The 1,153,433-nt window shown below is 37.2% G+C and overlaps 1 protein-coding gene across 2 annotated transcripts; it reads left to right on the forward strand.

The window, feature by feature from the left end:
* Positions 1-180,524: 180,524 nt before the first annotated feature.
* Positions 180,525-812,307, forward strand: LOC150084461 (cell adhesion molecule Dscam1-like). Of its 2 annotated transcripts, XM_090376086.1 has the most exons (25): positions 180,525-180,906; positions 305,665-305,985; positions 433,106-433,270; positions 465,184-465,333; positions 596,601-596,894; positions 624,764-625,033; positions 648,717-649,124; positions 669,329-669,490; positions 671,039-671,323; positions 675,724-675,843; positions 679,735-679,908; positions 701,376-701,523; positions 710,802-710,950; positions 725,548-725,679; positions 736,001-736,168; positions 745,937-746,007; positions 748,048-748,285; positions 749,320-749,418; positions 754,618-754,803; positions 763,308-763,598; positions 763,773-763,937; positions 775,507-775,691; positions 791,812-791,893; positions 793,332-793,433; positions 811,924-812,307. In XM_090376086.1, exons 1-25 carry the CDS (start codon positions 180,870-180,872, stop codon positions 811,968-811,970), a joined length of 4,449 nt encoding a protein of 1,482 aa, XP_090232212.1. In that variant the 5' UTR covers positions 180,525-180,869; the 3' UTR covers positions 811,971-812,307. The 2 variants fall into 2 exon arrangements, with proteins under 2 accessions (XP_090232212.1, XP_090232213.1); XM_090376087.1 differs by lacking the exons at positions 791,812-791,893; positions 811,924-812,307 and having other exon boundaries at positions 793,332-793,417.
* The last annotated feature ends 341,126 nt before the right edge of the window (positions 812,308-1,153,433 follow it).

Here is a 1,153,433-nt window from a genome sequence, read left to right on the forward strand (position 1 = left end):
AATGTACACAACATTTATTATTTTCCATATGGTGTAAGGAAGCGCTAGGCTTTTGCTGCACTGCACTGCAAAATATAAAGTCTTATTACGTGTTCCATTCATCATATAGGCTAAACTCATCATACCCAGCTTTGGATATTCCCAAATCAACCTAACGACCAATGAACTTAACCCATTCCTATGATTTACGCTGACTGAAAGAAAACTTCCTACAGTCCATTTTTATTTCTTCGTATTGTGAAGTCATGTTTTTATTTCTGATATCATTTGTAATAGAAATTTCGCTCTCGATTAATATTTTATCCCCTCTCAGAACCGTATAGACCTCAACGAGGAAGTCCACCTCTAAGGTACCTAGTTACGAAGCGCGTTGTGGGCCTTTGAACCTTCAAAGAATCTCATTGTTTTTTTTTTTTCTGTATTTCAAGTATAGCTTGACCATTGCTTTATACAGTCGGAAAAGAAGTTCCTCCTTTCTCTGACACTGAGAGATCAGAATGCTTCTTTGAATGAACACTATCATACGTTGTCAAGACTTGTAACCAGGGATTGAGTCAGCATCCAAGATTTAATGGGGTTTTTAAAAAATTGAAATCTGTGACTTTTTTTTTTGTTGGTGGTAACTGACAGTTATTTGAAAGTTGGAATGTGACCATTCCATAAAGGGACTGGTCACATTCTAAAAAAGATTTGTAAAAGAAGTATGAATAAATTTCCTATTCGTATTTTACAACATTGCGATTGCACTCAAAAGTATTTATGCGACTTGGATGTTAACTTATCTTTGGAGTGTGATATTTGGCCTGGCTAATACCGCTCATAACATCCACCCAGCGGTAAGATTAATGTAATGCAAGGGAGAAAAAAGGAATAAGTTAAAAGAAACACTCGTAATACATTGAACTAAATCCCAAATAAATATTTCTATCGCGTAATTTAATCACAAAGAAAAGCGACTGGAATACACACATCATCCAGAGAAGGCGAAACTTCAAAAAGAGGGAACGTAGTTGTTTAACAAAGTCGGAGACCGCGAACAAGTAATGAACAGAGCGGAATAAGGAAGGAGCTGAAGAAACTACTTTATAGGGATATTCCTCTTGCATAGAAGTAATTTAAAAACAGCGAAGTTTCGCAAGATTTCATTTCCTCGCGAAATCTCAATAATATCCGGTGAAAATACTCTACAGCAGAAGTAAAGAAAAGAAATTTCTCTTTGTGCAAAATAATACGAAGCGTGGGGGTTGCCTTGGTCTAAATATAGACATCCGTCAAGTGAATCGAAGAAGCTACCGAGCACATATATTGAAAACCGTGTGCAGAATTCCTTTTGATATTAATCGGAAGATTTTCATAAAGAAAACTGCTGAGTTCGGCAATGTACGCATTAGCTGCCTTTTTGCATCAATAAAATTCGGCCTAGGTACGATAAACTGATGTCGAACTGTAGTTTTGTGCAACAGCAGTTTAAATAACTGTATATTAAGTTCGATTATTTCTTTCCAAGCAGAATTCTTTTAAAGTGAAGGATGAGTTGCACAAATAAATCTGCGCATACCTGAATTAATCGCGTGTATATTTCGAACATATGTCCATCGGATGCTTTCGAACAACGCTAATTTTAAATTTCGGTTACTTTCTGTATAAGACTGTATTTCAAAAGATTCTTTTTTTGCTCGTTCTTTCCGATTTAGCATTAAATTATTTTCTTTTGCTCCAGGGAAGAGGTAAAAATTTTAAATGTCACTAAATGCAATAGAATGTTATAACAGTATTGCTTCGAGAAGTTTAGAAAGAAATTGCTTCTCAGTTGTTATTTAGGGGAAAAAAAAGAATGTACAGGAAGGAGATGAAACAGCAAAATATGTAAAAAAAGGGCTACCTACGTTAAATTTCGAGCTATGTGTAATTTAGTCATCGAGGCTGTCACAGACATTCTCTCTGGTATGCCAAGCTGGGCTTGCTACTTGGAAGTCTAAAACGCCGATGTAATTGATATTCAGTTGATTATTGAGTTAAGTGGATCGAATTTCGTTCCACTCGACTGAAGTCCGGTCGTTCTTATGAGATAGTTGAGGCTTGATATCATTTCCATAGTTTTATTGGGCTTTACTCCTGAAAAAAATTTCTAGGATTATGAAATGTTTTGAAGCTCTCACTGTTCAGCACCCATTTGTATGCAGGTCGTCATACAAATGGGCTCATTGCCGAATGAACGCAAGATACTCCTCAGTGAAGAGTACCTTGCTTGCGTACAGCCACGTATATCGCATATATAGCTAGGCTACAGCTCCAGGCAGCACAAGCCTGGATGCCGATCTGAAACGCTTTGTGGAGGATAGCAAATTTAGAAGGACTATCCTTGTAGAAATTGTCATTGTGATTTTTCTGTAATTGTGCCAAGTTCAAACCTTATTAAAAAGTGACCATGTCTATCTTTTAAAGATCGCTTTAACTGTAAGTAGGAACCTTCCTCGTTGGTAGTAACTCTGCAATTTATGATTTAATTGGACTTGTGCACAGAGAAGAGCATTTTTCTCTCTTGTTAACTGTAATTGTATATAGTTTCTGAACCCCATACTTTTAATAGATATCCATGTATTATTAGGTATTCATAAAATCCCTAGTTGGATAGCTATGGTGGGATATTATATTGTATATACTATTGTAACTAGACAAAGATCTGAGTTCGAATGTTTGCTACATCTGGTAAGGTCTGAGTTCGAATCCTGTTGGTGACTAGAAATTCTTAGACTCTTAATTTCAAACCAAAGTTCCTCAATGTCAGGATGGGGATAGAGATTTTTGGAAAACAGGTTTCGTTCAGCTTTTATCATTTTGTACAAGTTTTTTTTTTCTACATTTTTCAGGTTATTATGCACAATATGAGATGACCAAAGCATTACACGAACTATCTCACTGACCAAAGCATTACAAGAATAAAAAACATTTTTTTTTTATTCTTGTAATGCCTGGTAACTTTTTTGTTTCGAACTATGAATGGCTTTCATGTTGTGTTTGTAGATTAATTGTGGTACATTTTATAAAAATTATTTAAATTTGTTCAGGTATACGATTTAAAATCTGTTTTGGGAACTGTAAATCGAAAAAGTAAAATAACGATTAATATCATACATGTATCTCCTTCCAGATATTATTCTCTTACTCATGGCATACTTAGTGGTTCAAGGGAAAGTACGAGAAAGGAATAAGGCCTGATAAATGCCACCTGAATTTTTTTCAGTAATGTAACTTGATTTCTTGATCGTTTCCCTCCTAAACTGGAAGATCCTAAATCGAAAGATTTTACTACAACGTTTTATTTAAAGCTGGAAGAATTTAAATCTGGCTGCATAGCCAAGTAGACGTTGTAGACATTGTCATTCATCCCGGATATACCTTTCTTTTTAGGTTTCTTTTGGTGGTCCCAAAAGTGAAAAGTGTCAGTACTTATATTACTGGATTACTGCGCATGGGTTGAGTGCTGTAAAGATAGAAATGTTTGTTAACATTAGATTTTAATTTTTACATGAAGTGTAATTTTAATAAAATGCAAACATAAAAGGGTTGTTCCGAAGAACAGAATTAGAAGCGGTGAAGGCGAAAAGATAGTTGAAGTGGAAATGAATGTTTAGCGATATAGGCACGTGTTTGCACTGGTGTGGAAGAAATAGGTGGAATTACAGATGCTGACTCAGGTGATCGGTGACTATGGAAATATCTGCGGAAAGGCACAACAAGAAATTTAATGTCTCTCACATAGAAAGTGGTCGCAAGTTAGAAATCATTGAATGTCCCCTTTTAGACAGTATTCGAGTTCAAGAAAAGTTTTTGAGGCACTATACCAGTTGCAGAGCAGGGCGGATTTGTACACAGTTAGTAGTTTTGCTCAAAAGTAACACTGAGTGTTCGAAGCAACTGAGAGAGAGAATGGAATCGGTTCAATGCAGAGGGGGAAATATTTGAAATGCGCTTATGCCGAGAACGATAAGTTGTGAATATTCCCAATGAAAACATGCGTTGTATGGAAATCTGAATGCAGTTAAAAATGAACATGAGGGTAAAAACTTTGAATAATAAGACAGGACTGAATTTTAGGAGGAGTGAGGCAACCAACTATGCCCCCGTGGGTAGCACAATTCGTAGGTTCGCCGTCCTCCGCACACCGGGTGGAAAAGACCTGAGTTCGAATCCAGTCGATGATGTTAGAAATTTTATGGGCCTTTTTTCACAACATGGCTGAGGAAGCCGGTAGCATGGTTTCATCTCACAGAAATTTCGGTTTGTCGTCCAGCAAAACAGAAAATCGACCTCAGACACACGCAATTTACAGACAATATACACGGAACAATATGGCCTTAGTCTCTGATGCTGCAAAATCCTACAACAACGGCAACTAAGTATTTTTCCATCACTGGAGATCAGCATTTAAGGAATTAGTGCAAATGGATGATATTCTAGAAGTTGGAGGATATTCTAGAATTTTTGTTTGTGCAGAGCAAAGTTTGTTGAACTGGGAGATGAAATGTAACATACAAGCATCACAAAAATCAGAGGCCAAATTTCCAGTGAATAGAAAAAGCTCATTAATATATAGGAAGAATAGAGTGAGTAAAAGACAAAAAAATTCTTAGTGAATTTGAGAATTAGTTGAGGTGTTAGACGAGAGTCTTCTATCGATACAAGCAGTGAGCTGTCAGAGGGAAAACTAGCTACCTAATTGCGATAAAATCAAAATTAAAACCAGACCATTAAGGAAGACCATTAGATGGAAACTTGTTTATAAGAACTTTACGAAACACGTGATGAAAATCTCAAGAACCATGGAATTTTCTAAAAGTAGGTAAAATAATCCAAGTGGATTGACACTGATCGAATCCCTCATAGCATTATTTATCATAAATGAAGAAAACTGCTTCGAAGATCTAAAATCTTAAGAATTGTCTAAAACTCCACTTCTTTTCTCTGTAAAGAAGAAAGTAGATTTCTTTCTTTTTTTTTTTTTTTCTCACAAGTAAACTCCTAACAAAGACTGGGTATAAGAGTTTACAGGATTGAATTTCAATAGATTATTCGATGCAGCGGGAGAGTATTTACAGGGTACCATACTCTAAGAAAGAGTGGAGGTGGTAGTATTTTGGATTTGAGAGGAGATTGCAAAAAAAGTGTGCAGCGCACTTTATACCTGTATTTACAATTTTATAAATATTCGAAGGAATGGTAGAAGTAAAGCTGCGAGACATTAAATTTAAAAATTCCTCTTGTTTCTCGTTTGCCGTCTTGTTGCTCGTTTCTCGTAAGTAATCTCAATCTAACAAAAAATTAAAAAAAAGGAAGCGGAATATACGGATATAAAATCACCAGCTCTCTGTGCTGATCATTTGTTCAGTTAGTTCACTCCTCTCCCTTCCCTCCTCTTCTATTATGTTACTTCTTAAGATAACTGTTGGTGACCTAACAGAGCTTTCTACATCTGAGTTTGAGACCTCTCTCGTTTCTTCTGTACTGTACGCTGAGGCAGTTGTTTTTATCATGGTAAAAAGAAGATTCTTCTGTAGGAGAAGATTATTCGTAAACATTTTTAGTTTTGACTGAATATGCATGATTTTTTATGCAACTATACCCCTTGAACTGGCACGGAGATAGAAATATTGGAAATTTATTAAGTTTTCATTTACTGGATATGTTTATTTCATTGAAGACCTCACGTTTTAAATTATTTCAATCTTGAGGGGATTCGAATTAAGGCATTTTTCACCGGATGTGCTAGATAGTGATTATAATTGCTGTGCTATCCGCAAGGGCGCAACTTTCAACTATTACAACGAAATTTCAGCTATTATGGGGATACTTGTATGCAGCATTAAATCATAAATTGCACGCAACAAACATCACATCGAACGTCAACCCCCCATGTGACAGACTTCATAAAATAAACTTAATATTGGCATCAATACGAACATGCCAGAAGATAGAAAGGACACAGTTTTAACCTTACATTTAACAATAACTAAAAAGATGTTCTGCTAAAATAATAAAAAAATATATAGCATCTATATTTATGAATTTAACATTCTTTTCATTAATAAAAACTTCTCCAGTATCTACAGTTAAAGTCGAAAGACTCGAAATATTTGATTTTTAATCCTATTTACGCTATTTTCAATCTAAGAGACTGTCACATTGCAAGAACTTTATTGAGGGTTCAAAATTTGCTTCATGAGAGCGGAAATCTAAAACTTTCCTTAATCTTTTTTAAGTTTCTTGATATTTTCACATATCCTCTTACTGTACCCGTAATGCTTTTAACAGTGTCCTACTGTATTATTAAGTCTAACTGCAAGTTTTTTTTTTAATCTCTGATTGTTTGCTTGTAAGCCATTTTAGATTTCAGATTATAAGCTCTCCATGATCTGGTATTATGGAACTGCCAGTGCTTTCGTTTGCAAGCTTTTAAAAACTTACTTATCTCTCAATCAGGAAGAGATAAATTGGCTAGAACGGAAGTTCTATGAAAAAAGGTCCTAGAATTTCTTTTCAGTTTCGCTTCTGTTTTGAGTGGATTCTTCCAAATAAACCTCAAATTCTTCTGGCCGCAGCAAACTAGAGGTGGGCTAGAATATACTATAGTCATAAGTTTAAATAATTTTGATGAAAGTAAAGACGTAAGTTATTTAACCTCTACCGTGTATTTGTGCAAAGGGATTCATGTTTTTAGAACAATATTTAAAGCGGGACTAGAATCATTTTAGAGCGCTGATCGGATTTAGGAAGTCATCTCTGGCTGCAGGAAGCAAGAGAATTGGGAACTTGTGATCTTGCGAATTATCCTTCGCAGTCACATCAATGATATTATAAGTTCGGCAATCATAAAGCGGCTTCCAAATTTGCATCGTTCAATGAACTTATAATTTTTAATTAGCTCGATTTAACTTTATCGTAATTTGCACACTTGTTCGAGGGGACAACAAAAAAGATAGACGAATTTATTGCACAAAATTTAGAATGATTAATGAAAACGCACACTTAAACTAATCGGATATTGTTATTGTCCGATTGTCCAATAACATTGTCCTACAAAGACAATAAAATTGTCTTTGTAGGACAATATATATTGTCCGCGATAATTGCTTAAAACTGGTTCAAATTGGAACAAGAATAACAAAAAGTCGAACGATTAAAATAATGAATCCACAGCAGGCTAATGTGAATTGACTTACTGAGCAACAGAAACAGAACTTTTACAAAAAAGCCTGTGTGGAATCCAGGTATACTTGTACTTAGAAGCTATAAGAGCTACAGAAATGTAAGAACCAGCAGAGAACGTTGCCCCTATCTCAAGACGTCCATCAACAAAAATACAAAAGGGTACAACGTCTGATTATAGTCAGAAAACTTGCAATGGCCTTAATTAGTCATGGAGGTAAAACGCATTTTGAAAGAACATTTACGAATGACAACTGTTTGTTGGATCTCTCGACATCTTACTTATGAATAAAAGCAGAGTGGTATTGTGTCTGTTCGAAACGCTAGGAAAATTATTTTGAAGTAATGTAATCACAGTAAATGAATCCTGGATCCACCGCTACAATCCAGGATCAAAACAAACTTCGCTGGGGAAGTTTGTTTTGATCCTGGATTGAGCAATATTTCAGTGAAGAATCTCTAAGGAAATTAAATTATCCAGTGATCCAGAAAAGACCTGATTTCAAAGCTTTCGGATGGCTACTGCATCATGACAATGAAAGAGTACACATAGCCTTAATTGTTGAGGAAATAAACATCAGAATATAGTTTCCCACGCTCCCTGTTTGTAGATCTTTCTCCTTGTTACTTTTTTTTTTCCTAAGCTCAAGGGTGAAATAAAAGTCACTCTGGGTATCTTAAATCGTCCTCATTGAAGGACTTCTCTGTAGCATTTAGAAAGTCGATGAGAGATTATACAAGCGTATCGAACAAGGAGGAGATTTATTTGGAAAAGGAATAGCCTTCAAAAGCTCAAAATATTATTTTATATTTTTAATTTAATTTGTCCCAACCTTTTTGGTTACTCCTTGTATGTGTTTCTAACTGATACTTTTAAGCAATCTTAGAGCTTTCGATGAGAAACAAAAACGAGAACTTCAGCAACAAAGCAAAATCCTGAATGAATTCGTTATTCTAAGTTAAGACACTTTTTTAAATTTCTCTGCTAATGAGCTGGTCACGAGGAGTCCGTGTGACGTGTCTGTAAATTAAATGTACACATGGGAGATAATTTTTTTTCTTCACATTAATAACTTAACGACACCTCTGAGTTAAATATTACTTTAGAAGTAATACCTTTTAGTTTATGAACATGAATCAGACTAAAATGCTTACCCAAATGGATGAAAAGAGATGAGTCACCAAATTGTCAAGTAGGAACTCACTGGTACTAATTCCGTGTCTGTTAAAACTGAAGAAAGAAACATTTGAAGTTTCCATATCTTTTAAGAACCATTCTGAAACAAATAGGAAAGTTTTTTTTTTTTTTAAACTTTTCTTAGTTTTCGCGATTTTTTTTTTTAAGATTCCAATGAACGAAATTGAATTTAAACTCAATAATTTATAATTATTGAGTTCAATCAATAATTTATAATTTAAAACTTTACTCATCTTTATAAGCACCACAGCACGTAAGATCATAGTGCATGCACTGTACACAAAGAGATTAAGTTACAAAATCAATCATTTCAATTCAATTATTTTAAATAAAATTTAAAATATTATTATCACATTGTTATTAAAATATTTATTTATATTTAACTGTTTCTTATGTGTCCTTTGTGCGTTGAATACAAAGGTTTCATTGGTTTTTCTCTATATCAATATTTTGGTGGTGATTGAAAGTTTTATGTTTTTGAGATATTTATATGTATTGTAAAACAAATGCGTACAAATATTAGGACATATAAGAGCCTGTTTGTGGCTACGGAACGAAGGTGTAAGTTATCTTCATAGTATTTTTGCTACCTGTATGGATATACATAGGTTCGAAGCAAGCAAAGCATAAAATTGTTGGTGTCGTTAAGTTTGCAGTGCTCATGACCTCCTATTTTGGATTGTCTATAGGTAATCAAGACAAGGAGTGGGCACCTCATTTTTGCTATGGTAGTTGCAAGGCAACATTCAGATAGTTTGTGGTAGTCGTAACTCTGTATTAAAAATAATTTCAGTTTAAACATCGTGATGACCAAATAGGTAACAGAGGAGTCCACAAGAACATCGCTGTATTTAGCAATCACGTAATCTATAAACACGGTCAACTCCCTCACTTAGATTTCCATATACTCAATATCATCAGCAAAACGTAGCAAGGTCGAAGGCAGCGTTAACCTGAACAACCGTATGCCTTTTGCCAAACCAAGAATATTGAAGAAAGCTCACAAACCATCTTTATGATTGTTACTTTTGTATGATGGATACATCAAAGTTTAAAAAGTCTGCGGATAGAAAAGCTCTCATGAATGTCACATCTACTATTGTTCGGGTACTACACAACAACGACCTGCAGTTTTCAATCCATCTTCCAGAGAAGAGTCTTTAGAACTGCATGATCAATATGGTGAACGAGACAATTGGGATTAAAGTTCGGAAGCCTGTTTAACTAAAGTGCTGCCTTTCCCTGATCAACAAGAATTGAAAGTTTAGTACGGGGCTCAGACCTTACCAAATCCAGTGCAGAGACCCAGACATCTTGTTTAAAATAAGGAGAGCCACTGGATCCCATCTTCAAGACTCAAGTACAGATAAAGATATGTCATATATTCGTCTCCACGCTGTTGAAGAATTCATGTGCGATTGTTTTGATTCAAATAGTCTTTGGGAAGAAATTTGTATTATTCACACTATTTAATAAATGTGACTCGTAGTATGGGAATTATTTTCCAGCTAATTAAAAACCATTTTCTTCAGTAAATAGAATAACTCTATTGTGAATAATTTTCTTTAAGATAACTTCTTTATCCTCTTTGGAATGGTTCCAGTTTGAATCTTATCGATGATATGAATCCTTTCTAAGTGGAAGATTATTTAGTCCTTGAAAATATCTATGGTATTCACTGAAGTTTTTCCTGGTGTTTATTTGTACAACTCGACAACCAAGAATCATCGGGATCTCATAGTCAGAGTTGCCTTGCCAACCATATAAGGACAAATAGTTATTTTGCAAAAATCCTACATAAAAGGAGCACATGCACAGTAACTTATTATTAAAGAACCATACTACTATTTCGTTGCAAAGAGTGATTCCATTTTTAATTAAAATAATTCCTAATTCAACATAGAATTAGTTTTCTAGATAATCAGTAACCATTCTATCGTGGAATTTGTATAATAATCTTCTGGAAGATAGAATTTTAAAATAATAAACACAATTCATGAGATCATATTTCAATTTAAATATTGGAATTTGGGCATATTTTCGATAGTTTGAGGATAACAGAAAAGTTGAAGTCTGGTCTGACTTGAAAAATTCCGGACAGCATCTGAAAGGCCAGTTGCGTATTTTCGTGTATTTGTTAATATTTACCGGATGGATGAGAGATGTTTTCGAAAATTAATGACGAGGTGCAATACCATTTAATGCCATTCAGTCGTTAAGAGTATTCTAACAATACATTTGACTTTAATTCATATATTATATGCACCTCATTTAAATTTGAGTAAAAAGTGTTCCAAGATCATTTATTTTATGAACTGTTATAAAAGAAAGAGAAAAAAAAATTATAACTGTGTGCTGAAAAAGAAAGCGGACTTGGCTTCTGTAGGGTACATTCCTGGAGAAGAGTTATTTAAGAACAAAATGCTTCCCTAAAACCATAAACAAAGTCATGTTATTGCTCGGTAGTGCGAAATGGCCTCTCCGATCTTCCAGCACGTTGGCAGCCTCAGCAAATATTTGCTTACGTTCCACGCTGCCGTCATTTATCTCGAGCCCCTTGTATTACTTGCCACAACTATATTCTTCGCTTGTTGTGGAGAAAACGAAATGACTGGTTTCGTGGACGATCGAACAGGCTCGATTATACACTGAGAACAAAGGTACGTGAAAATTAATAACCAACCCTGTCTACAACGTCGAGGTCTCCAGACATTTGAAAATCATTATTTTAACGACACACTCTTGTAATACCACTGCTCAACTCAATTTCTGCTGCTCGAGAATTAATGAACTCGTTCCCTTCTTCCCACTTTTGCAAACACTGAAGCGTTTTACGAGCGTTAGAAAAAGATTTGAATGATTCGAAGTGTGACTTCTCTCTTGGAAACCTCTCATGGAAGTCCTTAATCGTGGGGATCTTAAGGAAAGCCATTCCATCTAAACCATGCATTATAAGTCTGGTTTAGATAATTAATGATGTCTATAAATACTTATTGACGGAGGTTAGGAGGGCTAATTAACCCTCTCTGACATATGATGAAAAATTCACTAACAATATTTCTTTCCACTGCTAAGTGACTACTTGGCTTCCGATTTCTGCGTTATACAAGGTCCGTCTTCACTACAGTGCGCGCCAGTTAATAGAAAAATGTTCATTGAGTGAAGTCCAAGAAGTTCTTGAAGCAGATGTGGCTCACTTTGTTAGCAGATATAATTAAATACAAGAAACATGTAGCAGTAAACACATTTTGTTGACTACCTGAAGCGTGTACACAGCGATTTAAAAACAAATTATTGGGTATCCTATTTTTCCCTGAAACGATTTTAAACGATTTGAGATTTCAAATGTGACAAAAGAACTCATTTTATATAAACAGCCAGGTAGCAAGTGAGGGGACTTTTTGCATACCACGGACCATTTAAAACTCGAAAGATCAGCAAGGCCACATTCAAGTAAAAGAGGTACGTTTGGATTTGCCGCAATTTTTGTACAATTGCCCTACTTCCTTCCGGCCATGTAAGACGCACTTTATTTTTTCGAGAAATCTCTCTCAAAAAATCACCCTGCTTTTCATAAGGTGATAGACGCGGCTATCATAAACAAGCATATTGTTATGACTTGTCTAGCAGTTGATTTTACAATTTTTACCGATATACCGGTAATTTTATGAAACTCTAGCTAAACCATTAGAAACGTCTAAATAAATTACGGCTAAATTTGAACTTTGGGGGGGAAAAACCCTTGCTAGATCTGTTAAAGTACATTAATGAATATTTTTATGGTCTTGCTGTAATAAATGTTTTTATGGCATAGTCGCAGCCAGTGCTCATTCGCACACTTATTCAACTTTAACCATTAATTTCTGATTACCAGTACCCTATTACGATAGTATCAGCAAAGAAAGGCTTGCTTACACAACTGACTACAAATTACAAGTCACCAGTTACGCCAAGGAAGAGGGAAACAGAGCTGCAGAAAGACATTGCGCCATCACCACCACCAACAGAGAAGATGATCCGGGAGTGAGGGGAAACAAGAGGACAAACTCAGCATGGCTATCAAAAACGGGCATAAACTTCGTCGACCAACAGCAAAATGGGCGGGACTTGAGAAAGAACTGAATAGCTGGGTAATGAAGCAGAGCAACTGTAGTTCATCTGTGTCAACAAAAATAATAATTTTTTAAGGTAAATGTCAAGGCAGCATACAAGGGATTTGAAGGTTTTGGATCTGTTTTGACACGAGAAGTGTTATAGATTTGTGAAGCGAAATGTCTTAGCACATTTCTTGGCTCTACGAGCTTGGCTAAATTGGTAATATGGATAAAGTACCTTTAATGTTTGGTGCACCTTCAAATAGAAGTGTCGATGACAAATTAGTAACTGTGATGACATCAGGCCACAGAAAAGCACACCAGAGTTTTGTTTTTTGATGAATTTTGAGATGCTTAAAATATTTTGGATTCACCTTAGTATGCACGGTATTACCAAATTAGTCATATGTGCAATAAAACTCTTGTTTAAAAAACAAAATAGAAGTAAAGTGATAAAATAAATCATGGCGAAGTGCGGTACGTTAAACCAACACTTCATTTACGGTATCTTAACAAAACTGTGCGCACGGGTGGATAGAGTAACAGTGTCTTTATTTTTAACTGGAGGGGAATTTCCAATCTTCATCAAATTTTAGAATAGTAGGCACTGGAAAGAGTTTTCGGTAAAGTACTTTTTCCGTTCGCCAAAACGTTTTCCTTCTTCGTGGGAACTGGCATACCTACCTAATTTATTATCTTATTTAAATTTTCTAATTCACGTCCTACTGTGCTCATTAAAGCGCAGTAGAACCCAATAGACTGCGCTTCCAAAGTAATGAACACATTACAGAACGTTAAAAAAATTCCCACCGATTAACGACCGCCAATTTTGTTCTGACTTTGCCCACGTATTACACTGGTGTGCAAAACTTAAGGACCAGTCAGATTTTCACCTGTAGCTTCTCATAGGAGTGGGCTGGCTACGGGAAAAGCACACCAAAGGAACCTCGTGAGGTACAGAAATGAAGGAAACAACACCACACAACAACGGAAACAAAACGGTACAGGGGGACTTTATTCAAAAATGGCAACGTAGCACTGGCTGCCATGACACAGATGCATCACTGCCGAAGATGGAACAAAGGGAAGAGGTGGTCCTCAGTAGGAGATATGGCCACCCCTAATGTCGATGCAGACTTTGCACCGCCTGTTCATACTTACAACAATGTTGTTGATAAGTTCTTGCGGTAGCATCGTCCAGTCCTCTATCAGCGCCATCTTCAGCTGGTGAACATTTTCTAGTGGGTATGGACGTGCCGCTAGGCGTCTCCCCAGAGTGTCCCATATGTGTTCGGTGGGATTTAGATCGGTAGGTGGTGACGGGCAGGCCAATCCACACGAACAATGTCCTCACTTTCCAAAAGCATATCACAACAGCAGTGCAATGGGCTCTGGCGTTATCATCCATAAACACGAACTCTGGGCCAATGGCACCTCGGAACAGACGCACATCGGGAAGGATTACCTCAGTACAGTAGTGTGCACCGGTTACAGTACCGCCTTCCAGTATCTGGAGTTGTGTACGTCCATCCAAGATAACGCCTCCCCAGACGAGAACACCTCGACCGCCATATCGATTCCTTTCAGTGATGTTTGCGGGGTGATACCGTGTGCCAACGTGTCTCCAGATTAGCTGACGTCCAGAATCGCTGCTGAGACAGAATCTACTCTCATCAGTAAAGAGTACCTTACCCCTTTGAGCTGCTGTCCAGTCCTTGTGTTCGATGTACCATTGTAAACGGTGTCTCCGATGGACAGGTGTTAAAGGGACACCGCGTACTTGCCGTCGGCAAACAGTCCACCTTTGTGGAGTTGCCTGGCCTCAGTAAACAGCGACATCCTGCGTCCTGAGCTCCTGTGCAGCTGGTTTGCAATGGATCCTGCTGTCGGTCTCCCTTGGCCTGTAGGAGTATATAGCGGTCATTATTGGGCGTTGTTTTTCGTGGGCGACCACCACTGATCCTTCGAACAGCTGTAGCTGTCGTTCTCAAGGCCGACCACGCAAGTGAGACGATGTTATGGGCGATACCGAACTCTGCAGCCACACTCCTCGCACTTCGAGCTTTCCAATTATTCGACGGGTAAAGTCATCCAGATGTTGTCTACTGGCCATTTCGCTGTCTGTAGCACTGCATGAAACCAATCGAACAATCGTGCTCACCATTCGGTAATTTGCGCATAACTGCTGAACTGCTGCTTTTATCTGTTTATATGAGTCGTCTCCAGCACAATTCAATTTTTTGCATGTGCACCAGCTTTCTACTGAACGTCCACAATTATGCAAATCGCCACAGGCTGTTTTGTTTGATTTTGTGGTTTTAACCTTTAGAAATAGTGTTAGTCCTTATGTTTTGCACACCAGTGTAGTAATATCTTAGCTTAAATTACTAATTTGTAGCTTCTGTAATGCAGCCATAATCCAAGCCAGTCGTATATATAGATGCATTGTGTTGGGTTTTATTTTAGTGTTGTCGACTGGTCACTTTGCTACCAGAAAGCATTGCTCACATGGAGAGCTGATTCCTGGTTCCTATCCATGCTGCGAGGTGGCAGCCCAACTATTGTTTCTAGTACTATCACACTTTCAGTTCCAGGTAGTATTGGACGGTAGCTCCTGAATCTAAAGTAAAATTAAGTAAGAAGGAGAACGGAAGAGTTACAGATTTGGGAGGATGGAATTCGTATAGCAGATGAGGAAGGAAGTGAAGAGATATCCAAGGTAAAGAATGAAGAGGTCACTTAACCACCCAAGCTGGGAAGAAGCCAGCATTGATCAGCAGGACGCATCTTACCTTTCAATCATCCGGGAGTTATCAAACAAATCAAAACGTGATGGATGGAGTGTCTGGTGGCTAATGCCGCACTCCATTCAGAGAATTACACGCTTGGAAGACCGGTGTTTGCTCTCTCACGGGCCCCGAGAGGGGTGCAAGAGCCGAGATGATCCTAACTAGGTAAGCTTGCGGTTATCAATTGGTATCCCACCCTTTCAAGGTTCGAAGGGTACACAAGTGACGTTGTATTGATGATCGTCGGGAAAGATTCCAGCAGCACAGTCAGTTCTTACTCCTGGAGACACAGTCTGTCCATAGATGTTCAGAGTGTGGTTCAGAGGAAGGCATGAGATCCTAGGAGGGGGCTCAGGACTTTCTAAGAATGGAAGAACAGTTCCGGATGAGTACTAATAGATTTCATTGGAGACTGACTGCCGTAAAGGACATTATCCTATCCTTGTGAGGCTTGGAGCATGCTAGGAAAGACGGGAGTCGGCGAAGCTGTCTCAAGATGAACGGAGAGGCAAACTTAGAGAAAAGAAATTTCCAAGCCAGCAAGGGTTGCTGTATAGGTGGGAATGAAGAAGTCCACCACAATAAAATCGCCTTAAAATTCTAAGTTGATTCGCCTTGAGTTTAACGCAGTGCAAGAGCAACAACTATTTTAAGTTCCGCATTAATTAAATAACATTTAAAAGGAATGTGCGGATGATATTTTCTGTCATTCACTGTGTATATGCGGAAGGTAAACGAACGACTTTCATTAATCTTTAAGAGAGTAAGAATCCAAGTGCGGATTTCTGTTAATTGTAATTCATCGGAAAACAACAACAAATAAGAGTTAATTTCTGGCCATGTTGGACTTGCCAGTAAATCAATAAGCAACGAAATAGGAATTATACTCTGAGCATCTAGTTAAGAGAGCTATTTTACATTTCACACCATATTTCCGCAAGAATCATTTTTACAGCCTTTCTGTCATTCTAACTAAGAGTGGTTACTGATTATTATTTAACATGCTTAGAAGTTTTTGGTAATACATATTCTTTCTAATCTGATAAATAGTTTTATTCTCTCCATACGAGAAACCTCTGGGATATTGAGCCACTATAGTAGGCAGTGATTAAGTTTTTATCTCATTCATTGATGAGGAAGGCGAGGCGCCGTTTTTAGATTGAAAATTTTAACCCCACTTCTGATGTGCGAGTTGAGTACAGCAGGTACTGATCCAGCAGTTCTTTTGATCGTACAGCATTTGTTTCATGCAAAAAAATAGCTGTTCTTGAATTTGGGCCTTAAATCAGTAATATCGCGGTCCTTCAACCGCCCCCCTCCTTCCGAGGGTTTTTACTGGTCGTAGTATACATATTATATTATATACAGATTCATAGTCAGGTTAATTACAATGCCATAAAGTGAAATGAACATATAACATGTCCAGACAATAAATCACATCACATCACAGCATTCGCAGAACGACCTTTTCTGTAAAATATATCAAACCAAACATCATCCTCAAAGAACTTCGAAAATACAAATGGCTAGAATTAAACACGAAGCCCGCAAAGGAAGCTCTCCATCTACTGGCCGTAAATCTTACAAAATTGCTTATGAAGAAGCGTCGAGGGTCATTAGCAGTGATGAATCCAGAGTGTTTGCACCGGGGGAGGATGTAAACTTCGGGGTTACATAGAGTATATATTTTTTTATTATTATTTAATATTTACGAACAAATCTGTATCTTTATGAATGTTATTATAAGAGAATGTGAGAAAAACAAAATGGGAAGCAAAAGGAAATATTTATTATTTAACATCTAAATCTTAAAATAAATACACAAAAGCCACATTACTCACAATAATCGCAGTTTAATAATATTAAAATTAGCTATTAAAAATTTCGCAAAAAAAAAGTGCGTGTGTAAAAAAAAAAAAATAAAAAAAAAAACACAAATAAAGGGAATCTGAAAACCATAAAGCGAAATTGCCGACAATAGGAGTAGTGGCTGCAGTAGACTCCTCTCTTTGCCTAGACCGTTTAGCCCTTCCCCTAAAAGCTGCTGGACACGCTCTAATTACAATAGCATCCGTCACTGAAGACCAATTCATGCGAACCTATTCACAGCCTGCGATCCAGTCGTTGTCTTGTGTGAGATATACAAAGAATTAACGGTAACCTAAAAACCGCCCTGGTTTTGGCGCATTATAGCCTTTGTTGCTAATGCGCCAATAAAACTCAACAACCAACCAACCGACCAACCAAACTAAAAACCATAAAAAGGAAATGCCGAAACTTGAAATAGTGGCTTTTAGCTACAATTTTTGCAGCCAGAAATATTGCCTATCTAATTATTTTTAAAATTCCGTTTCTTTTGAATTTTAGTGATTTATAATCGCCGTGTACCACCTAACAAGTACCACACTTAGTTGTGAATTTTTGTGTTGTGTTTATTTGACATAAATTTATTGAATTCGTGTTTTATAATTACAACTTGTGTAAACTGATAACAGGCCTCCGTAGCCGAGTGGTCAGGAGCGGGAGTGCAGTGGCACACGCTCTTTGAGTAAACCGGGGTTCAAGCCCCTGACTGCTAAATACGGTCGATCTGGCAACCCGCACTGGACCAGCGTGGCAGATTATGTCCATTTCCCTCAGCATGAATTGTTTAGGAGGCTTCCATCCTGCAGTGGGTTGATAATGACTGCACTTTACCTTTTTTTTTTTTTAAACTGATAATATGCCCCCTAAAGAGTTCAATAAGAAGAAAATTTTAATTAAAATTAAACAAAAAATGTGGTGAAAATTTCAACGTCCGAGGTCTTTGAACGAATCTTAAAATAAAAATTACTATTTTTCGCAGGGAAGGAATTTTATTCCACCAGGGGTGAAACTCACCACCGCTAGATTCAACATTGGTCATAAGGATAACTGGGAAATCCAAAAACTGGTTCAATCCACAGATAAAATATTAATTTCGTAAAAAGCAAAGACTTTACAGGATGTGGCTGAAGACAGGCCATCCTAATGACCACATTCAGTACAAAAAAGAGAGTGCTCGCTTAATAAAGCTGAAAAGAAGAGCACATTATGCAGCTGTATAGCTGTATTTTCAAAGCTCAAACAGGGAAAAAGGATCGTTCCTTTTCCCCTGTCATGAGACCAGAAAAAACGGTCTCATGATTGCCGAAGTCTTTAGTGGATGGTCCAAGAAGACATTTGGACGACTTCCCGCGCCCAACCAATTAGCAACCGAAGAAAACATGAAGAGAATAACTGATCTCCTTCACCGAATCGCAGAAAAGAAGAATGTATCTCAAACTTACTAAGAAAGATACCGCTAACAATCACCACAATTACCAAAGAGAACGTCGTGGAAGCCATAAATGAACTTCCTAATAAAACAACTTTAATCCTGATAACTTTCCTCTTTTGATGGCAAAAATCAGCGCCCCTTGCATCACACCTTCAATAAAATCATTCAAAAAGGTACTCTTCCCTTTATATGGAAAAGCTGCATAATCAGGCACATTCCCAAAATAAAGAAACCAAAAAAACGAGAAAGGCTACAGCCCCATAGCTATAAGTTGCACCCTCTTGAAGATATTTGAGAAGACCCTTCTCTCAGCCCTCACCCAACACTGCATCGGACATCCTCCTCTGCACCTGCACTCCGTTTTATATGGAAGATCAACTGTCACAAGTCTCCTTCAGAAGTAGAATGCTGTCAACAATAAGGAACAGTTTGATATTATCTTCGTTGTACATCTGCAGCTTTTGACAATGTTTCAATAACGGCTCTGTGTAATTCTATCTTACTACTTCAAAATACAAGGAAATCTTCTGAAGACTTTAGGTAAAATTCTGAAGAAAAGATGCCTCATAATCTCTCATTATGATTTTATGGCTCATTACTCCATTTCACAGGGAGTGCCACACAGAGGAATTCTCTCCCCACTTTTATTTGCCCTGGAACAATTTATTGCATATACAGATGACCTGAAATTCTTCATCAAATCTAAAGATTTACAAGTCAAGCAAACAAATCAACAAGCCAGTAACACAATAAATGAACTGGAGTATTACCTCGACTGCATTGGACTACAATTAAACTCAAACAAATCTGCCCAGATGACAATTACAAAGAAAAAGAGCAGGATCAGTATCTATCTCTATGCCTGTAAGCGGATGCGAAGTTCGAAAGGCTAAATCACACGTAAACCTCGGCCCAAAATGGTATGAGGGACTAATGTTCTCCTAGCACTTTGATTAAATCAAAGCAAACACATATGTGGCGCTCTAGGCTGCCAAACAGCAGCTAATTGGTATTAGAAACCAAGACCTTACAAAAAAGTATATCTTGATTGTATACTTCCCATCTGATTGTAGGCTTCACAGATTTGATCCTCTGCCTCACCGAGCAACCTGAAAGCTTTTCTCAGTATTTAATACTGGCTCTTGAGATGGCTGAACAGGATCTCTAGAGCCATCCTGCTTTCCAACCTCAGTATTCCTTCCTGGAAAAAAAATTAACATAAGAAACATTTTCGCATTAGTCCAATCGCTAAGAGGAAGATTAGACGCTCCCAGCATTGACGGTTTATTTCATTCTCATCGAGAAGCCCACAGGAATGCTGAAACAAGGTTTCAGCATTCCTGTGGACAGCCTGGACAGCCTAAATAACTTTTTCCAGCAAACACGATAGAACTCTTCAATCAGCTAAGGATCGAATAGGAGAAGATCTGTAACGACAACCCCTACAGGTTGCGGGTCTTTGCTGACTTGACTCCTGTCGTGTCGTGCAACTTTAGTGCCCAGCCACTGGGCTCAAAACTTCATTTAATTTTGATCCCTTTGAAATGTAGCTACTCATTATTCTAAATGTCAACCTAAGATGTCAAAATTTGAAATATTCTAATATAAAATTATAATTACACATGTATGTCAAATTTTTGTATTCAACCTTTCAGGGCGAACGTCCCATGGACTTTGTAACATTTTGCTCATGGGGTCCGCGTCGCAACACCTTAAAATGTAACCTATATGAAAGTGGTAGATGAGTCAGCTGACATTTCACGTACGAAAAAATTGTTTGTTTTTAAACACCTATAAATATACGAGTACTTAAGTTTAAATTGGAGTTGCGGGTAAATATCAGGTTTAAAAAGATACGCTCAACACGATTTATTATATAAACATGAAACTTGTTATGCAGTTTTATTTTTTCCATTTCGGTCTTTTCGAACACACCACTTGTACTACATAGAATGGCGCTGTACTGTTTTCAGCACCGGCATCTTTAACCATTAGTTAAAGATGGCTGAAATATTAGCTAATTGGTTCTGAACTGGAAATATAACAAAAAGAACCCTTATTTTGAGTACATTAAATAGACGTTTGGGTGGACTTTCAAACTTTTCGGTCTACTTTTAAATTCTTCAACAATTAAAAAGATTTTGGTTGCATTTCGTTTTTAATTCATATCAAAACTTAACCCGAGATCAACAAAGTCGTTCGTATAAAAGGAATGGCCGATATCGACAGAATCCTTTTACTCACATTAACCGTGACATCACTTCAATATACAGTACGTCGAAATTAATTTATGCGTCATGCTACGTTTGGGTGCAATTGAAGGCGAAGTATGAAGAGCCTCAACCACTTAAAACTCTTTTCACTTCTACCTTTTTTAAGCACATGGACCAGCACTTAACGTGATTGCCCTCTTTGTTCTCATCGCAACGTGATGAACAGTTAAATTGCAATGTCGATGATTTAGACGACAGCCGATTGCTTATAAACTGGATAGACAATTCAATTTTTGCCTCGTGCCCGTTCCACGAACTCTGAAGGGTCTCCAAAAGCTGGAATTTAATAATTCATATTTTTGTGAAACTTTCAAGATGCCTGTCTTCTAAAAACGCCAAATGCAAAGAAAAGATCCTCTTAAAGATTCCATTCTTTGTAACTATTACTACTCTCCCTTTCTTTCCTCTGTGGAATCGCCAAGTCCACCCCCTTTTCTTCCCCCTCCCGGGGCTCGAAGTGTTCTCCTTGCTACTCTTGAAGCGTGACAAAAGAGATGCAAATTGTAGTGGCTTATGGCCCAGATAGAATGGAGTGTAACGGCGCTTGCACTCAGCGCACGGGTCTTAGAGACGCTTCTCTTAGAGACGCTTCGAGACTTACGGAAACAAAGCGGCCATGTGCGGAGAGCACTACTCGGATCACAACGGCGTACTTCGATTCGCTTCGTTGCTATTATAGCGGCTGATGGAAAAAGAGAGCGGACCGTACAGAAACATCCATTATAACCCCCCCCTCCGTCTTTCCCCACTGCTGGTGATCTATTGGGAGGCCTTATAGGGAGATCCTTGTATGGATGGAAAGATAGTGACCTAGCGACATCGCTCATCTCTCTATTTTTAAAATTGCATTTTTGTATTGCTGAATTGTGAAAGAAACAAAACAGAAAACTTAATTTCTTCAATTGTTAACAAATAAAAGTAACTACTCCATGAAAAGTTTTGAGTTGGTGGAACCAGCAAGTTTCTCTTTTTGCGAATCTTCAACCCTCGAAGAGCCAGCGTACTTTGTCAACTTTGTTTTTGTGTTCACTTTAAAGTGTTATTTTATGCATTGCAGCTATTATTGTTATTTCAGCTAATATTAAGAATTTCATTTCGCTGATTATAATTCCGTTCTTTTGTCTCAATCTTCGATTACTAAAATAACAAACTTCTGATTAGAAGGTTGCCAAGATTTTTTAAAATGATTGAGTTCATCGATTAATCGCTTTGTGCCTGTACTGTATTCTCGAAGCAGGAAATACACGAAACAGAATTAATCCTTTTTTAGTTATTTTTTTTATTTTCCGAACTCTGAAATTTTGGAGACCTTTTTTGTGGGCTTTGGTACTTTTTCAAAAAGTTTCAAGTAGATCGGGGAAATTGAATAAAACGAAATTTTATTGATTTCCAGATTTAATCTGAAATGCATTTTTTGGGGACAACATTTTAGAAGGCAGGCATTGCGAATCGATAGCTGTCTGTCTCTCTCTCTCTCTCTCTCTCTTTCAAACACACGCATGCAGTTCTGCAAAGCATTTAAAAACGAAATATTGCCTAACTCATCTTAGTGCGCATTTTACTGCACATCAGTAGTTTAGAGACACCAGAATGCGTTATTCTGATGCTTGATTAAAAATACAATAAACTAGCTATTTGTGAACAGAGAGATTTTTACAAGGAAGGATAACTTCTCTTTTACATCGCCAAGAAATCTAAATTAAACCTCCCCTCCCCTCAGTTTTGCTTATTTCAGAGTTGGGTATGTTTATTCTAGTGATATAACCAGTCTTATTTAGAATGGACGGGCAATACTTATTGAGCTGCACGCTATCGTTTTGAAGATTTCATTTAGGATTCCTACAATCTTTTCTAGGTGGTTGTCTGAGGAATTTTTGGGATGTTTTGGGGTTCACGTTGGAATGTATGGAACTTTGCTATGTGACGGGAGAGCTGCGTGCAGCCGTTTTTGCATTGTAAACATTGAATGGATACAAATGACGTTGGAAAATTGTACATTGTGTTTCCATATGATATCATGCTGTGGTAATGTAATTATTTCAGAAACAGAGCATTGTTTTCACACACTGACACAAAAAGCTACACTACATTCCACTCGTGCTTTATCGGTTTTTATGCAAATTCTTCGACTGACTAATGATGTAAACCAGATAAAATGAACTTCAGCGTTCATCGCCGTCTGTAGTACTGCAAATATGGAAAATACCGTACTCATCTGATAGACAATAACTTTGCACATATTTTTAATAAATAGATTAGCGTTAATATGTCATTAAAATTTAGTAAGGGATCCGAAACAGTTTTTGTGAGGCGTGTACTTAATGAGCAGAGGATAGCGCTGAATTCTTTCTCGAAGTCCTTTGAAAGGACGTTCTTATTTAATGCAGAATATCGGTGGTAATTTCTCTCTCTCGGCGTTCAGATCTATAGTAGTTCTGAAAACAGCTCGGTGGTTGTGAATAACAATACAAAACTGTGATGGCACTCCAATTGAAGCAGCTTGTTTTTTTACAAAGAAATTTAGAAATCTTACGTTTTCCATCTGTAAAGAGTATGCAAAATAATCACCACCTGACTGAATGCAGTTATCATCCAGTTCCAAAAGTTTCTGAAAAGAGTCAGCGAAGGCATCCAAAGACAAGATGATGGTTTTCTTCCTGTCCTTAATATCCTAAAATCCTTTTCCTTTGAGGGCAGTTTTCATCCAGGAAAAGAGGAAAATTTCCGCTGGTGCTAGATCGGAAAAGTAGATTGGATGGTTGATCTAAACCATGGAAGGGGCTGGGGTATTGTCTTGCAACAAGAAGTTTTTCTCTCGAAATTGACGCCTCATCTAGGAAATACACTTCAAAATGGTCTTTGAAGCATCACTACGTAGAACGCAGCAGTGACCCGTTCCCCCTCAGGGTCAAATTCTTTATGCAATCAAACCTTTCTGTCGAAAACATGGTCAGAATTCTTCATCCTGAACTTCCGTAAACTAAACTTTTTGGACACTGCTGACGATTTTGAAGTCCTCTGCATGCTCTGACGCTTCGTCTATGGGTCATACTGAAACACCAACAGTTATCTCTAGTGGCAATACAGTCAAGGAAATTAGTGGTCTTGGCAAGGGTAGATGAAGTCTTCGCATGATGACACACTTGTTGCTTCTGATCATTGATGAATTGTCTCCTTTGTAATATCCAACTCATCAGCGATCTACTGACGTATGGGTTAGTGCAATTTGCGTTATTTTTATACGTGTAGGTATAAAATGATCATCTACTCAGATTTGGCATCATTTTAATTATATCTCATATTGTGAATATATCACAAGGAGTTTCCATGGTATTGCCTACCTCGAATAAGTAGCACTTCACCAGTGGAGAAGATTATTGTTACGTATTCTCGGTGGATACCACCACTCAGACGGCACAGTTTCAATGCTTTTTGTCCTCTCTTGGGTGGGTGGGCAGGTTATCTGGTATTGCAACAGTGACAACCCAGTTATGAAGTAGAATTTCACAATATGAGAGATGCCAGATGGTGTACACTGATTTAGTCACTATTGTAACACCAGGGTACTTACTCACCCATCGAAGAGGAGGCAAAAAAGAATTGAAACGGTGCCGTCTGGGTGGTGGTGGTATCCATCCATAATTAATAACAATAGTCTTCTCCATTGGTGAAGCATTACTTATTCGAGGTAGTGCAATACCATGGCCACTCATTGTGAAGGTACTTTTAATATGAGATATAATAAGAATTATGCCAATTCATCTACCTGGGTAGATGACCATTTTATACCTAGATTGATAAAAATAGCACAAATTGCACTAACCCATGGGTCAGTAAACTCCTTCGCAGCATAGGCAAAAACATCCTTCATTAGCGATCATTCTGAGGGTAAAACGACAATCTCTTGCCAAAATTTCCGAACTTTTGCAACTCTAGCCTCATTTCAAAAGGTTGTCGGACGCCTACTTCTTTGGTCATCGCGAACATCTCACGTTCGTCCTTGAACCGCTTATACCATTCAAACACACTGCACGACTTCACGTTTCATCACTATAAACAGTTTTTAACAGTTCATACATTTGTGTTGCAGATTTTCGCAGTTTAAAGCAAAATTTGATATTCCTGATATTCCTTTGTTGCTCTATTGCAAAATCGTGAAGTGAAACGTTAACGCTGCTGACGGATCCGATTGTTAATCGCAAACTGTGAGCTTACTGGACAATCTCTATACCATCGTCTGTTGGAGAAACTGTGAACTACAACATACCACTTGTGTTTATTTTCAAACTCATCGAAGATGATTGCAACGGCACCAGTCCAAGAACTGCATTGCTTACTTTTAAATATGATTTAAAACTAAACCTTTAAATATAATTTAAAAGTAAGCCTTCTTTAATACAGACTCTTGCCGAAAAATACGAACCTTTATTCAGTGCCGAATCGAGCCGTCTTTGTTTCCAATAACAGCACTGTTTGGCGCGGTATTGATTCTGTAAGCTGTTTTGGTCTAATTGTAACCATTCTTCCAGAAAAATATCGCTTAGCAATAACAGAATTATAGAAAGTAGACTTCGTTGCCGAATCTTCAGTATATTCTATACATTTTCAGTTGGACTGAGATCAGGTAGGGGCGAGGGAAAATGGCAAAATTCCGTGTCATGGTCTCTGAACCATTCTTCAATGATGCGCTTTTGCATTGCATCCATTAATTGGTCATCGATTTCGGGATAAAAGTGTAACATTGCAGAACATATTAGATCTGATAAAATTTTTAGGTACTGCCTGGATGACATTTGACCTTCCACTGGTATCAATGGACCCAGTCAGTACCAAAAAGCTTCCCCCATACCACGATGCCACCTCCAGATGCTTGGGTTGTCTTAACAAGGCAAGCAGTGCCAATACCTTCGTGAGGCTTTCGCCACTCTCGCTATCCAACATTGGTTCAAAATAGTGTATCGTGATTCGTCTGACCACATGACTTTCTTTTAGTGTTTCCCTGTCCAATCAGGACTTTCTCGGCAACGCTGCAAGAGGATTTTTCTGTTTTTCTCTGAAACAAGTGGCTACTGAATAGGCAGGCGACTGCTAATACCCAATTTCTTCAGTTCCCTGCGCATGGTTTAAATAGGGCAGTTCTTGGCTTGATTGAATTAAGATGTTATTTTCTTCACACTGGATGCTCTATTTTTCCGTACAGTTTTCCTTAGAGTACGACGGTTTAGCCTCCTTGAAGGCGAAACCTTTGTACTCTAAGGCCACATTTATGCCTTTGAGAAGAACCGCTTGCTTTCCAGTCATTAAAATACTATTTGGTTATTGGACTGACCTCGATACGCCTCAGACTCAGGTCACATGCGAAAACCCCAGAAGAGTTGCAGTTTCAGAGATATTCATATGGTGGGTCTGACGCCGACTATCATGCCACGTTCAAACAAAGTCACTTAATTCTTTGGCTTTGCCTATTCTCGTGTTCAATTGCAAACCTACAGCATTCTAAAGTCTTTGCCAACCTAATTTACATCCCATAGTACGATTACATGTTGTTTACTGGAGAAGCGATCCATTTCATACAATGGGTAGGTGTACCTAATAAAGTGGTTATTCAATATATGTTCATTTTAGATTTAAGATTACATGTGATTTTATGGAATCGAAGTATTTAATCTAGGAAACTTGATGTTCCCAATAAGACCATTTCTTTTGAAATGTTTGTTCTTCAACTATTTATCATTTAATCTCTCTCTCTCGGAACTAAGAGAAAACCGCAACGAAGAGATATCTAACCTTGTTGCAAAACAAGATGAAAAAATTATGAAGGGGCTACATATTTGGAATAGGATTCACGTCAAGCATTCTTTTCAATTATTTGTAACTTTTGCGGGTAGATCTAGTCTAAATGCAGTAAGGAAAAAAGCTTTGAATTACAGAGCACATGAGGTGTTGAAGTGTCTCGCAGAAAACATTGAAAATATAATCAGAAATAACAGTATGGCACCAGCTGAACTCTGGTTCAAAAGACGAGTTGGTATTTTACATTGTGCAAGAAGGACCAAGTTGCAGATATAGTGCTTTTTGCTACTGCTTATATTATGTCCATGAGTTTTGTGTCTCGGTTACAAACGAAGAATAACATGGTTGATTTCCAGTGTTGACGATTGCGCCATCGTCGGACTATCCTTCTCATTTCTTAAACTAGCTAACAGCAAGTCTCTTTACTGGATGTGGAACTTTTAATTGCATACTACTCTTTATTTTAAAAAAAAAAAATTGGGGACTGGACTTATTGGGAACAGATTTAGTTAACAAAGGCCACATTGGCTTGGAGATTTTGTATTTGTTTAAACATACATAAGATTAGATTTTTCAAAGTTTCTTTTTGTCAGCTCAGAAAAGGAAACCAGGATAAAGTATTCTCCTCCTCCCAATTTTGTGCCGAATAGAAAAAAAAATCATAAATATTCAGATATTATTAAATCTTCATTTGGCGCTAATGCCTTAGTAGCAAAATCTTGGTGTTTCTAATGTGTAATGCTTTATTTAATATGGGATTCATGTATTCCATCTCTGGTATACATTATGTACTGTTCTATTGTGGTGTGCAGTCTGTTACTTACTATTAACAACCAGAACTCAAGATTTCTGGCAGTCGCATTCTACTCTAGCTAAAATTTTCACCAAAATGATGCTGATGAACAAAAGTAATGCTGCTGATTCCATTCACTTTCTTCTCTGCTAACTAGGATAAATTAGTGATGTGACCTCGGAGCCTTTATGCGGTGTTCTTTTATATAATAAGAAACAGCCCATCGGCCGTTTTCACGTTTGGCAAACAGGAATGGACTGGCAAAAGTTGGCTACTTTATACTTTTACGCTTCGTGAAAAAGAAGACTTCTTTTTCACGAAGCATGCAATGAAAACAGACTAAATCAGCATAAGTCAAAAGAATATTCAAGGATAGTGGAGGGTGTCGTATTAAAAATTGAAAGGAATCACGCGGAGAGCACTTTCTCCCAAATTTGGTGAACAGATAAGAGGTCAATCTGTAGGTCATAGTGTCGGAATACAATTGCGAAACATGACAAACGCTCGAAAACGAAATAATGGTAGATCAAAACAAAGTCAATCTCTTACCGGTTCGTACAGAAACGGCTGACAATGTACATAAGGAAGCGAGTAGCTGGAAGAAGTTGAAGTATTGGCGATGAATTTAGGCTGAGGCTCCAGTAAGATGTTATCCATCACTGTTACGATAGTTCAGAACAAAGATGAAGAAGAAACGACATTACGGCAGCAGCATCTCTGGCCAACAGCTATTTTACAAGGCCTGTTTGCTCGTTTGTTTATCTTCGCTTCTAGTATCGTGTCACATCACTTTTGTATTGAATTTGTGCTTACGAAAAGCATCACGTTGTATGGCCCAAGAAAAATAAAATCGTCTGGCACGGCCATCCCTTCAGAAGACTGTTTTAAATTTTAATCTCCGGATGGACATCAAATGTATAAAAAATGGAGTGTTTTCATTCGTGCTTTCTCTTCTCGCTGGTTATATTCAGCTGAATCATTGAAAATCAACACTTTACTGGGTGTTGCGAAATATTATTCTTGCTCTTATGAATGCAGCTTTTCTTTGTATAAAAAAGAAATGAGTTGGGTTTTCCTTTAGTGCTTTTCAAACTGCAAGTTCGTTTTTCTTGACTGGAATTTGATCTTCAGTAAAAGAGAGCCTGGTGACCACAAATAAAATGCATTTTAATGTTCTGTAAAAAATCTCGCTATAGCCTATTTTATTTCAGTATCTGTAGTAAGTTATCCGCATGCTTGCAGTATTTTTAAAAAGAAAGTTTCTTTATTGTGAGAAAGAATAATGAAAACAAGGAAATCTATTGCACTGAAGTCTTTACCCTTATTGCTAGTAATTTCTTGGGAGGGATTGGACGGGTCACTTCAACCCTGAGTCAATTGATTAGCAAATGAATTTAACAAATCAAAAATGCAAATAGAAGTTATAGTGGCTTGTACTTTACTAAAAAGAACGATAAGATTTACTTGGATGAACCACTTAATTCTTCCTTTCAGTTGTAATTGTATATATAATAATAGACTTCATTAGACTTTAATTATATTCATAAAAGAAAACTAAACAGAAACATATATTTGTACAAATGTCGCTACGATTACTTTCATATAGTTGGCTTCTACTTGTAGTTTCTGCGATTTTATTACTATTATTTCCCCTGCTGTTTTCCCCCATGAATCCTGGCTGGGGCTTCGCTCTTCTAGCCGAATATCCTTGAGCCATTAATCTGGGAGGAGAACATTCAGTATGAAGACATAACTCAGGTGACTCTGCCCTTCACAGATTTATCAGCTGATAGGAGTTCTGTAGGGTTTTCTTTCTGTAAAACATATCCTCTGAGTATTTATATGAATGTATATTTAATTTGTTGAAAATTTGTAGGATATTGGCTGGCAATATATCTCTCTCATAGAAATAGAATTTTTAAGGTTTAGCCGCTCAGGAGGCAAGAGTCAGAATGATCTCTTCTTGCTTTATTTGGTATAGAGAGTAAAGCTGATACAGTTGGAGCATCTTTCAGCCTCTTTATGAGCATTGTTAGGGTGAGGATATTTCTTGCACCCATCAGATGTCTCCAGGGTGTGGTGCCCAGATTTTCTTGGAGTATGGCTCTGAAAATAATAAGAGGATTGCCCACTACCCTGCTCTTCCATCTTCGTATCCAGTACTTTAATCTGAGGCATCTGTTTAGGTCGAAGGCCAGAGTAGAGGACTGAATTCAATTGCTGTAGAGTACTTCAGGATGTACTGACACAGCAATAAGTTACACATTCCCACCAGCTCCTGTTGTATGACTCACAATGCTGAGTTAGTATTCTTTCTCATCCTGTCGTAATGAGGTTGGAAAGTGAGCTCTTCATTGGGGATGAGGTCCAGGTCTCTGTGGGACGTCACCCTTTTCACCTGAACGCCGCTTACAAAGTTTTGATTATATATTTTTTAACTCCTGCTTTTGGTTGTCGTGATCTCAGCTGATTTTGAAGAGTTCAATTGAAGACCGATTGTTTTAAAATAGTTTTCTAGTATCTGTGTCAAATTGGAAGCTTGGAGATTTACAATGATTCTGATAAGGATTATTTGAGCTTATGCAGAACTTTAGGTCGCCAGGAAACTGGAATTCCTATCGTGACTTCGAAATTGTTGTAGGAAACTAAAAGATGCCAAGAAAGTATCTGACAGACTGAAGGGGTGTTTCAGTATGGTGGAAAGAGCTGGCAAGCGCACTCTGTAATATGACGATTTTTATTCCCGGGAGATAATGTAAATCTGGGATCCCTTGTACTATGAAAAGGATATCTAGACGATTGGTAGTTGATCTTTTGTGGACGATGGTATGTATATTCTCAGCTCTGTGATGGAAGCAAAGCTGGGATAAATAAATTACTTGTTCAAAAATGTTGAGTAGGGCACAGCTGATGGATATTAGTCTCAGGTCTACAGGAAAGCGTGGAATTTTAATCTTTGCTGTAGGGTTAACATGATAGCCTACTCTTTAACAATGTATTCAACAATTTCAATTAAAATCATCCCAAATTGTTGGAGATACTACTCATTTTTGGAGATCCCATTTGAGATTTTGATCATAGTCCACACCACGAGAAACACTCATCCACCTGTGCTACCACATCTCAAATGAAAGTATCTCATAAAATACTATTGTTTTCATTTAAGGTTTGTATTTTGTGACATTAAAGTACAGGGACAGTCAACCTTGCCATCCCTACACGGTACTGAGACAGAGCAGAAGCCAAAATGTAGTACCGGACATTACTAAAGAACTCCAGTAAGAAATATTTTGTGGTCATAGGAAATATATTTTGCGGATAATGCAACATTTTATATTTTTATTTATAAAGATGTTTTAAAATGGAACGTTGAAATTAGTTTTCAACCTTTTCTAATCAAATTCCCATGTCTGAATGTAGTGAAATCGACTTGGAAACTCGAAACAATGTGGCATCATCATCATCATCAGCCATTTTCAATCCACTGCAGGATGAAGGCCTCTCCAGCAACTTTCCAGTTGCTTCTGTTTTGAGCACTGGCCATCCATTTACTACCCACAAACTCATGAATTTCATCTATCTATCTCCGCCTTGTCTTACAGGTTTTTTTTCTAACTCCTCTTGGGTACCATTCTGTTATTTTCTTAGTCCATCTGTCATCATGTCTTCGAGCTACGTGTTTTGCCCAAGACCATTTTAGTTCTTAAGTTTTGATAAGAATGTCCTTTACTTGAGTTTGCTGCCTAATCCGTGTGTTTCTCTTATCTAACAGTCTGATTCCCAATATAATTCGTTCCATTCTTCGCTGTGTAGTTCTCAGCTTCTCTTCCATTCTTTTGGTGAGTGCCAAAGTTTCACTTCCATAAGTCATGGTAGGGATTATACATTGGTTCATTATTTTACGTTTCAGACAAACTGGGATATTGCTCTTCAGTATGTGACTATATTTCCTGAATGCTATCCATCCAAAATTTATTCTTCTCTTGACTTCCAGCCATTTATCATTATTACAGCTAATAACTTGTCCCAGATAAATATGACTCCACCTTTTCAATTACTGCTCGTTCAATCATTATTTCCCTTTCTGTGGCATACTTGTTCATCATTACTTTTGTTTTAGCCATATTCATCTTTAGTCCAAAATGCTTACTAACTGTGCATAACTGTACAAGTATATAACTGTATAACTGATTATAACATAACTGTATGACTGATTAAGATTTTCCTCTAATTCATTGGGATCGTGGCTTATTGACCACAATGTCATCTGCAAATCGTAAATGGTTTAGGTACTCTCCGTTCACATTGACTCTTTTCTGCGACCAGTCTAATCTTCTGAAAGCTTCCTCAAGGGCAGCAGTAAACAGCTTCGGAGATATTGTGTCTCCTTGTCGAACTCCTTTCTCAATTTTAAATTTGCTACTGTCTTTGTCTAGTCTAATAAAGGAGGTAGCACTCTCATATATTTTCTTCAAAATCATAATATATGGGGTATCTATGCCTTGTCTTTCCAGTGCCCGAAACATTGCCTTATGCTGTATGGAGTCAAATGCCTTTTCATAATCCACAAATGCCAGGCATAATGGTGTTTTATATTCATTTGCTTTCCCCATTAGCTGTGATATTACGTGAAGGTGATCCATAGTTGAGAATCCTGTCCTAAAGCCAGCTTGCTCTTTCGGTTGATTCTCATCAAGTATTCTTTCTAATCTGTTAGTAATGACCCTTGTGAACAACTTGTAGATGTGGGATAACAAGCTAATTGGTCTATAATTTTCAATTTCTGATTTATCTCCTTTCTTATGCAGCAAAACTATGATTGCTCCACTGTTTAGGCGTCACACCTTTTCTAATGCACTTTGTGAAGAGCCTTGCCAGTTTTTGTATTATGTCTCTTCTTCCCGATTTTAACAACTGTACAGTAACTTCATCTTCCCCCGGGGCTTTCTGATTCTTCATTTTCTTCAATGTATTTTCTACCTCATCAGTAAGAAACAAACTTGCTGTTCGGATGTATTATTTTTATATCCTCTTCCTATAAAAAAAATAACATCAAAATACCGTTATTTCGACGTTTTAGAAACCCAGTAAATGAAGTATAGAGGATGACTATAAATTATTCACTTGATTATGAACCTCAGTATTTTTTGTTATTGTAATAGGTATTGCAAAACGGTTTGCTTCACTTAATGAAAAAAACTCCAAGAATTTCTTATCACACAATCACAATTCAGTAAATCTCGACGTGGGTACCTTTTGTAGCACGTCGAATGTCAAGACGGTAGCCGATTTCGTTAGGGTTGAATTTGAAAGTGTCTGCAGTTCTGCCCAGACACGATAGGAGTGAGTATATGATGAGAGCCTTGTCGATCAATTCGGCCCTGGAGGGATTGTGCAAGGCTCAAGGGGTAGAATTTTTTTCAGCCTGGACTGTACTTGTTAACAGGAGAGATTGCTTCTACAGGGATGGGATACACTTAAATAGAAAGGGTGCAAGAATTTTTGCTGATGCTGTCGAGGCAGAGTTAGGTGGGTCGGAAAACTGCTAGTTGGGGGGGTTACAAGGACTAATAGATTAACAGTAGCCACTGGCAGCGGTGGAAGTGATTCTTGCACTGCTTTTATTGAAATGAGCAGAAGCCTGAAAAACAAGATGCAGGATATTTCAGAGACTGCTGGGCGTCATTGCGGTACAAGTAAACACATGGGTTGTGTTAGGGTAGCCAAGAATAGAAACAGGTGCATGTATACCTGCGTGTACACCAATGCTAGGAGTTTGGTAAATAAATTTGATGAATTTGAGGTATTGCTCAAAACATCAAAGGCACATATTGTTGGGATATCAGAGACGTGGTGTCACACAGATATAAGGAATGCAGAACTGGAATTTGGGGAATACAATGTGTATAGAAAGGATAGACAGGACAGGAGGGGAGGAGGGGTTATGCTATTAGTTAAGAAACACATAAAGTCCAAGGAAGTGAAGCCAGTCGACATCGATGGACAGGGCAGTGTCGAGTCAGTTTGGTGTGACATAAGCATAGGTATATCAAAATTGAGAGTAGGAGTGTGCTATAGGCCTAATGACTCTGATGAGTATAATAAGGAACTGTACAGGGAAATAGAGTGGGCCAGTAAATCAGAGAGTCTTATAATGGGCGATTTTAATTTCCCAGATATTGACTGGAATTTGTGGTTTGGTCACTCGCACACTAGCAAGGCTTTTGTGGATTTATTGGATGATTGTTTTCTACATCAGCATGTTCGGGAGGCAACTAGAGGGAGTAATACTCTTGATTTGATTATCAGCAGTGATTCTTCATGCATTAAGAATCTGCAGATAAATGAACCACTAGGTGGCAGTGATCACAGTGTGCTGAAGTGGGATTTACTCAAAGAGGTAACTACCATTAGGGGTAAAGGGAAGGGTTATTGCTTCCGTAAAGGCGACTACGATGGACTGAGCCAGTATTTAAATTCTATACAGTGGGACCAACTGATGATGTTACCAACAGCAAACTCAAAATGGGAAGCATTCAAGGAATTAATCTTGGAGGCTACCATGCTTTACATACCAACTAAGAAATTGTTCAAGGTTTAGGCCTAAATGGTTGTCAGATGAACTAATGAGACATGTGGCAGAGAAGAAAAAATGCATGGGATACATACAAATTAATGGGTGACATGGAAGCCTATGATAGATATAAGTTGGTCTGTAACCAAGTCACAAAGGAGATTAGGCAGGCAAAGGCAGACTACGAAAAATCCTTGGCAAAGGATGCAAAGAAAAACAGAAAAGAGTTCTTTACCTATTTAAACTCAAGAAGGAAAGGGATGAATCAGATTGGTCCACTGGATATTGATGGTTCAACAGTTGAGGATCCTGCTCAGGTAGCTAACAATCTAAAAGAGTATTTTGCATCTACATTCACGCATGAGGAGTTATTCAGGAAGGAGAATGATGTAGGTAAAGTAAACATTGGCAGTGAGCTGGATGATTTTGTAATAACTGAGAGGAAAGTGGAGGAGAGATTGTTGAGGATAAACATAAAAAAGCACCTGGGGTGGATCGGATCTATCCAGTTATATTAAAGGAGGCAGCAAAGGAAGTAAGCAAACCCCTAGCCATAATTATGAGAGCTTCTTTGGACTCAGGGGAGGTACCCATAGACTGGTTGGTTGAACAGATGGGCTGAGAGGTGGCAAATGAAGTTTAACATTGACAAATGTAAAGTACTACATATGGGAAACAGTAACCACAGAGCAACGTATCAACTCTGCGGTACTACACTGACAGTGATGGAGAATGAAAAGGACCTGGGGGTGATTGTGCAGGCAGATATGAAGTTCTCTGAGCACTGCAGACGGGCTGCAAGAGTAGCTCATGGTGTCTTGTCAATGATATACAGGAATTTTTCTAGCAGGGATAAGAAGGTGATTATTCCCTTGTATAAGGCAATGGTTAGGCCACATCTTGAGTACTGTATACAGGTCTGGAGGCCTCATTTCAAGAAGGATGTAGAGCTGCTGGAACGAGTACAGAGAAGGGCAACAAGATTAGTGAATGGAACAAAGGGTTGCTCTTACGAAGAAAGGCTTAAGTTTTGCAAATTACAGAGTCTGGAGACTAGGACCGGCGAGGTGATCTGATAGAGGTGTATAAGGCTTTGAATCGTTTGAGCATGCTCAATGCCAATGGGATTCTTCATCTTGCTCAGAATAATCAGCTCAGAGGGCATAAATTCAAATTGAGGAAGGACGGATGTCGGATAGATTTGCGGAAATTTGCCTTTGGCCAGCGGGTGGTTGGTTGGTGGAACCGACTTCCATCACTTGTTTTGAAGTTGATAGCCTAAACAAATGTAAGGCTCAACTGGACAGGTATTTCGAGCGAACGAAGGGGTGAAATGGGAGTGGTGTGTTTTTTTTTTTGTTTTTTTTGGCTGATGCTGAATAAACTTGCTTTCTTGCATCATATGCCTCTACTAATGCTAATGCTAATTGTTTTGAAGCATCTCTTGAGAAATGGAAATCAGTGCATGTCAGTCTGGTCTTTTAACTCAGTGACGTTGTTAATTTTTTTCATGCACCTTGTCCTTTACGTAGCCCTATACAAAGAAATCCATAGGAGCGTTATCGGAGGAAAAAGGAGGCTACAGAATGGGACCATTCAGGACGATTCAACGGTTAGGAAATTTTTATTGAAGAAATCGCGCACATGCAACCGCAGTGTGGTACTGATAGTACGCATGTAGTTTCAAATCTTCCAGAGTGCAGCATACAATTCGCGCATATCTTAGGTCAGTTGCGGAGTTCAAATTGTTTTTGTGGAAGAAAAATGGCCCGATCACGTGGTTGAAGCACAATACGCACCAGACGTTTACCTTGGGACCCACGTGTCACCCACGTGTTTATGAACTGGGCGAGGATTTTCAGATCCCCCATATGCTAGTTTACCAGACATACTGAATTAACTCCATAACTGGAAACAACACTTTCCAGAAAATGTCCATTTTCATCTGTATGGATGAGAATGTGAAAAGCCAATTCATCTAGTTGTGAGGCTTAATTTCCTGAACGATTTGCACTGCGTTAGCATAAAGTTCTTACGAATCGCCCCGTAATATGTTGGTCGCAGCTGCAGGCTTGCCAGGTGGATAGATTTTGTAGAACTTCAGGTAAACACATCCTGAATTTTCGAAACTTTATTTGCAGATATACTAGGCCTACTTTCTCCTGTATGGTGCAGCACACTGCCAGTTTCTTGAAACTGTTTCAACGGTCGTCTCGTTGATTGTTTCGTGGGTAGATCTTTCTGAAATTTCAGTTGAAAACGTCTCTTTACAGCTGTAACCAACAGCTACAACACGCACATTGCTTTCTTCTGCGCTGCCGCCATTTTAATACTGCACTGTCGCAGTGCTTACTGGGATCAAGATTACCAACCGAGTGAGAAAAAACTGAGTTGCTTTTAAAACGGCAGCAAAACATTTTAAGATACCTATTACATTAAACTTTTAATAGAGCTTCATAATCAAGTGAATAATTTATAGACATCCTGTATTTATAATTCTGCATATTGCATTCTTCCACTGATCATAACAAATACTTAATATTAATGGAAATAGGGCACTCTTTAAACTTCAGCACTCCTCTTGCAACTTGAGATATATTTAGTTGTCCTCACATGATTTTTTTCAGCCCTTACAACATACAAATGGCTCTTGATCCCGAACTTGCCACGATATTAGCTACAGTGGAGAAATATGGTCTAAGTCGCTGATGCGCCCAAAACACAATAACAACAATGTTGTAGAGGTATGCTAATTCTTTCAGATTTTCCAAAACAAGTATTATGGCTGAAGTTGTTATTATTATTATTAAGCGCCTTTTTCGTGTTTTTTTTATCTTTTCGTACATATGTTCTTGAATATACAAAGTGTGGCGTCCTGAGTAGTCCCAGTCGTTTTACTGTAGTTTTCCAGCAGCCATCCCTCGATATCGTGATCGTGAACTATTTTCCTAAACCCTGTATATACAGTAAAGGGAGATATTAGCCTTCGATGTCGTTATCCGCATAAAAATAAAATATTTAGCAGTAGTATTCGTCAACAATGCTTGATGTATAGAAAATCAAGCTTTTTCCTTTCTTTTTATCGACATTCCTGCACAGACTGCAGAAGTAGTTTAGAATTATAATCCTTCCGTTATTATTGTGTAATTATAATCCTTCCGTGATTAGGGTAGTGATTAGAATAAGAGAAATCGCTTTCATTTGAGTCAAATACAGTCACGCACATCCTCGCTCCACCAAATGGCGGAGTAAGCACGTGTACGACTGTCCTGATGACAGAATCATGCAGCTCTCGAAATGTAACTGCAACAGTTGTTTTAGTATATTCGTGTACTTTTACTTTGGCAAGTGATACTGTTCTGTACATTTTATTTAAATTTAAAAAACGTTTTATCAAAAGAGATTATAAAAGGAATTAAGGGCATTCAAGATAGAGAATTTTTTAGGTTCACCGATAAACATTCTTTCTCTCTTTTCCAGTCTCACGAGTGGAAAAATAGGACGAGGTTAGATATGCTTGTTTTGCTAATCGTGTTCTTGAAATTTCTATTTATCAAATACATTTCATATTAGGCGGAATCCGTTATTTACAGAAAAATTCCCATCCCTTCCTGATAAAATGTCGGGAAGTGTGAAGAGATTTCATTATGATAACGCCTACTCGACATGTTGTGCACATCCTGATTTCTCAGGTGGCCACATTAAAAACAAAATATTCATCCGATGTAGGATCCCTACAGTTCTCAAGTCGACTATACATCATAGCAACGTAAATTAATGGCCCATAACACAGTTAATCGGAACTTAAATTATTCTACGATAATTATTTTTTAAAGATTTAAAAAAAAAAATATATATATATATATATATATATGTATGTAAGTTATTATGCACGGGAAACTTCTTAATAAATATGGCAACTGGCCTTTCATGAATCTTATTGTTGATTCTCTATCTCATTTTGTCCTCAATCGTATAAAATAAGATTTGATTTTCAGTCGCGATGAAATGGAATTCTACGAGCTCGCGAAATAAGCACAAGTTTACATACGATTCTAAATATATGATGCTAAACCATTTTAGAACAAGCTCTGACGAGAGCTTGTCAGAAGATGTCAAAAATAAGATATTATCTCTGGAAATTTGTCAGCTTTCCTGTTTTTAGGGTTCAGACTTGTTTCTGGGGGGAAGAAAATTCGTCTGTGCGATGCGAGGTCACACATCGACTCCTGCTTACATTGGTTCATGTCTGGGTGGTCACTTGCAGTATATGTGTTTCAGACAGTACACATGATTGTTATACCATGGGTTAATAACAGTCCTATCGTCGTGAAGGCGCAAGCAGAGGATTTGGTTGTCGCAGAATGTCCTGACTTCACCGAAATTCTATACACCTGACTGAATGGACCTCTTTCAAAAAACATTTTAGACTCTAGGATAGCAATTCCCTAATTGTCATACCTGGAGGAACATCTGAGCGGCTCAGATCATTAAGCAGTGCCCCTTCAAGATGACTTAGATAGGCTACAGGGATGGTAAGTGTAGATGTTTTAATACTGCAGAGTGCAAGGTTTTACATGTCGTTAATAACAATCCCAAAAAAAAATTAGACACTTGGGAAGGTTGGATTAAGAACGGCACAGGAAGAAAGGGATTTGGCGGATGACGACCCAAGCAGACGAAGTTTAAACAGGAAACAAGGAGGGAACATGGTATCGATGGTTTATCACAATGATTTATCATGCAGTGATTGATATCAATGATTCATTATACAATTGCTTGAATGATAAATCTTTGTACAGTTGAAGAGGCCATACTTCCTCCAAATACGGAAGCCACACCTAAAAAAGACGAGCTACCGCCTAGTGAGATGGGTAACCATATGAGGAGAGACTTCAAGTTTGTGGGCTGCAGTTTGGTAACCAGATGCCTTTAATGTCTGATAGGGTCATCAGATTGAATAAAGAAGGAAAGAGAGAGTTTTACGGTATAAAGTGACGATACAATCTGGACACGCAAATTAAAACTAACAATAAAGAATTAAGATGTGCGAGATGGGGAAGAATACACTATGCAACATTTCTAAACGGGTTTGTTTATTTTCTTTTCTTAGTGTTTCTTTGTGAAATTGGGTGTGCTAATTTTGCACTTGATCTTAGTTTATGCATGGTATTAACGGTTTACCCTGAAATGAATAAAAATAAATATGCAATAATAATTCAGCAGATTTATTTAAATATTTAACTTCTGTACAGAATGGATCATTAATCTTTTCTATAAATATTAAATTACAAATTAAAAATTAGAAACCCTCTTCGAGGTAATCAAAAAAAACCCTTAAAAAATGTAGGTTTGATCTATTTGCCTTTTGTGTTCAGTGTATGATCGTTTCAAACCAATTATAGATAGATGGATTCTAAAGGTGACACCTTGAAGATCCAGCTAATGCTTTTACAAAATTTTGGGCAGTCCGTGTTTGATATACTTATAGTAGCAAGACAATGTATCGTGGAACCGAAGAATTATTTACTACATTGTGTGCGCCGGGATGCAACACGATACCGGCGGACAATGCCCTTTACCTATAGCGGTGATCTACAGTCCTGGAGGCAGAAAATGCAAGGGATCGTGGTGAAACCACCTTGCAAAACTAGAAGTGATGACAACATTTTGAAATCCAGATATGTATTCCTTCTTTTACTGGTCGTACTTGTCTGATAACACCTTTCTGTCGTCTTCTTTAATATGAACAGAGTGCGCAGTAGGAAGCGATGAGCGTATATTCTCATTGTGGAGATGTCTTTTATTTGAACTGTCTATGAAATGATACCACTCTTCTGGATTGTGACTGATGACAATTTCTTCATTTCAGTTAGGTTTTAAGAGCCTCAGCGACGAAGCCACGTTGCTCCTTGTATACTGTCTGTAAATTGCATGTGTTCTGTGATCGATTTTCTGTTATGATGGACAAAAAAATCCGCGTTTCCGGGAGAAAAAATCATGCTACCCTCGCCTGAGACTGACTTACTCAGCCGTGTTGTGAAAAAGGCCCATAAAAATTCCCCACGTCATCGACGTGATTCGAACTCAGGTCTTTTCCACCAGGTGGGGGGAGGACGGCGATCCTACCAACTGTGCTACCCACGAGGGCTGCAGGTTTATAACATTATTCAACAATTAATTGTAGATTATACCATGACAACTTTTAGTCTGGTAGACTAAAAGGTCATGTTCAATACACTGGGTGCTAGAACTGATTCAGTTAATTGCCACAGTCAAAGAAAAGTAGATGTATCCTACTTAGACTCTACTGAGGCCTTCATATTCCTCATTTTAGTTTTAATTCACAAATGACTTATAATTCAGCTGTTAGTATTATAAGCATCTCGGTTCAATTCGTCTTAATTTTTATGGATTCAAGGCTCCGTTGTAGTTTTATGCACTACAGCCTTATTATGTGCAGACAACTTTAAGATTTATAATCTCTTTGATGGAGTTTGGTAAGTATCGAAGCATCCAGTTCTATTCTAATATAGCATATACGTTATCAGCAGATGATTCTTTTTTAAAGTAAATTTAATATTAGTGAAGATTGATATAAATGAATGATATCTTTTCTTATGTTAAAAAGCTACCATCGTGCCATTTTAAGAGTATTTTGTATTGTTTTTTTTTTCCCTTAAATAACCACATATGTGTTATTTTGTACAAAAACTATTTTATTCCTAATAACTTTCTTAGGATAAGTTTCACTTACGAATTTTAAATTCAGTCATTAGTCCCTTTAGTTAATCCTTCTCTACTTTAAGCTGTCAGACATAACTGACCGCCTTATTGCAAATTCCCCAGTGCTTTTCGGAAGCTGCTTTTTTAAGTACGGGTTTCTCTGCAGTGTTTAAATATATTTCCAGATTCTAGTATGCGTAAATATATGTAATATCAATAACAATTAATTATATAATTATATCTGGCACCTGAAATAAAATTTACACTGCTTAATAAAGTGATAAATATAATAAAACATGTGAGAACTCAGCGTTATTAATAACATTCTAGCACTAAAGTATCAGCAAAATGGAGAAGTGGACACAAGTATGTTGCAGCTGAAAAATATCAAAGAAAACCATAACTAAACAAGCGTTAATAATAAGAGAGCAGGAAGGTTTTGAAGTAGGAAAAAAAACTAAGAAATAAATAAGAACTGCGATATTGGCTTAGAAGATTCTAAAAAGATTTAATGAGTTACTGAAGTGTTCATTAATCAAGTAGCGTCATTTGTGGTTCATCTCAAAAAAGTCTTGGTTTGCGTGGTCAAATGCTTTATTAATAACAACTTAAATTAATTTTAGACTTAATCTCTTATACCTTAGTGGTAAATTAATATTCCTGTGCCGGAAAGGCAAAATAATTTTCTGCAATAAAGTGTTGTTTTTCAAGAGGTATCTTCAGTAATATGGTTCTCTTGATATTAAATATTCTTGAGAAGAAAAGTGGCAATCGCGTATATGAGCTTATGAGATTAGCTCGTACTTAACCACAAAGGAAGTTCCCCGTTCCTTTCAACGAACAGGGATGTTGGAGATCACTACAAATTTTTCTACACTGTTCTTCTATTAAAATGTTTTTTTTTTTTGCGAACTGTATATTATTGGGGTCTCAATTTTCTTATTTTTTAGAGATAAAGCTCCAAGTCACCTCTTTGAAAAGCTTTCAACTATTCTTAAACGATAATTAGGTTAAAAGAAGAAAGAAAATATTGCATGGTAAAACGCTAACCATTGTTGTAGAAGATTAATTTACTATTTCTACACATTTTCGTAATATAATCCTATTACCAATCATGTGTTCAGAAAACAAGGTAATTAATATCACGGAATACATGTTAAGATTAGGAGTGGAAATATAATAAATAATAGTCAGTATTCATTAAAATATTGTGCAGTATAATAATTAGCATTTATGATTTTGATTAGTCTGATAAAACTTGTCTGTGGTCTCCATTTCCATGATCATTACCATGCGCATCTGTCAAGCTTTTGAGAGTGATTTGTCACGGTTCTAGATCTTCTCCTTTTGTAATCTTGAAAAATCCATAAACTCTATTTTAGCATGGGCTACATTCAATTAACCTTGTGTGTCTGTTTACTGGTGCTGTTGACACGGAGTTACGGTTTATTAACATTTATAGTTAACAAGTCTCTTGCTATGGATCATGTGATATTAACTCTTCAGCATGAAGTATCGTGCATCACATGTCATGGCGTGAGCATCTTTTGGCAATGAGTGATGAGCACTGCTTGCATAGAACTCTTTTGGATGCTGGTCTCCAACTTCTTGATTTTAGTATTAGAGCTGACCATATTGCGCAAGGCAGTCAGAATTTTGTTAAATTAACCAAAGAAAAAAAGCTACCATGTTATTCCTCTTCCCACTAGTGTTTAAATTTCTCCAAGCCTCAAAACAAAATGTTGTATCCTGCTTAAGAACACTGGATTACTCAAGTTATACGCCTTGCTACTTTCTGATACTACACGATGAAGGTCTGGTTCGATTCTGGGCATTCTGAATTATTCTGAACAGCCACAATTAATGAATTTGTTAGCCTGCTTCTGCAGGTGATAAGACTACTTATTTTCTGTTCATTCTACTCCAGAGCGCTGAATACTGTATTAAAAACTGTTTAATACTTCAAAAGATATTGACTATCTTCACTTCAGGGTCCTATAAATTAGGTCCTTTATAAAACAGAATTGCTTCACTGGCTGCAGCCTATTGCGAAGGGCGTAATTTTTATTTTTATTTATTTTTTTACGATAATCTGTGAATAATGTCCAGGTCAGGAAGGAATTTCTTCTACCCTGTGGGTAGTGGAAGGCTCCTTTTGTTAATGATCATTTTAGAAGCCGCTTTTAATATTTTGTCGTGGATGATCTGATAAGTGATCATGCTACGTTGCTAATAATATCTTAGCCGTAGGTAGAAAAGTGTGCTGAAAAATTGGTTGCCCTATTGTTATGAACTTTTATGGCGTTCAGCCACTGTAAAAAATTGCCTCTTAACTGCTTCAAGTACGTGAGCCTAATTGATGACTTTGGGTTATGAATATTACTCTAAAAAAGGACTTTTTTGCATCGTTCCTCTGGCTACTTACAAATGACTGAGGCATATCTTTAATTTTAATTATTCCAAGTTATGTTTTATTTAACTGGACATGCAGTATTTAGCAATTTAGAGCTCTGCGTAGTTTACAATCCTTCGAGATGCTGTTAAGAATTAAAAAAAAAACTTCTAAAGTGGACTCTGTATTTATTTAACACACAATTTTTTTATTTAATTCAGTTAATTTCAAAGATTTGTCTTTTATGTTTTATGTGTGTTGTCTAAACTCTTATACTGCATTATGTGAAATTAATACATTTTTACAAACTTTGACAATTTATTTAAAAGAGAAGGCTCATCATTTTCCATGAGCTCTATGGCCGATATAATTTTCAGATGAAAAAATGCGTTCTGTGGTTTATAAGGGGGATTTGAACTACACTACACATATCTTGAATCACAAAACTTGAGGAATTTTTAAAGAGAAATTCCTGTCTCTTCCACTCACACATTTTAAACATAACTGAGGACCCTGTACCCACTGAAAAGGAAGACTATGGTCAAAGATACATTACAAGATCATCCTGAAAAGTATAATCTCTTAAATGACAACAACGTGAATTTATAAAGGGAAAATCTTTGACCAATATAATAAATTACAATGCTGTGGTCAGAGGGTAGCTGGAGTAAGAAGAATTTTTTCGTATTATACACTTTAATAAAGCATTTGACATGTTCCACATGGGAGGTTTCTATACAAGCTAGAGCCTGTTGGGCTTGCATTAAGATCTTAGAGCCTTTTGGGCTTGCATTAAGATCTTAGAGCCTGTTGGGCTTGCATTAAGATCTTAGAGCCTGTTGGGCAACGTTAAGATCCTGGAAGTGGAGTGAGGAATGGCTGAAAGGCAAAAAAAGGTTATTATAAATGATCATTCTTCAGAGTAGGTCAGCCAGGTTTGAAAGTAAGGTCCCCCAAGGTGCGCACTAGGGATACTCATGTTTGTGACCTTTTTGGATGATAGAAACGAGGGAATAAAGTATATAATGTTGAAGCGTGTATATGATATAAAGGTTGGAAGGGTGGTTAGCAATGTAGATCAGGCTTGCAACGTTTTTTTAAGAATGGTTAGGACAGGCTACATGGATGGTGAAAGACACCATCAATTCAACGCTACCAAATGTATACTTTTTTATTTCGTAAATACTAACTAGAGGGTTACTATTTATTACACGAGGTATAGGATTGTAGAATCTTATATAAAGTGCTATCGGATTCAACCCCGCACTAGATATAGGGTACAGCTGAAAGGCGTAAAGGAGGAGAGTTGGGTGTTTTGATGCAATCATACATGAAAGTTTGCATTCACTGTAAGCAGGAGGCCAGGAAAGCACACTGTTTTATCAGTGATTTACTGCACTAAGCAAATGGTGTTACTTATCAGTGGCAAGGCTGCATTTGGAAAACTGTTTATATTTGTAGGTTGCATTTGAAAAGGTTATTCAGTTTCTTGAAAGAGTCCAAAGAAGGGTGACTTATCTAGTGCGAATAGTAAATGGGTGTCCATATGAGATTTAAAACGTGTGGATTACAGTCTTGGCAAGTTTGGAACTTTCTCATTGATAAGGAAAACTTTCAGTGGAAATCGAAAATAAAAATAAACTTCTGCTATATTTTATTTAATTGCGTGAATTTTCGTAACTAAAAGCCGTTGCCAATGTTATCATCATTGATATCAGAGAGAGGAATCACTTAAAAGATTACATTCGGGCAAAAGGATCACATCTCTACGATTAGGTTCTTTTAAAATATTTATAAACTTTAATAGTGATGAAACTGATGTGTGCTATCAGTCACCACTGAAATGTAACCACATATGTAATAGTGCTGAGTCTAGCCAAGCAAGAATAAAGGCTTGGGTGCCTCGAGTTTACGAAACAGATCGGAAATATACTTGGAAGTTTTTGAGGACTGTGCACAGACATGACAGCATACTGTCCCCAGGCGCCACTTCGCTCGTCGGCATTTTGCTTCGGTCAGTTCCAGTATTATAAAATTCCGTGAAAAGGGACAATACGAGATCGATACTTTATGCATTCTCGCTAAAATAGCATTTGAGCGGATGGGCAGGCTTTTCTAAGCGTTAGGTATCCATAACTCCATTCTAGGGGGACGAATGTTCATACACAATTTTTATGTGCTTCATAATTCTTCTAAGAAGTGTTAGGAGGAATTTAGCAGGAATTTGCTGTTTTCTTTTATTTTTTATTTTTTTTTTTTTTCAGACGGCGTAGACAGAGCTGATTGATATCACTTTCAGCATCCTTTTAATAAGTAGACATTAATTATTTAATAATAAAAATGTAGGTACTACTTTTGATAAAAGTAGGCATCGTTGTACTGTATGTCTGCCATGTCATTGCTGCCTGCGGCAGCCCAGCTTCTTTGTTTCTCTACGTCATCTTCCTCGCTGTTCCAACGTAAGGTTGGGTCAGGTGAATCAAAGCCTTCCATCTTTTTTTCGTATTCCCAGATATTGTTTTCTATCATTCTCTTCCACTCAGTTCCCTTTGTTTTCATATATTCTCTAATCTGATCTCTCCATCTCTTCCTGGGTCTTACTCTCAGCCTCTTGTTGTCCATTTTCATCTCAAACACATTCTTCATGGTAATCTGTCCAAATTCATTCTCTTCATGTGTCCAAACTATCGTAAACGTGATATAATCATCTTCTCCCTCAGACTTTCTATTCTCAAATTCATTCTTATGTCACTGTTCCATATTTTATCTCTTCTAGTTTTAACTAGCATAGTCCTTAGCATCTTCATTTTCATTGCTTGGATTCCACTAGAATCCAAGCAATGTACAGTCTGTGCAGTCCTCCAAAGTCCTCTTTTCCGTTTTACATGCTGCCTGCAGTGTGCTTCACTGTTTCCCTATAATGGCTAGATTTGAATCCAGAAGTATTCAAGATATTCAATTTTATCCCATAGGTGTTTGATGAAATTGAGAGTAGGCTGGCCAGCTAAGGAGGAAGTAGTCTTTTAATCGTTCTTCAAACGATATAGAAATTCCGAAAGATGCCGTCGACATTGTGGATCAGTTGAAAATTAGTGCGTCATCAGCAACTTTCAGATAACTTGCATCTCTCAGATGTTGTTGCACTTTCATAAAAAAAAATCCCAGTTTACCATCGAAATATTTCAATTTCACAGGCCAATTGTAAACATCTTTAGCCTGTGAAGTGTGTGTGTGTGTGTGATTCTTTGGCTCTTTGCTAGTGTGCCGTTAAGATTTTGGGTATGCGACCCAAATATGTTATATTTGTTTTGTGTGATAAATGATCTAAAATAACTTGCAAAATTTTTAATCGGCTTCTTTTGTCTCAGAAGGCCATTGCTGGAAAGACAGCAGCCATTACACTAAATTGTGACTCTGAAATGAAGTATCCTTAATTACTATATTTGAATACAGTATTGTTAAGTAGCAATTTCATAGACTTAGTGAATTTTGTAGTTCACTACGATACATTTACCATGGAATTTATTCCTTCGTGTAGCAAACAGAATTAAGATTTTTCTTTTCTTAAAAAGGAAAGGAAAATTAATTTTTGAAGACCCTGCAAATAATCTCCTTTTCTGTTTGAAATGTTACGAAATAAAAACCGAGTTAAAATCGTGACTAAATCTTTCCGACATTTCTATACAGGAAGCTTCTTATTCATAAAAATTAAGCTTATTAACTAATGCATGCTGACTTTCTATGTGTTTACGTTTTAGGTTCTGTTTCCTTTAGTTTGACGTCATAATAATTGTGAACTACTCTTAAATAAATACTGTAAACTACTCTTAAATTCAAAGAATTATTTTTCAGATATTTCATTCATTTATTTTTAACATAATTATAATTATTACATAATTATAACTATCATTATTACTCAGGAAATACTAGCGAAGAAAAAGTAAGATGTCACTCCAAGCAACAAGAAAAAGAAAGATTTTTTATTTACCCTTCTCTAATTTTAAGTAAGACAAGAAGACAACCAAATATTTTGGAAGTTTCCTTTTTTGAAATACTTTACATTTGTCAGTTTTTAATTTACTAAAGAAATAATGTTAGTTTTCATGCACCTTTAAGGTCCACGAACTCTTCGGTGTCCTAACAGGATTTACATCTGATTCAATTATCTCCATTGAAGCATTACTAAAATGATCGTTATATTTTGATCATCAGCCTATTGTTTTTGTAGCTTATTGCCTTTTATTCCACTTCAAGTGTTTTTCTTAAATGTTTATTTACCACTTTTCAGTTTATCTTAACATCCTTTGCTCTTTGGATGTATACGGTGGATGTCAGATCTCGAGGTACTCCTTGCTTGTTTGCCTACATTTTTGATGGTGCGTCTATTATAAGAGCGGGTTACATATTTTTTTAAGGCACTCTCCAGTATTATACTTTATAGCATTGGCTTTCTTTCCTTTTGAGTAATACTATTTTCGCTGAAAATTCGGGGCGATTAATTTTACTCTTCAGAAGTAAATGGAAAGGTCGCTGAAAATAGTGCATAAGTTGTCGATGGTCAGACCATGAAAGAGTTAGTTCTATTTTGGGTGAGATTCCGAAAGAGGAAAGTAATATCAACTGTCCAGAGGAATCTGTTTGGGGTTACTGCTATGTCATAAGAGTTGGATTTGTCTTATGTATAAGCGTATTCAAGGCACAATATCTCAGTCTGGAGGCTAAAATAATTTGATGACACTCCAATTGGGAAACATTTGTTCTACGCTAATTTGAAAAGTGTTTTGAATTCAGTATCTTTTTGGTTTACATTTGTCTCTTTGGTTTGCACTCACATAACTAACTTGGCTTCGCACCGAAGCTCATTTTATCACTAAATTCAGAGACATACTTACGTGCTGAACAGCGCAGCTGCGGAACTGGACAAGACTGGAGAGAGATGAGATGCACAGTTTTGTGTGAATTGGACAGGAGACGCACTTCTGTTGACTTGCCCCTAGTGTAGATATATCTAAGTACTCTCAAGTATAAAGGTAAAAGCGTTTTACAGGGGCTACGCAGAAATTTCATTGTTTTGCAACGATTAATCCAGTATTTATTTATTATTATATTTTCCTTATCTCTATTTACATCATAGTATTTACCCTAATGTATATATTAATTGTCCATCCATTCTTAAACTCTAGCCTTTCTATTTTTCGTGTGTGTGTGAGAGCACATATTTTATATGCCGTACAACTTTCTACTATACCTCAACGTTAATCGGTACTAAAGCTCAGTATCAGAAGAAAGCTTTTTCTCATTCTGAATCTCAACGTAATCCATTACCTTGCCAAAAAGAAGACTGAGGCAAGAGATGCTTGCCTTAGTGTACTCTGATTTCGTGTATTCTAGTATGCGAAACCGGTTCGAAGGTATTAGTCTTACGGTGCAGTGGAAGTAAAGAGGATAAGCGGAAAGTGCTAGCAAAGCTAGTACGGTTAGAATGATAGACCCAGCTGTTTGTTTTCTAGCGTATTTTAGGGATTTCGCACTACTTCAGTAAAACAATGTTTAGCAATCTTTCTGATTTTCTCCTTGCTGTAGTACTTCTAGGAAACCATTCAACAGTCAGTAAATCTTGCTGAGTTCTGACTTCCATTAACTGGTAACGTATCGATAGGACAAAAATAGGGTCAACAGTTCATTAGCCTTCACAGACTATTGAGTAATTTTCCGAATACTCATAATAATTTTCTGATTTTCTCCTTGCAGAAGACAGGCTTAAACATAAAATACTTAAACAGTAGCGAGGCCGACAAGAGGACCAAGACACAGTGACAAAAAATTACATTAACGTGCGGTGTAAAAATTATAAAGTTTCGAAATTAAAAAAGTGAGCTACCGGTAGATGTCTTGCAAGAAAGGAATATTAAACAGCAGTAACCTTTCACAATTATAGTTTCAAGAGTAGAGTGTCAGTTCGCTTGTGTGTTGGATCCGAACTGCACCAGCTAATCGTCAGCAAAAAGCGGTCAGTTGTTTTGGTTATGTTCAAAAATATACGAGTGTAAATATACAAAATATTACATATCGATTAGCTATTATACTAAATCGTAGTATAATAGCTAATCGATATGTGATATTTTGCTTGTACGTATTGCATATTCAAAGCCACTGAGTTTTTATTGATTTTAGAATAAACACTTTTTTCAATATATTTAAAATATTTGATCCGAATAATGACATTTCTCTGTATAAGGGATTTGTCTGCGCGGTAGCACAGTGGTATCATAACCGGCATCCCCATACCCAGAGGAAAAGTCCGGGTTCGAATCCCGTCGATGACGCGAGGAACGTTAATGAGCTTTTTTCGCTCCTTGGCTGAGTTATTCGGTCTCGGGCGTAGATAGAAAAGTTTCTCCCCCCCCTCACCCCGAAACTGGGGTTTTTCGTCCATCAAATCAGACAAATCGACCAGAGACCACACGCAATTAACAGACATAAGACATACAGCACGGCAGATGAATTTAAATATTCGGGTGGCCTAATAATAGTTTGGTTTGTATAAGGGATTTATGTAACCTTTATACTATTTTCTCATATTTCAAAAATGAAATTTACTCAGTGAAAAGTATTAGAAATACAATAAATGCTATACCTAAGGTAGTGAATTGTCCAATGCAGGAGTACAGTAGTATACGCTTTGGAGTAGACCGTATTCGGACCACGTAACGTAAATACAATAATAATTAAATTCTTATCTATTCTTGGGGCTAATTGTAAACTCCTTTGACTTTTATCAGAGGGCAGAATTAGGCATTTACTTTTGAATTGCGACCATCACTTCCTCTATTTTCCTTGTTTATATCAGTCATATAATTCAGTCCATCTTTTAGATTTTCTGATTATGCTACATATGGAAATGGTGGGCTATGACGAAAATTTCTCAGATGCGGAAAAATTATCGCGGTTGAGAAGTATTGCTTTAAATTCTTATGACTTCGTGTAGACCCCTCACAGTATACACAAATAATTCCTTTATACAAACTAAAAGAAATGAGTATCGAATATCATCTCATGAGATGATATTCAAGTATGCTGCAGAATTTTTTTTTCTCGTTATACTTACAAGTTCACCCTTGACTGACACGAAGTCAAGAGTGAACTTGTAACAGGTGAACGAGAAAGGAAGAAACAGGTGAACGAGCTGAAACGTACAAGAAGTACGTTTCAGCTCGTTCATCTGTTTCTTCCAAGCGTCAGCATCTTTAAACCTGGGAACGTGGTTGGCCCTTGATCAACATCAGTATAGTGAGATTAGGACTCCTTTATCTGGAAAATACAGGTTTTAAAAAAAAAATGATATATGGGTATTTTGACGAGTGAGGGTTAACATATGCGTGCACGTATTATGAAGTTGCACGCAAACATGTTTTCTACGAACTCAATATTATACATACATACGTGTGTACACGCTCATGACAGAGGAGTGTGCATAGACGCGTGTGACTACACGTGAAAATATGTAATGCGTACACAAGCGCAAGTAAACACCTGTGGATATCTAAATGAAAATTGGTTTATTTTCGTGTATTCTGTGGCAATAAGCATAATCATCAAAAATTTTAGGAATTTATTGATAATTATACTAGGTCATATGTTCCAGGGCTGGCTTTAGGGTAAAGAGGAGTATGCACTGTCCCAGGGACTCCAAGCCTAAGGGAGCCAATGCTACCTAACCCTTGAAGTTTTAATGAAGAGTTTTTTGTTTTGTTTTTTACTTTATTTTAAATTTAGTGTTATATTGCGTATGATTTAATTTTTGTAATTAAATAAAATGTAATATTAATCATTCTAAAAAAAATGAAAATCTTCGCATCGACGGGAGGTAGGTGCCATCAGTCAATGTGGCATGGGGATGTTGTATATCCTTGAGCCGGACCTGATATGTTCTGTTGAACATAAGTACTTTTCATTTCCTTCCTTCTGGTGGGGCATGGGCATGCTCCACTGACAAACGATTGGTCATTTTCCCTATCGAACCCTTTGCTTCCTACTCCCCCCAGTCTTCCGCCTCCTCACCCAAAACTGTCATCTTACATAGCGATCAGCCCAACATCAAAATTTAAGACACCAAAATGTATGCCCGACCTTTTAGGCCTTAGACTTTCAGCGTAAACCACAAACGATGTTTAAAATAACTAACTACGCTCGCGACTTCATTTTTTTTTTTTAGGTCCTAGCCACTGAAATCTCAGGAAGGTAAGTGGCAGGACCCGCCAGAGTAAAATAGCCTCACTGGGTACACGTGGCCAGCCTCCCCTTGGTAGGGTATGGAAACGGCAGGTCCCACTAGGGGGCTGGCGGCTAATAGGCCGGATGAACAAAGAGCACTACATATCACATGAACCATACACCTTTTTAAAAATCTGAGGCTTGCCCGAAACATAGAACATACGGGGAGATGGTGTAACCCGAGGAGCCGTTAGACCCTCAACACACCATACTTATCATAGTGCAGCGCAGTTTGCTGTAATTTATGCTACTTTCTACCACAATCCTTAGGGAATGTTAATTTTTCTTGTGGGTTCCTCATCTTCGAAAACGTGCATAAATCTGTTATTATATTTCTAAAAAAAATCTTTATTGTTTTAATATTTAGAGTATTTTACTCTACATCATCCTCTGTTCTTTAATTATGCTGCATGTTATGTCCCCACATCGCCTATTAGTGCGTGATGGACACAATCTTCAGTGGTGCACATTCCTGGCACGAAACTGGCAGTTTTCTTTTACGAAACCACTTAACTGAAAGTGAGATTAGGTGCTGTTCAGCTCTCCTTTATCATAATCCTCAACAGTCTCTAAGCTAAAATAAAATTAATTTTTATTTTCCATACGATATAATGTAGTTATTTTTTATATTATTTTTAGATTGTGTGTTTCTGTCAGAATACTGTAGCACAATCTTTCGGCATGCAGAGATCTACCGCCTTCTATCCCGCACGGGATAGAAAGCGGTAGATCTCTGCATGCCGTAATTTTATTCTTTAGAAACATTTACGGTTATGCCAATGCACATTGGAATAACCGTAAATGTTTCTAAAGAAGAAAATTTCTGGAAGGCATATTTCCTGGAAAAAGCACATTTTGTAATGGCAAAACAACAACTTTTCGAATTAGGAAGACACAAATGTAGCCTTGAGCTTTGCTGCTACTCCAGTGATTACAATGCTGTTTTTCCACTGTTTGCATTGGAAACTTTTATGATTTTTATGTTTTTGGAATAATGGGTGAGTTCATTGATCTCTGGTGGGAATTGCATGAAAAATTCGCCCTAAAATCTCTAAAGTATTACGTGCATCCCGGAGGGTACGCATGGTCCTTTCAGGGAGTAAACTGGAGTACGAAATCTCAGAAAAAATACCAATTCATTGTGTTGAAAATTTGTTTATGCTAATCATGCATTTCTCAAGCATCACTTTTTCTTATGAAACCCCTAAACACGAAAGGTCTAGTAAAGGTTTTAGAACCTATATTACTTAGCAACATGCATAGTTTGAAGGCGTAAAGGCCAAAGATTACTGTAGACTTGAACTTCTGTAGATTAGAGAGAGGGAGAGAGTGTGTGAGTGAGTGAATGAAGAGAGAAAATCATAATCATCGTTATTCGAAACTAGATATACGAAGTTAATTACACAAATTCAATTCTGATCAATGAATTTAAGAAATATTGATGAATCGAGATGAATTTAAGAAATTACAACCTCTCATGATGTAATAAATAATGCTGAACATCTCATAATGATATTCGTTAAGAAGCAGTACATAATAGCGAAGCTACCAAGTGACTAATAATTTTGACTTCTGGTGATGAAACCTTTCTTTTCTCCACTTCACCTTTTTCTAAAAGTGCGTCGTTTTGCTCTTTTCTTGTTTGGTGATGTTCTCCGAACCAATGAAAAAGATAGTAATCCTCGCCCTTTTATTACAGAATTATTAAAAATCCGGAATTATTGGAAGACCCACATTATGGCAAACGTTACGTTGGGAATAACTTTGATAAATACAAAATTATTTGCCTTAAAGGAAACATCTAAATGGTAATTCCGATGTACTCGCATTCATTGAGGTCCATATATCAATAGTCAATGATCGCACAAGCAGTTCAAGTAGAAGGAAACACCAGGATTATAAGTGTACCTTTCCTCGCTTCTCTCTCTCTAAACAAATACCTCAGCAGCATATTTTATCAGATGCGAACATTTTATTACCTGACTAAATTTACCAGTTAGGCGAAGTGTGGTGCAAAATGCCAGGAATTCGACTATTAGAAGTCCCTTCGTAGTTTCCGTGCAGGCTGATAAATGCTATCTGCAGTCGTTTCCAGTTTAACTGCTCTCTGATGTGGTACGAAGTTAGCGAGATAAATTTGCTATTGACATAATCCTCTGCATGGCTACAAGGCAGAACGTTATTATAATAACCATCTTGATAGTTCACTGACATTGGTACAGCTAGTGGTGGAAACTAAGCTGATACAATTAGCTACGTCATCACAGTGAAGCATGATAGGGACAGTAATAATTAGGCAGTCCGTTAATGGGGAGGTGCCGTTCGCCTGGCACGCGGACATCGATATAATACATAATGACTCTTAACCGCTTCAACGACAACCCCTAATCAGATTTCTAATTAGGAATATAGCAATCCATTGAACAGTATGAGAGCCTTAGGACGCACTTTTGCACTTACTCCGTAGATGCACCAATAACTATATGCATCATTTAAGTAAGCTGACATTTTACGTCTCAGACTTATTGTTCTCAGTTTCTGAACTCGTTAAAATCGGCTCTGGAACATTATTTCTCTAGGTTATAAAGTGAAGTTCTGTATCAGTACTTACCCAAGTAATTACTTCCAAGACTCTTTAAAGCGTGCTCTGTAGGTGGCCAGCTGTTCAGCTATGAATAGTAATTTTCTCCGAGGAACCATTAATTGAAACAACCACCCAAACTATTTTTATTAAAAATTTTGAAACTTGTTATTATCGTCTTAATGTGTACAAAAGCGTGATGGGGAAATTGACTTTCAAGGTAAGGTGTAATGTGCAATAACTGCGAACTGTTGATTAACGAAATATTGCTAGCTTTTTGATAAATTCTTTATCGTGATATAAATTGAATAGGAAAAATGAATATGTTATTTATGATATAATTTATCCAAGATACAAGTTTGATTAAGTGCCTCTTACTAAGTAAAAGGGTGGAATTCCAGTCCAATCATAACTGCTCGGAAATGTTAACGATTTATGTTTGGCACTCATTTTGTCGCCGTTAGGTTTGTAATTCATAAAATCCATTTGGACATCTCCTGTTCACTGATACTTTCACAGTCAGTATTCTGCGTGATTTCATAAACGTCGAAACCTAGCACAGAACTCGTACGGCAATTTAAAGACATGTCCATGTGAGTCATCAAAATGAGAGTAAGACGAGAGCTTTAGGATACTTTGAAATACATCAGGGTTAGTAGCGGCAAATGATGCGCGAAAGTATGCTTATACAAAACAGCCAAAAATAAAAGAAACACATCCCGCGTTACTTGTCCATCCCTTCTAGGAATTTGCCTACTCCTTCCATGAATTCATTTCAATACTCCACAACGTCAAAGCGATGTGCGTTCTGAAAATCCATTACTCGCTGGCAAGGCAAATTTCCTCACATCTAACCTGCAACCATCCTTCCTCAGTTTCAATTTATGCACTCTCATGGGGTTTTCTGAGCAAGACGAAGGAGGTCATCAGCACTGACCTTACTCAATCCTTTCAAAGCTTTAAACACGGCGCTCAGATCTCCTAACAGGTGATTGGTTCCCAGACGGTGTACAATTTGCAGAACTGAAATCTTTTATGGTAAGAGTACCCTTTTGTTCCCATTATTAACCTCGTTGCTTCTCTGCATCCTTTTAAACAGATTAACTTCCTTCCTAAATGAGGCCTCCAGACCTTTATGTAGCACTAAATATGTGGCCTAACAGTGCCTTATACAATAGGATAATCACTTCCTTATCTCATCTGGAAAAATTCTTGTATATCATTGACAAAACCCTATGAGCTGTTATAACAGCATGTCTGCGCTACTCAAAAAAAGTTCACTTCAGACTCTACAAATACCCTGGGTCTTCCTTACGTTCTCCACTGACTTGAATGTGGTACCTGCATTTATTAGCAGTCAGTTTAAATGTGTTTCTGAAATAAAACATTCTCAAAATAAATCGAATCGTTCTGTACGTTGTTAAAATGAATTAGAACCATTTAAAATAACACATCTTTATTTTTCAATACAAATATGATGACATTGTTGAATAGAATCTCGATTTTGCCAGATATAGGGCAGCCACTGAAAGACTGAAGGGTTTGAAAAAGTCATAACTTGTTCATTTTTAATATTTTTTTATTTTCTTTTTTACAGGTTATAGAGCATCCCTTGGAGATTAAAATGTGGCCACTGAAAGACTGACCACCCTTTCAGAATCTTCTGAAGCGATGTTCTGGCGATGCCTAGTTGAGCAGAGCGACGACGGGTAGAGGCAGATGGATCCTCAAGGACACTCTGCCGTACAGCTTCCACCGCTGCGTCTGTGCGCACAGTGCGCTTGGGACCTCTTCCCGGAAGATCGCCGACTGATCCAGTTCTTTCAAACCGAGCGATTAGGTTCCGAATCATGTTATCGCTAGGAGGACTTTAAATGTTGCCGGTATTTTCTCTGAGTTTCAATAATTGATCTTTCACTGGAATAGAAAACCCAACGAGTTTTGCTCGTTGCTGGACATCATACGTAGCCATTTTAATCTCCAAGGGATGCTCTATAACCTGTAAAACAAAAATAAAAAAGATTAAAAATGGACACGTTATGACTTTTTCAAACCCTTCAGTGGCCACCTTGTATTTCATAATCTATTTTTACACCAAAATCCATTTCTTTGAATTAGTTGAACTCCTGATTGAGAAATTCTGGAGTGGAGTTTTTTAAACCTTACTGACCAAAAGGATTCAGTTTCTGGCACTCTCTAGACTATTATATCCACCTTCCTTTCAGTTTCCTTTCAGGTAACTCAAAATTGCCGAATAAGTCAATCAGTCGGAATAACGCTGCTACACAGTATAAGACTTCTGATTTTTTTCTTAGTTTCTAATGTCGATTGTAGTTGAACATGCTTTTAAAATGTCACAGTACTGCGTTAATTCACCAGTAGCTTTTGTTATTTGTGCGGTGATTACACATTTAATCCTCACAGACAATTACGCCTTTATTGAAGAAAGCGCATGAATTTTATTTTGGGTACAAATTAGGCGTTCAGGACAAGAAGTGTGTTCCTCATGCTGCACTAGTTGTGCTTAGCGTCTCAGAGGCTGGTTAAAATAAAATAAACGTGAAAAATAGACGTAACGTAACACTGTCTTTTGCTGTTTCCAATGGCGTGGAGAGAGCCAAGCAATAATGTCAATGACTGCACTTTTTGCATAACTCAAACTGAAAAACGGAAAGCTAAAGGCATAAAATAAAAGGAGTACCCTAATACCCCTTTGGCCATTAGCTTCCTAACACTTATACACGTTAGTTATGAACATCGTGATCATTTTCTTCAAGATATTGCTACCATACAGAAACATTAACAGTTGGCAGTTTGCCTTGAGAAGATTAAACAATCGAAGTTGCTCGCAGAAAAAAACTCTCCACCTCAGTTCAAGAAACTCGGTTACCGCTTCAAAAGACCGTTTGAAGTTTATGACGTCACCACCCTAGTGACTAAGTGGTAACTTCTCTCCTTACTCACTGTTTGGAAAAGGCACTGGTTCAAATTCCACATAGAAGAGTTTATCTTGTAAAATTCAAGTTTATCGCGGGCGAGGGTAACATGGATTTTTGTTCCAAAAGTAGTTTTCGATTTTGCAAAACAGGCAACTCAGTACAAAATACATGAAATTCACAGATATGATGGGTTGATGCTCGCGGCCTTAGATTCCTTTGCACATAACAGAAAAAAAGCAAGGAACGGGATAAACTGTTGCTGTCACCGAAAGCTACAGACCGCGTATACGAGATGTTGAAATCTGAATTTTCTGTTCTGCGCGTCTTCGGCTCGATCGCTTTTTTCTAAGTAGACTTGGATTCGTACAATATACTATGAATACCCAAAAACACGTTTTTAACGCGCTTAAGCAAAATCGAGAAATTTGCTACGTTTGTGCAATGTACGTGTTGTTTAGTTGTTTCTAGCCACTTTGCTACTGTGGAGCAGCGACCACCAGGAAGACTGCTTCCCGTCCACGCCACGAGGAGGCGGATCACAACTATGTACACGCACTCTGCTTTCTGGACTAAATCCAGCGCTCCTATACAGTAGTGCGAGTCCTATGGATTCCAGCATTCCCGTAATAAACATGCCAATGGTACCAGCGAAGGCTTTGTCTAACTAGTTTGTTCATTAGTTTTTGCATTAAGATCCTCTGAATTCTAGGACAGACACTGTCTTTATATATTGTGGAAAAGGATGTTTTGTTAAAGCTCTCCGAGATTGAGACTTCAGTGGAACGATTTTACGAAGAATTTCCATTTTCCCTTCTTAAAATCGTATACAGTACGTCATGTTTCGGAGAGAGGAAATAATTTCATTTGTATTATACGTCACCTTTCTCCTTAAAACAAATTACACGTGTACAGTAATATTACAATAAGCTGCAATATAGAAATTCAATACTTTTTCGCGGCTATATTTTATGACTGTGACCACCCAAATCCGAAAAATTCTAACATCAGCACCCAAGGTTATCCGACTCGAGGAGTTAGACTGTACTAAGACATTGCTGACTGCTGGATAACAGAGCATGAATAATTTGGGAACTATCTTCAGTTCTAAGACACTGTTCCTTTTTCTGAAAAGGCAATGACTATATAACAAAAACTAGTAAAGCTTCACAGTTGAAGAACGATTGAAATTTTAAAAAAATCTTTGAGTAAATAAAGTAAAGAATTTTGAATTAATACAGCGAAATTTATTAAAAATCAGTATTTCGGTACTGAAATGGCAACTGCTTTTTTTGTGTTTTGTATTCTTCGTGGTGAACTCTGCCATTTTGAAAATGAGTAAATAGAGCAAGTGCATCAGAGAATGAGAACAGAAACTTCTATAAGCCTAAAAGAGCAGTAGCTAGTTATCGCTTAGAAAATGCTGGATTTGTCCAAGGTAAGCTGGGAATTGCTCTGATAGTTTCAAATCCCCGAAGCAGCTGCTAAATAGGTCAGTTCATTCTCATGTAAATCTGTTAGCTTAATAAGCGGCGAATTTATGTACCTTCCTGAGTTCTATCTGATTTAATCGATGGAATTAGTTTGCATGTTTCCTGTATTTGTGTCCTAAACATACACGGCTTACAATATAGTTATCAGAGTTGTGGCTTGAGAGTTTGATGATATGAATCAGAAATGTGAATTTCGAAATTTGTCATTCACCGTGGCCTTAATATGGTATTTAGTATCAGGAGATTGGCACTTGCTTAATATCTAATTTTAGGAGGCGAGTATATTGTGTATCGCTGGGCTAAAATAGTAAAATTCCCTGTACAGAATGACATTTATAATTCTAAGCGGAATCGAATCAGATTTTAGACACAATTCCATTCTATATCAAATAAAACGAAGGTCATTAAATTGAAGAAATACTCTTGATGGTACGTAACAGACCCAGTTTGTGTAACCGACAGTAAACAGATGAGAACCGACTTGAACGAGTACCATATGAACATTTGTTGTATCTTATGTAGGGTCCCCTAAACTTCGGATCAACTGGCCCTTGTTACTCTGTGATGATGTACAAAACTTTCCCCCAGAAATGAGTTTAGTGCTATGTTTGTGCAGAGTATGTGTTGTTTAGTTGTTTCTAGCCACTTTGCTACAGTGGAGCAGCAACCACCAGGAAGACTGCTTCCTGGCACCCGTTCACACCCCGAGGAGGCGGATCACAACTATATACACGTATTCTACTTTCTGAAGTAAATTCGGTGCCCACATGCAAGTCCTGTGGATTCCAGCATTCCCATACTAAACTGGCCAATGGTACCAGCAAAAGATTCTGCCCCTGCACAAGAATGAGAAAGGGAATAAAATAAAAAAAAAAAAAAACAAGAATGAAATAATAATGAAAAATAAAATTAAATAATTAAAAGAAATAAGTAAAATGAAATAAATTAAAATACAAATAGGATAGGAAAACGTATTAAATAAATAAATTAGTAAAATTATGTAGAATAAACTAAAATAAAATAAAGAAATTAAATAAAAAGATAAAAAAACTAAAATCCTTCAACCACAGGTTGAAGCGCAGAAATTAGTGGGTGCCTGCAATCCCGTACCACAGGAAACTCAACTTCTGAATACCGGCAAAGTTCCACCTCTTTAAAATACAAGAGGCCACAATTTCTGCCTCCTAAGAGACTGGGGAGAAACAGAAACTAAAATTCTCCGAACAATGAAAGGAAAGGCAAGTCCACAATCATCATGTAAATCCAGGTCAGTAAAGTCAAATCAGGTAAGACCAGTGAGGTGCGTTCTATCGTAAACCAGCCCAATAATGGACAGATTCAAACAAGTTCTGGGTAAAGAGAAGATCCAGCAAGTATTCTGTCCAGGTACGGCTTGAGAGGTTGGTCTGTTTCTGAAACAATGTGGAACAGTAGTGGTGAGTATGGATAATTCGGAAATAACTGTTTTAGGAGAATTCAAAACCCTAAATCAAGTACCAGTTTGAGATTTCTTCCACGGTTTGATATTTAAGCATATACTTCCAATTCAGTTAAGTTGAGAATTCTGCATTTTATCATACGTGGATGTGTTTTTAGACTAGCAAGAGTCTGTAGAATAGCTAACATAGACACAAAGTACTGCTTGGAAGAAGAAGCTGCGGAAGATGTAGATATGATTACCATAGGTCCAACGATTAGAGAAAAAGCAGGGAGTGATCCAGTCAACGTCTGTATTCTTTTTGTAAATACTTCCACTGGAAATCTTTGGAATTCTATCAGAAAATTCTGTGCCTGTCGAGTGCTCACATTTCCATCGAGTAACTTGTGTGAATTGAAGATTTTGTATACAACTAATGATGAAAGACATTTCTTAGTACGTTTTTAATGGCTGTTTTTGGTAATTTCAACGCCGTGCTATAGCCTGAGCACTGTTAGTTTTGAAGATTTCGGCCATTTCACTCCTCCATTGTACTCTTTAAACAAGTATTTGATGTGAAACGGTTCTACAGAAATACATAGCATGGTTACATGGATACGAATCCTGACAGCATTATTTATTGACAGCTTCCAAAGTTCACAAGTAAACTAGTAATATATAAAATGCACGCCTCTGCATACGAGTCACCATTGGTTCTCTAGTGGTAGGTTGTGGAGAATATTCTAGAAACTCTCTTCTACAACCTTTAAATTAAGTTTTCTGTTTATTCTCTGGGAAGCCAAACGCTGTCAGCGCAATTAATAAGATAAAGAACGCAAGAAAATAACCGCATTTATCTTCACTTGGACTCGAACAAAGGTTAGCTCAAATGCGTGTATTACTATTCTCTCACGCTAACAAGTGTGCTATTTAAGGCCTCTCGAAACATGTGTTCGTTTCAGAAATTTGGTATTGATGTCATGAATTCAGCATCGCTGCACTAGAAAGTATTGCAACAGCGCTTAGAGCTAAATTGACTTATCTCTACACATTAGGGCTAGCTAATAAGCACTCGTATTATCCCGGCCTCTCTATCCTCTTCTCTCACCTGAATGCCTGTTAATAAAAAAAAGTTGCGAAATCCATTGAAAGAGAATATAACTGCCAGTGGCTTTTATTGTCAGGTCAGTGTCATTATCCCATCGCGCTTCTCTACAATGATGTAATTCTCGGCGTAGAAATTCGATCATTTCAGAAAGGACGAAAGGATAAAAGCTCAATTTGAACAATAGAAACCACAACAGATGTACTCAGCTCGTGGTACGACTTAAGCAGGAAATTCACCTCCTCCTGCTTCCATCCGGATTTCCCTTATGGTGTTATGTAATCTTATAAATCGGGACCCACAATAATGCGCTATTATAATTTATTTAAATATTTAAATTAATGTATTCATAATAAATATATTTTGCTAATCTGTATAAATAAGAGGAAAAAACGAATCTTCCACTTATTTAGACTGGGTTTCCATAATAAAGGAAACACATTCTGCTCACTTACTCTTGCGATAAAAGAGGCTTAGTTACGAGTTGCTTAAAATAAGTTGGTTCTCAATACACGTCGTAGTATTTTTCTATATTATTGGTTGTATTATTATTCGCTTACACAAACACTCCATTCAGAATTGTACTTCCAAGGGCCCCGTACACAGAGAGAGAGAGAGTTTGGATTGGTACAGTTCTCTGAAGCGCAATGAGATTTTGGAGTTCTTACTACAAATTCTTACTACTAGAAAATTTCGTGCATTTGGAAGTGTTTTATACTTTGGGGCCTTTAGCATTCGCTTAGTGCATTATACGTTATTTATTTTGTTATTTGGTTTTTTTTTTTAGGAGCATTAGCAACTAAGGCCATATTGCTCCGGGATATGCGGTGGTCATTCCCTGACCTTTCCGCATCCTCCGTATTTGGTGGTGACGGGCTCGAACCCCGGTCTAATCAAGAAGCGTGTGCTGCGCACTGCTGCTCCTTCCCACCTGGCTACAGAGGCGCCTGCATTATACGTAAATGACCTGGTACAGAGGGTTCCAAGCAGGAGCTAAGGCTTCCTCTGTACCGATCCTATTGCGCCACCCTTACAGTGCTCATAATGTCTATTATTTTATGGTTTGTGCCATGTTGGACATGTGTTTTTGTAAGGGGCGGCTCCTAGAACGTTAGTTCAACTCCGCCTCGTATCTCTGTGAAGAACAGTATCACTACAAATGGGCCAGGTGTGTGTGACGTAGGTTGGTGTGTATTATGTGTGTGTTCTGTTGTTATGTTCTGGCCACTTGGCTACCCAGAAGCATCAGTCACCTGGACAGGTGATTCTGGGTATCGTCCACACCACGGGAAGGTGGGCCAGTCCCAGCTAAACACATACTGTCTCAATACGAGACTCTGATCCACCTGATGTTGCCAAAAGGTGGGCAGATTCCTCTAGGGTCTCACTCCAGAGGTTTGTGCCAAATTGCAAAACCCTGATAAAGATTTCAGTGGATACCGTTGCTACTCTCTCTCACGCTCTGTAGAATAAATTTGGAATTGATCCGCGCCTTGCCTGTTTGAAGTTCAGAAATAAATTCCTTCAAAATTTCTCCTGTTCTGCTGAAACGGGAGAAATTTGTGTAATCCTGGTTCATACTGTGGCGAGTTGGTTAACCAATTCGGAGGAATCGTACACTTCCACCCGAGAGTGACTTTTTATTTATTATTATTATCATATGTTTATTCACCTTAGGTTCACCCCCTGAACAGCCAGCCAGTAGGCTAGGAGGGTGTACAAACATATTTTTTTTAAATATAGCGTACAATTTTATTCATAATTTGGATATTTAAAATAATGATGTTAATTAGAAAATTATATTTACTTAATAGCAAGCAACAATTAACTTTAAAATAAAATTGATATTAAAATTAATATTATAGTTATATATACAGGCTGTCCTATATATCATAATTCTTCTGTTATTGTCATTACAATTTACTTAGCTTTTACGCTGTATTTTTACATTAAATTATTTACATACGATACATTCCTGATATAAATAAAGCTCAGATTTTATAGTAGTTCTGGTGATTTGGTCCATATTTGGTCCACACGTGTATGTTTTATTTTCTCTGAACTTATTTGGATCTACGGAGAATGTGTTGAAGTGTTGGATCATGTTACAAGGGGAACTATTCCTTTTAAGGAGTCCAGGTTAGTGAGCTTCATCTTAAGTGGAGGGTGCTCGCTCTGGTGGTTTCTATTCCTTGCTTTTGGGAGCGAGATAACATCTTCTATCGATGGGGCATCAATCTAGGGGGTTAGCAGCTTAGCGAGTGTGGACAGATTTTTTTTTTGAGAGCAGTGAGCTTCCAGAGGGTCATGCCTAGAAGAACAGTTTTCGATATTGTGCACGGGTTCCCTCCTAGACGGTTCATCCACCTCAGAATCCACTATTCCATCATCAGGAATCTGTTACACTGAGAGGTAGGTGCGGAGGACCAGATTTCAGAAGTATAGGAGTGAGACACTTGTCAGTGTACTGACAAATCAGTTTGATGTTGTGGCAGCCTACGAGCTCCCTTCGGATAGCCCAGAATGCAGAATAAGTCTTCTTACAAATATTATTATTGTGCAACCTTAAAGAAAGTCATCATTAAAAGAGTGATGTGAATGTTTTGCAGAAAAAAAATGTGCTCATTTGAGAGGTTTATCTTACACAAAGCGTTGTTAGACTTGGTCTGTTGAAAGGAGCACTTTTTTTGCTACAAAAGTAGCAAACAATACGGGCAGCATAAAATTAGGTGTAGGAGTAGTGGCAACTCTGTGGAACAAGCGTCAATAATGACGTCACGGTAGAACAAAGGGAGTACGGGTAAGTTTTAGATGGCGTCACGCAGTAGATCTCCGGGTGTACAATACTGCTGTGGTCTTAAGTTTATTGCGGAGGATGAAACAGAATCATCCAAAATTTTTAGTAAAATAGCCCAAGAGTGTGATGAACTATGCTTGTCACGCAGGACAATGTACAGATGGGTGGAAGGGTTCAAGAACGGCTGTGAATCAGCGAATGATCTTGAAGACGCGCACGTGCAACCAAATACTGTGACGGATCGAACTACTAATCATGACTAATCGCCAGGTTACTGAACGTGACAGCGCTGTTGCAGTAGATATCATTATTAGCAGATAGAGCAGTAGTGGTGTGCGACTCTAGAGTGGAGTGTGTCTTTCTTAGCGTCAAAAAATATTATAAAAATAAGATCAATGCCGTTTGTAAATTGAAGGTTATGGTCACGGAAAATAGGACCAAAATACATCCGCTGCCTTTTTTCAAAAATATGAATTCAGACATGTTATCTAATTAATTGCAGTGCATTGAATCGTATAGAAATCATTGATTCAAATGACACCGCGGCTACGTTATTATACATTGATAAAAGAAATACTTTACTTTCTCACTTTTCATTGTCAATATAGCCTAAGAAGGAGTGCCTATCCTTTAGCCTTCAGCCTTGGTCTGAAAGGTGATTTTACCATCATCTTACTGTATTGCATGGGGACTTAAATAGGCGGCATCCGCTACACAGATAAGAAATAAAGACTAAAGGTAGCTAAGAACTGCCCTAAGTTTGCAGTATTAGGGAAAAGGAAATATCCTTTAGACTAAAAAAAATATATATATTAAAATACTAGAGAGATCAGATACAATTCCTATCTGGTCTTGAACATTCCAACAACGGAACAATTTCGCTATCGATTGTTATGAAAGTTCTGCATTCCTCTGACAGATGTCATTACCCAAAGAGCAAAAGGTATTTTACGAAAGGTATAATTCCGAAATGTATTTAGTATCTTTATTGAAAGCACAACTAATCGATATTTTGCATTATAAATAATCAGATGATTAAAATCCGATAATTACACCTCATATTAAAGATCTTCAAAGATTATTTTGGGTACCTTTCAACCACCACTTCAGCAGTACTATTTCGTAACATCTTTGTTGTATAATAAATGATGAGTAATTAATTTTGTTTTAATTTATAAAAGTTAAGGTTTCTTATTGCATTATCTCTGTTTCTTTAATTTAAAAATGATAATATTTAATATTTTAACTTTCCATACAATTTCAAAACGTTAACATTTTCATGTTTTTAATAACACGTGAAAAATTAAAATTAATTATTAATTTTTTTGAGAATTGGTTTAATTATTAATCAATTAAAATTAAAGTTTAAATTTTTTTCCTAAAGAAATTGTTTTTAACATACCCTACAGATATCAGATTTTGAGAATTAAATGGTCTGTGACGCTCACCGGATTAGTAAAGGGTTGTAATGACTATCAACCTTTTCCTTATTTGTTTCCATCTTGGCAGGGGTGGAGAGTAAGTCGTTGGTATACACTGGTGATATCTGGTTGTTTCTAGTGAAAATGTACATGTTTTATCATAAGTATTAATAGTAGTAAAGTCAGATAATGCAAGGAAGCGATTTCTAGGACCTCTTTTTCCGTATAAGTCAAATATATATGTTTTACGAAAGGTTACCGATAAGTGAACGTCATGGATATCACCACCTCCTCCGAGATACAGAATTGCGTTATTATTCCCTGAGATTTTTATTTGTGAGCCTGATCCTTGTATCTCCTACAAGGTTCTCCCTCGTTAATTCATTATAAGGTGCCCAAGAAGTTGAGGAAAATGAATGATCTTAGTCATACATTTTCCTTAAAGCCATGAGCAATTTATACACCTCAATCAGATTTCTACTTAATATATTTAGTTGGCGAATTTAGCCATCCACACCTTCTTCATATGTACATCGATTTGCACCCATCACTAACCTGGTCACTTTCTTTGAATCCTCTCCAGAAGTTAAATGCCTTTTTTCAGGTGCGGTCTCAAGGTAGGAAGCTAAATATCTAGACTTGGAATATACAGAGTCAAAAATTCAGAATTAGCATCAGTAGTGGCATACAGTGCAAGAAAGCAAGCTTATACAGCATCAGCCAAAAAAAAAAAAAAAAAAAAAAAAAAAAAAAACACTTCCCATTTCACCTATCTGTTCTGTTCAAAAGTTTGTCTAGTTCTTCCTTGAATTTATTTAAGCTATCAACTTCCACAACGACAGATGTAAGTTTGTTTCAGCAATCAACCACCTACTGTCTAAAGGCAAACTTCAGCAAATCGGTTCTGCAACCATCCTTCGTCAATTTGAATTTATATTCCCTCATGCGTGTGTAGTCGGAGCAAGAGGGAGAATCTCAGCTGCACTGAGCATGCTAAAACCATTTCAAGCTTTAACACCTCAGTCAGATCACCTTTGCAGGTGCCTAGTCTCCATATGCTATAATTGGCAGAATTTAACCCTTTCTTAGTAAGAGCACGTCTTTGTTCCCCTAACCAATCTTGCTGCCCTTCTCTGTACGCGTTCCAGCAGCATTACATCCTTCCTAAAATCAGGCCTGCAGCTCTGTATGCAGTACGCAAGGCGTGGCTGACCATTGACTTATACAAAGGTATAATCACCTTCTTATCCTTTTCTAGCAAAATTTCTTCTATATCATTGACAAAAGCCCATGAGATGTCCTGGCAACTTGTCTACACTGCACAGAGAACTTCGTATCTGATCGCACAATTACTCCCAGATCTTTTTTATTCTCTACTACTCTGAGTCTAGTAAAACACAGCTGGTATGTTACGCTGGAGTTACTGCTATACATCTGCAGTATTTTTCATTTGTCAGTGTTAACCTTCAGTTGCCAAATTCTGTTTCAATAGCATACTATCATTACTGTCACTTCCAACCCTGCCAACACTTGTATCATCGAAAAACTTGGACATTAAGATTGATATACCTCGTAAATATCATTGATAAATATAGAAAACAACAACGGGTCCAACAACGAACCCTGGGGAGCACCACTAATAACATTCGTTCACGAAGAGCAGTGTCCATTGATTACCACTCTGTCTTCTCCCGCTCAACCATCCCTTTGAGTGGGCCAATTTGTACAGCAGTCTTTTATGTGAAACAGTGTCAAAAGCTTTCCTGAAATCAAAGTATATGATATCAAAATTATTATTTTTTTGCCTCCAGTTCCTTTGTGACCACATCGTAGTATCTAATCAGGTTGGTCAGACAAGATTTCCCCCTAAAAAATCCATGCTGTGTCTGAATTATAACCGCAGACTTGCCAATTTGATCCTGAATTTCTAAATTCAGTTACCAGTACGTGTAACTCAATTATTTTCCTTGGAAGATACGTTACACTGAGAGCTCTGTATTTACTCGTGTCACCCTATAACCCACCCTCCTTGTGAATTATGGACACATTCGCACTTCTCCACTCCGTGGCGATCTCCCCTGAACCCAAGCATGCTCTCATAATTATGGATAAGGGTTGGCTTACTTTCTTTGCTGCGTTCCTTAATATAATTGGACAGATCCCATCCACCTCAGGTGCCTTTCTTATGTTTAACTTCAACAATTTCTCTTCCACTTTCCCCTCTGTATTTAACTGCCTGTTAGATTTTTATAAACTTCTCGCCTCCGATTTCCTAGAGAATTCCTCATGTGTGAATGTAGATGCAAAATACAGTACTCAGGTGTTTCAGCTACCTGATCAGGATCATCAACAATCAAACTCTGGTTGCGAAGTGGGCCAATCTGATTCAGATTGGTCGGATCAATCCTTATAGAGTTGATATAAGTAAAGAAGTCTTTGTTGTTCTTCTTTGCATCCTTAGCCGAAGGTTTATCGTAATCTGTCTTCGCTTGCCTGACCTCCTTTGTGGCTTGATTTGTGGCCACGAGTTTTATCAGTTCATCTGATATCCATTTAGGCCCATGCCTTGAAGAGTACTTCTTAGTTGGTATGAAAAGCCTAGTAGCTTATACGATTAATTCTTGAACGCTTCTCATTTAGAATTTGCTGACGATAACGTCATCAGTTAATCCCACTGAACAGAATTTAAAAACTGGTCGAGACCACTTTAGTCACCTTTACGAAAGCAAAAAACCCTGATTTTTACCGTTGATGGTAGTTACATCTTTAGATAAATCCCAAATCAATACACTGTGATGACTGCCACCTAGTGGTTCTTTTAACTTCAGATTCTTATTCCATGAATAATCACTGCTAATATCAAGAGTATTACTCCCTCCGATTGCCTCTCGAACGTGCTGCTGAAGAAAATATTCACCCAATAAATCTCCACAAAAGTCTTGCTATTGTGCGAGTGGCCAAACCACAAGTTCTAATCAATTTCTGGAAATTTACAGTCTCTCATAAGACACTGAGTTACTGGCTCACTCTATTTCTCTGTACAATTGTTCGTTGTACTCATCTGAGTCATTAGGCCCATAACACACTCCTAATACTGCCTCGATAGTGTCAGGAAATAACCATGGTTGATATATCAATGTTTAAAAAGTGTTAGAATAAGATCTCGCTTATTCTAGCACACCATACTTTATTGTATCGCAACACTTTTTCTGGCCGTTTTGTCACCAGGCAGGCGATCACCTGGAAAGCCTGCCCAGTGTCCGCCTTACCTATACCAAGGTAAGGTAGATCACAACTACGCATGTAGTTGGTTTCACTAAGTTCCATTTCTCTTTCAGAGTCTTACAAAGTGTCAGGGTCATTATTTGTACTTTTTTATGCTTTTCGGTTGTATACCTCTATTTTATATCTTAAATTAACTGCTATACTATGTTATTTATGCCTTTCGTTCCTCTCATTCATTATCATCCATACCTTTTGAGGCTTTTAACTTGTATACAAATATATCTGTGTAAAGCAAAGGTCATTTACATTTTCACAAAAGCAAAGCGGTTATTCAGATAAATACTGATTAAATTACGTTTCAAATTATGGTTACTTAAGATCACATTAGTTAATGTTGCATTTAAACAAAAGCTTTGCTAGTCAGATGACATGACCTTGTTACCACACCGTCGCATTTGTGTGCGAAGAAGCGCTTCTGCTTCCTTTCGTAGTCATCTTTCATTTCCTTCCACTCCTACCCCAATATTGGGAGGTGTTGGCTACGGTAAACAATAGTTAATTAGGTAACTGATGGTAGTCGTGTCTAACACGATTCGTCCTTTTTATTCAAGTTCTGGAGATGTGAAAAAGTCGATTCTATTTCGGTCAGATCTGTAAATAAAGATTTTTAAGCGAAGACAAGATCTTTGAAAAATAATATCAGAATGAATACTCAGATATTATATTAAAAATATCCCCAGTGATCTGAAAAGTAGTATCCTGCCCACCCTCTTTAGTAATCAAATAAAGTGAAAATAAAACAAGAGCAATTTCTCCTCGGTCTCTATTTTAAATATTCTGCTCTGACAATGGAAAGGAGGCTGACAATTGTGTACGGTTAAATTACGAATGCTGCACTTCGTGTGTTTCGTCAAGGACTGCATTACACTCTTGTTCCGCCCCAGATTAGCTGAAGTTCGCAACTGGGATGAATCTTATCGCGAGAGGGCAAATTCTTTTACTGATTAATTTCGTTCGAGCTCTTCTGCGTCACGCCTCTGTTCAGCACTGTGTATAACTAAACAAGGGAAACAAACAAACAAAAAAAAGGTTTAAAAAAAGACGATATTAGCAATTGAAATGTATCCGTTTGAAGTCCGACATCTCCATTATTTAACATTAAGAGAAAACTTTACGAAATTTCTTATTTTCTAAAGACAAAGCTTCGATATTTCGTGATTATATTAATGAGTGTAATTAGAGGTTCCCGCAAAACTGAAATAAGCAAATCCATATAAAGAGCGTGAAATTTATTTGTCTACCATCAGAAGGAATAACAAGAAATGGGAGGAAACAAATCTCTCTCTCTCTCTCTCACACACACACACACACACACACACACTCCTTCCCCACCTCGGAAGCCGTTTCATCTGTGAAAAACTCGAGCAGCTAATCTGAGAATAATAATGTGGACTAATAATGGACTACAGCAGATATAGAACCTTCTGAGCGCTGAGGGAAAATATTTTTTTGCGGGAGAAGTTCGTTTGATATAGATATTAAGTAAAGTAAATAGGAAAGACAATTTCTTTTATTAAATCGAGAAAGGAAAATTTTAGTACTGCCTTTCCACGTCCCCTTGCTTTTCCTAACACTTCTCACCTCGGCCACATAAGTCTTTAATGGCGTCTAAGAAAAGCGGTTTCGGTTGTTGGTGAAGTAATTTATGCACTGTTTCATTGACTTCATCACTTGAAAATTGACATCCCCATAATATCTACTCTATTGGCCCCATATTTCTGTCTTTTCCCCCCCAATCTTCGGTCTCCCTCCCCTCTCTACCTTCATCATAGCGAAAGCCCCACACGTCAAAAACTTAACATGATAAAATTACCTTACGCCCAAAACTCGGCCTAGCAAACCAAAGCGACATTACCCCTACAACAGCGCAGATTTTTTATTTATTTATTTTTTCTTTATTTATTTATTTTATTTTTATATATATATATTTTTTTTATTATATTTTATTTATTTATTTATTTATTTTTTTTTTTTTTATTATTATTTATTTATTTATTTATTTATTTATTATTTATTTATTTTTATTTTTTTTTATTTTTATTTTTATTTTTATTATTATTTTTTTAAGGTCCTAGCCGCCGAAATCCCAGGAAATTAAGCGGCAGGACCTGCCAGAGTGAATCTACAGCTACTGGGTTCCTGGTCTGCCTCCACGGGGCGTAAGTGGGACAACGTTGGGCCTCAATAGGGGTCCAACGGCTAAATGACCAGATGAACAACGGTACAGAACACAACACATGAACAATTCCCACACACTTTTAAATCTCTGGCATTTCCCAATGAACTGGTTCACCACAATGAAAGCAACGCGGAGATGGGGGAAACCCCTGGTGCCGTAAGACAACAACACACACTTACACTTACACTAATGCCCGTTTTTTCAAAGGCCTGAAGGGGTTTCTGGGTGGTATGGTCGGCGAGGGAGAAGTTCACAATGAAAATGGGAGTTGGTTTGGACATATTTTCTATAAATCTGGCATATTTTCTCTCACTTTTGAACTGGATCGTTCTCCCTCTACGCTAATATCCTCATTCATCTCGGATGATAACTGTACGTTCCCAGGTCATTGATCTGGAACTAAAAGTGCTCCAGATCAGTGCTCTAAAAGATCTCAAAATTTCAAGTTCTTAAATTGAGTCTCTGCAATATCTTCTACTATTCTGCTTCTCAAGGATTTGTCAGAGTGAAACCCATTCTGACAAACCCAATGTCAAAACAATCGTTAACGCACCACAATCGACTAGCACAATAGCTATCTCACAACAACTAACCTTGACACACCTACTAGGTACACGGAGTCTCATATCACACCAGATGGTTCACGGTGACTCATATCACTCATATCATTTTACACATTGCTGTCATACAGGTGTATAGTGACATTCCATACACTCTATTTTTAAATTAAAAGAATTTCATAAATTTTATGTGAAGCTATATACCTTTCATGACTTCTTGCAGGCTTTTTGATTTTCACTTTGGCTTGTGAAAGAAACGATTCCAAATTTTATGAAATGGTCCTCTTACAAGTCCCGTGAACATTCATTAGCTCTGAGCGGAAATAACAATTTACATCTGAAAAATGAAGAAGAAAAACATTTATAACAGCTCATTCTTCCAACCATTTTGGCTACATCCATATTCAAATATCAAAATTCTGTTCACCACAATACACTCAAACTGTATGTCCTTAACATTTTTCGCAATTTTCTCTTTCACCGGAATCAAGCACTGCGAGACGTGCTTCTGTGGAAGTGTTATTTCTCAAAAATAAGCTTTTCTCAGATAACCTAAGGGGAATCTGCGAAAGTGGTGGAAAGTTTGTATAGGAGGCTTGACTTGACCTAAAGTAATTAATTACTAAACGTTCTGATAGTTCTGAGTAATCAATTTCCAACGGTTTTACCCCAAAGAGGTGTGAATAACCTCCACCAACCTGGTGTCTTGGCTCTTTTTTATTCAGCAGCTACATCCTGTATGACAAAGCGGGCCTTCTTGTATTAATGAAGGTCTAGAAAGTTCGTATCCTGAAGGGGGGAAAAACTTTTAATAGAGTGCAAAATTAAAATGTCCTACATCTTTTGTGACAACACGTTCTCTTTTTAGTTATCTCATTTGAGTAAAAGCCTAATATCTCCGCCATGTCGGTCCATAACAACTGGACTGCCAGTGGACAGATTTTAATGACATTTGACTCTTTTAGAAATATTTGTCCTTTCTTCCCAAATTTTCTTGACAAATAAAATCGAGAAGTTATTATTTCTTTTTCTTTATACATATATCACATGGTTTCTCGACATACTAGATATGGTAGCTGAAGCACCGGGTATAATGTTTTGTTACTGTTTTCTGTTTGGAGATATGAATGGACACCATGGTGGAAGAGGTTCTCGCTTAACCACTGTGCATATGAAGTCGTGGTCGCCCGTATATAATTTTATTTATTTATTATTTTTTTTGTATTTAAAATAAATGTTGACTTACACCCTACTGAAGTCACGGGCGGACATAAATCGCAACGAAGTTTATATAAATAAAATTTACATATATGCATACAGATTCCAAACTTGAATTGTCATATATGAACTGTAATAATAGAAGAAAATTTAGCATCTCACACACATCAAATATTTCCTCATATGAATATATAATTTACGTTGGTAACACAACCCTTCTCTTCCTTATTGGTAATCTCTCGCACACAATTGGCAAATTCCAACTATTGCTTATTAAAAGGTGCTTCTCTTCCTTTTCAGGTTTACACATCTCACTTTACATCAGTTTTACTACAAATGACCAATGTCTATCAAAACACCTGTCTGTTAACACCTATTAAATCAGTAAATATTTTCATCACCTTACGTCAGACGTACTTACTACCACCTCACCCACAAACATCTTTGATACTTCTTGTATAGGATAGGGTTCTGATACAAGGTAGGGTTCCTCTTTTCTCTCAATTTTTTCTAAAAAATAATTTTTCTTCCCTTTACACGTTAACATATTACCTAGAATTTTTTAATAGTATTAATTCCCTTATATATTTTTTCTTATTTACCTCTTTAGTACCCTTACATCATTTCATGGTCATTAACTTAATCTATAATCTAACCCAACTTAATTGCAAATTACAAAAAAAAATTTTTTTTCTTTGAAAGAAACTAGTAAAAACAATTTCCCACTGAGTTTAGCTTATGAGTCTACGAGTTCGGGTTTCAATAGACTGGAACACACGTTCTGAAATGGGCCGCTACTTTCCATTCCTTTGCACTCTGGTTTCTCCTGCTTTGGCGGTCTATCTTTCTTTGGGGCTCATCATGGACTGGATACTCTCCTTCTACTTAGATTTCTCGAATCACATATCTATGTACCTGGCTCATTTTCGACGGGATCGGACCTAGACCCATGTGTAGTTTCCTACACCATTTTTACTTTAGAAAAACAGCATGCGATTACGTTGCTAGGCACGCCGACCACCCGACAACTGGCCAATACCACTTTTACTTTAAATTTAGAACACATGTTGCTCGTTTCAGAAAAAATCGCTTGCGTACCGTATACGCACAAAAGATGTTTTTTATGTAAACATCTTTGACGACACCTACTAAATTTCGAACAGCCAGAACCGAAATCATTAACGATGTAATTTATGCTCGCGCCGGCTACTTACTCTACCGAATCAACGTTTGGAAGAGGTTAGCCTAATTATCCATTTGATTGTAGCCATTTGTTGAATAGTATGATTGCAACTATACAAATATTTGTACTGTTACAATCATACTATCATGTTAGATCATGTTACTCTGTCATGCTGTCCAGATGGTAACGTTGCACATTCCATTTCGCAATGAGGAAACAGAAATACTGTCAGAGATGAAATATATTAAGATCTACAATGACAATGAAGAGATCATACTAGATCGTAAATTTTATGAATCGGACTTGGACATTCACAAAACGATTGAAATATGTAAGACGATGTGTCAAGACAATGACGACGGTGACCCTGATGAAACATGCGATAATGACCTGCATTGCTTTGTAACGCGACTGCGAGAAGAAGAACCCTTTGAAACTTTTACAATCATCCAAACAGCGAGAGGAATGAGGATCTAAAGTTCGCCACGCTCAACCGACTAAGATCAATTGCAAAGAAAGGCGAAAACTTGATGGCCAACGAGGACTTCTGCAACTTAATGAGAATGGCTAATGACAAGCAAATCATTTTACTAATACATGTAATTTGGAGTCTGTTATCTCCCAATCGCGAACCGATTCAAATATTCTCGACTGACCAGCTGGTTGCAGAAAAACGTTTATGATTCACCTCGATGGAAATATACAACCGCTTTAGTAATACAGACGGGTACTGTAAGGCCTACATTATATGCTCTTCAACTGGTAAGGCTGAAGCATATGTAATGATCTTGATTTCAACGACTTCATTAAGGGTCAACCTTCGAAACCACAGGAAAGACGGCAAAAAGTAAGGCCTCTGTTTCTGACATGAAATATACGTAGCAAGTGGTTGAAACCCTGAAGCCATATTGAATTTTGAATTAAGCGGTAGGTAGGTAGGCAGGCAAGAGTAATGCTAACGTTTATTTCATGACCCGACAGAGGCAGAGAAAGGATAGTAAATTAGTTATTTTCTTTATATTTTCTACTTTTTCCTTTCTCTGTCTTTTCTCTGCTTCTGTCTGGTCAGCCATGAAATATACATTCGTGTTACTCTTGCCTACAGCTACCACCTCCTCTAAGGAAGTAAACGCAAGCAACAGACTAACCCAATGAGGTACGAATCAGATTAAAAGGAACAATTTAATCCGAAGTAAACACATCACACCATATGAATTGGCACATTATGACCCATATAGTCCATGCGCCACTAAATTTTTCAATACAAACAAACAAACATGCCCACCACTACTTTTTGACCTTACTTCCGATACCGCTCAATTCAAAATTCAATATGTTTTCACTGTTTCAACCACGTGTACGTGTCTTTCATGCCTGAAACAGAGGCCTTACTTCTTCTTGTGTCTCCCGTTGTTTCGACGGTTCACCCTTGATGAAGACGTTGAAATCATGGATCTACGGCATTAAGTACTTCTTTTTATTTTATTATTTTTCATGTACCTTCCGATTTTGTTAGTTCGCTCCCTTTCTCTTCTTCACTTTATACTTACCTATATATTGCATTATGGTTGTTCTGTTCTTTCTGCTATATACAGCAGTGTCCCTCTTTTGAAATCGATTTGAAAGTGTCTTTTCTCTAAACGACAGGTTATAGAGATATTTTCAGACTACTTTACAAAATTATTAATTTTTAGCACCTTCTAAATAAAGAGAAGGTGGACATGTGTTTTTGTAAAGGGCGGCTCCTAGAACGTCAGTTCAACTCCGCCTCGTATCTTTCTGAAGAACAGTATCACTACAAATAGGCCAGATATGTGTGTGATCTAGGCTTGTGTGTATTATATGTGCGTTCTGTTGTTATATCTGGCTGCTTGGATACCCAGAAGCATCAGTCACCTGGAGAGATGATTCTGGGTACTCGTCCACACCACAGGAAGGTAGGCCAGTCCCATTAAAACACGTACCATCTCAAAAGAGACTCTGACTCACCTGATGTTGTCAAAAGGTGGGCCAGATTCCTCTGGGGACCCATTCCAGAGGAAGAGAAAAGAAAAGAGAGGGGAAAAAAAAGAAAAAGATAGTGGAGAGCGGGGGGGGGGAAAGGACGCTCTAGTGCAGAGCGCGAAAAGAAAATGAGAAAATTTTAAAAAAATATATAAATAAATAAAATAAAAATATAAAAATAAATAAAGTAATTAATAAAATAAAAACAAATATAAATAATTAAAAAAAATTAAATTAGTAAAATAAAAATTTTAAGCTGCTGTCTGGGGATCCCCATTCGTAGCCTGTGTTATTCTGCAGGAGGCTTTCCTGCTCGTGGCCGACCGGGCTAGCCGAGTGGGTAAAGTACCTGCCCGGCAACCCAAAGGTCGCGGGTTCGATTCTCGCCTCGGGCTTGGATCAAAGTACTGCAAAAACCTTTGGAGGTGCAATATGGCCACAGAAGCCGATGCGCCAACAACTACCAAATCAAAAAAAAAAAAAAAAAATCCTGCTCGTGAATACTTGTGGAGAAGTTCTGAAGGCAGCCAGGTTCTCTAGTGTCTGTAGCAGAATGTCCAGTTGGATTTCAGTAACAGGAATAGTATTTGCTAGGTCTTGCGTCAGGTCCTCGTAGAGAGCGCGCTCCAAGAGAAGGTGGGACCAGTTCTCCTTGACCCCGTAGTAGCAAACGTCTATGGGTATTAGGCCGAGTTGGAAGAGCTTCTCGTTCAGTGAACCATGACTAGTGACTAGGAATGATGTCTCAAGAATTAGAGCCACTTCTGCGCTGATTTAGAGGAGGAGAAAGTCACATCCGACAGGATTCGCCTTGTAACTGCTCCCTTGGTTGAAGTGTCCCATCTTGTCTGCCAGATGTTTATCATATCATTATAACAGAGTGTTCTCTCTGCCTTATGGTCAGTGTCCAGGTTTAACTTAATGTCAAAGATCTTGGTCGGAATTTTCTTGTTGATTCTAAAGGTCAGGCCACGGAAGGTTACATACAGGTCTGGTGGAAGGGTCCCAGCTAAGACCTGGATAAAAGCAGTGGATACTGTTCTGCACACCATATGGGTAGCCAGAAGAAAAAGTTAAGCTTTGTACCAAGAAAGGAAAGACACTTTTCTTTTGTATATATATAACTAACACACTAACCGCTAAACTCTTATCGTTTGGTCGCTAGTGGCACGGCTCCTGCCTCCACGTGGCGGAGCTGGTAACCTGAGTACTCGAAAAGGAGCAAACGTGGATCCATTAATATCACCGACTGCAGAGCCTACGTGCTCACTTGAACTTGAGTTATCTCAAGCAAAAATAATTTTAAACAAAAGATGATTCTTCACCTAACCTGCATGCTTTTTTAATTTTATACCCATTATCAACGAAACCTCTTGGTTATCTTCATTTCTTGTACAGACTGTAGCAGCTACTCCTAAAATAGACAAATGACTTCGCTCAGGCGATCTCCTTATAGAAACATCTAATCACAGTCATTCTAGGCAACTCCTGAAGCAAAAGACCTTCGGAAGCCTTCCCATTTCTGTAACCCCACACAGAACTTAAAACACCTCAAAAGGGATCATTTCGGAATGGGACCTCCTTAATGTTCCCGAGGAAGAAATTGCTGAAGAAATTAAGGCACAACGCGTCATCGGTGCCAAAAGAATAATGGCCACACAGGATGGTGCCCACAAGAAACATTACCCTTTCCTTTAACACCCCGAATCTCCTGGCATTAGTTACTGGCTACATTTTCTGTAAGATCAGGCCATATATTGCAATTCCACTTAGATGTTTCAAATGCCAGAATTATGGTCATTCTCAAACAGCTCTACTAATACAACTCTTTTAATACAAAGCCATCCAAGCCACAATAAGACAACGCTCCCAAGTCAGGAACCTTAAAGGAGAAAGACATTAGAAGGAAGAAAGAAAGGAGAAAGACTTTAGACAGAATAAACCAACTGATCAAACTATGGAAATTGTTGAGAAGTCAGATAATCAAGATGAAGTTCTCCTGCTACATGTTGATGACGAGATGGATATTGCTCGTCCAGTTTTTTTTCGAAAACGATAGAAATATAAACAGGATCGAGGGAAAACAAAACAAGCAGACCAATCCAGGGGCAGACCCAGAAAAAAAAAAAAAAAGTGGCTCGATGTTGTGCACTAGAATGGCGATCACTTTATCATCAGTGTTGCCAACTGTAGTCAGTTGAAAATTGCTAAAACACAACACAAAAATAGATAAAATCCTATGTTAACAATGAAAGAAAAAAAATTTTTGGAGCTAAAGGGAATTTAAACAATTAGTGTATATTTTCCGAGAAACGACATGGTGGCACGTATCCTGGTGCCCCTGAGGACGCCACTGGACCAATCCACTAGCCTAAACTCAAGTAATTCAGAAAATCATTCAATGGAATTGTAGAGGCCTAAGAAACAATCTTGATGAATTAAAAAATTTAATGCACCAGCACGCTCCTGCAAGTATTTGTCTACAGGAAACATTTATGATCAAATTATACTCCACACTACTCTAGGTGTACCCTATACAGACGGGACAAATGTTCCAAATCTCCGGCAAGAGGAGGAGTAGCAATTTTAGCTCGTAGTAACGTACCATCCAAACCTATCCAGTTTTGTAATACTCTATAAGCAATAGCTGTTCTTGGCATTATTCTCACTCTTGTCTCCCTTTATATTCCACCAAACGTTTCATGTTCCACTGTAGAATTTGACAATCAACTGTCCCACCCTGTATGCTTTCTAGGTGATCTAAATGCTCAGTGACCTTCACAACAGTAATTACTTTCCTATAATTTGCAAAATACAGACGGATACAAATTATGCAACCAACCAACGAATTATGTGGAATTTTAACCTAGCGAACTGGGAAACCTTTTCTAATATAATACAATTTGATAGCCACTTGATCCTTACTACATCTATTAATAATGCCACTAGACATATAGTATGAGAATTACTTGGAGCTGCTGCCAGCGCAATACCGAAAGCAAACATTACCAAACAAAGATATAGTGGTTGGTGGACAAAAAATTGCTTTCTTGCTAAAAGAAAGCAAAATAAAGCTTGGAATATTTTTCGCCGAAATGCTACAAAGGAAAACCATATCAGCTGCTACAAAGGACTGAAAGCTGAAGCCCGCCGATTTCGTAGAAAAGCAAAACAGGATGTGCATTCGATTCACTTCTACCATCTGCAGAAACACCAACCCACGAATATTCTGGAGAAAGATCTGCACCCTCAGTGGAAAGTGTCAGAAAACTTCTGTCCCAATCCTGTCTTGGAAAGGAATGGATATTTCTTCACCGATTGATATTACAGAGACATTAGCTGAAACATTCGCTGCCACCTCATCCTCTCAGTCTTATGAAGACCCATTTAGACACAGAAAAATAACTGTGGAAAAATATAAAATTTAACTTTGATACAAAATATTCATATCCCTATAACCTTCCGTTCGCTATTACTGAACTCAACGAGGCTATCTAGAATTATCGAAATAGTTCTGCTGGACTATATGACATTTACTACATAATGCTTCGCCTCCTTAGCTCTAATTCAAAATCTAAACTACTGAAATTTTACAACAGACTCTTTGAAGAGAATGTTTAGCCTGATACATGGCATCAGTCAATAGCGGTAGCCATAACAAAACCTTGGGAAAGATGCTTCCTCCCCCAACAGTTAACGTCCTATATTTTTGACAAATTGTTTAGGCAAAATCCTAGAAAAGATGATTCACAGGAGACTCGTCTGGATTGATTAAGATAAAAATGCTATATGACGCCACCAATTTGGCTTCCGCCGTAACACGTCCACAACTGATGTCCACATCAAAGTTGATGCTCACACTCGAAATGCTTTAGTTAAAAAACAATACATGGTAACGTATTGTTAAAACTAGGTGCAGTAGGTGTCTTCAGAACCTCGCCAGTTCAGAGCTTGTACGGAGAAATATTAACAAAACATTTGATACTACCTGAAGATATGGAATCCTTCAAGATTTAAACAACCTTGGACAGAGAGGTAACCTGCCTCGCTTCATTCAGAATTTTCTCCATCTCAGGACCTTTCAAGCACGATTCCAGAATGAGCTTTTCACAATTCACATAGAAGAAGAAGAAATATTTCAAGGATCGATTTTAAGTGCCACGCTTTTTTGCTTTACGTACCAGTGGCATTACTCGAGACATCCCGCCTACGGTGGAAACATGTATGCAGACGATCTTGCTATTTCCTGTCAATCATCAAACATGGCTACCGTTGAAAGACAACTGCAATTAGCAGTAACTAAAATTGAAACTTGGACAAAATGCAACGGATATCAATTAACCGAGGGGAAAACTACAGCATTAACGATTCTATAAGCTTATAGAATCTGTAATCGATATTTCTCTGCCTTTCAGTTTTAATACAGGTTCCGGATGAAGCGATCGCAATTTACAGAATGGTATTGCCGAGGGGAAATTGCCATTCTGTAAATTGGGATGGCAATTTACAGAATGGTATTTGGTATCCGGAACCTGTATTAAAACTGAAAAGCAAAAAAATACCGATTACAGAATCTATAAGACCAATTGGGTTTGATTTTAGTCACCAAACTAAATTTTCATAAACATATAACTTACCTACGAACTATATACCTCCATAAATTAAATATCCTTCGTGCAGTATCCTCAACATCTTGGGGTGCTGACAGGTAGTCACTGCTGAATTTATATCATGCTCTGATCCGGTCACGATTAGATTATGGAGCCATCGTATATGCTTAAGCTAAAAACAGCATCCTACGTCCTCTGAACGCCATCGACACCGTGCCCTTCGATTTGCACTAGGTGCCTACAGAACCCCGCCAGTTCAGAGCTTTACGTGGAAGCACATGACCCTCGACTTCATCTTAGAAGACAAAGCCTACTCTGCCAACACGCTGCCAAAATAAGAAGCTGCACATATCATCCTTATTGGGTACACCTCAACCAACCTCTTTGGACAACAATCTATGAATCCAAATCTAATGGACCCAGGCCTGCTGGGATACGCTTTCAAGAAATAACACAGAAGTGAAAAATTTATCTCAACAAAATTGGAAAAAGTACAAATGTGCCTTTTACCACCATGGGATTTATACTTTACTCAGTGGTCAGAAAACACCATTCAATCATTTAACATCCAGCAGCTACATGCCAAACATACTTCGGAACACACTGGGAAACTCGTAATCTATACAGATGGCTCTAAGTCGCATTCAACTGTATCCACTTCGCATGTACTTTCAACGGTCCTGCCACTTGAGTACAGCATACTCTCTGCAGAATTATATTCCTGCTTGCATTAAGTGAAATATGTCAGCAAGCATCACTTTCTGTGCTAATATATTCTGATTTGCTCAGTGCTATCTCAGCCATACAGGGTAAACATCATTCTTGCCATCACGTCCTACAAGAAATTGGCTTTCTAATCAAACTCTGTCAAAAAAAAAACACTCTGAAATAACTCCTTGTTGGATTCCAGGACACTCGGGAATAGAAGGCAATGACAAAGTAGATAAAGCCAGCTACAGAACGGCCAAACAAAACAATGATAGTACCATACACTGATTTCAGACCAATTATTATAAGAGCAAGTGAGGACGAATGGACCCAGATATGGAGAAATAAAACCAATAGTAAACTGCAAGAAATAAAACCGACTCCACAAATATATAACTCAAGCAGCAGAAAAAGTTGCTGAGAAGTAATGCGTGCCAGACTACGAATTGGCCACACTCACCTTACGCGTTATCATCTACTAGATAATAAGAATCCCCCTCTCTTGTTTTCAATGAAAAAGTTTGTAATAATAATAACTAAAAAATCTCAGGAAATGGGCCTTTAAATTACTAATTACGATGACTATGGTTGTAAGCATTTTCACTGGATATAATAGTCTGCGGTTCTTGGCAATCGCAGGTTTTAATGGGAGCTACGTTCTTTACACGTGCGACTAGAAATACTACTTGAAAACAATAACCTATAGAAGAAATCGCAATTAAGATTCAGTATCCAAGCTCAGTACTCTATGAAAAGTGAATATACTTAAACGATAAGATCACTGTGGATTTCGAAGAATTGAAATTCGAAGACGAAGAATCCGACTACGAACAAGGTAAGTACGATGTCCTTGTTTCATTAATTTTACATTGGTACACTGAAACAGAGATTAATCATGGATTATTATAATTCTTTGAATGTGCTATAAATGGGATGAAATACCATTAAAATCAATCTATAACAAAAACTAAATAACAAAACAAGAAATGGAAATGTGATTCGCAAATACTGTATATACCACCGTTTCCCTTGAGTTCTTTCTGTGCTATTGAGCCAAGAATTTAATTTGTAGCGTAATTTTATTTTGTGACAATCACATGATTTTGGATGACGACTCCTTTCCAGGAGAGTTACGATCCACAGCTTGGGGAACCACTACTTTAGAAGAAGCCTCTCGGGAATTTGAATGCATACCTTATTTCTAATCCAGGTCTTCTCTGAAAGAGTGCTTCTCCGTCTTTAGCATCCTTAACAGCCCGCTGCTTTCCGTTTAAAGAAAAATCTTTTTATTTTTCCAGAATGTTATTTCCCTTAAGGAAATTACTCGTGGCTAGAGAAAAGAAACATAATGGACTTAAAGAACTCTTTCAAACAACGCAGTAGCGACCATAACTACGTTCGAGTTATCAGATAAGGTGCTTTTGACAAGATCCTCTATGCTCCTGCTGCTGCTGCTGAAAGAGAAAGAGGGAGTAAAAACAACTGACTTGTCCAGGCAACGGCGACTAGCTGCTCGTTATGGCGAAAAGGCTCCCCTGACAAAACAAGGCGGAGTTTAGTAATGAGACCTAAGACTGTAACCTAGATCATGGAGGATGGAAAAGCACACGACGCGTCTGCAAAAGCGATTTAAGTCGGGAAATAAGTGAGAGGAGGCTGGAAATGCCGTGATTGAGTGGCCTGCCGTCAGCTTTCTCTCGATGGGGACCCTCTCGTGGGGCGAGGAGTAATCGTCGCCTCATTAGGCTGCCGCACAGAGGAAATGTCCTACTGGACCACAGGGCCTCTCTGCAAGATCTGACCGAAATAAGAGAGTTGGCCAATTGCTTCATTTACTACCGCCATTACTGATATGACGTATTCGAAGCGGAAGTCCCGCTGTTTAGTTCGAAAAAGCAACATACAATTATCCAGTATCATCCTGGAAAGAAAAAGATGCCTTTTTTTTTCCCTCAACGAAAATAAGAGCTGGATTAATGGCTTCTTTTTTTGGAAAAGCAAACGGAACAAACTCATCTTTCTCGTGGCGGAGCTTTCATCTCTCGATAAAAAGTAAAGGACAAATGAAGAGAGATTAACTGACGAAGCTTTAATTATAGAAGGAAATAACAAAACTACGCTTTTCTGAGAAGCGAAATTTAAGTTACTTGGTCGTTTATATGCTAACGTTAGTTTTTTTAATCTGTTGTATTCATCCGGTTTACACGAAAGATATCTCACTGCTCGGGCAATTTAATCAATCCGATTATAATGGATCTCGCTCGAATCCTTAAAGTTCCGGCAAGTTCATTAATCTTATTTAAACGTATTTAAAAACAAATAAGTGAAAATGATGCAAATATATATATTTTTGTTATTCCACAAGAGATGAAAACAGGAAGATCTTTGTAACACTGCTATTTATTGCGCTATTACAGCCCACGTTTTTTGTGTACGAATCTTGCTCAATTATATTACATCGTCTTAAAACTGCGTACCAGACCAATGAGATGGAAGTAACCACCGAAACGATTGTGTGTATGTGTTGTTGCATCATATTAACTACTACGTAGTGGTTTGTTATTAGTTACTAATGAAAAACCTCACTCTGTTCCATTTCTTAAACCCTCCTCCTCCCGGGGCTTGAGCTGAGGTGCGGTTCTTCGGATGGTCTTGATTATTCAATTAAATAATCAAAATTTAATTAATTTAAAGGATTAATTTAATGGTTAAAACCTTAAGTACCAAGCATTTACAACTAAGTAAGAATGGAATAAATCAAATACAGTAAATAATGTAGGTTATGCAGCTCTTAATTGGTAAATAATTTCAATAAACGTACTTATTAAAAAAAAATGAAACTTAATTATTAACATTAATTGATAATGTTTAGAGTGTAACTTTTAGTAGATGCTGCTTTTAAGATTTAATTGAAAATAAAACGTTTTGTTTTCTGCTCGTGCGTTACATTCTATCTTCCAAATTCGTGCATTATACGAATTTACAAGAAAGAAAACAAGGAAATAACAGTCTAATTTAACACATGGCGTGTGTTACTCCGTTCTGGAAAGCTGACTATTTGAGGTGGGTTTTCACAAAGCGAAAGATCTTTAAACGAGTTTAAACTTACTGTATTTACAATAATAAAAATTATTGTAAAGAAACAGTCTGTCTAACTTAATAATGAATATTGGATGCTCTGAAATCTTAGCGCAATAAGTGCTTATAAAGAAAAATCCACAAAATTTAAAAAAGCGAAGTGACGCTTAACGGAATTTTAAATTTCGTAAGAAAAACTTTGAATGCGAGCGTTTCGACAGATTTTAAAGCTGTGAGAAGAAAGAGGACAAAAAACAAAGGAAATCCTGGAACTTTCCATGATTAAGTAATTTATGAGGTTCTCACTGTGGAGAAGAATTGGAATGACAAAAGCAGAAACTTATATAAACAGGACTTAACCAGCCGTTCACAGGAAGATTATTATTAGCCAAATGGTGCAAGGATGCCTGAAGCTTATGCTGCACCAGCCAAAAAAAAATTTCTGAATTACCCTGAGAGAGAGAGAGAGAGAGAGAGAGAGAGAGAGAGAGAGAGAGAGAGAGAGAGAGAGAGAGAGAGAGAGAGATATTCAGATTTAGAAGTAGGAGGGAATCACCAAGAAAGAGAATAATGATGATATCCAACTCAGGACCCTGGGTGTGCCAAGCCCATACTCACCAAATGTGAGGCCCTGGAATCGATGTTAAAAAGATGTAGTTTTTCATCTTTTTAATATCCACAAAACACCTGAAATTCACTAGTCTTTGTGGCGTGGTGTTCTTTAGTGATAATAAATAAATGGTGTCGCTACGTTTGAATAGTTTGAAACGCAGCACTATTAAAACAATTTAATTAAAAGTTCACTTCGAGACTGAATACGCAAAATAATAAATTTTAATATCGTTGTGTTCTAAGCATTTGCTATTCATTTTTTATATCGTTGTGTTTGTGGACTTTTGTTGCAATCATGAATATTTCTAAGTGAATTTTCCTTGAAATATGCAAATATCAATATTTTAAATTATGCTTAAGTAATGATAATAATAACCAGTCACAACCAAACACCCCATACACTTGGTACTAATATGGGGAAGTACGTCACGGGTAAGAAAAATCCCATAAAATGGAGAAAATGTTGTTTTATTTTTTAACTAAAAAAAATAAATAAATAAAATAATAATAATATACCAAGAACTACAGGAAACACATCTCAAGAACCCAAGAGGGACAGATGACTCATAAGGACGATGCCATCTGGCCCCAGAAACAATCCAGCTCATCAACATGGGATGTAGGGTGATCACCCAGACGGAGTATACTCACAGACATGACCAGGTCGCCAGAATAAATCATCAGCAGCTAGCAAAAAATACCAGCTCCTCAAAAAACGGTGTTCCGTATTTGCAAGTATGAATCCGAGCCTGTACTCGAGACCCCTACTTACGAGCTATACTGGAACTTCGCCATAATAACGTACGGACAATACAATTCCGCGCAACAGACCAGATATAACCCTCATCGACAAGACGGAAAAGGCTACCTTGCTGATTGACATAGCGGTGACCAACACCAGCAACCTATGAGGAAATATGAGGAGGTACACAGACCTAAGACAGGAAGTCAAAACAATGTGGCATATAGAACAAGTAATGGTAATTCCGATCACTGTGGCAACTACCAGCATGATGCCAAAGAGCCTTTTTAAGAGCCTAGCAGCAACAGTCCTCCCAGAGTACACTTGTATGGAACTCCAGAAAGCCGCGATCGTGAACACCTGTAGGATTGTAAGAGAATTCCTCAACCAACAGTAATAAAAGCAATAATAATAGTAACCGGACACAATCAACGACCCTATGCACTTGATGTTAATACCTGTCACGGGGCGGAAAAAATCCCATAAAGGAGAAAACGTTCCATAATAATAATAATAACAATCTATATACATATTAGGCAAGCGAAGGCAGATTACAAGAAATCTTTGGCAAAGTATGCTAAGAAAAACAGCAAGGATTTCTTTACTTATAAATAAAGCTCCTTTCTTACAGTGAAACATATTATTATTGAATGTGCACACTATGATTCAGCTAGAATTGAATGTTTCAGATTTTTAATCAACTCACAAAAACCCTTGCAACTAGCTCATAAACTTGGAGATGATGCCAATCTATCAAAGCTGTTTAAATATCTAAAAATGATAAACGTATACAGTCACTTTTCACAGAACCATTCCTTTCATATATTGACCAACAATCTTAAATTATAGGCGCATTTTGGCCATAGCAGCCCTTGCGCCAATAAATTCCACTTCAACAACAACTTATATAAACTCGAAAAGAAAGGGGATGAATCAGATTGGTCCACTTGATGATATCGATGGTTCGACTGTTGATGATCCTGCTCAGATAGCAAACAAACTGAATGAGTATTTTGCATCTGCATTCACACATGACGAGTTATTAAGGTTTGAAAATGGCAGAATGTTATCAAATTGTAACAGGGTGCTTAATGATTTTGTAATAACTGAGAGCAAATGAGGAGAAATTGTTGAAGTTAAACATAAGAAAGGCATCCGGGGTGAATGGGATCTATCCAGTTATATTAAAGGAGGCGGCAAAGGAACTAAGCAAACCCTTAGCCATAATTATGAGAGCTTCCTTGGACTCAGGGGAGGTCTCCACGGACTGGAGATGTGAAAATGTATCCCCAATTCACAAAGGGGGATCGAAGGGTGACACGAGTAATTACAGACCAGTTAGTTTAACTTCTGTTCCGGGTAAAATAATCGAGTCACTGGTTAAAGATGCGTTGCAGGATCATCTAGACAAGACTGCAGCAATAATTCAGACACAGCATGGGTTTGTTAAAGGAAAGGCTTGTCTGACTAATTTGATTGGATTGGATACTATGATGTGATTACAAAGGAACTGGATTTAGTTCTTAAAAGTAAGAACCCAATTCTTACACTCATCCTAGGGAAATAAAATTTATAACATAACAAGAATATATATATATATATTAAATAAGATTATTTACATAGGACGATTTTCAGCTTAGATTATGATCGCTCTGTACCATGCAGTTAAATAGGGGAGGTTTATCCTAACAACGTGGGGTAACTGGACGGAGCACAAAAGTACAATGGGAGCACCGTAAAGGACAGTTCAAGTCACGATAAACAGAAAGTGGGCAACCCTTTGGAAGAAAAGAACAAGGGAACCGACTCCCCCTTGTGAAGAGGAAGAATTTTAAGGACTAAGAGGAAAAAAGGACACTTGATGTAGCATACTCCGTGTGGAAATTGCTAGCCGCTGGATGAAACAGACGGACTCCTTGAGCACTTAATAATTTCAAGGAGAGATAGAGAAAAACAGAGTGGACTAAAAGGGGTAAGCGCATCGGAGTGATCACAAGGTGATCATTCCGATGCGATGAACTTCCGGATATCTAGAAATTTCTATATATCCGGAAGTTCATCGAAGCTTCTAGAAATTTCGATTTGATTTGATTTTTTATGGCGCATTGGCAGCTAAGGCCATAATGCGCCAAGTCAAATTTTAAAACACTACTAAACATTTTGGTAGCCAAATCTACCAAGTCAAGCAATTAATTATTGTCAAAAGATACAAAGTAAAAGTATAAAAAGTATAAACCTTAGATTCTTGTATAAAAATTAATAGATTGTAAAAAGTTAAAAACGTCGGACATATTGTCTCTAGAAATTTCGAGAAGCCCGAAGTTCCGTCAGGAAAGGAAGGGCCAAGAAAACGGAAGAAGTGGGTGAGAGCGAATGAGGATGAATGAGATGATGAAGAACGAACTACGATTGGACCAGAATAGAAGGGGTGGTTGGAACAAAAAGGAGATGCAACACAAGGAAGGAAGAGTTTTAGAGTTTTTCGGGAGTTGTAGGAAAGTTTCGAAGAAGGTGGGAGTTCTTGTGAATCGCTGGAATGTGACAGTGGGAATTGAAGCAGTTTGTGGCAAAGACAATTCATTAGGCAAGTCCTGGGAGAGGTCAGCCGCAACGTGAAAATGGGAAGGAGATGCCCAATGAAAGGTAGAAATAGATATGCTGGAGCTGAGTGAAAAGGATCGAAAAGTCTCGGTATAGAAAGATAAGGAAGAGAAAGAGACTGATGCAGACCCTGTATAGTCTGGCTTCATGATAAAGCTGTAAGGAGAGTTTTTATTATATATATATATGTATGCTCAACGATACCCCAGTATCGTCGAGCTGATCAGACGCCCAAAGCGGGCCGGAGCAACTCATTAATATCCCGACTAAGAATCGCAGTGCCGTATGGAGAGAAGAGTGAGTTCCTGAACGAAGGCGAATTCATGTAGATGAGCAGCAGTTCCCTAGCCGATGACTAATTCCAGTAGGAGCCTGACAATGCCCTGAGCTGAGAAAAAGGTTGTGTAAGGAGTGATCCCCTAAGCTGTTATGTAAGTACTAGATAATAGCTTTAAGCTAGATTAGAAGGAAAGGACTCTAGGGAATGTTTTAATTAGTTGATAGATGAATTGATATTGTTTAGCATAAAGGGAATGAGAAAGTCCATAAGAATAAATTTAAACTCATCATAAAGATAAGTTTAATAAGCAAGGTAGATATAGATATATGTACTCGTGACTGGTATGTTTTAAGTTGAGACTAAAGAGAGTTCTATGCACATGTAATTTTTTTGGAAGGGATAATTATAGAAAGATTATAGCGGGGATTTATAAATCTAGGAAAATAGGTGTTATGCTCACTGCTGTGATCCCAGTTGGGAAGTTTAATTGTTAGAAGGCAAGAGAATGTTGTGAGATGTAAACCTGAACCAGAAGGAGAAAAGGCAGAAAGACACGAAGAGACATGATATATGAGTTGTGATCATCTTTACATCTTAGCACACATATAATGCTAGAAATTAACATTATACCCAATTAATGATGTATACTATATTCTTCTAATGTATATACTGTGAATAAACAATAGCGTATATGTTTATCAAGTGTAGTATGAGTTATTCTGAATACTCAGCCAGTCCAGAGGAGACATACACGAACTTCCATTCCCCCAGAATCTGTGATCTTCTGTGCGGTACACCAGTCAGGTGCTAATGTGGAAGGGGGTGAATTGGGGGAGATAATTGAATAATACAAAGTTAAGAGAGGTGGGTCTGAAAGCTAAAGAGATTTATTAATTGATCAATCACCAAAGAATATATAGGGAATATAATAAAAAAAGCACAATAAATAAATACATATAAAAACAACCCACCCCCCCACAAACGAATCGTTAGTATTCCATTGCTCTGCTCGCTCACTATACTCCCCTCGTTGCGCACGCGAGCTCATACACTCATTGCCTTTCGTCACGTTTAAAACATTCAGAAGTCATTTTATCGTTATCGGTATCAACTTCCAGTTTATTTTTTTTATTATTTTTTTTAAGGTGAGTAATAATTTAAGGATTAAGAATTATGTCACAGTCAGTAAGACGTGTCAGCCGCCATGCTGCTGTTATTGGTCGTGTTGAACGTACCTTGTGGTGAAGAAGATAACCCTTTTTCGTGTTTCTGAAAAAGGATTCAAGATCGGTCTGAAATGGTGAAATCAAAGAAGATTTATATTCAGATTCAAGAAATGACAAAGGATTCGACGCGTACTGGCTTACCTGCTTACGACAAAACACGGACTACATTTCTTTAGAACAACTTGAGAAAACTTTAAATTCGCTTACTAATGAGGGAACGAAATTTAAAAGAGAAATTCAGGTGTGCATTAGTTTCACGTCTGTCGTTGAGAATTTTTTAGAGAAAAATAAAGATCCAGACTACAGTTGCAATTATGTTGGCTAACTTTAAGAAGTTGGGCCACAAAATGATTGTCACGGTACATTTTTACACTTCCACATTGGGAAGTGTAAGTGAAGAACAGGGTGAGAGGTTTAAACAGGACATTAAACACATGGAGATGGGGCACCAGGAGAGTTGAAATGTCAACATCAGGGCTCATATTTTCTAGATACTGAAGAGGTACTGCACAATAGAAGAATCTGCAAGAAAAAGAAAGAAATGAAACACTAATAATGAAAGTTTGACCGAGTTTTTAAAGTAAAAGGTGAGTTTTCAGTGTACTTTTTTTAATATTCTACCCTTTTCAGCAATATTTTACAGAGATGACAATGCATTGTCCAAAAGTTTTCGGGAAAATATCAGGCATTAAAAACTGTGCTACCAATTGCGAAATATTACCAAATGTGCTAAGGTAAGCAGCCTTAGAGCGTGTAGACTTGACTCCATCCGATTCGTCTTTTCCATTCTCATTTAAAAGACGGCAATTTCCTATTCGGCTGGCTATAAATAAAAGTCAAGGGCTGACGTTTGATAGAGTCGGAATTTCGCTTAATAACTCTGCATTTAGTCACAGCCAATTGTATGTAGCAATGTCTCGGGTCACATCATTCCAGCATGTTAAGATGAGGTTACCAGAAGGGCACAAGAATATAAAAAATGTCGTTTTGTACGTGTGAAATTGTAACGCAACGGGCACATTTTGAATAATCGGAAAGATGGTGAAACCAAAGAAAATTTATGTTTCCTCAGATACAAGAAATGAGAAAGGATTCGACGCGTACTGCCTAACCTGCTGAAGACAACACACGGACTGCATTTATTTAGGACTACATTGTTAGCAGAGAAAAGCTCTGCTAACAATTGCGAAATTTTCGCAATGCTATTAATAATAATAACTAGGGGCGCTGCTCGCCAAACCCCACGCACGTTTTTCTACGTAATATGTAGAGGTATAATGGCGTAAAGTCAAATCTTTTCTAAGTAAAAGACACACCTACCGAAACGCACTGATCGATATCTATTCTAATATATAAAAGAAAAATAGAAAGTTTAAGAAAAAACTATAAAAAGTAAAATTGTGTGAATGTTGAGTGAATGAAAGTTATTATTAATTGCATGTTCTAACTTAGCCTCTTCACCTGATGGCTATGCAGGCCCTCAGGGGCCTCATGGTTATCCAAGCTGGCACCATGCTGTAGCTTTTCCTAGCATGGTGTGGGATGCTGACACTGGCCATTTGGGTAACCCTCAGGCCAGTGTGGGACAGAGCTGCAAAAAGCACACTCCGCTATAGGAATATCTTTCCCTATGTTCTTTTACTCCTACCTGGCGTAGTTGTGTCTCCTTCCCCCAACCCTGTGTGGCCCTACCCCATTTTGCCTGGTGGCTCACCCTATCACCCAATTTCAACTCCCACCCTCTGGACCACGATGGGGTCTGTACCAGGGATCCCCTTACTGTCTCCCCTTTTAAATGAGGCGAGTAGTGTCTCAACACTGCGCTCTTTTATCCCACCCTCTTCCTCTCTCCCCATTATGTCCTTTCCAATAATTTTTTGGGCTCTTCTTGGATGCCTAGACTACCCTAGGGTTCATCCCGCCAGAGCTTTCTTCTCTCCTAATGTCCTGGCCCTCCTCCCCGTAGCGGTGACGGAAACTGGAGTTGTTAGTGGCTGTCCACAGCACCCCGAGGCTAAGTGGCCAGAGGAACAACGAAAGCCACACTAACACTTCACAAAACTCTTGGTCCGCTATTAATAAACTTACCATTTCTCCGAACAAGACTAAGCTTCTTTATCTTAAGGGAAACCTTAACATTTTCAGGACTCCGACTGTTAAATTTTTTGGTCGTTCTCTCTCCATGGTTGACTCGCATAAAGTTTTGGGTATTATTCTAGATCGCAAGTTAAACTTTCAGAAACATATCTTGCACCTTCATGATAAAATAGCCAAATATACATTTATGCTTGTCCGTCTTTCGCATAAATCCTGGAGTATTAACCATCATACCCTTCGTCTTTTGTGCAAAGTGGTGTTTGTTCCGATTTGTACCTGTGGCGCTGGCGCCTGGTTTTGGTATACTAAGAAGATTGCCATCTAAAAGAAACTCTCCTCTATCCAAAGACGTATGCTCTTAATGATGAGTCGTACCTGTCGCACTGTTTCGACAGCTGCGCTCCAGGTTTTAAACGGTTGCCTACCTCTGGATCTCCATATCGCTTATCGAGGTTATTGCTATTACCTTAGACATGCCATTCCAGTTAACTTTTTAGACTTCACTGTTAATATCCACTGCGATCCACAAACCGAAAAAAACTCATTGCAGGAACCTGGTTCAACTCTGGCAAGATCGGTGGTCTTCTTCTTCAAAAGGTATGGCCACAAGGAAATTTATTCCAGCCGTGTCCTTTGCCTTAAAGTCTATTCTAAAATGGTTCAGTCCGAGTCTCCGCACTCTTTTTCTTTTAACTGCTCATGGTTCCCTTCGTGCTAAACTTGCTATGTTTAACTTGTCTGATTCATCCCTCTGTAACTGTGGCAGCCCAGAAGACTGGCAGCATGTTCTTTTCACCTGTCCATATATATTACTTGGATCTTCGTCAGCCTCTGTCTACTCTGTGTCAACCATTCTCCCCAGGCAATGAGTTTTCTCTCTTGAACCCCAAATAAAAATTTCATTTTCTGCAAGATTTTGCGCATAAAGCCTATTGCTCATATTTTGAATGATTTGGACATTCAGTACGTAACACTCGAGGCTGCGGTCCGCGCTCAGTTGTGGCCCGCCTCCTCGCGACGTAGACGGGTATAAGGACGCACCACTCTGGTGCTTGTTGCTTCCTGATAGCAAAGCGGCCAGAAACAACTAAACAACATAACAAACACATACACGGCACAAACATAGCATTACACACATTTCTGGCCTTTCTGCAGAGATTTTGTAACATCAGTGTACCACGGCGGAGTTGAACTAGGGTTTGGGAGCCGCTTTCCCACATCTGCGCCATATGTACACTGTGAAGAAATAGAGTACTACTGTAGATGCCAGAAAAGTGTTGTGTGTTGAATACGTAGTTTTGTTTTGGTTTCTGTTCTGTTGTGTGTCCTGGTATTTGGCCGCAGGGCCCCTGGTAGAACCCCACGTTGCCCGCACACACCACTAGGAGGTAGCTAGGCTGCCCATAATTCTCTGGCTAGTCTCCGTAAGGGTCGTCTCAGCTTCCTGAGCGGAGACCAAGTTAAAATAAAATAAATTAATTAATTTAAAAAAATAATAAAATAAATAAATAAATAAATTTTAAAAAAAAAGCGATTAGATGGAGTGAGGTAGTACAGGGTGTACAGAAGAAGAGGGGGAATGAAAGTAAGAGTAAGGGGATATAGGCGAAGGCATCCCCAACCAATCAATGGACACTGGGTCAATCAGGCGAAGTAAGGGGAAGCAATGGGGTCAAAAGTGTCTGTACAAGGGAGCACAGATAGGATCGCCATTTGGCGCCTCTGTCATTGACATCAGGTGGTGTCCAATCCAGGGGTTTAATTCAATCCAATGGTAGCTTTCAAACCCCAATCGTCGGATAGTTGTCCGTTTGATGCTGTGACGGTCAAGGTCATGACTGTCTGGTCTGGATGAAAGTCCATCATGGTCTCAAACCGTCTGTTGTCTTCCTTGGGACCGTTGTGGTGCCGGTACAGGAACTGTAGGTAAGGATTTCCTTCGATTGAAGAGCTCTTGTGCGAAACGCGTAAAAGCTGTATATTTCTCCCTACTATCAATCAGGTGTGTTTCTTGGTCTTTGGGTATGTAGGTCAAGGAAGTGATGACGGTGCAGCGGAGATCCTCATAAGGGGGCAGTCGTACATAAGGTGCGACCAACTCTCAGTCCCACCACAGGTGCAAGTGGGATCATCGATGATTCCCAGGGCCGTCAGTTTGCCTTTTAATGATCCATGGCCAGTTAACAGGTATGTAGCACAAAGGCCAGGTGAAAACCAGGGGGGGGGAAGCCTGGGGAACATCCTGTTAATGTAAGGGAAGAACTTTCTAGTGATTTCGCCTTTGTTGGAAGAAGTCCATCTCGCTTGCCACGCCTGCTGCAGATGCGTGAGGAGACGTTTCTTTTCTACTGTTCTGTCGTTTACGGGGTCTGTTGTGAAGTCGAGGATGGTCTTGGAATTTCCTTTGGAGAGGTGGAAGAGTAGTCCACAGTGGACCACCTCCAGGTCCAGTGGCATGGCGCCTGCCAGGATTTGCAGAGCATGGGTACTGACAGTGCAGCAGGCACGGGTAGTAGCGAGCAGGATGTTTCTTTGCAGAGAGTCGAGGATTCTTCTACCACTAACAGTGATTGCTTTCGGGTACCAGATGCCTACTGCATACGTTATAATCGGGATAAATATCACTTTATAGAATAAGGGCAGAGTGTGCCTATTGAGTCTCCAGTCCCCTCTGGAGACCCTGGTGACCAGGGCGGTGTAATTGCGTATCTTTCTTCTTAGGTATTTAAGATGTGGCTGGAAATTTAGTTTACTGTCAACGATAACTCCTAGATACTTAAGTTGAGTGGAGAATTTATGGTCCTCTTGTCGATTTTTATCTGTGGCGGTCTGGCTTCATTGAGACTTCCTTTGAGAAGAATAGAATCTGTTTTGGTGGAAGAGATGGTAACGTTATGGTATTTAGCCCAGTCCTGTAGCTTCTGTAGTGCATTATTCGCCAAAGTCTCCAGTCGTGCCCTAGCATCGCCGGTAATGGTGATAATAAGATCATCTGCATAGGCCTGAGAGGTGACCTCTCCCAGGTCCATGCCAAGGAATTCATCAAGGACAAGATTCCACAAGAATGGGCCCAGAACCGAGCCCTGTGGACATCCTCTGTAGACCCGTCTGGTGATTTTCATATATGGAGCATTGACAGTGATTGACCTGTTGGAAAGGTAGCTTTTGATGGAGTTATATAGGTTTACTGGAAGCTTTGATTGGCGCAGTCTGCCTAGGACGCTTCGCCACCAAAGTGAGTCGAACGCCCTCACAAAACACACACACCCTGGTCTTATGCAGAGTATTGTATTCTACACAGAATAAAAAAAACTCGGAGTTGGGGAAGACCCTCGGTGCCGCCAGACAAAAAAATAAAATAAAACGCTATTTCACTGTGATCGACATCTAATCAGGAAATGACTTATCTAATTATTTACCTGTGCATTTGTAGTGCGCGGCATTTTCAAGGTCGAATAAATATCACTGTCACTGTTTACCTGCATTCACATAGGTCACTTAGGAAAAGGCCTTTTGCTTCGGGTTCCAATAATGCATGAGAAATAATGTTGCATCCCAAAGAGCAGGACTAAAATTTTTACAAACTACTGTATACAAATATTTAAAATATTTACAAATGACTAATTTATTTACAAATGTACAATATTCATTAAAATACAAAAAAAACGTTAGAGTGGAACATCGAATGTTAGATAGGAAGCACGTGGCACGAAGTTCGTGAACGTTATGGAGGCAGTTGTCAATAATTAATTGCATTTGTAGTGACGTAATTGCCTCGCCCCCTTCCCCATTGGCTCGAATAAATATCACTAGAAGGAAAACTTAATGTATAGAGAGATAATAATATCATGCTATATTAATCAAATATGTTATTGCTTATCATATCAAACTGCACGAATAGATTTTAATTTGCTTAGTGTTTTTGTTATTATTATTCTAAAAAATTGTAAAAAGTTTCTTAATTATACTCTAAAATAAACGTAACAAACTACAGGTTTCCCTTCTTATTAAACTTATTTGCGCCAGATTATTAAGAGGAAACGCAAACATTTGTTACGTTGCTTTCATTGTGCATGAGATATTTAAATTAAAATAGATTCATTAAACGATTATTAACGATTTTAAAACAGAAAACAGCCGGTTCCTACTTACACAAATTAGTTGTGTAAGTTAAGTTAAAAATAAAGGGAAATGTTGTAGACGCCAGCATAATATCGGCAGTGAAGTAGCCGTTCGCTTCTTCAAGAAAACTGCAGTTCTATCAGGATTATAAATGCAAGTTCTTTTATCTTCTCCAGACAAATAAGCGCTCCGAGTGTTCGATTTCCATCCTTTTTCATTTCTTCTTATTGAGAACGATGCTAAGAAATAATCTGCAAGGCGAACTTCGTGAAGAAGTTTTTCTGCAGATCTTTCTGAATGCCCCTCCGTATCGGCATTCGATACAAGAGAATTAAAAAAAAAGAAAAAAAAAAAAGAGCCTGTGCGTGAGGCAGCTATGTCAGTTTAATGAAATACTGGGGTGGTTATTGGAGTGCTAGGACAGTGCTTCTCACCTATTCATGTAGCGACCCACCTAGCCGATATCTCAGACTCTCGAAACACGCATCATTACTTTATCTAATAGTTTCAATTTATTTGTCAAAAAATCCAGAATATATTTATTTTCTTAACATTAAACCAAAGATTGCGAAGTATAAGGTCGATAATCACTGATTCAGATATAAATGGTGCGAGAAAGCACGACTGTTTTACCAGGTAGTGTGCAGAATATACTATAAAGATCCAAAAACTAAGTGGAATCCATCTTTGGGATAATACCATCTTTAACTAACCTATTATTATTTTGCGTAGAGACTGCTCATGATAAATGCACCAGAAAATCGTAAAACTGTAGTTACTGAAACTTTTGTCCCTTTTTTTAAATTTATTTTAGTTTTCTAGGATAATTTTCCAAACTTTCGGCAATGACTTGTTCGCATTTCGCAAGTTTTCATGGGGTCATATTAACATAAATAAATACATTTTATGATATAGACAACAAGAATATTATCAGATTTTGTTGTTTCAGGTGGATTTAGCATACGACGTGAATCCGTTATTACTTCTACACGGACTATTCTGTGGTCATGCAAGGTCTTTGTTTTTGATTCAATAAGATTGGTTCCTGGGCAATAAAACGGAAGTGCCACATTTTGACAAATACGTAAATATTCAAGGTTTTGGTGATTGTCTGCAATGCTGCTTTCCAATTTCGGGGTACATGGTGGGCGAGACATGTGCTGTTCTGGTCGTTCAGTATTTTCCTCTTGCCGAACTTTTTCTCATTGCCACCAAGGGTAGCCATTGACTGAAGACACCAGATCTGTTTGAGTTCACTACAGCTTCTACCGATTTTCTAAACACCTATGACTCTCCTGCGAGGGCACCTTTCCATGGTACATCGATGTGAGACCCCTGGCAGCAAGCCGTGATGGGTATATTGTATAGTGTCTTTACGTACAATGAAGATTAATTAATTAAAATATCCACAAATGTACTTCAGCTTTTCTTATGGGTTTGTCGTACCAGGTGACAGCATGTCACAACCTGTTTCATTTGTCAATGAGAGACTTGGGGATTCTCCAGCGAATCGTAGGGTAGTGTATAATAAAAATCAAAGTAAAAATTAGAATATATAATTTTCGAAAGCTTTTCGAAAAGAATATTTGAAAATGAATAAAGCTAAAGTTAAAGAAAATAAGATTTTCATTATGATTTATGTTTTTAACATAATTAGGGGAGAACAAGTTCTTGTTAAAATTTCAGTATTTGGACCTTAGATTGGGACCATAGCTAACTATGGGGTAGATCAAGTAAAATTATTTATTTTCGGGATCCGTGTTAAAACAATTCACGAAAGTTCGCTGCATGCCAATTCTCGTACACCCAACTTTCATGCAGCAATTCGATGCATGACGGTTCGGTGTACAAAATAATTTTGTGTACGACAGTTCGTAGTATGAGGCAATATGGTACATCACATTTATTTGTATGAGACGATTTCATGAAAGACAATTGGTGGCTACGACAGTTCCGTGAATCTGTAAGAGAATTTCGCGTATGACAAAACAAGACCGAAAATGCAAAGTTTTAGCACAGTGTCCTGTAAATGGTTAGTTTAGTGACCATGATACGGTTCATATTTTTTAATAGTGCGCACTAGCCAGCTTTGTTTACAGGCGCGTTACCATTTTGTTCACCTGCTTGTTTGTCTGTCGGTCCGTTAGACCGCATGTAATAATTCGACTCTTCATACGTGAATTTTCATAAAATGTTATATTTGGCTCTTTTAGAAGGCTGTATCGAGCCTTCTCAAATTTCATTAAAATCGAGGCAATCCTTCAAGATTATGGCAATCCATAAATAATAAATAAATTTATTATTTATTTCCCGTTCGTCCGAAAGTAATAACGCGAATTTTATTACACGAATTTTCATGAAATTTTATATTTGGTTGTTATACAAACAATTGTCATGATCTCTCAAATTTCATTAAACTCTGACAAATAAAAACATGGGTCTCCAAAACTGACTATGCATCTGGCTCTCCAGATATTATTGCACCTTTTGAAAAGCAGCATGGAATGTTTGAGCATGCGCCTGTTATCTTTAGCATGACTGTCTATCCATAATGAAAAGCTGTAACATTTTACTTTATTGATATTCATAATTGCTGGTCTATACTTGATACACCAAATTGTCGAACTCACCACGGATCCGCTTCATTTCGTTGTACTACAGTTCTATGCATTATAGTTCGCTGTATGCAACAATTCGGTTAACGAATAATGAAACATTTAGAATGAAAAGAGTTAGATTTGGAATTAAGTAAGGAAATTTCAAGCTTGCGAAATTTTGCAATTTCCAAGAATTATTACTGTGCAGAGAAAGGTTTGGAAATTTGGTTGGCAACATTGAATACTGCAGTAGTTGTCCCTGAGTTCCTGGAAAGTTTGATAATAGGATGGTTTCTAACTGCCCTGAAATGTATGGAAAAGGAATGACGTGATTTGCACCTGAATCCTCGTGCCCCATGTAATTTTTATCTCTGGCCTTATTCAAAGGCAGAGTGTTCCAGAACAATCCACGACTCATTCCTGCGCTAAAGAAAGACATGGAGGACACATTGAACATTTTGTGGCATGAATTTCTCAAACATTGCTAAATAAATTTCAGGCGTTAATTTCTGTTTCTAAAGAACATTTCATGTTTTTCAGATGAATAAAATGGTATGATGAATGAAAAATCACAGTAAGTTTGCTACTTAGTGCATCGATTTCATATTGTGGAGGCACTTCGCCACGCGGTCCCTTCGCAACTCTTGGAGCATGCGGCTTATATTAATCACAACGTAAATCATAACGTATGGCAAAAAAAATGTAAAACTATGTCTATTTTTCTCAAATTTCATATCATAGCCATTCTATGCACTTTCAACTACAACAAACTACTGTATGTGAGAAATTTTTATGTGATGTGTGCTAATGCTTTTATCATAACATACTCTAAACCTTGGAGATTCATTAATGCACACATAAAAATGTGCTCATTATTTTTTATGTGGCACTAATAATATGCCAATCTTCCTAATTAGTACTCTCTTTTTCTGCTACTGTAAACCTTAAACCCAATTTTATCCAAGGGGAAAAAAAAAAACTCTTCTGTATTCCATCTTAGGAGCTCATGGTAATATTATGCTTGTTTATAATGATCTTCATTTGTCCGGAGATCGTTTTAAGCCTAGAATTAACAGTGGTCTTTTCGTGCTATATGAAAATATGTTAACACACAAATGATAGCTGGTGGGTAAGTCATTTTTCAAAATATCTCTCGAATATTCTATTTATGTAATTCAATCGTACATGGGACCCCCCTCATCAGGTGCTCCTCGAAGCTTGTCTGGCTTCCGCTGGGTATTTTATAATTTGTTCTCCCACATACAGTTTGAAAAATATTTTTGTTCTTATATAAGAAATAAAAAAAAGCTCAACTCTTCTGAGTTCCATCTTAGGAGCTCATGGTAAGCTTGACATTTTTTTAGGGTTCAGCCATGATCATTACACAATAACATTAAAACGATGTTAATAACATTAAAACGATGGTAGGTTGTCAAATACATGTAATGGGCATGACCTCCTTAAAAGAAGCATGAAATTAATACATTCTAAAAGAGCTGTGTATTAATGTATAGTAATATTACATTCCCCTCAAATTGAATGAACATTTTATCTATTCTCTGTCATTCTGTGATCGAAGAAATGACAACAAATTGAAGATTAGGCAATAAACCTGAAGAGCTGTGCCTTGAAAATACTTGCTGTGAAGCATCAGTTTTCTGGACCGTCGACGCACTTCCGGGGACTCCTGTTGACATCTTGAATTAAAAACGTAACATTTCCAGCGGCATCGCTCGATTCGCATTTTGCCATTAATTATTATTAATAAACCCGTGTATTAGTTGCAATGATTGCCCCGAACACAGCCTTCAGACTAGGAGGGCTACAAATATACACAGTAACTAAAATACATAGTTGACACATCAAATATGTAGCTATATCTACAAATTTACGTTTCCATTCCCTCATTTTCCTATAATGATGTGTAGTTTTTTTTTTTATTTATTTATTTTTTATGTGGAGAATGAATTCGAAACTTATAACTTCCTGAATTAGTTATGATTGTTTCGATTTATTTTCCTTTTAGCGCATGTAAGAGATCGCTGCAATTTCCTTACTTGCCCTTTTATTAATGAGATGACAAAAATTCGTGTGTTGAAATTGCTCACTACTTTAAGTTTAATTAGCTCTGCATAAAGCAGCAGATGCACACTGTGTTACCCAATACGGAGGTGATGAGATCCACCTTTCACTTTAGCTAGGAGCCAAATTATGCTGCGTTTCAATTGGGGAATGGGAAATATCTCGATTGTTGATTAATCAAATTTAACACAGCATTCACGCAACGAGTACTTTTGGTATCTTCGAAAGGGAAATGTTTCCAGAAGTAATTTAATCGTTAGGACTGCATTTACAAATTCCAGAACTACGATCCTTCAGTTAATTATATTAAGCAGAGAGAAGTTTTTACTTTTCCTTTAGTTGCTTTAAATTCGATATATAATTACCTCCTTTTGCTCACATTATGGGTTGATTCCACATTTTTGACGAATACTCGTACTGTTATGATAAAAGTTTGGATTAAGATAAAATTAAATTACAGATGAAGTGTATTTTGTAACGATATTAAATTCATCATATATAACTGCATTGCCGTGTGTTTTGTATTTGTTTGTTGAATAATTAATTACTCTTTGTTTTTGTTTTACTACTTTTTGTTCTACTACTTTATATATAGCAGTGTGCATAAGATTACGTACAGTATTATATAAAACGTGTGTCAAATTATCCCAATCCTTAACCCGTCCTCCAAAGCTTCGATTCTTTAGGAAATGGAGGAAACTTGTGGATGTTTTCTTGCTTTTCATTTTACTGCAATTAGTGACCGAATTCGTCTTTAAATAGTCCATTCATCGTACTGTATAGGTAACTGTAATTTGCCTTTTATTGGAATTAAGGCAATTAATTTTATTCAACCAAGTTTCATTGGTTTTGACACCAAACAAGAAACAATTCTTTTCATGCCTCAAAATGTCTTATAGCTTTTATTTCGTAAAATAAGAACACTTCGTTCAGTTCAGTGAATTGTACATTAATTTACTCAATTAAGGTGATTAAAAAGGTTAACGAACCGGGTTGCCAATGGCAGAAAAACAGTAAGGAGATAAAGATCCAAAGATTTTGAGGACAGCTATGCTTTTGTAATTCCTCCCCCACCCTTCCAAATCAGCAGTGAATCTGTAAGATTCTTAAAATGATTCGAATTGGCCATGTCCTTAGTAAGTTTTAAAACTGCGATATTCCGTATTAAACAGAACAGTTGTGCCCATGCAATAGATGGCTTAAATATTCAAACTTCGCTATCGTCCATCTTCAATAACAGTACAGTCGGTTCGACACAGCATTTTTACCACTCCTTCAGAGAAGGAATGGTAAACATCCTTTCGGAGTAAGAATTCTTTACGGCTTTTTCAGTGGGGGGGCTACAGTTAGTCGATCCCAGATGTATAGAGTATGGTCCCCCGTGAAAGTTACTCAATGGTTTGTTGACCTTCACAATATGCAAAACGTATCCGTAAAAACACACCTGCACATACAGGCATGAACCGATGTCACCAAGAAGTCCTCCCAACAACCATAACCCCAGTCATGTCATTTCACTTTAAAATTTGACCTAAAATAAAAACCTTCAGTAATTAATAATAACTAAATAAAAGATTCAGTTTTCTGTGATTTATCAAATTATTTCTAAATTATCAAAATGCCAAAATACTACACTCCTACTGATTATTTTTATAATTCATATTTTAAGCCAAAAATGTCGGGCCATAATTTGAAGCATTTTCCATAAATATTATCCCACTTTAAACTGTAAATAAAATATATGAATTCTACATTTTTCGCCCCAATCTTTAAAAATACAAAATAAATGCGTGCAAAACTGATAACCGAAAGTTATAATTTAATCACCAATGATTGCAATATCTTGAGAGCAACTAGTATAGACTTTATTATTGAAAGTATCTCGTATGTTTTTTTTTAACGCGTAAGCCTGCAAGATCCGCACTATTTCTGTTTATGGGTTGGGCAGCGTGTCCTTTCCTTCACTAAGAAACTTCCATTCTTCCCACACTGACGTACGACATGCACGATGATTCTACTAATTAAAAGAACTCCAACATCAACAGTTTACAAAAAAAAATTCTACTCCTTTTTACTTCTAAAAGGAAAAATTTCTTTTAGAAGTCTGGAAACCAAAAATAAAAAAACTAAGAACCTTTCTGTAACAAACTTCGCAGCACTCCTAAAAGTAGTTCCATAACTACTTTTCCATAACTATCTATCCCCATTATTTTATCCACATGAAAAGTTTAAATGCCTTATTTTAATCTATTTTTATGCGATACCTAAGAACAATTATGATTTAGCAAAGTAAACGCTATTGAAAAAATAATCAATACACGCTGAGTGGCCACTTTATTCGGCACACCTACCTTTTCAAGAAATGGAGCGCTCTTTGAGTGATAACAATATCACGTTCGTACCATACAATATAAAGCGAGCGGGTAGATACGTAGGAATACTCCGTTTGTGTATTTCAATGCGAGAATGGACAAGACGAAAGATTTAAGCGACTTTGAACATATAGTCGACTACTGAAGCAGATTCTACTGCTGTCAGCAAAAACCAGAATGGTACGATTACAATGGGCTTAGAAACACGAGCACTGGAGAGTGGAGATTTGAAAAACATTGTCTGGTCTGAAGAATTCCGGGTCTTACTGTTTCGCGCTGATGAGAGACCCAGAATATGAAGAAAACAAAGTGAGTCCATGGACGCATTCTTTCAGATTTCAGCAATGCAGGCTGGTAATGGCGATTTAATGGTGTACTGAGTGTTTTCGCAGTGTATATTGGACTCATGATATTAGTGGGACAACACATAAACACTTAGACGTCATAGGTTATCTAAAATTTTCTGACAAGGTGCATTCCTTAATGACTGCAGTCTATCTGCGAATGGGTCCTTCCAACCGGATAATGCACCGTGCCACAACGCCAGAATTGTACACAACTGGTTCCAGGAACGTGGGAGTGAATTCAGCCTACTTCAGCGGCGGTTTCCAGTCGAACAGAACGAACACCTTTGAGATAGGTGAAAATAACACATCGAAGCAGTCCACAACCATCCAATTTGCAAAAACTGTGGGAAACAGTTGAGTTACCATGGACCAGTAACTCTCTATTCCGCTTTCGCCATCTCTTTGAATTCACTACTACGAATCCGGCTGTTTTGAGCGCTGAAAGGACGGGAACCTGCACGCTGTCAGGTTGGTGTACCCAATAAAGTGGCCATGTAGAGTACAGAAATGGAATGGTGACAATAGAATTTCTGAGATAAATACCTAAAAAAAATTAGGAAATTACATCATCGTAGTAAATCGCGGTGTGGAGGCAAAAATGTGAACTCAATTGATATTTGGATTGTTGAAACATTTTAAACTTACAACTAAATCAACAATACTTATATATACCTGAAACTCATCCTCAAGAATGATGAAATACTATTAGTATTCCCCGAAAATATTGTTCTACTAGAATGCTACCAACAATCTCGCGAGGTGACACGATGCACTTCGCTCTGTTGTCTGGGCTTTCCTCCAAACTGTATGCTTCCTTTTGTGGCAGAAACGCGACACGAGATTCTCGGACATTAACATTTCAAATTTCTACTACTCCTACAACTGTAGACCTTGATAGCAAATATTGTATAGCTGAGCGGTTGTAAGTGTAGTACAGTTGCATAAACCCATTATATTTAGCTACGGTGCTGGTCGATACGAGAGGTCTTCATTCGATATGGGAGGTCTCCTCTTCATTGTATGTAGAGGAATCTTTAGATGTTTGCTTTACATCGTTGGGAAGACGTCGTCAATCCAACTGTGGCTAAACATCTGCAGGCTTGTTTTGTGCATCTACATCTTAAGATGCAGTTCATTTTCAACGCTATCTATTCCATATGAGTCCATTTTAATATATTATTAAGTGTCCAGTTATTTCAAATTCCATTCGTAAGGTGGGTCTCACATATCTCCGATTGTCAAGGATGTCCGATTGTTAAGTAATTTTGTTCAGAAAATACACGATATACAATTTAATGATATCGCACCTCTTTTCTACTTCTAATGGTGACAATTGAGTAATTATAAAAAAAAAAAAAAACAAACTAATTTTATTTTGCTTTTCTTCTAGAAAATTCCACAACAGTATGCTTACCTAATGGCTGTTTTTTCCCCCTCTCTCTCCCAGTCTTACTTCGTGTACAACGGTGATTTTTATGAGAAGGAGAGAGTATTAAAGGAGACAAGAATCCAATTCAAAAAACGATATGGAATTGTAACATTCAAGATGGAAAATAATTTAGCAGTATAATCTTTCTGTGCGTGTGCTGTACATAACTATATATCAGAAGCTAAAAAAGAATGCATATAATAAAATTCTTATCTGTAATCCTGTCTTAACTTCGATTACATAAAAACAAATCATTTTATATATCGTTACAAACGGGACAGAAACCAGTTTTGGAAGTCGGTCGACAAAATTGTACCTTTCGTTAAACGATCGAAGTAAATTTCTGCAATAAAAAATAGTCCGAAAAGCTTAAAAAAATTCTCTAAAAGATGTTTCTCGCGACAAGGAACAAAATACATAAATGTAATCTGCAGCAAATGCTTATCAAAAGTTAGGGAGGGGCGAAATTTTCAGAGCTTAAAACAATAACAAAAGAATTCACACTGCAGAGTTGAATAAATCTCAAAAGGAAAAAAAAAATAATGTTTTAATGGTTGCTACACAAAAATGCAGAAGCACTTTTAACGCTGTAAAAATGTCTACCAAGGTCGAAAAAATAATATGAGAAATAAAAGGAACAGGATCCGTCTGACAATAAGAGTGCTAATAGCATTATGCGAATCTGTTAAGGTTATTCCTACATTAAATACCACTCATATACCACGTGAAATTAATAACATAGTTTATTAAGCTGTTTGCCTAAACTACTATGCACTGAGGTGACCTTTCACATTAACCTTTGAGGTTTGACGTTAGTTATGCAAATCTGCGATCTGCCAACTCGTACTAGACCAGCGTGGCAGATTACGGTCTATTTCTCTTAACATGAATCGTTGAGGAGGCTTCCATCCTGTAGTGGATTGATAATGGCTGCATTTTATGCCAATCTTAAACAACAATAAAAATAGTGTAATGTGTCTGATTTCTGACAAAATACGCAATGTATTACTCAAAATTATATGTACTTTTCTGATATCTGTTTTCAGTTCAGAAGCCTTAACTGCATTTCTTTCTTGACTGCCTGGGGACCATATTTTTCTTCCTACGACAGAGCAGTGTTTGTTTAGATTTAATACATTTATTCTTTGTTCGACGAAATGGCTGCTAACTAGGGTTTCCTTTTCTCTGATCAGCGGCCCAAATGGTCCGAACCAGTATAATAATCCATCGAGATTTTAATGAATAACGGATTCACCTACTGGATGATGTTATTTCGATTAAAAACGATACTATTTGCTTTACTATTATTAATATCATTTTATTTCCACATCAGTGGGCACCCCTGGAACAGCCTGGTTCGGCTAGAAGGGTGGACATTATGCAAATTCCAGTTGAGTACATTCATTGGAATTGCAAGAGATTTTAGGGTGACTGATAAACGAAATTGTAACGAGTTGAAGCTCAAACTCTCTCACTGAAGCGGGTCAGTATGACTCAGACAATAAAGACAGATACAAATTAGTGTATCATTATTTTTCAAAACTACTTCAATGCCTTCATTGAAATAGTACACCGCTTCTTTATTTGAATATATTCTGATTTATCTACAGGGTGATTACGATTAAACTTTCATGTTTTGGAGACCAGCAAATTGCAAACATTCGGAAATGAAACACATGAAACTTTGTTTCAGAAATAACATCAGAGCGATACTGCTGCACCCATAAATATTGAAATCAAATATCGCAAACCTGTCCATAGCAAGGCCAATAAAGACGTAGCATCACAGAGCAGATGAAAGAGTCCAAAGCGGTATTTTTAATTAGAGATGGTGCAGCATTAGTATAACTCAGTTAAAAGAGCATCAAAAAAAAAAAACCTTGGCTGTGATTCATGAATACTGCTGTCTGACGAAAGTACTGAAAAGGGGAAGATCCCTTTGAAAAGTCGGGTTTCCATCAAGTAGCGTAGTCTGATCTCCAGAACCACACAAAACTACTCTCCAATTCATGAAAGTTCGAGATGGACAAAATGTGAACTTGAAGCAGTCTTTGGACACTGCAGACATTTCCATCTCACTCGCATCGCAAACACCAATAATTTTGTGTTATGTTGGTCATGCAATAAGTGTTGTTATTGCGAACATCATCCGGAGTTTTAGTTATAAGCAAAGATGAGTCATCACACCATATTGCTCGTCCAGTGAAGCAGCTTTCTCCGACACATTTTCAATTGCTTGGATCCCCAGCTTGTTTGACCACCTTCCGTGATACTTCTGATTGTACAATTATCCAGATCAATGAGTTTATCGGCAAAGTAATAAACTTTCGGAACTGAAGGATAGATGGCTTTTATTGGACATTTATTCTGAAGTCAATTTGAGTGTTAATGGAATGAACAGAAATGCATATTTATAGATTCATATTTACATCTAATAGCCTGACCTCTCACAGCGCGTGAAAAAGCCATGAGTTACATTCGAGCCAACAGCTGAAGACGAGAAATAGTTTTTCAAGTGCAGTCAGTTATGATAAATATATTTGCTTTATATTTATCAAAAAAGACATTTATTTTTATAAATACATATAAATACATCCTGTCTAGACAAGAATAACGATTACTGCCATTTTTATCATATAGTGGTAGTGCTAGTCAGTCTCGAGTAGTTTTTCCCCCTTCCCAAAAACGTGGACCGTAGTTTTCATTGACAAACAACCCATTGAATTCGCAAAGTTTACAGACCCGATACAGCCTTGTGATCTTAGCGCTAATTTTTACAACCCATCTCAGATTACGAATAGCTGGGATGCGAAATTTTTAGTAGATAAATCCTTGTCCAATAGTGCTGTATAATACTGTTGTGTGTCCCTTCGATATGCAAATGCACATTACAGTTACGATCTAAGCATAGCAAATATTGTTTGTTTGTTATTTAGGCGCATTAGCAACCAAGGCCATATTGCTCCGGGAATATGCGGTGGTCATTCCCTGACCTTTCCGCATCCTCCGTATTTGGTGGTGACGGGATCGAACCCCGGTCTAATCAAGAAGCGTGTGCTACGCACTGCTGCTCCTTCCCACCTGGCTACGGAGGCGCCAGCAAATATTGTGGCAAATCACCTACACAATTTTCATTAGTTTGTTATTTAACACTATTGCTATTTATCATATGGTAAAAGGAAGCTACAACTTCCTTTTATGTTGCCCAAACTGTTGCCCTCAACTACCCAGTCCAGTAATTAAAAACTCGCCAATTACACGAAAACTTCCTGTAATCCATTGTAAATTTCTTTCCAAGCAAATTAAATATATGGCCACTAGTTCTGAAATCATTTAATGACTGTAAGTGATAATATCCATATTTATAATTCTTAAATTTCTATCATATTGACATCCCGAATTGTATAATCAATTAATTAATTGAAAAAAACCCTACTTTTCTTCGGTCATTTTTAACTAAACTCGCAGGTACAGAAGATTCAGGAGAAACAGTTTTATGAGAAGTGAGAAGCATTTGTGGTGAGCTATGGTCTAGATTTCTAGATTTCAATGAACTATGAGTCCAGTCATGAATATTTTATGAAGAATTTCCTGTGACCTATTACAAAAATGTTAGCGATCGAACAGTCTGGGTCGCAGTATACTAGCTGAAAAACGGTGGAATAAAAAAAGTTTTAACGACGACAGTGGACTGACATACACGTAATTTTCTTGACTAATTGGCAATCACCAGTATTGCATAATTATTCTTGTAGCTGAGTATAAAAGGTAACAGAAAAAGAGCTGGATAACTTCATAAATTCAGTACAAAAAGAAAAACAAATTCTGTAAAATACAATTTACAGCTATTGATAAAAAAAATATTAAAATGTTTTTTTTTTTTAACCACATTATAGGTGATTATAGATGGCGATTGCGTCACGAGAGAATAGTGTAAGTGAAAACGGCGTCTTCTTCACAGAAGACTGTTGTGGGATAATTCACCAAGAGAAATCTGACGTTCAAGCCCTCGTGGATAGCACAGTTGGTATAATCACTGTCCTCCGCACAAGGGATGGAAGAGATTTTGAGTTGGAATCCCGCAATAATGCGAGGAATTTTTATTGGTCTTTTTCAGAACGCGTTTTAGTTAATCAGTCTCAGGCGAGGGTAGCGTGGTTTCTGTCCAGCATTAGAAAATAGACCATAGAACGATTTATCACGAAATATACAGACATATTACATATATATACGGTGCAGCATGACATAAATTGCTGATGCACCTAAAACCCTACAACAGGGGTCGGCAACCAGCGGCTCTTTAACTTTTAGCCTACATGATGCAAAGTTGAAAACGGAGTTAAGAGGACTTAAAAATCAAGGACATATGGAGGCAAGACTAAAATGTCATAAAACTGAAATTGAGGATTTGGAGAGGCAAAAGGCTGCCTTTGCAATTCTACATAAATGGATGAGTTGAAAAAGTAATACGAAATGGGGTTCGATGCGTGGTGAAACTTACTCGACAAGTATATAAATTTGAAAATATTTGAGTTTGAACTTCTTTCAGTTTTTGGTTCGACGAATTCCTGCGGGCAAATATTTTCGAACATGAACTACATTAAAAATAAATCAAGAAACCGTTTTAACAATGCGAGTCTCCCAGCTTGCTTAAAGATGAAAATTACGGCATACTTCCCTGATGTGGAGAGACTTGCTCAAGAAGTTCAGCAGCAAAAGTCGCATTTATTAGAAATATTATTAATATATTTGATATTTTTAAATATATTTTTTAATAAAACCCCTTCCCACTCTGTTCCATTTCTTAAAAAACTCTTCCCCCCCCTCCCTCCTCCTCAGTTTGAACTGAAGTGCGGCTCTTCTGATTCTTTTTTTTTTCTTTTAATTTGATCAAAATTGGCTCTTCAGTCAAAAAAGGTTGCCGATCTCTGCCCTACAACAACCAACCAACTGAAGTTCAAACTGAAAGAAATTATCGAACAATGCTGCGAACAATAACCACCATCTCACACCAGCATTCGTGAGTGGCAGCAAAAATTTATAGTACGGGAAATGTCGATCACAAAAAAGGGAATGGACGTCCTAGCATAAGTGCCGAGGATGTGGAAGGACTGGGGGAACGTTTGCTAGGAATCCTTCCAAATCAATCAGAACTCCTTCCAGGTACCAAGTTCAATTGCATGCGGAGTCCTCCACAAACGTTTAAAGCTCTAAACGTACGAAGTGCAGGTGGCCTTTCAATCCGAAGATAAACCGAAGCGTTTTGAATTTGCATTGATTATGAATTATGGATAGCAACGAAATTTTTTTTAAGCAGGTTGTGTTTTTCCAATGAGTCCACGTTTTAGCTGGAAGAACTTCAACCCAATGTCTCCATCCAGCAAGTAGTCACGTACCTCCATATTAGACTTTGACAAAGAGCAATTCTCTTGAGAGGCATTTTCCAGACTGTTGGATTGGCCATGATGGTCCCATACCATGGCCAGAAAGTTCACCGGACATGGGTCGCAGTATACTGCGACCCATCTCCTGTGAACTTGTTGCCCTACTTGACGTTTTACTGTGGGGCTATGTGAAAGACATAGCCCCACAGTAAAACGGGGGCTAAGAAAGGCTGCGGAATTGCGAACGAGAATCGTAGCCACTGTAACGGCTATTGATCCCGGCATGCTGGCACCTACTTGGATGGAGCTAGAGTATTTACTAGACATATTTCGTGCTACAGAGGGGTCTCAGGTGGAAGTTTATTAATATGGTACAAAAAGACCTGGACAACTTCATAAATTCATAATGAATTTATGAAGTTGTCCAAGTCTTTTTGGGACACACTACCTGTACTTTAGGATGAATGTGGTCTGATCAAAATATGTACAAAAGGAAATTTTGTCTTCAACGATTTTTTTCTTTTTCGAGAAGGTGAATTCTTTACTTATTGTGCATATTATGAATTAGTTATATAGAAAAAAAAAAAAAAACATGCGAACCTGATTATTAAATTGAACGTGAAAGCAAATTTTGAAATATAAGTTGAGACATTTTGAACTTAGCATTTCTGCAAGCCGAGATATAAGCGATTATGTATCAAGCGGATTACGTATAGTCAGAGGAATAAATTATTAATTTTATTTTTTAAATCTCCATGTTTTTAAAGGTTGATTAAAAAATGTTTTTTGCATTTGTATTAATCGGAAATAATGAAACATTTATTTTGTGGTTCAGCCAATAAAGGTAGAAATCAAGAGGGGTTAGCTGCTAAAACAGTTTGCGTGCCACTGCTATAAATAGAAAAATGTTTATCTCTTATTGGTATACCGCGCGTATATTTAAATCGTCTCTTATAACAAATACGAGATGGCTTTTTAACTTCAGTTTTTTTGTTTGTTTTTGTTACATTAGATATTGAATTTCTTTTAAACCCAGGTTTGTTTATCGCACATCAAAGAACACGGAATGCTCTTCCATACATTTCTAAAACCGAATAAGAAATAAAATAAATTCCGAAGCAACGAGGCGTCTTCTGTTCTGTATATATGTCGTAAACTCTGAAAGCCCATGGCTTGGCCATTTCCTTTAGAGAAGTCCTTGTGCTCGCGGCCATTGAAAGACAACTTCCATTAAACCGAGATCACTAAACATCTACTATCTTCAGCGAAGCGAGTCGATAGGTCCTTCTTGTGCGGTAGCGGACAGCATATGTAAATCCCTGTGCTCTCCGCCACTCCACCCCAGTCTTTGTCTTGTCTCCGATTTACCGCTGTTTGGTAGCGGATAGCTTCGCCAGGGACAACGGGATTTTTGTTCCATTACATTCTCTATCCAACAGATCGATCGGCGAAAGTTTTGCTTAAAACGTACGTCAGATGTGGCTACTACAGCTCGCCGAATGTGACTGACGATGTCCTCCATAGAGGCTTCTTGTCAGTCCTCGTCTGGCGGAACATTGCTTTTCGTTGTGTTTGCGGTGCCGAGATGTACGCCAGCATGTTTGTGTGCGCGCGCATACTTGCTCCAGCGGGGTCTCTCTCTCTCTCAGTATTTTCTGGCTTTGGCCTGAGAGCAGGCTCGTAGTCTCCGAACTGGGAGTAGCAAGTAAATGTTTAGAAAAAGTAAGAAAAAAATTGACGCAATTCGAAATAAAATAAGCAGAAGTTTTGATTTTGTTGAAGACAGAACTCGTTTCCTTTAGAAGATATGCGCATAATTTACCAGTCTGATTTCTTCGGTTCTTTTGACGATCTCGACATGGGACTACCGAAGGAAACGTTAAGGAAAATACAGAAAGTAGCAGAGAGAGAGAGAGAGAGAGATATTCTGATATGTAAAAGAAGTTCGTAAGGGAACACGGAAATTCCATATCGAACCGTACACTGCAGCATACAATTTTAGAAATGATCGATTATATATGTTGCATATATGTATAGAATTTTCTGACTGCAAATCAAAGCTATGTCTGTTTTGTACTGCCACCTAGGAAAGAAATGTATTCAATCGTAAAGTTAAAGAAATGTAAAAAAATATCCAGTGCAGTTTGAAATTGATATATATTCTAATTAGGGTTTTGCAGTTGTTTTTCCGTTGGGCAAAAGATGGTTGATTCCGGGTCTCTGGAAAACAAAATCTTTTATGAAAGGATGATATCTGACAGCCGCTCACGGCATGCAGTGGGGGTCTCATCCAACGTTGGGGTTAATGGAATTACATCATTCCAAAAGGATCGATGTCAGCAAAAGCATTGGATTTCTTCCTTTCTTATGAATTATATGTGATTTTTAAGCATGAAGCATGCTTAGGAATTTCATCTTCGAGTAAAAATAAAGTATTATTCTTTAGGAGATATATATATTGCTCATCTAGAAATTATTATCATTACTACACAATACAATTTTATTCATCAAATTTTATTTACTTTGAAAACATTATGTAGAAAAAGTAAACGTAATATATATAGGGGAAGGTTGTCTGAATTGAACCCTCTAACTTTGAAAGCTAATTATCTCGAAACACGTTGCTAAAATCCCTGAAAACTTATCATGCGAATCGACAAATATACTTTTACTAAACAGTAATTAATCATATGCATAATGACATTACAACAACTTTAAATAAATACATTCTGAAATTGTAGAAGTGGTCCAATTTAGGACCTTGGCTCCTTGATTGGACCAGAGGTTGAATTGTTGTAGAATCATAAACTATTGCTTTTTATACACAATGGAATTGCCTATAAAAAGCAAAAGAATATACTTTGTTGTTTAATGGGCTTACAGAAAAAGCAATAGTACATTTTTTTGCTATTTGTTTAACTCCAGCGCATTCTTGACATTTATGACATTACATGACATGCATTGTATCATATTGCGCATCACTTTATTTTAACAAATAAAGCAATACCAGCTTTCATTATCTTTCTGTTTTTCAGTAGGCTCCGGAATTCTAGGATCCTGTTGGTATTTAAGTTTTTTTCTTAAGGCTTTCGCTGTTTCATCTGAAGAGATTCCTTGTAAGAGCTGCTTGTCAGTTCAAGAACAAGGTGAGTGCTCTTCTTTACTCTTTTTTTTCATTGCAAAAAGACAGTAGGTGTTGAAGGAATGCCTTCTTTAGGTGTAAGCACAAAACATTAGGCTTCCTGTTGGCATAATCAAGAGATATAGGCCTAGATATATCTTGTTGAGACATGGGTAAGAAACTCATTCCACTCACAGAGGCTTGAGAACTTTGAGCATGAGTGTGAAGAAAGCTGCATTCTTGGATAGAAGATTCTTCTGTTAGATTGATGAGTACAACAGATGGAGAGAAATAGTGATCTTAAATTAATTGATTGACAACAGTTAGAGTATCTTTGAAAATACCTTTCTTTCATTGGACCACCAGTTCATTCTAGGAAACAGTAAGTGGTTCATTCTAGGCAACAAAGCGCTATGTTATATTCAATATTCTAACGAAGAGTAGTAAAAAGATAACAAACTATGAAAAGCAGCAGTAATTCGAGGAAATTCGAATCTCTTGATGAATATTAATCAATTATAAAGATTCAGAAATTATAGCGAGAATTGATAGCCCTAAAATAAGATAAAAGCATCAAAAACATGCTTTATCTTGCTCGATGAGGACGAAACTATTGTGGCAGATTCTACTGGTAAAATGTATAATAATATGTGTAATAATTCTACATTAGATGCCAGCAGAAACGTTAAAATCTTATATTTTAATGGGTGATCCATTCTAGGACCATCCAGAGTATAAAAATAATCTTGCAAAACTGATGCTACATCTGTTCCTTGCAAGTGTATATATTATAATGTCATCTGCATATTTTTTTTATAAAACATCTATTGATTTCTTTTATTTTTATAAACATTAAACATTATTGGCCCTACATGCCATAAGGCACCGTCTTTTTATTTCAAATGAATTTAAATTTTCAATTTCTGCTGTTATTTTTCTTTTGTTTAAGTAGCTAATAACTGATTTATCTTTTCCATTATTACATATTTCAATAAAAATGTGCCTCCTTCCTACGGTTTGTCATGATACAAACTACAAACATGCGAGAATATGGAAGGAACCAAGAGTCATAACGTGGCATTTTAATAAGCATCGTCGAGTTGGTTCAGCGGTGTGTGTCGGAAGACAACTGTTTTTGGGAGAGTGAATCTAGTTCTCAATTCTAATTACAAATTACTTATATATGAAGCCTTGGCTGTTGAATAGTTTCGAGCATTCACAACTTAACATTCTCAATGTTAAGCTGCCTGCCAATTTTCCACTAATATAACAGCTGAATAACATTAAACTTCCAACTCGTGCGGGTCACATGCATCCTGGAATCTAGATTCACTTTTATATTTGCCTGATACCTTCTCTAATAATGGTTAGTTTAACTCTTCTTAGATGATCTCTTTCATATGCTTTAGAAAGTATTAAACAAATTCCATTTATATTTTGAGCTGTATGTTTTTCCATAAACTATTGATCATAATAGTTGGTTTTTTTTTTTTTTTTTTTTTTGATAAAAGTATTTCCAGGTGCACGTTCAGAAGAACGTGCACCTGGAAATATATATATGTATATATATTTCTAGGAATATATATATATGTATATATATATTCCTGGAATATATATATATATATTCCAGGAATATATATATATGTATATATATATATTTCCAGGAAATATATATATGTATATATATTTCCATATATATATATATATATATATATATATATATATATATATATATATATATACATATATATATATACATATATATATATATATATATATATATATATATATATGTAATACCTCCTGGTGCACTTCGTACGTGTATCGCAGAGTCAAGGGTGGCTCCTAAACAAAAGCCCATCTCCACCTAGTTCATCTGTTTTGGCGTAGAACCTCAACAAATCTAGCCTAAAAACATGTGCGATGTATTTTACCACCGCCAATATAAGACAGCTGTTGCCTGGTGCCCTCCTCTAGGTCCGGGTTTACGTTATGTATTTGTGTCGAATGCACAAGTTCCTCACCCACCGGATGTAATGCAGTACCAACGGGTGTCAACATAATGAATTACTAGTGGAGAACTTCAACAAATTATCCTCACTTACATCCACTAACTATTATATTAAACAGATGTATACAATACGTTTTATTTTTAAATATGCTCAGTCTCGGAATTACTGAGAACCAAGAAAACAATATATAACATACATCTTTACAATAACAATTGACATAAATCTTGTCGATAACAATTGGCCAAAATCAATGCAACATTAATTAACATAAATCAACATAATAGCAATCTATGTAAGTCAACACAATTAACTTAAATCTTCTGTTTAGACTTAAAACTTTTGTCTTTTGGTCATTTGTGAAGTCAATTCCCAGAAGAAGCTGAAGTTCTTAGCTGAGTCCTCAATATGAAAACTGATCTTGAGAAGGTTTGCAGAGCAGTAAAGTTATTATGGTCTTCAACTAAGATATTTACATTGTTCTCCAATAAGTTTGGAACCGCATACATTAAATCCGTTCTAAGTTGAAAGTACAATGGACAGTTCAGAAGTACATGAATCCACGTTTCATATTCCCCACATGTGCAGTACGGATCAGTCTCCAGGCCACGCTCAAATAACTTAGCCCGGAGGGACCCATACCCCTGTTAGCAGATAAGTTGTTGTCATAGAAAGTCTAAACCACGAAATACCTCCAGGGGTTGTTGAGAATTCCACTTGCGCAATATACTTTCTTGTTACAAGCCCAAATTCGTTCTCATCCCATCTGTTTGCCAGACAACAGCAAATTCCTTCCAAAGTCTTTTCTTCTCCCTGTTAAAGTCGCTGACTGGGTCAATCGTAATTCCAAGCATTGCCTTAGACTGTCCTTTTTTAGGTAGTTAATCAAACCCCGAAAACAATATATAAATCTACAGGAATCGTACGGCCAAATATTTGGAGTGCGTTGTTTGAAAAAGTCCTTGGAATATTATTGATCTTCAAAAGAAGATCAATAATAGGCAAAAATATGATTTTATGGTAAAGGCTCAAGGTTTTCTTAGTTAATCCCCACTCTTTCCTTGAGACTCTGATAACTGAGGCTGTGAAAAAACGGATTTTGTCCCTGGGTTTTGACACATGAGGCAGTAAACTGAGTTTATCATCTAAGGTGATTCCCAAATACTTAGTTTGGGATGCATATGGTATTTGTGTATTATTCAGTCGGATTCTGGGCGGTCTGTTGTGGCTAAAATGGTTCTTAAAAGTTATAAAACTGGTTTTACTGGGGGATATTTTCAGTTTGTTGACTGTAGCTCATGACATCAAGTTATCCAAGATAGGCTGTATTTTCTCTTCAGTTATTCTCCTTGTGTTTCCATCAGCAACGATCACCAAATCATGCGCATAGGCTATCTTACTGATACCATTATGTTCCCGCGTTAACCCTTGATCCAGCGCAGCGTTCCAGAGGAGAGGTCCCAACACTGATCCTTGGGGGCATCCTCTTGAAATCTGAGCCCAGTACGTAAGATGTTTTGCCATCACCTTAATATGTCTGTCGTTAAATCCAGGAGAGAAAAGGGTTCAATGTCTGATAGTCCTTCATACTTTTCATTATCATGACGTATTTGCATTTGTTCAGGTGAATCTAGATCAGTTATATCTTTGGGGAATAGGTTGTTAATTATGGAATCCACCGTAGACATCCAGTCTTGAGTCTCTTGACCATCTACTTTAACTGTGTTATAAACATCTCCGCAAGCCATTTTTTTCCTTGATATCGGGTAAAACAAGCCCCACGGTTCTTTATTTCCTATATCCGTTACAAAATTTTTCCAACAACTTTCTTTTGAGTTGGAAATTGTCTTTTGATAGTTTTTTCCTTAGAGTACTGTAAGCTTCCCTGAAGGGCCGAACATCCTCGACAGAAAGATGCCTATGTCGCTGGAATTCTTTTCTAGCCTATTGAACGTGCTTTCGCAAGTTACTTAAATCTGAAGGCCACCAAGGAACAGAAGTTCTTCTTGGCTGAGTACTCCATTGCCAAATACAGGTGGATCTGGACGAAATTTGTAAATTCCATTGCCGTCATAGCGTTGAAACTATCTAAAACATCTGCAGAGAAAACAGTGAGAAGGTAATCTCTGAATTTGTTCCATTTAATGGTATTCATTGAGAAACATTTAAGATCGTGTGGCTGTGAATCATTATATTGCTGTCGAGGCTTCAAACCAAATACAATAGATTGGCGGTCGCCATTCACAAAAGAGAATGTGAACGGCTTGTCAGACAAGTTTTGCACACTTAAGTTGTAGGATGAATTTAAATCCTCGAGAGCCAATCCTCTAGGGTCGGTAAAACCGCTGTGCCAGAAGTTGGATTTGAACTACAGAAAGGCCTGATGTGAATGTGACGTGTAGGGCATCTTGGTTCTCTTGAGTGTTGTTTCTGGCCACTTACAGTATATGCCAGAAAGCAGAGTATCTTGGAAAAGGATAATTAAACCTGGAAGGTACTTTTCTGTCCCTGCTACGAAGAAGCGGGCCATCTACTGCACCACTGGATGGATAAGACAGAAAAAGATCGCGCATCCACATGAGGGGAAACTAAAGGGATGACCTGTGGATGTCAGAAATTCTGAACTACAAGGAGCCGAAACCATTGGGACCTGCAGTAAAACCTGCCTGAAAAAGAGGCTAGAAAATTCCGCTGCTTAAAGCGTCTACAACTAAATAAACAAATAAGAGAGAGCGAGAGCAAGGTCAAGTATAGTCAAATATTTTAACATGTCCTTTTCTTCCTCGAAAGACAGTCCGGAAGAAGTTGGATCTAGTACCAGATCAAACCAGGTGAAGTCAGGTTCAGTAGTCAAGTCCGAGAAATGTAAAGTATATAGCAGTTAGGTCCAGCACAAAATCTGTAAAGTTTAGAAGGAGTGATTCAAAGTTGTCTAAGTCAGATCTTAAGCCATAAGCAGGGATTAAGTGTATTAAAGATAAATCAACATTGAGTATAGGCAGATCTAAGCAGCTTAGGCTTAGATCTGCCTATTTACAGCTTAGGCTTAGATTAGTATTTACAGTAAAATACTGTAAATCTTGTCAAATTATGAGGAATAGTTTTCTTATTCAAAAAGAGTGACAATTAAAATGAGAAATATAGTCTGGGAATCCTTAAACCATCATTTGAGGGTAATAAGTGATGTCATGAATACAGTTTGAAGATTATTAAATTTAAAATTTTATACCGCTCAATCAATAGTATTTAAGAATTTCCAGAAAGAAATGGAAGTTCTTTCTGGAAATTCTTAAATGCTATTGATTGAGCCATATTAATTATGGCGAAGCATTATTGTTAACTTAACATTTATCCAAGTTTGGGTAATGTCGGTAGAAGTAAGAGGTAGAGTTCTCCTGGAAAATGTTTGATAAGCATAATTTTGAAAGATTTGAAAACCATCTTGGGTTTCCACAAATTAAGATTGGATGCCCAGGGAAAGATGACCTAAATTGGAGAAAATGGAATTTCAAAGGCCAATGTTAACCGAAGAGTGGTAAAGAATGTGTACCCAATCTTCCTTCCCTCCACATGAACATAAAGCAGGTTTGCTATTCTTAATTCAATAACTTGGAATTTAAGGAACCATGTCTGTAATGAGAAAGGAAGTGGCTTTCTCACTTTCTGCACAGTCATCACGAGAAGGAGAGTTCTGACAGCAGTAGTTTGTGTCGTATGTCCTTGCCCTAAATATAAAAAGCACTTCGTAACTGCAGTAAAATTTCTATACTTGTGGGAATTCCACCCCAGAAAGATCCTGGCTTGAAATATAAGGATTTTATAGATTATGGGTCTTGCTTTTATAATTCAGAAATAAAATGACGGAATGAAGGAACTTGAAGTGATATATATATATATATATATATAACTAATACTTGCAAATAACTTATTTATGTGAAATTAATTAAAAGTTTCTCATGGAAACAGCTGCGTTTAGGTGATGTCAAAATGGCATCATAGAAGTTTATTTATTTGCAGTGGAATTGAACCTTAACCACCACCAGCAGGTGCGCTACTACTACTATCTTTGCCTGCCCTAAAAAGAAGAAAACACGCACCCACTGGAGTTAGTGCTATACCAGTGGATACCACCAAATCTCATACCCAATAGCTGCCCCCAAACTGGGGTTACCAGCAAAAAAAAGTAAAATAAAATAATGTAAAAAAAGTAGATGAGTAGAAGGTCCATATCAGGTACAGTCGCGTCGAATTTAGTCCAATACGAATCCTAGCAATCCATCTTGTAAAGGATATAGGATATAAAACATCAAGGATGCTGTAATGAATAAGAAAAGTCAAGTCAGTCTCTAGAGGTAATGACAGACGTTACCTGTTGTTGAGATGATCATAAACTGGAGAAACGTGTTGCTTTTTTTGGTTAAAACAGCAGAAGTGAATCGTTGTAGAGCTGAGAACCATAGAAAAATTTCAGGCAGAATCACTTCATTTCCTTCAGAAAAATTACTAGCAGTAGTTTGTAGTTTAGATCGTTCTTCGTGGAATAGGTTTGAACGATATATGATGTGCGTCCAGGTCTCCTCGGCACCACACAAGCAGAGATTAGTGTCAGACAAGCCAAACTGAAATAGTTCGGAATTAATGGAGCCATGCCCAGTAAGTATATATGAAGTTGTTTAGCTAGAAGAAAACAATTTTGGAACATTCTTGTTGGGAGGGAAGGTAACTACAAATAGAAAAGAACTGGTGACCTGACCAGTAATACTTTATCCCGTCGCGATTGTCACACATTGGTAAGCTCATTCCAAATTCTCTGTTTCTCGTTTCTGATTTTAGCAGTTAGGTACACGAGATACAGAGAATGTCTGCAGGAACTCCACGCTTTGGGCGATGACAAAGTCCTTTGAAGGTGGCATGCAGGTCTTATTTGAAGACTGCAGCAAGAACCTGCAGGACAGCAGAGGATACTGACCTGGAAGCCCAACGCATAGCAAGCAGCATAATCCGCTGAATGGAGATAAGCTGGAAACGAAATTTAAATTTAACATTAACTGCTCTCTGAAATAGTGCTAACAATACTGTTGACAACTGGCATTGGCAGTAGTACCTCCATTTAATATATAAAATCAGAATATGTGCTTCAAGTAGTCAACTCCTATCTCTGTTATATTTCAGTCCTTCGCTGAACTAGGACGTACTCAACTCTCACCTTCGCCGGTTGCACAGTGGTTACGATCGCTGTCTTTCAATACTGTGTGATAAAGGCCTATGTTCGAGATAAGAGGAATTTTTGTCATCATATTTCACATTGTGAAAGAATTGGTTGGTATCGAGGGTGTATGGGTTTTCCATCCTTTTCAAATTTCTAGAAACGAGGGTTGAAATCATGCATCCAATGCACGTGGCTGATTAACTTGGTCACGGGAGAACACATGCAAATTTTGAATGTAATACAAGGAAAATTTAAAACCGCCTTTGCTTCATTTGAGAACAAAAAATTCAAAAATTTCCATCTACTACAAATTGCAATTTGCATATTAATAAATGTTCTTTACGCAGAGTATGCTATAATATCAGAACCTCGTCTCTGAATTAACGATTAAAATACTGTTTTCTCAGGAATGGTGCCATTATAAATTCTAAGCACCAGGATTTTCAATGTACTTATTATTAAGCAGTTTTCATTGAATGAACGAACGTTAATATAAAAGATGTTAAGAATATTAAGAGATACGTAAGTGAGGTCTAGAAACTTTAACTTCTTTCTTTTACAACAACTGCAAAGTCTCGTATTTTTGTGTGTGTCATTTCCTTTACGCAAATGGAAATTGCTAGACGAGTATCTTCAGCAATAGCGTGGGTAATTTTCTTTTAGTAAAGGGTCTTCGTGGTGGTATCTATATCATTATCAGAAGCAAACTTTGAAAACTACCATAGACAATAAACGCTCATTACGCAGAGTATGCCATGATATTAGACGCCAAATGTATATTACAATCATTATTCTAATGTCCGTCGCACTTCTTTTGATGGCTCTAAAGACAATATAAAGATATTTAAAGAATTCTCTCTTTTTTTTTTACTTTTAATGTCTCCTTTCAGAAGTTTTATGAAGGCCATTTACTATGCGCTAACTGATAAATCGACTCTTTTCAGCTATCCAAGTCTTGGCACTTTTCATTGCAGCTATGAAATTGCTGCCATTTATTAGCGGGGAAATCTTTGTCATTGTCAATCACAGGTGTAGTTCTTGTGGGGTTCGTTGAGGAGAGCGGAAGCTGTGAAGCCAAATATTAGCAAAAAATTAGTGACGATAAGAAGAGAACTGGTCATTTCCTCCCGGAGGGTGGTACTTAAGAATGCGTTTTTCGGTGCAAAGAAATATTACGAATGACAGCGAACAAAAACGTACAGCATAAACAGCTGGATTTAAAACCTTTGCCCACAATAAGTCTGGTAAAATGCGATAAATTAGGGAATAGAACTACAAAGAAATTCCAACGGGATCCGTTGCCGCGATGAAAAGGATGACATTAGGGTAGCAAAGAGAACAATTTGAACGCTTTTTTTTTATCAGCTAAAAAGGAATTAAGCATTTCAGGAGATAATTCAGCGCATTCTAGTACGCGCTTATATTAGGGCTATAATATATTTATCAGCATCCATTGTTCACTGATTATTCATTTATTCTAGCGTAATTTTTGATATCTTTCACATCTGATACTTGTTTAAAAAATCACTGGTATTCGGTGAATGAAAAAGAAACTAACAGCTCCTGAAAATTATTAAAATTACGCATTTAATATTTAAATTCACCCGCAATGATTTGATATATTGACTCGCTACTGCAAAACGTTAATTTTTCTTTATTATCAGTGAAACGCTAAAATAATTAATGGAAAGGTGAAAATGGTAGTTTATTATTAAACAAGAACACTGATACAGCATGTAAGTAAAACTGGAGAGCTTAATTTATTTCTATAAACTGGTAGATAATAGAATCTAGTGTATTTCAAACATATCAAGATGCAGGATCAATATATAAAAAAATACCTCCTATTTTCCGACTGCTGCAAATTTAATTTGTATCGGACTGTTAATACAAGACGCAGCTATCTCATATCAATATCAGGAATCGAAATAGAAGCATCACAACCAAGATATCACCCATATGAATGCATTGGAATTCTCTTTTGTGTATCAGAAATTGATTTGGGATGGACTGTAAACAGGAAAGTTATTACAAAGTATAGACATAGGAATATGGTGATTTCAGCAGCTGAATTTTCATTTACTGAACGTTGGCTAAACATTACGCTGCTTTCTTTGCAATCAGAATAAATAATAAGCACGTAATGGATAAACAAGCATAAAATAATCATAAATAGTTTAGCAATGATTTGCTGTTATTACAATCTGAATTTTTGGATTATTTTTATACATGAGTATAAACGTGGATCCTTGGGTTACATGGGGCCTTGTAAATACAATCTAAGTCACATTATAGCATGCCAGGAAAGATATATCGGATAGTTTTAGTAATAAGTAGCAGAATGTTAAAAGAAAATAGTGGTCTCGAACACGCCAAACCACTCTGATTTAAAAAAATAAAACCGGTTTCCCCTTTAAAGATGCCCATTCTTGTAAATGAATTCACAGTAAACAGTATTTCACAGAATTTATTTCAATTTCTCACTCTCTCTCTCTCTTTCCTCTAGCGCTCTCAAAAATGCCCTGTGTCATCTTTTTTGATATCTAGTCAAATGTACTGATAGATTGCTGTTGTCTGTCCATTTTGCTTCTGTAGTAATAATTAAATACAACTGCACTGGACGATGAGACTTTAAGCGCTTCCACTGTTAATTTAAGTTTAATTCTCTTACCTATTTCAATTTACTGTTTAATACACACAGGGTGATTATAAAATAACCTTTGGAATTTGAGATTTTATATCTTTAAACGTATTTGGAAAAATTAGACATTTTATTATTTACACTTTTTTTTTTCTCATTGATGATACAGGTTGTCTCAAAAGCAGAGGCAGAAATTTTAGAATGTACCCTAAGCTAAAAATAAAATAACATAAAAGTCAAAATATGTGTTTGATTCTGAACAGTTTGAAATTTTAAATTTAAAAATATGGCTATGGAGTTTGAATGACTTTGAGGTAATTAGTTTTGGGAACAGAACAAAAATCATACACCATAAGGAGAGTTGAATAAGAACATTACATAACAGTTACCGAGTGTTTTGAAAGGTATTCAGCAATTATATTGCCGAACATTGAGCCAGAGTACCTTCAAGGACTCGTGTACAATTTTCACTTGCCCAAAAATCAGTTATCTTCCTTTTGATTACATCTTGCATCTCAAGCGCTTAATGATATATAAGTGTATACTATAATCAAGAGATTGACTATAAATTCATAAGAATTCATGTTTTTGAAGCAAAAATTGAATTCGATTAAATTTACCTTTAGACCTGTCAATTCCATTATTTATTTTTTTTTTTACTGGGAGGTTTCCATTCAGAGATGTGACGTTTTGTCTGCAGGTCATAAAATGACGTCACACTTCATCTCCTGTCGCTACTGTTTTTAGAAAATTTCAACCACTCTTTGGAAAGTTCCAACTCTTGTTTAGTGTGATCCGCTTTTCAAAACTTAGTAACAAAGAAGTCGCATAATTTTTCATGTTTAAAATATCAGATATTGATTGCATGGAAACTATCACATGATAATCCAACTTGAGACCGTGCCTTCAGTTCACATTTATCAATCGACCCAAAAATGCTTCCAACGCAGAAACAAGTTCGACATTTGCTAGCGCGCAAGGTCTCCCAAACCTTGCATCCTCCTCCTCAGTGATCCATCCTGGAAGTGCTTGTATACTATTCAAATATCCTACCTCTTGATACATTTTTGTTTTCACCATAAGCTTCAGTAATAATTTCTACAGTCTATTAAGCCAATTCCTTCAGCAAGAAAAAATATTTTGAAGAGAACAGGGCTAAAATATTCGGTATTTTGAGATTTATTGAATCTGTTTTCATTATACTCCACAACTTCCACAAACATAAGAGGCTGTTTACAAACTCCTGGTCATCGGTTTAATTATCTTCACCGCAATTTGTCATATGCTAATGACTCTGAATTAAAAAAAAAACTAAATGAGCTGTTTTTGTTATGACTTTACCCATATTTCATGCACGATGTTCTGTGCAAATTGGACGCTTGAAATAGCAGCAGTACGTTTCTTCAGACAGTATAGCATGGTGCTTTTTATATATATAATAAATATTTTTTAAAAAAAGTATGCGCAAGTCTTCTGAAAAAGGGAAAAAATCTTTCAGTCATTATATCCATTCCAAATGAATAGGTTCGACATAAAAAGAAATCAAAGCAATATAATACTTGAGCTGAATCTACAGAATAGCTTGCTTTACAATTGCTGCAGGGTGTTTTTATATATTTACAGGTTGAGTTGAAATAACGTTTTTTTTTCTTAGTTATGGAAGAGAAATTTATTACTCCATATTGATTTTTTTTGATTCATTCCACCAGTCTTGAATTAAGCTGTTTACGAAACTTATCTTTTGAACTGTGTACCTAACTTAATAGAAAGACAAGAAATATGGAATATTTCTTCCACATTATGGAATATCCACTCCAGTTAAAGATTATCTACTCTAGTTATCTTAAAAATTCGTTATTCTTCAGTGTATATCCCCGTTGCTAAAACACTCATTGTTTTCACTCTGTTCTTCAACAACACGTGAAGCGACTGTGGATTCGGTTCTTCTCGATAGAAGCGGAAATTTTTTTATAATATTTTTGATAGCCTAATAATTCGGGCAAGCAGCAAGTTACATGGTTTTTTGTAACACAACAAGCAACCGACGAATATACCCAATTTACAAACACGATACATGCTTTAAACGATTTAGATTTGATCTATCTTGGTGCTTATTTCAACTAACAGAATGGATAAATTCATGTGACACGACCTAAATCCCCTAGCTACCAGCATAGCGGTGATGATCACTGTTCTCCTGTACCGTGGGGAAGAGGCCTGCGTTCTAATCTCTTTAAGACCTGTGTTTTTCATTCAACAGTTCTACGCCTCACTGCCCCTCCCTTCGTGGATACCACATTTGGTAGAATCAATGAAGCGAGAAAATTGTATGGGCATTTATCACAACGTGGCTGAGTTAGTCGATCTTAGGCGATGGTAGCATGGTTTTTCCTCCTGGAAACTGGGGTGTTTCGTCCAACAAACTGTAAATCTACCACGAAAACAGAACACGCGCAATTTAAATAATTATTATATATGGCCTAAAGTTGTTGATGCGCCTAAAACTCTACAACAGTAACACCAACACTGATTTAGCTACATCGAGCTAACACAAGAACTAATATTCCTAATTATCAGATTAGGCATATTTAAGACGTGTATTGTGTTGAATCTGTCTTTCTCGCATTCATAGGGAAATACATGGTTGTTTTGCCATTTGCAGGCCATGACAGAAATACAAGTTTGAGAATTACCACAGAGCCTGTGACTACTTGAAGAAATTGTATCAGTGGTTCCCTTAAACTTTCTTTTGTGTTATTATTTGACATTGTTGCGCATGGCAGACTATTGTATAAATTGGAGCAGAACGGTATTAAGGGTAAGTTGCTACAATGGATAAAAGAATGGTTGAGTGGGAGAAGTCAGAGGGTGGTAATCAATGGGTGCTGCTCTTCGTGGACTAATGTTATTAGTGGAGTCCCACAGGGTTTGGTCTGGGGATCCACTGTTGTTTTGTATATTTATCAATGATATTGATGAAGGTATATCAGGCTTAATGTCGAAGTTTGCAGATGATACAAAGGTTGGCAGGGTTGAGGGTTGCTAATGACAGTGTGATACTGCAACAGGATCTAGAAAATTTGAACAGATGGGCTAAGAAGTGGCAACTGAAGTTCAACCTTGACAAATGCAAAGTACTGCATATGGGTAGAAGTAAACCCAGAGAAACGTACCATCTGTGTGATACTACACTTAAGGTGGTAGAAAATGGAAAAGACCTGGGAGTAACTGTGCAGTCAGATATGAAGTTTTCTGAGCAATGCAGACAGGCTGCCAGGGCAGGTCATGGGGTTTTGTCAATGATATATAGGAATTTTGCTAGCAGGGAAAAGGAGGTGATAGTCCCTCTGTATAAGGCAATGGTCAGGCCACGCCTTGAGTACTGCGTACAGGTCTGGAGGCCTCATTTTAGGAAGAATGTAGATTTGCTTGAGCGTGTACAGAGAAGGGCAACAAGATTGGTGAGGGGAATGAAGGGATCCTCTTACCAAGAGAGGCTTAAATTCTGCAAATTGCAGTGGCTGGAGACTAGACACCTGCGCGGTTATCTGATTGAGGTATATAAGGCCTTGAATGGGTTGAGCACGCTGAATTCTGATGGGATCCTTCCACTTGTTGAGATTACGAACCTAAGGGGGCATAAATTCAAATTAAGAAAAGACAGATGTAGAATAGATGTGCGGAAATATGCGTTTAGCCAGCGGGTGGTTAATTGCTGGGACAAACTTCCATCTGTCGTTGTGGAAGTTGATAGGTTGAATAAATTTAAGGAGGAACTGGACAGGCATTTGGAGGGATTAGTGTGACTTTTTTTTTTTGGCTGATGCTGCATAAGCTCATACACTTGCTTTCTTGTATCACATGCCACTACTACTACTATTTATTTATAGTAGGTGCTTGTATTCATTCATTAGAGTATTCATTCGGTAGTTATGCAGGAAGAATGAACGTCGACGACAATCTGAACATTTTTAGACAATTCAATGCTCCAAGGCGCCTCCGTAGCCAGGTGGGCAGGATAGCAGTGCGTAGCACACGCTTCTTGATTAGACCGCCGGGGTTCGAGCCCGTGACCACCAAATACGGAGGATGCGGAAAGGTCAGGGAATGACCACCGCATATCCCCGGAACAATATGGCCTTAGTTGCTAATGCTCCTAAAAACCAAATAACAAACAATCAATGCTCCAATTGTGTTGCAATATAATAATTCTCCATTTTTAACGTTATGGAACACCCATTGAATGAACTAAAGCAGTGAGCGATAGCCAGAACAACATATCCCACATCGGTAGCTGAAGTTATGACTATTCCCCAGAAGAATGGAGGAGCATACCCGCTGAAGTCTATGGTTAGTTGGTGGAAAGTCTACCCCATAGTGTATCATAGCAACCAAAGTGGAAATGACACACTATTGAAGTGAGTGGCAGTGACGTCCGTTTTTCCTTGATACAGTTTTGGTGGGTAGTGTGTTTTTTGGTAACCATCGGTGAAATGGAAAGCATCACCACTGAAATTTTTTGGGAACATTAAAAAATCAGTAGCACTCTCGTTACTGATGATTTTAGTCTCCAAAAACTGATTAAAAATATAACTTAGCAAGGAAATGCGGAATTATAATCCAAAAGGTAAGTTCAAGAGACAGGGAAAGGCAGACTTATGGAACGATAGATTGTTAGATCGAAATAGCTGAGATCAGTTACCATTGAAGCAAGAAAACTCAAGAAATGAAGAGTTAAACTTCGAGAAGAATTAAATTTCTTCAGCCCACGGGTATATTTGTATTAAAATAATTAACAGGACAATTTTGTCGTTGTATGATTTAAAGTAAATCTTAAATAAGTTTTATAGTATTTTTTCTTCAGGAAGGGCTGATTGAATTTGCTTCGTGATTTTTCTGCAACTACCATTTAAGAAACGTTTATCAGTTCATATGTATTTGGGATGACAATCTAGTCTTGCCGTCATTTCAATTTAGCACTGAACAAGCTGCACCTGTATGGCGTGTCCGTTTAATAAGAGAATGGTCGACAACTGTCCTGTTTAATCAGATAGCACTAACAACAGAAAGCTTTTGGGAATGCTAACTTTGATAACCTTCGTAATGCCAACTATTCCAGAATCTTTGGGCAGTCTGCCAAGAACTTCGTCCAGTTACAGTATGAAATGCCTTTAAATGTTTGGTATAATTACTAACTCAAACGTTGACGTGAATTGAAAATCGAGGCTGAAGAAAAGTTACATCAAATTCTAGTCATGCAGTAACTGATAAAATGAAATGGCAAAAATGGGGCGCTTTGCCAGTTCTTTTAGCTTTTTCTTTTTTTTAATAATATCCGAAACTTTATCGGTAGGAGGACAGTTTTAAATGCATTGTTTGGTTGCTTGAGGAGTTTATATGGCTTATAAATGTTAAAGTATAATTAGAAACCCACCACAAGAGAGTGAATAATATTGTAACGCCACGCTGCAAAGACATTGTTATGCGATTTAACTTATTTACTATTATATACTGATAATAGGGAGGTTTCTACCAAACGATAACCAAACTTGGAAGTTCATAACTATATGATTTCGAGCTGAAAATGTTATGAATGTGTGTCACCTTAAACGCTAGAAGCATTTCAATTTGTACATGTGGTAATTGTTAAAGAGGTGGTAATAAGTTACAATAATTTGTTACATGGCCTAAATAGATTCATTTTAGATAAATACCATTTAGAAGTCACCATCCTGTGTGCAAAGTCTTGCACTTTCATTTAGAATACTTCCATTTTTTTCCCCTAGCAATTTCTAAAAATAATCCATAGTCCATTTGTTTACGATGGTATGTCATATTGCACAGTCGTAAATCTTAAATATACCACCGGTAGTGTAGGATTTTGCTCTGCCATGAATACAAAAAGATCATTGAAATATTTTCTAAAGTTTTAAATCTGCTGGCTTCAAAAGAACACAAAGTGGACAGAATAGCCAAAGTGCGTATCCGTTAATTAAGTTGCCCATATAGCTTTTGTATCAATGTATTGAAGTCTGCTGTATTACATATTTAGCAGTTGATCAAAGTGAATTTCAAACTTTTCTCTTACTTGCATTGTGAGATGAGCTAATGAAGCTACCTTCAAGTTCCGAATTATCGGCTCAATTACGATTTCCTGCGAAACAAAATACAGAATCCTCCGGAGAGTAGCTCCAGCGGCAACTATGAAGTGCATGTATCGTAATGGTTAAGAATAAGTAACGGTATGCATGATTTGATTAAAAAAAATGCCTTCTCTTTGCGATTTGTGCTGAGTTCTGGTGCTCTCCTTTACCCACTTCAGCAACAGTCATGCGCTTAATATTCATAGTTCCGAAACGCTTGGGAATTAGGTTACATCTTCGTTTTCGACTTGAAATCATCCGTTTAATAATAACCACTTGAAGTTTGGCCTTGTTATCGTAATAGCAAATGTAAATTTGCAATGAAATACAAGTGAAGAAAGGTTGTATCTTTAGTCCTCCATAATTTTAATCGGAGGGTGAGTGATGGTTAGCTGTTTAATTGTAGTTGTATTTCAACTATCGATAGCAAGTGAGAAAAAACATCCAAATATATAATTACCAAAATTTAAAAAGGGAAATCGGGTATGGGATGGATTGAAATATCGTTACACATGTTCAGAAAGGTTTAGGTTCGAGTCCCGTCGATAACTGAAGAAATTTCTAAAGTCCTTTTCAGTAAATACTGAATGGAGTGAGTAGTTTTCTCCCCATGGGTTATTTCAAGTTTTTCAGCTCTCACAGCACCCACATTATGTACTAGTAATACACATAGCGCAATATGGTTTAAGTCGTTGTTGGTTTAGAGATTTATTAGGAGCATCGGCAACTATGGCCATAGTGCGCCATATGGTTTAAGTCGTTGATGTGCCTAAAACCTGAGCAACACTTTGCATTATAAAAACAAATGAGTAATAAGTACAAACTGATCAATAATCTAAATACAAATTATCTTTAAATATCTTATTAGGATAAGGTAGTCTTATTAATGCGTTACAGAATCCTTTTCAAAAACAGAATAACATCTTGAATATTGATACACAGTTTTCTCAGCAATTGACAATTATACGGTTAATTATAATCAATTATTTCTGAGGATAAAAGAAAATACCCGTATAATCTTAACTTATCACGAGTGCTAGTACAGTCAGGCTAAGAAAGTTAACATTTCTACTGTCAGCGAATAAATGCATGTGTAAAACTGAAGAAACGTAGGCGATACACAAATTTTAAAGTGTACTTCCAAAAAATCGACATAATATATGCATAAAAGGCCTTTATCACGCAAATTTAAAAATAGGATTAAATGTTGTTTCTGAATTAGTCGTTGCCTTTTTATGACAAAGAAACTAAGTCGTCGGCGTGTTGTGTCTGCAGGATGAGTGAATTTTGTGGTCGGTTTGTTTGTTTTCAACTCTAATAAAATAAATAAAAAGAATGGGGTTTCCGAGATGGGTCGGCCTTTCAACCCTCGCCCGAATAATTCAGCCATTTTGAGATAATTGTCATGGTTGCAAAGAAATTTGTCAATTAATGTGAAAATGTAATTCTGTTTAGTTTCTGAATAATTATGCTTAAGAAATCAGTTTAGAGAGAGAGATTCATAAGCATTGGTTTCTTCGATTAAAGCACGAACGTCAATGGCATGCAGTGAAAAAAAAAAAAAAGAAGATTCCTGTAATGATAGCATTTCACTGCCTTTCTTTCCAGCCACAACGAATGTTAAACAATGTTTGTAAAATACAAATGATTTTCAAGTTTTTCGCCAAAAACGTCAGTTTAGTACGCGTACTCACGATACTATACTTGTATCGTGAGTATGCGTATTTTCTCAATGCTATATTCTTTGCAATATTTCCAACAACGAACTGTTTGCTTCTTTAGAAGAAAGATAAGCATAATAGAATAACCCAAAACGAAAACTACTCTAGTGAAAACATATTTAGATAGAAAATGCCAAATGAACCATGAAATCTATAGAACCGTAATTTGTCATTTCTGAGCATTGAGTAGACAGACGAAAATCGAATTACATTGATAATAGTGTGTGTGTGTGTGAGAGAGAGAGAGATCAGGCATGTCTAAAGTATCTTTCAGGATGCTGAAACAATATATTTTTGAAGGGATTTTTCTTATTACAGATGTTTTCAGTGCTGGGCTTTTACAGGGATTATTTTGTGACAAATTGTTTTCTGTATGCTCTTGAGATTAGGGGGAAGGGGGGAGTAAACGATATTCTATCCGATGCTTTCCGACTAGCGAATGGTAGTTCAAGAAGAAACCTAAGAAGAGATAGAATTGGGATGATCTGCAGAACGCTGATATTTTCTTTATGGCAAGGAGCCAACATTTCTTTAGTCAAGTAACTTAAAGCTGTCTGGCAAAAGAGGAGTGTACAATGCTCGCTTCTCCTTGCACAACGATCTCCTACTCCCACATGTCTCTCTTCTTATGGTGTTTTTCCCAATCAACTTCGAGGACGCCATCTTTTCCTTCGCAATCACTTATTGTCTCCCTCTAAAAGGAATTTAACTTCCCGGGATTAGACTATCCCTGCGTGAGGCAGTCAGTTAAAGAGAAAAGGAGGAAGGAGGGTGAGAATAGCGGGGGAGGGGAGAGAGAGGCGCATGAAACGATTTTATACTCCAATCGAGATATCTGACGAGAGATATTAAGTTCCCATTTTCTTTGCATCCCCGCAGCTTTTCCTATGCACCACTCCGAACAAGAAAGAATGATGGGATGCTTCCTTTGGAAAGACAGGATGAAGGCTAGTGAAGGGCTATGGCAGTAGTGGAATTATACGAGGGTACATTTGCTTCGTTATCATATCATTGCCTTTGCTGGACTGAGGCAAGAATAAATTATGAAGAAAGATCTTGGTTGTCTGTGTTGTCCATTCGAAGGAATTTCTCTGACAGGCGAAGTTACACGCGCCTTTGTTTTCACACTCGTTTATAGAACTCTAAGGAAACTCGGTTCTTTGTGGTTGCAAAACTTGCAGAATAATGCTTAGATGTTCTGCACAGTTGAAGTGTATTAAGCGCTAATCTAATTTCGAAAGGCGAGCCTGCTTGTTTACAGCGACTTAGCAAGAATCCTTCTTAAATCGGAATAGGTTTATCTAGAAAAATGTCAGAATTCGATTGTCTACAATAGTTTCCTATCGCTAGAAACAGCACTCATAATATATTTAAATATATTTATTTATGAAATAAAGTAATGGTTTCAAGAAACTAACACTGAGTTATAATTGGCATAACGTCGACTTATTTTTGTTTTTCGTATTTCATCCCAAAATTTACTTCCATTTTTATGCTAAAGGAATTTAATACCTGAGAAGACAAGAAGTCGCCTAAGAGTTTCCTAACACTGCTGCGCTGATCGAACACAGCTGAGTCCAGAATTCGTAGTGCCACCAGCTTACGAGATTATCTTCACTTGCTGTTTTGATCTAGTGCATGGCAAATTTTAATTTTGGCTGTGCACTGTTTCATTAGTGGATAGTCTACTAATTACTTTACTAACTAATCCACTAGTAAAGAAAGTTGTGGCTAAAATGATTTAGCGAAGCATACTGTAATTGATTTCGTGATGAAATAGACTTGAATACTCTTGATTTGTGACTGTAAAAATTTAAATCGTTGTCATGTACAAATGTCATTAACCTTTGAAGAAATTTCAGGTCAAATAGCGAATATACCTCGTTCTGGTCTATTACAGTAAAGAAAAAGAAAGTGTCGTCTTTTGTATTACAAGATAATTAAATAGAAATAATTTTAAAAGTTAGGTCCTATTTGGTGCAGTGAAACGTTGATCATCCGAATCCTAAAAGTTCTGGTATTCTGCCTCAAAGGCCAGAAAGTCTTCTGATAATGTAAAGGTAGCTAAATACCAAGACAACTTAGATACCTTCCAGATGAAACGATGACAACACTCCTAACGTAATGTTAGGAGTGTTGTCAATAAAATGAGTGAGTTGGAACTTCTAGCTAGGAATACCAGTGCTCATAAAAAATAATGTGCTGACAGAAACTAGCCATCGTCGCAAAAATTGTGGATAATGATGATTTTTACTATGATTAGGAAGGTTAGAGAGGGATGGAGGGATCATGCTCCTTATCAAACGAAGCGTCAGTGCAACAAAAGCATTCCCAGATCCGGAATTGGCGCGTAACAGCATGGGATCTGTTTTACGTGCGATAGCTAGAAGCAAAGGGAACACAAGAGTGCGACGATGCTGTAGTCCAGGAGATTGTGAGGGGGTATGACAAGAGCCTCAATATGCAGATAGAATGAGCGAACAAGTGCGAATACTTTCTTAGGGGCAATTTCAATTTGCCTCATTCATTAGAGCATGTGGAAGAGAAACTCAGTATGGGTGAAATTTTTTAAATCAGCTTGAAACCTGTCATTTAGATCAGCAGGTGAAATCGGCAAAATGCTGCCCATTATGAGGAAAGGATACGAATATGTGGGGGCTATAGATTTTGGAACAGACATCTTAGAGGGAATTTGAGGCCTAAATAGGGACAGTAAAATAAATAAAGTTTTACCGTTATAAATGATTATTTTAATAGGGGACATAAATTTAAATTAAATTACAGGAGATGGGTTATAGAGTGCATTGCACGAAGTTTTCATTTAGCCAACGAGTTGTGAATCGCTGAAAAATTCAAAGAAATTCAATTCAGGATAATTAAGAAAATTTCAAATGTCAGCTGGGTCAGCAACTATGTGAGAAATGAAACACGTAACAAAGGTTTTCATTTTATTTTAGTTTTTGTTTTATTATTATTTTATTTGTCTGATGCAGCAAAATCCTAGTGTTCCTTTGCATCATATAGATAATAATAACTAGGGGGGCTCCTGCCGCTTTGCTCACCAATCCCCGCGCACGCTTTTCTACGTAACATATAGAGGTATGACGGAGTAAGTCAAATATTTTCTATGTAAAAGACATCTGTTGAAACGCACTGATCGATATCTAATCAGGAAATGACCTATGTAATTATTTACCTGTGCATTCGTAGTGCACAGAATTCTCAAGGTCGAATAAATATCACTATGTAATTATTTACCTGCCTTTACATAGGATAGGTAATTAGCAAAAGGCCTCGTAAAAATTCATTCAGATCTTTGGTACCACTCCATACTTCGACTAAAAGTCAAGAAGACGGCAGTGATTGGCAGGTGCTACTCACAGTTTAGCCCCGCCCCTGTTCCTCCTATGTTGACATACCTAGAGTGTTTCCTTCCCCCCACTTGCGCTGTTTTAAAATCGGAAACTAGTTTACTGATTTTAAAAGAGCAGGGTGTGAGGAATAAACACCCTTCTTAAGCTAAGCCCATCCCCACCTCGACGACACAGAACAATCAGAAACAAAACGAATTCACAATAATCACCCAGTCACAGAACTCGACCGCGCCGTTCTACTTCGTTCTACGCCACGCCCACTACGCGCAGACAAATGGTACCCAAGTAGTACATTTTAGCCAAAGGCCTTTTGCCTCGGGTTCTATAATGCATGAGGAATATTGTTGCATCCGATAGGGCAGGACTAAAACATTTAACTAAAATATTTACAAAATATACAAATATTTTAAATTTTTACAAAATACTAAACTACGGTATTTACAAATATACAATAATCATTAATAAAAAAAAGTTACAGTGGAACATCAAATGTTATAAAGTGAAGCACGTGCACGATGGTGGTGAACGTTATGGAGGCAGTTGTCAATAATTAATTTCATTTGTAGTGACATAATTGCCTCGCCCTCTTCTCTAATTGGCTAGAATAAATATCACTAGGAGGAAATTTTAATGTATGTATAGAGAGATGATATAAAAACTGGTATTCTTAATATATATAAATATATACATATATTTTATAAAATTACTTTCATTGATAGATAATAATAGTACATGTTTACGATCCGTAGATATATTTGCTTGTAATGGAGTGCGACGCGATATCTCGGCATTACAGTATACCTTAATATTGCTTCACTTCAAGTGTAGTTTATGTATTTTAAATTGAAATGAAGGGAATATAACGGTATGATAAATATTCTTGTTGACACCAACCACACAGAAAATGTAACAGAAAAATTCTATGATCGTTTCGATTCCAGAAAATTCTCGAGAAAAAATGGTGTATACTGGCTCTCGCTCGAACCTAATTTCTGTATGCCCTTGGCTTACGCCTAAAAGTTATTTTTACATCCATATTAAACCATCACCAAGTTCTCTCAGTAATTCTGTAATTGGTGCATTTATTTAGTCGCACCAATTAGAGCAATATGTCTCAACTTTAAGATCGGACTCGATTGCTTTATGAATAAGTAATGAAGCTAAATTATTCCAGTTAATGGATGAGAAATGATTTATGAGTATATCAGGTTTTAAGAATTTAGCCGAGAATGTTAGTTCAGAGTGGGAAATCCAAATTATATTTTCTAATTACGGTCCTTGATATCGTTTGGAAGATAAAAGATACAGTGATCTGATGAAAACGAGTAAGATTTCGGTAGTTTATTGACATCAGAAAAGTTTGGAAAACGAGGTTTAGAGCTTGACCTGCCTGTGCCTCGTGAGCAGTGTAGTATGTTTCCTGAAGCCTAAAGAATTTACGATTGAAGCTAAATCTTGCTGTGCGATTGTATACCTTGGGAACGGCATATTAAAGTCTTCTATCCCAACTGTTTGAAGAACTCGTAACTAACCAGTTCTGAAGTTCTCTCCGTATATTGTCAGGTGGGGTCAGGAGCGATATTGAGCTGTATCCTCACTTGTTGATTCTCCAGTGTCGAAAATGATGCTTGAAAGTAGTCAGACTGGCTTAGTATAACCATTGCCACCTTCCATTGATTTGAGAAAAACATTTTGCCGCTCCATCCTCTCCTCTCCTCTCTCTTCTCTTCTCTTCTCTCTAGTTCCCGAGACTGACCAGTTTCACTTTGTACCAACCATACAAACCAACCCAGATGAGGGCCAGACTAGTCTTGATCCGGGTTGGTTTGTATGGTTGGTACGTGAAAACGTATTGGTCTGTTTTATGGAGTCATGTTTGCAGTTATGTACTTTTTTCTTTGTTAGTTGTTGGCGCATCAGCCTCTGTGGTCATAATGCACCTCCCAAAGTTTTTGCACTACTCTGATCCAAGCCCGAGGCTGGATTCGAACCCGCGACCTTTGGGTTGCCAGGCAGGTACTTTACCCACCCGACTAGCCCTATCGGCAAGCAGGTATGTACAGAAGAAGGTAATTGAGCCTTGTGCAGTCAAACTTTAGCCATTTTCTATCTTGAATAATAGTTGCTTGACTCTGATAAGTTCAAAAGGTCTGTTGTGATATGTCTGATAGGTTTATTTTGTTCACACATAGAGTAGACCTCATTCCTTAGATCTTCAATTGAACGTTTTATCTGAAAGGCTAGAAACCCCATGCTTTCAGAGTGGAGATTAGTTCTATCGGCTCGGGATCGTTCCAAGAATGAAAGGAGTGAACATAATTTTTTTACCTTCTTCAACAGTGTTTTTCACGTACTTGGTTAGAGCCATTACTAGATGTTGGACATTAGCTTTGATCTTCCACAAAAGATCTGAAAAGGGTCCCAGCAACCATCTGTTCGTTTTTCAGTCGAAGTACGTGAAGCTCTTCACTAAGAGAGCTAGACATATTTTCTGTTGATTTGACAGGCCTCTGCTCAGAAATCTGGGGTAAATGCTGTTGGATTAGATGAGCACAACGATTAATGAGGATGCATGTAATAATATCTGCGAAATATCCAAAGCTCTGTGGGCTACTCCTGTCATCATTGACTTCATTCAGAATAGGATCAGGGCTTTTATCTGGGTATGGTCCAATTGTCAGGCTGATGGATATCTCTGATGGCAACAAGAGAACTGCCGTTTGGTGCCTTCTCGTAGCTCTACACTACCCCTGTTGAATGGAATTGTCAGCATTGCTTCAGGCGCACGTTGTTGCAGTTTATTTGGCGAAGCTCTACAGGACGGCAAAAACTCTGGCAATTGTGGTGTTTACATTTAGAGCATTTTATAGATTCGCCTTTGTTTTCGGGGTTAATTCTTTTGTTGCATAACTTGCAACCATCAATATTTGTAGTTGTAGGAATCCGAGACTCTCCTTCCAGGTAAGCGAGCTTAGAGTTAGAAGGCTCCGTATGCGAGCTGCAGACTTTGCTGTGCAGCAACTAAGCGTTCTGTAGATGTTTATTTACAGAACCTCCTACAATAGATTTATTGCCGTAGGTAGTGGAGTGATGTGAAACGGAGAGATACAATAAAGTTCAACATACAACGTTACTAGTGTCCACTAAGAACGCATTTATATTACACTAGAAACAACAGGAAAATGGCGTCCATCTTAATGAAGTGCATTGTCACAAGACAAAGAACGGAAAATAAGTAAAATATTTATCTTTGGCTGAAACAACAGAGCTAAAACTTTATGAATCACAAGACGAGGATTTACTCAATCCCAGATCATCTACAAGGAAAGCATTTAATTTAATTTTTATAAATCCACCGAAAATTAGAAGTACAAAAACCCATAATAACCGACAATTGTAGCACTGGAGTTTTACAAAGGAAAAAACAAAAACAGTATTCCAGTTTATTTTTATGTTGCTAAATGAAAGCAAATCCAGCGGCCTTATTATCCCAACTGATGTGTGCACATTACGTATAGGTGGTTCTGTCTGCCAGCTCCTTGAATGATTCGCATAGTTGGCGTCACTCTGTATTTTTATTAGAATATCGCATTATTATTGAAATGAAGTAACCAAATGAGGTACTCCAGAAAGAAACATTTATCAAAGGGTAGGAGTTGTTTAAATGTGTCTGTTATACGGACTATTTTCCCCTCATTTTTTAAAATGCAAAAACTTTTTGAAAATTAATCTCTCCAGCCTTTGACAGGTGATAGAATTCCGTGTTTTTCATATTTAATAGAAAAATGATATCATGTATCATTTTAAGAAGACATCCTGTGCATCGAAATGGACGATCAGATAATTCCATTTGTCATTTCCCTGAATACCGAGTGTAATTTGCCGCTCGATTTATTGATAGATGAATTTTGCAAAATATGACCTCGATGCTCTCATCGCAGTAAATCGAATCAAATCCCTTCGGTAAGAAAAATTAATTGCTTATTTGAAAAGGTCAATAGCTCATTATTAGGAAGAAGTTTCTGATATTGGCACTTTTTTTTTTTCAGGTAAAATTGTTATCATTATGATCAATAAAAAATAAAATTTAAGAAAAAATGTAAATATTTATTTAATTAATTCTGTGTGGCAAATTATTTAAGTGTAAATATATTTTTACACGAAAAATATTTTTCAAATTACACAAATATTTAATAAATAAAAATTCACATTTAAAATGTTTCAATTTATACACATAGAATTAATTAAATATATATATATATATATATATTTTTTTTTTTTTTTTTCTTGGTCGTCCTTATGTTTCCACGTACCATCCGGGAGAGCCTTCGCTCACCTCGAGCATCATTGAGCCGTGGTCGCTCAACTTTGCTGGCGGTTCGTGGATTTTCCCTCCTCGGACCACTTTCGGTAGGTACTAACCACGGCTGACCGTGATCATCCCACGAGCCGTGCCGTTTCCGATATGCTCTGACCGAATCGTTTGACCATTACAATTTGGCCTTTGTCAAATTCGCTTAAATCCGCTGGCTTTCCCACCTGAAGAACAAGAGTAACATCGATTAACGGAGCTCAGTATCAGGTGTTTTTTATACCGTGTCCCGACCCGCGCACGCATCGTAGTCCACCTGTAGTTGCTTTGAGTTGCATAAAGACTCGCTGGTCATAATGTTTTCGCTCATCGGTGTATACTGTAGAGCCTTTCATAACATGAGGACCGTACTTTAAAAATCGATTCCTGATGTAAAAGTCCTTCTTGGATAGCATAGTTGGACTAATCACCGCCCTCCTCACACCGGATGGAAAAGACCTGATTTCGAAATTCGTCATTAAAGAGAGAAATTTTTTATGTGCCTATTTTACATCTTGGTTACGTTAGTTGGTCTCAAGTGAGGTTAGTCTGGTTTTTTCTCCCTCAGACTCCAGTTTTTTCTTCCAGTAAACAGCAAATTAACCACAGAACACACACAATTTACAGACATATTATATACTGCTAATACGGCATAAGTTGTTGCTGCGCCTCACACTCTACAATAACCAATGACTTGAAAACTGAAAAAAAGTTAACATAGTCATGTTCGATTATGAACGATTACGGTGCTTTGGCTCTGTGAATTAGAAAAATAGCCATATTGATTTTTCTATGGTAAAACAGTAGTAAAAAATAAATAAGAATAAACAATCACCTATTTAGTAGAGATAAATGCAATGCGACATAAATTAAGTGTGCAAATGTGTAGGAATGCTGTGCGTTGTCCTGTGTATGCAGTTCACTGCGAAAACGGGAAGCCGCAGTAACCGAGTTGTCAAACGCAAGGGTATATAAAGTACACGCGCATAAGTGACCATAATGCGGTGTATCAGGGTGACCACTAAAACTAGCAAATGTTCTTGTAGTCGCTTTATCTTGTGAACTCCTTTGATTTTTGTGTGGCCGTCCCACAATAAAAACATAAATTTTATTTTATTTATTTATTTTTTTTTTTAAAGAGACATTGAAAGTGGTAGCTAGTCGGAGTCAGACGGGCCTGTATGAATAATTCAGCAAATGCAACCCTATTGGAATTTTCTGTACAGTTGTGTGCAGTGCGCCGAAATTAACCAAATACCATCTGGCCAGTGGCGATCCTGTAAGGCACTACTCGTCATACCTTGTCACCGATGGAGTATTGCAGTCGATGACTGAACCAGCTTCCACTCCTGTCAGCAAATAACAATAAAGTAGAAATGGATTGGGGAACGCTAACTCTGGACAGCGAAGGATGGATTATAAAAAAACGTTGCCTGGTTTGACAAATCACGGTTCCTGCTGTTTCACGCTCATCAGAAAGAGCCGGCAAGATGAGTCCATGGACCCATCTTGCCAGGCGTCAACAGTACTGGCCGGTAATGGCATTCTAATTGTAGGGTGATTTCCGTGACTGGGAAAACGCAAGCACATTGTGAACCAGAGGAGTAACAGTTTAGATGCCACAGTTTATCTGGAAATTGCTTCTGACGTGGCGTATTTCTTCATTGCTGCAGTGTATTCAGCTGAGAATGGATTCTTCCAACAGTATATGTGACACGGCCAGAATTATACGGAACTAGTTCCAGAAATATGAATGAATGCTGCGTCTTCTGAGTCATCAGGTCTTAATCCAAATGAACACCTGTGGGAAGCACGACAAGCTCTTCGGAGTACAGATCCGCAACCATCCGAGTTAGGAAAACTGTGGGAAGCAATTAAGTTAACTTGTACAACCATCCCTGTGGTACATTTTCTCCACTTCGTTGAGTTAATGTCACGACAAATTAAGGATATTCTGAGGACTGAAGTCTGGCTTACTCGCTTTTAGGTAGGTTTACCTAATATAGTGGCCACTTAGTGTATAGTAAAGTAATGGAAAAAGCATAATTCGTATGGCGTTTAAACCTTAATCAGTTTTTTTTTAATGTTTAAAAAAATCTGAAATATTAAGCACTTGTTTTTGGTAATGTGTTCAATGTGTAAAACATGTTGATGATTCTCTAATTGGCTAATAATTAAAATGAATATTTCAGCACTACGATACTATTTTATACTGTAGTAATTTGGTTTGCGACTGATGCATTTTTAGAACATACGACGCCCTCGAGGGTAGCACAGTTGGTAGGATCTCCGTTGTTGTCCTCACCACACCGGGTGGAAGAGCCCTGAGTGTGAGTCCCTTCGACAACGTGGGGAATGTTTTGGGCCTTTTCCAAAACGTGGCTGAGTTAATCCGTCTCAGGCGAGGGTAGCATGGTTTTTCTCCCGGAAACTCGGTTTTTTTGTCCAGAAAAACAGAAAATCGACCACAACACACACAATTTACGGACAATATAATTGAGCAATATGGCCTTAGTCGCTGATGACCTAAAACTCTACCACCACAACAATAATAACTACATATGATTACATAAGCGAATGTTTCAAGATGCAGTTGGTCATTAAATGAAATGATGCATAATTTTGAAAGAACCTTTAGGTGTAATTCGGTTTGTTTTCAAGAGAATATTTACAATTCTTTTTGATGTGTATACATGTTAAAGTTAGGGAAACACGATTAAAGGAAATTAAAAACAGTTACAAACTCCAACCAAAGGCTAAAGGGATCCCTTTACCCTTTGGTTGAAGTCAACCTTATTAGAGGGTAGATCGTAATACCTAATCTTGATTAACCGCGCCCTCCCTTGTACTATAAAAACAATAATCCCGTCCTGTCAGTTCAGCTGTCGTCCCAGTCTAAAAGTCTACTGCAAGCGTTCTCTCTCTCTCTCTCTCCTGGAACCGAGTAGCCTTTCATAGATAACTTACTGTAATTTTCTGTAGTTTTTGTGCATTTCCTCCTATAACACGAAGTGGTTCTTGTGTTTCAAATATAAGTTCAAACCTTGTCAATATTCCTTGTGGACAATTTCTCTTGAAATATTCTTTGTAATTTTGTAAAGATTTTAATTTTAAGTTAATTTATCTTAACTTAATGTCAATATTGTATTAAAATTCATTAATGCAACCTCATAATGTAATCCTGTTGCCGTGGTGGATCTAGAAAAAATGACAGGGGCACAAAATAATGCACAGAACAAAAATGACACTCAAACATAATGTGATAGGCGGACACAGGCACACAGCAAAAGTTGAATTACTTAAGTAAACATAGCGTACGACCACACTGCGTGACTTCTGGAACTAAAATGTCGATCACATCAGCATCGATGTTACCAACTGTAGTCAATTGAAAATAGCCGAGTCACAACGCAAAAATAAATAAAATCCAATGTTAACGATGAAAAAAAAAATTGTACAAATTTGTAGCTAAATGAAATTTAAACGATTGGTGTATATTCTCAGAAAAACGACAGGGGAGGGCACGTGCCCGGAATCCATCACTGTCCTGTTTCAATCTTACAAATGCTAATTTGATTTTTTTTTTTTTTTTTTTTTTTTTCATGTTTTGAATTCTTCAATAGGCCTGATGACAGAGTTCAGTTAAGCCTCGAAGGTCGCCAAAGTATTGCGTGCAAATTGATGTGATTCACTGCAGTAAACATTTAAAACTGTATCGCGTGGTGTAACAATGTTTTTAATTTCCTTTAAATCATAATGGCTAACCACATATAGTTCGTCTTTCCTCATTTCATACCATCATTAAAAAACGTCTATCATGGTTAAACGAAATATTCGGATGAAATATAAAAGCTTTCAAGTATCAGTTTCAGATACCTAATCATTCTTTATACTTATCCGTGGGTTATCCTATAGGAAATGGAAATAAACATTGTTTTTGCCCTGTTATCCTGACATGGAGATTGAGGTATGTATTATATTTTAATCATTCTGTGTAAAAAATTTTTAATAACTGTCTTGTGTCATTTCTGCTTCTTGTGCCTCTGCTACTACTTTCCCGTGACGTTTCCGGTTATGGGTTTCTATGCGATTCACGTTCCTTTAGATGTTACCTACCTCCCCTAAACGTTTGTACCAATATTTTTGAGACACCCTGTAGATATATACAAATACACACGCACATACATAAAAAAATGTTGAGAGGACAAAAGAAAAACGGGGAAAACAAAATGAAAAGACGACAGGAGATAGTATAGCTACTAATTGAAAAAGTAACACCAGTAATAAAAAAATAAAATAAATAATACATTTTAAATACCAGATAAAAATAAGGGATCATGCATATCACGGAATCATAGCGTCTCTTCAAGAGTCAATCACCAAAATTGCAAGAGAAAACAATAATGTAGTGTCCATTGTTTCTAACATAAAGAATGTGCCATGTCAAAGTAAAATTTAAGGGAATTAAGGGAAATGGGAGGGAACGCTTCTACATAAACCCTGAACACTAACTTTATCCACTGAAGATCTATTAATTATTATTATTATTGCTCTTATTTTCTCCCCTGTTTGGGGGTTACATCTTGTGACGGGTATTGCTACTAAGTAAACAGGGTGGTTGTTGTTGTCTGGTGTTACTGTTGGTCGAGGAACTCTCTGACTATCCTACAGATGTTCAGAATTGCGACTTTCTGGAGTTCCTTGTAGGTGTTCGCTGGGAGACCTATTGCTGTTAGGCTGTTATGTAGGGTCTTTGACACCACACCGGTGGGTGACACAATGATCAGGATGATCGTTACTTGTTGCACATGTTACATCTCTTTGATCTCCTGTCTTAGATTCGTGTACTTCCTGATTTTTCCCCATGGGTTTTCTGCAGTTGCCAGTGTTGGGTATCGCTATGTCAATCAGATAGGTATCCTTTTCCTTTTTGCCCACAAGTTTTATGTCCGGTCTGATGTGAGGGACTGTCTTATTCGTTATCATGACGCAGTCCTTGTACAGCTTGTGGGTTGTGGTCTCTAGTACTGCCTGGGGTCGTACTTGTAGTATGGTACACTTTCTTTGATCAACTGATATTTCCTTGCTGGCTTCTGATGTATTATCCTAGCTACCTGGTGGTGTCTACGAGTGTATGCAGTCCGTGCGATCACCTTGCATTCCGTGGTGATGTGTTGGATCGTTTCTGAGGCCAGGTGGCATTGTCGACGTGTGTCATCGTTCACTCCGGGCTGCTTTGCGATGCATTTTCTATAGTTTCTGGTATTGATTACCTGGCCTTGGATGGCCAGTATGAATCCTTCAGTCTCGGAGAAGAGCGTCCCGCTTGTGAGACATGCATAGGAAGCAATTTTATCTGTGTGATCTTGATGGAGGTCATCGTAGTGTCTCTCATGGAGTGTCTTCTTTGCCCATCTTTCTAGCTTCGTTTGTGTCGTCTGGGTGGGAGGGGACTCCTCGCTTAAGTTCTTGGGTATATATATACCGCTTGTCTATCTTCCTTATGGCCTGGTGGAGTGCCACTGTGTATTTCTGGAAGTAATCCTTCAGGTTAGCAATCACTGTTTTTCGTTGCTCTATCAGACCCCTTCCTCCCTCTTTCCGAGCTATTGTTAGTCTCTCCACTGCTGACTTCGGGTAGTGTTGGCGCCTCTTAGTCATCATTGTCCTTGTCTTTATCATGATATCCTCCAGCTCGGTGTTAGTCCAATCTATGATCCAATCTAGGAGTATGTTATTACTGGGATTGCATAGGCGTTTATGGCTTTAACTGTGTTCCCTCCGTTCAGCTTTGCTTTCCGCAGGCGTCTCAGTCTCTGATGGCATTTTTCGGTCAGGCAGGCCTTGATTTCTTTGTGCTGTAACTGCTGAGCCTGCATCGTTTCCAGCTATTTGTAAGTCTCTTTACCAGTCACAGCTGATAGTTTCGGTCGATTAATTTTCCCTGGTGAAATCCGTGCGTCTTGCATTATTATTATTTTATTAAATTTATTTATTTGTTATTATGTTTTTTTTATTTTTTTTAGAGGTAGGATAACGGTATCTTATTGGTGATATTTGACATATTTCGGCTCCGGCGTTTGCCCCGTTCTAGATTATCTCTTAATTTGGCATTTAATTCAGGCTAATTTTGCTTTACTTTTATTTTATTCAAATTTTATTTAGAATTTCCTCCCACGTTTTCCTCGTTTCGTTTTTTACGTTTGAGATCACTACTGTCAACATCCTGAAATAGTGTGCTTCTATCACCTGGTTTTTTGACGCCTGTTCCTGTCCTATTGGGAGTTTCTATCATATTAGGTAACTTCTCTTCTACAGTATAACTGTTTTCTCATATTCTCTTTCGTTTTCATTCATTATGGATTCGATGTACCTCGTTCTACTTTATTTTTTTTCTTTAGATTTTATTAGCCTTTGTCTTAGCATTATGTACATCTACCGCGTGCTTCTTACGACAATTTCCACCAAGTGATGCTTGCAGCTCCCGCTCCTTCGTTTATTAATAGTTCTTTGTTTCAGTTTAGTTTTTTTAGCTGTATATATATTCTCTGTCGTTATATTTTCTTTTGTCCATTTGTCGTTTGAAAAGTAAATTACATGCCGGCTTTTTATTTATCCTCTTACCCTTATTATCCTTATGCCCATCTTTTTACTTATATTTTTGCTTTGGACTACCCTCAATTTATTCCCTCCCTTAATTCTCATTAATTTTACTTTGCCATGGCATATACCTTATATTAGAAACAGAGGACACTATAATGTCGTTTTTCCGTGCAATTCTGGTGGTTGACACTTGAAGAGACGCCAGGATTATGCGATATGTAAATGCATTATTTCTTATTTTTTTATAGTGCGTTTCAATTTTTCAAATAATAGCTATACTTACCTCCACTCATCTTTCCATTTTGTTTTCCCCCATTTCCCTTATATAGAATTAGATATTTATATAGAAAATAAGAGAAAAATTTATTTAATTATCTTTTTAATAAATAATCTTCATAAATTTCAATGCTCCGATGAAAAGTTATTATACCGGACACATTTCTAAATAGTTTCTTCCTATTTTCGACATTTTTATCGACCGTCTATAACTACTAACCCCACTGCTATCGTAATTGCAAACATCTGTTATGGACGCGAGACGGAAACGCTGTTTAGGATAAAATTCGTCTTCGAGACCAAGACAAATGTAGTCGCCAACTTATAAAAAGCTTTGTATGGAGATGCGTGCATCAATGTGAAAGATGCATATTTCATATGGCGATAAGCATGCATTTGTGATAATGGCGTGACCGATTCGATTTCGGCCGCTTCTGTAGACTTCATCGGAAAAACCTGGACGATTTATTCGAATAATAGAAAGTCCTCCTGTTGTGTCCCATTGTTTCTTGTAGCTTAGCAGTGCATTTGGCCTGTGTACAGTTCGATGATGAACAGTAGTCTGTTGGTTGACGTCAATGTTTCTACATATAAAGTTACAAACAGAGAAAGGTAATGGTAGTTTCCTTCCAGGAATTCTGGAAAAAGGGTACTTTTTTGCCATTCATCTGACTAAACACTTATCTCTAAATTAATTTAATTAGCTACTGAAGTTATATTTAATTTCTATAAATATTTCTACAGTTCTAATTTAGTAGCATGGTTAGGTCCATGTTAGTATCATTATAAGTATTTTTTTTTTGTTTTATGAAAACCCCAAACACTAGAGTAACTAGAACGTGTAGTACTTTGTAGGAAATACGTAAGAAGGTCATTAATATACAGAGAAAAAGAGTGGGGAAAAGAACTGAACCTTGGGGGACACCGGCATTAGTGGAGAAGTTAGAAGACAGAGAGCCATCTACCATCACCCTCAGTGAGCGATCAGAAAGAAGACTGGATAACCAATCACAAAAACAGTTGGCAAACCATAAGATGGAAGATTGTTTAGAAGACTTATGCCAAACACGATTGAAAGCCTTTGAGAGGTCAAGAGTAACTACTTGTGTTTCACCGAACCTTTCCATTGAATTAGTCCATAAATGGGTAACATAAGCCAGAATATCACCAGTGGATCGACACAGACGGAATCCATACTGGTGATCGTTGATCAGACGGAAGGTTTCTAGGTAGTTTAAGAGTTGGTGGTTAATTGATTTCTCCATTACAAGTAATTGCAATGGAACGATAATTGGATGGGAGGGATTTGTGACCCTTTTTAGGAACTGGCTGGATGTGAGCAAATTTCCAAGCAGAAGGAAAAACACCTTTGGAATAAGTAAGTGAAAAAGGCGCGCACACGTTTTAAGAACAAGTGGAGAAATACCATCAGGACCTGGAGCTTTCTTAGCATCGAGATTCGTCAAAATCCTTCTGACATCCTTTTGATGGAAGGCCACAGGAGGCATTCAATGGAGCGTGTTGGGAATGTTGGGAGGTGTTTTACCAAGATCGTCAATACATGAGTTGGAAGAAAAACGAGATGCTTGTAGGTCAGATTTATCCTTTGTTGAATTGACAACAGAACCATCTGGTTGTGACAGAGGTGGGAGCAGAAATGGGCAACATTTGCGGCCAATAGCTTTGGCAAGAGACCAGAATGTTCGGCTACCATTAGGGCAAGAAGAAAGTTTTCTACTCTTGGCCTGTTCAAACTCTAGTTTGGACTGATTAATAACTGCTTTACAATTGTTGCGAGCTTTGGTGTAGGCAAAAAGTGAAACTGAAGAATTAGAAACAAGCCAATTACGATATGCAACATTCTTCTCTTGAACAGCCTTAGCACATTTATTGGAAAACCAAGGTTCAGGTAAAGGACGAGATTTTAAAATGGAATGTGGAATAAAGGATTCTATTCCCATAAGAATAATTTCACTGACACGACCTGAGAAAACGTTGACATCAGAAGTTTTGAAACAGTAGTCCTACCAAGGAAAAAAAGAAAAGAAATCTCGCACGTCATCTCATTTTGCATTCTTGTAATGCTAAACAATATGAGGATGGGAATAGCCATGAGATAAAGGCTCCATTGGAGAAGAGACAGTCACCAAGTTGTGATCTGAGGTGTCTAAAGGACCACTCACTTCGACCGTGTACTTAGAAGGGTTGTTTGTGAGAAAAAGATCAAGCGTGTTGGCTGCATGGTTATGATTGTCTGGTATTCTTGTAGGTAAATGAACAATTTGTGCAAGGTCATTAGAAATTGCAAAAGCCTCGGCATCTCGACCACCTGGGTCGGTGTGACTAGAAAATGGAAGCCAGCTGGAGTTGTGAACATTAAAATCGCCAAGGAAAATTACCTCGCTGTTAGGAAAGTTGGACTGGAGAAAGTCAAGTTGCAAAGAGAGGAAGTCAAAGAGCTTCAAGTCATTAGTGGAGTTGGGAGAAGGGTAAAGACAACAGATGAATTTGACACAATGAAGTAGAGAGATTTTAAGCCAGAGAAGAGCGAAAAGAGGAGTTTCCAAATTACCAATTCTCTGATAGGGAATATCAGAACGGACATATGCACAGTACCACTTTTGAGGCGAAATGAATCATACAGTGAATAAATTTGGCAACTGAGATGAGCAATAGTTGAATTAACCAATAACTGAGATTCTGTCATAAAAAGTGCATGGGGTTTGGCAGACTGCAAGTGGAAATGGACATCGTTTAGATTATAATTGAGACCACTTATATTTGTGAAATGAATTAGGAAGTGTTTGGGAGGTTTAGATCTTTTCGCAGATAAGCTCACTATTAATTTGACAATTCATGGTGTATTCAATAGTAAGAAAAAGTGAGGGGGGGGCCATGCTGTATGAAGCAATGAAATTTTTTGCTTTGACATACACGTGGTAAGAATATACCCAGACGTGGACTCGACAATGCCCCCCGCACTCACACTACTCGGACTCCCTCCAATCGCTATCTGGCAGATAGAGGTAGCAAGATTATACACTAGCTGATACGGAAGCCTCCTAAAGAATTACCAATAGGTTCGGTCCGGTGTACTAACCAGCGGCCGTCCTGCGAACATCGTTTTAGAGCTGTACCCTCAAAATGTAAGGAAGATTGGATCTCGCCATAATGTTCACCATGATGGTCTCCAAAAATGGGGAAGGGTTGACCGGAACCGAGCTCTGGAGACTAAACATGGTTCCACCTCTTCAAGCCTCCAATAAGCAAAGTGGTGGTATTGCACCGGTTGATGAGAGTCATCTACAACCTAGTATTGCCTGGTAACACAGAAGGGCAGCATTCTCCATGTGGTGTGGGCGCCACACCTCGACCCCTGCTGACTTTGGTTCATACCTGGGTGGTCATCCACAGCGTGCAAGTGCATGGAGGTTATACCCAGGATTACTAACAGTCCCACCATCGTAAAGGTGCAAGCAGAGGATTTAGCTGTCACAGGCTGTGCAGACTTCGCCGAAATTGGTCTACTTGACTTGAATAATTGAATTATGACCACCAGTCTGTAATAAACTCGTAGACGCATGGCTAGTAGTGTAAAAAGTCGAACAGCTTTGTACGCTGGAGTAGTGGTAATTTGCATCTTGTCGCGCAAGTCAAAGAAGTGAGAAAGTAGCAGTTATGGAACGTTTTAAAGATATCACAAAGTTTCTAAAGGGCATGATTGTGGTCGAGTGCCTCCATATCGGAAACGGTACGTCTTGTTGGTTGTTCTTGCTCACGACCCACTGTGGTTAAGATGCACAGAGAAGAGCGTCGAACGGCCAAACCACCTTCCGCCGACAGAACTGTAAAGGATTACGCAGGGTGGATGTTCCTGATGAGCGAATGGTCAGCGCGTTGTGCTAGCTCAATGGCAGGTCACTGTGCGACACTGACATCGCAACAATATGGGGAATGCAAGAACAATATTCCAAATAACGATGTACCGCACACTCAGAAGTATGGGATTCCGCACAGATTACCTAAGAGACACCTTCTCACCGCTGATAATCGCCGACGGCGATTGTTGTGCTGTCATCCACATGATGGTTAGACACTGGAGGACTGGACAAAAGTATTCTGGTAGGATGGGTCCAAATACCTTGTGCAACATACCGACGGACACCTTCGTGTGTAGCTCAAACAACAGGTGCCCACCGACCCCATTGTATAGCGCTCAGTATCCAGGCTTAGTGGGGGTGGTTGCTTAATATGCAGCATGTTTTGCTGACCCTTCCTGTGCGTATGGACCAACATTTCATTGGCGAGGTCTTAAAAAAAAACAATTAAACTATTATAATAAGGTCACATGGAAAGTCAATTTCAATTACCCATGTGTATTATTTCTGTAAATTGCATGTGTTCTCTGGTCGATTTGCCTGCTTTGCTGGACGAAAAACCGTTTTTCCAGCGGAAAAACTTGCTATCTACGCCTGAGACCAATAACGCAGCCACGGAGTGAAAACAGCCCATAAAAGTTGCTTGCGTCTTCGACAGGATTCGAACCCAGGCTTTTTTTGTGTGTGTTTCTTGTTCTTTTTTTTGCAGTCTACAGATTCCCCCCCCTACACCGCTGTATCATCTGTAACAGGCAAATTCCAAAGCCGGCTGTGTAAGTGTAATGTTGGTTTGCAAGTGTTATTGTGCGCACGCACCTGGCTACTTTGCAGCCAGGGGGCAGCCGACCAGGTATCTTTCCTCCAAAAAAGTAGAAATTACGATATTAATGAAGGAAAGTAAAAGCAAATCTTCAGATAGGCCTCTGGGTTTGGTAATATTCATATTCGTAATAACTGCACAAACCTACACCAACCGTTATTAAAATTATTAATAGTGTTGTGTTATATTAAAATAATAATGATGTAAATAAATAAATAAATAGAATGATATAATTCCGCCGGATAAAACTGATAAAAAGGTAACTGTCTGTACAATAAAATATGAAATTTTAAACTGCAAAGAATAATTTACAATAAAACAATGTAGATAAAACACAGGATGATAAAAGCGCTAAAACACAGTAGCTTTCAGATGCATTCGCCTCCTTTTTCAACAGTGAGGTTTATCGTACAGCACATCCTTAAATATCAGCAGGCTCACGGTTCTCAGCACGTGTTTCTACAGGACCATGGACAGTATTTCCATGTGCAGTGGAACCGGAAATGGCTCTGGAGCGTGCCAGGCGGAACCGCTCATCCTGTCCAAGAACCACCTCCTCGAAGAGGGGATGAATGCTGATTCCCCTGTTGCTATTAATGCTATTGCTCTCAAAGGAACAAATCCGCAAGCTCTCGAGCCATTTGCGGTCCCAAAATCTGTGCCCGGTCGACGATAACAGCTTCGTCTGGGGAGTTTTGATGATGCTCCTCCAAAAAATGTTCTGCCACAGCAGACTTCCCATAATCCGCGGCCTTTATCGCGTTCATATGCTCCCCCAGACGATCTTTAAGCCGACGTTTCGTTTCACCAACATAACATTCCCCACTATCCGGGCACCTGATTTCATACACGACCCCACTGGTACATTCCTTTGGTATGGGATCCTTGACCTGTGACACAACTATGTGCGAACTCCGCTCTGGTAGCTGCACACAGCGTGTCTGGCAATCGAGTAATACCCGAGGAATACGCTCAGTTAGGCCCAGATAGTAGGGAATGTATGTGGCAACTGATGTAAACTTTTCTCTTCGTTCGTGCTCAGCTTCTCGGATATACTAATCCATGATCCTCTGTGGGTAGCCGCATTTTCTGAGATCCGCTGTGACACGTTTAATTTCTTCTTTTCTATCCTCGGAGGTGCTGCAATGGGACCCAGCCCTATCCAACAATGCCCTAATAACAGTGTTATTAGGGCATTGTTCAGATTACCAAGGTCAGCTGGTCTCTAAGAGAGTTGTCTCTCTTCCTGCCCTGAGCTGAGCATCAGAACCAGCAAAGATCCCAACCCAGCTGGATAAGCAGGAGAGAGTTCCCACCTGTGGAGGGAGGAGTCAGCAGCTGACAAGTCTGGGTGATCTGAAGTGCATAAAAATTTGAGTCCAGTGAGCAGTCAGTCAGAGTGTGTCATTATAGGTTGTGAAGTCTCAGGTTAGCATCTTTTGGATCAATGTTTATAGTGGAGTCAGCCGGTTGGTAAGCACAATTAAAATGTACAGCGAAGGCTGTACATTTTAATTTTAGTTGGTATCGAAGTTTTTCAGATGTAATCCAGTTCAGGTGGGTCTCTTCGGATAGTGTTTGTCACGTCCGTGTGGAGAAGGCAGGTATATCCTCTGTAAAGACAGAATATCCACGAGAATTCAATCACGGTTAGGTGGTGTCGTTCAGCATCACATTACCTCTTCTTTTGAAGACTTTGTTGGCATAGTGTGAGAAAGCATTGTAGCTTTCGCTGGAGTCTAACAAAGAGGGTGCTTCTTGAAGTGAATAAACTTCAGTTGCAACTGAAGTGGTTACCGAAGATCAGCATAGTGTGGACAATCTAGTTGTGAAGTGTTAAGTGTATTCGCGTGTCAAACGGCACAAGAGGTTTCCCCCATTCAAACCAAACACTGTTGAGGCCAGAGATTTAAAAGTGTATGAATATTGTACATGTGTAGTGTCGTGTACATTTGTTCATCTGGTCATTTCGCCGTTGGATCCCAATTGGGGCCCAACGTTGCCCACACTTGACCACGTGGAGGCAGACTAGGTACACCAGTATTATAGTTATTTACTCTGGCAGGCCCCGCCAACTAACTTCCTAAGATTTCAGTTGTTGGGGCCTCTGTTTAAAAAAAAATGGGGTAGATGTTAGAGGTTTACATAAAACCGAGATAAGTTTTAAATGAAGGTTAGGTTAATTTTTCACAGTGGAGTTTAGCAGCTTCCAGTTGGGACATTCACGGTCGGTAAAGGTAGAGTGGGGGGAGATAGAAGATTGGGGCGACAGGTAGAAGTATGAGACGAAAGATAATGGGATCCCAGGAGTGTCACTGGAGCAAGCCTCACCAGGGAAAGAAGGAGGCGACCCATCTCCTCCCTATCCTTGCCTAGGGATAGAGTTTTAAAAGTGAACTGGGCAAGGGTGCCCAGTTCAGAACGCGTTCTAGTTGTGTAAGTGTGTGTTGTTGTCTTACGGCACCAGGGTTTTCCCCCATCTCCGCGTTGCTTTCATTGTGGTGAACCAGTTCACTGGGATGTGCCAGAGATTTAAAAGTGTGTGGGAATTGTTCATGTGTTGTGTTCTGTACCGTTGTTCATCTGGTCATTTAGCCGTTGGACCCCTATTGAGGCCCAACGTTGTCCCACTTTTTTTTTTTTTTTTTTTTTATGAAAACCCCAAACACGAAAGGTATCAAAACCTATAGTACTTAGAACCGTGCATGGGTTGAAGGAGAAGTATGGGGGGGGGGGGGGGAGATGCCGGAAACTTTGCTCTAGAGACTAAACATGGGTTTCACCACTTCAAGCCTCCAATAAGCAAAGTGGTAGTATTTCACCGGTTGATGAAAGTCATCTACCACTTAGTAAATAATATTAAAACAAATAAATAAAATAAAAAATAAAAAAATATATAAAAGTAAAATAAATAATAATAAAACAAATAAATAAAATAAAAAATAAAAAAATATATAAAAATAAAATAAATAAATAAATAAAAAATATGAATAAGTGAAAAATCTGCGCTATCGTAGGAGTAATATCGCTTTGGTTTGCTAGGCCGAGTTTTTGGCGAAAGGTAATTTTATCATGTTAAGTTTTTGATGTGTGGGGAAGGTGGAGAGGGGTAGAAGACTGGAGATTGGGGGGAAAAGACAGAAATATGGGGCCAATAGAGTAGATAGCCCCAGTTTTCAGTGGGGCATGCCCATACCCCACCAGAGTAGAAGTTTGGGGGTGGAGGAGAGGGAACAAAAAACGTCCCTCCTCCCAAGGAAGTGGGAATAATAGGTGAAGAGGGCTAGGGTGTCCTGTTCAGATTGCCATCAGGCTGTTTGCAGCTGTGCTGCGTTTAGTCTGTTCTCTACTGTCTGTGCTGCATTCTGTTCTGTTTTGTCACACATGGGGCGAGCCCCGTCCTTGCTTTTCTTTTCCGTGTGATCAGCACTCTTCTTGTCCAAGTACTGATCCTCTGCGGGGTTTTCTGTCACATTTGGCGGCGATTTTTGTCAATCTCTGTGTACTTTGCTGTAGATAGCTATTAGTGTTTTTTCTCCTGGTGAATAGGTCTTGCGCATACTGGGAGAGTGCCCTATATTCATCCTCAGTGTCCAGGAAGTGGTGCTCCAGTCCTTTTTGTCCAGTTTGCTTTAAGAAGTTGAAAAATTCGGAAATATCTGCATCATCTCCAATGAGATTCTCTAAAGTTATTGGAATACCAAGATTAACCAGTGAGAGCAGAGTTGAAGTTCTGTCTTGTTCACAGGGCAGTCAATGAGAATGTGTTTATTGCTCAGATTTATATTACAAAGTGGACACTGTGGCGGGTCGTTCCCTGTGAGTAAATAAAGGTGGGTCAGATAAGTATGACCTATTCTTACCCTTGAAAGGACTACTTCTTCTCGTCTTGATGTGCGGACACTGGAGCGCCAAATTTTTGGATCATGTTTAAATTGAAAGAGTTTATTATTGATTTGAGAGTGCCATATTGCTGTCCATTTTGACAAGCATGCAGCCTGAATGATTAATGCATAGTCTGGTGGCGGGAGAGGGATATTAGTTAAGTCTAAGGTAGTTGGATTTTTTGCAGCTTTATCAGCCAGTTCATTGCCCAAAATGCCAGAATAAGCTGGAATCCAGCAAGTGACCAGTTGATGGCATTCTTCAATTTGTAGTAATATGCTTTTTATTTCGTCTAGAACAGGGCGTACTTTATCTAAGGAGTTACATAAAGCCAAGATTGAGCTGAAGGAATCAGTGGAAATAACAGATTTTAAAGCACAGTCAGAAGAGAGATTTTATAAAGCTAGTTTGACTGCATATAATTCAGCTGAGAAGATACTGAATTCAGATGGCAGGGATGCTGAAATAACGGTATTTGGAAACACTGCAGCCGCTCCAACGTTTGAATTAGATTTAGAGCCGTCTATATAAATTGGAGAATAGTCATTGTATCTTTGAGTGTGAGCTTCGTGAATACGGACGTCTAAAGACGTCCATAGGGATCTGCAGTCATATGCTGTCAGTATGTCGTAGTGGAGTCGGTGCCTAGGCGAATAGCAGCTGTTATGTGTGCGAAGGCGCCTCCGTAGCCAGGTGGGCAGGAGCAGCAGTGCGTAGCACTCGCTTCTTGATTAGCCCGGGGTTCGAGCCCGTGACCGCCAAATACTAAGGATGCGGAAAGGTCAGGGAATGACCACGGCATATCCCCGGAGCAATATGGCCTTAGTTGCTAATGCTCCTAAAAAAAAACCAAATAACAACAAACAAACATGTGTGCGAACGGTGTTTCTACATGGTATTAGGTAGGTGGTCATAATTCAGTGATCATATAGGTCTTGCCACTGAAATCCTCGGAAAATAGGTGGCGGGGCCTGCCACCTATTTTCCGAGGTGGCAGGCCCCGCCTTACCTGCCTCCTGGTGGCAAAGTGTGGGCAACGGTGGGTCCCAATAGGGATCCAACGGCTAAATGGTCAGAGAAACAACAGAACATAACAATATACAACAAAACTACTCCCCACACACTTTTCAAATCTCAGGCTTCCATAGAGGTCTGTGTCAGAATACAACGCGGAGAGAGGAGAAACCACCGGTGCTGTCAGACCACTAACACACTTTTACACTTCGCACTTTCTGGTTAAAAATTCGAGATAAATTTAAGCTGAATTCCAGCTGACTTTTTGAAAAATACAGGCAAGTCCATCACGGCCTTGCGATCAGGGAGAGGGATTAAAATTTTTCAGCTGCTCTAAACAACAACAATGTTGTAATCGTGAATTATTAATTATTATTAATCTTTGGTATATCGTGCTCTGTTACATTTTAAGCTAATATTCTATACACCAGCGTTTAGTTGCATATTTAGGAAATATTTGGCATTAATCAATGACTTTGTATGCTCGTGAACGAACGAAAGATCATACATAGTTGGCATAAAGTTGCTAAGCTTCAGCCAGAGACGACGTAGTTGCGATTAAGGCAACAATTCTCTGGCTGTAGTTGGATTGACGAGGTTTTCATCTATTTAAGGTCAGGTTGGCTATTTGGTTTCTTCTCGTATACGCGGTAGCACAGTCACCATCCTCTCTACACCGGGTGGAAAACGCCCAGGTTCGAATCCCGTTGATGACGCGAGGAACTTTTATGGTTTTTAGTTTTTATTTATTTATTTTTTTTTTTTTTTCACTCCGTGGCGGAGACAGTCAGTCTCAGGCGTAGGTAGCAAGGATTTTCCTCCAAACAAAGCAAACAAACAATTGATAGACACAATACACATGGGTAGTTGAATTAACAATTTGGGTAACCCTAATAAAACAAAATAATATAAGAAATATATATTTTTTGCCTCTTGTATACTCATAAGTATCTTGGGATCATTTTTGATGAAAAATTGTCATTCTTACCACACGACCAGAATGTTTCAAAAAAGTTAAAACTTTTAACACTCTCTGCAGGACTGGGGTCTGAAAAGGAAACTCTAATAATTCTATACTACACAGTTTTTATTACAATTTTCACGTATGCAGCCATTGTATGATTTCACAGAACCAAACTTATTACAGTTCAAGCCAAACTAGACAGTGTCCAACGGACCTTTTTGCTAGCTCTTCTGAAAACTTGTAGAACAGTTTCATTGAACCTTTACATGCTACCGCAGGCTTATTACCTCTGAGGCTATATCTCACGTACACAGGCTTTGCTTATATATTCATAAAGGATATCCTCTAACTTTTGCTGATTTGGTCTAAGGTCCCACTGCCGATACAAAGAATGAAAAAGCGAAATGTTGAACTGAGCTTTATAAAAGACATCAAATGAGATGGAATTTCTCGACCAAAGGAGCAGGGACAAATGTTTTATACGTGATATTAAATTCAGAACCTCAAAAAGTAATCAGTTTTGGTTCTATCCAAGCTTCGTTAGTTATAATAATAATAATTATTTATTTATCCCTATTTTATGTTACACTTTTTGGGAGATAACAGCAAAAAGGGAGGGAGAACACATAAACCAATGGCTTATTAGGGGCAGTTTGTTTGAACACTAAAACGTTTCAGTAACGTTTTTTTTTTTTTTTTTCATAATGGCATGGTATTATATTATTAATTGCTGTAGCGAGTGACAGACAGGATGGAAGGTAGCTAATCGCAAAAAGTAGCAAGAATCCTGATAAACCACCCGAATGCGATAACCCGATTGTGGAGACCTCGCAACTAACACAATGATTATAATCGCTGTCCTTTCACAGGGGGTTTAGGTACAGTTTATATGAGAGAAAATTTTATGGGCTTTTTCATCTCGTTGCCGAGTTAGTTTGCTTCCGCCGGAAGGAAACTTCGGTTTTTCATATAACAAGCAGGCAAATCGGCCTTAGAATACACACAATTCAAAAAGAAGGATACACTCATTCCTCGCGTTATTAGTTACTTCAGAGAAAAAAAAACAATCAACAAATTTCGAGTGGTCAGTTACCTGCATTAATACAATCAGAATTGTTGAACACCTTCAAGAATTTAAAGGTGTTCAAGATACTTTCGATTACTTATTTTACAGAGCGACTACACGAATGCAGGTTTTAGGTATCCAGAATATTAGAATGTAAGGACTGATGAAATAGTATAAAAAATTACGATAATATTGAATTTGTTTAGCGTTCCCCGAGAATGAGTGGAGTTCCATCTGGACTCCGAATAAAATTGCCTTTGAAAAGCTTTAATTTCAAAACAATGTCTTCAAAAGCAATCTAAAATTTGTTTACCAAGGAATCTACAAGCTTTTATGTAGCTGGATTTTATTATTTCCTCAACGTTCTCCCATCCCCAGCGAAAGAGAAAATTCTGTGAAAGTATAGGTATTACATTCCAGAGAAAGCGAATGTCTTTACAAAAGTTTGACAGAACATATTTATTTATAACGTTGAACTTTAATGAAAAATTTTTATTTGTTGTCTTACTGTGTAAAATTTTTGTGAAGTATTAATAATAAAAGTTTTTGAAACCATGCATTCTAAGGTGGAAGCTATGCAATCAACTGATAAATACATATTAATTAAATCAAGAGAATATCTGTTAGAATTAAGTAAACTTTGGTGAATATTTTCTATAACGCAGTTCACTCAAAGTCTCTAAACTATTTTTATCTAAATTCGAGTGACGATTGAGGATTTGCCAATTAAATTGGGCGACATCAGAAGAGACATTATTACAACTTAGATAAGTAAGCATATCTTAGGAGAATATCAAATCTAAGAAATTATTTGCCTGATGTGGAAATACACAACATTGCGTTAGGAGCTAATCGATTACGGGGTTAAAAAATGTTTTTTTTTATCCTGATTTTCACTTTTTAAAACCAGTTATGACAAATTGAAGTCGCTAAGAAGTATTAATTCAATTGATCGCCGATATTCTCAGTGTTCCACTTCTTCTTCGATCAGTTTTATCAACACAAGTGTCACTGGTGTAGGTAATTAGAGTAGCACTATTGGGTATTAAAGTCATTAACGGCTATCGCGAGATACAGATCCTATAATTAATGAAAAATACCCATTCTAGATATGCCCATTTAAGATAAGATAATCTTTCCAAAAAGAAGGAATACCATCCTCGCTGCTCTTTCATTCTCTAAGAGGTAACGAATAACCTGGAACTAAAACTATCCATCAGAAATGGTGTCTTAAAAAACACGATTTTAATTTAACTAATAAAGTTCAAGTAGAACGTTTTTGAAATTCTGTTGGATCACTACGATATCCACATTATGATGGTTGACATCTTTTTAGTCCCTATTATATTTAGATTTAAAAATAGTATGATTAAAACTCGTAGCAAACTTCTTATTTGTCATTAAGACTTTTATTAAAAGTCAGATAATTAAAGTTAAATCATATTTTGAATCTTTAGTATAGCAGATTAAACAGAATGATGTATAAGTAGATTATTTAGGAGGAGGACTCTTGTCTATCTCAAGTAGGGTTATTGAGTTTCTTCTTATTATTTTTTAAATTTATTTGCATCATTATTGCATCGAATATTGCATCGCTAACAGTGGTAATGATTGTGGCAATGCAGCAGAAAGGTTCCCGGGAAAGGGGAACGTTTATTCCTGGTATTTAATAGGTCTTTAGAGTAATCTCTATGAGATCTTAACTAATCTAATTATTGTTTGTAATACCAGTTTACGTTATCAGGGTAATCATTACGTGGTTGTTCATGATGTTAAATGTAGAATATCTCATTTACATAGCATCATGTTAAAAGTGAACGTGAATGTGAAATTTTAAAGCATTTATATATACATATATTCTGAAATACAAGTCTGTATTGAATTCGAACATCAAGAAATTTTAAAATTGAATCAGAACTCATGTTATTATTAAAATATGCAATTAAACTCCCAATCTTCATCCTAGAATTGAGTCCCAATTTGTTAGTACCAGTTAGGAAGAATTAAACAAACTCTAGGATTGTCTAAAGTGAAATCATTGACAGGACTGTAAAAGCTGTCATTCTGGTCAAAATACCGTAATTATCCTTACTGGTCAATTATGACCGATCAAGTTAAAGATAACTTGTTCTGTCACGATTGCCAATAGAACTGAGGTAATATCCGTACTGGCAAAATTATGTAAGAAAAAAGCAAGTTTACAGCATCATTAACAACAACAAAAAGCTATCCACTTCATTCGCCCATCCGCCCTTGTGGGTTTCACAGTTGGTAGCGTGGTTTTTTTCTCCCGCAAACTATGGTTTTTGTCTAGCAAACAGAAAATCGATCATAGAACACACGCACTTTACTCATACAGAGCATATGATATGGCCTTAGTCGGTGATGCCCCTAAAACCATACAACAACAATATTCGCCCAACCCTTCATAATTTATACAATTCTTTTTTTTTAACCATTGTATCTCTCCTTACAAAGAAATGCGAGTTAAATACACAGACTACTTTCCTGTTGAAAAAAGAAGACTTAGTGTTCGAAAGTACTCTTTGTGTATATGAATTCTTTGTAATCAACAATATTTTCTCTATAATTAACAGCACAACAAGAACAACAAACATAATGGTAAACCTAACCGTCTTATCAAGTTTTTATATAATGTTAATAAGTATGCGGTTTATTTGTATGCTGTAATACTGTAATTGCAGTATGGAGTAAAGCCTTTCCGGTGATGTATGCATCCTTTCAGCTTAAATAATTGGTTGAAGAAAATGTTAGCATGAAAGTGCATGATTTACTAAAACACGTTCCAGTCCGTTCAGAATTTGAACATTTTATTACGCAACTTGTATGCCGTATGTGAATCTGTTGCCGGGAAAATCCCCTGTTGTTATATTGGATTAACATTGTTTTTCATCTGATTTAATTTTCAGTAATACACATAATTAGTTTAATTTCCGGCTTGATGTTGGAGACTTAGTTGTGTTCGTTAATCTTTTAACATAAATTCCATTGCTAATGCTATGTCAAAATAATGTATAAATGGCTTCGGTACGTTGTCAGCATATCTTACGAGAGTATAATGCAACCATGAACGTCGCAGTCACGCGATGCGTAAGACTAGTATGTGTTTAATCATTCCATAAGATATTTAAAACCACATGTTGTAACGACATTACAGCGTGGTTTAGCTACCATTTCGGTGAGTAGTTGACTAATACTCTGCGTCTGCATGTGGAGAGATTGCGTATTAATGAAGCATTGAGTATTCCATTATAAACCGCGAATAAATACAACAGAATTTCAGTTAAATCGCATTTCGTGACTTTTAATGAGTCGTTGAGTTTAGAGGGAGTTCCTGTTGATTCGATGAGCGTGCTAAAAGGTTTCTAGGTTGGCAGCGATTATGAGAAGGTAAACATAGCATCCTAGCGATTTCCTGATATAAGTGCAGTAGACTTACATCTTAGCTAGTTAACTGACAGATATTGTTAGAGGAGCAAGAACTGCCGTAATCATCCCTAAATTTGGCAACTTTGGGAATTAACCAAATAGCTGCGTTATATTAGATATAGAAACAAATTACGTTAAGTTTTATTTAGATATTAATGTTACATCTAGATAATATTTTAAAATAAACTTTAATAAGGGTCGTTGTGAAACACTTGTGTCTTTATCAGCTGTGGTATAATCATTGATTATATATTATATAATCTTATTGGAACTTGTTTTATTTTACATGTATATACTGAAATGCACTGCATATGCAGTGCATTTCCTGTACAGGGTCACACAAAACTATCCATTTTAAAAATTAAATGAGTACCGTGCAAATTACAAAATACAATTATTGTTATTACAGTTAAATACTTGAAAATAATGTCCCTTAAATGACCACCCCATTAGGAAGACAGTATATTCGTATTCTACCATTATTCATTGCTCTGTGTAATGTTTCTGGAGGAATTCTTTCAGTTTCCAACGTTTGTTTTCTTTCTGTTGTTCACGTGTCCTTGGATGGTTGACATAGACTTTGGATTTTAAGAACCTCTCCAAAAACTCGCAAACAGATAAGTCTGGTGATCGTGGTGGCCAAATTGTGTTATCAAAACGAGAACCAATGTGGTTTGGAAAGATTGCCTTTCAAGTGTCTATGGAAAGTCTTGCGATATGTGCCATAGCATCGTCCTGTTGAAAACAGACACTTCATAAGCTGACTTAGAAGATCTTCACCTTTTTGGCAAATCTTATAAATTCTTTCAGAATATTTACGATTGAAGTTACTATGACAGCTAAACTCAGCATTTTCATAAAACTATGGACAGATGATACCGAAAGCAGACACCTCACACCAAATGGTAACTTTTTGGCTGTGAAGTGATCGTTCGCGAAGGTGATGTGGATTTTTGGCTACCCAATATCTAAAATTACATTTATTTACATACCGATTCAAATGACGGTGGGCTACGTCATTTATGATTGAACGATTAAGTCTGGATCATCATTTATGTTATGCAGCAATAGACTGCAGAAATTCAATTGTATCCAAATTATGAACAAGTAATTGTTGAACTGTTTGCATTTTATACAGTTGGAGCTTTAAATCGATATGCAATATACACGTATACTTCGTTCCGGTATGTTGAATTCTCTTAATCGACGTCTGCATAAAGTTACTCTGATTCTTTCAATGTTTTATGAAATACGCGCTGTACACATCGGACTTGAAGGTTACAAATCTGTTACGTTGTTCTCAATTTGTAAATGAAGTGTGTTATGGTCTTTCGGTTTGGAAAACTACCATTTCTTCCAATGTCGAAGTGGCGTCTAAATTCAAATTGAGCATCCACAATAGAGTACTCATTGTGAAGTTATGGTGACTGGCAGGGCAAAATTCAAAGTGATTAAAATGTTAGGACATCTAGATTTCGATATAATTTAATATAGTTTTTGGACCATTCTATATTGATTCAAAAATTGAATTAAAAATGACCTGAATTTAAAAAAAAAACGTTTCGACCGCAAATGAGCGATGTTTATGCGACCACCACTCCATTTTTACTGAATGCTTTAGTGCCCTCTACTTCAGGACACAAATCGCAGCGCCCCTACTGTAACCACTACGAAATGGCGCTACTTTTAATAGGTAGTTGTTTTTTTTTTTCGACCCTGTACTAAATACTGATTGATCAGCACAGCATATTTAAGTTATATATTTAGGTTCTTTTATATTGCTTTATGAATTTACTACTGTTTTATCATTTATGTAATTTAAATAAAATAAATAAACAAGCAAAACCAGCTGACTCGGTTATGCCATAGGGGCATCATATTTCCAAGCCCTCGCAGCTAGTACATTGCTCACGATGCTGTTTATTTATTTAGCAATTAGCCTGCATCATAATGACTAGATCACATGCCAAAGGTCATTAATATCATTTTCAATAGGGAAATGAATTTTATTGATTTTATGAAATTATAGTCTAAATCGAGATTCCTTAACCTTTTTTGTACAGTCACATCAGTTCGGATTTTTCCCAGCCATTCAGCATAAATTATATAAAAGCCAAATTTAAATACTGACTGCACCACCCAATAAGAATGGGAGAGCGAGATTTTTTTTTTCACATGCACACCAAGTTTGCACCCATATCGAACATGACCTACGTTTTGTGTACAAACTCGAGCAGGGCCAGTGTCCGTCCTCCTTGCGATTCATTGGTAGAGTTAATAAACGCTAACCTTAAAAGTGACTTCTATACTATACTAAGGAAAATGCATTATTGAAAAAATTGAGCGTTTGAAATTGTCACTAGGTTATGCTAATTTAAACTTTAAAATCACACGAACCATCCTTTTCATTTTCCTTGTTCGCCAATAGTATTTTAAAAGCAGTATCTTGACTTGACTATAACGCCAAACACAGTTCGGTCATGGCGATAAAAATATTTAATTTTGCCTCGGTTACAACGACATACACTAGCTAGTCGACCTTGCCCAATAGCATCAAAGAGTGATTTTTTTTAGTTTTTATTTTAAAATCTAAAATATAAAAGTAATATTTTTTGCTCTTGTTTACAATATACACTAACTGCATTGTGTTAGTCTCATTCTTTATGTATGAACAGCAAGGCTCTTGAGTTCTCTGTCTCTAATTATGAAAGTGCTGCTCATCATGCTCACTGAACGAGAATAAACATCCCACTGACCATTAGTGAATCTTCCTTTTGCATAAATTAATTAGAGTGGCAAAAAACCTCTATAAATATGGCTGCTTTATTGTGGGTTCTCTTCAAAGCTACTGAAGCGCATAAGGACTTTTTAGGTTTTCAGGTTAATCCTGCACGACCAACAATGAGAAAACTAGTGGAAGTTCTTTTTTTGTCTGGGTTTCAAACTTTTGTCATTCTAAGAATCGTTGGATTTAAAGACGCCATGTATATGTGACATCGCTAAAGAGCAGTTTCTAGTGATTTGAATAGGCTTTCCAAATCTCGAAGCGTTCATGAGAAGCTTTTGATGCCCTAACGTGTTGCAGCACCCTGTTGCGATAATCTATTTTTGTTTTTTGCAATCACGGTGAGTGGAAAAAAGGTTTTAAATGTGCGCATTAAAGTGATTCAAGATACTGAGAACGAAAGAAAAATGTTCTTCGTAAGTTTCCTTTGGTCAGCTCAGTGGCGCAATTTGGATACAGACAGGAATGCACTGCGCATATAAGGAACGATTTCAGAAAAATCGTACTCAGAATACAAATGGCAAACAATCACAGGTTTCCCGTCCGAATAGTCTATAAGTTTCATGAATGTAAATTTAGAATACATTATATATGCTAGTACACAAACTATATCATAAACAATATATGCTAGTACTTCGCAAACAGTATCATTAAAAACACATACAAAATATATATTTATGAATATCAAATTAAATTTTGCAGCCAGATGACCACTACACTATTCCCATTTGGCTTACGCGCGGCAGAATTACTAGAGTGGCATTGTGGTATAAAGTATAGAAATACTGAAATGTATACTAATAATCTTGCTGGTTAAGAAGAATTTTTTTACGATTTTCAAACCTTGAGTTGTCCGGGCAAGGAGGTACTCAGAGAGCCAGTGTTGAGGTGGCGGTGGTGAGGAGTCTTGCACTGTCCTCACCTGCCAGTCGCTTCTCCCCCAAGACTTTAATCGCTTCTTCAGAAAGAAGTCGGAGCCGCTTCTCCCACCGTTGTCATTCACAACAGCTGGAAAGACTCAAATAGACAACGTTTTCGTTAGTTCCTCAGTTTTAGGCCAAGCCGGGGTACTAGAAACTTTATTTCAATTACCAAAAAAGCTCTCTATTTGAGATACTACACTAACGACCATTCGTGACTACGGATCCTTCATCCTGAGTGCCCAGTACTCAGTAGTTGACCGATTTATTGAGAGATGAGCGAACTTTTGAGGATTTAGAGTAAGGCTGAAAGAAAGAAAGAAAGAAGTTATGGATGGTTTCTAAACGTTGAAAAAATAAAACATTTGTCCCAGCATTTTCTGTGCTTTGTTCTGATCTTTAGCTATTTCTCCTACTAACGTGATCTTTCATTTATGCGATATAAACAGAAATCTCTGGGGGAAAACCTATCCCCAGAGATTTCTGTCGAACTCAGTGAATGTTCGCATAGTGTTTCAATTCATGTCTTTGATGTAGATATTGTAACTCATGACTTGCTGGTGCACGCTGACTATTGAGGCAGCAAACCACGTATCGACTTTTCTCGTCTTTTACTGCTTTAAGCAGTTTATCAGTTAATTATAACTAGAAGTTGCATATTATGGTACGTTTCCAGATAACCATTGCTCACGATTTCTGTCAATATCTCAAAATATGGAGGCATGACTTTATCGAATGAGACAGTCATAAGCAGTGATATGAAATTTCTATGGAAATGAAAACGGTGATCGTTTCCGATAACTATACTTCGAACTTCGTTCTCAGAATTGAAATGAACTTAAGCTTCATACGTGGATGATAAATAGAGACAACAAGCCTATTAGATGAAAATGTTCATCAAACAGGCATTATTTACCCTTTCCTGTTAGATGAAATTGTTCAAAGAGTCTCCGACAAAGGAAGAAATGCAGATGAGACTGGGACAAAATGTTTTGTCTCCAAAATGATGTGCTTAAAAATGAATGGTGAAACTCAACAGTCGTTTTATTTTACTTTCGTCCTGCTGTTGCAACATTTGAGCAAGCTTTTCGTTAGCCAGGTCATCAATAAATTTAAGGTCTGTTGTCTGTGTACCATCTTCAGTGACAAGATAACCTAATAGTGATAATATATTGATACTTAGAGCAACTGATAACAGTGAATTAAAAACAACTACGGAAGTAAAATCAGTGGTTGCTGAAACTTAAAAAACTTATTTTAAATCAATAAAGATTAGGTCTCTTCGGCTAGCAGGAAACAAAGGAGTGGTATTAGAGACAGCATCAAAATCAGATATAGTTACCATTTCTACTTCTGATTCCTTGTCAACTGCGGGAATCTCAACTACTGTTCCTAGGAAAGATAATCCAGCATTATTGATATAGGATATTCCCAAAGATCTTGGCAAAGAAGAGATAATCGAAGAGTTGCACAATAAAACTTAATGGAATGGGGATATTCGCTGGAACAAGTTAAACAAGAAGTAACCTTCGGGTTCACTACGAAATCAAAATCGTCTACTAATGTGCATTGGGTCATCAGTTTTACGCCAAACTTATATAAGAAAATAACTACGACTGTCAGAATTTACTTAACGTAGAGTTCCCACAAATATAGATCTTTCACTATAGTAACCAAGTGTTTTTTGTGCTTAGCTTACGGGCACACAACACAGCACTGTACACACAACTCTCCATCGTGTGGACATTGTTCCCTTGGAGGTCATGTGTCTGCAGAGTGCCCACACAAGGACGAGCCACCATCTTGTGTAAATTGCAAACGCCGCAAACGTGATTCTCAGCATTCTGTACGAGATCCAGTACGTCCAGAATACCAGCGTGTATTACAAATGGCAAGACTGAGGATCAATAATGGATAATGTCTGTAATGATAATAACAACGGAGACTCAAATTTAAAGAAATCCACTGTAAATTAAGGATAATGCAAATAAATGGCCAAAGATCCCGTACAGTATTGAATGAAATCAGAGTGGCTGCAGAAGATAACAATATAGATATTATTGCTATACAAGAGCCTTATTGTGTTAAGGCTCAGTTTGGTCAACCTTCAAGAATTGGGGGATTTCCATTACATTCTAGAGTAATACACTATGAGAAAGGAGATCCAAAAACTGGGATAGTGGTAATGAACAAAAATATTGATATCGTTACAATACATAGTTTAAATTCTAAAAATGCAGTATGTGTCATGGTCACGTATTTTTCAATTACATTTTATTTAATTTCAATCTATTGCTCACCCTGTGCTGACTATAATGAGTTACTCAACTATCTGGATCATGCCATGCAATACGTTGGAGGAGGTAAAGTTATCATATCTTCAGATGTAAATGCAAAATCTAGTTTATTTATAGTCAACACATCTAGTATTTATACAACATATTATAGTACTACAGGACAATCAAACATCGATGTTACAATTAGTAATTGTAGATTTCGTAACCAGGTAACAAATTGGAAGATTCGTACTGATTGAACGATCAGTGACCAGAGTTATCACTTATGAAATTAATGACAATGTGGTTTGTAACTATGATGAGATTCGACCGGTACAGTTTATTAGATTTTCTATAAGAAATATTGACTGGAATGCATTTGAAACTTCTATAAAGGGAGATTATATAACCTTTAACTGGACTAAAATAGACTTAATTTCTACTGCTAATCTGGTTGATCAAATATTTACCTTCCTGTTGAAGGCGTCATATAAATCAACGAATAAGATTGTCACCCCAAGGAATTGTAACTGGTGGAACCACGAGTTAAGAGTATTAAGAAAGTTAATTCATTCTGCCAGAAAGAAATATCAACGTCACAGGCATTGGCCAGAAAATGAGGTAGATCGACTTCGTGCTGAATACTTGACTATTAAAAATAGATATACCAAAGAAATTATAAATAGGAAGCGTGACACTTGGAAGCAATTTGTAACGACGAGTAACACTAATCCCTGGGAACTATTATATAAAATTTCAAGAGAAAAACTGCATATCGCTGAGCTATTTGGCTCGGTTGTTAATATGAGAGAAGAAACCTTAGCATGGACAGATACTGTTGATGCGATAATAAAAAAGCTGTTTCTTACAGATAATTCGGCAGATGATTTGCAATATCATACGGAAATACGGAAAGTCAACAGCCATTATACTACCGAAAATGTGAACCTTTTACTACAGACGAATTGAAACAAGTTATACAGAAGATCAATATTAATAAATGTCCTGGAATAGACACAATTGAAAATATTTTTATATTGAAGTTCTTTGAATTCTTTCCGCAGGTTTTATTAACATTATACAATAAATGCTTGTGTGATAGTATATTTCCCACAAAATGGAAAATAGCCTTAATAAAACTGGTTAAGAAGCCCAACAAACCGGCTCATCATCCAAAGTCCTACCGACCAATAGCACTTTTGGATAATCTGGGAAAAATATTAGAGCGCGTTTAATGGTCCTACGAACAACACAAATGTTAGAAGATAAAAACAAGATTTCTGATAAACAAAATGGGTTCACTGCAGGCAGATCACATGAGGACAGTCTTGCTGATTTTGTCTCTCATATACTGAATTCTAGTGCCAAGTATAAATGTGGATTTTGAGGGGGGGGGGGAATACAATTATATTTATTATACAGGAACTATTTCTCGGACAGGTACATAATAATGAAGTCACAACATCATAATCTAAAAAAAGACAGGTTATGCGCGGGTGCCCTCAGGGATCGGTTTTAGGCCCGTTACTATGGAACATGATACTAAATGAATGGATTGAAAGAGAATTTGATTGTTGTAGAACTACAGCATTCATATATGACCTCACTCTCATCGTTCGCGGTAGATCAAGGGCAGACCTTGAGCAATCTGCTAACTACATCCTTAATGATCTCTACCAGTAGTCTAATGATAACAAATTAATAATAAATCATAGTAAAACAAAAATGATGATTTTTAAAACTCAACTAGATCACAGAAGACCACCACAAATTAAAATTAATCAAATACAGCTACCATTAGTAAAAGAAAATAAATATCTAGGAATTCTGCTAGACAATAAGTTAAGCTTTCTCCCTCATTTGATACATCTTGCGCAGAAAATTAAAAAAATCTCAGGAACGATAATTAGAATTTCACCAGCAGACTGGGGTGTTTCTAGAAAAACTTTACTTTTGTATTACAAAGCAGTGTTCTTACCTATTGTCACATACGCAGCAGGAGCCTGGCTTTATAGAGCTAGAGTAGTAAGATTTGCAAACAAGTTACAGACTATACAAAGATCAATATTAGTTGTGGTCAATCGTACTTGCAGAACGGTATCAACTGCAGCATTGCAAGTATTAGCTGGAATTGTGTCAATGGATTTGTGTGTTATTTTCCGAGGATTAAAAGGGAGATACTAACTATATATCTAAATATACACCTCAATTTAGAGGCCAATCCAAAGATAGAGAAGAAAAAATGTTGGAACGAACTGACTAAACTATGGCAGACCAGATGGGATAATTCCTCAACGGGAGTCGTAACAAGAAGTTTTATTCCACAAGTAACATATTTACTAAATAAGTCGACAAGGACATGGTTTTCCATGGGAATGGAAACTTCATATATTATAACAGCACACGGGTCCCTCAATGCCAAATTATTCCAACTCGGACTACATCATACAGATTTATGTGCTTGTGCAGCTGTTGAAAACTGGAAGCATGTGCTTTATGACGATTTATAATTACAAATGCAGGGCTGTGTCTCTAATTTCCATCCTGGGGAAGAAGAGAATCTTCTCTCCAACCAAGCAGCTTTTTCAGGAATTGCAAAAATTTGCTAAGGAAGTTTTAAAAGAAAAGAAGACGAAGGGTGGTTCGTTGAGACTCTGAGAGTAATAATTAGTACTGAAATGGAGTCGGCAGAAGACTTCCCCCCCCCCCTTTTTTGTAATTTTTTCTTTCTTTCTTTATTTATTTATTATGTTTCTTATTATTTATTATTTTATTTTCTTATTTTTTATTATTTTTTATTTTTATTTATTTTATTTTTTATTTTTTTATTTTTTTAAATTTATTTATTTTATTTATTTTTTTTAAATTAATTTTTTATTTCATTTTTTTAAAAAATAATTTTATTTATTTTTCTTTTTTTAATTTTATTATTATTTTTATTTATTAATTTTTTTATTTCATTTTTTTATTTATTTAATTTTTTTAATACGACGGGAACTCTTTCTTAGTTTTTTTCCTCGGTACTTTTATTATTTATTTTTATTTATTATTTTTTATTATATATATTTTTAATTTTTATTTATTTTTTTATTATATATATTTTTAAATTTTATTTATTATTTTTTATTATATATATTTTTTTTCTCTCTGAAGTGGGTCCCCAAAGGAATCTGGCTCACCTTCTGGCAACATCAGGTGGGTCAGAGTGTCGAATTGAGACAGTACGAACACTATGGGACTGGCTCACCTTCCCGTGGTGTGGACGAGTACCCAGAATTATCTGACCAGGTGATTAATGCTTCTGGGTAGCAAAGCGGCCAGATACAACAACAGAACACACACATAATACAGACAAACCTACGTCACACACATATCTGGCCCCTCTGTAATGACACTGTTCTTCACAGAGATACAAGGCGGAGTTGAACTGACGTTCTAGGAGCCGCCCTTTACAAAAACATGTTGACATATATAACAATATTAGTATTAGCAATATAGTGCAGGAAGCTACAGGCTTTTGATACGCTGTCAAAAAAAAAATAGTAATAATCAAATAAACTAATAAAAAAATAAAATAATTATTATCATAAATAAATAAATAAATAATAAAAAATGGTAATAATAGCAATAATAATAGAATAACATAAATCAAAATTAATAAAAATATAATGGAAGATATAAAAATATAAAATATACAGGATGTCTCAAAAATACATGGCATAACTTCAGGAATGAGCTCCTCATATGTAGACAATAAAAATATTTTATATCAACTTAGTATCAGAAATGCTTTGTTCCCGAGTACAGGAAGTACTCGGGAACCAAGTATTCACCGGAATCTCTTATCTCCCGTAGGTGATTTCCTTCATCACAAGGTACTGACAGAATCTGGTGGTTTTCCATTCTAACCATGTACTCAAATCAGGAGCAAGCGGATATGCATTTTATGTACAGTTTGGCGGACGGCAATGCTCTGGAGACTCGTCGTTTGTACCACGAAAGGTTCCCAGAACGAAGATGCCCAGACAGGAAAACGTTTGAAGGTATCCATCGCCGCCTTTGTAAACATGGGACCTTTACACCTCGTGCTACCGACAGAGGACGACCAAGATCTACGACTCCTGCAGTAGAGGAGGAGATTTTGGATGTTGTGCATGCCACGCCTGGAAGCAGCACACGCAGAATAGTAATGCAACTGGCTGTTCAACGTTCGACTATTTGGAGAGTGGTGTTGCGAGAAAACCAACTGTATCCTTACCATCTGTACAACAGATTACCCTGCGCGCGTAATGTTTTGCGAGTGGTTCTTGCAGCAGTGTGGTACAACTCCTCACTTTCCTGCCTTAGTGATATTCACAGATGAAACACAGTTCACAAGAGACGGAATCCAAAACTTTCACAATCAGCATGTATGGGCTGAGGAAAAACCACATGCAATTCTTCCATCATATCATCAACAGCGGTTCAGCCCCAACATCTGGGCAGGTGTTTTTGGTGATAAGTTATTTGGGTCCCATGTACTTCCAAATAAACTCAGAGGGCAGGGGTACAGAAACTTTCTGGAAAACAACATGCCTGATTTCTTGGACGACACGCCACTGATCATTCGTCAACAAGCACACTTCATGCACTGTGGGGGTGGGGATTTTTACGAAGCTTATTTATTTAGTATTAAGAATTTGCAGATAAAGGAACCACTAGGTGGCAGTGATCACAGTGTGCTGAAGTGGGATTTACTCAAAGAGGTAACTACCGTCAGGGGTAAAGGAAAGGGTTTTTGCTTCCGTAAAGGGGAGTACAGTGGTCTCAGACAGTTTTTAAGTTCTGTACAGTGGGATCAACTGACAATGTTACAAACAGTAAATTCTAAGTGGGAAGCATTCAAAGAATTAATCGTGGAAGCTACTAGACTTTATATACCGATTAAGAAATATCGTTCAAGGTTTAGGCCTAAATGGTTATCAAATGAACTAATGAGACTCGTGACAGAGAAAAAAAAAATGCATGGGATGCATATAAATTATCAGGTGACGCAGAAGCCTGTGGCAGATATAAGCTAGTCTGTAATCAGGTCACAAAGGAGGTTCGGCAGGCGAAGGCGGATTACGAGAAATCTTTGGCAAAAGATGCTAAGAAAAACAGCAAGGATTTCTTTACTTATATAAACTCTAAAAGGAAGGGGCTGAATATGATTGGTCCACTTGACATCGATGGTTCGACTGTTGATGATCCTGCTCAGATAGCAAACAAACTGAATGAATATTTTGCATCTACATTCACACGTGAGGAATTATTACAATTTGAAAATGGAAGAAGGTTATCAAATTGTAGCAGTGTGCTTAATGATTTTGTAATAACTGAGAGCAAAGTGGAGGAGAAATTGTTGAAGTTAAACACAAGAAAGGCACCTGGGGTGGATGGGATCTATCCAGTTATTTTAAAGGAGGCGGCAAAGCAACTAAGCAAACCCTTAGCCATAATTATGAGAGCATCCTTGGACTCAGGGGAGGTTCCCACGGACTGGAGATGTGCAAATGTGTCCCCAATTCACAAAGGTGGATCGAAGGGTGACACGAGTAATTACAGACCAGTTAGTTTAACTTCTGTTCCGGGTAAAATAATGGAGTCGCTGGTTAAAGATGCATTGCAGGATCATCTAGACAAGACTGCAGCAATAATTCAAACACAGCATGGGTTTGTTAAGAGAAAGTCTTGTCTGACAAATTTGATTGGTTATTATGATGTGGTCACAAAGGAACTGGATGCAAAAAATAATTTTGATATCATATACCTGGATTTCAGGAAAGCTTTTGATACTGTTGCGCATGAAAGACTACTGTACAAATTGGAGCAGAATGGTATTAAGGGTAAGTTGCTACAATGGATAAAAGGATGGTTAAGTGGGAGAAGACAGAGGGTGGTAATCAATGGGTGCTGCTCTTCGTGGACTAATGTTATTAGTAGAGTCCAACAGGGTTCGGTGTTGGGTCCACTGTTGTTTTGTGTATTTATCAATGATATTGATGAAGGTATATCAGGCTTAATGTCGAAGTTTGCAGATGACACAAAGGTTGGCAGGGTTGTTAATGACAGTAATGGCAGTGTGCGACTGCAACAGGATCTAGATAATTTGGGCAGATGGGCTAAGAAGTGGCAACTGAAGTTCAACCTTGACAAATGCAAAGTACTGCATATGGGTAGAAGTAACCCCAGAGAAACGTACCAACTGTGTGGTACTACACTTAAGGTGGTAGAAAATGAAAAAGACCTGGGAGTAATTGTGCAGTCAGATATGAAGTTTTCTGAGCAGTGCAGACAGGCTGCTAGGGCGGGTCATGGGGTTTTGTCAATGATATATAGGAATTTTGCTAGCAGGGAAACGGAGGTGATTGTCCCTCTGTATAAGGCAATGGTCAGGCCACGCCTTGAGTACTGCGTACAAGTCTGGAGGCCTCATTTTAGGAAGGATGTAGATTTGCTTGAGCGTGTACAGAGAAGAGCAACACGATTGGTGAGGGGAATGAAGGGATTCTCTTACCAAGAGAGGCTTAAGTTCTGCAAATTGCAGTGGCTGGAGACTAGGCACCTGCGCGGTGATCTGATTGAGGTCTATAAGGCCTTGAATGGGTTGAGCACGCTGAATTCTGATGGGATCCTTCCACTTGTTCAGATTACGAACCTACGGGGACATAAGTTCAAATTAAGAAAGGACAGATGTAGAATAGATGTGCGGAAATTTGCCTTTAGCCAGCGGGTGGTTAATTGCTGGAACAAACTTCCATCTGTCGTTGTGGAAGTTGATAGGTTAAATGAATTTAAGGAGGAACTGGACAAGCATTTGGAGGGAATGGTGTGATTTTTTTTTTTTGGCTGATGCTGCATAAGCTCCTACACTTGCTTTCTTGCATCATGTGCCACTACTACTACTACTACTACTATTATTATTTTATTTATATATTTTTATTATCATTTGTATATCCTTTTTCTTATGTATTTTTATCTATCCCGTTGTGATTAGTTCCCCTTTACAATAACTCCCCACTTGCGCATCTGACTATTAACTTCACAGAAAATTCTAGGTTCAAGGGGAAAAGCTCTTAGATGTATTTAATTCCCTTCGGATAGGTTAGTACTTAGAACTATACAATAAAGATTTCTTCTAACAGCAAAAAAAACACACAAAGGTTATATATAAAATTCAGTTTATTGTACATATTTACATGAATACATCAAAACCAAAATGATTAAACCCAAACATATGACAACATGATCTAGTCTCATCTTCTTATATATATATATATATATATATATATATATATATATATATATATATATATATATATATATATATATATCTTAAGCATGCATCAGTTAAAACCATTAATAACAATACCAATCCTGTTCGATTCCCTTCTGTATACATTCAATCCTGCATCATTTAAAACCATCAATAACAAAAAATCGATCCCTTTCTATTATTTCCTACATATATTGATCATGCATCAATTAAAACTATTAATAACAAAATATCAATCCTCTTTCTATTATTTCTTACATAATTCAATACTTATTCATTTACTTATCACAATGATTATTAACAGGTATCACTCACTTCTAATTCCCATCCAAAACATATTTAATTGTAGCCTATCAAATCAATTACTTCAAATATTATATATATATATATATATATATTCCCTTGCAAAACAATTTATATATCTATTAACTTGCCCTGGCTAATGTCCTTCAGCACATATCCTAAAATAACCTACCCTTACAACTCAGTAATTCTTATACACAGTATCTTTTAAAAGTCCAGTTAATCAAATTTCGAGGTTCCTACAGTTCTTGATGTGTATGAGAATACTTATGTAACTAGCCGCTTACTTAGTTATCTTGAGGCTGTGCGGCATGTCCTTCATCTTTCTCGCGATGAACAGCAGGTCAACTCCATCTGGAACGCATCTCGCAAACCTTGGAGAGTTCGACAGGAGTTTTTGGATTTGCTTCTTCGGTTTCGAGTACCTTTGCTCCTAAAAAACGATTTATTTCATCTGGTCAGCACGTTTATTCTCCCTTTGGTCCGGCTCCGGATTCTATCAGCTTCAGCTCCATTATCTCCTGGGCATCAGACATCTTGTTTATCCTACAATGAGCTAACTTCGCCGTATTCTGCTTTCTCAACTATTTTAGTTGCCTTCTGCTCTTTACTGAACTCTGTAAAAAACTCTGAACTCTCTTTACTGAAACAAAACTGTGTCTGCTACTGGCTGACGGATTGACTAACTGCTACATCTTATCTTGATCCTCTTTCTTCTCTCCAACACTAATTTATACTACAACTACTCAACTTACTGACACTGACTGACTATACCATCTTAAACTGGTCAGCACTTGCTCAACTCTGACCGACTAAACCATTTTAATTCACACCGACAAATCTCAACTTTGTGTCTTTGACTAACTCATCTTCAGAAACACCGACAAAAAACCTCAACTCTGTCTGTTAAACCATTTTCACTCACACCGCCAAAATCTCAACTTTGTGTTCTCTTTTCAATCCTTTCACTGCCTTTTTCCTTCATCTTACTCCCGATTTCGCCAAGCCTATTATCAGTGATTCCTTCCAATCCTATATTAATTTACGAATTCTTCTCATTTGATTTGTTAGAAGGCCTATACTCAGCCTGCCCAGTAGCACGTGTTACCATACACCCACTTTTTACAATTCTACCAGATTTGCTGCCATAGGTGTGCCCTTTGATGTTTGCTAATTATCCAAAAAAAAACTCTTCCCCTGGCATATAACGCCTTTGTCCCCGTAGTGTTCTAAAACTACGAAAGTCACATCTCCTGACCACAGCACCTATATTTGGAAACTTATGTGCTGGTTAAGAAACCACTTCCTGTTTACGACCAGAGTGTCCCTTCTAAGTTCGACCTCGCATAAACCTTAATTTGCCTATTGTTGTTTGGACCCATGCCGCTTTACAGTACTTTTTTTCCCCGCTTCTAACGGAAGTTGATGGCTAATGGCTCTGCTTTTATTACTTACTATTCCATGCTGAAAAATCCTATTTATTGAAATCAGATGATATTACTTTCGTATTTACTAGCAACAAGAACTCCTATTTCTTAATTAATAAAACCAACTTCTTATTATATTTATTCTGTAAGATTTTTTAATCTTACAGCACAATGGCGCTCCCGCACATTTCAGACACCTAGCCCGCAATTACTGAATCGAAGGTTCCTGGTCGATGGATAGGTAGAGGTGGACCAACTGCCTGGCCTCCACGCTCACTGATTTAAACCCACTAGATTTCTTCTTGTGGGGTCATTTAAAGTCATTTGTGTATTCGACTCCAGTAACTGTTGTGGAAACTGAAGCTGTCAGCAATCGAATTGTGGCAGGTTGTGAGACAATACGAAACATGCCAGGAATTTGGTATCCTCTTCGCGAGTCCATGAGACGTCGATGTGAGGCCTGTATTCAGGCAGAAGGTGGGCATTTTGAACAATTACTATAAGGTGAACAGTTAAGTGTCATAGACAGACCTTCAAAACTTGGAAACCAAGCATTTCCGGAACTATGTTGATATGAAATATTTTTATTGTCTGCATATGAGGAACTCATTCCTGAAGTTATGCCGTGTATTTTTGAGACACCCTGTATAACAGTAAAGAACTGTCATACATTATATCACACATTTCTAACTGTGCTCAAAGGTCATTTAGTAAATTTAAAAATTGTTGTTGTTAGATTTGTTGGTGCATCAGCAACTTAGGCTATAATGCACGAAGTAAATTAAAAATAATAAAAGAACTGCAAAAGAAAAATTATAAATAGTAAACTAGATTAAGTGACCTCGTTGGACTATCTATTGAACACATAAAAGCTGTGGAAATGCAACTTAGAAGTAATAGTGATTTTGCAAACATAAACGCAAAGAAGATGAACTTTTAAATAAGAACGATATTTATAAATTAATCTAATTATAACATTGTGGATGATTAGGTTGCCTACTTTGATTTATGAACTTTCTCAACAATTTTCTTGTAGTTTACATTTATTGAATATTACTTAAAATGTACATATCTACATTTTAAAATAATATAAGGCAGTGATTTGCTCTTCGTGGACTAATGTTATTAGTGGAGTTCCCCAGGATTCAGTGCTGGGCCTTCTTGATTTCAATGTATTTATCAATGATATTGATTAAGGTATATCAGGCTTGGCAGATGAAGAAAGGTTGGCAGAGTGGTTAACGGCAGTCAATCAGGGTGATCTACTGCAACAAGATCTAGGAAAATTGGGTCGATTGGCTGAGAAATTGTAGTCGAAGTTTAACATTGACAATCTGCACATGGGTAGTAGTAATCCCCAGAGAAACTTATCAACTGTGTGCTGTTACATTCAGGGTGGTGGAAAATGAAAAATACCTGAAGATAATTGTGCAGTCAGACATGAAATTTTCTGAACAGTGTGACATGCTTCCAGGACAGCTCACGGAGTTTTGTCAATGATATACAGAAACTTTGTTAGCATTGATAAGAAGGTGATAATCCCTTTGTGTGAGGCCTACTTTAGCCGCATCTTGAGTATTGCATACAGGTCTGGAGGCCTTACTTTAGAAAGGATGTAGACTGCTGGAACGAGTGCAGAGAAGGGCAATCAGACTAATAGAGGGAACACAAAGGTGCTCTTACCTAGAAAGGCTTCAGTTCTTCAGTTCTAGTCCTGCAGCGAATCGAGAGGAGACATCTGCATAGAGATCTGATTGCGGTGTTTAAAGTCCCGAGTGGATTCAGTAAGCTGAATGTTAATGGTATTCTTTCACTGGCTGAGACCACACACACGAAGAGGCACATGAGTCAAGTTGAAGAAGGATGGTTCCAGGAAGTCGATGGTTCAATAAATTCAAGGTAAGTGAAGTGCAAAATTCTTGGTGGAAAATTGATGAAGCTATATAAGTTTGCTTTCTTGCCTCATTTTCCATTAGTATTACTACTAATAATATTTTTATAAGCAAAGCATTGGCCTCTCATGTTAATAAAATTAATAAGGGGCCTCTTCGTCGGTGGTCGTTACATTGGGGACCAAAAACTTTACATACGTACTGGGGAAAAGCAATGATTGAGGAAGATGGAAGTGCATACGTATAACGACAAACATGATAGGCTTGAAAATACCCAGTGGAATAGCTCTAATTAAAAAATTGTGCATTTGATATTCTGCAATACAACAACTTGCAGTCCACAAGATAACTGTAACTTAGGGAACAATTCATTATCGTTCTCACAGCGCCTGCTCAGATTCTTTGCGAAAGCCGTTAAATTTTTTCATTGGATCATAACCGGAGACAAATTCTGACCATCATGAATCTTTCAAAGCTAAAATAAATAGTTAACACGACAGCCGATATTCCTCACGTCATCTTGCCATATTGATGACTCTATTTCCTGAGAAAAATTCTGTAAATACTGAACACTGCTGGCTCACATTGGCGAAATCGGGTACTTGTTGTATGGAGACTGATTCTTCCAAATTTGCTCTAAGGAAAAAGCCACTCAACTCTGGTCATACAGTTGGCAGAACACTTCACTGACTTTGTCGATATCGATGGGCACAGTTGAGGTCTATGAAGGAACATCTGTTTGAGTACACTTCATCTGATAATTGTCAAATTGATTCCCGTAAGAGCTGTGCTGCACACGGAGGGGGCTCGGTGGATTCGCGTGACCCCCTTATTGCAGTTTTGAAGTTTTTACGTTGTTAACAAATTCGCAGCACATACCTGCCTAAATGAATCAGTGTGACACATATTTCTGGGATGAAAACATTAAAGAGCTGATTTTTCTTAAAGTTCAAGGAGAATACATAAAAAAGACAGGCCACTGTGTTTTTTGTATTGCGCAATTATGTTTATTCTTATGAATAAATACCTTTCCACATAACAAAAGTAAAATTTATTTCGTTATTTGCCACCCGACTGGCTTTGTTTGGGTTTAGATCTCGTCAATGTAAGAATGTTTCGAGACCTTTCGAGCAAACTTGAATTAGCCAGCTCAATACAAAGGTGAAAGTTTTTCATCCTGGAAACTAAATTGTGGCTCCACGTGCAGTTTGCAGCCACAAAATATGCATGTCGTGCTTTGATACCAATTAAATAAACAAACAAGCAATCATAGATGCGCTCATGTACGTTACCACTAGTTTTTGTTCTCGGAATTTTCTGATGTAATGGTTAGAAATTCAAATATTTTTGTTTTGTTTCCGTTTTTTTGGCAAGGATATTTACATTTTCAATTTGTAGTGGCTGCTCTATATCTGTTGGCAACAAAAAAACCAAGAACATTTCAAAATCAAAATCTAAAATGTAGAAAAATGAAAAGAAAACAACCCATTCCCTTTCCTTCGTACAGTTTTTGGAAGCAAGATCTGTGAGTAGAAGCCCTCGTGGGTAGCACAGTTGGTAGGATCGCCGTCCTCCCCACACCGGGTGGAAAAGACCTGAATTCGAATCCTGTCGATGACGGGTGGAATTTTTATGGGTCTTTCCACAACGTGGCTAAGTTAGTTAGTCTCAGGGGAAGACAGCATGGTTTGTACTACCGGAAACTCGGCGTTTTTCGTTCAGCAAACAGAAAATCGGCAAAGAACACACGTAATTTACAGGAATATACATAGAGCAATGGCCTTAGTCGCCGATGCTTCTAAAACCCAATAAAAACTGCCAGTAAATATTTTTATGGTGCAGGATAATTATTTTATAAGGAAACGAGAGCTCGGTAGAATATTGTCTCAGTCCCAGTTCCATATTTCAAAATACTGAAGAAAAAAAACAACTGAACGTCGTAATTTTATTGTTTTGACGAACTGAGCGAAGGTCAAGATTCAATATTAATATCAAAGTTAATAGCAATCATTTAATATTAATAATAATGTTAATATATTAATACAAATGATAATATCAATTTTGTAATATTAATAGAAATATTAACCATCTCAACTTCATGATATTAATAAATTTAGACGACTGATATACTGATAGCATTCACTACCCAAAAGAATGCGTGTTTAGAAAGATTTTCTAAAGCTGTTGAAATATGCGATACGTTTTCCAACGGAATCCTTCTGAGAGAAAAAAAAAAATAATAATAATAAGAGAAAACTTGCTAATTCAGACACTATTCTGAAGTTTAGGATTTTCACTATTACTAAATTTAATTAGGGGAAAAAAATGTGTGTATATATATATATATGGACCCTACTAAAATAAATGCTACAACACATCGAGTTAACCGCAGTGTACAATTCTTAGCCACAATTGTGAGGTTTGATGACGTGTATGTTGGCACCTGTTATGGAAGGCTTCTCAGTAGTTTACGATAATATTTTCGACCTTCATATTTTAGATAAAGATTATTAATATGCAAACTGTTTTCACTGACCAATCTACTGCTATATAAAATGGATTATTGAAACAATGCAGATAGAACAGATTAACCATGCTTTGCAGGAGCATTTTGTGCAACTTTCACTAAGAAAACAACTTTGATCGCAATTTTGCCGAGATATAATAAAAAATAGCATTCATTGTCATACGAAATAAGAGAAAATTAGCGCCTCCTGCCAGTGTTCTAAAAGAAACAAAAGTAAACTAATTAGTAAAGAGGCAGGGCACATTTTCCTTGCTTAACTGAGAGTTGGATTTTCAGAACACATGCGCAAACTATTAATAGTTGTTATTTTCAAAGTTCTCTAAGACGTGGTGCTGCTACAGAAGAATGTGGCATTCGCGATGAGTTCGAAACAAATTTTACGAATCGTTAAAATTTAAGGCGAATTTTAAAAGCCGTGAAAATAATTAAAACGCGCTTTTTAAACATCACCGCGAGAAAACTGAACTGACAGCCAATGGTAGCAGTGTGACGGGAGTAGGGACTCATTACCGCTACAGTGGTTTTACCGAAGAGAGCCGAAGTATGCGCGGAACGGAGCATGCGCGCGCTTTCAGCGCTCAGTTTGTGCCAGTTCCACGGACCAGCTCGCAGCTCGTGTTCCTTGTGCTCCATTGCAGGCCGAGCTGTCTACACTGTGTGTGTGTGTATGTATGCAGATGGTGATCACCACAGGAGGGGACCGAACAGCGTGGTTAAGATGACTTACGCCGGGCCAGCGTAGTGCGCAGAGACTGAATTACGTTACAATGCTTTTAACGTTGTCATTACTCGGTTTCCGGCATATACAATTCAATATGTGCATGCTTCAGTTCTGTGTCTTTTTCAAATATCTGCTGTTGGTTTTAGGTGTACAAAACACCAATAAAAGGATAATTTGCTTCGTACCGGTCAACAGAAACAAGTCCGTAGATGTAAACTCTCGTAATTTAAATTTTATTTAGGTTGGAAGTTTCATAAATCCATTACTTGTTCGCAGCCCCATGTCACGTGTAAAAAACCAGAATTAATTAAGGTGGAATTATGCATCTGTTCGTATTCGCACTTACACTGGTAACTGGTAAGTTGTTTACTTCTTGTTTCTTTATCTGACCCCTTTTTTTTTTTTTATCTCGAAGTCTTAACTTGATCATTGTAGGTTAGAAATTTGTGTTTTGAAAATGGTGTATTGCAGTTTGATCTGAGATGATTATTTCAATTGGGTGTGTGTGTGTGCTCGCGCGTAATTGAGAAATCACGCTGAATTAGCGAAGTTAAATTTAGCATTAGTTGTACAAGTCGTCTAAAGGACATTTCCTCAGATTTTAAGAGGTTCGTTTGGGGAACAAGAAGAAGTGTGAATTTTAGAATGTCTTGCGGTATTAGTTCAACAATTTACGAACTATAATGTGGTATTTGGAGTTGTTAAATGCAAAAGTTGAATGGAGTTATAATGTAAGTTTTTTTTGTGGTTATTCAGATAAAATTTAATGGAGAAAATAACTCAATTAAGTTTTATCTTAATTCACTTCCTGTTTACTTAAGAAAAACCTCTCACACATCTTAATAATCATCAAATATATTATATTCTTTTGCCAAATTTAATAAAACTTTGAGATCCCACCCCGGACATTTCTGCCCCTCCACCCACCTCACTACACGTGAGATCTTATTGTTGAGGGACATCCCGATAGTTGATCATCACCTACACTTCCGCTTCCTCGACCTTCTTGAAGCACATCACGACGGCGTGCCGTAAACGATCCCGTTCACTGCTTCTAAATCATAATTGTAGTTATAGAGGTAATTGCAGCGAGTGTTCATCATATCGGGCTATTAACGGCTTGCCCGTTACTTCCTTAAGGCTGCGGCTGCCGTTAATAAGGGGTGGCCTCCTCGCAGGCGTGTTTATACTCCAATAGTTGAAATATTTTTGCGTTTTAAAGGTTCCCTTTCCCCCAAACTACTTCGGTTGTCATCTTTAAATTCGGCTGCTGTGAGAATTGACTATCGCGTAGAAAAATCAATCGCAATTATTGTTTCTTATTTAAAAGTTGTTCGCGGATGGTCCCGACGGTGCCGTAAAAGTTGGAACAATTCGTACTCGCGCATTATTGACTCGAACGGTGGCAGCAGGAGCGGGAGATGTGCAGAAAGAGGGAAAACCCTTGTTGTGTGATTCCTGATGACTGTTTTAACTCAGATACTAAGCACAACTATCAGAGTGTGCGTATGAATTTTGAGTACCGAAGTGGACTCTGGCTGAGAACGCAATTACAGTTAATTAGGCATATTTTATGCTGATGGCGATGGACTGCCGACGAAAGAGGAGTAGAATCAGTCGCTCGGTTTGGCCCCAACTCGTTAAAGCCCTGTTTAAAGTTAGTTGCGGGAGTATCGAGTACGTTCACTCTAGCGTGAAAGTCTCACGATGGTAATAGGGTAAAGTCCTTTAGTACATGCGCAGTCTGCGCTTCGCGAATAATCAAAAGGAATGAATTTTATTATTGCGGTGCTGGAATGGAATTTAGAATAATAGCAAGATGTCGTTTTTGAGAACGAATAAGGGAACTGGGAGATTGTAAACCTCATACACGCCCTGAAATATATTTTTATATTAGTGAAAATATTTTGGCAATAAAGAAAATTCCAGTTACAAATAACGACGAGGCTTGTCTTGCTTTATTTAACGATGTCCAGTGGAGAATCCAAATGCGAAATGTTTTTTTTATTAAGACTAGCGAATATCTATTTTTGATAGAATAATACTTTTGCTGTTATTTGATGCTGGAAAGTGTTGATATCGCAAGAATTCCGTTTGCGTGAAACTCCTTACGAGAAGAAAATTTTTCTCTCTTGAAAACGTAGCATCATAATAATGCAGTCAGTATCGTGGTCGAACGTACTGATTTATAGTTTCGTTCTTTTCCTCTGCGAAGGTTTTAACGATATGGATTTTATGTCATGTCAAGCGACTCTTCCTTGTACTGTATTTCGTATTTGTACTTGTAGCACACTGAAAGTGTATTTTGCATTCTATTGCAAGAAATGTGTCAAAAAAAACAAATGTGGATGCTATTAAGAGCAGTTTGACAACCGAATAGAGAAATCAACAGCTCTGAACAATAAAAACTGAGGAGCCCAAAAGCGATTACCCGAGCGGGTCAGTCCTTAGTTCTGTATGAAATGTAATTTATTTTAAATGTTGCATTAACAATGATTATGCAGTGGTGTTTAGTAGAGATATGCGAGTTGAAAGAAGATTTTAATGTAATATTTATTAAACCGTTAAATGAAATGCATTTATCTAACGTAAGAAAACTGCTTTTCGTTGTGGATCGAAAACTTAGAGGCTGAAACCCGCTGATATTCCTTACATGAGGGACATCGAATCTTGAGTAGGTAGACAGGATATTATTGCGCGACACCTATTATGCGGCTGATGCTTGGAATTTGTTTTCGTCCACTAGCAATATAACAAAGTCGAGCATCGTGAGACAGCAATCACTTCAAGGCAGTGTTTCTCAGAGGTGGTCTGCACTGGTTGTTATTGGTAGTGGGTAAAAATAATGGCTGTCAAGTAATTATGTAATGTCTGCACCGTGTCTATCCGTCCGTCCGAGCATGTAACAGGCGGACTTCCAGTGGACCGATTTTATTAAATTATGTATTTTGAGGCTTGTTAAGAATATTTGTAGAGCCAAACTAAATACTGTATCATTAAAATCGTAAAAATAGAAACTAGGCAATTATTTATTTTTTCCATACAATTTGTAGGGAAAAAAAGAAATTCATAGATTAAATGCAGTTTTAATGTAGTATTGTTAGCTTTAGGCAGTTCGTGCACCACTCTTAGCGTTTATTGATATGCAAGACTCGTGAACGTGATGTCGCTCGTGAAGAGGTACATATACACAGAGAGAAAAAAGAGACTCAAAAAAAAAAAAAAAAAAAGAGTGAAGACGAACAGTAACAGTTTAATTACAGTTACAGTTGTAATTAAACTACTGGTAAATGGCTGAGTTTGGAGAACGCAGACGTATAGAGTTTAATTAAGTGTTCTATTGAGCTATAATGTTATTAATTAATTGATAAAGAGATAACTATATTTACTTTAAATTTTATTAATCACAGAAAATTAAAAAAAATATATTTGAGATAAAAAAAAATAGAACATGCCTGAAATGTAGCGCATTGCTCGCATTAACTCGCTAGTGTTTATTGCAAAAAGACTTCCTAAAGTTAGGCTACTGTGTTCTGTAGAACGAAAGTTCAGAGTGAAGGAAAGTTGAGTGCACTTGCATTTTATAAGTTGAGATGCATTAGCGATGGAGAAAGCGTTGTTCCAACTCCTGAACGTTTCGGTGACGGCTTTCCCACTTGACATTTTTCGGAATCAAATGGGTGCTATTACTCTAGTTGTCCAGTGAGAGTTCTAATAGGATAGTTTTGCTTAACCAGTCTGATACGTATTAGAGATATTTACATCATATGTTATCTCTTTCCCAAAGGCATTTCTTTCCCAAAAACCAGCCCGAAATTATATAAATACAGTATATAAGAACACCCAGAAGTTGAGAAATTATTCTATGCGGTTTTGCCAAAATGGATGAGCAATGTAACTACTATTTCTTCTTTAAAAAAAAAACATAATAAACAATAATAGCGGTGCGATGGCCCGGTGGTAACAACACTGGACTCCCAGCCTGATGGACACGGGTTCCAGTCCTGCTGTGGCGGAAACGAACGCGTCTCCATCACGCTGGGAGTTCGGTATAATAATAATAAAATTCTCGCGAAAGTCGTTTCAGCGGACCCAAAGTGAAAGCGACTGCTGAAGAAGAATGGCACCATCTGGTGTCTCTTCCAGAACTAACACTACCACTAAATGTAAGCCTAAGCTAAACAGTTCCACCTCCATAGATGGATGATAATGTCGAAGAGAAGTAATAATCATACTACATCGAGTGTGGCCCAGATAAAGCCATTTGCTCCACTTCCGAGGAAGACAGTGGAGCAAGTGGCGCTCTCCCCTATATGACTACCACAAGGAAAGACCAAGACCATCCAGCCCAACCAACTGGGAGTGCTTCATGCACAACTGTGCTAGTGACCTTCCACGAAGGAAGAAAATGCCAACCCAATTGGCTCATCGAAATGAATACGTTCATCATGCGAACATACTACGAAATAACCAAGATAGAGATCGATATGACGATGTACAAGTCGAGACTACGTTCTAAGCCTGAGCCGTCACTTTTCGGATATTCGGGTCACCGAATTGCGGACCAGAGAAGGACCATTGTCACGAAGAACCTGATAGCTCCTGAAATCTTAGAAAAAATAAAGCACGGCCTGAGAGATCAAGAACAAAGAATATGAACAGCACGGAATCAGAGGAGGAAGCGCAAGAAGAAATACAACCCAGAGTAGCTGAAGTGGAAAGAGACGAGGTCATGATATCCAGAATAGAAAACGAGTGGAAAAAGTCCCTAACAGAATTCGAGGGAAAAGATCAGGAAGTACACGGACCTAAGACAGGAGATCAAAGAGATGTGGGATATGCAACAAGTAACGACCATTCCGATCATCGTGTCTACTACCGGTATGGTGCCAAAGACCCTGTATAACGGCCCAGCAGCAATAGATCTAGAGAACACTTAACGAGGAACTCCAGCAAGTCGCAATCCTGAACACCTGTAGGATAGTCAGAGAGTTCCTTCGACCAATAGTAACACCAGACATAACAACCACCTTCTGCACATGGTACCAGTACCCGTCAAGAAGAAATAATATAACAACAATAACTAAAAACAGACGCCAATCGAAAAGTAGTAATAGAAAAAAGTTTCAGAGTCATTAAAAAATTTTAACAAAACATTAATTGTAGAAAATGGTATTTTTACCTGACACCATTAAAATCAATGCAGAACGAATTTCTGAAGTTGGGCAGTTGACTGGTTAATCCTTTCCAGAATACTTTTCGCTAGTATCATACTCCCTGTCCATTAAATGCGCAGCATTAGTCTAGAAGAGCATTAGGCAGAGGCAATTTTTGTGACCTCTTTTTGGCTGCTGATCGTAACTGACTGGAGGCTATTAGTGTCCAAAACGATAGCCCTTCAGGGTGGTATTATTCATTTGTAGGGGTAAAAAAAGATCAGACCTTAAGATTTATGGTGGATTATGCATGCTCCCTTTTTTTTTTTTTTTTTTAATACATATTCTAAAGAACAAAATTACAAAGTTCACCGTACTGGTAATGAAAATTGCGCCGCATCATCGAGCAAGAGCAGTGGATATTGCAAGGCAGATTGTTTCACTACGGAAAGTAGAGTCCTCATGGAATTCTGGCTTATAACCTATAGGAGGTGTGCTCTGCAGGATGGCATACCCGGTGCACTTAAAATCTGCACCGCTAAGACCGTTCATGGAACAGAAGGAAATAAATGACCAGCTATCATCCTTGTTTTCTTGGAATCAGGTTTTGGTGAACTTTTGTCCTTTTGGCAGATATAGTTTGGAATTGAAAAATCGATGCAGTGGAGATGACAAAAACTGCTTGGTAAACCATTTCATTTAATTTTCTAAAATAGTTTTATTTCCGGGACATTTGAGTCCCGAAAAAGAAACTTTTCGGGGCTTCTGATTACTCTAATTTAGTGACAATCTGTGATTGCTACCGTTTTTGCCATTCGAGAGAAATCGCATTCAGCATCATTATCAGTTAACCTCGTTTTGTGTAATAAGGTCATATAACCTGATGCTAAAAAGCGTACAAAACCCACAAAAAGCAAAATTACACTCTCTAATTCCTTTTTCGATTTCAGATAATGTAATCGCTGCTAATAAAAATAGAATTCAAGTGTAAAAGGCGATGCAGCGTGGAAATCTCAATTGTTGCGAGGGGGAGGCGCTGTGTTATTGGGAAATGGATAGTAGTGGCGCCATCACAGATATTTGTGCCGAAGTTTCTTGATAAGTTTCTAATTAAAATCAGCGATCTGATCAGATAATACCCAAGGTGGGAATTAATTAACTCCCTTTTATGGACGAGAACAAAACTTGAGCTTGTCGATTACCGGGAAATGTTGATGCGTGCACTGGAAGTTGACACAATCAATACAAATGAGAGACAGTCGCAGAGACACGGTCCTTAAAACAATTTACTAATTGCAGTAAATGGCCGGCTGAAGTACTACGAACTAAAAGGAAATTAATTAAAAGAAAAAATCTCTAGTAATCAGAAAAATATTAATTGTTAATATTGAAACGACAGGAATGAATATGTTCATATTTATGCATTTCATTATTGTTTGTGTCTTAATTAGCGCGATACATTACCGTTCCTTTGGGGAGGTCTCAGTTCGAGGGGCGTCAAGGGCTAGAGAAATTTCTAAAGGACTCTTCAGAAGGAGGGACTAGAATTTTTTCCCTTGAATTATTCGGGTTTTCTTTTCGGCCTACACATCATGCATATCGGTCTGTTAACACATTCGCAGAGAGCAACGGCAACCACGGCTTTAACTTGTATAATTCCTCAGTTTAGTCTCGGTGCCTTGCACCCGATCACGGACCCTCTTTAATGGAGGGGAGCGAATCGGGAGTTATACGACTTCGGCTCGTTTCTCGGATTATGATTACATACTTCTTTGAATTCTTCCACAGCTGAAATGCTGTTTTATTGCCAGAAGTTTTTATGTTCAGCTGCAAACAAACTTGAGTCAACTGAATGGAAACAGCAAAGGAAAAATATTATTCCACGGAATTGGAGAACTTTTATTTAATAGCACATGCTCTTTCCTAGCAGGTAGTTTTCTGGTTCCCGGCATTGCTTTATCAATAGCTGCTACTACATTGGTGAATTTCTTATTTATTAGAATTAAGGTGGGAAATATAACGCTGAGTCTATCACCAATGAATTACTCTATGATATTTATTATTCCAGTGCATATATGAATAAATCTAACGTTAAATGATGTTGTTGCTTTTTTATTTTTTAGATTTTGTATTTTAAATAATATCAGTTGTATTTATTTAAGACAAACTAATTAGATGCATCACAAAGCTTGGAATTTAGGACTAGACCAAGCTGCATCACAAAGCAACTGCGCCATTGACTTGTGCGTACGGTGTGACTTTGAGGGTCGGTCAAGCTTATGCCTGTTCAGTTTCGCCTATGTGACAATGGACATAACACGCGGGGAACAGTACACTGCCTTAAAATTTTATTTCCGGCTCAAGAAAGATTTTATTTTTGTGCCCTCTGGTTCTTATATCACTTACGAGGAAAACAGGTCTTCCTCATTCATTTTCCTCAACCCTTCCAGCACCTTGTACATCTCAATCATATCTCTCCTTAGCTAACTGGTTGTAAATCTTGATTTCACTCAATATCTAAGCTGGTCTTGAACATTGGATTTCACTCTTCACTAATACGGTAGTCCTTTGAACCTTTCCAGAATTTTCATTTATTTTTTTAGGTGCGGTCTCCAGCCCTGAATACGATATCCAAAAACGGTCAAAATATGGTCTTGCATAAATGGTTAATGACGCCTTTCTTCCCATTAGCAGAGGTATTATAAATCACTAATAGGATACCATGTGCTTCTGAACTTCCTGTATACACTGCATGGAAATTTTGTTTGAATCGTAACAACCAATGTTTTTAGTCTAGAACCAATTTTAACTCCTTTCCTCTGGCTTATACGTGACTCCAAGGTTCCTGTTCCCGAAATGTACAGTCTTACACTTAAAAGCATTAAATTGTAGTTGCCATTGTTCGGATCATGTATGCAACTGATCCAAGTTGGCTGGTTGTTGTAGGGTTTAGGCTCATCAGCAACTTAGGCCTTATATAATATATCTGTAAATTGCTTGTCTTTTGCGGTCGATTTGCTGTTTGCCCTCCGAAACACCCGCGTTTCCGCGAGAAAAAACCATGCTACCTTCACCTTAGACCGACAAACAGCCATGTTGTGGAAGTCCCATAAAAATTCCTCGCGTAAACGGGATTTAAACTCGGGTCTTTTTCACCCAGTTTGGGGGAGGGAGAAGATTATATCAACTCTGTTACCCACGGGAACATGCCCCACGTCTTATTGGGGTAACATGGCATGGCTCGAATGGTTGACCACCCTTCCCAACATCAAATGATAAGAAAACTTTGATAACCTAGATACCAATGCTTGGATATACTCGTCAATATCATTTATAAAAATTCGAAATAGGAAGCACCCATCGCCAAGCGCTGTGAGACCTCGCTTGTTGCACTCTTCCTGTCTATGAAGACTGACCATATATGACAAATCTCTTTCTCCTATCCTTCAGCCGCCTGTAATCTAGCGTAGAATCATACCTGTAACTCGAACTTATTTCTGTTTGTGTAGTAGCTTTCCACAAGAAAGAGTTTCAAAATGCATGACATCTAACTGTTTTACCGACATTCAACTGTTTAATGACCACATCATAGTTATTTATCCGATTTATCAGGCTTCATCTCCCATTTAAGACCATCTCTTGTCGAGATGGTCCTGAATCACATCACTAAACTGACCCCATTATTTTCCCCACCACAAGAAAATAAAACTCTCTGGTCTATAGTTACTCCTCTTTAAAATTACCTTTATGGACTGGGAAACATTAGCACTTCTCCAGTCTAAGCAGGATCTTTCCAGAATCTACCGCCTTTCTCGTTAACATTATTACTGTTTGATATATTCGCATGCAGCCTTTTTTTTATTTATAACTGAATATATATATCATCCTCCCTTTAACTTCAATACTTTTTCTAAGAAATGAGATTATAACATCACTTACTTTACTACTATCTGATCCTTTAAATTCCCCAGAGATTCGAGCTTGCTTTCGACTGTAAATATTGTTGAGAAACAACTCGCCTTCCGTGTCTTCTGGGTTTTATATTGACTTTCTGCTGAAACCAATTAAGGAACGCATTTAATTTAGTTCCATATTTTTTGTATTCGCCTACAAGAACTACCCTTGTTTGGATAGCTTTGGCCCAGAGTTGCAAGGGACCACTGTATCTAACATCGTACGGAATGGAATGTGAAATTAGATTTGGAAGTTTAACAGCGCAATGCGAATTTTGAATAGAAACGGGTTTCGGAACGATCGGTCTAACAGAATTTCCACTACCGGTTCAGCAAAATCACTCAAGAATCCAACAGTCTGTGTACAAGAGATTCTGTCAACGTGATTATCGTACATAGACACCGGGATGGTTTTAATCAACGAGCTGCGGCTCATAAATAGTAATCATTAAGTTCATTGAAGGTTAGAAATGCTGCCTTTTGAGAGAAATTGAGCATTGGAAGCGTGAAAAGGCGTTGACTGTGCGTAAACAGATTATGCCGTGTTTCAGTCTAGTAGAAGAATCTGGGTCAGACGATAGCCAGAAGAATGCTAGCTGTCATTGTAGAAAATCATTCCTGCACCATCCATTCCGCTGTGGAGAATATTAGTGAAAGTGTGGGGATACTTTTCATGGTATATTGGACTGCTGAGTTTTTGTCAGTACCGCGCTAATAGAATTCGATGGCGGAGGGACAAACGCTTTAAAGCAGGACAATACTCTCTTCAACAAAGCAATTGTTTGATGACCTGATTTACAGAGAACACTTGTTGCTAAAGGCATGACCGGCTCAGAGTTCCAGTGTTAACTCCATTGAGTATCTTTGGAATGCTTTGGAGAGGTGTTGAGTGCGAAAGCGACCATGGGGCCGACTTTACGAACTGCAGAAAAGATTTATTGCATGCGGAATGCGAAATATTTCCATTTAAACTTGTCAGAAATTGATGGAAAGTTTTTTTTTTTTTTCTTTTTCCCCCATTGGCGATCTGTTCTGCCGAAAGCAGGAAAATTGCTTTTCCCTCACTTAAAATATCGTGATGTCCCAATACTTCTAATAATATAGTGTATACCAATCGAGTAAGGTGACTAGTTCCACAGCAAAGCATTTTGTAAATTATTTTATATGTATCTGTTCATAACATACTGGATTTCCTGTAATGTATAACAATGTTGATAATTCTTATCTTTTTTATTCAATATAATTTTTTTGTCCTACTGCTGGTTTGCATTTTCTGATACAGTAGTAGTGCCAGAGGTGTTTATGCTATTTCTTACGATGATATCGCTTAAAAGTCGTTTATTTCGAAGTTGTCTTAATTTAATCTCAGATTCCTATGATTAATGAATTTCGTCTTCTGTAAAATATAAGAATTTGTTCCATTTGTGGTTTCATTTGCTGCTGTTTGCTTTCAAGTCACAAATCTCTCAAATTGTGAGGCTTCTCTTACGAATTGTCTTGGTGTTTCACTACAAAGAAACTAAGATAGGTATATCCATCAGTGCAGCTCTTAACAATCCAGTGACGATTTACTTCACAAGTGGAGACATGCCAAAAGGCAGACTTAAAACTTAAAAGTTTTTCTGCTTAAGGGATAAATTCATTGAGTTTTGCTTATTTTTGTTTTCAAGGGTACAGCAGAGAAAATACTCAGATTATCGATTGACAGTTTGGAACCAAACTCTTGGATTTTATTACAACAGCCTGTTCTAGTAGATAGTTGTGCTACTATGAATTTTTTCCTGACATTAATCATAAACATTTTCAGAGTGCTTTGCTTTTTTCACCTAATACAATTTGCAGATATTTATGGAAGTTTTTTGCATCTACCATTGACGTCGCTAATAGTTTCGACAGGTCCTTTTTTTTTTTTTTTGGACTGCGTATTTAAAAATTGATAAAGAATTTTTAAAGCCTGTGGTTAGGTCCCAACGGCATCCAAAGCGATCAGTTTATAGATCTGAGATAAACCCGGCTAGGAAGGGTAGACTTGAGGGCCAGCACAAGACATGACCCAAAACTCCAAATTCTCACGGTTCTTGCGCCTAAAATAATACTGTAAGTCAGCGTTTCGCCTCACCCTTTTTGGAAAATGAATTGTTAGACAAAAACAAACAATTTCTGAAAGTACTGCTTCAGTACTCACAGAATTATTTTATTGATTTGATTGGTTTGGTGGCTTTCGCTCTAATGAACACTTTCAGTAATTTTTAAATTATTTTATATCCAAAGAAGAATGCTGTTAGAACTCTAAAATGATTTTTGTCTTTTGAAACACTTTTTTTAAAATCAAATTCGATTTAAAAATTGCTGGATCGTTACAAGCGGCAAAAGTTCTCCTGGCGTCAGTTTTGAAAACGTTTTCCTTTACCTTTTCCTGGATGAAAGAAGGAGGCCGATTAAGTGGGTAGTTGCGAAGGCTTCAGTGGATAGGGATAGATAAAGAAACAGACAGAACGGCAGACTTTCTTCTTTTTATGTTAGAATAGTTGTTCTCAACTTGACTCGCCACATACATCTGCCTAGATTAAAAAAAGCGGCATTTTTGAAGATACCCATGCACTTTTAAAAATTTAAAAGCAATATATCTCCCACCTCCTCGCAACACACTAATTGAGAATCATCATGCTAGAATATGAAAACGCTAGCACCTTTCCATCTGGATATCTTGTAGAACAGGTATAAAACATAAACATCTGTAATAATATTGAATTCCCCTGGAAAAATTGGATATACGTCATATCTCGAATTCTCATATGCAAAAATTTTTCGTTTAATTTTCCTGAACAAATGGGTATACATGGTGCTGGTCAGACCAAAATTCTGTAAACTCGCTCGTTTATTGAGCTGTTTTTTCTACTGAGAATAATGTTGCGCAAAGAGGAATGGATTTTAGTTGCTTTTGCCCATATCATTTCGGATAGAGACTTGTTCTCTAGCATTCATCATCTGAATTGGCGAATGGTATCTGAACAAGAGCTACAAGGGTGGAAGTTTGTAAGTTTGTTCTAGCACAGAGTAAGGGCTGACATTTCCCAAATCTTAAAATGAGCTGAAAGGTATAAAATGGTAGGAATTGTCATAGTGTCATAGTTCAGGTAGGAATTGTCATAGTGGGAGGCACCTTTCGTTTTTGTTATACAAGGACTTAGAGAGTGCACCGGCTAATTCTGCTGATACTGGCAAATCAAGGAGATACTCTTTTATAGAGAATAATAATCAGTTCTGTCCTGAAAAGTGGCAGGTTATTTTGAATTATCTTATTCTTCTAATATTTCCAATGCCCTTATTGCAGTTTTATTTATTTTTCTCCAATTTTTTGCAAAGTACGATTGTCCAAAATTTCGTTGTCTTTGATATTACTCTCAAGCGAGTTTTCATGCCATGAGTTTATTTCGAGGTGGCACCAGACTTCGGCATCATTTAGAAATATTTTCTTGTTTTTTTTTTGCATTAAGCATTAAATTGTTCTTAGAGAACAAACATTTTCTGCCATATTGAACTGCATATTCATAGTCCCTTACTTTCGTTATGCATCTGACTTTTCAACAATGTAATGTTCTGTTAACTGGTCTGACATCTCTTTGGATGCATGCCAACACATAACATTGTCCATGGTAATTCATACCACTGATGCAGTCACAGGAGTATCTAGTGATTTATTGATTCATTGAGAGAAATGCTTAGTCATGTTCATGACCGAATTTAGTTTCCCAAAAATGTTTAGTAGAAGATTTTCGACTAAATCAGTCCTCCTTTCCTTTCCCAAATAATTATTTTAATAATGATTGGAAAGACGTAACAAAATTAATCATCCCAGCTTATGCTGTGAGTTTTATTCTACCATCGTTATAGTTAAAACGCATTTCAGCTTTTAGGAGTTTGAGTACTCAGTTACTGCATTGTGTATATGCCTCAAGGAAAATATTATGCATCTAATTAAGGAAATCTTCCCGACAAAGTTTTATAGAAATGAATTTAAGTTCTGTTTTGTGAAGTGCTGAGCATACTACAAGTATGTACACAGCTTTAGTGGAAGGATATAATTATGTACCCTAAAAAACCACACGGTTATCTCACGTGAACTGTAAATTCACAATTAATCATTTGTTTCGCTCTCGCTAAATTTTTCTAATTTGTTTCCCTTTCTACTGACATCAGTGCAGCTGTTGTTGCATTTTGTATCGATGTGGAGAAGTTCCAGTGGTTAATGGAAAATAAACAGCAATAAGGATCATTCACTTCGTTAACACTGTCACGTTGGAAAGAGATCTTAGGTGTTGTCTGGAGGATTATGTTCGCTGTTGGCACGAAGGGCAACTTCTTTACTGCCTCTCTGCCAGCTACTCTCTTTTATTTATTTTTTGTCACGCTGTTTAGTGGCTTTTCGCGGATTATTTTCTTTATTTCACTGTAAGTAAGGGATGAGTTAAATGGGAGGGGAAAAAAAGGCCACAGATTTCTAAATAAGAAATATTTCTGCAAGTACCCTGGTGTACTGCAGAAAAGAAAGGGAGTGGGTGAATTTTAAAGTAACAGTGGCCCTGTTATTCAGGTTCTTAATGGTTCGTGAGCAAATATATTTGAAATGCAAATGTAACCCTCACCGTTTTTATCGTGTTCTGCCGCTGGGCTAACAAAAGCAGGATAATGTTTTTCTAAGGCAATATCATCATACTTAATATGCTTCAAGCCACGAACATTGGTAAGATAGTTAATATTATAATTAATAAGGAACCAGAGAACTTATTTAATACCTCTTTGGAGAATTCTTTCTCTGGTTCCTTTAGCTGTGTAACATGCGTAGTAATCTTCAGTAGAAAGAAGACTGCTCAAAATACATGCAAAATTAGTTCATAAGAAAATACTTGACAAAAAAGTCATGTCCAATAGCATACAATTAAGAATACCATTACTTTTGTTGGAGTCAGTCACATGACTGTAACAAAAAAAGGCGTATTCAAGCGATTGATCTCCACCTAATGGATTTCATGATTTCAATAAATTTTTCCAAATTGAAAGCGACATCGTGCGTTTTCTTTACTGGCACATCTTCGCAGATCCGAACTACTTAGGATCCCTTCAACTTCACTTTAAACATTTTCGCGATTTCTTTCTCAGCACAGCTGTCTATCTGTCAGATGTTCTACGATGATTCCAGCAAAATGCTTCGTCACTAAGCCACCCTATAGGAAACAGAAACTTTTCTGATGCAGTTCGCAGAATTTCTAGAGCTTTGCAGTTGTATATTACTAGCAGGTGATGACATTTCTGAAGACCGAATTTAGACTTGGAGATTTATCTTTTGTATGACTATTTCCACGTACCTTTTTACTCACCCCGTAATTCTAACTGATATGCACGAGTTCTATTTATTTGTTTGCGCTGCCTTAGAAAGCTGAAGTATACCTAACTAAAATATACGTCAATTCATAAAAGCACTGATTTAATGCCGATAAATATAAAACACGTTAATGTCGAGGAAGAACTGTAGGCTCGAGTTTTATGCCAGTATAACTACGTGAAAGGTACAACCGAACCCTCATCGCTTAGGGGGGGGGGGAAATACTGCTAATTTGGAGGTTCTTCCTTGATTCAGCAGGAGGAACGTTATCATTTATTCAATTTGTTTCAATTCATGGTTTCAAACACGCCTCGAAAGGAAACGGATTAAAACATAATAGAAGAAAATTTCAGTTCTCAAGTGCTTAATTTAAATTAGGAAATCCATTTCAAATAACGCATTTTTTGCTTCATATTTGTCATCTGTTAATGGGGTGCTTCATCTTACTTGACACGCAGTTTGCATCGGTGATGTAGATTTGGAATATAATTAACTGCAAATGGTCGGTCGTGTTACAATTTGTAATCACAAGTGAACATTGTTTGAGCATTTCCCTCAGCTTGTCACGTTCAGGGTATTGGAGAGACTCGTGGATTGTAGTTGCACGCAATCAGTTTGGAATTGTTGACATACACTGACTAACATGCAGAACAGTGCGTAGTTGAATAAGTGTGTTTTACTATTAAATTCAAGTGTAGCCTGTAGTAATTAAATGAACAAGACGAAGTAACCGGGCCTACCGCCGAGTAAGATTTAAAATACTGTTTTCCATATGGAGTTAATAACACTGCAATGTGTTAATTGACATAATATACTTTATCACTTGTCACAAGGTATTTTATTTTATGTTTTAGCCCGTTTGTTTCGTATTATGCTATCTGAAATCGCTATAAATTAATTAACCACTACAATAAATAAACCATTTCGTTTAGCTTACTGATCACCGTGTAATCAATAAAACTATTTCGCAGTATTACGAATATTAATTATTGGGGAACTATGCGAGCTTTAACGAATAATTATTTCGAAATGAGCATTTAAAACTCGAGCAAATTAATGTCGTGTCCGAATTATCGTGCTGCTTACGGCTTAATCGTGCACCGCGTGGCCTAATTAACACGGCACGTGTAATCTAGCACGAGTGTTTATGCATTTGGTTTCTTTTTCCTTTTTTTGTTAGATAAAAATCTTGGTCTGTGGCAAGCTGCATCCGAGACTCGTGTTCTATTGGTTTCTCATATCCGGAAGCTTCTAGTTACGGATACGAAGGACATGTGTGACAGTGTCGTGAGAGAGACAGACATGCTCAGCGGACGAGGTCACTGCATTGTCGCTGTCGAACGCGGACCCTGTTAGATTAGTCTGACAGGAGGATTATTTCTTTTACGATGCTGATCCGTCTCCAAGAAACGGGTTCATCTTCTTTATACAGCCGCTCCCCAATTATTTATTACGCAAGCCGTACTGCCCTCCTCTTTATTTCCATTTTACCTAATTACATTGTATATGCATTGGCTCTGGTAAATGAATAGAAGGAAAATAAATGTATTTACATTTTTGGGGATAAGCAAAGAAACTTGTGCATTTTTTAGACACGGGATTCAACCGTTTTAGTCAGTTTAAAGATCACAGTATAATTTTAAAGCGAAGTGTGCGTTATTAGCTTGAATAGTAAATAAATTAAGAAAAAAAATCTTTGGCATTAAAGAACAGAATAAATATTGAATTAAGTAATAGAGTACCAGAGTTATGCAAAGTTTACCCCCATCCCACCTCCTTTTTATCAAGTTATACTCCAGAAAAGCGACATGGCGCCCTCTGTGGCAGTAAAGTGCATTGGCCAGTTGTTACTCGTTTGGAGAGGATAAACTAATATTTAGCTGATCCGCCTCTGGCCCTGATGGCAGCACACCGCCGAGGCATTGACAAGATCAATTTCTGAAGATAATCAACTGATAATTTGTGGTTCCAAACACGAATTATGGCTTCCTGAAGTTCACGAAGGGTCTTTGGTTTCTTTCTGGCAACTGCAGATTCACACGATGCCAACAGTTCTCTATAGGATTCAGGTCCGAACTGTTTCCTGGCCAGCTAAGAGTTGTAATTGACCATTCTTCCAACTTTTTCACCTGTAACAAATGTAAACACGTTACTGTCGAACCTCTAATGCAGAAATGAAGCTAAATTAACTACAGAAGTGCCTACTTACACTTTTCGCCCGATGACAAGGAGCGGAGTCGTCCTGAAAGATGCAGTTGCTTGGCAGGTTGAAATGGTCTCTAATGGTTCGCAGCAATTCGCCTTCCAATATTAATCTCTGACCCGAGGAGGGCAAGAGGGAAGCACCCCGACTCCTGTCTCCATCTACGTCTTACGCTGTCAAACATTGATTCCCTGAGGAACATGTTTCCAGCCAATTGTCTTCGGATCTTCAATAAATTTAGGATTCACCCTGATAGGTTCTGTGAAGACAAGCCCTACAGGAAGGAAATCCTCAAGAACTGTTACCAGATTATAAACCTATAATACTCACCTGCTCCTGGACAGACTTTTTTTTTTTTTTTTTTTAACTTGCCTATTTGTATATGACAAAGACTTTCTGTCTTCATGTAATCATGTATATTACTGTATATTTTGTACATTATTGTTTATTTAATCCTGTAAAAGTCTCGGGTCGAGCACGAATGTACCCTTGTTTATTGTACATTGTGTTCCTCGCGCCTTAGTCTGTATTCACACCTTTCTGGCACAGAGCCGTCCCGGGGTGACCCAAGGTTTCTTGGGAAATAAACTGATTTTAATAATAATAATAATAATATAGCCAGGTATCCATTGGCATTTACGCAACCTTTTGAACTGCAGGTGACTTACTCCGCCCGGGATACGAAATGCACCCCTATATCATTTGGTTGACAGAGAATTTCACTGCAGACGCCATACAGTCTGGATGGTATTCTTCACCTCGTCTATGGCGAATCGTTTGTCTCCCGTCAGAGTCATGCAGGTTGAATTTCTTCTCATTCGAGAAAATAACTGACTTCCACTGCTCGGTGGGGGTCCATTTGACATGCTCCTTATACCAAATTAATCGGGCCTTTTGCATTTTTTGTGTGAGGAGGGACTTCTTCTTAGGACGACGGGCTACAAGTCCATTATTGAAGAGGCGGCTTCTGACTCTTACTGCACTTGATACCACCCCTGTACATTCTTCTCATTCTCTTTCAGCTCAAACGAAGCTTTACGGTTTTTAAGGCATAAGCGCTTCAAAACACGGTCCTGTTTTGGCTTAGAGACTCGTTTGCGTCCGGTTCCTTTTTTCCTATCAGCAGAAACAGTATTCTTCAGTTTGGAAAGAAATCTACTCACTGTCGATTGATTACAAGATAAGCAATATGCCAGGAAGAAAATCCTTCCTCACATAAAGCAACAATAGCACTCTTTCTTCGTGGCGTCAACTGCACGTAACTCGCCATCCTGACGCAAGCAAGGAATGACTGGAAATCTTGCAGAGCGTGCTTATATAGCTGAAAGTAACAGCTGATGCAATATTACGTCACTCTTATCTGATGCAATCTGTAAGAAATATTGCCGTTATCCGGACGACAATTACAATTTTAAGGGGTGATGCACTTTCTTTGAACACCAGTGTATATATAACAACTGACGTATTAATACACAACCGTTTTTTTTTTTTTTTTTTTTTTGTTTTTCATCCCATACTACGCGCTAATCGTCTCTTGGACACACGCGCTTGTATAAGCATAATACGCAATTTCCCAGTATGGTCTCAATGGCCGATGCACCTAAAACTCAAAAACAACAAAGTTGAGAGTGTATTGGGCCCGTCACTTATCATTCGTTTGGAGAGATCTATATTCAAATCCTGGCAGAGGTTGAAAGAATTCTTCAAGACTTCTTTATTTGGGACAGGTTTCCGTATTCTCACTCGAAAGGACTAAGGTTTTATTCGTATATTACCTCAAAGGTAACATTTAGCCTGCACGTCATGCAGATCTGCTCATGAACACCACTTAGTAGACGTAACACACAATGAAGATCACATGTAGAACCGTATGAACTGGCGCACTACGGCTATAGTAGTCGAAGAGCCAAAACATCTCAATAACAAGAACGAGCAAACCTGACAAGAAGGAGCAAAGCTTTTCCGAAAGAATTTCAGCCCATTTATACGTTTGCTGAAATTTTTCCTTACAAGTTGAATTGCTCTTACTTGGAAGGATTAGTCATCGATTTTTTTTTCCGGTTTCAGTGCCTGAAAGAATTTTCTTATTTCATATAATTATTAGAATGTATATAAGAGGTCACTCGAAGATTTGTGACCCGTTAAACACGGAAAACGAAATATAAAATTTTCCGATTAAAGGGCTCAAAAGTTCAATATTGTGTTCGATATGTTCCCTCGTGTAGAGCGTATATCGTTTAACTGTTGAAATACTGAAAAAATGTCACGGGAGATAAATTATGAGTTTTAGAATGATAGCATGGATCTTTAACCTTGCACACTATTAAAGCACTAATCCTTAGAAATCGATTTCGTCCATACGCTGGCTGTTCATGCACTTAAGATTATCTCGCTGGCATCTTCACACATTTTAGAGTCTTGTGAGCTTGGTAGTAAAACTAATGAAATTGGCTGGATGGAAATCCTTTACTCATCTCCTGGGGTTTTCAGCTGCTGCTACCCTTCAACCAGTGGGGGAATCGACTAGTCAGCTGATCAGTTGAAAATGACCAACGAATGGCTGTGGGATGGTGAAACCTTCTGAGGAAGATCTCTTCGGAAAAGTGAGTGGCTGCTGTTAATGGTGTAATATCCATAGAATTTGGAAGCAATGGAACGTTAATAGTACAGAAGGGTTACTTCAAATATCAGTTTGTGTTTGGTTTGAAAACAGCAAAGTCTTTTCAGCCAGTTCTCATATTATTATGGAAGTGTGTTATCACTGAAGCACACACACGTTTCTTGGTTATAAAAAAGTTAAAATAACAATCCTCCCACAAAATTCACGAATTTTCATTAAAAAATATCAACATATCATTTTTAATTATCTGTTGATATTTTTATCTTTTCCTGGTTTACTTTTTTCTTTTTTTTTTCGTGCTGTATATATAAATACACCCTTTTTTGGATGTTCCGAATAATTATGAAAAATGAAGCAAGTAATCGCTGTCATTTGATACTTTCCTAATCAATGCCCAGCTTGATTATTGTAATTTCTTTCGATGTGAACACTAATTAGGGGGGAAAATACTCTTGTTCTGAGTCGTTTATTCATAACCATTTTATACAAAGTGACTTAGTACGTGTCTTTTCGGATAATTTTTAATATTGACTCGAGGCAGTTGGCGAAATTGATTTAATATATTCATTATTTCATTAATTTTCATGATCGGCATACAAAAGGCTCAGCTACGCCGAGCCACGCCCTCTGGAATTATTAAACCGTTCTTTTTAACAAGATACAAATATTCACCTTTTGATTGCACCAATTAAGTTCACGAAGCGTGATACGGCGTTTCGTGCTGGTGTCACGCTTCCACAACACTAATCTGAAACGGAGGTCTCTTAGCGCTGTAGAAGTTGTGTACTATCACCGAACGATTCTTAATGATGTAAGTTTTGAAGCATCCTTTTGAAAGAAGATCTCTGAGTCGAAAATACCTAATCAACAAAGATCTACACACGCATCGTATTTCTGTAACCGAAACTTAGTTTGAGCTGAATATTCCGATGTACGTAGTGCGATGTGGGAACACGATGACACAAGTTGTGTGTCAGGTGGCTTTTTTTTCCTTTTTTTTTTACCATAGAATTGTAAAGATGTCCAACTAGTATTTTTTTTTTTTTTTTTTTTTTTTGAATAATTTTGCAGAATCGTTTCTAAGATGAGATGTGCTCTTATTATGTAGAGTATTTAAAATACTTCTCATGTCATTTGCCGATCAACGATATTATTTTTTAATTTTATAATAATTATTAATTTCTCTTGGATTTAAGCTTTTTTTTTTTTAAGAATTAATGATCCTTGTCACGCTTTGTACTGTAAACTGTGTAAAGAAAGGAAGATTCAGAGTATCCTTCCGACTAGCACGGTGATTATGATTGTCGTCTTCTGCACCGTGCGGTAAAAACGTGGGATCGAATCCACATCTGGACCGTTGAATCATTTATCACTTTTTTTATTTTTTAGAGCGCTGCACTCTTGGTCTTGGGCGAGGGTTGCTTGTTTATCTCACTGAAACTCGGATTTATTGTCCAGGAAACAGAAAACTGATCTATGTCTCTTTGGCGCGCAAACCACACCATCAACACCCAATGCAACTCTGTGTAAACCTATTTTGCTAGGTCTAACAATTATTGGGTCTGCCAAAAAAGAACTGGGGAACGCGTCACAAGGTGGATTTCCTTGGGTAGTCGTTTGGTGAGTCTGTTGTTCGATTTTCTTTTTTTTTTTTTGATGGTTTGCTGACCATGTTCTTAAGACCATTATCTGTTTGATATGGCTGGCCCACTTTAAATGACTGGCAGCATACCTCTGCGTGATGTGCTACATGTTTTCGTGTAAAGTAGGATAAGGAAAGGACTAGGTGAACCATGCACATGCAAGATAACTTAAGTGACGAATGGTGGTAATCCACCATACGTACCCACTTGTGACTATATATAGTTAATTGGTAATCTTTCAATATCACTTAAACTTTTCTCTAACTTCGGTTGTTGGTCAAAAGTTTTCTGGTGTCGTTTCTCAAACTATTTTTTTTTTAATTCACTGCTCTCAGACGTTTCTACTAATGGCGATCGCATTCATACACCCAAAAATTATGCTGACCGCGAATGGAACCCACCCATCTCCAAACTTGTCACCCGTTAGGAGAGGGCCGGGTTCCATTTCTTTCGGAGGAATTTATTTAATAATGTGTACTTAAGAGTAAGTATTAGTATCGATATTGTAATTATATATTAATTCTTAAAGATCTCTTTATTTAAGGCTACAGCTTGCCCATTTCGGATGGATATAGTCAGGTTTCCTACTGAATTATTCTGCATTTTTCGTCTCTTAAACACACACCATTGGTACAAGTATCTATAAATCCATATATTGCGCTACGCAATATATAGATTTAGATGCAAATTTGCAATTACAAAAAAACTATTTATAAGATATGATGTGAGGAATACAGTCAAATATTGGCGGTAATGTTTAAGTGTGTTTTAACCAAATGTCGTTGAGTGAAGATGTATCTGTAATTTAGAGAGCAAAAGTTTGTTCAAGATTAATATAATTGTTCAAGGATCACGTACATGTTCGAGTACTCTTCAAATGTGCAAACTTCACCGCTTTCTTGCTTATTCTTCGAGAACTGCTGCGTAGAGCAGCGAAAGTGGATGTGCGCTGTGATCGCTTTAAGTAGGCCGAAGCACAGTTCGATTCGTTTGATGATGATCTAGGTTAATTTTACACATTTGTCAACTCGTATTTGTCCTCTGCGCTTTCTTTCCCTTAAAAGAAGTAATTAAAAATAAACGAAATACTCTTTGCTGTTTTTTCCTTCTCGCAGCAAAGGATATTTCCATTTATTTAATATTAAAAACAAGAAAGGAAAGATGTCGGAAAAGAATTACGCTTAATGAAAGTGAACGAAAGAAAAAGAGCTAATGTATGACGTACCATTGTGAAAAAAAATGCGAAAATAGCTGATTGAAAGAAGCAAGTAAAAGAATAAAATGCGACCTGCCTTCTAGGTTTCTTTTAACATCCGGAATAACTTCCAGAATCTACTAGAAATAAAATATGGCAGTTTGCGTCATTAAAATTGGAGGCTGTAGACCAGATTCATTCAACGTATTTACTTGTTAAGTAACGAATTTTTGCGTGTTATAGATTTCGAAGCATGGCTATCAAATTACGTTGAAATACGCATTTCGGTTTCATTGACTAGAAATCTTCCGTTTTTCGTCAGGAAATTTTATCCTTCCACTCTCACGTGCTCCATGATCTATTTTTTCTGTTCCATTTAAGTAACGGATTTACCTTCTTTGGAGGCTGTACAAAAGGATGACTGCTACGCAGAACGCAGTCTGCAAAATTGTGAGGAAGTTAAACAACACGAAAAAACATCGAAATTGAAGATAGAAGAGAGTCTAGCCAAGGAAGAAAACAAGCAAAGCCAGTCACGAGACAATGCGAAGACGAAAAATCAGCAAAAAACGAGTGTAAACTTCGAAGTAAAGTGTGTCTGATGAGGCAAAACTAACAATAATCTAGGAAGATTGAGGATTCCGGTATCTGTCTAGAAAATCAAAATATAGTAGGATGTATCTGTAGGAACTGGACCCTTTCTAGAAAGAAATGTTTCTCAATCGAAAATAAGGGGCCTTTTTCAATCAAACTTTATACAAGAAACCAAAAAAAAATTGAGAATCCCTTTTAACAGAAGTCTTAAAGTTTGTTTTTAAAGAACAAACATGTTTAGCAACACTGGTAAATGATGGCTGGAATTCTTAGAGCATATTACAGCGCGAAGCGGTAATGTCATCCATGCGGCCCCAGTGTCTACAATTTTAATTCATGAGCAGTGCATAATGAAATAGAACGTCACAGATGTACAATTTATGTTTAAAACAAATGAATAAAATTGGGAGAAAAAACAACGATGGAAATTTTGTACTGTTTAGCAATAAAGACAAAAGAGTGAAGCACATAGTGACGCCGTCTCCTTGAAGTTCACTGACCCGCTCGACAAAAAGAGGGAGGATGAAAAACAATGCGAAAGTGTCCTAATTTACTTATTGAAATAAACTGTGGCTCCGAGTCGCTTATTGCCGTTGAACACAATGCAAAATTCCACTCTGAATAATGGTAGTAAGGAAATAGCGATATTAAGATTGTTTTTAAGGCTGTTGTTTGTTTATGGAAATCGTAAGATAATACACATTTAATATTAAGAAGAATTTAAAATATCAATTGAATGTTTGCATACTCAGTTCAAACACATCTTCGTTTCGAGAAGTAGGTAGCATCTGTGATGCGTTAAGTAAACCATTAAAATAAAAGGATAAAAGCGCTGGTTGTTGGGGAGGGAAGGGCAAATTGCATTCGTCAGGAAATTAAATTACAGTTTTGTCATTCTTAAATGAAAAAAATGTAAAATAACTGTCGAATAATTCACATACGTTTCATTCAGTTAATACTTGCGTACCGCTAAGTAAAACTTCGCCTCGTGCAATTGTATTCCACCTACTGCATTTATATTAGGGGAGGAAAAGAAGTCTATGTACATTGCGTGAATTTTTCTTTTAAGAGATTAAGGCCATAAAAATTGCGTACATTTGAATGGTCGAACTTATCTTCTTAAAAAATGGCTATTTGTATATTCGATCCTGATGGGATCGAATATACAAAATAGCCATTTTTTAAGAAGATAAGTTCGACCATTCTCAATTCGGAAAAGAGCAGTATTTTGTCACTGTATTTTACTGATTTTATAGCGTATTTTACAAAAACCGTCATAACGAATTTCAAGGGACTGCAAGGATAATTTCGTTGTATCCAAATTACGTTCTGTTGAATACCACCGAACCATTTGTTCAGCTAAATTCTTATGCACTTTTCTGATTTATACAAGTACCGATTTTTGCTTTTTATCTTTACATCAACTTTAAAATAAATAACAAATAAAATTTATTATTAACGACAAAACAAATTATTAATAACGAAACCAGTTTATTTAAATGAAAAAAATAAATAAATAAAACAAGCTTCAAATATATGCATGGAACGAGTACAGTAACATATGTACTCGTACAGAGATAGAGAGAGCAGGAGCTCGTGCATGGTAACCGACTGTTACAGTACCCCGTAAACAACACTCTAATATCATTTCAGGCAGAAGCAGCGGAAACCCCTCAGCTGGTTTAGACAAATATCATTAGGCGTCTGATTCTCGGTAGAAAAAAGGAAATTCATTGAATTATTCAGAGATGGACAAGGACAATGTGAACATCGTGTAATTATCCATAGATTATGTAATTATCAGTCATGCTCGATAATTAGCAGTAAGTGTATGACGATGACGAAATGGATGTCGTTTCCCAAGAGGAGGGATCTTGTTGCTCGTTGGGTTGAATAGCAGGAGGACACACCGAATGCTGAAACAGCAATTAAGAAGACTGCTAGCTACCCTCTTCTTAGGCCGAATTATCTGCAGTCAGGTCTTAATATTTTCCTATATGTAAAGTGGTACGGTTGGATTGCACATTCGTGAACGGAAATGCCGAATCTTAGTGAATAACCAAACTAGAAACAATCCTTCAAACCAACTAATGAAGTACAGAGTGGAAGAAATTATTTATTTATTTTTGAGGCCTTACGCTTTGTTTAGAACCATCGCTCAGTAAGCAAACACGTTTCATGCATGCTACTCAGACCAGAGCAGAGCCCTCGTTCCACACATGAGCAGTGGAGAGCTTACTTGAATGAATGAGTATTTGAAAGTTGAAATTGTAATCTGAGGCTCCATCTCGACTTCTAATGTTCACTCCAAGAAAGCGAAAAGATGATTGCGTTAATCAAATATAGCCATGACCATATATGTGAAAAATAACAAAAGTAATGCGACACCCAGCGACACGATGACTCCGAAGAGCCCATCAGGATCGAATATTTGTGAAATCTTGAAGAACGAATGCATTCTTTGTTTAGTGTCACAGAAATGTGACTCTTGATGTCATTTTCAGAAGACGTGCAAAGTGAATATACTTTCTGATGCAGAATGCAATTCTACAAAATATAATTTACTAATGCTGTCGGAACGATTCCTTCGCAGGTGTAGACTTCCACGCTGTATGTACTTATATGCCGAAGCCAACTACTTTTGAACAGTCAAGGATGTTGAGAAAAAAATGAAGCGCTACAACGGGCAACCGTACCTTAGATTGGCACCTTGCCAGGACAGTAAAGAGAGGCAGTTTGCCATCTTTATTGTTCATGAGAGAAGTTCTATCGTGCACTTGATTAACTCTTAAGAAAGGTGGGAAAAAATTGTAAACCACGATAGTATTTCTGCGTTTTTAATAGAAGATAAGATGATACATAATGGCAAATGATTACTTATTATATCGGTCCATCACTGCGTTGAGTTTTGCGCTAATTCGTAAATTCAAAGGAACGTTGAACGAACATTGGGAAATGAAGGGCATGTTTCATTTCTCATAACTGCTAGCGCTTACAAGGGACGCATTATTTGTTACATATTTTCGGTGTTATGAAAGCATGAAGAGCATCTTAGGGTTACATTGGCGCATTATTGCCCTTGCACTGTTGAAGCCTATAAACAATCAGTTTAACATACTGCCATGAAAATATTTCAGTATTATATTAATCGATGCAAAAGTTTCTACCAACCAACACTGGTATTCTAGAAATGTTTGGAACACTAAAAGGAAAACAGTGTGTCGATTTGGATGAGGCATTACGTTTGCTAAATGAATTTCAATCACAGCCATGAATTTTGGATCCTCTCCCATTTCCAAAAAAGAAGAAACAAATTATTTGCGCTTCAGTTAACATGATGGTTTCCTTAGAGTTTTAGGGTGATGTGAAATAGCAGTCACAGCACCTACAATGTGCTCAAAATTGTACGGATTATGATTCAAATTTTGTTATTTAAACTTCATAATCCAAAACACGCAGTTTATACACAGTACCCCTATATAAAATGTTTTCCTTTTTTCACGGGGAGGGGATAAAACCCTAAGTTTCTGCTTAAGAACAAAATATTTGGTGAAACCACTCAGCAAATCCGTATGGCTACCGTTTTAAGGAAACCAAAATTGTAAAAAATAAATCGGCACCAAGAAATAACAGTGCGCATCCGTGTGCTATGATTTAAACGAATTCCTTCAACTAGTTTTAAAAATGTGCACACCGGAAATTTTAAATCATTTTGAGCTTTCATTTCAGAACCTAAATAATCCTCAACACTTATTTTGTTCTTCGAGATTTCGCAGCACTACTGCAGGTCTATATTGTACACGCTAAAATATTATTAACACTTTATTTTCTGATGAGAAAGTGGGAAATATATAACCTACTCAAATATTTCATGAATAACTTTCTAGAAAAAAAAAATTACCATAGCTTGGGCAGTATAGCCCAAGCTGAGTACGTACAGAAAAAAATAATTTCTAAATATTAAATTTAGAGATTAATATTGTTTTTTCTAATTTTGGCCAAAATGGCTGTTACAATAATGATGATTATGAATTTCAGATTTTAATTAGCTCTTCTTTATTTCACTACAAGACGCCTGCTCTAATACAAGAGGCCATTTTTTATGAGTGTGATTTAAAAATATATATATTTGAAGTTTAAAATTTTAACTTCCTGTTTGATGTTTGATATAACATTGAATACACTGCACTACTTTAGAAACATGAATTGAGTGGCTATGATTTTGCATGCTCGCTTTGGAATCAGACCAATCTTTCAAAGAGACATTCTGTGCCAACGTATACCATACTGCCCATTTTGAAACTACTTTAGCAAATGCGTGCTATAAGTACTTAACTTTACAGTCTGTATATAATAGTTTTGTGATTCAGTGGCATTCAAACAGTTAGTTGCACACTGTTGGAATATATTCCCTTCATGATTCCTTGCAAATGGATAGCATCTTCCCAGTAATGATGCCATTTTATTGACAGACTCCTGAAAAATTCCATTTGTAATGCCAAGGAAGAAGAATAAATGTTCTCCCTTTAAGTTCAGCTTTCAGTTTAGGAAAGAAGGATAAATTGGAAGGAGGGGGGACGATTCCAATCGGAAGAGTATGGAGGAAGTCATACCACCAGAAGGATATTTCTTCAAATTATCCAAATATGGACAGGGTAGAATCTGCACTTACATTAGTACGATGAATAGAAGCAAGGTTTTACATGTTTCTATATTTAGTTATAAGCGAATCATGTCAGGCCCTAGAACTTCTCGGATAGTTCTAGTTTCATTCACAGATTCATTGTCAGGTGCATATAGTGTGAAATGATTTATTCCGAAATTAATATAGTACATCAACTGCTTTGGTGAAATCGCGCCAGGTCATATGTTAGACCCATTCATATGGCCACCCAGGAAGGCATTCGTCGTGAACTAGAACTTATTCGGATTATTATAAATGCTGAAAAATTACAAAGATGTTTTATCGAAACTGCCATATTTAGTCATTAATTTATTTTATCGTTTTAAAACAATCAGAAAATTATTTTGGCAAACTCGTAATTTTTTTAAAATTTTCTTATAAACACTTAAAGCTTTTAAATAATTATTTTTTCCTATAAATACTTAATTCACCAGCATTCTAAAAATAGGACTATTTAAAAAAGATCTGGTTTTAAGAACCATTCACAAATAAGTAATTTATAACCTTAAGAAGTTCTTTTTATGAAAAAACTCGTTAACATACTGTAACATTCGTGCAACCATCTTCACCACCCTTAATGAATCATAATGATTTGTGTTCCTCTTCCCTACATCATGCGTTACATAAGTTGTGAAGGGATCCCCGCACAACGTTTTGTTTACGTAAATAATTGGGACTGATCATTAAATTAAATATCCGTTTCTCGATATCACCCGCAACTTCGACTTCCGTTTTATCTGTGCTGATTTACTTCCTTGTTTCAAAACAGCTTAACTGTGAATATTTTATTTTGCCCTCATGGGAGCCAAGTGAGTAGCATCCTTGCGCTGTTACACACCATTCTGGAAAGGCTGGTTTTGTTACCCTCGGAATGTAAAGAGGATTCTTTTCTTACAGTGACCTTTGTATTCGGAGGATCACTGTAAAAAAGGATTGCACGGTGTTTACTAGCAGAAACCGAGGTTCTTCATCCCCATAAATGAGCAAGCCAACTACAAAATACATGAACTTTACAGATGCAATTTATTATGCCTCATGACCCGGATTCCCGCGATGCAAACTCTTATGAATGTGTATCTTTTGAACAGCTTACAATGGCCAGAAAAGGTGCAGATTTGGTGGACGCTCCAAAAAAAGTGAAAAGAGTACGTAATGGCTTATTTACTGAATACAAAGTACTGGGGGGAAAGAAAGCTACAGACATTGATAAATGATACAAGAACTCAGATTGGAGTCATTCTACAAATATGGGTGTAAGCGAAAATTTTTGGAGATATTACTGTGGAAATGGGTTGAAACGCAACAGACTAATTGCAATGAAAGGTGTAAATATCGAGGGAAATTATTAATCTTCTACATGGGTTTACAAACATTCCGCACTTGTTGTGAACACGCTTCTAACGAAACATGGTATTGTACAGATCGAACGTCCACTTTATTCTTCCGATCTAGCACCAGCTGATTTCTACCTCTTTCCCAAGGTGAAAACTGTCGGAGTTTTCAGGAAGTTAAAAACATAACCATCGAACTGAACTCTTTGGACTCCTTCGCTAACTCTTTTCAGAAACTTTTAGAATGGTGTAATGAGTGCATTCAGTCATGTGACGATTTTTTTGAATAAATATAAATCTATTTTTGAGCTGCTTCTGTTAGCCCTCATGGGTAACACAGTGGGTATAAAATTTTCTGTTTATACTCCAGAACGGTCATGCGGTCAAAGGGGTTGACAAGGTAGAGAAAATACAAGAAACAGCCCTTTATTTAGCAGTTAGTTACTCGGTGGCTTGCTTGAACCGCAGTAGTTCAAAGACCGAGTGCATTCGAACCACTCGACTACGGTCACCTCTGATATAACGGTGATTGGTTAAGCAAGAGAAGGAATGGATTGGAAGTTAACGTAGCAGAGAACACTGGAGGCTAAAGATTTGAAATTTAGTAAAACCAAAACAGAATACATGAATATATTCAATACAATTTCTGCGAGATGAAAAGTGCAGCGAACACGTTGGTAATAAAAAAAAAAAAGGTCGTGTAACAGACAAAGGGAAGAATTCAGATAATTTGTAGCAGCTGTGCACGGGTATGACGAACCTACGAGGATGTAACAAACATAATTAGTTATGAGTGAATGAAGTGGTGTTGGGGTAAGTGGTGTTGGGGTAAGGCTAATGAGGGACGTGACAGACGGGTGCCATTGAAACAAAGGCGCATTTTATCGATTAGCAATGAGGTCAGCTGTACGGAAAACAATAAAGAAGAGAAAATGTTGCACGTACTAGAGATGCGGATGTTGTGGTGGATGATCAGTGTACAAAGAAAGGATAAAATACGGGATGAATGTTAATAGAAGCTTGACGTATCCGAATGGCCAACGCAGGAATACATGCGTTTGATTTGTACGTAGTTTTAGAATGCTAAATGTTGCAATATTTTTGTATTCTCATTTTCGTAAACTCCAATGCCTTATTGTTATTTTCCGAGAAATATTCAGCCGGAGGAACAAGTTTCTTAAGCTTTCAAACACCAGTGAATGAATTCCATAGAAGTGTATCATTCATAAATCAATTGGAATGAATATTCCAACTGGAATTTTAGAACACTGGAAACTTTACAATCGTGGAAATGCAGTATAAGTACTTCCGTTATTGTTATACAGAGCTTGGATTATTATTACAGAAAACTAAGGTTATTTATAATATAGGCAGAATACAACCAGTAGTAGTGTATTTGCGCTGTCTCACTGGAATAGATACCTATTTTTAGAGAACTGCTGATTTAATAAGTCGGTATTTTATGTTCTCCAAGTTGTTCTTAGATGCAGAACATTCCAGCTAAGAATATCGATGAGAGAAAATTTAAATCTGAGTTTCTTAGATTTGTACAAAGATTGCAATCCAATTTCACAAAGAATTGTACTGTGCAGTATGGGATCACACTAACAATATTTACAGCATTTCTTATAGCATCCGTTTCCTAAAATATAGTAAGAAAATTCCGCTACGTGTGTAACATATCGAAAACAAGATTCTTGAAGTGCGAGTAAGAAAAGAACTGAAATAAACAGTAACTTAGATTTTCGAAAACTGCATTATGGTATATGCACGGTTGGTCACATTGGAATAAAGTTTTAAACACAGATAGTTTGATTCGGTTAAGCCTTTTGCGTCTATTCCAGTTGTTCTTAGGAAGTTTTGGCGCATCAGCTACTCAGATTATATTGCACCAGTTCCTATGGTACTCCAACTCACAATTTTTTTTCTTGTGCGTGCATGTTCGCGGGCCGATTTTATTTTAATTCTGTGGAGTCAGTTGCTTCTTATGCGAAGAAGAAGAAGAACCTGAATAAATATTTCAGTTAATCCATGGATCTGATCAGTAAGTTAGTCAGCAACATATCTGCTCCGAATGTCTTGTCTTTTTAGTGATGGCAATAGCTGTATTATCTAGATTATCTATAAATATCTAGATTATCAAACGCAGCCTTATATCTAAAACGAAGATATCCAGTTGGGCTTATATGTTTATATGAATCTGAATAACTGTTTCCAGGTCTTCACTACAGGGCTGTGCAATGTTAGCTCTGTGGAAGTTATATATTTCAACTTGTTTGAGAATTGGGTTCATTCAAACTGCTATTTAAGAAAACATGTGACACACACACAGTGGTAAATTTTTAAGTGTAATTTTTCATTTTCACGTTTTCTTTCCCGTGGGAATTTTGTACTTGAATAACTGCGCAGAAAAGTCAGGTTGGCACGCGCTTTGTATTTTCTTTTCTAACTTCTCTACCGAACTAGCATTGCAAAAGTAGATATGAACAGACCGAAGAGGAAGAAGGTGAATGACCAACACAAAAATAATATTTACCGCAGCACTCTCCTTATAAATTATTAACCGATGACACTTCTGTTCTCCTCGGGCTGTGTTCGAAGCATCAGTTGAAAAGTTCCTTTAAGAAACACTGTACAGTTTCTGTCTGAAAAGAGGACGGAAGGAAGAGAGACATAATTCACAGCAGCTAAGAATCAGCAGTTTAGAATTGTCAAGCAACCCAGAAAAGCAGGGCTCGATGTCCGTTCTTCCTATTTCTTTTCCAAAGCATTTAGAGGCAATAAACCTACTACCAACTTAAGAGAAAATAAAGCAGAGAAGTAAATGAACTAAGTATTCCTTGACGTTAATTTCATTTCGGCTGAGAAATTGTGTCCAACAGAACCATGCTAATAAAGATGCTGTTAAAACTATCTTGAAAAATGTATAGATTTTGAAGTTCATGAATCCTCAATGCTTTCATTTCACTAACATCGAATATAAATAAATACTGTAAACACAAAAATATATATAATAATTCGTAAAGAATGAACTTATTGTTTGTATAAATTGGATAGTACTAGCCTTTTATGCTGCATTCCACTAAATACACCGATGAACAAAAGTTATGATGTGAATGACAGAAGTGCGAATTATACTGTTAGTAATAACCACTTTTCTACCACGTGAAAGTTTATTCAGTTAATAACTAAATTCCTATACATTAAGGTGATGTTTCGGGAACATTAATGTAACTCGTCATCGGGCCATATATTGGCTGTTGGCAACTCCCTGCTTGCCGAGTGTCTCGATCTAGAATGTGGTATCAGTTATGGGACGTAGTAAAGATATCACGGAGTTCCAAAAGCCATAATTATCTAAACTCTTGCGCCGGATGCTTCCATATCAGCCCCCTATACGTGGTGAGGGAAACCTTTCAGTGATTCTACTGGTTCTCCAGATAAGCATTATGGCGATCCAACGCCCACAATCTAAGTTCCAGGCTAACATCATAGGAATACAGCGTGTTTATAGTGCGCTGCGAAACGTTGAAATTCGGAAAGGGCGAAACCTGGTGGTTGAGGGGCCCAGCTTCAACACCCCACTTCGGCCCCTGCTTCAACAAGACGGGTAGATCTGGATGGCCCAGCTAGGATCAATCGGCTATTGATCCAATTCAGATTGGTGGCAGAGCTACTATGATGTCTGGGTAGCCTTGGCGGCCCACTTTCGAGCGCATTAAATGCGAATTTAATACCTGGTAGTGGTCGTCCCATTTGGGCTTCGTGGGCCACTCACCACGCCGTGGAGCGCCCATCTATTCTCGTTTCGGTGCAAAAGAGCACGAAAGCAATTCATGTACATCCACGAAACGCTTTTTTGTCAACTGTCAAGGCGAGCTCCTGCATACTCATGGGTATGCTAGCGGTGGAAACAATTAAAACAAATACTGTACAGCGACACAAAGCAGAGCTAATACCCCATATTAGGGGGTCGATCTATTGAGCATATTCTTGAAAACAATGACCTTGCCATTCTAAATGTGGATTCTAACACCCTTTTTCCCAATGGTTACCCGTATATTTACTACGATTGATCTTTCGATATGTCCCCATCTCCTCCCAGTATGTACATGGGAGGTTGGAGACTACTTTTATGGTAGCGATCACTTCCCCGTGATATCCACTCTTTGTAAAGGGACACCACGCCACTCGTCTAGAGAACCACGGCGGAAGGTCGATGATTCTTACTGGAATGCCTTCAAACATCTGATATCGTTTAATATGATCCAAGTCAGCAAGGAGCCGATTAATGTCGCAGTGAAGTATATCACAGAATGTAGTGTCCAGGCAGCGGTTATAGTAATTCCGAGGACAACGACATCTGACTACGACCACGTGTCGGCTATTATTTCTGTTAAAAATTAATTAACTTATTTCCTTTTATTTAAAATATACTTTTTATTATGAATGCTTTTAATTGTATTTATATGTCGCTTATACTTTTATGACCGTTAAATATTTTTATATATGGCCTACAAACCTTTTCTAATGGGTTTTCTAATGACCAATTCTAATGGATCACTGTAATCTTTAATTAGCTTTTTATCTTTTACCAATTTTATTACTGTTTATTATTAATTTAGCATTGTTGGCGCATTAAAGCGTATATTACTGATGCTGCTCAATGGCAGTTCACTGTGCGACAACTGACATCTCAATATCATATGAGAAAAGCAAAAACAATATCTCAAGTGACGATGAGCCGCACACTCAGTCGTATGGATTCCACAGCAGAGGACTCAAGAGAGACCCTCTCCTCACCACCGATCGTCGGCGGGAAATGCTGTGGTGTCAATAACACACTGGTTGGGCACTGAAGGGCTGGAAACGAGTGTGCTGGTCGGATGAGTCCGTATACCTGGTGCAACACGCCGTCTGCGCGTGTAGCACATTCGTATCGTCACCGTCCTCCGCACACCGGGTAGAAAAGGCCTGGATTCGAATCCCGTCGATGACTCGAGGAACTTATATGGGCTTTTAACTGCCACTTTATTGATAACAGCGCATCGTGTAAGACTGGTTCGGAGACATTACACGGGTTTCCATCATCTCCTCTGGTCCCCGCATTCACCTGATCTCAGTCCTGTTGAGAATATGTGGGATGTGCTGGAGAGAACTATTCGGCAACGAAGACCTCTTCCTTAAACTTTATTCCCTAAGCTTATGTATTGTGCTATCTCGAAAGTTTCGGAGTTCAGCTGTTTTCAGCTGAACATTGGACATTGCCGTGAAGTTCTAACCCCAAGAAGAAAAGCAAATATCGCCACAGCTCTCCACTAAATGAAAAGATCCTATTAATTTGATGGCTCACCACTACGTGAAAAAGTGCCAATGATGATATTAATTTTGCTGCCCCTGAGAGCTGCCGCTTGCCCGCTTCAATTTCTCAGGACCTTCGTGTCAACACCAAGATGTTGAGGTGCATATTCCCATAACACGCTATGACAGCATTCATGCTCGATATTAGTTCTCGGGCAAGGTGGTCCATTTTATTTAAGCGTGGTTGTTGTTTTTCATTTTTAACATGTAAGGGAATTTTCCTTTGTTTGCATGCCTAAGTTTTATGCAAGAATTTTTTTTTAAGTCGAGAAGAAGATTTTAGTGGCAATGTTTATGAGTGGTGAAGAGAACTAAAGCAGAACTCGCTGCCTACTATATCGTAAAAGTAAAATTGAAAGCGGCGGCATTTAAAATAAACAACTTGCGCTTTTAGGGATCGCATAAAATAGAAACCCCGATAATGCCAAGAGCTGCGCTTTGAAATGGGAGCGTTCAATGCTTTTACCAAAATACATTAAATGGCGCCATGTTTATTGAAATTTTCGGAAGGTTTACGAAGTTCTGAACTACTTGACTATCATCACCATTTTCGCTGGCAATATAGCCTGATCTTTTCTGCTGCCCTCTTTCGACGAGGATTTGTTGCAATGCATGATTGACGATGAGATAATAAGCTGTAAACATTTAGTGAGCACTAAACTCGCAGTAATGAAATTCACAACTGCCAACCTATCTCTAACTCTCGGTCTGTAGAAGATGTAAATGACCTGTTGGGATCAACCGGTTCAGTTTGTTTCCTTCAGTAATTCTCTCGCTACGAGCTTTAAACATCTATTTTCGCATGCAGGTTAAATGAGAGTTAAAAATTAATTGTATGCCCATTTGTTTTCTCCAGTTAATCGTATTAGCATGAGCTATTAGTCCTGATTAGCCATATGCACATATATTAAATCTATGATGACGAACTGATCAGAAATGGTTTTCTGGTGATTAAAATATTAAGCAATAATTATTGCTTAATATTTTAATCCAATTGTGGAGACATTTCTGGATAATTTTTCAATACTGAACGAGGTCGTCTAATAAATTCAAGAGATACAAAATGATTTCGTTCAGCAAAATGCGGTTGCGAATATTAGATGCTGCTAAGGCATAATTTAAAATAGAAGATTTCGTGAGAATTAATTTATTCACATGACAAGAAGAAAAAACTGATCAACCTCTTTTTTTCAGTTAAATCATCCGAATGTATTATTTAATAGGTCATGAACCTGAGAACTAACTTAAGCATTCAATGATCACTGAATTGTGACCACCGTAGTTGACTGTACCGCACAGCTCGCAGTATAAAAAGCCGTACAGCTTCGCACAGTAGTCTAGTGGTAATTTGCATCTGGTCCTGCAAGTAAAAATGTAAAGTAGAAGTTATGGGACGTTGTAAAGATATCACATATTTTCAAAAGGCCATGGTTGTGGGAGTTCATACGTCGGATGCTTCCATGTCGGAAACTGCACGTCTTCTCGGTTGCCCATGGCTCACTATGGTTACAGTGTACAAAGAAAGGTGTCCAACCGATCAAACCACCTCTCGCCGACAGAACTGTAATAAATACACGAGATGGATGTTCATGGTGAGCGAAGGTTGCATCACGTTGTATGGGCTCAACGGCAGGTCACTCTCACGACAGTTAACATCACAATACAATATGAGGAATGCAAGAACAATATCCCAAATGACGATACTATGCACACTCAGACTACCCAAGAGATACCCTCTCCTCACTGTTGATTATCGTCGGGGACGAATGCTGTGGCATCAACAACACGCTGGTTGGAGAACGGAAACGAGTGTGCTGGTGTGATGAGTCCAAATAACTGGTGCAACAGGCCGACGGACGCCTTCGTCTGGGGCGTAAGCAAAACGAGACTATGGACCCATCGTGAATACTACCCGAAATCCAAGTAGGTGGTGGTAGTTGCTTAATATCGTCGATCCCACACCAAAACCACGAATCTGCAAAAAGATAGTTTTGAGAAAAACGCATTTAAAGATTCTTTGACTTTGGAAAAATCAAGTTTTTCAGTTTAGTTTTTTTTTTTTTTTTAACTAAATGTTGTTTTATAAGTACTTTCCAAAGATGTTGTTTTATAAGTACTTTCCAAAGATGTTGTTTTATAAGTATTTTCCAAAGATGTTGTTTTAATCCATATTGGCAATTTAAGATTGTCATTATATAGGGGCTTAAGAAGCACTTTCGCGGTTTTGGCGTTGTGAAGTTTGTCAGATTCATAAAGAATTGAAAAGGTGAAAAAAAAAAAAAAAATTGAACACATTTTTGTTGGTCAGAAATGAATACTTTATTAATAAAACGAGGTTAGAGTAACATATACATATAAATAAATGAAAAATTCATTAACATCACCTGTTTAATTACAATAACATACAAGTTGGTATGAATTAATTTTCAATATCGTCTTGGTACGGCCTCCGTAGCCGAGTGGGCAGGAGCGGGAGTGCAGTAGCACACGCTCTTTGAGTAGACCGGGGTTCAAGCCCCTGACTGCTGAATACGGTCGATCTGCCAACCCGCACTGGACCAGCGTGGCAGATTATGGTCCATTTCCCTTAACATGAATTGTTGAGGAGGCTTCCATCCTGCAGTGGGTTGATAATGGCTGCACTTTACTTTACTTTTTTTATCGTCTTGGTATTCAGATTCTTCACTTAAATCCGGTGCTGGTAAATTATCCCCTAATTTCATTGATGCTTTTAAATTTAAATAGAATTTGTGATACTCCTTCGGTATTGTCAAACCATTGCACATATTCATTTAATCTTTCTGCTTTGCTTGAGATATACGAAGTTCCTCATTATAGGCTTTGGGAAGGTTAGGTTGTTCATGCTGGGTCTTCTTTTCGGTCTTTTTAGGTTTACTGTTATAAATTCATCTTTGTAGTTTGTTTTGTAAAACATTGTGACATGCCCGTCCTGTTATATTTGGAATTAATAAAGGCAGCAAACTTTTCTCCAAGGAACAGCGCCTTGTTTGGCGAGAAAAGTAAAATCGTAAAAGTCATCGTATTGCATTATATTTACAGAGAATGGTGTAGATTTTAATCTTGCGCCGCTAATTATTGTGACCCATCCCTCAGGGACATAGACGGGTACATACTTGACTTTTCTCTCAACTTTAGAGTGCATTGAGTCACGCTCCATTTCTGAATGGCCTAGTTCATTCAAAAAATGTGCGTCTAACTAACTCTTTTAAATTGGTGATGCTTTTTAACAAGTACATGCACAGCGAAGACGTGTATTCTTATTCTGTCCCCACACGAACCAATCATTCTAACTGATGTAATTTGTTTATAATTAGTTTCGTTCCAAATGTATGCAATTGCAAACATGTTGCAATTTCATTATTGTCTCTCTCTCCTTGGGTCTCATCAATAACTAACAGTGACCTTCATGGGAATGCAAATCAAAAAAAATTGTTAAATTGTAAATGGCTAATTTACGTAGGTAAAAAAATTGGAGCCCTAAAACAGCCTCAAGACCGAAATTAAATGCTAAATAACACTGATCATTACTGGCCCAGTTTTCATCATCCTCTTCTACACTGGCGGACTGCTTTCTTTCTTTCAAGGTGCATATTAAAATCGTCTGTCTTATTTTTTTTTTTTTCTTCGGGAATCAAACTATGATAATCCAAGCAATTTTTACATTGGTCCTTCTTGGGGTGAAAGAAACTTAAACTCTCTAAACACTTGCTAAATTTTTCAAATGAAATTTTTTCAGGCCCTGTTCATTGCATTGTTCATTAAACATCCTGAAATGGTGAAAGTAGCATCAAGATACTTTTTAGATGTAGTTTTACGGCAGTAACGAGATTCTATAGCTGTGAGATTATACCTTGCCAAACTAAGGAGAGTGCGACATTCGAGAATCTTCGTGGTGAGAAGTGTTTTTTTTTCACAGATAAATGAAAATGCATGTAACATTTTCAGCCGCTTGGCCTTGAAATACACATACGAGTCTCTGGTAGGGTGTAGTTGACCAAGAAACAACCTCAAAAATGCATTTAGTTAAAAGGTGCCAAATTTCCACATTCGTGGTTTTGGCGTGGTGCCGACGATATGAGGAATGTTTTGCTGGCAAGAACTAGGATTTTTTATGCGTATGGACTAACGTTTGGCTGGTGAAGTCTAGCAACAGTTCTCAGAAGAAAAAGAACAAGAAGAACTCTTAATTGCATTCAAAAGGCACACACCGTGCACAATACCCTTCACGGCTACATGCCAGTGGTTTACAGTAAAGGCTAATACAATGCAATAAATAAGGATGAGATAATATTATTCATAATTATGCAAGTGTAGGATTAAACACTGGAGAAAAAAATGACAAATTTATATATTAAAATATATTCAAAACAGCGTGGAGCACTCAAACATATTCTTCAAGGAGCACTCTTTTTACAGTGCTGGAGTCATCTGAACAGGCGTAGAAAGTTAGAACACTGTAGCGATGGATCTATCGAAGTGATGGACAGATCCTTGGGAACAGGTTCTAATGTCCTGTGACAATGGTCATGATAAGGAAATCGATAGTGTAAGTTCTGCTTTAATTTTTTTATCGATGCAAAATTTTAGAGGTCGCCGTCCAAGGAGTGTATAAACTGCAGCATTTGCACGAGTAAGAACCGATCGGATAACTTTAACCGGTTTGGGGTAACCTGAAGGACCGGATTAGCCAGAAGGCTTGGTACTGGGATTCCGCAGTTAGTCCAGATGTCTGGTTCCTAAATGATGCCAACCATCATTTTTACAGCAAAGACGAGTCTTCTCTCATGGATAAGGGAAGGAAGACGTCTGTTGTTTAGGGCTGCCGCCATCTGGGTGGTCCTTGATGCAGGGAGAAGCCAAAATTTCCATATGGCCCACTTCAGTAGCCAAAATTCTCCGGCGAAAATCCGTCTCAGATGTGTTTTAGAAGTTGAGGTCCAGACTCCTGCGCCATTAAGTAAGACCGGATAGACACATGTCTTAATATGGAACTTGTTTCCCTCTGGCTAATCTGTTGGGATGATTCCACAAAGGTCAGTACTACCAAGCTATTTCTACCTAGTGCCTCCTGCCTCAACAAACAAAGACTTAGCTGGTTCTTCCCTAATTTACACGTTACCTTTCTTCTGACAGGAAGTTCATTCAAAAAGCGACTTCAGGACTTTGGGCTTGTAAACGATGCCCATTGTGTCCAGTCTTCCAGAACTGGTGTACACTCGTGCACACCAATTCTAGAAGACTGTACACAATGCACTCGTTTAACGTCTATCTGGACCTACGTAATCAACTGTTACTGGATATAAATTTAACCACACTCAGTCCGGAAAGCAACCTGTTAAAATCAAAAGAAGCGTTTTTAGCTTTTAGCAGGTATGCCTCAGCAGTCTTCAAAAAGCGTTGGTATCATCTTTCCACGTCTGATCCCACAACATAGACATCCACACCAGGCGTTCCTGAAACCGCTATGAGATCTCCTCGTACATGCGCCTCTCTCATCACCGGCCACAATCAGAACTGAATTAACACCTAATTGGAAATCTTCCACGTTGGAATGATGGCACTGAACTGATATATATATCAAACTCAGACACTTCCCGTTGCACCTACCCAGCTTTGCAGAACGCCCTTGTTCTGCAAACTGCCTTCCTTTCCCTGGCCTTCGGTGGGCTCCCAGACCAGGGGTGATTCCTACTTCTCCCTTCCCACCTCTTCTTTCTGCTGGAGGATGCCTTCTTTCTTCATCCTCCTTTCCTCATCCTCCTCCTTTTGCCTACTTTGACTCCACCACTCTCTTCCCTTTTTTTTTGTTTGGACTCAGTTCAGAAAGCTCAGGCGACCCTGGCGGAGATCAGCCAGAGTATGAAGGCAGCCTGGCTCACATTCCAGTGGTGGTGTCGGGCAAGGTAGGGTTCCACTAGGGGCCCTGAGGCCAAGTAGCCAGAGACACAACAACGGAACATAACATAATACTGCGTAAACCAGACACTACACTTTTTTCTGGCTTATGCAGTAGTTCTGCATTCCATCACAAAGTACATACCGCGCAGATGTGGGAAACCACAGGTGGCGCCTAACCCTAAATACTATGTTACTATGCCACATATCTGCACCCAACAGCCTGATCATGGACATGCATAAGTTGTTGTTTATTCATCCACCGGAGTCAACAGAAATTTATTTGCAGGTGGTCTATATGTGGTAGAAAGCAGAATTTCTGGTCAAATATAACGCCCAGATCGGTGTGTTGCTGAACAGCAGAAATTGGGGATCCTCTTAGATTGGGGTTCACCATTGTTGGGTTCCTTTAGAGCGAGAAAGTCAGATCAGGTGCATCCTGCCATGATGCATTCTTCCGGATAGAAACGGGATCTTCCAAGACGATAATGCGCAATCTAATCGGTCCGTATTGTGCACGAGTGGTTAGAGGAACACAATGCAAGTATCAACCATCTTGATTGCCCTTAAAATTCGCCTGACTCCAATCCAATTGAGCACATTAATATTTTTTCGGAACGGGAAGTGAGGCATGTGGACACGCAACCGTCATCCATTCCGACGCTTTGGAAATCCTTGCAGGCAGCATGGCCGCAGATCCCTAGGGAAGTCTTCAGACATCTAGTGAAGTCAAGGCCGAAGCGAATAGCGGCTGTTGTCCGTGCGAACGGTGGCCCAACACGATAGATTGTAGAGTGTGTTTAGTGTCACTAGGAGTTTCCCTCCTCTCCGCGTACTATATATTGTGGGTGTGAAACAGAACACTGTCAATGTCAGATGTTTAAAAGTGTATGGATTTTGTACATGTGTAGTGTTGTGTACCGTATTCCTCTGGTCATTTAGCCGCTGGGACCCAACGTAGTTCCCACTCCGCCCCGTGGAGGCAGACCAGGTATACCAGTATTATAGTTATTTGCTCTGGCAGGTCCTGCCACCTAATTTCCTAAACTTTCAGTGGCTGGGATCCAAAAAAAGTTATAAAATAGGGGTCAGCCAAAAGGAATACTATTTATGCGAATTGATGTTATTAAGTTTTTGGGCGTAGGGCTCAAGCAATTTAACAATGACTCTGACACTTGTTTTTTTTTTTTTTTTTTTTTTATTTTGGTAGTTGTTTGCGCATCGGCTTCTGTGGCCATAATGCAACCTCCCAAGGTTTTTGCAGTATTTTGATCCAAGCCCGAGGCGGGATTCGAACCCGCGACCTTTGAGTTGCCAGGCAGGCACTTTACCTGCCCGGCTAGCCCGGTCGGCTGGGACACTAGTAATTATATAAGCTGGAGAACCACATAAGAGAACCATAAACACATAAGCTAGAGAAGGGGTGGGGAGACTGAAGGATTGGGGGAAAAGACAGAGATAAGGGGTCCATAGAGAAGATGACCTCCAAGTCAGTGGAACAGGCCCATACCCGCCAGAGGGAAAAGAGGGGCGGCGAGGGGGAGACCATGAGTCACCTCCCGCCCGGGGAGTGGAGACAAAGGGCCACGCAAGGGGGTGTGGCTAGGAAGGCCTAATGGCAGCATCTGAGGTTGGGGTGGTTGTTCACTCCTGGAACGAATCAAGGAAGGAGTTGTATGGCATTGTTCCCGCAGAGAACTACGGTTGAGATAAAGTTTGTTGCCTGGCAAAAAGGTCTTGGGCAAATTTGGAAAAGGCGTGGTACTGTTACTTTTTTTCCCAGAAGATGGTTTTCTTGATCCTGCTGAAGGTAATGAATCTATGTAATGAGAATGTGTCGGAGATCTTCGTAAAGCGGGCAGTGGTACATAAGGTGGTCCAAGATTTCCTGGGACCACCTTATGTACCACTGCCCCCAGTTACACGGAGGGTTGTCTGCTATATGGAAATAAGTCAGTTTTGCACGAATGGAACCGTGTCCTGTGAGAAGGAAGGTGGTTTGTAGGCCTGGGGAGAACCATGTCGATCATTTGAAACTGTTTGGACTTCTGGAAGAAATTTTCGGGTTATGGCTCCCTTTGTAGACTCCGTCCGCCTAGTCTACCAGACCTGCGTTAAATGGGTAATGTCTCTTTTCTTCTGCAGTCCTGTTGCTGAGTGGATCATAGGTGAAGTCTAATATTGTGTCTGATTTTCCTTTGGAGAGTTGATAGAGTAGACTTGTGCGGACAGTTTCTAGGTCTAAAGGTAGTACGCCTGCTAGGACTTTCAGGGCATGGGTTGAGACTGTGCGGCAAGCTCGTGTTATTGGCAGGAGGATAGAGCGCTGGATGGTTTCTAGCTTTCGGCGATTGGCGACGGTCTGCGTCTTTGCGAACCACACTCCGGAGGCGTAAGTGATGGCAGGGATGAAAACTGCCTTATAGAACAGCGCCAGGATGCGCTTTTTGAGTCCCCAGTCCCGCCGGGTTACCCTAGCCACTAGGGCAGTGTAGCTTGTGATCTTCTTACATAGGTTGACAAGATGCAGTAGGAAAGATAGATTTTTGTCGATGGCTACTCCAAGGTATTTCATTTGGGCTTGCAGTTTTATTGTAATGTCATGGATCTTGATCTGCGGCGGTCTGGTTGGTGCAAGCGAATCCCTCAGTAAGGCAGAGCAGCTCTTAGCAGGTGAGATGTTCAGTTGGTTATGAGTAGCCCATTCTTGTAACACTGTCATCGCACGATTTGCATAGGTCTCTAAGAGAGCCCTGGAGTCTGTCCCCAGAATCAAGATCAGGTCATCCGCGTACGCTTGTGAGTGGAGTTCTCCAAGGTCGATGTTCAAGAAGTAATCCAGGACGTAGTTCCAGAGCAGGGGCCCTAGAACGGAACCCTGCGGGCAGCCTCGGTATAAATGTCTTGAAACGTGACTGTAGGGGGTCTTCGCCATGATGTTTCTATCTGAAAGATAGCTACTGATGCAGTTATATAGGTTCTCCAGGATGTTGTCTCCTCTGAGTCGACTCAGGACACTCGGCCCAACATTATAGTGTGTTCATGTCTAACGGCACCAGGCGTTTCCCCCATCTCCGCGTTGCTTTCATTGTAGGTGTACCAGTTCACTAGGAAGGCCAGAGATTTAAAAGTGTATGGATTTTGTAGGTGTAGTGTTGTGTTTCGTTGTTCTTCTGGCCATTTAGCCGCTAGACCCCTGCTGGGGCCCAACGTTGTCCACACTATGCCTCGTGGAGGCAGACCAGGTACCCAGTAATTTTAAGTTTTCACTCTGGCAGGGCCTGCCACCTAATTTCCTGAGATTTCAGTGGCAAGGACCTAAAATAAAAAAAAATAATAATAAATAAATAAAATAAAATAAAATTTAATAGTATTGGGAAGTAGTCGCTGAAAGGTAGGCCGAAAGGGTCTTTCGTATGCATTTGGAATTTTGACAATTTTTTTTTTTTTTTTTTTTTTAAATTTTGACATCGTATGGGGCATTCGCTAGTGTTTAGGCAGAGTAGGGGGGAGACTGAAGACAGGGGGACGCCAGAAATATGGAGCCAATAGGGACGGTGACCCCAGGTCAAAGATTTAAATTTAAACTATGTGGGGTTACGCTGTGAAAGTGGACAGAGTAGGGAAGAGACTGAAGGCTAGGGGGAGGAAATAGGAAGTAAGGGGTCGATAGAGGAGGTGACTCCTCCTGTCAGTGGGGCAGGCCCATGTCCCACCAGGATGAAAAGAAGGGCAAGGAGGGGAAGAGACAGTGAAACCATCTCCCTCCCTCCCTCCCCAGGGAAGTGGAAAGAAAGTACCGTGCAAGAGAGCACAGGTATAGCCTGTGGCGTTGGCAGCAGAGCTGCAATGAGGTCAAGTCCATGGTAGGTCTTCTATTTGAGTTCTACTTCTTCTAAAGAGATGTCAACTTCTAGGGTTGTAGGTCATTCCTAGGACAAGTCCTGTATTTGCAGTTCGGTTGTTGAGGTTGTGCTTGCAGTCTATCATCAAGTTTTTCGGTTTTAATCTTTCATTTAAAGAGGAGAAATGCTGGTTGGTGATAAGTTTTGTTTTTGCGTTGTCATGGTTGAGTGGCATTTCCTCTTTTCCTCAGTGTATGGCAATTTGCACCCTTCTTCTCGCGAAGAGGTCCTGGGCGAATCGTGACAATGCTTTATAATCCTCTTCGGTTTCAAGGAGGAGAAATTCTTGTCCTCTTGGAAGATATCTCATTTTTGCAATTAGACTTTTTGCAATTGGTTCCAGTCTTTTATTTCTCCACAAGTGCAATGTGGGTTGTCTGTGAGTCTGAAGCCAGCGAGCTTTGAATTGAAGGGGCCCTGTTATTAAGTACGTTGTATGAAGTCCTGGGAAGAACCACGATGGTGATTTCGGGTATACTCTGTATGTGTGTGGAAAAAAACTTGAGGGTGATCTCTCCTTTGGTGGTACCAGCCCATCTGTTTTGCCACTCCTGTAGCAGGTGGTTCTGTAAGCGTACTTTTTCTGCCTTCCTATTATTAGTGGGATCAGTTGTAAAATTCAGGAAGGTAACTGGGACTCCTTTGGAAAGGTAATAGAGCATTCCAGTTCTAACGATTTCTAGGTCTAATGGGAGCGATCCTGCTATTACTTGTAAGGCTGGTGTACTCACTGTACTACAGGCCCGGGTTATGGCTCGGAGGATGGATCGCTGGGTAGAATCCAGCGTTCTTCTATTCACTACTAGCGTGGTCTTATCGTACCATATGGCCGAAGCATATGAGATTGCTGGGATGAACACTGTCTTATAATAGAGTGTCAGCGTTCTCTTGTCGAGGCCCCAGTCTCTACGTGAGACCCTGGCCACCAGGGCTGAGTAGTTCCTGATTTTCTTTCTGATGTATTTAAGGTGTGGCTGAAAGGATAGTTTGCTGTCATTTGGTATATTTGGTATATCTAGGAGAATACCTAAATATTTGAGCTGTGGTGCCAATTTTATCGTGCTCTCATCAATTTTAATTTGGGGTGGTCTACGCAGGTCGAGAGAGCCTTTAAGGAGAATGGATGAGGGTTTCGCAGGTGATATTGTGAGAAAGTTCTGTGCTGCCCAAGTTTGAAGCAGTCAAAGGGCATGATTGGCCAGGGTCTCAAGCTGAGCTCTTGAGTTTGCTTCCACTGCAAGGATGAGGTCGTCTGCAAAAGCGTGGGATTTGACTTCTCCCAGGTCCATTCTCAAGAACTCATCGAAGACAATGTTCCAGAGTAATGGGCCCAGCACAGACCCCTGCGGACAGCCTCTGCAGATCTGTTTTACTATATTTTTGTACGGGGTATTGATCTTGACCTTTCTCTGTGATAGGTAATCTTTTATGGTGTTGAATAGATTTATTGGCACCTTGGCCTCCCTCAGCCTACCGCCCAACATGATAATGGTCACAATTCAGTTGTCACTCAGTGCATATTAAAGCATTACAAAACCAAATAAGCAATATGTTACAGGACGCGTTGTTTCATGCCACTGTACTGCTAACTGGCAAAAATGACAACTTCTTGTACAGAACAATCATCTGAACGTAATGTTATGAAATTACTTGGATATAATTATGTTTTTAAGTAAAAAAATGCATGTTATATATATATATATATATATTAATAGTTATATTAGTGATAAAAGGAAAGCAAGAAATAAAGCAAAGCAAGAAAGTTAAAAGACAATAACTAATATTTATGGGTTAATGCAGTTGCAAGCAATAATGCAATACACCCACAATGTCTACAGAATATATATATATATATATATATATATATATATATATATATTCGTACGGTATTATACACATTTAATATATTGGAATAAACTCCTTATGTTATGATGGTGACGAAGAAACTTTGTACATCAGGTTATGGTTAACCATTTGTAGAGATAATACTTTTGGGATTTAATTTTTTATGCAGCTAATGGTTTGTGGGTAAATAGTTTCTGGGATCAGTTCTTTGTAGGCTTGTAACCTGGTAGAGCCGTTACGTTACATAATCAGCTATTACAGTTGGCCACAAAAGTGATTTGGAATTACGCGTGCTGCTGTTTCTTCACTAAAGAGTCAAAGAAAGAATACTTAAGCGAAGAGACAACAGGAGATATTAGTGACACGTGGCTTGTTTTGTTCCAAGTTAAGTAGAACGAACCATGGCGTGTATAATCCAGTCGTTAGCTCACAATGTGCTGTAAAGTGTTCTTCAGGTTTAAAAGATCACTATTTCATTTAACTGCAAAATGTGTTCACAAATGAAGACATTTGAAATCCTAAATTAAATATACCTTAAATATTTTCAAAATCAAAGTTAACAATCTAAAATATGGTTCACTTGTAACAAGAAGGAAGACACGCTTCAACCGGACAACTATTAAATATAACGACAAGTGCATTTCGTAGTTTATTGAGCAGTAAGATGGTATCGGTAAATAAAACCGATGAAAACATCATTCCAGCAATGCTGGAATCAAAATCAGATTTAACTTTTGTTGGTGTTCAACTTTATTTCCAAAAATGAGGCGAACTATTTCGAATACCTACAGGAATCCAACGGACAAACTACAAAAGCCAGTGATTATTTAAAGAATGGTTCCAGAAATTATTTTTTGATATATTTTCTTAGATAGAAATGTGGGGTAATTTCAATAATACAAGTTTCAAGAATAGGTTGTCTCATCGTACAATTTTTATTAATATATTCTTCTTTGAAACCTGAAGTATGTTGGTTGACCTTGTGATCTATATAATCGAAATATTTCAGTTTCTTGAAATATAAATAAACAGATCGGTTTCGTGTTGGTCGCTGTGAAACTTCTTTTTTTTTAGTATCAAACTTCTATATACAAGACTAGAATTAAACTTCACGTCTGTTCCATGATAATTAGCGCACGGTATTGGTTTCTTTAGACTGTGGCACATGTAAATAAATACACCGAATATTAATGATTCGAACAAAGTTGGTTATCTTTTGATTGCACAGTTTGTCTCGAAATTTATGTGTCCACGCTGAGCAATTCAACTAATTATCATTAGAGTTTAAACCATAAATCAGTGCGGGTCTTTCAGGACAATGATTTAGTAATTTTGCCACGCAACGGTGAACACGATAGCACCTGCCTTGATGTGTTCCCTCTTAGTCTCAATATTGAAAACTAGTACTCCGTGACGTGTCATCATTTACTTTTATGTTGGAATGACTTTCAGAGTGCAGCCAACCCTAATGTAGATATTAAATATTATTTAAAAGGAAAGTAATAAAAACATCCAAATATGCATCTTAGTACACGCAGACTGCATTCTAAAGCAGTCGCCTACAAAATTTAAATATAAAATTGATTGTGGGGTGACAAGGCGTGATTATAGCACGGTCTCTGTGGGAACAACCAGACGTGATGTTGGTGTTTCGAAAAACATCGGTGGAATGAGAAGCATCGTCTTAGTCAAACAAAGCCCCGATCTGTGTATAGAAACAAGAAACGAATCATGCCTACCCGGTGCCGAACTTCTTTCATCCATTACTTTCTTACGTCCTACAGCATTACGGCTCTTCTCTGGTGGCATCATAAATCTCTGCATATTTGATTTCGTTACGCTATATATTTTATGCCTTCGTTTTAGTTACTCTATAAAACTTGTAAAGGATATATATCTAAACATAGGAAGGATGTAAGACTCTTTCTCCTATCGAAAATATTTATTGCTGAACTCGTCGCGTGTACTTAATTTTTTTATTTGTAAATAAAGTGACACCGTGGAAGAGAAATTTTATACTTGGATCTGGTGAAACACGGAAGAGGACTGTTAAGATGAATCCTTATGGAACAGAATAACACGAAGAGGGAGAAAGGGACTGTGGTTGATTTAAAAAAAATGGTTGTAATAAATATCAGAACAATTTTTATAGACATTTTTTTTATCAATAATGGATATTGGTTGAAAAATACTAACAGGTTTTTCGCAATACTTTTTTGTGTAGCGTTTATTATAAGATCTTATTGTACTTCTGATTTAAGGCTTTTAATTGTAATTAACGCTTGCCGGATATTAACGAGTAATGATGAGCTGTTGTCGAGAGTAGAGTTTTACTAAATTTTTTTAGGCCTGTACAAGACGATAATGGATCCTGCAGGATCAGAATGAACCACGAACGTGATCATCTTATTCAGGGTGCGGACATCGTCAGATTTGTGAAGAGCCAGAGACTTGCCTGCTTGGGACAACTTATGAGAATGGATAACAGGAGAACAGCTGAGTATAATGAAATGGAAACCCGCCGGTAGTTGGGCGAGGGGAAGATCGCGGAAAAGATGGATGGATGGATGACATAGAAGAAGACTTAAAGATCATGAATAAGAAGTTGGAGAAGTTTGACTTCTGGGAGTGCTTAATGTTGGAACATCGTTGAGAAGGCTAAGACTCACCCTGGGTTATAACGCCAGAAGAAGAACACTTGCCGGAAGTAGTGGGCTCTCATCATCTCGATGAGAGTATAGCCTTTTCCACCGGATGATGAATTAAGTTTTAGGCGTGATACTGGTTTCTCAATCCGCAAAACAACCAAAGGACATTTATAACCCACGCAGTTTGGATTCAGTACCGATAAAGCACCTTCAGCTGAATTGCCTGTGAGCTAATTCATGGATGGGTACTTGTACCATTATTTGTACGTATTATGTTTGGAAGAGATATGCATGGGGGTGGTATTCTATGCAACAGCAGCTCGTACAGTAGAGAAAAATAACTATGTCGAAGAGTACTGGCTACTCCAGTGGTCCCTTCATAAACAACACATTTCTCCATAAGTGGGGTTGACCCAGATGGTAGAACAGATGCAGCTATCTAGTCTACCAACCCGCCATAAACAGCAGATGGCTCAACTTCTACCAAGCTGCTATCCCGCGTCATTTCATCTACAGATTTCTGAGAGATGTGTAACCGCTATACTCCTCTCCATTCCTTCATAAATCACAATTATTTTGTCAAATTTTATAGGCTTCAATTGATGGATAGGTTCACACGTGCGAAATCACTACCATCATTCAAATATTGGTATCAAACGATGTGGTAATGCATAAATTTGCAGCCCAATTCGCTTAGAGACGCCGAATCAAAGTACTGTGATTTGAGATATCTCGTAGGCTCTAAACTGACTACCCACGTCTCCAATCCAAAGGATAAACTGTCTGAACAGCATCTCTCTTCAGTAGTGGTACAAACCGCAATGTTCGAGCCCGTGAACACCAAATACGGAGGATGTGGAAAGGTCAGGGATTGACCACTGCATATCCCCGGAGCAATATGGCCTTAGTTGCTAATGCTCCTAAAAACCAAACAACAACAAAGCTTTGTTTGTTTGTTTGTTTGTTTGTTTTAGAGTGTTATGGCGCATTAGCATCTAAGGCTATAATGCGCCCAACAACAAAGCCGCAATGTGGAAACCTCATACTGACTGATAAAGACTGCAACATTTAATTTTCATTTCGGATGTAAACTCTCGGCTATGATGTGGTATCGTAAGTTGGAATCGAAGATTAGCTATGGAATTCTGTAGCGATTTTCTTGATTATTGGTCATATTTTTATATTTTGTGTATATTTTGAAATTATATAATTTTAATTAATATAATTACATATATTTAATTAAATATGTAATAGTAATAGTATTCGCCACATATTGCAAGGAAGCTACAGGCTTTTGCTTCGCTGGAAAAAAAAAAAAGAGCAGATAAGAAAATACAAATTATATGCTTCCCTCCTCATGATCTGGAGTGTCTTCCGAGTTCGGTAGTCATCGTCTGTGGGTAGCTCTTTGTCGGGAATTCTACTAGGATATGTAAATCCTACATGTCCCGAACATGACCGCAGGCTGGTCAGTGAGAAGCTTCAACTGTACGTCGTTGCTGGTTTTTAGGTGGAGGGCCGTTGTTTCTGCATGTCATATGGTACACCTTGTTGTTTGTTTATTTGGTTTTTAGGAGCATTAGCAACTAAGGCCATATTGCTCCGTGGATATGCGGTGGTCATTCCCTGACCTTTCCGCATCCTCCGTATTTGGTGGTCACGGGCTCGAACCCCGGTCTAATCAAGAAGCGTGTGCTACGCACTGCTGCTCCTGGCTACGGAGGCGGCCACACCTTGTTGTGACTTGGTTTAAAAATATGAGCGTACAAAAGGCCTTCCCAGCTTCTGTACCTTAATCCCATTGAACATTTTGGGGACGTAATGGAAAGTCGGCCTCGTTCTAGTCCAATATGTCCGCAGTCAATAGGCAAACTGACTAATGTGTTAATGATGGATCAAAATATCACTTTCCCTTTGTCAAATTTTGTTCGGCGTTTAATGACAAGGATGCAATGTGTAATTAAGGTCAAAGATAAACGGACACGTTATTAAAATATTATACCAATAAAAAGTTCTTTAAATCATGCGGGTATCCGGTTACTTTTGGCAATATAGTGAATATGCATACAGCTACGTATTCATATAACTGATATATTGGATAGCTTAAGTGCTAAAATGGTCACGTATTTATGGTCACTGCTGTATAAATAACTGTTAAATTTTAATTAATGCTCAGAATCAGGATTTTTTATGATTAAGTAAAAGAAAAAAATAATGTATTCAAGCAGTAGAATTCCTTGTTTATTAGTTTGGCTTGTCATGGCTACTTCACATGATATAGAAAGAAAAATACTAATTCTGACACTAATCAAATCATCCGTAATAATTTCACCATAAACCGTATACATGAAGTCAAATTAGCTGATTAGATCAGATTAGCTGATAAAAAAAAGTAGCAATAACTGCCGGTTAGTTGAAAAAATTCTGAGGTAAATGAAATTAGATAATTTTTCATCCCAGGTAATTAGCTGATCACGATGTGTATATAATTTACATAAAGTCCAGATTATTTTTTTATGTTTATTTCTTTTTTAGATGACTGAAGCGTTTTGGCAGTCGCAAACGATAGGGGAGGAAGAGCTTAGAAAGAAAGTTTTTCTAAGATTATGTGTTCCAAATGAGTTAGTGTTAATACTGAAATCTCGCTTCCTGGTTTGAGATGCTTGCTATTGCGCAGATATCAATTACTTACGAAATAGCAAGAGTGGAATTAATATACATGTATAAAGCGTTTTTGATTCGATACTCGTACCGAACTCATACCGGAGAGCGCTTGATTAGAAATTAGAGCGTGAATGTTTCGAATTTTGAGACAGTAAATTATCGCCAACATAAGGGCATCATAGATGTAAGTTCGCTGCAAACAGCCGTTGCTTGGGAAATCAATTACACTCGGTTTTTGTGATTTCACGTGCTGAATGTTCGCGTTGGTTAATTCCATCTCTTTCGTAATTAAGTTCATTTTAATTAATTTAATTACATTGTTAAACGAACATTAATGTTTGATTCTTTTGTATCCACTAAAATATTGTTCCATATTTATGCCATTACATCGTAAACTTATGTGCAAACTATGAAAATTCGATCACTACGAGCGTTGTAATATTTGTGAATTGTCGTTACGAATATCAGATATTCTTGCAAGTCAGAGAAATTTATTAGGAAAAGGATGCGCAAGACAAAACATTTCATCAAATGATATTCATAGTTAGTTTTCCTTGCTTTGTGGATTTTTGGGAAATCGGCTACTTTGGCCCAGTACACTACTTTATGTGATAAAGTAATTTATAGTTGGTTGCGTCTGTCTGTCTGTTGGTGGTGGTGGTTGTTGGGTTTAAGGCGCATCAGCAAATTAGACCATATTGTGCTGTGTATAATATGTCTATAAATTGCGTGTTTTGTGGTCTATTGTTGTTTGATGGACGGAAAACCTGAGTTTTTCCTAGAAAAAAAAAGAAAACACGCTACCCTCGCCCGAGACCGATTAACTTAGCCGTATTGTGAAAAAGGCCCATAAAATCCCTCGCCTCAATGATAGGATTCGAAAACTTGAAACAACAGAAAACCTGATCTCCCAACCATGACCTGCATATCTTCAATTGTGACAGTTACTTGTTCAACCCCAAGAAAGGACCTTGCCTCTAGACCATGAAAAATACCTAGACATGCCTAAGTCACTGAGAGGGGGACTTGGTCTCCGAAACGTGACCTCCACATCTTCAATTGTGACAGTTACTTGGACATGACTAAACCACAAAATATGACCTTGCCTCTCGACCATGACTTGTGCGCCAATTGGCGATCAATACCAGACTCTCTCTTCACTGGTATCTTTTGACTCGCATTCCCTTCCCCCACTCACGTTACCCTACCTAATAATTTTGAGGACGCCCTCCTCTACGCTCCAATATTTCTTGCTGTTCCCCCCCACTTGACTTTCATATTCCACAATTTCTATCTCTTTTTTTCTTATATATATAGGTCCTGTCACTGAAAGCTCAGGAAATTAGGTGGCAGTACCTGCCAGAAAATAATGGGCAGCCTGGCTTACCTCTTAGCGGTGTGTACGGGCAACGTGGGGTCCCATTAGCGATTCTGCGGCCAAAAGCCAGACGAGAACAACAGAATCAACATAATACTGCTCACATACAACACGCAATACTTTTGTCTGGCTTTTACAGAGTAATGCATACTTCATAAGAGTACTTATGGCGGAATTGTGGGAAAACACATTTGCATGGTTTTGGCAACAGTCACAGTATACGGGCTCCTTTAGCAACACTGATCATAAGAGATTTATAATGCTGTCATTTATCGCAACAGTATTGCACCGCGATATGTCCTGAAGGTTGGTTTCCTTAGCAGCGTTGCGAATTTGCTACTTTACTCTAATTTGGAGTGGAGTAGATTTGAATCCTGTTCGAGATTTGCGGTCTTCTTAAGTTTATTTCGATTAGTGCTGTTGTCAGCTGGTCTTAAAAAGAGAAAAAAGTGCCCCTCTCCAGTGAACAGGAAAATATAAATAAATAAAAAAGAAGTTCATCGCAATTTTTCTCATCTTAGTATTGACCAGAAAGAATTATTTACTCATATTGAATCCGTAGTGCAGAAATCCACTATTGGTTTGAAAAACAACAAAGTTCAGTAGCCTTCTTCGAAACGCCTTACAATATTTAATACGGTCCTTCTCGAACAAGGAGGCTTTCGGACATTTTTCTGTCTGATACGCTGTAAGGGCTGCAGTCACACTATCGTCGTTCTTGAAAGTTTAATTAAAAGTTCTTTATCTTCAGGCAATGTTTTAAAACGAACCTGACTGGACTTGGTTGCTTAGGTTAGGACCACAGCTTCAAGCTTTTTATGTTGGCGACAAAGAATAAGAACACGATAAGCTAGCAATCGAATTCTTCGATTCCAGAGTCATTTCTTTTAATAACGAACTTAAAATCTAATTTATTTATTGTAGCGAATAACTCGCTCAGCCCTTAACAGTCAAATTTAGAATTATTTTTATTTTTTAAAAATAATATCCAGATATATTGATACAATGGAAAAATCGACAAAACGTTTTTCGATACCATCCGTAGCTTTCGGGTTATTAATTTTTAAAAGTGGGAACGGACTTTATAACCATCCTCGTGCACTGCACTTTAACATATCATAATTATCTGAAGATTGTTTTCTCCATCTTGTGTATGAAATAATAGTTACTTCAATAACTTCAGCTTCTCCCTCAGTAGGCAAAGGAAAAGTGCAGATTACGCAGTGGCTTATTTAAGGACAAAATACTGATGCGATATTTTTATCACAGTTAACATGTTTTAAAGATGCTGTTTAAAAATAATTAATGAAAAGCGTTGAGTTGGTTATTTAACACCGTACTTATTTTCCGAACCACAGGAAATCTGATTTAAATGAGCAGTACGGCTTCTTGAAAACTTATCTTCATTTTCACTGTTAAAATGAAGATAAGTTTTGAATTACGCATGTCATGAACGTCAGTATTTTATGCCCTTGGGAAAGACATTCGTATACCGAAAGGATCATTATAAAATCTGCTGCCACATTCCACTTACTTCATAAATGCATAGTTTACTTTTTTATTAGGCTTTCCTTGAGACTTAAAGCATTTCTCAATTAGGTTTGATTTGAAAGCTTAAAAACACCGGGAAACTTATCTTGTGTGGTAACTCATCTACAAGTACTAAGGTGACAAAAATATGTACAATAACATGCATCTTCATAGAGGTGAATGAAACTTCTTAAGCCTAAGACACAGCTGCAAATGAAAAGCTGTTGTGCTCCAGTTGCGTTCACTTTTGCGTTTGTTGGTTTGTGATAATTTCCTACAGTAACGTATTTATTTTATTTGCATCATACCAGGCCTTATTACAATAAAGTTGGCTTTGCTGTAGAACAGTATACTTTGGAATTTAATCAAAACGGAAGCTTCCACGTGAAAGTACGTAAGGTGTATTTAGTGTCAGACGGCACCAGGGGTTCCCCCCATCTCCGTGTTGCTTTCATTGTGGGTGTACCAGTTTGCTGAAAATGCCAGAGGTTTAAAATATACGGATATTATATATGTGTAGTGTCATGTACCGTTGTTCATCTGGTCGTTTAGCCGCTGGACCCCTGCTGAGGCCCAACGTTGCCCCACCTTCGCCCCGTGGAGGCAGACCAGGAAACACCAGTAGACTAAGTTTTACTCTGGCAGGTCCTGCCATCTAATTTCCTGAGATTTCAGTGGCTAGCACCTATTAAAAAAAAAAAACAAAAAAAACGCGCGCGCTCTTTTATATGCACGTACGTACAGACAGATCCATAAATATGCCATACGTATATCCATCATCGTCGGTTTTGATGATCGTTACGTGAGGGGATACCGCTTGCATAATAAAGGCCGAAAAAATGGGCGAACGGTAATTTTGACATAATTAAGTTTTTGTGTGTGGGGCATTCGCTGGCATAAAGATAGAGTGGGTGGGAGACTGAAGGCTGGGGGGTTAAGGTAGAAATATGGGGATGATAGTGTAGGCAACCCCAGAAGTCAGTGCGGCAGGCCCATGCCTCACCAAGAGAAAGTAGAGGCGCCGGGGGACTGTCCCACCACCGGTGCAGGGGGAGGGGGTGGAAAGGCACTAGGCAAGGGAGCCCAGTGCGATCGCCAACAGGCGTCTGCAGGTAAACTATACAAAGACCCTGTTGGTGGTGTCCAATCTGGTGTCATGTCCGAGTTTTCATCCGTGGAACCTTGGTCCCGTCCATGTTAGTCGTTTACCTTAATGTGGTTTATTTTCTAAGCTTTCTAGTTCTAAGGAATGTGTCTTGTTCACATAGACCAAGCTGGTGAGGTATCTAAGTTCGGTAGTCATCTCCATTTGTCATTCATGGGACCTGGGTCCCGTCCACGTTAGTCTATTTTGGTATAGTTTGTTTCCTAAGTTTTCTAATACTTGAGGGTGGATCATTTCTGGTGTTCCAGTCCAAGGGAGCTGAAGAGCAGATGTTCTTTGGTTATAATGGTAGTGGGTTGCGGCTATTTGGTTTCTCCTCCTCGCGAAGTGTGCCTGTGCATAATCCGAGAAGGCTTGATACTCCTCCTGCGTGTCTAGGAGGTGATGTAGTTGTCCCTGTGGTAAGTAGTGGATTCTGGTGAGTAAAACACCACGTAGGTCTTCATAGAGCCTGCAGTCATACATGAGGTGCTGCCAGCTCTCTAGCCCCCCCCCCCACCCGCAAGTGCAAGTTTGATCATCTTGGATCCCAAGTAGAGACAGTTTGGCCTTAATCGCTCCGTGTCCAGTTAAGAGGAAAGTTACTTGTAGACCAGAGGAGAACCAGTTAGGTGAGGTTGGGTAGTTTTGTTCAATATTGAGTAGAAACTTCTTTGTGATCTCTCACTTTTGGGAGTTTCTCTACATTTCCTGTCATGCCTGCTGCAGGTGAGTTTGTATCCTCTTCTTTTCCACATTTCTCTTTCTGGTTGGGTCAATAGTGAACCCCAGAAAAGTCTGTAGGGTACCTTTGTCTAGGTAGTACATAGTGGACATAGTATTATTGGTATGCGGTTCCCGTGGTTTCCCACAAATCCGCGTTAAGTACTCTGTTAACATAGCAAAGCCAGTCAGTGTGGGTTATGTGTGAGTAGTGTGTTGTTTGACTGGCCTCTTCGTTACTGGGAACCGCGATCACCAGGAAGGATCCTCCCAGCATCCGTCCACTTGCACGAGGAGCCGGACCAGGGAGTAAAAGACACATGGCGGGTCGTCCACACTCCTGCAGGAGCGAGAGTGGGGAGGGCCAAGGAAAGAGCAGAGAAGAGACAGGAAAGTGGAAGACAGGCAAGATAGCGAGGATGACAGAGCGTAGGCATCCTCCCAGGCGAAAAGGAGCAGGAAGAGTGCTAGGTACAGTTGTGGGAGTCCTGGAGAAGGACTGTGGGTAGGAAGAAGAAAACAAGTAAAGTTCAAATTAAAGAGTCCAGGATTGTCACAATGGAGGATCACGGAACGGCTTCGGCAGGGCTGGCCTCAATTTTCAATTTCATAACTGGAAGTTTCTGGTGCTGGGTATCAGTTGCTGTCTAGAGGAGATTATTCAGGAGTGGTGTTTGGGAGTTGCAGGTGATGCTAGCGACGACGAAAGACTTCGTTGGCATAAATGGTTAGTGCACGGAAAGCATCGTTAGATTCCAGTAACTTGGTTTCGGGCCGAAGTGATGTAGTGTGGAGGTTTAGGAATAGTTGGATTCTTAGGTCTAAGTATACGTTGCATGAGTACATCACGTGATCCCAATCTTCAGGTTCTCCGCAGGTACAGAGGGCATCCTCGACTAGGCCAAACTCTGGAAGGCGTCTCTTTAAGAACCCGTGGCCAGTTAATTGGAAGGAAGCATAAACGTTTGGGAAGAACAAAGTGGAACGTTGTTTATTGATGTAGGTTACCTCGGGGAGGAAAAGTTTAGTAGTTGCACCAGTTGTGGAGTTATTCCAGCGGGTTTGCTATAGGTTTATCAATGCCATAGGTTTATGTTCCTGTTTGATGTCGGTATCGGTACGGGTTTGAATAGTGAGGAATTCTGCTTCCTTATTCTTCTTGATGGCATGAGAGGGTCCGATAAAAGCGACGTGGAGGTCCAATGGGAGGCAGCCTGTTAGTAGCTGTAGGGCGGCAGTTGATGTCGTTCTACATGCGCGGGTCATTTGTAGTAGCATAAGTCGTTGAATTTGCTGAATTTTACGTTGATCATGCACTCAGGTCATTCGGTGGTACCATACTGCAGCTCCATATGTCACAATTGGTATAAATACTGCTGAGTATAGAAAGCGTTGAGTTGGTCCTTTAAGACCCCAGTCCTTGCGGGTAAAGCGTGATAATATAGTGATGTAACTTTTTATCTTTTCTTTGATAGCTTGGATATTGGGGATGAAAGTGTATAGGTAATACATTATTATTTTAGGGTTGCCCGTAATTAAATACATTAACCCGTATTGTGTCTGTAAATTGCGTATGTTCTATGGTCGATTTGCCTGTTTTTCTGAACGAAAAAACCCCAGTTACTGGGGAGAAAAAACTTGCTATCTACGCCTGAGACCGACTATAAAAAGCCCATTAAAGTTCCTCGCGTCATCGACGGGATCCGAACCCAGGCCTTTTCCACCCGGTTTGGGGAGGACGGTGACGATACCACTGTGCTACCCGCGCAGACTGTTTATGTAGTGCATAGTGTTTTGTGAAAGGCGCCACCTGCTGTTTCCCACATCTGCACCATGGTACTTTGTGAAGAAGTACAGAATCTCTGTAAAAGCCAGAAAAAGTGTAATGCCCCTAGTGGAACCCCACGTTGCCCGCCACCACCACTGGGAGGTGAGCCAGGCTGCCCATTATACTCTGGCTGGCCTTTGCCAGGGTTGCCTAAGCTTCCTGAGAAAGGTCAAGTGAAAAAAAAAATAAATAAAAAAAAAAATAATAATAATAAAAATAAATAAATAAAAAAAAAAAATAATAATAAAAATAAATAAAAAAAGTGGGGGGGAGAAAACAGAGCAGGAGTACGAGTTAGAAGGAACAGAAAGAGGGAAAGGCGGACGGACTGAAGTTAAGGAGCAGTCCACTCTTTGTGAGGTGAAAATAGGGGTCTGGGAGTGGGAGTTAAAGTAGCAGGGGACAGGTGCCCCTGCATGATCACCAGAGGCCAATGGACTCTGTATCCCGCACTCAGAAGTTCTCCAGAGTGCCACCAATCCCGCACCAGAACGGTGCTGGCTGATCCTACCCTATAAGGGGTTTGCAGCAGTATCCCGCACTCGATGAGTGCCAGCAGTCCCGCTCCAGAATGGTACCAGCAGTGTTCCTACCCTTAAAGGATTAGCAAGTTGTCAAGGCAGTGTCCTGTAGCGGAGAAGGAGCTAATCCACGCCAGTCTGATTCAGGCCTTGGGCAGCATGATCCAATGTTCTCATTTCAGCAATCTTGGCTAGCCTCAGTGCGAAAATTTCCTGCGCATACACAGTTAGTGCCCTGTATGTGTTTTCATCGAGCAGCAGCGAGGACTCTTGGTTTCGTGGATTCCTTTGAATTGCGGTAGCAAACTTGATTCTACTGTTGTCATAGGCAGGACACTCATACATGAGATGCCCCCAGGACTCTTCTGGCCGACCGGGCTAGCCGAGTGGGTAAAGTACCTGCCCGGCAACCCAAAGGTCGCGGGTTCGATTCCCGCCTCGGGCTTGGATCAAAGTACTGCAAAAACCTTGGGAGGTGCAATATGGCCACAGAAGCCGATGCGCCAACAACTACCAAATCAAAAAAAAAAGGACTCTTCTTCTCCACAATGGCACCGCGGCTCTCTTTCAATCCACATAGCTGTGAGTGTAGTACAGTAGGCCGCGTCGTATGATTTCTAAGTCCAGCGGGAGAGTACCGGCGAGCACCTGCAGAGCATGGGTGCTCACCGTGCGGCAAGCGCGAGTGATGGTTAAGAGGATGGACCTGTGAATTTGGTCTGTGATACGTCTGTATACTGCTGTTGTAGTTTTTTGAAACCATGCGCCGGATGGTTTCAAAAAAATGACACGATCCGAGTGAAGATAGTTTTGTAGAACAGTTGGAGGACTCGCCTTTTAAGCCCCATTCTTTACGCGTGACCCTGGCAACCATGGCTGCGTACCGTCTTATGTTTTCACAGATATTTCAGATGGTCCTGAAATGACAGGTTTTGGTCCAATATCACGCCTAGGTATTTCAGTTGGTTGGAGAATTTGATTGTTTCCTGCCCAATTTTTTTTTTGCGGAGGTCGCCTAAAATCAAGTCGGCCCTTTAGTAGGATGGAGTTTGTTTTTGTGGGGGATATTTTGAGTTGATTTCGGTTTGCCCATTCTCGGAGAGTGGTCAAGGCCCGATTTGCGAGGACCTCTAACCCGGCTCTTGAGTTTGCCTGTATCGTCCACAAATGCCTGAGATTGTACTTTGGAGATCGATGTTAAGAAAGGTGTCCAAGACAATATTCCACAGTAGTGGGCCAAGGACCGAACCTTGAGGGTAGCCCCGATGGACATGCCTGGAGAGTGTGCTATAGGGGCGGTGACTCTGATGGTTCTGTTACTTAGGTAACTTTTGATGGTGTTATAGAGGTTTTCCGGCATGTTGGCTTCGTGCAGCCTCGCCAGGACGCTCGGCCACCAAAGTGAGTCGAACGCTCCACGGCTATCACTAGGAAGTACTTTGTATATTATGCTTTCTCTCCTCTCTTCTGCATAACAGAGTTATAAAGCTTCATACAGAAGATCGCACCCTTACTAGATCCGTCACTGCAGGAGTCCCACAAGGAGGGGGGGGGGGCTTTCGGGCCTTCTGTTTTCATCTGTTATCTTCCCACTGGTTGCACATTCTCAATGTCTACTGAGCTATGCAGATGATATCAAGATACTGTCTCGCATCATCCCTGGTCAAGACCTTGATCTGGTAAAAGCAGAAATTAACAACACTCTCACTGCAGTCACATCTTACCTCTGCCAGTTTGGGCTCAAGATCAATCCTGGTAAGTCCGAATTCATGGTGTATTCATTGAAGGAAGCTCCTTCTTCTCTCCAGCCTTCGGTCGGCAACACCGTCATCCCAATTGTGTCCAGCCATCGTGATCTGGGCGTTGTATTCGACTCCAAACTTCGATTCAAAGCCCACATAGACATGCTCCTCACACGTAATTCAAGACTCCGGTGGATAGAAAAACAGCATCTTCTTCATATCACAGATAAAAAGACAACCGTGAGGTACATAAGAACCGTTATCTTTTCACCTTTACTCTATGCTGCTGAAATTTGGGCGTCAGCGGCACCGTCAATAAAGAAATCACTCTTTGCCACAGAATTCTGGCTCCTAAAGTGGGCCAACAGGAAGCACAACCTTCCAGCTCTGATTCGCACCACGTAGCTTGCCGACTCTCTCGGAATTCCACGGCTTCCCACCTTAGTCGGCGACCAACGCCTCCTAGCAACAGTCAAGATGATAACAGGCATGATTGCAACACCTTCATTCTGGGATAGTTGTGGCTGGATGATTCCACCTGCTGCCCTTAGGGTCAATCCAGAGCTCTACTCGCATTCAGCACGACTCCATCCTCCCTCAGGTTCCTCCCTCAGCAGATGCTCAAGCAAACCCAGGCACTTGACGGCGACCTGAACAAATTCGCTGTTGACCGGACTTACCGGAAAAAAATTATGACTAGTAGGACTAATCAGCAATTACTAATGTGTACCTTGCATCTGTTCCTGTCTGATTGAGCTGTTGCTGTTATCTCGATGTTAAGCCGGCTCAATCAGACTTAATTCTCGTAAGGAGTTCTCTCCTTTGTGTTAAAATATGTTTTCGTTCGTAAAATTACCTTCTTTTGTAAATAATTGTTAAATTTTTCCGGAAGTTTCGGGAGGCTGTAAATCCCTGGCTTTTTGGCCGTGAAGGGCAATAAAGATTCTCTCTCTCTCTCTCTCTCTCTCTCTATTACATCTTTTTACCTTGGTAAGGAGGCGCGTTAAGGCGTCCACGGCAGAGGTTCCCCGCCTGAAACCGAATTGGTTTGCTGAAGCCAGGCCTGCCTCATCACAGTAATGTTGGATCCATGTGTAGAGTAATCGTTCAAATAGCTTACTGATCTACCGTTTTTTTTTTTTTTTGATAATTTCGGGTTCCAGAAGGTCCGGTCCAGGGCATCTATTTCCCTTAATTAGGTCTGCTGCATTTCTGATCTCTTCCAGTGAAAGTACGTAGCATGCCTGCATAAAGTCTGGATTCGCAGTGTCATCACTTGATAGAAATTCGAAATTACAGCTGATCTGAATCTCGAACCTTTGCCCCACATATCTGGTCCCTTGTGGTGAAATAATGTGCGATTTTGTAATTTTAAGACTCGCGAAGTCATATTTAAAATTGAATCGTTTTCAAGTTTTAGTTGCTTATAAATATTCTTCTCTTCCATAACAGGATCAGTAACATTAATTTTATGTTATTCCGCATGGTTAGTTGCCATAAAATAAAAATAAGTATATTTGAAAAGAGATTAATTTTAACTGACATTGTTTTGCTTTTGCTTTCAAAGATCTCATGAGCTGGTTTATATTAAATTTACTCGCATTATGTTAAAACCGCTATTTGCCATCAAGAAGCTCAGTGAAATAGGGGTAACTTTGCTTCTTTTTGAATTAAGATGATGGTTTCTTTCGACGATTTTTATTTTACTTCCGGAGAAAGCAAGCGACTGGCAGCCGTCAGAACAGTAAAATAAAAAATTTAGAAATAGGAAACCGTTTTACTTAACTTAAAGGATATCTGCCGTAGTAGCTGGGCAGCTGCAAGGATGCATGTGTTTTTAAGTGGATATAAAGAATACCAGCTGCTCGAATTCATTAAAAATTCACAATCTAATAAAATTCTTCCCGGTCTTCATGTTTTTACATTAAAAGAAGACTTATCTTTTCAAAGAATTATAAGTAAAAAACACCAACCTTTTCAAGAAGACTGGAGAAACTGATGTGTTTCCTTTTTTTCAGCTCTTTCTCATCTGTCATTCACCCGTGGATTTTTGACCTGTTTATACTGCATGATTGATTAGACAGTTATTCCATAAAAGAAAAGGCAATTTAATTTCTGATGATTCACGAATTGGTTAAATGAAGAACTTTCTATTGTTTGATTCTTCATTTCTTTATTATTAATTTGACTGTATCACTACAGTCAAATTAATTATATCCCCGAATATTTTCTTTTCTCAAGAATGTCGTGTGTCTAATTCACTGATCATATCTGAAAACGGAGGAAGGCATCCATCGTTAGATGACAATAGATGGCTGCCTACAGCTTAATATAGCACTTTTTTGTTTCTTTCGCTCTGTAAAGTGCTGGATGCGTTCACAAAGCACCTTAAAAGCTTCCCTTTGTTATTAATATCCAAATGCTCATCTGTGTTGTATATATTCCTTTGATTTTTTTATCAATTCATCTTGTCTAAGCTGAAGCAAATGGCAAAGAACTCGAACGAACCATCGTTGTGAATTATTCTTTATCGTTTGAACTGCTGCAGATGTATGGCAATTAGCAGTCATTCTTCTCCATCAGTCAAAGACTAGTCGATAACTGTCTTGTCGCCATGGCCTTATTGTTCTGTAGTTATTCACAATTCAATTGTTTTGTCACTGTGAATTACTTTAGTGACGAGCATGGTTCAATAAGTACTGTTCATTTGAGCAATGTTTAATTTATTATTATTTTTTTCATACATATGGCAAATATCGATACTGGTATTAGTTAGGCCAAATGATGCAGTTTATTTCAGTTCTCACAAGGTCATCCAGTTCGCTGTATTTATATATATATTTTTTGTAACCTATTCAATGAAACTTAAAGCTGGCATCGCTTATATGTTTTAAGTTTAATTGTTATATTTTATTTTTTTAATTAAATTTTCGTGATTACGTATTACAGCGTCATCACAAAAGGCCTTGTACTCTACTTAATATTAACTTTTATGGACGTACAAATTACAAAATTATTGCTTGTGGTATAATTTACAGAAAAGTCTATTTTATACAATGATGGAAATCTTTAATTCAGAACATATGCAATATGTATTCCGTTGTCTTCGTTCACAATACTGAGGCCTCCTTCTACTATGTCAAAACATTAGTGACACATTTGTGATGTCTATGTTTCTTCTTATGTAGGTGGCCCCTAAACGTCAGAAAACCAGCGTAAGCATGGGTCGAGGTGTGGCGTCCACACCCCACGGAGGAATGCCGCCCCTTTGCGTTACCAGGCAATACCAAGTGGTAGATGATTCTCATCAACCGGTGCAATACCGCTACTTTGCTAATTGGAAGCTTGAAGTGGTGGAACCATGTTCACTGTACAGAGCAAATCTCCGGAAATTCCACCATCTCTTCCATCATGCAGTATGATTGATGTCTTTTCAGGTTATGATAAAGATCATGGCGAGATCGAATCTTCCTTGAATTTCAAGGGTACAGCTCTAAAACGGTATTCGCAAGTCAGCCGCTAGACAGTCTAGCGAACCGAACCTATTGGTAAATCTCTAGGAGTCTTCTGGATCAGCTAGAGTATAATGTTGCTGCCTGTGTTCTGCCAGATAGTGACTGGAGGGAGGCCCAAGTAGTGTTTGTGCGGGAGCGGAGGAAATGTCGAGGCCACGTTATATCAAGGAACTGTATATATATTTTTATCATGTGTACGCCATTTTCTAAAATTTCATTACTTCATGGAGCATATCCCTCTCCCTCCATTTCTTACTACTAAATACACCATGAATTGCAAACTAATAGAAGAAACTTATCTGTGAAAAGTTCTAAACCTTCCAAACACGTCTTTGTTCTTTTCACAAGTATACGCGGTCTCAGTCCCAGTCTCAATGATGTCCATTTCCACTTAGTCTCCCAAAACCTACGTACTTTTTCTGAGATAATTCCAATTGTCGATTGATTCAACCTCTGCTCATTTGAGTTGTCCTAATTATTCGCTGTAGGATTTCTTTCGCTTCAAACATGGTATGTCCACTCTGATATTCCCTGTCAGAGATTTAGTAATTTGACCTCTCCTCCTTTCGGTTTCCTCTGGCTAAAAATCTATCTACCCCATTCTATCAAATTCGTCTGTTGCGTCCATCGTTCTCCTAACTCCACTAATGACTTACAACTCCTTGGGCGCCTCCGTAGCCAGGTGGGAAGGAGCAGCAGTGCGTAGCACACGCTTCTTGATTAGACCGGGGTTCTAGCCCGTCACCACCAAATACGGAGGATGCGGAAAGGTCAGGGGATGACTACCGCATATCCCGGAGCAATATGGCCTTAGTTGCTAATGCTCCTAAAAATCAAATAACAATAACAACTCCTTGACTTCCTCCCTTTGAAACTTGACTTTCTCCAGTCCAACTTTCCTAACACTATGTTAATGTGATTATAGAGAAATCACATTAAATTGCACATCCAGCCTAGTAAAGCCACAGCACTGATTCTTCACTACTGGATGGCGAATATGTGGTTTAAAAAGAATATTTTTTAAAACTGATATTTCTAACAGAGGAATTTAGCAAAAATGGAATTTTTGCTAACATCCATGCATAACTTTTGTGAAAAAGGTCAGTGGTTTGTCGTTAATTAGTCGAAATATGAATAGCACCAATTAAAATTCGTGAACTTCATTGTGCTATAATGCATTAGAATAATTAAACTCCCACATAATGGAATTGCTTGATAATTGCCGATCTTTTTGGTTATTTTCGGTCCTGCGATAGGCTTAATCAGGAAAGATTCTTTTGTCCCTCCGGTCTTTCCTGATTATACACAATTACAGGGTTAACGTGGAATCCAGAAGGTTCTTCAGTTAAAGGAGTTCTGTAATGTAGGACTCTAACTGTTTTATTGTATTTCTTAATTTATTAAGAAATACAATAATAAGTGTATTAAGAAATATAATTGATTATTGTATTTCTTAATACACTATAAATCACCCAATAACCATTTACATGCTTTAACTGGTCGTTGATATTTCACATTAATACATTAAGAAAATTAACCATGTATGTTCTTCTCTCATCACTTTGACGTTTAGAAATTTATGAAGCCGTGTAACCCCAAATTGGCGCTTTTAATTGAGAAATGCCTCTAGATCTTTCTTGTACGTATTTCTTGAGGATTTTCCTTAAGAAATACATACATGTTTACTTCTTGCTGTTAAAACGCGTCAGTAAAATTACACTTTTTGTGAAAAGTACTATTATTATTAATGCTTTAAAAAGATTTGTAACTATAAACAATTGAACTTAAGTAATTTTAAACCAGTTAGTTCCCTCTGATAGATTATTCCTAAACTTTGATTCATTTATAAAAAACAAACGGCACTTGAAATAATACCAAAACTCGGAAAACCAGGAATTTTTCTTTATTCAGCAGTCAGATATTAACAGCCATCTTCTATGAAAAGTGCTGTTGCGGAATGCATTGCAATTTTCCACGTTGCATCCGCTGTTGCATAAAATTATTCAATATGGGGAAATAGAAGAGAAAGTGGTACTTAAGTGTTAAAGTATAGGACACTGGCTGAGTTTTGTGAGGTCTTAGCTGTCAAAACAGTAAAGTAATTGTGAATAATAGCTTTAATGGTTACGACCGACGGCTACCTTTTATCGTGCAATTAGAAAGCCACAGAAAGCGGATGAAGAGGGGAAAAACGTAATGCACATCAGGGAGCAAAGCAAATATATGACATCTGCAGATGGACCTTTTAGGAAAACCCTTTTCGTATTGTATAACAGTTTAAATGCTTAATATTTTATAAAATATTATCCAACTAATTAAGGGGCAGTATCTTATCCAGCATCGTCAATAACCGCAAGTATTATGAGTATAATTGTTTTCCTTTGATCCCTTGAGTATAATTGTTCTCCTTTGAGTTTTCTTAATTATTAAAAAAAAATTATTAAGTCATGATAGAAAACCAAAATAATTTCGCTAGACAGTATACTTTGTGGATTCCTTCCATTTTCTCAAATAGTCCATAAACATTTAGAAAATCAGTAGGAGTTATGTTTTGAAGAAGGAAACCGAAGTTACACTGCGCCAGAAAAATATTAGAGAATGAGGCATTCCAATATTGAGCACTTCCTCTCAAATCTAATGGAATGGACTGATATTGTTATTTATTATTATTTGTTTTTTAATGTAGTCAGATTATCTTGCCCATAAGTGACGCTGAACAGCTTCGGTATCCTGTTTAATGCTTAATTACTGGGAGAGTAGGTATATTAGGTGTTCACGAAAGGTGTGATTTCCGGTGTCATAGAATTGGAGCGTTTTATGTGTCGCACCGCAGCAGACATTGCACATATTTTAGGACATACTGTATCGTGGGTCTGTAATTGGCGACTGTGAATTGTAAGAAGCAGGGGCAAATTGCATAAAACAGGCTGGAGAAATGTACACACCAATCAAGACGCACAATTTCCATCACTGATACAAACAGTCGAAAGGCAGTCTACGTTGAACCACGAAAACTCATCCCGCAACACACACCCACTGGAATTGAGAGAAGTAGATATTGCACTCTTAAGTTTTTTTTTTTTTTTTTTGTCTATCTGGGCGGCAGAGATATATTCGTTTGCAGCGGTTTCGTGAGCGGCCACACAGTGATCACTGAAGTAGCAGTATCTTATAATAGGGTATGACGGATCCCTCTAACCATACATCCTAGGGATTTCATCAGTTGTTGTTGGGTGTGCTAAAGTATCCTTCTGCGGTTGGATAGAATACTTCAGTCATATCACAGTATGCCATTTATCGTTTAACGCTTTATCTGCATATCTTTTTATCATATATTTTTATCTGCACAATTGAATGTTGATTAATATATTTGCATGTTGTCAGCATGTAAATGTGTACTGTATCATACGTAGAATTGCCCATGAAATGGCGAACTCATGCCGTCCAGCAAGAAGACCAGGAATATTTCACGGGAAATGCCTACTGCTTCTGTGTGTGCGTGCGCCAAGAGCCGAGGAAACCGTATATTGTAATCCGTAAATTATGTGGTCGATTTTTGTTTGCTGGACTTAAAACTCCAGTTTTCGGGAAAGAACAAAACAACAACAACCAAAAACACCCATGCAACCTGAGACCGACTAATTCTGGAAAGTTGCAAAAGACAACCATAAAAATTCTTTGCATCATTTGCAGAGTTTCGAACACAGGTATTTTCCATTCTCTGTGGGGATGACGGTGATTATATCCACTGTGCCATCCGAATGGCCGTTTGAGATCGGTCCGATTGGTGATATTATATTAAAGTTCTCTGCAGTCTCCAGCGATATATTGATTCGGACATTTCGAAAGAGAGTCAAGGGCGAACTCATGATAGTGTCACGGTTCTGGGTGTACACAGACATTAAATTTTTTAATTAATTGCACCAGATCTTTATAACTATAAATATAATTGATAAGTATTTACTTTCCATTGAAAATAAGGCTTCTCTATATTCTCCTTGGAGAGTTCAGAAAGAAGTCTCAGTGTGCCTTCTCAAAAGCATACAGATACTGTTTCGTCAACACCGAAGTAAATGCGATTGAGTATATGTAAAATGAGGACAGCTATTAGAATGTAAAAAAAGACATCGAAATATTGACACTTTGAGGATGATATTAACAGTTAAGGAAACGGTTCCTTTGGTTCTTGTCTTTTCTGCGCAGAATTGTAATTCACAAATTATTCATAACGATAAATTACATTAGGATTAATTTGCCCATTGCGTTTAAATTGTCGTCGTACAGTGCAACTAGTCATGTTTTGTTACTATTTATGACAGACTAATACAGTTGTGTTTGGAGTATGGGGTTTTAACGTCTCAGCAATGAAGTTTATGGGTGATGTGTGTGTACAGTGTACAACTTATCGTGTTTCTGACTTAGATAAAGTCAGAAACACGAGAAGAACATAAAGCAGAATGACGATCAAAATGCTGTTACCATATTCTTGTTGTAATTGAGGCCAAAGATGGAAAAAACCATTACTCTTTTCCTAAATAAGTATTATTTCATTGATGTTACTACTGCCAAGTATAGAGAGTAGAATATATGCGTTACACTAAGTTGAATACTGATTATGTTGCTATACGTGTTAATACACATAGCAACAGGAGCAGTTCCCGGAGTATTATTCTATCATATTCTAAATGGAATTTTATTCTCAAGCTTCCAAGCTTGATTTTTACATGCTATTTTATTGTTGAACTTCTAACAAACATCTGCTCAATGAATAACTTTAATATCATCATTAAATCATATATATATATATATATATTACTTTATTAAAGTTCTCTTTGAATGTGCCTGTCCATGAACTTGCCGTGGAGTTTTTCATCTACAAAAATATATCAGTGAAATTTAATTTTTATTACGAAATTGCGTAATATATTAACTGCTTTTGTCCGTGAGTTGTGCAATTCATCTGCTTCATTATCGCAGCATGACAGAAGATTGTAAACCGAAGGTATTTAATCAGTTAACGATGAGTGATGTGGCCAGGAAAGAAACGTGGTGTGTAAATAAACTTCGCGCTTTATGGTCGTTTCTTGGTATACACAGTTTAGCACTGGAAATCGAATTTATGAATTGAAAAGTTCTGTTTGCACTCCGGCACAATCAAGAGTTCCATTAAAGGTGGCAATTTAATTCAACTTCCCCGCATACTTTTAGGGGTATGCACGGAATTCTGAGTTCTAATTTTATAATACATTTCTTTTAATAAGCGCCTATAGGTGGACAAAAGGAACAATATGTATCTAATTCAACTAGGCTAAATACAAGCTCTTTAACAATACTGTACAAGTTCATGTTGGTCATAACTTATTACTGCTGTGATGGAACTAACAAATCATGAAAAGCTTATTGCCCAACTATTTCTCTCTTATGAAGGAAGTTTCACTTCCATTCCAGAGAAGTGCCGTTCCCTTTATTCTATAGAAATTAAATTTGTGCGAGTGGCACCATTTACAGATTAAAATGAATTAATATTATACAAATGAATTAGAAAAGAGTATTGAGTAAATCCAAATCAAGCGCACGCACTGAACCTGATACGTCTTCTTTTTAATGAAAAATACGTTGAATTCCTCTAAAGAATCGAAGAATTTTTACCACGCCGATATGGCATTATTTACAGAATAAAGACAAACAACCCCATTTGTCTGATATTTGTCATTATTTGGAGAGCTATCTTTGTATGTAAGATAAATCACATATACAAACAAACAATAACTGAAGGATAGCAATCAAATAGATAGATCGTTGGATGGATAGATACTAAAATTGTGATTTTAAATTATAGAGTTGGTATAAAGCAGATTTCATGAATCTAGAAAGAATAAAGAATGTACGGATCTTCATTCATATTACATGCAGAAATAGCCACACAAAAATAGACGCGTGTTTTGCTGCGTTTGATATGTTAAAGTAGCACCGAGCAAGAAAGAATTGTATTCTTGCATATCGCTTCTTGTGAACTGAAATAACTTCTATCTCAGCATGTTTGCTGCTTTTGTGCTGTGCTGTTCATACTTTTTTTTACTGTTCCTTTTTATACGATATTTTTCTTTTTTTATATTTAATGCGTTCTTTAAATCATCCTTTTCAAACCGAGTTCAACAATCGGCACCATGTAGTTTCTTTGAAAAACTCTTTGGTATATAGAGATGGATCCAATGAAATGCCCTTGTGTTTTATTCAGCAGAAACTGTTTAATACTTAATAGAGTAAAGTTTATTCACCTACAAAGAATACATTTGTTTTGAACACAAGCTCCACTTTGACTCTCTTCTTTGAATGGCGAAAATGTGTGAACAGTACATAATTGAACATTGGTATTGAAGAACAAAATTGAAATCTTATGCTGATTTTGTTAATATGCATTTAAAAATTCAACGAAAGTCTTTTAAACTCCAAAACAGTTAAAGTAAAAAATGAATCCATAACTGCATCATAATCGGGTAAATTCATCACTTAATATAGCAATACCTTAGTAATAAAACCATGAATACTAGGCATATAATAAATAACAGATGATTTTTTATAATTATAATATTAGTTTCCGAATTTATTAATTATGTACTAATTAGTATATGATAATTTTAATGGCTGCTCATTTAAAGGATAGCTTAAATGAATTTGTAGTTTTGCAACCAAAATACATTTATTAGATGATTGTGTTGAAAAGCATTTATATTTCATAATTAGTCACGATGAGCCCCCTTGTATTCATGAACAGGTAACAGATATGTTCTGCGTGAGAAATTTAGTTTCCCTAACCGTCATCAGGACAGAATTTTGAAGAATGTCTTATTCTTCAAACGTCTGCACATATCAAAGATCTACACCCAGCAAAATTAATACGATATTATCTCTGAAACATAGGCCAGTGACCACCAAATACAAAGGATGTGGAAAGGTCAGGGAATGACCACCGCATATCCCCGGAGCAATACCTTAGTTGCTAATGCTCCAAAAAACCAAATAGGAAACAAACAAAGCACTACATAATATTTTGCATTTGTACCCTTAAACAAAATGTCCGTTTGGTTTAAAGGTACAAATAAACAAAAGTACATTTGTTTCTTCTTTGTCTTCTGTGATCAGCATGATCTTCCTGAACAAAGAACAACATATCTTGGCCAACATAGCTTCATCCCGCCTCCCTTGGTACCTCTTCTCTATTGATTTTATATTCTAGTGGAATCTCTCCCAATATCTCCAATAACATGTCCATATTTTGTCTGAAAAATTCCAAGATGTAAGTGCAAGTGATGGAGCTTGATTTACATTCTACATCCCATTTTCCGGAATTTTCAACAAAGTTGTCAATTAGTTCTTTGCAAGTTTCGCTCCTAATATTAGCAAGAACATACACTACGGAGGCGAAGCAACTGCTAGGCATTTCGCTCAGCATCAATGATTTTCCATTTCAGTTCCTGTGAAGCCAATATCTACTCAACTTCTTCATCATCATCAGCCATTTTCAATCCACTGCAGGATGAAGGCCTCTCCAGCAATTATCTATTCAACTTATGAACCAATAACTATGCCACTTTTCCTTTTGGACCAGACAGTTTTGAGAATATCGATTGCATATACTTGAAGGTATCGCTTAGAGGATCATTTTCCTTAAAAAATGGTTTGACTAGTCCCAGCTTGATGTAGAGTAGAGAGAGCAAAGCATTTTTCTTGAAACCAAGGGATTCTTTTTCTACGTTCTGTGCGTAGGCTACAGTTCAATTCTTAGAGTCCATCTCTTGTCCTGTACTACTGATCTAGTGCCCTACACTCCCAGAAGCAGCGAAGCAAGGAAACAGAGTGAAACCATCTTGCAAACCCAGAAGAACCGCAATATCTCCAGATATCCCATTTATATTGGTCATACCTAATTTTTTCTAACATAGGCTTCAAATGTCCATAGTCTGCTTTAATATTGACAAATTGCGCAACAGGAATCAATGGGTATGTATCCTAATTTAAAAGCAATTCACAATAACTTTCACAGTCTTAATTGAAATGTCTCTGAAAAGACGCCACTCTTCCGGATTGTAACAAATACCAGTTTCCTTTTAACGACAAACAAAACTAACTCAAATTAAAACAATAGCATAAAAATTCTGCAAAAATGTGAAATGGTGCAGAAATGACACTTCTCTATATGTGGTTCTTGCAGCTAAGATCCAGTAGATATCATCCTTTCGAAAAAGATATCAGTAGTCTTGCATTGGATTTTATTAGACCCAACTCCCTCATTAAGACATCCAAATTTTGCTGATTAGGGAAATGTGGTGCTTTAAGTTGAACAGGTTTCCGAAATTGTAATCCTAGTTATCCTGTTCGCCAGATGCGTCATCCATTTCTGAAGACATCTTTGAAAGGTGATAGATCGAGAATTTGTAGATATCTTTGTATCGCACCATAGTAACAGAGGCTGATATACTAAGTTACATTACTGCTTTTCGATCTGCTAATTCTTTAAACTTTGATATATCACCAGATAAAAATACCACTTCATAGTGGTTTGTGTTCACTATCCATATTGGAGGTTTACCTTAAGGGGTCGATTGGCTTTGGGGGCTGGGCAGCGATCGCCGCTGGAGCCAATAGTGTTTGAAACGTATTGGCGCCGGAAGACCGGTCTAAAATTGCAGGGAACCGCCGGGGGACAACTGCGGCCAATCTACCCCTACTATCCCTACTACTACGTAGGACTAATGTTGACCTGCAACCACCACAACAGAAATGAAGCGCTCCAAACTTGCTTTGATCGACCATTGGCATTTCAATATAGCCCTTCGTATGCATTATAAAATTTGGTTCACCAACGATGTTATGCTTCGGTTGCTTCGAAGGCTAATCGTTGGTGGCACGATATAATATCCACAAATATAGCAAAGCGAGTCTGAAAGATAAAACTGTCGTTTGGTAATCGTAGCTATCGATGAAAAAAAAAAAAAGAAGCTTACGCTAATGCTAATACCTCTTATATATCACAGTATTAGTATTCCCTTATGTCATAAAATTAGGGGAAAAACATAAAACCTTCAATCACCACCAAAATATTTATGCTAGGAAAAAAAAAAAACAAAAAAAACCCGATCATGCCGTTAAATACAGCGCGCGAAGTAGAGAATACAGGAACCATCACCGAATTTAGGTCACACGGACTTGAAACCACCGCGCTCAAGTGTATATGCACCTTCACCCCCGACCACCCGGGTACGGACACTAATATCGATTAACATAACTGGATATTATATATTACATTGAGCAAAGTTAAGATAAGGCAAAGGCTAAACTTTCCTCTAGATGCTGATTTCCACTCCAATTTCAGAAGATTTCTACAAATATTTGTTCGGTAGTATTAGATGAATTCAACTCCTCACTGAGAAGCAATAAATTTCCCGAGAGGCTAAGGGTAACCAGTGTCATGCTGTCGTTTCTGACCGCAAAGGATGCGACAGAATACGTTCCAGTAACTATCATTCACTCTCATTGATTGAAGCTCTTCGAATCATAACTTTACAGAAGGTTATCTGCATCCTTCATATCTTAAAAAAAAAGAGCATGGCTTCGTTCGCATAAATCAGCCATCACCAAAAATTCGTTTCATTCGGACAGGTTGTAGTTATTCAGCCAAACACAACAAACATTTACAAAATTTTGAAAATCTCGCAAAACAAATTCTGTTTCTGTGATGCTCGACTACAACTTTGGTCGTCCGATGCGAACAAAATCTTTTGCAGGTTTTACCCTGAATTAAAAGAAACAGTCTTAAAATTTAATTGAGATGATCCATCGTTCCGTAGCTGCAGATACCCCAAAGTTATTAGGTCAGTGCAGAACAAAATTAATGGTAAGACATACAGTGACTACTTACACCCAAAGGACAGAATTCGTGGGGTTCCTGGCCAACGCGACGCTCTCACCCCTCTCACTAGTGACGCACCTACCACTTGGCATGTATATACGTACACTGCATCGCTGCATTCACGTAGACGGTAATTTGATGTCACTATGGGTAAATGTCGTGAGTCAACGGACTTTGAAAGAGGGATGATAGTGGGTGCCCGACGAAATGAGTCACTCTATTTATCTAAATAAACAATGTCACTAAATAAACAAGAAATCTAAATAAACAATGTCACTCTGATTGTTTATTTAGATTTCAGCAAAGCTTTTGACTCAGTCCCACATGAGCGGTTGCTTTATAAGCTGGAACAGGTTGGAATCACTGGGAAAATCCTTAGATGGATAGAAGGATGGCTTCAGGGCAGGAGGCAGAGGGTTGTGATAAATGGCTATTCCTCAGATTGGGTTGATGTAAGAAGTGGGGTTCCCCAAGGATCAGTATTAGGACCACTGTTGTTTTTAATTTTCATAAACGACATTGATGAAGGGTAGAGGGCGTGATGTCTAAATTTGCAGATGATGTTAAAATGGTAGAGTAGTTAATGATCCCAGTCAAGCTGAGCTTCTTCAGAGAGACCTAGATAGACTTCAGGAATGGTCACAAAAATGGCAGCTATACTTTAATGCAACAAAGTGTAAGGAATTACACCTGGGAAACAGTAATTCCAAAATAACTTATCCACTTGGTGGAGTTCAACTAAACCCAATACTGGAGGAAAGAGATTTGGGTGTTACGCTACGGTGAGTCATGAAATTCTCTGAGCATTGTAAACAGGTTGCAAGGAAGGCCTATGGATGATCTATCGAACTTTTGCGAGTAGAGATAGGGACGTGATAATCTCATTATATAAGGCTTTTGTTAGACCACACTTGGAATACTGTGTTCAAGCATGGAGACCGCACCTAAAGAAAGACATCGAGCTTCTTGAAAGGGTGCAAAGACGGGTAACTCGCCTGGTGAGATAGGCAAGAGGGCGTCCTTATGAAGAAAGATTTCGAATATGTGGGTTGCAGAGTTTGGAAACTAGACACAGAGGAGATTTGATTGATGGGTTTAAGGCTCTGAGAGGCATCAGTAAAATGAATGAGGACGAAATTTTCAAGATTATAAATGATGCTAGAACTAGGGGACATAAATTCAAGTTACGGGGGCAAATGTTTAGATTGAACTGCAGGAAGTTTTATTTTAGCCAGCGAGTTATAAATTACTGGAATAAGTTGCCTACATGGGTGGCAGAGGCTGCCAGTTTGCGGAAATTCAAAGATCATCTGGATAGTACCTTCGGGTGAGGGAAACGCAAATGTTTTTCTTTTAACCCAATTTTTGTTTATTAATTATTATTATTTTTTTTCATAGTTGTTTTATTCGTTTTTTTTTTTTTTTTTTTTTTTTGTCTTGTGCAGTATAAGCCATAGGCTTTCTTGTACCATACGGCTACTACTAATACTAATACTGTCGCGGAGTTGGGACAGAAATTGCACTATCCCCATTCGATAGTATCGAGTGTATCGGGAATACGCTATTTCCGGAATATCATCAGAATTTGACAGCGTTGTTGGGGAAAAGTATGTGGTGGATGTACGTGGCCGTCGACATCTGTCACGCATTGTTTCAGCTAACCGGAGAGCGACAGTGGCACAAATAACCTCCGAATTCAACGAGGGAAGTACCAGAAACGTCTTCACCATGACCATCAAGCGATCACTAGCCGAAATAGTTTCTGGGAGCCGCTGACCCACCAGTCCCATTGCTAACACCACGACACAGGACTATCAATGCCTCAATTGGGCGAAAGAACATCAGCATTGGACTTTGAGGAAACGGGACTGATCGGACCAAGAGACCCGTCTCCTGGTCCGATCAGTCCCGTTTCCCGTAATTTACAGCGGATGGGAGGTTACATATCTGACGGAACCTCTGGTACGTCTAGTCCCATTTCTGGACGGTCCATGTTTTTTTTTTTTTTTTTATGTAAACCCTAAACACGAGAGGTATTAGAACCTATAGTACTTAGTACCGTGCTTGGGTTGGAGGTTGAGAAAACGAAAGAAGATATTTGTTGACATTGGACTTGAACTTCTGTAGACTGCAATTTTCAGGAAATACGTATGAAGGAAGGTTGTTTCAGTTGTTGTTGTTATTTGGTTTTTAGGAGCATTAGCAACTAAGGCCATATTGCTCCGGGAATATGCGGTGGTCATTCCCTGAACTTTCCAAATCATCCGTATTTGGTGGTGACGGGCTCGAACCCCGGTCTAATCAAGAAGCGTGTGCTACGCACTGCTGCTCCTTCCCACCTGGCTACGAAGGCGCCGGTTGTTTCAGAAAACGGCAGCTGAATGAATAAACGAGGAAGATGAAAAGTTGGTTCTGTGAGTTTGAAGTTGGACAGTAAATGGATGTTGGCTGGTGGCGGCACGTGTTCGGACTGTTTTGAAAGAGAGAGCGAGAATTATAAAATCCAATTCAGAAGAACAGTGCCCATGGAAGTATCTGTAGAAGAGGCATGCAGCAGAAACAGTACGTCTATGAGAGAGCGAGTGGAGAGACTCTTTTAGAGATGAATCTTTAATTAACCTAACTGCCCTCTTCTGAGCCTGAGAGAGGTTTTGGGGGCACCAAACCAGATGTGGGAACAATATTCCATGGCACGGCGGATTTGCGATTTATACAAAATGAGCAGCGTTTGGAAGAAAAGTAACGCGGAGAGCGAAAGAGAAAACCAAATTTTTTAGATGCAGAGGAAGCAATATTTGTAATGTGCTTGTGCCAAGAGAAATTAGAAGTCAGGGTAATCCCCAAAAGAGATATATCATTTTTCCTAGAAATCGTAGTGTCACTAAAGATAAGCATAGGAGCAGAAGAATCCTTTTTGCCAGATATAAGACAAGATTGAGTTTCAGAAGAATTGAAATCAACTAAATTGTCTTTGCCCCACTGGAGAATTACCTGAAGATCGGCATTTAAGGAATTGGTAGCAGATTTTCGAGAAGTTGAAGCTGATTGAGTAGGACAAGGTTTCTCAAAATGGAAAGTGGAATGCAATGTGCTATCATCGGCAAAACTATGGATAGGATTTCCAGTCAATGGAAGAAGGTCATTAATATACAAGAGGGAAAGAGTGGGGGAAAGAACTGAACCTTGGGGGACACCGGCATTAGTGGAGAGGTTAGAAGACAGATAGCCATCTACCATCACCCTCAGTGAGCGATCAGAGAGAAAACTGGATAACCAAATACTAAAAACAATTGGTAAACTATAAGATGGAAGCTTGTTTAGAAGACCTTTATGCCAAACACGATGGAAAGCCTTTGAGATGTCAAGAGGAACTACTTGTGTTTCACCGAAAGTTTCCATTGAATTAGTCCATAAATGGGTAATATAAGCCAGAATATCACCAGTGGATCGACACTGACGGAATCAATATTGGCGATCATTGATCAGATGGAAGGTTTCTAGCTAGTTTAAGAGTTGGCGGTTAATTGATTTCGCCATTACTTTAGAAAGAGTAGAAGTAATTGCAATGGGACGATAATTGGATGGGAGGGATTTGTCACCCTTTTTAGGAACTGGCTGGATATGAGCAAATTTCCAAGCAGAAGGAAAAGCATCTTAGGAATAAGAAAGTGAAAAAAGGCAGCAAAAAATAGGACTAAGTTCAGGACCACAGGTTTTGAGAACAAGTGGAGAAATACCATCGGGACCTGGAGCTTTCTTAGCATCAAGATTCGTCAAAATGCTTCTGACATCCTTTTGACGGAAGACCACAAGAGGCATTGAATGGAGCGTGTTGGGAATGTTGGGAGGTGTTTTATTAAGATCATTAATACATGAGTTGAAAGAAAAATGGGATGCTAGCAGGTCAGCTTTATCCTTGGCTGAAGTGACAACAGAACCGTTTGGTTTGGACAGAGGTGGGAGCAGAGATGGGCAAAATTTGCGGCCAATAGCTTTGGCAAGAGACCAGAATGCTCGGCTACCGAGAAGCAAGAAGCAAGTTTTCTACTCTTAGCCCGTTCAAACTCTAGTTTGGATTGATTAATAACTGCTTTACAATTGCTGTGAGCTTTGGTGTAGGCAGAAAATGAAACTGAATAATTAGAAACAAGCCAATTACGATATGCAACATTGTTCTGTTGAACAGTCTTAGCACATTTATTGGAAAACCAAGGTTTAGATAAAGGACGAGGTTTTAAAGCGGAGCTATAATTTACCACGGCTTGTGCTGCTTCCAGTTTTGTTCCTTTGGTACATTGATGATAGTTAATATATCATTTATAATTAACATATATATATATATATACAAATATATATACAAATATATATTAACATATATATATATTTGTATAACCGGCTGCATTGTGATGGTGCCAAAACACTATCTTCATCTCATCACATGACGTTTTCTTTGTAATGATTCTTCCAGTATTCTCTCATTCGGGCGACTTTTTGACATATTTGAATCAACGTTAACCAGATTTATTGAAGCATAACCACTAGAGTAAGAGGAAAAATAATTAACTAAATAATATGATAATAACCTAATTTGTTAAATGCAAGAAAAAGAAAATGCAAGACTGAAGCGATGTCCATATGAAGAATGGTTCAAAAGGTGTGGACTTGCAAAACTTTAAATTAGCTGCCTTAGGGGAAGATCTCCTTCAAGGTGTACAAGGCTCCGAGAGAGACGAATAGAATGAATATGGATTTCGGTTTCATTAATAATAATTATTGTGTTAAAACTCCCAAAAGTAACTTATATACGCATACTCACTCTGGAAATGTATGTTCACGGGCCGATTCCTATGATAAGATCTCCCAGTTTCCGCCTTTTATGGGAGAATGGGCAGTGAATATTAACGCCATACTTAATAGAGGTTTGTCTACTATCGAAAGCGGTAATACACCAAACAGGAAACTTCTGAAATTCAACTCGTAAACTAAACTCATTGTCACAGTCGTAAAGCGCGTCACCTTGTAGCTCTGCATATCGCAGACCAGTGAATCCTAATTGGACGCATGGGTCCAGGCATCCCTGTTTCACAACCGGTCTAGAAAAGGCAGTCATTTCTGCATAACTCTTTGCGATCAGATCCTAAACAGTGGTTTATGCCGCGATCCACGAATTCTAACATAATATATGGTACCCTGTTTCGAATAGCCAAAAGCCATTCGAGGTCAGCAATCACAATTATATTAAAAGCGTTGTAAAAGGCACCTTACTTTTTTCCCCTGTTAAATTAAATTGGTTAGAGGATTTAAATGGATGAACTGGAAAGAAATTAAACGTTTTGTTCATAATTTTTAGTTGCAAAAGTGCGTGAGAGAGAGAGAGAGAGAGAGAGAGAGAGAGAGAGAGAGAGAGAGAGAGAGAGAGAGAGAGAGAGAGATCAGTAATTAATGTACGGTCTGTAATTTACATTTTACTTTTTTCTTTGTAGTTACAACTCTAAGGTAATTGTATTTATTGATTTTTTTTTTTTGTATACGCTTAATCGAATTTTTAATGAGGCTTCTTTTTATACTTGATATACCAGCAGTTATTCCAATTTCCCAGGAACGTTTTTTCGAGGAAAGTTTTTAATTAGGATTTCGGTCAAGCTTTTCCGCATTTCTGCTAAATATTTTGAATATGAGTGTCCTTTATACTAAGATAGCTTTGCATTAGGATCACCTTCAACTATAGCTTCATGTGCTATGTCTGTCGTCGCCGCCGCCACGTATAGCACTGTCTTTATATAAGGACTGAGCCTGGCACTATAGAATTCAGTAGGCTTGTGTTTCTGCTCGAAGAATGGGCCTGATACGTAGCCCAACCCAATTCCAACGGAAATGATCGCGGGATTCAGATTACAGGAAGCGGTCGAGTATCATGAGTAAGGTAGCCTTCGTCCATTATTCTCATGTGTATCAAAGGTGGAAGAACCGTCAGCCAGATGCTGTGCAGAGTAGTTAAGCATCATTGAACAAAAGTAGAGGATGACCCAAATCGCTGTCCAGCGGCACAGACGTTCACAGTGGAGCAATTCGCCACGTAATACAATAGGAACGAGGCTCCACTGGTTTCAGCTTAGACCATACGAGAAACACTAATATCATTAAGCTATCCAAGTCGACGGTTTACCCAAGTATCCCTGCTGATGGCTCGATACAAGCAAATAGGCCGATAATGTAGTGAAAGCAACTGGAAATGGATGAAAAACGAGTTGTCTGGCTGATGAATTGCGTTTCCAACCGCAGCATGCAAACGGTTGTATGTGATTTACTGTACAAGAGACTCTGGTATCTGGCTGCAGGAAGGAACAGCCAGGGTAGCGTAATGGCCTGCTTCAAATTTTGATGGAAAACCGTGGGTCTCTTGGTACCTGCCGATCAGCAGCTCACTGGAGATTTGCAGAAGTCCATTTCTGACTGTGTGCAGCCGTTTTTCCTCCATGATAGTATAATAATATCAACCTTTTCACTTTTCATTCGGTTAGAGCAGTCTGGGTTAGAGTCCCGTGGACGACTGGAGGAGTATCTAAAGTCTTATTCAATCGAGGCTGTGGTTAGCCGATGTGAGGTGAAAGGAAAGGGAGCGCCTCCGTAGCCAGGCGGGAAGGAGCAGCAGTGCGTAGCACACGCTTCTTGATTAGACCGGGGTTCGAGCCCGTCACCACCAAATACGGAGAATGCGGAAAGGTAGGGGAGTGACCGTCTTTCCAGGCCGCCTAGGCGTGTACAAGACAACAAATCTATCACACAGCTGCAACGGGGTGGGAGTGGTTCCGTCCTCGCGTAGCCATTAATTTCTCCCAATATTGCCCTTAGCACAACTGAACATGCGTAGGACTTCATAGAACCGGCTGTTCGGCGCCTGTGCCTAGTACCATCAAGTACCCTAAAACTATGGGATGCAGTGTAGTTAGAATGGGTTGTCATAACTAAGAGTGGCCACAAGTATAGCGATCCATACTCTATAAGGTGTGCAGTATCTCTATAGTTTGCTGCGATGTATCTGACCCCATTGCTTTGCGCAAATTCTGAACCAATAGATGTTGCTGGTTCAAAGCTGTTTCAGTTTATTTTATTCATAATGCCATTTTGTCGCCTTTTGGTTTAAGGACACCGCGATATCTAAATTTCAACTTTCAGTCAATAATAAATCTCTTTCAGGGCTTAAATTATATTAGTTGGGTGCCTCTTTTGCTGTAAAACTGAAAGCTTTTCTCCTTCACAACAGGAATCAGTGAAATTTTGTTTCTGTGGTTTATTCTGTTCAGTTTGAGAGGAATATGAAAATCTGAAGCAAGAAATATGAAAATTCCAGTTGGAATTTTCGTGGCAAGCTTTTTTTTCTTTTCTTTTTTTTAATTCTTTCTCTGAATCGGATAACACTGCGTGAATTATCCAGACGCAGTCTGTTTTCTGGTTTGAAAAATATCATTCGTTAAAAGTTCGTTGACGTAGCCAGACGTTGTTGTTACCTGGATTTCATGAAATAGTTTTCCAAGGAATCGGATGTGAGGTGTCTTCTTCAGTACAGTTGCAGTATGTTCCCAAATGCCCCCAAATATTATTTAGAATTTCTTGGAACAATATGGATCGAAATCTCAAAACTATGGCTGAAAACTTGCGGATAAAATTTTAAAAGCTGGGCTTCAGTTAAGCTCTTGAATCGTTCACTCCTGACCTGGGATTTGGATTACTTTCCTTAAAAACTTAATATTGTCGAGAAGAACCAGGAGTCCACAAGTACATAACCCAATGGAGAAGAAGAGATAAAGGAAGAATGTGAACATAGTGCTTGATTGCTGTTGGTCTCCGAAAGGAGCGACTGCTGGAGAAACAAATAGTGCAAATTTTGTCTTTTGTACGTCATAGAATTATGAAACTGTTCTTCTAATACCTGCCCTCCTGGGTAGCACAGTTGGTATGATCGCCGTCCTCTCCACACCGCATGGAAAAGACGTGAGTTTGAATCCCGTCGATGTCGGGCGGAATTTTTATGGGTCTTTTTCACAACGTGGCTGAGTTAGTCGGACTCAGGCGAGGGTACATTGCTTTTTCTCCCGGAAACTCGGTTTCTTCGTCCAGCAAACAAAAAATCGACCTCGAACACACACAATTTTTACAGACAAAATACGTACGTGGAGCAACATGGTCTTAGTCGCCGAGGCTTCTAAAACTCAATAACAACAAATCTTCTAACACATCCACCATGTATAGGAAAATGTAATTTTCATTTGTATTATTATATCAGAGAAAACCTTTGGCGTAATAATATAAATCTATGTTATTATTTTAGAATAATTGCAAAATTATGTAAAGTTATGTATTAAAACGAAAAGCATTTTAGAATATGCAAATCAGTGTAATCTTGCATTATCTGAATAGGAGAAAGTGCGAAAATGAATTAGTATTATTAATAAGGCTGTTGTTAAAGGTTCATTGGTGAAATTAGTTTAGCACATTTAGTAATTCAGTATGATCGCATTTATGTTTACTAATCTTGAAACACAACGCTCATCGGCGTGTGAATATTTCAAGCCATTTATGTCGGGAAATCCCGTATTTGGGAGGCCTTTCCTGCTTCTCGTATTGACTCTGTCCGCGAAGTGCGATTTCCTATTATTAGATAATGATTGTGAACGTTATTCCTTCTCTGCAATGAGCTGTACATTGGATTTCCTTGGGGTAGGGGAGCTTCCTTAATGCAGGTCGTCCGCTGAGAGGATACACTGTGAATAATGCCTGCTAGCTCATTGATATGAATGCCCTGACTACATGACTGTTTCCTTGCGAAAATCACACGACAGAATTAAATCCGTGAAACCATTCTCTGTACATCCTGATATTCAAATATTTTTCCTATATCCGTTCAGTCAGCCAAACGGCACGTCCCGATTAGGGACATTGAAAATAATTATATATCTTATTCACATTTCCATTAGTTAACTAAAAAAATAAGGCTTCAAAATCCTTCCAGGATTCCGCCTCATGGACTATCACCTATCGTGGTAAGGAAGTTTGAGTTCACCTTTAAGCTCTCACGCTAGCCAGGCAGGTCGAAGAATAAAAGACGATTTATTGTCTGCCATCGAAGAGAAGGGCTGGCAACCAGCCTTTTAAATGTAAAATTAAAATACTAAAGAAAATTAAAGGAAAGAAACCGGTCTGACAATAGGGAATCGAAAAAGGAATGGAATAAGGAAAGTGCATAAGGAAGAAAAACGAATAATAACTATGGGGCCATTGAATTTAAGATCTGTTAATGTATAAAGAAGAAATAGTGATAAAAATACGAAACAGAAAAACTCAGGTTTGTATACTAACCTTAGTTTTTCTGTTTCTAAAAAGAAAGGTAAAGGTAAAATAAATGTGAGAAATTATATATTTATATAATATGGTGGGGCATAAAATGGAAAGAGCTGTTAAAGAGATAGGGATTTTAATACGTGAATCATTGAAATAAAATAGAACAATGTAATCTAAAATCCAAACGAATATTGCAATACAATTTAAATTGGAAAAGAAAAACATTTCTAAATACATCAATAAATTTTATCATCAATTACAAGATTTGACCAATGAGAATGAAATGTGAATAATAGGAGAGGAAAAATTCCCGAAAAGGAAATAAAATAATACCAGGAATTTGTCAACAATTTAATGAACGCACTCTGAGCCAAAATGGAAAAAAATACTGCAATTTTGTACAGATTATGAATACGTAATTAACAATACTTTTCTGAACATAAAGAATAACATAAAACAGCTTGGGCAAATAATAGGGCAGTAAATGAGTAATCGATTATATAATCAATAGAAAAATAATATAAAACGTGGAAGATATCAAGGATGTAAAAGTAATACCATCAGTAGTTATTGGATATATTTATACTTAAACGATAGAATACTTTTAGAAAAAGCATAACACAAAGAAAAAAAAAAATCCAAAATTAAATTAATTAAAAGTGAGTGTTAGGAATTTATACAGAAATCGATTAAGCGAATATTTAGAATTAAAAGAAATGGAATATGAAAATTAGTTATTAATAGAAGAAAAATGGAAGTTACAGAGAGTGAATGACCAAAATATGAACTTTTTAGTTTTCTGAAAAAAATGATATTAAATATCAAAATTTCAAATTTTTTCTTGCATATTCGTCGACAGCATTATATACCCGACAAAATAAGTATAAATTGTTTATAGTATTATCTATTAGTTTCGGAGATATAACAGGGTTAGACGTTTCACTTTTCGTGATAGCCTGAGCTCCGTAGGATACCCTCAGCATAGACGTTATTTACGTCATAAAAGTAATAATTATAACAAAACGAGTAAGTATTGGGGTAAGTTTTCGAAAGAATTCGGAAATGACTTTTACGTAGCACTTAGACAAAATTGGCTAATAATGTAGAATCAAAGAAGAGAATTAAACGAATATGTCAAAATAATAAACATAGATTCAGTTTTAAAGTTAATTTTTTCTTTAAAAATAAAAACGTGAGAAGGACAGCAAATATTAGAAAACAAAGATGACATAGAACTAAGAAAATCATTGTACAAGGCCCAAGACCACGCTTGACATTTCACTGTTGAACTGGCAGTGATATTTCACAATATTTACACCGATGAGCCAAAACATTATGACCAGCGAGTCGTTATGCAAATCGAAGCAACTGCAGGTGAACTATGGCGCGTGATACTGAGCTCCGTTAATCCGTGTTACTCTTGTTTTTCAGATGGGAAAGGCGGCGGACTTAAGCGAGTTCGACAAAGGCCAAATTGTAATGGCCAGACGACTGGGTCAGAGTATATCGGAAACGGCACGGCTGGTGGGATGCTCACGGTCAGTCGTGGTTAGTACCTACCGAAAGTGGTCTGAGGAGTGGAAAGTCACGAACCGCCGGCGAGGCGTTGGACGACCTCGACTCATCGATGCTCGTGTTGAGCGAAGGCTCTCCCGGATGGTATGGGGCAACAGTAGGGCGATACTCGCCGGTAATTGGAATGCTGGTGACGGCAATAATGTGTCATAACAGACAGTACAGTACATCGAACCCTGCTGAAAATCGGACTGCGTAGCCGCAGGCCGCTGTGATTGCCCATGCGAACCACGGTTCACCGGCGACAGCGCCTACAGTGGGCACACGAGCATGGAAACTCGACCTTGAGTGATTGAAAGAAGGTCGTCTGGTCCGCTGAATCACAGGCGCCTCCGTAGCCAGGTGGGAAGGAGCAGCAGTACGTAGCACACGCTTCTTGATTAGACCAGGGTTCGAGACCATCACCACCAAAAACGGAGGATGCGGAAAGGTCAGGGAATGACCACTGCATATCCCGGAGCAATATGGCCTTAGTTGCTAATGCTCCTAAAAAAAAAAAAACCAAATAACAAACAATAATAACCGATGAATCACGTTTCCTGTTGCATGTGGTCGGTCGGGTACGTGTGCGTCTTTTACGTGGGGAAGTGATGGCCCCTGAATGAGACGAAAACAAGCCGATGCGGGCGATGTTCTACTGGGATACACTGGGTCCAGTCATCCATGTGCCGTGCACTCTGATGTCTACCTCCTACCTAAACATCAGGTGTTTTTTTTTCTGGCTCTCGGGTATGGGCGACCTGGAAGCGGGATTTTTCAGACACCTGCTGGTTTTGCACGGCCACTGGTGGGTGCGGGATTTTCTGGTGCTATGATAGCCCTGATATTGGTGTAGACCCAGGTTCGGCTCCTTGTCCTAGGGCTAGTATGGAGTGGTATTTGCCCATGTTGGTGGCTGCCACCTGATGGCAGAGAGGCCTGGTAAATATATATTTACACTACGTCAGGCCGATGTGATTAAGCGATTTTTTTTTTCTCTACATCACAATTGGTGGAGATGGAAGAATAGTCCTGGTGCCACTGTGAGACACACACATACACATTATATATATATATATATATATATATATATATATATATATATATATATATATATATTAGTAAATTAATAAGAGGAGTTTACCTCAATATAGTACGTGGAACACTTCCGTATGATACCCTCCAGAAATTAAAACGGAAAAAACGAAAAAATCGACAACTTACCGGTACATTAAAGTAAAATATAAATTATTAAAGTAAATTATAAATAATTAAATAATCAATTTAACACAATTCAAAATCAATTCAAAACAATTAAAATACAAATTAACGCAATTAAAAGAATCTAACGAAAATATTCAAAACGATTTTCCTTCCTGAAGCTGACAATGCTTTTCGACCGACTGTCGTGATCACAGGAATGAAAATTATCGAATCAGGCTAAACCTGCAACTTAAATAGTGATTATGTGTCTTCGCGCATGCGCGTAAAGGTCCACGCATCGGAGATCAAATATGGCCGCCGAACATTAACAGAATTCTCGTGTAATTTAATTTCAACGGTTTCTGCAATTAATAGTCGCGTATAATTACGTTGAACGTTAAGTATTTTGGCCTCGTTAAATAAAAAAGTATGTTTTTCGTTAATGGCATGAAAGGCTAATTCTGACGCTGCTGAACGAGAAGCACGAACAGAGGCTTCGTGTTGATTTACACGGATATTAAGAGAAAACCGCGTGGAACCCTGATAAGACGGGTCGCAATCACCGCAAGAAATGTTGTATACTAGATCATTAATTTGTGTTGCGAACGCCGAAAGAACCGAGCGATTGTTCAGTATAGTGTGTAACTTCCGTATAGGCCTAGCTATAATTTTAAATTCGGTATCTTTAAAGAATCTGTTAAGCTGTTTGTGCCACTGTTCAACATATGGGACAGAAATAAAGTATTTTTTGATATTACTATTGTTGATTGGTGCAGTATTTTGTATCCTATCCTTAGCTTGTACCCTAATTCGATTTATTGTGTTAATGGGATAACCCCTGTTCAAGAATCTGATAGTTAATATTTGTATTTCTGAGTCCAAAGCAGAATCCGTCGTTGAATATTTATAGGCATTTAGAAATTGATTAAAGATAATCGATCTTTTGTAGGTGAACGGGTGGTAGCTATTATAATGTAGAAGCATACCGGTGTTTGTGGGTTTTCGATAGATGCTAAATTGTATTTTGTTCGAGTCCCGGGTAAGCGTGAAATTTAGAAAGTTTAATGACTTAGTATCCGTATCTTCCCTTTCCAATGTAAATTTGAGTCTAGAATGAATATTGTTAAACGAATGTAAAATATCTTGGATAGTACTACTATCGGTAATAACTAGAACATCGTCTAAATACCTCCCATAGTATGTGATACGGGGACGAAAAGGTGTCAAATGTATCTGCTCAATCGTTGAGAGATAGATCTCTGACATTAAGCCACTCAGGCTCAAACCCATTGGTAATCCAAAAATTTGTTTGTACACCTTGTCTCGAAAGGTGATGTAGTTAGCCTCAACTAATAGTTTAATTAAGTGAAAAATCTCCTTTATAGGCAGCTTCGTATAATTAATCGGTGTCGAGTTTTTATTTAACATATCCCAAATAATATCTAGTGTGTATTCAACGTTTACATTCGTATATAATGATGTAACATCTAATGAGAATAAATTGTCATTGTCGCCGAGTCTACAGTCTTTAAGATTATTAAATAATGTATCGTAATTCTTAATCCCAAATTGTATAACCTGTCTAAAAGGTTTTATAATGTTATATACATGTGTGGCTAAGGCTGAAAATGCCGAGTTCCTGTAGGAAACAATAGGTCGAATCGGAAATCCAGGCTTGTGTAATTTTACCTGACCAAAAAGTGCAGGAATATTGTATGTTCTGGACTTCAATTCCTTCAACTGAACCATAGTAATGTAGTCGTTTTTACGATATGTGGTTAACGTTTTATTGTATTGATTTACCAAATTGGTAAACAGTGTCGGGTCCACTTCACAATAAGTGGAGCTATCAGATACAACTGAATCTAACTTATTAATATAATCATGTTTATCTAGTATTACCACTGTATCTCCTTTATCTGCCCTCTGTATAATAATGTCCTTATTTTCTCGAAGTTCTCGTAAAGCTGAACTGTCATGTGTATTCAATTTAGGAAGTCGTGTTTCTTTTATGTTATTCACTACTTGGTTAACTTGTTGAATAAATACATCTTTTTGTGGAACACTACGAAGTCCAAATTCAAAATCAATTACGCATTGTTTTTTTGGCAGCTTTCGAGGTGGTAAATTATAATTTAATCCTTTGGATAAAAGTGAAATCTGGTCCTGCGATAGTGTACACGAGGAAAGATTTGTAACCTGTTGATGTGTCGGTTCGTTGGATACTGGGTGAGGGGGTGTTCGTGAACTAGCCGACATATTCTGTGGTAGTGCGTTATGTGTCTGTGGGGGGGATGTCACCCAACTCGTGTGAACTTGGTCGCAAGCTCGCGACAATGTGTTAGAATTCGTATGAACGTGTCTTGAACTATTCGATAATGTTTGCAACTTATTAACGTGTCTGTTTTTTATTTCTGAGGCTTGTGCTTCCCGTCGCAAATCTATGGAGGTCTTCAATACAGACCAATCGTTCGGATGTAGATAATTTTTTAATTTATCGCGAAGCTTCCTAACCTGGGAAAGGTATTTTTGTTTATCCGAATATCGAGATTTTAAGGCAAGCTTAACAATATTACGTGATGTCGCCAGTGATAAATTGAATACACATGACAGTTCAGCTTTACGAGAACTTCGAGAAAATAAGGACATTATTATACAGAGGGCAGATAAAGGAGATACAGTGGTAATACTAGATAAACATGATTATATTAATAAGTTAGATTCAGTTGTATCTGATAGCTCCACTTATTGTGAAGTGGACCCGACACTGTTTACCAATTTGGTAAATCAATACAATAAAACGTTAACCACATATCGTAAAAACGACTACATTACTATGGTTCAGTTGAAGGAATTGAAGTCCAGAACATACAATATTCCTGCACTTTTTGGTCAGGTAAAATTACACAAGCCTGGATTTCCGATTCGACCTATTGTTTCCTACAGGAACTCGGCATTTTCAGCCTTAGCCACACATGTATATAACATTATAAAACCTTTTAGACAGGTTATACAATTTGGGATTAAGAATTACGATACATTATTTAATAATCTTAAAGACTGTAGACTCGGCGACAATGACAATTTATTCTCATTAGATGTTACATCATTATATACGAATGTAAACGTTGAATACACACTAGATATTATTTGGGATATGTTAAATAAAAACTCGACACCGATTAATTATACGAAGCTGCCTATAAAGGAGATTTTTCACTTAATTAAACTATTAGTTGAGGCTAACTACATCACCTTTCGAGACAAGGTGTACAAACAAATTTTTGGATTACCAATGGGTTTGAGCCTGAGTGGCTTAATGTCAGAGATCTATCTCTCAACGATTGAGCAGATACATTTGACACCTTTTCGTCCCCGTATCACATACTATGGGAGGTATTTAGACGATGTTCTAGTTATTACCGATAGTAGTACTATCCAAGATATTTTACATTCGTTTAACAATATTCATTCTAGACTCAAATTTACATTGGAAAGGGAAGATACGGATACTAAGTCATTAAACTTTCTAAATTTCACGCTTACCCGGGACTCGAACAAAATACAATTTAGCATCTATCGAAAACCCACAAACACCGGTATGCTTCTACATTATAATAGCTACCACCCGTTCACCTACAAAAGATCGATTATCTTTAATCAATTTCTAAATGCCTATAAATATTCAACGACGGATTCTGCTTTAGACTCAGAAATACAAATATTAACTAGCAGATTCTTGAACAGGGGTTATCCCATTAACACAATAAATCGAATTAGGGTACAAGCTAAGGATAGGATACAAAATACTGCACCAATCAACAATAGTAATATCAAAAAATACTTTATTTCTGTCCCATATGTTGAACAGTGGCACAAACAGCTTAACAGATTCTTTAAAGATACCGAATTTAAAATTATAGCTAGGCCTATACGGAAGTTACACACTATACTGAACAATCGCTCGGTTCTTTCCGCGTTCGCAACACAAATTAATGATCTAGTATACAACATTTCTTGCGGTGATTGCGACTCGTCTTATCAGGGTTCCACGCGGTTTTCTCTTAATATTCGTGTAAATCAACACGAAGCCTCTGTTCGTGCTTCTCGTTCAGCAGCGTCAGAATTAGCCTTTCATGCCATTAACGAAAAACATACTTTTTTATTTAACGAGGCCAAAATACTTAACGTTCAACGTAATTATACGCGACTATTAATTGCAGAAACCGTTGAAATTAAATTACACGAGAATTCTGTTAATGTTCGGCGGCCATATTTGATCTCCGATGCGTGGACCTTTACGCGCATGCGCGAAGACACATAATCACTATTTAAGTTGCAGGTTTAGCCTGATTCGATAATTTTCATTCCTGTGATCACGACAGTCGGTCGAAAAGCATTGTCAGCTTCAGGAAGGAAAATCGTTTTGAATATTTTCGTTAGATTCTTTTAATTGCGTTAATTTGTATTTTAATTGTTTTGAATTGATTTTGAATTGTGTTAAATTGATTATTTAATTATTTATAATTTACTTTAATAATTTATATTTTACTTTAATGTACCGGTAAGTTGTCGATTTTTTCGTTTTTTCCGTTTTAATTTCTGGAGGGTATCATACGGAAGTGTTCCACGTACTATATTGAGGTAAACTCCTCTTATTAATTTACTAATATCATTATCAACGTAGAACATATTGAGTATTACAGCTCTGATTCATACTATCTAATATATATATATATATATATATCTCCCTAAACATCAGACTGAAGAAAAGAAAGGGAAAAATGGATAAAGAAATGAAAAGAAAGAACAAAAAAAACAAGGACTGGTCTTGCCCCATATGCGTCCCAACCTGAATTAAGTGGACAAGAATAGATAGAACAAACCGCACCCTAGCCTCCTTCACCTTTAAACCCTACTTGGGGGGATTGTCTCGTCCCCCACCCTCATTTCTACTCTGGTGGGGCATAAGCATGCCCCATTGAAACTTGGAGCTGTCTTCCCTATTGGCCCCATACCTCTGTCTTTCTACCCCCAGTTTTCAGCGTCTACCTTCACGCTAGCGAATCCCCCACACACATAAATCTAAACACATCCAAAATATCTTCGCCTAAGTCCCGGTCTATCAACTCAAGCGACATCAACCCCCAAGATTGACGCTGGTATGTGTATGCACGTTTTGTGTATATATGTACATATGTGTATGTATATATATATATATTTTTTTTTTATATATACGTATGTGTTTATATAATACAATATAAAAATACTTTTTTTTTTAGGCCCTAGCCACTGAAATCTCAGGAAATTAGGTGGCAGGACCTGCCAGAGTGAAACTAAAAATACTGGGTTCCTGGTCTACCTCCATGGGGCGAAGGTGGGGCAGGGGTTCGGCGGCTAAACGACCAGATGAATAACGGTACATGATACTACACATATGCAATATCCATACACTTTAAATCTCTGGCATTTCCAAGGAACTGGTACATCCACACAATGAAAACTACGCGGAGATGGAGGAAACCCCTGGTGCCGTCTGACACTAAACACACCTTATACCTAAACATCATTGCTGACCAGGGGAAGATCATTGCCCTTTCATGGCAACGGTCTTCCCCTCTGGCGGTGCCGCGTTTCAGCAGGATAATGCGCCATGCCACACCACCCGGAATGTTCGAGAGTGGTTCGCGGAACATGAGGAAGACTTCCAGGTATTGCCCTTACCTCAAAATTCCCCAGACATCAGTCCCATCGAGCATCTGTGGTTTGTGTTGGAACAGGAACTCCGACTTGCGGCGTCTCAGCCACAGACCTTACAGGAGTTAAAGGATCTGCTGGTTACGTGTTGGTACCAGATACCACAAGACATATTTAGAAATCTTGTACCGTCCATGCCTCGCCGGGTGCGAGCTGTTTTAGCTGCACGTGGAGGACCAACATCATATTAGGTAGGTGGTCATAATGATTTGGCTCATCCGTGTAATTCATAGTGAACTACAAAGTAGTATAATGAATAGCATCGATTTAATTGTATCTCATATTGTGATTTCCTTCACAACGAGTTACCATGATATTGCACTGCCGCGAATAAGTAACACTTCACTAATAGAGAAGACTATTGTTACTTATTCTAGGCGGATACCACCACCCAGACAGCACCGTTTCAAAGCTTATTGGCCTATCATCGGTGGGCGAGTAAGCAACCTGATGTTGCAGTGATGCTAACCCAATTATGAAGTACAACTCCCTAGTATGGGAGATGCCTGATGGTGTACATTAGTGATAAACTAAGAAAATAATCGTCACAATATGAGATACAATGAAATCGATGCCATTCATTATACTACTTTGTAGTTCACTACGAACGAAATATTGTGAAGTATCCCTGCCAGTTCAAGGATGACACAGAATTAAATGCGGAAGAACAAGAAATAGGATGAAATAATAGGAATAGGAAAAAGTAAAAAAAATAATAATAGCAAAACAACCACTGGTATCTGAATTATTGGGGCAAATGATACAATAACGAAGTGTTCCTATTTAGGAATTCGGATAAATAGTTCAGGAATAACCAAGAAAAAGTAGAACAAACATTAAAACAAACTATAATATTGGGGACGGGTGCTAAATATAATAATTTCGAAGAATGAAAACGTCAGGTCAAGATGCTAAAGTTAAAATATATAAAACTGTAGTAATACTGTACTTATAATAATGTATTGAACTGAAAAATGAAATAAAATAGCAAAAGTAAAACAAATGAAACATATAAACGTAAACATGAAGGAAAGTAACTAAAACCATTAAGAGAGAAAGTTACAGTGAATAATTTGGGAAACAATGTAAAATATAATGTATTGTACAACATATTATGAGTGAGTTATAATGGGGAAAAAGATGGCCAAAATATTGATAGAATGGAGAAGACAACTGATTCTTTTGGAGAAATATAACTGATCTTTAGTTGTAATACGTTGTCATGACTGTGATAACTGTTTTTGATAATGCTGCTATCTTCTCAGAGGTTGGCCAGTTTCTATTGGTGCAACATTTGGCAGTATGACCAGTTATATCAGAATAGGGAGGATACCAAATAACGCGATTAAAATTTTCAGCACTTATATTAGGGGAAGAGGTGTTTATTTTTTATTTAAAAAAATAAATAAAATTAATTCTCCCAACTCTAAGGCTGTGATAGCGTGCCACAGAGATGTTGGTTAATGTTGGCTCAGTGACTTCCTACAGGCGTTGCAAATTGGATGGTTGCGGATCTCTAGTCCAAAAGAGCTCGTTCCACTTCATCTCACACGTGCTCAATGGATTTGGATCTGGTGACTGCAAAGGCCATCACGTTAAGCTGAATTTACTATCATGTTCCGAGTACTCAGTTCTGTACAATTCTGGCCTTGTGCATTATCTTGTTGAAGTAACTAATTTTCAGTCCAAAATAATTTTCAGATAACATCTAACATCGAAATATTGCTACATTGGTAGCAAGGAGTTCAATGTGTACCATTACCAGCATTCATTGTTGACAACTGATAGGATGGGTCCATGGACCCATGCTATCTTTCGCCATATTCTAGTCCTCCTCAGCTTGAAACAGCAAAAGCTAGATTCGCCAGGAAATATTTTACCAATCCTCCAGTGTTTGTTTTCTTTTTTTGAGCCCTCTGTGAGGAACAAATTGAAATCCGGTTTGACCATTGGCTGCGATACAACCCATCTGTGATTAGTGAAAACGAGTTGACGTTTTGAAATACCTCCTTGCTTACTATTGTTGTACTGAATTATTTGCTTGACTGTGGCCTTTCTGTTACCATGCACAAGTGTTATCAGCCTCCGTTTGCCTCTTGCATTAATTAGTTCCTCTCCCTACAGACTCGACGTTGCGTGGATGCTATTTGATTATTGGACGAATCTCCACCCGAGATACAGTCGTACAAGAAATCGCCAGCAGGTTTACAGTTTCAGAAATTTTCATACTAGGTCCCACTAGCATGTAACTTTTAAATTTACTTAAATTTTTTTGTGTTGCTCATTGTCGTACTGAGTTGTACACATATATATTTAAGTTTTTCTAGTGTACAGTAGTACGGTATGAACACGTGATGTTCTTATTGAAGGAACGCTCCATTTGATGAAAATGGTATGCACCTAATAAAATGCCACTTAGTGTATTGTTTGAAGTGCAGCATATGAAAGGTCAGTGTCATAACGAAAAACATTTGTTTATACAAATTTTAGATTGCAAACCTAATATAGAAAAATTCCATATTTCACATTGTTATTTTAACCCTGATTCATTTTAAGTGGGTGATGCTTGATGCTACAGCATAATAACAAATAAAAACGCTTTATCGTACTGGTTTCGATTGTTTTAGTATTATTTTTTTTTAATCAGTCATATAAATAACTGCTTGAAATAGGTCAGGCTTCAGATTATCGAAAAAGGTTTTAATGTTTTTTTCTGTACTGGTGAACACACGAATCAAGAGCGACAACATCGTTAATAACAATTGTAGCCCGTCAGTTGAATCCCCACGTACCAACAAGGATCCACCGTTCGGAAGCAATTATCCAATATATTCAACTTAATATTTAAGTGGGTAGCCACGTGAAAATATCAGGCTGCCCTCTAGAACATTAATCATCGCTGTAATTTACCTCAGCATGAGCCCACGTGTAACAAGGTTCGAAATAATCTTCTTAAGTGGTTTCCATAATACTCAAGGTAGGAACCTGTCATCACTTCGTATAGTATTAGCGAAATGGCGATAGGGTCTGAAATATATAGACCATATTAAATACAAAGATGATTCAAAAAGAAAGTAAAAAAAGTATTCTGGTAGGGAAACTTTATTTTTTATTTTTTATTATTGCTTTCAGTTGAATATCAGAATTCCAACTTGTACAAGCATTTTTATTCGAATATTCTGTATTTCCATCCAGGTTTTCACCACTTCCATTATTTGGTCATCGTAATGAAATTGTGATACCCTTCCAAATGCTTTTTATGCTAGAAAGACAAACAATAAACTAAATATATTGGAATAAAACTCCTTTACTGAGCATACCACGTCTTTTTGTACTGATTCCTGGCCTAAAATGATTATTGAGAATATTACAACAAAAGTTATTGTTCATGCTTTCATTCTTCCTTAAGTGTTCTCAAGTGAACGAACTCTTTTAAAGCCTGTTCCTTGAGAAAACCCATAGGAAATAAAATCTGGCGAACTTTGATCAGGCGATAGCGGCAGTCACAAATCTCTTGAGATAACATGATCTCCAAAAACTGAGGCACTCTCAGAAATTGCAACAAAGGGGATATGCATATTGTAATATTTTGTTGGAGGTTGCCTTCTTAACGTGTCATGTAAACCAGTTCGAAATTAGCTACGAAAATAGTGTATGCACATAACATATAGGATTAATGTGCTGCAAAGAAAAAGATAATATGATCCTACTTGATCGCGATTTAGTGCCATACTCCGTCTCTAAGAGAAGGTAAAGGCGTCTGGTCGAATCTATGTGAACTCTTGTTATTCGAGATCCTTGTGTTTTGTCTGTTTATGCAACATTATAGATGAAACCAAGCTTCATTAGTATAGTATACAATTACCAAGGCTGAAGGCGATCGTTTACCTTTATTAGATTATTTTCAAGAGATTACATTGCTAATGAGATACGCGTGAAGTTTTAATTTGTGTGTTGTTCGTTAAAATCCATACAATATTCCATATTGAGGGGTGTGGAGAAATGATCACTTTCTTTAATAATTTTCATCGGTCTTGCAACAGTTCATTGACATTTTGCCTACGTTCTAAAGTCAAAAGGGTTACCTTTCTACATCAAGGTTTAGCACAGACAGTTTCTATTTTAAGATATCCGTTAAAATGTTTCCAAATGATGCATTTCAACGGGGCACCTCTTTCTATTGAATTTTTGTTCATATCCCGATATTATTTGCACACAAGACCTGGTCAAAAATAAAACAACTTTCACCAAGAAAATAACACTGCTTATAACAATCGCCATCTTGTTCAATATTCGTTATTATTATTAATATTCATTCAGTTAGCCACACTTATCTGTTAAGTGAGTTTTAAACTACATCGTATTTTCACAATGTTCTTTTATCTTCCTGTCGTATGCATTTAGAATTCTTTCGAGATCATTGTTATGAATTGCTAAAATAGATTAGAAGCATACAAATATATTTGGTTATAATCTTTAAAATCTGTAATTACAAATCTCCACATTCGTGATTTGTAATAAAATAATAAAAATGTTATTTTCTTGGTCCAATTCCATTATCGAACGAGTGCACTGTGTTTGTTTCAAGTCAAGGGAATGAGAGCACTTTAAAAACATATGCCCATTATGAAACACGACATTTTTAAATCATCACCTCCGCATTTAAGCTGAATAGAGAAAAAAAAAAGGGGGAACCTCCGCTATTATTAACGCGTTTGTTCTGGTCAATCCATTTTATTTTAAACCTAAACTTATTGTACATATATTTTGTTAATCATCTTTATATTTCTAGTATATTTATCCTGTTTTAATTGAGTTATGTCCCCTTTCAGTCAACAACAAATCAACATGGCTAATTTAGTTCGATTCCTTGAATTTTTAGTGATGAATTTCTATCTCTTCCTTTAATGAAATTCTAAACCATAGAAGCTTGTATTGGGAAGCTTGCAAATTTAATTTTAGGCTGTTGTTAAAGAACATAAACATAAATATATTAATACATCTTATTAATTCTCTAGGACCTCTCCCGAAATAAATTGTTAAACAGATCTCTCTCTATATTGCGGGAGGAAAAGTTCGTGATATAAAGGAAACGTATTATGACTTAAGTACCACTCAAGAGGAAACAGTTGGCACAGAATCACTTCTTTAGAATGAAAAAGATAATTCTTCATTCTGTGTTCTTTAACTGAAGTTTGGACGAAATACAATCAAGAAAATTTAAATAATAAATGTTAACTATTATCGTCGAGGAAGGGAGACGAATGTGTTAAATCCCTAATGTATTCTGACTGAGGACAATTATTTAAAAATATTTTTACCTGCTAAACGAAAAGAGTGAGTAAACACAAAGTGGCTAGAAATATTTCATATGCAAATTTAGCGGTTCATTCCTGTTAGCAGTCTGTTTCTTCTATCATGCATGGGCAGGCTCAAAGCCTCTTGCTTAAGCATACAATAATGTAATTTCTTGCCAAAAATACTTAGTTACAAAACAAAATAATTAACATAATTTCATTTAGAGCACTTTGAGATCATACTTCCGAAACAAGCAATAACAACAAGGAAAAACCGGTCTTGCCATCTTTCCCTATAAGCAGTCTAATAGCTCACGATTCGTGTCAGCGATAAAGCATTTAGTCCAGATAAATATCTAATATGACGATTTATACACATTGAATCACTTATTCTTTAAACGCGATAATTCATCTTCTTGTTTAATTTCCTTCTCTAATGTGGTACTGAGTGTTCCCCCTTTTTTAAGTTGTGTTATTTTATATTATTATAAATTTTATTTTATTGCAATACGTCGAATTACGTTAATAGAGTCCTCTTATATTTAGTCCTTATATTATTAATTTATTATTATTAATTCCATGTTATAATTGCCACATTAATCGGCAGATCCATGAGGGACGGTTATTTTTTAATACAGAGACGTGATAGTTGATACTGACACACAAATAGAATAACAAAATTATACAACATAGTTATTTACATACCTATACACATAAAAGAGAACCATTGCCAATAAATGATTCCTACGCTTTCTCTATCTTAATTTCCAATTATGTTATATTATCAGTTTCATTTCCATTAAACAGAAAGAGGAAGTGGTCCTGGCCAAATTAAGAATTGGGCACGCAAGTATTACTCGCCCTTACCTGTTTAATTACAACTGTGTAATATTTATTAATCTCTTCCCATATACCTTTTTTAAGTCCCTTTTTCTATTTATATATATACAGGAACTCCCTGACTTTACGTAAGTCGGAATTTACTGCATGCTTATGCAGAACTCGCTGAATTGATTCAATCAAAAAAGAAATTTTCGACGAATATGTAAATAGAATTATTTGTTGTGTTAATTCAATTTTTTATCTCATGGAAAATGCGCAGGAAAAATTACAAAAAAGCGTGCAATTTAAAAATATTTCAAAATTATAAAATTACAAAAAAAGAGAGGAGACAGGCATAACGTCAGGACATCTTCAGCTGATAAATAAGCCGCTGCGGAGTTTGAGGGCTGTGGAGATTTAGAAGGGATCGGCCATTCAACTTTACGAAAAAAAAAAAAAACATTAATGGATGACTGAACGGTGGATTTTTTCTTTTCATCGTCGATTTCTTTGTAGCAAGCAAGCATATCATTTCACCCTTCTGTTAACTTTTAAGAATCGTTCGCTGTCAGGATCCATCTTCTCAAACCTCGCCATTGCCGATGCAATTTCATGAAATGTCATTGCCATCTCTCTGGTGATGAAACGTCTCGGCTCCTCATTTTGGTTCATCTTGAGCTTCGTCAGCATTTTCTTCTTTCACTTTCGCTGCTTGCAATTCAATAAGTTCTTTGTTAGATAATTCCTTCTCTTCTTCCCCTATTAACTCCTCCACGTTTTTGGCATCAACCTCCAACTGAAGTAGCTCTGCAACTTTTGCAATCTTATCTGTAATCTCTTCTTATGATTCGTCTTTTTTCAAAACCTTCTAAGCCTTTTACGTGCAGTGGCATATTTTCTTCCATGCGTCATTTAAACAACTTATAGTAATTTCCGCCCAGGCCTTATTAATGTTTGATGACGTGGTAATTATTGTAAGATTTCCAAAAGTCTCTTAACGTAAAATTATTCTCATCATCTACTGCAGATGTTGTGCATAAATAGTATGCTTTTAAATTCGAAATAACACCCTGATTCACGGGTAGGATGAGTGAAGTCGTGTTTGGGAGTAGAAATATGACTCTTACTTTCGAATTTTTTTTTTAATTTATTTTTTTTTCCCATTACCAACACCACGGGTGGTTTTTCTTTTTTTTTTCTTTTTCTTTCTTTTTGTCTGCCCCTCTGGAATGGGCCCCCAGAGGATCCTGACCTACCTGCTGGCAACATCATGTGGGTCAGAGTCTCTTTTGAGACAGTACGTGCATTACTGGGACTGGCCCACCTTCCCGTGGTGTGGACGAGTACCCAGAATCATCTGTCCAGGTGATTGATGCTTCTGGGTAGCCAAGTGGCCAGACACAACAACAGAACACACACATAATACACACAAACCTACGTCACACACATCTGGCCCAATTGTAGTGATACTGTTCTTCACAGAGATACAAGCCGGAGTTGAACAGATGTTCTAGGTGCCGCCCTTTACAAAAACACATGTCCACATGTCTTACTTTCGAATTGGAATCATCTAGATGCGTAGAATGTCCAGGAGCATTATCTAATAGAAGCAAAATCTTGAAAGGAACGTCGTTGTCTTTACAATATTTTCCAACCTCTGCAATGAAGCAGCATTTAAACCAATCCTCAAAGAGATACATTGTTATCCATGCTCTCTGGTTCGATCGGAAATGCACGGATAGGGTGGCTTTATGGATGCCCTTAAATGCAGGAGGATTTCCAGAATGGTACACAAGGAGGAGTGGTTTTAATCTGTAATCTCCCGCTGCATTAGCCCCAAGCAAGAACGTGGCACCATCTTTTAACGCCTTGAAACCTGGCATTGTATTTTCCTCTTTGGCAATATACATTCGATCTGACACTTTTTTTACAGTACAGAGCAGTCTCGTCAACGTTAAACATTTGCTGCGTTGAATAGCCGCCTTCATCAATATTTTTTCAAACTCATCACGAAAATTCTCTGCAGCTGCAGAATCGGCACTGGAGACTTCACCGCATACTTGACCGTTGTGGAAACCAGCGCGATGCTTGAACCTATTAAACCACCCATTGCTTGTCACGAACTTGGGTTGGGGTTCACCGTACTTATCCTTAATATCTTTATAAATACTTGTTGCTTTTGCTTGAATGATCATTAGATTCAGGGGCACTCGCTTCTGAATCTGATTTTCCATCTATATTATTAATAGCTTATCCATCTTCGGTATAACACCTGAACGCTGTTTTGTGATTACTGTTGATCTTAAGTACGTTGATCCTTCGACATTTTTTTTTATAAGCGCACTGCTCTTTAAATTAGTAATCACTGTTGAAGCAGCGAGACCTAATTCCCTTGCAATAGATGACAAACTTTGTCCTGGCTTCGTACTTTTTAATAATTTTCATCATAATTTCTAAATATATATTTTTTTTTTTTTTCCCTGGCACTACCACCACTTGCACTTTTCGTTGGTCGCTTCCCCTTCATATTGTAATATGTAAATAGGAATGAAGAGAAGTTTATGAAAATTTATATTTTATATGATTGAAGATTTCAGTGAAGGGGAACACATTTCACCATAATAGCGTAAAAAACTACACAATTGCAGTTATCGGAAATGCAATAAAATCGAGTTTACTACCCGTTTATAATTAGATGCATTAACAGAAAAGCCCAATAAATCGGAAATTGCAAATTGTTTTTGTTTTCTGGTCGTGTCCTCCAGAAATGTGCTTTAGAAAAATATATCACAAAGGCATTCAAAACTGATTCTTATAATGGGAACGTATGATAACGATGAAAGGGTAGTGCAATTTACGTTTCCACGATTTTTTTAAGTTTGCACCGGCCAGCAAAAACTTACTTTAAGTCGAATTTCCGTTAGTCGAGTATTACGTACGTCGGGGAGTTCCTGTATATGTATCTGTGCGCAAGCGATACCGCGTTCACGAGTCTTGCACTACAATACACGCGAAGCGTGCATGAACTGTTTAAAGCTAACAATTCATTAAAGCTACATTTAATCCATGAATTTCTCTTTTCCATAGAATTTTTATGGAAACTCTCTAATAATAATTGCTAGAACCTATTTTCCCGATTTTAATGAAATGTGTAATGGCTCGACAAATATTTTTAGAAGGCCCAAATATAAAATTTCATGTAAATCTGTACACTGTGAGTCGATCTGTTACATACGGACGGTTATGAAAATGACAATAGACCCTATGTGTATATGCGAACTCGCCAAAAAACAATAATCTCTTCATTAATAACAATTGACGCTAATAACTAATATTCAGAATACCAAGCAGAAGGGAAAAAATTATAATTGCTCAATCAGTGAACGTATCCAACAGATACTTCATTCTTACTGCCTGCACTTAATCAAAATCGCGGTCATTTTGCAAAGGGAACAGCCCTTTTAGAGAACTTATGAAAAAAAAAAAAAAAAAAGCTAGAAAAAGTTTGTTTTATCGCACATGCGGGGTTCCCTTTAATGTTTTCTCTTTTCCTTTAATGACAGGGAACTTTCCCCTCATCCTTGTTGGATATATGCCAAAACTATTAGAATTTCAGTAACCTTCAGCCGCCTAACGGATGGATATCTGGCACACGTTCATGAACTCTCGCGGAGCGTTCACTCTCATACGCGAACAAAACTACTCCGAAACCCACTGTAGAGTCATTTGGTGTAGCTGTGTAATGGTTGGCTTTTATAGCGTACCACTGTTAATGGAAAGTTCAGATTCTTGGCTGACCCATATGTTCCACGGAAATGTCACCCCAGAAGTAACCGTGTAATTTTTCCCTTTTACTTTATGTTCTGGTTTCCATTAAGAAGGAATTAAATCCCCACACACGAGGATTTACTCTTACATTAATCTAGAAAAAACAAAGATTAATTTGGGCCAGCCACAATAACATACCTTACTCTCTAAGAGTGCAGTGCTGCGGTTTGAACCGGAGATATTGTAATCCGGATTGGCCCTTTATGAACCTTTGTCGACCAATGGATTTCTGCCGATTTATTTTAGTAAGACTTTGATTTCCATAAGCCTGCAAGTTTGTATAGCAGTACTTAGTCTATATTAGCTTTATTGTAGCAGAACTGTCTAACAGGTGAATGGATGCAGAGGGGAAATTTTTTACTTTATCGACATGTGGTAAAAAGGTTTAGAAGAAGCCCTGAAACTTTAAAAAGGGTCGTCTACGATGTTCCAAAACAATGGCGATGTTTCTCTGCGTGGAGGTTTTCGGATGGGGAAGGGGGGGGGAAGGGTAGATACAAATGCTCGAAGAATAGTACACAGATGTCTTTTGGGGAGAGATATTAATAAATGTAGATATTTTAGTGAAATATATATAAAAGTCAATAGAAATAAAATTGGTTTAAAAATCTGGTGTAGATACTATTTTTGAAAGGTAAGCTCGCGTATTGCTAGCAGTATATCAATGAATATATAAACGATTTAAAATTTTGAATTTCCAGGTTAAGAATTTGCCTGCTTTCATCTACACTAAAGATATAGACGTAACCCACTTGTACCTTAGCTAGACTGAATAGTCAGCTTACTTCCACGCTTGCTGACCAAATGTTTCATACACAAGGTACGAGGAGGCATCAAAAAGTTTTCCCCGACCATGTTCTAGGTGCCGCAGGAGGGGCATAGAACATGGTTTCAGCTGCGGAAAGAGGAAGAACTCAGAAAGTGCCAAGAGAGGTGAATAAGGCGGGTCTGGCAAGATGTGAAGTCCTAACTTCCGGCCAAGTTCAGTGGTTGCGACAGCGGTATGGGCTGTTGCGTAGTCGTAAAGCAACAACACGCCTTTGCTGAGCAACACTTTCCCTGCAGATGGTTACAATCCGGTATCTTTGGGAGTTGGTGATAATGGATGTTTTGGAACCCGTTTTGTTTCTGGGTCAAAGTGATGCATCTAAATTTCATCGATGGTCACCACTCGGGGGAAAACAGATCAGGATTACTGTTACAAATGGCGACCAATTCAGCAGAGCAGGCCTTCCTTTTTTCTTTCTGAAGACGTGAGCAAGAGAGGAATACATCGTGCTGAGACCTTATTCATATCAATGTGAATTATGCTCTCCACTGATCCATCGTATGATGTTGTAAAACTTTAGTTCAAGTGCAGCTGCGAGAGATCCCATGAAAAGAAAAGAAGTGGACAGCCATCCACATCTCACACTGCTGAATTCGTGGAGAAAATTGAACATCTGATCCTCAGTGGTTTCCGGATAACAATTAAACAAATCTTTTCTGAGACTGGGATAAGCTGTGGATCAGCATCAGTGGAAAGAGCATAATTCACATTGATATGAATAAGGTCGCAGCACGAATGTATGGCTCTGTCATACATTCAGCTACGTAACGAAAGAAACACAACAGTTAGAGCAATGAAATTTCTATCATATACTAGATAAACAAGAAATATAGTCAATAAAATATAACGTATATAGAAGGGAAGGGAATTTTTTTTATATCTTCTTGTAAATTTCTCAACTTAAAGATATCTGTTATCCTTAGTTAAAATATGATTTTTTAGTTTCAATAAAGCTTTCTTCCCTAAATTTCTGATTAATAGATCAGAGTAATATTTGAAGTTTGATTACACAAAGCATAATGAATATCAAAGAATGTACATTTTTTTACAGAAAATAAAAAAAACCAAAGTTTTTGAATAGATTTGACAGTTTCAGTACTTGTAACTTATGGGAGGAGCAGGTCCCGAATGGTTGACGATTAATGCGAGGGTTGTCACCAGCGAGAAGTACTTCGAAATCATGTAGACATACTACATCTTTTACCTTTGCTTTTCTACCCCTGAAAATATTTCCTTTCATCCTTACTGTGTGCGGTTGTCAGTTTGTGCAACTGCGGATGAATGACCGTGTAACGTAAACGTGATATGGCGATAAACATCCTTTCGTTTTGCTTACCTCGAACGCCAAGAATGTTACTGAACTACTTAATTCTTTCTTGGGGCCATCTCTTTCGCTGTCCGTAACTCTGTCAGGATTCGCGTACTGATACTTTTACCACGAAAAGTGATAAACTTTAGTATAAAGATGCTTCCTTGTCACTTTACTTAAGTGGTAAATGTAACGATCACTGTGAGATACACACGCACTTTTGAATCCAAACAAACAAATTTTAAAGTTTATTTTGTATACAGAATAAATATTATTTACTGTGAACCAACTTACATAAATCTTGGGTTCGGATGTGGCCCACTTTCTGAAGAAATTTGGTGTTATTTCGTGCCTCTTAACGTGTTTTAGGGATCAAAGTAACCCACTAAAATAACATAATTCTCAGGCTGATGAATAATGGCAATCTACTTCACCTGCCATCCCACATGAAGTGTCTAATTAATGTATTACTGGAGTTACGGGATATTAAATTCTCCTTTTGTATCTGTATTGGTTTTTCTATCTTTATCTGGCCGTATTCCAGTGGTTAGCGTACGTTCCCATAAGTAAAGAGCTTGCGAGTTCGAGCATTTGCGTTGGTGAGTACAATTCACTGCCCATTGTTTCACTATCTAACCAAAGTCTAATTATCCTTAATTAAAAACAAAATACTACTAATAATAAAAGAATATTCACGGTGAATATGGAGATTCTTGTGGTCTCGGTCATCTGGAGAAAAAACTTAAATTACTTTTTTAAAATTTAATTATCTTAAAAAGTTAATTAATTTAACTAGTTTATTGAGCGACCATTGACGAATTTTTATGGAAAAAAAATTAAATAAGAATGCTGCAGTACCCTATCCAGGTGCCATTGTAAGTGGGGGGGGGACATGTTGACCAGGTTTTTTTTAGATAGACCTAGGAACACATACGTATGGTTAAGGGGAATATTCTCCCTCTGCTCCCCCCAGCGATGGGAAAAGGGGTGGTCAGGGGCTCGAACCCCGGTTTAATCAAGAAACGTGTGCTACACACTGCTGCTCCTGCCCACCTGGCTACGGAGACGCCCGAACTGCAATATAATGGAAAAAAAAAAAAAAAAGAACATACTGTATTAATTGTGAAGCAAATGTGCTTTGAGGTGTACATATTCGTCTTTTTAGGATTTTGGATCGATATTTCAATGCAGGGCGCAAAATGAATGGAACGCAGCCGTTTTCGCTCTTCATAGGCATCAGTAATATTATCTGTTCTCATTTAGAAGCCACCATTTAGAATTCTGAAATCTTTTTTGTGTTACTTGGCCAACAAAAGCAATATATCAATACAAATTCAAAAAGTCACGCAATCCTGTATTTTTCAATGATTTAACTAGAATTTATAATATCAAATTTCTTTATTTCAACTAGTTCATAAACACGTCAACAGATCCCGCCATTCCAACTGTCGTCCCATTGTACTCTACTCTTTTCAAACTGATGGACGAATTCATCATATCCAACTCTTACACAATTTCGAAACCGTAAATTTTACCAATTACAGTAAATTCCTCTCGAACAGCACAGTTTTTAGAATCGCCATCTTCCTGACACCGGATGAAAAAGACATGAGTTCGAATCTCGTTGATGATGCGAGGAATTTTTTTGGTCCTATATTCACAACTTGGCCGAGTTAGTTGTTGTTATTATTATTATCCGATTATTAACCACAAGAAACTGTGGGTCACCCCGGGACGGCAGTGTGCCAGGAGGGTGAGAGATTTACATACTGAGGTGCGAGGAACCAAATGTACAAGAGTACATGCGGGCTCGACCCGAGATATTTACATAATTGAACTTACATACGCTTCAAATAAAACAAAGTTTATAGCAATAGACATCTGAATTTTAAAAAAATATATATGAAAAATAAACAAATCAATAGAAAAAAAATAAAAATGCAGCAGGCAAAAAGTCCAGGTGTAGGCGGTCGTCACAGGTTCAATAGTTGGTAACAGTTCTTGAGGCATTCCTTTCTGTAAAGCTTGTCTTCACAGAACTTATCAGAGTTGATGCCTAGTTTATTATAGGTTTGTAGGCAGTTGGCCGGAAACATGTCCCTAAGGGAATCAATGTTTGTAAGTGTAAACGGGAGAGGGTGGCAGGAGTCGCGGCGTTCACCTCTCGTCTTCTTTGTGCTAGAGATTAACGTGGATACAAATGGAGCATCTATTCGGCCTGTGATAAGCCGAGCTAGCATAAGTACGTTTCTTGTGGTAATGAGAAGTCTCTAAGGAGTGTTCCCTATATTAGCTTGGAAGATGGATCAAGAGATAATAAAAGGGTGACCCACCACCCTGTTCATCCATCTGAGCAACCAATATTCCAGACAGGTACTTTTTTAGGTGGAAGGCAGGAGTAGATGACCAAATTTCAGATGTGTAGAGAGGGATAGGGGCAATGCATCTCAGGATGTACCGACAAAGCAGCGCTGGCTGATGCACACCAACGAGCTCCTGACGCACTGCCAAAAGTGCCGCGTACGTCTTCTGTCTCATCCCGACAAAGTGAGGCTGGAAGGTGAGTCCAACATCCCAGGTGAGACCTAGGTGTGTGTGGAAAGTTACCCTTTGCACCCTCCCCCGCCAACGAAGATTTGAACAACATTTATAACTCTTTTTTTTTTTGGTTATCAGTAGTTGAGCAAATCTGGAAGTGTTCAGATGCAACCCAATTATGGCTAGATAGTTTTCCAGTTTCGTTATCTGTGTAGCGGCCTGTTAGTTAACATCCAGGATCTGATCAGGATGGTTTGAATTCACGTAGAACTTCAGATCATCGGCATAGGAGACAAAGTTAGAATTACATGCTAGGAAAGATTCCAAACCTGCTGCGAAGAGAATTGTTGAAAGCACACTCCCTTGCGGGATGCCTCTTGTGACGTCGAAAGTTACCTGGAAATCGTTGACAGTAACAGACAGATGCCTGTGAAGTAGGATGGACTTCAAAGATTTGTAGCAAGGTATCTGCCAGGCCGAAGCAACGCTTCAGAATAGTAAAGAGAGCTGGTAGGTATATTCTATCGTATGCCGATTTAATGTCCAGGAAGATGATGTCAATCTGGGATTTGTTATTGATGGCCTGTTGGATTCTGAAGAGGGTATCCAGAAGATTTGTAGTTGTTGATCTCTTGTGGAGAACGGTATGAAGGTACTCGGGCCTGTGACCAAAGCAGCGCTGGGCAGTTGCTGGCTGAATAGCTTTTTCGAAGATTTTAAGTAAAGAGCAACTGATGGAAATTGGTCGCAGATCTTTCGGAGATTTAGGTTTCCTAATCTTTGGAATGGGCTTGACATAGCAAGAACTCCAAATTGATGGAACTCTTCCAGATTGTAAGATTTGGCTGAAAATATGGAGTAGAAGGTCAACAATGTATGTGCTGCATATTTTTACTATGAATAATGGGAAACCGTCTGGTCCTACAGTAGCTTTGTTAGGTAATTTGTTGATGACATCAATCAGGGTCTCCCTAGGTATTTCTATATCATTCATCTGTGCCTTAAGTAACCAGTCCTCCTGTGAGAGAGGGGAATCTGAATCTGGAAAATTTGCCTGCAGGCGGTTACACTGTACCCATTCCTGGATAAACGATTGATCAATGATATGATGGTTTGTTTTGTGTGATAGAATCCTTCTACTCCTCTTCAACCTATCAAGAACAGCTTGGTTTAGGACTTGTCTTTTCTTTTTTAGGAAGTAAGCTCTTTCTTTCTTAAATATAGTGAGGTCTGAGGAAATTTGAGATTTCTGCAATTTCCGTTAGGCCTTCTGCTTCCTGTGAAGGCCAATTTGGTTTCCTTATTAAAATACCGATTCGACTTGCTACAAATCCTAATTTTCTTGGATGCACCACGGAGTGCAATTAACTTCATTTGTTTGGACAAGGCCATAGTGGCATCCTCTATCGATTCAGAATAGAGGCATACCCAGTCATATCCGCTCAAACACTGTAAAATGATGTCCGGCCTTGAGATATTTCGTAGAGAAGGCAACCCTAGGCAGTTCAGCAACATACTCATCAGTTAACTCAGGGGAATTGCCATGCATGGATAACTGGCATGCAATTAGCAGGTGATCCGATTGAAATTGGAAATTGCTGGGCAGGAGCTTGATGTCTGGTAGGTTATGGAATATTAGGTCGAGCGCTTGGCCTCCTTTAGTAGCTGGCGTTAAGAACCGTGTAAGGTCAAGGGTCCGAAGAGTGACTTCAAGGACCACAAGGGCATATTCGTGTTTAGCGATCGGCAAGTTGAAATCGCCCGCAACTATATTTGAAGTTTTAGGTACTAAATTTGTTGCCAACCAGGTGAGCAGCTCAGATCTAGAGTCTTCGTGATCTGAGGGGATGTAAACCAGGCAGCGGTGAATTTGAATATAAGAGAACTCCTTAGTGTTGTACAGATTGCATCAAAGTTGTTCGACTGGCTTACTCTTGTCCTTATTGGCTGAAAACGACCATTAAAAAAGATTTCTACAGCACCACCTCGTCTGGTGTTTCTTGAATTCCCAATGTGTTTGTAGGGAGTGTTAAGAGGCACAAGATCAAGCTGCCTATCCGCCGATAGCCATGTTTCAGTAAGACAAATGATGTCAAACTCGTCAAGAAAAAAGAAGGGTCTGGAGGGAGTGAAGCTTGTTTTTTTATGCTGCTTACATCCTGCATGAACCACAAAAGCTTTCCGCCTTGTGAACCTGGTTGCATATGGCCCTTTTTTTGTTATGCCTGTATGTCCTGTCTGGGTCCGTTGTACGCGATCGGTCTACTCCTCTCTTGATACAGCTTAATGAGGGTACCTAGGGGCCAGCAGCTAGAATCCAAGACGATATCCTTCGCATTCGCTGGGCAGGAGATGATAAAGGAAGAGTAGGTCGGAAACCTCGTTTTGATAGCCTTTGCATCAATCTTAATTCCATGTTCATTGGCAAAGAGGGCCTTGATACTTTCTACTTAGGTCTTACGCAAGGGCAGCATGGTCTTTTTTTTCCCGGAAACTGGGTTTTTCGTCAGACAATCACGCAAATCGACCACAGGACACAAACAATTTACAGACATAATATACAGAGTGTGGCTAATAAATGACGAGACTTGTGCAATGAAATAAATATAATGACATATTTCGTACCTTAAAAGTTATCGTAATAGAATCATGATAGAATACAGCATCTTCAAAATAATTGCCTCTGGCTTGTGCATATTGTTCTAAACGTTTCTTCCAAGCACAGAAGCATTTCTGGAAGTCACATTATGGCCTAGGTTGTTGATATACCTAGAACCCTAAAGCACACAAAACAATCTAAAACCAATCTCGCTGGCTAAAAGTTGGAGGCACTCGAAATTTCTGTTGCTCTGCTTGGCTCTGTAAATTACGGTGGCTTTCTCGCATCCCTAAAAGTGATGTAAAAATCTTTTCTACAGTTTCTAAATGGTAGGTTTATTGTTAATTGGATATCTAATAAAAATTACTTTGGTAGTATACATTCTTATATAATATATATTTCATAGTATGCAACAATGAGACTTTTGAAATCCCTAACCTTGCATAAACTGCTTCAACTCTCGGATATCCACCACTATTTCGCCCTCGTGGATAGCACAGTTGGTGGAATCGCCGTCCTCCCCACGCCGGGTGAAAAAGACCTGAGGTCCAATCCCGTCGATGATTTGAGGAATTTTTATGGGCTTTCTTCACAACGTGGCTGAGTTAGTCGGTCCCAGGCGAGGATAGCATGGTTTTCTCCCTGAAACTCGAGTTTATCGTCCAGCAAAAACACAGATCGACTACAAAACACATATAATATACACGGAGCAACATGGTCTTAATTGCTGATGTTCCTGAAACCCAATAACAATGAAATCTTTGCTTCTGTCTCGTAGACATTTCGTTTCTGCAGATACGTTTACTGAAGATTTTCATAGGTACTGATCTTCTTAATCGGCATCGGTGATTATGCCGTTCTCTTCCAAACTAGTTCAAAACAAAAAAGAAAATCAATATGAACATGTCATTGAGATATGGGAGAAGCTTCTTCTTGTAGGGCAACCTGGGAGTGTACGGATGATGTTTGAATTAATGAGCGATGCTGCCCTTCAGTCAGGTTTTGTCTGGAGACTTGTGAATATACTTTAAAAAACATATGAACCAATCAAAACGCTTCGGGTAACTCTGCACCAACAAATGATCTTGGGAGGGCGTAGATATATATATATATATATATATATTGTGGTTAAAAGATTTTTAAATATCCATAGTCTAAATAAACAGAAAATAACAAACCGTATATGTTATAAGATTTAAGCGTCTAAAAAGTGTTTCACACGAATTCGGATCTGACCGTGCACGAGTAAGAAATTGTTCTGCAAAAGTCACTCCTTCGGCTGGAACTAGTGATAACAGCCATTGAGGAATGCAAGTTTATGGATAGTACTGAAGGTTGCTCGGAACCATTCGGCGTACTTTCGATCTTGACAAATCAAACCTGTTTGTGACACTTCGTGCACTGCTGCTTCAACGTGCGAGATATCCTGAATTTCTTGCTCCCCTGCTGACAAAACAAAATCGAGTAGACAACGTGTATCTGTAGATTTACGATTTCGTCTCCGGAGGACGCCGTCAAATAATGTGTCCTTAAACTTGGGAGTCATATTAGCAGAAACTGAGTTATAGGCGAATTCACGTGCAGATATTTCTTCAGTGCTTTAGATGAGCTTCTCTAGTTTTGATAAAAGAGCTTCGTAAGAAGGGACCCAGTCTTTCAGTGACAAACTCGTTCATTGCTTGCAGTCCTTTCTAATATTGGTAATCCGGAAACTGTATTGATAATGCTTGCTAATGATTTTATGGCACTTTTTAACTTGAATAGTTCAAGCTTAAACAATTCCAATTTAAGCTGTTGTTTATTACGCTATTTATAAGGTAACTAACAGAGGGCAAGGCAGGCGGGTTGATTTCAAAATACGCTAACTTTTTTATGTATATTTTCATGTATTGTGGAAGATCAGCGATCATAGTCCATCCTAGAATTAAAATAGGACAATAATAACTATCAACCAGATTTAAATCATTTTGAAAAACATTTCACACTAAAGTTCTATGCTGAAAAGGAAATGATATGCCTTAACTTATAGTAACCTTCAGCACTTAGAAAAGTCGCTGGAATCTATCCTCCAGCTTATTCAATCTGCTGACATAGCAATGGTTTTGAGTGATTTTAACTGTCATCTGGGAAATTTAGGATCCTCGTCTCTATCACTGCAGACGATGGCTCTCTTTAATATACTTCACAGTTATGGTCTTGAATAAGTTCGCAAATTTCAAACCAGAGAAAATGCCTACTTTGATATATTCTCGTATACTCAGATTGAGGCTCTTAAAGCAGGTCCTATATTCCACTTGGATCATTCGCCAATCACCTTTGCTATCACTGAGACTTCTCATAACTTCAAATACATCTTCCGTTCTCCGCGGTCAGAATGGCTGACTGGCCTCTATTCAGCCTAGCTCTCAGCTATATGGAAAAACAGTTCTTTGATGCTGTTGATAGCATCAATGTACTCACCAATAATCTGGCCAACTGTATCCACTCAGTTATATCCGACATTGTTCCTCAATCCCATCTGAAGGCATGCTCCTACCCACACTGCTATAATAGCGAATAGTCGCCCTTGCACCAAAAAACAACAACAATAACAGCGAATTAATACATAAAATTAAATCCGATGAATTCTGTAGGAACAAGTATCAGGGAACCGTCGATACTATGAAAAATTCAAATAAAACTGCCAAATTCAGCCAACTCCGCAAAGAAGTGAAAACGCTCATATTAAATCTTATATACAGGGTGATTCACTACCAGTACGACAAACTTGCAGGAGGTGTAGGGGGCACAAAGACGAATCGGAATCACATAGCATTGCAGGCTCCGAAATGCCTTCGTCATGCGGTAGAGAATGTTGAACGGGAGGTCACTTGAACAGCGATCCCGCTGGAAGTCAGCATTTGCGAACCGGTTTCCGAGGCAGTAGGATGGACGAGAATTCAAACGTTGAACTGGCCGACATGCACCTCGCGTATGGAGCTGCGGACTGTAACGGGCGCGTCGCTCTGCGCTTGTACCAGGAACGTTTCCCGCACAGGCGTGCTCCTCATCATACGATTTTCGCACGTGTGCACAGAAGTTTACGTGAGACCGTTGTTTCACGAGAGGTACCATGAATCGAGAGCGAACGACGAGGACGCCAGACAATGAGGAGAATGTCCTACGTCTTGCAGAAGGCAATCCGAGTACGAGTTACTCGAGCGATAGGCCAACGATTGGGTATTTCCCAATCCACTATGGAGGATACTGTCAACAAAATGAGTTCATACCATCTGCAACGCGTCCAATCATTGGAGCCTGCGGATTATCCACTCCGGAGGACTTTTGCTACTTGGTTTCTTCAACAGAAACGGTTCGCAAATGCTGACTTCCAGCGGGATCGCTGTTCACGCGACCTCCCGTTCAACGTCCTCTACCGCATGACGAAGGCATTTCGGACCCTGCAATGCTATGTGATTCCGATTCGTCTTTGTGCCCCCCTACACCTCCTGCAAGTTTGTCGCACTGGTAGTGAATCACCCTGTATATATATACAGAGTCCGTTCAGGATAGTCTATTAACTCACACAGATAATACACCATTATGGAACTTCATGAAGCACAAGAATAAAATAGTAGTAAGTTATAGCTACACAACTCGGAGGAAATTCTCTTATCTGCCTAATCAAGTATTGCTTAAGAGGTTTCCAAACATTTTTTTCTAAAATTCAAACCAATGATACATTGGGACGTACCTCATTTCTTGACTTCATACCAGCTAATATTCTCATCAACCTCTTTATCCCAGTTGACGATTTAAAAAGTCAGCATGAAAAATGACTACACCAGAGGTCCACATGAGATACCTTACTTATTTTGGAAAAAGACTGTCACTTTTCTAAAACCCATCATACTTCGGATCTTCAATTTGTCTCTCAGGCTGGGTAAGTAACCGAAGCACTTTAAGCACGTGAACATTCTTCCAATTTTCAAAAAAAAGGAGGATAAATGTGATGTTTCTGCTTACAGACCCTTGATCCTTGCAAAACAGTCTTGATAAACTCTTCGACACAATAGTACACAAACATCTCTTCGAATTCTTCAGGCGTTTCACTGATCAGAATTAACATGGTTTCTGCAGTGGAAAGTCAATGGTCACAAATTTACTTCCTTTCTGGCTATTTACCCCTGAATCTCTTGATCGCCTTCTTTAAGTTGATGATGTTTGCACAGATATCTCTAATGCATTTGATAAAGTCCCTCATGGGCAACTTCTAGAAAAACTTAAGCTATACGCTTTCCGTGACTTTTTGCTCTCATGGCTACTGAGCTATATTATGCACCGTTCCTTCAGCGTTATCATCAATAAAGTGAAGTCGGACCTTTTTGTACCATTAAGTGGGGTACTTCAAGGCTCCCTTCTAGGTCCTCTACGTTTCATTGTTTTCCTAAATGAACTACCTTCTTTCATCTGCATCTTCAATGTTGAGGTTTCTCTCTATGCAGATGACCTTATGATCTACTCAGCAATTAATGAGATATATTATCAACAACTTCATTATTCCCTCAATAAATTCTCTGTGTCTGCTAACCCCTCGAAGTGCAAAATAAATCCTTTCTCATCTTGCAGATCTCTACAACTAATAAATACCGAGTACACTATTAACCCAGTAATCATCAAAAGGTGTGACCAAGTCAATGACTTGTGGGTTCTCTTCTGCAGCAGTGTTAAATTTAATGGCACGACTATCCCATTCGCAGAGAAAGCAACAATACTAAGTGTAACCGTTTTGTAGTACTAATAAAATGGTGATTGCCTTTAAATCACCACATATCTGCCATTCGTACTTCTGATACTGTGCACTTAAGAGGATGATCTCCATGTTTGAGTATGTAATCTTACACGACACAAATACTGCGCAAAAATTAGGAATCTCACAGAGAACACCGTTAACTGAGAATAAATCACCTTGTACCTAGCCGTAATCGAAGATTACTGCAGCAGAGTCGAAGAAGCATTTGATGCTACAACAACTGATCGCGTGATAAGAGCCCGATGGTACTAAACTGCGGTGTTGCCATGCGTTTTGCCGAGAGCCATAGTTGACAATGTAGAACAACTCGCTAATATAAGACCCCAACTGTAATTCGAAAACAAAAGCCAATCGACAAATTTTAATGTGGTTTTTGTGTTCAGCAGCAGAAAATTAGTCAACATTGGTTATATTCTTGTTCGGAACATTTTACGTGTTGATCAGTGTTATTGTTATGAACTCTGCTCTCAGATACACTACTTGTTGATTACCTGTTCGACACAATTAATAATTATTAATACAACAAAATAAAATATTAAGTATGCCTGAAAAGAAGGAAATGAAACTGTTCATGTAATTGCTAATTTGATATGCGCTTCTTCCCACAAGCAGACTCTTTAATCTCAAAGGGTAAAATCGGAGCTTTATATTCATGATAAAGTGCCTTCGCAGATCTTGTGTGTTATTCATTAAAAATTTATAAAAAAAAACCTTTGGTGCGATGTAAATAGCAAAGAAATATGCAAAGTAATCGTTTATCTTTGGAGCAAGTGAATGAATGCTTTAAACTTGAATGGGGTGAAATGTGTATTTATCATTAATAATCTTGGATGATATTTTGCATATTTAATGAATATCGGTGATGCACTATTTTATAAAAATTATTTAATATTTCATTATTTACCAAACCGTTCCTAATTACTGTGTACTAAAATCCAGTGAAATGAATAATTAAAAATTATTCTACGTTCCACGCTTCGGATCGCTAATGTTAATTTATCATTGATGTGACGCTTAATAAATTAAACAGGATATTCGCACTGATCACATAAGACCTGTGAGATTAATATAGACAGCCAGAGATTAACGTACCATGAAACCGAATGTACAATCAATTAAAAGAAAGAAAAAAAAAAGGAATGAGCATCTTTTAGTTACCATTTTTAGAGAAAGAATAGTTAACCTTGTGTGTAAAATCCGCAATAATAAACATTTTTGTGCAATATATTTCTGATATACTCGCATGTTGATGAGTGTCATAGTTGGAACGATCTCCTGCAATTTTTTTTAATCTAATTTTTGTGTTAAATAATCCTACGATACGAGTAATAGGTTTCGCGAGTTTTCCAACCTTTTTTTTTTTTTTTTTTTTTTTTTAAATAAGTATGATAAAATAAAGTGAACTGGCAACATGCGCAAAATAAGAATACCACTTCGGTTTAAGATAAAACTTTTCAAGATAAGATTGTTGCATATCTCAGTTGGCTTGTATCCAGATCTCCAGCTTCATTTTCTGAATACGCCAGAGCTCGCAACAATTATTAATCAATACAAATTAGATTTCGAGCAGGCTAAGAGTATAAAACTTGCTTCTTATCCAAATGGTAGTCTAACATTCTGGTCTATTTCCAAATCCGCAACTTTTGTTCATCTCTGTTCCCACCTCTGTCAAAACCAAATGGTTCTATTGCCACTTCAGCCAAAGATAAAGCTGACCTACTAGCATCCTACTAGATTTCTACAAAAGATCACATATCCCTGTTAGAGGATATGTGATCTTCTACAAAAGATCACATATCCCTGGCTTCTATTATCCTTTATTATAAACACATTCATGTTTTCATGATTTTGGTAAACCACCTCCTACCATTCTCAAAACACTCCATTCAATGCCTCCTGTGGTTTTCTTCTATAAAAAAGATGTCAGAAGGATTTTGAACAATATTTTTGCTAAGAGAGCTTCAAGTCCTGATGGTATTTTTCCAATCATTCTCAAAACCCGTGCTCCTGAGCTTACTCTTGTTTTGTGCCACCTATTTTCACTTTCTTATTCTAAAGGTTTTACCCTTCTGTTTGGAAACTTGCTCATATCCAGTTAGTTCTTAAAAAGGTGACAGATCACTCCCATCCAGTTATCGTTCCATTGCATTTACTTCTATTCTTTTATAAGTAATAGAGAAGTCAATTAACCGTCAACTCTTAAACTATCTAGAACCCTTCCATCTGATCAATGATCGCCAATATAGTTTCTGTCACTGTTAATTCACTTGTGATATTCTGACTTATGTTCTCGTCTGGTGAAACTCAAGCAATTACTCTTGACATTTTAAAGACTTTTGATCGTGTTTGGCATAAAGGTTTTCTAAATAAGCTCCCCTCTTATGGTTTATCAACTGTTGTTTGTACCTTAATTGGGTATCCAGTTTTCTTTCTGAACGCTCAGTGCAGGTGATCGTAGATAGCCCTCTGTTCTTCTAACTTCTCCAGTAAATGCTGGTTTTCCACAAGTTTCGGTTCTTTCTCCCACTCTTTTCCTCTTGTATATAACTGACCAGAAATCCTATCCATAGTTTTGCTGATGATAGCACATTGCATTCCACCTTCCAGTTTGAGAAACATTGCCTTGCACAAACATCTTGAACTTCTCGAATATCCACTACCAGTTCTTAAATTCTGGTCTTCAGGTAATTCTCCATTTGGAAAAAGATAACTTAGTTATCAATCCTCCAAAAGCACACTCCTCGTTTATATCTCTCAAAAAGGATTCTTCTGGTCCTATGCTTCCTTCGATGATACAGATTTCTACGAAAGATCACATATCCCTGTTAGAGATTACCCTGGCTTCTATTATCCTTTGTTATAAACACATCGCAAATATTGCTTCCTCTACACCTCACCTAAAGCTGGTTTTCTTTTTCGCTGTCGACGTTACAATACTTTTCTTCTAAAGAGCTATTCACTCTGTGCAAATCTGAACTCCGCCCTACCATGGAATATTGTTCCCCAATTTGGGGCGGTGCCCCACAACATCTCTCAGGCTTCTAGGCTCTATTCTAAAGAGGACAGTTATGTTAATGACACATCTCTTACAAAGTCTCTCTACTCTCTATCTCATAGACGTTATGTTTCTGCTGCATGCCTTTTCTATAGATACTTTCATGGGCGCTGTTCTTCTGAATTGCCCTCGTGTGTAGCACACTTGGTAGTATCACCGTCGAGCTCAAGTTCTACCGATGACGTGGGAAATTTTTATTGGCCTCTTTCACTACGTGACTGAGTTAGGCAGTCTGGGCAGCATGGTTTTTTTCCCCCTAGCAAACAGAAAATCGATCACAGAACAGATGCAATTTACAGACAGTATACACGGATCAATATGGCCCTAGTTGCTGACCTTCTAATACCTTATGACAACAACAACGTCTTCTGAATTGACTTCTATAATTCCCGTTCTTTTCCAAACCAGTCCGAAGACGTGCCGCAACCAGTCAAAACAGCCTTTTATTGTCAACTTTTCTTCTTCCTCATTTATTCATTCAACTTTTGTTTTCTTGAACAACCTTCCTTCAAAACAAAAAAAATTTCATAACAAAAAAATCATAAATCATCCTTCAAAAACTGAATGTTTTGTCCACACTTTTAGCTTAATAAATTGTCAATTGGCAAGATTAGCATTTTAATGTACTGTATCTGATGTAATTTAATGTAGAGAAGTAGTTTTTTAATGACAGTTTTATGTCTTAGTTTTCATAATCACTCACAGTTCTGTCTGCAGATTGCTGAACATTACAGTGTCGCAGAGCAGTGCACATCATTTTAAAGGTATTTTGTTTTGAATTGTGGCGTTCAAACACTGCCATTACATATTTTATATAATAATTATATTTGTAAAGTGGCGCTTATAAAGAGTTATGCCAATGTTTCTTGCAAAAGACTGGAACTACCGGTATCTGAAAAGTTTAGAACCAATGGGATTTACACTCGGATTTTTACAGCATATACCTGTGCCTTAATGAATCCCCAAAATGCAAAGTTCAGCGGGTTAAGGTCATGTGACCGTGGTGCCCACTCCGCTGGTCCTCTCCTCCTAATCCATCGATGAGGATGGATTGGGAGGAGATACCATTGGTTCCAGACCTTTCGGACATATATCTCTTCACTTATTCTTAATAACCAAAATAGTAAAAAAAAAATTTCTCGATTTAATTATAGAATAACATAATCTGAAATTAAGAGAAAACTTACATGATGTAATTACCAAATAAATAAATAGTTTAATTTAAATAATCACCCTTAAGCCATAATATTGCTAGAAATACACCATTTTCCATATTTGATAACTACTGCTATTACCATAACAAACAAAAAAAACTGCTCATTTTCTTATTATTTTAAGATTTCAGTTCATCTTTTATTAACATAGGTGTAAACCTCGCGAAGGGCTGAAGGGCTTTATCGATGACGTAGATATACCTAAAAATCTAGTAATTTGTAGAATATCACATTTATTTTGGTATTCATAAAATGAATAGCTTTTCAGTTTTGTTGTAACGTTTAAAATAACTTCTCAAAGTTATTGATTTAAAGGTATTTCTTTCCTTTCACTATTATTGGAGAAGTCTCGTTCATACACAACAGAGGAAAAATACGTTGGAGATAATGTAGGTCTCTGGTAGCTGATTTCTCCAGCGAACCCTGTTAAAAATATAGGTTAAAAGAAATAACAAGTTCGCAGTTCTAGGGCAAATATACAATTTCAGATAATAACTGTAAAAGCACACTCAAATATCTGTCTATAAACAGAGACAAGGGTAATAAACGCTTGCACACTGGAAAACAAATATCGAATGTTAGCAACACCACTGGTATACATCAGCCAAATGCCACTTTACGCAGTGAGGGAGGATTACGCATTCAGCCGGAAGATTTCCAATCCTATGAAGAATGATAATACACATGTGGTCGACTGCTGAATGTAAGGGAATTTCAGTACTGCATTGCAGCGAGATGAAAACGGAATGAAATGTCAATAGACAAAAAGGCTTATTTTTATGATAGAATACACACACAAAGAGAGAGACACCTAAAACTTTTAAACTTAAGCTTAAAACGATAATATTGCTTATTTAATTTTAATTGTTTTTAACTGTGATTTCCACTGAAGTAAATAAATTGCAATGTCAAAAAAAATTGAATTATCAGCAGATCTGAATTGCATAAATATTTTATTACATGTCTAATTGGCTCCGATTTCTAAGCGTTTTCTAATGATCAGGCATTTCTTTGCAATTAAAAGCAAATTAAATATTAAACAGAGAGTGAATGGAGTACGAGTATATTGCAGTTTAAAGCTCTGTTGTATGTACCAAAAAAACAAGTACTAAATATCTGAAAAAGGAAAGACAACTCTCTGTTAATTAACTACTAACCATACTGACTTTGTTATCCGCATGGTAACCGAATAGCACCGCTCCTGTCTCCCCACGGGAACGCCGGAATTCTAAAAAAGAAATTTATTCTTCCAAGGAAAAGATGGACAGCAAGCAATTCTATTATGGATCTTCTGACTCAGATCCATCGAACCCATTATTGAGATGCATTGAAACAGCAGAAGGTATTTGCCAGATGGCGAGTAACGAAATCCGAAAATTTGCATTGGGAGCTATCTGGATTGCATTGGGCTCCGTATTATTATTATTATTATTAGCCAGCCATATGATGCAAGGAAGCCTGAGGCTTATGCTGCACCAGCCAAAAAAAAAAAAAAAAAAAAAAATTCCCATTTAACCCAGAGAGAGAGTCAGAAGTAGAAGGGAATCACCAAGAGGACAAGAAAGAAAAGAATGATGATATTAACGCACAGAAGTCTGCCCAAATGACCGTACCTAACAAGAAGAATTAAAAATTCCCTCTATCTTTATGAACGGGTCTTGTGTGACAAACGTGCACACTCGCCTGGACCTGGGTCGTAAATGGGACGGAAGACCTCACCTTTGCTAAACACCTCGCTCACATGGAGACAAAAACATATGCTGCTGTATGGGCTATTAGACAAGAACTTGTGAGAACCAGAGACCGTCATCTAGCGACAAACACGTTTTAGTGTGTCCTTCTGATTCCAGTGTATGCCTCTCAAATTTTTGACTTCAGCTCCTGATTCACATTACAAGTCTTAACAAATACAGGTAAATGCTGGAAAAAAGTCGCGAGTTAGGGTTGAATTTGAAAGTGTCTGCAATTCTGCCTAGACACGATTGGAGGGAGTACATGATGAGAGCGTTGTCAATCAATTCGGCCCTGGAGAGATTGTTCAAGGCTCACGGGGTAGAATTTTTTTCAGCGTGGTCTCTGTTTGCTAACAGGAGAAACTGCTTCTACAGGGAAGGAATACGCTTAAATAGAAAGGGTGCAAGAATATTTGCTGATGCTACGGAGGCAGTGTTAGGTGGGTCGGAAAACTGCTAGCTTGGGGGGGGGGATTCGCAGACTAAAAGATTAACGATAGCCGCAGGCAGTGGCGAAAGTGATTCTTGCACTGCTTCTATTGTAATGAGCAGCAGCATAGAGAGCAAGTTTCTGGGGACTTCAGAGCTGCTGGGAGTCAACTAAGAGTAAAAAAAGTGCATGTATACTTGCATGTACTCTAATGCTAGAAGTATAGTAAATAAACTTGATGAATTTGAATTCCTGATCAAGACATCAAAGGCAGATATATTGTTGGGATATCAGAGACGTGGTGCCACACAGATATAAGTAGTGCAGAATTAGAATTTGGGGAGTACAATGTGTACAGAAAGGGGAGACAGGGTAGGAAGGGAGGAGGGGTTATGTTTTTAGTTAAAAAAGACACAAAATCTAAGGAAGTGCATCCAGTTGACACGGGTGGACAGTGGAATGTTGAGTCTGTTTGGTCTGACACTGGGAAAGGGAAAATGAGAGTAGGAGTATATTATAGACCTAATGACCCTGATGGGTACAATGCAGTTGTGTAGAGAAATAGAATGGGAAAGTAATTCAAAATGTCTTGTAATGGCGGATTTTAACTTTCCACATATTGACTGGAACTTGTGGGTTGGTCACTCGCACGCTAGCAAGACTTTTGTGGATTTATTGGGGGATTGTTTTCTACAGTAACATGTTCGAGGGGCAACCTGAGGGAGTAATAACTTTGATCCGATTACCAGTAGTGATTATTCATGCATTAAGAAGTTTCAGCTAAAGGAACCACTAGGTGACAGTGATCACAGTGTACTGATGTGGGATTTACTTAAAGATGTAACAACCATCAAGGGTAAAGGGAAGGGTTTTTGTTTTGTAAAGGTGACTACAGTGGACTCAGATAGTTTTTAAATTTTATATAGTGGGATCAACTGATGATGACAATCGTGACTTCTAAATGGGAAGCCTTCAGGGACTTAATCTTGGAGGCTACATGGCTTTTCATATCAACTAAGAAATACTGTTCAAGGTTCAGGTCTAAATGGATGTAGGATGAATTAAAGAGGCTCGTGGTAGAAAAGAAAAAAAACATGTGTTGCATATAAATTATCAGGCTACACAGAAGCCTACGGAAGATATAAGCTCGTCTGTAATCAAGTCACAAAGGAGGTTAGTTTGTTTTGTTTTTTTGGTAGTTGTTGGCGCATCGGCTTCTGTGGCCATATTGCACCTCCCAAGGTTTTTGCAGTACTTTGATCCAAGCCCGAGGCGGGAATCGAACCCGCGACCTTTGGGTTGCCGGGCAGGTACTTTACCCACTCGGCTAGCCCGGTCGGCACAAAGGAGGTTAGGCAGGCGAAGGCAGATTACGAGAAATCTTTAGCAAAGGACGCAAAGAAAAACACAGAGAGTTCTTTACTTATGTAAACTCTAGAAGGAAGGGGTTGAATCAGATTGGTCCACTTAACTTAGATGGTTCGACTATTGATGATCCTGCTGAAGTAGCTGATAAACTGAATGAGTATTTTTCATCTATTCACGTGAGGAGTTATTCAAGGAGTGAAATGCTCGAAGTCTGTCAAACTCTAACAGGAAGATAAGTGATTTTGTAATAACTGAGAGCAAAGTGGAGGAGAAATTGTTGAAGTTAAACATAAAAAAGGCACCTGGATCAGATGGAATCTATCCATTTATAATGGAGGCAGCAAGGGAAGTAAGAAAACCCTTAGCCATAATTATGAGAGCATCCTTAGAGTGGGGAGGTCCCCATGTACTGGAGATGTGTAAATGTATCCCCAATTCACAAAGGAGATTCAAAAGGGTGACACAAATAATTATAGACCTGTTAGTTTAACTTCTGTTCCGGGGAAAATAATGGAGTCACTACTTAGGTAGGTCATACAGGATCACCTAGACAAGACAGCAGCAATAGTTCAGACACAGCATGGGTTTGTAAAGGGAAGTCTTGTCTGACCAATTTGATTGGATACTACGATATGGTCACAAAAGAACTGGATACAGAAAATAATTTTGATATCATATACTTGGTGAGAGGAATGAAGGGATCCTCTTATCAAGAGAGGCTTAAGTTCTGCAAATTGCAGTGGCTGGAGACTAGGCACGTGAGCGGTGATCTGATTGAGGTGTATAAGGCCTTGAATGGGTTCAGCACGCTGAATTCTGATGGGATCCTTCCACTTATTCAGATTACGAACCTAAGGGGGCATAAATTCAAATTAAGAAAGGATAGATGTAGAATAGATGTGCGGAAATTTGCCTTTAGCCAGCGGGTGGTTAATTGCTGGAACAAACTTCCATCTGTCGTTGTGGAAGTTGATAGGTTGAATAAATTTAAGGAGGAACTGGACAGGCATTTGGAGGGAATGGTGTGATTTTTTTTTTTTTTTTTTTGGCTGATGCTGCATAAGCTCATACACTTGCTTTCTTGCATCACATGCCACTACTACTACTACTACTTGGATTTCAGGAAAGATTTTGATACTGTTGCATCTGGAAGACTGTTGTACAAATTGGAGTGGTATGGCATTAAGGGAAGTTACTGCAATGGATAAAGGGATGGTTGAGTGGGAGACAGCAGAGAGTGGTAATAAATGACCACTGCTCTACGTGGACTAATGTTATTACCAGAGTCCCCCAGGGTTCGGTGCTGGGCCCATTGTTGTTTTTTGGTTTATCAATGATATCGATGAAGGTATATCAGGATTAATGTCCAAGTTTGCAGATGATACGAAGGTTGGCAGAGTTGTTAATGACAGTAAAGACTGTATGCTACTGCAACAGGATCTAGAAAAGTTAAGCAGATGGGCTGAGAAGTGACAACTGAAGTTTAACATTAACAAATGCAAAGTACTCCATATGGGTAGCAGTAACCCAAGGTAAGTGTACCAACTGTGTGGTACTGCGCTCAAGGAGGTGGAGAATGAAAAAGACCTGGGAGTAATTGTGCAGTCAGATATGAAGTTATCTGAGTGCAGACGGGCTGCCAGAGCAAGTCATTGAGTTTTTTCAATGATATATATAGGAATTTTGTTAGCAGACACAAGAAGGTGATCATCCCTTTGTATAAGGCAATGGTTAGTCCACACCTTGAGTACTGCGTACAGGTCTGGAGGCCTCATTTTAGAAGGAATGTAGAGTTGCTAGAACGAGCACAGAGAAGGGCAACAAGATTTGTGAGAGGAACAAAGGGGTGCGCTTACGAAGAAAGGCTTAAGTTCTGCAAGTTGCAGCATCTGGAGACTAGGCACCTGCGAAGTGATCTGATCAAGGTGTATAAGGCCTTTAATGGTTTATTGAGCAGGCTTAATGCTGACGAGATACTTCCGCTTGCTCAGATTAAGAACCTGAGGGAGCATAGTTCAAATAGAGGAAAGACAGTTGTTGAATAGATGTGCGGAAGTTTGCCTTTAGCCAGCGGGGAGTTGATTGCTGGAACAGACTTCCATATGTTGTGGACGTTGATAGCTTAAATAAATTTAAGGGTGAACTACACAAACAGCAAACATGTGAAGTGCCCAGATGGGTGAAATGGGAAGTTTTTTTGTTTTTTTTTTGCTGATGCTGTATTTTCTTTCTTTTTTGAGTCATATGCCTCAACTAATGCTAAGTCCCGGATCGGGTATTGGTTCTTGAGATGGCTTAACAGAGTTGCTGGCCATTTGTTTACTATCTCAAGAGCCTTTCTCTACTCAGATCTTAGAATCACATCCTGGATGCAGCGGTCAATCAACAGGAATAGACACACCCTCGCACAAATTCTCACAGGCATATTGGATGCGCCAGCCCTGGATAATGTTCTAGCCAAATCGCGTTCCACTATTAAATATTCTGGAGGAATAAATATCCCACTTCGTCTGATCCTCAAATAATCTTGGTAGCCTACGAAGATTGCCCAGGAAAGAATGCGAAAATTGCTAGGTAGCCCAGGAAATAAATCTGACCTCACAAATATCTAGGAGAAAAAACACTTCATAATGTACAGAAAATGACAGAAATAGCTGGAATATAGTTCATCAGGAGTAACACTTCTAGTGAACTCGAGAACTCCTAGACTAATTTCTCTGTAAAGACCTTTAGAAGCAATTGCAGCTCACATTATGAGCGGAATAGCGATAGCAGAGGTTTCTTTTTATCTCTTTCCGAACTATTCATAGACTCTTGTTGGATTTGATGATTTAGTTATTGAATTACCTAGCACTTTGTCATACCTTATGTAATTGGAATGGACATTAGTCCCTGTGCAGCTCTTTACATCTGGGCAAGAAAGAATAGTAAATATAAAAAAAAAAAAATCTTGATGAGCGCTTTTTTTTATTGATTAAAGAAGGCAGCCCCAGCCAGCTTTCCTGGCAACCCAACCATCTGGTAATTTCTAGCATAACATGTACTACCACTAGTTGGTCATAATTCCTAGCACATTGAGACGGCCGGGGATCGTCTAACAGCATACGGGGTCTCATGTTGTTAAATTGTGATATTCATAATATACATGCATGTATCCTCTGGGTCAGATTGCACAATTTACCTTTCATTATGCTCGTCAATTGTTTTCTCTCGTGGACTGGACAGTTACTGATAGCCTTCATAAACAGCGGCCATTTCCATGGATATATATGTACACTATGGACTAATTCTCCTTCTCAAACTGAATGTATGGAAATTTAACAAAACTAACTGGATGTAATATCAAAAAGGACCCATTTAGATAAACTAACGCTCCTATTCTCATGATTGATTCTGCTGTAAACTTTTGTCCCTGAATAGATAATAAGCTTAAGGTTTGGTATTCTATCCATCAAGCCCTCTGCCATCTAAAAGGTTGATGTAATGAACCTGCAGCAATGCAAAAAAGGAGAGAAATAAATACTCGTATTAAAACTCGTGTTTTTGCAAACGTGATGGTGTCTGAAAACTTCTTTAGGGTCAGTACTACCTTTCTGCATGGGCCCACTAGGCGCGTGTTTTCCCTCCCCTCAAATATGGTTAATGTGGTTTCAAAAAGTAGGCTTGTTATTTTTACATATTTTGTGTATTTTTTTCAATTTAATTACTAAAAATAAACGTGCCCACGTAGTAACATCCTGAGAATCTTATTTCGAAGTATATTTCAATGTATGTCTAATTACAGCAGGAAAGAATTTAATGGTCAAAAGTTTTGGTATTTAATTCATCCAAGTATCATTGTTAATGTGAAAGTGTATAATTTAGTGGTTATTAGCTAAATACCCTTATCCGTTTACTTACATAAACACATATTCAGTCTAATATGAAATGATTTACATAAAGTTTAGGGCAATAAATGGACTTATAGAATTACAAGAAACTGAACTAGATACATTCACTTAAAAAATAAATAAAGTCTTAGATATAACGTAGTTTTTCTCTCTTTTTTTATTTCAGTGTCTGCAGTTCTTCAAGAAAAGAAAGGCCCCATGTTCATCTACGAGCCACCAAATCACGTAGACTTTTCTAATACTACCGGTACAGTTATCCCTTGTTCCGCACAAGGAGTTCCCACGCCAATCATAAAGTGGACACTGATAGACAGAACACCCGTGTCTGATATTCCAGGGTTACGTCATATCAGGCCGGATGGTTCACTGGTGTTCCCTCCTTTCCGTGCAGAGGATTATCGACCTGATGTCCACTCGGCTGTCTATAGATGTGTTGCCACTAATGTGGCGGGGTCGATAGGAAGTCGAGATGTTCGCGTGAAAGGAGGTAAGTTCTTATAAATTGAACCACGATGACGGAGCGTGTGGAGTCAGTGATGTGCTTCTAGTATGATCTCTGATTAGTTCCCATTTTGTACAATGATTAATGCAGCCATTATCTTTCATTGCAGCAGGTAATTTTGGACGCCAATTTTAGCAAGCAATCGATAGAAGTGAGGAAGCGTTAAAACTATATACGAAGGAAATTTGAGTTCATTAAATTTAATACCACTTAAGTATTAAAAATAATTTGCATTTTCTGTTACACCCACTTTTCCAAAAAGACCTTAATAGTGTTATTACTCCTGTCAGAATTCACAATTCATCCGAATCCAGTTCGGATATTAAACTAAGACAGTTCATCGTGTTATTCAAGTGTGCTTTGCCTAGAAGAAGAGGAGTGGAGTGGGTTTCGAATATTTTGTTTTATTTAAAATGTGCTCATTTCGTAAAGCATTAAATATTGAAATTATTTGCAGTGAGTTTCGGTTAACCGACATAAAACTGGACAACTACGATACATTCACTGTCAGTTAATAAGAATAACGACGAGCCTAACAATAACTGTACAGTATTACATTGCATTTAATCACCTATATTAAGCCCATTAAAAACACAAAAACGGTGTGCGAATATTATGTTTAAAATTTTGATGACTAGAGATATAAATAAATAAGTAAATGAATAGTAAAATTAAAAGTGGTGAAACAAAACACGTGGCGCAAGAGGTAATCAAAATGACCAAGTCACTATTTGAAGAAGTTCGGAGCTATTCAATCTACTGGTACTGTCGGTCCGCGCGGGTAGTAAAGTGGTTATAATTATCGCCCTCTCCACACCGAGTGATGAAGGCCACAGGTTCGAATCTTGCTAGTGAAGCGAGGAAACGTTTGTTTGATGTTTAAACAAATGCTTAATGTTTAAATTGATTTTATGGGCATTTTTTCACTTTGTGGCTGAGGTAGTCGGTTTCAGGCGTATATAGCTAGGTTTTCTTCCCTAGAAACTCAGGATTTTCGTCCAGCAAATATATAGTAATATGTAGTCCAGCAAACAGGCAAACTGACCAGAGAATATACACAATTAATGGAAATAATGCATCTTTGTAGATAAGGTTATTCTCTGGCTGGTCTAATGTGGCAATTTTTTTTACTGGTACTATTGGCCTCACGGGTAAGGCAGTTGATTATAACCATCATCCTCCCACACCCTGTGGAAAAATCCTGGTTAATGTTATTGAGGGATTCGAATCGTATCAGTGACGCGAGAAACTTTTATGTCCTTTTTCCCACCGTGGGTGAGTTAGTTGATCTTAGGCTACAACAGTTAGTTTTATCTCCCGAAATCCTGCGAATTTTCGCCCAACAAATAGTCACACCAATCAGAGAACACGTCATTTACAGACAGTGCATATGCGTGTATGACTGTTTTATTCTCGGGCAACATTATCATAAAATGTTTGAAATGTCTACTGGCCCTATTAATAATCTTTAATCCAAAATATTTTATTTGAAAATTTGTAATTGAATTTTATTTTTTTAATATTTAATTTTGTAACAGATCACTAAGGGATTCGTTTCTTCCTACAGTTGATAGGCTAAAGGACAAAAATTAATTTGGAATCACCTGTCACTTCTTCTTACAATTGAATCTAAAAAGTTGTCAGCAGTGGGACTTTTTACTTCTTTGAAAGTGTTAAGTCATGCTTGTTTAAATTTTAAATTCTACAGTTAAATTTCAATATAGTGATGGATTTTTTTGTGGGACGATGCTCGGGAAAAGCTGACCGCAACGGCCTGTCAACATCAAACGAAGTAGAAATATTCAATAAACGTATCTTCATTGCAGTAATGGAAGAAATTATGGCATCTTGCTCGAAATGAATTCGTTTGGACAAGGGAATCTGAGGATAAAATGAAGACTCCCTATTTCTTCGCAGTATTAAAAAATTCACAAAATTGTTTCAGTATTCTTATTAAAACGTACGCGTTTCTCAGCAAATTCAATATTGTAAATTTGTAGTTCCATCTATCAATTATTGATTTAAGAAACGACTGGTAAAAAGAGAATCGAACATTAAGAAAGGACAGAATTTTTTATAAATGACATCGAAATTAAATTGGTAAATTTTAGGAATAAATATTTTGCAGTGTAGTACTAAAATTCAATTTAAATAATTTGAAGCCAAGTGGAAGATGAGAAAAAGCGCACTGCTCCCTGGCGAATGTTAATGTTGCTCTTAAACAGCACCAGTAAAATCCTAAAAATCTTTTAAGACGCGCTGTCATGGTGAGTAGCAACGTCTTAATTGTCCTAGCTCGTCCATTTGATATTCATTTTTTGTAAGTTTTAGCGATAAGCAATTCTGAGAGAGAGAGAGAGAGAGAGAGAGAGAGAGAGAGAGAGAGAGAGAGAGAGAGAGAGAGGTTCCCAGAACGCCCATCTAAGTGATGTTTTCTCCGTGAAGTAGTTTTCGTTCTAGTGTAATTCTTAATGTTTAAATTGATAATTTATTCACGGCTTAAAGAAACCGGGCGAAAAAGAGAAGAATTATCTATTGAATAAAACAGTCAACGTTACAAGAAGGGTGGAGTTAAATTCGAGCTTTTTTCTTCGCGAAAGCGCACTATTATTTGGCATTTTTCTAATCAGATTTGTTTGTTCTAGTTAATTAGTGTTGCATTTTAGTATAAAACTTGATGTAACCGTCGGAACGAACCAGGCCTTTGAGAAAATCGCGAAGACTTTGTCAAGAAATTTATCCTTCAAAAGAAAAGCTTCTTTTGTTTCATTATAATGAACTAATAGATATCTATGTTAATCATAGCTTTTTTTTTTTCCTGTAGTGGTGTTACTAATGTGCTTTCCGAAAGCACTCAGATAAATTCAGCGTAGTTGGATACCTGTTTGTGCGGACTGCATTAACGCAAATTGCATTTCTTGCAAAACTAGGCAGTAAAATAACAGGCGCTCGTGGTCACACTTGGCTTCCTACTCCTACTGTTTTTTTTTTTTTTTTTTCTCCTTACGTAAATACAAAAGGTATGGGTTTAAAACCTGAGAAGACAGAGATACCTGTTGACATTAGCCTTAAACATATGAAGGAAGGCTTTCCAGAAAACAGAAATAGAAGGGATAAAATAAGGAAGAGAAAGAGTTGGCTCTGTGAGTTTGCAGTTGGATAGTCTGTGGAAACTAACTGCCGCAAAATAACCGTTTGCGGCACGTGGTCGGACTGGTTTAAAAGAGAGTGGGGGAAGTACAGACATCGATTCAAAAAGACAGTGACCATGGAAATATTTATAGAAGAAACAGAACGTCTGTGAAACGGATCATTAAATTACCAGAAGTATGAGAGAAGTTTTGGGGACACTATCTCAGATGTGAGAGAGAGACAAAATCTTTATTGTACACTAAAGATACAATAATGTGCCCGCCACAGCCAGGAGGCCAGGGGCTTGACAGTGATATAGGGTAATATAAAAATATGTACGGTATGTAAAAATATGTACAGTATAACAAAAAGATGACATAATATTAAATTAACTTAAAAACGTAGCATTAACCATTCAATAGATATGAGTATAAGGCAGACATACACCAAGGTGTGTACACGTTCATATGTACAAAGCACATATTTCAGAATATTCACACAAGTCAGTATTTCACAGTGCCAAATTGATGTTCGGTATCGCATTTTCTTGTGAAACGGTTCGTCGATTTGCCTGTGACGTGCGGTTCTGCGCCTCATAGGAGATAGCAAGTGGAGATATCAGTAACAGTCGACATCAGGGGCCAAACAAAAGCGGAACAAGTTCGGCCAACGGGCGCCTGTAATTGCGATCCGAAGCGAATTTCAGGAGATCAACTCCGATCGTTAGCAGAGGTTGTATTGTAGGAAGTACTTGGCCAGGTAGGAATCTGTCACTGATCTTCAGCCTGTTCCGTTATAGCTGAAGAAGAGGGGTGGCTTTTAGGGAAGGAAGTGGAACATGCCACTGACATATATCCCAGAAGTCAGGGGAGTTGATTTTGCCAACCAGCATTTTGACTGTAGTCACAGTTCTCCTCATGCTGATTATTTGAAGCAGCCGCGGGATTTGAAGTTGGTCGGCCATGCTGGTGGTCCTCTGTTGGGGGGGAGTCGATGATGCTGGTGGTCCTCTGTTGGGGGGGAGTCGATGTTTGCGGGTTGCCCACTTCAGTATCGAGTATTCACTGGCTAGGATGGGCTTCATGAGAGAAGGTACTGCGGAGGCCCATATTTCAGAGGCAATAATATTCCATGGCAGGGCACATTCAGATTTGTACACAGTGGGCAGTTGTTTAGAAGAAATGTGATCTGAAGTGCAATATGGTATGATGCACCCGAAATGGACCTTAATATATATATATTAAGTTGTACAGCATTTTGTCAGATGTAAAATTGTACAAGCCCTCTTAAGTAGCCAGTTGGTTTAATCATCGTCATCCCTTGCTGATGCGCCTAAAATCCTACAACAGTTGTGTAAGTCCGTTCTTATTGCCACCAGGATTTTCGAAAGATGACGAAGCCCCTAATGTGAAAGTCACTTCTTTCATTTTAATCCTAGAGTTTTCTTACCTGCAATTATTTTATTGTTTAAATTCCTTTGTATCAGAGCCTGATAGTCTTTCCATCTCTCTCTCTCTCTCTCTCGAGAGAGAGAGAGAGAGAGAGAGAGAGAGAGAAAGAGAAAGTATGGAGGAATCTATAGCAAGGAGCTTGATTCCCAGTGATGATAAAGTTCCTTCAGCCTTGTCATTGGTCTCTTCTGTAGGCTAATTTTTTTCTAACACTTCTATATTTTGAAGATGGTTCTCTTTCAGTATCTTGATTAGTTTATCCCAGTGAGTAGGAAATTTTACAGTAGTTTTTGCAACGTAGGCAACCGCCTGCAGTTGTTGAATGATAAAATCTTTAAATGTTAAGTACTGCATTGCAGCGAGATGAAAACGGAATGCAATGCCTATAGACAAAAAGGCTTCTTTTTTTGATAGAATATACACACACAAAGAGAGACACCTAAAACTTTGAAATTTAAGCTCAAAACGATAATTTTGCTACTTTAATTTCAATTGCTTCTAACTGTGACTTCCACTGAAGTAAATAAATTGCAATGTCAAAATAAATGCCATTCTTTAAATAATTGTAGCCATTTGTGCACTTCTCTCTACTCTCCTGTGCGACAGCAAACATTACCCATTTCATCATTGTAGTTCACTGAGTGTGCACATCCGAGGGTGTCTAATTTCTCTGTCTGTATGGGGTTAGATGGCATCCTGGCTACTGTAGATAGCCAGGATGCCATCTAGATGAGATTAGATGAGAAATCTTCGTTTTCTCATCTAATCTTCCATAATTGCAGATATTTTCAGCTTTTTGCTAGTGCTTTTCGCCACATTGCTTATTATTATTATTAAATCCACTTTGACTCATCAGCCTTTTTGCAAAAATCGCAAATTTTCCCTTTCGGAGCTTGTGTTGAGTCTCCCCAAATTTTATATTAGTCCAGCAGTCTCTGTAGAGCGTCAGACAGTTTTTATATCTCATTAAGAGGTTTCGCACTTTGTTATTCAGGTTGTCACTTGTATACTAGACCAAGGGTTCCCCACCTTTTTTTTGCTTGTGGACCCCCATATACGCATATGTAATATTCCTAAATGAAATATTTATTTGTAGGTTAGTAAAAAAAGCTAATAATTAAACAATTCCAATATAAAATAAAAAGTGTAAATTACAAATTTTGAAAATTTTAATTGATAAAACTGAAACATATTTTTACTTGTAATGACAGAATTACTAAAAAAAAAAAAATAAATATAAATACTATTTCAAACAACATATATAAATTTATTCCTAAGGCTATTAAATAGGATCCCATTAAATAGGCCCTACTAATGAGATCCTTGTGGCTGATGTTTTGATATTAGCATTTTATATCAGCATTTTATTAGCATTAATTTAATATCTGGCTCCAATTTTGTGGGAGTCAGACGAAGATCACCTCTTTTTACTATATCAAGTCGATTACGATTTTTTGTTAACAACTCTGTTACACGACTAAAGCCAGATTCCACAAGATAAGATGATGGGAAAACAATGATATACATTTTAGCTTTCTCCCATAAAAGCGGATATTTACATGCAATGTCACTATTCTTCCATGCATCATGCTTTGCCGACCGGGCTAGCCGGGTGGGTAAAGTACCTGCCTAGCAACCCAAAGGTCGCGGGTTCGAATACCGCCTCGGGCTTGGATCAAAGTACTGCAAACACTTGGGGAGGTGCATTATGGCCACAGAAGCCGATGCGCCAACAACTACCAAAAAAAAAAAAAACATCATGCTTTCCTTTTTTGAATAGACTTCGGACTGTCTCATCAGACCGCAATTCAACAAGTTCCTCTTGTAAATCAATTTCAACATCAGCAACATTTACCTCAAATGGAATCAGCACCCAATCTGGGATGTTCAGTTCTAGTAGGTCCTTGAACCGAACTTGCATGTCGTCTTCATTTTTTTTTTTAAATTATCAACATGCACAACACAATCATCATCTTTTAATTCACTGCTAACTGAAGCAAGATTTGGAAACTGGTCAAACGCACGGCGTGAGATATTAAGACTGTACTATTTGAGTTTTCCTAGGAATGCATTAATGGCTTCTTTGCTAGATATTAAAGCACAATTATGTCCTTGCTGCAGCTTATTAAGAGAATTCAGTTTTTCAAATAAAACTGAGAGGTAAAATATGTCTGTTTTCATGGCAACCAACTGTTTTCCAATCTCCTTTTCGTTTAGTATTAGTAACGGCCGCATGGTTCAAGAATGCCTATGGCTTATGCTGCACCAGCCAAAAAAAAAAAAAAAAATCCGAACAAAACAATGATAAAAAAAAAAATAAAATAAAATAAATAACTAAATAATAATAATTAATACATAAAAAAAATAAAATAACAAATAAATAAAAAGGAAATTAAACCTATCATCCTATGCGCTTCCCTTACTCGAAAGCACTATCCAGATGATCTTTGAATTTCCCCAAACTGTCGGCCTCTACCACCCATGAAGGCAACTTATTCCAGTAATTTATAGCTCGCTGGCTAAAATAGAACTTCCTGCAATCCAATCTAAACATTTCCCCCCGTAACTTGAATTTATGTCCCCTAGTTCTAGCATCATTTGTAATCTTGAAAATTTTGTCCTCATTCATTTTACTGATGCCTCTCAGAGCCTTAAACACCTCAATCAAATCTCCTCTAAGGTGTCTAGTTTCCAAACTCTGCAACCCACATATTCGAAGTCTTTCTTCATAAGGACGCCCTTTTGCCGATCTCACCAGGCGAGTTACCCTTCTTTGCACCCTTTCAAGAAGCTCGATGTCTTTCTTTAGGTGCGGTCTCCATACTTGAACACAGTATTCCAAGTGTGGTCTAACATAAGCCTTATATAATGGGATTATCACGTCCCTATCTTTACTTGCAAAAGTTCAATAGATCATCGATAGGACACCATGGGTCTTCCTTGCAACCTGTTTACAATGCTCAGAGAATTTCATGTCTGACCGTATCGTAACACCCAAGTCCCTTTCCTCCAGTACTGGGTTTAGTTGAACTCCACCAAGTGAATAAGTTATTTTGGGATTACTGTTTCCCAGGTGTAATACCTTACACTTTGTTGGATTAAAGCACAGCTGCCATTTTTCTGACCATTCCTGAAGTCTATCTAGGTCTCTCTGAAGAAGCTCAGCTTGACAGTGATCATTAACTACTCTACCAATTTTAACATCATCTGCAAATTTAGACATGACGCCCTCTATCCCTTCATCAATGTCGTTTATGAAAATTAAAAACAACAGTGGTCCTAATACTGATCCTTGGGGAACCCCACTTCTTACATCAACCCAATCTGAGGAATAGCCATTTATCACAACCCTCTGCCTCCTGCCCTGAAGCCATCCTTCTATCCATCTAAGGATTTTCCCAGTGATTCCAACCTGTTCCAGCTTATAGAGCAACCCTCTGCTCATCACCTTTTAAATGGGTGATTTTTTTTTTAATTTGTTGATTGAAGCGGATTTAATCTCGGGATCCAACCATTTAATTGATTCTTTAATTTTTGAAATTTATTAGGTGATAGTTGGTTTCCAGATGATGACTTCTTTTTTTTTCCGAACAGTATGTTTTATTCCTTTCTGGGCAGTATTCTAAAATCTAATCGAGAGCATTCTACAGCAGGTCAAGTGTCCCGTGTTATATTCAGTAGTTCATTGAAGTTGCCAGTACTTTGAAATTTATGACGCAGTTTTCGAAGCCTTCTTATGTAGGCCTTGTACCAAAGTTTAGTTATACCCAGTGATAAAAACATAGCAAGTTAAGACAGTGAATTTTATGATTTAAATGGGTGTAGATCTTCTTCATAATTAGACTGATGCATATCTAATGAAGAAAAATGGTAAAATTCCTTAAACATTATAAAGCTGAAGTTTCCTGTTCACCAAAATTTCATTCTGTTTAAGTCAAGAATCTTGATAGTGTGCATAATCTTAATATCTATGTTTTAATATTTGTGTAAATTCGTTTTCTTACCTTATCAGAGTTAATCGATGTCTGGCGAAGGCTGCGTAGTTTCTTTTTTCTTCTTATTTTCTCCCGCGAACTTCTGCTTTTCATCAAGCAAACAGTCAAAAGAACGTTAAATTTGCAGACATATACACACGAACTCTTTATGGCGTTGTCCTGAAGTCAAATAATAACAAAAAACAATTTTTTCTATTATTAGTATTGAAGTTGGTTCTGCAGTTAAATATATGTTAAAAATATATGTTACTATTAAGAGTTATTGAAAATTACTCGTATGGTTTTTATAACCTTTGTACTATTTGCGATAACCAATGTTCTTATTTATTATAGATTAATCAGCATATTCTGTTGGAGGGCAATAGTTCTTGTAAATACAGGAAACAGTATGAGCTATTAATTGGAAAAATACAAATAATTTCATGTTAAAATAAAAGAAAAACATTATTTCTCTAAAATAAAAAGATCATTGAAACGAGAAGAGGAATATGATTATAGAAAGATATTCTATAGTAATAAAAAATAAAAACATTTAGTAACGACTAATATATTTGTTATTAAAGTATCGATTTCGGAGTTTTAAAATATTGTTTGGAATTTTCACTGATGCGTTGAGAAACAGAAATGCAGTTTCATGTTGAAAGGTAAAGACTGTGTATCCGATAATAGCCTTGTCTGTATGTAACGTAAAAATTCCTTCTTCTGATATCTGTTTTTCCAGTTGAGAGGAGATAAATCCTGTGGCGTATCTTGTCGAAAGACAGAGTTCACTTGAAAGGAGATGGGTGATAGAGTTCGTCTATCTAGTTATCTGTGCATTCTTGTAAGGCGGCGTAATGGTGCGTCACAGTTTGTTGAGCATGGTGCCTAGGGGACGAGGTAATACCCCGTATCAAGCATTTCAACATATTGTATTGTATTTTGCGAGGAATGGGGACAAAATTCAATTCCGATAGCAAATTCTCTGCAACGTTCGTAGTATTTAAAATCGGAAAGGAAATCCATTCGGAATGTAAGGCGCAATAATTTTCATCGCGATTGCGCTCTTAAACTTCAACCAAATGAACTGGACCTAACCAAACTACAATAGATATGCACATATCCAGTCTTTATTACATTTAATCGCTTAATATTAATTATTTTACTGTTTGTTTTAACATTATCTTCTAAAACTTTTCGGTAATTAAACTCTTCCTGAAGCAAACGCTGTAATTGCTCTCTCCTTTCTTACTTAAAGTGGACACGAATTAATCAACGACTATACACAAAACAAAACAATGAAAAAATTTTCAAAAAAATCGAAACCATTGTGTTACAGACATGTTAATGGTAATGATGCTAAAAAGTAAAACACAAGATGGGCGTGTGTTTCGCTCGATAATTCCACGATTAACGAGCTTGTTTATGCAAGAGAAGGCAGAGAGAACGCTTTTTAGCGATACTAAAGATCTTTTTGTTTTAAAGTTTCTAGAAATTTGCTCATGCAAAAGTGCCCTCCATGTATAACACTTGTTCGGGAACTTTTCAGTGTAGAAAAGAAGAAGTATATTTACTTATTATAATAAGTAAATAAACCTTCTCTACTGTGAATTTTATAATAAAGCGAGGCGGTATAAAATGGCTGCTCGTTTCACAAATTCATATTGATAAGCAAAGGGAGAAAACAGTAAAACTTTGAATGTAAATGAGAAAAAAAATATAAAAATAAGTTAAAGATGGATCGTCATTCATCTCTGTGTAAAGAGGGCAGAGAAAACAATACAATCCTCCTATCTGGTCATAAGGATGAAACTTTGGAAGTAGAATCAAATCACTTTGCGCAATTTTCGTGATTGCATGTGTAGCTAACCGTATAACCCCACACGCTGGTTCGGTGCTGTGTACACCCTAGAAATTCCGTTGCAATCATTAAAATGGCTACGTGACTAAGTAGTCACTTCGCTCAACTCAGTTTAGCCGTTTGAAATTCACTGGGCAGAAACTACGAGCGTATTGAGTATCGATTACACGTATATAAGATTAGTTTTCGATAATGATGAAAGCTTTATTGAAATTAAGGTGCACTTTCTAAGCGTTTATTTTTGTTATACAAGTGGGTTTCTTTGTGTTCCCAAAGGGGGACAATGGGATCAATAGAATAAATACAGTACAGCTTTTTCTACTAAGTGTGGATTCAAATTTTTCAATAAATATAGCGAAAAGCAACACGAGCTTGAAGATTGTCTTGCACAACTGGTTTCCTTGGTATCTAAAATGCCTACCCTTTCCAGTGTGTTTTATACCCATTTTAGCTCTGTTAGGTCAAAAATATTATAAGCACAAAGTGTAAAACAAAATTCTTAACAAAAGAATACTTAGCTAATTTTTCTCAGGTGAGAAATATTATTTGGTGATGAAACACATTCGGTTATCTCAATCCGCATGCCAAGAATTCAGTCATGATCTCTAGAAACAAGAATTCAGTCATGATCTCTAGAAACAAGAATTCAGTCATGATCTCTAGAAACAAGAATTCAGTCATGATCTCTAGAAACAAGGTCTTCGGTAAGAATACTACATAACAAAGTTTAATCCCTTTTATAGAGACGACTGCTCCCATGAGTTTGCAAGTAATTCGTATAATATGAGTTTTCAACTCGTACTATACGAAGCTTGGTTTTGAAAAAAAATTGATAGGTGAGTTGCAGGTAAATGATTTGACTCTGTTAGAGGCGTTCGCATATCAGTAAAGCGCCTAATAAAACCGTGGATAAGACTTTCAAAAACTGAGTACGAAAAATTGTTGGCGAAGAGAACTAAAAACGGGCAAAAGGAGGTCTACTCATTTATCAGTACAAAGAAGCAGGAACTAAATTCGATAGGTCCTTTCCAAGATCAAAGTGGTGGTATAATCGAAAATCCAGCCAAAACGGCTGCCGAGTTGAACAGATATTTTACAAATCTTTTTTATTCAAACCACCTTAGTGCCAATGGTGGAGTAGTGAAGTCAGGTTTAACCATTCTAAAATAAGTGGCATAATAATATCAGAGAAGTGCCTATCTGAATAGGTACCGTGGTTCAGGGATTTTAAGGCCCAGGGATGAATGGTGCACATCCAGTTAAACTGAAAAAAGGCAACACGTGAGTGCAACCAGCTGTTAGTTTTATGAGGTTATCATTATAATCAGAGGTTATTTCCTTTGCCTGCAGAATTGCCGTTGTAGAATCTTCCCAATCCAGAGTTTGACTTATGTGGGTGGTAAGATTATGGAATCTGTGGTTGAAGACGCAGTACAAGGCCATCTCAACAAGAATGGCATTATCCTAAATTATCTCCAGGATGGTCTCTTGAAGTGTGAAGGGGAGAACTTTCTTTAGTTATCTCGTAAATTGCTATGACAGGATTATAAAGCATTTGGATGGGCGAAATAATTTTGACATTGTATATCAGTGTTTTATTAAGATACAAGGCGTTGTGTTTCCAAATAAACTAAAGCTGAGGGACGTCAATATATCTGTGTCTGGAATTGCGTGTATTCTTCGGTTCGTTTGCAAGGAGAAAAATTAGTTTTCTGAGGGAACCGTTCAGTCCTCTGATAAGACCAACTAACTCAACCACGCTGTGAAAAGAGCCCATAAAAATTAACATTACCAGATACCAGAGGCATGCGATGTAAGAAAGCAAGCTTATACAGCATCATCCAGAAATATATATATATATATATATCATTTCAGAAAAACATTTTCTCTAAAAGTTTGTCGAGTTTGAATTTATTTAAGCTATCAAATTCCGACAGATGGAAGTTTGTTCCAGCACTCAAATAACCACTGGCTAAAGGCAAATTTCCGAACATCTATTCTACAACTGTCTTTTCTCAATTTGAATTAAGGCCACTCAGGTTCGTAATCTGAGCAAGAGGAAGAATCCCATCAGCAATGAGCCTGCTTAACCAATTACAGTCTTTATACACCTCAGTCAGATCACCTCACAGCTGCCTAGGACGCTGCAATTTGCAGAATTGGTAAGAGCACCCCTTCATTCCCCTTTACAACCTTGTAGCCCTTCTCTGTACTGGTTATGCCAACTCTACATCCTTCCTAAAATGAGACCCCCAGACCTGTACGCAGTACTCAAGATATCCTAACCGTATACAAAGGAATAATCACCTCCTTCTCCCTACTAGCAAAATTCCTGTATATCATTGACAAGGCATCATGACCTGTTCTGGCAGCCTATCTGCACTGCTCAGATAACTTACATCTGATTGCACAATTATCCCCAGGTCTTCTTAATTCTCCACTTCTTTGAGTGTAGTACCGCATAGTTGGCAAGTTTCTCCGTTAAAATTTCAGTTGCCACTTTTCAGCCCATGTGTCCAACTTTTCTAGATCCTGTTGCATATTACTGTCATTAAGAATCTTGTCCACCTTTGTATCATCTGCAAACTTGCACATGTAGCTAATATATTTTCCATCAATATCATTGATAAATATACAAAACAATAATGGGCCCAACACCGAACCCTGGGGTACTCTACTAATAACATTAGTCCACGATGAGCAGTGTCCATTGATTACCACTCTGTCTTCTCCCACTCAACCACCCTTTATCCATTGTAGCAACTTTCCCTTACCTTATATGCCCTACTGCTCCAATTTGTACAGTAGGCTTCCATGCGCAACCGTATCAAAAGCTTTCCTGAAATCCAAGTATATGATATCAAAATTCTTCGTGTCATTTGCGGTAATCGAAATCAGTTATTTTTCACTCGGAGGTCATTGATTATAATTACTGTTCTACTCTGCGAGGACTTTAATACAGTTCTCGGTCAGAAGTAATTGCATAAATTAGTGCTGGTTGGGATAACAGATAAGACCCATAAGTGAAATAGGGGTTAGTTAGAGAGGGTAGTCATAATTGCTATTCTTCTGGGTGGACTGGAGTAGGAAGTAGGTGAGATCCAGAAGGAACCCGACTCACTTTCTTGTGTAGCTTTTGCAGGATGTGTGACTTCATGAAATCTGGTGCTGTAAGCTTCAATTGATTAAACTTCGGGGTTTTGACGATCAACGAACTCATATGGTTGCAGTTAGCATATATGGACGAAAATAAATAGCGTGTTACATCTATTTAGACATAAAATGGTTAAAAGATGGCCAAATATACTGAAAGTGAAATTAAAGTTGTGCCTATATAAAGGTAGATTTTTAAATAAATCTGAATGCATTTAAGCAGGTACCCACATGACAAACATAAGAAGAGTCAGTTAGCTTTTTTTTAGTATACAGTCTTCGCCGCTTTTCCTCTCTGGAAATAACATTTCTCATCAGAATGATCTTAGTCTTCCGCATGGGATAACCGCTGCGTCTCTTGATTTGAATCAGTCATCTATACCCGTATGGTTGAACGGCATGAAAATTGGTTTTCTGTTTGAATTAAAGTAAGAATGTAATGAAGCAGGGCACCTTCCGGTCGAAATCGCTCCAAACGAAATACGCCTGAAGGCAAAGGCCGTTATGAAAAAAAAAAAAAAAGGAAGAACCATAAGATTGGGTTTCGAAGTTCTTTACTGAGTTATATTTTTTATTTTTACATACCTGATTTTATTAGTTCTCGACCTAAATAAGGTCGAATTTTTCGTTTATTTCATTATTCTAATACTGATGGCTCTAAGGGGCTCTGCAGTAAAGCGAATTAGTAGTTCCCCTGCCTCGATCTTGTACCACCCGCGGTACGGAAGTGGTCTCACGTTTGGTTCCCAATGCAGAGCGGTAGAATTGTCTTAACATTTATTTCCTTTTTTCCCCCTCCACTAGTGGCTGTTGTTAGCCGGTCCTAGATGGAGGCACGATTATTATTATTGTTACGTCTTATCTTAATGATGTATATTAATAATCCACACCTCTACCTGATATCGGCTGACTACAGACACAAGTGGGGGAAAGCCTGTGAAAAGAATTACACCGGTCTGTAATAAGAAATACTGGTGGTAGTCTCTCCTCTCCCACACCTTCTCCCTCTCTCACTTGCAGCTGTGGTTAGCCGATCTCAGGTGGGGATGTAGTATAATTTCTCTTGGAAGCTAATGTTTTACTCCAACGTGTATTTCCTTAGTTGCCTTAGTTTACCTTAAACAAGTTCAGCCGACTTGCTGGATAATAAAGAAATTAATTTTGTGCTTAAACATCAGATCATCCACGTTAGGGAAGAAGAGTTTTCAAGACAAAGAGAATGTAAGGACGTTATCACTTATTTACACCACTCGGGCTTTAACGACGGTCAAATAAGATGCGTATTCAAATGTATTCTCGCTTTTGACCCTTTACCAATTAAAGCGGCCATTTAGTCTCGCCAGATTTTCTAGTCCAAAAGCCCCTTTAAATCCCTTTTTTTATTATTCTTTAACCCCAAGTATATAAAATTTACTGTTGCCACAGAAGATATTAGGTGCATTTTTCCTAAATACTGAATATTATATTCGGCTTTTGCGGGAACAAAGATTAATGTAAAAAAATAAAAAAGAAGAAGCACGATTGAGTGAGTCGGATGTTTGGAGAAACGTTAAAATATAAAAGGTTTAATGTTAACAAATATCTAATTTAAACTAATTAGAGGAGATTTTGCGAGGCGCGGTACTGTACTTAAAAATATGGTCTGAAAGAGTACCATATTTTACTACTCACAGTCATTGGGATACCATAAGTATCTCAAAGACTATGGGTATTAATCATGAACTTTGAAGAGATTCGTATGATAAATTCTGTGGATTCATATGAAAATGGAAAAGATCGATTTGACAAGTATTAAATTGAGGAATCACTGAAAATAAACTGGGAAGTTAAAAACCATAATACCGAGGAAACGACTATGTAGGACGTGCCTTGCAGGGATCGTCGTGTTCCAGGCTATTTTAGAGGAGAAGATGGTAGGAAGGGAGGGGAGCCGGAGACTTAGAGGCGTAAAAAGAAGACAGGGATTGATTTTTATTAAAGACTGGTGCAACAAATAAATTGTATGGACAGGAAAAAGAAGATACATGCTATTCTTGTCCTGAAAGTTCTCGCAGGTCTCACGACAATTTCTAGAATAAGAAACCTACAGAGCTTCAGCTTCGCATTATTGCAATTTGTTTTCGATATCGTTTTTGTGATTTTAATTGTATTCTAATGTATTGTTAAAAGCAAGACAGAGCTATTTTTTTTAAAGAACAGTTTGCAGACCTCTATCTCTTTCAATTATCTCTCCTAACAAATTTGTCTTGTATTTATAATCATGTTTCCATACGTTATTAAAGGAAAAATTTTAATATCAAATTTAATCATCTAAAATTCCTGATCTTTATATGTTCAACTTCATTTTTAATTAATTATTTCTTTTAACTGGAACTTCACAAAGTGTGCCATTATTTGTGTAGTAACATGCTTGTCTGAGCATAGTTGTTTCGCATGCTGGAAGCTTCAAAAATGCATGGTCCAGTATTAACTGGGTGGTTGCCGTAGCCATGACATTATCAAACACTCCTTCCTCCGTATTTTCCTCGAGTATAAACATATGAGATGTCATATTGTCTTTTATTATTTATTAAATTTCCCAAACTTAAAAATTACAGATCTTTAGCTCATAAATAAATAATTTCCATTGTAAAAACGACCTCGAATTGAAAATACAGGTCTGACTTCGGCGATGCGATCCGGAGAGTAGATCAATATTTATTTATTATCTACCATTCGTCTAGTGACTCTAGTCAATTGTTCTAAGTTAGGGCAAGGTAGAGTAACGTTCTAATCTTGGAAGTTATTTAGTATTCAGATATAAGTTAGTATTTCTACTTCAACAGCTCACAATATGATGGCGTTCTGAGTGCATATCCAGGGTCAAAGACATTGAAGAAGTATAGGAGGATTCAATAATATGAAGAGATACTGTAAAATACAAGTAAAATTAATAATAAAATCAGGCTAAACTAAACGAGAATAAGATGAAGTAATGAAATATGGTTTTATAAATTAATATACCACCACTTCAACACTTTCTTAATTCGGTGGAATAATAAATATTGTTATTATCGCCGTTCATGCCAAGAATATCTCAAGTAATCTTCGCGTGGCCTTAAATATTAGAAATCAATAGTTCTCTCAAGAGTTATTGATTCCCAGCATGCAAAGCATAGAAGGTACAAGATAAATTCCTCTTTATGTATGACTCATCCAAACTATGAAAGTACTTCTGGTAAAATTATTTTCCAGTTCTTAGTGTCAGATAATTTGAAAATGAGTTGGTTATGAGAGGCAATAGTTACATGTAAATTTGACTTGTGTGTGCACAATTTGATCTTAGCATACGATTCAGGTTATGTTCTTTTTTTTCCCTGAAAGCGGTTCACGGGATGCTAGTTTGATTGCTTGTTTTTGAGACCACCGCTCGCCATATGAAACTAGGCGCTTCATAATCCACAGGTTGAGGGGTAACTGGGATTGATAGCGCCCCTTGAAAACTTTGGAATTTTTGAAAATTTTAACTATAAAAAGACGTCCCCCACATTTGGCGCCCAGGGCTCGTGTCCCACCCTAGTTACGCCGCTATCCACAGGATCTACCTCTTCTTTTTGGTATGGCTACTAATCTTGCGAATCATACGGACAGCAGATGATGGAACTCACTACCGAAGAATATTTACAAACACTGTTTCTGGCATAAATAATGTTATATTTTCTATGTATCATAAATGCATTATTCTATTTTACATTTCAATATATGTAATGTTTTAGTACATTTTATTTATTAATTTGAAAATTACAAATTTTACAAAAGGTTGCCCTTCGAAAATTATATCCCGGTGTGCACGGTTAGATATATATATATATTTATTTATTTATTGTACTAGGCGATCCCAGCTAGCTTTCCTGGCATCCGCGCCACTATTTACAATACTATACAGAAAATCAGAGACTTACAGCACTAATACCCGCTCCATTATAAGATATTGAAGTTCCGCACTTCATATACCCCCCCCCCCACATCCCCATTATAAGGCAGTGAAGTCTTGCAGTTAATGTGATGTGAATTTGAAGTCCCTGCCACGAAAAGTAGCTGATAAGAAACTTCGGTCAGTTCATAAAATCTCAATTTGATGTCTAGTCTGGAAAAACAGTCTTTTTTAATAAATGTAAATATAATCTCGAAAGCTGAATTCCACACTGTGGAAGTATTCTCACAGTAAATTGCGTCAAGAGATGAACACATCTGTAGCTAGTGCGCCATCTTCATAATTGTTGAAATACCCTTAGTAAGACGTTGACGTTTACAGTGGCCTCATCGAGTACATCGACTTGAAAGACCAATTAGAGATGAAATGTACACCCTTAAGCACCTATCCTCGTTGGATACTCGCAGTGAAGCATCTGCCTTCTTGAATACTCTGACTCGAAAGCCCACTCAGTGATGAAATGTGGGCACGAACTAGGGACGAACTGGCTTATTCGTACTAGCTTTCTTGAATAATTAGTAAACAATTCAAGAAAATTAGCTGAATTGTCTACCAGCTGTCAAAGCTTGTACCTGAAGTACAAAGAATAGCATAGCATCTGCAACACAGAAAACCCCTCTGCAGTAATCTAAAGAACGCCATCTGAAGCATCTCACCTGAGGATATCACATTGTAGGAACTAGTCACTCCTTGGAATTTTAATTTCAATATGATGTAGCAGGATCACCTTGAAAATGTTGTAGGAGTTTTTCACTGCATGGTGGAAATTGTTTTCAATATGATGTTCATGGATCACGATTTTAGGATGAAACAGTCACCTCCTACTGAAGAAGATGTGAGTTTTACTCTAGTGTCACTTGTGGTTAAATCACTTCCATTTTGCTTGCTGCACCTGAAAGAAACATTCTACATTTATCGTTTCAGTCACCAGGGGCAGCACACACAAATGCAGATTTCAAGCTGCTCTCACACAAGAATGCTGTTCGCTGTGAACGCTAGCAGCATTTGTGTGTTTTCACAGGGTAAGCTGCACACCATTAATTAAACGGTACCGCACATCCGATGTTTAACCCGACTGCAAAATTCCCCTTTCCAATGTCTAGTGCACTATTTAGCTCGTCCACCCAACCACATTTTTATGCAGGTCATTTTATCAGCATTGTTCTTTCTCCATTCGTAGAAGGACTTATCTTTTCTTGAAAACTTTTACTGCAAAATTTTGGAAAGCCCAAAAGTTCCTCTCCGTCAGTAGAAGGGTTTCAGGATCCAGAATCAGTGCTTGCACGTTGGGTGTATCATCATTCAAATCGTCCCGTAGATCCAGGTACTCATGACTCCTATAAAGAAGACGTATCCAGTCTTCTTTTTCTCCATGAACGTGCTGAAATACCTAATTAATTTAAGTTTCCAAAGAAGGACCCGTTTCCTGTAATGAGAAACGTTGAACACAGGTTTGGTTGAAACCAGCGTGGAACCTTCTTAAACTGTTTAATGCTCGGAAGAAACGTTTTAGTTATTAATTCCTGCCGTTTGCAGGAATGAATGCGTCAGATGACTGTGTCCTCTGCGGAGGCGAGCAAGAACAACTTCCTCTCTGCGGTTCCTGCCAGTGACGGACCCATACCACAAGAACTAAATGCCATATTAGATGACTAAAGCTTCAATATACTGTGCTTCTAACTGCAACTGCCTTGAATAGAATAGTAGAATCAGTAAATAAACAGGTCTTCTCCAATGAAAATATAATAATTCAACGTCAGGCGAAACCGAAATATTAAATAGTTATTCCATACGAATTTTAAGTTCAGTGAGGGTATGGCATCACGCACGAAGACAGTTCGTTTTTTTTTTTGTTTTTTTATTCCCATAATCATTATAAGTTTTTCCTTAAACTAGTTCAGCTTTTTCGCACTTCTTTTCTGCGAAATACCTAGATAATAGTAATTGTATTTATTAATTCTCTTTAGAGAAAATTGCCTCACAGTTTTATAGCAATTCGATAAGGCGTTCAAAATTTCATCAATTTGTGATAACTTGTTTCCTCAGGAACTAACTCGAGTTTTCGTCAATTTAGTGCAGATGGAGTATTACCGCGTAACAACTCTTTATAACATAGTAACGATAACGAAGATCGTTTGATGTGCATGGCGAAGAAGAAGAAGAAAAAAAGGAGCCTTGGTGGGCAAAAGTGTTGGAAAAAAAGCTTTCTCCAAACAAGCGAACACATTCATTATATCCGTTCTACATTGTCTGTCTGAGCGCAGAGAACACGAGGGTAAATTCTTTTCACACAATTGGCATCGCCTCAACAAGAGACAGCGTGCCCAGTTTATTCTTGTCCCGTGGATATAAACGTCATTAACGTAACAACCCATTCCTCTAGTTCATCTCTATTTCAAGGAAGCGTGCTAAGAACACATCCGTCCCTCGAAGAAGGGGCAGAGAAAGACAATGGAAAGAACGAGAGCGAGTAATAAAAGCAAAACACGTAAACACATTTAAGGACCCTTGCACTCCAAAATAGCGGAAGATTTCTAAACACGTTCATTTTTCATGAAACCAAAAAGTTTACTATCGATACTCACGATGAAAGAAGCTGGATACTCGAGACCAAGTTGGGAGATAAATTGATTTTCCTTACGACAACTGACAGCAGCGTGACTAAAGCGAAGAGGAAACCATGTGTCATGACGCTCAATGAGAGTGGTCAATAGTAATCGCATAAACCTTTCTAGCACTTCTGATAAAAGTAAAAGTAATGGCCTAATAAAAGTTAATTGTGTACTATGAGAAACGAATCATTGCCCGCAGATTTTGCGTCATGCAGTTCCACAGGAGGCGGAAGAACCCGCACTGTCGATCACGTGCTTGGGTACAAAAACGGAAGAGAGTAAGTGGCCAAAAAGGAAAAGAGAGGAAAGGTGCTATGCAGAAAGAAATCTTTCTTCGTATTTGTTCGACGAATAAACATGCATTCCTAACCCGGGCGGAAAAAGAAGCTCTAGGTCACGGAAGAGGAAAACCGCATTTACGTTCTCTTAATCTTCCCCCTCCTCTCCCCTTTCCGAAACAATGGCAACCGGGATGCGGGTCATCTATCACTGCGACTTCTACTAAGTGAGCACGAACAAATACTCACTGGCGGTCACCCGAACTAACATGCGGATCCATGACAAGGGTTCCCATCAGCGGTACAAATGAAAGGCTCGTGAGAAGCAGCTATGACAAGAAAACGGCGATGATGTGGAGACAAGACTTCTCACTCTTTTTTTTTTTTTTTTTAGGTTCAGAGAATAAATCAGGACAGAATGCCAAGGCCAGTAAAGGGTGTTCAATATGGAAATGATTTTACTAGAATTGCTAGAGCATTAATTTAACAGACTTTAATAATGAAAAATAAAATTTACTAATATTTAAAGATAAATTTAAATATTTTAATTTGCTTTAAAACTTTGGATTTAAATCGTATTGGATTTTACTAAACTGCTCAAGGAAAGACATTGCAAATCATTGTGTGGGAATATAAATGTGCAATCATTTAGCAAAATAACCCTTTATAAATCCCATTTAATCCACAAAGTATTATGCTTTGTGGACCAAATTGGATTATTGTAGAAGTACGTAGATGGAATAAGGTTTCGCACTAATTTTGTATGTTTTACATAAATTTCAAGTGGATATAATGATATCGACCACCTTGGATATCCTAGAATTTAAATACTGCATCTCATTGTGTTAAATAGTTTTATATATACAGCCGATAACGGACCCCTTCCTTTTTTATAAAATTTTTCATCTCATGCTTGACGTTTTTTGCGCATAGCGTAGCGAAATCGAACGTCTTATGGGAACATCGTTTCTATTCCTCGATCTGTGGCGTCTTTCGTTGCTCTCAGTGACTGGTGAGTAGCCAGTTGCGGCTCCAATTTCAGTAACTGAAAGATGCATTAAGAAAAACAAAATATAATTCTGATATCTAGAATTATGACGTTGCGCAATATATTAAGAATTTCTCAAAGTTGATTGACATCAAGAGAAGAGCAGTCCATATTTAAATGTGGACCTCACTTGTCATTTAACTTTTCCATTGATATATTTATTTTTCATTACCTTTAAAATTCCAATTCTATTTTCTTTGTCTGTAAACAAACAGTTTATATTATTGCGGTAATTAATCAACTTAGAATAATTGATAAAGTGCCCATTTATTTGGTTTACATATTCTTCATTAACAAGGAATTGTTTTGATTCGTAGTAGTGTGTAATTAATTCTTCGCCGATGTTAACGTTCGCAGTCTGGATTTCTTCAAAAGAAGTCCACATTATACGCATTAAGCAAAATCAATAAGACAACTGTGATGAACATTGTTTTAATTCGAAAAATATGGAAAAATAGCGATGAAATTGCTGTTTATAATTCTATTGGCTTATTGTAGAAGTACGTAGATCCAACAAGCTTGGGTGAACATTAAGGAATTTTCTATTTTCAAAGAGGTAAAGAAGTGAGTGTTAAGGGCATACCTCTGAAAGATTGCACCCACCATCTCTGGGGTAGTTTCGATTTAGCGTCCATCAAAAAAATCTAAATCTCAAAATGCATTCCAGCTGTAAGAATTTTGGATTGTATATTTTCGACCATTCCTCGCTCTCCCGAACGCATTATAGCCTTAGTAGCTAATGCGCCAATAAAACCAAACCAAAACCAAAGCTCTCCCGAATCAGAAGTCTCATTTTGGACGAGCACCCCGAGATTTAAGCTACTAGTTACAGTTAATAGCTTCATAACGATATAATTTTTATGTGGTTCTAATGAAATATCCTTATTTTACGAAGTTCAAACATTGCCTTTTACATTTCATCACTAGGTCATCGTGTCACACACACACACTGATGGAGTTTAATTGCACACCAGCGAGTAAAACTTTTCAGACGGCTATCTTGGGTAATCGCACGCATTATATCTAAATGGCAACGTATTTCTTCTGTTTTATGAATCCATAAAAAAAGTCTTCAGAAACTTTTAATCTAAAATGACTTGCGTTCAAATTGATTTTACTAAATTGGGGACGATGGTAAACTCAAGGGTTGCAGTTATTATACAAAATCATCGATAGGGTTTGCCTTAATTCGCTTTAATGTTACATTAAATTAAGAATACCCTCAGACCCACCAGCAATAAAACCACTTAATTTGAGATTAGAAAATTACAAAAACCGCCCTCTTAATACGTGTTCAATGGACCTTACAGATTCAATGGCACCGTTACTGGGGAGATTCGGCTTGAAATGGCAAGGAATTATGCAGTATCCAATATCAGAAGTATGTTTTCAGATACAATGACGTTTCTTCAACAGGATGGCGCACCTCCACATTTTCATACCGCATTTTCATAGGCACTATCAGTATAGGAAATTTCATGAACAATGGATAGAAGGAAGGGGGGTGCTTTTGAATATACTCCAAGGTCTCCAGACTTCTTTTTTTTTTGGTTGGTGATTACCTAGAAGATAGGACGTATCTCAAAATATCAAAAACATTGGCTGATCTGGAGATAGCGATTCAGCAGAAACCGCGTAGGATTTAATTGACTTGTGTACTGTTGTATTTAAAAGTGTTGAAAATGATGTCGTTTATGCATGTGTGCCGGAGTAGGGCATTTTGAATATCTTATATAAGTTTTTTTTCCCTTCTTTTAAATAAAATCTATGAAGTAATTCAGCAGTTAAGTTAAAACGTATTTAAAGTTATTATCGGATTTATTTATGAATGTGCATAATCAATATATATATATATTCAGCTTTTTATAAGTTTTTCCTTTGAGATAGAAAATGTCATATATGAAAAATAAGATAGAACCAAAAATATAAATCCATGATGAAGAAATGTCGCGAGTTGGTCACAATGTCTGTGTTTGCAATTCTGCTCAGGCATGACAGGCGGGGTTATATGCTGAAAGCCTTGTGAATTAACTCAAGACTTGAAGGACTCTGCAAGGCTTTTGGGGTGGAAATTTCTATCAGCTTGGCCCTCCCGGGTAAAAAGAATCTGTTTTATAGAGACGGGATGCATGTAAACAAAGGTGGTGCAAGAGTTTTTGCCAGTATTATTGAGGATACATTAAAGGTTCAGGGGGAAACTGCTAGTTTGAGTTTACAACGGAGTAATATAGATACTCGTTTATCTGATAATATTGGTCAAATTAACACTTGCACATACCTCAAGAGTATTTGTTTGTTACCGCACCAGAAAATATTAGCAAGATGTTCTGAGGGCAAAAGCATTTCAAATGAGCCGGTAGAAAATGCCAGGGAAGCGAGCTTAAATAACTCTAAGGGGTATGTCAGAGTAGTTAACTATACAAGAACACTCGGCCTTAATTGTTTATATAGTAATGTCAGAAGTGTCGTCAAGCAAATGAGTGAATTCGAACTGCTCGTTAGGACAAATAACGCTGGCATAATAGGGCTTACAGAAACGTGGTGCCACCCGGAGATAGGGGATGATGAGTTTCTGTACGGTATGTGCAATGTATTTAGGAAGGACAGGGAAGATAGAAGGGGCTGTGGAGTCATGCTTCTCATCAAACGTAGCCTGAGCGCGACGAAAGCTTTCCAGGATTCAGACGTTTCTCGTGCTAGTATAGAATCTGTATGGTGTGAAATAGTTGTAAGCAAAGGTATAATGAGAGTGGGAGTAATGTACAAGCCACGTGATTGTGAAGATTATGATGAGAGCCTCTACAGGCAAATGGAATGGGCAAGTAAGCGTGAATGCCTTATTACGGGTGATTTCAATTTGCCTCTAATTGATTGGAGCAAATAGGAAGGACAAAATTTTTAAATCAACTAGATGATTGTCATTTGTATCAGCATGCCAGAGAAAGTACAGTATTAGGGGGAAGAATACTCTAGACCTCATCATCACCCATGAACCAGATGACATAATAGGGCTGAGAGTACAGAAACCAGTAGCAGAAAGTGATCACGGAGTTCTACGGTAGATGATGAAGAGAGAGGTACCAGAAGTAAAAGGCAAAGGAATGGGTTATAATTTAAGGAAAGGAAAGGAAATTACGATGCCTTAAGATGATACATAGCCTCTATTAACTGGATAGATATCTGACAGAGAGCGAATACAATTTAATTATGGTATACCTTTAAAACATTAATCACAGAAGCCTTGAATGCTTATATACCATTTAAAAATACTCCACGAGGAGGATTCCAAGTTCGATGAATAATGAAGTTGCCAAATTACTTGAGCAGAAAAAACGACAGGGAAAAGTTGCAGAGCAATAAAAAGTACTGGAGCCTGTAATAGCTACAAATTGATCTGTAATACTGCCACTGAAAAGGTTAGGCCGGCAAAGGCAGATTATGAGAAATCGCTGGCAAAGAGAGCAAAGGGGTGGAGGATAAGGAATTCTTCAAATATATAAATGCCATGAACTCAGCAGACGAACTCAACAGATACTTTGCATCGATATTTACAGAAGCAAAACCCTTCACGTCAATGAGAAATTCTGGGAGTGAAGTTGAAAAAAAAAATGTACTTAATAATGTTGGAATTTCACATGTGTATTTAATGAAAAAACTTTCGAACCTACAGGCCTGTAAGGCTCCTGGGGTTGATAGAATTTACCGTACAATCTTAAGGGAGGCGGCAAATGAGTGCATTGAACCATTGAGGCTAATTATGAGAGCATCACTGGACTCGGGAGTGATTCCGTTGGATTGGAAGAAAAAGTGCCAATGTATCTCCAATACATAAGGGCGGTTCTAAGAGTGAAGTGGGAAATGATCGGCCGGTTCATCTAACTTCAGTATTAGGGAAAATCATGGAGACTATGATCAAGGGTGGAATTCAGGATCACTTAGATAGAAATGGAATTCTGAAGGCTACTCAGCATGGTTTTGTAAAGGGAAAATCATGTTTAACTAATCTGGTTAGCTATTTTGACAGGACCACTCAAGAGCTGGACTTGACTCAAGGGCATAAGCCATAGACTTCGTTGCACCATGTGGCCATTACCAATAGGCGTTTACACATTTGAGAGTTAGTCTAAAAATGATTCATTTAAGAAAATAATAAAAATTGTAATGTAATATTATATACAGAGAAATAAGTACAATTGTTCTCTTTTTTTGGGGAGGGGGAGAGGGTAGGATGCTGAATTTTTATCGGTCCGATTTTAATTGTATTTGGGATGGCTCCACAGATTTTATAAAAGACTCAGATACGAACTTAATGAAAATCCATCTACTGAGAGTAGAGTTGTTACATGTGGGAGGATAGACGGACATCATAAAGACAATAGCCGCTGTATGCATTTGCGAACGCTCCTAAAAATATAATAATGCGTCTGAATAGGGGCATCGTACGTTATTTCCTTCAAGGGATAAATAATCACATATAGAATATTCCCTAATAATACTGTAATAGTATTATTGCGGATACTTATACACATGTTTGCGATTATTTACCTCTGGACAGAGAACTTCATAATTGTTTTCAAGGCTGGATACGTAAATCAACTTACGAGGGATGTTCAAAATTTAGTCGCAACAATACAGTGCACAGACGCTCTTGAGAAATAATTACGTGACATAATTTATGTATAACAGAAGCAGGACAATTACAGAGGCTTCTTTGTTAATATACATGAATGGGACAGTTGTTTCCCTGGACGGAGAAATGCTTGTTCTAAAGAACTGTGCCTATTTTATATAAAAGTAGGCCTGCTGATTTGGTTGTGGCTGTAAAGGCTCAAGTATAATTATTTTAAGGTGGTAAACAAAAAGATAACGATGTGCAATATCATATATTATTATCCAGTGCCAAATAATGCAAGAAACAGACATTTTCGCAACTGCCACAAATATTTCCAATCATCCATAGTTTTCTTACTGCAGAAAAAGACCATCCAATCCAGCCTTGAAATTCACCAGACTCTCCACAATCACCCAGGCAGGTAATTTATCCTAATAATCTGTTAATTGTGTTAGGCCCATTTCATCGGTAACCTATATGGTGAAGACAGCATGGGGTTAAAATGTGTACAGGGTTGTTAAAATTAAAGTATCCCTATGTAGAGGGCTCTGGAGCGAGTTCTAAGGCTCGTACTGAAGAGAAATTTGGACAACAGGTACAATAAAGAATGCGTTCGCCATTTATTGGAAAACATAAATTGTTACAAAATTTGTCAGTGTATGGCGCGTACCTATCTTAGTTACGATTATGCAAATAACTTACGTTATTTGCATAATCGTAAGTTATTGCCACAGCGCCACTACTCAGCTCTACTGCACTGTATAAAAGTAAAGTAATCTCTTCAAAATCATACAGTAGATGTTTGCCTGCACTACAGCAGCAATGCCAGCAACGTTGCAGGAAAAGGCGCTATTAGTGAAGCTGTACTATCAGGAAAGGGCGCTTTAGTGAAGCTGTACTATCAGGAAAGGGCGCTTTAGTGAAGCTGTACTATCAGGAAAAGGCGCTTTAGTGAAGCTGTACTATCAGAACAGCAACAATGAAGCTGCGGCTGTCACAGAATTCCGGCGTCAGAGGCGCATAAGGCCCAAGTGGACCTATGACTATTTCTGCTGTCCGCAAAATGATTGCGAAATTTGAAGCGACAGGATATCTTGGTGTTCAACCAGGTAGAGGTCCAAACGAGTGGACTCCTCTCGTGTTGAAGATGTGGCTATGGCTGTCGTGGATGTATCGAGTCAATCTCCATGTGGTAGCCCAAGTATGCCAGCTGTTTCTCATGAAGTGGACATGCCGTATTCCACTGTAAGGTTAGCAATGCGTCAGGTGTTAGTAAAGCTTCAACTTCTCGAAAATCTGCTACCAATTCATTAAATGCCGATCTTCAGGTAATTCTCCAGTGGGGCAAAGATAACTTAGTTGATTTCAACCTATCTAAAAGTCAGTCTTGTCTTATATCTCGCAAAAAGGATTTTTCTGCTCCTATTTCTAGGCAAACTGATATATCTCTTTTGGGGATTACCCTGACTTCTAATCTCTCTTGACACAAGCACATTACAAATACTACTTCCTCTGCATCTAAAAAACTTGGTTTTCTCTTTCGCTCTCCGCGTTACTTTTCTTCCAAACAGCTGCTCACTCTGTATAAATCGCAAATCCGCCCTGCCATGGAATATTGTTCCCACATCTGGGGTTGTGCCCCCAAAACCTCTCTCAGGCTTCTTGATTCCATTCAGAAGAGGGCAGTTAGGTTTATTAATGATTCATCTCTAACAGAGCCTCTCCACTTGCTGTCTTATAGACGTACTGTTTCTGCTGCATGCCTCTTCTAGAGATACTTCCATGGGCACTGTTCTTCTGAATTGGCTTCTATAATTCCCGCTCTCTCTTTCAAAACAGTCCGAACACGTGCCGCCACCAGCCAACATCCATTTACTGTCCAACTTCAAACCCACAGAACCAACTTTTCATCTTCCTCATTTATTTATTCAACTGCCGTTTTCTGGAACAACCTTCCTTCCTACGTATTTCCTGAAAATTACAGTCTACAGAAGTTCAAGTCCAATGTCAACAAATATCTTCTTTCGTCTTCTCAACCTCCAACCCAAGCACGGTACTAAGTAGTACAGGTTCTAATACCTTTCGTGTTTGGGGTTTACATAAAAAAAAAAAAAAAGGTGTTGCGGTATTATCCTTACAAGATGCACATGCTACAGCAGCTAAAACATGGTGATGCAGATATTCGTTTCACATACGCACTGCAGTTTCTGGCACGAATAAGAGTGGATATCACTTGGCCCTAGAACATCCTTTGGAGTGATGAAGCCCACTTCTGCTTAAATGGACAAGTGAATACGCACAACTGTCGCATTTGGACAACATAAAACCCTCGAGTTATCCAAGAGGTCCCGTTGGATTCTCCAAAAGTGACAGTGTGGTTGGGATTTACGGCCACATTCATGATTGGGCCATATATTTTTGAACAGATAACACCGACTGGGTTCCGCACCTGTTTCGTCACTGGACAGCGATATTATGAAATGTTTGCAAATTTCGCGCAATACCAGAGCTGCAGCAACGTGGGTGCCTTCAGGATACTATATTCATGCAAGATGGTGTGCCATCCTACATCCACCTAAGGCAATACTTTACAGACGAACGGGTTATTAGCCGTTGTTTCCAGACATGTTGGCCACCCCTATCACCGACTTCTGGTTGTGGAGTTTTTGAAGAACCAGGTATATCGGGAAGGATGTCAAACTCTGGCAGATCTGAAGGACAGCATTAGACGTCATGTGCTGGTTGTTCCAGTTGACATGTTACCTTCTGCTTAGAAAATGCTGTTCTTCGAATGGAAACTGTTGTTGGCCAAAATCGAGGATACATTGAACAATTGTAGCGCTGTTCAATGATTTGTATTGCCACAGCGACATATAGTGACAAATTTTGTAACTATTTTTTTCCCAATAAATGGCGAGCGCATTCTCTATTGTACCTGTTGTCCAAATTGCTCTTCAGTACGAGCCTTACAACTCGCTCCAGAGGGATATTACGTAGGGATACTTTAATTTTAAGAATCCTGTATAAAAAAAAAAAAAAAAATCCTGTATATTATTGTATAATATATTATAATATTTTAAGATAATGGAAATAATAATATTATATGTATAATATTATCCTTTATCCTTCTCTACTGAAATTAACCAATAATGGTTAATATGTGTGCGTTGTCATTTTGATTCTAGTTTTAATTTCAGACCAACAAATTGCTTAGTATTATTATTAGTATAGCCATGTAATGAAAGGAAGTCGCAGGCTTTTGCTGCACCAGCCAAATAAAAATAAAAGCTAAATGAAAATAAAAAAGTAGATAAGAAATTAGAAATTACGAACTTCCTTCTTCTAGGTAACTATCCAGTTGGCCTTTGAATGTTTTCGAACTGTCAGCCTCACTATCTGCGAAGGTAAGGCGTTCCAGTAATCAACGACTCGCTGGCTAAAAGAAAACTTCCTGCAATGTAGTCTCTTCCCATGTAATTTGAATTTATGGCCTCTAGTTCTGGAATTCTATATAAAAGTGAAAATTCCGGCAGTATTCGTTTAACTAATCCTCTCAGATCCTTATAAACGTTAATAGGTCCCCTGTAATGTGCCTAGTTATCAATCTCTGTAGCCCACATAATCGCAAACTTTCCTCGTACGGTTGCTCTTTTGCCGATCTCAACATGCAAGTGGGCCGTCTTTGGACTCTTTCAAAAGCCAAATGTCTTTTTTTTAGATGAGGTCTCCATACTCGGACATAGTGTTACAAATTCGGTTTTGCAACTGCCTTATACAGTAGGATCGTGTCCCCCCCCCTATTTCTACAGGATAATTCTCGATAAATCATCGATAGGATGCCATGGGCTTTGGCTTTCCTGGCCGTCTGTTTTCGCTACTCAGAAAACTTCATATCTGGCCGTATCGGTACTCCCAGATCCCCCTTCTTCCTCTACTGTATTTTTAAATTAAACTCACCCAAGTGTATAAATTATTTTCGAATTGCTGTTCTCCAAGTGTTCTTTCAGCTTATAACCAAATACCTTGCATTTAGTTACATTAAAACATAGCTGCCAGTTTTCTGACCACTCTTGAAATCTGTAAAGTCATCCTGAAGGAGCGCTGCTTAACATTCAGCAATAACGACTCTCCCAATTTTTACGTTGTCTGAATATTTTGACTTCACGCCCTTTATCCCTTCGATAATGTCGTTTATAAAAATAAATAAATAAATATATATATATATATATATATATATATATATATATATATATATATAAAACAGTGATACAAGAACCGATCCTTGGGGGAATCCACTTCTAGCTTTACACCAAAATGAAGAATATCCATTGATCACAAGCCTCTGCCTTCTATCCTGCAGCCACCCTACAGCCCATCTTAGAATCTTCCCAGCAATCTCTACATATTCCAGCTTATATAGTAACCTCTCCTGAGGGACTGAGTTAAATCATTTGCTGAAATTCAAATGAAAAATGAACTATACAGAAACAGATCTTGAGATTACCAACTAAACGTGAAAGAATAAAATAGAACTTTATTAAAATATACAGTAAAAATAAAAATAAAATACAATATGCAGAAGATTATTAAAAATAGAAATAAAAATATATACAGATATGTGATAGAAGTACTAAAATCGATAACATTTTAGTACTTTTATCTATACACACTAAGACGCTTTCCGAGCTATGCGCCCCCTTATGTACTATACATTTTTAATTAAGTTCTGTATTATACTTACACTTTTCGTTGGCAGTGACAAGATTTCTTTCAACATGATTATTCTTGAAGCACAATAAAATGAATCAATTCTCGAAGCACAAGGCCTTTTTGCAAATGTACTATGTCGTAATGGTTCCTTATATCCATCTTATGAGTAGCTGTGTCAAATTAGTTTTCTAGGTTAGTTAAACATGATTTTCCCTTAACAAAAACAAGTTGTATATCCTTCAGAATGTCATTTCTTTCTAAATATCTCTAAATATCTTTCTTTCTGAATATCACATTATGAGATACAATTTAAACGATGCCTTCTACGCTACAATCGTAGCTCAAATATATGGGTTAACTATGGTGTATTTACACCGATATTATATAGTTAATTATCAAAACCCATAAGGATTATGCCTAGTGCATTTAATTTTCAAATACATTACCACCACACCCTTCTGGCATCTCTCATAATGTGGATATAACTTCGCAACTGAGATGGCATATTGTATTACCTACCCGCCCACTGATGACGAAGCCAAAAAGCTTCGAAACGATCGTCTGGGTGGTGGTACGCTGAAAATAAATAACAGTAGTCTTCTCTACTAGAGAAGCGTTATTTATTTGAAGTAATTCAATAGTAGCTATCTTGTTGTGAAGACAACCACATTATGAGATACAAGTTAAACGATGCCTTCTACGCTACAATCGTAGCTCAAATATATGGGTTAACTATGGTGTATTTACACCGATATTATATAGTTAAATATCTCTAGACTGCAATCTCAATCATTGTCTCTAAAACTGCGTTGGCACTTCTCCAGTCCAAAGGAATCACACCCGAGTCCAATGATGCCATCATAACTGACTCTCACTGTTTCCTTACATTATCTGGCCGTCTTCCTAAAAACTACTGGGTATATGCCATCCGCAAGAGCCTTACTTGCCTTTATGCTCTAAATTTTTTCCAGTCATCAGTAATTTCGAAATCGCTAATTTCATATGGGTTAGCCTCACTCTCACACCCTTTCTTTAACATGAATGGTCTTTTGTCAGTAAAGACCGATGCAAAATACTTATTCAGTTCATCAGCAACATCAGCTGGGTTATCTAAAACTTCCCACACCCAGTAGGCAGGGCTTCGACCTGACCTTTTGTTTTGTATTCTCGTACATGAAAAATACCTTGTCCCCATTTTTTGCTCTCTTAGCCAGGCTTTCTCATACTCGACCTTCGCCTTCCTTATCTTATCTTTGGTACTGTTTCAGATAAACTTGTAGCTGTTGTAGGCTTCAGTACTTTTCATTGCTCTGTATATTTGCCCATGCTACCTTTTTTCTGCTCTGTTGTACTGGCCAGCTCGTATTCATCCATTACGGCATCCTCGAGCAATGTTTTCTTAATGGTATTTATGCATTCATGGTTTCCGTAATTATTGCTTTAAAGGTATTCCATAATTCAAATGCATTTGCCTTCTCTTTGCAATCCTTCCAATTAATAGATGCCATATAGCGCCTTAAACTGACATAGTCCCCTCTTTTGAAATTAACTCCGGTGCCTTTAACTACTTCAACATATTTTTTTCATCTTACAAATGATGATCACGTGATCACTATCTGCCAATGGTTCCTGCACTTAAAGCCCAGTGATGTCAGCTGATTCGTGACTAACGATAAGGTCAAGAATATTCTGACCCCTAGTACTTTCTCTAACATGCTGGCACAAATAATAATAATCTAGTTTATTTAAAAATTTTGTTTTCCCATGGTGAGTTTCCATTGCATTGTCCCAATCAATTAGGCGCAGATCGAAGTCACTCATAATAAGACATTCACGCTTGCTTGCCCATTCTATCCGCCTGTAGAGACTTTTGTCAATCTCTACACAATCTTCTGGTATATAGATTGCTTCTACTCTCATTACACCATTGCTTGGGCGCCTCCGTAGCCAGGTGGGAAGGAGCAGCAGTGCATAGCACACGCTTCTTGATTAGACCGGATTTCGAGCCCGTCACCACCAGATACGGAGGATGCGGAAACGTCAGGGAATGACCACCGCATATTCCCGGAGCAATATGGCCTTAGTTGCTAATGCTTCTAAAAACCAAATAACAACAACACCATTGCTTCCAACTAACACCCCACAGATTTTATATGGGCAGACTTAACTTCTAACTCAGCAAAGGCTCTTTTCGCACTCAGGCTGCTTTTGATAAGAATCATGACCCCTTCCACTCCTTCTATCTTCCCTATCATTCCTAAACACATTATATATACCCTAGTGGAACTCGTCATCCCAAATTTCCGGGTGGCATCACTTTTCTGTTAGCTCTATAATTCCAGCATTACTCTCCTAACCTGGAGTTCAAATTAAGCCATTTTATAGACACCACTCCTGATGTTAATGTAGACCTAGTTAAGACTAAGTATTAATCCATACTTTACTAGCCTGACACATCTCCGAAGTTAGCAAACATAGCCTGTTGCGGCAACAAACAAGAATCTTTGAGGTGAGAATGGTAATTTAGATCCGCGTTAATCTGATGATAAACGCTGATCTAAATTACCATTCTTCCCCTTAACTAGCAGTTTTACTGAGACCTTTAACGTATCCTCAATGATGCTGGCAAAAATTCTTGTACCACCTTTGTTCAAATGGATGCTGTCTATACAAAATAAATTTCTTTTACCTACAAGTGCATGCCACGCTGATAGCCTCCACCCCAAGAGCCTTACAGATTCCCCCAAGTCATGTTAATCCACAAGGTGTATTTTATAATTTTACCATGAGAGTCAAGTGTTGGCAATGTCACAATGTTAAATATTTGATGTTTATTCAAGTTTCATCGTTGATATTGAAAATCCGAACGATACGTTAAGAAAAAAAAAGTTCTCTTCTGTGAAGAGATTTTCGAGGATTTTTGTGAGTATTTGAGAAATAATATTCAAGATTCTTTTAGTTGTTTCCTTACATAAATTACAGTTCAAGTATGAACAGATGCACCGACATATCCTCAGCGTGTCGTTATTCCTTTTTTTTTTTTATATTGTGGACTGTCATTCACTCGCGCTGCATATTTGCCATCAATTTAGGAGGTTCTTTATGAATATAAGTCCTGATACAAGGCAGTGTGCTTAGTGTTTTTTCTTTTTTAGAGATTTGCAATTTGCACTTCTTTTCTCATACAGAATGGGAATGTTGTGTCGTCAAATAGGTTATTAAGGAGACGGAGCGGGACACCTAAGGAATACATTAAAGCCCTCCGTGTCAACTGCCATTCGTCTTTCATTCGTTTCTGGCGCAGTATTTGTTAACCTTAGAACTTTTAGCAGATCCTTTCAGTATGCTTTTCAGACTGCCTTTAACAACGTCTCTCTACCTTCAGAAATCTATAAATTCATGCACACTTCATTGCATTTTATGTGGCTCTTTTTAGTTTTTTTTCCATCACTTGAAGCTCTATCAGAATTCTTCTGGCACAAGATATTCACCAAAATCGTAATAATAAGAGATCATCGTTAAAGTTTGGACTAAGCCAGAAATAATGATGACATCATTATATTCAAACGTATCTTTGTTTTAGCTCCTCTTCACTCATAAGCAATTCTGCGTCTATATAATTTAATCGGACTTTTCCATTTCCCAAATGCTTTTAAAAAGTACTCTGCTGCTTCCTTCAAAATAACTTTAAACGACTTATATCAAAATCTCTTAGGAGTACATTGCTGTAATGGTAGCACAACTAAACTCCAGGCTGCCTTATTTTCTGAAAGAATTATTTAAAAAAAAAAAATACTGGCCATGAAAATAGATCTTCGTACAGAAGCCTCATCCACTCGGCAAACAAACTTCCATAAGCTATTTATTTCGAGGAAGCCACGCTGTCTGTAACACACATCTTTATAAAGCTTATCTTTATCTTTGTTAGAAGTTGCACTTCTCGTAGATATATCACCGCCATGCTGCTGCATGTTCCTTCTCTAAATGAAATAATTAATTATATTTAACTTCTAGCCATACTTTATGGCGGCAGACTTAGTGTGGCAATTATACTTCTAATGCTAAACGTTTTAGCATTTAGTAGCTAGCAGGACGCCCGTGAGAGGAAATTTATAAAATACTATCCCGGCTTGCCTACCTTTTACGATACCTAGATTACGTGCACGAAGATGAGTTCCGCCTGGATTTCGTGGTGTGAATAAATATGCGAGCTGTCCTCGTAAGCAACCTGCTAAAATCCAAATACATCCCACAAAAGCTAATTAGCCGAAATTAACGCACGAGTTTAATTAGATTTTCCTTTTAGCCATTTTCTTTGCTTTATAATTTCTTCGTTCTTTTCTTTTCTTTTCTTTGCTTTATAATTTCTTCTTTCTTTTCTTTTCTTTATAATTTCTTCGTTCTTTCATTTCAATGCTCATGATTTTTATAATTATAAGTGGTTTGGTGTCAAAAATAGAAAAAAAAAAAATTACATGTTTGAAATGTTAAACACAACACGTGATACTCCGTATCGTTATATACATTATCATCCAACGTGTACTGCGATGATAGGCTCGCATTCTTTTTGAAATAAGATATCATGATCTGGCTCCCTATTTTTCTAAACATCCCAAAGGTGTGAGTGGATTTAGATCTGGATTCTTGGCTGAAAAGGTCCCCTTTATTCTTTGTTGATATTAAGGGTTGTTATTCCGATACAAATCGCTCTACCCTTCAAAGAAGTGTCACGATGAAACCAAGTTGAATTGTTCAGAACGTCACAACAGACAGATGAATTCAATGATGGAAACCGTTGGACCAAATCAAAACTAGGTAAAACAGATCCGACTTTCAGCTACTACCATTCATTTCAGAATCCCCCGCTGTAATGTCCAATGCTACTGTCCTTTGCACACGAGTGACAACACATTTCAGAAATAGTTGATATTTTGATGGTCGTTGGTCGTATACTCATTCATTTCTGGCAAATGTCTTTAGCGTCAACTCATTAAGATTTTGCGATTTTCACTCGCTATCCCCCTAAACTGTCAACATGTTTGGAAACCGTTAATCGTGGGCTTACCTGGTCTGGGATAAATGTTCACATTACATTGTCTTACGATTTTTCAATTTGTTGATTTTGGGGTGCCTGGCCTTCTTTCTGCTACGATGCGAATAGCTATGCGAATATGCCTGCTTTGTGACAACCTAAAATCACACCCCTTGTGAGGGCCTCCCGGTCCTTTTCTATTTTGTCTATTTGTCATTGGGCGTGCATGCCTTGTATATTATCCTTTTAACTGTTATGGCTGTCAGCCTGCCATTTTTGGAATATGCCACAGACATTAATGACAGCTCGTTCGTATATGTCAACTCGCAGTTCCACATTTCTATAAGGATAAATTCAAACTAGATAAAACGTTACTTGAAGAAATCGTTAATCATTTGAATGCATATAGATATTCTAGAATAATACATAAGTTAAACAGCGACAATGGGAGCTCAATCGCTAAACTTTGAAGATAAAATGAAACGGAAACTTCCGTGGATAACTCTGCCTCAAATATGTGCAGTCAAACATATTAATAAAGATTTTTCAAACGGATGTGAATTATGTAGGAAAAAATAGCATTAGGTGAATTTTATTTATTTTAATCAGGTGTTGTTAGTAACAAACTAGCGGCCAATGCTCGCAATTCATTAAAATTTAATCTCTTTTTCTAATTTTAGTATTTGCTTTTGGTTAAAGTTGAATTCGGAGTTTCTTACATATTTAGGTTAATTCTGAGAAAGTCTCAGCTGATGCTGATGAAATGCTGCAACACTGATGTAGCTGACGTTAATCCATATGCTTTTCTTCAGTCCTCTTTATCTCCAAAGACAACTGTTGCAAAGAACATAATGAGCTGTTAAAAAATACAAGTTTACATAAAATGACATTTTCTCCTCATATTTATGGAAGAAAAACTTCCGTACGTGGACATCAAAAAGAGGGAGAGAATAATGAACTAGATTTTATAACATATGGCCAAAGACTAATCCATCCTTCTATCGCTACTTTTATGATATCAAGAAAATTTCAGTTAACAATTTTGCAATTAATTGATTGAGCATTGACTTAAAACAAGAAAGAAGGCAGCTCAAGAGAATTCGCTGTATCTTGTCAGTTTTCATTTATTACCTGGCGAAACAGGAGAGTTTAAACAAATTCAGAGACTTAACCATATTATTACGAAGTTTCGTAGTCCCTATTTTTTGCTCCTCTCCTCCTTGACAACTTAATTTCATTAAGTCTTCGTCATATGGTGTAAGCCATGCTCCTTTTATATTTATTGCAATGCTTGCCAGAAAGGCTATTTAGGAAATGACTCTTTATTCAAAAAATGCGTTGGATCTTAGGTAAGCTTTCATGGAAAGTAAATTTATCTTAGTTTTTCATGGAGTACAAAAACGTTCATAAAGATGCAATTAGAGGGTGTTTCAAAGGAGTAAACGGAGATAATAAATCTTCGTTTAACACAGCGTTTGCTTTGAAAGAACAAAACTGATATTTTGGGTTAATTTGAATAAGGAAACGTATCATCTGCTGCTTTTCCATTTTTTTAACCTGAAAGAAATACTCTGAATCGAAGAGTCAACTTCAATTGAACTAATGTATGCTTTTGATTTTCTTCTTTTAAATAATTTGATCATTAGTTTTTGAACTTCAGTTAGCTGAGATATACAGATGTGCAGTTATAAACACTACTTTGTTATTATTTGAATATAGATACTGTGAGCTGTGTAATGGCAACTAAGAGTAAGAACGTGTATGTATAATAATGCTTGGAGCATTGCAAATAAATTTGATGCATTTGAAAAAAAATGATTGTCATCAAATGCTGACATTGTATGGATAGGGGAGGCATGGTGTCACTCAGATATAAGTGTGCTAAATTTTAATACGAGGTGCACAATGTATACAGGAAGGACAGACTGGACAGGAGGGGTTATGCTATTAGTTAAATAGCATAGTAAATGGAAGGCAGTGCATCCAGTCAACATGGATGACCAGTGCACTGTCGAGTCAGTCTAGTGTGATATAAGCACTGAGAAAACAAAATTTAAAGTAGGTGTATAGGCCTAATGACTGTGATTAGTATACCAAACAGCTATGCAGAAAAATAGATTGGGAAGAAAGTCAATGTCTCATAATGGAGGATTTTAACTTTCCAGATTTTGACTGGAATTTGAGTGTTGGTCATTCACACACTAAGATGATTTTCGTACATTTCTTGGATGACTGTTTTCTAGAGAAGCATGTTAGAGAGACAAAAAGAGGAAGCAATATTGTTAATTTGGTTATCAGCAGTGATTGAGATATGGGTAAAAGATAAAAAGACCCATTAGGTGGCAGCAATCACAGCGTACCAATGAGAAATCTTGGCGGAGAATGCCAAGACCTCCATTAACAGTAGAAGGAAGGTGTCGAATCACATTGGGCCACTTGATGTCTATGGGTACTATTGATGACCCTGCCTAGGTTGCTGACAAATTGAATAGATATTTTGCATCTACATTCACACATGAGGAATTATTTACGGGAGGGGAGTCAGAAATTCATCAAACTCCAACGTGAAGCTTTAGGAGCAGCCTTGGTTACAGGGGAGGATATAGATGTCCTTATGGACTAGAAATGGGCGAATGTATCCCCAATTAATAAAGAGGGATCAAAAGGTGACAGAAGTTATTACATACCTCTCGGCTTAACATATGTTCCAAGGAAAAATAACGTTGTTGCTGGTTAAAGAAGTAATGTAGGACCATTTGGACAGGAATGCAGTTATATTGCAGTCACAGCATGTATTTGTTAAGGGGCGGTCTTGTCTAACAAATCTGATAGGTTACTATGACGCAGTGACCAAGAAACTGAATGCAAAATATAATTTTGATATCATATACTTGGATTCCAGGAAGGCCTTTTAATACCGTTGTACATCTGTATAAACTGGAGCGGCGCCTCCGTAGCCAGGTGGACAGGAGCAGCAGTGCGTAGCACACGCTTCTTGATTAGACGGGGGTTCGAGCCCGTGACCACCAAATACGGAGGATGCGGAAAGGTCACGGAATGACCACCGCATACCCCCGGAGCAATATGGCCTTAGTTGCTAATGCTCCTCCTGAAAACCAAATAACAACATAACATAAACTGGAGCAATGTAACATTAAGGGCAAGTTACTGCTATGGATAAAGGGATGGTTAAGTGGAAGAAGATAGAGAGTGGTTATCAATGGTCACTGCTCTTCGTGGATCAATGTTATCAGTGGCGTTCCCTAGGGTTCATTGGGGGATTCATGGTCAATCGATAATTATGAAGGTAAGCAGGCGTAATGTCAAAGTTTGCAGATGATACAAAGGTTGGCATGGTGGTTAACGTTAGTAATGAAGGTATGCCACTTCAACAAGATTTAGAAAAACAAGGTCGATGGGTTGAGAAATGGCAGTTGACGTTTAACATTGACAAATGCAAGGGACTGTATATGGGTAGCAGCATTCTCAGAGAAATTTATCAACTGTGTAGAACTACATTCAGGATAGTAGAAAATACAAAAGATTTGAGGTGTAATTGTGCCGTAAGATATGAATTTATCTGAGCACTGATATGCTGCTAGGTTGATATACAGAAAATTTGCTAGTAGGGAAAAGGAGGTAATTAATCCCGTTGTGTAAGGCAATGGTTAAGCTGCATCTAGAGTATTCTGTACAGGTCTGAAGGCCTGTACACTTTAGGAGGGATGTAGATCTACTGGAATGGATGCAGAGAAGAGCAACTAGAATGGTGAATAAAATAAAAGGGTTTTCTTACCTATAAAGGCTTCAGTTTTGCAAATTGCAGCATCTGGACACTAGGCACCAGCGAGGTGATCTAATTGAGGTGTTTAAGGCCTTGAATTGATTGCATAAGCTGAATGTGAACGGCATTCTTCCTCTTGCTGTGACTACACAAATAAGTGGGGATAAATTTAAGTTGAGGAATGATGGTTGGAGATAGATGTGCGGAAGTTTGCTTTCAGCCAGCGAGTGGTTGATTGTTGGACTTGGCTTCCATCTATTGTTGTGGAAATGAATGGTTTGAATAAATTCAAGGAAGACCTAGACAAATTTTTGGAGGGTAAGGTTGGATGACGTCTGTGGTATATAAGCTTGCTTTCTTGCATAATCTGACACTACTGCTGTTACTTAGCCAGCAGTTCCTCATTTTTTTTAGAAAACTGTTGGTAAGTATTTTTATTCAATATCTTCTCTCCTTGTAGTGCTAAGAATAACAGCAATTATTAATTACAAAAAAATATAAATCTTTGCCAGCTGTCATCCTCAATTAACAAGATAAAAATTTATATTTGTTGTTACTTATATACATTTATTTTACATTCTTTTTTGCAGTGTTTTGTTATTTCTGAGAATGTCATGTAGTCGTATTTCTGAAATTAACCAGTTTCGTAAAATCGAAATACCCGAAAGCTGAACAGATGTACAATTCTGCACAATTTTTTTTTAAATTCCAATATTCGTTTTCTGAAATCAAAAAGGGGGGGGGGGGAACATATTAAAGAAAACAATTAGCGCAGTTACACTTGAAGTGGACTGCATTATTGAAACAAAAGCAGTATGTTATGAATTTGCCACGCAAGACATCCTGTAAAAGCTCAACAACAGCATAAATGAATTATCTTGCAATTAATTAATTTTTTTGCTAGTTCTTGTAGCCTAAATTTAAGTTACAACCACGATTAAGAAGATAAGAACACGAAACAATTTCGTTGTGGTTTGCATTGACACACAGCAATTTTGAAGTTCATCATCGTATATAGCTGCATTTTATAACGGGAAAGTTAATAGCAAAACATTTTTGTAAGATCACGAGAAGTGATCATTTGGAAACTTCTTGGGTTATAATTAGAAACTTTTTTCCTTAGTTGATAGATACACGAAACAAATCTTTGAAGATGTTTTCTCTCTCCTGGGAAGAATAGTTCAAGTAAGAGAGAGAGAATGTCATTAAATTTACGATAATCACCCCATTGATGTAGGCAATGCGTGTACAGAACGTTTCGAGACTTCTAATTATCCCTTTGTCAAGCACATAACCTGAAGACTAGCACAAAAAGACAGGCACAGCCGGTGTAAACCCATTGTGCGCATGATTGGAGTAATTAATGGAGTTTGTATAGTTTGTTTTTGTTATCCTTATAAACAGTAATTTTTTTGGAAGAAAGTAATATGCTTCGCTAAGAAAGCCTAGTTTTCTGATTAGAGATATAACGAAGGCATTATTATTTCTTGAAATTTCCGAAAAAGAAATGTACAAAAATTAAATGGCCTAAAACAAAATCATATCGCCATGTGAGAAACTTTGGAAAATTTTTGAAAACTTTAGCAATAAAGTGCAGATTTGTAATAATTTATACAGAGGCTAGTGTTTTCTTCCTAGTGTTAATGAAATGCTCAATGAAGGATAACTTGTTGTCCTAGGTAATTCCCAGATCTTTGTGATGATCGACTTTTTGGATGGGTTGGCCACTTAAGAGAATTGTGATGTTATGTATTTTATGCTTTCTAAAGAAGAACATCTGGGCAGTTTTAAGAGGGTTAATTTTGAGGCAAGGAATTTGGCATAGGCTAGGATGTTATTGCAGGTTGAGAGGAAAGGATCAAGGGCTGCAGCGAATAGTGTAGCAGAGAGCAACCCTTCCTTGGGGAACTCCTCTATTAGTGTGCAATTGACGCTGAAATCTTCATGCTTTACTATTATGATCCTCTCTGTAAGTAATTCTCGCAGTAGTGTGAGTAAGTTTCTTGTAATGCAACAGTGAGATTCCAGGAGGTGGAGGAGGGGTTGGATCGCTATCCAGTCATAAGCGGCTTTGATGTCCAGTAATAGGATATCCCTCATAAGAGACAAGAAAAAGGAATGGTGGAGGCACTTGGTGGGCACTACTGGAAACAATAACCCTTGTCTACAGAATAGTGATCAACGAGCTGCCAAAAGGAGATGTATTGGAAACTACTGTCAAACCAGATGGACCCCAACCCTGCGTTGGGCGGATTCTGAAATTAACATCCTGGGCATTATTATTCAGACTGAAACTGAGGAACTTTCCCCCCACCCAGCTAGAAATTATAAAAGAAACCACTGAATATGAAAATGTCAATATTTGACCTCTGTTTACTATACAAGACTTAGAAATAGCACTATCTAAAACCAAAAACAAAATAAATGCCCAGATTTTGACCTCTTAGATGTTGAGATTATCAAAAAATTAAGAGAAATAGCATCAGAAAAATTAATAGCACTATATAATAACTGTATGAAAAAATATGAAAAAAAGCTGTGTTAAGATTAATTCTCAAAAACCCTGAGATACCCCCTACTGATCCCAAATCATATAGACCAATAGCCCTACTCCCTGTACTAGAGAAATATATGAAAGACTAATATATAGTAGATTAGCTCAATACTACACGGAAGCAGATTTACATTGCAACAATCGGTATGGTTTTAAGCAGGGCAACTCTACAGAGGATGCCACGCACCACCTACTGACAACAGTTAAAACCTCAAAGGATAAATATATGCTGGCAATCTCCATTGACTTTTCTTGGATATTTGACTCACTCTGGTGGCCTAGTGTCCTTAAGAGACTCCACCAGGAAAATGCCGCACAAAACCTCAATAAGGTAATAAACAACTACCTTACAGACGGAAGTGTCTGTAAGGTACGCACAAGGTTCCAGAAATTGACACGCCCTGTGAATAAAGGCTGCCCGCAAGGTTCACTCCTTGGCCCTTTCTTCTGGAACATTGTTCTGGACGAATTTCTGGCCTTTTATCTGGGTCCCGTGGAAAGCCTGGCCTTTGCATATGACATGATTTTCCTTGTACATGATAACACGCGAGTGGTTGTAGAGCAAAGATCAAATGCCGCACTCTTGCAGCTGCAGGGGTGGGCACAAATGCACATGCTCGAAATATCGCCTGAAAAACCAAACAAATACTTCTAAAAGGCAATTTGGACATAAGAAGACGTCCACAAATCAAAATTAACATAACCACTATAAAAATGGTAACAGAACTGAAATATCTTGGAGTGGTCTTTGATTCAAAATTAACTTTTTTCCCCCAGTTGATCTACTTGGTGAAGAAAGTGAGAAATTATACAGGTATGATTGCCGGGATCAGTCGAGCAGACTGGGGGCTCAAAAGAAAGACTCTGCAATCATATATAGTGCAAGTAGCCAAAAGAGGCTTATATAGATTAAAAAGGGCATACCCACAGAATTTCTAGGGATAGCCCTTGATACAACCAACACCTTCAATGCTGAAAGAAAAATAATAGCCACAAAATGCTTCATGAGCTATCGCAAACGAAGCGGGAGCAGGAAATCAGAGGTCTGGTTGCCAAAAGGTTTCTGCCACGGGTGGCAATTGTTAGCCCAAAGCCACCTATGTGGCATATCCCTGGAATTTTTTGCAATATTTATATTGACAGGTCACAGATCCCTTAAGGCGATACTAACCTCCTTAGGGCTGACTGATGACCCAAACTGCACCTGTGGTGAGAGTGAAGACTGGGCACACATTCTATATGAATGTATAATTTATGACATCCCCAAAACAGAGCTAATAGCATAGATTTCCCCCCCCTTCCCAGGGGAGAAGAACATCTGTTCATCATAGAATAGAAAAATTATAAATTATATCTTTCACACAGAAAGTATTCGAGCTATGCAAAGAATGGCAATTCAGCCCCCCCCCCAGCAATTAAACAATAATCAGTATTTAAAATTGCCCAAGTTTCTCACCGTGCCCAGACGGTGACTTAAAAACTGTCAGGATAGCAGTATTCTGCGCCCTGACAGAAACCTGTCATGACAAAACTCCCTAGGACTACCCTGCCATGTGTAGGAACCGGGGCCCCACACCAAATACAAAGTAACCATGTAGTGTTGTACAGGCAGCCAGGGACGCAGATTAGCTGAAAAATATCAGTAAGCTAGTAGCAAAGGGATGCAATGTACATCCCATTCTAAGTCGCCGAGGCCAGCTGTGCCAGTCCTAAAATAGTGAAACTTTTCTTCTGTTTGATTCCTTACTCAGATCCTCCTTATTGGATTTACAGAGAGTATAGAAACGTCATGAACATTTATATTACTGAGTAGTCTTTTTCAACGTTGTCATTAAGACATATCTGACGTAGGACTGGGACCGTTTCCACTTTATCTTTCGTTTTGTTCTTGGCATTACTCATGGCTAATAAAGCTGGCTTCTGTGGAAGAACAGGGAATATATCCTCGCGGTCACATGGGAAGGTTAGGGTTCGAATTAGGTCTATGTCACCAGGAACATTTGGAGGAATTTTAAGAACTGACTTAGTTGGATACTGCTAGGGGTTCAGGATTTGCTATATATATATATATATATATATATTATTTTCGGATATAGAGAAAGTGGCTTTATAATTCGCACACATTAGAGATACGCGCACTGCATAGGCTGAATGGCCTTGGCGCTAATTCAAAACAAATAATAGATGTAAATATATAGAGATAAGGAGTTTTTCTCACTATTAATCTTAGCTAATCTGAAGAATTACAATTCCTGCTAGTTTAATTGCTGTATTGTATTAACAATAAATATTTATGAAATCGCTACCCGCTTTAATTTTTAATTCCTTTGCTAAAACAGTAAACTGTCTTTCTTTCGAAAATCTTAATCTCTAATAATATGTTGGCCACTTTACTCTTCTGTTTAATTTTTGCTGTCCAGCTTTCATTAAAACCAGGACGAAAAGTTATTGTTTCTATTAATTTTTAATCTCAGAGTGCTGCCCAAAGTACATGCACAAAGTCATTAACCAGTACGTTAATATTTAAATGGTTTCCTCCTTTCAGTGAATCCACCTCGTTTGATTTATTTATTTTTTAAACCATCGCAGTTGAAGTTTCTAATGTTAAACTCGCATCTTATTCGTAATGATTCATGTGTAATATTCTCCAAGTTAAAAAATAATATTTGCACGATCAGACAGTTTCATAATCTAGAATTAAATTTCAGGTGATTATATAAGCGTTAAGCAAATTTCATTAATGTTATGGGCTGTTACATTTCATTCTGATATTCAATCTGTGTACGCGCGCTAATAATGAGGGAATTTGAATTAAAAGTGCTTTTTATATAAATAACTTACAAATATGCAACAATACTGACTTTTTATTAAAATGGAGTTGACGAAAATAAAAAAAAAAGGTTGTTTTATTAATTAATTTAACTGAGCATTCTAAAACAACGACTTTACGTAATTTATTCTGAAAAACAATTCTTCAGAACAGCAGTTCCTTCATGGCTTTCGGTTAGATATGGAGCTTCGTTATCAGAAGTTACCTTGGCACGTCATTTAATATAATTACATACTCATGGTTAAAAAGTATGGTTAATAGTTCTTAGTTTAATTAATGTGTTGAAATTTCACGATACATCTATACAAATTATTGTAAATAATGAGTGAAATTTGTATTATATTCATTCACTCAGTCATAAATTAGTTTCTTTTTTTTTTTTTTTTTTTTTTTAAGTTCTGCAGAAGTGCAGTCATCTGTTGAATTTTGTGCTAATGGGGGATAAAGCTCCTATAGACATAAAGTGTCGAAGCTTAATATACTTTAACAGAGAAAGACAAATAAAAAAAATCTTTTGTCGATTGAATGGAGCAGATGAGGTTCTTTCACAGCAACTGTTCCTTGAAGAATTCCTAGTACGCGTACAACTGCCATTCTTCGAATTCCATTGGTACTAAGCTTTTTAATGTTTATTTATTTTCTTTTTTAATTTCTTACTACATTAAATATTTGGAGAAATTTTATACAGAATTTATAGGTCAGTTCGTTAAGAGGTTAGCCTCTTTCTTTTGCACTTAGTACATTGGATTTTATCTCTTAAGTTGTCACTTCCTTCACGTGGAAGTGGATCTGTCGGCAGAGAGGTACGCTGAAGATTGTCTCCCGTGCCCGATGACTGCCACAGTCTGGGAAGCTACACAAGTGAGAAGCACAAGCTCCTCACTTGTGTAGCTTCAGTTTTATTTTACCTTTATTTTCAGGTTATTTTAGTTCAGTAACATTTGTAATTCTTTGGTGGCGGAAAGTAATTATTTTCAAAAAGATGAATACTTTTTAATATAATTTGTTTTTGAAACAGTACTGTTGTATTCTTCATTAGCAAAATGAATAAAAAATACAGTAGCACTATGTTTAGACAAACTGTGGCATGGTCGACATGACCTCTGCCGTTAATCACTAACAACCAGAATGAAAGCAGACTGATGCTTAATCACTTACATCTGCAGAGACAACGAATTATCCTCGCACCGCAAAGTGGAACAACACCATTTCCTCCATTCGACAACATTACCATAATAGATTACAGACGAGATCGGATATCTTTATTCATCTCAGAGGAACTAGCCATTAAGAAGCAAAAAAAATCTCCATCAGTGTCAAACATTCTTACGTCTCTCCCATTTGGGACGTCAACAAATTATCCAAACAAACAAAACTGGAACACACCACCAAGTCACATTATTCTGTTTAAGGTTACTTGCAGAACCCATGAAATATACAAAGCACAGGGTAAGTTTATGAGAACAGGCATTAAACAGGAAGATGTTAAATTATGAAGTGTTATCTTTCATTTAGCATTTTTGTAATGATAAATGATATATTAGCACATTCGTCTTTTCATTTTTGCCTTTATCATCCTCAACTCAATTTTTTTGTAATTAAAATACTTGTCTTCTTTAGGTACCCAAGCACAACCCACTACGTATTTGGTTCAGTTCATTTTCACTCTACTGGTTTGCCATGCTATTGGCAATTATTCTATTTTAATTTATCTTATATATATATGTAACTAAGTCGAGATTAATCATCTTAAGTATTTTAAATACTTTTTAAAATAAATGATAATTAAAAATGAAAAATAATTAAAAGACAATGTAAGACAATTTTTGGGGTGTAATCAGTTTGCTTTCACGTGGTACACCCTCGGGCAACGCAAAATGAACTGTATGCACTTGAACTATGTCATTAAAACTGGCCTATATCAGTTGGGACGCTCTTGGGCTGTCATAAAAACTGCCTTTATCCATCTGGGAGCACTTGGGTTATATCATATTTTAGAACTCGCTCGGAACATTCAGATATGTATTCTGATCGTGGGACGCACTCCCGCTATCACAAGTTTTCTGGAATACTAGCCTTCTGAATAACTCAAGGGGTGGAGCCCGCCTCATCTGCCAGAGATCGGCTTATTCAGCCTCGATTGAGCATTGCTCGCATAAGGAGAACTGCCTTAGAAATACTTCCACTCTACGTTGGGACTAGAAGGCACAACTTTTTATTTTTTAATTCGAAAACGTAACGAAGCAAGGGACGCACCGAACAAAGACTTGTGACCACTAATGAACCTGCTGAATGTGCATTGTGAAAAATAACCTCGAACCTCGACCTGATATTATTTTTTGCCATATACTCTGACAATTATAAACCAGCTTGTTCCACAGTGTTCTGTAACAAACATGAGGTTTATTTAAGAGTAGGAAGCCCGTTTCATTTTCAAGTGCAGAATAGTCCAGTTTAGTTAGGGCGTGTATCGAATATTAATATTATTTTTTTCTGTGTGAATTGCATTTCATAAAAGTGAGCACTTTGGACCCTATTTTACAGAACATTGGATGCTTCAGCTATTTTAACATAAAGCAATATTTCAACATCGTTTGAAGAGAATATATAGGTGGTTAGCAAATTTGTTTTCGGTTGGGAGGAAATCTTTTGGAATTTGGGACGTTAGTGTATCCATTTTCTGTTATACGAGTAGGGCTGTAATCATAAATACGAGCAAATAATAAAGAAAATTCACTTCCGTTTCTACCTAATCCAAGTTGCGACCTCTTTATAATTCCTGACCCATCTGGGAGTTAATTTTTGCATGGTAGAAATCGCTTATTCTTCTCCACTGGAGGTGAAAGAGTTTTTTTGATTAATTTTAATACTACCCGTGTGGCACGCCACTGTAGACGCAATATATAAATAAAAGGAACACGAAATAACTCATCTTAAAAAAAAAAAAACACACTTTCCCCCAGTGATAGACTAATTATAACCACCAAACGAAAAGGGGAGAAAATTTTATAAAATTCCAATAGTCTTACCACGGAAATGGTACCTCAAGAGCAGTTTTAAGACTGGTATTAGAGCTTACTCACGTCACTACCACAGAGTCCAATCCAGTGGCATTTGCCTTCCCTAGCGCAGAATGGAATTATATTTGAATATGATTATACAGCACTTTCATGAATCCGATTAATGAGCTACCCCTCGGTGGCTGGAGAAGAACTGTTTCTGCCACATTAGGTAAGACGTTTCATATAGTTATTAAGTTACAACTAAATAACTTCACTGCTGTGGTTATTTGGTTATGCTTCATGTCATTTAAGAGTGCATTTTCTACAGTAATATAGAATTAGGATTTGTAAGTTCCTCTCACGTGTTGGTATTTGAAATGCAATTAACGGTTTAGTGTTTTGGTGGCACCCTGTAGTATTTCAGGTTAGTAAATGAGGTGGATTTTATGTACAGAGTATTAGAAAACTTCGTTAACGAAGGAGAATCTAATTAGTTAAAACGACCGGTAGGAACATGCAGTGACAGGAGGCGCCTCGTGAGCCTGGTGAGCAGGAGCGGCAGTGCGTAGCACACGCTTCTTGATTAGACCGGGGTTCGAGCCAGTGACCACCAAATACGGAGGATGCGGTCAGGTCAGGGAATGACCACCGCATATCCCCGGAGCAATATGGCCTTAGTTGCTCATGCTCCTAAAAAATAACATAACATAACAGTGACAGGAACTTTATGTTAGCAATATTTTGTCGCGAGATCTTTACTAAGTCCGCTGCTATAGCAACAACTATTTGATTACTCGTTATTGTGTGTTGTTCCTCCGGTGTGGATTATTCTGTTATAAGAATGTCAGTCTGCACAACAGAGAAGAAAGCTCAGATTGTATTACCGAATGACTCTTCTAAAAATCAGTCGGAGTCCTGTGAAAAACTCCACCAGCTCCTTATCCAGGAATCAATTCAGATGTTGATAGTTTACTTCAGCAGTTCAAAAATATTGGATCTTGTGGTATCCAGGCTTTGTTCTCGGCATCGCCGTGCTAAAATAGCAAAAGAATTGGCGTCAGCGAATGTTTCGGCTAAAGTTGTGAACAACTGCATCCATCTGTTTCAAAAGTCGCGCAAGAGGCAACAATTAGAAGTCAGTGTGCAAATTGCAAAAATAAGGCCAACTTTCATTTATAAGAACATAGATGAATTACAAATGGCACATGAATTAAATTCTTTGAGAGGTTGTCGTCTACGGGGACACAGAACTTGACTGTTCTTTCAGATATCGGCTTCAGAGATCAATTGCGCTTCGATTGGAATGGATCTGTTAACAAGCACGATTATCACTACTAGAGAAATGATAATCTCCACTGTGTAAAATGTTCCTCAGATTGATCCACCGATTAGTGCGATCAGCTATGGATGGAAACGCGATTATAAATCCATGAACTTCTGATGAATATTATAATGATGATTCATATCCGACTGTACATTTTTTCAAAGCATATTGAAAGAAGTACATCGATGAAATGCCTTTAAATAGCCAGATCACGTTTTAGATTTCAGAAAGACGGATTTTCCAATCTTTTCGCCTGTGCAGTTATATTGGTTGGATGAGAACAACAGGGACAGATGGATACTGCTGAGTGGCTACGCCCAATACCACATTTGTCACTCTTCCATTTCTTTCTGTGGAGTTATTTGAAGTAAATTGGACTAAAAGCGATCTCAGACGATCAGCCAATCAAAAGCCGAAAAACTAACAAAGAAACACTTCAAAGAGTAACCCGTAGCTCAGACTTAAGAATAGACGTATGGAAATCATGCCAAGAAATGTAGTACGAATAGGTAATAAAAATATTGTAAATATTGAACTGGAACTAAATTTTCTTGTGGTAGCGGAAAATATGATTTTTTTTTATGCCAAAGCGATGTGATTTCATTGAGCAATTTAATAAAGAATAATTTATTCAAATTATTTCTGCTAACTGAAGGTAACATTGGGAAATTTTATTATATGTAATTCACTTTACCGCCACTTTACCTGTGTTATATAACTCCATGATTTCATTACACAGCATTTATTCGCCTTATGCTGAGGCAGAATATCAGATTTTGATACTTTAATTGATAAAATTTGCATTTTGTAGACTGCCAAAGTTTCGTCTTTCTCCGATATAGAGTATTTCTTTATATCTGACTGTTTTTTGTGAATAAACGTGACTGCTCCTATTGTACGCTAAAAGCTGGTTTTGAAATCGTTAATTTCAGTTAAGTTTTATTTTATATTTTCACTTGTATAAAACAACATTCTAGTTGCCTTATTTAAACCACATGCGTTACGAGTACGACTGGTTTTACATTTATGAAAGACATTCAATGTGACGTACTCTGGTTCTTTGAAGACCTTCCACTCAAACGAATTTTCACCCTGAAAGACAGAAGAAAGACCATGACGAGTGAAATAGCTTCCAATGTGTCCCAGGGCGGAGTTTGATTCGGCGTTCTGTGCCTGGCATTCACGGTGCCTTTCCTAGTGAATAGACAACGGGCTCACATATGCTGTCGGTATAAAGTTCTTCAACAGAATTTCGGCATCTGATACGGGAGCAGAAATCACAGAGCGTATCAAGGGACGAATACAGGACCTTACAAGCTACCTAAATACATTTAGCCCTCATATCAGTCACAAGGAAATCGGCACAGGTCATCTTCTCGTTGAACTCCATGACTGGCACATGCCCGTCTGGCTCCCCCACAATCATTTCATACTCGAAGCCGGAGACATCCCGGTGCCAACCTATTCTTCCTCGCAAACACTCAAAACTGCCACGTTTGCGAACTACGATCTTATATCAACCGTTCCCGACTCTAAGCCTTCGTCAGCGCCATAGATCAGTGTTCCTACACAAGGGGGGGGGGGGGTGTTGCTAATGCAAACCCAACGCAGTGTATACTGCAATTATATGTTATATTCTACTGAGTTGTGTTCTGTAATAAACAGACATTTTAAAGTCAGAGCCCACCTGAAGTTTAGAATAATCACAAGCATAAAATTTAATGAAATAAAAGCCAATGACGTACAGTAACTATTTTAAAGTCTCATTCTTTTCCGATTGGAATAAAATTAAGAAAAAAAAAATACGATGGTTTAATAAAATTCATAAAACAGAAATCGACGTACAGATATTAAATTTTCACCAAAAGTGACAGTTCGATTCTAATAATATTGGCTCTTGTATTAAAATTTCTGCGCAAAGGCCACAATCTGAGATGCTCGTTGTTTAGAATTTTGTCGACTGGTGAAACTCTTATGGATTCAGTGCACTCTGTGGCCGAATTAGTTTGACTTGGGTGAAGGTGGATTGTTTTTATATATATTAACATGACAGAGCCGGACCAAGGTATTTCGGCGCCCTCTTACTAAGGATATATATATATATTTATTCCCTCATTGTTCTTCTGTTTTTGGCGCCCCGGACAAGGGCCCTACTAGCCCGTGCTTTAATCCGCCGCTGTAACATGAATAAGAAACACACTGATTATGACACGAGATAATATGCCATGGGCTTATTTTCTTGGTTATGAATTCAAATTAACTAACAACGTATTTTCGAGTTAAAAGTCAAATATGTGTGTAATGAATTTAACAGCTGGAATAAAATATCAATGTCTGGTTAAGTACTAACAGATGTGAAATATATATATATATAAAAAAAAAAGAGAGAGAATTAAAATATATGAAACACGCATTACAATTTTCAGGAGCGTTAAACTGACTGTGTGTAATTCAAACATATCGTTAATTGGGGACAGAGAACTTCCTTAATCGTGGTCATCAATATAAGACAGTGTTGCCCTAGTCCTAAATTATCTGTAATAAAGTAATGCGCTACAGTTAAAAAAAAATAAGAAAGAAATCAAAAAGGGCTTTTAGCACAGAGGTAAAGTCTCTTTTAGGGTGGCCAAGTACAATTTGTCTTCAATTAAAATCTGACCCAATGAGCCTCTTTTATTATACACTGGTGTGCAAAACTTAAGAACAAACACTACTTCTAAAGGTTATAACCAGAAAATCTTTACTTAAGGTACTCTTTACTGATGAGAGTAGATTCAGTCTCAGCAACGATTCTGGACGTCAGCTAATCTGGCGAGAGGTTGGCACACGGCACCACCCCGAAAACATCACTGAAAGGGCTGTCGAGGTGTTCTTCTCTGGGGAGGGGTTATCTTGGATGGACGTACACAACTTCAGATACTGGAAGGCGGCACTGTAACCGGTGCACGCTACTGTACTGAGGCAATCCTTCCCCATGTGCGTCTGTTCCGAGGTGCCATTGTCCCGAGTTCGTGTTTATGAATGATAACGCCACAACTTATCGCACTGCAGCTGTTGATATGCATTTGGAAAGTGAGGACATTGTTCGTATGGATTGGCCTGCCCGTCACCACCTACCGATCTAAATCCCACCGAACACATATGGGACACTCTGGAGAGACGCCTAGCGGCACGTCCACACCCACCTGAAATTGTTCGCCAGCTGAAGATGGCGCTGACAGAGAAATGGACGATGTTACCGCAAGAACTTATCAACAACATTGTTCTAAGTATGGACAGGCGGTGCAAAGCCTGCATCGACATTAGGGGTGGCCATATCTCCTACTGAGGACCACCTCTTCCCTTTGTTCCATTTTTGGCAGTGATGTGTTTGTATCATGGCAGCCAGTGCTATGTTGCCATTTTTGAATAAAGTCCCTCTGTCCCGTTTTGTTTCCTTCGTTGTGTCGGTGTTGTTTCCTTCATCATTTCTGTACCTCACGAGGTTCCTTTGGTATGTTTACCCATATCTAGGCCACTCATATGAGAAGCTACAGGTCAAAACCTGACTGGTCCTTAAATTTTGTACACCAGTGTATTTTGATCCCATAAAGATCTCGATCTCTCTTTCTATATATATATATATATATATATTATACCGCAGAAAACCAGACCTAAATAATGACCTCAATGATTAAGGGGAAATTTCAGTGCGATTTCTCAATCAATTGTTCAATGAAGTTATTTTTTCCCACATGACTACACTGATCTCTTGGAATTCGATTCACTGATTGTTTGAACTAGTGAAGGTTGTAATGCAAAGGTGATTGTTAAACAGTTGAATTCGGTTAGTACATTCAGAGTAGTTAACAGCAGATCATACGAAAAACATAAAACAAAAGTTAGCTGCCATCAACCAAAGCTGTACATGCAGAGTCTTACGTAAGGCGCCTCCGTAGCCAGGTGGGAAGGAGCAGCAGTGCGTAACACACGCTTCTTGATTAGACCGGGGTTCGAGCCCGTGAGTTACCAAATACGGAGGATGCGGAAAGGTCAGGGAATGACCACCGCATATCCCCGGAGCAATATGGCCTTAGTTGCTAATGCTCCTAAAAACCAAATAACAACAACAACAACAGAGTCTTCTCTTACGTACTTTCACTCGTACATTGAAGAGGTATATAATGGAGAGATCCTTAGCAATCTTACCTGCCAATAAGTAAACACGAAGAATGAATCTCACTAGTGAACTTTTATCACACTTCCATGAAACTGCTTCTTCAATTAGTGTGACGAAGATGCCAATTTTATTTGCTGAGACTGTCTAATCAAACTGCAGCTTGTCTCTAGTCCTACTCTGGCTTTATGGGGATTCCTTGATTTAAAGAAATGTCAGTATTATCTTATCGGCATTATGCCTTGAAGCAACCGAAACTGCACCGCATTTGGACGTAATATTTTCATGTATGACTCTGAAGATCATCAAATGGTCTTTGGGCAGCAGCTGCCAATAGTGCTTGAAGTATTGCGCTGCCATTTACGATCCCATTCGCTAACTCCAAGCTGTTTACTTTTCTGACAACATAGCCTGGCACCTCAAAGGCATATCCTGGCACATGACACATTATCAAGGGGAGTTATAAGGTCGCTGATTTGTTTGCCCTTTCTGTGAGATTGTTTATATCGATCTTTACCGTAAGGCTCTCTTGTCTTGCCTTTTGACGAGTTATTGCTTGCTACCATTCTCGGTGACCTCATAAAACTTAATAAAATATACGACAATAATTTTGGAGTTAGCTTTCTTTCGTACATCTTTCTTAAAAAATGTCTAGACAAAATCTTCAGTTTGTCTTGATATTATGTAAGTGAGTCAGCTAATTTCTTCTTGATAATTGTCTCCTTTTGTAGTAAATAGAGAAATTAAATATTTAATGAACATTTTGGTGCGAATGAAGTAGAGGGAATTACAAAGAATAATTTAAACTCAAAATTGCAATCAAATCGTTTTAGTTTAAATGTAAGTATGTTGAATATTAACTAGAAATAAGCACATTTTTCATTATTATCCACAAAAATTAGTCGCAAATGATTTGCGACTAATTTTTATTTGTCACTTTTAAGTTTATATTTCTGTTGTGCTCTATAGAAAATTTCACCAGATTCAGACCTGTAGTTCTTCTATAGAAACGAATAATTTTTACTTTGTACTGAAGTTTTGAGTGAACTTCGACTTTTAAAAAGAAAACTAGCGCACTTCACTTCCAGTTGATTTTCGATCCTAGTGCGTTTGTTCTTACCTATATATAAACCCTATATATAGGTTTGTTCTTACCTATATATTATTATAGCTTGTTTTCATCTGGATATTTGCCTACCTGTTGATCGACATTAAAAGATTTTGGATCTATTAATTTTATAGTTCCAATTTCATATATGGACTGTATTGTACTTAATTTCTGATTTCGATAGCTAAAATTACAATTTACGAATTTCGATCTAATTCAAGATTTCTCCAACATTTTATAAGAGACGAAAAGGTAATGATTTGGCACCGTTTTACAACATGTTGTTTAACGAACACTTTGTACGATTGTAATGAATAATCACTGTCTATAAATAACGGGCCCTAAGAATGTTTTATCCGACTTTACTTAGTCAGAAAAGAAAATATTAGGGTTCTCTTTCTTTTAAATAACTCCTGATTCTTGGAATTTTGTTATCATGCAGTGCGTGCTAGCATCAGTAATGATGCAAGAAAGCAGGCTTGTCCTACCTTAGTCAAAAAATAATAATATATATAAAATATAATGTTTTTACTATTCTTGCTCGCATAAGGAGAACCAAAAGTAAGTCTGACTAAAAGAATTTAGTCAAACTCGCTTTTTCTCAACGTTGGGGGGAAACTTTTTTTTTCCAGTACTCAACAAGTCGCTGCCCCTAGGAGAACTTCATGAGATCTAGTCTTCTTTTATTTCCTGACTGTTTATTTTTATTCCCATTGATTATTGTCTCATCTACGAAGGAGAATAATCCTTCATTTAAGTTACTCAACCCCTTCAGCACTTTATACACCTCAATGAGATCTCCCGTTAGATGTCTATTTGTCAAAGTTGCAGTCCATACCTCCTAGGCCGTTCTTCGTATGTCCATCGAATTGCCCTTATCAGGTCGCCTGTTTTTGAACCTGATCGAAAAGTTCTATATCTTTTATCAAATATGGTCTCCAGACGCGAATGCAGTATTCCAGATGCGGTCCCCAGACCTGAATACAGTATTCCAGATGCGGTCTAACCATGATCTTGTATAGAGGGATAATGTCGTCCTTCTCTTGTCGTCGTTGTAGTAGAGTTTTAGGAGCATCAGCAACTAAGGCCATATTTCTCTGTGTATTTTGTCTGTAAATTGCGTGTGTTCTAAGGTCGATTTTCTGTTTTCTGGACGAAAAAACAAATTTTCCGGGAGAAAAAATATGCTAGCCTCGCCTGAGACTGACTAACTCAGCCACGTTGTGAAAAAAACTCATAAAAATTCCTCCCACCATCGACGGACTGAAACTCAGATCTTTTCCACCCTGTGTGGCGAGGAGGACGACCCCATCAACTGGGTGCTACCCAAGAGGAGCTACGTCCTTCTAGCAAAGGTCCTATAAATCATGGATAAGGCACTATGTGCCTTCCTAGCAGCGCCTCTTTTACACTTCAGGGAAAAGTGGAATATGTCTTTTCAAATAACTGGAGCTACATTCCTAGTTATTTAGTGTCTAACTGTAGATTAAGGCTATTTTTTCATGATTTATGAATGATTGGAATAGGAATTGAATTGGTCCCATTTTGCAGAATTTTCATATCGTGTGTATCATCACAGTGGTTTAGTAGTTACCTTTGTCCATTTCCAAGACTGGTTAAGAATAGTATAAAGGACTGCAATGATGTTCCCTTGAGTGAAAAGTTGTTATTTATTATTATTACTCAGAATAAAAGTCTTTCAGTAAATGGGAAAGCTACATTCACTTTTTCATTTATTGTAGCTGCTTAGTCCTGCAGCTTCAACTGGATACAAGGTTACAGGGCTGCATATTCATGTCAATTTCCCTGTTTTTGCATGTTCTTAACTTATTCTGTTAGAGCGTGGATTATTGGAAAAAAAAAACCTACCTTCTTTATTGGGGGAAGAACAGCTGCGCTCAGGACACAACGATTGGGCTCCTTGTGAATCGTCCAATAAGTCATATTTTTTCTGTACGACATCTCTGTTGAATGGATATTTAAAATGAAATGAAAAAAAAAGAAACAACAACCCAACCCTCGGCCGGGGACGAAGCCAATTAACTCTGCCATTGCATGAAGTAGCCCATAAAACTTCCTCCTCTCCTGACGTGAGTATCTTTCAACTTCGGTGGGCGACGGGAATCGATCCCACACATTTCCACCCGGTGTAAGAGAGCAGCGACGCTGTCCACAGTCCTACCTCGAAGGTTTCTTTTACAAATGGAGGTGATTGTATCTTTGCAGTAAATAATAACCTGAACAATTATTACAATACATTACTCTATATATGCGCGTGTGTGTCTTTTACCATGCAAAGGAATGAAAACATAGTTAGTTTATAAGAAACATAAGAAAATGCCGTTCCGGTTTTTATTAAGCAACTAGTCCTAATTAGCCAGTCGATACGTTTTCTGTAGTTGCCTGGGCGCGTGGTATCGTAAATTCTTAGAGATAATTCCAGCACTTTATGAAAACATCTGATATTCTATATTAGTGTATTAAGGTAATGCCAACACATTGTATTCTTTGGCTCGATGTTCAGGAAGTATTTTGATCAAATACAATTTTCTACAAGATTATAACGAGCTTAAAGAAAGATTAGAAGGAACTTAAAGAAAGATAGACCATCTGATGTATATGCGCATTTCTACCAGATAAGAATTCTTAATTTTAAAATCTATGATAAACAGGAACAGCCGAATAATATTGAATCATTACGCTTTCATCACCATTAACTGCTAGAAACAAAAAAAAACTTTATTTCACAATCATATCTGTAATCTCAAAGTTGTTGATGGCAGATTAAAAACGCAAAAGCAGAACCAGCAGATTTACTTGCAAGGTTTGTGACCATGGATGAGATGTGGGTCCATCACTTTCAGCCAGAGAAAAATGAGCAGTCTAAACAGTGAAAACACAGCTCTTCGTCCCATCCAAAAAAGCCAAGTCAGTGGATATGCAATCCATCTGCTGGCAAGCTGATGGCATTGGTTTTGTTGGATGTTGATGGAGTGAGTGTTGCTAGTGGATTACTTTCAGAAAGGCCATGCAGTCACAGGTGCATATTACGCAGACCTTGCAAAGCGTTTGTGTGAAAATGTCAAAGACAAATGCCGAGGAAAACTCAGCAATGGAGTCTTGTTCCACCAGGACAACGTGCCTGCACACAGGTTTGCCATTGCTATGGTTGTACTGTATGGGTGCAGCTTCGAAAGCTTGAACCACCACCACTTTTATTCATGAGATCTAGCACAATGGGAAAACAGACTGGCCTCCGTTTTCCCACAGACAATGAAGTTAATGCTGCTATAGATGCATTCCTGGATGCCCAAAATAAAACTTTTTTCGCAGCTGGAACCAATGCATTGCAGCATGTGTGCCAAAAGAGTATTGACTCCAAAGGGAACCAAGTTTAAAAGCAACATGTTACCAGACTCCTTAAATAAGCCTTTCATAACCAGGCCACGAAATTTTCAAACTTCTCCCCATACATCCTTTTCTTATGAATTGCGTTGCATCTGACCAAGATTTTAATAATTGCGGAAAAGAGTTGTTTAAAATTTCAATTTAATGCTAATAGTTCACGAAGAAGTCAGTTGCATTCTCACCATTAGTTACTTTGCCTTTCAGACTGTGAATAAATACCCATTAGAAGGTTGGTTTATCAAATTAAGAACAGCTCCCGCATAAAGAATAATTGTATATTCAAATCTGCAGAAATTGATAGCTATTTTAAGTATCTGATTATTAAAAAAAAAGCCATTCTACGTCATTATGTATACAGTGGACACCGTTTATTGTGATCACCTCCAGACACAACTGAATTGATAAAAATAGCCTGTGGAAAAAGAATGCAACTTTTCAGTCCTATTTATTGATTGAATAGGAAGGGGACAGAAAGAAAACCTTTAAATAAAGCAATACAAAATACTTCAATTTGTGTGTCCACTATTCCCAGAAAGTCATCAACAAAAATGAAACTGTCAAAATGATTCTGGAAATCCATACAAACCGTTAAAAACAAAGAAAATATTAAAATCAAGAAAAGGTTATACAGCGTGTCGGAGTTTAAAAACAAATCGGGATGTTACGTAATCTCTTCCAATGCACATGCGTAGATCGTGATAACGCAAAAGAGCGATAGCAAAAACCAATGTTACGCTGTGCGACATTTAAGCCCAAAAATATACATTCATCTTCTTCTCTGAGGAGAAAGTTTGCCCGTCACCCATTTGGAAAGTTTAGTTCAGGTTTTTTTTTTGTTGTTGTTGTTGTTCCATGGATGGCCAAAGACAATATTCCTGCTGTTGATCTAGTTTCTACCAAATCATTTTCAATCGGGACTTCCACATATGTATATTTGACATCTTCATTGCTCAGTGGACAAATAGAATCTTTTAATAATTTTCCACATAAAATGCATTTAGTTCCTAATACTTGCGAAAATAACGATCATGAATCATCTCCCTTCTCACTGTGGAGAATCAAAATGAGGTGGCATTTATGTACTCGTATGTCTCATATCGCAGTTAAAAATTTAAGTTAAAGAGAATTAAACTGAAATTTTAGCGGCATAAATTTAATCATATATGTTACAAGGGCACTAAAACAATATCTTTTATACTTAACGTATTTTCATTCCTTGAAGTTATGTAGTTCATTTTAATGATTTGCAACAGCACCAATTCTGTCAAACTTTGAATTAGGACTTATACAGATTCCTACGTTGAAATAAATACCTCTTTAAAACGTAAATATCTACTAGCATATAAAAAATGTTTAAAATAAATTAAAATAAACAATGAATAAATCCAACCAAACAGAGTGCTTCCCAACTTGGTCCACACAAAAACGAACGAACCGTTTTCAAAAGAAAGTAACCTGAAACCAGTAAAACTAACGTGATATAAAGATCCAAGTATTGAATCACATTGGCGTAATCGATAGAGGCTTATGCCGACCTGAGTCTATGGCAAATCGTCCTGAGGCTGACTTCCTACTCTCATATAGACCTGTGAGCTTAACTTCTGTTCCAGGAAAATTAATGGAGGCACTGGTTAAAGAAGCACTGCAGGATCATTTAGACAAGACTTCAGTTATAGCTCAGACACAGCATGGATTTGTTAAGGGGAAGTCATGCCTGACCAACTTGATTGGATACTATGATGCAGTCACAAAAGAACTGGATGCAGGGAATAACTTTGATATTATATACTTGGATCTTAGAAAGGCTTTTGATACTGTTGCACATGGAAGACTGCTACACAAATTGGAGCAGTGTGACATTGGAGGCAAATTGCTGCTATGGATAAAGGGGTGGTTGAGGGGGAGAAGACAGAGAGTGGTAATCAATGGACACTGCTCATCGTGGACTAATGTTATTAGTGGAGTCCCTCAGGGCTCAGTGTTGGGTCCATTATTGTTTTCTGTATTTATAAATGATATTGATGATGGTATATCAAGCTTAATGTCCAAGTTTGCAGATGATACAAAGGTTGGCAGGGTTGTCAAGGACACTACTGACACTATGCTGCTGCAACAGGATCTGGAAAGGTTGAGCAGATGGGCTGAGAGGTGGCAAATGAAGTTTAACATTGACAAATGTAAAGTACTACACATGGGAAAAAGCAACCCCAGAGCAACGTATCAACTCTGTGGTACTACACTGACAGTGGTAGAGAATGAAAGGGACTTGGGGGTGATTGTGCAGGCAGATATGAAGTTCTCTGAGCAGTGCAGACGGGCTGCAAGAGTAGCTCATGGAGTATTGTCAATGATATACAGGAATATTTCCAGCAGGGATAAGGAGGTGATTATTCCATTGTATAAGGCAATGGTCAGGCCACACCTAGAGTACTGTATACAGGTCTGGAGGCCTCATTTCAAGAAGGATGTAGAGCTGCTGGAACGAGTACAGAGAAGGGCAACAAGATTAGTGAATGGAACAAAGGGGTGCTCTTACGAAGAAAGGCTTAAGTTTTGCAAATTACAGTGTCTGGAGACTAGGCACCAGCGAGGTGATCTGATAGAGGTGTATAAAGCCTTGAATGGTTTAAGCATGCTCAATGCTGATGGGATTCTTCCTCTAGCTCAGAAAAATCACCTGAGAGGGCATAAATTCAAATTGAGGAAAGACAGATGTAGGATAGACGTGCGGAAATTTGCCTTTAGCCAGCGGGTGGTTGGTTGGTGGAACAGACTGCCATCCCTTGTGGTGGAGGTTGATAGCCTAAATAAGTTTAAGGCTCAGCTGGACAGGTATTTTGAACGAACAGATGGGTGAAGTGGAAGGGGTTTTTTTTTTTTTTTTTTTTGGCTGATGCTGCATAAGCTTGCTTTCTTGCATCAAATGCCTCTACTAATGCTAATGCTAATATTTCAAAACAGAACTTATTCTAAACAAAATGAAAGCACTTTATATCACGCCTCCATCAAATACCAAAAACCATCATAGATAATCTTTGACCTTTTAATGTATTTTATGATTAAAACTTTTGCATCTTTCCCAGACAATTTTTATCATAATATGAGCAACTTCAGTTAGAATACTTAAAATGAGGTGAGATGTTTGAAAGTTAATTTTTTTATATGTCATTGTTTTTCACCAACAAAGTATATTTCTCATAAAATGCGTTTCGTTAATAAACTAAAACATTTATCGTTGTTTATACGAAACAATAACAGATGTGAGCATTTACAAGATAAATTTCTATGAGATAGAATGTGTTATTTAGACAAATAGGTAGTATTCCGAAATATAAAATCTCAAATTCCGCGCTTTATGCTATCACGTCAGCTGAAAATTTTTACGTCAGGTGGTTAAATGACAAGCTTGGACTTCCTCGGCATCATTTTTGTCATAAAATTATTGAAATCATATTACAGTTTCCTAGCAGTACAAAGCCATGCCGTGTTTTCTGTCCGTGATCGTTGACACCACAGTGACTTGCTCAACATCTGGGACTTTCTTCAGTGGCGAAATCCACCCAAGGCTACTTACACTGCTTGGTCTCCCTCCAGTCGACTTTCGTGAATTGGTAGAATGGATTCTTCATTTGTCAGCATTTCCGCCAAACTGACTGTTCATATTGACCTCGATTCTGATGTTTGACTTCGTGACATTTTGTGTGTGTGTGGAGGGGAGGGGATGGACTCACTCTTTGACTATATCAGAACCATTGTCCTCTATTTAAAATTTATGTGAAAACATCTATGGCAGCACTAGAGTAAAATCGATTGGTAACGAAATTTTCTTACGGTGACGGAAATGACACAATTGATTGTTAACGATTTTTTACGGAAATGACGCAATTGATTGTTAGATTTTAAATGACGCAAAGACTTCACTTCTTAAATGGCGCTAACGATGATAACTCATTCACTAACACTGATTCGGTACATAGTGTGCATAGTATTAGGGTCAGGCGCCACCTGTGGTTTCCCACGTCCGCGTCATATATATGCTGTGAAGAAATACCATACTACTGTAAATGCCAAAAAACAGTGTTGTGTTGTATATGAAATATTGCGTTAGGTTCTGTTGTGTGTCCTAGCATTTGGCCCGCGCACATCACTAGGAGGTAGCCAGGCTTCCCACTATTCCCTGACTTGTTTCTGCCAAGGTCGAGAGCTTCCTGGACGGAGACAAAGAAAAAAAAAAAAAAAAAAAGTAGAGCCGGGGAAGTACAGAGTCCGCAAAAAAGGAGGGTATAGCTGGAAATATGGAGGATGTAAGCGAAGGCATCCTCCAGGTTATCAATGGAGCAATAAGCGCCTTCAGGTGAAAATGGAACCCGGGGAGGAGGATAAATAGGCCACAGCAAGAGCGCTTCGTGTAAGTTGCCACTGGAGAATCAGGTGGCCCGTGGGCCAGTTAATCCTATCCAAGTTAAGATCGGTTGGCCAGTTAGGGTAGGATCAGATGTTTGGAGTGTTCCTATTCTGCGTTGACAATAGGGTGCTCCGTCTTGTGAAGAGACCTTGTGCAAAAACTCATAGTAGTAGTTTTCTTCTGTGATGAATAAGTGTTCATTTCCTTGACGGTTGTCTTGTATACGAGTAAACAGGATGCTGTTGAGGTCCTCATAGTGTTGACAGGTATATACCAGATGGTTCCAATCTTCTATTTCACCACATGCACAGTAGGGGATGTCAATGATTTCCATGGATATTAGTTTGTGGTTTATTGATCCGTGTCCGGTAATGAGGTAAGTGGGATAAAGACCAGGAGAGAACCAATTTTGAGACTTGGGAAATACAGCATTCACATAAAGTATAAATTTCTTGGTGATTGTGCCCTTGTCGGTAGCAGTCCATCTGTCCTGCCAAGTCTGAAGTAGTAAGGTGGCAATTTATTTCTTTTCCTGTCTGATTTCATTCAGGTGTGTCCGATGGAGTGTCCGAGGACAGTTGCTGGTATGCTCTTTGATAGACAATAGTGGAGGCGTCTTCGAATAACTTCCAGATCGAGCGGAAGGACGCCCGCAAGAACCTGAAGGGCTGGGTTGCTAACCGTGCAGTGTGCCCTTGTAATGGTAAGACGGATGGTGCGCTGGATGGTTCCCAGTTTACGTTTGTTGTTGTAAAGAGTTGCCCTGCGAAACCAGACCACAGATCCATATGTTACGAAGGGAAGGAAGACTTCGGTGCAGTAAGTTCATACTACGATATCGAAATTATGTCACTTCCTAAATGTGGCCATCTCAGTCACTAATGTTGTTTCGGTAAAGTAAGCAGCGGGCAAGAATAAAACGCAGACTGCATCTCAAGATTTTGATCAACATCAGCCTTCCAAGTAGCGTGAGTAAGTTTCGATAAAACCGTTAAAAATTTAACGGTTTTAATCTAGTGCCGCCACAGATGTTTTCACATAAAATAAAACATCTTTTGTGCGTACAGGGTACGCACGCTGCTTTTTTTTTTTTTTAATATAATTTAATTGTTTTCATTTTACTTTCGCCTGAAATTGCTTATTCTCATACCATATAAACACCTCTGACTTCTGTGTACTAGAATATTCCTCCTATTCGGATGGAAATAAATGATTTACATATAATACGAACCAGACTAGTTTTCCTCATCATAACCGGTAGTGTTAAATTTTAGAGCATTTTGCAGTTTGAAATTTAGCTGATCGATATGTATACTTATGAAATTATTTACAAGGCATAATTCATATTTCACATAATCCACTTAAAACAAATAATCTTTATTGTATAGAAATATATGTAGTGTTCTCACCACAGCGAAGGTAACGCTAGACGAATACAAATACAAAGAAAGAGGCATAAATAACATTAAGCTAGCTAGGAAACCAGATATTGCAACATGCTCAGGTCTGCCGCTGAGAACGGCCAGACAGGAAACTAAACAGCTAAAATCGCGTTGTCTTTTCCTTGATTAGGTCGAGCGTGTCTTCATCCATTGCATTTACAATGGGTAACATCTCTCTAAGTAGAAATCTATCTCCCAAGGCTGGGCGATTGTCCCTTGTGCCCCCGTGAGGTTGTGAGCGCAGGACTGGTAGAAGAATCCTCCATACACACATCTCAAATATTAGAATTCGAGATCCGCCTTGTCACCATCGGCATTACAAAGAAAAAAAGCCGGTCCTGAATAAAGAGCTTCAGCTGTGAAATCGTGAGCGCAGCTGCTGTATCGATGGTTCTTATGGCTAGGGGAAGATGATGTTTTGTTGGTAGCCCATTTCAGATACCAGAATTCTTCAGTGTAGAGAGGGTTTATGTTTCTTGAGGCTGCTAATACGCAGACTTCTGCTCCATAAATGATGCAGGATAGATGAGTGATGTCGCATATCTTGTGATGAGGGCCTTATGTTGTTTGTTGGCCCAACAAACAGCATCAGGATGGATCAATACTTCTTTACTGTTTTATCGATGTTATCAGAGAAGGACATATTTTTGTCAAAGATCATTCTGAAGTCAGAATGATCTTTGACAAAAAGGATAATGGATATATCCTAGTAATTACTGATGTAATCATTATTTACTCGGTGATTTTTTATTCATCATACTATTTATTTTCTTTGCAGTTTCGCAAGCTTTAATTTCTTTCTTACCAACAACGCCATTACTCTGTAGAGAAAGGTCAGTTAACAATATTGAATCCACTCCGACTGACGTGAATTAAATGGCGGTATAGAGTATTGAGCAAAAAGCGTTTATTGGGAATACCACAGAAGTGGGAATACCACAGAAGCAAAAAGAAGTCTTCTGTGGGAATACCACAGAAGACTTCTTTTTGCTAAAAGAAGGTAGTGGCACCACTTCGGCGTTCGTTATGGAACATTAAGCCAATCAGTGTTGAGGGCAGTGGATCAGTCTGAGAAAACAAGCAGTGCTTTAGATGGCAGAAAAGGTCGATCTTAATTAAGAACGCCAGAGAGTGAAATCTTGATGCGAAACTCAAGAAGCGTTTGCGTAAATTTTAATCATAGATGAGTATGCCATTCAGCATAATAATGAATATATATCGAAGTGACTTGTTTGCATATATTTTAAAAAATTCAGCTCAACCAACCATTGACACTAAATGCAAAAGAATGGCGTGTTCAGTTTACCACAGAATTCAGTGCACTCTTAGAGAGAGAATATCAAATTATAAACAAAGTTTGGTTGTTTCTGACGAAGCACAGACGATAAAGATCTAGACGGATATGTAAATAAGCAGAATGGAAGAATTTTTTAACTGATGCACAAAGGTTCACTGTCGTGTGCGCCTCTGCATTCGGCATTTTTGGGCTAGTCTCGTTGATGGAATCGTCACAAGTGACGTCTGCCTTAGCGTAAGACAGGTACAATTTTGTGCCTTTATAGGCGCGTTAGCATGCATAAGCGCCTATTGCCTTCATCTAACAACTGAAATCCTAGTGGACAGATTTTCATGAAATTTTATATTTTTTCGTATTATTTTTTCGTATAGAATGATTTGTCCAGCTGTCCAAAATTTCACTGAAATTGCACAAATAGAATTTCTGCAATTATTATTTCTTATTTTCCATACAACTTTTGAGATCAGTCAAAATCTGCATAATTACAGAATTCATATAAATGAAAGTATATTCGCATATTGCTCCTGACAAAAAAGTCGGATCGACGCCAAATTTTCAATCTATGATCTGTTGGCCTTGCGAAACTTTCAGGTTCAGTCACGATTTCACAGCCGTCGTTTCCCCCAACCCCCTCTACAAAAATCGGCATAAATGAAAGTATGTTTTCGCATTAATCGACATAAAATTTCTGATTGCTACCAAATTTCCAACATATATTCCGCTGGCTGCTGGTATGGTTATCTAATTCAGTACCGCTTCCATAACATTCCGTCCCGAGATTCCTCTACAGAAACATTACTATAAATTTGGAACAAGAACTCTGATTCCTTTCAAAATTTTAGCTCTTGCTTTGAAAATTTTAGGAATCTTTGAACAAATTTTAATATAGATGCAAAAGAATGGTAACTTTACAGCTTATTTATTTATAACTCATGAATTATTTACAGTTTGCTAACGCGCCTGAAATGTAACGCACTGCGTACGTTAGTTAACTTGCAGAAGTTGTTTTAGAGTTCTTGGATAAAATTGTTAATAACAGAATGGTTTCTCACCCCTACCCTTAGTTATATGTCGAAGGACTGTCGTGGCCTCCGGTCACGTGATTTAAATCCATGTGATTTTTATCTCTGAGGGTATCAAAAAGACGGTGTGTTCCACGAGAATCTAAAAACCATTGTTGCACTGAAGAAAGTCATTGAAGATGAGATTGTTTTCTGTGTTGGAGTGTGTTTCCAACTTCACACTCCGATAAACTTGGAGGATACACTGAACACGCTGTGGTATGAATTTTCCAAACTACTAAATATAGTTCGAATGTTAATTTCTGTTACTAAACAGTATTTTATGTTCTTCATGATGGATGAAAATTCACCTTGTACTACTACTTGCAATAAAGCTCTTATTTATTTAATGAAGCAAAAATATCCACTTGGATACAGCAGATTAACGAGGAACTTGAAAAAGCTGCTGAAGGCTGTTTCCCTTAGAACCATTGAATCAACGTTGGCATATTCGACAATGAATAATATATAAAAAGAACAATACACGAAGAGAGAGCCTTTTTGACACGGTATGGCATATTTTAAGTATATCTCATATTGTGAATGCCTTCACAACAAGTTGCCATGATAATGCACTACCTCAAATAAGTAAACATGATGCCATTGCACAAATTTATACGTAGTAAGAAGCTGATTTAAATTTTGATTTTTATTTTAGTTTAGTCACGTTTCGTGATTAACGTTTTCTGTTTCAATGGGGAACAGATGTGGGTTCAAACCGCACGATTCATAGAATATATAAAAATTAAAATATTATAATTACACAACTTTTACTTTTGATTAATTAATGCATTTTAGTATTGACATGCTATATAATGATTATCAGAAAATCAGAGAACCGCTTATTGTTGGTCTGTGTAGTTAATCCGTGAAAACGTAACCTGTAAAAGTTCTAACCGTGAAAAAGTAATAGGTCTGGTGGGTTCGAGTTCCATCACTGCATGGAGGACTTGCTATGGAACATTTGGGGCTTTTCCTGGCGAGTTATTCCCAAAATTTTATCCTCCCACAATTTGAAAAATGGAGCCGTGAATATACATTTATGCAGATATAATACAAAGGCGGATTATGGCTTAAGTCGCGGATGCGCCTAAAACCTAACAACAGTCACAATACAAATATAAAATATCTTTGAGTTGCAAAATACAGATAAAAAGAAAAAAAAATGGCTTTAAATAGTTTCTTTTGCTTACATATCTATGGTTTGAATAAAACTCCATACGCCTGAATGATTTCTGTGTCCCCTGAAATCCCCATACACCCCCTCTATGAACTCTGTGGTACACATATGTGAAATACAATCTGAAAAGATGTTCACTTATGGATAATTTAATTCTTTCTGCCTGAGGCATAATGAGCTAATCAATTCAGTAAAGGATTCCAAATACCACAATGGAAAAGTTTTTGACGCAAACGTTCCTGTTTTTTTTTTTTTTTTTTTTTAAATAGAAACCAATAGAGACCTAATGAAGAGATCAGTAGAGACCACAACAACCGCGTTGTCCATGTCATTTGCATACAAACAAATTATAACTCGCTTATAATTTAGCCCATTTCGAAACAGAACCCCTTTTGAAGTGCTGGAATTTTGCATAAAAAAAGTTAAGAAATATATTTAAATTTTAAGAGCGCATTGGGAGATGCTCTGATAAAATATTTTGTAGTGTGGCTTCCTTTGGAATTTGCAGCACATGAAAAGGACATAAGGGTATTTAAAAATAACGCGTTTCATGTAATTTGTGGAAGTGAAAACAGGACTCTTCCTTTATTATTTGCAACTTTCCCTAACTACCGTAATTAAAACTAATAATGTACGAGTAAATGAAAAGAGGAATTCTTTAAAAAATAATATCAAAAATAAATTCAAGAAGAAAAATTAGTGTACTGATAATAAGAATACACCGCGACGTTGATAAAACAAAGAACGAATACGACTGGCATGATTAAAATCCTTTCGGTTTTTCATGATAAAAGACAGCTATGAATATCTCCTACTTAAGGTAGTAGTAACACTCCGAAGAAAATTAATTTTCTTATCATTGAAATATGTTCTTGTTTGTTTGAATGACTGTCCCAGAGGCACTGCGTATATTACTCCAAGCTGATTTTTAATTAAAACTTCTTTCTGATCATGCGCTAATATCAAATCAAAAAAATTCTCCATCGTGTTGTATTCATTGAGAATAATTGTTTAAATAACATTTAACACCAGGTAGCGCGTTTAGTTTTCCGTTAATGACAATAAAGACAGCTGAACGTCTTTTAAGAATGAAGTGTTTTATCCCTTCTTACAATTTATAATTACATAGGTATTCAATATTTACTTCATTTTTAATGTCTGTAATATGACATCGTTGACACCAGCACCAAATCAGTTTCGATATATTTTTGACACGGCTGTTTAATTGCTTCCACATGATATGTATAGTTCTAAGAAATACCTTCGAAGTCCTGATACAATATTTACAATATTTTAAAATATAGTTTGTAATTTATTTGTACAACTTTTACAGTTTAAGCGTTGTGGCTATTTGCTCAGTGGTTCCCCCCCCCTCCATTAATAAGCGTCTTCTAAATTGGTAGCTGCATTTATGGTTTTTTGCCGAACAATACTGGGAACTGAATTTTAATGATGTTGACTGTTTCTCAAAAATGTACACAATTCAGGAAAGGCACACTGAAGAAATATACGAAAAAAACGAATTTTATCACCGTAAACTAGAATGATTATGAACTCCTAAACTCGTGACAGATTCTGCCGATTCAAATGGAGTCATACAAGACGGAAAATGATGTCTTAGATTGAGGCAAGACGCCCAACCATTAATCTTGCCAAGGAAACCAAGGAATGAGAAACATGATTGAGTGGCATCGATCATCTCTTTCTCTTGTGGTCTATGCATGAGAGGACAGATCGATAATACATAAATTATTTTTATGGTTCAGAAAAGTTTGATAGACCCCCTGTTTTTCAATGAATTTCATGGAGGTATTTTTCACTGGAACAGGATCTCGTGGTATTAATGTGCATTTTAATCCCAGAATATAAGTATTTATTTATATAACGTAGAATATTATCGAAGCTAGAATGGCATGGGAACGGATTCCTTTTATTAAAGGATCCGCATTTCTGGTATGTTGAACACGATGCCTAAGTCGGTTGTAACAGGAGCAAATCTATTGATTTTGAAGTATTACTCAAAGATGAAGCAGCTCCGTAAGTCATGCGTAAAAACACGTACTCACGAAACAATCGCTCAGAAACGTGATTAGTATAATTCACTTTTTAACAAACTTAACTTCTAACATTTAATGTTTGGTTTTAAATTATAAAATGTATGTATGCGTGTGCATGCTAGTTTTGCATAATCTATATTGTAAAACCACAAATGTATGGTTTTTGGCATTGGTAGTGGTTCAATAATAATAATAAAAGAATGGACACGTCAGCAACGCTACATTCGATAGTAATTTCTTCCTTTTTGGAATCATTCAGCTGGGTTCTATATGCCATGATGAGAAACAAGTAATATGTGTGGCTCAATACTTCTTTATGTACCAGTCTGAAGCACTCCTAGGTAGGACAGTTGATAAAATCACCATTCTTTCCACGCTGGCTTTAGATCGAAGCCCGCAATGAAGCGAGGAGTTATTATGACACTTTTTCATCAAGCATCTGAGTTCGTTGGTCTTTGTCGAGAGATTCATCTTTTTTCTCCCCAAAAAATCTGTTTTTTTTTTCATTCAGCAAAAAGCTAACTGACCGAAGAATGCACGCAATTAAAGACACAACGTACCAAAGTTGTACAGCCTTAAGGTAGAAAGACACTATTATCACGTCACGTGATTTCGCTGTATAGTGAAAACTGTGAAATCGTTCATAGGAGACATTATTATCACGTCACGTTCTAGGGAAAGCTCAAGCAAAATGAATTGACACAGTTCGTCGTCCTCTTCTTCAGATTTTGAAGATTTAACAATTTTTAGTTTCCAGTTATGTTTCAGTACAGTTCGAAAAATAGTGATCGATACATATTTTCAATGACGCCCTTTGTCATAAGTTCGGACCCATTGCAATGCCAGAACCAAACGATAGAGCCTTGGAAAAAATTAGCAGTTAAATACAAGGAACGATAGAATTTAACAAACTGCATTGTAGCCATAGATGGAAAACACAAATATTCAGTGCCCAATTAATGCAGGCTCAACCTTTTACAATTATAAAGGAGCTCAATCTTTAGTGCTGTTAGCTCTTGTAAATCCTGGATATAAATGTATTGCAATTGTTGTAGTAGGTTCGTATGGCAGAAATAGTTATGGAAGCGTTTTTTAAACTCAAATTTTGGTAAAAAAAACTCAAGTACTATATTTGTCGAGCTATTCCAAATTTAATTAAAATCCGATAAATATAAATACGCCAATTATGATCCTTTTTTCATAATTATTTTTTTTTTTGGAAAAAAAATCATAGATTAAAAGTAGTTTTAAGATCCTTGAGGCTTGTCACAGATATTCTATTAGAACTCACTATCTAGGAGTCCAAAACGTTGATGGAACTGATATCCAGTTGATACTTGAGTCAAATGGACCAAATTTCGGCGAAGTCTGTTCTTTCTATAACAACCAAATGCTCTGCTTGCCCATCCACAATGGTTGGACTGTTATTAACCCTATGTATAACCCCGCCCCCCAGTGTGAAAAATACTAAAATACGGCACTTCCTACTATTCTGGAGGTGACTTTCTTGGTTCGAAGCTAAGTAAGCAGTAGTCGAGGTATGAAGTCCACACCACGCAGGAGTTCAGCTTCTGTGTTACTTAGCAATAATAAGTGGTAGATGATGCTCCTCAACTGGTGAAATACCACCACTTTGTGTGTGTTAGACGTTTGGAGTGGTAAAACCTGTTTAGCCTGCAGCGAAATGCTCAGGCAAGCTCCCACCTCTTCCATCATGCAGTACGTTTGATGTGTCTTGAGTTTATGATAGACATCATGACGATATCCACTCTTCCTGATATTTTGAGGATACAGCTCTGAAATAGTGTTGGGAGTCGGGACGCTGCACAGTACATCGTACCGAACTATTGGTAACTTTGCAGGAGCCGTCCGCATCACGTAATGTCCGAGTATAGTATCACTGCATTTTCTCTGCCAGACAGTGAGTGGAGGGAATCCGATCAGTGCGTATGCCGGAGGTGCATTGTCTAGACCACCTTATGTCATAGAGCAGGTTATAATTTTGCTGTGTTTACGCCATATCCAAATATTTCATTATTTCAAACATATCCCCCTGTACCCTTCTTTTTAGTACTGAATAAAGTAAAGTGCAGCCATTATCAACCCACTGCAGGATGGAAGCCTCCTCAACAATTCATGTTAAGGGAAATGGACCATGATCTGCCACGCTGGTCCAGTGCGGGTTGGCAGATCGACCGTATTCTTCAGCAGTCAGGGGCTTGAACCCCGGTCTGCTCAAAGAGCGTGTGCTACTGCACTCCCGCTCCTGTCCACTCGGCTACGGAGGCCGTTTTAGTACTGAATACATCATTAATAGTTAAGCTAATAGAACGAACTTGTATGCGAAAAGTTCTTAACCTCGCAAACACTTTCTCGTTCATTTCACAACTATACGTAGTCTGATTTCCAATATCAATTATGTCCACTTCCCCTTACAGTCTGCTAATTGCCGGTTGGTTCAATTACTGCTTATCTTAGTTGTCCTAATTATTCACTGTAGAACTCCTTTCTTTTCAAAGATGGTACTTTCTGCATAATCCACTCTGATAGTCCCTCTCAAAAACTAATTTTTTATCTCTACTTTTCAATCTTCTCTGTCTTAAAATCTCTCTCCCGTTCTGTCAAATTCATCTGAGGCGCCTCTCGATCCCCTAGTTCAACGAATCACTTGAACCTCTTTGACTACCTTTGAAGCTCGACTCTTTCTCCAGTCTAAAGACGCATTATGGCCATGTTGTCCTTGCACCGCAAAGCCCACAAACAAATATCTGCAGCTTAACTCGCCTAAGAGTGAGGCAATTTTCCGTGGTGATGATCTTAATGATCACAATTCCAACAGGGTTCAGTGTTATAGCTCCAGCTGGACGAGATGGTGAGGTTTTTGCAATTATTAACGAACTCAGAGATTGTTCATTTTCCTATCAGAATACCAGACGATCCTAATCACAGCCCTTACACGTGATCTTTTTTCTCACCAACAACCCTTCCAAGTACACATTACAGGTGAGTGACCCTCTAGACACCTCAGATAACTTGGTGATAGTTTCGTCTCCGGTAGAACTTTTCTGTCGAGGTTATTCTCATCCTCGTGTTGTTTGGCATTGCAAGAATGAAAAATGGGATGACCTGCGAGATTTATATTTTTATGTTCGTTGGTCGGATTACTCTTTTATATTTTCTGATGCAAATGTTTACCCAGATCGTGTTAGTTAAATTATTATTGTAAGACGAAATCGTTTATTCCATAATCCATCTTAAAATCTCGTCCTTTTTCTAAACCTTTATTTTCTAGTAAATGTGCTAAGGCTATTCAATATTAGAATGTAGCATATGGCAATTGGCTTGCATATAAATCTATGGATTTTTAAAAGGCTAAGAGTAGAAAACTTTATTATTGTCTAAAACGACAATGGTGACATTCTGGTCTCTTGCCAAAGTTACTGGCTGCAACTTTTGGCGAATCTCTACTCTCGCCTCTGTTAAAACCTGACCGTTCTAATGCCATCTCATCTAAAAACAAAGTTGACTTGCTGACATCCTACATTTCTTCTAACTCTTGTATTGACGACCTTGTAAACCACCTCCCTCCATTACACTTCACCTATGTCTTCCAGTTGACTTCGTCAAAAGGATGTTAGAAGAATTTTGAAAAGTCTTGATAGCAAGAAATCACTAGATCGTGATGGAATTTTTTCACCTGCTCTCAAAATCTGTGCTCTTGAACTTACTCCTATTCTGTGTCACCTCTACGCTTTCTTATTGCACTGGGGTTTTTCCTTCTGCTTGGAAATTTGCTCATATCAGCCAATTCTTAAAAAAAATATAACAAATCCCTTCCATCCAATTATAGCCACATTGCGCTTACTTCTACTGTTTCCAACGTAATGGAGAAAACCATTAACCGCCAACTCTTAAAACTACCTAGAAACCTTCCAACTGATCAATGATCGCCACTGTGTATTCCATTAGTGTCGATCCACTGGTGATAGATTAGCTTATGTTACCTATCTATAGACAAATTCAGTGGAAAAGTTTCGTGAAACTGACGCAGTTGCTCTTGACATTTCAAAGGTAAGGCTTTTGAACGTGTTTGGCAAAAATGTCTTCCAAATAAGCTTCCATCTTATAGTTTACAAACTGTTTTTTTTTGTTGTTCTTTTTCGTAATTGGGTATCCATTTTTCTCTCTGGCCGCTCACTGCCGTTGATGGTAGATGGTTTTCTGTCTTCTAACTCCTCCACTAATTCTGGTGTTCCCCAAGGTTCTTTTTCCCACACTTTTCATTCTCTATATTAATGACCTTCTTCCACTGACCTTCCTCTTCATCTAAAAAACTTGGTTTTTGCTTTCCGCTTTACTCTTCTTCCAAACAGCTGCCTACACTGTACAAATCAGAAATCTGCCCTACCATGGAACACAATTCCAGCATTTGGGGTGGCATCCCTTTAACCTCTCTCAGGTTGTATTTACTATGTGATGTTTTTGAACAAAAGGCATAGTATAAATGTTCTTTCCAGTATTTTGGCAATCTATGAGATTGTGTTTTCAGGTAGGTTTAAATGATCGTTATATACTTATTGACTTTATTCCTTAAAGGAAAGTTCCAAACAAGAATAATAAATTTTTAAGAGGAAATTTTGGCATATTTTGAAAGGTTAAAAAAACCAGAAAAGTTTTAGATTCGCTTTTAAATGAAGTGGATAGAGTATATATTGCAGATCTCCCGCCAGTAAATCATTCAGTTAAAGATTCCTCAAAAGGCCAGAGGAAAAAACTGCTTAAATTTTTGTCTGTTTCTGACAATCAGTAAAAACATGTCGATAATCCACTTAAACCATTAAACATATACGCTTTGATGTCTTCATGGATAGCAAACATCTGTATTATTTGTAAAAATTATCCCTTTTGTATAGTAGTTCATTCAATCTCATTGGGAATAAACAAATTGTGGGCAAACAGAGCTTATTTCTAAAAAAAAAACTTTGAATGTTAATAGAATAAACCTCTACTCCCTATCTTCTTTCCAACTGTGTCATGAATAAATAAAGATGGTGTTCTTATTTAGGAGGAAAGAAACTGAAAAAAAATTAATAAGGATAATAGAATTTAAGTGTTCGCCTTAGTACTATGATGCTATTAAAACAGAAGAGGAAAAAACGAGTTTTTCACACACGTTCTATAATACAATGAGGTAGGATGAATTGCACAAGTGGATAGATATTTCTGGAAAACATGTTTGTCATTTACGTAAGTATGCATTGTTCTTTGCACCTCTTGTGTTGTGTATATAATGATGCAAATCCACTCTTGATAATTTCGTTTTTCATCACTTGGAACAATGCCAAGATTGTGTAAGAGAACTCAAAAATTCCCTCGGGGTTTTCTATAATGATTTTAAATAATTCTAAAATCTCTGAAAGAGAGAGGGACACACTCAGAGAGAGAGAGAGAGAGAGAGAGAGAGAGAGAGAGAGTGAGAGTGAGTGAGTGAGTGAGTGAGTGAGAGTGTACTGTTTTTGACTAAAAGTTCGGTTAATTTATTAGCATCAGTCCTTGAACCGTTTTAAACAGACGTTTGCTTTCACTGGGTGCATACATTCATTGTACGAATGGATGATATCCAGATACTCAAGGTCTCATTGAGCACTATATCAGAGAACTTAGAGCCCCCACTCCCCCGAACAAAATTGATATTACAGCTATCTCCGGGATTCATCTGGCACTTAGATTCTACTTAGTACAAATAACATTCGAAGATCATGAAAAAAAAAAAAAACTGCCTTTCTCTCCGTTTCATCTGATCAGAGATTTCCTTACTAGCTCATCTCGTGCAATTCTACTGGTATAATAAATCCCAGTAGAAATGCAAGAGACAAGTAACTTGAGACATTCATGTAATCAGTAACTTGAGACGTTCATTCATATCCCATTTTTTTCTGTAATAATTGCTGACGCATTGTTCTGATTTTTTTCATTGATTATTAATTTAATATTGCTTCCTGCTGTGGGTCGCCCGTTTATATATATATATATTTATTTATTTTATTATTATTTTTTTCCCTTACTTTAAAATAAATTACTACTGAAGTCCTGTCGGACACAAATCGCAACTCTGACGGCAATTTTCAAAAATATTCCAAATGCTAGGGTGTGTAAAGCGATACGTTAGCAGAGCATGAAGAATACATAAATTTGACATATGATTTTTGCACATTTTAATGAAGTCCATAAAACTATTTACATATACACGCATTCGGATTCCAAATTGAATTATTTACATATAAAGGAACTATGACATATATCGGAGCTATTCTGATATAATTATTTCTTCCTATACATATATATAATTACATTGGTGAACATCCCTTCCTTCTTTCCTTTCCTTTTTTATTGGTAATTTCTCACCTCAACCAACAATTTCCAACTGTTACTTAAGTAGCGGTTCCTCTCCTTTACAGATTTCACACATATCACCTCACATCAGTAGACTTATTTAAAATCGCCTATCAAATCAATTTCTGTTTTCATCACCTTACATCAGTAGTACTTATTACAAATTACTTATTTCTGTCAAATCACCTATCAGATCAATTACTATTTTCACCTTACATCAGCAGTGCTTACTACAACCTCACCCACAGGTATCTTTGTTACTTCCCTGATCTGATACACGGTAGGGTTCCTCTTTTCTCTCAAGGTTTCTCAATAAAATCATTTTTTCTTCCTTTTTACAGGCGCCTCCATAGCCAGGTGGGCAGGAGCAGCAGTGCGTGCACACGCTTCTTGATTAGACCGGGATTCGAGCCGGTAACCACCAAAAACGGATGATGCGGAGAGGTCAGTAAAATGACCACCGCATATCCCCGGAGCAATATGGCCTTAGTTGCTAATGCTCCTAAAAACCAAATAACAACAAATAACATCTTCCTTTTACACATTAACATCATCTAGAATCTTATCTGTTATATTATCATTTGTTAACACATTGTCTAGAATAATGAAATATGTTACCACATTCTCTTCCCACTACGCCTATGATTTATTCTATTATTAATTCCGTTTTTTGTACCCGTACATAATTTCATGGTCATTAACTTAATCTATAATCTAACTATGTATATATTAAGTGCAATAGCATCAGTAATACACAGCCATTTCTGAATAAACAGAATATTTATAAGGCGGTATCGTTTTAAGTTATATCTCATATTGTGAATACCTTCACAACGAGTTGCCATGATATTGCACTACTTCGAATAAGTAACGCTTCAGACAGGTGCCTAAGATAGGTACTTATCTGAGAATAAGTAACATTAGTCTTCTCCTTGGGTGAAGCGTTACTTATTCGAAGTAGTGCAATATCATGGCAAATCGTTGTGAAGGTATTCCCAATATGAGATATAACTTAAAACAATGCCGCTTTGCTAATATTCTGTTCATTCAGATTTGGCTATGTATTAATGATGCTATTGCACTTAATATATACATAGTCTAAATTTGCTTACACCTTGAGGCTTTAGCCCTAAATGCATCTTAGTCTATAATCTAATTCAACTTAATAACTCACTTGTACATTACAAAAAGAATTCTTTTGAAACAAACTATCAAACAATTTCTCACAGAGTTTAGCCTATGAGTTCGGGGTTCAATAAAATTGGAACACACTTACATGAGCTACTACTTCAATGCTTTGGCACACTGGTTTCCTCCGTGGCAGACAGGCTTCTCACATCGGTTTCAAAACTTTCTGACGGTTTTATCTCTTCTTCTGGGGCGGTATTGGACTGGACACTCCTGTGTAGATTTTTCGACTCGCATATCTGCATACCTGGCTCATTATCGATGGGACCGGACCTGGACACATCTGTAGATTCCTACACGATTTAGCTTCAGAAATACAGCATGTGATTACGTTGAACACGCCTGTCAACCGACGACTGGACTCTTTCCACACACCTGCGTACCTGGCTTATTCTCGACTGACCAGATCTAGACACATGTAGTTTCCTACATGAAATTTCTTCAGAAATATAGTCTGTGATTACGTTGCTGGACATAGCGACCACTCGATCATATCTCCACTTGTACTGTTAAACTTTAGACCCACATAACTCCTTACTCGACTGCCCTTCCGAAACAAAAAACAACAAAAAAAAAAAAAAAAAAAACATCACCTTCATTTCCCGCGTTCCCTTCCCTCAATACGTTTTTCGTGTTCATTTTAGATTTCTCACACTTCTCTCTGTTTTCGAACTCCGAACTTCAAATTCAAAATCGAACTCACTCTCAAAATCTAACTCGCACTGCTTACTCTAAAATTATGACTCTAAATACTCTCCATGTCGTCACATCCTCTCCGCCTCACTGTTTTTTTTTCTCATTTTCTTCTTCTTACTTTCAAGAATACCAAACTCGAACTCTAAAACTCTCACTCCGACACCTCTAACAACTCAATTCAACTCTCTCACTCCTTCTCTCTCTTCCTCACTATTTCTTTCTCTTTTTTATTCATCTTACTTCGATATTTACAGATGAAAAACCTTTTGTGGCAGTGGGAAATTGTGGGAGCGAAGTTGAAAAATATGTAATTAATGATATTGAAATATCGCAAGATTATTTAATGAAAATACTTCCGAGCCTACAGGCCGGTAAGGCTCCTGGAATTGATGGAATATACCCTATAATCTTAAGGGAGGCAGCAAGTGAGTGCATTGAACTATTGAGGCTAATTATGCAAGCATCACTAGACTCTGGGGAGATTCCGTGGGATTGGAAAAGTGCCAATGTATGTTCCATACATAAGGGTGGCTCTAAGAGTGAAGTGGGAAATTATCGACCTGTCAATCTAACTTCAGTGGTAGGGAAAATCATGGAGGCAATGATCAAGGGTGGAATTCAGGATCATTTGGATCGAATTGAAATTCTCAAGAATACTCAGCATGGTTTTGTAAAGGGAAAATCATGTTTAACAAATTTGGTTCGTTATTTTGAAAGGGTCACTCATGAGCTGGATTTAGGGAATAATTTTGACATTGTTTATTTATATTTCAGCGAAGATTTTGACTCAGTCCCACATGAGCGGTTGCTTTATAAGCTGGAACAGGTTGGAATCACTGGGAAAATCCTTAGATGGATAGCAAGATGGCTTCAGGGCAGGAGGCAGAGGGTTGTGATAAATGGCTATTCCTCAGATTGGGTTGATGTAAGAAGTGGGGTTCTCCAAGGATCAGTATTAGGACCACTGTTGTTTTTAATTTTCATAAACGAAATTGATGAAGAGGACGTGATATCTAAATTTGTAGATGATGTTAAAATTGGTAAAGTAGTTAATGATCACTGTCAAGTTGAGCTTCTTCAGAGAGACCTAGATAGACTTCAGGAATGGTCAGAAAAATGGCAGCTGTGCTTTAATCCAACAAAGTGTATGGTATTACACCTGGGAAACAGTAATCCCACAATAACTTATCCATTTGGTGGAGTTCAATTAAACCCAGTACTGGAGGAAAGGGACTTGGGTGTTACGATACGGTCAGACATGAAATTCTCTGAGTATTGTAAACAGGTTGCAAGGAAGGCCCATGGTGTCCTATCGATGATCTATCGAACTTTTCCAAATAGAGATAGGGACGTGATAATCCCATTATATAAGGCTTTTGTTAGACCACACTTGGAATACTGTGTTCAAGTATGGAGACCGCACCTAAAGAAAGACATCGAGCTTCTTGAAAGGGTGCAAAGACGGGTAACTCGCCTGGTGAGATCGGCAAAAGGGCGTCCTTATGAAGAAAGACTTCGAATATGTGGATTGCAGAGTTTGGAAACTAGACACCTTAGAGGAGATTTGATTGAGGTATTTAAGGCTCTGAGAGGTTTGATTTGATTTCGATTTTATTGGCACAAACTCTGAGAGGCATCAGTAAAATGAATGAGGACGAAATTTTCAAGATTATAAATGGTGTTGGAACTAGGGGACATAAATTCAAATTACGGGGGGAAATGTTTAGATTGGACTGCAGGGAGTTTTATTTTGCCAGCGAGTTATAAATTACTGGAATAAGTTGCCCACATGGGAGGTAGAGGCAGACAGTTTGGGAAAATTCAAAGGACATCTGGATAGTACCTTTGGGGTGAGGGAAACGCAAGGATAATAGCTTTAATTTCCTTTTCTTTTATTAATAATTAGCTGTTTTTTTATCATTGTTTTATTCGGATTTTTTTTTTTTTTTTTTTTGGCTGGTGTAGCATAAGCCATAGGTTTGCTTGCACCGTGCGGCCATTACTAATACTAATACTACTTCCACGATTTCCGAAACTCTGCCAAAAACTCCAATTAACTCAAACTCGAACCCGCAACTCACCCTCTCACTCAAAAAAAAAAAAAAAAAAAAAAAAAACACCTTTCCGAATTGTCTTCTGAACCCTTTTTCTTCAGAAGTTTGGAACGCCTCCCACTGGACTCTGAACCAATACTATACTTAGTTTCTCATTCTTTCATATTTGCTAAAAAAAACACTTGGTATACTCGTCTCCCTAGAGCCACGAACCAACCTCTTTAATGTCTAATTTCCTTGTTTCTCTATTTTTTTCACACCCCAACAGTGCAACTCTTTCATCTCTGCCGAGCATCTCCAAAAGTAGCTATTTTTGTCTTTACACTTTCCTTGCAAAATGTTGCCAACTTTCCTAAAACCGCCACACTGACGTGGTCTTTTTCGGCAAAAACGCCGGACTGGCCTATTAACTTCCTGCGTTCGTCAAACAGGACTTAGATCCCTTAGATGCACTTCATGGATTTAATTCAGATAAAAAATATTTTCATTATATTTCTAAGAGTGTCCTCTTACACTGCGTTTACGAATTTCCCAATTTTGCGAGTCGTTAGCATAAATATTAATGTTATTTTTCTCAGAATCTCCTTAACTAAATGACTTCTGTCTTCCCTTTTCACTTTTATGCGTACGAAGCATTATCGCTTGCATATTAAGCAATAGGTAGCAGTAATATCAAATATACCTTTAGAAATTACCATACCGCTTTAATTAGTTTAGTTTTATCAAAAGTAGTTTAAAAATTTTTTAAAATTACTCTGGTATCAATAATTGCAATTGGCATCACTTTTTTTTAAGAAAATTACAAAATAAGGCAAAAAAATCTTGCTTCGTTTAATTTCTAAAATTTAATTTGTCAGTTTCCGAAAGAAATATAAATATTTGCTATCCTTACTGTTTCATTTGACAGTATTCCATAATAACTGTTTAAACTTTTTCTCGATAGTGAAAATATACTTCGTGTTAAACGTATTTATATTTTTATCATATTCGGTATAATTTAATAAATGTAATACGAAAAGTTTCTAATTGTATAATTTAATTTCGGTTTACATTCAGTAACTTTGTTTTTCGAACTGAAATAGTGTACTTGAAATCTGTTTAAAATTTAAGCGACAGTAGAATAGCTATGCCTATATGATATTAGCAAAGGGCGTTGGTAAATTCTTTAATGTTAAATTTGAGAGAGTTGCATCTCGTACAACTACCAAGATACTATCAAGCAAATGAAGATGAGTCTCCTTGGTAGTGAAGTGCCGCCTGTAGGAGCATCAGCACAAATGTTCCTCCCTATTTATAGAATGCTTTGAGAGCATCTTACGCCAAAGGAAAGAACAATGATAATTAACATCTCCTGCATTGTGACCTCATATGAGTTTTTTTTTCCATTTACAGTAGCGCAATTAAAGTTAATTTAACCATAACTACATTGGTCGCCAAATGAGGGCACATGAAAAAAAATATATATAATGTTTATTTTTTTTTAATCATCAGATAATGTAAAAATATAAAGTTGTCCCTGTAGGTATTCTCGTGCGTTTTAGTACAATATTTTGTGAGGAAATTTATTCACCTCACTGCAGAAATAAGTAGTGCACCTAAGTAAAGTACTCCACTTCAGCTTATCTAAAGTTAATCTTAACTTATATTCTTTACGAATGTTTTGGCTTAGGTCTTTGGTCTTTTTCACAACGTGGCTGAGTTAGTCGGTCTCAGAAGAGGACAGCATGTTTTTTCCACCGGAAACTCGGGGTTTTTATCCAGCCAACAGAAAATCTACCTCAGAACACTCGCAATTTACAGATAATAATGCACGGAGCAACATGGCCTTAGTTACCTGTGCTCCTAAAATCCAACAACAACAAAAACATTTTTTTTTTTTTGAACAGAATACAATTTTTTTATGAAATCCCAAACACAAAAGTTATTACAATGTATAGTATTTAGTACCATGCATGGGTTAAAAGTTGAGAGACGATAATTGTGACATTATACTTTGAATTTCAATAGATTTTAATTTTCGGGAAATATGTGTCGAAGAATATTACATCACTGCTTTGAAAGATCGATTTAAGAAAGTGAAGTTTGAAAGAAAGCAAGTCAAAACGTTCCTAGTGATCTTCAGAGTTGTTAGATGATAGTTGAATTTAACAGAGGGAGATACAAATATTTCAGCCAGAGGAGATTGAAGGTTAGAAATATCTGACAAGGATTATCAGAACAGACATATGCATAAGTACCACCTTTGATGACAAAGGAATCACAGAGTGAATAATTAGGCAACTGAGATGGGTAATGTTTGAGGTAACTGATTATTGAGCGTCTGTCAGAAAAGATAAGTACAGTTGGCAGAAATGGACGTAACTGAGATTGGAGATGAGACCACGTCCATCATGTGACGATACATTTGTGAAATGAATGAGAAAATTTGGGGTGGTCAAGATTTCTTCTCAGATAAGTTATACAATGCATTGTATGTTGATGCTGCATTGTGTAGATAAGGCAAAAGCAGCGGGACACATGTTGTATGCATTTAGAATTTTTGGATAATGTCGTATATACTGCAAGAATATACCCAGTTCCGTGACATAACATGGCCTTAACAGCTCCTTCCTCGTCTACACTATTCGAACTCCCTTTAGTCACTACCCTAGCACATAGGAGCGGCGTGATTGTACATCTCAGGGATATCCAGAACGCAGGTCGAGTGCGGCACATTCCTTTATATTGTGTGACCCTCAGTCATGTAGGAAGTTCTAATAGTATATAATTTTAAGTGTACTATTAAATAAATTTTAATGTAATTTTGTCGGAGATATTAGGGAAATTACAGCTATCCAAAGTATTCTTATAACACAGAAGCTCTACAAAAAAGTTTCAAAGGTTGAGTAATAAGAATAGGAAACATCGGAAATCTGTCATAAGATCATAGCTCTCTCTAACCATCTATACCATTTCGGTCTCAAACCGAACTCTCAAAAATCCGTTATGGTTTTCTCTCTGAAGAAGTGTCCTACATTCATCACTAAACACAAAGATCTCGGTGCAACCTTCGACCCAAACCTTGGGTTCAACTGTCACATCGAATGTGTTCTACGCAAGATCAGCCGAATGCTCTGGATTGCCTGTCAACATCTTCTTCATAACGCAGATACAAGAACTAAAATCGGTTATCTGCAAACCGTTGTGTATCCTCCCTTTTTCGTATGCCTCTGAAATATGGGCCTCCGTGGTACCTTTTCTCATGAAGGCCATCCTCGCCAGCAAATACTAGATACTGAAATGGGAAACCCGAAAACATCGACTCCCCCCCAAACAGAGGACCACCAGCATGGCTGACCAACTTAAAATCCCACGGCTGCCTCAAATAATCCGCATGAGGAGAACTGTGACCACTATCAAAATGCTGGTTGGCAAGATCAACTCCCCTGACGTCTGGGATATATCTCAGTGGCATGTTCCACTACCTCACCTAAAAGCCACCCCTCTTCTTCAGCTACAGCGGAACAGGCTGAAAATCAGTGACAGATTTCTACCCCACCAAGTACTTCCTACAATACAAGTCCTGCTAATGATCCGAGTAGACTCAGAAATTCGTTTCGGATCGCAATTACAGGCGCTCGTTGGCCGAACTTGTTCCGCTTTTGTTTGGCCGCTGATGTCGACTCATACCGATATCTCCACCTGCTATCTGCTATGAGGTGCAGAACGGCACGTCGCAGGTACACCTGCGAACTTTTTCACAAGAAAATGCGAAACCGTATACCGAACAACTTAACGCACGCCTGTGAAATATAAGCATATACGTGCTTTGTGCATATGAACGTGTACATATCTTGGTGTATTGTCTGACTCAGAACTATGTACTGTATATACTCATATCTATAGCATGGTTTAATGCCACGTTTTTAACTTAATTTCATGTCATATTATAATAATAATAAGATTCTTTATTAACATAAATTTTATACAATAGTGATTCCTTACAGAGGAAGCCAGAGGAATCTTACAATTCGTTGTTTATACAAGTGATTTTGTTTTATAATAGAAAAAAATAAATAAAATAATAATAATAACTAAATAATAATTAATAGATAAAAGCAAATATGATAATCAAAATGTAAAAATGAACGAAGTAGTAATTACAGCGAAAAAGGACTACAAGTTGAGCAGAACATGAAATGGCATCGGCTAACTAAGATCGGCACTTATTGCAAAAAGTGCTTATTATTAATCTGTACAATAAAGATTTCTTCAATAGATAAGAAACGTTGCAGGTTATTTATTATTATTTTTTGTTATTCTTGAAACAGATGTTTCGAAGATAATGGAAAATATACGTCAATAGACTACGCAACTGAGACGAAATGGTTAGGAAGTATTTGATCTTCAGCGTGCTCATTAAAAATATTTCAAAATAAAAGCAAATTGAGAAATAGTTTTTTTTTTTTTTTTTTTTAGTTTTTTTTTATCAGTTGTTTAGTTTTAGTTTTATGGCGAAGTTTTTTCATGCTAAAGGTTTTTTTTTTTTTGCATATTTAAAACTTTGTTTTCTTGAGATTCTTAACTGGCAGAATTTTCGATGTTTTCCACATCACTTGCTTTAGTAAACCTTGAGGAATTTCCAGCAGCGATATAGAAAAGTTATTTTTACGAATGCGTATAATTAACTTCATTAAATCTATGTTAATCATAAAGTTGCGTGACTCGAGAACTTTTGACTAAAGATAATTACTATTAAAAATCAGGCAGCTGATTAACAAAAAATAAATAAATAAATGAATAAAATAAAAATAAACTCACTTTCTGAAACAAGGGTCGCATCAGCTTTATCAGAGAGAGAGAGAGAGAGAGAGAGAGAGAGAGAGAGAAACAGATAAACAATGAGTATGAAAATCTACGTTCAATTCATAACTTTCAATTGAACTCATACTGTTCAATAGAACAGTATGAATCTATTCATACTGTTCAATGGGTATGAATTGTAGATTCATACTCATTGAACAGATTAAAAATGATGACCATTGAAGGGTTTTAATTAAAGAAATTGATCAGTGACGTGGAATTTCAGCTTCAAAACATTTTCCCTTCAAGGACACATTTCTGTGCGTGCATTATGATTCTGTACTTTAGCATTGCCAGATTTTACTCTTCCGAATTTTGTAATTCCGAAAGAAATATAGATCACCGGTAGTGACAGCACACAAATCTCTTTTGAAAGTTTTGATGATGTTGGAAGCGAACAGATTGTTTTCACGGTACTCTCTGTAGGTGTGGCAGTGGTAAAATAAGTGATCAGCATTTACCGATATAAGATAAGATTATTCTTTACCATAGAACATGCTTAAAGATATTTTAGTGTACACGATACTCAGCACTTCCCACGAGATTTTCAAAATGTTTTTGCGATTTTATTATTGTAAGCCGCTTTTATCATTGAAGTTTTATTTCCTCTCAAGTTGACTTTCCATTGCGGTGGATATTTTACCATTCATAATCATTACAGTTGCTGAAAAGTATATAAACGAAAAATGCCTCGCGCATTCCTTATTTCTTAAACTCTTGTTTCAGTTGTGATTTTATGGCATTCTTTTATTGTAATTCACGGCACGTAGTAGAGGCGATACTTTCGTTTTTAAAGAGCATGGGTAGGACTTACATGGACTTATCACGAAAACTTTTATGAAATCCACAAACTTTTATCGGTCATAATTCAGCAAAAATCCACTTTGATGTGTATCGGACATGTTGTTCTATTTTTAACACTCGTTCTAACTCATATTTTGTCATCCTACTCGTGCATTATGGGGTGCATTGTTCCATTGGGTATGCTATTAACTGGAGAGTTAGAAATAAGTTTTACGTCCATACTGACTTGTATAGGATTCACTGTATATGTGTGCGTGGTCTGCGTTTGTAGTTTCGCATATGTTTTGCACACGCCTGCCACCAGTATATTGTATTCATTGCGTAAATGTAATTCTTTCTATAGAAAAACTATTCTGCTTAACAGGAAATTTATAAAGAAAAAATAGTAACCACGGTTAATTCATGCACATTTATTAAGCGTGGTGTATCAGAGTTATTCTTCGGTCGCATCTTTCATTGCTATAGTATTCTGATACTCACGTAAATGATTGGAGAAGTAGGTGGTCAGTTTTATAAAAGTAATAAATTTCCACAATTAGCGATGACCATTTCCGAAATACTCTCGTCTCGAGAATTATCTATTTTTAACCACAGAAATAGGTTTATTTTTATGTTTGTATATTTAATATATATTTATGCTTTTATGATTTACACAGACAGTATAAACAAACGGTGGGTTCCTTGTTTCGATTAAGAGTTGGACTACTCATATTTATGTTATCAAATGAATAAAAATGAAGAAAAATTAATGAATAAAAATGAAAGGTGCATTGATCCATGTGACACATATCTTTATTTTTTTAATTTTTTTTTAATCAGTTTTCTTACCACTCGTTACACTTTTTTTCTCTTAGGGTATGCTTTGCACACAGAGGAACGTACAGAAAAAAAAAAAAAAAAAAATTCCCAGTTGACGCGAACTGATTTGGGAATTGCGTTTGGCGATGCTGGGCACCGAGTATACGTGTGCTGTGTGATACACGACATCCCCTTAACTCAGTTCGTTCTTCGATCCGTATGTGCATTTAAATCATCTCTCTACCGAAATTTAATGGGATTTCTATGACATACAAATGTGAGTATTACTCACACCAGAAAATTCAGAGCAGAGGCACACAATAAAATAAGAAATCCCCATTTCTAGTAATCTTATGTATTATGTAGTTTATGAGTTATTTTTCTTCATGTTGCTATTTTTTGTACTTTCTCACACTGCCACATTTAATTATTGTGGTTGTCAAGCGTATCATGTAAGTTGTTTTGTACGTGATAAGCTTAATACTGGGATGGTTTGAAAAACCATCCCAGTATTAAGAGAATTGCAATTTAAGTCACTAGTACTCTTTGATAATTGCTTTTATAGAGGGTATCACGTTCCGCAGGCTATACCGGGCACTTGATCCATTTACAATTCCCCTCTAAGGTGAGGATGCCCAGACAATATGAGAAGGTGGGGGGTGACATCATAAGAGATTGGTCAATCAGAGAAACCCAGTAACCTATTCTACCATTTGTAATCATTTACATTGATTTTAAATACTGAGAAATAAAAATAAAACAACAAAAAGAGCAAAAGGATAAACCAAAAAACAAAACGAAGAAAAGAAAAAATAGTTTTGTTTTTTATTATAAATTAATTTCTGTTGCCGAAAAGATTCATCCATAACGTATCTATGTACCCTCGCCATATTTCTGTTTATTGTCTCATCTTTACGTTTCCTTACATACATAGCTTCTTTAACTATTCTCTTACTAAAATCCCTTTCCCCCAATAATTTTGAATTTTTTACATTAAAAGCGTGGGAGCATCTATAGGCGTGGTCTTCAATTCAAATTTCCAGATATTCGCCCTTTCTATGTGTTTACACTGTTTTCCCCACCCTCGTTTCAAATAACCGGCCGGTCTCGCCGACGTAAATCTTCCTGCAGCCCCCCCCCCCTCTTCTTCCCTTGTTTTTTTAATTTTTTTAATAACATGTCTATATCTAGTGGGGAAAATCGCCTCCATCAGAAAACTTAATTACACGTGTGGTAATTAAGATATCGTGACTGTTTTTTTTTTTTTTTTTTTTGAATTTGTCTCTGTTCTGCATTTTTTTTCTTCTATTAAGTGATGCACCATTCCCGTAATTTTTCTTAAATTTGGTATGATTTTGACAATGCCTTGTGGGAATCCATTGTCGAAAAGGGTTATGGAGATTCCAATTTTTAAGCTCGCATTTTCCTGTTGCTCTGCACGTTAGCGTTTAGACGATACTATTTTTGGTAATTATTAGATATTCGAACCAAACGTAACATCCGGAGTTCGTTGTTTTTTCTGCATACCTGAATAACCATGATATCCAAAAATGGCAATTTCCAATTTTCTGTTCCATTTTGAGCCTAATAGTTGTATGTCTGTTGTTCATATACTCATAAAATAGTTTTAATTGTGTTTCCTCATGTTCCCAGTCAAAACATTGGAGGGTAGGATTGCTCACTGGATCTCTCAGGTTCACCAATTGGTGATCATTCGCTCCCTTATGACGTCATTTCCTTTTAGTTATTTTCAAGGACATCCTGACTACCAACGGGAGTCATCAAGAGACCGGTGTAGGCTCCAGAACGTGATGCTCTTGATAAAGATAATTCTCGTGGAGTAATAGCGACTTAAATTGTAGTTACTCTTAATGGAAGTAACACGCAAAGGTAACAACTCGTTTAAACTCATATTAGGGCATCCTACAGTTATTTACGATATCTTGATAACTGCATGTACGAGTAGTATGCCACAGGTATTACCAATTATTCTAACTGAAAAATAATCTGAATATCAACGATTAAGCGTGCAGGAGGGGTATTCACGGTTTTGTAGCAAGCGGAGGGGGTTAATTTGTTTCTCTTAGGATAGCTAGTAAAACAGCTGTTAGCACTGGTGGTAAGTAACCAGATTCTTAACTATCTCCAAGCATATGTATCCATAAAAAAATAAAATATTTAAAATAAAACCCATCCTTCCGTATAGCATATTTAAAAGAGTTAATTAATTTTAATTAAATATAATAAAACCTATAAAAGAAAATTCATAATGGTGATATTAATAGTTAAGTAGCCTGCGGAACAACCACTCTCAACTTCATATTCTATATGAAACAAGCGACATTGAAGGCAAACTCTTCAAAATTATCAATAAAATTACAAACTATAAAATAATACGCAATAAAAATATTATTTTATAATAAAATCAAAATAAAAGTAAAAAGGATAATAAAAATATAAAGAACAAAGCTCATAACAATGCATATATATTACACAATATATTCAAGTGAGACAACTAATCAAATTCCGAAGCCGGCCAACTTTTCTGAACATTGTCAAGTAATCCTGGATATCATAGTTGGTGACGAAAAGAACGAAAGTTCTAGGACTCAGAGGTGAGCTTAAATAACACATCGACAAACATTAGTAAAATCTAGTTTAATATCGTATTCATCAAGATTGCCATTTTAAAATTCGTTTAAGGCGCTACACTGGTTTCTGCTTTTAATTCGAATCACATTAAAGTAATTTATAAATTGTCAAAGGGCAAAAATAAGTTGCAGCAATTTGGAAATTGTAGTTGCTATTGGGGGATTTGTTCGACTTCTGTAAGTATTATCGTCCGATTTTTGTAAATATGTAAAATTTCTTTTGTCTGAACCGATTGTAACAACGATTTTTTTTTTTTTACAAATAAGTGTATTTCGTGAAATTGTAAATATTTAAGTTTAAACATTTAGATTTCCCATACCCACTTCAGATATACAATTACTCTCGCAAAATTTAAAGTCGTATTTTAAACTAAAATCTTAATTTGTTAATTAAAAATATATTTCCGTCGTATTCAGAAAACTGATTTTACCTTAATCCGTTTTTTACAAAGAAAAGAACAAACTTTGATTAAATTTCTTGTGAACGCTCGGAAGTCTCGAATTCGAATTAATTACGCAGTCTTGTCATGTACTGGTAATGTCTGGTCGTTGTTGTTATGTTTGGATTACTCCCCCAAAGATAATTCAGCTCTGGCATCAAAATGTAGAACTATGTAACATTACCTTTAGAGTAGAGTGAAACTACTAATTGTATTCGGCTTTTGGCAGCCACGCGCCATCGTGCATGCAGCAGAAATTCTCTTAGAGTGCACTCACAAGAGGTTAATGGAGAGCTTACCAAACATAATGGAGTTCCGCCTCCCTTACTCTTGTCATAGTCTAACGATTTTACATCCGTGTATTATTGCTAATCTCCCCTTGCTGTATTTAAATTGATCTCGAACTGAATATGCTGATTCTGCGTGTGCGGCAAAGTACTGCCTTTCCTTTAGGATATTTTTGTTTCTTGTTATTATGGAATTAAGGATAACCGTGCTGACATTTTCGGAAGAAATTCCATTTGTGTGCCACTCATTTTTACTTAGTTCCTAAGAGAATTGTGGGGAGTATAAGTAAGATGTAAGTAAAAGGACTTAAGGAAATGACTTTGAAAGCAAGATTAAGGAAGCCCATTCCGCAAACTAAGTTAAATGAAAAGGCGAAGTTCTTTTAGAATGAAATCTTGGCCACGATAAATTTAAATTATTTGTTTTTCCAGTTGTTTCGGTACAATGCACGTATAAAGTGGATCTCAGCAGTTTAACGTGACAAAATGTAAAATGATAACAAAATACCGGTTGTTTTTTATTTATTTTATTATTTTTTTGTCAGAAAGAAGAGCATTTATTTACCATCGGTGTATGTTTTTACTACTTTAGGCACCGTTTTTATACTGAACTAAGAAATATGGTAAGAACCCATTCCATCACTAATCAGCCTTTTGAAGTTGTGACCTCTAGTATGACAGCCTGACCATTTTACTTGCCACTCAAGATCTAATCACTGATTGGAACTGGTTAACAAAAATCGCATTTGCTGTTACGTTATGCATTATTCTTCATTGAACACTGTAGAAATACTTTTGTACTTAGTTGCTACATTCTGTATCCTTATAGTGAAAAATAAAGCCTAGATTGTTTAATAAAGAACAAATGGGATTACTTTCTTAATAATTTAAATTAAATGATTAAATATGCTAAATATAAGTCGGTGTTTTATGTAGTAGCTTGTGCTCATACGTTTCACGTTTACGGGATGAAAATCGCATAAGAACACTTGTTAGAAATCGTTCCCTCCTGAGTGAGAGTGTCTACCTATAGACTGAGATGAGGAAGCCTTTATAGTGCTTCTCCATTCTTCAACGGAAATCCAAAGGGTCTTCTCCAATGAGTGGCAAATGACGAAGCCGCTACGTCGCCACCAAAGACACGTGAGGAAGTTGTTCGCTTAGAAATGTATGATTATATCTAATTTCAACGGAATTCTCCATTGACCGCCCTACGTTTTTATTTTTACATAAAACATGAGTTAGATAAAGTTGTATTTGTCTGAAGAAATATATATATATGTTTTTTCTTTTATTTTTTTTTTTTTTAATATTGATAATGCTGGCCTATCCCAGTGTTTGGCTAATTTACAAAAGCCTCTGTCGACTCTCTCCTTATGAAATATATTGCTTTTATTTCAGGCCTTCCGGAATACCATTAAGTCCAATGAAAGCGATTCCAGCACATGGGAATAGTCTAAAGGCCTCCCCCCACCCTCGTCATCCGTGGACTGCTACTCCTATATTAAATAAATGTCTAGATGTTGAATTATGAATATATCCCAAACTCGCTGGCTCTGTAGGGAAATTTTCGCCCTACATTGTCCTCCCGATCCCCTACTGCCATGCTTACGACCCCTATAAATAAGCGCTACTGTCAAGAGATGTCTCTGCATTACTCGGGTAAGGGTGCGTGCCTTCGAGTGGGAAGTTGTAAGATTCGAATCGCGTCGCTGACCGGATGAACATTTTTATGGGTTTTTCAGCCTCTACAGTGTTAGCTGGTTTAAGCAGAGCTAGTAGAAACCAGGCGAATTTACAGACACGATATACATAGCGCTTGGGAGGCTTGTTCGTTGTTTTGGACGTGGGGGAAAAAATTGCAAATCAGCAAATCAACAGAAACTGTTGCTACTATCATAAAAGTCGGCACTCTTTCTTTTTTTTTCTTGTTGTTGGTATATACTCACATTTTTTGTATGCAATAAACAGTTCTTCTATTTTTTCCATATTTGGAAAATCGTGAAGCAGTATCCACTAATGACTTCTTTAATGAACAATTTAAAGAAATAAAGGCTTGCATCTGAATACGCAAATTTCAAAATTAAAAAAAAAAAAAAAAAAAAAGATCTGCGATACGAGTGAGTGCGAAACAATAACCAAATAATAGATGAATATTTACGTGTATTTCCACCAAGAAATTTTTAAATGTTTTCCAAAATTCTTGATAACAATGCAGATAGATTGAATGCAAATATACTTTTTTTTTTTTTTTTTTTTTTTTGTATTAGTTGTTGGCGCATCAGCTTCTATGGCCATATTGCACCTCCCAAAGTTTTTGCATTTTTTTTTTTTTTTTTTTTTTTTTTACTGTGATCCAAGCCCGAGGCGGGAATCGAACCCGCCACCTTTGGGTTGCCAGGCACGCACTTTACCTACCTGGCTAGCCCGGTCGGCGCAAATGTACTGCTGGAAGAAATCGAAATAGAGACATAACTGAAAGTCAAGCATACCGGAAAATGTTCATTTGCCAATTTAGTGGGTAATGCACATTGTAGCCCTAGAATAATTTCCATATTCCTCTTTCTTTCTATGTACGCCAGTATATATCTATAAGCCTTCAAACATGGTCAGAAACATTCACCTTTCATTAATAGTACTTCCTCTTTTTACGTTTTCTAGTAGAAATATGTCCTATAAATTCTTTGGCTCTGAGCCCATACCAGAAAATTGATGCATTCACTGGCATTTCCAGAAATTTCACAGGTTTATCTCAAAAACCAATGTATTTTACCATTATACTAGTGACATAATATAGCATCATTGAAAATTATATTTTCAATCTTATTATATTTCGGTCTAACATTTTAAGAAGCTTCACAACAAAATTCTTTCAATGTTGATGGTCATTGTCTTTTAATTGTTGCAACACTTGTATGGGAAAGCCTTTAGCCTTCTGACAGCTTTTTTTTAGTGATTTGGATACACCAATTTTACTCCTGTGTACTGGGATTAGTCGTTGTGAATAAGGCTAGCATTTTGTGATGTTCAGCTTTCCCTTGGTGGTCGTCCTGAATGGTTGGTAGTCTGATCTTCATATACGTAATCATTATTCATTGTATTATCTTTACTGTTGCCAACTAACCTCGAAATGTTTACATTTTAGGACTGGCTGCGGTCATTAAATGTAATGAAGTAACGTGCGCTGACGCGGGCATCTTCTAATATATAAAACCCGTTACAGTGAAGTTGTCCGTTCATTGTAACTGTTTGATCTCGAACAAAGAATGATTTCGCAACGAACCAACTCTATCAGATTAATACATTTATTAGTTAGCTCTCTCTTTATTATTTCATTTTGAAATTGGGTAACTTTTTGGACTGCTCTGTAGGAAACATTCTGAGTATTAGATTTTAATTACGTTATTAAAAAAAAGTATTTCACTTGAGGAAATTACTTAAGCAGTTTGAACTGGTGTATGGTAAGCAGTTGTCGCTGGGGTCAATCAAGTTTTAATGCAACGTTACACTAAATGGCTTCCTGCCCCCAACTGGAAATAATGAATTACGATGTACTAAAGGTAATGAAGAATTTATCCTTTGAATTGCCAGAAAGTGAGGTCTAACTACTTTGGTTTATATCTGTAGTCGCCGTTCCGTTGTTTACTGTGATCGATGGGCGTTGTGACCCATTTAGCGGAACAGGACATATGTTTCATCCAAGCAATCTGACTTCTCATTATAATTCAACCATTGTTAATAGCATTCGAATGGTATTAAGCAATTAATAGAATTGTCTGTGCACACAGACAGGAATAATTGGAATCATGATAATTGTTCTCATTTGCGGCTAAATTTAAGGAGGTATATTGAAAGTGTTTCCTTTTTCTTATTTACTGGAAAATATACAATGGTTTTGTAAATCAAAATCTGAAGTAAAATTTATTTTGTTCAGTGGAAAATAAATAAATGTGGAACAGCGGTGAAAATGTTTAATTGCTTTATTTAACTATAGAAACATGCATTAATAAATTACTTTGTAATATTATTCATAGAAAAGCGAGATAAAATAAGAGAGGAACGTCTACAGCGCTCTTTCCAATCATTTCCATAAAATCTCACCACTACTGAAGAAGATATATGAATATGACCATATATTTTGAAGCAGGTTTTTAATAAGGCTCCCAGGAATTTCTTAAGCGCGCACCTCCGGATGTATTCATATCCAGCGTGTCTTTGTGCACCTGTCTTTGCTTCTTTTCAGTGACTGTTTCGTATTTCGAGACGTTGCGTGATATTATTAACGATCTTTTTTTTTTTTCTCTTTTTTTTCCCCCCTTCCTCTTGAACGCTCCCTTAGTATTCTTCCAACCTCAGATAGAAGAAAATAAAAATGGATGGTAAGAAAAGGAAAAAAAAAAAGTCAAACTTTCTCATTAATGTTAACAACAAAAAGCTGTCTAGGCTTGGACTTTGAGAAATTCACGCGGGCACAGACAACTTTTTTAATCTCTGGCACACATCAAAACCATCTGAAGAACCATAAAATGGGGCGAGTAGCAGATGCAGTTTGCATCTCATGGAAATCGTTACAAGGGGAAAAGCATTTACAGGGCGAACCGAGGCAATTCTAGGTGGTCGATGAAGAACATCAGCAGTAATTGCTACAGACGAACGCCTCGACAAGGCGAGGTAGGGAGGTAAATTGCAAATGAAATTTCTTCTTCCGATGCCATTAAAAGGTATTGTCTTTTTTGTATAACTCAAATAATTTTAAACAGAAGAGTTTTAAATTATTTAGTGATTACTTTTTTCCTGCTTTTGTAATAGGGATTATAAGTAAGAGATTCCTTAATTTTCTGAAAAGTTGCCCATCTTATCTTTTATGTGCGTGGTGTGTAAGTACTTCTTTAAAATTTTATGCGCTGATTTATATGCATGTACTTATTTAAAAGTGTTTCCTGCAGGAAAGAAAACATCTGTATAGACAGAACTGTTTCAGCGCCTAAGGTGGATGGCTATGTTGATTTTCAGCAATAGCTTATTTAAATAGTCCGTGCCGATTATTGCTTTCAAACACTACGTGGCCATCTAGGTTTATTTCTACAAGACCACATAATCGTATATTCCGCTGAAAGCAAACCACCACTTTTTAAAAAATATACGGTGTTGGAATGAAGTCTGTAAATGATCTAAAAAAAAACTTGTTTTCGAATTGTCTCATTACAATAATGCAACTTCCTACTAACAGTTTATGTAAAACAGACACAAAAGAATTTGAAAAAATAGATTATCGCCTTCTGTAGCAAACGAGACTTCAGCTCGTGCGTTGAATAAATAGAAGAAACATTAAGTAATACGTCATTAACTTGCTTTAAATGCATGGTAAAATTCATAAAAGGCATTTAAAATATTTATTATATTAAAACAAAACTACATTTAAAAAAAAAAAAAAAAAAAACAGGTAAAGTAAAAAACTATCAGTTGCACTAATTCCAGAAATTCAGAGTAACTTGTTTTTGGAATATTTCATAAAATTAGTAGTGAGCTGCACCAAAATAAACAGGATTTAATAATTATATCATTGATCCGGTATCACTACGATTAAAATTTAAAAAAATATATCACTACGAGTACAAGCACACAAACCGGAATTTAGCTTTCGGCCACGTTTATGGTCTAAAACTTCATTATCGTGAGAGGTGGTGTGTGCATAATATTATTGTCAGGCGCTATCTGTGGTTTCCCACATCTGCGCCATATGTTCGCTGTGAAGGAATACAGTACTACTGTAAATGCCAGAAAAGTGTTGTGTGTTGTATATGACATATTGCGTTAGGTTCTGTTGTGTGCCCTGGCATTTAGTCGCAGGGCCCCTGGTGGGCCCTGCAGCCACATTGCCCACACACACCACTAGGAGATAGCTAGGCTACCCATTATTCTCTGGTTTGTTTCCGCCAGGGTCGCCAGAGCTTCCTGGACGAAGACAAAAAAAGAAAGGTAGAGCCGGGAAAGTAGAGAGTGTACCCAAGAAAGGAGGGTATAGCTAGAAATATGGAGGATGTAGGCGACGGCATCCTCCAGGTTATCAATGGAGCAACAAGCGCCATCAAGTGAAAGAGGAACCCGGGAAGGAGGATAAATACGACACAGCAAGAGAGCTGCGTGTAAGTTGCCACTGAGGAATCAGGTGGCCCTTACGCCAGTTGATCCTATCCAGGTTAAGATCGGTTGGCCAGTTAGGTTAGGATCAGATGTTTGGGTTGTTCCTATTTTGTGTTGGCAATAGGGTGCTCCGTCTTGGGGAGAGGGCTTTTGCAAACTTCGTAAACTCATAGTAGTAGTTTTCTTCTGTGATGAATAAGTGTTCATTTCCTTGAGGGTTATCTTGTATGCGAGTAAATAGGATGCTGTGGAGGTACTCATAGTGTTCACAGGTATATACTAGATGGTTACAGTCTTCTATTTCACCACATGCACAGTAGGAGTTGTCAATGATTCCTATGGATATTAGTTTATGGTTTATTGACCGTCTCCGGTAATGAGGTATGTGGTATAAAGACCAGGAGAGAACCACTTTGGAGACTTGGGAAATACGGCATTCACATAAAGTTTAATTATTTTGGTAATTGGGCCGTTGTCTGTAGCAGTCCATCTGCCCTGCCCGAAGTAGTAAGTCAGAAGTAGTAGGATGGCAATTTGTTTCTTTTCCTGCCTGATTTCATTCAGGTTATTGATGGAGTGTCCAAGGATAGTTGCTGGTATAACCCTGGATAGACAGTAGTGGAGACTCCTTCGAATAACATCCATATCTTTGATGACTTCTAGGGTCTGGATCTGGGAAATGTGGTGAGTCAGGCCTTTGCTGATGATCTCATTTTAATGGTGGAAGCGGACTCCAGAACGGGACTTGAAACACAGACCCACCAAGCTGTGCAAACCTTACAGAATTGGGCGAAAACACATATGTTAAAGATTTCACAAACCAAGACAAACTCAGTATTACTGAAAGGCTCTCTAAATATCAGACGACCACCGCTAATAAAGATAGCGGGATCGTATTAAACTAGCAAAGCAAATAAAGTATCTAAGTATTATCCTAGATGAAAACCTGTCCTTTACACCTACACCACACCTACCTGAGAGAGAAACTAATGAACTATCCAGTACTTGTAGTACTGGGGGCTCAACTGGAAGACCCTGTACCTGTATTATAAAACAATATTCATCCCAGCGATCACCTACGAATCGCCAATCTGGTTCAGGAAGGCTGGAACCGCGATCAACAGAAGACTGCTGGACACTATCCAAAGAAACATACTTCGAACTATAACTAGGGCCTGCAAAACGGTGAGCACCCACGTCAGCAAGTCCTGGCGGGAGCTCCTCCGCTGGACCTCGAGGTGACTAGATGGGGACTCATCTATTTACTGTCCAAGGATATGCCTCCCTCCATGTATGACTTTACCTTTTTTTTCCCATTTATTTATTTATTTTTTTTTTAATTTTTTTATTTTTTTTTAAATTTTTTTATTTATTTATTTATTTTTTTTTAATTTTTTTATTTTTTTTTAAATTTTTTTATTTATTTTTTTAATTTATTTATTTATTTATTTTTATTTTTTTTATTTTTTTTTTGTTATCTTAGTTAATTATTTTTATTCATTTCTTTCTCTTCCTTTCGGTTTTTTTTTCCCCTCTTTCCCCCAGAGAAGGAAAAAAAAATTTTTTTTTTTTTGGTCTCATATTCTGAGACCATAGGTGTCCCATCGACTGGAACTGGCCCACCTTCCCGTGGTGTGGACGAGTACCCTGAATCATCTGTCCAGGTGACTGATGCTTCTGGGTAGCCAAACGGTCAGAACGTAACAGAACACACACATAATACACACAAACCGACGTCACACACATATCTGGCCCATTTGTAGTGATACTGTTCTTCACAGAGATACGAGGCGGAGTTCAACTGACGTTCTAGGAGCCGCCCATTACATAAACACATATCCACATGTCCATGTTTACCTTGGACCCAACGAACAGCCAGACGACAGAGTAACAACTAATAGTGGCTCACATGTTGACGATTTGGCAACACAGATGGGAGATGTCGCCAAAGGGTCAAGTTACAAGAAGCTTCATACCGATAGTCGCAAAAATGTACCCAAAAGCTCCTTCGTGGTTCTACCCTGGGCTAAATACAACCTTCCTCCTGACGGGCCACGGCCCATTTAAAGCAAAACTGAACGCACTCGGAATAATAGAACAGTCCTCATGCACCTGTGGAGTACCTGAAACATGGCAATATAATATGCACGACTGTGAATGTTACGAAGAACACAGCAGTAGACTTATAACTGAGATTCGATACTTGCCGAAAAATTAAGAGTACCATCTGCTGGATTCAGAAGATGAATACCAAGCCCTCAGCCGATTTGCACTTGCGTCTTTAGCAATAGCCATCCACAACGAATAGATAACCACAAATAATAAATAAAGGCAAACTGATAATGAACATCAACACAGAGGAAATGATCGCAAAATACTAAGGACAAACGGCGTAATATTCAGCAGAATAAATGGAGCACCAATACTATCACTGAAACAGCATCGATCTAGGGAACCAATGGGAATGGCACCAGCCAGGATTTCGTCACTCCCAGGATGAACCCACACCAGATAGAACTCACACACCTGATGCGTTGATGGGGCCTAGAAGCGGACTAGGCCCCATCAATGCATCAGCATCGGACTGCACTTGGTGGTAGGCACTGCAAATTGCCGCTATGGCGAACTGGGCGGGGCTCCCTTGCCCATCTCACTTTCTTTCTCCATCCCTGGTGGGATGAGGGGACGGTCTGTCTGCCTTCCCCCCTCCCCACCACTCCCTCTTTTCCCTCTGGTGAGGCATGGGCATGCCCCGCTAATATACCTGGGGTTGCCTTCCCTATTGACCCATATTTCTGTCTTCCCCCCCCCCAGCCTTCCATCCCTTTCCCCCTACTCTACCTATATTGCCAGCGAAAAGCGAATGCCCCCCACAACGCAAAATTCTAAATGCCAAACTCGATACACTTGCAACCTCTTTCGGTCTAACTAGATTGTAGCGTTTATTCCCCCTTTTTATATATATATAGGTCCTAGCCACTGAAATCTCAGGAAATTAGGTGGCAGGATCTGCCAGTGTACTTAACTAAAAATACTGGTGTACCTGGTCGGCCTCTACGTGGCCAACGGCCAGATGAACAACAGAACACAATTATACACATGTACAATATTCATACACTTTTAAATCTCTGGCCTTCCCAGCGAACTGGTACACCCACAATGAAAGCAACGCCAAGATGGGGCAAACGCCTGGTGCCGTTAGACACTAAACACACTTTACACTTTTTTTTTTGGTCGGACCACTCTATGAGCAATATGTCGTCAGAAGATTTTTCACACACCTGTCAGGCCTGTCTGAAGAAGGTAAAACGCGTAATAATCTGCAATGGCGACTGCGGCCGATCCCTGTGCGGAAATTGCTCAGGATGGTCACTAATTTCTAAAATGACAAAGGTAGCTAAAGAGCATTACATTTGTGCCCAATGCCAGTGCAAACTTGCCCCAAGGGCCACCACAGAAGCTAACGTGCTGCCAGAGCAGAATGACGATCCCCCGAAGACGCTACATCACTGAACACAGATGCTAACACCATACAGTCACTAGCTAAATCTATAACAGAACAAATTCATTCACTGCGCCTAAACCTGAAGGCGATAATAGCAGAACAGAGCGATCAAATCACTACCATTGTCAGAGGAGAAATGATAGAAGTATGGTCACGAATGTAGCATGTTCTTGTAAATCTTCATGTAGAAAATAAGAGAACCAAGGCTAAACTAGAAGCTTACCTTGAAGGAAGGGGAAAAGAAATGCCACAGCGCCCCCTATCCTACACCCAAGCGCTGAGGATAACTCCAGATACAACCGCAAGCATCAAGCCGCCAGCAGCAAAGAAGAAAACACTACTCAGCACTCCACATCTGGTCATAATAAAGCAAGTGGAAAACTCGACTATAAGACAGTAGCGAAGCAGTAAAAACTATCGTTGTCCAGAAATTGGCCAAGGACTTTAAAACCACAAGAATAAAGTCCATCGGAAAAACAAGAAATGTCGGAGTAATTATTGAAACAACAGCCAAGCTAAGAGGCTCACTCTATCATCACCAATCCAACAGTCAGCACCCTAGGTCTCACAGCAGAAATCCCTAAAAATAGAGGCCCATCCATACGTATATTTGATGTGGGCAAGGATATCACTCCAGAGAACATCACAGATGAACTCTTCAACAGAGACGTCCAAGAATTAACTGATATAAGTAATGCCAACGAACACATCAAACCAAAATATCACGCTAGCTGCAAGTCTCCCCAGCTATACAATTGGGTGGTGGGAGCTTTCTCCACAGGCATGGAACATTCTCAAACTACAGGACAGAGTCTTTATGGGTTGGAGCAGTCACCGCTTTAAGTAGCACGTGCCTGTTCCAAAGTGCTTCCGATGCTGCCGTTTTAGGCACACCACCCACACGTGCTTTTTTTTTTTTTTTTGATTTGGTAGTTGTTGGCGCATCGGCTTCTGTGGCCATATTGCACCTCCCAAGGTTTTTGCAGTACTTTGATCCAAGCCCGAGGCGAGAATCGAACCCCCGACCTTTGGGTTGCCGGGCAGGTACTTTACCCACTCGGCTAGCCCGGTCGGCACCCACACGTGCATGCAAACCGTGTCTATCTGTGGGCACTGTGCCCAAAAAGGGCACGACTATAATTCTTGCCCAAACTGATCTACAGATGTAGTTTGCGCAAACTGCAAAGCAGCAAAGCTTGATGCAGCACATTCTCTCAGGGACAGTAAGTTCCCTGTTTATCTAAAAGCTAAGCGGAACCAACAAATAAAAACCGATTATGGCAGCACGCCCTAAATCATTCAACAGCAATATCATAAAGTTTATCCAACTAAACGCCCAGCGAGCCCGTGCAGTAAGTCCCCAGATCAGGGCCGAAGAGGAAAATGCTGACATATTAATTCTATAGGAGCCATATACCCATTCAAAGCTAGTCAGGGGATACCCCTTGACTTTCAAAATCATACATACAGATGAAGACACGCCCTGGGCTGCCATAGTTGTCCTTAACCCTAACATCATGGTTACAGGGATTTCTTCCCTGTGCACTGCATGGGCGGCGTGTACCCATGTAATTTGCCCCGTGAGAGGTGGTGGTGGGGAGGGGGTACAGGACTCCAGTCGAACGCCACTAAGCATTATTCTCTGTCAACCCGTTTGCAGCCTTATGATTACTATAGCCGGAAAACAGGTCTGGGTTACAGTGCCATAAATAATAGGATAAATCTTGGTGACTTCTTGCTCAACGTGGCTGAGTGAGTCGACCTCGAAAGAGAATTGTGGTTTTATCTCTTAAAAAAATCGGATTTTTAACATAAAGCAAACTCACTGAAGGATAAATGTACTAACAAAAGTAATATGCTGTATTACTGTTTTACTATATTATATTAATTAATATTTATAATTAAACTAGTTTTACTTTATCAATTAAACTAATTAATGTAGTTACCCCTACTATTAATAATAACTAGGGGACTTCACCCCCTGGTCACTCCGCTCTCTTCTTTTGATAAAATAAAATAAAATACTTACAGAAGCTTTCGACGCTGTGTGTCCTTAGCTATGAATGCATAAATAAGTTACATATGGAAATCAAGAATGGTACCGCGTGGTAATGCTCGATAAAGAAAGCGCGTGCACGTGGTTCAACTGGCATGATCACGCTAAAGCAGAAGCTTGTTTTTCCACAGTAAAACCAGCGTCTGTTACGTATTACTACCTAACCCGCATCCCTCTTCTCCCAAAGGCTGAATAAATATCACTAGGAGGAAAATTATTTTAATGTATAGAAAGATAATAATATTATTATTATTATTATTACTATTACCATTATTTACGCAACTAACTGGAATTAAGCATATGAAGCATACGAACTAATTCGAAATGAGACTGCCTTTTTGTTTACAGACTGGATAACGCAAAAGAATTATAAAATAATTAATGGATAGGAGATAATTATATCTGAGAGACGTTGTTCCATTGTAGCTTGCATAATTACAATGCAAAGTTAGGTCTTCTATTTCCGTCACGGCTTTGAATGATTTTTTTTTTTTTTTTTTAATTTTTCTTTAGTTCTGCAGAAGTTGGTTTTAGGCCAAGTCTTTCTTCTGCTGCTTCTGTTTCTTTGTCCAGAAACAGAAAAATTAGTTTACTACACAATTTTTGCTAAAAGCTTAGCTAGTGAAGTCCATTTAATTTGTTACAATTTTCTTTTACAGTTTATTTATAATTGAAAGGAAAAAAAAAAAGCCATGCGTTTCCTACAGCTGTTCTTAACTGTGTTACGTACTTTAACCAGTAAAGTCGATTTTTTAGTTATTATAATCAAGATGAAATTGCGAAATAAAAATACAGTTGAAATTGGACTTCAGTAATTCTGGGACATGAATTTATTCTAAATCAAAAGTTTAATATATTCTAATATAAAGACGAAAGTCGTACAGAATAGAAAGGGAAAGACTTTTTAGTTTTCTTTCTGGTGGTCAACTATTGGTTATCGAAGAACTACTAGATGTGGGATTTTCTTCAAACAAACAGCACTTCCCAAAACGAGTATATTGCCCTTTACTTATAAAGAATGTCACCCCTATGACAGCTGTTTTGTGGTACTGCGTTTCATCGGAGGAGTGGGCACTTTACCTCACCGCTGAAGAAACAGTTGATAAAAAAGTAGCTTTATGACAGACACCATGCGTTATACATATTTCTTTTAAATAAGTATTTATTCTTCGTTTTCGCAAAACAAACAGAGGCGAAAAACCAAAATAATAAGACTCGCTTCTTTCTATCAGGCTTGGCTTTGAATGGGAGATAGTAAGAATGGACAGAATAGTTCCAATAAATGCAAATGGCCTGTGGTACTGGATTCCATGACTTAAAGAAGAATTTTTTTTTTTTCGTCTTTTTCCAACACGAATTTACGAGTTGTACATGTGTCAATCTCCTGCAATAGATAATAGTTTTAAGCGCTTGGATGAAAATAAGAAACATGCGACCCTCCTTCCCCAACATAAAAAGGTCCCAGTCGAATTTTGGCACCGACTTCTTGCCAAAAAACGAAAAGGCCTGCATTCATTTTGTTGCCAATCAGAGCTGGGGCCCTAGATACCGCTGCTTGTTATAGGCTGTATATGGCAAGGATTGGCACAACTTCGGCAAAGATCCAGTACGATGGACGTATAAGTACGGATAACAAACTATCGGTAGCATTATTTTAGCCCAACAAATCATATCCAGCTTTCATGACGACAGCGCAAAAACTAAATAGATTTCATTTTTGGAGAACATTTTGTAATTAGTTTCTGATTCAGCATCGATACAACAAATGTTATCCTTTTTTTAATTAATCAAGTAAAAGTAAATAAATATTTCAAGACTGTTGGCTGGTGAAAACTTTACACTGTTTACCCTATGGCACTCTTTTCGCGTGCACAATGGTCGTAAATTGAGGAGTGAGTTATAATTTACCATTGCTTGTGCTGCTTCCAGCTTTGCTCCTTTGGTACATTGATGATAGTTAATATATCATTTATAATTAACATATATATATATATAAACGGGCTGCATTGTGATGGTGCCAAACACTATCTTCATCTCATCACATGACGTTTTCTTTGTAATGATTCTTCGAGTATTCTCTCATTCGGGCGACTTTTTGACATATTTGAATACCAGATTTATTGAAGCCTAACCACTAGAGTAAGAGGAAAAATAATTAACTAAATAATATGATAATTACTTAATTTGTTAAATGCAAGAAAACCTTGCACAAGTAACTTAATGGTGTTAAGAAAATTAGCAATAAATTAATTTCGTTCTAGGAGTATCTGTCTAATTCAAACAATGTATAACAAAAACATTTTTTTAAGAAAAATGTGGGTTTGTTTGTTGATATTTTTTCTCACTAGTTCAACTCCTACATTTTACACAGCGTGCTATAAAATGGCATAACTACACAAACAAATATCAATATCGAATATCCAAAAAGCACATGCAAAGCTGAGGTACAATCGCCGAAATGCTAATGCATATTTAAATACAAATAAAAGCAGAGGTCTGAAAACCGAAACTTGTAGAATGTTATTTCTGTTTTAATGTTACCTTCTGTAAGGTTGCTTCGCTGATTTCTAAAATGTCATCCATTTTTTTTTTGCATAGTGAAGGATTTCTCACAAATTGCTAAAAAAGAAAACTTTGCCTGATTTTGTAAATTTTATTTAATTAATGTTAATAAATTTAGCTATTTTTATAATAGAATGAACAAAACTCAAAGAGAAAAAATGCAAAAGTGAATGTTTGTGCTGATTCACTATATTTATTAAAACAAATTCTAGGCCGTTTGGTCTCAAATGAACGGTTTTGTTTTCTCGGGAAAAATATTTAGTGGCCGTGCAAGAAATAATCCTTTGAGCTCATTTTACATCCGTACCTTTGAAGTTTTTGAGTATATTTTCAAAGATTGTTTCATATTCTGCATCTCTCTTTCCCTAAACTATTGTGAACAATATTTCCGAAGGCCAGTCCTAGTTTCATTTTCAACTATCGTCTTCAGTTCGTTTATCTGAAGTTAACTTTCTTCGCAATGTGCCAAAGAAATTGACTTTTTTGAGATATGATTAAAGATAAACTTCGAAATTTTGGTGATACTTAAGAGCAGTTACCGTTTGGCTCTAAATCCTTTAGAGACGGATTGGTCAACCCTAATTTTAAATGAATTGGAGATAATAGTACTCTCATTGTGCCTTAACAGGCTTTGGAGTTCAATATTGTTCTCTGTGAACGGCCATTGATGATACCTTGCCTAATGCTGACTTCCTGCCCTACTGTCCCAAACACCGTAGCTTAGCGTGATTAATGAAGGAAGACATTTTAGTGAAACCTAATTGATGAACCAGTAGTGCTTACTACTCTCATAGCTAATGTGATTAAGAAAAGGATTTCATAAGTTTCCTTTAAGTGAAACGAATGAGTAATTGAAACAGAAACGTAAATTCTCCTCTTATGAAGGAGACTCTTCCGGAAATTTTTGGACAAACTGATAGTGGCGTAACGAGGGTTGTGGCGCCCAGGGCAAATAAAAAATGACGTCCCTTGAAATTTTTAAACTTTTTTTAACCATAAAAATTGCGCCCTCCAAATTTGGCGACCAGGGCATGTGCCCCACCTGTCTCACCCTAGTTAGGCCACCAGAAATTGATGAACAGTCGCCACTTTCTTGGTTTGTATATACTGTAGCCCTACGGCAGTCACTGATTTTCATAAAGGTTGCTGCAAAAGAAAAGTGAAGTTTCTTGAGAAGGGTAGGGAATGAACTCCGTTTTACAGTGTCAAGAAAATAATGTTTCTGGACAGACTGGATTCTGAGCTTAGACTTTTGCAGTATATTTCGGAACACAATCCCAGATCACTCACGAAATAATAATAAAATTCTTTAATAAGTTAAATCGTATAGATTTGGGATTCCGTGCACACATACCCAGAGGAATCTTACAAAACATTAACTATACAAGTGACCAAACACAGAAATACAAAGTTCAGCTACAAAATAACCATTAAAAAAATATATCAGAATAAAAAATTAATTGTAATTAAAACAAACAATACTACAAATTAAGCATAACATAAAATGACATCAGCATACTAGGACCAGCATTGCACACCTGTCCTTTACATACAGTAAGATAGCCCAATATGTCATCTCGATGTGACTTGTGAAAAGACCATAGGTCATTGTCGATGTTGAGCTAGTTGAGGGTGTCCAAAGTCACATTTGGGAAGTGTCTATTGAAACTGAACCCGTGGAGCCTTAAGCACAAAGAGGGGGGTAGTGTGAGGGTGTCTTCCTGATGCTCCAGTTGTTGTTATGTGATCATGCTTAGATGAACACAGATGAAAGAATGCCTTTATTATTTCCTTTATGTGTGGAAAGAACATGGGTTCTGTGGACTGTGGGCGTGTATTGAAGGGTGGAGCAGAACAGATTTGGATGTCATGTGCATCTGGTGAGACCACAAGTTGGCCAACTTCAGCACCCGGAATTTTAGACCCCATAGTCTCTTGAGGCTGGTGGAAGGTGCGGCGGACCGAACTTCCACATCATAGGAGAGCATGCTATTGAAGTACGTGTAGAGGTATTTCCCGATTATTTGTTTATTGCGAGTTCTGCACAAATCTATTTTCATCTTTTTTCTTCTTTTTTCATGTAGGATGCACAAATCCTACATCTGCGCTTTTACAGACTGTACTGTTATTGCATGTGAATTGAAGCGTTCTTCTAAGTAGAAGACTTTTCAGGAGCTCGAGTAGTATGTTGCGGGTTATCCCGCAGAATCTCTTAAGTAAGGCTTAGGGGTTTGTAATTTGGACTTCAACAAATGCAGATTTCATGTCCAGAAATATCGTGTAGAGACCTTCATTGTCATTTCACGAGTGAAGTATTTTCTGCGATAAGGACATTGTGTGGGGGGTTGGTTTTTTGTGTATATTACTATTGATTTGTTTACTCAATTATATGAGATAATTAGTAATGAAGAGAAGTGCCCTCAAACCTCTGATACCCACTTACGCTACCTGACTGCAGTATATAAATCAGAATTTTCCCGGTCCAGAGGGCGTTGTGATTTCCCTCGGTCCTGATAGAACCTAATTATGTCGGCAAGCTAGTGTCTGAGTCTATGAATAATTACAAACAATTATCATACCTTTGAAACAACTTTAATACATGTCGTAATATATACAAGTACACTATAATACATGTTATAAATTTCATAAGTATAATATCTACAATTTCTTCTCAAAGTAAAAACAGTTCAAACACTATACCAGCAGATTCTAATCTGATTATAACATTGGGTGTACCTTCTCTTGGTGAAAAACATAGGCATACTTTAACAATTCCACTATTTATTCTTGCCTATAACAGGTTAGGCTGCCTTACCTAATATACATATAATTCCTTCTAACGTTATGGGAATCTTCTCCTCTTGAAGCCATTCCAATTCAGTTTAATACAAAATACCCTTATCCTATTTCTAAATACCCTTAAGACATTGGCTAGATGTGTATAACAAGCTGTGATCTACTTTAATTTCTACCTTCGGTACAAAATACATTCTATAAGTGTCAAGTTTCTTAATTTACGTAAAATTTCCTTTCTATAAAGTATTGTTTGTCGCAACTTTACCTTATCCTTTTAATTAACACAAATTCATCGGGTTATGCTCAGATGCCTGACATAACCATCTCCTTTTGTGTAAATCTGGCTTTAATCGTTTCTCTTAACATCTCATTCACCTAAAGCACCCAATCTATTACTCAGGGATACAAGAGCCTTAATATATGCATATATATAAATGACCATACAAGTACCTTAGTTCTAGTACATTAACTTATACTGTCTTACAATTTCCATTTTTGCTATACATGTACTGCCCAATTTAAGGCCCACACACACGCGCGTGTGTGTGTGTGTGTATATATATACAGTGAAACTTCTCCTAACGGACACCTCTCATTAACGGACATCTCCCTACAACGGACATTTTCAAATTCCCCAACTAACCTCCATTGGATTTAACGTGTTTTCAGCTTCTGTCTAGCGGACATTCTCTGTAACGGACGCGGACAGGCAATCTGCACTGTTTCGTTTAGATTAGCACTTAATTTGATCTCCCCATAACGGAGAGCGGGCGAGCTCACGGCCCTTTTTCTAGGAACGTTTCTTCCACGTATTGCCGCAATCATGTGTTTATTTTCTATTTCCGATTCTCTGAATTTTATCAAGGTTTACGTCGCGGTTCTAAACCCTTTTTCAAGAATTTTAAGGCACGTGTAAAACTTCTGATGAATTAGGTGTGTGCAGGGGGGGGGGGGTATGGTCGGCCTTTCGTCTTTTCAGTTTCAGTTTTCAGTTTTGTTCAGTGTCGTGTGAAGTGCACAATGTCTTCTCGTAAACATTTAACTTTAAAAGATAAAGTCGAACTCATTAATGCGTATGATCGGCAAAAAAGTAGTGTTCGCACTCTCGCTGCAAAATTCAAAATCGGGAAGACGCAGGTAAGCGACATCCTAAAGAAAAAAATGAACTGCTCAAACAATCTTGGCAACACGGAAATGATCAGGTTCAAAAATCATTCCCGAAAACTGTTGGACTTCAAATTTGTCGCGCACGTGCTAAAAAATTCCCATTAATGGGCCTATTATTAGGGAAAAGGCTTTGGAGGTTGCGAAATCTATGGGAGTAAATGAGTTCAAAGCTTCTGTGGGATGGCTAGACAAGTTCAAAACTCGGCATAAAATTTCTTGGAAAATCGTAAGTGGTGAAGGTGGATCTGTTGATACTGGGGTTGTAACAGAGTGGACTGTCAAATTGGAAGATTTATGTCGTGATTTTGAAGCTAAGGATATTTACAACTGTGACGAAACAGGGTTGTTTTTTTAAAAGTCTTCCTGAAAAAACAATGAGTCTTAAAAACGAAAAGTGCCAGGGCGAAAAAATTTCTAAGGAACGCTTGACTGTACTATTTTGTACAAATATGCTGGGAGACTTTGAACAACCTCTTGTTATAGAAAAACCAGAAAATCCTCGTTGTTTCAAGGGCATAAAGTTGAATCTTTTGAATGTTGACTGGAAGTCTAATAAAAAAGCGTGGATTACACGAGATATCATGAGCGAATGGATAAGTCACTTTAACCAAAACATGATTCGTCAAAACAGAAAAATTATTCTTTTCATGGGTAATGCTGCATCTCACCCGCACATTGAATTGTCCAACATTCAAATCGTTTTTCTGCCACCAAACACATCTGCAGTGTCAGCCCTTGGATAAAGGGATAATAAAAAATTTTAACTTCACTACAGAAAACGTGTTTTAAGACATCTTCATTGCAAACATGAACGATGTAACATGTGTGAGTGACCTTGCAAAGAAAATCAGCATCCAAGATGCGATTCAATGGATTTCCTCTTCAGTAAACGCAATTAGAAAACAAACTGTCGTGAACTGTTTTGTAAAGATACTGAAGGACTTTCGATGGTTTCTTCACTCCAAACAAATGTTGAAAACAAAATTATCAGCCGGAAGAAGGTGCAGAAGAAAATAAGTGATTACTTTGTGCATTTTTCTTAAGATAAAGTCATAATATGCATAGCACAATTGTATGTATATTATTTACAAAAATATTGCGCAAAATCTGTTTATAATTTAATTTAATTTTACATTAAACGTTTAACGATTTTCTTTATCTCTTGTATATGTAATTGTATATTATTTACAAAAATATTGTTCAAAATCTGTATATATTTTAATTTCATTTTACATTAAACGTTTAACGATTTTTCTTTCTTTCTTTTTTTTTTTTTTTCTCCCTCAGACTTCTTGTTAGCGGACACTTCTCTCTAATGGACACATTTTCGTTCCCCATGGCTGTCCGTTAAAGGGAAGTTTCACTGTATATATATATATATATATGTTCTGGAATTTACTTTATGGCTTATATAGCATGAAAGTAACAGTCCACTTACTTTATTTCTATCTTGCTCTTGCCTTGTCCTAAGTTGGTGTTTCCATTGGGTATTCACTTCTGCTGCTTCCACCTTTCCGAAGGGCCTCTGCTGATTGGCGATTATTTCATCTAACAGATGGCCTTCATTTTAGTTTAGTAGGCTGTACTGCTGGGGGATTGTGGTAGACAAATAAGGACCAGCTCCTCACTTCTCCCATAGACTCCATCTCTCCGTAGGGACATCACTCTACTTGGAGATTCTTTTTCACTGTACGGCACATAATTATTTTAACTTTTCACTCAATAACATTATTTTCTTTTACTTCTCTCACATTACGACCTTGTTCCTACCCATACTCAGACTACGACTTCGATTGTGCTCCGACTTCTCTGTCTCACCCTCTCTCTTTTTCCACCAAAATCACATGTTAATTTCTCTCTCATCTATTCGTTCGTCTTTCATCGCCTGATATTTTCTACCAATCACTTCGAATTCCTTTATCTTAACTTTTATTTCCCGCCTATTTTCTTACTAAGAATAGCGTATTCTTTATTGCTACTTCTTATTGTTTTTAAAATTCCTTCCCTACAGCCCTCCTAGAGAATCGCTTACAGCAGCCCTCTTCCACCATTTGTCACGGGCCTTTACTGATTCGGCGTGACCAACTAAGCCCTTCCTGTTGCTTGGTTTATGCCAGGCTCCTTACTTGCCCTTATTTCTGGTGTGGTGTCCCTTTGTAAATTTTAAGTGAACCTTTTAGTCACCTTTGTCTATGTATGAGCTCTTAATCGTCCCTTTGTCAAAACTTCGAGTTGTTCTAAGTGTTCTAAGTGACATTGTCACTTAGAACACTTAAATTTATACTAACATTTTCGTTGATTCTAATTTAAACCTTCTTTAATTACACTTTCACGCGCCGAGACTCAAATACACCTGACCACGTAAGTTCCACTCTTACAACTGGTTATAGTAGAAATATTCGGCATGGTATAATGTGTATGATCGGGCCTGTGTGCAAAGATTGCGAGCGCAGTAACATTATAGATGCACTTCTCGAAGCATTTCAGGAAGGGAGAGGCAATTGATATTGGCCTGAAGTGCACAGGTGTTTTCGCATGAGGCTTTTTTGGAACTGTCACGACTCCATAAGTCAACCAGCTTATGGGCACTTGTGCCTGTTTGACTGTTTTGTTGTACAGGTGGGTGAGCTCTCTGCTGATGAAATAGGAAGCAATTTTGAGACTAAAAAGAGGTATTGCGTCTGTTCCTATGGTGGACTTGTCAGGTATTAGTGAGTTTATTAATTTTATTAGCTGTTCTTCAGAAATGTTGATATTAGTGGTAATTGAAAAAAAACGTTGAGCGCTTCATTCCAAGGATATACTTCAAACACAATTGTGATCTCTCTTAAAACGCAGCACATGCTCACACCGTTCCTGGAAATGAAAAGCTATGGGGGTACAAGTATGACTTGTGGGCCACACGCGTTTGCCTCTGGAGAGTCGGCCGATCATGAAATGGTCAATAGCTGATTGTTTGCTACTCTGGAAATCCATCCTTGCTTTGTAGAATTTGGCATATGAATCTTCTGAAGGCAACTTCTTATAGGAGGCATGGGCCGCCTGTTTTTCTTGAAAGCCTTAGTCAGGAGGTCATTCCACCATGAATTCCATGGCTTCGAGTTGGGACTAAGGATGCAAGTTTTGGATATTGTAGTAACATTATAGCCTACAGTAACATTATAACAGTGATTGGACGGGAGGAAATTATAGGTTACGGTCAGTAGGGTGGCATCACCATGTGAGGGAGGAATATCGATAAGACCAATGCTCATTTACAACATGTTAAATGACGATGTACTAGGAGCTTCATTTTGGCTGGCAGTGGAAGATTAAAATCTTCGAGGATGATAAGCTTTTAACGATGACTGATTGTGGATGGCAGTCATGCTGTCAGATTGAGAACACAATCCTCCAAAACGGAGGAGGGAAATAAACACTAAGCGAAATTCCAGTAACTCGGTAGATTCCCCGATCTTATTCTATTTCTCCTCCTGGGTAAGTGCATGGCTTAATTAGAGGGAGTGCGCTCCTTTCACCGATTGCTACACTGCCATGCCGTCTCCCTGTTCTTTTAGCAGCCAGCGTGCGATAACCAAGATGCGAGGTGAAGGCAGCAATTTCCATCTCATCTCTGTGCCAGGTTTTGATAAGAATTATGAAGTCGTACTATGCGCAGGAAAGTAAATCGAGCAGGCCACCTAGTTTGCTTTGCACACTCCAGATGTTTTGTAGGAAGAATCGGATATTTGCCTCCACAGAGAGTTGTACCAGAATAAGATTTCTCTCTGAACAGTATCTGTTGGTCCTATAATGATCCGAAGTCTCGTTTGGGGGTGGAGGGGTGTCGTGTTCGATGGACCTTGCTGCTTGTTATTCTTGTTGGAATTAGACCACTTTGATGTTCGATTTCCTTCATTTGAGAGAAGTTGGACAGCTATGCTGTCGCAGTTGTGCATTGTTGTCTAATGGGGTTCGGGCTTGCTGAGTTCTGAGCCTTTAGTCTTCCATACTATGGATGCTGTACTTTGGGCCAGTATTCAGCATTAAGGTATTGTTGGTAATTGGGCCCAGCAGTCTGAATCATAAAGGAGGCTGATGAAAATATTGATGATTTAATTGAGTGAATATTGCTGGCCACTTGGCGATTTCGTGTTAACCATTATCGTGCCGATCAAGGTGGTTTTGCTCTTTCTGTAATGCAGTTGGAGTGGTGGTGGTGCTTGCATCAGAGCCGGTCTGAATATCTGGCCTGACTGGGCTTCATTCGCGTCGGAAATCTTGGAGTTCGTTTCGCCTATTTTAGCATGTCGCTAGATGCACTGTCTATAGAGACTATTTCCGCTTCTGATCATAGAGATGACTTAGGTGAGGGGATGGGAGTTCCTGTGAGATGGGTCTTTCTGATGTTCAAGGGCAAAAGACCTTGTAATAAGCTCCAAGACTTTCGTTGGTAGTCTTCAAGCTGGCTCAGATGCTCTCCGAGAGAGCTTTCCGAGTACAGCTTTCTTAGAATGCTTGCTCAATGATTTACAGTTTCTCAGAGTTACGACAGCAAATGAAGCAGCTGACTGAAGCTCGTGATTCCGCTTGGGTACGGGGCGCCTCCGTAGCCAGGTGGGAAGGAGCAGCAGTGCGTAGCACACGCTTCTTGATTAGACCGGGGTTCGAGCCCATCACCACCAGATGCGGATAGGTCAGGGAATGACCATCGCATATTCCCGGAGCAATATGGCCTTAGTTGTTAATGCTCCTAAAAACCAAATAACAACAACAACAAGCTTGGGTACGGTTATCAGTAACCCCAGGCAAAAGCTTGCTGTTCGTAACCAGTTCATTGCGAGTGGAATCGTTGTGTTAACATCATTAACCCATTTCAGCGTTCCGGAGGGAGGGAAATTAGTCAAGCATATCACTTATGTCTGACAAATCCCTTTTTTGCTTGCGGCAGAATGTGCCTATCCATTTGGATTTCCTACGTTGTGCAGGACGGTAAAAATATTTTATGCCACTGCACAAATTACAATAAAGAATCTGGCATGATTCTGTACATGTAATCAGGCACTCGCAAAAGTTGACGCAGCTCAAGCAGGATTGCATGTTTTTCGAAGGCATTGCATCAGAAATGCACTGGGAGAAGTATGGCAAGTTTCAAACTAAGTAAAAACAAAAGAGTATCTACTGACAAAGGCAAGTTCCTTCAGGCTAGGATTAAGTCAATTGGCAAGAAGCTGAACGTATACTTAACACAGTAGGTGGGCTACAACTAATAAAAGAGTGGTTGCTGTCTAACACTGTATACACAATAGCTAAGTAGCTAGTTTACCTTTAGCAATACTGCCAAGAAATTCCGAAATTACTGGATCAAAAACGTGAATTGAATAACCTAAAACAACTGAAATCAGTGGAGCGTGTAAGGCACCTGACCCAAACAGTCACTCGCAAGCGCACACAAAATCATTTAGCTCGTCTTGTGGAAATTGATGCTGTTTACAGTTTATGCTGAGAACTGTAACTTTCGTCATATACATTAAATTATGTTCAGAATTTTATGACGAAAGTTCATTTGTTATTTACTAATGGATAACGTATAGGCAGATCGAAACTATGTGCAAAGGGACTTATAACAGGTGGTAGTTTCGGATGCATAATATCCTTTTTTATTTTAGTGGTAGAACCTGGTACTTTAGATGGCAAACATCTCTCTCTCTCCTTTACGCCAGACGATAGGAATAACATACACTGATATTTCTTAATGCGATTCTAATTCCAGTTTTGTGGTATAGAAAAGAGAAAACCGACCAAAAATGCACTCATTATATTAACACAATATACTGATGCTTCGTAGCCTTAGTTGCATCGGTGCTTAGCACGTACTCCTTAGTGTATAGGATTACTCATTATGTGTGGGAAGGAGTTTCAAGAAAGCTTTGTTTCTCTTCTCGTAGTTGTGTGTAAATGATGATGATTTCAGTCAGGAAAAGGCCGCTTACATTCTGTTTTATTACTATATAATCCAATTACACATCTTTGTGTATCTTCTCCTTGAAAGTTGTGGAACTCCTGTAAGGTACCCGCACAGCTCTCAAGTCCGAAGTTGGCCGACTTGAGAGCTGTGTGGGTTATTCCACATCAATCAGAAAAAATGCAGATTCTACAAAGAAATAAAAATAATTCTAGACTTGATTCTGATTATCTACCGTTTGCAATTGTTTGATCAAATTTCGGTATTTTAAGGAAAGAGGAAATTCAGAAATCAACAGTTGGTTCTGTGATAAAAAAAAAAAAAAAAAAGAAACTTTCACCACGAGCCGAAATTTAATCTATCCCCTCTCCCTTTTTCTGACGTAATATAGTGCTTACATATGTCTGGTTTTAACGGTTGCGCCTCTGAGAACAGCTTTATCATCTTTGTCCACTGAAATCTTCCAGTTTTTTCTCGGATTTAATCAAAAAGTTGAATTATTCTACCCAGAGTACAATTGGTTATAATCAAATTTAGTTGTCCATCATAATATTGCCAGTGTTTATATTTGAGAAAGCGTGCCTTACGCAGTTTTTCAATTCCTGTAACGTGCATCTGCCCCCCCCCCCCCGCCATTGAGTGAATATGCGGCAAGATTTTTAATCTACGAAATTGCAAATCCCTAAAAATGATGGTAGGCATTCATTGACTTTCCGGTTATTTTCTCTTTTAAAGATTTTTGAGACACGTTGGTTGGGAAAATCTGTCGTATATTATAAGTCTGCTGTCTTATCGAGGTGTCACTATCAGAATCTATTCTATCTAACCTTCTTTATACCAATTTTTCTCATCATTAATTCTTTTTTAATATGAAAGCTTTTGCATTGATCCATATCGATTAACTATAATTTATTGCTGTTATTAAATCAATTTTATTCCGAGTTCACATGCGTCATTTCCATCCCACTATTTTTCCTGGCATCTCTTAGTGTTGAACATTCTCTGCTATCCTGTTCAGTTTTTTAGCTGTTTTGAAGTTCCATCCCAATGTCTTATCTTATGCTAGCATGCTTGCTGCTGATATTAAAGTGTCCACTGTTGCCAACTCTGCTAATTCTAAGTCTGGCACAAAATGTTCAGTTTCTCCACTATTCACGAACTAAATACACACTTAGCTGGTTTTTACTTAAACTCCAAAAATCATACTATTTTTCAATTTAAAACACTCTGTTCCTATATATATTAAATATTTCCATTAATAACACGGTCCTATTAAGGGAGTTAGTCGAAAGACTTCGGTGTAGTTTTGTGTCTAACTTTGCTAAGAATAAGCTAAGGCCACAGAGCTTCATTATATTGTGTCTGTAAATTGAGCTGCGTTTGTGGTGGGTTAGCCCATCACAGAATAAGTTTATCTGGATGAAAAAAGGTTTCAGGAAGGAAAAAAATAAACCATTTCCGATCTAAAAACGGCAGACAACAGTTCTTCCCGATGGAAATTGAACCTAGTCATTTTCTATGCACATCAAGAGAGCAGCGATGAGTGGGCGCTTGCTCTTCATATGGATGATCTTCTCATAGAATTAACTGGTATATTAAGGTTTCTAAAACAATAATTAAAATGTTGTATAATGCTAATGTACTTAAAAATACTGTACAGAACTCGTCCATCCGAGTTTTTACACTTATTTTCATTCTGACTTTGCCAAATCATTTTTTTATCGCACTTACCTCTTCGAAACATTAGTTTCTTACTGGGATCTTCATCGATATCGGTTATGAAAATGTGAGATATAATATTCCATGTTTTGAAAACTGAACTGATCCATCTATGGTCACCCTTCAATAAAATTTTATATTTTTCAAACTATATAATATGCAATCCATCTGCCATAAATTTAATCTGGTAAGGTGACAACTCCTTTCTCGGTCCAAAAGACGAAAACTGTGCTTATCCCACTGACTATGGTGCATTTAAAAAATATTTTCCTTTCTGTCTACTTAAAGTTATTAATGAACTGCAAATCGACATTGCATGTTTCTTTGCCGGGTCACATTTCTGCGCCTTGAGCCATAAACAGGGGATCGTCTATTCATCAATCACTCTGCACGCATCTCTTTTCGTTGTCTCGCCTTAGCTTGTGCCGTTTTTCCGTAGATATGATAAACTTATAACATCTGAATTGTAACCTCCCCGCCGCGTGTTTTTGTTGTCTGCACACCCTTAAATTCAAAGTATATATATATTTCTATAGTCAGGTTAATTAACTTTTGTGTAATTTTTTTCCCTCCTTTAAATGTTTCTATACGTTTTGAAGTTCTTATATGCAATCAACTGTTGATCTTTACAAGATCAATTATTTTCCCCTGATATAGGCTGTGTTAGGGACTTGTGTTTATGTTTACTAATACTGCTTACAGTTATTGAGTACCTGTATTTGCGCTTTAGGTTTGTGTTTTGTGTGACCGACTTTCTTTGGATGTGCAGTTGTTCAAATATCAACGCTATTTAAATATAAGAATTGGGTAGTTTCTCGTACTTGTATACATGTATTTATGAAAAACAAATAAACTGATTTGAGTTTATTTACTGATTTGTATTTATGAAAAACAAATAAACTGATTTGGTGCCAATGTATTTTGACGCTAGTAGACAACTAAAGTCAATACATTTCTGGTCATCGAGTGGTGACTGTAAACTTCAAATGCCATTTAAAATCTCCATAACAAATCTAAAAAACAGTCTTCACATGAAACCAGTGGGACTGCGAATCAAAGAAATTAAGGTTGTTCTACTCTAAACTAGTAAATCATTTGTCTGTCCCAAAGACAATTGATGTGCTTGAATTGTGAGTCCTCTGTAACGGGAATAGTGGTTTTCGCTTGTTTGCAGAGGTCTGAGTTGAAATCCCGTCGATGATGGCAGTAATTTTGAAGATATCTTCAATCGGATCTGTGGATCTTTAGACGATCTCAGGAAGAGGGAGTAGAGTTCGTTCCGCCGTGAGTTATTCGGTATTTTTTAAACCACTCAGCATGCCACTTGGCCCGTGAACATACGCTTGTGCAGATATAATACAAGACAGAGTATTGTGGTCTAAGTTGCTAATGCTCCTAACAACCAATGTCAAGTGATAAATCGCTTAAGGATATTTAAATTAAGTTAAATTATCATATTAGGCTACCCGAATATTTTTATTCATCTGCCGTGCATTTTGTATTACGCCCGTAAACTGCGTGTGTTCTCTGGTCGATTTGTCTGTTTTGCTGGAAGCAAAACCCGAGTTCGGGAGAAAAACCTTGTTATCTACTCCTGAGAACGACTAACTCAATCACGGAGTGAACAAAGCCCATAAAAGAATCGCTTAAGGATAGTCTTCCTTCCTTCCTTTCTTCGATGTCTCTAGGAAAACATTTAAAGTCCATAAAATCTACAAAATGCGTAGCGTCTCCAATAAGAACAGCTCCCTACAACCCCCCTGTACTGCTAAAAGTAAAATACACTAAAGCTGAAGATCAAAACCAGCAGTAAATGTAAAGTTCTGCTATTCAGCACTTTGCTTAAATCGTTGGCGCCTCCGTAGCCAGGTGGGAAGGAGCAGCAGTGCGTAGCACACGCTTCTTGATTAGACCGGAGTTCGAGCCCGTCACCACCAAATACGGAGGATGCGGAAAGGTCAGGGAATGACCACCGCATATCCCGGAGCAATATGGCCTTAGTTGCTAATGCTCCTAAAAACCAAACAACAAACAAACAAGCTTAAATCGTGTAAGCTTGTCGTTAGCTATTCTGCACACAAATATATACACTGCCCTACCATTAATATCTGGACACCTGCATTTAGACAAAAAAAAACAAGAGAGCTTTAATTATGTCATTTAATATTTCGTATGGAAATCTTTTACTTTGGGAGGAATTATAGGAATAGAATATCTTTGGGAGGAATTGCAGGAATATTTCTGGGAGGAATTACCCAATATATATTGTAGACCACTACTCAAAAAATGTGCATCCCTTACAAGCATTCTTCAAGGATCTTCGCTGTGACCCTTGTTATTTAATGTATACGTCAACGACTTCACTAAAATTACTTTCCCGTATGGTATTAGAACATTGCTGTACGCTGACGACATAAAGGTATTTACTTGCTGTCATAACCAGGATCAATGTCACTTGCTTCAAAATCGTTTACAGGTTTTTAGTAATTGGGCGGTCAAAAACAGTTTTAAATTAAATACTGCCAATGTCATATTCTGCCCTTTGTCGATCCCAGGAAAGTCATCAGTCACTTTAATTATACCGCAAATCACATCAAATTAAATCGAGTTATGCAAATCAAAGATTTGGGTGTAACTTTCACTTACAGTTGCTCTATTCAAACACCCGTAAATAATATCACGCTTCAAGCATACAGAAAGATTGATTTCTCATTCGGTTCGAATGTTCGATAAACAACTCTTCTTTAAGTAATACCTTATTTTCTTACATAATCCTTTCTACAACTAGAATTTGCATGCCGCATTTGGAACATAAAATCAACACAACTAAACGAAAAAATAAGTGTCCAGACAAAAATAATAAAATACACGTTCAGACAGGGCAGTACATATGCCAATAAAAGTAATCGTTATCGCACTTACCTGAATACGTATCATTTAAAACCATTAGCCCTCAGAAGGAATGTACAAGGTTTAAAACTTATATTTAAATTAATTAGCAGCAAATGTTTAAACAGCTCGCTCTTACCCTATATAAAGTACCTGTGCGCCATACGTGAATCCTCCCTCTATTTTATTTAGATTATGGTAGATTATCTCCACCAAATTTCCTTCTGGATTTAATCGATCAACACAAGTTGGATCCCTTTATTGGATTTCCAAACTTTTTTTTTATTACAACTAAAACAGCTTAAGCTCGTTCAAGAAGACATTGTTTGCTAAACCCAGCACTACTTTAACTACGTGCTTTGATATGCATATAATCACTAACTTTTAAATCACGAATTCACTGAGGATCTACGGTGCCCTAACAAGTTCAGTTTTTATTCTGGCCATGCATATATTTTTAAATGTGCGTAGCATGTTCTTTAATTTTCTTTTTTCTCTTCTATTTTCAAATTCGTACATACCATACGCTTCGTACATATCTCATGAGCTATCCATATGTTGTATACTGTATTAATGCTACTGCATTAAGAATATGATTAGTCTCACTTTTATAATACATACATCATTTTAATAGCACCATTTCTTTTTAATTGTAAAAGATTGAATAGCAATAATTGTTCTAATTTTATATTTACAGTAAATAATGGTTTGAACTTTAAATTATTTTTCTTTTGATCTTAATGAATACATTATTCTTTAACTTGTTCTTTTTAATATAGTACTAAATTCATTCATTCCATTACTTTTATTAATATAACAACGTCATATGATACAACATATTGTAACCGGGTGCATTACTTGTAAAGAGTTTAAATATAAATAAATAAGTAAATAATATATAAAAGTAATCGTTTTCGCTTCAATGCACATACTTTACAACGTTATATGAACTCAATTTTTTTAATACATGACTTACTTCTCTTTAATATTGATAACTGAAATTAAAACGTATATCAGGTTTCTGCTGTATTTATCGTAATTAGAAAATAATAATTCATTATTTATTTAGTAAACCTATAACAAAAGAACCCTCACTTTCATATGTGCAGTGCTGAAACGGAGAACATTTTCACTGTGCATCCACTATATTGCCTACTCATTCCTCCAATCAGCGCACAGCAACAAACTCGCTGTTCGGGTACAGTACACAGAATATGGATAGCTCATGTGATATGTACGAAGCGAAAGAAACATTAACTGTATGATTTCTGTTTAATGGAACCTCTGACGTTTCGACAAATCTTTCTAAAGGAGGCAAATATAAAATTTCATAAAAATACGTCCAGTGGGAGTCGAGTTATTAGATGTGGATGAATATACAGTATTAAAAACAATACGCGCATTACGCATATAAAATAAGGCGCCTAAAATGAGCATACCTACTGTAACCTTCACAAACTCATTTAAATTATTGTAAATTATTTCTCCAATTCCACTTTAACCTCCACAAGTTAGCTGGAAGCATTTCCCAAAAGTATTTAGTGAAAAAGTCAATTATTCTTTGGCTAAAGAAAAACATCCGTATATATATCAAATAAGAATCGTGTATATATTTCCAATATAAAATATTTTTGGTATTTGAAGCAAAACTTCGAAACGCTGCCAAACTGTTTTAAGTGTGTTTTGAAGAAGGGGCATTTCAGTAATGAAATCTGTGATAGCTCGACAAAGTTTTCTAAAGGAGGCTTTCCAAATCTTTCAAATGCATCCCTCATTTGCAAAGACATTGAAAGGTGCCTCACACCCATCACTTTATACTCATCTCAGTTATGGTCCTGAGACCCATCAAGTATTGCATAGAATCCTGGCAATTGAATTTTGGGTTTTTAGGTGGTTGAGCAGGATCCATGGTAACCCATTCACCATTTCTAGAACTATACTACATGCAAACGCGAATATGACACCATGGAAAATTAAAATTTTGGAAAAGAACTTCATAACTCTTGTCAAAGTATTGACTGATAGGATAGATTCCCCTAAAGTGCAAGAAATCATCTAAGCATCAAGTATCCATCCTAGCGAGCGACAAAATCGACGTTATGGGCCGACTCTTACCAACCTCATCTGCCTTAGAGACATGTTCCCAGCAAATATCATTGATCATTTAAACCAGCTGCAAATTGACCCCAACAAACTATTGGATGACAAGAAATAGTGGAAGAATATCCTCGAAGACTTGCATCGAAGCCTTTGCCTACAGTAAATCCTGACACGATCGTGTAATTCCATCTACGAGTCCATCGCATGCCATCTATGGACGCGTACATTCAGGAACTTCTGTACTTTGAAGGCTTTGTCTGTCTTTTTAATAGAGTGTAACTGAATTCATATTGCAAACTTAATTTTCCTATGTATAAATGTTGAAGCCTAAGTTATTTCCCTCAAGTTAATTTTATATATATATATATATATACCAGTCTCCAGTCGAACACTATCAATCGTCCAACAATGTCAACCGTCCAGCATTGTCGAACGCTGCCAATCGTCCTTTTAATGTATATGTTTTTATAATTCTATGTACGCCCTTCTAGCTAATCAGCTGTACTGTGGGTGAAATCATACTTAATGAACTGAATAATAATAATAATTCGAGAACAACACAGCACCACTCCACCATGCTATCTCCACCAAGGAAGATAGCTAAGTGGTATACCCCACTCAACCTAAGCGAGGAGCCCCTCCCGCACAGACGGCACAAGAAACGAAGCTAAAAAGATGGGCAAAGAAAACACTCCATGGCAGGCACTACAATGACCTCCACAAGATCACATCGATAACATTGCTTCCAATGCATGGCTCACAAGCGGGACGCTCTTCCCCGAAACTGAAGGATTCATGCTAGCCATCCAAGACCAGGTAATCAACACCAGAAACTACAGAAAATACATTGCAAAGAAGCTCGGAATCTCAGATTACACATGTCGACGATGCCACGGGGCCTCAGAAACGATCCAACACATCACCGCGGGGTGCAAGGTGATCACCCAGACTGAGTACACTCATAGACACGACCAGGTAGCTAGGATAATACATCAGAAGCTGGCGAGGAGGAAATACCAGTTGACCAAAGAAAGTGTACCATACTACAAGTGCGAACCCCAAGGCAGTACTAGAGACCTCCAACCCACAAGCTGTACTAGGATCTTAATAACAGATAAGACCAGACCGTACATAACCCTTGTGGACAAGATGGAAAAGGCTACCTACCTGATTGACATAGTGGTGCCCAACGCTAGCAATGTCCAGAAAAACCACGAGAAAAAAATTAGGAAGTACACGAACCTGAGACATGAGGTCAACGAGATGTGGCATATGCAAGAAGTAACGATCATCCCGATAATCATGTCAACCACCGGTATGTTGACAAAGACCCTACATAGCAGCCTAGCAGCAATAGGTCTTCCATAGAACACCTACAAGGAACTCCAGAAAGTCGCAATCCTGAACACCTGTAGTACCTAGATGATTTGCGTTTATGCTTGAGCTGACCTTTAAGATGCTCAAAGATTCGAAATGGGAGCAATTCCTAAGGAGTGAGGAACACTGACATAGTGGGCACCACTATCTCAGTGTTCCTCAACCAACAGTAACACCAGACATTACAACCAACATGTGTATTTGGTAGCAGTACCGTCACGGAGTGGAATCCCCCAATAAGGGAGAAATAATATAAGAGCAACAATAATAATAATCAGATATATCATGTTGTGTAATATTGTTTTTATTTAATGTATTTTCTATTAAGACGAGAAACCACGTACTCCCCTATCCTTTTCTGATAATTAGGTTAAAACTTGAATCCTTAGGAATTGCTCCCATTTCGAATCTTTGAGCATCTTAAAGGTCAGCTCAAGCATAAACGCAAATCATCTAGAATGTGTACGAGTTTTAATTTTCAATGCTCAGTTTCTTTTTTGGGATCGCACCAGGCTTGCAACGTAAGTGTAGGCCCACAAGTACTTTGTGCGGTTATTCCTTACACGAGCAGAAATGTAGCACTTAAGATCGCATCTCTCTCGATTGATATAAATTTCATTTAATTCAGCAGTTTTCAAAGTTCGTGCTCCGTGATCCCCGACTTAAGGGATTGACCTACTTATCCCCTCAGGAGACAGAAAAACGAGTTCACGTCAAGTGAGTAAGTTTGCCAATCTAAGGCGAAATCATCCCTTCTGGGAAATTAGCAACTAAAGTGCATTACTGAAAGCAGTCGAATTTAACGTCTGGCGTTACTGACATTTTCGATCAATAATTTATTGCATTTATGGCGATCGTTACTTATTGAAGATTAGTATTGGAAAAATGATGCAAGAAAGCAAGCTTATGTAGCATCAGCCAAAAAAAAAAAGTAACCTTTCCCCTCACTTCATTTACCAATTTCTTTCAAGTATTTGTCCAATAGCGTCTTAAATTTAGATAAACTGCATAAGAGTAAGTAAAGGAAAATATTTTACAAATATATATATTAAATACTTTTGCACAGATATAATTTTCCCCAAGATTATTGTTTGCCTTTTAAATAAAAAATCACATCTCTAAATAAAACCTTTAACGGTTCATTTATTTAGAAAACGAAATAAGATTTATTAGTCTGCAAAATACAAACTATTGTACAAAAATAGTAATTTCGAAGGGCAATTTATAGTGAGTGACGAAGAAGTTTAAAAAGTTATTTTAATGCATAAAGTTATTCAAACAATTTCGAAGCTTTAAATTTTCTGCTTGGGATTTATAACATATTAACAAAATAAAATTGATGCCCCGTCATTTCCTACCTATAAACTGAATTGTAAAGAGTAATAACCCGCAATGGACAAGCATGGCAGATTATGGTCCATTTCCCTCCTGCTGAGGGAAATGGACCATAGGTTGAGGAAGCTTCCATCCTGCAGTGGATTGATAATGGCTGCAGTTTACCTTTACACTTTTAATCATCTATTTTCTACTGCGAATTAATTGTTTAGATCAAATTACAGCAGACTTTAAATTATTCTTCAGAAATTGAAGGCTGTGGTGGAGCATGATGTTTTCGGTTTCACTATTTCCTCGGTAGCAAGCGGATCTTGTTATTGCTGTCCAATGTAGTGTTCGATTTCATACTTCCCGTTGAGAAGGGAGAAATTTTTGAGGACTTTTTTTTTTTACATTGTAAGCAAGTTAGTGGGTCTTCGTTTCGGGCCATAGCTTTCGATTACGAAAGCTTTGTTTTTTCGTCCTTTAAAATTAATTGGAATAACATGATTATAACACATGAAATTTGCAGACGTAATGCACCCAGCGATCACTGAATTATGACTAACCCATCCGTAATGGACTATGAAGTATAAAAAGATTAGCTTCATACATTCTAGAGAACAGTGATAATTTGCAACTAGTTATGCAAGTCAAACTGATAACGTAGCAGTTATCAGATGTAGTAAAGATATCGCAAAAAATTTCAAACAAGCATAATTGTGGTATGTCATACATCGGGGGCTTCTGTATTGGAAACGGCACATCTTGATGGTTGCTCAGGACCCGCAGTGGTTAAGGTAATGGTGGAGAACGTGTCAAACCGCCGACAAAACTGTGAAGGATCACGCAAGGTGGATGTTCGTTGTGAGCAAAAGGTGCAGCGCGTTGTACGAGCTCAACAGCAGGTCACCGTGCGACAGTTGATATCGCAATGCAATATGGAAAATTCAAGAACAATATCCCAAATGGCGATGAGCCGAACATTCAGACGTATGGGTTGCACAGCAGAGGACCCAAGAGATACCCTCTCCTCACCGCTGATGATCATCGACAGCAAATGCTGTGGTGTCAATAATACGCTGGTTAGACACTGGAGGATTGGAGAAGAGTGTGCTAGTGAAATGGAATCCAAATATGTGATGCAGCTCGCGGACGGACGCTTTCGTGTCCAGGAAGGTGACGATAGTTGCTCAATATGGACCAGGAAGACCATGTGCATCTTGCCATGTTGCATTTTTTTCCCGAACAGAAACAATCTTCCAAGACGATGATGCTTCGTGTCATCGGGCCTGCAATGTACACGAGTGGTTCGAGGAACACAGTGAAGATATCAGCTATCTTGATTGGCCTCCAAATGACCTCAGTATAACTGATCACCAGTGGCATGTTTAGGAATAGGAAGTGAGGCGTATGGACACGCAACCGACATCTTTTCCGACACCTCGGAAAACCTTGCAGGCAGCATGGCTGCAGATCCCTACGGACGTCTGCAGACATCTAGTGGAGTCAATGCCTAGACGAATAGCGGCTGTTATCCGTACCAACGGTGGCTGAAAACGGTTTTAGGTAATTGGCCATAATTCAGTGATCACTAAGTGTCCTTGGCGGCAATTCCAAAAAAGCCAGCTGAAACGATGACACTACACTTATTTAAATTAAATAGAATATAATAAAAATAACTAGCATTCTGATAACTGATTAAATTTGATCTTGTTTAAAATTAAATTGTAAAAGGGATATCGCTGTTTATGGATCTTGTTCACAGATAGGAAATTCTGGAGATTATCGATTTATTGTGGTAGCACATCGTACTTACATATTTTAACTATTGTTTCATTAGGTTGCAAGTGTTTCGTTAATATTCTCATTACTATAGAAATAAACAGCTTCACTTGTTTCTTAGTCCCTATCTAGAATATAGATAGTGACCAAGTGTATTTAAAATTCACTTTATGCAGCCTCTAAGCAATTCCTCCAGTGCAACAGCAATCGTAGGCTCCATCTCACAGACAAGTTAGATGTTATAAGTCAAGTACAACAGTTTGATGTTCACTGTAATTTAGCGCTTTTACGATTTTCTAAAGGTTCGATGCGGCACGAAGGCATTCTGCATACATATTGCTTCTTTCCAGTACGGGCAAACTGTAGTTAAATACAGTTGGTCAGTTCTAAAATAGTAGAAAACGCCCATAAAGCAGTGTGATTTGACTAACGTCCCAGTTAGTGCAATGAGTAACTTAAAGAATCTCGCGGACTACTAAAGAATGTTGATTTTCAGTGCTCACATAGCAGGTTTATTTATATGTAAAGTCAGTTGATCTGGCAGCCGCAATATGGCCTATGTAGCCCTTGCGCCAGAAAGCATCGCAACAACAACAACAGCAGCAGCAGGTAGTTGAAAGACAAGTCTCATTCTAATTTTTAACAAATGAAAACATCCAGAAAACATCAGTGAACAGGCGCAACTGCAGTCGAAGATATTCAGGTGCTCGACCTCGGGCGCTAATTATCAAGTGCAAAACTTGCGAAACGACGGAATAGTTAACCTCTGCATTTAATGCGATATTTTACAAGGCTTCCGTGCCTGCACCAGCGAAGAACCAGGAAGCGCTAAGAAAGCAGATTCGTAGTGTTTCACTTCTAGAATCTGCCTTAATGCAGATTCTAAAGTGAATTAAAAAAAAAAAAAAAGAAATTCCTATTTTCTGAAGGTAAAAGTTGACCAGTATGCATTAAAATAAGAATATGCGTGTAAAAATATATGTAGACGTGGAAGACATTCCAGCTTTTGTAAGTTGATAAAGGACTCAACCATTTACGCTTGTCACCGCTAATTGACGAGTACACATATGGAAGAAACCACACTAGGAATCATCCTGTTGTGTACAGATTGTACACGCTACTAGAAGAGGTACAGGGTGCCGGCCGTATTTGGTTGCATACCCCTGGTCTATGTTTGTAGGGAACTGGGCAAGTCACAGTATATCCGAACATCGTTAGGGATCGTGTACATTCGACATGTTTCGTGTTTACGCTTATAGACAGGAGCACGTTCAAGATAAAAAGTGTTGCCATCCCAACAAATGTGCGAAAGAGTAGTTTGAGTTGCACAAAGAAGACTTCAACGATCTGTTCCACACAGCCCAACTTTCTGGTTTCAATCCCACTGAGAATTGGAATGGTCTGTTCGTTAGCAAAACCTTATGTTTTCCTCATTCCAAGAAATGTGGACAGTTTTCTGTGTCACTTTTCAACAGCTTGTTCATTCAGTCCTGATTGGCAACTGACACTCCAAGCTTATGATCCTAACGAAGTGGATAAGCAGTTCTCATGCTGTTAATTACATTGTAATTCGGTAAATATTTGTACGTTACAAATACTCGCAGTTTAGTTATCATTTTTTAAATTTCTACTATGCTGAGGATATTACTTAAAGGAACTCGCTAGTTCTAGAATTTAAAGAATGCTGGAAATTCATACTTCGGTATATTTTACTAAAAACCGAATATATTCACAAAACTAGGGATTTTATCAGGACAGTTTCTTATTATTCTTCTTGTTAGCATCTTCTGGTTTGAATGTCTGACTCGAATTTCTACATTCACATTCCAGTTCATCATATACAAGAAGATTGGAAGAGTATTTTCTTCTTCTCTTGACATTAAATTAAACTGCGCTGAAGATATAAATTTCCCATTAAGATTCTGTAGTCTTAAATGAAAAGCTTCACAGAAATTTTTTATTAAGACTTGAAGGATGATTTTTGGTTTTGGTTTATATGTCACTACATAATTAAATTGTTTCTTTTAAATGAACAACTCGTTTAAAAGGAAATAATTCAGGTATCTCTTACCACATGAATTTTAATTTAACCTGTTTAATTATTTAATTTTACTGGGATTCTTTTCTTAACAAAACTATTTCTATTTCAGTTGTAAATCAGCAGTACGTTGTTGAGGTATACGATGAATTCGTAATTGCTGGAACAACAGCTGTTCTCCGATGTCACGTCCCTGGATTTGTGGAAGATTATGTCACCGTTACATCTTGGATGGAAGAGCCAACGTCCGCAGTTATACAACCATCTGGAGCTGTAGGCAAGTGTTTTCTTCATTAAAATTATGTATGCACACGCACATATAACATATGTGTGCCTATCGCAGATTTCTATACATGTATAGGAAATTTTAAAAAAGTGCAAAGTCTGGGAAATTTTCTAGTGATCGCGAATTCGCCCACTCGGTATTCTCCTGTGTTTTCGCTATTTTAGATGTGAGGCGAGGGCAGTCGTGCCTTTACTTCGCACTTTTCAAGAATAGGCACATGGGAGTTAAAAGAATTTCTTCCATTCCCATATATTCCATTTAGCAGAGATCAATACACATAGAATTTGCGAGAAAGCGCGTCTGTGGAAAAATGTTTAGGCAAGAGTGGTGGTTTGTAGTAGTCCAAGGCCCCCTTAGCAGGTCGTGAGATGCATTAGTTTCCCAATATGATAAAACTTGTGTTATTCTTTTTTTTTTTTTTTTTTTTTTTTGTTTAGCCAACATCAGATGACGGAATATAGATGGCGTAAGAACGTTACATTGGATTGCAAGTTCAGTTTAAGCATTTTATTGTCTTGCTTTTGTTTATTTGGTCTATTTAAATTTCAAAGAAAAAGCAGAAATTAAAGTAACCCTTTTCTAAGCATGGATTTTTGTTTGTGTTCTTATAATAAATTAAATGTTTGGTGCATATGAGAAATAGAATATTAAGCAATGTGCGTTAAAATTACATTAGGATATTTTCTTCTGATATCTAAGCCGAATACCGAGTTGCATCTTGTACTGTTGATCAATTTTTATGAAATATGATCTCCCATTGGAATAAGATGAAGTTCAGCGTAAAAGAAGAATCGTTAGCTATGTGAAATGTTCTCCGTCCTTGCATGAGATTATGGAGTTATGAATTCGGTAAAACGGTGTTATCCGTTCATATTAATATATATCTAAAATAATATAGTTAAAATAGCAAAATTAACAGTGAAAACACAAGTGCACGCTATACTGAATTTAATGTTTGAAGAACGTCAGTTGTAATTAGAGATAAAGTTCCATAATGAATTTTACTCAAAATGTCGGCCCACAGATGAAGAAATTTTGGATCTCGTGAACGGTATCCGTTATGCCATGGTATGAAGTGCTGTGATTACGCAATTACATTTATGCAAAGCAGCGTTTTTAAATAAATAAATAACAAACCAAATCAGAATGATGGATGATAACTTGGACGAGCACTCAAGATTGGCAGTAATATATTATTATCCACCGAATTAACAAACTAATGTTGTCAGATGATTAAATTTATTTAATTTTCCAGATGGTTTAATTTTTTTCTTCAGTTTTTCGTTTCTTGAACATTGGTAAGAGTAGCACATAGTAAACAAAACTTGCTATAGCTACAGCAGTACTATAGGCGGAATTTTATTATCAAAAATCAATTACTTGCTAGTTGCGGTTTCCAAACCTGCATTCAGTATTCCAGCGCTTAATCATTGCTTTATACAATGGAATAATCACCTACATATCCCTGCTGGAATAATTCCTGAATATCATTAACAGAATCCCATGAACTGTCCTAGCAGTTTGTCTGCACTGATAGGACAGCTCAAAAGAACTTGATATCGAAGTACAATTACATTTATACCCTTTTTTTAGTTAATCTTAACTTTTCCTTAACTTTGAGTTTGTTGCTACCCGAATGGTACGGCATTTTGTATGATTATTGCTGCCCAAATGCAGTAAATTGCATTTATTTAAAATAAAACCTCAATTGCCATTTTTCAGCCCATCTACCTATTTATTTTGACCTCTTCTTGAAATTTTTAAAGTATCACATCCTCATTAATGCTGTTAATCCCTCCCTTACTTCATATTAACAGCAAACTTTGGAATTAAACTCGAAATATTCGTACCTACATCAGTGTCATCAATAAATAAATCAAAATCAAAACAATAAATTAAAAAAATAAAATAAAAAAAAAATCGAGGAGCCCATGATGAGCTCTGGTCTACTGGTATTTGTCTCTTACTACTTAACTATCCCTCTACCTATAGCAGTTACTTGCTTCTAATTCTACATTTCTGCCCTCATGGGTAGTATAACGAATATAATCTCCACCCTCTCACATCGGGTTGGAAAGGCCTCAATTCGAATCCAGCCAATAACATGAGCTTTTCGTCCAGTAAACCGCCTGAAGAATACACCAAATTGCACACAAAAAATACTGACCCCCTCAGAAGTTTAGGTGCTTTAGTGTTTAACCTCATTGCTCCAATTTCAACGACAATCGTTTATATAGACCGGTATCGAAAGATGATATCAAAACTATTCTTTACATCCTGTCTCTTTTTAACGGCTTCATAGAATATGAGATATGCACATTTCCAAAGAATAGAGATGATTTAATGGTCTCAGTTTACAGAAAAATGTTGTAATTTATTCTAATGAACGGAAAGACATGGGTCATCAACGGAGACTTCAGAGCTTGTGTATAGTATACAAAATAATTCTTTTAAAAATGCTTATTAATTATGCACGTTTGTTCCGAACAATCTAGTTTATCTCATTCGCTCGAAATAACGGTGATCAGTTCAGTAAAGCCCCACTAAAAACAAAACGATTTCGAGTAATTCATCATAGGTTCAGCATCTTATCTAGCCAACCAATTTTTAAGACTTTTTATAAGTATATTTTACAAAACAAAATCCACAATCTAAGCATGATTTCTGATGACTCTAAAAGAAAGGGCCCATTTCACCATATGTATTAATAGTAATCGAGGCATGTGATGCAAGAAAGCAAGCTTATGTAGCATCAGCCAAAAAATGTCCAGTTCTTCCTTGAATTTATTTAAGCTATCAACTCCCATAACGACAGATGGAAGTTTGTTCCAGCAATGAACTACCCGCTGGCTAAAGGCAAACTTCTGCACATCTATTCTATAACTGTGTCTCTTCAATTTGAATCTATGTCCCCTAAGGTTTGTAATCTGAGGAAGAATTCCATCAGAATTGAGCCTGCTCAACCCATTCAAGATTGAGCAAGCTCAATTCTGATGGGATTGAGGGATTAAGGTATTACCAATACTGGACGACAGAATCATTGTAAGCCGAACATTGCGGTTTGCCTAAAACTTAATGTTTTCGCTGAAGTAACCGCTTTTACTTTCTGCGTACATAAACACTAATAAATGCACTATAACTATGAAGTAAAAATACGATACGGTGCGATTTGGCCAGTACTTACGTTAAGTAGGATGGAACCACTCCTTCAGTCGCTGACACGTACGAAAATAATTCTACTTTTGCACTGAAAAATGGCGTGGAACACCACCTGATGGTCAATGGGTTACGTTGACTAAATTATCTCTCCGACCCGAAAAATTAAGAATAGAAAAAATATTAGGCTAGCTTCCTGTTAGATATTTTTAAAAATGTCATCTAGCTGGGTTTGTGACTGTTGCATTGTTAAAAATGAATGGTTTTTTCCTATAACTACTAAACAAATTTTGTTGTTGAAAATCAATCGAGTGTTTTATTATCATTAATGTTTTTGTTGTTTTATTCGTTTAAAAATAGCATGCTTCTGAAGAATTACTTCTGATTCTTCTTTTACCCTGATTATTAGCGTACTTTTGAAATTCAAAGCATCTTACAGCTAACAAAGTAATTCCTACTCTTGGAAAGTTTAACGAAATCTAGTATACAAAGTGAGGAATAAAGCATTCTTTATCGATATGGAAAAGAAAAATAAATCTTCATAACCGTCTGAAATATCATTCTATCTCAGAAGTTGAGGATAATCGAGGTACAGTATACAGGATAATCATTTATAACCGTGAATATTTCATCCTCATTCATTTTACTATTGCCTCTGATAGCCTTAAACAACTCAATCAAGTCTTCTCTAAGGTGCCTAGTTTCTAGCTGTTCAACCCACATATTCGAAGTCGTTCCTCATATAGACTCCCTTTTGCTGATCTCACCAGGCGAAATACCCGTATTTGTACCCTTTCAGGGAGGGTCTTTTTAAATAAATGCCTTTTTTTTTTTCTTTTTTTTTGATGGCTCCATACTTCAACACAATATTCCAAGTGTGGCCTAACCTTATATAATGACTTTATGTTCGTATAATGGGATTATGATGTCCTTATCTTTACTAGCAAATGTTCGATAAATTCATCGATAGGACACCATGCGCATTCCTTGTAACCTGTTCACAATTGCTCGGAGAAATTAATGTCTTACTGTATCGTAACTCCCAAGTCCCTTTCTTCCACTACTTTAGTTCAACTCCACCAAGCGTATAATTTATTTTTGGGTTACTGTTTCCCAGCTTTAAGACCTTGCACTTTTCAGGATTAAAGCATTGTTGCCACTTTTCTGACCATCCCTGAAGTCTATCTAGGCCACTCTGAAGAATCTCTGCATGGCGTTGATCATCAACTACTCTACCAACCTTTAAATCTTCAGCAAATTTATACATCACGCCCTCTGTTCCTTCGTCGATGTCATATAAAAAATCAGAAACTACAGTGGCCAAATGCGGATCCTTGGAGAACCCCACTTCTATATCCACCAATATCAAAGGTTTACGGAGATAAGTGTTTGAAGGAAGCTGCAATTTTCAAGTGGTAAAAGCATTAAAGAAGCGTATCAGTGGTACAAGCGTATTAAAGTGTCCACAACGACCACTCTTAAAGACATATCAAGAAATATTTTCCGGGATTGCTTCTGCAATTCAGTTCATCCATAGTGCAAGTATATACACCTCTATAGAGATTGTTTCAAAAATGAGAGAGCACTGGCAGACCTCAGCAATGAAACTAAAATTAAAGCCGCCTACATCCTGCGAATTAAATGATCAACCTACTTATATCAATCTAAATTAGGATATAAAGAAACGTTTAAAATATTCTCGCCATTTGTGATGGAAAACATTATTTCAATAATTCAGATAATGATATTTCTTAATGGGACAAGCCTTTTATTTGTAGGACCATTGAAGGTCTCTTGTCTATTGATGATCTGTATTGAAGTTCGACAGAAGTGTACCCAATTTAGCCACCTGATGGATTATACCAAAAGACCTTTTCCTCTCTTGATGAATGGATTTCTTGGCTCAATGAATAAGACTCATGTGGCAGTTCAGATAACGCAAAAACTTGTCCACTATCCAAATAATTAATGATATCGATGTTAAGTATATTCCAGACGCTGTTGTTAGAAGGTAAAGTAATATTTTGTTTGTTAGAGTTACTGCTCTCCTCCATCTCTTGGTTTCATCTCCTTCGTAAGGTCGTGGAGGACCCCTCTTGGAGAACGAAGACGATGTGCACTATATCCTTTGACGCTGATGCGGCATAAAACCCTAAATAATCACCAACAAAAAAAAGAAGGAATATCTTCTTCATGAGAAAATTCTGTCCTTTAATCTGCAAACTTCTAGGTTTTTTTTTAAATTATTCTTCAGTCAGAGCAAAGCAACTATTATATATGGGCTGAAACAGCTTTTCCTGCCCACGGTTTAGTTATTTGTAAAAACACTTATTCTATTTCTAAACAGCGTACATACAAAAAATGAAGTATTTTAGCTGAGTGTGCGCTTTTGTTTAAACTCCGCTGCGGATATAAGAGATGCCAGTTGAGAACATTTTAGAAAAGTTTGATTCAAATTCCATCAGAGTATATAGGAATACATTAAAATATTTCAAGTGGTACTGTGTTATTCGGTTTTAGGAGAATGTCTACGATTTACTCACTCTGGGATTACCTCTGGTTTTTTTTTTATCATAAATAACAGTTAATCCAAAACACAGATAAATAACTTACATTTTAACGTGTCAGTTGCCTTGTCCACGCCTTACTGCAACTGCACCTGCATAACAACTCCCAAAGTGGTCAAAGATGCCATCTCTGTGTTTAAATACAGTCATTATGCTCCTTGAAAGCACATACAGATTGGTACCGTTATCTAAAGAATACTGTTTAATGTACGTTCAGTTTTCTGAAGATTTTGCGATTTCTGTTTCCAATGTAATTGGCATAGAACAGAAATATAGGGTTTGTCTGTTAAACCTGCAGTACTCCCAGTCTGTAGAGGAAAGAGAAATCACCAAAGTACACAATCTGTAACATTTATTAGAAATTTTATCACATATTGAGAATATTAAGCGATCTGGAAACCTAAATAAATCATTTCGAAATTATTAGTTTGCATTTACAAAATGTAAGGAAATGGCGCTGTTACCACGTTATCCACGGAAGACTCCTAAATTACATATGCAATGCTGTTGGGATAATTTACTGCACGTAGGGGCTCCGAGTGCCAAGCGATAGCGCCAAACGTTTTTCTCCTTGCGATTTATAGAGTACTCTTTGAAAACAATATAGTTTTATTTTTTTTCTTGCGTGATTTTCTTCTCTTTTGTTCACATCAACTGGTTCTGTGCTTGCAAATTCAGAAGTAAGAACCCAAAAAGGGAACCAACCTTTCTTTTCCTATCTTCATATCAAATACTAACCGCTTGGTCACTAGTGGCACAGCTCCTGCCTACACATGGCAGGGCCGGTAACCTTAGGGGAAAATCCATCCCTCAGGGCTAAAAGGAGCAGAAATGGAAACTGATGTATTTCCAAGTTTAGAGCCAAAGAGCTCTCAACACGACAATGACACCGACCATGATTTCTCTCTTTCAAAGAGACTTAAAAAGGACACAAGGAAGCAGGAATCTCCAACGTTCCTCATAGTACATTCTTTGTCATCCAAATCCGCGAGCGAGCTCTCCCCTTTCATCATCCAGAGATGCCTATAAAATGCTGGAGGTTAAGGGGATACAAACCAGTGGCTATTTTCCGTAGATTTCACTTGAATTGAGCCTTATTAACACAGTTGGAAACTTTTCCTCCTATGGCTATGGCCGCAGCAACTTCAAGAGACAGTTGATGACAGGACATCGTAGGGTTCCGCCTTACAGCCAGATGGCGGTCTGTTCTGGTTGACCTAACACTAGAGCGACCATGGCCATTTCTTACTGTAATGGTTCCTGCCTCCTGAAACTGCTTCCGTAGTACCGAGACGAAACTGCGGGACACATCAAGCCAACGTGCCACCTCGGCCTACGACTGCCTAGCTTCAAGTCGTCCAACGGCCTGTCATCCCATCCTGTCGTTTAGTTGATCGAAGAATCATCTAAACGACGATGACTTGCCATCCTGAGTACTGTAGATGTCTGTCCCACTGAGCAAGCCAAAACACGGTAATGAAGTGATGTTGTCGTAACCTGTGTTTTTATAGGCATGTATAATTTGCAGCTCTGTAAGTTGGTAGATCGATTTCTATTGGATATTCGGAATTTGCATGCCAGGATGTGTCAAATATTCGCGTTCGGCGACACTGTTCATAATAAAATATTCTTCAGAAACATTTTGTTCTGTTAATTTTGTCGAGCAGTGTAAAATATTTAAATTTGGTTAGTGATAAAATATCTTTTTTTATTGCCTTTGGTATCCAAGTGGGGTTTGCGTTATTCAGCATGACAGTTTTAAATTTTTATCCTTTCCATCCTTTTGATGATGATGTCTGCATTTTAATACAGAAATTTTATAAAGCAAACAAACTTATTTATGTGTTTATCTTTACATTCATTATGTATCTAATGTGTAAAATGTGGTCCCTCTCCAAGGGACCGCATGTTGCTCTGGAGAAATTCAGTTGAAAATTTAATACTACAACAGAGCTAAGCAGCTTTCTTTTACTTTGCTTACGAACCTATTCTCCCACAAACAAAAATATTATGCTGGGTATCTGTTCTTTTCTTTAGTTTTCTTTCAACGAAAGTTGGCTTTCAGCATATGCACACTTCCCTCAAATAAAGGTGCATTAATTTCTTATTTCTTGAATACTTCTTTCTGTAATAATCGTACTTTCTTTGTATTTTAATGCATAACAATCCAGTGGTAAGTTGGGACTTTGCCACTGAACTGTATTAATTGCATTTTCTGTCCATTACCATCTGTCAAACTTAATTTCTGCAACGTTGAGAATAAGAGATTTAGTCTTTCTTTAAAACAATCGATAAATGATGCTAATTAGCGTACGTTATAACAAAAGATTCATGCCTTGTATTATATGCCAAAATAAGTAACTAAACACACAGGATAGAAATTTCGAAGACCAAGACGAAATCCTTGCTTGCTTGTAAAAGGATAATCTCTTTCCTCTACTGTTCACAGATTACTATGCTAACTAGTGAGTAAAAGCTATTTCATCAGCAGGTATTTTATTCACATGCTGCATAGATCTATCATCATGGATGCTTATTGAGCATCGCCTTTGCAGCCTAGAGAGCTCATTCTATGATTTGCTGTAATTGGGAAAGATCAAAATATATTCTTGGTCAGGGACACTTGTAATTCTGTGAAGGTGGAACGTAAAATACCGTTCCAATTTGCTGGTTAATTTTATTCTCACAAACCTCTTATCCAGTGGCGCGTTATACCTTCATGGGACTCAAGGAAAAATGGAATTTGCGGGCCCTATCTAAAGAATTTGGGGGCCTACCTCAGACCAGTCTTGGACATTCAATTAAGATTGATTGAGGCTACCCCTCCCTGCTACTCTACTGCCTTAAACATAAGGGCGCCAGGATACATACAAGGCAGTCTTTATTTTTTCAATTAACTCAACTATTTAAGGAAGAACTAAATATAAAATTTCATCAAAATCGGTAAAACCATTTTTGAAAAAAAAGTAATTTTCACATTAAACTTCAAGTAAAGTTCATTGACCTTGGCAGGCAGAAAGTTCAGTTTCCGATAAAAATCACTTAAAAATATCAGTAAAAAACAGTAATCAGTTTTTAAAACAGTGATTTTGGGGCCCCTCTGATCTGGTCCCTAGACAGATGTCTTTTTTGCCTATAGGATTAAGCGTCACTGCTCTTATCGGTAAATCACCACTGCCATTTTACTATATAGGCGTTGTAGTGCAAATACAAATCCTTGCCTTCTCGGGTGGCCATGCTAGTGATTTCATCCTTGTTACTGAGAATTCATAACAAGATTTAAAATAATCATACAATCTACGATTACCCTACATTGTGAAAAAAGTAAAAGTGGATTTTTTTACCCTTTTCATGGTAAATTAATTTTGTCCGCTCTTTATTACTTTACTGATTTCTCCTTTATGTAATGAAAGGCAATAAAGTAAGTTATACCCATTTCTGTTCCATAACTACAGAACATTGGTAACTGAAAGAAACATGGCATCGATATTTCGCTCAGGTTGATTCACGGATAGGTTAGATGTATGAAATCAATACGTCTTTTCAGTACAATTTATAAAAAAAACCAAAAATACAACCTTATCACACTTCCACTTGATGTGAGGGCTAGCAAATTACTCACTGTATCTAAACACCACCTGGTTCTGACAAACGAAAATTTATTTCCTCTTTGAAATAGGAAATAGAAGAAACTACATAAATTATTTTGGTTTGGAAATTTACTTGGTGAATGTCACCAGCTTAATACAATTAAATAAAACTGAAATGAATATAGACATTTAGTTTCTTTATGAAATGAAAGGTTTAGACGAAAAACAGTTTATTTTCTTATTTCCTAACGTTGGTATAAACTGTGGTATAGTTCAACACGCATTAAATTAGACTAATTTTAACTGTGGCTGTAATATTTATTCAAAAGAATAAGGAAACCGATCATGCGCATAAAGGACGGGATTTTATTGTATTTTTGATTGTTTTATCTGTTCGCTACTTCGTGATTTCTTTCCGTAAGAAAGTGCAGTGTTAAGAAGACAACTGGGCAGAGAGAACTGGGACATCCAGACAGACAGATATTTGTTTTATTTTGAGAGAGCAAAACAGTCGTCTTGACCATAATTCATCCGTGACGTTGCTCGCTGAAAGGTAACAGATTGAAATGATAAAAATTTATGGTGATATGGCTATCGATTCTGAACATCAGCCACGTATGTCATTAAAGTTCGCTTAGAAGTCGTGATGCTCTGAATCGATATGCATTTCTCGGTGGTACAGAAAACAGAATGTCCAATGCAGAAAGGAGGAAATATAAATATTATAAATGTTAGTAAAAAATATTTCCATCAAGGTAACTTCTTTATGTTTATGAAACAGTGCTGATCGTAGCGGATCGAGGTTTTGTAGTCGAAAATTTGAAACACTTCTTTCTGAGTTAAAAGGAAGCTTCGCCTTTCTAGGCTTTGACGATTATATTTGAGATATAATCATAACCACCGTACATAGTTCGAAACTTTAAGAAAAACAGATGATTTTTGTATCTTAGCAACACTTTTAAATACAGTATTTTGTATAATAAAGAAATTGAAATTGGACACTAACTCACAAAAGGATTTATATACTTACTAATAAGCTCATTATATGTAAATGTGTGATATGCTACTTCAAGGGCTTTTGGGGCCAATGCATTCACTCTTCATATATTTGTATTGAATTTCTCCGGTTTGTATGAGTTAATAGTATAAATTAAAGCTCCATATTGGACTAAAACTTTAAAGTATAATTTTACTGTTGTTTTAACCTCGTGTTTATTTTAATTTATTCTTCGCAATAATCACAGTTCCTATCTCGAAGATATGCAAAAGTTGACATATGTTTTACAGTACGCCTACCCAGACCCCCTGGACAGACTCCTTAGTATAAATCCCTAGTTTTGATATTCGTGGTTTGGTTTCAGATGTTCCTCTCTCTCTAGATAGGAATACTTTTAGAATCAGAATATAGAATAAATTCGGAGTCGACCATGAGCATCAGACCGATCATTGTCCTTGCTATTATCATCATCTGATTCATTTCCATATTTTGTATTCCCATACATGAAAAACTCCTTGTCCCCGTTCTTTGCTCTCTTAGACCACGATTGTGATACTATTGCAGTTGAACTTGATGCTGTTATACAATTCAGTACTTTTTATCGCTCTGTAGCTTACCTATGCTCTGTTTGAATGGTCAGTTTTGTAATTATCCATCTAGGCATACTTGTGCTGTATTTTTCCAATGGCATTATGTAACCTCTGTGACTATCGCTTTAAAGATGTTCTGTAATTCTAATGAAGTAATCCTGTCACTGCTCAGTTGATAGAGACCTAAACTATGATACCCTCATAACCCCCAGGCGTTAACTTATAACAACTGCAACCTCTTTCTTCATCTTTCAGCTGAAGACCGGGTGATCACTTCCTGTAGTGCTTTCTGAGCCCCATTATGTCAACTGGTCGTCGGTAATGATCAGATCTGGAATATTCTTAGCCCTAGTGCTGTTTTTTTTTTTTATAACATGCGGATGCAAATAATATTGATCGATTAATTTATTTAAAAGCTTGCTCCCCCATGACGCGCGTCCCCTCTAACTTGCTCCAGTCAGTGGGAGTAAAATTAAAATCACCCATAATAAGACATTCAAACTTGCTTGCTCATTACTGTTCACAATATACGGTCAGTACCAACCCCACCAATCTAATTTTACCTTTGCATTCAACTACTTCGCAGCACACGGATTCTGCGCTGCCATGCAGAAGTTTCGAATCTGGGAAAGCTTTAGTCGCACTGATCAAGCTGCTTTTGATAGGAAGCATGATCTTCCATCCCCTTCTGTCTTGACTATCCTTCCCAAAACATTGCACATACCATAGTTAAACTCATCATCCCCTTTCTTTGGATGACCCCACGTTTCCGCTTGCCCTATTGTGTCAACATTAGTTTCCCTGACTAGGAGTTCAAATTCACTCATTTTATTTCCAACGCTCCTGAAATTAATGTAAAAATAGTTAAGCCTGTGTTGGTGCATGGTTTATTACCCTAACCATCCCAACATACAGTCAAGCATATTCTTTTGTAATGCGAAACACCAACTTTCATTCTCTAGAAACTCCAACTCAAAGAAATTTGATTCTTTCCCACATCATAGGAAAGAATACTAACGTGGCTGAAATTTTTACCAACATTTAAAAAAAATTCAACTATTTTTCGTCTTCTGTGATATTTTAAACAACTTCCTAGACTACCTTATAATATCAGAATAGACACCACCTGGCCTAAGTAGCCCTTGTGGCTCTAAAGACCTAGACACCGGCATACTCCTTAATGTTATTTAAACTCATAGAATGTACTAATAATATTATTAGAAAAGAAATAGTGTTCTATTACTTCATTTAATTTCTCATTATCGAGTTCAAGAGAATTCCTTTTGCAAAATCCCTTACAAAATTACATTCTCATTTCAATCTATCAGAATGATAGCTATACGAAATAAAGCAGAAGATGCATTTTTACAAGAAGAAATAAAAATTAATGTTCACATATTCCCGATTATCAGCAATAAATTAAAGTACATTCAAAGCAATATTAACTTTGTCTCTCTCTCGAAATGATCCTAGAAAATAGTCATTAGGAGGAGTTTTTTTTCCAAGTCGTTAGCGATGTTGTTTGCGGAGGACCACAAGGGCTTTTACATTAAGCAGATATTCAACTTGCGCGTTATTTTGATGTATGATAATGCTCTTTAAATTGCAAACTAGTATTATCCAGTGAGTTAAGTATTTCGGAAGAAAAGAGTAGGAGTAATGTTTCCCCCGACAAATTTTAATGTCCCGAAAACAGTAGTTCGAAGAATTACTGCGATATCACAGGGAAAAAAATGCAAAGTGCATATTGGAGAAACAGCTTCCTTAGTTAATGTGAAAAATTGAACACGATATAAGGAGGGATATATTTGAGATTTAAAGTAACCAACTGCTACGAATTGTTTTTTTTTCTTATTTGGTGTACGTTCAGAGACATTCCACCTCTTTTATCACAAATAATCGAAAGGAAAATGTCAAAAACTTTAAAAATAACACACTTCTAGAAGACTGTGCAGTTTCATCTAAATTTGGTTATAGCGCTCATGGGAAAACATGGTTCGGAATTGTTCGAAAATTCATGAAATCGTAAACAATTGGCAATATTTATTAAATTGAACTGCATCGCGAAGAAATGCGGTGTGCGTACATCACAATCGGTACTTCTGCTGTGAATCTTCGTGGCTAGTACAGCGATTATGACTGCTGGCCTTATTTATTTGATTGAGCTGCCTAGCGCTCAATAAAAATAACCAGATGAAGGATTCATTTTGAAAGCAGATAAAACAAGTCCGCTTGTAGATGAGCTGAACAAAAGCTCCCTCAGATCCACTTAGTCGATAGGATTGTAAATTGTTTATAGCACGCACTCTGTAACTTTGGAAATGGCTAATTTAAGTCACACATATTTTCTAATGAAAATACGATTTCAGACTTTATAGCGTCATATTATTTGACAATTGATACATTATCCTCCAAAAAGTATCAAAACATCCTCGTTTTCATAGTTGAATACCTTCACGGATAAACAAGCGACTCAAACCAGTGGATAAAGAAATCAAATGAGCCACAAAAGGTCGTTGTTCTTGTCAGAGCACGTAGAATCGAGGTTGGTTGTTGAGCTTGAAACTATGATTTCGAGAAGAGTGTTATTGTCGGATACTCTGCTGGCTTGTCGATTCGTGCAATTCCCGACAGCCTACACCATCTAAAGTCGACAGTGCATGATTTCATCATGAAAGAAAAGGGACGGTATGCACAAAAAAAAAAAAAAAAAAAAAAAAAACCCACAGAGGCTCACTTAGCATGACCAGAGAGCATCCGTAGGTTAGTAAGATATTCTTGAAAAACCATCAACCGAAGAGTTTAAGGCGTCAACAGGGATTAAAGTCTATACGAACGCACTGCTTACTGAGCTTGGCAGCGTTGGTTTTCGTGGGAGAGCAACGGAGCACCAGCAGTTTCAATCAGCAGTCTCGCTTGCATGGTACGATAAACATCATACATGGAACAGTGGAAATCGGTTCTATGGAGTGACAAATCGCGCTATACCCAGTTCCGATCAGTTGGGCTGATGTGCTTATAAAGAATTTCTGGAGAACGATTGTTGCTGGAGTGCATTAAACCAATAATGAATTTTAGAGTCGGCGGTGTTGTTTCTCATAGTATGGCCAGCAACTTTTGGTAATTGTGCCTGGTCATGAATGCCGACGCCTGTCTTAACATTTAGATAGTTCCATTCCCCTATGCGGCACTTCTTTGGTACAGAGACATGTTTGTTTCAGTATAGTGCCGCATGCCATACCACCGGTGCTGTTCAAGATTGGTTCATGGGAACGAATGCACAAGATTTGGAATGGGAGAGGCAGAGTCCCGATTTGAACCCTATGGAACAGGAATGGATTGGACTGAAATGTCAGGTGAGGTCTATACCAACACGCCCCACATCAGCAGCAGACTGTCACCGTTCTACAAGAGGAACAGATGACTTTAAGGAAATCATATGGCGTTGTTTATTGGTGAGAAGTCTACTCTTGAGGGCGAAGTGTGTCACAGGGCGAAAGGCTGAGGGGGGATCTCATGACGCTCTCTTGAAGTTGAGTGTCAATGGTATCAGAGTTAAAACGACTTGTGCCCGGATACTTTTTAAATTGTAGTGTATACACTCTAAAAGTGTTGGTTAATCCGATGGAGGTAGATTGCTTGCAGTGTTACTTTTACTTATTCTGTGCCCATATTTCAATAACAGACCGATTTTCGTTTCTTACATGATGATTGCTTATTCCTTACTTCTAAGTCTTATGTGTTAACTAATTAACAGGCTAAAAAGGTTAAATAAATCTCTCCTGTTATGATCTTATTTTGTATGGTTTTTAATACAGTATTAATCGTTTTGGTTTGATGGTGATTTCTAAATACAACATTGCCTGCTTTTAAGATTTCTGTAATTAGAACCTCTCTAATTTATTAACACCCTAAAGTACTTTTTCATTATATGTTCTTCCTATTATTTTATATGCTTGTTTTAATCTGGCCACAGCGTTCCATCTTTTCTGCAACTTGTTTGTCTACGGATTTTTTTTTTTAATCCTAAAAAAATATCTTAACGAGAAGATATATGGATATCTTTTGTTTACCAGACATCAGTTTTGTCAGTCTGAATATTTAGAAACTACAGAAAATATGGCACATATGTCGTATAGACTGGTTTTCACGCCACTTAGTTTGAGAAGATTGTATTGCCGTTTGTTAGTACGTTTCTTGGAGGATTCCTTGACCTAATTCAAGGTCTATGCAGTCTCCCTCACTTTATCTTTCCAGAACAACGCACTTGGACAAATTTTATTTGAATTCTGCCATTCTCGAGTTAAATTGGATGGATATTGACGCAGTACGACGGTGACAGGATAATGACTATTGTCTCAATTGTATGGACCTTTCGGTTGATATAAATTTTATACGAGCTGATAGTGCTGTACATTTTGTATGGCAGAGAATTTCTCAATTTTTGATAGCTATAAAGGAATTCTTATATCGAGTATATCATCAACTTTTCGCTGTTACAATTATAGGAATGCATTGCAGTATTCAAGGCGGTGAAAATAAATGTCAATTCAAGTGTAGAATTTCGGCTATTTTGAGGAAAAATAATGTATATTTTTTTTTCTTAAAGAAATAAAGCAATACATTTAGCTTATTTTTTGCCATGAATAGAGTAAAAACTGTATAAGAAACCAATCGAAAAAGTTGGGACGTGATATTTCTATCAAAAATTTTATAATGCAGATAACCTATTCCATAGACTTTATTAGGTTCTCTGCAGAAAGCAGAAAATCGATCGTGCTACTGTAATTAGATTAATTACATTTCTTTAAAATTTTGTTTATGAAGTGATGGATTCTCTATATAGCGTTGGCGTGTTTTCTATCTTCAGAGTGTAATGGCTGTCAGAAGGACTAGTCTTCTTCTTAACATCGAGTGACTGCTCCTCTGTGGTTTTACTGGGAACATTTATCGAATGGGGAAGAAAAGAAGCTGCTAGCCTCCGTTCATAATAAGAAACCATTAAGTCTCCCTAAACGTGAGAAGAAAAGTCATTTAGAACTCTTAAAAGCATTTGGTGACAAGAAACAGAAAGGTTCTTCTAAGAAGCACTTCTTAGCACTACTTTATGTCCCTCCAGCGTGCTCACATCAAAACACATTCTCTTGCTGTGTTTTTTAAAGGATTTTCTACTTTCGTGTTTCGGCGAAATGTGCTTTTAGTCAAAGAATATATTTTTAAAAATTCCTTCAGATGTGCTGTTTCGTGAAGAAGAAAGTTTTGTTCCATTATTTTTGTAATGTCACATTGAATATTTGATAAGGGATATTTTACAGTGTTAAAATGTATTCGATTTTATTATGTAGCGATGTTAAGTTATAAAATCGCTTAAATTTCTACAATTATGTTTTAGTGTCGCATAAAAACTTGCTCAGATATAACCAACTAGAATTATTTCAGGTATTTTATAGTAAGCTCTGATGTGACATAATGTTCTGGTAAATATTTTAGTTAAAAAAATATCGTCTTTAAATCTCTTCAGTGTGGCTATAAATATAAATGACGTAGCGCTATTAATTTTAATAAATAAAACGTTTAAGCACAGTAACAAATTGCATTCGTATAATCTATTTTCTTATTGGACTAAACAGAAAGCTAAATATGAATTGTCACGTGAAAAGTTAAATTATTAAGTAAAGCGATTAGAAAAATTATGAATTAATCTAAGAATCTTAAGGAAGACTAGAAACAGAATAGTTAATTTTTTTATTTACGTTTATTGCTGCCGTTATGGGAAAACTGTTTCTTTTCTGCTTGAAGAAAATGGCGCAATAAATGAAATGTGACTAATCTTTCCAAAAGTTTGTCAAAGAACAAAAATAAAAGCTTACGATTCACTACTATACAAAGTATGCTAATTGCTTTGCTTAATAACTTTCGGGAAGTAATTATCTACATTAACGAATGTCTAACGCTTAGTTTAATAATCAATATCCGTTTAATTACCACAGAATCATAATCGAAACAAGATGTACTCGTAATTTTTTCACGATGTAGTAGCTGTTTGCAGAACTGGTAATTATGATATAGTCTTTGCTTTAGGGAAAACTACTCTTATCTTAATACGATGTCGGCATACTTTCAGAAGTGTTTAGCTCTTCTTAGAACTTTCAGTGGCTTCGCTGGTAGCCTAGTTCCGATTCGCGTCGTTGGCCATGGAGAAATAAACTTCTAACAAGGAGAAATTTTGTTTTATTTTAAATAAGACTAAGAAACCACGATGTTTTGTACAAAAAAATATTAATTTCTTCGATTTTGAATTTTTCATCTTTAAAAAAGACAAAATAAACAAGTAATTTTATCACAGAATACACGAAATTTACAGAAACAACATAGTAATACCACATGGCCTCAATTTCTTCTACTGAAATCCTAAACAAATTGGAATGTTTGCATTAATTTCAATATTTAGACACTGTCTAGGTCAGTTCGTTAGAATGTTTCGACATTGCAGTGTATTTCAAATTTTCGCAAGTGTAGCAGATTATGAATTACAACGTTTTGTTTCTGATCTATTTTAGTATTATTTTGCTCAGTATTATTGAAAAAAATATGTGGAATAAAACAGTTCTCATATGTATGTTAGGGGAGATTGGAGGCGAAACTACTCTCCGTCGTTCCCAACCCTCATTTCCTCCAATTTGAAAAATAATCATTTGGACTAACATTATTTGAAATATATAAATTTAACATCATCATCTGAACCTCGGAACCTACACGTAATCAACATTGAATCATCGAAAAAACAACACGTAATCAACATGGAAAAAACAAACAAACAAAGAGAGAATGATAAAAATATATTACCAACTAATGTCTCACCCATAGTGAAATGATTATTTTTGAAATTTGCCCTTACCCCGAACACCAAGAATTCATGCTGTGGAGCTATATACCAGTTCTGAGATCCGATCATGCTTATGCTATCTTACAATAAAAGGAAAAACGACTCCAGGCATAATCTTTAGTACTATTATTGATGAATTCACTCGCGAAAGGCTGACCTCTTACCGATATGGCTTAAAGTGGATTCTGTTTGATTTTCTGCATCGCCTTACTTTCTGATATTAATCATTGCTTTCAATATGTCTAATCTGTCATCTGAAATAATTTGTAAAAATTTAGTGTTTTAGCCATTAGCACCGATCCTTTTTCTTGCTTGGCTAGTTCCAATTTAGAGATAAGAAGCTGGAAAGTAGATTGCTAAATTATTATAAAATAATTTAAACTAGTTATTGATATTTTGTGTTAAATTTTCTATAGCGGTTAGGAATTCATTCTGAAAACAATTTTGCACTGCACCGATTCTAAAAAGAACAGGTAAAGCGAATGCTTTACCTGTTCGACGGTATAGTCAGACTGCCGAATTTATAGTAGAAAAAGTGAAAATAATAATATAGACTAACCACGAATTACACCTTATTTCACGGAAACAGCATGAATTGTTTTGGCAATTGACTTCGACGCATGCGCAGCGATGTTTGGGAAAAAAACAAATGAATGTTTCCTCAGCAGAATAAATATGCGCAATGCTTGGAAAGTTGCTGAAATAGTGAACTAGTTCCACTTCTGTTTCAATTCTTAAAATATCAACTATTTATAGTTATAATTCAATTAAAAAATTGGGGGAAGCACTTTTAAAGGTCCTAGTTCATTAAATTGGTGAATAATAAGCTGTACAAAATATAAACTTTTACCAATAGCAGACTCAAAGATTCTCGCCAGGTTAATAATAGATATTGGTCGATAATTTTGAGGGTCAGATTTTTTGGCCCTTGTTCCAAAAAACTTAAAAACGGTGATGCATTTAAAAGCCTAGGTATAAAGACAGATTCATACAATGGTTGAAAGGTTAAATGGCATAGGCTCGACACTTTTTAAATAAAATTATATAGTATGAATCAAAGTTGTACTACTCAATATGTTCTACGTTGATAATAATATTAGTAAAAATAATAAGAGGAGTTTACCTCAATATAGTGCGTAGAACACTTCCATATGATATCCTCCAGAAATTAAAATGGAAAAAACGAAAAAATCGACAACTTACCGGTACATTAGAGTAAAATAAAAATAATTAAATAATCAATTTAACACAATTCAAATCAAATTAAAACAATTAAAAATCAAATTAACGCAATTAAAAGAATCTAACGAAAATGTTCAAAACGCTTTTCGACCGTATGTCGTGATCACAGGAATGAAAATTACCGAATCGGGTTAAACCTGATACTTAAATAGAGATTATTTAGCTTCGCGCATGCGCGTAAAAGTCCACGCATCGGAGATCAAATATGGCCGCCGAACATTAACCGAATTCTCGTGTAATTTAATTTCAACGGTTTCTGCAATTAATAGTCGCGTATAATTACGTTGAACGTTAAGTATTTTGGCCTCGTTAAATAAAAAAGTATGTTTTTCGTTAATGGCATGAAAGGCTAATTCTGACGCTGCTGAACGAGAAGCACGAACTGAGGCTTCATGTTGATTTACACGAATATTAAGAGAAAATCGGGTCGAACCCTGATAAGACGAGTCGCAATCACCGCAAGAAATGTTGTATACCAAATCATTAATTTGTGTTGCGAACGTTGAAAGAACCGAGCGATTGTTCAGTATAGTGTGTAACTTCTGTATTGGCCTAGCTATAATTTTAAATTCGGTATCTTTAAATAATCTGTTAAGCTGTTTGTGCCACTGTTCAACATATGGAACAGAAATAAAGTATTTTTTGATATTACTATTGTTGGTTGGTGTAGTATTTTGTATCCTATCCTTAGCTTGTACCCTAATTCGGTTTATTGTGGTAATGGAATAACCCCTGTTTAAGAATCTGCTAGTTAATATTTGTATTTCTGAGTCCAGAGCAGATTCCGTCGTTGAATATTTATAGGCATTTAGAAATTGATTAAAGATAATCGATCTTTTGTAGGTGAACGGGTGATAGCTGTTATAATGTAGAAGCATACCGGTGTTTGTAGGTTTTCGATAGATGCTAAATTGTATTTTATTCGAGTCCCTTGTAAGCGTGAAATTTAGAAAGTTTAATGACTTAGTATCCGTATCCTCCCTTTCCAATGTAAATTCGAGTCTAGAATGAATATTATTAAACGAATGTAAAATGTCTTGGATAGTACTACTATCGGTAATAACTAGAACATCGTCTAAATACCTCCCATAGTATGTGATACGGGTTCGAAAAGGTGTCAAATGTATCTGCTCAATCGTTGAGAGATAGATCTCTGACATTAAGCCACTCAGGCTCAAACCCATTGGTAATCCAAAAAATTGTTTGTATACCTTGTCTCGAAAGGTGATGTAGTTAGCCTCAACTAACAGTTTAATTAAGTGAAAAATTTCCTTAATAGGCAGCTTCATATAATTAATCGGTGTCGAGTTTTTATTTAACATATCCCAAATAATATCTAATGTGTAATCAACGTTTACATTCGTATATAATGAGGTAACATCTAATGAGAATAAATTGTCATTGTCGCCGAGTCTACAGTCTTTAAGCTTATTAAATAATGTATCGTAGTTCTTAATCCCAAATTGTATTACCTGTCTAAAGGGTTTTATAATGCTCTATACATGTGTGGCTAAGGATAAAAATATCGAGCTCCTTGTAGGAAACAATAGGTTGAATAGGGAACCCAGTCTTGTGTAATTTTACCTGACCGAAAAGTGCAGGAATATTGTATGTTCTGGACTTCAATCCCTTTAACTGAACCATAGTAATGTAGTCGTTTTTTCGATAAGTGGTTAACGTTTTATTGTATTGATTGACCAAATTGGTAAATAGTGCCGGGTCTACTTCACGATAAGTGGAGGTATCAGACACAACTGAATCTAACTTATTAATATAATCATGTTTATCTAGTATTACCACTGTATCTCCTTTATCTGCCCTCTGTATAATAATGTCCTTATTGTCCCGAAGTTCTCGTAAAGCTGAACTGTCATGTGTATTCAATTTAGGAAGTCGCGTTTCTTTTATGTTATTCACTACTTGGTTAACTTGTTGAATAAATACATCTTTTTTTGGAACATTACGAAGTCCAAATTCAATGTCAATTACGCATTGTTTTTTAGGCAGTTTTCGAGGTGGTAAATTATAATTTAGTCCTTTGGATAAAAGCGAGATCTGGTCCTGTGATAGTGTACACGAGGACAGATTTGTAACCTGTTGAAATGTCGGTTCGTTGGATAATTGGTGAGGGGGTGTCCATGAACTAGCTGACATATTCTGTGGTAACACGTTGTGTGTCTGTGGGGGGGGATGTCACCCAACTCGTATGAACTTGATCGCAAGCCCGCGACAATGTGTTGGAATTCGCATGAACGTGTCTTGACCTATCCGATAATTTGAATTGAATTGTGTTAAATTGATTATTTAATTATTTATATTTTACTCTAATGTACCGGTAAGTTGTCGATTTTTTTCGTTTTTTCCATTTTAATTTCTGGAGGATATCATACGGAAGTGTTCTACGCACTATATTGAGGTAAACTCCTCTTATTATTTTTACTAAATAAAGTTATAGAAAGCTGCAGTGTGGCACTCGAAATAATAGATTTAACATTGTCTGTACTCGGTCTGTAAAGCCTTTCCTGAAAGCCAAGTACTGCATATGCTATAAAAATTTATTTTTGCATTCAGTTCCTTTATCACCTCATCATATAGTATCCAATCAGATAGGTCAAACAAATTTCTAAAATATAACTGCATTCCCTATCTTAGATGGTCACGCATTATTTCTTTAACTAATGACTCCATTATTTTCCCTGCAACAGAAGTTATGCTAACAGGTCTGTAATTACTCATGTCGCCCTTTGATCCCCCTTTGTGAACGGGGGATAGATTCGTACATCTCCAGTACACAGGAACTTCTCCTGAATCCAGAGATACTCTCATAATTATGGCTAACGGTTTTCTTTCTTTATGTAATTGGATAGATCCCATTCACCCCAGGTGTCATTTTTATGTTTAGCAAGTTCTCTTCTCAGTTATCACAAAATCGTTTACCATTTGATAAAACTGTAGCTAAACTTCTAATAAATAGATAATCATTCACGAAATATTTTCATTAAAACTATCTGTTGACAAACAGTTCCTGTTTGCTAAGACCTCAAAATTATATCGGCTTAAAAATTTACCGTACTTACCCAACTTTCACTTTAATGAAGGACAAAATTTGTAGGCAGCTATAAAAATGTCCGATAGGAACGACGTTTTCTATCAAACGTTGCCCTCCCCCATATACGGAATTTAAATTAGGCGCCTTTCATTAAATCATCTCAACGAGTCTCGTGTACTCGGAAATTTCGAATTTACCTTTCATGGGATTACATTTGAAGAGTTAGTTTTAGGGCGTGAGACGTATTTATAGTAGTACATTTTATGAATTCTTAGAAATAAGAAAACAGTAAATAAAAATACTTTTAATTTTATTATTATAGTAAAAGTAATGAATTAGCAACAAAGGCATCCTTGCAATATGTCTTATTTTGCGATTTTTTTTTCCAAAAGTTATTTATTTAACTTGAGATATGTGGCTTCATCCCAGGACAGCAAAATGTGCTAGCGGTGCTCACACTATATTATCTCAAAATTGCAAATTAATTACAATATACAAATCATTTATATTAATTATTAGATAATTTGGTTTAATAGAAACTCCGATTGCCACATTTTAGTGATATTCATATATAGAAAAAATATGGTCGAGCAAAAACGACTACGTATTTTTAAAAGTGGAACCACTTCAGAGCGGTTGCAGTTGGGACGCTGCGGTTTGCGCGCTTGAGTAGATCAAGTACACTAAAGCATTCAATAAAAATGGAGCGGTGGTTGAATTCAGACTCGTCTTCAACAGCGGAAGAAATGGTAGTGTTCCAAGTCGAAAGACCATAATACATTTTATTTGCAAATTTAGAACAACAGCATCTGTGGCAGATATGAAACCTTCATTTCGGATACGTACTGTGCGTACTCCAGTAAACATTGAAAGAATCAGAGTAACTTAACATTGCAGTCTTCAAACATATCTTAGTCATCAATGAAGAGAACATATCGGAAGGATATGTATGCTGTATATCGATTTAAAGTTCCGTCTATATAAAATAGGGATGGTTCAACAATTACTTGTTCATGACTTGGATACGCATTCCATACCTTTATTAAAATTTTCATGGTTCAGCTCTCAGGAACTTCAGGATTTGTAAGATCCTGAGTCAGTCTAGTTAAAAATGTCTATTTTGAACTAGACGAACATTGCGCAAGGATTTCTGTGAACTCTTTAAAGGGAATGCTTCCAAATTACATTTTCTTATTTTGGTAACATAAATCTATCACCGCGATCACTAGACTTATTTGAAATTTCTTTTTATGCGGTTTCTTAAAATCCAAATTCTTTGTAAACCATCCATTTGAGCAGCTGAAATAAAGCATTCGTGATGAAACTGAATATTAACAGAAACATTACAGAACAGTGAATAAAATTTGAGAATACGAGAAAAGGATTGTGTTCGCAATGGTTGTGGGCATATAAGGGCCATAATTTTCAAACACTGAGAAGTGTAACGTTAAATGCTTTTATGATATTTTTTCCAATTCGCAATAGTAGTCCTTTCACTTTTCAAATGGATAGTTGTCTTTGCTCAACTATATAAATGTACCACCAAATCCAAATAATTAAAGTCCGTAATGGTCGATTAAAAATAAAAACAGGGGTGAAGGTATTACATATCCTATATTACAGCAATATCAGAAGACCAAGAACATTAAATATAGTTCAGGTGAAGGGTTATTGCCTGCGTAGATTGATACTACTTTTATGAACTGGTTCAATCCTAAGAGGTAGCGGTATTACTGTGTAAGGACGGAACCTGGATATGATCCTGGCTAGCTCTTGAGATTCCTGAGTATCGGATGAATTGTTTCATTACTATTGTTATCTTTTGTATCCCTAGAGTTGATAAAGGAAAAGATATTGGCCAGGATCCTGGTTCTGTAGCTTCTGTCCCAGCAAAGATTTAGAGATCACTTTTAAGATCGTTTAACATGCCGGAGATGAAGGCTAGATTATGCAGCATGCTACTGCAGTTGGTCGTCGCACTATGCTAACTTTCCAGTTCCTACCAGTTGCGATGACGTCATTCATGTTTGGAGAATTAAGTGCATGAGTAACAAGCTGCCGCAGTATACTGACATTTACGTCACTCTACTCCTGGCCTGCCCTAGAACTTACACATTGTAATATCCAAACTACAATATAATTCTGACCTGTAAGTGAAGGCTATCCTTACTGCCCATTTTAGCCATCTCATGAACCAAGTTGATGATTATAAACGAGTTGCCTAATTCTTCCACCTCGCTCAAGTAAGTATTTCCTCACAAGAGAGGTATATCGCTATTTATTCTCAGTGTCACCGCTTCAGAGATATTTCTCTCCTTATCAGGAAGGAGCTACTGATGAGAAAACAAAATAAAAATTATTAATTTGCAGTTTATATTGTAGTCCATTTAATTAATTGATTTCAGTAGATAGATACATCCTTGTGGGTAGCATTGTAGTTTAATCACTGCCTTCACCATACCAAATGGAAAAGGTTCAAGTCTGAATCTTGTTCAATGATGCTATGAACTTTTGTTGGCTTTTTTTTTTTTTTTTTTTTTTTTTGAAATCTGTCGCTGAGTTAGTCAGTTTCAGGCGACGATAGCAAAGGCTTATTTTCCGAAAAACAAAAAAAATATGTTCATAATACCCATGGGTGGATGAAATTGTTCTTGGGTAACTGTCATTTGACTCTGTTTTAATTTTCGTACGTACAGTTTAAAGTCCAGTCGATCAAAGTTCTTCAAAATTGCGGTGTTCTTGCTTGAAAGATTCTAATGATAATGATCAGACGTGTATGGTAGAGGTAAGTGTGTAGGTGGAGAAGCAACCTAAGTCTTTCCGTAATCTCGAATGTGCCCAGGTTTGCGCTATTTGTATAATTTCACACTTAATGTCAAAAAGGACTATTCCTCTATATTTACTTTCTAATTTTTATTTAAGTTTCGTTGAAATTATGGACTTCTTCCCGACCCTGCAGGGAACTCAATACTGTGTCGTAAAGTTCATTGCAATGTTTAAATTTATTAAAATGGACTGAAAAAAACATTACATCTTATTATTATTGATATATGAAAATTTTTATTGACGAACAATAGCTCTCGGAATGAACTCTTACTACTTCTCTGTACTCTACACTAATAAGCACCTACGTACTACTATATATATATATATATATAGTAGTACGTAGTACTTTTATTTATATCAATGATATAGGTTAACATATCCTTACAGTATTATCCCTATAAATATAATTTCTTCGCTCATTCCTTTATACTATTACTTTCTTTTTTATTACCCCTGTACCCACCCTTAACATTATTTCATAATCATTAATATTCATAACAAATTATCTCAACCTTAGTAACTAACTTGCCTAATATAACAGGAATGTTCCCCTTTTTTTTTTTTTTTTTTTTTAAGGACTATCACTCAATTCCTTACAGTTCAGGATTCGAGAAAAAAACAGGAATAGACTTAAGTTCCGAAATGGCCGATACTTCCAATCAATTTTCTGGGCACTCCGGTTTTCCTTCAGGGCTGACACCCTTGACATGATGCACCTTCAGGGGTAGACAATATATTTACAGGTGTACATACTTAGTTTATTCTCTGCGGTCTGAACTAGAACCCATAAGCAGTTTCTTCGCGAGTTTTCCTTCAGACTCTTTACAAGGGCCTACATTACTAGCTCTCCTATCGAACTCCATCCCCCCCAGCACTAAAAAAAAAAACCACAATCCACTCTCTCTCACACTTAACTCTCCTTTCGAACCTTTTTTTTTTTCTCTGAAGTTTAAAACGCCTTCCCAGGACTCGCAACCAATCCTCATACTCTGCTTAATTTTCATTCCTTGCTATTTGCTAAAATCTCGGGCCACAGCCATCTCCTTAGCGCACAAACCAACCCTTCCCTAGAAATTTTCTTATTTTTTCCACACAGCAGTATGACCTTTTCATGTTTTCGGGTTACCTCCAAATCACTCCGTTTCGTGTTCACACCTTCTCTGCTAAATATAGCCAACTTGCCAAAATATCAGCCACTCTGACGCCGTTTTCTTTTGACGCGAACACTGGACGTCCACTAATTTCCTGTTTACTTCCTAACGATGGCTTAGATCAAAAGATACGCTTTGTAATCCCATTTCACAGTCCTATTGTTCTTGCCCTCAGCAACTCTTTCACGCCTGCTCACAAATCGCGCCCCCTTTCCTAGTGCTGACCGCTATCTCTATTTGCTCTCTATATTACTCGAAATTACTTGTTTGTTTCCATTTAATCGCTATTTAACATATACGTCTATAACTTTCCCATCCTCAAATCCAGTGTTTCTTCAAACTTTAACCTTATTTACATTAAAACTAAATATCCAATCTTAATACTTACTCTCTTTAGCTTAATACTCCCTTTCCATCGCCCTACCTGGATTTATTTTAGCAAAAGAAATATTTCTAATTTAATTTGTAAGATGTACAATGCACAAAGATCTAAAATCATCTTACAATGCACATTATTTAGATATGCCGCTCTATTTAGCTTTCTGCTTTATATTTTTCATTCTTGTTATTTTTTTTTTAGAACAAAGCAACTAAATCTGTTAGATATCAGTAATCTGAAACGAAATCAGTAATCTGAAACTGTAATCTGAAAAGATATCAGTAATCTGAAACTGTAATCTGAAAAGATATCAGTAATCTGAAACTGTAATCTGAAACGAAAACTTCTGTTTCCACGCTGTATAAAAGGACAATATTTGTAACCTCTACACCCCTGAGAGGAGTTTTCTTCTTGAAGTGTTTTGTTATCCTCATTAATTTAGTATATTTTAAAGTTTATATACTTGTTTATTTTCATTTTAATTTATTTTAGTGTTGTATTTCTTCTTATTTATTTTAATTGTTTTTTAATGTAGCCTTTTGTCCATGTTTATTATTTAATGTTTTGTGATGCTCTGTCGAATTGATTGTATGGGCCTCATTTCAAAAATATAGCTCTTCACTTTATATGTTACAGTAAAGATATATTCTCTGTTTCTCTCTCAAATATATTTATGAATGAAGCATAAAACGTGCATTGAGATTGCGTTATAGTCCATAAATATTATATCAAGGATTTTAGATACTAAGCTATAAAATACTCTTAAATGATGGAAATCAGTGAATGCTATTGTTCTCTCAAATTTAATTAGTATTTATTTAGGTGTTAATAAAGAATATAAAAATAAAATGACAGATGAAAATGGCACTTTCTTGCTGTATGCTTTCTTACTTTTGCTGATATTGTGCCAGAGGTCAATGAAGCCGTGAAATAGCGTTATGGATACTATTCGTGACACCAGCAGTGGGCGAGAAACTATATCGCTGGATGCTTAGCTTGGTGTGTCAACGGTTAGAAAGTTTATGGCGATGGTATTATGAATGTGTCGTTATAAGCCCGTTCCACTGCACAAATTACAACCCGACGAACGTACAGGCTGAGAAACTTCGGACGCTCATTGTCTGTGTGTTACCAAATTAGACAATAAATAGGTTCGCATTATTCCCTCGAGAGAAACCTCATTTTCGGTTTGCCTTAGGAGTTAAGAGTCTACAGTGCTATTTGGAGTGCAGAAATTCATGTGGATGCACTACTAGAAGATACGAAAATGGGTATCAGGAATTTAGAGTTGTTGTCGAAGTTATCAGTTTATATTCCTGTGGAAAGTGTCTGATCAATTATTATTAATGTAAATTTTAAATATCATTACAAAATGCTATATGTCTTTTGTAAGAACCTGAAAAAAAATTAGTTTTAGCGAATGGTATGTTTGACCCGTTATGGATTTCTAAAATGTAGTTTCTAGAAATTAATTTATTATATGAAAAAGTTTTATATTTCAATTGTTAATTAACATTTTCTCAAACTGCTGATTGGTAAGGATGATTGTGATTATTTTTATCTCTTGTCTTTTGTCTCGCTTTATTTCTGTTTATAGTTGCTGTAACAAACTTATTTATCATGCTAATTTTAAAAAAATTAATTTAGACAGAAAGGCTACGATACTTATGGAATTTAGTATTCCTTCCCCTTAAGAAATTATCTAATTTAGAGCTTTAGTCTGCTAAACTAACCAAGCAGAAACTGAAGTTTCAAACCAATTTTTTTAAAACAAATCAGTTTGATAATATTCTACTCACTTTTATGATCAAGTTTAAATGACGAACCTCATTTAGTATTCCTTCCCCTTAAAGAAAGCTGTCTCAAGTTTAATTGAAGTTACTCATTTCAACTTGAGATTGCTTCCAAAGTGAATAATGCTGGTTGCATCCAATGCCTAATAAATTAAGAGAAACAGAATACCGCCCTAGATCAGCTAAGTAGAAATATCCTGAGTTTTTGCCTATGAAGCAGCAGTGGATTAGAAGACACAATGCTTCATGGATCAGAACTTGCATTTTCTAGAGTTGGGATGACAGTATTATGGTACCATCAGTAACCTTTCTCTGTGCTCATATGCGATTTCGTCTGACCATTCCAAAATCCGCTATTGCGGATGCTATTCAGAGACAGAAGCTCATAGTTGATATCTTAAAGGAGAAGGGGATCTCGGCTGCTTCACAAATCAGAGACTGTGTTCAGTGAACCACAAAGAGAGTAATTCGTGCTAGTGCTTCAAGCATGCCATCTGAGAAGAAAAAAACATCGAAGAGCAGGATGAAGCCGTCGATACATTCTAACAGAAAGTTCTGTTGCGAACAGTCTCAAGATATGTAGAAAAATTGGACTAGTTGACTGAGGTCCCCGCTTCAACCCAGTGCACATCTATGGGACTGTTTATGCAGCGCCGAATTAGGCTGCTGCCAAAACCGCCTTCTTCCAAACTGCTTTGCATGTGGGATGTAGGCGAATCCGGCCGACACCTATCGGAGGTTAGTAGAAGTATGCGGAATAAGGCCATTCTTGGCCAAAACATTCATTAATCGTTTGAATTAAAAGCCATTTTTGGAAGTACCTGTGCATGTGTGTCAGAATATCCTTTGTTATAGAGGATATTTTACATCCAAGGACTTATCCGAGAATTTTTGAGAAATAAGAACGTAATGATGAATAACTGGCGGTTTTACAACCAATCAGTACACTAAGAGCAGTCTCCCTACAATGGTCCAATGGCATTTGGCGTTATAATAACCAGTGGCTTCACGCTTGACACTCCCAAGCTGAATCTGTAAAACATAAACGTGTCTGAATTTCTTTTTTTTTTTTGAATAAATCACAAATATACTTTAAAAAAAATGACCTTGAGCATAAAAATACATTAAAATCACTTAACTTTACACTAAGGAGAAAATCGGTACTGCGTAATGTTAAATAACATCTTGACTCCCACTGTACAGTACTTCTTTATGAGATTTTTTTTAATCAGCAAATCTGGAAAATTATCCACATATGCAGATTTCACACTGTCACCTTTTGGAGTGAGAATTACCTTGACGCTAATTCAGAAACAACCTGCATTAAATAGTTAAACCAGGCAGAGGGAAACTTGTCTGAGTTACCTTGATGTCACTGTATATTCTCTCCCTGTTATAACAAATGATAATTCAGAAAATGGCCATGAAAAACTCATAATATCAAGTACTTAACAGAATACCATGCTAGTGCCTTGCTATCCAAAGGGTGAGACGATGATAATAAATTGAATAAATAAATAAAACTATTGAGATTTGTTTTGTACTTTCACGGTTCTCCACAGAATTTCTACTAATTTCTTGTAGTGCAGCTTGAAAGTAATTTGTTTTCGAATGCTTCGCCACTGATGGAATAAACTAAAAGCACACGGCACAAAATCGAAAATTTCCCCCACGAGAAGAATATTTTTGATTAAGTTTATGGTTGAATTTTGGAAAACTATGCAGGGGTGTAATAACCATAGCAATTAAGGAGAATAATTAAGGCGCACGCATTCTTCGCGAAATACTCACCTCACTTATTCAGTTAACTGGGTGTAAGGGATGGGTTTGGTACAGGCCTAAAAGTTACCTAACTACATACTTCAAAGAAGAATGTTTTTTCCCCAGAAAAAACGGAAATAAAAAAGGAACTTGTCAAAGACCGCAGTTTTACTATATTCGTTCAGAACTTCAAGAATCTATCTCAAGAAAGTACTTCTAATTAAATAATTAACTTGATAGAGACAGATCCATGAAATCAGCAAAATATAATGTTTTCCTTAATAAATTACAAGTAAATGAACTATGTATAACTTGAACTTCCATTGAGTCAAAAGGAATTTTCCAAAGTTATTCAATTCGTTTTTTTTTTATTGATTTTAAGGAGTATTAAAGTTCTAACTAGTAACTATGTTGTTATTTAAAGCGATTCTTTCATAAAATTTATATGCTAAATCTAAAGAGAAGAAAAATTCGTGCTCCGTTAATCTTTTAAAGTGGTTTGAAGTTCCTACGAAATGAATCATTAAATTAAAAACGTGAATTTAACAAAATTCGTTGAAGATTACCAAATTAACTATACGGAAGTAGACCGGACAATTACTCATTTGGTAAGTGTTCATACTGACGAAGAAGTTCAAAGCAAAGTTCATAATTAATACAAATCCAAGTGTTCCGTATCCAAAGAGGTATTTCAAGTTCTACTGGCGCCCTTGAGTTTTCAGACTTTCTTTCGAATTTGAAACTATAAGGCAATTAGCAACACCGATTTCAATTGAGAATTGATTAGTTTTTGTCGTATGTTGGACAGAAAATGAGATGAACGATAACTTTAATAACTTTATCATCCAAATATGAGTAATATTATCATTATTATGACAAAAGGATCTTATAAAAATAAATAAATATGTGTTCTATCACGGGGGTCGGATCCTTTTATGAACAAACCCAGTGATAATTGATTATGATGAAATAGACCAGTTCACCTGTTAGGAAAGGATTGTTTTAAACTAACAAAATATCACACACCAGAATGATAAAATGTAATAACCATTTGAAGAGAAAATTGAGATGTATTGCTTCAGAGGCATATCTAAAGAGATTATATCTGTTTGCTTTCTGATCACTGAGTGTATATGTGTGATGTGTGACTATAAGTTTTGAGACTGCTGATCTTTTAGGTGGTAGTGAGTGTGGGAGAGAGAGAGTTGAAAATATGTAGCACTGTTTTTACAAAATGTATTTACGAATACATTTACCTTTCTCTTTCAGGGGCCTTTGTGGCTATCGCAGTGGCTATGACTTTTGCTCGTCTACAGTGTGGGACATGGTCTGGGTTAGATTCCATTCACAATTGGAGGCACTTTTATGTGCTTCTCCTTCACCCTGACCAAGTTAATTTTGGCAACACAGTAGTTGCATTCTACTCCTAGAAAACTCGAACTTTTCATTCTGCAATAATAAAACAAACAATAGAATACACGCCATTTAGGGACACGATATTTGGCGCAATAGTATTAGATAGCAGATACTTGTTCCTAATGATCCAACCCAATCTTCATCTCAAGACTGAAGTAAACGAGCGTTTCATATAATGAAGCAACGCAAATAACAATTTTAACGGTTCTTTTATTATTTTTAACAAGCCGGTAACGTAAAAATACGAAAAGAATATTCGCATGATCCGTAGAATAATCATAAACAAAAACGTAAAAGTGTAATTGATTTCTTTCTCTGTTTCATTGTGAAATCTTAGCCACTATGCGCAGTGAATTGTATGTTAAGGCAAAAAGAACTGAACTGTTGTAAGTTTAAGTTTGAACTGTAATTTGGGTAAAAGATATTTCTCTGTGTCAGCGTTATTTGACACTGCAGGCAAAGTGCAGTAGGACTTACTTTTCGTATCTTGTTTTTCCTCAGGAGGTCGGTATCTAACATTCGCCTCAGGTACCTTGTACATACGAAATGTGGAAACTAGCCATTCTTACAGAAGTTACAAATGTCAAACACGGAATCGCTTAACTGGAGAAGTTGTCAACAGCGCTACAGCGGGTCGCCTTATTGTAACAGGTAAGGTGTTTAAACATGTATTTGTTTTTTTTATATTTCAGCCTTAAATCCACATGAAACGTGCAATTTGATTAAAACATTCAAAAAATTGTGAAACCCATTTTATTGTGAAAATTCATATCAGTGATTTCTTAAAAGGGCGAGATTTATTTTACAACAGAAATATTTACATTTCAAATACGCTATACTTAAATACATTTCAGAAAATTATAAAATTATTTATAAAATAAGTGTTGCTTATTTCATCCTCTACCATATCATAGGATGAACAAATATTTTAGCGAATATGATGCTAAAAAGGGTTTTTAAAACCGCTGAGAACACTTTAAACAAATAATTTTGATTGCACTTAATATATGCCCAATTTTAGCATAAAGTTTTCGGGTGTTATCTTTACAAGGTTTCTCTACTCTCTAAATAAGAGTTGTACGGATGGGGGTTATCAAAAAGTTTGTACCCTTACCTAGAAATAATAGCTCTAGAAAGGCGAACCGTCACAGGAACTTTAATCCTTTTCTATGTACCTTCCATGTATAGTAACACATATCTCCCATCTGTGGATCAGTTGTTTAATGCCTTGATCATAGAAGTCCGCACCTTTTGCCTGAAACCATGATTCCACGTCATTCATGACTTCCTGAGACGAATCGAAGCGGCGTCCACGCAATGGTTTCTTTATTTCTCGAAACAAGAAGACGTCTGACGGTGCTAGGTCAGGAGAATAGAGTGGGTGCTGCAGTGGTTCGAAGCATTACACAAATTCAACAGTCGGCGAGAACATTGCATTCGACATAGCTTCTGCAAAGGCGTCAGCAATCTTGGAACCCATCGAGCAGAGACCTTAGACATGTGCAGATGGTCATGTAAAATGCTGTGGGCGGGCAGACCCATAACTAATTACCACTGCATTTGCGGTGTTGTCACAAGTCTGTCACTCAGCACCAGTTTCTCAACCTTTGCAACCGTCTCACTGTCTGTGGATGTTGATGGCCTTCCTTCTTTTGGCTCGTCAAAGACACTTGTACGACCGCACTGGAACTCCCGTTTCCACTTTTTTACAATGTCATTGGATGGACAATTCTGCCTATACATAGCTTTCAGTTCTTCGTCAAATTCCTGAGCTTTCTTGTCCTGCAAATGCAGGAACTTGATCACTGCTCGATACTCCACGTTGTCAACCATAGCGTCCTTCCTCAGATTCCGGGCTCCACCTCTGGTGTACGATCATCTACTGGAATGAAATTTCACATGTTAGTTATTGAATATGTAGACAACTTTTATTAAAAACGGCAACCTCCTACTGGTGTTTTATATAGGTCTGGGTACGAACTTTTTGAAACCCCCTCGTACGTTTTAGTTTAGTTTATAATTAAATACCTCTCTCTTTGAAGAAAGAGTTATCTGTTTTATAAGCCTCAATACAATTTAAGAACAAATTTCCTTCAGAACAGCCCTAAGAAGCTCTAAGAAGTTCTCGTATGATATAATCACGAGCATTTTTTTCTGTGTCCGAAGATGCTCTTAACAATATTTCTAATTTTTCGCTAATCCCGAAAGAGGAAAATAAATATTACTATATTCCCAAATGTCGCCATAAAATTAATTAAGTATTATTCTACTCTTCTCTATTAATCATACCGATAAGAAGTAGTTCATGAATTTCCCCATGAACAAAAATTCTGGAATCAGGTTAATAAATTACGCCATTTTTATATAAAATTTCCGATATTGGTCGGTCCCTTACCTTTCCAACGAGCTGCAATGCGTTAAGAAAACATTTTGCAAACAATATATTATTTCCCCGTTTGCAGTTCAGATTTCTGAATTGGATTGGAGTGGTATATGAAACGAATCTTTTTGACAGAATGGGTTTGGAGTGAGCCTGGGAATGCAAAAACTAAAATACATCTAACAAGGCGACATGTAATCCTACTTTCAGCAACGTTACTGTTTGTATGAGATAATTTAATGATTCGCAGTAAATTTAGATGAAGTGGAAGAAAACGTTCTGGCTTGAAAAGGAACATTTTTCTTTTATGATTTGCTGTTTTCTATTGTTTGTACATACTTTTGAAGTTACTTGAAATTTCTATTGTTTTAGTTATCGATGGGCTAATTAGAATTAGCATTCTACTCTTTTACCACTTGTGCCAATTCCTCTTTTATAATAATAGTTAATATTGAGGACGGCATTTTTACCCCTCTTTCAGAGAATAATTTTTTAAAATAGGAATAGAATTCACAATTATTTTCAGGTTCATTAATCTTATTGAGTCTCGAAACATAAACAGCATATATGACTGTTGAAATTCGTGGTAAATTATTATAAATTCATGCTAATTAAATAATATTCATGGAAATTATTATAAAAGATTTTTCCCTTCTCATCTTCAGTTTTAAGCATCATGGAAATATTTACATGCTCATCTAAAAACTTAACATATAACAATCGATATTATGCGCATATTTGTGATCAAAACTATTAATCTTCAACATTGTCATGTGTGTTGTTTATGTAATTTTGCTTCCAAAGTATTAATATTGCATAACGCCTACCGATTGATAAAAAATATTTAATGAAAGGAAATTGCCAATTCATTTATTCTTCCTCCATTATTGTCTTCTGGAACCAGTCAATAACTTCTCTTGGTAGAAAGTCTCCTTTGTTTCTATTCTCTCGCGAATGAATATAAAGAAATCTGAAAAATATGTTTCAGGCTGGTGCGTTATCGAAAGGATTTTATTAATTTGTTTTATTATTACCAGTAAGTTTTTCTCAATAACTAACTTAGTGTGAAATCTTGTCTTCGGAAATGGATTCTTTTTAGAACTGCGTTATGTAATAGTGAGGCTCTCTAACGGTAAGGAAGCAGATTGCATTTACCGACCGATGAAATAAAAAATGTCATTAATCATGAATTCTAAAAAGATGTTTCGCTTAACCTTTAAAAGACAATGTGCAAACTGTCATAGAAATTTCATTAAGGAAAATCATTACTTTTGGTAAGCTGTCGCTCTGAAATAATGATCGCGCTTGGCCGTTGCCTTCATAGCCCTGAAGAGAAATTTATCTAAAAAACTCATGAGCTTCAATATTTGCCATCGTTTGCATATCGAGTAATGACAGTTGCTCAGGTAGATTAAATTCGAAGAAAATTTAATAAATCCTTGTTACAAAAAAAGGAATCTACAATTTATTGATAACTTATAAAGATGAGAACCTTGTTATTAGGATAGTATATAACAAAAGATGTTTTTTTTTTCTTATAACAGTGAAATCTGTTGTCTGTAGGTATCCTCAGCATAGCCTTTAGAAATGAAACACACTATTGTGACCAAAGTTGGACTTTCTCGGCATCTTGCAGCCGGCGGGAGTTTGAACTGTCTAAGAAACACAATGCTTATGACAGAGTCTTCGCGGCTAGTACACTTGTTTTGGTTATTGCCCTTCCACAAGAAATGGGAACATGTGGAATCAAATTCCCTTGAGATGGGAGGAATTTCGAATTCTTCTTACCTTGGCCGAGTTAGTCGGTCTCAGAAGACATCTCCTAGTTCTCATAGTTTATACATACAACTCATAATTCATACATACAACTCATAGTGCTAATAGTTCATACAACTCAAAGACAATCATAGTTCCCATCGTAGAAATTTAGGTTCCTTATATCAAACAAATTGACCATTAAATACACCCAGTTGACTACATTATACATATTTTAGTTGCCTCCCAGCTAATTTTAAAACAATCTACTAATCACGCTCACGACAAACTGACCTTTGAGTTACCTTGAGGTCTTGACATTGAGCCATTATCAACCCACTGCAGGATGGAAGCCTCCTCAACAATTCATGTTGAGGGAAATGGACCATAATCTGCCACGCTGGTCCAGTGCGGGTTGTCAGATCGACCGTATTCAGCAGTCAGGGGCTTGAACCCCGGTCTACTCAAAGAGCGTGTGCTACTGCACTCCCGCTCCTGCCCACTCGGCTACGGAGGCCTTTTTTTTTTTTTTTTTTTTTTTTACTTGACATTGAACTAATTAAAAAAAAAAAAAAAAAAAAAAAGGACATCACGGAAAGGTTAATCTGTCATTTATTTAAGACGGTACACTGCTATAATAATTATCCGTTTCGGGACATTTTTCGGAATTGTTATCTTATGAAAGGCAAAAATGTCTTTCATCAGATATCAAGAGGGCTATAACGATAAATTCCCTGACAGAACAGGGGTAATGAAGTTATTCAGAATTTTTAAAAAGCCAAATTGCATTCGCCTTTTCGAAATAAACTTCGTTCCCAAATGTTGGTATTTTTAATAATAATGAAAGGAAAAATTACATAAAGAACCCAATTTGGTACTGTTAATGAAAAATAAGATTAAAATACCCGTAAACTGACTACATACGCCTAACTGGCTTTCCTATGAAATCTGAAGTCAAAAATAAAAATTTGCAATTTAGTACAATGAAACTCAATGTATACTTAATACTGTGAGATTTTCTTCCTCTGTCTCGGATTGTTCTAAACGCATAAGGTGAATGAAGGCTAATTTGTTTTTATCTCAAATATAGTACTGCTGTATTTTGTGTATCGTTATATGTATATTTTTCATTTTAAGCAAAGGTTTACCCTTTTCTAAGTATGTTAAGTATTTTCTGTGCATAAACAATTTTTAGAAAGTTATTGATGCAAATTTTGTGGGTCTTGTTTTATTGCTCATGCGTGTTTGTTTAGAAGAATTTCTGACCGACACAGTTCACTGTCTAAAAGTTAGAGCTGCTGTGTTTTTTACTTGCTGGGTGCACTTTCGATTTGATATTGACGGAACACTTCCGAAGAGAATTTTATAAAGGCGGCCGACAATAAATCTCCTTCAAAAACGGGTCATGTCTTATTCCCCCCTTTTTTTTTTTATTTTATAAATCGATTCTGAAAGTACTGCCTTTTCTCCACTTGCCATCTGCTTCGGAGAGTTTCTTGCGGTGTAATTCTGTATGTAGTGTGCTTACGTGTTTAGTCCAGTGCTACAGTTTACTATGGTTTCCTTCGGGCTATTTCCTGTTCTGATACGGCATTTTAAATAGCGTTTCCGCATCATTTTTCTCCTGCAAGAAAGCGGAAGGAAATACGAGTCCCTTGAACCATTTCGTCGCTTGCTTTGATCTGGTACAGATTATGAAATTGTACACAAAACGCTCTAAAGAAAGAAAACAAAATGCCATGCTTTGATATTAATTGATTTTTCATATGTCAAATGGCAAACACCCTGAAAGCTTTGCAACTATTTATTCGTTAATATTTAAAATAAATATATAAATAATAAAAATATGGCCTTGGTGAACAGTTCTAATCCAAGTTTTTGATTTGGCATTCTATACATTTTTTAACTTCTAGCTGTTTTTTATATTTAAATTTTTTTTCGAAATACATTTAAATAAATATATCTATATCTAAATATACTCGAAATTGTAATGTTCAGCAAAACAACTACTTGAGCTGTTAGGTTACAGCAATGCTTTAAATAAAACTGCTGCTAGATATAAAAAAAAAAATAATAACCAAATATTTTCCATCTGCCAATTTCTAATTTTTCCCAGTACAATACTGAAATAAAGTTTCTCAATATAATGTTGGCATCTTTGTTGACTTTATAAATTTTGACCCACAAAAAAATTATAAATGTCTATCGTGTAGTTCTTTTCTGGTAGCTGATATTTATTAAAATGTCACCGTTCCTATCTTACTTCGTTTTTTTTTTACACCATTTTAAGCATATTACTTCAATTAATGAAGTTTTCTTGTATTTTCTGTATTCCAGTTCCATGGATATCCGCATACTGAATTGTAATAGCTGTCATCTTCACGAATGTAAAGGCAACTCTAACGTCAGAATACTATATTTTTAATGAAGAAATTTGACTCCATTTTAGATGAGCGCTTGTCAGAGATGGTAGTTTGGAACATTGCCAGACGACATTGGCAAACAAAATGGAGAAACGTTTTACTCAGAAAATAAGCGAAATTCTCTCAACTACTTTTAATGTAGATGCCATTAGAATCAGTTCTCCGGAATTTTATTTCAATAATTGGCGAATAAATAATATGCTGTTTTAATATTAGGAAAAAATCAAACATATTGACTAAGAAATTTGAGTCGAATTCAACTCCTCTAATGGTCGAGGTAGTAGGCAATGCACCACACCTAGAGTACTGGCTTATATGTAGAAAAAGATGCATTATTCCAGATAATCCGGAATACTAATGCAGAACTGTGAATTGAATTTCCATTTTGTACCCTCTTATTTATTGCCACAAGACGAAAGTCCAGAGTGAAATTTGAAAACTAGTAGAATTGTTTAGTGTTGGGCTATTTAGATTTATCTTGAATTTCCTAATAAACTGAATTGCAAAAGTACATCGGTGCAATAGTTTTCTACATACAGTACAAACTTCCATCTTGCGGATCGTAGTTCATATCATATTCAGGCGCTAGTCCCACTGTGTTACGAGTGTAGTCTTACCCCTATCTTAAAATAAAGACACATGGCATAGTGTCACTTTATTTCATTCATTAATATAAACCACGCATATGTGCTTCACTAATATCGATGAATGAAACTTATTTCCCTTTTCTCATTGGGCATTTAGAATTTGTCCAATTTCTCAGCTTATTATAGGAATGAAAAGGCGACATTGCTTATTATATTTCAAGTCATTGTACTATTATTTTAACTTTATTTTTGGATTTGATGCAGTAAGATCTTTCCAGGAAAGAAAGATTAAATATATCCCAAGCGGTTGGTATCAACTTCTCTGACTTTCTTTTCTGCATAAGTTTTCAGTAGTTACGAACAATAAAAATAATCCCAAATTGGTTTTTAAATTGCAGATATATCTTCGTTAGGATAAAAATTGCACCATCTCTTGCTCCACCAGTCGCAGTTCCAGCTTATTTTTGCAGCTACCTCTTCTGCGTCTAGTGTTATTTAATTAACATCTAAAATCTGACATAGTATCCTTATTTATGAGAACTGCTTTAAAAGCAAGGTTGCAGAATTCTTTTGCCAAAAGGAATTTTATCCCAGAATCAGGAAATGACAACAGTGAAAGTACATATGTGCCCTACTTTTCGACGTACAGTGCCCTACCATTAAGATGCCGCGATCGACGTCGTTAACAGGCTTCCAGCGTGGAATAATAGGGTGCCGCATAAGCAATAGATCTGTATGTGACAATTCAACGACACTGAAGATTCTTAGATCGACGATTGGAAATGTAATCTACAAAATGAGACGGATTCGTACTGAAACCGTCACGAAATGACTCTGAAAACTTTCGAAGCTGATGGAACATGACAGGACAGGTCTGCAAAGAGGCTCGGGATTCAGGTCGACGTCACAGCACACACAAAAACCCTTAGTGAGACGATTGGGACACACGTCGGAAGCAGCATAGCAATCAGAAAGCATGATATGAGTTACCATGGCGGTTAGCTGTCCACAACTCACTAATCACCCCTACTAATGCCAGATGCCGTCTAGTTCGGTAAGACCTGGACCGTAAACCAATGGAAAGCTATGCGCTTTACAGTGATAAGTCATGGTACATGATATACCAGTCTGATGGTAATGCTTGGGTGTGGCTGGTGCCCGGAGAAAGCTAATTGCCGAACAGTATCATTCCGATAATTAAGTTTAGCAGGCAGCGTAGCGGTTTTGGCTGTTTTTTATGGGTTGATCTGTGACCATTGGTTGTTTTAGCAAACTATGAATGCCGGGGTCTATCTAGACATCCTGGATAATGCCTTGTCTACGTTATGGTAGCACGTCGAGGAAGGCCCATATCTTTATCAGCAGTACAATGGTCTATGTCATACTTCTCGCAACGTGATGGACTGACTTGATGACATGAATTTCGATGCTGCTGCTGCTGTTGTTGAAAATAGTAGACACGGAGCAATATGGTCTTATTCCTGATGATCCTAAAACTCTTTATTTACAATCCAGAAGGTCCTGAGCATTATTTGGGTAAGGCATTACCGGTGGTTTTCGCATCTGCGCCATAAGTACTCTTCTGAGGAAATACAGTACACTATACAAGCTTGATCTAATAAAATTTAATTAATAAAAATATTGAAGTAAATATAATATGAGTAAAAAAAGTAATTAAATGGTAAATCCTCTTCCATTATCCTTTCCACTTTTCAGCTGAAATGGGCAGGAGCTGTCTACTCCTGCAGAGAATGCAATGCCACAGGGACCGTATTTTCGCAGTTTTCTGATTCGACCGCATATGAACCATCATTTCAAAAGATTTAAGCTTTATCCGAAAAATTCCAACTGAATTTCAAAAGCACATCCTCTTTACCATACAGTCAACCACTTACTATGTTTCTACTTCAAGAGGCTATATCCACCTCAAAGAACAATACTGCTGGCCCCCTGACGGAATATTTTACATAATACTCCAACAGTGATAATAAATCATTATCCTCACTGCTGACCTACAATCGCGTCTTGATTGACCATGCCCCCCCCCCCCAGTTTCTGGCATCACTCCTATATACTGGCAATACCCAAACCAAGGAAAGATCACTCTATTCTTCACAGCTATAGACCCATTTCTCTCACCAGCTGCTTAAGTAAAACCATAGAAAGATTGATACACCACCATCGACTAATATCTTGATTCTCAAAATATGATTTGCGATAACCAATCTAGTTTCAGATAAAACTGATCATCCCTGAATCTCATCGTCAAAGCTGAAACAAACATCAGGAATGCTTTTATCCGAAATGAACATCTCGTCATGGTATGCCTCGCCATAGAGAAGGCTTTTGACACCACTTGGCATTTTGGAATCCTTAGAGATCTTCATTCCCTTGACCTGAGAGGGCACTTACCGTATTTCCTATAGAATTTCCTTCAGCATACTACCTTTCAAGTTCGCTATCGTCAATCCTTTAGTAAACATATATACAAGAAAGAGTCCCTCAGGGCTCTATTTTCAGTGCAACCTTGTTTGCAATAAGAATAAATCAGATGACCAAAAATATCCTCAACACTTTAAATGAATACTGTTTATGACGATGATCTGACTGTTTCCTGTACTTCACAGAACATGAGCTTCATTGAAAGGCAACTACAAATCTCAATTAATAATATTGAGTTATGGATGGCACAGAATGGTTATCGACTATCCTATCAGAAATCTAGAGTCATTCACTTTTGTAACAAACGGAAGATGCATCCAGATCCAGAGGTACACTCAACAAATCATCCTATCACAGTTATGAACAGCGTTCGTGTCCTTGGTCTGATTTTCGATGGTAAATTGAAAATTTCAGAATACGTCAAACATCTACGGACTACTTGCCAGAAAAAAATGAACTTACCGAGAGATATTTCTTCTACATCATGGTGTGTAGATCGTTACACCTTACTTCACTTGTATAGAACCGCAATCAGATCTCGCCTTGATTATGGTGCCTTTGTGTATGATTCTGCTAGGTAGAGCTATGCAGCCAAAATTCAAAATCTACCTGCTAACCCCGTTAGGCCGATACCTAATGATCCACTGTTCACGATGTATTATAGAAATAAATCCAGGGCAGCTCAGCCTACTGATATCAGATTGGAGGCATTATAAAAAACTTGGAATACACATCTTGACAAAGTCCTTCAAGATCCAAACAGATCAGATCTCCATGGTTTTCTATTAAACCATCATTTGACAGTTATTTCCTAAACTGGAGAAAATATTCTCTTGCAAATATCAACACGCAACAAGTCCATACTGTTCACACAAAGTTACCCACATTGTTTCCAAAATATATACTGATGGATCAAAGTCCGACAGCTGAGTCAGTGCTGCAGCTGTCTTCCTCCATAACACCGTCTCAGTTTCACTTCCCACTGAAGGCAGCAGTTATACAACTGAATTATGCACCGTCAAGCTTGCTCTAAAATATATTCTCCATCTGTCCATTCAAAAAAAGTGTAATATATACAGACTCTCTGTACACTTTTAGCTTTACAAAATTCCTCCTCATCGATGCATCCTTTAATCAAAACCATTAAAATTTAGCTGATGCAAATCCAGGAACACCAGCAAGTAGTTATCTTTTTTTGGATCCCAGGCCACATTGGAATATCAGGGAGAATGAAAGAGAAAATTATGCAGCCAAGCATTAATCCAACATAGCATCTCAATATTATTCCATATATTGACTATAGATCCAATATAAGAAGTACATATAAGAAAATATATAATTCTATGGCAAGCTCAAACGTATACATAACTCCTTCGAATAAAATCTGAACCACAGTTATGGGCTTCCAGTTTCCGTGTAAACGGAAAGGAGAAATTCATCCTAGCCTGATCACAGTCAGCTTACCTATCTTTTTCTTCTCATAGGTAATGATCTTCCGCAGTGTACCACTGCATCACTCTGCTTATAAGGAAGCACATTCTCTTTGAATGTACCTTATACACGCATGCCCGAAAAGCCTCATTCATTCTGTTGTGCGAAATTTTGGAGAACTTTTCACACTTCGCCATATCATAGGTAATGATACCAAATCTCCAGCAATTACCGGTTCTGAATGCTCTTGCAGTCACCATGTATGACTTTCGTTTTGTTGATAAGCGCAATCTAACCTAAATAGCTCGTGCGCCAGAAATACCAAAACTACCAATACCCAGTTTAAACTGACCGCATCAAAAATATGCTTGTTTCCTGGACATGACTGTTGGAAATAATATCCATTTGTGCAAGGAAGCCACAGTGTTTTGCTACACTAGCAAAAAAAAAAAAAAAAAAAATTCAAATTCAAATCAGTCCAGTTAACCTTTGAATATATTCAAATTGTCAGCCTCAACAACTTGCGAGGGCAACATGTTCCAGTAATCAACAACTCACTGGCTTGCTCGCTGGTAACAACCCCTGTAATTTGAATTTATGGCCTCTTGTTCTGGAATTCTTTATAACACTGAAAATGCCACCTTCGTTAATTTTACTAATTCCTATGAGAGCCTTATAAACCTCAATCAGGTCACTTCTGAGGTGCCTCGTTGGCAAGCTCTGTAGCTCACATAATCGGAGTCTTTCCTCGGACGGTTGCCTTGCCGATTTCACCATTCGAGTTGCCCGGCTTTGGACCCTTTCAAGAAGCTCAATGTCTTTTTTTCAAATTAGGTCTCCATACTTGAACACAGTATTCCAAATGTAGTCTTACCTGCTTATCTCTATAGAATACCGCTATAAATCATCGTTAGGACACCATAGGCTTTCCTGGCTGCCTGTTTACACTGTTCAAAAAGCTTCATATCTGCCCGTATTATAACTGCCAGATCCCTTTCCTCTTCCACTGTTTTTAATTCAACTCCACTCATAATTTTTAATAATAGATCTGGCATTCTTCATAATTTATTTGGGGGTTGCTATTCCCCAAGTATAAGACCTTGCATTTAACAACATTAAAACATAGCTGCCCATCTTTGAAGTCTGTTCAATCTTTAAGTTATCTTAAAATTTTGACATCATTCCTTCTATCCCTTCGTTGACTTCATTTATGGAAATGAATACCATCAGTGGCCCAAGAACCGATTCTTGAGGATGTGGCCCCACACCTGACGTTACACCAATCTGAAGAACATCCATTAATTACAACCCTGTGCAACTATCCAGCAAGCCTTCTTAGAATCTTACCAGTAATCCCATCCTGTTCAAGCTTATACAGTAATCTCTGATCAGGGACTGAGTGAAATGCTTTGCTAAATTCCAAATGAACTATGTCAGAATTGTTCCCTAAATCCAGCTCTAGACTAACGGTGTCAAAATAGCCTACTAAGTTAGTTAAACATGATTTTCCCTTAACAAGCAATGTTGTATGTCCTTCAGTATGCTGTATCTCTCTAAATGTTCCTGGATTGCACTCTTAATCATTACCTCTAAGATTTTTTCTAACCGGTCTGTATTTGTACCACTGTAATATCTATACACTCATGGGCCAATCACTATTCGTGAGAAGCTCCACTTATAAGCATTCTGTGTAAATAGAAATCCAAACTTTGGTATCATATATTGTTTTTTTTTTTTTTTCCTGGAGCACTTTGTAGTATAGATAATAATGTCTAATTTTTTTAACACTTCCTCTGTTGGCCTCTAAGTGATGTCCAAGTGCCGAATCATAGATCGCAAAGTGTGAGACATAGAACACAGAGTATAAGCAAGAAATTAGTTAATTAAAATAAAAATGCTTAATCATTTTCGTGTAATTAGTTATGAAGTATGTGGACGCATTTGTGGTAATGATAAATTAATTTTTGGACCCTCCAATCGCAAAAAAATGCCAAGCACGTACTCTAAGATGAGATGCAATTATTTCACGTTAGCGATTAATGATTTTTAATCACAAAAAGTTGTGTCGTAGATTACGAAGGCGTGCATATTTTAAACATCTACTCATTTACTTTGCCATCATGACATTAAGAAGAGTGCATAGAAACGCACTTTATCTTATTACTTACTTCCTGTAAACAGGAAGTCACGTCGGAGTAGTTGATGGCGGTAGTTCTTTTTCTTGTAGCATTTTCTCGAAGATTACAAATCGTAAATATTATCATTAAACCTCGTACATTGAAAGATTATTAGTCAGCTGATGTCATTGAGATCAGAAACTCATTGTTCATCGTTTCCAACAGTGGCACAAAAAAGTACCGAGCTCAATGGTTAGTAAGAAATATAAAAAGAGAAGTTCATTCTGTGCAGCATTTTTTTGGCAATCAATTACCAGAATTTTATCTACATATAGCCCTCAGAGGTCTGTTAAGGACGGTTTGAATTGTTTTTTTACTGCCAGAAACCCTTGTAAATGCTATTATAACCATAGATTTACTGCGGCAGTGGAAATAACCCTAAGTTATCTACAAGTTTATGGAGTGAAAGTGCTTGATGATGGTTTCTATACAAGTCATTTATTTCTTTGCCTTGGAGACTTACTCAGAACTAAGCAGAACTGTCCGAAAACCTTTAACTGAAAAAAAAAAAAAGAAGAAAACATTCCTCTAGAAAATAAAGGTTTCGCTTATTGCCACTTGAAAAAGGTTTGAACTGAATCCCATTGTTAGCTGTGAGGCTGATGTCGATTTGGTATTGGGGTTTAAGCCTGATTTTTTTCTTAGTTTTTCATTCCGAAAACCGCTTTGTAATTGTTTGGTAAGGTATTTTTAGCGAAATAAACATCACAAGCAAAGCCCTCTAAGAGGTTAATTTGAATATGCCATAAGCTGGCTCCCTGCTTTCAGAATCAATCGAATGCCTTAAAAATTGAAGTACTGATGATACGTTTAATTTCCTTTTTGACCAATGTTTCCCAATTTACGATCCGCATAATTTATGAAAGTGATCCGCGCGACTTCACAATAAAACAGAGCCCTTTTGCAGTAGGCAACATCCATATTAATATTTATGGGAAATACAGGTGTACATATAAAAAAACTAATGTATAAATAAAGTTGTTGAGAAGAGAAAAGAAAAATGGGGAGATGAGGCAATATAGCTAATAATTGAAAGAGTAAAAAGCATAATAATAAAAGATAAGAAATAGTACTTTTAGACACAAGATAGGAATAAATAAATATACATAAGTATATTGTCGCATATTGTTTCATTTTCACTTGATGAAAAATTCATTTACGTCAAGTGAATTTCCCTTAGGTTGAGTCTATTGCCCTTCAAAATTCTATCAGCTTATGCTGTTATATACTATCTGGCGTCTATCATATTGTGAAATTATACTTTATAACTGGGTTGTCACTTATTGCAACACCAGGGTACCTACCCACCCACTGATGATAGGCCAAACAGCTTTGAAATGGCCGTCTGGGTGGTGGTATCCACTGAGAATATGTAACAATAGCCTTCTCCACTGGTGAAGCGTTGCTTGTTCGAAGTAGTGCAATATGAGGCAACTCTTTTTTTTATTTGGTAGTTGTTGGCGCATCGGCTTCTGTGGCCATAATGCACCTCCCAATTTTTTGCAGTACTTTGATTCAAGAACGAGGCGGGATTCGAACCCGCGACCTTTGGGTTGCTAGTCAGGCACTTTACCCACCCGGCTAGCCTGGTCGGCATGAGGCAACTCGTTGAAGGCATTTACAATATGCGATGTAATAAAAACGATGCCATTTTTGCCAATTAGGTGATTCACTTATAAAAACATGATGCTTTTTCACGAACCTTTCATCTATACTTTATATAGTTATGGCCGTTGTCCATCAGTGGCCATTGTCCATAAGTTTTCCCCCTTTCTCCATTTTCCTTTTCGAATAATTTTTATAGTTATATGTATGTTACATATGTTAAACTGGCGCATTATGACCCGCGTAGTCCATGCACCATTAAACCTCAATACAAACAAACAAACAAACATATGTTAAGTATGACTATGTATCATTGTATTTAAAAAAAAATAATTATTAATGTCTGCTGTTCAATATAATTTATGGTTTAATAAACATATTAAACTGTTTGGCTTCTACTTCCAATATAAAAGTGAGCCATATCTGCACAAAAAAAAAAGAAAAAAGACTGTTGAGAAACACTGTTATGAAGATGCTCTCCTTGTAGTTTGTCTATAAAAAAATTCTTGCAGCACTCTGGGCACCAAATATGACGACTGTATTCAGAAACATCCTATGAAGGCAGTCTAGCTTGCCTAATTAAAGCTTAGGAGTTTACACCCCCCTCCATTCAGAATCTCGTGGGGATTGGGAAGCAGTGATTGAGAGGTGTGGTGCATCGATTCAGTGCTAAGCTGCAAGGTCTTAGAACTCGTTTATTATATATATATATATTTTTTTTTTTTTCCCTCCTTCTTTGTGAGGCATAAAGGCGATGCATCTCAAAATATTCATAAATTCTCTTACCAGTCGTATATCATGAATTTCAAAGTGTTATTTTTTTTTCTCTCAACAAGCTGGTAAGGTCATCTTAAACAGGTCCCATATTTCTTGATGATAGTTCATTCAAATCGGATATCGATTGATTGTTTTCTTTTTTTCTTTTTTTTTTTTTTTGTCTTCTACGGTAATCTAATCTGCACGATACATCATCTTCTGCCACTCATGTGGTGGAGAGGACCGGATTCGATTCTCGTCGACGACTGGAAGGATTTCTAAGGTCCCCTTCATTTGGAGGCTGTAGTTAGCCGATCTCAGTTAGTCGATGCATCTGCCTGTGAACACACACGTCTATAAAATAATAAACTAAAGATTTTGAGAGTACGATTGGAGGGAGGACATTTAATACCAGTGTTTGTTTTTTTCTGTTTGTCTGTGAAGGTAATCTGAGTTGTTTTTGGAAACAATTTTTAATATCAAGCTTTAACTTCAACGTTTCTTTTCTTGGTCTTTCCTTGTGTTTGGTATCATCTGACATATTCGCCGTGATGTTTTGAGTTGTATAATTTCATATAATAAATATATTAATAATTCCAAAAACTTATAAAATTTTCTTTTAGGTATGTTATTACTCGTATCTTCCTCAAATGATTGCTTACTTACACTAATCTTAGTCATTGATCTTCATTGATTGAAATAAACATTTTACTTCTTCATGAAATTTAAGCTTTTTTCAAAGTTTAGTTATCATTGTTCAACTGTCTAGGAAGATATCCTTAAAGATGTGACATCGGGCCATGGTGGAATATTTCCAGCTTTAAGCAGACGCTATTCGTTTTTACCAGTTTCGTGCTTTCTGTCTGTTCCTTGCCACATTTAAAAGTGATGAGAAATCTTTCATGAATCCGAATACGAGAAGCATAACGTATGAACATGTGTGTGTGTGTCCACACGAGTGGCTATACGATAAGCACAACAGAACGCAGAAAGACCTTTTTCTCATCCATCTTGTAACAACCACTGTACTGAAAGCTTGTAAGACGCTAAGTGTACTGTACGCGCGATGTTTTAAGTGCAATGGGTCATGAAGCACAACCACCACTTATCTTACGCTTTCTTTCTTGTTGTCTTAAAGTGTGAAGTTTCTCACAGACATAAAACTAGGACATTTACTCTTCTGCTCAGTTAACATTTAAGTGATATCATATTGGAGTTGCCCTTGTGATACCTCTCCACTTCTCCTACGAAGAAAAACTTTTTGACAGTTTAAAAAGAATGGATCTTTCGGAAAAAAATTAAACCTTTCTGTAGAATGTTTTTTAATTTCATTATTTAGAACGGAACAAATTAATCCCCTTTATATTAACTTGTTTATCTGTGTTATTTACGCATAGATTGTGCCAAGTGAGGAATTAGATTATAATGCACTTTAATTCATCCAAACCGGACTCAATATCAGATATTAACTGACTATGTAAGTGATGAATGCGATACGCGAAATTATTGTTCCTAATATAACAAAGTATATCTCGAAATTATGTAATGCTTACGAATACAGCAGCCAGTAGATCAGCTTAAAATTAATCAAATAGCTTTTATCGTTTAAGTTGGGGAATTCCATTGTTTGAAATGCAATATGTAATCCTGGAGAAATTCTGGGAGACAAGTCTCATAAATTACGTTATTGTCGACTATTAATCATAAACCATATATCTTTGCCAAAGTCATATCTGATTTTCGTAGAGACAGTTTCCACCGCATTAATATCACGATATCCCAGTCCACCAAGAGTGAATTATATAGAATATCATGGAGGGATTTATCAGGAAATAATTAATTTTGTCCTCAATTTTTAAATATATGCGTAGAGGGACATTTTTTAGTCATTTTTCATCTGATGATCTTAATATATTAATTCAGTTCCTGAAATCAAAGCAGCTTGAGTGATATCGATTCTTAAGCCAAACTCTCTTGAATGTTTGGCTTGAAAATCTTGTAGCGTTCAATACATGAAGGGATGCACTGAATGGTGTAAACAATTATGCATCTTATAAGATATTAATATTTTAAGTACTCGTTGAAGACCAAAAAATACTAACCTTATATATCTTCCTATGAAATTAGTTTTTTCTCAGTATTATAATACTCGGCCAGTTATCTAAATTCTGTTTAGAGACAGGCCCGTAAAAATAAACTGTTGCCACTACATGAAACAAGCCTTCATAATCCAGAGGGGTGCCCTCCTTAATACTCGGTATACAATTCTCATCCTTGAGTCTACATTTCAAATTGAGAATGTTCACAACATAATTACTAAGCAGGACCTTAGAACCAAAATGGCATTCGCAGAGACGTTCTCTGATTTCGAGAACCAGAAAGAAATTGGACGATACTAGAAAAGCAGGACTGATGGCCCTCCAATTCAATGCGTATTTCTTCATGGTCTGCAGAATGTATGTGCGATGGTCAATACTTATTTAAGGGGTACGCAACAACAAGTAACAATCTCAACAAGTAAATATGCAATCGAACGTAATAACTACATCTGACTGATTACTTGTTGACAAGACACTGGTTAATTGGTTAAATTACTGTCTAATGTGGACTTCTTTTAAGTACACTTATAATGGTACAGAAAATCCACGAAAAGTCTGAGGATAATCTGCAATTCTCTAAGTAATTAAAGACACATTACACTCCACGTGGTTTGATTTATCTACGCACCATGCAGCTAAAAGAACATCTAAGTTTAGATTTTCTAATAAATTTTAGAAAATTTTAAATTATAAATTTAATTTCTACGTTTGTTAATTTTCAGATCTTTCTAGCCATTGCATTGTACGATTATATAGTGCATGATTGGCATTTTTAATTTTATTTCCACAATTTTTGAATTTGCATATCGCGACTGATAATGATAGTTTCATGGCATTTTCATTACTGCCCAAAATGCTCCCTTCTATATGACCAAAGACGAATTTTAAGAAGTATCTAGTTCTACTCGGCTAACTGTTAGGAGAAAATAAGCGCTTGATGAGGATATGAACCGCTGCAGAGATAAGCAGGCAAATCCTCGATTATAGAAATAACATTTAGAAAGTATGAAATGTGCAAACGTTATTTTATACACTCTGAAATTTGAATTTCTTACGATTGAAGTCATTATGGAAATAAAATGACATTATAATGGGAAGTTATTATAAAACGAAATTGGTTTCTCAAAAGTTCTTTCCTCGCATTTCCAGTATTATGCTAAGCAGATACTTTTATCTTTCAGGGGTTATGTTTGTACCAAGTAAGTGTAACGAAATGCAGAAATTCTTACAGAAAGAAAATGCAAATTTTGCCAATTAAAACGCGAGAACTTAAGTTATAAAATGATTGCTCTTTTGTCGATACTATTTGAACCGTGTTTAATTTGACGTTAGAAGATTTAAAAATATATCGAGTAATAAATTGCTCACATCCAATAATGAGACCTGACGGAAATGATGGGCGTCAAAATGGAACGAATGAGAATAACAGCATCTGTAAAAAGGCTATTAACGAAAATATAGCATTTAAACTAAAGTAGAAAGCCCTTATGTTAAAGAAAAGGTCACTGACGACCTACTTTCAAGAAACAGCTTTGATGGGACGAAGAAATACAATTTATTACGATTATGTCTTCCGAAATTGAGGTCAACATTCACCAGCAATAAATCTTATTCAATCACATTGACGTTTCGGATGGTGCATGGAAGACGTATTGAACGAAATCAAGCTCAACAATTGTGGTTTGGTAATTCGGTAAAATCTTATTAAATAAGCAGAACGCTATTTGCACTTTTCTTCTGTTATGGCAGGAAAATCGGGTTCAACATCGTTTCAACTTACTATAAAGGCTGAGTTTTGCTAGAATTAGAAATATATATTTTTGAGACAGATGAACACTGTCGAAAGAAGGGCGGCCCATTCGGGAACTTGCCCCATGCACAAAAAATCCAGAAGCGTAACAATTAATATGACTAGAGTCATTCTGTGTTTGGTTGGGGGCGTTATTAAATATATATTGCCCCGAACTCTAAAATACTTAATGCTGGCACTACATATGAGTATTTTTTAGCATCTTCAGTACACAGTATGTAGTGTTTTAGTATAAGCAAACTATAAAAAGATCGAAAGGTAAAAGGGAACCAATTTTGAAGTCATTTTGACAAACAGTTTGCCATTAAATTGTGCAATAAGTGGAAGACTATACCGAGAGCTAAAATACCATATATTATACGCAATACCCTGATAAATAAAGTATTCTGATGCTCCATGCTGATACTGCAGAATTACTTTCTTCCGATACTGCAGCTTCCTACAAACAAAATAGTGCACACGTGCTTTTCTCACTACCTGCCAAGAAACCACCGTTCAAGTAAAATACTAACAAACTTTAAAGTATCAAGAATGTGAAGTAGTCTCACAAAACTAAGCTTTGGCATCCGACAATGGGCTAAATGAAACAAGCATCTTCTCATTCTTCCAACTGGTAAATTCTTGGTGTACATTCTAGGCGGATATTTTCTTCAGGAATTATCGTGCGATTTCGCTTCTCTTTTGTTCATAGTACACTTTTATGTCCGTAGAACAGTGACACAACAAAACATTATTAAAAGTTGAGGCCCTTCGTTTGAAATAGTATGTCTGAAAGCAGTGTTTTGTAAATCTTTAAATAGACGCTGATTCCTACGAAATCTCATCATTTTCCGACCTCTTCCCTCAATAAAGGTTGAAGTAATTGACGTAACGTTGAATAATTAACGTTGAAGTAATTAACATTAAGAAAAACAATCGAAGCAACTTAAGGAATTAAATTTGAAATTTGAGCTTTAATGAATTTGGCTATGATTAAGCGAACGCAAAAGAAGCGTACCTACCTTATGGTGTAGCCCATCTAGAATCACAGTTCTTCCAGACCCACTGATAACTAATGCCGGGATAATTTTAATAACAGCGAAGATAACACACACGAGTTATTCTGAGGTATAACACGAACTTACTGGTGAAATGCTGCTTTTTTATAGCAGGTGTTTTTAAAGTGCATCGTAAAAACAACAGAAATATCATAATTATAATCATTACATCCATGCGTTTAGAACGAAACAAATTTCCGAAAAACTTTGTTATACGACAGCTTGAGGACTTCAGGTTGAGAAAAGATGCTTCACAATAACAAACTCCTTGAGGTTGTCACAGACATTCTCTCAGATATGCCAGACAAGCTGCACTTGTCTGGGTGGTAGATGACTCTCATCAACAGGTGCAATAGAACCACTTTGCTTATTGGAGGCTTGAAGTGGTGGAACCTATGTTTAGTCTACAGAGATAAGTTCAACTCTTCCCCATCTCTTCCATCATGCAGTATGATTGATGACTTTTGAGGTTATGATGAACATCGTGGCGAGATGCAATCTTCCTTACATTTCGAGGGAACAACTCTAAAACGGTATTCACAGGCCGGCCGCTACTTAGTACACCGGACCTAATCTATTGGTAACTCTCTAGGAGGCTTCTTCATCAGCTAGTGTATAATCTTGCTACCTCTACTCTGCCAGATAGTGAATGAAGGGAGTCGGAGTAGTGTGTATGTTGGGGGGCATTGTCGAGGTATATTCTGTGCACGCCATATCAAAAAATTTCATTACTTCATACAGCATGTCCCACTCTTTTTCTTACTACCGAATACAGTATGAATTGTCAAACTAAGAGTAAGCTTATCTGCGAAAAGATCTAAACCTCGCAAACAGTTCTTACTTCATTTTACAAATATACGTCGTCTCAATTCTAATTTCAACGATGTCCATTTCCACTTGCAGTCTTCCAAACTCCATGTACTTTTTCTGACAGAATCTCAGTTATCGGTTGATTCAAATACTGCTCATCTCAGTTGCCCAAATTATTCGCTGTATGATTCCTTTCGCCTCAAAAGTGGTACTTGTGCATATGTCCGTTCCGATATTCGCTGTCGGCGCCTTGGTAATTTGGAATCTCCTCTTTTCGATCTTCTCTGGCTTAAAATTTCTCTACCTCATTGTGTCAAATTCATCTGTTCTCTCTACCGTTCTCCCAACTCCATTAATCACTTGGAGCTCTTTGACTTCCTCTCTTTTCAAATTGATTTTCTCCAGTCCAACTTTCCTAATAGTGGGGTAATATTCCTTGGTGATTTTATTGTTCACAACTCTAGCTGGTTCCCGTTTTCTAGTTAGGCCGACCCAGCTGGTCGAGATGCTGAGGCTTTTGCAATTACTAATGACCTTGCACAGATTGTTCATTTACCTACAAGAATGCCAGAGAATCCTAACCCTACAGCCAACACGCTTGATCTTTTTCTCACAAACAATCCTTCTAAGTACACAGTCGAAGTGAGAGGTCCTTTAGTCACCTCATATCAAAACTTGGTGATTGTCTCTTCTCCAATGGAACCTTTATCTCATGGCTCTTCCCAACCTCGTGTTGTTTGGCATTTCAAGAATGCATGCAAAATGGGAGGGATGACCTGCCAAATTTCTTTTCTTCTTTTCCTTGGTCGGATTACTGTTTCAAAACTTTTGATGTTAACGTTTGCTCAGATCGTGTTAGTGAAATTATTCTTGCAGGAATGGAATACTTTATCCCACACACCACTTTAAAATCTCGTCGTTTGTCAAAATCTTGGTTTTCCAATAAATGTGCTAATTCTGCTCAAGAGAAGAACGTTGCATATCGTAATTGGCTTGTTTCTAATTCTTCAGTTTCATTTTCTGCCTACACCAAACCTCGCAACAATTGTAAAGCAGTTATTAATCAGTCCAAACAAGAGTTTGAACAGGCTAAGAGTAGAAAACTTGCTTCTTGCCCTAATGGTAGCCGAGCATTCTGGTCTCTTGCCAAAGCTATTGGCCGCAACTTTTGCCCATCTCTGCTCCACCTCTGTCCAAACTAGTTGGTTCTGTTGTCGCTTCAGCCAAGAATAAAGCTGACCTGCTAGCATCCCATTTTTCTTCCAACTCATCTATTAATGATCTTCGTAAAACACCTCCCACCATTACCAACACGCTCCATTCAATGCCTCCGGTGGTCTTCCCTCAAAAGGATGTCAGAAGGATTTTGACGAATCTTGATGCTAAGAAAGCTCCAGGTCCCGATGATATTTCTCCACTTGTTCTCAAAACCTGTGCTCCTGAACTTACTCCTATTCTTTGCCGCTTTTTTTCACTTTCTTATTCCAAAGGTGTTTTTCCTTCTGCTTGGAAATTTGCTCATATCCAGCCAGTTCCTAAAAAGGGTGACAAATCCCTCCCATCCAATTATCGTCCCATTCCAATTACTTCTACTCTTTCTAAAGTAATGGAGAAAGTAATTAACCGCCAACTCTTAAACTACATAGAAACCTTCCGTCTGATCAACGATCGCCAGTATAGATTCCGTCAGTGTCGATTCACTGGTGATATTCTGGCTTATGTTACCCATTTATGGACTAATTCAATGGAAAGGTTCGGTGAAACACAAGTAGTTGCTCTTGATATCTCAAAGGCTTTCGATCGTGTTTGGTATAAAGGTCTTCTAAACAAGCTTCCATCTTATGGTTTGCCAACTGTTTTTAGTAATTGGTTGTCCAGTTTTCTCTCTGATCGCTCACTGAGGGTGACGGTAGATGGCTCTCTGTCTTCTAACTTCTCCACTAATGCCGGTGTCCCCCAAGGTTCAGTTCTTTCCCCCACTCTTTTCCTCTTGTATATCAATGATCTTCTTCCATTGACTGGAAATCCTATCCATAGTTTTGCCGATGATAGCACATTGCATTCCACTTTCTATTTTGAGAAACCTTGTCCTGCTCATTCAGCTTCAACCTCTCTAAAATCTGCTACCAATTCCTTAAATTCCTATCTTCAGGTAATTCTCCAGTGGGGCAAAGACAACTTACTTGATTTCAATCCTTTTAAAATTCAGTCTTGTCTTATCTCTCACAAAAAGGATTCTTCTGCTCCTATGCTTATCTTTAGTGACACCCCGATTTCTAGGCAAATTGATCTCTTTTGGGGATTACCTTGACTTCTAATCTCTCTTGGCACAAGCACATTACAAATATTTCTGCCTCTGCATCTAAGAAAACTTGGGTTTCTCTTTCGCTCTCGGCGTTACTTTTCTTCCAAACAGTTGCTCTTTCTATAAATCGCAAATCCGCCCTGCCATGGAATATTGTTCCCACAACTGGGGTGGTGCCCCCAAAACCTCTCTCAGGCTGAATGATTCCATTCAGAAGAGGGCAGTTATGTTGATTAATGACTCATCTCTAACAGAGACTCGTGGTCTCATAGACGTACTGTTTCTGCTGCATACGTCTTCTACATTTCCATGGGCACTGTTCTTCTGAATTGGCTTCTATAATTCCCGCTCCCTCTTTCAAAACAGTCGGAACACGTGCAGCTACCAGCCAACATCCATTTACTGTCGAACTTCAAACTCACAGAACCAACTTTTCATCTTCCTGGTTTATTCATTCAACTGCCGTTTTCTGGAACAACCTTCCTTCATACTTATTTCCTGAAAATTACAGTCTACAGATGTTCAAGTCCAATGGCAACAAATATCTTCTTTCATCTTCTCAACCTCCAGCCCAAGCACGGTACTAAGTACTGTAGGTTCTAATACCTCTCGTGTTTGGGGTTTACATATAAAAAAAAAACAAAACAAAACCCTCCCTCGCGATAGCACAGCGAAATAACCGCTGTTCTTTCCACACCAGGTGGAAAATGGCCGGGTTCGAATCCCGTACACGCAGTTTACTAACGTAATAAACTGTTGCCTAATAGCCTTATTTTCTTTAAAGCTTAACACACGCACTCGCTCATCCCTCTCGACTTCAGGTAGCAGCTGCAATTATAATTCACTATAGAAAAAGAATGTTCTAAGTGTTCCATCTGATGATTGAAAGCAGGAGCGGTCCCAGGATTATCTGAAGTGAGGTGCTAAATCAATTAAAGGGTTTCGGATAAAACAGTTCACTGTAATCATTATACAGTATGAAAAAAAAAATCTACTTTATTTTGATCATGAGGGCGTTAACCCCTTAAGCCCCAATCTGTAACATCCCTTGATTGACCTCTCCACTGTGGCATGTATGGAGAGAAATCTATCTGATAACTGTTACCCAAATTAAAATACAGTAATTAATTCTTAAATATTATGAATGCTGTTGGATGGAATATATACATAAATATGTGGTTTATTTAGGCGCAAATCAGGTTTTGTCAAATGAATTAGTAAATAAGGCTGTACGGAGCTGCAGCAGCAAATTTACCAAAGATATTGGAAGAGGAATGCAGAAGTACTGTATTAGTTTTACTTATGATTATGTAATTTCTATCAGGTCGTGTGATATGAAATCTTTGGAAATACATCCATTTAGTCCTGTGACTAACCGGACATATTTTATATTCTGCATCTGATTCTTTTGTAAAGGTCTTTTCTAAAATACGAGCAGAGCCCGGAAGAATTTTAAAATCCACTTCAATCAGAACTGCAGTTAACAGTTCTGAGCCCGAAATAGTCCTACGAATTCCAGCGAGTTATTAAAGAACAGAAAACACATATTTTTGGATTGTTTCTGCAATAATGTGCATATTTATGATCTATGCTTTTTGTACATACAAGTATTTAATTCTCTGTAAAAAAGAAAGGGAAAGAAAAACAGATCCAATCGAAAAGTTGTAGAGACAGTAAAAATCAGTTCTATACGCATAGTTTTTAAATGTACGTTTTACGAGTACAAAGTCCCATTCTACTGAATCAGTTAAATATGTTCTGTAGATAACCAAGGTTCATGTTTTGCTACTCATAATTTATAACGTAACGAAATGGCAGCATTGCCGTTTGTCAAGTAGTGGATCTTTTCGTGGGATGGCAGCAACTTGGCGACTCCTGTAATTTTCCGACCCAGTTGACGGCACAGATATGGAATTTGTGGTGTATTTCTCAAACCCACAAGATATTGAGGTCTGCTACAACACATTAGTACAAACCCAACTAGCGTTCTTAAGATGAAATTAGGCAAAACTGAACATACATTTTTTTTTTTAATAGGTCCTAGCCACCAAAATATCTGGAAACTAGGTGGCAGGATCTGCCAGAGAAATAAATGGATACACCTGGCTGGGCTCCCCGTAACAGAGTATAGTAACAGGGGTCCCACTAGGGGCCTGGCGGCCAACAAGCCAGAAGAACAATGGGCACAACACATGATCCACACACTTTAAATCTCTGGCTTTGACAGAGTACTGTCCTCGATACAAACAACACACGTGGAGATGGGGTAAATCCCTGGTGCCGTTTGACCAGAAAATACTCTGTACCACACATTAGTATAAGCCGGTGCCCATTTATCCTTGATAAATGGAAAACTTGTAGTATAAATAAATTTTGATCGCATCCAAGCCGAAGTAGATTACAAAAACATCCTTCACAGTTGAGATATTAAGAGATTAACAAAAATTCCAAATAAACTGCGGATTGAAGGGGGTGGAAGAAACTGCCAAGGTGCAATTTCACTCTACATATCCGATGCAACTCTGACAGATGGCCAGCAAGCAGAACAACTTCCAGTTTATTGGTTTTAGCTGTATATAGCCGAGACAACCACCATCTTATATATATATATATATTTGAATTTGAACAGAAGTTACTATAAAATAAAAGACAAACATAATTAACAAGAGTGTATATACACACACACACACACACACACACACGTTTATTCTAATTATTAATTAAATTAGTTTTAATATGGTTTGTAATTTTGGAAATATGTTCGCATTACCAGTCGCCATTTATAGGCGACAGGAATTGGAAAATTCGGTATTAACTTTAACACTCAAATTCGATTAGGAAAAAGGAAATATCTGGCAGGCATATTGGGGTAAACGCTGTGGTGATGAACAAGAACAACGCTGTTCCATTTAATGCCTTTTCATTACGGACTGCGTGTAATGTAATTTGTACTAATTTTTATCTCCACTATAATAAAGAACTTCCTATTAGTTGAATTAAGTAACGTAATCTGCATGGCAAATAATGACTTGAAAGGCATGTCCTCTGAAATTAATAAAGTATGCCGTCACTCTCTTGTTCATTGTCTGTGAATAAATGACAATTTTCAAATCCGATTATCTTTAGATTTCATCACGAGGAAAGAATTAATTCATTGGACGCGAGCTAATACGATTTGTATTAAAAAGTATGTCATAGTTTAATAATCTTAAAATAATACTACCTAAACCCCATTCATCTACTGCTAATTCAACCTCGCATGCGAAGAGCGTGAACGAAACTAACCTCATTAAACAACGTTAACAGATTAATTAGCTGAAAATGCACGAAGGCAACAAGCAGCTGACGTTGCAAATCTCAATGAACAATGCAGGTAATTAGTGTTGGAGAAATGCAGTTTTTTGCTGGAAGTGCAGTAAATACAGTTGCAATGCTTGAAGGCTGACTGACTCTTCAACCACTGTTTTATGGAAAGACTATTATATTGAATTATGGGAAAGTTCTTTTTATCAAATATGCATTGAGATGACTAATAAATAACCGCCAAAGTAATCTTATAAAAGTGAGTGGATTCCCAAAGTGAAAGAAAAGTACAGTATGCACTGAACTACCACAGCGCTTCTAAGGGGAAGGGGGGGTACCATGCATTATGAAGGCTGATACAGGCTGTCAATATTGCTTTGTTTTTGCGATTTAGCCGTGATGTTTATTGTTTAAAGAACGGTTTTATTGAAGAGTACTGCTGTCCAGCTTTCATAGTAAGCTGACTGCATCAGAAAATATTAACATCTTCAGGAACAGGATGAAATTTAGACCTTTCAGATGTCGAAAAAGATCTGAAGATAACAGCATAAAATATAAAATAAAACGAATTTAAACTACCTCGCTGTAATTCAATCCGTGCTGCTTCTTGTCTCTCATTGTCCCGCGAACTTCCAGTTCGACTCTTGATAGTTTTAAACTCACTCTGCGAGCGCCCGTCATTATACCGACTGCCGAGTTTTGATTTGATTGTAGGGCTTCCTTTTTGAAGATAAAATAAAAATGTTCTCCAAAAAATAACTGTTGGAAAACCCCTTAAGCCAAAAAAATATATATCCTTAAATAAAAAAAATTACACAGACAAAATAAATCTGTTCATGCTTACAACCATATATTGGTTGAAATCCCACCTGGAACCATACTTTAAAAGTAAGCAAAAATACCACAGACAGTGGAAGAAATACGGCACTTCATCAGCACACATAAATATAAAAAGAGCAGAGCGTTGTCTGAACTAAAAAAAATTCAGTCGTACAAAAATTCTGTTATGTCCACGTTAAAGCACAATAAAACAGCACTTCCTACAAAAGCAACAGCTACCTTACAGCATGAACTAGTTTTCGAATGGATAAGATGCAATATGGAAACAAGCAGATCTGACATCTGCGCTGAAGGTATGCAAAATAGATTTAAAGAATTAAATTATTATAAACAAGCAGATAGCGTGCAACATGATATATCTCCCGGTGAGGCCCTGCTAATTAACCATCTTGCGAACTAGAATACAGTTCAGCATGTAATTAACCAGTTAAGCCTTGTTAGTAGTGAAGGCCCTGACAGCATCCCTATTTTTATTATTAGATTGTCCAGCGCGTGTATAGTTGATTCGTCAGTGCATATCGTTTCCAGATGCATTCCCAGCCATTCCTTCCAAAACAATGGAAAACTTTCAGCATTACGCTGATTCTTAAAAAAGCTTGCAGTAATAACCATCTCGGCCATCGAATCATGCTACCATATCTTCAACTTGCAATCTTCGTTAATTCACCTATCAACATGCATTTTGGTGCTAGAAGGCGCTCCACAGCAACTAGCCTAGCTGACACCATTGTGCGCATCAAAACTGCGTTTCAAGATAAGATGTATTTTATAGATCGCATTGTGTATAGATGTATCACAATGCGATGTATTTTATTTTGACATCAAAGATGCTTTCGACAACATAGATCTCAAAGAAGCTTTTGAAACACTAAAACATCATTTTCTCGTTGACACAATGATTATTTCCTATCTTCAGTACAGCCTAAATCGCAGTATTCTCCTCTTCCCACTAGTACTGACAATATTCTCGTCACAACCTCAACAGGCATTCCCCAAGGTGTTCTCTCCGGTATTTTTGATAAAAAATATTTCTTTTAATGCCCAGTATTTATATGTTATTCAAAAAGCAAAATGGTTAATCGAAAAAGAAAGAGCAGCGATTCAAAAAAAAATAGTCATTAAGCATGTTCAGAGATGCATATATCTCATTCTGTCCTATGCTTCCGAAATCTGGTCTGTGCGCTTCAAGTAACCATCAAAAAGTCCTTGCCCTAGAATATTGGGTTCTTAGATGACTCAAAGCCAAATGTTGCTGTTCTGCATTTTTTTTTACTAATTCATAAGTATAATTCCTAATTGTTAATGTTTATATAAAATCTGCAATGCATTCAATTATTTTATTTTATTTCTTTGCATCGTATTATATGCCCCTAGCCATGTGCTGTGATGGGCTTGCTGTATTTATGTATACTTCACATGGGTTTACAACTATTTATTTCATGAGAATATTATTATTAATCATATTTAGTGTTTGAATTTATCGTGGTTCGGTAATCGAACGTGATCAATTCAAACTTGCCTGTTATTCAGACCGGATTTTAGGGTTCTCGCCGTTTTTTCTGTACTGAAATTCATTATATAAAATATACTCGTTAAACAATATATAATTTGATATTAAATATAATTGTAGTTTAATATATATTATCGGAATTATTTGAAAATACACGAACTGTTCATATATTTTTACATAAATACGTTAGTCAGCATCATACGGTATTAATTCCCTATTACAGGCGGATTAAGTCCTTATGATGCTGACTAACGTTAGGTGTGCCTAAAGGCGCAGTTTAGTAGCAATATTACGTATAGTAGCAATTATTAATCCATTCGTCCACATTGACATTCCTCCGCTGCCGCTCAGGGTCTTTGAATGAAGAAATAACCAAGCGATATGAATGGCTCAGCCGTTTGCATACCAGCTGTCTTGTCCCGATAACAGTTTTAATAATTACAATACATTTTAATGCTTTGTTAGTAAGGCCAATTTTCTTTATTATAATCTGATATTAGCGTCAGAAAATTAATATAGTTTAATTTATCTTTAAAGGAAACAATAACAGCAAACTGAGATTGGAACCAAAAGCCTACAGGTATACGTTACATAAAACAATACGTACTAAGCCAAGACAGAAGATCTAATATAGTTAGGGAAGGACTTTACATGGCTGTTTTCATTAAGATAGATTATTACTATATTTAATACTGCTCTAATAACAGATGAAATTAATAATATAGTTTATTAAGCTATTTGCTTAAACTACTATACATTAAGGTGAGGTTTCAGGTATCTTACCGATACCCATCATCAGACCATGGTGATGACAGACTCCTCTTTCCGATGCTCCCAGAAACCTAAAGTGTATGTACACTGAGTGGACAGAAATCGTGTGATACCTGCCTAGTAACTGGTAGGCCCACCTTTCGCCCGGATAAAGGCAGTCACACGGCGAAACATTGAGTCCACTAGTTCACGAACGCGTTCCACAGGTATTTCCATCCTTGCTTGCTGCACCGCTGTCGATAATTCCGTCGCATTCCTGGGTGGAGGATCCAAAGTTCGAACGGACCTTTCGACAGGCCCAAAGATGCCCCACAGGGTTCATGTCCGATGAACAGGGAGGCCATTCCATGGTTTTAAAATCTGCGAAATGCTCTTCGAACGATGTTCTAGTCACCACTACTCTGTGGGGCGGCGCCTGCAAGAAGAGTCCATGCCATTTGGGTGCACGGTGATCGTAAAGGGATACAGATGGTCTGTAAGGATGGACACGTAACTTGGACCGTTCAGAGATGCGTCTAGACGTACCAGAGGACTTAACGTGTGCCAGTTGAACACGCCCCAGACAGACAATACCTGTTGAACCTGCCTGAACAGTTCGTTGTTGACAAGACGGGTGCATATCTTCGTGCAGTTTCCGCCATATACGCACCTTCGTGTCCGCTCGAAATAAGTGGAAACGGTACTCATCGGACTAGTAGACTAGTCTCCAATCATCCGAGATCCAGTGTTGATGGTCTTTCGCCCAGTTGAGAGGTGCAGAGTCCTGTGTCGTGGTGTTAGCAATGGGACTCTGGTGGGTCGGCGGCTCCCATAATCTATTGCGGTTAATGATCGCCTGATGGTCTTGGTGGAGATATTTCTGGCACCTCCCTCGTTGACGTCGGCAGTAATTTGTGCCACTGTCCTTCTCCGCCCAGAGCGCTGTCCACGATGAGATGTTATTACGGAAATGGCGTATTCTCGATACTGTCGAACGGGGATAATGCAATTTCTGTACCAGCTCCGCAATAGAGTGACCCATGCGTCGGGCACCCGCTATCATCCTTTTTCAGAGTCAGTTAACTCACGACTTTTATCCATACTGACATCGAATTACCGTCTACGTGAATGCAGTGATGCCGTGTAGCTATATACCTGCCAAGCGGTGGGCTCGTCTAATAGGGAGAGGGGTGACAGCGTCGCCCAGCAACCAGGTATCCCTTGAATTCGGTCCTTTCAGTGTACATCAGGTTTCTGGGAGCATCAGCAAGAGGAGTCAGTCTGTGTATATTATTAATTTCACGTGCTATTATATATGGTAATAATCTTAAGACAGAAGAATATCACCTTGAAGTAGTAGCCAAGAAAGGAGGGAGTTGCCGTAGATATATGTTACATTTTAAAGCGCCGCCTGGCGTTATAATGGATCAAGGTTGCTGACCAATTGTAACTAAAATACCAATAAATACATACGAAAAATTACTGCTACGTTTTATTGCATTGCAATGAAGATTTTAATTTTACAAACTGCCTAAATGGCTGCTTTATCATTGTAGACCTCCCTATAATTCTTTATCCATTTACATCAGAGCGAACTACCAAGTTCGGTTACTGCCTGATGGAACGTAATGCTTTTACGTTGAAGATTTAGGCTATGTTTAACTGGCCTATCGGAATTGAAGAAGGACACAGGTAACCAGCATCGAATATCCACTGCAGCTCTTTCAGAAAAATCTTCCGAAGCTTTCTTGACCAAGCGGTGTATGCAAACTGGGGTTCTTGGGGAGTTGGAAAAATTGGTACCCAGATTTAGAAGAGTGCCAAGAAGATGTGTTACTAGTCTTCACACTGAATGTCCCATTGTTCTACGAGGCTGTAAAACTTTAGTATCTCTTACTTTAGTTCTGAAATTTTTTGCTTTCTTTATGCAAATGATAAGTGATTGAAAAGTTTTATTGGGAAGGATATTAAAAATTCTCATCTGTTCATGTTTGATAGTCCTAAATTTTTCCTGGGTTTCTTTATCCCACAATTTAAGAATATACCTTTTCGAATCTCTTTGTGGCTGTACATAAATTTATTGTCCCAACATAACGTTTTCTTAATTTTAAGTTTGTTGTTGTTGTACAACAAACATAAAATATTTTAATAATGTAAGATTACCTCTACTACATCGGGTACTAGACTAAAAGTCTCTCTCTCTCTCTATGGGGCTGGCTGAATTTTGACATTACTATAATTGAGAATTACATATGTAATCCTCAAGTGTGGATTGTGTTACAGTATCATTCGTCTCTGTTCTGTTCTGTTCTGTTCGCGGGGGCCCTATCTACACTACTCTAACCCTCAACGAAACATCAAAGAATGCTAAATCACATCAGGTGATCCATTATGAACGATCTTTGCTAATTTTCTGTCGAACAGTACTCTCAGGAGAGAGACGTTCTCGATAGTTATTTGCTCTCTTGATTTTTAAAATCTTCCTATCATCAGCTATACAAAGAAAACCTTCTGAATTGGAATAGCCCATCTAAATATGAACTCTCACTTTACAGTTTTTGACCAATTAGTCTGAACAGAAACTTGAAATGCGTCGATGCCAAACGAGTAAAATTCTTAAAATATTCGCTGATCTCTTGGTATTTTATATAAACTAATAAAGGTGGACCTCTGTATAAATTTATCTGCCTAAAAAATTCTCTTTTTTCGTTTTTTTATTTCCACTTTAAAAGTGACGAATTAAAATGAGCTTCACATGCTGCTTGTTAGGACACCATATTCTGACCACGAGTTACGAATAGCTGATGGATCCTAAGCGTGCACCTGTTCTTTTAATGCTCTCTTGATCGATACCCGTGAACTTGATCCTGATAACGTAACGCGAACGCGCTGTTACGCTACGATGCGTTACAAGGCATAAAAAAAAGGAATATGCTTATTTCTTAAGATTGCAGACATCTGTCAAGTTAATGCCGTTTTTCAAAGCAAATAGTGCACGATTCGATGTAACGGTGAAATCCACGGTTCAGAGTCAAGGTTAGTCTTTTTAGTTAAGCCTTAGTCTCGCACATGAATCCACTACAAGTCCTTGCTTCAAATAACAAAATTTTATGTACATCCTTTAGTGTCTTTTTGCTCAGAAAGACATCATTAACTTTAACGCTACACAATATTTTTGCCCCGTTGCAGTTTCTGAACGCCATAACAACCTGTTTTGAGCACGGAATGTGCCCGGCTTCAGCGGTAAATGGGGTCATTTGAAGATACATTTCTGAGTAGGAATACTCTGTGCTTTAAGTTGAAACTACTTTGCATCCACCCTATAAGTTGAACTGTCGTTATGCTTGGCAAGGCTCCTGAGCAACCATTGACAAATTTACGTGTCGAGTAGGTACTGCAGTTTCTTTCCTCTCTGGCAGGGACAACTGTGAACGCCGTGGCGTTCGTAGTCGAATATGAGGATCTTCGCGAACACACGTTACTGTAGGGAAAAGGGAAAAATGCGCGTAGTCCAAAATAGAAAGAGACATTTAACAGAAATTTTAAGTGTCTGTTACCTCTTTGCACAGCCAGGCAGATTACAGTTTTTCGAAATGCACTAGATCTTGATATGTCAGCAGTATTACAAGGCCACGAGATACTGTAATCGTAAGACTGTTAAATTAAATTAAGAGTATTATAAGATTAAATTCGGCGACAATCACTAATTAATGCAAGTGCGCGCGATTCTAATTGAGAAATTAAGCACTTGAAAATATGGCATGTTATACTTGAGGAATCAGGTACTTCTTATTCTACAAATTGAATTCGTAATCCATTTGGAAGGGTGATATGCAGTTTGCACTAACGGAATTGATATTGAAAATTTGGATGCTCTTTGCCTGGTATTGTCACTAACCTAACCCCCCCCTCAGAGATCACAAAAAATATTGGAACAGTTTTGCCTGTGATCAAATCGCATTACAAATAAATGACAAGTTGATTTTCGAAAGGGACTTGCTAGTTATATTTAGAGCAATATCGAAGCCATTTGTTTCATATAATTCAATATCATGCCAGTTTGAGGATTTGATTCCCTTGAGTTAGTAGATGGGTCATTTCCAAAACCAAATACTATTTCCTGTTTTTGTTGTAAAATTATAGGCAAATCAGCGATTTAGAGCATACTGTGTCAATGTACATTATATGACTGTACAAGAATGTGTTCACAGGCCGATTTGCGTGTTATGCGAGCTGAAAAATCCGAATTACTCATCAGGTTGGGATTCCACAAGTCGTCGATGGAATCGAACCCCGACTTCTTAAAACGAGTGAAAAATAAAGAACCCATTATAATGTCAGGAGGAGGTACTATTTGCGTGGAGTCACCAATGGTAGAGCAAATAACACAAATCCTGTCGTCTTGATTAGAGTATATTTATGGTTATTTTAGGAATGCCGGGCAGATGATTTACCTATCAAATCGAACAGTAAAATAGCTGGGATTCTTAAGACGCTAAGTGTTGCCCGTTCCGTTTAAAATCCAGCTACGGCTCTGCATAAGATAATCACTTCGGAGAAAAAACTTCATCAATTATTATGAATTTTCTGTTATATATCTTTAATAAAGGTATATAACTTTTAAAGATATATATAACACAAGTTTATCTTTAATAAAGATATATAACACAAAAATAAATAAATAACGAATGAACTTTTTAAAAGCAATGAAATTTTATACCATTCGTTTCTATGCAATAATTTAGACTTGGAATCTCTTTTTTATTTTTTAAGTGTGTTTATATTATTTACATATTCATTTGGTGCGATATACATAAACAGGGATAAAAACTCTTGTAATAAAAATCTTCGCGATATAAATTATTTTATAGATTTTTTTTTTATATTAAAATAGACTTCTTAGTCATACTTCAGCTTGAATGTCTGCATTAGCAAACTTTCCTTTAATTTCTAAAGTTCTGATTTTTGAATGAGCCAGTTCGGATTATAATTATCAAGAAACTATTATTTCAGCTTTGTTATCGTAGTTGCCCTAGAAACAATAAACGTGCGTGAATAATTTTTCGAATAGATTTACTACTTATTGACATCATTATTCACAGTTTTTAGATTAGAAAACGATCTAATTTTTTTTTTTAATTATCTCAAAATGAGTCATCTTCAAAATGTACTCGACACAATAGCGTAACATGATGAGAAAAAACTCAGTAGACAAGAATACGAATATAAAAGCGAGTCCAGTGATGATCTTTATAAATAAATAGCATAGTAGGGTTAACGGCCGTTGACTGAACTGGAAAATGAGCGTCGTAGATAACAGACATGCTGATGTAGTGGGCAGTTGAAGATTTCGGGATGTATAATGTTTCATCGTCATAGTTCGCCAAAAGTTCTCCGAATAGTCCCATAATGGCTTGTTTGCGTGTTCTTTCTTTATGCTGCTTTTATTCGCAGAATAATACAAGCTATTTGCCCACTTTCCCTCAAGGATCTCAAACCGATAATTTACTATATGTGGCGTCGAAAAGATTAATGCGAGCGGGGAAATTCGGGAGTAATTAATAAAATCATACGCGCTGCTAATTACTAAATGGGAATTGAATTTATAACGTTAGAATTTTTTATTATTATTTTAAAGGAGAAATGGATTATTTCCGGAATGGTTAGAAACTAATAAATAAACGATAAATTATTCGCATAATAATAACTGTCTGCGAGAATTGTTGTTGGAGAAAATAGCAGTAGTCCTCTTTTAAGTACGTTCATGTTGTGCGTTTTAAACAATGCTTGAAAGATGTAAGTCATTCCTGGCACGCTTGCGTGACGTGTTGACTCGCGGTATTACATTTTCTTCGTCTGCCTCATAAATATCGACTAAAGCCCCACTGCAGCAGGTGGCTAATGTTTTCTCTGATCCCAAAACGTGGAAGCCTGCGAGGCACGAACGTAAATAATCCGCACTTTTTACCACTAAAAACGATACACGTTCTGAAATACCTGTTACATTGAACTTTAGTAAGAAAAATAGAAGTACGAAAACAGATTGTTGCGTAAAGCGATTATTTTCTGGTGTCTGCCGATGCCATATAAAGATTACTGAAATAAATGATGGAAGTTGCTACAATTCCAGCAGCGCTCATGACTTCACTTCCTGGAAGCGTGGTCTAAATTGAGAAGCACGTCGCAGAAAACCCGCATCTGTTAGAAACAGAGGTGAAAAGCCTTCGATGCATTGTTGATTTTGTTTATTTTAATGCTATTCATACGTCTGATGTCCCCGATATATTGAGCAGAAGATACAAGTATTACTTTCCATATTGATCGAGATTTATTTTTAGTAAAGGTTCTTTAACAATGGTACCACAGCCTAGAAATACAAGGACTGCATCCATCGTATGTTAAATCAGTTTGAAATTGACAAATGGATGGGTGATTATTTTAACGTGGCCAAATTGGAATATGCCACTGTAATTATTTTCATATTTCAGCAATAACACAAGGAATGCATGATTTTGCAATTTAAAAAATAGTAATCATATTTGAAGTTGGTTTTATTTCTAATTTTCCTTTATTTTCGAATTCTTTCCTGGACTATTATTGTGAAATTGAACAGAATTCCTGCGTATCTCAAATATAGTTACGCGTTAATTAGAAATCACGGGTTTATCAACAAACACATTCTCTTCGGTTTACAGAACATGGAAAAGTTTCCAATTGAACAATCCTATTAGAAAAATTCCAGCTGTGGCTGACTAATTCCTCCGAACAGGAATGGACTAGCAATCTTCCAGTAAGTAACCACCGTCTTAAAACCATAAGTCCAAGCAGTTTGCATCCTCATCAAAAAAATTGTCCTTGGTAGCCTTTACCCATTAATTAAGTCTTTGATCGCCGACCGGGCTAGCCGGGTGGGTAAAGCGCCTGCCTGGCAACCCAAAGGTCGCGGGTTCGAATCCCGCCTCGGGCTTGGATCAAAGTACTGCAAAAAACCTTGGGAGGTGCACTATGGCCACAGAAGCCGATGCGCCAATAACTACCAAAAAAAAAAAAAAAAAAAAAAAAAAAGTCTTTGATCTTTAACTTTTTGAGGAATAAGTTTTAAGGGCCTCAGAAGCAGTGCGGCTGGAATATTAGTGCGAATTCTGTTTTGCTCTGATGGTTGCATCAGGATGTTTTGCTAGAACCTCAGGAGAGGATGTAATCCCAATAATTGTTATATAGCCTGGATTGATTGCGATCAGGAATATTTTTGAGATTTCCTTAACAGATTCTAAAGAAAAAGATTTTATTACTTATACATTTTTAAAAATTAAAATAATTTTTTTTAATGGTTAAATAACATATTTTTAAAAAAATTATTGTACATTTCCTAGGCACTTAAACATTTTTTTCTGCTTTTTATAATTATTTATGTTAGCGTTCTTTCCTGTTTTCATTTATTTTAAAGAAGAGATGCTTTATTAGTAGTTTGCTTTTCTTACTTAAAATCTTCTTACATCCAATTTTCAGTTTTAGAAAATCGCTGAAGAATTTCAAAATGGATACTTAAGATCACTTAAGCATAATCTATAACAATAACTTAGTGGAACTCAAAGAGAATCCAGAAGAAAGTGGGTGGGGTGGACTTAACAAATGGAGGACTTCTTTACAAACTTATTCGTATCTCAAAAAATGCACCGCCCAAGGATCGAGAAATTGAAACTGCTGATGATATAACAACTTAACTGCTTCAGTTATTTGCATTATATGAAATATCTTGCATTCATAGGAAAAATTATCGAAAACATGATTTACATATATTTACCCTGCTCATTCCTTGAGGTGGGGGTTGCCTACTCGCTTAACTGCAAATTTGTTTATTTCTAAAGATTCCTTGAGAAAATAGAACCATGTAAGCATAAGTAACCAAGCAGGAACGAATATAAACCTAAAATTAATTAATCGTCTTTAATCTACATCCGTTTGACCTTGTCCCTCCATCTATCATAGTGATAAATGGAGAGAAAGGGGCAGAGGATCATCCGAAAACCCTTTAGGCGTAGTTATGTAGATTTAGTCTCATTTGATATCTCTAAGTATTCGAATAATGCAGTACATTTCGGAGTCATTGGGTCCAAACTGAGAACGAAAGAGCTCCAGTATTTCACTGATTAAGCTGTTAGTAACAGAGCGTGCTGAAAGAGGTCAGAAGAGCGTCAGTCGAAATGCAAATGAAATGAATATTCATTATTGCGGTTTCGAGGGTGGGAAGGATTGGAGTGCATGTGCTTTTGAAGTTTTCCCTGTGGATATTATTTAATTATTACCACTGGTAGTAGTAGTGGTGTTTGTCTGGAGATCACATATCAAATAGATCCATTTTTGTTCATGACTTCATGAAGTATTAATGTCCGTTGTCTGTTAGTTTGCCCGAATTTGTAGCGTCGTCAGTGGACGCATAAAGAGGTATATAAGCCGATGTATCCATTTTAATTTAATTAATTTTTTTAAAAAAATTTATTTCATTTGTAATGTGACTATTTCAAGCAAAGGCTTCTAAATATATTAGAAAGATTATTTCTATTATTGAAGAGGAATAACACCCAACTAACATTATCCTTTCTGAATGTGAACTGGGGCACACATCATCATTTCTGAATGTGATCGGTTACAAAGGAGGAAATAATTGCCAGTACATCAAAATTAAAAGAACTACATTATATATATATATATATATATATACAGGGTGATTCACTACCAGTGCGACAAACTTGTAGGAGGTGTAGGGGGCACAAAGACGAATCGGAATCACATAGCATTGCAAGGTCCAAAATGCCTTCGTCATGCGGTAGAGGACGTTGAACGGGAGGTCGCGTGAACAGCGATCCCGCTGGAAGTCAGCATTTGCGAACTGGTTCCCGAGGCAGTAGGATGTACGAGTATTCAAACGTTGAACTGGCCGACATGCACCTCGCGTATGGAGCTGCGGACTGTAACGGGCGCGCCGCTCTGCGCTTGTTACCAGGAACGTTTCCCGCACAGGTGTGCTCCTCATCATACAATTTTCGCACGTGTGCACAGACGGTTACGTGAGACTGGTTGTTTCACGAGAGGTACCATGAATCGAGAGCGAACGACGAGAACGCCAGACAATGAGGAGAATGTCCTACGTCTTGCAGAAGGCAATCCGAGTACGAGTACTCGAGCGATAGGCCAACGATTGGGTATTTCCCAATCCACTGTATGGAGGATACTGTCAACAAACAAAATGAGTTCATACCATCTGCAACGCGTCCAATCATTGGAGCCTGCGGATTATCCACTCCGGAGGAATTTTGCTACTTGGTTTCTTCAACAGAAACGGTTCGCAAATGCTGACTTCCAGCGGGATCGCTGTTCACGCAACCTCCCGTTCAACGTCCTCTACCGCATGACGAAGACATTTCGGACCCTGCAATGCTATGTGATTTCGATTCGTCTTTGTGCCCCCTACACCTCCAGCAAGTTTGTCGCACTGGTAGTGAATCACCCTGTATACACACAGGGTCTCTCAAAAATACACGGCATAACTTCAGGAATAGTTCCTCATATATAGACAATAAGAATATTTTATATCAACATAGTTCCGGAAATGCTTGGTTTCTGAGTTTTGAAGGACTGTCTATGACACTTAACTGTTCACATCACCTTATAGTAATTGTTCAAAATGTTCACCTTCTGGCTGAATGCAGGCCTCACATCGACGTCTCATGGATTCGAGAAGACAATGCCAAATTCCTGGAATGTTTCGTATTGTCTCACAACCTGCCACAATTCGATCGCGGAGAGTTTACACATCAGCTACCGGAGTTGAATACACCAATGAATTTAAATGACCCCACAAGAAGAAATCTAGTGGGTTTAAATTAGTGAGCGTGGAGGCCGGGCAGTTGGTCCACCCCTCTACTTCAGGAGTAGATCTTGGTCGTCCTCTGTCGGCAGCAAGGCAGCACGTGGTGTAAAGGTCCCTTTAAAAAAAGGTCTCATATAAAGGTTTACAAAGGCGGAATGGATACCTTCAAACGTTTTCCTGTCTGGACATCTTCGTTCTGGGAACCTTTCGTGGTACAAACGACGAGCCTCCAGAGCACTGCCGTCCGCCAAACCGTACATAAAGTGCATATCCGCTTGCTCCTGTTTTGAGTACATGGTCGGAATGGAAACCACTAGATTCTGTCAGCACCTTGTGATGAAGGAAATAACCTGCGGGAGATGAGACATTTCGGTTAATAACTCGGGAATCAAGCATTTCCAGAACAATGTTGATATAAAATATTTTTAATGTCTACATATGAGGAACTCATTCCTGAAGTTATGCCGTGTATTTTTGAGACACCTTATATATATATATATATATATATATATATATATATACAGGGCTTTCCAATAGTAACGCTCGATTTTTGTAACGCAATAAAACAAATTGTGAGAGTGATAGTGATCTATTTTTATTTTTATTATGAAGTATATGTGTTAACATTATGTTTTAAAAATTATATCAGATAAATGTCCGCCGCGGCTTTGGTTTGGTTAATCCTGGATACCCAATTGGTGATGACGTTATCGCATAAAAGTGGCTCAATTTCAGCAATAACGCGCCTAATGTTGGCCTTTAAGGCGGCAACCGTCCGTGGTTTGTTAGCATAGACTTTGGATTTTAGAAAGCCCCAGAGAAAAAAATCCAGTGGCGTTAGGTCGCAGGATCTGGGCGGCCAATTAACGTCACCATTTCGCGATATAACGGAATCTCCAAATTTCTCATGCAATAGTGTTACTGTATCACGTGCCGTATGGCACGTAGCACCGTCTTGCTGAAACCAAATGTTTGTTAGATCGATTCCATCCACTGCAGGCCAAAAAAAATCTCTTATCATAGCCCTGTATCGCTCACCGTTGACCGTAAGTGCCACTTCTTCTTCGTTTTCGAAAAAATACGGACCGATTATTCCGCCGGACCAAAGTGTACACCATACCGTAACTTTTTCGGAATGTAGTGGGACCTCATGAATCTCCAGTGGGTTTTCGTCGCTCCAAATTCGGCAATTTTGCTTGTTAACAAAGCCACTTAACCAGAAATGAGCCTCCAAAATTAGGATCGACCTCCAACTGCTCTAGCGCCCAATCAGCGAATGCACGCCGCTGCGCATGATCGTTGGGCTTTAGTTGTTGGGTTAATTGCACTTTATAAGGGTGAAGCCCTAAGTCCTTATGCAGGATTCGCCAAGTTGTCGTCGAAGACAGGCCAAGTTCTTGAGCCCGACGCGGAATGGACTGTTGCGGATTCTCACGCACACTTTCCCGGACTGCAGCAATATTTTCAACGGATCTTGCGTTTCGCTGACGTACAGGCACTTTCAGATTTGCCACAGACCCAGTTGCTTCGAATTTGTTTATTAAACGGCGAATTGTGGATTCTGAAGGACGTTCGTCGACACCATAAACTGCACGGAGTGCACGAAACGTTTGACGAATAGAACATTGGTTTTGATAATAATTTTTTACAATTTCGACTCGTTGCTCAGTCGTGTAACGCTCCATAATAAAATGCAGAGACTAACTGAATACGCCTACCAAAGATACCACCTGTGTGACTGTCGACTTCGTCATGCGCTGTTGCCAAACATCGAGCGTTACTATTGGAAAACCCTTTATATATATATATATATATATATATATATATATATATATATATATATATATATATATATATATATATATATATGTAATGTAGTTCTTTTAATAAAACTAACGAGATATTCTTTCTGGATATAAGCTAACGAAAAAACAAAGATGAAAAACTGGTAATATTACACGCTTTATTAAATACAGACTGACTGATTACAAGATATGATTAATATGCTAGAAGTAAATTAACTGACAGCAGTTATTTATGTTCTGTGTCTTAAATTTTTAGGTGATCTCTACGTTTTTGGGTGTGGTCACATTTCAGTGATCACTGAAATGTGACCACCCCATTCTAACTGTACATATAAGGGGTGGGCAACTTCTGGCCAGCAGTCGTTTTCAAAATGTATATATTAAACGGCCTGCCGAAGAATATATATCATGAGAGTATGTTTATTGTAATTTTTATTATATTTGCTGTTATTAAATCGTTTTTAGAATTTTGATTGCGCCACGTCTATCAATCATTTGAATTTGTGCCATATGTCACGACTCGAATAAACAGAAGTGTTGCCAAACGGTAAGCAAGCATAGCTTCTGGCAAAACTGCTAAGTTGGTAAATTTACCGATATGTTACATCAAGAGTTCGAAGACTAAAAGCCAACACCAACTACTGTAGAAGGATATTTTCAAACAAGAAGATGCTATATATTTTGGAAAGTTTAAGCTATTTTGTTTGCTGTGTCTGGAATGTATTCGTTATCAATTTTAGTAACCAAATAATTATCTTATATTTACTGTTATCTGAAGCTCTTTCCTCTCTGCATATTCGTTTTTATCTTACTGCGGCCTAAAAGAAGAAGAAAATATCGTTCGAAAATTCTGAAAAGGTTCATCCATCAAAATTTAAAGGTTGAATTAAACATATACTGAACAACAGGAATATGAAACACTAGTTTGCTTCTAATATTTCACCCAAACTGAAAACTAAAACTCATCAGTCTAACTGGAAATGTTGCTGTATTTCAGTATTTTCCTTTTGTTATTAGCTGTTGAATTCAGAAAGGAACCATAACGGCACTTAAGCTTTAATTTGCTCTAGCTCACTAGATTCCATTTTACAGTTGTTTATGATTATGTGGTGTGTATTGTCCTATTAGCCGGGATGTTCAATCCTCCGTGGGACGAGTTATCAGTACGACGAAATATGTTTGGAAATTTAGCATGAACAACGTGAATAATCTCAAACCAACATTCAAATCAGAGCCTTCACAACTGGCACTTACTGCTTGGACTATTAATGCCAATAAATTAAAATAAATTAATAATGTAGCAATAGTTTAATTTTATTGGTACTCACCTCCTGATAAAATTAAGCTATTGCTGTATCATTACTTTTAGCAATTAACACATTACTTTAGGGGCGCCTCCGTAGCCAGGTGGGCTGGAGCAGCAGTGCGTTGCACACGCTTCTTGATTAGACCGGGGTTCGAGCCCGTGAGTTACCAAATACGGAGGATGCGGAAAGGTCAGGGAATGACCACCGCATATCCCCGGAGCAATATGGCTTTAGTTGCTAATGCTCCAAAAAGACTCACTATAAATTTGTTCATTGTAAAATAAAATAAAAATGGGAGATCACACCTCGCCCATCGCTTGTCTGGCACTTCATTCCTCTCTCAATGCAGTTCTCATAGGGTTTCAAACTTGCTGATCTGGAAGAATATAATGCACAGTTGCTGCTCAGGTAAAGTAATTTTTTTTTGTGAATCGAAAATTAATAATTAATTGCAGTTTTCTTTTGCACGGAAGCAGACAATGTTTCTTTTAATTTGATTTTTATTATTGACAAACTGATGCGGAGAAGCAAGTGTATGTAGCGTAAAAACAAATCAAAAATCTCTAAAAGTAACCACTGTAATCCGTTTTCACCTTATTATTCATTTTCTGCAAGTATTCATCTACCTTCCTCTTAACGTTTAGATAAACTGTTAATCAACGCAGAGCTGATAGGAGTTTATTCTAATGTTCTGCCACTCTTTGATTAAAAGGTTTAAATGCATTGTAGAAGGTTTAAACTATCTACAATTATTTCTTCCCCATTTAAATGCATCAGCGTGAATGTCATGTGATTAAGTGCAAAGAAATGCCCAGAGTTTTGTTTCCTGAACTCTTTTTATAGCCTTGCACACCTTAATCAGTTCACACCCACACATGCCTGGTGTTCAAACACTAACTTACAGAAATCATACCCTTCTTCAGTAGGACACGTGTTTGTCCCGATCTTGTTACTTTCCTCTGTACCCTCTCCAGCAGGTCCGCAGCTTTCATAAATCTAAATGCAATATTCAAGTTGTGACTTCATCAATTGCATCTTTGCTTCTTACGAAAAGGTTCCTGCATTTAATATTAAAAGAATTCAATTATAGTACACAGAATTTCCACATGCCGGTCAAGGTTACCGACTAGCTTAGCGTTGTATTCACTTTACAGTTCCACCTCTTCCCATCAACAGACTGTTAGAAACTAACTGCATACGTGGGTAGTGATATCACGAACTATGTGGGTGAAAGGTATATGGAATAGGAGAGCAGAGGGCAGATAAAGAAAAACTTTCAACCGCCTACAGAATTTTTTTCCACTGCAGCTATCCCAGCAGCCTGCCTACACTGTTTAGGAACTTCAGATCAGCCTGCATAATTATTTCAAATCATTTTCATCGCAAATTATCCAAGTGATACCTTACTCTTGTGTTACTGCAACCCACATGAATAACCTTGTGTTTTCGAATGTAATTCTGCTACTGTTTTCAGCCAATTCAAATAACATATCTGGATCTTGATGCCTTTACTCATTTCTGTCATTAACCGGCTTTCTCGGCTGTCTATTTTCGCCAGTCTTAGCCATTTAACTTGGAATATCAGCATGGTGAATAAATATTTAAAAACAGTAAAAGGCCAGCACACCTGACCCTCTGGTTCCCTATTTATAACGTGAAGAGTAGGGGCCATATACAGTATGACTAATCTTTATCTCACACCACTTACTCAAATCTATGTATAGTAGTAATTTGCCCGTCAAGCCACATTTCTTACGATTTGTATATGTGTAGATTTTATCGAAAGCTTTAACCGAAATCTAAGTAAATGATGTCAGACTTATTATTAGTATCCTTTCTTTGTAAAAAAAAAACATAGCACCAGAATTATGGCCCCTCAGATAAGTCAAGCATGATTTTCTCTTTAAAAAACTATTCCGTAATTGGATTTTGATTCGCCAATTTACAGTTTAACCGGCATTATATGCTTACCTAAAGACTTGATAATCTGACACAGAAATGAAACATATAGGAATATTGTAATAATTAATTTCACCCTTAGAGTAACCTTTATAAATAGGAGAGGGGTTTGCGCTTTTTCATTCTGCAGCTGCAATTACACCAGACAGAACTTTGCTGGGATTCCACAAGGCGGTTGTCTCTCCGGGCTCCTCCACATCCCTCATAAATAACAAGTCTGATCTCATCAGCTACGCCAATGAACTGAAAGTCCTTAGCAAATGGTAATCCTCAAAATTTTTGGAATGATTAACAACACTCCATGTGGTCTTTCTGGATATTTCAAACAATTTGGACTCGTATTAGACCTGAAAAAAAATTCGAATGTCTAATATTCGCATTAAAATCTACAACTACCAAGCGAACCCTGAACGTAGTCCCAATTCCTAAGGTGCAGGTGTACTTTCTGAGCCTAAGCCACTTGTATTCAATTGATATCTGTAACTCATCTTTGCACCAGAATAATGGTTCTTCAGATCCTTCTTATTATTAAGAGTTATTATTATATAAATATTAAGAAGCAATTATTAAGATCCTTCAAATGGATCTTAATAATTGCGCTGAGTTTGCTACAAACATAAGCTCCACCTCAACTTAGAACAATTGTTATGACTCATATCTCTGCTCAACGAGTATCTCTGCCTCAACGAGTATCAATGACTCATATCTCTGCTCTGCATAAATCACTGCTCAACGTGGACTAATGTTATTAGTGGAGTTCCTCAGGGTTCAGTGTTGGGTCAATTGTTGTTTTCTGTATTTATAAATGATATTGATGATGGTATATCAAGCTTAATGTCCAAGTTTGCAGACGATACAAAGGTTGGCAGGGTTGTTAAGGACACTACTGATGCTATGCTGCTGCAACAGGATCTGGAAAGGTTGAGCAGATGGGCTGAGAGGTGACAAATGAAGTTTAACATTGACAAATGTAAAGTACTACATATGGGAAACAGTAACCCCAAATCAACGTATCAACTCTGTGGTACTACGCTGACAGTGGTAGAGAATGAAAAGGACCTGGGGGTAATTGTGCAGGCAGATATGAAGTTCTCTCAGCAGTGCAGACGAGCTGCAAGAGTAGCTCATGGTGTCTTGTCAGTGATATACAGGAATTTTTCTAGCAGGGATAGGGATGTGATTATTCCCTTGTATAAGGCATTGGTCGGGCCACACCTTGAGTACTGTATACAGGTCTGGAGGCCTCATTTCAAGAAGGATGTAGAGCTGCTGGAACGAGTACAGATAAGGGAAACAAGTTTAGTGAATGGAACAAAGGGTTGCTCTTACGAAGAAAGGCTTAAATTTTGCAAATTACAGAGTCTGGAGACTAGGCATCGGCGAGGTGATCTGATAGAGGTGTATAAGGCTTTGAATGGCTTGAGCATGCTCAATGCCGATGGGATTCTTCCTCTTGCTCAGAATAATCACCTGAGAGGGCATAAATTCAAATTGAGGAAGGACGGATGTCGGCTAGATGTGCGGAAATTTGCCTTTAGCCAGCGGGCAGTTGGTTTGTGGAATAGACTTCCATCACTTGTTGTTGAAGTTGATAGCCTAAACGGGCTAGCCGGGTGGGTAAAGTGCCTGCCTGGCAACCCAAAGGTCGCGGGTTCGAATCCCGCCTTGGGCTTGGATCAAAGTACTGCAAAAACCTTGGGAGGTGCATTATGGCCACAGAAGCCGATGCGCCAACAACTACGAAAAAAAAAAAAAAAAAGATGGCCTAAACAAATGTAAGGCTCAGCTGGACAGGTATTTCGAACGAATGGAGGGGTGAAATGGGAGTAATAAAATAAAATAAATTTTCTGTTTATACTCCGGGACGACCAAACGGTCAGAGGAGTTCACAAGATAGACAGAATACTAGAAACAGCACCGTATTCAGTAGTCACACGGGCTTGAACCCCGGTCACTCAAGGCACGTGTACTTATGCACCCTCGCGCCTGACCACTAGGCTACGGCGGCTGTGTGTTTTTTTTTTTTTTTTTTTTTTTTTTTCTTGGCTGATACTGAATAAGCTTGCTTTCTTGCATCATATGCCTCTACTAATGCTAATGCTAATATTTTGTCCATACAGAGACTGCCTGAACTTATTCAGGAAAGGAGGCTTACCATCACGGTCAAACACCTCACAGGCTCTATTTCTGTATCCTTCTCACTTTGGTACTCCTTCATCTGGAGATGCTCTCAGAGCTCTGTTCCTCTCGTAACCGCCTTCATCTTGCTGATGATTTTCTACTAAAACGAATTTTTGTTATGTGTGTAAGGACTCGAAGCTAAGTTCATAAAAATTGTCAGTAATCGGATCTACAGAAAGAATATTCTGCGCTGTCTTTTCTTGTACGCAGGCCTCCCTTCACGCTGACTCCTTCAGCTGTCTGCAATCTTCTCTGCTCCATCAGTGCCAATAATTAGATTGAGCTTGCCAAATATCTGTTCACAGAACGCACTGGAAAAATATACATGAGCCTTACCACTCCTGCAGATCCCACAGTGCCTAGAATCATCATTATAAAACTCTTGTCTCAAATAATGTCACTGAAATCAGAATTCAGTATTCTTTACTATTTTTCTTATTGCTTATGTATTATTACCTATTTACTTTAAATAAATTTGATATTAGTTAATTTTGAAAGCTTTCTGCAAACCCCTGACCTTAAAGCCGTGAATAAGAACTGTGGTATTATATTGAATGAGATATATCTTTGAATATATAGTAATTTCTCCCGAAAAAACAATGAACCTTTATGATCTGAATACAAGGAATATAAGGTCATAAGAAGACAAGGAATATGAAGAAATAAGATCATCAGACTGGACTGTTTCACTTATTACTTTATTTTTAAATAAAACATAGTATATGAACTTCAAGATAAGAAATTCGACGTCAACGTTAACTTAAACATTAACGAGGTACGTGCCACATGAGTTTCGTACGTTTGATGTACTGTATGTGTACCATGTTTTCTACGTCTGTCATCAAAACATGCATTTCTCGAGGAAATTGTAATGTAATGGCCTCGCCTGACGATAACTCCTCATTTAAACAAGGTAAACCCTCAACAAATCAAACTAGGAAGATAATATTTAATGTTCACTGCGAAATGAAGATGAAGGAACCGCCGAAGAGCAGAGGCTTTATTTTAAGAAAGTTCTGCTTTAACAAATGTCTGTTACAGAAAGGACTATTTCCACAGCCGCTATTCGTCTGACTTTGTAGAAATAACAAAGATAAAGCAAGACAGATTTAACTTGATTCATCGGACCAAATAATAACAATAAAAGTATCTAATGGAACCTGTCTGTATACCAGGAATAGAAAGTATCTAACAGAACTTGTCCATATGTAGAAGATGTAAAACATCTAATGGAGTTTGTCTGTAATCCGGAACAAATAAACGGCACTCTTGCTACACCAGACACTCTATCATATTTACCAGCACGCCAAAACTTTAAGAAGATGAAAGAAAAAAGCGTATTCGCTGGCACCGCAAATTAACTTAACAATTTTTCGCTAAATGACCTATTCTGTATTGAGGAACTATATATCTTTTAAAATTATTTGGACTGAGAATTCTCTAGGTCCTGCCATAAATGATATTAACTGTGCGAGTGAAAAGAAATCAAAATTTCCTTTTCAAAAATTTCCCTCGGAATTTGATTTGTTTTGCTTATATTCTATTGATTTGATCAAATCTTACATGAAACAGTTTTATTCAAAAAAGCAATATTACTTTCGAACATAGTTCTCGTTACTAGTAACTGTACAGTACAAAATATACAATCAAAATATACTTAATTATTCGAAGTTAACGTACTTATAATGAATGAATGCAATTTAATATTTTTGACATACAATGAGCGTATCATTTGAAAATGATTAGCTGTAAACTCCTCTGACCAACCAACGTGGTTAGAGGAATTTACAAGAGAGTGCTTAGAAGTGTACTTGTATATAATCTATATTATAAAATGCTAAAATAACTGATATTCCACCGGAAACGCACTTCAGTGACCTGCTAGTTCAAATACAGAATTGAGAATGCTATTTGAGCCTTAGTATGAACTTTAATTGCTGGCATCCTCGTATGTTAAGTTTCATATTTCATGTTTTGACTTGTATGTAATTTTTTATTATTCATTCTTTATATATTTATTGTTATTTTATCAGTCTATGGCCTATTTGCGCTACATGCTAACACTAATTATATCTGTGTATGCCTATTGTTTTTGATGGTACAGTGTTATGTGCACCTTCCTACCCTTAAAGGCTGTGCAGAGGCAATCCCGCGTGTAAATAAACTGATTAATATTATAACAATAAAATACAATACAGTATTTAGCAGTAAAAATAATATAATAAGATAATCCAGCAGTGAGATTGGCATACTTTTCCTTGTGTGTCGGCACCTGAGAATTTAAATCAGCCATTTCAGTATTTTAGTGAATTTATTCTACATTTACGGTTAATGAGAATTATTATAAAATTATGTGTGTTACAAAGGCTAGTTAATGTAATGTAGCATTTGTCTTACACTTAGGTTAGTTATCGTTGATAGTTCTTCATAATATTTAAAAATTAGCTTGACCTTTTTGTTACATTGGGTGGTACTGACTAAACTTTTCTCAGTTTCGTACAGGAGAATACAGTAAATTAGGTTACGCATTGAAGTATGTTTTATGGCAGAAAATTGGATTAGCGTCTTTTGATTCTGAGGATGAAATGCGATAGAGTGATAGCACTGATAATGATAGTCCAGTAACAGGCAGTCTTTATTCTAGATCACATGCTATCGGTAATGTTTGTGTTAATATTTCTTTTAGCAGAAATATTTCGTGGAAAACGTCTACTTCTCTTATAAGTGGTTCAATTCCTCCGTGGAATGGTTCAGTTCCTGAAAGTCCAGAACAGCTCGAAGCAACTATTACTTATTTCAAGGGATTGATTGATGATGAAAGGTTTTGTAGAACAGGCTAACAATTACTCTTTGCAACGACTCTGAATGAACTTCAATAGTTTGTTGGGCGTTATTTTTTCTGTCTATTTATGGTTTGCTTAGGACTAAATTGTTCAAAAAAAAAAACCAAGGACTTCTTCTGTAGAAGTACTACGAAGTGAAATAGATAGAAATAGATCAAGGGAAGAATATTTTAATGATAACTTGAATGGTACTTTAATAGTACTTGACTTCTAATTAATGAAAGGAAGAGAAAAAAGAACCTACTGTAGCAATTCGTATTGAAGAAAGAAACCAAGAAGAGAGAAAAAAAATCACGCTGGCTTGTGTTTTAGAAGAAGAGAGTTCTTGCACCCATTCTGTTTAGCTGTATCCCATCCCTGAAGATTCTGTTAACAATCACAGATCACGTTGAGAAAAATTCTACTTCAGGAGCATTGCACCGTCTATCTTATAGCTGAATTGATTGACATGGCTCTCATCATGCACTCCATCCGATCGTGTCTGGGTAGGATTACAGACACTTTCAGTTTCCATCCTAACTCGCGACTTTTTCTCAACATCGTTCTGTTCTTGTTCATTAAATTCCCAGATCCCTTACTATTAATATCATTAGTACTGACATGTACAATAACATCACCTGTTCTGCTATTAAGAGATAATAGCTACTCTACAACCTCATTTACTTTAACTCCTGGAAGATGACTTTCATCAACCGGTGAAATACCACCACTTTGTTTATTGGGGGCTTGAAGTGGTGAAACCCATGTTTAGTCTCTAGAGCAAAGTTTCCGGCACCCCCCTCTCCCCATACTTCTCCTTCAACCCATGCACGGTACTAAGTACTATAGGTTTTGATACCTTTCGTGTTTGGGGTTTTCATAAAAAAAAAAAAAAAAAAAAAAACTTGTCCTTTTTGCACAATACATTTCCTGCTTCCTTGACAATCGGATCACTGACTATAGCTACTTCCTGTGGGACGAAGGATCTCTGCAGCGGAGGATGTCTTTGTGTTGTTTATGGTTGAATCATGTCCTGCTAGAGGTAGCTTCGTAAAACGAGCAAAATTAACACACACACACACACACACACAGGAAAAGGGCCGAAGAAGAAAATCTAGACATTCTCCTGCTGCAAGAACCTTATACCTGTGCAGGTGCTGTCCGAGGATACCCACCCAGCTATAAAACTGTCCAAATGGATGGAGCAACCCCATGGGCTGCAGTTGTTGTACGAAACCCCAACATAACTGTCACCAAGATCTCACACCTGTGTCACGAGTGGGCATCCTGTGCACACATCATAACTTCTCTAGGGGAACTCTACATCATTTCCCTGTACTGTCGTCCAGAAGCAGATATCCTCCCGTACATTCAATATCTGCATAAAGTGCAAACCGAACTAGCAGGAGCCAAGATCCTTGTATCCGCCGACTTAAACTGCCGCTCACCTTTGTGGCACAGTGAGACCCCAGAGCGTAGAGGCTCTAGAAATGGGCAACACATGGAGGAGTTCCTGGCCAATAGCAGCTTTGTTGTCATAAATCGCTCTAATAATCTACCAACATTCAGTTCAACTCTCTGGGAGGCCACACTGGATGCCACCATGGCAACTAGATCCCTAGCCGGTCACCTCAATGACTGGAAAGTGCAGGAGGATTGGACCTCCTCCGACCACAGGGCTATCACCTTTACTATGCATAGATCACTCCACCGTACTCAGACAAACTGTTACAAACAGAATAGATATGCTGTCAACAAAGCAGACTGGGGAAAATTCAAAGAAGCCATCACTAGAAATGCACAAAACTTGCCATCCAACCAGCTCCACAAACAAACTCCGGACCAACACCAACGCGCTGTCACCAATGCCATTGTAAATGCGGCTAATCAAGCAATCAGGAAAAGGACCCCTCGGCCAGGAGCCGTTCCGTGGTGGTCGCAAGAACTTGATATTTTAAGAAGAGAAATGAACCAGAAGAGACGCGCCTTCCAAAGAGCCAGACGGACCTGGCTGGCCCCTGAGGTGGAACCACTCAGGCAACAGTACAGGGAGGCCAGGAACACCTATACTGCGACGATCAGGCAGCGGAAAAAGCTGTCCTGGGAGCATCTGGTCTCTACTGTCGGCAACTCTGACCCCTGGAGTATCATCTATCGGATAGTCACAAATAAGCTGCCAAGGGGGGAGGTAACCCCTTCCACCATCACTCCCCAGGGTGCTATGACCAACAACTGGCACGATACTGTAAACAATATACTAGACGCCACTTTTAAATCCATTGAAGGAGACAACACTCCTGAACAGCAACTGCTATGCCAAGCCAACGATGCATACAAATCCCCCAGGACGGAGGAGCCCTTCACCCAAGCAGAACTACAAATTGCTATTAACAAGATAAGAAACAGGAAAACCCCAGGATTAGATATGCTCGAGCCGGAAATAGTAAGGAAAGTGGCTGAGTACACCCCGAATCTGCTCCTGGACCTTTACAACCACTGTCTCCACTCAGGCTGGTTCCCTACGGACTGGAAGGTGGCAAACATTAAATTGATCCTTAAAAACCCTTCAAAACCACAGCACAAGCCGGACTCCTATCGGCCAATAGCACTCCTGACTGTGCTCAGCAAAGTGTTGGAGCAGCTGCTCAGACATAGGATTGAATCACACTACCTCACAGCTAGCTTAACAGCAAACAAACAGTTTGGCTTTAAACCGGGAAACTCAACCCTCGACGCACTGGAATGTATCCTTAACATGGCGGAGAGCTGCCGACAAAAATACTTTCTCCTCATCTCTATTGACTTTGCAGGGGCGTTCGACGCCCTCTGGTGGCCGAGCGTCCTCGCAAGACTCAGGGCAGCCCAACTGCCATCAAATCTATTCAGCTGCATAAGAAGCTACCTAACAAACAGACGGATCCTGGTACAGGCCCCTTACTGCAAGGTAGATCGACAGATACACCGAGGATGCCCCCAGGGCTCAGTATTAGGCCCCCTCCTGTGGAACTATGTATTGGACGAGTTCCTCTCCCTCGACTTAGGGGGTGTACAGGCATTGGCCTATGCAGACGACCTATCCCTAGCCCTTACTGCAGATTCAAGAGCCCAATTAGAAACTCTCGCGAATGCAGCAGTAACCACACTGCAAGAATGGACGGAAAGGCATCGGCTCACCATTTCGGCCACCAAGACTAAATCCATCTTACTTAAGGGCTACCTAACCCCAACTAGACCGCCGCAAATAAGAATCAACAATAGGACAATTAAGCTAGTCACAGAACTAAAGTACCTGGGAGTTATCCTGGACCGTAATCGGTCTTTCACCCCACACCTAAAATATATACAGGCTAAGATGAAAAAATACGCTGGCATGCTTGCCAGAGTCACACGTTGCGAATGGGGCCTGAAAAGGCGCACACTTGCGATCCTTTATAAAGCAGCCATTATCCCGGCAATCGCATACGCCTCCGGCGTCTGGTTCCACAAAGCCTCAACAGCGGTAAACCGCAGACGACTGGATATCATACATAGACCCATCCTATTGACCCTCACCCGAGCATGCAAGACAGTCTCTACTCATGCACTACAAGTGATCACGGGCGCTCTCCCTCTTGATCTTGAGGTGATTCGCAATGGCATGCTTCAGCAACTCAGACGTGGCAAAGTCACAACCTTCCAGGACCACACTACGGACCCGGCTAATAACTGTGAAGTTGAGAAATACAGGCTGCAAACGTACTTGACATCGATATGGCAACAACGCTGGACGATTTCTGACAAAGGAGACATCACGCGAAGGTTCTTTCCGAACTTGCAAAAGGTGTACCCAAAATATCCGACATGGCTCTGCCCTGGTCTCCACGTCACCTACCTTCTCACAGGACATGGAGCTATCCGCCACAAGCTACACCTCTTTGGACTGACAGATAACCCAGCCTGCGCATGTGGTTCCCTCGAGACCTGGGACCACCTGCTACACGAGTGTGAACTGTACGAAGATCTGCGTGGACACCTCATCACACGAGTCCAGTTCAACCCCAAAAATCAGGAGCACTACCTACTGGAGGACGAGGGAACCTACAATGCCCTAACCAACTTTGCTCAGTGCCTCTTTGTAAGACGCCAGACTCTTCCTTTGCCGGAAAATCTAGGACAACTAGGATAAATACAACAACAATCACAACAAATGATGAACCAAGATAAAACTGGACTGTGCCTGAACTGCACTCTCCCAAATACTGACCGATGGAGGACACCGATTCCATTTGAGAACTGTTAACCAAATGCATTGACTACAATCGGACCTTCGGGAGTCCTCCCTGACTGTGACTGAAGCCTATCCTACTGAATATCCACTAGTGGATGGACCTGGATCCCACGAATAACTACTTAATAAAAGACGAAGCATGATCTGCACAAATGTCATACAGACCTGGACTGAAAACCTGGACAGAGATATCTTCACTCCACTCCTGGGAATACCAAATGGGGCAGCCCTGACGCCTTGGCGCCCGACTGAAGCCACCCCACATGTATGCCCTGTGGGCAAATAGGCCAGCTCCCTTGCCTGGCCTACTTTCTACCCGTCCCTGGTGGGGGATGAGGGGACAGCCCTGCTGTCACCTCCCCTTCTCGCCACCCCTTCTTTTCCTTCTGGTGGGGCATGGGCATGCCCCACTGTAAACTGGAGTTGTCTTCCCTATCGGCTCCATACTTCTATCTATCTCCCCCCCAGTCTTCAGTCTCCCTCCCCACTCTACCTGCACGCTAGTGAACGCCCCACACAACCTAAATTCCACAAGTGAAAATCAATTTCGCCCACCATTTCTTTTGACCTCCTAGCACTTCCTCCTCAACGTGATCACATTTTTATTTATTTATTTTTATTTATTTTTATTTTATTTTATTTATTTATTTTATTTTATTTTTTTTTTTTTATTTTATTTTTATTTTTATTTTATTTATTTTATTTTTATTTTTTATTTTATTTATTTTATTTTTATTTTTTTTTTAGGTCCTAGCCACTGAAATCTCAGGAAATTAGGTGGCAGGACCTGCCAGAGTGAACTATATTCAAGTGGATACCTGGTCTGCCTCCACGGGGCGAAAGTGGGGCAACGTCGGGCCTCAGTAGAGGTCTGGCGGCTAAATGACCAGATGAACAACGGTACAAGGCATCACACATATACAAAGTCCATACACTTTTAAATCTCTGGCTTTTCCAGTAAACTGGTTCACATACAATGTAACCTACGCGGAGATGGGGGAAACCCCTGGTGCCGCTTGACCCTAAACACACTTTACTTTACACACACACACAGTGTTATCCTGATTGGTAGGAGAATTGCCTTCCGAAGGCGTCCCCCGAACCAAAGCATTCCCGCTACTTTGAGCCCTTTGTTTTGTTAGACTCAATGGTAGACTCAACAGGAGCATATCGATCCAAAACGGACTGCACCTTTTTATTATAAATATGGGGCTCCATAGAACATTTGTTTGGTAGACTGCCGCTTGTACAAATAGATCGTGCTTGGTCAGGCCCTTAGTGGAAAGTGGGATTTTATCGGATAGTGGAACAAAGTCGTCATCGTAGCAAGGGGGAGATCGGAGGGGGAACCCTGAAAGGTGCATTCTACCCAAACAAGAAGGTTATTACGATGCAGATAGAAGGCATCCCCTAAATTGGTGAAAATTCTCTTACGCTCTTGGATTCTGACATTTTAATTCAACTTGACATTTTATCCGGGAGAGATTTTTTTTTTTCATCCTCCGAAATTTTTATTCCCGAACATACTTGGAATTTAACACGGAGCTTCTGCCTGCTTATAGGTGGGCTCTTCTTCTGCCTAGATTTATGGTTGCTCCTGCTTATTTTATTTAACAAAATTATCGGATCAGTTATTTCTGGTGACCTTATTTTGCAAAGGCAAATATAAATAAAAGTTGCATCGGTCAGGATACCTTTGGACCCGTTAGAGTGTATTGAAAATGTATTATGTATCGTTCTAAAGAGTGGTTCTTACAAGTAGGAATAGCAGCCATCTGATTTTTAAAATTGCTTTGGGTAGGACTGTGATTGCAAAAGTTAATCAGGCAGAGAGACAGACGAGAAGATAGTGCGATCTCATTAGCCAACTTTCCATGTTAGAAAGTAAGCTAATAATGAAAACAAAGTTATTTGAATAAATAAATCTTTATTGCCGAAGACACGCATATAGTGAAATACATATCAGTAAGTAAAGTTCTCTCCACTGCCGAGGGATTAACAAGATATAGAAATTACTGGCGCGGAGAAAGCTGACATCTAGATAGGTAGAACGCCCGCCCTCCCTTAAGAACGATTAGAGTTACTATATTTTTTTATTACAAAAATATGAATGTGTTAGTAATGATTTGGGATAATTTGTGCCGCATACATACTACGTCTTCGAAAATTTGAATCAAGTCTTTTTTATAATGAAAAGTTCTTTTTACTTTTACATTTTAATTTTACTTAATATTGCAACTAGTGCACAGTCAACATATTCGAGAAAGCGCTGTTTATTTCTTTTTCTTCATTCCTCGGACAGATAGTCATCCGTGATATGCCCTCGTGGGTAGCACAGTTGGTGGGATTGCTGTCCCCACACCGGTTGGAAAAGACCTAAGTTTCAGTCCTGCCGATCACGTATTTGCAACAAAGCCATCCTCTATAGTTGTAGCATGTCCAGATAGAATTTTTATGGGTCTTTTTCACAACGTGGCTGAGTTAGTCGGTCTCAGGCGAGGGCAAAATGGTTTTTCGTCCAACAAAACAGAAAATCGACTACAGAACACACGCAATTTACAGACAATATACACCGAGTAATATGGCCTTATTCGCTGAGGCTCCCTAAACCCGACCCCAATAACAGCAACATCCATGAACATTTTAGAGGTTTAGCCACTTGTTACTGGTTTGGAGAGGCCGTGTTCGAGTCCCGTCAATGAGTGGAAAATTTTATAAAGGTCTTTTCATTCGGAGTTGTAGTTAGCCTATCTTAGCCGATGGGAGTATAAGATTACCCGTGAGTTATCTCAGATTTTTCAGCCTGCATAACGTGCAAATCGACCTGCGAATATTCACACACTTGTACAGACATGACACACAGCGGAGCACTGTGGTTTGAATCGCTGTTTTTCCTGAAACTAACAACAACTGCAGAGAGACAAGCAGGCCACCAAATATCCTCACAGTTACTGTCTTGCCACATTGATGTCTCAGGTTGAATTTCTTCTCATCCTGGCGCCTCCGTAGCCAGGTGGGAAGGAGCAGCAGTGCCTAGCACATACTTCTTGATTAGACCGGGGTTCGAGCCCGTCACCACCAAATACTGAGGATGCGGAAAGGTCAGGGAATGACCACCGCATATTCCCGGAGCAATATGGCCTTAGTTGCTAATGCTCCTAAAAACCAAATAACAAACAAACATCTTCTCATCCGAGAAAATAACGGACTTCCACTGCTCGGGGGGTCCATTTGACATGCTCCTTACACAAAATTAATCGGGCCTTTTTCATTTTTTGTGTGAGGAGGAGCTTCTTCTTAGGACGACGGGCTACAAGTCCAGTTTTGAAGAGGCGTCTTTTGACTGCACTTGCTACCACTCCTGTATGTTCTTCCCATTCTCTTTTCAGCTCAGAAGCTTTACGGTTTTTAAAAACCGTAAACCGTCCTGTTTTGGTGTAGAGACTTATTGCGTCCGGTTCCTTTTTCCTATCAGCAGAACCAGTATTCTTGAGTTTGGAAAGAAATCTACCCACTGTCGACTGATTACAAGGCACTCTATAAGCAACATAACGGGAAGAACGTCCTTCCTCACGTGAAGCAACAATAGCACTCTTTCTTCGTGGCGTCAACTGCACGTAACTCGCCTTCCTGACACAAGCAAGGAATGACTGCAACTCTTGCAGAACGTGCTTATATAGCTGAAAGTAATGACTGATGCAATATTACATCATCATCTGATGCAATGTGTAAGAAATATTGCCATATATTTACGTTATTCGGACGGCAATTAAAATTTTAATGGGTGATGCACTTTCTTTGAACACCAGTGTACATGCGATAGGGAAAGAGCAATAAATATTCAGTTGTAATTAAAGTGTAATTAAACAAAAGACTATAGTTTTAGTAAGGGTTTTATAAAGTAATTAATTGATAAGGAGGTAACTATATTTTATTTTCACTTCTATTAATCACAGAAAAGAAAAAAAATCAATTAATTTAAGAAAAAAATCGAACCTGCCTGGATGTAACGCATAGCGTTCATTAACTAACTTATTTCTTTCTTGAAATCACATATTGCAATTTTTGAATCCCAATTACAAAGCCAAATTCTTCCTTTCCACCTCAAAGAGACAGACACACAATCTGATATATAATGTAATTATCTTTTTTTTTTTAATTGATTGCTTAAATTATATATGTCTTGACTCAATAAAACCTGCTTCATATATGTGCTTACCTTATGTAGTGGTATGAATAATATCTTTTTACGCATGCGTATTTCCTAATCAGCAAAGGGCACGAAGCTGTTAGCATGTTCTCCAGTAACTTCACCATCAACGTAGCAGTCCCGATATCTCAACTGCCGCATGATAATTTGCTTCGCACATTAAATTTGACGGTCATGTAATTGCTTAAGCAAAGTTCGACGTCAGCCCAATTAAGAGATAATAACTCTCCTCAACACTGGCAGTTTTGCTGCTTGTAAACATCTAGGGTTGTGAGTTGCTCGCTTTCGTGGGCTCATCGTTAATATTTGGCATCCTTAATCGTAACCAAGTAGCATTCCCGAAGAAAGCCAAATAAAAACTAACTTAAAAGTTTAAATAATTTTCCTTTTATGCTTGTCAGGAACTACTTCGTTTACCGGGCTCTATTTATTTATGGCTTCAATTCTGTTTTATAACAAATTAGAAAGACGTATTATAGCTAGTAGCTCGTGCACAGTAGACGCTTTAGAGACGACAACATAAAACAGAAGAATGAAAACAATAAAATTTACCATAGGGATTAATTCTGAGCCTGTGGGACGAAATGTATTCCCTCATCTCATTATTTTGCCACATTATTTTTTGTTATTTTTTCGTTTATTTGCTCTGTTTGCGTATATCTATGAAACAATTCTTGTAATATGATGCTGCGTTACGTATATATTGTATACGCCAGTTTTTCACAACAACGAGTTTAACTACTTTCATAAGCGTTGTTTGCAATGTTCTAAAACGTCGAATTATTAAGCCTTTAATTACTGTGTGGCACTGATCTGTCTGGTCATGACCGTATTAACAAGTTAGGCTTATGTTGCGCTACAAATAAAACTGCATTCCCTTTACGCAAATGATAATTATGATTGTAATGATTTCAGTAAGCATAGTTATGTATATTTGTGATTTTGTGAGTCCTCTCCCTTAAACTAGATAGAGAGAGAGAGTCTTTGTTGCAGCCGAAGGATTATATGACATGGTGGTATTATTTTGCTTATACCCATGGCGGCTCCTACCCACTCACTGATGAGGGGCCAAATAGCCCTGAAAAACAGCCGTTTGGGTGATGGTGACCACTGAGAATAAATAAGTTTTCTGTACTGGGAAAGCGTTATTTATTTCAAGGTATAAAGAGATAGGCAACTCGCTGTGAAAAATTCACAATATGAGATGTTATATAATGCACTGCACAACTCTGGTTGGTGTACTGTATATAGAAATGACGCTAATGCACTAACTTATAATGCAGTTTGGAATAAGCAAGATTTTCCAAATAGAGAAGACTATTCTTGCTTATTCTCAGTAGTGTCACCACCCAGACGGCAACATTTCGGAATTTAGTGAATTCTTGCAGTTTTAGTGAATTCTTTAAGCCTTAAAGGTCGTAAATTTCATTATCTTTGCGATTAGGTTAACATTCGGGTAAAAACACCGCGGTTTGCAACGCCCGAACCTTTTTGGGCTCGAAGATATTAAGAATTAGATTTCATCCTATAGCTAGATAGAACATTGAAGTTAGTGAGACACGCGTTTCCAATGCGCTTAACGTAAGCATAAGACTTTCAGAGGTTGTATAATTGTATTGCAGCAAAAGATAACGGAGTACCGAATTCCCGCAATAAATCTTTCCTAATTCAGTTTTATGAGCACATGTTCTAGTTCTGAGCAAAAAGGTACAGCGAGCAGACGCCCTTGTAAAGTATGTTACCAGATGTGATCGTAGTAACTAACAGAATTATACAGAGGAAGGAAAGGATCGTGAGCAATTTGACACACATTCTAGGCCAAGTCCAATCAGCTGAGACCATTGATTTACAGAGAAAGTTCTGAGACCTGTAATTTTTTATACTCACCCATTTTTTGCAGTTTAGCCAATCTTTGCCAGATATACTTGAATTTGTTAATCGAGAATCTTAATTTTTATACTGAAAACTAAGCATGTCAACCTGTAAAGCTCACTCAGTTTACACGCACATAATGTAGTTCCAGTAGGATTTTAGGAGCATCAGCGACTAAGACCATATTACTCCGTGTATACGGTCTGTAGATTGCGTGTGATCAGTTTTCTGTTTGCTAGACGAAAAACCGGAGTTTCCGGGAGAAAACACAATGTACAAATATAAGGAGCTACAATTAGCTTCGAATTTAATATAACCACTCTTCTTTCACAAACGACTGCTGCATTTTGTGAGTCAAGACGCATCCCCCACAGAAACTATTTTTCCAGATTTGTAGAAGTCACGTTCCTCGAATTGCGCAAATCATTATCCAATGATTTATTTTCGCAATTATTTGGAAAACGGAAATGTACCCTTTCTTTTAATATGCATTACCCTTAAATTTTTTCAGACGGTTGTATTATTTTCTAAAACAATGCTTCTAGGATGTGATCGTATGCAGTTAACAAGTTGACCTAAGCCGAATAGGATTTAAAGTGCTTCATTTACTCGTATCTTTAATTTGGTAATAAATGTTTTTGAAAAGTGAACTGTATACAAAGATATCTGTACATAGTTGATATTCCTATAGCGTCATGAATGTTAAGAATTAGTATTATGATTACACATTTATTTTAATTCTCATTTTTATTTATTTTATTTTAATTCTTTTACATTTATTTCAGTTCTCATTTAAAAGTTATCATTTTACTTTATTCGGAAATATTTTGGTTTCTGCGAGTGACCGGACTGCAACATTTGTGATTCCAGTGGATCGTAAAATGATGGTTTTTCACCATACTTATCCTCTTTGCTAATCATACATTCGTTAGCAACGAAAGTCCTTAACAGTTTATCTTCATTTCTTGTTGGGAAGAGCGTAGAGCTGTATCTGCTCTAGTAGGTACTCCTAAAATAGTCAAATGACTTCAGTTAGAAGATCTACTTGTGGAAATATCCCATCCCAATCATTCTAGGCATCTCTTTCCCACACAGAAACTATCTCTAAAGGGGTTATTTCAAAATAGGACATCGTTAATGTTTCCAGGAAGAAATTACTGATGAACTTAATGTATGCCGAAACATATATGCCGAAAAGAATGATGAACAAAGAGGATGGTTTTCTTACTCCCACAAGGAATATCATTTCTACCTTCAGCATTCCAAATCTCCTCCATTAGTTACAGCTGGCTACATTTCTTGTAAGATTCTACTATACGTTCTAAATACACTTAGAGGTTTCAAATGCCAGAAGTATTGACATTCCCAATAGCAGGGCTATCTATTCTTTATGCGACTCAAAAAGACCACTTCCAATCTGAATGCACTTCTGTAACACCACAATATTCAAATTGTGCGAATGCTCATTTTATGTACTACAAAGCTTGTAAATCACGGAAAATGGGTAAGAAATTTTAAGGTAGAGAAAGCCTGGGTAAGTGTAAAGTGCGTTTATGCCTAGCGGCACCAGAGGTTTCCTCCATCTCCGCATTGCTTACATGGTTGGATGTGCCAGTTCACTGGGAATGCCAGAGATTTAAAAATGTGTGGGTATTGTATAAGTGTTGTATCATGTACCCGTTTTTTTTATCTGGTCACAGCTTCTGGACCCCTGCTGAAGCACAACGTTTCCCCACTTTCGCCCCATGGAGGCAGACAAGGTAGCTGACTTGATTCAGCAGACTTGATTTACTCTGACAGGTCCTGCCACCTAGTTTCCTGAGATTTTAGTAGCTACGACCTACACAAAAAAAAAAGATATATATAAAATAAAATAAAATAAATAAATTTTCTGTTTATACTCCGGGACGACCAAACGGTCAGAGGAGTTATATATGCGAACATTGTCAATTGAGCGGGAGTGGCGTCACGTGAATTTAGAAATTCAAGTGACACCAATATTTCACGTGAATTATTGCTACAGCGCCACTACTCAGCTCTACTGTACTGTATCAAAGCACAGCAGTCTCTTCAAAATCATACAGTAGATGTTTGCCTGCATGCAGCAGCAGCAGCAATGCCAACAACGTTGCAGGAAAAGGCGCTATTAGTGAAGCTGTACTATCAGAGCAGCAATAATGCAGCTGCGGCTATCAGACGCCTCCGTAGCCAGGTGAGAAGGAGCAGCAGTGCGTAGCACACGCTTCTTGATTGGACTGGTGTTCAAGCCCGTCACCACCAAATACGGAGGATGCGGAAAGGTCAGGGAATGACCACCGCATATCCCGGAGCAATATGGCCTTAGTTGCTAATGCTCCCAAATAACAAAAAAAAAAAAAAAAAAAAAAAACACAACCGGCGGCTATCAGAGAATTCCGGCCTCAGAAGGCGTGGACCTATGACTGTTTGTGTTGTCCGCGATTGCTAAATTTGAAGCGACAGGACATCTTGGTATTCAACCAGGTAGAGGTCGAAAACGAGTGGACTCCTCTCATGTTGAAAATGTGGGTATGGCTGTCGTGAATTTATCGAGTCAATCTCCATGTGGTAGCGCAAGTGTGCCAGCTGTTTCTCGTGAAGTGGACATGCTGTATTCCACTGTGAGGTTAGTAATGCGTCAGGTGTTGCGGTACTATCCTTACAAGATGCACATGCTACAGCAGCTAAAGCATGGTGATGCAGATATTCGTTTCACATACGCACTTCAGTTTCTGGCGCGAATGACAGTGGATATCACTTGGCCATGGAACGTCCTTTGGAGTGATGAAGCCCACTTCTGCTTAAATGGACAAGTGAATACGCACAACTGTCGCATTTGGGCAACAGAAAACTCTCTAGGTATCCAAGAGGTCCCGTTGCATTCTCCAAAAGTGACAGTTTCATGTGGATTTACGGCCACATTCATGATTGGGCCATATTTTTGTGAACAGCTAACACTGACTGGGCCCCGCACCTGTTCCGTCATTGAAGACAGCGATATTATGAAATGTTGGCAAATTTTGCAATACCAGAGCTGCAACAACATGGGTGCCTTCAGGATACTATACTCATGTAAGATGGTGTGCCACTCTACATCCACCGTTGTGTCCAAAGATTGCTAAGGCAACTTTACAGACGAACGGGTCATCAGCCGTTGTTTCCAGACATCTTGGCCACCCCAATCACCGGACCTCACCTCATGCGACTTCTGGTTGTGGGGTTTTTTGAAGAACCAGGTGTATCGGGAAGGATGTCAAACTCTGGCAGACAGCATTACGTCATGTGCTGGCTATTCCCGTTGACATGTTACGTTCTGCTGTAGAAAATGCTGTTCTTCGAATGGAAACTGTTGTTGACCAAAATGGAGAACACATTGAACGATTGTAGCGCTGGTCAAGTGATTTGTATTGCCACAGCGCCATATAGTGACAAATTTTTAACTATTTTTTTTCCCAATAAATGGCGAGCGCAATCTTTATTGTACCTGTTGTCCAAATTTCTCTTCAGTAAGAGCCTTAGAACTCGCTCCAGAGCCCTCTACTTAGGGATACTTTAATTTTAACAACCCTGTATTCTGATCCGCCCAGTGCCATCTCAGCCGTTAAGGTGAATATCCTTTTTATCAGCTCCTTCTACAGGAAATTGGCTTTATAATCAACCTGTGTCAAACACAAATAACTTTGAAATAACCCTTTGTTGGCTCGCCAGGAATTCTGGAATAGCCGGCGATGAAAAAGCAGATAATTTAGCGAAGTCAGCATCACAACTGCCAAACAAAACAAAATACGTTCCGTACACTGATTTTGGGCGAATTGTTAGAAGAGAAAGTGAAAAGGAATGGGCCCAGGAATGGAGAAATCAAGCCAAATAAATTATTTGCTTTTTTATCGCTGGTTGGAGAAATCAAGTAAACAATAAATTACATTAAATAAAACCTAATCTACAAACAACAACAGAAAAAATCGCAGAGCAGAAGTAATGCTTGCTAGGCTGCGAACTGGCCATACACATCTTACGCACTATAATCTATTAGTTTCTAAAACATTAAAGGCTTACAAATATATTTCCCTTAGATAGAATAATGTGTGGAAGTACTTAAAAGCACTTAAGGAATAAAGAAGATATTATTACGGAAATATTTCCATTAGTGATAGTAGGTTTGGAGGTAGGAAACTTAACGAATATGGTAAACAACGGAATGGTCAAGTGCAGAAGTAGGTTAAAATTAAAAGCTTCGGAACATGGGTTTAATCCCTCTATTGCACCGCTACTTGCGGACGCGACACTTAGTGCATTTCAGGAAATGGCGTCTGTATGGAGCAGTTCAAAGGTATGGTCAGCAGGTGTTCCAGAGATAAATTATGAAAAAGTTCCGTTGTGTGGGAAAAACGGAATGTGAGTTACTGACGTATGAGAACAGTGAGTTTCAAGAATAACACCGTGATTGGGTCAGGTTTAAATGACATAGAGGAAGATAAGTAAATGAGAAGAAAATAAAAAGGTTTTCCCACCAAACGTTAGGGGTGGTGGTTGTTGTGGCTGCTGCCTGGAATGGTGGCTATTAGTAGCATGCGGGGGGGATATTAGTGTTAGGAGAGAAAGTATCAATCGAAAAGATGCTTTATTTCCTGTACAATTACTTCTTAAGCAGTAATGTTATTAGGGAAAATTTAGCTTATCTGTCTCGGGCCTGTTCCTGTGCTTGATGTTAATCCGGAAGCTGAATAAAATGCCAGTCAGATGGCGCCCCTGGTTTCTGCTACTGCTGTGGTAATTTCCTTCAGTATTAATTAACAGAGAACTGTTCCCGAAGTAAGATAGTACAGGAAGAGCTATATGGCAGACTTTAACTAAGAAAAGAGACTTCACCGCACTCTGTGGAAGGAATCCGCACAAAGAAACCCCACCATGAAAGAGAAGAACCGAAAATTCTTCTGAACTGTGTTGTATTGGAAAGGGTGCGTAGATAAAGGTGTAGATTATTTCAGAATAAGGTTGATGTTGAAGATATTACGAGAAATATAAGGAAAGGTTTTTCGGTGCAGTTGTAAAGAGAATTGATATTCTAAATTAAGAGAGATATATGGAATTGTTAGTATTAAGTTAGCATATGAATTGCTGTTGTTAAGAGAATTCATATTACCGAATATGAGGAAGTGATTAAGATTGAATTAGTTTAGGGTTTGTACCCGTAGAGAGAGAATAGATATTGCTAATTGAAAGAAATTTTATCGAAAGGATAGCATGTATTACGTATTAACAGATTAAATGAGAAAAATGAAGAGATTAAATGTATATGAATACCAGTTATGTATATGTTTGCAAGTAGTTCTGCATAATAAATGAACTTCTTTTGTAATTTTTGTGTCATTGCTAATGAGAAACTGACAGTTCACATACACAATATGCGTATATTATATGAATATGTATTATATGAAAAAATCCCTCAGCTCCTGTTAATTCTGATATTTAACACAGTCAGGTAGCTTTTGGAATTTACTGCTTGAGGGGAGCTGTTGTATTAAAATAATAACAGTTGCCACTGACTGTAATACTAAGGTACAGGAGGGAAATAAATAAATAAAAAACCCTCCCACAAGCTAATGAAAATCCCTCGCTCTGTGCTCAATGCCCAAGTTCAACTTTCAGTAAAACACATTCTTTTAGTGTGCACTCGGTTCAGAAATTCCAGATTAGTTTGCCTCCAGCGTTTCTGTAATAGTCAGAATGCACCTATCTGTCGACTCAGGGTAACTTTCGAAATTCTTCAAAATCTGGAAGAACTGTTTTATTTGATTCACCAAATCCGCTTTGATAAACAAATCTAACAAAACATGAGTTACATTAAGAAACCTAGAAAAGATACCTCGTGGCCTTTGGTGTCTTTGTGTCGTAAAACCCTTCAGGCGCAACAAGAACAACAACAACCAAGGTTTTTGAATATATTTCACAACAACCTTTGTTGTGAAATATATTCAAAAAAGGTTTTGATAATATATAATACATTGCAACACTGAAAGCAATTTAGTCATTACAGCACTGGAGGTATTGTAGTAAATAAAGCATTGCAAGCGAAGCTCTAATAAATTTAGCTCAGTTAATTTTTTAATGGTCAGTGACAATGTTATTAGGATGTGGAAGGTTAGAAAACATTCCTTCATTGAATTTAGCCTTTCAAAGCTAATAAAAAAACATTTAATCCTGACGATTTACTTAATATATTAGAAATATTGAAACGTTCTATGTTTGAAGATGATTCAATATCAAGTTCTTCGTTTTCAAATTAAAAATAATTTTCTATAGTCTGCCGCATTTCGTTTTACTTAATATTAAATATAATTTCTCTTACATAAAAACATGAACTAATATTCGCATAATAGATTTATTATTGGATCATGAAAGAAATATCCAGTTCATTAAGTAAAGTGTTTTTCTTTCTTCTTTCTCCCCTAAATCCTTGATATTGGTTTCAAATCTGATAGCCTAGTTATATTACAAAGGACTACTACTTTCCATTAAATTTAACTGAGTGGCTTTCATATGCGGAAGACTATTAAAATTCCAATGTACAGAGTTTTCAGTATTACACTTCAGAAAAATCGAAATAATTCTGACGAAAGAATTCGTTTGGAATTTAATGAGATTTTCCTTAAAATTGGATTTCAAGTTATTTGCGACCTATTTTGATTCTTTTTTTTAAATGAAGCTTCTTAGGTATCAGATTTTCAGACTTATAATTATTCTAAATATTAAATTGTGATGATTGTGAAAATTAGTCCGATTATTAGGAAATGTCATAATTGGAGCTGTCAATAACAATGGAGTTAAACTCTTTTGTTGAAAATGGCTATCAGGAATTCACAAAGCGAAAGCAACTAGTTAGCTTCCAGATCTCATTTTCGAAGAACTTCCTTTTCTATACCAATTAAATATATTTTTTTTTCCCAATGCGCGCAAAAGCAACATGTTTATTGTCTTAGTGGAAGAGAAGCAATTCTGAAAATTTTAGTTTTGTTTCACATAAACAATGGGCCTTCGATTCTGTATTCAAATAGCTCCAGTGCACAAGACAAAGCGACTAATTAGGCCTTTTGAGGTCATGTTTGTCTGTTGTAATGGTTCATTACTTTTTCTAAAATTAGTTTAAAAAAACCTTAACAGAGAGAGAGACGTGGCGAAAACAATTTGCAGTGCACAAAGGATTCTTATTACGAGAATAAAAGGAAGCATTATCTCGCTTGGAAAGTACTTCAGTAGAAAAACATAACAGTCTGAACTCAAATGATTTCTTTGAAAAGAATTTCCACTGAAAATTTTCAACTTCATCCCGATCTAATTATTAAGTGCCCTGAAACTTTTTTTCTTAGTAAATTGAACAATAATGAAAATTTGTTTGTAAACTGAAGTACTTGTCATTATTTCTGTTAGTTCATTTTGCAACATAAAAATAATTAAAGCCGATCTAAATTTCAAAGAAAATTACATAAACTGCTGTTTATGTAATTTTTAAACAACAAAAACAAACATTGATAATAAGCCCGTAGTTTTGATAATGCTAATTGCATTTTAAAAAAGGCAACTTATTTTCCATAATATTTCCTAATTAATGTTTATTATAATTAAGCAATTTTAATTACCTGATTTCCAAGAGAGTTTCGTGTATTTTAGTCGTATATATACTGGTTTTCTTCGAAATCCAGTATATATACGACTGAAACAGGAGTATGTATACTTCTAATCTCTGCTTAAGTGATCCCGTTTAAAGAGTTTTAGTTGGGTTCCGTCATAGACAGGAGGAATTTCTAAGGGTCTGTTCACTCAGGTTTTAGGCGGAGGTGTGAAGTTTTCCCCGACGGATAATCCAAACCCCACTCCATCAAGTTTTGCAAAATGACCTTGAATCTGTCTAATCTGTACTTTCACTTTTTTATAATACTAATCTAGAAATGATACATTTGCCCTCACTTCACAAATAAATAAATAATTAGAAATTCTCGCAATGATCCACATCTATTGGTGGACATTTATTTCGTGTTCTGAATTGCAGTAAACATATGTTATGTATGGCCTACAGACTAATTTGAATATGGGATTCCACGTCTTGCTATAAGATGATATATTGATCAGTTATGAAGACTTCGATGTGTTCTTCAGTTTTCATCGGCTCTAGTGGAAAACACTTTGACGTCATTGTGAAGTAGTCACAAATGAACCATGAAGTTATTTTGTGCCACTTACTGCTCAGCAGCTTGTGTTCATTCTACTTGTAGACTTGCCTGAATTTAATCGAGTATTCACCATCCGCTTATTGTAATAACGTTAGTGCCGCAGATGGAAACCTTTTAAATAGCCCACAAAATTAGATATTGCTGGGCCGCTCGAAATGTGATATTTACTATTATTATGATGACAAGCAGAATTCAACGCACCACTTTGAGCATTTGAAGATGGATTGCGACTGTTAGTCACCCTTCTGCTTTTAAACAAGCAATTTCCAGATAAACTTATCAACAGATTTATGTATTATTTTGAGCAATTTTTATGATATATTTCCGGTAATTCCAGATATACAAGTAAATAGAAATATAGAATAATACGATTGTAGAGTGTATTTCTGTATCCTTCAGTTGGTATTATTAGCTGTTTCAGATCCCTACGTTTTTAAAGTGTTTTCTTTTTTCTTATATCGATTTTGCATATTACGATATTCGTTTTCGTTCGCAAGATGATTACGCATTAGAACCACTGTTAAGCATTCCTTTAAATTTTCGTTGATCACTCCGCGTGTGAATCCAGTTGTTAGAAAATTTGTTTTGTGAAAATAAGGTAAAGTTCCTGAAATAATCGATAGCATCTGGAACTCCATAACTGGTGCAACTACTAAACTTTTCCTTCCTGAGGTAACCTACATCAACAAACAACGTTCCACTTGGTTCTTCCCTAACGTCTATGCTTCCTTCCTATTAACTGGCCACGGGTCCTTCAAGAGACGCCTTCTAGAGTTCGGCCTAGTCGAGGATGCCCTCTGCGGAGAACCTGAAGACTGGGATCACGTGATGCACTCATGCAACGTATATTTAGATCTAAGAATCAAACTACTCCTAGACCTCCACACTACATCACTTCGGCCAGAAACCAAGTTATTGGAATCTAATGATGTCTTCCGTGCACTGACCAGTTATGCCAACGAGGTCTTTCGTTGTCGCTGGCATCACCTGCAACTCCCGAACACTACTCCAGGATAACCTTCTCTAGACAGCAACTGATACCCAGCACCGGAAACTTCCAGACATGAAACTGCAAATGGCGGCCAGCCCTGTCGACGCCGCTCCGTGATTCCCATTGTGACGATCCTGGACTCTTTAATTTGAACTTTACTGATTCTGTTCTTCCTACCCACAGTCTTTCTCCAGTACTCCCACAACTGCACCTAGCACTCTTCCTGCTCCTTTTCGCCTGGGAGGATGCCTACGCTCTGTCATCCTCGCTATCTTGCCTGTCTTCCACTTTCCTGTCTCTTCTCTGCTCTTTCCTTGGGCCTCCCCACTCTCGCTCCTGCAGGAGTGTGGACGACCCGCCAGATGTCTTTTACTCCCTGGTCCGGCTCCTCGTGCCAGTGGACGGATGCTGGGAGGCTCCTTCCTGGTGATCGCGCCTCCCAGTAACGAAGAGGACAGTCAAACAACACACTACTCAAACATAACCCACACTGACTGGCTTTGCTATGTTAACAGAGAATTTAACGCGGATTTGTGGGAAACCACGGGAACCGCATAACAAAAACACTATGTCCACTATAGCATCTAGTCCAGAAATGAACAGAAAAATGATCTCTGGGAAGCTACACAAGCAAAACAAAATTCTGAGCATGATTAGTTCTCGAATGGCGACAACTTTTAAAAAAATTTCTTTGATTAACACCACAAAGCTAAATGCTACTAAAAGAAAACACGCGAATGCTGCCTTTAGTGCAAGCGGTTCAAACGTGCAGTGATCCCATATGAAATATGACTCTGTATCGTAGGAAATCAAAGGTAATGACACATAAAAGATCACAAAAGAAATAAAATAAAACAAGTCATGTAATGTACTCATTAAATTACATTTCAGGAGCATCGGGTTATCAAAACAAATACCTTACTAGTTAAAACTCCTATACTTTGCTCTCAGTAAGTGATTAGTTAAACATCTCCTCTTGATGCTCATGTGACTTTTTAACAGGGTCAAGTGCACAGGAAAAAGGGATTAACTTGTCAAAATGGAGTTTAGAACAAAGGTCGCTAAGAATATTATAAATAAATCCTGTAAGAAACGGATCAGAGCTGCTGTTCCTAATTTTTGTCAGTTTTTCCTCCAAGAGGAACTGGTTGGCGAAGGGGATTGTGGAATCGGAATTCAACATAGATATAAGGGTATTAAAGCGCACAAAAGACAAGAATTAAAGAATATAGTTAAATTTTAATTTGACTTCTTTCTGAAGGATTAGTTTTCTTAGGCGCATTTTCATATGCGTAAAGCGCCCATTGTCTTTTATATGTCCGTCAGTTCATGACAGCTCAAATCCCACATAAATTTTCATGAACTGCTATATTGGATTTTTAATGGGCATTGCTGCTGGTTACTATGGAGTTGGAAAGTCAAGAAAGCGTCATATCTTTATAATAGACATTCCTATGCGGGTTAGATCTACTCATAGCCATTCGGTTAGCATTGCTAGATATGATCAACCCTCAGGAAGAAGCTCTCTTCAAAAAAAAAAAAAAAAAAAACTCTGCAAAGAGTACTTAAAAAAAGTGGAAGCTCTGATCTCAAAGTTAAAGCGTGACTTGGAAGCAGTCTTCATGACGGCAGCCCATCGTAATCAAGACTGTACTTCATATAGTTGCGTCTCATCTTAGGTGTTCATAGCATATGCGTTCCTACTTTTATCTAACACAACACCGTCATCTGAGTATGTTTTGACAAGAAATAATTAAGACGATGTCACTCACTTAAATTGAAGATGTATAGAAGGTTTTTTAATCGTTAAATAACTTATTTTTGAAAAAAATTGTGGTTTCAGTCAGAGTAAAAAAGCAGGTAATCAGTTTGGTGTACGTACAATGGGTTGTCTGGTTATTTTTGAGTCTTCTTGTAGCTTCGGCTACAAGAAGAGTGCATAGCGTTCCAGTTCTGGTCTTTAGTGTGATTAGTGCCTGCTGGGTTTTGTAAACTTCTGTGACTTATTGACCTTCTCTGATGAATTTTCCAGGAATTACTGTACACCACTACTGAGACTCAAAACGAAATTCATCTAATAGTTAATAATAAATCTCTTCATTAGCTAAATAGATTCATGACTCCGTATACAATATGATCTGTATGTTGTGTGGTTGAAAAATCCGAAACACTGAAGAGAGAACCATTCTTCCTTCGTAGGAACTAATAACTGTTCAGTAGGAATAGAAATTGGCAATTCGCGTTATCCAACGTTGTCCAACATTTTATAGTAACGGAATGAGTGAGAACTGATAAGAAATTGGCGTTTATCAGATCAAAAAACAATTGCAGTTCACTTTTGCAAAAAACCTAAGCTACACCCAGAACCGGAACTCAGATTAAAAACCATTTGATCCCTCTCACCAGTAATCTTCGTTTCTTAGGCTTAATATTGGACACCAAACTGAACTTTGTTTCACATATCACATACCTCCGAACTGTTTGTCTAAAGAAACTTAATATACTTAGATCCATTTCTGCTATGACATGGGGAGCTGATAGATACACTCTATTACATTTGTATCGTGCTATTATCAGATCTCGTTTAGACTACGGTGCTATCGTGTATGATTCAGCTAGGAAAAGTGCATTAATCAGACTTAATACCATCCAACACAGTGCCCTTCGCACTGCTCTGGGTGCATTTAGAACATCCCCTGTTCAGAGTCTGTATGTAGAGGCACACGAACCTCCACTTCACCTTCGAAGGAAAATGTTGCTTCTAAATTATGCAGCTAAAATTCAAAGCCTTCCAGACCATCCCGTTCGACCGTTGCTTTCGAACCCTGAGTGGACAGCATTCTATAACAGTAAACCGACTGAAAATAGACCAACTGGCATTAGACTAAAAGATTTGCTTCACACCTGGAATATTGATTTTGATAACATACTTCAAGAGAGCGATATTCCTAATCCACCCTGGTCTATAAATCTCCCTGACTGTGATAGCCACTTTCAGCAATGGGGAAAGAACTCCCTGGCAGATGAAAATATCAAACAACTACATAAAGAATATGCCCTCAACAATATACAAAGCTACCAAATATATACAGATGGCTCAAAAACAGGTTCTGCCGTTGGTGCCGCAGCTGTCTTTCCGTCTTTTACGGTCTCCATATCACTACCAGTTGAATGTAGCAGTTATACTGCTGAGTTATATGCAATCAAACTAGCCTTACAGAATATTAACACTCTCCACAATGCTAGCAGTATAATATACACTGATTCATTGAGTGCAGTGTCTTCCTTGGGCAATCAATTTTCAATATCACAACCAATCAAAAAACAAATCATTTGCTGTTTAAACCATCTACGAAGTAGGAATCATTCAGTAAAATTCTGCTGGATCCCAGGGCATTCTGGTATCTTAGGTAATGAGAGAGCAGATCAGGCAGCCAAAAAACCAAACAATACAACACCATCAAATTACCAAGTACCATATAGAGACTATTTGAAGCATATTAAAAAGGTTTGTATGTTTCAGTGGACAGAAATATGGAAGGCACAAAGTAATAACAAGTTGCTCCAAATCAAAGAAGAACCAGCGTTATGGATTTTCAGCTTCAGACAAAATAGACAGGAAGAAGTTGTACTAGCAAGACTAAGAATAGGACACACGCACCTAACCCATATGTTTCTACTCATGGGGGATGACCCACCTCGATGCACGCATTGTACACTACCGCTTACAGTCAAGCATATGCTTTTAGATTGTCCTCACTATTCCCATTTCAGAAGTACTTTCCATTCTCAATCACAACTGCAAGAACCGTTATCTGTTAACCACATGATTGGCAATAGCGCTAACCTAGCTACACTCTATACCTTTCTGAAGCAAATGCATATATATGAATTCCTCTAATGCCAAAATGGAACACATTATATTACTTTAGGATAATAATATAGGATCTGGCACATTTTGGCCTTAGCTGCCCTTGTGCCCTTAAACTCCAATACCAATAAGAAATTGGTGAATCACCAGATCTGTATAAACTTTCTTTCCTTCATTCAATTTCATTACGAGAAACCTTTTTTCTTCAAGACAGTTCAAATTAATTATATCATTAAAATTTATTTTACTAGATATTTATTTTACTAGATAATATATATATATATATATTTTTTAAGAGTATCAAAATACCGAAATGAATATAAATGGAATTTTTAATAGAACATTGGGTACAAACAACGCACTGTATTGTCACCTAAGAAGCACGTACAATGCCATCAAAATAGAGATTGTCTAAGCTTTCACTATTAAACTTTGAAGGAATGAGTAATGGGAACCTTCTTGATCAAAGACGACTGACAGAATGGAGGTAGACATTAAAGAGTTCTAGAAAAGCTTGCGACGTAAAGAAAGAAAGCTATTCCCAATATCCATAGAGAGATATCCTTGAACTAGGAGTTATTTTATGGACATGCTGTCTGCTTGAATTACGTTTAACTTATCTGTTAAAAGAGCAGTAAGAAGAGTCCAACGTATTGATTTATCATTGATTCACTACAGAGTTCACTCAGGGATTTAACATCTGAAAAGATATTCGCTTAACGTTTTACTTTGAGCTTTCGAAACTTCTTGAGAGCAAGTAAGGTATTTAAATCGCATGTGATGATTTGTCTATGCATTAGGAGTTTATTATCATATACAACATGGCGCCCTGAATATTGCCACATTTTTATTGTCAAATTTAAATGTGACTCGCAACACACTCAACTGAGTCGATGTTCATCTCTAGTTGAACATCGACCCAGTTCTTTGGTTTATTGCCAATTTCTATTGCGATGGTATCTTGGACTCTCTTTCTGTAGAAAGAGAGTCCAAGATACCAAGAGTGCCAGTCCTAGACTGAGGTTGTTATTTTATTTCGTATTTAATTTGTACTTTATTTTAATTTTTTTTTTCATTTCTTGTATTTATTTTTGCTTCTATCTCATATTTTTATTTTATGTTTATTGTTTTGGTAATTAAAGCGGAAGCCTTCTACCTTGTTGATTTGTGGTGCATTATTCGTATGCATAAATTACCAAGGAGTTATGAATTTATTGTTAGCTAATTAAGAACATTATTATTAACTATTAGTTGAATTTTGTTTTGAGTCTCAGTAGGGGTCTGCAGTAATTCCTGGAAAATTCACCAGAGAAGATCAGTAAGCCACAGCACTTCACAAGCTCGTGCTTCCAAGCAGAATGGTGCGGAAATTGTTCCTCTCAGTAGAGCAGAAGTCGAAAGTTTTTTTTTTTTTTTTTTTTAACTCCTAAACAAACACATTTTTGTGGTTTTTATTACTTATTTATTTTTTGACTTACTGGACACCTGCAAGAAACAGGATACTTCGATTAAACCGAATGTCTGAAGAGGAAGACTATGAAAAGAAACGAAACTACTTTGCGTGTCCAGTGTTCGTTCTCCAGAAAAGGTTTGAACTCTACAAGTTGCAGTGAAGTGTTATCTAGGAAAGTACAGGGAAAAGTAGCTCATGAACGTGGAATATCACAGCATTCTATTGAACGAATGTTTCAACTGGATTTAAGAATGTTTCCATAGAAGATTACAGTGTCGCATAAATTTTCCGAAAATGATAAGCAGAGAAATTTAATGCTACTGAAGCTTATTTTCATTCGCACGGGACTATGCCCTTTCCAGAAAGTCATAATTTAATCTTCTTCCTCACAGCGCTACTGCATATTCTTCATATGACTTTCAGATCATGATCACTGACCATTGTGTTGACATTCAGTGGTTTAGGCAAAAGAGTGCCACGATACTCACTGCTAATTTAGCGTTGGATTTTTGGGCACTGTGTTTTGCCGTTGTTTAGTGTCATACAGTTATTCTGATTGTCATAAACAAGTATTTTATGGCCATCTCTGGTCCAGAGTTGAACTACTGTGACTTTTTCTTGTGGAGTTTATTGAAAGAGAAGTTGTTCCGCAGGACATCTGCTACCCTCATAGAATTGAGAGCTGTGATTGTTCAGTTGTTTTGCGAAATTCGCGAAGATGTTTGTGTCATCGCAAGCATTAATGTACGCCTTCAGTAATTTTTTCTTCAATATCTCCTCAATTTTCATGATATGTTCAGCGCAGTTCTGTATATACAGATTGAACATTCGCGTCATACACCGTTATTGACCTTCTCCGATGTCAATACGTGAGCTTAAGAGGATATAAATGCCTCATACAAGATTTTTTTTTTTTTTGGAAGTAGCAGATCACTAAACAGATTCCTGGAGGATTAAACACCATATAAAAAGCATTATGAAACTATTATTGTCTCGAAATTTGATACTACAACATGACAAGACAATTTGCATAATCTAGACCCGCTAATATTGAATTGAATATCAGCGGGTCTCGATTGCACGAGCTGTCTTGTCCAATATGTTGTTTATTACACACGTGACATTCTAATAGTGATATTTTAATTCGATTTATCTCAGATATAGTCAAAATTGTTTTGATATGCCATTTCTTAAAAAAAAACACAGACGACACGTCAATTATGCTTTAAGTCCGTTATTATCAATATAATATCTCTATCGTTTACTGACCTTGTGGGGTAGCACAGCTGATAGAATTTGTTCTTCCCACATCGGGTGGAAAAGATCTGGGTTCGAACCCCGTCGATGACGTGAGGAATTTTTATGGGCCTTTTCACAAAGTGCCTGAGTTAGTCGAGCAACATGGCCTTAGTCACTGATGTTCCTAAAACCCTACTACAACAACTGTTGTTTACTGGGACTTTTAATAAATAATTCATTGAATTCCTAGTGATAGTTATCTCACTTTTCACAAATCACGTATTTTGAAAATTGTATAATAAACAAATATTGAATAAAATAATATTGCTCACCCGCATGCTTAAATCCAACTTAGAAAATGGGCGCCTAATCAGCTTACGAATAGTTGCCAAATTCTTGTAAAGTTTCTTTGGCCAGCGAGAGGAACATGATCATGAATGTGTTGCCTGATGGTAAATTTTGAAAGATATTAAAAGCACGTTGCTCGAAATGGAAGCTTGCATAAAGTTAGCGCGCTTCAGAACCCTGTTATTAGTTATATTTAGATGTAAGCCACTTGCACGTAGCTGTACTGTGACATGTTGTTAGGCTAAGGCCACCGATTTAACGACAAAAGCTTGTGCACTAATTACTCTGCTCAGGGAATATTAAACTGCATGTCACAAATGACAAGTAGATTAAAACGGAACATTGAGTAACATAGCACGAGAAGGAGAGTGCGTGGTAGACAGTAGCGAAATTCAACTGCGCCCAGAGCCTTGCTAATAAGAAAATTATACTTGGCGAAGAAAAGATTTGCTCATTATCGTCATCAAGAACGACAGAGTGCTTTCTAAAATATACTTAAACAGCTTCTGAAGTAGATGAGAAGTTCACAACACCTGCCTACACGAAGTTATTACGTATTTAATTAAAATATCTAAGAATATAGCATATATAAAAATGTGAAAAAAAAAAAACTTATTTTGGTACGGTTTTCTTTTTATTCAATTCTTTGAATCTTAAAAGTTTCGCTTTTATTTATTATTACAGATCTTAATAAAGATATGGTTGTCCTTTGATTGGGTATGTAAAATTTCTAGCGCTTACAGGAGTAAGACTGAAAATACTGTTGAAATGGGTTACCGTTGAGAGCAGTAAAAAATCTTTTGAAAAAAAAGCATTACTGATGGAATAAAGTACTGGGTACAGAGGCAAGGAAATGCGCAAAGGACGTTGCAACAAACAGCATTCTTCAGAAAGATCTCCTGAAATCAAAGCACTGTCGAAAGCGGAAGTCACTGCAAGAAAGGGAGGAAAGAAAAGTGAGCCAATGTCATTTTAAAAGATGTTGATAAAGGATATAACAATGATGGTTGTTGAGTTTTGGTAGCATCTGACTTAATACGACTCAATAGAAGTTGTTCAGTTAGAATCGTGGGAGATTTCATAAAGTGAAATATGAAGTGGGAACTCTGCCGTCTTCCTGTTTCGCGAAACTATATCTTTTACCCAGTGGGCTTTTATATAATTAAATAATCAGTTTGATTTCTTTTCTCGAAATGCTGAAAAGTTATGGAAACCAGCAGTGTTAACCATATTGTAAGTAGGGATTTCTTCAGTGTTACGTTTTATTTTTAACAATTTTTTTTAGTTTAAAAATAATACAATAAAAATGTAGGTTCAGCGACTTCGTTTTACTTTTTCCATTTGAGAAAAAAGTGTCGATATTATTAATGGGCGCATTCCTAATATTCCATTAATAATTCGACCATTGATAATATAGATGAAGAGCTATTTTTCAACTTTCAATTTGTAGTTAGCATTACGCATAGCTGTTTTATTGAAAAAAACTGATTAATCTCAGAAAGTGAAAAGGTGTGTAAAATATTTGCCTTTAATAACTATTAAAAGGAAAGTAAATTAATATTTCAATATTTACAGTTAACTTAAGGAATTCCACTGTTCTTAAAATAATAATCATCACAAAAAAAAACTATCGCTGTTCTTCTTCCTGAAAAACAGAACTGTGCGCAGGTACACATTGGTGACAATTTTTCACTCTTGTTATGCCAGTTGTTTTCAAATTATGAAGTGCATCTCACTGTTCAGGCGTGCACAAAAGAATGTTCGAGTTAACTAATTTCAGTTATTAAAGGGAGAAGAGCACAAGGAAAATTTTTCTAAGGTAAGAGGAAGTACTTTACATAAAGTTTAGAAACTACAGCTTTATCCGATTTGAAGTTTTATCCAATATTCAAGAGGCATATTTTTCCTGAGTTTCAGAATTACCAAGAACTTCGCGCACTTTTATGACTGCCTGTTTGTGAAAATGCTTGGAATGTAATTACTCGAGCAAAACAGATTTTAAATATCTCCTTCAAGTTATTCTCTTTCGCAGTAAAGACAAGTTCAGTGTATGAATCACATGTCTGTATATAGGAAATGATCATGTTTGATTATGAAGCAACACCTAAAAATTGATCTGTCTTAATATACTTAATTTTCACAGCTACATCCTGAAAAAAACTTGAACGTTAGCCAGAAATTGCAATGCTTGGTCCATTATCTTAAAATGTAATTCTTCTGTGGAGACAAATTCCTTTGTCTGCGTTAAAATATTTGATGACCTAGTTCCCTCTACCGGGGGGAGAACTGTTCCTTCATATTATGTAATTATAACTTGCAAAGTGATCACATAGTTTAAGACACTGTTCTCCAAAAGTAGCGGACTGCAGATAGCGTAAAACGATAACATTTTGCGATGAATTCTTTGTCATCACGAGCCATTTAATGTCCTTTCTTTGACGTATCATTTCCGACATTTTTGAGATATTCTTTTTATGCTTCCTTCAACCTTTCAGTATACATTATTTTTTTCTCGAAGAATTATTAAAGAAACGCGACACGCAGAAACACAAGGTGAATCTTATTCCTAAGTAGCCTTGTTATTCTCCATGTAGACGTAACTATTACCAGACTTACGAATGGTGAGTCTGGATATAGTGATGTCTCTTTGCCTTTGAAACGTCAGTAAGCAGTGAGGTGCGATCAAATTGATCACGTGGGCTGGAATAGGATGGACTATTAGACAAATATAATACTCCAGAAAATGGCGATATAATACAATCTAGAAACACATTTGAGCACATCGTTGTTATCAGTGTCTCTCTGTAATATAGTTTAATGATAAAAAACCACATATATGGCACATCGAAAATTACAAAATCAATAAACACGTTTTAGAAAAAATTAGTTGTTTATATCTATGGTGCGTACACTAATGCATACGAGTCCACGCTTTTTAGCCTAATATACGCATCTGAGTGGTTTAAACGGCACCTATTAGGGAGCTTGGACCATCACTTGGTCAAATACTGCGGATGTGCAAAAAAGATTCAGAAATTCTTCTCAGCCAGAGAAGAAGGTGCGTGGATTCTAACCTACCTACCCAAATTCTTAAATTTCTTTCACTCTCAAATCATTCGCGAAACTGGGCTGTTTTGATTCCAAAGCAGATTAATAAATCCGTTGCCTCATATACTTAATTACTTTGAATATTTAAAATACATTACTACTGAATATGCCGACAGAAGCTTCTGTATTGTCATCTACCATTGCAGGTATATTCGCAGGTGGATTCTTGAGATAGCTTTTTGATAAAACCCATATTTCTTTTAGAGAAAACTGAAATCATTCTTAATTAGTTATTCTTTGAAGAAGTCGACAACAAATCGCAACGAATGCAATAATATTTTGCCAGTTTTACTTGTATCATTTACCGGACTGAAACAACCCATTCCCCTCTGCATTTGTGCAGTATCGTTGTATTATAAGAATGGTTTATTCCTTCACTTTTATTAAACAAAACTCATTTCGTGGAAGAAAACGGGAAAATCAACGGATTATAGCATCTTAAGTTTGCCGAAACATTTAAACATTTTCAACTGAATGAAGAAAGTGTATATAAAAAAAAAAAAAAAAAAAAACTAAGAATGATTTTTAAATAGCAGATACCACTTCGGTGTCTTTCTTGCACAAAGAGGCACGAAGCTTCTTTGTACCAGGTACAAAACTGCAGAAAAGAACTTCAAAGAGCAGGAGGGGAAAGAAGGTTACAATAGCCTGCCAGTTTCATGAAAAATTAAACTTTATGAATTTAATAATTACGGGATTAAATTTTTATCGCTACATGGACTAATGGTTATACAATTGAGATTAATTATCTTACAGTAATTAATCATTATTATAATCTTTCAGTTAATTAGTACTACGTGCTATTAATTCATTAGAGCTTACAAAAGTGGCCAGAAAATATATGCAAGTACAGAGCCACATGATTTCAGAGCATGCCAATTTTCATTAACTAGGACGGTTTACAAGTGTGAGATATTTATCTGTGCATCCCATGATACCGATTGTAATTCTGTCTCATTAACAATCGACTGTAATACAATAAACGTGGCTTATGAGAGCCAGTGTCGATTTGGAATCACACAATGAAATACGCTGAATTGCTTTTAGTACAAATTGCTTCGGTATTCTCTTTAATGATTGCAATTTCGAAACCAGCCCGAAAAGTTGAACAATTAACAGCAAAACACGGGATTAAAAAGTTTTACGAATGAATGACATTGAAACGAATGTTTTATCAATAAACACACAAAGAACTGGTGGAAAAGAAGATGTAATTGTGGATACTTGGAGAAGAGCACATATGTTATAACGTATAGGGAATTTTAAGAAAATAGCATAGCAGAAATGACGATATAAGAAAGAAACTATGGAACATCTTTGAGATAGCTGAGAAAACTCGATAGCTAATTTTTCAAGGAGAGTAGATATAGGTGGCTTTTTTCGGCTGAGAAAGGGCTGAAAAAAAAAGTACTACTTTGGCCCAATGTGCGAAAATTGGGTTGGAAAAAAAATAGAAGACAAAACAAGAGGCTGAAGAAATGTTCTGTTTACGTGTGTAATTTTGGAGCAATTTTCTTAAAAATTTCTTTCCCGATGATAAAATACTAGGAAAATTATTAGATGTTGGAAATTTTCATGCCGGTGTTCAACAAAGAGTGCTTTTTATTCAATTCTATCATAAAATATATCGGAAAAGATTTCTAAACGAATGGAAATTTAAAATCCATTAGCATTCGCTGTAGTCACTCGCATGTTCTCGAAGATATGCTTCTATGACGTCAGAGCAATTCGATATTCTTTCCTAGACCGATTCACTATCATTTCTGTCGAAAACAAGCTCCAGCTTCCGATAATCCAATTACAGATCACATGGAAACTTTCAATGTTTAGAGCCACGAAACATGTATAATATCTTTAGCGCGATCTTTTGTCTTCTGTAATATCTGACTTGAACTTTGGCAAAAGCAAACTTTCTGCTGTTTGGTTCCCATTATTTTCAGCGTTGGTTATTTCAGCTTGAACTCAGCGATGCGGCTATCAAATATTTCTATAAAAGAAGGAAATAGTCAGATGATAAAAAACAAAATGAATTATTCTTCCTCTGAAGATGATTTGTATTTCTTGAATGTGCTGTGGCAAACGAGACAGATTATAAACAAAATTACGTTTTACTTTTGAAACTTTAGAACGGAATTACGCGAAGAACACAGGTCAACACAACAGATGTTACAGTTAGATACTGCCTTCAAGGAATTTTCATTTCTATCACTGAGAAAAGCTACCATCATAAATACCCTTCCCCGCACCAGTGGAAGTTTCTTCTTACCCATTTTGAAAGATCCGGGTTCGAATTTTGCAAATAAATTGAGGAAATTATTGAAGTCATTTGAAACGAGGCAGGTTTAAATGTTCTCAGGCATTAGCGTAGTTTTTGAGAGGGATTATTCTGGAATTTTATTCCGACCGAACCAAAAATATGGTCTTACAACAAAATATGCAATATACAGAGACAAAGCTTTACCATCTCTTGGGGTTGGGAATTACAACCCCAAAATAGCTTACACACTAAAAACAGTTGAAGACGAAAGAGATTTGGGAGTTACGATACTGTCAGAAATGAAGTTCTCTGAGCAGAGCAGACAGGCGGCAAGGAGGATCCATGGTGTCTTATCGATGATTTATCAGACATTTGCTTGTAGAGGTTATAATACCGCTCTATAAGGCAAATGTAATACTTAGAAAGCTGGGTCCACGTATGTAGACGCACCAAAATAAGATATCGAGCTGCTGAAACGATCCAAAGACGGGAAACTCGCCTGATTAGATTAGCAAAAGAGTGCCCATTTGAGGAAAGACTTCGAATATGTGCTACAGAGCTTGGGAACTGTACACCTTAGAGGAGATTTGATTGAGGTATAAGGCTCTGAGAGGTAAAAGTAAAATGAACGAAGGTGAAATTTTTGCTGTTATGAATGATTACTTTCACCCCGTAAATTCAAATTACGGCGTGAGAGGTTTATATTGCAGAAAGTTTTATTATAGTTAGCGCGTTGTTAATTTTTGGAATAAGTTGCTTCTGTGGGTGGTTGAAGCTGGCAGATATATATATATATATATATTTTTTTTTTTTTGACCATTTCAGCAAACGTCCTGCGCTTTTTTATACCATACGGCTAATACTGTACTAAAATGGACAAAACTCCATTAAAGTGAAGAAAGAGAAGAACATTAATACAAAAGTGTGAACGTTATGCCGATTCACTATCTTTTTTAGATACCTAAACTTCGTTTTCTCTTTCTTAAAATAAAATTTATTTATTTCGTTTAGAAATGAAGGTTTTGTGGTTTTTGTTTATGTATTACTCTAAACGCCATGTTTAATCTCAGTCTTTACTGATGTTTTATTTTCATGTCCTTCATGTCTTGGTGGAATTGTTCACTTCCTAAAACACAGAACCAAGATGTTTTTTGTGGAAGAAGTCTATACGACAGAGAAAAAAATATTAGTTTGATCTTGCATCCAAATTTTTGAATGCTATTGAGAATATTTTCAGCGATACTTTCATATTTGGTATGTTTGTTGTTCCAGAAGTAATTGTGAAAAACCTTTTCTGAAAGCAACTCTGTTATGTTTTCATCGTTAGTCGTTAGTTCTTTCAATTTCTTCTCCGAAGTAAATTTGCTTATCTGTGGTCGGAAGAAAAATTCCGTATTTGTGTTTCACTTGGGGCATGATTGCAAGGAGTGATCCCAAAGATATTTGAAGAAATTATCATCCTTCTAAGCCTTTGCAGACTGCACCAGAAATTTTTATAAGTGGAAATAATAGGACTCTATTTTCAGTATTTTTAAATCCCAAAACAAACTAGGTTTTCTTGTCAATAGTACAATAAATGACGCTTCCAGGGGGGGGGGGTCTGCTCTCCATTTGTAGGCCTGCATTAACATCATCTTGTGCTATTTCTACTATAATCACGAGCTGATAGCCTTCCAGAAGTACTAATGCACTTTTGGACAACTGTCTGCCCTCGATCATATATAAATCAGCAACGAGTAACCACCAACCTTTTAATAATAAGAAATGCAGTATTCCTTTTGCATATTTCATTCGAAATCGTAAAAAAAATTAAAAACATTTTGCTATTGAAAGAGAATATGATTTATAAAAATGGATACCGCATTTGAGGCTGGAACACAAGAATATCTAAAAGACTAGTATAAATTACCCAAGCTAAGCTTTAAAAACTGTTTTGGTCTGTGTTACAATATCCTTTTGAGAATTGCCACTAGTTGTAACAAGAAATCTCAAAGGGATAATGATTTGTAATATTTTCAAGCTAGTATTGATGTTATTCCCTTCATAGCACGTAGGCAATATGTTTATATTTTTCTCCTCTTGATATTTGGCGCCTCCGTAGCCAGGTGGGCTGGAGCAGCAGTACGTAGCACACGCTTCTTGATTAGACCGGGGTTCGAGCCCGTGACCACCAAATACGGAGGATGCGGAAAGGTCAGGGAATGACCACCGCATATCCACGGAGCAATATGGCCTTAGTTGCTAATGCTCTTAATAACAAACAAACAAACAGTCTTGATATTTTACTATAGCACATTTCTGGGGAAAAAAAATAAAAACAGAAGCAGCCTAGTAATCAAATCGAAGTACTCAACTTAAGAAACCTAGCTTTCCTCACTCGAAGGTGCATTTGCATCAGAGAAAGTGGGCGAACTACGAACACTGCGGAATGGATCGACAGATTAGAAAAAGGTGGTTTAAGAAATAATATTGGAAAATCCCTCGCGAGCGGGAAGAGAACAATAAGATGCTAGTCGAACAAGCGAAAGTCCAGTGCGTTCAATAGCAAAGTGTTCAAAAGAGCAATTTTAGACTTGCCATGTTACATGGAAAGAGACCTGGGCAATGAGAGAAAGGAGGGGGAACGGTAAGATAGGGCAAGACTTAGAATACTAAGGTGGATATCACAGAAACAAACACATGAAATGTCATTGAAACAGTGAAGATAAGTCGATTACAATGTCAAAGACATGTAATGAGAAAAGACCAATAAAGAACGCCAAGGATATGAAAGTGTAAAGGGAAAAAGTAAAAAAGAAAACAACGCCCCTAAGTCACGGTCGATAATAATGTGTTTTTTTTGTGCTTGAAATTGTAGAATATGCTGATTTTTGTCAACTTTGATAATTTATTTATAGAACTCAGACGGAGACCATAGCCATTAATACCTAGCCCAAATCATAATGAACTATTGTTTTTTGTAGCAGAACCTTTTCTGAAAATAATGCTTAAGTTTAAATTTCTAGAGTTCCTACACTAAAACAGATACTGCAGCAGCTCTTTGAAATTTGTTCGGTATCATTCCTTATTTGAATTCTACGTAGGTTCTTGTGTTGTATTTGCCTCTGTATCTTCACTTTCTTTGAATTTTCTCAAGTAATCCAGTGAAATATTCTAAGAGAAAATTACGGAATTTTTTTTACTAATCGACCGTCATGATATATCCAGACTTCATGAAAGCTGTTCCTCTAGCCTTCAACTATAAGGCTAGAGGAACCTTCCAGAGAATATAAGCCATTGTCGAGAAGACAATGAGAGTGGAGGCGCGCTGTTTTCTATGAAGAGCAGTTCCCCACCTTAATTTTTAAATAGCTGTTGTCTCTAGGAAACTGAAACCGTGAAGTGTCACTTTGTTTGATGTCTATAAACTGAATGTAATTTATAGTAAGTTTTCCTGCTTAGTGGGATCAAAAAAAAATCGAGTTTTCAGGACAATAAAAAATGTTTCTCTTCTCTCTACAGAATTCTAAACCAGGGCTTTTTACATGGTGTAGGACAGCGATTTTAACTGATTTTGTGGCTGCGATAATAATTGCAAGAGCAAGGCATCGTTTACGGTTTCTATAAATTGTGTATTTTCGTTGGTCTGCTTGTTATTTTACTAGCCGATGGGGAAAAAAAAGCTGCAGTTTCCTGAAAGAATGAAAAAAAATGCAGCCTTCACCCAACTCTGCTACAGTGAAGGGAAAACCTCCCCATTAAATCCATTAAGGTTTCTTTCGTCTAGATGGGGCTCGGACTGTAGCGTTTTATGCACAATATCGAAGGACAGCGAATATTCAATAATCCCTGTACCACTGTAGCAGGCACTACTCTGCTTTTCATAAATACAAAGTAAAAAGATGAATGCATTTTCAGCATTTGTGAATGATGGAAATTTATCAATCTTACATTCACTTTCTTATGTTCTGTAGCAAACTTATTATATTTATTCATTCCTTTCGACCTGGATTAACTATTTTGGACACAAAAACACGAATAATTGCAATTGTAGTACAGTAGTTATGAAATAGAGAACAGTTTTGTTCCGTCTGATCAAAGTATGTTGTAAAAACAGATCGGAGAAAATTAATAATGTCCATATTAATTTCGCAATTGGAGGTAGTGAAACAGAGAAAAGGAAAACAAACAACCACCATCTCTTCTTTTGTTCCAATCCTTCCTTAAATTAATTTAAACTGCCCACCTCCAGAACACGAGATGAAATTTGTTCAAAAACAATCGATTACTCTTTGACGGAAAATAAATTTTTGCATATATATCATGCAGCCATCATTTTTCAATAAAAATTTGACTCTTATGTATGTCATAATCATATAGTTTACTCCATTCATTTGAAGCCTTAAATACTTCAGTCAAGACTCCTCACAGTAAACTGGCTTTTAGATGCTATAGTTTGCAGTATTGAGGTCTTTCTTGGTAAGAGTACATTTCTGAGTCCCATAAACGTTGTTGCCGCTTCCTGCATCCCTCCCAACAGATCCACTTCTTTCTAAAGTGAAGCTTCCAGATCTATTTGCAGTATTCAATCTGCGGCCTAACCGTGCCTTATAGAACTGTATAATCACCTCCTTGTCCTTGTTGGAAAAAAAAATAAGTATTTTTGATGAAAACATCTTTGACGACACGCACTAAATTTCAGACTGAAGTAAAACCAATTTGTCAAGAAAATGTGAAACGTAAATGACGCAAATTATGTCACTTCCTAAATGACGCTAACTCAGTCACTAACGTTGATTCGGTAGAATAAGTAGCGAGCGTGAGCATAAAACGTTACATCGTTCATAACTTCGGTTCTAGCTGTTCGATTTTAAAACGGTTCTGAAATTTTGTCAAAGAAGTTTTCACATAAAACATCTTAAACATCTTTCATGCGTGCAGGGTACATACTTGCTTTTTTATTTGATTTTTAATTTCATTTCTTGTGTGAAGATGGTTTCGAACCAGGCCATGGTAATCCTGCCATCTATTATTAGTTAGGGTACTATGCCCAACAAAGCCGATTAGTGAAGTAGTGAACGTGTTTGCATAGCGTGGATTGTGTCAATATCTTTGTTCTTTTAGGAGCAATAGCACTCGTCTATCTTTGTCACCATCCCCAGTGGAATAACATCGAAGTCGCTTGGCTCCCAAGTGATCAAGAGGATAGTGACTTATATGAATCACTCTCAATCAAGAATTTCTATTGATCTCATGTTAATAACAATTCCCATAAGGGATGATTTATCTATGTGTGATGGAAGGATCTTTTAAACAAGATGGTGGGAGGGATTATTTGGTATAGTACGGAGGTGTGGATTTTTTACTTCTGTCAGCCTAGATATTTCATCTCAAAAAATATTTATTTACCGTATGCATTTACAAACACGATATACTGCTGAAACCTCATGGTCTTATTTGCCCCATTCCTAGAAATACATGGAAACATACTATATGTGTATTTTAATCATTCATCCTTTGTAATTTCTCTGTGCTTCGAAAATTTGAATTCGGTTTTAATTTTATCGACGTTTTAACCATTGTGGGTATGAAGTAAATAAAATTTCCTTAGCCCTTCGGCAGACCCTTTTCGCACATAGGAAATACAAAACGCCTAAGATAGCATGTCTTTTCAGAGATATGATCTAACACGTCTCTGTTGACTGTTCTGTAATAGATTTAAACAAGAAACTGTTTCTAATTTAATTTCCCTGAGGAAGTCAGACTCAAATCCCCATTGTTATTTATAGTTCTTTCGAAACAGTTGTTATGGGAACAATTCCAATCGATTCTTTGATTTCACAAAAATTTAGTTATCCGTTTCAATTAATCCTTTCATAATTGAATTGCCGACGATGCTTCTTTTCATTTGTTTCATTTCGAAATTCAGTAATCTGCTCCCTAACGAATGTATCACGTTATTTAATTATTTCTTTTTGCAGCCAAAGCCTGGGTTTACTTTGATGTTTCCGATTCGCTACAAATTACTCAAGCAGGATTAAGCCATTTGCTAAGCCCGATTTTTTCCTTTCTATCCTTTTTATGCTGTGTATGCGAAGTAATTTTCATTTCCTTCAGTTTCTTTTAAACGATGTGGATTAATTTGGTAATTTTATTAATTAAGTGTTCTCATTATTTCGCAACTGGCTCCCACAAGACTAAGACAAATAAAAGGGTTTCTTATTTTCCCAACAATTTTTCTGTACAATGGTTACAACTGAATTTGTTTGGAACAAATGATGTCGGGAATGTTTAATTATTATAAACTTTTCCGAACATTTGTTTATTGCGATACTATTTATTTGATAAAATTACATTTAACAGTATTTACTAGCCGGAAGAACCAAAAGTGAACCACAATAAAATGTATTTAGAATCTCAGTAATGATAACATCGCGATTTTAAAAACGAAAATTAATTGAACAATGCAGATTAAAAAAAAAGCTAAGGTGGGATATGGCAACTGTTTAATTAACAGATACTTCTATCTTCTTTTTATACATATAACGTAATATTGTATGATGCATATGCATTATGTTCTGCCTGTTCCAGTATTATAATTGGTAATTTCTAGCTGCAGTACTGAAATATATAAACATGAAGGGAACACGAATAGGTTATTTAAATAATATTCCTATAGGAATGAAATATCACTATTGTTTATTACCTCTTAAGGTTATAAACTGTAAATTTATTCATGTATACTGCATTACAGACATTTTCTCCTCCTTTGAAAACATTGCCAGTTCTCTGCGCATTACACGGAAATTATAAAGTAGTGCTACTAACATTTGCATAAAAAAGGCATATAACAATTAACGTTGAATTTAATGTCCGTGAACAGAAAGTGCTCGCTGTTGTAGATGCAATGAGTGATAATAAGCTTCAGGGATACAATTGCTTCTTTTTATAATAGGCATATAGAAGTAAGAGTTATTGAGCTCCGTGCATCAAATTCCACAAAATTTGCAACTATAGAGAATGTTGAATAATAAGAAATATATTAGAAAATCTTGACAGTCTCAGCGTTTAAATTAGACTTTACTCTCATTCAAAAATAAGAGCAAATGACATAAAACACATTTATTGACTACGTTCAAGAAGAATCTGCACTACAATTTTTGTGTGTATTCAGATTTTTCAGTAAGAAAAAGAGCACGTAATGCTTACTTCAGCTACTTTTTGGATGGATCTAAAGATATAAGCAGAAATTTCTTGATAATTATGTCTTTGGGTCATCAACAAGTTTCGGAAGTGGTTTTGCTTCCCAGTTCTCAAAGGTTTCCGTAGCCCAGTGGTCAGGAGCGGGAGTGCAGTAGCACACGCTCCTTGAGTAGACCGGGGTTCAAGCCCCTGACTGCTAAATACGGTCGATCTGCCGACCAGCGTGGCAGATTATGGTCCATTTCCCTCAACGTGAATTGTTGAGGAGACTTCCATCCTGCAGTGGGTTGATAATGGCTGCAGTTTACCTTTTTTTTTTCTTTTCCTCAAAGGGCAGCACGTATTAAAGCAGAATCAGCATGTGAAATGTAATTGAAAAACGAATTTTCACAGTAGCATTTCCCTGTTGAATTTTATTGCAAAAGGATGCCAATCGGCAGTGACAGAATCAGCTCTTTCGATATAAGCGTGTACTGTTTATAGAGTTTATCTCTATCGAATTTAATAATATTAGCATCGAAACACTTTAAGAGCTTAAGCCTCAGGCTACGAGAGAATTAGACAACGTACAAGTTAGTGCAAACGCATCATATTAGTACGCAGCAAACACGTATGCTGCGTACTAATATTATGCGTTTGCACTAACTTGTACATTGTCTAATTGTCCAATTCTCTGTTAACCTGAGGCTTAAGCCCTTAAAGTGTTTCAGTCTAAATTCACTTTATACACCATTGGGCATCTCTCATATTGTGGAGTTATACTTCACAACTGTTTTGTCATCATTTCATTACCAGGGTACCTACCCACCCACCGAAGAATGGCCAAATAGTCCTGAAACGGTCACCAGGGGAGCCTGATGCTGCCCGGAGTTTCCAAGAACAACAACAGTCTTCTCTACTGGGAAAGCGTTGCCTGTTCGAGGTGTTTGTGAGTTTTTGAGCGGTGTGAGTTGGAGTAAGTGTACCTTTCATTCTTCTACACCGTTTCTTTTCTTCTTCCACTCCTACTATTACTTTCCCTCTACTTTTTGCTTTTCTAAGTCTAATAGGGACAAATGGATAGTAGAGTTATTATCCCACACATACAAAATAGGCCCGAAACGGTGCCGTCTGGATGGTGCTTTCCTCTGAGAATAAGTAACAATAGTTTTCTCTTCTGGTGAAGCGTTACTTATTAGAAGTAGTGCAATATCATGGCAACTCGTTGTGAAGGTATTCACAATATGATATCTAACTAAAACGACCGTTTTTGCTAATTCAGAGTTTGCTGCGTAATAATATGATGCGTTTGTACTAACTTGTACGTTGTCTAATATTAACATCTTATTGAATAATATTTGTGTAAGATCAAGATGAAATACTCTGAAGATAATAGGTGGGATGTGGTCAAAGTAAGGTTCAAACAGAAGTTATACGAAACGAATGAACACAACAGAAAGCGTCATTTCCTCGAGGGTATTAAATAACAGCATGTATAGTAAAATGCAAAATGGTGGGAAAAAATGTGTATTTTTGTACATGTTGATCCCCATTGCATATGGCAACGATGACAGGAACGTGGAAGCTAGGTGAGAAGAGTAATTTGAACATAAGTTGTAAGCTATTCGATATTAATCGTTAATGAGATCACGATTGCTACAAAACACTGATATAGTTCCTTGATAAACAGCCATATTAGACACAGAAGTGACTGAAGTTACATGGACTGTAATTCATATCTGGTTCCTTTGATGATCACTTGTTTAAGTCATCGAAAGGACATATGTCTGGAAAGAAATTTCCACTTGAAGATATCATACAAGCTATTGCGGTTACTTGGCAAAGGCTTATTCACACATAATGCTGATGCCTATACCAAATTTAAATAAGTAAATAATCATTTTACACCAAGCCTTTCCCGGCCCATGGCGAGGGTTATATGGGTTATCACCGTAGAAAATAAAATGGCAAACAGGCAATATACATAACATCTATTTTGCCATATTAAAAATGAATATGTTATATGAAACGAATATAAAATGAATTGGAATAGATGTGCGTACATTATTACTATAATGTACACACATCGATGACAACTAGCACAATAGCATCAGATAAAATGTGCCTCTATTCTGAGAATAGTTTGATTTTTATCTTGCCAAAGTACAATACAGTAAATTATAAATATTTGAAATTTATAAATATACGAATTTTGAATATATGAAAGAGAAAAACAGGTAATGAGTATTTCCTTTCATGAGCGTGCCCTGTAACATTAATTTAGTCATTCAGGCCGAAACGGGTAATCCATAAGACTGAATAAATTCCATAAAAAATTGCATTAAGGAAGTGTGTATAATTTTGAAGAACTTTTCAGAAAATATGTTAATTAATAGTTAATGAATTCGAGTAAATTAATTGTGCCTGAATTTCTCTTAGTTTTATTTGTGGGACAAATCTACTCTTTCTTGGGCTTGTGCTGGTCTCTCTCTCTCTCTGTCTAAGTTTTATGTGTCTACGTAGAAATTAAATTAAAAAAAAAAAAATTCAGAAATCCTGAGATCCCTTTGGGGAACCCCGTCATTCTGCAAAATACAGTTTGAAAATTTCTGGCCTTGCGCCACAAACACCATTCCCGTGTTTTCATCCATTGCTTCATTTATACGCGTAACTAATCTACTCCACTGTTTGTGCAACGAACATATTTTATACATATAGTATTTTAATAGGTGACGTGCTCCACCGACTACCTGCCTGTCTTCGTTCAACGGGTCTAAAATCATAGATAGTAAAAACCCAGCCTTGTAGGTTTACGACCACGACGTTGGTTGAACGATCCTTTCAGATGAAAAATCAACCGAATAACCCATACGGTTCTTTTGAAATAATTTCGAGTGTTGTACTTATTCTGCACGAGTTTTCGTGCAGAATAAGGCCTACTTCTGCACGAGTTTTCACCACGCGATGATTGCTTTAACTTAAAGTTGATAATCTAAACAAATTGATGATAGATATGCACTTTCTTCTCGTAACGTAAAAACTTTTATCAAATGGGCGATTTTTCTTCCGATTTTTAAAGAGTAATTATCCAAAACAGGTGTGAAGGAGAAGGACCCTCTTCCTTTGTTGGAGAAGATGTTTTGTTTTAATGCATCTATAAAAGTATAAAGCTAGCTTATTGTCTCTGGAGGAGTATATTTTTTAAATTTAGTTTTCGCATTTTTTTTTATTTGACACTTTATTGAGTGTGACAATACTACCCTTCTTCATTTTAACCTTTCATTTTCTCCCTTCTGATGCCTTTTCCATTCCACAGTAATATTATTATAGTTTTATTTCCCTGTTCTTTAATAGTTTGTTACTTAGCTCCTGTGTTAATTTTTATCATCCACTCAATAATTCTAAATTTATCGTATCTTTAATTTTTCTTATCAATTTCGCTGCCCGTTTGTTTCAAGTTTATTGTGACATTCCTGGCTATCTGCAATTGTACGTTTCCAGTTTTTTGTGCTTTTACCTCCTCTTGTAAACATAAAACAAGTAATAAGAATATTTATCAAGTAATAAGTAATAGGAATTTTCGTACAGCAAACAAATTAACACACGCAATTTACAAACATTATATACTGCTCAATATGGCCTAAGTTGCTTATGCGCCTAAAACCCTGCAGCAACAACGAACCATATACTGTACTACATGAATGATACCAGTTATTCTGTTGTGAGTAATAAGCGTGGCAGAGTGCATACTGGCAATTAAACGTGTCTGTTGCTGGGGTTCAGGCTCCACGATGACTGCCTTTTTATTTACAGTTCGGAATTTGTTACATTGGTATTTTGGAAGACATTACAAATCCTTCCACTTTTGTTGAGTTAACTGATGTGATTTTAATTTAGGTAAATTTATAAGAATTCCGTAACTGCTGTTCGCTGATACGTCGAAAAATTTCCAAATAAAAGATTATCAAATCCTAAAACATTTGCTGCGAGAGACGAACTAAAGAAAGAAGCACGCTGAAACCATTACACTGGCAGGGGAAGATTTAACGAAATTAGGACCATAAATTCAAATTACGGAGAAAAATGTGTAGACTGCATTCTAAAATTTTTTATTTTAGCCAGTGAGTTATTTATTTCCGGAATAAGTTATTTATGTGAGAGGTTGAGGCTTGAGAAAATTCCGAGATCAGATCAGTTGGATAGTTACCGACGTGAGGAGAGAAATGCAAAGGTGGTTTATTTTACCTGTTTTGACTTATTTACATTTCATTTTTTGTTTTTATTTAATATATTTTTTTGGCTCATTCAACAAAAGCTTGTGACATCCTTGCACTATATTGCTAACTCATACTAACACTGACTACAAATCTTGAAGAGCGTATACTCCGTTCTGTTCAGGTATCCCCTACTACAAGTGTTGTACCAGCCTGTTTTTCTGGTTGCTTTATATGTTTCATTTGCAAGCATCATGATGAGATTACATGAAGAGAAATTGTATCCATTGTACAGCACGTATTTACAAGAATGGTTTGCACATGATATAAATAAACGCAGAAACTTTAGTCAATGGCCCATTTTGTAATGAACATGTGATCCTCTGTTTCTCAGCCATGTTCTACTTGTAGACAAATTATACTTCTACAAGAAATGGAGTTCTCAATTCTCGAAACACTCATACACGAAAAACGACAAACGATTGACAGTTGTAATTATCAATGTAAGTTTTCCATTAATATTGGTGTGGTGTTCATTGGGACAATCTTTTTGGTCCTTATTGTTTTGCCAGGGGGGGGGAAGATATTCAGGAATGATATACCTCCATTTTCTGCGGAACATTTATGGCAGTTACTGGAAGACATACTCTTGAAAAGGATGTGGTTTATATACGCCGGTAAACCAGCCCACCTTTCCTGTGATGACTTTGGCCCCTTTTAATAGATGAGTACAATAAATGATCGATTGGCCGGAAAGGCAGTGTGCAGTGGCTGCCACAATCACACCCTACGTTACTTTTGTGTTGGGGAGGGGGGTGATCATATGATATCCATGTTTTATTCTACAAACTGAGAAATCACATACTGATACTGCTGAGACGATTAAGAATAAGTTCTGAAACTATCAGGCACGCTAGAGAATCGTGGATTCATTGCTCTGAATGCTGCGTTGAAAATAAATTGTAGATTACTTTGAACAGCTACTTTAGAGTTTTTTTTTTTTTTTTTTTTCATTTTAGAAGTTTATATCAGTTTTTTTATGGTTTGTAATTTATAATTACTGTGTCTTTATATCTACGATATAACGACTTGCGGTTTATGTCTGTAAGATTTTTTCTTAAATGTGCTTTTACATTTGCTTTTTGCAATTTTTAAACACCCTGCTTAAATACGAATATAAAATTTCATTTTACTGTATTACAGCATCAAATGTACTGAATAATCCACCATTACAGAGCATTTCTAACTAAACTGAACTTTCAGAGCATTCAATCGAAATGGACGAAACTGATTACCATACGCATAATCCTTCCTTTCACAGAGTAGCACAGGAGATTAATTATACGAATTGTTCTCCGAAGAAATGATTTTATTAATCATGGAACTACTTTAAACTGTCGATACTGTCTGCGCATATTCGCCAGGAAACTGCCACAAGAACACTTTTACTAATTATTCAACAGGAAATTACTAAAATTTAGTAATTTTCTATTTGTTTGCGTCAAATTAAATACATTACAAGTTGCAGAAATTGTAAGTATTCATTTGTGATTGCTTTTTTTTTTTTTTGTTCGGAAAATTATGCGCATAAACTGCGCTCTGAATATTGTCAATTAATATCGTCATTTTTTAAACGATATCAACTTTAGCTTTTATTTCTCTATTTATGCTACTATTGCTATTAACATCAGTATCGTGAAATGAAACCCTAAGGGTTTTCTTCACTAGAAAGAAAAAAAAAAAAAAAAAAAACCTCCTTACTGAGTTGACAGTTCTGTGTCTCCGTTTCTTCCCTCCTAATTATTTTTGATTCCGTGTTTGCATAAAGACTCTAGCTTAAAATCAAACATTAGAACTACAGTATAAACTTTGAATTTGATGGATGAAATGCAGATCTTGAGTTTTCATTTAACAAAGTAAAAAAACACACAGAACCTGCCGACTTGAAAAAAAAAATGCTATAAAGCTTGTTTTATCTACAAATAAAGTCTCGTGCTATCTTTATTATTGTGCTTCAAATATTCCATTTCACGAGCCCATTTTTTCCGAGTTCTCTTTTAATTACTTTACATTAATTTTAGATGAGCAGTAAATCTCTTATGTATTGCGGAGTTTGCTTCTGGCAGTTCTGGGGAAACGTCTCGGTATAATCTGTTTAACTGTGTTAATAAACTGAGAGTATCAAATTATGTTTTCTATTTAACTATATGATTTCGTCATAATAAAATAGTAATTTACATATAGAACTATAGTGCAGTTTAACAATTTCTATAAATATATTTTGACAATATCTAATTGCATATTTTCTTAAGTGCGATTACTTAATTATATCTTCCATCTTTAGCTCGTCATTTCAGCTTAAAACAAAGGCCAGAATTACAACGATGTAATGCCGATTCAATTTCAATTCGATTTAATTTCAATTCCCGTTGAAACACTACAGAATCCTGTAACATTTAAGAATTCGTTTTTTTTTTTTTTTACTTTAATTTTTCGTCACACGTTTGTACGAGAATGTATCAATTCTTGTGCGTTGTATTCGCGTCAAGTTCTAAGGTTTAGTTTATGTGAGAACACCATACCAGATAAAATTCTCATAATTTCCTCAAATAAACTTACATTAATGATCTTTTATTCATATTTTAAGTAGTAATAAGTTTATAAGTTGTAATTCATTTTTAGAATGGACAAATTCAAGGTTACTGACATTGCTTTATTTTATTTTCACATAAATTTTATTTTATTTTTTTTATATTCCTCCAAAACAATGGAGAAATCTAAGCCGCGTGCAAATGCAGGTCAGTAAGCGTTACTTCCGATCATCAACTTCATATCCAATAAAGAGAGAAGAGACACATTTATAAATTTGCACTAAATATACAATGGGCTCGTAGTGTATATGCATAATGCATATGTTGTCTTCATTATGTTCGTCCGTCCGCGTGTAAAAACTGGCTCCTGTTTGATGAATTTTCATAAAATTTTATATTTAGGCTTTTAAAAAGATTTGTCAAGATACCATAACGGCAATTATTATTTCTTACTCCGTCCACTCGCATGTAACAATTCGACTTCTAATATGTGGATTTTCATGAAAGTTTATATTTCGCTCAGCTAGAGCAAAATTTAAAATTTCATTAAATTAGAAATATAAAATTTCATATAAGCTGTCCATATGTTGTAGGTGAAACACTGGATATTATGTTTGTTGCTATGCGCTGGTTCGAGAAATAAATGAGCAATTTGGCGGATGCACGGAAAGGAAATTTTCTTAGTTTGTGCATAAAGGTGGCTGCTTTTTTATTTGTCATAAATCTTGAATTATCACTATTTCCTGACGCGCCTGAAATATTGCGCACTGCGTACGTTAACTGTTAGGATTTTCTAATAGTTAATGTTAAAGTAATTAACTTTCCCATCGTATGCACCATGTTCAATCACTTACACGCGTTCAGTGTCAAAAGATAGTGCAATTCAATAAAACGTGTAGTGGGAGTTGCTACAAGTTCTGCTGAATTATGGGCCCTGAACAAATGTATAACTCGGCTAGGCCCTGGAGAGACCCACCACTGGAATTGAATCGAGTCCACATGATAAAATGGGTAGACACGCTTCGTACTATCGCACGATGTCACAAAAATAAAACACACGCGTTAAATAATATTATTGTCATATAGTTCATCTTTGTAATTTCTGCTGAGTTCGAACCTTTTTAAAATACGATTTCCGTTTTTTTTTTTTTTTTCCGAATATGTTTTAATAAATTACATTAAATGTGATACAGTGTGTTTATGTAGAACCACACATTACACTTATGAAAGTTGTAAACAATTTTACGAAAGCTATTCGGGAGACACGGCATTCGTGTCTCAACTCTTTTCATTTGCAGGCCTTGAGGTCCGAATGCTGTTTCTCCCGCTGTTTATTTCTTCGAGCTGTGCGAGAGGCTGGGGAATCCTAATATTATTTTACCCTGCAGATACATAAAACTATGCAATAGAAAATTTAATCATCATGGTCTGATGATAGGTATCGGGAAGATGCCTGAAACGTCACCTTAATGTATAGTAATTTGGCTTAATAAACTACATTATTAATTTCACGTAGTATATGAGTTGTATTAAAAATAGTAACTCTCTTATGCAATAGATAATTATGCTGCTTTATTGAATACATGTTTTCTTTATTATATTTTATAAGAAGGAAGAACTATTTGGCAGTTTCGATAAATATGTAATAAATCATAATAGTTCTTTTTTTTAAATGATAAGAAAAAGCTCTTAACAAAGATGAAAATTTTAATATATTTATACTCCTAAATAAATAGTCACATTATTCGGAAATATTTAAAATTAATAACGTTGTTACATTCAAAGTCCTTGAACACACACACATGTGATCACTGAATTATGACCACCCCTATGAAAACTGAATGCGACCCGTTGACCACGTGAGGTACGAGAGTGCGGAGTTAGTCGACCTACGTAGCATAGATAAGGTGTCAGCAGTTCAGTAGGTAGTAAAATTCCGAGCGTGATGGGTAAAAGGAAGGATTTATCGTACTCTGATAAAGGAAAAGATTGTGGGTGCTCGACGAGCTGGTGCCTCGATTTCCCAAACGGCTGAGCTGGTGGGGTGTTCGAGAGCCGTCGCCGTATTTGACGTGTACTAGGACTGTCGTCAAAATGGTTAAACAACGACCCGATGGCAAAACTGCAAAGGTCAGCGAAAGGTTGATGTTAGAGGTGAGCGCCGGGTCCGACGACTCGTACAGGCGAACAGGCGCAGCACTTTGAAGAGTTGACTACCAAACACAACATGGGCCAACCCGGAACAATATCTGGCCTGACCACGCGTCGCACGTATGGGCTATACCAGCAGGAGATCCTACGGCATACTCTGCTAAGCAAAGTTCACTGGCGTAAAAGACTCGTCTGGTGCAAAGAGCAAGCAAGTTGGACGTTAGAAGACTGGAAGGTGTGCTGGTCGGATGAGTCACGTTATTTACTCCACACCGTGGATGGTCGTGGCGTCAACAACATGAGGCTGTTGATCCATCATGCACAGTATCAAAAGTGCAGGCCTGTGGAGGCGGTTGTATTGTGTGGGCATGTTTTGACTGGCAAGAACTTGTACCCCTGGTGCATGTGGAACAACGTATGAGTGGTCTCCGCTATCGTCAACTGCTTTCTGACTGTGTACACGCCGCTGTGTTACACTTTTTCCCGAATGGCGATGGTGTCTTCCAGGATGACAGTGCGCTTAGCCATCGGGCACTTGTTGTGCAGGAATGGTTTGAGAAACACAGTTCTGACTTCCAGCATATCGATTAGCCTTCGAACTCCACCGATATCAATCCCATAGAGCACTTGTGTGGATACTATGGAAGGACATATCAGGCGTCTGAATACACCAATCACCTCCATACATGTATTGCTGACCGCATTACACACAGCTTGGCCATACCTCCCGAATGCTTCTGACATCTTGTTGCCGGAAGCGTTCGGGAGGTATCAGTACAGCAGCTATTCGACGTGGAATCAGTGCCACGTCGGATAGCTGCTGTACTGAGGTCAAAAGGAGGACCTGCAACGTATTAGGTAGTGGGTCGTAATTCAGTGATCACACGGTGTATACTGCTACTTATATGGTTTATATTTATCACAAAAAAAGCTGTCAAACGAAACATTTCGCTTGTCTGTGAATCCTGAGACATAGTCGACCTGTGCTTGAATTTTTATTGAATATTATCTTGCACTGCAATTACATTGCATTGATTTTCTTCATCAGTTGACAATTGTTATTTATATTATACCATGTAGCTTTTGCAAATTGATATCAACTGTAGAAAAAACGCCATAAAGTGTAATTAAAACGTGCACCCAACTGTTTAAAAAAAATGGTGGGTGCTCGTATCAATTTTTTTTTTTTTAATTTAATGTAGCGGTGGTTAACGTGTTAAGCCAGTTTCTGTTTATTACTGTCAAGAAATGCTTATTCAGTACAGATTTCACAAATTTCATATTGAATCAAATATAGCTGTTTGAAGAGATGCCATGCACTGCTGAATAATCTGTTAGACGTGTCAATACTTTAAAACCTGATAAAAAAAAATATATAGATGATTCAAAAGTTGCCTGTGACAATTTGAATATCCAGCAATACGCGAAAATTAGTTAACACATTTGTTGACAAATTTCTTCGAATTTCCTCTACTTCAAAGGATAGTTGCAGGCCATACTAGTGAAGTACATGTTAATAACCCTTCTGGACGAATAAAAATAGCTTTGATCAATAAAAAAATAAAGCGTTGCGTCGTGTAATGCTTTAATGACGTTGTGACATGTTTCCTTTATTGACTTATCACTTCCGCTGGTATTGCTACGAGTAATTTCAGCGCAATGATAGACTCCAGAAATAAAACAAAATTCTATGTATACTAATGAAAGCATTGGAGTGGGCAATGTAACCCCCGTACCCACCTACATCCATTTCGATGGACACATCTCAAAAGGACATCTGTCACAGTTCGTCCCATTCCGCTTTCCACGAGTACCATCATATTCCCAAATGGGAGGAGATGTGACATGTCCCCGAAGGGATATTATCGCATCATCACGCCCGTGACATAATCATTATTATGGTAATGGTGTCTCGCGATGGAAACTTGCAAGACTCTTCCGACGTTTATGCTAATTTCGGAATAGAGTTTGACAGAGATTCTCTAAGTATCGAGGAGTTAGGGAGAGAAAGTCGCTGCAAGCCATCTCCAATTGATGAACTGAGAGCGACATCTGCCTTCCCTGGCACAGCGATGAAATTTGAGATGCGTAACGCTGTTTCCGAAATTAAACCCTGTCACATCTTGATGTCCACATAAACATCGTATGCTAATAAGAAGCTTACAAATTTCTAAATATAATGTCTAGTAGCGACAGAATAAGAGTACTCAGTTCAGTAGACCCAGTTAAAATATTTACTCAGTGAAAATACCTTGTATACAAAAGAAAACAGCAAATAATTTATTTTTAATGGAAGGTTTCGCTGACGATTAACTAAATAAAGCATGTATGGTATACATCAAAAATTGCTGAAGGAAAAATTAGAGCCTCAAATTGATAATTTTTACCGGAATTGTTCATTTTTAGCGATATCATGTACTATTTTTTGTAAACTATGTGCGAATTAAGCGATATTTATTATGGATATTTTAAGCATGCGATATTTAACTTCAAATATCATATATTTAAAATTTTAACTGATATTTGAAACACATGAGGTTAAGGAATTGCGGGCGAAGAATTTGATATCCAAGTTTCTTGGAATGGGAGATGGACAAATGACTTATGGCATTCTAGCGTACTGCTTGCATTTGAAAATTACATTAACATTTGCGTTTATTTAAAACTTCTAAGATGCTTAATTTAAAAAGACGATACCTAAATTTTTATAGTATAAAATATCTCACACTTTATATTTTACAAATAATCTAACTTCAAATAAAAACTACTTGAAATTATATACCGAATCCTAAAAAAAATTGTATCTCCATATTCCGTAATGCATTTCCAGAGGTTCCAACAATTTTAACATATAAATTTGATATATTAAATAAGGATCAGAGAATCGTACACACGCGCGCGCGCGCCATGTTGAACTCAATGATGCGTAGTAACTGCGTGCTTTACTCGTGACATAATTTGGAACTTTTCCAGTAGCCTCTGTAAGATAAACTCAAGGTTTTATTAATTAATAAAAAGCGAACAACATATAAAACGCGTCATACTGTTATGAAAATTCTTTCCTTATATTGATAATCATTGCATGAAAGCATTAATTAAATATTAAATTGTCAATGCAGAGATACTATTTAGATAATGACAGTTTAATTCCAAATTCTAATTCTTAGCTTATTGTTGTTTATACATCTCGATTTAAAAGGAAAAGAGAGATTTTAATCCTAAGAGCTGTTTCAGAGTTCATAAATATTGGAATTTATTTTTTTTTAAATAATAATCATGTTAAAATACTCTTCATATCCAATAATCTCCTCATAACTCTCCTATTCCTTGGTCACACCATCGCGCATACATTTATTAATGTCATATTTAAATTAAAGTGAATATTTATACACATGTATACAAAAAGAAATAGTTTCTTCTAATAATTTGTTAGGACTATTTCTGGTTACCTTCTGTGTTAAAATATATTTCGCAAAACATTTTAATAATATTATTTCTAAAGCATCGATTTATCATTTACCTAATTTTCAGCATTATTTTGCGAATTTAGAAGTGTAATGCACTCTGTTAAAAAATTCCCAAGTTACATAAATTTAAATGACATATTTATTTACATAAGTCAACTAAATGTGAAAGCTAATTTCTTATTCTTATGTTAAAATCTAGTAAGTGGTAAAGGTAACTTTGACGACTTCTTATTACTGATAAAAGAGCCTAAAGCTTGTTGATAAAGCTAGCTGAATTGCAATGCATATTTTCCATTAAGAACTGTTTGATATAATTCGGGATCTAATTTACATGCAGCAGAGTGCTTTGGAACTTTTTCGCCGTGCGATGAAAAATGATTAGCGAAGTAAATTGTGAAAAAAGTCTTCACAGAAAAAAGCCGAGAATTTTTCTACAAGATACCAAAGACTTCAATTAACGTAATGTAGATTTTGGGCTTTTTAGTAGATAAAATGAGAGCTACGCAACTGGGGTGCGTTAGAAGCTTTCTAACAAAGTGAATTTAATATATGAAAAAAAATCTTGTGTCGTTCACCCGACCGGCTATTACTGCTAAAGTTAATGGCTTGCTTAGACCATTAAGACATTCATTCTGGTAGGGGACACATTATGAAGAAACAAACTAAGGTTTCTCTACAAAAAGGAGATAATACTGAAAGATCATATTTCAATTATCAGAAAGATTCTAGGAAATGCATCGAATGGAAAACCACAAAAGAAACTTTATTGATAATAATTAGCAGGATCGTGTATTGATTGGCAAACTCTACTCTTCATGGGGGTTGGGGTGACTCTTTTTACGAAGATTTTGAAAAACCGTTGTGAGTCAGGGTTGAGTTTATATCTGGTTCTTGCATACACCGACTCGAGCTGAAAATAGAACGTGGTGAGCTGTTGCTCCAATTTAATAGGAATTTGTAAATAGTAAAACAGCAACTATAGATATATCAGATAAAACTGATTGTGAACTGCTAAAACGACAGTTATAGAAGCATTATAAATAAGCTCAAACTCTTAATTCAGAACGAAATGTTCTATTAAACGTGCTGGATATCAAAGTAATGAAATTCTCATAGATACGTACAAAATCCAAACAGATTCTTAGTTTAAAATGTTGGAATAGTAACTTAAATCGCATGCAAGAGCTTTTATGAAGGTAATATTATTTTAAAAATTAATTCAGCCCGAGACACGTAGTGTGTGTGTGTGTGTCTTTTTTTGTGCTTGGGTTTAAATTTTGGTTTCTGTCTCTGCTTTTTAATGCAATTGAAGATAATTTAAAACTGATCGTTTTTCATATGTTTTGAAAAACTAAAAATAACGATTTTAATTGCTACTCTATATATGCCTGCTTTGTAACGAATTAAAGCAAGCTTGAAAAAAAAACGTGCTTGTGATACTAAAAGAAACGTGATTCTTCACAGGTGCGCCTTCTTTTTTCTTTCCAGTTGCGACACTCCTGAACCAGAAGAGTTGCAGTAGTTGGTGATGTTGGCTGGTAGAATAGTAAATTGGATTTATGGTATTATAACGAACCAATCGAAAATACAACTCATTTCCCTCGGAGAAATAGGTCTTTATCTGGCTAGGTCATGTACAAGGAGGCATGTGTCTAAACTCTCACTAGCCTATTTTTACTCTCTGAACAACACAACTTTCTCTCATCATAACTCACTTTCACTTTTCCATCCCATTACTTGGTTTGTGATATCTGGTTGTTTCTATGTTTTATAATATTTGAATACTCTCTGAACACTGTTCTTTCGAATAGCACAATGGTTAAAATCACCATCTTCCCACACTGGGTGGAAATGACCTGAGTTCAAATGCCATTAATGGAGCGAAGAATTTTAATGGATGTTTTTCAGAACGTCGCTGAGTAAGTCGGTTTCACGTGAGGGTTACACGAGTTATTTTTCTTCCCGTAAACTAAAACTTGTTTTTTTTTGCTCAATAAACAGCAAACCATTTGAAGAACAGACATCATTATAGGCACAATATATTGAAACCGCTTAACCATTCCTTAGACGCTTAACACACACATAACTTAATCTAATAGCACGAAACCTAGAAAGCCTACTAGAAGTAATATTTGGAGAAATTGAGCGGCACCTGCGACCTCCCAAGACCAATATTCTTTCTCCTTGTTCAAGTAGAAGTGTCATTATCTACAAATTCAACCTAGGATTGGGTACCAAGATCTCATTTGTTATAATCTATTATTCTAACGGTGTTGTTTATAGTATCTGTAAATTTTGTTAACTTCTGACCTTATCCACAACGCCTGCATTTTTGACAATGAGTGATTATTTATTTATGTATATGATGTCTAGTTTATAATGAAAAAGAAAAAAAGAATTTTTTTCTTTTTCCAACCTGCTTTGCAACAACTTTGTACTTCCCTAAAAGCAAAACAGCCAGTGGTCCACCAATTTTTGCTAACTTTTTTCCTGGTTTAAAAGGGGCATTAAACGGTAAAGATATTTTTGATTTACACATAATTAAACAACAGTAACTGTTGTTTAATTATCTTTTCATGTTAGAGTACGCTTGATGTCACAACTCAGAGGACGTGCCCAAACGTTGTTCCAGTTAAAGAATGCACCACCGCATTTCCGTAATGCAATAGGAGCATTTACGTAACTTAACAATATCTTCCATGATTGTTTGTATAGGCTTGGTGGTCATATTCAAGTGCTTCAATCCCATTCTGCTTGATTGCTTTCACTGAGGGAATACAGTTTACATACTGCCATTACCAGCGGTAACAGACGAGTTCAAACAAAGAATCCGAGTAGTCATTTTACGAGTTGTACTCGACGCCTTGCTGTGACATTAATCCTTTTGTGACTTTCCCAGACTATAAACTGAAAAAAATGTTTATGAGAATGTTTCTCGTTTTTTTATGGGTGAATAATAACAGACATAAGTTCAAATTAAGAAAGGATAGATGTAGAATAGATGTGCGGAAATTTGCCTTTAGCCAGCGGGTGGTTAATTGCTGGAACAAACTTCCATCTGTCGTTGTGGAAGTTGATAGGTTAAATAAATTTAAGGAGGAACTGGACAGGCAATTGGAGGGTATGGTGTGATTTTTTTTTTTTTTTTTTTTTTTTTTGGCTGATGCTGCATAAGCTCCTACACTTGCTTTCTTGCATCAAGTGCCACTACTACTACTACTACTACTACTAGACAGAATGATCATTGAATTCCATTAGTTTTAAAGGAAACTTCTTTTGGGTTAATTTGACATTTTACAGAACAACACGAGTCTATATCAATGAGCCACTAATATCGTATTGCGAAACAATTTCTTGAATTAATCTTATCATTGAAATATTTAATTTCTCGTTTCATATTTAATATGAATTTGATAAATCACTCCTCAGATACAAATGTAATGGGTTATTGTTTTAGATTGAATATGCATGAGGCTGAAACATAAGCAGCAACAAACCACCCAGAACTTAAAAGTTTATACCTAACTTGTTGTTTGGAAAATTTCAACTATGAAATAACTTAAGGTCTTTCATTTCTATTAATACTTTTTCAGATCGCAATTCTTGAACTAGTGTATGGATTATCCCAAATTTTAACAAAAAGTCATAAATAAAGGTGTAGTTACATTAAGATTATTATCATCACAAAAATTAGTGAGATAGAAACATTATGTTTAATTAATCTAATTAATCGGATAATCGCAACGATAGTTAACTTTTATCAAATGAAGAAATGAAACAAGCTGTGGTATGAAAAGGGTGAGAAAAGTCAATAAATCATAACTGAATAGATTCTGGCTTTGATGAATCATAGTGATAAATTGTTTAGGAAATATAAGAACTGCCCAAATAAAACATTACGTTATAATTAATATAAAACGGTGAGAAACAAAGTAAATATCTTAATAACAAAACAAAAAATACATTATAGTGACACGTTTAACGCATCTACTTTCCAAAGGATAGATGGAAAATAATTAATTAACTAGCTATCAAAATAATAAAGGTGTAATAGGTGATACTCTGAAACTATTGGGGCAATTAGTAGCAAAAGAAGATAAACGAAAGGTGCTTCTGGGTATATTTGCTATGATTCATATAGGTGGGATTTTGAAATGCATTTATAATTAATTTACACACACACAGTATATGACGCCTCATGGCCTTTGCAATTTTAGCAGTTAATACGCTTATAGACCAGTAAAAAGAGATTTAAAATTACAGTTTTGTCATTTGTGCAACACATTCTGTTACTGTTGTTGTTTAAGGATTAACATAACCGAATAGATTATTTTCTCTCAGAAGAGTTGGTTTGCATACGAATTCTTGCTAATGTATGACGCTGCCCGGTGAGAGTAATCTCTCAGGAAATATAATTATGGCAGTGCCGCACAAATCTTCGTGATTATTTCTTCGGTTCTACAGAACAGCGACTGAATAATCACTGTCACCACTTTTATGGCTGGAATTTTCCTGGTATCTCTCCTTATGTTACCTAGTTAATGATGTCGAGAGGCGCAAAATTCAATCGACCGCTGTTTCGTGCCATCAGCTGAACGAATATTAAAGAATGGCCACTCTAACTACAGTTCGGACGAGTCGTCGTTACCATAGAAAGATTATTTTAGTGTACACGCGAGTTTATGGCTCAGTTTACATTTTGAAAGTCATTAAAATAACTTGTATACCAGCAAGTTTAAAAGGGAAGGAAGCAGCTGATCTGCATGTTTCTCCCTGGACGTGGAATTCGAACTTCTCACTCTTAACAATGTGGAGCTATCTCTTTTATTCTTTTAAGCAAATTGCTGAAAGGCGCAGAATAAATTTATTACTGTCTTAGAGTCAAGAAAGCCAATTAAATCACTTTATATGAATCTTGAAGCTTGAAATGTTAAACAAAATTCAGCAAAGGAATTAATTATAATTTTATAAATGACAAACCTTCCACTTAGTAATTTTTGCATAAATGACCAGGCAAGGCTAGCATAAAATTTTAGGCAAAAAAAGTAATTTCACCATAGTTTCTAATATAGTAGTAATAATGCTAAGAAGGTGTTCCTCATTAACGCTTTTTTTAGAAGATTTAAATTATTCTCGTTGAATTATACCATTTCAAACACATAACAAATCTGTGTTTCTTGAATTACAGAATTTCTTTTGGCAGATCCGTTCTGTTTTATTTCTACTACAATGTACAATATATGATTACAGGAAAACAAAAATAAAGTTTATGTAGAGCTGACTGCATTTTTTATATAAATTAATTTCCTGTTGCATTGGTACACCACTACCACTCCTGATGAATTTCATCAAGTCACCTTCAACTTTATCTCTCCCACTATCTTAAAATTGGCTTCACCACACAAATATGTATACTGTACTTGATAAAGCTGCATCATCATCAGACATTTTTAAAGGGTTCAGTTTTGGTTGCAGTTCCTGAATTAAAGCTAGTTTTAATGATCTAGTCTTTGATCATCCGTTCTCACTCATTTAACGGTTTTGACTAAGTGATGTGAGGATAATGGCAACGTAAAGGGGTTGTGACTTCGCAATCCCTCTCTCCCATTATACTATATTCTATTATATTGTTGTTGATGCATTAGCCACTTAGATCATATTGCCCTATATATATATTATGTCTCTAGACTGCGTAAGTTCTGTGGCTGATTTGCCTGTTTTGGTTGACAAGAAAAAGCCATGCTTCTGTCGTCTGAGATTAACTCAATCACATTGCGAAAAATGCAGATAAAAGATTGAAATTTGTCTTTTCCACCCGGTGTGGGGAGAAAGACGGCAATTATACCATGTGTGCTCCCCGCAAGGTTCCCTTTTCCTAGAGACAGAAATGAACTAACAAAATTTGACAGGAAGTCATCAATTTCGCCATTTACAGACTCTCTCAGTCTTGAAACGATTGAGAAAGGGGCTGTACATCGTAAAGATTCACATTTAGTGAATTTCAGTTGGCATCTCACTATTTATCTGGTTATTAGATTCGCCCACTGTCTATTAGCCGAAAAACTACTCTATGTAGCCTCTGAAACCTCATTGTTTAGTTTTATAATGCGAAAATCTATTTATATAAAAATACACGGCGCATCCAGTGTAATTTTTGACGTAAAGTGTTCTTGAACTAGTAATATGCTGAACTATTTTTTCGATGATAACCAAATAACCACGGAGAACCCAGTCGAAAACAATATCCATATAACCCGTGGCATCTAAATTTTGCTCCACTAGTATCCAGAGTTCCAATGTGTACCAAAGAATCATTTCCACACCGTCGCCTGCAATATTGACACCTAACAGGAATGTTCCATGGATTCATCCGCTTTCGCCATATTCAGGTTCGCCAGTTAGAGTGAAACAACACGAACCCGGATTCGTTAGACGAGCCAACGTTTTTTTCTATTCTGCATTCTCTGGTATCGACATTAATGAGTCCACCGTAATCGTGCCTTTTTGTCTGTTGCTAACAGGAGTGAAACCCTCTTCTGTCATGAGCTGAGATATTCCATTCGTGACGAGACACGAGTTATGGTTTCTGAAATACATCTTTGGTTACTATTGTTGTACTGTGTTGTCATTTAACTGACTGTGTAGCCTTTGTGTAAAACTGTACGAGCCCTGTCAGCTGTGATGGAGTCTCGCATCAACGAGGTTTCCAATCACAGAATCGGCTTTCGCTGGATGCTATTTGGTTATGGGACCGATCTCGATAGACCCGAGGTATAGTCATACATGAAAACTACAGCAGGTTCGCGGTATACATTCCACTTTAAAACTCGCCTAATTCTTTTATCTGCTTTATATTGATTCGTTGAAACTCATAATGCTGTTTCTGAAGGAGCACGGTATTTAATGGAAAAAAAAAAAAAAAAAAGGTAGGGTACCTGATAAAGTCACCAATCAGCGTACAGTATTTCGAACGCCAACATGGTGCTTGTGTTTGAAAATTTGAATGCTAATGAACATTTTCATTCTGTGTTCCTCTTTCATAATAAGCTTCAATATCAGTTTTCTTGAATATGGAACTTACAATTCTATTTTATTACAGTACATTATTATCTGCAGGTAATCTGTCGAAACAAGCGGAATCAGTATGATAGCAATATAGAATGAACAGTATAATGATTATTTCCATTTATTTAATTGTATTTCATCCTGTAAAATAGAATTGTTTTGAACATGTTACTAGTTCTCTCACTGTGCGCTATTATTTGTAATTGATTCATAGAAACGTTTGGTAGAATCGCCGTCCCCCCACACTCGGCGGAAAAGACTTTAGTTCAAATCCCGTCGATGACATGAGAAAATTTTATATGCCTTTTTCACAATGTAGATTGGGTTAATCGGTCTCAGGCGAGGCTGGCATGGTTTTTCTTCTCGGAAACTCGGAAGTTTTGTCCAGCAAACAGAAAATGGACCATAGAACACGCACACAATTTGCAGACAGTATACGCGGAGCAGTATAGCCTTAGTCGCTGATACTCCTAAAATCCTACAACAACATGCTGTCGCCTCATAACGTTAGTTTCTTAGTCCCAAAAGCAGATGCGCACACATCACATAATTGACAGATCCTTTATGTTTTGCCAGCAGGTATAGAATTCTAGTTGCTACATGTTCGGCGTAGTGTAACTTAGTGGCGAAGAACATGCTACATGTTCTTCGCTACTACGTTACACGTAGTGTGTCCTGAAAAGAATAAAAATATAAATATCTCCATAAGAACTGCGAATAATTTTAACAGTATTTATGTGGAATCTTGTATGATAAAATATCTTCCTTCAGTATTCGTTCTTTTAATTATGGCTCTATTGAAATGGAGTATTTTCTTTATAGCAAACAACAAGATTTATACCAAGTGATACAACTGAATAATGTTTAAAAATGAATATTAGTTATGTCTGCCGAACGCATTCTTTTTTGTGAAGCACAATAAACTGCTCCTCCTTTATATTCTGTGAAATAATAAATTAGTTTTAAATTGCATTCAGATTTTTAGACGATGTTTCTGTCCTTCCATTACCGTTAAAAAGCGGTTTCCCTACTTCATGCTGTTTGGGAATTTGATTCCACCAATAAAATGATCACCCACATACTAATACTAAATTAGATCAAATTTATCGTTAAAAAAGCGGTTTCCCTACGTCGGGATGCACCAGGATTATCCCAAAAGCAATGCACAGTGCGCTTCACTCCATACGCCTGCAGGACTGACATTTATCAGGATTATAATTTGAAGTTTAACATCAACATTAGTGTTCTTGAAACATAGTTTCTGCATTGAATGGTGATATTTATCCATGTAAGAATACAATTTCAAATCGAATATCTTTTTTCAAAATTGAAACTTTACTTGTCGAATGCCGATATAAAAGGACAACACATCGACAAACATTATTACCACCATTTTTAGAGGAACACAGATGTATGACTTGTGAGTGAAGAAATAGCCAACGAATCTGGGATACTGTTACAAGAAGGAAAGGTCGTCCCCCAGTGTATCCCATTATATGCTTTCAAATTAACAACGAGAAAAGCGTAAAGAAATTGCAAAGCACTTAATCGCACCTTATCGACAAGGAGGTGAAGGGCTTTTAAAACACGTTGCTGCCATTGATGAGACATAGAAAAGTGGCTCTGAACCTAAAATGAAGTGACAATCAGCTCAGTGGAGTCGTCCATCTTCGCCACGCCCCTTTAAATGTCACTTGCAACAATCAATGATGAAAAAATGGTAATCATGGACCACGATTTTGAGGGCCTATTTGCAACTAACCATGCGCCATTGGATGATCATTAACTGGAGAGTATTATGCAGTTTCTTCGTCAGAAGTTATACCCTCAAATTCACTAAAAATGGCCACAGTTTGGAAGCTGGTGTGCTCGTATCCCATGACAACAGAAGGCCCTCATACAGCGTAGTCTATATCAGTGTAGTTTAAACGATTACAAGTGCTAAGCAATACCTCATCCCCTTATAGTCTGATATGAATCCTCGCGATTACAATCTGTTCACCTAGCTCAAGGAACTATTGCAATACTATTGCAATATATATACTCGAATGTCAGGATGCAGCCATAAGGCGTGAAGGAGACTACGTTGAATATTTTTAATATAAATTATGCTATAAAGTAAATTAATTTTAAATTAACCGCTTTTGTGCATTACTTTTGGCACAATCCTCGTATCGATTACTTTTAATTAGTTCTTCATATAAAATTCCATATACGTGTTTCCGAAAATACTTTGTTGCTTAATAAGGGCTACAGGAGATTGAGTAATTTTATTGGCCAGGCATTTAGAGTGAGAAAGGATTTTATTAGTAAAGAAAGCGGAAATCGTTTACGTACCAAAGGATTCATAAACTATCGCAGAGAAAATTTCATTCTTGGTCGTGATAGTCTGAATTGAAACAATGACATTATTTGAGTCGAAATGAGTTCCGAATTTGAGAGTGGAAGAGAAATACTGAGGATCCAGTCAGCTTGCTTTGAAGAAAAACATTCACCTAAAAGGATTTACAACAGATAGCGAGTAACAAGATTAGAAAAGAGAGGAACGTAGGAGATAATAAGAATGAGAACCTATAAAAACACACTGCGTTAAAACTACTGAGCTGAGAAGTAATCCTGGTTTGCAGCTGCAGGTTTAAAAAGCTTTGAAGTTAAGCCTTCGTGCTCTTTCTTATAAATAAACTTTTGTAAAAACAAGAAGTGAAAACTTCTCGAGGGAGCAAATTGGTAAATATATGCTGATGGTAGTGTTTTTTCTTTATTTAAAAGTTAAGAGATTAAGAGTATATTTTGTTCTTAATATGAAATGTCATCGGAATGGGCGGATTTTACTGCCGTTTTTAACCATAGGTCCTGTTCCCCTTCATTTATATTATTTAATTCTTTAGACAAAAAAAAAAAAAAAAATGAATAAAGAATCTTCTCAACAATTACTTAAAAGAATCTTAGAAACTCTAAAAGTTTTTAACGAAGTTGAAGCTGGCGGATTAAAAATCTTTGTCTCTTACTGGAATCCGAAGTGCAAACATGGAATGTGTTTCAACTATCTCTTTACATCTGTGGGTCGGTATTGCTTTGAGCCTATAAAGAACGTGGCATATTTATAGTTACTTCTGCTGCTTGTTGTAAATTTGAGAAATAGTATTTGACTTAAACGTAAGTTTCTAACGCAGAATATTATGCCAAATGAAATTATCAGCTCTCTGCGAAGTTACTGGCAGTTGCTTTCTTTATAAATGTGTGGTTTGCTAAAGAAAAGCAACAAAAGCTAAGGAGCGAGGCATTAAAGCAGAAAGTTTCACTTTTACTCACAATTCTTTGGTATGTTGTCGCTTTGCATCCGATTCATATTTCGGTAAGAATCCTGGAAGATCTCTTTCCGGTATGTTGCATCCCCACAGTTTTTCGGCATCTATGTGCAGAGAGTTAAATATTTTTGCTGCATTTGATGGGAAGAATCTTTGCAGGCTACTAAGATTGTTCAGGATTGGATGCAATGGATGATTTACTCCTCCGCAACGTCTACCAGTGGCATGTGGTTTTACTAGAATGTTATCAAGGGCTGGCGCATCCACTCTGCCTGTGAGCATTTGTGCGAGAGTATGTATGTTCCTGTTAATTGCCCGCTGCATCCAGGATGTGATGTTAAGGTTTGAGTAGAGAATGGCCCTTGAGATAGTAAAAGGGCGGACAGCAACTCTGTTAAGCCATCGCAAGAACCAGTACTCGACCCAAGGGCGCACTTATAATGTGAATCTGGAGCTGAGCACCAGATTTGAGAGGCATACATTGGAATAGGCAGGGCACACTTTAAAATGTATTTGGTTGCTAGCCGAGGATCCCTAATTCCTACCAGTTCTTGTCTAGTAGCCCATAAAGCAGCGTATATTTTTGTCTTCATATGGGCGAAGTGTTGGGCAAAGGTGAGTTTGGCATCCCACTTAAGACCCAGGTCCAGGTGAGAGTGCACTTTTGCCACACTAGACCCGTTCACAGAGATCGAGATGTCATTTTTATTCTGCTTGTAAGTTATGGTCATTTGGGCAGACTTCTGTGCATTAATACGGAGCCCAATGCAATCCATGTAGCTCTCAAATTCTCGGATTGTACTATTCGCCATCTGGCAGATACCTTCTGCTGATTCGTGGTCTTTGGACGTGATGAAGTATTTCACATCGTCAGCATACGTTATAAAATTGCAGTGCCGAGCAAGAAACAGCTCCAGGGCGGCCGCGAAGAGGGTATCCGAAAGAATTCCCCCTATGACACTCCTCGCGAGATGGTAAAGCATGATTGTGGCTTTTGGTGCTTGAATGTAAGTTTTCTTTGTTCGAGCAGGCTGCTTATATTATGTTTAACAAATTTCCTCTTATATTAAAATAATTCATTAAAATCCCAATGAGGGCTGGAATTGAGATGTCGTAGGCCGCAGAGATATCAAAAAAAAAAAAAAAAAAAAAAAAAAAATCAGTTTGTTTTTTCTCATTTAGTGCTTTCTGTACGCGAAAAAGGGTTTCCAGTAAGTTGGTTATTGTTGATATCCCTGAAATGACTGAGTGCAAATGTGGTAGTCTATGGCTGAAGCAGTGTTGGTTGTAATAGGCAGCAGAGGTTTTTTCAAATACCTTCCGCAGGTTACAACTAACAGAAATTGGTCTATAATCCTTAACCAATTTTGGGTGTTTAATCTTTGATATTGGGGTTACAGTGTAATTTTTCCAAGCTTGCGGGAACGCTCCTGATTTGATGATTTCCTGATGTGTAGTAATAAATTTATTTTAAATGGGCTACTTATTTTAAGGATGAACACTGGAAATTTATCTGGTTCAACAGTGGCCTTATTGGGTAGATCGTTGATTTTTTTCATTACGCTCTCTTTGGTGATTTTTATTTCACTAAAAGGAGGTCTTGTTGGTTCCTCTTGTGTCAAATAGTTTCGCTTGTTTGAATCTTTCAGGAGATCCAAAATTTTGTTCCTATTATTAGTAGTGTTAATTTTATTCAGTCCAGAAGGGTTCCCAAAAGTTTTATTAGCCCATTTCTTGAAAATGCATTCAGTCATATTCTCTGTGCTGTTTCTATTGCTAGTAATTCTTTTTGCTTGTTTTAATTTGTTATGAACAACACTGCAGTGTGCCTGTCATTTTGCTTTGATGAAATGTGCTCTCTCCTTCTTATAATGAACGTGATCGGCGGGATGACTCGTCCTTTGCCATTTTCTGTGCAGTTTTTGCTTCCGGAGGAAACTTGCTTTCAGTTCTGGGTTGAACCATTTTTTTGTTCTCTCAGATATTTTGATGTAATATACTTAACAGAACCATAAATATAATAGAAGAATTAATGTTAAATGCAGCGTCGTTTAGTAACGTAGGCTATTTTTATATTTCCTGGCTAATTTGTTATGAATCTCTTACCAAAATTAACGGCACTTCTGGCAAGAATATGCAAAATATAGTAAAATCACTTCTACACGTCCTGCTGTAACAATTATTATGAAATATATCAAGCAGAGACAACTGCTACATGGGAAAAGCGTCAGCCCTCACTAACTTCGCAAGGGGGCTGGTATTATTATAGGAACCCTACTGACAGGAGCTTCTGAAAACGGTCTTGGGCAGCGCTCGATTTGTCAGGAAGAACAGAGAGGACACAGCTAAACAGCTGGTGGAAATTACTGTAGGAGGTTCGTTTGCAACTTGATAGTTCAAAGCTCCTCGACGTGGACATTTGTGAGAAGTAGAGGGTACCTCCCAGTGATGCTGCTGCTCATACAGATTAGCATCACTAGGGTCCAACGCCCAGAGTCTAGGTTTCAGACTACCACCATACAGATCCGACATGTTTGTCACGCGCTGCGATCCGTGGAAATTCGGAAAGGGGGCAGATTCCTGTTGGTTCAGGTGGCCGGCTTCAGCACACCACTTTGCCCTCTACTTCGACAAGACTAGTAAAAATTGCTGCAGAAGAAAAGAAATTTTCTTCTGCAGCAATTTTTCTGTAGTAGTTTTTTCTGTAATAGCTACTCGTGCTGCTGTTGGACAGTTGTTGTCTCGAGTATATTAAGACATTTGCGAGCTACGAAAAAGAAAATGAATCATGGTTAAAAAATTTAAAATCATACAAATAAATCGCCAGCAAGAAAAAGTATAGCTTTATAATTATATTATAGCCGTATACTATAGGAAGTCAGATTAGAGGACATTCTCAAAGATATAGTATTATTTGGGACTGCGACCAACAATCTTGTTATAATAGCAACTTAAGGCTGCTATTATAACAAGAAATATTGAGTTAGTAGTGACCATGATTATGATTTTAGTGATGATCACGTTAGTTGTTAAAGAATAGAATGATGATTGGTTTCATATTGTCTATTTTGTTTCTGTTTATTTCCAATGTTAAGAAACGACCTTATATAGCCAATCACGAAGAATAAGTTATAATAGGGACAAACAAGCATTCATACAAAACATTAAGTGGTGATCTTCCTTTTGTTCCCCAGACCACTCTAATAATTCTTCTGCTCTTGGCATACAGCATTCTAATATATACTTTTTAAATTACTTGTCCTGTTAAAAATAAACTCTCCTCCTCTAGATATAACTTTAAATACTTAATCGGGCGATTCTCTGCGCCCTCACAACTGGATTCCTATTCCGACTCAATCGTCCTGTCAGCAACATACGGGCTGCCTTTTTATAAGGTAGCCTCAGTTTGTAAAGTCTCGAACCAAAGGGATTTACATTCTTATGCTTATTCTCATTTACAATATGTGATCAACGTGTCCACCTGACTCTCCAGGCATTTCCTCAGCCATTGTACCATGTTTGTTTGGATTCTTCTCAGCATATTGGGATCATCAGGAGCACAAGCTTTGGTAATTCTCTCCATAGATGATGAAGATCTCGAATTTTTACAGCATACACCTGTGCTTTCAGGAATCCCCAAAACGCAATGGCCTGCGGGTTAAGGTCAGGTGATCTTGGTGCACACTCCACTAGTCTTCTCCCAATCCATCGATGAGGAAGTATGCCATCGAGCCAATAACGCACTTCGATTGCATAATGCGGAAGCGCTCCGTCTTGCATGAATAATTTGGTTTGTTCCCCAATTAAATCAAATTCTGGTACCATTTCATCACCCAACATTTTCAGGTATTTTTCCGAAGCAGCACGGTCCGGTGACATGTGTCTCCCATACACCACATCATATCATTAATCTGTCCTCCCTTTGTTCCTTGCTACAAGAGAACCAATAAGGGTTTTCAGTCGACCAATATCTGAAATTCTGCTTATTCACTTCTTCATTTACATAAAAGTTCGCCTCGTCAGAGAACATACACCTTCCAAGAAACTCTCATCTGCTTCCATTTGCCGCAGAAACCATTTGCACATTTCATCGATTAGGTTCATCCTCGATCAGATGATGCAGGATTTGAAGTTTGTACGGAAGAAACTTTTCTTTTTAAGAATGTCATGCACCGTGCTCTTGGCACTCGGATTTCAGCACTAGTCCGTCTGACGGATTCTGTGGGCTGGCATGAAACTTAGGAATCACTCCAATACGAGTGTATTCATTTACAGAAAGGCGACCACATCGAGGCCTCTCGGCGACAGATCCAGTCTCTTTAAATTTCTTCACCAGTTTCCCAACTGCGCTGTGCGTTATTGGATTCCTTTCAAGATGTCTAGCATTAAACTTGTCCGCCACTTCCCTCTGCTCTACCCATGACGGCCACTAAGAATGACTATTTTCTCCCTTTTATCCAGTGTTAATGCCCTTTTTCACCTGTAAAGAAAAACATATTTTTACCATTACAAGAAGCCAAAACTTTTGAGATACTTTGTATTTTCTCCAGTCCAACAATTAGCTATCTGCTGCACGTATCTTAATATCAACTTTAGATTTGCATATAAGAAAATAACGAGATAGTCTGCACATGCTACATAATTTACATCTGGATATTGCTTCTTCAAGAAGTCACCGAACCTTGCAGACAAACTCTACTAACTTTCCGACTAATTCAGATAATTTGTATTTTCTCTCAAACTAAAATCACACTATTATGGAAATTATTCGTAAACACAATATAAAAATTATCCAATATAGTTGGGGAAGGACAGTACGTGGTAATTTTCAATAGATTTATACTTCAGTAATGACCACTCTTATACTACGTGAATATTAAGATATTTCATTCAGTTAATAAATAAATTGGTGTACATTCAGGCGTCGTTTCGGGAACCTTGCCTGTATCCATCATCAGACAATATATATATTGGAATATTTCGATCGCTACTGTGCATTCCTATGAATTATAGTGGGAATTCACAATAGCGATCGAGAAATTCGCCAAACAGGGGGCTGCCAACAGCCAATATATATGGTCCGATGATTAGTACCGGCATGATTCCCGAAACGTCACCTTAACGTGATTCATTAAGATGGGCAGAATGATCTAACTGATCCAGCTGGACCCATTGAGCTGGGTCTAGCTAGGGAAGTTATGAGACTTTCTCTTTTTGAAGTTGAACGGCCAAGCCATTAACTATATATAAACCAGAAGCAGAGAGAAATTCATCAAGAATAACACCTCTATCATCAGAATACTCTCCACCCTAGAGAGGGAGGGTTAGCACTGGAATTTATCGCATCCATATATTACAAGAAGCCAAAACTTCACATACCTTTTTCAGTATCCTATAAAAGACTCTATTGTTTCTTAACATTGAAAATAAACAGAATTGCAACCACAACATTGAATAGCACTATTGGCAATGGTACTATTCAAAATCATTGTTAGAAGTGCAACGTTTTGCTCTTCACCGAACCGCATAACGGTGTCAACTGATACATCGCAGGTATTGGCAAGGAGGCTTCCTGTTGATCTGTTAGGAATGTTAACAGGTGTGACTTTCTTTATAAAGATTATTATCGCTCTTGAGTTCTTGGGAATAACATCTTGCCCACAAATAAGTAGGTTCTATACCAGGAACATTCTGAAGCTTGAAAATAAAAGGATCTCAGATGAATTATGCGCCAAGGAGAACATTCTGCAAGCCTTCATTGGTAGCACAGTTGGTATAATCACCATCCTCCCCAAACATGTGGGAAAGACATGTGGGTTCGAATCTCGTCAATGACGCGAGGCATTGTTATGGTTATTTTTCACAACGTGGATGATTTAGTCGGACTCAGGGGAGGGTTGTATAGTTTTTTTCTCAAGAAAACTCGGGTTTTTCGTCAAGTAAGCAGCAAATCGACCACAAAAAAAATCAAATTTTTATATTAGGGTTACCTGTAATTTACAGACACAAATACCGTATTTGTGTCTGTGAATTGCGTGTGTTTTCTGGTCGATTTGCCTGTTTTGATGGACGAAAAAACTCCAATTTCTGGGGGGGGGGGGGGACCTCGATATCTACGCCAGAGACCGACTAACTCGGCCACGGAGTAAAAAAAAAAAAAAAAAAAAAAAAAAAAAGCCCACTAAAGTTATAAAATCGACCATAGAACTCAGGCAATTTACAGGCATTATATACGGTGCAATATGTCTTAAGTTGCTGCTGCGCCCAAAACCGTACAGCAACAACAACCGTCTTATACTTATATAATCTTTTGACGAGATAGCTTTTTTCAAAGGTTACGAGCACTTATTCGTACAATTTTATAATTGGCGTATAATACCCATTGTCGCTAATGCGCCACTAAACCTGTAAACCGAAACTAAACTAAACTATACTGTTTAGAGGGGACCAAACTCAATCGGAATGTATACAAAAACCTGCGAGAAACATGCCATGTTATCTTTCGGCTGTCACTGTTGTTCATAGGGACACCACTGATTGTGAAGTAGGAATACATTATAAATTGGCAAGGCAGCGTACTTTACTTTACTAAAGGTTGGTTTTCTAAAAGCCAATATTTTTGTTTCAGATTATGCAAAGTTGTAGCACTCCTTCCTTACTAACGGAGGTGCATTATCCCTAGTAAAAGGAAGAAGTCTTGTCGAGGCATTGTTCAAACTAAAATAAGCAGACAAGAATACTGAAAGTATCAATAAAAGAGTTTCATGTAGATTCAGAGAAGGATTTTAAGATTATACAGATGGGTAAGGAGAAAAATCGAATATTGTAATCTTTGGGGTTTCATAAATCATAAAAAAATCCTCTGGTAAGGTTTATAATGGCGACAGACTTATTTTACATTGACAAGAAGATTCTGGATTTATCAACAGATAAAAAATCTATGCAAGACACAATAAGAAGTGCATTTTATGTTTTTTTATTTCCACAGGTTCCACTCAATCTACTGATATTAAGTATATTATACTCTAAGACTAGTGAGTCCACAACACCACGCTATGTCTAATCCTAAGAGATAAGCGAACTCCATCGCGGTTTTGCTTCCTTATGGATATAAGTCATTCTTCAAAGTTAATGTACTTCCGCAAAGACGAGGGGATTTAACAGAAAACGAAGACGCCATCTCTGCAGATATATGGAATTTATTTTCATGACAGACAATCAGTTTGAAGAATAAGCAAGGATATTTTAAAATGTTCTTAGTGCATTTACAGTTAAAAAAAAAAAAAAATAGCAACTCCTCTCCAATCCCCTAATTGAGAAATATATTGAACTACGCAAACTCAAAATATCTTGTTTACTTGTAAGTCTGCTTCGTGACTTTACAACTATGAACGCGTTGCCTTACGTTGAAAACTTCTAGAATTAGAACTGTTAATGATTGGTTAAATTTTTTGAAGGATTTTTCACGCATCCACAACGAGTCGTTTTCGACTTGAAAATGCTAATTTGTCTGATTGTGAAAAGGTGATGAAGACTTCTGTTTCAGAACAGTTGGCTTTTATCACCTTTGTAATAAAAATGGCTGCTTTTGTCCATTGTAGAGAAAAATTCAAGTATCCCAACTTTCTATTATCTCTGCGTAGCACCTTTACCAAATGTATTTTCTAACTTTTGCCTACAGTTCCCACTATATTATATAAAAAAATAAATAAATACGGCAATAATCTGCCTGTTTTTAGTACGCTTTCAATAAATTCTGCTACCGTGAAGCTATTACTGAAACGAAAATTGATTGAAATCATTCCCACCATAATTTGATGCCTTTCTATCCGCCTCTGTTCACTCATAACATCTCTTACTGTGAATAAATTGAGCTTTCCTTTCAGCGTAGTACACATTCAGTTAAAAGCTTTTCAACTAGCGATAATAAATCCTATTTATATCTCCAATAGATTTCTTAAAGCACTGTATCATTTTGAGATGTCTCTAGAGAAAGCATATTTGCAAGCTCAATGATCTCATAAAATGCGTTTCCAGAATAAATGTATACTGCAAGTCAACTCTGTATTTTTTAATGAATTGAATAAAAAAAAAGAATTTTCTTTAATATTTGAAAGGGAAAAGTGAATGCGGTATGTATTTTGTATGGTTTTTATGAAATAACCACGGATTAGTTTCGTTGATTTTTTTTTTCTCTTTTTGTTTCTATTCAAGCAACATATCGGTGTTTCTAAAAAGATGTGTGATGTCTACATGATAGCTTTCGTGTTCCTACTGCAGAACTCGTTTAAAGAAATTTATCTTCCTTTATAAGCGAGAGAATGTTGGAACGTATGAGACAAATAGTTCAAGAAAAATGTTCAGACGATTTTCATTTTTAGTCGACTGTTGGACAAATTAAGATTTATAACTGTACGCATAAATCAAGTGGGTGTCTCTGGCTTAATGGATGGGATATTTTCTATAAAAAAAATATGATTATTGTTATCCGAACAGATTGTTTCGCCTCTTATTCAACAGATGCTTTGGAAAGGTTGACGCATCCGGTGTTGCGCTGAATGCTGATAAGTCCGTTCTGTCAGGAGTTTTCACCTGTCCCAAATGTCAAAATAATCTGGTATGGAGATTGTTTTGACGCTTGGGTTAATGGTAGTTAATGGTTAATGGTTTCATCTTTCTATTATGGACCAAAAATTACTGGATTTATGTACGAAAACAGAATATTTTTTTTCCACGAGACGCATTAATGTCTCGTATGCAAGGTCACTATAAGTTCTTCTTGACCAATGTCTATGAATAATTATGTCTTGACCAATCTATGAATAAATTACACTTGTAAATAATTAAATTCCCAATCCTATGAAGTAACACAGGACTAAATAATGAGTTATTTTGTTTATGTGCTAATTGTTAGCGTTATTTTGAGGTTGTACGTGAAAAAAAAAGTGTTGTTTCAAAAGTTTTCGGCGTATGGATTATTCAGACCATGTGCACCAGTCGTTGTGGTTCTCTAATTCCTGTGGTTTGTCGTTTATTATGACTGTGCTCAAGGGCGTTCGGGGCCGGTTGTAGCTGAGTTAGTCTGGTGAAGGTTCCTTGTTCCTGGTTTCATCTATTAATGAAAAACCGCAGTTTTTCATCAATGGTTGAAAAATCTGGTTTTTCATCCAATAAAACAGGCGAATCAATCATAAAATACGCACTGTTTACAATTTCTTTAAGAGGAAAATCCTAATCTCTCCGATGAAAGATTTTAAGACCTCCTCTGGTATCCAATGGAATTCAAATCCAGAGCTCTCTAAACGAGTAAAACTAGGTAAATTGGGTTCCTTTCTACGAGAAAAATCAATGCTTTTGATTTGAGTCCTAGACGCTTCTGCGAGAATAAATATGCCCCCCCTCTTAAGTTCGCACAGACGTGTTTTTAAGTTTAATAATGAACCCTGAAAAATTTTCTTGATATTTGCCGCAATACAAATACTAACAGAACGTATTAATAATTATTTCAGGCAGAGCCGAAATTAAACCTTTAAGCCTAAGACTCATAATCACCTTGGGGACCCTTATAGTTTGGGAATTTTAGATTTAAAAATAATCAATATAAGAAAGAGGTTTTAATATCATAATTGATAAAATAACATAATACTCGTACACATGCATATATCAGGGAATATATTCACAAAAGTAAAAATCACAGGTAATAGAAATAATCCATAACTTAACACAATAATAATTAACGATCATCTCACAAACAAGGTAAAATTGCACACAAGAATCGATACTATAACAAAAAGTAATATAATAACAGAACAGAACCCGTTGTTTATAATATTATACACATCATCCCTATTTAAAATATTTTCCTCCTTAGAAAATTTTAAAACTGTATAACTTAATCTTTAAATATATTGGGTTATATTGTTTACTAAACTGTGGTCTTTGATCAGTTGTTCTTCGCGTAACTTAAGAAATGTGTTTGTGAGACTTCACAATAAAATAGATTTTTAAAATTTTTTTCGCGGTAGGCAACACTCCAATTAACAGTAATAGAAGATACACGTACGCTTATAAAAACCTAGCGTATGCAGTGTATGTTGAGTATGAATACATAGCATGTATTTAAAAAAATAGTTATTAATATATTTGCACGCATAGTTTAATATTTTTAGTGGTCCGCCGTGTCCGCTACCTCAAATAGATATATATATAAAAAAACAACAACACTGACTGGTCTGGAAGAATCACGCAAAGTCTTTTGAAGGCTACTCTAGTAGTCCTGTGTTATAGCATCGCCATTTTGAGATTCTGATTTCCCATTTATACATTCCATGTAGCCGTACATTACAAAAGAAAGAATATGTACTTACCAAGCAAATAACACATCAGTACCTTCTTCATATCGATGTTTCTTTGACTCCAAAATCTATATAATTATGTCCAATAGAGAATGGTACGCTTGATTTTGCTTAGAACACAATTTGGGCGAAGACAAGTGGAATACATAGAGAGAAGGTGTCACTGTAGCACAATGGTTATAATCACCTTCCTCCCACACCGGATGGAAAAGACTTGGGTTCGAATCCCGTTTTTCGCCTCCAGATATACTGAAATCTCATGACGTCTGCAAAATACTGAGGCCTTAGTTCTTTTGGTGTTAGTTCTTTTAACACACATGAGCACGAAGAAAAATTCAACGTGATGGCATTCTCCATCTCTCTGACCCACTACCACCGTATGTGGCGTTACTCCTCTTCGATCATATGGTCCACATTATGTGAGTGAATGATTTTATTTTGACTTAAAAATGTAATCATTTCTTTCATCCCCCGGATAACGTTTTCTGTGCACGATATTTTCTGTGTACCAGTTTTAGTGGCGATAAGTACCTTATATTCTTGTAGTGATCTGAACGTATACGCCACTGTCACAAACTTCAGGTCGTGGCATTTATCACTTCCTGCTACAGACATGCGAAACACATCTATTTATGATACGCAGCTTTTTACTCAGCTTTTACTAGCTCAGTAAATAGACGCGAATTTAATAGCGATAGCAAGTAGCCGAGAGCTGTATATGGGTATTATTTTTGGAAGCACACATATTTTGGTGCTATTGTAGCATTTCCCTATTGATATCGATTTCGTTAATCTAAAAATTAGTGTTTGCTAGAATCATTTCCATAATGACGCCTTGGGTAGTTTTTCTCTTTGTTCTGTTTGTTTGCAATAGTCAGTTTAAAATTTAGGAGATAAAAGGCATTTACAAGTTTCATTCGGCTAGTTCAAAAGAACAGACCTTCTAAAATCATTTGTGGGAATAATCACGTTCGATTGAGCCCTTCTCCACATCAGAGGTATTGATTTATGTAGAAGTATAAGTGTATAGCTAAAGTTTTAATGCTAAAGATAAGATAATTTTGAAATAGAATATGATCTGATGAGTAGTTTGTGAGCTTATTTCTGCATCATTTCATTCGGTTTGGTATGCACCTGATCAATAGCACGTAATTAGTAGAATCTCTGTTTAGCGTCCTCAACTCAGCTTCTACTGTCAGGTACATATTAACAGGGGATGCCTTTGGTACCGATTGCAATGTCTATTGTACATTAATGGAATCCCGAGGCTACTGAACAGTTACCAAACAGCAACAGCATGAAAGGGTTTTCCTCATACTTATGTTACGAAGCTGAAGTTCCATAATTCCTTCTAAAGTTAAAAGAATTTATTATTTATTCCTTTAATGAATATACTTTTACTTAAGTAATTTATTTCGAGAATAAAATGTATTAAGAATTATGCTTTAATCATTATTGCGCATCATTATAATTGTGAATCGAAGGCTTGAAATGGCGGCAGTATCCAGTGATGGTTTATGTTCACCTATGAACTTCGACTATTGCCGGTGGCTGCTCTCTGATGTATCGCTTAATACTGTGTTATGGCTGCTCAGAATCAAAAGGCTGTTCCATAAGTATCATAGTGAGCTTAGAATAGCCCGCAGAGTGCCATTAGTGGCTTTCATAGTAATCATAAGAAACTATTCAGCTAGCTTATTATTCGAATGGGGCATACCTCGCTAATGCAAAGGAGATGTTCTACGTTGCCGTGAGATTATTCGTGAATTTTCAGCGTACTAAATTTAATTGGGAGATTAGCGAGAATACCGAGAACATGGCGAGTTACGCATTTGTTGTCTAATCGGGCATAGCGAATGTGAAAATGATGCCAGTAAGATACTACGGCACTTTATGAACACTTTTTGGTACGACCTGATTCAAACCTGTGGCCCTTGAAATGTTAAGTGCTGCATATTTTTTTTGATAATTTTTACCACTTTTATTTTTTCTTTCGATATAAAACGGTTCGTTGACATTGGCTACAACTTTGTTATATCCTAAACACGCTGAAATGCACTGTTCACTCCCAAAAATACAACGGTTGCTGTACTATCACCATCTTCAAATATAAAGCGATAATAATAAAATGAGAGCGATCAGCACAGTCGTTACACGCCGCACCGCCAGTATCATTGACCTGGGTTTGAATCCCACCGCGAAGGAAAAAATGACTAAAGTCGCTTCATCGGACCTACCTTCGAAGTGACGGCTGAGACAGAAAGTGGCTCCATCTGCTGACGCTCCCATGACTGCTACATACCAGTGGATGCAAAAGCCAAAGGTAAAACAGGTTCACCTCCATAGCTGGATGAAGATGAGAAGTATAAATATTGAACAAACTAAAAATAAAAATAATAAACTATTATATTAGTCACCTGGACATTATGTGATTGTAAATTGCATGTGTTCCCTGGACGATTTGGTTGCTTTACCAGACGAAAAAACCCCATTTTACGGTTGAAAACCTCGCTATTTACCTGTCCTGAGACCGACTAACTGAGTCACGGAGCGAGAAAAGCCTATGAAAGCCTAGGAAACGGTGGCGATACCACTGTGCTACTTGCGCAGACATTGGATATACTGCACCCCGTGTGGTGCAGGATAAAGTCACGCGCGTTGCGGCCTTAGGTAGAGGCGTCGGCTCGAAAAGTCGGAGACAGTCTCCGGTGGACGACAGTGGAGCGAGTGCGCTGCTTCCCGTATGGCTATCACAACTGAAAGGCTACCACAAGACCACCCAGCCCAACCAACTGGAAGTGCTTCCTCCACAACTACTAATGCCGAACTAGGAAGGAAGAAGAAGCTGACACATGAAGTGGAACATCGAAATGAATACATTCATCATGCGAGCATGCTACTAAGTAACGAAACTATAGACAGACATGCCAGTGTACAAGACGAACCCACACACCTGGCGCATTATGGTAATAGTTGCCGATGCGCCCAATAAATCCCGAAACAAACAAACAAACCTACACACCAAGTGGTTGGAACGGTTCCCGACTGTTCAGGTCACCGAACAGCGAATAGCAGACCAGAGATGGACCATCGTCAAGAAGAACCTCAACTCCTGATAGCTCCTGCAATCTTGAAAAAATCGAGCAGCGTGTGAGTGACCAACTACACACAACAACGAATAAGGGCACGACGGAATCAGAACAGCAAGTACAAGAACTACAACCCGAAGCAGAAGAGGTGCAAACAGACAAGATAGCTATATTCAGAATAGCAGAAGAGTGGAAGAAAGCCCTATCAGAATTCGATGCAGTGGACCCCACAGACGCCAACACTGAACCATACTGAAGCATAGACATAACAGAATCCTGCGGCAAGTCACAGACCACATCAGTGGTGAATAATACCTGATTATCTCAACAACAACGAAGTGATATCAGACGCGATAAGCACAGTCATTTACTATGCCGCTATAGCAGCCACCAAGATTGAAGGGAAACCACATAACACAAAACGAAGAGACAAGAAATCGGTAGACTGGGAAAGAAGGCTACAGCAGAAGGTAGAAAATACAAAACATTCTTCAATCCTATAATCAGAGGATTGAAGAATACCTTGACACTGTGAAGCAAAAACTCCTGACACTCAGCAAGACACTTCGCCGTTACAATAAGAGTGGCCAGTGAAAACAGACAACAGGATATTTGGTGAAATCAGAGAATTCTACAGGAAAATTGCACAAGAGCCGATGGATGGTAATGGACCTCACAACAAGAAGGCAATCGAGGAGTTCTGGGGTAAGCTGTTTTTGACAATGTCTCTTATAACATTGTAAACAATTCTGCCTTACTGTTATTGCAGGTCTTTCGCCAGAGTCTGTATTTGTATGAGAACAGTACTGCGTCTCAAACAACAAGGTCTGCACAAGTATGTTTTATCACATGAGTTACTACTTTTAGTGTAACTGATGGGGGGAGGCTATATGTATAATTCAAACTATTTGTCAAATGTGTTCTCCATCTTAACGCTTCCTTTAAAACAAGAAATCGGTAGACTGCCTCTAATAAAATTGAGAAATATAATTATACATTTGAATAAGTTCAATATTGTCCCGACTTACTGCTCAGTCCTTGGGAAATTTTAAATTAAATTATTATATTAATCCTACAGTTTCACAGTATAATTGAAATTCCATGCCCTTCTAGTGCCCAGCAATGATCGTTGGTGCTCGAACTTAATTAATTCTGCAACGAAACGTGGAACATTTTTCTTTTCCATTACATGAATTTAAACAACGTATGATTTTCTTCGGAATTATTACAGTAATTGTTTGATTTCTATTCAGAAAATGAAAACTCTTCATACAAATAAACAAAATATAATGTAATATCGTTTCTTGCTTATTTGTTTCATGCAATTGTTTTCCGAGGATTATAAATCGTTAGTACTATTAAATATCATTCTAAAATTGAGTAAATTAAAAGGATCTTGATTCAAATTGAAATGCAGCGGCTGTCTGCTAACTAAGAACTAGAGGCATGGTTGCGTTATCAACCGGCCTTCACAACAAATTCTTAAATCTATCAGTGCACCAAATTTTACCTTCTGCTATTTGTTTTTTTCAATATTAAATATTTCAAAATGTAGAAAAAATACGCTTAATACCCTTAATGACATTCTACCTGATTATTCACAATGAATTGCATGGCCACTATTGGAGGAGAATACAGTGTCAACACGGTAGCCGAGTGGTGGGGAAGTACAGAGTTAAACAAGCCGCGTTTTTATGACGGCCCTCAAACTTCGCGACATACTGTCAACTAGCTTTTTATAAATGTCAGGTGATATGTTCCTCCACTCGGCCTTTAGCGCAGCCACCAGTTCTGCCTTGTTCTTTGGACGATCTCGACGTGCACGTATCCAACGATCCAATACATCCCAAAGATGCTTGATATGGTTCAGATCAGGATTCTGGGCTGGCCAATCCAACTTTTCCACACCCATGTCCTCAAACCACTCTGTTACGACCCCAGCAGTATGGAATGGCGCGTTGTCTTGCTGATACAGGTATGGGCCTTTCCCAAAGTATTGCCATAATGTTGGAAGTGCATAATTGTCCAGTATGTCCTGGTATTCCACTGCATTCATGGTTTTGTCGATAACGACTACTGGGCCCAAGCCAAACCATGAAAGGAGTCCCATAACACTGCATCCACCAAACTTCATTGTTGAGAGGATACAATCAGGAAGGAACTGTGTCCCTAGCATTCACCACACCCAAGAATGGCCATCAGACCGGTAGAGTGCGAACCTCGACTCGTCTGTCCATAGGACTGTTTTCCACTGCTCTACAGTCCAGGATTCGCGCTCCCTACACCATGTTAATATGCGTCTAGCATTTGTTGAGATGATCAATTCTGTTGAACGTGTCATCTTGCATGACCATTTTTGCAATTGTCCGTTCGAAGCCGGGTGTGCATATTTATAGCAGGTTCTGTGACCTGTTGCATGCACGGGACCTGTTTCCCCATCTATGGAGTGGTGTCCGGACCACAGGCAAAACACCATTATGCCTGGCGTTTGTGGATTATGAAAAGGCATTTGACTCCATACAGCATAAGGCAATGTTTCGGGCACTGGAAAGACAAGGCATAGATACTCCATATATTATGATTTTGAAGAAAATATATGAGAGTGCTACATCCTTTATTAGACTAGACAAAGACAGTAGCAAATTTAAAATCGAGAAAGGAGTTCGACAAGGAGACACAATATCTCCGAAGCTGTTTACTGCTGCCCTTGAGGAAGCCTTCAGAAGATTGGACTGGTCGCAGAAAGGAGTCAATGTGAACGGAGAGTACCTAAACCATTTACGATTTGCAGATGACATTGTGGTCATAAGCCACGATCCCAAAGAATTAGAGGAAAATCTTAATCAGTTATGCACAGTTAGTAAGGATTTTGGACTAAAGATGAATATGGCTAAAACAAAAGTAATGATGAACAAGTATGCCACGGAAAGGGAAATAATGATTGAAGGAGCAGTAATTGAAAAGGTGGAGTCATATACTTATCTGGGACAAGTTATTAGCTGTAATAATGATAAATGGCTGGAAGTCAAGAGAAGAATAAATTTTGGATGGACAGCATTCAGGAAATATAGTCACATACTGAAGAGCAATATCCCAGTTTGTCTGAAACGTAAAATAATGAATCAATGTATACTCCCCACCATGACTTATGGAAGTGAAACTTGGGCACTCACCAAAAGAATGGAAGAGAAGCTAAGAACTACACAGCGAAGAATGGAACGAATTATATTGGGAATCAGACTGTTAGATAAGAAGAAAAACACATGGATTAGGCAGCAAACTCAAGTAAAGGACATTCTTATCAAAACTAAAGAACTAAAATGGTCTTGGGCAGGACACATAGCTCGAAGACATGATGACAGATGGACTAAGAAAATAACAGAATGGTACCCAAGAGGAGCTAGAAGAAAACCTGGAAGACAAAGGCGGAGATGGATAGATGAAATTCATGAGTTTTTGAGTAGTAAATGGATGGCCAGTGCTCAAAACAGAAGGAACTGGAAAGTTGCTGGAGAGGCCTTCATCCTGCAGTGGATTGAAAATGGCTGATGATGATGATATATTATTGTGCGTTGCATTTCCAACAGTATCATCGTAATTGATGACTACCGACAATCAGATACGTTAGTTATAAGCAAACGTTTCCAGTCCAACTTGCCAGTAGGTGAGAAAATTATAGCATAATTCTAGTTTGTGACAGCAATCCTCTCGAGAAAGGGCTCATGAATTACATCAGATTGATAACCACTTGTACAGATAGACTAACTATACTCCCGCAGTGACGTCTACAGGGCTGTTGGGAAGGGATAAGTCTCTGTGAGGCTGTTCATTGCGGGGTTTGTTTTTGCTTTCTACGCCCCCCTACCCTGCTCAATTTGTATTCTAGATCCGTGCTGGCTAGACAACCTACACACTTGTTTTTGTTGGGATATTCGGGAAGAAAATTATTATTTTTATTTAAATTCTAATAATAATGCATTTACGGTTTAGCATATCAAGATCAATACATAATCTAATCGTAATTAATTTAATATTTAAAGTATAGAACAAAATTAGAGCATATATGAAATCTTTAAGTCGTGCATAACGTTAAATTGCTCACTCTACCAATGTACGTTATAAAATGTAATTAACAGAAATATTACAATCTTACATCTAAGTATCATTTTATATTATATTACTGTGTTTCTAATGATTAACTGTAGTAATGCTCTTGTAATTTAATATGCTATATCCAAGTATATTCATACGGTTTACAGGGGTTAACCCTTAACCCCTGTAAATCATACACGTTGTACAGGGGTTAAAACTTAAATAAATAAATAAAAACAATAATAAATTAAATAAATAAAAACGAAGTTAAGTTTATTTATTTATTATTTGTTGTGTCTATATTCAGATTACAGTTAGAAGTTCTTTAGTTATTTATTGAAGTTTTCAACAATTCTTACAGGTGGTACAATAACGTTTAATTTTGTTACATCTCATTCATTATTCCGTCCCTTCTGGTTAGATTTATCGCCAAACTTGACTTAAAATTATTTATTTTTTTGAAGTCATAATGCAGTCTTCTCTTCATAAATATAGATTATACTTTAGCAAGCTTATATACTTAAAAGATTGTAATAAAATTCATCACACCTTTGATTTATACAAAACATAACTTTTTGCACGAGGGGCTTAACAAAAATAAATACAGTAAAGGTGCTTCGCTGCACCAAGTGCTGACGGTTTTTTGAATAAACGGGTGCTGGAAAGATTGATCTTCTACAATAAAGGATTCTGATAACCCCGAGTAGTTTGTCATAGTCTTGCAGCAGTCAAATCGTGTAGTCTGTACACACATCAGCAACGCTAGCTACGGACCATGAGGTGCTCGTTGCGTGACTTTCCTTAATAAATTAAGGTTGCTTACTGAATTCGTAAGTTAGGTTGATTTAATGTTTGCTTCCGCAGTGGGAAACAACTACCGAATTGTGTTCTTGTAAATTAAATGATGGCCACACTCAAAGTCAGATCCACTTTATTCTTAAAACACCACTGCCTTTCGTGCACAGCAGTACTTATTGTAAATGTCGTGTTTAAAACAGTGTCTTCAGTGCTGTTAGCGAAAGCTGTTTTTGCAATTGCTCTTGTTCTGAACTTCGCAGTAAGCGTAAGAAGGTTTACCACGAGATAAAATAGTACGTGCTGCTGCGTGCTTACTTTTTAATACCCAAGATTAATAATGACTCAAGTAGCACGTGGATATCGCAGAAACTGTGCTGTAGGAGCCTGAAGAGTGTTGTAATTATAATTATAAGTGCTGGGTAACCTTGCAAATTACACGACTTTCATCTAAACGAAGGCAGTGACCAACCGATTTGGAGTGCAACTGATGCAATTAAATTATTTTTCTTTTCATAACTCCCGCTTATTGGAATGGTTGTTCTATATGGGAGGATAATAGACAATACCTGACTTTGGGCATTAAAAAATCATCGTAATGTATAAATGGTAACCCTAATAGAGTGTGATGTAGAAATTCAAACCCATTTATTAAATCAGATACCAATAAAATTAAGCTAAAATTACACACATGCTCCAAAAGAAACTATTGCAATGTTTGATACAGGTGGAAAATGTCGATCAAGGATTGCGATACATAATAAAGGATTAAATAAGGTATTATCAGATAATGTTAGATTCATTCAGTTCTAAAAGAAGTATTCTTCGGGTTAGCCGCCAGAAGTAGTTCATTGATCAATGAAGAATATTCCGCAAGCACATTTCACAGCGTTGTTTTAATTTGATTTTTGTTTTGGTTTTAATTTTTCTTTAAAATTACTTTTATGTTTGTATTGCAGAATATTTTATTTCTATACTCTGTGGTGTGTATATACCCTTTTTATTTTCACATTCATTTTCATTTCCTTCTATCTGAAGATTTCTTCGCTCCTTTGCGCCATTAAATAATGCTTAAAAGTTCTTAATTACAGCTGTATCTACTAGAATGTCGCTCATTAGCAAGTAGTGCCATCCAGTGGGCCTTAATTGCTATTTTGTACTTTGTGTTTAACTCTCTTGGACAAGGGCGGTTGCTGCGTTTCAGGTAACATTTTGTACTTGAAAGTTTCATGTCCCCGCTGTTTGTTTTGTGGTACTTCATTTGTATCTAAGAGTTAATCAATTCACGTTACACGAGCAGAATTCCACGCTTCTGACTCTTCATTAGCATTTATTCCAAGTGTTCTGTTGCTTTCAAACTTATTTTAGGTAATTATTAGTGTAATTATGTTGTAGCTCTCAGTGACAAAACCATTTATATATACTTAACTCTGTGGATTTAAATGTTATGTTTCGTAATATACGCAGAGGGAGAGAGAGGGAATAAATAAAATGCCTAAAAGTTACTCGTGTTTTATTGATGGTAGTTAATATAAATAAAGTTCCATGTATTATATTAAGAATTTCCGCGAGACTTGATTATTTGATGACTTCTATCTGATGGCTTTGATTATTTGAATATACGATTCATTCATTAAAACAGATTTAAGCATTTTTAATCGTATCGTTGCCTTAATGTATACGTTGCTTACATGAATGAGCTGTTATTAACGTTCCATAGCCCGGAATTACTCATATCATTTGCACGGAGATGTTTACATTCACGCTTCAGTAACTTTCCTTTCATTTCCTTTTCCCCTTCAGAGACCACCAGTACAGTTCGTCCGCGAATTACGGATGCGAAGTTGCATGTCACAGGAAAACGAGGAGAGGCCGTGGCCCTTCCATGTGCCGCACAGGGATACCCTGTCCCCAGTTTCCGATGGTACAAAGAAGAAACCGGACAACGTAGTCCATTAACTATAGGTCACCGCATCATGCAGCTTGAAGGAACACTAGTCATTCATCAGGCGACCACCGAGGACAGCGGGAAGTACGTGTGCGTTGTCAATAACAGCGTGGGGGAAGAACAGGCTCACACTCAACTGCTCATTATAGGTAAGTACTTACTGGTTGCCTGGTCTGCGGTATTCGTAAGACATTACTTTTCGCTAATGTTGCTCTATAGATATATAATTATACATCCCTCCTTTGCAAGTGCCTCATTCTGGCGCATTCTTCAAACGATTTACTAATTATTTTCCCGTCATTTAAGTTCAGGATAGATTATTAAATAATGTTAAAATAATGGGCGCTTGCAATATATTCATATCTTCCACCCACCCATTTCTCCCAGCAATGAAACATTTTAATTGCCATGAGAAATTCTTGTTTTCTTTGAAATCGATTTCGTCTGTAAAAGTTTGCAAGTTTTGTGGATATATTCATTATTTTAGAGTCTCTTTATATGTCGAACAAAGAGCACTGGCACAACGCTACTGTTATTAAAGAGATTAGCATGTTAGCCCGTATTGCCACCTAAAAGGTGACTGATCGGTCGTTTGTGTTCAGTTCTCTTTCCTGTCTTAACAGTTATTTAATCAAGGAGGTTCTAGTTTCTTTCGTCATTGCTTAGGTTTCTCTCTCACTCAAAAAGATTGGTTGGTTGGTGTTTTATGGCGCATTGGCAACTAAAGCCACCACTGAAAAGAAAAGACGGATACTCTTCCAAAACGGTGGGAATAGGTTTTGGTTTATTTTCTACAGCTAATGAGAAAAAAATAAATACAGCGAATGCTGCTTATTGCAATCACTTTGGGGGCACCCCTTAAATGATACCAATAATTTATTGATAATAAGAATGCACTTTATTGATGGAAAGTAGAATGTGTACATAAAAAAAGTTGAAGTGGACAAAAATAAAACACGAAGTCAAGCAGAATAAAATATTTCGATTTGGTGTCTGCTGTTCTTCAAGAAAGTCATCAATAAAAATGAAGTTCTAATTTTTCTGCAAAACCATTCAAAACAAATAAAGAAAATATTAAAATCAAGAATCAGAAAATGGTAAATGCTGTCATATGGACAGGGAAACAGTGATACATAAATCTAAGCGCTGATCAAAATAAACGTCGTTATTTGTGTGTTAACACGCGCCGGATCTGGAATTCATAAAAGTGATAACATTATATGAATGATAACATAATATTATTCACATTCACACGGAAGGAAGATGAAGGGATGAGAGCACCGCTTAAATACCCATTAATGACCTTTACGGTATAATAACAGACTACCGAGATGACATTCCAACTTCTCCATGGATCTTTTTTGAACAGTGGAAAAAATGCTACAGAAAAATGTGTGCCATAAATAGAAATAGTTTCGTCTAACAGAAGATAGTAATATTAAACATAAATGGCACCCGAAACGAGGAAAAAAACTCATCCAAGAGGGGTTCAATTCATAATAAGAGCGCTTTTATACTAGATATGTAGAATAATGCTCTACTTAGAATTTTGCTGCTCGTGAACAATATTTTGTGCGCTACATCATTTCAAAAGAGACACATTGCTTATTTATGGATTATTTTGTTGCTGTTGTCTACCCCTCTTCCGAGGACACTGTGCAGAATGTGGCACAGTTTCGGCGCTAGTGCGAGTGATAAAGCGAGAGAGGTTTCCACAGCGGCCACTGTTTCGAGCAGTGCTTATGAATGATCTATAAATGACGCTCTGATTCGTTGGGTATTCCATAACTCTGGCCCTTCTAGTACACCGTTTTCATTTAATTATGCAGTCGTTTATTTTGAATTCTGAATTTCTAAATTTCGACAAAATTGTACTAAAAGAATCATCTCTTCCTATGGATTTCACATCACTTCAATCTGGCACAATGCTTTTTTCTTTGTTTCCGCTTTCTTTCTTTCTTAATTTACTCATGATGCATTCCACAAAGCACGCATAAAATCATGAATCCTCTAGCAACTATTTTTTTTTCCAGGATCCCTTCTTAATCGGTTATCTTTAATAAAATCAAAGAAGAAAACAAAAAAAAAAAAAAAACCGAATGAGTCTTTTAATGATCTGTAACAGATATTGCTGTTGATTTTTTTCAAAAACTGCGTGTGAATATAGGTTACAAGATAACCTATGTTAATGTTAAAAAAATATATGTATACAACTGAGTTTTCCAAAATTTTGGGAAAATTTTTACCAGAATGACTGCAACTCTATTGCAATCTTTCTGCTGAAAGACAGTTCTACGAAGCTGGGAGTTCTCGTTTGTAGATTGAAATTATGTAGACTTTCATGTAGAAAATAACCTTTTGAAAATGGAAAAAAAAAAAGATTTAAATGATTTAATGTAAGTCATAATGTTAGCATCTCGCTTTCGTAAATTTATGAAGTTAGTTGACCACCAGGAATTTAAAAAATAACAAATAGAGCATGTTAATGGAAGTTGAAAGGAAATTCTGTTTGCTTTCAGACGAATGCAAGTTGGAATCCCCGAAATGAAGTCCGGCTTTTGCGAGATATTAAAATTTACTTCGCCGAGAATTATTCTTCATACTACAAAACTTAAGTTTCTTCTCTTATCAGTTCAAGGAACATTTTGAGGAATAATTTGTTTACACTACAACTTGATAATTCGTGGCTCCTATTGCATCTGACTTCGTTCATTATCCGGCAATTAGTTGCCTTGTGTTGGAATCTCCTTAAGGCTTGTTAAATGTGCAGCAGGAGATAATGCAGTCATTTCTCTTGCTCCGAAGACAATCATTTATCTTTTGAGCTGTAGAATTTGATGCTATGAACTGAGTTTCCACTAACGTCGTTTGCGCTATCAGTCTCGTTTAAAAGAGAACTGATCGATTCTGCGTATGCCTTGTCAAGTCTATTTAATGTCCTGTTTCAGGAATAGAATTTATTTGGATCATTATCAAATATGTAACTGTAAAGTAATTAAGTGTATATTTTATTACGAAAAACATGACGAAACAAACCTTTTTTGCTTATGGACCTGCTGTTGGACCACGAACACCTCGCTCAAAAAGTATGTTGTTCCTTGGTGATTTGGACGTTTATGAGCAGCAATAAGATGGACCACAGGAGATGCAAAAAATACCGAGGTAGTCTTATAGGCTGGCTTTAGAGCGTTCCATAACTGTGATAATGCAGATTACGGAAAATCCATGTTTTAAGAGCCATTTCGACATCATTGTAAATGACTGCAGTTGACTAAGGTTAAAAAATAGGCAACTATATAGAAGTTCCGCGAATATTCTTTGGACAAATGTTTTCGCATTTGTTTTACAGCATTTTATCCTGGACTCTAAACTTGCGGCTTCATGCCATGCAGCAGATGATACACCCAAAAGGGCTTGATTCTCTTTGAGACAAGAGGAACTTTAAAATATTAGGATTTTATTTAATCACACCGTTTTCTGATATTATGTTGCCTAGCTCATGTGTACATTTCGTTATTTTTCGTTAGTTATTTGCTAGTGAAGACCTCGTGAAGACCATGTTGGTTTGGTAGGAGGACGGGAATGAGTGTTCTGTGGCTGTATGTTTGAAAGCCACTGTTCTAGGTAGTTAACTCCAGATAAAAAAAAATATTGAACATACTGTTGCGGTTTAAGATAATCCGCTTATAGAAACGATGCACGAACTATGAAATATCGAATGCGATCTTTTTGAATTCGAGAACCTGTACATTAATTATTTATGGAGAAGATAAAGAAGGAATCGCATTAAGAAAATCATACGAAGTTAACCTTATGTAAAGTAGGATAAATATAGTGGAAATCATATGCAGTAAAAATGCCTAAAAGTTTGCGTACTTTAAGGAAACATCAAAAGATTTTTATCTTTTTAAGTAAAGAAGCTATAAGATTACATTTGCGTCTGTGTTATTGCGAGAAACATGTTGGAACTTTCTTCTTAATGTCTGTACAGAGCAGTTTACTGTTTAGCGTCACAAGCAATAAAAGTATGATGCACAATATAGCCAAGTACATTATGGGTCCATTGAGACTCCAACAGCCATTTTTGAGATAGAAAACTACGGTCGTTAAAATACGAGGTCATCATTTCAGTGCATTATTCGACGGGTTAGAGTGGAGTAGAATGTAAGTGGTCCAAGTTAGGGTTTTCAGTTAAATTTTTTCCCTCTTTCACTCTCACGCTCTCTCTCTCTATAGTTGAATGTTCAAATGTTATCTTATGTTTTCGAACAATGGATGCCACAATTGCAGCAAGCTTTTGGCTTAATGTGAAAATAGTTAATCTGGTATTAATATGTTTTCATGATTACAATACAGTATTTATGGTTTACGATTATAGATGCCACTTACAAATTATGAAAAGCAAGGGAAATTCAGTTAAAATGTTGTTCATTGAAAGTAGGGAGGTTACAGAAATGTGATTTTTTTAACATAAAATATAAAACTTGATATGAACTGGAGTATTTCGTTACTTAATAATAGATAGGAGCAAAGCTGTTGTTATGCAGTATTGCAGGGAAAGAAGTGTTGAGAAAGCTAAAAGAAATCGCGTTACATGACTGAACAAGCGAATACACAAAACTGTTCAAAATGCACACAACAAATCGTTGATTTTTAGGGTCATCAAGACTTGGACCATATTGTCCATTTGTGTATTATATCTTGTAGAAACATGTATTCACAGGCATGTTGCCCTAGTTGAAAATCCTGGAATAAATCACTGGGAATAGCTAGAGGTAGTCCGACATCGGCTATCTATAGCCCTGATTGAAGCGATCTTTAGAAATTCTACTAGATATTGACGAGTTTCGAACCCAAACCTCTCCAAATAAGTAAAAGGTTGCGAAATTACTATATTATCACGGATAGCAAATCCTGAATCATTCCAGATGGTCTGAAATATCATACCTTCTGGAATGATTCAGGAAGCCAAAATATCAGGTTTCAGGCAGGTTCTATTAAATAGTGGATCACACAACAGGAATTTTCCTTTAATTCCTTGAATTCCTTAAATTACATTTTTATAATTTTTCTATTAAAAGGCAGAATAAAGATTTTTGCAAGATATACAGAGCGAGTGGTGTCAGGACGAAAGACTGACACCTGATAAGCTTTAAATAAAAAAAATATTAAAAGTAGTTGAGTCACTCTATGGATAGTCCTTTGTTTACAGTAGCAGAGAAATACAGTTTTCATTGGAAAAAATAATGACATAAGCTTCTTAGGTTCAGACTGAAGGGTATCAGGGAAATATGCTTTACTTGCGGCTTATTGGGAAATATTTGTATTTAATTGCCGTTGGCAACCCAAAGATTCTGTAATATTTTCTATAACTGCTGAAGCAGCTAATTCTCTGAGTTTCTCCAGGAATTTTCCTAGTTTTTCGTCCCACAAATGACAAACCATTTTGAGAACTCACAAAAAAATTGAATCTATTCAAAAGAGAGCAATCAGATTAATCACAGATTAATCGCTTTCCCGCAGACTTATTCCCCTCCTATCATAAAGATGTTCAGTTTGATACATGCCTTTTAAACAGTTGTTTTCGTGTTTGCTGTCTTCAAATGACATCTGCAATTCCTCATCTATGTTCTGAAACAGTACGGAACACGTAACTGAATTTGCGAGTATACAGTTACGGTTCAACAATTTATTTTTAAATTTTATTCCCTGTTCTCCTGAACATTTATCTTTCTATGTAAATAATAAATAAATAAATAAAACACAAACTACAAAAACTTCAAGTTTATTATCAAGAATTTTCCACGATGCCAAAGTAATTTAGCTTTCAATATTTTGTATTTCACCATTGAGAAAGAAATTTAAAAAAAAAAAAAAGAATTTTTTAAAGGAAATACAGATGTGAATACATGCTTCATGCTTGAAATTGCTATACTGAGATATTTTTATTGTACTCGGCGGTCCGAAGCAATTTGGAAAAAAAAAAGCTCCCATAATTTTTAGTTTAGAGGGTTTTTTTTTTTTTTTTTTTGTGATTTTGCAGCCAGTATTAATCGCTTCTCGGCCTTTTTGGCTAAGATCAAAGTGTAGTATTAATAGTTGAGATTGGGTGCCGATTAGCTAATTTCTGATGTCGTATTTTGTAGATGGGAGGTGAATAACGGAGGCTAAAAGAGCCGAGAACAATACGTCATTGAGCTTCAAAAGGAGAATAAACCAAGTCATGTCCAGAAAGATTAATGAAACTTACCTGAGAGGCCATCTACTCGGGAAGATTTATTGCTTGGTAGAGTGTGATGTGTTTTAAGATATCCTGTAAGGCAGTCACTAGTAAAAGGGAATTTCTTGTGTAAGCCGCTTTACCCCAGAAAGCCGTTTCTTAGTATCAACAATTGATTGAAGCTCTGTCTCGTGTTTTGGCTTGTGAGAGTGAAAAGCATGCCGTAAAGTGTTGCTCTCACGGGTAGCATACTGGATATAATCGCCGTGCTACCACAACAAGTGGAAAATCAATCTCGGGTTCGAGATCCTCAGTAATGCGACGAATTTTTATGAGTTTTTTTCACAACATATTTAGTGGGATTTAGTGGGGGTCGGGAGAGAATTACATGACTTTTTGCTCAGAAATTCAGTTTTTGTACAGCAGACAGGACAGTGGCATAGCGTTTGAGGGATAAGCCGCCACCAGTGGTCTCCCACAGCTGTGGGAGACCACTGGTGGCGGCTTATCCCTCAAACTCTATGCCCTTGTGAAGTATGCAAAACTCAATGCCAGAAGTGTATGGTATTGTGTTGAGTTCTGCAGTTTCTCTGGCTAATTGGCAGCAGGGCTGCAAGTGAGATTCTACGTTCCCCGTCACCACCGCGTGAACCAGGCTGCCTATCATTCTCTGGCTCTCCGCCAGGGTCTGCTGTGCTTCCTGGACGGAGTCAAAAAAAAAAAAAAAAAACAATGCAAGCCAGGGTGATAGTCGAAGAGCGGAAGTCAGAACGGGAAGGAAGATGGAAAGACGAGAAAATAAGTCGTCCTTTAGATGAGAGAAACAGAGAGAAACGAAGCGTTGGGTACACCTGGACCGAGAGGCTCGCCCAAGCCCAAGGAAGGTAAATGTATGTAGGGCAGAGAACCCTGCAAATAGGAGAGCCGTTTGGCATGCCAAACGGCTCTCCCTTGTGTCTTGTGAGTTTGGAGTCGTGTCCCGGTTGATCTTGCTGGCAGATATCAGCGCGATAGAAGGAAGTGAATTTCAGTTCAATTGAGCTTCGATGAGGTTGGCAGTTGATGCTACTGAAGAGGGGTGCCCAGATTCTGTCTCAAGTTATTGATCTTGGCGGTTTAATAGGTTCCTTAATTTTCTTCGTCTGTTGAAGACATCCTCAGCAAAAGTGTTAAAGTATTTATAATTGTCATGGGTATGAATTAGTATATGTTCCTGGTCCTTTGGCAAATTGGTAATCTTTTTGATCAGAATATATCTCAAGTCTTCATAGTCTGGACAGTCATACATTATATGTTGCCAAGATTCCTCAGTGCCACAGTGGCAGAGTGGATCATCTGTGATGCCCAGAGACGTTAATTTTTCTTGTATCGACCCATGGCCGGTAAGGAGGTACGTTATGTACACACCATGTGAAAACCAGCTTGGGGCTTTTGGGAACCCGAACGTTACTTTAGGGATGAATGTCTTTGTAATTGCTCCCTTAGCGGATGTTGTCCACCTGTCCTGCCAGGCCTGCTGCTGGTGAGCGAGAAGACGCCTTTTCTCTGTCTTGCGATTTATTTCTGGGTTGGTGGTAAATCCAATGGTGGTAGTGGATATTCCTTTGGACAGATGGCACAACATGTCACATCTAATTATTTCAAGGTCTAGAGGGAGGACTCGAGCGAGGACTTGGAGAGCAGGGGTGCTCAGCATGCAGCTGGATCTGGTGATGTAGTATTGCTCTTTGAATGGTGGCTAATTTCTTCTGATTTCTGACAATAGTTGCCCAGTGATACCAGACCCCTGCAGCATATGAGATGGCTGGAATAAATACTGTTTTGTACAACAGGGCTAGGGCACGTCGGTTTAAACCTCAGTCCCTGCGGGTGACCCTTGCCACCAATTCTGTGTAATTTCTTATCTTATTTTGATTATACTGTAGGTGTGAGAGGAAGGACAGTTTTGAGTTGATGAGATGGTGCTTGATGTGCGGTGTTGATCTTAATCTGCGGTGGTCTAGTTGAGCTTAAGTTTCCTTTCATGAGGATGCTGGAGGTATCCTCAGCTGAGATTGTCAGGTTGTGCTGGGTAGCCCACTCCTCGAAGAGCCAGAGTGCGCGGTTAGCAGATATTTTTTGAAATCTCAAATCAGATCATCTGCATAGGCTTGGGACTTAACATGCCCAAGGTCTTGATTTAGGAACTCATCCAAGACAATGTTCCAGAAAGTTCGTCCTAGGACCGAGCCCTTTGGGCATCCCCTGTGGATCTTTCTGATCACCCTGAAGTAGGGAGTCTCTACAGTAGCCAGTACAGTACAGTACAGTAAAGTAAAGTAAAGTGTATTGATGTCTAACGGCACCAGGGGTTTCCCCCATCTCCACGTTGCTTTCATTGTAGGTGTACCAGTTCACTGGGAAGGCCAGAAATTTACAAGTGTATGGATTTTGTATAAGTGTAATGTTATGTATCGCTGTTCCAGTGCGTGCGCTGTTGCCGGCTTGCTGGCACGGGGTTCTTTTGAGTGGCTCCAAACCCTCTTTGGACATTCAGTACGTGACTGTTGAGGTTGGCCATGGTTCCTGCGCAGTTGTGGCCTACCTCACCGTGGAGTAGCCAGTATAATTGACTATAGAATACACGCGATTTGCAGACAATATACGGTTGCCTCCTAATATACCCCATAATACATCTCACCATGTACTGTCGCCTCTCGCTTTGGCACTTAACACGCACTCACTCACAAAGTGGTGCGATGACCTCGTCTGGTTGTTTGAAAGAAATTAATTCATAAAGAAATTAACAACTTCAGCATTAATCTCATCTGGCAATATAAAAGAAAACTGGTGGTATTTCCGTGATCTTAAAAGTTGCCGGTGTGCTTCCATCATACCACACGAATTCTTTAAGTGGGTGTTTCTAGAGCCTTAAAAAATCCTTATATGGACACTTCACTTTTGAATGTTCTCTGTCTTTGTATTCCAGGAATTGTATAATACGTTGGATATGCAGTTGACATTCAGAGTTGCATGTATACTTGCCTTTGCTTCATAAAATAGTTATTCAGACTCCGTGTTGATATAAGGTGCGTGCGCACATGTCATTGGTTGTTGTATTTCTGAAAGAAAATTCCCAGAAAGAATAGTTTAAATTGTGGCAGCATGTAAGGAAGGAGATGCTCAATAAATTTCATTTTTACATGATGCGTATGTACTCTAGTTTCCGCTGTATAGGATTAGTGGAATGTGGAGTACGATGGCAAGCATGTGAATAAAAAGAAAAAAAAAAATCTGATAGACAGCTGGGAGTTGCCTCTTACTGAAGAGGCTTCAATGGCAGATTATAATATAAAAAAGATAATCTAGCCCGGTCGAGTGAGTTTTGATTGGTTAGAGGTAATCGGCATTCATTGAGTCTCTCTCTCTCTCTCTCTCTCTCTCTCTCTCTCTCTCTCTCTCTCTTTCTCAAGTTGTGTAGACCAAACCTACAGTCGCTTGGCAAGATCACGTGCTCGTAAGTTGCGGTGGCCAAAGCAAATTCAAAGCCAATCGATGACTTGTGAAGTCTGTTAATCATCTGGGAGCCAAACAAATATAACATTCAATAAGAACTCCCTAAGACTGCACAAGTACCATATTCAAAGAAATTTGTGAGGATTGGCATTCCGAGAAATGATCATTGATAGAGATCGGAGCTAACATCCGTTGTGTAAAGCGGTCGAACAAGAGAGAGGAGAAATATAAAAGCTCTCATTCTCTTATTGGAAACAGAAATTCGGTTTCCTATAAAAGGATAAGAATTCGAAAGTATTCTCCATTGTATCTTGGTTACTGCAGTATTCTCTTCCATATTGCCGTGCGAGATCGTATAGTAGCTTCGTCAATCGTGACACTTTCGATAAAAATTTAAAGATCGATTCCGTTGCAGATTGAAGGAATTATCTAAAAACGCATTTTCACTCATTGCTGCAGAAAGTGATTTCATTTCAGAAATGTGCAGCAGCTGATTTATAAATTTTCGGTTCCTAAACACTGTACTCTGCAATGGTTCTGGATACACCAAAAACTGTATAACGGCTCCTACAGAGGGAGCTCGAAAAAATTAAACAGTGCACATGCAACACTTATTTCATGATATTTATTATTCAAACTAGTTCGATAACGTATATGTGGTATTGTATTTCAGTCAAGTTCGATTATCAAATGCTTCAAATATTCGATTAGATGCAAGTAAATACATCGGTTCTGTTAGTCTCACTAAGAGTAAGAATAATTGTATGTATACTTGCATGCACCCCAATTCTAAAAGTATAGTAAACAAATTTGAAGTGCTGGTCAAGATATCAAATGCGATATTGTGGGGATATCAGAGATGTGGTCTTATTCAGATACAAGGGACGCACAATTTGAATATGGGGAATACAATTTATACAGAAAGTACATTGGAACATTGAGTCTGAGTTTTCGTGTGGCAGTGTCCAGGGTTTCTCCCATACGCCGCTGAGTCTACTGTACTGGGCTGAGGCCAAGCCGGACGTGTGTATGCTGGGAAGCAGGCGTTTGGCAGCTAAGGGGGACGCCCCCTAACTCATATCCCCAGCCAGGCGGAGGCACTAATGTTTCTATTATCAGTGGCTCTTATTGGCATCTGTGGATGTCAAGTGGTATTGAAAGGAGAGGGCAGATAGTGGGAGAAGTTTGGGTGGGGAAAGTGTAGAGTTAGAGAAGGGATGAAAGTGAGAGAGGCAACCCCTGGAACAGGATGAGAGAAGTTGTGAAAGTCAGACAAAAGAAATACAGAAAGCACACACAGGATAGAAGAGTTATTCTCTAAGTTAAGAAGCACACAATCTAAAGTAGTGCATCCAGTTGATATGGATAGATAGTGCAATGTTGAGTCAGTTTGGTGCGACATAAACACTGGGAAAGCAAATATGGGTTTAGGAGTGTGTTATAGGCTGACACACTCCTAAACACATTAATGACTGTGATAAGTACAACGAAAAACTGTACAGAGAAATAGAGTGGGCCAGTAAATCAGATTGTCTTATAATGGGGAATTTAAATTTTCTAGATATTGACTGGACCTTGTGTGTTAGTTACAGTCCAGCAATACTTTTATGGATTTATTAATTGACTGTTTTCTACATGTTAGAGGGGCAACAAAAGGGAGTAATACTCTTGATCTGATTATCAGCAGTGATTATTCGTGCATTAAGAATCTGCAGATAAGGGAACCACTAGGTGGAAGTGATCACGGTGTATTGATTGGGATTTACTTAAAGATGTAACTACCATCAAGGGAAAAGGAAGGGGAGCTGTTTTGCTCTCGTAAAGGAAACTACAGTGGTCTCAGACAGATTTTAAATTATGTACAGTGGACCAAGCAGTTAATAAGCAGCATTCAAGAAATTAATCATAGAAGCTATTAGACTTTTCCTACCAACGAAGAAATGCTCTTCAAGGTATAGGCCTAAAATGATACCAGATGAACTGATTAAACTCGTGGCAGAGAAGAGAAGTGCATGGAATGCATATAAATTATACTATGATAAGCGATGCTGTGGGGAAAAAAGATGCACGCGTCGCCCAAGACCCACTAATATTAGTGCCATATCAAAGGTTAGGCTGGCAAAGGCAGATTATGAGAAATCACTGGTAAAGAGAGCAGAGAGGGGATGATAAGGAATTCTTCACATATATAAATGCAAAAAGAGAAGGACAAATAAATTGGACCCTTGTTTTAATAGACATGGGATACTATTAGATAACCCAGCTGATGTTGCAGATGAACTCAACAGTTCGTTTACATCGGTATTTACAGAAGAAAAATCCCTTTATGTCAATGAGAAATTATGGGAGTGAAGTTGAAAAATATGTAATTAATGATATTGAAATTTAATGATTATTTAATGAAAAACTTTCGAGTCTACAGGCAAGTAAGCCTCATGGGGATGATGACATATACCCTATAATTTTAAGGGAGAGGGCAATTGAGTGCATTGAACCATTAAGGCTAATTATAAGAGCATTACTGGACTCAGGAGAGATTACGTTGGATAGGAAAAGCGCCAATGTATCGCCAGTACATAAAGACGGTTCTAACGGTGTAGTGAGAAATTACCGACCGGGCAGTCTAACTTTAGTAGTAGGGAAAATCATGGAAGCAATTATCAACGGTGGGATTCAGGAACATTTACATAGAAATGGGATTCTGAACATCAGATGATGTAAAGATCGTAAGAGTAGTTAATGATCACTGCCAATCAGAGCCTCTTCAGAGTTACGTAGCTAGACGTCAAGGATGGTCAAGAAGAGTGGCAGCTATGATTTAATTAATCAAAATCCAAGGTCTTGCACCTCGGGAACAGTAACCCCAAAATAGCTTATGCACTTGATGGATTTGAACTAAAGTCAGTAGAGGAAGAAAGGGACTTGGGAGTTACGGTACGGTCAGGCATGAAGTTCTCCGATCATTGAAAACAGGTTGCAAAGAAGGCCCATGTTGTCCTATCGATAATTTATTGAACATTTGCCAGTAGCGATAAGGACATCATATTCCCATTATATAAGGCTAGACTACATTATTGTTAGACTACACTTGGAATAGTGTGTTCAAATATGGAGACCCTTCGGGAAAAAAGATATCGAGCTACTTGAAAGGTTCCAAAGACAGGTAACTCTCCTGGTGAGATCGGCAAAAGGGCGTCCATATAAGGAAAGACTTCGAATATGTAGGCCTACATATTCTCGAAAACTAGTCACATTAGAGGAGACTTGATTGAGGTGTTTAAAGCTGGGAGAGGCATAAGTAAAGTTAATGAGGAAGACGTTTTCAAGGTTATAAATAATTCTAGAACAAGAGGCCATAATAGTTACGAGGGAAGATGTTTAGACTGCATTGCAGGAAGTTTTATTTTAGCAAGCGAATTATAAACTACTGGAATGAGTTACCCACATGAGTGGTTGAGGCTGACAGTTTGGAGAAATTCAAAGGTCAACTGGATAGTTATCTACGGAGAAGGGAAATGCATAGGTTGTTTATTTTCTTTTATTTTATTATTTATTATAAATAATTTTCTTTTATATTTTTTCATTAACCTGTTTTTTTTTTTTTTTTTTTGACTGGTGCAGCATAAGCCTTAGGATTTCTTGCTCCATATGGCCGTTACTAATACTGTAATAATGAAAAAAAATCCGATAAAATCCTCGGAATCCGGATGGGATTCGAACCCAGGCCATTTCCACACTGTGTGGAACTTGGGTTCTCATGTGTAGTCACGAGAGCTTACCAGAAGTTTTCAATTTTCTTTTGATAACGATGATAGTGACGAGTTGTCCACAAGGGTCATTACTAACAGATTAGAAAGAATACTTGATGAGAATCAACCGAAAGAGCAAGCTGACTTTAGGACAGACTTCTTAACTTATTAAGATCACCTTCACGTATTGTCACAGCTAATGGCGAAATCAAATGAATATAAAACACCATTATGCCTTGCATTTGACTCCATACAGCATAAGGCAATGTTTCGGGCACTGGAAAAAACAAAGCATAGATATTCCATATATTATGATTTTGAAGAAAATATATGAGAACGCTACCTCTTTATTAGACTAGACAAACACAGTAATAAATTTAAAATTGAGAGAGGAGTTTGACGAGGAGACACAATATCTCCGAAGTTGTTTACTGCTGTCCTTGAGGAAGCTTTCAGAAGATTAGACTGGTCGCAGAAAGGAGTCAATGTGAATGGAGAGTACCTAAACCATTTACGATTTGCAGATGACATTGTGATCATAAGCCATGATCCCAAAGAATTGGAGGAAACTCTTAATTAGCTATGCAGAGTTAGTAAGGATTTTGGAATAAAGATGTATATGACTAAAACAAAAGTAATGATGAACAAGTATGCCACAGAAACAAATATAATCATTGAAGGAGCAGTACTTGAAAAGTTGGAGTCATATACTTATCTGGGACAAGTCATTAGATTTAATATTATTATTGGCTGTAAGTCAAGAGATAAATGGCTGGAAGTCAAGAGAAGAATAAATTTTGGATGGTAGCATTCAGGAAATATAGTCACATACTGAGGAGCAATATCCCAATTTGTCTGAAACGTAAAATAATGAACCAGTGTACACTTCCCTCCATTACTTATGGAAGCGAAGAATTGAACGAATTATATTGGGAATCATACTATTAGATAAGAAGAGAAACACATGGATTAGGCAGCAAACTCAAGTAATGGACGTTCGTATCAAAACTAAAGGACTGAAATGGTCTTGGACAGGACACATAGCTCGAAGACATGATGAGAGGATGTGGACTAAGAAAATAACATAATGGTATCCAAGAGGAGCTAGAAAAAACTTGGAAGACAAAGACAGAGATGGACAGATGGAATTCATGAGTTCGTGGGTAGTAAATGGATGTCCATTGCACAAAACAGAAGGAGCTGGAAAGTTGCTGGAGAGTCCTTCATCCTGCAGTGGATTGAAAATGGCTGATGATGATGACGACCGTAGTGAAGAACATAACTTTCAATCGTGTTATCAGCTGTTATTTTGCGTGAATGGCATTCTTTTGATACCACCTGTGCGTAAAATTAACTTTTTATTGTATATAGTGAAATGCTTTACCAAAATCCATGATATGTGCACATAAAGTCTTAACTGAATTCAAAGCTGAATTCAATAGAAAACGTTATCAACATTCTGATTGTATTTCCACATGCTTCTTTAGAGATTAAATTTAATCTGTGCGAAACAAGTGACGAAACCCTTATACTGCCCTTCGTGACAGTATAGTGGTTTTTCCATCCATTTGGCGCTCGTTTGGAGAGTTAACCCTAACAGCTTCTTCTAACTGCTGTACAAGCAGTTCCTATATATAAAGTCAATTGATTTGGGAGGCGGAATATGGCCTAAGTTGCCTTTGCGCCAGAAAACACCACAACAACAACAGTTCTTGGAATTTAAGCCAAAATTTGCAGGACTATCCAGACGCATTCTTACCGTGAAGACAAATTCCAGAAAGTGACATCTTCTATCCGAGTATTACATTCCTGATCTCGATGTAGTCATCACAGAGAAACTTTTTTTAACTGGTTTTATCTGTGTGATGTTATAAACACAGAACACAGTTGTCAATGTTTGGCTAGGTGTAGGGTTCTTCCAGTGAATTATTTCGGATTTTTCAGCATGCACAACGTGAAAATGGGCCAGTGGACATCTATATATGTTTAGATATAATATACGACTGCGCAATATGATATAAGTCGCTGATACGCCTAAAACCGTACAAAAATGTCACCTTATACTTCACAAAAAATTTCGATTTTAACCAAGAAGATACGTTTATAAAAAAGTGAAACACCATTCACTGTGAAAACTTATCAAGTTACTGCATTCGAGTGCAGCATCATAGCTTTAAAACGAAACTTAAAACTGGGAGTGCTTTATTTTTTTATGCTAGTGCATAGAAAAAAGCCGTCGTCCAAAATATTTCCAGAACCTTTTCCTGTAATGGGAAGAGATATTTTGTTAGAGAACTGAATGAAAGCGAATCACTTTTTTTTTTTTTCTCCATTCTCTTTTTGCTCTAGCTTGCAGAGCTTTGTTTTCTTTCCTTTCGTGTTTTCAGAACACGAAAGGAAAGCATAGAATAGTTGTTAAAATTCCAGAGGAATTTATATAACTTATGATATAATGATTTCTTAATAAAACTGGATATTGTTGCTTTGAAATTAAAACTAAAATTAAAAAACATTATTTAAAAAAAATAAAGAATATGATTGTCTGCTATAGTTTAAACATACCTGTTTATACTATAACATTAAGGGAGACATGCTGTGCTCTCTATCTGCTCTCCTTAGCAAGAGGTTGTTGCGACTTGACACTGGAGGAAGAGGCTATGGGAGGACTGTTACCGCTGGAGTACCACTGGGAAGCATCCTCTCTGGATTGTTGATCGCAACAATTGTTGCCGCACTGGTGTGCAGAATAACCAAAAAATCATTTCCTATGCAGATGACCTTAAGGTTATTACCCCATTCGGGCACAGTCCCAACCTCATCATGACCACTAACCACATCAATAATAGTCTTTTGGAAATAGCATCCTTTGTACAGCACTTTGGCCTGATGAACAATTCCGGAAAGACCAAGATGATGATGTTCTCTCTGAAGACTAATCCTTCTGTGATTGCTCCCACTTTGGTAACATCCAAATCCCTGGTGTTACTTCACATTCTAACTTGGGTGAAATGTTTGACTCTAAACTCGGTTTTAATACGCAGCTGGATAAACTTGCCTCACGGGCTTCGAGTCGTCGTTGCACAACAAAACAGAATTTGTTGCACATTAAAGATCCCAAAATAATCAAGAAATACATCTGAACAATTATCTACCCACCTTTATTGTACGCTTCAGAAGTCTGAACCTCAGCCACCCTAACGACTAAAAAACGTCACATTGCATCTGAATATTGGCTATTCAAATGGGAAAATTGGAAATCTCATCTGCCTCCACAAGCTAGAACAACAGCATTAGCAAATGCAATGGGGTTCCCCGTCTCTCCCAGCTTATTGATTCCAGGAAGTTGGACATCACAGTGAAAACGGTTGCGGGAATTATCTCCGACCCATCCATATGGGTTACATGCTGCTGGAGAATCCCTATCTTTGCCTTGCAGACAACCGCTAGACTGGCCGCCCTGAATTCGAGACTTTTCCTGACAGATCGATTCCTCCATTTTCAGATGCTCTCCCACGTAATCATCGATCTTGATACTGATCTTAACAAATTCTCATATGATAAAAGATATAGAAAGAAGGTGCGTTCCATGCAATGACATTAGTTGGACTGAGCTTTTTTTTTTTTTTTTTTTTGTTTACTTCACATTATATGTTTTGGCATTGTTAACCCCTGGCTCACGTGCCGTGTCGAATCGGTTGCAACCTTAAGTTCTCTGTGACATATTTTTCATCGGTTGCAATAAAGATTCTCTCTCTCCCTGTTTTTGTGCAAAAAGTAAAGCGTTAGGGAGAGAAAACCAAAAGGTATAATCAGGTACTAATTTGCAAAACCTAAAGGTATTCCAACTTGGCACACTAATTCGGAATACCTTTTTCATAAACTCATGAACGTGCGTGAGGATTCTTCGCAAGTAGAACAGTGGTAACGATCGCTGTCTTTATCCATCCTCACCGGCTGGAAAATTCCTGTATTTGAGTCCCGTCTAGATGGGAAGAATGTTTTTTATGGACTTTTATCACACTCTGGTCTAGTAAATTAATTTGAAGTATTAAGATACATTGACCATAGGACGTGCTCAATTTAAAAGCTATGCTGGATCTTTATGGCATTAACTGTCTAGCGCTTAATCAAAACCCAACCAAATCAAGGCTGTGTTAAAAATCATAGAGCATGAGATCTTGTCCAATAATGCTCTTAAGCCATAACTGGCCTGCTAAACTGTTCAGAAGCAGTTCATATATTGTTAATCTCTATACAGATTATAGATTTTGAAATATGTTTGCATTTAAGAGATCAACAGCTTTCTGTAACAAATAACTTAGTTTTATGTTTATATGGAAATTACATTTTAATGGTATTACCCTTTTGCTTGATATTCTGTAGAAGGTGGAATATAATAAGACAGAGGTGGAATATAATAAGACAGAGGTGGAATATAATAAGACAGAGGTGGAATATAATAAGACAGATTATTCATATCTCTTTCTGTTTTTTGTTCCAGCTAAAATCCTGTACTTTGTTCTCTACTGTTCCTCAAGCATTCTATGTAACTTTTCCTGAAACCTTTTAAGTAGTGAATTGAAATGAGATATTCCTTTAGATTAAAACAAATTAAGTAAGAATATATTTGCCTTCTGACTCCATTAACGTCAGTCATGTTGTAGTAATGATAAGGTACAATGGTTCTGTGCCTAGTAGAAATGGGAGTAGTGAACTGTATAATGGTTTTCTGATTGCGCTGCTGTTATAGGCATTTATGATGTGTGCGGTATACCCCAATCTTAATAGACTTCAAGACCTCGTTCCACACTTTTTTAAAATTCGGTGGAGCCAGCGAATTATTTTTTTACATATCGTCTAGGGATATGAAAAAGTTGAAAACGCGACGATATTAAAATTCAGTTCCATCCAAACTTTATGGCATATTATTAAATTTGTAATTTGATTTCTTGATTCGAAAATTGCCTTATGTGGTGGCTCGTTCGTTGTTATGCAGATGATTTTAAACTATTTCCAAGATATTTTCCTCGCAAATTCGATTATTGTTATACGAGAAAGCCAATAATATTAATTACAGGTTCTTTAAAAAGTTATTGTTAGTTTTGCCATATGCTATAATTTTTTAAACATCACTGAAATTCTTAAATTTCCTTACCGCACAATTCACTAAACACATTTCTCGCAATGTATACAGTTAATAAGGTAACTCTACAATTACCTTATTCATCTGATAGTCTACATAATTCTTTAATAACTAGTCTGAATGCATATTATACTTTTGAAGTGCTGTATATTGTCATTTACATGTTATGTAATTTTTTTTTCAAGTAATACGAAAAATATAAAACTATACTAGCATTAAAACGAGTTTATATGCGGAAATTACTTCTAAACTGTTAGTTTTTAGGTTTATAGTTGTTGTGTGAAGTACAGAAAGCAGCGTAGCTGGAAACCACATATAAAGTATAGCATATAGAGAATCTTCGAAATACATTATTTTTATTTTTAGTCACTGGGACATTGCACAAAGGAATATTTTTATTTTATTTATTATGTTTTTTTTTTTTTTTGTCAGAAACGATTTGGCCCTTAGGGTACAAAGCAATTTCGTAAAAAAAATATTGCTGACACAGAGAGAGAGAGAGAGAGAGAGAGAGAGAGAGAGAGAGAGAGAGAGAGAGATCATCCCTACAGGAAATGTCCTTGACATAACGATGGAAACTTTTAAAGGAGAACTTTTGACTTAAGTCTCTTTGAAATGTTTAAAGAGCGATTTGATGGAAGTGATCCTTATGATGGCATAGGTCTGAAACTTTTGATTTAAAGGAAACCTTTCAAAGCTGATTATAAAGATCTGTTGTTTATCTATAAAGATCTATTACTTATCGACAAAAGTGTTCTATGTTCGCTATAGCGAAAGTTATCTATAGCTCCCAACAGAAAAGCAACCAGCTCCGGGGCAAACAGGAGTTCACGAAACTTCTTTTGATAATGTAGGAAATGTAAGTAAAAGTATATTTTATCAAAGCAAGGAGCTTTTTAATCTTCTCATTTCTCCAGCTGTTTAAAAAGTTTCATTTCACTTAGAACTCCTTTCTTATCGAAATAGAATGCCATTATTTTCTTTAATGAAAATTCTTTTAATTTTACTATTCGTCAGTCATTCTAGCTAAACAAAGTATTTTCTATTTTCTTTGTCTGCCCTCTTTTTTAACAAGTAAAAGTATGAGAACAACTCTCTTCGATACCTACATTATTGTAAGCACCAATTCAATATAGCTTTAACCAAGTAACCAGCGTCATGTAAATCACTAGGTCATTCTAAACAGAGCGAAAGTCCGCTGATATCAATTGAAAAGTGACATTAAAACTTTATAAAAGACATTAAAACAGCCATGGGAAATACAAACATGTCTATAACAACGTGACGTATACTACATTTGTTAAGTCCAGACATATCATTTTATGTTAAAATATATATTAATATATTTCCATACGTATTTTAATATTTTTGTTCATGGCTAAAGTTCATGTCCATATATCTCTGAAAGATTGGGAAACACTGTTCGGAACAGCCAGCCACAACTGCTTGAAAACACGTTGGCTTGTTTTTCTATAATTAATAACAATTAATTATAGAAAAACAACGACTCGTGCATTTAGAAACCCAAGCCAAAGGGACGGTCAGCTAAGTTATAAGAAGGCTGTACGCGTGAAAAACACCCTAAACATAAACGGCCTCAAAGTACTATTTTGTATCTTAATATTAAAACGTTATTTCAATTAAATTGCAAAAACAGTTGAAAAGTATTGCAGAATTTATGACTAGAAACAAGCTATACAACAGAATAATGCAAAAGCAGCGAAGAAATTCCCATCTGAAATATTACTATTGGAGGAAATTCTTTATAATACGCCTTATAATTTATTTATTTATTATAAAGAAAACGATAAAACTACAACTATTCGTACGTAGTACGATTCCCAGCGCACTCACATATACTCAGGGAAAACAATCTTAGTTGTGAATAATATACAAATTAACGCCAGGTGTCCTATTTCTTACAGAATAATTTAAACTGTGTGTTAAAATTTCATATTTTAACACAAATCTTTTACAACGCATTTAAGAAAATCTGTTACAGAAGCGTTTATCTGTTTAAAATTTACATAGCGTTGATCGAACCTGTGAAAATGTCATGATGCAGCAGTTGGTTGCTGCAACTCGACATAAACGACTCCACTTTTCTATCTCAAATGAAATCCTTGTACAGATTGATTAACAATCTGGTCTTCAAGAAGCGTATCTGACGGGATCACGTCCTTTCGCTATATGCAACACTTCGGTGCACGAACAGTTTGCTGTACGTGACAATTTGATGAGAGATAGTTGGTGGTTGACAATTCGGTGAGTACGCTGTATGCAAAGCAAGACAGTAAATGCAGGTCTTTAACGTGTAAATGGTGAATTTAGTGATCACGATACAGTTCTTGGTATTTTTGATGGATCCACCTTCGTTTTTTAAAGCACATTCTACTTTGGCAGGTTAAACTTTGGCATACAAGAGAACCTTGTTTGCACTTTATTATCTCTTCTGTAAGTTGCCCGCCGATGAAAGGACAGTATACAAAATTCGTAATAGTAAATAATTACATCAAATTTTGTGGGATGTTTTGAAGACTTTTTTCCAAAGCACTTTTAATTTAATAAGCGAAACACTTACCACATTAAATTTCTCCATTTAAATGAAGGAATAATGTGCAAATGCTTTATCAATTTTCAATACATTCAGCTGTTTTCTATAAAAGTTTCCACGAACAGTCCATTTTGATTTTTTCAGATAAAAGTACATTCACACACGTGCCATTTAATCTTATTATTAGGTTATTTTTCAAATGTTATTATTAGGTAATAGAAACAGAATGACCTGCTCGTCGTAAACGTAACGACTCCAATAAAAGATGTGCATATTTTCTTTAAATCAGTTTTTGAAAATGTACTTCCATTACAGTTCTGAAATTTTTGTGTATTACAAATACTCTAAATGTAGTCATGTATCTCATAAATCCGCTTTAATTCTGACCAGGAATATGTGTTGAATTGTGTGGAAAATATCTGTGAATTCTAAAAGTTACAAGTTTTCTAACGCAACACTTTAGACAATTGTAAATATACAATTCTCTGGGCACTCCTAACAGGCATGTCAAGGTACACACAATTGCTCTTAGGAAATTCCAAGCCAAATGCTCCACTGGATAAACACGGTGAAGGAGAAACAGCTGTGTATTATGCGTGTCTCCAGTCGTCGTTAGATCTTTAAAGCACGTTTCAGGTCAAGAGTTCGTTCTGGGCACTTCTAACTAACTTCGCCTACCTGACTGACATCATGTGGAATACAAACTACTTGCAGCGGAGTTCGCCTGCTTTTCGACGCTCGTTCAGATTACAGAATATTGATCGTAACTGAATTTAAAAAATAGTAAAAACATAAAAAAAACTTATCCTTTTGTCACCAAGAAACTGTACATCGGAGTGGTTTCATTTTTTAAAGACGTTGTCTGAATTTAGCATGTTTTAAATTTTAATATTTCAAGGTTAATGTTTATTTACCATTATGTACCGTTTTTAGGCCAAATTAGATAATCATCATTCATACATCAGACAAGTATTCCTTTCTTTAATTCAGCCGCACCTCACCTATGGATTTATCTCATGGTATACTGTACCAGCCAAGAAAACCTCGCAAGAATCAATTCCATTCTCAATCGATGCGTTCGTTCAATTTTGGGCCTTCCCTGGAACGCATCGGTTAGTTCGAGATGCAAGGAAGTGAGACTCCTAAGCATCTACCAGATATTGCAGAGAGCCGAGGCGATCCTTGTTTACAGTGCCATGAAGAAAGCAGACTTTCTCCCTCTCTTCAGATCCTTTTTCATAACCATAGAAGAAGAAGAAGAAATATCGTACAATCTAAGAAATGAAGCCAACCTGAAGATTCCGCTTTTCAGAAAATTATAAAATACAGAGGTTCTAAATCTGGAACAAACTTCCTGCAAAAATCAAAAATGTCACTTCACTAAATCAATTCAAGAAACTACTAATTGAACACATCACCATGGATGTCTGATTCAAATTACCTTCCACTCAACTCCTGGATTTTAAAGACACCAACATGGAAATAATGTACAAATGTTAAAGGAAGCAGTTGGCAAATAGTTTGTAACTTTCTGTGCAAACATCTCATCATTTTTCTTTTCTTTCCTCATTTAATTGTAAAAATGTTCACAATGATATTATAAGTAGTGATGCTTTTCGAAGTGTTCTGCAAATAAATGTACAAAAAACTCCAATTTATTTATGTCTTTCCTGTTGAACATTACCTGTACAATTTCAGAACTGTACATTTTTCAATTGTATATTCATCATTTTTAAGGGAAGACTCCCTGAATAGCCATTGGCTTATGTGTTCTTCCTCCCTTTTTGCTGTTATCTTCCAAAAAGTGTAACACAAAATAGGGATAAATAAATTATTATTGTTATTATCATGGAATTCTGCCACTAATTTTGTTGAAAGTTCGTTCTTTTCATTTGGAAATAATAAAACAAGTAGCACACAGTGATAAATACTCGAATAAAACTGTCGTTATAGATTGGAATGTTAAAACGATATCATGATTAAGGTCTCTTGATGGCAAAAAAAAAAAAAAAAAAAAAAAAACCTCCTCTGCTAACACGGAGTTATGAGGATATGGCGCTTCCTTTCGTCGTTCTTCCAAAAATAAAAGGAAAATATAAGAAATATTAGATATAGGGAAGGTGTATTTCAACCGCAGCAAAGTATTACATATTCACACAAATATTAGCACCTTAAGTAGTTGGGAATTCACAAAATTCACCTTAATGTGATATCCAAGCAGGTGTGTATTCGTCAGTTTAAACGTTCTGGAAGTTTATAGATTCGTATATAAAAATAGAGCGAAGAAATCCGACGAAAGAAATACATGCTCATCGAACAAAGCGAACTATTCACCACATTTCACCGAAAGCAGAGTCAAATAGTTTTGTAGAATGCACCGAGACTCGATTGCTGAGCAAACATCTGTTGAACCAAGGCATAAAATATGGCGATACGCACGACCAAATAGCATTCTTTCTTATGATCGCCCCGGGAAGAGGCTACTTTCGAAGGAAATGGAAGCCGTACATTTATTGTGTCAGGTTCTGTTCGAAAGGTACAGCTGGCTTTAGGAGAGACGTTGTCAATATTATACCTACCTTGCGACGTCATATAAGAGCGTTGAAATCCAGTATTTCTCTGGAATGAAAACGGCAATATCGATTTATTCAATGTGTTGTAATAAAGTAAAAAATTAAAGTATAGTGTTCGAAGGCGTAAGTTGTTTTGTTTTTATTTTTTCGTGCAATAATGTGTGATGGATCTTTTTCAGTTTGAAAAAGAAAAATTACATAAATTTTACTGGATTTATAATTTTATATATTTCATGACTGGCATCAACTGTTAATGATCTTAAAAAAGTCCGCATGGTCTTGAGTTTGCTGGATCTTCAGGTACGTGAATTGACAGCTTCATCAAGATGAAAAACTTTCGCATGTAGTCTTTAATTAGCAGCTAAGACTATAAGCGTTCTATGTATCGTATGTATTTTATGTTCAGTTTGCCCGCCCTGATGGATGAAAATTCCTTATCAGGAGTTAAACTATGCAGTCGAATAACTTGGCCTGCAAACAGCACATCAAAGTCCTTCTGTCTAACCCAGGCATGCATTTTCTACGCAATAGAGAAAGACAGCAATCCTAAAAACTGAGAGTCGCCAGGATCTGTTAGAAAGGCTTCTTGCCTCTAACACTCAATTCCAGCCACTATAAACAAGTCCCAAGAACCTAGAATCAAATGGCAGCGACTTTCTAACTGAGCTTCTTTGAACGCACATTCCAATGAATGGTTTCCTATCTGTGCGTTGCAGTGGCCAGAGTTTTTACTTCCGAACTCTGTGAACCCCACTGAAAAACTTACATTTTATAAGAGGCAGCTAATATTTTCAAGATATTTAGATCATTCTCATAATAAGAGCATGAAATTTTTAGATGAATTAAACGCAAGGGTTCGTTGAAATGTTCATAAGATTTCACTGTGGCAGAATGTTGTCATTTTTGCAGTTTCTCAGTCATTTGCTCCGGATGTCAAACAACTATGTCGTACTTAATGAGAATCACGAACCACATACAAAGGAAAACAGGGGATGTTACAACATTTAATATAAGGAACAAATGGCTCATTGTTTGGTGAAGTTCTCTAAGGAACGTTAATCTATTGTATTCTTGAACAATGTCTGTCTCTCGAGATATTTGTTTCGCTCGCCTTAATTTCCTTTGCCTTAATTACAGCCGTTGTTAGTTCATTTGTTCTCCAAGACATAAATATTAATTAAATCAGAGAAAGTATTTTGTCCACAGTGCAAGTTTCCGGTGTGTCATGTGAAGAGAAATTAATAAAATATTCAAATTTCTGACAGGTTATTTATTATCGGCAAGCGATATAGACAACTTTATAACATAGATGTAGGAAATGCATCACTGTGAAGAACCGAGTAATTAATTGGCGATATTCAGTGAAAGGAGATAATTTGTTTGAAACAGGATGTCGTGACCCTACTTGGGACAGATGTGACTATTCTGCTTTCTCCATGCGAGGCACTTCCTGTTCGCACATAAACCCGTAATTAGCGGATTTATGTATTAACACGGCAGTGCACCAAAATGATCTGTCATCATATTCGCATTCATAGTAGTATTTCTGACATTTTGGCGCACCCTGTATGGACGCCACTTCGAAATGCTTGAAATTCATTATGATAATTGCACGCTACTTTCGATTGTTTTACTAAGATATGATCTATCTGACTAACAGCAAATGAAAAGTTAATTACGTTCTATCAGTGAAAATAGCATTATTATACACGTAGCAACATTCACTATTAGATATTATATGTTCAATGAAAAGTACACTAATGGATGGCTCATATAGAAACGGATACTTTTAAACTACATAAATATCACGCTCTGTTAATTTAATATGGCGTATACTTCAGGGTTCCATTATAATTGTGTATTCTCATAGAAGCCATCCTTTATTGCATCTGCCTCTCTCTCCAGTCTCTGGACCCCCGTACCAGACACTCACTAACTGCAAACTCAACCACTGAACATCGACATGCAAACTCGAGCTGTCAATGGACCCCAACAAACTTAACAGAACAAGGACTCTCAAAGGAGTGGACCCCCTGTCTTCAACACGACACTGAATTGAAACCACGACATGTGACCAACAAACCAAAACAGAGATATGACCGTGCACTGACTGGACCTGGGTGTCACAAATCTGACACCAGTACAGTACAATTAAGCGAACCACTGAATTGCCTGATAAAATCAACTCACCAGATCGGACTTACACTGGATTGGACTGCCTGATATGACCCACTGGATTGGACTAGCTTCCAACCCACCAGATTGGACTAGAAGAATCTGGACTACCTGATATGACTTCCTCTTGAAGCTATGCTGACAAGGCGCTCACTGGCGATCCAATACCAATGCTGCCTTGTATGGTATACTTTCTTTCCACCACCTGGGGGGTGGGAACAGATTCTGTCTTCTCCCCTCCCCCTATTTTCTTCCTCCTGGTGGGGCATAGGCCTGCCTCACTGATCTTCCCAGAGGTCACCATCCCTATCGACTTTCTACTCTGGCTTCCACCCCCCATATCTGTCTAAGTCAACAGCGAATCTCCCACACAACCAAAATTTAAAGCATCCCAATAAAAATTTAAAGCATCGCAAACTCTCTCGGCCCCTCAACCCTAATAGCGTCTTATTCCTTTTTTTTTTTTATTATAAGATAGGTCCTAGCCACTAAATCTCAGGAAATTAGGTGGCAGAACCTGCCAGAGTAAATATCTAAATACTGGTGTACTTGGTCTGCCTCCACGAGACATAGTGGGGACAACATTAGGCCGCAGCAGGGGTCTAGCGGCTAAATGGCCGGAAGAACAACGATACACGACATTACACCTCAAGATCCATACACTTTTAAATCTCTGGCCTTTACAGTGAACTATTACACCCACAATGAAAGCAACGCGGAGATGGGGGGAACCCATGGTGCCGTTAGACACTAACACACTATACACTCTCTTTAAAACTCTCTAATATAATGAAATTATATATATATATTTCTATAATAAAGTATCTTAGTCGAGACATTCCCAACCAGTGTTACGCTAGATCATGAAACACTCCGTTGAGTTCGATAGCTGTCACTCGTAGCTGTGATACGAATATACAGTTTTTTTTTAACGCAAGCAGTGACAAATGGTTGGGAAGCGTTGGTCTCGCCATCCATGCATCGACCTATCTTATCAGAAAGGATTTTCAGTTAAAGTTCGATATAGAGAAAATGATTCGCTCGCCAGTCGTTTTGAAATTCAACCAGAATTTGTTCATGCCATACGTTAATTGGATCCTTTCTGTTAAAGAAACAGAATGGACTAGCTGTGATTAGGAGATGTCGTCACAAATATGAAAGTTGTCGGTTACAGTTACTCAAGAAAAATGCAGGCCACTGGTGACAAAACTTTGATCAACTTTAATTCAGTACGTGCAGTGATTAATAGGGAATTGAATTAAAACTGTTGTACAATGTACTGGTAGTGACCACTTCGCTTCTGATCGGCATGCATTCACTCTTTTTAGTGTGTTTGTTGCGGCTTTACGAAGAACATATTCACCAATATTCCGAATATCGTTCTGAGTGTTTTGCTTTCTTATTTGTTACAAGACATTGTGGATATTGATTAATGAACAACTCTTGGCACTGCAAAAATTATTTGGATACAAAGTATGCCCTTCCCAGGAAAAACTCATTGTCGCATTTCGCTATTAAGTCTATATTGCTCTGGAAATGCCACTACTGTCACAACGAAACAAGTTTTCTTCTACATGTCTGAAAATATCTCATATCCTACAACATAATATTCTCTCTTGCGTACTTACCTGGTGTAGAGTATTGGCCAAAGTGTTGCACGTAAACGGATAAGCTAAAAATGTTGAATAGATGGTTCTTGGCTATTCGTTAAAGCTAACTAGCGTTTAACCTACCCAGCGTTTAAGAGGGTGACATGCCCGTAATACCGAACATTGAATTAGGATTTTGTTTAAGTTTTATATTTAATTTCCTGGTAAATTTCTAATCCATTCTGAAACAGTTGCTCTGTTTCGTAATTTTCTTTAAGTTAATACTAAATTTACTGCACATCAGCAACTTTTCTTTGTTTAGATGATTAGATTAGACGGAAGATATAAATAATATATTTTGTAATATTTCACGATTGCATGCAATCTTGAAATAATAAAAAGATCATTATTTATGGCTTCCTTTGCATTCACTTATATAGTAACTAATGGGGTTAAGAGTATTTATATCATAGAATAAATATCCGAATACTCGTAGTAAATAACAATTATTTTTCTTTAGCTACTTTGTCGGCCAGCATCGTTCCATCTGTCACCCATATCCATGTTGGAAAGTCCACAACCGTGAACTGCAGCGTTAAAGGATATCCTGTACTGAATGTATCTTGGAAGAAAGACCTCGCTTCAATATCATTCGATAACAGGATCTCGCTCATATCGAGAGATAGTCTACATCTGGAACCAGTTCAGAGGGAAGATAAAGGGATGTATCAATGTTTCGTCTACAACGATCACGAATCAGTCCAGGCTACAGCTGAATTGAGCTTAGGAGGTGAGAATCTTTAATTAAGTTTAGTTGTGATTATGGACACTATTAAAACACTAATTAAAACAAGGTCATTATTAAATGATCTTGTTTTAATTTGAACTTTAAATTGAAGGAAAAGTGGTGTAAGGCTGTAATAAAAAAATATATAGAATAGAAATGCGAAGGGCTTCTGATAAATTCTCCATCTGGACCACTTCCATTTGTTCCATTTTTTTTTTTTTTTTTTCACAATTGGATGTCAAATTATGAAAGAGGTTCTGTAGCATTGCCTGAAAAGGTTGATTCCATTGAAAGTGTATTCTAGATGCTATCCAGGATATTTTGGACATGCGGGAGCTTTCTTCTAAATAGGTTCCTAAATATCTGAATGCTGAACAAAAGTTATATCATCCATGGTCACATGATGCAGAGAGCAAAGAACAGTCGGAGGAATGGAGGCACAGGAGGTGACTTTCCCCATACAAAAAAGTTCCGCACCCAGTCTGCTGGGAAGGTCATGGCCTGTCCTTTTTGGATAGGGTTGGGATTTTTTTACGTATTGACTACGTGGGAAAGGGTGAAACAATAACTGCAGAACACTATGCATCACTTTTGGGGAAACTGAAGGAGAAATTGAAGGGCAAACGCAGGGCTTACCCGACCAGTGCTGTTTTTGCAGGACAGGGAACTGGCACATGCAGCAGGTCAAACACTTGCCGCATTGGCCGAACTAGGCTTCTGGCTTCATTATTCTCCATGTTCATCAGATCTTGCACCCTCTGACTATTACACCTTTCGAAATCTCAAAAATATTTAAAGGGTTATCAAATTTGTATCAGACAATAACATCATATAAGCAACAGAAGCCTGGTTTAAGAATAATCTTTCGATTTATATTTAAGAAGTGTACACATGCTAGAACATTGGTGTGCGGAGTTGAAAGGAGTATGTTGAATAAACTATGTATGTAATTGAGTTGCATTGTTTATTTATGTAATAGGCCGAGAACATATCAGATCAGCAATCCCGCGTATGTATGCATACAAGTGGTTTAAAAATAGTTTGTAAAACAAAACAAAAGTATTATTTCTTCCTTTTGGGTTCTTTTTATCCGCAAGCGGCACAAGTTTGAAGAATAATTAATAATATAGAGCGAGGTCTCAGCTAAGGACACCTTCGGTAAATCCATGAGATGTTAGGTCTTCTAATTGAAGAAAGAGGAGAGTTAGACTTTATAGCCGAAACACAGGCATCTTGATTTGTGATGCATGAGCTGCGGCCAGTCAATATCTCTGAATTAGTTAAGCTCGAAGAGCAGTTACCTTTCAGAATTCATAGAATTTGGTAGAGAATTTGAAAGTGTGCGAAGGATGTACAATAAAAGAAACTTTTTTGTTTTTTTCACTACATCAGGATATATGAAATTATGTCGGTCTGAATTTAGTTGACGAATTTGTGAAGAAAAATCATTCACAACGATTGGAGAGAAATAATATGCTTAGCAGTAATAATTAATATAATTGTCTTTAGTATTTTTCAAAATTGCATTAATTACATTTTTTCTCTACAGAATTAGAAAGTTAAATTAAATTAGTTTCGTTATTGTCCAGAATTGGTTTTCATGTCAAACTACATATTGATAGCTCAGCCTTAAATTTATTTAGGCTATCAACTTCCACAACAAAATATGGAAGTCTGGTCCACCAATCAACTACCCGCTGGTAAAGGCAAACTGCCGCACATCTATCCTACTACTGTTTTGCCTCAATTTGAATTTATGCCCTCTTAGGTGATTATTCTGAGCACGAGGAAGAATCCCATCAGCATTGAGCATGCTCAAACCATTCAAGGCTTTATACACCTCAATCAGATCACCTCGCAGGAGCCTAGTCTCCAAACACCGTAATCTGCAAAACTTAAGCCTTTCTTCATAAGAGCAACCCCTTCGTTCCATTTTTGGCGCCTCCGTAGCCAGGTGGGCAGGAGCAGCAGTACGTAGCACATGCTTCTTGATTAGACCGAGGTTCAAGCCCGTGAGCCACCAAATACGGAGGATGCGGAAAGGTCAGGGAATGACCACCGCATATCCCCAGAGCAATATGGCCTTAGTCGCTAATGCTCCTAAATAATAATAACAACAATAACAACAACTTCATTCCATTCACTAATCTTGTTGCCCTTCTCTGTACTCATTCCAACAGCTCTACATCCTTCTTAAAAAGAGACATCCAGACCTGTATACAGTACTCAAGGTGTGGCATTACCATTGCCTTATACAAGGGGATAATCACCTCCTATCCCTGCTAGAAAAATTCCTGTATATCATTGACAAGGCACCATGAGCTACTCTTGCAGACTCTGTGGTTACTGCTTCCCATATGTAGTACTTTACATTTGTCAATGTTAAACTTCATTTGCCACCTCTGAGCCCATCTGCTCAACTTTTCTAAATCCTGTGGAAGCAGCAGCGTACTGTCATTAGTGTGCTTAACAACCCTGGTCACCTTCGTATCGCCTGCAAACTTGGACATTAAGCCTGATATACCATCATCAATATATCATTTATAAATACAGAAAACAACAATGGAACCAACACTGAACCCTTGGGGGCTGCACTAATAACATTAGTCCACGAAGAGCAGTGTCCATTGATTACCACTCTCTGTCTTCTCCCCACTCAACCATCCCTTTATCCATAGCAGCAATTTGCCTCTAATGCCGCACTGCTCCAATTTTTGCAGTAGTCTTCCATGTGCAACAGTGCCAAAAGCCTTTCTAAGACCCAAATATATAATATCAAAGTTATTCCTTGCATCCAGTTCCTTTGTGACCACATCATAGGATCCAATCAAACTAGTCAGACAAGACTTCCCCTTAACAAAACCATGCTGTGCCTCAGCTATAACTGAAGTCTTATCTAGATGATCCTGCAGTGCCTCCATTAATTTCCCTGGAATAGAAGTTAAACTAACAGTTCTATAATTACTTGTGTCGCCTTTGATCCTCCTTTGTGAATTGGGGTCACATTTGCACATCTCCAATCCATGGGTACCTCCCTTGAGTCCAAGGAAGCCCTCATAATTTTCCTGGAACAGAAATTAAACTAACAGTTCTATAATTACTTGTGTTGCCCTTTGATCTTCCTTTGTGAATTGGGGTCACATTTGCTTACTTCCTTTGCTGCCTCCTTTAATATAACTGGATAGATTCATTGGTTGGTTGATTGGATAGGTTCATTGTCATGACTTGCCTCCTCATGCTTAAATTTATTTGAATATTTTTACGCCGTTTAGATTTATGTGCGCAAATTTTTACACATGACGGTTCGCGCATGCGTTTTGACGTATTTCCGTTTGCGATTATTTACATGTGTGACGGGTTATGATTGGATTTTCACACATGAGGTTTTGAGAAATTATTTTCACGATCGAAGTTCCATCGGTGCATTTTCACACGTGCCGGTTCAAGGGTGCATTTTGACGCTTTATATTTCGCAGATTATTTATGCATGTGGCTCTCCATGCGTGTTTTCACCGTGTCGTTTCACGCGTGATGGTTCATTCGTGCTTTTTAACTCATGATTGAATACACTTATATTCACACATGAATATAATCGTAAATTCATTTTCACTCAGAGGTACAAATAACCCTGTGACAATTCGCGATTCTCTGCAGGAATGACAGTTCATGCAATTAATTTTATCCGAGACGTCATATGTGTGCATTTTAACGAGTGACAATTTGCGCAATTATTTTCTCCGTTGATGGTTCTCAACTGTTTTGTTGCACGAGAGTTCGCGATTAGTTTCAAGCATGACGGTTAGCGTGTGCGTTTTGACGCATGTCAATTTGCGATTATCTACACATATCATGGCTCACTTGATTATTTTCAAGCGTTGTAGCTTCATGCTTGCATTTTTACGCGTGACAGTTTGTGCAGTCACTTTCACGTTCGATGGCAGTTTGCGATTATGTTCACCGTGCTTATAAATATATACACATTTGAACCGTAGGTACGCATATTTGCAGTGTATGCATGTAAAAGTGTGTGTGTGTGTGTGTACACAATCTACATTTATATGCACTGTATGTTTTCATTTTCACGCCTTCATGCCTGGACTCACATGCGTGAACAGACCAGAATATATGTAGACGAGTGTTCACGCATATGTTTCCGTATACAAGAGCAAGCGCACAAGTATACTTTTATGTAGAGGAGTACATACTCATGTACAACAACGATTCTTTGCTTTTAAGTTGAAAGATTTTTCATCCTCGAATTTGATCATAAATCTCTTTACAAGAGAAGCGTTTATATAAGTTTGCCAAAATTTATAATAACCCAGTAGGCCGATATGAGCCATGATCTTCTACAGACTTATCAGGACCCTCCAGAACAATCTTTAGTAGAGCAGATCTTCACACAAGAGAGAAAGAAAATCCCTTTTTCAAACAGGACTTTAAAATATCCAGAGGTACTAAGAGGATCTAGATGTTTCCTTGCATCATCTTTCTCTTCTAAACTCGTTACTAGAACAAGGACCATTAATTATTTCCCCACGTTTTATGGTAGCATCTCAAATGTACTTTTAAACGTTTTGCCCGTAGTTAGTGATTTTTTTTTTTTAAGCATTATGCATTAACATTTTCGGATTAAGATTTGTGTTTTGCTACACCGACCAGTATCTCAGCGCGATATAATATAACAAGTCAATATGATTTTGTTTCAGTGACATGAATTAAATTGAGCTGAAATTGAATTTCCAAAATATAAACTTTATAGACTGTCTAATTCAAAAAGGGGGCAGTTTTATAGAAATGATGAAACGCGATGATCTGCTGCAGTTAGTTCCTAAGCCAAAGGTATTAAAGTAGATAGCCCTGACCTGGCAAAGTGATCAGAGAGAGAGAGAGAGAGAGAGAGAGAATTGACTTTTGAATTGACCTCGGTTCGAGCCCGCTTGGTTGTTAAATACGGTATATTATAATACAGTATTCTTGTTAAAGTTTTATACTCCTCTGACCAATGCGCCGCGGCACAGCATAAACAGAACATTTATTTATCATTAATTTATTTTAAGACATCTATTTAACATTAAATTAAATTTTGATGTATATTTAAAATTCTTCGCTTATCTGACTATTACTAATCATAGTTTCGTATCTTGAACCACAGATATCTCAGTTCTTTAAGTTTTATTTGTGTTATTTACACATTACATGCTCAACACAATTACAGTGTATTATGTACGTCTCATTTACACTTGTCGCTTATAAAATTACAATACAATATTCAGTATATATAAGAACATGGAACTACTAATAAAACACGTTATTTGAATAAACAAAACATTTTAAAGAAATATTTAATGCATTCGTAGAGTGGAAACTGATGTCCATGCTTTTTTTAAATCCATATCGAAAGTGGGAGACATGTCAGGAGAGAATCCTTTCAGTTATTAACCATAGACGTAATTTTTACATACGTTTGAATATTGAGGAGGATATGGCGGTAAGTCGTCAAACTTTTATTTCAAGTGGTTGTTTATTTTTAGGTACAGCAGGCACTCTATGCAAGGACCATGTTTTAGTAAAACATCAGTCAATGATACTGCAGGAATAAGCAATCGAGATAGGTTAATTAATAAAAAAAATGACATATTATCCAGGTCAGTAGGAAACATCAGACAATAGTTGAGTGAGCTGGTTCTGTAGATCAGGGCAAGATCAGTATACCTCCTCTCCTCCACCACTAAAGGAAGAATAAACACATATTCCCTCTTCCTACCGTAAGGACATGTCGGAAGCTGTTCTACGACGGATCGATGCTGTTATTGAGATTTCAAGTTCACCTCATTAGGTGTAGGCCTTTATGTGAATGAAATATGCATTGCAATAAGTGAAAATAATATCTGCAAGAAGTATAACGCCGTTTCAAAACAACAAGGCGTTTAAATATACATATAAAGCATCGGTTTTACCTGAACAATATTAAATTGGTATCCAAGAAGATGCTAGCAATGGCCTCTTAAAAATCTTTCCGTTTTCTGTGTTTCTAATTAAAAGGAAAGAAAACTAGGATGCATAAACAAGACAATTACTTTAAAGACAGTAGCTAGGCCAGAGAGAATACGTACAGCTCATTCACTTCTTCAGCATTCTGTTGCTATTATTCTGAATTAATTGAATTTGTCGAATGAAAATTCAGACTTAATTTGGATCTGTCGGTAATTACATAAGGTTCATCTCGGGGCAATTTAAATTTAAGTAAAGTTACAACGGTATCACCCATAACGACGCACCAGTCTAGCATTTACGTGACGAAGACAAATGACAGGTGGATGGACTGTACACACTTAAAATAATTCTATTTAAGTCACCACCAAACCGCTTCTCATCAATCATCTCGCCGTCTAGTAGAGCGCAAAAGAGCATTCCTTGAAGACTCCACTTTCTTAATATTTCAGGGAGTTATCCGAAGGTAGCCACATTTCCGAAATTCTTATGTTGTCTAATGGTCCGGAAATCAGCATGAGGTGGAGGAAAAAATCGTGGAATCTGAGTGCAAATGTTCTCTTTTTCTGTATATTACGAAAATATTTTTATTCAAATGTTTCGAGGTAGTTTAAGAAGTTAGAGCAAGGTTTAACCAGCTCGCTAACGAAGAAAATCTGCTTAAACTCGTCACCCTTTTAGGGTTTTTTATTATTTTTTAAATTATTATTCTGTTGTATTATTAATAATAATAATTTATAAAAGTGGTTTAAAAGGAACTACCAATAACCGATTTTGGATGTTTATGTCGTTATCCTTTCCATCCATATAACCAGACAACTTTAATTATTGTTAATTAATCTTAAATTGCAAGTACGTAGAGCTGTAGCAGATATTGCGCATAAAAAGCTAAAAAAATTAATGGCTCTATTCAAACACAGAAACCAATTACCTCGACTTTTTGTTGAAAAATTTTGTGGCTTACCAATACCAAGATGCGTTAATAAATACTGACAGTTTATAATTTCCGAAGTTCATTTCATTTAGCTCAGGAATGACTGATGATTCACTTAAGAACTGAAATAACAAAAATTTATATTTCTTCAGCCAGTAATAAACATAAACATGAGCTATTAATGGAATGAAAATAATCGAAATTGTTAGTAGAGTTATATTAATTAACTTATTTTATTTTACTTCTCCGATACATTTCGATGTGTTCGTCATTACTGTACTATCAGCAAGTCCACGTGTGTATCAGTCATGCTATAATCACCGTACCCTCCCCCACCGGGTGGAAAACCCTCCAGTTCGAATCTCTTCAATGAGGCGAGGAGCTTTTATGGGCTTTTTTTTTTTACTTTGTGGTTGAGTTAGTTAGTCGGACTCAGACGTGAAAAGCAAAGTTTTATTCCACCCACCCCTCTGGATAATCGGGTTTTTCCTTGGAAATACTGGAAAATGAATCAACAAACACACAATTTATGGACATATTACACAATGGTAGATGGGTTTGTTCTCTGGTGGCCTTAATATGACTTTTTTTTTTGTATGTGCTGCCTACATGCTTAATTTAAAATAAAAATTATTTATTATTCCACATTTTATTACATCCTTGGACACTTTTATTTATGCAAAAGCTTTTATGTGGACTTGGTTCTTGTTTTATCATTTGAGGACAAAATGAAAAGGCTTTTTACATTACCAACTCTAGAGTAGCCGAAACAGTGCATTCTGAAAAGAAACATAGGTTTAGCAAGATGAGACCCATAGCATGTTTGGCCTTGTACTTTGTTGATGCCCGTGCAAAAACTGTGCAGACGAGGAACTAAAGCCGCTTAAATCGAAATGGTAGACATGCAGTAATTAGCTTATACATGTGATGTTATATGTGTAATAAATAAATTCTGATCGACTGCACTATGCAACTATGAGGGTGGCTTCAGTAAAATATGGCATTCTCTATTGCACGGCACTGAAGATTTACATGTGTTTTTACACTGTGCTAGACATGAATAAGGTAGTCAATGAATTACGTTCTTTTTTGCGCAGTGATGGTATGTCTTATGGAGGAACACACCTGGCAGCTCCAGAGAGTTGAGGCGCCTCCGTAGCCAGGTGGGAAGGAGCAGCAGTGCGTAGCACACGCTTCTTGATTAAACCGGGGTTCGAGCCCGTCACCACCAAATACGGAGGATGCGGAAAGGTCAGGGAATGACCACCGCATAACCCGGAGCAATATGGCCTTAGTTGCTAATGCTCCTTAAAAAACCAAACAACATCCAGAGAGTTGAAAATTGACTTGGATAGTTGAGGGCCTCGTTGATATCTGGCACAATATTACAAGGCATGCAATTTTTCAGTGTTATGCAATTTTGAAAGCTTATTGTTTGCAGTATTGATTACATCAGTTTTAGCTTGAGGATGGGTTTTCCAGGGTCACTTGTCGTCAGGGGATCGATATGCAACATTGTAAATGGTGCAACTTTTATTTTGTTCGTATACAGTTTCTGCTGGTTTCCCATTAGCATTAGCAGAGGTATACGATGCAAGAAAGCAAGCTTACGCAGCATAAAAAACCCCATTTCACCCCTCCATTCGTTCCAAATGCATGTCCAGCTCAGCCTAACTTTATTTAGGCTATTAGCTTCCACAACAAAAGATGGAAGCATGTTCCACCAATCAACTACCCTCTGGCTAAAGGCAAATTTCCACATAATGTGTTCTACAACTATCTTTCCTCGATTTGAAACTGTGCCCCCTCCGATTCTTAGTCTGAGCAAGAGGAAGAATCCTATCAGCATTCAGCTTGCTCAACCCATTCAAGACCTAATACACTTCAATCAGATCACCTCGCAGATGCCTACTCTCCACGCGCTGCAATTTGCAGAACTGAAGCCTTTCTTGGTAAGAGCACCCATTTGTTCCCCTCACCAATCTTGTTGCCCTACTTTGTACTCGTTTTAGCAACTCTACATCCTTCCTAATATGAGGCTTCCAGACCTATGCATAGCACTCTAGGTGTATAACGGGATAATCACATTCCTTTGTATAACGGGATAATCACCTCCCTGACCCTGCTAGCAAAATTCCTATATATCATTGACAAGACTCCATGACCTCCCTGGCAGCCCGTCTGCTCTGCTCAGCGAACTTCATATTTGACTGCACAATTACCCCCAGGTGATTTTCACTTTTCCACTTCCCTGAGTGTAGTACCACACAGTTGGTACGTTTCTCTTCGGTTATTGATACCCATATGCAGTACTTTGCATTTGCCAATGTTAAACTTCAGTTGCCACTTCTCAGCCCATTTTCCCAACTTATCTAGATCCAGTTGGAGTAGCATACTGTCTTTACTGTCGTTAACAACCTTGCCAACCTTTGTATCATCTGCAAACTTGGGCATTAAACCTGATACACCTTCATCAATATCATTGATAAATGTGCAAAACAACAATGGGCCTAACACTGAACCCTGGGGAACTTCACTAATAACATTTGTCCACGAAGAGCATTGTCCATTGATTACCACTCTGTCGTCTTCCACTCAACCATCCCTTTATCCATAGCAGCAACTTACCCTTAATGACGCACTGCTCCAATTTGTACAGCAGTCTTCCACGTTCAATAGTATCAAAAGCTTTCCTGAAATCCAAGTATATGATACCGAAATTATTTTTGGCATTCAGTTCCTTTGTGACCACATCATAGTATCCAGTCAAACTGGTCACACAAGACCTCCCTTTAACAAACCCTGCTGTGTCTTAACTATTACTGCAGTATTGTCTAGATGATCCTGCAATGCTTCTTTAATCAGTAATTGCATTATTTTCCCTGGAACAGACGTTAAACCAACAGGTCGGTAGCTACTTGTGTCACCTTTTGAACCCCCAATTGCAGTCTCAATTGCAGTAGTTCCATAACGATTATCAAGTGCAGGGTCTTCATTTTCCAAGTAGAGAAGGCTTTCGGCAGATACTGTAGAAAGTGTATCATCTGATGCATGCACCTTTGTTCTAAGACAGCAGAGTAGCTGAATGCCCGTGCAAATGTATGGAAGTTTGAGGCTGGCCTGTATTTGATCAGCTTAGTGCCACGTGAAATGACTGAAATTATTTGGCGTGAACTATCATTGCATGGTCGATCAAACACCTCTAAGGTAGCTTTAAGGAACATTATTTATCCAGACCACGCGCAGACCTTTCCGTTTCGAGTATCTTTGGAAGTGTTGCAAGGTGGTACCTCTTTACTTGGCAGATCTTACATTTTCTATGATACAGATGTTGATTGTTCATCGATTCGTATATATTTATGCCGATCACACAAGAGCTCGGCATTATGAAAATATATGTATATAACGCATTAGAACGTGATTTAAATCTAGTGCTGTGATGTGATATTTTCTACTACAGAATTGAAATATTCCTGTTACTTGCCAACGAGGGGACTATCCACCGTGTGTGAACTATATCCTCCCTTCAAATCCAGAGGAAATCATTTTCATTAAATCTATATTTTATTTCCTCAAAATGAATCGATCTAGTGTCACTTTTTTTTTTGATATTTCTGTGTTTTATCCCAACCTTTTGTGATGAACCAGATAACTGGTAAAGATAAAAGTAAACCATTTGATTTAGGTGATACCATTACCATAATCAAATCGCTTCCGGAATTTTTAAATAAATATATCCTCTTTGCCTCATTTGTCATTCACGTGGCCGTTTGTTAGGGACACATGAGGTATATGTGCAATTTGAGTAATGATTTATTTAACATGATTTATGTAACAAAATTTTCATTATTAGCTAAGAAAATGCTTCCACTCATGTTATTTATTAATTTTTATGGTAAAATCAATTATGCAGTATTGTTCGACAGCCCTCCTCTCACTGGTGACGTAGCTTACCATTTTATTTCATCTCTTGTGTTTGTTTTGCATTACAAAAAGATCAGTTCAGAACCCAAATTTGTAAATGAGCCTTAATTCGATGTGAATTTACAATAGAATACGAAATGTTATTGATCGACCGTCATGGAAGGAATATTTCGCACACACTTTCCAATTAGGGTGAGTGCATGAAATTATGCAGTGATGACAGCAAAAGTGAAAGTAAGATATTTAATCGCGCTTTGTTCCAACGAATGGTATCCTGAAGCGATTTTATTGAAACTTATGAATATGCTGGAGGCAAAAGTGAGAAAGTTGAAGGAGAAATTCCAGTTTCGGTGGAAACAGATCTTCCTTGGAGTCAGCTGCTTCTTTAATTCCATTTATATCTCATTTTTCCCCACTTTAGTTCATTTAAACGCAGAACTATATCGGTATCGATTGGCAACCAAATAATTGTTCATGTATTGTAATAATTGTTGTGAATTATTGTTGTATTATTATTGAATTATTATTATATTTTTATTGAATTATAACGAAATTGTTCACGTATTGAATAATTTTTCACAGGACATAATACTTTTCCATCTCTGGAAATTGTTTCCGTGATTTATTCGTTAAGGAAGCATTCCTGCCCTGAAAGACAGGAGAGAAAACTTTTTCTACAAATACCTTTTTGACGTTGTGTCATCTGTCTTAGGCAGAAATCGTGGTGAAGTTTTTTTCCCTTACAACAAAACCCCGTTCCTCCAAGCCACATCTTGTCCAGACACAAAAGAACTTCTCTGGGTTTTCGTATCCTGTAACAGAGCGAATCGGTTTTGAGAAAGGTTGGGATAGTTCTGTACCGGAAAAATTCAGGTTTTTCATTCCTCAAAACTGAAAAACAGAGTAAGAGTTGGCCGCTTAATAAACTTCCTCCTGTCAGGAAAAATACTAAGACGCGTGTGTATCCTAGGTATGCACAAAAGACGTTTTATGTGAAAACATATTTGAAGAAAATCAGAACTGCTTTAAATTCGGACTGAAGTTATGAACGATGTAACATTTTATGCTCACGCTCTCTAATTACTCTACCGAATCAACGTCAGTGACTGAGTTAGCGTCATTTTTGAAGTAGACAGCGTGTGAATAAGCTCACGCCCGCTACTTCCTAAGTGACGTAAATGTTCGTTCAACTTATGTCGTTCATCGGTTTTACTTCAGTCCAAAATAACGATGTGAAGTTTTATGCTCACACCCGCTACTTACTCTACCGAATCAACATTAGCGATTGCATTAGCGTCATTTAAGAAGTGACATAATTTGCGTCATTTCCGTTTCACATTTTCGCCAACGGGCCGAACACTGACTGTCAAGCCAAAATTTAGTAGGTGCTTGCGGCACCTACTAAATTGTTTTCACATCAAGAATCGAAGTTAGTGACTGTATCAGGAAGTGATGTATTTTGCATTATTTCCGCGTGGCATTTTCGTGACGAATTGGTTTTACTTCAGTCCGAAATTTAGTATGTGCGGCTAAAGATGTTTTCGCATCAAAAAACAGAAAATGGTTTCAGTTCTGAAATGATCTTTAGAACTTAAACACTTTGTAGACAAAGTAAAGTAACTTGTAAGCGGACACGATTAAAATCTATATCACTGCGTTAAAAGAGTACTGTAGCCTTCTTGAATCGTTCTTGAATTCTTCTATAAATAGTATGCTTTAAAATACTCTTTCAGGTGCACTACTAAATTAGAATCCAAATTAATGCTCGGTATACGAGTTGTAGTGTCCGGCGACATATGTTGATAAAGCGACCCTGCAAAGAACTTTTTTAAGGTCTTAATGGTACATTTTTGTTCCCTGAATTGGCTCAATAATCTGTTATCACGGTGCCCTTGGCATTTAGCCATCTTCCAACCGCAATTTCAGTTTGGACCCTTACCATTCGCTCCATTACTTCGCATATCAGGCAGTCGTCCAAGTGGTATCGACTTGTCAGAGAAAAGATTTTTGACAAACTGAAAATTTGCCCACGTAAAGACGATTGTATTACAAGGGCTAATTTAGTATAGTAGCTTGTTAAGAAAAGATGCAAAGAAAGGTTGAATATTTATGATTTATTTATTTTAAATCAGTGTGGAGTTACTGATTAACAGACAAATTATAAAGCAGTAATAACCAGAATAAATGTTTTAAATAACCTTGAGATAATTAAATATCCTGCACTGCTTATTAATCTCGTATGATATTTTAATAGAGTGTTCCTTTTCTGTAATTAATAGAAGTGAAAAGTAAATAACTGTTTAAGCTGTTGTCATTTAATTAATAATAACCTGACAACAACTTAAACAGTGATTTTAATTATATATTATTAATTAACTAACAATATATATATATATATAAAAGTGATTATTTTTGCTTCACTGCACGTACCTCAATATGATATTCACTGAACGTTTTATAATGTACTACTTATTTTTGACTGATTTTAATAATAATGGAAATGCAACAAGTATTTCACACTGTGTTATTTAGTAAATTAAAAACCACATATCTCATGATATAGTACACTGCCAACGTTTTCGTAATGTACTTTACTTATTTATACCTGGATTTTAATAACAAATAAAATATGACGCACATTTCACGTTTCTGCTGTGATTGATAATAAAAAAACAGATAGTAATAACTTGTGATTCATAATTCGTATTTATAATTTTGATAACAAAAAGAACAAGCGCCTCATTAAGCAACGACTTTTATTCGCTAAAGAAGAATGTTTCGTTTCTGCGCATTCGCCCATATTTCCTATTCATTCTTCCAATCAGCGTACGGCCAAAGCTATAACAGCCAGTGCTTCAATTACAATGTACGGTATGTTGATATAGCCTATTATTATTATTAACAGCTAGAAAACAGCAATTAAATATGTCTGAGGGTACAGCTACAAAGGCATCATTACACAACTCCAAGCAGAAGCTTGGAGTATAAATTTCCAAAGTAAAGGAGAAAAGTAAATGTACATAAAAATAACAGTAAATTTGAAATCTACAGATAAAAATAAAACTAAATAAAAGAGAACGGATCTCTCAGGACTGAAGTGAACAGGAAGGAGTTTGAACACCGGTATTTCTTCACACACTCATTGCAGAATCAGTCTTAGACCTGGTAAATAAGAGTCAATTTTAGGGTTCAGGTAACGGATGTGGTTAGCAGGTTCAGTTGTTTCTTCAAGTGTCCAGGGGTATCTAATATCTCCAGATTTGATTTGTTGATTGATCTTGCGGTCCTGTTATTGTAGTTGTAGTATCCATAATTAGTTCATGCATAGGATGGTTTTAGCAGTGGGATGGTTTCTTATCTTTCTTCCAGCGTTTCAAGTCCAAAGATTACACACACCTCTCTTGTAAGCTTTATCTTTGTATCAAGTCCACTTTTAAAGAAAACGTACTGTATTGCTCTTTTTTGAATATTTTTGATTTCTAATTTTGGTAAGCTGCATGACCAGACCTGTGAGGCAAATTCTAGGGGCTGGCCTAACATAAATTTTGTAGAGAAAGATGAAAAGTGGCAGTTGATTAAAGTCAGTTAATTCTTTTAAGAAAGCTTAGTTTTTTTTTTTTTTTTTTTGCTAGCTGCCTTCACAGTATTTGAGACATGGACATCAAAGGAAAGTGGTTATTTAATAAAGATACTTGCATTTTTGGCTGTACTAACTTTTTTGATTGCCTTGTTGATACAATAAGAAAAATTTATTTTTTTATTATTTTTCTTTTGTGTGTGCATTGGCAAAACTCGTCAGTTCGCACTTATTTTCATTGACTACCATTTTGTTCTCCTTCAGCCACTGAATAACTCGTTGAAGAGCTTCGTTTAGGATGACGCAGTCACTGATTTTGCGAATTGCTCTATAAATTTTTATGTCGTCTGCAAATATGTTATTTTTGATTTATTAGTCTCCAAGGATACTTGGCAGGTCGTTGATGTAGATAAGAAATAATAGTGGGCCTAAGGAGGAGTCCTGTGGAACACCAATATCAGGTTTAAAAGGGTATGAGATTTTACCTTTAAATGTCACCGACATTTCTCTACCTTCCAATTAGTTTACAGTCCAGTTTAGTGCCTGCCCTCCGAGACCATAATGATCCAATTTATTAATTAGTCTCTGATGAACTACCTTGTCGAAGGCTTTGCTTAAGTCAAGGTAGATGGAGTTGACTTGTTCTCCTTCGTCAAACGCCTGGGATGTATTCGAGACAAACGAAATAATATCTGTGCAGGTGAAACGACCCTTGATAATAGTTCGACAGATTAAGTTTCATAAATTTTAATAGCTGCATCATTTCAATAAAATTTGGGAATGCTCATGAAATATTTTTAAAAGAGGTAAATATAAAATTGCATGTAGGAAACCACTGGAAGAGGTTTCCAGAGAGATTATTTGTCTTCTCGAATGCGTGTAATTACAAGCATGCGCGAAGAGGACGTAGCCGAGGGGTCAGGAACGCGAGTGCAGTAGTACACGCTCTTTGAATGGACTGGTGTTCAAGCCAGTGACTGCTAAATACGATTAACATTTGTATTGATGGATTAATCTATTCTCAACTCCACTGACCTCCTGGTCATGCCGGAGTATAAACAAGAACTCGCACATGCTCCGCGTTATTTCTATTCCTGCATTCAAGACATATGTTCGAAAAACCTGTCAGCTTCAGGAAGGAAAGTCGTTTTTCAAAATTTAAGTTAAAATTATTTTAATTGATTTTATTACTGTAATCATTTTGCGCTTGATTTTATTTCTCGACATAATGTCTTCTTTTACTCATGGTTGCGTGTTTGTGGTTTGATGTATTTTGGGATCGGGTTGGGGACCTTCAAAATTTCCAAAGGACTGGAGAGTTCCATCATCCACCGACCAACGACAGACCGGGAAATTATTCATAATCTGTCCGGCGCTTAACGATAACTAATCAGCGGCTATATTCTGGATAGACCTTTTCTATAGTGGAATGGTCGAAGGGAACCTTCTTTCTCCTACAATTTACATATCTTGGATAGTTTTGTCTCTTTAGACAGTGTCTAAAACTAAGGTCCCTCTCACCACAGCGACCGCAGAAGGCATCGCTCCTACAGTATTTAGCTACATGGCCAAAGGCCTTGCAGTGGTACCATTGTGTTGAGACAAGGAGATCCCTCACCCTATGCGAGGACGAGTGCACAAACACAGAAGACCTGAAAATTAAGATTTTACTAATTCAGTGGTGACCTAAATCACAAAGTTAAAACTTGATCTATCTTGTTTTTCGCCGGGATCAATACAGGCTTCAGGAATCGATTATCGGTGATTCCACAATTTTGTAGATTCCTCTTCCATAACTGGTCCATAAGATGTTTTCGAGAAATGTCATTGTCAAATACGACCAATATTTGGCAAAGCTTAGAGGGCGATCTGCCTATAAACCCAATTCAATAACTTTTGGGCAGGACATGATCATCTGAACATTCTGCTCAGAGCTGCTTCCACAACCACACGCTTTTCAGTAATTGGTCTTATCTTACAGCAACTACTTTGGCGTCGCACAAAACAGGCCGGACCGTCTTTTGAAGAGCACTCTTGACCTCTTCACTGGATCTAAAATTTTATCTGTTGCAGCCTTAACGATCACTCTCTTCGTCTTAATCGGCTCCTCTTGTGCCTTTGGGATCGGGTTGGGGACCTTCAAAATTTCCAAAGGACTGGAGAGTTCCATCATCCACCGACCAACGACAGACCTTAGGACGAGTCATTTCAACAAACGGCTTCTTCAGAGAACAAACTCAATCCTGGAAACATTGCGTTAAATTTTCCTTCAAAACTGAGTTCTCAGTCTGCGTCTTGGAACAAGCGATTCTAAGTCGTCCGGAAGGAAACAAGGTGTTCATAATTGCTAGTTTAGGAAAATCCATTTTCTCAGCCATGATAATACATCTCAAGTGCCGTACCCGGCACAAGCTATCACAACCATCAGAAACACTAGGTTCTTGAAGCCCCACTTCGGGCACCATTACTCTTTCACCCATCTCAACTCCAGCAGTAGAACACATCTGCCTTTGCTCAGGCTCCCCTCTGCAAGATTCAGTAACTAACTCGGCTGAAATGTCTTTATCACTAATTACACTACTTGTTGTTGAGACATGTAAGCTGCAACCCGCCACTCGAGTTCCGACAGGAACCCCCACATAAACACCATGTATCTTGGAACCTTCTTAATCATCATTTTCAGAAGTATCATCCGACTCCTTAATAGTTTTCGGTCTCTTAATCTTCTTAACCTCTTTTGGCCTTCGTCCGAGTAATTAGAGTAGAGCGAAGGTCTTCTTCCTCTTTTTCCTGGAATATCTTCAGAACCTTCTCTTGTGCAATTCTCAGCACATCACGTCCATATGAAGCCCTGTCTTCTTAACGAGAGAGTTACCTTCTCCAACGCCTCAGGACTGACATTAGTCTCGCCTCAACCCAGATGCCTTTAAAGCAACTTAAAACTAAATTAAAACTAACAAACAAATTAATTCTAAGTTAATAAAATGTTATTTGATAGTTAAAATAAGCAACAGTAACAACGCCAAAGATCCGCGGAAGGTTTAAATTAGCCAAAATAAGCTCAGTTGGCACCAGGAAGAAACTGCCTGCTGTCCCATGCACACCACTTAGAGGGGAAGCTTTCCTCAATGATTTGTACGCCATGGGCAAAAATCGACAGATTGGAAAATAACAAACGAAAACCAACGCAAACAGATTTAATATATATATATATTATATACAGGGTGCCTCAAAAATATTGATAGAAACGTTTAGGGGAGGTAGGTAACATCTAAAGGAATATGAAACTTATAGGAACCCATAACCGGAAACGTCACCGTAAGTCGGTAGACGAAACTGTTCATCAGTTCGCGAGAGGGAAAATTTCTGGTTTACTCATTCAAGCAGTAGTCGCCGCACGAGGAGCATGCATCGATATACGAACTGTGAACTGGCAGACATGCATCTAGTGTATGGGTTAGCAGAGGGCAATGGACGAGCCGCTCAACGAATTCATGGAGAACGCTTCCCAGACAGTCATGTACCGGACCACCGTTTGTTTGTGCGTGTGCATCAAAATTTATGCGATTGTGGGTTATTTAGCGATAACAGGAGTAGTGCGGGCAGACCACGTTCGACGCGAACTCTGGCCATGGAAGAAAGTGTGTTGAATGCCATCCAGAATAATCCTACTACCAGCACACATGCCATTGCCTCTGCCTTAGGAGTGTCTCGTTGCAGTGTACAGCGTGGCTGGCACGACGATACCTTAAACCCCTTTCATCTCCAAAGGGTTCAGTTACTGCTTCCGCAAGATCATCCTGCACGTGTGGCTTTTGGGCAGTGGTTTCTCCAAGAAAGTGTTCAAGATTTGAATTTTCCAGCCTGTGTTTTGTTCACGGATGAGGCTTATTTCACTCGGGAAGATTCAATCAGCACAATGCTCATGTGTGGGCAGGTATGGTCGGTGACTGCTTAGTCGGCCCATAGCTGTTACTGTCCCGCATGAACTCCGCTAAATATCGGATCTTTCTTGAACAAGTTCTACCAGGGTTACTTGCGATGTTCCAGCAAATATGAGAAGCAACATTTGGTTTCAACATGACGGGGCGCTTGCCCATTATGGAAGGTGTGTTCGTGACCAATTGAACAGGCGTTTTGGGCGTCGATGGATTGGCCGTGGTGGACCGGTTGCCTGGCCCCCACGCTCACATGATTTATCGAGCCTTCATTTCTTTCTGTGGGTGGCCCTCAAATCTGTGGTGTATGAATCGCCTGTGGAGACGAAAATGGATCTCCTGGCGAGACTCGTCTGCGCTGCTGCTACTGTCAAAGAAACTCCAGGTGTGTTCGACCGTGTCCGCCAATCCATGCTGTGTCGGTGTCATGCATGCATCGCGTCTCATGGTGGAACCTTCTAGCATCTGTTGTAACATCATGAAATGCATCCATCTCGTACTCCATTGTTAATATTATGTTAAATAAATGTTTGCCTAATTATTATCTTGTGTCATTTCTGCTTCTTGTGCCTCTGCTACTACTTTCCCGTGACGTTTCCGATTATGGTTCCTATGCGATTCACATTCCTTGAGATGTTGTTACCTTCCTCTCCTAAACGTTTGTACCAATATTTTTGAGACACCCTGTATTTATATATATAATTTTTAATATATATGTATATATTTTAATATTTTTAATATATATATATTTTTTAATATTTTTAATATATATATATATATATATTTTAATATTTTTAATATATATATATATTTTTTTAATATTTTTAATATATATATATATTTTAATATTTTTAATATATATATATATATATATTTTTTTTTAATATTTTTAATATATATATATATAGAGAGCATTTTCCTCTACATGACGCTTGAGATATAAACTTAAGTGAGAATAATGATTAAAATAAAAATAAATAAAAATGCCAGCAGCATGGCAAGACAGAAGAGCGAAAATTGTGAAATTATACGTAACGATCAAACCAGCAGAGAGGGAAGAGAATAAAATTATTGCAGCAGAAACTCTCGAAGATAATTTAGAAAGCCTAAATACAAAGATAATAAAATATAATCAATTAAATTTTGAATAGCCAATTAAATAAAATTTAACGGCTCCCCCTCTGACGGGCACCAAGTCCAAATTTATGTGAAATATCACGGGCAGAGATGTGAACAGCTACAATAAAATAAAATAAAACAAAAACAGAAATAGACTGACCATTATGCCCCATCTCAACAGAGGACCACAAGGCCAATAATGGTCAGGAATATTTCATGTTTTTGTTTTTTGAACTATGGATGTTAAAAAGCATGAACATCCATAGTTCAAGTTTTTGCCTATATAATCTGGTTAAGAGTACTTTTGTCAGTGGTGTGGCTTTGCATTTTAATGCTTGTATCTGTCCTATTTTTAATTTTGGCTGCATCAGGACCACCGCTATTCAAGTCCTCTGCATGGCGGTTCGATCCGGAGATCGGGAGTCGCCTCCGTAGCCATTGGTTAGACCGGGGTTCGAGCCAGTCACCACCAAATACGGAGGATGCAGAAAGGTCAGGGAATGACCACCGCATATTCCCCGAGCAATATGGCCTTAGTTGCTAATGCTCCTAAAAACCAAATAACAACAACAACCGGAGATCGGGTAGTGGTACTGATCTTTCGATTGATTCGCCTTTGCGGCGATTTTTCTAGCGATCGAAATGCAGCGATTCTCTGACCATTATTGGCCTTATGGTCCTCTGTTGAGATGGGGCATAACGGTCAGTTTATTTCTGTTTTTGTTTTATTTTATTTTATTTTATTGTAGCTGTTCACATCTCTGCCCGTGATATTTCACATAAATTTGGACTTGGTGCCCGTCAGAGGGGGAGCTGTTAAATTTTATTTAATTGGCTATTCAAAAATTTAATTGATTATATTTTATTATCTTTGTATTTAGGCTTTCTGAATTATCTTCGAGAGTTTCTGCTGCAATAATTTTATTCTCTTCCCTCTCTGCTGGTTTGATCGTTACGTATAATTTCACAATTTTCGCTCTTCTGTCTTGCCATGCTGCTGGCATTTTTATTTATTTTAATTATTTTAATTTTAATCATTATTCTCACTTAAGTTTATATATATATATATATATATATATATATATATATATATATATTTTTTTTTTTTTTTTAATATAAGACCGAAATCAGTGCATTATAGCCTCAGTTGCTGATGTACCACCAACAAGAGATGCCTTATGGGATTCACATCTGGATAATTCTGCAGCTACGGCTTGGAAGTCACTTTTGTGTTCGGCGAACAACGCTCGAAAAATACTAGCAAAGTGGGAAGTTGAATTATCCTGCTGTAACACACCTGTGCCATCTGAGAAGGGAGTACCTTGATCAGCCACAATGGGCAGATAGTTTTTAGCAATCAGAGCGCAGTCTATGGGTATGAATACTCTAAGTGATTACAGGGAAAACATCTCCCACACCAAAATACCGCTTCCACCTGTCTGTTTCTGTTGCACTAGGACAGCGGAATGATTTTTCTCCACAGTTTGTCGCCCTACCTTCCATTACATGGCACATCAGGAAACTTGATTTTTCTGAAATAACAACTCCTTTGCAGTTGTAAATGGTCCAATGACACCTTTCAGGTGCAAATCTCAAGTGGTGTTAGGGATCAGTGGCAGTAAGCATAGGTACCGTGACCGGGCGCCTGCTATAGAAGCCCATACGAAGGAGGGGTCGTTGAATCATGTTCTTGGAAACATCGCTGGTAGTCCCTTGGTTAAAGTCCAACGTCAGGCATGCTACCGTTTTCTGTATATCGGGAGACAGCCTACGTTCACCCCATCCATCAATGAGGTGTGGGCGCCTGCCGTTGGTCCTGAGATTGTTGCTGTGCCCAGAAGATTCGCAGTTTCTGCGGCATCCGACAATCATCCTTTTTTTTTTTTTTTTTTTTTTTTTTTAAATTCCATCAGATCACATCCCTTGCCCGTGTCGATTAAGTAGTTAGCATGTACCGCATGCCAAGAACATGCATTATCGGATTTCATTGTTCTCACCGCAACACATGTGCCACCAGACGGGGAGGAACAACCGATTGCTAAAACACAGGGGTCGGCATAATGATTTGTCTGTACACCCTACTTCAAAGTGACTCAGTGCATTGAATTGAGTATTCAGATATAATATGTTATAAAGATGCGGTATAAGCTGTTATCATCATCTTGGTCCATTTGTTAAAAACAAATATCTAAGTTCTTCGTACCATTTGACACGAGAGATTTTCAAAAAGGATGGTCCACGTTTTTCCGTTAAATGCTATTAATTTTACACGAAAAATTAAATAATTTAAAGACCGTAATGCAGTTCAATCGGCAGTGTTTTTCCCTCTGCTTGGCTTTCTTCCAACTTTTCTGCAGTATTTAACCCCAGCCCAACTAGGCAAAAGATGGCGAAATATAATGCTGCGATATCTTGAGCAAAATTTTTATGGAGACAGTAATGTTTTTTTTTTTTTCGTGTCATTGAGCAGGAATGTTTGCCATCATTTGCTTAAATCCTGTGCATATGAAAGTTTGGGAATTACAATAAAAATACCCATCGTTTACTTGCTACAGTGGAAAAAAGATAGCTACTATACATAGTTTTTCGAGCACTTTCATAGGACTAATGGCTGTTAGCCGAAATAATGAAAAGAAATAAAAGAACCAAGAACAGCTGCTCGCTTAGATGGCTGATTTATTTCTTTTTTTAAATTTTTTTTTTTTCGATTTTGGTATTTTGTTTTGATGTTTATGGTAGAATGAGAAATAAAATTTTTGTTGAGGCATCTGATCAGAATTCCATGTAAACTGATTTTCCATCTTTAATTCTGTTATTAATTAGGATATTATTAATATGATGTATTATACGATTAATCGGCACTTTTGTAAGATAATTCCCGAATAGAATGACCCGACTTCGTGTATTAAATGATACAGTGGATATGAAAGAAGTAAAGAATTGAGGACATTACATTCGAATTTACTTTTAGACATCTTTAATGGGAGATTAAATATTTAATTGATTAGAATTAAAGAATATTTAATTGAATTTGAATTACTATGGAAATCCTTTCTATAGGTAGCTGATTGTAGTGAATAATTGATTTGTCCACACATTATGGAATATTTGCGGAAGAGAATTGTCCAAGAATTCGCTGGATTTTGATTATAGCGTCAAATGAAAATTCACAACCGTATGTTTATAAAAGCTAATTGCCCAGTGTATTTGTAGCCGGAAGTAAGAAGGATTTTTTGAGCGTATGGCCAAAAAAAAAAAAAAATAAAAATAAATAAATAAATAATATTAAAAATGCGCATTTGGTTTTCATATTTTTAATTAAATTATTATTTAATAATTAAATATAAGTAAATAATTTATTTTTTTTTAATTATTGAACTGTAATTGAATAAAATTAAATTTTATTAAAAATTAAAAGTTTTATTGAGGAATGTAGCTTTTATATTACACTAGAAAGTTTTTGGTTAATAATTATAATTTTCATTTATAATTAAATTATAATATAATCTATAATTTATAGTCTATAATAATTTTTAAAAAGGAGTTATAAATTATTCAGCACCACAGGCCTATTCACTAGAGAACACTTGCCTTTGCTTCTTGAGTCGTTTTCGCCAACAACCACTTGCAATGAATCCCATAATTTCTACTCTTGCCAAAATACCCAAACATCTCAGGGCGTATAAAACGCTACAGTCACTCAGAAAATCTTTACATACTTTGTCTTACTTTTATGGGAACAAAAATTCTTGTCCTTGTAATATCTTTGAAATATTTCGCAAATTATTTCATACCATTTCTAGAACAAAAAAAGTAGGCTGTAATTTCTATTCTGGTAGAGTTATGTTGTTCGGGTAAGGTATCAACTTAGTGTGATATTGTACCTTTTCCGCTGTTTTCTATATGAATTCCAAAAGCCATATACTTTTCTGTTTCTCGTCTTAAGTAGTTTCCGCAGCATTTATGAAAAGTAATTAACTTTTAAAGAATGGAAGAAAGTTTAATGAGTGTTCGCTAAGAAGTGATGAGTTTGCTATTAAATTTCCGGAAATACAGAACCTTGTTACCAGAAAGTTCTCTCAAAGTTAATTGTTACTCTCATCTTTTCATTATCTTGTGTTATCTCTTTGTGAATATTAAAGTTTGAGTTTTAATTTCTGTAAATAAATATTTTAATGATAGCCATCCAAAACTTTGCAGATGACAGCCCTGAGTTACAAGAAACATTTCCGGAGCAAACAATGCAACCTGGCCCGTCTTTATCTTTGAAGTGTGTTGCAACCGGAAGTCCGTTACCTCAGATTGTATGGAAACTCGACGATACTTCTATTCCGGAAAATCACCGGATACGGTTTGGTGATTTCGTCACTAATGATGGCATTGTGGTGAGTTTTGTGAACATCAGTAACGTTAGAACGGAAGACGGTGGCGATTATCGATGTATCGCAAACAACGGGGTAGGTGAAGTTAGTCATCATGCTAGAATTAATGTGCTTGGTCCACCAGTGGTGCGACGGATGAGGAACATTACAGCGGTGGCAGGCGAGGTGATGATCAACAGATGTCCTGTGGCTGGATACCCATTAGAAACCATCCATTGGGAAAGAGGTAACGTTTTCTGTCATTAATGTAACTAACATCGTTATTGATTTTACTGATGAAAACTGCTGTTCTTTGACTACTTTCCATTCTTGTAAATAACAATCAGAAATCAACACGCCGGAATAAAATAATTTAAGCTATGATGTAGTCAAATTATACTCACAGCTTAGACTCTGCGAATGCTAATCTAATTAAAATAACTGGTTCCATTTATTATTCCTCTGATGAAAATAACCAGAAGGTTTAGTGTTAAATTTCTCTAAAGAGGATTTTTCTGTTTATTTTCTTAATTTGTATGTATAATTGTTCGTGCCTACACGGTACTCCATATTCTAATGTGTAGAAATTAGCATTAGTTGAGGCGTATGATGCAAGAAAGCAAGCTTATACAGCATCAGCAAAAAAAAAAAAAAAAAAAACCGTCCCATTTCACCCATCCGGTCACTCCAAATGTTTGTCTAGTTCAGCCTTAAATTTATTTAATCTATCAACTTCCGCAACAGCAGATGGAAGTCTGTTCCAGCAATCAACTACTCGCTGGCAATTTGAATCTATGCACCCTCCGGTTCTTAGTCTGAGCAAGCGGAAGTATCCCGTCATCATTGAGCCTGCTCAAACCATTCAAGGCCTTATACACCTCAATCAGATCACCTCGCAGGTGCCTAGTCTCCAGATGCTGCAACTTGCAGACCTTAAGCCTTTCTTCGTAAGCGCACTCCTTTGTTCCTCTCACCAATCTTGTTGCCCTTCTCTGTACTCGTTCTAGCAACTCTACATCTTTCCTAAAGTATAATAGCATATAGTACTAGGGCCTCCCTAGCCGAGTGGTCAGGAGTGGGCTTGCAGTAGCACAAGTAGGCCGGGGTTCAAGACCCAGACTGCTAAATACGTTCGATTTTCCAACCGGCACTGGACTAGCATGGCAGATTATGGTCCATTTCTCTCAAAATGAATTGTTCAGGAAGCTTCCATCCTGCAGTGGATTAATAATGGCTACTGCTTATCTTTTTTTGTTTGTTTTACTACTACTTTAAGTATTAATATACTTGTTCAAACAGCGCAAATCGATTTAAAAAAATAGTTCATTAAATGAAGAAATATTAAGAGTAAGGACAGTAAGGCAGTTTTTCTCAATTCATGCGTTAGACTGACCCCGAAAAGCGTCACCTCAATTAAGAGTTACTTTCCCTTAAGAAATAGAGAAAACGTTGGGCCGCGTGCAAGGCTTACACATATGCACTGAATTGAACTCGCGAATAATAAGCAATTTATTCATATAAATTGACGTTTATACATACAAAACACGTGTCAAACAGTACCAAATATGTTTTTGTATAGCAATTGTTTTTAGATGCGTGTATCTAGCTTAAAGAACGATTTTAGAATCGGCTAGCGCTGCTTCTTATCTGCTGCTTATACTGTTGAGAATAAACAGCATATATGAGAATGCTTATACTGTTGGGCTGCGTTAAACCGAAAACGCGCAAAACGATAAATGTCTTCCCTTGTTAACTACCTGCAAAAAACGAAAAGGAACCAGCTGCTAATGTTTTCTGTGAAGACCGGATGTAATAACTGACAGCGAATGGTAATAATCGTGCTATCTCTGTTAGACAAACAAAAGCAGATTAGAAGTTCTTAACCTATCGGAAATTTGGGGCGGCTGAGTGACAACAGAATTAATATGAGAGGAAGGATGAAGGTCGATGATTTGTATAACTCGCAAATCCTTTTAAAAGACTTCTGCCCTCTAATATTTTACTTTAACCTTATATGTAATTCTGGAAGTAGTACATATAAAGATTAATATGGAAGTTAACATTAAATAACGATTATACCTTAAGATGAAAGCGCCATTATGATCATTTGGAAGGATTTTGAAACATGCAGTTTTTCTGAATCGTATACTGTTTAAGAATGTAACGGAGGAGACAAAATCGAGACAAGATTTAAATTCTGTGCTCTAAGATGATGAATCACCGATTTCATATGTCTTATGGAAACAATTGCCGCTCAGTATTGTACACTGAATACATATGGGTCATGTTTTTCATGCATTATAGTTCTGTTCACTTTATTTTTTGATATAATTTTAGTCATTTATAACTTGTAATATTATAACTTAGCATATTTGTTTACAATTTCATTATTCATAATCTTGTAATTTGATATTAGAAGGTGAGTTTCAAGACTCATCCACTCCCATTGCATTTAATATCATTGAGTGCACGAACAAAACTCATCTAGACCTGTGATATATATTCAGTAATTTGAATGCACTGCAGGGTGTTTCAAAAGTATCTGAAAAACTATTGGGCATATTCTAAGTTAAAAAATAATAATAAATAATATAAATTTGCTTCAAATTTTGAGCGGTGACTGCTTAAATTTTAATAAATGACTATGGAGTTTGAATAATAAAAATAATAATAAATAAATAAGAATAAGTTGATATTCGTTTACTGTAAGATATTATTAGGTACGTGCCTGCTTGTTCTTATAGTTTATTATTTCTATCATTCGAAACTCTATCGCTGTTTCCTAAAATTCGAACAGCTCTGGAACCGTTCAGAATTTAATTTTTTTTTCTTATCTCGGAGCTTGCAATCCGTCTCAGAATTTTCGTATATTTTTGAAACACACACAGAGGAAAACTGCTTTTGAAAGGATTTTACACAAAAGAATTTACTGTATTATTTCTTGGGTACTAAACAGTTGTGCTGCATAAAATTTTGTATCTGCACTGATTTCGTTTTTCCCTTATTATTCGTCTTTCCGCTCTAGTAACGCTCATTTATAGTTATTTATAAATTCAAATTAGATACTGGCCAAAGATATGCTAATAATTTTCGTTATGCTTCGAAAGTCACGCTTCCTGTTTTAAGTAAACAGAGACGAAAAGCGCGAAGATCAGAATAAATTCGTCATCTGAACTAATATGAAAACATGTATTCCTAAACACGTGCTCGGAGACGCCGTTTAATAATACAGCTATCAATATAGTAATAGGAACCAACGTTGCGAGCGTGAGTAAAAAGTTAGTCTCCACCAGGAGAAAAATTATCGATGTAACGCGGGAGATCAAAGTTTTCGTGAAAACTGCACCAACATCGTAAGTACTTGATGATACTTTTTCTTCAGGCTAATCGAAGGAACCTGTTGGCAGTTTGTTGAAGAAATCCGTCCACAGGGTGCGAAATCGCTGGCTATTATCTAACCCGCCATATGATTTGTTCCACACACCAGGTTATGCAGGCTTTAAATATTGAGAGGCGGTAGTCAATGTCAGTCAATTATTGTTCTGAGGAAAGTTCATGATGTGGAACTAAAAACTAAAATGGATTTACATAATCCATTGATCATATCTATTCAGATAGTAGCATATGTGGTACAGTTATTACTGACTGATGCGGAGTCATGTGGACGTTATACTTAGTTAAACGTATTTAAGAATAACACGTAGTCATGTTTTCAGCTGTTCAAAATGTCACTACTCGATTTCTTAAGCAGGTATTATAATTAAATTAGAATAATTAACCGACTGAAGCTTACTAGGCAGCCAGAATTTAATTAATATTTAAAATTAGTTATAGCGGGTCAGTGTGTTTGTAGCCATTATGAAATATACACAAGTGATATTTATTATTATCACCTGAAATCATTTGGCTCGCAGAAGACCATATTATGAACCATGTTATGTTTGTGAGGAATCTAGAACGTTGAAATTCTGCGAAAATCATGCGTAAAAGGAAGATGATTCTTTATATTCACAGGTTTTGTTTAATCTCAGTTAGCTGATACAGCTAACTGAGATTAAACAAAACCGGCTTATCAGGAAAACCAAATCTGGAAGACTTTGAGACACATTTGTGAAAGAAACTTGAAGAACAGAGAAATCTGATAACAGAAATGCAGTGTTCTCAGAATGGATCCTGCTTTCTCCTGAAGAAACAGTATGAGAATCTACGCGATTATCTATACATACAAGGTTGTCAAACAATGTATAGAATTTTATTAGTAACCAGTAAGAAACATCACGATTTTAAACTTGATTAATAAAACGTTCCATGTGTGAAGTTTAAAATTACATGAAATCCAGTTTTATTTCAGTACCATAAAATTTAATGGATAGTTTCACTTTTAATGTGAAGTAAAAAGAAGTCAGGAAAATTAGAAATAATGGCGAGCCCATTAAATTAATTTTGATGTAAATACTGAATGCATGCGATTATGTAAATGTCCAATTAAATTACATATTAGTAAAATATGTAAATAGTAAATATTTTCTATCTACTGTAAGTAATTTTGCCATTTATAATCAGTTAAATGTTTCCTTTTATACAACAGAGTTCTAACAAACGTCTGGAAAATTTCACGTTTTAGGTAAATAAAATAATTACTAATAACAACGTGTTCCTTCAGGAACGGAGCACATAGAAGTTATTGAATAGATATGCCATAGAAATCAGAACTTGAGACTAAACTTGAGTTTCTCTTGTTTTAAAATACTGGAAAGAATATCTGTTTATATCAATGATAATATTGGATAACATACCTACAGAGAGTATTCAGTTCTAATTTATTTGAATTTAGCATCAGCATTAGTAGAGTCATATGATACAAGAAAGCAAGCTGATAAAGCATCAGCCAAAAGAAAAAAAAGAAGCGTTTCCAATTCACCCATCCATTCACTCCAAATGTCTAGTCTAGTTTCTAATCTTTGTCTAGTTGTTGACTTCCACTACAACAGATGGAAGTTTGTTCCAACTATCAGCCACCCGCTGACTAAAGGCAAATTTCCACACATTTATTACTACAATTGTCTTTCTTCAATTGGAATTTATGTCCCCTCAGGTGAGTAACCTGAGCAAAAGAAAGAATCCCATCAGCATTGAGTTTGCTCAAACCATTCAAGGCCTTATACACCTAAATTAGATCACCTCGCAGGTGCCTAGTCTCTAGACTCCCCAATTTACAAAACTTAAGCCTTTCTTGGTAACAGCAACCCATTGTTCCACTCACCCATCTCGTTGCCCTTCTCTGCACTCGTTCCAGCAGCTGTACATCCTTCCTAAAATGAGGCCTCCAGACCTGTGTGCAGTACTCAACGTGTGGCCTGACCATTGCCTTATACAAGGGGACAATTACCTCCTTATTACCCATATGCAATATTTTACATTTATCAATGTTAAACTTCAGTTGCCACCTCTCAGCCCATCTGCTCAACTTTTTCCATTTTTGCCCATCTGCTGAACTTTTAGGGGCTTCAGATAAAACCCAATTATGACCAGGATGCCAGACAGCCTTTCCTAACGTTAACCAGACTGGTTATGCGATAGTCGTACTATATAGATTCGTTTTTGCGCCATCGACATTTAATTTGTTAGAGAATGTGCTTCATGAAAACGAGTCAAGAAACACCCAGGATCCCATTTGTAACCTGAATTGTTGCATGCCACAGAGCTATGAAACTTGCCTTGTGGAAACAAAAGACCACGAACCCGTTATTGCGGAATACACAATTTGTGTTCATCTTTAGTTTAAAATATTCGTTTGTTGTACGGCTACCAGAAATAATTTTATTGTCTGTTTTTCTTTAAGCAAACTGAATTTTAACTTAACATAATGTTTGAGGACAATAGCATCGCTTTTTTTGTACAATGAGATCAATTCGAGATAACATGTAACTGTTTTGGGAAGGGCGTTTTGTTTCAGTGAAAGCAGTAATTATTTTTTTTCACCAACTCTAGTTTGTGTTTTCATACCTTAAAAGCTGTAGATTTTTCATTTTGGAGGGTTCAGTATATCGAAAAAAAAAATAACTATACGGAAAAATGCTCTCCCTCCAGACATAATTCTCAGCAATCTCTTTATCTCACTATCATTATCGAATAAAATTGCGCGCGCGCGCACACACACACTTTAGCTGATAGCTTCGCTTTTCAGACAAACACCATTAACTTCACCTCTTCAGAGTTATCTTAGTAAATTTATCCTCCTTTGATAAAACGCGATTATTGCAAAAAAGATAAAAGCATCGGAATCAGAGGAGAGGGACAGCTAGAGAGAAAGGAGAGTGTTCAAATATTACAGCATATAATTCTTATTATAATAAATGCTTTAATCCATTTTCTAATGGAACTGACTTTGATAGTTTCGTGATTGCTTAATCTCTTAATGAGGAATTTGAAATAGCTTGCTATCAGAACGAAATATCAGAAAAATGACTCAGAATAGCTTATGTGGAAAATGCCAGACTCAACATTGAAGTTAATCTCCTTTGAAACCTATTTAGGAATTAAAAGATTAATTCTGAATGCGAAAATTATTTTCAGCTCGAATTTATTGTTTATAAAGGACATGCTACAATTCCTTAGAAGACTCTAGGAATGAGAATTGATATTGAGCTTATAGAACTGTGTACTTCGTGTGAAGTCAGCTTTCCTTAGATTGTTTTTTATTTAAATATATTTACTAAATATACATTAAATTCCATTTTCTTTTCCAGCCTAGAGATTATATATATATATACACATTTTATATGCTGCCTACACAAAACTGTTTATTCAGATAGAGGTACAACTTTTAATATTTTACAGAGCTCAGCGACTACACAAAATCGTTAAGCTGTATCTATTAAAGCAACAGCACCTTTATCTCAGGAGATATCCAAACCCATCAGCTGAATGAAACTTCCTTGTTTTTTTATCAACAGAAATGAATTGGGCCGAGTTGTTTCAGTAATCGAGGATTTTGCTTTGTTTCTTTCTTTAACAGTACTGCGCGAGAGCAACCTTCCCTATCTGGATGACACGCAACGAAATGAACGTGTTCTGTGCAAGTTGCATATATTACCCCTGCTGTCAGCATAAATATGATCTCCCATGTGCCCACGTAGATCACGAATGTCTCCTCTTTCTGTATCAGCGATACGAAGTTCACTATAGCGTGGGTGCATTAAAATAATAAGAATTTTTTTATCATTATTTTTTAAGAAGATCAGATCTATCTAAATCTCCGAAGTAATTTTCCTAAAAGTGGAAGATAAAAGGAATTCTGTATACAAACAAAATTCATGTGAAGTATCATCTTTTGTACTGTTATTTGTGCATCCAAAAGTGGAATCATGAAAGAAATAAAGATAAATGCATCACAGAATAGGATTATACAAATTTCATGATCATTCGTGCACTTTAAGTATCAGGAGCGTAATCATTTTCTTTTAATTTTAATAGAAAACAATTTTTTTAGAAAGATGCGAGACAATGATCCTTTAAGACGACGAGACCACATTCGGAATGTTGTATTCAAGACTGGAGGCCGCACCCAGAAAAAGACACATCTTGTAGAGTAGATCTGAAGAAGGGCGACCAGATTGGTGTGGGCTGCTCATCGATATCATATAAAGAACGGCTCACGATGTCCAAACTGCAAAGCTGATGGCTTTGCATCTGTGGAGAACGGTCCTGACCGTAGTGTACAAGGCACCGAAGGAATATACACTTAAGTTAGTTATAAACCAGTTATACAAATATATTAACAAAAATCAGTAGCGTGTCCCTTTGTCAACTGAAAAATTAAATACAAATTTAATTTGTCAGTTGATTAACAAAAATCAGTTGCTACTGATTTTTGTTAATATACAAAGGGTACTAGGAAAGTTTTGCAATATGACGCAACAATGAATCACAGGAAGCTGCTTGTTGCTGCATGTCGAGACATGTTCATACGTGCATAGTAGCCGCCGCGCCAAGTCGATGGGCTCAGTTATTCATTAGTAGTGAGAGTGTAAAGTGCTTGCGATGGCATCGTGGTCACGAAATGAGATAAGGACAGTTTTGCGGTATAATTTCGTGCGTGGTTTAACCATAGACCAGTGCTTAGAAGAAATGACTCTTGCATTAGATGATGATTGTCCACATCGTACAACGATATTCAGGTGGTATAGAGAATTCCAAAGGGGAAATTTCACTCTGGAGGATTCTGAGAGGCCGGGAAGGCCACGAACATCAGTTACGGAGGAAAACGTTACTGCTGTGAGGAAAATGCTTGACGAAAACAGGCGAGTGACCTACCAACAGATAGAGGATACTTTGGGCCTAAATGCACCAGAAATTCGTTCGATTCTGCAAGATCATTTGCACGTGAAGAAACTTTGTTCTCTCTGGGTGCCGCATCAACTGACTGAAGAGCAGATGACACGACGTGTGACTTGGTGCCGGGAGATGTTAAAAAAAGTTTGATAAGGGCCATCTCGGTATGTGAACAACATCGTGACAGGTGACGAGACTTGGCTGTACTATTACGATCTGCCGACCAAGGCTCAAAACAAAGTTTGGGTCTTTGATGATGACGACACACCCGTAATTGTCAGAAAATCCCGATCTGTAAAGAAGAAAATGATAGCTGTATTTTTCAAATCGAGTGGAATTGTGGAACGTGTCATTTTGGACACGCAGAAGACAGTCACAGCTAAGTGGTATACTGAACAATGCCTGCCTAAAGTCATTGGATCTATGAAGAACCTGCGGCCAAAGTCAAGAATGGACACCTGGTACCTCCAATCACGATAATGCTCCAGCTCACCGCGCCAAAGCCTGCACCGAATATTTAACCACGACAGGACTGAAACTTCTCGAGCACCCTCCCTACAGTCCAGACCTTGCTCCCTGCGACTTTGCACTGTTCCCGCATGTGAAAATGAAGCTAAAAGGGAGGCAGTTTTCCAGTGATGAGGACCTTCTACAGGCTTGGGACAACGAGTGTGCTTTACTCCCTAGTGAAACTTGGCAGAACTGGTTTAAAGATTGGTTTCGGAGGATGGAGAGGTGTATTGAATGTAGAGGAAATTACTTTGAAAAAATTAAATAAACAAAGCTGTATTGCAAAACTTTCCTAGTACCCTTTGTATTTGTATAACTGGTTTATAACTAACTTAAGTGTATATTAAATTATGGACCCCAGTACTCCAGGCCCATTCGTTACCACCGAAGGAATGTTGGGCCTGAAGGGACTATTAAAATTAGCGAAGAGGGTATATGCTCACTGGTGGGAGAGATAAGAATCAGATTTGGGGCACAAATATAAAATATTAAGGAGTAACAGAAGGGTGGATATTATGAGATTTACCTTTGAACTGTTTGTTGTAGATATTGGAATATCTGGACCACTTGTCAAAGTGGTTCAGGCATGGAGTTTGATAACGTTCAAAGCTAAATCAGATGAATGGTTACATTTTTGGGGATGGGGAAGGTATGAACGATTAGCACATGTAGGAAAAAGTTTGTTTCCTAGGATCATTTAGTCATTTTAATACTAATAATATTTTTAGATAGTGTTTTTACATTTTTAAAGCGCGAGTGAGCTAATCAGCGCAAACGAAAATTCGCTGATGACTTAAATTATATGATTGAGGATTAATAGTTGTAAATACATGCAAGGCAGTTTTATTTTTAAGTGCGGTTAATAATTGATCAATGTTGCAATTTCATTGTATGGATGAGACCTCAAAATTGTATACTCCGATGTATGGAGATGGGATCTCAAAGTTGAGTAGTCCCTCAAAGTTTCATATTTTAATGTCTGAATGGGACTCTTCTCCCGTGGAATAATAATCGCACTTTACAAATTCAGTGATGCCCTTACTGGGATTATTATTGCAGAATTATCTTGAATTGTTAATCAATGATGCAGTTCCCGCAATCAGAAATGTTTCCGGATACATTAAGAAATCGACAACAAATAAACAAAAAATAAGCTGTGAGATATTTTATATTAATTTATTAAATTTTTACCTATACCTCTATATGTATTTTTATTTTTATTTTTTTTCAATTTAAACCCTTAAATATTAGAAATCAAACTTTGTTCGCGAGTGATGGACACGCAAATAGTAATTACGCCGTTTACTTCTATCACCTCCTAACTATGTAGCAGAATCCTAATCTTTCATCTTTGAGGCATGTAATTCAGACGAGAAAGTATTTAGCTTAATTGCATCGGCTGATTCAGTTTCAACTCCTGTCTTACGCTTCACAAATCAAAAGACAGACTGATTCGTCTTGTATTAGTCGCTAACGCAAATTCGCCTTCACCTTTAGTAGTCCGATATCACAGCACATTGCACTCAAGTAGTTGTATAATTTGTTTCAGGAAAACCAAAAAAAAGTAGCATTTTGATTTTTACTAAAATTGCTGCTGTCAGTCTTGTTGATCTTATTTGAAAATAGCAGCATTTCAAATTATTCCTGTATCAGAGTTTATACTCATTATATTAAGAAGCATTTGGAATATGGAGAAGATGATGAAAAAGAAATAAACATCTAGAACGTGCTTTTTTGATGAAAATGAGACAAACGTCTATAAACCATTTTAATGAATTCCATGATGCACGAAGTGTTAAACAAAAGTAATAAGATGCAAGGACATTTTCAAATACGTAAAAACGCGACCTGTAGTAGCACGAGTTTTTCCTGCTGGATAACGATAAATTTTACTTTTACATTTCCTTCCTCGTCATACACCATTCGGTGTTCAATTGGACAAGTGTATTAAGCTTTTTATTTTTAAAAATGTATAACGGTGTTTTATTAGGAGCTAAGTTTTTGACTCCTTTAATAGCCTTGGTTCTGATATTGTATTTTGTTAACGTTCAGGGGTTGCCACTGATTTGCCCTTCTGTCATGTTGCTATCTTGGACACGTATATAAAGTTTTAAACTTAAATAAATCGCCATCCTCTCAGCATGTATTTGACTTTTTTGGAAACAATGATTAGTCCGGAGTGTGGGGGGAGGGGAAATGGTTATCACCAACACTCTACGCTTTGCCAGACACTTATTGAGTCGTTTTAAACACTAATGAGCAGAAAACTGCCTAGTGGTATGCATACGTTAATCAGCAACAATCTTGAAAAATGAAGCCTTGTATATTCTTTAAACTTAATGATCAGAAACTCGCGCATGGTATTCCTTATTCACTGTTTTACCTAGCAGAAGAAACTTTTTGGGAATGATTTCCTCGCTGTCGCAAAAAATGACCATCACTTCGGATTCAGATTTTTGGAAAAGAAATGAAATGTCCTATGTCTGGGAAAAAATGATGCCATTTCATGCCCTGTTCTCATTGTGCATCGTATTGGAAACACCACGACTTTTCAACTGTTAAGAAATGAACAAGGAGGAAACACCATCAACAGTTTGACTGAACTCCTCACTTGCTTCGAGTGTGAGCAGATATTGTTCGTTGGTTAAGCAGTAAGGAGCGAACCTAGCACGTGAAGAACTTTTATGGGCCTTTTTCACAACTTGGCTGAGATAGTGGGTCTCAGGTGAGTGTATCATGGTTTTTTCTCCCGGAAAAATCGGGTTTTTCTTATATCAAACAACAAATTTGATAGAATTTGTTATTTGATAGAACCTATAACACCCATAACTTAACACCTAATACCTATAAGAACAAAGCGAACCTAGCGCAATTTTTTGACAGAACTGCATAAACTGTTTCTATTTTAACGAGAATTGTTTTCTCCCATCATTCGAAGATCCTTATCAGGCGCAATCCATCTGCGAAATTTTTCAGCCATTTAAAGACTCCCACAGCTCCTATCGTCTTCCAGACCTTTACGACTGTCGCAAAATATTGAAAGCCAGCAATAAGCATGTGTGTTCATAAATTGAGGCAGTCACCGCTTCAAGGAACATGTTTCTGGCCCCAAATTCTACAAGTGTTGTCGTTTTGGGCACGCTACACGCCCTTGTACCCAAGCTCAACCCACATGTGGACACTGTGCTGAGAGAGGCCACGACTTTAGCTCGTGCAAAAGAAGACCCACCCGCTTGCGCAAACTTCAAATCAATGAAAATGCAGCAGATCATTCCATCCGGGACAATAAATGTCCGGTCTACACAAACGGTAAGAGCACATGCCAACTAAGGCTCGATTATGGGGACTTACCTTAAACTGTTGAATACTACCACTTGTAAAATTTGCACAAATTAATGCCCAACGAGCTAAAGCAATTGAGGAAAAAGGCGGATGAGGAGAACCTCGATATCCTCTTTCTTCAAGAGCTATAGTGGGCCACATAGAAATTCCGGCTTCCCCCTGCACAAAGGACCACCCAGATGGCAGCAGCTCTAAACATCAGACGTCTTCCTGCCATTATCCATGAGAGAAGACTCGTCTTTTCTGTAAAAATGATTGTTGGCATTATTTCAGAACCAGACTTCTGGGCTAACTGCGGTTGGAGGATCCCATTCCCAAGCCTTCGGGCCAATCCAGTCCTCCAGGCCACCCCAAACCGGTTAAAATTATCCGATCGCTTCTTGCCCGTGCAAATGCTGCAGTACATATACTCCTTGGATGGCGACCTCTACAAGTTCGCATTGGATAAAAAATACAGGCAGAACTTACTCCATCCACTTCCTTCTCAGGACCACGTCACAGGACACTAGGACCTGCTCCCAAGGACCTGTCCATCACTTCCGTGGATCCCTCACTAAATGTTCCAACTTTCTGCGCCTGCTCAGATGAATCCAGCACTGTAAAAGGACTGCTCCCTGGAGAATAATTGAACATGATGACATGCTGTTGTGTATATATGCTCATATGTAAATTTAACATCTGTTGTGTATATATGTTCATATATAAATTTTTCATTCGGTTTCCTACACTTGTATAATTAGTAATATTATTTTTTTCTCTTTTCTCATCCTTGTTTATCACAGTGTATTAGCCTTTACTGTAATATTGTATTAGCCTCTGTAACCTTATATTAGACTTTGTAACCTTGTATTAGCCTTTCTTCAAGAGCTATAGTGGGCCACACTGTAAACCCCTGGCTTTTAGCCGTGAAGGGTATTGTGTACGCATGTGCGTTTGTATGCAATAAAGAGTTCTTCTTCTTCTATACTTGCATAGTAAAGCAGTCAGCGGGTATCCGTGGACTCATAAGATCGTTCAAGTGGACGGGGAGACCCATGGGCTGCTCTTCTGGTCAGGAACCCGGATCTCAATGCATTGTCACCAAAATATCACATTACTGCCTTCCCTGGGCAGCCTCTGGCCATATCATCACCCCTTCAGGGGAATTTTATGCAGTTTCCCTTTACTCTCAGCCCCGGGAGGACATTCTCCTGATTATTAGATACAAAGGATTTTGCTGGAATTCCCAAATGCGAAAATAATCGTTGCTGCCGACGTAAACTGCAGGTGGCCAGCGTGGTTCAATGAAACTCAAGATAGACGAGTTTCACTGAACGACGAGGCACAAACAACGGACAAATACTGAAAGAATATCTCTGAAACAGTTGTTTCTCAATTCTCAACCAACCAAATAACCTACCAACTTTCTCTAGTACAATGTGGGATGCCACAATTGATATCATCCTGGCCACAAGATCCGTTGCACAACACCTTTCATCCTGGACAGTTAGAGAAAACTGGACCACCTCGGACCACGGTGTAATAGCTTTCCAACTGCATCGATCAGTAAGCCGACAACCAATTATAAGGCAAACTCTCCATAGGTTTCCAATTGACAAGGCAAACTGGCAGCACTTTAAGGATTCACTGATTATGACCGCTCTCTCTCTCTCTCTCAGCACAGTTGGACTAGACGCGTACCAGCACCAAAAGGCAATTGTAAGCCTAGTCACCGAAACCTCAAATAACTCTATTAAAAAGAAGAAACATTCTCTAGAAGCCCTACCGTGGTGGTGACCAGAGCTCCAACAACTGCGACGTGAGGTTTACACCCGACGGAAAAAATTTCAATGCGCGAGACAGACATGGCCGGAAGCGAAAATAGAGTATCTCAAGCAGCAGTACCGAACTGCAAGAAATTAATACACAGCTCTGATTAAACAAAGGAAGAAGCGCTCCTGGGAGCACCTAGTCTCTACAGTTGGAAATATTCTGCTCCATGGGGAGTGGTCTACAGAGTGATCACAAACAAACTCCCCAGGGGAGAAGTCATCCCAGCCACCAAGACGCAACAAGACACGTATACAAAGACATGGTCCGAATCTATAAATAACATCCTTGACCCCATGTTCCTTCAACACACGCCACCAAACATCCCAGAGCAAATACTACTAGGTGAGGAAAACAGCACATACAATCACGGCCCAAGTGGAAGACCGTTTCACCAAGGAAGAACTGGACATCGCTGCAGCAAAAATAAAAAAACAAGAAATCTCCAGGAGAAGATATGCTGGAGCCCGAGATCGTAAAGAAACCATCCCAAATGAGATCTTAAACCTCTTCAACCATTGCCTTGAAGCAGGCCATTTCCCAGCAGTATGGAGATCTGCAAAATTAAGGCTTATTCCCAAGAATCCGACAAACCCCCAAGACCTTTTCCAGAGTCATATCAGCCCATCGCTGTTCCATCCATACTTAGAAAATTCCTAGAACATCTAAGCAATAGAATAGAAATTCATTACTCCAAGGTTGGCCTTCACTCTGAAAACCAATACAGCCTTAGGAGGGAATGCTCCACGGTGGACGCCTTAGAGAATATCGTCAAAGTATCTACCGCTAATATTCATAAATATTTCCTTGTAATTTCAGTCGATTTTTCCGGAGTGTTTGACTCCCCCTGGTAGCCAAGCGTCCTCGGCAGACTCCAGAAGGCCAAACTACCAGCTAATTTGTACAATTGTATAAAAGTTATCTCGCACATAAAACAGTAACCGTCAGTACTCCGTACTATTCAGTTACATGACCAGTCTATAGAAGATGCCCACAAGGCTCAGTACTTGGCCCATTTCTCTGGAACGAGGTCTCGACAGCTTTCTAAACCTCGAACTTGGTGATGTGTGGTCATAGGCCTATGCGGATAACCTGATTCTGATGCTGGCGGCAGACTGAAGAACTCAACTAGAGATCTCTGCAAACCGAGCTATAAATATTCTACAAGACTGGGCCACCCAAAACCACTTAAAGATATCCCCAACGAAAACCTTCTCCATCCTACTTAAAGGTTCTCTCAATATCAGAAAGCTTCCCCAGAATTCAGGAAACAGCAATTAAGCTTTCCACCGAACTTAAATATCTTGGTATTCTGCTGGATAAAAATCTGTCATTCACACCCCATCTTACTTACCTCCGAAGAAAAATCAAAAAATATTCCGCACTAATAGCTAGAGTCACTCGCCCTACTGGGGCTAAAGAAGAGGACCCTAGCCTTCTTCTACAACGCAGTATTCTTACCATCAATAACATACGCATCAGGAGTCTGGTTCCACAAGGCGGTAACAGCAGTAAACAAAAGGAAGCTAGAGTCCATTCAACGTTCAGTCCTACTGACAATCTTGAAAGCCTGCTGTACTGTAAACACCCACGCCCTCCAGGTCCACTTGGGCGCCCTCCTCCTGGACCTGGAGATCGTTCGCTTTATTAACTATAAAAAGGCAGAGAAAACACCTGCCGAGACTATACAACTGATCCAGCGAATTATCGTAAACTTGAGAAAAAACACCTTCTCACCCACCTAGAGCAGGCCTAGAAAACTCACTGGACGACCTCGACAAAAGGGAAAGTCACCCGAAGATTCATACAAGATAATCAACTAATGTTTCCCAAATGCCCAAAATGGTTTTTACCGGGACTACTGACATCTTTACCTACTCACGGGACACGGCGCAATAAGAGAGAAACTCTCCAGTTTCGGATTGAGTGCACCCCTCTCTGCCACTGTTGACAGCCAGAGACGTGGGACCACCTCATGCACCACTGCCAACTATACGAAGACCACCACTGCCTCTTAATAACCAGAATACGTTTCTCGCCAATAAACCAAGAACAATATCTCTCGGAGAGCGAGGACAATTATAAAGCCTTGACGCAGTTTGCGCAGGATCTTTTTACTAGAAGAAGGACATACCCACAACCTTAATAGGAATTTTCCTACAAACCAACTACTCGTCATCCAGAATAAAGATCATTAGATGCCTCAACCAAACAAAAACCTAACAGCTACAATCTGAAGTAAACAAATCGTTAACTTAACCAGGATCTGGTCACTCGCTTAAACTGGAGCCATTATCTGAATTGACCACTCAAACGTACGGGACTTGTCCCAGGAATGGCACAGGAAGACCCCAGAAAGACATTGTGCAGGTTGCTGCCGAAACGTTTATTTGGCGATCTGGACCGGGTACCCTCAGCCGGTTCACTTTCCATCCCTGCCACCCCCTATCTTCGCCTGGTGAGACATGGGCTTGTCCCACCGACTTTTGGGGTTATCTTCACTATTGACCCCATATTTCAGTTTCTCATCCCCACAGTCTTCAGTCTCCCTTCCCTCTCTAGCTATCTCACGTTTGACTAGTGTTTGACCCATGTCAAAAGTACACAAGCCCCACACTCAAAAATAATTTTAACTCTACCCCGCATAACTTATATCTCTTTCGGCCTGACCCAATTTCTGGCGTTTCACCCCCCCCCCTTTTTTTTATAGGTCGTAGCCACTGAAATTTCAGAAAATTAGGTGGCAGGACCTTCCAGAGTAAATAGTAAATTTCTAAAATACTGGTGTACCTGGTCTGCCTCCACGAGGTTTAGTGTGGGCAATGGTGGGAGACCCAACGCCTAAAAGACCAGATGAACAACGGTACAAAACATTACACACCACGATATCCACACACTTTTAAACCTCTGGCTCTACAGTGTTCTGCATCACATCGCAATGTATACTACCCGGGGATGGGGGGGGGACCCCTGGTGCCGTTAGACCCTAAACACACACTATATACTATAAAAAGCATGCGGGGTGATGAGACATCATTACCACAAACATCGTTTGCAAATTTTTGGATTTCAGTCGCACTTTCTCATCTTGAAACAAAATAAATTCCGCTCTTTTTTCGCCACATAACACCGTGACAACTATTTAGATAATTATGCTATGCAAATTACCTTGTAGAGGATATCATTCACATAAATCACTTGCCACGGTGCGTTTTATCACAGTCCTACTTACTTTTACTTGCATACCATGGAATCAGTCCGGGAACTTAAATGTTAGACCTTTTATGTGTATAATTATCAGTGAAAAAAGGTTAGGTTAGAATTGTGTTAAGCGTCAAAGCAACTAAGGCAGTGAGGCGACAGTATAGTTTGTGTGTGTGTAATCACATGTATTTTTCGGTCGATTTGCTGTTTTTTTTGCATGAAAAACGCGAGGTTTCGAAAGGAAAATAACATTCGGCCAACGCTTGAGATTGAATAATTTATCCATGTTGTGAAAAGACCAATTAAAATTCCTTGCATCATTGACGAGATTCGAATTTTCTCTTTACTGCCCGGTGTGACAGGACGGCGATTATAATATCTGTACTACTCGCTGGTCAGTGTTAAAAGGAAACGAAACAACGGAAACTTAATGTACAAGATTCTTGTAAATTAATAAATTTTTTTTTGAGATAATAATACAAATGAATTAATTAAGTATATTTCCTGGAAACAAGATGAAACTTTAGGGTTAAGGAGGGGCATATGTTCCTTCTGTCCGCCCCTGAATACGTCCCTGATGCTAAATACGGCGCTGTTTCGTTTATTCTGTCTATCTTGTGAACTCCTCTGACCGTTTGGTTGTCCTGGAGTTAAATAGAAAAAATTTATTTATTTTATTTTCTATCTTGTTATGTTCTATATTTATGTTCTATCTTGAGGTGAAGTTCAAAATGTCACCGCCCAATATGACGAATTTCAGATCTGTGGTAGTGCGAAGCCGTGAGACCTAGCTGCATTACCAGATGGCTTTTAGTCGGGTATCTGTCTACTATCGAGAAATCTATAACTGAAGGGACGGCTCCTGATACAGTTTGAAAACGAGGATGGCATCCTTATGCAGCCGTCGTTGACCGAGCGATGGCTTAAACCACTGTAATCTTTCAGCCTAAGCGACACCCTCGAGATTCCCTGTGATAATGTTGGATCTTCTCTACCCTTCCTGTGCACCAAATGAGCAATTTGAGCACCGCGCTCAAAACAAAATGGTGAATAGGAATTTGTAGATGATTACCCTCATAATGTCTACGTTCTTACACGATAACGCTTCAGAAAAAAGCATAGAAGAACAACTGTACTCGTATATTGTTTACACTTTTGACCCTGTGTGATTATTTGTGACTAAAATTCTTTTAAATTAGTATCACTTTATTGTTGTAAAAGCTTGTGAATCTGCTGTATGCGAATCAAAACCGTTCTTGAATATATGTTTGTTTACGATATTGACTTCGAATTTTCATCCAAAAACGTAGATCATCTGTCATTTCGAAAGCCTCAACCAGGAATTGAGTTTGATATTAAGAAATATTGAGTATTTAATACGAAATGGATTAATTAATGCTTTCGGAAATAGTTGATATTGTAAATCGGGATATTAGAATTATAACAGTTGAAATAGTAGTGTAATGGATAAAGGAGTTTCATGTACTTTTAATATCTTGAGTAATGCAGACGTAATGCGTTTTTAGGCTTGTTTAGCATGTATACCTAATACGGGTATCGTCTTCACCATATGAGGCCGTCCTTCTACCAGCCTCGACTCCCACTGGATTTGGGCTCTTAGAAATATCTGTGGGACCTTAGCGGATTCCATTAAAATCGGACCAATAGAAATCTGACAATTATTTTTTTGTCCATCTGCATCTCATCTAATTTTAACAAAATTTTATTTTTGGGCCTTTCAAAAAAATTTGCTGAGCGATCCCAAATTTTATTAAAATCGGACCAATAGGAATCCTGAAATTATTATTATTATTATTTTTTTTTCTTACATATCACATAGGTTATCCATATCCGTATATTGTAGGTGGAGTACTGGATATTAAGTTTATTAAAATTCGCTAGAATGAATGAATAGTGTAGCGGATGCACAAACACCAAATTTTCTCGATTTGCACTTAAACGCCTGTGCTTTTTGTTCTTTATTTGTTATAAATCATGATTTTTTTTTATTTGCTAACTCCTCTGAAAGCTAAAGCACTGCATACGTTAACTAACTTTTTCCCCCTAACTGATCCATTTTTGGAAAAATTCGAATAATAAAATGACAGATAGAAAATAGAAAAAAATGTTAACCGGAAGGAAACTTACTAATGAAATAAATTAACTATTAAACGAATATAAATCTTATTATTATTGTTTTATTTTTACAACCAATTTTTTCGGCATTCTGTGATTCAGTTGGATCACAAATACAAATGCCACCACTGGAGGCTAGTTTAAGTGGATTGCCCTGACGTGTACTACAGTCGTTAAGAATTGACCTGATATGGAATCCCGTTAATGGCGTGAAGAATGTTATGGTGTTTTTTACAACGTGGCTTAGTTATAGTTAGGTCTCCGGCGAAGGTAACTTTACATTAATTTTTTCTCCCAGAAACTTTGGTTTTCGTCTATTAAACTGCAAACTGAAGAATACACCCAGAGATATACATGCCTCAGAATCTTATCTTCTTTAGCGCATAACACGCATACAAGTCGATTGCCCTCGATTTTAGCGCAATGGATATAATTACCATTCTCTCCACCCTGGGTTGAAAATGCTCGGGTTCGAATCCCCTCACAAAAACGACAAGAGGAATTTTTTCACAACGAGATTGTTTCACGCTGTAGCTGAATTAGACGATCTCAAGCGAGGGTTGCATGGTTTATTCTTCTGGAGACTTGGGTTTTTCGTCTAGTAAACAGTCAGATCGCCAATAGAATACATTCGATTTACAGATACAATATACTTTCACCTCATAGGCTTATTTGCTTTCGCACTGAAACAAACACATTTTGGATTGGTGATGTAGAATTATACTAAATGTGTAATGAGAACACTGACTGTTCTCATTTATAACAGGTATTTTCAAACTCACAACATGAGTTGTTTGTACTGACTTCATAACAGAATTCCGAAATGGGATCGGAAACCTAGACTGGAAATGTTGTATATTTAATATTCTGGATGGAGGATTTCTGAACATTTCTGAGGATTTCTGAGCATCAATTCGTGTTAACGAATTGTTGCTTTCAAAATATGGAGTTAAGTGTTATTAATTTAATTTTTTAATTCTTACTTGATGCCTTTGAATCAACTTAGAGGTAAAATAGCTTTGACCTTTATAAATATTTCAATTATTAATTTTAAACTTTCTAGAATAACTAATTTTATATTATATGTATGATTTACTGGATTCTATTTTTCTGCAGCTGGTGTTCGACTACCTTATAATCACAGACAAAAAGTTCATGACAATGGAACATTAGAAGTTCACCATGTGGAAAGAGCTACTGATCAGGGGCCGTACACTTGTATCGCTAGAAATAGAGAAGGTCAGAGTGCACAGAGTACGGTTTTTGTTCAAGTTCAAGGTAACGTTGTGGCAATCATGTGCCAATTTACACACCCATCGAAAATCATTAATATGAAATTCACTAAAGGTGTTCAGTAATGAATAATTATTGCATGCATATGAATTTCCAATGAAATTTATCACAACACCACCGTAATCTTTTAGTCAAACTGAAATTACAGAAATGCCTTGAATGACCTAATAAGGTCCGAAATGGTCATATGAGGAATGAGAGTAAGTCTCTGTGTTTCGGATCAATAGTTAGCAATTCATAACCTAGTTTATTTGGTGTTCCTGATTTCTAATGTGTTACCAGTTTAGGCTTTGTACAATAAATATTTGGTTAGATTTAATTTTCGAGACCACAGCGAATTTTACCTTTTTATTCTTAATCTTAGAAGAATTTAGTTTTGGTGTAAATTTTCTGCAAACTAGTACCGTATCTAATACGATCGTAGTACAAATGTTCTTTTGTATTTTGTGAATCTAAGGTTTATTTACCTAATGCTCCTTTTTATTTATGCTTTTTTTCTTTTTAATTAACAGAATTTGGTTATTATTTTTGCCTTTCTTTCTTTAAGTAACTTAGTTTGTTTGTTTTGTTGACTTGTTTGATATTCAGATTTCTCCAATTTATTTAGTTCCTTGTGTTTGATTCGGTATCCCCCCTATACATTCAGATTATGTTTTGCAATTCACCCGGAGTTGGATGTGTTTGTTCATTTGGTTTGCGTTTCGCCTATCTGTTCACTGATGAGGACCCAATAAAGTCCGAAAGACTGTATGAAGAGTTGCAATATATTTCTGTTGTTTGGGAACACTAGTAAGCAATTTAAAACCTTCTTTATTTGGTGTTCCAAATAAACATAAAGACTTCATTTTTGTAACGGATCTCAACTTTTAGGCTTTGTCCAATATATATTTAGTTCGATATAAAGTTTTGGAGAGAACCGTATATTTCGCGTTTTTATTCACGTTCTATGGATAAATTGTGCGAAATAAAAACTGTGCGACGTGCATAAATTATTACCTTGGCTTTTTGTCCCTTGTTACGCGCTGATTGCCGTTTTGCTCCATCTGAACATTCTGAATGTGGCCCGTCCCCCTTGTTCTTTGACAGCCTTATATAATGCGAGAATTTTGAAAAGGAGGAACGTATTTCCAACAGCAGAGATCCTTAGGGTGGAGAAATAGCTATGATTTCGAGGGAGATGATCCTTTGTACCTTAGACACTTTCTCCTCTGGGTTTCGGTTGTTTCTCCTCTGGGTTTCTTTTTTTTTCATTGAATTTTAAGAAACATTTAATTGAATTTAATTTAAGTTTTTTTCTTATTATACAATACTAAACAAACATATAGCTGACAGACTACTGATTTTATAAATAGCAGGCAACACACTATGCAATATTGGCAGTATTTTCTTTGTTAGATCATTCACAACTGTTAATGCTGAAAATAATATAGTTTTTTCTATAATTTTCTATATATTTACCAAACTGCTATTTAATATATTATTCTCTTCGTTGACTTGACTCATGAAACTAACAGGAATAATTTTTATTTTCAGTGAAACCAGTTATTGAGCCATTTATCTTCCCAAAGTCACTCCGAGAAGATCAAAGGGCATCTGTATTGTGCACAGTCAGTAGCGGGGATCTTCCAATAAAAATTCGATGGTTCAAAGATGGTCAGCCAATTCCTGAAAACAGTGGCATTCGAGTGAACGAAGTGGCTGACTACTCCTCTACTCTTCTTTATGAATCTTTAGGACTAGACCATAAAGGAAACTATACCTGTATAGCTACCAACGAAGCTGGAACTGTCAGTCACACGGCTACAATGGTAATTCACGGTATGGTGTTTTCTCTGGAGTAGACGCGTGTGTAACAGATACCTTACTTTACAGGGGTAAAAACAAATCTCGTTAAATTTGACGAGTGCAGAAATACACCAAGCGAAGAATTATAAGATAAATACAATAGGTGAAGGCAATTAATATCACTGCATTTAATATGTAAATTAAATTAAGTGCAAGTAAAGTATAAGACTAATAATTGCTTGTCTTTCTCCATTCTCGTGGAAAAAATCAAGATTTCCAAATTTACGAATACTTTGCATATTACTACTACTAACACGCTTCCGTAGCCGAGTGGCATTGCAGTAGCACACGCTCTTTGAGTAAATACGGTCGATCTGCCAACCCGCACTGGACCATCGTGGCAGATTATGGTCCATTTTCCCTCAGCATGAATTGTTGAGGAGGCTTTCATCCTGCAGTGGGTTGATAATGGCTGCAGTTTTACTACTACTAATAAGCTCTACCAACAGAAACAGCCAGACATAACGACCACCCTGTACACTTAGCCAGTACGCGTCACGTGATGAAAATCCTCCCAAAATGTTGAAATAAAATAATAATAATAAGTAGCGCTGTGATTTTCTAGAAGGATTGCGTCCATAAGAGCACAGTGCCAATATCAAATGCCACAAGGAAGACAGACAGGTGTCATACCCCCGTCAATTTTATCGAGGTGATGATCCAGTGTGAAGAAACGAAGACAGAAATATGGGTGAGCCAGACACTCCAATGTAGGCACTACAAGTCTAGAATAATCTCCAGCAATACTATAATGATAAAGTTGGTTCCCAATGCATTGGTCACCAGTGGAATGCTTTTCCCCCGAGAGCGAAGTATTCATTCTCGCCATCCAAGATCAGGCAATCAACACTAGGGACTACAGAAAATACATCGCTACAGACCCTGGAGTGAGAGACGGCAGATGGTCGCGATGCCGCCTTGCCCCAGAAACAATCCAGCAATTAGCTGGAGAAAGCAGAGTGATTACCCAAACGGAGTACACTCACTGCACGACCAGGTTGCCAGGAAAGGACAGTGCCAGAAGAACGGAGAAGATGATTCTGTACAATCGGCTGGACATAACCCTCACTGACAAGAAGGAAAAGACTACCTATCTGATCGACACAGCGATGCCCAATTCCAGGAAACGAGCAAACGATCAGCTTCTGAAACAAATAACGATCAGTAACCTCAGACCCTACTAGTGACCCAATAACCACAAACTGTACTGGGACCATGCACCATAAGAACAGACATGACGATCCCTCATAACAGACTGAAGATTAGCTGATTAACTGAAGGTTAGAAGATAGCTGAGCCCGAAACCAGCAACTTCCAGAATTTCGAGGAAAGGATCAGGAAGTACCCAGACCTTAGACTTGAAGTTAAAGAGATGTGGCATATAGAACAAGTAACGACCATCCAGATCACCTTGTAACCCACCTAGCAGTAATAGGCCTCCCAGCGAACACCTACAAAAAATTGTAGAAAGCCGCTATCTATCCTGAACACCTGTAGGAAAGTCCGGGAGTTGCTCGACCAATAATTATACTTACAAGGTACTCCAGAAAGCAGCGATTTTAAACACCAGTCAGATAGTTCCTCGGCAGTAAGAGTCATAATAGCCAAACATAACAATTGTCACATGCAGGTGGTACTAGTAGCCATCACTGGGATATAAAAACCATAAAGAGAAGAAGATAACAATACAAAGAGTGTAAATGAAAAATAAATCAGAAAAAGTGATGATGCGAAATTTCAAGTGCAACTATAAATAGATGAAACGCTAGAGCCATAGTAATCCTTCTGCAACAACAGAAAACAAGGTTTTATGTTGTTGTTGCAGAAGTTTAAAATATCAAATATGATAATCCTGATAAAGGAGCAGAAACTTTCCATTTTTATCTGTTATCTGTATTTGTTGCAGTAAGATATCTTTACTGCAACAAAAACTGCACGTGGTGTAAATTGTAATGTGGCCCATCACTGCCACAAACTAGGAGTTATATACAGTTGTGGACTATACTGCAAATTACATTACGAGGGCTGTTCAGAAAATAAAGAGAACGCGGCTGTTACAGATGTTATAATCTAAAAGTATTTGGCAGTTAAACTCTCTCAAAGTAATCTTCAGTTTCGAAAGCCCTAGAGCAATAGTTTAAAGGTAAAAAGAGAAGTAAACTTAACCAAATTGAGAAGAGGATTAACGATTCTTAACTGCTTAGGATAGGTTACTATTGCAGCTTTGTTCGGAATATTTTTGATTTCTCAATAGAATGCCCAAAGTATGTAAGAGAACGTCAGCTATCTTTTGCAGCTCTGTTGGGAAAATAACAATCATTTTTAAGTTAGAAAATTTTTTGTAGCCAACAGAGACGATATTTGCGATTTCTTTTATTTCCACCTCCTAATTAATGCCCTTGTGGGTAGCATAGTTGGTGGAATCGCCGTCCTTACCAAACCGGTGGGAAAAGACCTGAGTTCGATTCCGTCGATAAAGTGAGAAATTTTTATGGGTCTTTTTCACAGCATCGCCAAGGTAGTCGGTCTCAGGCGAGGGTAGTATGTTTTTCTCTTTGTAACTCGGGTTTTTCGTCCAGCAGAACAGAAAATCGAACACAGAACACACGCAATTTACAGACAGTATATATGGAGCCTTGGTATGGCCTTGGTTTCCGATGCTCCTAAAACCCTATTCCAACAACCTCATAATTAAAGCCGTAACATGGTCGAAAAAACACACCAGGGCACAATTACACAAGCGATTAAAATGTGAAACATAAAACAATATAAATATCGACTGTCTTTGAGGTGTTCCTCCTTCTTGCGGAAAAAAAGTCACGAGAATAATGGGAAAAGTGTGGCTCTCAAAGGTTCCTCATTGCCACCACCTTCAAGGAGTGAAAGCAGAACGCGTTATAGTGCTACTCCAATCGTACATAGATTTTTTTCCCTTTTTTTTTTTTTTACTGGAGGAAACTTGGGCGGCGTCTTCCATTACAGTGGGTGTTGAGTTTTCCTTCGTAAGATTGAGCCCAGGTTTCATCCACCACGTATATATGTTTTCCGGAAAACATTGCTGTATTATGCACATTGTAATCTTTTACAATGTGCTTTTAACCAAAACCAGACTGTTAGTGGCATCAGACTACTAAAATGTTTTAGATCAACTTCTACAGAGACAAAAAATATTTTGAGAGAGTAACCATCGAAATCTTATAAATGGCACTTATATTTTTGTATTGCCATTACTTTTTGAACAACCCTCGTGTAAACATTGATTATAAAAATTCTTTTAAGTAAAGAAAGTGTGTTATTATAGCCCTGTTTTTTATTTTGTCTAGTCAGTATCAATATAAATATTGTTAAAAATTCAGAAGTTGCTTTCAAATTCATCATATTTTATTTTTTCCTTATTCGTGGGTTGTAACAAAAATGATTCAATTTTTTCATGGTTAAAGCTATGATATTTTTCAAAATATTGCATAAGTATACTGTATTTAGTGTGTTTATAAACTCATTGTTCTTTAGTTTTAATGAGATCATTTTGCAAGCACGAACTATCTGCAAGGAAAATTAAAATTCTCTTGCATTTGCTAGGTTTTCAATTTCAAGTTTTTTAGCCTATATAAACAAATTAATCTGTAAATGATAATCGTAAATTAAGCTTAGTTAACGAAATCTGAGGGTTTATAAAATCTGTATGATGTATAAATGTATAGTATATCCCTTGAAATAAAAAAAATAATACAAATGTGAATTTTAATATTTTTGCTATTATTTTCCATTTAAGCATCTATGTTTGTTATTTGTAAAATACGCAGTTTTATATTAAAGTGGTACAGGTATATGCTTTTTCATTTTGGTGAGAATTCAGCCATTTACTCCCATATAAAAGTACAAATAGAAATTCTGATTTATTGATCAATATTAAGATTTTTATTAAGATATCATGCTTCTATATTTGCGAGTATAAAATAATGATAATGCTTAAATTTACGCAGCAAATAAATTTGATTAATTTTTGTTTATTGTTACTTCAAATGTGATTTACGAGTGGAACCATAGGCCACCGAGAAAGATATTTATAAAGTGTAACTTTTCTATAGAGAATTGTGCCTTTTAATATATCGATCCTATCAATCACTTTAAGAAGGAGACAGCTTAGATACCACTGTGGCGGATCAGATATCTGGACTGAAAGAAATGGCTGTTCAGAGATTTGTTTCCACACCAGATGTCGCCAGTAATAGTCTCTTACGTTCCATTTAGGGTCACCTCTAAGGAACAACATAATCTCTTCTGTAATGGTGGTTATTTATAGTAGGACATATCTGTTCGTATTCGCTAAAACTACCGACATCTGATCTCCTATTTGTACCTTTCTCCACTAGTTCCCCCACGCTGGGTTATTGAGCCTTCGGACATTTCAGTCGTAAAAGGACGTGGGATTACAGTTGACTGTCAAGCGGAGGGATTTCCTCAACCAAGAGTTCGCTGGACCAAGGCAGAAGGTAATTGTGTTTCTGTAGCTTGTTGTGGGGACACGTAAGACGCGTGATATATACTCAGTAGCACGTGTCTAAAGTATTAGATCTTTTCCAAAAGTGCCTTTCAAACTTTACATTGAACTTTACTAAACTTTTATTCTTTTACCTGATTAACTGCAGAACTTTGACTTAATATTTATAGAAAAAATCGATATTTTAGGAAACTATTATATAAGTCAAAACATAAAATAACTGTCACGATATGTAATGTAATATTTTCAATACATGTTTTAGCAATATTAACGTGAAAAAATTAAATGGATGTTGTTTTATGATATCTCAACCCTTGGATGGGTTGTTAAGCTCAAATATATATCTTTCTTTAATGTATTAACTGGTTGAGAAAATGTAGGGTTCAAGATGAAGGAGCTGTAAATGAATAGAAAAGAAATAAGGCTGGCCAAGAAAATAATATGAGATTGGAGGAAAATTATGTTTACTTCTTAGGTACGACCATGCCATTTAAGCACGTTAGGCATAAATCTGTCTAATTAACCATTAACGTGTAAACACTATTAGAGGAAACAATTAACTTATTTTTATTTGTGTCGTAAGTAAGCTAATAGATCGAGTCACAGTCAAGTTGTATAGACAAACCCCATGTAATCTTTCTGAGAGAATCCGTGTTATCAATTGATTCAACCACTGCTCATCTCAGTTTCCCGAAGTATCCGCTGTATAATTTTTTTCGCGTCAAAGGTGGCACTTGTGCATATGCAAACTTTGATATTACATGTCAGAGAATTAGTTATTTGGAATCTCCTCTTTTCATTCTTCTTTGGCTTAAAATTTCTCTGCGGCATTCTGTCAAATTCATCTGTTGCCCCTATCGTTCTTCCAACCTACTAATCACTTGGAACTCTTTATCTTCTTCTCTTTGAAACTTGACTTTCTCAAGTCCACCTTTCGTAACAGTGGGGTAATTTTCCTTGGTGATTTTAATGTTTACAACTCCAGCTGGCTTCCGTTTTCTAGTCACACGAGCCTATCTGGTCGAGATGCTGAGGCTTTTGCAAATACCATTGACCTCGCACACGCAGCCAACACGCTTGATCTTTTTCTTACAAACAACCTTTTTAAGCATACAGTCGAGATGAATGATTCACTAGTTACCCCAGATCACAACTTGGTGATGGTCTCTTATTCAATAGAGCCTTTCTCTCATGGCCACTCTCAACCTCGTGTTTGTGGCATTACAAGAATGCAAAATGGGAGGATCAGCGAGATTAAATTTATTATTTTCCTTGTTCGGATTACTGTTTCAAATCTAAAGTCAACGTTTGCCCAGATCGTGTCAGTGAAATTATTCTTTTAGGGATGAAATCCTCGTTCCACACTCCACTTTAAAATCTTATCCTTTATCTGAACCTTGGTTGTCAATAAATGTGCTAAGGCTGTTTAAGATATTGGCTTGTATCCAAATCTCCAGGTTCATTTTCTGCCTAAAGTTCGCAACAATTGTAAAGCGATTATTAATCAGTCAGTCCAAACTGGATTTGGAACAGGCTAAGAGTAGAAAACTTGCTTCTTGTCCAAATTGGTTGTCAATAATTCAGATCTCTTGCCAAAGCTGTTGGCCGTAACTTTTGGACATCTCTGTTCCCATCACTGTCAAAACTAGATGGTTCTGTTGCCACTTCAGCCAAAAATAAAGCTGACCTGCTAGCATTCAACTTTTCTTCTAACTCTGTGCTATTCCCTTCTTCACTATAGTCCTGAGTTCACCTATAGAAAAGGAACGTGCTTGCTGTACCTCGATCCGTTCCTCTAGGTCCTCCAGAAAATGTTTATAGGATTCAGTTCTGAACGCTGGACTAGGCAGGAAAATATTGGACTTCATTTTCGTGCAAGGTTTTTGTATTACTCATTATCTGGAAGTTTATTTCCATAGAACGTCTAGAGAATGGGCACCAAATTATTGCCAAGAATATCTTCGGACTGTATGGCAGCGTTGATTTTTCTCACTGCTACCAATAGTCCGTGTTCAAAGCATGTGATTTTATCCCATGCTACCACACCACCTTCTATGAATTTCATTATGGGCACAATGTTCTGCTTCAGATGACATTCCCCAGTTATTTGCCACACCTATACTCCACTCGAAAATCATGTAATGATGGATACAGTCGATATGAAGACTATGAAATGCGACCTATCACTCTATAGGACCCCGTTTATATCGTTCCATGGTCTTACAGCCATGAACTAGGCACCACTACAAGCTACTTTTGTGATTAGTTGATTTCATGTTGAGCTTGTGACCGATACAGCTGTCTACGAACTATGGGCGAAGTTATGGACACCTTTGAAAATCTGTAGTAGAGCTGCTTCCAAATATGTCGCTCTGTTCTCGTCATTACTGTCTCTGGGGGGTCCGTAATGTCTCCCTGTAAGGTTTTGCACACTTGCATCGCTCTGATTTTTTTTTCGTTTAAATTTTTTATATATATAATTAATTAATATAAATGCAAGTTTTCACTGCATCGGCTAAGGTTAATTTTGCTTGGCTCAAACGTGTCGTTTACGCACTCAGTGACAAACTGCTGGTATAGAATCCAACGATTAAGTATCTTTGAAAAACCGGAAGCGTCTTTCCACGTATCATCCCGCTTGCTTCTGATATCTCTACTGTTGTCTACGCACTTGGAAGATTTTTGCTTTTCATATACCTGGAAGCATAATGGTCTTTGTAATACGCTTTTTACTAGTTTATGACACATGTCAAGGGAAATGTTTCCACATTCCTCCAGAACAGCTTACAGTTGGTAATGTGTTACTAGCCTCAGTGGGCAAGTCCTTGAACCGTTTAGAATTTATCCAGCAGTAATATATTGAGCGAGTGAGTCCATTAGGGTAATCTTATCCTTCAAAAATCACGCTGTCACACACAGGGTTTGTTATATGGGTCGATATTATTCTAATGAAAATCAAGTCTCCATCCAATAAACTATACCATTACTGAAGGTCATAATCTTTCATTACGTCTGAGTTTGCAGACTGCCAAAATATTACAATTATTAATGCTAGGTGTCGCAATAAACCAACCCTTTTTGGGCTACAGAAGGAGCGACGTACTTATATCGACGACATCACAATGTTTCATGTCCAAACTGTTATCTTGCCTCTACAATAATCTGAAGAACAGGACATGGAATTACTCAACAGTTTCACATCTCGTGTTGTAATGTTTGGTTTGTGTGCAATCTGATGCCCACGTCTTTGTACTTAAATCATTTCCTGAGGCCTCCCTGAACTCCTGGTTGACCACACTCGGTGAGGATTGACGGAAATGTATGTATCACTGTAATGAGCATTCTGCAGTGTGTTTCCGCCAATTTCTGCGGTCTGCCCGAAATTTTCTCAGCTCTATTAGCACCATGATGTTTCCATCCGGTAATTGCATGCCATCCATCGTTGATTTAGAGTGTTGCAAATTTGCTGCAATGCAACAAATGCTTACTAATATGGTATGGGACAATGACTCCCCATTGGAAATCCTAAGCTCAACGCCTCGACCCATCTACCATATTTCATTGATCAGATTATTTTAATCGGGCTTAGATGCTTTTATATCTATTCCTGACACATGCATGGCGTGTATGGTTCACTTTTGTCCAGTTCCAGTAGCGTTATTCTTCTTGCTAATATAAGTAATACTTTAGGATATGTGTATTTGTGTATATAATTTTCTTTGTTTTGCATTGCCCATCTCTAATTGTACTGCATTATAATTACTATGGTAGTTCAATGGGTAATACAGTTTAAGAGAGTAGTACTATTGCTAATATTTTGAATTATATTACCCACTCCTAGAATTCAGATTCGAAATCTATGACTGTTTTATTATTTACGCAGGAAATTCGCCAAAAGATTTTAAATCTATCGTCAGCAGTCCGCACCTGCAGGTTTTCGAGAATGGATCTTTATCTATACAAGATGCGAAGGACAGCGATGCTGGTTATTACCTGTGTCAAGCTTCTAATGGTATTGGACAGGGATTGAGCAAGGTGGTGAAAATGAAAGTGCACAGTAAGTTCATTTTTACAATATAGATGCAGTAGTAATTAAAAAGCAGAATCCTTGTTATTAAGAGAAATACATAGGCTCACTTCTTATGTAAGAGTGGATTTTTTTGTATATAATTATTGCGTTTTATCAATTTTAATCACTTGTTTTTTTTGTCAATAACAAAATGGCTATAATTGTTCGAAAATACCATTCTTGGATATTAGTCCTATGCTATTTATTCATACATACATTTGACAATCAAACATTTGATTTAATAGATATTCTGTCATGCATATTACCAAGTATACAATAGAAATCGATCCATCACCTTACAAAGTCGCACATTATGCCAATTATTCATGCCTATAAAAACATGGGTTGCGACCACATCATCTCATTCCCAGTTTTTTTGGCTTTCTGAGCGGGATAGTCACATCTCCAGTACTCAGGATTGTAAGTCATCATTGTTTAAATGATTCTTTGAGATAGCGGGCCATTGGACTACTTGAAGCCAAACAGTCGCAGGCAGAGGTGGCACGTTGGCTTAATGTGGCAGGCAGTGCCGTTTTGGCACCATTTCAGGAGAGAGAGGAACCATTACAAGAAGAACCGGCCAAGATCGCCCAATGTCTACGTCAACCAGAACAGACCGCTGTCTGGCTCTAACAGCAAGACGGAACCCTACAATGTCTTGTCATTGACTCACTCTTCAGGTTGCTGCAGCTACAGTGAGAACATTTCCAACCGGACTGTGTTAAGAAGGCTCGATTGAAGTGGAATCAACGCAAGGAAACCAGTGGTTTGTACTATTTATCCCAAACTATCGCAGCGCTCGTCGAAACTGGTGACATGAATATGTGCTTGACTGTGAGCCCTGACACATGCGGCACAGTTCTGTTCTCTGATGAGTCCCGTTTTAGCCCTCAAACAGATTCCAGACGTTATTTCATCTGGAGACAACAAGAAATGCGGCACCATCCCTCTAACATCAGAAAAGGGACACCTACGTTGGAGGCGGTGTTCTCGTGTGAGGCGGAATACTAATCAACCGCCGCACCCCTCTTCATGTTTTTGACAGGAATACCGCAACTGCGCAGAGGTATACTGAGAGCACATCTTCGTACCCTATGTGCGACTTTTTAGGAATGTTGTTTATTGCACGACAACGCATAGATCTCAAGTGGTGGAGGAATAGCTTGAAACTGAAGATATCCAATAATCTCAGTCGGTCTTAGACGAGGGTAGCTTGGGTTTTTCCCTCCCGAAAACTCACGGTGTTCGTCCAACAAACAACAAAAAGACCACAGAACACATGCAACTTGACATCATATGTACGGTTCAAAATGGACCAATTTGCTGATGCGCCTAAAACAACATCTCATTCAATAGACCACTAAGCAATCCTCGCTTTGTTATAACATATGCTTTTATTCTTTAATCAATATATTTAATTTCGTGTGATTTATTTCAGTTCATTATTAACATTCAGTTAATTTCATTGTACACGTTTAATGTTTAAGAATTTTTATTTTATTATTTAATTTTTACATTTATCTTTATTAAAATTATATCTGTTTATCTCTTTAAAAGATTTTTTTTAATTATACAGTTTAGGGTATATAATTTGGCGTTTTATGATTTCATCATATTGTTTATTAAATGTCATTGTTAAGTCAAGAAGCCCACGCCATTTGCTGGGATCCAAATCAAAAATTTTCTTTAAAAAAGCTATATGCATCCAGCCTTCCTGAATTTCCGACTTTAAATTAAATAATTCATAATCGTTGATTGCTAAACTTTCTTCCCAATCTCGTTGTTGGGATTAAGCACATCAACGACATTGTGTATTTTTTTATTCTTTTTTTTATTCAGAACGTGATTGAGTTAGTAGGTTTCAGGCAACGGTTGCATACTTTTAATTCCGAAATCCACTAAACAGTGCATAAAAGGCGCCTCCGTAGCCAGGTGGGAAGGAGCAGCAGTGCGCAGCACACGCTTCTTGATTAGACCGGGGTTCGAGCCCGTCACCACCAAATACGGGGGATGCGGGAAGGTCAGGGAATGACCACCGCATATCCCGGAGCAATATGGCCTTAGTTGCTAATGCTCCTAAAAACCAAATAATAACAACAACAACAACAGTGCATAAGTACTCATGCCTTGTGTGATCCGGGGTCTGTTAAATGTGGTACTGTTTCTTGTATTCTCTCTGTCTTGTGAACTCCTGACCGTGAGGACCTCCCGGAGTATAAATAAAAAAATTATTTAAAATTTACAGACATACTTACGCCTCATAGCCATAGTTATTTTGGCACTTAACACACGCATACCTTTACCTATTCAATGGCCAGGATAACAGGTATTTAGTAAATCGCGGGCGGTAATTCCAAAATGCAAGGTAGCGTTATCTTGAATAAACTACATTCATGTTCGTATGTGTAATAGTACATCTTCCAACATGCAGGAAAATCGTTTTCCAAAAAAAAAATCTGCAAATATTGTGGATGAATCTACTTGGACTGAATGAATGAGACATGAGATTGAATTGAATATCCGAAAAGTTATCATTCGAACGTTTGATGCCTAATTGTTGTTAATGAGATTGGATATTCCATGAGGGCTTTCTTCTGTCCACCATGCTATCCATAGTATGGTAGACAGAAGAAACATAAAAAAATGCCTATACAAAAGAAATGCCACTTAATTATATTTTATATTTGAACAACCTGTGATGTGTTATATAATTAATGGTTAAAAGCGAATGAAATAGATTGCAATATAGAATAACTTACCAACATGTTTCTCAAGTTTGTAGAAAAGAAATTAGCACATCGATCATGAAGTAATAATCAAATCCAAAGGAAAGTTTATACTACGAAACATTGTATTATAATAATTAAATTTTAGCATTACTTAGTTTCCAACTTTTTTGGATTTCTTGAAAATGGTTACTTAGTGCTAATTATCCTTCCCGGAGTGTTCTTCAAAAGTTTCGCTCATGTCACACATTTTTCAACCAGTTCGGTTTTTTATCACCGCAAAAATAATTTGCTTTTATATTTTTAACAAGCAGTCGAGGCATCTCAAAAACCCATTTGCGCATATTTCGCGTAGGAAACAGTCCAATATTTGTCATTCATGCATCCTTGGTTTGATGTATGACAGAAAACACTACAGTCTCGCTGAGTGCTAATGCACAGGCAACTAAATGCTAATGACATCACCAGCTGCATTTTTAAGGCCACGGTTTTAATTTAATTTTATATATAAAAACAGTTTCTGGGCTAAAATATAGCAACAGTTTTTAAGAGTCTGTGGGAAGTGAACGTTTTTATGTGAATGATTGAGTAGTAGAAGCAACTCTATAAACCGCCTGAACTTTTAGAACATTGGTTATGAAAGTGTTTCATTACTTCGTTAGATTTTTTTAGCTACCCATTTCATTCCATTAACATACGATAATATAGAGCAGGAGTTCTCAACCAGGGGGGGGGGGGGACTGGGACCACAGATTGACAGACTCAAACTGTTAGAATATTGACCTTTCCACAAATTACAGTTCTACAGATTGTACATAATCTACAGGGCATTAAAATTTATTGGATGTCACCTATTAAATTAAAAATAAAGATAAATATTTCACATTTTTATCTTTTTGGAATGCACCTTTGAGTCAGACAATCTTGGAAGACATATAGTGAAAAGGGTGCATGGGGCAAAAATGGTTGAGAACCACTGATATAGAACGCCTTTGCATAGTGTCGTCTTTGTAAAATTCGAGTAATAAATATAAAATAATTAATTATTATTAATTATTTACTACTCAGTTGAATATTTTAATATTCAATTCTCTTTAAGTTGTTTCTATGTCCTTTAAAAACATATGAGATTGATTAACTTGTGTCTACTTAAGAAGAGAAAGATTCGATGTGGACTTTTTAATAGAATTATAATGGAGAACGTGAATGTTCTATTTATTATTGAAAATTAATTTCGCTTTCAAATACTACAAAGAATCATTACACTTTTACCACGTCATACGCCTGTGACAACGGAACAGTTGACATTTAGTTAACTCGGGTCTTCTCTAAGCTCCCCTCGATCTGGGCGCTCGAACGTGGTGCTGCTGACCTCCCAGATTAATATCACTTTGATCTAATGCCCATACCTTGGTTACAAGGTAAATCATTAGAATCCAGCGTGTGCAGCAGTGCGCTGTGACCAGTGGAAACTCGGAAAGGCGGATCCTGGTTGGTTGGGAGAACAGCCCTAATGCGCCACTTTCGCCCCCTGCTTCAACAGGGCGGGAGGTCCCGCACCAGCCCGACGAAATGCATTGCAATAGGTGTCTTTCCCTTTGGTCTTAGTACAGCTTCAAGGCATTGGAAATGTAGGAAGGATGCTCTAAGCGAATTAGGTGTCCCATTCGCGTGTGCAGTACCAGTTAGTTCGCGGTCCACCTCCACACCAATAAGGTTCCGTGGTAGGCAAGTAAACTTTCAGAAACTTTAATTTTACTCATGAATGATTTAAATTCCTCTTCGTCTCTTCTTCTTGGTACCCAACAATGTCCCTACCTAATCGATAAGGTAATATTGACAACACCTCTGCCAAAAAAAAAAAAAAAAATACAGACCTGAAGATACTACATCAGTGACACCGGTTTTCTTCATTCTCCACATCGGAAAGCAGGCAATCAGGAAAATATCACCCTTGTTCATCTAGAAAGGGGTAAAAGTTTTAGCAGGATCGTCAAATTCTGTGAAAAGCCTGTGATCTGGAGAACTTTTAGTTGAAACCTTGTGCCTAAACATGCCCAAGAAATTCTGAGCCATATCGATAGAGGGAATGGCTATCATCATAACCCCACCCCATTTACTTCTGAACTCTTCACATGGTATCATATCAAAGTGTAAAGTGTGAAAGTGTGTTTGGGATCAAACGTCACCAGGAGTTTACCCCATCTCTGCGTAGTTTACATTGTGAGTGGACCAGTTGACTGGAAAAGCCAGAGATTTAAAAGTGTGTGGGAATTGTATTTGTGTGGTGTCGTGTACCGTTGTTCATCTGGTCATTTAGCCGCTGGATTCCTGATGAGGCCCAACGTTGCCCCACTTTCGCACCGTGAAGACAGACCAGGAACCCTCTTGACTTAAGTTACTCTGGCAGGTCCTACCGCTTAATTTCCTGAGATTTCGGCGGCTAAGTGTGTTCTTCATGTCAAAGAAGAACACACATTGATATGATACCACGGTAAAGCATTGGAATCCGGCGTGTGCAGCAGTGCGCCGCGATCAGTGGAAACACAAAAAGGAGATTCTGGTGGGTAGTGCACAACTAACCCTAATGCACAACTTTCGCCCCTGCTTCAAAAAGACTGGAGGTCCCGAACCAGCCCGACTGGAATCAATCTGCAGGTGATTCTTTTAATCACTGAAGTCAATGAAGACGAGATCTGCTCTGAACTGCAAGATCAAGTGTGACATCTGTCAAGCTAATATCAATGCACAAGGTTGAGAATGTCGTTGCGAGTTTTAATACTGACAATATGCCATGTCCCCAAAGTTCCATCAAGGCAGGCTACTTAAACTGCCCAGTAAGGATTTACATTTCAAATCCACAGAGGGGTTTTAAGTGCCAAAATTACGGCCACTTGTGGCCGTAATTTTGGCAGTTAAAATAACAGTTCTTGGATGCTATAACACAGTTAAAAAACACAGTGCTCGGATGTTATAACAAAACTCGTATCTAGAATGTTTGTCATGTAGTTTCAACTTGTAACAAAGCGTATACAGGCTTTCCTGATATACGCTTGGCGGACACGTTCTACAGTCGCGTCGTTTGTGCTAGAACGACCAGTGCTTTTGACTTTACAGATTCATCCACGCTCCACGAACTGCGTATACCACCTAATTATGGAGTTTCGAGTTGGTGGAATTCTTTGAAATTTAGTTCAAAATGATCGCAATATAATAGAAAACACAAAATGATTTCTCCACAAGGGACGCCATTATGAATGCAGCTCTATCTGGCAAAGACAATCGCAGATGGCTGCGATTTCAATAAAATATCAAATTTTGTTCTAACATCCAAATATAAAAGTAGCAACGTTGATATTTGTATGCTTCGATCAATGTCTTTGAATCTTTTTAACGGCTATATCCCCGTTTATATTTTTATGGTATCATCAATGGGATGTCAGTTGTGCAATATATAATATAAAACTATGGCCTATAATGCACACTTATTAGATAAAATTTTTAAAATACATAAAATGAACTTTAATTATTTTAAAGTAGTAATTTATATCACTTATCCTTTATAGCCTTTCTAAGCACCCGGTTGGCAACGACCGCTGCATCATAATATTGCTGAATGCCAGTCTATGCGATCACTATAACGGGAGATATTATTATTTACCTTGAATCAAGACATGTAAGAATCGAGAGTAATATGTGTTTTGAACTTTTCATGAAGCTAGCTAGAAGTAGAACTCACATGAGGTGGAAACTTTCGTTTATTATGAAATAAATTTCAGTCATATTCTGTAACTGTTAAATAAACAGCGTAACTAATCTTAATAATTTTCTTTGTAATCGGATTACTACCGATTTTACTGCGGCATATCCTTTGAAGTTAGCTAGCTTTATTCAAAATAATTAATGCTGGAAATAGAAAATGGAACTATCAGCGATAATCTTAAAATTGTTTCTTTATTGTGGATTCCCAGTTTTATTAATAGAATCACTATGTTAATTAATATAACTTCGAAAAGGAGCTATTATATAGTTAATTAAAAACTAGAGTGCTTAACAAGGGGATATGAATAACTACAACTTTCTGTTAAATCTTGGTCTTGGAAGGACAGCAGTCCTGTTAGTTCTAGAGAACAGAAGGAAGGACTAAATGAACTTCACTAAATGACATCCAGTCAGTTTCATTTTAATTAAGTTAGACTTATTCAACTGAATAATAAAATTAAGTCGTTTTCTTTGTGAATAAAATGTATATTATTGTTACCTTGAATTAATTCTGTTGTGAACATGATACCATTTGATCTGAATAATGGGGGTTGTAGGCAACGTTCGCTTGTAACCTTGGCATTTATGGGATGACAGAGTGACATAATACAGGTGTTATCTCCGTCAAGTCTTCAAAAGCTAAAGTATCGCCGGTGGCTCTAACGGTTCGCTTCGCTCGGCTGCGGGTCACGGCAACAGAGATATATTCCATGAGGTTCAAGTCTGGGCTGTTTGCACGGTTGCGGGAGCTCTTGCTCTTCCAACCATGCAGTTATCGCAATGCCGAAATGGAAAGCATCCAAACAGTCGTTAGTTGTGCTGTGCTAATTGCAAATGAATGCAATAGCCATATTATTCTAGCAGTTAGTCTGCCCATTCCCGAAATGATTATTTATTATGAGTCTCTCTCTCTCTCTCGATATTAAAAGCAGACTGTGGCGCAGTTTAGTCTCGCTCTGATAAGAGTAGAATGTAGGAGCTATTCTGTAGTTATCTGTAAAGATAACTCTAAGACAGTGCTATTTTAGCAAATAGCACTGCCTTCGTGCGATATTTCACTGTTCACTCATTTCTGAGAAGGTCTTGTGAATTTACTATTTGTTAGGTCGAGGATGGACCATTTTTTTTTTTTTTTTAAGAAAATGGTCCATCCTCTGTCTAACTGGTACTTTCTAATTCCAGTTTAGAAGCCACCATTTTGTATTACAAAGAAAACTATCTATTTATTTATTAAATCTGTTTATTTCTCTGCTGAAGAGCCACCTCCTGGACAGCAGTAAGCTAGCGGGGGGGGGGTTATATTTACATTCAGAGGTTAAGACAGGGACATGTGTCAGGCGGTTACATGGAGCACATGTATGCTTAACCCGAATGGTACAGAACTTACAGTGCTTAGTTTATTATTTTACATACTTTAAAGTTCTGCAATACCGAAGTGTCCCGAATTAAAATATATTATTTTATCAAAAGTATTATAAATTAGAAAACTATGAGAAATATGTACAAAAAAATAAATAAAATAAAGGATTGAGGCAGTCCTTCACCGGTTGTTGCCCAAGGAATCTCTTCAATCTTGACTGTCTTAGTACTCACAGCCAGGCGTCTTTGGAGTAATAGATTCTAAGAGAGGGGACCAGTGACGGCTTCACTTTATTTTATTTTCCATTCATCTTGTCATGGGATGCATCGTCCTGACAATTTTCCTTCTAGTGACGTCTCATAAGTGTAAGTTTGTATATGTGCCTGTTAACTTCTGACGTCTGTAATGTATGCTGCTCGCAGAATTTATCCAGGTCGATGGCTAGATTGTTAATCAAATCTACCGTGTTTCCTGGGAACATGCGTCTGAAGCTTTTCAGATTGTTAAAACCGATTCTGAGTGGGAACCCTTGGGTCAATTTGATTTCTTCCAGCAATGCGGGGAGTTTTTATTAGGTCAGTTATGTCAGAGGCGTCGAGTCGTCCTGTGATTAGTCTGGCAAGTGTAAGAAGGTTTGCTGCCATAATCTGTTGTTTCCATGGGATGACTTCCAGATTTATGTAGAGTTGGGCCCTAGAAATGATGTACTGGTTGCCAGTCCTCCAATTGAGCCATTTGAGGAGCCAATATTCCAAGCTGAGGAACTTGTTGAAGTGTGTTGTGGGAGCAGAGGACCAAATGGTTGTTACGTAGAGGGGTATGGGATATAGACATCGGACAACATATTTCTTTACCAATTCAGCGTCATGAATTCCCGTTAGGTTTTGGCAGATAGCCCACATTTTGGTTTTTATGTTCAGGAGGTGCGCCTCGAATGTCAGCCCCTCATCCCATACTAATCCGAGATACTTGTGTGCTTTAACTTTCTGAATGGGTGATCCATTGATGGTAAGATTTAACCATTTAACCAGATATTAAGATTTATGTATGGTTTTACTTGCCTGCAAGGTAGTGCTAAGAACGTGAGTTTGGTCAAAAGATGTGATGTAAAGTTTAATTTATGTATTTGTGATTTATAAATGGCAAGCAGGAGCGAACACTTTTTTTTAGAAAGATTAGATATATTTTATCAACATTATGGTATTTTATTTTAATGGTATAAATTTGGATTATTTTTTGTATTAGTATTGTTTATATTTATGTTATAGCACTCGGATGAGAAAACGTGTTGCTGTAGTTGTTGTGTTAATCTAATTATATTCCGATGTTTTGTCTAAACAATTGGCCTCGATTAATCCTTCTGTAGGGAATATTTGATAGAGTATACGGTGTGAGTGTACCAAACTGTATGCGATTGTATTATGTGTAGTATGCTTAAACGTTTCGATAATTATCATAAATGGAGATCTTGTAGCCATATTAACAGTTATATAATATTCAACTGCTCTCTGTGGGCGTTTATTTTTATTGGCTAAAAATTGCTTTTCCATGTCAAGTGTAACATTTTCATTAGCATAGATAATGCTGTTCTACTAAACGGTCCAATGACTTTCAACGATAATAACTCTGCTGTCATATGGAACTACTCAGAGTCAAGTGATCTTGGAGGGAAGTAATTATCGTACGTCTAAGAGTCCGCTATTAAGCAGTGAGTGAAGAAGAGCTGCTAACTATGAAGATCGGCACTAAGTCCTTATGGGAAAGGCTACATTAACTTATAGCACAGGACAAACCACTTTTCCTCATTTATACCTAAAGAATTAATGAAGGTTTATTAACCAAATTTCGGTATAACCAATAACTAATTGATGGTATTAGGACAAAAAAAAAAAAAAACCGGTCCAGCGAATGTTGTCTGGTCACTCCTGCCCAGACCATCTTTCGTTTGTGGAGGATTATTATTTAAAGTTCCTTCTCACATAACGCGGATTAGATTTGGTCCATAATTAAGTATTTCTTAACGTTTCAAGGAGAATTATCATTTTGCAACACATCATTCATGACTTGTTCCAAGGTAATTAAGGCTATGAGGGTTCACAGCATGGTGTGTCTGCAGATTGCGTTTTTCTAGCGACACGCCAAGAAACTCAAGATTAAAAGCACAAGTTTCCCCGAAGAAAAAGCCTCGCAATTAATTCCCAATAATATTCTTCCTGTGTCATCGAGATTCGAAAGTAAGATAACCTACATGGTACAGAAGAAAATCTTCCAAACTACCGTGCTAGCCTCAAGTTCATGCAATAACCATTTAGATATTGCAAAAGAGGAATATAATACTTGGATCTCCTATTTTTGAATAATTTATTCAACAGAATAATCTAATGGAGTTGGATACTAATATATTTTTTTTCGGAACAAAGAATATTTACAATAGCAAATAATAATACATATGCATTCTGTATATTGGGCATATGTACAATTATAAGTTATTCTGATACAAAACTAACATGTTATACTCAGTATGTAAGTATGGATCGATAGCGTAAACGTATGTGTAGCCTGTTAATGTGGCATGGTCCAGATTTCTCATTACCTAAATGGTTATTACCAAAGAGATGCCAGTTATTAACTAATAACTGGCATCTCTCTTATTGACACTATTTATGAAATCAATATGCGGAAGGATATTTATTAGCAACATTTTGACAAACCACGCATCTTGAAATACAACCTAGCTTTTCGTAGCTGTCCTCTTAGCTACATAAGATTTATAAAATCCATCTTGACAACGCTGAACTGGGCGTATTTCGCTTATGGGGTTAGTTGTCTCCAGTTACCAATTGATATAAATCGTTTTAATGCAAAGGTAAATAAAATAACATCACTCAGAAATAGTGAGTCGTTACACTATTAACGTGCACGAAATTTATTACCTGGCCTGCTTCTCTTTACACCTGAACAATATTTCAACATATCCAGTTAGTCATGGGTAATTTCATGGGGTGGCGTGATGTGCCCGTCGAATCACTAAATATGCTGGTCGTCGTGCCCAGAGTAAGAAAGAAACTTTGAACATCATCGCTTTAGTAATGATCCGGGTGATAATGTAGAAAGGTAATGGACCGTACAGTCTGTAATCAGAGCAGTGGAGGATGCCTAGTGTAACACAGGCTTTCCGAGTTTTTATGCGTTTTGTAAAGCACGAAAAGGCAATGATCTGATTAAAATGTTATCAGCATAGACCAGCTATGTATATGATTCATAGTTGTTTAACAGAATACGATTCTTTTATTTTCTAGCGCATAATTTTAATGTTACCATTTTGTAACACCTGCTTTATGAATCTTGCATCAATTTTTATCATTATGAACTTTACTACGGCTGTTAGCAAGTGATTACAATTAATGAAGTAATTTTAATACATCAATTGTTATCTACTTTATTTTGTAGCAGTCTGCGCCGTTTAATAATGAAGGTCAATGTATTTTTTTTCATTTTCCAGGAGTATGTAGGTAGTGAGAAAAGGCAGACTCCTATTATGCATTTCGCAAGCGAAGTTAAGAAACCCATTCTAACAGCTCTGTAAATACCACTTTAATTCAAATACTGGAAATAAATATAGAAAATGTAAGGGAAATAGCCAAAGCCAAGTGTATACAAAGAAAATATTTAAAAAATCTTAAAAGTGTTTTCTTTCTAATCTTACTAAGATTAGTAAGATCTTACTAATTTTTTTTGTTCTATCTTCCTTTATTCTTCTCCTTATATTGTTTACTGAAATTTATTTTTAAACTTGGCTGCTTTAATTCATGTTCGGAAGTAATAGTATAATTCTTTTTGTTAATTCGGTTTCTTGGATGTTTATTTTTATTCAGCTAAGAGCCGTAGTGTGAATTGAGTCACAGAAATAAAGTTAAGATTTTGCAGCTTTTTAACGATATGAATTTTCATATGATTCTGTTTCTGAGAACCTCAGAAACAGCAAAAACTACATTGACTCTCAGAAAAAACTACACTGCGATGCACGTCCCCATTACGGTTCCAGAGAACGCATTAAAAATCATTTTTATGCTATATAATTTACTATATAACTTTTAATCACATCAAGGAAAGTTAATCTTGATTTTGTAACAATTATTCAAAATTATTAGGATTCATATTTAAACTACCAAATGAAAAATAAACGACACCTTCACACAGAAGCTGTTTGAAAAGTATATGCAAAATAAATAAAGAATCTGGGACCTATTATAGAATCCAGAATAAGAAAAAAATGTCATATAAATCTGTGTGCGATTCTTAACTGTTCTTGAGCTATTACCATTTGAATTTAAAAAAAGGGCTGTGGATTTTTGAACAGTTAAAATAATAAAAAAAAAACAAATAAGATGTATGTTTATATGATTCGTTTTTCCTTTTGATTTGGATTTTTCTTTGGAAATTTTAGTACTTATTTTTGTATCAAATTCTAGATCCAAAAATAAGTACTGTAATTTTTGTACATACGATTAAAACGCACCAATGTGTATATATTAATAACATTTTAAAAACTTTTTAATTCCTAGTTACAGCAACGTAGCTGTTTTTATAGATATCATGTGCTTAAAACGGCAAATAAATGAATAAAAAAAAAAAGGATCGGAGCCAAAGAACGTTTTGAAAATAGCAGAAATAAAAGCCATGTAATCTATGAAAGTATGGATAGCATTTCAGCACAAGTGGGAATCACGTCCACAACTTAGCCTCTGAGTGTGGATTCAGTTCTCATAGTAGCATTTTTGCATTGAATTTTCTCGATATTTTAATAATGGATATAGTTCCTGTTACACGAGTAGGAATCAATGCTTGGATGACGCAGTGGCTTGGGATTACGATTTCAATCTCAAAATCGATGGTTTCGAATTTGAGTTCATTATTCATACAAATTTACTATAAAGGGAAAACAAAATTCAAATGCACGTATGAATGTATTCAGAGTGATACATATGCAAATATAGGGCAACACACACACATACCTCTGCATGGTAGTGGGCTTATATCTAGTCGATATGTTGGAATATTTGATTTTCTTCTGAATTTTGAAAAAAAAAATGGGTAAATTTTAAATGCAAAAATATGTTAACTTTAATATATTTCATATATTATTTAATTAAATATGTTATTAAGTTGAGCACAACCTAACTACAATACGAATAACAGAAACAGCATACTTGTATAAATTTTTCATCCCATAAATTAAATTAACCAGAAAATTTAGCCCATAACTATTTTGCTGTCGTGAATTAGAGATCTATTGGTTATGTGTTTTTCTTTGTAAAGATGACGTTATGCATTATTTTGGTAGGCATCATTTGCTCTGTATCTCATATTGTGCTCTTCCTTCACAATGAGTTGCCATGGTATTGCATTACCTCTAATAAGTAACGCTTCACTGATAGAGAAGACTATTGTTACTTATTCTCAGTGAGTACCACCACCCAGACGGCACAGTTTCAAAGCTATCGGCCTATCATCTGGGTGGTGGCACTCACTTGAGAATAAGTAACAATAGTCTATCAGTGAAGCGTTACTTATTCGAGATAGTGCAATACCATGGCAACTCGTTTTGCAGGAAGAGCACAATATGAGATACAGAGCAAATGATGCCTCCCACACTACCATCGTAGTTTCTTAAGAGTTATCCATGGTGTATCTACACCGAGATTATTTAGAAATTATATTAATTGTGTATTTATCATCAATGCTGAATATAAAATATATATTTATAAAAAAGAAATAACAGAAGAAAATGTTTACTACGAAATTAAAATGTGTAAATTATTAAAAAAAAATTGTTATGAAATTGCACTAAGTATCAATGAAATTAGTGGACTCGTTGATCTTTTGAAAATTCAGTTGTAACAACCTCCATAATTGGTCATCGAATTTCAAAAAAATAAGACGACAATGTGTCTTGTATATTAATTTAATTATTTTTAATATTTTAACACAAATAAATGCGAATATTGTAATAATCTATAGTGCTTACAATATTGTTTCCAGATATTGTCATCATTTTAGCAGCAAACCATGCATTTTCTGGAAGCTTAACATCTGGAAAACTTGATTAAAATTAAATAAGAGTTGGCATTGTAGACACGTTTAAATTCACACTTCTTTCTATTTGGCTGTTGAACTTTTTTTTTTATATTGATCAGTTAATTTATTTTTAGAAACTACAATGCCCAAATACGGATACCACGATTACCATGAACGAGAGCCAAAGTCAAGTTTTAATAAAGCGCAGCGTACACTCTAGAGTAGGCTACTGTACCTTTTTATTTATAATAAATTTATACAGCATTTAAGAGACTGTACTGATCTTTACGCTGCCCTTTGCAGGTCAACAGCAGTATGTTTCTAACCTCTGCTTTTGGTTAGTTATCAGTAATTGTTAGTTTCTATATCGCATATGCTGGTCACTTTAAGTAGCAAAGTTGCGTTAACCGATATTTTCAGAATTTCCAGTGCTAATCCAATTTCTTTCCAAGGTTCGCTTTGATTACCGCGATCAGGGAATTTCTAGTTTTGAAACTTACTTATTCTCTAGGTCGATCTGATCTTTTACTTTGCTTCTTTATTTTTAAGACTCCACCAACGCCATGATAATTCTTATTTAGCAGGATTGGAATAAAACAAATTTTATTTTCGTTTCTTATTTAAGTACTTTGAAGAACCTATGAAAATGAGTATACTCACAAACTAAGCATAATTCATTTGCTAATGGCCTTACAGAAGCTTAAATAGCTATTATGTTTACTTTAGTGATTTCACAGAATACTAACCAGACAGCACATTCGGCCGATTTTCTTAGGCAGCTTCTCTTATTTGTGGAAAGCATGACATATTGGATATCTTCCAACAGTAGAACAGCTCACTGGAGGTCAACGTACACGCATATCTACTGGCAAGTGATATATTGGAAGGATCCGTTATACTAACGAGTCAGTTTCTTGGCACTATACCAAGTCACGAACAGAGAAGTTGTTCTTTGGATCTCAACAAAGAGCACGACATTTGCGTGCTGCAGATAATATTTAATAATTACATTGATAAAAGATCTTCTTCGTTCTCAAAGAGAAAAATCATTTATGTATAATGGCTGTTTGTTTTCCGATACTCTAAATTTACTGTTATTTTGTAATCTCTTAAAATCGATCACGAGAAACAAGCTAATAATATAAGTAGGCGTAATAATTGATATACCTAATTAAGTGATATATGTGTTACTGTATAAGAAGCATGATGTCATTGACAATAATATTATCGAAGAAGTTAACACTTTCAAATACCATTTGTCATAAGAAAAAGATATTGAGCAAAAAATAAATAATTACATAGGAATTACCAAAACTAAAAACCATATTTTCAAATCTACTCTGGTGTATAAGAAAACAAGGACACGGATACATAACACCCTCGCCAGACCTACCCTAACCTATGGCTCTGAGGCATGGACAATGAGCAAAGGGGATAGGAGAAAGTTGAATGGTGTCGAAATGCGCTTCATGCGCAGAACCGCAGGCTATACCAGATTTGACGTGAAAAGAAATCAAGACATTCTGTCAGAACTGCTGATAACCTCAGTACTGAATTATATCGACTCATACAGAAACAGATGGCTCGAGCATGTAGAGAGAATGGAGGACGGACGCTATCCGAAAGAGATTCTAAACTACAAACCCCGGGGATAGGAGAGACAGAGGCAGACCCCTGCAAAGATGGAGACAGATCGTAACAGGTCTAATACTGGACAGGAAAAAGATGTGTTATTGTAAAAGCCTGAAATCTAGATTTAACAATTCACTTTGTTAAAATCTCGAAGTTCGAACGTTTATCAAAGCGAATTGGTAAAAGTTCGAAATATCAAAAATGCAGCCATAAAACGCGAATTTAGTTTTGATTGGTAAATTATATGTATTATATGAAAACTAATACACGGAGCCTGAGAGTCTCTTACGTTTAACGAAGGATATGCTGAGTTTTTTTAAAAGATTTATATTTATTGTTTATGTACGAGTAATATACGTACGAGTAAGTTAAGCTAAGCTATATATACGATCTAGTACGAGTAATATTTGATTATTCATAATATTTAATTAGTGCTATATTCAAGCGTTTTTTCATCATCATTTCTGACTACAGTCGACCGTCTACAGCAAATGAACTAGCCGTTGTTCAATGTGTGCAATTCAATGCTTACATTTCGATTCATTTATAACGCGACGTTATTTAAATAAGAAGTATCCTTACTCTTTCAGAAACGGATATTAAGGAAATAACGAAAATGCACTAATTTGTTTTTACTTAACATACAACGGGGTGCACACCCTTGGACGCTTGTTTCGATAACGAACGCGTATTGGATATATTGGAGTACATTTACTAGGCGTACGCCTAGTAAATGTACATTTTTTAACATTATTTCTTTTATTTTTATTGATTTTTTTCTATATTGAAAACCTTTAATTGAAAAAAAAATTAAAGAAAAAACAAAAGCGCGCTCACTCGTTTGAAACTAGCAGTGGATTTTTTTTTTTATCCCGAACAACGTCTTCCTATATATGTTGTGCCCCCCCCCCATAAATATGTTTGGCCTCATGCCAAAAATAATCTTTACCTGTCCTTGAATTGTGTGCTTGTGTGTGTAATTATCCCTGTGGCGATTACCGCCAAGGCATATATGCGCTCTCTGACAGCGGATCAAGAAAATAACGTGTGTATCAGTTCTGAGAGACAGAAAGAAAAAGAGAGAGATTCAAGAAATCTATTGCAGCATATTTGAAGAATCTGTATGAGGGCGCAGAATGGAACGATTAGTTTCGTCTTCGCTGTCCCGGGATGGATACCTGTAGGTGTCAATCCAGGCACAGCGAAGACCCGTTAACGGTGCTGCGAACATTGTCAGTCTAGTTAGAAGCGGAGAGGGAGAAGCTTTGTGGTCTAAATGTGAATCGAAGGGGAGGGGGTTAATACTCGCTCCCTGGGTCCCCCCTCCAGGGAGTGGGTGTGGCCGTGTCATTTCTGTAGCAGTTTACAGATCGCAAACTACCTGCTGCGCCATACCTTCGGTATGAGACACGGACACCAATCCCCTGCTCTTCTTCTGGGCCTAGATGTACCTGTGTAACAATAAGCAGCGCAATCTCTCCGAATTGCCGCTGTTAATAATCAGTTCTCAGCCTTTCTCGTCGCATCTGCTTTGGAACCATTTTATGCCCCATTCGATAACGTTCTGTGTTATGCGGATTATATGAAGTTTTTCCTACAAACAAATGATCAGAAGCAACTATCTGAGGCGATTCTACATGGTTTTAGCCAAATTGAGCTGGCGGCTAACCTCGTAGCAACTGGCCTAAAGCTTAATCCCATCAAATCAGCCTAACTGCCGATCACAAAAACCAAAGCAGTGGATGAAGTTCCACTGTTCATCTGGGACACCAGAATTAAATATTTCAGTCACCACCTTGACTTGAGCTTGTCTGGAATAATTGCCTGGCCTTCTCCCAGCACTTTTCTCACACAAAAGCAAATAAGGACGCAGCATTATGGGCCATTAGTTAGGAGTTGGCTGAATGCCATAAGCAAAATGTGATCTTGCACTACATCAAGTTTGTCTCATGCCTATTCCGCTTTATGCATCGTCTATTTGGGCCTATGCGCGTGAAACTTAACCGAAGAAATATTTTAGCACCGAATACTGGATCCATCGTTGGTTGATTGAGTCGGAAGAAGGCTTTTCACCATTTCACACACTATTCTCAATACTAACTTAGGCACCCCTATATTAACTACCCCGTGGAAGCAAGTCCCAGGAACCTGCGTATCTTAGCGGAGCTACTTACATGGAGAATCTCTTCTCCAATAGGCGCCTCCGTAGCCAGGTGGGAAGGAGCAGCAGTGCGTAGCACACGCTTCTTGATTAGACCGGGGTTCGAGCCCGTCACCACCAAATACGGAAGATGCGGAAAGGTCAGGAAATGACCACCGCATATCCCGGAGCAATATGGCCTTAGTTGCTAATGCTCCTAAAAACCAAATAACTCTCTTCTCCAAACATCTCAGATGTGGTTACCACTGCAAGTCTCAGGGAACAAGCAACTGAAGTGTTCTTCTCCTACTAAGAAGCCTAGCATGCATCGACAGGATGTTCCCCAACAACACTCAAGATCAACAATGTTCAAAAAATTGATGCCAAGGGACTCTGCGCAGTAAAAGCCTACTGCAATGTAATCATACATGACACATATCGTACTTTGCAACTTAAACCGCTTTCTGGGTACAGTGTTCTGTCTATCACTACTTTATGTTAGAGAAACTATGCGCAATTCATACTGTATGAAATAGTTTTATGTCACATTTTAAAACTATGTTTATTTGCAAATGTAACGAAGCTGAGCACAGTGCTCTGCTTATCTGTATTTTCTGTTAAAGGAATACATTGCATTTAATACTGTGCCAAACAGTTTGTTACGTTTTATATAACTATGTACATTTCTTGGGTTACCTATGTATATTTGTTATTACTAATATCTGTAGCCCTCCTAGACTGAAGGCTGTATCCGGGGCAAGCCTTGAGCTAATTAAAGAATTTAACAATAAAATAATAATTGATTGACCTTCGAGATTCAGTAATTTTTCTATAAATCAGTGAGTCACCAGTGGAGAAGATTACTATTATAAAGGGTAATTGATGCTTTTGAAATGGGGACTGCTCCGAAGAGATTTTTATACGTTGTAAAAAGGTACATGTACGCTGTATAATAATTTTTGTATTACATTAGATTTTATCCTATTTAATGTATTTCATTTTTAAGTTATTTAGTGATATATACAAACTGTTATTTGTGTATCCTATAATCGGAAAAGAAGACGATATACAATCACGGAAACAAAGCCAAGCAACACTGAACAGAGTTTTATGTGTTTTGCAGATGAAACAGCGCAGATCAATTGCTAATTTTCTTTGCTTCCTCCTCCTTCGGAAAACAACCCTCTGCATTCTATCAATGGTAAAGAACACGACAGTAGTCATATGTGGAATTAGCGCATTATTGAGTTAGGCAATGCTATCGCGGGAACAAAGCCATTGACTAATTATCGTTTCACTACAAGGGCACTTCAGGTCAAGAAAAAAGAAAAAAATAATATTAGCTTCCTTCCAAATCTAAATTTTATTATTACATCGACGAGCTCGCTGTATGTAAAGCCTACAAATGGTGGACCACAGCTGTCATGACAATATGTTTTTAATTTGTAACAAAACTAATGGTGCATATCAAATATAAAAACACTGCCTGAAAAATACTTAAATTGTCATTTTGTCCATTCTGATAAACTTTTTTTTTATTATTTGGACAAAATACGCAAGAAAGAAAATGGAATATATAAATGGACACTTTCTAGAAAAGAATTAATGTCTTGAAAGAAATTGGAAGGGTCGAAGGTAAAAGAGGGAGGGGTGCCCAGATAGTCATAAATTCTAGATTCTCATTTTAGTCACTTCTAGGAGCAATACTTTACAAGTTACCTGCGCAACCGGCCACCTGGTGACCTCCAAACATCATGGATAAAGAACGCAAACGAGCGGACCAAGCTCAAGTATAAAGATATTGCATGACAAACTGAGAAGAGAGAAAGAAGTGGAAATTCCAACCTTCTGGAAACTGACAGCACATGAGGATACGATCCTTCCTCAGAAGTTAGCTATCTTTAATTTTCATCTAAGGCCGTTACATCGCCACTCCTGACAAACTGCCTCAGTTAATTGCACTCGATTTTATACAGATATTTTCAAAAACCTCTCTTTAATTTAAGTGATCCAGTGATCTGAATTATAATCTAAATTCAGATTAATGAGTGTCTTCAGATTATTAAAATAAATAATCTAAATTCTGATGAAATATTTGGAAATAAATATGAAAAACTGAAAAAAAAAAATAGTAAAAATAAAGAACTAAGAAAGCTGGAAAGTCATCAAAAAATAATGCCAGGTGATGAGTTTTGGACTGTCTTTGCTTTTTATTTTTAGCGTTTAATATTCAAACCGTCTGTCTCTGATGGTAATTTAGATTAGGAGATTATTCAAGCGAGTTATCTTAAAAATAAGTTTCTGAAAATATCTGTATTAGCATTTGGAAACCAATATGGATGCTACTAAGACACTATCTGCTAAACTTTCCGGTATAATCAGAAAAAATGATTTAAATTCAAATAGATTAATTATAAACTGCTAATACTATACTGTACCGGTACCCTTAATCCCTTATCTTGTACAGTCTGCATTAGTATGCGAGATACCTCAAGCGATAATGAAAAAAAGGTTACACACGATGTAACCTGAAGTGCATCCAGGAGTACAAGAATTGCTGGAGAAGATTTATATTTGGATAATCGCTTTTTGGTCATTCTGATAGTATGAGTAAGTTTTTCCCCAATGCGGAAAATGACCATCTATCTTGAATCATTTATCCACTACATCGAAGGGGATTTCATGGAATGGCTATTAAGCGAGGTTTTATTATTTGTTATTGTCCAGAAATGTTTGATTAGTAATCTGTATATTTTGTTTCTCCTATGTTTATTTTACCTTTTTTATTATTACTCGATAAAAAGAATATTGAGTGCGCTTTATGAAACTATTAATATTATAATTTAGAGGTATTTTACGTTTAAGATTCCGTATATTTATAACTAGAAATAAAGATATCTTTTACATTCGAAAATATCACCATTTCTCTCCATTTGTTGACGTGAAACCATCACTGGCGATTTATAATATATCCACCTGGAAGTTACCAAATAAACAAATATGATTCAAAAATAAAAGCGTTCTTAGCATGTTTAACTCTATTTAATGCTCAGATAGTCCCTAAAGAGATTATTGTTTTACCATCAGTGTATGTCATGCGCAGTGTTATTATAAACGAATAGATTATTCGTTTATAATAGACTTCACGATGGAGCGGACGCATGAAGAAAACCGCACCGTCTTGAAAAGATTCCCCTAAGTTACTTAGAATTTTTGTTACTTTAACTAGAAATCTATGATCCCTTCTCTAATCCAAAAGCGATTGCAGGTCTTCAAATGCGGCTATCACTGGAAGAAAATCTCACAAGCAGTTTCTTTGTGTGCTGAAAACAGTTTTAACAAAATGCGATTATTCTTGTTACTTTATCCATCATTACGGTAAACTTTCAGTATCGAGCTGCGGTTTCATTTATTGAAGCTTGGTACCTAATATTTCTTAAACAAAACAAAAAACGTAATTTCTCATCTAAGTCTCATCATCCAAAAGTTTTTGATGAAAATTTATTTTTAGAGATGCTATTCTTGCCGTTTTTCTTCCAGAGTTTATTAAGAAATGATATTAAATTACAAATTAGATTCAGTTATTCTCAGGAGAAAAGTAGTTTTGTAAGCATTTGTTATAGGTGTTAAAAGATGGTGGCACCGCAGAACTTTTTGAACAATAACTCGAAGTGATTTTGAAATTTTCCTTATTCTGTATTCAGTGACCATATCATAAAATTGAAAGTTTTCTTCTTTTTTTATCTTTCTCTCCAAGTTGCAGCCCACTTTAGATCAAAGTTTACTGCCGAAATGGTGCGAAAGGGCCATAACACGAGACTGAAATGTGAAGCCATCGGAGATAAACCGATCTCCGTCACCTGGATGAAAGACAAGATGGCTATCAATCCTCAATCCGACCCAAGGTAAGTGCAAGAAAAGTGAGAGTTTCATCATTTACTACAGTCAATGGACACCTCTCTCCCTATTCTAAATCATTATACGATGTATTTTTGTTGGAATGTGAGGATTTGATAAAAACACGTCGAAGAAAATTCCGTGAAACTATTCTGAGATGGGAGAATATTGTACTTTATTATTTGAACTATCCCGCGACTTCAAAAACGTTAAAAATATAAAATCTGAAAGCAGTCTTTCGCCTACAGAACGTAAATGCAAAGATATCATATTTTCAGAAGAGTTAAAAAATTAAATTGTTAATAATAAAACCAAATTATTAGTAAAATGATTTTAACCTGCGCAGTAATTTTAGTTTGTTTATAAATATCAAAGTGATTATATGATCGTGCTGGCAGTGTTAAATTTACTGCACGAAACAGAAAATAATAACAGTAAAATAGTTTTATTGCAAGAATCTAATAAGCAAATATATGAGTTTTGTACAGAAGCATTGAAGCCATTTCTGTCTACAGATATTAAGATAAATCCGACTCGCTGAAAAACTCGTACCCGGACGTCCAGATTTGATCGGCTGTTTGGGAAGATATTTAATGTATTTATAGAGGGAAAACAATTTACAATTTTTGGGAATGTATGTAAACCGCGATTTTGAGGGCTATAGATGGGGAATGATTGCGTTTAAAAAGCTGATGTTTGGAGAGGACAATACTAAAGCCATGCAAAGATGGACAGCATTAAAAACAGAAAGCGACATTAGTATGAATATTTCCTCCACAACGGATATATTCATACCCGCAATATCATATAGTAGCGATGCGTATCAAAAACATGTCCTGTTGATCAGATGATTCACTGTTAATAAATAATTCGTCGTTAGACTTGAGCGAGACCTGCTCTCTATTACCACCAGCTTAACCTCCAAGAATAATAGAGAGCAGGTCAATCTCATATGTAACGGGGTCCATATCGACAGAGACAATTGTGTAATGTTGACTGTTTAGAATCCAGTTATCAGGTTTATCTCCCTGGCACTCCACCCACAGTTTCCATTAAAATCAAATGTCTCTCATTAGTAAATTTAAAGATACTAAGAATATCTGTTATGGACAAGGTTTTGTAAATATGATTCAGGATAAACAACACTGTAAATAAGACTCGTAAATATTTCAGCAGGTGGGACCTATACTGTATGTACTGTAATGTAACTCCCCGTGCATTTGGTGACTCGCACATAACTATTTTGGTTAATGGCCTCAAAGCCTGTGGCTATTCAGGGGTGAATTTTATTGGATTAATTAAACTGACGATAACCATAAATATCAACAGTACGTTGAAAGCGCAGAACTTCATCAACAGTTGTTTCTTGCATCATTCACTGTGGGATATTCGCAAAGAGCTCCATAATAATGGTTTTCAAGTCTGCTAAAGCTTGATAGTTTCCCTGATTAACTCTGTCCTTTAGATAATTCTACAACCTGAAGTCATATGGATTAAAGTCGACCAATAGGTACTCAGTGACCATAGGTGCTCAGGCAAGTGCAAGATAGCAGGAAATTATACTGTCACTGAAAGCTGTTGCGAAACATTTGGATCACTGGGCAGGCAGGCAGTATGCGATGACGCCTCATATTGAATGAAACAGTTGTGCAAACACTCTCATGGAAGAAGTTTGGGATAATCAGTTGAAAAATAAGTTCATAGTGATGTTCGTCCATCATAGTACTCATCACCTTACCACGACTCGAACCTCATCAGATAAGTAGGACTCAATGACAAAATGAGCGACAAAATCGAGCCATATGCTAATTAATACATTGCTTGAAAAATTAACAGAACACACGGTTTAAATCATAAAACTTGCAATGAAACGGGACAAAATTTGACTTAAGGAACATTTATAGGGGTTGTATAATTATTACCAAAAAGGTCACATCACTGAAGTTGATACAAGATGCTCGGAAATATGGTCACATGACATGAGTACGGCGTATGGTCCTCTCCAACGGCTAAACAGTGGTGAACCATTCTCCATATAAGGGTGTTCATAGGATTCTGCTGCAACGAATCCCATTCTTCTGCCAACGTAGACCTTAGCTCACGAAGTGACCAAGCAGTTGGATGTCGGCATGCAATGCGACGCCCAAAGGCTCTCACACATGTTGGATTAGATTTAAGTCTAGTGATTATGCTGGCCACAACAGTCATTGGATATCCTCAGTTTCAAGATATTCCTCCACCACTTGAGCTCTACATGTGCAGTGGCGTTGTCGTGCATGAAAAGAAAATCTGGACCGACTTCACTCCTAAAAAGTTGCACATAGCGTTCGAGTATAAAAAAATATATATAAATAGGCAGCGGTCCCGTGCTGGCAGAACTGCAAGAGCATGCTAACATCAAACTTTTTCTTCTTTAAGAGGATTCATTTGGCGTGTTCCTGGGTGTGCATCTGACATGACGTCATTTGGTGATTGTCATTGGCAGCCCCTGCCAGCGATAAATTTTCTTACATCCACACCCAACGTTGAAAAATGTTTGATATAGAATTAACCGACCAAATTAGTACAAAAGCTGTCAAATTGGGGTCAACGGAGAATAATCTATTCTACCCATGTGTATTATGTCCATAAAATACAAGTATTCTCTTGTCGTTTTGCTGGACAAAAACTTGAGTTTTCGGGGGAGGAACCTTACTATTTTCATCGGAGATCGACCAACTCAACCACGAAGTGAAAGAAGCCCATAAAAGTTCTTCACTTCTTCGACCAGATTAGAATCCGAACGTTTTCAACCCGGTGTGAGGAGGACGGTGATTATAACCACTGCGCTACTGCGCAGATGGCGTTTTAGTAAAAGGGCTTCTGCAGTTTATTGGTAGCTAATTTGATAGCAAATGTAATCAGATCAGCAGCGAAGACTGGCAAACTTATAATGAACACGTCTCGCTACATCCCATATAACAATTTAGACAATTTCTACGTTGTATTTTTAATCTCCATGCTAAAAAGTATCATCATTACGGCTTTTGATTTGCAACTTCAGAATAAAATTAAAAACGTGTTACAAAGAGAATCAGATTTAAAAAGGACGTTTTAACTGATAACGAACACCATAGATTGATGAGTTATTCCATCTTTGATGCTCATTTTCATCTAAAATTGTTGTAAATATAAATACATTCTTTTGCAACAGAGGTTCTACTGCTCTAAGATCCAGCTGCCAAAAAAAGAAAAAAAAATAAATAATAATAATGTTTCACTGTTTTATGCTTTAAAAATGGTCAACATTGATCCAAAATTTAGCGAATTATTTTTGTGTGTCCATAACATATAGGAAGATAGTCTTCTTCTTAATAAGGTGCAGTGCAATTATTCTACAATAATGGATTTCCCGGTCCCTATAGAACAGCATAAAAATAAATGGTGTTTTCATGTGACGTTGAGGGCGTGATGTGTAGGTCTGGCGACTGTTTAATTATCGTAATGACTGTAGAAGTATCCACATTCAGTAAAGAGGGGAAATTGACGTATTACTAATGCTTTTTTCGTGCATTGGTGTCAGCAGAACTAAATATATTGAAGAAAAAAACGCCATTCCATTCCGGAAGAAGAAATGAAAACACCCGTTTGGCTCTGTTTCAACATAGATAAAAGATGTTAAATTATTCGTACAAAAATTCAATCTGCATTACTCTAATGCTCTACTGCTAACAAGATTCCAAATTTTAATGAAATTCTTCCCCTGAAAATAAACAGAATCACGAAAGAAATTTGTTCCAGTTGTATTAACCTGATTTAGCTTTAATTACTATATTTTAAATGTTCTGAATGGTTATGATTATGTTAGGACGTCGGTATTGTTTTGTTTCAGAAAAGTTAAAGACATATTCATTATATAAAGGATTGATTATAAAAACTCTATTTCTACAGTAATTTTCCATAGAGAGTTCTGAGAAAAACTAGATTTTCCATAAACTCTGGCCATTTTTAGATAGGTTAATTTAATTTGTACAGTAATTATACAACAGTTTCTAGCCATTGGCTTGGAAATATGCATAATAATAATAAAGGAAATTATTTTTAAAGGTTGTGATGAGATTGGAAAAATTTTTAGTCTGTTTAGATTTGTTTATCTAACTTCTGTTAAAGTGAAAAAGTCACCGCTATGAGAGTAAAAGCTTAATCATGTGTAATGATCTGTAAAGTCTGTTGTTCAAAATATACATGAATGAATATCCATAAGTTTATCTTTGGTTGAGATATGGTACAGATATTTTACCATCACATCACACAAATACTGCTGCCTAGTTACACCAAAAGGTGTATGGTCAAGGCCATTTTCATTTCAAATAGAACAGTAATTTAAAACAGCAGGGCCTGAATAACCATTTGGTACTTCAATATTGAAGTCTCCAACTATGAACGTTTTATTAATAGAAAATTCAGAATGAGAAGGTAATATATTTTACAATTCATTCAAGAAAGTTTTACTGACAAAGTGGTCCATAAAAAGGGCATACTAAGAAATTCTGTCTTCGTTGTTGAGCAGTTAGTACTATGCTGCAAATTTCGCTAAATTGAGAAGCAATATTAATATTTGGTGCTTGACAATAAAATGAATAAAAGTTATTATGCCTCCCCCTATTCCACCATCTCTTCCCTTATAAAAATTTAAGTCACCTGACATAACTGTCTATTTCATAATATTTTATTATTGAGTTCTGATAAAACAAAACATATCAATCCATACTTTTTCCTAATTGATACCAACTCCAGAAAAATGAACAAATTTTTCCTGGGTGATCTAATATTGAGTACAAAAACAACAAAGGAATTATTGACCGATTCATATTATCTTATTTTAGTCGTATTTAATATAATCTAGAAGATGAAAAATATTCCATGTTATTTGCATCAATTAGTTAAAAAATTAACAAAATAACCTCAGAGTTCGAATAAATTTCAGTTAATTTTACCATGATATTCTCCACAATAAATCCTAATTGTGTTTGCTGTGTCATCTTTCCTGCTATAGATTCTGACTTTGTACACTAAAAATGTTTATTTGAATAAAGAAGCTGTTTAGTCTTCCAAAACAGTCGTATTTATTTTTTGTTTTCAGTGAGGTGATCATTTAAGAAGTTTGAGCTACTGAAAATAAACAATTCTATTGAAAATAATCATTTAAAGTTAATTTAGAGTTTTGTTTTTTTGTACCCAAGGTTTCTTGTTAGTATAACCAGAGAACTCTGTTATTTATTTATTTGAAATTTTTATATTTAATGGATATAACGTATGCTTTTTTACTAAAATTAACTGTAATAAGCAACTTGTGTAATGTAAAAGTTGATTCTTGATCTTTAAAACCAGATACTTCAATATTATTTGTTAAAAATTGCTGTTCATTTTGGTCCAATCTACCGTTAACATCCTAATTTTTACTCAATGCTCCTTCACTTGAGAATCAATAGTTGACTTACTTTTTGAAGGAATATGATATATTCCCGCAAAGGTCTTTCAGGTTACTATCAAAACTGTTGGACCTATAAGCTATTGACTTGTTCATGTGTTCCATTTCCGATTTTATATTTTTATGTATTGAATCAAGGTGTGTATCAAGGAAATGAATTTTCTTAGTTAATTTCTGTAAAATGTTCTCAGATTCAAATGAAATTTTATCGCTGGATATGTTATTGTTTCAAAAAGAATTGTATTACTTTGTGTTGACTTACTTTCTTGTTGAGTGGCTTCCACTTCGGGTATTTTCTAAATCATAACCTCTTCAATACTCTTATTCGTTTCATTTTTTCCCTTTATTACATGTACTGTAACACCACTACAGTTTTTTTTTTTTTTTGCTTTGCTCATGACTCTATGAGTACTTTTACATAAGGAAGACCTATAATGAACACTCCAAAACAGCCATTACAAATAATTTCCTGTATGTAGGTACCTGAACGGTACGCGAATATCTAAATGGTAGACTACAATATTTTTGCAAATATTTTGATTATTCCTTGCTATTTTAGAGTCAGTTTTTTTTTAATAACGGTTAAACCTCCAATCGTGAATTAATTAATAACAGCAAAACATATCCAAAATAACACAGGTTTTAGTAAAGGATATAGAGCACGTTACGTCCACTTCCTTCTCTATCGTCCTATAATAATAAAAATGTAATAACTTACATGGAACTCCAGAAAGACGCGATCCTGAACACCTGTGAGATAGTAAGAGTTCCTCAACCAAATAATAATAATCATAGTTACCAGACACAACCAACCACCCCTATGCACTTTGTACCAGTACTCATCCCGAGCCAGTAAAACCCCATAAAGGAGAAAAGGTTTTAAAATAATACAGTTTAGTAATGGCAATAACTGAGGATTGAAATATTATAGTGTTAAAAGTGATATGTTTATATCCCATCATGAGTGCTAGTTATAGAAGTTTGCAATTAATCATTTCGACAACAAATAGAGTTGATAACCGTATTTAGCAGTCATGAAGTCTTGAACCATACTCCCTCAATTGCGTGTATAAATTTTAAACTCTAAAAATATTAATAAAGAAGTCGTATTTCCTTAGCAAAAATCCCTAGTTAGTAAAAAAGACGAAAGTACAGTAATAGGATGAGTACAAACTGAATCAGAACTCTGCCATGGAAAGTTTAATCTGATGAATAAAAAATGTTTTAGAGCACTTTTCTTAACAAAATTTTAGACAAAGGTCGAATGCATTCATTGAGACATTTGGGAGTTCTTGTCTCTCACAGCGCAATTAAATTTTCTTAGAACACGTGAAAATGCATCGCGAAGAGCATTTTTAGATGCGAACCGTTATTCTTGTCCTTTGAGATTTAACGAACGTGACTCTAGAAAATAAAAAAAAGCTGACGTAAGTGCTCCAGAATAAACTATTCTCTTCCAAAGAAAAGCAGTTAGTTTTCAGTATTTATTGTCGGGGAGACCTTTATAACAAAGTCAGTGGGTGGACGATCCTTGATTTTCTATCCTTTAGAAGTAAGTTATCTACGGTTCAATAAACCTCATCTGCAAATATAGCGAAACTTGTTCGGCATTGATATGAAAGAGGGAAAACGGTTTTTTGTTATAGATTCTTTTGTTTGAAAATCGAGGAACCCGGGATTATATTTTTCGTCCAAAGAATTCAGTTTGATTCTCAGATGAATCACAGTGAGATTCATTGCTGTAATTTGTAATTGTAGCCAACTAAGAACACAATTCATACAAATAAGTTATTTCTGCTGACAAGAAGTTAATTATAAAAAAAATCTTCTTCAACCTCTTTTCACGTAATTGGAGGTAGCAGATTTGCAAAGTGAAACTCAATTCGATATTTCAACGAAATACTGTATATGCACTACCAATACTGAACGTTGCAAACGAGATATACAGTGTATTTATTAAAAAATCTGATTTAAGAATATGCAGGCAAAGAACAGATAGAGAGAGAGAGAGAGAGAGAGAGAGAGAGAGAGAGAGAGAGAGAGAGAGAGAGAGATCACCGAAAAGCATAATGTGTCGCGGAAAAGCACTTACAATGTATAAAACAGGCTTAAATTGTCGAATGCCATAGCAGTTTATCATTTTATGAGACAGCCACACGTTCGAACCTCGAAGAGTAAACTATAGCTGATGTAGTGAAAATATGAAAGAACAAGGCGATGTAGGTGTGCACAAATGGTCAAGGAGGTAGGCTCAAATATACGGTTTGGCATCACCATCCCTGGAGATTGTCGGAAAAGGAAATCAATTGAATTCCCTAGAAAATGGTACTTTGGACTTTGAGATTGCCAATGATCAAAAAATTGATACTCCAGTGGCCACATTCTTTTTTGTGTGCACCATATCTAAAATATTGCTCATTGCAACCAAATCTTTTTCTGAAACCGTTGAACGGTGAAACAAGATATTTTAGTAGCATAAATATGTGGTTTACAAGAATCTGTGCGAAATCCAAGGGTCGTACACGGTATCTTAACATGGAAGAAAGATGAATAGCCAATAAAGGAGTGAGCAGCAAAATAATAATAATAATAATAATAAAAATAGCATACTTAGATTTTCTGTTTGACTGTTCAATGGAAGGCATCCCTCATGCCTTCTGTCATGCAAGATGAGTACTGTCTTTTGAGGTTATGTTGGCAGCATGGCGAGATCCAATATTCGTTACATTTCAAGTTTACAACTCTTGAAATGTAAGGAATATTGGTGGTCGCAGGCTGACAGCTAGATAGTCCACCGTACCAAATCTATTTGTAATTCTCTAGGCGGTAACACGTATCAGCTAGTGTATAAGTTTACTTCCTCTACTCTGCCAGCTAGTGACTGAATGGAGTGCGAGTATGATGTATGTAGAAGATGCTGTCGAGGTCATGTTTTGTGCGTGCGCCATATCCAAAAATTTAATTAATTCTTTTAAGATGTTCTCCATCTTCTTTTTATCTTATCTAACAATGCATAATGAATAGTCAAAATAATATTCGAAAATTATCTGTGAAGAGAACTAAATCCAGAAGAAACTTACTGAATGATGGCCATTTCCACCTAAAATACGACAAGCCTCCACTTAATTTTTCCGGGAAAAACTCAAATATCGGTTGCCTCAACCATCACTCATTTCAGTTGCCCTAATTATTCGCTTCGCTTCAGCGGTGTGACTTGTGCGTATACTCGGACATTCCTTATCAAAAGACTTCCCTGTCTGGAATATCTTCATTTTGGGCTCTCTGGCTTCTAATATCTTTATCCCATTCTGTAAAAATTCATCCATTCCTCTATCGTTTTCTTAACTCTACAAATCATTCATAACATTGTGGCATCGTTTCTTTGAAACTTGACTTGCTCTAATATGATTTCCACAACAGTGAGGTATTTTTCTTAGTGCTTTGATGTTTATAACTTCAAATTACTTTAATTTTCTAGCCTTAGCGTAGTCAAAATCACGACTACAATAATACTAGAAAATATTATTGGTCTTTCATGTGAAATTTTGCCCACAAGAAAAACAAAGCAGATAATATCTTTGTGAGAGAATCAAAATTTCCCTCTGCTTAGTATAAAATGAAGAATTAAACCAACAATTTTATTTTAACTCATAGCTATTTTAAGATGGAGATTATCTCCATTTTAATTAAACGTGTAACATTTCATTCATATATACAGGTTTTAATAAAGCTGCTCTCTCTTTATCATTGAAGAAATTATGTAAACAAACGTAATATTTTAACATTGATATTATTATTTTATTTTTTAATTTTCAGATACGAACTCGTGGAAACGATTCTAGCCACTGGGATTGTCTCTGAAATACTGATCAGACAAGCAGACCGAAGAGATTCTGCCCTCTTTACCTGCATCGCTTCGAATGCTTACGGGCGTGATGACACCAACATTCAGCTAATAATTCAAGGTACGTTATTAGCTAAAATAAAGATTGCTGCATGCTGAACTTTTGCTTGAATAGTCGGCATGTTAAAACGCTTCACTTTTGGTATAAAATGAAATAATTAAATAAATATTGCGATGATATTTAGTGGTCTCTGAAACTCATGACCTGTTGTCATTTACAAGTTTTTTCGTTTATAATATGTTTATGATATTTGAGAAATTCATTGCATTTAAATATTTTGCACTCTGTATATTATGGATTGTGGAATTTTTTTCTTCTACAAAGTAAGCATTTCAAATATATTTTTTTAATAAATACTCATTTAAATATGTTTGTCCTCTTTAACCATCAGATATTTATGCAAAAACCGTTAAATATTTTCCCCACAGTGAAATAGAAATTTAATTTCAAAATAATGAGTCAAAAGTAATTAGATGCAGATGCCAACCTTATTTAATTATTATTTCTCTCATTTGGAGGTATAATCATTATTTATCACTTTGTTTTTGTGTTTCCAACTTTGCGTTTTGTAATCATGCAAGGTATTCGTTGAGCGGGTTGGTGCTTTATTTGAAAAAAATAAAGCAAGTCACGTTTAAACTTAAAGCTACATTTATTTATGCGTTTCTTTATTATTTATACATTTATTTTTCATCTTTAAATTTTATAATAAATATCTGTATTAGATATTCTAATAAATAAATATTAGATTGAAAAACTGCGTCATTTTCAAGAAAATTAAAGTATTTTGATTGAATGTATTAGAGTACAGTTGGTGAAGGCCAAAAAGAGGTTGAGGCTTCACAAATTTTTTGGTATTTTTGTCGCCTCACATTGAATGACTTAAGTGAATTCGCTGGTGTTCCCAAAAGGTTACCTTCAGGATTTAAACCGCTTCTCTATCAGAACCACGAACTGGACCAAATTTAAGCAAGGCTTGCAACAAGAATTTTCAGATGATAAAATTGCACAATTGAACAGCAGTTTATCTGCAGTAGAATATGCTTACTTTGTGCAAAACACTCTTTACAGAGCTTTGACTGAATCCACTAAAAGGAAAGTTAGGAGACCTGGCTCCACCCCATGGTTGAATCCCCAGTTATCTGTTTTGAGAAGACGGGTTATAGATGCAAGGAAGAATTTCCAGAGGCACAGATACTTAACAGAAACAGATGTTAGGCGACTAAAAGAAGTCTATTGTCAATTACGTAAGGAATATTTCGAAGCTATTGCGAAGCCAAAAGATTCTCATGGCAGAAAATAGTGTCCCATACAGGTAATTCTGATCCATGGGGATTAATATACAAAATTTGTCGAGACAAACGTGTAACTCCTGAGATATATAGTTCTGTTTACTCTAACGGAAGTCTGACTACTGATTGGTTCTCCACGGTTGAAGCTATTATAGAGAGACTTCCCTGATGATCACCCAGAGCAAGACACAACCGAACAAGCTCAGATAAGGTTCGTTAACGGATCTTACAGGAGATCAAATGACACAGAACTATTTAGCCTTGATGAACTTGCACTTGCAATTTCTAAAATAAATCTGTCAAAGTGTCCTGGAATGGACTTAGTTGAAAATGCGGCAATCAAAAGATTTCACCAACATTTTCCACATATATTGTTGAATGTATTCAACAATTGTCTATTAGAGGGGACTTTTCCAAATTTTTGGAAGATTGCGTTTGTAAAGATGCTCAGGAATCCTGGAAAATTGGCAACAGATCCCAAAGCATATCGCCCAATATCCCATCTAGGAAATCTTGGAAAGCTTTATGAGAGATTATTAGCGCCTAGGATGCAGAAGGTTTTGGCTGCAAGTAATATGATTTCTAATTCACAATTCGGCTTTAAGAAAGGCTCCTCCACTGAAGATGCCATCAGAAATTTGGTGAATCTATGTAACACTACATACAAGAAATACATGATGGTTATTTTTATCGACTTTGAGGGCGCTTTCGATACACTCTTGTGCGAGAGCGCCCTCGGGTCACTTCGAGAGGCAGAATGTAATGATTTATTATATCAGGTTATTAGATCTTATTTTTCAAATAGGCAGATAAAAGTCATCTCACAACATTTGGTATTTTCAAAATTCATTTCCAGAGGATGCTCACAAGGCTCGGTCCTTGGGCCTCTCCTCTGGAATTCTGTTTTAGACCAATGGTTACTAAAAGAAAGTCAAATTTACAATAAAATAGCATATGCCGACAATTAAGTGCTATACATACCAGGCAGGTCAAGACGTTTACTAGAAACACATGGGAAAGAAATCCTGGATGATTTGCTGGAATGGTCTAGAATAAACAAATTAAAAATTTCTGAGACGAAAACTAAAATGATGATCTTCAACAATAACTGGATTATAACAGACCTCCTAAACTTCATATCAACGATGTCCAAATTCCTTATGTTTCTCAAAATAAATATCTTAGTCTCTTAATTGATGATAAATTTTCTTTTATCCCCCACGTAAAGAACTTAGCTGAAAAGATTAACAGGTTTACTGCCGATGTGATTAGGATCTCAAGAGCTGAATGGGATATAAAGCACAAAACTTTGACATTATATTATAAGGCTATATTTTTGCCAATTGTAGTATATGCGGCTACCATATGGTTTCCTAGGGTTACTCACGTCACAGTGAAGGCCAGACTTATCATTACTGAGAAAGATGATATTGGCAACACACAGATGCTGCAGAACAACATCGACCAATGCATTACAAGTGATCTCAGGTTGTATCCCGATTGACCTTTATGTGGCATACCGAGGCATGATTTCTAACTTAAAGAAAGGTTTGGCAACTCAAATCCTCGACATTGCAAGTAATCCGGCCACGGACATAGGGCAGGAGAAAATTAATCTTTGGACAAAATTCACTGAGAAGTGGAAATCCAGTGAAACAGAACTCTCTACCAGGGAGTTTATTGAAGATGCAACGTTTGCTGTAAATAAGAAAGTTATGGGTTGGTTTTATCCTTCAATGACAACGTCATATTTAATAACTGGACATGGTTCACTGCTGGATAAATTGTGTCAATTTGGACTTGAACCTGACCCTTCGTGTTTTTGTGGAGCAGTAGAAGATTTGAGGCATGTTCTGCTTTATTGCCCGGCTTATGACGACTTCAGACAAGAACTATTTAACAGCACTCAACCTATTAGGACTGACAACCTCGATATTTTGATTCAAGATGCCAAGAACTTTGCAGCATTCCAATCCTTTTTTGACAAGGTGTTTAAAAGAAGATGCGCCTTGTTTACTAATTCTAGAAGTGGACAGTAGACTGATGTATTCGTGAAATTATATTTCTACCTTACAACTGTTAACTTATAAACTAAATGTTGTGTTCCTAAATTAGTAATAATATAGAATGTATAAAATGGTATCAACTATACATAATTTTTTTTTTACATAGAATTTTCTTATTTTTTTTTGTTTATTATTATTATTTTTTTTCTATTTAATTATTTATTTTCTTTTATTATTTTTCCCCCTCGGGTTGGGCAGCCTGAGGGCTCCTGTCCTTTGGTATTGCACTCCTTCCACTGGACGACAAATTGGTGCAGCAGCACTAGATAATAGAACAAGCACAACTACTCATGCTTATAAATGGGCAGTGATTGAGCGGGTGTTGATCGCTGTAGAGTGTAGACACAGTTACTCTCTCTCTCAACACAGATTTTCCAAGGTGGAGTTGAACTAAACTTCTATGTGCCACCCAAAACAAGTACATCCGCATGCATACATACATAGTATATCTTTTATTGCGTTTTATTGCTTGCAAGTGAAGCTGTATAATTAAAATTGTTTCTTAGGTAGAATGCGATGATTGTAAATAGAAAGTGTTTGCATCTATATATATTTGTATATATGTTATAAAAATGTATGTAAATATGTTCCCAAAAGAGCAGTAATAAAGTTTTTAAGAATGGTACGTTTCATAATCAACAAGAAATCGGCGCAGAATTGTTGTCGAAAATGTGTGCTAAGTGATCATGATTCGTGAAAAATGTTGCGTCTAATAAACAAAAAAGATTTCAAAGATTTCATCGTGCTATTTGAAAAACAGCACGATGTCATCAGCCGATTTCTGAGAGAATACTGCGGAAAGGATCTCCTGACTTGGATATTTGAGATAGAAAGATCAATGTTAACATTTAGATCAATGTTAACAGTTAGGCATAAAAACGCCCTTGTGATATGGGCTCAAATACATTAAAAATTGAACTGTTGATGGTATCCCAGCTGAATTGTGGTCTGGGAATCCAAATTTTGTCTATTCCCCAACAGTGCTCTGCATCACGTTCACAGAAGAAGTAATGAGACATTTCATACGGATGGTGTTCAAGGTGTTGTATAAGCTGGTGCTGGGTTAGCGATGATTTGAGGATGTTTATACCATTATGACTTGGGTCTCCTACTTGTAATACCAACCAGAGGAATTAATTTGGCCGTATAAATTTTCTGGATGATCACGTTGTTCTTTTGCTGAACATCTGAGGGTTACTCATGATTTGGATACTTCTATATTCTTGAATGATAACTGTCCTGTTCACCGTATCTCCACTGTTTTAAACTGGGACGAGAAACACAAGGAAATGGTAATCCATTTATATTGGCCAGCCAAGTCACAGAACGTAAGGGACTATATTGAACGAAAGGTGAAAAAAAAGTGAAAACACAAACCCTCATCTACAAAATCTGAATGCATTAGGGACAGTTATTTTCATGACATACCTGCCAAAGAAAATTAATGAAGTGATTCTTGCTAAAGGAGGGGGCATACTTTATTTATTGAAAAAGTACACAAGCGACAATATTTTTTGTCCAGTGTCTGCATGGTGAAAGTCAAAAATGCTGAAGAATCGACTGACATGCAATAAAAAATTTCGATTGCTGTCCGAACAAGTGAAACTTATCCAAGTAATTCGTAGAGATCTAAAGTGTAAAGCTGAATGCAAACAAATGCTTTGTATTATTCACTACTAAATGTGCGCTGAACCCTGTGCAGTTCTAACTGAACTTGTAAAAAAAAAATGTCAGTTTTAGGTTGTAATGACATGAGCGCCAGGCCTTCGACAGCTACTACTTCACAGTGAAGTGCTTGGTTTCTCGAGAGGAAACTGCTCTCTAAAGTTTCCGAGAGTTTCATAATGATACAGAATTAATGATTAATGTGACTGGAATATTTGAAAAGACAGATTGCTTCTGTAAAAGTATTGCGACTACGGCAGAAACGTTGAGAGAGAAAATATTTTCGCATATTTGCCATCTCACTTCTGTTCTAATTGGAGAAAGAGATTGATATTTTGCATTCTACAAATACATGTTTGAGAGCATCGTGCAATGTGGAACAATTGCACCACCTTGGGATTTCGAATAATACACAGTTTTTAATATTTTGTTTAATTTATTGAAACATTAAAACAACACAACTTCTACACGAAACGTTGGCTCGGTTGCACATTTAATAAGTAAAACTTGACTTAATTGAGATATTGCATGCATTCGAAAATTTGGTGAACAAAAAATTATTTCCAAATGCACCACCTTGCAAAATATCCTGCCGGCGTCCATGCTTCAGAGCATCTGGAAACTCTGACATAAACGCTTAAATGTTTATTGACCAGTCGATGACCATCTAAGAAAGTTAGTTAGTTCATTTCAAGTCAACTCCCTGCATCATGATGAGCCATTAAACAGTACTAAACCTGCAGAAAGCAGCCGGTTGTTTCTTTACTGCATTTCTCATTGTAGAATAATCCCATAAGTAGAAGCTAATAACTTGCAATTTCGTAACATTTTAGCCTTAATATAAATTGGATGACCAATGTCCAAATTGTGCCAACTGTAATGCAATGAATGGAAAAAGGTGTATGAAAATCCGCCCTATTTTTTTTTTTTTTTTTATGTAAACCCCAAATACGAGAGGTATTAGAACCTGTAGTACTTAGAACTGTGCTTGGGTTGGAGGTTGAGAAGACAAAAGAAGATATTTGTTGACATTGGACTTGAACTTCTGTAGACTGTAATTTTTAGGAAATACGTATGAAGGAAGGTTGTTCCAGAAAACGGCAGTTGAATGAATAAAGGAAGAAGATGAAAAGTTGGTTCTGTTGGTTTTTTGAAGCTGGACAGTTAATGGATGTTGGCTGATGGCAGCACGTGTTCGGACTGTTTTGAAAGAGAGAGCGGGAATTATAGAAGCCAATTCAGAAGAACAGTGCCCATGGAAGTTGTAGAAAAGGCATGCAGAAGAAACAGTACGTCTATGAGACAGAGAGTGGAGAGACTTTGTTAGAGATAGATCATTAATTAACCTAACTGCCCTCTTCTGAATGGAATCAAGAAGCCTGAGAGAAGTTTTGGGGACACCAAAACCTGCAGAAAGGTAGGGCGGATTTGTGATATGTACAGAGTGAACAGTTGTTTGGAAGAAAAGTAATGACGAGAGCGAAAGAGAAAACCAAGTGTTTTAGATGCAGAGGAAGCAATATTTGTAATGTGCTTGTGCCAACAGAGATTAGAAGTCAGGGTAATCCCCAAAAGAGATATATCATTTTGCCTAGAAATCGGAGTGTCACTAAAGATAAGCATAGGAGCAGAAGAATCCTTTTTGCGAGATATAAGACAAGACTGAGTTTTAGAAGGGTTGAAATCAACTACGTTGTCTTTGCCCCACTGGAGAATTACATGAAGCTCGGCATTTAAGGAATTGGTAGCAGATTTTCGAGAAGTTGAAGCTGATTGAACAGGGCAAGGTTTCTCAAAATGGAAAGTGGAATGCAATGTGCTATCGTCGGCAAAACTATGGATAGGATTTCCAGTCAATGGAAGAAAGTAATTAATATACAAGAGGAAACGAGTGGGAGTAAGAACTGAACCTTGGGGGACACCGGCATTAGTGGAGAACTTAGAAAACAGAGAGGCATCTATCATCACCCTCAGTGAGCGATCAGAGAGAAAACTTAATAACAAATTACTAAAAACAGTTGGCAACCATAAGATGGAAGCTTGCTTAGAAGATATATTTTTGCCAAACACGATCTAAAGCCTTTCAGATGTCAAGAGAAGCTACTTGTGTTTCACCGAACCTTTCCATTGAATTAGTCCATAAATGGGTAACATTAGCTAGAACATCACAAGTGGATCGACACTGACGGAATCCATACTGGCGATCGTTGATCAGACGGAAGGTTTCTAGGTAGTTTAAGAGTTGGCGGTTAATTGATTTCTCCATTACTTTAGAAAGAGTAGAAGTAATTTGAATGGGACGATAATCAGATGGGAGGGATTTGTCACCCTTTTTAGGAACTGGCTGGATATGGGCAAATTTCCAAGCAGAAGGAAAAACACCTTTGGAATAAGAAAGTGAAATAAGGTGGCAAAGAATTTGGAGTAAGTTCAAGAGCAACGATTTTGAGAACAAGTGGAGAAATACCATCGGGACCTGGAGTTTCTTAGCATCAAGATTCGTCAAAATCCTTCTGACTCCCTTTTGACGGAAGACCACAGGAGGCATTGAATGGAGCGTGTTGGGAATGGTGGTAGGTGTTTTACCAAGGTCATTAATATATGAGTTGGAAGAAAAATGGGATGCTAGCAGGTCAGCTTTAACCTTGGCTGAAGTGACAACAGAACCATCTAGTTTGGACAGAGGTGGGAGTAGAGGTGGGCAAAAGTTGCGGCCAATAGCTTTAGCAACGGACCAGAATGCTCGGCTACCATTAGGGCAAGAAGCAAGTTTTCTACTCTTAGCCTGTTCAAACTCTAGTTTTGACTGATTGATAACTGCTTTACAATTGTTGCGAGCTTTGGTGTAGGCAGAAAATGAAACTGAAGAATTAGAAACAAGCCATTTGTGATATGCAACATTCTTCCCTTGAATAGCCTGAGCACATTTATTGGAAAACCAAGCTTTAGATAAAAGACGAGATTTTAAAGTGGAGTGTGGGATAAAGGATTCCATTCGTGAAAGAATAATTTCAATGACAATATCTGAGCAATTGTTGACATTAGAAGTTTTGAAACAGTAATCCGACCAAGGAAAAGAAGAACAGAAATCTTGCAGGTCATCCCATTTTGCATTCTTGTAATGCCAAACACGAGGTTGGGAATAGTCATGAGAAAAAGTCTCCATTGGAGAAGAGACAATCACCAAGTTGTGATCTGAAGTGCCTAAAGGACCTCTCACTTCGACCGTGTACTTAGAAGGGTTGTTTGTGAGAAAAAGATCAAGCGTGTTAGCTGTATGATTAGGATTGTCTGGTATTCTTGTAGGTAAATGAACAATCTGTGCAAGATCATTAGTAATTGCAAAAACCTCAGCATCTCGACCAGCTGGGTTGGTGTGACTAGAAAACGTAAGCCAGCTGGAGTTGGGACATTAAAATCGCCGAGGAAAATTACCTCACTGTTACGCAAGTTGGACTGGGGAAAGTCAAGTTGCAGAGAGAGGAAGTCAAAAAGCTCCAAGTGATTAGTAGAGTTGGAAGAAAGGTAGAGACAACAGATGAATTTGACACAATGTGGTAGAGAGATTTTAAGCCAGAGAAGATCAAAGAGAGGAGATTCTAAATTGTCAAGTCTCTGACAGGGAATATCAGAACGGACATATGCACAAGTACCAACTTTGAGGCGAAAGGAATCATAAGCGAATAATTTGGGCATCTGAAATGAGTAGTAGTTGAATCAACCGATAACGAGATTCTGTCAGGAAACGTACATGGAGTTTGGCAGACTGCAAGTTTTTTTTATGTGAACCCCAAACACGAGAGGTATTCGAAACTATAGTACTTAGTACCGTGCTTGGGTTGGAGGTTGAGAAGACAAAAGAAGATATTTGTTGACATTGGACTTGGGTTTGGTTGGAGGTTGAGAAGACAAAAGAAGATATTTGTTGACATTGGACTTGGGTTGGGTTGGAGGTTGAGAAGACGAAAGAAGATATTTGTTGACATTGGACTTGAACTTCTGTAGATTGTAATTTTCAGGAAATACGTATGAAGAAGGAAGGTTGTTCCAGAAAATGGCAGTTGAATGAATAAACGAGGAAGATGAAAAGTTGGTTCTGTGGGTTTAAAGTTGGACAGCAAATGGATATTGGCTGGTGGCGGCACGTGTTCGGCCTGTTTTGAAAGAGAGAGCCGGAATTATAGAATCCAATTCAGAAGAACAGTGCCCATGGAAGTATCTGTAGAAGACGCATGCAGCAGAAACAGTACGTCTATGAGAAAGCGAGTGGAGAGACTCTGTTAGAGATGAATCATTAATTAACCTAACTGACCTCTTCTGAATGTAATCAAGAAGCGTGAGAGAGGTTTTGGGGGCACCATCCCACATGTGGAAACAATATTCCATGGCAGGGCGGATTTGCGATTTATACAGAGTGAGCAGCTGTTTGGAAGAAAAGTAACGCCGAGAGCGAAAGAGAAAACCAAGTTTTTTAGATGCAGATGAAGCAATATTTGTAATGTGCTTGTGCCAAGAGAGATTAGAAGTCAGGGTAATCCCCAAAAGAGATATATCATTTTGCCTAGAAATTGGAGTGTCACTAAAGATAAGCATATGAGCAGAAGAATCCTTTTTGCGAGATATAACACAAGACTGAGTTTTAGAAGGGTTGAAATCAACTAAGTTGTCTTTGCCCCACTGGAGAATTACCTGAAGATCGGCACTTAAGGAATTGGTAGCAGATTTTCGAGAAGTTGAAGCTGATTGAACAGGGCAAGGTTTCTCAAAATGGAAAGTGGAATGCAATGTGCTGTCATCGGCAAAACTATGGATAGGATTTCCAGTCAATGGAAGAAGGCCATTAATATACAAGAGGAAAAGAGTGGTGGAAAGAACTGAACCTTGGGGAACACCGGCATTAGTGGACAAGTTAGATGACAGAGAGCCATCTACCATCACCCTCAGTGAGCGATCAGAGAGAAAACTGGATAACCAATTACTAAAAACAGTTGGAAAATCAAGTGGAAATGGACATCGTTAAGATTAGAATTGAGTCCACGTATATTTGTGAAATGAATTAGGAAGTGCTTCGGAGGTTTAGATCTTTTCGCAGATAAGCTTGCTCTATTAGTTTGACAATACGTGGTGTATTCAATAGCAAGAAAAAGTGGGTGAGACATGCTGTATGAAGTAATGAAATTTTTCGATATGGCGTCCATATGATAAGAATATACCCAGATCCTTGACATGACGTGGCCTCGACAATGCTCCCCGCATACACACTACTCGGACTCCCTCCAGTCACTATCTGGGAGAGTAGAGGTAGCAAGATTATGCACTAGTTGATTCGGAAGCCTCCTAGAGAGTTACCAATAGGTTCGGTCCGGTGTACTAACTAGCGGCCGGCCTGCGAACACCGTTTTAGAGCTGGACCCCCGAAATGTAAGGAATATTGGATCTCTCCAATGTGTTCATCATAACCTCAAAAGTCATCAATCATACTGCATGATGGAAGAGATAAGGAAGGGTTGACCGGAACTTAGCTCTAGAGACTAAACATGGGTTCCACCACTTCAAGCCTCCAATAAGCAAAGTGGTGGTATTGCACCGGTTGATGAGAGTCATCTACCACCTAGTACTGCCTGGTAACACAGAGGCGGCATTCCTCCATGTGGTGTGGGCGCCACACTTCGACCCCTGCTTACGTTGGTTCACACCTGGGTGGTCACCCCCCATGTACTTGTGCATGGAGGTTATACCCAAGATTACTAACAGTCCCACCACCCTGACGGTGCAAGCAGAGGATTTGGCTGTCACAGACCGTCTGGACTTCGCCGAAATTGGGTCAACTTGACTTGAGTGTCATCTGAATATCAGTTCCATCAGCGTTTTAGACTCCCAGATAGCAAGTGCAGCATGTCTGGCATATCTGAGAGAATGTCTGTGACAACCTCATGGACCATGGTGACAACCTCAAGGACTATTGTGGGTTTACAATTTTTCTATTAGACTTTTCTTTATGTATCTTTATCATGCCAATTCATCCGATCTTGTGAACTTGTTCTGATCCCACAGACTCTCTCAGTAGCCACTGTTCGTCGGGGACTGTTTAAACACACGCGACCGGAGCTTGGAACAATTTTATGTTCCTAGATTCCCCGAATGTATAAGTCAATTGCAACATAAGTATGTTTTGAAGTCCTACCTCTGCTAGGGTCAGGGATTGCAGGCCCCTAGTCCTCTCTTTATATGGGCTCTGATTTTAGTAATATAATCAGTCATACGTAATCTCTGTGTAATATGTCATACAATAAATGATTAATGAGGGTGCCGTAGCCTAGTGGTCAGGCGCGCAGGTGCATAAGTACACGTGCCTTGAGTGACCGGGGTTCAAGCACCGTGACTACTGAATACGGTGCTGTTTCTTGTATTCTCTCTATCTTCTGAACTCCTCTGACCGTTTGGTCTTCCCGGAGTATAAACAGAAAATTTAAAATTTATTTATAAGTTGATTGATATTACAAAATAATATCGATGCAACTTATTAATCATTTATTGTAATTCTGGTCAATTTATTATGTTTATTTCTTCTTAAAACGTATTTTTTATATGCGAATTTATATGACTGCCCTCATTGCTTACTCTCTTCACTGTCTCAGGAAAAGAAACAACGTTTTTATTGTTTCTTTACAGTTTTCTATGGTTGGACAATCTCCCTGTTTTGACCATTTGGTGTAAATCATAATGGACCTACCTCGTTGAATTTACGATAGTTATTTCTAACCTTGTTTCTTTGCTGTTGTGTCCTTACTTCATGATGTACTTCATATACATTTTAAATGTATATGAATGATTATGTAAATGGGAAACTGACAACGATACGGGAAATTCATTCATATCAGCTACAAGCGTTAGTGGTATAGCGCTATGTTTCTAATAGTTTTTTCCTAAAATTTCTGAATGGTACTGTCAGCTTCTTGGACTTTCACACTGCAGCAAACGTTGACTTCCTTCTTTGGTTAACCGATTTTTCTTTATTGTGTGTTTCATCACTCTTTTCCACTTATGCTTTGAAATTGTATGGACTTGTCGAAAAGGGGGAAAAATACATAAACAGACCATTGAAATATACTGAATAATAACTGATGACGAACAGTTAAATGTTAAGGCATAGTGACATGTACAGTCTCTAATTATCTTATGCTTCTGACCATATTGAAATAGTTATGAAAAATTGCCCTTCGCAGTGTACTCAATAACATCACATTAATATTGGAACCATTGTATTTGACAAGTCTCTCTGCGTAGCATATGCTGCAATTAACTCATCAAATGTCGTATGCTACGATGTCATAGGCTGGCCCCACGTTAACCTTTCACAAACCAAAGTCAGAGTAAAATTCCCATTTCGGAAAAACATTTGGTACAGTGACAACATTATGCACAGAAACAGTTTGCTATGGTAATAATATTAGTAACCAAATAATTTTTATCATATTGCTTTTTTTTTTCATTTTATGGTTCATATATCATCATCATTTTTTTTTAATTTACTCGTACACCTGAATGTTACACTAGGATTGTCTAGAAAATTAGCAGAAGCACGCGCACGCATTCAACTATCCCGTGTATTATATTCGTGAATTGCATGTGTCTCTGGTCGATTTGTTTGTTTTACTGGACACAAAAATCCAATATATATCTATATATACACTGAGTGATCACTGAATTATGACGATCCCTATGGTAACTGAATGCGACCCGTTGACCACGTGAGGTACGAAAGTGTGGAGTTAGTCGACCTACGTAGCATAGATAAGGTGTCAGTGGTTCAGTAGGTAGTAAAATTCCGAGCGTGATGGGTAAAAGGAAGGATTTATCGGACTTTTATAAAGGACAGATTGTGGATGTTGGACGAGCTTGTGCCCCGATTTTCTAAACGGCTGAACCGGGGGGGGGGGGTGTTCCGAGGGCCGCTGTTGTTAAAGTGTACCAGGACTGGCGTTAAAATGGTCAAACAACGACCCGACGGCAAAAATGCAAAGCTCAGCGAAAGGTTGATGTTACAGGTGAGCGCCGGGTCCGGCGTTCACCTTAACTCACCGGAGTGCTCATGTCTGTTCTATTTTTGATTTTCGCTGCATCAGGACCACCGCTGTTCAATTCCCTGCATTGTCAGTTCGATCTGGGGATCGGTGTGGCGGACTGATCTTACGATCCGATCGATTCTCCTTTGCGGCGATTTGTTTATCGTTCGAAATGCAGCGATTCCCTGACCATTATTGGCCTTGTGGTCCTCTGTCGAGATGGGGCATAATGGTCAGTCTATTTTTGTTTTATTGTAGTGGTTTAAATCTCTGTTTGGTGACATTTCACATAAATTTGGACCTGGTGCTCGTCAGAGGGGGCACCGTTAAATTTCTATTTAATTGGCTTTTAAATTTGAAAGAATTATTTTCGTACACTTAGATTTTCTAAATTAATTTAGAGTTTCTGCTGCAATATTTTTACTCTTATTACCCCTCTCTTCTCTCCCTGCTTGATTTGAATTTAGGTTTAATTTCGCCTTTTCGCTGTTGTCAAGCCGTACTGCTGGCATTATTTTATTTTTATTTTAATCCTTATTCTAATTTATATGGTTATATTTCAAGCATCATGTAGAGGAATATGCTTTTTTCTGCCTCTGATGTGTGCTGTACCCTCCTTTTTATTATTTGATATTATGAAATATTCCGTTTTCCAATTATTTCAACATTATTTAAATATATATATATAGGAGACACAGATGTTTAAGAGTGTTATTATTCAGCACGGTTGGACACTCTGCACAGCAAATAAAAAACAGTAAATTCTATCCTTTATATAAAAAAGTGGATTCCGAGAATGTCATTGTGCATGAAGAATTAATGTGAAGTAGGTCTGACACTAATTAAACCACGTAATTGCTAAAGCAAATTCTGTCAAAAAAAATGTGACAGTGTATTGTTAGTAAGATAAAACTCCGACATAATGTAACCACTTTGCTATTGATGGCATTTCTTTAAAAAGTGCTTTTCCCCCTTATGAATATACTTACGCCATTGATTCTTTTCTGATTTGCCTTGTGATACAATTCAAAACAAAAACCAAAGGCGTCGTCGTTTTTAAGTGGATGTATAGTGTGAAAGTTTAAGCCTACTAACTGTCATATGTAATTCTTTTTTCACAAAAAAAAAAAAAAAATTGTCTAATTAGTGTCAAATCTACTTTGCATTAACACTTGTATTGCTTATATCTTTTTCCTGTTACTAATGCAATCGAGTAACTGCATAAAGAACTAAATATACTTGCGCTAAATTTAATTGAGAGCTCTTCCAAGGGTTGAAAGATACACCATCGCTTCTTAAAATGAAAGCATGGCTGTACCAATCGGAGTGACGACCATTCCTATTTGGTTTTGTTACACAAAAAGATTAGAGTAGGAATTTAGACCCGAAATTTATATAATTTACTTTATAATCTTTCACTTGGAATGCCCGAACACTTAAAGGTAGCCAGAGGAAAAGGAGAACCATTGAACGGTCTTATTGAAAAGTTCTACCTATTCACATTCTTTAAATAGCACTCAGACACCATCTTTCCTCTTTTCAAATTTTCTTTCGTTAAATATTTGCAGAGCCTCCTGATAGCCCCGAGGAAGTCAAAGTAGCCGAGACAAACAGCAGAAACGTACGAATCGCCTGGAATGTTCCCTATAGTGGAAACAGCCCAATTGCATTTTATATTGTTCAATATAAAGATGAAGGAGGTAAGTGAAAAAAAAGTTCTTTCGTAGTGTGTCAACAAATACTTCCCTTCCACATTGTGATAGATTATTCCAGAACGTGTGTCAGCCTTCTGAATGAAGTAGCTACACGATAATACTGAGGAAAATCGGTACACAGACTTTTTCATCGCCAGAGGAAAGAAGTACTCATAATAACCGAGGGAGAAAAGTGAACAAAATACTGAAGCGTTGGCGGTGAGAAAAAGTTATTTGTATTGGTCCGTATTGAGATAAAAATCAAAATAATACGTTCTAAGTTACAGCAGTGTCCACGCGTGCTGACACATCAACGCAATTATATGATGCGTGATTATACAAGGCTGCTTATTTTGTCATTAAGGAAAGCAATACGGAAATAGGGAGGGTTAAAAGCGAATTAAAGTTTAAAGTTAAAATAAACATTAAACTTAAGATCTGCTGCTATTCCTAAATGGTAAATCTCGACGTTTCTAAGCATCTGTTATTAGATGTAATAAGAGAGCCAGATAAACGCTTCTCTCTTCAAATGGTTGATCTGTAGATTTAATTCTTACATTGGACACTTCTTTAGATATTATAAATAAAGTAAATTACTTGCTTGCTACATGGACTAAGGATATAATCAAAGAATTCCTCATCTGAACTAATATCGCAGCAATAGGCAACAACGCTAGCACCGCTTTCGTATTTTAATTAGCATATCGTTAAAACCAATTTCATTTGTTCCTTTCCTGCACATATGTCTTCCAGCTCCAGAGAAGATAAATTTAAACATACTCGAAAAGCCGCCGCCCTAATTCTGAAAAAGTGTAATTCAAAAATTTAAGGAACGATATTCATTTTCGAAAGTTTCCACCGCATCATGTAGGAAGCAGTAGATATGTGCTCAGACTAATAACTGGGCAGACACACAATGTCCAGTTATTAGTTATGGACAGTTTCCTAAGTAATAGGCTACACGATTTTTTGCATTTGTAAATTAAAACTTTTTGTTATGAAGATATTTTGAAACATTTAATAGTTTAATATTAATGTTAAAATAGATGAGATATACACTGAGTTTGTCGAAGGGATGCTGATTCACATGTTGACTCAAATGCTTCCATCATTTGGTGCAAATCGAATATTTTCTGATCTCGAATCAGAACTCATGCCACTTCATCCGTAAGGTACCTTTGTAAAAGAATAAGAGACGTTTACTTAAATATGATACGTAGAACACTTTCGTATGATAATCTCCAGAAATTAAAACTAAAACAATTAAAAATTCGAAAATCTTACATTACAGTAAGAAATAATCAAAAATCAAATGAACACAATTAAAAATTAAGTAAAAAATTGATTTAGTGGAAAAAATTGCAAAAACGACTTTCCTTCTTTACTTTTTTTTTCGTTAAATTAATTTTTTACTTAATTTTTAATTGCGTTAAATTCATTTGATTTTTAATTATTGCTAATTATTTCTTACTGTAATATAAGATTTTCGATTTTTTAATTGTTTTCGTTTTAATTTCTGGAGAGTATCCAGAAATACGGAAGTGTTCTACGTATCATATTGAGGTAAACTTCTCTTATTCTTTTACAAATATTGATATCAACGTAGAACGTATTGAGCATTATAGTTCTGGTTCATACTATCCCCAAGGTACGTAATGGGATGAATTATGGTAAGAGGTGAGGCAAGAGCACTCAGTTCTCGTGTTCTTGGAACCAGTTCTGAAGAGTTTCGGCCTTGTGACAAGGCGTTATCATGGAAAAAGGATACACTGCAGCCATGAATGGATTTGCTTGGTCGGATCCAGATAACCTGTAGCATCCAAATGCTAATCCACTGGTATCAAGAGACCCAAATTGCACCAAGAAAACACTCCACACACCATTAATCTGCCATCACCAGACTACATCCCCAATTTTCGACACCTGGCAGGGTGGATCCATGAATTCGTGCTGCATTCTCGCCATATTCTTGATTCTCTCAGTATCAGATGCTGATCAGAGACTGTTTTATTTTGCTGATAGGTATGGAATGATACCCGCCTCCCATCCGTGACAAGGTACGAATACTTGTGCTTTCTGAAGTGCCTCTTTGATTTTTACTGTTGTACTGGGGTACCGAGGGCAACCTCCGTTGTCCTCTCGCATCAGTCAACTGTTTCCGACCACAGAATCGCTGTTAGGTAGATGTTATTTAGTTATTAAACTAATCACCATACCCAGCGAGAAAGTATTACCTGAATACCCCCAGCACGGTAGCAGTTTCGGCGATGCTCATAGCAGAGCGTTCGCAACGACTACTATGCCACTTTCAGAGTCACTTAAATCTTTCTTCTTTGAAATTTAAAAATTTTGAATTCGTTTCTTTTAAATTCTTAAAAAAAAGTAAAAGTAATAAAACGTACTTTCAGCTCATTTTTTCATATTATTTGATATTATCCTCGGTGAAATTGTGGTTCATCCAATACTTGAATAATTATGTAAGCATAACATTTTATCACTTTCTCCCCACGGTTCCCTCTAGCTGCTAATTTCTCAGTTTGGATTTTAACATAGCTTGATATAGCCCAAAATCCGATAGGGATTCTAGTATCTTCTTTATTTTCCCGGTATATACGTTATTGTACCTGAATATTATATCTTTTCTATATTTTGAAGATGCAAATTACTCTAGCCATCTTGATTGGACCTAATGGATTTTTATCAACTAGGTAGTACTCATGTTATTTTTGAACATATTACTTGTATTATTGAAGATTCACGCTGAAACCATTTAGTTTTCGGACAGATTAAGTAATAGTTGTACCTGAGATATTTAATTTAGTATTGGTAGTAGAAAATTGCATAATTTCAATAGTAGAAGTCAAAACAAATTTAAAGATTAAATATAAGCGGGACCAGGTTAATATAATGGTCATTTCATGCGACATACGTCGAGACCGAATTCTTAAATGCTCGTATGCATAGTCATCCAGTCGAGTGGAGATTCCCGTACTCAATGATGCAAACTTCATTCAGCCTTGTTGCCTACAAGAACCCGTGAGAGTATGTGCGATCATAATTGTCTTGAATATTTTTTTTTGCAACATAACTAACATGCTAGGCATTTCCTGAAATCACTACTGCACAATCGCTGCAGTATACTTAATTTCAACGGATTGTAAGGAAAAAGATGAAGTGGCTTTCTAGAATGTTCAAGCATCAAGGAAATTCCTTGAATCGTAACAGTTGAAGGACGCTTGGCTTATTCTCCAAGGATCTTGTAAGGTTTCATCATTTGATAGCTAATAAGCAGGACCAACAGTGTTGCAGGTAAGAGCGTCTACACTTCTGAGAAACACATACACACAGTTTAAAAAAAATCAATTAATGGTCTTTTTTGTGTGATTCCTTAGCAAGCTAAAGAATGGTGGTTCGATACAAAGACAATTTGTACAGTAAAATTGCTTTGCTGGAAGGCCGTCGTTTCAAAGTAGAAACGATGGCCAATGTACATCTTCTAGTCGGAAAATGCAACTTTACGAACATCTTTTTTTGTGTGCTGCCTCCTGAGCAAGTTAAGATTGATTTTTTTTTTTTTTTATTATGTAAACCCACAAACACGAGAGGTATTAGAACCTGCAGTACTTAGTACTGTGCTTGGGTTGGAGGTTGAGAAGACGAAAAAAGATATTTGTTGACACGGGACTTGAATTTCTGTAGACTGTAATTTTCAGGAAATACGTATGAAGGAAGGTTGTTCCAGAAAACGGCAGTTGAATGAATAAACGAGGAAGATGAAAAGTTGGTTCTGTGAGTTTGGAGTTGGACAGTAAATGGATGTTGGATGGTGACGGTACAAATTTGCACTGTTTTGAAAGAGTGGAGAGACCGTTAGAAATTAGTTATTAATTAACCTGGCTGCCCTCTTCTGAATGGAATCTAGAAGCCTGACAGAGGTTTTTGGGGCACCGCCCCAGATGTGGGAACAATATTCCATAGTAGGACAGATTTGAGATTTGTACAGAGTGAGCAGCTGTTTGGAAGAAAAGTAACGCCGAGAGCGAAAGAGAAAACCAAGTTTTTTAGAAGTAGAGGAAGTAATATTTTTAATGTGCTTGTGCCAAGGGAGATTAGAAGTCAGGCTAATTCCCAAAAGAGATATATCGTCTTGACTAGAAATCGGAGTGTCACCAAAGATAAGCATAGGAGCAGAAGAATCCTTTTTTCGAGATATAAGACAAGACTGAGTTTTAGAAGGGCTGAAATCAACTAAGTTGTCTTTGCCCCACTGGAGAATTACCTGAGGATCGGCATTTAAGGAATTGGTAGCAGATTTTCGAGAAGTTGAAGCTGATTGAGCAGGGCAAGGTTTCTCAAAATGGAAAGTAGAATGCAATGTGATATCATCGGCAAAACTATGGATAGGATTTCCAGTCAATGGAAGAAGAAGAAGAAGAAGAAGAACTCTTTATTGCATACAAAACACACATGCCGTACTCAATACCCTTCATGGCTACAAGCCAGGGGCTTACAGTAAAGTCTAATACAAGGTTACAAAGGCTAATACAATGTTACAGTAAAGGCTAATACAATGTTACAGTAAAGGCTAATACAATGTTACAGTAAAGGCTAATACAATGTAATAAACAAGGATGAGATAGAAAAAAAATAATATTTTTACTAATTATACAAGTCTAGGAAAGCAAATGAAAAATTTACATATGAACATATATACACAAGAGCATGTTATCATGTTAAATTATTCTCCAGGGAGCAGTCCTTTTACAGTGCTGGAGTCATCTGAGCAGGCGGAGAAAGTTGGAACAATGTAGTGAGGGAGTGATGGACAGGTCCTTGGGAGCAGGTCCTAGTGTCCTGTGACGTGGTCCTGAGAAGGAAGTGGATGGAGTAAGCTCTGCTTGTATTTTTTATCAAATGCGAAATTATAGAGGTCGCCATTGAAGGAGTATATGCACTGCAGCATTTGTACGGGTAAGAACCAATCGGATAACTTTAACCGGTTTGAGGTGGCCTGAAGGACTGGATTGGCCCTATGGCTTGGGATTGGGATCCTCCAACCGCAGTTAGCGGTTGGCATTATTTCGGACCCAGAAGTCTAGGTCCGAAATAATGCCAACCATCATTTTCACAGCAAAGAGAAGTCTTCTCTCATGGATAATGGCAGGAAGACGTATGATGTTTACAACTGCTGCCATCTGGGTGTTCCTTGGCGCAGGGGGAAGCCGAAATTTCCATATGGCCCATTTCAATAGCCAAAATTCGCCTGAAAAAAATCCGTCTCACATGCGTTGCGGCAGTTGAGGTCCAGAGTTCTGCTCTATAAAGAATGACTTCTGCTCCAAGAAGAAGGTCATTAATATACAAGAGGAAAAGCGTTGGGGAAAGAACTGAGCCTTGGGGGAACACCGGCATTAGTGGAGCAGTTAGAAAACAGAGAGCCATTTACCATCACCCTCAGTGAGCGATCAGGGAGAAAACTGGATATCCAATTACTAAAAACAGTTCGCACAATAAGATGGAAGCTTGTTTTGAAGACCTTTATGCCAAACACGAACGAAAACCTTTCAATTGAATTAGGCCATAAATGGGTAACATAAGTCAGAATATTACCAGTGGATAGACACTGACTGAATCCTTACTGGCGATTGTTGATCAGACGGAAGGTTTCTAGGTAGTTTAAGAGTTGACTGTTAATTGATTTCTCCATTACTTTAGAAAGAGTAGAAGTAATTGTGCCGACCGGGCTAGCCAGGTGGGTAAGGTGCCTGCCTGGCAACCCAAAGGTCGCGGGTTCGAATCCCGCCTCGGGCTTGGATCAAAGTACTGCAAAAACCTTGGGAGGTGCACTATGGCCACAGAAGCCGATGCGCCAACAACTACCAAAAAAAAAAAAAAAAAAGAAGTAATTGCAATGGTACGATAATTGGACGGGAGGGATTTATCACCCTTTTTAGGAACTGGCTGGATATGAGCAAATTTCCAACCAGAAGGAAAAACACCTTTGGAATAAGAAAGTGAAAACAGGAGACAAAAATAGGAGTAAGTTCAGGAGCACAGGTTTTGAGAACAAGTGGAGAAATACCATCGGGACCTGGAGCTTTCTTAGCATCAAGATTCGTCAAAAATGTAATCGTTCTGACATCCCTTTTGGCTAAAAACCACAGGAGGCATTGAATGGAGCGTGTTGGGAATGGTGGGAGGTGTTTTACCGAGATCATTAACACATGAGTTCGAAGAAAAATGGGATGTTAGCAGGTCAGCTTTATCCTTGGCTGAAGTGACAACAGAACCATCTGGTTTGGACAGAGGTGGGAGCAGAGGAGGGCAAAATTTGCGGCCAATAGCTTTGGCAAGAGACCAGGATGCTCGGCTACAATCAGGACAAGAAGCAAGTTTTCTACTCTTAGCCTGTTCAAACTCCAGTTTAGACTGATTAATAACTGCTTTACAATTGTTGCGAGCTTTGGTGTAGGCAGAAAATGAAACTGAAGAATTAGAAACAAGCCAATTACGATATGCAACATTCTTCTCTTGTGAACAGCCTTAGCACATTTATTGGAAAACCAAAGTTTTAGATAAAGGACGAGATTTTAAAATGGAGTGTGGTATAAAGGATTCCATTCCTACAAGAATAATTTCACTGACAAGATCTGAGTAAACGATGACATCAGAAGTTTTGAAACAGTAATCCGACCAAGGAAAGGAAGAAAAGAAATCTCGCAGGTCATCCCATTTTGCATTCTTGTAATGCCAAACAACACGAGGTTGGGAATAGCCATGAGATAAAGGCTCCATTGGAGAAGAGACAATCATCAAGTTGTGATCTGAGGTAACGGACCTCTCACTTCGACTGTATGCTTAGAAGGGTTGTTTTTGAGAAAAAGATCAAGTGTGCTGGCTGTATGTTTAGGATTATCCGCTATTCTTGTAGGTAAATGAACAATCTGTGCAAGGTCATTAGTAATTACAAAAGCCTCAGCATGCCCAACAGCTGGGTCAGTGTGACTAGAAAACGGAAGCCAGCTGGAATTGTGAACATTAAAATCACCAAGGAATATTACCTCACTGTTAGGAAAGTTCGACTGGAGAAAGTTATGTTGCAAAGAGAGGAAATCAAAGAGCTCCAAGTGATTAGTGGAGTTGGAAGAACGGTAGAGACAACAGATGAATTTGACACAATGAGGTAGAGAGATTTTAAGCCAGAGAAGATCAAAGAGAGGCGATTCCAAATTGCCAAGTCTCTGACATGGAATATCAGAACGGATATATGCACAAGTAACACCTTTGAGGCGAAAGGAATCATACAGCGAATAATTTGGGCATCTGAGTTGAGCAGTAGTTGAATCAACCGATAAAAGAGATTCTGTCAGAAAAAGTACATGGGGTTTGGCAGACTGCAAGTGGAAATGGATATCGTGGAGATTAGATGCACCTTTCCATAAATATACCAGATATCTACTCTTACAAACACCTATTCATTGCCTCCAATAGTTTGTCCAGTTCGTCACTGAATTTATTTAAATTATAAACCTCCACAACAACAGATGGAAGTTTGTTCCAACAACCAACCACCCGTCTGCCTGTCATTATCCACCCCTAGGCTTTACTGCCCAGGACTTTTAAGAGTTACGGTATTTTAAATTCTTCGTACTTTAGAGTTACACTGCAAATATTGTTAGAATTAGAAGTTTCTGGTACTCACTACAAACATTAAGGTATAGATCATATTAAGCTTGTGAGCATTTGGCGAATATTCGAAATTTATAATTTTTTTAAAATTATTTTCTGAAATGGAAATCTCTCTAGACTCCACTGAAGGATGCAGTGCATTAAAAAATGGTTGAAGAATACCCTGGAAAAGTGTTTTATAAATTCAGTGAAACAAACTTACGATTAATATAAAAAACTATATCTAGGGATAGTATAACCACTAATATATATATATATATATATATATTAAAAATGCGTTTCTACTTCTCTCTTAATTTCCAAAAGTAAGGAGATGCCTCATTTAATTTAGTATGATTTAAGTGATTATTTAATCAAATTCTAATGAATTTATTCACTGTTAAAACAGAACCCGTGATTTTTAATTTTGATTATGTAGTATTATCCTGATTACGGTATATCATTTTTCTTTTTGTAATTTAAATAAAAATAAATACAGGGTTAACGAAATTGATTTAATAAAAATTGCAATAATGTAATATTTTGTGTTTTATGCATACATTTCTTTGAAAATCTTAATAAGCCTCTTTAGTCTTTTCCTCACAATAAAGTGGTATCAAACCTTAAAGCAAAGCGTACATAATCCATCACAATGTAATTAGGAACCAAGTTTTAAAACAGTGAACGTTGATGTTATAATAATTATGCCTACAATATATTCTCTCTTGATCCCACATAATTGTACGTTTCAAAAACAAAAACTTAGATCTTCTGAAAGAAAAAATTTCTTTTAAAGAAATATTTGTGGGCAAAAATTAATTTCTTAAAAATATATCAAAAGAATTATTCATATTTTTATTAGAAGCTGTTTCGTGACCTTTTAAAATTTTCATTTGGAAGAGAGTGTATACTTTGGACAAGGAGTTAACTCTCAAGTAGTAGAGCATTTGGCTTCTCTTACGCCTGATCTTCAGTAGAATTAATGTGATTAACGTTCACTTATTCTTTCGGAAAGGCATTTAATTATTGCACGCCACTCCTCATTACTCCCTTGTAGAGGATGTCTGCTTCAAGAAATGGGAAATTTATATTAGATCAAGACAATTTCGTACGAGGCGTGCCTAAAGGTATCAGATAGTCTGAGAAAAGTCATTAAATAGCATAATGTAATCGTCGTTTATACCAGGAGGGATTACGCTAGCCCAGTGAAATTGCCGTAATTCCACTTTTATTGTCTTTTACGTTTAGTGGAAGAAAACTTAAACTTTGGAGAGGGGAAAAAAGCTTTTTTTTTTTTAATGGATTTTCGAAAGTTAATAGCCGAGGTCTGTCTTGTTTCAGAGGTTAATTAAAACCTGGTTTTTCTATTTGTTTTATTAAATTCCTCAGTAAGGTAATTACGCATACTTATAATTTGAAGATAATTTGAGAGTGAGGCTATATGACTTCTGAATTTCTAAATATCTAATTTTAGCAATCTACTAAAATTATTAGAAATGCCCAGAAAACAATGTATAAAACCATTTGCTAACCCATTGAGCTGTTAGATATTTAGGTTCGCTAGATGTGATGTTGCAGAGTGAGTTCATTGTTCAAGACAGCGAATACTCCATTCAGCAGAAAGTGATAAGAAACAGTTGAAACTTTTTTTTAGATAATTCAGAAACCTTTATCTATGGATACGGTGTTTCTTTCAACATAATTTCATCTATCATGTGTAATTAATCCCTATTTTATTACCTTGCCCCGCCCTTCTCAACGGATTATGACAGGAGTCTTGTGCTGAAAAGAGTCACGAATGTGCTGTCTTTACACGTGGAATCATGACACAGACCCGCCTTCGTGATCTGCATGATAAATGACGTATAATTACATCACTATGTCTGCCCAAATGATCCGTCTCGACAGGTGGCGTGAAGGAGAGAGTTCTCAAGTAGAAAATTATTCTAGCCCATTCTTTGTCTTAATGAATAATCGTTGCATATTATCATTCAGCTATTTAATCATATTCGCCACACTTTCTTGGCTGCTGTTCCGGCGTTCATTAAGGTAAGTGTGGACATCATTCTCGGCCTTTATTAACAATTCGAGACATTGACAAATATACTGCAACACGAGATATAATGAAATGATCCTTAGTGTCGTCATTAAACTTTTAACCCATTCAGGATTCTGGTCTTGATTTTAACACTTTTCATAAATGCAAAATGATAAAATCGATGTTATATAATCCCCAATTGTATTCATTGTTTCACAGTGAGGTTTCTATTATATTCACTTTTGTGTTTTGTAGTATCTGATACTTCAAACAATTAGAAGTTTCCGATTTAAAATAAAGGAAATAAATAAAATATTTTTAAAAATAAGCTAATGTAAAGTAAAGGTACTTTGCCTTACTTTAAAAATTTATCTAAAAATTACAAAAAACCCCACCTTTTTTTACTTGTTGTTATTTATTATTTTTTTTTTTTTGAACGTATGTAAATATTTGACACACTTTTGGACCAGTAATAGACACAACGCATTTTTGGTATATCTGAATATTGTTTTTAAGCAAATGACATACTCACAATGGAGTATCACATATCAATAGATATTAGGAATAGAACAGCATTAATTACAATTGAAATTTTAACATCGACCTTCACTTTTTTCGTAGGTAAATGGCACGGGAAAATGTCCAACATCTCAGTGTCAGGTTCAGAGTCGTCTGGGTCTGTTTCCGGATTGAAACCCTCTAAAGTCTATTTCTTCAGAGTGATCGCTGAAAACAGACTCGGACGTAGCGACCCAAGTAAAGTTGTTGAAGCGATGACTCAAGAAGAAGGTAAGTGCGGCGTTTTGAACGATTAAAATTATATTGTCTTTGTTATTTAAATACATTTTAAATACTTTATTCATGCACATATCGATTATTTTTTCTGTTCTCTTGCAAGCAATATTTTGACGAAGCCGATTATTAAAATATACCCTTATAATGACAAACACCGATCTAGTTAAAAATAAAACATCAAACAGTACCTAACCTTGTTGGGCTGAACTAACTTTAAGTTACTCCACTCATCCCTTTGATTGCAAATAACCCATTCTAAAAATCCCATATCGTCCGTAGCTTGATGTGATCTTTGCACCCCTGCATTGGCAATCCATTTTTAAGTAGGTCTAATCTTAAATCCTACCAGCAAGTCTGAATTTCCCTTTCAGATGGAGATTAGGAAAGTGTGATATAAGGAGCAATATCCTTTATAGGAGACTGCCATTTATATAAAATTCTTTAGTTTTTATAGTCTGTACAGGGTTCTCTGTGCTCATTAAGGGTCACAATTACAAGCATGGCGAAAACAGTGCACTCTGTCGTCAGAGTGAGTAATAACGTCAAAGGTTAATTTAGAAAACCATCAAAAATTATGTATAAGTAAGATGATATGAATAATTGTTGTGAGCACCTCCAAAAAAACAAACGTCAGGCATATTAGAAAAAAAATTCATGTGTAAACCATAGGGAATCTTGTTGTCCCTTTCACAACGATATAGATTTCCATCAAGCTTTGAATGCCGTTGAAGTGGAAAAAGACAGAGAATATCTTTTATTGCTTATCCGAATAATATTAATGAATATTACATAACTAGGAAGGAAGGTTATGCTTTCCAGTTCCTCATTTTAGAAGCCAACATTTAGAAGTAAAAATAATTTTAGTATGGTAGGGACGGATGATGTTTTTTTTTTTTTTTGTAGTTGTTGGCGCATAGGCTTCTGTGGAAGATCCAAGTACATTGATCCAAGCCCGAGGCGGGAATCGAACCCGCGACCTTTGGGTTGCCAGGCAGGCACTTTACCCACCCGGCGGACGGATGATGCTCAAATATCAGTAATATAAATTGGGTTAGATGTGTGTGTTAAGCGAGAAAGCAACTAAGGCGATGAGGATATTGTGTCTGCAATCTCGTGTATTGAATGGTCGATTTTCCTGTTTGCTGGATAAAAAAACCGAAGTTACCGGGCATAAAATACCGTGCAATGCTCTTCTTATTTGGACTAATATAACTACTTGTAAAAACGCCCATAAAAATTAATAGCTTCAGCGATTGGATTCGAACTCAAGTCTAGCATAAAGGATTGGCGAATAAATAACGGCGTTGATGTATCTTACAATGATTGATCTGTCATCATATATTGTAGTTGCTGTACGTGAAAAGTTCGAGAAAGCAGCATATCTTGGTGGTGGTTGTTTGGTAGAAGCAATCACCAGAATCCTGATGATTGTCGGGGATTGCTTTAACGTAAGGGGATTTGATTTGGTTGGGTTTATTTTAAGGCTGAATTGTTGAAGGTTCCGGACTACGCCAAGCAGGTTTCTGTTGATTTTTGAAGTGATTTTTTTCTGGATTGTCATCTGTGGAAATGAAAATAAGTATCTTCAAGTCATCTTCATAGCTGTGATGTTGAACCATTTTTCACAAAAGGCGCTCATCTACTCTGTGGAAATCCTGTGTTAATTATTTTGCCATATTTTCGATGTGTTAATAACTGTGAGAGAGAGCAGAACATTATCATGTGATCTATTCTGCCATCTAATGGGAGTCATCAACAGTTGAAGGAATGAGAACGTTGAAATGGTCAAACCCTACTTCGGCATCAATTGGTTTCCGAGTTTATTAATAATAAACTTTCCAGTATAATAACTTTTTCTACTAAAAGCAACTTCTAATTCTTATGCTAGAAGAAATAAATTATTTCATGGTCTTTCATATACTGTACAAAACATTTTCTGAGTTGTTTATTATTCAAACGATATAATGTGCTGATTATGTATCATTAATATTTTGTTTCCTACTTTCAAAAAATAAAAATGCATACTAGAACTGTTTTGAATTTCTGAACCAGTGTTGAAGTTTCGGTTGGCACCTTAAAACAGTGGTGCCAAATCTGAAGACGTCCAAGTTAGTGAGTTACATCTTGGAAATTGGTTAACGTTGACGTTTGGTTTTTTACCTTTGGATTAGTTTCCTTTCTTAACTTTGGATTAGTTTTAGATCTGATGCCGCTTCTGCCTTCCGATGGTTGAGTACAAAATTTTTCAGAATATTTTTTGGAACACCATACTGCCGAATTTCCAGTGACTCTGCGGATGCATGCGAAATTCAGTAAAAATTGTATTTACAGACACGTTAATTCAGGCTGGATATGTATATAGCATGAAATGGTTTGAATACGGTAATAAAATATATTGGTTTGAATTTAAGAAGGAAAACTAGTGTGATAGACTGAAGAAACCTTTAAAGAAGTTTTGAGTTTATTAAATGAAAAAATCTATTAAAACTTGCTCATAGAATTTAAACATGTTTTTCAATAATATAACAAAACCATAAAAATAGTGTGCATTTTCTGACAACATCAATCACAGAATTCGAGTTCTCGAAACTTCGTGTAGAATCGTAAACTCAATGAAAATACAGTGAATTTGTGTTTTTGTAATTTTCTTAATTACTAATAAGGCTTTCTATTTGGTCTTGCCTTTGCAGCGAAATCAGTACTATTTTCAGATGTTTATTCAATCTAATTCATAAAAATAGTCACTTTTTCTTTCTCTTCATGGCACATTTAGTTCATACTGTGCATTAGAACTACTTAATATTGAAGTAACTGACCGACTATCAAACTTCGCAGCGCAATTCACCCAGTGGATTACCTAAGTAAGCGCAATTCATCCATTCTTTTATTCGGGGGATTACTTCCAGCTCATTTCACATGTAAACCTTGAAAATATGTCAAGTTAGAAGTTCTACAGTTACTCCTTAACTGCAAATATACTGCAAATCTGTGCTTTTGCAATTTAAAGTTCTAAGGAGCAGCGATTAATTCTAATCAGGATGAAAGGCAATTGTCTTTTTTGTAACCGTTTGGCTAACTCGATTTAATCGAGATGATGACCCACCATCAGTGCTTCGACATGAAAAGTGAAAATTTCAGATTAATTGGTGGCGATTATTTTGAATAAACACCAAAGAAATGCGATCCAAAAATCAGTGTATCTTGAATTGGAAATTGAGTAAACAATTTCCATTGGAGAGGTTTTTTTTTAAAGGGCCATCTACGGTCATGTATACGATACATACGAATATGTACGAATTCTGTCAATGACACAAGGAATTTTTATGAGATTTTTTTTTTTTTTTTCACAAGGTCAGTTTCAGGCGAGTGTAGCATGGGTTTTATGATCCTGGAAACTCTTGTTATTCGTCCAGCACAGGTAAATCGACCACAGTATAGACATTTAATTTACAAACACAATATACTGATTCCTCATACCCTTAATTGCATTAGCGCTTAACACATACATACGAAATGTATTAAAAAAAACTTTAATATTAATTGACTGTTTATATAGATTGTATAAATTAAAATGAGATAAATACTCTAAAATTCTGTTCAGTTAAAAGCTTCACATATTTAGCAAAAATATATTTTTTTTAAATATAAAAGAACATAGACAAAGTATACGATAATTTTCGGCTTTCAGACGTGGCCTTTCTCAATAGATCAAATTGTATTTGGAAGCCCGCTTAGATTTGCCTCCGCACTATTTGTTGTTGACCACGTGATTTCATCTGTCTGCGTGATTGACATCCGCATCATCTTTCTTGATCAATACTTGATGTTGTAGATATGATCAATATTCAGATAAACTTACTACAACCACGGATTATGTCTGTAAATAGTCGATTAATATTAATGAGTTTTTAAACGGTGTTTGGTCGCAGGACAGAATCGATATGCATGGTAAGGAGAAGGTTGCTTATGCCTTTGGGAGCAGTCTATTTTTGGTGTCGATTTTTGTGAATATTCTACGGGCTGACATCCTTTGTTATCCTGTCATGAATTTCATAAGCAGTAAGTTTAGTTTGGTGCTGCGTAATTTGCATAGCCACAGTTTTCTGTTATCTTTTTTAGGGGTCTTCGCATATATAATCTCCTACTGTCTTTACCATGTCTGTCTTAATACCTCGACTCCCAGTGGACGAATTTTCACGAAATTTTATAATTAGGTATTGTAGAAAGGTTTGTCAAGCCATCGTAGATTTCATTAAAAATAGAAATCTGAAATTGTTATTTCTCGTTTTTCATACATGTCACATCTATTCACATACCCCATATTCTAGCTGTAGCACTAGGTATTATGCTTGGTTATTGCGCGTTAATTAGAGCAATGAATTATGTGCTGTATTACAAGCGATGTGATTAAAAAGTTCTGCAACAGAACGTGGACTGAATATTAGGTGTTCACTTCACTGTATATGTGAGGTATATACATACGGTGAAGTGAAACGAATTATTTTTATATAATTAGTAATTAATTAATGACAAGATGGTTATTTATTTTTCACTGCCGTTATTCAAAAAAAGGAGAAAAATCAATAAATTTAAGATATAATAAAGCGAATTCTTCTGAAATTAATAAGTTGTATAATGTGATGGGGAATAAAATAATAAAACTTTATCTAATGAACAGTTAGGTTTAATACAAAGTACAACGCAAAACAAATTAATATAAATTCGCCGCATAAACCTGTTGTACCAAAAAGTAGCAACCACTTCTGTTAGCTACATGGAATTTGTGTTAACCCGTTATACATCTCTGCTCACAGGGTACGAGTAGGAACAGTTGGGAACTGGTTGCATTTCATAATTTAATGTTCTGAATACTTGACTATGAGGTGAATTGTATGCATTGGAAAGCACGTAAGGAGTGGGATCGTTTAAAAACTCGGTGATTATAAGTAATTTAGCTCTTCGAAAGTAGTGGACTTGAGAAAAACTAATAAAGCTACTAAAATTAAGACTCTGAAGGAGTGTGAAAAACAAACACCCAAATAAAAATTGCTGTTTAAAGCTCACAGCTAAAGGGCAGACTAACCCTTCGTCTGAAGCCGTGATGTGTAAATTGTAGCAGAAATTGTACATAGTTTCATTTTACCTTTATGTCGTAATAAATATTCTCCCTATCTCAAGTAAGATTTTATTACTTTTATTCTATCACAAGTCAGTTATTATTGTGAAACACGAAATAATCAGAAAGGAACCCTTAAATTCTTTCCACTCTGACTTTTACGTTAGTGGAAAGAAGTCACTGGTAGAACTTTAAGAGAAGGTCCAAGGAAATGGATGTCAAGTGATGTTGTTCAATTATGTAGCCAGTACTCACTAAACAACAGCGACAAGAGCGTGTTCTTGGAATGAACAAACACCAGTATTGTTCTGCAGAAGAGTCACGGAATGTGTTGTTTAGTGGTTAAACAACAATGAATTTGAATGTCAGAGTAATGTTTGCTGCAATGTTTTACACTTGAGGTGAATCTTTGTTTGCTCCATCCATGATGAAGGTTTCGTTACTACATGTATGATGGTGAGAATAGGGAAACGAAATCTCAAATGATACTCCCAGCGATAGAGCTGTTCCAAAACGGAGAGTTCATTTATCAAAGATGGCTCGGTCTCGTGTTAACGAGAATAGTGTGTTAAGAAAAATTTGGCCCTGTGTATCGCAAACTTGAGCCCCCCCTTCCCATAGATCAAATTGAATGCAAATTTAAAAAAAAGAATTAATAAAAATATCGCATACGGAATGAAAAATTCATTTTACTTCAGTTCCATGAAATACCAAAAGGAAACATTAAAACACTTCTTATGCTCAATGCTGTTGTAAAGCAATGAGGAATACCTTGTATATCCGAATGAATATTAATTATGGGTTTAGGTGAGCAATAGAACTTTCTTAAAAACTCCGATTAGGTGTTATTATTTTGATTTTGTCTATTACTAATTATATGGCTGTGTTTTTTTTTGTTTTTTTTTTGTGTTTTTTTTGCCAAAAATGCGAGATAAAAAAATAGGCTCAAATTGGCAAGTTACTGCAAACCGTAATCAACGGACTTCATAAGATGGCACAACAGTTGTATCTTTTCATCAATTCAGAGTCACGGCTTACGGTACTATAAAGAACTGCTGCCGATAGCATAAGCATCGCCCGTGCTTTACCTGTAAATTTCAATCTGAGTCAAGAGGAGCTTGTGGTACGATAAATCTCCGCATCCCTACACCACCAACCGACATTAGGTACCCCAGAAACTCTGAAGAGCGTTTTCAATCAAAAGAATATTCTCATGAATATTCTTTTGATTGGGTCGTAGCATTCATAATGAGTTTCGTAATCAGTATCATTCTGTGTTCAACTACTGCTTAATCATTTATAATTGTTCAATCTTGTACGTATCAGGTCTCAGCTTTTGCTATTATGATTATCCAGTGTAGCGAGATATGTTCCGTACTGTTTGCTAAATGAGTTCCATAAGATGTATTCGCTGCCATTAAGTAACTGTAGGCAATTACTGCATGTCTGTTATATTAGTTGGTAAATCACCACTTCTGAGAAATTCCAGTGATTATGATATGAGTTGGTAGCAACATAACCGTTATGTTTGCCATTTGAAACCATCGGCTAACTGGCACGTTAGCGATATCACTGTCCTATTAGAAACTCGTGAAGGTCGAATAACTAGAAAAAGTTGCTGCAGTATCCAAAAAAGTGCCAAATTCAAGCTGCTTATAAGGCGTAGTTGTAAAATGTTCAGCAAATTCTTGTAGTACAAAATGTCGTAAAGTAGTACATACTGCACTACTTTACCATATTTCAATAAACAGCTTTCGACGTTTTTTTTTTTTTTTTTTTTTTTGATTTGGTAGTTGTTGGCGCATCGGCTTCTGTGGCCATATTGCACCTCCCAGGTTTTTGCAGTACTTTGATCCAAGCCCGAGGCGGGAATCGAACCCGCGACCTTTGGGTTGCCGGGGCTTTCGACGTGAAATAAAAAAGAAAATTTCATTCCAGGTTTTAGTTTATAAATCAGCACCAGATTCTTGACTATTCCATAGAATGGTTCCAAATATACATTCATATCCATTATGGTGCATGCTGATTCAATTTTCAGCTCTCTACAACACCGAGCCCATTTTCAATAAGCATCAAACAAGAGAGATTGGCATTGATGGAGATGGTGGAGGCTTTGCGTTTCTGTTTTATCTCAGAAGCTCCATCATGTTGTGCAGGTTATTAGATAGATTGATGGGACGGTGATCACTGTATGAAAACTGAATGAAAAGCCATGAAATTTCTGTGAACCATGCTGCTTTATATTCTCACTGTTCTTAGCCACATTTTTCGCAACTAATTGTTTCGATTATACGGCATTTTTCGACAGGCAGGACAGTGATAATTTTTTATACTATCATTGTTACATTTTATAATAATTATGCTAAGGCGCATTTAGGGCTAGAGCCTCAAGCTGCGAACAAATTTAGACTATGCATATAAAGTGCTTAGCATCATAATACACAGCCATTTCTGTATAAACAGAAAATTTTTAAGGTGGCATCGTTTTAGGTTATATCTCATATTGTGAATACCTTCACAACGAGTTGCCATGATATTGCACTACTTCGAATAAGTAACGCTTCACCTAAGGAGAAGACTAGTGTTACTTATTCTCAGATAGGTACCACCACCCAGACAGCACTGTTTCAGGGCTATTTATGTATGTATGTGAATATCTACTCGAATATCCACTTGTCCCTATTAGACTTAGAAAAGCAAAAAAGGTAGAGGGAAAGGTATAGTAGGAGTGGAAGAGGAAAAGAAACAGTGTAGAAGAATGAAAGGGACAGTAACTCCTTCAACTCACACCACTCAAAAACTCATAAACTCCTCGAATAGGCAACGCGTCCCCAGTGGAGAAGGCTGTTGTTACCTATTCTTGGAAACTCCGGACATCATCAAGCTCCCCCTAGCAGCACTGTTTCAGGGCTATTTGATGTATGTATGTGAATATCTACTCGAATATCCACTTGTCCCTATTAGACTTAGAAAAGCAAAAAAGGTAGAGGGAAAGTTATAGTAGGAGTGGAAGAGGAAAAGAAACAGTGTAGAAGAATGAAAGGGACAGTAACTCCTTCAACTCACACCACTCAAAAACTCATAAACTCCTCGAATAGGCAACGCTTCCCCAGTGGAGAAGGCTGTTGTTACCTATTCTCGGAAACTCCGGACATCATCAAGCTCCCCCTAGCGGCACTGTTTCAGGGACTGACGAAGCTTCACTGCTTCACTGACGAAGGGCCAAATAGTCCTTCGTCAGTGAGTGGGTAGGTACCCAAGTGATGCAATGATGGCAAAAACAGTTATGAAGTATAACTCCACAATATGAGAGATGCCTGATGGTGTATGATGTATTTAGACTAAGGCGCATTTAGGGCTAGAGCCTCAAGCTGCGAACAAATTTAGACTATGTATATAAAGTGCTTAGCATCATAATACACAGCCATTTCTGTATAAACAGAAAATTTTTAAGGTGGCATCGTTTTAGGTTATATCTCATATTGTGAATACCTTCACAACGAGTTGCCATGATATTGCACTACTTCGAATAAGTAACGCTTCACCTAAGGAGAAGACATTCACAATATGACATTCACAATATGAGATATAACCTAAAACGATGCCACCTTAAAAATTTTCTGTTTATACAGAAATGGCTGTGTATTATGATGCTAAGCACTTTATATACATAGTCTAATAATTATGCTTAAAAAAGTCAGAACTTTTATTAAGAGTATTCAAGACAATCTTTTGTAGTAATTCCAACCGTGATAGACCTATTTTTCTATTCTCAATTTGCCATCTGTGTTGTACTTTGCAAATTTTTAAAATCTCGTTTTGAAGCCAGATATGTTTTTGTATGACATAATTAGTTAATTATTAAACTGTTCTTTTGCACCTACATATAAATGGGTTCTGTATTGGATAACCGATTATCATTGCAATGAACTTTTTACAAGTGAAAATAATTTGAATAATTGAGAACATATTGCATTAGTGACAAATGGGCCTGGAGTACTGAGGTCCATAGTTTAACAGATATTTATTTAAAGTATACCCAGTAAAATAAAATAAAATAAAATAAAATATTTCCAGAAGCTTTCGTCATTGTTGTAGCACGGACGTGTGCTGCCTTGCTTCTGGAAATATTTTATTTTATTTTATTTTATTTTACTGGGTATACTTTAAATAAATATCTGTCATATTGCATTACTTTACCATATTTCAATAAACACCTTTCTTCGTGAAATAAAAAAGAAAATTTAATTTCAGGCTTTAGTTTATAAACTCTCCCTCTTTCCCTCTCTGGAAATACAGATTACTTAAGAATGTGTGGGGTGCGCGGTGGGATTGGGGTTTGCGATGTAGAAAGAGCAGTTGATACTCCCTCAACAATCTGTTTCTCTGCCTATTATAAAAATATGTTTTAGCGATTATAATTATGTCTCGGAGAGATTAAGCTGAGAAATAATTTCTGAGTTTTGTTACATGACTTGAAAACCTTTCTCACTTTTGTAATATCTTCTGCCTGCTTTAAATGAAAGTAACTATGTTTAAAATAAGACTTGAATTAAAACATTTATTAAAAGTGCACTCAACTGCAGTTCACTTTATTAAATCTAAATTCCCAAGCAAATAATACACCAAGCAATTATGTTTTCTAGCTCCTGGAGGTCCACCAGTTAAAATTAGAGCACTCCCTACCAGTTCACAATCACTGAAAGTTACCTGGAAGGTAAGACATTTATAGTTTTTCTTAAGAAAAAAAAGCTGTTTAGCTTTCTTGAAATTCAGAAAATTTAATTAAAGCTCGCAAATTAGTAACACGCATGCACAGACACAATTAGAAGGGAGTTTGTTTTGTATTTTGACTTAAGAAAACAGCCTTTCTCAGCATGGTTATTGTTGCGGTGTGCAGGCATGTGGTGTCAATTTATCCAAACTAATGAGTATTGAAATATTGCAAACGGAAAGTTTCGAAATATTTCTGTTCAACCTTTTTTATGAAAATATAATAACAGTGAGAGCGTTTTACTTGATCTTTTCTCAGAAGCAGTAGTTCATTGCAGATTATGGCGATTCTTAAAATAGGATAATTTTATTTAAGACCAAATTAAACTAAGTTAAACAATTGCATTTGTTGAAGAGAGATGCACTTCCGTATGAACTGAAATTTGGACTCCGCGACTCTTCTAAAATATGAATTTTGCGTCTTCCACCAGTCTGTGTACAGTTTATAATCTGAAGCAGAAATTCCAAAAAGTAGGCCGTTTTCGGTTGATATTCCTTCAACTCCAAAGTGGAGAGTTTAAAACATTATAGGATGTTTTCAGTAGAGAAATATAATCTGAATTCGATGTTCTTAATACTCAAAAGTATTGGATTATGGGAGGTCAACTATTATCAATTCGTTTTTTTTTTTTAAGTCATTAAGGAATGCTTAAATGTCGTTTCCGATTTTTATGTGTAGTCACATGTCGATAGTTGCCAATAACTCGTTAAATTACGTAATGTGTGTGCGCCACCTCTTTGAGCGTTTAAAACAGTTATGATTGATGATGACTTAATCCCATTCGGGCTTCCTTGTCGGTTCCAGATTTCTCTGCCACAGCCTAACCAGTAATTCCTTGAATTTCCTGCGAAATATATTACTCTCTCAGTAATTTATTTCTTTTTTTTATGGATTTTCAGGGAATATCCCGCCCCCCCACCTTTTCGAGAAAAGTCAAATTTTCCATTAATATTCTACTCAGTGTTTCACTTTGGAAAATAGCAGTATGATAATTTAATAATAGTATAAGAAACAATATTAGCATTATATTATACTTAGAATTAATTATTTCATTAATATCGGTGGGATAAAACGTGCATTTATTTCTACATTTATTTACATGCACGATTACACTCAGCGAAAGCTTATTGCAGTACAATACATATACTCTCATATTTCGCAGTATATAATTATTAACAAATGTATAATTACTTTACAAAGAAATACAATCAAATCATTTTGACGACTGACTCTCACCACTCCAGAAATGTCCTCTAACTAAAGATTTAATTGCTCGGCAGTTTTTAATAAATATAACAATATCATATTATGGTAAATTTGCAACCATGGGAACGTTGTATATACACTTCTTTAGAGTACGCCATTGGTAAAAGAAATTTTCATTTAAACACTAAGTTTCATGGGCCTTTGAAATTCTAGTTTACCCTCGTTGAAGACTGTATCCATATTTACCTTAGATATAATTTTTGTTAACATTCATTTACATTATAATTCGTCTTCTGGGTTAAAAATCAAAATGGCAGTGAATGTTTCCTATGTACTTTCCCGTTAGTACAAAACATTATATTTGGATTGAGAGTTAACCATCGGACTGAACTGGAAGCTTTATTTTGTTGAAATAATAAAGGTACATATGCGAGCCACAGCTCGCATATGTACAGACAAGTTTCTGGCCTGACCGCTTACGATATGGACAGACCAATTCAAATTTGAGACTAAAAAAGGAATATCTAGTTACAAATTGTGAGTTTGATGTCATCAAGATGAAGCATGTTACGATCCTCAACATGTCAGTGTGGAACTTTTGCAATATTCTGACAATTATATTATTCATAGCATATAATCCTCATACTTGGTAGATTTAATATGTAGACTGTACATCCCATTTTTATTAAGTCGTTTTTTCCCTAATAATAATATTTCATATATTGAAATTACAGTAGGTGAAAAACCAGCGTCTTTCTTACGTTTTTGTTTTTTAAGCCTCCAAGTTCTGATCTCCAGCATGGAGTTGTAAAAGGATACTACGTTGGATATAAAATACTTGGTTCCTCGGAACCGTACGTATACAAAACTATGGAAATTTTAGAAGATTTCAAAGAAGAATGTCACGTAACAGGATTGAGGAGATTTACGAAGTACAGTATTATAGTACAAGCTTTCAACAGCAAGGGGGCAGGACCACCTTCAGACGAAGTTGTTGTTCAGACTTTAGAAAACGGTAAGTTCGAGCGCATTTCTTTTCCTTTAGTTTGTAAAGTATGTACATTTTTTATAAGATGCATCAATAAAGTACCAGTAATCCACTTTTTCATACAATGCAGTGACATATACATGACAAGAAACAAAAACGGCTTTTGTTAGCTTCAGCAAGTATTATTTTCAATGTTAAGAGTCACGTAAATATATAAAATTAAACGGTTCTTTATCGTTATTTACGGGTACAGGTGATATATATTAAAGTTTAGAAATAATATAGCTTTTAGGAAAGGTTAATATTTATTTGACTCTTAATATTCAAACTTTAGAAAGCTTGGATGCATAAAAGGGAGTTTCATAAATCAGCTGCTAATCGATAATCTCTCGGCTTTTAGTAGTCTTTCCCTATTTAGCACTGGACTAAGAAAGCATGCACCCAACTACTTATAATAAAAGCACCTACGAAATAATGATGAATACGGTCATTAAAGAGCCGCAACTTTTCATTTTAAGATAATGCAAGCTGGAGATTTCAGCAGTCAAGAATGCGCATGTTGGTTGACAGATTAGCGATTATAATAGCGTCAAATATGCCTGAAATAACCAGATAGGTCTTTAATAGCAGTTTTGAATTTAGCCGCTTCTTTGCCTAAACTGTTAATGATTAAAATTTAATTTTAAATAGGGAAATAAGAAAGCGTTAAATTATCAAATTTTGTAAGTTAACAGTATTGAAAATAATCGCCCATTATTGATAATTTATATTAGAGGATGAATGCATATTTCTTTTCTAAAGTTTGTGATATACACTTTCCCAAATAATCTGTACTAACGAAAAGCAATTAGCAGGTACAAAAATGAAGTTTTGCTCTTTTAAATTCCATTAAATGTTTCTCGCAGTATCTTCTGTCATTGATTATAATTGATTAATGTCAATAAGACAATGAATGTGCCTTTATATTTTTAATTTATTTATATAAACGACTATATTGTAATAAAATGTTTCTCTTCAAATCCATTGAAATGTAATGATTTTATTATTATTATTTTTTTAAGATCCTCCCACCACTCCACCACTTACCGTGTTGGACAGTACAACGTCATCACTTCACCTCACATGGAATACAGACATCAGCAATGGTAATCCGGTAACAGGTGAGCGAACAGTAATGAAGATTACGAGTAAACTACAATAACAATTATTTCAGGCATAATGAACATCATTAATACAAAACCTGAGTGGCCAATATTAGAGTATCCCTGTTTGGAGCACGATCTAATGGACGAAACATTTCAGTAGGTATTCTCTTCCGGGGGATACAGAAGTGAATTAAGCGAAAAACAAAATTCATTACCGAAATTATCAGAAGCATTAAAGCTTTGCTGTGAACAATTAATCCCATTATAATGGCGGCCGGCCTTTTCCTGCAACGTGGTACATATTTTATTGATAATGTGACTTGTGCCACATCTGGGAGAACCCAAGGGTCATCCAAGACAAACTGAATTTGGAAGAGAATTGGCTAAAAATAACGTTGCAGACTTTAGAACTTGGTTACTAAATCGTAAACCTTTTCACACTTTTAAAAATCCTTCCCTGACTAAGCCGCGCCTGGTGCCATCTAATAGTTTTGCTAAGTAAGGGAATTTTATGCTAAGCTCTTGAAATAATAAAAAATAGAAAAAGTTTATGTTTATAAAATAAATTTAATATAGGTGAATGAACGAACAGATATTCGTTGATGGAATTAGGGATTCAGTAATGACCATACCTACTTTCATGCCCACCAACAAGCTGTATGAAATTACGCCTGTAGTCCAAACATGGCAGTCTACTCTGTACTGATGACTGTAGAGATGAAGTTGTTCTTGCACCCCACCCAAAGACCTTAGTCTTCTTACACACTCTTTTCTGCTGAGGGCAGATGACCCTTCTATGTGTGAAGATTGCGACACCATTTTAACCATTAGACATATTTTAGACGAATGTCTACGTTTTAGACATGAACGACGTGTATCTTTTATGGCTTTTAGCCATCTGACTGAGCCCTATACACTCAGTGAAATAATCTCTGACAATGATAACGTATCAGCTGTTTTTAGCTATTTAATATTAATTAACTTTTTAAATTGTATTGAAATATACTCCTTTATTGCATATAGTTTTTATACATATATATCATTTATACGTTTATGGTGTTTTTCTACTTTTATATGGTTTATAACATGTTTTTGACATAGTGACCAATTTTCATTGGTCACCCTAATATTTTATCGCCTTTTTACCTTTTTCATAATTATCACGCCATTACTTCTTTTACCGCTGTTGACACATTTTGGCCTCTGTTGCTGATGTGCCAATAAACTGCAAATCAAATCCACCCGCCTTCGCTCACCTAATGCTAACATGCGGTATATATCAACCGTAGGTTCCAGTCACGTTGAAACTCAGGTAGTACTTTCATTTTAAGAAATTACTCGGTTAATTTCTTACAACAAAAGGGGAATTTAAATTCTCTGCGTTTATATTCATATCAGATTTTTTTCAAATTATTTCTATAATTCACGTCATTCTTTCTTCAGATGGGAAAGCGTGCCATAATCAGCCCACATGTTGCAGATCAACTCTGCGTTTCGTTTTCAGTGTGGCTGTGCGCACTAATGAAGAACACACCGTTAATACCAGTACGGTATCATTGTCACATTTAACTTTTTCGTCTACAGCATTATTATTAACACCTAACATGTAGTTGTGACGCATAATGACCAAAACACCATAAAAAATCTGTTCAGATCAAACATGTGACGACTGTTGTCACGCGCATTAGCACAGCATTAACGGTATTGTACTCTTGCTCAAGCAGCGATATTGAATTCGCCAATCAATACTTCAGTACTCGAAGTGGTCACCACTTTGGTTTAACAGAACCTCAAACCGACTAACAGAATAACCAACTGCAGAACGTAATATATCGGGAGTGATGTTTCTCGCGTTCCATATGATGCATGCTATCCATCAGGACTGCAGTGCCAAGACACACTATCCTTCGGGTAGCCCGAAAGCCAAAAGTTGCCAGAAGCAAGTCGGCTATCTTCATATTCAGTTACGAATATGTGATAAATGTATTTCAGATCGAAACTTATGTTAAAATGAGTGGCTGATTATCCTTTCAGCTGTAATATTCTGTCATAACAGTTGTAGAAATAATATATTTTTTTATTTCCAGATATACTCGCTGTTGCCCTTGAGGAATGGCGACAGTCGCTAATATGTCTCGTTATTCCTGAGCGGTAAATTACGGGTTTAATAGGACAGTTTGTCTTCAAGAAAATACTGGACCGGTAACGATGGTAGCTGTGAAATTATACCATGCAATAACCTTAGGTTCACGTAAAGCGATTTCCTGTGCTGTAAGAGTTAGCTCCTCGGCCAAAATTCTTCACTTGTGGGTATTGCCAATCCATTCAAGTGGAAATGGGCCCTGTCGCCCCTAAGGATGTTCTTTGGCCACTCGGTAGTATCAATCTCCATTTGTCCCACGGAGATGAAAATAAATGTCAGTTGGGTAAGCATCATCCGGTTGAGTTTGTGTGGGTAGAATCTCAAAACCTTACATAGTAGCCTCCCTATTTTCTCAACCGTGATATTCTGCTCCAATGCTGCCGCACGTGTACTGGTTCTTGCGGGTACCGATACACTTACACCACAAAAATTATTTTTAAAGAATATTGTTCTGATGTTGAACTTAGGGTTGTGAACCTTTTTGGGTTTCCCCAACTGCACATCAGAGTAAGCTACTGATGGTTTATTTTTTTCAGTTTTAGGGTTGCAGTCTTCAGTAAATCAGTTAACTGACTCTGACGTGATGGTCTGGAGTTAATGTTTTTCGCCATAAAAGTGAAAAATAAACAATAAAATAAACCTAAAGTCCGATATTATTTTTTAATTTACTAACTATATCCTTTGTTTATTCAGCGGGTGCAGCTGGAGCCACTAGAACAGAATACAAAAATTACGTTAAAATAGACCTGTTTTATCACTACCTTGGTTTATACTAAACAATATGATCTAAATAATATACAGGGTGTTTCAGTTAAACGTTTCAGAACTTCTAAGAGGGGTAGGGTACATCCTGACAACTCGAAATCATATAGCAATGTGGGGTCGGAAATGCTTTCCTGAAGCGGTGTTGTACACAGAAGCACCATAAAGAAAAGAGACCGTAAGTGAGAAATCGTTTTAATAATACATGAAAAGAAGCAAAAGGTACATGGATTAAAGTAAGTGTTCGAAGTTTCTTCCACGGGCTACAATGCACGCCTCACATCTCCGACGCATGGACATCCGAACATTCTGGAATACTCCAGGCGAATTTCGAATTTCTTCGGCAGCTACTGCGATTCTTGCAACCAGCTCCTCAGCATTGTCAACAGGGGTGTCATAAACTAGCGATTTCATATGACCCCAGAAATAAAAATCAAGACATGATAGGTCGGGTGACCGAGCAGGCCAACGCACGGGACCACCACGTCCGATCCACTGTTGACCAAATGTGACATCCAGGTAGTTACGAACATCTCCGCTATAATGGGCAGGGGCTCCATCGTGTTGGAACCACATTGTGTGTTGCGTCGATGCAGAAATCTGTTCATCTCTCAAAAGTTGTGGCAATACTTGCTGCAGAAAGATCAAGTAGATAGGTCCGGTTAGACGACACGGTAACAGGTAAGGTCCGATGAGGTGATCTCCCATAATACCGGCCCATACATTGACCGAAAATCGAATCTGTTCTGGACGACGTCGTATTGCATGCGGGTTCTCGACCGCCCAGATATGGTCGTTATGCGTGTTGAAAATTCCTTCCCTTGTGAAGGATGCCTCATCGGAAAACAACACTTCAGCAGGAAAAAGGGGATTTGTAGCACATTTTCCACGGTACCACTGTGCGAAAGCAATACGAGTTGCATAATCATCCGGTTGCTGTGTCTGGACACGCTGCCTGGAGTATTCCAGAATGTTCGGATGTCCATGCGTCGGAGATGTGAGGCGTGCATTGTAGCCCGTGGAAGAAACTTCGAACACTTACTTTAATCCATGTACCTTTTGCTTCTTTTCATGTATTATTAAAACGATTTCTCACTTACGGTCTCTTTTCTTTATGGTGCTTCTGTGTACAACACCGCTTCAAGAAAGCATTTCCGACCCCACATTGCTGTATGATTTCGAGTTGTCAGGATGTACCCTACCCCTCTTAGAAGTTCTGAAACGTTTAACTGAAACACCCTGTATAGTATGGCAATAAATGTATCCCAGGAATGGGGATTATATGAGGGAGAATGATTTTATCCTATTCTCAAAACGGATTTTGTTATATTAGTGTTAAGCGACTTAAAAATTTAACAGTAATTAACATTAGCTAGTTTTAAGCCTTTTATAGGTTTAAAGTAAGGTTAATTTTCCACTGTTTTCGTTAATCCTTTTAATACTAAGAAGTTAACTCGGCATTATCACTTAAAGTGGTGCTATTGCTAGTACACTTTATATTAAACCTCATATCTCATCTTCAGAAACATCTTATGGATTAATTGTGATTGTTTGTGATTAACTGTTAATATTTGTAGTAAAATTGTGATTACTTAATACGACTAACTTTTTTTCCTTTTTTTACTTTTCTTACAAATAAATGATACCATTTTGTCTTCTTTTTTTACTACGAGTATTATTAATGGAGAAACATTCCTGATTAGGCTTGAAGACTGGCTTCAGTACGGAATCCAGAAACGTTGCCACTAATTATTAAATAGCTCCATTTTGTGAGATTTTAATTTATTTAATATAATATTTTTGCTCAAGAAAATTCCCTTGATAACAACAATTCACGTATTTAATTAGTTAGTATTAATTATATTTAATTAATTCATTATGAACAACCAGGTAATTGTCCTCTGGAGGAACTGGCCAATCGCAGCAGAAAATGAATACTTTGTTTTGTAACCTGAGAAGATAAAATTGATAAAAGATAACACATCCAAAAATCCAATTCAAATTATCTGAAGTTTAACGTGACCACTTCAAAAAATATGTAACTTAAAAGAGGCATCCAGCACAAAATGTAGCTTCTATGTATTATTCTTAAACAATTTATCTATATAATTTAAGATAGAACACTACTTGAATAAGTGCATAATTTTATCAACGTGCTCAAGGAAATCATGCAGTGAACTAAATATTCGATCGGTAAATGAACGTAACTCCTTCACCTGCAGTTACTTGATATGCATGCCGTAAAGTTTCGATATTAATTAGAACATGGTTCACTAAGAGACGCTTAATTAACTTGAAATTTTTAACAGGCTATCTCCTCCATCGAAGGCAAGAGGGAAGCGTGTGGGAAGAAGCCCAAATTCCTGGCGAACATAACAGCTTCGAAGCACTTAATCTACAGTGCGGAACTCGCTACCAGTTTTTCCTCACTGCCTACAACTCAGCTGGGAAAGGAGAGCCAAGCGATGTATTAACAGCGAAAACCGATGGTGGAGGTGAGAAAAGGCAACATGTGACTAGATTAGTATTACCGGTACTTTGTTATTCTTGAATATGGTTTGATGTGTCTTTATAATAACGCCATTATCTGTAATAAGTTTTACATCAATTTCTGATTTCTAGTAGTAATCATGAACTCTATTAAAGAATAAGAATAATTATTTTTACTTTTGTAATGCATAGTTTAAATTGTGAATATTTGTCTAAAGACCATGTAAATAAACATCGCATGAAAATAAGAGTATCCCCCAATTTCTTTATCAGTTCGTGCAGATTCGCTTGTTGCAGATTATTCAACTCAAATGAAATCAGGAGATCATATCCAGAGCCATGAATATTATCCTCCCTTAATATCATAAATACACGATTGTTTGTTTTTGCTTTTTTAAAGGTTATGTACTTCTGCGTATATTTATTTGTTTTATTTCATGTGTTTTATTTTTTTAGATTATCTATTCTTACTTAGAAAACTATTATTGGTTCACATATTGCTGAAAGGTTTGCCACTATTTAATTGCACCTATTATTGCATTAATATTGGGAAGATATGGCAACTGGATTCAAAGATGATTACAATTTGTCAGCCTAAGTTTATGACGATTAGCTGAGTTATGGATTAAGGCGATAACTAAGATTTTCCAGCCGTCACAGCAAAATCTGGCCAATATAGTTCTGCATCCAAAGCAAATATGAGAAATGTGACCCTCTTTTCCCCAACGTTTTATATAAAACTTGCAGTATTAAACTTTTATTCTTACGCCCAAGGCTGATTGATGCCTCGGTCTCAACACCCTCGGCCCGCCTCTGCTTCATGAGGTAATATGTGACAGAGGCACTTGGAAACACTTCAAATCTGTGTTCTTATAAATATCGAATGATGGAATAAAACAGATGAAACTGCTGGGTAATGTTTCTCCATAATGCGACTGAAGTTCATAATCAGTTAGATATCCACTTTCTGTAGAGGTGGATCTGGCGACCAAGACAGTGGCAACCGGGATCCTGAATTTAATTCAAATGAATCAGGGGAGGGGGAGCACTTAACCTAAACGAAAACGAAGGGCTGCAAAAAACCTAATTGAGAATAATTAGGAGATTCGATCAGTACTGATTTTTGAAAATTTACTAGTAGATTGCCTTTGGCATTAAGTGATAACCGTTGTATTGATCACTTAATTATGTGGAAGTGATATTGTTGTCTGTTCCCATTCACTTTGTTGGTATTCTAGACTCAAATTTACATTGGAAAGGGAGGATACGGATACTAAGTCATCAAACTTTCTAAATTTCACGCTTACCCGGGACTCGAATAAAATACAATTTAGCATCTATCGAAAACCTACAAACACCGGTATGCTTCTACATTATAACAGCTATCACCCGTTCACTACAAAAGATCGATTATCTTTAATCAATTTCTTAATGCCTATAAATATTCAACGACGGAATATGCTTTGGACTCAGAAATACAAATATTAACTAGCAGATTCTTAAACAGGGGTTATCACATTACCACAATAAATCGAATTAGGGTACAAGCTAAGGATAGGATACAAAATACTACACCAATCAACAATAGTAATATCAAAAAATACTTTATTTCTGCCCCATATGTTGAACAGTGGCACAAACAGCTTAACAGATTCTTTAAAGATACCGAATTTAAAATTATAGCTAGGCCTATACGGAAGTTACACACTATACTGAACAATCGCTCGGTTCTTTCCGCGTTCGCAACACAAATTAATGATCTAGTATACAACATTTCTTGCGGTGATTGCGACTCGTCTTATCAGGGTTCCACGCGGTTTTCTCTTAATATCCGTGTAAATCAACACGAAGCCTCTGTTCGTGCTTCTCGTTCAGCAGCGTCAGAATTAGCCTTTCATGCCATTAACGAAAAACATACTTTTTTATTTAACGAGGCCAAAATACTTAACGTTCAACGTAATTATACGCGACTATTAATTGCAGAAACCGTTGAAATTAAATTACACGAGAATTCTGTTAATGTTCGGCGGCCATATTTGATCTCCGATTCGTGGACCTTTACGCGCATGCGCGAAGACAAGTAATCTCTATTTAAGTATCAGGTTTAACCCGATTCGGTAATTTTCATTCCTGTGATCACGACATACGGTCGAAAAGCGTTTTGAATATTTTCGTTAGATTCTTTTAATTGCGTTAATTTGATTTTTAATTGTTTTAAATTGATTTCAATTGTGTTAAATTGATTATTTAATTATTTATATTTTACTCTAACGTACCGGTAAGTTGTCGGTTTTTCCGTTTTAATTTCTGGAGGGTATCATACGGAAGTATTCTACGCACTATATTGAGGTAAACTCCTCTTATCATTTTACTAACTTTGTTGGTATGTGTTTCTTCTGGAGTATAGAGTGTTTTTCACCGCGGCTCTCAATGTGTATTGTAGAATCCCAGATGTATTCATTGACTGTCTCTTAGAAAACCTCGCTTATTTTGCTTGAATTATATCGGTAGTGAAGATTCTGTGATAATCGATTTGAAATTATGAAAAATTTTATTTGAGGTACATATTTTTTTGTTAACTATCATTTCAACAATCTTAGGATAAAAGAAATGACCTAATTAGTATAAAGATGACCTTATTAATGACTTATTAAGATGCTATAAAATCTTGTGTTAGCAGAAGTTAATTATTTTGCTATGATAACAAATTGCATAAAGCAAAATACATAGAATAACCTATTAGTCATTTACATTACTTAAAATCAAAACGCATTCATATTTGTTTAAAAAAATCTGTAATAATTGTTTGAGCTATTATATTTTAACAGATTGTATATGATCTTAGAGTCAAGTCGAAGTTTTTTACCCCACTCATGTTTAAAGGGAGGAGAACTATAAATCTAACTGCCAACATGTACAGTTTCCTGCCTTTTAAATGTAGACTTTTACAACCAAAACATTGGAAAATAACAAAACTTTCCTAAATAAAAGGCATAATTGTAATCTGTACAAATTCTTTTTTTAAACCACAGAATTTCTAATAAAAATTGTAAGCCGACTTGTTTGCTACTGATATATTTACTTATTATTTTGCTATAGACAAAGACAGCAATACTTTGAATCACAAAATTGTAAATAGACACGTTGTACTGGTCATATACCACGGATATATAGGTGAATAAAATAGATGATAAGCTGAAAATCAATAAAATAGCATAATAAAGATCAAAGAAGTAATTGTTTTACTGTGAGCAGACAAATATAAGTGCCGGAACACCCCCCCCCCCTCCACCACCACCTTTCCCCGCAGCAATAGACTGGAGACGTTACATAGACTTCTGGATTTCTCTAATACTATGAATTACATTTTGGTTGAGCTCTGTCTTTTATAAACGACTCTCCGAACCCGATTTAATAAATTTCCTAACTTCATCCTGATGTCGCTAACATAGAATTTCTAAATATTTCTCTATTAAAATGGTTTAAATATATTACAATACCGTCTCTTCAATTTATCATTTGCAAATAATGACGTCGCCAAGCTGTTAGAGAATGCAATTAATGTTAAGGATTACAATTTAATAGCCAGATGTTCCGCTTGGCGCAATATGGCCTTTAGTTTTCATTGCGTCATGAATGCCATAAAAGCAACGACCAAATTTTCTCCTTATACTGAGATGATCGCAGTAATTCGACAAATTAGGCACAGATATCACTTATCAATGCTAACTGTGCCTAACTTGCTGCTGTTAGTCCATTCTTCTGAAAGTGATTGTTCTTCGAGTGTTCCATATTCATAACTTTTTCTCGGAAGTTCAGTTTTGATAATAGCCTCTTTGCAACCTCTTCAGTTTTGATAATAGCCTTTTATCCTACGCACATTGAAATTGTGCACAGGGTAAGAAATGTTGCAATCGAACATTACTAGAATACTCTACAAAATGGAATAAAGTTCTATAAAATCATACAGTCTATGAACGTTTCCCACAGCAGAATACTTGACCAAAAGTGTCAGTAGAGGACCCGATGCAAATCTGTATCAATAGGTGCTTTGTGTTGTTTCTTGCACACCTGTGTGTATATATATATATATATATTTAATCGGTATAAAACTAGATTTGTCGGACTACATCATACGTTTCCAATGCTCAAAGACCACTGAAAAGTCAACACTGTCAACACAACTGGAAGTCTGCGTTCGGGATTCTGTACCAAAACTTTTATATGGAATATTTTTAACCGATCTCATTCAGAACTAACTGATGTTTAATGCTCTACCCTGTCCGCGCAACCATTCTGCTCCAACTCATATTCGAAACGCACATTTCTAGTTTTTGCAATAATTATAACTTCTTGACTTCTCATTTCTCAGAATTTTCTCATTAGGAATTTTGCCCCTCCATTGGGTAGCCAGTTCTCTGTCTTGTAAACTCATCAGTATCGCCTGCTTTTCTCATAACAGAAGACATCATAATGTCGATTTAGAATCTGTGCAGCTTGCTTATAAATAAACAAATTTTGAAGTGGCTTGCAATTCCAATTAGATTTAAGAGGTTTTTATGTGGTGTACATTTCTCCAATATCTAACTTTTCAAGCAAATTCTTAATTTTAATTTACTTTACAAAGTAAATTTGCATAATATTTTGATGGAAAGCATAAAATATTAGAAATCCTCTTACGAAAAATATCAGTTTCTGCATTATAATGAAACTACTGTCACAATTCTCGAATTATATTGGACATTATCAGATTTTCCCCTCACCATATTCGTCATCTATGCTTCACCAGGCCATTTTCCAGAAAGGCTAGCAATTATATGACTAAATATATAGCGATGCAACTAATTGGAGAATTTGAAGTGTTGCTAATTGAATCCTCTTAGAATTCATTACCATCGGCACACTCGATTACATGCTCTGCTTTTAAAATGCAGTTTTCTGGTATTCTAATAACATCAGACTCGTTCTCATGTGTAGGGTCCATCCTTCCCCCAATCCCCTTCTAATTCTGCTGTTTTGGGATATGCTGTAGCGTAATATGCGAGCAACATCTGTGGCAGATGTTGTTGATATCACGGTGAAGCTTCAGCAATCGAAAATGTTGCTACAATGATGATCACTTAAGGTATTCTTCAATTACAGCTGCACGTGACCTAAGAGGAACAGCAAGCAAAATTGAATGAAACTCGTTCTCTGAATAATAGCTTGCCTCAAGAATGGTCGCTCGCTCTCTTATCGTTATAGCCACTTATTAAATTTCGCTACAGAAATTATTTCATTTTTTGTAATAAACGGATACTACTACTACTAATAATAAATTTTACTTTCAAGCGAAGGATGGGAATTAATAGATCATGGTATATTACTACAGACGAAAATGCATTGCTGAATATTATTGTTGCATGCTATTATAGTGTTAGTAACCACTATTATAGTTCTAAGTAGTAAAATGTTTTAGTAACCATTTTTCAGATATCCGCCCACATTTCGGTGCATTTAAAAACTGTTTTAATAGCCTCAACAGTTTTAATTCAAACCTAACCCAGGTCAAATGTCTCATCCCTCTCCACACGAACGGTCTGCTTCTACTCAGATTTCAAAGTCTTGTGGCTTATAGTATAACTGCGTGGAACAGCCTTTGCTAACCTTTTGTTCAGCTTCGAACCACTTTTATATTTGAAATATAAAGTGGTTGGACCACCACGGACCACAAAAAGTATTAAACTCTATATTCAGTGTGCTTATTTTTTAAAATATTTCTGAAGTTCTAGAGAAGTTTATACAAATGAAGAAATTAATTAAATAAAAAATCTAAGAACTTTATAATGGAACCTGATTCACTTCTTTCAACATAATTCATAATGGAATATATTTCAATTCACGTTTGATAATAAAACATCGATATAATGTCCAAGTCAGAATAACTCTGGCGCCGACCGGGCTAGCCGAGTGGGTAAAGTACCTGCACGGCAACCCAAAGGTCGCGGGTTCGATTCCCGCCTCGGGCTTGGATCAAAGTACTGCAAAAACCTTGGGAGGTGCAATATGGCCACAGAAGCCGATGCGCCAACAACTACCAAAAAAAAAAAAAAAAAAAAAAATAACTCTGGCTTCCTCACACGTACTCTAAAATTTATTCGCATCGATTTACATAATGGAATGCATTGTTCCTTGGCATAGGATCAGGAAATTTAGTTTTAAATAGCTGAGTGGCGCTACAGATCCGAGTAATTAGAGACCACTTCTCACATTTGCTTAAATTTGGTTTGGACCAAACTATTAACGCAAATATTATTCTGCACACGTAGGACGATCGCATGAAATCCGCTTTCTAATTTCGCATAAGTAAGTGGTAATTTCATATAAATAAGTAATAAAATATAAGTAAGTGGCTTGTATGAGTTCTTTGGTGGTGCATACGTGTGAGTCCTCCTTGGGAACAAATTGATTTCACCACTCATTCGTTTGGGGGAGGTCTTGGACTTTGGAGTTCGAGTCACCTAACACACTAGAAGAATTTCTGAAGGTCTCATTACTCAATGTAATAGTTGATTGAATTCAGCCTCTGTGAATTTTTTTTCTTTTCTTTTTTTATTTCTTTTCATTCTTCCTGAGCCAAAAACCTCGAAGGCATACGCATACACAATTTCGAATGCTTCTGAACATTTGATATTTGCTAGCGGCGACATATTTTTGCGAGATATACCTAGTCGTGGAGGAAAAAGTACCTCCACGACCAGGTATATCACCAGCCGATTAACATAATACATAAATGTATCTAATGGTGTGATTACTGGTTATCACACCATTAGCTGCATTGAATCAAAAGGGCATTATAACTTTCAACGTAATTTATGTGATTATTTATGCAATTAGATGGCAAAACCATGAATATATTTGATATCATCTGTAGATAAACGCTCGGAATTACTTCTAGGAGAAAGCCATTGCTGAGCCATTCAGCTGAAAGAGAAATTAAAACGGGTCATTTCCTTACATGAGAAATAGGATCGTACCAACAGCTGGCAGGACAATTCGCATATATATGTTAATAAATTGGTATTTGTTAATGAATTGGTAATTTCTGAATCTTTAACTAATAGAAAAATTTTAATTTGCTACCTGGTCATAATTTATTGCTTCTGGAAAGTGTTGAAAAAATCATTTTGCTATGTATCGCCACTTAAATAAACGAAAGTGCGTGCACACAGCGGCAAGTATTTCGTTCTATGTGCATGGGAAGTCAGCGTACAAATGCAAGCAGTATCCTTACAGTCTCAGCACTGTCATCCCCACATCGGATGGAAAAGGTTTGGAATCAATGGAGCGAGGAAGTTTTTGCGGTAATTTTTTCACAACGTAGCTGAATTTGTCGTTCTGGGGAGACGGCAGCACGGTCCTTCCCCTCAAACTCGAGTTTTTTGTCCAACAAACAAGTAAATCTACTACAGAACATACACAGTTTACAGATATATTATATGCGGCGCAATATGGTCTAAGTTGCTGGTGCTCCTAAAACCCCTCCAACAACAACAACAGCCGTGTACTGGTTAAATTTAGAGAAGACCTTCCTTTAAAAAAACATAACTGCTGCGAAAACGTGTGTGTGTTTGCGCGTTTAGCCCCAAAGCTAAGCTATGAGGCGTCAGTATATTGAGTCTATAATTGGGTGCATTCTTTGGTCGGTTTGCTAGACAAAAGAACCCGAGGTTTCTAGAGGTAAAACCGTGCGACCCTAAGATCGACCAACTAAGCCATGTGGCGAAAAATCCCATAAAAATTCTTGGAGTCATTAACAGTATTTGAACTCAGGCCTTTTCTGTCCGTTGTGGGAGGACGGTGACCATAACTGCTCCATCATCATACAAAAGACATAAGAAACAATGAATGATTCACGTGGAAGGTTTTCGTATATCATTTAGCCTAGACGGTTCTCCCCCCATTGGACTACCAGACCTTTGGACAGTGGAATGACATCTACCAGAGAAGAAATTTACACTGATAGAGATGTAAAAGTGTTCATGACCTGGTTGTAGTCGCATGGCTGCAATTAGCTTTAAGAACGTACAGTATCTGTTCACCCATGTACTGGGACAAGTGAATGAACTGTGGTAACAACCATATAAAATAGTATTATGTAACCTTTACTACATGCTCTCTGTTATTTCCGTACATCACTAAATGAATTGCCACAATCGGTTGGTCATTATCATTTTTGGTCACCCTCAGCCCCTTACGTGTTTAGGTTCTTCACAAGTCAATACTAAAATATCATTATTCGTGTAGTATTATACGCCTAATAGCCTCAAAAATAAATAATCTTCATAAAGAGAAAAAAAAAAATAGTTTACCAAAAACAGATGTACAATATCGTTGTATCCGAATGTGGGTAATGCTTTTCTGCACTTTAAACTACTTTGATATTTTATTGAAGTTAGAATATAAGACATTGTCTGAGTGATAATGTAATCTGTTTATTTATTTAGTTACTTTTTTAAATTCTCCTTAGCTCCCGTAGCCCCAGACAGGCAGTCCATAGTCAGCGTTAATACCACATTTGCCGTGGTTCATCTGTTTTCTTGGCACGATGGTGGTTGTCCAATAATATCTTTCCTTGTGAAATATAAACTTCAACATGACAATTCTTGGACCATTGTGATGGATGGAGAGCCGTCAGAACAAAGAAGAGTGGATATTCATGGCCTTACACCAGGAACGTGGTATCAAATGCAGATTACCGCAGCCAACGCTGCTGGAACCACCGAAGCAGAATATGTTTTCGTCACATTGACTTTGGCAGGTTGGTAAGCATTCTATGCAACTTCAGTTACATAGAAATTTAGTTTATACCTATTAGTTCAAAATTATATGATTTCATTCATCAATTAGTTAAGTAGGCTCTGTGTAATTAAGCGGTATTAATGATGGAGATTAATATGGTTCCCTAATTTTGCAATAATCTTTGTATTGGTAGAAGCGGCAACCCCAAAGACTGTTTCAAATAAAGACAGTACCCCGTTTTACTTCGATCTCACTGTCATTGTTCCTGTAGCGGTTTCTGTGATTGTCATCATCATTGTTCTTGTCGTTGTTTGCATGGTTGTAAGGAAGAAGAGTTCGTCAGAGAGTTCCCACTATGGTAAGTTGTTTCAAATATTTTACTTTGTTATCACATCAAGCTACTTCAACTTCTTTATTATTACATTTTTGATGCATAAAACGCTATAATAACAAAAGCAGATTTAGAAAGTCGTTTATCTAAAGCTTCACACAACCCCTGTGTTATTAGAAACAATGACGTTTTTAACAACACTAATAGAATGAATATTCTGAGACAATTTTCAGGATGATACTACTACTATTAGTGTCTCAGAATATTCACTCTGAGATTGTTATAATATGAATTTAACATTCTGTGATTATTAACATAGCATAGTGAATTCTCATTATGTATGCTGTTATGAATTATGTTGAATTAACATTAACATATTTGTGTCTTTGTTATTCAATCACTGTTATTATTATCACCGAATCGGAACACAATTTACAGTACGGTTCGAAATTTTGAAGAAAGGGGAACTGCTGCTGATTCCAGACATTGAAAAACCTCGTAGTGGTCGCTAAATGGAACACATTGCATGTGTACTGGAGAATGTTGCAGTTCAACCCCAAACATCGACCAGAAAACTCTCTGCTCAATTGAAGATCTCTCGTCGCTAGTTGCAGCGAATTTTGCTTAAGGACTTGCATGACTTTCCGTACATGATTCAATTAATACAAGGCCTTAGTATTAGTATTAGTATTAGTAACGGCCGTATGGTGCAAGAAAGCCTATGGCTTATGCTGCACCAGCCAAAAAAAAAAAAAAAAAAAAAAAAATCCGAACAAAACAATGATAAAAACAAAAATTAAATAAATAAATAAATAATAATAATTAATAAATAAATAAAAATAATAAAATGAAATAAAAAATAAATAAAAAGGAAATTAATCCTATCATCCTATGCGCTTCCCTTACCCGAAAGTACTATCCAGATGACCTTTGAATTTCCCCAAACTGTCGGCCTCTACCACCCACGAAGGCAACTTATTCCAGTAATTTATAACTCGCTGGCTAAAATAAAACCTCCTGCAGTCCAATCTAAACATTTCCCCCCGTAACTTGAATTTATGTCCCCTAGTTCTAGCATCATTTATAATCTTGAAAATTTTGTCCTCATTCATTTTACTGATGCCTCTCAGAGCCTTAAACACCTCAATCAAATCTCCTCTAAGGTGTCTAGTTTCCAAACTCTGCAACCCACATATTCGAAGTCTTTCTTCATAAGGACGCCCTTTTGCCGATCTCACCAGGCGAGTTACCCTTCTTTGCACCCTTTCAAGAAGCTCGATGTCTTTCTTTAGGTGCGGTCTCCATACTTGAACACAGTATTCCAAGTGTGGTCTAACATAGGCCTTATATAATGGGATTATCACGTCCCTATCTCTACTTGCAAAAGTTCGATAGATCATCGATAGGACACCATGGGCCTTTCTTGCAACCTGTTTACAATGCTCAGAGAATTTCATGTCTGACCGTATCGTAACACCCAAGTCCCTTTCCTCCAGTACTGGGTTTAGTTGAACTCCACCAAGTGAATAAGTTATTTTGGGATTACTGTTTCCCAGGAGTAATACCTTACACTTTGTTGGATTAAAGCACAGCTGCCATTTGTTTTTCTGACCATTCCTGAAGTCTATCTAGGTCTCTCTGAAGAAGCTCAGCTTGACAGTGATCATTAACTACTCTACCAATTTTAACATCATCTGCAAATTTAGACATCACGCCCTCTATCCCTTCATCAATGTCGTTTATGAAAATTAAAAACAACAATGGTCCTAATACTGATCCTTGGGGAATCCCACTTCTTACATCAACCCAATCTGAGGAATAGCCATTTATCACAACCCTCTGCCTCCTGCCCTGAAGCCATCCTTCTATCCATCTAAGGATTTTTCCAGTGATTCCAACCTGTTCCAACTTATAAAGCAACCGCTCATGTGGGACTGAGTCAAAAGCTTTGCTGAAATCTAAATAAACAATGTCGAAAATATTCCCTAAATCCAGCTCGTGAGTGACCCTTTCGAAATAGCGAACCAGATTTGTTAAATATGATTTTCCCTTTACAAAACCATGCTGAGTATCCTTGAGAATTTCAATTCCATCCAAATGATCCTGAATTCCACCCTTGATCATTGCCTCCATGATTTTCCCTACTACTGAAGTCAGACTGACAGGTCGATAATTTCCAACTTCACTTTTAGAGCCACCCTTATGTATGGGAGGTACGTTTGCACTTTTCCAATCCAAGGGAATCTCCCCAGAGTCTAGTGATGCTCACATAACCAGCCTCAGTGGTTCAATGCACTCGCTTGCCGCCTCTCTCAAAATTATAGGGTATATTCCATCAACTCCAGGAGCCTTACTGGTCTGTAGGCTTGAAAGTTTTTTCATTAAATAATCTTGCGAAATTTCAATATCATTAATTACATATTTTTTAACTTCGCTCCCACAATTTCCCATTGCCACAAAAGGCTTTTCATTTGTAAATATCGATGCAAAATAACTGTTGAGTTCATCTGCAACGGCAGCTGGTGTATTTATTACTATCCCCTTCATCCCGAAGACAAGCACGCGCCTCTGGAATACACCCATGCCTTCATAAACCTCGCAAAAAATGATGAGAATTTCATTTCAAATTTTATGATGAGCGACGAAGCGCATTTTCAGTTAAGTGGTTTGTTAATAAACAAAACTGCCCATTTGGGAGCAGTGCGAATCCAAGAATAACTAACCTGAGACCACTGCATCCAGCTAAGTTAACGGTTTGGTGTTCAATAGCCAAATTATTATTATTATTATTATTATCAGTTTATTTAACAAACACCCCTGTACAGAATTTTCCTAGGAGGGTGGCGCATACATACATCACTTATTAGAGTGTACCAGGATTAAATATCAGCAAATACATAAGATATATACACATAGAGGAAGAATTACATACAGACATCCTGCATTCACAGAAAAATTACAAAACAATATATGTACATAGAAAAATTACAAAATTACAAAACAATGTACATACATAGAAAAATGACATCGTCATTTACACTATGAATTGGTCCTCATTTTTATTCTCTGAACAAAAGGAATACCCTCAGTCCTATAACAGTCTTTTGGAAACACAATATATCGTTCATTTAAGATTTTTATGAGTTCGGCACTTGAAGTCTTTCTTCAATTACTTTCTTTATCATATTTGTAGTTCTGTGTACAGATCCTCTGCAATGAGCTTCCTGTAAGTTTTCTCGTGGCAGTACCTGTCCGGGTCTATTTTGAGATCTCTAAACAGCTCCAGAGTATTGGCAGGAAACATCCGCTTTAATCCGTCCGTGTGGTGGAGAGCGCTTCGGAGACTATGAGGGTTGTGGAGGCGGGCTCCAGGGCGGGGCCTAACTACAAGATTTTCAATTTGAGGGGCATCTAAACTTCCAGTGAGAAGTTGTGCTAGAGTGCAGATGTTACGTATTGTGATCATCTGAATCCACGGAGCTGTGTTCAAGTTTGCGTACAGTATGGATTTCGAAATTGTGAAGGGCTTCCCGGCGATCCTATTTAACCACCGGAGCAACCAGTACTCCAGGCTGAGAAATTTCCTGATATAAGTATTTGGAGCAGAGGACCAAATTGTCGAAGCATATAAGGATACAGGAACGATACATCTTTGGATATATTGGGTTACTAGCTGCTGGTTTCGAATCCCAGTTATTTCCTGTCTTACAGCCCATATGGCAGCGAGAGTTTTTGTTCTCGTGTTCTGAAAGTGCCTTTGGAAGGTTAGGCCCTCGTCCCACGTCACTCCTAGGTCTGTGTATGAGTTGACTTTCTTCACCTGTGCTCCATTAATAGATAATTTGATTTGATTTTTTATCTTCTTATTAGTTATTGTCAGTTGTGCTGACTTGTCTGAGTTTAGCCACAAACCGATTTTGCGTAGGTATGTCTCCAGTTCACACAGCTTAGCGTTGGCATTGAAATTGACGTCGGACACCTGAGATCCTTCGTTAGAGACAACAAAATACTTAATATCATCGGCGTAGGAAATAAAATTCTGATTTCGCGCCAGAAAAGGCTCTAGGGCGGCAGCAAACAGCAAAGCTGATAAAACTCCTCCCTGAGGGATGCCCCAAGTGAGGGTGTATTCTGCACGGAATTCTTGGTGTTGTACAATGAGGTGCCTTGGCTTCAAAATGGTCTTGATGATCTGCAATAGTTTGCCCTCAATGCGGAAATATACTTTCAATATGTTTTCAAGTGCAGGTAGTGACACATTATCGAAAGCTGCCTTTATGTCAAGGAATATGATGTCAATTTGGGCTTTTTCATTTAATGCGTGCTGCATTCTGAAGAGAGTCTCCAACAGATTAGTAGTAGTGGATCGTCTCGGTACTACGGTATGGAGGTGGGGTGGCCTGTGCGCGAAACACTGTTGGGTTAAAGCAGGAAGGATGGCTTTCTCAAAAAGCTTTAAAAGAGAACAACTGATGGATATAGGCCGAAAGTCTGAAGAAGCCTTAGGATTCTTCTTTTTTGGCACCGGTCGCACAAAGTAGTGATTCCATCTCTCGGGGAGGATTCCATCTCTCAAGATGTTTTGGAAAATGTGCAACAGCACATCAACAATATAGGCACTGCATATTTTTAAAATAAAGATAGGAAACCTGTCGGGGCCAATCGTAGATTTGGTAGGCAAGGAATTGATGGCCTTGATGAGATCTTCTCTAGAAATCGTGACTGTGGATAAAGCATTCTCACAAACGCCTCCTCTCACTAAAATATGTTGTGCCATATTCTCCAGCTGATATCCTTGGACATTTTTTGCTTTACCTTCATCTGTCATCCTTTCAAAGCACTCCTTAGCCCAGTGTCCGAATGTGGTTTCATCCATTTCAAATTTAGCGGCCTTTTTGCTCACGATTCTTTTCGAATGTCGAAGCTTTCTAATAACCTCTTCGTAGCGTGAATGTCGTTTCTTTTTCAAGAAAATGGCTCTTTTATTCTTGTAGTCCGTGAAGTCTTCATTCAATCCTGATTTTTTCCATTTCCTATAAGCCTTTTGTTTGGCCACAAACGCCTGTTTTAAATTTTCGTTGAACCACGGTTTAGTTTTGTCCGTGACGCTTACCTCTTTTGAGGCACCCAGGTCAGCAATAAATAGGAGCTCTTTCTCTATCAAGTTGGCAGCTTCTTCCACCGGTTTACTGTATAGAGCATTCCAGTTGTAGGTCTTGAGAAGTTTTAAAATAATCTCAGGTCTAATGAACTTAAGAGAGTATATCTTCTTGGTTTGACGAATTTGCTCATCGATGCGTTGCTCACCTGCACTATTGGATAGGGGAATTTCACAACATATTGGGTTGTGATCTGACTGGAATTTAGTTTGAGGGGTGACATTTTTGATGTTTATCAGATTATGATATAATAAATCCAAATGCTGCTCTCCCCTAGTCGGAAGCGTATCAAGTAGGGTCAGTCCTATGGTCTGGAGGGTTGCATCAAGGTATTCTTTAGCTTGATCGTGTCTTGGGCTAGGCATATTAAAGTCGCCAGTTACAATCATGGGAATATCTGTGCCCAGATTCTCTGAAATCCACACAAGAAGCTCGGTCCTGGTGTCAGCACTGTGTTCCGGCGGAAGATAGATAAGGCAGACTTGGATTTCTTGAGCCTTCCTCGTGAAAGACGCAGATATGGCTTCAAAGTGTTCAGACTGACTTTGTTTAATTCTTATAGGATGTAAACTTTCATGATAAAGGATCGCAACTCCTCCACCCCGCTTATCTATTCTGTTGTTCCCAATAAATCTGTAACTGGAGGATTGTACCAGCAGATCCAGTTGCCTGTTATAATTTAGCCAAGTCTCCACTATACACATAAAGTCATATTCTTCAAGGAGTAGGCAAGTCTGCAATGTGTGCAGTTTGTTAACAACACTTCTAACATTCTGAATAAAAAAGCAAATGGTCTGGCATTCTCCAGAAAGGGCATTCCGTTGCTTTAGTGGCTATGTAGGTTGATGCGTACTACTGGTTCTTTGCACATATGCGGTGTTCTTTTCTCGATATCGTTTAACTAGTGCACCCACTGGCCAGTTGTTGTTTTCAAGGATTAGATTTAGGTCATCAGGGGAGCATGTGAGCAAAAATGACGCATAAGAAGGATGCCTTGTTTTCAGCTGTCTTACTTCTGTGTGGACTCCGAATCCTTGAGCAAACATGGCCTTTATGTCATTCGCCTGCGTGTTCGGGGCAAGCCTAGTAACAAAGACTTTCTCTCGGGTTCTGACGGCTGTAATATTGAACCTCCTTGCCAATTGGCCACCTGTTGGGAGGTTTGTATGAGCTGTATCTACATTAAAATTATAGTTCGGAGATTGTGTAGAGGAATAAGTGTTATTATTCCGGATCTCGCTATTGCGTATATTTGTTATGGAAGTTGCTCTTCGGTTGGTAGCCTTCGCCACACTCTGATCCTGCTCTCTCTCATAAGTCTTCTGGGATAAGGTTTTCCTTGTATTCCCGTTTGATGTTATTTCCGCATATGTCAGCCTGGGATACTTTTCAGGGCACACTCTATTAGCCTCACACATGGCCGGAGAGTAAGAGCAAGATAGATCTTGTGGTAAGGGAGATGGGGGGGCTCGGGTAGGGGTTTTAGATCCTTGTTGCATATATTCTAACAGGGGCTGTTGCTCATGATTATCTATCACCGGTGATTGCTCGATTAGTCCTCTAGTTTCTCTGTTTCGCCGATAGGGAGTGACGGGAGGGATATTTAATATGGCATCTTTCGGTCTATGTCCCACTAATGGTTCAGCATTAATAACCGAGAAGGGGGCATGAGCTTGGGCATCCTGTCCGCTTCTATGGAGTATAGCGCCATGCTCTTCGCGTTCAGGCTCCAAGGTTTGAGGCACTCGCGGTATTGTTTGGTAATTTGGCTTACCCCACAGCATCATGCAGCTTTTCAGGTCAGTGATCTGGCCTTTTATCGAGCAAATTTCCTGTTTGATTTCTTCGTTCTGTGCGCGGAGTTCTTGGTTGTTAATGAGAAGGGTGGACAAGCACTCGAAAATTCGAGGAAATTTTTCTTCTAGATTATGCATGTATTCTTCGGCCTGGATTGCAATAGGTTTAAGAAATTCCCCAAATACTTCATCTGTTACGCTTTTGAGCATTTGTTTAGTGCCACTGAAAAAGGCGGTGTTTGACTGATTAGCCAAGGCCTTAGGTGGGTTTGCCTGCGGGCTGACAGGGGGATTTGCATGAAGACAGTCCTCGGGACATGTATCACAACCAAGGACGTTTAAAATGTCAGAATCGAGTTCTCTGCTGGTGTATTTCCCATTAACATCTTTTAGACAGTCACTTGTTCGTTCATGGCCATAATTTTCGTGATCTTTCTCGTCTTCTTTATTATTTTCTAAATTATTACTTCTTCCATTGTTTCCCGAGTCACTGTGGTGTGCATCAGCGGTGGGGTGAGGGGTCAGCGTAGCCACTTCTTCCGATGTGTTGCATTCTTCGGTCGGCGCATTTCTTTCTTCCTGACGGGGGGAATCGGGCTTCTGATTGGAGGTTCTTGCAGCTCCTGTCTGTTTACTGTTTAAGCAGCATTTTCCCAAGAACCCTTTCCTCTTGTTGAGCGATAAGCGCGAGAGGCTCGAGTATCCTGAGCATAACCGGCATATTCTATGCTTTGACTTACTGCAAAGTAGGGTTTCATCTGCGGAATTATTGCAGAGATCGCATATGCCGGGAGTTACTGCGGTTGTCATGTTTAAGAACTGGTCCGGTTGTTAAAGTTGCAGCGAGGTAAGAATGCAGGGAACGGTTTCTTATTTCCGCTCCAACTTTAAATTTATACACACGATCCAAATTAAAGCACTCTAAAACTGTACAATGTTCAGTTTCTTAACAGAAATATCATGAAATCTCCTGAGCACTGTAATCGGCTGATAAGTATTTTCCTGAAGTAAACAATATTCCCTGTGGGAACGGGGTTATTCTTCAAAGGGACAGTGAAATGAAGGTCAATCTCTGTTGCAGGTGTACGAACGTAGAGTGTCTTCGTTCTCACGTTAACCCTTCAGGCAATTATTCCAACTGCTATTGTACGATGCAGGCTTATCATGTTGAAGGAATGCGAACTCCCGTATAGAGAATTTAGAAACAAATATGGATATAAAAAATTACCTGATCATACTAGACATCAGAAGGCACTTGAATTGGATCATGCACGACATCTCGATTTTATCAGTATAAAAATTCCATACTATGGAGCTAGAGATCACCACTTAAAAACACAATAATGCGGAGCACTGAATTAACCAGCCGCTCGGAGGCATGCGCGTATTGTTTTCACCTATAAATGCATCATTGGACCTTATTTCTTTGAGGATGATGATGGCGTTGTTCAGACGGTCAATGGAGAGCACTATAGGACAATGGTTGAAACTTTTTTGATGCCACATCTACCAGAAGACCACAATATGTGGTCCCAACAAGATGGCGTCACGACTCATACCGCTCCAACCACAATGGACCTCCAAAGGAGCATTTTCCCAATCACATTATTTCGAAAAAATGGTGATGTGAGATGGCCACCGCGCTCACCGGATTTGGTTGCCCCAGACCTTTTTTTTTTGGGGGCTATCTCAAGGATAAAGTGTATGCCAATAACTCTCAAACCATAGAGGCTCTAAAAGAGAACATCCGGCATGAGATAGCTGCAATATCTCCTGAAACTCTGAGAAATGCCATGGAAAACGGCGTTTATGAGCACATGTTTGCGAGCAAGAAGGATGTGGTCATTTGGCCGATATTATTTTTCACATGTGATGTAAATATTTTCCAAGAATAAAACTTTCATTCACCATTTAGATGGTTCATTTATTACATTTCGTTCTAAAGTTACAGAGAAAACAAACTGTTCAGCCTATTTTGCGCCACCCTGGTAGGGTATGTAATTTGGTTATGGGGAAGTGATTTGTAAAAGAAAAAATAAATGGTTCAAACTTCCGCCACCATGGGGAGAAACTGGCACTGTAAACAGGAGATGGAATAGTGAACTTAGGATTAGATTTTAATATCAGAATTTAGAAATGTACAGATATTGTTCTATGTCCTCACTTGAGATGACATTCTGAAAACGGAGAACTGCATGCGAGACACTTTCGCGTAGCATCTCATTGGGGATGTTGGCTCTATCAAATTCTTCTGTTGCCTCCATCGTTCTCCCAACTCCACTAATGACTTAGAGCCCTTTGACTTCCTCCCTTTGAAACTTGACTTTCTCCAGTCCAACTTTCCTAACACTATGTTGATGTGATTGAAGAGAAATCACATTAAATTGCGCATCCAACCTAGTAACGCCACAGCACTGATTCTTTACTACCGGATAGCGAATATAAATAAAATAAATTATTATTTTCTGTTTTTAATACTCCGGGACGACCAAATAGTCAGAGGAGTTCACCAGATAGACAGAATACCAAAAAAAGCACCGTATTTAGCGACTTTCTAAGAAATAGAAAGGCGTTAAAGGAAGCCGTTTGACATTGCTATGTCTAGCATTTGTTAATTTTGACTCGCTTTTGAAATAATGCATGAGAACGAGTAAAATGAAGCGAATTTCGAAAACGAAATACACGCCCAATGGTTTAAATTTACGGACTGGTACTAATGGTTCGGTTAAACAATAGGGGTCGTTGGGAATCTTATATTGGTAGAAGCAGAGACAATGTGGTATTCGCAGTGACGGATTCATCGAAGCAATTAAAAGTATTCTTATTCAGTTTAAAACAGTGGAGGGCATCTCTCTAGCAAAAGTTCACCTAGTATGGAAATTTTTCTTCTTTATACTCCTGCAGGACCATTAGATCAGAGGAGTTTATATTAATTATCTTGAAAACGAATACAAGTATTACCTTCAATTTTATGTTATGCCCATGGTGATGGGCAAATCTTTACCAGGAAGGAAGAAAACTTTATAAGACGACCCTCGTCCAAAACAAGATCGCACAATGGCCATTGAAGAAAAGGTGTTTCGACAGTATACACGGAACAGTATGGCCTTAGTCGCTGATGCTCCTGAAAAACCCTACTACAACAACTTAAAGTATATGATATAGCCAAGAGAAAAAATAAATAAATAAACAAGTCTTCCTAATTATTCTACAAATCGATACAGAACACAAACAATTTACAGACATATTATATACGGCGCAATACGGCCTAATTTTGGGCTTAAAAATCTACATCTTACCTTTTCCTTAAATTATAAAGAACTCTAAAATATTCAGATATCATTGAAAATTATAAATCTATTAATTATTAATTAGGATGACCATAAAAAGAAAATAGTAAAAAAAAAAAAATCGTCGTTTAATCTTCTGCACTCAAAAGACTGATCGGTGATCGGGAGCCGATTGCCAGACTCCCTGATAAGTCTATTAACTAGGCTGCAAATTCTGATTTCGAAGTGCTGCCACATATAATCGCTGACTCTTTATACCGAATCTTGTTAAGACTACGTGGATAACTACATGTATATGCTTCTTCCGAGAAGGTGGACAATCCAGCCTTGTCTCTACAGCTTATAAAGATAGCATAGCTCTCGAAAATCTAGCAAGACATTATCTTCAGCAAATACGTCAGCTTGATTGCTAGGACCTGTGGGTTTGACGAGGGCTCCACCGTGACATTGTTATTTAGGAAGAGTAATGTGATCGCCAGAATTCCAGGCTTTGAAGAGAACTTGCTGTCCGTACATTATTACTTGCTGTTGATTTAGTCGGATGAATTTAGAAAATTGCTGCCTACTTTCGAATTGATGTACCTCTGTAAGATATTTTAAATATACGGCAGTGTTATTAAAGGTTGGCTGGAACTGCCTAGTATAATAAACAAAAAATAGTCACTGCTCTTAAGGTCACGAAGTAAGAGATTGTAGGATTTCGGATAGAAACAAACCGCTGGAGAAGGCATAGAGAATTTAGGAGAGGCGATGACTTATAAGTAAATAAAGTAGTAGCAAGTTGAATTCATTTCACTGTTGAATGCAGAGTTTCCTGTCAAAACTGCGTACTAATGGTGGTTCATGTAGTAAGCGATTTTTTTTTTGGAGCGCGCTTCCACGCTGACCATTTGTTTCCTGTAGAAAGGGATCAAACTGAATAAGAGGTAGGACCACAGTTTTAAATAAAAGCGCTTAAACAGTCTCTAAATATGTGACTGAGTCTCTTGACAAACTAGTATTTCTGTGGCTGATTAAGTTCCCAAATAGCTGATCCATTTTCAGCCTTTTAAAGTAACATTGTTTTGGATTTCACTGGCTTGATTTTTTTTTTGATGACTATAAAGGTGACAACTAATATATTATTATTCAGATATTGGTACTTATTGATTTCCTGTGACGTCTCATGAAGTAAAGTCTCCTAACTCCAGTTCAAAGAGTTCAAATCTGAACTTGACACAAGTTTTATTTTTATGTTACATATATTAGTATGGAATAAATCAAAATGAAAAATAACATGCAAAGAGCTGAGTAATTTACAGGAAATTGAACACTCATTAATTGCTTCATTTTGTTTTTATGTTTGTTCCAGGAAGCGCGACATATGGGAGCAGGAAAGGAGGACATGAAGCAATGACAATGTCAGATATGGAAAAAGGATCCTCCAAAAAACATGGTTCGGTTGCGGGCTCTTCTTATTACCCTACCCCATATGCTACTACTCATCTCGCCGGTGGAAGAAGAAATGATGATGGCTCGGATTCGTGTTATCATCAAGTAAGTGTGCTCACTTCTCAATAATGGAACATGTTATAATTTCTTTGGATGACGAAATTAAGAATTTGATTTCGTTTTTAATGCTGTGGGAAGGGAACTGTATTATCTTGGGTTCAGCAGATGAGCCTACAGTCACAAACGTTAATGTACAGCTAAGGGTGCAGTGGTAGAATGCTTCAAGGAAATAGCCTCCAGAGAAATGCAAAATGATTAATTCAAGAACCGAATTTCGATGTAGTCATTTCCCCTCGTATGATGCCAGCCGAGAAAGCTGTTTGGAAATGACTGCACCATTGCAATCATATGGTAGTCCGTAAGTTTTCACCTGGATTTTCTCTTGCGGTTTATATCAGCTGGACCTTGTATGAAGAATAATATTTATATCGAATTCTTTATAGTGCCTATTTTTCAACACTAATAAAATAGTTTTGCACAGGATCTTATGTTTTCAACAAGAATTTTTCCCATCCACAAAGTTCGCTTTGTGACTGCTTCATTTGGGAAATATAAAAATTTTAAATAAATTTTCTGTTTATATACGTGACGACCGCATAAGGTCAGAGGAGTTTACAAGAAAGAGAGAGAATACAAGGACATTCTACCGTGTTTAGTATTCACACGGCTGAAATAGCCTTGTCTGAGCCCAGAGGAACTACCGTGTAATGAACTGGAAAGGCATGTGAGGACTCGTTTATGGAGGCCGAATCAGTGCACTAACAGATTGTCAGAAATGTTCTACGAAGACAATGTGCTATATTTTATGCCAAAGGAAACCCTACAAACAGTATAATGAATTTGGCGTTAAAATAGGACTAAAAATTACGGTTTCGGTTTTACGATTTCTAAATTAAAACTTTGCTTAATTGACTTTTTTCTCAATAGGAAATTTGCCCCCTTTTCTTTCTTTACTCTAAAAACATCATCGGTTAACTTCTGAAACGAACGTTAGCCGATTTTATTTGAATTAAAAAGACAATTGTTCCAGCGCTTAAATATCCTCATAGTTAACAGTTCTACACAGTTATTTTCATGTGCCGAATGGGGATCATCACATTTAAGAGTTGCGTTATAATGTTTTTCTAGATAAAATCATTGTTTCTTCGTTTCTGAACTACACTGAGTGATCCACTGAATTATGACCACCCCTACGAAAACTGAATGCGACCCGTTGATCATATGAGTTACGAGAGTGCGGAGTTACTCGACCTATGTAGCATAGATAAGGTGTCAGTGGTTCATTAGGTAGTAAAATTACGAGCGTGATGGGTAAAAGGAAGGATTTATCGGACTTTGATAAAGGACAAATCATGGGTACTCGACGAGCTGGTTCCGCGATTTCCCAAACGGCTGAACTGGTGGGGTGTTCGAGAGCTGCCGTAGTTAAAGTGTACCAGGGCTGGCGTCAAAATGGTCAAACAACGACCCTACGGCAAATCTGCAAAGGTCAGCGAAAGGTTGATGTTAGAGGTGAGCTCCGGGTACGACGACTCGTACAGGCGAACAGGCGCAGCACTGTTGAACCCAATACAACATGGGCCAACCCGGAACAATATTTGGCATGACCATTCGTCGCACGCTCGCACGTATGGGCTCTACCAGCAGACGACCCCTACGGCATCCTCTCCTAACCAAGGTTCATCGCGTAAAACACTCGCCTGGTGCAAAGAGCATGCAAGTTGGACGTTAGAAGACTGGAAGATGGTGTGCTGGTCGGATGAGTCACGTTATTCACCCCACACCGTGGATGGTCGTGTACGGATTTGGCGTCAACAACATGAGGCTGTTGATCCATCATGAACGGTATGAAAAGTGCAGGCTTGTGGAGGCGGTTGTATGGTGTGGGGCATGTTTCACTGGCAAGAATTTGGACCTCTGGTGCATGTGGAACAACATATCATTGGTCTCCGCTATCGTCAACTGCTTGCGGACTGTGTACACCCCGCTATGTTACACTTTTTCCCGAATGTCTTCCAAGATGACAATGCGCCGAGCCATCGGCCACTTCTTGTGCAGGAATGATTTGAGGAACAGTTCTGACTTCAAGCATATCGAGTGGCCTCCGAACTCCGCCAATGATCAGTCCCATAGAGCACACGTGGGATACATTTAAAAAGCCTATTTTATTTTATTTTATTTTATTTTAACATATAATATACACAACAGGCATGCGCCCAGTTAAAGTGTATTATAGAGCAGAAAAAGAGATTGAACTGGTGGGGTGTTCGAGAGCTGCCGTAGTTAAAGTGTACCAGTTTGGTTTGATTTGATTTGTACAAAGTGTAGAATAATACACTTCGTACAAATCAAATTATTATATTAAGACCACCCATTATTTCTAATATATACCCATATATGTATTTTGTCTGTAAATTGCGTGTGTTCTCGGGTCGATTTGCCTGTTTTTCTAGACGAAAAAAACCCCAGTTTCCGGGGAAAAACCTTATCTACGCCTGAGACCGACTAACTCAGCCACGGAGTGAAAAAAGCCCATTAAAGTTGCTCGCGTCATCGACAGAATTCGAAACCGGGCCTTTTCCACCCGGTGTGGGGAGGACGGTCACGATACCACTGTTCTACCGCGCAGACACACTTTGTACTTCTTTTTTTTTTTTGTTCGTGTCAGACGGCACCTGGGATTTCTTTCATCTCCGCTCACACTTCGTACAAATGTAAAATGTTGTTTGTCTGACGGCACTAGGAATTTCCCCCATCTCCGCGTTGTATTCTTTGTGAGTGACACAGAACTCTGTGGAGGCCAGAGATTTAAAAGTGTGTGGGGGGGGGGGTGATCTGTTGTGCAACGGTATGTTCTGTTGTTTCTCTGACCATTTAGCCGTTGGGCCCCCATTGAGACCCACCGTTGCCCACACTTTTCCACGATGAGGCAGGTCAGGCACCCAGTAGAATATTTAAGTACTCTGGCAGGCTCTACCACCTAATTTCCAAAGATTTCAGTGGCAAGCCAAAAAAAAAAAAAAAAAGGGGGGGGGGGAGGGTGTACACTAAATTTGGCCAAAAGATATTTACAAGAAAACGGTAGAATTTAGACGTTGATTAGAATTTGGCGGTATTGTTAAGGGGTGTACTCGGTCGGTTTAGTGAGAGAAGGGAGGGAGACTGAAGACTGAGGGAAAACAGAAGAATAGGGACGATAGAATAGGCATCCCCAAAGAGGTCAGTGGAGACGAGCCCCACCAGGCGAAGTATGGGGGTAGGCAGGGAGGTGTGTGTGTGTATACTGTGTCGGGGTGGTTCCCAGGCATATGCCCATCTCCACCTAAATCATTTAAAAATACAGAAAACTGTAAAGTGGGCCTGAAATATAGCTAAGAAATTGAATATTCAAAACAAGAAAATTTGGTAGATAAAGTACACTAATTATAGTAAAAATAGACAATTTTGTATAGGAAAGATTAAATTTGTATTAAAGAAATGTTTATGAGCTTAGTGTGTTGTTTATGTCAGGTCTCTCTGCCATCAGGAAGCAGCTGACAACTTCAGCTGCTGGCTGATGCCCGTCCCCGGCACGTGGAGCCGGACCTGTCTCTACTATTTTATACTGAAGTGCAAAGCACAAACCTGCACCCAACAGAGGAAGTGCAATACTGTTGGGTGCCAACATCCCTGGTCTCAGGCCGCCCAAGCTCGAGAACCAAGGAGAAAAAAAAAAAAAAAAAAACCACCGTAGTGGTACATGTTCAGGAGCTACAGACTGGACAAGAGCTTCCCAGACTGAAGTTCCCGAACCCAGATGCAATCATGCATGATTTATAAAAGCTGCCAACTCCACATCTGAAAAGTTTCTTATGATTGTCCTTCTGGAAAATACAGCAGCAGCAAACCTTTGCAGAGCCCGGAAGCTAGATGCATCTATTAAGAGAATATCCACATTGACCTCAGTAAAAGGAGAAACCTCATCAAAAAGTCTACAACGCTCTGATCCGTAAAAAGGACAATCAAACAACACATGCATCGAAGTTTCTGCCTCCCCACACGAACACCATGGGTCAGGCTCTAATCCTCTTGAATACAGTTTATCACGAAAAGACCCATGTCCAGTCAATATATAACTTGTAAACATCGAAGGACAGAACCAAGAAGACACTGTCTTTGACGTAGCAAAATCCGCCAATGGAATGAATTTTCTTGTAATCTCACCAAATGCAGAAGAACTCCATCGAATCCTCCATATAGCAATGAGGGAATTCCAAATTCTAACTTTTTCGTCTTTAATATTAGCAGTCAGGTCAATAGAGATAAGCCACCTGCAAACACTGAGCAGAAATTCCGTTTCTCAGTGCATACAACATACCACGGTACAATATATATAAATCGACAGGAAGAGTCCCTGCAATCACCTGCAGTGCAACCGTCGAAACAGTCCTAGGAGCATGCAACAATGTTAGCAACATAGACCTCTGCAGTGACATAAGTTGATTTCTAATTCTGACCTTAATCACAGCCTTCATCCAAACACCCGCTGCATATGCAACAATCGGCAAGAAAATGGTCTTGTAGTATAATAGCATAGTACGTTTATTAAGACCCCACTCTTTCCTAGAAATACGCATCACAAAAGAAGTAAATTTCTTCAGTTTATCCCTCAAATGTGACACATGCAGATGGAAACCCAACCGGTCGTCCAAAATCAAACCTAAATGCTTTATACTGGACACCAAAGGAACCTGACTTCCGTTCAACAATACTCTGGGCGGGCGATTGTAATCAAAGTGCTTTTTAAATACCATCATTTTGGTTTTCTTAGATGAGATCTTTAATTTGTTTAACACAGCCCACTCTGAGAGATTGTTCAAAATTTCCTGAATTTTCAACTCCAATACGGCTCTAGAGCCACCAGCAACTCCCAAGACCAGATCGTCCTCATAAGCCACCTGCAAACACTGAGGAACCTGCAATCTGTTTAGCCATTGATCAAGAACCGAGTTCCAAAATATCGGCCCGAGGTCAGAACCCTGTGGACATCCCCTATTAACATACTTACAATACGTAAGATGTTTTGCACATACTCTCACAAGCCGATCACTGAAGTAAGAACGGATAACTCCATAAATATATCTATCACATCCAGATTTCCTCAGAGACATCAGCACACTCTCCCACCAAACAGAATCAAAGGCACCTTCAAAATCCACGAAAATAGCCAACACATACTTCTCAGGAGAAGAATTTATATAGTTAATTAGTGATAAAATTGCTTCCTCAGTTGAATGACCCCTTTTGAAGCCAAACTGGGAATCCGAGACCATATGACTCTCCGTTAAACCTCCAACGATTCGAGGAACCAACAATCTTTCGAATAATTTCCCAAGATTTGCCAACAGCGAGATCGGTCTATACGCCCGAGGATCAGCCTTAGGTTTCCCAGGCTTATGAAGGATCTTTAGCAATGCCATCTTCCAGGATCTTGGGAAGGTCATCTCAAGAAAACACTTATTATACATTTGTAGTAATATTTGGGGACAAATATCAAAGAACTTAATTAACATTTTATTTTCAATCAGGTCTAAACCCGGGCATTTTTTAACACTTAACTTGGCAATAGCAGCTTCAAGCTCTGACAAGGAAAAAAGACTTACTTCAGCGGGGCCCTCATATGTAACATTACCCATACGTATACTGGATTGGTCCGGCGTATCCAAATCAATCTGGTTCTCTGGGAAAAGATTCTTAATTATTTGTTCTACAGTATCATGCCAGTTATCAGTCTCCTCTCCCTCAGACACAACAGTGCTATAAATATCTCCATGCATAAGCTTGTTCCGGGAGATCTTGTAGATCAGTCCCCAAGGATCCGAGTTGCCCACCTCTCTTACCATACTCTGCCAGCAGTTAATTTTTGCTCGAGCAATTTCCTTGTGGTACTCACGACGCAGTGATTTATAGTTATCCTGTAATTGCTGTACATCCCGGTCCGACAAATGCCGATTATGCTGCAACTCTTTTCTTGCTTTAAACACCTGAGATCGTCTTACTGACAACTCCCGAGACCACCCAGGAACTGGAGTCACTTTAATTTGCTTCCGTGTAGTACTCTGTATCATTGCTTGATATAAGTGATACTCAACATGTGCCACAAATTCCTGGGCATTATAATTATTCAAAATGGATGTATTACTGTCACTGTATATTGATTTGAGATAATTGCCAAATTTGTCCCACTTCATTTTATCCATTGAGAATCTTCTCAAATTCCCAATGCAAGTCTTCTCCTGCACAGGTCCCGGCGCAATATAGAAGGAAATAGCATTATGATCACTATTTACCAAACCTGGACTCACATCCTAGTGAAGAATCCGTCCCTCATACGCTGATGATACAATGGTCACATCAATATTCGACTCGCCATTACGAGTAGAAAAGGTAAACGGTTTACCCGGTAAATTCTGGACACATAGATTATACAACAAAATCAAATCCTCCAGGAGAGAGCCACGAACATCCAGAACTCCACTATGCCAAAAGTTAGATTTAGCATTAAAGTCGGCCGTCAAAACCAGACCTCGCCCAGCAAACCTCGAGCAGATTCTATCTATGTGATGCAATAGGTTCTGAAAATTGTCCGCTGGAGAACAATAAGCCGAAACCAAACAAAAGGAAAAATCCATCAGTGACACTGAGACACACGTAACACAGGCCGAAGACAAACCAGAAATGGCAGTCAACACAATATCCTGGTTTATCACTACTATAGCCGATTTGGGAGGGACTTCAGAAACTGCAATTATTCTGCATGATACTGGATATCCTGTTATTATGTGATCATGTCTTCCCCCTCGCGCCGTATAATAAGGCTCCTGGATACACACAAGATCATAATTGCCCTCAAAGGCAGCAACCCTAATCTCATCAGCAACAGCACGAGACCTCTGTCCATTGATCTGTAAAATTTTTAAACACCTGTTGTTTATGAAATGACCTGTATTAGCAATCAAAAGATTTGTATTATTCATTGTATGTTCTCCTGTCTGTCATTTCAACAACTCTGATGTATTCTGGATATTTATTATCTCGAACTGAATGATCATGGTCTCTACCTCTTCTCTTGCAATTGATGCACTTGGGGGAACTCTCCCTGTTGGGACATTCATTGTAAATATGTCCACTATTAGCACAATGGCCACATGTTACCGTTTTGTGTGAACAGTTCTGCGAAGAGTGGCCATAGCCCAGACAACGAAAGCACTTGCTAACAACAGTGAACTTCCTAAAACGATACAAACCGTATCCCAAAAAGATTCTATTATTCTTGAATAAACATTTATAAAGACGCGGACTAAAACCCATGATCCAATTTGTAACACTGGTCCCAGAACCAGAGCTAAACCTGAAGGAGACCTCCTGGTCAACCTCATCCCTAGTAACATCAAAATCCTGAAAGTTCTTGCAATACAAGTCCTCCAGAATATCCTGTTTTGTAAGCTCCTTAGGAACTCCATAAATTAACACGGTTGGATTTGAAAACTTTGGTTTCTCAACCGACAGACCTGCTTGCTTAAATGATAAACTCTCTGTTATCTTTCTCACGTCGTCTTGACAAGTTGTCTCCATCAGGACTCCTTTATTTCGCAACAGGCGAATATTTTTAATTTTCATGTTCCTATGTTCTTTATGAATTGTCTCAGTCACTGACGATTTAACACTCAGACTCGAGTCAATATCAAAACCCTCTAAAGGACGGAAAATAACAATGTTATTAGGGTCAGACAAGGATCCAGGAGCTCCACGTACAGTACCACGAACACTCTCACGAGTCCCAGCTGACTTCAAAAAAGCTGGAGCATCCTCTTCAATCGGTCCAACTCCGACAGCCTTAGCAAATGTTTTATGTCCAGGACGCAATTTACCAGATTCAGTTTGCGTCTTCAATAAATTTCCAAAAAAAAACTCTGCTCGAGTTTCCATCTCGGCTGAGCGCACCCTCAAACGTTCATTTTCCACCAGTAAGGTAGTATTCACTGCCTCCAAGTCAGCCCAGAAACTCAAAATACGTCCAGAAGCAGCAGTTGTAACCCCACTAGCCTCTGAGAACAAAAAATTGGTGAGAGCCTTTTTAACCCTAGAAACCACAGAACACATTTCAAATACCTCCGGAACTCGTCTAAATGCAGGATCATCTTCAAGTGGGGAACTCAGTATCGACTCCCATCTCGGAGTCTCTCCGTCTCCCCCATGTCCACCCGGTACAGATGCACTGGAGAGACCATGCACTTGTATTCCTTCAGGCTCTTCCAACGTGGATGACTCCACGGCTAATTTAGGAGATCATACTACGTTATCTTGATCTTTATCTGTGTTAGAGGCTATGTCCTCATCGCCACGTGACGCAACCCGAGGGGTCAAGGGAACCTTTCGACCTTTTAGTGTTTTAAATACTTCAGGGGATTTTAACACCGGTGACTCCGAGTCAGAAGAGGTACCTTCCTCAGACTCATGTTTACTTTGATCTTTTTCAGTTAGAACAGATTTTTTCTGTTTGTTTTTAGCTTTTCCACCCTTAGAAATTCCCTTGAGTGATATTACTTTTTTGCCCTTGTTTTTTTTACGGGGTTCAGGTTTATCCCCAGACTCACTAGAGCACACCTCCTCAACCTCTGAATCGCGCAATGTCTCTCTGTTAAGTTCTCTATCCATTATGTGTGTTTGTTTCAAAGAAAACAATACCAAAACAATTCTTCTAAAACTAAAAGTCTCCTCTTCCCCTGTAAAAAACAATTCTTTATTTATTTCTTGATAAGATCCTCTTCTTCTTGATTCACCTACTATTATTTACTTACCTCTCCCCTATAAGGAAGAAACTAATTCAGAAAATATATATTTTTTCAATGTTAATCTATGGTCACAAATCTGCATGAAAGTTTTGATTTTGCAAAAAACCACTTTCTGTAACTCAGCTCCTAATCGCCAGATGGAGCTGAAAAAATTCCCAGAAAATAAGTAATTTTCTTAAGACTTCTCCTACCAAAGATGAGCACCTCAAGTCCAATAGATAAAGAGATATAAATGTTTAAAGTTTTCTGAATTTCAGCCCAAAACCAGCCCACAAAAAATCCTATGTTAACCTATGGGAAAAATTTTCACCATAGGAAAACATTAGGTAATCAATTATTTTCTAATATTTTTCAGTTTATATTAGATATATGATCCACATAGGTGTCACTAGGCCTGTTATGAAGTCTCCAGGATACCCTAAAACATATTGTATCTAGGTAGCCATTTTGTCCCATGTAAAGTCTATGGGGCAATGGTAAACCTATGAGAAATTTCACTATGGCTTTTACACAATGCTAAGTCTATGGGACCATGAAACAGCATATGAAGCACAATCTAGAAACCTGTAAAAAATGTAATCAAATGTATCTCGCTCAAAACACGACCCCGACCTCCAAAACTTTACACCTACACTCACCACACCCAGTATTTTCACAAACACCTATTTTCTCTACTCAGGGATTGTCCAAAACGCACAAAATAATCCAAAATTCGGGAGCTCACTTTAGCGTGACTTATGCACTAGAAAGCTATCCACTACCTGTCTCCTCCCTCCCCTGCCCGGATGGGGTTTTTAAGGGAGAACCGGGTTAGAGTACCCAGTTCAGATCGCCAATGGCGTATTGGCAGCAACGCCACAGAATGTCTTCGTCGGTGTCATGTCCAAGTTGTGTCAAATCCGGTAGGAAGGTCAAGCTGCCCATCCTGCTCCGGGGGTGGGATATGTTTGTTGACAGTGGCTGACCCACCAAGCGAAGGGGTGGGGGAAACACACATTTATTTCATTCATAATCTGCATTCTCACTCTACTTGTATTCTATTTTTATACTTTTTTTTTAAATACTTTTTTCTTTTTTTTTCTTTTCTTTCAAGTTTCATATATATATATATATATATATATATATATATATATATATATATTTTTTTTTTTTTTTTTCACTCACTCATTCATCTTTTTCTCACACACTAGGGGGATGCATTGATGCGTAATGTAAATTTATATACTAATTAAAATTAATTAAATAAATTAAACTATTTAAAAAAATTAAATACTAATGAAAACTGTAGCGTTTATGGTTTGTGTTCTTTTTCTCAAACACTTGCACTTTCATTCATTCTTCTGGCTTTCATTTCATTTATTCGACTCTTGCTTTCTGCACTGCCCTCTCTGACCACCTTAACTTACTTTAATTCTTCAGTTTTGGTGCAGACCTAGCTGCAAGTTTTTTGCAGGCCAGGGGAGAATGCAGTGATAGTGTTTGTGTTGTTAGTAAATATTTGTTAGTACTGTATATATAAAGTAATGTAAGTTATTATTAACTTTGTATTCTTTCAGCCAATTACATTTGCTCTTCTACTCATTCCCATTCACTCTCTCTTTCTCTCGTGTTGGGTCACTCTTTCTTTTAACAAAACTGACATTTATTCCCTTTTGCCATTATTCCTAGTTCACTCAGTGCCCAGCCTATTCATTCTATCTTTCATTCTCATTCATTCATTCTCGTTCATTCATTCTTCTTTCATTCTCTTTCATTCATTCTTCTTTCATTCTCTTTCATTCATTCTTCTTTCATTCTCATTCATTTGTTCTTCTTTCATTCTCATTCGTTCATTATTCTTTCATTCTACATTGCATCCCTTTGCTACTAGCTTACTGATAGTTTTCAGCTAATCTGCTTCCCTGGCTGCCTGTACATCTCCCTCCCTACGTGGTTACTTATTTGGCAAGGGGTCCTAGGTTCCTACACATGACAGGGTAGTCCTGGGGAGGTTTGTCGTGTCAGGTTTCTGTCCTGGTGCAGAATGCTGCTATCCTGACAGTTTTTAAGTCATCATCTGGGCGTGTCACACTTTGTACATAGTGGCATAGTATTTTGGGTCAGGCGCCACCGGTGGTTTCCCACATCTGCGCCATATGTACACTGTGAAGAAATACAGAACACTGATGTGTAGTATTGTGTTGGGTTCTGTTGTGTGTCCTGGCATTTGGCCGCAGGATCCCTGATGGTACCCCACGTTGCCCACACACACCACTAGGATGTAGCCAGGCTGCCCATTATTCTCTGGCAGGTCTCCGTCAGGGTCGCCTGAGCTTCCTGAACGGAGACCAATTAAAAAAATAATAATAAAATAATTTAAAAAAAAAATAATAATAAAAATATATTAAATAATAATAAAATAATAAAAAATAATGATAATAAAAAATAAAATAAACAATAATAAAAATAAAAATAAAAAATAATTTGTACAATGAAAGTTCATTCAAACGGGAAAAGTCCAATTCACGGAAATAAAAAGGTATTCATGACGTCCAGCACCCTGAAAAATTGCAGAGAACAGGTTGCTGCAGGAGACATCATCACACACACACGAATTAATGAGGACATCTTTAGCCCAGAACTCATCCATCAACCAGTCGCCCTACCCAAATAGTTCTGTCAAACTGTTTCTTGTTCACAGCCATATCCAAGTCAAACTTGATCATGAGTGCCAATGTTCTTTTGAAGAAGGAATTCCTGGATATCTCTAATCCAGAGTTACCGATGTGGAATGTAGTCTTCTGTCTAGTAGCCACCGCTGGAGCGTGAAGGTCAATATGGCATAGAAGATCCGGCAGTTAGGTTGAAACAGTGAAGATATGGTACAATAGTTTTAAATCAAGAAGAGTTCGCCGAGTTTCCAGAGATTGAAGCTTTAAGTAGGAACAGAAATTCCGGTCGAAGATTCTGTGGTAAAACGCGGGGTTAGGTCTAGAAAGATAGTGGATAAATTTCATCTGCAGCGATTCTATTTGCTGTATCAAGTATAAGGCGCCTGGATGCACCAATCCCCTCCATACCTGCATTGCTGACCGCGTTAAACACAGCTTGGTTGGCCATACCTCCCGAACGCTTCCGACATCTTGTGGAATCAATGCCACGTCGGATAGCTGCTGCCCTAAGGGCAAAAGGAGGACCTACGAAGTATTACGTAGGTGGTCGTAATTCAGTGATCACTCAGTGTACAATGTTGATGCTTTTAGACTGAATGGACGACGGGAAACAACTCTGCCAATGAGAGGAAAAAACAGCTGATTTGGCAAAATTTTAATTTAATTTATAAGTCGTAACTCTAACTAGTAACACATAGTCCATCATTAATTTTAAAATTAATAGCCTAGACCTAAAAAGAAGTAAGATAGACTCTAGTGTCCTTTATTTGAAATGGTGTGTGCAATCTAACATCACTCAAAAAATCCCTTCTGTGTACCTTCTTTTGCAAATAGAGGCCATTTTAAAGATATGTTATTAGTTATTATATTATCATCAGTATATAGCTTCTTAATTTATTTTAAAAAAATGAAATAGATGTGCATATTACGGAAATTTAAACACCGTATGTATGTGTTTAAAGTTCATGTTATATTGTAAAAAAAACAACTTCTCTTTCTTTGCAAGTTTTATTTATAGTAATTTCTATTTTTAAATTGTGTTGTATATCATTACAATAGATTGATTAAATACAGTGTTGCTTTCTGTGCCATCTTTCAGCGCCTAGTGAACAACCATTTCTGTATTTCCTGATTCGAAATAATATCATTGTTTTAAATATACATTTTGATTGAAAATTCTCGTCATCTCTATTAATTCAATTATTATTGTGACACCTTTACCATAATGGTGAATAATAAGAGGAATAAAGAATATGATATATAATTTCAATGCGAAATGATAATCATTATAAAAATAAACTTACAATAGCTCATAGCTTTGGAATTAGACTGTTTTTCTAACGATAAGTTTTTTTTTTTTAATAGAACACAAGTCCTTTCATTTGCAGTGATACATTGCGAGGCTCGCATAATGAGTTTCCTCCATACTACACTACATAGGACTTCCAAAATGAGTGTTCAACGCCAAAGAAATGACTTGAGCCTTTCTGTCATATATTTGTCCGCTTTATAAAAAAATGGACGTAAATCTATCTCATTATAGAAATGGTTGTTGGTAATTAGTATTATTTGCTGCTATATTAGTATAATACACTGGTAACAGTGTATGTATTTATTACAGTAAATAAACGAGATGAGTCAATAAACAATATGAAGTTGAACATCCAAGCGGTTTATTTGCAGAAATGTTAATTTCAGATAACATGGCCTATTTCTTTAAATGTAATCATATTTATCCCAGCAACTGAGAATTTTGATTACATATGAGAATAAATGGTTTTAAGAAAAATCTTGGAAACTATACAATTTCAACATCCGCATTGTTCTTGCACCTGGACCACCGAAACCATCTTTAAGTAGTCCAAACATGTGAAAACAGTCGCCTTTGAGTTAAAGGAAGTCAGATATATTTTTAACTCTGAGCCCGCACCCCATATAGAGCTCCTGCTCTTAGCTGTCATTTAACAGTTGTGGAAGATGGATATCAAGGTTGCTTATCTCGGACCGGTGCCACATTTTCACAAAAATAATGCGTCGGCCCTTCTGAATAAGTTCACCATGAGTGGGGCGAAATTGGGCGTATCAGATATTGCTTCCACATTATCAGCCTGGCAGACCGTATCATGCTGATGTTAAACCATTACGCTTGAGCGTTTTTTTCTAAGGCACACATGCCGTTTGTCTTTCTTATTCGATGATGAACAACACTCAATATTATGCATGTATTCTTCCAGTATTTTTTCTCGTTTAATCCATTCGGATATTTAAAATTGGAAGACACAGATCGCCGTGGAATAACTAAAGAGTTGCTGTTATTTTGTAAAATGACTAACTCGCTATCCTATTTTATGACGTCGGATTACAAGTTAACACATTAATTAATAAATTGATAAATATATGGTAACTAGTATATAACGAGTAGTTAAGTTCAAGAATTTATTGACTCACTCTCTTGGGTATTAAAAGGTTCATTCTGGACTATGTATAAATATAGTGCAAATGCATCAGGAATACATAGCTATATCTGAATAAATCAGATTATTAATAATAAAACGGCATCGTTTTAAGTTATATCTCATATTGTGAATACCTTCACAACGAGTTGCCATGATATTGCACTACTTCGAATAAGTAACGCTTCACCTAAGGAGAAGACTAATGTTACTTATTCTCAGATGGATACCACCACCCAGACGGCACCGTTTCAGGGCTATTTGGCCCTTCTTCGGTGAGTGGGTAGGTACCCGAGTGATGCAATGATGGCAAAACAGTTATGAAGTATAACTCCACAATATGAGAGATGCCTGATGGTGTATCATGTATTTAGACTCAAGCGTTTAGGGCATAAGCCTCAAGCTATGAAGGAGTCTAGACTATGTATAAATATAGTGCAAATGCATCAGGAATACATAGCTATATCTGAATAAATCAGATTATTAATAATAAAAAATAAAATATTCCTGATGCATTTGCACTATATTTATACATAGTCTAGACTCCTTCATAGCTTGAGGCTTATGCCCTAAACGCTTGAGTCTAAATACATGATACACCATCAGGCATCTCTCATATTGTGGAGTTATACTTCATAACTGTTTTGCCATCATTGCATCACTCGGGTACCTACCCACCCACCTAAGAAGGGCCAAATAGCCCTGAAACGGTGCCGTCTGGGTGGTGGTATCCATCTGAGAATAAGTAACATTAGTCTTCTCCTTAGGTGAAGCGTTACTTATTCGAAGTAGTGCAATATCATGGCAACTCGTTGTGAAGGTATTCACAATATGAGATATAACTTAAAACGATGCCGTTTTATTATTAATAATCTGATTTATTCAGATATAGCTATGTATTCCTGATGCATTTGCACTATATTTATACATAGTCTAGACTCCTTCATAGCTTGAGGCTTATGCCCTAAACGCTTGAGTCTAAATACATGATACACCATCAGGCATCTCTCATATTGTGGAGTTATACTTCATAACTGTTTTGCCATCATTGCATCACTCGGGTACCTACCCACCCACCGAAGAAGGGCCAAATAGCCCTGAAACGGTGCTGCTAGGGGGAGCTTGATGATGTCCGGAGTTTCCGAGAATAGGTAACAACAGCCTTCTCCACTGGGGAAGCGTTGCCTATTCGAGGAGTTTTTGAGTGGTGTGAGTTGAAGGAGTTACTGTCCCTTTCATTCTTCTACACTGTTTCTTTTCCTCTTCCACTCCTACTATAACTTTCCCTCTACCTTTTTTGCTTTTCTAAGTCTAATAGGGACAAGTGGATATTCGAGTAGATATTCACATACATACATCAAATAGCCCTGAAACGGTGCCGTCTGGGTGGTGGTATCCATCTGAGAATAAGTAACATTAGTCTTCTCCTTAGGTGAAGCGTTACTTATTCGAAGTAGTGCAATATCATGGCAACTCGTTGTGAAGGTATTCACAATATGAGATATAACTTAAAACGATGCCGTTTTATTATTAATAATCTGATTTATTCAGATATAGCTAGGTATTCCTGATGCATTTGCACTATATTTATACATAGTCTAGACTCCTTCATAGCTTGAGGCTTATGCCCTAAACGCTTGAGTCTAAAGGTTCATTCTGTTAATGACGCTGAAAATCTAATATTTTAAAAATATCTATAATTTCATTTACCAGCTTGTTTTGCCAGCACCCAAGATTAGGTAATTAAGATATTAACAGTGATTATTTCCGCGAATCAGAATGCAGAAGCATAAGAATTTATCTACAATAAAAGAATTTTTTGTATAAAAATATAAAATTTGATAACTAAATAGGTATTACTGAAAATAAGTAAATATGACCGCAGTGAAAGCAATTTGCATTTGCAAATTGCTTTAGATAATTATTCACTTCTGATCATTTGTTAGCACCCTTCCAAAAAGCGCTGCCTTCCTTACTTTGTTTTTACCTTTACAAATGAAATTTCTGTAAAAAGTATCCAGCGAGAAAGTCGATTTTGATTTTAATAAATTAGACATTTTAAAATATAATTCCTTGATTTTAAGGAGTGCTCTGTTAATTCTTTATACTCCTTAACTTCTCTTGGATATTCTTCGAGTTGTCTTTTCCTGTAATAAGTACACAGATATCATTAATCGAGGTCAGTCTTGTAGTTTAATTTCTTCTGCTTCTGTATGTTTTATTTCAGTTACAAGAAGAACCCCTCTACGCTACAGTAAAAAGAACACCTAGGCCTCCAAGATCGGATGCTCATATTTACCACTGTCCAGGTATGCACGTAACGTTTTACCTTCTGTCGATCCTTTTTTAATTAATTTTATTTACAAATCAGTTTCATTCAGGCCGCTTTTAGTACATTATAAGTTCCCATTTTAATAGTCGTTTTAACTGGTATCCATTATTTATTCCATCCAATCTCAAATCACGTGTATCTCTCCATCAGTGTAATGGTTTCGCCATATGTCACTTGCTTGAAGTGGTCTGGGTATGAAGTCCCGTCAGTGACTGTAGGAACTTCTAAAAGCCTCTGCAATGGAGGGCTGTAGTTAGCCGATCATAGTCTTAGGGAGTAAACTTTTCCACCCATGGGTTTTTACGGTTTTTCAACCGAACTACATGAAAATTGTCCCGTAGACACACTCGTTGAGACGTAATTCTTAAAATCCATGACAAAATGACATTACAACCGGAATCATCTGAATGCTTTAACAAATACATGGTTACAAACAGCAGAATTTTTCAAAATCGATACACACCTTACTTATAATTATGAAGTCTTGGTCGCCTTGTTTTTTTCTAATGTTTTAGGAGCATCAGCAATTTAGACCATACTGCTCTATTTCTTATGTCTGTAAATTGAGTGTATTGTGTGGTCGATTTGCTTATTTGATGGACATGGTTTTTTCACCAAGATTCTGGGAGGAACCATAGAACTCTCGCATGAGACCGACTACTCAGGCCACGTTATGAAAAAGCCATAAAAATCCCTGATTTCCTTAAGGACATTCTAACCTAGACCTTTTCCACTCGGTGTCGTGAAGAAGAGATAAAGTACAGATTACGTTGATATTAGATAATTGACGAATTAAAAGTAAGTTTCGAACCTTTGTGTGAAAAGAAGGCAGATATTCACTTGCAACAGTCACTTAAAACAGCGTGTCGGAAGCATGTAGGATGTGAATTTTAAATTTGATTGGATAATTGGATTCGTTGCTGCTCAGACATTTTCGTATATACTATATCATGTATTTTATAAGCAATATTTCCAAAAACTGGATTGCGTTTTTCCAGCTGCTAGAATGAAATAGGACCACTTGTTCTTTAAGAAATCTGAAACGTTTAAGATAGGACCCTCCATCTGTTTCTCACACAGCTTTTAAAATCAAACTTACTCTCTCAAAAAGATGATAATAATAATAAAATAAATTTCAGCAAGTCACTACTGATAAACTAAACGTTATGTGAAAGTTAAAAAATTAGAGAAACTGTCTAATTTTCTAACGTTTACTGAACTAAAGCATGTGTATTTTTATTTTTATATTAATTTGTATTTACAGTAAAAATACTACGAAATCTTAGGAGAAATTTTAATGCATTATTTTATACAGGTTATGTATATTTATGCAAATGTAAATAAATAAATAAATTGCATATAATGATGCATACTTAATCATATATAATATACTAATACAAAATTTGTTGGATCAGGTATAATATTAGAGGCAAACCAAAACGACATTTCCTCATCAGAAAAAGATGGAATGGTGATAGTAAAACTAAACGAAAAGGAGAAAGAAAAAAGGTCTTCAGGTACGTATCGAAATATTCAGTTTCAAAACTAAATGCTTTCGCTTTGTTTTATGTGGACTGCAATGTAAGAAAATAGTTAACTTTTGAAACCTTATTTCATTGATATTATCTGCTTGAAAATATAAATGTTAATTCCTGTATACTGCGAAGTATACAGGAATTAGCATTTGTATTTTCAAATAAATAACTTTTAAACATCTTATTTTTAACAAAGTTTTTAAAATAAGTTTATAAATGCTCAGAATTATTTCTTCTAATATAGGTCTACAGTTGTTCGTTATGTCTTGAGAATATGCAAATTTAATGCTGTTACACTGTTATTAATACTATTCATATTTATTCTATTAAAGGTGAGATACATCATATCATCTTTAATAAAAGTTGATTGCTCTATTTCATCAGATAAAAATTGTGCTTGGGCAGCCAACAGCTGTTCAGGCTATCTGCCAAAATAGTCACTAAAAGCTACCTCAGAGCAATTTTCGCAATTTTTTTTTTTTTTTTTTTTTTTTTTTTTTTAGAAATTTACCATTAGTGGAAGTTTTGTAGTTGGAGTTCTTTTGATTTAGCCTTTTTGTCACTTATCCTAAAACATTCTTCGAATATCTTAATGCAATAGCAGCCTTCTACCTGGTCACTACGCTGCCCCAGTGGACTCACCACTTGTAGAATCATCTGTATTTCTCTAATTTTCTGAAGATACAGCGAACCAACTGTACAATAAAATACAGGCTCTGTAATTTTGTCTACAGATGTAAAATTTGAACCAGTAAATATATTTCGGCTTTGATTATAATCAAAACTCTGAAATATCGAACACCGCTCTGTGGTTTTCGATATCTGGGCTCAGTTTATCTCTGAGGTTATCTGTCAGACTTTTGCTGAAAAGTGAATAAAATGTTTTCACGTAAGTGTTGGAACAATCCGAACTTATTTTGTTATATTTGTGGGCATTATTTAGTCTTCAAACAAAGGCAAGATATTACAGGATTAGTAAAATTATGTATTGTGCTTATTTTGGAGTGAAACTCGGTGACCAAGATAAACAATAGACTCCTCATAAAGTTTGCCGAACCTGTAGAAGCTTTGCTATTCCGGAAAAAAATGGCAATCTGACTACACAAAAAATGCCTTGTTTTTTGTGTGAATGGGATAGTCATGAAAGGAGTAAGCACTGGGTCTGGCCAAAGAGCGGTAGTTTTTTTTTTTTTCCTGGATCAAAGAACATAGTTCATAAACCGTTGGTAGACCCCACAACTGACCACTTTCCACGCTTGCACATCAAACTGGATTTGACGAAACACTTTTTGAAAGCTTTACCTCAGAAAGGCCCTGCTTCACCTAACTTTGTACTAAATTCCCATCGATCATCCAAGAGAAGCTAAAATAAGGTATTTTTGTTGTTGTTGTACCTGAAATTCGCAAGCTCATTGGGGATCGACAATATGATTTAACTATGAATAAAAGAGAAAAACAGGCATGAATTACCTTCAGGCTTGGTTTTAACATGTAATTATTAACTGATGCACTAGGTTCGAATAGTATTATAACTGCTATTATTCTAATTACATACAAGGAAATGCATTTCTATCTTCATTACTTTAACTCAGCACATAAATTTTTATAGAAATATTTCATTGTTAGTATATAATATCACAAAATACTGCGAAGAAATCGTTTGACTATTTTCTGTCCAGTTACTGTTATTTCGAACAGGATGTCGAAATAACAGTAACTCTGTTACAGTAACTCAGTAAAACGGTAAAATAATAACAGTAAAGGATGTCGCCTTTCGCACTTGTAAAATAGGCATATACGATGTTTTCTAGGACTATGCCTTAGGTTATAAATTTTCTTTCCCTTCCATTAAGGGTCTCGACGTTCCTGCTGTAGACTTATGTCGGAACCAGTCTCGGCAAATTCATCTCTTCCTACTTTTGTCTCAGCGAGGACCAGCTTCTTCGGACTGAAGCCTTCTCGACCACAAATGGCTTCGACGACGGCTTCTTCCACACCCTAATCTTCCAAAAGCAGCCCCTTATAAGTGTGAAGCTTCTGCCGAAGTTTATTCAAAATCAGCATCTGATTGGACGTCAAAGTCATGACTCATGTTCCAAGCACTTGAGAAACCCGTAATGGAAAAAGAAATGATTCCACCACCACACACGCCCGGCACGTCTTATGTCTAGCTAAGAATTCTAAACGAATCCTCTTCATTACTTTTTTTTTTATGGATGGAAGGATGAAACCCGATACGTGTGAATGTTCGTTACATGATAAAGGTATTCACTTATTCCCATGAGAATTACGGTTTCTCTCTTTTTTGGCCTGCGTTAGTGTGGCCATATCTCGTTATAACCGTCTTTGTTTATATGATCAAGCTAATTTCTCTGACCTGACTGCCCTACCAGTGGAAGTTGCTACTTCTAGGGTAAGAAGCAGGCTCCCAATAACAGATTTTATATGGATTTTCTCCTTGTTGCAAGTGGAATTTTTTCGATATGTTCTCTTTCATTAGCGTATGATATTTTAAATTACACTTACTTAAAATGTCTGGTGAAAATTGATTACTACAAGTTATTAGTAAGCCATCTGTATACATTATAGGGAACACAAGAGTAATTAAGTAAATAAAGGTTAATTTACAGTAGGAAAGAAAAAAAAAGTAGGGGGAAGAAGCTTCTCATTATGTAACACATTCTTCCGAATGTCGGAGTCGCTTTTATCGTTAAGAGGGGAAGGAGAAATGCAAGAATTAAAGACCATGAAAAGGATAGCAAGGAGGAGTTCTCCTTGACTGAATTGAGATGGAGAGCCCTTCAAAGCATTGGCACCGGGTAACAAGCGTTTCCGTGGCCAAACGATTCTTGTACATTTAAAAGAGCGTTTTTTTTTCTCTTCTTTGACTGAGTTTTCCTTGTTTTCCCTCTTATTAAGCTTTTATGTTAAGTAGCTCTACTTTCTTAAAAGCCCAAAGAAGAGAGCCCATAAGAAAAAAAGTACCATTTTCTTTAATTTAATTAGTCTCTCTAACTATACTAACCTCTACGCTTGTTCACCAATTGGCGCTGTTCCTGCCTACCCTTGCCTAGGCTGGTATCCAGGGTGATAAAGATAAACCCCCAGGGCCAAATGGAGCCATCTTGGATACAAACAGTTATCCACCTTTAGAGCCTTCAAGCTCAAGACTAAAAACTTCTGATATCGACCATGACTCCAGCCAACCTAAAAGGCGTTGAAGAGAAGCACAGAGTATTGATGACTTACCAAATTTCTAGTAATACATTCTCTCTCCACCCAACCTGTGGACAAATATCCCCATTCTTGTTTCAAAAATGTTTGAAATCTATTGCTGAACACCAAAAGTGGTGAAATTGCTACAATCCGGAGACCCGATTGGAACAATCATCTGAAAACATTCTGAGCGGCTGTTAAACACGACAACATTTGGTGTGCTGACAGTATAAATTACTCCCCACAAAACCTTAAATTCACCAAAAGGTGTCATCAGTAAGTGAGACATAATTACACTCTCTAAAGAAGAACACCTGCAGAACTCTGTATCAAAAATTAATAAATGTGAAATGGATAATGACTAAAAAAATGGAAATCTCATTCGAAACTTTTGTTTCTACTGCAGCACGAACGGGTGTATCAGTTCCGACTAACACGTGTATTACTGGGCGAAATCTGTACTTTTAACCTCTAAAAATATATGCCTCCAAAGAAAAGTAGCAGAGCTACAAATATCCTAGTCAGGTCAGTATTCCTAGTGATACTCCATCGGTCCCATTTGATTAGGAACAATTAAAATCCGATACAGACTCAAAAAAAAAAAAAAAAAAAAAGAATAGTGCGCCAATAGTATGGATGTAGATGAGTTCTGAGATAATGATGGGCCCATTTCAGAATTCAATGTAAATGACACCATGGTTACTGGACGCCCTTTTTTCCCGAAAAAAAGACAAAATTAAAAAAAATAAAAAAAACACAAGACAGATAGAAATGCTCCACCTTCAAAAATCAGTCAGATCAATGTACCACACTAAACCTAAAATGTCTAGTATCATAGTGGAACTGCAGTGGACAAAGCAGCAATTCTGATGACTTAAGAGATTTACTCATTCAGTTCAATCCGATAGCAGCATGGCTTCAGGAAACTTTCTTATCATCAAAAGCATCAGCAAAATTTACAAATTACATAATGTATAGAAAAGACAGGAGCTCAGAATCTCCTGTCCTCAGGGGAGTAGCTGTGCTTGTGAACTCATATATGCCCTACGGGCACATTCAGTTGCAAACTAGTCTAGAAGCCGCGGCAACGCATATTTCAATTGTATGGTATATTAGTGACCCTAACTTTTCTATGTATTCCACCTTCTAAACCATTTTCCAATACAGAACTTGATAATCTTATTATGCAACTCTAATCTGTCTTTTTGGTGACTTCAATAGCCACCACCATTATGGGGTTCATCTACGATAGACACAACATGCAAACTGATCGAAACTTTCATGCATAATAATAATAACCTAAATATACATAACTCTTGATTTCCCACCTGTATTCATCTAGTTAGAGGATCCACCTCTGCAATATACTTATTAATCTAGTCACCATCAATTTTTCCAAGTATGACATAGTCAGTGATAAACGGTCTACTAAACAAATAAGCTAAAGTCTATGATATCATATTACACTTTCGAAGAAAAACACTGCTATCTCACTATGCTGCTAAATTCCGGAGTCTCACATCACATCCTTGTTTTGAGTATCTGTGTAATACCCATCTAGATTCCTTTTATGATAGTAAACTAAATGAAAACCGACCTGCGGAACTCAGACTGAGAAAAATTCTTCAAACTTTGATGTTGATTTAAATAAAAGTTCCAGGATACAACTCTCTCTGTTCTACCCTGGCTTAATTCTCCTGCTTCTCATGATGATGGACTTCGCCAATTGGGGGAAGAATGTTTTTTTCTTCCTCCAATATCAGACAGTTGCACGCAGCTCATGCTACCGTGAACTCCAATGCTTGTACAATATACAGAAACGGATCGAAAACTGACAATGCGGTAGGTGCTGTGGCAGTCTTTCCTTCATTCACATCTGTATCATTACCCTTTATTACTAGCTGTCTGTAGTATCTTTACTGCCGAACTATATGCTATAAAGCTAGAACTTGACCAGATTGTTGAATTTTCCATTTCACTTGCTCTAATGTACACTGACTCTTTAAGTGTGTTTTTTTTTTTTTTTTTTTTTTGCCATAAAGGAAAATTTCTCTTCCTCACATTCACTATCATTACTCTCGTGCAGCGAATCCAATCAATCAGTAACATTTTGTTGGATTCCTGGACGTTCCTATAAATTAGAGTGTCGATCTTCCCCCAAACAGCTATTCCCACATTCTCATTTATGTGAGAAGAAGCGGTATTGGCAAGACTGAGAATTGGGCAAACCCATCTTACATACCTGTTTTATTATTGGGAGAAAATCTTCCCCAGTGCACATCGTGGCTTACTCAACTCACGGGCCGTCACTTTCTGGTAGGCTGTCTACTTTACTCATCTATCCGCTCTACCACCTTCCAGTCATTCGGCAGATTGATTGAAGCTGAGATTCTGTCCAATTTCTTCGGAAATCATGCCAACATAGGAGAACCATTAATATATTTGAAGCGTTTTGGCCTCTGTATGTACATCAGTATAATTCAGCAGCTATAATGTATTAAATAAACTATAACAGACACAGTTTGGCCTCAAATAGCCCTTGTGTCGTTAAACATCATATCAACAACAATAATCTAAAGCATTGCACTCGTTGCGCCTCCATAAGAACAAGCCCAGTTACCTGAAAGAATTCTGGGTGGGAAATTTAAGTTGAACATGTGCATAGTTTAAACAGTGAGACAGAAATAGAGTAGAATGCAAAAAAATAAATAAATAAATAATAAAAGGGATATACAGGCAACAACAAAATCAGGATGACCGGGCGGTTATAGGCTCCACGTTCTAGCCGCAATCCTGTATTTCGGGAGTGAGTTAGGATCCCACTGCTGCGACATAATTTTCTTTTCAGTTCTCTAGCTGAAATCACTGTTTCTTAGAGTCAACGGTTTTAATGTCCTGATTCTCAGATTGCCGCTTTTCGACTAGAATGTCTTCTTTTATGGCCACCGTAGAAGGGTGGTAAAACTCTAGCGTACATTTGTATGGGCGTTTAAGTTGACCGTACCCAAAGTTTCCGTGAAATTTGAGAACGGAGAATAATGGTGTGCACTGAAAACTTTTTCTAGATAAACTACTGGGAATCTAAGCGCGACATCCTGTGCTAAAGAGGAAGAATTGTTAGATAGAAGGCTTCTGTTATTAACCGTTAAGACCTTTGTGCACTTCTTAGCTATCTGAAAAATTCTTTTGCCAGAGGTTTCTTAAGATGTCTTATTTTGAATAATGAACTGAGTTGCATCTTTCGAGCGGATCTCTCAAGATGCATTTTACCTTATCTATTTCAGTGGAGAAGATAAAAGTTATAAAAATGCAGCTGCGATCCGTTATGATAGAGAAAGATTCTCTGTCTTTTCAAGTGAGAGTCATATCGTTCGCGATATAAATCTTACATAAGTTATATCCGATTTCACGGCCGAAAGAGGCTTAAAAAGTTCCTTTTCAGACAATGGTAAAATATCTTGTTCCTTTTCAAGTATTTTTCTTGGTATTTTTTCTTTATTTGTCACCAAAGCATTAAAACACATCTATGTTAAGATTTTGTTAAATTATCATTTATTTGTAGAATTAAATATTTTATAAATAAATTAATTCAGTTTGTGGCATCTTTGATCTAGTATATGATGTTGAAATTTTCATAAAGAGAATACTAAAGAGTCGGTTGAAGGCAGTACATTTAATCCCTGGATAAAGCATGTTTAAGCCCCCTCTCAGAAATTGAATTCAGAAAATTTTATCTTCAGCAACAAAAGCTTTCAGTTACTTTTAGTAATGATGTGTCATATTGAAGGACGTACACTTGAGATATGATGGTGAAGAATGAAATTACCCGCATGATAGCAATGTATATTTGATTTTCATTAAAGACCAGCTAGATACGCCTTCTGTTTTTTTTATTACAGTAACAGGTCATTCATTAATTATTTTATTTCTCCCATCCCACACATACAAATTTATCCATATTCTCGTTTAAGCCGGAGATCTGCTTTCAGAAAATCGTTCTAATATTAATGTATCTGAATGTAATTTATCAGGGCATGCTGCTAAGAGTAGAGTATAATCCATTGAGGGTGTGGTGTGTTCTGCCTGTTCTGGAGAAAAAAAAAAAACACTCTGCACACCAAATGCGGCCTTGTAATTTATCATGTATGGTGTTTTTCATGTATGATTTCGTTCGCTGCGCGCTCCGGAAATATATACAGCTTACTGTGTGTGTGTGTGCGTGTGTGTGTATATATATATACAGGGTGATTCACTACCAGTGCGACAAACTTGCAGGAGGTGTGGGAACACAAAGACGAATCGGAATCACATAGCATCGCAGGGTACGAAATGCCTTCGTCATGCGGTAGAGGACGTTGAACGGAAGGTCGCGTGAACAGCGATCCCGCTGGAAGTCAGCATTTGCGAACAGGTTCCCGAGGCTGTAGGATGGACGAGTATTCAAACGTTGAACTGGCCGACATGCACCTCGCGTATGGAGCTGCGGACTGTAACGGGCGCGCCGCTCTGCGCTTGTACCAGGAACGTTTCCCGCACAGGCGTGCTCCTCATCATACGATTTTCGCACGTGTGCACAGAAGGTTACGTGAGACTGGTTGTTTCACGAGAGGTACCATGAATGAGAGCGAACGACGAGGACGCCAGACAATGAGGAGAATGTTCTGCGTCTTGCAGAAGGCAATCCGAGTACGAGTACTCGAGCGATAGGCCAACGATTGGGTATTTCCCAATCCACTGTATGGAGGATACTGTCAACAAACCAAATGAGTTCATACCATCTGCAACGCGTCCAATCATTGGAGCCTGCGGATTATCCACTCCGGAGGACTTTTGCTACTTGGTTTCTTCAACAGAAACGGTTCGCAAATGCTGACTTCCAGCGGGATCGCTGTTCACGCGACCTCCCGTTCAACGTCCTCTACCGCATGACGAAGGCATTTCGGACCATACTATGTGATTCCGATTCGTCTTTGTGTCCCCTACACCTCCTGCAAGTTTGTCGCACTGGTAGTGAATCACTCTGTATATATATATATATATATATATATATATATATATATATATATATATATATATATATGTGTGTGTGTGTGTGTGTATATACAGGGTGATTCACTATATATATATATATAAAATATTTTGTATAATATTGAAGATAATAATATAGAAGTTAATTCAAGCAGACAATACCAAGCTGGATTTGAAGAAGCGCAAGGGATATAAATATATATAAAAAAAAATAATAATAATAATAAAAAAATAAATAAATAAAATATATATATATTTATATATATATACATAAAACTTTTCGTTGTCTACTCACAATCTAGACGACTTCAACTGGGGCCAACCACCCAGACTGAAGGCAAATAACAACAAGTATATAAAATGCTATAAAGTTTGATTTAACCTACTGGGATACTCTAATAAATCTATGTATTTTTAAGAATTACGTATATGACGGAACTTGTATTATATATATATAATATTGAAGAGAATAATATAGAAGTTAATTCAAGCAGACAATTTTTACCATATCCATCACATAGGGGTCACCACATATATATTAACTCACTAGAGGGATTATTATTTCATAACGACTAGTTGTTACATTATGGCCTGGATACGGTAGATATGCCTTATACTTTACATGTATTCTTATTTTAATTATTAAGTTACGTTCTCTGTCTTTTAATTCTAAAAAAAAAAAAAAAAAAAATTGAACTATCTTTAATTGGTTTAGATTCAAATTACTTAATCTCGGAATTTTTATATATCTTAGCAGATATTGATCATTACAGAAACAGAGAACTCCTTGTCGTTTTTTGCCTTCAGTCTGGGTTGTTGGCCCCAGTTGAAGTGGTCTAGATTGTGGGTAGACAACGATAAGTTTTATATATATATATATATATATATATATATATATATATATATTTATTTATTTATTTATTTATTTATTTATTTTATTATTTTATTTTTTTATTATTATTTTTTAATATACTTTATATTTATATCCCTTGCATTTCTTTAAATCCAGCTTGGTATTGTCTCCTTGAATTAACTTCTATATTATTATCTTCAATATTATATATTATACAAAATATTTTATACACATTATGGTCGTAACGCATAATTGTTCTAGCAACTACATTGGCCCATATGTATTAGTTATAGCTTGATACAATTTATTAACTTTCTTTCCATATTACTCATATATGAGTAATATGGAAAGAAAGTTAATAAATTGTATCAAGTTGTATCAGGCAAAATATACGGAGTCCATTAAACAGTAACTAGAGACCATCGTGAATGTATTGCACATAATTTTTGCGAAAATACAGAACATGTACCCTATTTTATGGAGAATAAAATGTGATAACGCCATCTGTGTTTCTTGAAACACTATAGTAAAAAAATTTCTAAAAATGAAGTGCTTCCAAATTTAAAGAGCTAAAAAAACCAGTTGTTATTTTAAATCGGGAAGAGATTTCAAAAGTAAAGTTATTTTGTGCGTACAATATTTGCCATCCAAAAGTCCACGAATTGGGTCGTTACTAATTCCTTTTCTATATACCTGGAATAATTTTAATGAAGGGTAACTGCTCAAGTTCCTGACGTCGTTACTGACCAATAGGACCATTACGCTAACCGTGGGTGGACAGACCTTTTTTTTTTTTTTTTTTTTTATGTGAACCCCAAACACGAGAGGTATTAGAACCTATAGTACTTAGTACCGTCACCAAATACGGAGGATGCGGAAAGGTCCGGGAATGACCACCGCATATTCCCGGAGCAATATGGCCTTAGTTGTTAATGCTCCTAAAAACCAAATAAACAAAACAAACAAACAAAAACTTAGTACCGTGCTTGAGTTGAAGATTGAGAAGACGAAAGAAAGAATGTATTTGGTGACATTGGACTTGAACTTCTGTAGTTTGTAATTTTCAGGAAATACGTGTGAAGGAAGGTTGTTCCAGAAAACGGCAGTTGAATGAATAAATGAGGAAGATGAAAAGTTGGTTCTGTGGGTTTGAAGTTGGACAGTAAATGGATGTTGGCTGGTGGCGGCACGTATTCGGACTGTTTTGGAAGAGATAAAGCGGGAATTATAGAAGCCAGTTCAGAAGAACAGTGCCCGTGGAAGTATCTGTAGAAGAGGCATGCAGCAGAAACAGTGCGTCTATGAGACAGCGAGTGGAGAGACTCAGTTAGAGATGAATCATTAATTAACCTAACTGCCCTCTTCTCAATGGAATCAAGAAGCCTGAGAGAGGTTTTGGGGGCACAACCCCAGATGTGGGAACAATATTCCATGGCAGGGCGGATTTGCGATTTATACAGAGTGAGCAGCTGTTTGGAAGAAAAGTAACGCCGAGAGCGAAAGAGAAAACCAAGTTTTTTAGATGCAGAGGAAGCAATATTTGTAATGTGCTTGTGCCAAGAGAGATTAGAAGTCAGGGTAATCCCCAAAAGAGATATATCCTTTTTCCTAGAAATTGGAGTGCCACTAAAGTTAAGCATAGGAGCAGAAGAATCCTTTTTGCGAGATATAAGACAAGACTGAGTTTTAGAAGGGTTGAAATCAACTAAGTTGTCTTTGCCCCACTGGAGAATTACCTGAAGATCGGCATTTAAGGAATTGGTAGCAGATTTTCGAGAAGTTGAAGCTGATTGAGCAGGGCAAGGTTTCTCAAAATGGAAAGTTGAATGCAATGTGCTATCATCGGCAAAACTATGGATAGGATTTCCAGTCAATGGAAGAAGGTCATTGATATACAAGAGGAAAAGAGTGGGGGAAAGAACTGAACCTTGGGGGACACCGGCATTAGTGGAGAAGTTAGAAGACAGAGAGCCATCAACCATCACCCTCAGTGAGCGATCAGAGAGAAAACTGGATAACCAATTACTAAAAACAGTTGGCAAACCATAAGATGGAAGCTTGTTTAGAAGACCTTTATGCCAAACACAATCAAAAGCCTTTGAGATGTCAAGAGTAAGTTTGGTGTCGGTGAAACACTACTTGTGTTTCACCGAACCTTTCCATTGAATTAGTCCACAAATGGGTAACATAAGCCAGAATATCACCAGTGGATCGACACAGACGGAATCCATACTGGTGATCGTTGATCAGACGGAAGGTTTCTAGGTAGTTTAAGAGTTGGCGGTTAATTGATTTCTCCATTACTTTAGAAAGAGTAGGAGTAATTGCAATGGGACGATAATTGGATGGGAGGGATTTGTCACCCTTTTTAGGAACTGGCTGGATATGAGCAAATTTCAAGCAGAAGGAAAAACACCTTTGGAATAAGAAAGTGAAAAAAGGCGGCAAAGAATAGGAGTAAGTTCAGGAGCACAGGTTTTGAGAACAAGTGGAGAAATACCATCAGGACCTGGAGCTTTCTTAGCATCGAGATTCATCAAATTCCTTCTGATATCCTTTTGACGGAAGACCACAGGAGGCATTGAATGGAGTGTGTTGGGAATGGTGGGAGGTGTTTTACCAAGATCATTAATACATGAGCTGGAAGAAAAAATGGGATGCTAGCAGGTCAGCTTTATCCTTGGCTGAAGTGACAACAGAGCCATCTCGTTTGGACAGAGGTGGGAGCAGAGATGGGCAAAAGTTGCGGCCAATAGCTTTGGCAAGAGACCAGAATGCTCGGCTACCATTAGGGCAAGAGGCAAGTTTTCTACTCTTAGCCTGTTCAAACTCTAGTTTGGACTGATTAATAACTGCTTTACAATTGTTGCGAGCTTTGGTGTAGGCAGAAAATGAAACTGAAGAATTCGAGACAAGCCAATTACGATATGTAACATTCTTCTCTTGGACAGCCTTAGCACATTTATTGGAAAACCAAGGTTTAGATAAAAGACGAGATTTTAAAGTGGAGTGTGGGATAAAGGATTCCATTCCTGCAAGAATAATTTCGCTGACACGATCTGAGCAGACGTTGACATCAGAACTTTTGAAACAGTAATCTGACCAAGGAAAAGATGAAAAGAAGTCTCGCAGGTCATCCCATTTTGCATTCTTGTAATGCCAAACAACACGAGGTTGGGAATAGCCATGAGATAAAGGTTCCATTTGAGAAGAGACAATCACCAAGTTGTGATCTGAAGTGCCTAAAGGAGCTCTCACTTCGACCGTGTACTTGGAAGGGTTGTTTGTGAGAAAAAGATCAAGCGTATTGGCTGTATGATTAGGATTGTCCGTTATTCTTGTAGGTAAATGAACAATCTGTGCTAGGTCATTAGTAATTGCAAAAGCCTCAGCATCTAGACCTGCTGGGTCGGTGTGACTAGAAAACGGAAGCCAGCTGGGGTTGTGAACATTAAAATCACCAAGGAAAATTACCTCACTGTTAGGAGAGTTGGACTGGAGAAAGTCAAGTTGCAACGAGAGGAAGTCAAAGAGTTCCAAGTGATTAGTCGAATTGGGAGAACGGTAGAGACAACAGATGAATTTGACACAATGAGGTAGAGAGATTTTAAGCCAGAGAAGATCAAAGAGAGGAGATTCCAAATTGCCAAGTCTCTGACAGGGAATATCAGAACGGACATATGCACAAGTACCACCTTTGAGGCGAAAGGAATCATACAGCGAATAATTTGGGCATCTGAGATGAGCAGTAGTTGAATCAACCGATAACTGAGATTCTGTCAGAAAAAGTACATGAGGTTTGGCAGACTGCAAGTGGAAATGGACATCGTTGAGATTAGAATTGAGACCACGTATATTTGTGAAATGAATTAGGAAGTGTTTGGGAGGTTTAGATCTTTTCGCAGATAAGCTTGCTCTATTAGTTTGACAATTCATGGTGTATTCAATAGTAAGAAAAAGTGGGTGGGACATGCTGTATGAAGTAATGACATTTTTGGATATGGCGTACATGTGGTAAGAATATACCCAGATCCTTGACATAACGTGGACTCGACAATGCTCCCCGCATACACACTACTCGGACTCCCTCCAGTCACTATCTGGCAATGTAGAGGTAGCAAGATTATACACTAGCTGATCCGGAAGCCTCCTAGAGAGTTACCAATAGGTCCGGTCCGGTGTACTAACTAGCGACCGGCCTGCGAAAACCGTTTTAGAGCTATACCCTCGAAATGTAAGGAATATTGGATCTCGCCACGACGTTCATCATAACCTCAAAAGTCATCAATCATACTGCATGATGGAAGAGATAGGGAAGGGTTGACCGGAACTTAGCTCTAGAGACTAAACATGGGTTCCACCACTTCAAGCCGCCAAGCCACCTATCAAAGAAACAGCAATATAGGAGTACAGCAAGGGGCCATTTTATCAGTCCTCCTGTTTAGTGCCATTATTGCCTCTCTAGTAAACAATAGGACCGACATGATATCGTATATGGACGATTTAAAGATGTTAACCGCAATAGAGCCCTCCGATAACGGGCAAGATATAGAATATGCAATTAACAGTAGCCTTACACAATTAGGAAACTACCTCAAATTCTTGGGGCTGAAGATTAATCCAGACAAGTCCGTTTGCATGGTCTTTTCATTGAAGCCTGATCCTGCAGTTATTCAACCTACGCATGACTGGAAACTCATGAAAAGTGTAGCAAGACATCGTGACCTCTGGGTGATCTTCGATGCCAAGTTACGCTTCAACTACCGTCTTGAGCATCTGCGCCTTCAAATGAACCGAAATCTCTTGATGGCGAAACAGCACCTTCTGTACGTCATAAACCCAGGCACAACCAAGAGGTACATCCAGATCGTCATCTTCCAACGCATCTTCCACCTTTGAGGCGAAAGGAATCATACAGCGAATAATTTGGGCATCTGAGATGAGCAGTAGTTGAATCAACCGATAACTGAGATTCTGTCAGAAAAAGTACATGAGGTTTGGCAGACTGCAAGTGGAAATGGACATCGTTGAGATTAGAATTGAGACCACGTATATTTGTGAAATGAATTAGGAAGTGTTTGGGAGGTTTAGATCTTTTCGCAGATAAGCTTGCTCTATTAGTTTGACAATTCATGGTGTATTCAATAGTAAGAAAAAGTGGGTGGGACATGCTGTATGAAGTAATGACATTTTTGGATATGGCGTACATGTGGTAAGAATATACCCAGATCCTTGACATAACGTGGACTCGACAATGCTCCCCGCATACACACTACTCGGACTCCCTCCAGTCACTATCTGGCAATGTAGAGGTAGCAAGATTATACACTAGCTGATCCGGAAGCCTCCTAGAGAGTTACCAATAGGTCCGGTCCGGTGTACTAACTAGCGGCCGGCCTGCGAAAACCGTTTTAGAGCTATACCCTCGAAATGTAAGGAATATTGGATCTCGCCACGACGTTCATCATAACCTCAAAAGTCATCAATCATACTGCATGATGGAAGAGATAGGGAAGGGTTGACCGGAACTTAGCTCTAGAGACTAAACATGGGTTCCACCACTTCAAGCCGCCAAGCCACCTATCAAAGAAACAGCAATATAGGAGTACAGCAAGGGGCCATTTTATCAGTCCTCCTGTTTAGTGCCATTATTGCCTCTCTAGTAAACAATAGGACCGACATGATATCGTATATGGACGATTTAAAGATGTTAACCGCAATAGAGCCCTCCGATAACGGGCAAGATATAGAATATGCAATTAACAGTAGCCTTACACAATTAGGAAACTACCTCAAATTCTTGGGGCTGAAGATTAATCCAGACAAGTCCGTTTGCATGGTCTTTTCATTGAAGCCTGATCCTGCAGTTATTCAACCTACGCATGACTGGAAACTCATGAAAAGTGTAGCAAGACATCGTGACCTCTGGGTGATCTTCGATGCCAAGTTACGCTTCAACTACCGTCTTGAGCATCTGCGCCTTCAAATGAACCGAAATCTCTTGATGGCGAAACAGCACCTTCTGTACGTCATAAACCCAGGCACAACCAAGAGGTACATCCAGATCGTCATCTTCCAACGCATCTTCCACGGAGCAGAAATTTGGAGTTTTGCCACCAGAATTACGCTAAAGCCACTATATGCAGCCGAGTTTTGGTTACTTAAATGGGCCACATGGAAGTCTCAGTTACCTCTTCAGCAGCGAACTACAGCGATGGCCACGGCTTTCGGTCTGGAACGATTGTCAGTGAAGATGGAACAGAGACGCCTAACTTCACTGTGAAAATGCTCATGGTAAAGATCTCCGCTCTCAACATCAGGGATGTGATCTGCTGGAGAGTTCGTCCTCCTGCGCTGAGAGCAAAGCCACAGTTGTATTCGACCCATGTGAGACTGCACATGACTGAAAGATTTCTTCCCACACAAATGTTGACGATTATACGATCGCTAAACGTTGATCTGAACCGGTTTGCCTGCAACAAGCAGTACAGGAGAAGGATGTTAACAAAAGCATGTGATCTGCACCCCACTCAGAAGGGGGACGAATTAAACTTTAAAATCTTTGTGAACTGTGAAGAAACTCGATCTGTGTCACTATTCTGTGAACCACGAATTCCTCCAATGTAGATGTGTGGAGAAGTGGTTCACATGGTATATGCTCCTGGATTGGACTTTATTGATTCAATTTTGATTTTTTTTTTTAATAATCATTGTTGTTATTATTATTATTACTGTTAATTGTGAGTGTTATTATTTTGTTATTATATTCTTACTATGTCTAGAAAAGAACTAATAATTTCTTTAATAACTTGAACAGCTTTCGAAATGACAGAGTTTCATAGTTCACAGTAATGAAGGAGAAGATAATTTTGTCTTCCACAAAACACCTGTGCCTGTTTAATCAGTTTACTCCATTTGGTGAACCAGCTAGATTAGAATAAAAATGACTGACTGTCCTGTGCACTAACTAAACTACTTCCGTTAACAGTATTCGGCAGAGATTATACAGTGCCAAAGCAGAAAAAGGAAACTTTCCATTTCATGGCCATATCTAGAATTAGTCGGGGTTGATCTTATGAGAAAGCAACATTCTTTCAATCAAGACCTAAACTCGCATGCTAAAATTCCTCCAGTTGCAATGCAGGAACCTTAGTATCCACATATGAACGGTAAGCAGAAGAATTGCACAAGTCTTGGTACATGCCCATTAACTTTACTCCCGATCCTTCTTTCCCAAGAGAGAACGTTTACTTTGTGATCACGATTATTGCTCATTGCAAAGTATACGTGACAGTTAGTGATGCTTACTGAGGGGGGACCCAGTCTAATATTCAGCGTAGCTCTTCCCGTGTTCTGAATAAAATTTGTTGAAAGGACGCTTTAAGAGTCATGGCGTGGTTAGAAATTCAAGTGAATTCCTGCACTAATTTCCTAATGTGGCGAACGAAGAGTTAAAACGCTTCGTTGTTCGGACTATGTTCAAACATATATATGAGATCCCGTTCAGGTATCTTCGGAAAAACTTACTGAATTTTAACGAAGATGATGTTTTTATACATATAGTTTGGCATTATTGAATCAAGAGCAACTTTAATATCCCTCTCCAGACTCCGACAATAGCCAGCCATCATATTGACATTCCACCTCCCCTGGTACCTTATCTCCTTGTCTTTAATGTCCTAGTGAAACCAGGACATTAAAGACTAGGAGATAAGATACTTCATCAGAACTTCCTAGATATACTGGGAAGTAGTCAAAGTGGGAGTGTAAAAAATGTACCTTGACACTCATGTTGCAGCCCAGCTTCTTGAAGTTTGCCAACATATTTTCAACTATATTCTTGTAGTCTGGATCCTTGTTGTTCCCTATGAAGTTTTCACCAACAGGCCTAAAAGTAATCATTGCCTCTTTTTCTCTTTTATTCAAAGTTCTCCTAAAATATCGATCCCTCATCAGCTTTTGAATTTCAGGTCCAACAAAAATACCTAGTTTTAGCTTCTCTTGGGAGATCGATGGGAATTTAGTACAAAGGTAGGTGAAGCAGAGACCGAACTCAGGTAAAGTTTGACAATCTGTTTCTACGTTCTTTGATTCAGGCAACAAACTGTCCCCCATTGGCCAGAACTTGACATCCCACTGCTGCCATCCATGCCCGACTGATCCACTCACACAGAAAGCAGGGCATTTTGTGTAGCTAGACTGCGCCATAATAACGGATAAGACCATCCCTCACAACAGACCGGACATAACCCTTGTGGACAAGATGGAAAAGGTTACCCATCTGATTCACATAGCTCTGCCGAACACTAGCAATGGCCAGAAAACTCATGAGGAAAAAAATTAGGAAGTACACGAACCTGAGACATGAGGTCAAGGAGATGTTGCATATGCAAGAAGTAATGACCATCCCGATCATTCATCGTGTGAACCACCGGTATGGTGCCAAAGACCCTACATAGCGGCCTAGCAGCAATAGGTCTCCCAGAGAACACCTACAAGGAACTCCAGAAAGTCGCAATCCTGAACACTTGTAAGACAGTCAAAGAGTTCATCGACCAACAGTAACACCGGATATTACAACCACCCTGTATACTTGGTAGCAGTACCCGTCAGGGAGTGGAATCCCCCAATCAGGGAGAAATAATATAAGAGCAACAAAAAAATAATAATAATAAAGGCGAAGGCTAGTTGTGAAGTAGCTCTAGGACAACTAAAAAGAACATAGGATACTTCCTTTTTTGTTGATTAAACAGCTGTTTAATCAACGAAATCCAATCAGCTGTTTGGATTCGAATGATAGCCGTATACGCAAGAGTGGCGCATTATGGGAAGAGTATGGTGTTAGATTAAAATTGACACCGTGTTTCTGACTTTCACAGATATACCAATAAAATAAAAATTTTTGCTAAAGCGTGTATACTAACCACTAAAGTTTTTGGAGTGTAGTCTTTTCTCAAACAAAACAATTCCAAATAAAACATCTCATAAACTGATCAGCTTTTATTAATGGGGGGGGGGGGGCTGCATACGAAATATAAAAATGAAGATGCTTTGGAATTTGTCACATTTAGTCATTGGTATATTTCACCATGTGGAAAGCTCCCCAATTCACACAGTGTCGATTATTTTAACATTTGATTCTGGCCAGCATAAGCATGTCAGAGAACAATGATGCCCGTATAATTTAAATTATTATATGTGTATTAATTTCGACTTCTGGCGATATGCCTGAAATTTAAAATTTGCCTTTAGCATGTACCTAATTCAGTTTAGTGATTAATTTAAAAATGAATAAGTTTATAAATGTGTTTATAATATAATTTATAAGTATAAATTATTACCTTATGAATTTATGTTATTTGTTTTTTTATTTAGGCTTTTCCAAGAAGAAAAGAGAATCAAAATACCTCAGAAATTCTTAATTTCCCCTAACATTTAAATTAAAGACAGTTTTCCCAAAATTTCTACCATTCCGGAATCTCAGAGTTAGGAGAAACAGAAGTGTTTATTGTTGTTGAAGAAGTACAAATTTATCTTCTGGGGTAGAGACACGACTTCAAGGAGTACAGTGCACAGAAATTTCTCTTTCCAGAATTGCCAAAAAAATGGACCTCATATGTGATGTTTACAAAACATGTGATTGTATGCCTTTTCTTCGAGTCGAACAAAGGCATTTGGTTGGGCCGTTTAATCCGTCTTCCTTCTTTGTATAATGTACACATTGTTTTTTTTGTTTTGTTTTGTTTTTTGTCCAGCGTTTCACCTTTACATCTTTGTAAATACGAATACATAAAAAATCTAGTCAAACAGTTGAACCAAATCAAAATAGGCACTGAGAATAAAGCTTAGCCTTTAACCAACAACTATATCTCGAAAAACATTTTTGCACACCGGCGATTTTTGAAATATGAAAGTCCATGAAAGAAAGTCAGAAAGAATTTCTGATTTTAAAATTTATTCTGTTTATACGATAATTTCAAAATTATACAAATAAAAAAAAGGCTTAATACATGATATTAAGCCCAAAAGCCGTCGGACTGTTTTTACATGAATTACATTTTGACCTGCTAATAAGTGATTAATATTTTATAAAAACGGTATACTCATAAAATCGTATACTGGATTTGTGGGTAACATTTTAATGGCACTGAGAGAAATCTTTAGAGTAAACTGTTGTCTGAATATTTCATAAATTCAGGTTGCAGGGCTGAAACCTGCTGTATTTTCGGTATCACAGTAAGACATCCTTAAGCGTAATCATTTAATATTTCGATTGATTCCTTTACTTTAAAATCGTTAACTACACGTTGTAAGTGTTTATTAAATAGATCTGTTAAGATAATTAACTCTGAAACAGCTTTACGGTTCTCAGCAAAATTCATCAATTAGGAGATCTAATGTTTTCCAGCAAGATCCCACCAACATCTGGTAAGAACTACCCAGACAAAAGACTTCCTTCTGTTGCATCCATATATCAAAGTGCCCATTGCAAAAGGAAAATGTGAACGCTTAGTTTGGTGATCACACCTCAGCGGCATCTGGTATTGCTGTATTAGCCTGTGAAGTATATAAGAAAATTTTGGCAACGTTCACATGCCCATTAAATCGTGTTGGTTTACAATATACTGCATTAATAATCAGTCTGGCTTTGACGTCCAATGGTTTGTTATGATGCAACATAAAGTGCACCTGTATCAGTCTGATTTAGCCATTTTGTTATCTCTATTATGCATAGAACTCCTGTTATCTTGAGTGTGATTGTAGTTTCTTAACTTTTTTAAAAGGTAACACAAAGGTTCCACTGATAAAATGATATGCTACTGAGTTATTTTTCTTTGTTCTGTTATATAGCTCACATGTACACGCATTGATAAAAAAAAAACATTAAAAATTGCTTATATCAGCCTGGTTTTTAAAGAAAAATATGCAAATCTGCTATAATTTTCATATCTGCTTTTTTATATCTTGTATTTTTTTAAAAAGGGACAAATATATTCGTTATGCTTTCGCCACAAACATTCCGTTTGAATTTTAACGTTTAAAATGTCTCAGTTTTAACTTTATTATCACCTTCGTTCGTGCATTTTTTTCGGGTGGTCTTCTCTTTCCATTTTTTTGTAAAATTTGCATAAACATATGTTTATTTTCATTAATAAACCACGCCAGGTTACGATATCTTATGTACATCTTCATGTTACAGGAAATGCCCTTACCAAATTTTGCTTTAAAAGGAGTGTTTCAAATAACTTTGAACTTTCTTTTATAATTTCAGCATGTTTCCTAAAATATGTAGTAATGCGACAGTAATATTTTAACTACAGTTATCTTAGAAATAGGTATTTTTATACCTCACCGTTATTGAAATAATATTCTATAGATGGTGTATAATTAAAAAAAAGATAATATGAAATATAATTAAAAAGGCCAATTATATTTACACAAGACTGCATAAGCTTAAAACCGCAATTAACACTCAGTAATATCAAATGTAAAATTCTTTTGGCTAATTAGTTTTTAATTTTAAATTCAAAATTGTTTTATTGCTTTGATTTTCAAATTCGAATTTTAATTCTGAATTTTGCCTTTTCTTTCGATCTTAGTGATTTAAAATCTAGTATAATATTTGTTCGTTCCGTTTCGAATGCGGGGTCATAAAAATTCAGTCAAGTAGAGTGTCGATTCTGCCAACAGCTCGATTATTTTAGACACAGAAATAGTTTTGCTAATGCAGAAAATAAAAATTATTTATTAACAGTACGCCCTGTTTAATGATTTTCATTACAACACAGCAGAACCTGTAATAAAGGAACACTTAAAATTAAACTACCTTCCGCTTTTTATTAAATTTTCGTCTTACATAGCACATATTCGTCAAGACTTTGCACACTGTCTGAGCGAGTAGTTATCATTTTAACATAAGATGGTTTCTACAGAGTATTTCGCTTCACACAGCAAAAAAATCGAGGTAAAAATGTTTCATCAAATTTAAATTTCTCTTTATCATAGTATAATTGACTGTATCGAATGGCATTTACTCGAAGTAAATAAAAGAAGTGTTAAAATTATCGAAATATTAAATAATTTTAAAATTATACAATTTAATTGCATACTTAAACTGCTTCAGACAGTGCAGAGCAATTACGCTGGAAAAAATATATTTCCTGAAGATTCTCCAATGAATTTAGCATAAATTGTTTTACTGAGGTATGAATGATAAGCTTTGAGTTAACTAATGAGAGAAATACATTGACACGAATTTATCTTTTTTTACCTTAATTTATCTGACTAGTTATTTTTGTCGAATCTGTCGTATGATTTGGAACATTCAAATCAACAAACCTGCCTTGATATCTATTCTAGTTAAAACTATGATCTTACTATCAAAGTGTTTCATTAGTAATAGATTTCAGCGTAATTTATTCCGATTTACCGTATTAATATTGAAACTTTGCTTTTAAAATTGCATCCAACTCAATAATATTTAAAATATTATTATAAAAATATATGTGCCCTTTTCTTAGTGCATCTTAGAACAGATAAGTTAACGAACAATCAAACTGTAATTTTTTATTTAGGGATCCCATCCCAAATTACACCCCGAATCACAAACTCTAAAAACTAAATTAAACCTTTCAGCGATTTAAATTAGGTGCTTTTTAAATTTGTACAGTCTAAAACATTAATGATACCAGGCTTCTTCAGCTCCATTAGCGACCAGTTTGAATATGGGTAGATTCGATTCTCGCCAGACAGGAGGTTTATTCCATGTTTTTACATTTAAAAATATGTTAGGATGTTATTGCCAGTAACACGTTCAAGCACATGCGAAATTAATTGTGGCGTCCTTATGTCATGAAAATAATGAAAACTACTGTATAGTGCTTACATGTACAGTATAAACTTTTTACAAGATAAATATTCTGTTCTTCTAACAGTAATGATACGCGCATGACCACAACATACACCTATTAAGAACAGTAATAACTGGTTGGGCTTAATAATTTCGCAATACACGTTGTGGAAGGCTTTACACAATTTTCTAGTAAAACCCTGCGCAATGCCACTTTACTCTTCCTTCACAACAGCAGCGAGTCCCGCAGCGCAGCGGCCCATCTTGTACCCGACCGAATCAAGCATTGCACTTCCACAGACACTGGATTGAATGTGACTCAGTGGTGGCCATGACATTATTCCCATGCCATCGTTTGCAAATCGTGCGTGCAGAGGTTTTTTCCACATTGGAGGAGTACGTGCCATGAAATTTCAAAACCTTATCCGGTACATAAAACTATGGTTAACAACATTATTTGGCACATGAACGTAGGGGCCAGAATTCGTAGTCCCATTTTGGTTGCACGGCTCGCCAGGCATTAGACCTAAACGCATCATCTGATTGGAAGAGCTCATCTTTTCACATTACGGCTTTCTATTAATCCACAGTCTAGCTTTGGTGCCATCCCTAAACTTTTTAACTGCCATTGTGCATTGTATTTCCTAATCAAGGACTTATGAGCTGCTGCTGTACTGTAGAAATTCTTGGCATGCAGCGCTCCTTGAATTGTAGAACGATCTAACGGAATTACTTGTTTAATTAATTCCCTGAATCTCCAAAGCAAGCATTTCCTGTTTAATTGGTATTATACCGTTAACAGTTTTCGAAAATTCATGATTCCTTTTGATAAGGAGTTCGGGTCTACCTGATGCATTTTTTTTTCTCTACGGGATCGCCATAATTTTCACATGTTACCGGCAGTCGATTTGTGTTTAATCGGTGCTCGATAGCACACACCAATATTGGTCCAATGTGGTATATTGCTATAATCCCCCTTCTCAAGAAAGCCTGCTAATAACAAGCATGAAATTCCTGATGCATGATGTTCCTGTCAAATTTACAGCACAGATGCTTTTTTATTTCTAAGTTCGATGACTTTCAATCAGAAAGGTGTCCCATTATTTTTGTTAGGGTTGAGTACTGAATATTGTTTTCTTTTTTACGTATTAACGTTGTAGTTGTTAAAATTTTCCAGTTGGGACACTGGTTCTGTTCTCTTTTGATATTGAAAAAGAACCGCTATTTTTTTAACTGTTGTTATTATTATTATTTTCAGTGTGATCCAGTTATTGCTGGCCACAAGTGTCGTAATGGGTTTGACTCTCAGAAACTTCGAATTTTCATTCCATAAACAGACAAAGCAACCAGAGAATTATACAATGTAAGGACGTCGCAGATACTCGTACTTTTTATAATATACGAGTATTATGCTTGCCTACTAGCATAATTAAAAAGTACACATTAATAAACATGTGAACTTTCCAAAAGAGATATATGCTAGCAAAATAATATGAACTTATCAGGAGAAGTCCTGGAAGAAACCTGCATAATCGCTTGCATTTTTTTTTTTTTTTTTTTTTTTTTTTTTTTATGGCGGCATCAATTACTTTATTTATTGCGTGCCATTTCATACATACGATATGCCAGCTCATACAGTCTTTCTCATTTGTGCACGTATATGCCTTAGTTCACAGGTCGATTTGCATGTAAGACCCTGATATTAAGTGAGCTTCTTTCCCCGGAATAATTAACTGGGCAGGAAACTCACTTTATAACACAGTTCAGCAGAAATCCAAGGATTTAAAAATTCATCTTGTCGTGAATGGGATTTGAACGCATATTTCTTCAAATGATAAAAGCACTAAATTGTACTGTCAAAGGAGGACGGTATTCACGTACTTCACTATTATACTATATTATTGACGCCTTTCCACCACCGGATTGCGTGTAACTTTATCCAACGTGGATTGGCTTGTGTTTCTACTCTGCCTTATGCTTAGCGGCACTGAAGTTTTATTAAATACAGTTATTGAAGATTCGGTTTTCATAACCTCATATGAACCACTGCCAGTAAGATTATTTATTGTGATGCCGATACCTTAAGACAGTCAAAGTCTCATTCACCCCGATAATTACTGTATGAAACGCTTCCTGCTTTCAATATTCGTATGACACCACCGTCCGCTATATTCTTGGTCACAGAGTTCAACAGAAATTCCAGGTATGTTTAACTATAAGCTACTATTTATGATAAGCAACTCCACTATTACTACTACTTCTAATGTAAATTGTTTATAGATAGCAGAAAGACGCCGGCTATAAAAAACAATATGTGGTTTATTCAAACAAACACATCCTGTTTGAATAAAAAGAAAACTTTCCCCTTGTGTGATACGTTCTTCGGGATAGAACATTGATAGGGAATCCGTCTCTGCTCTGACCTGAATTAACTTGGAAACTGTTGTTTTCAATACCAAATTCACCGAATATCAATATCCTAATTTGTCATTTACGTTGCTTTGAAGTTCTAAGGTTTTCTGTTATGCCCTTGGTTAATTCCTTTTGCAAATGGCGCAGTACTTACCCTGAAATGAAACTGCCCTAACGTCTTTACCGTACATATCAATGTATGAAAAAATTCCCATTTTTAAATGGGAAAGTAGGTGTACATCGTAGATATTAAGGTAAGTAATTGCGTATTAAAGAGAGTAGTTTAATATCGTGAATAATAAGTACCTGTAATAAAAAGTCGCATCTTCCCACTGAATAACAATTGTTTCATAAAATATTTGATGTGGACAAAATGAAAATTCGGAACATTATGATCATATTAAATATTTCCACATACGCATAAAGTATGCTAACTGTTTTGATGGCAGTACATTACGTAAAATTGCTAAATATTATGTGTAGCAAGACAAAGTACATTTGAATTTTTTATTCGCTTTCATTGCCTTTTAAATGTATCCATTGTTTTCATCATTTTTGTTATTAAATTTCAGTACATAAATAAAAATGCCGAAGTTTAAGTAATTTATATAATTCATTTAAATTCAATAAACCATTGGTCGATTGTAGACCGTTCAAAATATAACTTTATTTATAAATATATTTTTTAAAAAATTAAGAATGTCTTTAATTAATTTACCAGAAAGTGTGAAATATATAAATAGGGTAAAGTATTCGCTGTTCTAATTTTGATGTTTAAAATTATGATACCCTTTGTACGTCCTATACATCCTGTATTCTTATTGATATGAAGAATAAAAATTCTCAGTGCCTTCTATTACATATGGTCTCCTAATTATTTTTTTGTTATTTTATATAAACAAAGAATTCCAAGTGTTTTTTTCCAGTTAACTCACCATAAGTGCATGGAATGCAGGAGCAGACCAATGAGCGATGTATTATCGTCCCCCCCCCCCCCAGAAAAAACTCCAGTTGTAATCATTTCCAAAGTCCTATATCGCTGATCGGTCATAGACAGTATTTCCTGTGCGCAGGTGATGGAGAATGACGTCTGACAGTTCATGCCACGAAACTCACCAGTCTGGAATTATTTTACCTTCCATTTCATTTATTCTTTAAAAAATACCTTTACTTCTGTGTTAGTCTCTAGAGAAACCTAAGACGATAGATGGTAGCTCATTATCTATCTGTTCTCCCGCGTTAATGCTTTCTAATGAGCAGGAAAAAAAAAAAACAAAGCTCTCAGTCTATAATAGGTTAGAGAAGCTCATGAGATATACCTGCTTAAACCATCTTTCGAAGAAAATTCTTAATCAAGGATTATATCTTTTTATTTTCGCTACATTGTTTTCTTAACAAAGATTATTTTATACATCATTAGATTAGTATACTCATTTTTCCTATTTCATTAAAAAAAAACTACTTCTAACCAAGTTTTAATCAAGGATGTATTTTTCCGTCGTTGTCTCACTTCCTACAACCTTCCTACAAACATTTTAATACCATGTTTATAAAATTCCTTTGGCTTTGCAACAAGAGTCAGACAAGGAACTTTTAACGACATGCAAAGTTTCCAGTTCATGAGGTGCGATTTGGTTTTCCGAACAGGTTTCACTCTAATGGTGCAGTTTGAAGATTTGGTGATTACGACGGATGTGTAATTTTTTTTTCCAACGAAGGTCCTCGATTTTTCCACACATCATGCGAGCTGTATGAGGATATTCACTGAGCTAATGAAAAAAATCCTTGTTATCGACCAAAGAAAGATGTTTTTCCTTGCTCTTTGGAGTAGCCAGGTTTTATTGGGTTACAACGGTTAAAAATGTGTGATTCCCTCAGTATCTCACTAAATGCAGAAAGAAAAACTTTCCTGAGATAAACCCACCTCTTGGCAGAGATACAGCAAATTCAGCAACAGTTGCCCACTGTTGTGAAGGCTTAACGTTATGATAAAATATCCATTTTTTTCATTCTTTGCAAACAAGCTATTCAAAAACGGTGCTTCATGCTTGAAGCTTACAAGAACGTATGGAAGCACAAAGTTTAGCCAGTCTCTAAGGTTGTCTGTGAAAACATGTTTAACCCTGCAAATAACGAAGGATGGTGGAATTGGACAAACTGAGTTTCAGGCAATTAATTCTTGAGGTATAGCAGATTTTCTTTAAATGTGAGTATTATTAGTCCTCATCAAACGGTATTGGTTGACCCTAACCGGCTTCATGGGCTAAGCTTTGTTCACCGGATCTGAACTTCCGAACCCGATGGCATTTCCTCTTATTTAGAATTTCCTCACCGTTACGTATATTGGGTGTATGTTATGGCCACAGGCGAGTTATTCTCTTTCTTAATACAGATAATTTTATAAGTCTAATGCCTTGATCTTGTTTTTAAAGACTTAACAAAATGGAGCACAGTTAACTAGTTTCAATATGCGCTCAGACTGATGGCTAATATTTGCATAAATAAGCATAGTAATTTCACGGCCGTCTACATAATCAGTATAGGTATATTCAGTATATTGTGTGCACAGATGTACATGTAAATAACGCGCACATTTGTATCTGTTTGCACTTACCTAGTTTTGGCAAAGTGTAAACTATGCAGGGGCGAGAGGTTCCTGCACACAGAGTTATAAAATGAAGGATTCCATTCTTAATTTAATTTTACTTTTTTTAAAACACCGGCCCTTATATTTCGATACAGATCGTACTTGGGGTGAAAAATTGTTTATTTTTTTCATTGTTTGATGTTACGTGATAAGTCATGAGAGAAGATGGATGACTTTGCCAAAAACACCCACAAAAATTAATTTAATTACACTCATAAATTGTTTCGAATAATCAATTTTTATTATAATACATTAGGGCCAGTCCTTGTGCTGTCGCCCTACTTGGGCCTTTTTTAACTCAGTTAATATACTTTGGTTAACAGAACGTTTTTTTTGGTGGTAGCTTTTAATTTGATTCCTTTTGGGATTTTGTGAATTTTTAAGGCTAAGCTGTGGAATATAATTCGAATTTTGCTTTTATAATGTGTAATAAATTTTTGTCATCTATTAAAAAGCACCAACTTCTTTTTATACACTAAGGCCACAATTTTCAGCAATTTGTAACGTATTTTTTTCAAGAAAATCATTTTAAACATATGCAATAAGCGAAATTAATTGCTAGGAGCGTTTCCTTATTATTTTTTTCAATGTCAGAACATTATTACGATTTTGTCTCACCGATATATTGAAGAACAAAGGAAGGGAAGACGAACTTCCTGCATTCTTCTTTCTATAAAATTTTAAAACATTCTTTAAAATAGGGGAGTATTCTGTTGGGTAGAACTTCGACAAACTTGTGATCTCGCGATGCATGAGTTTCTGACAGTAGTTTTTTTCGAAATTGGTGTTTGCAATAAACTGGAACCATTTTCGCAATTTATTTAACTCCCACTGAAATCCTGTGCAGCTTGATGCAGTTGAAGCTCCGGACCGGCGGTTGGTAAAGTAAACGTTGGATTCGATTCATGATTTAGAAAAAAGTAACATAGCAAACAGTTATTTTTTAAATTTATCATTAATTTTATTCTTATTCTTATGTTATCATTGATGCGGGGGGGGGGGGTTTCCACTCCGAAACGCATACATTACTGGTACAAAGTGCACAGGTTGATTGTTATGTCCGGCAATTATTGTTGGATGAGGAACTCTGACTATCCTACTGGTCTTCAGGATTGCGAATTTCTTGAGTTCCATGTAGATGTTCTCTGAGAGGCCTATTTGCTGCTAAATTCATGTATAGGGCGTTCGGGGTTCATAAATTTTCACACGTCAAATTTTCCATATATCACACGTCTTTGGTCTCCTGTCTTAGGTTGTGTACTTCCCTGATCTTTTTCTTGTGATTTTCTGGAAGTTTCCGGCGTTGGGCACCGTTATATCGATCAGATTGGTAGCTTTTCCTTCTTGTTAACGAGGTTTGTTGTATCCGGTATATTGTGCAGGATCGTCTTGTCCATTATTATAGCGCGATCCCGGTACAGCTTATTGGTTGGAGTATCTAATACAGTCTGGGGTTCGTACTTCTAATGGAGTACAAGTACAACCCCCAGTTACACTTTTTTGATCAATTGGTATTTCCTCGCCAGCTTGTAATGTATTATCATGTCTATGAGTGTAATCTGTCTGGGTTGATCACACAGCATCTTGCGATAATGTGTTGGATCGTTTCTGAGGCCAAGTGGCATCATCGGCCTGTCTCATCTGCCACTCCTGATTAGTTTGCGATGCATTTTGTATAATCCATGTTATTGATCATTTGATCTTGGATGTCGAACATCTTCCAGTCTCGGGAAGAGCACACTGCTCGGCTAGTGAGCCATGCTTTGGAAGCCATTTTATCTATGTGGTCCTGATCGATGTCATTGTAGTGTCTGCTAGCAGAGTCTTCTTTGCCGATCTTTCCAGCTTTGTTTGTTGCATCTGAGCCAGAGGGGACTTCTCGCTTAAGTTTAGTGAGGTATGCCGCTTGTCAACCTTCCTTATGGCTTGGTAGAGTGTTGCTGTGCTTTTGTAGAGATAATACTTCAGGTTAGCTATCCCTGTTTTCTGTTGTTCGATGAGGTCTATCGGGCCCCTTACCCCTCCTTTCCGAGCTACTGTCAGTCTCTCCACGGGTGAATTCGGGTGGTGGCGGCGGCGGCTAATCATAATTATCCTTTTCTTTCTCGTGATATCCTCCAGCTCGGTGTTCCCTCAATTTATGATCCTGAAAGAGTATATTAGCACTGGCAATGCATAAATTTTTATGGCTTTAACTGTGTTCCTTCCATTCAGCTTTGAGTAGGCGGGCTTCTGAGTCTCTGATTGTATTTTTCAGTCAGGCAGGCCTTGATTTCCTTGTGCTCTGACTGCTGAGCCTGCATTATCTCCAATTATTTTTAGGTCTCTCTCCATTGTCATGGCTTCGATTTCTTTATCAATCCACAGTTAGTAGTTTCGGCCGATTAATTTCCCCTGTTGCAATTCGCGGACCGTGCATTTGTCTAGACTTAATTCCATCCTGATGCCATTGCTGAATTATTCGTTGATCCAGAATAGTTGCTGCAGTTACTTCTTGGTTGCTGCGTACAGTTACAGGGCATATAGGTTTTCCTTGCTTCTTTGAGGTTATATTCATACTTGCTGTTGTTGGGTTAGCGAATAGCTGCTTAAGTGCTAGACAGAGCCACAGTGCGCTCAGGGCGTCTCCCTGAAAATTCCTCTCCTGATGAGGATCAGTCTGGTTGTGATGTTCTCAACTTGATCGTGGTACTCCATTTCGCCATTGTTGCTTCCAGGAATTGAGTCACTGTCGAATTGACTTTGTAGGTCTTCAGCGTCTCTATTAGCTGGCTATGAGGCACGGAGTCGAAGGCCTTGAAGTAATCAATATAGGACGTATATAGGTTACGGCGCTTCTTTGGAGGTTTGTTCTGTAACTGTGGTAACAATGCTCCTTGCATCCCTTGCTCATCCGCTTGCATTCTTTCTATTCTTCGGCCGTGATTTTCTAGCCCACCTAGTGGTCCGATATCTTCTTGCTTATGCGGCTGGTCGTTAGGATACTGTACATCGTTGGGAGAGGTGATCGGCCTGTCTTTCGCTGGGTTTCGTATATCTTGTATATGATTGCCTGAGTAAGAAATGCTGGGATTGTCTTTGGGTGTCATCATTCGGGTGAGCTGCTCTGCTAGGTGCTTGTGTGTGCACGTGAGCTTCTTGTACGAGTAGTTGTGGACGTTATCTATTTCAGAATTTCACCAGTTTTGGGACTTCCTGATCGACTGTTGTACTTCTTCTTCCCGAATCTCCCATTCTCTCATCTCTTGTACGTCCTTGGTTTTCTTCCGTTATATTTCTATCCAGAGGGCTCCGCTATTATGCCTTACTTCACTGCTCCATATGTTGCCCCAGAATTCCTCGATCGTCTTCTGCTCAGGGTGGTCCGTTTCCATCTTTTCCGATTCGATTTTAAGAAATGATTTATTTTTGTATTATTATGTCTTACTTCTTTCTTGCTGTTGGGATGGCATTACATTGGGTAACTCTATAGTGAATCAGAGTGAAAAATTTTACTAGACCATTAGAATAATCTAAATCCATTTAAGGACGATTCCTATAGCAATGGAAGCTTCAGTTGAAATCTCATTCAGCAATTATTGTAATTATGAAGTTTCTTCCTTCCAGCTGGGGATTTATTCCATTACGTGTAAAACACAAGTAGATGATGGTTAAAACCATACTTGAAGTAAAGACAACAATTACGTACTAAATTAAATAGCTTCGGGAAGAACACACTGGCGTCACCTGATTAAATAAGCAGCACTTATGAACTAGTAGAGCTAAGCAATTCATAAACTAATTTACTGTCGGCACCACGCCAACACCATGAATGTTGAAATCTGGCACTTTTTACCTAAATGCATTCTTGAGGGGTTGTTTCTTGGTCGACTACACCCTGTCAACGACGTGTATGTTAATTTTAAGGCCAAGTGGTTGAAAATGTTATATGCATTTTCACTTATCTGTGAAAAAAACACTTCTCACCATGCGGATTCACGAATGTGGCACTTTCGTTAGTTTGGCATGGTATAATCTCACAGCTGTAGATTGCCTTGAATTCCAAAAATGACAGGACAGGCATTTCACAATGTTTTACGAAACAAACTACAAAGATTAATTTATAACAGTAGACCTAAAGGAAGATCAGCAATGAACAACCTAACCTTCCCAAAGCCTATAATGAGGAACTTCGTATATCTCAAGCAAAGCTGAAAGATTTAATGAAAATGTGCTAAGATTTGACAACACAGAAGGAGTATCTCAAATTCTATTTAAGTTTAAAAGCATCAGTAGAAATAAGGATAATTTACAAGAACCGGATTTAAGTGAAGAATCTGAATATGAAGAAAATATTGAAAATTAATTTATATCAACTTGTATTTTATTGTAATTAAACACGTGATATTAATATATTTTTCATTTATATGTATATGTTACTCTAACCTCGTTTTATTAATGAAGTATTCATTTATGATTAACAAAAATGTGTTATTTTTTTTTTCACCTTTTGAATTCTTTATGATTCTGACAAAATTTCAAACTTCACAACGCCAAAACCGCGAAAGTGCTTTTTAAGCCCATGCATAATGGCAATCTTAAATTATCAATATGGATTTTAAAAAAGCATCTTTGGAAAGTACTTATAAAAACAACAATTTGTTAAAAAGCTTAAAAACTTGATTTTTCCAAAGTCAAAGAATCTTTAAATGCATTTCTCTCAAAACTACCTTTTTTTCAGATTCGTGGTTTTTGGCGTGGGATCGACGATATGCGGACGGTTTTAATAATAATGATCACTGCTTAAGAAATAAGGAAATATTACCAATTAGCTAATTTCTCCTTATGCCATTTTAACTGCTTATTGGTAATCAGGAGTTGAAATGATTAGGAAAATTATTTAATTCTAGTTGGAATTTTAATAGCGAACTCTGGATATCAGTGATCTGGCCTAAGCTGAATTTGATCTAGTTGTGTTAATCTATAGTGGAGTTGAAACAAATCACGGGCAAATGGAGACAGTGTTAGGGCAATGGACCATGGGTACTGCTTGCCAAACAGATGAAAAAGTTAGAAAGGAACAGACAAATAGCAAGTATGCAGATGAAGTGAGGAAGGGGTCAAAAAAGCAAAAAAGGAACGAGAAAATTCGAGTACAAATGGAAGAAACATTTAAGGAATAGAGATTCAGTGGAAAAAAGAGGTAGTCAATCCGAAACAAATCGGAGCCCAATGCTGATGTTGAAATGCAAATGTATAAAGATTGGAAGGACTTAGTCTCTGGAGGATAGCCCATTGTCTACTCAAGATAGAGGCTACGATGTCGATGCTTATTTTCAGGAATTGACTTCAAAAAAGGAAAATGATGAATGTGGGACAGGATAGTTCAGCGGAACTCATGATACTCGCTAGAGCTACTCAGAAGGGGTTGAAAAATAAAAAAAGCAAAGAGAAAATTGGATTATGAACGGAAGGAAGATTACGAGAATAGCGGTTCAGTTGAAAAATTTCGTGGTCAATCAAGACCACGAAACAAATGGGAGCTCAGTGCTGACATTGAATTTCAAGTATTAGATAAAGATTGGGAGAAAGTAATCTCTGGCACCGCTCTGGACGTTAGTCCTTTGACTATTATGTTGTGAATTGCTTTAAACGCATTGAATTTCAAAATCGAGGAAGTCCACATGCACATAAATTATTATGGATGAACAATGCCCCCTCTGCACCATTAGAAGAAAAAGGTGGGATGGCAGAAGTAATCCAAATGATAGATGCATTATGTTCTATAGAGAAAACTTCAGATTATTCAAATTTACAGCAAACATAAACCTGTTATAAAAATAATAACACAAACCAACGCGAATGTCGATTTGAAGCACCTTTTTGGCCAATGTCGCAAACTTTTATATTGATACCGATGGCCACAAATGACGATCGAAGATTACCTTATCGCAAAAAATATCGTAAAATGCACAACTCATTAGAATCGGATAATCATGTTAATTTTGAAGAATTCCTTAAATCAAATCAAATCTAAATATTTTGAGGGCTGGTATCAAACGACCACGTGTATTTCTTAAACGCAAGATAGAAGAGAAATTTATGAATAATTACAATCCTTGGATTGTATGAGTGCTTAAGTCTAATTTGGATTTACAATTTATAATAGAATATTCATGTGCAGCATATGCAGTTGGATATGTGAATAGAACTAACAGAGGAATAAGCAACCTGCAAAGGAAAATTATAGAGCTACATGAAGAATATCCTGATATGGATATAATTGGTCTAACACAAGCATTAAGTATAGATGTATTGAATTCTGTGGAGATGAGTTCACAAGAGGCAGCTTGGTATTTATTACGATACCCAATGTCCGCGTCTTCAAAAGGATTGAATACGCCAACGGTATGGCCACATGAGCATCAGAAATTACGTAAATCAAAAGCTGAATTGGATGAAGGGCAAGTGGATAGTGAGTCTTTGGATATATGGAAAGATAGTATTTTTGATAAATATGAAAAACATGCTGAAACATTAAAAGATATAACTCTTGCACAATTTACTGCTCATTATCGAAAATGAAATGGGGGATGGGTGAAAAGACAATTTCCTAAAATAATTCAGTATCGCAATTATAATGCAACATGTCTTCATTAAGATATACGTGAAATTGTATACATACCATTTATTAATGAGGATAATGAAATTTTAAATTAAAATAAATATTTTGAACTTTATGAAACCAACAAAGAGATAATTACCTTGAGAAGAAAAGAGTTCGAATCTGATATTGATATTTGATAAGAACCATTAATTCTATTTCCTTAGTTATCCATGGATATTGTTTATTATTATTTGTATTATATTATTTTAAAAGAAATTTACACTTGTGTAAGTAACTTGCTCTAGTATAAACATGTTTTCTAAATTTCATTTCAGCTTGCCTGATGATAAACGATTTTATTCGTACCATCAGTTAATCTAATTTCTTTACAAGAATATTGTTTTGAGTACTTATCTACTATTATTATACATGTTCTGCGACCTGAAATTTGATTTAATAGTATATACAAATTAGCATATTTCAACTTTCATCATCTGTGTTCGCCCCACTATTCCACGGGTCGACGTTAGTTCTGACTGTCCTATCGCCCTTCATCTTTTGTTGCCTAATAATTCTAAATAGGTGTGTTCAAACCAATAATTGTTTAAAATAGTAGAGTATTTGAGTATAATATTATCTGATTCTTTAGTAAGTATATTAATAAAATCTCTTACAAGTATAGTCTTATAAGAATGTATGTAATCTCATTGCAAAATTGTGTTTTCCAGTTCTATTAGGAAATTTTTTACAGATTCTGGTGGTAGCCTATAGAAAGCACAAATCATGAATATGTTATTAAGATCTTCTTATAATAATTTCAAATAACAGTTTCACAAGAATGAGTTAGGTAATATACCTGTTAGGTGGTTTTATGCACGAGGAGAAATCGAAAACCAAACCTAATTTATGAGCAAAATTAACACCCCGTTTCAGAACACGCTCCCAAAGCCATCATACCTACTACGCTCATAGATAAGTAAATATGTGTGTAGTCATTTCCCTGTACTCATCCTGTTTTATACAGACAACTTTCTAATTGCACTGTTAGTGAACAACGTGATGTGAAAAAGGTGACAGTCTAAAAAGGAGAATTTTAACATGGGGTTTTTGAATCATTTCAACAATTGAAGGGATTGTAGAAAGTCAAAGACGGTTATGCTGGAGCAGAATACCTTTTGACAGAAACCTCTGAATTTAGCAGGTTCACATTTATCTTCCAACATGCTGTGGCTCCTTACATCTTTCTTTGACTATTACACTTTCTCTGTATTGTGGTACCATTCTTCTGTGGACCTGAACGAGTTTTCGCCCTCTCACCCTAAAAATCTAATCACAGCAAATTGTTTACTAATGATGCAATTGAAACCTCAGCCGACGTGATTACGTTGCAACTGTATAAAACAGATGGAGTGCAAGCAACTGGCGACATAGTTTTCTGCTCTTGTCGAAATATCACCTGAAATCTAACACTTGAGTTCAGCTTCAACTCTGACCTTCCTTCCTTATCGAGCAAGGTGGTAGGTATGATGACCTCAACAGCGTGTTCGAACAAAGCTAATTACGTTTGCACACAAATTTCCTTCACTTTCTGAATTACCCTACATCAGACACGTAAACGAATGAAACCCTTTCTCTCAAAGACGGTATATCAGATGCCTCAGGTATCTGACAATTGCCTGGACATGTCGAAACAATTTAATTTAAGTCTATTTTTATTTCCCCACTGGACAGAATTTTGCGGAGAAAATTTAAATAATGACCAACAAACTAAATATTTTCTTTTTCACTTATTACCAACCAGTAACCAATGGGTTGAAGATGCGCAATTTTTGTTATTATTGACTACTTGGTTCAACTTAATTCATATATACTCAACAAGTCTTGATGAAGCTGGACTGCGTCCGCAAAATCCCAAAAAGGGGGACCAAGCACCTTGATGTCAGTGGTAAAAAAAGATATAATCTTTTCCAGCACTAATATTACATGGAATCTTACACTTGAGTTTGGTTTCAACTCTGACATGAGTCACTTACCTCTCTCTTCTTCCAGTTGAGTACCATATCACTTCTGGAATTTATCAATGAATAAACTGTAGAACGCTCAGCCCAAACGTCGTGGATCCAGATATAGGTTTCTTTGCAGCCTCCATCGAACCGTGGTAATGTATCAGAAACTGTGATTTGCAGCTGACTGGGCATCTGCTTAGGTATTAGGTTATATTTCATGGCCACTTTCCTGGAAATGACAGCTATTGTTAATTTTGGAAAGTTCAAACGAATGGCAGCAGCATGGAATGACAAATTACTGAAAATATACCATACAAAAATAAAATCTTTTTGACACACCGTATTCTCTGTACTGTGACGAATACCGATATTTAGAATGCACCTTTGATACGTTTATATTTCTTCCACTTTGCAAGTGGAAGTTGCAAGAAGAAAGATGGCGGACCAACTTGCCTCGTTAAGAATAGTGTCCGTATACTTCTGGCGATATAGTCTACTTTCTTCTTCATACGTCATTGGTCAAAATTAGTTGTTTCATAACTGTAACTCTCAATTTCATCCTAAAAACACATTGTACTTTAATAAAATAGTAATAAAGACCGAACGAAAATTGCTAACTGCTAGAACTACCCTTAGCTACATAATGGACATAGTGTAGGGAGTCAAATGGCACAGGTGGTTGCCGACACTCTGCACCCTTAGTTACAGTAAATTCTGGAAACGTTAAGGTGGGAAAAACAAACATTTTAAAAATTAAAGCTTCCCGAATGGAAACACATCTGATTTATGCCTATAAATTGCATGTGTTCTTCGTTCAGTTGCCTGTTTGCTAAGGGAGTAAAAGGATTCCAAAAGCAAAATTATGATTTCCCTGTCCTAGATCGAACATTTTGCCATTTTCGGGATTTAAACCTACCCTTTTCCATAATGTGAGGAAAGATAACCAATGTGCTATCAGCGAGTGCCGCTAAGGTGGACAAAATTATTATTATTTTAACGGTAGTGGCACTGTTCAGTATTGTGCATTTGTCTGTAAAAATGTTTACAGGCCGAATTTCATATTGTGTCTGCCAAACGACCCCGAAATAACTCTTGTGAAAAAAAACTACTCCCTCCTCCTTAAACTAAGTATAGCTTGGATCAAAGAGAATTTCAGAAAAAAGAAATGTTACTCCCATCACAACTCAACTCATGCCCACGATATTAGCAAGTTTTCAAATGACAGTCACTAGCAACTACAGATTTTTATTTTTATTGCGTTATATATGAATATATATTAACTTGTTTTCTGTTGTGTTTCGTCTCTTAAATATATTTCTAAGAGTAATAGTCCACAAGAAAACTGCTATGAATCACTGAATGAATTAAATGTCACACTAAATTTCCGAAGACTAGGGGTGCGAAGTCAGCTGCGCCTCACGTTGTTCCCTACATCAATATAATTTCTATTGTAAACCCCTGGCATCATTTTGCGGTTATGGGTATTACTAGATGAAGATTTAGTCTCTATTTTTTCAGATAATAAAGATTTATAAGGAACTCCTCCAGTCGTCGAAGTGAATGAAACCCTCCCTCTCTAAATGGGTCGCAATTGACGATGTATCATGCCGACTGAACTGCTAAGGTAGCCAGTCATTTTATACCTCCATTCTTTAGGTTCTAAGGCGCTTTGTTCGTTCGTAAAGGATAAAAATACAAAGAACCTCGCTACTGTATATGAATATCTTATTGTTTTCAAGTTACTGTGACTTGTCAAGTTACGTGTTGAAAATACTTTGTTAAATATTTGATATTTTCTCTTGTGGGAGATAAGTCACTACATCCAGCTACACTTAAAAGACTAGAAACTTATTTCTAGATCCAAACTACTTAATTTATTCAGTGTGCAATTATTACTCTCTTTCGTTTTTTCCCTTAGTAGAAAATTTCTTCCCTAACTCTGTCGTAATAGAAATACTTTTTCCATTAGAACTCCTCCTTGTGGAAAATTGTATCCATTAGTAGGGTGTGTCTACTTAAGTTTATCTATAGGAATGGTTTTTTTTTCAAAATGTTAAAGGTATTACATCATTGATTGTGAGGCAGATATGAAGAAACAAATCGTAGGCAATTTAGTATAAAACTTTGATCTTTCAGCTGAAGAACTGCGGTAATCTCCCAGTTCACGATCTTTTCTTTTTAATTCTTTCGGTTCACTTTCTTTTTTTTGCAGATAAAAGTGCCCTAATTTCTTCGAGAATCGGTTTTATTAAAAATAACAATTATAAAACACGCACGGTTCTACCGAAGAGTATTTATCTATTCAAGAAGTTAAAAAACAGCAAACTAAGTTAAAATTGGAAACTAAAATGAATAAAGACAGCTTGCAATTTATATAACATCATTTCAGAAAAATATTTTCGTCATTTTAAATAACGCAAAATGTATTTAAAATTTAGTGCGAAATGCCTTTGCGAAAAAATCTTGCTTGATTTATATATGTATGAGATAGCAATAAAAGAGCCTGTATCGTCCACGAAATAAGTCGAGATATTTTGCTTTCAGAAACCATTTGTCCAAATTTACTGTCTTTGCTGCTTTTAAAGTAAGCAGAAAGCTGGTCACAGATGGACGTTATACCGGGACTAACAGTAATGGATAGATTTTCTTACAGCCACTAACAGATGGCCTCTGTGTTGTGGTCTGAACGATCGAGATGGACGTTAGCACTGTTCATACGAGTGTACTCCTACGTTGCTGTAAAATGAGATCGCATTGTAGGTATTAAAAAATAACTCCTACTATCCAAGAAAATTCTCGTGAACTATTTCCGTTTAGCATCATTATTCAGTATTCGCTGGTGAAAGTAGAGATGCACAATTCTTTATTTTGCTACCATTAAATAACTATTTTTCTTGAAGGGAAGAATATTTTATTAGCGTTAAATTGAAATCGTTAAGCTTTTCCTCAGCACATCTGTAAGGCCTTCGTTCTTACTTTTACATACTAAAACTGCAATGGCGGAAGGGGAAGATAGAGAGTAGTTCGTTCGTCACAGAGAATATTATACAGCACTGCTCGTTTCATTACTTCATGAATTTTTCAAAGATGCTGAATAAATAGACAATCGTTTTCGTGACACAATTGCACTCCATACAAAATATTTTCTATTTTAAATATGATTCGATCCTTCCCTTCACCACCAGAAATATTTCCAGCAGCAAAAATAATTTAAACCTACGTATTTAGAAGCATGTTTACCGAAATAACATGGTAATGTACCATGCAAATCAGGCTGAATATGTACTTGTAAACACATGATATGCAAATAAAATCTTTATTAGTAGTGTATATACTATATTTACAGCACTATTCATGACTACATTTTGCTTCACGACAATACACTGGGATCATTATAACAATATAGGATTACGAAGAATTTAACTCGGATATTAAATTCAGACAGATCTTAAAGCGTGTTAGGTATAAGGAAAAGCAAAGAAAAACTTCCAGGGTAGTCACTTTAACCAAGCCACGTATTTCAAAAGAAGAGAAAAGTGATTTTTCAAAGGATTTGTGCCCTGGTAAGCAGAAATATCCTTTTCAATTAGTTAAACAATCGCGTCTTCAAGCATTTTTTGGAAAAAAAAAATATATTGCGTAAATCAAAGTGTTCTAGACGAATCTACCTTGAGAAAGAATTACCTTAACCCTATTTATGACGATATTATTCGCGCAATTCGTCAAAATATTTTAAACTATCCGTAATAATTGATAGTACTTCATCAACTCCGTTTCCTGTTTCGCAAGGTGTTCCTCAAGGCTCACCATTGGGTCCGCTCTTCTTTATTGTTTATACTAATGATCTGTTAACCTTATTTCAGTCTGTTAATATTGAGTTGCAACTCTGTGCAGATGGTATTAAACTTTAATATCATCTGCATATCTCCATATCTCAAATACCCCTCCACTATTCCTTGCTCCGTGGAGCATTACTCCACCTTTATGTGATAAATACCTTAATAAATGGGATAAATCTGCACTACATAAAGAAAATTTCTTGCAATTGTACCTTGCAGTGGTGGAGCAGTTTCCAAACTTTGTTGTAGTTCATACAGATGGGTCAAAGAATGACACCCACGTTGGAATCGCCGCAGTTTTCCCGAACATAACATTAGCCTACCAACTTCCACATGAATTCAGTATATTTTCTGCCGAACTATTGGCAATTCAGGTTGCGCTGAAGCATATCGAGACCTCCAATATTGAAAACAGTATAATTTTCTTTGATTCTCTAAGTGCACTTCAAGCCCTGGAAAACACCGTGAACATCACCCACCCAGTCGTAAAAGAAATAACAAACTCTTTATATACCTTATCTGAGCTTGGAAGAACCATACATTTCTGTTGGGTCCCAGGACATATGGGAATTCCAGGAAATGAATTAGCGGACAATGCCGCAAAAGCGACCGACTTACCACCTGATGTACAGTGGAGAGTTCCACATCAAGATTATAGACGAATAATACAGGAAAAATGCATGTACCAGTGGCAAAACCAACTTGAAAATAAGCTTCGAAGTATCAAGCCAAATCTTGAGCAATGGCCTTCAAGTCTCATTGCAATTCGACAACAGGAGGTAATACTAGCTCGTCTCTGTATAGGTCACACTAATATTACTCATAGTTACCTTTTAAGAGGGGAGATTCACCCCCAGTGTGATCACTGTAAAGCAGTGCTTTCAGTGAAACATATCCTTGTGGATTGCACAAAATTTGCAATAGAACGCCAGAATCACTTCAATCCAGCCTCAACTGAAGAACCACTAACGCTTAGTTCACTTTTGGGCAATAAAACAGATGTCTCAAAGATTTTTAACTTTCTCAAAGCAATCAATGTATACCACCTCCTTTAGCTAGTCAACAATCAGTTTCCTGACTCTCGATCCATAAAGAAATAGCATAAATACTAACCTATGTATGGCGCATTATGGCCATAGACGCCCATGGGCCAAAAAAAATCCCCAAACAAACAAACAAACATATCTCCAAAGTTATTTGTTCTTTAGCTGACAGCGATGAACTCCAGTCCTCTCTTGATTCTCTCTCATTCTGGCTCAATAAAATGTAAATTATGTCGCGAAAGCGACATAATTTAGTTAGACCCACCATCCTTACTGATTATTATATTGGAAACTCTTTAATTGCAAAGTACTGATACGTTCAAGGATTTGTGTCTCCTATTTCGATCTGACCAGATCTCTTCCCAAGTTCATGTAATATCTCAGGCTTCTAAACTTCTTGGATAAATCCAGCGTTCTTCCTCTATTTAAAGAGTGACAAAGTTATAATTCTTCTTTACAAGCAGCTGATACTTCCCATTTTTGATTATTGTGATATTATTTGGACCCCACAACAGGAATATATTTCTAACAGACTTGAGAGAATTCAAATTAAATTCTTATGCTATCGAAATCGCAATGCCTTTCACCGTCGAAATTATGGAGCTCTTTGTGGTCGCTTCAGAATCATTCATCTTCACTCCAGACGACAAATCCATGAGTATCTTTTAGTCAACATTATCATAAACCCTGTTATCGATTCTCCATCTCTTCTTGAACAAATAATTTTCTCTATAATTCGTTTGAATTCTCGTTATAAAATTAATTTCTCTCTGCCTGTTCCTCGTACTCATCACTTACTTCGTAGTCCTCTCTTTCGTTTCCTTCAGGTATTGAATAATCACAACATTGATGTTACATTTAATCCATCTATGTATACGAATTTGCTCCTTACTCTGTTTTCTTAATCTAAATTTTGTATCTATTTTAATTCTAGTTTTTCATCGATTATTACTGTTTTATATTTTTATAACTCTTAGCGTTCTCACCTTTATTTAGGGTCTGTGTGTGAGAAATGTGTACTGTATATACATAAATAAATAAATATTAGAGATTTTTGGATCCCGTCTCGACGAAACGACAGGCATTTGTGGTGATATATTGCACATTTTGCAAGTGGAAAATTAGACACAGAGCCATCGCGTCCGTATTTACTTCCTTATAAGGCCCTCGAAAATGTGAATATCTCTACAATAAGATTTTGTAATGATTCTTTGCACTTAATGTGGAAGAATCGACCCATAGGGTTTTTGTTAGTGACCCTGTGTCATATCTGGTAAAATCGGCTTCTGCGTTACAAGTTTTCTATCCAAATCTGATCAATGTTAGTTGCTTAGCCCATGGCTTACATTGGTTGGCAGAGGCAATTCGGGAGAATTTTGGTGAAATTAACAAACTTACATCTAGTATAAAAAATAAATATCGAAATTAGCAACTTACAGAAATATGCTGCTCTCCCACCTGATTCTGTTTTCACAAGATGTGGAACGTGGTTGCAAGTACCATTGTTTTATGCTAAATTTTTGATTCTATAAAAGAATTTGTTGATTCCTTGAATAGAACGCATTCAACGGCCATTGGTAGTGCTAAGGCAATGCTTTCTGATTCTTTGGCTAGAAAATTTTTATTGTTCATCCAGACCCATTTCAGCGGGTTACCTAGTTGTATAACCGAACTTGAAACGTGAGGACTTCTTCGAGAAGCGCAATTGGAGAGATGGAAAAACTGCAAATTTCAATTGTACCTTGAGGCATAAGAGAAGAAATAAGAAAAAAATACAATAATGCTTAGAAAAGAGCTCAGGATTTCATATTGGAAAATAGATTAATTTATAAATGAGAAAGGATATGAACTTTCATTTTAAGTAGAGGCTTCAAAAGTCACATTTTTAAATACAGCCCAGTCACTTCTGTATATAAAGGTCATTCTCTGCGTATAAAACGATTTTGGACAATAAAATCCACAAATTTACGATGGGCCACTTTGAGAAATGCATTATTGTGCATTGTAACAAAATATTCCAGGTGTGAGTTTTGAAAGGGAAAAGTTAAAAAAAAAAAAAAAAAAGAAATATTAAAACTTTTCGTAAACGGTTTTATTACTCTAATATACTGAATACAAAGAAACTGTGGTTCAATTAATTATGATCACTGAGTAATAAGTGCGAAAATTGTTAATGCATATATTAGTATTTTGGTGCACATTTTAATATATCACAGTACATATTTGGGCTGTTTTTACTGCATGTAATTTGATTAATAACATAACAAGCACATAAGACAGACAGAGAAAAAAAAAAACAGTCTCTATTCGAAACCTGCGTGTTTTTTTTAGTTGTTCACATTATTGATGTGAACAACTAACACAAATTGATGCTACAGTAGCACCAATTAGATGATTCTTTGAGTTTCGGAACAACTGGGCTAACAGAAATATAACAAAATTGATCCGAAATGGCGAGTTGACTGACCGTTGTCCCCACATCGAGTAGAAAAGACCTAAGTTCGAATCCCGTCCATGACTCATGGAAGTTTTAATGGCCTTTTCACAACGTCGCTGAGTTAGCCGGATTCAGGTGATAGTAGAATGGTTTTTATTCCGAAACTCGGGGTTTTCGTTCAGCAAGCAGCAAATCGACCACGGTACATACGCAATTTACAGACATTACACATGCTGCACAATATGGCCGAAGTTGCTAATGCGCCTAAAACCTTATTACAACCAACCAACAAACCAGTTGGCAGGATGTGACTTTCACTTTTGTAAGCAGAATGCGAACCAGTTTCGAAACTCGAAAAATGCATGGCGTGTTGATTTTATGAACTCCTTTGAGAGGTTGCACCCTCCTTGTATCATCCCATGCAAAAAGACTGCGCATAGATCCTAATTGCAAGGCATTTAAAGTCTTCACATCACGAAACCTTACTCCATGGCTCGCTGAATTTCCACGTGGGCTTTTATCAAAGCACACCGTAGATGGAAGGGCTAACGAGAAGGATTTTACATACAATGACCATACGTCGGTGTTCCCTTGATCTCTATATAGAAATCAACCCGATCCAATTGGAGTCTGCAATGAACTGACTTAATCAGGTGCTATGGAGCCACGGTATTCTTCACTGAAAAGTCAAAATAGTCTTCATTCAGATTAGATTCTTGATTAACTTTCCCATGGTGGGAATGAGAAACCAGATTTCATTCTATCAAACAGACAATTGCGTGAGTGGTGAATGAATGGTATGGACTGGAATCACAATCAATGGCTTTATAAAACGCTATATGTGTTTGGGAGGGAAATTTTTATCTTAAAGTAACGAGGCGAGATTCTTTTTCCTCTTTTTCCTTCTGCTGGAGCAATTGGTCCACACTTTCTTTTAATATAAGGGAATGTATGTCCTTACACAACTTTCTTCTTGAGCCGATTCCATTCAGAGAGAGAGGTATAATCCGCAGAAAATGGCCTTCAAGATCTCTAGTCCAATAAAGTACGCAGCCTGGGATGCTCTAAACAGGGTGGTTGCAACTCATAAATCACCCTTCCAAAAACGTCACTGAGCTGGTTTTTATCCGTATACAAAAATGGAAATTTCGATAAGCATTTGATGAAATATTATTACTAAAATGAATACGAAATCATTATTTTTTTAATATTCGCCACCAGGTTGATGGAGTTCCTCCTCGGAAATTAAATCCAATGGAAAATAGAGTATTTCATTTTCTTTAGTTTGTTCAACATTATATATTACTGAGAGAATTCCAGTGAATAAGTTTGTGTATTAGTCTGAAATTAAATCCCATGCATATCAAGGCAGATTAATTTTACTTTAATGTTTTATACATCAACTGCAACTACTTCTATAATAAGTTATATCGACACTTTGGCAGAAAGTTCTTTCGATTGAACAAAATAGCTTAGAATTAAAAGGTGAATCACCAAAATTAGCAATAACCCAAGGTGGAGAAAATAATCGTGGGATAAACTTTGCACTAAGATAAATGGGCATCCTATTTTTAAAGATGTGTTTGAATTTCAGCTTTTTCTTCAATAAACTACAAAATATGAACTCCTGACAGTTCATTACTATTCTGAATTATGCAGTAAATTTCGCGATTCCTGCAGTAAATAGAACGAATTATATTCGCTCACCAGATATAGTTTTCATTAATTAGCAGACTGTTGTTGACAGCTTTTACATTTCTAAAATGCCATTAACAGCTGCTTGGTCGCTTTCTTATATACTCTGAGATTATTGATGCTAATTTGATTTTTTTTAGGAGAATATGCAATTTGGAAGCCTTAAATAGAGAAAAGCTATGTCAGCTCTTTATATATCCAATACAAAGGCTAGATAAGGTGGACACCAAATCATTAATTATGTTGGATTCAGTAGTCTGAAGAGAAATTGAAAACTTATGGACTTGGTTTTTCTTTAATATTCACCATATATATTTAGATTGCCAATTGTTAATCTTTGGCTCGTAAACCGTAAAAAATTTCTCTGTATCAGTGCATGTTTAAAAAAAAAAAAAAAAAAACCCTCAACGCATATCAAGTTTTTGTTCGGTTTTAGGCATATCAGCAGCATATGTCTATACCATTGCATGAATGCATGTTCGAGGGCTGAATTTCATACTGTGCGTGCTGAAAAACCAGAATCACTCAGGAGAATCCTGTTCCTTCCATCTTAGATCGGCTAACTACAGCCCTTTAAAGAGATGCCTTTAGGATTTCTCCAATATCGACGAAACACGAACCCAGATCTCTCCACACGAGTGACAATTGGGGGAATCCTAGTACAGTGACAGGGCATATGCCAGTAAAGAGACCGTCGTATAACAATGTTATTTACAGTTGAATTTAGGATGAAATTTATTTATGATATATATATTTTTAAAATTTCCTTTAATATTATTTATAATTAAATTACACTTAACTTAAAATTTGCCGTTAAATGCAATTCTTTCTTTTTTTTTCTTTTTTTTTTTTTTTTTGCTTTTGAACTTTAAAAATAATATTTTGTATCAATTTTAAAGGCTAGTTCGCTGCAAGCGCGTGAATATAAATAAAAAATTGATTCTATGAAAAAAATGCAGAAAAGGCATGCCCATACACTTCACTTAGTTCGATACACCTTCGCATATATTATTTTACAAAAACTAAAAATTAAACTCCACCACATTTATCTCTGGATCACAATCAACACAATGTAGGTAATCTTCATTTATTGTTCATTATATTTATGCGACCCAAAGAAGCTTGAATATATAATATCGAAAGACGGTTTTGGGCACTTGCAATATGCGTAGTGTTTAAGAATTTGAGGGTCGGAAAAAGAGGATCATGAACAAACAACACAATTACTTCGACAATGTAAATAAAGTTCACAGTGAAATAGGACGTCCCCCGCCTCTAGGGATGGCCACAAGTACAAAGCGAGGACAGTGAAACACGAAAAGTAGCCAGTTTTGCATTAAGAGAACAATGACCAATCAGAAGGTAGAGAGTACACTGAGTGGGCAGAAATCATGGGACAGCTAGCTAGTAACGGTTAGGTCCACCTTTCGCCTGAACAAGGGCAGTCACACGGCGAGGCATTGAGTCCAATAGTCACGAAAGCGTTCCACGGGTATTTACTTCCATGCTTGCTGCACCGCTGTCCATAATTCCGTCGTATTCCTGGGTGAAGGAGCCAAAGCTCGAATGAACCTTCCCTCAGCATCCCAAAGATGCTCCACAGGGTTCATGTCCGAAGAACGAGGAGGCTATTCCATGGTGGTAAAATCTGCGAAATGCTTTTCGAACTATGTTCTAGTCACCACAGCTATGTGGGGAGGCGCATTGTCCTGCTGGAAGAGTCCATTTCCCTGTGGGTGCACGATAACCATGAAGGGATGCATATGTTCTGCAGTGATGGACATGTAACCTAGAATGTTCAGAGACATACCAGAGGTCCAAAAGTGTGGCAGTCGAACACGCCCATTTCCGACCGTCCACCTACCTGAACAGTTCCTTGTTGACATAACGGGTGCATAGCTTCGTGCGGTTTCCGCAAGATAACGCACCCCCCCGTACTCTAAATAACTGGAAACGGGACGGCTCATCGGACCAGGAGACCCGTCTCCAATCATCCAAAGTCCAGTGCTGATCTTCTTTCGCCCAGTTGAGGCGTCGAGAGTGCTCTGTCGTGGTGTTAGCAATGGGACTGGTGGGTCGGCGGATCCCATAACCTATTGCGGCTAATGATCGCCTGATGGTCTTGGTGGAGACGTTTCTGGCACCTCCCTCGTTGAAGTGGGAGCTGCTTTATGCCATTGTCGCTCTCCGTTTGGCTAAAACAATGGGAGACAGACATTGACGTCCACATTCATCCGCCACATTTCTCCGCCCACAGCGCATTTCACAGTGAGATATTGTTCCGGGAATGGCGTATTCCTGATGCACTCTTGATACTGTCGAAGGGGGACAGTGCAATTTCTGTACCACTTCCACAATATAGTGATCCATGCTTCGGGCACTTACTATCCTCTTTCAAAGTCGTTTAACTCACGACGTTTATTCATACTGACATCGAACTACCGTCACGTTCATGCAGTGATGCAGTATACCTATATACCTGCCAAGCGGTGGGTTCTTCCACTAACGAGAGATGTTACAGCGTCGCGTTGTCCAGGAACCAGATTTCCCATGAATTCTGTCCTTTCAGTGCATATAGGCTTGGATGAAACCATTTCAATGTGGGTTCACAGATGGTGAAAGATACCTGCGGTATAAATTTGTAAGTGACCTCCCTATGTGGCGACCTCCGACGTGTCTTAGTATTAGTAGAGGCATACGATGCAAGAAAGCAAGCTTATGCAACATCAGCCAAAAAAAAAAAAAAAACTCCCATTTCACCCCTCCGTTAGTCATTCGTTCCAAATACCTGTCCAGCTCAGCCCTAAATTTATTTAGGCTATCAACTTCCACAACAAAAGATGGAAGTCTGTTCCACCAATCAACTACCCGCTGGCTAAAGGAAAATTTGCGCACATCTATTTAACAACTGTCTTTCCTCAATTTGAAAATTGGCCCCGTCAGGTTATTAATGTGAGCAAGAGGAATAATCCCATCAGCATTCAGCTTGCTCAACCCATTCGATGCCTTATACACCTCAATTAGATCACCTCGCAGGTGCCTACTCTCCAGAAGCTGCAATTTGCAGAACTTAAGCCTTTCTTCGTAAGAGCACCCCTTTGTTCCCGTCACCAATCTTGTTGCCCTTCTCTGTACTCGTTCTAGCAACTCTAGATCCTTCCTAAAATGAGGCCTCCAGACCTGTACACAGCACTCTAGGTGTAGCTGACCATTGCCTTGTATAACGTGATAATCACCTTCCTGTCACTGCTAGCAAAATTCCTATATATCATTACAAGACTCCACGACCTGCCCTGGCAGCCTGTCTGCACTTCTCATCGTACTTCATATTTGACTGCACAATTATCCACAGGTCTTTTTCACTTTACACGTCGGTGAGTGTAGTGCCACACAGTTGGTACGTTTCTCTTCGGTTATTTCTACCCATTTGCACTACTTTGCATTTGTCAATTTTAAACTTCAGTTGTCACTTCTCGGCCCATTTTCCAAACTTATCTAGATCCAGTTGGAGTAGCATACTGTCTTTACTGTCGTTAACAACTCTGCCAACCTTTGTATCATCTACAAACTTGGACATTGAACCTGATATACCTTCTTCAATATCACTGATAAATATTCAAAACAACAATGGGCCCAACACTGAAACCTGGGGAACTTCACTAATAACATTTGTCCAAGAAGAGCAGCGTCCATTGATTACCACTCCCTGTCGTCTCCCACTCAACTATCCCTTTATCCATTGTATCAACTTACCCCTAATGCCATACCACTCCAATTTGTACAGCAATCTTCCATGTGCAAAAGTATCAAAAGCTTTTCCTGAAATCCAAGTATATGATATCAAACTTATTTTTCGCATTCAGTTCCTTTGGGACCACATCATAGTATCCAATCAAACTGGTCAGACAAAACCTCCCTTTAACAAACCCATGCTGTGTCTTAACTATTGCTGCAGTCTTGTCTAGGTGCTCCTGCAATGCTTCTTTAACCAGTGATTCCATTATTTTCCCAGGAACACAAGTTAAACTATCAGGTGTATAATTATTTGCGTCACCCTTTGAACCCTCTTTGTGAATTGGTGATACATTCTCACACATCTAGTTCATGGGGACCTCCCCTGAGCCCAAGGAAGCTCTCATAATTATGGCTAAGGGTTTGCTTACTTCCTTTGCTGTTTCATTTAGTATAACTTGATAGATCCCTTCCATACCAGGTTTCTTTTTTATATTTAACTTCAACAATTTCTCCTCCACTTTCCTCTCAGTTATCACAAAATCACTTAGCTCCCTGTTAGAATATGATAAACTTCTGGCACTCCCCTCATTGAATAACTCCTCATGTGTGAATTTAGATGCAAAATAATCATTTAGTTTATCAACTATCTGAGCATGATCGTCAATAGTGAACACAGCTATGTTAAGTGGTCCAATCTGATTCATCCCTTTCCTTCTAGAGTTTCCATAAGTAAAGAACTCTTTGCTGTTTTTCTTTGCATCCTTTGCCAAAGATTTCTCGAAATCTGCGTTCGCCTGCCTAACATCCTTTATGGCTTGATTACAGACTATCTTGATTACAGATTATCTGCCATAGGCAGATATAAACTGCGTCACCTGATACTTTATATGCATCCCATACATTTTTTCTTCTCTGCCATGAGCCCCATTAATTCATCTGACATCCATTTAGGTCTAAACCTTGAACAGTATTTCTTCGTTGGAATGAAAAGCCTCGTAGCCTCAAAAATTAAGTCCCTGAAACTTCCCATTTAGAATTCAACGTTGGCAACATCATCAGTTGATCCCATTGTACAGAATTTAAAAACTGTCTGAGACCCCTGTAGTAACCTTTACGAAAGCAAAAGCCCTTCCCTTTAGCCTTGATGGCAGTTACATCTTTAAGTAATTCCCACATCAATACATTGTTATCACTGTCACTCAATGGTTCCTTTATCTGCAAATTCTTAATGCATGAATAATCTCTGCTGATAATCAGATCAAGAGTATTACTCCCTCTGGTTGTCTCTCGAACATGCTGCTATAGAAAACAGTCATCCAACAAATTCACAAAAGTCTTGCTAGTGTGCGAGTGACCAAACCACAAGTTCCAGTCAATATATGGAAAGTTAAAATCTCCCATTATAAGACATTCTCATTTACTGACCCACTCTATTTCTCTGCACAATTGCTCATTGTACTCATCAGATTTATTAGGCCTATAACACACACCTACTCTCATTTTTCCTTTCCTAATGCTTAGATTACACCCAACAGACTCAACATTGCATTTCCACCAACATCAATTGGATGCATTTCCTTAGATTTTGTGTTTCTTAACTAACAGCATAACCCTCCTCCCTTCATGTTCTGTCTATCCTTTCTGTACACATTGTACTCCCCAAATTCCAATTCTGCACTGCTTATATCTGTGTGACACCAGGTCTCTGATGTCCCAACAATATTTGCCTTTGATGTCTTGACTAGCACCTCAAGCTCATCAAAATTATTAACTGTACTCCTAGCATTGGTGTACATGCAAATATACATGCACCTGTTCCTACTCTTAGTTAACCTAACACAGTATGTATTTACTTGTTCCACTATGACTCCCAGCAGTCCTGGAAATCTCCATTACCTTGCTTTCCAGGCTGCTGCTCATTCTAATAGAAGCAGTGCAAGAATCATTTTTGCCTCTGCCTACGGCACTGTTAACTTTTAGTCTGTCTATCCCTCCAAGCTAGAAGTTTTCCGACCCAACTAACACTGCCTCGATAGCATCAGCAAATATTCTTGCACCCTTTCTATTTAAGTGTACCGCATCCCTGTAGAAGTAGTCACTCCTGTATTGCCAGCGTTGCAAAATGATGTTCCAGCAGCTTCTCTTTTCCGTCTTTGGGTCAGGTGTAATGCTTACGGTTTTAACCAAAGAATTCAAGGCAGATCCCATGCCATATGTGATAACGTATTCCTCTGTTTAACAAAACGGGGTCAAGAGTTAGGCATGCATTTTGAATCTGCAAGGTAGAAGTCGATATAGTAGAGCAGACGCGGCTTATTGCGAGAAGCATAGATCGCTGAATTGATTGAAGTTTAGGTTGAACCCTACTCTGGTTAACTTTCCAAAACCAGCTGCCAGCACTGTAAGTACAGAGTGGGAGAAAGACAGCCCTATAGAGTAGCGGCAATGTGGGATAGCTTAATCCCCAGGACTATTTGGAGAGACGAAGAAGTAAGGATATATAGGCCTTGTCTTCAGCCAGAATGTGATCAAGATGTTCGATGAAAGTCATTTTAAGGTCAATTACGAGATACATGAACTTATGGTAAGGGATCTTGGAAAGTAATTTATTTTATAGTTTAATGACGGGTTATATAAAAGGAACCCTTTAAAAACATCATTTTAGTATTTTTAGATGATACGTGCATGGGTGGTCTATTGTATCGGTCTGTTACAATCAGACCGATGTAAAAGATCACCCATGATAATATTTGCAGAGTACTCTAGAGGCAGGCGAGACTGCCCTTCAAACTTCAGGTAGAGTTTGAGCTGGAAGAAACAACAGTGCAATTGCCGAAATAACTTCGAATAAGGTTATACAGGGACAAAGGACAGCCTACAAGTCGCAGTCTTGCTAATAGTCTTGACCACATATAGCAGGTTTAATGTTCCGGAAAAATGAACAGAATGGCCAAGAGATGTTTCGAAGTACAGGCATGAACACGGGAGAATATATTTAACTAGAGCCTCCTCGGTACGCTGTTAAGATGGGAAACCAAATTGGTCTTTGGAAATGAAGGACGTATCAAGGAAAAGACCAGTTATCCTCCCAACTTTTCCAGAGTGTTACTACTGTTGGAGAGGAAAGCAATCGTCCTAAAAAACTTGAGGAATTTGATGTTTTACTCATCAGCTTAAGTAGTGTTTTTTTCCAGGTGGCTGGAAAGATTTCTTCATTGGGATATTTATTGTAAAGATTCAAGCGTATGAAGGAAGACATTGGTAAAACATTTTTATGAAAATACCCTCCAACAAGTCCAGGCCAAGTGAGATAATGTTTTTGATCTTAGAGACAGCAATGGGAACTTCAGCTTGGGTAAAAGGTGGGACAGAAGGGGGTTGCAGTTGTAGAATTTGCCTTCTTTGATTTTTAACTTCAATCAGAGTCCATGATTGAAGTTAACTGTATCTTGCCAGTTCCAGGTTTCAGAGCCGATTGAAGGAAGCGAACTGTATATAACTGAAGATGAATTTTATTTCGGTCAGCTGAAAGATTATATATATCCCAAAGGTCAATGTTTCCTCTAGAGGACACAAGTTTTTCTAAGATTGGATTTTATGTTGTAGAGTTTTTAGGGGCATCAGCGACTTAGGCCATATTGTTCCGTGTATATTGTCTGTAAATTTCACGTGGTCTGCTGCTGTCGATTTTCTGTTTGCTAGAAGAAAAACCCGAGGTTTGGGAGACCGATTGACTCAGCCCCATTGTGAAAAAGGCCCATAAAATTCGCCCTCTTTGAGGGGATTCGAATTCAGTTCTTTTCAGGTGCTATCCGCGACGGCAAATGTTTGTCCTCTACGTATATTCTCCAGTTGGTTTGCTGTTTACTGGACAAATATCCTGAATTCTCGAATTAAAAACCCTGCCACCCTCGCCTGAGACCGACTAATAAGCCACGTTGTGAAAAATCCCATTAAAATTCCTGAATGAAGCGTCATTGACAGGATTCGGAATCAGGCCTTTTTGGTGTAGGAGGGAGTCATTATAAGCCCGCGTGGGTAGCACAGTTGGTAGGATCGCACTCCACCCCACGCAGGATGGAAAAGACCTGGATTCGAATCCCGTCAACCAAACGAGGAATTTTTCAGGGCCTTTTTCACAGAGTGGCCGAGTTATTCGGTCTCAGGCGACGCCAGTATGTTTTTTTTTTCTCACCAAAACCCGGGTGCTTTTATCTAGCACACGGAAAATCGACCTCAGACCACACGCTATATGCAGACAGTACATACGGAGCAATAGGACTGTAAGGACCCGTCCTTACATTAATTAATAAAAATGGTTAAATATTATGAGAATTTAACTGTAATACGAATAGTGGTGTTCTGGTAAAAACATGAGTTAAGTAGCACTGGAATTCAAAAATACCTTCCAGTCACTCCTTGTGTAGTTGTAGCTTGTTTGTATGGAAGTTCTTTGACGAGTCAGTAAAAGTAATATACCATGACAAATCCCCCATTAAGACAGAGGCAGATGCACCATAGAAAGGGCCAAGAGTGCTTAAGCTGGCCCTCTTAAAGATTTCACGGTGAAACGCTATTAGAGGTAGGCGACGTCACCAGGTGTGCGCGCGTGAGGTCACGGGAGGAGCTGTGATGCTTCTCAGTTGACCTGAACTTCCGCTTCTCTTTCTGGATTGTTCTGGTATGTTCGAGGTCCACGGAAGTTGGGGCACAAAGAATAAAGAAGACCCGCCCACGGAAGAGGAGAGGAGACAAATGAGAACACAGGAAAAAGGATGTGCAGATCCCCTATTGGCCAGGAAGAAAATAGAGGGAATTTTGAGAGGGAGATTCTGAAAAGGTTTTCGTGGGAATTCTGGAAAAGTTTTCGTGAGATTCGGAAGAAGTTTTCGGAGGAGTCGGAAGAAGTTTTCGGAGCGGTCTGGAGGATGATTTGAATGAGTTGGAGAACGATACAAAGCAGAGCGGTAGTCTAATTTGGGTGATAGCTGCAGCCCTGAGGTAGATGGAAGCAGTGATAGAAATTCTGCGTATCCCGACAGCCCGTAGGAATGTTCATCTGTAAACATGGAAGCCGTAGTGAGGAAGAAGGAAGAATCACACCCTGAGAATTATATAGGCAAAGTCAGTCGAATGAGTGGTCGAACCATTGACCTACTCGAAAACCCCTCTATCCACGGAAGAAGAAATGCTGACTGGTAAAGAGTATGCGACACTGATTGATTCCAGCCGTGCAGTACCCGGTAGGGAAGCACCATAATCACCGAGGTCCCCAAATGAGCGCCCCCGCATTCCAGTACCTGAATGACCGATATGAAAGGAAGCCGAGCAGAGAAGGAAGTTCCAGGCCAAACACGTAAGTCCTAGAGAGTTTACCGAAATAGGTGTACTTAATTTATTAAGGAGAGGACTTTAGGAGAAAAATGTGTATATTTAAGTAATGAATATATGAATGAACGGGTAATGTATTTAAGACGGACGCAGCCTATAATTTGAAGTGAAGCTCCTCATATTAATGCTTGCTGGAAGGAGAGATTATAATAGATAACTGAGAATTGTTTAAAGTTGAGAAAGGTTTTTATAATATATATGAAATTAAAGGTTGAAATTTCAATTTATTATGAGTTGATTTGTGGAGAGTATTTCTGATTTGAGTAGGGGCTAATTAATAAGTGATATATAAAGGTATAGAGGATTAACTGTTCAGAAGGGTAATGTTAAATTGAATTGATTAATATTTCCTGTTGACCTGATTGCAGAAAGGGTGTCTAATTGAATAAATGCAATTTTTTTACAAATTGAGACACGAACTCTGAAGGTTTTTGTGAGCCAGTTCATTGGCTGGTAGTTGTTGGTTTATTATACAGACTGTTCATAAGAAGAGTGGGAAGAATCTATGTAAAGTGTATGACACGACCTATTGAAGTCCCTGTAAAGAACATGAAGAGACACCATGACATAATGAATAATAATGTGTATTAGAGTAGAATATCTGATGATGAAACAATTGAGTTTGAACAAGATATTTACACATATAAAAGGTTAATGAATTAACAAGTCACCAGCCAAATATAGTTTGACCAAACACTATTGCTAATTTCTGTATGATATGTTAATAAACATTGTTTTATTTTACATTCATGTGTTGGAGTCTGTCATTCCGAAACTCAGCCAATCCTGTGGAGAAATACTTAAAATAATTAAGGTCCCCTACGACTCAGGTAATCTTCTGAGAACAAACAAGTCAGATGCTAAGTGGGAGGATTGGACTACGGGGATATACATATAAAAAAGGGGATAAATTATAATAATTAAAATATAAAGAAAATTAGGGCAACCAAGAAAAAAAACAATAATACCCACACCCCCACAATAAACCAAGCCCCACCCCCCACAGGACCTTAGTCGCTGGTGTTCCTAAAACTCTATTACAACAACATTGCGGCGGTTGTTACAACCACTGTTCTGTGCTGTTCGCGAGGGCTCTACAAAAAGGAATAATTAAGAAAAATAAAGAAGCGGTAAATAAATATGTTTAGAATGAAATCTCAATTGTAATAATTTAATTTGTAATGGACTTAGTAATTCTAAAGTAATTACTAAATACAGTGTGCTTGTATTGGACTTTAGTAATTACTTAAGTCCAATACAAATTAAATTATTTCAATAATTTCAATGAACGCAGCGGTGGCGCTTCGGTAATTCTTTCTTGTGCGTGTGTCAGACTGTTGTGCGAATGGCAAACATTGCCTTGTTAGTCAGTCTATGTATGGTATTTTTACCAAGTGCATTCTCAAGAATGAAGGAAAAGAAAAAAAAAAAAAAAAATTACGCCGCCTATACTTGATGGTTTGTGTAAAGTTTACAAGATTCCATTGATTGCAATGGATTACTGTTCAGTGAACCATTACCGGTGAGTGTTTTTTTTTTTTTTTTTATTTCTGGAAACTTGAATATAAGTGAATAGTTACCACAAAAGAAGTCCTTTTGCTAACTGTTAACTGAAAAAATGGCATTCAAGAAATATTTGTTTAGACACGAAGTAATGAAGATAATGCGTTTTTTACTCATTAATTACATTATTTACGCCCACCATCTTGTAGTCGAAGATTTTAAAGATTTGGCAAGTTTACTGAGTTTGTGGTTTTAGTTTTTTAAATGAGGTATAGAAGTTTATTTTAGCTTGGAAGTCCCATTAATTTGTAAGTTGACAGCATCTAGCGTTCCTTTTATTAAACGAAATTAAATTTTTATTCGAATAAATCGATTCATGTACTTTGGAAGTTTCGTGTCTTCACGATGCACTCTCTCAGTCATGGGGTGGGCAACATGACCTATCCCTAATGAAAAATAAAACAAGTTAATAAATGGCTGCATAGGCGTTATTATTACTGCTCAAGACTATACTGGTTACTATTAATTTACAAAATATTGTTGAACCATTTCAGAATTCCTTTTTTACATATTTTAACTGATTAACACGAATTCGGAAAAAAAAAAAAAGTTACGGACGTTAATTTCACTTTGTAATACAGCGGTCGAAATTTCGTAGAGTTGCCGGATCTCTGCAATTAGCATTTGTAAAAGTATGTTGCACCTGGCTGACATACAGAAAGTAAATGGGGTGGCTTCGAACTGCCAACGGTGTGGCCCATCCAGTAGCAAGTGAGGGTGCGGAAATTTGAGTAAGCACTTAAAATGGATAACTAATTTACGGACGACCACACTTCCTTTTTAGCAATAAAGAGGTTAAGGATTTTATTTACAAATAGGAACACTACTAAGAATACGTCGTGCATTTAATTAATAACAAAATTGAATGTTGTACAATTCTGAAAATTATGCATTTTATCCGTTGACGTATGCTGCTATATTCACTCTCACACCCCCGCTATAACTATTCAGTTAAGGAATTATTAGGTAATTACCAAAATTTTAGTGGATTTTGTACAGCAAATGATGTGACTATTTTGGACATATCTTGAAATCCCTGTAGATTTAGCATTGCTGGAATGGCGTGATAAAAGCATTGCGCTCTAACCAGGAAGCGTACAAAGCAAGTACTATGCAGTAAAGATTTCATTTCTTTCGTTTAGATATCTCGAAACTGAGGGAGGGGGTGAGACGAGGACTACGAGCTCCGGTTTATGATAAAAAGCATCCATTTATTCCATTATTATTGTTAGTTCCATTATTGCATCGTTCACATCAATGGTTTTCTGTGATTGGCAGGCGGCATTTGCGATATGAGTAGAAAATCTATCATCAGAGCAGTGGCGGATTGAGAAAAAAATGACAGGGGGAGCACCATTTTGTGTTTTGTGCACACAAACAAGGCACAAAATAATGCACAGAACAAAACAAGTATGACAGTCAAACATAATATGACTGGCGCACACAGCTAAAGTGTGAATTACGCACGACCAAATTGCGACGCCTTGGACCAGAATGGCGATCACATCAGCAATAGTGGTGCCAAATGTAATCAGTTGAAAACAGATAAGCCACAATGCAAAAATAGATAAAATTCTATGTTAACAATAAAAAAAAACCTTTAGCTAAAGGGAATTTAAACGATTGGTGTGTATATTCTACGAAAAATGATGGGGGGGGGGGAAGGTTCCCCGGTGCCCCTACCCTGAATCCGCTAATGTCAGAGAGCCAGTATTTTTAGTTGATTATTCTGTTAAACTCCAGTGTATGATGTATGGGAATTACCCATAGATCCGTGCGACAACGACTCTGGCACAGGTAGCTCCGCCCACTTATCGGTGATTGGCTGCTAATCACTGCAGTTATCTGTTAATTAAGCTAAGCTATTCATACGATCTAGTTATCTGTTGTGGTTATTGCCGTTTTGCGAACGACTTCGACTGGAAGTGGGTTTCTTTTGTTTTTGCTTGTTAAGCGGGTTAATCTTAAGTATACCGTACTAAAATAAAATAATAAATAAAAAGTAAGGTTACTTTATACGACTTCCGGGAGCGGTTCAAGCGAAAAAAAAATTTTTTTTTTTTGCTTTAATCCCACCAGAAGTTATAAAGTAATCTAACCTTATTTACTCAGCAGGTGGGTTAATCTTAAATATAGCGTACTAAAAAAAAAAAAAAACCCAGGTTAGTTTGTAGGACTTTCCTGAAATATAAGAGGGAAAAACAACATACGATTATTGTATTTTTTTTTACTTAAAATTCTCCGGAAAAGCCGTTTATTATTCTCAGCAGGGTGTACACTAATCACCAAGAAGCAGCAGACGGAGCTAATAGTAGCCAGGAGTCGCTGTCGCAAAGAACAATGGCAAGACTCGCATACTGACGTAGCCGAGTGGTCAGAGCGAGAGTGCATAGCACGCGTTCCTTGAGTGACCGGGGTTCAAGTCCGTGACTACTAAATACGATAAATATTTGTATTGACGATTTATTGTAAACTCTACTGACTTGGTTGTCGTGCCGGAGTATAAACAGAAAATTTATTTTTTTATTTATACTGGATTTAACAGAACAATCAGTTATTGTTTTTATTATGCACATGAATTCCCAATCGTCGCAACGAATTTGTAATATGCAAACATATTGAAAATACTATTTTATTTTAGGCTACATAACCATTTTTTAATAAATTAAGTAACTTATCCTTATTAAGTCATGTTATTGAAATTGATGTCTGTTGGTGAAGAATTCATTAATTCTGTTTTTAATTAGTTAAACGAAGCAATGTCCATTGACCTTGCCGCACATGCCCCTCGTGTTTTGAGTGTAATGACGCCATATATATCGGTAGTAGCCGTGTTAATATGTTCATGTGATAGTATGACTTCGTTTGAACAAATTCTGTTTGGATTCAATATTTGGACAGGTTTCTTATTCTTATGATTAAAGAGGCCTGTGCGCTCTGGATTCATTATTATCAAAACTAAAATTACTGTAACACAGAGCGAAAACGGATACAAAAATAAATTGTGACAAGTTTAATAATAGGAAATATACATATATATTAGATTAGATACATAGAAATAAAAAGCTTTCGGTTGTTTTGTCAATCTTCCTCAGTTAAACTGACAGTTAAGAATGGAGCATGAGGGCGTGTCGTGTACTGCCAATCTTGTACGTGAAGTGCGTGATTAACTGTTGGATGTTGAAGCCTGTGGCTGTGATGCATGCGGACGTTGCCAGCATTTGTCGATGGTCAGGATTGCTGTTTCGATGATAGGGTGGACTTGACATCCACTGTTCTTGTTGACTGAGGTATTGGAGCATTTGATGTTCAACGACTCTAACCAGGCGCGTCGTCTATAGTGGCGGGACATCGCGGTGTGGGTCAGTGTCGTGGTGGGTTGCCCAAACGTGTTCGGCAATAGCTGAGTGCTCCACATCGCTAAGCAGAATGCCCTTTTGTGTTCGGAAAGGCGTTTTTCTAGCCGTCTCCCAGTTTCCCCGATGTCACAGCTAGTGCAGTCACGGCAAGAGATGCGATAGACCAATCCGCTTTGTAGTAAGGTGGGGACCGGTGTTTTTACTTTAGAGATGAGGGATCGTAATTTTCTGCCTGGGAGTTGTACGCATTTTATCCCATGTGATGTTAAGACTCTACAAACCTGTTGTGATAGGTTTGGGTAGTATGGGATAAAGGCGTTCGCGGCTGAGTTATTACCTTGGATGTTTCTGTTGGTCGCTACGTGCCCATGTGTCTGTAGGTCACACCTGTCAAGGGTATTGATGGGATAGCCTCACCTCGTAAGATTCGCCTTGATTTTAGCAATTTCAGTGCGCCTCTCAATTACAGTGCTAGAGAGTGTCCAAGCACGAGTTAGCAAGATTCGTGCAGTGGCAAGAAGATGGCTACGCGCGTGTGCTGACCGGAAGTTGGTAAATTGGCCAGTACACATTGGTTTACGATGGGCTTCAAACGCGTGCCCTCGCGCCGGACAAGGGTGTCTATGTATGGTATGGTGTTGTCCGACTCTAGCTCGATGAATTTTATGAAAAGCGACAGAGAATTGAGGTTGTCTAAGATTCGGTCACCTTAATTTTTTGGGGATAACCACGAACACATAGTCCACGTAGCTACACCAAAAGTTAATGGGATCTGGTACATTTGTAAATGCACGACCATCTAATTCCTCCATCGCGATGTTTGCCGTGACCGAACTAACCGGGGAATCCATGGCTGTGCCGTGTACTTGTTGGTAAGTGGAGTCGTTGAACATGATTGCACCGCCTGTTAAGCACAGTTTGAGGGTGGTTGAGTTATCGTCTGGTGTTAGTTTGGTTCTGCTGCCAAGGGTTTGGTCGTTATCTAAGAGTTACTTTGCAAATGTGATGGCAAGTTCTACTGTGACACCGGTCCCCACCTTACTACAAAGCGGATTGGTCTACCGTATCCCTTGCTGTGACATCGGGGAAACTGGGAGACTGTTGGAAAAACGACTTTCCGAACACAAAAGAGCAATCCGCTTAGCGGCTGTAGAACACTCAGCAATTGCCGAACACCTTTGGGCAACCCACTACCATATTGATGACCCACACCGCGATGTTGTGATTGAGGATAAGTCCCGCCACTATCGATGATGCGCCTGGTTGGAGTCGTTGAACATAAAATGCTCCAGTACTTCTGTCAACAGGAACAGAGGATGTCAAGTCTCCACCCTTTCATCGAAACAGCAATCCTGACTATTGACAAACGCTGGCAACGTCCGCATGCATCACAGCCACAGGCTTCAACATCCAACAATTAATCATGCACTTCAAGTACAAGATTGACAGTACACGCCCACATGCTCCATTCTTAACTGTCAGTTTAACTGAGGAAGATTAACAAAATAACCGAAAGATTTTTGTTTGTATGTATCTAATCTAATATATGTATATTTTCTATTATTAAACTTGTCACAGTCTATTTTTGTATCTGTTTTCGCTGTTTTACAGTAATTTTAGTTTTGATAATTCTTATTCTTGTTTCATCCATGTAAATTTTGGGTATTTCTTGGTAGATTTGCTTGCTTTGCTGGATGAAAAACTTGGGTTACCGAAGTCGGTCTTGGGAGGAGGATGCGTTGGAACCCTTTGTAAAGACCGATTAATATGGCTGCATGCGACGAAGGCCAATACAAATTCCACCATTTTTTATGGGGTTCGAACCCAGGTCCTGTTTTTTCCACAGTGTAACAATTCATTAATCACAGTGCTGCCTGCAAGGGAGTTTGGACAACAGTTTACTGTGGCAGACAAGAATCCTGTAATTCAGAGTGACTGGTAACTTAATGGGGACGTTATCATGTGTATAGGCTATGGAATAAATTCCCAAAAGATAGCACCAAAATTAGAATATGGGCCTTATATTAAAGCAAGGTAACAGTTATCAATCTGTCATATTTGCAACACCCGATATTTCACAGTTACAAAGGCAACAAGAAAGTCACATCTTTACAATTATTTTCGTTTTACACCAGTGTTAACCCGATTATTTTTCCAATTATTATCCAGTTAACCAGTGTTTCCAATTATTTTTTTTTTACACCAGTGTTAATCAAAAGGAGGCACTCATATACTGGGTGTCTCAAAAATATTGGTACAAACGTTTAGCGGAGGTAGGTAATATCTAAAGGAATGTGAATCGCATAGGAACCCATAACCGAAAACGTCAGCGTAAGTCGGTAGACGGCGCTGTTCATCACTTCGTGAGAGGGAAAATTTCTGGCTTACTCATTCAAGCAGTAGTCGCCGCACGAAGAGCATGCATCGATATACGAAGTGTGAGCTGGCAGACATGCACCTAGTGTATGGATTAGCAGAGGGCAATGGATGAGCCGCTCAACGAATTTATGGAGAACGCTTCCAGGATAGACATGTACCGGACCACCGTTTGTTTGCGCGTGTGCATTAAAATTTGTGCGATTATGGGTCATTTAGAGGTAACAGGAGTAGTGCGGGTAGACCACGTTCGACGCGAACTCCCGGCATGAAGGAAGTGCGTTGAATGCCGTCCAAAATAATCCTACTACCAGCACACGTGCTGTTACCTCCACCTTAGGAGTGTCTCGTTGCAGTGTATAGCGTGTCTGGCACAACGATTCCTTACACCCCTTTCATCTCCAAAGGGTTCAGGTACTGCTCCCCCCCCCCCCAAGATCATATTTCACGTGTGGCTTTTGCGCAGTGTTTTCTCCAAGAGAGTGTTCAAGATTTTAATTTTCCGGCCTATGTTTTGTTCACGGATGAGGCTTATTTCACTCGGTAAGGCTTATTCAATCAGCACAATGCTCATGTGTGCAACACATGAGCATTGGGCACAACATCGCTTCGCAATAAATGCGTGGGCAGGTATGGTCGGCCCATACCTGTTACCAACCCGCATGAACTCCGTTAAATATCTGATCTTTCTTGAACAAGGTCTACCAGGGTTACTTGACGATGTTCCAGAAAATGTGAGACGCAACATTTGGTTTCAACATGACGGGGCGCCTGCTCACTATGGAAGTTGTGTTCGTGACCCCATGAACAGGCGTTTTGGGCATCGATGGATTGGCCGTGCATGGCACCCACGCTCACCTGATTTATCGAGCCTTGATTTTTTTCTGTGGGGGGGGGCGTCAAATCTCCTATATGTGTATGAATCGCCTGTGGAGACGGAAATGGATCTCGTGGCGCGACTCGTCTGCGCTGCTGCTACCCTCAAAGAAACTCCAGGTGTGTTCGACCGTGTCCGCCAATCCATGCTGCGTCTGTGCCACGCAATCTTCGAGCATGTGTTGTAACATCAAGAAATGCATCCATCTCGTACTCCATTGTTAATATTATGTCAAATAATGTTTGCCACTAATTACTGTCTTGTGTCATTTCTGCTTCTTGTGCCTCTGCTACTACTTTCACGTGACGTTTCCGGTTATGGGTTCCTATGCGATTCACATTCCTTTAGATGTTACCTACCTCCCCTAAACGTTTGTACCAATATTTTTGAGACACCCTGTATATGGATTGTACTTAATTACAGAATGCTCTTCTGTAGGAACTTTTTGAGACAAGTATTGTTAACAGATTGTTTTGATATAAACGGAATTTGAGAATGGGCAGTCGTTCTCCGCAGTTAATCACAGGCCAGACAAAATATGCGCCATAAAGAAGTATGGTGTACTAAGTCCATTACATTCTGGTTCCTGAGCAGAACTCTTTAAATAGATTGTCATCTTAATTGAGATTTTTTTTTGATTATTAATTATTCATTTCCATCTTTGTTTTTGTTGCTGCTTAAACTTGAACAGTGATGTTTCAGCCGTGTTCAAATTACAAATTGGATCTACCGTAGATTACTCGGTATTAAATTTATTTATAAAAACAATGATTCCAATTCTTATTTTCTTTTTTCTTAACATTACAGAAATTAAAATTTTTCTATTATATTTTCTTTCTTCTGAAATTGCTGTTAACTAATTATAAGATAGTAGTTGCCGGAAAATTGAGAGATGAGCCAATTACTGAATTAAATCTTTCTGTGCTAACAAAAGAAATTTCCTCTAGTGAGGAATTCTTTATCAGAAGTGAAATTACATGCCTACGAAGTCTGGTCCTTAATTTGTTATTTAAACTTTAAAAAACCTACGAAATATCACAGTACTTTAAGTATTTTTTATGGCAATATTTGTGATTAAGATTTTTTATTGTAAAAGATATTTTTTAATGTTTAGTTGATTAAGTTGGTTTCACTAATTCTACTTTTGATTCTTTTTTGTCTTGGTTGTGTTAACTCTATTTCACTAGTCTCCATCTATTATTTTTATATAAAATGATTTATACAAATTAAAATCCTTCCAGTTATTAAAGATAATTAGCAGCTACAGCTGTAATAATCATTCATTGTTTTTTTGCAATTGCAGGTTGGATTAACTTGCATAAATATTTAATTTCTGTCAGGAAATAGTGTATTAGGTAGCAGTTAGAAAACACTGTTATTCTTCTATACTGTTATGAAAGAACGATTTCAAAAAGATTTTTGTTACAATGAAACGAACACCTTAATGCAGCACCAACATTAATAGAAAATAGTCCATGGATGATGGAGATGCACAGAAGCATCTTTTAGACGAGCGTGTTTCCTGCAGCAGATTTTCCACTGTATTTTATCCCACGGCACGCAACCGCTGTTTTAACAGTCGTTGAATTGAGTTAAACTAAACTAGCGTGTTTCACGCCGCGTTCTCACGCGCTTCCATGTTGAGGTTGGAGCAGCGTTTAGGGGCCAGACTTTAGTTTGAATTTGTGATCCATCATCCCTGGAGCACACCTGGTGTCTCTGGGTGGCTGGGTTCGTGTCGAAGAAACTGGAGGCTCCTGTGGTGGATTAAACCACCTCAGCGAGTCTGCCGCTCGTGATGGCAACGGTTGAATAGCGAATCGTTGCTCTGCTGCTTGAAGATGTTGTTTCGGACTGGTCTGCTACTCCGCTGCATATTCCTTAGCAGGCCCTAATTCCCTTGTTCATTCCATTACTGCATGAACTTGCTTATGGATTGTGTTCCATTTCCTGAGCACTGCTATTCTTGATTACTGCTTCACCATTGCTATGGGTACATTAGCTGCATACGTTGTTGTGGGAACAAAGCTCTGGAATTATCCTGATTGTGATTTTATGTAGTGAATGTGAAGTCGACTTTCTCTGGTATAGTAAAACAGTTAAACATGTCCAGTAAGAAAGCCTTATTCTCTAATCAAGACCAGCAGACTCATGATCATCTTTAGAGCGACATAGCTGTTTCATTGATATGAAAACTAATGAACTAACATATCCTCCAAATTGGTGAATTATTTTGATGCTGTAATCCATACCCTAGCCGACGATTGATGCTATTATAGTATTATCCATAAGCTGGCAGACGGAACCTGGACGTCGACATGTGCCAGGAATGATAACCAACTAGTGGTAGTATGTTGTGCTAGAAATTATCTGTACAGTATTGAGATAGATGGTGGGATTCCCAGGAAAGCTAGCTGGTACCGCCGTCTTTAATAAATAAAATAAATGGCGAGTCCACGGACATTGCGCAAGTGGATGCGCTAGACCCACGAGATCAAAGGAATATAGTAATAATGAAAATTCTTCACTGACATGCAGTGATACAAAAAATAATCTATCAGGGCATTTTCTGTGATTGCTAAACTTCAAGTGAAAAACACTTGTTGTCCACAAGTTATGAAGAACCACCGACGGCGTTGTCCTTTTTATTTATTAATTAAATAAACGCAGTGTGCAGATGGGCCGTACAACTGGGTTGTATCAATTTGTGATGTTCAAACAAGACTGATCAGATTACTAGAAACTGCTAGTGTAATTTACCGGTCGTACAACCCGCCGCGTTTTATACTCATCCTACCTTATCACTCAACTTTATGCGGGAGATCCACCGCAGGAAACACGTCCGACTCAAAGATCCCTTAATCCGATATCATATGAATGTATCCGATGTTCTTCCTCCAACGCTAGAACCTTGTGCATTCTTACCGGTCTGGAGAAAGTGTTAATTGTTGATGTCTTCGATAGCTGCCATTTTTATGCCAATGTTAAATTTACTTTTTCCAGTCTCTTCATGGTATAATATTTGTCTGACATCATCCAATCGTTCTTGGACATGTTTGGCCACCATTTTGCACACAAATACTTAAAAGATTAATATTAAAAATTAAACGCTAACCCCATTTGAAAAATAGTATTATGAATGTCTATTGAGAAAGCCCAAATGACAAGACTGCATTTCAGGACAGTACTATTTCTCGTCTTCAGGCATTGTGAAGACGAGAGAATATTGGCTTGAAACGTAGCCTAGTCGTTAACAGTATGTGCTGTGGTTTCTCCATAGATCCTTAATCCTGTCTTCTCCATGGTATAAGTGCTCTTTTTTTATGATTCACTTTGGCTAAAATCTAATATTTGGGTACTCCTTGTCTTCGTGTCGTGGGTGTGGTCGTAGAACGCAGTGATTTTACGGTCGAGGTCTGTGATTGAGTGATTAGTATGAATGCGTATATTGCCTTCTGATTTGGAGGGATAATGCAAAATTATTATTTGCAAGTGTGTAGTTCTTGTTTGGCGTCGCCATTGTGCTGATGGTGTTAGATATTTTTCCGTGTGCTTGTTGCTGTGGATATTAGTGCGCTTTTGTGTTCACAAGATTCATGTGGTATTGCCATTGTGTTGTTCTTGGATATTTTTTCTTTGCTACGATTTCAGAAGGGATTCAAGCAAAAAACGCAGTTTTTAAAAATTTCCATTTTAGGGTTGTTGCAAATGGGAGTAAAAATGCCCTCCTAGACATCGCTAGGAGTCATGAGATGAGTTTTCTTTGTATTGAAGTTCTCATTTTTGTTTTATTGAAAAAAGGTTATGTTTTTTTACGATTTCGGGAGGGATTCAAGCAAAAAATGCAGTTGTTTTTAAAAACTTGTGTTTATTTTAGTTTCGTGTTGTCGTTTCTCTTTTTCTTTTTTTAGGATGCGACGTAGTCTGATGTCATGTGATTTTGCCATGTCACATGCTGGCGAGGAGGAGGGGGGAAGCAGTTAGTGGCACCTGCTAATCACTGCCCTTTTCTTGCCTTTATGTCGAAGTAGGGAGAGATACCTATGATCTGAATTTCCACCTTAATTTTTCCAAATCTTTAAAATGATAGACCATATCATGGCATTGTTCCAGCTTATCAGAAACATAACATGTACCATTTGAAACCTCTTGATGAAGAGTCGAGTTTATGATATTAGCCCAAGTTTAAATTATGAAATCATGCGGTTGAATGAGACATAATCGCGTTTCGCCACCTCATGGAAAGTTTGTAAATGGCTGCTTGAGCACTATGGTGTGGTTGTAAACTTAAGTGAATATTTTCAGTTTATTCACAAGATGAATAATGCGTGGACGAATGCATTTTATATGTACACCGTTTATTGTTATAGTGCTTCAAATCAAATTACGATCACTGAGATTTTTTTCTGTGTGCGTTTTTTGGCAAAAAATAATTCATTAAGAATTCAAGGCAAAAATGAGAAAGCCTATCATTGGGCAGGAAGTTTACGTATTCATTATATTTGCCACTGAATATTAAAATGTAACTTTAAGTAAAATAAAAAAAATAACTTATACTAAAAATGTTAAATTGCATTTGTTTTAAATATTGCTTGCAGTCCAATAACTTTACCAGAAGAATTCCAGGAACCTGGGACCTATCAACGATACGTTTTGGGATTACCCCTAAAAGGGCTATGTGATCAACTATTTCTACCTTTTCATTCTAAATCATGTTGTTTAAAAAGGGACAAACAATGATTTTGATGTTTCTGCTGCAAGATTAATAATAAAAACAAAGTTTTTATGTACTATTATATTATCGAAAAGCGAGATGATTTTACATTCAAAGTAAAAGAAAGCATTCACCCGCTGGAAAAAAAAAAAAATTTCTATAGAATTCTAAAGGCGAGCAGGGATTACTAAAAGTGAAACCTAAAGGCAGACCGTTTCTTTTCAAGGAGCGAGTGAAAGAGGAATTTTCAATAGATGAGTCCCTACGGCTAAGGGAGGGGAAGTAAACGAAGGTTGATGTAAGGAAATGCATTTCATAGTATTGATATTTCAGAGCGGTGTCAATGTAAATCAGCTCAACGATAGATTTGGAAATGTTTTAGACTGCGGTAGAAAGAGAGTGAATTGAAATATATGAATTTTAGAGACACGCCGCCCCATCTCCTCCACAGAAATATTAGGTTAATGATAGATAAATTCATAGGCACTATGAATACGTGGCGACCATGTATTAAAGATAAAGGCACAGCCAATAAAAGGCCAGAAGCTTTTCTGATAAAAGCAAAAACATTACTTCTCTGAGAAAATGTTTAAAAAGACAATGAGAAAATCTGTCTATATTTTATATTCAGTACTAAGGTAGAATATTAAATTATGATCCCTCTTACCAGCATGTAAATGCATATTATTATACAGTTATTGTCATTATTTTTCTTTTTCCGGTAAAAGTTAAAATTATATTACTCTGATGTAGTGAATTAGTATCAGGATTAATTTATGGTGTACGAACGTTGCGATATATTTAAAATATGTCATTGTGGCTGTAGTATTGTAAACTAGTAAATAAAGTCGTTTATCCTAGGGACAACTATTATCATCGAAAAATTCTTAGAAAGCAGGAGGAACTTAAGTTTATCGATCTTACATAAAGTTCTTTCACAGTACATCAATATCCTCAACTTCAGAATCACTTCAGAATGACTATAATCAAAGCTGCTTTCAATGTCTCGAAGACTGAAGAGAAAGTAGAAAGCCTTTTCGAGAAAAATTCTGCGCAGAGCATTTTTTTATTCTAAATATCAAGTGAGAATTTGGTTTTTTAGACATAAAAGCCTAGGCATGTTTTTAGGTAAATGTGAAGTTAGTGCAAAGGGAAAACATTGATCATTGAATCAGTATTATTATTTTCGAAGGAAATCGGTTAATGAAATTTAGATTATATTCTAAATGTGCTTTATCAAATTGCGTTTTTCGGATATTTTTTATGCCTGAAACAATACAAAGCCAAAGGTCAGCACAATAATCACTTTCCCCTGGAAATTCTGCTTTTCTCTACTTCAAAATAGGCATACCTGACCAAGGAATATGCAATTTGTGACGCTGCAATACTATTTTTACGCCTCACGGCTTTAACGTTCCCACCTTTTTTTTTTTTTTGTTAACTAAGACTATTATACTAAAGATGAATATGACTAAAACAAAAGTAATGATGGGCAAGTATGCCACAGAAAGAGATATAATGATTGAAGGAGCAGTAATTCAAAATGTAGAGTCATATATTTATCTGGGACAAGTCATTATCTGTTATAATGATAAATGGCTGGAAGTCAAGAGAATAATAAATTTTGGATGGATAGCATTCAGGAAATATAGTCACATACTGAGAAGCAATATCCCAGTTTGGCTGAAATGTAAAATAATGAACCAGTATACTCCCCACAATGACTTGTGGAAGTGAAACTTGGGCACTCACCAAAAGAATGGAAGAGAAGCTGAGAACTACACAGCGAAGAATGGAACGAATTATATTGGGAATTAGACTGTTAGATAAGAAGAGAAACACATGGATTAGGCAGCAAACTCAAGTAAAGGACATTCTTATCAAAACTAAAGAACTAAAATGGTCTTGGGCGGGACACATAGCTCGAAGACATGATGACAGATGGACTAAGAAAATAATAGAATGGTACCCAAAAGGAGCTAACAGAAAACCTGGAAGACAACAACTGAGATGGACAGATGAAATTCATGAGTTTGTGAATGGCCATTGCACAAATCAGAAGGAACTGGAAAGTTTCTGGAGAGGCCTTCATCCTGCAGTGGATTGAAAATGGCTGCTGATGATGATGAAGAGCATTATGTTCAAAAATTATAATGAAAAAGTGTTAAATTTAAGTTCATATAAGAGTTGCAGAAATGTGCACCATTTGAAAGTATGCACGTTTTCCAGTTAAAATCAAACAAGTTTAAACTACTACAATATTTTATTACACTGATTCTATGCAGATAAATGCGACTAGTTTAAAGATGTCATCTTCAATCTATAACTAAAATACGTAATAATTTTCTTCATTAAATTAAATTTTGTTAAAGTTTTTAATTAAACAGTAAAATTTAATTTTACTGAAATTCATTATTTAATCAAATTTGATGGTCCCTGATTAAAAAAAATGAACATCCTTTATTGCTTCTGAATAATAATAACAAGAATAATAATAAAGAACAATATACATTTGTGTTGCTGTTTGATGTTTGTTGCAATTCTGCAACTGATACATTCAGTTGTAGGATTGATACGGGCCTTTTGGGTATGTATTATTGGGACTTATTTGAAATTACAAAACTGACTTGGATTGGAGGTAATATTTGAAAACAAACATTTCTCGAACAAAATCCAGTGTTAATCTTTATCTTAAAATGAATGCCTAAGACTTCAGTCAACTTTAACTTGATCACTCGGAGATATACACAAGTGTTAGTATCTTTATCTATAGTAGACAACGATTAAATTTTCTTTTCAAAATTTTAAAGTGGAAGCCAGAGGGGCTAGTCTGGATGCATGAGAGACTGTCGCCATGCCAAGCTCTTCGTTGATTCTCATAATTCAAATGTCTTATCATTTTAATACTACATCTCTACTCATAGGACAATTGCTACATTTACCAGAGGAAGGGAATCAGTGCCCTCAAAGAAGTCTGTATATGTGTCAGTTAAAGGTGTAGATGTTTGGAATCATGAGAACTTGATTTACTCTTCATTAATTATACCACAACATGCGCCTGAGGATCAGCCGAAAGATTTTGAACGACCCCTGTTTTAATTCATGATCAACTTGTTGAATATCAAAAAGTGATAATGCAAAACACATCCACATTTTTAACGTTGCCCATTTTATTTGGTATGAAGTGGATAAATTACAATTGAGGAGTTCAGTGTTCATGAAATTAGTGCAGGGCCATTGGGGATAGCACATTTCGAACAGCGCATTTAATCCCAGATTTACTGAGATGTTACTTAGATTCGTTGACCTCGGTTATTTTCCTAATGAAATTAAGATCGAATATTCGTTTCCATTTAAGTCCCTAATCGCATTCTGATGAAATGCTCGATCTAATTATTTGTGAATGAGAAGCACTCCGAGGGAAAGATTTACTTGTTCGACAAAGAGCACTGGAATAAATTACCACTGCAAAGTGCTCTCTGTAGAATGAATATTTCCTGCTAATGTCTTTAGGAGATGTTTTAATTTCGCGAATTTGATTTTTATCTCATGCAGCGATTATTCGATTGGACGTTTGCTCTCGTTTGTAGAAGTGAAATGTTAATATGACGAACCAGAAATAAAATTCGAATCATGTAGATAAAATTCATCCTGGATTAATATATGGAGAAATTCTGGTAGTTTCTACAGAAAGCACCAGGTGTTTTTTTTTTTTTTTTTACATATCAGAGAGATTCTACTATTGATATAGAAATGCTTAGAACTGTTAATGACCGCCAATTATCAAATATTAACACATCGCCAAATAACTATACCCTTCAAATATCTTATATTCGTTAGAATTCTATTTCGCTCGCTGATATATTTCCAAATGATCTTATAGGTTCTTGATTTCGTTCAAAGCCGGAGAGTGTGGGCGGGACAAGGAAGGTGCCGCATATATTTTGAATGTTCTTTTTAGGTCAGTCCTGAATATTATTTTATCATCTGCCTTGTGGCTTTGGCGCTCTGTAAATTTCCATTACCCTCTGGGTACATGGCTTCTGCCAACTCTCAGAACTTCAGGGAAAAACAAATGAAATTAGTCTTGTATTATTTCATAAACCGAAACACGACCACCGGAGGACTAACTGTGGGCACCCTTCGTCCTGATTTCTTCGTATGGGCTTTACTTCATATTTCGCTGAAATCAAATAAATTGAAAACGTTATTTAAATGCTAAACAATATTCATTTAAGAAAGATAATGTGCATTTTTTTATTTGTTGTAAATTGTATCCATTCCATTGCATTTGGAGTGGATACCTCCTGGAAGATGGAGAAGAGGAAGATCTAGGAGGACATGGATGGAGTACGGGGGTGCATGACAGGCCGAGGTTTAACTGAACAATTCACCTTGAACCACACTTTATGGCAGGAAAATTTCCTACCAAAAATAACTTGCAGGCTGAGGAAACCTATTGCAAATGTAAACGCTCCTCTTGAGGAAGAAGAATTTGTTGATTAATTTAACATTATAATAAAAAAAAAAAAAATCCCCGGAAAGGGGATGGGGGACAATTTCCTGTGAGAAAATTTTAGTGAAACCTTACGGAATTGTCAAAATGGTTGTATACTCTAAAAGGTTGGAACTAGCCGTGTTATGGGAATCGGATTTGTTATATGGATTGATTTAATAAAGAATATATTATCTAAGCTTTTAATCCCATTTAGCCATTTTAAAGTGGCATAGGCTGTAGTGGTGCTGTGGTAACGTACTCGGACCCTGTGGCGCTCATTGCCAGGTCGATCCAATACGCTACCGCAGAAACACGCAAGAATGGTTATTGAAGAACGCATGTTTACTACTTATTTTCAGATAGAAAGTCATACACTCCGTCTTTTAGTTAACCCAACGATTGTAATACTTGGCATGCACGATTACTTGCTGAGCAGGTGTTCGCATGTTACTGAAAGCCGTAGGCAAAATTACTAGTGGAAACTACTAGTGGTTGAACATGTACCTCGAAAAGTCATCACACTCCTCCAAACTGCATACAACGGTTTAACCAGCCAGGTGCGCATCCAGAACGATTTATCTGAGGAATTTACCATCCAAACTGGAGTCCGCCAAGGGGATGTAGCCTCCCCGTTGCTTTTCAACATCGTGGTCGACGCCATTATGAGGCAAGCATTCAGAAACAGACAGGGCATACAATATGACAAGGATCACTATGTGACTGATCTGATGTTTGCTGATGATAGTGCTATCCTTGCCGGTAACGACGCTGAAGCCACGGACATCCTCTACGACATTGCCCGCATTGCCCGGCCATGCGGTTTGAAGATCAATGCTGGTAAGACAAAGGCCCTGACAACAGATGGGTCGCAAGCCACCATCTATCTCGAAGGCGTCCAGATCGAGCAAGTGCAGGACTTTAAATACCTTGGGTCGCTGGTCCAGGAGAAGAAAGTTGCATCCACCATGGAAATCCACAGCAGAATTGGACAGGCGGCCACTGCGTTCGCCTCGCTCAAATGGTGTCTGTGGAAGAGGACCAACATTTCCACAAAGACTAAAATCCGACTCTTCCGGACTTTGATCCTGCCCATTCTTCTTTACGGATCGGAAACATGGATTTGTCTCAAGTTAGATTTGAACAAACTTGAGGTATTCCAAATGCGATGCCTGCGGCAGATCTTGGGCATCTCTATTCGCGACCGCATCACTAATGATACCATCCGCGCCAGATGCCAACAGCAACCAACCATTGCCGACCAAATCCAGAAGCGAAGGCTCAGATGGTTTGGCCACGTATGTAGAATGGGCACGAACAGAATACCATCCACACTCTTTTGGAGACAACGACCCACCCAATGGAGCATCCAACGGACCGCGCCTAGGAAAACGTGGGCCAAGCAAGTGGAAGATGACTTGAAGAGCCGACGTCTCGACCTTAACCAGGCCAGGACTGAAGCCATGGATCGTAAGGTATGGAAGAACATCACAGAGCAAGTCCGAAACCCTGCGGCACCTACAGCAGCATACTGGTTGCGTGGCCAACCGCCTCCCTCAGCTGCCAGCTAAGGACCAAAGAAGAAGAAGGCAAAATTACTCGACCGAACAACTAGCTTGTCAAAAAAAGCAGCCTTTAAGCCCTGTTTTACTGTAACGATTTGGATTCCAGCAGCGAGTCAAGTGAATAAGATGTATTCACTCGCCTATTTCCTTTCATTCACCACACAGTTTTCCTATTCGCCTTTCTAATAGCACATTACCAGTCTGGTGCATGTAGTTTGCGAATTTAATTTTCTTTGATTTTAATTTCGTTTAAAAAAAATAGTCGACGTTGGGCGAAGCAGCCATTGTGGAACTGTATAGAAAACACGGTTCTTTAATTTAATTTAATTTAGAAATTGTTTTTCTGAAGCAAGACTACTAAAACGTTGCTTTGAGTTCTGTAACTGTTTCTGGAACTAGTTACTACAATGGTTTTCTAGTTTTGTTCTCGCTGGTAAAGCATCCTTCATTTAAATTGTAATAGCGTTGAATTAAAGGGGCATCTACGTCCAACCAGATATTAAATATTTGTGGAGACTTTCTTAAGCATATTTTCATTATTAATCTTCTGAATACAGTTCTTTAAGCAGCAAGGCAGAAGATTCGCATGCATATCTTTATAATAATCGTTTTCAAGCCCGGATATTTTTTTTGTTTTTTGTCTTATTCGTCCCTTCTATAAGAATATCCATACAGTTTGTCGTATAACAACATCGAAACATAATTATTTTTCTTTAAAAGGACAATATTCATTTTATCATAGCCGTTTATTGCTTTATACGAAACACACTGGAATCTCGTTTCTATAAATGCAATTTGAGACATTGTGATGACGTGCTTGTTCGAATTGTTATGACTCCTTTTTTTTGTCTCATTATATTTAGATTCAAAAGTTGTTCGGCTTTTTGGATGTCTGATCGTTGCAACGTGTGCTATACCTGGTCACTTAGTATACGAGTAGTATCTTTTATTATATAACATTGCTCAATTATTGTAATCTTGCAGGAATTTCTAAAATGAAAATACATGTTTTTAGTAATGGCTTAATAATAATAATAAAAAAAAAAAAAACTAATCTCATCATTTCAGAGAATCCTTCACATCCCTCTTGTGAGAGTGGGGTGGCTTCTCTCTCTCTGTCTGTGTAAAACTGGTAGGATTTATCAGTAATAGCATTAATTTAAACGTAGATAAAAGAGCCTTTAATATTTTAACGGGCTAATCGTATTTCATCCAAAGATTAAGTGATAGCACTGCTTAAGGAACGTGGGGTAAGAAACATTTCATTCATTAAATCAACTGAGTAACAAACTTGACTGTAGTAACGTAATTTCCACGTTGTTACACAATCCTTCTCTAACACATTCTTTTAAGATAACCAGCTTAATCTTATCAATATTTCAGCCAAGCGCTATTAAAGTTGTTTCTCAAGTAGCAGTTTCGAATAGTTTCTCGTTTACAGTTGCCGATGCTTCAATCAACCGGCTGGGATCAATTAAGTTTTTATACTCTCAGTAGTATCAAAGTTTGAAACTGACTAAAATAGTCTGAAGGATTTTGTCGGATTAAATTACTGAAAACAAATTTGGTTGGAATTTTAAATTACGAAATATTTAATTAAATTTAAATGAACGACTTTGTACTGCTTGTTTCGTTACTGAATATGTTTCGCTACTTCTCGTGATGCTTGTTAATGAACGCAAGAAACCCAAGCAAACGAAAAAACACTGATTTTTCTAAACAATTGTATGGTATTCTTTAAAGGAACTAAATTTATACTTCTATGATTGCATTCAACATATCCCACTCCGAGCTGCCACGATTACAGGCTTGATATTAAAAGAGTTACAGTACCAGTAAGGTAAATTAAATGCATGTGTTAATAAAATTTGATATCAGGATAAATACAATTAAGTGTTAATTAAAAAAAATAGGAGGAAAGGTGCGACAACTATTATTAGAATTATGAAAAAAATATGTAAGCAGACAAGACACAGTTCTGTAATGTTCAAAATAAATGACTTCAGTTCACAATGCAGAAGTTGTCAAAGACTACGATGATTGTATAGAGAAACGCATAAATAGTTCGAGGTACTTTCAAAACCAACCCACAATTTCCCTTGAGTAGTCTTGTAATAAATATAAAAAGTATAACGCGTTGAGATGAATAATTTGTCATTCATAATGTCAGCACGTTATTGTTATTTGCGAGTAAACAAAATCAAGGTATGTTATACAACCACTGTTACTTAGTGGCTCAGATTTATTGTGATGCATGCACTGCTGGATTTTAATTTCATGATGCTAAGATTTGTTTACTAAACAAGAAAACTAGGAGCTTTTTAACATCCTGAGAACAGGTCTTGTTCTCCGGATGTTATCTTTTTCAAATAAAATATGTTGTTAGATGTAATGGTGGAAACTTTAAATAAGATCAAACTGCAATGTAGAAGTGCGAGGTGCTTAGTTTCATTGATTTCGTAAAATAAACTAATTTTTTTTTTAATAAATTAAATATTTATGCACTATGATGTAACTTTAGTTGTGTGTGCGCAGCATTTTTGAAAAATTTGATCAGACCTTTAGGCAAGCGATATTATGAGCATAGTCACTACTAAAATGAGAAGTCGAAAATAAATTAGAATTTCCATCGAATATTTAAACTTCTATCAGCTTCTTTCAGAAGGCTTAAACCTCTTCCCCCGAAAGGTTTCTTATTGATAAACAAATCTCTAAAAGTTTGAAAGCACACCAGGAAACTTCTGAGGTATGTGTCTGAATATCGCGGCTCAAGCCTCCTAATGAACGTCAACACATAGGCCGTTCCACTTCAGGAACTTCTTGGGTAGTCTGCAAATAACACTTTCACTTCGACAGCCGAGGTTTTTGTAAACTAGTATGAAATATTTTTTTGCTACCTAATGGGTATTTATTTTATTTTTTTTTTTCGACTTTGTTATGTAAGGCTAAAGCGCCACCACATATGACAGTCAAGCTGTGACACCGATCTAGAATATCCTGATAAATCGAGCCCAATCTTTACTAGACGCATATTGGAAGTTTTAAAAATGAGTAACTCGTTAATATTGGCAATTTCTACGGGGATTGATTGGACCGAGCAGATTTAAAGAAAATCTTGATGGGCCTCACGATTCTGCTGAGGCCCTTGGTACACTTATTCAAAGACCCAGACAAACATTCTTTATATGGGGCCTTTTCTTTTGAATCAGACCTTTATTGTTGAATGCTAAAGCATAGATACGTGCTTGCGCTTCCACGATAGTGGGACTGATAGTAACTCTGGGTATTATCCCCATTAGCAAGCCCTGAAATACGGCACCTGGTATACTGGAGGTGACCACCCTGGTGCAAACCAATGTAAGCAGGAGTCGAGGTGTGGCGCCCTTACCACACGGAGCAATGCCGGCCCTCTGTTACCAGGCAATACCAGGTGGTAGATGACTCTTATCAACGGGTGTAATACCACCACTCTGCTTATTGGAACCTTGAAGTGGTGGAACGTGTTTTAACTCCAGAGCAAAGCTCCGGCAATCCCAAATGTCTTCAATTATGCAGAATGATTGAAGTCTTTTTAGGTTATACTGGATATTGTGACGAGATCCAATCTTCCTTTCATTTCGAGGTTACACCTCTAAAATTTTCTGATGGAAACTTCTGGTGTCGCCGCTAGATAGTCCGCCAGACCGAGCCTATTGGTAACTCTTTAGGAGGCTTTCGGATCAGCTAGTGTGTGTGTATAATTTCGCTGCCTCTGCTCTGCCAGACTGGAGGGAGTCCGATTAGTGTGTATGCAAATGGCATTGCCGAGGCAAATTGATGACAGGGTGTATATTCTGTAGGTATTCTTGCCGTGTGTGTACACCATATCCAACGGTTTTATTACTTCATGCAACATGTTCTCCCCACCTTTTATTATTACTGACTATATCATGAATCCCTAAACTAACAGAAAAAACCTATGTGCAAATTAGTGTTCACAGTTCCAGCTGGCTTACGTTTTCTAGTCACGCGAACCCAACTGGTCGAGATGCAGAGGCTTTAGCAATTACTAATGGCCCCGCACAGATTGTTCATTTACCTACCAGAATACGAAACAGTCCTAACCCCAGCTAACACGCCGGATCTTTTTCTCACAAACAATCCTAAGTACATGCTCGAGATGGGTGGGCCTCTAGCCACATCAGATCAAACTTGGTAATGGTCTCAACTCCAGTGGAACCTTTATCTCGTGGCCATTCTTAGCCTCGTGTTGTTTAGCATCTCATAAAATAGGATGATCTGAGAGATTACTTTTCTTCTCTCCTTTTTACTGTCGGATTACTGTCTCAAATCTGCTGATGTTGTCGTTTGCTCAAATCGTGTCAGTGAAATTATTCTTGTAGGAATGAAATCATTCATTCCATACTCCACCTTAAAATCTTTCTTTATGTAAATCTTAGTTATCCAATAAATGTTTTGTGGCTGTTCAAGATGAGAATGTTGCTTAACCTAATTGGCTGGCATTCGAATTTCCAGGTTCATTTTCAGACTACAAGAAGCTCGCAACAATTGTGAAGCAGTTACTAGTTACAGTCCAAACTAGGTTTCGCGCAGGATAAGAGTAGATAACTTGCTTCTTGTCAATTGTAAACGAGCATACTAGTCTCCTGCCAAAGCTATTAATCGCAACTTTTCTCTGTCTCTATTCCCACCTCTGTCAAAACCGAATGGTTCTATTGCCACTTCAGCCAAAGATAGTTGACCTGCTAGCAACCTACTTTTCTTCTAACTCGTATAGATGATCTTGGTAAACCATCTCCTACCATTCTCAGTACACCCTATTCAATGTCTCCTGTGGTTTTACGTCAAAAAGGACATCAGAAGAATTTTTAAGTCTTGAGGGCAAGAAAGCGTAAGGTCCTGATGGTATTTCTTCACTTGTTCTGAAAACCTGTGCTCTGAACTTACTCCTGTTCTGTGGCGCCTTTTTGAACTTCCTTATTCCATAGGTGTTTTCCACACGTACGAACGAAGGATGTACCAGAAAACGGCAGTTGAATGAATAAACGAGGAAGATGAAAAGTTGATTCTGTGAGTTTGAAGTTGGACAGTAAATGGATGTTGGCTGGTGACGCACGAATTCGGACTGTTTTGAAAGAGAGAGTGGGTATTATAGAAACCAATTCAAAAGAACAGTGCCCGTGGAAGTACCTGTAGAAAAGGCATGCAGCAGAAACAGTACGTCTGTGAGACAGCGAATGGAGAGACTGTTAGAAATGAGTCATGAAGTAACCTGGCTGCCCTCTTCTGAATGGAATCTAGAAGCCTGAGAGAGGTTTTTGGGGCACCGCCCCAGATGTGGGAACAATATTCCATGGTAGGGAAGATTTCAGATTTGTACAGAGTGAACATCTGTTTGGAAGAAAAGCAACGCCGAGAGCAAAAGAGAAAACAAAGTTTTTTTAGAAGTAGAGGAAGCAATATTTTTAATGTGCTTGTGCCAAGGGAGGCTAGAAGTCAGAATAATCCCCAAAAGAGACATATCGTCTTGACTAGAAATCGGAGTGTCACCAAAGATAAGCATAGGAGCGGAAGAATCCTTTTTGCGAGATATAACACAAGACCCAGTTTTAGAAGATTGAAATCAACTAAGTTGTTTTTGCCTCACTAGAGAATTACCTGGAGATTGGTATTTAAGGAATTGGTAGCAGATTTACGAAAGGTTGAAGCTGATTAAGCAGGGCAAGGTTTCTCAAAATCGAAAATGAAATGAAATCTGCTGTCATCGGTAAAACTATGAATACGATTTCTAGTCAATGGAAGAAGGTCACTAATATACAAGAGGAAAAGTGGGGGAAAGAACTGAACCTTGGGGGACACTAGCATTAATGGAGAAGTTAGAAGACAGAGAGCCATCTACTATCACCCTCAGAATGCGATCAGAGAGAAAAATGGATGATCAATTACAAAAAACAGTTGCAAAACCATAAGATGGAGGTTTGTTTAAAAGACCTTTATGCCAAACTCGATCGAAAGCCCGAGATGTCAAGAACAACTGCTTGTGTTTCATCAAACTTTTCCAATAAATTTATCCATAAAAGGGTAACATAAGCCAGAATATCATCAGTTGATCGACACTGACGGAATCCATACTGGCGATCGTTGATCAGACGGAAGGTTTCAAGGTATGAGTTGGCGGTTAATTGATGTCTCCATTATTTAGAAGGAGTAGAAGTAATTGCAATGGGACAATAATTGGGTGGGAGTGATTTGCCACTCTTTTTAGGAACTGGCTGGATATGTGCAAATTTCCAAGCAGAAGGAAAAACACCTTTGGAATAAGAAAGGGAAAGGCGGGAAATAACAGGAGTAAGTTCAGGAGCACAGGTTTTGAGAACAAGTGGAGAAAATACCATCAGTATCTAGAGCTTTCTGAGCATCAAGTTTCCCCAAAATCCTTCTGACATCCTCTTGACGAAAGACCAAAGGAGGCATTGATTGGAGCGTGCTGGGAATGGTGGGAGGTGTTTTACTAAGAACAATTAGACCGGGGTTCGAGCCCGTGACCACCAATTACGGAGGATGCGTAAAGGTCAGCGAATAACGACCGCATATACCCGGAGCAGTATGGCCTCAGTTGCTAATACTGCTAAAAATCAAATAACAAAAACTAAGATCATTAATACATGACTTGGAAAAAAAAATGAGAATCTAGCAGGTCAGCTTTATCCTTGGCTGAAGTGTCTACAGAACCACCTTATTTTGACAGAGGTGGGAGCAGAATTCGGTAAACGTTTCTGGTTTCTTGCCAAACCAATGGGTTTGGCAAGAAACCAGAATGTTCGGCTACCATTTGGGCAAGAAGCAAGTTTTCTACTCTTAGCATGTTCGAAATCTAGTGTGGACTGATTAATAACTGCTTTTCAATTGTTGCGAGCTTTTGTGTAGGCAGAAAATATAACTGAAGAATTGGAAACAAGTCAATTACTATAAGCAACATTCTTCTCTTGAACAGCCTTAGCACATTTATTGAAAAACCAAGGTTTAGATAAAGGACGAGATGTTAAAGTGGAGTGTGGAATAAGGGATTCCATTCGTACAAGAATAATTTCACTGACACGATCCGAGCAAACATCAGAAGTTTTTAAACAGTAATCCGACCAAGGAAAAGAAGAAAAGAAATCTTGCAAGTCATCTCATTTTGCATCCTTCTAATGCTAAACAAACACGAGGTTGGGAATAGCCATGAGATAAAGGCTTCGTTGGAGAAGAGACAATCACCAAGTTATGATCTGAAATGACTAAAGACCACTCACTTCGACATTGTACTTAGAAGGGTTGTTTGTAAGAAAAAGATCAAGCGTGTTGGCTGTGTGGCTAGGATTGCCCCGGATTCTTGTAGGTAAATGAAAAATCTGTGCAAGGTCATTAGAAATTGCCAAAGCCTCAGCATCTCGACCTGCTGGGTCGGTGTGACCAGAAAACGGAAGCCAGCTGGAGTTGTGAATATTAAAATCACCAGGGAAAATTACCTCACTGTTCGGAAAGTTGCACTTTCTCCAGTGCAACTTTCCGAAGAAAAGAGAGGAATTCAAAGAGCTCCAAGTGATTAGTAGAGTTTGGAGAACGGTGGAGACAACAGATGAATTTGACAGAATGAAGTAGAGAGATTTTAAGCCAGAGAAGATTGAAAAATGGAGATTCCAAATTACGAAGTCTCTGACGGGGAATATCAGAACGGAGGTATGCACAAGTACATACAACGAATAATTTGGGCAACTGAGATGAGCAGTAGTTGAATCAACAGATAACTGAGATTCTGTCAGAAAAAGTACATGGGGTTTGGCAGATGGACATCTTTGAGATTAGAATTGAGACCACGTATATTTGTGAAATGAACTAGAAAGTGTTTGGGAAGTTTCGATCTTTTCGCAGATAAGCTGCTCTATTAGTTTAACAATTCATGGTGTATTCAATAGTAAGATCAAGTGGGAGGTGGGGTGCACGCTGGATGAAGTAATGAAATTTTTGTATATGCCGTACACATGGTAAGAATGTTCTCAGATCCTTGACATAACGTGGCCTTGACAAAGCCCCCCCCCGCATACACATACTACTCGGACTCCTTCCAGTCACAATCTGGCAGAGTAGAGGTAGCAAGATTATACACAAGCTGATTCGGAAGCCTCCTAGAGAGTTATCAATATGTTCGGTCCGGTGTAGTTACTAGCGGCCGGGCTGCTACCACCGTTTTAGAGCTGTGCCCTCGAAATGTAAGGGAGATTGGATCTCGCCATAATGTCCATCATAACCTCAAAAAGGTATTAGTCATACTGCATGATGGAAGAGATGGGAAGGGTTGACCGGAACTTAGCTCTGTAGACTAAATATGGGTGCCACCACTTCAAACCTCTAATAAGCAAAGTCGTGGTATTGCACTGGTTGATGAGAGAGTAATCTACCACTTAGTATTATCTGGTAACACAGAGGGGCGGCATTTCTCCATGTGGTGTGGGCTCCACACCTCGACCTCTGCTTACTTTGGTTCACACCTGGATGGTCACCCATAGTGTGCTTGCACATGGGGGTTATACCCAGGGTTACTAACAGTACCACCATCGTGAAGGTGCGAGCAGAGGATTTGACTGTCACAGTTTCGGATTTCGCCGAAATTGGGTCCACTTGACTTGAGTGTCATCCGAATATCAACCCAAATATTTTTTCATAACAGAAAATCTTTTTCATTGTAATAATGCATTTTTAATTTGGTATTCAATTGTAATAATGCATTTTTAATTTGGTATTCAATTGTAATAATGCATTTTTAATTTGGTATTCATGATTGCAACATATCTGAGATTTTTTTAAAATAAATTTGTTCATGACCGCGAGTTTTCAAAATGATCCACGACTTAGTTGAGAAATTTGGAATCTTAACAGATAACATACCGAAGCGCCATCTCTTATTCGTAATTGAAAACAATATTTAAAATAGCCATTTAAGTTTCAAAAAGATCACGGCTATTTTAATGTGTCCTGCTTGCTTATTTTATTGGTAACTTTGGTTTAATTTTCATTACTTAAGTGTTAAAGAATTCTTAAAATGGCTGGGTGATATTTAAGTAAAAACTTAAACCAAAGATTATTTGTATCCTTTAGGAAAAATATAATTCATAATAGTTTACATTATTAAGGGTACTAAGTGGATAGTTTTCTGGGCTCATGTGGTGTAAAATTTTATTATCCATAATAAAACTATAGAAAACGATCTTCATTATTTTAGCGTTTTATATTTATACACTATTTTCGTAAGCCGTTCCTAAATTACGTTGTTTTTTTTTTTAATGTTTAAATAACAAATGAATTAATATTTAATATTTTTAATAAATTCATAGTACTTACATTCTAAATATAATCCCAATCTGCTAATTGACAACCTTCTTACATTAATTTAATTTATGATTACCTTATGATAGTTTTTCCTTGTTTCCTTTTCGTAGAAATGTTCCAAGGTTTATTTTTATTTGTTTATTTACTTATTTATTTATATATAATTTTTTTGTTTAATTGCCAAAGCAGGAAATCGCAACAAATATATAGGCACACCCTTGTACAAACATAGAGAAAACATAAAATAAAACTCAAACCTTGAATAAAATATATTATGTCCCTAAACATTTTCATTCTATACATTAAAATAATTTTCTCCTAGTGATATTTATTCAGCCAATGGGAGAAGGGTTGCGGGCCACGTATAAATGCGTAACAAATACAAAAATCCCTAACAGAAGGTTTTAGTGTGGTAAAACAAACTTCTGTTTAAGCGTGGTCACGCGCTATGTTTATCTAACTGACCACGCGGTATCGTTCTTGATTTCCATATGTAACGTATTTATTTAAATAAACTAAATGGTTTTTAAGGTTCTATATGTATATAATATATTGGTGTAGATACATCATTGACAACACTTAAAGAAAAACTACGATCGTAGTGTGAAAGGCACCCAACGATGAAAAGCCAACTAGCTTTGAAACAGTGTCGTCTCGATGGTGGTGCCCACCGAGAATAAGTAACAGTAGTCTTCTCTATTAGTGAGGCGTTATTTATTCGAGGTACAGTACTTAGTAACTCTCTGTGAAGGATGAACACACTGAGATACAGATGAAATGATACCTTCCACACCACAATCGTAGTTTTTTCTTTGAGTTGTCTCTGGTGTACTTACACCGATATTATATAGATATAATATAATGTATTCAAGCTGAGCAATTTTTGTTAAAATGAACAGTGTCGAAAGCTTCTGTAAGTATCTTATTTTATCAACAGGAGCGAGCAGGGGGCGAAGCCTCTAGTCATTATTAATAAAAAACCTAATTAATAGGATTTTGAAACTTATAATGGTTAAAAATACAGTACTTGGAATGACTTGAATAAGAGAAGGCAATTTTTTTTAAAATATAAAATCCTTTAACCAGTTCGAAAAACTGAAGTTGACTTAATTTTGGAAAATTTGAACATTATTTTTAATGAGTTGAATGAGCAAAGGAATTTTTCAAGTAATTTGAGGAATCCAAAAACAATTGTTTTGCCTCACCCTGAGGTACAGAATAGATTTGGAGAATGACACAATGCATATAATTACGATTTGTTGGTTGGTGTTCACTTCAGTTTCAGAAATTATCCCATTTTCAAATTAAAATATTTAAATAAGGAAATTTTTGATTCTTAATGATTCCGTGGATTAATGTTGCTTTAGATATAAAAAGTACTCTGTTTACAGTGTGGAATGTATTATGTGTAGTAATTACCATTTTTTTTTTTTTTTTTTTTTTTTTTTGTTTCTTTTTTGTTTAATAACAAATTAGTTTGGAAAACTGTTTTATTTGATGAACCATCACTTGTCACGAAATTTAATTTTCTTAAGTTTATTTATTGTAAATAAATCTTTTGATGAATAAATGTATTGTATAGTATTGTATTGTTATTTTTATATTATTTCTCTCTGATGGGGTTCCAACCGTGAGGGGTACTGGTACCAAGTGCACAGTGGTTGTTATGTCTGGTGTTACTGTTGGTGGAGGAACTCTATCTTACAGGTGTTCAGGATTGCGACTTTCTGTTGTTTCTTGTATGTGTTCTCAGGGAGACCTATTGCTGCCATGTAGTCTTTAGTTGTTCACACAACGATACGAATGGTTGTAACTTGTTGCGCATGCTACATCTCTTTAATATCCTGTCTTATTGCGTGTAATTCCTAGTCTTTTCCTCTGTGTTTTCCGGAGGTTGCCAGTGTTGGCTAGACCGAGGTTCGAGCCCGTGAGCCACCAAATACGGAGGATGCGGAAAGGTCAGGGAATGACTACCGCATATTCCCGGAGCAATATGGTCTTAGTTGCTAATGCTCCTAAAAAAACCAAATAACAACAACAACCAGTGTTGGGTACCGCTATGTCAGTCAGATAGCTTTTTCCTTCTTCTCGACAAGATTATGGCCGGTCTGTTTTGTGGGATTGTCTTTTCCATTATTATGGCGTGGTCCCAGTACAGCCTGTGGGTTGGGATTTATAGTACGTCCTAGAATTCGTACTTGTAATAAAGTACATTTTCTTTGACTAATTAATCCTCGCTAGTGTCTGATGACTGATACATCAGACACTAGCGAGGATTAACAGTTAGTCATAGAAAATGTACTTTATTACAGTATTATCCAGGCGACCTGGTCGTGTCTACGAGTGTACTTCGTCTAGGTGATTATTCTACATTCTGCGTCGGTGTGTTGGTTCGTTTCTGAGGCTAGGTAGCATCGTCGACATGTCATCTGACACTCCGGCCTCGTTGCCGATGTATTTTCTATAGTTCCTGGTGTTCATATGGTTCAAAGGCTGTACAATGGCGAATATACCTGCTAACTCTTATCGGTGTAGGATTTGCTAACTGTCTTTGGACAGAGTAGGATTGAACACTCAGCTACCTTGCTGTGTGACTTTCTTTCTTTTCCTGGGACTTGTTCCCTTCCCCTTCCCTTTACCTGATGGATCTTGCTCCACTGAACGTTGGCGGCTGCCTTCTCTACAGCTCCTACACTTTCTTCCAGCTTTACTCCCTTCTTGCACTATATCCCCTGCGCTACTATAAAAAAATATATATATATTATTTTATTTTTATTTTTTATTATTTTTTTTATTTATTATATCTTTTCTATTATTTTTTGTTTATTTTTTCTATTATTATTTTATTTAATTTATTTATTTTTATTTTTTATTTATTATTATTATTTATTTTTTTTTTTTACTTCGTCTCCGCTCGGGAAGCTCAGGCAACCCTGGCAGAGACTAGCCAGAGAAAAATGGGCAGCCTGGCTACCTCCTAGTGGTGTGTGCGGGCAAAGTGGGGTCCCGGTGGGGGCCCCGCGGCCAAATGCCAGGACACACAATAGAACCCAACACTAAACTACACATTCAACACAAGACCTTTCTGGCATTTACAGGAGAACTATATCTCTTCACCCAGTCCCCCGATCTGGTTTCAACCTTTAAAGCCAAGCTGACAGAGCTGGGAATTGAGGAGGATCGAAAAATCGATCATCCTACGAAAATATTTATTCCTTACGTTTGGCATATGTTAAATTAGGAAACACACTTCTCAAGTATGCAAATTCGTTACCTTTTTTATCTAGTCCCTTCACGAAATTTTTCATAAATCCAAGTTTGATGTGCAGGAGTGGAAGAAGAACCTTGTTTGATTGCACTAAAGGAATATTTTTCATCACATTGTCCTGGTATGAACTCGTCCCACTTGTACGAATGTTGCACAATATCATGTTCTTCTGTCGCACGGCTGTCCCACAAACACACAAAAAAAACATTTTGTGAATCTCCACCCCTGAAAACCAACAAGCAAACCAATAACCTGCATCATAATGTGATCACTGCATCATAATCCTGGTATTTTATAGTATGTAGAACCTTAGACATGCTTTCATTACTTTCTTTAAGTCCAACTGAATTAAACACAGGAACTTATGGAAATTCGTTGCCATTATGAAACAAAACTGATTTTAAACTTTGAGGCATCTATCAATAAACGACATTCATCTCACTTATGCACGGCACCTAGTTCTTTCAGAAGTCCAATAATGTCTTAGCAAAAACATACTGTCCTCAGTAGCAAAATGTTTCGAAAACTTCATTTTCGAAACACTGAACTCTTTGTTCCTTCTGCGAGTATATTCCACTGCTGTAACCTAGAACATAACAGTTCAGCTTGTTATTACGGCAAATTTAAGTCTCGAACCAAATAATTCAACTCATTTTATTGGATTAAATGTACCTCACTACCTGAATTTACTGGCTGATAGTATTTTGTGAAGTGGTAGGAGGGCCTCCGAGAGTAGGAGGGGCTGGTTTATGTATGTAGGATAGACTTGCAACCCTGAGAAACATGTCACTATCAGTTAAAACCCTGGCACAGCCTACAACAACCCTCTCCAAAAAGTGTGCTCTCTTCAAATAGAAAATTGTTTTATCGGAAGTTAAATCTAAGAACCGTATGTAGAACTCTGATTATATTTATCACAAGAAAACCAACCCCAGAATCGATTGTTGAAATTAACATAATTAGCATATATCTGTTAAAATAAATCAGTATGTCATACATTACTAGCTGGATTATGCGAAATTGGCATATTTGGGTAAAACGTAACTCCCTCTATATTTAGTAACTGTGACGTTATGTGAAACTATCACGGTGAATTTCGAAATCTATGCATAAAAATTGGTTAAAAACAGCATTTAAGTTCTTGGAGGTAAACATCGTGTTGGCTAGTGTTATTATAATTGCGTATGCTTCACTTCTGAATTTCCTTCAGCTTGGGAGGGGTGCCTATACACATTTGTACATTACCTACACAATAAACATACAAATAGCACATAAAATACGCATACATAAACATTAGTTTCTTTAAAATAATGTGTATGGGGGGGGGTTCAGGGTGTTAGCCGAAAAAATATTCTAAGCATGGTTAAATTCTGTAATGAACTTCTTAAAGAAATCCACGAGTCGTTGCAAATAGTCCATAACAAGGTTGTTAACATTTGGGGCATAAAAACATTCTCCAAAGTGTATTGGTACACCTCACTATAACGAAACTGTTACATCTCATTGCACTCGAACTAGCACACCTTACCATCTTCCCCACCTGTAATTGGTGCTGCCTCCACCTGTAATTTAACCTTTGGATTTTAAGCTTTATATAATGCCTAATTCTATATAATTAACCCTCATAATGGTTAATTCCGTACGTTAAATGACATGTAAACATTTGTACCATTTAGAAGTAGAATATAAAAGGCACGCATACTCAGAGATAATTGGTAGAACTGAATGGAACAGAAAGTTGCAGTTGTCGCTTGGTGAGAGCTGGAAATCGAGAGGGGAAAAAAAGAAGCAAAAACAACTGGCATAAGGTGAATTAATGCAAGAAGGTTTCCATGTCGTAGACTGGTTATATATTTAAATATTTCGCCATTTTCCAGATAGCAGACTAAGTGGGATGCATTGTACACCAGTGAGAGACAGAAGGAAACACAAGAACAAGCTAGGCAGACCACCATTAATGACTCCTAGAGCATGGCGATTGTTGAAGCGAATAGTAAGAGGAAATTGCAAAGGCACTCTTAATGACCTGACTCAAGACAGTTGAGAGAAGTAGGATAAATTACGTCCACCAAAGAAATATTTCATTGAATAGGTTACTGTGGTCGCGAAAATGCTCGTAATCCGAAGCTGCTTCCCAGCAATGCACGTCACAGCCTCCTCTGGTGTACAGAGGAGGCAACCCAGATACTGAGCATTGGCCACTACGGCAGTTCAGATGAGTAATGCTTCACGCGTAACATGGACGTGCCCGGGTCTTTCTAATATACCAAAAATAATATTTGCTGGGTCATGGGGCTGTGAATCGTAATCGATGAAACCATGAATGCATCTGCCTAGTGCTACTATTGAATTATGAACAGTTCTTGCTTAACTAAACTGCATTGTGGCAAATTTTTGGGGAAGAGCTCATTTTATACAAAAAGCAGCTGTTTCGCAATGTGCAGTCAGTAAAAACAATCGTTTGAATAGAATAAGGTAGTGAACTTGTAATTTCCAACCCAGATCTCAATCCAACTGAACACTTCGAGAAGTTTTAGAAGAACACTCGAGCGTCTTAATTCAAGCAAAGGATTACCAGCGAAGTCTAGAGAAAGACTGCAGTTTCCACACCCCAAAGCTTGAAGAAAATGTTTAACAAATGGTTACTGATGTCATGCTCTTGAAATTATACCCGATATTAAAATATATTTTTACAACCATATGTTTATTTTAAATCCGTGTTCTTATATATATCGGTGAGAACTGAACTTCAATTCTGTTTTCAGCTGACACGAACTGTTTCTATCGAATAAAATGCAGTTACCCTCGTGGTTTTATGTATATTAATTTATTACCTTTCCGTTGTTCAGAAGAATCCAACGTCTGTATTATTTACTTTGGCAATTACATTTACTCTAGAAGTTTCCAATGCTCTAACAAAAACCTTGATCACGACATTTTTATGAGGGTAGTAAGATTTAGGGGCAAGCATCAGGGATATTTACACGCTTAACTTTCTTTGTTGTTAATATGGATCATGGTTTTAGGAAAACTGTTTGAACCCTTCCCACAACATTTTCTTTTATAAATCTGAAACATTTTTACTATTATTTAGATTTAAATTGTCATATGTTCTGTGTGAATCGAAATATATTCGAAAAAAATGAGCGCATCCCAAAGTACCCGTTACTGTCTGAAGAAACAATTGCAATATTCGTGGAAAGGACGTTCATTTTATCTGTAGGATGATCCTCTTATCTGTATTTACTAAATAAATATTTTTTTAATTGACTATTATTGTTTCTCTTGGGACAACTCAGCCGGAGTTGGATGTATCCAAGAGAACAATTTCTTTAGTTAAGATAGCAGCAGCACTAAACTTTCTTGTTAATATAGTTTCGGTAACCTTAATTTCTCATCAATATTTATCATTTGGATATAATCCGGCTTAGGTGCAGGTTACTAAATTAGGACACCGGATTTAGCCGAGTTTCTAAGCTGTTGTACAAATAGAAATCTGACTGCTCCTCAAAGTTTACTTTCCAAGTTTACAGAAAATCAGAATGCAACTACTGTTACCAGAATTTTTGACATATCAGATACGAATTTATATAAAAATATATCCATTTTTTATAGTATATAGATTGATTTAGACCGATCGTTGTCCTACAAAGTTGGACTTAAATATGTGTAGTCCCGTGTTTGGCAAAACACAGAAAAAAGAAACAATGCCAATCAGTCCATTTGGAAGGGAGTCACGGAAATTCTTCATACTTTTAAAATTTTACCTAATGAGTGCTTTTGGAATGTTTGCTAGTGAAGAACACGCTATTAAATATTGTGACTGCCCGTTTAATTATACAAAGAGACTGTGAAGTAATGTGAAAAAGGAAGCAAGTTTAGAATGTAAAAAATTACAAAAAGTAAGAGCCAATAAATAAAGGACTATAACAAACAGCGTTATTTTCCTAAGTATACTGTAGTAACTCTTTATTATCTGCGGATTGAATACCTGTATACTTGATACTGTTATTTAAAATTGCTGATGGTATTTACTACTTAGTGATAAATTGGTAGGTGCTATCGGTGTTTACTGTACTACCAATAAATACCACAGCTATTGAGTTGTTAATTGAAATAATTTATGGCTTTTTAACGAAGTATTATTTTTTTCTCATTTTGATTATAATTTAAGTATTTTATTTGGGTAAAATTTGGGTAAAAATTGAAGTATTTTAAATGAAAAATTTAATTGATATTGAAAATTGCCATCACTTTCGAACATTTTAATATTACTTGAAAGCTAGTAGGGCTACTTTCCTCTTACTTCGCACTCCTTCCAATATCTATGCCCATTTATATTAATGAATATTAAAAGAAGAGATAAAATGAGAAAATATATAGAATAAATGAAGCCCTGAAGATAAGATCACGGATGTCTTAATGAACTGTGCAAGCAAAACAACAGATTTTTTCATATAGAATTGGTCTCCTGCAGCCCCTTCGGGACAGAATTTTAAATCGGAATAAAAATCCCCTTTTGTCTAGATAAGAAGGTTTATAAACGAAATCTGTCAAAGGAAATCCATATTCATGAATATGGTTGTTCCAGTCGATGTTATATTTAAGTGTTTTTATTAAAAGTCTTTATTCTTATGAAGTTTTTATTAAAACTCTAATTACTTTTAACTAAGATGTGATATGTAAACAAATACTCAGCTTCCTACTACCATGAAAATATCAGCATCGTAGTATGCAAATACATCATATAAAATTCACGATGGAATGATATTAAAATATAGAGATTTATTTTTTAGAATTATCATAAGTAACGAACACTTCAGTAAATAAATTTAGAGCTTCTAATTGAAAACTTACTGGATATTTAGTAAAATCAAATTATATTTTAGTGAGCTATATTTGACCCTGCACTCAAATACTTGATATCCTCTACGTATTTTGTGGACGATATTTGAACCCAAACTTTTTGGGGCGCGTCCTCGAGTCTTGTCAGTGTTCCTCTGAATTCTGCTAATATTAGCGTATTGGATACCGAGATACTTCGAAGCACTAAATTTAAGTGGCGTTAAGTATTCGTTGCTTAAGATTATTCAAACTATAAATCTTTAAATTTGATGGATGTTTTGTTTTCAGAATTTAGTTCAAATTTACTTAAATGAGTGCTCATTTTAGTTTAATGGAATTCGTGTATATATTTAGAATTACCGGTTAATTCCCGTAGCATTAAACCCTGTAACATCCACCCACCTCACAGAAGTATTCTAATTTTATTTAAGAAAAAAAAAAAGAACTTGATTACTTTAACAGATTACTTGAAATACCATGAAAATGTCTGTGTTAGTCTACATCTAAATATTTTAGAAAAATCTCTGAACAAGTTGATTTAAATTACTTAAAAATGTATTATTAGTTTTTCATGAATCGATTCAACACGGAAAAGGATTGTAGGATATTGATTTCCACAAAATATTCTTAAGTAATAATAATAAAAAAATTCTGTGTATACTCAGGACGATCACAAGATCGAGAGAATACAAGAAATACCGTATTTAGCAGCCATGGGCTTGAACCCCGGTCACTCAAAGCACATGTACTTCTTGTGTTCAGTTCTTTTCGTGTCAGTTATTCTGATAATTGACGTTTAAATATCCTTCGCAAAAGAGAAAAATATAGCAGTAAAGTACTTTATAAAGACCTCCGACCTTAATGGAAATAAATATATGGTAGTTTACTTTATGAATATTAGGGAGAGTGCAACGGAACTGCTACAACATGGTATTAAAACTACAACGGCATTTTTACAGTGGAATAGTAGCTTAGATACTGCTGCCATCTTGTGGTTGCAATCAACATCTGTTAGCATAATATTTTCTTAGTAACTTGAGATATCTTTCAAGAAATAGCGCATTTGTTCTCCGAAATCATTCTACTGAGCTCTCCAACTTTGTCTGTATATAATACCTGATATTACACCTAATTTTTTTTTCGCTGACTACACCTTACCTTGTCATAGAATTTTTAAAAAGAAATGAAGTAACCAATCGGCGACAAAAATTGTTACAAGCCAGAACAAATATTTTAAAATGTATTCTTGAAAATGGTATTATTCTGATAACTGTGTCTGCTAGATTCATTTCTTCATTTACCACGGCATTTTAAATTATCCGAAGATTTTTAAACTGCCGTACATCATGATACATTCCTTTTTTTTTTTTTTTCTTTCTTAAATATGAAAACTGTATCGGTCACGGCCTTAGTTTTGAATAAATGGATAATTCATAAATGGATAATTTCGATGTTCCTTATTAGATTCAGCCCTAAAATTAGCCACTGCAGAAATATATAAGGGAAAAAAGAATATTATCATTGGCGCTTTATGAAACCTCAATTAAAATACTCACAAAATTATGTTTAATCAGAGGACGCATTGCCTCGTGAAATGTAGATGAAAAAAAATTGCTGAGGTATGTATTGTTACAAATTAGATGGTATGAACCAGAGCTGTAATGCTCAATATGTTCTAAGTTGATATCAATATTTGTAAAATAATAAGAGAAGTTTACCTCAATATATTACGTACTGTATTGAGGTAAACTTCTCTTATTATTTTACAAATATTGTTACAAAATATTTTTAATCCAAAAAAATACAATTTCAACAAGAAAGAGTTTTAAAATTCAAACAATTTGAATTTGCTTGTGGTTTTTCCAGTAAACGTCACGGTTATATTCAGTGTTTTAATCCACGCTTTGTCGCCAGAGAATTATGCTATATTTCGAAAAAGAACTTTTCGAAATTATACCATAATTTTATATTCTTTTACCAGATTTAAACTATTTTACACAAACCCAAAGTTAAGTTAACAAGAATCTAGTTCTGCTGTTCCCCTTGACAGTGGAATGGTTTTTGTTAATTGTCACTCGTCTGGAGAGGTCTGTGCTCAAATCCCGCGAGACGAGGAACTCTTAATGATTTTTAAATAGAGAGTGAGCCAATCTTAGGTGAAAGAATAGTTTTCCCAATGTTTTTTTTTTTTTTTTTTTTTGTTTTTCAGCCCACACAGTTTACAAATCGGTCAACGAACACATTCGTAGAACGAGCTATAATACACAAAGTGCAATAAAACTTTTGATGTTAATGGCGTCCCTGCCTTTGTCTTTCCAGCACGAGATGATTCCTGAATAATTCTGAGTGAAAAACGTTATTTGACTATTGGTCAGATTATTAATGGTTACTGAGCTATGCGAGTTTAAAATATCGCATGCTTGCTGGTAGCATTTAAACGGACGTGTGCATACTAATTCGCAAGTCAGGTCGTGCTGTGTCATAACAGAAATAACTGAGAATGCAGTTAACGCCGTTTATTGAAGAATAGCAAAATATGTACTTTGCGTATGTGTTTTGCAATGGTACAATGCCAATGAGAATGCAGAAATCAGCAGCCACTTCTACGATTACCAGCCTGGTGGATTGTTACCTCAATTCAGATACCTGAATGAACAGTTCCCTGGTCAATGGATAGGCCGCGGTAGAATGCTGAATTGACCATCATTCAACAGATTTCAATCCCTTACACATGCATGGGTTACATGTAAAACATGGCTCATTAGCGCAATATAGCACAGGAGATGTGTTAATCTTAAGCGAATTTCTGACAATGTTGGACGGCTGTAGTTGTTCGGGGAGTTACGAGGAGTTACACGATCCCTAGTTAAATAAGACATCGTGCATCTAAGCTGGCTGGCATACGGAACAATTTCTGTAGGTTAAAATATGTTAAACTGTACAGTGTAATCATTTTCCAATTTGTTGAATGTTATCATTTTACAATTAGGTCGTATGGTATATGTAATATAATCGATTTGTGCTATGGACTGTCCTTTTTTTTCTCCAATAAAGCTTTTTCCCTGCTACCAAACTCCTTCAGTTCAAGATATATTTTAAAAATCCATAGCTTAGTAACCTTTGAAAATCAGATCTGCGTTGATATCTTTCCTTCATGATGATCTCCGGAATTACCGCTCGAAGTTATGACAGTCACAACTTGTTTAGAGACTTGCGACTCTCTTTATAACACTTCAGATGTTTTCATTAAAAGTTACTCATTCTAAGTTCCATCAGTAGATTTTAAGCATTATTTCTTCTTATTAATTTTTTTGTAAAGAATTAATTCGATTTTAATTCAGTGAATTGGTTCTTTTCACATTTTCAATAATTTTATAAAATTAAATTAGTAAATCCATATCGATCAGAGGAAAATAAATGCCGCTATTTCAAGATTTATAAGCAAAAGTTAATTTCCCACTTCTAAACGCAAATGTTTAAATTTGGGTATTTTGTACTGGCATGCTGTTATTGATGTGGCGCCCTAAAGATCATTTCTGTGAAGTTTTGCAATTAGCAGTAATAGCTATGGTATTTACACAAATGAGCAGTTACACATGGGACATTCAGAGCTTTTACCATAACATAATTTATGCAGGAGATATACAGTAGGATTAAAAGTTTGTGTGAAACTATGCGAATTCATCGTAAATGAGCTAATGGCATACACGTGTACTTAGGTTCGTTATATTCATTAATAACTAAACATTTTAAACCAGGAATAGAAGTGTTTGATATTGCACTGTCTTCAGTAATGCAACTGCTGTCCCAACGGAATTCAGTTCATCACACTTTGTTCCACTAGGGAAAACAACTGTTACAACAGTCTTGTAAAGGTTTCCTGGGTTCAAAAGAAGCCGATTCATGTCTATTACGAACTGTCGTTTTATCTTGAACATAAATTGGTTTCAGTTAGTATACTGGACAGAAACTCGCATACCTTCCATAGAAATAACTTAATTGGTGTTGTAAGATAAGTGCAATATAAAGTAATTAATTTTATAACCATTTCATATACATTTAGAACTTTATCTCATTCGAAGTACTTCCTTTACGAAGTTATGCTTTTACCAATATTGTACCATTGATGAAATCATTACAACAAATCATTTTTGTTTTTGATACCGAGGAGAGAGATCTTTGCAGACATATCTAGAGTTTACATACCGTTGAATCTGGCCGCACCTTTTACTGCGATTCATAACAACCTTTGAACTCTCCTTATTTTAAATCTTTCTCTTATGATTTAAATTTTTTTTCCCAGTTTTTACGCATTGTAGGTTTATTTAACCAACTAAAGTAATCCAGTAGGTCCCAATAAAAATAGCTTAAATACTTCAGGAGCAGATGACTATAAACGCTATAAATAATTTTTGAAGTGATTTTAGTTTCAGAAACTTTTGTTACACATGCACACACCACCACCATGTTGATTTTCAATGTTAGGTTTGATATACACTTTGTTGCCACTTTATTAGGCACATCCCTGCTGTGCACACAAATGGTTTGTCCCACAACGTTACAAGTCACATGACTACAGCTGTGGATATAAATGCAGCAGAACAACCGTTCTAGTATCAGTTAAACGTACAAACCGTAGCAAACATGGGGAAAAGGAGTGATCTAACGGAATTCGACCGTGGCATGGTAGTAGGTGCAAGAAGTTCGGGACAAAGCATCTCTGAAACGGCAATTCTCCTGAACTTTTCACGCACCACAGTTTAAAGGGTGTATCGAGAACGGTGCAACGAACAGAAAACGTCCACTCAACGGCACTCCTTTGGAAGAAAATCGCTTGTTGATGAGAGAGGTCAGAGGAGGATGGCTAGAATTGTGCAAGCAAATAGACGGGTCTCAATGTCTCACATAAAGTATACCACAGATTCACGTCTGAATGCCATATCGTAACTAAACATCGTTGCTGACCAAGTGCTTCCGTTCATGTTGACAGTTTATCCACAGTCAGATGGTTACTTCCAGCAGGATAATGCGCCGGTGCACAAAGCCCGAACAGTATGGAATGGTTCCTGGAACGTGACAATGACTTTTCTTTACTGCAGTGGCTCGCTCAGTCCCTAGATCTCAATCCTATGAAACATCTTTGGGATGATCTGGAAAGGGCTGTTCGCTGCAGTCCTGCACTTCCGTCGAATCTTAAGGAACTGAGTGACACACTCATGTCTGCATGGTACTCCATTCCTGCACAATGTTTTTAGCATCTAGACGAATTCATGGTTTTCTTTTTTTTTTTAAGGCTAAAAGAGGATCGACACGCTACTAGGTAGATGTAGCTAATAAAGTGGCAGCACAGTGTATATCGCAAAACATGTCTATCAACGATATGCAATGCCATTAAACATAAAAAGGGTGATTTTTGAAACAGCTACATATTTCATAGCGGTATAACCATACATGTTTTGCTATGCTATGTATAAGTGTACTTCAATTTTATGATTTATTTATTATTATTTTTTTCTTTTTTTTATTTCGGTTCTCATTTTTAACATTTACTAATTTATTCATATACTAAAACATGTGTGCATGTTTGAGTACATGAATACAGCATGTACATGTTTTCACTACAGTCAGGGAGCGCTCTAACATCGCTTAGTAACAAATTTGAAAACTAAACTTGCCCATTTCGTTTCAGCCATTTTACAGTAAAGATGCATGCCACTTATGTTGGCTAATTATTCTCTTTGTTGCTCTATATTGTAACAGTGTGGCTATCTGTCGGAGCAACGTCCCTTTTATATCAATGAACAGCTAAAATTGTACCCGCTTATAATTAAATTATACTTTATATACTTTATAATATTCTCTATAAGGTTATTTTATTCTATTGGTATGGGTCCACAAAAAGAGATAACAATAAATGTTAATTACTTTGACTGGAGTATCAGTGGGTGTTGGTCCTTGATTGAGTACCTGTTTTTAGGCAGTAATTGAATTATTAATTTAGCATTCTTCTCACTTGATTTAATTAATATGTGCTGTGAAATGTTACGGTTTTTGGCTCTGGTGGCTGATATTTTGGTTTATATTAATGTATAAAATAATATTAATTCTACATACCATTTTGAAGAAATGTTTGTTTGAGAACGTTAAAAGGAGTTAATTTCTGAGTCAAACTTAACTCAATGTCTCCCTTAAGGTGGAAACTTCCTGACCATCCTTGGAGTGAAAGAGGGGGGGGGGACATGTAAAGATGCAAGGATCCTATTTAGTTGCATACTGGAATACACAAACATAAGCTGTTCTTTATTATACACTGAATTATGACCACCTACCTAATACTTTGTAGGTCCTCCTTTTGCCCTCAGTACAGCAGCTGTCCGACGTGGCATTGATTCAAAAAGATATCGAAGGTGTTCGGGAGATATGGCCAAGCAAGCTGTGTCATGCGGTCAGCAATACAATATGGAGCTGATTGGTGTATCCAGACCCTTGACATGCCTTTCCACAAGTGCTCTATGGATTGATATCGGTGGAGTTCGGAGGCCAATCGATATGTAAAGTGTATTGATGTCTAACGGCACCAGGGGTTTCCCCCATCTCCGCGTTGCTTTCATTGTAGGTGTACCAGTTCACTGGGAAGGCCAGAGATTTAAAAGTGTATGGATTTTGTATAAGTGTAATGTTATGTATCGTTGTTCATCTGGCCATTTAGCCGCTGGACCCCTACTGAGGCCCAACGTTGTCCACACTTGGCCTCTTGGAGGCAGACCAGGTACACAGAATGAAGTTTTACTCTGGCAGGCCCTGCCACCTAGTTTTCTGAGATTTCAGTGACTAGGGCCTAAAAAAAAAAAAGACTCGGTAGGGGTGAGCGCTGGAATTAGAAAAGCCAATTGAGGTGTGTGCGGTTTAATTTGGACGAAGTTAAGTTTTTGCAGTTTGTGTGGGGTTATATGCTGGCGTATTAGGCAGAGTAGAGGGGGAGACTGAAGGCTGGGGAGAAAAGACAGAAGTATGGGATGATAGAGAAGGCGACCCCAGGATTTTCAGTGAGACAGGCCCAAGCCCCACCAGGAGAAGAATCAGGGTTGGCAGGGTGGAGAGGAGACAAGGCTGTCTCCTCCTCCCCACAAGGGGAAAAGGAGTAAAGGTACCAGGCAAGGGAGCCCGGTACAGATCGCCATCAGGCATTGACAGTTGTGAGCACATGGGGGTCCAAGCGATCTGAACCGGATCTTCTTTGTTGTTCTTTTTCAATATAGGAGTCAGATCCCAGGGTCATACATGAATCAAGTCCTGTGTCAGGTTGTCTCTGGTCAGACGTAGGTCTTCCTGGTTGTCAGTTCCCTCGTGAACAAGGCTAAATGATGGTCATGTTCGTGGTTGTGGGTTATTTGGTACAGTTTTCTTGTGTATTCCGGTTTTCTCTAGTCCTGGTTTTGGGATTCATCATCAGCTTCTGGGTGCTGTGCATGGTGGTTTGGCCAATCGATATGCCTGAAGTCAGAACTGTGTTCCTCAAACCATTCCTACAACAAGTGCCAGATGGCTCTGCGCATTGTTATCTTGGAAGACACCATCACCATTCGGAAAAAAGTGTAACATAGCGGAGTGTACACAGTCAGGAAGCGGTTGACGATAACGGAGACCACTCTCAAAAACGGAGACCACTCTTATCAAAATTGACAACACCTGCATAAAATTATACCCAGAAATCAAGTATTTAGGAATCGTCTTAGATATGAAGCTAAATTTCCATGCTCACTTGAAATATATGTCACAGAAAATAAAAAAATACTCGGCCATGATCATCCGTATAAGCCGTGCAGACTGGGGCCTTAAGCGCCGGGCTCTGGCCCTCATCTATAATGCCATATTTGTGCCAATAGCTTGCTATGGAGCCTCAGTATGGTGTACTAGGGCCTCCCTCGACCGAAATCGCCGTAAACTAGACTCCATACAGCGTTCTATGCTCCTTGCCGTAACAAGGGCGTGCCGTACAGTAAGCACCCCAGCTCTGCAGGTGCTAGCTGGATGTATACCCCTACACCTATAGGTAATAAGAAGAGGATTATATCAACGATTGAAGAAGAGTATTCCCACCGAAACAGCAGGCATCACTCTTAACCTTGATAACAACCCCAAACAGGAAAGGAAGAGAATCTCCGAAATTATGTACAGGACCTGGCAAGAGACATGGGACACCACCAACAAAGGATTGATAACCAAAAAGTTCATTCCCTCTGTGAACCTCATCAGTCCAAAGCCTCCTCCCTGGTACTCACCAGGCCTCCATACTACATTTCTATTTACAGGTCACGGACCCTTTAAAGCAAAGCTAACATCCCTAGGCATAGAAGAAGATCCGCTGTGTCACTGCGGGGATGAAGAAACGTGGGATCACGTGATGTATGATTGCCATGAATATGATGAGTTCCGGCTAAGGTTTGCCACTAAAATGCAAGAAAATCCCCGAAATTGTGAGCACCTGATTATAATGGACGAGCAGCGCTATGTCGCCTTTACAGAGTTTGCGCAGTCTGTCTTCACTGCTAGACGGATTGAAGATCAAAGTAAGAAACTTCCTGGATATGACAGTCCTCTCAGGAAAAGGGAAAAAAAAAAAAAAAAAAACACTCCTTTCTTCCTTCGTCCCAGGAGTGACAGAACCTACACCAGCACAGCTCAGCTGCTGCCTTTAGGCCTCCCTAGCCACGCTCTCTTGCGTGGTCCTTTGCCTCCACTCCCTGGCGGGAGGGGGAGTTCATCCCTGGTGTCCTCCCCCCCTCGCCACCCCTCTTTTTCACTCTGGTGGGGCACGGGCCTGCTCCACTGACTTGGGGGTCATCTTCCCTATGGACCCCGTATCTCTGTCTTTTCCCCCCAGTCTTCAGTCTCCCTCCCCTTCTCTAACTTACAACTAGTGTCTGAATCAATTCCAAATTGTGTGAGCCCTACATCCAAAAACTTAACAACATCAAATCGCCCAACTAGTACTCCCTTTGTTTTGGCTGACCCCTATCTATAGCGTGTTTTTTTTTTTTTTTTTAGGTCCTTGCCACTGAAATCTCAGGAAATTAGGTGGCAGGACCTGCCAGAGTAAATAACTAAGTAGTGTACCTGGTCTGCCTCCACGGGGCGGAGTGGGGTAACGTTGGGTCCCATTAGGGGCCCAGCGGCTAAATGACCAGATGAACAACGGTACACGACACTACACAAATACAAAATCCATATACTTTTAAACCTCTGGCATTGACAGTGTTCTGTTTCACACCCTCAATGTATAGCACGCGGAGATGGGGGGAACCCCTGGTGCCGTTTGACACTAAACACACTCTACACTCTACACACTCTACTAACGGAGACCACTGATACGTTGTTTCCACACGCACCAGGAGTCCAAGTTCTTGCCAATGAAACATGCCCCACATCATACAACCACCTCCACCGGCCTGCACTTTTGATACCATGCATGATGGATCAAGAGCTTCATGTTATTGATACCAAATCCGTATACGACCATCCACGGTATGGAGTAAATACCTTCTTCCAGTCTTCTAACGTCCAACTTGCATGCTCTTTGCACCAGGCGAGTCTTTTATGTCGATGAACCTTGGTCACTTCTTCAACAGTGCTTCGCCTGTACGAGTCATCGGACTCGGCGCTCACCCATCTCTAACATCAACCTTTCGCTGACCTTTGTAGTTTTGCCGTCGGGTCGTTGTTTGACCATTTTGACGCCAATCCTGGTACACTTTAACTACGGCGGCTCTCGAACACCCCAAAGTTTAGCCGTTTGAAAAATCGAGGCACTAGCTCGTCGAGCACGCACAATCTGTCATTTATCAAAGTCCGACAAATCCTTCCTTTTTACCCATCACGCTCGGAATTTTACTACATTCTGAACCACTGACACCTTAACTATGCTACGTAGGTCGACTAACTGCGCGCACTCGTACCTCACGTGGGCAACGGGTCGCATTCAGTTTTCATAAGTGTGGTCATAAATGCACTTCCACCTGTTAAAGAATTGGAATATGTTAAGCACGTAACATGGTCCAATAATTATTTGAATAATAATTGATAAATGAGAAGAAAATTGGTCGATATTTTGTTAATTTTTTTTTTTTTTTTGATTAGTGGATATCAAACTTGGATGATATAAGTACTCTCTTTAAGATTTTTTCGTTTAATGTCCCCACCGGCTCTCACAAACTAAGTCAATTGTTTCTGTGCTGTAAATTCTTTCTTTTTAAATGAATTTTTTTATAATATTCGCGTACTCCCGTGGAGTATCTCTGAGTCTCGAAAGCTCAGCAAATCACAAGAGAAACGCTATTTTAAGCAACTGAAGTGCCTTCTGACAAGTAACTGAGCAACAGACAGCAATAGTTATATGCTATAATCCAAGTTAAGTATTAAATGTCCACTAATTGTAGATTGGTCCAAATCCGCCGTTGAAAACTTACAGGTATAACACTCTAGTTCAATATGATGCACCTTAAAATCAAAAACATTGGGTCTCAGGATCTTGATATGCAGCGCACTAGTTTCCCCTTTATTCATTCACTTATTAATAGGCAAATGGTCATATATCAAGAGCAGGCGGGCAAATTTGGCACATCACATCTATTTAATTTTCTTATAATTACATATCAGTAAAACCACTGACTAACCAGCAGGTTAGGTATTTCATGTACTGTACAGCTCCTCTACATACAGAGAAATATTTTATTAAGATCTAGTCATTAAATAACGAAGAGAATTAATATCATCCAGTAACGGCGAGCAAATATAGTAAAAAAGTATAAAATTCGTCTTCTAGTTTTAGTCTGTCCCACGATTGGCACCTGGTTTCTTAAATATAACCTAATTCATTTAAGAAATATCTAGCAGTGAAGTCCGTTGTTTTAATAGTTTATTTTCAGTTTTAATGTAATCATATTTTTGTACTAATTGTCAAAAATGTATAATTCCAAAAATGTATTCAAAAAAATTGCCGTGTTTTGTTTCAACTAGAATATTTTATTTTTTTGAAACAATATGCAGTCATTAAAATAACTGCTTACTGTTTTTCTGCTGAGCATCTGACTCCTACAATAAAAAAAAAAAAAAAAAAAACAACACGATTATTGCTTCTTTCAAGTTGCATTTGTTAAAAGTTTTGACAAAACGCATTCCAAAGCAAAACATTTGACCAGGGAATTGCGGGTCACGTGTCAACATCAAAGAAGCAGTTCGTTGTCGCATTGCAATCAGCTGATTCTGTAGACAATTTGCAGAAGTTCTAGAAAGACATGTTAATGAGCCTTTTAGTCCACGCTCGGTGAACGTACAACAGCTCTTAAAAGCTAATGAGATTGTAATTTCGTTCTTTCTGTAACGGGCGGGTCAAGACCTTAAATGTTAAAACATCAAAGAACGTTATGCACGAGACTCCATTACATTCGAAAAACACCAAAGCGTGCTGCAGTAGGAAGAAGATTACTCTGATTACGAAGGGCGAAGAATGCTACTTAAATTTAAGGCGAACGTGCGTTTGTTTGATACTAAAATATTTTCATCCGGTATTATTTATTTTTCTATATTTAAATTCAAAAAAATATTTCGCACTTAATATCAATTCCGTCATTGTTAGGTGCATAAAAACCTCATTCATTCTAGGGTTACTTATGCTTCATAAAATTTGACTCTTTTGAATTTAATTTGCTAATTTGGACTCTCCGTCAGGTGGGTTCTCTTGTACTTTTTATGGGGCTAAAATCTAGAGTACTCTTAAATATGCACTCGTTATAAAAATAATTTCTTGTAAAAGATTTATCATCCCCTTAAAATTACGAATAGGAGTAAGTTTTTATTTTTAAAAATGGTAGTGAGATATAGAAAAATTGTTTCTGAACGTCATCCATTTTAACATTTAAACATTACTCTATCGTTTGATTAGATTTTCGAAACCCTGTTGGAGAAATGTATCATGGCAATGGTAACACCGCTTTCGCATTGCTGGTACAAGCCCATTATTGTTAAGGAAATATTTTCCATGTAGGATGGATGTCACGTAGGGTGAGGGAACAGATGGAAAACAGAGTTTTAAATCAAGCTGGGAGATGGTGTAAAGTTTCTCACAACGAAGAGTGTCTTTATCGATGCATTCTGCTTCAGCAATATTAACCGCAGTGACTGATGTTCGTGGAGGACCAATTTTTGCATACATTTCTCCATTGCTGCTTCATCACACACAGACATGCTTTCTTTTTTTCTTTATAATATTTGTTCCTTGCATTTTTTTTTTTAAATTGAATATCTTTTTCATTTGAATCAATATTTTGAGTGCGTCTCTGAGATTGGACGTTTCTAATACTCCACTGCGCAATCACATCTGAAGGAATTCAAAACGGCCAGTTTCATCTACTATTTTATACCATTCCATAAATGTTGAAAGTAACATTGAGATATCGTAAACAATCTTTAAATGGAGCGCTGAAGACTTGATTTAGAATTTTCCTTCGTAGTATGAATATATAATAATAGGCTGTCAGTAACCTTGTGTTAACGTGTAGTTGTATAAATTTCATAACACGAATTCGAGGCTTGCACTGCTCCAAAGTTCCATGGTCAGAGCTTGCAGATGGTGGACAAGTAAATCAATTGTCTATAAAGATATTTAATAAGAAATTGTGAAAGCGATTGTTTTAACCTCCTCGTTATTAGTTGTAAATTAAGGATAAAAATCCTTGATTCTGTAGAGATTGCCCAATAAATTTTTGTGTTTTGAAACACAAAGTAATAATGTAAAAACAACTGCCCAACCGAATTTTAATGACGATTTTGTCAGTTTTCGTTGGTTGCACTGCGTTAGAATAACCGCTAAGGGTATGAAGTGCTGCCATGCGGGGACTGTAAATTGAATGTGTGGGTCTGTTTGTAGGGGATAAAAACTATTTCCGGTATTAAAAAATGTAACTTTACCTGAGATGGCCTGACTTAGTAACGTTGCTGGGGAATAAAATAAAGCTCTTCACAAATAAAGTTTTATAATATCCCTATCCTGAAAATGGCAAAATAGAGTAGGAACTTTTTTTTTTAGATTTGTAGTTGTCGAATAACATATCACTCTTAAGTAGAGAAAAAGTTATTATATAGCGCATTTGAATGATTACTACATAGTTGAATTTTTTAAACAAACCAAAATTTGTACATTAGCATCATTATGGTAACATCTCATATTGTGAAAACTTTTACGATTTTCCCTCCTTATTCTTCAAATAAGTAACACTTTCCCAATTAGAAGACGACGGTTACTTATTTTACAATTGTTACAATATTGATGCCGATGTGTTTAAATTAAAATTAAAATTCATTAAATAAAAACTAATGCAGTCACACTAACTAACATAACATGTCTAAATCTCTCGCAGCCTGAGGCTAAGGCCCTTAACGTAATTCAGTCTTAATTTATATTATACACCATCAGGCATCTCTCATATTGTGGAGTTATACTTCATAACTGTTTTGTCATCATTGCATCGCTCGGGTACCTACCCACCCACCGAAGAAACGCCGGATTAAACGTTCCTCTTCCAGATAGACGTCCGACGAGGTTACGCCGTTTCAAGGTCTTTCTGGATATCGTAAGTTCTAATATTAAGTTTAAGTTTTCTTTGCTGACCCTGCGAAAGTTCCCAGGGTGGAATTAGTGCCCGCGGGCACGACTTTTTTATTTTTATTTTTTTTATATGAGTTTTTAAATACGTGAGAGGACCTTGGAATTCACTCTGGATGCAGAGTACGAACCAAGACAAGTGATTGAGGGTTTAGCGAAATGCATAAACTTATCCAGATTGCAGGGGTTTACCCTCCTGCCCTTGAGGAAATACCAGGTAGTCTGTAAAGACTGTGCGACAAGAGATACATTGCTGAGGGGTTTCCCATTTGAAAACCAAGTGATACACCCTCACTTGGTGGGTAGCATTAGGAAATATATCACAATAGAGCGGTATCCAGTCGAAATGCCGAACATATATTTAAAAACCTCATTAGAAGCCTATGGCAAAGTCTCGAAAATAGAAACACATGTGTGGGAAGGCTTTCAAGAGTTGTATATAGGGAAAGGTATGGTGCAAATGGAAATGAGAAAGCCGGTTCCAAGCATTATCTATGTTATGGGGAATCGACTACTTCTGAACTATAGAGGGGTAGAAAATAAATGTGGCAGCTTGGATCGTTTAGGCGCGAATTGCACGAAAGGGCGTTGCTATAATTGCAGAGAAATGGGGCACATTAGCAGTGACTGCCCCAAAGCATGCAATAAATGTGGAGAGACGAGCCACAAAGCGGGCAGTTGCCCCGTTAGATCATATGCAGAGGCCATCAGAGGAGGGGAAGAAAAAGGCGGTGAAGAGAATTTGAATAAGGGAAATATGGTTATTTTAAGGCCACAGGGAGTCACAAAAAATTATCATCAGCAGAACCAGCGAATTTAATCACAGGAACAGAGGAGGGGAAGGGGGTTACACATATAAGACAAGATACCCCCATATTAATGGAAACAGAGGAAATAACAAGAGGTCAGAAGAGGGAGGAAAACAAAAACGAAGAAAGTCTAAGGGGGAAGGAAAAAGAAAGAGACAAATTGTAGAAAAGGGAAAGGACATAATACAAGACTTGAATGAGTTAAGTTCAGACCATTCTGAAACAGAAGCATTAGGCGTGTGAAGCGACAAACTACTGGGGGTGGAGCATTTAAAGAAACATGTGCCAGCAGGAGCGGAAACATTAACTGTCAAATTAGCAGAATGAGAGCAGCGGCTAGGGACGCCTAGAATAGTGTTAGAGCACAATCAGGAAGACAAAGTAGGTAACATTCAATTCATGTGGAGAGACATATTTTTTGGAAATTTGGTGGGGCAGACGCTACTGGGAATAGTTCAGCAGCTAAACAATTCCCGAATTTCATGGTTACTAGGACATGAACAAGAGTTAGGTAGAACCTTGTATGCTTTAAGCATATCTCTGACACAATAGACAAAATTTCTAAGATAAAGCGAATTGTATATACATGGTAATCATCGGTACTTGGATTATACGGGGCTTTGCTCAAGGGCAGGCTCAACATCATACATGGAGAAGCATGCTATTACTAGCTGTAAAGATTTTATTCATTCAAGAGAGCCACTTTTTTTTAACAGTGTTCAAGTGCGAAATTTCCAGAACAGATACAAATGTCTAAGTTTCTGGAGTTTCGGTTCAAGGAATGCCAAGGGGGTAGGCATCATAGTCTTACCACCAATTATAGGAAAATTCTGCAATCTCCAAAGGGACATAGAAGGGAGAATAATTTGCATTGACTGGAAACTAGGGTTGCACACAATAAGGCTAGTGAATGTATGTGCACCAAACCCCGCTCCAGAACGGAAGCGGATATTCAGTAGCCTACATCTTTTTATGTTGGGGGCCCGGTTGATCATACTAGGAGAAGACTGGAATTGCGTGTTAGACCCACTAAAAGACAAGGCAGGTACGGGGGATCAAACAAGATGCACAGGGGGCTCCTTGGAGCTAAATAGTCTGTGCTTAAAACACGACCTGATAGATAAATGGAGGAAGAAAGATCCCAAAAGTCATGGAGCTACCTGGTCTAGGGGAACGTTAGGGACCCGCATTGACAGGTTCTGTGTCCCAAGTAAGATAGCAGACAAAATAAATCGGGTAGGGTATATTAACATTTCGGGACCTCGCGCAATAACAGATCACAAATTAGTTATAATGGACTTTCCATTAAGCTAAACGGTAGAGCAAGGGAAGGGCACCTGGAGGTTAAAGCCGGTGCTCTTGCAAGGTGACTCGCAGGATATTAAAAGACTAAAACAGCTTTTGAGAAATCCCAATCACTGGATAGAAGGGAGCTGGGCGCACTACAAAAATGCAATAAAAACAGCCTTTCAAAAATTAACAAGGGAAAAGTATCTGGAAAGCAGGAGAGAGCTAAGGCATCTCTATGAAGTTCGGAGACTCCTAAAGTCTTGTCAGGATGATGTGGGAGAAAGGGAAATACAAAAAGAAATCCTGTCGCTATTAGAGAAGCAGGCAGAAAACGAAGCTATCCAGATGCGCATATGTTATAGAAAAGCAGATAAGTCATCTGCCTTCTTCTTCAAGCAATTTAACAGATCACACAGACAGCAGTTTAATCCATCAAATACAGGAAGGCCCACACCAATATCAGAACACTAGTGACATTAAGTGTTTTGCAAATGTTTATAAGCAAAAGTTCACAGCATTTAGAGGACCAGCTTTACTAGAAAGCTGGGAAATACCAGGGTTTTTGGCAATTCATAGACAAAAACAGGATCAACCTATCCTGTTAAGTGAACTATCATTAGCATTGAAAGGAGGTAAAACGCCAGGTCCAGATGGACTAACAGTGGAGTTTTATAAAAAGTACTGGAAGGAAATTGGGCCAGTCTTGGCCGCCATTTTCTCCAGATTTTTTCTGTGAAGGGTTAGTACCGGAAGAATTTATACAAGCCCAAACCATATTTCTTAAAAAAACAGGGTAAAACGGGGAAAGAAGTGGATGAGTGGAGGCCAGTATCACTGCTTAATACAGATTATAAGCTGTATGCCAAAGTATTAAACGCCCCGACTCAAAAAGCACTTGGGGCACATTATAGGTCCGAATCAAACATATGCAATCCCAACAAGATCAATGATGGCAAATCTATCATTTCTAAAAGATTTGCAAGAATACTGCAAACAGAAACAATACAGCATAGTGGTGGCGATACTTGATTTGGCAAAGACCTTCGATAAACTCTCCCATGAGTACCTAAGGAATTTGATGCAAACAGTCCAAATGGGGTCTTTGCTTAGAACAGCTATCATAAGTCTGTACAAAGGGGGCACAAACTACTCTCTTGATTAACGGCTATAGCTCAGAGAAAATAAAATAGGAACGTGGGGTTAGACAGGAGTGCCCACTAATCCTGCACTATTTTCATTGGCACTGGAACCCATATTGAGGCAATTAACCATTTCTAAAAACATCAGGGGGAGTTCATCTTCCTGGCCCGTACGCTGAATGCAAATACGTAGCACATGCGGATGACGTGATCCTAACCCTAGCGGATAGCAGTTCCTTACAAAGAGTGCTGGATACTTTCATTCATTTTAGCCTATCAAGTGGTCTGTGTCTAAACAAAAGCAAGACCAAATGCCAACAGTGGGGAATTGAGGCTCCAGTACAATTGACAGCAGGCCTCACAGTATCGACAGCTCCTATAACCATCCTGGGGGTATTTTTTGCAAAATGTCTGGGAGCATTGTCCCGTCAATTACTAGACTCTTGGAAGGACGCTCTGTCAGAGTGGAATCTGGGGATGCTATCTTTCTCCGGGAGAGTGTGCGTTATGTGGACAATTCTGGTACCGATCCTGATGAACATTGTGCCATTTACGTCATTCAATTACTGCACACAGAGAAAGTTAACTCGAAGACTAATTAAGTTTTTCTGGAACAGTAGACAACAAGAAGTAACGCAGCAGAGGCTACACAGCAGAAAGTGTGATGGGGCTATGCAGTACCACGGTTAAAGTGGTTGAGGTGGGCATATGTGCTAAAACACATTCAGATTGCCCTATGGGGAGCCCATGTGGCGGCTGCCTTAGTAAAGTATAATATGGGGAGGTTCACTGAATTGCTAGGAAAGGAACAGACTGCTCCAACAGTAGAGATAATAACACCTTTTTTACAAATTAGTAATCAAGCACTTACAAGAATTATCTGCAGGGGGCTTATACATGGGAAACAAGCTCAAGATTTCAGAAATTTATTTGAAGTTATCCGATATGAATATACCGGCAGTACCGGTGCCACGAAGCTGGCTGAGACTGGACACAACTCAGATGTTGAGTAACCTACATCACCACATAGGTTACGAGTCACGAAGAGACCTGGCATGGAGAATAATACAGGGACACCTGCCAGTGAGAAAAATAAAGCCAAATTCCGGGGGCATATGAATGTTGAGTGTCTATACTGTAAGGCGTGTGAAACAGTGGAACACGCATTTTTTCCTTGTCTGTTTACTCAGCGCATCTGGATTAGTTTGCATAAAACAATGAGAATACCGCGCTTGACTAGGGAACAAGTACTATTTCTACAGTTTCCAGCCCCGATTTCCAGAGCAACACGCATCCTAATATAGCTCCTAAACGAAGTCAAATATCAGGCCTGGCAAATCAGGAAAAGAAAAGAAGGCTCTGCAGCGGAGGTGTCAAAATGCGCCCTTCGAATGATGCATGCTGCAATAAGAAGATTCTTGGTACTAGAGTTACTGCAACTTGGAAAGCAAAGATTTTTACAGTTATGATGCTTCCCTACACCTCTGTCGACTAATAGATAATAACATATATGTGCAGCTTAGATGGTAGTGATCAGTCTAGTCTAGGGGCGTTACATACCAACCAGATTAGCTTAGTTATTAGTGGATAGGGACCAAGTCAGCTGCAGGCATTTGGTCTCTCTCCTGTATGTACGGCGGCTAAGCTTCGAAAGCTGTAGGTGGTAAAAGGAGTGTGTAAGAGGGGGATGACCCTAGAACCCATGTAGGGCAAGCCAACTTGGCGGTCACATGGACTGGGCCTTCCTCGAAGTGTGTCAGTGGATGAGTAAGCAGCCCAATTGGGTTGAGACATACAGAGATGAGTGGATAAGGGCGACAGTCCCTTTTCGTGCATGTTTTTTTTTTAAACCATGCAGGCCACTAGACAGTGCCAAAGCAGGACCAATAAAGGATCCCTGAAGGGTTAATTCCATAGAAGAAACCGGAAAGCACGTCTGGTCTAACCAGTACGCCTATCTACCCACTGATGAAGGCTAAAGAGCCAGAAACGGCACCAGAAGAAGATCTTAATCATCTTTGCAGGACTTTGAGTGGGTAACAACAGTCCCTGTCAGGGAGACGCATTGCCCAGCCGGAGCATGGAGCTCTGAGTATGTATGAATCATAACTAATTATCCATTTCATTCTTCTACGGCATCTTTTCCTCTCCCTCTCTTACTGTCACTTTCCTAACTCTTTTTTTCTTTGCTCAGTCTAATAGGGATATTGAGGATAGCAGATATCTTCATCCAATACTATTTTCAAAAACGGTGCCGTCTGGGCGGTGGTATCCGCTGAGAATAAGTAACAACAGTCTTCTCCTTTGGTGAAGGGTTACTTATTCGAAGTAGTGCAATATCATGGCAACTCGTTGTGAAGGTATTCACAATATGAGATATGACTTAAACGATGCCGACTTTGCATATTTTTTTCTAATTCAGAGTTTAGCTGTGTACTAATATGATTCGTTTGCACTAACTTGTACGTTGACTAACTAATATGTAGTTTGGGGCTTTTTGTCCTAAAACATTATTAGTTACTTATATATGTGAAACATTATTAAATGGTTTCTCTTCAACGAGAGATCGTTAGTGATCAGAAAACAGGGAGCGAAGTTAGAAAAATCGCTTAAAATAAAATATAACCCTAACAAATCTCTTTTATATAATCCTAGTATAGCTTAAATCGCAAAAAATTCCCATATTTCTTGCTCGTTGAACTTTATAGACAGTTCCACTTTCCTTCTTTTGAAAGGCCTGCATACACTGAAGTACTATAGTAAATCGCTATTGTTGATTCTATTTCCATCCGTAAAGCCTTCGAAAAGAGGGATTCCTTTTAGACATGGTGGCATTTCTCGTTTTTGTCCCTTTTTTTTTCTTTTTGTTCAGCAGACCCTAGGATCTTTACTGAAGCTTTACTGTATGAGCTTTTCTCCTTAAAGAGCTCATGGAGGAGCTGTTTTTCACTCGTCTTTTGACGAATCGTATACTAATACAAAGTGTTCTGGGCGATTTGTGTGATAGATATTTCTATAAATCCTTTCCGGTTATTTTTATGGCTTACCGATAAACGGATATTATAGTTTTGGGAAGTTTCGAAAAACTTTGGGATTTCAAATTTTCTTTTTAAGATATTTTATCCACTTTTATTTAGAAAATCGGGTTAAAAGGTTCACGTTTGTGTTTGTAATACATTAAATTGTCATTTTGATTATTTAAAGGAATATTATGCCAATATTATCATTTATTGAAACATATATGTAAACCTATATAATTTTAAAATGACTTTTAGGTCCCAAAATTTCACAGAAAGCCCTTTAAATATAATTTTTAAAACAATGGTGATAAAAATGCACAAGAGTTTTATCTATAAAGTATTTACTAGGACATAGCAAGGTGCCCAAATTTCCTATTATGGTACTTGATTGTATTGCCAAACCATCAAAGTGCTTTCTATGCTGTCAACAGAAAAACTCAACTGGTAGCCCAGAACTTAGTTCCAGATATGAGGTTCAGATCATTTAAAATAAGCATATTCGAAATCTCAAGGCCGCATTTTGTTACATTTTGGTACTTGAAGATTTTGGACTTCTGATTCCATTTCCTTTAAAAATGTGCGTTACCCTTTGAATAATGCATAACATTTTTAAACAGATAATTGTCTGTTTTAACCTGTTTAGAAATATATTCTTGTCTTTGTAGCCATGCTTTTAATTTGTCAAACACAAAAATAAATTTATCTAATGACAAGCCGTTTTAATATTTATTTTATATATAAATGAAAGGAGATAATGAAATCGCCCCTCGCCACGGAGAACAGAATACCTAGCACTGGCTCTGCTCTACTTGTCTCTAGAATTTATTTCTAGGCTTAAACAGACACCTATTTTGCATGTAGTCCATGGTAAATACGTCCAACATAGTGGTTACCAGCTTTGTTCTTTCGCATGGTACTAACCTGAATTCCACTTCGCGTCGAGATGGGATGAACTTTCATTGCTTTAGTTTCAAATGTTTGACAGTATTCTTTTATCCCAAGACATGGATAAAGTAGAGCAGAGCCAAGGCGAGATATTCTGTTCTCGCTGGCGAGGGAGGATTTCTTTATCTCCCTTAATTTATATATAAAATAAATACTAACAGAGGAGCTTTTCATTAGATAAGTTTTGTGCTTGAAAAATTAAAAGGAAATCATGGCTAGAAAGACTAGAATATTTACCCTGCTTTAATTGTGATATTACGACTTAAATACCATCAAAATGAAATGATATAAAGCAGTCGAATTCCAGTTAGGATAATTATAACCGTATATGCATTGTTATGATTGCAATTAACTGCATTTTAAGTAAAGTTTTGTTTCATACATATATACTTTTATTCAGTATCAAAAATTCTTCCTAATAAACAAATTTTTCCACGGAAAAATCTTTAACATATTTTAAAATCCATCTTTGAACTATATTATTTTTAATTGATGTTTCGTGCAATATTTGATGATCTTTCTGTTCTCCATGAGAGTGGAGCGAGTTCTTCCAGAGCCGTGTTTATTCCATTAGAGGCCTCCGGCGCTTAAGAACTCTGACATCCCCAACGCCCCTTTATTAAAATAATAATTTGCAAATAAAAATCATAACTGAAAATTATCCCACGTCGTCTGTCTGCACTGGTTGGGAAAGGGAACTTCATATCTGATCGTATCGTAACTCGCACATCCTTTGTTGTTTTCAATTCAACCCCACAAAGTGCATAAGTTATTTTGAGGTTGCTTGATGTTATCTGCAGTTTTTATATCACACCTTGTATCCATTCGTTTATATCATTAAAAAAATAGAAACCAACAGCGGTCCCTGTACTGATTCTTGTGAACCCCACAACTCTTTAACCATATTTCAAGTAAAGTACTCTCATCGCGGCAGTTATTGTACGTTTGGCCATTTTAATAAATTTAATTGACATTAACTGGCCCTGTTTTGTACTTTCTTTATTCTATTCTTATATTCAATTTATTCGGTTTCTTAAATTAAGAATAGAAGAAATATCTTCTATTCTTAATTTAAGAAACCGATTTTCTTACTTTGCAGTGAAATAAATCCAGAATAAACAGGATAAATCTCTCTGCTTTTCAATTCGTAAATACAAGTATCTTGGAGGACCCTCTACGATTTTGTGGCATTTGTATTCTAATATACTATAAAATTATAATTTTATAGTATATTAGAGATGAGCACCCTAATGAAACAAGGGGACAGATGGTTAGATAACCACTTCATTTGTTTTATATAACAATACGATTCATTGCTTCAGTAAAACAATTTAGCTTTCTAATGCATAATACATGAGTTTTTTCCTGCAGAATGAAGACAAACAGATAATTCCATACTCTGTATAGATGATATGTTTAGAATTTGATTTGAAATTAAAGTAAGAAGATGAAAATACGTGGAAAATGAGTAATCTCCAAAAGTATTTATGAATCAAAACGCCTTTATATATTTAATTTCGGAATTGATCCAAATGTAATCAGACTTTCTGGTCTTCTTCTTAACTTTACGAACAAGTTGTCTGTAGGACAGTGTTTAGTTGATACATTAACCAAAGTTACCTTTTTTTCGATGACCTGCTTAGTGTTTCCAAAAATTCAGTCGGAAATCAGAAAACCATATAATTTCTGCACAATCAGGACAGCCCCATTCGGAAGAAGTTTCTCTCTAGAAGAAAACGATTTAAAATTTGGACTTATTCTCTGAGTAATTGAAACTTTTTATATATTTAATAATAATGGTGTGGGAAATAAAATATGTCGCACAATATAAACTTTAAGGGGTGTGGTCGACAGGAGAAAAAAATGGGAAGAATCACGACATGTTACATACACGACATATAGTTCATGGAGAAGAAGTTGGTACGGTATAAATAATTCTTTGAAACTTCAATCGGTGCTTGAAACGGCGAAAAAATGATTTCGAAAGGAAAATGTGGGGATCATCAAAGTGATTATGTGATATGAAGTTTTTCAGTACCAACTTTGAACTATCTTGGCAATAATATATGTAATTTAAAAAATATATTTTTATGTGCATACGCTATTTATTTTTACTACATACATTAGTTGATAGTAATGCTTTCTTTCATAAATGGATATAAATATACAACGTACTAAAGGTAGCAATTAAATTTTATTTTTCTCATTATTTTAACAATTTTGTATTATTCTTCCTGTATAAAACCTAGTGTAAATTCATCTATCGTACTTTGAGAGAGAAATGTGCCTCTATGTTACGAAGTCGTTAAGATACTGTAGTTTTGAAGATACGAATTGATTTTCCATTCGAGTTTTGCACTATCTCTTCATCTTTTACACGGTGTTCGGAGTTAAATCGTAATTGAAAAATAATTTTGACAGTCTTTCAAAACCATTAATCTAGCATTATCTGAAATCATTAATGCATTATATCACGGTTTTTTTTAGAAAAAAAAATAAGTCCATTGTTCTTTGCCCGTTTCTTCGTCGAAATTCTGCAGAAAGGTATAATTCATATTCGATATTTTATGTGATGGCGAACTCACATGCAAGTTCTTTGTGGATTACACTTCATAAAAATATCCTGAAACAAAATTTTCTTTTAATAATCAGAGTTGTATTCAAGTATATTGAAAATAGGGTAGACCTGCAAGTTGACAAGATTATTTAACCTTCTGGTACAAAAGAACGATATATAGGCGATATTCATTAATCATATTTATGAAATCTTTTATATAAAGGTAATTAAGAACAGGATATTAAAAATTAGAAGTACCTTACAGGGAGGCTGTTAAATGTCATGCTGTTAATAGAGAAAAACAAAATCAAAAGAAGTGAATCCAGTTTATATAGATGAACAGTGCACCGTTGAGTCAGTTTGGTGTGACATAAGCACTGCGAACGCAAAAATAAGAGTAGGAGTGTGTTATAGGACTAATGACTCGAATGAGTACAATGAACAATTGTACAGAGAAATAGTGGGCTAGTAAATCAGAATGTCTTATAATTGGGTATTTTAACTTCCCAGATATTGATTTGAACTTGTGGGTTGGTCACTCACACGCTAGTAAGACTTTTGGGGATTTATTCGATGATTGTTTTCTGCAGCAGCATGTTCGAGAGGCAACCCAAGAATTTGCAGATAAAGGAACCACTAGGTGGCAGTGATCACAGTGTACTGATGTGGGATATACTTAAAGATATAATTACCATCAGGGGTAAAGGGAAGGGTTTTTGCTTCCGTAAAGGTGAGTACAGTGGTCTCAGACAGTTTTTAAATTCTGTACAGTGGGATTAACTGACGATGTTACCAACAGTAAATTCTAAGTGGGAAGCATTCAAGGAATTAATTGTGGATGCTACTAAAAGTTTCATACCTATTAAGAAATATTGTTCAAGGTTTAGGCCTAAATGGTTATCAAATGAACTAATCAGACTCGTGACAGAGAAAAAAAATGAATGGGATGCATATAAATTATCAAGCGACTCAGAAGGCTATGGCAGATATAAGCTAGTCTGTAATCAGGTCAACCGCACGGCCTCCGTAGCCGAGTGGGCAGGAGCGGGAGTGCAGTAGCACACGCTCTTTGAGTAGACCGGGGTTCAAGCCCCTGACTGCTGAATACGGTCGATCTGCCAACCCGCACTGGACGAGCGGGCAGATTATGGTCCATTTCCCTCAGCATGAATTGTTGAGGAGGCTTCCACCCTGCAGTGGGTTGATAATGGCTGCACTTTACTTTTTTTTTTTTTTTTACTGTAATCAGGTCACAAAGGAGGTAAGGCAGATTACGAGAAATCTTTGGCAAAGGATGCTAAGAAAAACAGCAAGGATTTCTTTACTTATATAAACTCTAAAAGGAAGGGGATGAATCTGATTGGTCCACTTGACATCGATGGTTCGACTGTTGATGATGCTGCTCAGATAGCAAACAAACTGAATGAATATGTTGCACCTACATTCACACATGAGGAGTTAGGGTTTGAAAAATGGCAGAAGGTTATAAAATTGTAGCAGGGTGCTTAATGATTTTGTAATAACTGAGAGCAAAGTGGAGGAGAAATTGTTGAAGTTAAACGTAAGAAAAGCACCTGGAGTGGATGGGATCTATCCAGTTATATTAAAGGAGGCGACAAAGCAACTAAGCAAACCCTTAGCAATAATTATGAGAGCATACTTGGACTCAGTGGGAGGTCCTCAAGGACTGGAGCTGTGCAAATGTATCCCCAATTCACAAAGGGGGATCGAAGGGTGACACGAGTAATTACAGACCAGTTAGTTTAACTTCTGTTCCTGGTAAAATAATGGAGTCACTGGTTAAAGATGCATTGCAGGATCATCTAGACAAGACTGCAATAATAATTCAGACACAGCGTGGGTTTGTTACGGGAAAGTCTTGTCTGACAAATTTGATAGGATGTTATGATGTGGTTACAAAGAAACTGGATGCAAAAAATAATTTTGATATCATATATTTGGATTTCAGGAAAGCTTTTGACACTGTTGTGCATGGAAGACTATTGTACAAATTGGAGCAGAATGGTATTAAGGGTAAGTTGCTACAATGGATAAAAGGATGGTTGAATGGGAGAATACAGAGGGTGGTAATCAATGGGTGCTACTCTTCGTGGACTAATGTTATTAGTGGAGTCCCACAGGGTTTGGTCTGGGGATCCACTGTTATTTTGTATATTTATCAATGATATTGATGAAGGAATATCAGGCTTAGTATCGAAGTTTGCAGATGATACAAAGGTTGGCAGGGTTAGAAATGGCAGCGTGCTACTGCAACAGGATCTAGAAAATTTGGGTAGATGGGCTAAAGTGGCAACTGAAGTTTAACCTTGACAAATGCAAAGTACTGCATATGGGTAGAAGTAACCCCAGAGAAACGTACCAACTGTGAGGTATTACACTTAAGGTGGTAGAAAATGAAAAAGACCTGGGAGTAATTGTGCAGTCAGATATGAAGTTTTCTGAGCAATGCAGACAGGCTGCCAGGGCAGGTCATGGGGTTTTGTCAATGATATATAGAAATTTTGCTAGCAGGGAAAAGGAGGTGATTGTCCCTCTATATAAGGCAATGGTCAGGCCACGCCTTAAGTACTGCGTACAGGTCTGGAGGCCTCATTTTAGGAAGGATGTAGATTTGCTTGAGCATGTACAGAGAAGGGCAACAAGGTTGGTGAGGGGAATGAAGGGGTCCTCTTCTTAAAAGAGAGGCTTAAGTTCTCCAAATTGCAGTGGCTGGAGACTAGGCGCCTCCGCGGTGATCTGAATGAGGTGTATAAGGCCTTGAATGGGTTGAGCACGCCGAATTCGGATGGGATCCTTTCACTTGTTGAGATTACGAACCTAAGGGCAAATAAAATGTCTGTGGTACACGGGGGATTATTATTATTTTTTTTATCTTTCCAATATTTTTAGGATTATTAAAATGGTTTATAATGAAAAAATGGTCATAAACAATTTTGTTATTTATTGTAATATTTATGCATACACGTACATATAATTAATTTTATTAATACGAAAACCGAAATGCAAATTCGAGGTAAAAATACGATTATAATAACAAAATAAAAATACAATTCCAGAAACCAAAACTAATGTTTAATGAGATTTTTGTTACTGTTTGTTTTTATCAGTGGATCGATATTTGTCATAGCAATGCGCAGAGTGATTTCTAAATTTATGTCAGAAATTCCATTAATTCAAAGATTATATATTATATAATTAACATCGGGCCGTTTATTATATATATATATTTAAAATTACCACGGGCCGGAGGTTGCCCATCCCTGCATTAGAGGACCAGGAGGACGACAGCCAGAGCCACAACAGGAGTCAATCTAGATCTCTCAGTCAAACTATTTCCGATCATGATTCATCAAGGAAACCTAGATAGTCTTTCTGAAACATGAGCTTTGGGCTAGGACATATATCACTGTACCGAGGAATAATTTGTAAATGTTGAAGTCACTTTATGCCCATAATATTTTATTAAATATTAATATTTAATATACATAGTGATATATCAAATCTGAATATTTGACATAGCCCACCGACTGTATACAGATTCCCTACCTATTATCATTGTGGTCAATTTTGCTTTCTCTTAACTAACACTGAACCATACAGGACCTACACAATACCACTCGCAGACATGCAATCACGGTCATATTTGTTTGGATACTGGGCCATGTCGGTATCCCAGGATTGAAAGTGCCTACCAATGCAGCTAGCTACACAAACTCTCATTCTTTCTCAACATGTTATTATCAATTCAAAACACAACATAAAAATCACACACTTCAGAGCTAACTGATGTCAACTATGGGTCACATAAAACGTGTACCGAACTCCTACATATCAAATATCAACAACTATGGACAGCTACGCTTAAGTAAAAAAAAAAATTAAATAAAAAATAAATGAAAAAAAAACGAGACAGCATTGAGGAATCTCTCGCGCACACGATTTGAAGTGCAGGAAATCTTGAATTCTTCCGACTACTTCGCCTTTAGATGGCTAAATCTATAATTATCTGCATGTAAAATCCTTTTAAAATATCTTGAAAAGGTTCCATTTAGCTCAATCCTCATATTTAATTGCTTCCTATATGTATTATGTGGCAAATACAACGGTGTGATTGTTTTTCCTAGTGTCAATATTTTAGGGGAAGCTGAAGGTTTAAATGTTTTTGCGACATTTCTGTAAGCTGCATACATGCGAACCAGTGCTGTGATACTTTAGAGCGTGTAGTGTTCGTATAATAAGGGATTTTTTTTTCTTTGCAGTTTGCTATGTCTACCATAGGGTTTGGTTAAATCTCCATAACAATGTACCGTAGTTGTGGATATATAGATTCGGAACGGGTGAAGCCTAACATCGTCAGTGACACCACATTTTTCAGTTCATATGAAGCCTATGTTGGAATGGCTGTGGGTGATCAATGACAAGTAGACATCTTATGTCTGCAGTGGTAGTTTCTAGTCAACGTTAGAGGCATAGTTTCATAAGCATATCCCTTTCGTTATACCTAAACCGTGCAGGGAAAGAGAGCCTACAAACGATCGATCTTGATATATCCACCATACTTTTGTATGGCTTCAACTTCTTAAAAGCTGAAGAAGCCTATGGATCGAAAAGCTGTAGTGTATCACAATAAACCATTCTTCAGAAATGGACGATTAATCTGTTGAATACATAACTACTACACATCGGAAGTCACTACAAGTAAAGCCATATTTACATAACGACAAATGATTAGATGAGTTGCGTGACTTGGATGTATCCAACTTTAATGGAGAACTAACATCTCGTTTAATAGACTGGAATACACTTTATCCCACAATCATGATTTTCAAATACAGAAAACACTGTCGCTTTCGCATAATTTGACGCTGATGTAGAATCCCTGGGTTGTTCATTTTATTTGATTGGTCTTTTTGTACAAATTGGTATTAGTCACAATCCAAAAGCATGGCATCTTTTCATAGGCAGTTCAAGTAAGTTTGAAACTACGTTGGTTCTCAATTGGAGTATACCTTCATCGATTGCTGGCGCATTCTGTTCATATTAAAGAAGGCTACTGAAATGTGAAGTGTGTTAGAGAAGATCACGTATGATGAGTATAAATGGGAGGATTGTGGGAACTTCAAGTTACTAATATTTATTCTGAATTTTCCAGGTGGTTTCAGTAAGTTCTCGAATAGTGGGACAGTAAATCACTGCCACAGGAGAAGATAATGGTTTTTTTGAATTAAGTTTCAGGCTGGTTCACACAGTGTAGTAAAGAGTCACTTGATTACAAGAAGTAGTCGCGATTCTACTGCTCCATATTATGCTGGAAATGGCCAAGTAACTTGTAAAGGCATTGGATCCTCATGGTGACATATTCAAGTATATGCAATCTTGGTCTACAAAATTGTCTGATGGAAAAGTGAAAGGTGACATATTTATTTATATACACGTTAAGCAGATGTTGGCGTCACACTAACTGGAAAAAAATGATTGATGCTGAACGAAGTCAACGCCATGCTAAATGTCACTCAAGCTCCATTACTTTAATTCTCACCTGGATTTTTTAGACCAAATATGGCCGATATTAGGGAAAAGCATGGCTGAGAGATTCTACCAGGACTCACTGCAGAAGGGATATCAATTAAGATGAGATGAGGACAAAGTGGGCTACAGTATCAGGTCCTTGGTTCGGGATAATCATATTGACGACAAAAGAGAAAGGTACAAATATACATTTTTAAGGAAATGTTTTGATGTACTCGAAGAGGGTTTTGTCTTCTAGTTTATTTTTAGGGTGTTTACTTGTAGCAAAAATTAATACGCTATTACGACAGACAGTGAACATTGTTACTAAATCTTATACAGTATTATTGTTTATTTACTTTTTTCCTAATCAGGAAAACCATTGATATTATACGAAAACGAACTTAGGTCATATTCAGAATCAGTATATTTAAATTGGTATTGAAACACCAACAGTTTCGGTAACCAGAACCTTTTTAATAATTTGTTACAAATTTTTAGTTCTTCAACAATTTTAATTCTTCAACAACAAGAAGAAATATCATGATTATTCGTCGAAATGTACTCCTGCTTTTGATAAAATAAGCTTCCTGCTCATTGCAGGATAAGTGAAAGTGTATGTAACATAAGCCTTTTTGCAACTTTCATTATTTCCTCAGAGCTAGGTAAAAACGTTGGAGCGTGTTTCTAAATCTAAGAAGATACACTGGCACGCAATATCTAGGATTATTTGTCGTGCTTTTCGAAACAGTCCATTATGCCAACAAAATGTTTTTTTTTTTTCTTTTCTGACTGGTTTCTGATTGCAAAGAAGCAAAAGATCTTAGCAAATATTTTTGTATCCGCCTTCCAGTAGTGGTGTCCAAATAAAATAACACTCCTCAGTATTGGTCTGATAACTGATCCTTATTGCTGAAGACTGTATTAAATGAAGAGATGCAAAGAATATAGTTGTAATTTGATGATAATCAGTATTAAGAAATTCGGGGTATTTTTTTTTAAATTTGAACACGATATTTAAATTACTTGATATTAATGACCCTAAATCATTATTGTATACATCCATAAGTTTCTTCATGTTAATTTTACCGTAGTTCCAAATTCATATTAAATGTACTAACAGGAATGTTGGCTTCCTTTTTTAAGGCACAGCCAGAACTTATTGATAATATGCTCCTATTTTCGGTACTGGTGAATTAAGAGATAAAATAATTAAGAATAGGAATGTTTACGTGAAAAAGAAAAAAAAGTATTTCTAGAATGATTGCATTTCTTATAAGCACATCCTGGTTTCTTTTGCTGTCCCAAGTCTGTTAGATTTCACCAAAAAGTTACTGTAAATAATTGTCCCTAATTACCTTACCTTCAAGTTTAAGGCCATTTTGATACAACTAGGCGATCCAGTGATTCTCTGTGGAAGAGTGATTTTTTTTAATACTCTTTAATGCAATAATTTAAGTGAAGTCTAATAGGCATTTGTCTTTAACTTAGGCGGATATCATTGGAAACATAAGGCAATATTAAAGAACAGCTTAAACATAACACACTCATTTTCTTTATTCTTTTATTAAGGTAATAAAGAGGAAAAAGTAATTTTTAATATGCACTTCATAATAATGTAATAAAATATTTAATATCTTTATGGCTTCATATGCTTTATTATATTATCCGACAACCTTTCTGCCATCCGTGAAAATTTAATAATTTGATGAAATATGAAGATCTACGAATACATAAAGAAGGAACTAATTTAATTACATTACATTGCATGACTTGGTCTGCTGAGCTGAGTTTGTTGGTCGTTAAGATCCATATTTGAGCGGATTCTGATTCAGCGCATCGTTTTATTAATTTAATCAGATTTTAACCCATAGAACCGTAAAAGCTATTTCGCTCAACTTTTATTTCGTAGATATATGTAACGAAACATTTCTGTAATTGTTGTTTCAACGAATAATTGATTTAGAAGTGACACGAAATGTTACGAAATAATGATTTGGAGGTTTCTGATTCCGGCGTTAATTATTTATATTTTCAAATGATTTGTCTCAAACCATGTACGCGCATTTGTGAGATTAAAATATTTATGGTCGCGAATTGTGAGGTTGCTATTTTCACCGTGATCCTTTTGAATTGAAATTTTGCACAAAGGCAATTAAAATGTCAGAGCGCTATTAAATAATAAAATAAAGAAAAATTCTTAGCTTACAGAAAGGGAAACCTTAATTTGTTTATATTAAATAGTTTTAAATTACCTCAATATAACATCGTAATATTCAGTTTTTTGTGTTAGCTGTAGTTATTTAACGAATTGATTTCTAAATAAATTTAAAATCAGTTCGATAACGAAACGATAGCAAACTCTAAAATTGGGTCACCGCAAAAAGCATCAAATTATGGGTCTGTACAAAAGGTTTTCTCACAAACCACTGCTCTGAATAATAAATCAGTTTAGCATATCGTTGATAGATGGCAGCACAGTTGAGAATTCGTGAATAGAACGCCAAAGTGTGTTATCAGGATTAAAGATATTTTCTAACGAGAATTCGTACCAAATAGTCGCTACCTTCTTTAGATTTATTAATTAATTTTCTTTAGAAAACAATTTTCCTTTCGTGCGAGGCAGATTTAGATAACAAAATATAAAATTTATTAAGCAGATTTTAAATTAAAAAAACATATCCTTCATCTATTAATAAATCGTATTATTGATAATCAGAGCATTATCGGTTACGGCTGAACAAACATTTTATTTCGAATGTGTATCTGATTGCAGGTAGAATTAATCAGATGTGTTCCTGCATATAAACTGTAAACATATTCGTGTGTACTGCCATTATATTCACCGCAACTGAAAGTTCGAATTATTTTAAATGCAAATTAATAATTAAAACGTTGTATGAACTAATGACTAAATTGTAAGTTTAAGACTTCAGTTGCATTTTATCAAAAAATAAAACAAATAAAAAATAATCTTTTCCACAAAATAAGCAAATGATAGTATGCTATCTATAAAAAAAAAAAAAAAAAATATATATATATATATATATATATATATTACTCTTACTGACATGTATTTAATTTCGGTTATTTTTTAATTTAGTGATTTTAATTTTTTTTCTTACTATAAAAATGACAAAATTCGATATTATATATGCGTATTGAAGATATACTAATCACCTAAACTAAGTTCGAATTTTTGACAGCGCTATTAATTTATTGTTACGCTGTTTTACGCTAATTTATTGTTATTAATTTATTGTTACGAGTACAGTATGTTATGTGCTTCTCTGAAAGAAATGATTAAGGGAACAATATTTTTGACTTGCATTTGACATTTGTTGCGCGAAAGATATTTTCCAAAGATAGAAAAAAACTATGTACATAGATAAATTTGTGGCAAAAGTCTCAAGCTATGAAGTGATATGAAATCATTATACATCTTGGGGATTGCCTCTTTCTGTAGTTAGCTATGAGAAAACTGGATTTGCCAGTTATTGCATCGACCGCTTGTTGTGGAGACAATTTTCCACGATTTACACTACTCAAAACAAAAGACACTGCTCTAATGGATAAGTATACTGTTATTTATTTTTTTTTTTCACTGCCTAGACCTGCTTCGACTCTTTTGGAGTTACTGTTCACCTGGTTGACACATCTACTCGGACCCTCGTTTCGCCTCTGTTTGAATTGTTGATAGGCAGTGGGGAAGACCTGAGCAACTCAGTGACAAGATATATTCACCGTATGTGCTATTCGAGCTGGTGTAGAAAGAAAAGTAGACGTAGTCGAATTTTATGGTAAAATCCTCAAATAAATTATGGCTATATTCGCGGTTTTTGACCCTGATCGGAGTCGATCCCCTGGGTCTCGGTACTGGTATACATGTTAAATAAAAAAACAAGGAAAAAAGAGAAAAAAAAACTTCTTCGGCAGACGTGTGCCCTTTATTTAGCGTAGTGCAATACAAAAACTACTCATGGCGAAGTTCCCCACAATATGAGATTGATGAACTAAATACCAAACACAGTTTGTTCATAACTAAGTACAGAAAGGGGGGGCGCCTCCGTAGCCAGGTGGGAAGAAGCAGCAGTGCGTAGCACACGCTTCTTGATTAGACCGGGGTTCAAGCCCGTCACCACCAAATATGGAGGATGCGGAAAGGTCAGGGAATGACCACCGCATATTCCCTGAGCAATATGGCCTTAGTTGCTAATGCTCCTAAAAACCAAATAATAAACAAACAACAAACAGAAAGGGGCTGTACTACTGTACCTCATATATACAATGACTTCTTATAGCTTGAGGCTTTTGTCTTAGACAATTGTCTCGAGTTTACTTACGAATACTACCTTGCATCTGACATATTCTGGATATAACTGCTCACTGGGACCCCCAGATCTTCACAATGCCTATCTGCCCACTTGTGAGACTGCAGTCAGAGTCGAAACTTGGTTGGGTACACTTGTCAATCCGGATCTTGAGAGTTTGACCACATTAACTTCAAATGAGTCGAAGCCTGGATTTAGGTAGTGACTTTAACTTCAAATAAAAAGCAATATACTTCTCCATTGGAGCAATGCCTTTTAATTAAAATAGTGCAATACCAAGTAACTCTCGGCGAAATGCTTCACAATAGGAGGTGGATGTAATAAGCAGCAAACCCAATTTGGTTATTTATGTGCGTAAAAAGTGCAGTTGTTTTTAACATATTTATCATTTTCAATAAAGTATAAAAACTATTATTAAATAGAAAACCAATTGGTGGCTGCACCCCATCTTCACTGGGTGTACGTTTCCCTCTCTCCCACATTATTTTGTTCTAGATTCGCTAAATATATTTCTTCTTATTATAAACTTCATGTATTATAAGCTATAAATAAACAAATACGTCACCAGTTTATTACTAAGGCTTCATTTTTAAAGAAAACTGATTTTAGGTTGTGTTATTTGCTTTTCTTTCACCTTCTAAAGCTCTTGGTAAAGGGAACTTGCATTTAAAGCAATAAAACTATCTATGACCAACATTAAATGCCTCCTCACTCTCACTTTTGCCAAATACTTGCCTTACTCGCACATGAAAACTTCAGTAGAAAATTTATATTAAATTTCATTAATAATAGTAAGAAGTTGTTGTTTGGTTTTTAGGAGCATTAGCAACTAAGGCCATATTGCTCCGGGAAACTTTTGTCTTGAGGCTAATCAAGAAGCGTGCGTAGCACACGCTTCTTGATTAGACCGGGGTTCAAGCCCGTCACCACCAAATACGGAGGATGCGGAAAGGTGAGGGAATGACCACCGCATATCCCGGAGCAATATAATATGGCCTTAAGTATATTAAAACATCTAAAAATATTTTTATTTTTTTAAAATTATTTTTTAAATATTTAAGTAATTTAAAGTTTACATTATGGTTTTAATGAGATTTACAAGGTGAGAAATTCTCAATATGCATCGAGAAAACAAAGCTGACTGATTTAACAGCAGTATTGCGCGATATGATATCTATGAAGGTCCGTTGTGTGCAGGTGATAGACAAAAGTGGTCGCAGTTTAACGAAATGACGAAAACAGTCCGATGAACAACGAGGTCTTCTTGTATTTTGCTTAGTCACTGCTTGCAATGGCAACAAAATTGCTTGATCAAAATTACGTCTAAAATGTCCCAACGAAATTGAAGTATCGACAGTGTTGCGAAGGCAGGGGCGGATTCAGCCCTGTTGCTTTTTTTTTTCTGTAATTGGGTGATAGAAGCATAAGAACAAGTACAGATAAAGCCACTTTAAATCGAGGAATGGCAACTGCGTAGGAAAATTGTCTATTCTATATACAGATTACGCAAAACAGAAACATCCCTTTGAAATAATTTTTGGCGGAGTAATTTCCCAGTTCTTCCTCTGGATTCGCCCTTATTGAATGCTGCATCAAAATAGATTTGTCGTGGGTTTTAAAAAATTGTATTGCTTTAGCGTAAAGGTCATCTGGGAATGGGGACGGAAACATAAACCCAAATGCACTTCAGAAGCAGAAATAAATTTCCGTGGATGAGTACGAGAAAATATCCGTTGATGTTCGTTTGGATCCGCAAATTCGAGCTATTTGCTGAACCATTTTGAGAAATTATTGTGCAGTGCGACTAGACTTAGAAATGTGAAGAAATATTTTCCCCTAGACTTCACCATACCAAGCATTTTCGATAGCAGTGTTACAACTGTATTATTCGGTTATAAAGATAACCGAATTCACTATTTCGATTGAGTTAATTTCACAGCATAGAGCGCTGTTGCGATTATTCGGAGAGCAATGAAAACGATCAAAGCATTCCGTAGTCGAAACGAAGTGGCATAAGCAACACCAAAGGGTGAGTACTGATGAGGTTTAGACAGTTTAGTGCCTAATACACTAAGTATATTAGCTCGTAGTGATTAGCGATACAAATGTAAGAAAGAATGAAAGAAAAAGCCTCAGTTTTTAAAACTACATAGTTCGAATTCATTATTTTATAAATACGTTAATTTTCTTCATGAAACTGAAAAAATAAATCTCACGTGTAAGTAAAAAAAAAGTAAATAATAAATAAATAATAATAAATAATAAATAAAGTAAATAATAAATAAAAAAATAAATACTCACGTGTAAGTATACACTCACAAATACGAATTTTCAATAATTCTGCAGTGATTTTCGTCGTAAATTTAATACCTTCAAAATATCTTGCCACCAGTGGATAAAAGTTTTATTTATATACGAAAATCTTGTGTATTACAATAATAACCTGAATTCTGATTACATTTCTCACGTTATACCGAATTGATGTGAAAATGCTTAGTAAAAGACGTGCTTATTGATCACATAGTAAACCAAACCTGTTTGCAATTTCATATTTCAATGATAATGGTAAAAGTAGAAAACCCAATCAAGACAACAAAAATTGCTTGTGGATAATTCTACGATAAGAAACTTAAACATTATAGAAACATTATTTTGTATTATTTCCATTTAGTATACAGATAGATATTTTAAACTTTCCTAGGTTACAGAAGCATTCTCTGAATGCTATTAGGGAAAGATAAAGCATACGAATTGCGTTTTATTTTCTTGTAGCCGAATTAGATATTGCTTTTTTTTCCAATGAATAAATGAATAAATAATTTTGTATTGTCCTCTTGGACGTCCACATACTGCCAGGTGAGTTGGAAACTCGTACATACAGCGTTTGCTATTAACCAGAGTAAATATTCTGGCGTACAAATGTAATATCTACAGAAAACGGGCTAACAACGAAAGATGGGGAATCGAAATAAGTTTATCTCCGGATAGTGTGCTTTCGATGGGCTGTCTTTCAATCTGTTTCAAGACGGAGTTCTCTCAAATTATTAACCACTGCATTTTAGGTGTTTCTTCCGTTTTTTTTAAGTCCTGTACAAACTAAATTTGTAATACACATGGAGATCTAAGTGGGAAGCTTTTTGAAGGAGAAATTTTATTTCGATCCTCCACTTTGAAATGAGATCAAAATATGCTCCATTATTTGTATTTAAGGGTAGAATTGTCTAGATCGTAGATATAGCTTAGCTTAATTTTTCAACACTCACCTCATGAGGTGAGTGCTGAAAAATTAAGCTAAGCTATATCTACGATCTACTCATTACATCACAGCACATAAGGACTCCTTAAAATATCATCAGAGTAGAATTGTATTATTAATATATACTATTTAAACAGATACTTTAGTTAATCTGTAATAACTATGGCAACCTTTTTATTTTCTGTTGGAAGAAACGAGAATTATGAACCTGAATAAATTTTCTAATTTCAGAAACGCGAGCGGTGCTTGATTTTAAGTATCCTTATCAAAAACTGACGAGTCAAATTTATTACAGATATTGACCCCAGAAAGAATAATGTTGATTCGTTCTGGGATCAATATGAATAATGAATGATTCTTTTTTTTTTATGATTAATGCTTTATAAACGTATTTCCTTGCATTATTTTGACACTGTCAATGCCAATACAAAGTCGGTATTTCTTTCCAGGGAGCGTTGTAACACTAACATATAAAATTCATGCTGATTAAAGTGTATAGAGAAGAGAAAAGTGATGAAAGCAATGTTCAAAGGTGAGAAAACAAACTTCGGCAGGGGAAAACAAGCATCGGGTCAAACAGTGACCTGGAAGGCATTCTTTTACAGCTACGATGGATGGGTAAAAAAACTAGGTGAAACATGATCCTTGCCCGTAGCTGATTTACTGTCACTAAGAAAGTGGGCGCAATACTGTAGAAGCAATGCCTGAAAAGAACGGAATATAAAAGGAATCACGTGTTTGTCAATCGTTAAATTTTGATTTGTATTTTATTGATTAAACTGCAATCAGTCCATCTCACACAGTTCTCGCCTGACTTCATGTTTATTAGTTTGTCGTTTTTAATCCAATCATTTCTTTCGTTATTACAAGCGAACTCTTCTTGAAATTTTGTGAAATTTTACTAAAAGAATACCTTTGCTCCAAATATAGAGTAGTTAGCATTTCCTTACCATAACTTTGATGTTGCTTTCCACGAGGTCGAGAAGGCATGCCAGCATTTTCAAATCTGTTTTCCCCATCCCGTGGTACCAAGCATTTGTTTTGTCAATTCGGGAATGCGCCTCTTATTTGAAAAGTTTAATCTACCATTACCTGATTGATGTCATCCATGATTGCGAAACGGATAACTTTGTGCAATTTCACCCACTGGGAAAAGTTAGTCAGTTTCGGGAGGTTGCACGGATGATTTTCTTTGGATAACAACATTAATTGCCCTGGCGTAAATTCTAACCAACACAACATTAATTGCATACAATGCTACGCTTGTTTCCGTGCGCATCATTTGACTATAATTCCATTACATTTTTCTGTTATTTGCTGTATGAACTTCTATAACTGTTACCATGTTCAATTCCGCTATTATAATGTACCGAACTACATTGCTATTCTAACCGAATCATGTCCTGTGGTAACAGTTATTTTCCTTGGGGCTTTCTGAAAGTCAAGATGGAGTAAGCATAAACTAAAAGCAGTAAAGCAAAATGTACGATTTCTTGCCATTTATTACCATGCACTATCCAGTTCTCCCCATTTGTTACGATATATTACTGTCTTCTGAGTGAGACATTTTTAAATTTACGTCTCTTGCTATCTGTGGATGAAATAGTTTTCAGATGTAATTGATATCGTTTGCCTTTACTAATAACCCTTTTCTGATTAGGAATTCGAATAGATGCGAAGAAATCTTTGTAGTTGGTTTAGAGGACAGTCGTGTAATCGGTTACATCATTTGGTGTGTGCGTTGTTTATGTTACGCATTCTTCTCTATCCACTGATGATAAAGAATATTTAATCGAAACGATCTAATTTATCAAAGATCGTTTTGCTGTTTGTAAAACAACCCTAAAACGCAAATAATTTCTTATCATACACTTAGTTGTTATTTACGTAAAATATCGTAACATGGAAAATTTATTTCCTTAGAATTCCATACACTTATAGGGTAAATATTTCTAATAATGAGATGTAAAAGCATGGTTATACTATAACTAATATTAATGATGATAAAATAATGTAATAAAAACAATACGCAAAGTAACTACCAAGAAATGTTCGTCGTGTAGTCAATAGGGTGCTTTTTACAACCTGTAAAACATATAGGAAGGGGCGTTTTTTTTTCTAAAGAATTCATGAAAAGAACAGGCGGAGAGAAATAAAAACGTTGCCTCTGTTATTAGTACGTTTTACTAATAACACGACTGGCATTAATGAGGGAGAAACTGAGTGGAAATTCATTGTATGGAAAAAGGATGTTACGGTATAATCTCCTTTAAGAAACAGGTCACAGTATAATATGGTGATACATCTATAATCACCTCACATCGACGCTTGATGAGGTAATTTTAATCATAGAGCAATGTTTCAGTATTCTCTGTATATTTCAGACCTAATAACGAGAGATTTTATGAAATACCCTAAACACGAAAGGCATTATATATTTTTAGTACTTAGCACTGTTCGTGGGATGAAGGTTGATAATACAAAAGATACTTATTGGCATTAGACTGGAATTTCTTGATGGTAAATTTCAGAAAATGTATGTGAAGAAAAATTCTTCCACAAAACAGAAGCAGAAGGAAGAAATGAGGACAAGGTACTTTTATGGGTTTGGGGTTGAATAGTAAATGATGGATGAAGCACATTTTTAGAATGGAAGAGAGCGGTAGAGTTAATGATGTCAATTCTGAGGAACAGTGCTCATGGCAGTAATTATAGAAAAGGCTGCAGGGCAGATTTTTGATTTATAAAGAGTTGATAGCTGTTTAGAATAAAAGTATTTCCGAGAGGAACAGGATAACTCCGTTTTTTAAGATGCAAGGAAAGCAATATATCAAGAGAGAATAAAAGTCAATAATCCACAAAACAGATATGTGATCGTCTCGAGAACTATGAGTGTCATCGAAGGTGAGCATGGGATAAAAGCTCTTTATTCAAAAGAGCTTTTATTCCATGGCTTAAGACAGGACTAAGTTTTAGAAGGATTAAAGTTAGCCGAACTTTCTCTGCCGCATTGGAGAATTACCTATGAATAGGATCAGCATTTAAGGAATTGGTGATGGATATTCTAGTTGAGGCTATTAGTGCAAGGAAAGGTTTCTCAAAGTGGAAGATGTAATGTGGTATGCCGTCATCAGCAGAAGAACTAGGCGCCTCGGTAGCCAGGTGGGAAGGAGCAGCAGTGCGTAGCACACGCTTATTGATTAGACCGGGGTTCGAGCCCGTCACCACCAAATACGGAGGATGCGGAGAGGTCACGAAATGACCACCGCATATCCCGGAGCAATATGGCCTTAGTTGCTAATGCTCCTAAAAAAAAAAAAAAGCAGAAGAACTATGAATGAGATTGCCAATCAGTGGGAGAAGCTCGGTAATATACGAAAGGAAAAATACGGTAAAAACAAATGAACCTTGGAGAACACGAGCATGAGTAGAGAAGTTAGAAGAATAATAGACATCTAACATCAACAGCAGTGAACAGTCACAAAGAAAAATTGCTGCCACACTACAGGAAAACAGATGGAGGTCCACAAGGTGGGAGATTGTTTAGATGACTTATGTCAAACGCTGCCACAAGCCTTGATGTCAAGAGAATTTTTTCCAATTTCATTAAACTTTTACGTTAGGTTTGTCCGAAGATGAGTAACATAAGCCATTACCAGTGGATTGGCAAGGGTGGAACCTATACTGGCTATCTCTGATCAGATAGAATGTATTAATGTAGTATAAGAGTTGTCGGTTGGTGGATTTATCTATGGGACGTTAATTGGATAGAAGGAATTTGTCATCCTTTTCAGGAAATGATGGGGCCTCCGTAGCCAGGTGGGCAGGAGCGGCAGTCCGTAGCACACGCTTCTTGATTAGACCGGGGTTCGAGCCCGTGACCACCAAATACGGATGATGTGGAAAGGTCAGGGAATGACCACTGCATATCCTCGGAGCAATATGGCCTTAGTTGCTAATGCTCCTAAAAACCACAACATCAGGAAATGATTAAGCGAGTTAATTTCCAAATAGAAACAAAAACAGCAGTAGCGAGAGGAAAGTGTAAAAACTGCGGTTCAAAACAGGTGTAACCTAAAAAAGCAGGTTTTGAGAACAAGTGGAGGAATTCCATTAGAACCTTGCCTTTAGGTATCCAGATTCTTTTAGAGTTGTTCTGTGAGTCTTCCGTTGGAAGAGTCACTGTAAATCCAATGTGTTTCTTGTGGTAATAATGATTTATTACCACGATCATCGATGCAAGGATTAGAAGAAAATTAGTAATCTAATAAATAAACTTCTTCTTTAACTGATGATGCAACAGAACGAGCTGTAATTGTGGTGGAAGTGCAGGTGGACAAATATAATAATTGGTTCAAGCAATTATTATATTCAAATCCAACGGAAAATTGACTTACAACTGATTAACAATTGTTTTACAGTTGTCAGTTTTAGTGTACACGGGAAATGAGGCTGGAGGCTTGGATACAAGACAATTTCTATGTGCTACAGTTTTATTTTGAACAACCCCTGAGCATATATTTTGAAAACCAACGTTTAGATAAATGAAGAAATTTTAGGGCAGAATGAGGAATAAAGGATTTAATTTGTACTAGAGTAATTTCACTGACAACAAATTATTATTTTAGGAGTCGACCAGACAACTTTAAAACGTCAACGTTTTGATAATAAAATCATTCAATAGTACTGATTAAAACTTCGAACAGATTTAATTGCTGTCATTGCAATCGAATTTCGCAAACGTTTTTCATATATCCATTCTACTTGTGCTCTTTGGAACTAACTTTGTTCATAATCCCGAAAAACGTTACAATCTATAGAAATTCTAATCAAATTTCAGCAGGCATCATATCTTTTGTGTTCTTAGGCTTCACCCCCATACACTATAAAAAGTACTATAGGTGCTATCTTATAGGTAGTACCTTTCGTGCTATCTTAAAGTGCATTGCAAGTGTGTATTCAGACTACAGTATTAGGTTTGACAGATTAGAATATGCCTATTCTTTAGCTATTTTTCGACTATTTTAAATAATAAATAATTCACTTTTGTTATAATAGAAGCGTCAGTTAAGGACAGCAGGAAAAATAAATAAATCCCACAATTTACTCGTTTTGGTCAGCACAGCGATTATCTTGTAGTGACGTACCTGCATCCGCTATTTGGCAGATGATCTCCCGAACGAGTATGCATTCAGGAGAGAGATATTCCTATCGTCTCTGGCTCTTTTCTCAGTGTAATTTGTGGGTATTACATCGGTTAGAAGCGTAGGCAGCCCATAGTTACAGAGATGACGTTTACAGGTGTAGGAAGTGTAGATATAAAGTAATTCGTAATTATTATTCGAATATAATTAACAGATCCTGTTTGTTTTCTCTGATCTCCTCAGGTTTTAAAATTTTGGTATTGAACAGGATGTCCTATTTAGTAGCTTGTTTGGCTAGATTTAAAGCTGTGAAATTATATGGCCTGTTGAATATTTTCTGTTAATAACGGACTGTGCTTGTAATGCATGCTCTTAACCTATTTTTTTTTTTTTTTTTTTTTTTTTTTTAAGGACAGCTACAACATAAACCCTCGTTGTGGGTCATCATTTACCATAACATTGTGACAAGTGTTTATGCTTTCCCACCCGTCTTGGTAGTCATGCAGTGAACCCACCTGTACAGGGTGACAAATTTCATTTATCGTTATAAAAATATCTAATTATTTTTATCTAATGGCGATGACTGCATGCTATCAAGAAAATTATTTTCTTGTTAGTAGAATCTCCTCTATACTGTTGAATCGTAACGATAATGTAAAAAGGGGAACGATGTAGGTGAAATATTACTAAATTCACTAATTTTCACAAAACGTTTATTATATGGGATATTTTAGCAGACTGCGGGTTATATTACAAAATATCTTCAAGAATTAAAAAAAAAAAGCAGTCACTTCAGGAGTAAAACATTAACTTAATACAGTCTTTTGGATGTTTATGTTTTGAGTATAAAGGTACCTTGAAGCTGGTCACCGTAGATGCCGAAATATATCACGACATTTCGACAGCACCACAGTTTGCAGTTATGCGCTTAGCAAAGAATGGCCATTAATAATGGCGGCATTAAGGTTGCTTAGAATTCGGCAGTCTCGGAGTTTTGCGATTTGCCGACATTCGGTTTTAAGGTATTTCCACTGCTTTCCTTAAAAAATAATAATGTATGCAGTTGAGGATGATAATGTAAATGAGTTTTCCGCTTTTAATTTGGACTGCCAGATGTTGGCCGTATGTTTCTTCTGGAACTTATTAGTGCGGGTCGTTTTTGCATGTTCTCTTGAGAAACTACGTTTCTTTTTGGTTCTGATTTCAACAGCGTGCTGGTGCCGTTGATGTCACCATTTTCTTTGATTTAATTTTAAAACGTCTGTAGTATATGCTCCAGGTTTTAGTGCATTTACTTAAGTTTAGTAAAATTTGCAAACACCACATACTATTTCAGTTTCAGTGTATTTTTTTAAAAAATCACTAAGAAATTGTATAAAATTACTATTCGCTTGTTTAAAGTTTGCAGTTACTAGAGAAATTCTGTTACACTGTAAGATTGTAAGTATAACGAAATTCTGTAAAGTCTCTTGGCTTCTTCTTTCCGTGAATGACGTGGAGAACAGTACTGTTCAATTTCTATTTTTTTTTTCTTGTTAGTTGTTGGCGCATCAGCTTCTATGGCCATAATGCACCTTCCAAAGTTTTTGCATTTTACTGTGATCCAAGCCCGAGGTGGGATTCGAACCCGCGAGCTTTGGGTTGCTAGGCAGGCACGTTACCCACCTGGCTAGCCCGGTCGGCTCAATTTCTATCATTTGTACATTCAAGAGTATTTACTACTTTAATATACTTTTCAAGAATGAGAAAAACACCCATACATTTAGATGTAATATTGTCTTTACTGTAGAGAGGTATAAAATTAGATATTCACCTTTTGAAAGATAAGCGTAATTTAGGCGACAATTGATTAAACTGGAACACACCATTCTCGCAATAGGTTGAACTTAATTGTAAGAATGCCACTTTAATAACTAAATTAAATACAGAAAAAATAAACAGACTCATGATTTGTACAATCCGAATACCCTTCGTTTGTTTCATTAAATTTACTTGATTCTTATTAAATATAATAAAAGCTTACTTAAATTGGAATATTATAACCTAAGCTGCAAACTTAGATTATACTGGAAAAAAAAAAAAAAAAAAAAAAAAAAAACTTAGAATAAAAGTAGAGTAGAACCCGCAAATTACGACTGTGTGGTATACAATCAATTTAATTTGAAATCACATTATCAGTACTGGTAGGTCGAGTAACTGTCACCCAAATTATCCACAGGAAGTGTATTTACTAGAAAATCAGCTGATGCGACCATTGACTTCACGCTATTGAATTTCCTCACTAGTAACTCTTTGATGTACCTGAGATCATGAAATACTGCGGATTACGACTTCTACTGTGGAATCTTCCTCTTATGACACCCCGTGTAAGTATGAAAGCCGTCACGACAGTTACTTTTCGTCCAGAAAAACAGCAATTCGACCACAAAGACACGCAATTTACAGACATTATGTACTGCGTAATATGGCCTAAGTTGCTGATGGGTCTAAAAACTACAACAACGAGATTGCTCTGATCTCATAATTGAAACCATTCTTCAAGGAATGGACTCGTTTATTTCTCGCACCAGCTTGAATTTTCGTTTATTAAACTTTGGATTTCCGACGAATGTCAGAAAGCTTTTGAGGACAAGACTAAAGAATACTGCTGTTTCGCGTCCAAATCTCTATCCATCTCCTGTCTGCATACAATAATTTCATATCAGTTTGTGTTAAAACCTCCTACTCCTGTTGATTAAAGAATGCTCTGGCTTTCTGGTCCGTACTGTAAAGCGACTTATTGTATTTTGTGTCCCTGGTTGCCCTCGCCTATTTTGCAGACTACTGATTCTTTTTTTCATTTTCACCTAAAGACGCAAAAAGATGTTGATAAATCTCTTTTCATACCGAACTTACCATAAGGTATGTGCATGGGTTTTAGTTGTCAGATTGAGATATACTGTTCAACATTTTTTTCTATTTCACCTGTCGTCATTTCACTTTGTTATGAATGTAGATATTTCATATTACAATACTTTCAAGTTCGTGAAAAAAAAATAACTATATAATTGTTGTACATTTTTCTTCATTATTCCGTTATCTGTATGTTTATCACCATGATCTCGAAATTGGCCAAAGTTGACACGTTTTTTGGAGTAACCCCGGTTTGCGTTATAAATAAATAAGTGGGAAAGTCAAGTCAAATGAAAACAAGACCTGCATCGTATAAATTTAAATTACATGCCACCATGGGTGAATAATTAGATTGGCAGCAACACCTCTACTGAACACGTCCGCTTACATGTATGAGAGGACAACACGACGTTCACAGTGCTGGGTGAACTTATGAAATTTAGAGTAGGATTAAGTAAATACTTAGAAATAAATAAAAGCACTTAAGGGTGTAGATTGCTTACTGATACGAAATGTTTGTAAGGCTGATACTACTTATGATTTCCTTTCTTTTATCGTCTTGGTGATATTAATGTAATAGGATTGTTTTGGCAGAATTTAACCCATGATTGCGTGGGTTATTGGCATGCACTATTAAATATTTCGCTCATGAGTACTAATATTGCAGTCCATATTTATGAAAGTAAAATATTTTTGGTACTGTTTCATGGAAGGGGTTTTATTGCAGTTTATACTCGATATTTATAACTGCATTGAAAGGGTTTATTAAAGCCGATATACAAGAGCAACAGTTAAGTAGTCCGCAGATTTTTTTATTTTGCAGCGTACGGCCTCGATTTCGCAAATATGTACACGACTAGTGTCAACGTTGCCCAAGGATAAGAGGCAGCCATCGTGTGTGCGCTCATGCGATATTGTGCCATTTGTTACTGCACGGTAATTGGACTGAAACACGTTTTGGTTTCCAATTCATAGTTAGAATAGAAACTTTCTATTGTTCGATTGTGGACTAAGTTTGAGATTCAAACTTAGTCCACGATCGCAAAGGGTGTGCGAACTGAAACTTAGTAAATGTCGACGACCTTGCAAAAGTTGTGCCAGTTTGGTCTACTTATGCATAGTTCTTCGCTAATTTTTAAACATATCCTTGAATTTTGCACCAGAAATGTTATTCATATTTAAAAATGTGAGTTTATAAAAGTTTTCTTGTAGCATAAATCTCATATGCAAAGATCTCGCCTTATCTTTTTACGTTTTAGGGACGTACAAAAATAAATCACAAAAGGGCATTTCTTTCTTTTTAATACACTGATGTTATGAGTCCCAAAGGTTATTATATTTTTCCACTTAATTTTCTTACGAAATCTATCAATAATTATAGTCTCCGCAGTTTTTCTGGCGGTTATTTCGATAAGTTTTGGAAATAAAAATTTGCGTTGTGCTCGTTTCTTTCTGAAGACTATTTTAGGTTAAAAGCGCAGTTAAGGTTTATCAAGTGAAATGATAAATTTACTGAATGGTTTATGAAGACTCATTGAATGGATCCTTTTAAGTCATATTTTGAAATAATATCGGCCAAACATAACTATTTAAATAAAGTTAATTAGTTATTTTTGACTGTTTGCCACTATTGCATAATAATTTGCAGTAGCGGAAAATAATCTTGCAATTTTTCTCTCTAAATAAGCACTCTTACACCACATCAGTTTAAGTCAGTTTATTTATCCCGTTCACTAAATGTACTACAAAATTAGTTTACTTAAGGAAAATAACTTAAGTAAACTCACATGATATAAGAGTGGTTACTCAGAATGTTTTAATGAAAAATCATCGCATAACCTCCTTTTCTGACTATATTAATCCTCAGTAACTCAAATTTAATTTTTTCCTCAAATATTAGAAAAAATTAACTTTTAATATTTATCTAAGTAACGTACACGTTTGTGCAAATTAGTATGCAGCAATGCTAAAAAAAAGCTAAAAACGGCATCGTTTTATTTATATCTCATTGTGAACACCTTCCCAACGAGTTGCCATGATATTTTACCTACTTCGAATAAGTAACACTTCACCAATGGAGAAGACTAATGTTACTTATTCTCTGCGGATACTACCACCCAGACGGCATCGTTTCAGGGCTATTTTATATATGTGTGGGATAATAACTCTACTATGCACTTGCCCCTATTAGACTTATAAAAGCAAAAAAAAAAGTAGAGGGAAAGTAATAGTAAGAGAGGAAAAGAATCGGTGTAGAAGAATGAAAGGGACAGTAACTCCTTCGACTCACACCACCCAAAAACTCAAACTCCTCGAATAGGCACCGTTTCAGGACTCGTTGGCCCTTCTTCGGGTGGGGTAAGGTAACTTACCCACCCACCCGAAGAAGTCAATGTTTTGTCAATGTTGACAAAACAGCTATGGAGTATAACTCCACAATATGAGAGATGCCTGTGGTGTATAAATTGAATTAGACTAGAGAACTTTATGGGCTTATGCCTCAGGCTGCATTTGCACAAACTTGTACGTTGTCTAATTCTTTCGTAGCCTGAGGTTTAAGCCCTTAAAGTGCTCTACTCTATTTATCTAAGTGCATTTTGCATTCGAATGAAATAGTATCTGAATTGTTTTAAGATAAAATATCAATTTAAATGCATTTTGTAGGCTCTCCTTTCTGGTTTAAATGGAAACTCTATTTCAATACCGAAAGCAATAGTCTTGGAAATATTAATGTTTTAGTATGAGAAGAGTTTTTGGAAAATGATAACGCTTCGTTAAATTTATATTGTTTGAAGACCACATCGCCAACTTTACATATACGACTTTATACATATTTCTGGTATGAAATGTAAATTTATTGCTTACTCATACATTTATGTCTTTATTATTTACATCACAAAACGGGATACACAATGACATCAGCACATGAGATATTCTAAATCTCGAGGTTCATCCGTGTGTACGCGTTATTGCCAAAATTAGGTCCCAACGAGCTGCCGAAATTCTATACCGGTATTTCTCAGTAAATTAATCTGATTGGTTAGCAATAAGCTTCAGGAAAATAAAATATCGTTTTTTAATAACACAGTAGTTAACTTTGTACAAAAATCTGAAAATAAATCTGAAGGCTGTTATGACCCTGCTTTTGAATATTTTTCATTCATCAGTTCTGAACTGATAGCAAAACTTTCATGATCAAAACAGTAATGTTTTTACTAAAATTAATTTATTTGAAGTTATTCATTATTTTCGTATCATTATCCAAATTCTTTTTAAAAACTTCATCTATCAGTTTCTCATAGAATATGTAGAGTAAGATAGTACTGTAATTCGTAAAAATTAAAAAGCCAATTTGGAAACATTTCTGGTGGTTCTCCCCAATAAATGATCTTTCGGCAACCTCACTGCAGAATAATTGTTTGTAAAAATCAGCACATGATCTGCGGGAAGGGTTTTACTTATTTATTTTTAATTTATTTCTCCTGTACCTTATTATTGCTGTCAGTGGCAATATTTGTAATTATAGTAGTACAACAGTAGTATTATTGAAATGATAGCTTTCATTAATCTGTTAATGCAAGCTATAATTTCAATAAATTCTCTCTACAACTGCAATCGCTGAAATAATTGAATCCAATTAATTTCCATATATTTCTTTTAATCAGCTATAACAGTTCTCTTCACAAAAGCAATTTATGAAGTAACTTAATACTAATCAATTCCTTAAATGTCGCTTATTCAGCAATACCAATTCTCTCTAATCAAAACTTAAATCAATAACTAACCCAATACTAAACAATTCCATAAAAAAAGTAAGGTACGCAGCAGCCGTTATCAATCCACTGCAGAATGGAAGCCTCCTCAACAATTCATATTGAGGGAAATAGACCATAATCTGCCACGCTGGTCGAGCCCCGACTCGCAGATCGACCGCATTTAGTAATCAAGGACTTGAACCGCGATCTACTCAGAGCGTCTGCTACTGCACTCGCACTCCTGACCACTCGACTACGAATCTCTTCACAACAGCAACCTGCGAATTAAGTTAATACTAATCAATTCCTTAAATGTCTCTTATTCGGCAATATCAATTCTCTTTACAACTTTAGTCAATCACTAACCAATACGAAAAATTCCATATGTCTTTTTTAATTATCAAAATCGATTCTCTTTTACAACTTCAACTAATAAACGATTTCCTTCAACTAATAAACACTAAATATTTCCTTAGATTTCTAGTAATTGTCTTCAACTTCAATCTTACTTTGAAATAATCTACAATCTTATCCAAGCACACTTTTCAACAGGTTCCATGTCTTTCACGGTCGGGTTTCTTTCTGCAGGTTCCTTCCACGAAGTGCAGTGGTCTCTCTTAGTTGAAGTCTGTCATATAGCTCTTCCAGTACAGTTTTATTTCGGGAACAGATCCCTGTTAACACAAAAGGGAATTACCACAGTAGTAGTAGGAGACGGGGCCCTACTGGCTGGCTTGTTACTCAACTGCCTAGTAATCAACTTCTATCATAGTAATCAACTTCTAATATGCCCGACGACAGATAATTTAAAAATTTCCTAATAACGTTACTGCTTAAGGAGTAACTGAACAAGACAGGTACCATTTTACTTTACTCTTTTCAATAATTTTTGTCTCCTAACACTCATACTTCTCCCTTCCCCACTACTAAAAAACCTCCGTAGTGCAGAGCGGAACTCTTCACTACAAAGCGGGACTCTCCCAGAAATACAACAGCAACGACTTCCTCATTTTGGCCCGAAAACCTTATTTTCTTCTCAATTTCATATGTCCGTCTATCTAATTTAAACCTGACCCAATCAGTGTGTTATTTTCTAAACCCACTCTATCCATACGTCATTAATTCGCATTCTGTTTTTTCCACACAATGGAACTTTTTCATCTGCTGGCCATACCTTTGAAACTACTACATACTATACCGACGCCCTTCCCCAAAATACTTTGTGTCGCCTCCTGAAGTAGCGGTGTTAATATCCCTGAGCGTCTTTTTAAATTTACTCGTTCTTTCCTCGCATAGCCTTCTACTCACATTTAATCACTAAAAGGACTCCGCTACTTTTCTATTGTTCACTTCCAAGCTTTCAATTTTAATCTACTAACTTGACCATACGGGTGTTTACCATATTCCTCAAGTTCCTTACCGCCAGGCCTACTCTCACTAATGAAAATATTTCCGTAATGATGTTCTCGTTATTCCTGAAGTGCTTTAATTCCACACTATTCTTACTAAGAGAAATATATTTGTAAGAATTTGTCTTATGGTTATATGATATCGGAAATACGATAGACTATTTGGATTGTTTTCTTTAATGTCGACTGCTGGAATGCAGAGTAATGTTCTCCTTGATGACAATATGCCGATTTTGCCATTTGTCACTTGTCTGAAGTGGTCTTGGTTCGGGGACCGAAGAAATTCTTAGACTTTTTCTTTGGAGCTGTAAGCCGATCTCAAACGATGGGAGTTGAGTTACTCGCTTCAGTTATTACGAGTTATTCTGCCGCACATGGATATCGGCCTGTGTGATACACATATGCAGGCATAGTACAGAATGATGTGGCTTTAGTTGCCAATCGCTATACACACATAAAAACAACAGCTCAACAAAAGTTAGATATGTTTTGGGCGTGGTTTGATAGTGCTTTGCTTGATTGTTGAAAGCCAATCATGCAAAAATTAGCAGCAGCCTGGCCAAAATCTTTTAAAAATGATGGGAGTAGCCAGAAACAGTATCTTAACTTTCTAACGTTCTTTTCAGTTGCGTTGTGGAGTAAACACATTTGATTAGAAAAACGAACACCCGGGATCGCACAAGGATAGGACTATTCCTATACGTAAAAATGTTCCTGAGTTATGCGCGGTTCACTCTGTTCACCATATTAATAAATTAATTTTCTCGTTTAATTCTTAGTGGGATTTATAAACGAATATAGATTAAAAAAACTGAATTGTCTAAGGGCTTCGTCCGCTAATTGGACCTGAACAAACTTTATGCAGTGACGAGGCAGTGTTTTTGAAAAGCAGACAAAATCCACTTTAATCGTTTAAAGAACACTGGCTGTACGCAGTATTTTTCAATATTTCTTGTAGTTTTCCCATATATGATTTCTAGTTTCATGGTCACTCTAAACACAGACTAGAATATATTTATAATTCGGTATTTGATAGTAACTTTGAAACTTCGTGAGATGAAATCTTAATCCGATTTTTTTCTTGTGGTCACTAGTAATTCATCATGACAGAACATTCACTATTTATGAAGTTGACATTCTCTCATGTCTGTGCTTGAAACGAATTTACAATCATAATCGGCTTCTTTTTCGAAAATCAACAGACTTGAGATATTTTCATCTACATAATACAATAATACATCAACAAATTTGGTCTTCAGAACACCAAGTTAACTGACTTTACTCCGAGTGCACCCTCGTTACTAGTTCACTGGCTGTGTTAATTTATTTGGTAGTTCTTTCACGCTGTGTGGAAAAGGACTGAGTTCTAATCTCGAGAAAGAGAGGAATTTTTATGGGTCTGTCTCTCTTAAATTCGAGTTTTTCAATTTGCAAAAAGGAAAAACCGACGAAATATTTTCTTGGGCAAACGGTCAAGCATTTTACCATGCTTAATATTATCCAGGACGAAACATTTTTACACTAGACCCTAGGAACTTTTAGAGAGCAATGACCTAAAATATATTTGATATTAATATAAAATCGTATTAGTACAAACATTAAAAATATATACGAACTATAGACAATCTTGACAAGAATTTCCTGTCAATATAATCAGCTTACTATTTCCTTACATGATGTAATCGATGTTCTCTTGAAGATAATTAATACATGACGCTTTTGTTTTACCGTTAATTTGTACTGCTTTATGAATTTAATTGCTTAAAATGAAGTCTAGTCGAAGAACTGACATAATTTCCTTCACTTTTCGGAGAGCAAACACTTACCGACAGGATCACAGTGATGAACATAAGCCCAGGAACACTCACTACACTGTACCTAAGTATATTTTAATGTGATCTTTCCTACCATAATACGCCATCATTTCCTCATGTCTTATATATATAAAATCGCTCAGTTCCTATTGGATGTTATGAGTTTCAATAGTCCGATAACGACCTAAGTAGCAGTTGTTAATAACCTGATAATGTAGAGATCTTGCAAGCAGTCCAGATTATGTAAACAAGGAGTATTATTACAAGGATTATTAGCAACGTTCAGTGAACTGTGCGCACAGCACTAATATAATTAATTTTCGGTAACAACTGTTGTTAAATCTGACAGCAGGTCATTTATCACAGAACTATGGAAGGAGCGATTAATTAGTTTTCAACCTAAGTTTTGCTGGTCGTTTTTATTTTCCTATCAGTTTTTCTCAAGTTCTGCCGAAGAAATGTTAGTATTAGCGTAAGTTAAAGGGGAAACGACGGAAAAGAAATCAAGTAAAATAATAGGAATGCTAAATTTTATTAAACTATCATCAGAATTTTAATAGATGCCGTATTCAACAATATTTCTTCTATACTTTAGAAAATAAAGAACAAACTACACCCTTGATTTTATCTCATAGTGGTGTATATTTTATCTACTATTATATTAAGTTTCTGTAAACTCAAAATACGAAGTATAAATAAATTTAAAACTCAACTTGAAAGAAGGATGCACGTGTTTATTCTTATCTTGAAATCATAAATGTCATACGTTGCATATAAGTGTACAGAGCAGCTGGCATTTGGAAATATGTAAAGTAGCGGCGACAAAAAGCGAATTATAAAATTGCCATTTTATTTTATATCTATGAAATTATTGCGAATTTATTTAAATTAATTTCTAAATAATTTCAGCTTTCGGAATTTTTCCAAGAGGATCAAGATCTTAAACGTCTCTGGTCACAGAATTGATGTAATAGAGGATGTCCATGAGTGAACTGGTAATGGAAAACAAGGTAAGAATATTTAAAAATAAAACCATCAGTATATAAAAAAAATTAAAACATCAATGTAGCTAACCTTAAATGAAAAGGAAAATCTCATTGGAATTTATTGAAATATTCAGGAATGGAAACCCTTAACGAGTTTAGATGAACTTTGAAGATGTATGAGCAGGCATCAGACTGAAAGAAACCACAATTTGAATACCAATATTTCAAATTATTAATTTTTTTCTTTAAAGGAATTCCGGATTGTAGACTAGGCCACCGACATCCTTTGAGAAATAAAGCCAATAAGTAATACAGGAGAGAACCATTTTTGGCAGATATAAATTTACTTAAGATTTGTATGGGCTTAGTGTAATGCACAGCCTTTATTAAATGAGAGAGAGGACGAAGTTATAAGATTACTTTAACTTCGTTTTGCAGTATACCGTTATATTATAACAATGGTAGGGATTACTGTAAGTTATAGACTCACAGTAATGAGTCTGTAACTTTAATCCAACGACGGCAATCGATCCACTGGAAGCGGTATTGTCTAATAATACAGACGTAAATAACAAAAATCAAGGAAATGGATCCTTGTAGCACTCAGATGAACTTTAAATCTTAAGTATGATGGTTCGTTTTGGATAAATTCAGCAAATTTCGTAAATGAATCATTTATGTCAAACATTAAGTTTATTTCTAAATTTGTATACCTCTATAAATTTTGTATGTATGTTTGTACATTTTTATGCTTTTAGTATTTCCTGTTTTAATTTTAAAAATGACCCTCATAGCCTTCCATAAAAGGCATTACCAAATTGATGAAACTTTATTGTAAGTAATAGAAAAGAAATTTATTGGTAGAAAACGCAATTGATAAAGCAGGTCATATTTAAACAGATATTAGTGATGCAATTAGCCTTTGAATTTCTGAAATTCCACACGTTGGGAAAGTTAACGAAAGAGCTCTGTAATCATATATGTATTTTAGCAGTCTGGCTTGCGGATAGGCCTGACATGCGAGAGTTTATAAATAAGCAATAGAATCTTTTTTAATTGATTAAAAATATGTGCAAACCCGGCACAATTCGAGGTGTTCTGTAAGTTTAATGTTAATTTCTATCATTAAATTATGGTTTCTGTTTAGCAAAAAAAAAAAAGATCCTTCAGATGAACTGGACCAGATTGTGAAATTTGTTTTTTACCTGTATTGACCAAATTAAAATATTAAACGACCGAAAGATCAATTAAAAGATGTCCTTTTAAATTACTCTTGCGAAGAATTTGCCCAATTTGCAAGATTTGTTTATTTTTCAATTTTCTCTTTTTTTCTGTAAGAAAAATATTTCCCTAGGGGGACTTTCCTATAAGAACAATGCGAAATTATTCAAATAATTCAAATAACGATTATAGAAAATAAAAATTCCTTTATTATACTATAAATACGAGTTATATACCTATAGCAGTAACAAATGTAACCAAATAAGCCGCTTTTCTTAAAAATGAAAGCACGGTGAATGAATTCTGTATATTTAAAAACAACAAACAGTATCGATAACATACTGAGGACTGAACCACCCATAAAATAAGACAATTGTGCTCTCTCTTTCTCGTTATGAACAGTTTCTCCCACTGAGAGATGCCTCGCTTAGTTAAACCTTTTAACACGGAAAAGCTTATCAAGTGATGGATACGGCACCGTTAATAAGTAAGAAATGCCTCTGTCTTTACCAAATAAGTTGGATAACTCCTAATTTAGAAACATTTGATACAGTTAATTTCGTATTTTCAATTGACACTTCGTGAAATTCTAGTTTATAGAATTATTGAAGAACCTCATATTATAGAACAGTTCGTGCATCGGTACTAACCATCGTTATACTTACTAATTGTAATATGAGTTACCTTCCTGGTTTCATAGTTATTTTTATTTATATGAGGGTGACTTAGCATTACTCAAGATATTCAACAGAATATAATCCGGATGCTGATATAATATTAAAAAATGTTTTGAGCATGTTTTACTACTACTAAAAAAATGTTTTTTAGTAGTAGTACTACTACTACTATTGCAAAACCTTTTTTTGATTAATTTTGAAGGAATACAATTCGTATTTGGTATGCAAATTCAGGTAGGTTTATTAAAAATTAGTACCATTACTTTCTTAGTTACAATTCATGCCACTTCACTTTCTATTTGATATTGCTAAAAGCATAAATTTTTATGGTCAAAACGATTTATTATGGAATTATTGATTACTTAGAATTATAAACAATTGTGTTTTTATTGTTTCATCATATCGAATCATCTTTTCTACACATAAAAATTTCAAATTTTTTTATAAATCGATATAACACAATCCAAATGCTTCTAACCTGACTTGGTGATGCTTTCGGTAATTATTCGAAATCTGGTTATAATATCCTAGAAGTTCAAGTATTTGACCCAAAAATGGGCCAATTAAAACATTCAGTCAAAATAAATTATTTGTCATATCCTAGTGAAGAACTGCAGCATTGCGGAATTTTCTTCTGCGTTTACAGGACGATCGTCTCATTTTTAAGTAGTGCGATCTAAGGGTCTTTTCATACGGAGTGACTTAAGACAACTTTAAAGCTCAGCTGTGGAGTCTTTCACACAGACGTGTCAGGCGTTTTCTCCAGGGACAAAAACTGACTTTCAAACGAATGATAATATGAGATTCACAGAAAGAATTTAAGGGTTTTTTTTTTTTACATACGGGATGCGTGACTTGTGCCTCCTAGTCATCAGCCATGACGGAGTAGAGAAAGCTACCTCTGATTCCGCAAGGTTAATCTGCTAAGTCTGACTGCGTTCTGTCATAAGGTGCTCCATTTCCTTGTCACAGTAATCACTCATTTTAATTTGTTTCAACAACTTGACCTTTAATCATTACTCGCATTTTTTGGTTTTAATATAAAAATAGATTAGCTCCGTAGTTTACAGAACAATAAAATTCCGAAATTACGAGTACTTCTATATAAAGAAAAGAGTAGTCAGACGTTGAGAGCTACTTTGTTTACAGTATAAGGTGGTATGACCAAACTATACAGGGTGTCCCGGAAAGGTGTAACCAATTTTAAATGTTTGTAACAAATGTAATTTTAATGATAGAAACACAAAACCTGCGCTAAATGTGAAAAAACAGTTTAAGTTTTTACTGACATTCAACATCTGCACCACTTGTCACACGAACCATATCTAATCGGTAATAAAGTTCATCCAATGTTTTTTCAAGGATGTCACGCTTAATAATTGGAATTGCATTTGTAATCCTGAGCTTTAAGTCCGCGATGTCTGCAACAGGGGTCTTATAGACTCTGTCTTCGATGAATCCCCATAAGAAGAAATCACAAGGGAATAAATCTGGTGAACGTGGTGGCTACGCAATGGGACCATCCCGCCCAATCCAAAGGCCAGGTGGGAAGGAGCAGCAGTGCGTAGCACACGCTTCTTGATTATGTGAGACTGATAAATTCTCAGCTCACGACGATCAGGCAAATCTCATTCTTTGTTCAATAAATAAAACCGATATTCAGGATATTAGGGCGAAATTATCGAAAAACAGTTTTCAATTAGAATTCGTAATATTCAAGTTAGGGAAAGCCAAACCGAAAGTATTGAAGAGAAGATGTGAGTGAGCCAATGAGAAGGCAAGAGCCCATGACTAACACAAACTTACTTTCGCTCTGAACAGGGGATCGTAACGGGGATAGAAAGAGTCAGCGAGAACTTCGGCCCCGCGCTAACGATAATAAACAAAAAGCAAGGTTTAGGTTGATAGCGAAACCAGGCTCACACCTGCCTGTGACGCAGACTTGGGCAACCAAAAGAACAGGACTCTGTCATATTTACGACTTTCCCCACTGTCATTGGGAGGGAGCGAAGAATTCCTCATTGTTGAGTAATCAACGAAGAAAAAATTAAAAGAGGGAAAGTAGCGCCCAAGTCCGAGATATATACAGGAGGGCTGAGTCAGACAAAGAGAGGACGACGGCGTTCACGACAGAGACGGAGAGAGGACACCGAAGAGAGGAGAGTTGGCTCTTCGCAGATGAACATCTAGTCGAAAGATTGCCAGAGCAGCGAGAGACAAAGGGAGAAGGAGCAGAGCGGCCACCAGAAAAGTCGCCCGAAAACCAGTAGAGGACCCCTCCCAGATTTCGCTGAAGAGAAGGAGGCCGTACCACTGAATTCTAGGAGCGAGCGAATTAACTGGTAAGCAATTATATTATTCGTGTGAATGTAACAATCCGAAACCGAAACTAAAATGATAACCTGTTCAATGCTTCTTTCCTAGCCACAAATGAATTACATGTTAATACACTGAAGGTTAAACGACTAGAATGCTCCCATAGACACGAAAACCCCCATCCTGATGTCCATAAGAAAAGAGCAATATAATCGAGCGTGATCAAGCGCTGAGTTCCGAATGATGATGGAGGATGCACCAAAAGATAACTAGCAGCCAGGAGAATTAAACACACCCACTCGCGTTTAGCCTCAGAATATGAGGAGTACCAAAAAGGTCTATAAGCATTCTGGACGGTTAACCTAGAATAATCTAGTACACTACAAAAGGTAAGAATTGTGAAGAGTTAATGTTGCAAGACAAATTACAGAATTTCTATGAAGAGCACATTGTACTAGCTTAATACCTGATTCACACATTGACATTATGAAATGTAACTAATGCCTGAATGCCACTATTTAAACTGATCACTTAAGTAGAGTGCAAGTGTTGTATATTTAGTTTTGTTTTGTGTTAATAAATATTGTTATGTGTTTTACTAAGTCTCATCCTCTCTGCCCATATCCAATCACACTAGCACAGGTAAGAACCAACTAAAATAAGTTATTGCGGGGGATCGGGTCGACGCATTACGATTGTCCGATCCTTTAACACAGCGCTAATCCTTTGCTGCAGTCACAGGGGCTATATAACTTCTGGAGACCGAGGGCGGGGATTTTGTCCTAAAAGATAGTGAGTTGAGTGACTAGACGGAAAAAGGGCGTCGCCCCACAGAAAAGAGAGGAAACAAGATGGCGCCTTGAATCAGCAAGAGAACCAACCCAATCAAGACGTGCCACGTAACCAAAGAGAACAGGGCCATCCACAAGATGATGGCGACGCCTTATTATTAGACCGGGGTTCGAGCCCGTGGACCACCGCATGTGATAAGTGGTGCACATGTTGAATGTCTGTAAAAACTTAAACTGTTTTTCTCACATTTAGCGCAGGCTTTATGTTTCTAATATTTAAAATTACATTTGTTACAAACATTTTAAATTGGTTACAACTTTTTGGGACACCCTGTATATTAGAAATATGATCATTTATGAGTAGTAAAATTTTTGAACAGTTTTGAATATCCACCTAACAGAAATCCTTAACAATTGCATTGAGCTCAGAAATAGCCCAGTTATTCCAAGACAGTGACGAACTCAGTAGAAAATATTTCTTACAAGTAGAGTATCGAAGCAATTCACCTTTATACGAAACTTGATACAAAATTGAGAGTTGTTTAAAACTAAATTTGTTATTTCTAATCTATTTTAATGAACGAACACTAATCCTTGAATACTTTACCAATTGCAGAATGATATAAAAAGAAGCAAATTTAACATATCATAAATATTGAAAATTATTAAATCGTAAATATAAAAAATTACTTCAGAAATTTCATTTTAAATTCAAATTGAGAACATTTTGTTTGTGTGTATCTTTTACAATTACAGTTCCGCCTATAACAACAAATAAATATAAGCGAGTGTCTGATTGACAAATATCGATAACTCAGCATTATATTTTGTTAATATACATGTAACATTTCTGTCAACATTTCCTAATAGGTTGATTACAAAAACCACTTGGTTAACTGAAGTTTAGATATCGTGATGCACCAGACAGACTAACATTGTTATCTACTTCGTACTTTCTAATTAGTAAGGAATAATTTAAATTATCGCAGAATGAACACCCATTAGTGATAGATTAGTCCATTTCTTTACTTTCATGATATTTTAATCAGTGTAACTAGTTTGCTATTTGCGACCAATTTGAAATGTTAACTTTTGAAAGTTTCTTGCAATGCGACAAGTTGTATTTCCTTTTTAGTTGAATTATTTTAATAAAGTTTCATGTGTTTTCATAAAGCTATCGAAATATCTTGTAGCTGCTTCGACGGTACCAAATATCACTATAGTTGAAACCTCATCGGAATAGTTCAGGGCAGATATCACAATCTCGTTTTTAAACTCCTCTGACTGGTGCTTGACTGAATCATTAAGGTTTCATGTGTAAACAGATTTCTTCTGTTACTGATTCTTCTGTCTGTGTAATCGTGTTCTTCTCGGTGGAACAGCTGTGTGTAATGATATGGTGGCTAATATACTGGAGTATTGTTTAGCTATTACGTACGCCATGAACTTTTCGAGCTATTGAAAAGTTTTATGCGTGCTAACAGGGAAATAATTTGCCAGTTACATATTGTAGAAAATTTAGAATGTTGTAAAAAGTTATAAAAAAACAATTCACACTGAAGACGCAGCATTCAAAGAAATCTTTTGTGAACATGTTTTTGCATAAATTGTTTCCACATTTCATGACGATTCCGTACTTTGTAATTTCCCAAACTTGCGTTGGTTTGAAGCTAGAGTTGGAGTCGTTTCCTCGATTAACATTGCAATTGTTCAGTCGTTACTCGTGCAATTTTAAGCTACTTAGGAAAAGCCCAAAAACTAAATTGAAGGAAGAATAGTTTATTTTTAGTTAAAAAAAAAAAAAGAACTTTTATAAAAATAGTTCTTAACGTGCTGGTAAGTACTCATAAAAAGGCATGATAGACATTTCACAGAATACTAAAAATAACAGCAGACAAAAATTGGCTTTCTTCATCCTTCAAATTCTTTACATCACGCAAATTCTCGTATTTTGCTGAGCTTTTGATTTTTTTTTAGTTTTTCTATCTACGTTTCTAATTCACGTGATGTTATAAAGAAAAAGGAAGAAGGATTATCATCAATTGACATAGATTGTGCAGAAAGACCTAGCAATAATTATTTTTTTAGCCAAAAACGGTATCTCTTTATTTTTACTATTTTTTGGTTCGTAATACTGCGCGCTTCTGGTATGTCATTCCGACTTACATCCAGAATCTGATTTTTTCTTTCTTCCGTGCAAGTTAAAGTTCATGCAACTTTAATAAAGCAGTTGGTCATTTTTGCGTTCGTATTTTTTTTTTTTTTTTTCTCTGAAGTCTCGTACTGAAAGTTTGTTGGGTACTTTAACTTATTGAGTTTTAATTTGATTTTATTTCTTTTCTACTAACAAAAAAGTTGTGTTTTTCAACACCCTCTTTAGTGAAACCAGTTTCTAGGAGATTAGAATTTAATCAAGAATCAATTAAACCACCGTCTGTTTTGCTACTTCTTCTGTTATCGCGTTTTTATTTCCTAGTTCATTCCCCTTCCTATATGCCGTGGTCTTCTTATCACAAATTAATGAATTCAGGGACTTGGCGCTGAACGACTACAGACAATTAATCTCGTTTAATTGTTTGAAAGTCTAGTCTAATGAAATTACTGCGTGTTTCTTTGGTTAAACAACCCGGAGCTATGCCCTGTAACTTTTGTTAGTGAATGCTGAAAAAGTGAATCTTTTGAACTGAACTAAAAAAAAAACTGCTCATTAATTTGCTGGGTAACTAAAAACCAGCATTTCATAAGATAACATAACCATACTTGAATATGAGATGTTCTTACAATTTCTACTAATTACTATTATTTATCCTGTCACTAATTTTTGCTGCATGAAATTAAATTAATAAGTCAATTTATTTGTTTTCCGAATCAGCTCTACTGCCTGTTGTTGGTCGGAACTTTAAACCATATTAAAACACACTGCGAAAATCATCGTTTTTTAGAAACTTTGCAGGAGCATTTATTTTGTAAAGTGTTTTTAGAGTCTAACGGCACCAGGGGGTTCCCCCATCTCCGCGTAGTATATATACACATGTATATTTTTTCGTAAAGGCCAAAGCTTTAAAAGCATACGTGTATTGTGATGTGTAGGGCAACGTTGCCCACACTAAGCATCGTGGAGGCAGACAAGGTACACTAGTCTTGTTTCCTGAGATTTCAGTGGCCAGGACCTATTTGTAAAAAAAAAAAAAAAAAAAAAAAAAGGGATAAGACGCTGTTAGGGTTCACAGGCCGAGAGAGTTTGCGCATTAATTTGGATGCTTTAAATATGGTTGTGTGGTTGTCTAAATCAACACATTCGCTGTTGATTTAGACAGTATTAGGGGGAGACCGAGGACTTGGGGATGAAAGTCAGAGTACGCGGTCGATAGGGAAGGTGACCCCTGGGAAGATGAGTGGGGTAGGCTCATATCCCACCAGGTGGAATAAAATAAGGGGGAGGAGACAGAGAATCGGTTCACTCCCCCAGGAGGTGGAAAAAATGTACCATGCAAGGGAGCATTGGTATTGGTTCGCCAGTGGGCGCCTTGGCCGCTTAGCTGCAAGAGGAAGTCATATCAGATAGTCTAGATTCTTCTAGTCCAATGAGGTGGGTCACATCATGTAGTCCGATCTGGAGAGTTGATTTTTATCAGTCTAATCCAGTTTATCGCTTGACTGTACTATTCTGGCGTTTTTATTTTGTAATGAAAATCGGCTGTACTTAGTTTATACTAAAATATGCTTGATTAAACATTTTGTGGGGCAGGCGACGTTTCCTGAACAGGAAACGTCGCCTGCCTCACATGAGCAGTGTGAATGAAGAATAAGAGAGACAATAGGATGTTCATAGTGACAATACGTCCAGAAAGTGCAGTGTATTGCTATTCTGTTTCTTACAGAGGAGAACGTCTCTTCAGCAGAAATTCACCAACGTCTGAAAAAGGTGTATCGACAATTGTATGTCACTCCTGACTAGTGTATGAATGGGAAGATTATTACTGGGAAGGAAGAAAAACTGTGGAGGGTGATCTTTTCAGTCACCACAAAAGAAAAGGTTATCTTTGAATAGCAATGTCATCAACTGGTGTACGAAAATTGATGTGGTCAGGGAACGGAATATCAGTTATTGGTGTCTACACCATCATGACAGATTGCAACAACAGGGCGGCTACGCGAAATGGGTCATCAATTGTGTCAACAACGATGAACAGAAACGTCTGTAAATCGGATTGGGTATACAGTACTTAACACGATATGAATAGGAAATAAATAGCTTTGTTGATCTCATAGTAACTGGTTGACCCAGGGCAGGCACTTTGAACCATAGACCAAGTAGTGGAAACTTCGGATAAAGCAAGTCAAGGTTTTCAAAACCGGGCAAATTGTTTACGCCGAACTTCGAGTCAGAGAGGATGTTGTGTGATTTCATCTGTAGACGTGAAACAGTGAACTCATAATTACGCACGAATCCTCATATTTGATCTGATATGTGCCGTTAAACGGAAAACACTCGTTATGCACTTTTGCTATACGATAATGAGCAGCCACACTAATTTTTTTCTTTCATTTTTCACAAACTTATAATATATAATCTTCAATGTTTCAGTAACATTGGCGAAATTTTTAAACGTAATAAATCACAAATTTCTTAAATGAAAACTATACATAACGTGCATCCTATAACAGACATAACTTGATCATAACACGGAGTTTAAAAATAGTTTTCTCCATTTAAAGTGGTTTGCTGTACATGCGGAATTTCCTTCCGTATTAAACAGAGAACCTATATTAGGTTCTCTGTAATACTTCAACGCAGTTTTGCAACAAATTGTTTTATTTTGTATGGCTATTTTAATCTACATTAAAACTGCATCACCTTAAAAAAAAAGTAACGTTTGTAGTGAAACAGTATAAGATACTGTTTGATTACAGTCATTTTGTTTGTTGCAAAACAAAGGTATTGCGTCAGTTAACGATTCGATTGCATCAGCCAGTAATTTCAAGGCATTGCATCAGCCATTTCTATAAATATGGCGTTGGAAGGGTATGCACGCTCATTATTATCCTGTTTTGTGCAGGTGTAAGCATGGCTTCATATGTTCAGCTGACACCAAGAAAAAAAAAAGTGTAGCTGCTGCTCTGGCTCAGGAAGGGCTTTCTACGCGTGCTATTGCTGATAAAATAGGCTGCCACCAGTCAAAAGTATCCTGGGTGCTGAAATTGAAGCATGAAACCGGTGATATGAAGAGAAGACCTGGATCAGGTCTTCTCTTCATATCAGGTTGTAGAAGAATGATTACGCCTTCCTCAGATCGATATTTGAAACGGCTATGTCTTCGTAATCGCCATGCTAGTGCTCCTGATCTAAAACTGGACTTTAAAATGGTCTCTGGTGTTGAATCAAATGCGCGAACTATCCAAATACCACTTTCGAAATGTGGTCTACATGCCTATTGGCTCAAGAAGAAGCCTTTGTTGACCCATCAAATGAGGAAGAAGCGACTTGCTTGGGATAACACGCATGTTTCATGGACTAAAGAGCAACGGGACACCGTCATATTTTCTGACAGATCGAAATTCAACCCGCATGGCTCAGATGGGAGGCAATATGTCAGAAGACGAAAATTGGAGGCATACCATCCTGAGTACTTAACACCGACTGTAAAGTTCCCTGCCGGTCAGTTGGTCTGGGGATGCATAACAGGCAAAGGGGTAGGGCAAATTAAGTTTATTAACGGAATGATAAATGCAGAAACCTACGCTATCTTGGAGCAGTGCCTGAAACCCGTTATTAGGGATCACCACACAGACGTCCAAAATTGCATTTTTCAACAGGACTCAGCACTTTGCCATACAGCAAAATTGATAAGTTTTATATGCTATTTCGATTTAATGAGTAGTTTGTCTTTTTGTCTCACAAGGCTTAAAATATACTTACACCAATGTTTTCCCTCGTTTTTTTTTTCCCTTAAGGTGCAGTCATACCTCAGAAATGCTGGCATTACAGTGTTGAACTGGCCCGGCAACAGGCCAGATTTGAACCATATTGAAAATTGCTGGTATGTAATATCGTCTAAAATTGCTCAGAAGAAGCCAACAAGTAAGATTCAGCTGCCGGAGAGCATTGTACCACAAAATTGGGCGACTGTATATGCAGAAGTTGATTAACTGTATTCCACATGGTTGCAAAGTTGTAATTGCAGCTCGAGGAGGAACAACAAAATATTGAGGACTTATTTTGCTGATTTACAGTACATAATGCTATTACGTTAACTTATCATTTCAGTTTGTACACGTAAATGCAATAAAATGTATGTTTGGTTGTCATGATTTCCATTTGCATGATTTCTCATATTTCCATCAATTGCGCATTTTACCATTTTGGAAGATATTTATGGCAATTGGGTATATCAGGTGGAGTCTTTTTATAGGATTTCATTCACAGATATATATATATATCCCATCTAACAAATGCATTTCGAACATTTCTGCAGCCCACAATGCAGTGCAAAACACATTATTTGCAAAATTCACAAGTGATGCAGTATTTTTGGCCGTCACTGTATGTTATATCAAGTAAAAAAAAAGTGCGACTTTCTACTGAAGATCAGATAAAATGTTATTGTAATACTGGTCTCGATACCATTTGAAGATAAGTCTATTTGCTTTCCCCCCTTTTTCCCATTCCCCCCCTTTCTTCCCTTCCCCCTTTTCCCATTTTGTTCCCTTTTTTTTCCCTTTTTTTTCCCTTTTTTTTTGTAATGATCAATAGATATCCTCAGTAGGCCGGCTTCTCTTAGGTGGCAGTCCTCTTTACCGAATATTGTTCTATGAATTAACAGTTATTTCAATCAGTAATTATTCTAAAATTACCTTTGTGGTAGTTCATTTCCACCTCATCGCTGAGTAGCTTGCATTATAATTGTTTTAATTCAATTGTTTTAATTGTTTTAATGTTTTACTGATCCTGTAGTGGGAAGTAGGGGGTGTTTAAAACCCTTTTTTAAAAGCTTGCTTTATACATAATTTAATAATATTTTACCTTTGTATTAAGATTACCTCCAATTCTTACAAATCTCTTAAATTGCCGTACTCTTTATGGTTGTAACATTTGAGCGTTCAAAGAGGTCTGTATCATCATCCCAATGGATAAAAGACAGGGTGAGAATCTATGCCTAGTAACTGCCGACTTGTTACTATATTGAATATAATTGCAAAAATTTTGAACTCCTACGTTACAAATACCTTCACCCTTTTATCAATAATCAACAGTATGCTTCTTTTTCCAGGAAATCAACTGTTTCGAATATGGCCGCCTTCTCTCATTTCTTACCAATTGATTTGGACAAAGGTAATCAAATTGATTCGCTTTTCCTTGATATTTCACATGCAATTGACTCTGTCCACTTCGGTGTTCTGCTGTTCAAGCTTTCATCTTATGGTCTACGATCCCATTTACTGGATTTGCTAGTTTCACTGCTTAGAAATCATAAACTGTCCATAATAATAATTGATGATACTTCATAAACTCCGTTTGTTGTTTCGCAATATGTTTCTGAATGCTCACCCTCGGCTTCCACTCTTTTTTATTTGTTTGCATGAATGATCTATCAACTTTATTTCAGTCTGATAATGCTGAGTGGCAACTCTAGGCAGATGATATATAACTTGAAAAAGTTTATTCTTCAATTGACAACGATGAACTCCAGTCCTGTCTTGTTCCCTGTCATTCTGGCTCAATAAAAGTAACTTGTTTCTAAACCCACTAAAATGCAAATTATATCAGTTTCGCTCTAATCGTTCAGTTATACCCTCCTCCTTGACTGATTATTAATATTGAAAACTCCCTAATTGCAAGTAATGATGCTTCAAGAACTTGTGTGTTCTATGTCGATCTGACCTTCATCCCTCTTTCCATGTTGATCACACAATATTTTGGCTTAAGCGTTCTTCCTCGATTTTCAAGTTAGATAAAGTTAATTCTTCTCTAAAAGCAGCTTAAACTTCATATTTTTGATTATTGTGACTGCTATTTAGTCCCCACAGCAGCAACTTTCTCACAGACTTGAGAGAATTAAAATTAAATTCTTATGCTTTCAAAATCGCATTGTCTTTCACCGTCGAAATTATGGAGCTCTTTGTGGTGGCTTTAGAATCATTCCTCTTCGTTACAGACGACAACTCCATGGGTCGCTTTGTTTACAATATCATAAACTCTATTATCAATTCTTGAACAGATTCCTTTCACTATACCCAGCTTGAATTCTCCTTATAAAACAAATTTCTGACTGCCTGTCCCTCGTACTTAACACTTGGAAGTCCTCTGTTCGGTTTCCTTCAGGTATTAAATACTCAGAATATTGATTTTATACTTAAAACCTATGCATAAGGAACTGCCCTTTACTCTGTTTGTTAATCCACATTTTGTATGTATTTTACTAGTAGTGACTGTTTTGTATTCATTCTCTGTAATTCTCAGGGTTCTCACCGTAATTTAGGATCCGTGAGCCGTATGGATAAGAAGTCTGTGAATAAATAAATAAATCGTAGTGTCAGATACTGATCAGAAGCCGATATATACTGAGTGATCACTGAATTATGACCACCTACCTAATACTTCGTAGGTCCTACTTTTGCCCTATTCGCTTTTCCTTGATATTTCACAGTACTCCTCAGTACAGCAGCTATCCGACGTGACATTGATTCAACAAGATGTCGGAAGCGTTCGGGAGGTTTGGCCAACCAAGCTGTATGTAATGCGGCTAGCTATGGAGGTGATAGGTGTATCCAGATGCCTGCTTTGTCTTACCATAGTGTCCCACAAGTGCTCTATGCGATTGATATCGGTGGAGTTCGGAGGCCAATCGGAAGTCAGAACTGTGTTCCTCAAACCATTACTGCAACAAGTGCCCGATGGCTCAGTTCATTGTCATCTTGGAAGACGCCATCGCCATTCGGGAAAAAGTATAACGTAGCGGCGTGTACACAGTCAGCAAGCAGTTGACGATAGCGGAGATCAGTGATGCATTGTTCCACATGCACTAGTGGTCAAAGTTCCTGCCAACGAAACATGCCCCACACCATACAACCGCCTCCACCGGCCTGCACCTTTGATACCATACATGATTGATGAAGAGCCTCATGTTGTTTAAGCCAAATCCGAACACGACCATCCACGGTGTGGAGTAAATAATGCGAGTCATCCGACCAGCACACCTTCCATTCTTCTAACATCGAACTTGAATGTCTTTGCCCCAAGCTAGTCTTTTACGCCGATGAACCTTGGTTAGGAGAGGATGCCTTAGGGGTCGTCTGCTGGTATAGTTCATACGTGCGAGCGTGGGACGCATGGTCAAGCCATATATTGTTCTGGGTTGGCCCATGTTATATTGGGTAGTTAACTGTTCAACAGTGCAGTTGAAGTGTTGACCACGCCTTCTTATATCGCTATGGGAAGGTAAATGAATAACATATTTAATTTCCGGTTCTCCTAGACTTGAGTAACTGATTTCCTCGCGAACTGCTGTGGCGTTGGTACATTGTTCTTCACGTTACTGTCACTTGGAATGAGGAAATTTTAATTTTCTAGTCATAACACGTCCGACGATTTTTTTATATATATCCACATACCATCACATTTTAGGTAACTGCAAATAATTTTTCATCTCTTTCTTCCACCTATTGAAATAAATTTAAAAATATATATACTCTTTATACTCCTGATGGCCATATGGCCGTTAGAGGACGTTCAAAGGTAGAAAACAAGATTACCCGACTTTGTACTCTCACGCATATTCCACTACGCTGTTGTTTAACTCACAACAGTGCCCTCTGTCATTGTGCTTCTTATCTCGTGTTGGTAAAGACCCATTCGATTCCCACTAAACATTCCTCTGATGGTAATATTTCGTACATTTGTCAAGGAAATATTCAGAATTAGGCGTTTTTTTGCTGGAGCCATCCAAATGATCTCCAATCAATTGTTGAAACTCGCAAAGTTCGTCGATTTGGCATTTCACCAATATTTTTAATATCCTATATTTCGAACTCGTATTGTACATCGAAATGGCCCGCGACATAACGAAACTCATATCTTAAAAGCGCTGGCTTCATTTGTAAAGGGAAAGAAATGCGGAGAGCAGTCAATTTTCCCTCTGTGGTAGTTCTTATTACTTGCGTCCAGTCCACCAAATTCCTTTGCTGCAATAGGCACGCAATTTATTTATTTGCATCTCTTTCACTGGGTTGAATTATTCCACCGAAGGATTCGAATTATTAAATTTGCTTTTGATCCCATGATAGAAATTATCGATGATTTATTAGAATAAAAAGGCTGAAGAATATGGAAACCACAACCGAATGATCATAAGTTACGCTTAAAATCGTACATAAGCACCTGCATCATATGATATACGATGAAATTATTTGTCTCTAGTGGATTAATTTAAATAGATACTGATCAGACTCTATTTAAATTAATCCACGAGAGACAAATAAACCAAGTTTTCTTTTTTTTACTCTACAAAATTCCCCGATAGCACTCTTCAGTACACGTTGTTAGAGCATTAAAAATCAGTGTTTCATATCTCCACTGTTAAGATACTGATGTGTACCCTAATTAATTAAAGTAACGCAGTCTTTGATCAACCTGTGGCATCTATCACGAGACCGTAAAACTGCATCCGCCATGTCCTTTTACGTGCAGTTAGAGTGGAGACGAAAATTGCTCGATAATTATGAGATAGCAAGCAATTTTCCCAGCAAGGAAGAGATGCGGTTATATCAGCAAACGCTTCCCCACGTCTTGGAGAAATATTAAGTGTAAGGAGCCAATGAAGAGTAAACAGAAGAACGCAGGCTCAATGTGCGATAACAAGGCGCTGTAATACGTGGAACAAACACCAAATGAAACACAAAACTCGTATATATAATAGGTTAGAATATATGTAGTTATCATTAATGAATAATAGAGAATACCGAATAGATATACCCAGTTATAATTGCGACAGGAAAAAACGAAATAAAAGACATTTTTCATTGCAATAGGCAATGTTACAAATGACCAATTGTCATTTGTAACATTTTCCCTTTCCAATATTTCCTTTTCTTAAAGAATTAGCATAAAGGCATTCACTTTTGAAGATTTGGGAGAACGAGTGTGTCATGTTTCTAATTAAAGACCTTCCAAGTCATTCGAGCCGTTATTATTAATTATTTGGTACTGGATTGAATACACGCTTGCATTTGTCTGTCTCTTTTCAGCTGGGGAAAGAAGCTAAGAAGCAAAGTCCTCACCCTTTCATGTCCTCTTATATTCAGAAAAAAAAAATATATATAAAGGGTTTTGTTAGGTTTTTATTGCCCCGTTTGTACATTTTTTGCAAGTTTTGCGATGTTAAAATTGCAAATGTATGCCCTAACTCAATTGGAACGTAATATGCGATTAAATTATTAAAAGATAAGTGATATTGCAATTCGGAAGACTGCTTCTATTTGCGGATTCATATTTAAAACGGTTGTTTTCGTCGGTCGGCTGTTAGATAAACCTGTTGGAAATATTTTCAGTCTTCTGCACAGAAGACAGTTGTCTAAAACTGTCTGATGCTGTATAAGCTTGCTTTCTTGCATCATTTGCCACTGATAATAATAATGGTAACTCGAGGAAGTCTTCCGAATGCGCGGTTGGGAAGGAGAAATGCAACGCCCACAATTCGTCAAAGGAGCTTGTAAAACTGTAATACCATAATGAAGTATTTTAATGCATCACACTTCGTATTTCAGTATTAAATAACGAAAACTAGCAATCTCTGCATTTCTTTTTTATAGTTAATCTTTTCTATGGAAATAATAGTTCTTACAGCTAGAAATCATATCAAATGAATATTTTTTCGAAATAAATAAAGAATATTAACAATCATTTAATTCTTTCTGTTTAATCGGGACAAAATTATTCATTCTGGTGGAATTTCTGAATGTGAGCTACGCCATTCTCTTTTAAATGAAGAACGGCATTTTTATACTACAATGCGCCTTAAAAGAGACATTGATTTATGGCAATAAACTATATTTAGCCTTTTGTACATTACTTTTAATACCGCCGAACATAAACCCCGCAGCGGTGGTCGTTGAATATAAAAGGAAGCATATTTTAACGCTCAACATATCCATTCTAAAACCATCATAATTTACAATATGGAAGTAGTTTCCATATAATTCGTTTAGTTAGCATGCGTTCCGTATGGCATTTCACACTTGAATGCTGTGGAGTGTACAACGATTGTAACGCAATGGAGAAACGTTATCGATCAGGAATAAACTAAAGTAGTTTATAATGTAGTCCAGAAAAAGGACACTTGTCAAGGGGAGTGTGATTTACATAACTGATCTCCTACACTGCGAGGAGAATTTTGATAAACCGTCGTTAATGACAGAGGAAAGGTCTTGGCAATTTTTTATTCCAGAGTTCATAGTTGATGCTCCGTTGAATAAGATGTTTGTAGTTTCATCAATCATAATTGTTTCATTCAGAAAAAAAAAAAAAATAATGCTTTGTTTCCGTTTAGTTTTGACAAGTGCGTGAATGTTTCTCGCCGATTTACTGAGATGAATATTGTTCGCAATGAAGGATTATTTGTTCTTCTCATTAAGGTGCATCTTCTCAACAATTATTCACGAAAATGAAACCAAGGGGATTGGAAAGCGCTTGATATTTGAAACGATTTCACATCTAGATGTGAACGATTGCACGTCAATTTTATTTATTTTTTCTGAAACATTTTCTTCTTGAAATTAAAACTACTTGTCATTAATCTAATCTTTTACCCTCATTGATAAAAATCCATGGAAGAGTTAGATTAATTACCATTGATTATACAATATAATGCCTTGCTTCGTAATTAATGCTTCTAAATGATTTCAATAATTATTACTCTACTCTTACAGCCGACACCTTAGCTTGTTGTCAAAGAAGGAAAATCCTGTTTCCTTTGAAAATAGAAAACTTCTAGGAGGTTTTACAACTGCAGGTTTATTATAGCGTCAAAGAAATTAAATGTAACAGTTCAATTCTAGGTAGAATGAAAAGACTACCTTTTAAAATTTGGTAAAGGCAATATGTCATTCTTCAAAACAGGTTTCTTCCAAAGTCCTGTTATAAATTGCTTTTAGGCCATTTCTTCCATCCAGTAGCTTTCTCTCTGTCCGTTACTTTCACGTGGATTGCAATTCAACCCGGCTTGCGAACAAGATTTATTTATCATAAGTGTTTGTCATAGTTAAAAGCTTGTTATTTTACAATACATTGCGGTGACATTATGTATCCTTGACAGCTCGCTTTTGACAAACAATTTTTCTAACTACCACAATATTTTCCAAGAAATACTAGGGAGATCCCGATATTCCTTAAGAAAAAAGATAGATACATTATTTATCAAGAACGACAGCAAAAGTCCTCGGCAAGTACGCTTTTCTCGCGGTGTAAATAACATCTTTCTGAGAAAACCTTCTTATAGCTAGAACGCTGTATTTTTTTATGTAAGAGAGATCAGGTTTCCACAGTTTCTTATACGGACATGATTGAATGAGCTGTACTTTCCAGCTGTCTACTCTTATAAGTTTCCTTCGGTTTCGACATCTCTTTCAAAAGTCCATCCATTCCTTTCTTCCCCTTACGTGATTCATGTCCTTCTATAACTCCGATGCCTGTGATCATACTCACCGGGAACAGGACGGCTTGTGACACCCCTATAGTCTTGCTTTATTCTGTAATGTGATTTACTCAACCTCTGGGTGTGTGTGTCCATAGCCTGCTGCCATCAGCTCCCATTACCCGAGGAGAAAAAAAACGACAACTAGAAACGCATTTTTCTTGCTGTTGCTTTCGGGATTTCTTTCGCAAGAATTTCGTTTGTCGTTCACAAAGAATGAAAGAGTAGTGACACATCTATAGATCGCTAACAGTCTGTTTATTCTTTAGGTTTAAGTAAAAAGATAACGTTAGTTTACGCTTCGAACTTTGATATGGATTTTGCAAACGTCAAGTAAAATATAAATCTGATATGTCAAATATTTTCTAAGCTCATAATAGTCTACTTGAAGTCTTGAGGATTTCTTTAGACCAGGTTTTGCTGAATAAGAAGATGATATATTCGGTCGTCTATGTTTCTTTTACAAAATAAATCATTCAAGGTCACTTGAAGACTGAAATATCTTCATTCAGTGTTGTATAAAATATGTATAGAATTCAGTATATATGAACACGTTCGTAACAGCCTGATAATTCACTATAAACATAAAAAGCCTACATATAATTTAAATTCCATCCATACTATTATTTTGTAATGTAAATTCTGAAAAATTACACTAAAAAAGTCAGCTTAATTATAATTTCTATGGCCGTAATTCTGTTTAAACAATTTTCTAACGAAATTGCTATTTATGGAGAAATATGGGATTGCCAGACTGGTCGTGCTAATGGATAAATACAAGTAAATTGTTATGTTTCCCAACCTCTACTTCTGGTGCTGTTTTACGATTTTATTCAAAACCTGATATAAAGGATTGGAAAATAAAATGTTTACTATTTCTATGATTCCATTAATTTCAGAAAAAAACTTTGTCACACCCGTTTTGAAGTTTCGAAAGCGAAATTTAAATGGTTTTAGGCAGTATAGCTCAAGTAATACAGCCAATGATGTTTGGATTCGTTGAAAGCTATTTTAGAAGTTATTATTTATTAATCTTTCAGTGCTCTCTTATCATCGGATGCAGCGGCTGTGAGAGTTTCCTCCGTTTGCTCCGAATTTCTCTTTAAGCTGATAACTGGCCTCCAAATATGCAGCTAACTGACGGGGGTGACCGAAGAATCAAACAATGTCTCATTTATCAGGTTCTACGATTCACTCCTTATCAGATAAATAATTATATAATAAATAAATAGCTCTTTATCGAATAGAGGAATACATTTTTTTGATAATACTATTGCAGTCTTTCGTTATCTCTGCTTTAAGAAAAGCTAATTAGTTAAGCGACAAAGCCGAAGCAATTACTATTTGTGAAATTATACTGTATTAGAACATATAATGTAATTATTAGCTATATAACTTTAAGTTTTCGATGAATAGACTGTGTTGTTCATTTATACATAATAAGGGAATGTATTCATCGTGATGCAGAGCGAATTCTTTCCCTAATACCGGTTTAACCTGTGTAATTGACCTTCAAAACTTATATTGGTCTCTTTGATGATTAAAATCTAGAAAAATATAATGTATACTGTATTTACTTTTTTTTGTAAACTTTGAAAAGGAAGAGGTTATGTTCCTTTTACCTATTTTAAAAATAAATGGAAGTTTCTTTATTGCCTATTTTTCTATACGCATTGATATATTTCAAGTGGAATTCATTCTTCGTAAAAATAAGTAATATTTTTTGCAGTAAGTGTGTACAGTATTGCCAAGATCTGTATACAATCGTAGGCATTACGATTTCATATAAGAAATATGTGACCATGTTTATACCAGAGAAGAAGAAAAAAAAATTAAGTATCTTTATGTAGTAGCATCTCAGTTACATTTTTCTCTGAATACCAGAGGATTAACCTAATAGTACCATCACTTCTGTGATCATCATTTTCCCTGCACGGGGGCCATAACTTAGGAACATTATCACACAAAGTAAAAGTCCTAAGATAAACAAGGATAAACTACGCATACATTTTTCACGCACGTGAATAGCAGAACCATCAGATGCAGGTTGCCTTTTTATCGCAGAGATATTTTTGCAGCGTCTTCTAACTGCTTAATGCACTCATGTGTGCTCTTACGGCTATCGCCTAAGGCACTTATAGCTATTAAAGGAATGCAACAAGCATTATCGCACTCAGTTGTATGTAATGTATTTACATTTTAATTAATCACTAATTGTCTGACGGGCATCAATTCTGATTATGAGAATTTTGAATTTTTTTTTTTTTCGAATAATATTGTTTTCTCTCATTATAGTGGTTTTACACGCAGTTTTGACTGAGACTGGTAACAAATTTCAATGAATATATCCATATAAGGTGATAATGTTTCATAAAATACTTTATTTAGTAACGCTTTGCTTTCCACAGAAGCAGTTAAAACATCATAGCCTTTAATTGAAAAACATATTCAACTGAATCCATTATGCACAGATATTTTTTCACTTTCCTGCAAAATAGATCACAATTATTCTCGCTGAAGATTTTAATCCTGCTCTCATGCACAGCGATGTTTACTCCCTTGAGAATGAATAAAACCGTACTTAGAAAATCACTTCATTCTCAATCAGGCGATAATCGATACTTAGAAAAATGTAAATGAAGTCACACATATCGGGAGAAATCAGTTATGACTAAGAGCAGGATTACAATTTATAACTTTTAATAGGCAACATAGAGTAGCATTTATATTTTGGATGATATAAATATAAATCGAAATATTTGTTTTTTTTGGAAGTTTATAAAGGTTACATCTTCTGGTACAAGTTATCGGCAAGAAATCGATATCAAGAGCGCTTTTCAACTTCCTCTTATCGTCAAGGTTAAGAAGCAGAAAACTTTGTAAAACTTTCCCAAATTTAACAAGGCCATACTTCAAAATCAAAGAAGATAAAGCTGTAAATTTTGAAATGCGTTCTGGCAACCAAGTATCCATACAGGGATTTCAAAAAAAAAAAAAAAAAACCAATTCGAAACCATTGTGTCGCAAAAAAGACTTTGTTTATTTATTCTAAAAAACACAACTATATTGGAATCAAGTCATAAATTTCTTTATGGCTCACTAGTCTTCGTAAATTGTCTTGAGGAAGTAAGCCTGACTTAATTTACAATAGATCATATAGTCACTTTAGCACTCATATACAGTATTTTAAGAGCATCAGACTCCCCGCACTATAGAAATTGGTACTTAAACATTTTAATATAATACCCACTCTTTGATAATGACACACTATTGTTTTTTTCAGATTTCCATCAAATGACTGGGGCTTAGCTGGTATACAGCACTTTTAGATTCATGCAAAAATTAATTTGTATCATTAATTTAAATTATGAGTGTCGTTAAAGAATCAAGTTTGCAATTTTTCTTCTGTAAATGAATTTACAGAATAAAAATCTGTTTTAACGTCTTGTGTTTCGTGCATTACAAATTCATTAGTTGTTGCTCCATAAACACTAAAAACGAACAGTTCGTTAAATGGACTCCAATAAATATTGATGTTACTTCTCGACAGCAGAAAAACCATGTATATAATTAAATGTCTACTTCAGACTAGAGATTATGGCCCCACTCATCTGAAGTTTCCAACTTATTTAACTAGGCCTTCAACGCAGACCCAACAGCGGAAAGACCAGGATATACAGTATAATATAGTGATATACATACGGTTTCCTGATAGACCTTTTATGATTCATCCAAAAGACAGCTAAAATAGTCACTCAGAAATAAAAATGCTCCAGGTTCAGATAACAGTCACGATCAACTCATCATTTCTAATAACAGATTATCTTATAATGATCCACATACACACAGTGGAAATTTTCCAAATCCCACATAACTAGAACACTTCATTTCCTGCCAGTCCTGCATTGAAGTCACAACCAGCGTGCATCTTAGATAACTGCAACTCTATCCTTTGCCTTGTCGCTAATTAAAATTCTGGAAAATATCTGAAAAGTTATGCAATTAACTGAATATTAGCAATACTGGAGGCATATGATGCAAGAAAGCAAGCTTATACAGCATCAAAATAAATGATCCGCCTCGTCTCATAAAATAACTAACCGCCTACCATATGAATACAAACGATTTATTATTAGGATGTATTATTATATTTTTTATGGTGCTAACAACGTCCTTTCTTTATTTTCAGTATAGCTCTTCAAGAAACCGCCTCTTTTTCTTTCTATTTGTTTCAGCATTAATTCATTCGAAATGAGATGAATACGATAAATTTTTTGTTATAACTAACACTTCTCACAATTGTCCCTGTTAAAAGGAATTTTCCTAAATTTTATTCGATTTCTGATTCCACAAAAATGAATTAAAATTGTATTTTAAAAAGAGCAGTGTTTTCTGTATGCGCATAACTTCTGCCACACAGTATTTCCTCACATAACTTTGATTTTAAAATCTATATATGTTCGTAGGACGATTACTCTTCCTTCACTCTCCAAAAAAGTATTTTGTAATTTTGTTTTCAGCATTACTTTCTAACAGAATTGGTATTAACAATGGCAATTGATGCAAGAAAGCAAGCTTATACAGCATTATCAAAAAAAAAAAAAAGAAAAAAAAGAGAAACATTCCATTTCACCTATTCATTTCCTCCAATAATCTGTCTAGTTCTTACTTCAATTTATTTAAGGTATCAATTTCCATAACAACAGATGGAATTTTGTTCCAGTAATGATCGACCCGCAGGCTAAAGGTAAACCTCTTCACATCTATTCTGCAAATGTCTTTCCTACTTTTGAATTTGGCCCACTCAAGTGTGTGTGTGTTCCTTGAGGAAGAATACCATCAGCATTGTGCTTGCTCAATCAACTTTAAACACCTCCATCACATCACATCGCAGTTTTCTAGTCTCCAGATGCTGAAATTTGTTGAACGTAAGCCTTTTTTGGTAAGAGCACTCCTTTGTTCTGCTCACCAATCTCGTTGCCCTTGCCCTCGTATGTAGCACAGTGGCTCGAGTCACCGTCCTACCTACACCGGGCGGAAAAGGCATGAGTTCGAATCTTGTCAATGACGGGAGGAATTTTTGTGGTTTTTTTTTCACAACGTGACTGAGTTAGTCAGTCTCAGGCGAGGGTAGCATCGTTTTTTTTTCCTCCACGAAACTCGGGTTTTTCGTCCAGCGAACAGAAAATCGACCTCAAAGCCAACTTTAGAGGCAATATACACGGAGCAACATGGTCTTTGTCGCCGATGCTACTGAAACCAATAACAGCATCGTTGCAGCAGCTCCACATGTTTCGAAAACTGAGGCATCCAAACCTGTATGCAGTACTCAAGATGTGTCCTGACTATTGCATTATACCATGGGACTACACCTCCTTAAACCCTGCTACTAAAATTCCTGTATATCACTGACAAAACCATATGACCTGACCTGACCTGACAGTCTGTGCATTGCTCAGAGAACTTCATATCTGACTACACAATTACCACAGGTCTTTTTAATTTCCCACTACCCTGAGTTTTGTCAATGTTAAAATTCGACCTTTTCTCAGCCCATCTGTCTAACTGCTAGATCCTGTTGCAGTAGCATACTCTCACTGCTATCATTAACCACCCGGCCAACCTTTGTGTCATCTGCAAACTTGGACAATTAAGGCTGATATGCCTTCATAAGTATCACTGATAAAAATAGAAAACAATGAGTCCAACACCGAATCCTTGGGTACTCCACTAATAAAATTAGGCCACGAAGAGTAATGTCCATTGATTTCCACTGTCTTTCCTCACTCAACCATCCTTTTATCCATAGCAGCGACTTTTTTATTTTTATGAAAATCCCAAACATGAAAGGTATCAAAACCTATAGTACTTAGTACCGTGCATGGGTTGAAAGAGAAGTATCGGTGGGGGGGGGGGGGTTTGCCGGAAACTTTGCTCTAGAGACTAAACATGGGTTTCACCACTTCAAGCCTCCAATAAGCAAGTGGTGGTATTGCACCGGTTGATGAGTCATCTACCACCAGACTGAGCATGCTTACTTTGTATGTCTCAAGGTTTTCTGTCTTCAAAACGCCTTCCTTACTGCATTCCTTTACCCGTAATGCCACACTCCTCCAATTTGTACAGCAGTCTTTTAAGTGCGACAGTATCAAAAGCTTTCCTGAAATCCAAGTATAAGATATCAATTTTTTTTTTCATCCGTTCCTTTGTGACCACATCGTAGTATTCAATCCAATCAAATTGGTTACGCAAGATTTCCCCTTTACAAACCCATGTTGTGTCTGAACTATAACTGATGTCTTGTCTAGATGAACCTGCGTTACTTTTCTTACCAGTGATTCCATTATTTTTCCCGGATCAGAAGTTGAGCTAACAAGTCTGTAATTACCCGTGTCATCTTTTGATCCCCTTCGTGAATTGGGGATACACTCGCGCATCTCGAATCTGCGGAGACCTCCTCTGAATCCAAAGATCCCCTGGTGATTATGCCTGAGGGTTGCTTACTTCCTTTTTAAAACTTGTGATGATCCTATACTCATAAATCGAGTAGTGTGTTTATAATTTCGCATTTTGAAACGAAAGAAAAAAGATATTTCTTCCTTCGTTTCCTAAGAAAGTTTGCTATTTTTCGGACAGGTATCTGGGGAATAAGAAACAAGTGCTATGGAGCAAAGCAAAAAATATTTACTATAATTGTTTTAGTTCATAGGAGCCTATTACAATTCAGATTTTTCCTCCAGCCCAAACCAGAAGGGAATGCTTTAATCGATCATGTTTGAAACCTTTAGATAGTAGGCTATTTAACATAGTTTAATTCATAGATAGCTATATTAAACAACAGATGCCTTTAGTTGAATTATGCTAAAATTGTTTTCAGTATTCCTGCGATGGTTAAAAATGACTGAATTTTATTTTTGACGTACATATGCTAATTCAAAGAAAACGCCCTCTAAACACTGCAAATAAAAATCTATACGTTAATATGCACAATGGAGGAGGTCCTGGTCTACATTCGGGATGTAGCTACATCCGGAAAATATATTCAAACAGTGATGTTTCTCCCGTCTTGTATTGAGCTTAGATTTTAGTTTAATAGTAGTGGGAGAGGCTATGCCTCTCCCACTACTATTAAACTAATTTATTATTATTAAACTAATATTATTAAACTACTATTAAACTAATTTAGTTTAATAGTAGTGGGAGAGGCTATGCCTCTCCCACTACTATTAAACCTCCTTCTGCAGCTGAATATTAGCTGTTGAACTGAGCTGTATATAAACACAACCTTTATACTGTTCGCTGACCAACAGCTCTGATAACTGCCCTCGACCTTTGAATTACATCTAGAATTAGTGAGGTCAGGTTGACACAACTAGTAGACTGCTATCGAGTATCCGCTGTTCTCCTGGTGCGTGGGACACTAGCGTATGGAGGATCTCTCAACAAACGCTGAGATCATCACTTTGATCAGTTGGTTTTAGGCTACAACTCGTGGATAAGTTCTCTATCAAAACCTTATTACTGTTTCTGTCGATGCAGATTTCTTGAGGTTTTTCGATTCAAAACCTTGTCACCAGAAAGGCCTCATGAAATCAAATACAAAAATCCTATAGTAATGCGCCCTCTTGTAAACATTTGACGTTTATTTTTGTAATATAGGTTACCATACAGTGGTTGGTTTTTTTATATCCTCGTATCTGTAAGTAATTTTAAATGTATGACGGCATTTCTATTTTGTGTTAATATATTTCAAATTGCTCCTCTGAAACGTACAGATTGTAAACAGTCCGTTTGTTTCCACTCATTCCCCATTGAGTCGGAAGCGCAGCTTCTTGGTGGGAGCTCATTTATGCTGGTACAGATTAATTTAAATAGTTTCGGTTTGTTAAACTCCTGACATCCAGCCGTTTTGATATTAATGTATACATTATACCTCTGCTCCTTAATTATGAAAGTGAACATTTATGTAATATATATATATATATATATATATATATATATATATAAATTTTTGTTTATACTCCGGGACGACCACACGGTCAGAGGAGTTCACAAGATCGAGAGAATGTATACAAGAAACAGCACCGTATTTAGCAGCTTGAACCCCGGTCACTCAAGGCACGTTTACTTATGCATCCTCTCACCCACTTCTACACGCAGTGAATAACACCATGCTACATACTATTAAATAATATAGGGACTACTTAAATACGTTGCAAATACATCTAGTCAAAGACATTCCGAATGTTTTGTATATATAATCTTCATACGTTTTATACTTTTGTTGACATACTGTACTTTCCGTGTGTTATTGGAATCCTTTTTAATCTCATAAGAAAGAAAGAAAATGCCATTTCATTTATTCTACAAGTGATCCTTTCTAATAGAGCTTCTTTCAGCATCATTATAAGTTCTTCTTCAATCTTCTCGAGTGTCTTGCATGCCATTTTATTGTGAGAAACGAAAGGTGTTTTCGGATAGAATGTACTCCAATGTAATTTCTTAAAATAAGCCGAGGGGAAACAATTTGCAGAAATATCAAATAGGAAGCATAAATAAAAACTGTCCTGCCATTCAGTAGCAAGTAATTGTATGGATGCCCTCACCTCTCAAGACATGCAATTATTTTAATACCCCGCAAGTCCTTTCGCCTGAAAAAAATCCCGAAACTTATAAACTTACTGTTTAAACTTAGTCGCGAAGGTCCTTTTAAAGAAAAATACCTCAAGCACTTTCATAAAGTAACTATAAAAACCACGAGAGCACACTTTAGGAAATGATGCCAAAACGAAGGAGGATCTTTAATTTTAAAGTATGAGCTGAGAGTTAAGAGCGAAGAAATCATCTCCTGCAACGGGTAAAAGAAGTGTGCAGTGGACCGTAAAGTCTTTGGCTGTCTCGAAAATGGGTTTTGTGTGCAACTCTCGTTACCAGCGAGGCATTTTGGATACGGTAGTGAACAATAGGAGGAGAGCCGGGTGGCGAAAATGAAAACGTCCACCAGCAAAACAAATCTAAATGTCGAACTCCTTAGATAGTGTACTGCGGCGTCAGGGATCATGATCGTCAACGAGAAGAAAGGAATGCGGAAAAAGAATTTCATCAGGGAAAGCGAAAGAAGCACACCTGGACAAAGAAACCAACAGTTTATTCTAAGTTGATAACAAAAAGAAAAACTTTAATCAAAAAAAAAAAGTAAACCAAGACGAAATTTTAATTTAGAAATATTTAACTTTCTCTCAAAGCAGAAATACCGAAAAAGAAAATAAGTAGAATATTCAGGTTCTGAATTTAAAGGCAAATAAGGAATGGGGCATACATTCAAAGTTAACTATTCTTTATTTTTAATTATAGTTAACTTTAAAGGAATTTGAGGTTTAATGGGCAAGCCAAAGTTTGAGCTGTGTGTGTTGGAGTGTCTGATGACTTTAATTATTAATGAAGTTATGTGCTACGTTAATGCATTTGTATAGGGGCAATTAGCCATTATACGTGCGTAGTTTTTATATGTACTGAACTTATTTCTTATTATCAAATTTGGTTCTACATGGGAGCATCAGGTTTGTGGTGGCCCCAAACAAACCACTAGTTATCGATAAATTTGGCTGGAACGGATAGCCTAATGTACCATAGATACATATAAATATATATTAATACATAACACACATCGAAATTAATGTAAAATTTTGAGAAATTTAAAGAAAATTAACATTCTCCCTCTTGGCTATATAACTGCTACTTCCTCAGGGGCTTTGAGCAGACACATAGCCAAACTAGAAGAATGTTTCTTACATACCCGTTTCTGTAATCTCTATACCAGTTTTGCTAGGTTAACTTTAGATCATAACTTGGTGGAAAAATTTTTGGAATAAGTAAGTAAATTATGCACTTAATTTTTTTTTTTAATTAAACAGGGTGGTTTACGTAAAAAAAAAAAAAAAAAAAAAACACGACCAATTGTGATAGGAGATTCAAAGCTCTACGGGTATGTATCAGATTAAAATACTATTGTACCTCACCTCCGTATCCTGTGGTGGTCAGACTGAAAATGTTCATTTTTGCCGCCGCGTTTTGTTTTTGTGTGTGTAGTTCTATTTGTTGCGCAGTCGTACTAAGTTTTTCTTCCCGGTGGGTGGCATTTAACTTGCCATAGGCAAATACTAATCTTCTGCTTTCCTGTGAATGGTCTGGATGTTACTTATAATTTGTAGTTTGGAAAAGGTATATTATATTTCCTTGTTTTTATGTAGGATGAAGATAAAATATGATTTTAATTCATTTAATAATGCGAAATAAAAGATTAATATTTAGGAATTAAAATTAAAGTTAAAATTAATCATGCTATCCATAAGGCGTGGACCGGCAACGCTTTTCTATGACATGAAGGCCCAGTATGTGTCATTGGGGACATACGTATTTATAGTCCTGCAAATAGGGATCTGAATGTGGACATCCAGGTATCTTGTGGATAGGTGACGAGCCTCGCCTATGCGCAATTAACCTGGGGTTCAAATTGGGGCTATTTTGATAATATTTTGATCTTTTTAAAACATACCCCTTTTAGTGTTGCAGCTTGTAAGGGTATTCCTTCTACATTCATAAACGTATATGTAAACTTTTGAAGGACCACAAATTACCTCTAAAACCGTCAGTTGACTTATACGCTGGGTACAAAATTTAGATATTAAATTCATATAAACTGAATGAAATATTATATACAGTATTTTCCGGCGTATAAGGCGAAATTTCACGTACTAAAATATTTTAAAATGACTCTTTCACCACCATTCAATTACTCCATGTATTCTTGTGAATGTGAACAAAACTCTTTGCTAGAAACTTTATTTTCAGCATTATTTTCTTGTAAAAATAATGATATTTGAACTTATATATTCTAATATTTTTTTTCAGAAAAATTAAAGATATTGGTTCTAAGTACTTCGTATATTTTTCACCGTTGTACAAAATCAAAACCACGTCTGTTTTCTAGAACTGCATCAGCCCGCTTAAATAACGACCCATAGCCGCCATTTCCATTGATGATTTCTTCCTAATGCTTAGCTCGCATATAGTCACTTGTTAAAATGGAATTGATTTTTCTTCCACACATCCCTGTTATTTTCATACTTACTTTCTACTGCAGTTCTTGTTTGGTTAACCACATTTCCCCCCTTTCTTTCTTTCTCTCTTCTACACTTAATGTATGCTTGTCGTTGATCTGTAGAAGACCCTGTACGTTCGTATTCTTACAGTTGGATAACAACATCCAGGTGTCTAAGTAAATAGTGTTTCTTTTTTTAAACTTGTATGGAAAAGTTAATTCCATTTATAACTCAACTAAGGTAAATTTAATCTGATCATAGAATATCACTTACAGATATATTCTTAACTTAACAGAAAAGGCTAAAAGGAGGGGAGGGCAGTGAAATCTAATCTTCCATAAAGCAGCAGGAGTTCCTATGGCGAGATATGAAGTTACTTACACAGTGTAATTAGAGAAAGATATCAAAACCTCTTCATATCAATGATTCACTATGCAAATATTGCTATCGCTTACAAGTATTGTATAGCATCCTTTTCAGTCCCGAAACACGATGGGGAAGAGAACAAAAGATGTAGAGTAATGGAGAAGGGATGATGTGATAATCCCCTACTCTCTTGACCGTCATGTGTTATGTAAGTGATCCGGACCTAAGTCTCAGATCGGAACGGTCCAATGATGATAGGCCAAGTTCCCTTAATTGTGGGAAAGTTTTCTGGGATATAAAACGGCAGACCCCTGTAGAAAAAGGGGAGTTTTTTTTTTTTTTTTTTTTTGGAGCAGTTGGCGAGAGGAAAAAGGAGAATTAGAGGAAAGCTAGAAAGCCGGGAAACAGAAAAGCAAGGGAGACGAAGAAGACGCAAATTCAGAAGAATTCACGACCGCCAGAGAGAAAATAGAAAAGTTTGGTAAGGGAAATGGTAATTTAATATATCTCCTGCAAGATTCTGGTAGAATGATTCCAACAGAAAATTAACTCGCGATAATTCTCACTTGGAAAGAATGATAACAGTTTAGCACAGGATAATGATTTGTTTTTCTAGAACTGTAACATTTATTTGTAATCCGCCTTCAAAACGCTATAATGTTTGACGTCTTCTAATGCGCTGATAAAGCGTAGAATAGATTCCTTAGTGTCAACTGCTGAGTTAAACTAACTAGAAGAATGGTAACATTTATTTGTAATATGCCTTCAAAGCGCTATAATGATTGTCTTCAAATGCTCTGATGAAGAGTAGAATAGAGATTTTCTAGTATCAACAAATGGGTCTCTCATATTTTACCAATGTATCAGGTGAAAGTTCAATGTACCGCTATTGTTTGATGTCATTAATAAATGTGTTTTGTTTTGGAATAATAGGCTTCCTCTCTGCTGAATTTTCGTCCACTAGGGGATAATCCAGGAATAGGAACTAGATATCCTTGGAAGGTTTTAGCGGCATCGAAGATTATATGTTGAGAATCTTCGATGAAAAATTCGCAACGCAGGTCAAAGCCGCAGCATTCAGGTCCCTACTCCCTGAATGCCGAGGGCCTTAGTCCTACTTCACCACTAGAAAAATAAATTGGGGGGAGTTAGAAACAAACTGTGCCTAAAACGCCATAGCTACACTGATGGTAAAAATACTAGAAACACCTAATCTTCCTTCCCCCTCCAACTCGTAGTGGAAACGCCAACACCTGAACTATTCGAATTAGATATAGGTTGGTACGCAAGTAAATAGTAGTTCTCCAAAAGTTTGAGGCGAATGGGTGCCTTCCTTTTCGAAAATGAAGAAATGCTTTTGAAAGGAACTGCTGTTCCGTTGTTTCGTCTTAAGTTCGAAGTCGGCTGATGTCTGGGCTAAATTGTCTTTCTTCAAGAGAGATTCAATCCTCAAATGATGTATATCGTCTATGTTGGCATGGCTTTCTGTATTTGTGAGGATAGATCAAGCTGACAGTCTGACAATCTGTTTAACAGCATGCGTACCCTTGCGTAGTATCGAAGTAATTATGATAGCTTTATTTTGACAACATGTGGAAAAGGCCTAGTTTCGAATCCCATCAAAATGGAAAGGACTGCCTCTATTTACACAGTGGCTGAATTAATCGTTCTAGGGTAAGGATTTCATTCCCCCCACTTCGGAAACTTGAGATTTTCAACCAACACAACAGGCAAACCCACCATAGAATAACCGAATTTCGAAACATAATACACTGACGTATCATAGTGTTAGTTGCTTTGGTGTAAAAGCGAACAAACAACAAGCGTGTGATGTACCTCTTTACTTTTGGTAAGAAATGAGCTTTGTTTGCAAGCCTATTATAAAAACGGGGGAAAATTGTATAGTTCCCGTAACCTCAGGGTAGTGAGTAGAAATGTAACCATTAATTGTTAAGTATTTGTTTGACAAATATCTACTTTTCAAATACGAATACTCCACATACAAGAAATTGCTCCAACGTATACACATTTCGTAACGTGACATTTCGTCAGAATACCAAGTTCTCTACGCATTTTTGTACACGACAGTTTCTAATGATGGTCAGTAAATGGGAAAAGTTCTCTCGAGATTAACTTTTTTATATTAAAACTTCAATCATTAAAACATTTTTAATTAACGGTGTTTAATGAAATGAAGCGAATTTTCATAATTCTTTGCGTGTTTTTCGTGCATCAGTTATTCGAAACAGCAGTTGTTACTTTACTTCTTTTTTTTTTTGCTGAAATTTAAAACATCTCCACAAAATTTGCGCTGAACAAAAGAATTACTTTGTATTAGTTTATTTCATTTTATAAACTTCAGAAGTTTCATAATTATATTTTGATGTACACCAGTAGTAATATTGATGTATTCTATAAGGAACTTCCAACTAGGCAACCCAGGTGTGGCGTACACAAACTTAATAAATGCGAGTAGCAGTAATAATATCTGTGCCGTTAATATATTAACTGCAAAGACTATATTAAAAAAAAATAAGGATCCGAATTACACCATTTACCAATTTTATTTTTCATCTTTGCCTCGCTGTAGGTTTGATACGATATATTTAATATATCGTTATTTCACGAAGAAAGTAAATTATTTAATTTCTGTTCTTACTTTCAGAGTAGCCTACGCGGGTAGTACAATGCTTATAATCCCCCCTCTCATAGTGGGGAAAAAAAGGCCCGAGTTTGAATAAATAATGAGTTAATGACACGAGAAGTTTTTATTTGTTTTATTCACATGGTGGCTGAGTTAGTCGCTCTCTGGGAGGATTGCATAATTCCTAATTGCTCCTGGAAACTGATTTTTTGCCTTGAAAACCGAGCGAAGAATGCACACAATTGCAGACACATTATGGTAATGCCTCACGGCCTTAGGTTCTTTGTGCGTTTAATGCACAACAAAATAACTGACCTTCAGAGTCATCTGTAGTTTACTTTTATTGTTCTATTAAAAAAAAAAAAAATGCCGCTGCTTCAACATATCATACTGCAAATGAGTAAGTTCTCATTATATATTCCTAAATTGTTTTGATAAAACCTCGTTTTTCATTCTCACAGAATCTGAAACTCTTTCCCAGTTATTGCGAAGATTAGGCCCCAACGCTCTTTTTTAATGTGAGGGGCCTACCTTCATCTCCCATTAACGTAGTAAGACTTCTAGTTTCCATCTCCTCCAGCCACGTTTCCCATAAATTCTGTTTCTGTTCGCTGAAATGAATATTTCTTTTTCTCTCTGATAAATGCAAACAAACGTTTTCACATATTTCTCAAAAGTAATTACTTCTAGCACTCTGGATAAATTTACACTTATTAAATAACAGTAAGGCAAATAAATACATTTAATTATTCATTGTTAACTTTAAGGGCATGAACTGCTTTTAATAAAGACCACATGAAAAGCGGAAGTGACACCACTTTATTAACGTTAGCCAGAGTAACCGCCTGTAAAAAAAAAAAAAAACCATGCATTTGAGACGTCCATGCGAACTGTGTGATCAATGTACATACTGTTGAATTGAATCGGCTGAGAAGATTTTACCTCTGAATTAATTTATAATCCGATTAATATGTAAAGAAATTTTTTATTATAAGAGCAGTCTTGGCGAAAAAAAGTAACTTGCATTTCACCATTATATATATTAAATCACCACAGAAGGAAATTAGCAGGTCATTTTACATAATGTGATTATATGCACTAATTTTCCACTTTCGATAGAGCATGATATATGTAGATGCACGACAGTATTAAGTTTTGAAAACAAAATCAGTAAAAAAATGATGTTACTATAGCTAAAACAATGCTTTCAAATAAATAGGAACAGCAATTTTGACCACTGTCATGAAATTTCGAAGTTTTTCTCAGGAAATGGGATTGATACAATTTAATACAAAGTTATTTTTCATTAATGCTACAGATGTTACCGAAATTTATATGGCATAACTTTTCTTGTAATATGAAGTACGACTGAATTGAATTAATCCTTGTTTTCGAAAGTATTTTGTACAACTGAACTATTTTTCTATTTTTTTACGTCCTCCTCATCTAATAATATATGTACCTTATGCCATTTAAATAAATTACAATAACGTACGATAACTTTGAGTGTTCAAGAATTTAAAATAGCATTGTATTAAATTAGTTGTATTTTATGAAAGTGATGAACTTTCATAAAATATAACTGAAATTTTCATAATGAATACGAAAGGGTATCGAAAAGTTCGTACCCTGATCTGGATAAAACATCAGTAGGAAGATGCAGTTTTTTAATAAGTTGTCTACATATTCGTTAATTAACGTGTGAAATGTCATTCCCGTAGGTGATCGTGCACCAGAGGTGGAGCCCGGGATCTGAGGAAGGACGCTATAGTCGACAAAATGGAGTATTGAGCAGTGATCAATTTCCTGCATTTGCAGGGCAAGAAAGCTCAAGAAATTGACGAAGAAATGAAAGCTGTGTATAGGCAGAATTGTACAACCTATGACACTGTAAAAAAGTGGAAACGGGAGTTCCAGTGCGGTCGTACAATTGCCTTTGACGAATCAAGAGAAGGAAGGCCAATTAACATCCACAGGCAGTAAGACGGTTGCAAAATTTGAGCAGCTGGTGCTGAGTGACAGACGTATGACAATTCATTTCGTCGCAAATGCAGTGGGAATTAGTTATGGTCTGCCTACAGCATTTTACATGGCCATCTGCACGTGTCTAAGGTCTCCACGCGATGGGTTCCATGATTGCTGACGCCTTGCAGAAGTAATGTTGAATGCAATGTTCTCGCCAACTGTTGGATTTGTGTAATGCGATCGTTGATAACTTTTTTTATTGTGAACCCACCGGTTTCTCCTGACCTAGCACCGTCAGACTTCTTGTTTCGAGGAATGAAGAAACCATTGCATGGACGCCACTTTTATTCGTCTCAGGAAGTCATCAATGAAATGGAATCGTGGTTTTACGCGAAAAGTACGGACTTCTATGATCAAGGCATTAAACAACTGATCCATCGATGGGAGAAATCTGTTACTATACAGAGAGTACATAGAAAAGAATTAAAATTGACTTTTCTAGGTAAGTGTAGGAGCACTTTGATATCCCCACAAATAATAACAGTGGATAGAGTTTTCTGACGGGAACCTTTTGCTAGAGTTGGGGTTTGATATCTGTCGACAGCTGCACTTGAAAAATACTTCCCATTGAGACCGCAAGAGTAACTTGCCATGTTCTTTATTTAATTGTTTTTCGTGGATTCTCCTATTTCTTTTCCTCAGAAAAACAAAAAAATGTCTGTAGAATACAACTGCAAACAAAAATATATTAGTTTTCTAGGCGCAGCTTCTAAAGCTTGCCAAAAAAAAAATGTCCATCAGAACAAAATTTAATAGCTTCAGGACAAATTTTACAATAATCATTCCGCTATGACAAGCAGATTTATGTTACTTAACCATTTAGATATAATAGGGAAGGAGATGCATGAACACAGGAACTGAAAGCGTAACTTGATTAAAACCATATCACTAGCATTCTAGATCAACTTGTTTTGGATGACACCGGCTTAGTATCGCCCATATAGTTAGAGATATTTCTGTGGCTTTAAAGCCGCTATTGCTTTATCTTATCAGATTTTTGGTATGTTTACTTATGATAAACGTTATCTCAACTTCCTCGGACAACTTCCGTGAGTTGACATCATACCTTCGACATTTCTCTTATCTTATCTACAGACTGCTGCTGTTGTTGTTGGCGTTGAAATGCGATTACATTGCCAGGTAGGAAGCCCAAAAAGAGTGCGAAATCTAGCGAGATGATTTCCAAAGTTGTTGGTCTATACTGGCAGTATCAACTGTTAACGTGCGCTATCAGCGCCAGTTTCCTGTTATCTATTAATCCTTGAACACAGAATTTATAAGATTATTTTTGTATGAAAACAATTTTGTATTTTTACATATAAATCAACTGTGAGATTCTACGGTGATTCTCATGTAGTGGAATGTTTAAATCATCTCTAATAGGTATTTAATGAACAAGCATTTAATTACAATTTAATAGAGTAGAGGGAAGCCTATTGTTGATCTTCGTAATAATCTAATGCAGCCTTGTAAGATGAATTCTGAAAGGCAGAATAGCATATATGGTCTAGTTATGTTAAGGGTAAACACTCAGAAATGTCTAGTGAACGAACTGTCCACAAAATGAGCTTTGCCTAGAGCAGTGTTCGATTCTTCTATGTGGAGTTTTAATAGTTCATTACTTAGGTTGTTATTAAATGTTCTGGCAATGCCGGTGGGAATCCAAATTTGACGAGGAGTGGTCATAAACTTCTGAGAACAGGGTATATAATATGTATTAATAACTAATAGAATAGGTTATTTTTATATATTGTCTTCCAGAATAACCTGATAAAAATTGTATATCACTGTCTTACGCAGTTTCCGAAATTTTTTTTTTTTTATATATAGGTGGAAGAAGGATAAATAGCAAGCAAATCAAACATCGTTCAGTAATCAAATTTTTGACCAAAGAGGGTAGAAATGCTAAATAAATCCATTAAAGAATGATCATAGTGTTTAGGGAAGCATCGCCCAATTATGCTGTTGTAAGTTGGTCGGCAGAGTTCAAAGGAGGACGAGAGTCAGTTGATGACATAAGGTCTCGTCGTCCATCTGAAGCACTCAATTCTGAAACAATTGTCATCGAGAAAACACTTATAAAACAAAAGAAGTTGTCTGGACTTGAAAAAGTACTTAAATTCCCATGGAAGGATTATAATAATACTACGCGATCATTTGTGAATGTCCCAAGTTGTGCAAGATGAGTTCCCAGAGATCTTTCCATTCATTACAAACATTAGAGGGGTAGTCATCAAAACAGAAGGGTAAACACTCAGAAATGTCTAGTGAACGAACTGTCCACAAAATGAGCTTTGCCTAGACAAGTGTTCGATTCTTCTATGTGGAGTTTTAATAGTTCATTACTTAGGTTGTTATTAAATGTTCTGGCAATGCCGGTGGGAATCCAAGATGCCCTCTTGGGTAGCACATGTGATATTATCACCGTCCTCCCTACGCCAAGTGGAAAAGACCTACGTTCGAATCCCGTCAATGAGGCGAGGAATTGTTATGGACTTTTTTTTTTTTTTTTTTTGGATCATCAGGGTTTTCTCCTCCATGGCAATGCACAAAGCCTTGGTTGCACAGACTAAAATTCATTAATGTAGATTTGAAAGATTAAAACAGCTCTGCTACACGCAGGTATGGTACTATGGTAAGGAAATGTTTTTATAGCGGGGCGCCCGATCATATTTTTGAGCCACAAATCAGCCCACCCCTGGCTTGTAGCCGTGAAGGCTGTTGTGTACAGCAATGTGCCTTCTGTATACAATCAGTTCTTCTTGTCGTAGGAAATATTTTTTTGATTATTTTTAACGTATATCTACCTATAGAGTGCCGTTCTTTATTAGAATGTCTTCTTGCGTGTATCGGTAATGAAAATTTTGAGTCATCACAATATGGGATTGTTCGGTGTAGTTTGAAGGAATTGTTGCGGAGCTGCTGAGAAAATAATGTAGGACAGGGCACTGCTGTCCAATCTTCATTGGCTGGCCAACCGCATTTTCTATATTTTTAGAGTTGGAGCGTGCTCTAAGAAAAAAACCAAAACATTTAGTAATTTTCAAAAATAAGCATATACAGTACATACATTTTTAATCATATAGCAAAATTATGTGCATTTTCCATTAAAAACGTAAAACTTTTCAGAAATGAACCTTAATTTACCATATTTAATAAATTTGTTAAATACAGTAATGCTCCTGTATACACTATATTTAAACTACCAGCGTATGAACAGAACATTTATTTATTTTTACTTAATTGTATTTGAGAATAATTAATTTCTGATGCTTAAATTCTAGAATCTCTGAGACATACTCAGCAAGGTAGTTGCCAATTCGCGGACGTCACTTTAGACAGCCCCGCTTTATGATGCTCCATTGGACATTATTTCACTGTGTTCATTTATGGTTGTTAAAATGACTAGTGTGTCATTCATTTATAGGGTGCTTCGCAAATTTTCGATAACAAATTGCACTGATAAGCATGATTTTCAGATTGCTAAGAAGGTTTCTGGTGCTGAACCTTGAGGCTATTGATACAATACACTGCCCTACCATTAATATTCGGACAATCCTCCATGGATGAGGAAACAGGTCCTATGCATGCAACACGTCACAGAATCTGCTATATATATATATATATATATATATATATATATATATATATATATATATACACACACACACAATGAGCTTCGAACAGACAATTGAAAAAGTGGGCATGGAAGATGACACGTTCAACAGATTTGATTACTTAAACAAATGCTAGACATTATTAATATGGGGTAAAGAGCGCTAATCCCGGACTGTAGAGCAGTGGAAAACAGTCCTATGGACAGATGGGTCGAAGTTTGCACTCTACCAATCTGATGGCCGTTCTCCTGGCATTCGCCAAACTGGGTGTGGCGAACCGCAGGTGAACAGTTCCTTCTTGATTGTATCCTCTCAAGCCAAACCTTTCATGGTTTGGCTTGGGCCCATTGGTCGTTATCGACGAAAACATAAATGCTATGCAATACCAAGACAGCCTGGACAATTATGCACGTATAACATTACGGGGAAGGCCCGTACCTGTATCAGCAAGACAACGCGCCCTGCCATACAGTTCATTTCGTAACACAGTGGTTTGAGGACATGGGTGTGGAAAAGTTGGATTGGCCAGCGCAGAACCTCATCTGAACTCTATTGAGCATCTTTGGGATGTATTGGATCGTTGGGTACGTGCATGTCGAGATAGCCCAAAGAACAAGGTCAAGTGGAGGAATATATATCCTTACATTTATAAAAACTGTTTGAGAGTATGCCGCGAAGATTGAAGACCGTCATAAAGGCAAAAGGTTTCAGCACGAAACATTAAATGATACGATAAAAGTTCTTTTTTTTTTTTGTCTAAAGGCATGTGTCCGGATATTAATGGTAGGGCAATGTTTGCCACATTGGAACTTCATCTAGAAATTCTCTTTTTAAATTGATTTTATAATATCAATCAATTTGGCAACGAACATTCCTTTTACTGCGAAATGACTATTATTGGGGGTCTATTATAAGACATATTACTGGAAATGAAATCATGTGTGTGATGAGACTTGATTTTCTTGAGTGATTGAAAGCTAATATTCTGTATTTGGAAAATGGCTTTCCTAAATTTCAAATGTTTCATGTTAGAATAATTTTTCCTGGTTGTTTTTCTTATTCTTATAGAAATTCCGAGATATAAAGGAGTAAGTCATTTTCAAAGTGAAAGGATGATAACTTTCATTAAAAAAAATAATTTAACAGTCTTCAAAAAACAGTTTGTTTGAGTTGTTTTGGAATAGTTTTGTTGTGTTACGTGCAATCCATTTGAAGATTGCTTTTAATATTAATATTGCAAGCGGAAATAGTAGCAAAGAATTTTGTTCCGCGCCTCATATTTCACGATTCAGCTTAATGACTTATGGGCTATTTTGCAAGCCATATTGAAAAATCGTCTGTGAACCACAGTTTATAAGGCAAAATTAGTTTCTCACTTCTTGGGTAACTATAGCTTTTAATTATTACAGTAATTATAAACGCCAGGATGTTAATTAAACACATACATAACATCACTTGTTTCGCTTATGATTAATACGCCAGCAAAAGTTGGTAATACCCTGACCGGTTTTGTAAAATACTACAGAATCAAGCGTTTTGTGTCTGTGGTGGAGTTCTTTATCAATTACCACAATTATTAAGCCATTACATGAATATTTCCTACTTCTGTCTTGTTTAAAGGTAGCTGATCGAAGTTAAAACAACCCTTAGCGTATCTGACGATACCACTCGTGTATGTTGTAAATAAGAGGCGTACTGCTTTGACGAGAGAGAGAGATAATTGAAAGTGGATAAAAATATGGTAACACAGAAAGATGAATAAAGTGGTATCAGAAAGGTGCGCAGATTTTGCAACTACAAAAATAAAATTATCAGTTATAGAAGAGTATTTTATGTATTGATATAGAGATTAAAATACTTCTCATCTCTACTGGGTGCTCGCCCACGCCCAAGAACATATCAGCATAGCTGCAAAAGCCTCAGTAAAATAAATCCAGGAGTCGCACCTGTCGTGTTACAGCAGACACATCTAGGCGATATTTCATACTGCAACCAGCTTTACGATAGAGCGTGACTCGGTGGGAGCAATAAATACCGTTCAAATGACAGCGCACATGTCAGCACGTTTTGCGTGCATATTTCATGTTCGCATCATACAAAACTCGTTACTGCATCATAAGGGACTGTCTAATAGCATTGTAGCTGCACGTGTAGGCGTGAACCAGAGTCGTAAGGATCTGAAACCGCTACAGGGCCACGGGGAGCGGGGTGACACTGCAGGGACGTGTAGGCCTCTATTACGACATGTCAGAAACGAAACATTACGATACTGCCGTGAAGCAACACCACAGTAGACAAGTTGAAGAGCAACATTCGGGGCTTTATGCGTATAAGGAAATGCCTACTATTCGAATACATAGTAGAATTCAGACAGTGTCCTTCGGTATAAGGAAGGACAAGTTTGCTATTGAGACATCTTACAACCAAGTATGTACTCTAGTGCAAAGAATTTTTTAACCGGTTCTCGATGAGTTCCATACCGGAAATATGGAAAAGATGCATCTTTGAACATGGTTTTTATTATTTTTTTTAAAATCTTGGCTAGCATCTGTATCCTGTTTGATCTGTCATTATGCTTTTTGAATTTTTTGAGCAGTATGTAAATAATGGGAATTAAAAGATTAATTACTTAAGATTAATCTCTTAATTATTTCTACCATTACTTGTACTACTACTATGGTACGTAAACCATTTACTATAGCGTAATAAATAATAAAATATACTTTTAGAAACCTTACATTTGATGCACAGTAAATATTTTCTATAATTTATAAAGGCGTTTTAATGTGTTGATTAAAATGGGATAATATTAAGTCCAATGAACTACAACTAATAGCATAGATAAGATAGAAAAAATATTAATGAATAAATAAACAATTATAAACCATGGTAAATATTATTTTTCAAGAAGCCACAACATGACCATGGTTTATTGAAATTTTTTTGGTTACTGTAACTATTCACCCAACTCAACACACAAATCCTAAAAATTCTATTGGCTGGCCAAGCTTTATATTTCAATTGTTATAACCTAACATTATACTCATATATATATAAAAAAGTATATTTTCCATTCAATATCTGTACGGGCTAGTCCAGAAGAGTTCACAACTTCATTGTGATTGTTTTACTAGTCCAACAGCTATCAGTGAATAGTCCACTTTCGGTGATAAACTGGCAAATCACAGTGAGCAAATGTGCATCCGCGTCCCAAATCTCACTAAGGTGTCAAGTTGCTACTCTCTTCATCTTCTGAGCTGTTCCTCATGGGGATAATGCTTAGTGTTCTTCACCAATCTAGTCGCCTTCCTTTTGTGCACGCTGTAGGAGTTTTGTATCTTTATTTTTTTAGATGTGGCTGACACACGTGGATACATTACTCAAAATGGTCTCGTAATCGTCTTACAGAGTGTGATGATCTCCTCTGTATTTTCAAAATTCTTAAAAATCACTAGAACACGTGCATTTCTTGTCCTTTCTTTATACTGCATGTTAAGCTTCCTGTATAGTAATCCCCAGATATTTCTTACACGGAACACCTTAATTCTTCACTTCATAGTCTATAAACTATTCGGGTTTCTGTTTCCCCAAATGCAACAGTTTGCATTTGATATGGTTCGTTGAGCTTCAGTTGCCATTTTTCTTTAAGCATTCGAAATCCAAATCATTTCAAACAACGAGCCCAATTTCGATCGCTTACCGCCTTCACAACATCTAAGTTGCCAGCACCCTTTGTCAGGGCGCCTCCGTAGCCAGATGGGCAGGAGCAGCAGTGCGTAGCACACGCTTCTTGATTAGACCGGGGTTCGAGCCCGTGACTACCAAATACGGAGGATGCGGAAATGGCAGGGAATGACCACCCCATATCCCGGAGCAATGTAGTCTTAGTTGCTAATGCTCCTAAAAACCAAATAACAAACTGTTTGTCAGCTTCCTCTGCATTCTCTCATCAGTATCATTTAAGAAGACTTGAAAGAATAGGTCCGTGCCCTGCTCCTCGAAAGACCCTGTTTCATCTCCTCTGAGGAATACACATTTCTGACCATTTTGGCCGTTGTTTTTCAACCAATCCCCTTAATGCACCGTTAAAACCTTTGTTATCTTGACCTGCTTTAATTTCATATAATAATAACTTCCTTTCAGCAACCATATCAAAAACTTTAGTAAAATCCAAGTATTACAAGTCAGAGTGGTTTCTGGCATTCAACTGCATTATTATAACCTCATTATAATAATTTGCCAGGTAGCATTCTTTTTCTGAAGCCATGTTGAAACCAATATAAGGTGCTGTGATTGATTCTGTATTGTTCATTGAACTATAGTCTCCATAATCTTACCAACCACAGAAGTGTGACCCACTGTTATATTATCATCCATCACCTCTAACTTTTCCTTTCTAGTTTAGGGAGACGCTAGCACTTCTTCAGTACAAGGCAATATTGTTTTTATTTATTGTTTTTGCGTCCCCCATCAAAGTATACTAACTCTACTTCATTGTTAACCAATAACATCATCGCATTTACCCAAAGTAACAATCACGGATCTAATGATGATAACATTTCATTGGCATTATTAATGGTTGAATGTACTCACTTCACACATTGCCTTATTCAGTATAACTGGAGATCCGCCATCTCAGAGCTTTACGCTTTTAGATGGACTTTTCTCTGATATCATTACAGAATATTTTATAGAGATCTAACTCGTGGTCACTGTTTTCTCATAATTTCAATAGTTGCTCGTTGAAATCACATTTAAAAAATCTGTGGAATATTTTGTACAACCTAAACGCTGACCTATTGGTGCAAATGATGAGCATGGCCATTATTTATATATATATATATATATATATATATATATATATATATATATATATATATATATTCCGTTTAGTTTGCTAAACTAAATATCAAACAAACAGTTTATACAAATAGGTATATCACAAAAATAAGCGAATTCATAAAACGTAAGGCTGTTGTTGTAGCCAAGCTCCAACTTGGACGCAAGAGCCTTACGTTTTATGAATTAAGCGACTTTACTTAAATTTAAAACTTTATATAAAATAATATAGATTACAATTTAGAAAGTTCAAAGAGAAACTTTTAAATAGAAACATGCGACTTCTAATATGAACCTCTCATTAGAAGTACTGCAGCTACGCTATTAGTAGGCAGGTGTTGCTTTCTATAACGGAAGTTTGTTGGATTCTCTGTACGCATTTCTATCTCGAATGTTTATTTAACAACGGAGAAATAAGACGATTATAGATATCTCAAAGGAGTGTTTCTTTGTCTGTTGTATAAACCTTTAATCGGTTTAAAATATTATTAGTTTAACCATACCGTAGTACATCAGAAATCTCACAGGTACATCGATAATTTGCAATAAACGCAAAGCGTGATGGCATGTAAATTGAGACCTGGCTTAACTCCAAGATCCCCAACACAGTAAATTGTCTTTGCTGAGAACAGCAACTCCAGTAATCGTGGAGTTGCGGTCTTTTGGAATTTTGGCACAGCTCTCAAAAAATCATTAACTTCTTGAATGTGTATTTGTCCTTGTAAACAAAAAGAAAGGAGCGTATTTATTTTGATCTTAAATGATTAGATACTCCTGCGTAAAATAAAACTTCTGGTCCAGCTTTGATGGCCACTAAATGTATTCCTCCCTCAACTCAGTTATTCGTGCTACGAAAATTCGATCTCTTCTAACTAAAATGACTTATCTTCATGACAGAAAATTCATTACTAATTTTCTTAATGAAAATTAGTAATGAATTTTGCTACTTAATGAAGTCGGTGTTAACCCATATCAACATTATACTTACCCTATAACATCAGCCAATTTTTTACATTGTATTTTTATAAAAATATTTCTCATTGTCTATTCAGTAGTGTTGTTCCTGCCACGATGTCACATCCCCCTCGGTCTCTCCTGTGTTTCGACATCGCAACCCATGGTTAATAATTAAGATGCCATAATGACTGACTGCATGGTAATTAATTTGTTGTGATTTGATTAATGCATCTTTCCTACGTACTACCATATATCTAATTTTGACAGTTTAATGGATAAACATCTGCTGGTTTCGAGTTAATATCAAGTTTTACCGTTTTGTATAGTTCTTATTTAGTTATTGAAAAAGAAAAACAATTTAAAAAGTATTACGTATACTGTTTCCTCCCATACTAGAGATTCATTGCAGCACAAAACACACGCTGACATTCAGAAAACAATAAAATTTATACTTGTACACAAGACATTTTCTAAATCAAACAGATGCATGAAATCACCTAAAGTTCTATCGTTAAAACACAGAAAAAGACCAAAACATACCTTTGCGATTATTCTAGTTAATAAACAATGCAATTCATAACATTTTATTTTTGAAAGAGAGTGAATTTACAATAGCTGTAAGTTAAGAATTACCGAACATTGTTTCTCGAACATTTTAATAATATGGTCGACCTAAAATTTAATAATTTTCTATTAACCCATAGATGAATCATAATAATAAGCTAATGAGGCTTCAGTGTATCGTTTCTGTAAATGTTGTGTGTGGCACAGGAGAGTTGCCGAAAAAGAAACAATGCTGGCCCCCTCATTCGAGAGCAACTAGCTCAACTATGGTGTGATTTAGCTGTATTAGATAAAAAGGTCTATAAACAGTTTAAGACACTGACATTGAGTATTTCTACTATTATCGCCAGTGAAGCGTCAATTCGCTACTAACTGTATCCTTTAATATTTGTGCACCGGACTTTAACTTTATTAGTCTTGAATACTCTTCACTTCCATGGTTTCCACAAAAGGATAAACACAGATATAATCAAGTACCCCAGTGACAACGGTTATAGCGTGAAAGTCAATGGACAAATCGAGTTCCACCTTATGAATCATGTAATGTAACTTAGCTGACTAATTTATACCACATTCTTATATGCACATAATCGAAGTCTCGGACGACAGATAAGGTGTAGTCTCGGAGCATCGAAATTGAACCGGGTGCCCATTTTAAATAATATTTTATCCTCATGTGATCTCTAAATAACTTTGAGCAAAACAAAAGTAGCACCCGGTGTGAAACGAGGCATTGTGCACGTGGTGAATAATATCCTTTAAATCGATGTGTATTTGTAGTTAAAGTAGTAGTTTAGTATGTATATATTGTCAAGCTTTGTAATAATTTAGTGTCTTTAGCAGTAATTAAAGTTTAATATTAATTCGTGCGTCGCACAAAAGAAATATCAAATGCACAACCAGTGAAGTTCGAAAACGTGACATCGTGAGTATCAATTTGTTCACCATTTCAATGAAAAAGATTAAGTGCTAGTTCACCAACTAAAACAGCAACTTAAGTGGAGTAGTCGTAGAAAACTTGTATCGAGGTTGTCTTTTGTAAAGTTGATATCATGTAAAGAGATGGAAGTTTGAAGAGCTGCTATTGAATGAATTTAAGTATCTGAAATTTATTCTGAGCTCAAACTTAACCAAATCTGTGATTCGCTCTGCTTTTCCTGATACTTGAAGAGAATTCTAATACACGGGAATATCTTATTGGCCAATTAAAGTACGAAAACTTTTAAAAACTTATGCTATTTCAGCATTAAAATTTATTGTAGGAATTGTAAGTTAGCATTCTCCAGAATTGGTGAATAAATTGGATTGAAAATAAATTGTTTCCAGAGAAATTAGTATAACGCAAGAAAGTAATCGTACACAGGAATGAGTCAAAAAAAAAAAAAAAAAATCACATCGCATTCGCATCCCCTCAGATCTTCTTTCAATTTATTGAAACTACTCACTTCTAGTAATAGTTATAAGTTATAGTAAATACAACAACAGAAGGAAGTTTGTACCAACAATAAACTTATCATGGCAAACTTTGTATATCTATCGTGCAACCATCCTTTCTCAATATAAATTTATTTACACTCGTACGTGTAGTTTGAGTAAGAGAAAGAACGCTATCAGACTTAAAATATCTTGTTAAAATCACCTCGCAGGTACCTAGTCTCCAGACACTGCAATTTTCAGAACTAACATCTTTCTCGGTAAGCAGGTTTTGTTCTCTTCACCAATCTTGTTGCCCTTGTGTGCACCGGTTCCAGCAGATCCACATCCTTTCTAAAATGGAACCTCCAGATCTGTATTTAGACTCAAGGTGCGACCTAACCATTGGATTCTAAAATAAGATAATTATATCCTTATTTTTGCTTGCAAAATTTCTGTTCATCATTGACAAAATCCACATGAGTTGTCCTGGCAGCCTGTACGCAATGTCCCAGAGAACTTGATATCCGACTGCACAATCACCCAATTTTTTTTTTTATTTCTGCTAACCTGAGTGTAGTACCACACAGTAGGTACGTTAATCTGGGATTACTGCTACCCATATGCGCAGTACTGTGCATTTGCCAATATTAAACTTCAATTGTCTTTTCTTAATTGTTGTACCTCTTTTTGCAAACCTTGATTACTGTCATTAACCACCCTGCTATCCTTTGTATCTTTCTTAAACTTACATATTAAGCTTGATATAGCTTCGTCATTATTATTAATAAATATAGTAAACAGCAATGGATCCAGCACCGAACCTGGGAGATTCCACTAATAGCAATTAGTTCACGAAAAGTAGCGTCCATTCATAACCACTCTGTCTTCTGGCACTCAGCCATCCCTTTATCCCTAGCAGTCAATTCGCCTTAATGTCACACTTCTGCAATTGGCACAGCGGTCTTTTACGTGCAATAGTATCAAAAGCTTTCCTGAAATCCAAGTATATGATACCAAAATTATTATATATATATATATTTTGCATTCAGTTCCTTTGTATCAGGGTATGCAATCAGATTTTTTTTTTTTATTAAAACCCCAAATGAGTGAGGTATTAGAACTTATAGCACTTAGTACCGTGCATGGGTTAGATTGATCAGTCCTTAAAAAATCCGTGCTGTTACTGAAATATAACTTTGCTGCCGTCTGGGTGGTCCTAAATCACTTTTTTAACCAGTGATTCTATTATTTTACTTGGAATGCAAGTTTAAGTTACATGCCTGTAATTATTCATATCATTCTTTGATCGCCCTTTGTGAATTGGGCATACATTTGCACATCTTCATTCCTAAGGATCTGGAGAGGTAGACCCTGAATTCAAAGATACCTCTCGTAAATGTGGATAAGTGATTGCTTACCTCCTTTGTTGCGTCCATTAATATAATTGGATAGATCACATCCAGCCTAGGTGACTTTTTTATATTTATAAGATAAGATAACACTACTTATAGTAAAATTATCATCCTTACGATTTGCTTGCTGAAAAAAATGGGTTCGGTAGAATCAGAGCTTAAGAAACATTTCTGTATATGATAATTTTTATTGATGCCGATGGTGGCGGCTTTATTAAGCGAATAACATTAGTACAAGTAGTGCGAATGTATTATTTTTATGTGCGTAGCTACGAGTATATTATTGAATTGAGCTGCTTCAATTTTTCATCGTTTGCAACTCGTGCTGTAAAGCAGATCACGAGTTGCCTCATTCCTGCACTTCAAATGAATAGTTCCCTGTCTATAATGGTTATCATTGATATGGACTCCGTACCACGATGTTATGAACTTTGCAGCTATGAATTATCATTTTCTTATATCCCTGTTATTTGGTTTTGGAATTAAACAAGTACATTATAAACAATAAAAACGTAAGTAAAAATTTAGTTAATAATTGCATTAAATTAACAAATGCAATTAAATGTCAAAGTTAAGTGGCTTTAAGTCACTTTACTTAAAATTTTAAACTTTACATATAATAATATAGACTACAATTTAGAAATTAAATTTCTTTTTTTTTAAATAGAAACATGCGAATCCTAATAGGAACCTCTCATTAGAAGTACTGCAGCTACACTGTTAAGTGTGCAGGTGTTGCTTTCTATAACGGAAGTTTGTTGAATTATTTTTGCGAAAGTAATGCGATTCTGTTTGAAGAAACAATTTTCACCTGGAAAAAGAATGCGCGAATCTCTGTACGCATTTCTATCTCGAATGTTTATTTAAACAACTGAGAAATAAGACGCTTATAGAGATCTCAAAGGGGTGTTTCTTTGTCAGTCGTATAAAACTTTAATCGGTTTAAAATATTATTAGTTTAACCATACTGTAGTACATCAGAGATCTGACAGGTACATCGGTAATTTGCATTAAACACAAAGCGTGACGATGCCAGCTCTTTGAAGGAAACAAAGACTGTCAGAAGACAATAGTCATCTGATTTTAGTACAAAGGCTGACGCTGATAAACATCATTAATTTTGCTGCGATTTGGGATCTTTCAACCGACAAGAGACTTCGATAACAGTACCTTTCAAACATCTAAGGATGGAGGCAGCATAAACATCTGTGACCTACATCTTGACAGGTTTTAAACTATATAATCTGTACAGGTGATCCATTTTTCTGTAAATACAAAATTTCAATTCTAGATTAAAAAAAAACAGGGGGTGGGATATTTACATCAGAAACACCCTTGTAATTAATCAGCCTTAAGAAAGTAATGAATATTTTTATTTTATCGAAGTGTTCGCAACACCGAGTTCACTAATATGCAAATATGCCAAGCCTAAGAAATCGCTGCCTTGGAATGCTGCTCTCCTTAACTGATGCAGTCCATACATCGAACCGTAACGTTATTGTCCTCGTTATGTCTTTATCAATAGTGGCGATGGCTCTATTAATCCTGTTGTTAAGTTCATTGCTACTACTGGGATTTGTCTAGTAAAGTGTGTTTTTATAAATTTGATTTAAAATTATAGAAATAATTAATTAGATTTGACATTAAATTAGAGAAAATATCTGGTTGCATATTTGAAATTCACAATTTTAGTGGAGCGTTAAGCAAGAAACCAGGCTAAACTTATCTGTGGAGCTGCATTAATAATTGCATATCTTATTGTTATTTGACGTGCAACGTCAAAAACCATTTTAATCAAACAATGGGGTTTTTGTTATACTTAGATGTTTTCCTAATTAAAATGCTGCAATATAATAGAGTTCAACCTTAATTGTTAGTAAATTTTTTTTCAGAGAAAATGCGGCCCCAGTGGTGCAACTCTGGAAAACAGTAACAGCACCCCGTAACTTTTGCAAAAATGCAGATCCTTTTTCCTGAAAATTTTCTTGACTCTGCTCTATCCAAACGCTACAATTCTTTTTATTATTAACACCAGGATACCACTGCAATTTGTGTCTTATTACATAATAAGCAGTTAAGAAAATTATCGTACTCCATCAAGAGAGGAAGACAACATTGAGGGTTCTTTCCGTTTTTCATTTTCACAATTTGGGTTCAGTAGGCCATATTGAACCCAAAGTTCCATTTAGTCATTCAAAATACGTCTTCAATTCTAGAATAGTCTTGTAAGTTTGGTTATTTTTTTAAAAACAGGTTTCTAGAAGTTTTACTGTAAGTTTGTTCACATCTTTTTAATAATGAATACATTTATGTATTATTAATTTATGTCTAATAAATATATTAGGAAGGGCTGGCACATAATGTGTGATATATTCTGATATAAATATTGAACATGACCTAAAAGTAGAGAATTAAGTGAGCCACGTTGTTGTTAGGTTTATATTTGTATTTTGCTTATTTGTTATATTTTCCCGTTTCATTCTTGTGAATTAAGATTCTTTAAAATGTTTCTATAAATGTAAACATCGAGGAATGAGTTATTTCGCATTTTCGAATTCATACTGTTCCACAAAAATGCATGGCTCGTAGTTAACTTGAGCATCATATATGGCTGCGACATAAATTAAGTTGTTTGCACATTTATTGCAGAATGGCTTTGCTTTGGAACAGAAATTGTACACATAGTGAAGAACTGAGTAGCTCTGACTTTATTTTTAAATCTAAAGCCTGAAAATAGATGACAATACAGTCCTAGTTCACAATTAGTTCATTTGTCTTAGGTTGTATTTCTAAAACTTGGAAGAAATTTCGTTTAACTGAATAATTGCAACGTAGTAATTTTTTAGTTTTTTCAAGCATATTTAACAGATACAATTACAACTTAATAACGTTGTACATAAAGTCTGAGTGAAGTTACTTATGGGGTACAGTATTTTACTAACTATGTTTTTACCATTTATGATATTTAGCGTTAATAATTCCACCATTCAATTACTTTGTCTTCAGAGTGTCATATTGGATGGTCTCAGAGAGAAAGGAAAGCCGCGAATGCTTTATTAATTATAGTTATTTTATTTAATTTCCAAGTAGAAAGATCCGAATTCCAAGGGAAGGTCAAAGAATAGGGGTTCCAAGTGAACATACACAAAACATGCATTGTATAATATTTTACCGGTAAATTGAACCTAGGTGTAAAAAGTTACAGCAACAGTTAAAAGAAAATTGATGATGGGCTGAACAAATAATTTATCACTGTAAGGTGTTGTTAGCAACAGAAGGAGTCGAATTAAAAATGAAAGCTCTAAAAATTTAAATATTATTTCTGTTCCATACAAGAAATTATCCTGCGTAAGTAACAGCGCAGCAGGTCCAATTATAGCTTAAAAAACGGCATGCATTTTAAAAAAAAATTCCTTAAATCATGACTGTCACTTTACAGTTTTTTTGGAACTACATCTAATGAAGTACATATAATAAAGTAAATTAGTTATAGAAAGGCAAATCTAATCCATTCCTCTTAATTCTAAAAGCTACAAAAAAAAATGAGACAGAGTTGCATCATTTGTGGACAGATGGGTGTAGCCTGCTGGTCACATCAAAAATATGGTGATGCTGAGCCAGCTGATCTTTATTATCATTGCATTTATTATATTACTAAAAAGAAATTTAATTAAAAAACTGTTCTTGGAGTATGCTAAACAAGCCTATATGCTTTGATAATGAACAAAACTGTCACTGTTAGTGTTTTATCATTCCAGAATCAGTTTATCATATTCTCCTTTTAAGTGGTGCTTTTTTTTTTTTTTTTTTTTTTGGAGAAGGTTTAAAGCAGCTTACCTTGATAGATCCAAGATAATTTAATATGTGTGTGTGATATACGCTTTAAAGGCATTAAATTACATATAATTAAATACAACCGAATAATACGCTGTACAAATCTTGCGTGTTGCTAATGGTGTACTTAGATCTCCATAAAAATTAATGGAAAAATTCTGTGAACTGATTTATTTAGACCTAAAAAGTTCAACTCTGAACGATGTTCTTTCTCGATATTAACTAGGAAGGAAGTTCAATTATATATGTATTTTTTTTTAAGTTAGAGTCCTCTATAAATATTTTATAGTATTTTTATTTTCTGTTACCAGGCGCGCATTCTGTAAAGAAAGTATAAAAAATGAATGCTACCCTTTCTTCGTAGTCGACTTGTATAAACATACATTTTGCATCGCAAAAAAGTCTCAGTATTTTCTATTTTGGACACAGGATTTCCTAGAACTTATGAGTGGAAAGAAATTAGGATATGCATAAGATTTATGACGTAGAGAGACAGAAATGATACATAGGACATCAAAGTGGGGAAAATATATCTGCTGAAGCTTTTCAGTTAATGCACTAAAATTTACATTATAGGCTGGGAAAAGTGTTTGACTTTCGGTGAATTAACAGATATGCACTTCATGGAATGGAGACTTCGGAAAATGGCTGCATTTAAAATAACGGGCACATCGGAAAAATATATTTCAGTGAATAATCTTTATTTATGAGCGCAATATGCCTTCTCCGCTCATATTTCTTGTCACGTAGGAGTATATATCAGAGCGAAAGTGGACTTGTGCATAAAAGGAACTTCCACGCTTATAGTGATGTGCCTAATATTCATGACTCAAGAGATCCGAACAAATAAAGGTCTTGCAAATTCAACACGTGTAGCCCTGAGCCTCTTGAATGCATGAGGAAACTGCAATTTAAATCTTATTCTTTCCCTCTTCTCACTTCAGATAAGATAAAAATAAACCAAAATGCACCAGTATTCATAGATCCTTGGCAATACGCTTTTCGCGATAACGTGTCAGAAATTGTAAGGAAATCAAAAACTTTTGAGGAACAAGCGCCTCGTTTCTTCCCGCGGCTACTCTTGCAATACCGTGCAGGCTTTTCCGGGTAAATATTCGGTTTCTGACTATTCGAAATAAAGAGCGCATTTTGAGCATAAAGATTAAGGGAAAGAATGCATTCTCCAGGAGCTGACAAGAAATCCTATATTCTACGATATTCTTGCTCACGTAAGAAACCCGCATGCGAATACGTTGAGCAATATTTATGTAAAAAAATAGAAAAAAAGAGCATGTTCAATGAAACGGAAAGCATTACGTGGACGTAACATACAGTTATGAATTACATCGAGAATAACCGAATAAACTCTTTTTTTTTTTTTGAGACTCTTTTACAAAAGTCTGTCTAAAATATAGAATTTAGCTATTTGTACTTTCTAAGCTGCTCATTGCAGTTTGTGATAGAATAAATTCTATGTTCTTCACTCGTTTGAGTGTAGAAACACGATATGCTTTGAATAGTAAAAGTGAAGCTATGAAGTCTTTATTTCCGAACAAACCAAGGTTTTGGCGAAACGAAAAATTCAAATTCAATTCTTTCTAACTTCTCAATGCTAATGAAGTAAGAGGACCAAAGAAACGAGAACCAGTAACTTAGCTAGAAACGACTTGTGCTTTGTGGGATGAGTGGTTTAAGGTTTAAATCCTCATGATTATTAGAAAAAAATATTAAATTATTAAAGGATTCCACTCTCAATAACTCTGCCACACGAATGCTTATTGCCTTACCCTATAACACACGTTTATACATAGTTTATCACTGTTCTTATTGTAATTGTGACCTTTTAAGGTATGTTGAAACTCCAAAGGAGTTCATTCTATCAACTTGGTAATGAGTTTAATGAACAGAATGTTAAGCAATTAGAAATCCATAGTTTAAAAATGTTTTCATAGGCAGATAAATATTTATAAATTCTGAAATAGTACTGTACTTAAAAATCATCTTTAACTTGTGTGTGTCTTTTCATTTTTATTTGTGTATTAATATTTCATACCAGTAGGTCATTTTCCCTTCTAAGAAGTTTTCCAGCGTAAGAAGTTCTAAACCTCCAGTCCCTTGAAAACCTTCTTATCCAGGTTCTACTGTATATATTGTCAAGTTTTTGTTGTACATATATAAAGTTTTGTAATGTGTTGTATATAAAGAAGTTTTTGTTGTGTATATATATAGATCTTATTGTAAATAGAGATGATTATCTACAGCAACAATCCATTAAGTAATTCAGAACTGTTCACAACTATCAGAGCTTAACGTGGTCTAAGTGTAAAGTGTGTTTAGGGTCTAACGGCACCAGGGGTTTCCCCCATCTCCGTGTAGTCTACATTGTCGTGTGTTACAGAACACTGTAAAGGCCAGAGATTTAAAAGTGTGTGGATATTGTTGGGTGTAGTGTCGTGTACCGTTGTTCATCTGGCCGTTTCGCATCTGGACCCCTACTGAGGCCCAACGTTGACCACACTTAGCCCCGTGGAGGCAAGCCAGGTACATCAGTATTTTTAAATAAGTACTCTGGCAGGTCCTGCCACTTATTTCCTGGGATTTCACCATAAAAAAAGAGAGGTGCGCTAGAGGTTGGGTCAGGCCAAAGGAGTTTTAACTTATACAGTGTGGAATTAAGAATTTTGGGTGTAAGGCTAGGATAATTTTGACATGGGATGAACGCTAGTTGGAAAGCTAGAGGGGGGAGACTGAAGGCTTGGGGGAAGAGACAGAAGTATAGGGTCGATAGAGTAGAGGACCCCAAAGTCAGTGAGGCAGGCCCATGCCCACCAGAAGGAAAGAGGGGGCGGCGGGGAGGAGACAAGGGGACCGTCACCTCCTCCCTGCCAGGAGGACAGGGTAGAAACAGGGCCGTGCAAGGGAGCATGGGTTCAGGATCGCCACGTGGCATTGGCAGCAATGCTGCGTGAAGTCACAGTTGGCAGAGTCCAGTCCTAGAAGGTCAAATTCGAGTAGTGCAATCCTGGGACAGACAGGTCCCGTCCAGGTGGTGAAGTCATTTCAGTAGTGAGCTGCATGAAGATATATTTGGTAGAGTCAATCCGAGAGGGCCAAATCCGGGTGGTGTCAATCCTGGGACAAAGATGTCCCGTCCAGATAGTGCAGTTATTTCAGTGGTGAGTCAACTTGGTGGGGGCGAAGCCGGAGCGACAATCATGGTAGATCGAGGTTATATTGAGGCTGCATTGTAAAGGCACAATTTTTGTGCAGGTTGAAAGTCTTCACGGGGATTGCAGTATGCTGAAGCAAGTAGTGGTCTTGACACATGGCTGATTACGCAGTTTCATTGTCTGGTTAGGTCTGTCTGATTCTGAGGTTGTGGTAGGGTTTTCCGCCTCGTGAAGAGGCCCTGAGCAAAGTTAGAAAAGGCTGTATAGGTATGGTAGTCTTCCAGGAGATGTTGCTCCTGGTCTCTCGGGATGAAACGAATTTGTGTGATGAGAGAAGATCTGAGGTCATCATATAGTAGGCAGTCATGCGTCAAGTGGTCCCAGGTCTCCTGAGCACCACAGGTGCAAAGGGAGCTCTCGGAAAGTCCAAGAAGGTTCAGTTTGCTGCGAAAGGCACCATGCCCTGTTAGGAGGTACGTGGTTAGAAGCCCTGGGGAGAACCGGGATGGTGATTTGGGATATAATTTGCGTATGACCGGTATAAATTTGCGGGTGATAGCCCCTTTGGTGGATTCAGACCATCTTGCTTGCCAGGTCTGTTGTAAATAGGTTAGGAGTCTGCTTTTTTCACTGGAATAGGTGTTAGCAGGATCCGTCGTAAAATCAGTAAAGGTGGTAGACTTTCCTCTGCTGAGCTGATACAGCATCCCCACATGGGCCACCTCAAGGTCTAGGGGCAGTACACCGGCGAGGACCTGTAGAGCGTGCGTGCTAGAGGTGCAACATGCTCTGGTTATCGTAAGAAGAATTAGCCGTTGAATGATGTTCAGCTTTCTTCGTCCTAACACAGTGGAGGCTTTGGTGAACCATATGCCAGAACCGTAGGTGATGGCCAGTATGAAAATGGCTTTATAGAGTAATGCTAGAGTGCGTTTTTTTGAGCCCCCAATCTCGGCGGGTCACCCTGGCAACCAGTGCAATGTAATTTTTTCTTTTCTTCTGTAGATAGTTGAGGTGTGGGAGAAACGTTAGTTTGCTGTCGATGACAATTCCAAGGAGTTTCAGCTGGGTAACAAGCTTGATGGTTATTCCATGTATCTTGGCTTAACGTAGTCTATGTATACAATTTGGATATCGATGAAAACTATTGCAATATGTCACTTCCATTATATCAAAATGTTTCTACTCAAAATGTTTTAGTGCTGAAAGCCTCACTACGGAAAAATTCACTATTCACTAACTGAACAAGTTAGTACCATTTCACATTTTTCCGTGGTTTACTACGAACTAAAATGATGATTTTAGTTCGTAGTAAACCACGGAAAAATGTGAAATGGCATCCTTTTTGTTAAATCTCATATTTTGAAGGCCTTCAAAACGATTTGCCGTTATATTGAACTACCTCAAATAAGCGATGCTCCGACAATGGATTCTCGAATAGGCATCACTTCGCCAATGGATTCTCTGCGGATACCATCACCCCACAACACCTGGGTGGTGGTATCCGCCGAGAATGCCGACCGGGCTAGCCGAGTGGGTAAAGTACCTGCCCGGCAACTCAAAGGTCGCGGGTTCGATTCTCGCCTCGGGCTTGGATCAAAGTACTGCAAAAACCTTGGGAGGTGCAATATGGCCACAGAAGCCGATGCGCCAACAACTACCAAATCAAAAATCAAAATCAACCGCCGAGAATAAGTAACATTTGTCTTCTCCATTGGCGAAGCGTTGTTTATTGGAGGTAGTGCAATATCAGGGCTACTCGTTGTGAAGGCATTCACGATGCCAAATATTTATATTGTTTAATATTAAAAATAAATAATTTATATATTTAAAAAAAACTATTAAGTGGGAAAACGTCATTTATAATAATATACTGTATGTTCCATATCACGACTTTTTATGCGGGGAAATTTTTTACCCCTCGAAAAACTTTATACACAGGAAAATAACACATTACAACATAGAAGAAACCAAATCTAGTACAGGGAAAACTTTTTATGCGGGAATTTCTTATCCAGGTTCTATTGTATATACAACAAAAACTCTGCAACAGAAACTTAATATATATGTATACGCCAAAAACTTTATATACAACTTGCTGCTGGTAGATAAGCAATGAATGTAATTAAAATAACATGACACAAATTTAATATACAATTTTGTATAGATTTTCATAACAGAATTTTCTTTAATAACGCTGAAACCGATAATCAGTTTTTTCCTCTTCCGTCCCCCTCCAAATTAATAATAAGTGGTTTTAAATGCATGCTAATTTGCATTTAGACCTTTTATCCTATAAACCAATTAAATTGCTTTCGCTGCCTTCGCCAATCAGTAGCTGCAGTGGCGGATTTAGCACTTGAGAGACCCCAGGCGCAATTCAATTTTGAATTGGGCCTGGGGTCTCTCAATTTTCGGTACCACTACAGTGTGCATTCTACGCGCACGTTTTTACTATAGCACGCGCTCTAGATTTGGTGTTGCGGTTTTAATCATTTTTGTTGCGCAATTCTTTCATACATATTTTATTAATTGGGAATTAAAAAAATTAATTCGGAATTATCACTTGCTATAAATGTCACGCCTGGTCAAACAATTCAGTTTTGATAAATACATAAGATATTACAGATACTTACTTGATAACAAAACAAAAATACTCCTACACTAAAACACCAAACTCTAGTAATTTGTAACAGATTCGTGAGTGAAATGTTAGTTCCAAAAGCTATTAAAAAAAAAGGATGCTCCGTTACATGTAAGCCAGCTCAGCAGTGATTTCAGAGCCTTTAAAAGACTACTGCGCTTGCTTATTGGTTCCCAATTAGTTGCGAATAGTTTTGAACTGCCTCCGCGAACAAATCTAATATCGTTTCTTGAGCAATATCGTCAGAGGGTTCTTCACTTGTGTAATTACCTCCACTAGAAATTAAATTTAAGCATTAATGATAATATGTATTCTACTTCAGATTCACTTAGTTCGCATTGATATTTCATATAATATGTAGGGATATTCGCATAAGAGTTTACTAACTTCTCATCTTAAATTATAGTTTTATTCAGTAACGGTAATAAAATGAGTGTAAAAATTTAAAATGAAACAATTTTTTTTTAGACTTGAGATTTGAGGCCCTCTCGATTTAAGAGGCCTCAGGCGCGCGCCTCGTGCGCCTGTGCGGAAATCCGCCACTGAGTAGCTGCCGCATTTGCTGAATGTCTGGCAGTATTACTGCTAAATACCGCCATCTGCCTTCCACTCCAAGGGAAGAATCAAAACTTCAACTAATGAAGAATCGCGTAAAGTTTTCCGAATGATTCCTCTCTGGGAAGATGCTTCCCAGAGAGGAATCCATCCACTTCTGAAATTTTCAAGGTCGGCATATGTCATCGCTCACTTCTGAACTGAATCCCTTCTTGTCGTTCCTGAAATGATACGCATAAGGTTGTATGAATACAAATGTGCATTCTCACGGACTACCTGAGCTACAGATTTCAGGTGCTTTTTTTATTTTTTTGAATTCCTTATAATTAATCACTGAACCAATCGAATAATGTTCTGCTTCCCATAGGCTGAACTAAACGTGGTGGGACCAGTGTATCGTTCCTGAAATGATAAGCATAAGATTGTATGAATACTTCACAGTATTGAGTGACTGATCCTGGCCAGCTAAGTGATGCTAATTCATCCTTTCGTTATTCGTAAATTATTTTTATTTATATAATATAAGACTGTAAAGAAGAAGGCACTTTGGTTTTCTAATTAAAATGCGCCTTGTTCTTTGCAGTGTTATATATAATGCTCGTCGTCTTGTCATAATAAAGATTCTCGCCATCTAATTTCGTTTAGTTGCAATATGTATACTCTGTTCATTAAACTATGTTTACAAATAGTCTATCACATCTCATATGCAAACTTCCGCCGCCCCTTTTTTAAAACTTATACAGGTATTACTATTAAACTATCAAGCAATAATAACTTTGTTCAATTAACAAAAGTTTTAAAGCTACGAGGTCGTTGGAAGAACAAACTTTACGTGGATTAAAGGCGAATGAAGCTGTTATTAATGTATTAGCAGTATTTTTCAGAGGAATATGCGATGGTTATGCAGTTAGGATCTGAAGTTGAAAACCGTTTACACTTGTGGCTGTACCCAAAACAACGGCAAGGAAAATTTTCAATTTCCGTGCCAATTTTTAAAATTTTACTCATGCACAATTCATTGCTGATGCTTCTTAGTAATATTTTGTGCTAGCAAACCACTTTTCCACGTAAATGTTTGGTAAACGTTTAGAACTGAAACATTACTAGATGCAGCTGAACGACCCTTCTTTTGATAGCCTGTTAAGTAAAAATGCTACCACGTACACGTAACGCTAATGAGTTTTTTAGTCTAAATTAAGAAAAGATAAATGTGTCATTTAAACTATTAATAAAAGAATAAAAAGTAAATTTTGAAAACTTTGCAGGAAACTGTTTTATTCTTCTTAATATTTGTAGATTTTAACCTCTTTGATTATTACTTGAATTTTTTTACACTCAAATGGTTGAAAGGATATTAATCTTCCGTTTTCATCGACTGCTCTAGATTCATTAGGTGTAGAAATTCCTTAGCGCATTTATTGAAATTAGATTTTTTTTCGGTGTGACTGTAATGAGAAATACTCCAACTATATACTAATGCCTGTTTTTTTCTGGAACTCGCCAAATTATATTTGTACTGGTTTCCGATATCAAAGAGCATATATTTGGGATAATTTGGGACTATCGGTTCTCGATTATTATGAAATGGTTAATTCAGAGAAAGGTTTTGTCATTCATCTTTTAATATTCTCCATTTGGTAGAATAATTTAAAGAGAGATCCGAACTTATTTTAAGTCTATTTTTCCTTTATTGAAGACTGATTCAAATAATGTTTTTAATCGATTTTTATTATAGCTTTGTAAACATTAACTGTGGGTAACATTGTGAATTGTTACAGGAGTTAATTTATTGAGTTGATTCTTTTCTTAAGCAGGTAATTGCAATTGCCAGTTTCTCTATAAAATGTTCAGAATTAACCTGATAAACGTTTCTGTTCCTAGAATTTTATTTTTCATATAAGTTTAGGAACTTCTATAGATATTTGATAATTCACAAACAGTTGCAAAAATAACTTCCTGAATCATTAAAATAAACGTGGTTTTCTTTCCAGACACATACCTGAAAGAAGAGATATTAATTACATATGTCAAGTTATATTTACATATTAAATGTGTCATAAAATGTTTAGAGAAGAGAATCCTTGTGCTCGGAGACAGGAAGGGGAAGAGGATATTCTTTGAGCTGAAGAACTTTGCCTTGGTGTCCCTGACCAAAAAAATTAATTTAACTTGCTTAGATAGCAATCGCAACCATACGAATTCCAAGCAATTGCTTCAATATTCATAGGATAAATAAATAAATAAATAAATAAATAAATAAATAAGATCTTTATTGTACAGTACATCGGTACACGCAGGTACCACGACCATACAATACCCTTCACGGCACCATGCCAGGGGTTAACAAACGGCAGAGATAACCTCGCCGGAATTATAAAGATTAATTTTTAAAAAATTAATTAAAATTAAAAAATTAAAATATTAATTAAAATTAAAAGATTAATTAATAAAAAAAAAAAAAAGTACTCATAGCAGATAACATTGACTTGAAAGGAAAACTAATACAAAAATAACAAGTTGTGATAACAAAAGATTTTCCTCGAGTCCAGTTTTCTGAGAGTCTCTTGCCCCGCCAAACCGATCTGAGATCAGTTGGTAGTTGTGGAGACCACGTGCAGATCTAGGATGATCCGTCTATACTTTTTATCATCTATGATTTTAAATAAGTCAGCATCCAAGGATTGAACCAGGTGGAGCTTCTGATAAGGGAGGAACCGATCTTTCAAATGTAGTCTCGAAGGAAGAGCAAGAAGCTTGGGAGTGGAGCGGAGACCTGGTTGGGGAATCCGCCAGCACACGGTGTCCCAAACGTTGGGTGCTGAGACTCTCCCGGCAATCATTTTTACGGTGAAGATGAGTCTTCTCTCGTGCATTAATGCTGAAAACCTGGTTAAATTCAGCGCGTCGGCCATCGGTGTTGTGCGCTGCTGTGGTGGGAGATGACACTTCCAGGTTGCCCACTTCAGGAGCCAGTATTCAGCGGCTTTTAATGGTTTAATTGTGGTGTCTGCAGCTGAGCCCCACAACTCTACTCCATACAGTATACTTCCAAAAACCATCATCCTGATATACATTTTTATCAGGTTTGTGTTGTCAATGTGTAGCAAGTGCTGCTTGGCAACCCACCGTTTCTTGTTGAATTTAGCACAGAGTTCGTCTATATGATGATGGAATCGTAATTTTCTGTCGAAGATTACACCCAGATCTCTTTGCTTTTCAACGCAGGGGATCGGGACTCCGTCAATCGCAGGCTGAATTATGGTTGGTATGGGTTTAAGAGAGAATACCATGATGGCAGATTTCTAATCTCCGTTATTATCCTTATCCTTCCATTGTGTAGACCCTCGACGTTGGACAACTGTATGTAGTGAGGGGGGGGGGGGTCCCCAGTGAATCTGCCGGTCTTCCAGATTAGCATCAACTGGATTCCACTCCCACAGCTTAGGTTATACGCTATCATCACAGAAATGCAGCGTTCATTTTTGTCGCGTGTTGTACCCTTCACTCTGAACCTAAATTAAGACTTGGACAAAGCACCATTCCAGTAGTAGTACAGATGAAATTCTTTGGACTCGTATTTGACAAAAAGTTGACATTTTTCCAACACATTTGTCAGCTACGCACAAATTGCATGAACATACCCTTTCCTCCCTCCTCTACTTTCTGGGGTGCAGACCCATGCAGCTTACTCCGTCTGGATCGTGCAATTCTCAGGTCGAAATTAGATTATGGGACACAGATATATTGCGTCCGCTAGAAATAGTTTATTTTTGGTGTCTTGACCCCATTCACCATCAGGTTATCCGTATTGCTACTGTTGCATTCAGAACAACACCTATATGGTGACGTTCTGAACTCCACGATGGATAATAATGACCCTTCAGCCAAGTAATTCGTAATAATTTATAGATGTATTCGCAGTTGCAAAATCCGTGGCATGGCCGGCAACGATCAAACTATATTAGATTATGCATGTAATCAAACTATGGCAATCTAGTCCGCGCAGAGGTCGTAAAGAGGGTTCGCCTCCACAGAGGACGCGGTCATCTGACACATTCCTTTCAGCTGAGGGCTAATGACCCTCCTACGTGCGGACAACTTTTTATCCGTTAAACATCTACGAATTTGAGAAACGTACATTTTATCTCTTTTAACCATCTGATTGAGCCTATGCTCTCAGTCAGATTTTGACCGACAATGACAATGTGTCAGTAGTTTTTAAATTTTTAAATCCGATTAATATTGTATACATTTATTTGAAATATCCATTTATTTTTGCTCAATGTTTTTTTGAAATATTAACTTTGTCATGGCGCATTATAACCTAGTCGTTTTTGCGCCATAAAAATCAAATCAAACCACAGTGCAGACGTAATTACTGACATAAGAATTAGCTTTATGAATTACTTTCCTACATACAATTTCTTAATATTTCAAGTATTGTGAAACACCGTTTTAATGCCATAAGATCGATGTTATTCATCCTTCTTGAAATGTAATTGTTTTATATTTACACGAGTTTTAAAAGATCTAATTTGCTTTCATTATTTCCACCTTCCTTCTTAAAGAAAGGTTATCTGTCCCCAACAGAAAAGTACTCCCAGATAAGTATGTGCGTGTTAAATAAGTTGCTGAATGGCTCGCAACTTGTAAAAGAAGTCGTTCGGCGAAACTAAATCTTAATGAAAACGTCTGCTTCCATTATCTGAGAAAAGCAGGGAATTATCCTCTCTCCATGGAGTCAGTCCTTTGAGAATTCCTTAGAAGTCCACGCACCGAAAAGCAGTGTTAGTTTTTCCAAAAAACTTAACCCGAGAGTTTTTTTATGTTGGCGCAACATAAAAGTACTAATTCCACTAGAATATGTGTTAACCATATCAAAGAGTAAAACATTTGCGTATGTGTACTTGGAATTTTTTAAAAAAAAGTTATGAAAAAGTTTTGTTTTCCACAGTTGTCTAAGCACTGCAATTTGAAACAATAAGTACAGTGTACCTTATGCTACCGATACGATGCCGTTATTACTGTTTGTTTCAGCTGTAAGGCTATGGAATCAGTGCACTGAGTTTCTAAATTGCTTGTATTGAGTTGCCTGTTTTGTTGGATGAAAAACCCGTATTTCAGGGTGAGAACAGTGTTTCTGTTGTACATAATTGACAAACTTAGCCATGGTATGAAAAAAAAAAAAAAAAAAAAAAGACTAAGAAAACTCTTTCTCAATGAGAGACTGGGATTCGGGCCATTTTTCACACGGTATGGAAGGATAACGATCGTGACCGTTGTGTTAACTATTGTGGTAATTCAAATACAGAATACTAAAGCAGTATTCAGTAAATAATATATATATATATATATATATATATATAGTAAATAAATGATAAAATGTGGAAAATATATAATACAGAATACAATGAGAATACTATGTTTATAGTCGACATCACATGAAAAGAAAAGATAAGAATGGCATTGCGACCCAGTTGTTTTCTGTGTATTTTATTGGGCATCACCATCGTAGGCCATATTGCGTCAGTGTAATATGACTGTGTATTCAAGGCTCGATTTGCATATTGTGTTGTCTGAATTACCCGAAATTACTTTCGGTAGAATTATACTCACGCCTTCTGAGATTGGCCAATTACAGTCCCGATTTCAGATCTCATTAAGAAGTTATTTTATTTCTATTCAAATTAGTTTATTGTAAATTTCAACGTGTTAGTTTAACTAGTATTTAGCGCAAATTGATAGCTAATAAAACGGAGGATAAATAATAAAAATGCAAGATGCAGTATCTGAAGCGGAAAAGCGCAATTCCTGACTAACGCTCAGCGAAAGAAAGTAGAAGATTCTGAAACATGTTTAACTGGATTAAAAGTTGGGTTTTTTGTTTTATTACCCAGAAAGCTTGGAAATTATTTTTTCACTGCGAAGTTATAATTTTATGGTTCGTTGGATTTTTGTGTGATTATTTTAGAAAGGAGCTTTAGCCTTTTGTTTAAATTCAGTGGTTGCATCAAGCTCTAAGTGGTTTCAAGTTATCAAATAAGACACCTTCGAATGTATTTGTGTTTACTGTCCTTCCCTCTGTCTCAATGCCGAATTAGGAGGTTTCTACTCTCGAGTACAAACTTTATTGAGTACGCAGTTACTGTTAATAACGTTCTACAAAAATAAATTACCAAATATCACGGTTACAGAATAACAATGGAAGTAAAATTATGAAGTTAACTGAAAGGGAAACGATATGTGTTTTTCATAATAATAGATAAATACAGTTCAGTTATAAATTAAGAATATTTTATAATTCTTTAACGCATCTTCATTTGTTTAAATATGCTATAATTTTCATACTATTTTTATATCCTTATGTAAAATTAACTGTTCGTAAGGTGCTATTAAACTGGCATGATTGTTGATTTCGTTTATTCTTTAAATAAATTTGACCAGTTTATTAAACCTTAAAATGCGTCCAGCGACTGTCGTTAAAGTTTCATTCAAAGTCCTCTCCCCCACGCTTTTTTCCCGATTGCGTGCTCTAATGTTGCATCTCTACCTTTTTCCACGCACAATCTGATTTACAGCAATCAGAGTACATAACTCAGAGATTATTATTCTAATCACTCCTCTGCGAAAAGATAAGAAACCACTGTAAAGCTTTGTGTTTGGCTCTTACAAGGAACAGTATTCCTTTTATCATGATGTTGGTATAAACTCCCAAACGTTTTACTGCAGATTAGATTCTTTTATCCCTTGCGTTGTTTCTTATCAATTAAATGAAAAGTAATCAATCCCCATGTGAGCTCAATTATCTTCTAAAGTAATTAAAGTGCATAGAATATTTCAATTCCTTCTTTAACACCGTATTTTCTAGACCTTCAGATATATCATAGACCTAATGTTTTTCTGTAGTTACTGCTATAAATATTGTTCTCCATTTTATTTTCTTTATTTATTTGTAACATTTTCTCATTCGCATTCTCTCGAATTTTATCATACAATTATAAAACTGTTCTTTCTTTGTTACCCATTTGATAGATCGCTGTTCCTTTACTGGTATTTGGAGTTTCTTTTGAGAATCCTCAATTTTTTAGCTTCGTTTATCAGGCTTCCTTGCGATTTCCTCGGAACATTTTATATATTACTTTCTATTTCTCAGACAGCAACTTGCTTGGTGAATTCACGATTCTCTTATCTCGCTGTAATTTAATTTAATTTAAAGCTGAAGCATTTATATTTCCATATTTCTCCATGACTGTTTGAAAGGAACCGATGATATCCTGTACCTTCAATTAAGCGAAGGGTATTTCGGCAGGACACGCGGGATATTTCTCTTAGTATTCTACGTCTTTCAATTATAGAAATGTTTAAAGGAGGTGGTTTCCTAATTCTCAACCACTGAAGTAATTATTTACTCGAACAGAGCGCTACCTGAGTACAGGTATTTTAAGTAAGTACTCGAAACAGGGCACTTATCATTAAAACGAACAATTGCTTTTTAGAAATAATTGAGATACATATTTGTTATTCAACACTCTATGCATTCATTGATGCAACTTATGTGAACTAGTTAACCACGAAAACTGAAAATTCCGACAAAATTATTCTTTCCTTTCAAGCAGTATTGCAGACTATGGTCAGCAATCGACAACATTTTGATCTTTACGTTATACTGTGAGCTGTAATATTTTACTTCAGAACCGATTGTTATAGCCAGAAACACTTTAAATAGATGCTGCTGAGACTTGATGTTATGATAACCATAAAAACATAAATTAAAATGAAACGGGAATAAAGATAATATGACTGTTACACGTTGTGATTTTGGGACATATAAGCCTGTAATTCAATGAGAGTCATTAATATTCGTTGCGGGAGGTCGACAAGAATGGCTTCCCAGTATCAATTAAAGTCAGCGAAACCTACGCTTGTCTCTGTCCACAGATGAATGATCTTGTCGTCCAACGTGTCCTCGAAATTTAATGTCTACACGTGTAAGCTTTTACTGCCTTTTCAGCTTTCCTGCCAAGGTAATTAACATCATTAATCAAGCTATCCAAACTTCGAAAGACCCAAAGAATCGCTTCCGATGAGAAAAAAAAGGTCTTACGTTAATTGTTAGATGTCATTTTTGTGATGTGGTTATCACCACGGAATAAAAAAGAAAGAGTATTAATTTTCGGATCGTGCACATTGAAATATCTCTCCTTTTCTTTTTATTAATTGAATAGGGCTGTTGAAAGATGACTAAACTATGAATATCACCGCTGTAACAAAACTAATAGTGGCGATGTAGAAAAAGGATGCTAATAACCGTACGCATTTTTCTTTCTTTTCTTTACAACGATTTTATGATTGGAGTCATAAATTTATTGTCACTGCAGTGTAATCGAACTTGACTATATTTTGTAGTAGTATTCAGTTGAATTAAACATATTAGCACGTACGTACAGTAAGTGCTAATACATTTAATTCAATACACTAAATTAAATTTAATGCATTGTGTCATGCGCTTTCGCGATCAAATGATTGTTTATGCTACAAATAAAACTTTACTTTAGCTACGATTCTTGTCTCTGGTTTCCGTTCTCATACATCAAAGTAAATTTTGCCTTGCGTACTATAAGCAACATCCAGAATGGCAACCCGCTTTTTTATTTTTACAAAAACTTAAAAAAACAATTTTTATACAGCTTTTGTACATTGTTCACAATGATGGCGCTGCTTTTCTGTGTCACATAAGGAAACTTGGGTGGTAAAAACATATTTCTGGACAAAAGAAAATGTAGCTAACGTACACAGTATTCGCCATCTGAAGACAGAAAATAATGGATGTAAAAGATAAAATGTGGACATGAACCAGTTAGGTTCATATTTCCTGTGTGGGCATATAATAAGAAAATGTACCAATTCTTCTTTAATAAAAGAAGCAGCAGGGACTCAGTAGTCAAACGTCTCAGGTCAGAAATAAAATAACTGTCTTATTAAGGCCACCAAAGCCAGAATTTATAAGCCCACGTGTATTATGTCCAAAAAAGTGTGGAAGCAACAAACTAAAAAAAATTACTGAAAACTAATGAACTTGGAAGGGTTACAAATCAAAATGCGGTACAATTTTCAATGTTACGTGGATGATAGGATCTATAAATAATACAGAGGAAGAAAAACACAACGAACTTGAAAGAACAAAATACGACTTTCAGAAGCCTTAAATTAGAGTATTTACACTGGCACGTCAAATGCTAATGCATATCTCTGACTCAGATGTTTTAAGGCTGACATTTTTTTACGCAAGATGTTTTTAAGGCAAACTTTTTTGTCACAATACGTGTTTAAAGGCTAACAGTTACGAACATTCGCAGGCACTTATGCCACGTATATCTCAAATTTAAACGACGAGCCATACACAACGTCATTTAATGGATTCCTGGTATCTTCTCAAAAAACAGCATTGTTTACAGACAAAAAACGGTCATGATCCAGAACCAAAGTAGATTACATGAACTAATATTTGACTGATGATTACCCTTTCTAGAGTGCATCAAGAACTTGTGAACTGTATGCTTGAAAAAACCTAATCTGTTTCGAGCACGGTAGCAAAATGGAGGTACGCTGCTGACGTTAAGCTAAATACTATCGCATCCAGACCCTTAAGAGGCTCATACATTAGCATGCAGGCAGGTTGAGTGCCCTTCTCTAAAAATACCGAAGAACACCCAACCATTGCATATATGCTGAATCTAGCGGACTGCCACTGTCCTTCAGACAATGGAAATTGGTTCTGTACTATGCGTATAAAATAAAAGTTGTACCAATCATCCACTTTGGTCAACTTACATGGTTAAACCGACTTGTCTACGTAGCTCAACAAATCCAAACAAAATAGACATCTCTCCAGTGCTTTCCCCATCCATTTTTTTTTTTTTTTTTTTTTTTTTGGAACTGTTGCAGGATAATTAGCGTCCCATATACTAAATAGGGGAAAAGTGTCCACATCCAGTAACAATTCTCACTTCCATATACAATCAATTCTCTTTGTAAAAGAATAAGAGAAGTTTACCTCAATATGATACGTAGAACACTTCCGTATAATTCTCTCCAGAAATTAAAACGAAATCTTACATTACAGTAAGAAATAATTAACAATAATTAAAAATCAAATGAACCCAATTAAAAAACAATTTAACGCGATTAAAAATTAAGTAAAATTAATTTAACGAAAAAAAATTGCAAAACGATTTTCCTTCCTAGGAAGGAAGGAAAATCGTTTTGCAATTTTTTACTTAATTTTTAATTGCTTTCAATAAAAAGCCATCTGGTTTTTACTGAGAAACATTTTCGTTAACTGGAAAAAAAAAAAAAACCTACCTTACAGATATGCATATTAAATTAGAAATCAGCACTAATGTCCCCCTCCGACAGCTCATTCCGCATGGTACATCATCGTCGGCCACTCGTTTGGACTGCTCTAGGTTCGATTTCAGTCAAAGAGTGGAGGGAGTAGGATTCCCCTTATGAACTATCACGAATTTTTCAGTCCCCACAACATACAAATCGCTCTGTGAATACACCTCCACCTACAAACATACAGTACAGATATCAGCGATAAGATTCGATTGCCGTTAAAATATAGATTTGTAATTTGAAGAATTTGAAATTATCCCTAATTTTTACTTCTGTAATATAAGAGAATGTACTTGAGAGCGAAATGACAGCAGTTCTCAAATTTTCTGAATCCACGCCTCCCTTGAAGTAAAACATCTGTAAATATGTTAATACAATAATTATTAATACGTGTTGATGCGTTCTCTTCCCCAAATATTTTATATAATTATTTACATTAATAATACAGATCAAAAGAAGTGGATATCTAATAGTTAAAAAAATCGTTCTTAATACATTTTTAATATTTGCCGTGGAAATCTTAGATAAACTATTACATCGCCCCTGGTAAATTATGGCGCCTCCCCAGGGCGTCGCGTAGCACAGTTCGAGAACCGCTGCTCTATGGTGATGCGAGTCCATTCTGTAAGAGGGTTACCTTGTACTCATTGGTAACTGTTGTCGCCTCTAATGCTTTCTTCAAATGAAAATATAATATGCTATAATTAAAGTTACCTTCATTTAATTAATAAATTAAATATTTAATTTATTAATAATTATTACAGTATTTAATTTAATTTATTAATGCTATAATATAATTTTCACTTTTGTTTTTTAAACGAGTTTCTTCACGATTTAAAAAAAAAAAAAAAAAAAATATATATATATATATATATATATACACACACGGGTTTGTCATTTGCATGTGGACCGTACCTTAAGGGTCGATTCAGGACTGGAAAACATGTCCAGATAAAGTTTTTACATTGTTTTTGCGATTCTGAATCGATTTTGAAAATATAGATCACGTGTCATTATATACCTTGTATATCAGCTGGGGTACACTTACATAAATGTCCAACGTCCTAGAACAATTATATCAGTTTGCTATGCAGAGTTTGTCCCTCCGATATTTTAAATAATTTTGTTTTTTTAGTAAGTGAAAATACTCCATTTTCAGCCTTTAATTGCGAATAAATATATATATATATATATATATATATATATATATATATATATATATATATATATATATATATATATTTTTATTAACACGCGCAGGCACGTAGTTTTATTCATTATTATTACCACTTTACTCGGAAATAATAAATTCCAGTTGTGAGAATAACTGTGAATGCGAGTTGGCATCATTTATTACTGTAAATATATCTTCCAGCTACATCAGAGCACGATCGAATTGGTGTAGCCTCTTTTATATGCAAATGAAAGAATGTCACCAGGACAGGAAAATCCGAAGTAAATGATCCGCGACAAGGAAACAAGAGAGAGAGAAGTGGCAAAATATCTCCGAAATATATTTCAGAGTTTTCCTGTTATCTCTATGATAACAGCGCTTTAGCTAGCGAAAAAAGTTTAACAAATGTTGAAACGTAAAGCACTCGTTACACGTACTGCACTAGTAACTTATCGTCCAGCCAAGTAGACAGTACATTTGCCAAAATAGCCTAGCTAAACGTGTGGAAAATAAATGCAGTTGATGTGTTTGAATCATTACTGTGCGCATTGTAGCATACTATGATTTCTTCGCTTTCAAATGTTTTTCAACTTAACTTTTTGCTTTTATCCTAAGAATTATGTGAAATACTGCAGAAGAATTTGGAGATGGGCCCGCAACCTCTCGGATTCAAATATTCATGGTCGAAATCGTGCCCATTACTCTATAGAAACGTTCACAAAACTTTATATTTCTGAAATTCATTTAATTGTATCATATTTAATTGAAATCAGTCCACTAACTTACCTGTTTTGGTAATGAGATGACTACTAATTAAATTAATTAGTTAAAATTATTATTGTTGGGGTTGGGGTTTAGGAACATCAGCTATTAAGACCATATTGCTTCCTGTATACTTGTCTATAGATTGCGTGGGTTCTGTGGTCCATTTTCTGTTTGCTGGAAGAAAGACCCACATTTTCAGGAGAAAAAAAAAAAACATGCTACCATTGCTGAGACCGACTAACTCAGCCACGTTGTAAAAATTCCTCACGTCATCGACGGGAATCGAACTTGGGTCTTTCCAATCCGGTATAGGGAGAACGGCGATTATACAAACTGTGCTACCTTCGAGGATATAAATTGTATTAATTACATTACATTAATACTGTACAATTAATGTAATCAATTAAATTAATTATTTAATAAAATTAAGGACTATAAAATTACGCACTTGTGTGACGTATGTGAATAATTGTGCGTATAAATGTTTGTTTGTGACTTCCTTTTTTAATACTGAGCAACATTAATTCTAATTTTTTTTCTAATATAGTCATCTCGATTTCACTTAATGTTATTAAACTAAACAATTAGTACAATAACCACTAGGACTCTTACAGGTAGTTGTTTGCCTACTGCAAATTTACATAAACTTTCATTAATCAGTATACATTTTTCTTGCAACTATTCATCATATATGTAATTACTCTGCCATCTGTTGCTCTACAGTAATGTAATTGCTAAGTACATGTAATTGCTCTGCCATCTGTTGCTCTACAGAGAATTTCTCTCTTACCTGTGTACTATGTCTGTCGTTTTATTTATGGTAGGACAAATAAGGATTTATTTATTTATTTATTTATTTATAATAATGACTGGTTTGGGAATTTCAGCTCAGCCAATTCGTGGAAGCCAGTAAAATTAAATGAATAATAATTTTACTCTTTTAAAAGTACAGATAAGCCTCTCACTACTCTGCAGGCTAGGGATATCAACAAGGCAATGGGTCAAGCAGCTATTTAAGGTGGTTGTGGAATTTTATGACCTTTAGTCTATTTCGGCGGGCTGAATTATCTGCTCTTTCGAGATCCAATTGGTTCATTTATTTCTGTTGATGATGTGCATTGCGCTCATCGGATTAACTATGTATAAGCAGGTTGAGGATCTTTTTGTAGAGAGACTTTGCTGTTTATGTATTGGGAAACAGCCTGTCCATCTGATGATTTTTTGGGAGATTTATACTTAAAAGTAGCCGACCAGATGAGTTAATTATCTCTGGCATGACCTTTGTGATGATCTGGCTGATATATGAGCGAACAGTTTGGCCAGCAGGCTGATTGTTAGCTTGCTTGATTCTTAGTTATTGCGGTTTAATTTGGAGGTTATTTTGTAGTTCAATTTACAGATTGTGAATGGAAAGTTGTATTTCCGATTGAGCCATTTAAAGATTCAGCATTCAATGAAAAGGAATTTCTTGAATGAGAATTGTGTAGCACTCAACTATATTTCACAGCAGTATGTTAAAATGCGGTAGATGCAGCGCTGGACATGGTTAATGATTGTTTCGTGCTGTTTATGTTTATTGTTTCTTGTTCAAGGATCCACACAGATTTTCGAATTTTCTTTGCTAAATCATGCGTGTAGGTTTTTGTTGGAGCTTCAGTTTCAATCAAGGGCTATGCTCAAGTTCTTATACGATGTGACTCTTGGTATTGGCTTACCTGAATTTGTGGTAACTTCGGTTTCTTTGTGGGGGGGGGGGAGAGAAGGTGTGGTGTGACTTGGCAACGTTGATATGAAGATTTAGGTTCTGTAGATAATGCAATGAGACAATTTGTCCTTGCGTTTATTATAACGATGTTGTAGGTGAATTTGGTGGTAATGAAGAATTTTACGTTGCTACTTAAGGAGTGATGATGTTAAATTCATTTCGAAGTAACAGATCGAGTGCTTGGGAAAAAATGCGCCGCTTCCATTGACACCAACTTCCATCGGCGAACCTTGAGGTATACAGGTGGAAGTTGATAGTTGTTGATTAAGTTACCTTCCCACAAAATTCGCGATAATTGCTGCTTAGGAAACAGTGCGAATCTTAACGTTCCAACAGTTTATTGATTATAATTGGTGGAATTATAACTTGAATACATCGCGGAACAGCCGGTGATTGACTGTAACCCGCCTACTACAGAAATTATCTCTCTACTATAACAATCAACTTACGAACTGCATGTGTAGTTCGCAAAAACTTCATTACTACTATTCTTTGCTCGACAGGCAGCCACTCGAAAATCTAAGTATTATGGGTTTCAGCAATCTTCTTGTTAATGATTTGGCCAAGCACATATATTAACTAGTTTATGACTGATGTGTACTTCGTTAAGGCGCAATGCCTGGGTGGATAGGATTCAGTTATATGCGACAAACCAGCAGGATACCATATCCTCTGTTCTAAGGAATATCGTAGGCATAGTAGAGTAGCCATGTTTTTTGCAAGTCTACCTTCTTCGTAGCCCACTCAGTTAAAATGAAATCATCTCAGCATTTCGAGACTAATGGCGTAACTAGGGTTGATGGCGCCCAGGGAAAATAAAAAATGCCCCCCACTTCAACTGTTCTTTTGGAATTTTTGCATTTTTTAACTATAAAAAGCATCCCCCAAATTTGGCGCCCAGGACACGTGCCCCACCTGCCTCACCTTAGTTACGCCACTATTCAAGAAACTCCCACGTGGCTTTTAAAATCAACAGTAACTTCTTAGACATGGTAACCATGCACATTCCATTTACGCCATGAGGTGAAAATAATTGGTGTCACTGGCTGATAAATTACTTCCACAAAAATCTTAGGAACATTTTGTTACTCGGATTTTTGTGGAAGACCTCAACAGTGATACAGTGAGAAACATTTAACATCGTAACTTGAGTGGCTAAATTATTAGGTACACTCCCATTATTACAAAATATTCTCCTCTTCGCCAGAGAAAATGCCACCTCTCATTAGTAGTCGATGTAAAGCTAGCAGTCACAGAAGGACAATGATTGTGTCAGCGTGATTCTTGGACTGAAATGCAATCAGAGGATCAACGCGACCTAAGGGACTCTAACCGCTGGTGATATTTGCCACCACACTATGAAGTTGCCTATATCATAGACATTGTCGCTCAGATGGAATGTTGAAGTAAAATACTGGTCAGTTGCATCGAGTATATAGTAATAATCAGAACACTTTTTTTTTTTCACCGAAACTCGTATTTTTGTCTAACAAACAGGAAAATCGACGACAGAACACGCAATTTACAAAAAATAATATGTACGGCGCAATATGATGGAAGATGCTGATGTGCCTAAAACCAAGAGTAATATATCTGCCCTCCCTCCACCGTGATATCCTACTCTAAGAAAATTTCTCTGTTAAACGAATACATTATTTATGGTGACTGTCTTTGAGTCTGGACTATTAACCTACAGATTGATTGAAAAGACCAAGTTTTCAAAATGACCTAATTTCTGATGCATGTACCGAAATCCACTTTTCACAGAATTCTCAAGTTTCAGCACACTTTGCAACCGAGAACTCTTTTATTAAGGTGTCATACTGTGACAGCTATTTCAGTGGTACTGCAATCTCGCTGGTTTTGTGATAAATCACACCCTGAAAATCAGTTGAGAAATTAAGTACACATGTTCTTTATTTTGTTTTTTTTTTTTTATTAAGGGCAGTAAAAGGATAATATGTAACCATTCTCCCAAGAATTTTGCTCCATTTCTTGAAACATAAATTTCATTCACCACTTGGCATCTCAATTGCTGCATTTCTCAACTTAATTTCCAGGATTACCTCTGGTGCGTCTACCTACTTTCGAATAAGAAGACAGAACAGTCCAAACAACTGTGAGGGAAGTGACACCTTTTACGTAAACGGCACTTCCAGAATACTTTTCTGAAATGCCGCTTACTTGACACAGCGATTAGGGTTGCCACTTGCTGAAAAGTCAGAGTTAGTTCCATGTGAGTCAGATACAAAACCGTATTAAAGCTTGTCTTTGCTGTTCTCACTTAGGACAAGAAAAGGGCTACACTGTCTAGCTATTGCGTAAATACATGTGTTTACTGTTTGATCAAAACTAAAGAGATTTCAAGCCATCTGTTCAATTTATTTTTCAATATATCGGGCAGTCTGCTGCGGGATAACAGAAGTTTCTTCAGTGAGCTTCTAAAGATTAATTTTGGAAAGCAAAGTTGTGTTTAGTATTTTTTCGAAGAAAAGAACAATACAGAAGCTCTCTGAGGAAGAAGGTTGTGAAGGTAGCGGAAAAGTTTAACTGCTCGGATATCAGAAGAGCTTTTTATTTGTTAATTATATAAAGCTTACAAAATATAAATTTATATTCATCGTTTAAATTGTCATCATCAACTCGATATTGGTGTTTCTATAATAATAAGCAGAAATTCTTCCTGGTTGGGGGTGGGTTATGCTATTACCTTCTGGTCAGTCATAATTATAAATTCATTGGAAATTCCAAGACACTTCTGGATAAAATATTCCCCGTTCTTTCTCTCACACACACGCGTATTCAGGTATACATTAAAATGTACGCGACCAGAAAAGTAATAAAAGCAATATGTATGAAGTCAGCACCACAGTATTGTGTTGTTACACACCGTTCCTTCTGGCATTTGTAACGTTTACTAATTCAGAAAATCTTTTTCCAATGATTGAATTTGGTTTAGATGCAGTGAAACGAATTTTGTTTAATTCTGAAGCCATAAAACAAACTTATCCAAAACTAATAGGACGTTCGCTCAAACAAGCAGAAACGGTTAGAAAATTCCATTAAACTACTCTAGCAGAATAATTAAGCTGCAACCCGAGGGCAAAAAAAAAATTAAAACATCAAATTCCGTCTTCTATGAATAAAATGCAACTCTTATTATTTGGTACATGTATGATACCTATTGCTCTGAGAGATATTCAGAGGTTTAATATATACATAGCATGTGTTTTACTGCCACTTAAAGAGAGGGGGAAAATATGGACGTTATTATGGCTACACGTTGAACGGGTAGCCATAATAACGTCCATATTTTTCCGACGTTGAACGTGTAGCCAAAATATGGCTACACGTTCAACGTCACTAGAGAAAATAATCTAGATAGAGCTGAACTTCTTATGAGAGGATCCCGACCCAATGATGAAAAAACCCACGTTGATCGAAATAAGTGCAACAAAAGTAATAAATGCATTTTTATTACTTTTTTATAATTAAGCTTGTAAATTGTAACATTCAAGTGAATTTAATTTGATTATGATTTTTTTCCCTGAAATATAAATCAAATATAATCAATACAACACCCGGGTTTAACTATATTCACATTGTCCTATAATCTTACCTTAAGTACTTCAGAGTGAGTGTGGCCTTTTGATATTATCACAAGCTGACATATCTGTTCATCAGTGATAATGCATTTTTATTTGTTGCGTCGAAATTTCTCCTTCGTTGTGATGAATTTTGTATGCTTTTTCCGCACTCAGCTCTTTCCCCACCCCTTGTTTCATATCAGGCAAAGCTTACACGAGTTATAAGCTGGTTAAGATCAAATAATTTTTTCCAGCTAAATATATATATTAACATTTCCATCCAGTAACCTATTCCTTGCCTGTTTTTTAATTTCTCTAACAGAAAATCAAGTCTTCTGAAAGATGAACGCTGAGTTTTAAAAGTTCTACTGGTAATATCTTTACAGAGCAATTGACATTGGTAGATTTTCTACATCCTGTAGCTTTCTTGTTCTTATTGCTCTAATTACATTTACATATCATGGAATGCCCCTTGCATCCCTTACTCATCCGCTTGCATTATTTCTACTCTTCGACCGTGAAGTTCTAGCTAACCAAGTGGTCCGATATCTTCTTGCTTATGCGGCTGGTCAGGATCTTGTACATCGTTGGGAGACAGGTGATCGGCCTGTCTTTCGCCGGGTTTCGTGTATCTTGGTCTTTAGCCTTCAGATATATGATAATGAGTAGAAAACTCGGGGATTGATTCTAGGCGTCGTCATTTTTTTTTTAATATGTTCTTGAGTCAGGATGGCACCTAGGCAAATGCCCATCTTCACCTTGAACACCTGCGACCACAAAACCTCTGAAATGGCCTGAAAAAAGTATCAGGCCTCTTCGAACTAGCGAGCAGCCAACACCTGGGCAGCTGCCGCCTAATGCCTGTCACAAGCTCGAGGAGCCAGGTCCGGGTCCATTATTCACTATCAGTGCTTAGCGCACTAAAATCCCACACCCGCCGAGGGGTACTTATAACAAAAATAAGATACCTACCAAAAGGATTGGAATCCCATTTCATAGATACTGAGGATGAATATAGAGCATTATCCCAGTTCGCACAAGACCTCTTCATCAGGAGAAGGACATTAATCACCATCTACAATGACTGACATCAAGTACTACTATTGAGACACCAGCCAGCACAATGTAAAGGCTGCAACTAAAGATGAGTGACACAAGCACAAGGACGGAGCTTGCCCCATGAGTAAAGAAACTTGAAACAATAGCTGCCAATAGCCATATGGCGATCTGAAGAGGGCACTCTAGCCCCCTTCACCTTTAAACCTACTTCCTTGGGGGGAGGGGGGACATTTTCGTCCTCCTCTCCTCTCCACCCTATATCTTCTACTCTGGTGGGACATGGGCATGTCCCACTGAAAACTGGGGCTACCTACTCTATTGGCCCCATATTTCTGTCTTTCTCCCCCCAGCCTTCTGCCTCCCCCCTCTCTATCTATACGCTAGCGAAAGCCCTACCCAAAAACTTAACATATCTAAATTACCTTACGCCCATAACTTGGCCTAGCAAAACTAAGCGATTCTACCCCTACGTCGACGCGTTTCTGTCTTTCTTTTTTTATTTTTTTTATTTATTTATTTATTTTTATTTATTTTTTTTTTAAGGTCCTAGCCGCCGAAATCTCAGGAAATTAAGTGGCAGGACCTGCCAGAGTGAAACAGACTACTGGGTTCCTGGTCTGCCTCCACGGGGCGTAAGTGGGGCAACGTTGGGCCTCAATAGGGGCCCAGCGGCTAAATGACCAGATGAACAACGGTACAAGGCATCACACATATACAAAGTCCATACACTTTTAAATCTCTGGCTTTTCCAGTCAACTGGTTCACGCACAATGTAAACTACGCGGAGATGGGGGGAACCCCTTGTGCCGTTTGACCCTAAACACACACTTACACTTACCCGCCGGATGGCGGGTGGGGGATGCAGGAGCGTTCCCTCTGGACTTGGCTGTTCGGGCGGAGCTACTGCTTTTGCTGGCCAGGAAAGTGGCCGCTACTCACCAAGATACACGACTGACCCGGCGGGCAACCTAAAAAAAGAAAAAAATAGGCTACAGACCCACCTCCTAGATCTTTGGCAGAGAAGGTGGACACAGAGACTACAAAAGAGACTACATATGAAAACACTATTAACCGGATACGGATCCTACAAGGAGAAGCTGTTTGGCTTCGGACTCGCTGAGGACCCCAACTGCATATGTGGGGAAAGCGAAAGCTCGAGCCACATAGTCTATGATTGCAACACTATGAAGACCTCAGAGGGTTACTACTAACAAGGTTGAGATACCTCCCAAAAGGACTGGAGCACCACTTCCTGGACACTGAGGATGAATATAGGGCGCTCTCCCAGTATGCGCAAAACCTATTCACCAGGAGAAAAACATTAATAGCTATCTGCAGGACCAGGGTATGTCTGCCAGGGGCAAAAGTTGATGACGTTGTAGAGCGGATATCATCTTTTAAGGGCACAAAAGGTGATATAGTTGTACACGTTGGCACTAATGACATTAAGAGTAGGAGACCGGCGGAATTACTTGACAAGTACAGGTCACTGATGAAAAAAAGCCGTGAATTAGGGTTGAAATTGAAAGTGTCTGCAATTCTGCCCAGACACGATAGGAGGGAGTATATGATGAGAGCCCTGTCAATCAATTCGGTCCTGGAAAGATTGTGCAGGGCTCAAGGGGTAGAATTTTTTTCAGCCTGGTCTGTACTTGTTAACAGGAGAGACTGCTTCTACAGGGATGGGATACACTTAAATAGAAAGGGTGCAAGAATGTTTGCTGATGCTATCGAGGCAATGTTAGGTGGGTCGGAAAACTGCTAGATTGGGGGGATACAAGGACTAATAGATTAACAGTAGCCACTGGCAGAGGTGAAAGTGATTCTTGCACTGCTTCTATTGGAATGAGCCGCAGCCTGGAAAATAAGATGCAGGATATTTCAGAGACTGCTGGGAATCATTGGGGTACAAGTAAACACATGGGTTGTGTTAGGGTAGCTAAGAAAAAGAACAGGTGCATGTATACTTGTGTGTACACCAATGCTAGGAGTTTAGTAAATAAATTTGATGAATTTGAGGTATTGCTCAAAACATCAAAGGCAGATATTGTGGGGATTTCAGAGACGTGGTGTCACACAGATATAAGAAATGCAGAACTGGAATTTGGGGAGTACAATGTGTACAGAAAGGATAGACAGGATAGGAAGGGAGGAGGGGTTATGCTATTAATTAAGAAACACATAAAATCCAAGGAAGTGAAGCCAGTCGACATCGCTGGACAGTGCAGTGTCGAGTCAGTTTGGTGTGACATAAGCATTGGGAGATCAAAATTGAGAGTAGGAGTGTGCTATAGGCCTAATGACTCTGATGAGTATAATAAGAAACTGTTCGGAGAAATAGAGTGGGCCAGTAAATCAGAGAGTCTTATAATGGGGGATTTTAATTTCCCAGATATTGACTGGAATTTGGGGGCTGGTCACTCACACAGTAGCAAGGCTTTTGTGGATTTATTGGATGATTGTTTTCTACATCAGCATGTTCGGGAGGCAACTAGAGGGAGTAATACTCTTGATTTGATTATCAGTAGTGATTCTTCATGCATTCAGAATCTGCAGATAAATGAACCACTTGGTGGCAGTGATCACAGTGTGCTGAAGTGGGAGTTACTCAAAGAGGTAACTACCATTAGGGGTAAAGGGAAGGGGTATTGCTTTCGTAAAGGCGACTACAATGGACTGAGACAGTATTTAAATTCTATACAGTGGGATCAACTGATGATATTGCCAACAGCAAATTCAAAATGGGAAGCATTCAAAGAACTTATCGTGGAAGCTACTAGGCTTTACATACCAACTAAGAAATATTGTTCAAGGTTTAGGCCTAAATGGTTGTCAGATGAACTAATGAGGCATATGGCAGAGAAGAAAAATGCATGGGATACATACAAATTAACACGTGACACGGATGCCTATGATAGATACAAGTTGATCTGTAACCAAGTTACAAAGGAGGTTAGGCAGGCGAAGGCAGATTACGAGAGATCCTTGGCAAGGGATGCGAAGAAAAACAGCAAAGAGTTCTTTACTTATGTAAACTCTAGAAGGAAGGGGATGAATCAGATTGGTCCACTTGAGATCGATGGGTCAACTGTTGATGACCCTGCTCGGGTAGCTAACAAACTAAATAAATATTTTGCATCGACATTCACACATGAGGAGTTATTCAGCGAGGGGAATGCCAGAGGTGTATTCAACTCTAGCAGTAAGCTAGAGAATCTTGTAATAACTGAGAGCAAAGTGGAGGAGAAATTGTTGAAGATAAACACAAGAAAGGCACCTGGGGTGGATGGGATCTATCCAGTTATATTAAAGGAGGCAGCAAAGGAGGTAAGCAAACCCTTAGCCATAATTATGAGAGCTTCCTTGGACTCAGGGGAGGTACCCATTGACTGGAGATGTGCAAATGTGACCCCAATTCACAAAGGGGGATCAAAGGCTGACACAAGTAATTATAGACCTGTGAGTTTAACTTCTGTTCCCGGAAAATTAATGGAGGCACTGGTGAAAGAAGCACTGCAGGATCATCTAGACAAGACTTCAGTTATAGCTAGGACACAGCATGGTTTTGTTAAGGGGAAGTCTTGCCTGACCAATTTGATTGGATACTATGATGCAGTCACAAAAGAACTGGATGCAGGGAATAACTTTGATATTATATACTTGGATCTTAGAAAGGCTTTTGATACTGTTGCACATGGAAGACTGCTGCACAAATTGGAGCAGTGTGGCATTGGAGGCAAGTTGCTGCTATGGATAAAGGGGTGGTTGAGGGGGAGAAGACAGAGAGTGGTAATCAATGGACACTGCTCATCGTGGACTAATGTTATTAGTGGAGTCCCTCAGGGTTCAGTATTGGGGCCTTTATTGTTTTCTGTATTTATAAATGATATTGATGATGGTATATCAGGCTTAATGTCCAAGTTTGCAGACGATACAAAGGTTGGCAGGGTTGTCAAGGACACTACTGACACTATGCTGCTGCAACAGGATTTGGAAAGGTTGAGCAGATGGGCTTCGAGGTGGCAAATGAAGTTTAACATTGACAAATGTAAAGTACTACATATGGGAAACAGCAACCCCAGAGCAACGTATCAACTCTGTGGTACTACACTGACAGTGGTAGAGAATGAAAGGGACCTGGGGGTGGTGGTGCAGGCAGATATGAAGTTCTCTGAGCAGTGCAGACGAGCTGCAAGAGTAGCTCATGGTGTATTGTCAATGATATATAGAAATTTTTCTAGCAGGGATAAGGAGGTGATTATTCCCTTGTATAAGGCAATGGTCAGGCCACACCTAGAGTACTGTATACAGGCCTGGAGGCCTCATTTCAGGAAGGATGTAGAGCTGCTGGAACGAGTACAGAGAAGGGCAACTAGATTGGTGAATGGGACAAAGGGGTTCTCTTACGAAGAAAGGCTTAAGTTTTGCAAATTACAGTGTCTGGAAACTAGGCACCAGCGGGGTGATCTGATAGAGGTGTACAAAGCCTTGAATGGTTTGAGCATGCTCAATGCTGATGGGATTCTTCCTCTAGCTCAGAAAAATCACCTGAGAGGGCATAAATTCAAATTGAGGAAAGACAGATGTAGGATAGATGTGCGGAAATTTGCCTTTAGCCAGCGGGTGGTTGGTGGGTGGAACAGACTTCCATCCCTTGTCGTGGAAGTTGATAGCCTAAATAAGTTTAAGGCTCAGCTGGACAGGTATTTCGAACGAACAGAGGGGTGAAGTGGAAGTGGTTATTTTTATTTATTTATGTTACTTTTTTTTTTTTTTTTGGCTGATGCTGCATAAGCTTGCTTTCTTGCATCAAATGCCTCTACTAATGCTAAAAATGCTAATGCTAATGCAGCAACGTACATAGAGATTGACAAAAATTGGCGCCAAATGTGACAGAAAACTGAAACTCGCAGGGGACCAGTACTTGGACAAGAAGAGTGCTGATCACACGGAAAAGAAAAGCAAGGACGGGGCTCGCCCCATGTGTGTCAAAACAGAACAGACTAAACGAAGAGCAGAGAATAGACTAAACGCAGCACAGCTGCAAACAGCCTGATGGCGATCTGAAGAGGGCACCCTAGCCCTCTTTACCTATTATTCCCATTTCCTTGGGGGGGGACGTTTTATGTTCCCTCTTCTCCACCCCCAAACTACTACTCTGGTGGGGCATGGGCATGTCCCACTACAAACTGGTGCTATCTACTCTATTGGTCCCGTATTTCTGTCTTTCCCCCCAATCTATGGTCTCCCTCCCTCCCCTCTCTACCTTCATCATAGCGAAAGCCCCACACATCAAAACCTTAACATGATAAAATTACCTTACGCCCAAAACTCGGCCTAGCAAACCAAAGGGATATTACCCCTATGGTAGCGCAGATTTTTTATTTATTTATTTTCTTTATTTTATTTTTATATATTTTTTATTTTTTTATTTTATTTATTTATTTTTTTTTTTTTTTAGGTCCTAACCGCCGAAATCCCAGGAAATTAAGCGGCAGGACCTGCCAGAGTGAATCTACAGCTACTGGGTTCCTGGTTTGTCTCCATGGGGCGTAAGTGGGACAACGTTGGGCCTCAATAGGGGTCCAACGGCTAAATGACCAGATGAACAATGGTACAGAACACTACACATGAACAATTCCCACATACTTTTAAATCTCTAGCATTTCCCAGTGAACTGGTTCACCACAATGAAAACAACGCGGAGATGGGAGAAACTGGTGCCGTATGACAACAACACACACACTTACCCACCGGATGTAGTGCAATACCGGCGGGTGTCGGTGTCATCATTTGGGAGAACTGCTCTGCTGGGTGCTTTTGCGTGTAAGTGAGCTTCTTGTACCAGTAGTTGTGGACGTAAACTGTTCCTGCGATTCACCAGTTGTGTGGCTAACCTGATCGACTGTTCTTCTTCCTATCAAATTTCCCATTCTTTCATCTCTTGTATGTCCTTGATTTTCTTCCGTTCTAGTTCTATCCAGGGGCTCGCCTCTTATGTCTTACTTCCTTGCTCCATACGTTGCCCCCATAACTCCTCCGTCCTTTTTTGAATGGGTAGTAAGTTTAACTCTTTCCTGTTACTCCTGTAGAAGGCTCTTTGGTTTACATCGAAGATTCGCTTGTTTATCTTCCTCTGGGAGCTCTATTGGTATTGGCATAATCTCTTGCTGAGTGTGAGGACGTTCTGCTTCAACGTGTCAGAATATTCTCTAATTTTCGGTCTCGTATTTGTTGTTCTCTCTTTTGAGAGATGCTCCTCACTTTTCTCATCGATTTCGTACTCCTATTACCCAGTTGGTACTAGGTCAATTTGCCTATACATTGTATTGACTTGATTCTTCTATTTTCTGTTCAAGTCTAATTTCCAAGGCTGGCCGTTCCTCGTTTTTTTATGGTTCTTCTCCTGCTGGTCTCTCTTTTTTCTCCTATTAATTCTAGTGGCTGCTGTGACAGCATAGTATACGGCTGTGTGGATGGCCTTCAGTGTTGCACCATTGTTGTCGAGGTAATGTGTTAAGTACCGACTGAGGTGGCCTGTGGTTCTGCACAGGATTATATTGGGTCTCCTCTTCTGTGTCATATGTGTCTTTGTGAGTCGATTCCTTCGAATTCTATTAGGACAGCTGAAGCTTTCTACTTCAGCTGCTCTGAGTTATATTTCTTGCTGCTGTTTCTCTTCTACTTCCCTGTTTTCCGTATTCGTTCTTTTTTGTAGTTGGTCGCTCACGTCGTGCTTGATTTTTTCCAAGATTGCAGGAGCTGTCAGGCTCTTCGTGACGGGGTCCTTCTCTCGTCTGATAATCGCTGTTCGATGACCTGGCCATCCGGGAATCTTTCCAACCACTTCCTATGTAGTTTCGAACTGTATATTGTCATCGGTCACTAGCTTGGCCATTTACTAGTATGTTCCCAGGATGAACATAGTCATTTTAGGTCTCCATCTAAAGAAAGACATCTACTTGAACACAGTATTCCAAGTGTGGTCTAACAAAAGCCTTATATAATGGGATTATCACGTCCCTATCTCTACTTGCAAAAGTTGGTTAGATCATCAATAGGACACCATGGACCTTCCTTGCAACCTGTTTACAATGCTCAGAGAATTTCATGTCTGACCGTATCGTAACACCCAAGTCCCTTTCCTCCAGTACTGGGTTTAGTTGAACTCCACCAAAATGAATAAGTTTCTGCTGTATCGAAGGAAAATTATCTTTCTGGGGTATCCTTGTCTCCCATCTACCAGTAATCGAAGTCTTATATACAGACCGAATTATTATCTAAGCTTACATTTATTGATTTAAGTGGTTATGATTTTTTTCGAGTAATAGAAGTTATTCAGTAGATTTCTCTCATTTTTAAAGTTTACCGAACCAGCTATTGTTCTAAGCACCGATGGCAACAGATATGAAATTATTAAAACAAATTTACCACATGAAAACAATTTCTTTAACAATGTACATGGTGTAATTTTTTTTTTCAAAAGAGTAACGGATGTTTTAATATTTATTCCCTTCTACGTAACGCATATATAGACGCGTGAAAAAGATTTTAGGTGATACATAGAAATGATATCATGAGCTGAAGCACATTTTGTTGGACCCATGAGAGTGGTGTTAATCAAATGTAAAGCTTCGAGCAGTAGCTATATTCACAGTATCAATCTTGTGAATATTCCATGAGTTCTTAATGCAGTACAGCGTGCAATATAATATAACGCAGCCTTAAGCAATCTTTTTGTCCCTTAAATGGCTCATCTCTGGTGACGTAACGTGAATTCTTGGAATTATTGTCGATACGTAGAAAACATTTCAACAGAGTGAAACATTTATTTTTTTTGCTTGCTTACTCTTCCTGATATCCTCTCTCCTTGAAGAAATAAGATTTCAGCATAGTGTCTAACTTAGGTTTCGCAAGGCAGCCAGAAAATATCCACTGCGAAGTTGTATTGTGGGTGGATTAATAAGCTTTGCTCATTAAAGTTAGTTTACAAGTTCCGTTACGTACAAAGACAGACAAATTTTATGTTACGTAGGAACTAAGAATTATGAAAAAGCTCGTTTTTCCTCAGTGGAAAGGGATTCAACTCCTTCAACAACTCTTCTACAGAAAGTATAAAGCATTATTTATTACACTTCAGAATATTAAGGTTTGCAAATGACTTGTACATTTGTACATGGTAAGAGTTCGCAAAGTTAACATTAAAGCCCTGCGTACGTATTTTATTTCTTTGTTTCCAGTCGGTGCTGCTGTTATTTCAGCCGCACCTTATCTTCATAAGTTTTATATTTTTTCTAACGATACCATTATATTAGATTAATAAAATTCAAATGACATTCGATTTTATCAACAACGAGGACCAAACATAGTGCCTGTGAAAAAAATTTAAACCACCAATCACGTGTACTTATAAGTAAAAGAGTATTTTATGGGGAAATCCAGATGCGTAAATTCGTCCCTATTAGTGAGGGCTTTGGAGTTGTCTACTGTATCAAACTATTAATGATTCAGTTAATTGAGTTTTCGGTTATCTGTTTGTTCCCTTTGTTTTCCGCTTTCCAATATTGTAGATTAATCGAGGACGAGGAAAGCATTTTTACTATTTTCTTTCTGTCGCTTTCTTTGTCAGTTTAATATTTAACGTGTAGGCACACCCAGCTTTTTTTAATAAAAATGAATTAGCCAAGCATTTTAAGACGAAAATCTTCTTAATTTCTGTAGCTTTTCTTCACTTAGAAATCTCCAGTTAGATGCCCTCGGCCTTAAAGTAGATTGGGCAATATAAGTATGAATAATACGAAAATTTGGCACTTTATGAATTAGTGTTTGTCGATTACTTTTGTTTCAGTATGCTGCCTCTTAAAATATACAAATTGGTGAATAGATGAAAACCTGATCATATCTGATTGTCCGTTATACAAGAATGAGAATCAATACTTCCAGCACTAATTAACAGCCACGTTCTCAGCTTGTAATGCCTGTTTATTATCTGATTTCACACTCCCTTCATTAGTATGTTTCCATGGTTTATATAGCCCAATTTTTGGCTAGTGTCGAACGCATTTGCACAACCGTGCAATAACAGAATGTCAATTTATTTAGTTTTTGTGTAGTCTTCGTGAATTATTGTTGAACCTCAGGAAGGCAGTAACCGCATCACTGTCTTTTCCAATAGTCACAGTATCCACAGCCTACGGCACTTTTAAGACCTACAAAAAACAGGGAACCGTAAATACTGTATAATTCATAAAATTCAGCAATTTTATTTAAACCATAAAATTCTACAAACTAATCTCTCCTGAGTAGCACTGTTGGTATACTCACTGTCCTCCCGATACCGGATGAAAAAGATCTGAGTTCTAATCCTGTCAATGACGCGAAGAGTTTTTATGGGTCTTTTTCACAATGATTAAGAGCGCAATCCACGGATTGCGCTCTTAATCGTTGATTAGATACAAATGGCATTTTGAAAATTTTCTATTAACAACATACTTTTGTTCAGGGAAAATCCTGGTTAAATAACCAGGTAAGCTATTTTGACACATTCTTTTTTTGTTGTTGTTGTTAGTTGTTGGCGCATCTGCTTCTGTGGCCATAATGCATCTCTCAAAGTTTTTGCATTTTACTCTGATCCAAGCCCGAGGCGGGATTCGAACCGGCGACCTTTGGGTTACCAGGCAGGCACTTTACCCACCCGGTTAGCCCGGACGGCTCTCACACAGATATTCATGAGCTACCTAGATGCAGGGAACAATTTCGATATAGTTTATTTGGATTATAGCAAGGCATTGATTCAGTTCCTCATGGATGGAATATTGTATAATCTGGAACATGTTTAGGATTATGAGAAAGATTAATATGGATTACAGTGTGGCTGCAGAGCAGAAGGTTATTAATCGATATTTTTCAGATTGGTGCAACGTCAGAAGTGAGATCCCTCAAGGATCGGTTCTTGAACCACTGCTGTTTCTTATTTTCGTAAACGAAATCGACAAAGAGATAAAGGACATGATGCAATTTGCATAAAGACTGGGAGAGTCGTTAATAATTAGTGCCAAGCAGTGCTCCTTCAGGTTTACTTGAACAGGCTTCAAGAATGGTTGAAAGAAAAGTGGCAGTTATGTTTTAGACAGCAAATTACAAAGTCTTACATTGGGGGAACAGCAACCTCAAAATGAATTATACACTTAGTGGGATTAAATTAAAAACAGTGGACAAAGAAAGGGATCTGGAAGGGATCTAATACCAGCAGATATGAAGTTTTCTGATAAGTGTAAAAGTGTAAACAGGTGGCCTATCGATGATTTATCAAACAATATCCTGTAGAGCAAAGGAGATCATAATCCCACTGTATAAGGAATTGTAAAACCGGATTCGGAATATAATATCCAAGTGTGAAGACATTTGAAAAAAAGGCATTGGGCTTCTTGAAAAGGTCCAAAAGTGGTCAATTCCCATAGTGAGATCGGCAATAGGCAGAGGTTACGAGGTAAGACTTGGATTATGAGGGCTACAGAGTTGGCAAACGGGCACCTTAGAAGGGATCTGATTGACGTGTATAAGGCTCTGCGAGGTGTTAGTAAAATGAATTAAAGGCGGAATTTTGATTGTTTTTTGATAAAGAATTTCAGAACTAGGATCATAAATTCAAATTACAATGGAAGAAGTTTAGACTATATTGTAGGAAGTTTTATTTTAGCCAGAAAGTTGTTGGGTTACTGGAACAAGTTACTACCAATGGTACTTGAGGCTGACAGTCTGAAGAAATTCAAAGGTCAACTGGATAGTTACTCACGTGAGGAGGGAAGTGCATAATTTGTATCTTGCAGTATATGTCTAATATTAATACTAACATTAAGGGAGAGTAGATAAATGAATAAAACAAACCGATAAAACAAATTTTTTTTCTAAATTAAGTTGACTGATAGTAATTTCCATATTTACGTAAATTAATATGATTTGAATAGTGTTAAATTCGCAACTTCACCTGGTGTTGTGCCACATGTTTCGTATTTTTCGAGTTTCAATATCTGTTTTCGAAATGAAACTCGCAAAATACGAAACGGTGGCACTTTACTGTAAAGATAATTATAGTAAATTAATTAAACAGCAAATTTAAATACAAATGTAATTTTGCGGTTTATGCATCATTGCCAATTCGAATTTGACACGTTTTGAAGCTAGCGTTTGCATACTGTAACTCATCTAACCACCGGATAAAATTTTACTTTATACAATATATTCCGTAACTTATAAGGCGAGCTACATGATTTTAACATTATTCTAATCATGTTCTTATATTTTACCCAAGTATGAAAAGTATTGTCAATTCACGTAATTTGAAAAAAAAAGTATCTGTTTAATTTATCCATCTACATCTCCCTCATAGAGGTAAATGCATAAGGCAATTCTGAATGATCTGACCAAAGATGGAAAAAACTCTCAAAAATTATGAAAATAATTCATATGAAGATAGGTCCGGAAATACATCCTCGCTTAGTTTCAACTATGTGGCTTCTCTTGGTGGGCCATTCCGAACAATGTTGCTGCTACGGAAAGCGTCGGTGCATTCCACCTCACCAGGTGTTCAGAATATCTTCATTCAGCTAGGGATACAGGCGTCAAAATCAGTTGAATAATACTGCAGACAGTATCACTTATAAATGTCGCAACACGACTGTAAATAAACAAGAAAGCATTTCCGGAACCATGTTGATATGAACTTTTTTTTATTGTTTTTGTAAGTAAATTTATTCCGCAACTTTGGCTTAGCCTTTCAGAATCGCCCTGCATATCGAATTTAACTGTAACTTGACGGAGTAATTGATAAATGAGGCTTATTTCTTAAACACGTTATTTTAAACCGAACTGAAACGCATCAGTAATGCCTGTTGTGATACGAAAGGAGAAAATATCATTAAATAATGTTGTCATATGCCAGCAGTATGGCAAGACAGAAGAGCGGAAATAGTCAAAATTAAATATAACGATCAAACCAACAGGGAGGGAAGAGAAGGATAACAAGAGTAAAACTATTGCAGCAGAAACTCTCCAAAATAATTTAGGAAATCTAAATAACAAAGATAATAAAATAATAATCAATTAAATTGTGAATGCCAATTAAATAGAAATTTAACGGCGCCCCATCTGAGGGGTACCAAGTCTAAATTTATGTGAAATATCACCAGCAGAGATGTAAACCAACTAGAATAAAACAAAACAAAAATGAATTGACCATTACGCCCCATCTCAACAGAGGACCGCAAGGCTAATAATGGTCAGGGAATCGTTTTATTTTGATCGCTAGACAAATCGGCGCAAAGACGATTCGATCGAAAGGTCAGTCCGCTATCCGATCCTCAAATCGAACCGCTAATGCAGAGGACTTGAATAGCGGTGGCCCTGATGCAGCGAAAATTAAAAATAGGATAGATAAAAGGACTCCAATGCAAAGCCACACCACTGATGAAAAATAATTTTAACCAGATTATATAGACGAATAATAAACTATAGATGGCAGTACGGGCGCAGCGTTAGCAAATCAGCCCACTACTCTCATGTGATATACATGACAACCTTTTATTCAAATATATATAAACAAACACTTTTCCCAAGTTAAGGATTACAGTATTAAACGTTAATTTTTAATGACATCACAAACAATACTTAGATTCGTTCTTTAGATTAGAATTCAGTTCCTCAAAATCATTTCAACTGGATATTATTATAAAGCATTTAATTTAATTCAAAGTAACGTTTTTTGATGTGATACTTGCATGAGCGAAGCACATTTTAACTCCATTCACTATGTTGGGTCTACTGACATAGAACTCGTGATACGCGCGTAACCCGCTAAGGCGATCGTAAAAACAGTATACAAACCGGTACGATGGTTTCCATTGCCTTTTCTATAACTGCATTTATTTTAGGCTTGTTTTCATATTTATCCCCCTTCCCCCCCAAAAAAAAAGTAACAGACGGGACTCGTATTTCTGCATGGGTGGAATAGTCAAACCAGAGGAAAGAGATTACTTTTCTCTGGTAACGATGAGACTCTCTAACCCAGAGTTATGCAAACGACTAAATAAGTGTCAAAGTTACACTCATAGAAGTACGTTGATTTTTTTTTTTCCCCTCTCCTTATCTGGAAAATAAAGCAAGCGTATTGATAAAAATTATTTCTATTGCATTTGTGCTTCCACTCACATCAGCCATAAATGATTTTATTTTATTATTTAATGTTTTCAGAACGATAGTTGTATTGTAATAATAAAATTTATAATCTGCGTAATTATTTGTACTTGTTTCGTGTTTTCTTTAACTTGGTGTTTAGAGTAGTCGGGACCAGTTTCACTCTGGATTCACAGGGGTTTTGATCATTCTGGAAATAATTTAAACTATATTTGATACTTCACTACGATTATTATTATTGCCCAAAGTGGTGATTTGTGGTGCACAAAGAGTAATAAAATAAATAATGTTCTGTCAACACTATTTGGTGAAAGTTTAAATATTCTTTGGAGCCATAATATTGTAGAAAATCAGCATCTTAAGGACTAATCAGGAAAATGTAATTGAATCTAAAACAGAACTCAGTGAGATGTTCAGTTTATCTACAACATATTTTCACTTCATATTTTTGCTGAAATAAAATAAAGCCAAAATACTGTCGCAAAGATCCTTAAATTAATTTTGAACTCGCATCTAAATATCTAAATTTAAATCATAACAAAGTTCTTTCCCATGTAGCTACAAACTTTTTTCATATGTGAATTGGAACACTGTAGTGTTTTTAAATAATTGCGCGTTAGTCAACCGATATCGAGATTTAATAAGCCCGATGTGCGTTTCCCGTAACTGCTATCTCAGAAATAAGAAAACAAAATTTGCATTAGCGAACATGCTCTGTGACCAGACCGAATTTTGTATCTCTGAATTCACCGCCAAAATTCACAGGTGAAAAATGTGCGAACAAAAAATAGTTTCATTGCTTTTGGAGAAAAATTGTATTTTTTGACTACCTACGGCAAAAAATAGTGCTTTGCAGTTCATAAGGCATTTAATTAGCATGCAAATCAGCATGGAATGCACGCAATTTATAGACGACGTCGCATGGGGTTTGTTTGTCTAAGCACCTTCCGAAGATTTTTAAATTCTATTCGTGCGGTATTAGTCTGTTCACACAATTCTTCCACCTGGAAATTCTTTTCCATGTTTGGGCTTGGAGTGAAGTTAGTAAAAACTGCTATTTTTTTACATACCTCTGAAAAGTATTTTTTATACATTTATTTTCATGAAAGGTGCGATGAAAACTGCAAATATCTTCGAGACAAATTTTTCCCCATATTTTAGGCTTATTTATTTATTTATAAAATTTGGGTATAATGACGGCTGCTCACATTTGTCTTACTGTGCACTGCTCCTTTTAATGCTGTGCAGTGCTTGCAAGTCGTAATTCTGGCTGCATGAAGTGCAAGTGACTCTCGCATATGATAAATACCACGTCCAAAATTATGTACTTTTGGAGATTTTGTTTTTCATTCTCTTGACTTAGCATTATTTTCTCAATACTTAAAAATGGCATAAAAGATAATTTGAACATATCTGTTGATATATACCAACTACCCACAAAATCGCCTTCCTATTCATCTTTCAGATTAGACTGCAACAGAACTCAATACAAAATCTTGTCAGCCATTCACTTGGCCTCGAGGGCTCCTCATCAGGCCCTACTTTCAATCTCCCCCACCAGACTCATATGCACAACAAATAACGCCACGTTCACATTCAGGGTCCAATCAATCCCACTAGCTGCCTCAGTACCGAAATTCTTGTCCTCTCTGAGTCTCTTTCTAATGGTTTTGTATAACTCAGTATACTCAATTTTCTCCTTGTCAGTGTTTATCTTGCTCTTAATTTGTCCCCTTCGGTTTATCATAACATGTGTTTCTTGACTAATTTTTTCTTCTTTGGATTTCTTTTTCCTTATAGGTTTCTTGGGATTTATCACTTTCAGAAAGTTGTAATATTTCTCGTCGATATCTTGGTCTTGAGCAGTCTGCAGAAGCTCAAACTTGTTAAGTTCCATTACATACCGCTTTTTCTCCTCTTCTGTTATCTCAAAGACCTTCGTATTATTTACTTCAGTCAGTTTTCCCTTTCTTTTCTTACATTTATATTAAGTGTGCATCTTACAATTCTATAATCACTTCCAACATCATTCACAATATATCTTCTGTTAGTGATGATGAAGTCGATTTCATTAGTTAATCCATTCGGACTTTTCCATGTCCACTTTCTGTTCACCCTTTTCTTGAAAAAAGTGTTCGTTGCTGACAATCCTTGAGATTCTACAAATTCCACAAGTCTTTCACCTCTTTCATTTCTTTCACCAATTCCAAAATTTGCTGTAGTTCCCCTTTTTCCGCTGTTTTGTCTTTTTCCAACCTTAGCATTGAAGTCTCCCATAGTAATAGTGTAGTGGGTTTTCTGCTCATCTAGAAGACTCAATTTCGGTGTAGATTTCTTCAACCTCTTCATCATCATGGCTCGATGTTTGTTCATAAATCATTACAATCTTTAGCTTGTACTTCATAGAAATCTTGAGTATTAGTCTTGACACCCTTGGTGATGTACTTTTGAATTACAAAACGTTGTTTTTTTTTTTATGGACCAGAAACCCAACTCCAACTTCGCTCCTTTCACTATTTCCATTGGTGTACAGCAGATTTCCACTTGATAAACTAATAAGTGATTTATTTCTTCTTCTTTCAGCCAAACCGATGATATTCCAATTCACATTTCTAATTCCTTTTCCAGCTCTAATATCCTGTCTTCACCGATGAGCGATCTTACATTGTAACAGGCAAAGTTCAGTTTCCGTGCATGACAACTTGATCGTACCCAGAGATTCTTAGCACCCTCTACTTCCACTTTGATCCTCTCGCTGCCGCAAGAGGGGGAGTGACAGCCGCTGGGGACTGAGGGTCATTTGTTTCGTCGTGCTGTCATATGCTGGAGGGTTTGGTCTTTTCCTCTTCACGCTGACCAGGCGTCTTGAAGAGAACCCTCTACACGTTCGTTGCCACCTTAGTGACGTAACAGGGATTACCATCGAGAAGGTGTGCATGAGTGAATTTTAGGGAGGGAGGCCAACTGGACTTCTCCTAAATCTTCTGTAATAGAAAGATATTGGGTCCATCAGTGTTTTAGACTGAGTGTCTCATAACACACAGAACACCTGTTCCCCTCTGAGCGCCCCTTAATATTAGAAGTTTACAGATACAATATATTAAAGCCTATTAGCCTTAGTTGCTTCGGCTCTTAAAATACACGCACTTGTTACATTTATATCTATTCCATCTACTCTTGGGAATGAAGCATAAGGGAAGCTGTAATCCTAGTTTCGGTGTTATCAGAAGTGCATTGTCAATAAAAGCAACGAATATTTCATATCTGTATTATCTCACGAGCATAAGAAATAATGTGGATGTAATGAAAAGGTCATTTAACCAATGAGTTTCAGGTCACTGACGTCTGTTTTGGTATTCGGTTAAGAAACCCCTCTTAACAAACCTCATCAGCAATTCAGTTATTCTGTTTGTATTTAAGGAAAGACAAACAAACTAGATAATTATAGCGGTCTCTTGTAAATATTGATTTTGTGTCTGGGACGAAGGTATGTGATAGAGCGGTACAGCGCACTAAGTTAAAAATTCCAGCTGGGGCTTACAGCGACTCGCTTTGCATATAAGATGATTGCAATTCACTTTGAGTAACTTCATACGCGTTTTGATTTTCTCTGTACCAGTATTCTAATGGTTCAGTGTTAGCATATAAATTACTTCATCTGTAACAGTATTGGCATTTAAGTGCTTTTGTGATTTAAATATCTCAAGTTATTCAAAATCTCAGTTATAAAAATTGCTTCTTTAATTCCTTCTTGAAAAGTGTGCAATGGAAAAACTGAATGTGCGTAACATTATGATTTTCACACAGCTTTATATTAGATCTGATATTTTCATGGAGTAATGAGATTTTAACAAAATGTGGAGAAAAGAGATGATGTATTCCGCCTCCAGAGGAAATTCACTCAAAATATTAATATACTGTCCAACGTTTCAATGAATTAAATCAGTAGAAACTTTATAATTATTCTCGTACTATGTACTAAAATCTGATATATACGTACTGTATCTCGTGCTATATGATAAAATCTGATAGTTACAAAAGATCTGATATGATTAAAAATATTCACTAAATTAGTATTCATCACAGAACGATAATTAAATGCATCAAGTATATCTTTTGTCATGTAAATGTGATTATAAGAGTAGGAACATCGCCAAAAATGTATTACAACTTCACAAATTTGAGATTTTAACTATGTACCTGACCGAATTTTATCAAATGTTTTTAAGAAAGAAAATTATGGTCATTTTATACTCCACATAAGTTAAGAGCTAACATCTAACATATTTGACAAGAATGTTGAAAATAGCCTTATCATTAAACGCAATTAACGGTCATGTGAGCTTGAACTACAGTGATTTCAAGATGCGTGTATCACTGCACTCGTCTTGATAATTCGGTTACCTCAGGCCAATTATATAAAGTTTCAAAAGAAGTGTTTCAATACGCTTTTCACGCAAGTCATTATTTATTTACTGGAGAAAACATTTCATTCAGAGATACGCTACCATTCAATTCTCTCTCTGTGCTCCATAAATGACTTTATAAATAGATGGTATTTAATTAGACTTTCCTTATAAGCCTAAAGCAGTAACTATTACCCTGTATTCATGTCGGTATATTTAGAGCGATAACAAAAACATTTTGTAGCCTCATGCTCCTTACAAGCAGCGAAGGAAACACTGTTAGTCCGTTCCTTTTAGTTCTAAGAAATACGCGTGAAGGGGCATTGCTCCAGAAAGCGGAAGTTGAAGGAATAAATGAGGAAGAAGGCAAGTTTGTTCTGGGAGGAGAGAGAGGAAGATAATTATAAACACACAATTCAGAAGAACAATGCCCATGGAAGTATCTACAGAAAAGGCATGCAGCAGAAACATGTCTAAGAGACAGAGTGGAAAGACTTTGATGGTTCATTCATTAACCTAACTGCCCTCTTTTGAATGGAGTCTAGAAGCCTGAGAGAGATTATGGGAGCACAGCCTCAGATGTGGGAAGAATATTCTATGGCAGATCGGATTTGATATTTCTATAGAGCGAGTATCTGTCTAGAATAAGCACATCACAAATGCAATATTTGTTATGTGCTTATGCCGAAAGGGAGAATAGAAATCAGGGTAATCCCTAATAGAGATATGCGATCTTGTCTAGCAATCTGAGTGCCATTGAAGATAAGCATAGAAACTGAAGAATCCGTTTTGCGAGATATAAGACAGCAATAATTTTAGAAGGATTGAAATATTTTCCCCGCTGGAGGACACCTGGAGATAAGCTTTTAAGGAATTGGCAGTAAATATACAAGAAACTGAAGCTGTTAGTGAGCACAAGGTTTCTCAAACTGGAAAGTAGAATGTAATGTGATACCATCGGCAAATCTATGGATAGAATTTCCAGTCAATGGAAATCCTATGGAATCCTAATGGAAATGGATTTCCAGTCGAAGAGTGGGAAAACCGAACCATGGGAATATCAGCAATAATGGAGAGGTTTGACGGCAGAAAGTCGTGTACTTTCACCTCGCTGAGAAAACTGAATACCCAATTACAAAAAAACAGTCGGAAATTCATAAGATCGAAGCTTATTTACAAGAACTTTATGCCAAACACATATCATTTAACATATCAAAAACCTTTGAAATATCAAGCGCATCTGCTTGAGTTTCACCAAACTTTTCCATTGAATTTGGTCCGTAGCAGGGTAAAGTAAGTCAGTGGATCGGTACTGAAGGACTCCATATTGGCAATCATTGATGAGATGGAAGGTTTCATCTCATCACTTGGCAGCTAATGGATTTCTCCATTACTTTTAAAAAATATTAGACGTAGGTGCAACGGGACGATAACTGGATGGGAGAAATATTGCCCTTTTTAGAAACTGGCTGTATACGAGCAAATTGCCAAGTAGAAGGAAAGACATCAGTGGAATAAAATAGTACGCAAAGGTGACACCGAACAGGAATAAGCTCAAGAGCAGAGATTTTAAGTACATGGGAAAAAATACAATCAAGACCTAGATCTTTCTTGGCATCAAGATTGTTCAATTCTGACGTCAAATCTAGATTTGTATAATGACTCTCTTATACCACGTGAGTATTAAGATAGTTATTTAGCTTTTAACTAAATCCCTATACATTAAGGTAACTTTTCGGGAACCTTGCCGGAACCCATCCTCACACCATACATAGGTTGTTGCCGGCCTCCTGCTTGCCCAATATCTCAATCCCGTACTCTTCAAATTTAGACATTTGGCTAGCATCCTCTGACCATACATAGGCTGTTGCCAGCAATCTATGGTCTGAGGATGCATTCGGCTAAGTTTCCTGAAACCTTACCTTAATGTATAGGGATTTAAGTAATAGCTAAATAAACTATCTGAATATTCACGTGGTATAAGAGTGTCATTATAGAAATCTAGTTTTTTTTTTTTTTTTATGTGAACCCCAAACACGAGAGGTATTAGAACCTATACTACTTAGTACCGTGCTTGGGTTGGGGGTTGAGAAGACGAAAGAAGATATTTGTTGACATTGGACTTGAACTTCTGTATACTGTAATTTTCAGGAAATACGTATGAAGGAAGGTTTTTCCAGAAAATGGCAGTTGAATGAATAAACGAGGAAGATGAAAAGTTGGTTCTGTGGGTTTGAAGTTGACCAGTAAATGGATGTTGGCTGGTGGCGGCACGTGTTCGGACTGTTTTGAAAGAGAGAGCGGGAATTATAGAAGCCAATTCAGAAGAACTGTGCCCATGGAACAGTTCTTCAGAAACAGTACGTCTATGAGAAAGCGAGTGGAGAGACTCTGTTAGAGATGAATCATTAATTAACCTAACTACCCTCTTCTGAGTGGAATCAAGAAGCCTGAGAGAGGTTTTGGGGGAACCACCCCAGATGTGGGAAAAATATTCCATGGCAGGGCGGATTTGGGATTTATACAGAGTGAGCAGCTGTTTGGAAGAAAAGTAACGCCGAGATCGAAAGAGAAAACCAAGTTTTTTAGATGCAGAGGAAGCAATATTTGTAATGTGCTTGTGCCAAGAGAGATTAAAAGTCATGGTAATCCCCAAAAGAGATATATCATTTTGCCTAGAAATCGGAGTGTCACTAAAGATGAGCATAGGAGCAGAAGAATCCTTTTTGCTAGATATAAGACAAGACTGAGTTTTATAAGTGTTGAAATCAATTATGTTGTCTTTGCTCCACTGGAGAATTACCTGAAGATCGGCATTTAACGAATTGGTAGCAGATTTTCGAGAAGTTGAAGCTGATTGAGCAGGACAAGCGTTCTCAAAATGGAAAGTGGAAGGCAATGTGCTATCATCGGCAAAACTATGGATAGGATTTCCCAGTCAATGGAAGAAGGTCATTAATATACAAGAGGAAAAGAGTGGGGGAAAGAACTGAAACTTGGGGGACACCGGCATTAGTGGAGAAGTTAGAAGACAGAGAGCCATCTACCATCACCCTCAGTGAGCGATCAGAGAGAAAACTGGATAACCAATTACTAAAAACAGTTGGCAAACCATAAGATGGAAGCTTGTTTAGAAAGCCTTTATGCCAAACACGATCAAAAGCCTTTGAGATGTCAAGAGCAACTACTTGGGTTCCACCAAACCTTTCCATTGAATTAGTCCATAAATGGGTAACATAAGCCAGAAAATTACCAGTGGTTCGACACTGACGGAATCCATATTGGCGATCGTTGATCAGACGGAAGGTTTCTAGGTAGTTTAAGAGTTGGCGGTTAATTGATTTCTCCATTACTTTAGAAACAGTAGAAGTAATTGCAATGGGACGATCATTGGATGGGATGGATTTGTCACCCTTTTTAGAAACTGGCTGGCTATGAGCAAATTTCCAAGCAGAAGGAAAAACACCTTTGGAATAAGAAAGTGAAAAAAGGCGGTCAAGAATAGGAGTAAGTTCGGGAGCACAGGTTTTGAGAACAAGTGGAGAAATACCATCAGGACCTGGAGCTTTCTTAGCATCAAGATTCATCAAAATCCTTCTGATATCCTTTTGACGGAAGACCACAGGACGCATTGAATGGAGCGTGTTGGTAATGGTGGGAGGTGTTTTTCCAAGATCATTAATACATGAGCTGGAAGAAAAATAGGATGCTAGCAGGTCAGCTTTATCCTTGGCTGAAGTGACAACAGAACCATCTGGTTTGGAAAGAGGTGGGAGCAGAGATGGGCAAAAGTTTAGGCCAATAGCTTTGGCAAGAGACCAGAATGCTCGGCTACCATTAGGGCAAGAAGCAAGTTTTCTACTCTTAGCCTATTCAAACTCTAGTTTGGACTGATTAACAGCTGCTTTACAATTGTTGCTACCTTGGTGTAGTCAGAAAATGAAACTGAAGAATTAGAAACAAGCCAATTACAATATGCAACATTCTTCTCTTGAACAGCCTTAGCAAATTTATTGGAAAACCAAGGTTTAGATAAAGGACGAGATTTTAAAGTGGAGTATGAGATAAAGGATTCCATTCCTGCAAGGATAATTTCACTGACATGATCTGAGCAAATGTTGACATCAGAAGGTTTGAAACAGTAATCCGACCAAGGAAAAGAAGAAAAGAAGTCTCGCAGGTCATCCCATTTTGCATTCTTGTAATGCCAATCAACACGAGGTTGCGAATAGCCATGAGATAAAGGTTCCATTGGAGAACAGACAATCACCAAGTTGTGATCTGAAGTGCCTAAAGGACCTCTCACTTCCACCGTGTATTTGGAAGGGTTGTTTGTGAGAAAAAGATCAAGCCTATTGGCTGTATGATTAGGATTGTCCGGTATTCTTGTAGGTAAATGAACAATCTGTACAAGGTCATTAGTAATTGCAAAAGCTTAAGCATCTCGAACTGCTGGGTCGGTGTGACTAGAAAACGGAAGCCAGCTTGAGTTGTGAACATTAAAATCACCAAGGAAAATCACCTCCCCTGTTAGAAAAGTTGGACTGGAGAAAGTCAAGTTGCAAAGAGAGGAAGTCAGAGCTCCAAGTGATTAGTGGAGTTGGGAGAACGCTAGAGACAACAGATGAATTTGACACAATGAGGTAGAGAGATTTAAGCCAGAGAAGGTCAAAGAGAGGAGATTCCAAATTGCCAAGTCTCTGATAGAGAATATCAGAACGGACATATGCACCAGTACCACCTTTGAGGCGAAAGGAATCATACAGCGAATAATTTGGGCATCTGAGATGAGCAGTAGTTGAATCAACCGATAACTGAGATTCTCTCAGAAAAAGTACATGGGATTTGCCAGACTGCAAGTGACATAACATTAGCCACAAGAAACATAGACACCCACATCACAAATTGGACGGTTAGAAATGCCTGGACGACCTCGGACCATCGTACAATAACCTTCACATTAGAAAGGAACTTGACAAGAACAGCTGCCGACAGGCACATGCTAAATAGATTCGCCCTAAGCAAGGCAAACTGGGACACCTTCCGAGAGACTCTACGCACAGCAGGCCAGCAATACCTGCACACACTGAGGGAGCAGGAATGCGGGAGCGAAAACCCAGAACGACTCCAGAAGTTTTTAACAAAAATAATAACAGAAGCAGCAGAGAAAGCCATGAAGAGAAGAATCCCCATTGCAGGGGCCACGCCCTGGTGGACTCCAGAGCTCACACGAATGAGGAAAATAGTACAACACAGAAGGAAACAATTTCAGAGGGCTAGGAGGAATTGGCCGCAACAAGAAGTCACTGAACTCAGGAACCAATATAGAATCGCTAGAAATTGTTATACTGAACAGATAAAGAAAAATAAAAGGGAATCATGGGAGAGGTTGGTACAAGGGTCAGGAAACAGCAACCCCTGGGGGGTGGTATACAAAATTACCACTCACAAACTCCCCAGGGGGGAAGTCGTGACAGCCACCAAAACAGCACAAGGAAATTTAACCATAACCTGGGAGGAGTCGATTGGGAACATCCTGGACAACATCCTTCAGGAGCTGCCAACAACACTAACAGATGAGCAGCAGGCTATCTGCCAAGCAAACAATTCCTATAATAATGATCAAATAGAACTCCCCTTCACCTTAGAAGAAATTCAGGATGCAGCAAGCCGCGCGAAAAATAAGAAATGCCCTGGACTGGACCTAATTGAACCGGAGATGGCAAAAGAAGCAACTGAACATATACCTGAATTACTGCTAAAACTATTCAATTGCTGCCTGGAAGCGGGTAAATTTCCACTACAGTGGAAAAAAGCAAATTTAAAACTGATCCTAAAAAACCCAACAAAGCCACCAGAGACACCTAGTTCCTACAGACCCATAGCCCTGCTACCAACCCTCAGTAAAATATTCGAACGGCTGCTACATACAAGAATCACAAGGCATTATAATGAAGCAAATCCTAACATGACAAAGCAATACGGATTTACTCCTGGCAAATCCACTATCGAAGCAATACAGAACCTCCTCTCTAGAGTCGCCCATTGTAAAAGGAAATACTTCCTTGTCATCGCAGTGGATTTCGCTGAGGCGTTTGACACCCACTGGTGGCCGAGCGTCTTGGCGAGACTCAGAGCTGCCAACCTTCCATTGAATCTTTATTATTGCATGAAGGATTACCTGGCTGATAGAGCAGTGCAAGTTACCACACCATATAAATGCCTCAGTCGCCCAGTCCGCAGGGGCTGCCCCCAGGGCTCTGTCCTGGGGCCGCTCCTGTGGAACTTTGTCCTGGACGAATTCCTCGCCATGGATCTGGGTGGTGTGGAGGCCCAGGCCTATGCAGATGACTTGATCTTGACCATTGAGGCTGACAGCAGATCCTCCTTAGAAATCCAAGCAAATGATGCCCTGCAAAAGCTGCTAGATTGGACGAAGCTACACTTGCTCAAACTAGCACCCGACAAGACAAATTCGGTGTTGCTAAAAGGTACGCTAGACTTAAGAAGACCACCACAAATTAAGATTGAGAACAAAACAGTTAAGCTGTGCGAACAGATTAAATACCTAGGAATAATCCTGGACAGAAAATTAAATTTCAAGCCACACCTAGAATATATTAAACAAAAGATAAGATATGCGGCCCTCCTCGCTAGAGTCACTCGCAGGGACTGGGGACTCAGACGTACTACCCTGTCTTTGTACTACAAAGCTCTCTTCATCCCTGCCATCACATATGGCTCCCCTGTCTGGTACGCGAGGGCGGCACTAGAAGTGAATAAACGGATCCTCGAAACCATTCAGAGGACCATCCTCCTTACCATGTCGAGAGCAACTAGAACGACTAGCACGGCTGCCCTCCAAGTCCTGGTAGGAGTTCTACCCCTGGATCTCGAAGCTACCCGTGTGGTCTGCTCTACCATCTTGCCAGAAACACATCGGCTACAATGTATGACCTCACCACTGACATCACTAATGACCGCAACTATGAGAAGAGAAGAATCACCGACCACCTCATCCAGATTTGGCAGAGGAGATGGAGCAACACAGAAAAAGGTGCAGTGACCAGAAGATTCCTCCCCACTGTCACCAAGCTGTACCCTAAGGCGCCAGTGTGGTTTCACCCTGGTCGAAATACCACCTTCCTCCTTACAGGACATGGCCCGTTTAAAGCTAAACTACACCAACTTGGTATCATAAATAACGCGGACTGTCCCTGTGGCAACCCGGAGTCCTGGAGACACTTAATGTTTGAGTGCGATTTGTATGACGACCTGCGACTACAGCTAATAACGTCAGTCCAATATATCCCAGACAACCAAGAACCCAGACTGCTAGACACTCAAGAGGACTACAAGGCACTCAGTCACTATGCCCAGGATCTATTTTCTAGAAGGAAAACAATGATAGAAATATACCAAAGGCAACCCAACTAGAAAGAATGCAGGAGGTCAAACAGGTAAAAATAAAAAAATAAAAAATAAAAAAACACAAGTAAAAAACTCACCATACCACAGAAAGACAAGACTTTAGGATGATTTGAATGGCCTACTGTCGACCCAAAACTGCACTCCCTTGTGCGGTTTTTTTTTTTTTTTTTTTTCGGGGAGGGGGAGGGGGTATTTGCTCTTCTCCTCTCCTCGCCTCCCCATATTTTCACTCTGGTGGGACATGGGCATGCCCCACTGATAATGGGGGGTCACCTCTCTATCCGACCCCTCTTCTTCCTATTTCATCCCCCCCAGTCTTCACCCTCCCCTCCCAACACTTTCTCTTGTACAGCGACTGCCCCACATGTCCAAATTTAAATCACATCAAATTTTGCCCGACCTTTTAGGCTCTCTAGAAATAGTTCTTTCAGCGTAAAATCCCACGCAGCGCTCTCTAAATGCAATTTTACTTAAACTGATAACTCCAACTTAGCGATAACTCCAACCTTTATTTTAGATCCTCGTCACCGAAATCGCAGGAAAGTAAGTGGCAGGACCTGCCAGAGTATAATTAGTCTCTTGGTACACCCGGCCGGCGTCCCCGTCGCTAGGTATGGTAACGCCGGGTCCCACTGGGGGCCCGGCGGCCAACAGGCCGGATGAACAATGGGCACAACAAACTACATACCACATGACCCATACATTAATTTTAAACCTCTGGCATAGACAGGGTACTGTCACTCGATACAAAGAACATACGCGGAGATGGGAGAAATCCCCGGAGCCGTCAGACCCTCAACATACCTATACCTATACCTACTGGAAATGGACATCGTTGAGATTAGAATTGAGACCCAGGTATATTTGTGAAATGAATTAGGAAGTGCTTGGGAGGTTTAGATCTTTTCGCAGATCATCATCATCATCATCAGCCATTTTCAATCCACTGCAGGATGAAGGCCTCTCCAGCAACTTTGCAGTTCCTTCTGTTTTGAGCACTGGCCATCCATTTACTACTCTAAAACTCACGAATTTCATCTATCCATCTCCGCCTTTGTCTTCCAGGTTTTCTTCTAGCTCCTCTTGGGTACCATTCTGTTATTTTCCTAGTCCATCTGTCATCATGTCTTCGAGCTATGTGTCCTGCCCAAGACCATTTTAGTTCTTTAGTTTTGATAAGAATGTCCTTTACTTGAGTTTGCTGCCTAATCCATGTGTTTCTCTTCTTATCTAACAGTCTGATTCCCAATATGATTCGTTCCATTCTTCGCTGTGTAGTTCTCAGCTTCTCTTCCATTCTTTTGGTGAGTGCCCAAGTTTCACTTCCATAAGTCATGGTGGGGAGTATACATTGATTCATTATTTTACGTTTCAGACAAACTGGGATATTGCTCTTCAGTATGTGACTATATTTCCTGAATGCTATCCATCCAAAATTTATTCTACTCTTGAGTTCCAGCCATTTATCATTATTACAGCTAATAACTTGTCCCAGATAAGTATATGACTCCACCTTTTCAATTACTGCTCCTTCAATCATTATTTCCCTTTCCGTGGCATACTTGTTCATCATTACTTTTGTTTTAGCCATATTCATCTTTAGTCCAAAATCCTTACTAACTGTGCATAACTGATTAAGATTTTCCTCTAATTCTTTGGGATCGTGGCTTATGACCACAATGTCATCTGCAAATCGTAAATGGTTTAGGTACTCTCCGTTCACATTGACTCCTTTCTGCGACCAGTCTAATCTTCTGAAAGCTTCCTCAAGTGCAGCAGTAAACACCTTCAGAGATATTGTGTCTCCTTGTCGAACTCCTTTCTCAATTTTAAATTTGCTACTGTCTTTGTCTAGTCTAATAAAGGATGTAGCACTCTCATATATTTTCTTCAAAATCATAATATATGGAGTATCTATGCCTTGTCTTTCCAGTGCCCGAAACATTGCCTTATGCTGTATGGAGTCAAATGCCTTTTCATAATCCACAAATGCCAGGCATAATGGTGTTTTATATTCATTTGCTTTCTCCATTAGCTGTGATATTACGTGAAGGTGATCCATAGTTGAAAATCCTGTCCTAAAGCCAGCTTGCTCTTTCGGTTGATTCTCATCAAGTATTCTTTCTAATCTGTTTGTAATGACCCTTGTGAACAACTTGTAGATATGGGATAACAAGCTAATTGGTCTATAATTTCCAATTTCTGATTTATCTCCTTTCTTATGCAGCAAAACTATGATTGCATTATTCACTGCTTAGGAATCACACCTTTTCTAATGCACTTTGTGAAGAGCCTTGCCAGTTTTTGTGTTATGTCTCTTCCTCCCAATTTTAACAATTCTACAGTAACTTCATCTTCCCCTGGGGCTTTCCGATTCTTCATTTTCTTCAATGCATGTTCTACCTCATCAGGAAGAATATCGGGTATGTCGTATGTGTTGCTACTTTGCAATCCATCTTCCCCACTGCTGGTATCATTCCCTCGCTCCTTGTATAATTCTCTATAGTAGCCTTCTGCTATTTGAATTATGCCTTCTCTGCTGTTTATAAGTACACCATCGCTATTCTTCAGTTTCAGTATCATTTGTCTTTCTGTATTACTGCTCATGGCTGCTGATTTAAATTCTTTGTTTTCCCTTAATGCTTGTTCTACTTTTCTTGTGTTAAATCTTCTTATGTCCTCTCTGAGTCTCTTTCTAATGGCTTTGCATAACTCAGTATACTCAATTTTCTCCCTGTCAGTGTTTTTCTTGCTCTTCATTTGTCGTCTTTGGTTCATCATGACAAGTGTTTCTTGACTAATTTTTTCTTCTTTGGATTTCTGTTTCCCTATAGGTTTCTTGGGCTTTATCACTTTCACAGATCTTTTCGCAGATAAGCTTGCTCTATTATTTTGACAATTCATGGTGTATTCAATAGTAAGAAAAAGTGGGTGGGACGTGCTGTATGAAGTAATGAACTTTTTGGATATGGCGTACACGTGGTAAGAATATACCCAGTTCCTTGACATAACGTGGCCTCGACAATGCTCCCCGCATACACACTACTCGGACTCCCTCCAGTCACTATCTGGCAGAGTAGAGGTAGCAAGATTATACACTAGCTGATCCGCCCTTCCACCTGAATTCAGTATATTCTCAGCAGAATTATATGCAATTAAACTAGCCTTAGAAAATCTCTGTTCTGACTGCTCATTAAAATTTGTTATTTACACTGATTCCCTCAGCTCAATTATGGCATTATCTAACTCCACAGATAAAGTTCACCCTTTTCTAAATGAAATTAGAAGATTATTACTGCAGATTGAAGAGCGGCACCAAATGATCACCTTCTGCTGGATTCCAGCACATTCTGGAATTTCTGGTAATGAACTGGCCGATAAAGCGGCAAAAAATCCATCTACCTTAGATTTAACCACTATCCCTGTTCCAGCATCAGACTACCCACAAATCATTCGTGATGCATGCCTAACAGAATGGACAGCACTCTGGCATTCTCAAACACATAAACTTTTTCAATTTAAACAGGATCCTAGAATTTGGCGTTCCAGTGTCCGTTCATCAAGACGAGAAGAGGTACTCCTTTCAAGATCATGAATAGGCCATACACATTTGACTCACCTTCATTTACTCACAGGAGATGATCCACCACAGTGTCCACATTGTTTTCTAAATCTGACTGTGAAACACATTCTCATTGAATGCCCACACTATAATCAAGACAGAAATACAACCCTACTATCTTTGGTTAACCTTCGCAAACCAATAACTCTAGAGAATGTCATTGGTGACAATGAAAATATCCCTGAAATTTTTAACTTTCTGAAGAAAATTGGAGTTTTTGGTAATTTATGATTTTTGCCTCTTCTAACATAACAAGAAATTCTCATATATTATATATATTATTACAATAAAGTAATAGGCGCATTATAGCCAAAGCAGCTTATGCGCCAGAAAACCCCCACAACAACAACAACAACAACAACACTAGCTGATCCAGAAGCCTCCTAGAGAATTTCCAAAAGGTTCGGTCCGGTGTACTAACTAGCGGCCGGCCTGCGACCACCGTTTTAGAGTTGTGCCCACGAGATTTCATGTAAAACAGTCAAGCAGCGTCATTCTCGAACTAACAGTATGCATATTATATCTTCTGACATCCTGGGAATGGTAAGAGGTTTACCAAGATCTTCAGTAAATCAGAGGAAACGTATGACGCTAGCAGTGAACTTTATCATTAGCTGAGGTGACAGAGGAACCATGAGGGTTTTGACAGAAGTTATAGTACAGGTGGACAAAATTTGTGGACCATGGGCTTTGGCAAGAGACCAGAATGCTCAACTACCGTTTGGATAAGAAGCAAGTTTTATACTACTTTTAGGGTGGTCAGTGTTTAAAATCTAGTTTCACTGATTAATATCTGGTTTACAATTCTTTTGAGCATTCGTGTAGATAGAAAATCAGCCTGGAGATTAGGATGCAATCCAATTGCGGTATACTATTAGAAATTATTGGGAAACAAAGGTTTATATAAAGGACGCGATTTTACGGTGGAGTGTGTAATAAAGGATTTCGTCGTCTTCGTAAGTAGCTCAGTAGAATTGCAGCCCTCCCCACACCCGGTGGACAAGACCCGAATTCGTATCCCATCAATGAAGCTAGGAATTTTTAAGGGCCTTTTTGAGAACTTTGCTGAATTGTTCAGTCTCAAGCGACGATAGCAGGTCCCCCCCCCCTCCTGGTGACTCGTGTTTTAATTTTAATTTTTTTTCTTGCTTTTTGGCCTTGTGCTAGGTGGAATATTGCTGGTGCCCATGTTTTGTCTCCCAGAGTACGGGATTACTGGCATCTTGCACTTTATCAGTGAATTCGTTTTTTTTTTTTCTTCCCCATTAAAAATGATCCCAAACTCAAAACGAACTAAACAACACACACACACTGCACAAACATAACATCACACGCATTTCTGTCCGTTTTACAGAGTTTTTATATCACCACAGTGTACAATGGCGGAACTAAACTAACTTTCTGGAATCGCCCTACATGAGGTACTCGGATACATGTACCATGTCCGTCTTGCCGTCCACATGGAAATACTCTCAGTGCACGAAATTTCATAATTTTACGTTTTGCCCTTTTAGGAACATTTGTGGGGCAATTTACAGTTTCATTAAAATTGGACTTATAAAAATCCATCAGTTATTATTTCTTTTTTTTCATGCATATATTATGTAAAATATCCATATACGTATAATATAGCAGAAGCATTGGATATTTGTTTTTTTGTCGCACGCTCATTGTAGGAATGAATGAGTAACATGGTGGATGCACAAAAAATAAATGTTTTTTGTTCTCGTTTCAACACATATAAAACGCGTTGCTTTTTGAGCAGTCATTTGTATTATCAGTTTACTAAACATATAAATCATGAATTCTTACTATTTTCTTATTATACTAATCATAGCAAAAAAAGTGAAATATGTGTTAGATTTTAATTATTAAAATTGAGGAAGAAATAGATATAGTACATTACGAAACGCGCACATAATACTGTGATGTGAGGTACGTTATTGTTGGCCTGTTTGAGGTAACAGAAAGCTATAGTCAGTCAAATAAAAACCCAGTAAAACGGCGGTAAGCAAAATGCATTTAAAAACACAACTCGTAGTATCTCGTCACGAACGGGGAATTGCAACCGACCTTTGACCTATCGTGGATGAATTTCGCTCACACCTCTGGAAATGCTAACCCTTGGTCTTCTATACAAGATTGCAAGAGGAAAAACCTCTGGTTCCAACATATTTGGCTCAATTGTGGCGGACTTGTGGAAACGCTGAACTTTCATGATTCTGCAAATGCAATCTTAGATGCTCTTTTTCTGTTGGATGATCCTACCTCAGACTTAGCTGTTCATTCTAAAATCCGATCAGACAATGAATTTTGTGTCCTCAACAACCACCGAACCTTTTACGTTGGATGAACTGCAGGCTGTCTCGCATAAAGTTAATGTTCAGAAGTGCCCAGGACTAGATCTTGTAGAAAACATTTTTATTATCAGAGTCTTGAAATTAAAACCTTATGTTCTTCTAAACTTATTCAACAGATGCCTTCAGGAAGAAACTTTTCCGGAAATTTGGAAAGTCGCTCTAGTTACGTTGATCAGAAAGCTGGAAAAGCCTTCTGGATCGGCTAGATCGTATAGGCCGATCGCTCTGCTGGCTAATTTGGGTAAATTGCTAGAGCGACTAATGGTAATTAGATTGAATACCCTACTTGGTAGAACAGGATCTGCTTTCAAGGAGTCAGTATGGGTTCTATCCCGGACGTTCGGCCCCGAGTGCCAAGCGAGTGACTAAAGCGATTCTATAGTGATTTGAAAGCGATTTTCTTAAAAGAGCGATTGATTGTAGTTGAACGTTAGTTTCTAATTTCCAAAGTCATATAATTTTGCTCTTCTAAAGTAAAGAAGTCAGCTTACTCAACAGAAAGGAAAGCCACCTTTCTTCTTGTATATAAAACTAATCTACTAACGCACTAACACTAACAACCTTATCGCTTGGTCACTGGTGGCACCGCTCCTGCCTCCACGTGGCGGGGCTGGAAGCCTGGGAGGAGAAATCCACTCTCCCGGGACTAAAAGGAGCAACTATGGACAACACAAAACAGTCCTACTATGGATCTCTTGATCCAGATTCAAGTAGACATGACGACCATGATAATTTGAATAAATCCCATGCCAAGAGACAAAAAAAAGAAGGGACAGATTTTTCTGCTCCTCTCTTCTTAATATTACATTCCTCCACAGACCAACCATTGAGTAAACTCTCCCCATTTTTGATTCAGAAATGTCTCGAAAATGTGGCTGGGCCTCCAAAAATGGTTCGGCGACTAAGATCTGGAGACCTATTAGTGGAGATGAGTGAATACAGACATGCTGAAAGACTCTTGAAAATATCTACCTTTGGTGGAATTCCCACAAAGGTTACCCCACATGCCACCTTGAACTCCTCTAAAGGGGTAATATCTGAATGGGATCTTCTAAATGTATCAGAGGATGAACTTGTCTCCGAATTAAGTAACCAAAATGTAGTCCAGGCAAAAAGAATTGTCATCAAAAAAGATGGAGAGCCTGTCCCTACACGAACAGTCATATTGACATTTAAGTCACCAAATCTCCCCGCAACTATAAAAGCTGGATATCTCAGATGCCATCCGTAGCCGAGTGGGCAAGACGGTCTCCGTAGCCGAGTGGGCAGGAGCGGGAGTGCAGTAGCACACGCTCTTTGAGTAGTAGACCGGGGTTCAAGCCCCTGCCTGCTGAATACGGTCGATCTGCCAACCCGCACTGGACCAGCGTGGCAGATTATGGTCCATCTCCCTCAGCATGAATTGTTGAGGAGGCTTCCACCCTGCAGTGGGTTGATAATGGCTGCACTTTACTTTTTTTTTATCTCAGATGCCATGTTCGACCATACATTCCCAACCCAGTTCGGTGCTTTAAGTGCCAAAAATTCGGTCATTCGCAAACTGTGTGCAGAGGTATAGTCACTTGTGCTTCTTGTGGTTCAAAAGAACACACACATACGGACTGTAATAATGAAACCCAAAACTGTCCTAACTGCCAGGGAAATCATTCTGCCTTCTCTAAGGACTGTATCCAATGGAAAAGAGAGAAGAACATTCAGAGATATAAAATAGAGAACAAAGTGTCATATCAAGAGGCAAAGAAACACTTTGCAATCCCTACTAAATCATCTACATACGCCTCAGTTACTCAACAGCTACGCACAATATCAACTCAGACTGACTGCTCCGTCCCTCCAAATATCTCTATATCTGGTTGGGCGAAATCAATACTTACTTCATTAAAAGAACAATCTCCATCCAAATATGCAACCCAAGAAGTAAATACTCCGGTAACAATACCTCCAGATAAAAATCCTAATCAGCAACCGAAAGTACAAACTAAGAGCTCTGAAAGAACTGATACGCACACATTCAGATCTGATACCATGGACACTGATGAAAAAGCGGATGAAGATGACACATTTCTTGAAATTCATCCAGAAGGTGACATTGACACAAGCAGACCAGTCTTCTCAAAGAAGGATAAAGGAAAAATTGACAGGCGTAAGCAAACTACCTCACGGAAGTTAGCAGACACTAGCTAAAACCAAACAATGGATACAATTATTCAATGGAATTGTCGTGGGCTCCGTGCTAATTTTGACGATTTTTACGATCTCCTATCTGAATACAAGCCTGTTGCAGTATGCATTCAAGAAACAAATCTCACAAATGCAATATCTATGAAAATTAAGAATTACAATATGTATAGAAAAGATAGAAACTCATCTAATTTAGCTCATGGAGGAGTAGCACTCATAGTGAACTCTTCGGTGCCCTCTAGACCTATCCCCCTGCAAACATCTTTAGAGGCTATTGCTGTCCGTGTCACCTTCGGAATCACAATAACATTAGTTTCATTGTATCTATCACCAAATCATACATACACCTTTGCTGATTTAGATAATTTAGTAATGCAAATACCTGCCCCCTTTTGTATTATGGGTGACTGGAATGGCCATCACCCGCTATGGGGTTCTCAACACCTTGACTCCAGAGGACAGATAATTGAAAAAATTTTAGACAAACATAACCTGACAATTTTAAACACTGGTGCTCACACATATGTGCATTTACCATCTGGCTCAACCTCTGCTATTGATCTTTCTATATGCTCTCCAGTGATATTTCCTCTCATAGACTGGACCGTTACTAATAACCCTCGCGGTAGCGATCACTTTCCTATCATCTGTACTTTCTGTATAAGTTCTACTCCTCAGAGTAACATTAGGACAACCTGGAAATTTGCTAAGGCGAACTGGATTAAATACCAAGAAATAGCTCACTTAGATGCTGTCTTCATAGCAACCCACACAATTGACTCTGCAGTAAGCTACATTACAGACACAATAATGAAAGCATCCGAGACTGCTATACCAAAATCATCATCCAAAATCCGGCTTCATCCAAAAATGTGGTGGAACGAAGCATGCAACAGTGCTAAAAAAGAAAGGAACAAATATTGGAATATTTTTCGAAAACATCCAACCACAGCTAACCTCCTACAGTTTAAGAGAGTCAGAGCTAAAGCTCGTCATATAAGACGGGAGAGTAAAAAAGAAGCATGGGTGCATTATGCCTCCACCATAAACAGATCCACGGATACTTCTACAATATGGAAAAAAATCAAAAGAATTAATGGTAAATACTCACAGACAACTTCTCCTATTCTACTTGTAAAAGGGAAAGAAATCTCTGAACCTACAGAAATTGCCAATGCCTTAGGTACTACGTTTGAAACGCTTTCAGCTGTTGCCACATATGAACCTGCATTTCAATCGCTAAAATCCCAGACAGAAAAATACAAACTAAATTTTAATACTGCCATCCTTCATTCTTATAATCTCCCTCTGACCATGAATGAATTGCGTAATGCACTTGCACGAGTGAAAAACAGTGCTCCAAGTCCCGACGGGATTTATTACACCATGATCTGTCATCTAAGTGAGGAATCATTAACTGTACTCTTACAACTGTATAACAGAATTTTCTTAGAAGAGTATTATCCTGCTAGCTGGTGCCATTCTTATGTGCTAGCTTTCCCGAAACCGGGAAAAGACCACACAGATCCCAAAAATTACCGTCCTATTTCTCTAACCAGTTGTCTGGGAAAAACATTGGAAAAAATAATTAACGCCAGACTGACATGGTTATTAGAGACTCAAAACATTTTAAGCCCAAGTCAGTATGGTTTCCGGAGAAAAATATGTACGCTCGATCTCATTATCAAGGCCGAAACAAATATCCGGAATGCGTTCTTGAGAAATGAACACCTAGTTATGGTATGTGTTGACATCGAAAAGGCCTTCGATACAACTTGGCGATATGGGATTCTTCAGGACTTGCATAAATTTGGACTTCGGGGTCATCTCCCAAAATTTATTAAGAACTTTCTAGGCAATAGATCCTTTCAAGTCCGTTTCCACTCTTCATTATCTCGAGCATATGTACAAGAAGAGGGAGTTCCCCAAGGATCAGTGTTGAGCGCCACACTCTTTGCCATTAGGATTGATTCTATTACCAAGTGCATACCTAACACAGTTGACGCATACTTGTACGCTGACGATCTTGCCATGTCATGTCATTCTCAAAATATGAGACTTATTGAAAGACAACTACAAAGCACCATTAACAAAATAGTCTCTTGGGCCAAAAATAATGGATATCGGCTTTCTAAACCAAAAACGACTGCTGTACACTTCTGTCACAAACGTTCTTTACATCCGGATCCAGACCTTCAGTTGGATTCTCATTGTATTACTTTCCAACCTAGTATTAGATTTCTTGGTGTAATATTTGATAAAAAATTAAACTTCCTGGAACATATAAAACATATTCGTACAAGTTGTCTTAGAAAACTAAATCTTCTCAGAGTAATTTCTTCTATGTCATGGGGTGCAGATCGTTACGTGCTGTTGCATCTATACCGCTCACTAATCAGATCCCGGTTAGACTATGGGTCTCCTGCATATGACTCAGCCAGGCCAAGTGTATTGAAATGGCTTGACCCTGTACATCACAGTGCATTAAGAGTTGCACTGGGGGCTTTTCGCACATCACCAATCTTAAGCCTGTATACCGAAGCCTATGAACCACCGTTACACCTTAGGCGTGAAACTCTACTACTAAATTATGCAGCCAAAATCAGCAGTCTCCCACATCATCCCATGTGGCAATACCTCTTCACGCCAAAATGGAGAGAAATCTATCAAACTAAACGGCGTTACAACAAACCATCTGGCATTAAGCTTGAAGCTTTGATCACAAGCTGGGGCCTGAAGTTTTCTAACACCCTCCAGGATACTAGCATGGAAACGCAGCCATGGCTTTCCATGGCTCCAGTAAATATTGATAGACATTTTCAGCAATGGGGAAAGAATAGCTTCTCCGATATCAACATTAGACAAATACATATGGCTCACTCTACAGAGTTTAGCAGCTTCATTCAGCTATACACAGATGGATCCAAAACTGGTAATAAAGTTGGCACAGCTGTAGTACTACCAAATGCCACCATCTCCAGACAGCTCCCACCAGAATGCAGTAATTATACCTCAGAGGTATATGGTATTCTACTAGCCCTAGAGAATATAAAAGAAGCCTCGTACGCTAAATCCATCATTTATACAGACTCGTTGAGTGCTGTTAATGCTCTACAGTGTAAATCCTTCCCTAGTCATCCTCTGATACAGAAAATTTTAGCACAGTTATTAGCACTTCATGGACGTGGACAGCTCGTAATATTTTGCTGGATCCCTGGACACGTTGGAATCGTAGGAAACGAGCAGGCAGATTTAGCTGCTAAAATTGTCACAAATGAGATACCATCAAATTTCAGGACTCCATATATTGATCAAAAGTCCTTTATCAAACAGACATATAAAGAAGTGTGGACACACTTGTGGAAAGATCAGAAAAATAATAAACTTTTTGAAATCAAGAGAGAACCTAAACAGTGGCAATCCAGCATGAGACGAAACAGAAAGGAAGAAACTATTTTAGCCAGATTACGCATTGGTCATACTTTCCTCACTCATAGCTATCTACTAACAAACAGTGACCCCCCACAATGCCGTAATTGTTTATGCCCACTAACAGTAAAGCATATCATCATCGAATGCCCGCAATATCAAAAAGAACGGAAAACAGCTTTTTCCTCTAATTTTCATAATTACAATCATTTAACACTGCAGTGTGTCCTAGGAGATCGAGAGAACATAGATGACATTTTTCTTTTTCTAAAATTTATTAATAAATATCACCTTATCTGAACTGCTATCTCCTGTAAGAAAAACGAAGGAAATATCAGACAGTAATTAGTGCATTATAGCCTAAGTTGCTGATGCACCAATAAATCTAACAAACAACAACAACAACATCCCGGACGTTCCTGCGAGGATGCTCTTGTGGACTTTGTCTCTTCAGTTCAAAACTCGATACATAAATATACCCTGGCCGTTTTCATCGACTTCGAGGGCACCTTCGACTTCCCTTGGTGGGAGAGCGTCCTGGAGCGTCTGCGATCAGCTAGGTGCTCCAACCACCTTTACCTTTTAATCCGTAATTACTTTGCCAATAGAACCATAATAGTCAAGGCTAAACATAGCCAAGTATCAAGATCAGTATCTAGAGGGTGCCCACAGGGGTCTATATTGGGTCCTTTTACATGGAACATGGTGCTGCAACAGTGGCTCTCCCGATCTTTCGATAACGTCAAAATAATAGCGTATGCAGACGATCTCACCATCTTGGTAAATGGTAACTCTAGGGCCGATCTTGAAACTACCGCAAATTTTGTTCTCCGGGATCTCTATTTATTGGACTGTGGCCAATAAGCTTAAAATCAGCTTGTCAAAAACAAAGATGATGATTCTTGGATCAAAGTTGGATATCTCTCGCCCTCCGTTGGTCAAGATCAACAACATTCGTCTCCCCATAGTTAAAGAGTACAAGGTTCTAGGAGTGGTAATTGATTCCAGTCTCAACTGGTGCGATTGTTAGGGTGTCCCGTGTTGAATGGGGTCTCTCCAGAAAAACTTTAAGGATCTACTACAATGCAGTTTTCCTCCCTCTAATCACGTATGCTGCCGGTGCATGGTTTCACAGGGCACGGCTCAAACACTTCAAAGCAAAACTCGCCGCATTGCAGAGAACCATTTTGCGGTGTTTAGTTAAGGCATGCAGGACATTCTCGGCGCAAGCTCTGCAAGTACTAGCCGGAACATTACCTTTAGACTTGCAGGTTACTTACAGAGGATTTTTATACAGACTGAAAAAGCAGATCGAGACCCAATTTCTTGGAATAACCATCAACCTTCAAGATGATGCTAAAAGAGAAAGAAGGAGACTGCGGAACGAGTTAGTTAACATCTGTCAGTCTCCATGGGATACAGCTCCCGTTGGTGCAACAACGAGAAAATTTATACCACAAGTTTCATTTCTCTTTGATAAGCGTGTTCGATTGTGGTTCTGCATGGACATATTCACGTTTTACCTGTTGACAGGACATGGATCGATGAACCAGAGTCTTCTTAGGTTCAATTTATCACAAACAGACCTCTGTTCGTGTGAATCACCAGAGAGTTGGGATCACATCTTGTTTCATTGCTCCCTGTATGACGATCTCAGACTTCCTCTTCATGCACTTACTAATTTTCAACCAGGACAGGAGTCGTCTCTGCTTCAAAGCTCTGAGTCATATCAAATTCTTCAGGCTTTCGCTCAAGGCGTATTTCTTCGAAGGCGTTCAGTGTCAACAGAATGCAGCACAATGGTCCTGCTGATTCTTAGCTGGTTAGATCTCCTTTAATAATATATAAACTCAAATCCTCAAGAAGTGAAATTTTTCCTCGGCCTGCAGACAAAATTAAGTGCTTTCTTTCTTTCTTTTATGCATTTATATATTATAATTTTTTTTCTTTTTTTTTCTGTTTACTAATTTATTTTTTTAGCAGCACCACTTTCCTTCTTTTATGTATTTATTTATTATTATAATTTCTTGTTTTTTTTTTTTTTTTATTAGTAGCATCACTTTCTTAATTTATGCACCTATATATTATCATTTTTTTTATTAGTAGCATCACTTTCTTTATTTATGCACTTATATATTATCATTTTTTTTGTTTACTAATTTATTTGGCTTTTTTTAGTAGCACCACTACCTTCTTCCATTTCACTTATATTTATTATTATTATATTTTTTATATTTATTATTTATTTTATTTTATTTTATATATTTTATTTTTTATTTATTATTATTTTTTTATTATTTATTTACTTATTTATTTTTATAAATGTTTTATTTTAATAATTTCGGTTCCAAATCCAGCACCATGGGTGATCTTTTTTTTTACTCTGGAACGGGCCGCCAGAGGATCCTGGCCTACCTTCTGACAACATTAAGTTGGTCAGAGTCTCTCTTGAGACAGTACGTGCTTTACATGGACTGGCCCACCTTCCCGTGGTGTGGACGAGTACCCAGAATCATCTGGGTACTCGTCCACAACTTCCGTCCAACTTCTGGGTAGCCAAGCGGCCAGAACAGAACAACAGAACACACGCATAATACACACAAACCGACGTCACACACATATCTGGCCCATTTGTAGTGATACTGTTTTTCACAGAGATACGAGGCGAAGTTTAACAAACGTTCTAGGAGCCGCCCTTTACATGTCCACATGTCCACACCTACCGACATAAAACAGAAATACAAACACTAAACAGCAGAGGTTTCACAAAACAGAATGATACCATAAAGACCCAAACTACCAAGTGGTAGCAATGCAGGCTGGCTTGCTGGTGGTCTAATGAGAATGTTTTCGTGGTGTACATTGCTTCCTGTTGCTGGTGGAGTAACGTGTGGATGCCACAGGTTATCTAGAAATCGTTGTCGACCAGACTCATTTCTTCATGGTTGCAGCGTATCGATCTGTTAATGAGTTCTTTCAACAGGATGATGTGCAATGTTTTAACGACAAAATAGTACAGACTGGCTCCAGGAACATGAGAGTGAATTTATTCAACTGCGGTGATCTTCCAAATTACCAGATCTGAATCCAAATGGGCTAAACCGGAACAAGCTCTTCAGAGTAGAGATACGCAATCATACAATTTTTACCAATTATGGGAAACAATTTAGCTAACATGGACTAGCATCCCTGTTGTACGCTTTTGACGTCTCGTTGGGACCATTCTACGACGAATCCAGTCCATTCTGAGGGATATAGGGGGATCTGTAGATAGAGCCAAGAGTTGGAATAGTTGTGAACTTTTCAAGTAATAACATCTCTCACTACTGTCGTTGAAATTCACCGTGTATACATCAAAACAGTATGTCATATTTCTTTCACTGAAGAACATTACGCACGTTCACTTAAAAAAAAAAAGAAACGCACACGACACTGCATGCAATCCGTTCTTGTTATTGAGAGCGCTTCGGACACCATGAGGGTTGTGGCTCCAGGGCGAAGCCTTACTACCAGATTTTCAATTTGAGTGGCATCTAAACTCCCAGTCAGAAGTTGTGCCAAAGGGCTGATGTTTTGTATTGTGATCATCCACGGAGCTGTACTCAAGTTTGCGTACAGTATGGATTTCGAAATTGTGAAGGGCTTCTTGGCAATCCTATTTAACCACCGTAGCAACCAGTATTCCTGGCTGAGAAATTTCCTGATATAAGTACTTGGAGCAGAGGACCAAATTGTCGAAGCATATATGGATACGGGAACGATACATCTTTGGATATATTGGGCCAGTAGCTGCTGGTTTCGAATCGCAGTTATTTCCTGTCTTACATCCCATATGGCAGCGAGAGTTTTTGTTCTCGTGTTCTGAAAGTGCCTTTGGAAAGTAAGGCCTCGTCCCACGTCACTCCTAGGTAGGTGTATGAGTTGACTTTCTTAACCTGTGCTCCATTAATAGATAATCTGATTTGATTTTTTATCTTCTTATTAGTTATTATCATTTGTGCTGACTTGTCTGAATTTAGCCTTAAACCGTTTTTGCGTAGGTATGTCTCCAGTTCATACAGCGTAGCGTTGGCATGGAAATTGACGTCGGACACCTGAGACCTTCGTCAGAGACAACAAAATATTTTATATCATCGGCGTAGGAAATAAAATTCTGATTCCGCGCCAGAAAAGATTCCAGGGCGGCACAGAACAGCAAAGCTGATAAGACACCTCCCTGAGGGATGCCTCAAGTGAGGGTGTATTCTGCACGGAATTCTTGGTGTTGTACAATTAGGTGCCTTGGCTTCAAAATGGTCTTGATGATCTGTAATAGTTTGCCCTCAATGCGGAAACAAACATGTTTTCAAGTGCAGGTGACGACACATTAGCGAAAGCTGCCTTTATATCAAGGAATATGATGTCAATTTGGGCTTTTTTATTTAACGCGTGCTGCATTTTGAAGAGTCTCCAACAGATTAGTAGTAGTGTATCGTCTCAGTACTACGGTATGGAGGTGGGGTGGTCTGTGCGCAAAACACTGTTGGGTTAAAGCAGGAAGGATGGCTTTTTCAAAAAGCTTTAAAAGAGAACAAATGATGGATATAGGTCGAAAGTCTGAAGAGGCCTTAAGGTTCTTCTTTTTTGGCACCGGCCGCACAAAGTAGTGATTCCATCTCTGGAGGAGGACTACATTTTTCAGGATGTTTTGGAAAATGCGCAACAGCACATCAACAATATAGGCATTGCATATTTTTAAAATAAAGATAGGAAACCCGTCGGGGCCGATCGTAGATTTGATAGGCAAGGAATTAATGGCATTGATGAGATCTTCTCTAAAAATAGTGACTGTGGAGAAAGCATTCTCACAAACGCCTCCTCTGGCTAAATTATGTTGTGCCATATTCTCCAGCTGATATCCTTGGACATTTTTTGCTTTACCTTCAACTGGCAGCCTTTCAAAGCACTCCTTTGCCCAGTGTCCGAATGTGGTTTCTTCCATTTCAAATTTAGCGGCCTTTTTGCTCACGATTCTTTTCGAATGTCGAAGCTTTCTCTTCGTAGCGTGAATGTCGTTTCTTTTTCAAGAAAATGGCTCTTTTTTTATTGTGGTCCGTGAAGTCTTCGTTCAATCCTGATTTTTTCCATCTCCTATAAGTCTTTTGGTTGGCCACAAACACCTGTTTTAAACAGTCGTTGAACCATGGTTTAGCCTAACCTAACCCTTACCTCTTTTGAGGCACCCAGGTCAGCAATAAATAGGAGCTCTTTCTCCATCAAGTTGGCAGCTTCTTCCACCAGTTTATTGTATAGAGCATTCCAGTTGTAGGTCTTGAAATGTTTTAAAATAATCTCAGGTCTAATGAACTTAAGTTATTGTTATTTTGGTTTTTATGCGCATTAGCAACTAAGGCCATATTGCTCTGGGGATATGCGGTGGTCATTCCCTGACCTTTCCGCATCCTCCGTATTTGGTGGTCATGGGCTCGAATCCCGGTCTAATCAAGAAGCGTGTGCTATGCACTGCTGCTCCTGCCCACCTGGCTACGGAGGCGTCATGAACTTAAGAGAGTAAATCTTCTTGGTTTTGACGAGTTTGCTCATCTATGCGTTGCTCACCTCACTATTGGATAGGGGAATTTCACAACATATTGGGTTGTTATCTGCCTGGAATTTAGTTTGAGGGGTGACATTTTTTATGTTTATCAGATTATGATATAATAAATGCAAATGCTATACTGATCAGAGTGTACTGTATTCCTGGTCACTTAAGAATTCAAAGAAATGAATTCGACGACCATAATGCCAAAAAAGCTGTCGATCTAATCTTTTTCTCCAAACGTCCATACACTCATGGTAAATCCCTTATTAAGCTGGTGTCAAATACAATGGGCATCATTACTCTGTTAAGTACAGACTTCTAATGAACTGTTTTAAGTAAAAAAAAAAAAAAAAACCGATAACTAGTTTAAGTTACGTATAAAAGCGAAAGTCGCTGCTCTTGTCCGAATTGTACGTACGTAGATTACTCATAGCTACATTCTCACAAAAATTGGCCCTCTGCAGTGCCAAAATTATAAAACCCAACTTATAGTTCATCGTTTAATAATAAACTGCCCTATCCATCAAAGAGAGCGAAGGTCGATGTTTACCTCTCTCTCAAAACTTCATGACATTACATTATGTTCTAGGGAGAGGCAGGACATTGCAGAGCTATTTGTCTTTTTAAAAGTGATTAATAAATATATTATTTGATGTATTTTGTTCCATGAGGAATAAATGTACAGTATTTATAACGGCTGACATTGTTGTTTTATGGCCACCGTTGCCAGTGTCACAATAAATTCACAGCTACTACTTCGTATATTTAAGTTCACTACTCAATCAAGTATTGCAGCCATAGTTATGGTTATTAATGTTCAGTGCACAAGTTAAATAATTGTAAAATTGACATCATTAGGTCAAGATAAATGTTACGATTATGTCTGGATGATTAATGAACCAAACACGCATTTTTTTTTTAATCTGTCAGTAGCGCTCATTGCATTAAAGGTGTAAACTGAATGCGTTCGCCGGTGTCGAAAGAACTCAACTATGTGGCATGCTGCAAGAAAAGGTTGACCACCTCTTGTTATTTCTTAGCATATCTGAGTAAGGTCTTACTTTTCCTTTATTTCCAAAGGAAAAATTAGCAATAAAGCCTACTTCTCCTAGAAACCTTTTCTTGGAAAAGATTACAGGGAATTATCATGCCTTATTTGCTGATATTAGTAATCATTTGATTGACATTATCCATGATCTCCCAGAATCAGTAATTCGTTCTATAAATCAGTGAGTCAACCAGTGGAGAGAGAGAAACACCTCTTCAGTTGCTCATGTTGCAGTGTTTCGTGCACGATAGCTTTAATTTGTTATAAATTTGTAGACCTGAAGAAATGGTACAAGGCAGGAATAGCATTTCGCACACTGTTAGCTTTAGACTGAACATGTTAAATTATACCAAACAAATAAACTGGAAATTGAAATACGTTACGATCCTCCTCCTCCAGCCGCGAAAATGATACCTTTACTTGTGAATTTCTATTTTAAATAAATCCAATCAAATATTTATCCCTCAAAATTCTCGTTCTGAAATCTGGGTTCGTCATATCATCCAGCAAATACGATATATACTATATATTATTGTTGTTAAAATATCTAGTGATAACGCAATATTTTAAGTGCCATTGAAATAACGATTTCTTGATTACTTCTTTTTATTATATTTCTATAATAAAAAAGTATTTAAGCCTTCACGTATTTATATTTAGTGGAAAACCTTTAATATATTAGGGACAAGAGATCCTAGACGAAAATCAATAGATTAGAAAAAACTGAGCCTAGCAATCGGTGCTCTACCTTGAATAACTCATAATGCCTAGAAGCCTTATTCGGAGCTTTGGTGAAATGGTTTTCATCTAATTAAAAGAGAGATAACTTTTCCTGCCATGTAATGCGAGGTTGCATTGCAGTGGATGTCCGTACCTCAGGGGAAGACATCCAGTAATGGTACTCTTAGAACAAACATGCCGCAAACTTGTCGCGCACTCACGAAACTAGCTAGAAAGATAAAGGCGAAGTGTGTAATAGCAAAAGTTTCGGTAATGGCACACAGAATTTGTAATGCACTTAGCGTCTTACCAAGATCTTTACCAAAGAGCTGTAGCAGCAACTGACAGTCATAACCAGTAAACCAAATTCTTTAAAATCGACAGAACGAAAGGGAAAGAAAAATAGATGAACATATTTCCGGTGGTTATTTTGCTTATTTCGTTTATTTATTTTTAGGTTTCGCATTTATTGAATCACTGCAGTTTCAGCCGTGGCTTATAGGAGTGAAACGTGGATGCTGTATTTTAGATAGAGCTGCGTTATAAGAGATCGTAAAGTTTGCTCTACTACTCTCGCCTGTCATCTTTCCTGCTGAAGCTTTATTTAATAGTTTAGCAAGCATCAGATCAGTGATTTGGTGTCGCCTGAAAAATACTTAGATGGAAAACATTATCGAAACTAATGCTTTTGAAATTTCAGCTGCCATATTCTTGTTTCTAATTTTAGATAAAGAACTTTAAAGATAGACATTAAAGTATGTTTAAAAATTCATAAATATTAAAATTATCTTTATCAGTGTGTGTGTTTTTTTTTTTCGTATTTACCAGCGTTAATTCGTAATATTATATTATGCCGCCTGCTTATGTAAGTTATTCCCTCTCACGCAATCGACAGCTGTTTAGCCGAGTACAATGGTTCACGTTAACCATGGGTCAAGCTCGCATGACTGCTATATACGGTGATGTTCTTGTATTCTCTCTGTTCTGTTGATTATTCAAGACTTTAATCCTTCTGTGCCTGTCTTTGCGACTAAATAAACGGTGATAAGCATTTTCCTATCTCATCGGGAGTCAATATTTATTTATTTTTCCATAGTGCTCTCCAGGAAACGCCTGATTTTGAACAAGATAAAAATGACAGATGTGTTATATAATTCACGTAGTTTACAGACAACATACTGGAAACCTCATTTTTATTTTTTCTGGCACAAATTCACATCTGTCAACCACTGCGCCTGTGTTTCTTCAGTGACATTGCCGAAATATGCAAAATGTTACATGGAACTATCGTAATAATCTAAGTTAAGAGTATGAATTACTGATGAGTATTAATGACTTCAACCGTTCCTTGTTAAATGACTCTTTTTTATTGAAATTGTGACGGGTATATTTGATTGTTATTTCTCAGAGCTGTTCCTTTCAGTATCAGTAACAGATACAATACTAAAGTAGATAACAGAACGAAAGTCTATATATCAACAAGGTATCGTAAGAGTGGTTTCTCCACTTCACTCGCTTGAAAAAGTCTGTGTTCGGGTTTGTCACAGATAATCCTGGTGGGCCTATCCCAGCCTCAGGCAGAAGAGGTTTCCCCTGAGTTATTTCGAATTTTTCAGCCTGCCCGAAATGGATATCGACTCGTGGACGCCCACATGCACAATGGTGCAATATGGCCTAAGTTGCTGAGGCGCCTAAAATACAACACGCATAAGAAAAATTATATCGCTTTCCTACTTATAAAATCACTGAAATTAGAGTAAAAAGTGAAATATGTGTTAAAATTAATATGGTTATGCAGTTCTTTCTTTGTCAGATTTTGCATATCATTTATTTATTTTTTTATGCCTGTACTTTTCCATAAAACGCAGACCATGCTCGCAATAAGTGAACTTTTCTTGGAGCTATTTGCCGTTAAGTTAATTTACTTGGCTGCTCCTGGAAACCTCTGTCACATTTGTATTACCGTATTTGCCCTATGCTAATGTGTAAACGAATTCGTTGAATTCTTCTTCTGGCGTTATAACCCATGTGGTGGGTCTTAGCCTTCTCAACGATGTTCCACCAATAACCCTCCCAGAGGTCAAACTTCCCCAACTTCTTATTCTCATGATTTTTAAGACCTCTTCGAAATCATCCATCCATCTTTTATGCGGTCTTCCTCTCTCCCTCCTACTGGTACGTTTCCATTTAATTATACGGCACCTCCGTAGCCAGGTGGGAAGGAGCAGCAGCAGTGCGTAGCACACGCTTCTTGATTAGCCCGGGTTTCGAGCCCTTCACCACCAAATACGGAAGATGCGGAAAGGTCAGGGAATGACCACCGCATATTCCCGGAGCAATATGGCCTTAGTTGCTAATGCTCCTAAAAACAAAAATCCAAATAACCAACCATTTAATTATACTCTTTAATTGTTCCGCTCTCATCCATTCTCATAACATGTCCCAACCAGGAAAGTCTCTGGCTCTTCACAAATCGGACGATGTCCGCTCCTCCCTGAATAACGTGGTCAAGTTCATGGTACTTTGTGATCCTCCATGATTCATCAACGTCTTGTACTGGCCCAAACACTTTGCGTAAAATTCTACGCTCAAACACTTAAGGAGAAATAAAATCTAGAATTGTCCCTAAGGATGCTTTTTATATTCTAGTGGGCAGTGCTTGAAATGGAAAAATTTAACAGTCAGAGCACTCTGGGTTTGTTTTGGCCCAATTCAACCACTCGGTTTAGCTTCGATGTACAAAATTAAAAAAAAAAAAAAATTCCCAAACTACTGTATAAGTATGGTAATGAAAATCTGCGACATCATTGTTGTAAGAAACAAAGTAATAGGCTGCTTTTATTTAAGTAGAAGAGAATGTAAAGGACGGTGTTTATGCAAGGCCTTTATCACAACTTAGGGTGCGATCTGAAAAAAACCGGGAATAACTTACCCAACAAAAACACTAAGTCTAAGAAATGTTCGTTTTGATATGTAAGAGCGAAATCTTGAAAATAAAATAAATTTTATTTTAGCTAGAATAAATCCAGGCAGGGAGATCGAAAGGGGATATTAAGTTTTAAAGGTAGTAAGTATTAAGATTGAATATTTAGTTTGAATATAAAGGTTAAAGTTGGAGAAACACTGGAAAGTTAGAGTTAAAATAGCGGCAAAATGGAAATAAGTAAAATGGAGTAATATAAGAGAGCTAACAGGGACAGCATACAAGAATAGGGAGGGGGTACCTTTTGCGAACAGGCAAGAAAAGGGTTGCTGAGGGCAAGAACAATAGGATCGTGAAACTGTATTATAAAGTATCTTTTTATTTCAAAGCCACCGATAGGAAGTAAACAGGAAATTAGTGGACATCCAGTGTTCGCGTCAAAAGAAAACGTGTCAGGGTGTTCGGCAAACATGAAAGGGCCATACTGCAGTGTGAAAAAAATAAGAAATTTCTAGAGAAGAATGGGTTTGTGCGCAAGGAGACGGCTGTGGTCCGATGTTTCAGTAAATTGAAAGGAATGGAAAATTAAGCAGAGTATGAGGTTGCGAGTCCTGGGGAGGCGTTCCAAACTTCGGGGAAGAAAAGGTTCGAAAGGAGAGTTAAGTGTGGTAGAGACAGTTCTTGAAGATACGTGGGAGAGAGTGGATTGTGGTTTTCTTGAGTGTGGGGGAGACAGTTAGATAGGAGAGCTTAGTAATGTAGACCCTTGTAAAGAGTCTGAAGGGAAAACTCACGAAGGAACTGCTCATGGGTTCTAGTTCCGACCACAGAGAATGAGCCAGGTAAGTACACCTGTGAATATATCATCTACACAAGAAGGTGCGTCATGTCAAGAGTGCCCCGGAAGTGAACGCATGCCTGTCAGCGTCGAAGGAAAACCAGAGTGCCCCCAGAAGTCTGTCCGCCACTAAGGAAGTAGAGTGCCCAAGAAAAAACATGTGTTCTGTAACACCCGCTTTACAATAATTGCAGTTAGATTTGCGTTTTGTGAGATGTTTGTGTCCTCACTAGGGTGGTGGTGGTGGTGGTATGGAGAAAAAGGGACGCAAAAACAGAACCCCTACATTTGGTTTTGCCAGATCACTGGATAAGAATATTTTGGAATATTTTATCAACCTGGCCCCTCTTTTAACGTGGTTTTTTGATAATTTTAACCAGCTGTAATCTTGAGCTTAATTTTTTAACAACTGAATCGATGTTCAGGTTTAGAATCGAGCCTAGAACCGTACGTTATCTGCGAAGTACTTCTTTTCTTAGTTGAATATTTAAACACACCATTATACTATTTTTATTCCATCTCAAATAAAACGCCATTAATTTGTAATAAAACGCTACTATGTGAGGTCTCTAATGGAACGAAACAACGAAAATAAATCGAACGAAGTCCTCTGTACTCCTGTAAGAGTAGTGTTTTAGTGTCCATGCCTTATCTTCAGATGGAACATTCATCAACATTAAACCAGTTAAACAACCCTCCTCTTCCACTTCTGACGAAACTAAGCGATCGTTCATCTTAATTTAGTATATCAGAGATCTTTGTCCACGTCTGTATACACAAATTGACGTCATTGTATTCCCTTAACTTTAGCTATGACACTTACTTAGTAGTCTTTCAAATATCCGTAGGTTATCAAAGAGTTCTGGTCCGTTTTTTATATAGTGTTTGAGTAATCGCCAGAGCTGTGTGATGTGTCGCATCTTAGTATCATTTTCAATTCGGCTCCTTTATTTTTCGGTTTTTCTTTCAAGGAAGAACACTCGCCTACAATTTCCCTTCTCAGAGCAGTTAGCCAGAACTTCGGCGCCCTTCAATCTTCGTGTAGTAGAGCGGATAATTCCCATGAGATTATTTGACGGTAGCTAGCGCTTACTGCTACCTGTAATTACGCAATCGCCCTCTTGAATTTCAAAGATCTCTTGTTCCCTGGAGATTTGTACAGCGTGCAAATTTATTGCAATATTTTTGCCTTTTGACTTTGTAGTTTAAGCTTGTTAAAAGAACAATACATACTTGCTACTCTATGAACTGTAATTAATAAACATCAACTTGAATGACAGCCTTACTCGTCCCGAAATGAATTCACTAGGTTTAAGAATTCTTATATTTCGCTATTTCCATGCATTATGAGCGTGTAATAGCATAATTACTTCAGTTACCAAGTGTGTTATGCAAATTATTGTTGCATTGATAATTTTACTGGAATTTAATTATTAATTTTATGTCTTCTAAGCGCTGACATCTAGTTACAACCTGTGACAGAGGATGTACAATGTGCAGCTAAAATGAAATGAGAATCGTTGCTTACCAGCACCTTATTACTACGCATATCAAAAATATTCATATAGTGCTGTCGCTTTTTTTTTTTTCTGTATAGTTCAATTTTTTTTTTTTTTTTTTTTTTTTTTTTTTTTTTTTTGTTGCAATCGGTTAAGTTTTGATTAAATTATGCCTCTTTAAGTGAATCAGTTTGTAATAAAACGCAGAAAAATGAGTGCTCGTAATTTAGAGCAAGAATTGTTATTAATTTTTTAGTTTAACTCGGTAAAAATGGTGCAGAAACGTTGGAAAAGTTACGGAAAGTGAACGTCGATGAAACCACTAGTCAGCCACATGTGTACGAATGGCACAAACAGTTCACAAAGGGACGGAAAGATGTCCATGACGAAAAGAAGACTGCCCACTTCAACGGCACACTAGAATGTTGAAATAATTCCAGAGATCGTGCGCCCAGACTGTCGGATGAGCATTCGAGTAATCGCAGAACAGTTACACAGCGACTTAGAAACAGTAAGAACAATTTTGAGAGAGCGGTTGGACATGAGATAGGTGTGCGCGCGAATGGTTCTCAGTGAGAGAGTTTGTTTTTCGTTAAAAAAAAAAAAAAAAAAAAAAGACCACAACGTTGGAGTACCCGCCTTATTCTCCAGATCTGACGCCGTGCACTTTTTTCTGTTAGCGAAAATTTAACTCCACCTCAACGGCAAACGATTTTTTTTTTTTTTTTTTTTTATGAAAACCCCAAACACGAAAGGTATCAAAACCTATAGTACTTAGTTCCGTGCATGGGTTGAAGGAAAAGTATGGGGGGAGGGGGATGCCGGAAACTTTGCTAGCAGAAATTCAGAAGAACACAACTGAGCAATTAAATGCGATGTCTTCCGAGGACTTCCGCTGCTGTTTTAGATCCTGGAAATCGCGAATGGTGAAATTGTTGTTTTTAAAATAATAAATAATTTTAAAAATATTTCTCTTGTGTCATTTTCGCTGCATCTTGTATATACATACATACACAGCCTGTTATACTAATTTTGGTGTCCATAAGAGGCTTATAATACAGCGGACGCAGCTTATAGTGATCCCTGTTGGGACCCAGCTGAAGTGTTAACAATAACTGATAGAACTGATAGTATTGTTTACTGATATAGAGTGAAAATGAGTGTATAAAAAGGTGGAAATGGACAGAAAGAAGGAAAATCATTAAAATCAAGCATAAAGTACTTTAATTTCAATGTCCACTATTTCTTCCATGAGCAAGTCATCATTAAAAGTGAAACTCTCATAAAGCCTCAGTAAATCCGTACAAACCATTTAAAGACAAATAAAAAATATTGAAATCAATAATTAAAAAAGGCGGTAATGCTCTATTTCAGGGGTTCTCAACATTTTTTTTACCTGCTTACCCCTTTAAAAAATGCATTTTTCCCTCGTCTAACCCTCATCCATACATTTTAATGAATGGATTAGAAGAAAAATCTGTTAATAATAGTTACTTATTAAAAATATATATAAAATGATTATAATACATGGGTTGACTATAAAGTATTTAGGGACAAAGGCCTCATGCTACGAGGTAGAATGGCTAACATTCTTAGTGCAAATTTGTAGTTTTAGTGCAAATGCATCATTTTAACATAGCTATCTACCAAAGTAGTTAAATTAATTTAATTAATTAATAATTATAACCAAAACGAAGCCAATTTAATTAATTAATTTAACTACTTTGTTAGATAACTATGTTAAAATGATGCATTTGCACTAACCTACATAATACATGGATTGTTATTATTATTTGAATTTCTCGTCGACCGTTTGACGTGTATCGATCCCTCTTTCAAGACGATTAACCCCCATACGGTAAATTGAGACTCCTTTTGGAATTCCTGCTATACTGTATGATAGTCGGATTGATATAGATAGGATACTTTTAACTGAGGCTTAAAATATGATTGCTATTCATTTAAGGCCCGTGCTTATGTTTAAATTGTCTTCCATTGTCAGTTGGATTCATCGCCATCTCCCACTCCTTTCGAGAGGTCTGGGTTAGGTTTCGCTGATGACTTTAATTTCTAAAATTCTCTTCAGTCGAAGCTGCAGTTATCTGATATCAGCCTTTGCACACAGTGACACTTGGTACTGCTCGTGCCTTTGACCCAGAGTTATTACGAAATCCGAATGCCGTTATTGGGATTACGGTCCATATTCCATGCTCGTATTATTATTACTCAGCCGTAGCGGCATGGTCATGCCGCCAGGGTTAATTATTTCACGTGCTTTGAGTGAATGAGTAACCGTGGTTCATACAAGCGTAACGTAACCGAGTGGTCAAGGGCACGAGTGCAGTAGCACACGCTCTTTGAGTGGACCGGTGTTCAATCCCATGACTGCTAAATACTGTTTACAATAAATCAATCAATTAGAATTGATTGATTTATTGTAAATTCCACCGACCTGGTGGTCGTGCCCGAGTATGAACAAGAACATTTTAAATACGGTGTTGTCTTGTGAATTCTTCTGACCGTGTGGTATTCCGGAGTATAAACATAAAACATTAAATTTATTTAATGCTTATAACACTTATAATTAATTCGCCGAAGTGGTGTGTAATGTTTGTTATTAATTCCTATAATGCTTAATATTGTTATATTTAAAATATAACTTATGATTCCACAATAAGTTAAAGCTATATTTAACCATATTAACTAGGTATAACAAAACAGGCATATGGTTAAATATTACATAAGACAATAGGCACATTACCTGCATAAACAGCACACCCGTGGAGAATATTTCGCAAAACTGTTTCCGAGAAGTAAACAATATTGTCGAAGTAATAACAAAAACCTTTCCCTGGGCTACTTTCTTATTTACCTTCTTACCTTGCTATCTAAGGTGCAGTGGGACAGACTTAGGCAAAAGTGCAATTAGATTAATTTTTACATGTATGACTGTATCGTCCTTTAAAAAAATTACAGTTATTGCAAAAAAATGATCTGGATTGGAAACTGCTACGTAAAGTTGTCCATGAGCAAAACCGGCAACTTTGTTGAAAGTCTGACTGCGATATTTGTTTATTGTGATGACTAAAACTGTTTTCTCTTCAAAGTAAACGGCAAGTCAGTTTCACTGGGATTAGCTCCCAGAAATATTTAGGAATTTTTTCCCCTCAGTTTTACTGCTAAAAAATGTTTTTGCAACAGTAATCAGGTCAAAAGCTTGTTTAGTCTTTGATTTACTCAAGTTCAAAGAGCGTTCTGGAGGAATACGAATAGATTATTATATTGATGTGCCTATTCTAGATGTTGACCGGTTCGATTACATCTCCTTTATTCAGAGATCTCTGTGGCCGAAGGATTCCACCTGCCCACCTCAGAACCACCCCAACTATTTTCCCTCTTCATTCACGCCTCCACCTATCAGATCGTTTCCTACCATATCAGATGCTCGGACGAATCTAGGACATCAACGCTGACCTTAAGAAATTTGCCGTCAACCGAAGATATAGACGTGGGATACTCGGCCCAACACCCTCCATGGACCGCGAATTGCCAGCTGCATCTGATAATCGCCAAACCCCGTAACTAATACAGGGAATGGTGACCACAGCGGACGTAGCGCCACCATCTCCTGACAAAGCGTTACAACCCATCGCAACAGTCTAGACGGAAGTGAAACTGCTCCGGTTGGAGACCCCTGTGAATTAATTAGTGAGCATAACGGGAAACGAGCCTGACAGTGCTCTTGCTGCTCTCTTCCATGAACTGTGAGGACAACAGTCACTACTGTAAATCGTATATGTATTTGTCATTTCGTTTTATCCCTGTATCATTTAAGGTCATCTTGTTTTTGTTCTTGAATGCCTTATGGTATTTAATGTTTTTTTTTAACACCTCATCTGTAACACCTCTCTATTATTTTCACCGTCTGTCTATCCATCCGCATGTAATAATTTGATTTGGCTCTTAGTGGATGGATTTTCATGAAATTTTATATTTCGCTCTGTCAAAATGATTTCTCGAGCATTCCCAAATTTCATTAAAGTCGAACCAATAGAATCTTCCAATTGTTTTTATTTTTCATTGTATTTTTCATACAGATCACATTGGAAATCCATATACCGTATATTGTATCTGAAGCACTGGATATTGTTTTCTGTATGCACTAATTGGAGGAATGAATGAGCAACGTGGCGCCGAAATGTAACGACCTCGGTTCTAGCATTAATGTCCTTGGTTTTTGCTCTTTTTTTTGTTATAAATCATGAATTATTATTATTTGCTAACGTGCTAGAAATGTGATGCGCTACGTACATAAACCAACTTCTTTTTTTGTTGCATTTATAGCGAGAAGGAATTTTGCTTTAATAGAAAGAACTTCGATTGTTTTTTTATACCAACGAGATTTGCTATCATTCAAAGTCAAAACGACAGAAGCATTTCACTACATACCCCTTTATTAAAATATTTAGCTTATTTTTGATAACAAGTGGTTCCAGTTAACTAGAAATTTCTAAGGCTGTCAAGTTTATTCTATGATTAATACAGTATTTGAAGTTTTATCATCACTTTAATTACTGATTTCAATTCGTGGACTCGGTCTCCAAGTCATAGTTTGTTTCATTCACTTTTTGGTTTTTGTTGGCACAGTTTTAGATTTAACAGAGCAAATTCTGCAACCTCATTAATATATCGAAGATGTTCTTGTCATTCACTACGTTTAACGGCTATCAGATTTTCCAATCTTATTTGCGACAAGCATAAAGGAAGACAAGATAGTTCTCTTTTAATGAATTCTTTTCAATGGTGTGCGTTAATAACAAGGAAAATATACGAAAGAACTTAACGAACACTGGTTTAGTAACAGACAAGGTAAAATCAGTACGATATCAATTTCGCACCTATACAAATACTGAAACGGTGAGCACAATGTTTACGAAACATGCTTATAAACCAGTTCATGCAAAGTTCCACGAATATCATATAACCCATTACAATCTGCAGAAAATCTTTAAAATGAAATAAAGTAAAATCATTATTCAAATCTTGAACATTGCATTGCTTGGTCATCGCAGAAGTCTATTGAGAGATTGGTGGAAGATTTGGAAATAATTTCTCTTTTCTCCTGACTAATGGCTTCTGGGATCATCAGAGTTGTCACTATGCAAGGAATTTAATTAAAAGGCACCGAAGTCTATCGTACTTATTTTTAAGGTTAGGCTATATGTCCTCTGTTTTTTTGTCATATTTGAGTTGAATCTTATTTTTTTTAATTTTGTTAAAATAAGTTCTGCTGCTAAGATTTTTAAATTTAACTTATCACTTTTTTTTCCCTGTCTCTGTAAAAGCTGTTCCTCCCATCTTCGGTGTGATCTCTAGACGCCATCGGTGTCTTTTGAATAAAACTGACGGAAACCGATATTATTTGAAATAAATACATAATAATAACAACACGGCAATTTTAGCGTGAGGAGGATGACATAAACGGCCTTCCAAAAAAAGAAAAAGCACAGCTTACTGAAGAGAATTTAAACAAAAGTTGGCATTCTCTGACTTTTCATTTCTTGGTGACTGGAATTAGGAATTACCGCCAGATTGTAATCAGTTCACCAGTAAAAAAAAACCTGGCGTGTTTGATGCGTAAGGTAATCCATACATTTTTACAGCAAAGCCGCGTGTAATTCATTATGTTTATACTTATTTAAACCAGTAGTGCGTAAATATTTATCGAAGCAATGGAACTTTATTTGTAAAAATCAAATAAATTTCCATTGTACTTTTGTCAACATTATTTCAGCGTTGAGGACTATCGGCTAACTTATTTTATTGTTTCATGGTTATTTTGCAATCAGAGGTCCCATTTTTCTGTTTCTAATATATTCATGAGAGGACTATTATTAACAAATTGGATCTTAATCCTCACGGTTTACCTTCTGGGCTCTTTATTCTTTCCTTTTTGTTTTTAAACCTCGATTAAAAGGAACATTCTAATTGAGCGAAAAGTCAGTGACATCACTTCAAACTAATCAACCGATAAGTTCCTCTGATTCCTAGAAAATGTTCTGTTTGTAGTTTGGCAGACTATAAACAGACCATTTTTGTTTTTCTGAATGCAGTTTTATTTTATGACAGTGGTATAACATAGATCGCAAGTAATATTGTGTAATGTGTTACACCATTGATCGTTTTTTTAACTTGTGCCCCCATATCTGGTATTTGTATAGGGATTCGTCTAATGCAATTTTACTTTTGTCTCTAAAGGGTATATGATTGATTTTTGAGGTATAATTTAAAAGACTGCCATCGAAGCTATTTGGTAAAATAATATATAAAAAATCGTTTGAAAATAATTTTGTAAACTTTTTACTAAGTTCGTCTCATTAAGTATTAGACATGCTAGAGGATTTCCGTAAAGTATGAATTGTTACTTATGATTCATAAAAACGAGTGCGGAATATCAACGATCCATGTTAGCAAATAGGGTTATACATTACGGTGAGCCTCTGAGCAAATATTAGAAGCCCACCGGTATTTATTTAACTGTCCCCGAAGCATGTAATGAAAGTAGTATATGAACACTTTCAGATCAAGAACCCTGATTAGATTAACCTGGAATATTAAGGAATAATAACTTAAAAACGATTAAAATAGTTTCTCCTCTCCCTTTCTTAGTTCGCTGTCACTTATGTTTGTTTGTTTTTTTTTAACACTTCAGAGAAATTAGATTCTCTACGAGCACTCTTCGTTCTCTCTAAATTCTGCTTTCAGACCAACGAAAGAAGGTTCTACATTTTTTTCCTTTTTTAGATATCACTGAAGTTTCTGACAGATTCCGTTGTAGCATATTTGAGAAAGGCAACGCATATGTCAGCCTCAGGCCTTGATGTATGTAAGTAGGCACATCTTCGAAACTATAACTAGACAAAACCCATTTGTTCTTGAGCTTGATATCTTCCACAAGTTCGTGATTAATGATAGTAGTCAAAGAAAATTTGTTCTTTTCTCAGTGGACAATTTAATGGATTTTATGAAGTACAAAAATTATTAATATTCTGTTGCGTGTCTTCAGCTTCTCGGATGGCACGCTCCAGGTAGAAGTTTTGCGAAACCCCATCTTTTAGAAGAAAGTAATACATCAATTTTTTAAGGCATTTCAGTGCAGAGCCTCTTAGAAATAAAAGTATGAATACTTGAATATTATTAATAACATAATGTCAATACATCAAAAACTAAACTCACAAGAACGCTTAAAATCAATTCAGTTCTGGGAGTAATATCTTCATCGTCAAAGAGCTCATTTTTAATAATACAATAACTAAATCTACTTTCTAATATTATAAAAAATAACGATGACATGAATATAATTCAACAAAAAAAAACTGACTCCAATTTTAGTAATTTGGAGCTTTTTCTTTGAAAATTTTCAATGAATTTATGATTTGGGGAAATGCATTTCGTTGTATTACCTCAAACTCTTACACAACAATAACTTCGTGAAGTAACTGTTTTTGAACGATATTCCGATAATTCCCACCATTTTATACGTGCACATCTTGTAATTCTCATTTAGATATGTATTTAAGTGGTAAAAACCGTATTATATATTCAAATATACAGGGTGTTCGGAAAGGCACCTGTATGATAGCAATGTGTAGAGTGATATGAGTCGCCATGCATAATCGTGTGGTGTGATATGAGGCAAACTGCACCTAGTGGTGTAAATGCAAGTGAGTTTTCTGTGAGATAGCTTTTGTGGCAGTCGATTGTGAAGTACTTTAACGATGATTTTGTTATTAGAGGAGCGCATTTTTTGGTCGAGTATGTTTTTAACTGGTAGAACATCGTTGAGAAGGCTAAGACTCACCCTGGGTTATAACGCCAGAAGAAGAATGTTTTTAACGAGTTGCGAGCGTACGCAAAGCATTCAAGAAACCTTTAATAAGAAATTTCCAAATACGCCAATACCATATCGAAAAAATTCGTGATACAGATGCTTAAGACGACGCGGAGCGTAGTGGAAGGCCACCAAATCTGACAGAAGAGAAACTCCTGGATATTTCAGATTCTATGCTGCGAAGTCCTTCACAATCAATGCGAAAGTTGCCACGACAGCAAAACATCAGTTTGCAACTTCACATTTAGCGGTAAGGAAGAAGCAATTCCTTTCCCGTTCAAAATCACAGATATCCAAGAATTAAAAGCAGCAGATCACCAAAAGCGAGTACATTACTGCTATTGCTTTCAAGAGTTCATCGCCTGAAAATACCGTTGGCATGCTGGATCTTACTTTCTTCACTGTTGAGGCGTGGTTCTATTTGTCAAGTTATGTGAATGCTAAAGATTATGGACTCACACAGTCAACATCAAACGCCACTCTATCAGCAGAAGTTGGTGTTTGGGTTGATGTTTTCTGAAGAAGAATCATTGGACCTATCTTCTTCAATGAAACATTATTCTCTGAACGTTATTCTTCCCATGTTCTCTACCAAATTCATCGACAACTGAACGAGCATGAAATCAAGAATTGGTGGTTTCAGTAAGATTCTGCCACTGCTACACAATCGAGGATACTCCTTCCTGGAAATTTTTGCTGATCGAATAATCCCCAAAACTCGGTCGTCCCTCGTTCACCAGTGGACTTGGCGATCTGGCCTTAGTCACCCTTGCGATAAAAACCGAAATTAAACCTCGTTCATCAGATTTCAATCCACCTGATTTTATCTGTGGGGAGCAGCAAAAAATAAAGCTTACGAAGAAAACCCACGATGGCTTCCGGAACCTCAGAGTGCTGTAACTGCTTATATCAGAGGCATCGCACAAGAAGAACCAAAATTTTTTTGAAAATAAAATTAAACGTCTTCAGCCCTGTTTGGATGCCCAGGAAAGTCAGATTCAACACCTTTGTGATGGACTACTTGAGTAAAACTGGGCAGTAACAAATGATTTGTAATAATAACATTAAACACTTACTTTCTTTTGAAAGAGTATAGCGACTTACCGAACTCCCTGTATAACAAGATATTACAAATACATTGTTTCATTATTTATACTCCAGCGATTATAAAACTAAATCCTACTGCCCACAAACAAGACATCAAACTGTTATACAGGGAGTTCCGTAAGTCGCTATACTCTTTCACAGGAAAGTAAGTTTTTAATGTTATTATTACAAATCATTTGTTATTTCCCAGATTTATTGGATGATTGTTTTCTACAGCAGCATGTTCGGGAGGCAACTAGAGAGAGTAATACACTTGATCTGATTATTAGTAGTGATTCTTCATGCATCAAGAATCTGCAGATAAAGGAACCACTAGGTGGCAGTGATCACAGTGTGCTGAAGTGGGATTTACTCAAAAAGGTAACTACTATCAAAGGTAAAGGGAAGCGTTTTTGCTTTCGTAAAGGTGACTACGGTGGTCTGAGACAGTATTTAAATTCTATACGGTGGAACTAACTGATAATGTTACCAACAGCAAATTCAAAATGGGAAGCATTCAAAGAATTAATCTTGGAAGCTACTAGTCTTTTCATAATAACGAAGAAATATTGTTCAAGATTTAGGCCTAAATGGATGTCAGATGAAATAATTAGACATGTGACAGAGAATAAAAATGCATGGGATATATATAAATTAAAATGTGACACAGAAGCCTATGATAGATATAAGCTGGTCTGTAACCAAGTTACAAAGGAGGTTAGGTAGGCGAAGGCAGATTACGAAAAATCTTTGGCAAAGGATGCAAAGAAAAACAGCAGAGTTCTTTACTTATGTAAACTCTAGAAGGGGATGAATCAGATTGGTCGACTTGTTTGTTTTCTTGCATCATGTGCCTATGCTAATGCCAAAAGAGGTTTCTGTCTAGTACTATGCCAAGATATTTGCTGCGAAAATTTTACAGTCTTGCTTCCAGTTTTAATCTGTGGCGGTCTTGTAATACAGAAAGTTCCTTTAAGAGGCAGAGAGTTTGTTTTTGATGGTGATATGGTCAGGCAGTGTATTTTTGCCTAGTCCTGGAGAATTTGGTGTGCTTTGTTTGCGAAGGTCTCTAGCTCGGCCCTCGAATTTGCAGCCACCGTCAGAATGAGGTCATCAGCGAAGGCTTGTGATCGTACTTCCCAGAGGTCAAGGTGTAGAAATTCGTCCATAACCAAGTTCCTTAAGATCGGCCCCAGGACCACAGATACACCGTGGCTGGGGGCAGCCACGGTGTATCTGTCTTGTGAATTTCTGATGAGTGTTTACTATGATCACCCTATTTGAGAGGTAGCTTTTCACGATATTGAACAGATTGTCCAGTACATTTGCTTGTCTGAGCCTGCGGACGACGCTCGGCCACCATAAGGTGTCGAATGTCCCCGCGAAATCTATTGAAATCATCATAAGTATTTCCTGTCTGCTTGGCGGGCTTGAGTGAGCAGTGTCCCGACTTAGTAGTTCATAAAGCCATGCTGGTTTGGGGATACTAGGTTTGCTTTCTCGTAGTGGCTTTCGAGTTCTTCCTGTGTGAACTGCCGTTCAACTTGTACAATCGGATAGGTTTCATTTTCTCTGCAGATTTCTTGTTGTTTGGGTTGTTGCTGGATTAATGTGCGGATGAAAAACGATGTTTGAGATCTTTGAGTCTGTGTCCCTTCAGGTGGTTAGGGTTCCCTGCGGAGTTTGTTTGTGGTAATTTAGTACACCACCCCAGAGTTACTCAGGTGTAAGCATGCCATATTCCACAATGTGCATTTCAACAGTGTAGCAAGAAACTTCGCCAGAAATCAGTGAAAATGTTAGCTCCATCGTCAACTCTGTTCATTCATCTAGGATACAGGATATTTTTGGAGATTTGCTATAATACGATGGAAACAGATTGCATTAAAGTTTTTTTTTTTTTTTTTTTTTTGTTTCTTTTCATAGTGAGTATTAACTGTTTATCGGTTGCAATTTGAAATCACATGAATTATGATATGTAATGTTTTCAACTTAATGGTCAAAACTCGAGAAATACTTTTTAATGTTACACCTAAATTTGAGAGGGCATTGAACAGAAACAGTTGAAAATCTGATCTTTCCTAAACATATTATGGCGAACGCTTTCAGTAAGGGATCGTTCGGCTGTTTAGCATTCAACGGATTTATTAATTTACGTTAATTAGACTTGGATACGACATCAGTTAAGATCATATTGGACAAACCTAGGGATCTGTCGTAATCTGCTGACCGTAATGTATAAGCATATTTCATGAAAAATAAATCAGAAAAATTCTATAATCTTGTTTTGAGATCTGTTAGCAACGTGTCCTTTGAAAACCCTTCTGGCGCGAGCGTAAAAATAAACTATGAAGATCTGAAACACGGTTGGTTGGCGTTTGCCAGGCAGACATCTCCGTAGTACCCCCTCCTTGTGCTCAAGGCTCCAGCGGTTACGGAATTTCAAGAGACACTTCCCAAATGTGACTCTGGACACTCAACTCGTTCGACATCGACCTGAGGACTATAGACAAGGCATATCGCGATGGCATCTTGTCCTATCTTGCTGTTTGTAAAGGACATTTATTTAAGTGCTGATCTTAGTTAGCCGATGTCACTTCATGTTCTGTTAAACTTCTAGTCCTGTTTCGCTGAAATTACTACTTCATTTTTACATTTTGATTATCATCTTTGTTATTATCTATTAATTATTATTTAGTTATTATTATTTTATTTCATTTTTTTTCTATTATAAAACAAAATCACTTGCATAAACAACGAATTGTAAGATTCCTCTCGCTTTCTGTGTAAAGAATCACTATTGTATAAAATGTTAATAAAGAATCTTAATAATAATAATAATATTACTTATATTATTATTGTTGTTTATTCAGTTCTAACCCCTATATAGAATATACCTTAGCAGTTTTATTAGTTATATTACATGAAAGTTCTGATACTTGTAAATGACTCCGATGTTTTTTGATTCACTTTAATTTTTATAGTCTATAATAAGGCATTCTTAATTTGCAGATGATACAAAGGTTGGCAGGGTTGTTAATGACAGTAATGGCAGCGTGCTACTGCAACAGGATCTACAAAATTTGGGAAGATGGGCGGTGAAGTGGCAACTGAATTTTAATATTGATAAATGCAAAGTACTGTATATGGGTAGATATTTCTACCCATATATACTTTGATCCAAGCCCGAGGCGGGAATCGAACCCGCGACCTTTGGGTTGCCGGGCAGGTACGTTACCCACTCGGCTAGCCCGGTCGGCTGCCTAGTTGTGGCCTACCTCCCCGTGGTGTAGACGGACACTGGGCAGGCTTTCCAGGTGATCGCCTGCCTGGTGACAAAACGGCCAGAAACAACTAAACAACACAACAACACACACACTGCACGAACATAATTTTACACACATTTCTGGCCTTTTACAGTGCTTTCTGTAATCATCACAGTGTACGAAGGCGGAGATGAATTGACGTTCAGGTGCCGTCCTACATAAGATACTATACATGTCTACATGTATATGGGTAGAAGTAAACCCCAGAGGAACGTACCAACTGTGTGGTACTACACTTAAGGTTGTAGAAAATGAAAAAGACCTGGGAGTAATTGTGCAGTCAGATATGAAGTTTTCTGAGCAATGCAGACAGGCTGAAAGAGCAGTTCATGGGGTTTTGTCAATAACATACAGGAATTTTGCTAGCAGGGAAAAGGTGATTGTCCGTCTGTGTAAGGCAATAGTCAGGCCACGACTTGAGTACTGCGTACAGGTCTGGAGGCCTCATTTTAGGAAGGATGTAGATTTGCTTGAGCGTGTACAGAGAAGGGTAGCAAGATTGGTGAGGGGAATGAAGGGATCCTCTTACCAGGAGAGGCTTAAGTTCTGCAAATTGCAGTGGCTGGAGACTAGGTACCTGCGCGGTGATCTGATTGAGGTGTATAAGGCCTTGAATGGGTTGAGCAGGCTCAATGCTAACGGGATACTTTCAATTGCTCAGACTAAGAACCCGAGGGGGCATAGATTTAAATTGAGGAAAGACAGTTGTAGAATAGATGTGCGGAAATTTGCCTTTAGCCAGCGGGTGGCTAATTGCTGGAACAAACTTCCATCTATCGTTGTGGAAATTGATAGGTTAAATAAATTTAAGGAACAACTAGACAAACTTTTTTTTTTTTTTTTTTTTTTGGCTGATGCTGCATAAGCTCATACGCTTGCTTTCTTGCATCACATGCCACTATTACTATTCTGATACAGGAGATAACCAAGATACCTTGTTAAATGGAGACTTTTTTCTAGTTCGATCAGGAAACTTATTTTACAAAGAGTGCGTTTTAAAATGTATTTTTTTTTTTGTATCACCACTGTTAAATAACTGCATTCCGCTAAAGTTTAAGTGCTCATCTCTGTAATTTCACAACTGCTGAGTTGAATACTCCGCCTTTTTGTATGCACTTGATCCAAATACAGTAGTCATGATCTTGCTGTCATGTATAAACTGCTTTGATGGTATATGGTCGTCTCACATTATTAATAAAAAAAACAATAACCTTTATTCACCCCGTAGCATTAGTGCTGGTATTACTGCTTTCTCATAGTGTTGAAAAGTTTGAGGTTAGTATGGTTTTTCTACAATGTGACCGAGTTACTCGATCTCGAATTTCCATGCATTTTATCACTAAAATTCGAGCTTTTCACTAATTCATCAAACCTACTCCTACTATGGATTACGCTAAATTTAAAAACACTGTATACTGAATTTTCATGATAGCTGCCTATCATGAAAATAGGATTGAATTCAAACCAGCGAAACTAACTTAATTCAACTGGATCCGGTGGCACGGCAGCTCACAAAGATTAAAGTGATTGGTAAACTCCTCTAAATTTATATCTACTGTTCATCGAATATTTCGCCAATTTAACTTAGTTTTATAATTTTATGGAGAGAAGCGGTATATTACGTCAGTAAAAAGGAAATAAATTGAAGCAAAATATTAGGAAACACTTTATAAAAATGTTTAATAATTAATCACATTTAGAATTTCCATAAATATTCCTGAAGATACACATCTGTCTGTGTACGGTATTATTTTTCTGTTGCTTCCGCTGTAGTTTCGTCAGTAAGCATAGCTCCTGACCCCAAACAAGACATGATTGAGCGAGCCATTTTGTACAGCTGCTTATGTCTCCAATTTTCTAAGGAATTGTATGCCTGCAATGAAGTACCTTACATTCACCCTTTTCATGTGTTTCTTCCATTTCTGTTGTATATCTACAGGAAAAACGACCATTGTCATTGTTGTTTCTTTGGTAGTAGCAGTTGGTATGACGTTTCATATTTCACCTTTAGCTTCCTTTCAGCTCTAAAGAATCGCGCATTTGTTCTTTGTCATTTTGTGAGTAAACACATTACTAAACAATTGGTACAAAGGAAAAGTATTTAGTGTTTTCCAGAAAACAAGTTCGAGAGAGAGAGAGCGCTCACTGGTGTGAAAGACCTAGCTGTCAGCAACACCCTTCAGCTTGGTGTCATGGAGTTCATGGTATCGTGAAAACACCTGATGTTTGCTCCTCTTACCGTTAATGGAATTTTCTTTTACAGTTCCTGCAGTGCGACATTTCTGTTTCTAGGATCTTCACATAAATTATTATACCAAAGTTCGATGGTTGCTAGTGCTCATTAAAATATTGTTTGGTTGCCAACTTCGCTATTATATTCAGAACATTTTTCAACGCTCATATTCAGAACATTCTTTCAACCCTACACATGTTCTGAATAGATGCATGGTATTCTCATAAATATTTAAGATAATATTAAGCGACAGCAGTTCATTAATATTCGTAAAGAGAGTTTGAAATAAATTCCTGTCTTACAGGATGTAACATAGGAGTTTGAATTAACATAGAGCCATTATGATTTTTATACTTATTTTGAAGGCGATGCTCATATACAGTGACGATAAATAAACTGCATCACCTTAAAAAAGTAACTTTTGTAGTGAAACGCATAAGATATTGTTTGATCACAGTCATTTTGTTGGTCGCAAAGCAAAGGTATTGCGTCAGATAACGCTTCTATTGCATCAGACAGTAATTGCAAGGTTTTCCCTTTCTATAAATACGGCGTTGGAACGCTCATTAGTATCCTGTTTTGCGGAGGTGTAAGCATGGCTCCATATGTTCAGTTGACACCAAGAAAAAATGTTAGCTATTGCTCTGTCCTATGCGTGCTATCGCTGATAAAATAGTCTGCCACCAGTCAACAGTATACCGGGTGTTGAAATTAAAGCGTGAAATCGGTGATGTGAAGAGAAGACTTGGATCAGGCCGTAAGAGAGGGGCGCCTCCGTAGCCAGGTGGGAAGGAGCAGCAGTGCGTAGCACACGCTTCTTGATTAGACCAGGTTTCGAGCCCGTCACCACCAAATACGGAGGATGCGGAAAGGTCAGGGAATGACCACCGCATATTCCCGGAGCAATATGGCCTTAGTTTCTAATGCTCCTAAAAACCAAATAACAAATAACAAACCATAAGAGAGTTACTACGCCTTCCCAAGATCGATATCTGAAACGGCTATTCCTTCGCAATCGCCATGCTAGTGCTCCTGATCTAAAACGAACTATCCAAAGACGCTCCTGATCTAAAACGACTATACAAAGTGCTCTCGAACTATCCAAAGACTGCTTTCAGAATGTAGTCTGCCGGCCTATCGACCCAAGAAATGAGGATGAAGCGACTTGCTTGGGCTAAAACGCATGTTTCATGGTCAAAAGAGCAATTGGACACATCTTTTCTGACGAATCGAAATTCAACCAGCATGTGAACATGTGTTGTGTCTTATGTACGGTGGCATCTAAACGTTAGTTCAACTCCGCCATGGTTCACTGTGATGAGTACAGAGCTCTGTGAAATGGTCAGATACAAGTATGGTGCTATGTATGCGAAGTGTGTGTCTTGTTCTCTAGTTTTGTTGTATCTGGCCACTTAGCTACTAGGGAGCAGCGATCACCAGGATGGCTGCTCCTTAGTACCTGTCCACGCCACGAGGAGGCGGGCCACAGCAATACGCGTACTATCAAACGAAAGTGACAAGGTAAGAATCCCGCATCCACTGTAGGAAAAATCAATTCCAGTGGATGCCAGCAAGTCCCTTACCACTGTGAGCCCAACCCGGTGGTACCAGCAGATAAATAAAAAAAAAATAATAATAATAAAATAAAAAAATAATAAAGTTAAAATAAATAAAATAATAATGAATAAAAACTGCCAAGAATAATGAATTCAGCAGTGGTCACGTAGCTTAGTGATGGGGTGGCAATCAGCAGTAGTGGAGTGGTTAGAGAAATCAGTAGGGAAAGTCTGGTTCCCCTTGTTTCATAATAAAATTTCTGGTAGACTTGGACAGGGGACACATGACATAACAGAAGACTCGGTGTAACTGATGCCAGGAGGAGAGGAAAAACATATACAGTCAATGATGGTAGGTGAAATCCCAATTCAGTTATAAGGCAGATATCTTGATAGTAGGGAAGCCGGTTAGCTGGCGCCGTCTGTTAAAAATTTCTTTTGAAAATTTTTGTAAGATTTCAAGTTTTTTTTTTTTTTTTTTTTTTTCTTATTTGTAATTAAATCGTGTTCATTTCCAGGAGCAAAGCGATAAGATGTAGTTTAGATCTTTTGACGAAGGTCTTGGTAAATTGGGCAAAAGTAAATTACGTGTTGCCAGTCCTCGATGCCACCACATAAGCAAGAATCTGTAGTGGTAAGATTAAACTGTAAGAGCTTCGCATTCAATAATTCATTACCTGTTATTAAGTATGATGTGCAGAGACTGGGGAAGAACCATTTCTGTACAGGGTTGGAAGAGGTAAATGAGGAGTCAGGTATAAACGACTTGGTTACAACATCTTTAGTAGACAAGGACCACCTGGATTGCCAACAGCTGGTGAGAAGATTCCAGCATTTCTCCTTTTCTTTCTTTGGGTCAGCAGTTGGATCGACAGTAATATTAAGGATGGTATTAGGTATTCCTTTCCTCATATAACAATAGACCTTTATAAATAACATGCAGGTCAGCGGGTAAAGTGCCTGCAATGGCTTGTGGAGACTGTACGGCATGTTCGAAGCAGCTTCAAGAGAAAAGTCCTTGATATAGTATCCAGTTGAAATTTTATGGTAAGAAGGCTGGCCCTTTGAAACCAAATACAGGAGGCATATGATAGAACTGGGATAAAGACCTTACGATACAAGATACGGAGAGTATTGTATTTTAGTCCCCATTCTTTCCTGGAAATTCTGAAGAGCATTGATGTAAAGTTTTCAATTTTTTTAGAGAGATGCTGTAAGTGTGATGAGAATTTCCTTGATATTTTATTACTGGGGGCCTAGCAATATTTAGTCTTCCCTTAAAAGATCATCATGTTTGTTTTTGTCATTGAAACGGTTAGCTTGTTTTGAGGATAGTCTGGAGAGAATATTATTTGCAGAAGTTTCTAGATTCCTTCTAGAATTTCCGTGGACAAGAATGGATAAGTCATCGGCGTAAGCTACTGTATTTATATTAGTCAGGTCATCATTGAGGAAAAGCCAATCATTTAGGACTAAGTTCCACTCCAGGGGTCCAAGAATAAACCCTTGGGGACAGCCACGAGTAATGTCTGGATATAGACTGGTGTTTAGTGTGTATTAAGAGAGAGCGATTACTAAAATAGTGATTTATGAGAAGGTATAATAACTGAGGGTAATTTGCAACTCTAAGACAACGAAGGACACTCCCCCCTACCATAGTGTATCGAAAGCACCTTCAAAGTCTATAAATAAAATTAGAGTATATTTAAATGTGGATTCATCTACGAGCTTTTTCATTTGAAACAACGCATCTTCACAGCCTGGCCTGGTGTAAAGCCATATTGAAGAGATGAATTTAAGTAGGCCTCCGCAAGCACCGAATTAATTCTAAGACTGATTAAACGTTCAAGTAGTTTTCCCAAGTGGGAAAGAAGGCTTGTAAGATTTTGGATCGTGCTGAAGTTTTCTTGGTTTTCGTAAAATTTTCAATAAAGCTGACTTCCAGATAACAGGAAAGGTACTAAATTCTAAGCATTTGTTAAAGAGCCAAAGCATGTGATTTGGTCGTAGCTTATAGAAGCGTTTAAAAAAATATATATTCCAGGACATTTGTCCTTTTTCATTGAATTAACTGCAGATTTTAATTCATCCAATGAGAAAGGCAACGTAGAAGTGGGGGTGAAATACGATTCATTTAAATTTCTGATTTCAGCCTGCACAGGGGAGTCAAGGGTTGGATCGTCCTACGGGAAGAGCGGGTAAACGCTGATCAGATGTAATCAGATCAGCATTTACCTCCCAGTTATGAAAAAATGAGAGTAGGTTATTAGTTACTAATGTAATGTCTATATTCGATTTTACAAAGAGTTGGAAAAGGTATAAGGCTGGCCTGGAAAGTTAATGACATTCAGTTGATGAGATAAAATTAGGTCCTCTAAAAGGCGTCCTCTTGTATCAATGGATTTGCTGTGCCAAAGAGAAGATTTAGAATTTGCATCCATTAAAACTAGCAGAGGCTCTGGGTTAATAGCTTGAAGCGCTGAGTCTATGTAATGAAGATGAGGAGCAATATCTGTAGATGGCGCGCAATACAGGGAAAAAATATAAAATTAAAGTGTTTCTGTAGTAACATTAATGCACATTGCAAATTGTGTACAAAGACTGGAAACTCTGACTATATCAAAAGATTTTTATTGAAGATAACTATGGCAGAATTCGTTTCCTCATGATTGGGTTGAATATTTCTTGAGGTCATGGGGTACCCCATAACTTTATCATGGGAATGAAATGGCTCCTGTAGGCAAATCAGATCAAAAGGCGATTCATCTACTAATCGGCAAACCTCATGGCTCGGATGGGAAGCGATATGCCAGAATACGGAAATCGGAGGCACACCACCCTGACTACATAACACCGAATGTAAAGTTTCCCGCCAGTCAGATGGTCTGAGGGTGCATAACAAGCAAAGGGTGGGCCGAATTAAGTTTATTAACCGAACGGTGAATGCAGAAACCTACACTGCTATCTTGAAGGAGTGCCTGTAACCCGTTACTGAGGATCAACACACAGATGTCCAAAATTGCATTTTTCTGAAATCAGCACCTTGACACAGCAAAATTGGTAAGTTTTATATGCTATTTAGATTTAATGAATAGTTTGTCTTCTTGTCTCACAAGGCTTAAAACATATAAACACCCTCATTTTTCTCCCTTAAAGTGCAGTTATACATCAGAAATGCTGGCATTACAGTGTTGGACTGGCCCGGCAACAGTCAGATTTGATACCTATTGAAAATTGCAGGTACATAATGTCGTCTAAAATAGCTCAGAAGAAGCCAACGAGTAAGATTCAGCTGCAGGAGAGTATCGTAAGGATGTGGCACCACGAAATTTGGCAACCGTATATACAAAAATTGATTCACTCTATGCCAGATCGTTACAAGACTAATTGCAGCTCCAGGAGGAACAACAAAGAAAATATTGAGGACTTATTTTGCTAATTTGTAGTACATTACGTTAACTTGTCATTTCAGTTCGTATGTTTGGTTGTCATGATTGCTATTTGCATGATTTCTCATATTTCCATTATTTACGCATTTTACCCTTTGGGAAGATATTTATGGCAATTAGGTATATCAGACGGAGTCTTTTTATTGGATTTCATTCACAGATATATGTATCCCATCTAACAAATGAATTTAGAACATTTCTGAAACCCAGAATGCAGCGCAAAACACATTATTTGCAACATTCGAAAGTGATGCAGTTTTTTGGTTCGCCACTTTACAACGTCTATGCTTAATTACAGATTGATCACTACTTATTACTATAGCCATAATAACATCTGTACTTATATATTTATAAGTTCAAGTTATAATCGCATGCGGTTTTGCAGAAAGACTATTAAGCATATTAATAGCACAAATTATTTCTTCTGAAGATATACCATTAGAAATTTTCCAGGAGGTGTGTTAAATTATTTATGATAAAACTGTTCATCTCAGTTACGTCGCCCTTGTCCGACATTGGAATTGGTTGCTATGTTATGTTTTCCTTTCTTTTTATTCAGTCAATGTAATCGCCTTGAATATTTATAATGCACACCCCTCTAGCCAAACCAGGATGTTCCGAGGGTTCCCTATATATCATTCAATTGCCAAGCATTCTTCAGTGCGTCAATCTTGCAGTTGTCATTGTACAATTTGTAGGGATCTGTGATGATAGCATTATCGAGACCAACCTTGTTATATGGGAACGTGTTTTTGAGATATATACTATATTGTTGACGGTAATTCGAAATGGAAATCTCGTGCGTCCTTGTTCTCGGCCTACCAAGCTTTGACAGGTAATCGAAATTGAAATCGTAGGTGCTAATACCGTACTTGCGATGAGTTTTTATAGCAGGCGGATATTCGCTGTGTTTTCCAAGCGATTAGGCTTGTTTGTTATTCGGTTTTTAGGAGCATTAGCCACTAAGGCCATATTGCTCCGGGAATATGCGGTGGTCATTCCCTTGACCTTTCCGCATCCTCCATATTTGGTGGTGACGGGCTTGAACCCCGGTCTAATCAAGAAGCGTGTGATACGCACTGCTGCTCCTTCCCACCTGGCTACGGAGGCGCCTAGCGATTAGGCAAAAGTTAGTTGAAATAAGGGGGCAATCGATCTTGAGATTATGAATGGTTGTCCAGTTAACCGCTTGACCCACCTCAGGATCCAGTATTCGAGCCCACAGTATCTGTGCTTGTGGAGCTATAGGCCAAATAACGGTGGTATAAAGCGGGATCGGAAAGTGGCGACTTTGGATGTATTATGTCATAGTGTAGGATTCTCTACTAGCTCTTGCCTAATTGCCCACATGGCTACATTCGCCTCGGCCTTCGTGCAATCATTGCACAGCATTTTTCGAGATTATGAAAAATTGTCTTGTGCGTAAGAAATGTAGTCCGCCGATAGTGCCAAGAAGTGTTCTAGCGCCGCTGCAAATAGGATCGCTGACAGGTCCCTTCTCTCAGATACCCCTCTAATGATTGTGTATAATATCTGAAGATTTTTCTGGATGACTAAGAAGTGTCTATAAATTGACATCCAGCAGAGCTTTAAAATAAAATAAATTTTCTGTTTATACTCCTGGACGACCAAACGGTCAGAGGAGTTCACAAGATAGACAGAATACAAGAAACAGCACTGTATTTAGCAGTCACGGGCTTGAACCCCGGTCACTCAAGGCACGTGTACTCATGCACTCGCGCGCTGACCATTCGGCTATGGTTTTATTTGGGAGTGTATGCTGAATTAACAGTAAGATGTGAATCAAGTTGGTGGTTGTGATTCTGTCCTAGAATACTATGTACAGTGGTATGTTCTGTTGATGTTACTTATTAATTTCATTATGGAATTATTCATAATATTCGATTTTTCTTTTACTGAAGTATATATTATTCATCATATTTGCAAAATAAAACGAATATATTAAAAACCAGATTTATGAAGAGTAATATTCAATTAAATTCAGTTCAGATCCATCAATATACATTTAGTCAGCTTGTATGTACGCGTATGCGTTCATTGTAATTTTTTTTTATCAGAATTTCTGTCAGTTTGAATTCCTTTCTCTATTTCCTCGAGAAATAATGAAATCCAAGCTGGTTGCTCCATATGCGTAGCCTGTAATTTCTTGAATACTGATAGCATTTAATTAGTCTAGAGAAATTTAGATACAGTTGCGAATGGGCTCATAGAATGCTATAGTAAAAAGCTTTTTACAGAAATGCACTTTTGTCAATAGTTAGATTCATGCGTAAATTTATGAATAGTGGTTAGTGTTAATCCCCTGTAGCAATAGGCATTTCATAACCACTCTACCTTAAGTTTTTCTGAAAGTGAAGTTTTAGGTTGACATCCTTTCGTCAATGAGGACTCTCTTCAATCTGGAAAAAATAAACGGTATTAGAGGTTTTTGAGACGAATGGGCTACTTAATATAAAAATATATGCTCTTTCAAAATTTGACACAGTGTGCTAGTCGAAAAAAGTTGGAAGCCGATCGGACCAAGAACATATATAAGGAGTTACAGAAAAATATATTATGAGTATATTAATATCAAAAGAAAATAATTTGGAATTATTTTGTAATTACTTGTTAATTTGGTAAAAGAATAAAATAAATACAGCCTAGTTGAAAACGAACACTTTCTCCCTTAGCGCTAAATTGTGTACAGTATCAGATTTGATCCATTCCCTCCATTAGTTTGTTCAGTTCTTTCTTGAATTTATTCAAACTATCCACTTTCACAAGAACAGATGGACGCTTGTTCCGGCAATCAAGCACCCGTTGACTGAAGGAAAACTTCAGCATATTTGGTTATTAGACGCACGTTGTTTGTAGGAAATGATAAAACATGCCATAATAATCGCCTGACAGCAAAGTAGTTAACCGTTCTGAAATCATAACAACAAAGCAGTATTTCAAATGCGCAGTAATGCATGCTTTTTTCAGCAACAAAAGAACTTTTGCTTATGATTCCTTCTGACAACAGCAAAATCTATTACCATTTGAATGTGGCTTTAGAAATCCTCTACCCGGAATAAGGCTTAAAGGAATGCCGTTTTGGCTGAAACTTTCTAGTCATTATGAAATGCATATCCTTAGTTAACCAAGGTACTTGATGAATGGGAGAAATTAAATCTTAATGATATATTAAGGTGTGCAAGATTTAATTAGCTCTCCTTACTTTGTTTCAAAGAAACATTATAACAAGCGATTCTTCGTCGTGGAGCAATTTTAATTTTGTTCTTAAATGAGGTAGCATTCGCAAAAGCTTGCATATTTAACAAAGCACCCGTTTCCATTTCAGTAATTTTCTTTAATTCCTTAAGAGAACTGTAGAAAAATAGAACAGTTTCTCTTCCTTTTATCGCATACCGCAACACTATGTAATTATTTTTTGTTACTTTTTTACTAACCCTACTTTTAATTTGAGGATATTACTGTTGGTTAATTTTGCACTAGAGATTGTCGCTGTTTTAATTTAGAATACATCATGAAAAAGAAATGCGACGTGCAGAATTTATTTATTCTTGTTTTAACCACCTTGAATCTTCTGCTTTGCTTTATAGCTGCACATTATTTCATTCCAGATAACTCTAGAACAAATATGCAAAAAAAACTTCCACACTCGGAAATGAAGACACATTTTAATATACGACAATCATTTGCAAGTGGAAATGATTACGTTTTATTGTAAACTCTATCCCATGGGTGCATTATTAACGCGGTGAGGTTATGTAAAGGACTCTTAAAGACAGTTTACACCTTTTAACGACCATATTGTCTGCAGGAAAGCGCCGTACATCACACCAGGGTATATTAATATTCCAGAGAAGGGATTTGTAGACAAACACATTTTCAGTTTTATAGACGTACCACTCCAAAGATGCGAGGCAGAAAGAAGATCGAGCGTGGTACAGGCGAAGATCTGAAATTACTGTTTTCTTTCTGTGAAAACCAAGTTTGAGAGTATATAAACAACAAAAAATTGATAAGTAATGGTATTCAGGTAGATCATCACCCATCGCTATAGTGCACATCAAAGGTGAAAACATATATACGCATAAATCCTCAAATTTTCTCTATAACTCTTCCAACATTATGTCAAAATGCTGTTATTTAGGATTGCAGTACGCTTGTAGTATACTTCCAGAAGTTTCTATTATTGCTATGGTCAGTAGTCAGTGCAATTAATAGTAAAAGAAATTACCGACTACGGCTGTGAAAGAAGTTCTACTGGGACGACTGTTATGAAGTCCGATTCAACATTCGATTTTTTTAACGTATGTTACTAATATTTGGTGGAACCGTACAAACAATATAGAGGGAACTTAACAATTTGCTGTTATTTTGTAGGGTGTAGAAACCTTTTTAATATCTAATGAACAGCGGTCCTTAGTTATTTTGCTACAAATGTGCTCACAGAAGAAAGTATACACGCTCATTTTTGATAAAAGAAGTTTAAGAAAGTTAAAATTGGCCTTAGCATCTATGGTAACCTAGTATTAATCATGTTCCGGCGAACTATATATATATTTTTTTAAAGCCTTAAATTTCTTAAAATTTCTTAAATTTATTTTCAGTGCGACTGAAGTGAGTTCATTTCGGGCGGAAGGCGTAAATCCCCCATCCGAAAACTAGCGTACCATCATCCCTTGCGAAAACTAGCGTATTATCATCAAATGTAGTGTGAGCCAAAACACAACAAAACAACAATTATGTATGTTTAAGTCTTAAATGTCAGTTAAATGGGTAATAACCCTGGTTCCGATCTAAACCGCATGGAAAACACCAAAGTTATTATTTACTCCATGAAAGGAACAAATTTTTATGGGTTTTCTTTACGCCGTGTCGAGTTCCGATGTCTCGGAGAGGATTGTGTTTATTTCATCCCCAGAAAGTCGAGTTTTTGGTCCAGAAAAAAAAAAAACAAAAAGACCGTTTACAGAAAATATGGAATTTAGAGAAAATACAGTGACATTTCATAGCTATATTTTGACATTTCGTACTGTTGTAGAGTGATTTTTCATTGGCCTGAACAACGAAAAAAAATGCAGTGGGAAAACGGATGGTATATTCGAATAATCACATTTCTTCGATCTCCAGTCTTTACACAAGCACATTGAAATATCTGCCATTAAAAGTAGCAGTTACCGATTCGGTTAGCGGAATTTCTTCCCCGAGGTAACAGAAATGACATCAAATCCGGACATCAGAAATCTGTCGTAAGATTTGTGGTGTAGAGTACTACCGGTACAGTCGTAATCATGATTTAGGGTGCTTACAATTGAACAAATCTTACGACTATCTAAGCTTACAAGTAGAACTCAGGTAGCTTCGAAGCTTCTCACTGGCTATGAACACATAGAAAGCAACAACACATATTGCAACTTCTACATGTAAGCACCCTTACATTGGTCACTCAGCTTGTTTCAAAATACGTTTCATATGCATTGAAAATTTTAGTTCCACATACAATCTTTGACCTCCTTTGGACCATTGCAGTATCCACAAACGTAGCAGGAGGACTGTGGTGAGAACTTAAAAATTAACCGCTGTCCATAAACAATCCGAAAGTTAATGAAAACATTACAATGTATACGCACTAAATTATTTCTGAGAATATGCCTACATATAAATCGTGAAATGTCAAAATATTATTCCTTCCACATATAATTACTAGCGCAGAATGAGTGTCAAAATTGTACTCATGACATCTAAGTTACAAAAGAAACACAGAAGAAACAAATTTTTGCTATACAGTGTTATCAATATTTGCTACAGTGCCATTTTACATATAACACCTTTTCGTTTTGAGATTGTGTTTGACATGAATTTTTCTGGTAAGATATTTTTGTGATATAGAAACTAAATAACGAAGATTTACAGCATTGTGTTTACTATCTTAGGGGGCTTAGAGGGGAACAGGTATCCGGTGTGTTATCAGACACTCAGCCTAAAACACTGATGGATCCAATATCTCTCTATTACAGAAGATTTAGGCGAAGTCCGGTTGGCCTGCCTCCCTAAAATCCACTCATGCACACCTTCTCGATGGTAAGCCCCGTTACGCCACTTAGGTGGCAACGAACGTGTAGAGTGATTCTCTTCAAGACGCCTGGTCAGCGTGAAGAGGAAAAGACCAAATCCTCCAGGATACGACAGCACAACAATACAAATGCCCTCAGTCCCCAGCAGCTTTAACTCTCCCTCTTACGGCAGCGAGAGGATCAGGGTGGAAGCAGAGGGTGCTAAGAATCTCTGGGTACGACCAGGCTGCCGTGCACGGAAACTGAACTTGGCCTGTTATAACGTACGATCACTCATCGGTGAAGACAGGATATTAGAGCTGGAAAAGGAATTAGAAAACGTGAATTGGAATGTCATCGGTTTGGCTGAAACAAGAGGAAGAAATGAATCGCTTATAAGTTTATCAAGTGGAAATCTGCTGTACACCAATGGAAACAGTGAAAGGAGTGAAGGTGGAGTTGGGTTTCTGGTCCATAAAGATTTTAAAACAACATTTTGGAATTCAAAAGTACATCACCAAGGGTGTCAAGACTAATACTCAAGATTTCTAAGAGGTACAAGCTAAAGATTATAATGATTTATGCACCAACATCGAGCCATGATGATGAAGAGGTTGAAGAAATGTACACCGAAATTGAGAATCTTCTAGATGAGCAGAAAACCCACTACACTACTTCAATGCTAAGTTGGAAAAAGGCAAAACAGCGCAGAAAGAGGAACTATAGGAAATTTTGGAATTGGTGAAAGAAATAAAAGAGATGAGAGTTGGGGAATTTGCAGAATCTCAAGGACATGTAATGAACACTTTTTTCAAGAAAAGGGTGAACAGAAAGTGGACATGGAAGAGTCCAAATGGATTAACTACTAATGAAATCGACTTCTTCCTCACTAACAGAAGCTATATTGTGAATGATGTTACCGTCCTGAATAAGGTAAATGTTGGAAGTGATCACAGAATGGTAAGATGTACACTTGATATAGATAAAGGAAAGGAAAAAACTGACTCGAGTAAATAATACAAAGGTCTTTTGAGATAACAGAGGAGGAGAAAAAGCAGTATGTACTGGAACTTAAGAACAAGTTTGAGCTTCTGCAGACTGCTCAGGACCAAGATATCGACGAGGAATATTACAACCTTCTGAAAGATGATAAAGCCCAAGAAACCTATAGGGAAAAAGAAATCCAAAGAAGAAAAAATTAGTCAAGAAACATTTGTCATGATGAACCGAAGACGACAAGTGAAGAGCAAGAAAAACACTGACAGGGAGAAAATTGAGTATGCTGAGTTATGCAAATCCATTAGAAAGAGACTCAGAGAGGACATAAGAAGATTTAACACAAGAAAAGTAGAACAAGCATTAAGGGAAAACAAAGGATTTAAATCAGCAGCCATGAGCAGTAATACAGAAAGACAAATGATACTGAAACTGAAGAATAGCGATGGTGTACTTATACACAGCAGAGAAGGCACAATTCAAATAGCAGAAGACTACTATAGAGAATTATACAAGGAGCGAGGGAATGATACCAGCAGTGGGGAAGATGGATTGCAAAGTAGCAACACATACGACATACCCGATATTCTTCCTGATGAGGTAAACAGGCATTGAAAAAAATGAAGAATCGGAAAGCCCCAGGGGAAGACGAAGTTACTGTAGAGTTGTTAAAATTGGGAGGAAGAGACATAACACAAAAACTGGCAAGGTTCTTCACAAAGTGCATTAGAAAAGGTGTGACGCCTAAGCAGTGGAATAATGCAATCATAGTTTTGCTGCATAAGAAAGGAGATAAATCAGAAATTGGAAATTATAGACCAATTAGCTTATTATCTCATATCTACAAGTTGTTCACAAGGGTCATTACTAACAGATTAGAAAGAATACTTGATGAGAATCAACCGAAAGAGCAAGCTGGCTTCAGGACAGGATTCTCAACTATGGATCACCTTCCCCTAATATCACAGCTAATGGAGAAAACAAATGAATATAAAACACCATTATGCCTGGCATTTGACTCCATACAGCATAAGGCAATGTTTCGGGCACTGGAAAGACAAGGCATAGATACCCCATATATTATGATTTTGAAGAAAATATATGAGAATGCTACCTCCTTTATTAGACTAGACAAAGACAGTAGATAGAAATTTAAAATCGAGAAAGGAGTTCGACAAGGAGACACTATCTCCGAAGCTGTTTACTGCTGCCCTTGAGGAAGCTTTCAGAAGATTAGATTGGTCGCAGAAAGGAGTCAATGTGAACGGAGAGTACCTAAACCATGTACGATTTTCAGATGACATTGTGGTCATAAGTCACGATCCCAAAGAATTAGAGGAAAATCTTAATCAGTTATGCACAGTTAGTAAGGATTTTGGACTAAAGATGAATATGGCTAAAACAAAAGTAATGATGAACAAGTATAGCACGGAAAGGGAAATAATGATTGAAGGAGCAGTAATTGAAAAGGTGGAGTCATATACTTATCTGGGACAAGTTATTAGCTGTAATAATGATAAATGGCTGGAAGTCAAGAGAAGAATAAATTTTGGATGGATAGCATTCAGGAAATATAGTCACATACTGAAGAGCAATATCCCAGTTTGTCTGAAACGTAAAATAATGAATCAATGTATACTCCCCACCATGACTTATGGAAGTAAAACTTGAGCACTCACCAAAAGAATGGAAGAGAAGCTGAGAACTACACAGCGAAGAATTGAACGAATTATACTGGGAATCACACTGTTAGATAAGAAGAGAAACACATGGATCAGGCAGCAAACCCAAGTAAAGGACATTTTTATCAAAACTAAAGAACTAAAATGGCCTTGGGCAGGACACATAGCTCGAAGACATGATGACAGATGGACTAAGAAAATAACAGAATGGTACCCACTAGAAGAAAACCTGGAAGACAAAAGGCGGAGATGGATAGATGAAATTCATGAGTTTTTGGGTAGTAAATGGATGGCCAGTGCTGAAAACAGAAGGAACTGCAAAGTTGCTGGAGAGGCCTTCATCCTGCAGTGGATTGAAAATGGCTGATAATGATGATGTTTACTATCTAAGAGTTTGCAGCCTCATTTTCAAAGTAGCAGACATTATTCAGGTATATTGTCCATGCAGTACTAAGTAAAGACACCATGGGGTTAATGTAGTCCTCGTGAATTATTACGATAGTGATAGTGGGCATTTTTTTTTTTTTTTTTTTTTTGCTTTGAGCTGTGTTTGAAGACTGCTGCTTAGACCTGTTTGGTTTGTTGTGACGTCCAGTCCTTAGAGGAAGATTTAGGAAGATATGTTAAATTATTATTTTATATGACGTTCGACGTAGTTAGTGTAATCACCGTCCTCCCCACACCGGGTGGGAAAGACCCGAGTTCAAATCCCGCCAATGAGACGAGGAATTTTTATGGTCATTTTTCCCAACGAGGCTGAGTTAGTCGGTCTCAGGCAAGGGTGTATGTTTTTTTTTCTCTCGGAAACTGTTTTTTTTCATTCAGCAGACAAGCAAATCGATCACAGAACACACACGATTTACAAAATTAATATATAAGGCGGAATATGGGCTGAGTTTGCTGATGCGCCTAAAACTCTATAATAACAACAGCTCGAGGAGGGTTAGATGCCATTTTTGTTATGCTGCTTGATACCACTTAGAGCTAGGTATTCTGTAGAAATTCATACTCTTCCTACTTTGTTTTAGTGAAATGCCTAGAATATAAAAGTTATGGATTTTAGAAATGTATAGCGACACCCCTATTTATTCTATATGTATTTTGAACATTCAGTGGGAAGTTTTTTCAGCAGTGTTAAGAACACAGTTATACTGATAGTTAGCAAATTTCATTGAATTAATATTTTGAATCGTTTAAAATTTTTTTTCCACCACAGGTGGACGAACTAGCGCCATTTTGAAATGCTTTTGTGTTCATAACATCATTCCATTTTCAAACGTCAACGGTAATTTCCCATCATTACTTTATTCCATTTAGCCTGGCATAGTTTTCATACCTTGGCGGAACGTTTCACTCTGATCTTCGTACACTGCACCTAGATTCCGTGGAAAGTATTTTTCTGCGCATCAGTTATTATTACTGATGCGTAGAAAATCAACTTTTACCGTGATTTTGGAACCAGTAAGCAAGTTGTGGATAATTTTCTAGTAGTCCTTTAATTTATAAGTGCTTAGAAGATTCCAATAACACTCTTGAATGCTAATTAAAAGTTGAAGTATTTCCGAGACATGAGGATTGTGAAATTATTATTTTGTAGTAGCTGCCTGATATGTGGTCCGTCGAAGACACCCGCGCGAAGTTAAGTTCCGGTATTTTTATCAAGAAACTTTAAAACGATGTATGAAAAACTGCTTCCTTTATATGTGGCCCAAAACTGTTTCCTTAGTGTCACTGCTGTATGTAGTAATAGCACAAGCACTTTACTTGGAGAGTCAAGTGGCTCAATATTTTTTTAATTTTTGGCTATTAGATTACGCAACATCTAAAAATGTTTTGCATTACTAATAACGCATATATAATATGTAAAAAACACATCAATTAAAACAGACCATCTCGTTCGTTATTTCAAAATAAAATTCATGATAAATTTAAAATGCCATTTGGGTGCACTGTGAAAAATGCCATTTGTTTAAATAAACCCTAATGGGTAAGGAAAAACTTGACGGTTTTCCGTAATCTCATTAATAGGGAATAAAACTATGCACAGTTTCACTCAGTAAAAGACATGTATACAAGTGGCGTTGTTATTATTACTTTTAATATGAATGATTAAATTTGGAATATCGTTGAATGTAGAGAACTTAAAAAAATCATGAAATACATTGAATGTGCTGAAGCCATATTACTTATATCCTGCATTAAAGGCGTATTAGTTGAAAAAGTTGTTTAACATGGCGTGGATACGGCATAAATAGTGATTATGCTTCCAATAGCATGCGTAGACTACAAATAGGACAGCAGGCAGAATTCCAAAAATCCCCGAACTGGGATGTTGTGCATCTGGTGAAACGCTTAAATTAATCAGTTAAAATAGCATAGTATTTAGTATCTAAAGACAAAGTGCAACTGTTACTAGATATTCACTAAATTTGGTAGTTCCAGTAAAATAAATTTTATTTTGTCAACGACTATTCGGAAAAGCATTTTAAAAATGGAGGATAGTAATTTAAACCAAGTTGAATGTCTCCACTTTTGATGCATTGCCCATCAAAATCTACAATTTCAGTAATATTTAAAAGCAGAACTTTCCAGTTCATTATTTTTGTGACAATGGATCGAGCGGATGAACGAAAAATAATGTATTAAGGAAAGAAAAGTAATATAATCTGGTTTAATAATATGATATTTAAAAAAAATCTCAGAAATATAGTCGCTAATATAATATTTACCAAACAATCTCAGAATAACTGATTAGGCTGTTTGTATTTAAAACCAATAACTTAAGTTCCTGAGGTCTTGCTGCGTTGAGTCTGTAAATTGAGTACAACGTATCTGCTGAGACTGGTTAGCTTTGTCCTTTTCATCAGCTATATGTAGCTCAAAACTTTATGATGTGTTGTTATTGACTGACCCATTGGATATGGCAAACAATATACAGATAATAATAATCTCCTGTATTGCAAATTAAGGGATTAATCATTTTTTTTTAAATAAATATTTCGCATCTTTTCTTTTTTATTTGTAACAAACTTGCTACGTATCTGAACAAATCTTCCAATTGAAAGATCGGTAACAATGGGGATACAATAACAGGGTAGAATTTAGAGATCTGAGCCATGAGATCTTTCTGATTGAATGCAGATCGAATGATAGAGTCGTTCCTGTTAGCTTCTTTGTCTAAGATCTTCCCAACAACGGCTTTAGTGAAAAAGGAAATGTAGGAACATTTTCTTCAACACTTTAACCCGAAATCTCGATATTTTTGGCAGCACGCAAGTGTGTTTGTCTATATCGTAAATCTCCTCAGGGCACCAGTTACAAAGTAGTGGCGAACTGAGATTTCGCTTTCGAATTTCGCAGGTCGTGGTTAACAGGAAATTGATTTTCGCTAGTCTGGAAACAAGAGAGCATCAGGAACTGATGGGATAAAACGATCTCTTTCTCATTGTTTTCTTCGTTTCTCTTCTTTTCGAACAGTGAAATTTAAGAAGGACATAAACTGGGTGCCCTTTCTCTCGGCTGAGGGAAGAGAAAGTTTGCCTGCATCAGAGAACACTGCTGTAGTTCGGTAGCAATCAAGAAAACAAAGAAAATTGAAAACTTGTGTTATCGAATGGCCTTTGACGGTAAATTACCTGAGCCATTAAAGGAACCTAATTACCTGTCATTAACAAAAATATAACAGAAGAATTTCTAACAAAGATTGTTCCAACAAATTGTATTTGCTACTGCGGAGAATCTCTGATTTATAATTCCGAAAATGTATTTCCGTTAGTTTTCTCTCATCGATTGTAAAACTAGCCGAGGTCGTTTCTGTAAGCGTAAAGAATTGTATTAATAATAAGTGTTCTTGCAGTACGATAAGACAGGAAACGTGAATTATATGAAAAGAATGCACAGGAATTTCTTTAGGGGAAAATCTAAAATCTTAATTTTGTATATACGCCGTTGTTTTAGAAATAAGTTAACCGGAACTATAGTATCGCTATGAAAACCCAATATGGCAATTATGTTTACATATCATAATACACAATTATAATATTTGTTATTGTATTTAAGTTTTATATGGAGTAATTTTAAGCTTTGAATTTTCTTTAAGTTGGATTCCGACAAATATACTTAATATATTTAATTGAGTATTTTTCATTGCAAACATATGGTAAAACAAAATTATGATAAGTTATTAAATATTATTTTTCTTACTTCACTTTACGATTTTTCCATACTCGCGACGGGTAATAGTATGAGGTGCACATGGTGGTTATTATGTCCGGTTGTTATTAGTATTGGTCAAGGAACTCTCTGGCTATCCGACGGGAGTTCTTTGTGTTCTCAGGATGGACAGGGGCAAACATATTAGGCTGAATGCATCGGTTCCCGTCCTGGAGGCCTATTGCTACTAAGTTCTTATCTAGGCCATTTCGCACTATGCCGGTGGTTGACATGGTAATCGGGATGATCATTAATTGTGCCTTATGGTACATGTCTTTCTCCTTGATATTTTCCTCGTTGTTTATCTGGAGGTTGCTAGTGATGGTATGTCGACCAGATAGGTAGTATTTACCCTCTTGTCAGTTACGGTTATATTCATTCTTTGCGGGATCATCTTGTCCATTCTTATGGCGCAGTCCCAGTACAGCTTATCAGTAGGAGTCTCTAGTACGGCTTCAGGTTAGTACTTTTAAATAAATAAATTTTCTATTTATACCCCGGGACGACCAAACGGTCAGAGGAGTTAGGTACATAGTATGCAGAATACAAGAAACAGCACCGTACTCAGCAGTCACGGGCTTGAACTCCAGTTACTCAAGACACGTGTACTTATGCAACCGCTCGCCTGACCACTCGGTTACGGGGGCCTCTTTTAATACGGTATACTATTTGTGATCAACTGATATGTCTTCTATAGCTTTTGATATATTACCCTGGTGATATGGTCATGTCTCTGAGTGTGCACCGTCTGGGTGGTAGATTTGCATTGTGCAGTGATGTGCTGGGGCAAGGTGGCATCACCGATGTCGCCTGTCACTACAAGATCATTGGCGATGAATTTACTGTAGTTCGTGGTGTCAGGCTGAAGTATGAATACCTCTGTCTGGGAAAGATCGTTCCTCTAGTGAGCCATGCGGCGAGGTAGAACGTCCAGATTTTTGTTAAATGTTAAAAATGTGCACTCTTGAATATATGTAAATATATATATATAATACTCCTACTATAGGTTAAGATGTTTAGTCGTAATGAAAAATGATGCAAAACATCAAGCTTATATAACGTCAGCCAAAAAAAGAAAATAAACGATTTACTATCCGTACCATCCAAGAATTTGTCTCTAGTTCTTCCTTGAATTTATTTAACCCATTCACTCGTACAACAACAGATGGAAGCCTGTTCAAACAATCAACCACCCGATGTCTGAAGACTTTCGCACATCTATCCCTCCTCAGCTCACCATAGCCTTCTCTTGTGTGTAGTCTGAGGAAGAATGCCATTAACGTTCAATTTACTCAATCCATTCAAGGCTTTATCAGATCTCCCTGTAGGTACATAGTCTCGAGAGGCTGCAATTTGCAGAACTAAAGTCTTCTAGGCAAAATCTCCTTTTTATTCTCTTCACCAGTCTGGTTGCCCTTCTCTGCACCCGTTCCATCAGATCTACATTGTTAAGTGAGAGCTTCACACCTGTATACAGTACTTAAGATGCGGCCTAACCATAGCTTTATACAAAGGGATAATCACCTCATTATCCCTGCTAGCAAATTTTCTGTATATCATTGACAAAATCCCGTGAGCAATCCCCTTAATACTTTCCATTTAGAATTTGCTGTTCGTAGCATCATCAATTGGTCCCACTGCACAGAATTTATAAACTGTGTGAGACCACTGTAGTCACCCTTACGAAAGCAAAAGCCTATACCCTTGGCAGTAGATTTGTCTCTAATTAAATTCCAAATTAGCATACTGTGATCGATGCCACCCCGTGGATCTTTTACCTGCAGCTTCTTAATGCACGAAGAATCACCGCTGATAACCAAATCAAGAGTATTGCTTCCTCTCGTTGCCTCTCTAGCATGCTTCGGTAGAAAACAGTAATCCAAGAAATCTTCAAGTCTTGCTAGTGTGGGAGTGACCAACCCACTAATTACAGTCAACATCTGGAAAATTAAAATCCCCGTTGTGAAATATTCTTGTTTGCTGGCACATTTATTTATATGTATAGCTGTTTGGTATACTGATATGTAAAGTGGGTGCACTGCCTTAGATTTAATATACTTCTTAACTAAGAGCATAACCATTCCACATGTCCTGGCTGGCCTTCCTGTATACATTTTACTCTCCATATTCAAATTGAGCATCACTCCAGCATTACGACATCATTTGATGATGTAATTAGCATTTCAAATCCATCAAATTTATTTATAGTGCTCCTACAATTAGCGTACATGCAAGTATACATGCACATGTTCTTACTCTTAGTTACCCTAACACAGCCCATTATTTATTTGTTTCATGATGACCCACAGTAGGGCCTGAAGTCCCACACACCTTGGTTTCCAGGCTGCTACATGTACTAACAGTAGCAATGCAAGGATCGCTTTCGCTTCTGCCTGCGGCTCTAGTTAACCTATTATTCCGTGGATCTTCCCTAAGCTAGTAATTTTCAGACCCATCCCCGTGTATCCCATCCCTGTAAAATCAGTCTCTCGTACTAACAAGCACAGACCACGCTGCAGAAAATTCTACCCCATGAGCTTTGCACGATCTCTCCAGGGCCTAATTTATTGACAAGGATCTCAACGTATTATAGTGTCTGGTCAGAATTGCACACTTTCAAATTCAATTATAACTGGCGACTCTTTTCCACCATTACCTGTACTTGTTAAAAAGCCCTCAGATCTCCTACTCTTAATATTATTAGTGCCAACGTGTGGAACAATATCACATTTTGTGCTCTTGAAAGATGATATATATAACTCTCTATAAGGTCATCTACTTTTGCCCTAGCAGACAAATCCTGGGCCTATTCCAACTATAATTCTTGTACAACATATTTTACGTTTCCCTAACAATAGAGTACCGAAAGTGACCATCTCCGATGGGATCAACGCCATCTGCCTTGGATTTGTGCAGTGTATTTTTAGTACGATTGATCTGGTTATGTGCGTAAACTGTCAGGTGTCAAAGTGAGCATTATTTGAGTTGTCTTAAAAAAACATATGTATATAAAAGTTGTGGGTTGCGTTTATATTTAGGATGTTGCGATGTACTCCGTGTGCAAGAAGGGCAAGTGGGGTCGAATGCTAAGTGTTGTCAACAGAACTATCATCATATGTGCATCCTGGATATATGTTTTATAAAAAAAATAACGTCTTCTCTACTCGTAGAAATAAGGTGTGTTTACGGAAGATTCAAATTGATTGACTGCACTGATCAAATGTCTCGCGATTGCGTAATTCGAACATTTTTTTTTTTTTTCATTAATTTCAAAGTTTCATCGCTGTTTTTTGTAATCTTCCCTCGAAAACTTTCTCGTAGATCATTCGTTTTATTGCAGTTCTTTTAATTCTTAGAAAATTAGCACTCTCTTTCTAAGTTGATAATTCAATAAAAATGGTCTCCATTATAAGAAAGAGCCAGGCTAGACTAGTTATTTTTAATAAGTCTGCATGAAATATTTAACGAGCTTAAGCCAATTAAAGAGCTTCGTTTCATGGAGTCAAGAAATGAGTTTTAAAAATGTTCTTATATTATTTTATATACCAGGCTGAAAGTCAACTTTTAAACAGGATTGTCAACGGATATTTTTTTAGAAGTCGGTTTTAAAACAGTGGAGAGAAACCGCGGAATTATATGATGAAACATAACTAGCTTAGTTGACGCTTCTAAAAATAAAAACGTGCAGAAAACGTTAGCACCCCTTAAAATATAAGATAATTCAGAAGTAATTTTTCTCTGCATTACTTTTACACTTTTAATTTTATGTTTAATATTTTGTTACTCATGTTCCTCGTTCAATAAATTGACAAAGTATGGTGTATATTTGTGCACTTTTCTGTTATGTAGTCTTGAATATTTCTTTAAAAGGAAATCGGGCGTATTTTGATGTATGTTTTAGTTTGTCTATTGTTTAATTTCTGAATGTAAAAAAAAAATTGAATTTTTCAAATGACGAATGATCTGTGAAACATGGGTTTATAGTCAGAAAATAATTTTTTTTTTAAATTAAATATTAATTGAAAGATTTTCAAAATTGTCCATTACTTATTCAGACTTTCCTCAACCAAGTTGAAAGGTTTCAACTTTAAGATCTAAATGAAACTTGTTTTTCTAACAAAAAAGCTGTTTTTCTGAACAGCTTTTTTGTTAGGTTTTTAAAAAAATCTTTCGACAGCACTAGAGTATGTTATTTTGTCCTCGTCTTTATTGATTAACGTTAGCTGTTTATCGTTTAGTAAATAATATTAACTATTTAGTCTTCTTTTAGAAAGCCGATACTGAAACGCTCATAAAAAAATCAAAACATTTCCTAAACAAAGATTTGTCTTCACTACCATCTCATAAGCCTTGTGTTGGAGGATAATTTATAATTTTTTTTCTTTTTTTCTTTTTGTTTTAATCTGGAGGTAACCACTCTGGAAACAGAAGAAACTTAATTAAATGAAGGGCAGCGTTCTTAGATAAAGCGGTTCCATGTGGAAGAATAATAGATTTTTTTTTTGTAAACCTCAAAGATTGCCTTCTTTCCTTGCTGTTTAACCTCATTAAAAGTTTTCTGAAATCAATAAACTTTAAAGTATGGACATAATTCGTTGAACAACAAGGCTTCTGCTGTGGTGGAGGAGTTACCTATGCGAGAAGTCAATAATGCAGTGACATTATGTACATAGCACTTGATGTTCAAATACATCACAGTGAAATACGTAGGAAACTCTTTCACGGCAGATAAATCTTGCAAATTAAATCCTAAACATCGTCTCGCAAATAGATACGTCAATTAATTAATTGCCTCAGCTAAAATACACACAAAAGAAATTGTTGTAGTACTAGTATCAGAAATAATACTCGGATACTATTTCTGTACAAAATACTAGTTATTTCTATTAAAACTTGATATTATGGTCTCAAATTTCTGTATAAATTCATCTAGTACATTGTATAATGTCGATATGTGTATATGCATGATACGTATATGGTACAAGAGTTTTCAAGGCCAGGGCAACGGCGATTTTTAGCTTTTTCAGTAAACGACGCATTTGTGAACAACAGGATCGAAATTATAAAATTAATTGATAGTTATTGTTATATGCATTGAAAATATCCCTGAAATATGAAGTTTCAAGGAACGTCGGGCAGCATGTTGCAAAATATCAATTTATTCTGCACATTGTAAAATAAATTGCCAGGGAAGGTGGCTAGGTGGCAGAGTTCAAAGTGGGCGTTTAAATTTTCGAAATGGGATTAGTTGGGATTTTTTTTTTTTTTTTACCGACAGAAGCAAAAAGTGACCACGTACTTTGCATTTTCTTTTCTATTTCAGTAATACATACTAATACAGCATAACAGTCATATTCAATATGCTTATCTAAAATAGGTATCGAGGTTGAAATATATTTGAAGTTTGTGCAGCCAAATCATAGTCAAATGTTCCGTTACGAGTCAAATTCTGGTATTCGTGCACAGTGACGTAAAATTTAAGGAAAATGATCACAGGTAATGAATGAGATATCTTTGCACAAAGACGTCTCATTCATTACCATCTCTCATTCTTTCATTACAATCATGCTCTTTCTTTCATTACAATCATGCTCTTTCTTCTTTCATTACAATCATGCTCTTTCTTCTTTCATTACGAACATGCTCTTTCTTCTTTTTTTACGGTCATTCTCTTTCTTCTTTCATTACCGTCTTTCTCTTTTCATTACCATCATTCTCTTTCTTCTTTATTTCAACAAAAGGTAAACATCAGAGCGAAAATAATCATAACCATTAGCAGGGGCATTGTGAACCATTACAAGTCTTGAGGGAATAATCTCACTGAGCTCGTCTTTCTATTCCAATAGTAGTGACTGCATTACTATCCTTTTACAGAAAACTCCAGTTCATCAGGATTTCTTTATTCCCTTTTTCTTTCTCTTGTTCATGATACTAAAGTGGTTTCAATAACTTAGTGGAATGGTACGAGCTGGGACACTGACCACCTGTCCCCTTCCTATGAGCCTCTTGAGCAAGAAACAAGAAATTCCAATATGAGAGTAACTCCTACAAAGTGGCGTTAGACGACGTTTTCCGAGTTCACAGGAAACGATCAGAAAAATGAAAGGAACCATGGTAAAGTGATATTAGCCGTCGTTGTTTTTTTTTTTTTTTTTTTTTCTGAGATACGGGCATTGTCCAGAAGACCATACTAAGACCGCAACTGTAACTTGAAGTATTTCCTTATCTGGGAGATGCTATTAGAAGAAATAAGCCAGAGGAATGGACTTTGCTACATGACAATGATTAGCCATTACAATTAAATATTGCACCTGGGTCCATTTCAGTTACAGAGTATTTAAAAAAAAGAAACTCGCTATTCCAATATAAAAGAACCCATCTCACCACATCTTGCGATTTTCCTTTATCCAAGAGTAAACTAGTTCTTAAAAGGTTTTCATTTCAAGGATGCTGTGTGGGAACTGGGTCTTTCTGCTTTATCTTATTTAATTATTTAACCATATAATTATATTGCTTTCTATTGTCCCCAGCTTACCTTGTAACCACAATTGAGTAGTTGTTAAGCTTGGATACATACAATAACTGGGGGTCCTCACTTTCTCAACTCCCACAAGCGACCTGACTGCACTACAATCCTTTGACAGAAAACTTCAGTTCATCAGGATTTCTTTATTCCCTTTTTCTTTCTCTTGTTCATGATACTAAAGTGGTTTACTGCAGAGCTGTATGTATTTCTCTGTATTAATCAGGCATTTTCATTTCATTAACATTAACAAGTTTATTATTCAGTATTAATCACATGGAATTTACAAACACATAATTATCATAATCTATAACGACCCACTTCTTCCTGCCATACAAACACAAGGTTGGCTGGTATATACTCTCCTCTACAGTTATACATAATTCTATATATATATATATATATATATATATAAATAAGAAAAGTTTACCTCAGTATAATACGTAGAACGCTTCCGTTTAATTGTGTTCAATTGATTGATTGATTTTTAATTATTTTTTTACTGTAATGTAAGATTTATATTTTATCGTTTTAATTTGTGGAGAGTATCATACGGAAGTGTTCTACGTATTATATTGAGGTAAACTTCACTTATTATTTTACAAATATAAATATGTACCTATATAAATGTATAAATACGTACATACAATTTCATTGTAATCTCATACACTAGACTAGGACATAACAGTCGGGTACATTACCTTCATTGGTTCACAGATTCCTGTAGTTCATACACAGTGAATTCTACACTTTAAAGTTGTACTTCCTTATAGAAAACTTCAGTTCATCAGGATTTCTTTATTCCCTTTTTCTTTCTCTTGTTCATGATACTAAAGTGGTTTACTGCAGAGCTGTATGTATTTCTCTGTATGTAGTAGTACTAGTATCAGAAATTGTTGTAGTACTAGTATCAGAAATAATACTCGGATACTACTATTATCGGAAATAGAGTACCTCGTCTCGGTACTCTATTTCTTTAACTACTCCTTTACCTGAGGACCAGACAGTGCTTTCAGATTTATAGTTCTACACATGCCTCTTTGTCACAGAAAGGTGATACTCTCTCTCTCTCACCCACTCTTTGTCACAGAAAGGTGATACTCTCTCTCTCACCCACTCTTTCTCACTAAAGTAAATTTATTCCCATCCTTTATTAAATTACTCAAGCCAAACTATCTGCCTTGCATAATGTCCATATGATTAACTATCAATTATTCAGTGGACTTGTACCATTTCTTCTTGCATTCTCTCCCCTTTTCTTTTATATCTTTCTTCTACATAGAGTTCTTAATTACAGGATTCCTGCGATCTACCGTCTTCCTTGAATGGCGTCTGCATGGCCATTGCTTGACATTCTCCTCTTTGATGCGGCTATCGATCGCAAGGTTCTTGTTATTATTGGACGCTTCTGCTCCTTGCAAAGGAAAGATTTCTGGTGCTCCTCGTCTCGGTACTCTATTTCTTTAACTACTCCTTTACCTGAGGACTCTTCCCACTGTTACTCACTAAATACCCTTCACTGCCCCACACTCCCAAAAAACACAACACCTTTTCATTACTACTTATATCTTCTCTCGATTTTCATACTTCGACTTTTCACCATCTCGCTTCCACTAACCTTTCTCTACCACATCAAAAGGAAGAAGCTCCCTTCTCTTTTCGCGCCCTTTTCCATCTTATCCTCTCTCTCTTTGGCCAATCACTTTCCATTTTTCTAGAGCATCTTCATTCTAATTCGATCCTGGCCTTCTAGCTTTCTAGGTCTCGTTCCGATTGGTTGGCACCTATTTTCTTAGCGGAGGACAGTTTTATGTTCAGAGACTTATAGAACATTCCTGCTTACAATCTATGTCCATTCACTCCTTTCGTCACACTTTTTTTTGAAGTGACCGTCCTTGAAATCACTAAGGGTGCACTTCAACATTGGCCTCCATATTCTTCACTTTTAGAAGCGTAATCCCTGCTTCACTAGGGCTCTGGACCTTTCCTCTTCAGGCGCCTCCGTAGCCAGGTGGGAAGGAGCACAGTGCACAGCACACGCTTCTTGATTAGACCGGGGTTCGAGCCCGTCACCACCAAATACGGAGGATGCGGAAAGGTCAAGGAATGACCACCGCATATCCTGGAGCAATATGGCCTTAGTTGCTAATGCTCCTAAAAACCAATCAATCAATCACCTTTCCTCTTCAGCTCTAGCATTTTCTTGTGGGAAAAGTGTCTATAGGGGGCCATTACTTAACGGTTGCCTCCCTAACAGCCATAACCACTATATTACTAAAATGGTCCCTCTCATATCGGTCACTTTGTTTTCTGCCTCCATTCTTACTTTGTTCAATTACCTCAAGTGCAGTGCCCGCTCTACTTCAGATAAACTGTTCAGCCCCCTGCTTCAAAAGTCATAAGTAATACTTCTCTCTCTTTTTTTTTTTTTATATTACTTGTTGGCGCATCGGCTTCTGTGGTCATAATGCACCTCCCAAAGTTTTTGCATTTTTACTCTGATCCAAGCCCGGGGCGGGATTCGAATCCGCGACCTTTGGGTTGCCAGGTAGGCATTTTACCCACCTGGCCAGCCCGGTCGGCTACCACTTCTCTAAAAACAGATGTATAACTTGTTATTAAGGTAGCGCCTTTACCTAGTTGGCCGTTTCAGTACTTGCTACCACACCTAAATTCCTTCCATAAATATTATTCTTTTTAATGCTTGTGCTATAAAGTAAAGATGTATATCCTACCATAACTAAACTATTTATTTACAGATCAGGTTTGGAGCATTTCCTTAGCTCATTTTTGAAAATTATTGCAATACAATATTCACACTACTGCAACCTGTTGATGCATAATATCAATAGTATAATAGTTCAGTTATATACACATCAATAGTTATCAATGTACACCTATTCATATGTAAAATTTGTTGCACACTATAGCAACTGTTGAAAGGGGAAGAGTAAAAATACATAAATTCTCAAAGAAAATAAAAGTAAAATAAACAGTGAGGGCATAAATGCCATAAGAGGTTCTCCGGTTCACTTGACAGACTAAGAGCTGCTACGAAGTTATTAATGTTTCCATTCACTCTCTGAGGGTCATTGAACAAGTCGATATTAAGCTTATTGACTTCAGATGAAAGCCTGGTCAATGGACTGTATTTCCGGTGTTACTGTTAGAAGGCTGTTTTTGACAAATGGCACGGTGACGGATGCTCCTGGAAAGAACGTCGAAATGGGTGTAGTGTAAAACTTCCGAAGAAACATTAGAGAGAATTTAAGAGTAATTTAATATCTACCAAAGTTCTTCATATATTGAGTAGCTTAAGATTAAAATACTCGCAATGTAATTCATAATAATAGCAGTGATAAAAAAAATGGGTTTCTGGAGGATAGGTAGCTGCTATTTTCTGGAGTGCTTCCAGAATATACTTTTCTCTAGAAATCTTCAATTACCGAACAGAAGTCTAGAACAAGGAGTACGGTTGCTTGTAAAGAAAAACTCTGAGGGGGCTACTTTAATTTGAAACTGATCCGTTTGAAAGCCTTGTTAATCATGAGCTGGATATTTGTTAAAGCACCCATTCCTAGAGAAGGTAACAACACCAAGATCATTAACGTGATTGCCCTCTGATAGTGGAAGGAAACTGATGAAACAGCCAGTCCGTTTGATGACATCGATTTTGAGGGATTGTAGAGCATGTACTGCAGAAAGTACGTATAGGGAGGCCTGATAATAAACAATCCTGACATTCGCAAACTAGTTGAGATTGATATAGTAAGTTGAAACTGAATCTCTGCAGTAACACCAAAGGATCGTTGATGAATATAATTGAATGGCAGTGATTGTAAAGCAGGTCTGTGAGGCATACGCTGGCTGCCGTGAAAGATTTAAAGGATGTATCATTAATGATGACTGAGTGAAAAGAAATCGATTATAGATACTAATTTTTTTTTTTTAGTTTTATGATGAGACGCTTATGAGGAACTATGCCAAACACGTTTGAGATATCTGTGTAACTCGCATCCACTTGAAGGACGTATTTAGGAAATAAAATAAGCACTGGAAGTAGTGGGTGAAGCAGGGAATAGGGACCTACAAGTTAAGAAGCACTGATGTCGCTGGTTCATTAAAGATATCACGCACACAGACGAAATGCCTCTAAAAGATTTTATCAATGCTATTTTGGAGGGAGATTAGCCTGTATTTTAAAATTCTCTTTAGTTCCTTTTCCTTTTTTGTAAAATTGCATGTTCGATAAATACATTTACGTATGGACAAGTTGAAGAAGCTGAGGAGACTGTGAGGAAACTGGTCTTCCTCGAAAAAATAACAACAGTATTAAAAGCTTTCTTTCTCTCCAAACTGAGTTGCAACTGGCTAATAGCATCATCCTTGACTGGTGTTTAATGATTTCAATCTTGTAATTGTCGTTTAATGATTTCAATCTTGTAATTGTCGTTTAATGATTTCAATCTTGTAATTGTCGTTTAATGATTGAAATTATTGGTGTTCATGCAGACACTAATAGGAATTATTTATTTATTTTTCTCTGAATGGATGTTCAGTTTTAGAGACTGCCTTCGTGCAGTTGCAGAAGGAACACGTACTTTTTTCTAATTAGTCTGTTCTAGACTGAGCCAAAACTAGTTCTGTAGGCAGAACTAGTAAGATATATATATATATATATATATATATTTTTTTTTTTTTTTTTTTTTAACTGCATGTATGAGAAGACCAAACGTGAAGAGATTATTGATGATTGCCTGAGGCTTTCGAAGTAAAGATTTTCTGTAGTATTTTTCTTTTTTTTAAATTTAATTTTAAAGGTAAATACTTTATGTACCAGCAGGGTAAAGGCTAAGTTGTTTTCAATAAGTTGGCAACTGCTGGCAGTAAATTATTCAGAAGAAAATGCAGTATAAAGTAAGCGCATTCATCTATTTTCATAGAAAAGACATTCTGGGAAAAACTTTATTGCTCTTAACATGGAGAGTGATAATTTAAATGTCAAGTTGTATTATTCAATTTCTATGTACTTCATATATATAAGCAGAGGCTCGAAGTATTAGTCCTTACCTTCGTGTTAAGTTTTTATCATTGTGTCTCAATAGATGTAAAGCATTTCTGTACATAATTGAAAACATACAGTGAATTAAAATATCAACTAATTTACAAATGAAGTTTGAATCTGTCAGGTCGCGCGCTATCACTTAAGAATTAAATAGAATAATCTTCCCGATAGCCAGCCTATTCTGTTTGAATTAAACGCAGAGGAAACTAAAGCTGTGACCTCTAAAAGTTTATAGGAACAAACTCAGAAGTATCAAGTATACAGATAGTGTTCGTAGCTTTAGTTGTTATGGCTGTAACTTACATCTCTTTATATTCTTACTCGTACACTAAGACAGAGGAGTTTACAACTACTGCAATCGTTAACGATATTTAGTAGTCACATGAGCTTTAACGGCAGTCAATTCAAACGCATGTACTACTACACTCGTTTTTGAGCATTCGGCTACGTCGAGCCGTTTATCTTTAAAGATCCCGTTATGTTATTAATCCACTCTGAATATTATGCTATTGCTAATGATATCTCACTCTCTCGATTTCAATGCATTGCGTTTTCCAATTAAAATTAAGAGAAATGATGAGACTGTATTAATTATCTCTTTATATTTTCTGACATTTAATGTAAATTTCCTGGCATTGAGCCATTAATTTGAATTTATGGGAAATACAATTAATTCAAATTTATGGCATTAAAAACTTTTTATTTACTAATTCCATTAATTTTAAATTGAATAATGACTTTTCTTTGTTATTGTCTACTGTTTATGGAAGGTTTTTGCGATTTATTCTGCTGTCTTTTTTGCATTAAATCTGTGTCATCTATTATACTCCGAACTAAAGTGATACAAATGATCTAAGAAAATCCTACTTAGGTACGGCGAAAAAAAATGAAAAACAAATGGGGCGCTCATGAATAAGAAAAGGAATTTTGTATACACGTGTGACTACTTCCTTCTGTAACAGGTCAAATGAATGGTGGAAAAAACACAACATACGAAACATTTACACTAAGGTATTATATTTGAATGATTTACATTCTAGGAAGGATACGGAAAAATGCATGCGGTAATCCATAAAGGACAATAACTGCAGATAAATTGCTTCTTGAAACGCCGCTTTCTCACTAAACTCAGTTCCTCTAAATTTTCAGGAAAGCGACACTCGCACTTTCGTGGAAGTGGTGGCGTTCACCTCAAAAGAAGCACGAGCTGAAGCAAATCTCTTGGATCTCAATATTTATGCTAAAGAAACAGGCGGTTTATCACCGCGAGGAATTCTCAATATTATTCGGCAATAAAATATATGGCTGCTTCTAGGAATGGGATTTCATTTTGCCTATATATTATGAAGCTTCCTAGATTATTTCATTGGAATGAATTTCGCTTCGCCTGCTGAGTGGTTTCTGTAAGCATGAACTGCAAGTATAGCAATGCTATGATCACACTAGTGTCTGTTCATTGATTTTTTTTTTAATTTAAAGTAGCGGAGTTTTCTGATGAGCCAATCGCAGGCAAATGAACCTGTCGACAGCATGAGTCTTGTAGCAATTAGCAACCGGTGTTATTTAAGATTTTTAATTAGAGTTTCTGTGTCCATAAGTTTTGATGTATACTGTATTCACCGTTCTAATTCCAGTGAATAATGTTATAATGTACACTGTAACTAATGTATATTTATTTATTTTTGTAATAAGGTTTTAGGAGCATTAGCGACTAAGACCATATTTTTCCGTATGTACTGTTTATAAATTGCATCTCTTCTGTGGTCAGTTTTCTGTTTTTTGTACGAAAAACCAATATCCTGTGGTAACCATGCTACCCCGCCTGAGACCGACTAGCTCGGCCACGTTGCGAAAAGGGCTCATAAAAATTGCTCACTTCATCGATGGGACTCGAACTCAAGTCTTTTCCATCCGGTTTGGGAGAGGACGGCGATTCTACCAACTTCCATCCGGCACAAATAAAATATTAACATTTTATTTGTGCCCATATACAGGTATAAGAATGACTGACAGTACTGCGCTAGGCAAAGTACTGTTATGCACATTTTTATACTTTCTATATCTGCAGAAGATAATATGTTGCAAGATATAAGAAAATTTATTAAAACAAAGCTTTGTATTTAAGAGGAATCAGTCGTTGATTCTTCTGATTTTGATGCTTTATTTATTTCGGTGTTCAATTAAAAATTTGTGATCGTTTATGATTTTTTTGGTTAGATGAATAAATCCATTATCTTTCATTCTGTTTTCAGAGATTAGGCACAATGACCCCTTACAATCTGAAACAATGTGTGCGCTGTTTCCTTTGACCTGACTTCTGTTTCCTGCCGTGAGATAATATTTAGCTGGAAATGTTTTCAACTGTTCATTCTTCCCATGCATTCAATCAAATTCTACTTTTTTTAAAGTTTTTTTTTTTCATATCGTAGCCTCTTCTATTCTGCATAGGAACTTCATTTTCTCCTCTCCTTTCATCCCTAGCTATAGTAGTGCAACCTTATTTCGATGCAGCAGAGATGGTATTGCCAAGACTCTACGAATATCATTCGATAGAACTCAGCAAACTTCAAAATCAGAAGCTTTGTTGAATTTCAAGATTTTATTTACTACTTCTGGTATCTCTATTTCTTTTTTTAAATTTCACAACATTAAATATATGTAGATATTATATGATATGATATGATATACAACAATTAACAATCTAGTTATCTAAAAAAGTTTTCTTGTGCGGTACTTTTGCCAATAACTTTCCTTCAGTTCGGTACAATCTCTAAATGAAATGCCTAAACTTAGCTTAACCATATTAAGGAGAAGAAGAATCTCTATTGCAACGCTTAGAATGATAATTTACATAATATTAGTCGCAACAGCCCGTCACGGCACAGTGGCCAGGGGTTAACATTGTACTTCAGAGACATTATTGCCTCAGGAACCAAAATACATAAATACAGTAATACCCCGACTTACGCTACCCCGACTTACGCGAACTCGGAGTTACGCGGTTCTTGATTTTTTCGTTTGGCAACGCTGCCGCCCACATCTTCAAGGTCGTTTTTCATATGTTATCGATATACGGTGCGACGGCGGAGAATGAGAGCGAAAGATGAACAAAATTCAACTTTTCTGCTTTTATGTTTTTTATATCAGTGAAGGGGAAACACATTTCACCATAATAACGTAAAAACCAACACAATTCCAGCTATCGGTATAATCGCAAATGCAATTAGATCGAGTTTACTACCAGTTTATAACAGATTTCACTAGCAGAAACGCAACTGGATTTTTATTGTTTTATGGTAGTAACCCCTAGAAATGTGAGGTGTTAATAGTGTATCTCTGCCTTTATGGTGTTGTTTATTCAGTTGCTACATGCGCGCAGCTTTGTTTATGCGTATCAAGCGTGCCTCCTCGTTTTGTAATTGCGCTTTATTCCCTAAAAATGAGTAAAATACTTAATTAAAAGGTGTGAAAAGGAAGCGTCCTGGTGAAGACACTGCAGATTCAGAAAGAAAAAGAAAAGCAATTATCGATGAACAGAGGCGGACTGGGTCAAAAATTCTTACCCGGGAAAATTTATAGTGGCCTCATACTACGGTTTATGGCCAAAATCACACTGGCCCACCTGGGTTACACTGGCCCCGGTAAGGCTTATGGCCAGTCCGCCTCTGTCGATAGAGAAAAAATATGAAATTGTGAAACGCTTTGAGCGAAAAGAAACACCATGTGATATTGCACGTGCTACAGGCCTAAATGAAGCAACGGCAAAAAGCACATGACAATTGCAAACTTGACAGGTTGAAAATTGAAAAGGGCTCAATTGTAAAGGGCTTAAAAATTTTAGAAAACATAGACTCCAACGAAGAACGCGTTATAGCTACAAAGCAAGGAATAAAAAAATTATTAGCTTGCTACGAAGAAATTCTGCGTGAAAAAAAGAAGGCGCTGTGTCGTCAGACGAATTTGTTAGATTTTATGAAGCCATCGACATCGAAATAACTTTTTTACGTAAGTCATTTGTTTTTTTAATACATATTTTGTATTAATATGTATAAAGAACTGCAATTTTATTAATATTTTTCTTCTAAACTAGTGTTTTTGTTAGTCCTTGGTCCCAATTAAGCAAAATTTATATGTATTTATATGCAAAGTTTACCCCGACTTACGCGAATTCGACTTACGCGATTTTCGTCGGACCCACCTATCGCGTAACTTCGGGGTATTACTGTAATAGAAATGATAAATAAGTGCAAAAAAAAAAAAAAAAAAGTTCAGGAAAATGGAGAAATGACTTTAGTATACTACATATATAGAACATTAAGTGAGTGTACAATCATTTGCTTCACAATACATACAATAAGGATATACATTGAAGTGCATATCCTTATGCACTTCAATGTATATTCTTATTGTATGGATATACATTGAAGTGCATAAATAAGTGGCGCCTCCGTGGGCAGGAGCAGCAGTGCGTAGCACATTCTTCTTGATTAGACCGGGGTTGGAGCCCCATCACCACCACATACGGAGGATGTGGAAAGGTCCGGGAATGACCACCGCATATCCCCGGAGCAATATGGCCTTAGTTGCTAATGCTCCTAAGAACCAAATAACAACAACAACAGCATAAATATGTACATAGTTCTTTGGGTTAAGAATATACATTGCTCAAGAATCAAATTATAATAGTAGTAGCCTTGGCTACCCCACTGAGTATTCTTTTCCTATATTGTCTATCACGACAGAACTTATTGAAGTCAACATCTGCTGAGGAAGAAACCGGTCCGACAGATGAAGGCATCTTTGCAGAGGACATAACTGGGGGATTGCTCGTAGACGTTCCGGCGGGATCCTCCATTCACAGTTTTTCCAGAAGGAGGGGGGGAGAAGATGAGTTTGACTGTTGTGATGAGCCTTCTTTCATTAATGAGCAACTTGAGCCTTGGGATGTTAAGTGCATTAGCTATATCGGTGGTCCGGACCTGTGCAGGCAGGCTCAGTTTGTGGCACCCCTACTTGAGAAACCAGTACTCCGATGAGAAAACTGGTTTGATGGTAGAAGGAGATGCAGATGCCCAAATCTCTGCAGCATAGAGAAGTGCCGAATACACTATTGTTGAGAAGTATTTCACCATGATAGATTTGCCTCTTACATGGTGCAAATGTTGCTTACATATCCATCTCAGTCTGGCGGCTTTTATGAGGAGTACGTCTATTTACTGGCCGAAAAGAAGCTTCGGATCGAAACTTATTCCTAGGTCAATGTGATATTGGACAAGAGGGATGAAGGCTCCATTGAGGGTTTGATAGATTTTTGTTGTCTGTTTCTTTAACGAGAAGACCATGATTTCTGACTTCTAGATACATATTGAGGAGAGAGTGGAGACTAGCTCTTCTGAGACTTGGTAAGGGTTTTGGCTTGCTTTTATTGGCGTAAGTACCTTTAGATCGTCACAACATACCAGGATATTTAACTTTTGGATTACCAGTGGAGCAATATGGGCCTTGAAGAGGAGGCCAGATAGCACTGCCCCTTGGGGACTCCAACTGAGATTACTTTGCGGTATCGTGAGTTATCTACAGATAATTTGACTATTCAGTTATTTAGCAGAGATGTGAGGGAAGCTAAGATGTCGCCTCCTATCTGATAGTGCTTTTCTAGTAGTTTTAGGATAGACGGGATGTGCACGGCATCAAATGTAGATTAAATGTCTACGTAGTTGGCTGCGAGCTCGTCTCTGTTCTCAAAGGCTGTAGGATTCTGTTAGTTGTTGCTAGAAGATTGGTCACAATTGATCTCTGTGGGAGTGCATAGTGGATTTGTGGAGGATTGTCTGACAGGATTTGCTTAGTGAGGATCGGGAGCAGTATTTTTTTTTTTTTTTTTTTTTTTTTTTTTTAGCAGTTTCAATAGACAGGATGAATTTGAGATCGGTCTGTAGTGGTTCACGCCGACCGGGCTAGCCGAGTGGGTAAAGTACCTGCCCGGCAACCCAAAGGTCGCGGGTTCGATTCTCGTCTCGGGCTTGGATCAAAGTACTACAAAAACCTTGGGAGGTGCAATATGGCCACAGACGCCGATGCGCCAACAACTACCAAATCAAAATCAAAAAAAAATAGTGGTTCACAAGTGATGGAACTCGAATTTTTGGCCTTGGTTTGACAAGGTATTCCTTCCATTGGTGTGGGAAACAGTGCTTTGAGAGCACTGAGTTAAAGATATGTAACAGAAGTTGCAGGATGTAAAGGCTCAGGATCATAAGCATAAATTGCGGAATCCCGTCAGGTCCAGTAATAGAAGTTGCTGGCAGTGATTTGATTGCATTAATTCTTGTCAAGATATTATTATGGTTGTCAATGGGTCAAAACTGGCGTCAGATGTTGGTAGCGAGGGCTGGTCTTCTGGGTTGACAGTGGTGGTAAACCTAGTGATATAGTCAATCCAGCTTTGGGGATCAAGTTGAGGGTGAAACCTGAAGGGGCATCCTTATATGGAACTTTCCCTATGCATATGGTCCTGTCAAGGTACGATTTGATCGCTGTGGATTTCTGGCGGTTAAACTCAGCTCGAGCTCTAGAGTAGGCAATTCTGTCCGTAACGTTGTGAGATTGCTTCCACAATTTATGTAGATGTTGCTTGAGGTCGAATCGCTTCTTCAGGTCGTGGGGCCACCATGCTTTAGAGTAAGGGGAAATTGTGATCTTTCTTGTGGCCGCATAGTTTGTTACAGATATTGTCCAATTGGTAAGTAGGGTGACGCTAACACATGGCTCTAGGATCGACCAAGGGATTAACGACGCTGCCTCGATGCATCTCGGTATTTTCAGCAATGTAGGGCTGACATGTGACATGGTTCTGTTCTGCCGATTTGGAAGATGGCCATTAGTTGGCAATTGAAATAGCATTAAAAGTGTGTCATGGTTAGAGTCGAGCACCGTCTCTAAAGTTTTATCGATGATGCATGGTATGGACGCTAGTATTAGATAAAGTTTGTTAGGCTCACGAGTTGGGAGTTCGCTGACAAGGCAGAGATCTGCGGTAAGAAGGTGAGACAGGAACAGTTGCTTTAGGTTATTAAGTTGAGGGGGTAGATTGAAGTCACCACAAACGATGCTTACAGTGGCCGGTTGCAGCTGGTGCAGGATCCAGTTTGCTACTTCAAAGATAAGGTCTTGAGATGGTGATGGCGGCACATAGACTTCAGTCACTTGAAGTACTGTAGGTTGGTACTTGAGTTTGACAGAGGTGGCTTCAAAATCTTGCGATTCACTTGAAATGGTAGAGATCAGTGTGAAAGGGCTTTGTCTATAAAATATGGCGGTACCCCCTCCCCTCCTGTTATCTCTCGATGTAAAGGCAGAACCGTATCCAGCTGGGACGGTGATCGCAATACATTCTTGACGGGGTTATAGCCACGTTTCTATGATGCAGAGAAGATCCAAGCGTGTAGCTCGAAGTAACCGCTCTAAGGCGTCGATTTTATTTCTGATGCTACGCACGTTTTAGTCTGTTCCATATTCTTACGCTGTTACATTTAGAAATAGTATTGCTATTTAATTTTTCGTTCTTTTTGTTTATACACTAGAAAAAAACAGGAATGTGATAGGGATGGCCCCACGTTACTCCTTTAGTAAAAAAAAAAAATGAATGATGAACGAGGTACCTGGATTAAATTCCGGGATTTAATTGTCTAAGTTTGATCATTTTACCTGAATTAATATGATTGTAATACAGAATGAGTCATTTACAAATAGGTCAAAAGGCAAGTGTGCCCATATCCATTAAAAATATCTCAAATATTTTATGACTTCTTTTCTTTTCTTCAAATGTCGGAAATCCCAATAATAAGAAACTCAGGGATAACCAAAAATCACATATTTTTATTGACGAAGGATGATCTGAAAAGCCGGAAAAGATTTTCTCCATGCATTTAACCTTCCTATAAACTTACTCTAGTCCAGCGCTACTCAATCTTTTTGGCTTAAATTGTTGTTATAAGTTTTTTTTTTTTTTTTAATGTCAGACATGATGAGCGAAGAACTGTGCTTACAGCTCTTAGTGTGTCGCATAAACATTTATTATGGATCCTGTCAAGAGAAGTTGGCAAAATAACCAAACTTGTGTCCAATATTTATTTAATGAAGTTTAATAATTTCAAAAATGGCAGTATAGGACGACTGAACATAGCGACATTGTTAATACAGCATCGGTTTAATAACTTTTTAACGAAATTTCATTCTGCTCTTCTCGTGTATCTAATGGGATGATTCTCAACGGAGAAATTACGGCCCAGTGCACGGCAACATTCCATCATAGTTTGCATCAATGTAAACCTGTAATACCTGAATAAAACGAATATTTTGCCACTGCTATGAGTTGACAATTCTGAGCTAAATCATTTTGATCTTTTCTTAAAATACTGCAAGAGAATTGCTCATGAAAGTGATTCACAGCGTCACTCTAAGTCCAATAACCCTTTACCACAGCTCTCAAGGGCAACCCACCTCCTCCTCGGTATATCTTCAACTTCTGGTCTTGCGATTTCAATGTCTATTTCTTCCAGATAAAAAAATTTCGAGAATCCCATGACTTTAGTAACAGAAATATCAGTGGAATTAAACTAAATTCTCTCAAAATTCAGTGTTTTTTGGGAATTTTGCACCGCCTGACAGAATTACACATCTGATGTGGTCAGTATTTTTAAGGAGACAATTCTATCCTGTTATAGCACGATATTTCTAGCAAGTAACTTGTTAAGAACGGTGATTTGATACTTTTCTTCTCTCAGTAAACTTACCCTAGAATGGAGCTTGTAAAAGTGTAAAGTGTGTTCGTGTCAAACAGCACCAGGGTTCCCCCCCCCCCCACCCATTACCGCGTAGTATACATGTTCATGTGAAAACAGAACATTGCTGAGGCCAGAGATTTATAAGTGTGTGGATATTATATATGTGAAGTGTTGTGCCGTTGTTCATCTGGCCATTTAGCTGTTGGGGGCCCACACTTAGCCCCGTGGAGGCAGACCAGGTACCCAGTAGTTTGAAGTTTTACTCTGGCAGGCCCTGCCACCTAATTTCTTGAGATTTCAGTGGCAAGGGCCTAAAAAAAAAAGTTTGTATGAACTGTGGATCAAATGTGACTTTCCATAGGCTAATACACCGCTATGGGACTCGGAGCTTCTGTGACCTTATGTGGCCATACCGCAGAAAAAAAAATTAGTTTTTTTTTTTTTTTTTTATTGTTACTATGACCTCACGCTTGACCATTTGGCTACTGGGCCGCAGAGCGTATTTGCCTACATGTCCCGCCTCGGACTTGGATCAGAGTAGAGAATGCAAAAACCTTGGGAGGTGCAATATTGCCACAGAAGCCGATGCGCCAACAACAAATAAAAAAAATGTCATATGAACGAGAATATTAATTCTTTAATAATGTGTAAATCTTGTTTATTCAGTTTTGATTAAAAAAAGTATTAGCTTTTGTAACTTCACCATTAACAGAGCCGTACTGGGCAGAAAGTTTTTACTACGCTAACACGCGCAGAGAATCTCCCCCATCAGCTGAAAATAAATTATCATTTCCAGTTATACACATCAGCAGTCTGCAAGATAAACGAAATCGAAATATCGATTATCAGAAATGCATTTGTTTCCACTAATGTGTACAATTTGTTTCTTTGAGCAACTGATTTGATATAGTCAAGGTTTCCTTGTTTATTCGCATTCAGCTGATTAACTTGCATCAGCCGAAGCTGTAATTTGATTATTGTTCCTTTTGACATGCGTTGTTCATTGTCGTTTCTCTCTTCCTCCTACAGACCAAGATTCTAACCGAATTACTTCCGCTCAGATCATTAAGTGCCACTTTCTACTTACACGAGCTCTTCTGTTCTTTATCAAATCAGGGACATCTCTTAAGACTACTTTTTAATTCAACTCGCCCCATGGGTTATATTTTCATATCGTTCCAAAACTTTTGTGATAAGAACTGGAATAATAAGATTAAATTCATAATGCTACAGAAGTCCTTTTGTCAGAACGTTTGTTCCTTATTGTCATAAAATCCTCACCGCACTAAGTACGAAAATGAGTAAGCAGCTCTCGGTTTCATTCTGGTTCCTTTATTCCAGTTCTTTTTCTGATTTTCCCTCTGAACACAGGTTTCTTTAATGAGCTTATTTATGCGTGGAAGAGAGCATAATAAATGTTTACATTTATATGTAAAAGACGAAATAGTTTGTTCCTATTCACTCGTGCCACACACCCTTACTTAAAAATTGAAGTTGGAGACAAAGCTGACCTATTTATTGTAGACGTACCCTGCTGTATTATATAGAAGATAAAGAGACTGGACAAATATGGAGAATTTAGCGAACAAACAGACATTAAACTTGACATTTATATGACATAGATTAACAGGAGTAAATGAAACATTTTGAGCCATAAGCTATAACTTTTTCTCTTTTAGTTGTAGCTTCTAAAAACATCCCTACAAATATAATAACAGCTAATGTTTGTTTGTAGTGAAAGTAGTTTGCCTTGCATTGCAAACAAAGAATTTAATCGAGTTTAGTAGCGTATTACCAAAGAAAAGTTAACTTACAGAGGTGTTTCCATCTTAAAGGAGCTGGAGAAGAGAGATTCTGCTAAAACATGATAAATGTGATAACCAGAAAAATAATTTAAAAACTACAATGAGCTTTATTGTATTGCCATTCATCGTTGGGACTTGATTTACTCCTTCATATTGCTACCTTTTTGGAAACCGTGAAAGATGCTATTCCCGTCCTAAAATTTAATGAAATTTTTTTTTTGTTAAAGAATATATACTGCATTTTTTCTAATCACGTACTCTTCTGGTGAAAGAAATCTGGGGGATTCGAACACGCCTGCTAATTTGTTTTTCGATAAATTTTGTTTAGGTTAAAAAACGGTATGTTATCATAACGCTGTTTTCTGAATAAACAGAAATTATAAATAGAGTTCTTCTGCTGTTTTACCAATGCAGTAAACTAGATAAGGTGCTCACTTTCCACTTGTTGCAGTGATAAAATCACGAATCCTTTGTTTTTTACGGGATCATCCGGAAACTTCTCTTTCGTTTTCTTCTGTAAGTTTGTTGTTTGTTTTGTTGTTTTTTTGTAGTTATTGGTGCATCGGCTTCTGTGGCCATAATGCACCTCCTAAGGTTTTTTTGCAGTACTTTGATCCAAGCCCGAGGCGGGATTCGAACTCGCGACCTTTGGGTTGCAAGGCAGCACTTTATCCACCCGGCTAGCCCGGTCGGCCAACTAAGTTTGTCAAGTGAATATTATGGCTCCATCTTTCAACTATAACGTCACAAATGTGATACAAAATTGGACATCACAGTTGCTAATTTTCACCACTAGTCAAAAGTTAATTAAGTAAAAGTATTCGTCGTACTCAAAAAAAAATGTGTCCTTGATCCGTACAAGCATATTTTTTTTTCTCCGCGATTTCTGTGAATATATGTAGTATTTGATACCTATCTGCTCTGAACAAATTGCTGATTATGCTGATCATCTCGCTTTGATGGCTGAGACTGCTAGTAATTCAAAATTTTCATATTTAGTGATCAGTATAAAGTATCACTTAGAACCAGAATTGTCTGCTTTCCTTCCGGAAACCAGCACCTTCACACAACTTAAATGAATCATGTAAATTAATGAGGATGCACACTGTAAAAATGTCAGAACTAGTCTTTCCTGGTTTTGCTAATCCGCTTGCTTGCTCGTTGTCAGCGGCCAAGTAGTGGATATTTTATTGTTACTGTGCCTGAGAAGAATTAATGGTCAATATGTGATAGATGCGGAGAATTGAAATGATCTCGGGTAGCGTAAATTTTTTTTTTTTTATTCTGGCATTTTTGCTGTTTCTATCGGTTAGTCTGTACATAACACTCTATATATATATATATATATATATATATATATATATATATATATATATATATATATATATATATATCTAAATGTTTAAATATGTAAACAGGTAGAGTTATAAATCTTAAGCAGTATACTGACACTGTATGGGCTATCTCAGATTCAAATCTTCTTCTTTATCTTCGCCTTCTTCCCACGTTTATATTGGGTCAGCATTTCCGTCCTTAATTCTTTTCCTCAATTCCTCCCTATCCTGGGCTTCCTCTCTCCTCCATCCTCTCTTTTAAGTCCTCTGCCACCTTGTCCTTCCATCTCAGCTTAGCTCTCTCCCTCTTCCTCTTCCCTATCACCTCCAACTTTTCGCACCTCTTCCCTACATACTCCTCACTTCTTCGTTCCACATGTCCAAGCCACCTCAACCTAGATTCCTGCATTGTACTCAGAGGCCCCACCTTAACCGTACCTCTGATGTAGTCGTTTCTTATCCTGTCCTTCCTCGTCACATCACACATCCATCTTAGCATCCTCATCTCCACCACTTCCATCTTTTTCTCCTTGTAATCGCCCATGTCTCAGCATCGTACATCAATGCGGGTCTAACCACAGTTTTATACACTCTTCCTTTCATTTTACAATTTACTTTCTTATCATACAGCACCCCACTAATCTTTCTCCAGTTCAACCATCCACATTGCACTCTATGCTGTATTCCTGCACTCAGTCCTCCATCCCTCTCAACGTTCGATCCCAGATACTTAAATTTCGAAACTGATGGTAGCTTTTCCTCCTGCAGTTTAATAGAGCTCTCATCTTCTCCATTTAATACCATATATTCTGTCTTTGTTCTACTTATCCTCATGCCTCTCTCTTTCAACGCTTTCCTCCATTCCTCCAATTTCTTCTCCAATCTCATTTTCAAATGAGACAACTATTGTCAATATCTATAAATGATTACTGAAGTGAACCGTTTAGTTTATCTGCTCCTCGCTTTCGTTTTTATTAACTTCCTAAAAAAAATTAAAAAAAAAACATAAACCGGATTACTGCTACTGTAAGTCTTTCATTATTTTTTTTCCGGCTATCGGTCTTGTTCTCTCGTTTTTCATTATTCATGCACAGATGAATCCTGTTCGTAATATACCAACGTTTCTCTAGTCTGAAGCAGGTAATATTGAGCGATTTCTTTCGCACGAAACCTCTAATTGATCACTATCTTTGTTTATGGGTCAGAAAACTCCACGACAACTTTATGACATTGTTATTGTTCGAGAAATTAATTGTCTTAAAAGCTTGAGATTAAATACCTTGGCATGAAATCTATTTTCTGACTGACTGCACTGATAAGATGAATTAAAGCTTACTCTTAATTGGCATAATATATCTGTAGAATTTAATTGTATAAATTTACTTGCATATTTTTTTAATATATTATAACCGGTAAATGTGGCTGGTTTGTATCATGTTGAATAGAGGGGTTAATCCCTGTGTTTTTGGCCGATCTACAAATTTAGAATTCTTGCATGACTCCCCATCGTTGCAACTATCGATTACGGATTGGCGCACAACGTCTGAAATTATTGGCTCCAGTTCGAGTTGGAGTAGAATGCCAATGTCCCAGTGGCAATATTGGGCCATCGATGGAGTAATGCGGATTTCTGAAGTGCATTGCGTTTCAAACATCAGCAAATTGTCTTGTCAAACTTTGTTCTTGATTGTAAATCTAGCTGTGTGATCAACTGTTCAAAATTAAGATTGTGAAAGCCTGGCAGTATAAAGTTCTGTTTGGTGGAAATTATAAACGAAGTTGAACTTAGCGTAACTATCAAAATTCTACTGAAAAACTGCGCCTGAGGGTATCAGCATAGAAGCTAATTACGCCGTCAACTGACTGGAATTGGGCAGTCTCTCGTTCCATAATTTTATTTTCCTACTACATTCATTTTCATTACTATAAATTGTTACTTAATTCAAAAGCTGTCTGACGTCCATTGGTTAAAATTATTTTTTAAATATAATTTGGCAAAAATGTAATTTTCTTCTTATGAAAACAACAGTTTTTAATGCAGATATTTAATAAGTAACTTAACGGAATGGGACTTAACTCAGCAATTTTAAGGCAGGAACAATCTGCTGTATAAAATATTCTTGCAGGTGCCGACCAAACAAGAAATAGTTTGGAAAAGTCAACCAAGACGGTAATTTCCCTCTATCGTCTTAATGTTTCATAGCAGTAATAAAAATTCTTCCCAAATTATATTTAAAAAATTATTTTAACTATTGGGGGTCAGACAGCTTTTGAATTAAGTAACAACTTACAGCAACGAAAATGAATGTAGTAAAAGAATCCAAGGCAAAGAAAACAGAGATTGAAAGAAAGCGGGGGGTGGAGAAGTTCCAAACGTCTCACTGCCATTCTAGTGTTTTTCACTTCTGAAATTTCTTCGAATCATTCTATGTACTTGGTTTTGTGATTACTAAATGCCTGAATGGAGACCTACAGTCCAGTGGCATTTTGGTGCTTTCCTCTTTGTTCCAATCGCCCTATTCGCTTTACGCATACAGTATATGGGTGAAATTTATTTTTATACCCTAAAATTGGTATTATTGATGTCATTCGACAGGGACATACCCTCTTGATAGCGTTTTTCAAGCTTCTTTCTCATTCGATCGGCATTGGCAAAAAGAACACTAGTTAATGTACGCAGTTCTTTACATTTCAGATTTTTATTTCTTAATTTTTTTTTTCTTTTTCTGTGGTGAATACGCTACAGAAAAAGAAGATCCACAAAGATTTTTGAAAAAATCTTCAAAACATCCACGAAGCGTATGATTTTTATGTTCTATTAATAATAAATATGTTCTAAATCCTACATTGGTGAAATTCTTTCAAGTATTTTTATCTCAAACTTCGTGATGTAATATATGAATGCTCTCAAATGAATTTATCGTAGACTCTGGTATTTATTAGAAGTTATGATATTGTTTCTATACATATTTCTCGATTTTTTTTATTATTATTACACTTAAGTAAGAAAAATACATGGAAAATAAATAAATATAATCAATAATATAATAATAGGGTAAAAATAAAATAATGATACTGCGGCCAATGATGTTAGGATATGTTGAATAGTACGTTGACGATGTCTAGCACCATTCAGTTCATCCAAGCAGTACTGAAATACTGGGATCGCAACTAATGGGAATTGCAATTACGCTCTCGATATATTCGATGTACCTTTATTAGATGTTATTCTTTGTTTGTTAACTCCAAATTTTGTACTTCAAAATCTATTTGAGTAATTTTAGGGAAATTGAAGGGTGCTATTGCAACCTTACCTCCTTTTCGCCTTATTTCATAGTCTTTCTTTTCAGCGGTAAATACAGCTCTTGGCACAAGCACATTACAAATACTTCTCATCCACATGTAATTTATTGCTGGCTCTCACCTTCTGTATTATTTGCTTCACTGCTATCTGCTGCTTAATTTTAATATAAATTTTGATTATCTGGACCCAACTATACTTGTAGGTAACAAACAGAAACATATAGCTTTTGCTAAGTATTGATTGGATATATTGAATAGTGCTAATCCTCGCCAATATACCATTCAATGTATCCTATCATCAATGATTGGCCTCATTATCATTATTTTACTTTTACTCTGTTATATTATTAATTATATGTATTTCTTTATTTATAGGATATAACGCATAAATCCAACTCAGGCTATCTTAGCCTTTATAGGTTCTCTTCGCTTCTTAGCTCATTTAGAATCCAGGTATTTTTATTCTAAATCCTTAACTTACATACTGATGTAATTTTATATATGTGTGTTAAAATCATAGGTACAATTCATTTTATTAAATGAATTTGCAGTTTATATATCACACAGTTTAAACAGAAATACCAGTATTAAATTTCTCTTTGAAATCCTGATGCCCTTAAATTACTTCTTAGACGAATTTATTGTTCATCATTTACCTAAACGGAAGTAAAATGTTTATCTACTGTTTGCACTCACAAACAAATGCTTGTTAATTTTGCTTGTGACAGTCAGGTTCGTGCGGACTCTTTTTACACTGTTTCTCATAAAATATTTTCCAGCTACTGAAATTGTTTTCTCGAATTTCTTCTGCACTATCTCGAAAGTCGCTGTTCATTGTCATGCTGTGTGCTTCTAGTTAAAATGAAATGTTGGTAATTTTAATCTCAAGAATATACAAACTGCCTGGCTACACAACCCAGTTTTTAGAACAGGAACAATCTGGCCACATACAAGATTAGTTCAGACAGCATTGTGCAGGTTGCCCCTGTCAGTTGAGTCAGGCGGTCCACAACGTTCAACTACAGTTTGTTGAACAAATTCAATTTATTCAACAAAAGAAGCCCATTACATTTGATCTTCTTTGCGTTCAAAGGAAGTATTTTGACAATGGCCAGCTACGTGTTGAAGAAGAACAAATATGTGGCGAGTAGTGCGAAGCACAATTGCGTCCCGATGTTTCCAGGGATAAATTACAGTCCAAAAATGAAGCAGGAAATTATACTCGTATAATTTACAGTAAAATTAAATAGAATGCGGTACAAATTCATTGTGTTTAGTATGCTGTGTGAATAATCCAAATTCATATAGCATCCCAACCACAACTATCTCATGACATATCAATAGCAATGTTATTGGAATTTATTTGGTCACCGTGGAAGCCACAACATTCAACCCATTTAGATTAATGTTCAGATATTTCACTTTTAACTCTGTACGTACCCAGAAATGCGCAGTTTTCGGGATGTGCAAGAAGAGTGTTTCCTACAAATACCAAAAATAAATTTATTAACTGGAATACTTTACATTTTCAATGTCCTGGAACTTTAAACTACAGATGATATTAAAAAATTATAACTGGTAGTCTCTCTCTCTGCGCGAATTTCAACTTTGGTTTGCTGCTCATTGCGGATTCATAATATTTAAAACATTTGGCAGTAAAACCCATGAAAACGCAAATCTTGTTATTCATACGAAGAACAAATATACGTTAATTCAAAGAGATGTTCGTCGCACTATGTATCGAAGGGGAAGAAAACAGAAAATCAGTGCCAAGGGCAAGGAAGATGCCATTGAAAGAGTTATGGTAAAGTCGTTAGGAATAATTAAAGCTAATATTTGTTTCTTTGTGTTGAAATTACATAATTTTAATTTTAAAGAAATCTACAGTATTATCGCGCTTCTTAATTCACTGGTAGCTGTATCAGCCTACCTGAAATTTTGCAAAGTCAGGTTTCCAATGACTAATTTAATTGCTTGTTCCGTTTGGAATATTTTACTTGTTAAATTGCTCGATTCAATTTGCGTGGCATAAGTAATGTCGATTATTATCGGCGAACAATACTGGCGTTTTTGTTTTTTTCTGAAACCCGGTCAACGAATTCAAAAAGGTCGTCCATTTTGTTCTAATACGTGTAATCAATAAAATGCCATTATCGTGGTACAGACATTTTTCTGGGGGTGATACAGCTATTAATCAGAGGTACAGGTGCACCAATGGATACGTGCTTGTGTCATAATGGTTTCATCGAGATTTCCTTCGTATTATGACATTACCGAGGATGATTAATAGGTTTAGATACTCAACATAAAAACATAATTTCTAAAAAGAAATATTCCAGCTGTACAGGGTAAACTAGAGATTACAGGATCCTTAAGTAACACACCAAAATTAAAATTCAGAATTAGGCGTGATATTGATAAATGCACCCTTCATAATGGGCTGCAAAATGCAAAATCAATTAATTAAAGTGTCTGGTGTAATACGATTACAATAATGCTGGGCATGAATTAATATTCATCACATCAGGTGGGCTTGTTTCATTTTAGTTTCATTTTATACGTTGCATCCGGTTTGGTAATTTAGCTGTTTTAATAACTATTTTACTGTTCTTCGAGCATTTCGTAGAAAAAAAGATAGAATTATACTGGAAATTTCAATCGATATGTTATTATCAGCAGCAGTTTTTATCTTAATTTACATATTGTTTAGTATTAAGAAATATCGATAATATCTATTGTGTCTAATGTGTTTTCAATATTCTTTGATCGTTAATACCATGGATGCTGAAAATTCCAAATAGACACGCACCGTATTTTTTACCCCATAAATTAAATTAATTTTCATAATAAATTTATTTGCATGTTTTGTTTCTTGTCTGCGGTTTTAGAAAATACTGAAGTGTTTCAGAATTGCTGCGAAGTGATAAGCATACGGTAATTGCATATATATTTTCCAGATAGTTTTATTTAGCTTTTTGCTCAGTTTTCAACAATTGTTAATTCTGTCGTTATGTTGCAATGATCTTACAGGGCTACAATATTTCATAACTAGTGGAAAATCTGTTTTCTGCAGAATTCAGTTCTATGTTGTTTCGATAAAATATATTTACGAGTTATATGCAATTCCGTGAATAATCTCTAAATAAATTTCTCGTTGATAAATTTATTTAAAGAAACTAAATGAAATTCTGAATGAATTAATTCCTTGAAAACAGATTTTAAAATATTATAATTTATGAAATTTTAAAATAACTTGTGTATCTCGCAATGTAATCTTAAAATCTTTATATATACAGAGAAATAAGTCCCGTATTTCTTTCAGGAGTATTGTTAATGCGTTTTTTATATTTTTGTAAAATTAAACTTTGTTGAAATATAAATATTTCCTATATGTTACAGAAATAATGCAGATGTATCTTCAGTTATTGTTGTTATATACGCCGGTGGGCCTAAACATTATGACGACCTACCTAATATAATGTTGGCCCTCCACGTGAAGTCAAAATAGCTCGTACCCGGCTAGGCATGGACGCTACAAGATTTCTAAATGTGTATTGTGGTATCTGGTACCAACACGTAACCACCCGTTATTTCCGAAGTCTATTAAATTGAGGCCCATTAAAACTGGGGAAAGTACCATAAATATTTAGCTACCTGATTAAAGGAAAAGTAACCTCTTTCATTCAATCACAAGAATTTGCCTCAATTATGACATCTCTTGGCACAAGCACATTACAAATATTGCTTCCTCGGCATCTAAAAAACTTGGTTTTCTCTTTCGTTCTCGGCGTTACTTTTCTTCCAAACAGCTGCTCACTCTGTATAAATCGCAAATCCGCCCTACCATGGAATATTGTTCCCACAACTGGGGTGGTGCCCCAAAACCCCTCTGAGGTTTCGTGATTCCATTCAGAAGAGGGCAGTTAGGTTAATAAATGATTCATCTCTAACAGAGACTCTCCACTCGCCGTCTCATAGACATACTGTTTCTGCTGCATGCCTCTTCTACAGATATTTCCATGGGCGCTGTTCTTCTGAATTGGCTTCTATAATTCCCGCTCTCTCTTTCAAAATAGTCCGAACACGTGCCGCCACCAGCCAACATCCATTTACTGTCCAAGTCCAAACTCACAGAACCAACTTTTAATCTTCCTTGTTTATTCAATCAACTGCCGTTTTCTGGAAGAACCTTCCTTCATACGTATTTCCTGAAAATTACAGTCTACAGAAGTTAAAGTCCAATGTCAGCAAATATCTTCTTTCGGCTTCCCAACCTCCAACCCAAGCACGGTACTAAGTACTATAGGTTTTAATTCCTCTCGTGTTTGGGTTCTACATATAAAAAAAAAAATTCCCAATTTGTCCCTGCCCTTTGTGAATTTATTTCAAATAAGTAATATTTTCATTATATTTTTAAGAATATACTCTTACAATGTGTCGATTTTATCGCTATATGATTGGTTCGGTAATGGTATGCTACTCACTTTAACATGTGAGAACTATTAGAATAAAAATTAAAAAGCAATACCATGCTTAAAGCCCATGGATTAAGTGTTAAATCTACTCAAGAGATAACTGAGAACTAACTCAGAAAAATGCACCTAGCCAAGGTGCATGTGTGCGCACGCTCGCTATGGCAGAAATCTGACTTCATTATTATTATTATTTTTTTTAAATCAAAGACTGGTTTCGTGTAATTTAGTCACTATAAATAAGTGCTCGAAACCTGCTCATTGAAGAAGGGCATTGCATTTTTTCATTTGATCTTTCTTCTTGAATTCTGACAAAGAGTATAAAAGAATAATTGAGGCGCAAATATTTGCGTTGATAATTTTGGATGCATGTACTCCTCTTTATTCTCTCTAGAAAGTTGTGATGTTACTTTTACGACTGCTCTTACGCTTAGAGCTTGCCTGTAATCTTTGAGGGTGTCCTGTCATATTTTCTTTTCTTCCATCTGGCTTTCGGTTTCTCTTTTTTTTAATTATTCTGTCTGGATTCGTTTTTTAATGTACCTGTCCAATTATGTATATCAATTTATGTTTTTTTTTTATTTATGTTTGGACGTTGCACTCATTCCGTATTCTGTCTAGCCTGGTTTTTGTTTTATTTGTGCTTAAAATATTCATTTTCCTATGTCCTAATTTATATTGATTTACCAATTTCTCCTCTGGTTCGGCAGTCGTGCCGTAAAACCACTCACTATAATCATATCGCATTTAAATTTTCTTCTTGAAACTTTCTTATAATGCTTCCCTGCTTTTAAACTAGAAATTACACAACAGTTATTGCAACTCATTTGTTTTTATAACACAGTGCATCATATGTATTATGTTGTAGAAACAAATGATGCGTTACCGTTTGTAAATGATGATATAGCATCTACATCATCATCATCAACAGTAACTCATCAACTACATCATCATTTACAAACAGAACGATGACAATGTTGTTGTTGGTTTCGGGATTTATTAGGCGCATCGGCAACTATGGCCCTAGTGCACCACAGAACGATGTACAATGGTCTATAAAGGTAGGACAATAAACAGAAAAATTTATGGTCATATATTCTGGTTATATATTTATGGTCATGTCTTGTGAACTCTTACCATATGGTGAGAGGTTCTTGTGAACTCCTCTGACCACAAGATAGAAATGAAACAAGAAACAGCACTGTGTTATCAGTCACAGGTTTTAACCCCGTCACCTAAGGCACGTATACGCACCCTTGTGCTTGACCACTCGGCCACCGTGGCCGATTGCTACGTGATCTATATAGCATAATATGAATTCTCTTTTTTCAGATATTACTTAGTACTTATGCATAATGTGCGTATTGTGTTCATCATATCCATCCATCCGTCTGTCTGTTCATCCGTTCTACTGCTGGCAACAGAGGGACTCCCAGTGGACGGATTATTTATTTATTCATACGTATATATCATATTGGCATGTAACAATTCGAAGCTCTAGTGGGCCGAATTTCTGAAATTTATATTTAGCCTTTTAAAAAAGTTTTATTGAGCCAGTCCATTTCTATTGGTTCCATTTCACTGAAAATGGGACCAATAGAAATTGTATTGACTCAAATCCTTTTAATAAATCTACTAGTATAAATCCGGCAATTATTATTTTGTCGGTGCTCGTGTAATAACTTTGCTCCCAGTGGATAGATTTTCATGAAATTTTACATTTGAACGTATCAGCGAAATTTGTGGAGCCATCCGGCATTTCATAAAAACGTATAGCAGGTAGAAATCTGGAAATGATTTTTTCTCCCCGACCATCCATGAATAATAACTCAACTTCCAGCGAATGAGTTTTAAGGAAATTTTTTATTTGGACTTGCTAGAATGATATGTCGATCCTTCACAAATTTCATTAAAATTGGAACGACAGAAATATAGCAGTTTAATATTTATCTTTTTCTTACATATTACACAGGCACACAATATGTCGTATCTTGTAGGTGAAGCACTGGATATTATGTTTGTTGTCATGCGCTGATTGAAAGAATGATTGACAGTATGACTGATGCGCAGAAACGAAATGTTTATATTTCGCGCATAATACTTGTTGGAATTTGCTTATTTTTTAATTATAAATCAGGAATTATTACTATTTGCTAACGCGCCTGAAATGTATTTTAGACATTTCAACAAATGCTATTAAAAATTCAATTTTAATAGCATTTGTTAATAGCAAATGCTATTAACAAATTTTTTCATTCTGAATTTGCTGTAATCATTTTTAATTTTTTTTTTGTTGTTGTTCTTTGCGAAATAACAGTTAGCACAGTAGTTACGAACTCCCCCCCTCCCCCCCAAACCATGTCTTCATCAGTAGCACAGCTGTTGTAATCATCTCCCACACCCGGTTGGAAAAGTGCTGAGTTTAAATTCCCTCAGTGACGTGAGGAATTTTTTTATCGATGTTTTTAAAATATGGCTCAATTATTTGGGCCTTAGTCATACTTATTAAAAATGTTTAATGTGGATTAATGGTAGAGACAGTGTATATAAAAGCCAGTTGTCTGTTAAGCTGCTTGGATTAAGAAAATTTTACAAATCTGCTGTTTCACTTATGGTTAGCTGTGACAAAATGCTCCACATACCAAATAAAGTAATTGTCTTTAATTGCTGTTTAGTGCAATGCATTGGATAATTTAAATAAGTTAGCAATCGTTGTAAAAATGGTTATACATGTTGCATATTTAATTAGGAATAAGGTTTTATTCTGCCATTGCTATATAATGGATGAAGAGTTCCAACCGATCAGTTCACAGATCAATGCAATTCCATTTTTTCGTGTTTAGGTCTAGCGATATCCAATAAGGAAAAGAAAAAAACTGCAAGATGTGAAAAAGTTGTACAGAGAAGAATGTAGAAAAATGATTGGATGTATAAAATCAATGCCGTTTTAATATAACTACAGCAATCAAGATATTTATTGAAGCGACAGTAAAATAACTTTTTTGATAATAAATTGTATGCATAAATCTATGCATTTTCTTTCTGTCCAATTATAATTGATATCTCCTGCTAAAAATAGCTATCTGTACATTATAAAAGCCAGTTATCGGTCATTGTTCCATTATGCATTGAGATGAAGTTTGGTTCCATATTCACTCCAATAATAGATTGTTTACATAGTGGCTATTATCCGTGCGAACGGTAGCCCAACTCAGTATTAGATAGGTGGTGATAATAAAAGCACGGTGCAATTTATAAGTCGCTGATGCGCCTAAAATCCTACAACGGCAAATCGTTAAGTTCAGTTAGGAAAGTTACTAGCTCTGCAGAATGACTAGACATCGAGATCTTTATGATCTCTTGGAGGTAAAGTGAAGTGTAAAGTGTATTTAGGGTCATACGGCACCAGGGGTTTCCCCCATCTCCGCGTTGTTTACATTGTGATGGGTGTGCCAGTTTGCTGGAAATGCCAGAGATTTAAAAGTGTATGGATATTGTTCATATGTAGTGTCGTGTACCGTTGTTCATCTGGTCATTTAGCCGCTGGACCCCTACTGAGGCCCAACGTTGCCCCACTTTCGCCCCGTGGAGGCAGACCAGGTACACCACTATTATAATTAATATACTCTGGCAGGTCCTGCCACCTAATTTCCTGAGATTTCAGTGGCTAGGACCTTAAAATAAAAAAAAATAATAAAAAATAAAAAAATAAAAAAAAATAAATAAAAATTTCGCACGTTGTATGTTGATCACATACATGTTTCCCGGTTTGAAGGGGTTGCATTTGAAAATTTAATGGCCGAGGAGAGGGCGAAATAATTTAGAGAAGCTAGAATTTTGGTGTGGGTCTTGCGCTGGCATAGAGATAGAGAGGGGAGGAGACTGTAGGCTAGGGGGGGAATAGCTAGGAAAGACTGGGATCAATAGAGTAGACGACCCCAGCATGTGCCAGTGGGGCATGCCCATGCTCCACCAGAGAGAAAGATGTGGGATGGCAGGGGGGAGGCAACAAGAAGGCTGTCGCCTCCCCCTCTGCCAGGGAAGGGAGGAAAGTGTGCCCGGCAAGGGAGCCGGCACAGGTCGCCATATGGCCTGGCGGCTGCATGTCTGCTTGAGTCAGGTCCTTGTTGTCCCATCCGTGTGTAGGTTCCTGTCTGTGGTTGTCACTTGGCAGCAGGACAGGTGCCTTAGTCAGGTCCGTAGTTGTGGGTATTTAGTCCAGTCTGTACTTATGTCTCTATCTGGAGTCATGGTCATTAGTTATTGGATCCTGGGTCCATTTGTTGGATCCGAGTTTGTCGAGTCCGGCTGTTTTTTTTTTTTTTTTTTTATGCTGTTTCTTCCTGGGATGCAATCCCTTTGTGGATTGTCTTGATGGTGACTGTCCGTGCACCTTATATGGTTGTTTGCAAAGTCATATATTGTGGGCCTGAGAAACGCTATTGTGGCTGTGGGGGCGGAAGAGTATGCCTTCTGTGAAAAAGATCTTGTGCAAAGTTTGCCAGTGCTTTGTAGCTGTGCTCCCCTCCAATAAGCGTTCCTCTTGATTCTCTGGTACATAATGTAATTCTGTAATTAGTCGGCATCGGAGGTCTTCATAAAGCTTGCAGTGGTACATTAAATGCTCCCACGTTTCCACTAAGCCACAATGACAGAGGGCAGTGTTGCTCAGTCCAAAGGTCATTAGTTTGAATCTGATGGCGCCGTGGCCAGTTAGAAGGTACGTGGCCAGCAATCCTGGGGAGAGCCAGCTTGGGTATTTTGGGTATACGGCCGAGACAGTTGGGAGGAAGTTTTGCGTTATTTGCCCTTTTGTTGAGTTTTGCCACCGTGTTTGCCAGGTTTGCTGAAGATGTACAGTTAGTCTTCTTTGCTCTATTTTCGGTTCGCTGGCTACATTTAATGTGAAATTTAGGCAGGTATCCGGTATGCCTCTGGAAAGGCTGTAGAGGAGTCCACTGCGTATCACTTCCAGGTCCAAGGGGAGGGCACCCGTGAGCACCTGAAGCGCGTGTGTACTCACTGTTTTGCAAGCTCGTGAGATAGTCAGTAAGATGTACCTCTGTATGGTTTCTAGTTTTCTTTTATTAGTTGCAGTGGTTGCTTTCTTGTACCAGACACCGGAGGCATAGAGGATGACTGGCAGGAACACAGTTTTGTGAAAAAGAGCAAGGGTTTTCTTCTTTATGCCCCAGTCCTTGCGGGTGATTCTTGCAAATAGTGACGAGTAATTTCTGATTTTATTTCTGAGATAGTTAAGATGGGGAGTGAAGGATAGGTTTCTATCAAGGACAACCCCAAGAAATTTCATTTCTGTGGTCAGCTTGACGGTGGTTCCTTGTACTTTTATTTGGGGGGTCTCCTGGTGTCCAGGGTTCCCCGAAGTAGGATGGAGCTTGTCTTAGTGGATGATAACTTCAGGTTATTTTCGTCAGCCCATTGTTGTAGAGTGGCGAGCGCCCGGTTTGCTGTGTTTTCCAGCTGTGCCCTGGAGTTTTCTGCCAGTGTCAGGACAAGGTCATCCGCATACGCATGGGAGGTTGCATTTCCGAGGTTCAGGTTGAGGAATCCGTCCAGGACCACGTTCCAGAGCAGTGGGCCCAGGACAGAGCCCTGTGGGCATCCTCTGTAGATGCGTCTGGTTATTGTACAGTAAGGAGCAGTGACTTTTACTGACCTTTCGCGTAGGTAACTGCTGATGCAATTGTATAGATTACTTGGGAGTTTGGCCTCACGGAGATCTCTTGGAGGTGGTGAGTTAGCTGAATCACAGCTATCGTTGCTTCTTTCAGATTCCTTATCCAATGATATAACCAGCATTTTTCTCTGGTTATTCGCTGTTGTATATTTAGTTGATAGGACGGTGGATCAGATGCGCATCCATAAATTTTATTTACGAGGTTGTGTGTGGAACATAGAGATTTCACGAGGCTTCAACACACAATATGGAGTACATTTTATAAAATATTCGTCGGGAGTATGGACATAGTCAGCGATACGTGGTCCCCAACAAAAAAAAAAAAAAAAAAAACGGTGTATTATTGTACGGCATGGGAGAATCTCCGATATCGTATGAAAATACCTTAGGCTGGCCCATGCTGCATGGGCCAGCCTAAGGTTATTACAGAAATGATCACCGTCTTTCCACACCTTGTGGAAAAGGGAGTGTTCAAGTCCCATCTGAACAGATGGAACTGACTGATTATAGAATATAAGAAATTTAGAGAAAATATACTGAATTTTCATGACTAGTTTTTTAGGGCAATATCAAAAAATAACAGCCCTTAGCTGCTACTTATAAAATAAATACTGTATGTTATTTATTTATTATTTTCGAGCAGGTAGAGAAAGGATATTCAATACAATATATAAAAATAGGAAATATCAAAGAAGGTTGTTTTTCAAAGTTACATTGAAGGATTGTTTACTAGCATTTCATTCCACATCCTTAAAGAATCAATTTCTTTATGCAGCTATAAAGCAAATATGTATTAGACGTTTTATTTTGTTTTTGAATGACACCTATGCTGCGTCCTTTTATGTCTTTCAGCAAATTAGATTGTTCTTTTCATATCCCTTCATGGTTTAGAAAAGCAAGTGTAACACAAACACGAAATTTTGGTGCATTTGTGGGCAGCACGTTTTATTTCTTTTTCCCTTTGATGGTATAGAGTTCTTGTAGATCGATAACTTGTTACCTGCATTGTACGTACAGAACGCCGCTTCAAAGCGAAAAAAAAAAAAAAAAAAACGAAAAAAAGGAACGCCCACTCGCAGACTTATCTTAATACTTCGTTACAAGAAGATAAGGTAGAGCATTCTGTCACGTGTCAAGGGATTAAATGAAAAGTTTGCAGTCTCCTTTTTTTTCACTTCTTCAAGAAATGGCTTTTATGATAAGACTCGCTGTTGAAAAGGAAGAAGCAGCAAAGAATGATGACGTCTGTTTATTACCTGTCTTCTTCTTCCTCGGATATCATTTGTACTCCATTTCGTAGTACTGGAATTAGAATGATAATGAAACGCGTTGCCGAATACAAGAAAGTTAAAATGAAAACAATGTCCTTATTATTTTAGACTCGGGACATTTCACAAAATTAAACTCCTCTGTACAACAACACATTTCGAAGGGAAAGTTAGTTTTATCTTTCCCAAAAAAATATATTAGACTTTTTCTATGAAATTTACATTTTCTGATATTGTAATTTTATTTTTGTAAACAATTATCAACTTGACCAAATTGATCAAGTAAGATTACGAACTCAAATAATGGAGTACATTGAGAACGTTGCCAGATTTATTGTTCTGATTACAAAAAAAGGTATGTGGGGGGGGGGGTTTCAACTGTTGGAATGCATAGTACAACTTTCTTCCATAAATTCTGCTAATGGTTTATATGAATTACTAATGAGCATGATTAACAAGATCTCCAATAAAGTGATCATCTGTAGTTTTAAGGTTTAAAACTACTTCTTTAGTAAATAATTTATATAATTTATCTATTTGCCGTTTAGTAAATGGATGGTCACTGCACAAAACAGAAGGAACTGGAAAGTTTCTGGAGAGGCCTTCATCCTGCAGCGGATTTAAAATGGATGATGAGATTAATTATATACTTGCCATTTGAATATTTCCGTCATTTCTGAAAGAAAACAGGGTGTATATTTGTTAGCTAAAGCATTCTTTATTTCCTAGCACCTCTATCATAATATAAATTATAACATTTGATCATTATAAATAATTATAAATCAAACGTTCCTTTTTTTCCTTCTGTGATAACGCTTATAAAAATTAATTATCACTATGATCTCAAACAGTAGTCTAAGCTGCTTTCAGAGCTCTCTAAAATAAAAGCCGATTTTCCGGATTAAACCATATGGGAACTTCTTCTGAGACATTTAATCTGAATTTAACTAAGGTGAACTGGTCTAGAGCCGTAGACAGTGCTTGTTATTTCTGATACTTTCTCTTTCTTTACTTCTAGTGATAGGTTTACAAAAAAATAAAACAAATAGTTTTAGAAATTGTGGAGTACATGCAGGGAAATTAATTTAATTAGGTGTACTCCATAAATTTAAATAGGTATATATATCAGTTATTCACTACTCTTTGCTAATGCATGTAACTTTTAATCTAACATAAGATTACTATATACATATCGTTAAAAAAACTTGTTCGGCCAACGGCCATCGTTAAAAAAACTTGCCAGGGATTAAGAGAATATTCGCATTATTCACATTTTTTCAGATTTTAATATTATTCCAGGTTTTCTTATTGGTGCCCATCTGAAATACATTGAGTGGCCACTGTGATACATGCACGTACCTAAAGCGAATCCCGTCACTGACGCGCTGAATTGTTATTGATTGTTTTCACAACATGGCTGAGTTAGTCGGTCTCAGGCGAGTGTAGCATTGCTTTTTCCCCCGGATACTATTTCCCCATTTTTTTCTTCCAACAAACAACAAATCCACCACAAAACACACGCAATTTAAGGACGTTATATAGGGGCCATATGGCCTAAGTTTCTAATGCGCCTAAAGGCCTACAACAACCAACCATTAGCACAATGAAGTGATCCTCTTGAAATTGTACTGTTGAAGAAACTGATTTTTGTGACAATAATAATACTCTTCTGTGGTGTTTGTGTGGTTTATACATATCTGAAAGAAATAGAAATCAGATTTAACGGACCAGCAAACCGCTAGACTAGACTAGAATTATGTGACATGCTTCAAGGGTCTTCAAGCTTTTCCTGCTTACATTAACTCTCGAGGAATTTGTGAGGGATTTCTTGTAGGAGTTGGTCCACCTTGTCTTTTCAATTGATAACTTCAGTTATTTGCAGAATACAATACATGGGTCATTTCGAGGTTTTATCTCTTAGATTTTTTTTTTATATTTTCCTTGCATATTATTATATTATTAAAATATCACTTTCTTTCAAGCAACTTCATACGTTATTGTTATCACAGTTTTTCGCACATTAACAATTCTACAGATAATCTTGTATAAAATACTCATATCAGCGAATATTCGTTTGAATATTTCCTATTGACAGCACACTATCTCTTTAAACTAAAGATGAATGTTTCGAGGTTTTATTGTGAGAATCGATTTATCCGTCTGAAAAACTGAAAGCGAAAGGTACTGGTTGTTGGTAATGATCAACTCTGACTTACAGTTCATTGCGATTGGGTGACGCCCTCTTTATTGTTCCAGACAGATCTAATCGGCTCTGACAATGCGATGGTGAAAGGTTAATCTTTATTAGAAAGAGGTATAGTTCACATTAACCAGTACCTTTTTTGTTTTTCTTTCTGAATCTCCAAGGCTAAAGCGGATTTATCACTCTTCACTATGTTGAAAAGACTTTGGTTATAATTCTGATGGCTCTGCGAAAAACGTATTGAAACATTTCAAGAGAGGTTAAGCTCGCTCGGTGAACTCAGACATTTTGTGAAATACTTCATTTAATTTCCCGGTAAGGAATTTTTTTCGAAGCAGTTGTTCTGTAGTATTTTTATACGAGAAACAAAGGGATCATCAAAACGTAATTTTTAAAAACTGAACTCAATATTCATATTCGTGAGTTTAGGGATATTCGTAATGAATAAAAGATTGGTAATTTTGCTTATTTACAATATTCATGAATGCCGAGAAGATCGTGTTCTGTGGTTATTGCTTAATTGGAAATTGGTAACATCCAAGGCGATTAGTTGCAGGGTTGATCAGGTGTCCCTAAGAAGAAATTTGACTTGTAATTTTCTCAGATGGACTATATCTAAAATCTGCTCCGCCCTAGTACAAAAAGGAATAGGTTTGTTGTTCTTTGCACCTCTAATTTTATTTTATAATGCTTCTACTTGAAGGAATATTAGTCTACAGAATTTTGTTTTTATTATGTTCATTCTGATTTTCGAAATCAAGAAAACCATAACTTTCATAATTAATTTTAGGTGTGCTAAATCATACGAGTACATTACTTGGCAATCTACTAAGAGATTATGGAGTTGTACAAGGAACTGATTATTTTTTGCACGCAGAAGTTTTTTAGCATACATCACATTGCATTAAGGAAAAAGCACTATAATTACGGATAGCATTCGTAATATTTCTTTAATGTTCTTATAATTGCATTACTTAAGTAATATTTCTGATTTATTCTAGGTATGCTAAATAGCCTAACTCAACAGGAATAAAAAATACTAATTACTTAACATATTATATATGAAAAAAATAAATGTCAGTAAAGAATGCATTTAATAAAAATGGGTTGGCCTAGATGTATAGCACAAAGATCAAAATAAAGAATTTTTTTCTTGTTAAAATTATAAAAAAAAAAAAAAAAAATTGAGATATTTATAGCTTTCATATTCCTTAATTTTAAATGGACAGAAACAAAAGAACAAGAAAATTCTTATAAAGTGAAACCTATACACTTGAACACCTTCATACTAAACCAAAAAAAAAAAAAAAAAATTAAGTAAAACAAATTGAAGGATAAAAAAATAGAACGAAATTCAGGTTAAAGACGTGGGAGTTTATTTTTTTTAAATTAATATTGTCAAGAAAAAATTCTTAAAGTGAGACTTTCACACTAACCAAAAATTTTCTTAAATCAAGTTCTTGTAAATGGTGCATATTTAAACCTCACTAACATACATTTGTTTTTAGTACCACTTAAGTAAGAGTTAGAAATTGGCCGAGTAACTTAGATTCTAGTTCCTTATTAAATTCATCCCTTAAGTATATTTTCTAATCGCATTCTTTTTTTTTTTTTTTTTTTTGATATATGTAACTTGAACTTTTTGTTGGTTGCAGTGAAAGGTATTTTGTAAAGACATTTTCGCTGTTTCATTTGAGTGAGGTGTCATCTTATGTTCTGACTACTCTAAGCGTCGTGATTCTGCATTTAACGTGCAGAAACGTATAATAGCAAAAAAATATGGAAACCATTTAACTCTTACAGTTCTTCGTTTGATTTGATTTTTAATAGCGTATTGGCAACTTAGGCTGTAATGCTTCAAGTGAAGCGCAGTTCTTCACAAATATATTAGGGAAGAAATTATCTTTGAATTTCTTAGCAACATGCTTCTCAAAAATATGGCACTTTCTTTCAGAATATCTCCGAAATTACGTTTTACGCCTAGACATCATTATTTGCTGAACGCCACGATGTAGATTGTATGAAGTGATTTTTTTTTCCCCAGTTCATTTTTAGAGTAAAAGCTCTTACAGATTACATAATGGGACTGCAATCCTTCCAATCGATAACGATTTTAATTACTTTTTATTTTTATTTATGAAACAAATGAGTTTAAAATTAAATCCGGGAGATGAAATTCAAGAAAAAAGTAGTGGAGAAACTTTGCTTTAATTAAAAATCCTGAAATGGGCACTTGGTGTTGGAAACTCAAACACTTTGTTGTTTAATGCAGCAGTAAAGAAAGTTGGAGAGGGAAAAAAAGAGAGAACTAATACGAATTGTTTCAATTTTTAATTATCACTTTCCTAGTAATCAAAAACTTCAAGATTTTGGAAAATTGAAATTTGATATCAGTTAGATGAAAATCAATAATTGAAACAGTTCTGTATTACTTTAGTCTCTCTCTTTTTCCCTCAATTCCTTTATTGCCACATTAAACGAACGAGTGAGTGGTTTTCTAACACGAAGGATTTGTAAACAAGGGTACGTTTCTATTATTTTTTGTTTGAATATCATCTTCCGGTATGTGGTATCGCCATCATATTGAAATGATTCTGTTATAGAAAGTACTTTAAAAGGCAACAACAATTTTCTAAAATAATCGAATTCTATAATAGGGAACTCAATTCTTTTAAATGCGGCATTCTTTGATCATTTTGATATATATTATTCATTAAGTGGTGTTTATAAGAGAACTCTATTTGAAATTATAAATGGCATTATAGTAAATAAATAATAAATGACATTATAATAAATAAATAATACATGGCATTATAATAAATAAATAATACATGGCATTATAATAAATAAAAAAAAAATAATTTGAATTATTGATTACTAGCAGTATTTTTATATGTAACATTAATAAGAGCACTAGTACTTGTAAATAAACCTATAGACAGAACACAATTTGGCCTCGGTAACCCTTATGTCGTTAGACCCAATAAGAACGGGTTGGATCCCAGTTTTTACTTGGATCTAACCCGTTCAAATTTTTTATTAGCCCAAAGGGAAACTAGACTTAAAGCGATGAAACACAAGTTTATTTTTCCCAATGATCTCACATATGCTGCGCCATCTGAACTATAAATCCCAGTTCCTTTAGAAAAGTTTTGCCTTTCAGTGTAGTGGTAGTTTCGTATTCGGCAATTCATACCGGACAAATTGTGACGACTGAACTGCATTATGATTTATATTATGATAAAGATGGAGGTTTGATGAGGTAATGCTATTTTGTATTAAATTACTACCCTTTTGCTAACTCGACGCTAAAGTATCTTCACTCTCTGATTAGATAGCAGTATCAAGTGACCCTTCTTCCGGGGCACTGGCTCTGGCAAACAACAAAACGCAATAATTATAATCGAAATGGCTTAGAAGGAACGGACTGTTAAGCTTGGCAACTGGGCATATTAAGGGAACCTGATATAGGATCTTTTATATTATGGTCAAATCCAGGTGTAACTCGCAGTATGAGAGAAGAATACTATTATGGAAAATTATAAGCGTAAACTTCTCTTTTTCCTTTGGCTTCAGTTAGCAAAGGATACAAGTATTGCTGTTCTTAAAAGCTTTTTATCATGTCAAATGTTAGTTTACTTATGCACCACTGTAAACTGGTAGGGAATTCCCCAGTAACACCAAGCGATCCTCCCTCCCAATACTTTGATATTTGTATATATTATAAAGAAACGATAACACGAAAGAATAGTCGCCGATACAAAAATTTTATTGAAACACTGTATAACATAGTTTGTCCATTTTCTATTTATGTAAATTGTCACACATAAAGCACGTGTCAAATTAAAGCCAGCAAGAAAGAAGCCCTTCCTCACTTATAGATATCGGCAACCATTGAAATCGTTTATGTATTAGCTTTTCAGGAAATTTTAGAATTTTTTTTATCCTTAGACTGGATCGTCAGAGTTGTTGTTTTGGTATGATCAATCCATGTCCGAAATTTCAAGGGGACGAGACGGAGAGTTTCTTCCGAGAAAGACTGACACAGCCCTAGTAGAAATAAAGTAGAAATCCTGCTCTCATCAGGGAGAATCTGATTTCCTCTGAACAACTCACATTATAGCCCGCAATCTTATGAGATTGCTTCCTAAATATTTGCATTTATTTTTTGATTTCGTGATTGCTGCGGTTGTTGGTTACAGCGACAGACAAATGTGCCTAGCGGTAGTTCACTTATTTGATTCTCTCCAAAGTCCTGATGGAAAATCTCCGAGCATTTCTGAGTTACTTAATTTTAGGTCATGATTGTAAGGAAGTCCTCCAGGATTTCCTCGGCTTCGTTTTACGACTTCCAAGCATGCTGTTTTCACACAAATTTGCTTCTTTACCATATACTTAGAAGTGAGCTAGAGTTGTGCGGAAAACTTAGACATACGAGTTCGAGTTATGAGTAAATAAACACAATTATGGAATATATTTGTAAATATCTTCATTTGCGGGTTCCATTGCATGAACAACAAAATTAAACACAATAAATGATTTAAATAGTTTTATTAAGAGTTATTAGGTGAATAATTAGTGTAATTTTTTTTTATGGTTGCAGAAGAATATGGCATTTTCTGAGAGCCCTCTCATGAAGCACAGCGCGTACAATCACTGTCCTTCCCATACCAGTTGGAAAAGGCCCCGCTACTTACTTCGTCAATGACGTCAGAAATTTTTATTAGATTTTTTCAAATCGTGTGAGTTGGTCTCAGGCGATGGTTGCCTGGTTTATTTCTCCCTCGATTGTTCATCCAGCAAACATGCAAATATACCACGGAGTACATACAATTTATAGATAATATCAATGGCTCAGGATGGTCAAAGTCGCTGATGCGCTAAAATCACCATAACAACAAGAACATATGGCGTTTTCTTCCATGCTGTTTTATAGTCGTTTGCAACACAGCTGTATAGTTAATATTAATTTTTATAGAATTGATATTTCTGTAATATTAATGTCCTATAGAAGTGCACTTAATTTTAAATCATTCTGTATTACGGTATTCTTATAACCAAATATTTAAATCATTCGTAATTTCGAAGCATTAATTATAGTTAGACAAACGCATTCTTAGTTACATGGTTTTACTTCTCGATGGATAATAATTTCATGGATGGGGTGAGGTGCTGTGTAAAAACAAATTACTATAAAAACCGAATCGCTACTTATGCTTATATGAATTTCAAGAAACAAAAATATAAAAATTTATAGTAAAACAAATAAAATGTCGATTATGAAAATAATCGGTAAATGTTAATCGTTAATGTAACTGGATTCTTCATTAGAAATGCTGTCCGTGTCATTCATGTTAATCTTCGTCCAAGTGCATATCGCTCTATCGAAGTACAGACACCCTCCTATTAGGCGTAGCTATCCGAACAAAGTAATGGCCTCATTTTTCTCTATGACACCAGAATGGGATTCTCTTCCGTACTTGCACTCAGCACAAGAGTCCGGAGAAAATTTACTTCAACATATATCAACCTATCGATTTCTTCTTCTTTTGTTATTTTTCTCATGGGGTTTCTGTGACTTTTTTTTGAAATTCGAGATTTTTCTTAATGTCCTTTTTTTCTTTTGATAATAATCTTTCTCATCAACGTGTTTATTCCAACAATTATACAGGCCTGCGACTTTCAAACCTTCTAAAAGTTGTTTTGTTTTAAATAAGTGATAATGGTTCTAGAAAAGTCATAATTTTTTTCTTACCATCGCAAAGGAAGTTTTTTTTTTTAAAAATTAGGAAAAAATAAAACAGTAATATAAATGAAATTTCAATTTCATTTATATTACTGTTTTTTTCAATGCAATTAACCTTTTATATCAAAATGCAAAATAATTATCTCTTTATACATTAAAAAAAGTTTTCCTCCTAGTGATATTTATTCGAGCCAATGGGAGAAGACGGCGGGCTATTACGTCACTAAAATGCTCAGGTAGATAATTACATTGTCTTCCATTGAAAGACGACTGCCTCCATAATGTTCGCCAACCTCGTGCTTCACTGTCAATACATGACCACGCTCAGAGTCATTTGATGTTCCAATTTAATGTCAGCTGATGAAGGGACCCGATATAGTTGGTATATTTGTAAATTGTTTAGTATTTTGTAAATATTTGTATAGTTTGTAGATATTTTAGTTAAATATTTTAGTCGTACTCTTTCGGATGCAACGATATTCCTAATGCATTATGGAACATGACTATAAAATATTTACGGGCAAAGGCCTCATGCTACGAAGTAGAATGACTAACATGTAGGTTAGTGCAAAAGCATTTTAACTGAGCCATCTACCAAAGTAGTTAAATTAATTAATTAAATTGGCATCGTTTTGGTTATATCTCATATTGCGAATGCCTTCACAACGAGTTTCCATGGTATTGCACTACCTCAAATGAGGTAGTGGAATACCATGAGGTCTTTGCCCTTAAATATTTTATAGTCTTTATTACTGCACACCATCAGGCATCTCTCATATTGTGAAGTTATACTTCACAACTGGGTTGTCACTATTGCAACACCAGGGTACCTGCCCACCCACCGAAGAGAAGCCAACAAGCTTTTAAACGGTTCCGTCTGGGGGCCTGATGGCCATTGAGTTTCCGAGAATAGGTAACAACAATCTTCTCTATTGGGGAAGCGTTTCCTATTCGAGGAATATATGAGCTTTTGAGTAGTGTGAGGTGAAGGAGTAACTGTCCCTTTCTTCCTTCTACGGCATTTCCTTCCTCTACCTCTCCTACTATCACCTTCCTGCATCTTTATTGCTTTCCTAAGTCTAATAGGGATAGTATAAGGATAACCGAGATCTTTATCCCATACGATATTTCAAACTGTGCCGTCTGAGTGGTGGTATCCGCCAAGAATAAATAACAGTAGTCTTCTCCACTGGTGAAGTGTTATTTATTCAAAGTAGTGCAATACCATGGAAACTCACTTTGAAGGCATTAACAATATGAGATATAACCAAAACGATGCCAATTTAATTAATTAATTTAACTACTTTGATAGATGGCTTCGTTAAAATGATGCTTTTGCAAGGAACATGACTACGTAAACGCAGTATTCCACCATAAGAATGCCGCGTGGTAGGAGATGGGATAACCAATGGGGGTGATGCGGTCATGTGATACAAGTGGGTGGGAAAATTACGTTACTACAAATGCACGGGTAAATAATTACATAGGTCATTTCCTGATTAGATATCGATCAGTGTTTTTCAGCATGTGTATATTACGTAGAAAAGCGTGTGCTGGGAATGGGGCGCAAAGCTCATAGTATATAATTATTATTTTATACAATTGTTAAATTTAGAACATGCAAAACTATTGCAAATGAATATTAATATGATATGAAAACTTATCGTCATTTCTTTGTGAAGTGTTAGTGCTTTATTTTGACAGCCACAGTTTATTGCTTTTAGTTTTTGTGTTACTTCGGCCTCCCCTTTGTAACGTCAGTATTAATCATACCGATGTCGAACGAAGCGGTATTTTTAAGTACAACAGCAAAATAAAGAAAAAAAATTAGTTAATCTTATACTGTGCGTTACATTTCAGGCACATCTATTTTTCTTGATTGCATTGAATTTTTGTTCTTTTTCTCTGATTAATATAAGGGAAAAGTAACTATATTTATTTTTACAGAACACTTAATAAAGTTGTATAGTTTTACATTAAGTTTACTTACAACTGTTTATTTTATTTTATTTTTTTTTTTTATTAAAACGTGAACAGTAGATACATTTTCAACAACAACTATTTACATTCTATGTACAAAGCAAAAAAGAAAGATAAAGAAAACTTTTTAGAAAGAAATACAAAGGTTTCAATATTTTAATTTCAGGAAATAAGAAAAAAAAAAAAAAACAGTTTCTTGGGGTTGGGTCGTTCTCATGTTAAGTGTCACACGTTGAAGGTGATGGACTGTTCAGTGATGGTGAAGAGGTGACCGCCACTGTTCCATTCGCTGGTAAGATGATCCACAGTTTCTGGTTTTTTGCTGTGGAATTCGAGTAGAAGTCTGCTCTGCAACTTCCTCCGTAGGCTCCATTTCAGATGTTGCGCCGATGTGTCGACAGGAGGCACGTCGTCACTGCTTCTTGTGTGCTTCAAGTAGAAGTTGTAAATGACGGCCTTGGCCGCAATGAATAGGAAGTTGCAGGTGGTGTGTGCTGTCTGCTCAGAGTGACGTAGGTACCAGTAGTCCTCCGGAGTGTGGCCGTGGTTGCAGGCAAACTTTGCTGCATCCAAAGCGTATTTGACGAGTTCCTTGTTCACAGGGCATGCCAGGTATATGTGTTCCAGGGTACCTGGGGTGCCGCAGAAGAGGCAGTAGTTTGAGGAGCGTAACCCGAAGATTTGTAACTTGACTGGGGTGGGAAGGATGTTGTGCCACAGTCTCCACTGGATGTCTGCGTCCGATTTGGAACATTTCGTCCTGTACGGAAGGTTCCACTGAAAGTTTGATGGTGGCTTGTGGTGAGTGGAGAGGGGTGCAGGGACAGCTTGGCAGGTGGATGACGGGAAAATCGTGGTTGCATGGCGAGACATGATTAGCTGATAGACTTTTTTTGGAAGGTGCAGGAGACAGAGGTACCGTGTCTTTTGGTGACGTGATGACGAAGGTTGGTGTAAGCGAGGATGCAGTGACATTTCCAATCCCTTTAGTTGTAGTGATGTCTGGAAGAGCTTGTGTGATCGCTGATTTTAGATGTATGTGTTGCTGCTTTGCATTAATGGTTTTAATGGGCAAATCTTCTGATCCTTTCCATTCAAGGTTTGATGTCAGGAGGTCGCCTATGGTTCTTATTCCTGCCCAGTTCCACGTAGGGAAGAAGAGAATATCATCATTTGCAGGGTCTATTATTCTTTTATTGTAGAAGAGCGGTTCTGAAAGTATTCCGGGAAGGGATGTTCTCTTAAGATTATGATGAAGGTTTAGCTTTTTCCAGCGGTATAGTGCGTCTTTATAAAACGGCGGTAGTTTGAGTGGTACTGGTGCCATGTCCATTCTCAATATTGTTGAAAGGGATAGTCCTCTAGTGGCTGTTGCTAGTAGTTTATCCGTAGTGTCGGAATGTGCGTATTTTGTTTGCAGCGTCTTAAGAAGAACTGTTTAACTATACTACTCTTCTCCCATGTACTTTTTAAAGTCTCTTTACCTGTTCACAAGCGACACCGCGTTCACGAGTCATTTTAATGAAGCGTTGCTAGCTTTAGACAGACTGCATACAGACTTGCATCTATTGTTAAAATTACATTACATTTAATCTATGAATTTTTCTTTTTTACAAACAACTTGTATGGAAATAAAGGAATAATGATTATCGGATTTCTGTTTCTACGAATTAAAAGAAATTTGGAATAGCTCGAAAAACATTTTGGAAAGATGCAGATATAAAATTTTATGAAAGTCCGTCCATTGGAAGTTTCACTGTTACGTACTGATGAACATAGTGAGGATAATAGATGTATATATACGCTAACGCGCCTAACCTTCCTGTCGGATTCACCTGGTTTTTGAATTTCTTCAAGCTGTCAGCGTTAACTGCCACAGAGAACTTATTCTAATAATTTACAACGTCCTGGCTAAAAGCACATATATGACTACTTGAATTTTTGAACTTCTTTGGAGCATTATTATCATCAGTTTATTCAACAAACACCCATCTACAGAAATTATCTAGGAGGATGGTGGTTCGTACATACATCGAACAAAACGTATTATATAGTAAATAAATAAATAAATTTTCTGTTTATACTCCGGGACGACCAAACGGTCAGAGGAGTTCACAAGATAGACAATACAAGAAACAGCACCGTATTCAGTAGTCACGGGCTTGAACCCCGGTCACTCAAGGCACGTGTACTTATGCACCCGCGCGCCTAACCACTAGGCTACGGCGCAAATGCATAAAAGAAATAAATAAAGAGGAATCATAACATAGAATCATAATAATTCTGTTGATCGGTATTTCCTCAGTCAAATAAGAGCCTTTCGAAGACACTAAAAAGCTTTCATTCCACATTTCTAAGAGTTCAAAGGCGCTTAATGTCTTTTACAATGGAATCTCTTCTTTCCTGAATTACATTTATCATCAAATTTGTAGTCTAGTGTACAATTGCGCTGCAGTGAGCTTCCTCTATGTTTTGTAATGACGGTACCTCTTCGGGTTTATTTGGAAGTCTCTAAACAGCTCCAGAGTATTAGAAAGAAACAGGCGCCTTAATCCCTCCATGTGATGGAGAGCGCTACAGAGACAATGAGGGAAGTGGAGCCGGGCTCCAGGGCGGAGCATGACCATAAGATTTTCAATTTGAGGGGCAACTGTACTACCAATCAGAAGTTGTGCTGAGAGTGTAGATGTTACGTATGGTGACCATCTGAATCCACGGAGGTACATTGAAGCTTGCATACAGTATGGCTTTTGATATTGTAAAGGGCTTCCCGGCAATCCTATTCAACCATCGGAGCACCCAGTATTCCAGGCTGAGAAACTTCCTAATACTGTATAGTTATTAGGAGCAGAGGACCATATAATTGAAGCATATAGGAAAACAGGAACGATACATCTTTGGATGTATTGCGTCACTAGTTGTTGATTTCGAATCCCAGTTATCTCCTGTCTTACAGCCCATATGGCAGCTAGAGTTTTTAATCTAATGTTCTGAAAGTGCCTTTGAAAGGTGAGGCCCTCATCCTACGCCACTCCTTGGTTGGTGTATGAACTGACTTTCTTAATCTCTGCTCCATAAATAGATGATTCCATTTGATTATTTATCTTCTTATTAGTTATTGTCAGTTGTGCTGACTTGTCAGAGTTTAGCCATAAACCTATTTTACTTAAGTATAAATTGAGCTTATCGTTAGCGTGGAAATTGACGTTAGTGTGGGTAGATCCATGGAGTGTCTAATTGTAATTTTTCTGTGAGAAAATTAAAACTAGTCATAAAACAACACCAGAATGGACACCTAATGTTTCATTGTAACCCCTTGCAGAAATTCTAATTTGGACTTCACTCTTTTTTTATCTGCCACAAAAGCGATCTGTTTGATAACCATTGTTTGTTAAGAATTTCCTACTTAGATTTGTTCCCTCAGGTCAAAATTCTCTAGAAATGTAGTATGTACTAATTTTTATGTGCCCGTTCAAAGAATCATTCGTTTTCACATTTACGCTCTGTTTTGACGTAATTTCTGTTGAAATTTTATAATAGAGTACTTAATTGTTCCATCTTCCCTTCTGTTGCCCAAACTGCATTTTTGAATGCAGAGATGTCGTTGCTGCATTAACCTACGGGGGACTGAACCGATTCCGCGAACTTCTTCGTATTTATAATTGTAATCATCTTTCAGGTTTCCATTGCGAGCTGGCACAGGAGTGAATAATTCAATGTCTGTCGAGTCTTATCCAGAGTCTATTGGTAACTAAAAATCCTAATGACTTTGAGACAGGTTCTCAAGCACTTGATGATTATTCGCTGCAGAGATCACTATACATTAAATATATTCTTCTGTAGAAAATCTGTTCAGGTAGTTTGTTGATGTAAAAGTGAAACTCCAATTTTAATTGCATTTGGAATCCATACAAACGCATTTTATGAACTTTTTGCTCATTCATATTGTTCATTTTTAAATTATTTCCTCAAATTTCTGTACTTCGTGTTTTGTAGGTTATTATCAATCTATACTGTGAGCCATGAGACGATTCATGCATCCGATTAAAGTAACCCCATATATTTTGCAATCAGTGTTTCAAATACGGCACTCTAAAGTAACGATAGGCACTCTTAAAATCCCACGAAACATTGCAAGATAGCTGCTCCGCAAATGTCGTTGGATTTACGGAATAAACTCTAAACTAAATGTATGGGATGATACTGTCGGACTTAAAATGCTGCACGTAACGATCTGAGAAGAAAAATAAGTTCGTTCTATATCAAGCAATGCTCACAGCATCGAAACGATCCAGCTGTTTATAAAATGGGCTATCGCCGAGTGTGTATGCAGGTGATAGCTTCTGTCTTTTCATTCGACGGAGTAAAGAAAAGATGGAAATGCCCATTGAGCCTTCAATGGTGGAACAAATCTCACCGACGAAGCAGTAAATGGTGTGTACACTGACGTATCCTAACTCTGAAAAAAAGAAAAGAGTAGAAAAAAAGTCTCTATCCTATAAAACTTGGGAAAAGAGAATGAAAGCGCTTTCTGTTCGGGTCATTTACCACACAAATACTCTCTTTTAGTTTTTATTAACTTTCCTTTCCAACTCTTTCTGTTGATACTTTAATTCGCCGTGGGCTGATTCCTTAAAAATGCTTTCGCTCTATTAATAACTATTTCAAACACATGTGTTGAATAGCACCAGATATATCAATTTTCAGATATTCTATCTTTACAAAAAGTCAGTCGTTTCTCAAATGTACTTTATTGTTAACAGTGAAAGAATATGCCAAAGCGCATAATATCTCTTTCTCCCTCTCATCATTAGCAAATGAAGAATCCTCAGTTATTTATTGATATGAATTGTTCGTGTGACAAAACAAAGAGCGTAGTCTGATGCCTTTTATTATTATTATTTTTTTTGCTTCACTTTTATCAATAATTTGGAAACCCAATGTTCTCAATGATATTATTTCTTTGGCAGCAGTCTAAAACGAAATCTAATACACAATTAAAAAAAAAAAATAGAGATTATTCAATGAGCAATAGGATGCCATGAGGAGAATAATTAAGAGGAGTTTGCTTTTTCATTGTAACTCTATGGTAGCCGGTAAACTAGCGCCACAGTTAACAATAGGTGGTCTTCTTTTTTTTAGCTGATTATGGTACACAGCAGGCTAAATCACATCACCCAGATAAAGACAACCATAGCATTCTGTTATGATATGATCAGAAAAGGCCCTTCATGCCCCAACTTCTTTTAATGATCACTCTCAGAATGTTTACGGATACTGCACAATCAGTATATATAATTTAAATATTAAAAAAAATTTTGAATAGCTAAACAAAGATTTTCATTACAACCTGGATTTGAGAAACGGAGTGAAAGGCACCACTGTGGTCCAATGATGCGGTGCGGGTATAGAGTTACACATGTGGCTTGTAATTCACATGAAACTACAAAATATTTTTTTTGTAGTATCATGTGTGTCCATCTTGTAAACGCCTTTGATTTTATATATCTAGCAGCAGTATAAGTGGAATTTATCATTTAAAATTCAGTATTTGAGGCCACTTCTTTCTTTCACATTTCTTAATGCCATTGATGAACGAGTGCCAAACTCAAATTTGTTGATGATTAAATGGACTTGTGGCTAACGACATGAACCAGGCAGTTTTGTTTCAAAGTAATTAAGATCGGTTGGACAAATAATTTAAATATGGCAGCTGAAGTATAATGCTTGTAGATGAAGTTTTCCACCTGAGAAATAGAAATTCAGAAGTTCCATACAAACTAGTGGGAGAGGAATTAAAAAATCGTTCAGAAAGAAGACACAAAGGTTAAGAAATATTTGCACGCAGTTTAAACAAGACGCCTGTTTACACTACTGGGAAAATTTTCTTCCGTGTATCTGGAAAGGCACATGGTATCCTGTCCAGCTATGTAGGACCTCACAGATAGGGAAAAGGATATCGTTGTCTTAATTGCAAAACTCTGAAGTGAATCAGTAAAATAAACGTAGGTGGTATATATTCACTGGTAGCAGAGAGAGAAAAACCGGGGGGGGGGGGAGGTAACAGAGAGCTGGATCCATGAGGTTTACTTTCAGGAAGCGCATTACAGATCATTGGAATGAACTGGGTGCCACAGTAGGCGAGGCGGTTAGGTTGCTAAAGTTCAAAGCGGAATTTTTGAATAGCCGTTTTTTGGCAACGGGGAAGGTGAGAGTGACCGATTATTTATTTATTTATTTATTTTTTTTTTTTTGGCAGATGCAGAAAGAGTGTTACCATTACGCTACCATTATAATACTGAAAACGGTAAAATAAAAAATCGTATGGCTGTACAATATTTTATTTTACCGCTGTCTAAGTCTTGGCTTGAGTACCAACGGGTTTTTATTTTTAATGAGCTAAAAAAAAATTAAAGTTTTGATTAGCATTTTTATAAAGATATGATCTACTGATCTCATTCTAAAAAACGGTTCTTACTTTATAAAGATTTTAATGATTTAGTTACAAAAGCAGTTTTAACTAGCTTCGATATAATAATGCTGTCCTTTTAACAGCAATCTTATAAATCATTAAGATTTATTAAATAAGCAGATTTATTAAATCTGCTTATTAAAAGCAGATGTATTTGTAAATCTGGTTATTAAAGGTATTTCTATTCAACAATTCCAGAATTTAAGAATATTGTTTTTGTTGGCCTATACACACGTTATTAGTTAACGAAACAAAAAAATAAAAAAATGCATATTTATTTTTGCTGTAAAGCATGAAGTTTAATCATAAAACTCATTCATTTATATTTTCCAATTTATTAATACGTTAGTTTCATTTCATAAATTAGTACAATAATAAAAAAAAATCATTTTCAAGTGAAAAGCGTTAATATCAAAATTCCACTTCGCCCTACTCGATTCTCCCAGAATAATCTGATTTTACACGCAGTAAACTCAGCAAAGTGACTATTCACTAACTTACAGATGTACTCCTGGCGTCTCTACTCAGGGACAGAACAACAGTGACGCAACACTCTTAAGATACCTCATCCATCCTGATGTCAAAATTCTGAAGTTGAATTAAAAATCGTTGCCTTTTGTTTTTCCTTGACTGTTACGGATTTCGTATAATCCCTAATCCATACTAAATTAATAAATGCTAATTTTATAATAAGCTAATTTCTGCATTGTAAAGCCTCAGTAATTTATATACTTATTAAGTTAATAGGATTAATAGACTTTCCACTTTAATATCTATTAATTACTTTAATGTTAGATTAGGTTTCACAGTAATCTGGCCTATTTTGGCTCATAACTCATTCTAAGTATAAAAAGTAAAGATACTAATTTAAGAGAACGTTACAACAGAAATATGAAGTGTTTTTGCTATAACAACTTAAATGGCAAAATTACATAAAGCATTTTAAAACAAATTAATTACGTAACATGAACGAAACCCGGTCTCGGGCGTTTTGTTTTTTTTTTTTTATAATATCCCAAGTAAAAAAGTAACCAAACACTCAACTTTTCATATTTAAGTATTTAAGTGTAGTTGTTGCTGACCACACGGTTCCTCCATTAGCCGCTTTTATACTTGTGGTGAGGTTTGCGCCCAATCCGATCATGCGCGTTTAGTGTTTTTTGTGTAACTTTTGTGTTCTGTTATGTTGCGTGATCGGCGCCAGGATCCTACCAAAAATCCCATCCTGGTATCAGGATCAGCAAGCAAAGAAAGCTCGTCAGTGACATACCTGCCTTCTTTGAGGGATGAATCCAAAGATCATGGACCAAATTTCACCCCATCACACTCCATTAATAGGGCAAGATTCAGTATTAACAAATATATACACAATGTACAATCAATAGCAAGTCTAAGTTGGCTTTAGCAGTTCGCCAGACAACACAAGTCCAAAAGGAAAAACTACTGGAAAACTAGCTTTCCCAATAAATAGAAGAATCTTCAGAGGCAATAGAAATCTGAAAGTAGTTCTAATAAATAATAAAACATTGTTTCCATCTAATAGAAGTAGTCACTGTGCGAAGTCCTGTACACCAACGCTGAGATAGAAAGAGCCGCAAGAACAACAGCCTATAATGAGTTAACTGATCGAAATCCATCTACCCTTTTGAAGATACCGGAAGCAAATGTAATAAGAGCCATCTTCTCAACAACTTTTCATATAAGAACAGTGAAATAATTAGGAACTTTCACTTAAAGCAACCGCCACTCTTCATCAGGTAATGGGAAATAAATATTTCTCAGCCAGGATTATATGACAAGGCACCATCACAGCCAGCTGAAGGTAGAAAACAGAATGTGCAGATGCATTGAGACTCAGTTTTAATGCACCCATACATTTATTTAGACTGAGGTCAGGAATCAGAAGGGAATATCGGAAAACAACGGATACAAAAAAACACTATAAATATGAAATAAGCCTTTACTGAAGAACTTCGAAACATGTAGAGACATACGAAAAAAACTACTGCTACCATGCAGTTTTTCATATATTTACTATACCGGTTGAGGGCATTTGTCCCGGTGTTCAGTCAACTTGTCCATCCCAATTAAATAAACTGTGGACCAAGTAGCACACACTTTTCGAAAGTTTGATCGCCTAGTCGGATGGATTCTTCGTTTCTTTCACCTTGGTTTTTGAGTGAATTCTCATACTTTTCTGTCCTTCGTGGGTAGCACAGTTTGTAGAATCATCGTCCTGCTCGCACCGGGTGGAAAAGACTTGAGTTTGAATCTCGTGGAGGGTGAGGAATTTTTGTGGTAATTCTTCAGTACGTTGCTGAGTTAGTCGGTCTGAGGCTACAGTGGCAGGGCTTTTTTTTTTTTTTTTTTTTTTTCCACGGAAACTCGGATATTTTGTCCAGCATAGGAAAAATCGACCAGAGAACAAACGCAATTTGCAGATAATATATACGGTGTATTATGGCCTTGGTGGCTGGTTCACCCAAAACCCTACAGTAACAATAACAACATAATTTTCTGTTATTTGGTGAACCTCTAATTGGAGTTATAATATATGAAGCCTTCCATTTATTGCAGAAGTAAACTGCCAGTATCAAAAAAGTGATACGCGTAATCCGATTAATGAAAGTGCTGTAATCACCAAATGGACCAGGGTTGTTACAGCTAAGTTCAACAGATAGAGAACGCGGACTAAATCGACTACACTTAGATCTAAACTAAGATTAAAAAGTTTTGTTGAACCACTATTTCTAGGAGGCACGTGAAACTTAATAGATATATATCAAAGTTGAACAGCTAGCGGTCACCAGCCAGTGCTGCTTTTTTTCCCTAAAAGATGGAGGCGATAATCTGTTATTTTCCGTAAGAAGATCGATCAAACGAATTTTTCCTGCAGTATTATTGGTCTTTAACGACTAGTACTTCGATAATTTCGAGAGCACCGATATATGTATTTCAGAAGATGGGGAATAAAATTGGGAACGCGATTTCTATAATAGGTGAAATTAGAGCGCAATGCAGCTTGAGGATATTAAGACGGTAGGAATATCTTCTGATAATCCAAAAACATTTTATAACTTAAGTGATTTGGTTGCGTGTAATGCAAAATTGCCATTATTAAAGTATGTATGCCTAGATCACGTATAGATAGATTTTGTTAGACAAATGTGATCGATGGAGTAATCAAAATGTACGCTTCATTTACTTGTGCCTCCAACGAGATAAAGCAACGTTCATCTGCTTAATGACTGATATCGAATAGAAGGAGAAGTTATTTTTACATCACCAAAAATTACGCAACTCTGTTTAAGGATGCATTTGTTACCATATGGGTAATGGCGTCGATATGGCACGTGTTTGTCAAAATGTGTTATCGGGTTATTCAAGACGTTTGCAGAGTTGAGGCACAACATGAAACTAATAAACTCATTTTACCACCTTGTACAATGAAACGTATAGGGCAGTTAAATGTTCAACCTTATCATGGAATCAGAGAAGCCGTTGAGTTATTACGAAACTCCATTACGTTATTTTAAATAATGATAGTTTGTTGTAACGTGTTAATGTTGCAGTTAAATTAGGACCTACCAAATAAAACACACTGAAGAATATCAGGGAATATGAAACAGGCATGTATCGTCGTTAAAAGCTAAGAAATTAAAAATTCATAAGGGACAGTTCAGAATTTGCCGAACTCGAACAGGGATGCATACTGAAGTAATGAAACAGATGTTGAGATTTGAGACTTAATAAGTTTCGATAAATTAAGGTAGTTCTCAACCTGAAATCGTTTCCATTAAAAGGAAAACTATATAAGAATCAGTATTTTTTGCAATCCTTATTCGATTTTTAAAAACATAAGATTAAAATAAACGTGAAGTCCGCTTAATTCAGTGATAAATTATTACGAAGTTGAGGCATTTTAAAATACTTGCTGTTATGGGGATACTTGAAGAGATTGGTACTGTTGATTTTGCTAAAATGGGATAAGTTAGCTCATGTATACGGGCAAAGTTGGGTCTGCAGCAGAGACAATATGGTATTGACAGTGATGGGTACGTCTACGCTAGCCCACTATATTTTTATTCAGTTTCTTACAACCAGGGCGTCTTTACAGAAAAAAATTAACCGGCTTATGAAAATTGCCATTTCTCAGATGTATTGAGAAATGACAATTGAAGTTTAACATGAACAAATGCAGGGTACTACATATGGGTAGCAGTAATCCTGTAGTTAGTGGAAAATGAAAAAAAAGACCTGGGCGTAATTGTTCAGTCAGATATGTTCTCTGAATAGTGAACATGAGGT

Source organism: Mastigoproctus giganteus, chromosome 6 (genome assembly GCF_048544385.1).
Source record: "Mastigoproctus giganteus isolate SK-2022 chromosome 6, ASM4854438v1, whole genome shotgun sequence".
NCBI classification, from domain to species: Eukaryota; Metazoa; Arthropoda; class Arachnida; order Uropygi; family Thelyphonidae; genus Mastigoproctus; species Mastigoproctus giganteus.

Coding starts and splice junctions, on each gene's coding strand:
- LOC150084461 (XM_090376086.1), top strand. CDS start 180,870: ATGCATCTGTTCGTATTCGCACTTACACTGGTAACTG. Junction 736,169..745,936: donor AGCGATGACTCAAGAAGAAG/GTAAGTGCGGCG, acceptor TATGTTTTCTAG/CTCCTGGAGGTCCACCAGTT. Junction 749,419..754,617: donor CAATGGTAATCCGGTAACAG/GTGAGCGAACAG, acceptor AATTTTTAACAG/GCTATCTCCTCCATCGAAGG.